The sequence below is a fragment of the Lissotriton helveticus genome, chromosome 5_1 (genome assembly GCF_964261635.1).
Source record: "Lissotriton helveticus chromosome 5_1, aLisHel1.1, whole genome shotgun sequence".
NCBI lineage: Eukaryota > Metazoa > Chordata > Amphibia > Caudata > Salamandridae > Lissotriton > Lissotriton helveticus.
The window spans coordinates 1,078,204,132-1,079,169,530 of record NC_136065.1 but is presented as its reverse complement, the minus strand read 5'-3'; the positions used below and the strand labels follow the sequence as shown (position 1 = coordinate 1,079,169,530).

Below are 965,399 nucleotides of genomic sequence, written 5' to 3'. Positions count from 1 at the left end.
TAAGCCCTGTAAAGACTGTCGCAAACAGATGTCTGAAAAAGATCCCCACCAGGTTTTCCTGTGGTGTCTGGGGTCTGGCCACGGCTCCAGGACCTGGAAGAACTTCACGTCAATGAACCTGAAGGCCATCAGCGAATGCAAGGTAAAGCTTTCCATTGCCAAGCACGAGAAGACGCAGCACTGGGATGCTCCAAGTTGAAAGCTTTTTCCTGGTTCCGTTTCCAGAGTTGACGGATCCACTCTCAAGGTCTGCTTTCAAGATGCTAGTGGGCTGGACACCTCCTTGGAGTCCGCTTTTGCACCCCTCTTGGCCCAGCCACAAACAAATCTACCTCTTGCCATGATCATAAGTCTTCAGTCTTCCCCCTATCCAATATGATGGTAAAAATGAACGTCCTGACCAAAGTCCTACAGCCTGGCCAGACTGCTTACAAGCCTTCCCTTCAAAGAAGTCTTGATGGGTACCCTTCTAGAAGCCTGGACTAAACCATGTACCGAACCTCCAGTTAACTAGCAACTTGCCAGGTGCCACAGCCCTGCCCTAGGTGTCACAGCTTTTCTCACTCAGCACCCCTCTTCTGAGAGTCTTGTAGTGCAAGCTTCCTCTAGGTGGACCAACCCTAAACATGTTCCAATCACTACCCCTGACAGGGCGTGGAGAATTTTGGAAAATGCTTGTTCTCCACAAGCTTTGCTCTGTGGTCAACCAATGCCTCATGTTTACTGGGCCATTATACTCAAGCCCTTTGGGACTTGGTGGCACACATCCTTCTGGTGTTCCAGAAGACATTTGCCCTGTTCCCTCACAGGCCAACCAGGGTGGTTGTGATGCGGCCATGTTCACAATTCGTTGTGGCTTGGACACTACCGGCTCAGTTGGGTGGGCCATAGGCACTAGTGTTGCCATTCACCGCCATGTGTGGCTACGATCCACTGATTTCTTGGGTTACGTCCAGTTCTCTCTAATAGACATGCTGTTCAAAGGAACTCACTTGTTCAAGGACTAGCCTGACTCAGCTCTTGAAAGATCTAAAGAGAGTGAGGCTACCGCTTACTCTCTAGGCCTTTCCACTCACCTTCGTCAGCAACACTTCCTGCGTTCCTTTCATAGCTTTGGTATATGCATTCCCTACTGCCACCCTATCCTGTCCAATAGGGAGCCCACGAGTTTTGCAGGAGAGGCTATGGTACCCACTCCATGGTCCAAGTGAGCATGCCACTCATTCCCTCCCCCAAAAACTGCCCCACCTGCAAAGTTCCTTTAGTGTACCCTTACAGGGTCAGAGCCATCCAGTGGAAGACAGAATCTACCAATTGTATCTGGGCTGGCAAATGATCTCATCGGTCCAAGTTGATTGCAAAGGCTTACCCTTCCGTTAGTTAAGAGCAGCATCTTCCACTGTCTACCCAAAGACTGATGTAGGATTATCTCTCCATTTTTCTGTAGGAAATGCAAGCCCATTTGGCCAAAGAGGCTATTAAGAAAGTGTCAGTTCCTTTAGTAGGAAATTATTGTTATTCCCGCTTTCTGGTGCCCAAGAAGGACGGAGGTCTTCAGCCTATTCTAGATCTTCACCCTCTTCATCTCCCCCAGAAAGAGAAATTCAAAATGCTCACCCCGGCCCAGGTATGGTCTGTTCTCGAACATGGAGACTCAGTGGTGATGTTGAACCTGCAGGATGCCTATTTCCATATTCCTGTCCTGCTAGCCCACTCGTGCTCCCTATGGTTTGTGGATGGAGAAGGGCATTTTCAGTTTACTGTGCTCCCCTTTAGTCTTACCAGTGCCCTTCGTGTGTTTACGAAAGTGATGGGCGTGGAGGCAGCACACCGTCAGTGGTGCCAGTCTTCCTCCACCGCGGCTACTGGCTGTTAAAGACGTGCTCACCCCAGGCAGTCATCAACCACCTTCAGACTATGGCTAACCTCCTGTCGTCTTTGAGGTTTACTATAAACATGCTAAAGTCACACCTCACTCCTTCTCAGATGCTCCCCCTTCATCAGAGCCATTCTGGATACAGGTCAGTTTTACGCCTTTTTCCTCCTGGGTAAGAGAGCCCTGGACATTCAGGCTATGATCCCAATCTTTCAGCCTCGGCCTGGATTTCAGTGAGATCGAATCTGAGGCTGCTGAGACTGATGGCGTCCTGCATGTCGAGCCCACCGAGTGGCATGCAGGATTTGCTGTGGAATTTGAAGTCCCAGTGGGTTCAACTTCAAGGGATCCTGTCTGACCACGATCAGATTTTGGAAGAGACTGCAAAGGATCTGCAGTGGTGGTAGCTGAACCTCGATTGGGTCAGTGGTGGACCTCACTCCCTTCCCCACCCAGAGCTGACAGTGGTGACTGATGCATTGCATCTCGGAGCGGTGGAGATCACATAACTCTGGTCTCAAGTAGAATCCTGGCTCTGTATCATCCTTCTGGAGCAGAAGCTCTTCCATTTGGTGCTGAAAACCTTCCATCCGTCAGTAGGATGCTGGTACATGTGTTCTTAGACTACACTACCGCTATATGAATCTAAGAAAACAGAGTGGGGTGGGGTCACAGACCCTGTGCCAGATAGGGCCTGCACCTCTGGAAATGGCTGGACCATCAAGGAATTTTCCTGGTGGTGAATCGTCACGCAGGCTCTTTGAATGCCAGGGGTGACAAATCTGTGAGCCCATCCAACATACACCACCTCTTCCCCCCCCCCTTCCAAGCTGGTCTTGCATACTAGGGCATCCTTTCTTAGCTTCTAAATTAATCGCACCAAAGACCACTCAGTGGATGTGGTGTTCGCCAGAGCGAAAAAAGCCAAGCCTGTGCAGAAGCCTACCATTTCATGGTGGATTGTGCTCTGCATTAAAGTCTGTTACAGACTGGCAAATAAGCAGCCTTCAGAAGGACTGTCTGCCACCCTCCACCAAGGCCAAAGGTGCTACCACTATGTTAGCACACGGCGGCCCTGTCCTAGACATCTGCCAGGCAGCTACATGGGTGTCTCTCCAAGCGTTCACAAGCCCTGCAGGCTTTCTGGTTTGAGTTCATCCATTACCCATTTTCCTTAAGTACTGATTTGGTATACATTCAAAAGGTGAGGAATATGTGACTGGAAGTCAATAAAAAAAAAACGTATTTGCCTTCAGAAACGCTCTTTCTGGTAGAGACCAACTAACCACAGATTCCTCACTAACCCTCCCATCTTCCCCGTTCTGTAAGTGGACTCTATCCAATAAGATCCCACATCTAGGATTTGCATACTGGTATACCAATTTGTTTTTTGGGGCATGCATGAACTTGAAAACAACTGACAGCGTGCAGGAGTGCCACCTTTACAGGCCCGCATGGCATTTATGGAAAAGAAAGGCATCTGAAGCCGCAATGAGCTTCCTTTTAGGCACTCAAGAGGAACAATGAAAAAGTTACTGGATCAAGTCTGAAATCTGGGTAATATTCAGAAGGTGAGTAATCTGTGGCTAGATAGAATCTCAGAAAGAGCGTTACTGAAGGTAAGTAACTTGTTCAACGTGTAGAATTGTGCATAGCCAAGTTTGATTTCCTGTAAGTATGAAATTAACAAATCTTGTGAGTACTGACACTTTAATTATTAAAATCTAATATAGTAAACATTTCTGCTTCATGTACATTGAGATTGTCTCTGACAAGGCCGGAAATAGTTCAGCACATAGAAGCAAGATAAATAAAAACATTTTCATTGTAGTTCCATATTTAGAAAAATATTTTTAAAAAAACATGATTTTGTTTCACAAGGCCTTGAGAATTAAGACTTTTCTTTCTCTATAAAATGGTCCATATTTCTTTGGTCGAGCTTCCTCATTGTCCACGACCACAGCTTGGAAGAGGTGGAGAAACACATACATTGCTTGTGCAAAAAACACATGACTAGAAAACATGCTGACTTATCACTGCGGGAGGAAAAAGTGCACTTGTCTCTACAGGTTCTGAACAGGGCTATCGGCGGAAAACCAATGCCACTCTCAGCTTTCGATGCAGTTAAATGTTCCTCTCAAAGTGATCCAGTTAATTCCAGACCCTCCGTTAAAGTGTACAAACTAGGCAGGAGATTAAACTGTTCCCCAAATTCACAAAGGCGCATTTGAGGTTTTACTCTTTTTCTGTCTTTGGAACCTTTACTACAAACTCCATAGGCTCCTTCGATTTGTTCCCATAGGCTTGCCGTATCATGTCCACTGCCCGCTGGTGAGTGACATTTTGAAAAGACTCTCCGTCCACAGAGATTAGCTCTTGGCCAGCCTATCAAGCAAAGAAAGAGAAAGGTATACCTCAGATTATTGTGTTGCCCTTACAATGTTTATTCCTGTTTACACATGTAAAGTACAAATGTTTGGCAAGCAAACACTAGCTTCCAAACACAGCTGAAAACGTACGCAGTGTGTACACAATAGTGGAATAGTTCTTTTTTCCTGCAGAACGCTAATCAATAGGCAGCTTTATCCATTTGTTATAAAGTTTCTATTCACCATGACCATCTGCTGGCATGTCTAATTACTAGTACAATGTGGAGCTTGGAAAGGAAGTCATTAGTATAGTGCCTTTTTTTTCCGTTGAAATTGTTTATTAAGAAAGTTTCAAATAAATCACAAATGCGGATACATATGCAGAGGAAGAAATGATACACAATATAAATGAGGAAACCATTCCTAAAATATAATAAAGTAGATATAAAACAACACATCCTCTAGTATTCATAAGGGGGAATTTAGGGTAAAAAAGAAAGAAAAGAAAAGAGAAAGGGAGAAAAGAAGGAAAGAAAGGAAACCCCAGGGTAGCAAACTAGTTGTGAAGAAAGATGGAAGCAAAAAGAATGATAAGAAGCAGAAAAGAGATAAGGAAGAGAAAGTAAGCATGTTATAAGAAAGGTGAAATTAAGAAGGAATAACAGTCGTAGGAGAAGAAGAAGTAGAGACAGAATCATTATCCACTGTGGTTTCCAAGAATGGGGACCATACTTGAAGAAAAATAGAAGCTTGGTCCTGTATATTGTAAATTATACGTTCATAAGAAGCTGTTTGTATCATTGCCACCAACCATTCCTCCTGAGAAGGAGGTAAGGAAGATTTCCAGTGACGTAATATACACATTTTTGCCGTGGCTAAAGCAGTATGGAGGAGACGAATTTGTGGTTTAGTAAACTTGGAAAGGCCACGAAAGTCATGTAAAATTATATTTGCAGAGGTAAAGGGTAAGGGCAATGACATAGAATGAGCCAAAGTGTTTCGTACAAAAAGCCAAAAAGATCTGGTACGAGGGCATTCACATATAATGTGTGTTATGTCACAGCCGGAAGCAGAACATCTCCAACACGAGGAATGCGAAAGTAACTTAGCATGATGTAATTTGACCGGAGACCAGTGCCATTCATGGAGAATTTGAAAATACTAAATTTAAGGCGAGCTTCTCTAACACCCTTATGTAATCCTTCCAAAATGAGATCCCATTGAGTATCTGAGCATGTCACAGAGAGGCGTGTTAGCCTTTTCAATTGAAGAGCTTTGGACAGAGGTTGCGAAAATAGAGGGTGTAGAAAAGTCTTATAAAGACCAGAAGTGACACCCTTAAAAGTGCCCCATAAATTCAGGTAAGATAAAATAGGAGAAGCGGACAACGATTCAGGCGAGGAACATATATGTTTTGTGATAGCTTGCTGGAGATGAGAATATTTACAAGATTGAGTGGGCGGTAGATGACATTCTTCACTCAATTGGGAAAAGGATTTAAAATTGTCACCATGGAACAATTGTTCCAGGGAATGAATACCAGCTTCCTGCCATAGAGACCAAGATATAGTTCGACCTCTCACTCGAATAGCCGAGTTAGACCATATAGGAGCATAAAAGTGAAGCCGCGGATTAGATTTAAGGAGACGGTGACTTCTTTGCCAAGACTTAAACATGGCAGATAAGATAGGATTTTTGGGATCAAGAGAGCTGGAACCCTTACCATATAAAAGGGACAAACCAGGGCCAGATGCCAATAGATGACGTTCAAGTGGCACCCATTGAGGAATGTTTTGGACTTAGGTAAAAAGAAAGAAAGATGGGAAAGATGAAGGGTAAGGGAATAGTGCTCGATAGAGGGAAGACCTAAACCTCCATACAGTTGATGGGATTTTAATTTTGCAAAGGCGAGACGCGGTTTAACTGTTCCCCATATAAAAATTTTAATTTTTGAATCAATGGACCGGAGAGTAGCCAAAGGAATAGACAAAGGGAGCATACCCAGAACATAAAGAAAACGCAGTAGGTGGCCATCTTAATCGCCTGAACTCGTCCCCAAAGGGATAAACCTAAGGCCTTCCATTTATCGAAGTCCCTTTGCATTTGCGTAATCAAGGGAGTTAAATTGTCCGTGACAATGTTATCCAATCCCCTGTTGAGGAGTATTCCCAAGTACTTAAGTCTATAAGGTTGCCAGTGAAATGGAAAACCAGAGATTGCATCCCTTGTAGTACCTAAGGACATAGGTAAGGCTTCGCTTTTGTTCCAGTTTATCTTATAGCCAGAAAAAGAAGAGAAATCCTCAATGATACGGAGAAGAGCAGGGAGAGATCGCGGAAGATTAGTAAGTGTAAGAAGAATATCGTCCGCATATAAATAGATTTTTGAATGAGCAATTGGAAGAGGAACACCCACCACAGCAGCCGATTGACGAATTGCAGCAGCCAGAGGTTCCATAGCCAAAAGGAAAAGAAGAGGGGATAGCGGACAGCCTTGACGGGTACCCCGTCAAATAGGAAATGGAGTAGAGAGAAAACCTCCACAGTTAACTTGGGCAGATGGATTATCGTAAAGTAGTCGTACTTTGGCTATGAACTGATCACCTAATCCAAATTTTTGCATTATGGTAAAAAGGTATTCCCACTCGATACGGTCAAATGCTTTTTCAGCATCTAAAGAAAGAAGGAGGGCATCATCTGTAAGATTTTTAGTGGACCATAGGGCATGGGAGAGAGTACGTACATGATTGCAGGAGGAACGACCGGGAACAAAACCTACTTGAGAATTATGGATTAAGGAAGGCAAAACCTTGCGGAGTCGTGAAGCTAGAATGCTGGCAAGAAGCTTAACATCAGAATTTAAAAGAGATATAGGACGATAACTACTACACAATAGAGGGTCCTTACCGGGTTTTGACAAGACTGCTATGAGGGCTTTGTTAGAGATAGAACCAAGAGAAGACTCCTCCACGGCTTCCTCAAAAGCGGCATGAAGAGTATCAAGCATAGACTGACCAGTCCATTAAAAAAATTCAGGAGGGAAACCATCCTCTCCCGGAGCTTTATGGTACGGTAAGGAAGAGACAGCTGAAGAAATCTCCTCCTTTGTGATAGGTCCCTCAAGTAGAGCCCTGCCATCATCGGAGAGCCGCGGAAGATGAACCCCATCCAGACATCTAGACATCACTATCTTATCTACCTGAGTGCCTGGGGAGTATAGAGATCTATAAAATGAGGCGAATTCCTCAACTATCTCCTGTGGCCGAGTGAGGATACCACCACCACTTGATCTTATTGCTGGAATCGCCATAGCGGCCTCTCTTTGGCGTAACTGCGCAGCCAATAACCGGCCAGCTTTTTCTCCTTGTTCATAATGACGGCCTTTCATTTTTTTGTAAGGCATACTTCGCCTTAGAAGTAAAAAGACTATTGAGAGACATACGCGCCTGTTCCAATAACTTTCGGTTTTGGAGAGATGGTTGCGAAATATATAATTGAGATAGTCGGCGAATATCCTTTTCCAGTTCAGTCTGCTTGGCAGCGGTCTTTTTATTATACAGAGCGGCGTCCCGCATAAGTTGGCCTCTGATGGTTGCTTTAGCAGCTGCCCAAACCGTACTTTTAGAGGAAACCGAATCTGCATTATTGAGAAGATAATCATGTAAGTGGGATTGCAAAAGAAGTTTACCCGCTGGTGTTTTATATTTGTTGATATTCAAACGCCACAATTTGCGCCCCGGATTCATAAGACCCAAATCCAGAGACAAAAGGACAGGAGAATGATCAGAAATAGCTGCTTCTAAAATCTTAGAATCAGTAACCAGTCGGACTGAATCTTGCGAAAGAAGAAAGTAATCAAGACGCGAAAACGTACCGTGAGTAGAAGAAAAAAACGTGTATTCCTTATCCTGTGGATGACTTAGTCTCCAATGGTCAACAAGACCAGTGTCAGCAAGAATGTCACCGAAAATGGCTGTCAGAAGCATTGATAGTGTCAATACAACCCGTTCTGTCAAGAGCAGGATCCAGTGCTAAATTCCAATCACCACCAATTAGAAATTGAGAAGCATTTATTTCCGTAAGAAGACAATTTAGTCGAAGAAAAATTGTTTTTTGGAACCAAGCGTAGCGTATACAGAGCTAAGACAAAGGAAAGAATTGCCAAGTTTCAATTTAACAAAAACATAGCGACCTTCCGGATCCGACCATGTCTTTAAAATTGTGAAAGGAAGTGGCTTCCGAAAAAGAATGGCGACTCCGCATTTACGAATAGGATTAGGATTGGTGGGATCAGGTTTAGAGACTGAACTATGAATGACTTTACCAACCCAATCTCTGCTGAGCTTACTAGACTCAATATCATCCAAATGAGTCTCCTGCAATAGAGGCACATCCACATGCTTAGAATGTAAATAGGAAAGAACTTTTTTACGTTTTATGTAATGGGTGAGGCCATGAACATTCCAAGAAACCACAGATAACGGATGGGTAGGAGACATGATATTAGGATTGAGTTAACAGTAGATGAGGAAAAGCAGAGAGAAAAAGGAGAAATGCTACTCTGGGAGGGAAAAAAGAGAAGAAAAAAAAAAAAAAAAAGGAAAAGTAAGTAAGGAAAATAGGGGAAAAAAGCAACCTGGACTGTTAACTACGGGTCTGGGTGCACTTAGAGCAACGCCAGAGGGAACCGGACCCCCTTCGAGTAAAGAAGAATGGGGACCTAGAGAATAAATTGTAACATGAAATACATAAAGCATAAGAGAAGAAAATATCATCATAAAAATCTGGACCAACTCCTGAACGGCTCCACAGGAGTCTGTCACAAATTGGAATAAGAAAAGTAACCAACATATGAAAACCCCAGCATCCTAAAGATTACATGGGAAGAAGGTGAAAAGAGTGAAAATCAAATGAATACTCTAAGCGTAAAAGAACAAGGAGGCATAAGCCACAACATGAAACAGAGAGCAAGGGTAAGCACACCACAAAGACGAACAAGACACCGTTGGAAGAAAACCTAGACAAGGATAGCATAATAAGTAAAAAGAGAAAACATGTCTAAGAAAAAGAAAACAGGCGATGAGGAACATACCAATATTGTCATAAAAAAGAAAAGAGATAGAAGGTAAAAGAAGAGAAGTAAGGACCTCCTAAAGCCATACTACAGAGAAGAGACAAAAGAAAATTGAGCAAGCACAGTTGAAAGCGAGAAAACAATAAAACAAAGAATATCATATAAAACCAGAGTAGTTAATACATGAAAGAAATGACGAGAGGCGTAGTAATAGAACAACACCATAGGTAGGGTAACAAACAGGAGGAGGGAAAGATCTCTTGTGGAATAAAGAACATTCTTATAGTATATAATAGGCAAAAATCTGTAATAATTAAATAACTGCAAACTATAAATCACATTATTAGTAATTATAGAAAAACAATAGGGTACAGAGTACTATATAGAACACTAATGAAGGTTGATCTTATTATATCATATGAACGAAACGAGCAGTGAAAACATTATGAACAGTAAACATTGTCAAACAATGATAGAATGAGAAAAAGTAATGAAACAGTAAGGCAGCGAAATCAAAATCAGTCAGCATCAGAAGGCATCTTAAGGGGCGATCTGGATTTGTTTCTTTCCTGCGTATTAGTGTGAGAAGAGACAGAACGCAGAGCAGATTCCTTGTCATCCTGAGAGCGAGGCAGACGATTGGGATCTCTGCCACGTTGTCTAGATTCAGGAGAGAGATACGGTTGAGATGTAGAAGGAGTCGCAGAGGAGGATTTGGACTGAGAAGAGTGAGCAGAGGGAGGAGGCTGCGTGTCCATATCATCAGACCTAATATTGTTCAAAAACTGCTGTAGAAGTGCAGGATCGTAAAAGTCTTTGGACTCCCCATTCCTAGTAATACGAAAACGAGCAGGCTCAAATAAACCATATTTGATGTCCATTTGACGCAATTGGGGTCGCATGGAGAGAAACGCCTTCCGTCATTCATTCGTTTCTTTAGAGAAGTCTGCAGCCATATGTATGGTATGACCCTGAAACAGAAAGGGACCATCAGTACGAGCCAGTGAGAGAATCTGTCTGGTCTGTTCATGTCGAAGGAAGCAAGCAATGATTGGTCAAGGTCTTGCAGAAGATCCAGGACGCGGTGGGCCCAACCTGTGAGCACGTTGGAGCTCAAGAGGCGGAGTAAAAGAAATCCCAGTCATAGTGGGGAGGGCATCACAAATAAAGGACCTCATATCTTGTTTCTCAACATTTTCTGGAAAACCAAAAAAACGGATATTGTCCCTTCGACTGCGATCTTCCAAGTCGATGCTCTTACTGTGTAGGAAAAGTAAGTCTTGGTCTGAACCCTGAACAGAATCCAGACGACCCTCTATGACCATTATTTTAGAGTCAATAACATCAATCCTGGAGTGGAACGTAGTAGGTTCTGCCCTGATAGACTTTGTTTCTGCAGTTAATGAAGTCATGGCAATATCCAGACCCTCTAACCGTCGGTTGACCCCAAAATCCATTGCATAGTGTCAGATAAGGATTTGTCGCTCAAAGGCATTGCAACTTGCGATGAAGGAGATGACGTAGAACCATTACCTTTAACTGCCACAGAAGAAGATTGTTTTACCACTTCATTGAAAAGTGGCTGTTTAGGTCCACGACCCCCATTTCTATTGTTAGACATGGTCGTATGACGTTTCAAGGATGGTCTGCAGTATCGAATAGAGAAAATATTGGAGTATGAGGCAATAGTGAAATCAGGAATGTAGTAAATACCAATGGGGCAATATGGTGTACTCAGCAAGAAAATAAGCAATGCGACCAGCAGACAAGTGATTCCTGAACTTGAAAAATGATTATGCCACAAAATCAATGAGGTATCAGAGTAGCCAGTCTAGCGTGCATAAAACTACCTCACAGGCAGGAGTGTAAATACAGTAAATGGCTGCAAGAAAGAACAAAGTACATGAGCTTACAATATAAACTAGCGACTGCAAATGAAAAATGAGCCATTAATCTGTTTCATCTGTCTCTCTCTGTAATAATGTAACTAGAAAGGTACTATATTGAGAGCAGGGGTAAGAAAACTGAGAAGGTCAAGTCAATCTGACACAAACCTCACTGATGGTGCATTAAACAGCTAAACACAAGCACCAAAACCAAGTGATGAAAATGAGAGGGAGAAATGAACCAGTACTTCTACATTTAAGTCTGCCAATACCATGAATGCTGCTCTTTCAAACAATAGTCACTATTTATTTCCACATGGAAAAGGGAATGTTAGAATTGACAATTCAGGCAGTAGTAGGTCCACTAGTAAAGATAACTCCGCTGGACACGTGCGCATTTAATTAAGTAGACACGTTGTCATGGTGCCAGGCTGTGAGTTTTCCCTTCATTCTTGTTTTGGTGTCTTTCTCAGCCAAAAACATCAAATGCAGCTTGTGAGGAAAACCAATATTTGAAGAGCCTGAGGAGGGTGCTGCTGGCTGTGCATAGTAATATTGGAAAAAGGTAGGGAGGCAGCTGACAGCACTTTTGAAGCGCGTCCCTACCGTCTGAGGAGGCGCGGCCTTTTCACGAAGGAGGCGCGGCCCTGTGGTAGTATTGGCGCCGCCTCGGCTGAGGAGAAGCGCGGTCACAAAAGCGCGCAACTCCTGAGGCGCACGCCCTTGAAGCCTGCAGCCTCACCGCAACTCCGCTGCCATGTGCACAGAAGCCGCTGACCGGGAAACAGGAACACCTTCGCGACCCTCACTGTCTTCGGAGCTCCGCCATCACCGAAGAGACGCCCCACACGAGCAGGTAAGTCATAGAGGCTCGTCAGGGGTCCGTCCCTCGGCGGAGCTCTGCTAGCAGGCGGCCATCTTTCTGCGTGGCCAGACCACGCCCCCCAGTATAGTGCTTTTTTGAGCTGTGCAGGCTTACATTGTCTTCTTCACCACGCCTGGCCACCAGCGATCTATCAATCACGGGCTTATAGAACGCAGGTACTCACCCGTAAGGGTCTCAAGGTGCTGGGGGAAGGGGGCTGCTAGACGGACTGGGTGGAGGATCATTCGAAGAGCCAGGTCCTTCCTGAATTGGGTAAGTGATGCAGATTGCCTGAGGTGCAGGGGCAGGGTGTTCCAGGTATTGGCGGCGAGGTAGGAGAACGATCTTCCTCCAGATCCTGGGGATGGAGGAGAGTGTGGAGGACTGGAGTTGTCTGGTGGATAAGTGTAAGGCGAGGCGGTGGTTCAGGTACACTGATCCTTTGTCATGTAGGATCTTGTAGGTGTGAGTGAGGAGCTTAAAGGTGAGCCTCTTGTTGCCTGGGAGCCAGTGGAGTTGTCGGAGGTGTTGCATGATGTGGCTGTGGTGGGGATGTTGAAGACCAGTCTGGCAGTGGCTTTTTGGACGTTTTGGAGTTTCTTGAGCTGTTTCTGGGTGGCGTAGGCATATAGTGCGTTGTCAAAATAGTCTGCTGGTGATGAATGCATGGGTGACCTCCTTCTGGATTCTGTGGGGATCCATCTGAATGTCTTTTGGAACAGGCTGAGCTTGTGGAAGCAGGCTGAGGAAACTGCGTTGATTTGTTGTTTCATTGTGAGCTAAGAGTCCAGTATGATGCCAAGGTTGCATGCGTGGTCCAACGGGGCTGGGGGAGCGTCCAGCGCAGCTGTCCACCAGGAAACATCCCAGGCTGACGTGGTGGGTCCCAGGATGAGAACTTCTGTCTTGTCCGAGTTGAGCTTGAGGCAGCTATATTTTATCCATGTAGCGACGGTCCTCATTCCATTGTGGAAGTTGGTTCTGGCTGTCAAGGGTTCATTGGTGAGTGAGAGGATCAGCTGGGTGTCGTCGGTGTAAGAGATGATGTTGAGTCCGTGGCTGCGAGGAGGGCCATGTAGATGTTGTAGATGTTGAAGAGGTTGGGGCTTAGGGAGGAACCCTGGGGGACTCCACAGCTGATCTCTGTGGGTTCTGAGAGGAACGGTGGTAGACTGACTTGCTTAGTTTAGCCGGTGAGGATGGAGTAGATCCAGCTCAAAGACTTGTCATGGATGCCGGCGTCGTGGAGCCTGGTGATCAAGGTACAGGATGGTGTTGAAGGTGGCCGAGAGGTCTAGTAGGATGAGGACTGCAGTCTTGCCCCGGTTGAGGATGGAGTGGATGTCATCTGTAGCGGCAAGGAGGGCAGTCTCTGTGCTGTGGTTGCTTCAAAGCCAGATTGGGAGGAGTCCAGGACATGGTTCGTTTTGAACTGAGAGCTGGGCGTTGATGGCCTTCTCTATGACCTTAGCAGGGAAGGGGAGGAGCAAGATCAGTCTGAAGTTCTTGAGGGCCGACGGGTCTGAGGATTGCTTCTTCAGTAGGGGGTTGATATCAGCGTGTTTCCAGTTGTCAGGAAAGGTGGCGGTTTCAATGGAGCACATGATGGTGCTGCGGGGCGATGGCGGCTCCTCTGTTAAAGCTGTGGTAAGGCCATGGGTCCGTCGGGGACCCTGAGTGGATGCTCTTCATGGTCTTGAGCGTGTCCTATGTAGTGAGCAGGGTCCCTTAGAGCATGGTCTGTGGAGGGGTGGCTTGATTGTTTGCGATGGTGGTAGGCGTGGTGGCTGGGTCGAGTGTGTCGATGCTGTCGTAAATCTTTCTGATCTTGTAGTGGAAGAAGGCGCCTAGTTTGTTGCAGATGTCTTGTGAGGGGGGGGGGACGTCTGTGGTCTCGCTGTTGAGCCTGGCAAATTCCTTTACTATGGCGAAGAGTTCTTTGCTGTTGTGTGCATTTGGCGTTGATTCTGTCCTGGAGGGCCATTTTCTTTGGGGTTTTCAGGAGGAGGTGGTGTGCGTTGACGGAGGATTTGAAGTTTGCGTGAGTTTCTGGGGTTTTGTTGTTTCTCAATTTTTTCTTGAGACGTCTACATGTGTGTCTGGACTAGTGGAGGGCGGTTGTGAACCAGCTGGACGTCTTGGAGCGTTGTTTGCCTGGTCTTGTCTTGAGGAGTGCCAGTGTGTTGGCGCAGTTGGAGATCCATTGGTGGAGGTTGCGTGCTGTGGTGTTGGCATCCGTGGGCATTGACAAAGTGATTGTGCTGAGTGAGTTGATGAGGAGTTCTTCGTGGTCTTGGTCCAGCTGCGGCAGGGGAGGGGGTGGGGTGGCATTATGACGGTTTTGTACCATCAGCGTGTCAAAGGAGACGTGTACGCAGTGGTGGTTGGTCCAGGAAAGTTCGGTGATGTGGCTGTAGCTGATGTTCCTGCTGGCAGTGAAGACTGGGTCGAGCATGTGACCGGCTGTGTGGGTCGGAGCGGTGCTTAGCTGCTTGAGTCCGATGTTGGTGAGGTTCTCCAGGAGAGAGGCGGTGTTCTGGTCGCTAATTTGGTCCAGGTGTAAGTTGAGTTGTCCAAGCAGGATGTCGTCGGTGGGCGCGAGGGCCTTGAGTGAAATTAGGTCTATGATGGTGTCGGTGAAGAGGGGGGGTCTGTAGACGAAGTTGCCGCATAGTGTGGTGTTGGAGTTGGCCGGATTTGGAAGTGGAGGTGTTCCATGGTCATCATTTGAGTGTTTGGTTAGGTGGAGCATGTTTTTGTGGGCGATAGCGATGCCTCATCCAGGGCAGTCTGGGTGGCCCTTGCGTGTGATCTGGTTGCCGTCGGGGATGGAGATGGCGTGTCTGGCCTGAAGCAGGGGTTGGTCCAGGTTTCTGTGAGGAAAGCGATGTCAGGAGAGGTAGCGTCTAGGTTGTCCCAGATTTCTGTGGCGTGTTTGTGGAGGGACCGTACATTGAGGAGGATGCAGTTGAGGCAGATGGATGCACTGTAGGTTGGCTGGGCGGCGACGGGATCTGATTTGATGGCGTGGCTGAAGGTGCGGTTGCAGTTCTGGCAGGCGAAGGGTCCATGAGTCTTATTCGGTGGTGCTATTTGACAGTTGGCGTGTCGTCCCAGGTAGAGGGCGAGGAGGGTCCTGGTGTCGTAGCGGTGTGGGGGTCTGAGAAGGAGAGTCCCTGCCGCTGGGCACGATCCAGGCGTAGACAGGCTTGCCTTTGGTGCGCCAGTGTCATGCCCGCTGCACAGCCGCAATTAAGTAGTGCTGCAGGGGATGGACAGCTGGGATGTGGGAAAACGCAAGAGCGGAAAAAGGACAGTGGAGGGGGTGCTGCGGGGTTCGCAGCAGCAGCAAGGGAGGGGTCAGCAAAACAGAAGAAAAAGCCAGAGAAAGCAATAGGAAAACAAAAGGCAGAGGCAGAAGAAAAAAGAAAAAGCAAAGTGAAAAATCGAGAGAGGGACAGGAGGGCAGTCAAGTAGCAGAGCAGTGACGCTTTACCACTGGCCACCTAGGGATGAGGCGCAGGCAGGAGCCTGCGTGTGAAGGAGGGCCTCGAACTCCTGACCTCCGGGTCAGTGGCACTAGCAGTGGCAGGAGGGGACTGCAGCTAACAGACGGCACGGCGTTGTGGAAGTAGCAAGTCCACTGAGGATAGTGGACTGCCCTCTAAGATCAATGATACCTCCAGAACCTTGAGAGGGCGCAGACCCAAGTTTGGTGTCAGTCCTGGGCTTGTACAACAGATGCCATATCAACAGCCAACAACCATACATATTTCATTGTGTCTTTGCACCTACAAAAATAACTAAGAAGGCCAAAAAACTGTTTATTCACTTTTACTACTGTTCTGATTTGATCCGTGTAGGTAAAATAAGTCCAGTGATTTAGTGGTTGCTGTGTATTATGGTACATTCCAGAATTTGAGTTCTGCATATGTGTGATAGATTAGCTTTAAAAAAGTTGTCATTATCCCCAGGTGTGAGGTGAATCTGGAAACTGACATTGAAATTCATCATCTGATGCAGGTACCATCACAAGGTCGTGAACAAAATCCAGCTTGCAGTAACGTATTGGGAAAGCTAGCATTATGGAATGTCCTGTTCTTTATAGTGTAGGGAATAGACTGGCGTGCAAACAGTATTCCACTTTTCTGACACAAATGCACAAAATGACGGTTGTAATTCTGATAAATTCCATAAACTTTAAGTTTTCCTCCAATGCACACCTGTGTGACCCAGCCATCAATCAATACAGTCACTTTCTGTAATTATTGATATTGGTATCGTCCACATGTGAGAGTTGAATTAAAGAGAAAAAACACTGTTACCAGGTTTTATCTTCACGTGATAACTACCTGAAGAACAAGTTACTTACCTTCGGTAACGCTTTTTCTGGTAGATACTATATCTGCCTGTGGATTCCTCACCTTGTGAATACCCCTTGCGTCAGCAACATTCGGAAATTCTTTTTTCGTAGCCTCGCGCCGACGTGGACTCCTGACGTCATAGAGACACGACCTCGCTCGCAACTCCGCTGACGTCACCGACGCCTATAATAGGCCCACGCCTGCGTGATGACATCAGTTCCGCCCTTTTTTCCGTGCCATCGAGGCACACGGACGGACCAATGACAGTAGAAATATACAAGTATACAAAGTACACAATAATCAAGGCAAAACACACAGTGTTAAGCAAAAGCAGGAAAGAAATTGGAACATTTCCTTGACAACAAAATATATATACATTACATTACAGTAACTCTGGCAAAGAAGAGTGGACAACGGGGAGGCGGGTGGGTCAGTGAGGAATCCACAGGCAGATATAGTATCTACCAGAAAAAGCGTTACCGAAGGTAAGTAACTTGTTCTTCTGATAGATACATCTGCCGTGTGGATTCCTCACCTTGTGAATAGAGTCCCACAGCAGTCCCCACTCCCGGAGGAGGGTGTCCACTCTTCTAGACCAGGAAATCCTGAAGGACAGAGCGTGCAAAATGACCGTCCCTCCTCACCTCGGAATCCAAGCAGTAATGCTTCGCGAAAGTGTGGAGGGAAGACCAAGTTGCCGCTCTACAAATATCCTCAACAGGCACACCTCTAGCCAATGCTGAGGTCGAAGATTTAGCTCTAGTTGAATGAGCCCTTATACCCTCTGGTGGTTCCTTACCGGCCAAAGAGTAGCAGATCTTTATGCAGAGGACGATCCATCTCGATAAAGTTCTTTTATGGACCGCTCTTCCTTTCTTGCAGCCAGCAAATCCAACGAAGAGCTGGTCTTCCAAACGAAAGTCCTTGGATCTGTCCAAGTAAAAGGACACCGCCCTCTTAGGGTCCAGACGGTGCAGTCTCTCTTCCTCCTTAGAAGGGTGAGGGGGAGGATAGAAGGAAGGTAAAGTAATGGACTGTCCTAGGTGGAAGGGAGTTACCACCTTAGGCAGAAAAGCAGCCCTGGTCCTGAGAACCATTCGATCAGCATGTATGGACAAGAAAGGGGGCTTGTGACAAAGAGCTTGAAGCTCACTTACCCTCCTTGCCGAGGTTATTGCAACGAGGAAGACCGTTTTAAGGGTAAGAAGCCTCAAGGGACATTTGTGGAGAGTCTCGAAAGGAGCACCCATCAAAAAGGTCAAGACCAGATTCAAGTCCCACTGAGGCACAATAAAAGGGACAGGAGGAAACTTATTAATAAGGCCCTTTAAAACCTTAAAACCACAGGTGACTTAAAAAGAGAAGGCTGGTCAGGCAAACAGAGAAAAGCTGACAGCGCAGAAAGATAGCCCTTCACTGTAGCAACGGCAAGACCCTGTTGCGCCAGAGAAAGGGCAAACTGGAGAACGTGAGACAAATGGGCCTTCAAAGGATCAATAGACCTTTCCCCACACCACGAGACAAATTTCGCCCATCTATAAGAATAGATGGACTTAGTGGAGTCACGCCTGGCTGACAAGATGACATCCACAACGTCAGGCGGGAGGGAAAAGGAAATCAGGTTGCCCCGCTCAATCTCCAGGCATGAAGGTGCAATGTCTGGAGGTGGGGGTGTAGAACCTGCCCCTCCATCTGAGAGAGGAGGTCTGCCCTGTGAGGGAGACGGAGCGGCGGGTGAGAGGAGAGGTGGAGAAGATATGTATACCACACCCTTCTTGGCCAATCCGGGGCGACCAATATGACTTGGGCCCGGTCTAGGCGAATCTTCCTCAGAACCCGAGGAATCAAGGGTATGGGGGGAAACGCGTAAAGGAGTTGACCTTTCCAACTCAACTGAAACGCGTCCCCCAAGGCTCCTTGCATCGGATACTGGAGACTGCAGAAAGACAGGCAGTGCGCATTCTCGTGAGTGGCGAACAGGTCCACCCGAGGAGTCCCCCACATCCGAAAGATGTCGTGAACCACCTCCGGGTGAAGCCTCCACTCGTGGTCGGCAGAGAACTGCCGACTGAGACTGTCTGCACGAACGTTCAACACCCCGGCCAGATGATTTGCCATTAGACAAATCTGATGGTCCTGAGCCCAGGACCAGAGACGCAGAGCCTCTCTGCAGAGACACTGCGACCCCACTCCTCCCTGCTTGTTGATGTACCACATCGCGGTCGTGTTGTCCGTTAGGACCTGAACAGACTGACCGCGAAGGGAAGGGAGGAAGGCCTTGGGCGCCAAACGTATCGCCCGCAATTCTAGAAGGTTGATGTGAAGCAACCTTTCCTCTGGAGACCAAAGGCCCTTGACCTCCAGATCCCCCAGATGAGCACCCCACCCGAAAGTGGATGCATCTGATATCACCGTGGCCACCGATGGGGGAAGTTGAAAAGGCTTTCCTTGGGACAGATTGCCTTCCACGCCCCACCAAGACAGATCCGCTGCAGCTTCTCTGGAGATCCTCACTGACTCCCTGAGATCTCCGTTGTGCTGATACCACTGCTTGCGGAGGCACCACTGGAGCGCCCTCATGCGCCAGCGTGCATGGTTGACCAACAGAATGCATGAAGCCATCAGACCGAGCAGGCGAAGGACCTTCAGGACTGGAACGACCGCTCCATTGTAAAATAAAGGAATCATCTCCCGTATGTCACGAATCCTTTGAGGGGGAGGGAATGCACGACATACGGTTGTGTCCAGTACTGCACCTATGAACAGGTTGCGCTGGGAGGGCACCAGGTGAGACTTGGGTACATTTATTGAAAAACCCAACCTGTACAACAACTGGGTTGTCTCCTGCAGATGATGAAGCACAATCTCTGACGACTCCGCTTTGATCAGCCAATCGTCTAGATACGGGAATACCGGAATCCCCGATCTTCTGAGATGCGCCGCCACCACTGCCATCACCTTGGTGAAGACCCGAGGTGCAGTAGTAAGTCCAAACGGAAGGACCGCAAACTGGTAGTGTTGTGACCCAACCGTAAAACGGAGATACCTCCTGTGCGACTTCAGGATTGGGATGTGAAAGTACGCATCCTGCAAGTCGAGTGACACCATCCAGTCTTCTTCCAGCAGAGCCTGAAGAACCTGAGCAAGGGTGAGCATCTTGAATTTCTCCTGCTTCAGATAAAAATTCAAGATCCTGAGATCCAGGATCGGACGAAGCCTGCCATCCTTCTTGGGAATCAGGAAATACCGGGAGTAGCATCCCTGACCCCTTTCCTGCTCTGGAACCACCTCTATCGCACCTTTTCTCAAAAGTGTTTGGACTTCCTCCTGTAGGAGTAACAGATGTTCCTCTGAGCAATATCCCTGGCAAGGAGGGTAATTGGGAGGGAATTCCCGAAAGGGAAGGGCATACCCATTTTCTACGAGATTGAGAACCCAAAGATCTGATGTAACCGATTCCCAATCTCGTAGAAAGTAGGTAAGCCGACCCCCCACTGGACCCACATGATCCTGAATGGCGGATCTAGGGCTGCTTTTCTGTGGCTGGGGGGTTGGAGGAGGTGGAGGAGGAAGAGACCTGACGACCTCGAGGACGTGATCTCTGTTTCCCTCTGTAAGACCTATACAAGGTATTCTGCTGCTGCTGTTGTTGCTGCTGCGCGGGTCTATACGACCGAAAGGAAGAGCGACCAAACCCTCTAAACTTTCTGGTCGTAGAACCCCTGACCTGAAGGCCAAGAGATCTAGCAGTTGCCCTGCTGTCCTTGAATCTCTCCAAGGCCGCGTCTGCCTTCTTCCCAAAAAGCCCCTCTCCATCGAAAGGCAAATCCAATAATGCAGACTGCACATCAGCTGAAAAGTCAGATGACTTCAACCAGGCTGAACGCCTCGTGGCAACCGCCGTGCCCATGATCCTTGCCACAGAATCTGTTGTATCAAGTCCACTTTGGATGACCTGACGAGCCGCTGCCTGAGTGTCAGATAAAGCCTCTTCAAAGTCCTTTCTACTAGCCTCAGGAACCTTAGGGACCAAAGAACTTATAGAGTCCATAAGAGCATGGATGTATCTTCCCATGAGGCAAAGACTTCAAAGCCATGCTGGACGAAGAAAAAATCTTCTTCGCGACCTGATCTTGTTTCTTGGCCTCTTTGTCGCCAGGCACCTGCGGAAAAGCCCCAACAGACTTCTTAGAGCAAGCGGCCTGAATTACCAAACTTTCAGGGGAAGGATGCGAAGATAAGAAAGCAGGATCCTCAGGAGCCACTCTATACCTCCTAGCCACACTTTTTGCAACTGCAGGAGCAGAAAAAGGCTTTTTCCAAACTTCCATTATAGGATCCTTTAAGGCATCGTTAAATGTGACCCAGCGCAGGTTAGCGGTCTAATGGCCATTGATGCAGGATGTATATGTAGCGCGCAAATGCGGCTTGCCAGTTGACAGACGCGGCGATTGAGGCTGCTGATGTGTTTTGCTCCAGTTTATTTTAATTTCTTCTGAAACGCTGATGCTGATAGCCGATTACTAGTCTATTAGCTTAAATTTTAATAACGATTCCCGCATTTATTGAAAGTGTGTGTTTTTTTAACCTTCTTTGTGAATAATTTTCTGTGAGTGACTCTCACCTGAATATTTCCGCTCCAGGCCCCGTTCCGCCCCGGCTGAGTGCCGTTTGTGCGGAGGGCCGAACAGCTGAGCGCCATTCTCTGCCTTCTCTTCACCACTTCCGCCCTGCCTTACCCAGCGCAGGTTAGCGGTCTAGTGGCCATTGATGCAGGATGTATATGTAGCGCACAAATGCGGCTTGCCAGTTGACAGACGCGGCGATTGAGGCTGCTGATGTGTTTTGCTCCAGTTTATTTTAATTTCTTCTGAAACGCTGATGCTGATAGCCGATTACTAGTCTATTAGCTTAAATTTTAATAACGATTCCCGCATTTATTGAAAGTGTGTGTTTTTTTAACCTTCTTTGTGAATAATTTTCTGTGAGTGACTCTCACCTGAATATTTCCGCTCCAGGCCCCGTTCCGCCCCGGCTGAGTGCCGTTTGTGCGGAGGGCCGAACAGCTGAGCGCCATTCTCTGCCTTCTCTTCACCACTTCCGCCCTGCCTTACCCAGCGCAGGTTAGCGGTCTAGTGGTTTAATCCAGCCCCCCATAAAAGATGATATGGCGCAAGCGCAGCGGACGAGCGCAGCGGGCGCGCCGAAGTCGCGCCAAAGTCCAGCCCGTCTGCGCCCGTCCGCGGCCAGCCGCGTCCCGCGGCCCTGCACCCTGGTCAAACTTTTACATACTCATCGTCCGAGTTACGCATTCTGCAACATGTAGTCCCTCTTCCGCCCGACACCATCAGGAGGGCCCAGGAGTGTGGTATCTCGACCTTTCCATGCACGGTAACTCCTCCTCTGCCTGAACTTGTACCTACCCCTGGTCCCCGGTACCCTACCCTCCCCAAACCTGAGACCCACGCCCTAACCATCTTATACCTCAATACACGTTCCATGGTAAAACACCAATTGGAAATTTACCGCTTACTCGACGATACTAATGTTGATATTCTTTTTCTGTCTGAAACCTGGCTGACGGACGACTCTGTACCCGATATCCTGGCCGCTACTCCCAACGGCTACTATATCTTACAAGTCAACCGTCCTGGTGGACAAGTTGGGGGCGGAGTTGCTGCTATCATCCGCAAAGAACATGTCTTTTCCATCTTAGACTGCACTCCTATCCCCCATACTCAATCTCTTGTTATCCAACTTCGTTCTGCCAGGATTTCTCTCATTTGTGTCCTTATGTATAGACCTCCTATCTATATGCCTTCCTTTTCGCAATTAGTTGGGGACTTTGTCTCCCAGCTTCTCATTAATCACGCCAAAGTCATCATCTTGGGTGACTTCAACTATTGGCCTACTGACCCCCGAGAAAGTCGATTGTCTGAGCAGTTCTCAGAAACTCTCACCAGCATGAACTGCCAGCAATTGATCTCTACGCCTACCCATTGTAAGGGCCACATACTCGATCAGGTCTGGACGGCTAATTTAGACACTTCGCCTCCTCTGATCACCCCCTGCTCATGGTCAGACCACTACTTCATCTCCTTTTCAGTCGAGCTATCCAGCTCCCATTGCCCTCTGCCCCCTACTCATACCACTGCTCGTAATTGGAAGAATGTCAATATGTCTGAACTGCATTCCCTCCTGGCAGTATCAGTTCCCTTAACTCTTGGGTCAGCCTCCGACCAAGCCGCCACTCTGGAGCACTGGCTGATGGCAGCGGCCGACGCTGTAGCCCCTCTTAAGACTTTAAAAGCCTCGCGTCCCCACGACGCCCAGCGTTGGTTTACCGATCAGCTAAAACTCGACAAACTGGCCCTCCGCCAAGCCGAACGCCGTTGGTGCCATAAGTATGATCCCCTACTTAAAATAAAATTCACGACCTTACTAAATATATACAAATCTTCCATTTTAGAGGCAAAAACATCTTACTTCTCCCATAAAATCTTGGAGTCAGCCTCCAAAGCCAAAGACATCTTTTTGATCGTCAACGAGCTCTCCCTTCCTGACCGTATTACTCTCCCCCCTATGCCCACCCAGGCCCTATGTGACAAGCTCAACTCCTTTTTTCAGGACAAAATCTCCACAATTAAAAATAACATCACCCCTCCCTCTCCTCCTCAATCATTTTCCCTTCCCTCCGAAAACCCCCAGCAATTTAACATTTTCCCTCCCATTTCAATCACCGAATTTCACAGCCTTCTTCATAAAGTTAGTTCTGGCTCCCCCGAAGACTGCTGCCCCCCTCATATTCTCAAAGAAATCTTCCTGACCTACCCTGTTCCTGCGTTGGCTCTTCTCAACACCTCTTTAGCTACAGGAATTGTTCCAGACTCCTTCAAGCAGGCTGTGGTACTACCCATTTTGAAAAAGCCCAATGCAGATCCATTAGTGTTGAGCAATTATAGACCCATTTCCCTTCTCCCTTTCCTAGGCAAGATCTTAGAGACCTATGTAACGCGGTGTCTGAGCACTTTTGTGGAGACCTCATCTTTCTTGGACCCGCAACAGGCCGGCTTTCGCCCCCTCCATTCCACTGAGGCGGTGATAGCTGCCGTCATGGATACTCTAAGAACAGGGGCTGACAATAACATTCCTCAAGCCCTCGTTCTGCTTGACCTGTCGGCGGCTTTTGACACGGTCGATCATGTCATCCTGATCGACCGTGTCACCAACGCCGGTATCCAGGGCGTTGCCCTTGATTGGGTCCGATCTTTCCTCCAAGGTCGTTCTCAGGCAGTTCACCTCTCCTCTTTCTCTGCCCCTCTTTCCCCCCTTTCCTGTGGTGTCCCCCAGGGTTCGGCGTTATCCCCTCTTCTTTTTAATTTATACATGCAACCACTCATGGCTTCTCTCCGTCACTCCCCGGCCACTATATTTAATTATGCGGACGACCTGCAATTAATTTTCCCTCTGGATTCTTCACCTTCTTCCCGCACTAATTTCCAAACCACATTGTTATACATCTCTGATTGGATGGCTCACAGCCAGCTCAAGTTGAATCCATCTAAGACGGAACTTGTTCTGGTGGGCGGCCCGACCAACCCTTGGGATAACAATTACTGGCCCCCCTCTCTTGGCACTTCCCCTCATCCGGTTAGCTCGGTGAAAAGTCTTGGAGTGGTTATTTCTGAGGATCTATCTATGAAATTGCAAATCTCGGCTGTAACATCTTCCTGCTTTTTCCAACTGCGCAGGATCTGTAAGATCTGTCGATTTCTCACCAGAGAGGCACTCATACTAGTCATCCTGGCTTTGGTCATCTCCAGGGTTGACTTTGCAAATATCCTATATGTGGGAATTCCCGCCTACCAGCTCCAAAGACTTCAGCTTATCCAGAACCAGGCCGCCCGCTTGGTGTTCCACCAACCAAAACACCAGCATGTTTCTCCTCTCCTAAGGAGCCTCCACTGGCTCCCAGTGGTTAAACGGTGCTCCTTCAAACTTGGGTGCACTATTTTCAAATCTCTCCATAATTGTGCACCGGTGTTTATCTCCTCTAAATTGAAGCGGTATCTCCCCACCCGCAACCTTCGTTCCTCTGCTGACAACCTTCTGTGCATTCCAACTAACCGCCGTAAGAAACATGGCGGCCTGCGCCTCTCTTTTTTGGGGCCTTCCCTTTGGAACTCTCTCCCGTCTTCTTTCCGTCACTGCCCTTCATACGAGTTATTCCGTAAAACATTAAAAACTCATCTCTTTAAAGCTGCCTTTGAGTAATTCCCACTGCCCTAGTTTGCTATGTCTGTTATGAGCGCCAAGAAACCGTTTCGGTGTACGTGCGCGGTATAAGCTTTTTAACATAACATAACAAAGGTTCTACTGACGAACTAGGAGAATGGAGAACCTCTGTCAACAAATTCGATTTAAACTCGACAGAGGGCAAAGTCAGACCTAAAAGTCCTGCTGCCTTCTTCATGACAACATGATAAGGTTGAACATCTCTGGAGGGAGCATCAGGTCCAGAAGGCAAAGACCACTCCGGAGAAAACTCAAGACCACTAGCATCCGCCAGGTCTTCGAAACAATCCCCTTCCAGTTCACCTTCCTCCACCTCAGAAGATGAATCATTAACTCTCTGCTCCTCCAGAAGTCGTTGAGCCTCTCTACGAGATCTCATTTTGACTCGAAGTGCAGTCGAATCCAACGCCGAATTCGACGGCGCTGGAGCCGACTTCGGAATCGAATCCGAGGGCTTGGAAGGCTGCCCCATAGAATCCAAGGGAGTCGGTGACGCCGGGACCGGAGTCGTCGACTTCGGCCGAGCCGGCGTCGACACCGGCGTCGACCTCGGTGGAGCTTGGTACTGCCACAACGGAGTCGGAGCCGGCATATACGGCATGAAGGGTGCTGGAGCATATGAGTGTGGAACACCCAAATTGAAAGCCATTGGACCCATGGGACCCGAAGGTGCTCCAGAGGGGTACCACGACCTCGAGAAAACACCATACATCGCATTTAAAAACGCAGAAGGGTCCTGACCTGGAGTCGGGAATGGTGGATGCTCAGGCTGACCTCGAGGTACATTAGAATCTGTTTCCTCAACAGGATTCGAAGCCCCTTCCTCAACAGGAACTCCATCGGTGTCCTCCGGAGCCGGAGATGGAGCCGGAGATGGAGCCGGAGACGGAGTCGGAGTCGGATCTGGAACTGGAGTCGGAGAATGGACCACCGACTCCGAAGGTGAAGCCTCACCTTCCGACTCATGAGGAGGAATCACTTTCGACTTCATCCTTTTGGGAGACTTTGATCTGGAATGATGACGTGATCCGTGTCTCCTCTTCTTATGCTTCTTGTGGGAACCGGAAGCATGACCGGATGATGACTTCGAGGCCGACGCCTCTCGAGACCTTGACCTGGATCTCGACCTCGACTTCTTCGGATGCTTTGAGGATCTTTTAACCTTATTTGCTTTAAGTTTGGCAACAAGAAGTTTAGATTCCCTCTCACGAAGAGCCTTCGGATTCATCTTTTGACATGATGAACAATCATCGACGTCATGATCCGAGCTTAAACACCAGATACAGTCTTGGTGAGGGTCCGTAACGGACATCATCTTCCCGCATTCTCTGCAAGGCTTAAAACCGGTCTTCTTTGTCGACATGACAATATCTGAGAATGGAGAATCGAAGAAACGAAGTAACAATGTACTAAGGCTACAGAGTATCCCGAAACCGTTAGCGTCGACGACGCGGAAAAAAGGGAACTGATGTCATCACGCCGGCGTGGGCCTATTATAGGCGTCGGTGACGTCAGCGGAGTCGCGAGCGAGGTCGTGTCTCTATGACGTCAGGAGTCCACGTCGGCGCGAGGCTACGAAAAAAGAATTTCCGAATGTTGCTGACGCAAGGGGTATTCACAAGGTGAGGAATCCACACGGCAGATGTATCTATCAGAATTTTTATTTTCAGATGAGAGTAAGTCTAAATTCGGGTGAAAACAGCAAATCATTCAGATCCAAACTGAACACATTTGTTCTTGTGGGAAAGCATGCAGAGGAGGAGGATAACACAATTTATTTATAAAGTTTTATATAACGCGAACAAGATCCCGAAGGATATTAGAGTGCTTTACAATAGTTTGGAAGAGAGGACAAAAATCAAATGTAAACAGCAATTGTGAAAATACAATACACAGTAAACAGTGGTACACGTATAGAGTAAGTTCTACAAATTTACACTGCTTGCACATTCGTGTGTAGGCAAACCTGATTTTTACACAAACGTTTCCCACAGTTGTGAAACAAATGTTTAAAGAAGTAAGGACCTATACATTGTATTGTATTGTATTGTATTGTAATTGCATTTATATAGCGCTTACTACCCCTGACGAGGCGTCGAAGCGCTTTTTCGGCGGGTAGCACGCTACTCCGGGACCCACAGAGGATTAGTGTTGAATTAGTATAGTGATACATGCAAGTACATTTTAAGTGGTGGATAGGTTAGTCAGTTATTTGGATTTGGAATTATAGCAGAAGGATAGATGAAATATGAGGTAATTTCAGTGGTGTATATTAGTCTGTTACTTGGAGTGAGAAGGATAGCCGATGGATAAAAGGAGAAGAAAGATTTGCATTCATATAGCACTTGTTACCCCTGATGGGTGTTGAAGCGCTTTTTGGCGAGTAGCACGCCACTCCGGAACCCATAAAGGATTAGTGTTGAAAATTAGTATAGTATAAATATGAAGTGATTTGAGTATTAGATATGTTATTTAGTTATTTGGGCAGTATATTAGTATAGTTGAATATGGAACATGGAATTTGAGAAGTGAACATGTTAGTCTGTTAATTTTTATAGAAAAAAAGGATAGTGGAGGGATAAAAGAGTGAAGGGTTTTTTTTAGGGCTCGGGCCTACGCCTCCACGAAGTGGGGGGCGGAGCTTCCGAGCTCTTATGTGTTAAAAAAAAAAAAAAGAATTCAGAAAGGAGTCCTGCTGGCACATTCTTTAGTGCGCGCGGCGTTTTTTCTGGCATCTGCCTAGTGATTCGTCTTCGCTGTGCTGTCTATTTAGTAGCCTTGACGTGATAGGCTATATGTAATTTACGCGCGGCCGATTTGGCATATTGTGTGCGGTTTCGCGCACGGCAGACTTATTAATCTTAATTAGGAGCTGTCAGAGTGCCCGTGTAATGCAATCCAGATGGTGCGAGCGCGTTCACCATTGCATTGCATGTATCATGCGCGCGTTTAACATTTACCTTTCGTGCACGGCAGTCCATTCATTTTAATTAGGAGCTGTCAGAGTGCCACGTTCACACGGAGATAATGGAAAGAAGTTTCCTGTAGCTTCAAGGGCAGTCACAGTATTTTTTAAGATACCTCGCATACAAGCACCCTTGCCTCGCCAATCCGCGTGTCTTCTAAAATAAAACTGCGCAGTCTTTCAATATTTCTGAAAAGATATTTCTGTTGTTGCACGAACATTTGCCTCTTCTCTGCGAGGAGTCATTTCCGTAGCTGTTTTCTCCTCCCTTCAATATGTTAGAGTTTAACAGAGATTTTAGCAATAAACAAAAACCTTTATGTATATTGCGGGGTGTTTTATTTGCCATCACCTTGAGTTGATTTTTACGTACGTATTTTACACACACACAGTAGTGAGGGCAGAGTAGTGAGGGCAGAGTGTAGAGTAGTGAGGTCAGAGTAGTGAGGGCAGAGTAAGGAGGGCAGAGTAGGGAGGGCAGAGTAGGGAGGGCAGAGTAGTGAGGGCAGAGTAGTGAGGGCAGAGTGCAGAGTAGTGAGGGCAGAGTAGAGAGGGCAGAGTGCAGAGTAGTGAGGGCAGAGTAGTGAGGGCAGAGTAGTGAGGGCAGAGTAGGGAGTGCAGAGTAGGGAGTGCAGAGTAGGGAGTGCAGAGTAGGGAGTGCAGAGTAGGGAGTGCATAGTAGGGAGTGCAGAGTAGGGAGTGCAGAGTAGTGAGTGCATAGTAGTGAGTGCATAGTAGTGAGTGCAGAGTAGTGAGGGCAGAGTAGTGAGTAGAGTAGTGAGTAGAGTAGTGAGTAGAGTAGTGAGTAGTGAGTACAGTAGTGAGGGCAGAGTAGTGAGGGCAGAGTGTAGAGTAGTGAGGTCAGAGTAGTGAGGGCAGAGTAAGGAGGGCAGAGTAGGGAGGGCAGAGTAGGGAGGGCAGAGTAGTGAGGGCAGAGTAGTGAGGGCAGAGTGCAGAGTAGTGAGGGCAGAGTAGGGAGGGCAGAGTAGTGAGGGCAGAGTAGTGAGGGCAGAGTGCAGAGTAGTGAGGGCAGAGTAGTGAGGGCAGAGTAGTGAGGGCAGAGTAGTGAGGGCAGAGTAGGGAGTGCAGAGTAGGGAGTGCAGAGTAGTGAGTGCAGAGTAGTGAGTAGAGTAGTGAGTAGTGAGTAGAGTAGTGAGTAGAGTAGTGAGTAGAGTAGTGAGTAGAGTAGTGAGTAGAAAGTAGTGAGTAGAGTAGTGAGTAGAGAAGTGAGTAGTGAGTAGAGTAGTGAGTTGAGTAGTGAGTGCAGAGTAGTGAGTAGAGTAGTGAGTAGAGTAGTGAGTAGAGAGTAGAGTAGTGAGTAGAGTAGTGAGTAGAGTAGTGAGTAGTGAGTAGAGTAGTGAGTAGAGTAGTGAGTAGAGTAGTGAGTAGTGAGTAGAGTAGTGAGGTGAGTAGAGTAGTGAGTAAAGTAGTGAGTGCAGAGTAGTGAGTAGAGTAGTGAGTAGAAAGTAGTGAGTAGAGTAGTGAGTAGAGTAGTGAGTGGAGAGTAGTGAGTAGAGTAGTGAGTAGTGAGCAGAGTAGTGAGTAGTGAGTGCAGAGTAGTGAGTAGTGAGTAGAGTAGTGGGTAGAGTAGTGAGTAGTGAGTAGAGTAGTGAGTAGAGTAGTGAGTAGAGTAGTGAGTAGTGAGTGCAGAGTAGTGAGTAGAGTAGTGAGTATTGAGTGCAGAGTAGTGAGTAGAGTAGTGAGTAGAGTAGTGAGTAGTGAGTAGAGTAGTGAGTAGAGTAGTGAGTAGAGTAGTGAGTTGAGTAGTGAGTAGTGAGTGCAGAGTAGTGAGTAGTGAGTAGAGTAGAGTAGTGAGGTGAGTAGTGAGTGCAGAGTAGTGAGTAGAGTAGTCAGTAGTGAGTAGAGTAGTGAGTAGAGTAGTGAGGTAAGTAGAGTAGAGTAGTGAGTAAAGTAGTGAGTGCAGAGTAGTGAGTAGAGTAGTGAGTAGAGTAGTGAGTAGAGTAGTGAGGTGAGGTGAGTAGTGAGTAGAGTAGTGAGTAGAAAGTAGTGAGTAGAGTAGTGAGTAGTGAGTAGAGTAGTGAGTGGAGAGTAGTGAGTAGAGTAGTGAGTAGTGAGTAGAGTAGTGAGTGGAGAGTAGTGAGTAGAGTAGTGAGTAGAGTAGTGAGGTGAGTAGAGTAGTGAGTAAAGTAGTGAGTGCAGAGTAGTGAGAGTGAGTAGAGTAGTGAGTAGAAAGTAGTGAGTAGAGTAGTGAGTAGTGAGTAGAGTAGTGAGTGGAGAGTAGTGAGTAGAGTAGTGAGTAGTGAGTAGAGTAGTGAGTGGAGAGTAGTGAGTAGTGAGCAGAGTAGTGAGTAGTGAGTGCAGAGTAGTGAGTAGAGTAGTGAGTAGAGTAGTGAGTAGAGTAGTGAGTAGCGAGTAGAGTAGCGAGTAGAGTAGTGAGTAGAGTAGTGAGTAGAGTAGTGAGTAGTGAGTGCAGAGTAGTGAGTAGAGTAGAGTAGTGAGGTGAGTAGTGAGTGCAGAGTAGTGAGTAGAGTAGTCAGTAGTGAGTAGAGTAGTGAGTAGAGTAGTGAGGTGAGTAGAGTAGAGTAGTGAGTAAAGTAGTGAGTGCAGAGTAGTGAGTAGAGTAGTGAGTAGAGTAGTGAGTAGAAAGTAGAGTAGTGAGTGGAGAGTAGTGAGTAGAGTAGTGAGTAGTGAGCAGAGAAGTGAGTGCAGAGTAGTGAGTAGTGAGTAGAGTAGTGAGTAGAGTAGTGAGTAGTGAGTAGTGAGTAGAGTAGTGAGTAGAGTAGTGAGTAGTGAGTACAGTAGTGAGTACAGTAGTGAGTAGAGTAGTGAGTAGTGAGTGCAGAGTAGTGAGTAGAGTAGTGAGTAGAGTAGTGAGTAGTGAGTAGAGTAGTGAGTAGTGAGTAGAGTAGTGAGTAGAAAGTAGAGTAGTGAGTAGAGTAGTGAGTAGAAAGTAGAGTAGTGAGTGCAGAGTAGTGAGTAGTGAGTGCAGAGTAGTGAGTAGAGTAGTGAGTAGAGTATTAGAGTAGTGAGTAGAGTAGTGAGTAGTGAGTACAGTAGTGAGGGCAGAGTAGTGAGGGCAGAGTGTAGAGTAGTGAGGGCAGAGTAGTGAGGGCAGAGTAAGGAGGGCAGAGTAGGGAGGGCAGAGTAGGGAGGGCAGAGTAGTGAGGGCAGAGTAGTGAGGGCAGAGTGCAGAGTAGTGAGGGCAGAGTAGGGAGGGCAGAGTAGTGAGGGCAGAGTGCAGAGTAGTGAGGGCAGAGTAGTGAGGGCAGAGTAGTGAGGGCAGAGTAGGGAGTGCAGAGTAGGGAGTGCAGAGCAGGGAGTGCAGAGCAGGGAGTGCAGAGTAGGGAGTGCAGAGTAGTGAGTGCAGAGTAGTGAGTAGAGTAGTGAGTAGTGAGTAGAGAGTAGAGTAGTGAGTAGTGAGTAGAGTAGTGAGTAGAGTAGTGAGTAGAAAGTAGTGAGTAGAGTAGTGAGTAGAGAAGTGAGTAGTGAGTAGAGTAGTGAGTTGAGTAGTGAGTGCAGAGTAGTGAGTAGAGTAGTGAGTAGTGAGTAGAGTAGTGAGTAGAGTAGTGAGTAGAGTAGTGAGTAGAGTAGTGAGTAGAGTAGTGAGTAGAGTAGTGAGTAGTGAGTAGTGAGTAGAGTAGTGAGTAGAGTAGTGAGTAGTGAGTAGAGTAGTGAGTAGAGTAGTGAGTAGAGTAGTGAGTAGTGAGTAGAGTAGTGAGTAGTGAGTAGTGAGTAGAGTAGTGAGGTGAGGTGAGTAGAGTAGTGAGTAAAGTAGTGAGTGCAGAGTAGTGAGTAGAGTAGTGAGTAGAAAGTAGTGAGTAGAGTAGTGAGTAGAGTAGTGAGTAGAGTAGTGAGTAGTGAGCAGAGTAGTGAGTGCAGAGTAGTGAGTAGAGTAGTGAGTAGTGAGTAGAGTAGTGAGTAGAGTAGTGAGTAGAGTAGTGAGTAGTGAGTGCAGAGTAGTGAGTAGAGTAGTGAGTATTGAGTGCAGAGTAGTGAGTAGAGTAGTGAGTAGTGAGTAGAGTAGTGAGTAGAGAGTAGAGTAGTGAGTAGAGTAGTGAGTAGAGTAGTGAGTAGAGTAGTGAGTAGAGTAGTGAGGTGAGTAGAGTAGTGAGGTGAGTAGAGTAGTGAGTAAAGTAGTGAGTGCAGAGTAGTGAGTAGAGTAGTGAGTAGAAAGTAGTGAGTAGAGTAGTGAGTAGAGTAGTGAGTGGAGAGTAGTGAGTAGAGTAGTGAGCAGAGTAGTGAGTAGTGAGTGCAGAGTAGTGAGTAGTGAGTAGAGTAGTGAGTAGAGTAGTGAGTAGTGAGTAGAGTAGTGAGTAGAGTAGTGAGTTGAGTAGTGAGTGCAGAGTAGTGAGTAGAGTAGTGAGTATTGAGTGCAGAGTAGTGAGTAAAGTAGTGAGTAGAGTAGTGAGTAGAGTAGTGAGTAGAGTAGTGAGTAGAGTAGTGAGTAGAGTAGTGAGTTGAGTAGTGAGTAGTGAGTGCAGAGTAGTGAGTAGTGAGTAGAGTAGAGTAGTGAGGTGAGTAGTGAGTGCAGAGTAGTGAGTAGAGTAGTCAGTAGTGAGTAGAGTAGTGAGTAGAGTAGTGAGGTGAGTAGAGTAGTGAGTAAAGTAGTGAGTGCAGAGTAGTGAGTAGAGTAGTGAGTAGAGTAGTGAGTAGAGTAGTGAGGTGAGGTGAGTAGTGAGTAGAAAGTAGTGAGTAGAGTAGTGAGTAGAGTAGTGAGTGGAGAGTAGTGAGTAGAGTAGTGAGTAGAGTAGTGAGTGGAGAGTAGTGAGTAGAGTAGTGAGTAGAGTAGTGAGGTGAGTAGAGTAGTGAGTAAAGTAGTGAGTGCAGAGTAGTGAGAGTGAGTAGAGTAGTGAGTAGAAAGTAGTGAGTAGAGTAGTGAGTAGTGAGTAGAGTAGTGAGTGGAGAGTAGTGAGTAGAGTAGTGAGTAGTGAGTAGAGTAGTGAGTGGAGAGTAGTGAGTAGTGAGCAGAGTAGTGAGTAGTGAGTGCAGAGTAGTGAGTAGAGTAGTGAGTAGTGAGTAGAGTAGTGAGTAGTGAGTAGAGTAGCGAGTAGAGTAGTGAGTAGAGTAGTGAGTAGAGTAGTGAGTAGTGAGTGCAGAGTAGTGAGTAGAGTAGAGTAGTGAGGTGAGTAGTGAGTGCAGAGTAGTGAGTAGAGTAGTCAGTAGTGAGTAGAGTAGTGAGTAGAGTAGTGAGGTGAGTAGAGTAGAGTAGTGAGTAAAGTACTGAGTGCAGAGTAGTGAGTAGAGTAGTGAGTAGAGTAGTGAGTAGAAAGTAGAGTAGTGAGTGGAGAGTAGTGAGTAGTGAGTAGAGTAGTGAGTAGTGAGCAGAGAAGTGAGTGCAGAGTAGTGAGTAGTGAGTAGAGTAGTGAGTAGAGTAGTGAGTAGAGTAGTGAGTAGTGAGTAGAGTAGTGAGTAGTGAGTACAGTAGTGAGTAGAGTAGTGAGTAGTGAGTGCAGAGTAGTGAGTAGAGTAGTGAGTAGTGAGTAGAGTAGTGAGTAGTGAGTAGAGTAGTGAGTAGAAAGTAGAGTAGTGAGTAGAGTAGTGAGTAGAAAGTAGAGTAGTGAGTGCAGAGTAGTGAGTAGTGAGTGCAGAGTAGTGAGTAGAGTAGTGAGTAGAGTATTAGAGTAGTGAGTAGAGTAGTGAGTAGAGTAGTGAGTAGTGAGTACAGTAGTGAGGGCAGAGTAGTGAGGGCAGAGTGTAGAGTAGTGAGGTCAGAGTAGTGAGGGCAGAGTAAGGAGGGCAGAGTAGGGAGGGCAGAGTAGGGAGGGCAGAGTAGTGAGGGCAGAGTAGTGAGGGCAGAGTGCAGAGTAGTGAGGGCAGAGTAGGGAGGGCAGAGTAGTGAGGGCAGAGTGCAGAGTAGTGAGGGCAGAGTAGTGAGGGCAGAGTAGTGAGGGCAGAGTAGTGAGTGCAGAGTAGGGAGTGCAGAGTAGGGAGTGCAGAGTAGGGAGTGCAGAGCAGGGAGTGCAGAGTAGGGAGTGCAGAGTAGGGAGTGCAGAGTAGTGAGTGCAGAGTAGTGAGTGCAGAGTAGTGAGTAGAGTAGTGAGTAGTGAGTAGAGAGTAGAGTAGTGAGTAGTGAGTAGAGTAGTGAGTAGAGTAGTGAGTAGAAAGTAGTGAGTAGAGTAGTGAGTAGAGAAGTGAGTAGTGAGTAGAGTAGTGAGTTGAGTAGTGAGTGCAGAGTAGTGAGTAGAGTAGTGAGTAGTGAGTAGAGTAGTGAGTAGAGTAGTGAGTAGAGTTGTGAGTAGAGTAGTGAGTAGAGTAGTGAGTAGAGTAGTGAGTAGAGTAGTGAGTAGTGAGTAGAGTAGTGAGTAGAGTAGTGAGTAGAGTAGTGAGTAGTGAGTAGAGTAGTGAGTAGAGTAGTGAGTAGAGTAGTGAGTAGAGTAGAGTAGTGAGTAGAGTAGTGAGTAGAGTAGTGAGTAGTGAGTAGAGTAGTGAGTAGAGTAGTGAGGTGAGTAGAGTAGTGAGTAAAGTAGTGAGTGCAGAGTAGTGAGTAGAGTAGTGAGTAGAAAGTAGTGAGTAGAGTAGTGAGTAGAGTAGTGAGTGGAGAGTAGTGAGTAGAGTAGTGAGCAGAGTAGTGAGTAGTGAGTGCAGAGTAGTGAGTAGTGAGTAGAGTAGTGAGTAGAGTAGTGAGTACAGAGTAGTGAGTAGAGTAGTGAGTATTGAGTGCAGAGTAGTGAGTAGAGTAGTGAGTAGTGAGTAGAGTAGTGAGTAGAGTAGTGAGTAGTGAGTAGAGTATTGAGTAGAGTAGTGAGTGCAGAGTAGTGAGTAGTGAGTAGAGTAGAGTAGAGTAGTGAGGTGAGTAGTGAGTGCAGAGTAGTGAGTAGAGTAGTCAGTAGTGAGTAGAGTAGTGAGTAGAGTAGTGAGGTGAGTAGAGTAGTGAGTAGAGTAGTGAGTGCAGAGTAGTGAGTAGAGTAGTGAGTAGAGTAGTGAGTAGAGTAGTTAGGTGAGGTGAGTAGTGAGTAGAGTAGTGAGTAGAAAGTAGTGAGTAGAGTAGTGAGTAGAGTAGTGAGTGGAGAGTAGTGAGTAGAGTAGTGAGTAGAGTAGTGAGTGGAGAGTAGTGAGTAGAGTAGTGAGTAGAGTAGTGAGTAGAGTAGTGAGGTGAGTAGAGTAGTGAGTAAAGTAGTGAGTGCAGAGTAGTGAGAGTGAGTAGAGTAGTGAGTAGAAAGTAGTGAGTAGAGTAGTGAGTAGAGTAGTGAGTGGAGAGTAGTGAGTAGAGTAGTGAGTGGAGAGTAGTGAGTAGTGAGCAGAGTAGTGAGTAGTGAGTGCAGAGTAGTGAGTAGAGTAGTGAGTAGTGAGTAGAGTAGTGAGTAGAGTAGTGAGTAGAGTAGTGAGTAGTGAGTGCAGAGTAGTGAGTAGTGAGTAGAGTAGAGTAGTGAGGTGAGTAGAGTAGTGAGGTGAGTAGTGAGTGCAGAGTAGTGAGTAGAGTAGTCAGTAGTGAGTAGAGTAGTGAGTAGAGTAGTGAGGTGAGTAGAGTAGTGAGTAAAGTAGTGAGTGCAGAGTAGTGAGTAGAGTAGTGAGTAGAGTAGTGAGTAGAAAGTAGAGTAGTGAGTAGAGTAGTGAGCAGAGAAGTGAGTGCAGAGTAGTGAGTAGTGAGTAGAGTAGTGAGTAGAGTAGTGAGTAGAGTAGTGAGTAGTGAGTAGAGTAGTGAGTAGAGTAGTGAGTACAGTAGTGAGTACAGTAGTGAGTAGAGTAGTGAGTAGAGTAGTGAGTAGTGAGTAGTGAGTGCAGAGTAGTGAGTAGAGTAGTGAGTAGAGTAGTGAGTAGTGAGTAGAGTAGTGAGTAGAAAGTAGAGTAGTGAGTAGTGAGTAGAGTAGTGAGTAGAAAGTAGAGTAGTGAGTGCAGAGTAGTGAGTAGAGTAGTGAGTAGAGTATTAGAGTAGTGAGTAGAGTAGTGAGTAGAGTAGTGAGTAGTGAGTGCAGAGTAGTGAGTAGAGTAGTGAGTAGAGTAGTGAGTGCAGAGTAGTGAGTAGAGTAGTGAGTAGAGTAGAGTAGTGAGTAGGACATCACAGGCAGCAGCTGTGCAAGCTTCTTACACTCACAAGGAGACCACAGGCAGCTGAGGTGCAATCTTCTTTCACTCACAAGAACGACATCACAGGCAGCAGCAGTGCAAGCTTCTTACACTCACAAGGAGACCACAGGCAGCAGAGGTGCAAGCTTCTCACACTCACAAGAAGGACATCACAGGCAGTAACGGTGCAATATTCTCACACTCACAAGGAGATCACTGGCAGTACACACCACATGAACACACTCCATAACACATAGCAACAATACATTGGCATTTACAATGCCATTAGCTCAAACTCAAATAAATCCGAGCCCGATTGCATTTCTAATGCTTGTTTTAATTGAATCTACAACTTCTAAATACTCACAGGGGCATATTTACAAGGGGATAACACTACCGTAACCTCACTTTTTGTGACGTTCCTGTGGCACAATACCCTGCACAATATTAACAAAGTGGCACTTTTGTGGCTTAACGCCGCTTTGTAAATATGGTACCCTTTGATGCAGGTATGTGTGTGAAAGTAGCGTGCAAGGGGTGTTACACTGCAACACCTATTGCTTTTTGATGCTGCCCCGGATTTACATGGAGATGTAAATCTGAGGAAGCGCCAAAATCTAACGCCATGCAATAGCAGGCGTTAGAATGGTGCATCAAGGCGAAATACTTTTATTTTTCCTCGTTTTTGCTTTTTCTGTTTGCTGCATTCTGTAGCACACAGGGAAAGAGCAAAAGGCCTTCAATGATTGTTTATGTGCAGTAAGGTGTCCCTTCCTGGAAATAAACAACCATTCAATGAAATGAAATTAAATACCAGGATTTGTAAAGCGCACATCTCCCTCCGGAGAGGCGTCCGGTGCTGGGGGCCATCGGGAAGATTAGGCAAGCTATTGCCCAGAGTCTCATGGTGCTGGGCTAACCTGCCGCTGGCTCCGGGGATCGAACCGTGAACCCCGTGGTCCGGAGTCAGGCTCCCTGGCCGCTGTGCCACACCTCTTCCACTAATGGCGATTTGCTACTTCTATATGTGCTGCTGAATGCAGCACACACAAAAGTAACACATCGTCATTATTGATTGGTTATGTGCAGGAAGGTGTCCCTTCCTACACATAAACAATCATTCCCTGCAACTAATGTGCAAGGGGGCCTGAATTGGTGCTAGGCTGCTAGTTTTAGCATCAGCGCTAAGGAAAACTTGGGTGCACAGTAGTGTTATAAATACAACGCATCCCTGCATTTTGGAAATGTTGGATCGTGGCGCTGCCAGTTTGGGCACAGCTCCACGCTCCAACATTTTCTTGTAAACCTGCCCCACAGAGAGTTAAAAAAATCATGAAGTTTGTTCATGATTACAATTCAAGATGCAGAAATATTTAGGCTGCTGCTATGAGGGAGAGAAAAAAAACAAAACCTAGATTTTCCTATAGAAACATTAAACACATAAGAAAATGCCTCACTTTGTATGGTCATCCCCATTTTTTGGGGAACTGATGCTGCTGTTCTTTTGACACCGCACACTTGGACACTGCTAACCAGGCACCAATGCATGTGATATGACCCCTAAAACATGTAAAAATTGGCTACACTCCGGATTGCCATATTTAACTTACCTATAAGTCCCTAGTTTATGGTACCAAGGTGTACACCCAGGGCCTGTAAGGAAAATGTTACTAGTGGGTTGCAGCACATAGTGTGCCACCACTAAAGTGACCACGCAAAATATGTCTCCAAGGCTGCCCCTTGCAGCCTGGGTAGGTAGTTTTAAAACAGCCAATTCAACTTAGGAAAATAAACCTTTTGCCAAACCTGCATTTTTAATACTTCTAAGTCACCCCAAAAGAAGCTGTATATGCCCAGAGGGCTTGGTGCCTGGTATTTAAAAGTTAGGAATGTGCACCTATGGTTTACTTATCCTGGAAGTGAAAAATCTCCAAAGATGTTTTTTCATTATAGTAAGGCTGGCTCGCCCAAGGGAAAATGGTGGGTTACATTATAGCCTTTTGTAATGCTTAATGTCAGTTTGGGAATAGGTAAAAAACATTATTCAGGAACTCATTCTAATAGTAATTTAAAATTCAACTTAATGGTCAAGTCAGATTTTAGATTACTATTTTGAAAATTATACTTTGTTGCTTAAGCCTAATGTGCCTTTCTGCCAGTGTTCACTGTCACCAGTCTGTTGATAGCTACCCCGTCATGCATGTGCATTACTTCGAGACAGTGACTAAAGGGCTTGGGTGTGGAGAGGTTTTTGAATCCCTGACAGGATAATCATATGGGCTGTTTTCAGGAACTTAATTACCTTCAAAGGGTGCCTACCCTGTTACAGGCAGACATATCTCACACCTGGGCCTTCCGCCTATATTTTCCTGCCAGCCATTCAGTCTCCAGTTCCAGTGGGGCAGGGGCTGCCGCCAGAATCAGTTTTGAGTGATCACAAGGGGTGATTTTCCCATTATCATAGCCACACTTCTGAGTGGGCAAATGGAGGTCTGCACAGGGAAAGACCGGTTCTGCAACATTGATTTTAGGTAGAGAGTAGCATAGTGGGATATTTTACAGTAAAACACACAGGAAGCGCTGCAGAAGTAGGTAGTCTTACCCTAGGAAATAAATACAGAAGGAGAAGCTGCACTCTGTAGTGGTATAATAACCTTCAGACCTTTAATTGTGACAGGATGAGAAACAGTCTGTCCTGGGGAGAGTGGTTTTGACAGGTCCACAGACCATCGGTTCTGGAGCTTCCAGTAAACTATACAATTCAGGGTCTCTAAAAGAGGGAATAGAAACACCGAGAGTGGTCCTGAATTCTTGGTCTGCTCATACTCAATTGCGATGGGTAAGATGAATATGTCCCAGGTTTTGACAACAGATCTGCTGCTGACAAATCTGACAAAACCTATGGCAATTCTCAGTTAGGCTGTGGTCCTTCTGACCCAAGGCGCAGGAATGCAAAATCCCTTTAAAGAGAACTATGATGATGGCAGCATGTTGGCATTTACATTTGGATATCAGAAGCCGCTCAAAGTCTGTTTATTTAAAGCCCCTTTTCTGTCCATAGGCTATTTGGGGAGGAATTGGAGGTGAATTTTCACAAGCCTTTCAAGAACCACAAATATTCTAAATTTTCTGTCCTAAAAACTAGATACTTTGACAGAAAGAGCAAAAATGGTCCCACCCAAGGAGACATAAGCAGTCATCCAACCATTCCGGATTTCAGCTGGGTCCTCTTCTTGATTGTAAGGGAAAACCACATCAGCATTCCAGGTTATGCAGAGATTCTTTTCAGAGTGGTCCAGTGGGAAGAATTCTGTAACTGTTTCAGTAAGCAAAGCACCCGTCTTTTTTCAGACAAGAGAGTTCTGTAGGTAGTTTTCCATTAATTCATTTTAGACTTCGCTACAATTTCTCCATGTTTCAGGCTGAGTTGCAATACCTGTGACTTCAGGATCTCTTTAAACATCAAGCCTTATAAGCCAGTATTAGTTCACTGATCCAGTATTCCTGAGCTAAGTCATGAGCAGGATCTAAGGTGGTATTCACTAACTGCTCTGGTCAACAAGGCATCAGGGAAATACAAGCTGGTGATAGATTTGAAAAACATCAATTACTTTGTATTAACAATTCATTTCAAGATAAATATTAGCTTGCCTTTCCACGTACAGAATACTTATCCCATCAGAGTCTGCCACCAGAGGTTTCTCAGGTTTGTGTGTGTGTGTGGAGAGAGGGTTCATCATTGGCAATTTCGAGTCCTTCTACTGGATCTAAAAACATACCCTTAGGTATGCACTGAAGTTCACCCTTATTAGTGATGCCTTCTTGCCTTTGCCCCTTGGAGCGATCAGGCACGCTGAGACTCTCTTCGAACTGTTACATTTCTACAGAAGCAGAGCTTTTTTTAATCTGTTATGCAAAGTTACTTCTCACAACTCCGATTGAGATTGGAGTATTTTGGGGCATGGTTTCCAGTGCCCTCCAAATTAACCCCTTCGACGCTCATGACGAGCTGGGCTCGTCATGAGGTAGCCTCCTCGCACGCTCATGACGAGCCCAGCTCGTCATGAATAATGGGTTTTTGTAAAGCCCAGCGCAGGAGCAGAATATCGACCGCACGCATGCGGTTAACTGAGCCAAACCATAATGAAGTGAAACAAACCAGTGAATCATCAAGTCCTTCATGGTATGCCCCATTCAAACATGGGTGTTTGCTGTTGAGTAACCAGCATGATTGGCAAACAGAACAAAAAGTATGAAATGGGCATAAAAAACATACGTGATTGTATATTGTGCACACAAATCAGTATTAGAAAACACTACATTGTTTATACACACAAGAAAACTGTGCTTGTGGGATCAATTTCCTACGCAGGAGGAACAATACGCATATGCATGTCTACCAGTACATTAGGCATCCAAACTAGAATGGCACACAAACTATCCAGAAGGTTATGCATGCGATCAGTCTACCTTACAAGCACATTAGCATATAAAGCTTTTAGAGTGTATGTTTAAACTGTGTTCCCAAACCAGCATGCCACAAGACTGAACCAATATAGTATACAAACCAGAACATTAAACATTTACTCCTGTGTGTTACTCATTCTAATAAGTATGATCTATATGCACACCAGTTTGCTTTGTGTACAACCACCACATTATAAGAGCAAACCAATATGTTATATATCTAAACCAAAAGAATAGATGTGTAAACCAATATGTTATGAATGCATAGCAGTAAGGTATGCATGCAATGCACATGGTTATGCATATATGCCACTGCACTGGGGCAGCAAACTAAGGGTCTTTCTGCATGTGTTGTGTTGCATATGCACACCGGTATTAAGTGTATGTATATATATATATATTCACTGAAAAAACCATAGGTTTCAGCCACGTTATAGTTAGGAATTAGCATTTAAAGAACCTTAGAAATTCACTGAAAAAACCATAGGTTTCACACATGTTATAGTTAGCTGGACATTTTACTCATACAAAACCATTGAAATTCCCCCCTTATAGTTAGTTCAGCTAACTATAACTCACACGCGAGCAATCCACTGCTGATGACGTCACATATTACATCACTCATGACATGGTCAGTGACATCACTCATGACATCTCAAATGACATCACTGATGACATCATCCAGTGAATGTGTGTCTTTCTGAAAAATAAATATTTTCTATATATGTATATCTAAAGGTCGATGGAAGAATAAATGGGTAAATAAGTGTCTAAATAGATATTTCTTTGGTAAAATTGATTTTATAACTGACTTATTAAGTCTATCTTAGTGAATACATGTATTAGCGAGTAATTTGTAAATATTTAAATATCTGTATCAGTGTCTCACTTTGTGTATAAGTGGCTGCATGGGTTGGTGAGTAGCTACATGAGTGTGTATATGGGTTATTAGTTGGTTTTTTGAGTATCAGTATGAGTGTCTATGGTTCGGAGGGGATATTACTTAGCGCATAGATGCATGAATGAGTGACTCACTGCTTGTATGTGTTTTGAACACAGCATGTGTGCAGGACTGTATGGGTGGATGAGTGTGTGTATGGGTGTGTTACTGAGTGAATGACTGTCTCAATAGTGTCTTTATGAGAAAGTACATATGTTTTAAACTAGTATATGTGAGTACTGATGAATATAAGTGAGTATATATGAGAGTGAGAGATTGGAAGAGTTCCTGCATAAATAAGTATGTGTTTCTATAAGTGATTGTTTAAGAGAGTAGGTATGTGTACGCTTCTGTAGAAGTAAGTTTAGTGGTGTGTGTGTATAGCAGCTGTATTTGGAAGTAAATGGATGTTTCATACTTTATTTGCATGTGTGAGTGTGTGTGAGTACCTCTATGTATGAGTGTAGGTGTGTAACATGATCTATAGGTGTATGAGTACATATGATGAGTGAGTACATGTAGGAGTTACTATATAGAACTGTTGGTGAATGAGTGGATGTGTATATAGATTTTGGAATGACTGAATAGGCTGTTCTAACTGGTATTGGTATCTCCATTGTTTAGAAAATTTGAGTTTCTATTTTTCAATGTGTGTATCAAAGGTTATATTAGGGTGAGAGGAGGTCTGCCGCTCTTTCACAAGGATGATGTCATCAGTGATGTCATTTGAGATGTCATGAGTGATGTCACTGACCATATCATGAGTCAAGGCAATCTCATATGCTGACGATACACAACTAGTCTTCCCCTATGTTGAAGTATCAGAGGCAGCATTTAGTAAAATAAGGGGCTGCCTTCAAGATGTGGCCAAGTGGATGAATACCAATAAACTTAAGTTGAATGCATCCAGAACGGAGGTATTATTTTTTGGGAAAAATACGCATCCTCCACCAGACCTATGGTGGCCCTCCGAAATGGGTCCTGCCCCAGTTCCTGGAACCAATGCGAAGAATCTGGGAGTAAGATGGGATGTGAATCTCTCTTTCTCACTGTACGTGCAGCAGGTTACCACCGGTTGTCTTCACAAACTCAGGAACCTCCGTAAATTTCTGTCTCTTCTACCTGCTGAGTGCCGCAAAATGGTAGTACATGCGACAGTCACATCCAGACTGGACTACTCTAACGGCCTCTACCTTGGCCTGCCCAAATATTTGGTGCAGCGCCTACAGATCGTGCAGAATGCGGCTGCGAGATTAATATAACCAATCCCTTTCAGACATCATATCTCTCCGCATCTGCGCTAACTGCACTGGCTTCCAATAGCAAGCAGAGTTAAATTCAAAGTTCTGACCTTGGCGTTTAGAGCATTGAAAGGTACCTGCCCTACCTATTTAAAACTCAGACTCCCCCGCTACCAACAGGAGAGACATCTACGCTCTAATTCTCGGCTTCAGCTAATCATCCCACGAGTTAGGAAGGCCAGACTCGGGGGCAGATCCTTCTCCGTTGGTACGGCGAAACTCTGGAACGCCCTGCCTCTGTCCATTCAATCTACCTCGACAGAAGCAAGTTTTAAGAAGCTCCTAAAGACCTGGCTTTTTATGCAAAAATCTTAAACATTTCACCAATGCTTCCTGTTCAGCTGATAGTACTCTCTCAGCGCCAGGACACCTCCTTGTGAGGTAGCTGTTCGCGCTATACAAGCATCAGTATTATTATTATTATTATTATGAGTGATGTAATTTGTGACGTCTTCAGCACTGGATTGCGGGCGCGCGAGTTATAGTTAGCTGAACTAACTATAACTGGGAATTTCAATGGTTTTGTATGAGTGAAATGTCCAGCTAACTATAACATGTGTAAACCTATGTTTTTTTTCAGTGAATTTCTAAGGTTTTTTAAATGCTAATTCCTAACTATAACGTGGCTGAAACCTGTTTTTTAAGTGAATTTATAAGGTATTTTTTTTTTCTTTTTTTTTTTGAAGACCTTTATTTGCATCAGTAGGATAAACATATGCAGGCCTACAACCAATCCGGCCGGCCACAAGTCAAAGGCGATCAAAAATCAAAATAAGCGACACAAGACTAGTTGGCAGGCAAGCAAACATAATTAAACATTGCTAGAAATGGGATAAGCGGCAATAACGGCCCAATATCAGGATCAATGAGGTCTATTTTATGATAAGGGGACAAGGCTCATGACTGACTCACAAATACGGGATAACCCAGAAACAGGAATACACCCATGCTGAAACGAGAAGAGGGGGGGGGGTTTGGGGGGGGGGAAGGAGGATGTAAGGGCACGAGTCGATCGCAGCACAGAATAAACGTAATACACAGTGGAGCATACAAGTGCTACCAAGATCTTATGTCCCCCACCCAATAACACGCTAACAGAGGCAAGGGGAACGGATAAACTGTACGAACCGAACCCACTTCTAACAATACGAGCCTGGGGAAAAAGGGGGAGGGGGGGGAGAAAAGAGGGGGAAGGGGGGAAAGGGGGATAGAGAAAGGAAAAGGGGAAAAATGGGGGGAAACAAAGGGAAGGAAACCAAAAAGGGGGGGGGACAGAAAGGGGGGGAAAAGAAGGAGAAAGAACAAAATAAAGAAATATAAAAGGAGAAACACAATCGTGCAAGATGGGCGCCACCCCGGGCCAGGCAACCCGCGGCTAATAGCACAGAAGAAAGTGGAGAGCTGGCAAATAGAAGGGTATGGCAGTCGCTACGAAGCATCGAAACCGATAAAAGTGGCATAGCAACAGACCCCAACCCGCTCATGCCTGAGAAGCGAGGACAGAAGCGGCACCGCTAAAAAGGGATAGAAAAGGGCCATAGAACCAAAAGAAAACATCTGAAAGACCCCGCCCACCCGTCCCACCCCGCACCCCTGCAGAAGGCTACGGCCTACCCTCCAAACAGCGTGCCTGCGCCCTAATCCGAAACCCGAAATATAGGGAAAAAAGAAAGTAGAGAAAGAAGACAAAAAGAGAGAAGGAGAGGAAATACAAAACAAAAATAAATGTGAGGGAGGAGCCAAAGGATATGAGCAAACACATTCGGCCGCGACCCTCCCCCGACCAACGAATGAATAAGCATCAAGTCAATACTACATCTTCACATACAGCAAAAATCACAGTGAGGGAAGGAGGAAAGAGTGTAACGATTCACTGTGTCAGGGAGTACTTACCTCAGTGCAACGGGCAGATAAACCAGCAAACTATCATGTCGTACAACTCACCCCCAACCCTTCCTAACCACGAAACCAACCCAGTAAAGGAGAATGTGGGGCGGACCACCCAGCACAAAATAATCATAATGTTGTCCAGAGTCACGGCCGTGAAATAAATCAGGGAGAGCCTTCGTACGGAGGGAACACAAAAAGTCAATAAAGCAAGTCAATTGTAGTAGCAACGACAGGGCAAGCAAAGGCAAGCCGGAGTCCAGATGCGTAATTCGACAATACAAAGGTACACCTCCAGGACAAAAGTTCGAATCCAACGAAGCGGGATCAAACAGCGGCCCACCACAAGTCCCAGGCACCTGGGAAGGAGCAAATCTCCGCGGCGTGTGGAAGTCCTCAAAATCCAGGCGGTGAGGAGGCGGAGGGTCAAAAGTCACCGGTCCATCAATCGGCCGAAGAATAACAACAGCAACTCCTGGCGCAGCTGAAGGGGGCGAAGCCATGGCGGCATCAGGACGATAGGGGTGCATGGAAGAGCGGCGGCCCAAAATGGCGGCGAGCCGCATGGGGTCGGCAGAGGCACCGGGGGCCAAGACAGCGTACAAAGACATCAAGGCGTCCAGAACATCTCCGGGCGTGGGCGCACGAGTACACACCCAGGCCTCCGCACAATCCGGGCGGTAAGGAGCGCCGATGCAGAGCGGAGCATCCCCCGCGTTGTCGGTAGCCATCTTGTGAGTTTCGCCGCCCCACACTCCACCGTGGGCCCCCAAACAGTTCTCAAATGGAGGACTTTACAGACCTCCGGAGGCTCCCAACAACGGCCCCGCCGGCACAGGACGGGCGAGCGCCCGATGGGGGGGGGGGTCCCCTCCGAACAGTGGCAGGCCCCACAGGCGAGAGCCAGGCGCGGGGTTCAGGGCCGCCGGACAAGACAAAGGCGAAGGGACCCCTTCACACGGTCAGCCCCCAACACATCTCGTCCCCCTCCAGCCGCACGGCCCAGTCGTCGGGGCCGGTTTAGGATCTCCGGGGCACACGCATAATGGTTCCCACCAGTGGCTCACTTTCGCGGCCGGGGCCGGCAATCTCTTCTCCGCCGGTCGGGTCCCGCAGGCGAGGTCCCGGTCTCGGGTGCCCGGAGGCCCCAATTTCACCGAGGGCACAGCTGCGGACCCACAGCACACAGGAACCTCCGGACCAGACGGTGAGTAAGAGTGGATCTTTAAATTTCGAATTCTGTATGGAAGTATCGCAGCAGTGCAGGATATATTGCAGGATAGTCGAGGTTAGCCGGAGGGCCGACGGAGCCGAGCTAAAAGGCGGCCATTCCGTCCTCGAGCTAGGCTCCTCCCTCTATAAGGTTTTTTAAATGCTAATTCCTAACTATAACGTGGCTGAAACCTATGGTTTTTTCAGTGAATGTCAAAGGTTTTGTAAATGATAATTTTTAAATGTATTAATTGTTATATATTTTTTATACTGATTTACTACATTTTTTTAAACTATTTATTTTTAGATATTTTATTTTTTAAATTGCATTACATATTTTTAATACAAATTGAAAAAAAAAAATAAGTATTGAAATTGTAATATTTGTTTTTTAAATTGTATATATTTTTTAATTTATATATATTTTATATAGCAGGCAATGATATCCTATGGAAGGAAATCCAAGTTACTGTAAGTACGGTTAGAAATACTTTTCAGGAACAGTAGTGGGCTGAAAGATGCAGCACTGAGGTCTCTCCTGATAACAGGTGAGTAAATCAGAGTTCGTAGTTCAGCTGATTTTGGATGGATTTTTTTAAAGTTCCAAAACGCCACACTTAGAAGAATTTCCAAGTGAAACCAGTCAATGTTAGCCTATGGAAGGAAATTCAAGTTACTGTAAGTATGGTTAGAAATACGTTTCAGGATCAGTAGTGGGCTGAAAGATGCAGCACTGAGGTCTCTCCTGATAACAGGTGAGTAAATCGGAATTCGTAGTTCGGCTGATTTTAGAGGAATTTTTTAAAGTTCCAAAACTCCACACTTAGAAGAATTTCCAAGTAAAACCACTCAATGTTACCCCATGGAAGGAAATTCACTTAGCAGGTAAGTAGTGTTATCATTACTTTTTCTTACTCAGTGGTGGATCCTGGATCCAGCACTGGTGCATCTCCTGTAAACAGTTGAAAGAATGCGTACAAGTCATACAGGCAATTTGTAAGGAATATTTTTAGTTTGTGAAAATACACAATTAGAAACTTTTCTGGTGGAAACCAGACAATGGATTCCTATGGAAGGAAATACAAGTTACTGGTAAGTACGGTTAGAATGACTTTTCAGGGTCAGTGCTGGGCTAAAAAATGCAGCACTGGGTTCTCTCCTGATAACAGGTGAGTTACTCTGAATTCGTTGTTCGGATGATTTTAGGTGAATATTTTAAAGTTCCAAAACTCCACATTTCCAAGTGAAACCAGTCAATGTTAGCCTATAAAAGGAGATTCAAGTTACTGGTAAGTATGGTTAGAATTACTTTTGAGGATCAGTAATGGGCTCAAAGATGCAGCACTGAGGTCCCTCCTGATAACAGGTGAGTAAATCGGAATTCGTACTACATCCAGTAAGCGCCACAGAGCTGCGTAGCACAGAGATGTAAAAAGGGGCACGGCATGCACCACCTCTCGCAAACGCAGCGCAGTTGCGCTTCCTGGAAGCACCTGGTGGACTACTTGGCCCCCATGGTCCCTCAGGTTTGAAGTTGAATTTTTTCCCCAGCTTAAAACGCGTCACAGGGTGTGTTTGCACACATCACGTCAGGCCCCGTCCCCTCCCTTAATCACTGTGTAAACGCGCCCTGTCACCGTTCTAAGTTGAGAGATTAAGTCCCCTTCAATCCTAAGGATCCCTAGGGTCAAACTAGGCCACTAGGGACCTCCAGTAAGCACCACAGAGCTGCGTTGCAGAGAGGTATAAAAAGGGGCGTGGCCTCTGAACACCTGTCTGCAATGCAGCTCCCTGGCGCATACTGGAGATACCTGTTGGGCTATTTGGCCCTCAGGGACCCTCAGTATTGAAAGAGAATTAATTCCCAACTTAAAACGCACCACGGGGCGCATTTTCACATTGATGAAGGAAGGGGGCATGGCCTGAGGTGACATATCTGCAAACACGCCCTGTGGCGCGTTTTAAGTTAGAGAATTAATTCCTCTTCATTCCGGAGTTCCCCTGTGGGCCAACTAGCACACCAGGTACCTCCAGTATGCACCAGGGAGCTGCGTTGCAGAGAGGTGTTCAGAGGCCACGCCCCTTTTTACAACACTCTGCAACGCAGCTCCGTAGCGCTTACTGGAGGTACCTGGTGGGCTAGTTGGCCCCAAGGGGACCTCTGGATTGAAGAGGAATTAATTCCCCAACTTAAAATGGTTTTGTATGAGTGAAATGTCCAGCTAACTATAACATGTGTAAACCTATGTTTTTTTTCAGTGAATTTCTAAGGTTTTTTAAATGCTAATTCCTAACTATAACGTGGCTGAAACCTGTTTTTTTAAGTGAATTTATAAGGTTTTTTTTTTTTTTCTTTTTTTTTTTTTGAAGACCTTTATTTGCATCAGTAGGATAAACATATGCAGGCCTACAACCAATCCGGCCGGCCACAAGTCAAAGGCGATCAAAAATCAAAATAAGCGACACAAGACTAGTTGGCAGGCAAGCAAACATAATTAAACATTGCTAGAAATGGGATAAGCGGCAATAACGGCCCAATATCAGGATCAATGAGGTCTATTTTATGATAAGGGGACAAGGCTCATGACTGACTCACAAATACGGGATAACCCAGAAACAGGAATACACCCATGCTGAAACGAGAAGAGGGGGGGGGGGTTTGGGGGGGGGAAGGAGGATGTAAGGGCACGAGTCGATCGCAGCACAAAATAAACGTAATACACAGTGGAGCATACAAGTGCTACCAAGATCTTATGTCCCCCACCCAATAACACGCTAACAGAGGCAAGGGGAACGGATAAACTGTACGAACCGAACCCACTTCTAACAATACGAGCCTGGGGAAAAAGGGGGAGGGGGGGGGAGAAAAGGGGGGGAGGGGGGGGAAAGGGGGATAGAGAAAGGAAAAGGGGAAAAATAGGGGGGAAACAAAGGGAAGGAAACCAAAAAGGGGGGGACAGAAAGGGGGGGAAAAGAAGGAGAAAGAACAAAATAAAGAAATATAAAAGGAGAAACACAATCGTGCAAGATGGGCGCCACCCCGGGCCAGGCAACCCGCGGCTAATAGCACAGAAGAAAGTGGAGAGCTGGCAAATAGAAGGGTATGGCAGTCGCTACGAAGCATCGAAACCGATAAAAGTGGCATAGCAACAGACCCCAACCCGCTCATGCCTGAGAAGCGAGGACAGAAGCGGCACCGCTAAAAAGGGATAGAAAAGGGCCATAGAACCAAAAGAAAACATCTGAAAGACCCCGCCCACCCGTCCCACCCCGCACCCCTGCAGAAGGCTACGGCCTACCCTCCAAACAGCGTGCCTGTCGCCCTAATCCGAAACCCGAAATATAGGGAAAAAAGAAAGTAGAGAAAGAAGACAAAAAGAGAGAAGGAGAGGAAATAAAAAACAAAAATAAATGTGAGGGAGGAGCCAAAGGATATGAGCAAACACATTCGGCCGCGACCCTCCCCCGACCAACGAATGAATAAGCATCAAGTCAATACTACATCTTCACATACAGCAAAAATCACAGGGAGGGAAGGAGGAAGAGAGTGTAACGATTCACTGTGTCAGGGAGTACTTACCTCAGTGCAACGGGCAGATAAACCAGCAAACTATCATGTCGTACAACTCACCCCCAACCCTTCCTAACCACGAAACCAACCCAGTAAAGGAGAATGTGGGGCGGACCACCCAGCACAAAATAATCATAATGTTGTCCAGAGTCACGGCCGTGAAATAAATCAGGGAGAGCCTTCGTACGGAGGGAACACAAAAAGTCAATAAAGCAAGTCAATTGTAGTAGCAACGACAGGGCAAGCAAAGGCAAGCCGGAGTCCAGATGCGTAATTCGACAATACAAAGGTACACCTCCAGGACAAAAGTTCGAATCCAACGAAGCGGGATCAAGCAGCGGCCCACCACAAGTCCCAGGCACCCGGGAAGGAGCAAATCTCCGCGGCGTGTGAAAGTCCTCAAAATCCAGGCGGTGAGGAGGCGGAGGGTCAAAAGTCACCGGTCCATCAATCGGCCGAAGAATAACAACAGCAACTCCTGGCGCAGCTGAAGGGGGCGAAGCCATGGCGGCATCAGGACGATAGGGGTGCATGGAAGAGCGGCGGCCCAAAATGGCGGCGAGCCGCATGGGGTCGGCAGAGGCACCGGGGGCCAAGACAGCGTACAAAGACATCAAGGCGTCCAGAACATCTCCGGGCGTGGGCGCACGAGTACACACCCAGGCCTCCGCACAATCCGGCCGGTAAGGAGCGCCGATGCAGAGCGGAGCATCCCCCGCGTTGTCGGTAGCCATCTTGTGAGTTTCGCCGCCCCACACTCCACCGTCGGCCCCCAAACAGTTCCCAAATGGAGGACTTTACAGACCTCCAGAGGCTCCCAACAACGGCCCCGCCGGCACAGGACGGGCGAGCGCCCGATGGGGGGGGGGTCCCCTCCGAACAGTGGCAGGCCCCACAGGCGAGAGCCAGGCACGGGGTTCAGGGCCGCCGGACAAGACAAAGGCGAAGGGACCCCTTCACACGGTCAGCCCCCAACACATCTCGTCCCCCTCCAGCCGCACGGCCCAGTCGTTGGGGCCGGTTCAGGATCTCCGGGGCACACGCATAATGGTTCCCACCAGTGGCTCACTTTCGCGGCCGGGGCCGGCAATCTCTTCTCCGCCGGTCGCGTCCCGCAGGCGAGGTCCCGGTCTCGGGTGCCCGGAGGCCCCAATTTCACCGAGGGCACAGCTGCGGACCCACAGCACACAGGAACCTCCGGACCAGACGGTGAGTAAGAGTGGATCTTTAAATTTCGAATTCTGTATGGAAGTATCGTAGCAGTGCAGGATATATTGCAGGATAGTCGAGGTTAGCCGGAGGGCCGACGGAGCCGAGCTAAAAGGCGGCCATTCCGTCCTCGAGCTAGGCTCCTCCCTCTATAAGGTTTTTTAAATGCTAATTCCTAACTATAACGTGGCTGAAACCTATGGTTTTTTCAGTGAATGTCAAAGGTTTTGTAAATGATAATTTTTAAATGTATTAATTGTTATATATTTTTATACTGATTTACTACATTGTTTTAAACTATTTATTTTTAGATATTTTATTTTTTAAATTGCATTACATATTTTTAATACTAATTGAAAAAAAAAAATAAGTATTGAAATTGTAATATTTGTTTTTTAAATTGTATATATTTTTTAATTTATATATATTTTATATAGCAGGCAATAATATCCTATGGAAGGAAATCCAAGTTACTGTAAGTACGGTTAGAAATACTTTTCAGGAACAGTAGTGGGCTGAAAGATGCAGCACTGAGGTCTCTCCTGATAACAGGTGAGTAAATCAGAGTTCGTAGTTCAGCTGATTTTAGATGGATTTTTTTAAAGTTCCAAAATGCCACACTTAGAAGAATTTCCAAGTGAAACCAGTCAATGTTAGTCTATGGAAGGAAATTCAAGTTACTGTAAGTATGGTTAGAAATACGTTTCAGGATCAGTAGTGGGCTGAAAGATGCAGCACTGAGGTCTCTCCTGATAACAGGTGAGTAAATCGGAATTCGTAGTTCGGCTGATTTTAGAGGAATTTTTTAAAGTTCCAAAACTCCACACTTAGAAGAATTTCCAAGTAAAACCACTCAATGTTACCCCATGGAAGGAAATTCACTTAGCAGGTAAGTAGTGTTATCATTACTTTTTCTTACTCAGTGGTGGATCCTGGATCCAGCACTGGTGCATCTCCTGTAAACAGTTGAAAGAATGCGTACAAGTCATACAGGCAATTTGTAAGGAATATTTTTAGTTTGTGAAAATACACAATTAGAAACTTTTCTGGTGGAAACCAGACAATGGATTCCTATGGAAGGAAATACAAGTTACTGGTAAGTACGGTTAGAATGACTTTTCAGGGTCAGTGCTGGGCTAAAAAATGCAGCACTGGGTTCTCTCCTGATAACAGGTGAGTTACTCTGAATTCGTTGTTCGGATGATTTTAGGTGAATATTTTAAAGTTCCAAAACTCCACATTTCCAAGTGAAACCAGTCAATGTTAGCCTATAAAAGGAAATTCAAGTTACTGGTAAGTATGGTTAGAATTACTTTTGAGGATCAGTACTGGGCTCAAAGATGCAGCACTGAGGTCCCTCCTGATAACAGGTGAGTAAATCGGAATTCGTACTACATCCAGTAAGCGCCACAGAGCTGCGTAGCACAGAGATGTAAAAAGGGGCACGGCATGCACCACCTCTCGCAAACGCAGCGCAGTTGCGCTTCCTGGAAGCACCTGGTGGACTACTTGGCCCCCATGGTCCCTCAGGTTTGAAGTTGATTTTTTTCCCCAGCTTAAAACGCGTCACAGGGTGTGTTTGCACACATCACGTCAGGCCCCGTCCCCTCCCTTAATCACTGTGTAAACGCGCCCTGTCACCGTTCTAAGTTGAGAGATTAAGTCCCCTTCAATCCTAAGGATCCCTAGGGTCAAACTAGGCCACTAGGGACCTCCAGTAAGCACCACAGAGCTGCGTTGCAGAGAGGTATAAAAAGGGGCGTGGCCTCTGAACACCTGTCTGCAATGCAGCTCCCTGGCGCATACTGGAGATACCTGTTGGGCTATTTGGCCCTCAGGGACCCTCAGTATTGAAAGAGAATTAATTCCCAACTTAAAACGCACCATGGGGCGCATTTGCACATTGATGAAGGAAGGGGGCATGGCCTGAGGTGACATATCTGCAAACACGCCCTGTGGCGCGTTTTAAGTTAGAGAATTAATTCCTCTTCATTCCGGAGTTCCCCTGTGGGCCAACTAGCACACCAGGTACCTCCAGTATGCACCAGGGAGCTGCGTTGCAGAGAGGTGTTCAGAGGCCACGCCCCTTTTTACAACACTCTGCAACGCAGCTCCGTAGCGCTTACTGGAGGTACCTGGTGGGCTAGTTGGCCCCAAGGGGACCTCTGGATTGAAGAGGAATTAATTCCCCAACTTAAAATGCGCCACAGGGCATGTTTGCACATACATCACCTCAAGCCCCGCCCCCTACCTTCACCACTTTGCAAACGGGCCCTGTGGCGCATTCTAAGTTGGGGGATTAAGTACCCTTGAATACTGGGGGTCCCTGGGGGCCAACGTACCCTTGAATACTGGGGGTCCCTGGGGGCCAACTAGCCCACCAGGAACCTCCACTTTGCGCCAGGGGGCTGCGTTGCAGAGAGGTGTGAAAAGGGGCGTGGCCTCATACCTCTCTGCAACACAGCCCCCTGGCGCATACTGGAGGTTCCTGGTGGGCTACTTGGCCCCCAGGCACCCCCAGTATTCAAGGGGAATTACTTCCCCCTCTGCAAACGCGTCAGGGGGCGCGTTTTCAGAGTGGTACAGGGAGGGTGCGTGGCCTCCTCCTCGATCCCGGTGTTTTTCTTTTAAGAAGGGGAGCTGTGTAGCCCCCCTTCTTTTTTAATTTTTTGGGCCCTGGGGACCCCCTATTTTTAATTTTATATTTAAAAAAATGAGGAAGGGGGCCGCGTGGCCCCCCTCCCGAGGCCTTAATCGCCCCAGGGACCCCATCCCCCAGGGTACGGCCTTTGCATTTTTTTTTTAACTAAACTATTTGGGAGAGGGGCTTGTTGCCCCCCTCTCGGGCCACTTATAGCCCCGGGGACCCCATCCCCCGGGGCCGGCCTTTCTATTTTTGATTTTTTTTCCATTTTTGGGAGGGGGCCGCGTGGCCCCCTCCCGGGCCACTTCTGGCCCCGGGGACCCCATCTCCCGGGGCCAGAAGCCCCAGGGGGTTGGTGGTCCCCGGGGCTGGGGGGTCCGTCACGGACCCCCCAATTTAAAAATGTAGTGCCCTGGGGAGGTGGCGGTCCCCGGGGCGTTTGGGGGGGCTTGAGCCCCCCACACAGGTTTGTTTTATTTTTTTTTAAAAGAAGCCCCGGGGGGTGGGTGTCCCTGGGGCTGCGGGGGGGCCGTGAGCTACCCCGCATATATAATATTAAAGCTCCGGGTGTGGCGGTCCCTGGGGCTGGGGGGCCCCTCTGGGCCCCCCATTATTATATAAAAAAAAGAAGCCCCGGGGGTGGCGGCCCCCGGGGCTGTGGGGGGCCGTGAGGGCCCCGCATACATAACATTCAAGCCCCAGGGGGTGGCGGTCCCCGGAGATGGGGGGCCCCTTATAATGAACTATATTGCCCCCGGGGGCCAATTAGAAAAAAGCAGACTTCGTTTTTTTTCGCGGGATACGCGTATCCCGCGATTTAAAAAAATTAAAGTTTTTGGGGCCTTGGGGGTCCTACCGAGGCACAAGATGGCTGCCAACACTTCCTGGTTTGGAGTGTTGACAATTAGCATGCAGCTCGTGCTCATAAGGGTACGCGTATAATCCTCGGGCGGTACTTCGTCCATAGATATATCTATGACTTTACTTTTGATTTTCTCAGGAACTCCTGCATGGATTTACACCTTTCTGCCAAATTTGGTGTAATTCCGTTCAGCAGTTCGGGCAGTGTCCCGTCTTAAAGGTCCCTATGGAAAATTGCATGGGGAAAACACGTTTTGGCACCCCTTTTTTCTCGGCCCCCGCTTCACGAATCACCCCCAAACTTTCAGGGAAGGACCAGAGTGGAGCAAGCCATCTTCTTGGAGACTTTCGCGAAGATTCGTCAACCGCCGCCAAAGTTATTCCAAATAGAATGTTGCGGATTTCCTATAGAAACTAGGTCCTAACTATAACTACCTACTGGCTATATATATATATATATATATATATATATATATATATATATATAGAGAGAGAGAGAGACACACACCAATAAAATAAAACTCACACAGCAGTGTGTTTTTGATATGAATTAGTTTATAGGAAACATAAAACAAAATGAAATGCTTAAAAACTGCACAACTTAATCTACATGCTTTTTCAAACAACGTGCTTGATATGTGTACCAATAGTTTACCTCTGTATTAACCAAGATATTGACCACACACAGATTTTATTGTCTAGAAGATAGCTTAGTGCATGCAGAGCAATATAATATATGTGGAGAAACGAATGCAATATCAGCAAAAGCACATCTAATCTGTTCCATACATAAGCCAATGGAGTTGCCTTGAGAGAAACTATGGTTGTTAAAAACCAGTATGTTACATATGAGGCAACTGAATTGTGGCCTGTTTGAACGGTCATATGCACGGATGTTTTGTCATTGAATACGGGTTTGTATGTTTCGTCCTGAATGGCCTACATTTAACTTTTCATGTAAGCATTTTAACTGTCACTCAGATATGGAACGGAATAAGCCAAACAATCTCTTCTAGTCACTCGGGCTATTCGGATGTCTAGGTCTGTAAACAATTTCGCACTTTTTGAAAGTTGAAATGCAGGCTTCTTTCAAGGGGCTACAGGAGAAATGGGATTGAAAGCAGGCATGCAGGAGCTGACAGCCAATGCTCACAACACGCACTTTGCTTTACAAAGAACAATGGCGCTTTGTTGAGAAGACATCTTTATGAACCATCAGCTAACAATGAGGAGTGTATGCACCGCAGTGCCCAAGCGATTTTATCTGCCGACACAGAAAGTTTTTGTTTGGAAATATGCATTCAGAATTTGCCTCGCCTCCCCCTCCCTCTGACCTATTTGCCGCTTTCAACCGGTGAACGGTAATTCTTTTGTATGTAGGCGGGAAACAAAGGTTCTTTCTGACGTTTGTATTAAATTGACAGAATTGAAAATGTGCGGGAATGATCTAGAAGAAGGCATCTTCCTAACACACATCAGGCAAATGCAACAATGATTTCACGATTTCTATCCAGAGGTCAGTATGACTGGTGCCCAGTACGTATTCGTCATTCCTCGCATGCCATCTTGGAGCCTCTGCTCCATTTTTCCTGAACAAAATTTGCATAAAAGGAACGTAAAGAAACGCAAGTCAACATATCACTCGTATAGAAGTGGGTTTGGGAAAAAACGATGAATTTTCTAAGCAATATTTAATAGTCCTAAGTGGGCAACATGTGCCATTTGGCATTAAAGGGGTCTTTCAGGCGTGTCCAAGATGGCGACAGAGTAGGCGCTTCCGCTCCCCACTGCGCCAGGGAAAAATTCCCTCCCACGCCTATCCCCCCACCCCCTGCTTCTTTAAGAGCCGGTCTGGATCCCCTTATAATACAGACATCTAGTGGTGCTGAGGCATGGTGGCTTGACACGAGAGCGGTGCACCCATGTCCAACGGCGCCAGGGCCACACACTTCCCCCTCAAGGACAAAAGTGATGCCTGATGGACTGCAGCATAATAACATAGGCCAGGGCTGAGGCCAGAAGTCGAAGGCGGCATGATGCGGTGGTGGAGGACAGCCTTCCAGTGCTCAAAGACCCCCAGAACTAGAGCTGGGACCTCGCTGCTCACCCCGTGATGGGCCGTGCTGCCACTCTGGAGTACGGAAATGGACAGAGTGAGGAGTCTGACCGGGGGCCCTGCCACACATCCGTGCAGCACTAGGGATGGGAAAAGCACTTAACAGCCTGCCAGCACCATGCAGATGGGAACCTTCTATCAGAAGGGACGTGGAGCATCGGTGGGAACTGGCTGCCCCGCGTTTGGGGACAGTCCTGACTGGGGCATCACTGCTTGATCCTTGATGTACCGCATTGCTGTACTAGCACCAAAGCAGCAGCCCACAGAGGCTAGGCACTGCAGGAGATCAATCCAAGTGCTGCTTCTCCTGCCACCCCATAACCATCATCTTCTGGCCTATTTGTCCACCAGATGCAGGGAGACAGGTGGCCAGGGCTGGATTGTTGGAGGCCGGCATTGGACACTTTAGAGTAGCTGTGCGCTGTACACATTCAATATAACATAACATTGTGCCCGGCTGCTTAAGGCCTCCGGGGGAGAAACGCTCCTAGCACAAAAGATGACCATACTGGGCAAGCTGCCCAGATACCCTGAACCACGGAGATGGGGGTCCTCAAGTCGCACTCTATGCTAGCAGCCAAGACCTGCATTGCAATCCCCTCCCTTCTAGATAATACAACATTGGACTGCACTGGGGGCTATCCCTACCTGAATGCCCTCAGGTAGACCTGCAGGACCAACAACCACTTAACAAGCCTCTCCACATTTCACAAGACCCTAAATACTTAAGACAAGCCACCACAGATTGGGAATATGATGAAACACGGCCCTCAATGAAAGGTGGAGACATTGGACTCTATCTTGCTGAAGGTTAGTAGCGGCTGACCCGCAAGTAACACATCCCCGGACCATCTGTTTGCCAAAGGTGCGTACCTGAGATAGCCTCCTCTAAAAACAAGAAAGATGCAAACCTGAAAGACATTGTCATTAAAGCGGCTGTAAAAGAAATGGAGGGGTGGGCGAGACACCTGAAGAGATAGTGACTAAAGTTGTGATCCCTCTCCTCATAGACTGTGAAAAAATACAGCAGAGTTGTCCCTTACCAGCACATTCATGAAGGAGTTATTTGGCAAGTTATACTGTGACTGCTGCCCTGCGAGAAGACTTTTCCAAAGACATTAAGTATATGAAATACAAACTGGAGGACTTGGGACAGTGAATCTGCAAGCTAGAAAAAGCTGAAGGCTCCAGAGAAGAGAAACTTGAGGTGATCAAGAGGGAGGGTACTCGAACCTGGTGATCAGAATATCGATTTCCAATCCCACCTGGATGACCTGGAAAACAGATTCCGCAGACGGAATATTTGCATACGGGTTATTCCTACCAAAACAGAAGTGAGCATTTGAAGACTACTTGAAGTGGCTCTTCTACCACGTCCTGTCATTCTTTGCACAGGAGGACGTCCAGCATGACGGCACGCATAGGTTAAGCAGACCATCAGAATCCAGGAGAGCCAGAGCAGATGTGCTCACCTAGGTACACCACTTTAAGTAAAGGAGGCAATCATTATCAGCAGCCTGTGCCACTCAGGCAATCTGCTTTGAGGGGGCCACATTGCACCTCTGCCAGGACCTTTCCATAAACACCCTCCAACAGCGGTGACAATGACACCCAGTAATGATGTATCTTGCAGAGAAAGGGGTAAAGCACCCTGGGGCTTCCCGTTCAGCCTCTTATTCGCTATCTCCGGCACAGCTCATACAATTCGCACACTAGCCGAGCCATGCTCGGTCCTGAACCTGCAGAAAACACTGGAGGACACCCCTCCCCCAACTAATTACATGACCTGGTGGACAGGGACATCAGAACGATGAAAAAGAGGACACTGGAACTTGATTGCAAATAAGCAACCTGCGCAGTGTCCCTCCCAGGACAAAATGCATAGGAAGAGGCAACCAGTCCTAGAGGTGAGTCCCATCCTTACTGAAATATTGAATAATATGTTCACCTCTGGTATTTTCCCTGATCTATGGAAGGATGCAGCTATCCTTCCATTAATAAAAAAATCGAATCTGGACACATCAAACACAAGCAACTATCGTCCTATTGCCGGGCTGCCACTTCCAGCGAAGATAGTGGAGAAAATCATGAATAATCAGATAACGCAATTCATCCACGAAAATTAACTACTTGATTCCTCTCAATTCGGCTTTCGCCTAGGGCACAGTATGGAGACTGACTTGATCAAGTCCACTGAGAAGATTAGGACGGTGATGGATAAAGGAGGTGCTGCTGCCCTGATCCTCCTTGATCTGTCAGCAGCTTTTGATACCGTTGACCGTAACATACTGCTACTGCGTTTGGAAAAACTAGGGGTTCAGGCTTTGGCCCAGCACCTCAAGTCTCTGGTTACTACTATGCAGCATCCTCAACGCCTCCGCCAATCCTTCACAGACGGTCCCCCATTCACTCCTGGGGCTCAGGGCAGCCAAGATGCAGGTTAGAAGGTCTTTCTAATTAAAATCTTCGGGCCTGGGACGGAGCCGTTCGGATTCACGTTCGAGCGGCAATGATGGTTGGCCACGCCCGTTCTATAGTACTTTTACTTTAACACATGCATTTATGTCACTCAAGAGGCGACTAGCTGTCTCATGGTACATGACCTCACAGCACGACATGTAATATGCATGGTACTTGGCTTCTGTATTTTTTGTTGTAAGAAATCACAATAAACCATTTAAATCATAAGCGGGTCTTTCACTGTGACCGAGATTGTGACATACAGAACTGGGTGCTGTACTGTGTTGTTACAAGGACACAGACTGATATGGTTCCTATTAGAAGGCCTCTACTGCGTTCATCATTCTGTGAAGTGATGGTAATCAAGCCCTTATCCCCATCCCTGCTACAACTTCACAGCTGAGAGGCACTTCCAGAGGTATGTCCAGACAGTTCTATTCATTGGTGTCTAAAACCACACCAGCTAGATTTATCAGGAGTACAAGCAGGATTGTTTACTAGTAAGTCTCCATGTATTAGCCAGGAGCATATTGTGTCAAATCTCCAGGCCAAACCTCCATGACAAAAGTAAAAAGAACAAATGGCTGGGTCCAAACTGAATTGGCATAGCGAAGAAAAAAACAATGAAATTAACCAAGATCTGTGACAAGGGGTGAATGTTTGATTTGTTCAGCATTCTGTGCATCATTTGCTCTTTTTGCATTTGTCGCCCTAAGTGGGAAAGGTATGACCAAACGTAAGTCCTGTGTTCGCTATCCCACCGGATTCAAGCTAGCCTGGCAGATGAGGGATGATAGCCCGAAACCATTCCTAGGATACTTGTTTCTGGTCTAGGGAGGACCTGGCCTGGCAGTTCAGGCTTGGCTGGTCCCACGAGGAGCAGGGTCAAGACTAATTTGCATATGGCTTGGTCCAAATTGGAAGGGCATGGCAAGCAAAAAACCGATGAATTTAACCCAAATCTGTCACTGAAAGTTTGATTTATTCAGCATTGCGTCCATCATTTCTTCTTAAAGCTTCCTATGACAGCATCGCATTTCTGAAACGGCTGCCACTTGGAGCATTAGAAGTATGAAGATAATAGTATGTCTCTACCTTGAGGCTGTCCACTGCACCTACTGAGTCTGCGACACTTCTAACCACAGATTCCTCACCTTTAGAATATCCCCAGCTTTCAGACTGGGTCTAGAAGATTTAATAGCATTGCTCTCAAGAGATGGTGGGTGGAGCCATGTGACTTCTCGCTGACTTTATTCCACCCTGGAAGTGGCAAACAGAACCGCATAAAAGCACCACCCCTGCACGTTCCTTTCTTTATGCACCTTCGTACGTGGATCACGTACGTGGATAACACCCAACTTTTTCCTCTTCTTTTGACAAGTTTAAAAAAAAAAAAACTACAGGGTTTAAGACTTGTAGAAAGTGTAGCAAAAAATGTCTGTAACAAATCGCACAAGGTCTGCTTCTGGACTTTGAGTTGGGCCATGAATCAAATTCCTGGAAGTAGTGTGCACTTATGGACCAGAAGATGATCCGGGATACAAAACAAAGATGAACGTTGTCAAACACTGAAATAAAACTCGGAAGTCTCACTCCTGCTTGAAGTTGAGGGCCTGGATCCGTTCCTGCTCACCAGGATGTTTGCATGACAGGTCATCGGCGAGATCCAAGTCCACTTGTAAGGTGAAGTTCAATCGGTAACATAAAAAGCCCTGCAGCCTTTGGCTCAATCATGCAACTCTCAACCTGAGAAGTTGTGTTGCAAGGATTCTGCTCAGAAACAGAACTATGCCTGGGACCACGGATGTCAGCATGTAGGGACTCAGTCAACTTACCACATCAGTACCTATGGCCCCAAATCCAGACTAACTCATAGTGCTTTTTATACCCTTCTAACCTTCTAGAGAGACATGTAACTTAGCACCCCTGAACACAGCACTTTGAACTCTCTCAGGAGTCACAGTAACAGGTCATCATCTTTTGTTCTCTCACTCACACATGTCTGCAATCAAAGGAAAGAGACACAGAAAAGTGTACAATATTTAATGAAACTAACGTGCTCCATCATGCAAAAATTGTGCTGCAATTAGGAGACATATTCAAGTCAATAATGTGATTGGCACAATGAACTAACTGTACACAATGAAAAGCACTGTCAGCAAATGAACAAGCAGCCTAAGCCTTCCCTTACTATGTAAATACAGTATTATATTAAAGAGCTCTGATTAGTGCCAGACCCAATACTTGAGAGTCAATCAGTTGGTCTATATCTCAGACTCGTAGCTCGTTCGTCTCAGGACCTTTTCTCTGCAAGCCTCATTGTGAGAAGTTGGCCTGATAGGTGATGTTTCCAATTCTGGAACCACCTATTATCAGACCAAACAATCCCTTATGGTGTCAGGTTGTAAGTCAACCTTGTTAGACAAGCTATCCTAGGGGTAGCATGGACTAAGCAGCCTAAAGGCTTAACTTAAGAGGTCGTGTTAAGCGAGCTGTTTTACCACATACAATCCTGTAATATCAAATGAAAGGACACCACACAAGTATATATTATAAAAATATATGTGTTTATTACTAAAAACAATCCCCAGTATTCTTTATGAATAAAGGGGCACAAGCGTTAAATCAAAAGCACAGTTTAAACATACAAAGTTGCACAGTTATGGATGAGGGCGGGTGGCCACTCAAACCATATACTAAACAAGTGGTATAAGGAGATACCAATCGAACAGTGGTTAGGCCTAGGGCCTAGGGAATCGCTGGGAGCAGTCAGGACAAGCAGTGCTGAAGTCGGGAAAAGCCCGCGGGATTCGGGTGCAGTGCAGAAAGCGCACGCATGCACCAATGTTAACCAATGGTGCGTAAAAGTTGTAAAGTTAAAGTTTAAGGACACTTCCGCTGAACCTAGAGGAACAAAACTTAAGACACAGACCCTAGAGATGTGTACCAGTGTGGGAACACCGGCGGAGCAAAGTTACCTCACCCACAGGAAGCGGGTGCACAGGGTCGAAGTGGCGTCGGGTTTTGACACGCAGGTTCTTGGCGCTTGAAGCTGAAGATGCTGCAGGCGATGTGAAGGAGAAGTGTCCGGTGGATCCAAGGGTGGATCTGAAGTGGTGAAGACCTGAAAGCAGAGGGGACAGTGTTCAAAGTCACTGACCAGTGACCACCGTGGAACCAGATTGGAACCAGGCAAAGTCGGGTGCAAACAGGTGATGAGGTGTTGCTTCTCTCTGCAGCCACGTGGACACGAAGAGGTCAAGGACGTCCAGAAGTCGATCATGAGCTGTCCCTCAAAGGCTCTAGCTGATGGCGGTGTCGGCAACTCGATTGAAGCAAACAAGCCTTGGCTAATGCAAGCCACGGGGAAAGTGAAAAAGGCTTATTACTCGGACCAGCAAGGTCAGAGCGGGTACTCCTTTTTTACATGAGCGAGGGCAGGTCTGGAGCAACCAGACCCACAGTGTAAATTGTAGGTTTCGTCGCCAAGATGGCCGCTGACCACGTGACAAGCGGCCGGGATGGCGAGTCGAGTGGCACAAAGCAAAAGGGCCCCACGCAGATCGTGGAGATGCTGGAGGGCTGATCTTTGGTGCAAATGCTGCTCGATTGTGGGGCTTCTCAAACCCCAAAGCACAGAGTCGAGGGTGCCTCGGGTGCTGCGCAGTCAGCGTCTCGGGGGTCTTTCAAGATGTCCGCTCCCACGTCTCTCGGTGCCTCCACGGGTCCCTTCTTTGCAGGGACTGTGGATCGGGCTGGGAGAAGTCTGGGAAGCTGGGTCTTGTCAGGCTCTGCACTCGGGCTCCGGCGGGAGGCGGCGGCAAAGCAGACGTCGAGGTGCTGGGTAGTGCCTGTGTTCACAGGGTGGCCCCTCCTAGGCCACAAGGGAGATGCTCTTCAGTCTTCTGTTCATCAGAATGTCGAAGTCCAGTCGTCTTCTTAGTTTAAAGGTGATTTCAGGATGATCTAAAGTGCATTGGCACTGCTCCCAGTCTTATACTAATCTTGGGGGCTGGATTACCTGCTAGGTCCCCTCCTATGGGTGGGACCCAGGAAGTGGGTGGATACACCCCCTTCCTTTGATCCAGGCCGCCCTGGCACGAGGGCTGGAGTGCCCCAGAACCGAATTGGCCGGATTATGCAAGGGGCAGCCTTGTGCGCCCCCGGCAGTGTCTGGTTTCTTTCAGACCTCCCTGCTACAATCCACTATCTCCTGTCTGGAGGGTGGTAACACCCTCCTGCGACAGGAAACCCTTTGTCCAGGCCCCATTTGGCTGAGTTTCGGTCAGCTTCAGGGGGTCAGACTCTTGTCTGTGGCAGAGGCATCCATTTTGTGGATCTAAGGCCCTTTTAGAAATTAACCGCATTTAAGTAAAGTAACATGTCTTACCCCTCTAGAGGGGTGGAATGCTATCCCCGTCGCCAGAACTGGCGAGGGGATAGTATTCCAAATCGTATGACACCTTACACGACATGTTTTGATAAAGCCAAACCAAAGTTGCTATATAACCGCGAGGATTATAAGGCACTTAAGAGTATATGGTATGGCATTATCCTGAAACAGCTTAGGGAGTTGTTCCCGACAGCTGCAGACAGGCTCAGCTCGTGCTAGAGCTCCATCTCACATGAAACCACGCACTCTGCCTCCAGGATTGATGAGGCCTTCCATAGGAGTGGCTCACAGGTTAATATGTGTCCAGATATAGGTTTAGATATAGGTATACTATATCTAAGCAAGGGGTGATTACACCACCTTACCCCAGCTGAGTGATCAGCCAGTTGTGTCAATTTAAGAACCAGCCAGGGGTGGCAAAAGATATGCTGCAGCCCCTGGTAGGCCTTGGTGGCCCCTATGCCCTGGGCACCTATAGTGCATTATACAAGGGCTGACAAGGAGTCCATTTCCAATTGTGGTATGTACCTAGGGTACATGGAATCCATTTTACAGAGAGAGCAGATGGCCTGGGGCCCTGATTAGCAGGGAACCAGGTCAATTAAGTCAAAAAACCAGCTAAACACAGGCAAAAAATCTGGGGTAACCATAGTCAGGTAGCCACCTTCCTACACAACCCCCCCCCAAACGAAAGGAGATAAGGCTATCCTTGGCCAGGTAAGCCTATATTGCCTGAGTGGCCATATAAGGAAGTACCTGCACTAGCATGGGTACCCCCTGTCTCATGGTCCACTAAGCAGTCCCTCACCCTTGGGGTATTAGAGGGTCTCCACCATAGGGAATCACTACCTTGGGTGTGTTTATGCAAAGTTAAAGGCTGGTTTGGATATGGAGTATTGAAGTGAGGCTCTACTAAATTAGGGCTTAGCTTCCTCCAATTATCTTCCACCATGTGTGCCTTTCTTTCTTTAACTGAGTTGCACTGTGCTCTCAGGGTCAACCTTTGGCTACCTAAAGCTGAAGGCTGGGTCCCTCTGTTTGGTTTGCTGGAGGGACAGTTCAGGTTTGGGCCCTTGGGGTCCCAGGTTTGGCTGTGCCCAACAGAATCCATCTGTGGGAGGTCCCTAACTGTTTTTAAGGGGGCTCCCAAAGGAGTTTTTAAAGTTTTCACCTTACTAGGGCTACTAGTTCTGGTGCACCTAATCTTTTGATGGGGGTGCTTTATTTGACAGGGGGCCCTCTGGGTCTCACTGTCCTTCTTGTCCTCTGCAGCCCTGGGCTGACTAAGGCAAGGTAGAGAGGGGCAGGTTACCTGCTCCAGACTGGGTCCTACCTGAGAAGGGTCCACTGACATCAGAGGCTCGGTCAGGCTAGGCCTAACCACCTCTGGGGCAGTTCCTTCATCAGGGGTAAGATCAGTTCCCTGAGGAGGCTGATCCTTTCCTAAAGTCTGGTGAGGGGGAGATTTCTCTTCCTCCTCCATGCTCTCAGTTTGTGTGGAGTTATCGATCATTTCAGGCTTCACAACACACATATCAGTTTGAGTTTGGGCTGTGGCCATCACAGCCCCACCAACCTTTTCAGGAGGAGACTCAGTTTGGGTTTCTGCTGTTATCATAACAGCTTTGCTATTCTGTTCAGGAAGAGCTTTTGCTAAAGATGGGGCAGAGAGTTTCTCAGCCCTACCGACCTTTTCAGGAAGGACATCTTGAATTGGGGCTGTAGCCATTACAGCCCCACTAACCTTTCCATTGGAATTTACCATTCTAGAATGGGTTTTCTGTTCAACCTCAGCCCAGGCTGAGATCTCCAAATCATTACCAAGTAGGCAGTCTACAGGCAAGTTTGATGACACTGCCACTCTCTTTGGGCCAATGACACCTCCCCAGCTGAGACTTACTACTGCCATGGGATGATTTGTTTTCATTCCATCAATGTTTGTTACCTGGTATGTGGCACCAGGTAAAAGTTGTTTAGAGGGGACTATACAGTCAGCCACCATGGTGATGCTAGCCCCTGTGTCTCTAAAAGCTTCAACTTTCAAACCATTGATGATGGGCTCTTGTCTATACTTGCTCAAGGTATTTGGGCAATCAGAGAAGTTGGCAAACCCCATGCCAGTCTCATAAACAAGATCATTGGGTGCTGGGGACCTGGATAGGCCAGGGTCCACCTGGGCTCCAAAAGTAAACCCACCCAGATTCCTGGGTGTGCTCCCACTTCCTGGGGGATTACTGCTGACAGTAACAGGAGGTGTTGGAGCTGGCTTTGGAGGTATATTTTCTTTATTGCCATTCTTGGGACAACAGTTGTCTGTTTTGTAATGCCCAACCTGTTTACAGACATGACAATAAGGCTTTTTCTCTGTTGAAGAAGTGTCTTGGGACCCACCCCCATTCTTGGAGTTTTGGGGCCCTGGGGAAGTCTTTTCTTTATTTTTATCCCCACCCTTATCTTGAGGCTTGGTAGACTCCTTCTTCTGGTTACTGTCCTGATTCTTAGGCCTAATCCTGGTTCTGACCCACTTGTCTGCCTTCTTTCCCAATTCTTGGGGAGAGGTCAGATCAGAGTCCACCAGGTGCTGGTGTAAGAGCTGGTTCTGACAATTACTTAGGATCTGCTCCCTCATAATCAAATTATACAATCCTGTGAAGTCATGCACTTTGCTGCCATGTAGCCAACCCTCCAGAGCCTTAGTAGCACAATCTACAAAATCAGTCCAGTCCTGTGTCTGTGTCTGTGTCTTCTGGGTGTCTCTGAACTTCAACCTGTACTGTTCAGTGGTTAAGCCAAACCCATCTATTAGGACACTCTTCAGGACTTTGTAATTGTTTGCATCCTCATGTCTGACAGTGAGGAGCTTATCTCTCCCTTTCTCTGAAAAGGAGTACCATAAGATTGCTGCCCACTGTTCCTCAGGAACCTGCTGTACCATGCAGGCTCTCTCAAGAGCAGTTATCCACTTGTGGATGTCATCCCCTTCCTTGTAGGGGGGCACAATCTTTGTCAGGTTTCTACTATCATAGGACCTGGGTTTCTCTTTAGGAATATTGTTGCCACCAGTGGCATCTAAGCCACACAATTTCTGCTCTCTTGCCAAGGCAAGTCTAGCTTGAGCCAAGGCCACCTCCTCCCTCTCTATTTGGAGTTTGACAGCCCTCATTCTGGCCCTATGCTCTAGCTTTTGAGAAGCAGTCATGCCTCTCTGAGATTCTCTTGAGGCACTAGAAATATGAGAGTCCCCTGAGGGAGATCTCACTCTTCTGTTGCCTGGGAGAATGACATGGTAGGATCTGGGGAGGTGCTGGCCCTCTCCATTTCCCAGTAGGTCTAAGTTGGCCTGGTTAAGCCTGGCAACTAGGACCTGGCTACCCCTCTGATCCTGATTCTCTGGGTCCTCTACATCTGAGTCCTCCTCCTCCTCCTCTTCCTCTTCTTCTTCCTCCTCTGGAGTGGTATCAGTTACAGGGGGGTTCACTCCTTCTCCTGATTCTAAGGGAGCTTCATTTCCCTTCTCTAAGTCATCCTGCTCTAGAATGGCTATCAGGATAGGACAGGTGGGACTTCTGCCCCTTTTTAACCCTCTTGATATGCACAAGGCAATCAAGTCCTTTCGGGTTAATTTGTCATAGCTGGAAGTTGCCTTGGTAAGGTCAACTGTCACAGGAGCAGACCCTGAGGCTTTTCCTGTGTCAGACATGACTCTAGTGTAGTGTAAGTGATGCACCTACCTACACTAAGTGTTTCCCTACTGTACCTTGCTAGTGAGTTGTAGTCAGGGTGTGCTAATCCCTTTAATCTACAACTACTAAGTTCAGTAGAACTTACGTATGCTAAGCTTTTGATTTTATATGTACCTAGAGGTACTTGATGTGATCTTTCAATTTGATAAAAGATTGCAATGGTAAAACAACAGCAAGCTCAAATCCGCACCGCTGCTCACCAATGTGAGAAGTTGGCCTGATAGGTGATGTTTCCAATTCTGGAACCACCTATTATCAGACCAAACAATCCCTTATGGTGTCAGGTTGTAAGTCAACCTTGTTAGACAAGCTATCCTAGGGGTAGCATGGACTAAGCAGCCTAAAGGCTTAACTTAAGAGGTCGTGTTAAGCGAGCTGTTTTACCACATACAATCCTGTAATATCAAATGAAAGGACACCACACAAGTATATATTATAAAAATATATGTGTTTATTACTAAAAACAATCCCCAGTATTCTTTATGAATAAAGGGGCACAAGCGTTAAATCAAAAGCACAGTTTAAACATACAAAGTTGCACAGTTATGGATGAGGGCGGGTGGCCACTCAAACCATATACTAAACAAGTGGTATAAGAGATACCAATCGAACAGTGGTTAGGCCTAGGGCCTAGGGAATCGCTGGGAGCAGTCAGGACAAGCAGTGCTGAAGTCGGGAAAAGCCCGCGGGATTCGGGTGCAGTGCAGAAAGCGCACGCATGCACCAATGTTAACCAATGGTGCGTAAAAGTTGTAAAGTTAAAGTTTAAGGACACTTCCGCTGAACCTAGAGGAACAAAACTTAAGACACAGACCCTAGAGATGTGTACCAGTGTGGGAACACCGGTGGAGCAAAGTTACCTCACCCACAGGAAGCGGGTGCACAGGGTCGAAGTGGCGTCGGGTTTTGACACGCAGGTTCTTGGCGCTTGAAGCTGAAGATGCTGCAGGCGATGTGAAGGAGAAGTGTCCGGTGGATCCAAGGGTGGATCTGAAGTGGTGAAGACCTGAAAGCAGAGGGGACAGTGTTCAAAGTCACTGACCAGTGACCACCGTGGAACCAGATTGGAACCAGGCAAAGTCGGGTGCAAACAGGTGATGAGGTGTTGCTTCTCTCTGCAGCCACGTGGACACGAAGAGGTCAAGGACGTCCAGAAGTCGATCACGAGCTGTCCCTCAAAGGCTCTAGCTGATGGCGGTGTCGGCAACTCGATTGAAGCAAACAAGCCTTGGCTAATGCAAGCCACGGGGAAAGTGAAAAAGGCTTATTACTCGGACCAGCAAGGTCAGAGCGGGTACTCCTTTCTACAGGAGCGAGGGCAGGTCTGGAGCAACCAGACCCACAGTGTAAATTGTAGGTTTCGTTGCCAAGATGGCCGCTGACCACGTGACAAGCGGCCGGGATGGCGAGTCGAGTGGCACAAAGCAAAAGGGCCCCACGCAGATCGTGGAGATGCTGGAGGGCTGATCTTTGGTGCAAATGCTGCTCGATTGTGGGGCTTCTCAAACCCCAAAGCACAGAGTCGAGGGTGCCTCGGGTGCTGCGCAGTCAGCGTCTCGGGGGTCTTTCAAGATGTCCGCTCCCACATCTCTCGGTGCCTCCACGGGTCCCTTCTTTGCAGGGACTGTGGATCGGGCTGGGAGAAGTCTGGGAAGCTGGGTCTTGTCAGGCTCTGCACTCGGGCTCCGGCGGGAGGCGGCGGCAAAGCAGACGTCGAGGTGCTGGGTAGTGCCTGTGTTCACAGGGTGGCCCCTCCTAGGCCACAAGGGAGATGCTCTTCAGTCTTCTGTTCATCAGAATGTCGAAGTCCAGTCGTCTTCTTGGTTTAAAGGTGATTTCAGGATGATCTAAAGTGCATTGGCACTGCTCCCAGTCTTATACTAATCTTGGGGGCTGGATTACCTGCTAGGTCCCCTCCTATGGGTGGGACCCAGGAAGTGGGTGGATACACCCCCTTCCTTTGATCCAGGCCGCCCTGGCACGAGGGCTGGAGTGCCCCAGAACCGGTTTGGCCGGATTATGCAAGGGGCAGCCTTGTGCGCCCCCGGCAGTGTCTGGTTTCTTTCAGACCTCCCTGCTACAATCCACTATCTCCTGTCTGGAGGGTGGTAACACCCTCCTGCGACAGGAAACCCTTTGTCCAGGCCCCATTTGGCTGAGTTTCGGTCAGCTTCAGGGGGTCAGACTCTTGTCTGTGGCAGAGGCATCCATTTTGTGGATCTAAGGCCCTTTTAGAAATTAACCGCATTTAAGTAAAGTAACATGTCTTACCCCTCTAGAGGGGTGGAATGCTATCCCCGTCGCCAGAACTGGCGAGGGGATAGTATTCCAAATCATATGACACCTTACACGACATGTTTTGATAAAGCCAAACCAAAGTTGCTATATAACCGCGAGGATTATAAGGCACTTAAGAGTATATGGTATGGCATTATCCTGAAACAGCTTAGGGAGTTGTTCCCGACAGCTGCAGACAGGCTCAGCTCGTGCTAGAGCTTCATCTCACATGAAACCACGCACTCTGCCTCCAGGATTGATGAGGCCTTCCATAGGAGTGGCTCACAGGTTAATATGTGTCCAGATATAGGTTTAGATATAGGTATACTATATCTAAGCAAGGGGTGATTACACCACCTTACCCCAGCTGAGTGATCAGCCAGTTGTGTCAATTTAAGAACCAGCCAGGGGTGGCAAAAGATATGCTGCAGCCCCTGGTAGGCCTTGGTGGCCCCTATGCCCTGGGCACCTATAGTGCATTATACAGGGGCTGACAAGGAGTCCATTTCCAATTGTGGTATGTACCTAGGGTACATGGAATCCATTTTACAGAGAGAGCAGATGGCCTGGGGCCCTGATTAGCAGGGAACCAGGTCAATTAAGTCAAAAAACCAGCTAAACACAGGCAAAAAATCTGGGGTAACCATAGTCAGGTAGCCACCTTCCTACACTCATTAAGCTCAGTTTTTAGAACTGCAAGTCTTGGCTTATATGATAGACTTGCTCTATTCGAAAAACAGCATTTGGATCGCTCTATTATGTCTAGGCGTTCGTGTCCGGCCACAGAGAAAAACAGGGCACAATGTTGTTTCACCTTGTACGAGGTACAGACTGAGTCCCAGCAGAAAGCAGAATAATAAAACATGTGCAGCGTATTTCGAAAATAACAATGTGGCATAACAACAAGCATGTTACTGTGCAACATGTGCAAAGCAAAAGCGGCCTATTATGTATGTACTTGGGCTAACTTCAGGAAAAATGACAGTGGGCCCTATAGGGGACTTACAACAGGTGCGAGGATGTCAGAGTGCCCCACAGTCTCACCCTCAGTCACCTGCCAAGGAGCTGATTCAGCAACGAATCTAGATGCACACTAATTTCCCTCCGCGAGGCCGTTGGAGATATTGCAACAAGTTGAGGTCTTTCAAAAAGCCAGGTTGAAAATTTGTGCCACCCTTCTGGCTCCCCTGACCTGCTTGAAGCATCCATCTGAAGTACCCCGGAAGGTCTGCCCTGGGCATTTGTGTCTCCAGAGCCCACCTCGGGTTCTGCTCTTACTTCGAAGCAGACTTCCAATCTGGCACCAAGATCCACACTGTTACTTGTGATAGTGACACCTGCACCACTGCTGCCAGAGGATGACTCCATTGCTATTGTCCTCTTTGGCTCCGAGCCAATTCAAAGAGATCAGATCTCAGTGCCATACCGACACACCTAGGCCCAGTCTGTTAAGATTCAGACAGAACTAGGCCTTTTTCTAAGACATCAGTGCTCCAACAACTTTTTGGTTCGTACTTCCACCACTGCCAAACTACTTTTGGGGTTGATAATGGTGAAGAGAAGGATTAGTTTGCCCAACAGTATGTGGATAACAAGTTATGTCTGGACTTACAAGATACCAGTTAGTTGGACCTCGCTGTGTCCTCCCCCTGGACCAGTGGCAGTAGAGAGCACCTGTAATATTGATCCATTGTAGGCCAAACTGTCAGATGTCCTATTGTTTGTCTTTGACCCAGCAAGAACTTGCATTGGGCACGTTTAAAGGTTATCTGTCAGACCTCTGAGCCTTTTTACATTTGCTGGACCAACTGACCTTGTTCAAATCCCCCCATGGGATGAGTTTTTTTTTTAAAGGTCTGACTCATTTATTTGTGATGCCACAATGGTGTTTTATTTTGGTTCTCACTTTCCTCATGTGCACACCATGCAAACCCATACACACAGCTGTTCACTATGTCTCCTATGAAGAAGGTGGTTCTGGTCAGAGGGCCTCCAGCTCATCATATGAGCAAACTCCAAGCTTTTTCGGTGCAGCCACTTTATACTACCTTTTTCGAAGGTAGGACTGAGGACAAAGACAGCCTTATTGCCTAAAGTTGTTATAGTTTTTCATGTTGGGCAATCTATCACTCTTCCAACATTTTTGACCTGCCTCACCCTTCGAAAAAGGAGATGAGAGTCCACTGACTGGACCTTATTGACTCTCTATTTCAATCCCACCAAAGACCATTGGTGGACGTCCCACTGTTTTCTCGGGCAGAGGAAGGCAAGGCAGTGCATTATAAAAAAGCACGTTTTCAAGCTGAATAGTCCTCTGCATAAAGATATTTCTCACTGGCCAAGAAGCAGGTTGAGTATCCATTCCATCGGGGTCAATGTTGCTACCACCAAGCTGGCAAGCTGAGTGCCTATACTTGAAATCTGTCAGGCTGTGACTTGGGCATCTGTACACATGTTCACGAAGCACTACTGCTCTGACAGCCAGGTTCAATGGGAAGGGCATTTCGCTAGCTCAGTCCTGCGCACCTTTTTGATCTGAGCCCTTCCATAGACTCACCACGTTTGAGGTACTGCTTTGGTATCTATTCCAAAGGTGAGGAATCTGCGGTTAGAATTATCTATCAGATTACTTACCTTTGATAAAACTCTTTCTGATGAATACTGTGCCACCACAGATTCCTTACCACCCCTCCTCCTCCACATTCTGTTGAATGGTCTCCATTCGAAAAGGGTCCTAATCTAGGAATCTTCACAAAGGTCCCAGGGTGCAGACATAGGCAAGAAAGAAACTGATGTCAGCGTGCAGGGATTGCACTTATGTGTGGATGAATTTCTCACCTCCAGGGCAGAAAAAGATCTGTGTGGAGCTGCACAATGCCACATACAGGCATTTGGGGGCAATGCAGTAAAATCTCCTGGATTCAGTCTAGCACCTGGGGATATTCTAAAGGTGATGAATCTGCAGTAAGAGTATCCACCAGAGAGAGCACCACTGAAAGTAAGTAACTTGTTCTTCAATGATAAAAGGCCGAAATCTGGCCTCTCTGAACGTTTTGAGCATGTGAGAGGCCATCACAGGAATCAATATACAAAAACTAAAGATCTGGCAAGCATGCAAAGGTATCATCTGAAAGTTCAGTATCATGTCCATTAGAAGGCTTTAAAACAACAGATCTTCAGTTGAACCCCTGGACTCTGGCCATAGCACGCTTACATAGGATTCTATTACCAGGCAGATGCATATAAACATTGAATTATCTGGACTGAAAGAAAATGGAAAGGGGCAATGTTTCATTCTGAATCATCCATTCAAAAGAAGCTAGAGATCGTTAAAGAAAATGCATTACTACTAGAAGGTAAATAACTGTAGAAGTGTTGATGAACCAATCCCGACCTTTTGGAAATTTTAAAAGGACAATAAGCAGTATACACATGCCTCACTAATGTGGGCATATAAAGGAAGATCTCTGATCACAAATGATACAACCATATACTTAATTGCCCATGAGATTTCAAAGGAAAGCATTTTGTATTCCACTTCATTTGGAAAGAACGGAGCATGGAATTGTTGAAAGACACATGGGAATGAATACAATGCTGTGCAGGATTTGTAGTCAAATGACATACTGTTTACACATTTTCTTCACGAATAAATAAAGAATAAACAATGAAGGATCAAAATCTTCCTGAACATGGGTTACTTTGTACCAATGCTAGTTGTTAAGCTTTGCAAATATCTAAAAGAACATAGCACAAGAAACCACAGGAAGGACACTTTCATCGCTGGTGAGATGTTCGGCAGGTGTTTGAGAACATCTGAAGTCACTGAGCTCAATTATTTAGCAACCTGCCTCATCTCGTGGTGAGGAGTAAATCAGGCGCAGGTTCTCATCAGCAGTTGACTTATAGGGGCTTTTATAATCCCAAACAGAACGAAGTTCTAGTCCACACTCTGAAATCCATATTAAGGAACAGACTCCACCATGGCCTGAGTCCAAAGTACGGTAAGTGAGCAGCATAACAGTTGCAGGTTATATTCCTAAAGCTCGGAAGAAATCTGTTGGGAAGAAACCAATTGGGGATCAGTGTCCAGAGCACCCTTTTAAATTGAAAGGTCCAACCAACTGAGCTGGGTCACGTTTTTCCTTCTAATAGAGGGTTATGGGAAAGCAGGAGCGTCAGACTACATGTAAAGACTCTCAATGAACTCCCTGGTTGCTTCTCTTGTCCAACATTTTGTGGACTCCTTTTAGACAAGCTGAAACCGAGAACAAGCAGGAGCTAAAAGTAGGGGAAGAGTGGTCTTATGGGAGCATGCTCATTCTTCCATCTGTAAGTGCCATATTTACTGCACAGTAAATATTTGTGATCCATGTAGTTGACCCCAAAAATAGGTGCAACAACGTTTCAGAAACCAATCATCTTAATGACACACACTGATGTTCAGAGAAGATGTATGTCACTGATGACTTCCTGTAATTCTCAGTAGTACCACATTGAGCAGACAGATTAAATTACATGGATGGAGCCATATCACCCTAGACCTCTGGACTTAATTTAGCTTGGGGAAGTAGCAGACAACATCAATGGGTGCAAATGAGCGCCCCTCCAAAAATGATAATCTTATTCCACCACCAGGGCTTCATCAGCTAGGGTGTATAAAGGCTACCACTTGAGACTACATGTAGGCACCAGTCTATGGAGGTTCTCCACATTGCCAAGAAGCATGAATGGTGTCTCTAAGAGTCATCCTATTTACAATTTGGGGAGACTGGAGATCAGTGGTCCCATAAACGTTGGCAAAAGCAAAACCCAGGTTAACACCTAGGAACAAAGAAATAATTGTGTGCATGGCACAACTGTGGTGCTGTTTATGACATTTGTCCCTCCACATATCTGTGTTACGCATGCAGAATGCAATTTCAAGATTCTCACCATTTTGTGGCAAAAAGAACAAATAACACTATTATCAGCAATGCCTTCTAGATCCCCATTCTTAAGAGGGAAAATCGACATCCAGATACTGGCTCCTTTAAGGATGCATATTTAAAAAACATATAATTTTGTAATGATTGCTTAGAGCAGCAGTTCTTAATCTGAGGTCCAGTGACCCTGGGAGCTGTGATGCCTACTCATTGATCCACGACTGCTTATAAAACGAAATAATATTAACAGATTAATAAAGTGGAAGAAAAATGTTTAATTCAGACTTTCAAAATGGTCTGTAAATGTGAAGCATATTCAAGTTTGAGGCTAAAAATCTAATTGATATCCTCAGATTTATTTGAGGGAGCAGTGCAAGTGCACCAAACAGAATATAGTATGTGTGATGGATGTATGTGTATTTGTTTGATCAATGCTTGTTTCTGTATTGTATGTATTGTTTTGCAGTTCATATCGAAATTGCATATGCCGGGGTCCCTGGCTTCAAGTAATGACGTAGTGGGGGGCACCCAGATTCTAGTAATTATTCAATGAGCGCGCCTGGATTCCGGTAATGATTAAGCAAGGATCCACAGAAGTCAAAGGGTTAAAAACCGCTGACTTAGAGTTGTTTTTAGGTCACTTTTAGGAGTCAATGATGTTGTAAGCAACGCTGGATATTTTTTCATTATGGATACATTATTCTAATGCGGTGACATAGCACTGGAAAACTTAACACCTCCACAATACATTACGCAAGAGCATGGCTTTATGGCTGGTCATCCACATCTCAGATCTCATTAACATCAGACCTGTTGAGGGAGCATCGCTATGCAGGAGAGATCGCTTCTTACAAGAGCCAAAACTGCTGACTCTTCGACTGCTGCACTTGACAACAGATATTGTTCATGGTCACTTAATGACGTTCCTGTTTAGAGGTCAATATGTAAGTAGCACCTCTACAAGCATATAGGTGTCTTACTGGGCACAGAAGTCAAAGTGCTGTGAATCACAGCCAAGTTCAATCAAAAAAGTTCTCCAAAATAAATGTAGAGGTATAAGTTTCTTTTAATTTCTTAAACATAAATCCACGTGAAGAATATCAACGATTCTTGAGTCTTCAATCCATGTGACCATTATGGTATTGCAACATACATGATCAATATCATTAATGCAAAAGTCGATTCCCAATGTATTTCGGCTCCAGGGCCTTCATCAGGGTAATATCTAAGATGAAAATCAAATGGGAAACCATAACTATAAAAGAATAACCTCTGTATATGGCCATCACCTGACTACTGTAAAAGATCCACAATATAATGTGCAAAGGTTAGAGCGGTTTGGCCGTGTTTCTCGGATGGTGACAGGTGATAAGAAATGCGTTACTTACCTGTAACTGCAGTTATCCAGTATTGGTGTCTTTCATAGATTCACATGCCTGAATCATTCCCCGTCATCGAGACGGGAGTCTCCGGTACATAGAAAAGTAATGTCCTATAGACATATATAGAGAAAAGTAGGCGTAAGGGCCTCCCCTTAGTAGCCTATCTATGTCCTTTTGTAAAAAGGACCAAACTCTAGAAGAGAGCCAATCAGCTCACACCTCCCTCTAGAACCTTCCTGACAGGAGCCTCAGTCTCTCAGATTTTCGTACGCACCAAGCTAAGTAGGCGTAGCACTGATAGAGAGATAGGTGAGTCCTTCCAATGACTTGTATATGATGTCCCTTCAGAAATGTGCACAAGTTATTGCTTGCTACTCTGATTCAGGCATGTGAATCTATGAAAGACACCAATACTGGATAACTGCAGTTACAGGTAAGTAATGCATTTCTTATCCAGTATTATGGGTGTCTTTCATAGATTCACATGTCCGAATCAGAGTAGCAAGCAATAACTTGTGCACATTTCTGAAGGAACATCATATACAAGTCATTAGATAATACATATCATGCGACTATGAACCATCATTATACATCAACCAGAAGCAGTAACAGAAAAATGTGCATACCAGAAAAGGATGGAGGGATGGAGGAAGGCTCACCTTACTGGAAAAGATGGCGTAGTACTGCCTGCCCCACTGCAGCATCCTTCATCGGCTCGGTATCCAGGCAGTAGTGCCTGGTGAAGGTATGAGGCGACTTCCACGTCGCCGCCCTGCAGATGTCGAGAACCAGCACTCCTGCAAACAGTGCCATAGAAGTCGACATGGGCCTTGTAGAGTGCGCCCTGATTTTAGAGTGCAATGGATGTCCGGCTCTGTCGTGGCAAAAGGCAATCGCCGAAGAGATCCATCTGGAGATGCTTTGTTTGGTAAGCGGTAGACCCTTCCTAGGCCTACTGAAGGCTATGAAGAGTTGGTTAGATTTTCTGAAATGTTTGGTTTTATCAATATAACATTTTAGACATCTCTTAAGGTCCAATGAGTGCAGCGATCTCTCAGCTGCGGTGCTGGGATTTGGAAAGAATGATCTGAGAATCACAGGTTCATTTAAGTGGAAGTCCGACGGGACTTTAGGAATAAACCTAGGATTGGTCCTTAAAACGACTCTGTCATCCCTAAACTGCAGGAAGGGGTCTTGAATGGAAAGAGCCTGCAGTTCACTGATCCTCCTTGCTGATGTAAGCGCAAGGAGGAGAGTCGTCTTCCACAAGACGTATTTCACGTCTGCTCTGTGAATGGGTTCAAAAGGGTGTTTCATCAGTTGATTAGGAACCACATTTAGGTGCCAAGTTGGAGGTAAAGATCTATAGAGACCTTTAAGGAATTGTTTTATAAGTCTACTAGACCAGAGAGAGGGCCCTTTAGACGTTCTTTTAAACCTTGAGATCGCCGCCAAATGTACCCTTATGGAGGAGTGGGCAAGGCCCGACTGCGCCAGATGAAGCAAGTAGGGTAATATTTGTTCTGTAGAGGTGGCAAATGGACATAGACCTTTGTCCGCACACCAGATGCAGAAGCGTTTCCACTCTAAGGAATAAGTCTTATTAGTGCTGTCCGCTCTTGCCCTGGCTAGGATGTCTTTACAATCCTGCGGGATGTTCATATTGCTGAATTCTTGGTACTCAGGAGCCAAGCCGACAACCGGAGAGATTTCAGATCCGGATGTTGAATCTGCTTGTTGCTCATCGAGAGCAGAGATGGATGTTGACGTAGATGGATCGGCGGCTGCAGAGAAAAGCGATGAAGGTCCGTGAACCAATGTTGCCTCGGCCAGAATGGGGCTATCAGAATTAAAGTGCAAGGCTCCGCTTTCATCTTTCTTAGGACTCTGGGAATCATTGGAAATGGTGGAAATGCGTACACAAAGATGTTGCGCCATGTGATGGAAAATGCATTTCCGATAGACCTTGACTGGGGATGCCAACTTGCGAAGCTGTGGCATTTGGTGTTTTCCCTGGTCACAAACAGGTCGATTTGCGGTGTTCCCCACTTTGAGAAGATTTGAACTGTGGTTCTCATGTCTAGCTCCCATTCGTGTGTCGAAGACCTCTGTCTGCTTAGGGCGTCTGCGTTGACATTGTCCTTGCCTGGGACGTACTCCACCCTCAACGAGACGTTGTGGAGAATGAGCAAATTCCAGATCTTCTGCGATTCGAGAGATAGTGTTAGCGAACGCGTCCCTCCCTGTTTGTTCAGGTAGTGAATCGTCATGGTGTTGTCGGTCCTGACGAGCACAAGGGAGTTCTTGATCCTTGGCAAGAAAGATTGCAAGGCTAGAAAGACTGCTCTTAGCTCCAGCAGTTTGATATGGGGCCGCGTCTCCGGTTCTGTCCATCTGCCACTGATCCGCAATTCTTGCAGGACTGCTCCCCAACCCTCCAGGGAGGCGTCCGTTGTAATGACATGAGGAGTTGCTGGAAGCAGGAACGGCAATCCCTGCAAGAGGTTCTTGAGCGACCGCCACCACTGCAATGCCTTGGTGATTTGCATTGTGATCTTTATGCGGTCTTCGAACGATCCCGTGCACTGCGTCCACTGTTTGGACAAAGCCTCTTGGAGTGGACGCATCCGGAGGCGACAGTGCGGTATGAGCAGAATGCACGAGGACATAATTCCCAAGAGGGATTTGAAGGTACGGACTGTTAAAGTTTTCCTTGAAGCCACCGCTGAGGCCAGAGAGACGAGTTTGCGTTTTCTCTCCAGAGATGGGAAGGCCTTCGCAGCTTTTGAATCCAGTGTTGCTCCGAGGAAAGTAATGACTCGAGAGAGATGTAAAGTGGATTTTTCTTGATTGAGTGTAAGACCCAAGTGTTTGAAGAGATTCAAACAGGCGTTGGAGGATGTGGTTGCGCCTGTTAGGGATGGTTCCTTCACCAGCCAGTCGTGCAAATACGGGAAGACTTGATGGCCATGTTGTCTGAGGAATGCTGCCACTGGGGAGAGACACTTGGTGAATATCCGGGGCGCAGACTTGAGGCCAAAAGGGAGGACGCGGAACTGATAGTGCCGCCCAGCCACTGCAAATCTTAGAAATTTCCTGTGAGTTTTGTGGACTGGGATGTGAAAGTATGCGTCCTGCAGATCTAAGAACGTCATGAAATCTCCCTCCTCTAAGAGACCCAAGATCTCCTGAATCGTGACCATGCGGAACGATTGCCTCTTTAAGAATGCATTGAGTGCCCTGAGGTCTAGAATGGGCCTCCATTTCTTTTTCTTCTTTTGAATGAGGAAGAAGCGGGAGTAAAACCCTCTCCCCTTGTGAGCATGTGGTACCCGCTCTATTGCTCCTTTCTGTAGCATAATGGAAATTTCTTGAAGAAGCAATTGCAGGTTTTTGTGGGGCATTGGGCGAGGAGGGGTTGTTGGAGGGATAGTTTTGAATTCGATAGAATGTCCAAATTGAATTAACTGGAGGACCCACCGGTCCGTTGTTATTCTCCTCCAATTGTTGAGGAATTGGGTCAATTTTCCTCCAATCTTCAAAGAAGGAGATAAGGGATGGACTGGCTGTAGGAATAGGTCATTGGCGTCCGCCAGTGGCCTTCTGTTGAATCTTTCCCCTAAAATTGGACCTTCCAAAAGAGGACTGTCTGCCTTGCTGTTGTTGGCGAGGCTGGTATTGTGACTTGCCTTGGCTGTAAGAGTATGATGGCAAAAACAACAGGTGATGGACAGAATGCAGAACATTGTCATACATTCACCCCAGTACAGAGATCTGGGCCTAAATCCATTGTTTTTTTGCACTCCACACCACCCCAGGTCAGACATGGCCATATGCAAATCAGCCTTGACCCTGTGCCTCATGGCCCGAACTGCCAAGCCATGTCTTTCCTGGACCGGAATCAAGCATCCAAGGGCCGGTTTCTGACTATCAGCCGTCATCAGCCTGGATAGCTTGACTCCAGTGGTGTGGAGAGCATGGGACTCACGTCTGAGCATACCCATCCCACTCGGGCCACAAAGGCAAAAACAACAGGTGATGGACAGAATGCAGAACTTTGTCATACATTCACGCCAGTACAGAGATCTGGGCCTAAATCCATCGTTTTTTTGCACTCCACACCACCCCAGGTCAGACATGGCCATATGCAAATCAGCCTTGACCCTGTGCCTCATGGGAACAGTCCAGCCCGAACTGCCAAGCCATGTCTTTCATGGACCGGAATCAAGCATCCAAGGACCGGTTTCTGGCTATCAGCCGTCATCAGCCTGGATAGCTTGACTCCAGTGGTGTGGAGAGCATGGGACTCACGTCTGAGCATACCCATCCCACTCGGGGCGACAAAAACAAAAACAACAGGTGATGGACAGAATGCAGGACATTGTCATACATTCACCCCAGTACAGAGATCTGGGCCTAAATCCATCATTTTTTTTGCACTCCACACCACCCCAGGTCAGACATGGCCATATGCAAATCAGCCTTGACTCTGTGCCTCATGGGAACAGTCCAGCCCGAACTGCCAAGCCATGTCTTTCCTTTTTAAATTTTTTTTTATTTATTGAGAATTTAAGCGGCATCAAAAGAGGATACGAGTAATTATACAATAATTAATGTAGCACAGTTCATAGAAAAGATCGTATCAGTACATGAATGCAATTCGATATTATTACAAAAAAACGGAATGGAGGACCAAAAATAGACATAAATATATAAATATATAAATATGTATCATAAAAATAAAAATATGATCATCATTGCACATAAGCGCGTAACCATTAGAATTTTACCAACAATTAATAGGTTATGTTTAAACAGATTTATATATAACAATCTAACCCGGCTGAATAGACATTAAAGTACTCTGCCCTCCCTCCATACTTTCAACGAGGCCCACATTTTGTATCCAAAATCCCGCAGTTTCCTACCTTTATGTAAATAAAGCATAGATTCTATATTATGGATAGCAAGAAGCCTGGCCAGCCACATTGAAAAGGTCGGAGTGGAGGGATCCTTCCATGCAGCTGAGAGCAGGATCCGTAAAACGGCCACAACCAGGAAAATAAATGCCTCAGTTTCTCTGTTCCTACTAAGACCCAGCTTACTGTCAATCCCAAGGATTATCACTGATGGGGATAGACTGATCTTTGAGCCTAGCAGCCCCTCTAGGAATTTCTCGATCTCGGTTTTAATTGTAGTAAGTTTTTCACAAAAAAAGAACATATGTAACAGATCAGCCGAGCCTTGCTGACATCTCGGGCAATTACTATCCGTCCTCATACCCCAGTCGTATAACTTAGAAGGAGTATAATATAAATTAAAAAGAGTTTTAAAATGCTGAGCCTTCAGATTGGAGGACCTAAGCACCTGCTTATCGAGAGATAGGGCTTTATCGAGATCTACATCTGGATCTTGCAATTTAGCTGCCCATGCTGCCTCGTGTTTCTCCAGATCATCTGGCAACTTTTCAATTAACTCCTGATAGATAACCCTAATCCTATCTCCGCACTTCAATAGATATTCAAGTATGAAACTGCGAGTGCAAAAAGCAGTGGCCGATACATCAGCTTTGAGCGTTCGCGCGATCTGAAGATACTTAAAGATGTGGCCGGTAGGCAGATCATATTTCTGCTGAATGGCATCAAGAGTCATAATCTTGCAGTTAAATATTACATCCCCTACTGTCTGAATACCCTGTTGTTCCCATATTTTCCAAGCCCCGTCTACACTCAGGTTCGGGAAGAACCCTGATTTCCACAAAGGTGTATGTATATTAATTCTAGGAATCTGTAAGGATTTTTGTAGTATTTTCCAAAGATCCTAGGCGCCTAGAGGAACCTTAAGCCTGGTTTTCTTGAAAAATCTGCGCCCAGTTTTTCTTAGTAATGCACCTACGGCTTCCTTCCCCATTAAAAGCTCGTATATTGAAGGGAGGGTATATAACTCAGAGGTCGGGTCCAGGGTGTGTCTCTCCCTAAATGCAGATTCAAATAAAACAGACATCTGGGTCAATAGACAGGCCCAATGATAAAATCTTATTTTTGGAACCCCCAAGCCTCCTTGTTCCTGGGGGAGAGTCATGTATTTAGCTGCCCTCCTTATCTTGCCATATTGCCACAGGAAGCTATTGAAAATAGACTAAGTCTTTTTTAACACCCCCTCCTCAATTAAATAAGGGATGGATCTATATAAATAAAGAAGTTTGGGCAGCATGGTCATTTTTAGAACATTTGTCCTACCTATAAGGGATAAATGTAACGCATCCATACGCTTTAAATCTGTCTCGATTTTTTTGAGAAGAGGATTAAAATTATCTTGTATAATTGAGCCTGTATCTGCATTAATAATTACTCCAAGATAGGTAGCAGAGTTGACATATCGCTGATCCATTTTTTCTATGTTCTTAGAGCATATCACCTGCGTTTTTGCCTCATTTAGGTGGTACCCAGAATAATATCCAAATTGGTTGGTAGCCTCAACTAAAATTCGCATGGTCTCTGCAGGATCTAATGTAATGACTGCCAAATCATCGGCGTATGCTAGTATTTTGCTCTCAAACCCGTTGGTTATTACCGGTTTGATGCTGTTATTCCCCAATATCTGCCTAATCAGCGGGTCGATATATAATGCAAATAGAATAGGTGAACAGGGACACCCCTGACGGGTGCCCCTGTTTATCATAATTCTATCCGAACTCAGTCCCATCATCTGAATACGAGCAACCGGGTCACAATACATGGCCCTAATAGCCGTCAGAATCTTAGGGCCGAAGCCTCTCTCCAAAAGTACATCCCAGAGATATTGCCACCTAACGCGATCAAACGCTTTTTCTGCGTCGAGGAGGATCATGGCAACTCCCCTCCCCCCATCAGCATGGGCCTCAAACAACGATATAGCTCTTCTAACATGGTCCGTCGTACCGCGACCTGGAATGAACCCATGCTGCCAGGGGGAGACGAGTCCACCAATGACCCTCTCCAACCTCGTGGCCAAGATCTTCGCATATAGCTTATTATCAGAGTTTATAAGAGAGATCGGTCTATATGATCCAGTACTTTCTTTTGGCTTTCCCTTTTTATTGAAGACAACTATATTAGTATCCTTCCATGTTTCGGGGATTTTGCCCATACAGATGATTCCATTAAACAGGTCTAGTAACAGCGGAGCGACTTCAGCCGACAAACATTTGTAAAGCTCCAGGGGAATGCTGTCAGGGCCAGCAGCTTTACCTGCAGCCAGATTAGATAGTGCTTCCCGTACCTCTTCGATTGTTATATTGCACTCTAGGTTTGCCGCCTCAAGTGGCTCCAGTTTAGGACCTAAGTCCGGGTAGTGACCATCTGGGCCATCTAGACATGTAGCCCCTACTTCTTCCCTATATAAATTTTGGTAAAATTTTGCGAATACCGATACAATGTCTTGAGATTCAACATAGTCCTGTCCCTCATCATGTATGCTGGTTATTACATTTTTTACGCTATCTTGCCTAATTCTTAGGGCCAGTGCCCTCCCAGCCTGCTCCCCTGTCTCGTACATTTTCGTCCTGTACGTCCAATATTCTGTTGATACCTTTTCCGCCATCTGTTTCTGTAATTCAGCTTTAATCAAACAGATTTTGGTTTGACTCACGCTACCTTCTTTCCCTTGTGACAAGTCAAAACAATGCTGCTCTTCTGCCTTAACCAGATCATCTAGGAGTTTATTCTTCCCATCCTGCTGTTTTTTCCTTGCCTGGGAGGTGTAGCTAATGACTTCCCCTCTCAGTGCTGCCTTGAAAGAATCCCAGAGCGAATTTCTTGAGGCACTGTATTGGTTTGCATCAAAAAACTCCCGAGCCCATGTTCGTAAATGTTCCACAAATAGGACATCAGCCAATAGTTTTCGGTTGAATGTCCAGGGCCTTCTCTTTCTAGTCAATTCTAGACCGTTGTATCTAATTACCAATGGGCTATGATCTGAGAGGACTTTAGGGAGCTTCATAATATTGACCGTCCCAATTTCTCCCGAAGAGATTAAAAAATAGTCTAATTTGCAATATTTCTGGTGAGGGCATGAGAGGTAAGTGAAACCTGGATCGTCTGGATGTTTTGTCCCCCATATATCAGTAAAGCCATGTGATTGCATCATTGATAAGAGTGCCCTGGAGACTCTTGGCTTCCTACCAGTATACGGTACATTTTTTGCAGATCTATTGAAATATTAAAATCACCACACACCAGGATAGGTACAGGCCAGGTTGACAGTTCCCCCTCCAGTATTTCTAATACTGCTGGGTCATCCCGATTTGATCCGTAGATCCCACAGATTGTTAAACCACACCCTAGTTCTGCTATAGCCCATGTTCCTAAGGGATCCGAGTTAGCGATCCATTGCTGTCGTCCTCTTAGGCTCCAAGCCAATTCAAAGAGATCAGATCTCAGTGCCATACCGACACACCTAGGCCCAGTCTGTTAAGATTCAGACAGAACTAGGCCTTTTTCTAAGACATCAGTGCTCCAACAACTTTTTGGTTCGGACTTCGCCCACAGCCAAACTACTTTTGGGGTTGATAATGGTGAAGAGAAGGATTAGTTTGCCCAACAGTATGTGGATAACAAGTTATGTCTGGACTTACAAGATACCAGTTAGTTGGACCTCGCCGTGTCCTCCCCCTGGACCATATATTGTAAGGTAAAACAATATATGTATATATTGTATACTGTAATATATATATAATATATATCCATAATATTGATGGATATATTGATCCTGTAATATTGATCCATTGTAGGTCAAACTGTCAGATGTCCTAGTGTTTGTCTTTGACCCAGCAAGAACTTGCAATGGGCACGTTTAAAGGTTATCTGTCAGACCTCTGAGTCTTTTTACATTTGCTGGACCAACTGACCTTGTTCAAATCCCCCCATGGGATGAGTTTTTTTTTTTTAAAAGGTCTGACTCATTTATTTGTGATGCCACAATGTTTTTTTATTTTGGTTCTCACTTTCCTCATGTGCACACCATGCAAACCCATACACACAGCTGTTCACAATGTCGCCTATGAAGAAGGTGGTTCTGGTCAGAGGGCCTCCTGCTCATCATATGAGCAAACTCCAAGCTTTTTCGGTGCAGCCACTTTATACTACCTTTTTCGAAGGTAGGACTGAGGACAAAGACAGCCTTATTGCCTAAAGTTGTTATAGTTTTTCATGTTGGGCAATCTATCACTCTTCCAACATTTTTTGACCTGCCTCACCCTTCGAAAAAGGAGATGAGAGTCCACTGACTGGACCTTATTGACTCTCTATTTCAATCCCACCAAAGACCATTGGTGGACGTCCCACTGTTTTCTCAAGCAGAGGAAGGCAAGGCAGTGCATTATAAAAAAGCACGTTTTCAAGCTGAATAGTCCTCTGCATAAAGATATTTCTCACTGGCCAAGAAGCAGGTTGAGTATCCATTCCATCGGGGTCAATGTTGCTACCACCAAGCTGGCAAGCTGAGTGCCTATACTTGAAATCTGTCAGGCTGTGACTTGGGCATCTGTACACATGTTCACGAAGCACTACTGCTCTGACAGCCAGGTTCAATGGGAAGGGCATTTCGCTAGCTCAGTCCTGCACACCTTTTTGATCTGAGCCCTTCCATAGACTCACCACGTTTGAGGTACTGCTTTGGTATCTATTCCAAAGGTGAGGAATCTGCGGTTAGAATTATCTATCAGATTACTTACCTTTGATAAAACTCTTTCTGATGAATACTCTGCCACCACGGATTCCTTACCACCCCTCCTCCTCCACATTCTGTTGAATGGTCTCCTTTCCATTCGAAAAGGGTCCTAATCTAGGAATCTTCACAAAGGTCCGAGGGTGCAGACATAGGCAAGAAAGAAACTGATGTCAGCGTGCAGGGAATGCACTTATGTGTGGATGAATTTGTCACCTCCAGGGCAGAAAAAGATCTGTGTGGAGCTGCACAATGCCACATACAGGCATTTGGGGGCAATGCAGTAAAATCTCCTGGATTCAGTCTAGCACCTGGGGATATTCTAAAGGTGATGAATCTGCAGTAAGAGTATCCACCAGAGAGAGCACCACTGAAAGTAAGTAACTTGTTCTTCAATGATAAAAGGCCGAAATCTGGCCTCTCTGAACGTTTTGAGCATGTGAGAGGGCATCACAGGAATCAATATAAAAAAAACCTAAAGATCTGGCAAGCATGCAAAGGTATCATGTGAAAGTTCAGTAGCATGTCCATTAGAAGGCTTTAAAATAACAGATCTTCAGTTGAACCCCTGGACTCTGGCCATAGCACGCTTACGTAGGATTCTATTACCAGGCAGATGCATATAAACATTGAATTATCTGGACTGAAAGAAAATGGAAAGGTGCAATGTTTAATTCTGAATCATCCATTCAAAAAAAGCTAGAGATCGTTAAAGAAAATGCATTACTACTAGAAGGTAAATAACTGTAGAAGTGTTGACGAACCAACCCCGACCTTTTGGAAATTTTAAAAGGACAATACGCAATATACACATGCCTTACTAATGTGGGCATATTAAGGTAGATCTCTGATCACAACTGATACAACCATATACTTAATTGCCCATGAGATTCCAAAGGAAAGCATTTTGTATTCCACTTCATTTGGAAAGAACGGAGCATGGATTCGTTGAAAGACACATGGGAATGAACACAATGCTGTGCAGGATTTGTAGTCAAATGACATACTGTTTACACATTTTCTTCATGAGTAAATAAAGAATAAACAATGAAGGATCAAAATCTTCCTGAACATGGGTTACTTTGTACCAATGCTAGTTGTTAAGGGTTGCAAATATCTAAAAGAACATAGCACAAGAAACCAGAGGAAGGACACTTTCATCGCTGGTGAGATGTTCGGCAGGTGTTTGAGAACATCTGAAGTCACTGAGCTCAATTTTTTAGCAACCTGCCTCATCTCGTGGTGAGGAGTAAATCAGGCGCAGGTTCTCATCAGCAGTTGACTTATAGGGGCTTTTATAATCCCAAACAGAAAGAAGTTCTAGTCCACACTCTGAAATCCATATTAAGGAACAGAATCCACCAAGGCCTGAGTCCAAAGTACGGTAAGTGAGCAGCATAACAGTTGCAGGTTATATTCCTAAAGCTCGGAAGAAATCTGTTGGGAAGAAACCCATTGGGGATCAGTGTCCAGAGCACCCTTTTAAATTGAAAGGTCCAACCAACTGAGCTGGGTCACGTTTTGTCCTTCTAATAGAGGGTTATGGGAAAGCAGGAGCGTCAGACTATATGTAAAGAGTCACAATGAACTCCCTGGTTGCTTCTCTTGTCCAACATTTTGTGGACTCCTTTTAGGCAAGCTGAAACCGAGAACATGCAGGAGCTAAAAGTAGGGGAAAGAGTGGTCTTATGGGAGCATGCTCATTCTTCCATCTGTAAGTGCCATATTTACTGCACAGTAAATATTTGTGATCCATGTAGTTGACCCCAAAAATAGGTGCAACAGCGTTTCAGAAACCAATCATCTTAATGACACACACTGATGTTCAGAGAAGATGCATGTCACTGATGACTTCCTGTAATTCTCAGTAGTACTACATTGACCAGACAGAATAAATTACATGGATGGAGCCATATCACCCTAGACCTCTGGACTTAATTTAGCTTGGGGAAGTAGCAGACAACATCAATGAGTGCAAATGAGCGCCCCTCCAAAAATGATAATCATATTCCACCACCAGGGCTTCATCAGCGAGGTTGTATAAAGGCTACCACTTGAGACTACATGTAGGCACCAGTCGATAGAGGTTCTCCTCATTGCCAAGAAGCATGTATGGTGTCTCTAAGAGTCACCATATTTACAATTTGGGGAGACTGGAGATTAGTGGTCCCATAAACGTTGGCAAAAGCAAAACCCAGGTTAACACCTAGGAACAAAGAAATAATTGTGTGCATGGCACAACTGTGGTGCTGTTTTTGACATTTGTCCCTCCACATATCTGTGTTACGCATGCAGAATACAGGTTCAAAATTCTCACCATTTTGTGGCAAAAAGAACAAATAACACTATTATCAGCAATGCCTTCTAGATCCCCATTCTTAAGAGGGAAAATCGACATCCAGCTACTGACTCCTTTAAGGATGCATATTCAAAAAACATATAATTTTGTAATGATTGCTTAGAGCAGCAGTTCTTAATCTGAGGTCCAGAGACCTTGGGGATGTGATGCCTACTCATTGATCCACGACTGCTTATAAAACTAAATAATATTAACAGATTAATAAAGTGGAAGAAAAATGTATAATTCAGACTTTTAAAATGGTCTGTAAATGTGAAGCATATTGAAGTTTGAGGCTAAAAATGTAATTGATATCCTCAGATTTATTTGAGGGAGCAGTGCAAGTGCATCAAACAGAATATAGAATGTGTGATGGATATCCTAAATTGAATTTAGAAAAGCTCCATCCTTACCATTCAATTTAAATATACTTGTTGGTAAATTAACGCCTTAACCACGATGGTTTTTCTGCCACGGTGCGGGCGTTCTACAGAGTGGGCGGGGCTCCGTCGGCCGATGGCAGCACCCGCGTGGTAGTGCTCCCGTCGGCCAACAGCTGACAGGAGCATGGAACGGGTTAAAGAAAATATTTCCATATTTGTGTATTTGTTTGATCAATGCTTGTTTCTGTATTTTATGTATTGTTTTGCAGTTCATATCGAAATTGCCTATGCGGGTGTCCCTGGCTTCAAGTAATGACGTAGTGGGGGGAGGGGGCACCCAGATTCTAGTAATTATTGGGTGACATAAGAACTGGAAAACTTAACACCGCCACAATAAATTATGCAAGAGCATGGCTTCATGGCTTGTCATCCACATCTCCGATCTCATTAACATCAGACCCATTGAGGAAGCATCGCTATGCAGGAGAGATCGCTTCTTACAAGAGCCAAAAGAGCTGACTCTTCGACTGCTGCACTTGACAACAGATATTGTCCATGGTCACTTAATGATGTTCCTGTTTAGAGGTGCTCTGCCTCCTCCCACCTCACAGTACACTCATTCCACACAGATACTTTGTGGTGTACGTGACTACACTACTAAGGCTACTGCAGGCAGTCAATATATTTTGGCTTATTTTATAGAGCAAAACAAGACATAAAAAAAGTTATTTTATGTGCAAAGGGGTTGTGTATTTTTTGTATTCAGGAATTAATCCACAAATTAATCTGATCACGTATTGTAGCATTATTTGAATGCATGTGTATCCTACAACTCAAAAGAACCTTCTTAATATGAAATCTGTACTGCAAACTGTATAATTAATGATAGCGTAAAGCATCCTTTTCATGTGGCCCCCTCTTACATTTCTCAATTGGCAAGTTTGTAATGGTTTAGCAAAAGAACAAAGCAATCCTGGAATGCCTACTCAGAAAGAGGATATATCAGCACTTCCAAGCTAAAAATGATTCTGGTCGTTTACCTTGAGCACACCGCTGAGAAAAGCCGCACCACCAGGAAAGATCTTCTCAATTTTCACCATGGGCTGTACCTTGGATTCAATGCCACCCGATATACTAATGCCTGTAAGAGACAAGTAGAAAACAAAATCTCAGTCTAAAACTACAGAGTACCTTAATGCTGCCCCCTTTCTCCTGCAACACTTGGCGCATTATCCTCTTCTGCATGATTATCGTATGACTAGAAGATGCACAAGTGACCTTTTTATACATTTCTGATTTTATGACCAGACAAGACAGTGTATCTCTGATAAAATGTGTACAGCTTGTGCCTTTATGCATTAACGTTAAAAAAAAAAGATTTTTTTTTATTTGTCAACAAGAGGGTAATGAACAGAACGCAAAATACACAGTATTGAATATATACAGACATCAGGAACAATAATTACACACTTGTTAAAGAAACAAGCATTTGCAATGCAATAGGTCTCGCATTCACACAATTTTGAGCTATTGGCCTTGTAAATGACAATGCCTTCTATTTATGTTTTGGGTTTTAAAACATAAATACAAGGCATTGTTATTTACAATAGTAATAGCTTAAAAAATGCACCTCAGAATACTGAACGGACAGCAACTTTACCTGAAAGCAGACATCGTTTGGAGCACGTCTAGATCAGCGTCTTAACTATAAGGTACTGCCGATACAGCAGTGTGTTGACCACTTAAGACTGGTTTCAGGAAATGTAGGTGAAACTGAAAGAAATGCTGCTATAAAACTACCTGGGCGGATAGTTTCCAAATTACATTTCACATATTTGCATTGTGAAGAACGGGCAGAAAAGTAATGTTTTTGGTTCCAGCTCTTTCACTAGATTGCTTGTCTTTCTATTTCTTCAAAAACATATCCAGGCAACTACAGAATAAATCGCTTGCAACTTGACACCAAGAGTTTCCATTCTGCAAACAGCTGGGGGAGGCACTTTAATAAGAGTATCTGAGAAAGGTGGTGGGGCAAACAAGCACCTAGCTGTCAGGATGGCTCAGCAAACTGAAGACTCACCGCTCACAAATGTGGTGCCTTAGGAGTCAAGAGTTTGAATTCGCCCTAAAAGCCAGATTCTTCCTTCCAATGACGTTAAATTGAAGTACAACAAAACGCTTTATAGCGCTTAAAAACAGCAGAGGTGCTACATTTGGCGCTATATAAAACCGAATTGTTGCTGAATCGCTGGCTGGGGTACAATCCTTGTTATCTGTATAATGTGCGAATGACGTGCCCGTTCATTATGGCATGCAGTGTGAGGAAGAAGCGCATGCGGAAGGGGGTCTGTGGTGCATTAGGGCGAGGTCTGACTCCTATTACTGTGCCGTCTCATTGATGTTCCGCATTTACACTGGTGTGAGCTGTGTGATACACTGCATGTCTGGGTATCTGGGTACCATGGCGACAAGAGACACAAAGTGACAGGACAATAAAAGTGCACATGTACGGCACTGTGCTTTTACTGTGCACACTTATAATCCGTGTTTGTTTTAGGATGGCATCCTTCCGAGAGGAGGGGCCGCGGTCCCTCTGAAGGGGGTAGAGGTAAGTGCCTGTGACAGGTGGGACTAAATAGAAATGCATTTAGAACACTAGCTGAATCCAAACACTAGTTTATCAAAATATCAGGTGGGACTTAAGTATGGGGAAATTGTTTCTATGCAATTAAATACAACAAACTATTGAAATGTACGGGAGGGGGAACAGCCTTTACAACGCGGGCATTACCACACGCTACCATTACACCGCTGCTATTACAACGCAAGTCGTTACAACGACTTGCGCTGGAGGGCGCTGTTGGATAGGGACTAGTTTAATTTTCTATTCCAACACCTTCCCTACTGGAACGTGGGCTGGAGTTGGAATAGAAAATTAAACTATTCCACTATCCAGCGCTTACAGCGCAAGTCGTTGTAAAGACTTGCGTTGTAAAAACAGCGTTGTAATGGCACACGTGGTAAAAGCCCGCGTTGTAATGTCATACAACCTACCAGAGAGGCGGCAGAGTTCTGAGGCCTCTGGTCAAAGGAGATCTGACAATGTGCATGCAGTATTGAAATGAGGGGGTGCGTGGAATGATGGTATTGGCAGAACTGCACTTGTATTATTTAGGCCTTTTAAGAAAGGGTTCGAAAGTCCTGCTACCCAATGGTAATATATTAAAGGGGGTGAAGACAAAAAGGAACATCGTGGATGAGAGAACTATTTTGCTCGCTACTTTATACCGAGGTTTGTATTATTTATTGTTTCTTTTTCGATTGCTACGAAAACATGTCTACAACCAAATGTATATGGCTTAGATAAGCTGTCTTACTCTTTGTTTTATAAACCTGCATCCCTGCAACTACATTACCGATTGTATTATATACAGTTGGTTGACGTACTTAACATAACGGTCATTTCATTTCATAAAGCTTTATTCGGAACATATAAAACATGTCCATAAAAGCACACACAGTTGTAGATACATGACATATGTTCAATATTAAAAGAAACACATAATACATTATTATCCAGAGGGGGATGGAATAAATAATTAAAATGATTAAAAGCACATACTTTTCCTAGTACCAATTGCTTTGAGCAGAAAAGTAGCCGTAAAAAAGCAAATGTCTGGGTGGTACAAATTAAAAAGCAGTTTCATAGAGTCATTAATTGTTCTTACTCCAAATCATTTCAGCATAGGCTTTAGGAACTTTTCCGTAGCTCACTGTACAATTGACATGATAAAAGAAAGTGCATAGTGCTCTGCTCAGCATTATTATCACAAGCACAGGGTCCAGAAGGGCGCATATTTATATTGGGACACGCTACCAGATAATGTACTGTTCCCATCCTCATCCTGGTCAGCACAAACTGGTGCGAAACTCTGGTCACCTGTGTCAAGTATGGTTGGAATCCGATAAAGTCATTCATGCTATTGTACTGCATACAAGTAGAGAGTTTTAATTCCTCCAAAGCACGCCTCTCTGCACAATAGTTCAGGAAAGTAGCTTTTAAATTAGACTTGGAGATGTCAGATGCACAATATCGATTATTAAACATATCAAGCCCAAAGACCTTTTGGAAGCTATCAATGACATATTTGATCCAATGGATCTTTAAATGCTGGTCCAAAGTAAGGCAATCATTGATAATGGCTCTATTCAAAGAGGTACCATCATTCAGCCATACCGAGCGCCACAATAATAGGGGTCTTAACATAATCATATCATTCAGGGATTGAACCCCCAATTCCTTATGAACCAAGTTGTTGGAAGTTGATTTGGGTAAACACAGGAGCCTTTTCAGAAAATTATTCTCCTCTACCTGAAGACTCTCGGCTGATGACACACCCCATACCCCAGCCCCATACAGGGCCGCAGAAAGACATCTAGATTGAAAAGATTTTAACATGTCTTTAATGCGCCTATTCCCCAACTTCTTGGCGAATACAAATACCCCGTTAGCACTCCGCATCATTTTTGTTTTAACGGCTTTATGTTCTGTGTCCCAGCTGCCGTTTTTTGAGAATGTAATCCCCAAATAGCAAAAGTTATCCACTTTTTGGACCGGATCACCTTCTATGGAATAATGGAAATTAGATTTCGGTTTAGATCGTCCTGATCCACACTCCATTACATAACTTTTAGTCCTATTAATAACCAGTTTCCTGCTTTTGATGAACTGGACAAACCTGTCCATCAGACGTTGAAGACCCAATGGTGTTCTAGACAGCAGCACGGCATCATCCGCATAGAGTAACACAGGGATGTTAAGGTTGTTAACTCTCGGGACATCTGCCGTAACTGTCTGTAGAACTGAATCGACCTCATTAATGAAGAGTGTGAAAAGCAGGGGTGCTAAAACACACCCCTGCCTTATTCCCCTCCCGATCCTAAACTTGCTCGTGCACTCCCCATTAGGTCCATACCGAACACTGGTGCTTAATTTTTCATACAGGCCAGGAAGTAAACTATACCTTTGGGGGCTCCCATTTCTATCAGTTTAGCCCAGAGTATAGCGTGGTCTACCATATCAAAAGCGCTGCTTAAGTCAGCGAAACACAAATAAATGGACCCCATTTTGGCCTGGGTATATTTCCCTACCAAAAGTTCTAAATTCAAGCATTGCTCTATGGTACCACGTCCCTTCCTGAACCCAAACTGACTGTTGGTTAAGATCCCATTGGTCTCTGCCCATTCCTCTAATCTAACTAGAAGGACCCGGCTCATGACTTTCACAGATGAGTCCAGTAAGGATATTAGCCAGTAATTTTTTGCAACACCCCGGTCACCTTTCTTGAAGATGGGGACAATTATTGATTCTGCCCATGTTGACGGTATCTCATAGCTAACTGCTGCGTTAAAGATCTTAACCAGCAATGGGCCCCATATCTCCGGAGCAATCTTATACACATCTATAGGCACCCCATCAGGTCCCTGGGCCTTCCCTCCCTTGCTTGCTCTAATACTATCCATAACCTCTGGTATGGTGATATTTAAGGCAACAATAGGCCAATCATCTCCGGAGGATACCGGTCCATTACCCGAGTCAAAAATGATGGAAAAATGTTGTATCCATGATTCCATACTCACGTTTGATGTAGCTCTGGTACCTTTTCGTCCTTAAGAAATGGGCAGTTCACAGTGGCCCAAAACTTTGTGCAATTCTTCATTTCTGCTGCTAGGCTAAGATTATCCCATGCTTCCTGCTGGAGTTCAGCCTTTCTGCGTCTAAGGGTCAAATTGTAATCCTGCCTAAGTTGGGTCACCAGACTCTTATCTCTAGGTTTAACTGCTAAGGCCTCTTTAAGGTCATTGCAGGCGGTAGAACACGCATGGTCAAACCACCCCGTTTTTTGTCTACTCTTGTGCCCGGCTACTCTAGTAAACTTCTTATTGATGGTTGCATTAATTCTAACAAAGTGATCAATGCTGTCAGCCGTGATTTTGTCTTGTTCAAGGATTGCCGTAATTTCTATCATACAGCTATTAATGATAGAATCGGATGTTAATTCGGCTTTATCTCCTTTCCACCTTAACCTGAAACCATTTGGTCTATGGGGTTCGATATTAACAATAGTACCCAGATCGGAAACAGGGGCAGGTTTCCAAATCATGGCGTCAATAGTTAAACAATTATGGTCACTTAGCATAACATCAACCACCTTAAGCTCTGAGCACAGAGGAACTAGGTTAGAGGACATGCACATAAAATCAATAACAGTACTAGCCCCCCTCCCTTTGAAAGTCGGTAAACTTTCGCCCAGGTCATTCTTTCCGTTTTCCAAAATGTCCATGTCATGATCTATCAGAAAGCTATTCAAACTTTCACCATACAAATTATGGGGAAAGTGAACGTCAGCATCCCCTGAACGATCATAGACACCACATAACTTCTGGGATGATAAGGGGCAAACAGAAATGTTAAAATCCCCCACAAAAATAAATTCGTAAACACCATTATAATTATTCACAATACGACTTAGTGCATTTTCTAAGTCATTAATTACTGTGTGCCTAGTACCATCAAATATATTATTATAAAAATTAATCAGAAGTATATTTCTACCCGCTTCTTGCGCTAGCCATAGAATTTGGGAGTGAGCCCCCACTACTACATGCTTTTTCACCAAAATTGGTAACTTGACTGATATCAAAACCAACAACCCTCGTTTTGCTCTACCGAAGGGCGATGCCAGGGCAGGAAGTTCATAGGATACAAAACCATCACTGCCCTTAAAATTTTTGCACCAGGTTTCCTGTAGGCAAATGATATCAAATAAACTAATAAATTCCTTCCATCCTAGAATATCCTCCTTGGCCGTCAAGCCTGCAATATTCCAGCTGGCGATATAGCAAGTTTCACTTTTCCTATAATGGCTAACATTAGGCGGGCCTTCACTAAATGTGGACATGTTCTCATCTGAATTTAAAAGCTGAATGTTATTCCTAAAATTCTCATCCTTTCCTCCTACCGGCATACAGTCTATAGTCACATTATTAACCAGTTCGATTTCAGACATAGTAGACCCTCCATTATGATTACTGATTACATCCCTCCCATTTCCAGTGCCCATCTGATGTCAGTCATTTTGGTCCAGAAAACTCAATGACTGATACCTATTCTGGATTGGGACTTGATAGACCATCCCATTAGCAGGTGAAAAAATACCATCACAAGTGGGTACAAAATTGGGGGTGTGTGTTGTAAATCTATTCCCACCAGGGGCAGGGTACAACATGTGCAAAGGCAGAGTGGGTCTGCCATCGGAAAAACCAGGGCTAAAGGTGGGTAACACAGGTCTATTTCCAGTAGATGAAAAAGTAAAGTTATTAATATTAGCCCCCTCCCTACAATTAGCAGAAGGCAACCTGTTGAGATGGTTATAAAAAAAGCCCAATGGTCTAGCGACGACATCAGTCTCTGACTGTGTTAATGCAGCTGCTCTGAGCAAGATCGTCGCAACATGTTGCGGGTGTTTAAAGTTAATAATTACACAATCACCCCCACAAGTCTTCCGGGTGTTACCAATCCAATTGACTCTTCTGATAGATATAATTTTACAACTTGCGGAACCCGCTTCGCGGGTCCCGCTGCGCCCCAGAGACCGAGGGGAATTTGTTTCATTGCTGCGTGGGAGGACCAGGGCTGCGAGCGTGCGGGGCAGGACTTCCAATCCCAGAAGCCCCTGCACACCGCGCCTCTCACCATCTGGCCGCTCTCCCTGGCCACCACGCCCCGCCTGTAATCTTAAGGGCTTCCTATTTAAGTGAAGGGTACTTCCCGCTACGCGGGAGCGTCCCGGGAGAAGCCCGGGACAAGGGCGGGACCGTCTGTGGCCGTCCGGGGCCGCTGGAGGCCGGGCGGGGCCACCCCCCTAATATCTACAGACTCGTGTTTGGATATAATTTATTTGTCCAGTGTTTACTGGGATTATTTAGTTACTTGAGGACAGCAGGGGGGTGTGCAATATGGCGAATACCTTAAATAGCTCTGCCTTACAGTCCTCCATGGGTGAGGCTGATACGGCGGTCATGGGGCCCCTAGACTCGTATTTCAAACGTCTGCCCCAAGATATCGATAGGGAGATTGCTCTGGCGGAAAGACGCGCCGGGCGAAGGCTATCGATTGAGCTGATGAAAAATCCCCTTGAAAAACACATAGGACACAGTTTCCCTGCATTGGTCACCCCGCTATCTTCTACAGTACTGCCACTTACACAAGATACACTGTATGATATATCTGTATCTAACGAGCCACTGGGTACCTCTCCTGTAGATACAGTGGTTACCACCTTATCAACAGAGCAGTTAAATGGTTCTAATATAGCACTAAGAGGGCAAAACACCATACCAAAAGCAGGTGTTCAAGCACATGCTATTAAGCCTAAAACATGCTCAAAGAGGAAGAGGGCCACAACCATAAAAAAATCCTTAGTCCCAAATCCAGCAAGGAAGGTCAGGAAGCTGGCCATTAAAACACCCATAACTCATGTCCCAGTCGAAAATCCTAGTGGGGCAGTAATGGGGGAGGAATTGGTTGTCGTAATAGATGCAGAAAACCCAATGATTTCAGCATCATCAGCAATAGAAATAAACCCCATTACCATAGCAGCCCCTGGGCAAATGAGGCTTCATCCGGAACATTTGTTGGATTTGGAAAAATTAATACGCTCCCTCTTAAATCCCCTTGAGACTAGACTCGAGAAGTTAGCAAAACAATTAGATCATCTAGAGCAGGCTAGCTTAGATAACTTTTTTTCAGTAAAATCATTAATTAAGTCCCATAATAAATTGGGAGAGAATGGGCCAAAAAATAAGCTAGCCGAGCAGGATTTAGGTGTCACAGTGGCCGAATTGATTTCCCCAATTGTGAGTGGGGTACCTACCCAGCAGAAACAGGGACAGAACAAAAAAAATATAGCAGTACCCCTACCTCCTGTAAACAATAGTTGCCCTGGGCGAACTAACACCAGCTGTATTAGCGCAATGGCCAATAGTACTAAGGATGGCATTAAAAACTGTACCCCCGCGGCTAACAAAAAGAGTTCACTTTTACCAACTACTATGGACCATGACTCTCAGATAGTAAACAGGGGCGGTCATGTAAGGAATGGTAACCCCACAGCCGGTGGAAATAATGCTAGTATGGCTGTGGGAAATAGTGCTCCCTCGAGTCTTGCTGCCCAAGAACGCTGCCCACCAAAACCATATGTTAACAAACCTTTAATTCGGATTCCCCCGGTTCAACTTACTCCTGATTCGTACCCATATGTGGCCATTCTCACTAACGTCCCACCTCTACCCGATGGCCAAAGGGAAACATATGATATGTTAAAAAATAAAGCCATGCATTGGCTGCGGGTCAATAGGCCCCTGCCAGGAGATGTGGACGGCCTGATCATTGGGGTTAGAAGGGTCAATTGGATTGGAAACACTCTGAAAAAGCAGGGGGGTGAGTGTATTATAATTAATTTCCAAGACCCAAGGGTAGTAGGGTTAATCACGAAACCCGGATGGAATATTAGCATTGGTGGGATTGGCGTTGTTGATTTGACTTTTTTCTATCCAAGATCTTTGTCATCTTATCCGGGGGGGAATGAGTCACTGAGAACTAGCTTGCCTCCTTGGGTCGAGGCCAGCTCTCTCCCTGCCCCCTTCCTGCGTTCACATGATGGTTACAACCAGGTATATAACTTTGATGGTGGAGCAGGGTACATGAGATGGGGATGCTGACGGAATTCAGTTGAACTCTTTGACCCAGTTGTCCAAATGGACAGGGAAGTTGTTGTGGAGTCAACTTTGGTATCTAAGGGGGATGCAACGTGCAATCTAGTAGAAGGGGTCCCAGATAGGGATTGTGGAAGTATGAGGGGGGGCAAGAGGGTTTGCCAGGACGATTGGGGAGGTGATTCTGGCCCGCATTTTTGTTTTGGTACAAATGATGACAATGTGGCCAAATGTGTAAATATTGCTGTGGGAGAGGGCGGTGACTGTGAGATCTTGACTAATTCACCGGTCATGGTAGTTACAGAAAGGGGGACAGGCAAAGACGATACTGCGGGGAGGTTCTTTTCATGGAACATAGCTGGTTTGGCCTCCAGATTGTTGTCTCAAGATTGGTTGGATTTTGTTAATGGGTTTGAAATGTGCCTATTTCAGGAAACATGGGCTTGTGACCCAATCTACCTGCCAGGTTACTTAAACTTTTGTATACCAGCAACTCGGGGTCCTAGGGGCAGGCCTGCGGGAGGCTTAACAGCCTGGGTCAAGCAGAATTCCCAAGTTAAAATAAAAATTATTGATCTAGGCTGTAAGGATATACAATTACTGAGGTTTACACTAGGACAGGGCGGTGTGATAGATATCTATAACATTTATGCTAGGGGGACAAGTGCTGGGAATTCCCCCACCCTCGATGCTCTATCAACCTCCCTTGAATCCAACTCTCTTGGTAATAGAGTGGTTGTGGCAGGTGACCTGAATAGGACTTTCGAGCCTTTGGAAAATACTGAACATCCTATAGGCCAAGAAGAGGATGCTTTATGGGGCGTACCAACACTAAACCTGCCACCAGTGAAGCGCTGGACCAAGGATGTACTGTTGTTGAATTCGTTATGTCTGGAATATGGCTTGAGGGCCCTTAATGGCAGGACAAAAAGTGACCTAGGAGGAAATTGCTCATTCGACAATGGGCATAGTAAGAGTAGGATCGACTATGTCATTTGTAGTCTTGAGCTATGGTGTGGCCTGGGTGATATGGAGATAGTGGCGAGAATAGAAAGTGATCACAACCCACTCAGTGTTACCCACTCATGGTGGAGGGCGGCACCTGTCGACCTAGTGTCAGGTAGCGAAATTGTACCTGTTATAGCAAACGATTCAAGAAGGGTGAAATGGCCAAATGTGCTGGCCAATTCAGCCACTATAGAGCACATTAATCTGGAGGTGGATAATGCTATTACAGCTATGGAATCAGCATACCCTGTAGTACCGGGTTCCTCTTTAATAGCAGACATCCACGACGCATTCTTTCTTTTGATAAGACCGTATTTTATCAAATCTGTTAAAGCAAATAGAAATCCACCTATCAAATTGGCAAGGTGGTTTAATAAGCAGTGCAGGGCAACTAGATTGGAGTTGGGCAGGGCAATCAAAAGCAGGGATAAGGCTTTGATTAGCACTGCTAGAAAACAATATAAGGAGAATATTCGCAAGGCTAAGAAGCTGTGGGACGAGGAATACTGGGAGGAGTTACTTGAGGCCTCTGGACAAAAAGACTCAAGACTCTTTTGGAAAATTATGAAATGGGGCAGAGGTGGTACGCCAAACAACCCCGATAATAATGTTAACGAAGCCTCATGGGTTGAGTACTTCCAACCCCAGTATGCGGAGAATAGGGTTAGAATGGACATTGAACCAATCCCTGTGGTATTTTCCAAGGGAGACCTATTCTCATCTAAAGATGCAGAACTCGTAATTTCATTACTGCGGGGGGGGAAAGCTCCAGGGCTGGATGGAATTCCCTCAGACATTTTTAAGCATGATAAGGTTCGGTGGGCAAAATATGCGACTGTGCTTGGAAATGCCCTTGCAAGAGGGGCAAAAATCCCGGATGTCTGGAAGGGGGCAATTATAATTCCGATCTTTAAGAAAGGTGATCGGTCGCTACCAGCAAATTATAGACCCATAAGTTTGCTGGCCACTATTCAGAAAGTGGTGGGCAAGATGGTGGTCGACAAACTTATGTCCTGGGTAGATGAAAATAATGCCTTATCCCCCTACCAGGCAGGATTCAGACGTGCAACCAGCACGGTTGACCAAATCTTTCGCTTCACTATGCTACGGTGGGGGACTGTACTCCTTGGTGAAGGCAGCCTTTATGTAGCATTTGTAGATCTGAGGGCTGCCTTCGATCTGGTGCCCAGGAGCAAGCTGTGGGGCGTTTTGAGCAACATAGGGGTTCCACTCGAACTACTCACATTAATAATGCGTCTCCACGAAAGCAACTTCGCTAAAGTCCAGTGGGGAAGGAACGGGGAATCTTCCATCAATTTCCCCGTTGAGCGGGGGGTACGTCAGGGTTGTGCCATGGCACCCCTGTTGTTCTCCTTGTTCATCAATGGTATTGTCGATAGGATGTTGGATGCGAGGGTCGATGCACCTTCGCTGGCGGGCATCAGGGTTCCGATCCTGATGTTCGCCGACGATACCCTGATTGTGTCCAAAACCCCGGTAGGACTCCAGCGAGCTTTGAATATATTCGACATGTTTTGTAAGGAACGGGGTCTTGAAGTCAACGTAAACAAAACTAAGCTGATGGTCTTTGGGCAAAAGCGTCAAGTCCAACCTAGGGTATCTCTGAACAGTATTAGACTAGAGGTAGTAAATGTTTTCACTTACCTAGGGGTGGAGATATCAAGTAAACTTGGTTGGACAAGACATATTGAGAAGGCAGTTTTGAAACATCAGCAGATTTCGGGAGCGCTTCGAGTGGAACAAGCAAAATCTAATACCAGGCCCATTAAACCTGTTCTCATGGTATACGACGCCAAAGCCTTAGGCGCGGCTCTTTACGGAGCCGAAGTCTGGGGCTTTGAGAGGTTTGATACGCTCCAAAGATCGGAGAACAGGTTCTTGAGAGGGATAACTAGTCTTCCCCAAAGTACCCCGCTAATACCACTAGGCCTGGATTTAGGAAGAAGATCGCTCAGTGATCGTGCCCGCCTAAGGCCTATCCTTTACTGGAGACGGTTGTGGATGACCCCAGAAATTAGACACTATGCCGAGGGGTTTTCTGCCCTAGTTAAATCAGATGTTTTCCATAAAATTACATGGCTAAAAAAGCTCAGGGACGTTCTTGCCGAGCTCGGTCTATCCAAACTGTGGGAAAATCCCTCTGGGGAAGTATTCCCTAGCAAAACAACTATAAAAGCTATATATTGGGATCACATTGACCAGAAGTTTTGGAGGAGTGTAACTCCAGAATCTATGGCGGGTAGGTTTATGGAAATCAAAACAAGACCTGCATTAGAACTGTACTGGGACACTTTAACTGTTCCACTAGACAGGAAATTATTTTTCCAGCTAAGGGCAGGTTCACTCCCCCTGAGGTCATTGACGTCTAACTGGGGATCGAATAGTAGTTCGTGTTGCCCGACATGTGGCGCCCCCAATGAAAGTATAGCACATTTTCTATTCCTGTGTGAGGGCTATGTAAAGCCAAGGAAACTGTGGCTGGCACCTGTTTGCAGGAACCTTGGTGTCTTAAGTGGTGTCGAGGGGCTGAGAATTATTTGTTCCTCGACCGAATTGCCCATAGTAATAGGAACGGCAAAATACCTGGGGTGGGCCTGGTCTATAAGGCGGAGGTTCCTATTCCCGAATAGGCTTTGAATCTCGTTTTCTTGCTTATATGCTCGTATGAATTGTAATCCTAAATATTTTGAGGGAGATAATTATGAATTTTAGCTATAATATGTTGCTAAATGCACGTAATAACTTTTGATTGTTTAACTTTGGCTATGGTCCACATCCTGGGCGATTCGGCTTTTTTTAACTTGCATTTAGCTCATGTACCTTATGAGAAAGCTTATATTAACTTTTTGGTGAACATTGTATGTGTTATACTGTGCATTTTAATCTAGAAATCAAGTGTCAATGTATGTTTAGTGTTTTTTAAAATGTGTAATTTTATATGTGTGTGCTTTTATGAGTGTATAACTCGAATAAAGCTTTTTCAATCAATCAGATATAATTTGATCAGAGTAGCCAACTGGATAACCACAATGGCGGTTTAACCAACAAGTTGTTTTGTTTTTTAAGGAAACCACCGACTCCTGAATATGTGGAGTCTGAGTTAAAGCCGGGACATTAGTTAATACCACCACATAGGGCACACATTCAGGGGGAAGGTCTACCGGTCTTCTACATATCCTTACAGGAACCCCGTCAGTCCCCCCCATGGCAGCTGATGTGGCTGGTGTGGCTGACACAACTGGCACCGGCACAGTCTTGTCTCTATTTGGTACTGGCAGTGTTCTTACATCAGAATTTAAACCTCCAGACACTACGGCTGCAGACGCAACCGCCGGTACCTGCGAAGGTCGGCCCGTATCATGTAATAAAGGGCGTGCCAATACAGGTGTCTCCTTTGGTGGTTGTTTCCCTACATTAATAGCAGGAGGGGCCCTATTTACCTGGCGTGGTTGTCCCTTATCTTGTTTGTGAACTGGGTGAGGGCATGTAGTATCTTTAATAATTTGTACGGATTTATCCAAATTAACTGCATGCTGATCCACCATGTCCCTCAATCTCAGTACTTCCGCCCACAAATCATCAATCTTAGCTAACAAAGGCCCCACAGCCAACTTCAATTTGTCATCGATGGTACTCACTAACAAGTCAATTTGGTTAGGATTAATAGAAACACAATTGTCTTTAGATGATGCCCCATTATCCCCGCTATTCTCCTTGTGTATAGTATCCTTTTTTTTCCTTGCAGAATGGCTACCCCGTTTGGGAACTACTTTCCTACATGCTCTCATAAATTTTGTAGCTCTGGTGGACTGTAGAGGGGTGCCTTCAGGGGTCTCAGATGGGTTCAGTATATCTTCCACCACAGAAAGATCAACAGGAGCCTCAGTGGAATCAACATTGATACAGATGTTATCAGTCTCAGCTGCTATAATGGTATCGTTGGTAATAATTATATCCGCATTATTAGGATCCAATGATGAAACAAGGGGGAGATCAGATAAGTTACATTTGCCTAGCGATTTCCTTCTATCGCTATTGATTCTAGTGACTACTTTCAATAGGTAGCTGTCCGGGAGGGTAGATTGAATAGACATATTGGCAGTAATTTAAAAGTCACGGGCAATTATAAGGTCACAAACAGGATTTTATACGAATAGCCACTAGCCCGGCCAACCTGGGCACGTACTCACAAAATCAGCCAAGGGGGGTGGCCCGACCTGTCCCTGATCGTCCCCGGATGGCCACAGACGGTCCCGCCCTTGTCCCGGGCTTCTCCCGGTCGCTCCCGCGCGCGACTCGCGGGGCGAGAGGGAGGTCAGCGTTTATCTAGCGCCTCCGGGCGCTCCAGGCGCGTCACGAGCGCGCTGCCCCTGAGGCTGCTGGGGGCTGTAGTGAGTGGAGTCTCCGGCGTCCCCGCCCGCCTCTCAGAGTGCCGCCGTTCACTTCACGGCACCGCCAGTTGGCGTCCCTGGCAAGTAAGTCTGCTCCTGGTGTTCCCCCCTGGGCTCACGGGAGGTCAGCGTTTATCTAGCGCCTCCGGGCGCTCCAGGCGCGTCACGAGCGCGCCGCCCCTGAGGCTGCTGGGGGCTGTAGTGAGTGGAGTCTCCGGCGTCCCCGCCCGCCTCTCAGAGTGCCGCCGTTCACTTCACGGCACCGCCCGTTGGCGTCCCTGGCAAGTAAGTCTGCTCCTGGTGTTCCCAACATAACGGTCTTCTGTTGCTAGCCTCAGAGTGGGAAAGTTTGAATGGGTTTGCAAAAAAGTGACAGGGGCCACGGTTCCCTCTTCAATTCATGTACGTTTAATTCGTGCAGTAAAACAGTACTCAGAGCTATGATCAAGTCTACGCAGCATACTTTACATTTTACCTGCATGAACCAAAGATGGCAAACTATCACTGTGTGGTAAAAAACGGAAAGATCACAGAGATATGCTAAACCAAACAACTTTACTCACATTTTCATCTGAAATGTTCTTAAAGCTGGCACGCTAAAAATCACTGAAAATGTTAAGACAAAGCTTTGTATCTCTGCGGAGTTACAGCGCGAGGACTTGAAAGCAGCACTGTATTTTGCCCACGGGTCTAATTACGGCAGGCCGGGTATTCCTTCTTGCCTCCCCCGCCGCGGACCTGCAGGTCAGCTAGCGACCTTTGGACAAAAGCAAATACACTTTCAGCATTCAGTGCGCTCGGGGAGTAGGGGAGCGGAGGGACGGCACACAGTCCGCCATGCAGCCAGTAGACAGACTCCTTTATGCTAACTGCGACTAATATCGGCTTCGGTGTGTGCAAGGAAGGGGAGGGGCGGAGTCATGTGCTAAAAGAAAACAAGTATGAGTTAGTGCAAATGGGATGTGTCACGCAGCAGTTCTGTGACGCGATCTTTAGCCGGGAAACGACCCGGTCTGTGCGTTCATCATGTAAGCGTCCCCTCCCGCTGCTCTCGATCTACGAGACTCGCCGCCCGGAGGATGGACACTCTACCCTCCGCCGCCCGAGTCCCGCCCTCTGTGAGGCAGCTCCGCGGCTCTCCTTCCTGCTCCTCTCCCGGGATCCTCGTCGCTGGTGTGCGGTGTTGTTCGCTGCTGCAGTGAGTACCACTCTCACCTGCTAGGCACCCAACAGGGCTCTGCGATGGAGCCTTCTTGGTCCCTTGTGATTGAACCCCATCGGTTTCACTTTGGTGTTTGTTAATAATATTGCGCACGCTACTGTTAAAGCACACTTTGAAGACTTTTATTTCTTGTATGCCTTTAAGAATGAACACTTCGCGTGCTCGGGCGTCTGAAAAAATATATGTGGCGGAGAGGGCAGGAAAAGTGAAACTAACTGCAGGCGGTTTGCAAGGGAGACAGGAGATGGGTACAGGGCGTGAGTGTACGTGGTGAATGCGCGCATCCGCATCCGATCCGGCCTGCAGCGTGCGCGTGCCCATCTCCTGTCTTCCTTGCAAGCCCTTGAAAGCAGAGTCGGCAACTATAGGTCTCGCAGGCAACAGCGATTTCGCGCTGTGTCGCCAGGTGCGAGATCTAAAAAGGGGGAAATTAATAAATAAATTCACTCATAAACCGTGGAGCATAATTAAACCAATCTGGACTGCCACCTTATGTTACTGATTATACAACCTAAAACAAAGATTGCATTACATTTGACTACAGAGCAAATGCCTTTTGTCTTGGCCAAAGCTTGTTCCATATCATATGTTTGTCGTACTACAAACCACCAATCTGTGACAGAAGGGGGTTTTGGTGATATCCACACCCTGGCAATTTTTATTCTTGCAGAGACTAGAAGAATAGCAAGCAGACCGTTACATTTAGAGCTCACAATCCAGCATCCCATCATGATTTCCATAGTTGACAAGGGTACTTCTATCCCGAGCTTTTGAGACAAAACATTACCAACCTTCTGCCAGAATATTGTCAATTCTGGGCACGTTATAAACATATTTTTTATATCGGCTGCATATAGATTACATCTTGGGCATTTTGTCCGATTGCTGATTGTGTTATTATTAGATGACCACTTAGCTATTCTTTCTGGGGTATAGTATAGAAGACATATTGTACGATATTGCTGTAATCGCAGATTCTATTCTGGAGTTATAAATAACATTTGATGTAAATGCATACTTTTTTCCCCCCCAGAAAGTATGCATTAACATCAAATGTTATTTATAACTCCAGAATAGAAGTTTCAGATGCCTACTGCAACTTTGCTACAGTTTACCTTTCACGGTCGCACTAATCAGAAATCCATTCAACAATGTAATAGGTGGTGGTTTGGTAACTGTAACCAAAAAAAACATAAAAAATGTACTGTATCCAAAAGGGAAACAATTTAGAGATCAATGACCTGTTACACGGTCCTCACACTGATTTACAGTTGCTGCCTGTTGTTACTAAGCAAAAACCAATAAATGACTGTTAAACCATCACTCATTAACATCACAGGACAAGCCTAGAGAAGTGGGTTAACAGAATGCCAGAAAGACAACCTGGCAATGGAGCAGGTTTATACCAGACAACATGCAGGGATCCCTGGAAAGTCATCTAGCACCAAGAAATAGTTAAGCTGGCAAAGCGCACTGTATTAATTCTCAAACATGCGAGCTCCAGGAAAGAAACTGTAGTTGGTTGCCAGAGTCTGAACAAAACGGATAGAATGATAGCTCGACGCATAATTTTCATGTCAACACCAAACCCCAGATAATAACAGGAAAAATGGATGCAAATTGAGTGTGCATTCAGAGGTATTCAAATGCTGAAACAACTTCTGTTACAACATCTACTGGCTGGTTCTTCTTTGTGAAACGTCTATTTCTTGGTTCTTCTTTGTGAAACATTGTTTTAGCATGCAGGCACGAGAACCTGCTATCATGCTTATGTCAAATTGTCATTTTCTCAGTTAACAATCCTCAGTTATCACGACCGCGTTGTGATTCCGCATACCATTACTCCGCAAGTCGTAACAACGACTTGCGAAGGGGGGGGGGGCTGGAAGTTGGAATAGTATTATTTACTATTCCAACTCCAGTCTGTGCGGACACTAGGGAAGGTGTTGGATTTTAAATCCAACACCCCCCCCCCCTTCTGCAAGTCGTTGTTCCGACTTGTGGAGTAATGGTATGTGGAATCACAACGCGGTTGTGATTCCCCGCGGAGATAAATCATGGACGCGTTAGATTAACGAGCCCCCTTCAGTCTTAGTTCAGAAACATCTCTCCTCTGTCTCCAAAGAGACTGCTATCTACAATAAAGTCTGCATCTTCTGATAATATCTGCCCAGTTGCTGTCCTGAAATCTCTAGTCCCCCGAGTTATCCACACTTTGAGGACCCTACTTCATGCTTCATTTTGCTCAGGAATTGCTCCCTCGCAGTGAAAGAAGAGTCTAATTAAACCTTTTCTTAAAGAAATTGATGTTCAGATTGAAGACGCTGATAGACCTAGATCGTGCCTACAGTCAAAATTGGGAATTGGGCTCTTTAATTTCCTGGAGGAACTTCATCTGCTAGACTCTAGTCAATTAGGCTTTAGGTCTGAAATAGGCACCGAGACCGTCTTATTCAATGTCCTCGGTGATCTTGGACTGGGACCAGATGAGGTGTGCTTCCTTCCTCATCCTGCTTTTAATTCGACAGATCATTCCATCCTGGTCCAGCTGATGGCGGTCTTCGGTCTTTAGGAGGTGGCTAGTGCCTGTTTTGCTGCTTTTCTCTCTGACAGATGTCCAGCTTTAGCCTACCACCCTCCCTTTCTGACTCCCTGGCAGTCACCTGCGGCATCCCTCTATGGTTCTTATAGTCTTGCTTTTTCATTGGTTCATTGATAGTGAACTTACTTTAAAATACATGTACATTCTGTATTGTCCTGTTATTATCCGGTTTTACTGAAAAGTAACATATTGCCATCTACTCCCTTCCTCGCTGGGAAAGCTGAGATCAATTCTAAACTCGACTATGCTAAAGTCTGCTATCATGGCCTTCTAGTGTGCTGCATTCTTAAACTACAAGGAGTTCAGCATATGACTGTGCATCTAATGCTCAACTTTATAAAATACGATTGGTCGCTTAAACCTGCAGAATGCTTTTCTAGCTTCCAGCTGTGCAGCATATCCAGTTTAATGCGCTATGGTATGCTCGCTATGCTTAAAAATCTGCTAAAGAGTGCTTGACGTTTTGTGATTCAAGGACATAAGCTACAGATGGGACCACCCATCCCGACTTCTTTTTAGATGGCAGTGTAGGCCGCTGTCTCTAGCAATGCTAGAAGAAGTGCACAAAGCAGTAGGCATACCGGACGAGGACACAGAACTGACACAGAAACCAGACGGTGAGGGGGATGTCAGTGGGCCACAGTCATTATGAGTTACCACCAGGGGCGACTCCTCCATATGGGTGGAGGAGTATCGCCCCATTGCTTACTCGCAGTGCGAGAAGCTGAAACATAAAATAATATTATAAATACCATTTTATGTTTCTGCTTCTCGCACTGCGAGAAAGCAGAAAAAGGGTTTGGTTAGGGACGGGCGGTCCTGCAGCCTACATGGAGAAAATGTTCTCCCCATAGAAGCTTGAGTGGTCGGCTTCCCAACCAATCACAATGCTGCCATTGCAGCATAATATTTTACTGGGAAGACTGTGAAGCTCAAGCGTTGTTGATCTTGTTTTTTGAAATGTGTCTCAAATATCTGCTCTGGAGCACTTGGCACTCCCAGTACACTGAGAGGTCTGGTGGGGTTATTCAGACCCCCTGGCATTGTATGTGAGTACGGTGAATGTTGTGTTAGGAACCTTAGTATAGTTTGTTTAGGGGAAGCTCATAGGACCCCAAAATACATTAATATAGTGTGCATCCTACATTAGACAAATCATACCACAGGTTCGGGGGTTCACCCACCATCTCTTTTCAATCCTTATCTCCTTATCTCTACTGTATGACCAAATTATTCCCATTTCTCAGTAGCACATCAGACATACTCAGGGATGGATTATATTCTATTAGGTCAAAGGTTGAAGCTTAGTATACATAAGGTGGAACAGCTTCCTCAAATGGTCACAGACCATTATCCCGTCCTGCATAAACTACATTGGCCTAAGGATGCTGACAAGCGAACATCTAGAGCATGGAAGTTAAACGAATTCTACTGAGAGCGAAGATGGTGGTCCATGAAATCCAAGAGTGCATTGAGAAATATTTACAATTTAACACAGGAAAGTTAGCCCCACAAACAGTTTGGGATGCCTTGAAAGCTGTTCTCCTGGTAAATGTATTCAGAAAGCAAGCCAGCTGAAATGCATAAGGGAAGTGGCCATGGAAAGACTATGGTCCAGACTGATACCACTAAAACAGAAACACAAATCTAACCCCTCCAAACGTAAGCAAACAATTAATGACAATATAGGACCAGATATGTATAGTAGGGCAGTGGTTCTTAATCTGTGGTCTGGGGACCACTGGGGGTTAGTAACGCCTACCCAGGGGGTCCACAACAGCTTAGAATATTTAATAATATTAACGAATAAATTAAGTGTACATAAACAAAGAGACAAAATGTAGAATTGATTTTTTTTTAATGTTCTGTAAATGTGAAGGTATTTGAGATTGGAGTCTAAAAATTAAGCTAGTATCCTCAGCCATGATGAGTGGCCTCAATTGTATTTAGAAATGCTCCAACCTTCTTATTCAAATGCAGTTTGTTTTATATATATTTGTTTGTGAATTAAATAATATATTTGATAATGTGTGCTTTTGTTGAAGAATTCTTGGTTCTGTATTTTTGTGTGGATTGTTTTGCAATTCAAATCATTGAAACCGCTTAGGCCTTGGTCCTCAGCTTCCAGGAATTACTCAGTGGGAATCCCGGGGTTCCAGTAATGATTAAGTGGGGGTCCACAGAAGTCAAAAGGTTAAGAACCACTGTACGAGGGTATGAAAAAGGAAATTATATTCTCGCAAGAGTTGGGGCCAAGTATCATGAATGGGGCAATATATCAGGCACCCTGTTAGCCAAGAAACTAACAGCTACTAGAACAAAGAGGGTGATAACAAAAATTAAAGCTAGCACTGGGACTGTCCACACAACTGAGGAAGAAAAAGAAAAGCTTTTATAACATACTATGAATCTCTATATAAAGCACACCAATCAGACACCAATGAGGCAACAACATGCCTTCACTCAGTTCCCACCATCTCAGCCACCACTCTTACTACAAAACTTAAGACGGAATAAGCTAATCCAGGTCATTCCATTTAGAGGAGCTACATATAACATTATAGCACTCACTGACGATATCTTTCATTTGACTCACGATGCCCAGACAATCTCTACAAGAACTCATTACATTGTTCTAAGAATATTAACAGATGACTAGCCTCAAAATCAACTAAAGGAAAACTTGAGGCCTCATACAATCAGGAGGTCAATAGTTAGTCTGCTAACTATAGCAGGAGACCCCTTTTCAATTGACCCTTTTGGGGCTTACTTATCTAAGGATTGTTCTAGCGACTGACCTCCAAGAGTAGGAAGTAATTTTAAGCTCCTGTCCAAGATGATTAAATCTCTCACAACATTGTAATACTCATGTCTTTTATGCTCAGCAAGATTGCTTCCTTACAAAAAACATGTAAAAGAAATAATATCCTCACTAATTACATCATGTGTTCGAAAATCTCCCACTTGCACTAACAAAATACAAATTGTCAAAACTAAACTAAACTAGCTTTGCCTGGGATGGGAAAAAACACAACTCCACAAAGTTTTCTTTAGATCACGAACACAACATGCAGCCTCGGGGATACTGAACAAACGCAGCTATTATGAAGCAAGAATGGCTCAAGGAAACGACAGACAATATCTGGTGCACACTAGACCAAAGATTCATGGCATGTCAATTAGCATAACTATTATGTATTCCGAAATACCAACGCTGCTGCAATCTATATATCTCACCCATACTCCGGGTCACCCTAAACGCCTGGGACTATCTGATCAAACACAGGGAAGCCACTACACACCCTTCACCCATGACACCAGTAGTGGATAACTCCAACTGTACTATGGGGTTAGACAGACAACACTTCTGACATTTGAAAGATGGAGAGTGCTATTGTCTTTGAGATTTCTAGCAGAATTGCACTATCAGACCATTTGAAGACATTAAGCCCACCTTCCAGAACCTTAACAAATAAAGATCCCACTATTTCTAACTCTGTCACTGGGTCTCCCACCAGAGCATCAGGGAAGCAGTCATCCACCCTCTAATCCCCTTTGAGAAGTTTATGCAAAAACATCAAACGTGACACTTGGTTTTGAGGTTTTAGACCTTACTTCATAAGAGACCCACAGATCATTAACACAAATATTCATATGAAACTAGCTGAGAAAAGCACTTAAGGACACATTTTGATCAGAAATAATAGGAAGTGATCCTTATTCCCAACACAAACTTTGCTCATCACTTTCAAGGGCGAGAACAATATAAGAAAGTATGCAGACAGTTCTACACTCCTAACGTGATGCATATTATGAACTCAACACATTCCAAACTTTGTTGGAGACAGTGTCGTGACACAGGCACCACCTTTCCTATTCTATGCTCATGCCACCAAATCAAGAATTTTTGGTCATAGATTCTTTGAACTATAAAGTGCGTTTGTAGGGTTAGATTTTAAGGAGAAAACAGCCTCTATTTTACTCAGCACCCCTATAGATTGCATTTATCCATTACACTCCAAAAGAGCCATGAGAATATCTCAACTACTTCTTGTGCCAAGAACAATATTGGGTGTATGGGGCGGAGCTGTTACAATTCTTGCTACAGAGACTGTAGCAACGGATAGTCAATGAGAAGATTTCATATGATTTAAAGGATGAAACAGGCAGATTTGTGAAACTATGGGACCTCAACCTCTGCTATCTAAGCAATAACTATATAGGCCTCAAATGTTCAACAAGATTGCATTCCCTGGACCTCTTGGACCCAGAAAACCATCTTTGTCATTAATTTTAACAATATATTTCTGTTGTACTCATTTGATACCACTACGCCACTGGCAGAATGTGTGTTGACATAAGGGAGAAGGGAGGAGCCGGTGAGAGGGATTTTGCTATTGGTTTATATATGTAGGGAATGCTCCATAAGTGTTATAAGGTACAAAACCCAATAAAAATTATTGAAACTAAAAAACTAGCAATATGATTGGCCTTAAAATCTTTCAGATCCAACCAAAAGCATTTTTTGTACTGTTGCTTAGCACTTCTACTCACAGACTCTCAAGTTAATCTGTCTCATGTGGAGGATGTGCTTTCTCTATTATTTATTGCTTGTATGGAATAAATTGGCTTTTTGTTCATGCCACAGGGAGTTCTTTGTACAGCCCACGGAGCTCTAAAAAATTATTTTTAGTTTCTCTTCCTTTGCTCCTTTGCATTAGGGGAAGGATAGTTCTAGTGCCATGATGCCTTTTGGCATACTCTTGCACTTTATAAGAAAATAAGGAAATCAAAACTCAAATTTAGAATAATCTTCAAAATGAAGGAATAGGGACATTATTAAAAGAGCATGTGACTTGACTACCAAACACATCCCTGTGGAGGAAGGTGGATTTCAAAGAGGTCCCTCAAAACTGGACCATTGTTTAGTATATGGTCGATAGACCAGACATCGATAAAAACAAAGGTTGATTTATACTGCTGTTGTGTCAACTTCTGGGTGACTTTCTAACCTCATAAACCAGGAAATGTTCTGAGAATCCCTTAATGAATTGACAATAGTAGGGGGAATTATTGGGAATCCTTAAAGAAATGTCTAGAAGGAACTGGGCTAGAATAGAATTAACACAAGGTGCTGTTTTATCAAAAACATTTTTTTTATTAAGGTTTGGCTATGCCAAGGATGTGTTCTGGCACCAACCCTATTTGCTATTTATCTAAGGGATTTATCTTCTCTGTTGTTGAGTATCCATACATTTTCACCTAAACTGGGAGGAGGACATGTGCCCTACTGATATGCTGATAACCTAGTGATTAAGGATATAACTCCAATTGGTGTACAAAGGAAAATGGATTAGTTTTTCTTAAATATTGCGAGTAAAGGAAACTTGTGATAAACATGAAGAAAAAAAAATTGGACAGAAAAAAGAAAAAGGCACAATGGTTTCTGGCTAGAACTCGAATAAAATAAGCTTCCTCTTATAAGTATATCTCAGAATGAATTTCAAATCAAATTTGAACTGGAGGATGCATTTAGAAATCAGAAGTGCTCAAGTATAGATTGGTTGTTGACTTTTAGTAGAGATTAATGTTGCCCCTCCATGATACCCGTTTTAGATGCATTGGTTGGAGGGGTAGTGTTTAAAAGCTCTTCTGAACCTTGGAAAATCTTCCACAATGCAAGCAATAAGAAAGGAAACAGGATTGGTGTCTTGGTGTTTTGTATCGGTAAAGTTAATGTTGACATTTTGGAATAGATTACTAGCATCTGAAGATGATTACATTGCTTTTTAAAAAACAATTTTTGAGTACAAAGAATGAGATGGGCTGCTAGTTTAAAGAGACAGAAAAAAGCACGATTAGATCTAATTATGAAGAAAGCAATTTTGTCATGTGAAAATTATTTAGAATATTTACAAAAAAAAAGGGCTTGGTATCCCATTTGATGAACTCTTGGATTAATGGTGAGACTTTTCCATATACGTTCTCGGTACCGGATCAGGACAGGAGATGTAGGATCTTAAAATGTAGTATTGGAGGAGGAGATGGGAGGGGGGGGGGTCATCCCTATATTTCCCAGCTCAGTCACATCCAATTTGATGTGGAAAGCACAGGTAATGTAAGGGCAGTTTAAATGTGAAATGTTCAAGGGTAGATATTTTATTGGACTGTGTATATTATAAAGTAGAAATGTTGAGAATGTTAAGAACAATTTTGATTAAGTATAATGTATTCACATCAGGTAGCATGGAGCTTTTTATTTGTTACGCATTAATTTAATGTAATATCTGTAGCTGGGAAGTTTTTACAGGCAATAAGCAGGGATGAAATGTCTTTTAGTAAATGACTGGCTTTGCAAGATAAATACAATTTTAGAATGATGATAAATATAGTTGGTTGTGATTATTCTTAAAAAGCATGGAGTGTTATTTTTGAGGCCAAAGAATTATGTTTGCCTTTTTTTTCATTTGACGAGGGCCTTACAGCTTCCTCAACTAAAAAGTTTTGTAAAAAACATGATAAAACAAAACATTGACAAAGACAAAAGGCAAAGGCCCTCGCCAAACTGAAAAAAATGCAAGCATATTTCTTTGGTCTCAAAAAGCACACATTGCCACAGTAGTGCCAGCCACTGAAGGGAACTGCTATTGTGATGTGCTCCCTGTGATGGGCAGAATGCCATCACTCTCAGTGAAGGTAGCCAAAGGATGAAGCGGGCTGAACCATTACCCCATGATGTATGTTGTAATGGGTGGAAGAAAAAGTTGAATGATATAGCAAACGAACAATTGATGAAGAGGGATGTCTGTAGGCCTCTATAAGTATATTATACATATTGGTTTAGTATAATCAAAAGATCTGGACTAATTCCAGACCTAAAACATAAAATCACTGATAAGACAAAGAAAGGCCAATTACTATTTTGTTTCTTAAGACAATATGCAATCTTCATCTGAAGGAATGTTGTCAATGTCATCTAAAAATTATATAAGATAAAAACACACATTTTGAATTTATGGCTCACACATCCAATACACTGCTTCGGGCCACACAAAAGAGGGTACAAGTTACATTACAAATCATATTATTAACATTGCGACTGCACATACCAAAGCACAACTGCCATCACTGATAACATTACTGAAGGGGTTTCTATTTTACATATCTTCAATCAGATAATGTTTTGAGACCACAGTCAAGGACCATGTGTATAGGGGCATAAGTACTGAGCACAGCACCTAATCAAAGATAAGCCATGCACCCAAAGAAGGATGCTGGTTATGGCAGAAACCCAGGCCCAGCAGTCCCTTTGGCTAGGGTTGCTAAGCACGGTCAAGTACTGCACCAGGAGTCTGCAGGGCATTGTGAAAGCCTTAATTTTGGACTCTTGAAAAGGGCATGGTCAAGGGGCAGAGACTGCACCAAATGGACTCTTCACAAGGTCAAATGCCATGCTTATGGACTCTTGAGGGTGGGAGGGTATGAAGACTGAGCATGCTGCGTCTAGCTAAAGTCCATGTCCAGTATTGTCTGGTGCCATGAGCACCAGACCTAGCAGGAAAGCAGGCACCACCCAAAGAGCTTTGCGCTGCATCAGCACTAACCATGATCTAATGGCCAGAGCTGCTGACTCTGAAACATGGGAACCCAGGTTTGCCTTGTGCCTGGGCTCAACATCCTGTAATTCTGGGCAAATCCCCAAATCTCCTGGTGCTAAAAATGGGGTGGGGGCGGTGATGCAGTTACAGGTTCTGTTGTAAAGCACTCTAATGTCCTTTGACCACTGCACTGTAAATAACTGCAAAAAAATTACCATGAACTTCTCACTAACAACACTTTCTTTAACCCCTCTCTCGTTATGGTCGAAACTTCATTTCCTGAGGTAGCATATAGTTTGTGCCACAATTCTAGTAAGTTTCCTCTTTTTTGTTTATAATATGCTGCTAATGCATTTGTTTGATTTACCAAACGTATTTATGGTTTCGCTATCATTTATCCCCACTTTTTTCTGCATGGTTATTTCCATCATGTACCAGTTTTCCCATCAATTAACCATTACTATTTTATCATAGTATAAACTTACCTAACGATTGCCTCATTTTGGAGACTTTTACAGTCGTCAATACATATTGCACTTCTTTCACCTCCATATAGCCGTTTTGCGATGGAGTCCTAGTGTCGGCATTTCCAGGCTTTTTAGCCACTGGCTTAAGTTTAATTTCTTGGTGGGGGCTCTCTGTAGACACGGCTGCAGGAGTCCCACCAAAGATCTGAGTCAAGAGTGGCCTAGACTTCCTGGACTTGTTAAAGGCTGAGTAGGCTTCTTCTTCTTCTTCTTTTGACGGGGACTTCCTATGTGTGGATTTTGGGGTTATGGGTTTACTCTTTGCAGGTCTGCTCTCTTGTGTTTCAGTTCGTGATGCCTCATCACGGGAAGCAGACCTGACGGTGTCAGTATTTAGTGCTGTGTGAGCTGTCTGCAATTTCATTGGTTCTGTCAGCAGCCAATTGGGCTTCGTGGGACTGGTGGCTGCAGGCTGGAAAGGGATACTTTGCAAAGCATAGGCATCCACTGGCACATCTTCAAGTCGGGTGTAGTTTTTAGAGTGACGACGTTTGTTTTCCTTCACCTCAGAGAGCGTTAACTGTTCCAGTTCTCCTTTCAGGACCCTTGTATCGTGGTTGGGGTCAATGACTGGCTTTAAATCAAAGCCTCCTCTATAATCTGCAAAAAAGAGGACAAAGGAAGTATTAAACATTAACTCACTGTAAATGAATTATCACAATGCCTTATCTAAAACAAAAGTGTACATCAATTCCTTGTAGGAAATACTGATGACATACTTTTCAAAGTCTCATCTTAAACACTGCTGACCTCCATGATTGAAACACCTCATATTACTACATTGGTTAAAAAGCACATGGTACAAGACTGCTGAAAAATATGCATTGTCTTTCACCACATTTTGTTTTTTTAGGTTGAGCCTGGGCAGAGCATGCCCTGCTCTGTAAGGCATGCTGTATTGAGGTAGGGACTTGATGCTCCGCCCACTCTCCGTCTATATTTTTCATTGGCTTGTGTCATTGTCTACTGTAAACTGTGGCTATTCATTGGTCACAAAGCTTAGTAGTCCCTCCTTAGGACCACCGTGTCTCATTTTGTAACCTCCCATGGGGACACCCCCTATTAGGTGTGTTGTTACTCTGTAGGCTGTAATTACAGCCTCTGATCACTATATTCCCAAATAGCTTTGTCCTACCTGCTATTGCAGGCAGGACACGCTGTCTCCTAATGCTTTAAAAAAAAATGTATTGTATAGCATGAATTTGCTTTGCAATAGGTCTCGCATCTGCGAGAATTTAAGCTATTGGCATTGTAAATGACAATGCCTTTCATTTATTGGTTTAAAAAAAAACACATACATAAAAGGCATTGTCATTTATAATGCCAATAGCTTAAACTCTCGTAAATGTGAGACCTATTGCATTGCAAATGTTTGTTCTTTTAGTCAGCAGAAAGTGCGACACTGCCCCATTTTTCTCAAAGTTCGGTTGTTTTCGAAGTCCTGAGATCTCTAATTTCATGTTAGCTTTATGACTGAGGAAAATGTCCAGAAGAAGACACAGCAGGCCACTGGAAAAAAACGAAAAGGAAAAAAGTAAATACGACGTTCTTGGACTCAAATTCAGGAGTTTTAAAAGGCTGGATTGCTCATTCACGACATATATTTTTTGTTTGTGCAAAATGTGAACAGTTTTCTCTTTTCACTTATGTCCCAATACAAAAGAGTGTTAAAAGTGAAAAAAATAATCGTGGCTGCAATTAATAAGGATTTCTAGAAAACTAACTTGTATACTTTTCTTACTCAGCTGAAAAAGACTAATGGTTTGAAATACTTATGAACTAATGGGCCAGGACTTTATCAGAAGAGCTTCCCTCAGGCGAAACATTGCAAAGAAGGAGCAAGGGGATACAGCAGTGGCTAGCTGGAGGGGGCGGCGAAGGTGAGCAAGTCGTGTTTGAGGACTACCACCAGCCCCCCGCCCCTTGAATACAAGGTGTCCATCGACCACTCCCCCAGCCCCCGAACAAGTTGGCCATCGAGCCCCCCCCCGCCCACCTCCAGGTCTAGATATGCCACTGGGGTGCAGTGCTGGAAGAAATGTAGGCAGACAAAGGAGACAAAACCTTAACTTCTTGATTCACCAGGACATATACTGGCAGGGGTGTAATCGACTAACAAATATCACAGTGCTCATTATCGTGGGATCCCAATGGGCAAAGGTGTGCAGCCCAAGAAAGGAGGTCCTCTCATCATTAACTCTCTGCAACTGAGCCACTAGTCTGTCAGTGAGTTAGGGAGATTATTACCACAGACCAGGCAGTCTACCCAGAGTTTCATCCAGAGCAGCAACACACAATTCTTGATAGTCTCCAGGAGTGGTTATTCTATTTAAGGTCAGCAGAAACCAGAGGGGCCTGTGGATGGTCCATATCTTCCTCTTGCAGGGCACAGAGGTTCTTCTGAAGGAAAAGTGAACATAGAAATGGTAGAAAAAAGTCCCTCTGCATATAAAAAAGAAACAATGTCCAATCTGTGTTGCTAGTGCACTTGCATTTAGGTAGAATCAAATGAAAGTGCCTCCTTTAACTACAGCCAGAAAGCAGGTGCACTTGCAGAGGAGAAGTAGGCCACAGTGCTTAATTTGTAAAATTATAAGTGCCAGGGCTCTTGTCAGGAGACACTGCAGCTAGGACCACACATTGCCCCTGACATGCTGCCAATTTTGGTAACAACACTACTACTAACCATCACACTGCTACAGGTGTGACAATTCAGAGTATTTCAGGCCTACAAAGCTATAAGAATGGCTTGGGCGGCAAGTAATAGTAATTTTTAATTTATATTGAATTCATAATTACCTGTTGTTGTGGTCATCTCTAAATTTTCCAAACAGCGCCACCTTGTGGCAGACTGTCACAAGCGCCGGTGTTGACAATGAAGTGCCGGTGCTAAGCACAGGAAACCACCGGCTCAAATTAGGCATTGGGCCATCAGTGTTCTTGTGGTGGTCTGACGAGAGGCAGCACACATATTGTATTTTGTCAACTGGATTAGTTGGTTATTTCCTTTCTTATACCATATTTAAGTTTTACAACTCACAATATACAGCTGAAGTAATAGGTCATTTTATCCCCTCTGCCAATGTGCTTTGTTCTAATCAAAAATACAGCTGGGCTGTGTATACATCTGCTAACAGACTCCAAACTGTGACCGGAGAGGTGCACTTATCATAGATCGTTTGAGTATGTATACTTCCCACCTATGTAAGAATTTGACAGCTAGTATCTCAATGGAACGGAACATTCTAAGTTTAGTGATGAAGGACTTTAGCGCCAACAATCTTTGACAATTCTAAAGTTAGACTTCTCTACACTGTGGAGTACCAAATAGTTTGTTTCTCGATTTTCTTTTTTTCATAACTCTTTATTACACTTTTAGTGACACAGACACACCGTTTTATATGGATAGCAAAAAGCAACTCGAAGGTGTGCTGCTATCATAACAGTCTGGGAATTGTACATCCGAATAAGGGTGTCACATTGAGTTAGACATTGCATTAACTGGTATGACACACCCCAACAACCTCAAGTACATAATTATTTATTGCTTTTGATTCCTTAATGTAATGTCAGCTTTACCCTAATGGTAATGTTGGCATAGTTCAGGCATCCATGGTATGACGTGGTGAGGCATGATAAGGTATGGCAGAATCTTTTTAAAATGTGGGATTAGTCCTCATGAATGCTTCCTGCATAATGATAGAATGAAGCTTGGGCATTAAATACATATTTGCTAAAAAAAACTATTCAGGTGTTTTAAGGAAAAATTAGCGATTTTTGGAAAGTTATACATTATTCTTTTGGAGAATTAGGTTATTTTTCCGAAACAAAAGCTTGTATTTGAAATGTCTGCATTTTAACAAAGTGAAAAGCTGATGTTCATAAGAAAAACAATGGCAAATTTAATTTAAAGCTGATATTTGAATGATTGTTACAAATGCTGCCGTTGGCCCTTGTGTGTCAGATGAATGCAGCTTGCCTGCTGTCCAAATCTGTAAGATTACTGTAACTTGAGTGATAACATGGCCATATGAACCTGTAGAATTGGTCTACCTCTGTTATCTACATCTTGAGATTAGATGTGTGTATTTTTCCACCTAGCCTCCTTCAAGAATATTATTTAATATGCCATGACATAGGACTGAAAACTTGCTTGGAAGAAGTAACATAAGAAAATGAATAAAGTGAAATGCAGACTTGAAGAAAAATACTATGAAATATGATAGGTAATACTATCTGTATCATATATAGCTTTGTATACATTGTTTAGTGAAACTATGCTTAATTTTATACCCCCTTGTGCTCAAAATATTCTTAGGACATGCCCACCCCCAGCCCCCAATATCACTAGTGAGGGTCAGGCTTTCTTGGTATCCGAAAAGTCATGGAATGTTTCTTGAGTGTCCCTTCAGAACGTATGTCTTTTAGTGAATGTATGTGAAAATTGTACAGCTAAATCCATTATTTGGCCTCATGGTTTACAAAATGTTCTCAGGGGAAGCTTACACCCAACTTAAAGATCCTTGAAGGAAGTCAGGATCAAATGCTCTGTTTGTTGCTCTTTCAATAATCACCAATTGACCCTTCCATTCATATGCCTTAGGAGAAGTGGCTGTACACTGCCAACAGTATTGTTGATGATAATTCATGATTCCTTTTTGAACACTCAGCGTTTATCCAGGTGGTGAGAGCATATCTACTCACACGCATTCTGGTAGTCTGGCTCAGAAGCCCACTATACTAGATTGGGAGCAGAGTCCTTTGTTGGTCTTTGAATCTTTCAGAGCCAGAGGGAAAACAGCTTTTACCACACAGCTGTTACCATACATTACCTTTACCACACATTTATTTTGCCACAATATGCCTTTACTATGCATGCCTGTACGATGAAAATGTATGCATTTTCCAGGTGTGTGTGTGTGTATAAATATATTTGACAAAGACTGCTTGTGCAGTTGAAACGCGTTACCTGGAGCAACGTGGCTCGAAAATAAATCATTTTCAGCTATCCGGAGCATGCTGGAGTCTGCCTCTTATGTGAGAACAGTTGCTTTGATTATATATATATATATATATATATATATATATATATATATATATATACATATATATACACATATACACACACATACATACATACACATACACACACACATATATATAAAAAGGTTTTTGGACAATTTCTTGCCCATAAGGGGTCCCTCACAGACCTCTCCATTAGTCCCATTGAGTCAGAGTACCTCTACCCTGACCCCGTATTTCATTTTTTAATTTAATTTTCTGCGCTGGGAACCGAGTCCAGATAAACAAAGTTGCAGCCACAACTTTCCTCTCAGTTTGTGGCCAGTCAATCGCAGCATTGCAGTTGACATGAGAATTTGAGGATCTGCAGCCCTAGATATACAATTTGTTTTTCTTTTAATAACTCTTAAACTACTGAACGGATTTACACCAAATAACAAAAAGTGTGCTTTCTGGGTCCAAGAGCAACCTTTCTGACAAATTTGGTGCAATTCCGTCAAGCGGTATGGGCTGTAGTTGTGTTCAACATCCCTATGGAAATTAAATTGGGAAATGCACTTTTTGTTGGCCCCGGCTTGATGTATCACCCCGAAAACTTTCCTTGCAGAATAAGACCCAGTGGCACACTTTTTTGGGAATATTTCATGAAGATTAGTTCAATCTAAAATCTAACATGCTTTTCCTATGGAAACTCGGTCCTATCTATAACTACCTACCGGTGACCGCCAACAGGATGTGTGTATGTGAAAATATATATATCGGGAGAGATTATTAAGACAAAAAGAATCCCACTTTATTCTATCACTCGATACTAGAGCCCCCAATGGTTTAAATCTTACGGAAGATTTACATGTTTTTCTGTAATCCACCCAATTGTTTGGTTTATTTCACTAGTATCCTTATGGTGATTCCCCACAGTTGTATCTCTAAAGCTGCAATAAGTCACTTTTTATGAATTAAGAACTTATGCTTGATAAAACGTATTTGTGACTTTACTTTGCGGCTCTTTAGTAAGTTTCAATCATATCAGTTTTTTGAAAATTGCACTGTGATCACTTTATCTCCAAGTTGCATTAGGCATTTTTAAATCTGCTACTATTTTGCAACGTTATTTTTGGCTTTCATTAACTGCTTCCGCTGTTGTTTTGGTAATGTTTTTAATACACGTTTTTGTATGACTTATCATGCTAAACTATGCACTTTATATATACAATTTTTGTTTTATTTTCAGGCCATATTCTCACTACATGTTTCAACTCTGCCAATCAACAAACTGCATTATGAATTGAATTCTGTCAACCTTGTCAAATTTGGATTCATTTGAAATTTATAATGAAGGACAACTCCAACTATGGACTAGATTTGGACACTTGTCACTTTCTGTTCTTCATCTATTTACAATGTATTTATTAAGACACTTGTCGATTATTCTCTACATTTGTATATATTTACATTGTATACATTATGAATCATATATATTTATATATATAATTTTTTTGTTGTAATGTTTTGGCATTAGGCAATCATTACATAGCAAGGTCTATTTAATCAATGGCATTGAACATTTGTGACTCACTCAATATGGCGACTGTTTTAGTCTGTTTTCTATTTTTATTTTGGCATGTGTCAATTAAAATCACCTGTGTATGACCTATAAATTGGTGTTACAATTCGGGGCGCATTATGTGAACAAGCTCCTTCACGGAGCGAAACGCGTCATGGATGACATTATGTCCTTCACTTTTTGTTGTGTGGAATAAGTATCCTGCCTTTTCACTTGAAAAAGACTTGCTGCCTTTCTTTGCCTTTTTGATGCTGTGATCGTTAAGAGTCATTTGGAAGAGGTCCTTACCTGGCTGTTCTCACCGTGGAGTGGTGAGCAGGAACATTGTTGCATCTATCTACCGGGATAAAGCTGCTTCCGGTTTTTGGACCCTCCCGCTTTCTGAGGCACAACTTCGGCGCAGCTAACTGCATTCTTCGCATTGGATTTAGACTGGGATAAGTCTTGCTTTGCTGTGCCCCCCACCAAGCTCGGAAAAGTTGCAACGCCATTTCTGGAGAGGTCGAACGGCTTGGTAGCTGTGTGGCCGGTCGGTCGGCTGACTGACACGGAGCCCGGCACCGATTCCGGTAAGACGCTCCTGTGGGCGGGTGTTTAACTTTCGTGATTTGCCATATTAGGCGGGTTGCGGGATTACGACTATCTAAACTATACCAGCGATTAAGGCAGCTCTTTAACGCTTTTGGCAGAAGCTATCACAACGAGTATTGAAAATCATACGAAACTCCACACAATGATTTCCAGCTACGCGCTCCGGAACCGAGAGAGCACAGCGGAAGCGCGCTTTGAAAACCTTCCGATGGTTCTACTACGGCTACTGATATCAACACAGATGTTAAATCTCTTTTAAAGACTTTGGAGAAACTATTGCGCAGTGAACTTTCAAAATGGTGGGAGAAAAAGTCACTTGAAAAATACAGTGAGGCAAATCGAGTGCCACGAGGCTTGCGTGTCCTTATAGTGCCATCATACAAAAATCCTAACCCACAAATGTTGCAAGAATGGGCGGTTAACAATCTACAAAGCTCAATGAATATGATTCACATACTAATTAAATACGCGGAGATTGACCGCGATGCACTGCTTGTGGAGATTGAAAAAACGAACACACTTTTGGAGGCAAGCGGTGAAACTGATTTCATTCAGAAAAGTAAAACAGACATAGATGTGCGGATAAAAAAATTGGAGGAAACAATAATAGAGCGGAAGGTATTCAAATTCCCTCGAGACAGAAACGATTATGCCACAGGTAAAATATTTACGTTTTCAAGGAAATATGACAACTATAAACGTAAGGCAATGATTGGCACCAGTAAACAAAATGTGAATCAACCAGCAGGTGAAGGTGCAACGTCCTCCACTCACGATCAATCCGATACAACATCTATAAATTCTTTGACATCCAACGATTCAGATGAAAATCACATAACAGCAACACCGGGATTAGCTAGCCTGGCCAACTTTTCTCTAATTGATGAGTTAAGTTTTGTAAACGAGGACCGGCGATACTCCATGCGCTCCCGCAATCCTCCATCAAAGCCGGCAATTCCAGCAGCCAACACCAGCGCGCAAGGAAACGCAAACACAAGCAAAAATACCTTGCAAGGAAAAGTGAAAAAGAACTGGAGAAAATAACAGACAATACGGAAAATACAGTGGTAAATTTAACTGACACTATTCTTACTAAGGCAGAAGAAAAATTATTGTCGCTAGGTTTAACTTTTTATCCTAGTAATAGGTTTTCCTACAATCAAACACGCATTGATGTTTTTAAGTTTATCAGAAAAATCAAATTGATTAAGTATTTTAAATTGACTCAACACGCAAAAAAACACAAATGGAACCAGCAAATGCGGAAAGTTCAGCATCAATGCGTGTGGGTGATTCGAGTGGACTTCAAAACCTATATGATTTGGCACATGAGGATGATTCTCAACCGGGCCCTACAGTCAGTCAGATCTTCACTGTAAATTCACCTGCTCCCAGCCCTTTCAAACCAAAATCGACTTTTCTTCCTCTTATGGCTAGGGATACAGTGGACGTATTCAGCGACAGGGTGGTTACCGAGCTTAAGAATTTAAATCGGAAAGTTTTGAGCAAAACTAGACACACGAATTACATCAATAGCCAATATCATCAGTTGGTCAAAAAACTACAAAATAATCGTGATGTCCTAGTTAAAAACTCCGATAAAGGAGGCTATACGGTACTTTGGGCACGTTCCGATTATTTAATTGAGGCCAATCGACATCTTTCTGATTTGTCATGTTACGCTTTGTCTACTCAACATGAAATGTTGAAAAGTGATGCAATTATTCGGAAAAAGCTACTTAAGTGGCATAAATCAGGTTTACTTTCAAAAGATGAATTCAGGTTTCTGCATGTGGAACATCCCATTGTCCCTTTTTTATATTTTCTTCCTAAAATTCATAAGTTGGTATCCCCTATGCCTGGTCGTCCCATCATCTCTGCCATAGGTAGTATCAATGAAAAGATATCCAAATATGTAGACTATTTTCTTCAACCCCATATGATTAATTTACCATCTTATCTAAAGGATACAACTGACTTTTTAAATAAGGTAAAAAATGTGCAATGGCATTCTAACTATCTATTTTTGATAATGGACATTGAGTCATTATATACTTCGATTAACCATTCACAAGGGATGTATGCTACAGAATATTATCTAAACAATCGTGATATTCTGTTTCGAGGACATAACATTATGTTGATGGAAATTATTAGAATTTGTCTAACCTCCAACTATTTCAAATTCCAGAGTAACATCTACCAGCAATTGCGTGGGGTGGTAATGGGTTCGTGCTTCTCCCCCAGCTATTCATGTTTACTTGTTGGCTGGTGGGAGGAGCGCGTTCTCAGAGTCACACACGCCAGGTGGTTGCCACATATTTTCCATTACTGGCGCTATATTGACGATGTGTGCATTATCTGGAATGGTACTGTAGCTGAAGCTATGTCGTTTGTTAATGAGATTAACATCAACAACCTAAATCTAAAATTCACTGCAACTGTTAACAAGGAGATGGCAGAATTTTTGGATGTCCAGCTATATGTGGACAATGACAATTTGAAAACTAAGCTTTTCCCCAAATCCACTGCGGGCAATTCCATACTCCACGCTCAAAGTGCTCATCCCATACATACCACCAATAGCATCCCCTATGGGGAATTTATTCGAATATGTCGAATTTCTAGTGATGAGGTAATCGCTAATGCCAGTCTAGATTCCTCTATGCAGAGATTTCTAAATAGGGGGTATTCCAGGAGAGTATTGGATCAGGCCCTAGTCAAGGTTAAATCACTTGATAGAAACATGTTGTTAGCATCAAAACCTAAAAATCTGGAGTGTCATTCAGAATGTTCTATCAGACTGATTACTACTTTCAGTTCACAAGAGAGAACAATCCGCCGCATCATTTGTTCAGAATGGCCAACTGTCCTTACAGATAACATCCTAGGCTCAATTCTTCCTAGCCTGCCACCCATCACATTTAGAAGGCCATCATCTATGCGAGATGCTTTGGATAAACGGATGCCGGAGGTTTTACCAAAAAAATCATGGATCAGTAAGACTGTTTTTTTTAAATGCACTTCGTGTCGCGCTTGCACTTTTCCCCGGAACTGTACACACTATACTACAGCTTTCAGTGACACCAAAATTCCAATAAAGGAGCACTTAACCTGTAGGTCGGAGTTTGCAGTTTACAAACTCAAATGCACCTGCAATTTAGAATACATTGGGAGCACAAAACTCCCTGTGCATAAGCGCATCTTACAACACATACGTGCCATTGTGAACAGCAATAGCGACTATCCGGTCGCTAGACATTTTAAAGCTGTTCATAATAACCAGTTAAAAGACTTAGAATATACTGTCTTGTGCTCTGTACTAGTCCCCGGCCGGGGAGGTGATCGGGAGAGATTATTAAGACAAAAATAATCCCACTTTATTCTATCACTCGATACTAGAGCCCCCAATGGTTTAAATATTACGGAAGATTTACATGTTTTTCTGTAATCCACCCAATTGTTTGGTTTATTTCACTAGTATCCTTATGGTGATTCCCCACAGTTGTATCTCTAAAGCTGCAATAAGTCACTTTTTATGAATTAAGAACTTATGCTTGATAAAACGTATTTGTGACTTAACTTGCGGCTCTTTAGTAAGTTTCAATCATATCAGTTTTTTGAAAATTGCACTGTGATCACTTTATCTCCAAGTTGCATTAGGCATTTTTAAACCTGCTACTATTTTGCAACGTTATTTTTGGCTTTCATTAACTGCTTCCGCTGTTGCTTTGGTAATGTTTTTAATACACGTTTTTGTATGGCTTATCACGCTAAACTATGCACTTTATATACACAATTTTTGTTTTATTTTCAGGCCATATTCTCACTACATGTTTCAACTCTGCCAATCAACAAACTGCATTATGAATTGAATTCTGTCGACCTTGTCAAATTTGGATTCATTTGAAATTTATAATGAAGGACAACTCCAACTATGGACTAGATTTGGACACTTGTCACTTTCTGTTCTTCATCTATTTACAATGTATTTATTAAGACACTTGTCGATTATTCTCTACATTTGTATATATTTACATTGTATACATTATGATCCACATATATTCATATATATAATTTTTTTGTTGTTGTAATGTTTTGGCATTAGGCAATCATTACATAGCAAGGTCTATTTAATCAATGGCATTCATTTTTGGCACTGAACATTTGTGACTCACTCAATATGGCGACTGTTTTAGTCTGTTTTCTATTTTTATTTTGGCATGTGTCAATTGAAATCACCTGTGTATGACCTATAAATTGGGGCGCGTTATGTGAACAAGCTCCTTCACGGAGCGAAACGCGTCATGGATGACATTATGTCCTTCACTTTTTGTTGTGTGGAATAAATATCCTGCCTTTTCACTTGAAAAAGACTTGCTGCCTTTCTTTGCCTTTTTGATGCTGTGATCGTTAAGAGTCATTTGGAAGAGGTCCTTACCTGGCTGTTCTCACCGTGGAGTGGTGAGCAGGACCATTGTTGCATACATATATATATATATATATATATATATATATATATATGCGAAAACTCCAAACAACACCACTTCCGGGTCAGACCAAAGTCAGATCGGCGAGGTAACAGAGGAGACGGACCAACAGATGCGCTTCACAGGTTCTTTCTTTATTGCAAGGTTGTCGGTAGGCAGGAGGGCACTACGCGTTTCGGGCTTGAAAAGCCCTTGTTCACATGCAAGTGAGCCAGCTTGAATTTTTTAATTTTATAATGCAGTGCACACCCAATCAGCCCGCCCAGTCACATGGTGTCACAGTGTCATGAAAATAAAAGACATACTACTCCTATCTATTGGAGTATAGTGCAAAATACGGCATTTCTTTAAAATTCTCAATCCACAATTATTATTTGTATAAATCCACAATTATTATTTGTAAAAATACTATATACTTAATTCCGGGATAAATCCATTAAAAAAAACGTACATTTTCACATGAAATAGTGACTGGGATCCTAGGCTGATCCATAAGTGCAAATATATACAGATTAGACTGGTTCCAAGCCTGCGTCGAGTGGAGTGTATTAAAGTGCATGAAGGAATAAGGGAAAAGGGGGATAAAGTGCTAAACCTACATATTGCAAAGTACCCTGTGTATTCAATGCATGAATGCAATCTTAACAGTTAGAGATAGGACACTGTCCTTCTACATATCTCTTTAAAAAACTGTACAAACATTTGATACTGTCATAAAACTACAATATGTAAAATTCCTTATAGCTAAAAACACCCAGTGTAAAAAAGTGATAAAATATTATACAAGAATTTTAATAAAAAGTGTTTGCTAGATTTTAAATAGCAATCAGTGTATAATTAAAAAATTTGGGAAGGTAAGGAGCTAAGTCTATTAATGGCCAAGTGGCCAACAAGGAACTTGACTGACCACGCAACTACCTGACTGGACAAATGCTATCTCTGTTCACCTAGGGTAATATGTTTGACCTACTAGATAACAGGGAACCTGACTATCTAGAGGGGTTCACTACTAGATTAAATAAGAGTACTGGAGACTCAATGTTCAAAAAAGCATAGCATATCACAAAAAATGGCGAAGGTCCTCTGTGATGTTAAGCCCATTCGGCCATTTACAGTCATATTCGAGGATCATTCGTGACTCTAGTTGACGCAGTTTGAGCTCACTGTTGCCCCCTCGCCTTGGTTTGGGGACTGCGGCCACCACATAATATGTTAGGCAATTGATGTCTTTGTTGTGTGAGCTCAAAAAATGGCGTGCCACCGGATATGCGGGATCAGAATGCAAAATAGCCCGAATATGCTGTAAAATTCTGACATGTACTGGCTGTTTAGTACTGCCTACATAATTGAGGCCACAGGTACATGTCAGTACATATACTGCATATTCCGTTTTGCATGTATGCTGGCCTTTGATTGGGATCTCAATATCATTGAAGGGGGTTTTATAGTGTGTCTTATTTATTCCGAAATTACATGCTCTACAAGTAGCATTTTATATATATATATATATATATACACACTCACACACACACATATATACATATAAACCATGGACGTGATCTCCCTGTACACGAACATTGACAATGAAATGGGTCTGAGTGCATGTAAATATTTCCTAAAGGAACGGAACATCCATTATCAAAACCACAATGACATGCTAATGGAGATGATAAAGAGCCTACTCACATACAACATATTCATGTTTGGTGATCTGTTATACCGGCAAAAAAACGGTGCTGCAATGGGCTTCTCATTTAGCCCAAACTATGCCTGTACAGCTATGGGATGGTGGGAGGAAACAATAGCATGGGATGAAAAATATCAAACCTTCACTCAACACATTATAACTTGGAAAAGGTTCATTGATGACCTCTTTATAGTGTGGAATGGTGGAGAAGAAAAATTCTTGGAATATTTCACCATACTGAACAACAGCACATCATGCATAAAATTCACCTACACCATAAACCAAACCAGAGCTATTTTCTTGGACACGGAGGTATATGTAAACAATAATCATATAGAAACCACACTCCACCGTAAATGTACAGCAACTAACGCGACCCTCGAAGCAACCAGCTTCCATCAACAGTCACTGATATCAAGCATCCCCTACGGGGAATTCCTTCGCTTAAGGAGAATTTGCAGCGAAGAGACCGAGTGGCACAAACAAAGCAAGAACTCCATCAAACGTTTCCATAGGAGGAAATACAATAAACAGATTATACAAAAGTGTTGGGAGAGGGCAAATCAGGCAACAAGATCAGAGTGTTTGAAAAAGAAACAGGACAAAACCTCCACGGAAGAAGAACCAATTAGATTAATTTTGAACTACAGCCAGGAATCCAAACAGATAAATAAAATTCTGAGAAAAAATTGGAAAATCCTACAATTAGATCCAACCATGGGCCAAAAAATGGGCAAACATCCAGTAATCACGTACAGAAGAGCCAAAAACCTACAAGATCAATTGGTTCACAGTCACTTCCAAAAAATCACAAAAAAGAAAAAATGGTTACAAACTAAAGGTTTCATAAAATGTTATAATTGCAAGGTATGTGATATTGCAAAACCAACGACGGAAATAACTATGCCCAATAAAAAGATCTGGAAAATCAGAGAATGCATAACTTGCAACAGCAAATATACTATATACATGATCGAATGCCCATGCAAATTGAGATACATTGGCAGCACCATCTGCGAGTTAAAAAAACGCATTCTGGAACATGTGCGCGCAACGGTACACAAGGACAGGAGCAATGCCGTTGCAAAACATATGGAGGCCAATCATGATGGAGACTGGAAACAACTGCGTTTCTGGGGACTTGAAACAATGACCTTATCAGACAGGGGCTGTCACAATGAAAAACTTTTACGACGTAAAGAGTCCAGACACATACTGGCTTTTAGAACAATGACTCCGCTTGGCCTGAATCAATCAGAAAAACTGTACATACATCTCTGAGGACTGCAAAAAAAATTGTAAATATTGTGTTCCCTGCATATCATCCCGTTTAACATGTAAAATAACATCACTTATCTTTTTTTATTTTTAATTTTTATCCCACCTCACACCCCCTCACTTTGGAAAATCTATGCTCACACATACCACACCCACGTCTGACTCGAGTTATGATTTGATAAAATTTTGGCCCACTGGAGGGCAGTACTCAGTGCATGCTCAAATCATACAATCAGACTCAGTTCTGAAAACAACATTAACGATAAAATTGCTAAGGTTATTGGGAATCGAAATTCCAAGAATATTTAATTGTAAACTTCAGGATATGTTAAAATCAAACTACATCACCCAGAATTCTTATCTGTCTGACATCACATTTGTGACCTTGATGTGGTTTTGAACACACCCATTAGGGGGAGTGGCTGTGGTCGTTGAAAATGTTTGAACATTTAAAACATGTGAGCATACCCACACAAACTGACCGTGATCAAGACAGCGGACGCTGTCGAAACGCGTTGGTTATTTTGTTTTGACCCCATGGATGAATAAATTACAACAAGAAACTTAACTGCAGCGGATTTATGAATCTGTTTGTTTGCGACTCCACTTTTCCCCCGATGCGAGGAATCCTTGCTGAAATATATACATATATATACACATATATATGTGTATGTGTATATATATGGTTTGTACTTACATGTAATATACTTATATTTTCACCGTGTAGGCATGCGTGGTAAAATGTTTTGTGGTAAAGACATGCGTGGTAAAGGCATATGCGTTGTAATGGATGCATTGTAAAGACGTGAGTGGTAATGGGAAGTGTATTCCATTATACAACCGAGCCAGAGTGCTGTGCCTGTTGCAAGTGAAGTGGTCTGCTCAGACAATCTGCGGATGGTTTCTGTTACAGCCTACAAGAGTGAGAAACATGTAGTAGACTGGCTTAACTAAGTGATACTATGTATTGGCTCTCAGTTACCATAACATTCCTCTGTCACGTGTCGGTCACCGGTGTGTACCATGTTTCCAGCTTGTTTAAGAGATGCTGAGGTGAGCCACAACAGCTAGGGGAGTCCTGTGCAGTTTTAGTTCTCCGAATAGTATTGTAATGAAGAATTTGCTAATGCCTTCGTCATGGGTGTTTTTGTACAGAAGATTCATTCTAGGTTAGGATGGACCATAGAAATGTGCCCGCCAAAAATGGGCTGATTAAAGTATAATTAAGGAGTTTTGTTAGATAAAGCAGTTGCAGTGGCTCATATTTGAAATGGATGTTGTATCTGGACATTGGAATTTGAAAACAAACTCTTTCTCTAGGGTGCTAAATGGTATCAGGCTACAGTAGCGGATGGATTGAACAATGTGACTACTACAAGAGATTAGGTGGTCACCTCTAGAACAGACTAAGTAAGAGTAGAAGGATGACATACTGCAAGACTTGGTATGCGAATAGGTGTATAAAGGACTTGACAATGGAAGATGTGGACAACGATTTCTGGGTGGTTACAGCAGAACGGACTTTGGGAGGTTTCAGTCGGGTAGGTTGGAATGGTTACTGTGAAGATTGCTAAAGAAAGACTAATAGGTTTGACTCACTTACTAACGTGACGTAAGCTTGACTAAGTCTGAGTACACGGTCTAGGCACATTTCTGGTGGCCTGGAGTGGATAAACACATTTAAAAGTCAGTTAGAATATATCTTGAATGTGTAAACAGTGTCAATTTTAGGAGGACTGGTGCTGTCTCCATGGGTCTAGATGTTTTGCTCATAGAAAAGTTGCCATAGAAAAGAGTCAGATCTGACAATTTTGATTGGATGGGTCAAAACCACAGTATATGCAAGTACTGCATGATCCCTATTACAAGTCCCAAAGGGCAGCACAGCAGTGGATATGTAAACCCGGAGTATTATGTTTTTAAAATTAATCTTTAACATTCCGAAGGCGGGCGCAGATGGTGCTTATCAGTGAAAGTACCTAGAGAACTGGAGCATAATGTTGAATGATAGAGAGCGAGTGCATAAACCTTCTGATCAAATTATGACTGGGTGCATATCCTTACAAATATTACAAGTAAAGAAATTTAACATCAGGTTGCACCTGGGTTGGATGAAGAAGATCAAAAGAACTGACTTAGAAGAAGACGGTCCACAGTGTCATTATGATTGCCCTTTTGCCTGGGTGTTAATTCCACAAACTCAGAATTAGGGCTACTGGGGGCTCCATCAATTTCGGGAGTCAAGAATTAACAAAGATTATGGTCGAATCTTGTGACTCTCCTGCAAAATTGCTTAGGAAATCAGTAATTTCAGGTCCAATTCCCCCAGTAATTCCTCATTCTCCCACTACAGTTTCCAGCTGAGATTCCTGCTACTTTCTTGAGATGAAACTTCCCAGGGAAACATGAGAGCTCTGTTATAACTTCTTGGGTCACATGATGATGGTGGAGCCTGTGACAGTGTTACTAGCGCCAATATGAATTACAAGCCTCTCAAAAGAAAGGTCTTTGTGGAAAGGGTAGAGATGAAGCACAATGATTCGGTTGTATTTGATTTTAGAAAGGCAGGTTGAATTCTGGGTAACAGGGAAGGGGACTATGTGAAGATGAGGTTGCCAGAAAGAGATCAAAGGGGTTTGACTGTATTGTAGTACTTTTAAGGTAACAGAGAAGCTGTGTAATCCTATCTTGGTTAAGGTTTAAAATGTTTAAAGGGTTGTGATTGTGAAGGGCTATTTATTGAATGAGGGTAGGAATGATGCACCGGAGAGAGTTTAAGTGAGACATGGGAAAGGAAGCGATGGACGTGAGCACAGGGATGCCTCCATCCTGACAAGAAGTAATTGTAAGAATTCTTATCTGAGGACATTCACAGATTATGTATCCAGTTAATATTAAGTTGCTTTCGAAGGTTGTTGATTGTTTTGGTGTGGTGTTCTGGCTTGTGCTGTTAGGCATCATGTAAGAGAAGATGAGTTGTGTGTCTCACTCTAGATGTACCTGCCTCCGTCTGATGTATTCTCGAGCTTGTCGAAAGCACAGTTCCTTTGAGATCCACACATTCTACGAGAGGCAGATGGAGGCAAACAGTGATGGCACCTCCTGCGATTGGTTTAGGGTTACTATTACTTAAATGCATTCTCTCTATGCTTTCTGGCATAAATTTCTTATCTCGTTCTAGGCGTGGGCCCACTTTCTTACAGTTGTGTGTCCCTTTTTTCATGATAGTGAGATGTAATCAGTTGCTCTCAAATATCTAGACTACAGACTTCATCCAAGCTTAACGATAGTTCCGCATACAATATACATTAAAGAGATGAGAGTTTCCTATAAGTAAAAATGGGCAATTTAATGTCAGAGGAAAAGGCTTTATCTGAGGATTAAGCATTTTAGGTAGGTTTGTTGCTTTTTATAAGTAGTGCTGGCCACCACTTTGGGTGTGTTCCAAATGTGTAAATTTCTTTTTTTGAGAATTACTAACAAAGTTACCAATATTAAGTACAATTCAAATAATGGATGCTAACTAATATTTGCTTTTAGCCTCAGACTTCAAGTCACATTAGCAATGTGATACCACCACTTCTGAGGCATGCTGTTGAGTGCAAACATTACCATAGTTAGTAGCCAGAAGAAGAGTCGTAAATGAGAAACAGTTGCACTTATGCTATGAAAGATTTTATTCCTGCACTGACTCTTCAACGACTAACAGATGGAGAGAAGCCTCCTCGCGTGTGGTAATAAATAATAGCAACCTTAGAATTTCACTGACATTCTGATTGCAAGCCATCATTTAGTTTAAACAGGCACAATGACGCCAACTGAAAAACAGTGCATCATTAGAAAATTGGAGATTACCCAAGCTCAGCCATTTTAAATCACATCTCATTAATTAGTGCACGCAGTATGCTGGTGGAACCCGCTGATGAGAGGGCTTCCATTCATCAATGTCGCGGAATTCCACCGAGAATGGAGTAGCAGGGCTGACGTCAGAGATCTTGCTTGATGAGTGCTGGATCCTTAGTTGAACTCTTTTTTAGGAATTGTGATAAACTGGGTCAGACTGGCCTATAGGGCAATTAGGTAAATGCCCGATGGGCTCGTCTGACAGGTCACTGTGTAGGTTGTTTTTGGATGCGTATGGGTTCTTTTTGTGGTCTGCTGGCTCTGTTTTTATTGTTGATTTCCCAGATATTGAAACAAACATTGTCTGCATCAAGCTCAAAATCAATGCCCAACTAGTGAAACACTCATACAACAGGCCTTCACAAATTCAAAACTACCTCAATTTGCGCAAACATGGGCCACTTATTTTAGCTATCAAATTCACTAAAGGGGGCCACTTTTATTTTGGTTCCCAGGCCTATTTGCTATCCAAGTCTGAAACTTGAGGTAAATAGAATTAAAAAAACATAAAATAAAAGCAAAAGAACTAAATACAGAGATTGGACTGGTAATCCTGGCACTGAAGCAGACTACTTTTTAGGCAGAGAAAATGCAGTCACTCACATTGAAGGCTGCCAATGTCTAAAGTGGTCTGACTCATTGCCCCATGCTGTACTTGGCGAAGCAAAACGTCAAAGATACAAGAATAGACCACACCCTGAGTCCTAAAGAGTAAAAAGATCAAAGCTAAGTAGGGAGAGTCAAGGCTAGTGGTCTGTGGAGTGTGAAGAAGGAGAGAAGATGACCGCAGTAGGAGCACCATGGGGAGATCTGCATTTGATAACATCAAACTTGAGTACCGGGCATTTTTAGGATGAACACAGCCCTGACTCATTCGCAGGTCTGTGACAATAGTCCACTAAATGCATAATAACAACATAGTTGCCCATTTATCATAACCTACTTCTTAAATCAGATAGAAAATATATGAAAACGTAGAAACCATTCAGGTGGTACTAACCTGGAACTGAAGTTATGAGATGTCTCTTTGGAGGAGTGTCATGCTGAGCTGGTCGAAGGGCAGAAGATCTTACTGTAAAAAGAAATATATTGTTTCAGAACACATTAATTGTGACTGATTTGCATTAATATATGGGATAAAGTACCCTCTACCGTACCTTATAACGATATTGCAAGTCACTGAGGCATTCCGGGACACACTGATTAATGGAACTCTGAGGTGACTCAATCAATCAATGTTCTTGCAAAACACTGCTACTTACCCATTAGGGTCTCTATCTTGTAAAGCATGGCTACTTACCAGTAAATGTCTCAAGGCGCTGAATGGGGAGGATCTGCTGTTCAGTCTAAGAGCCAGGTCTTGGGGTATTTCGTGAAATGAGGCAGAGATGGAGATTACCCGAGATGAAGAGATAAAATTCCAGGTCTTTGCAGTGAGATAGAAGAAGGATTTTCCTCCAGCAGTGGTACTGCGGATTCGTGGGATGGTGGCCAGGGCCTGATGGGCGGAGCAAAGATGTCTAGTGGGAGTGTGGAAGGAGAGGCGGTGGTTGAGGTACGCGAGTCTGGCATTGTGGAGGGCTTTGTAGACATGTGTGAGGAGTTGTAGGTGATAGTTTTGTTGCCCGGGATCCAGTGGAGGTCTCTCAGGTGGCGGGTGATGTGGCTGGGGATGTTCAGGATGAGTCCGACGTAGGCTTGGATGTTTTGCAGCTTCTGCTGGAGTTTTTGCATGGAGCCGGTGTAGAGTGCATTGTCAAAGTCGAATTTGCTGCTTACGAGTGTTCCCCGCCATCTTAAGCAGCATTTTTGCCCGCCAGATCTTGACAGCGGGCAGTGTGCAGGCAGGCAGAAAGCTCGACCGCCACGCATCCGACGAGCTACTTGAGACTGACAGTGCTGGGATTAGGATGGTCCCTCCCCACCAGCGTTTCCATGGCGAAAGGCTGGCAGGGATGGACATTGGGAACGCGTAGCGGGCCCCTCTTCACCCCAGGCACTTTTCTTTGGATGTGGTGCCGCCCCAACAGATCCCTCTACTAAGTGACTGGCACTACATGGTGCCTGTCACGTAGTACAGGGATGTGTTACACATCCCTTTTTTCCATTGCGGAGGATGCTGCAGCCTCTTTATCACCTCTCTGATTGGCTCCTTCTATTCTTCCACAACTTCTCGTTTTTTGGGAACTCTTTTATGCTTTTTCGCGACACACTCCAAGAGAGTGCATGATTTCCAGCTGTGTCTCCATAAATGTTTCTTTCTTCTGCTCTACCGCTTCCTGTATTCTTACATCAAGTCCGTGTGCTTCTCCATATTTGTGTCTTTTGTTAACCTAAAGTAAGGAATAGTTTATAAGTGTGTGTCGCCAATTTATTACTTCAAGCTTCTGTAAGGCATTACCCTTTTACAAGCATCAGTTTTGTTTTTTGAGGCACTTTTCATATTATTTATGCATAGAAGTGTGTGTTTAGCTGCCTGTCAGAGCCATGACTTGATATTTTAGAGGTAGCTTTTCAGAGGGAGATCTTCTAAAATGCTTCACTACCGGCAGCAGTATAACTTCCATTGGGATGCCAGGAGCGGTCATTTTCTTTTTAAAACTGTGAAGGTTTGTAGGTCATTTGGCCCATGAAAAGGCTGTTATCTTTATAATGCCAAAAAAGATTTCAGGCCAATTTGCTGCATATCCGGTGGTTTAAACAAGCTGTAAAATATATACATTTTCCAAATATGTTCCGTTTATACTTCTGGTAATACACCTCGTTCCTCTAACATGAAAGCACTTAAGCACACATGTCTTTATTTTTTGGGGAAACCCATGAATATTTTGCAGTGATTAACAGTTCAATTTAGTTTTCTACTGGGATGCCTTTCTGTTTGATGCTACATTCTGTGGACCAAGTGCTCCTTTGCTCTCTTGGAACATGCTCTCCACAATGTACAACACTTTTACACAAGCTGGATAACTGAGTTGCAATTATTTATTGTTTGGCAATTTAATATGCAGAGTTTTGTCCTTCTGCATTTAATACAATAATCGTAAAAATGCACGTTGTTTCCTTTTCATAATGATAGCAGCTTTCCAACTGCACATGATATTGCACGTGTGATTTTTATTGTAAGAAAAACAGAATTTAAAAAATCTGTCTTTCCTACTTGGCATGTGCTTCTTAATAAACCCCACATTAATTGGTTTATTAGGAATCCTATAAAAAAAGAGTACATGTTGTATGCTGCTGGCGATGGGGCCTGCAGCAAACAGCAGCTCTGGGGTCACACCTACATCTTATCCATATGCCTGTTTATTACTGCTTTAGGATGACATTTTACAGGCATAGTTTGGCAGCCTTGACAATATTATGTGCTCCTGGTCAAGAAATGAAGGTCAAAATACATTTTTCGCTGGATTTACTGGACAATAAATACATGGTCTGTTAAGTCATATATATGTAAATTCACTGAAAACAACAAAGGTTACAGGGACGTTATAGTTAGGAAATAGAATTTAAAAAACGTTCGAATTTCAAGGAAAAAATACAAATGTCTATGGGGCATGATAGTTCGTCTCAGATTTCACTTGTACAAAACCTTTGAAATTCAGCAGTTAAGTTACTTGCGCTAACTATAACTCACGCCCCCGCAATGCGCTGCTTATGACCTCACATATTACATCACTGATGACATGGTCAGTCATCATGGATGAAATCATCTGAATTGACATCACTGATCACATCATCCAGTGAGTGTAAGTGAAAGTTAAAGATATATACTAAGCTATTGTATAAGTTAAATTACTATTATTTTTGTACTACTAATGAATGATACTGTTTCTAATATAGGTTATATGGGTGGCACTGTGACTATCTGTATCGGAGTGGGTGTCTGCGTGGTTGTATGTGTGTGTGAGTGGCTTTATAGGTGAGTGAGTGACTAAGGCCCTGTATGGGTAGGTGAGTGTGTGTGTGTGTTTGTGTGTGAGTGGCTGTATTGGTGACTGAGTGGCTGTGTGAATGGCTCTATGGGTGAGTGACTGGGTGTGTAAGTGGGTGTATTCTCTTAGTTGTTAATATGCTGTGGCACGAATCTGTCATCTCTATTATGTGACTTACAGAAAACACTCTTAGCACTACAGCAAAACAGCTATATTTTCATGTAAATCATATTTACCATTTAATATCAACTTTCAAGAGAAAAAACATTTCGGTTATGTTCTTGGTAAGAAACAATGAAGATAACGTACATACGTGTATATTTCTAGAAAAAGAGAAAAAAGAGTAACCATACAGTTGAAAACTTTATTTTTACTTTAAATACGAACTGTGCATTCGATTTCTGGTACTTGGATGAGTCACGCAAAAACACTTTCATAAAAGGCAACTGATGCAAAGGACAAATATTCCTATTAAAAAAAAGCAAATACTAACTCAGTGTCTCTTATCCTACCTGTTCTGCTCTTGAGAGCGTCATATGCTTCATGTTCCAGAGGGATAACCATGCTGTCAAACCTTCCCAGATCAGTAGGAGTAACTAACGTTCTAAAATCAGAAAAACGCAAAGTTCTTACACTTAATGTCACCCAACCACAATTTAGCACCAACAGGTGTCAAGTGCAGGCGAAACATTTAAGAAACATTGACATTATTTCGTCGAAGCAGGTTATTTGGAAACATTTCAGAACACAGTCCCCAAAATATTGTGGCAGGGTACACTTTGATACTGGCCTCAATGAATAAGAAGTGTCAGTCTAAGTAAAAGTGCATGGAGATGGGTTCTGACCCACTTAATCCACACCGATATTTTTATTTTGGACCTCTGGTATTTGGACTCGTGCTATGATTGAGTCTAATTTATGGAGCCTCACTCACATCTGCCGACACCGCTTTGAGTGATAACGCGAGTGCCCACCTTTTCAAATAAAGCCTACTGCAGCACTATTAGGGTAAGTGTAAAGTGTGTGTACGGGAAAGTTATATTCACTACATTATCTTGCAAATAAATTTTATCCAAATTTGAAATGTGTTGTAAGGGGAAAGCTTATACTCTACAACATTAATAATATGGCACACTTTGACAAACAAATCTAGTAGCATTGACTTTTTATTAATTCACCCTCATGGTTGTATCAGGCTGACTGGGGCAAGTATTGTGTTTTTAGGGATTAAGGTTTGCTCATTACAAAATGGTGCTTCTACCTGGCTGCTTATCTGCCCTACAGAGTTGGCAATGCCTGGCACAAAGGAGCACGGACATAAAAACTTTGACAGCCTTAGGATTTTCTTGGTATGTGTGGGTAAATGAATAAGAGGAGCTTTGGGGATCCTAAAGCTGGATAAAACCGGGGGTAGGGCTCCCCGAATTAGAACTGTATTATGTGGCGGCGCATCTCCAGCATGCAGCCAGTTGGTGTGTGGACGTGAGCAACTGAGAGAAATATTTATTAGCACGAGCTCCAGGGGCAACAAATTTACCAGTATGATTGTTGGCGGGACCCAACAAAATAACCAATGCACAAGTATCATGGAGCAGGTGGCATGGGGTGTGGAAGACCACCATTAAAGTAATAATATAGGAAACCCACTTCTTAAGGAAGTTCCCAATGTGGTGGTTACAACCCTTCCTGAAAATCATTAGCAGTATGTCAGTGGTTAGGTGGAGGGAAGGAGGGAAGGAGGAAGCTTAATGCTGGGCGACTTATATCCAGGAGCCTTGGAATTGTGCAAGAGAGATTATGTCAAACTGCTTGGTGAAATGGGGAGGGGGTTGTTGTAGCATAAGATGAGCACACTCTCATGTCAAATAAGCAGACAGAAATAGGGGGTTGTGATTTTTTAAATTGATGCAGCAACAAATGATGGATGGAATGCTGAAGGAAGAACAATAGTTACTTACCTGTAATCTGTGGTTCTCCAGTATTGGTGTCTTTCATAGATTCACATGCCTGAATCATTCCCCGTCGTCGGAGTAGGAGTCCCACGGTATATAAAAAAGCAGTAATAAGCCATTTGTACATAGCAAATAACAGTTACCATAAACCAGGAAGTGAAGTAGCCTCAGCTACCAATGAAAAAACTTCCACATTAGTGACCATCCAAGTCATTATGTTAGACCAAACTGCAGCCAATCAGGCCACAGCTCCCACCTAGGTATTCTCCCCAGAGACCCAGGCTGTCAGATTTTTGTAGCACTGGAGTGTACCAGAGTATATACAGCTATATCATAACAGTCTGGGTGAGACTCTGAGGGGAGGTGGGTGGGTGCATGTGAATCTATGAAAGACACCAATACTGGAGAACCACAGATTACAGGTAAGTAACTATTGTTCTTCTCCAGTATTTGGGGTGTCTTTCATAGATTCACATGCCTGAATCCGAGTAGTTAGCAGTAATACAATATCTCGCTCTTATACGCCAAAACATAGTTATCATGCATAAAAAGAAAGCAATGCAACATCATAAGAAAGCGTAAAGAGTGCAAAGGAGGTGGGAGAGAACACCAGAGGCTCACCTTACTGAAACAGATTTCGCAGGACTGCTCTCCCCACCGAGGCATCGGTGTCGCTTGAAGAATCCAGACAGTAATGCCTTGTGAATGTGTGTCTGCTGGACCATGTTGCTGCTCTGCAAATATGCGGGAGAGGCACACCAGCAAACAACGCAGTTGAAGAGGAGACTGCTCTTGTAGAATGGGCTCTAGGTAAGGTCTGTAAGGGTTTACCTGCTTGTTGATGGCAGAGCCCTATCGTGGATGAGACCCACCTGGCGATAGTCTGTTTAGTAACAGCAGAGCCTTGTCTTGGTCTGCCATATGCCACAAATAGCTGATCCGTCTTCCTGATGGCAGCTGTTCTTGAAAGATAAAATTTAAGGCATCTCTTAATGTCTAATGTGTGTAAAGTCCGCTCAGCTGGTGACTGCGGATTGGGAAAAAATGTCTTAAGTATCACAGGCTCATTGAGATGAAAATCCGATGGTACTTTGGGCATGTACTTCGGGTTAGTGCGTAGTATCACAGAGTCAGGTGTGAATTGCAAGAATGGTGGCTTAATGGTGAATGCTTGCATGTCACTCACTCGTCTGGCTGATGTTAGTGCCAGCAGTAATGCAACCTTCCAAGTGATGAACTTGAGATCGACCTTATGAATAGGCTCAAAGGGATGGCGAAGAAGCTGTGCTAGGACTATATTCAAATGCCAAGATGGAGGTGGCCGGCGTACAGGTGGAAACATACGAAATAAACCTTTAAAGAATTGTTGTATTATCCTTGAGGAGTATAGAGAAGTCTTACCGTCCTGACGGTATCGTGATATGGCGGCTAAGAACACTTTAAGTGTTGAGTGCGCCAAACCTGATTTAGCGAGCTGCAAAAAGAAGGGCAATATCGCTTCTGGCTCCGCAGTCATTGGATGCAAATTCATAGTTTGGCACCAAACACAGAAACGTTTCCACTTTAGTTTGTAAGTTTTGTTTGTGGAAGGCGCCCTAGCATTGGCCAGGACTTCCTGACAGTCTTGTGGAATGTTCAAGTGCGCAAACTCGTGGTGTTGAGGAGCCAAGCCGATAATTTCAGAGATTGAGGGTCTGGATGAAACACCTTGCCTTCTTGAATTGTTAGAAGGTGTGGAATTCGGGGCAGTTGAATTGGCTCGCACTCTGATAGAAGGAGAAGCTGCGTGAACCAATATTGTCGTGGCCACCGTGGAGCAATCAGGATAATTCGACACGGTTGCTTTCTCATTTTCTTGATGACTTTGGGTATTAGCGGAATTGGCGGGAAGGCGTAGGCAAAGATCCGTTCCCAATTGAGTGATAGAGCGTCCCCGCAAGAGTCCCTGTGGGGAATCCAGCTCGCAAAGTGAGTACATTTCTTGTTCTGATAAGTTGCAAACAGGTCCAGATCGGGGAGACCCCACCTCTGGAAGATCCGATCCAGCTCTGGCTGATGCAGTTCCCATTCGTGAGTGCTGTTCTTGGATCTGCTCAGCGAATCTGCCAGTACATTGGCTACTCCCGGAACATGCACCGCTGACAAGTTGATGTCGTGATCCAGAGCCCAAGTCCAGATCTCTTGAGCCTGTTGAGACAACCGGGCTGATCTTGTGCCCCCCTGCTTGTTCAGGTAATGCATGCTCGTTGTGTTGTCTGTTCGAATCAACACTGTGGAGCCTTGTAGGATTGCCAGAAAGGATTTTAGGGCGAGGAAAATGGCTCGTAACTCCAGCAGATTGATGTGCCATTTCTTCTGTTGAACGTCCCATTTGCCGCTGATCGTCATCCCTTGAAGGTGAGCGCCCCAACCTTCTAGGGAGGCATCCGTGGTTAATATGAATCTTGGGACTTCTGCGAGGAAGGCACAGCCGATTTGTAGGTTGTGTGCCTGACTCCACCACAGGATTGTGTCCTTCATTCGAGGCGTCAGTGTAATGAGATCCTCGAAGGACCCCGATATCTGCATCCATTGGTGACTGAGTTCCTCTTGTAATGGTCTCATCCTCAGACGACAGTTTGGAGTGAGAGGGATGCACGAAGAGATCATCCCTAGGAAAGATTTGAATCTCCGAACAGAAACGTACTCTTTTCTGAGGAGTGTGGTTGCCATCGTTCTGATCTTTTTCTGCCTTTCGTTTGAAATGAAGACCTGGGCGAGCTTGGAATCCAGCGTTGCTCCTAAGAAGGACTTTCTTTGAGATGGAATTAGATCTGATTTCTCGAAGTTCACTGAAAACCCCAGGCTTTGAAACAGGCAAAGGCATTTTTGTACATGGTCGTTTGCTGTGGCGTAGGAATTGGCCTTGATAAGGCAATCGTCCAGATAAGGGTATATTTGAATTCCCTGCAATCGTAGGTGCGCCGCTACGGGTGCTAGCATTTTCGTGAATACCCTCGGGGCTGAACGTAGTCCAAAGGGAAGCACCTTGAATTGGAAATCCCTGCCAGCCACTCTGAACCTTAGGAACTTCCTGTGTCTGGGAAAGATAGGGACGTGGAAGTAGGCATCCTGAAGGTCGAGTGTTGCCAAGTGGTCCCCTTCTGCCAAAAACTGTAGGATCTCCTGGAGCGTTAACATTCTGAACGTCAATTTTTTGATGAATTTGTTCAGGGCACGCAAATCGAGGATTGGGCGCCATTCCCCTGATTTTTTGCGTATCAAGAAAAAACGAGAGTAAAAACCTGTCCCTCTCTGGTGTCGAGGTACTCTCTCGATTGCCCCTTTTCGAATCATGGAATTGATTTGGATGAAGAGCTCCTTGAGATGTGCTGGGGGCGGCCCTTTTGGAGGAGAATTTGGAGGGGTTTTTACAAATTCTAAAATGTGTCCCTTGGATACCACATCCAGCACCCATTTGTCTGTAGTAATCTTGGACCATTTTGAGTAATGTTGGGATATTCTTCCTCCAATTCGTTTTTGGCGGGGACACTTTGGCGGCAGGAAGTGAACCTCACTTCTTGTTGGTGTTATCTCTTCCGCGATATGTTGCTTTTCCTCGGGGCTGTGTGTAAGAGTTACGTCTTTGGCCATAAGGCTGTTGCTTATATGGCTGGTACCTCTGTGTGTTTTGAGAAGTGGTGTAGTTGCGCTGTTGGTAATATCCTCCTCTATTGGAGAAATTTCCCCTTCCTCTTGCGCCACGAAAGGAAGATTTTCGAAACTGCAGAGTGCCCAAAGATCGTGCAGTTTCAGTATCCTTTTTGATGGCCTGCAAAGCCTCATCCACGTGCGAGCCGAATAGAAACTCGCCATCGTAAGCCATATTTAAGACCTTGGACTGTACTTCATGTCTAAAGGATGTAGATTTCAACCATCCTTCTCTCCGAAGGACTGCGGCTCCTGCCAATTGTCTGAAGCCTGTAGCTGCTACATCCACTGCAGCGTCAATGATCTCGGACGACGCACACTCTCCTTCTTGTAAAATTTTGATAGCCTCAGACCGGTCCGGTTCAGGCAGTTTCTTAATATAAGGCGAAATGTCAGACCACATTTGCCTATCGTATCGGCCAAGAATCGCCATAGAATTAGCAACCCTTACTGTGGTTGCTGCAATCGTGGAAACTTTTTTGCCAATGGTATCGAGTCGTCTTCCGTCTCTGTCTGTAGGCGTGGAGATTTGAGATGATGGGTTTTTCGCCCTTTTTTGAGCTGCTTGTGCAATAACTGAGTCTGTCTTGGCCTGTCCAATCAGGCAAGCCGGAGAAGAAGCAGGCGCTCTGTATTTTTTATCCACTCGTGGCAAAACTGGAGGTAAAGAGTTTGGAGTGGCCATGATCTTTAGACCTTCTTTCCAAATAAACTCTATGATCAGTATCGACCAGCTCTGTCTTTGGGACAGATTTTTGAAATCATACAGGAAACAATCATCCTGTTTTGTCTCCATGGTAATGAGAAATCGTTTGGTAGCGTTATCCATAATCCTATGGAAATTTGCAATATCCACCGGTGGTGATTCAGCCTTTGGCTGTTCATCTGGAGCAGGGGAGTCAGCTTGATAATCCTCATACTCCGACGAATCCGAGTCATCCAATTCTCCTTCTTCCTGAGCCTCCTCTTCAGAATTGTCATCCACCGGTTGATTAGATGGTACCGGCATGGATGGGGCATGTACCGATTCTTCCATGTTAGGAGGGACTGAATGCGGAGTTCCTCTAGGCGGGGGGGAAGTGATGTGTGATTCGCCCGATTCCGAGGGCGGAAAACGTTGATAGTAATCATCCAACATGGACATTAAATTTCTAAATAATTCCATGGGCATTTGTGTCCCTGATGGGGGTGCAGGATCCAACCCTGTGTGTTGCGCCACCTGCTCCTCTTCCTCCTGTTCCTTAACGTGTATGAGCAAGTCAGATGGACTCGTAGCTGCCGGAAATAAGTCTCCAGCAGAGTCCTCGTCAGAATCCAAGAGCCTGTCTGGCATCGTGAGTGGTGACATACATGCAGACTGTGATGGGCGTTGTAGAATCGCCGCAGTGGTGGCTGGAGAAGGCAACGATATGGGATTGCTCTTTGCAGACCATACTTGAAGATCTGTGCAAGTTGACAGTTTTGGCGTCATAGGATTCCCTTGGGCCACCGAGAAGTCCTGTGGCATTGACTTTGCTGTGAGGGACGAACTCGCCGTCGACGACTGTGGCTGGAGAGGTTTCGTCGACGATCCATTTTTCGATGTCGACGACGTCGTCGTCGACGGAACACCTTTCGTCGTCGACGGAACATTTTTCTTCGTTGACGGGGCCGTCGACGGGGCCGTCGACGGGGCCGTCGACGGCGTTATCTTCTTCGTCGACGAGGCCGTCGTCGACGACTTCGTCGACGGGGCCGTCGACGGTGTCTTCTTCGTCGACGGTAGGATCGTCGACGGAGTTTTCCTCGTCGACGATGAGTCCGTCGACGGGTGCTTCGTCGACGGTGAAGCCGTCGACGGCAAGGCTTTCTTCGTCGACGGTAGTGTCGTCGTCGACGGGAAGGGATTTTTCGACGCTGAGGAGGGCTTCGTCGACGGAGGCTCGTCGACGGTAGGTGAAACTTTCTTCGTCGACGAGATGGGACGAATTTGAACATGCACATAAGTAGGTGAGGACACTGAGGACACCACCAAAGAGGGTTTTGGTGAGGAATAGGTCACAGTAGAAGTCACTGTAGTGGCAGTCTGACAGGAAACCGGCAGAGAAGCTGCTGCCTTGGTTGTAGGCCTCTGAGGTGACAATAAAGGGACAGTCTTTTTAATGACAGGCTGTTTGACAGATCTTTGACAGGCTTTCTTCACTTTAGAAGTCGTAGGTTCCTCAGCAGCGAGCGTGTGCTGGGCCTGTTTCGCCACCTTAGCCTTAGGGGTAGTTACTGTACCCTCAGCTATTCTCTTCCTAGATCCCATAGAAGGCATAGAGGCCAAACTTCCTACCTCAGAGAGTGGCAAGTCCTTGTCCTTATTCCGTTGTATCCATAGTAGGAGGCGACCCTCTCTGTCCCTGATGGTTTTTGTTGGAAAAGTGCGACAAATCTTGCACTCCTTAGCCTGATGGTCTGGATACAAGCAGTATATGCAGAGAGAATGAGGGTCTTCCTTGAAGAGCCTTGCCTTGCCACAAGAGTCACAAGCCCTGAAAAGGGACTTAGATGTGGACATGTTGGAAAGAAAGAAACTTTCAAACTTTCAAAGTAGAAGAAAAAAAACTGAGCAGAGCTCAGAGAGACTCCCTATCACACGACGAGCGGTAAAAAATCTGACAGCCTGGGTCTCTGGGGAGAATACCTAGGTGGGAGCTGTGGCCTGATTGGCTGCAGTTTGGTCTAACATAATGACTTGGATGGTCACTAATGTGGAAGTTTTTTCATTGGTAGCTGAGGCTACTTCACTTCCTGGTTTATGGTAACTGTTATTTGCTATGTACAAATGGCTTATTACTGCTTTTTTATATACCGTGGGACTCCTACTCCGACGACGGGGAATGATTCAGGCATGTGAATCTATGAAAGACACCCCAAATACTGGAGAATCAAACATTCACCCCAATCAAGAGATCCAGGTTAAATCCATGGTTCTTTTGCTCACTACATCACCCCAGTTTGGATCCAGCCATAGGCAAATCAGTCTTGACCCTGTTTCTCATGGGAACAGTCCAGCCCAAATTGCCAAGCCGGGTCCTCCCTTGCCCAGAAACAAGTATCCTGGGACCAGTTTTGGGGTAACACCCCTCGTCAGCCAGGCTAGCTTGAATCCAGTGGCACAGAAAGAGAGGGACTCATCTCTGGGCATACCCATCCCACTTAGGGAGAAAAATGATGCGGCAACAAATGATGGACGGAATGCTGAATGAAGCAAACATTCACCCCCAGTCAAGATATCCAGATTCAATCCCTTGTTCTTTTGCTCACCACACCACCTCAGTTTGGCACCAGTCATATGCAAATCAGTCTTGACCCTGTTCCTCATGGGAACAGTCCAGTCCGAACTGCCAAGCCGGGTCTTCCCTGGACTGGAAATGCGCATCCTGCGACCAGTTTCAGGGTAACACCCTTCATCAGTCAGGCCAGCTTGAATCCAGTGGTACACCAAGCAAGAAATTATTCCTGATGGACGCCCAGGTGTTTGGAGCATTTTAAAATATGTGTATGATGAAGGATTGTGATAATGTGATGAATATGCCCTGCTGCTTATGTTCGGTATGTTATGTGGACACACAATGTTAATATTATTGCTTGTTACCTGTGACATAAATGAAAATAAAGATTGAAAAAGGATTGCTCATGAGCAGACTGTAAGAGGTCACGTGGGAACAGGACACATTTAGAGGGTTACTTCGCCTTTGTGACTTATTTTTTCTTTGCCCCCTGCAGGATGTAAGGGGGTGTCACCACAGGAATTTTCACCAGCCATTCTGTACATATTTGTGAATGTGTGTGTAGTATTGAGCTTTGTGTTAAACAACTTACTTTTCCTTTTTATAAGAGAAAAACCCTTGACTGGACAGAGATGCAGTAAGTGTTGTTTGTTATGTTGCTGAGTTCTGAGACGCTACCCTACAATGCCTCTGAGTAATCCTTGGATTGCTCTGCCTCACTACCACAAGTGTTAAGTGCAAAAAAGAGATACTTGGTTCCCAGTTTGAGGTTGTCACTACAGGGGCCCCAGGACACCAGAAGCAAAATACCCCAGTTGTTACAATTGGGTACCAGTACCTTCTGATTCCACTAGTAAGTAAGTAAATAATTTTTTATTTGTACATGAATAATTACAATCTTTACAAAACAGTAAAAACATTGCTAAAAATTGTTAAAAGTTCATGGTGCGCGGTTTCCTCGGTATTACAAATTTGATTAATAGCAGTGTCTTAGTTGTCCATACAATGTTTAACAGTCTTCAAGTGCTCTTGTGTCTTTTTTCTACTAATTCATAAAACTTTACGTCCCAACAGTTTAATTTTGTTTTAGCAGGGTTAAAACACAATTTAACAGCCTGCCTGCATGTCCGGACGCCATGTGATCTAAAGGAGGGTCGTATTAAATAGTACCTCAAGTCTTTTAATTTAGGACAAATACACATCACATCGATGATGTTTTCCTTGTCAGCTTTACACAGGCGGCACTGCTGATAGAAGTTTTGTCTTACCCACAGTGGCAAATGCGGGATTGCCGGAATTACAAAACTTTTCTTTCATTTTTAGATTCATTCCAATGTTAAGATATGCTTGCGGTTGCCTTCTTCCATAGTCACAGAGCGTGACCCAACCGTGCCCTCTTTTTGCTAATGCGTCCTTATCCTCAATGGAAGAGATGATTCGTGCTGATTTTTTTGCAACTTTTTTAAAAGACAAGAGGTCAGTTTGGGTGCAAGGTTTGAGGTTGTCACTACAGGGGCTCCAGGACACCAAAAGCAAAATACCCCAGTTGTTACAATTGGGTACCAGGACCTTCTGATTCTACTAGGATGCTCTAGCCTGGATTTCTCACAAGGCAGGCTGGAATAATGCAATTCAAAGAGCGAGATAACAAAGATGTGATATTATGTAAAAACTGTTTTCTACTTTGACTTTACAAAGTACCTCAGACCATGTTCAAACTATTACCTGTACATCGCTTCTGTAGGTAGGCATGTCAGTTAATTAGCACCATTGCACAATGCCTACTCAGTACCCATGTGTGAGGATTTGGGTGAATTATATGGCCGGCTGTATGGCCTTACCGTGGAATACACTCTCAAAAACTGTCTTGGGTCTAGTCAGGCTCGTTTGTACAACCGTAAGTTCAACCCTGGGTAGGTACAGCTTCTAGCAGCAAGGTTTGAACAAAGGAACTAGTGAAAAGCATTTAACAGTACCAAACAGCAAACTAAGAAAGTCATGAACATGAAAAAATACAACACCAATTTAAAGATTTTTAAAGAAAATGTAATCTTTAATCTAACCACAAAAAAGCACCGGTAACCGTAAAGTTTGTAAACTTTTGAAAAGTTTGTAAAAGATAGTTTGGTTACTCCAGCGACCGAATCCAACAAGGAGAAGGTCTAGGGAGCCAATGGGGTAGATTTGGACAGTTACGAGGCCCTCAGAGCATATTCCAATCCAGTTCCAAACTTTACAGCATGACTGCCATAGACTTCAAAGGAGAGGTCCTGATGCTCAAAGATGCAGGAGATGAAGATGCTCAAGGATGCTCCGTAGGCAGTGCCGTCAACAGGAGTGCCTTTGTGTTAGTTCCTTGATCCATGGGTCAGGTGGGGTGACTTTGGCCACAGAAGTTAGGGTCCCTAGAAATCCTCTTTGAGACCATTGAAGGCCAGCAGCGGCATGACTACTTGTCTCAGTCTACAGCGGTCCCAGCGATATCCTTTGGTTGGGACGTGTGTCCGTCTTGGGCAACCAATCTGGACTCAGATGGTACTCCTGGGTCTGGCTGACTCTGTTGCAACTTTTGTCTATCGAGGGTCAGTCTCTTGGGGTGCCCAGTGGCAGTTAGTTGGGATTCTTCCGTAGTGGCTACCAACTTGTCAACGGGGCTACATCAGTTATGCTGACCCTGGCGTGGGTTCCAGGGGGTCAGGCCACTGTTCATTTGGGTCACTTATTTGGTCTGGGGTTGGTCCACAATTGTTCCCCAAGCCAGAAGCCACAGGCACAGTCCTCTCTTCACTAGCCCAAGTGGCAGCTGGTGTAGTCCAGCAGATGTACAGCCTCTCTTTGTTCAGTCGAGGGGGAGCAGGGCCGTCTTTCTTCGGTCCTTGTTTCAGTTCCAATGTGATCTAAGGGTCAAGTGCCAGTTGTGCCATATTCATTCGCAAAACGTGTCCTAGGGGATGATGTGGTTACTATTATCGGGCTACATGCTCACGGGGAAACTGGTTTGGACTCTGGTTTCCCCTCTCTGACCCTGTCTCCAGCCCATCTACCTGTACAAAAGGCAGCCCCTCAGGAGTGTGAACGTCATTTGCCAACAAATGTGGATTCAACAGTGGAGCTTGCCTTTTGGGCATACACCCTGAGTGGCTTCATGCTTACGGGAGGTAACATCTCACCTTGTAGCAGGCCGCTTTTGTTCCTAGGCCTGGGAGTTGTTCACAGGACTCCCCAGGTGGGCAAAAAGCTGTTTGGTGGCCAGAGACCACGTGAGGCCAGTGGACAAACTGGGTCACAGAGTGGCAACTTTCGAAAAGTTGCATTTCTTCAATAGTAATGAGTAAAAAGATGCCTACAATGGTTTTTTGGGAAATTCTTACTCTAGTATAAGATGTATGTAGTTGCTTTTATGTTCAAACCCAAATGGTCTTGAACACTTGAATAAATCTGTACATATGTGAAGATATTGGAGATCTACACAATCAATGAAAAAATGAAAAATGAAAATTTCAAAGGCACGGGAGAATCTATTTCCAAAAATACAAACTTTTTAATATGGATAAAGTTGAAAATGGTACATTCAAATATAACAATATGACATGATTGAGGATGTTTAAAAGTACCTACAGATCATGAACACAATCATCTATTCCACATCTTTTCATAAGTGAGGAATCTGAACATATAGAAAACATTCACTATTATACAACAATTGTTAGGGAAATAGATGAGAAAGTCGACGTTTCGGTCTGTTGTGGCAATTGTCTGCCAGACCATCTTCAGGACGTGTAGTCGGTTGTTTAAAAAGTCCCTTAGCATCTGTCCACTCTTCAATTTGGAACCATTGCATTGTAAAGAAATTGCATAGAATGGTTCTTTCAGATCTATTCACTCAAAGAGCATTGCTACTTGCTATCCAATTTAACGGAGAAGACGTCTGCTTGCGAATACATTTTTTTTAAACATGCGAGGTACAAATCTCCCCTCAGTTGGTGTGAAATTTCAGTAATTCGCTGTCAAGTCGAGTGAAAATCAAACTTGCTCCATGAACAGTCCTTGGAGTCACCGGGAAGCTTCTTCAATAGTGACAGTAAATTCGACTTGGGCATCAAGTAAGGTTTAATGCAATAAATTATTTGATACCTTACAGTACCCTGCTAGGTAGTCCCATTCATAGGTTAGCAGGGCTGATGAGTCAGCCTGTAACACTGTGTTAGCCAATGAGGGCTACTTACCCGTCCAAAGCAAAACAACAATTTAGAAGTGTTGCTGTTAAGACATATATATAGATACCTATCCTACTTAATATTATACAGCTCTCTGACTTAGGGATCGATAGACCTTCCTTTATGGAAACTTACATATATCGATAAGGGAAATGGGGGGCTTAGCTATTATTTTAAAAGGCGAAGTCGAACTAGTAATGTTTCCATTGTACTTCTAGTCTGCAGTGGCAGGCTGGGAGAAATTTTGTACATGGTCACACACAGGTTGGCATAAGCAGTGCTGCAGCCCTGGGTGGTCACTCTGCCTTACAAACCTTAGGTGCCATATACTAGGGACTTATAAGAAAGTCAGCGGAGGAAAGTCAATTTGACATAAAAATGTGTATTGGGTTAGAACACTGGCATTGAGGTCTGATTAGCAGGCCTCAGTGCACTCTCATAGTCGATAAACCAGAAGCATCAGTCCAAAAATGTGGGGGTGTACATGTAAAAAGAGGCATTTCCTTACACCATGTGGATTACTCACTATTGTAGAGTCTGTGGAGGAGGTGTGATGGGGTGGACATGTTTGATATGAGGCATTAACTGACCCTTTGATCAACTCACAATGTTCCCCCCTGGCCAGATCTCTAATTTGTTACCGCTGCAAGCAGTGGGAGCTCCTCCATCCCAAAAGAAAATTAAAATGATAATAACAATGTTATTCTCATTTTATTTTTCACTATTGTCTGGGGCTGTAAAGGTGCGGGCGGGACGGGCTGTGCCGGCCGCAGAGGAGAGGAGTGTAGAACACACTCTAAAGCTGGGCCTGCCAAACAGTCATGCGCACTTTGCATGTTCCCCACCAGGCTGCATTACACAGTCTGGTGGGGAACATGCCCAGGCTCCCAGTCCCAGTCTGAGCGTCGAACCACTGCTATAAGGCACGCTTGTGATTGGCTATGGGAGCTGGGTGTTTCCCGTTCCTGCGTCGTGGAGTAAGAAGACAGAGGAGAGCCAGCCAGGGGGGAGGTAAGTGCATTTTTCTTTCTGTTTTTCTCCTCCCTTTCTTAGTTTTAACCATCCCCCACCACTTATCCTCAGTAGCCGGCGCATTTGAGAACCTTTCTGCAAGTATGCGGCAATGCACAATGCTCCGCATTTGTGTACTAAATATAACAGAGGCCTTGCACCCCAATCTTTAACAAAGGTATGGTAAGAACCTGATGCATTTTGGGTTTTGTGCTTTGAGCACAAAAAGGCGTGAAGCACAGATTTTGTCAAGCTAGGACAGCCTGTTGTATCAGGATTCGGTCTGGATTGTCACTAATAAGGCAGCATCAAGCTGGATTTGCATATAATTGGTCAATGTCCATAGTGGAACAGTGAGCAAAAATAAATGGCCTGGCATGCAGCCCTGGAGTCACAGAGATTAATTCATGCATTTCACCCCTTACCTTTTATCTTTTTTCTCAATGTGAGAGCTATGACCAGACATGAATACTCTATCCTCCTTTGGCAAAGTGTTCATGTTGCACCCCACTGATGATGCCAAACAAGACAGAAAGTGGCCTGGTGTTGCTTTTGTTCCCGTTCAGATGGACCCTGCTCTGGCAGTTGATCCTGGACTGTCCTAATTGGAGCAAGATCAAGTCTGCTTGGAATAACATTCATCCCAGTCTGTAGTGGCACAGTAAATTTAAAAAATAAAAAGGACTGGAAAGCGACTGATAGAAATTACAAGTGGCTTAGACTAATGTTCCATCACTATTCCAAAATAGTGATCTCAACTTTGAATACAAGAAACTGAAAAGGGAAGCAGTGAAGCCAAACTTAAAAGTGATGTAGTGAATTACTAGCATGTGTGCCCTACAGAATACAGGTCAATAAGTACTTTTGGCGGTGTGCCACTTCAAAAAAACTAAAATAAATGAGGCGGTACATAGTATACTAAAGGTAAGCACAACACAATAATTTTCAGTGGCTAGAGAAAAATTGTAGGCCAGCACTAAAAGTAATATGTGCTTCGCATGATGACAAATGCAAATGTCGTGCACACTTAGAAAATGTAATACATATTGATAATGGTAACATCACTGCAGGGCAGCATTTTTAGTAGAATTCTATTTAATACCTTATTTCTTACCTTATAAAAATAAAACAATAAATGCAAATGAGGGAAAACATCAAATCTTTATGAAACTCTGGCTGCACATACAAATAATCTTTCAACAAGAAGGGGGGGCTTGGAGCTAATAAAGTACCAGTTAAAATATTACAAACCATGGGGGCATATAGCTAATATCCTCCTGCTGTTCACCTGCCATCATAGGTGAGTGTACATATTATGATCTGCTTTGATGACAAAGGCCGGCACGGTTCTGGATTGACACCATGACACAATGGTAATCTCACGCACTTATGCCAGTAGGAATGCTCATGACTTTTTAAATGTAGTGTGTATATTTGTTTGTTTGTCCATGTCTGGTAATCATTCCAGCACCAGATATACAAATTGGTCCATGATTTGGGACATTCTGGTTAATATGAAAGTCTTGTGCCAGAAACATTGTTATCTACTGTTTTCCTTGTTTTCTCTCTAGGTTGGGCACCCAAAGACAATACAAGTTGCCTTTTTCATCATCTATCCCCCTCATTTGGAACAACCTGCCGGAGAATATTCGTAAGGAACACGCCCTCCTTCCATTCAGGAAGAAATTAAAAACTGTCCTTTTTGCAGAGGCCTGGACGTAATCTAATCCCTCTGGCTAGGCTGGACCTCTCTGACAGCACTTAGAGACCTGCTGGTGATTATGCGCTCAACAAATACCAATTAACAATAACAATAACAAGTAGGTACAACTATTAGGGTACCACTATTTTGAACACCAATGTGGGGTAGGAAATTCACTCTTATTTAAGGTCCGGGAGAAGCCCCACGGATCAGTCATGAGCAGTAAAGGCACAAAACACGTTGACCAATGCTTGACCCGAACAAGGACAAAGAATCAAGGCTACCAGAGCACATCATAGCTGTAAAATAGACATCCACAAGATGATGATTATAAGTAGTGGTTTATTAAGAATAAAGATCCCATCCACAGGTGAACATCCAGTCAGTATCCAAGCCTGGTTGTAACTGCCTGTTGAACAAAGCATATCATTCCATGAGATGTGTAGGTGATTCTAGTGCTTCATGACATCAGCGCAGCTATGTCATGAAGCACTGACACAGAGAACCAGGATGTCACACATCTCCCTTCTAACAAGAGGAACAAAATTACAAAGAGTAATAAGTTAAAATGAAAACATAAATCATACAGTTATGTAGTCCTTTAAATACTCAGGAGAATGACAAATCCTTGTAGATTTCCGAGGAAGTGAGGAAGATTGATTACTGGTTTGTGAATAACGATTACAAGAAGCTTCCACAATATCATTACTAACCACCACCACCCTGTTCAAATTCCAAACTCGATGGTCTGCAGTTTTGATGGCGTTCTTAAAAACCCTGATGACACGGATAGGTTTTTTAAAAGTAGCAGAAAGGGCCTTATTGTTTTTGCAGGGATTTTTTATAAGTACCCAATCGCCCACCTTGACAGGAGTGAGTTTTACAGAATTCTTTGTATCAAAATTTCTTTTTCTATTTTCAATCCTAGAAGATTCACGCACCCTCCAATCATCCCGGACATCATGAGGACATGGCTGTAAGTCATTGACCCATGCTGGTACCACAAGTGTATTAGGAGTACGTCCTCTAAAAAGTTCAAAGGGGGTCTTCCCAGTAACAGCATGGGGAGATATCCTATAAACCTTAACTTTCTTAAAGATATCTTCCCTCCAATCCGTGCCAGCAGACTTAGCCATCCTAATGGTTTCTTTAAGAACTCGGTTGAATCTCTCAACGGTACCGTTGGTTTCTGGGTGGTATAGGGATGATTTTTTGTGTTTGATACCATGTTCTAAGAGGAATTGTTCCATGTCCTTAGATACTAACTGAGGACCATTATCAGTGAGAATGGTGTTAGGAATGCCTTCTCTTGCGAACAGTTTGGTTAAAAATGCCACCACATTTTTAGTCTCAATCCCTCGAGTAATGGCAATTTCTGGCCATCTGGAAAAGAAATCAACAAGGACAAGAACATACCACTCACAACCTCCTGAAACTATGGGCCCCAAAATATCCAAACCAACCTCTTCCCATGGTGTATTCGGTCTGTCTCTAATTACCATGGGCTGAACCTTGGGTTTCGCTACTCTTTCACTAAGAGCACAGTCAATGCAATCTCTAATCTTACGTTCCACTTCCAAATCCATATTTGGCCACCAATAAGATCTCCTCAAAATCTCCTTGGTTTTTGAAACTCCTAGATGTCCTATATGTGCTAAAGACATAAGCTCATTCCGAAGAGTTACAGGTGGAACTAACCTAGTGCCCCTAAAAAGTAAGCCATCTTGTTCTGAGAGCTGATCTTTGACATGCCAAAACTTCTCAATCCCTTCATTAGGCTTCGGTTTAACTTTCCACCCAGTCATTAATAGATTAAGTACTTCCACAAGAATTAAATCTTCTTGAACCATCTTCAACCACCTTTCTTTATCAATAATAGCTTCCTCAACAACACAAACCATTTCATCATCATCATCATCCAAATCATCCTTACCATCAGCCTCACAAGCAGGAACAAGGCGAGACAAAGCATCTGCCACTTTATTTTCCACTCCAGGTAGGTATTTTACATCAAAATCATAATCTTGTAAACTAACAACCCATTTCGTGATCCTACCTGACACTGCATCAATTCCCTTTTTCTTTAAAATTTCACAAAGCGGCTTGTGATCTGTCCTAACTTCAAAGGTGGTTCCCCATAATAAGTTTTTGAGTTTCTTGACAGACCAATAAACAGCGAGGGCTTCACGCTCAATCACGGAGTATCGAGTTTCAGCTCCCTTCAAACTCCTTGACAAGAAAAGAATGACCCTCTCAGTGCCCTCAAACTTCTGTACTAGTACCGCTCCCAAACCTTTCAAGCTTGCATCAGTAATCAAAATGGATTTTTCAGAAGGATCAAAACTGCTTAATTTAGGTGCGGAGGCTAGTCTCTCCTTGATGACCTCAAATTCTTGCTGACATTTTTCTTCCCAAATAAACTCCACTCCTTTCTTTAATAAATACCTCATGTTGACACACAAAGAGGCAAAATCCTTCACAAATTTACTATAATATTCGGCAAGCCCTAAAAAACTCATCAATTCCTCTTTATTCTGCGGGGTAGACAACTTAGAGATGGTGGAGATCAAATTCTCTTTGGGTAAAATTCCTCCTTCAGTGATTGTGTGACCTAGATAGTCAATGGAAGTTTTTCTGAACTTGCATTTCTCAATCTTGACAGTTAAACCTGCATCACACAGTCTTTCTAAAACAGCAAAAAGCCTAGAATCATGTTGTGAATTATTTATGCCAAACACAAGAATATCATCCTGATAGATCCTGACACCTTGTAAACCTTTTAAGACTTTTTCTAATGCCCTCTGAAAAACCGATGCGGCTGACACTAAACCAAATGGTAGTCTGACGAATCTAAAAGTGCCATAAGGAGTCACAAAAGAGGTCAAATCTTTTGAATCTTCTTCTAACCTAATCTGATGGTAGGCGGACCTTAGATCAATGGTGCTGAAAATTTTAGCATCTTTAAGTAGCATAAGCATGTCTGCAATCTTGGGTAGAGGATAATGATCTGTAACAATACACTTGTTAAGCTCTCTTAGATCAACACAGAGACGGAGAGAGTTGTCCGATTTCTTGGCTGCGACAATCGGGGCAACCCACTCCGTTCCCTCTACTGTTTCTATTATGCCTCCCTTAACAAGTTTTTCAAGTTCATCTTTAACTTGTTCTCTGACTGCTACAGGTACATTTCGTACCTTGCAGCAAACAGGTACAGCATCCTTTTTCAAAATGATACGATGACAATAATCATTAAGGCACCCCAAGTTTTCTGAAAAAACTTTAGGAAATTTCATTTTGAGTTCACTAGTGAAATCATGAGAAACTAGTGAAACACTTTGAGAGGTGCAGGGAAAAGGTTCTTTTAGAACAATAGGAGGTGTCGAGTTTGGATCAAGCATTACGCCTAAATCTTTGAGAGCGAACCAGCTTATTATGCTATCTCCTTTTTGAGAAACATAAATCTTTGCTTTGGTTAACCTATTCTTATAATTAATCATTCCTTCAAAAACCCCAAGTAGTTTAATGGGTTGTCCAGCATAGCCAAATGGTCTTATATCCGGGCGGGATAGCTCAAGTTTTTGTCCTAACTTACTCAAAAAAAAATCTTTTGCTACAATAGTGATTTTAGCTCCAGAATCAAACAAAACTTTAGTGGGAAAACCTTCTACGATAATCTCATCGCAAGGAGAGTTCTTTGCTTCTTCAGCACTCACAGTTTGTATACAGATTTGTCCACAATCTAGGTGTTCATCAAAATTACTCTCACTTTCAAAATCATAAAATATTTCATTTACTTTACCTTTGTAGTTTCCCCCTCTACAACACGAGGTAAAGTGTCCTTTCCTTTTGCACTTTCCACAATAAGCTTTCCAGCCTGGACATTGTCTATCTGTAGCAAAATGCCCCATTTTACCACATCTGTAACACCTTACTTGGGAGAAGTCCAAACCGTTCTCCTTTTTCTTATAGGGAATTTTGCTTAAAACATTTTCATTTCTAGACTCTTTCTGGTGATTCTCACCTACTCTAGGAGTAGATTTTACAATATTCACTGTTTCTTTAGAAGTTTTGTTCTCACCATTTTTCTTTATGACTTCTACGCATTTGATAGAATGCTCTATCCTCTTTGCAATAGTAAGAACTTCTTCTAGAGAAGGTTCGTCCTTTTGCCATAATTCTTCCCTCACCTTTTCAATATAACATCCAAGCATGAACTGATCTCTTATATGTTCATCAAGACTTGCACCAAACTTACACGAGGAAGCAAGCTTCCTTAAAGCTGTAATATAATTTTCAATTGTCTCTTCTTCCATTTGTGTTCTTCGACCAAAATGATATCTCTCTAGAATAGTACTGACTCTAGGAAGATAATGCTCATCCAGTTTTGCAATACATATTTCATATTCATTTAAACTACTATCATCAAGGTCAGGCAAATGATCGAATACCTCTTGCCCTTCTGCTCCCAAACAGTGTAAAAGTAAAGCTGTTTTCCTTTCAGCGCTTAAGCTAGATCCACATACCCTAGCATACCTTTCAAATACCTTACGCCATTTTTTCCATCTGATAGGTGGATCTCCAGGTGAGGACAAGAAGAAGGGGGGAGCAGTCACATTTTGCATATTATAACTAAAATAGAAGAACCAAGGAAATAAAAGAAACAAATAATGGTAATAACAACAAAACAAAAAATTGAAAGTCCAATATCCAATATGTGTGTGTGTCACAGTAAGTGCACACAAAAGAACAGTCTTAAGTAACAGTGCAAGAAATAGTATAATGTGTGTGTGTCACAGGAGAAGTGCACACAAAAGTAGCTTGAAGTGAGTGTGTCACAGAAGGTGAATAACGGTTAAAAGCGAACAGTACCTTTAAATTGTTCAATCCATAAATAACTTCAGTGTAATTCAATCCATAAATAACTTCAGTGTAAATTATTGGTGAAGATTAGCGGTGGTCTGAGTCACGAACTGCGCTAAAACGCAAAGTGTGTCGTGAAGGGAAAGTGACCAATTCAAAATGGCGGCCACGTTAACGTGATACCCAGAGTACCTTGCGGGACGTTTGCGTCTTACCCAGGAAGCTTTGCGAGTGGACGTGAAGAGGAAAGAATCTCGTTGATTATCTTCCCGGGGTTCCGATGTTGTGAAGACGCTGCTAGGCAATGGCGTTCCAGAGGAGCCAGCTCGTGAAGACGTTGGGCAGGTAGGCGTCTTTTGAAAGATGCAGATCGCTGAGTGCGTTTCGTTGAGTAACGCAAAAGTGCCAGATTTAGCGATCGTGAAAACGTAGCGCATAGAAGAAAGTGAAAACAAAGAGTTCGTTTTTCACTTAATTAAGTTTGTTCGTTCTTACCACAAAAGGAGAAGCTGAAGTCTCTCTGAAGTCGAATAAAACGGACCTTTTGAAGTAAAAGTCAGTGAATAATCTGTAATCCAGTTAGGTTGGATGTTGTCACCGGTATCTCAAAGAAGTTTTTTCAAATAGAGTCAAGGATATTATCCAAGTAGAGGTGGAAACATATCTTCTTTTAAATTTGGAGATAGGTGTTGAGATCTTTTCTTCTTCTTGTGAATCCCGTCCTCCGTCGCCAAATGTAAAATAGACATCCACAAGATGATGATTATAAGTAGTGGTTTATTAAGAATAAAGATCCCATCCACAGGTGAACATCCAGTCAGTATCCAAGCCTGGTTGTAACTGCCTGTTGAACAAAGCATATCATTCCATGAGATGTGTAGGTGATTCTAGTGCTTCATGACATCAGCGCAGCTATGTCATGAAGCACTGACACAGAGAACCAGGATGTCACAATAGCCCCTTAAGAAGCACTAACTTATAAGTATTTTTAACCTGACAGAGGAATCCATATATTAAGGTTTCAAGCTATATTCCTCAAGCAGTTTTTGCTCACTTCATCACCTAGACCTCCCTCACACTCAAACGGCATAAAACAGAAGATCTCCGCTAAAGTGACCCTTCGGGAGGCCCATAGTGCATTGCAGCGCTGGCCCGATGAGGAGCAACTGGCCGATGATGAAGCATGACATCCCTTGGGGTGTGTGAGGGCAACATGAAATAGTCCTGTTGACTGTCCTTCATAGCCTGCCCAATCCCAGACACCTTCTTCTTCTTTCATCTACAGGAACAGGGATCCCCCATTTTGTAATATTGCACCTACAAATATACAAGTTGTGAAGTTCATCATCCCTTTGAATGAGTAGTGCATCCACGAGTAAAGAGATATTCAGAATTCCTGAATGCCAGTAAAAAATGTGTCCTTGCTCACCCTCTTTGTTGACACTGTGTAGGTGCACTCAATGGTAGTGACACAGAAATATTGAGTTCTTGAAACTACATCAAGGAGTGATCTATCCTTGAAGGTAAAGGAGAACTAAGAAATGTCAATAGGATGGCGACCTTGATTGACATGGCACCTCGGAGAACTGAAAGTATGCTGTACAGATGTTGTGAATGATGGTTTAACAGTTATAGGCAATACACTATATATAAAGTGGTGTCTACAGTGCAGATGCCTGTGACTGAGTACATTTATAAGGCCATGGAACTCAAGACTACTTGTAATATCTTTCTAACCTACAACAAACCTACAACAAAGGATATTTTATTCCTTAAAATACATAGCCATACCAATGTCGTTCTCCCCAAAATCCTAAATCCTTGGCCTTTTGCTCCTTCACATAAATGAGTATAGTTGGAAATATGTATAATAAATGTAGTGAGCACCTCAGAACAATGTTGAAAAGTCACCTGGAGTGCCAAGGCCATACCAATGGGAGAATGTGTATGATACATATGTTAATAGCATAACATGCACTTCAGGGTATGTGACAGAAAAAAATAGCACACCCACATGTGATGAGGGGTGATAGTAAAGACGAAGGGCCTAATTCACAAAGAAATACTCCTAGATTTACATCCACATTTGAGCATAGAATTAACTATGTACTGGGATTCTCCAAAAATTCACATGAAACCAAGGTTTCCATATGGATTCCTGAGAAGGTCATGTGGTATTTCCTTCAGCATCCCGTTCCTGCTGAGCTGCATTCTCAATAAAGGAGAACTTCACACCGGAAAAATAGGATCCACTGTGCAAATGCACATCTTTTTCTTCCTGGTTATAATATTTTTCCGTATGGTGAAACTCCTTGCCCTACTTCCCACCAAATCGGGGTGGGGAGTGGTGGTGGTGGGTGGGGGGGGGGGGGTTGAACCTTCACCACCCTGGAAATGTTTTAATATCAGTGTGTGAATAGAGGAAAAATCTGAACCTTTCAAGGGTGGAAATGAGAATGTGAGGCGTTTATAACTGCCCGCAAACGCAGTGGTGGCCGGTGACCTTTAAAAGTAGTGGATTGTAGTCCTTTCCTCCCATTTCAGGGAGTGAGCCTGACTTCTCAGATGGTTCAGTGGACTCAGTCACACTTGCTTGCACTCAAGCCTTACACTCCCACTCACTTTCATTTTCTTACTCTCATTCGCATTTGCACTCACTATTATTTACTTTGACTCACTCAGGCTCAATGACTCAAGCAGTTTCACTCATTCGCACGCTGACCCAGTCAGTCTTAGTAATTCTCAGTCATTCCACTCATTCTCATTCACTTACTCTGACTCACTCAGGCTCACTCAATCATCACTCATTTCGGCGTACTCATTCTGACTCAATCATTTTCACTTAGTCTCACTTTGACTCACTCATTCTCCCTCAGTCTCGGTCTATCTCACTTGGTTTCACTGATTCATTCAGTCTCAGTCATTTTGTCCCTATCTCACTCACTGGTACTCAATCTCATTCTCACTTAGGGGCTCATTAGGATGGCGGACGGACTTGCGTCCGTCCGCCACCCTAGAGGAGGAGGGACCGTCCGCAGGGGCAGCGGCGGTCCCTCCGTGCTAATTAGGATGTGACCGCCACCCTGGCGGTCACATCCTGTATTTTTATCATTGCGACGGGTGCTGCTTGAAGCAGCACCCGCCGCAATGTTAAAAAAGTAAGTTGTGCATTTGCATGCACAAAGCGGCAGGCACCGCAGGGGGGTACCATAGGTACCCCCCATGTGCACCCCCCACCCCCCTTCACCCCTGGGGGCCCGCAACGGGCCCCCAAACACAAATCCGTATGCCTTTACACGGCGGAAATGCCGCCGTGTAAAGGCATCTTTCCGCTGTCATCCTAATATGGCTGGCGGTGTCTGATAGACACCGCCAGCCATGGTAATGCTTTTCCGCCGCGGGCGCAATCCGCCCGCGGCGGAAAGGCGGCGGACAGATAGGAAGACCCACCAGCCATCCTAATATGGCGGTGGGTCTTGCAGGGCTCCCCGGCGGATTTCCCGCATCCTCCGGGCCGGCGGTGGCTTCCGCCGGCCCGGTGGATGCGGGAAATCCGCCATCATAATCGGCCCCATAGTCTCAGCCAGTCTAACTGATTCACTCAGTTCCCCTAATTTCAATTCACGCAATCTCACTCAGAGGCACTCAGACTCACTCGTATTCAGTTTCACACATTCTCACTCAGGCTCACTCTTTACCAGACAGTCTCATTCAGTCTCACCCATTTTCACTCACTCTCATTAATTCCCACTCTAGTTAACTCTTTCTCACTTATTCTCTTACTACCTCAGACTGTGGCTCACTCAGTGTCACTGACTCACACACTGTAACTCTCAATTATAATCACTCATTTTCCCTCACATTCATTCTCACTCATATGAACTGACGCACTTCTTCGCTGACAGACACACACCATTTAATTTTGCACAGGTCCATTTTGTACTCTTGCTCCTTTCTGTTTCCAGCGCTGGAGCACGAAATTAACACCTCAAACCTGCCCAGAGGCAGAATTGAGGACCCGAGTCGCGCCAAATGAAAACCGCTCACCCACAGAAGAGAGAGTGAGGCACATAACCACCGCAGGACACAAGGGAGGAGTGCGGCAGAGGCGCAGTGGCCTGGACAAACACACCGCGTGGCCAAGAGCTCAGCGATGCAGCGACCTGCACAGGAGCACAACAGGGGTAAGCAAGTGTCCCCACAAAGGCCCTGGCGGAAAAGGGTGACCACGTGGAAGGGGGAGGAGAACCGAGCCCCAACACGTCGCGAGCAGCGAGTGTCAACACACCGGGCAGCCCCAGGAATCAGAGAGAGAACGACAGCGGGCCAGGCAGCCCCAGGAATCAGGACGGTGAGCCAGAAAGACAAGCCAGAATAAGTAACCAGGCGTCCTCACTCACGGCACCCATCCCATTCCTACCCAGGCCAGGGGAACCCCAGATGAAGTGGGAGGACTGGAGGGAATACTTTAGGAACTACCTAGAAGCCCTAGAAGACGAATCCAGTGATGAATTCACCCCCGCAAGAAGGAAACGCATACTGCTACACAACCTGGGCCCGGAAGGTATAAGGGTGTTCACGAACATAGCGACAACACCTCTACAAGCAGCTGATGCGGACGTTTTCAAACAAGCTCTGGAAGATCTAGATGCCCACTACCGCCCAGCAGTGTGTGTCTCCATTGATCGGTTCAATTTCCAACAGAGGAAGCAAGGACAAGGAGAGTCGGTTGACGACTACGTAGCAGCCCTGAGAAGGTTAGCAGTCACGTGCAAGTATGGAGTGTCTGAAGAAGATTTTATTAAGGACCAGATAGTAATGCACACCACCAACAGGAATGTACAGGACAAACTGTGGGCTCACGGTGAGGCGACGCTAAAGGAAGTAATTGCGATGGTGAAGAAGGCCGAACTTTCTAAGCGGTGTGCTGAAGCCGCAAAAAAGGAGAGTACGCAAAGAATCATGGTCAACAAAGTAGATGACGCGGAGCCATCGGGAAGACACAAGATGGCGCCCGGAGACAGCAGAGGAACCACCAAATGGGCGGGAAGACCCGGACAAGCAGGAAAACAGTTCTCGCACACCAAGTCCACGTGCTATCGGTGTGGGAGCGCGAACCAGGCAGCCCAAGACAAACGCTACCCAGTGTTTCGCGCAAAGTGCACGTTCTGCGGTCTGGTAGGCCACTACGAGAAGGTGTGTTGAAGGAAGGAGAAGAGACCAGTTGTGAAATACATTGCGCAACTGCAGCACGAAGAAGGAGCTGACGAGGAATCAGACGAAGACGACAGAGTGCTGTGCATCGAAGAACAAGTGCTAGGTATTGACACCAAGCGCTCGGACAAACCGCGAGCGGACATGCTAATAGGGGGAGTCAAAATTAGAATCACGATTGACTCGGGATCCCCATACACCATAGTGCAGAGGTCGGTATGGGAAGAGGAATTCAAACCCAGCCTAGGTCCCAAACTAGAGCCACGGGACATACGACCAGTGTCATACACGAGCAACCTGATTCCGATGGTAGGATACCGGAGCCTGAAGTTCGAGTTCAGAGGGAGGACAGCGACATGCAAGCTGTACGTGGCAAAGAAAGGTCCATCGGTCCTAGGATGGAGAGACCAGGGAGACCTAGGAATCAAACTGGACCCAGGCGGCAAGGAACAAATACTGCTCACTGACAATGAAAGCTGGCCGGACCTGGAAAGAGTGAGGAGAGAGTTTCCAAAGGTCTTTGGAGGAAAGGTAGGGAAACTCGAGAAATTCATGCACAAGATCATCCTCAAAGAGAACTCCCAGCTGGTGTCCCACAAATTCCGGAATGTGCCCATAGCGGTGAGGGAGGCTGTGCAACTAGAACTGCGCAGACTTGAAGAACAAGGGATCATAGAGCCCATAGGCAGCTCGGAGTGGTTGGCCCCCTTTGTGGTCGCCAGGAAACCCAATGGCAAAGTGCGCCTATGTGTGGACCTGCGCGAGTTAAACAAATGCTTGGTGGTAGAGAAGTTCCCGCTCCCAAGAATCGAAGAAATGCTGGCCAAGACAAGATGTGTGAAATGGTTCTCCACGGTGGATCTCACGTCTGCATACCATCAGATTGACCTGCACCCGTCAATCAGGAAACTCACGTCCTTCATCACACCATATGGATGTTACCAGTTTCGCAGGATGCCCTTCGGGCTAGCGTCCGCCGCAGCGGTGTTCCAGAAACTCATGCACCGCCTGTTCAAAGAGATCGACGGCATCCAGTACTTTCAGGATGACATCCTCATAATGGGGAAGGATTGCAAGGACCACGACGGCAAACTGAACAAAGTACTAAGCGTGCTGCAGGAGAAAGGGCTAACTGCAGAATGGGAAAAGGGCAGATTTGGGATGACATCCGTCACCTATCTGTGTCACGAGATAAGCGAACAAGGGATCACTCCCAAGAAGGAAAACGTGAGTGCAATCTGTGAGGCCAGAGCCCCAGCCAACAAAGATGAAGTGCGGTCATTCCTTGGAATGGCCGAGTATTATAGCAAATTTGTCCAACACTTTGCCACAAAAACGCACAAGTTGAGACAACTAGTAAGAGATAAAACAACGTTCCAATGGGATGATGAGGCTCAGAAGGAGTTTGAGGAGCTTAAAGGGAACATCAGCCAGGCCGTGCCTCTGCATGGGCATGATCCCGCAGGAAAGACTATACTCACCACGGACGCCAGCGAGAAAGGTCTAGGTGTGGTCCTTGCACAGGAGAGAGATGACAACACCGTGGAAACACTCAGCTTTGCGTCCAGAGCATTGTCACACACCGAACAAAAGTTCAGCGTGATTGAAAAAGAGATGCTAGCTGTCACATGGGCCATGGGGAAGTTCCGACAGTTCCTATGGGGAACAAGGTTCTGCGTACAAACCAACCACAAGCCTTTAGTTAAAGTGCTTACCTCATGCGGACACGACACTGCCACCCCGCGGATTGCAAAAATGACTCTGAAGCTCCTAGAATACACGTATGATGTGGAGTACATCCTGGGGACACGCAACAAGGTAGCGGACTATCTCAGCAGGGCCTCTGCCATGGAAGATGCGCCCACACCAGTAGCGGAGAACGAGGAAATGGTAGCGGTGATGGCAGACATGGAAAAGGCTATCAGCTTACAGGAGTGGGAGCAAGCGTACGAGGAAGATGTGAACCTGGAAGAAGTTAAGAAGAACCTTGTAAAAGTATGGCCGGAAAAGACAAGATTGAATGAAGTACTTAGGAGACTGTATGAAGTAAGAGAAGAATTATCCCTGAGTGATTCGGGAATCTTCCTGTACCGCAGTGATAAAGTGGTGCCGCCGGAAAAGCTGATCCCGACCCTGCTGAACCTGCTACATGAGGGTCACCTGGGAATAGTGAAGACCAAGTCACGGGTGAAACAGATGTACTGGTGGCCAGGAATGGATATCCAGATTGAGAGACATGTTAGAGACTGCGGTCAATGCCAGGAGTCAGACAAAGTACTTAAGCCATTAAGGCCTGCGCTAGGGAAATTTGAACAACCCCGCAATCCCTGGGAGGACCTGGCGGTTGACATACTAGGGCCAATATTGGATGGCCAAGGGACAGCCAAATACATATGTGTCATAGTTGACAAGTACTCCAAATGGCCGGAAGTACACGTGCAAGAGGAGATGGACTCGGAGGTGGTGATCAGGTTCCTTACCTCGGTGTTCCTAAGGGAAGGAATTCCTAGGACAATATTGACAGACAATGGTCCGCAGTTCACATCCGACAAGTGGCACCGATACACCGAGAGGAACGGCATCAAATCGAAGCACACCTCAGTGTACCATCCAGCAAGCAACGGACAGGTGGAGAGGTTTAACCGAGTCCTCATGGGGTCTATCCAAGCGACCATCATGCAGGGCAAAGACTGGGAAGCAGAAATTCAGAAAATGATGTGGGCATACAGAATCACCCCTACCGCAACGGGGTATAGCCCCTTCCAGATCCTAAGGGGCAGGCACCCGTTCACGAAAGACAATGTGGTATGGAGGGAAAAGACCATCAGCAGTAAATGGTCACCTGTCGTGGTCCAACACAATTTGGAGAAGGCCCAGAAAGTATACATGGAACATTACAACCAGAGGAGAAAGGTAAAGGAATCGGTTCTGGAGAAGGGAGAGTGGGTGAGAGTCAAGCAAGCAGTACTGAGAAAGAAAGGAGAAAGCAAGTACAGCCCACCCCTACAAGTGGAAGAAGTGTACAGCAGAGCAGCACTTCTTAGCGATGGCAAAGTGTGGTCCCAGGATCGCATGGTGAAGATAAATAAAATCGTGCAGTGGCCGGAGGAGAAAGGTAACAGTCCTCCTGTCCAGAGACTAGAAGGTGAAGCAGAAGAAAGAGCATCCAGCGACGAAAGGCAAGGGGAAGAAGATGCGTGCAGGGAAAGTGGAGAGCCGAACGAGCCGAGTGTGAGTGAGTCATCAGCTAACGAAGAAGCGACACCCCGGAAGAATGAACAAGGTCAGGGGAGAGTAAAGGAGGGAAGCCCAGCGACCAAGGGTGTCCACGAAGCCTCCACTCCGGTAAGGCGCACACGTGCGGGGAGAGTGATAGTCAGACCTGCACACCTTAGAGACTTTGAGTGATGGAACATCAGACATTGAACTTGAACTTTTCTTTTGTGTAAAAGGAGGAGATATGTGGTGTCAGCGCTCTAGTCGCGCTGATGTGCGTGTGACGCAACACGCACTGGGGGCAGAGCACACGTGAGTGCGCATGCGCGAACGGCGTTTCGCGCCTCGGGAGAGCTAGTCGGAGCGCGAACGGAGTAAGACGCCCGGCGCTCTTCCTTGTGTATTGAAATATAATAAATAATAACCCTGCAACGCACAACGAGTGTACTGGTGGTTATTGGGGCAGCTTGGGACTCCACATCTTCCTTTGTGAATAGGGCCCTAAGTGTCTGATTAATTTATGAAAAAGGGCAGAATAGTCTTTTCCTGAACAAGCCGGTTTGCACTGTGATCTGAATGAGCACACGAGCGAGTGTCAGGATTTAATATCGACACAAAAAACTGTTAACCTTTCAGAAATAATTTTTCGCTAGTTTTTATGCCTTGCAGACCATAACTCGGCATGTATGTAATTAGACTCCAGCGACGAAATATCACTCGCGTTTGAATTGCCATTTATTGCTCAATAATCTCAGATAATAACACCCCAGAGTAGGACTGCATCTGCATTAGAAAAAAATAGACTTCTTAAAACGCGTTTCATCCCTTCGGTAATGTAAATATTTGTCATGCCTCCCTCCTCCTTCCTTCCATTTATTCTGAGAACATGCGAGGAATGAATTCCCAGGCTCCTGTGCGGCCTGCTTTCATGCAACGTTTGATCAAAATAAGGTCATCAAATTAAGTCGGAGAGCAGTTGCAGTTTAATCATATTTACTTTATGTGCGCACTGATTTGTCATAAGATCCCCAAATGTTTACTGGGCCAGGAAATAATTAATAAATAGCAAGAAAGAACTCCATCGCCTGGCAGGTCTACGCTCAAGAAATGGTTTATAAAGTTAATAAAGAGATGGAGACTGGGGAAGTTGATGGATGAGAGGCAGGAATGGTCTCTAAAACATAGGTAGGCGGGCACTCTAAGCATCTACATTTATTTTACATTTTCACCTTCTCAAGGTTACCCTGGCTGCTGAATGTCATTTACTAATTGATGTATACCTGCTCCCTGCACTCTTTGGTCAGGCCATGCCTCCCTCCCTTCTTGATGAATTATAATGGCTTAATGGCCTTTACTGGATTGTACTGTTATCTGTTCAAGGTCAATTAATGGTGTATAACTTGCCTAGGCATTCCCAGAGTTAGGTCTTGCTTAATCTACAAGCATGGTTTGTAGCTTGCTTAATCTACAAGCATGGTTTGTAGCTCAAGTTAAGAATAAATGAAGTGCTTTTCTATCGGTACCTTTCCATGTTTAAGCAAACAAACTTGTGTGCACTAGCCGGTTTACAAAGTCAAATTATTATTCAAATACATGATTGGAGAGAAAAGATGACATTTCATTAATATCAGCAAGAAATTAAAAAGTGGACTCATGCTCAGGGTACTCAGTTCAGCTGCCAAGAATCAAGGCAGCGATAGTGTTGGAACATCTACCAAAACCCCCCTAAAAAACAAAATAAACAGTAAGCGGCGTTGAACATTAATCCTCTGGAGTGTCAATTTGAGGTCATTGAGGAGGACCAAGTTTACAACCCATTCTCATTGACAATCCTAATTTTAAGACCCATAAGCTACTCTATTTCAGTAACGTTTTATTTCTTTTATAAAGCACTCCAACACAAGGAGTGTTCTTGGTGCTGGCTGTAGTCACGCTAGTCTATGCAGTTGCACAGGCCCCAGCACAAAGCCATTCTTGGGTCTTGTATTCATGCATTGAAAACATTGGACAGTATTTCATTACTATTGTTGCTCCTAAGTGATGCCTGTTTGTATAATATATGTATAGCACATTTTTCACATATCAACACGAAGTCACTTTTTGCACTTTATTCACTTATAATTCTATTTTGTATTGTTTTATTGACAGCCATGTTCAGTAATTTATGTACAATACAAAACATTTTGTTTGACTAAAAAATAATTGTCCTTGTGGTGTATTAAAACAGTATAGGTTGGTGCTCCAGTAGGGACGTTGAATCTTGCATAACAATTATAGTTACTTCACAAGAATTCAAATATTGTGAATATAGTGATTTTACTTGTACAAAGCAATTGCCACCTTCCCGACAGAACCACTTCTTTATATATGAAGCATGTTAAACAAGCATTGCCAAAGCAATATGTCTGCCCTCGGCAAGGGTATAACTTTTTTTAAACTTTCTTTTGCGAATGTAAGCAATAGCCGGAAAAAAACAGACATATAAATATATAAAAATAAAGAAATGGCCCAGCAACCCAGTACCTTCTGCCATGACACTGACGTACACTCTTTGTCAAGCGGTTGTGCATTTGTGATCAAGTGAAATGCCACTCATAATGCACAACAGCCAATGGATAAAGTGGTCTGAGAAATTCCCCCATGCCTTGTGCTGTGGTGGACAGTAGCAAAACATGAATAACAGTTGAACAGGACAATGGATAAAGAAGGCTGACAGAAAGTCTTGTAAGTATGCATATATATTTATATTCTGATTTTTTTGTTGTAAAACACGATGTTGACAAGACTGCCTAAGCTGTCTAAAGGCCAGACCTAAAAACAAAGAGCTCTGCCTCCAGACTCTTTAAATTAATCTATATACACATATATATAGTCTCCTGTAAGATTTGCTACGTCCCATCCTGTTTCCTGCTCAGTTCTAACTCTTTCAGCAGAGTCTGACAAACTATTCGAAGATATTTGGTTTGAGTAGGTCATTCTAGAATTATACGAGTGTCTCAACCTCCTGAAAAGCCGTCAACATGTGTGCACGCGGTCTAATCTATGGAGTGCAGCTTGATAGGCCAGCAGCGCCATCTCCTTCCTGCATGTGAGGCAAAGTTGTTAGTTCTTGTAAGAAAGTATTTGCATAGCCCCTCTTATGACTTGATAGCTATCTGTTTTTCCCATGCTTTCTTGAATGTCACTCGCGAGGCTGCATTTGGCTTCAACAAACACACCTTCTGTTTATCAGGCCATTTCTAAATTACATAAGATAGCAGCCGAGATACACCAAGTCACTGGAACATGGACCTGGTCTAGTTGGTTTTGGGGCATTGCTATGTCATGGGGATGGAAATTACTTGTTATTGCAGCTTGTATAGTAGGCGCTATTCTAGGATGTTGCCTTTGCATTCAATGTATGCTTATTATATGCCCCCTCTGTATTTCTTTATGCATGTCCTGTATCCCTAGGAAAGTGGATATTCGTGATGCTAACAAGCAGCTTATGCTTCAGCAACAAATAGATGAATTTCTGAAACTAGATATTGAAAGCTTGAACGATGCAGATAGAGCACCTTTGACTCTTGCAGAACAATGATGATTTGTTTTTTTATTCTTCATGTATTCTGTGTTTGCAAAGGTTTTGATATATATATGTTTAAAATATATTCTTGATTGGACAAAATGTATTTAGCAGAGGCTAAAAGGAGGGACTGTTAAACGGTAAAAAATTGTATCTTGTTAAATTAGCCTCTGCTCTCAGCCATTTTGTCCACCAGCCCCATTTTGTGTTTTTGCGGGGACTCAGTAATTAGAAGTTACGTATTCACTGAAAGGTGGTTGTATTGATAAGAGTTAGCGTCAGCAGCCCTGCCCTGCCGAAGGGCCTACATGCACAGATGTCTAATCAGTTTACCCGCCAACGCCTGCAACCTCACTTGCCTAGCTTCAAAGATGACGTGGGTAGAGGTTTATCAGGATTCCATAGTACAGCATGTAAGCGTTGTGTAAGGGGTCGTGTAAGCGTTATGTAAACAATGCCATAAGAGGGTTATGTAAAGTGTGATGTAACCATGACTAAGGGGTTTTCTGGTGAACTCCAAACTGTTCTAGTTCATGCCCTCTCAGGCACTTGCAGTGTCTGTATGACGGAGCCATCTCATGAGATATAATAAACCTGTGTTTTGTTCCACTCCAGTGTTGATCCTCATTTATTGAACCCGTAGACAGATGGTGTCCCTGCACCAGTGAGACTGATAGGAATCTCACTTCTACAAGAGGTGCTACCAGGGTGTCACAATTTGTCCTCTTTGTTGTACAAAGACGTCTCAAAAAATACTGCTGCTGATTTATGTAGAGTTTCTCTCGTCTAACATTCTGTGCACCACTTCAGGTCAGTGACATTTGGAATGTTTACCAGCTATTTTTGTCCACCTGGCAAAGACAACCTGGACGGGGAAGAGGGGACAAGCACGCACGAACCTCTTGAAATGGTGGCCACACCTGTGGAAACTATTATTAAAAATAATTGCACTAAATCCGTTTCTGATCTTTAATAATCATACTGTGAATAATATATATGCTCCTAGCATCAAAATTGAATTTGAGGGACACTTTACCACAATGTGGGGAGTGCAATGAGAAATTTCACTTTACCCAGGCGTACATAAACTTATTTTATGAGGGTATACCTTATACATTTCTGATCCCCCATCCCATGGATATCTAGGGGAGACTCTGGGGGTCCCTAATATACCAATACATTCTAGGTTATTCATTTTTAAGTGCCCCTAGCACCAAAGTCGAATTTGGGCAAAATGTACTTTTTCAAAGCAGTTCTGCCACCCAGGGCAGTTTTCAAACTGATCTCAGGCTTCAGTAATGCACACATGCAAGTACAGAACGAACAGCTGACCTCTATACTGCTAGAAGGCACATCACACACTGCACACAAATGAAAATAAGTTTAAAGAAACCAGCAAAAGTTATTATCCTACCTTTAAATTATTGGCAAACAGGTACGAAACAGGACTGCCTTTCAGCTGTGATTCTCCAGAGTTGCTTTGAATTGGAAAGTCCGCATGGCGTAGCCTTTCTCAGACAGGGGACAACAGGTTTAAGGGTCAGAGGCCAAGGTCTGTTTTTAGAACTGACCAGCCCTACTGAACGTGCAATTTCCACTGTGACAGTATGTGATTTCTAGATTACACTATGGAAGCTTGTAATGTTGAAGAGTAATTTAATCCACTGATTTCTTTGTATTAATTAAATATCCTGATTCTCACACTGTAGGGTAAAGCATTATAAGTAATATTTTAGGTAACATTAGCTACAGAAAATATTGCATATTCTGTTAGCAGCACATGGGGATATCACTGTTTTCTTGAGACAAAATACAAGTGTAGGAGATATGCAGGTGGAGTTTATTCTATTGAATAACATCAAGGGATAGCAGTGTTTGTAGGTCATATACAGAGAATAGCTCTGCCATGTATTTAGCACTAAAGCTTTTAGTTTAAAGATTACTGTGTAAGGGCTACAATAAGGAGGCAATGAAATTCAGTTTGCATTCATGCGCCCTCATGTTATACTAGTACAATTGCTAAAGGAATTGGTAGTTGGTTATTAATGTTTTCTAGCTAGCTCAATGTGCCTCCTACAAGTTTCTTTGTGCCCAGCTGCCAAAAATAGGGGTAGATAGTGTCGACAGAAGGTAAACCTGTTTCAGGTTTCCTACTGTCGAAATGGGGGAAAGGAGGTTAGCTCCTGGGTAAATTAAGGGTAAGCAAATTTATGTTTTCTCTCTCTTTTTCTCACTCTCTTTTGAGCCTGTCTAAAGTTGTCTAGGAAACGGCCATGAGAAATGTGATTGGCTATTCAGTAATACTGTTTTGAAAAAATTGTTAGCATTAATAAAATGAATAAAAACATACTCCATGTTACTGCCCATCCTGTCTAATGAAATTATGAAAGGATGAGTAGCCTAGATTGCTGTTCCCTTATTTGACCTTTAACGGGGAACTATATGTTATTATCATGCTACACACAGTTTTGCAAGAGCATTGCTAGTCTTTTATTAGTTAGTCTGTGTAAATAAGCTGACAGCCCTTATTAGAGCTGGTGAATTGGTTTTTTTTCTTTGAAAATGATGTTGCATAGTCCAGATCGTGAAGAGTAGAATGCACAAGGTTCATAATGTCAGGAAAGACACCCATGTGATCCTCAGCAAACATTTTTGAAGGGAAAATATTGTTTTATAGGAGTCTTGTTTGTCACAACATGTTCTGCTGGAGAAATGTATGTACCCACTATTTTGAAGTTTGTTTTTAGTTCCTTATGTTATAAGAATTCCTGTTACATTAGCGGTTTTAGATTTTCCTGCTGCGCCTATAACATGAAAGCATGACCCTAAGTGTAAAATGTAGGTGCTTTTATTGAGAAAAATCATTTTAGAAGTGTCTACAGTCCTGTACAAGTAGTGAAAGGTTATGATTTATGAAACACAAGCTTGTTGAGACAAGAAGCACAAAAGAATGCTTGTTCTAAGAATTCCCTTTCTTGATGTTCTTCAGATGGATAATAAAGGTCCACTGCCTGAGATACTGGACAGGATCATTGAGGGTATTTGCCCCGGAAGGTGATTGCCCTACCCTGAAAGAAGAAACTTTTCCCTTAAAACTGGGCCGTGATTGTTTTCTTGATTTGCGAGTTGTGCAGCTCCATCGTGGGAACAACAAGAGCCTGCCTGTGAGGCTCAGACGGACACAGGGAGAAGACTCCCCTATGGCTGGTTGTACAGTGGCTTCAATTTCCCCAAGGACTTTTTGTTAGTGATGTGCCCCTTTGGTCGTTCCATTTTTGAGGAGGAGCAACCCTTTGTGGCTCCTCGTCCTAATTCCTATGGTCCCGTTTGGTCCTCCTGGTCCCCTGGAGTGAAGATTGTTTTTGTAATAATATGTCTGACTGCTTTAATATTTGCATTAGAAATGTTTATTCTGCAAGAGAAACATTTTGCTAAACAATTGATAAATTCTTCTTTGCCCTCTTCTTGAGTATATTAATTGGTACTCTAGCCCTCATAAAAGGAACACTGGCAAAGTCTATTGAAAATGTTTTTTATTAGATATGTGCTGTTGCCTATTCTGAAACTGAAATCGATATTCACTGAAATACATCAGAGCCCTGAAACATATCATTGGACTAGATGGTTCTGGGATTTGCTTTCTGCTTGGGGTTGGAAAATATTGATGGTTCTGTTCATAATAATAGCCATTATTCTCTCCTGCTATCTGTATGTTAATTATGACCCAATGCTCTGTTCCCTTTGTGCTCCTGCTTATACCTTATATATACCCGCTTAATGAAATGTTTAGGATGTACATGCCCACCTAGCAATGGATCAGAATGTTAATGGATTATGAGGTTAAATGTGCAGGATAACGTCTATGCTTCTAGATCATAGCGGGTGTCTTCAGCTAATGCTAAAACGTCCATCTGTGGAAACTAGATAAAATGGCCGTTGGCATCAGCTGAAGCCATTTTGTTTCGTGCTAGCCATTTTAGTTAGCCATGTGCTCACCATGTGCTTTCTCCCTATTCACTGTTGACTGCCCTTGTATTCTGCTTGTGTCATGTGATATAGTTAATTCCTTCAGCACTAAGCCAGAGCCTTGCACATGCTCAGAAAGACCTGTAGCTGCCAATACCCATGTTCTAGTATGTAACTGTCAGGCTATTCTTACTGATGTAAGCAGTTTAGTCTCTCCTCCCACTCAGTTGACTAAGCAATTCTTATGTATCCTTATATGTATTTGTATGCACACTTGTACTGTCTCTTTTTGAGTCTTCATGATAACTCTGCAATAAACTGCCCATAAAAGGCCCCTGTTCTCTGTACTCCTTAGACTGTCTCATACAGCAGCCTGAGGGTACGGTATGACGCAGTCTCCCTCATGTGGGGTTAATAAATGCATTATTTTTATATAACAGCTTCTGTGCCAATCTCTTCTTTGTTGGTTTAAGGACCAGGTGCATCAGTGAACCCCTTAAAAGGTTTTTATTTCTACACACCCCCAACCCTTGCATTTCTAGCACCTCTATTATCCCTAGAGGCATAATTCATATCTAATTGTGCAAGGGTGAACACATGACTGTTTGAAACCAGCTGTTCCATGGACTCGTTCTTAAATTATTGCTTTAATCTTTTCCAAATTCCTTGCTCTCCCTGAAGTTATACCTTTCAGGATGGGTCTTCCTTGAACCTATCAGCAACTCCACACCGTGGTTCTATCAGATTCCAGGCTTCAGGTTAGAAGGCTACATAGACTCAGTCTTTTCTCCTTGAAACAGCAATTCCCACTTCCCTTCCTCTCTCCATGCATCCATAATTCTCCCATATTCCCCCTACTTTTGTAGCCCCTGAGTACAACGTTCTATCCATCCCAGAAAGCCACAAAATCCAGTTAATCCCACCTATTTGGACTAAAGACTTCACCTCATCTATCACAGTAGATTATTATGGGGAATCGCCAGTCCTAGCAGGAATTAATGATTGTATCTTCTAATACTTTGGTGCTGATGATAGCACTAACCACTTATTATTTTTCAGTAGTGTTAAAATGTACTTTGAATTGTTACCAGGGGGTGGAGGGGGCTTCCTGACTGTTTTGTGTGGAATGCTTTGAGGTGATTTCTTTATTTACATGCCTAAATCTAGGTGGTGAAGTTTATTCCTGAATTGTCACCTGAAGCTTGTCACATTATGCTATCCTCAAACCTGATCTTTAGTCTACTTAGGGCTGTTTTGAGCTCAACGAACCAAAGCCAACTGATAATTTGATTGATAACCCACATCTCTTGAGGATGGTGCTCTTTTTCATATTTATTGGCAAGGATGCGGGACAACCCAGTGCAGGTGATTTCAACATGAGAACATCACCGTGGCACACCGCCTGCTGGTCAATTTCCAATAGTGATCCATTGTGCAAAGGTTCAAGTCTGGTTCCAGTTTCAGAGGGGGGGGGGGAGCTGTGTACCTGTTGATGGCTTATATGAAGAGTAACACTACCAAAGACAACATTGCATGAAAGTGGCAAAGAACAGCAAAAGAGAGTGGCTAAAACAATGACTACATGTTTGTGACTTCCTCACCAATGCTTCTGGCCATCTTGCAGCCCAAGAGACCAAAGGAACAGCAGCTGTGGACTGTAAAGGGAAACGGTTGAAGAGAGCTGCAGAGGAGGGTGATACCTGTCCACTGCCCAAGGAGAAGAAGGCGCTAGAGGTCTCAGTAAGCACAAAGAGCTGCCGGCCTAATGAACCAAAAAAAGTTGGTAAGTGGAGACATATCAGTGCTGTTCTTGTACTGACTGTTTCAAATATCCTTCAGACATCAGCTGTGGTCTGTTGCTGGAGCCCGGTCGGAGGGGCAAGCAGAGAGAGTGCAGTGTACATCAGTGATTTCAGGACACATTGCAGGCTTGGAGGGAGGGCAAGGTTCACAAGATCATCAGAAACATCTTTCTGGACAGAGGACTTTGTACAAGAAAGGCAGTTCCATGCCTTTGGTGAATGATTTATCTCAGTAGTGTTGTCAGTGTCTGCTTTCATGTCTCAGTGATGGCATGGCATGCGAGTTTCCCCCACCAAGGTCTGTGTGTGAGTGTGTATTTGTGCCATTCTTGCTATTAGAGGAATTATGTTATGTTAGCAAATTTGTATAGCGCACAGATGCCCGAGCAAATGGGCGTCCCAGTGCTGTTGCTACAGACTGCTAGGAAAACCATGGAATGAACACCTAAGGCCACTCAGGCGGGAAAATATATGTTTTAATGACTTTGCGGAATTGGGCATGATTGCTGATGCTCCTAATGCTCACAGGGAGAGAGTTCCAAAGTTTAGCGGCAAAAACACAAAAGGAGCGCCCTCCTGCTCAGACCTTTCTCATTCTTGGGACTACAACCAAGTGTTGACCCCTTGAGCTTAGACAATGAGTGCGTACGTAGGGTGAAAGGAGATTTGCCAGAATGTCTGGAGCCTGCAGATGCAGAATTCTGTGAGCGATGCATAGGGTTTTAAACTCAATGCGTTTTGCCACTGGCAGCCAGTGCATTCTATGAATGGCGCTAGTTGGAGGTCATATTCTCGGCAAACCAAGTAATGTCCAGGCAGCTGCATTTTGTACCCTTTGAAGGTGAAGAGTTTCGGCTTTGTGAATCTCCAAAAAGTGAACTAGCATATTCCAGCCTAAAGAGAATACTGGCCTGGACGATGACCTGCCGCGCATTGGTATAAAAAAAGCCTAGCAGTGTCTTAAGCCCACGTAAAAGTCTAAAACAAGTCCTGACTACCACTTTGGTTTGGGCCTGAAACTTAAGGGCGGAGTCCCCCAGACTCCCAGATTTATCACTGCCTGCTTAGGGACAGGTGGACGGCCCAAAGTAGGTGGCCACTATTGCTCACTCCATAGTGCAGCATCTTTCCCTACCAGCAGGATCTCTTATTTGCTCGCATTCAGTTGGAGGCAGTTGGTTGTTATCCAGTCTACTATGGCTGTTCAATCCTCCCTAAATTTCAGCATGGCCTGCGAGAGATCATTAGATAGTGCCACAACTAACTGCATGTCATCAGCATATGACACCACAGTTAGTCCTCTGCTCCTCGCCACTACAGTCAAAGGTTGGATGTATACGTTGAATAGTGTAGGGCTGAGGGCCGAACCCTGAGGAACACCTTGCTGGATGGCATGTACGTTGGAGCTGAAAGGGGGCACTGATTCTTGAAAAGTTCTCTTGGAGAGGAAGGAAGCAAACTAGCCCAGAGCCAGGCCTCCGATACCCACCTCCCTCAGGAGCTGCAACAGTATCTTGTGGGGCACTGTATCGAATGCAGCGCTCAAGTCAAGCAATATCAGAGTGGGTGTCAACCCGGCATTCAGTGCACCCCTTAGATGTTCAATCACAGCCAGGAGCTCTGTATCCATGCTGTGGCGGGGGCGGAACCCTTTTTGTGAGGGGTCAAGCAGGTTATTGCTTTAAATGAATTGTGTGAGAATAGAATTAATATAGGCTTCAGCAATCTTGGAGGCAAATGGCAAAAGAGAGATGGGGCGGTAATTCTCTGGTTTACAATCATCTAATGTGGCCTTTTTAGTAGAGGATTCACCTTGGCCAATTTCCAGGCCCTAGGGACAACTGCCGTGGACATGGACATATTGATCAACTTGCAGAACGGAGAGAGGAGCAAGGGCAGGGATCTAAGAAATTGATCAGGTTTAAGGGGGTCAGCAGGGGAGCCAGATTGAATTTTCCTGCATATTGTGAATATTTTCTCCCGGAAAGTACCAGAAAGGCCAAGACAGCCTGGGCAACAGAGGGCCCATGAGCAGGGCCATCCCTGAACGCAGAGTGAGAAAAAGGTCTGTAAATGCTCTCAACCTTCTTAACAAAGAAGGTAGCCAGAGAGGGAGGGTGCTTTGAGTTGCCCCAACGATTTAAGATCCCTGAGTATGGCAAAAATGCATTTGGCTAGATTGCCACGGTCTCTGATCACCTTTGCATTATAAGCAGCTAATTGCCTCTGGATGGCCTTGTGGCAATCTTTAATAGCTGCCCGGTATTTCCCTTTCAAAACTGGATCGTATTTCTGCCTCCACGCCCTGTCCATACTTTTGCTGGTTTTACAGACAGCAGCCAGATTTCTGTTATACCATGGGCTAGAATGTCTACTCAGGCTCTGTGCCCACCTGGTGGGAATAAGGGTGTAGAAGGAATGAGAGATCCAGTTAGAGAGGGCATTTGCAGCCACTTCTGGATCATTAGAAAGATTGGGGGTATGCATAGAAAGAAACGCATGAAACTGTTCGAGGTTCAGTTTATGCCACAGGCGTTTTAAGGCTGGATTTCAAGTAGCTCCCTGAGTTGGCCCCACTACCAGAAGAGTCATAAAGGCAAATAATAATCAGACCAACTCATTGAATAGGCATATCCACCTTCAGGGTAGAAAGATTAGAAAAAAACAGATTCAGTAAATGATCCGCCTAGTGTGTACAACCGAGGACCTGCTGTGTGAGCTGTGTGAGCCAGATCTGCGAGAAAGTTGCCTATCTCGCAGTCTTGAATATTGTGTAGATGTAAGTTCAGATCACCAATAATAATAAAATTGGCAGATCTCATAGCCAATATGCCTGTCACATTGGTCAGTTCGTCCCTAAAAAATAAAAAAGAGGGGCCAGGAGTCATGAGCATCTTAGTGTTTGTGTGCACGTGTCTGTTAGATCACAAGGGCTAGAAAAGGCCTGGAGGTTTGGGACACCGGCAGCAATGTGGATTCCTGGAATGGTAGTGGCTAACTGGTGCAAACAGATTGCCACACACTTCTGTGAGCCTTGTGTTATCAATGTTCCATATCTGCTGGAATACAATAGTGCTACCCAGAATGGGAAGCATGTCAGTAGACAGCTTTCAAACTACATTTAATGCCTCATTCTTGACCCCGGATGAGGTCAGAAGAGGACTTTTGCTGGTTTGTGGATTATTGGGAGCACTAACATGTCAAGAAGCTTGTGTTCTGTTTCTAGCATCGGAGTCTGAGATAGTGAGAAAGTTGTCGGTCAGTAAAGACAGGCACAGAGTTGTGTCTCTCACAGAGTAAATGGGTCTGCATAAAAATAGGCGGCTATTTATTGTCTACCAGTATTCTTTATTTTTTTATGTGCAAAGTTTGCAGGGGTGTCTTTCAGGGTTGAACTATGACAGGGCCTGGACATCAAAATAGAAGTGGGCCCCATAAGAGAATGTGTTTAAAAGTGGCTCATTTTTGCAAATTGTGTCAGTTTTGAACTTGTAAAGATGCACTGCTTATGTGTTTTGCAAGTTATGGGGGACCGCATGGATTGGAGCTTGCTGCAGGCAATGTTTGTTTTAATATCAGAGATACCAACAGTAAAAAACGGTCACCAGACCATAAAACAGCCCCACAAGCAGCCAAACAAGCATTTGCAATGCAATAGGTCTCGCATTATTTAAGTTTGAGCTATTGGCATTGCTAAATAATGCAACACCAATAGTTTAAACTTTAATAATGCGAGACCTTTTGCATTGCAAGTGCTTATGCATCACAAATCCCTCTCTTCAGTTTTTTTCTATCCAAAACTTTTTTGATATGTTTCTAAAACACGATACACTGTAATAGTGTCCGTGCATGCAGAAGATGTATCCAATAATCTTAGCATTTCTGTGCCTCAAGGCTCTGTGTTCTGCCAAATATCCCTTACATAGTATTCGCCCCTACAACATGAACGGCAGATTATATATGCTTTTTAGGTCTCGCACCTGCGACACATGGCGAAGGCATGTCGCAGAGCGAGCCTATTGTCGGCGGTTCTGCTTCCAAGGAGAGAAAGAGGAGACAGGAGATGGGCACGCGCAGCCGGAATCGAATCAGGTCGCGCGCGCGTTCACCATCCTGTCTCCTCTTTCTCTCCTTGTAAGCCTCATGCACTTCTCGCATACACACACACAGCCACAGCTTTTTGCACAAGCACGCCGTACACACACGAGCGCGCACACACAGAGAGACACACGCACACACACACACACAAGCACACACATGAGCACACACATAGAGAGACACACGAGCGCACATACAAGCACACACACACATACACTCACACACACGCACAGAGACACCCCCCCCCTACCGCCGCCCCCACCCCCACCCCCCCAGGGGTGAGATGTCCCCCCTCTTTCCTCGCACTCACCGGAGAGGTCGGCGCGGGCCCCGCCGAGCAGCAGGAGGCAGGCGGTGAGCAGCAGCAGCGGCTCCATGGTGCTCGGTCCGTCCGTCTGTCTGACTGACTGCCGCCGCGTGCCCCCTCTCGGCATCCTATATAGCTGCGAAAGAGAACGAGACCTGACAAGGACCAGTGCGTCCCTCCTACGCACTGAGCTAGCGCGCGCGTGCCCGCCTGCCGCGGAAAAAGAGTACGGACAAGGACCCGGGTCTAATACCAGCTGCGCACGATCCGAGCCCGAGGACAGCGGGCAGACCAGGGTCATGGAAGTAGAAGAAGGACAAGGCCCGCGGGCCCGCCTGCGCTCGTTTCTTTTGGACGAGGCCACAAGTGGTTAGTCAGGATGTCTTCACGAACAGTCCCTTCTGTGACCTCTTCATGCAACCTGAGGTTGTTGCGCCACTGGATACTGAAAGGCCGAAAAGCACTAATACAGATAGAAATGCTGTGGTGCCCAGTTGTATTGTGATTCCATATTTATACAGCGTTTCTTACACATGACTGTTTGCTTGCTTGGAAGTGCCCGTCACTTTGACTTCGTCGCCAGCGCTCGGATGTGGTGCTGAAGCGCTAGGATTGTGTCCTGAATTTTTGGGTGCTGGTCCTTTGTTTGTAGTGAAAGGAAAGGAATACGGAGAGAAGTAGACTTAAAGATGCCGTGGTATCGATCGAGAGTAGATGTATTTGCAATTGAAAGTGTTTAGGCGCCGGGCTTTATGGCAGAGGCTGCTCTCGTTGTTTGTAAGTTACAGCATAGTGAAATATCCCCCCTCAACCCCCACATCAAAATTTGCTTTAAAACAAGTTCCGTACATTATATTTAACTAGAATTACTGCACGATCTTTTCCACCCTTTGTGGTTTGCGCGTTCTTTAGAGCGTGTTTTCTGGTGCCGATCATTCCTGTGTATGTGAAAGTTTTACATAATGCAATTGACTAATTTAAAACTATAATTGGCACCTACTAACCCATTTCCCTCTGTGCATTGTAAAATTTAGCATTGCTATCCTCAACCTTTTGCTTTATTATTTCATTGTCAAGGGTGTTAAGAGTATTGCAAAGTTGTTTCCGAAGTTCGATGTGGGATGAAAGGGACATCCTCTGACTCGGTGAAGTGGGGAGTGAGCTCAAATGAAGCCGTATACAGTTCTGAAAATGTCAACGAAAGTTGTCGCTCTGCCTTCTGAAACCATTCCTAATCTAAAGCAGCCCTTGTTTACGTTCGTCTCTCAAAGCGAATGCTCCATGTGTTCTGGGTTAAGTCGAGACGGGACGTGCCAAGAAAGATCTGCGTAAGAGTTCTGTTCCAGAGCTCACTGCTAGCTCTGTGCACGTTGCACTTTAGGTACCACATATAGGAACGTTGTTTCAGGGAATGCAAAACATGGCTCATTTATAAATAAGTAAAAACAAACAAAAACGCTTTTTTCACCCTTTATTCCTGTATTAATGCACATTTTTTCTGTGTTGGGATTTCTGTTACAAATAAAAACAAGTTGGCTAGTTTCTGTACTTCGCTGCCATGGCAAACTACAACTCCCAGAATCCTTGTGCATCATGTGACGAGCAAGTCATTGGAGGGAGGACAGGTTGCAGTCACTCCCCATTACATTTCAATGCCTTTTTTTGTTTACAGCATGGCATCGCCTCACAAAAGGTGACAGAGCAGATAAAATCTGTTTAGTTAAACTGCAGATAAACTGCTCGTTGTGAGTGAGTGATACTCGCATCTGCTCTTAATGCCTTGCAATCGGGAAAAACAAAGCCGCGAGTGGTGCACGCGCCTTTCCTGCCATATGCTTTGAATTATCGCGCACAAGTCTGGCCCGATAATTGAAGGTAATATGTTAGGAAATGCGCGTAACAGACACCAGTAGGCCAGGGGCTATGCGCCCGCCTCTGACCTATGGTATGCTCGCTTTAAAACAAAAACACATGCGAAGGCCAATAGCAGACTGGAAAGGAAAAAACACAGGCACGAGCGTGTGGAATTTGTGGAATTTACAGGTCCATTTTTAAACCGCCTGTAAAAGGGCTTTTTGCTTCATTTCGCTCTGCGAGCCCTAAAAACTAGCCCACACACTGCCCTGTCAGACCACCCCATCAGGCACTGCCTGATTGCCCTATATGCCACTCCAACCCTGGTGTAGTCTCCTTATTTTGGTGATTATGGGTTGTACGTCTACGGTGTGCTGGGAATAAGTGAGATGTTGTCCCTAGGCGGCCAGTGAGAGAAGAGGGTGTATGGGTGCGGTCTTCATTGATGGCAATAGTCGATATTCCAGGGAGATGAAACAAGGACAAGTACAAAAGGAGAGCGTGTGGTTGTGGTCTGCCCTGATTACGTGAGTTGTTTTCACATAGTGACCACATGAACAGGCTGCTTGAATAGATGCCCCTGTGTGTTGACAGAATGACAGTATGCAAAGATGGTCTCATTTAATGGCCTGATACAAAGGACTCAAATAGTAATCGGAAGACCAGTGCTGAATATTGGACCAAGAGTGTGGTCTGTCCTACTGTTAGGAGAAGGAATGGACTAAAATGTGCCTGAATATCACTTTAATTTGGCCCAATTATTAGTATGTGACAATATTACATTGATTTATTTGATTTAATTTTCTGTGCTCTTTGACCTGGAAAGGATTAGTATTTTATGTGTAGTATTGTGTTTTGTTGTGTAGTGTCAGGGGCTTGGCGCCAAATGGAGCAGGTTGTGATTTGTGGCACTCCGGGCCGAACTCCCCTATCCAGGGGTATCCTGCATAAAAAATGCCCAGATCGACATGGGGGCACCGAACTGTAACCCTCCCATTATTATAACAGCCCTCTATATGATTATTCAGCCGCTTTCATACCCTGAACTGCTCCGCGCAGTTTTGAATATTAATAACAAGCGTGTTACAATAATCTACTTTGGAAGAGATGAGAGTCGTAACTACCATCTTCTTCAGGCTCAGTGGAACGAAAGGCAGCACTTTCCTAAGAGTTTTCAAAACATAAAAACACGAGGAGGTGATTTGATGTATTTGTCCTTTAAAGGATAACTTGGTGTCAAAATCTACACCCCAAGTTTTTAGCTCTATCACTAGGGGTAGGCAGAGTCCCCAGTTCCTGGGGACACCAGTTGAAGGACCAGAAAGAGGGATTGTTTCCAAACAACAGACCTCGGTCTTTGAGGAGTTTAATTTCAAGCAGTTGCTGCTCATCCACTTCCCGATATGAAGCATACAGGCGTGAAACTAGGCTGCTGTGGCTCCGGGGTTATCAGCAACAGACACAACAATCTGTATGTCGTAGGCATTCGAAACCAGAGAGAAGCCAAAAGATCTGATTAAAGCTGCAAGTGGGGTAACAGAGATTAAATAAAGTAGGGCTCAAGGATGAGCCTTGAGGAACCCCACAGGGAAGTGAGAAGGGCGGTGAAGTAAAGTCACCAAGAGAGACCGTCTGTATTCGGTCAGTAAGAAAAGAAGTGATAAACTTAAGCATGTTGTCTTTAATCCCAATTGATTCAAGGCAGTCAATTAAAAGAGCATGAATAACCATAGCAAATGCCAATAGATACAAATGGATCAGTGCTGCATTTCCCCCACTATCTGTTGTCTGTCTGATTTCTTCCATATCTGTGATCAATGCCAGCTCGGTACTACTGTGACTTCAAGATCCGAACTGTGTAGAATCAAGACTCTTAGTTTTGTCTAGAAAATTTGTCAGTTGCGGATTAAAGACTTTTCCGACCAATTTAGCAGGAAATGGTAGTTGAGTGATTGGTCGATAATAATTGGGGTCACCAGTGTCTAAGTTGGTCTTTTTTAATAGTGGAAGAATAGACCCCATCTTCCAGTCTATCGGAAAATATCCTACTTCAAATAGATTGTTAAAGATAGATGTGAGGTGTATGGCTATCACCTCTGGAACCAAATGAATTATTGTAGCTGGACATGGGTCCTGTGGTGAACCCAATTTGATCTGTATTAATGTTCTTTGCATCTGATCCACCGTCAATGGGCCAAAATGGGACTGAATAACGACATTCTGAGTGCCCTTTGGCGAACTACTGTTTGAATCAACAGTTTGACTAGCTTGTTGCAAAATTGTTTTTGGACCAAATTAGTACTTTTTCTCAATTAGAATCCTTTTTTGTAGGTCTGCACAATGATTTTATATGTCTCTTTGTCTACTAATTTCTACTCCAGTTTCCATTCACGTTCTAGTCTCCTACATTCCTGTTTTTTTCATCTAAGATTATCATTGAACCAGGTTTCAGAAGGATTAATTTTATGACTATGCAAGTTTTTTGCTGGAATTGAGTTAGCGATTGATGATAATTACAAGCAGCTGTGTCCAAATCAAGGCAAGCCGACTGAGTTGATTGAACTGAGCTGACCAACATCAATACTACTCCACAAGCGTCGAGTGGTACTTTGAATTTGTGAGGAAGGGTTTTTCTAATTCAGATCGGCCATTTTTCTCAAGCATGATCGCCTTATGGTCAGACCATGTCAAGGGGACAGAGCATGTCTACTTAAGCTGTAAATTGCCTGGAAAAATGCCATCAAGAAGATGATCATTTTTAACAACAAGGGAACCCAAAGGCAATAGGTCAGGGACCTTGGGTCCGTAAGCTATTACTAAATACAGTGGTCCCTAGACAGTTACGAGATTTGAGCGAATAATAAACATAAGCTTAATAGTCTGTATGTTCTTTGTCCAGCCGGACAGAGTTTTAATTAAACAATTTAATGTATTAAAGTAAAATCACGTACAGTTAGAAGTGGGACACAGCCTGTATCCAATTTACATAGACAGACAACAGAAAAGTGTGAGGGGAAGTTTTCAGCAGGCCAAAACGGAGCGGGAAATTCTGCATATCATACAGTGTATGCAGAATTAGATCATATTTAAAGTACCATTGTATATCCAAATCCCATTGTGAATGATACATATGGTACGTTTTAGTGTCGACAACGTTTCGATCCCTGTGGCAAGAAGTCATGGGATCATCATCAGGACTTAATGATAGAACATGCCTGCATGTGGGTGGTGTACACAGCATAAGGTACATTTAAATCTATTTTCAAAGGTACAAACAAAATTGGGAATAATAAGGAAAACGTTAAGGGAAAAAAACAAATGGAGGGGAATAAGCATTAATGGTTGGGCAGACCACAATTTCATTGATATACATGATTAACTTGAGTGACATGAAGAAGCATTATGGGTGCATACAGTGTGAAACCTGTTCAGATAGTGCGCACAGTGAAGCAGGCCCACGCATTGCCATTCAGAGTAGTAATATTCGAGTGACTTCACAATAATAAAAAACAGTTATGAAATTACGGTCATTTTGCCATCCGATGATAACACAGTACTGATCAACGTGGAGCCCAACCCTAAGTGTCAAACAGCGAGCATCCAGACATTTAATAAGGCATAGCGGTACTGGATAAGGCATATGTGCAAAAGGAGGGATCGACGGTCAATGTGGCTGGCGCTATTTAGCCGCGGGAGAATAGCGAGCGTGATATGCGGAGGGCCATGCGTGGAAGGTGGGTGCCGGTAAGCCTAAGAGGCGCAGGAGATTGTGAAAGGATAGAAAGCGGTCACAGGATATTACCCGTAAAGGACGCGATGAGCAGTTCCAATGAGCCGTGGTTCCTACACTAGGGCAGAACCTGTGAGGGAGGAGGGAGGAATAAGGTGGCTGCACTGGTTTCTGACTGTAACGTAGCCTTCTGACGCTGAGGGCGAAAAAACTTACCAGGATGGGAGGGAAAACGGATAATACCGGAGTGCGCAGGCAATGGCAGGACGTGGTTTGAGTGCCTGAAATTTGTGGATACTGCGATTGGTAGCAATGACCAACCCGGGGGAGACGTGTGGAAAATGTACATTCAGGAATGCGATTCCGTACAGTTGGGAGTAGGCTGTTAATTCCATAACAATTCCATAATACGGGGGCAGCCGTAGTGCATGGCGAGGGCCGACTTACCGAGGCAGTGCAGTGTCAGCTAAGCCTAGTGGTTGCAACTAATAAGGATCACGCGAGATCACGTGTCTTGGGAGTATGGAAGGAGTGCTAGTGCGGATGAGGGAGTGCGGCGGCCATCTTCGGCTAGTGTTGGAAAAGCAGTGCTTAGTACATACAACGAAGTGAAAAGGTAAAATAACCAATATCAAATTACATATTTACAAGGAAATAAGGTCAAAAGTAACAAAAAATGGCAGAATACTTAAAGTTGAATTACATATGTTAAAAACAGTTAGGTCAGGAGTACAGAGGAGGTACAGGTAGATCATTAACTGATTTTTACAAGAGAGAAGTCCAGTCCTTGAGACGATTTAAACCACTTTTGATACTATTAGTCTTTAAAATCCACTTCAGTTCTTCCTTGTTTAGAAGTTGGTGGACGTCGGCCCCTCTGGGTGGGAGTTTGACAGTTGTGATAATAGTCCATCTAAATTGCATTTCGGTGTGTCCAGCTGTCACGAAATGGTCCACTAGTGGTGCGTTTGGTGTCCTGCAGCGGATCCTGCTGCGGTGTTGACAGATCCGGAGTTTTGCTTTTTGTTATGTTTGGCCTACATAAATTTTCTCGCATGGACAAATAATAGCATAAACAACATTAACAGTGTTACAGTTTGAGAAAGCCTTCCTTTCAAATTTTATCTGATCATAATGTTTCCCTTCGATGGTAGTGTCACATGCAATACAATCGCCCCATTTGGCGTGGCCAGTGAGGCGTGGAAGCCCCCACATGTCATTAAGCGTGCCACTTGGTTCACTGGAAGGTAGGACAGCCCTTACCAAATGGTCTTTGATATTTTTCGCCTTTCTGAAGGCAAAGATCGGACGTTCAAGATTTAGTACTCCCGCATTAAGTACCTTCCAATGCTTCATCACACTTTTGTGTACTGCATTGGAGGCGGGGGAGAAGGTGGTTACACAGATCAATCTCTCTTCTGGTTTTTTAATTCTTGGTTCCAGAAGGACCTCCCTGGGGCAGTACCAGGCTCTTTTGAGTAAGCGGCGGACAAGTTCTTAGGGTAACCTCTGCAGCATTATTTGTTGCTTAGCGTTGAGTGTCACTGAAGTCATCTTCTTTACGGTAACAGTCCCTTCTAATTCAAAGGAACTGGGAGTATGGAAGTGAGTCACGAAGAGCTCGTGGATGGTGACTTTTGTAATTAAGCAAGGTTTTGTGCGCAGTGGGTTTTCGGTATAGACTGGTAATGAGTTGGCCGTCATGATGTTCTATTTTGAGGTCAAGGAACGGTATTGTCTCTTTGCTTTCAGACAAGGTAAATTGGAGTCCACCACAGTTGTTGTTGAGCTAATGCTGTAGCTGCAGCAATGATTCATGGGATTCATTCCAGATCATGAATATGTTGTCTATATACCGCTTCCACAGGGCAATGCCACTGTGGAAGGGGTTAATCTGATTGAGGATGCATTTTGTTTCTAGGTCATCCATGTAAAGGATAGCTAGGTTGGGAGCAAAAACTGCTCCCATCGAAGTACCCCTCACTTGACCATAGAACTGGTTGTTGAAAAAGAAAAAGTTATTGGTTAAACAGATCGCCAAGAGTTGTAATATAAATATTGTAGGAACAGCATGTGGTCGTGGGCGTTTATTCAATGTCCTTTCAATGACAAGCATAGATTCGATTTGGGAGATGTTTGTATAGAGTGACTCTACATCAAGCATACACATTACGCTAGATGCAGGTTCAAATGGGTACTCTTCAATCAAATTAATCATGGCCATACTGTCGCGTATATAGCATTCAGTGATGGGCACGAAATCTTTTATAAAATGGTCAACATATTGGCCCAAAGGTTCCAAAATTGATCCGCAACCAGAGACAATTGGGCGGCCTGGAGGTGTTTCTAAGTTTTTATGGATTTTGGGCAAGGTGTATATCACCGGTATTCTGGGTGATTTTGTATTAAGAAACGGGTGTTCGTTTTTGCTGAGGAAACCTGCATCAAGGCCCTCATTAGTGACCTGGACAATGAGCTTGGTTATTTCTTTCGTGGAGTTGCAAGGGAGTTTGCAGTAGTGGGTGGTGTTATTAAGCTGGCGTGGTATTTCATTCTTATATTTGTCGATATCTTGAATGACAATACCGCCGCCCTTGTCCGCTGGTTTGATGACTAGAGTGTTATTGGATTTTAATGTGAACAGGGCTTTTTTCTCATTAAGTGAGATGTTGTAGGGTATAAATGTTCTTTGGCTTTGTAAAGTTGTTACATCATTAAGGACCAACTTTTCAAAAGTGATCATTTCACCAGGAATCATACCACTTGTAGGTGAGAAAGTGGATGGAGGTCTGAATGGAGTGTTGGAATGCTTAGTGGGGGTAGGATTCAAGAGGAAGTAGCTATGTAAGCTATGTAAGCTATGTAGGAGCTCGGTTTGCACATCGAAGAATTTAGGTCGTGTGGTAGGCACGAACGAGAGACCTTTGGTCAATATGGATTGCTCGTCTGTGGAGAGATGGTGATCAGTGAGATTAAAAATGGGGAGTATAGAGTCATTGGGTAATGCAGGCATGGGAGAGGGTTTAGTTACCATTGGTAAAGCGTTCGCCGGGAGGGTTGGGCCATCGCGGTGGCTGCTTCCCTCTTCCTCTCTTTTGGGGGTCCGATTGACCTCTGCCTAAAAAAGTATTCCTGTTTGAGGTGCTGGGGCAGTCCCCCTGGTCTGAATTGTCTGATGATTCCGCGGAGGTATCCGAGAATCCTAACAGGTTTTGGCATTTGGTAAATCTACCCCACGGTCTGTGGTTCTGTGGGCCACTGTAAGATTTGTTGATATAGTAGTCTTTCGCCAGGTATGGGTATGCTCGCTCTTGCGTGAAAGCTTTAATGTCCTTCCTCACTTTATTCTATTTTTTTATTTTGTTCCAATCTGTGGAATTAGTCAATGGTTTTTTGGACTTCTTCCAAAAGTTACTTGCACTCGCTAGTAGTGTTTTTATCTTTAATTTGTTGTTCTAGGTCCTGTATCTCTACACTAAGTTTCTTAAATTCCTCAGTAGCTATATCAATACCTAGCACCATCCAGTGCCTGGAACATGTGGTACTGATATAACTGAAGCCAGTGGTATATTTAGGGTTGTCAGGGAATACTCCTGGGATATTGCGAACTTGCAACCCCAGTGAAATAATATTGGCTTTCAGGTATTCTGTCAGCAAGCGTATCCTAAGGAGAAGCCTAACTTCTTTCTTTTTGCTTTTTTCCAATTGCTCAGTTAGTGATGTTGTTTGGTCACCCGGTGTCTCAATGGTTTCTGAAAGTAGGGATGGACCCTCCAAGCTTTACTCAGAACCCCCGACCGGAGCTGCGCCTTCAGACACGAGCACTGCCTCGGTAAGTCCGCCCTCGCCATGCACTAAGGCTGCCCCCGTATTATGGAATTAACAGCCTACTCCCAACTGTACGGAATCGCATTCCTGAATGTACATCTTTCCACAGGTCTCCCCCGGGTTGGTCATTGCTACCAATCGCACTTACCACAAATTTCGGGCACTCAAACCACGTCCTGCCATTGCTGCGGACTCCGGTATTATCCGTTTTCCCTCCCATCCTGGTAAGATATTTCGCCCTCATCATCAGAAGGCTGCGTTATAGTCAGAAACCAGTGCAGCCACCTTAATCCTCCCTCACAGGTCCTGCCCTCGTGTAGGAACCATGGCTCATTGGAACTGCTCATCGCATCCTTTACGGGTAATATCCTGTGACCGCTTTCCATCCTTTCACGATCTCCTGCGCCTCTTAGGCTTACCGGCACCCACCTTCCATGCATGGCCCTCCGCATATCACGCTCGCTATTCTCCCACGGCTAAATAGCACCAGCCACATTGACCGTCGATCCCTCCTTTTCCACATATGCCTTATCCAGTACCACTATGCCTTATTAAATGTCTGGATGCTCGCTGTTTGACACTTAGGGTTGGGCTCCACGTTGATCAGTACTGTGTTATCATCGGATGGCAAAATGACCGTAATTCCGTAACTGTTTTTTATTAATGTGAAGTCAATCGAATATTACTACTCTGAATGGCAATGCGTGGGCATGCTTCACCGTGCGCACTATCTGAACATGTTTTACAATGTATGCACCCATGATGCTTCTTCATGTCACTCATGTCACTCATGTATATCAATGAAACTGTGGTCTGCCCAACCATTAATGCTTATTCCCCTCCTTTTTTTTTTTGTTCCCTTAAGATTTTCCATATTATTCCCAATTTTGTTTGTACCTTTGTAAATAGATTTAGATGTACCTTATGCTGTGTACCACCCACATGCAGGCATGTTCTTTCATTAAGTCCTGATGATGGTCCCATGACTCCTTGTCACAGGGATCGAAACGTCGTCGACACTAAAACGTACCATATCTATCATTAACAATGGGATTTGGTTATACAATGGTACTTTACATATGATCTAATTCTCCCTGTATGATATGCAGAAATTCCCGCCCCGTTTTGGCATGCTGAAAACTTCCCCTTACACTTTCCTGTTGTCTGTCTATGTAAATTGGATACAGGCTGTGTCCCACTTGAAACTGTACTTGATTTTACTTTAATACCTTACATTGTTTAATTAAAATGCTGTCCTGCTGGACAAAGAACATACAGACTATTAAGCTTATGTTTATTATTCGCTCAAATCTCGTAATTGTCTAGGGACCACTGTCTTTAGTAATATCAAGAAGATGACCAGCTTAAAAAGTTAAAGTTGCCTGAAAAAATAAAATCTATGGCATCAACTTTTAGTTCTATAAGACTACAAATGTATTGTGTAACAGCTGCTCTAGACCCAGGCGGTCGATAAATGAGAAGTCCATTGAAAGAATAGTGACTGTTAAGTTCAATTTTAAAATGTATGGACTCACAGGATAATAAGTTGGGAAGAATGTTAAAAATAGTTTTAAAGTGATCTCTGAATATGATTGCGGGGCCTCTGCCCGTTTTTAGTGGGCGGTTGTGTCTAAATATCCTGAAACCTGCCTGTAGTCTGAAAGTAGATTTGGGGCAGATGTTAAATCTGGCCAGGTTTCAGTGATAAAGGCCAGGTCAATATTCTGGATCTCCATAAAGACTGCAAAATCTAATGCAAGCTTAACAAGTGATATGGCCTTAATAAGTGTACAGCTACATATAGTTTTGGATTGTTTTAGGGAGTACCTCTATTAATTTAGTAGCAGTGAGTGATTTACAGTGAAAATTAGTGAAAGAGAAATTGCAAGCTGGGCATTTTGAACCTTCGTCACAGCAATGAGGGTCTAACTGAGGACCCAAACAGGGCTTACATGAGGAGTTGATTAGTAGCAGGGTATCCCTTGAGTAACTGATGAGACCCTAAATTTCTGAGGCCAAACTAGCAGGGGTGCCAGCGCTGAGTGTGGTCCAAGCGTGGACTGGTGCAGACTGGCTTACCTTTGGTGCACCTTCAGCGCACCAGCGGCGCGCCCGGACTCGCATCTGCTTTAGAAGCAGGAAAAAGCTAGACTGGCAATCACACAAAATGGCGGCCAGCAATGGGCAAAAAGAACAGAAAGAGGAACTTTCTCCGTGCAAACGGGAGAACTCGCGGCAGACCAGAGAGTCGAGCAGAAATGCAGAAAGGTAGATGGGAGATACGTGGTGGTGTCGGGCCATCCTACCAAGTCGCAAACTAAGTATAATGGGAATATATGCCCCTAACTCAGACCAAGGAAGTATTCATCTAGAATACTGGTCCTACATACCTCGCACAACATACTGATGGGAGGGGACTACAACTGTATTGCAGACCAGACCCAAGATATATATCTCAACCGCACTTGAGGGACTCCCCAATCCACCGACTGGCACAGGTCTTCACAATATGGCAACAAATATGGGGGTTATTAGACTTCTGAAGAGGTATGCAGCCCAAGACCAGGGCTACTCCTTTTACTCCGGTATACACGACCTGCATGTGCGCCTCAACACTTATTTGTGCTCCACAGGGTAGTCCATAGGGCAATTCAGAATATTGAATATCTATGCCAAATGGTCTCTCACCATAACCCAGTACTGCTTTCCTGGACATGGCACAGGAAACAACCACAAATACCTGACCGGCGCTTATGGGTAGAAACTTGAGGATCCAGTATTCTTACACACCAGAGGACAAGCCACAAGCAATTACTTTGCAGAGAACGCGGCTACCGCTGCCTTGCTCCTAATCTAATGGGATGCACTTAAGGCATTTAAAGGGGGCGGTGCATAACCAAAATAATGGGAGTACGGCATACATTAGAGAGTGAAGTAGAGACGTATGAGAGAGCACTGCTATACCTAGATGTCGCTCTACCCGGGACCCCGGGTATACACCAACAACTACTAGATGCTAAGGAGGAAAAAGTAGCCAGATAGTGTTTCGATCACTGTGCTTACATGATAAATGTCAATGCAGAGCATGAGAAGACAGGGACCCTGCTAGCTTGGCTAGCCAACCCCATGTCTGTCTAGAAACTTTCTGATTCTTGAAGTTGAATCGGAAATGGGGGAATGCCTATATACCCAAGATGGTATAAATAGCAGGTTTGCCAGGTAATATGCCACACTGTACGCCCTACCACGGGTGCAGCCCCCAAAACTGATGGGATATTACTTAAACTCTGTTGCTCTCCCCACACTAATGCAGGAGGAGGCAAAGGCCCTGGGAGGAGTCATTACACTCCAAGAGGTGAGAGTGGCCATTAAGGTCATGGCACGAGGGAAAGTCCCAGGGACTGATGGCTTACCTGTGGAATTTTATACAGGCAATGCTGAGCCAGATCCTAGCAGCCGGCTGTAACAGTGAATCTGCATGCTCATTGGAGAACGGGGTCAGCCGAGACCTCCGCCCCCTCCCCCCAATCAGTGTTGCCAGATATTTTACGCGGCAATGGCCTAATCCAGAGTAATAACTTGCCTGTGTCAAGCCCTATAGCTTGATGTAGTTATGCCCCTGAGGGAACTCCGAGAAGAATGGGAAGAGAACATTGCACATCGCTCTACCAATCTCTGATGTGGAATGTGCCTCAATACTCACCAATATATACACTGTTTTGAGGAACACTTGTTTCAAATTAATACATTTTTCCTTTTTACATAGGGCGTACCTCACCCCTGGTAAGATCATTCACCTTTTTCAATTGCTAGGACAGCCTGTCCCAGATATGGGTCACAAGGAGCTGAAATGCTTCACATGCTGTGGTCCTGCCCTGAGTTGACAGATGTTTTGGAAAAGGTGGTTGCCTGCATCAACATGATTACATAAAGATCCATCCCACACACCCAGTTAGCATGCCTACTGGGAGGATTCCAATGACCACATAACCATAAGATCACCACCAGATTTGTGGATCTCACCATGGTGCTAGCGAAACGAGGGATCACTATGCATTGGAAGACGACAATAGGCCCAAACCTGTCTAAATGGAGGGAAGACCTCCTTCGTTGGGCAGGCTATAAAAGTGCAGTATTATTCCAAGAGGAAAGAAGGGGAGGGGATCAATGGACAAGGCCAAAGCATGCGATTACCTAGTGGACTATCTAAAGGACCCTGATCAAGACACCCCCCATACACTCTCCTCTACCTGTAGACAAACCAGCGGTGGACCAAGATTGACTCTCCGTAATTTTTCCATACAGCGGAATATGTGGGACATCTCATGAATAGGGACTTCTAATACTGCAAGTTGGGAAAACAACAAAGGGTGGGGGGTCATAGGCATGGGTGGAGAAGGGAGGTATGTGGGAGTAAGGGTGGGTGAAACGTGTGTGTTGAATAAGTAGGCCTGTAGTGATTATGGCATTACATTTTCTGTATTGACATTTTTTATTAGACCAATTGTTATTATCTAACAACTGCAATATGGTACGTACATGATTGCTGCCTGCTGTACGGCTTTGGGTTACTGAATGTTGATTGTATTACCGGAAAATTGAATAAAAGTTTCTGTTTGAAAAACAAAATGTTGTGCAGTCTCCTGCTTTAGAAATGATGGACATTGTTTTCTGGGTTATGCAGGGTCTGTATTTACCCTGTCTTTTGTACGTATTCTATGTCCATCTTCAGGAGGCTTCAAGTGGGCAACATATTGATGCGATGCACAGAGCATTCTAAACCGTCTGCGCCATCACTGAAGATGAAATATAAACTGAGGGATGATCAGGGAGAGGATCGGCACTGCAGGTGATACTCGATATATACAACCACATAAGCCCCTAGCAAGAGTGACTGGAGCAAAGACTTTCTAGTCCATCATTCTGACATGTATCTAAAAATGTTTAGAGTCCCTTGTATTTCCTTTTTTGTGTCTTCTATCCAGATTCGAAAAGGTATCTGGAATTAATAGGTTTAAGTTGTGGCTTTACTGTAGAAAAGGTTTTGTATTTATTTGCATTCTTATATAGTTTCAACCCGCATCTATCAGTTACTGTAAATGTAAATGTAAATGTACAGGAATTTATATAGCGCAAATCACCAAGCGGTTTCTAAGCGCTTGCTTAGGGAACCCGTCCTGGTATTCCCCTGTGAGATAACCCCGGCAGGGTATCCGCAAGGTGAAAGCCAGGCATCCCGCCGCGAGGGGCCGTTGTGGAGATTAAGCAAGCTATTGCCCAGAGTCGCAGAGTGTGAACCCGTGAATCGAGTAGGCACCGGAGCGAGAATTGTCGAGTCCATGGACATTTTAGGACTCAAGACCCCGCCGAGCCAGGAATTGAACCCTGGTCCCGGGCTGACCTCTGCTTCCAGGTCTGCCTCCTCTAACCAGTGAGCCACACTTCTCCACCTGTATCCTCTCTTTGCTGCAGCTTGAGGATCAGTGGTAGTCTTCTAACACAGGGTTATCTGTAGCTCTACTTCAGCCCTATATATCATAGGTGTAGACAGATGGGTTACAAACGTAGCCCTGTCCATAAAGTGTGAGATTGTCAGAAAGTGTATGATGATAACCCATCAAAACGTAAACAGAGAGACGACCTGCGCACCTTAAGCAATCATTATTTCCATTCCTTTCTGTGTCTGAGATTTCAGGAGAAGTGGGGGAATTCCAATACATATGGCACCAGAGGTGAGAGCACTCTGGCGCATGTAGTCCTTCTCTCATGTCTTCTTGCCTGTGGTGCACCTTATGGGTTCTCCTTGACTCAAGTGAGCATTTGATCTTTTTGTAACCATGTCCTCACCATGAGCTGGCAACTGGAGAGGGACTCTTCCAGGAGGAACGGGTTGCCAGAATGAGTTGATAGTGGAGGGTGTTGTTTTCCCAAGCTCCATCATCATCAACTCCATTGTCTGATTCATCTAAAGTTCGAAACCCAAATAACCAATGTGCTGTGTTACCAATGAACAGGGTGAGGGACATCCAGGCGGGTAGAGAGGTTGGAAGTGATGGTACATGAGATTCATAATACTTCTCCTGCCTCTTATAGCACCAAGACCCCAGTCTGGGCCCTCTATGGCTCAACTTGCACAAATATAGCGTTGAAATGACTAATTTTTAGAAGTAATCATCTTCATCATTTAGGACTGCATTTGTAATTCTCATGTCCACTCACTAACAATTCGCAGTGAGCAAGCATGAGCTATCATTGTGTAGTAATTAGTGCTTCTGTCAGTATTTTACTCAATCACTTGTTCGCCTGTAATGAACAATAGTTACTTACCTGTAAACTGTGGTTCTCCAGTATTGGTGTCTTTCATAGATTCACATGCTTGAATAATTCCCCGTCGTCGAAGTGGGAGTCCCACGGTTCTTAAAATAGTAGTAGAAACATATATACATAAAGTACACACATATATACATATCCCAGGAACTCCGATCTCCTGAACAAGAAGAAATCCAGGCAAAGAAGCGGATACGGACCACAGAATTGGTGCAGATAAAATTTGTATTCGGTGCAGTCAGTCGCCATGCCGCGTTTCGCGCTACCCAGAGCGCTTGATCACATGACACAGTAAATCGCTAGGGTATTGGTTTAAATATACAAAATACTAATCACATGATGTAGCCTACAAGTTGCATAGATATAAAAGAGTTACTATCCATGGTAAAACTACAACATCTCGTACTGTGCAAAATTAGCATGTTGTGCAACATTTGCATTTAATCTCAGGCTAAAATCACGTTTCATTTGAAAACAATATGTATAAAACCAACAAACCTAATAAATATGTGCAAAATGGTGCAAAAATAGTGCATAATTAAAATCGATTTTAATCATGAGGACTAGCAACAATTAAATTCCTTCACATGATTTTTAGATATTTCAGATTTTCATTTTTTTTCATTTTTTCGGGCCAGAGCAAAAAAACAAAACGATAATATCGGAGCCCCGATGTTAATCTATTTTAAAGGTGCCACATTTTCAAATATATAGTGCAAGTGCATTAAGTAAATGGGAATATCAGTCATATGTCGGTATGAATACCAAGGCGATAACAATGGGAATCATAATGTATATATGTTTGAATTTGTGTTTCTTTGTGCTTTTATGAGTACTATGGTACCCGAATAAAGTTGAACTGAACTGAACTGTTTGTACTGGGTGGCATTCAAGGGTCTCATGTCCGTCGTGGGTATATATAAATGGACTATTTTATGTTCACACCACTATATCTCATGATTACACAATAAATAATAAATAAATAGGCTATATAGTAAAAACTCTAAAATTGTTTAATATTGGCTAAAATCATTATTATTGCAATCTCTTTGTATATAGGTAATGCATAAAATCTTCCACATAAAGTTTGAACTATAAATATACACATATAATTTATATTAAAAACCCAGTTAAAAAAACATATATTTCATAAAGATTTCTTTTTACTGTTATGTACCCAACTGATGTAGGATTCCTATAGAAGTGCAGAAAACACATGATTCTTATTTACTTGCTAGAGTGTTAAAGACAAGTAAATAAATCCTCTGTAATATTGAGACCTGACGAATGTTTTGTGTTTAGTTCTAAAATATATCTGGTCTCAAGGCGGCGCAATTTCTCCTCCCTATTTCCACCTCTTCTGCTTGCAGGGACATAGTCAATGACAAAATACTTTAGCTCTCGGCTTTGAGTAATGTTTAGCTTTGAAGTGTCTTGCCACCGGATATGTGTTATCTTGATTATTTATTGCTCTAAGATGTTGCAGAATTCTTTTATGAATAGGGAGTTTAGGAATCCCCACATAGAGCAGGTTGCACGGGCAAGACAATACATAAACTGCATACTCAGTTTTACATGTAAGTAGCCTGCTGATTTTGTGTTCTTTTAAATCAAAAGGTGAGAAATAGGTGGTTCTGTTCTCACCTTGCAAGCAGGCTTTGCACGATTTGCAGTTAAAAAAGCCTGTGTGTGTTTGTAACCAGCTAGATGACTCAATAACTTCTGGGCTGGTTTTCACAAGCTCATCTTTCATTGACTGTCCTCTGCTATAGGTTATTGACGGTCTTTTTGGTAGTTCTGCACCTATGATCGGATCACTTAAAACTAGGGGCCAGTTCTTATTGATAATGGACTCAATTTTCTTGTGTTGTTTGCTGTACTGGACAATGATCCTAAACTCCTTATTAGTCTCTGTATTCTCTGGACCTAAATTGTTGGTATTGTCTCCTAAGGCCAATAGTTTTGATCTGTTCTTTTGCATAGATTTGGAGATAGCAGCATCAATTATTTTGTCAGAATAGCCTCTTTCTTTAAATCTCTTTTTACTCTCTCCCTGGGCTATTATGCGGTCACATTCCCTGCTATGGATGCGTTTCAACCTCAGCATTTCTCCATATGGAATGCTGCTAACCAATTGTTTTACATGTGAGCTATTGGCATTAAGTGTGGAATTCCCTGCAGTTAATTTTCGGTGGAGCCTTGTCTCAACTTAATTTTGTTATATAAAAACCTCTGTATCTAAAAACGTAACTGCTGTAGAACTTATACTGGCAGTAAAGTGCAAGTTAAGGTTATTGACATTGATTTCCTGTACAAATTTCTCTGCTGACTCCAAGCTCCCGTCCCATATTACAAATAAATCGTCTATGAAACGAAGCCAAGTTTTTACCGTGGAAGTTATTGTTTCTGCGTGTTCCGTCATGAGGACCAGCTCCTCCACCAACCCATGTCAAGACATGCGTAGCTGGGGGAGAAGCTGGCCCCCATGGCAACACCGCGCAACTGTCTGTACAGGAGATTATTGAACATAAAAACATTATTGTTCAGACAAAATTCCACCATTTCCAACAACATATGCTTGTGTTTAGGCATGTTTTCCAAGGATTTTTCCAAATAAAAATCAAGTGCTCTTAGACCATCTGAATGTACGATACTGGTGTACAGTGAACTGACATCTAAAGCTATCAGTAGAAAATTTGCTTCCCAATTAATATCCTTTATTTTACGCAGAAAGTCACTGGTATCACTCACGTATGATGGCAGAGCTTTTACATGACTTAGCAAAAAGAAATCAACGTACTGGGATGTATGTTCAAGACATCCCTTTCTTGGCGAGATGATGGGCTGGCTGGGGGGATTTTTCAAATCCTTGTGCACTTTGGTAAAAAGTATATTGTTGGTACTACAGGAAAGTTATTTTTGAGGAATTTATGTTCCTGTCCAGTAATGAGGCCCTCTGTTTTCCGATTAGACAGTTTTTTGTTAAAGTTGGAGTACATTGTTTTTAGTTCTGTCCCAGTGTATCTTGTGTAACACGATTTGTCATTCAGTTGGTTATGAGCTTCCTTGGTGTACATATCTCTATGCATTAAAACAATATTTCCTCCTTTATCCAATGCTTGAATTATCACTTTGTTGTTTTTCTTTAACTTCATTATCAAAGTGTTGTAATCGGCTTTTTCTTTGTTGTATTTTGCTTTGCCTCTATGGGTCTTGATATTAAGTTCCTTTAATTGGTTTGTGACCTGGTCATGAAAAAGATCAATCGAATCTTTGAGCATAACTGGATTGAATGTTGATTTTGGTCTGAATCCAGTTAATGGCTGATTGGCTTGTAGTACTGATAAGCCGCTACCCACATTGGATGTGCCACCACAAAAACCTATAAATTGAAATGGAAGCGGTTTTGTGTTTGGTGCCACTCGCAAAACATTGATCCTTTTGCTCGCTACTCCTGAGCAGATCTTGCCCTTCTTCCTCCTTTTTGGCAAAGTCGGGACTTTCCCATTCCACTCTCAAGGTTTTTCTGGCTGCACTATCACTTTTTCGGCAGTATGGTTCCACATCTCTGTATTGCTCACGGATCATTCGCCAATTCTTTAAAGGTCTGTTCCGGATATTTCCACCTATCCGGCGTCCTCCACCTTCTTGTCTTGGCCCAGCTTCTTAAGCCTCCATTTGAACCAATCCACTCAGCGGATTTGAAATTCCTTACTTGGAAGGTTTCCTCCTCTTCGCACTGACGTCCTCCAGGCCAGTGAGCGACATGCAAGCTTTTACAATCCAGCCTCCGTTTCTTCAGTTTTCCAAAGACACGGTTGTACTACGTACAAACCCTAAGTTTAAGGTCCCTTCAAACTTCCACCTTAACAAACCTGTCATACTCAAAACCTTTTTCTCTAACCCTCAGTCTCCTGCTGAGCGTACTCTTCATTCCCTGGACTTGAAACGATGCCTCAAATTCTACATCCAACGTACTGCTGCCTTTCGAAGGTCGGACCAGCTCTTTGTGGTTTATGGACAGATGCGCAAGGGACATCCAGTCACTAAACAGACCATCGCTCGTTGGATTTCTTCTGCCATATCCTACTGCCATCAACGGGCTGGCAAGCCTCTTTCTGCTCCGGCACACTCGACGAGAGCAGTAGCATCCTCTGCTGCCCTATTTGCTGGAGTGCCTCTACATCAGATCTGCAGGGCGGCAACGTGGTCCAGCAGGAACAAGTTCACAAAGCACTATTGTCTGGAGGCAGCTTCTGCTGCGGATACTGCTGTGGGTCAAGCGGTGCTACGAAATCTCTTCAAATAAAGGTGAGCCTCTGTTGCTTCCCGCCTCCTGTCATAAAAGGTTTTATTGTGCATTCATGTACATGTTACAAATGTGTATTGATATGATTGCTCTTTATTTTTGCCTTTTATGACTCTGGTATTATGGCGTACTGCTTTCTATTCTTATTCAAGCATGTGAATCTATGAAAGACACCCCTAATACTGGAGAAGAACAATGGTTACTTACCTGTAAACTGTGGTTCCCCAGATTTGGTGTCTTTCATAGATTCACATGCGACCCATCCTTCCTCCCCTCAGAGGCTCTCTTCTCCTCATGCACTCTTGGTCACTCTTGTGCTACGAAAATCGGAGGGCTTGAGCCTCTGAGGAGAAGGTTCTAGAGGGTGTTACAGTCTGATTGGCTGGAATGTGGACTATTATAATGACATGGATATGTTACTAAAGTGAACTCTCCCTCAATGCTTTCTATGGGCTAATGTTGTTCTATGGTACTTTAAGGTTTTATTTCTTTTGGATATATTTTGATATCTATTTATATACTTATGTATATATCTATATATGTATATATGTATGTACTTTATGTATATATGTTTCTACTACTATTTTATGTGCCGTGGGACTCCCACTTCGACGACGGGGAATTATTCAAGCATGTGAATCTATGAAAGACACCCCTAATACTGGAGAAAAAGAAATTATGTACCTGCCCAACTTTAATAATTTATTACAGTTGAGTTCTGCATCAGAACGCGTGCTGCCAGAGCCAACAACCAGATGAAGGCAGGTCATGGAGCATAATTAACGCTGCAGTTTGAACAATGAAAAACAAATCTAGCTTTCTCTTCTTTTGCTCTGTTTTACTAGATGAACAGTGATCAGCAGAACTTGGATATTTATAGCATCATATTGTTTTTGCATGCTTTCGGTAATTCTAGGAAATATATAATCTACGCATGTTATTATGCATTTTGAACTACAGCGTTTAAAAAAAATTGATTGGTATTAAAATGATCCTAATATCTTTTTGCAAAAAATATCTAATGCTCTCTTGTGTGTTTACTTTTGCAGCACATATTCTACTTTTATTCTTCAGGTCTGTAAACTTCCTATCTCTTTCATATGAAAGAGCAACACACCAAAGATTGAAGTGGTTTGTGGGAAGGGTGATGGTGTGACCAGGTATTTTAAGGAATAAGGTACCAGTCAGGGGCATAACACAGGACCCCGCAGCCCCCGCGGTGCAGGGGGCCCCAAGCTTCAGGGGGCCCCCTCAGCACAGCACTCTGGCCTGAGAGCTCCGGATTGAGCCTGGAGGGGGCCCCTTAACATACCTTGAAGGAAGGCCCCCTCAAGTTTCGTTACGCCAGTGCCATATATTATAAGGATACAGCAAGTCTCCTTGGATTTGTATGACCTTATAAAGGATATTTGACTTTGGCCTAGTTCCTCTGTGTGGTCACAGAATGCCTCAGTGAATTGCAATATTCTTATAATGTACGGCATGGGGTACTTTATACAATATATAATGAGTCATTGTTGCGCAAGAATAGATGCATATTTTCTATTAATAGACCAGGATGCTGCAGTTATGACCTAGTGTTGATAGTCAGCCCACCCCACTCTAGCACTGGAGTGGGATTCAGACTGTATACAGATGCTCAAACACTACTCTGTAGCAAATCAAACGTACTGTGCTGTAATGAAACAGTATTTTACAGAAATATGTCAATATAGTTCTGTAATTACTGGATTATCAATTCTGTGCAGTATCCTTCTCTTCAGAATTTTTCAGAAAGATGGGTCATTTCCAATTGCTGTGTAAATGTCAGTAAGTACTTTGTCATCTGCAAGCACTGTGAGTTAGAGTGAGTGAATCCATTAGTGTGAGTTTGGCAAAGTCAGCAGGTCTGCCCTTAAATTGACATCTCTTTATATTGTTACTTTACCCTAAAAAAGAAACAAAACTCAGGAAAAAAAACAAAAGTAAAATGGGTGTTATAGTCAGGTGAAAATATCTGTTAAAAATATGGTTTTAAACTAACAAAACCACTGAAATTCACCAGTTATAGTAATCTCAAGTACCTAACTCGCGGCCTCACCATGCATTGCTAATTACCTCACATATTACATCACTCATGACATCTTCTATGTCATCACTGACATAGAAGGTGCATGGCATGGGCACGATTTATAGTTACTTTAGGGCATGAGTTATATCTACTTGAGATAATTATACTGGGGAATTTTAGAGGTTTTGTTAGTTTGAAATGGTATGTTTTAACTGACATTTTCTCCTAACTATAAGAACCCTTTAACCTTCGTTTTTTCAGTGAAATAATATATCTTTATTATATTGGTATTATGATGATACATATAGATATTTATATATATATATTTCTAATGATAGAGCGCAATGGTGCTCTAAATTTGTAGGGGTGCATTATAATCATGAGTAGGTTGCACCTGCATATATTTCATTGTCTTATTAACATGTGGTCATTAGAGTTGCAATGTAATAACGTGCAAAGTAAAGTGAAAGGAAATTTTGCATTATGTGGGGAAAATTAACATTGTGATCATGCTTTTAATGGTGAAGTTTAATATTTGTTTCATAGTGACTAATGAGAATCTGATCTTTTGACAATGTAATGTACTGATCTGAATGTGCACAAAAATAATGGTTGTGCATAATTGTGTTTAATGAAGCCCATATTGAGTCTTATGTTAGGCTATTTTCTGTAGGCCTCGTATAATTTCCCAGGCCCTCCAATTGAATTATTCGCAATATTCATGTGCAAGTATAATTTTTCCTTTCTCACGTTTCTGTTGGAGGTGGAGATTTGGGGCTTTGTTAGTTAGAATAAAGTTTTTGTTTTAGGAGTTAGGCTTAGAGAGGAGACTATACATTTGAACAAAAGGTGCTGACAATTTGGGGCCGTGTTCTCTCTCACTGAAGAAGGCCTGGGAATCAAGGGCATCGCGCCAGCACTTGGGAAGTTCGAGCAGAATGAAAAGTTACCTACAAGGAGGTGTCCAGCTGTATGGCATGGTCACCTGATGTGACGATGGGTGTGGCTTGAGATTCTGGTGTTGGAATTAGGGACAGTGCCCCCTCATCTTGAGATGTCTGTATGTTCAGTTATTTTTGGCTTTGTAATAAACTAACTAAACTTAGAACCTGGAGTCTCTGATTCTTCAGAGTCATGGTTTATTGAAATGTTAAAGCCTAATTTGGTGAGATCTTTCTCCCCTCTACACTTTTAAGCAGGAACCAACAGTCCATTGACGGGGGTTCTTGAGTAAATCTAGAATAGGAAATCCGGCCCCATCACTATATTACCTACAGGGGGTTGCCAATAGGTAGTTAGAATTAGGACCTAGTTTCCATAGGAAAATAATGTTCTGTTTTGCTAATAACGTTGGCACCGTTTGATGAAGCGTCACAACATTTCTGAAACTAGTTTGCCACCCACTTCAGCTGCTGTCTGGAAAATTTCAGGGTGATTTGTCAGGTGGGCCAGAGAAACAAGCATTTGCAATGCAATAGGTCTCGCACTAGGAAAGTTTGAGCTATTGGTATTGTAAATGACAAATTTTTTATTTATGTGTTGGTTTTGAAAATAGTGAAATTAATAGCTTTGTCATTTACAATGCCAATAGTTATAACGTTCGCAAATGTGACACCTATAGCATTTGTAATGCAATATGTGTTGTATTTATGTGACTTAGATGTATCGATATTACAAAGAACAATGGCTTTTAAATTTTTTTAATAATTAATACTTAAATAAAAGTTATTGTAATTTATAATGGCAATGGCTTAAACTTTTGTAAATAACTTTTGTGTAGATTATGTTCAGTTTATTTTATTGTGACGAAAATCCAAGAACAGAAGGGAAATATTAACATCTTTTTGTGACATTTGTAACAAAGGTTGAAACATTGAGAGATCATATTTGAACCAGTTGTTGTGAATGGTTGCACAGATTGATGCTGTGGTGGCGCTGAGTGATGTTGCGGTGGCGACGAGTGATGCTGTGGTTTTCAGTGATTCTGTGGTTGCAGATAGTGGTGTTGTGGAGCCCCTGGGTGATGCTGTGGTGGTGCCGAGTGATGCGATAGATAGATAGATAGATAGATAGATAGATAGATAGATAGATAGATAGATAGATAGATAGATAGATAGATAGATAGATAGATAGATAGATAGATAGATAGATAGATCGATAGATAGATAGAGTGAGGGCGATAGATAGAGTGAGGGCGATAAGAGTGAGGGCGATAGATAGATAGAGTGAGGGTGATAGAGTGAGGGCGATAGATAGATAGATAGATGGTTGTGTGTGTGGGGTTGTGTGTGTGTGGCTGTGTGTGTTGTGTTTGGGGTTGTGTGTGTGCTTGTGGTTGAGTGTGGTTGTGTGTGTGCTTGTGGTTGTGTGTGTGGTTGTGTGTGTGGGGGGGTTGTGTGTGGGGGTTGTGTGTGGGGGGTTGTGTGTGGTGGGGTTGTGTGTGTGTGGAGTTGTGTGTGTGTGGGGTTATGTGTGTGTGGGGTTGTGTGTGGGGTTGTGTGTGTGGGGGGTTGTGTGTGTGGGGGGTTGTGTGTGTGGGGGGTTGTGTGTGTGTGGGTGTGCGTGTGGGGAGGGGTCTGGGTGTGTGTGGGGGGTGTGGGGTTGTGTGTGTGTGTAGGGTTGTGTGTGTTTGTGTGTGTGGGGTTGTGTGTGTGGGGTTGTGTGTGGGGTTGTGTGTGTGGGGGGGGTTGTGTGTGTGTGGGGGGGGTTGTGCATGTGTGTGTGGGGTTGTGCGTGTGTATGTGGGGTTGTGCGTGTGTGTGGGGTTGTGTGAGGGTTGTGTGTGTGTGTAGGGTTGTGTGTGTTGCCCATTAACATTGGGCGTCATGCCTCAACTTAGACCCTTGTGTGTGCTAAGGGTACTCCCTGTCCTACATAGCAGTCATAGGAGTGAGAGAAACAATAAGAGAAAACAGAATGAAGAAAAACAAGGAGCTCAAGGTATTTAAAACGAGTGTGAGCTATTTGCATTGTAAATGATAATGGCTTTTATTAATGTGATTTTTTTTAACAACATAAATATAATGGATTTCTAATGCTAATAGCATAAAATTATGTAAATGCAGTATTTATTTTTATTCCAAAGATGTTGAGAGCTATTTTGATTGTAATTACAATGCTTTTACTTTATGTGTTTTTAACACCTACTCGGTGTGCATTAATATGTACACCATGGTACACGCATAACAATGCAATAGGTGTTAGAACTGTGAGTTGTGGAGCTATTGGCATTGTAAATGACAATGCCTTTTTTGTTGTAATTGCTAAATCTATTGCATTGCATTTGTAGTATAGTGCATTCTCTACTCTTTGCTCTAAGGAGCTATTGGCGTAGTAAATGACGTTATAAATGACAATGTATTTTAACCCCTGTTGACCCCCGCAAAGCTCAACAGCATTTGCCCATCATAAAAAGGAATATCTGACAATCGCATCTTAAACATTTTGCAGCAATTCTATAGTTTCACCACGGTTGTAAATTAAATCGTAAAATAAAGTTTATATTCTGATTGACACAACCTTAAAACTGGATCTGATGGTCTTTTAAATGTTCGGTATCGTATGGTACTATATATTAAATAAATCAATTTGTCACAGTGGCTGCAGTCATGAGCAGGAAAGTCCAACCCTGACTGATCATTTCCATTGCGGCATATATAATGTGCGGAAGTGCTGGTTCGGGGTCTGGCACAATGGTGGTTAGAGGATTTGCATGTTAGTGGCATGCCGGGTTCCAGGGGCGGAGGAGGTGACAGAATGTCTATGTGGGGAAGAGGGTCGGTTTATGGGTAGGTCATAATAAAATGGTGTGAATGGAACGCAAGGTTTAGGGCCCTAAACAATAGCGGTGGCCAGTGGTAGAAGCCGCGCGAGTGGGGCAGCACACAGGGGAGCGCTGGGAGGGCATCTCTGCTATTTTAGCCGAGGGAGGATCAAGAGGCAGGGTAGAGGATACTGATTAGGGTTAAGACTGAGGCAAAAGCGCGCCAGTGGGAGCGATGGGCAGTAATTTAGGCAGATAAAGAAGAGGTAGCGAGGGGTCTGGTTACAGGGTGAATGTGGGAGGGGGGGGGCGTGGCCATCCAAATGAAGGAATTTTTCCCAGATAAGGAGAACAGGAAGGGTGATGACTATAATCAAGTAGGCGGTCCCTTACATCGGGTCTGTGCGGTATGGGGTTGGGGCATTCAGACAATACACAGACTAATTGAATGTTACAAAAATAAGGAGAATACAGTTTAAGAAATGGACATAGTGGCCAAGGATTTGGTTTGGTAAGTGTGACATTTTTGGTGGGGTTGTGAGTGAAGTGTTAGCCGCTCTGAGTGCCGCTGTCCGGCGGGCAGGGGTCAGGCAGTGAAGTGGGTTTGTGAAGTGCTCTGACACCTTCGGGTAAAGTCTGCACTATATAAAAAAATGGACATAGCGGGCTCGCAAATTCGGTCTGCAGGGGTGGGCGGGGGCTGCTCCACCAGGCACGGCGAACAGCGCCAAATACAAGTGTTTTGGTGGGGTGGGATGCGGGGGGCTGCGTGAGGCGTTGGAACAGTTGGGCAGATGTGGCATTGTAGTTAAGAAGTTCAATTGTGGAATGGTTAATTACCAAAGTATGCCTCTCGACTGTGTGAATGATCCAGTCCTCACGTCGGCAGCAGAGGCACAGACTAATTGAATGTTACAAACATAAGGAGAATACAGTTTAAGAATTGGACATAGTGGCCAAGGATTTGGTTTGGTAAGTGTAACATTTTCGGTGCGGTTGTGAGTGACGTGTTAGCCGCTGTGAGTGCCGCTGTACAGCGGGCAGGGGTCAGGCAGTGAAGTGGGTTTGTGAAGCACTCCGACACCTTCGGGTAAAGTCTGCACTATATAAAAAAATGTGTAAATAATTAAATAAACACAAAGAAGACATAGGTTGCACAGATTGCACCCATTTGGGCGGCGGGAGGTTCTGAGAGAGTCTTGGAACTGATGCAGGTCGCCAGAAATGGAGGGGCACTGGCCCGGTGGTTTGTGGACGGATTGTGGTTTTGGGAGTGTGCAGTGCACCATTGGACAGTCGGGTGCTTTGTACAGAAGTGTTTAGCCCCCTCCTCAGTGAAAGATTGCTGGGGTAGCAGTGAATTGGTGGTACCTTGTCTCTGGTGAAGTCGCAGCGCGACGGGAGGAGGTTGGAGGGAGAAAAAGCGTGCCAGGGGGAGCGGCGGGTGTGGGGGTACTAACTTAGGCAGCTAGTGAAAGGAGCTAAGGGGCCATCCGAGGAATTTCTCAGATAAGGAGAACAGGAAGGGCCGGCTGTGGCCTATGGGGGCGGGCTGGCAAATTTGGTCGGCAGGGGTAGGCGGGGGCTGCTCAACCAGGCACGGCGAACAGCGCCAAATATAAGTGTTTTGGTGGGGTGGGATGCGGGGGGCTGCGTGAGGCATTGGAACAGTTGGGCAGATGTGGCATTGTAGTTAAGAAGTTCAATTGTGTAATTACCGAAGTATGCCTCTCGACTGTGTGAATGATCCAGTTCTCATGTCGGCAGCCAGAGCTTAAAGCGTCACAATGTGATAACAAAGTGATCTGCTACCGCACAAGATAGTCCGTTTACGATACCTGATTTGCTGACTGTATTTAACACGTTCGTACTGTCAAAACGCAATGGTGTCATAGCGATCCGCATAGAGAGTAAGTTACTGTGACCGAGGCTATTTCGACAAGAAAACTGTGCAATTATGTTACGTATTTTATAAGTGGGCCAGATATAGGTGGATAACGACATAGGCTGGAACACAGCTTTGTGGGCATAGAGAGGGATAGAGACTAGGCAGCATGGGTTGTGCGTCTAATACCACTGCATGGAGGGTGGAGATAAACATCGGAAGACGTGTTCTGTTCCAGGACCAATACGGGTACAAGTTAAACAAGCAAAACAAGCGATGCACGCTCTGTGCTGGGGAGGGGGAGTGCCATTACTCTGCAAGAACTTGCGGCGAGATCAAAGGAAGGGTGGGAGGGACATTGGTGAGTGAGGGGGTGTGCAGCCTGGTGAGCCGAAGTGGCACCAGAGGCGGAGTGCGGCGCGCGCACACGAAATGCGCGAGGTTGTGCTCACATGCACTGTACCCGATCCGCAGTTTGGGTAGACTTCCTTCCTTACTATAATCTCGCCAAACAAGCATTGCTAAAGCAATGCCTTAGGCTCGACCTAAAAAGGGGCCGGTCCCAAAACATTTTTTCTCCATGCAGTTTCCCATAGGGATTTTAGACACGAATACAGCCCGAACCGTTGAACGGATTTACAACAAATTTGGCAGAAAGGTAGATCTTGGTCCAGAAAGAGTTCTTTTTGTAATTTGGTGTAAATTTGTTCAGTAGTTTTGGAGTTATTCAATCAAAAAGATGTATGTATTTCTAGGGACACGGATGCTCTGTGGATCGGACAGATATCATGATGAGATCTGATTGGTTGCCACCACATTAACAAGGAAGTGGTGGCATCTTGGGACTCGGGACTCCGCCAGAGTCCCCAAAAAATGGGGGGGAAACCAAATGGACAGGGTAGTAATACAGGAACCCTGCCTGGGGCCCAAAACATTTTTTTTATTTTACAGTGAATATTCTGCGATAAAATAAAAGAAATAAAAGAAAGCTTGTTTTCTTAATGCACCCAATGTGTCCCAGGTCTCGGGGTCGGGGAGGGGGGAGAAAACATTGATGGGGGGGTTAAGAGGGAGCCTGCGTATCGCCCCTCCCCAGGCCAATTTCGGCCCCAGAAACCTATCCTCCAGGGCCCAGCCGATTATACAAAAAGGGAGAGGGGTTGCGCTGCCCCCCCCCTTCCTGGGCCAATTTTTGCCCAGGGACTCCATCCCCCGGGGCACAGCGTTTAAAATATATAAGGGGGGTGCTCGCTGCCACCCCTTCTGGGCCGATTTTGGCTCTGGGGACCCCATCCCCCGGGGTCCAGTTGAAATTAGAAAGGGGAGGGGGATCGGGCAGCCCCATGGCCCTGGGAACCCCATTCCCCATAGCCGGCACCTGCTATGTCCCAAGATGCCCACCCCCGGGACATAGCAGTTTCCCTGCCTGCAGTGGTGTTCTCACTTAGTGGGAGCAATTTCAAAGCTCCCGCGGGAGCAAGCACAAAGTCCAATCCCAGTTGGTGGGAACTTTAAAGATGCTAACGCTGGTAGGAGAGGACTTTTCATCTGTTTCGCTGCCCACAGTGAAGTGGGCAGGGAAACAGATTTAAAATTTGCTCCCGCCGCAAGGAGCAGCATTTTTAGCTGCTCCCTGTGGGCGGGAGCAATGCTGGCCACCGCTAGTTGGGAGAGCTGGCAGGGCCATGGAGGACTTTGAGCTCCCACTGAGGCCCCCAACAAGGACATAGTGGGTGCCCTGGGTGGGCACCAGGCACCCACTCTTTCTTGGCCCTGGGGGATGAGGGTCATGTGGGTCCCCCTCTCCCATTATTTATTGATGGAGCCTGGGTTGATATTGATTTAGGGAGGGAAGATGGAAGCCGCCCTCCACCTTTATTTATTAGCTGCTCTCCAGGAAGTGTGGTCCCCGGAGCCGAAATCGGCTCCGGGGACCCCTTTTCAGCTATGGCCGGACCCAGGGATATGGGGGACCGGAGGTCAAAATCATCCCGCGGAGGAGGGGCGGGGGGGGGCACGGGGCTTCCTCCCTCTGTAGTTAATGGCCGGGCCCCGGACAGGGTAAGTGATCAAAGTGCTCCAATCCTTTGGGTCCTTGGCAAAACTGGGTGACGTCATGCTTGGACCCAGTACAACATATACAATAATCCGTGCATGAATCTCTGATGCCGCTGGAGACTGCTGTTATTTCAAGGGACACAATGTTTTCACTGCAACAATAAAATACTCCTAAAATGTGCAGGAATCGCTTAGTGTCCTTTGTATGATGGCATCCTTACTGTGAAGGAATCCTGGACATGCCTGCATCTGAAAACCTAGTGGAATAACCTGCTGTCACAGTTGGACCCCTTTGGTACAGTTTGAGTCATGCACTCTTGTTTTATAGAACATCAGGAAGGATTTAGCATGATGGAAACAGTCAGCTTACTTAGGGAGGTATATGTCCATGGCAATTTCAGCTAACCCTTAGTGTCATAATGGATAACAGGCAGGTGGTCAAAAGAATTCCCAGGGGACAGGTCAGTTCAGGATGGATAGTATCACAATAAGCCTCTACAATCATTCATTTGTATGGAGGTTTGTGCAATCTTCAGACCACAACTTTGCTCTAGCAAATCAGGGTTACTAGTACCCATCAGATTGTACAGTTAGATGACGAGAAATATGACAATAATCAAGGGAGAACTTGCCACTGATTGAACCCAGGAGCTCTGGGGTTATGTGAAGTGGCTGATGAAATATTCTTGCTTTTTTATGTATCTTATTGCCATCATCATCTGAGCAGTTTCCCCTTCATTGGTGCCCTCAACTTCAACTGTAGGCTTTCAGAGTAGTTGTTGGACCTGGCCTCGTGGCGTGGTTCCCCCCCGTTCCTCAGCACCCCGTTAGCCTAGCTGTGCACCCCGAAGCCCTGGTCGTCCCGTTCCCTGTACGCCCAAAACTCCCTACACGACCCCACCAACCGACGACCAGCCCCGCAATTCCCCCGTCCTTCTTCCCGGCCCCGGGCCCCCCGAACCTGCATCACCCCACAAGGCCCGACCACCATTTTCCCTTCCCAAGGTCCCTGACTCCCTGGGCCTTGCATGACCCCGGCCCCAGCGAAACTTAGGCTCCAGACGCGCCAGTCCCAGCTGGGGGGTAAGGGGCTCCCCGAGTGAGATAAGACAGGGAGTTTCGATGGCACCTCTGGCCTCCCCTGGGAGACTGGTTTCTCTCACACCTCTGGCCTTCCCCTGTGGGCCGGTTTCGATCGCACCTCTGGCCTCCCCGAGAGCTGGCTCCAGACCCTGCTGGGCATCTGGGGAATCCCGGACGCATCTTCAAAGGGATCAAAGGGCCATCCGCCGGACCTCTCCAACGACCAGCCCCCCAAGGCATGAAACCTCCGCCTGCGAGGGTCCGGGCATCAAAGGGCCACTGGACTATATCAAGGCCCGCCCAACAACTAGCGGGCAGTTGTATCCTGGACAAGAGAGCCCTGCTGATCTGATCGCGGCTTACCCTTTGGGAAAACTGAACCTTCGAACTCTTTGAGCCCCGCTGACGCTGTTGCTGCTCAGCCTCGTAAAGACGGAACTGGAACATCGGAGCCCTGCTGACGCTGTCGCAGCTCATCCTCGTAAAGACGGAACTAGAACATCGGAGCCCTGCTGACCTCATCGCGGCTCGATCTTGAACCCTAAAAACCTTCGTGGAACATCCTGAGCCCTGCTGACGTGGTCGCGGCTCCTCAAGAACTGACCTCCGGATCGAGCCCTGCTGACCTCGTCGCGGCTCGAGGAGTACTCTGGTCCGGCTGGACCATCGACGCTACCAACACGACCTGCGTCGACCCGAAGTGAGTGAAGCAGCCAGTACGACCACCATCTTCCGTATCCCCCGGCTCGAGGATTGAGAGCTGTGCGTTGGGTACGCGTCGAACTGGCCTAAAGACTGAGACTGTCCCGCTTCCCTCTTCCCGAATTCCTGAGACTTTACGATCCCTCGATCGCTTGCAAATAAGAGTGCTGATTCCTTTTGCTGTTGATAAAGAACTTGTTACTGAAAATCTACGGTGTGGTGTCCGTAAGTGTGGTGTGAGCTCAGTGTGTACGATCCTAGACTCGAAGTACTCCCCGGTGAGGACCTCACGTTAAGACTCGGCATTACTTGTGGGAGAGGTGGGTCATGGAGTGGTCGGGAGAGCTTAGCCTGGCCCTCTGGGATCGCCCCTTCTAGCAGTAGTCAATTAGAGGAAGGTTTGAGGAGCAATGATAGGGCCTGTTTGTCCAGCTGGATCATGCACTTCTCTCAGACTTTATCGGGTCCCAACAGTGTGGGCTAGGGAGTGGATGAAGTAACCTTCCACTAGTAAGAGGGTCTACTTATCTCTTTTCCCTTTTCACCTCTTAAGGGTTCGGGAGATGATTCAGGGAGAGGCAATGCAGGTCAGGCTGGCCTGTTGCCCTTGGCTGAATCTTCTTCTGGTGCTGGCAGTGGAATCCCCATAGTTTCTAGACCCCTGATATTATTCCTCTTTTCTCATCATATCCCCCTTCAGCTGAAGGTAACAGCTTGGAAGTTGAGTGGTGAGACCTCTACAGACAGGTCACATTCACAGACGTTGTTCATTTGACATTCAAACTCTATACAGTTTTAAAAACTGTAGATTCACACTTCTCACCATTTGCAAACCTGGGACCTTCCCCATGCTACACGTAGTCTTCAATACGTCTCTTAAGAAGACTTTTTAGTCAGATGCCGTTTTGTGGCCGTCCACATATGTTGCCTTTCTTATCGAAGAGAGACAGATTGGGGAACTGGTCGAACTAGCTGTAGCAGAGAGTCAAATACGCAATTTGAAGGATAATGATGTTCTACGGCCTCTGCTGTCTCCAGTTGAAAACTCTGATCAGGAGAAGGGCTGTTAGATCACAGTGGCAAAATTCCACACTGCTGAGGTCCGTGTGACAATCAATCTTATTCCTGGGCAATGACAATTTAGAATGGGTACCACAGGCTTGAAGAAAACTCCCTACAAGTTGGGACTAATTAATTGTTGTATGCTTTGGGAGTTAATTTCCTCAAGAAGGTATAAACATGGCATATGCTTGACAAATATTCAGTGCTGGGAAGAGAGCTGCCACAGTGGTACAACATTCACAGCACAGAACTGTCTGTGATGCAGGCAAGCATATCTGAAAAAGGGCAGATGTATCCAACGGTGGCGGAGACCAGGGCATATGGCTTACTACCCTGGCAGGAGTTTTGTGCACGCCTATACTTTCAATATCCAATGCAATACCTTCTTTGTTCTAGTCAGGCTAGCTATATCAGTGGTTGGTGAATTCCCTTTAACATTTCTGAAAAAGAGAGAGGTGTACCAACCTGAACCCTATAAGACTAGTCATCCACCTCCAGTCTGCTGCTCTGTTTCTACCATCCCAATTTTCCCCTCTCAAGAACCTGAATGCATTCTCCAAGATATTTTCTGTGTAAACAAGTCCCCTTCTGGTTTCTTGCAGGGCTTGTTATGGAAGGTAAGCACTGGGGTAAAAAAAAATCTTAATTGCATAATGCACAATTTGAGAAATTACAAGAATCCACTAAAGTCCATTTCACCTTGTTTCCACATACAGCAATAATGGCAGACTTTTGGATACCGCCATATTCCTACCTAGAAACTAAGAAAAAGTTCTTGCATGATTTCTTATGTCCGTCAATCACTTATATCGTCTTTCATAAACTAACCACTGTCCTCGGGAGGTCCACTCATTTCTTTAAACACCCCAGATTACAGAGCGTAAATAATAAGCTTATTTTGCTCACTCATACTCATCGCAGTTGTGCAAAAAATGCTGAAGGTTTCATTTCCACACCTCAATTTACAAAATCAGGATTTTCCGGTAACGAGTGATGGAGAAAGTCTGCAAGCAGGGGGACTTAAGGGCAAGGGCTGGAACATTGATTTCCCACTTGAGAATTGCACGGATAGCTAACACTCACAAATCCATAAATTTGGTGTGCTCCATGCATGTGTTCTTCCAGCTTATTTATATAAATATATTTACTCCTACAAAAAGTTGGGATAAAAGTGCATAGTAGGTGGATGGTTCACTAAATGAGCCAATATTTCATGGTGTGTAAGGTATTGCCAAGGATCTATGTGCTGAAAGTCAGTGATGGCCGCCACAAGAAAGAGGTGGTGAGGCAGGTGGAGGAGGCACAGTGCACGGGGTGTTAATAAAAAAAACATTTGGGAGGATATTTAGACATGATGAGTATGTAATCCTCTCAAAAGGATTGAAGTATGGACAGAACATTTATCGTATTAAGCATGGGGGAGGGGCACTGGAGACTCTTGAAGCCTTTTTAGGTTTCGCCTGGCGATCCGCTGCAAAGCAGCGTTTGCGCAGGCGAAATCTTATGTTTTAACAGTATGGGCACTTTGTCCCGCCTTCTCTTCCATTGGCTAGCTCCATAAATGGAGGCTAGCCATTGGAAGAGAGATCTGTCCGTCATTGCCGCAGCAGATTCGTGGGCGTTCCGGCGATTTTTACTCATTCCGCCCCCTTGCGATCGTCATTGCGGCGGTGGGCGTTGGTTTATTTTATTTTTTGGGGGGGTTTTTGGGGTCATTCCTCCAGGCCGTCCGCTGCCGGAAGAAGTCCTAGTGAGTGCTCCCCTCCCCTTCCGCTGTCCGTGTGCCCGTTCCTGCCCCCCCCTCCCGCTGTCTGTATGCCCGTTCCCGCCCCCGCTCCCGCTGTCCGTATGCCCGTTCCCGCCCCCCCTCCCGCTGTCCGTGTCTCCGGCCCCAGCCCCACTTGTAAATGCTTGTTCTTTCAGTGCGCGCGTGGGGCATGTTTACCCAGAGAGCAGCCGAGGATTACATGAACACGCTGCAAACAAACGTCTGAAGTTTGAGATTTTCCGACCTCCGCCCTTGCAAAAGCAGTCTTGAGTGAGTGTGCCCCGTCCCACTGGTCAGAGCGGATGCACCTTTTAGTGAAATGTTTTTGTCCAGTTCACAGTAAAGCTCACTGTGGGCGAAACGTGCCTGCGTTTTATTTATAGGACCGCTTTGATGTTAAATAGATGTCAGCTGAAGAGAAATGTTAACCTTTTCAAGTACAGGGCTAAGGCTTGAAGGCCCGGACTCGGGCTGTCTCCTGTCTGCGTACGATGTCGAGCTTGCCCTGTGTATGTGGGTGTCAGGTCCTCTCGGGTGGCCGCTGTCCAGTCCCCCTGGAGTACATCTCGCGTTTGTAAAAGTCTGTCTCCGGCTACTATAGCGCTTCCTGCAGATCTTCTATTGGAGGGGAGGGGGGCAGCGAGCAGACCTATAGATAACAGGCGTTCTCTAAACACCCATTAACATAAACGTGCATTTGGCCCACGGAAGCGCGAGGTGCTACAGATAGACTTGAGACGGGCAGTCTGTCAACACGTGTGTTTGTTCCTAAAGGGGTGGGGGTGTTGTGTCGCCCTTTAGCCCACGAGTTTTCACACCCGACCAGAGCACGGTTCACCGGCGCTACAGTGCGTTCGAATTTAATGTTGCTTCTTTGAGCTCCCTCCCCACCCCGGGAACACGGACACGTGTTTCATGGGTGCTCCGCCATTTTGAGTCACTGTCTGGGGGCTCAGACACACGAGTGGTATGTATGTGCCTCCAGGCCCTCTAACTTGAGCGCCAAGAGTTGAACCCGCGCCTCAGTTCCCTCTTCAGGCCGTATCTACGATTGGTGCAGCAGGTGCAGTGACACAGGGGCTCAGAGCCCTGGGAGGCCCACCACTGAACTCCTCGCTATTGTTCCTCGTGCCTGAGGGGCAGCGGGTGTTGTGGGTGGGCTCGCATTAGTTCAAACACTTGTGGGAAATACTTCGCTTCCTTATTGGGCTTCAAATCGCATTTATGCCGCTTCTAAGCGCTGCAAATAATAATAAAGTGTAAGAGTACATAACAATTAACCTTTACGACTTGACGACGTCCTAAATTCGCCGCCATCATAGACAATGCTGACGTGGTTCAACGTAGCAAGTCCACACTGGGCTCCTCGCCCTGCTGCATTTAAACAGTTCAATGGCGCCCACTGCACACTCCCGTGGTTTCCAAGGCCATTCTCCGGCGCAGAATCTTCTTTTCATTTATAGACGAATACTTGTTTTTTTTTTCAATACAGCGTAGCCCGAGGAGTATCATTAAAAGTAATTTCCACTAGCGTGCACCTCATTAACATAAGCATGCTCGGTTCGTATTAAAAACTAAAAAAAATATAATTTCTGACTATGGAGAAAGTCCACTTAATTTGTTTTCGGAATAATACTCAGAAAAATAATTCTTAGTTATGTTATAGAAAATATGTGTACTTATATATATGTATTATTTGTCATTTTCGAAAAAATTAAAATGTTTTGGGTGTTGAAATATTCGTACCTGTATGGTATTGGTCTGAGTATGTGTGCGGTTGTTTGTGTGTGGAGTAAGTGTGTGTGCGCGCGTGCTTGCCTTTGCCTTGCAAGTGTGTTGAAACCGGATGCCACTGTCCTCGAACCAGAGACATTTTAGGGCCTGGGCAAAGTGGGCTCTGGCCCAGGGCCACAGCCTTTCAGGGGCCCCCTGGTAGACCCAGCTCTGCTCAGCATAGTCTTGCCCCGATGGCACTGAATGATTCTTAAACAGATTGTTTTAAATACCACTTTACTTTACTTTATTGTCATACAGGGTGATATGTGTGTCTGTTCCATTTTGTAGAGAAATGTTGTGTTTATATTTCATGCAACATCCAATGAAATGGATTCTTTTATATCAAATCAGGACCTCGTATATGAGAGATGGGAGGGGGTCACACAGATTATACTGGTGACACCACCAAACTGTGGCTCCAGCCTGTTTACTAGCAGTCGGTGAGGGACCACCGAGCTATGTTGGGGAGACCGAAGAACATGTAAGCCCGTTGATCCCCCCCCATTCCAATGAAGAACTCCATGCAAGACTCACTATTGTAGGATATGAGAACCAAATTCTCAGGTAAGATTTATTTACAAACAAGATTAAATCAGTCATTGAATTCTAAGGTTCTAAACATTTTACACATCAATTAGTGAAAGAAAAGCTAGGCATTTGATCTCTGAAGTAGCAGATTCTCCAAAGTCGACCACCTAGTTTGCCCTTCTAATATCAGCTAATTGACTTCAGGTCCCTGTCGCTACTCCTCGGACCCCAGTAACTATTTGATGTAATCCATGTCATCATGTTATATGATTCACAAATTAATTTCCTAGTCTCGCGTCATCAACAGGCAAGCGTATAATGTGGGGCTCTGTGTGGGTGTGGGGCTCTGTGTGGGTGTGGGGCTCTCTGTATGTGTGTGTGTGTGTGTGTGTGTGTGTGTGTGTGTGTGGCTGTGTGGCTCTCTGTATGTATGTGTGTGGCTGTGTGTGTGGCTCTCTATATGTGTGTGTGTGGCTCTCTGTATGTGTGTGGCTGTGTGTGTGGCTCTCTGTATGTGTGTGTGTGTGGCTGTGTGTGTGTCACTCTCTGCATGTGTGTGTGTAGGAGAGACAGCAGTGTGAGAGCGACAGCAGTGTGAGAGAGACAGCAGTGTGAGTGTTCTAGGGAGAGCATGGTGTGTGGGAGAGCATGGTGTGTGAGAGGCAGCAGTGTATGAGAGACAGCAGTGTGAGAGACCTTTTATTTATGTTTTGGTTTCTGAAACATAAATAAAACGCATTGTTATCTGCAATATCATTAGCTCAAACTCGCGTAAATACGCGACCTATTGCATTGCAAATGCTATAGGTCTCGCATTTGCGAGAGATTAAGCGCATGCGCGCGAGCGGTTTTCCCGCTGCGCGCTGCGTTTTTAAAAAAACAGCGTTACATGACGAGCTCAGCTCGTCATCAGCGTACGACAGGCGAACCTCATGACGAGCTGAGTTCGTCATCAGCGTCGAAGGGGTTAAGCTATTGGCATTGTAAATGACAATGCCATTTATTTATTTAATTTCAAAACCAACACATAAATAACAATTTTGTCATTTACAATGCCAATAGCTCAAACTTTTCAAAAGGCGAAACCATTGCATTGTAAATGCTTGTTAAAGGCTGACTTGAACACTTTTGCCAGGCCTGCTGCAGGATTCCAGTGAGGCCCTGAAAGGGATAGTTGAGAAAAGAGAATTGATAAAATACAAATATTTCGTGTTAAAAAAAAACCACAAACAAAGGCAATAACCTTGAACAGTCTATTCTGTTCTTGACCTGTGCATTCCATTACAGTGACTCGTTTCACAGTCCATCGTCACATCCTTAATCAGGAAGCGAAAGAAGATTCTTTCTCATGGCTGATCCGGGGTTGTAGTGTGCGAGACCTTCACTACAGCCAACCACTTTCATCCATCACTCAGAACAGGCCCTAGTTAAAGGCTTCACTTATCACCACCACCCTGTCTTCAGTACTGCTTAGAGTTGCAGCTTTTCACCCTCTTTCGGCTTCTTGATCACAAGGCTCAAACTATTAAGTACAGGCCTGTGTCTCGGCTGGGAACCAGCAGGAATGCCAGGCATGCAGCTTTACGGGCGTCCATGTACAACTGGGAGTCATGGGCAAGCAACTGTCATCACTCCTTCAATCCCCTCTGAATGAAGCGCAACAATTGTGCGCTGATTTATTAAGAGTAAAACCGAAGTGCAGGGCAACTCTTTGACACATTGGATCTAATAAACAAAATATTATTGTGTGTGCTGCTAAGGATGCGCTTTATGCCTTCTAATTCCTGCATGCGTATGATACTGTCTCCGTAAATTGTGTTTATGCCAGACTACCCACATCAAATTAATACTTGCGATAAGAAATGCATTTCATAGATATGGTTGCAATCAGTCGTTATTCCCTTGATCATCAGTGCATATCTAATTACAAAGTGAGAATTCATTTTAAAACATAAATCAAAACGTACCCGCCTACGAAACATTCAAATACAGTGGCTAAAAGTCTATTTAGACATCACACCATGTACCATTATTAACAGAAACAGATTTGCAGGTGTTCCTATCAAGCAGATCACAGACAAATTAGCAAGCGCTGAACCAACGAATAAGTGTCATTTAACATTTCATTTGTATTCGGCCACTTCCTGGCCCGAATAGCTTGCTATATAAGGTGTCCTACCTCCCAAACATGTACAGCTCATTGGTCCCTTCTCTCAATAGAGGCCAAGAGCTTACATAGCAGCTACTCCCCGTTGTCCAGGCGAGATCCACCATAGCATCTCAGTGTCATGGACTTGGGCGCAGTGGTTTTGCACAGCAGAAATATGCAGGATGCTTCTTGCCGTGAATAGTTCCTACGGTACAGTTTACAATGTGTGCTCCAAGTTGTACAGTGGCAAAGCGTGCGAATACCATAGCCATAAATGAGGGCCTGAGGCCCGTGATGGGATAAAAGTTTGAGAGTTGCTCAAGTTTTATTTATTGGCGTTAGGATTTGTTAGCAGTCCGTTGACCTGGCCTGTTCATAGGCTTGCTGGAAAACACGTCTGTGGAAGAAAAGCATTGGTGGCTCTTTAAATTAGGGAAGCTGAGTCGAGACAGAACAATGGAGGGGGTTTTAAGACAGTGATGATTTTATTGGAGATGTGAAAACAAGGCAGCTGCATTGGGTTTGAGGTGAAAGAGAAAGGACAGGCTTTTATTCATTTTGTGAGTAAGATTCGGTCTTATTTTCCAAAATATTTCCAGGATATTTGACGTGTGTTTGGTATTTCTCGAATGAGTGAATTAAATGTGAGGTAAAGACAAGGAGGAACATTTAGAGTTTCTTCAGTTGGTTTCTGCTGTGTTCATTTCGACTCCTTAGTGTGTCTTAAGAACGGTTTCTCATCCTTAGCAGGGGGAACACAGAGTGCTCCCCTCAACCTAGAGGATTGACTTTTGAAGGGATAGGTAATTCGATGCTGGTGTGATCACTCCGCCTAGAAGTGGTATTCAGATTTCACAATATTCGGATTCAAGGTGGTAAGCTCTAGGATCGATTGGTTGCGATGTTACATTTCTCATAGGTGGGTTTACAGGAACATTGCTGAGACCCTCCTCTAAGTTGAGGGATTTGCCACTGTCCAAGATGAGCTTTCTCCCCAACTGTTGTTGAAGGCCAATGGGAAATTGCTATCGGAGACTATGATTTTGATTGCTATATAGTCAGTTCCTTAATCTCTTGGTGATGTGGCCAGGGCCTGAGGACATCTTGGGTCACTGTTCTCCCCCTATGGTTATGATGAAGTGGTTCCACTGCAGTATGTGCCTTAACACTCAGTCATGTTTTACACCAATACATATATACCGATTGCTTTTGAAAATAAAACATTTATTTTTCAAATAATATTTGGGGCTTCTTGAAGCCTATTTAGAGTTTTGTGAAACTTTCTGTGATTAGTGCAAATTTAAATGATTCTCTATTACTCCATCTGTAGTATTATAGCGCCACTGTTCAACATCTGAAGTGATATTTTTGTATGTACTTGTGCAGACGTAAATTTGCTTCTCTTTTGCTATTAACTTTTTTCAGTTTTAAATTTAATGGGTGCATACTGCCTCCCACCTATCACAGTACAAATTTGGGAATGTATATGAAAATTAGAATGTGCTCATCGATTAGTTTTCTTATGTTAGGATTTGCCTGTTCAATTCCCAAACATGCATGTTCTTTTAAGTAACAATACCCAAATAGCCCAAGAAGACGCTTACAACATATCTTGAGGGATAGTTCACTTACCTTACATCTCTGATGAGCAAGAGCTTCTCCGGTCGATCTAGAATGGCTAGAAGTGGCTTAACTAGATCCTCCACCCCTCCTTCCTCGACGTACTAAAGAATTGAAAAAATGAAACCGCTTTGAGTGCTAGGTTCATGCAGTGGCTCAAACCCAAACCTAACCCACAAGAAGCAATTGCACGTGAGAAAAGGTCAGCAGTAGTAACACATTGACAGCAGGTTTGGCCGGAGGGATTCATTTAGCATAAAGGTATGATGCTGTAAGTCAGAAATAAACAGCCTGCACATTTGTAGTGTATTTGAAAGACACTCTGCAGGCAATGTGGAGCACTGTCAATATTTTCACAAAATACCTCTATCAGACCTCATAGTTAGTACAACTACAATGCTTATGAATGGAGTTGCCGAATGATTTCTTAATAGGGAAAATTACTATGCTGATGTTTAGATGGAAGCATGACTGGGCTTAGACCAGACTATTTGGGTCTAACACTGAGCACTCCTAGGCCTCAGTTGCTTCCAACATCATATCTCCCTTCAAGCCTCTGTCATGTCCATCACAGCAGAGTTTGATAAGGAATCAAATGTTCCATTTCACTCCTAGGTTTCTCACTGTTGTTGTGCTTTCAGAAGCACATTAGAGAATAAGGTATAGGATCCTATCAGTACTTTAGATTAGATACAGAGCACAACTTCCTGTCCAATTAGCAGGAGTGTAGCTTCAAAGGGGTGTTTGGGGTGCGACACCACCAAATAAAAGGATTCTTACTTGGTAATTGTGTCTGGGGCCCCTGAATTGAGTATACTATCTCTGTGTCAGTTATATATATATATATCCATTTGGTGGGTGACATGCAAAATGTGATACCAGATAATCTGGAATCAATTTCAGTTTCACTGCATGTCCAAATTATGTGATCCCAGAAACATTTTATTTTACAGAGGCTCCTTTTTCTTTATTATCACATATGAACACACTTTTAGATACTTGGGTTCAGAATGCGCACAGTAAAGCAACTTTAAGTTTTGATTTAATAGACTATAACGTTTCTCCATCTATAATAATAAGGGTTTAGGCCATATTTTGGGATAACTTGACTACTGACTTGTCTCTTAGTTTATCAATTGTATTGTTGTTGGGTGAGAGCGACGAATGTTTCTAAAAACTATCCCTTTCTTTTTATACATTTCGGTCTTTGCAGTGATATAATCACATGTACTAAAATGAAACACTTCTGTATGTTTAAGAAAAACTTTTTTGAATTTTGAAGATATTGGATCATATTTTTACATCATGTTTCCTGCACAGACTATTAGAGCCAAGTGAAATGAAATACCAGCATTTGTAAAGCGCACAGCTACCTCCGGGGAGATGTCCCAGCGCTCGGGGCTGTCGGGAATATTAAGCGAGTTATTACCTGCCGCCGGCGCCGGGGATCGAACCTTGAACTCCGTGGTCTGGAGTCAGGGACCCTGGCCACTGCGCCACACCTCTTCCACAAGACAGTCTCAGCTCAGGCTTGACTCGCCCTATTAAATGCGTGCCCTACTCTATTTGTGACTTATATCATAAAGATATACTAATGCTACACATTGTGGCTGCAAGATGCAGCATATTTTGACATTTGACGGCACATCATTTTATTAGTCTCGTCACATAATTTGGTTCTCAGTTTCTGTATGATCCCAGTGGCCATGGCTACATATATTTGGGCTGTTTCCAGTTGCAGATTGTCCTACCCTTCGAGGACTGGTCATTCAGCCTCTAGAAATAAGTTAAACCTGTGAAATGTCAGAGGAATCAACTTTATTTGAATGGCGATGGGAAGCTACGCCTGTTTTACCTGAAGCAAAGTTTCAAAAGGAAGCCTTTGTTCGCCCTAAATTGCGCAGTTTGTATGTGCATGGGTGCCCAGTTGTGCATGCCTGTATGTCACTGGATCTGTGCGCATGACTCCTTGTGTGTGTATTCATCATTAGCTTGTTGGAAATGTGTGCACATCGATGTCTTTAGGTTTCTCTGTGTCTTTGTGTGTGTGTGTATATCTGTCTGGCTGTTCCTTCTTTGCTTACTTCTACTATACAAAGGCCAAACCTATCGCTTTCAAAGTCCATTATGTCTTAAGAAACTCGGCAATACATCGCTTCAATTGCACTCAGAGAAAACTAAAACAGCAGTTTTTGCTCACCTTTAAAAAAGTAAGAAAAAAACATTTGCCTAATACACCTCACTCCCACACCTTCGAAAATAGCTATACATCACTGAAGTGGTAATCCCTTCAGTATTAACGTCCTGATTCAGTATTAGAATTAGGCAGAGAGACACAGCACCCGTCATCGCATGGCATGGCTTCCAGATCCTCCTTAGCACAGAGCTTAATACATCAATAGGGGGCCGGTGTGGCCCCTGCTTTTTCCCCCCGCAATTTTATATAGCGCAAACTCGACCGAAGGTATTGGAGGGCTTTACATGAGCTCCAGTTATGTTACACAAGGACATATTCATTTTTGGTAGACATTGTGAGATTAAGTAATTTGCCCAGAATCACAGGAAGTTGAGCCAAGGCAGAGAGTCGTATCTGGTTTTCCAGTTCCAAAGCCGGCAGCTCTGGTCATTACGCCACATCCTCTCTTGTGGTAGATTGGTTTCATGTGTCATTATGTCTCGCCTAGGCAGTGCTTGCGTGATCTATATGAGACATGCAGTTTTCAGGTAAGGACTTGGAGCTTCGCCCATCTTTTCAATTGGCTCCTGTTACTGTCCATTATAAATGGTTGCCATTGATTTGTGAATAAGCTTAGTAGTCCCTCCTTAGTACAGCCTTTTCTGCTTTTGTAACTTCCCATGAGGACTGGTCCTCTTACTTGTGTTCTTACTCAGCATGTTTCACTTACAATCTGTGAGCACTATTTTCTTAAATTATTTTCTACTATGCATGCATGACATGCTTTCCTGCAACGGTGCCCGCTTTTCCACTCTCTGCTGACTGTCTGCTCTTCATCGCCGCCCTGCGTCCAGACGCCATGCTGTAGCTTTCAGAATGGTGCCTGCTTTTATATTTTTATTAGTAATAGCGGCCGCACGTGATATTTTCGAAATGCACAGCACGCCCAACTTGCTCCTTTTCATCGACTTTTTTTATTTTGGAAGAGTGGTACGCTTTAACTATAATGGTCGCACACCTTCCTTTCTTTTTTTTTGGACCGCACGGCACGCTATAGTCTCTACGCACCTTTCTGTTTATCGGTGTACCAGCCAATGGCAGCCATATTTGCAAAATGCACACCTCGCCCCACTCCAGCCAAGCGTGATGTTTACAAAATGCACGGCTCACCCGACTAAGGTTAGTTGGTCTTAGTTACATCAAATGCAGCTACTCCATTTTCTTAACAGTTCCACGGTCTTCATGTCCAGAAGACTCCAAGCACCCCCGGCAGGATAACCCCATGTGCAGTTACAACGAACCCACAATAGCAACTTCCACTGCGACGAGGCTCTAGCTTGTTTTCCCTGGAGAAGCACAAACTTGTGTTTGCATTTCTGGGAGTAAACCCTATACCCACTTAGTTGTCTTAAATGTCTAAGTTTCTCCCCCTTTGCTCATTTAATTAAAACAAATAAATTGGTCAACCCAGAGATCTAAGTGTTGGACCATAGTTTAACTTGATATGTTTGCATCTTTAAAATGTGTTACAGATATTGCATAAAGTCCAAACTTCCTATAGTGGAATTGCAACTCATGCAAGAAATGCATCCTACGTGGCTTCGCAAAGCAAGTATCCTTTTCCAGTAGCAAATGACGGGAATCCAAATATGAAAGGATTGTTAATTTTTGTTACAGAATCTTTCCTTTAGTCTGCTGGTGTGGCCATAGTGTTGCAGATTTGTTACATGTTGGATAACTGGTATTAAAAATGCAAAAACACTTCACAGAAAAATACAATTTTGAAATGGGACCACCAGTGCTTTGTGCCATCTAGACAGCACACAGGCACACACTTGTTCTCACACAGTCAATGTATGGAGGTCTTTACTGCAGATTGTGGAAATAAGGGAAAGTGCACCAGATATAGAACATTGATGTGATTTCTGAGAATTTGGGATTTTACGAGATATGAAGTGGTTATTGTGGGTGCTTGTATTGAGGAATTTGCACACGGGTTCCTCTTTTTAGGGCTCGGGCCTGCCGTACACTGCGCAGCATTGTCGCGCAGCGAGTCCTTTACCGAGGGGAATTGAAAATGGACCTTGGAAATTCCACGCATTTGTGCGTGTTATTTCCAAGGTCCATTCTCATTGGCCTTCGCGTGCGTGCTGTTTTGTAACAGAACACGCAATAGGCCATGGGCGGTTGTGTAGCTCCGCCCATGGCCTATTGGTGTCTGTTACGTGCACCAGAGGCCATATGTTTTGAATTATCGCGGCTTGACAGCCGCGATAATTCAAAACAAATGCTCGCAGTGGCGCGCGCGCACCACTAGCGGGCATTTGTTTTTTTTTACAATACGATCTCTTTCGCGATCGGTTGAAGTGCCGCTTGCATTTAACTTCTGGTTAGCAGATGACCGGGCTTCACAGGGACGCAGTAAAATAGTTTACAAGGACTGTAACGTGTTGTGTTCTTTTTTGTAAACCCACCAGGCTCAGCCAATCCACCCTGGTAGCCAATTACGAGAAACATCGACTAAATAAATAAAAAAAAAACAGAGCGCCGCCTCATTGATTATTAAGAATCTCCTTAGTATCGTGAAAAGACAATCAATTAGAGAAGGAAGGGTAATGTTACAGCTGCAATTTAACAACTCCATGGAAAGGAGGAGAGCTATTGATCTTTATACGGAATGCCGGAGCTTATTGAGATTCACTTAAGGAGGCGCGTGCACACTGTTAGGACGAATCAACATTTGTGAAGTAAGAATCGTTGCGCCGGGCTCTAATACACGAATTAAAACACAACTTCCAAAATAATAATTACATAACGCATATCTGCTGTTAAGCGCTCTATGTCACACCTGCTAATATTTCTCAATTTATATTACGCAGCTTTTCTGCTTTGGCGGGATTCGAACTCATGACTCAGAGAACGCTCTATTTTGTTAGCGGCGAAAGATAACAGGAATCATCAGAACTTAAGCTGAGATACTACTGATACAAACAGCCCTGCACGATGCGTCTTCTTTTAAGACAGAACACTCAAGCGCGCCACCTGTTATTTCTGAAAGCAAAGTCAGGTTTGCTAGCCAGCACCAAATGTCAAACACGGCTTCGTAGGAAACACAAGGGCATATTATCTGCCTTTGTAGGCCCTGCTAAGTGCTAATTTATCTGGCGGGCTCTCTCCGGCGCACACAAGCAGAGACACATGAAATAATCAATCTAATTATTTAGCTGTTTTGAGAAATAGAAACAAAGGAAGGTGTTTTTTGTGTCAGCCACTACAAAGGATTTAACAAAAAACCTAACACAGCTGATGAAAATAAACGAAGTGCTTGTAAGCTGTTACAATATCAGAACAAATCAACTTTTACAAGTTTCATATGCAGCCTAGGCGCAGGTGCCTTTCTCACTGCCCTCCACCTCTCTAAACCACTTGCCTCAAAGCGGATACCTCACCTGTCTTCACCCATCCCCATCCTGCCCCCTCGTGTCCATTCGGGGTCCCTGTACCCCCGTGCCTCGCCGCTCGCTGTGCCTCAATCCACCCTTCCCTCCCGTATCGCTCCCCCAGTCTCTCGCTCTTATCTCATCCGCGCTGTATCTTCCAGGGCTACAGCCCTCCTTCCCTCTCTCCCCGTTCTACCCCTCTGCTTCTCTTGCCTCAATCCTGATAGGTTTCAGTTTTCGATGCCCCGCCCACTTTATATATTACGCTTATGAGTTAGCATGATGTGTCTAACCAACATGCAGTTACAGCCTATTATTCGTGTGCTGCAACCCACTGAGCTATTTTTGTAATTTGCAAGCTTCAGTTGGATAGAATTGTTTCTGTAATGTGTAAGCTTTTGTCTTATTATTGCCTTCTAAGTTAGAAAACCTGATGTGGTACATTACTTTTCCCTTGGTTAGGTTCCCATTATTGATATTTCTGTATACTTTCCTATAAGAGAGAGAAGCTTGTCTATGGCAGGCAGACTTCTGATGCTGACATTTGCTCTGCAGCCCCAATGTCTCATGGTACAGTTTTCCCCCCTCCCTTATGAGCAGAAAATCCTTGGTTCAGCATTTCTTGCCTGGAGTTAGTTTTGCAGAAATGTTTCCATGCCCTGGAGAAGCAGAGCTGCGGCTCTGTGACCTTGAGGGGAGATAAATGTTGCCTTCGCAGGTTCAGATGCCTCATGTATGAGTTCATTGTTCACCATTTCGCTAGTTCTGTAATTTTCCAGGCTGGGCGTGTCTTTACCCTGCCATGTTATGTTATAAATGTATTATCATGATAGGATGAGTCAGTCCTCTCGATGCACTCCCTGGGGTGTAGACCTGACAGGGCCCATCTGCAGATGAATATTATGTCCTAATAAATATATTTCTAATTCTTCTCCACTGCCTGGCTGGCTTATTATATGAGAATGATAGATGAGTGAGGTAAGTCGCTCAGATGGATTTGAGCCACGCTTATCAATCCTACCCCTCCCTAACCGCCTGTCCCACCCCAGCCCCCGCACCGGTCACCACCAAGTGGTAAGTCGCTCAGGTGGATTTGAGCCACGCTTATCAGATGGCGCCCAAACAGGTACTCCGTGATAAGGATCTTTCTCACCCGTAAGTGGGTAGCAGAAGGCCGGGGACCCTCTGGTCGGCACGGTGGGTCTGGGTACCCACTTTGATGCCGAGCTTGGTTCTCGCAGCGCTGCCCCACCCTGCTGATCGGGAGAGGTCCCGGTTCATGATCCTGCACCGGAGTCCAGAAGGCGGAATTTTGGAGCTGACCGTGTTGGTCCCAGCAGCCGGCGGTGGAGAACAGTGGATGTCGGTTCTGCGAGCAGAAGGTGAGTGGTCCGACTGTTGATTGAGGGAGCTGGGATGCTCCATGAGACCGGTGTGTCTCTGAGACCGGTGTATCTCTGGTGATTGGAGGAGCCGGTGTGCTTCTGGGGCTAGTGTGCTCCAGGGAACTCAGAGTGCAAGTGGCGCTCTGACAGACTATTGGTGATGGGGGTATTGGGTGGATGTCTGTTTTAGAGCATCCGACTGGGTGGTACTGAGACTGGAGTGTGGCTCACCACGGTTAAATACTGGGAAAGGACCCAAACCCCTAGTGTGAGTGGTTTGATGGAAGAGTCCCAGATCTTCCGGGGTAAAGTGCTCAATGGTCTGTAGTGCCGCCCCGGGTGGCGGATGTGTCCTCCAACCTCCGAACAGTTAGTGTACTGTTCAGTCTGCGGTAGGGTCCAGGTTCCCCAGGACTTGGTCGACGGGCCTTGTCCCATTATGGTAACACGTGTTTGGCAGGGACTCAATGCATACATAGGACGTGTGTGGTTGTGTGTGGAGATAGTTGCTTGGTTCTTTTGTGTCTGGGTATGTGTGGGTTCTTTGGCGGTATCTGATTGAGTGAGTTTGGTGGTGTTTGATTGAGTGTGCAATATGCCGTGTTTCAGTAAGTTGCGATGTTTTAGGTGTTGCTGCAGTTCAACTGATGTCAAATTGGGCGAGAGCCAACCCGCTCCTGTAGAAGACTCTTGATTTTGTTTAATATTTCTGATGCAGTTAAGATAGATTACTTGCAAGAGAGATTGTTTGCTAGGCACTGCTGTCAGAGCATGTTTGATTCCCTAAGGTTGAGGCAGAAAGAGGTTCAGCAAAGACAGATGAGAAGATAGCCCAGAATATGGACAGATCAAAAGTTTAGTTTTAAAAGAAGACAAAAATGTGTACATTTAAAGTTGTTTTTAATGGCTCAGTGAGCCAATGTGAGCAGTGATTAAGAGGATGGGGTATGCAGTTCATGTAATATGTTTGATTTGGTTATAATTGGTTTGGTTTGAGAGCAGTCTGTGGGCTGCCTTTTGTTTGTGTAAATGTTTGTTTGAATGAAGTGAGTGCGTCTTGTTGCATGAGTTAGATTGTTTGGTCCTTGTGAGCTACCTGAGATGGTTGTGCCTGACTATCAGTGTGTTTTTCATGTAGTTTGAAAGTGCATGCAGGGCTGTGCTCTATGGAAAATAATTTAGTTTCTTTCATCCCTATCCATAATTTGTGAACAGTAGAAGATGAAGAAAAAGGGATTTGATTACCAGTAATCAGAATGTATATTAATAGAATGTAGGAAGAGTGTAAAGTTAGAAAGAAGAGAAAGAAGAGAAAAAAAAGAAAGAGAAATACATTTGCCAAAATAGTGTTATTTATTGCATGTTAGAAAGAGTTAGGAAGGCTTATTGGCTTTGTCAGCGCCAGAACGACGAGCGTGGGGCGCGAGGCAGTTTTGGCCTTGGTGATGAATGCCAGAAAGGCTGGAAGGCTGGCTAGCAGCCCAGAATTCTTAGCTCTTGGAAGACGGTGAGAGTGAAATGCATTTTTTTGAACTGAAAAAAAGTGGCCTCCAAAAGGGGCAGAGAGCAGAAGTTGTTTAGTTAGTTTTAAACATGACTTGTTTAGTGGATGTGTTTCAGTCCACAATAAAATAAAAAAGGTTGTAGAACTCTGGGCTGGTAAGGTTTAGAATAACAGTGTGTGAATATTATTAAGTTCTGGAAGGGTTAAATGGAAAAGAGAGAATGTGAGCAGAGCTAGGAAGATTATGTAAAATGGAAATATAGATGCTAGCAGCAGAGCACAGCAGATGTGACCTTGTGTGATAAGAACATTCCAATGGGTTCGCAGAGCACAGAGAGCGAGAGAAGAGACAAGCAGAAGATTATGGGGGGGGGGGCTAGGAGGCTCAGCTCCTGGCACAAACAGCAGAGATACACAGTTGGAGCTATGTGAATTGTGAATTTGCCGCGAGTCTGCATAATTATGAGTTCTGCTCTTTCCAGCAGACTGCAGCTGGTTCAGACTTAAGTATAATGCAGTTGTTCAGAACACATGTGATTTAAAATTAGGAACAAAATTATGAATAACTTTCAACAGGTTATTCCATTTGGACATAGAGAATTACACTTTAACATGGCCTAGTCTGAGAAAAGAAGGATTGTATTGAGAAAAATTAATTTACTAAATATGTTAGTGAGTGTTACTCCTCTTGTTTGGATTGTATTCAGTAAGTGATTGATTTGTGTGCAGTTCAATGGCAAAAAGAAAAGAGAGATTTATTGGTTGTCTGTTGTGTCCATTTTTGTTGTTGATTCTTTTTGTTTCACTGTTGGACAATGTCATAGTATAAACGTTTTCTATTTCAATAATTATTGAGTTGGGGGTTTCTGATTGGCATGCGGATTAGTGTCTTTGCTAGTGGATACCTAGTGAAGAGTACTGATGATGCGAGGGTAGGTACAGAATATTGCTTGTGTTGCTCATAGGAGCGGCCTGGTGGGAATGAATATATGTGTGTAATGTATATATATGTGTGTAACAGTATTTGTCTGCAGTTTGTCCATGGGACACCATTGCAGTGGGCCCAGTGCCCCACCCGCTGAGTGGAAATGCAGAGGGTGTGTTTTGTGCAAATGTCTGCTAGTGTGCACTGGAGTGCAGGATTAAATGTAGTGAGATGGCGCCCTTTTTGTTTAAAGTTAAGAAATGGCATTGGTTATGAGAGGGCTCATTTAGACAGCGAAAGATGACTGTGCAGAAATATTTGGTATTTTAATAACAAGAATAAAATATTTACGCAAATATGGAAATTCCTGGTTCATGACACGTGAATGATGTGAACGTAAATGTATATCTTTTTCCCTTTTTGATGCTGCATTAAATGCCATTACAAGATTGTCATGTGATTTTCAATGCTGCTAAATGTTTTATATTCTTGGCTGACGGTTAGAAGTTAGGACTGGTTCTTGTCTAGAGACAGCAGACAGGGTTTCCATGCCCTGGAGAAGCAGAGCTGCGGCTCTGTGACCTTGAGGGGAGATAAATGTTGCCTTCGCAGGTTCAGATGCCTCATGTATGAGTTCATTGTTCACCATTTCGCTAGTTCTGTAATTTTCCAGGCTGGGCGTGTCTTTACCCTGCCATGTTATGTTATAAATGTATTATCATGATAGGATGAGTCAGTCCTCTCGATGTACTCCCTGGGGTGTAGACCTGACAGGGCCCATCTGCAGATGAATATTATGTCCTAATAAATATATTTCTAATTCTTCTCCACTGCCTGGCTGGCTTATTATATGAGAATGATAGATGAGTGAGGTAAGTCGCTCAGATGGATTTGAGCCACGCTTATCAATCCTACCCCTCCCTAACCGCTTGTCCCACCCCAGCCCCCGCACCGGTCACCACCAAGTGGTAAGTCGCTCAGGTGGATTTGAGCCACGCTTATCAGATGGCGCCCAAACAGGTACTCCGTGATAAGGATCTTTCTCACCCGTAAGTGGGTAGCAGAAGGCCGGGGACCCTCTGGTCGGCACGGTGGGTCTGGGTACCCACTTTGATGCCGAGCTTGGTTCTCGCAGCGCTGCCCCACCCTGCTGATCGGGAGAGGTCCCGGTTCATGATCCTGCACCGGAGTCCAGAAGGCGGAATTTTGGAGCTGACCGTGTTGGTCCCAGCAGCCGGCGGTGGAGAACGGTGGATGTCGGTTCTGCGAGCAGAAGGTGAGTGGTCCGACTGTTGATTGAGGGAGCTGGGATGCTCCATGAGACCGGTGTGTCTCTGAGACCGGTGTATCTCTGGTGATTGGAGGAGCCGGTGTGCTTCTGGGGCTAGTGTGCTCCAGGGAACTCAGAGTGCAAGTGGCGCTCTGACAGACTATTGGTGATGGGGGTATTGGGTGGATGTCTGTTTTAGAGCATCCGACTGGGTGGTACTGAGACTGGAGTGTGGCTCACCACGGTTAAATACTGGGAAAGGACCCAAACCCCTAGTGTGAGTGGTTTGATGGAAGAGTCCCAGATCTTCCGGGGTAAAGTGCTCAATGGTCTGAGTGCTCAATGGTCTAAGTAATTTTTGTTCTTTTATAGATTTTCTTTGCCGCCATTTCCCTAATGAATGTCACATAGTGCCTGGTTATGGGGGACTTTAGCTGTGTCCCAATTCCATTTCCTTTTCCTTACTCCTTTTCCTTAGTTAGATTGTATTAGATATTAATAGGTACAGACATCATTTTATGGCGATGACATTTGTACATGTGCTAAAAGATGTTCTAGCCCTCTCAAAAGTGCTATGTCTCCCCTAGAATTTTGTTTATGTTCAGTGCTACACCCAGTGGTTGATGGCGTTGACTGAAGTGAAATATGTTTCAGATTTCCTTCTGTCAAAATGGGGGAGGAGGCTAGCTTCCCGCTGGAGCTAGCTCCCCGCTAGCTCTCCTATAAATTAAAACTAGGTAACATGTATATTGCTCCCTCCTGTCCTGCTTTGATCTAAAAGGGGAATTAGAAGTGGGTAGTTTTGTTCTACAAGTGTTGGGTAATAACACCATTATTGTAGTCTTGCAAGCGCATTGCTAGTTCTTTATCAGCTAGTCTGTGAAAATAAACTGATAGTTTTATTAGAGAATTATTTTAATTGGATAGGGATGAAAGGGATGAAAGGGAACAGCCCAGACTAGTGTTTCCTTATTTGACCTTTGAAGGGAACAATAGGTCGGTACCTTTTTGTTGATTTTTCCTTCACATTCCTAGGTAACAACATCATTATTGTGCAGCACTAAGTAAAGGTGTACAAGTCTCTTATCAGTTAGCCTGTATAGTTGAGCTGATAATCCCTATTAGAGCTGGTGAACAGGTTTTCCCCTAAATAAAATGTTACATGGTCTAAATAGTGAGAAAGGTGAAAGATGCTTGTGTGATCCTCAGGAAAATATTTTTAGAAATTAAAGATTTGTAGAAGTTAGTTTCCTGCTGCCTCTATAATATGTGAGCATGGTCATGAGCAAAAATATAGTTGATTTGAGTAAGAAAAAGAATATTAGAAGTGTTTGAAGTTTTGCACAACAGTGAAGGTTCCCAAAGTAGACGCTGTGTGCTCGCTATAGGAAGATCGGTTTGAACTTCCCTTTTTGCTGTTTCTCAAGTGCAAATGCGGGAATACAATATGTCTGTTTGTTTTATTTTTTTCTCTTCTCTTAGAATTCAGTAAATGCATACGTCCGTCCACAGGTAATACAGCGAAAAGTCAGATATGTAATGTATTACCTATTGTCAGTGCACAAATTTATTAGAGCAATATGAAAGCACAGAATAAACCTCATTTGGTTTCTTTGAAATTGAATTTCATTCATATGCTTTGACTAAAGATCTCCGTTCTATTCATCAGCAGGTAACAGACACCCTGAAACCGCTGCCGGAGGGGCCTGGCCACAGCATACAACCTGATGATTGGGTCGTCGTGAAGAAGTACCAACGGAAGTCTTGCTTGGAACCTAGGTGGTCAGAGCCACGACAAGTGCTCTTGACCACCCGCACCGCACTTCGGGTTGAGGGCCGAAGAGGGTCCCGCTACCACTGCCATATGACGAATGGGTGAGAGGCGGTGTTGCTGATCACGAATGTGAGTCGCTCCCTCAGTATGTCCCCTTCTCGGATGCTTCATTGAGGGGTGAGGAGCCACATGAAAGTGAAAAGAGACCGGCTCTGATTGAAAGCAGTGAGGCCTCTCCTGATCGCAGTAAATAAAAATTGAAGGATACATCTCCTGCTGTTGACATCCCCATTCTGTTCACAGATCCTGAAGTGCGAGGGAGCACTCGTTATAATCTGCGGCCCAGGAAAAGTGAGGAGGAAAACTTAAGCACTGGAAGAAGGGCTGAGTTAGGCAATAGGCGCGGACAATGTTGAAAAGGTTAGCTTAGTGATAGGGATGGATTGCTAGTAAGAGCCCTGGTGCACTATCGAGACACTGTTGAATGGGACACTAGGATTGCGTCTGGGCCCAGGTTTAGTGCTCCTGAGTTGTTGCAGTTGTGCAACTCCGTAGAGGGATTAGGGAATAAAGGATTGAAAGCCTACCTGTGAGGCTTTGACGGACACAGGGAGAAGATCCCTTTTGAGGGTGAAGAACCCCTCTGGCCGGTTTCGGAGTGACTGGGACTCTTAGTATATTCCCTTAGTTTAACTTTGGACTTTTAGCTAGGTGATATGTATCCTTTTGGCCGTCCTATCCCAGAGGAGGAGCAACATTTTGCAGCTCCTCATAGACCAGAACCAGATTCACCATGGCTTGCTCTGCCCCGAAAAGGAAAAATAGTGGTTATTGTAATATTCATCATTATATTTTTAATAATTCTTGGGATACTGTTCTTCCTGGATGAAGCTTACCCTGTCCATAAGTTTGTCCCTACTCCTACAGCCTTGCCGGAGCATAATATGATTACTGTTGATTATGGTGAACACTGTATGAGGAAGGGCTATCGAGATAATGTTTTTAAAAAGACTCTACACCATGCTGTGTATAATGTGACAGATTGTTGGGTCTGTGGGTTGCTCCCTTCTGCCGCATACAAAAAGGATAGATTGCTGGCACTTCCCTTAACACCCGTGAATAGTTGTGTGGGTTGGTACACTTTGATTGGTATGGTGAAATTTTTCCAGCAGCCAGATTTTCTGAGTCCTCGATTACCTGGTACAGGGTCGACGTTGACGATGCGAGTACGCCCTATGCCCACTTCATCCCTTGGACGGTTGTTTACTGACGGACGTTTTGATCAGAGAGGTAGAACGATTTGTGACACCCAACGATACTGACAACGTGAGGGAAAGTTTTCTACAGTTGAACTCTTCCTTGGCCTATAGACATCCTCCTGCGACAAATAGTAGTGGTCATTCTCTGGTACCCCTGGCAGTTGTTGGCCCTTCACCTTTTTCCTGTATTATGGGGAGGGGTCCTATCAGGGTGGGGGACAGCTCCTGCAATGTGACTGCTTCAATTCGCCTGCCCCTTAGCCCTTCCTTAGTTACTCCCCCGAACATTTACTTTGTGTGTTGGGACACTGGATATCTGTGGTTGCCTGAGGGATGGGGTGGGATTTGTTATTTGGCTTATTTACTTCCCCCTGTTTATGTAGCACCCTCGGACTATCATAAGACTCATCGACGGTTTGCTATAATGCCTGGGCAGCGTAAAAGGAGGGCTCCCCAAGTTGAAGACGTAGATCAGACGGATACTGGTTGGAAAACTTTGATGGGGATTGTAGGAGTTGTGGGTGTGTGACTGACTTGTTGCCTATGTATTTATCGCCTTCCCCCTTGTTGTTCCATGTGTGCCAGCAATATCCTAGTTTCTAAAAAGACCAACACGCCAATATCCTGTTTCCAACTACGTTGAGCTCCACGATATACACTGGTTGATGCTTATTGATGATGATATTTTTGACTAGTGTAGTGCCCTGTCCCTTAGCGCGTTGTGTAAAGACTCTCCTTTTGGTTAAGAAAAGCTGCACTCATGTTAGCCACATCCTGCTAAAAGGAGAGTCTGATAGGTTTCAGTTTTCGATGCCCCGCCCACTGTATATATTACGCTTATGAGTTAGCATGATGTGTCTAACCAACATGCAGTTACAGCCTATTATTCGTGTGCTGCAACCCACTGAGCTATTTTTGTAATGTGCAAGCTTCAGTTGGATAGAATTGTTTCTGTAATGTGTAAGCTTTTGTCTTATTATTGCCTTCTAAGTTAGAAAACCTGATGTGGTACATTACGTTTCCCTTGGTTAGGTTCCCATTATTGATATTTCTGTATACTTTCCTATAAGAGAGAGAAGCTTGTCTATGGCAGGCAGACTTCTGATGCTGACATTTGCTCTGCAGCCCCAATGTCTCATGGTACAGTTTTCCCCCCTCCCTTATGAGCAGAAAATCCTTGGTTCAGCATTTCTTGCCTGGAGTTAGTTTTGCAGAAATGTTTCCATGCCCTGGAGAAGCAGAGCTTCGGCTCTGTGACCTTGAGGGGAGATAAATGTTGCCTTCACAGGTTCAGATGCCTCATGTATGAGTTCATTGTTCACCATTTCGCTAGTTCTGTAATTTTCCAGGCTGGGCGTGTCTTTACCCTGCCATGTTATGTTATAAATGTATTATCATGATAGGATGAGTCAGTCCTCTCGATGCACTCCCTGGGGTGTAGACCTGACAGGGCCCATCTGCAGATGAATATTATGTCCTAATAAATATATTTCTAATTCTTCTCCACTGCCTGGCTGGCTTAATATATGAGAATGATAGATGAGTGAGGTAAGTCGCTCAGATGGATTTGAGCCACGCTTATCAATCCTACCCCTCCCTAACCGCCTGTCCCACCCCAGCCCCCGCACCGGTCACCACCACCCTTCTTCCTCTATCTCTCTTCAGCACCTTCTCTGCAACCCGTTCCCTCACCACTGATTTCGCTCATCCTCCCTCCCCCCACCTTCTGTGTGATCTACACTGCCCCTTTCATCTCACCAGTTCCACGTCTCGGTCTCCCGCCTGCCCTGCTCTTCACTACAAGCCGTATCTTATTCCTCTTTTTCTACCCCTATCTTCTCCAGGATACAAGAGACCATCTACCCTATTGCACATTTTCCGCCTCGCACCACCTTTTCTTTCGTATTCTGCCTGTCTGTCCCTCCCCCGCCCGTTTATATTTCTGCGCATGTTTTTTTCTCCTTATTAAAGGCCTGCTCTGCCCATTCCCGTCCTGTTCCTCATTTCCCTATTTGGCCTTCTCTGCTCTCCTGAATGCACAATTTCAGCTCTATCGAGTTCTTTCCCCGCGTGCCACTCTGCCTTCTAGTTTTCCTTGCCCTCTCCTGCTCTGTAAAAGGCACCCACCCTTCTGAGTCACTGCCTCTCCACCTGCCAATGCTCTTCTTCTCGTTTTCCAGTTTCCGTGTTCTTCCTTCCCTTTCCACACCTCAAGCAGCCCCTCTCATTCCGATAGCACACCTCTATCTTTCTCGTATGTTTCCTCTCTACACCTTTTCTCTAATTTCACTTCATTTTTTTATTATACCTTCTTAATTCCCTTTTATGTTGCTAATGCCCCATTTCAACGCCGCTCGTGTCCCTGCCCTTTCCCCTTGTTAACTCTCCCCTCAGATGCCTCTCCTCTCTGCCCCTGCGTTGTGTCCTGCCTCTCCTCTCTGCCCCTGCGTTGTCACCTGCCTCTCCTCTCAGTCCCTTCGTTGTGTCCTGCCTCACCTCTCCCCCCTTGCGTTGTGTCCTGCCTCTCATCTCTGCCCCTGCATTGTGTCTTGCCTCTCCTCTCTGCCCCTGCATTGCCTTGCCTCTCTTCTCTGCCCCTGCCTTCTCCTGCCTCTCCTCTCTGCCCCTGCGTTGTTCTGCCTCTCCTCTCTGCCCCTACGTTGTGTCCTGCCTCTCCTCTCTGCCCCTGCGTTGTGTCCAGCCTCACCTCTTCCCCACTTGCGTTGTGTCTGCCTCACCTGTCCCCCCTAGCATCGTGTCCTGCCTCTCCTCTCTGGCCCAGCGTTGTGTTTTGCCTCTCCTCTCTGCCCCTGCGTTGTGTCTTGCCTCTCCTCTTTGCCCCTGCGTTGTCCTGCCTCTCCTCTCTGCCCCTGTGTTGTCCTGCCTCTCCTCTCTGGCCCTGCGTTGTGTCCTGCCTCTCCTCGCAGTCCCTGCGTTGTGTCCTGCCTCACCTCTCCCCCTTGCGTTGCGTCCTGCCTCTCCTCTCTGCCCCTGCAATGTATCTTGCCTCTCCTCTCTGCCCCTGCTTTGTCTTGCCTCTCCTCTCTGCCCCTACGTTGTCTCCTGCCTCACCTCTTCCCCCCTTGCGTCGTGTCCTGCCTCACCTGCCCCCCCTTGCATTGTCCTGCCTCTCCTCTCTGCCCCTGCATTGTGTCTGCCTCTCCTCTCTGCCCCTGCGTTGTCCTGCCTCTCCTCTCTGCCCCTGCATTGTTCTGCCTCTCCTCTCTGCCCCTGCGTTGTCCTGCCTCCCCTCTCTGCCTCTGCGCTGTCCTGCCTCTCCTCTCTGCCCCTGCTTTGTCTCCTGCCTCTCCTCTCTGCCCCTGCATTGTGTCCTGCCTTTCCTCTCTGCCCCTGCATTGTCCTGCCTCTCCTCTCTGCCCCTGCGTTGTGTCCTGCCTCACCTCTTCCCCCCTTGCGTTGTGTCCTGCCTCACCTGTCCCCCCTTGCGTTATCACCTGCCTCTCCTCTCTGCCCCTGCGTTGTGTCCTGCCTCTCCTCTCTGCCCCTACGTTGTCCTGCCTCTTCTCTCTGCCCCTGCGTTGTCCTGCCTCTCCTCTCTGCCCCTGCGTTGTAGAAGACCTGGCACATGTTACTTGAGGCACACTGGTGTGGTGGTGTTAAAGACAGGGGCACTGCTTTCAGAGTCTTTGGCTCCTAAGGGGGACCCCAATCACCTGCCATCTCTTTCACAAAAGCGCAACATTTCCATGCTCCCCCATCTGACCAAAGCCTCCATTCCAGACGACAGACCTCGGTGTCTCACAGAGGATCACACAACACCACACACCACACAGACACACTCCACACACAAAACACACACACACACACACACACACACACCACACACACACACAAACCACCACACACATAACACTACATACATAAGACCACACACAACACACCACACACACCACACACACACCACACATACAACACCACACACACACACTCACCACCACACACTCACCAGGCACACACACACACACACCACCAGCCGTCGGTGCACACTTTCAACAGGCACACACAACACCAGCCGTCACTGCACGCTTTCACCAGGCACACACACCACCAGCTGTCTGTGAGTGAGAGTGACTGCAGAGTGAGAGTGACAGCATGAGTGACAGCAGAGTGAGAGTGACTGCAGAGTGAGAGTGACTCTGCAGAGTGAGAGTGACTCTGCAGAGTGAGTGTTCCAGAGAAAGCAGGGTATGCTTGTGCGCTTACACGGTGCACTGACACACAGGAGCTAAAACAAAGAACAGGTGAACACATGTCTTGGGAGCTTCATGGAGGCAGCCGGCCCTCTGTGAGGGGAGCAGCAAGGAGGGGACGCCCCAACCAATCATGCCCAACTACTTACAACCTACTGTACGATTACAAGACAGGCCAAAGGGCAGAGCTAGGTCTTTTTGCATTAGGTAGGGTGAGCAGTGTGTGAGTGTGTAGGGTGAGCAGTGTGTGAGTATGCAGGGCTAACAGTGTGTGAGCATGCAGGGTGAACATTGTGTGAGTGTGTATGGTGAGCAGTGTGTGAGGGTGCAGGGTGAAAATTGTGTGAGTTTGTAGGTTGAGCATGGTGTGAGTGTGTAGGGTGAGCAGTGTGTGAGTGTGTAGGTTGAGCAGTGTGTGAGTGTGTAGGGTGAGCAGTGTGAGTGTGTGTAGGGTGAGCAGTGTGTGAGTGTGCAGGGTGAACATTGTGTGAGTGTGCAGGGTGAACATTGTGTGAGGGTGCAGGGTGAACAGTGTGTGAGTGTGCAGGGTGAGCAGTGTGTGAGTGTGTGAGTGTGTAGGGGCAGTGTGTGAGTGTGCAGGGTACGAAAACTCAAACTAAGTCCACTGCACACACACATAAGACCACACACACACACCACCACACACACACACTCTCACACCACACTCTCACCGCCACACACTCACCGCCATACACTCACCGCCATACACTCACCACCATACACTCACCACCATACGCTCACCACCATACGCTCACCACCATACACTCACCACCACACACGCAACCACACACACAACCACACACACAACCACAAACACACACCACCAGCCGTCAGTGCACGCTTTCACTGGGCACAAACACCACCAGCCGTCAGTGCACGCTTTCACCGGGCGCAAACACCACCAGCCGCCAGTGCACACTTTAACCGGGCACAAACACCACCAGCCGTCAGTGCAGGCTTCCACAAGGCACACACCACCAGACGTCAGTGCACGCTTTCACCATGCACACACAACACTAGCCATCAGTGCACGCTTTCACCATGCACACACAACACCAGCCATCAGTGCACGCTTTCACCAGGCACACACACCACCAGCCAGCAGTGCACGCTTCCACCAGGCACACACACCACCAGCCATCAGTGCACAATTTCTACAGGCACACACACCACCAGCCATCAGTGCACAATTTCTACAGGCACACATACCACCAGCCACCTGTGCACAAATCAATTGTTAACACATCCACAATTAACTATTGTAGCAATCACAATATGGTGCACTTTACTTTTACACATATTCATCTCAAGCGCAGAATGCCACCATTGCTACCATTCCAATCCAACCCACATAATTCCACTACGCACCACATGCATACACTCCATAACACATGGCTAAAAGACATTGCCATTTACAATGCCATTAGCTCTAACTCAAATAAATCCGAGACCTATTGCATTTCCAATGCTTGTTTTATTTTGTGGTTAGTTTGTTTGGTTAATGCACTTCCTGAATTTTGCGAGAAGTTCTGCAAGCCATAAAAAACATATATTGTACTTCATTCTTATATTTATCACTTCTTCAAAAGCATATGCTGCACTGCTATTTCTAAATAAGTTACTAGAATGCAACTGAGCTAAAAAGGATGTTGTGCGCCCTAACACCATATCAACATTACCTGAACAGAAGCACTTCTAATGCAATAGTTACATAATTCTTTTTTTAAGCCATACTTTTAACCCTCGGTTTACTGTGGTAAAACGAGTATCTGTTACTTTACTTTGGATGGCTGCACCCCACACAAATAATTTTACACTTACCTTGACTTAGAAGGAGGCCTAACTACTCAAGAGTAAACTAGCGAGCAAAGACAAGAAAAAGTACAAGTCGCGCAATGCTGAAAAGCTGCTGCTGTTGATGTGCAGAAACATAAGCTTATTCAAGCATACTCCAGTCAGACAAAAAACAGGCAAAGTTTCACTATTAAAGTTTGGTAATATCCCCGAAGCGTGTTTCTCGGATTTGTCTGCATTTACCTCAGATACATACGTTTTTGCCGAATTAGATCTCTCATATAGATTGGTTAATCTTCCTCTTTAAGCTTCTACCTTATTCTACTTGGGAAGGCATATCTATTGCATAGGTAAAAATCATTTGCATTTATAATGCCAATAGCTCCAACTCCAACAAATGCAAGACCTATTTCATTTCCAATGCTTGTTTTATTTAACAGCTAAAAGTGAATTGATGGCTCAGTAAGCATCAGATAACAACGCATCACTAAATGTCTGCTCTGTTCACGCTGCCTGGGCGAGGGGCTGTTCTGCACCAGATTGTTGCCTACCCAGAACTGAGGACAAAGATACACGTGCGAACGAAACTAGAACCTACGGCAGTATTATTGTGAAATAATGAGGGATTGAGGCCACGTGCATTGCACTATGTATTTCGGCTTTGAATTATTGGGTGCTCTCAAACAGTTTCATCCCACTACAACCAGGGTGCACGATGCACAGTGGCAGAGCGTATTCCTTACTTTATGCCCAATCAGTACAAGATGTTACCAACAGCAGTTTACTGTTGTGCCAGATATGGCAATGGCAGCAAAAAAACATTTACGAGGGCAAAAAAAGGAGCAAGATAGTACACATTTTAATACAACAATAAATAAATTGCCTCACTGCATATTACCATAGCATAATAGGAACACAAGTGAGCAGGTTGATTATCCAGCCCATGTCCTACAACTCTCTGGGAGTTTAATGATTTTTTGTTTATTTCCACAATCTAACTCAGGATGTTTCCTTAAATATTTTTAGGTTGGCTTGACTACGCTGCTGTTAGCATGGCCTATTATTACCAATTCTTTCAAATATACAACCAAAGATCTTTAGCAAAAAGAGAATGTGTCACTGAGCTTTCTCTGGCTCTGTGCCAAAGATCTGGAACTCTCTCCCACCGGAATTACGCAGAATCTCCTCCAAGGTTGCCTTCAAACTGGAAGTAAAAAGATTCCTCATGAAGAAGTTCCTTCCTTAAAAGGGTCTTGGATCGTCTGCTCTAATGCTTTGGACTTACACCCTAAGTCCTGCGTTGGGAGTTATTCTTCTTTACCAACCCCTTGCTCCCTTCCCAGTTCGCTTTGTACGAGTAATTATCTTACCCTTGTTGTCCCCTTTAGATTGTTACCTTTTTGTTTGGTATGCATATTTGATTTGTTTGGGTTGGTATTTCTTTTGGTGCCTGCACTGCCACGGTTACCTATTTTCACTTACATTGTAAAGTGCTCTCATATCCTTCAGGATCATGTTTGTGCTATATAAACTATATAAATAAAATTAATAAAAAATGCATAGAGCAGGCTTTGGCTCCTCCCAGAGAAGTAGGACTCTCACTTCATGGTATAGCCTATTTGGTGTATTATTTTACCTGCTAAGGAATGCTTGTATTTCAGTGCATGATTGGCAATTTTACACATTACATTATTTACATCTGAACAGGGACGTAGCTTGATCAGTAAGATTGTAGGGTTGTGCCCTTCAGATGTCCCAACATTCACATTAGTTAAAATACATTACTCAAGAAGCAGGGCAGGAGGGAGGCCTTAAGGACCAGTAGGATGAGTGTGGAGTGCAGATTGTAAGGGGTAATTATAAATCTATATTTTGGAAAATAACCATTTTTTAAGCGCTTTAAAACAAAGACAAGAGTGTGTGTGTGAGCATTATTGTTTACATGTGTATGTAAAAATCCCAAGTTAAATACGACAAACAGCTCATCATACCCTACTTAAAGCACCTGCACCCAACTATTTCCTACAAAATACATAAACTAAGGGGGTGTAACAACCCAAACACCCCTGAAGCTATGCCCCTGTGTCTGATATGGATAGAGTGTAGTGCCCAATTTTTTCACAGCAGCAGCAATCATAATTACAGCCCTTGCAACAGCTTTGCAAGATTCCTTCCACACCCACCACTGCACAAGTATAGCAGTAGCAGTGAGAGCTTACACAAACACACATGCCACATACACAAACAATAGAGGAAGCTCCACTCACAATTGTTCAAAATTGTAAAGGTGAAGGGAAACACAACTGTCAGCTTTCAGGCACCTGTGTTGTCTGTAGGCCAGCTCAGCATTTCTGGAGGGCAGGCTGTGAGTGTTTATATGGACCATGAGAATATATGTGGGCCTCAGAGAAGGCTTTTTGGCCACACATTCCAGCCAAGTGAAGCATACACAGCACTACACGGGCACTGAGACAGCCAGGGTTTGTGTTCCAATCAGACAGACCATTATACAGCCGTTGCCTACCGGTGCTTCTACAGATGTCCTCAAGATAGGACCAACTTGTACCAAATGGTCTAAAAAAATTACCCAAAGCAGCCATGTTGGTAGTGGAAAATGACATTGAAATAGCAAAATACATTTCGTTTGGGACAATGAAAATCCTTATCGCTCTCAGTACAACCAACATTGACTAGACTGGTTTTGTAAGCCAAAAGGTCCTGCTGTAACGGGATAACACATGCACGTAGCATTTATATACTTGGACTTAGGGCCCCTGTTAGAAATGGGATTTTCGGTTGGCTAAGGCTTGCGCCAAAGCCAGGCAGAAACCACCACTCTAGTCAGGGCAAGGGAGTTACACGCCAAAGATAACCCCTGCTCACCCTCTAGGTAATGTGACACGAGCAGTAAGGCTAATCCCGGAGGCAATGTAGGTTAAGTATTTGCGCACGCACCCCCAGAAACAACATCCCAGGCCCCCCACAAAAGGAACTCAACACAAGGTTATATAAAAAAATGTTATGTTATTAAACATTTACATCGCGCACGGATACTCAAGAGTGTCCCGGCGCGGTTGGTGAACCATAACAGCAGAGCAGCGAAATTAGATGAGTTGGTTAAAAAGGAAGGTCTTCAACTGTTTCTTAAATAGCATGGTGTCCTGAATGTTATGCAGCTCCAGGTCTCCGCAGCCTTAACAGAAAGGGAACTACCCCCTAGCCGAACCCTGCGAAAACGGGGAACGGCAGTCAAGCGCAGGGTGGCAGAGCGGAGATTTCTGCGAGGAGCGTAGAAGGAAAATCGCTTCTGGAGATAGACCGGGCTTAGACCATGCAGGGCTCTATGAGCCAGCGTAAGGGCCTTAAACTGGATTAGGTGGACCACAGGCAGCCAATGCAAGTCTCGTAAGTGCTGTTTCATACTTGTGCGCCCAGGGATTTGCAACAGAACCCTGGCAGCCGCATTCTGTATTACTTGTAGTTTCTTTGACTGATACCCTGGGAGTCCAATATATAGACCATTGGCATAGTCGATACGGGACAGGATGAGTGCCCGAGTCACCATTTCCCTAGCAGCTCTAGGTAGCAGAGGGAAGAACTTCCTAAGAGATTTTAGGATACCGAAGCACGTCCCCGCCAGTCGCTTTATCTGAGCAGTAAACTGAGATCTTCCCCAAACCAGATCCCCAAATTTTTTGCAGGGTTGCCAGATGACAGAGATTGGGGGTACTCTGGAGGCCACAAAGTCCCCCTATAGAACGGAGGGAAGGAACCAAAAATAAGAACCTCCGACTTACCCTCATTACACTTCAGCTGTGCCCGGGCCAGCCATCCGAAGACAGCCACAAGGCAATCCTGGGCAACTGTAGGGGACACCTCACTTTCCTTCCAAGTGAAGAGGAGCTGGGTGTCATCCGCATAGGCTATGACTTTTGCACCCAGCTCCTCAGCAAGAAAGATCAGAGGTGTAATATAAATGTTAAAGAGCAAGGGCTCAAAGTCGAGCCCTGCGGAACACCAGTAGCCACTTTCCGGATAGCCTTTGTATTATACCAAACACATTAGAAAATAAGCACACACTTTACAATGTGCCATAGGCACGGGCAGAAGTTACAGGGGATTATATACATGGGGCAGGGCCACGCGGGCCACTGTCAGGAATATGCACTTTTAGAACTAGCACTTGGTAGAATTAGCACTTAGAACATAGAACAATTGTAGCATAAAATAGCAAATGTAGCACACAACCAGTAATCACTGGTAAAAGGTAAGTACCACCTATGCAATCCTATACACCTTAGGCAAATATCACGCAGGGAACCATGAACTCACTAGCATCACCTATACTAGGAAAAACAACCTCCTAAGCATGAAAACACATTCAGAGGTATAGGCTAGAAGCTTCACACATGATGCATAAAAACACATTCAGAGGTATAGGCCAGAAGCTTCAAACATGATCCATAAAAACACATTCAGAGGTATAGGCCAGAAGCTTCACACATGATGCATAAAAACACATTCAGAGGTATAGGCCAGAAGCTTCACACATGATGCATATAACTCACATCAAAGTCCAGGTTGCGCCTCTGCGCCAGAACCTAAACGTAGCAGCTGCCCACTCTTTGCTGGGCAGCTGAGGGACAAGAACAGGTCCTAAAAGCTGCAGCTGGCACTAAGTGCTGTGCAGCTGGGGAAGGCCAAGGTAGGGATGAAGGAGTGCGACTCACCCCTGAGTTCAAAGTACGTGTCCTAGAAAGGAAAACCTAAACGGAGCAGCTGCCCACTAATTGCTTGGCAGCTGGGATAAAACTGCGACATGGGCTCTCCCTGGCACTCTGGGACAAAGACTGCGCCCAAATGCTGCAGCCACCTGGCTCTGAAATAAACACTTGCCCATCGTTGGAGCCCTCTAGGCTCTAAAACAAATGTGGTGCACCCTGGAGCCATCTAGGCTCTTAAAACAACTGGGGCTTCGGGCGAGCTCTCCGGCTCTAGGATTAAGGGGGGGGGCCAACAACGGAACTTGCCCCCGATAAACTGTGGGCCCCACGAGGGCTTCTGAGAGGAGGCTCAACAACGTTGGAGCGGCCCGCTGCTAGACAGGGCCGCTCTGACTCTGCCTCTCTACCCCCCTCCGGCCAAGTTCACTCACCGGCTCTTTGAGGCTGCCGGTCTCCTCTGGCGGTGGCAGGACGTTTCTGGCGGGGCTTCCCTCGACTCCGGGGAGCCCCGCTCGGCCATGGGCGGCCTTGGCTGCCTGCTCTACTTCACCCGGGCCCCCTCCTGGGACCCGGGGCTCTCCTTCGTCGGCCGCCACCGCGGGCTCTTCTGCCGGGGCTCCCTCCAGGCCTCGCGAGCCCCGCAACACTTTGGCTCCTTTCTGCGTGCGGCGGGCAGCATCTCCGGTCTCCCTCTCGTAACGGGAGACCGGCAAGGCGGAGATGGCTTACCCCAGGCAGGGGGAAGCGGAAAAGCACGCACTCCAGGTCGGTGAGCGGGACTTCCTGTCGGCAAGCGGAAGTCCCACCCCGCTTCAGGCACCGGCTGCCGAACTTCCTGCTTCGCGGCTGTGGCGTCGTTTCCGGGGGCATAACGAGGGGTAGGCACCCTCGAGGCATAAAATAAAAGTAGAAACGGGGTGGGCACATGTTATTATAATAGCACCAATTCTAGGGCAGTAGGGGGGGCAAAGTAGGGCCCAGGGGCCAGCACACAGGGCAGCAAGCCTCCTCCTATTATAATCCTAGCAGGAACTCCAGGTATCCAGGCATCCAGGGGCTGGGCAGGGCCCAGGGAGGCAAGCCTTCCCCTGGGCCCCAGCAGCAGCACGTCCCTGGTAGATTCAAGTCAGGAAAAAAGAACATTAAACATGAGGTCACAGCCTCTTTTTATACACAAAATCCCTTTGTCTCTAGGGTGCAGGGTGGGGGAAAACCAGACGCAGCTGGTTCTGGAGCACTTTGCTTTGCTCAGCCCCTCTCCCTATTCACAGAACAGGCTAGGGTCATCAGTCGCACCACAGGGGGCGGAGCCAGCATTGTGGAGGGAAAGCCCAGCCCTATTCAGGTCCCAGGTGCAGCCCCTCCCTGCCATCAACATGCAGATCTCCCCATTCACCACCGGGGCAGACCCATCCTGACTTCTGGAGCCAGGCACACCGGCCATCTCCAGCCAATCACCAGCCAGACAGTCAATTCACATTTCCTGCACAGGCAGGCCAACTTCTAGAAGTGGCACTTCCACACTAGACACATTAAAGCCACACACATCATCGCGCAGCATTTAATCACACGAGTCCGCACATACCAAACTCAACCTTGCACTCCCCACGCATCAGGAATTACCATGGACACACATATTCCCCATGCATTCCTATGGGAGGGCAGGCCAATCTCACACACGCACTCAGAGAGCGCACACACTTTACACTGCGCCACAGTGCTAAAGTGCGCAAAGACAAGAAATCATTATTCTGATGTAACATTAAAAGGCAAAAAGTTCAGGGGTGAACCTGCCAGAAGGGCCAAGTCAAACAGCCCCCTAATGATCCTCTCTGACCTCTAATTTATTCAATATGTATCTTAGTCCCTTCATAACTCTGACTCCATAGTCGCCAAATGTCATTTAAGATGATGAGGGGTAGATTGCAATTATGCCCTATGTATGCATTGTCTGGAGAAGAATGGATCAGCTTGAAAACAGAGTGCAACTCCACATTCAGATGATGTCTTTGGTGATGAACAGAGAGGTAAGGGCCCTTACCTCTTCCCTGGCCAGCCCCTGGCCAGAGTAGACAGCCTCCTTGTTTTCCAGAGGGATAACCAATTGACTTTCATCACACATGTCTGTCACTTTGTCCAATTATACTTCTTCCAACTTAAACCTCGGAATCATCATTGAAAACAAGGTCACCATGAAATCACAGATCAACACCGTCTCCTCCACCTGTTTCCTCACTCTGCACATGCTACGTAAGATCTTCAAGTGGCTACCCCCACGCAACGTGACACAGGCCCTCATCACCAGCTGACTGGACTAAGGCAATGCACTCTATTTAGGAATAACCGCAAATCTCCTACAGAGACTTCAGAACATACAGAACTCTGCAGCCAGACTCATCCTCGGCCTTCCCCGACGAACCCACAATCAATCCCATTTCAGTCAACTCCACTGGCTTTCCGTACAGAAGAGATGCCAATTCAAGCTGCTGACCCACGCACACAAGGCTCTACACAACCAAGGACCGCCACTTGAACTTCCCCCAACCACCTAGAAGATTACGCTCTGCCTCCCTTTCACGTGCCCATACTCCCTGCATCTACTGAAGCAGTAGGACCCTCCTTCTCCCACATCACAGCACAGACCTGGGACAGCCTCCCCACGCACCTCCGAACCATCACCTCACTTCCGGTATTCCGAATGGCCCTCAAGATTTGGCTGCTCGAATAAGCCTCTGGGACCTGCAAACACCAAGATACCCTCTCAGGTGATTAGCTCTGCTTTATAAATCCTGTTTGATTGAATATTTTAAGACATTTTCCAAAGCTCTCCAAGTCTCTCCATACAGTGAATATAAAAAAATTCTCGAGGTTGGATTCCATGCTGTCATACTTAAATAGCCCCAGAAAATCAAAAAATGCTGCTGCTTTACTTTTATCTGAACCAAAAATTATCTCTGCACAGTTATTCGGTCTTTCATTGAATTCTGCCTTGTATTGGCCTAATGTTCTTGAGATCTTATGTTTCGAGCGTTCTAGTTAACTTTGGATTTTGGTGTTCGAGAGGCTGGACTATCTTTGCTGGTACACTTTGCCACCTTGTGAGCCTCAGTGTTTATCTGAAAAAGTGTCTGTCAACTTGCCTTTCATAAACAAGTGAAAACCAAGCTCTTCACCGAAATAAGCAGGTATTTCCTGCTTCCAGTACATGCTTTTTCATAAGCACCAAGTAGCATTGGGCAGCAGTTATGTTTTTTCTAAATAACTAACACAACATTCCAGCCACATGTGCAGGACCATGTTGTCCACATTGCAGATGCCCGATCCCACAATAAGATCCCAGGTCCTCAGTGATCAAATCGCAGGATTCTTTCACACAAAGATCTCAGACATCCACGAGGCCCTTGACTGACAAAAGGCTGTAACTTTTCCTGCTTCCCCGGATGTCGTCCTCCCCTCCCTCGAAGCTGATGTCCCTGCCTCCACCGTGAGCCTATCTGTTTTCCCTCCTCTCTCTCCCCAGGACATTGATTTGCTTTTAAGCAATCTGAGGTCAGGGTCTCCTCTAGACCCCTGTCCCCTTAAAGTCCTGAAGGAGTGCAGAGACACCCTATTGCCCCCGTTCTTAGACATCATGAACAGAGCAATGAGGGATGGTATTTTTCCTGATCAATGGAAGAGTGCTGTAGTCAAGCCCCTCTTTAAGAAGCCCTCCCTGGACCCAGATGTGCTCAAGAACTTCCGCCCTATTTCCCTGCTCCCCGCCCCTGCCAAGATGCTGGAGTCCCATCTAAATAAGCATCTGGCGGCGTTCTTGAACCACTCGGGACAGTTAGATCAATCCAAACATGGTTTCAGGAGGGCCCACAGCACGGAGACGGCCCTGACGACTGTGCTTGACGACATCCGCACTGAGGTCGATCAGGGCCATACCTCCCTGCTGATTCGATACCCTGTCTCCCTCTGTTCTAACATCTCGTTTGAGGGAGATTAGGGGTTGATGGTTCGGCCTTGAGCCTTTTGGCTTCATTTCTAAATCAGAGGGAGCAAAGGGTTAAGCTAGGAGACTTTTTATCTCCTCCCACTCCTGTGCAATGTGGGGTCCCCCAAGGGTCGGCATTAAGTCCGACCCTGTTCAACATCTATGTGGCCCCTCTTGCCAGGTTGGTGAGATCATACGGGATGGAGATAGTCTCCTATGCGGATGACACACAGATCTTAGTGTCCCTCCCCCGTTCGGCGCCCCCCCCCCCCATACATCACTTTAGAAGTTGTATGGAGGCGGTGGCTGGGTGGATGATTAACAACTCACTCAAACTGAACGGGGTGAAGACAGAAGTTCTGGTGTTTGGTGGCAATGCTAACATCTGGACCGCCGAATGGTGGCCTCTATCATTGGAAACCTGTCCTACTCCTACAGAGTCTGCTAAGAACCTGGGAGTAACTATGGACCGGGACCTTTCAATGGTACAGCAGGTAAATAGAACAGTAGCTACCTGTTGGGGCATCTTTAAAGTACTCCGTAAAATCAAGCATTACCTGTCTCCGCAGGCCCGTAAGCAGGTCGTTGTTGCATTGGTGGCCTCACGGCTTGATTATTGTAATGCTCTGTACGCAGGAGCTAACAAGGGTCTTTTGCAGCGTCTCCAGGCAGTACAGAATGCGGCGGCTAAATTTGTGCTGGACGCTCCTAGACTATCTTCCGCCACGGCGGCCAGGAAAACTCTACACTGGCTCCCGATTGAGTCTAGGATTGCCTTCAAGATTCTTTGCTTGACCTACGGGGCGCTCACTGGTAAGGGGGCTGAGGGCGTGAGGAAGTTGCTTCATCCTTACGCTCCGGAGAGAGCCCTCCGATCTTCGTCTAAGAATTTGCTGGTAGTCCCCCGTGTTCGCCGAACCAAATGGGGCGGGAGGGCCTTTTCAGTTGTAGCCCCTAAATTGTGGAATAGTCTCCCGCATGGAATTAAAACACAGCCATATGTCCAGGACTTTCGGAAGGCCCTGAAAACGTGGCTTTTCTCCAAGGCCTATCCGTAGCGCTTGTTATCTGACTATGTTATGATTTTGTTTTTAGGCGCCTTGATGCCTCTGGGCTTAGTCGCGCAATATAAGACTTTTACCATTACCATTACCATTACAATGTCAGAAGCCGCGAGCAGATTGAGCCACACGTGAGCGATATAAATAGAGACAGTGAATCTCACTTGGTCATGACCAGTAAGACCTCAAACAGAGACAAGCACCAGTTTAGACTCTCCCAGAGATAAGCCCAAAATACAACAGATCCTCACGTGCCTGATAATTCCTAGAAGGAGTAAAACATTTGCAGCGTCATGACAATAGACACAGAGGATGGAAGAGGAGTGGAAGAATCTTGAAATATTTTTAGGCAGGGAATGATTCTCAAAGCAATACCAGGGAATACTTTTAAGTACTAGGAGTCGTATATTAAGAGGAGCACCGAATCCTTGCGAGAAACAAACAGCGTTAATTTTCCCTATCAGTAAAGAGATGCGGAAAAGAGCAATTTGGGCTTCACTGTCATCAATGGTGTTATTAGTGATCTATGTATACAGATAATAAAAGCCTACTGCAAATACCTTCACTATCAATAAACATCCTCAGACATTTTTATTGTAGGAAGGCTACAGTACCCCTCTCACATCCTTTTATGTCACCCCAAGGGACAGGATTATATCTACTTACACCAAAAAGAGGTGCAAAAAACAATTGTTTGCATCTTTTGTGAAGCCATCGATTATGTCATTGGTGATTTAATATGTAATGTACCTGTAATGTGACAGCTTTTGAAACCCAAACGTGTAGTTTTTCAAACCAAGTGTGTAGAGTGACAAATGGTTGATATTTTTAGGTAAAGGTGTGCGGCGTCCACTTGTTGGTAAGTGGAAAGTGCAGTATCATCAAATATCAGGCTTGCGTAAAGGATGAATAGAGTTCAAGCTAGGAGTGATCCCTAGGAGAACAGCAATACATTGAGGTAGTTCCTGACATGAACCTCATACTCGTCACCTCTTGTTTCTGGACCAACAGTTTTTAGGTCTCGCGACCTGTCAATGCGCATGCGCATTGAGCGGAGCGAGACTATAGGGGCTTAAACAGACTTTAACTAACTGGCGATTTGATGCTGTGCCCGTGCGCTATTAGGTCAATGCGCAAGCGCATTGACCTAAAATGCGGGTGCACAGCATCAAATCGCCAGCCATCTGTTCCCCAGCAGCTCTTCCCGCTCCGCCCCACAAGCTTCCCCCAGCGTGCGCTCTGCCTGAGCCGCACTCCTCCCACACCTTTGAAGTGAAGCTTAGCTTCACTTCAAAGGCCCCTGCTGCTTCACACCCTCATGCCGCTCTCCCCGCTCCGCCCCCTTCCCTGCCCGCCATGTCGCATTTCTCCTCCCCCTCCCCACAGCAATGCCCTCCGTCTTGTTTAGATTTCCCATCTCGAGTTTCAATCTCCAGCGTGGCAACATTAGAGCAGTGTTGTAGTGAGTATATTTTTCTAGCATTTTGCCACACATTAGGTAATTATTATTTGTAATCGCTAATGCTAACATTGGGGCTCTATCTCCATTGACTTAGATTCATTACTGCTATCGGTTGGAAATATAGTAGCAGGCTATTCCTTCACTTCCGGTTTGTGTAAGTGTGTTACAGATCGCCTGCATCATGACACGCTATGTTTAGAGCGCACGGTGCTACACGTTGGTTTTACTGTGTCACTGTTTTTCCGAATACAGTTGCATTTTCACTCCACCCTTTGCAATATAACGCACGGGCATGGTTTGTGCCCACTTTATTTTATTTCATTTCACTCAATATACAGTGTTTACTCTTTTCACAAGTTTTTTGTGCACTTTCACTAAACAAACACGGTGTCTTTCTTTACTACTGTTATGAATTGACTTTTAGCTGGTACATCCGGTGTTATCTTTGACTCTTTTGTTTTGATTCAGCTATTGCCATTATAAATTACAATAACTTTAATTTAAGAATTAATTATAAAAAAAATTTAAAAACCATTTTGATTTGTAATATCAATACATCGAAGTCACGTTAATACAACACATATTGCATTACAAATGCTATAGGTGTCACATTTGTGAAAATTAAAACTATTGGCATTGTAAATGACAAAGCTATTAAATTCGCTATTTTCAAAACCAACACATAAATAAAAAAATTGTCATTTGCAATACCAATAGCTCAAACTTTCCTAATGCGAGACCTATTGCATTGCAAATGCTTGTTTCACTAGTCAGGTCCAGATTTTCGTGGTAGGCATTTGTTGAGTAGCTAATGCGTTGGCCAGAACAGGGACGGGGATTATAAAGTGGGTTGTCCAGTCTTAAACCATCAACTTAAATGTTATCAACAACAGTGCTTTAAGGAACCACCCAAGCAGATTATTTCTGTGATGCACCACTAGCTGACAATATGTATCATTTATTAAAGAAATGCTACTTTTCTTCGAGAAATTTAATTTAGGGTGCTGCAGTCATGCTCAATAGAAATATATTTATTCTTAGCCATTAATTACAAATGAACCTGCAGTATTGCTTTCAACATCAAGGGGTGTATCCAATGGATAGATATAGAAACATAGCTGTATTCCCACTTTTAGCAGATATATGTGAGTGAATTCAACCGTCATCTGTAGCGTGTTTGATGGGTTGACCCTCTTACAGGGAGTCTTTAGCATTAGGATAATAAAGAGTCACCAGGCATTCCACCCTGGTAATAAGAACATGAACCATCCTTTTCAGTTCCTCATGTAATAGATTAGCAAGAGCCACAAGGGGACGGGCACGCAGGTGAGCACCTCTTTGACAATTGTCAAGTAATTTCCCTCTTGCATCCAGTTTTAGGAGACAGTTTCCCACCACAGTTATTAACATGCCATCGAGGAACCTGGCTGGTCCCTTCTCTGCTTCAGGGACTTAAGAATCTAGTCGCAGAATTTTCACTTCAACACCCATGCTTAATGTTGGCCTACAACACCGACACCCTGACCCTTCATTCCTGGGCTCACAGCCAATGAATATGGCACAAAACAAAAGCATTTATGCAGAGGAAATGTTGTGCCCTCCTCAGAGGCGTAGTTTGGCCACTTAAATCATTGGGGTTTGAGCATTAGATTTTCCATTAATCACGGTAGCATATAATGTTAAAATACATTATACAACAAGCAGGGTAGATGAGAGGGGCAGGGGAAAGGGAAAGAAATGTAGATTCGTAGGGGTACTAAGTAAGAGAAAACACAACATTTTGTGAAAATGATTTGTAAGTGTTAAAAAAACAGAGACAGGGTATGTGCATTTTGTATGTGTGTACGTACAAATTCCTAGTGAAGTCTGACAGACACCTCACCATACCCGACTGAAAGCACCAGTACCAAATTATTTACCAGAAAATACATTTATTAGTGGGTGTAACACCCCAAACACCCCCTCTAAGCTACAACACTGGCCCTCCTGTGCCTCTTGCAGGTCCCGCTGTAGGACTGAAATCCCTCTGTGATACCAATGGAGCAGCGTAAGTTAGGCTCCAGCCTATTTACATCATGCATGTACATTTATACACTCATATTCAGCATTTATATTCAACGTGTGATTTGACGTCATTAAGGTCTATGTTACATTTAATTGAATTTATAGTGTGGACCCACATGTTCATTGCATATTCACGTTCAACACTGATTGTTTGCATTTATTGATATACAGTACTGTAACATGCATCCATTTGATTTTTGAGAAAGCTGAGCTTGACTTTAGGCCTTAATTGAAATTGCTTATTTTAATATTGCCAGAGTGTTGATTCTTTCTTCTGCAGGTGCGTTATGTTGTTTGTTAGCTAGAGAAAGCCTTATTGTTTGTATGAGACTACTGATAGTGAGGCCTGCGGGGAGGAGGTTGTCATCGAACTCAGAGAAATTATATTGGGACGAGGCCTTCGATTCATGGATTACCAGTAGTGCAATATGTCCAAAACTACCAGCTGCATACCTAATTTCGAGCAGATGTGAACTTAGGTAGTGTGTCGACTCCTCTCATGCATGGTGGCCTGATTGGCTGTTGAAGAGAGATATGGATGTTCTGAATGCTACTGGCAATATTTCATTTCCATTTCCAGAGTTAGTCAGGCAGACTTTTCCTTGACTCTGAGAGGAAACCGATCTCTTTACTGGGATTTCCTTCTAGTGTGAAGCTTCATGCTGAACACTTTCCTTATTTTCCTGAACTTGTACTGAAGCTAAGGGTTATGCTGAGACTTTATATGTTCCCCTGTTAGACACTCCCTTAGAAATCCTGATTTTAACTTCTGTTTAGATTAGAAAAGGGAAGTTTCTTTATGGAACATCTTATTGCAACAATTCTTTTCCTTTGCATTGTGTCATGTTACAATTCTGTATCTTGTTTTATTACGATATAACTTGCGGTCTCATTTTGGCCTTCAGACTATACTTCTGTACCTTCTAAATCTATTTCTACTTTGCATATATACTGGTTGGATTGATGACCTAAAATAAACCCACATAATTGAATTAATTGATTCTTGGTCTTAATTGTGGAGTCACTTTGGCTTCACAAATGGGAATTGTATTTCTAATGTTAATTCCTTTGCAACACTTCAAGTCAACTAACAAAGGTCCATACAACTAATGGGGAAATTTGTTTGATGATTTCATTTGGCATGCCTCAGGAACCATGGGAGACTTTTCAAACTGGTGATACATGAGGAACAAAACACAGAAAAGGAGACCAGGTCAATATGTGGTGTGCTGTCCTGAATGGAGGGCAGGATTCGCAAGGACACCCGTGTGAGTAAATATGTTGGGTCACACTGGGCAGAAAAGGTCCCATCAGACCACCCTCTAGGCGGTATATCATCATTTGGGGATGGGCAATTTTTTCATTTACCGCCCAATGTAATGATGCGGAAAAGAAAAATCAGCAACAGTGGTGCCCAAAATGAAATAAAGTGCAGTGCTATGAAAAAAATGATGCTTAAAAATGACTACCTAGACTAAAGAATTGGCTTATCAAAATAAGTATAGGTGTCATGATTAAAAGCACGCCTAGTAGTAAATGAGTAAAACTACATTATGGCGCTGCGTAAAATGGTCGACTAGTTTCAGCTAGATGGAAAAGTGTTCCAGCTTTCATCAGGACCTTGGATACAATACGCTACTGCAACATAATCTGAAGGGTGTACAAATATGAAAAAGCAAAAGTTGCCTCAAAATATTTTACAAAGAAAAAGAAAAAATGTCACCCAAGATTTGGAACCTCTATGTCCTCTGGAGACAGGGAAGAGAACGTTCTACCCAGCTTTGTGTGGGTGAAAAACCTCACCTTGCCCGGCAACCGCTCGGGGAATTGAGGCCCCGCTCTGTCCGTCGGTGCCTGCGCTCGAAGTCGAGCGGCCCTTCCGCTCGACTTCGAGCGCAGGCACCGACGGACAGAGCGGGGCCTCAATTCCCCGAGCGGTTGCCGGGCAAGGTGAGGTTTTTCACCCACACAAAGCTGGGTAGAACGTTCTCTTCCCTGTCTCCAGAGGACATAGAGGTTCCAAATCTTGGGTGACATTTTTTCTTTTTCTTTGTAAAATATTTTGAGGCAACTTTTGCTTTTTCATATTTGTACACCCTTCAGATTATGTTGCAGTAGCGTATTGTATCCAAGGTCCTGATGAAAGCTGGAACACTTTTCCATCTAGCTGAAACTAGTCGACCATTTTACGCAGCGCCATAATGTAGTTTTACTCATTTACTACTAGGCGTGCTTTTAATCATGACACCTATACTTATTTTGATAAGCCAATTCTTTAGTCTAGGTAGTCATTTTTAAGCATCATTTTTTTCATAGCACTGCACTTTATTTCATTTTGGGCACCACTGTTGCTGATTTTTCTTTTCCGCATCATTACATTGGGCGGTAAATGAAAAAATTGCCCATCCCCAAATGATGATATACCGCCTAGAGGGTGGTCTGATGGGACCTTTTCTGCCCAGTGTGACCCAACATATTTACTCACACGGGTGTCCTTGCGAATCCTGCCCTCCATTCAGGACAGCACACCACAAATTGACCTGGTCTCCTTTTCTGTGTTTTGTATCTAGTATTGGGGCATGAGTTGACAGGTCATTAAATTATTTCCCCTTTGACCCTCCACACATGTGTTTTTGAGGATACATGAGGTACACCATTTCCTAATTTACTCTTCTACACTGGGCCCATCCTTCCATCGACGGTGGCTAGAGTGACCAAGACAGAAAGCTACATATCTGAGAGCATATGGGAAGCAGACATCATGTATGCTGGCAACTTCCAGCTCTGTGCATCAGAAAACCATTTTCATTCAAATTTCAGTTTGTAATTCATACCATAAACCAAACTATCAATGTATTGTTAAAAAATATTTTAACAATTATTGGTACAGCCATCAGCCTCCGAGTAAAGATGTTTTTCTTTTGACCGCTGAACCGTGGACCTGTTGATGGCGAGTGTTCAGTAGCAGCTAGTGGAAAAGCCAGCCTAAACCCACCTGCACAGGGAAACCTGGAATGCACTCCGATCGCTGTATTGGCTAGGGTAATCAGCATTATAACTAGAAAAATACGCAGAAAGATCTCCAGCATACGCTTTGAGCTTTAATCATTGCAATCTCAAGGAAGAATGGCTGCTGCTTGCACATGACCTTAGGGCCAGGACCTAAGGAAGCAGTGGCATGTACAGACCATAAAATGACTTCAGTGTTTTAACAGCTAGTGCCAGCAATGTATCAATGGTTGGGAGGAAGATCTATAATGAGTGACTATCACATTGATGAAACCCCACCAGGTGCTCCTGCATTTCTGTTGTGAAGGTGGCAACATCCTTAAATGGCTCCAAGTGTGTCCCAGGCAGGGGTATAGAGATTGGGCTATGGGGAGCTGCTGAATGTGTGACAGGAAGGATTACTGCTAAGTTTTGATCTAGAAGTTGAACAGATTGTGTAGCGTAGGGCATTGGAAGAACAGAGGGAACCCTTGGTAAATATCATGTACCGATAATAATAATAATATAACAGAGGAGAGGCATCATTTTTTAGAAAATCTTGTTCGAATTATTCTGGAATGTCTACTCAAGGAGAAGTGCTCAAATGCTTATAATGCTGGCAATCAGCCAGTTACACCTAGGTTATAATGTTGCTTGCTGAGACAATTGTCACAGATGTTAGTTGTGTACCCGCAAGCAGAGGCACACAACATTTGCTAGAAGACAAATATAGCTATAATGCACTGGGGGTGCAGGAACTGGCATTATGTAGAGTGTTAATTTCAAATGATCACTCACTTCAGAGGTCTGAGTAGAATATTGGTAAGTGGGTGGGTGGCGGGCAGAACACAATGTAATCTAACAATTGAAATAAATACTACTGAACCTGTGTTAGAGCCTGGGAAAGGTGTTACTACCAGGAGATTGAGTTGGGGCAAATCTAGCACTGTAGCAACAAATAGAGAAAGTGAAGTGAAAATCATTAGTGTCAAAAGCCTTGAAAACATCAAGTACCAAGACATGGCAATATCTTGAAAGAGGAATGGCCGGATGTGGTATGGCTTCAGGGTTAGCTTTAGCCAAAACAAACAAAGGTAGGTGGAGTTTTGACTGCCTTCCACAGAGATAGACCATCTAGGATTTAGGGCAGTGAAGTAGGTAATGAAGCAAGATGCACTTTTTTTAGATGAACTTGGGTGGCTGACCACTATAATTTAAACTGAGCCATTACTTTGGAAAAAATGGAAACCTTAAATTGTTTTATCAGGTGACGTTAACGAAATGGATCCGGAAAAAGAGATCATTGGGACACACTGGAGAACATCTTGAGGAAGCTGAAGTAAGAGGAAATGTTATTTATTTATTTTCCTACATGCACTTAGCTCAGACAGACTACATTTGATTGGAACAAAGACTGAGTGGCCTGGTCATAGAAATGGTCACTGTGGCACTAAATCTCTGATCAGGCACCAAGACATCAAGAGTTAATTTCATGTGTGTGTCCTAACATAGGTTCAAAGAACCTACAATTCACAAGAAACTGTTATCTAGTGAGGGGAAGTTTTCCAAACATAAATTCAGGCTACTGTTTTTAAGGAGACTTTTAGAAGAAGAAAAATATTAATAAAGAATGTGCTCCAAAATAAACCTATTGGAGAGTGGGAATTATATGTAATGTTTGTGTGGATTGATATTTGATATAACATTTGTGCTGAACTACTATGGACTAACAAAAAAACTTTTGCTGAATTATTATGGACTAAAATATTTACACATTGCTAAACAGTGGTGCTGAACCATTTGATTATATTTTTGTTTGAGGAGGTTTATCTCCACTGGAAGTTGAAGGGGCTGAATCTTCCAGTTCTGGGCAACATTTTAATGTCTAATAACATTTTCCACAAAGGCTGTAGGTGTGGTAGCATATTGCTTCAGCCCCTTTTTATGTAACATTATAAATTCAGAAGATACTAATATGCACAATGCCTCATAGATTCCATACAGAAGGTGGTGGCTAGGCTTGTTTTGGCCAATGTACAGGTATGGGTTGAGGCAAACACCATCCTCGCCCCCTCCAGGCAAGCTTCAGGGCCCATATAGCACATTTGACCAGGTCTTTCGATTCGTTCTCGTATACTGGCGGACAATCACTCTTGGCAAAGGTAGCATGCATGCTGCCTTTGTTGATCTCAAATCCACCTCTAACCTAGTCTCACGAAATAAGTTGTGGGAGGTCTTGAAGGAGATGGGGACGCCACTTCATTTCCTTTCCCTGATCGCCCGCCTCCATGAGGATAATTATGCACAAATATGTTGAGGAGCGGCAAGAAAAAAGACAGATCCCCTCCCTGTGCGAAAGGGTGTTCACCAAGGATGCGTGCTGGCTCCCACACTGTTTTCTCTTTTCATAAATGGAGTTGCAAACTTCCTTGATGCCATGCATACTGATGCTCCTGTCTTAGCTGGAAGAAAAATCCCCATCTTAATGTATGCAGATGACAACCCGATAATCTCCAAAACGCTGAGTGGATTGCAGCATGCCCTCCATCCCTACGAAGAGTTTTGTCTCCTGAGGGGTGTCAAAATTAATGCTGCTAAGACAAAGTTTATGGCATTTAATCAACAAAGATCTTTCAGAGGGAAAATGATGATGGACGGGCTTCCCCTAGAGCAGGTTGATGCTTTCGTCTATCCGTGCATCAAACTGCAGAAGGATATGAGTTGGAAGCCACACATCGAAGTCATGGCACTAAAGCATCGGCAGTTAGCTGGTACCCTTAGAAAGGAATTTAAATCCTCTCTGACAAAGCCCCTTAGCCCGGTATTACAAATTTAAAACAGCAAAGTGGTGAGCTCAGTCCTCTATAGGGCTGAGCTGTGGGGTTTAGAGAACCTGATCCAGCTAAAAATAGCTGACAATGCGTTTTTGCACGCAATCACTAGTTTGCCAGAGAGTACACCTACTCTCCCCCTAAGGAAGGATCTAGGCAGGAAAGCTCTGTCAGACTTAGCCAGACTACGGCCAATTTTATTCTGGCCTAGCATATGGTGCACACAGGAACTGGCAGTATACGCAGAGGGCCTAATGGACATTATTAACTCAGATTGTTTTCACAAAATTAAGTGGCTGCGGGATTTGAGAAGTTTGATTAATAAAATGGGCCTATCACACTTATGGGATTCCCCTTCTACTTCAACATTCCCATCTAAAAATAGCATCAAAGAAATCTATTGGGAAATGGTTGCATATGAAGGGTTCTGGCGTTATAACCCAACTTCACTCTTGGGGCTTTTCCGTTAGATAAAAACTATGTCTGAGTCTCGAGCCCTATTAGGACATTATTAAAAAATCCTTCGGACCGAAAACTTGACTTCCATTTAGATCAGAATCTTTGCCCTTGAAGTGCTTTTCATCCAAATGGTCTTCCGCCAGGGACAACAAATGCAATGTATGTGCTACACATATAAAATCATATTCGCATGTGCTCTTTGCTTGCCTGTAACTCAAATGTTTTACCCCGATTTAAACTTTGTATCTTTGTTCTTTTTTAAACTTTTTATCTTTAATGCTTTTATGACTTGCATAGTCAAATAAAGCTTCTTTGATGATGGTAAAAATATGCATAATGACAAATAGTTTTACATTTGTAAACCAACAGTGGGCAATAACAGCTAAGATAACGTTTTTCACCAACACGTGCTAGACTCGTGTTTCAAGAAAAATAAAACAAATAAATCGAATAGATACAGAGAAAGCAACTTGCCCTTGACAACACATTGTCTGACAGCAGCCTGCAAGTAACAATACATTACCCTCTGGTAAGGCAGAAACTGCTTTGCCATGAATGAGGCAAATGGACTATAAAAAAGTGATAAGACAGATAGGACTGGTGCAACTAGACTGAATGGGAAAATGTCTTGAAGCGATTAAAGGCAAGGACAGGTACATAACACAAGTTCCGCAAAGGTGAGTTTATTCCAGGGATTTTATAGAGACTTAAGTGGCAGACCAAGATGAGGTGGAATAGTAACTGCAAAATGTACAATTCAATTTGTTGCAAAATGAGAACTAAAAAGATTGAAGGCTTTCAATTAACATTTCAGAATAAATAAAACTTGCAACTCAACCACTACAAATTAATAAAGCATGTGAACTACATTCTGGCAACATTTAATAAACAATATACATTGGAAATCTGACACAAAGTCTCCCCCAAAATATACATTCTCTTTTTCAGGTACTAGTCACAGTGTCTATGACCAAAATATGCATCACATCCCCATTGCAATCCTATTCCTAATATCTAGTATTAGATCCCTGCTTAGGAATCACCTTCCTTCGGTGACCCCCAAGAAGCGAACCAATAGGGAGAGATATCATTGGAAAGGGGAGATTCTCCCCTTTCCAATGATACCTTATCTATGTAAACTGGTGCTCAGGGGCAGATATATGCCTCAAAGCAAAAACCCAGTAATCCATGTCATTTCACTTTTACTTTCAGTGAAAGGACAGCAGCGCTCCAGTCCCACTTATCATTCCTCCCCCCTTACCCACCCCAAAAAAGACTTTGGCTGCTGGGAAATCTAAAAAATGTAACAAGCATTGGCATAGCCAATAGGTCTCGCCTTTGGGACCTTATAAGTGTTTAGTTATCCAGCACAATATCCTTGGTGCAACAACATCAACTGTTGCAAGGCTAAACACTTATAAGGTTCCAAAGGCGAGACCTATTGGCTATGCCAATGCTTGCTTTCAAATAAAGGTGGTGACCCTAGATATTATCAACGTTCAAATGTAGCGTTGTGTGCTTGTTCTGGTTAAATAGTTTTATTTCTAACCACTACAAAAGGAACCAAAAAAGGCATAAACCACATATGCAGATCAGCTGACACTAATTTGCCATTTTTTACTAGTGTTGACACAAAGGTGGGACATCTTGACCCACTGGAGGTTTCGCCTCTTGTGTTATGACTTCTCATACATGCAAATTCACACAAAAAAGAAACAGTCAAAGGTTAGGTATGGTTCAACAAACATAAAAAAGAAGCCCTGAAGTTGACCAATTTCGGTATGCAACAGCATGTTAATGATGTGCATTGTGCTTTGCATACCATAATGGGTAACTTTCGGGGATTTATGGGGTCTGTGTTTGCTGAACATAATTAAAATGTAACTGTAGTGAATTTCTGATTTTGTTTTTTAATTTTGCACTGCAGTGCCCTTTGTAGGCGATTTGTCCATTCTTACAGGGCCAGGTTTGCTGAGTGGTTTGCAGCTTGCGCTGCAGCTACACACCAGGGCAACCTGACAACCATTGTTTTACTTTTTCCAATTTGAAAAAAATACGAATTTCAAAGGAATTGTTATTTTTGCAAATTTGTAAAAAAAAAATTTAACATATTTTCTGTGCCGGTTTCTGAAATCAAAATATTGGCGGTGTGATCACAATTTCTGAAGGGAAAAAAATATATCAGGATTTCCCCACGGCATGTCCCCTAGAAAATCCATGGCTCAAGCACCTTCCGTAGTGCCTCTCCTTAGTTATGGACACAAAAATCGCAAAAAGCACACTTTCCGAGGGAAGTTTACAATCTGCCACGTTTCTGCATCTTTGAGCAACATTTCCTAATGTACGATTATTAGTGCCATTGCTCCAAGTAAGGTGCTATCGGGCCACTTTATTTCCACTGCCAATACATGAACACATATATACACATACAAACGATACAGGCCCCAGAAGATCACAGGTGTGTCATTAAAGGAGTCCTCTAGTGTTTTACTAGTGTGTTGATATTGTTCAACTTTTTAAAACTTTTCCAGCATGATGAGTTCAATAACAATTAACAGGCTTCTATCTAATGCAATCACCTTCTTATTATGACCCCAAAGTTAACACGAAAAAGCCCGGGGTGTTACATAGTGGGACACTGTAAAATGTCTGTGTGCAGATCTCACTCTTAATAGAAACCTATTGCAAGGTGCTGCTGGGAAGTGATTCTGGGGTCAAATGCCAATACCTAGTTCTGCCACGGAGGCCGCGCAGGCGGACAGCACAAACTTTGTCAGGCGGGGCCTTCCCTCCTCCAGTTGGGTAGGCATTCACGGTGCTGAGTACAATCGCAAACAAGCGTTAAGCACTACAGGTCGGTGGTACTTCTCGCGGGGTGTCCTCCTTTAAAGAGATGCCACCCGCAGCCGATGCCCTCTGGGATTCCTCTGGCATTCCGAGCAGTGCGGGAGCAGAGTCCATGCCCTGCATGATAGACGGAGGCCGAGGAACCTTTCGGTTCTAGCAGTGAAAGAGGGTCCAGAGAAATAAATGAGGGACAGCGGCGCGCACTCGAATCATCAAAATAACGAGAGGGAAACAAAAGAGGTCGCGCGCAAGAGCGAGCAGCCCATCTATTTTCAATTATCGCGCCCGTGTCTGGGCACAATAATTCAAAACAAATGCCGCCCCTGCAGGTAACCGCAAGCATTAGGCCGTGGGCGTCAACATTGGGACAAAAAGGTGGGACAAAAAGACACCTTTGGCCAATTGTGTGCTGTCTTTTTACAAAGAACCACCCAAAGGTCAATGGAATGTCAGAACTTCGAGCACAAGCTTTCTCCCTCGTGCGCGAAGTGCTGGTCAGATCCAAGAGGCCCTCTCCTTAGACCAGTGTATGCACGCTGTGCTATGGCTCTACCTAAAAAGGAAACCCTCATGTGCGAGCATCAGAGGGCCCATTATAGTGCTCCCCAGCGTCAGCCAATGGCCGACAGATGCACTGGGGAGGAAGTGTAGGCATTGGCACTTGAAAGTTAACACCCAACAAATTGATTTTTTTCTCCAAATTGTTAGGTGTTGCAATATTTGTTGCAGATTTGCTCATTGCTTTTTGGATTATCATTTGCCTAAACTCTCATGAGGGCAATTTTTTATTTATTTAATTTTTTACAGTTTTATATAGTGCAAACAAGACCCAAAGATATTGGCGCCAGGAACACTGGAAAAGGTCACAATTGTTTTTTTTTATGCACAGGTAGATTATTTGTTTGAAGAGGATAACAAGATGTTGGGCTGATGCCAAGGCTTGTACCTGGATCCCTAGTTCCAAAGTCAGCAGCTCTGGCCATAAGCCACATCCTCTCTGGCTCTGTATGCAGGTGTGGCCTTACTTAACACCCGAAATTGGGAGCAGTCACTGCAGACTTTGTTCAGAGTGTGTGCTATGACATTGTATAAAAGACTTTAATATTGATCCATGTAATTGTATGACGGAACATTAATAAAATGCTTGCATAGTGTAATCGTTACTTGGGTTACTCGCAGCAATGCCACCAGATCATTCCTTATTAAATTGTCCTATGTTTATATTTAGAAATTAACCATTTGTTTTGTAAAGACATGGGAGCTCTCATCCAGCCATATCTACTAAAGGCCAGTGCTATTGCATTCTAGTAGTGGGTGCCTGCGAAACTTACCGGGGGGAGGGAAATGGAGGGGGGGTAGAAAATCAAAAAAATGGGTGGGGGCAAGAGGAAACTAAATAAATTGACTTACCTGGCTGCCAGCCGCCATCTCTCAGCGCCTCCGTTCTCTTCTGTTCCTGCTGGAAGCACACACAGGCTCCCCTAAGTCAATCACGATGCTGCTGTCACCATGACAGCAGCGTGGTGATTGGTCTGAGTGCTGTGGTTCGGAGCTCAGATGGTGACTGTGAGCCTGTGCATGATGTTCACCAGGCTGTGCATTACAGCCAGGTGGGAAACATGCAAAGTGGTGCATGCTAAGACTGGCCAGGTCGTTCCTTCTCTACTGAACGGACCGAGTCTCATGTTTTCTACAGTGTGGGGGAGGGCGCCTTTAAACCAAGTTGTATGCACTTGGTAAGTTAACGGGACTTCTATGTCCACGTATGGAAAGTATTCATCTGGTGTCTCATCTTCAATGTAAGCATGAAACAATTTTGTGCGTGCATCTGCTGCTGGAAATCTTACCCAAGAATAGAATACCTCAGTCCTAAATGCATTGTGTGCCTCGACCACGAAGGTAACATCTCCACCCATTGCTGGGAGGCCATGTTCTAATAATTTCGAAGGAACTGCCTGTCTGCAATTTTCTGAAATACTTAGAGTACTTTTTCATTTCATAAACTTTATTCGGTTTTACAGTGTAAAAACCATAAAAGTTACAATATACACACATCTCATAAAAAAACTACATAAAAAATGTACAGTTCATGGCCATGAAAACAAGAAATATATATAGTTTACAAGGGACAGAAACACATGGGCCGTAAGTTTATAGTAAAAAAAAAAAAAGATCTAGAAATAACATCTCCCACTGAGATAGCAGAGGTTCAAAACAAGCCCATGTTCCCACCAAAGGTTGCAAGTAAAATGAACAGGTACAATAAATATATTTCTGTACTTAAAAAAGAAAACACACGAGTCATACCTTAAAACTGTGAGTACCTCCTCCCCCGAAAATAACTAATATTCCAGGCAAGCCCTGGTTCTCACCAAAGATTTCAGGTAGCCTACAATAAAAAATATACAGTCTGGTTTCAACAGCTGCAAATACACAAGTGCTGGGCGAACCTGGTTAAAATTAAGCCTCTTTAAAAGGGGGAGTAAAACATGTCTCTGAGGTACTACACAGAATTTGCAGAGGACCATGAAGTGTAGAAGATCCTGAGGAGACAAGTTGTCGCAGCCACAGGGTGCTAGCACCAGTCCTCTGCTACACCCTTTCGGAACGGCAATTAACAAATTGAAAAAATCAAGGCGAAACCTGGACGATAAAAACCGCTTATGGGTGGTCAATGTTCCCAGAAGGTATGGCTCAGTCGATGGATGAGTTTTTAGGGTCAGAAATTTACGGACGCTTGGTTTGCATAGTTCCTGTTTGCCTCTTTCTAGCATCTTGGTACAAATAAAAGCTTTTTTAACCAATTCCAATTCCATCCTTTTTTGTTATAGTAGAATGTTTTATAAGAATTCCGGACAACCCAACTCTGTAAAGCGACCTCTGACATACTTCAACCGTGGGATTCTGGACATATGTTCCAGGTTCATACAGTCCGTTATGATCTGCTGGGTAAGCTTTAGCTCCTTGTTTGGCCAACACTTAAGCCAAAACACTAGAGGGCACAGAGCGAGATTATCCCATAAAAATGGGGCCCCCAATTCTTCATGAGCTACCAGGTTCGATAAACTGGTTGGTACTCCCAACAGGCGTTAAAAAAATTATTCTCTGCCACCTGCAGCCCGCCTGCTGTGGTATACCCCCAGACTTCACTACCGTAGCATGCAGTTGATACACCTTTGGCCTGATAAATTTTCAGCATGGCTGCAATTGGTCGCTTGCCCATCTTAGCAGCAAAGTTGAAAATAGCATCAGTTATTCGGATGAACTCCCCCTTTTTCTTCTGACTAAGGGGCCCCCACTTCAGGCGATCATCCAGCAGGACCCCCAGATATGAAAACACTGACGTTGTGGGGATCTTCGCAGAACCTACGGAAAAAGGATACTTTTTCGTAGGACGGCTACGTCACGGGACCCCATAAAATTCAGGAATGCATCTAATAGGGATTGGAGTCCTCTAGCGGTTCTCGCTATGTGGACGGCGTCATCCACGTATAGGAGGTCGGGGAGACCCTGGCACCCCACGTGTGGAAAATCGGCTCCCGTAGCTACCAGAGCTCCTTCAAGATCATTGATGAAAAGGTTAAACAAGAAGGGGGCCAAAATACAGCCAGGCCTTACCCCTCTTTCAATATTGAATTCCCTGGAAACCCAAAGTCCTGTGCATAGCTAATATTCGCCTTCGTACCCCTATGCAGATCCATTAGAAAGTCCACGATGGAGGCCTCCACCCCCATGGCCATCATGGACTGCCACAGTTTGCCCCGGTTGACACAGTCAAACGCGGAAGACAGGTCCATGAAGGCCATGTAGATTGTACCTGGGTGGGCCATCGTATACTTGCCAAGGATCAGGTAGAGGTTTAAACATTGGGCCACCGTCGACCTCCCCGCACGAAACCCATATTGGGTGTCAGCAATGATATTATGCTCCTCTGCCCATGAGGATAATCTTTGTAATAGTACTCCTCCCACCACCTTTACTACAGAGTCGATGAGAGAAGTAGGTCGGTAGCAGTGCGTACTGTTTCGATCACCCTTTTTGAACACTGGCGCGATGGTAGAAATGGCCCACGATTCGGGGCTACTGTCCCAGGCCACTGTATTCAATACAGCCGCCAGGATCGGGGCCCAAAAGGATGGATCCGATTTATAAAAGTCCGGTGGAATTCCGTCCGTTCCGGGAGCCTTGTTGCAGGTTAGGCCCGCAATTCCCGCCTCTACCTCTGTTAACTCAAAAACCAGACAGTCAGTATTTGTTGCCCGGGGTAATAGGTTGTAATGATCCATAAAACCCTTGAATATGGATTGAAAATGGGCCACCCATTCGTCTTCCGTGATGTGGGAGCCTAGAACATTGCCTGTATCTTCGGAGAACAGTGGTCTATTGACAATGCCCCAAAAAGCAGCTTCCTCCATGCCTCCTCCTTGAGAGCTCCCTTACGGGTAGCTACGGCCTGTTTATATTCTGTGCGACATACGTGTGTGTATAGGGGGTTTCTCGGAACAACTTTCAAGGCCTCATTTAATTTACGTGCTGCCTGGGAGCAGGAAGAATCAAACCATCTTGGGTTTGAGTTAGATACCTTCCAAGCTGGAGCCCTCAAAAGCTCCCCTGCTTGCGAGAAATGACCCTAAAAGCACTAAGAACATCCCTCGGTAGACTCTCCGGTTGGACACAAAGAGCAAGTTCAGCTACACATGAGTCTCTCACTTCCCTGTGGAAAGCATCTGGGTCAATCTGGGACCATTTGAGGCAGCGCCCACCGTCTATAGGTCTCAAGGTTCCCGGTGCCCTTCCCCTAGGTTTGCTGGATAGAAATACACCACAGAAGTATACACAAAGAGGATTGTGATCACTATAAACACTGTCCTTGATGGTAAACCTCTGAAAAAGGGACTGAGAGGAGAAAGAAATTAAAATATGGTCTATAAAAGACCCGGTACCTCTCCCTTTAAAGGTGGGAATCAGGGTTTTATAGTTAGGGGCAGAGAGGGACATTAGTGTCAGTAGATCAAATTCATTGACTAGATTATTTAGTTCATCCCCCTGTGTTGAGTGCTCAAAATGAAATCTCCTCATTCTGTGGCATCCCAAATCGGACATATTCATGATCTTTGGGTCACCACAGGGGTGAATATTAAAATCTCCCAGCACCATCAAGGGATGTGAGATGAGATCACAAGACTTCCTTATATAGTGACTCAGCTGAATGATGTTACCTTCCCCCTTTTTGCTATTCGGTGAGTTATAAAAATTGATCAAGCTCATTGTATTGTTCCCCTTCTTAAGTGTGATGGCCTGAAGGCCCTGGCAGTCCACTGTCAGGGAGATATAAATAACCAAACCTCCTTTGGTTCTGCCACTAGTTGATGGGGAGGCAGGAACAAAATAAGCTTTAAACCCCTTTAAAAACCAATTGCAGTCCACCAACCAGGTCTCTTGAAGGCAGATTACTAAGAATTGCCTAACAAACTGTTACCATAAAGGATCCCGGAACTTGTCCGCCAGGCCTGCTATATTCCATGATAGAACATTGCTGTCCGCAACATGGGGTATCACCTCTATTTGTGTTAATGGAAGGTAAACTGTCTGCATGGTCCCTATCTCGGTTGCCGGGGTTGAGTGGACCATCTGTTGGTGCATTGGTTCTACTACGGTCTCGGTAGGGATATCCAGTCAATCGCATTCCTCCAACCCCAATTGCATAGAGAATCTGTTAGCTAATGCTAGGGTAGGAGGCACGACAGGAGCAAAGTGAGGCCCCCATGAGTAACTTGTACTAGAAGATGGTTGTGGGAACCCTTGGTTTCTGTCTACAGAGTTTTTATAAGGCCATCTGGCTTGAGAAAAATCCCTGTCATTATTCCCTATTATATACGCTTGAGAATCAGCTCTATAGAAGTAACCCAGTGGAAGAAAACAAGTTACTTACCTGTAACTTTGGTTTCCCAGTATTGGTACTTTCATAGATTCCCATGCTTTGTATCATTCCCTCATCGTCAGAATGGGAGCCTCGGTAATAGAAAAATACCAATGCAGTAGATACAAAAGTGAAAGACAGGCCTAAGCCTCATCTCATTTTGTAGCCTATCCATCTCTTTTTGTAAAAGAGACCAAAAAAAGTTGCAACAACCAATCAGAGTAGCCTCACCCCATAGAACCCTCCTGAGAGAGCCTCAGAGCCTCAGATTTTCGTAGCCATTGTGTAAAAGTAATTACATTTGTGAAGGCTGAGCTTTCCCAGGGGAGGCGGGTGGGTGTGAGGGAATCTATGAAAGTACCAATACTGGGGAACCAAAGTTACAGGTAAGTCACTTGTTTTCTTGCCCCAGTATTGGACTTTCATAGATTCCCATGCTTTGTATCAGAGTAGCTAGCAGTAGTGTTTCGTGAATAAATGGGCACTGCTCCATATAGCTGCCCTACAAATGTCCTTGATAGGGACACCAAAGCAGAGAGCCGTAGATGATGTCACTGATCTCGTAGAATGAGCTTTGATCCGTCCCCTCAGCGGCTTGATGACCGAAATGAATTGTGCTGGCAATCCAACGTGATATCCCCTGCTTTGAAAGGGGCAAACCTTTCCTTGGAGCACCAAAAGCGACAAAAAGTTGCTTAGTCTTCCTGAATTCTTTCGTATGTTGCAGATAAAACTTCAGGCATCTTTGGACATCCAAAGTTTGGAGAGATCTCTCCGCCAGAGATGAAGGTCAAGGAAAGAAAGTCTTTAGTAGTATAGGCTCATTTAGGTGAAAATCCGAAGGGACCTTTGGGATAAATTTCGGATTTGTCCGTAAGATCAAAGATTCTTTTTTGAACTGTAAGAAAGGCTCAACAATTGTGAGAACTTGAAGTTCTCCAACTCTCCTGGCTGAAGTTATCGCCAGAAGAAAAGCAATCTTCCAGGACACAAACTTCATGTGAGCTCTATGTATTGGTTCAAAAGGAGCCCTCATGAGATGGGCAAGGACCAGGTTGAGTTGCCAAATTGGAGGAGGAGGTCTCACCGGAGGGAAAGCCCTGAATAGACCCTTTAGAAATTGCTTGATCACCCTCGCGGACCAAAGAGAAGGGCCAGAGGTTGTTCGTCTGAACCTCGAGATCGCTGCAAGATGCACTTTAATGGAAGAGTGTTGAAGACCTGATTTGGCCAAAGACAATATGTACGTTAAGATTTTATGAGGAGCCGAAGTAAAAGGATGAAGATTCTCCTTTTGGCACCATGTACAAAAACGCTTCCATTTTGCATGATAGGTCCTGTTTGTACTAGGAGCCCGAGCTTGAGCTAAAATGTCCTTGCAAAGCATTGAATTCCCGGTGCTCAGGAGCCAAGTTGTCAATTGCAGAGAGCTCGGGTCCGGATGCATTACTTGGCCCTGGGACATCGTCAGCAGGGTAGGAATTGGACACAGGAGAATTTGTTGATCCTGAGATAGAAGGAGGAGCTCTGTGAACCAAAATTGGCGGGGCCAAGCTGGGGCTATTAAAATCATGGTGCAGAGTTCCGTCTTGAGTTTCCTCACTATCCTTGGTATCAAAGGAATCGGTGGAAAGGCGTAAAAAAATGCGCCTGACCAGGTTATCAAAAGGGCATTCCCCAGCGACCCTTAATGGTGATGCCTGCTTGCATAGAATTGGCATTTCTTGTTCTGTGGAGCCGCGAACAGGTCTATAAGAGGAGTGCCCCAACTAGAGAATATTCTGTCAAGAGTTCTCTGATCCAATTCCATTAGTGGGAGACTGACCTTAGGAGGCTCAATGAATTCGCCTGCACATTGAGAGAACCTGGTAGATGTTCTGCTGAGAGAGATATCTGGTGACGAATAACCCATTCTCAGATCTCCTGTGCCTCTTTTGAAAGGAGTTTGGATTTTGTTCCGCCCTGCTTGTTCACATAATGCATGGACGTCGTGTTGTCTGTCCGCACCAGGACTGTAAAATTTCGAATTTTTGGAAGGAAAGCTTGTAGAGCTAAACGAATCGCTCTCAGTTCTAGTAGGTTGATTGAGAGGTGCGAAGCTCTGGAGACCAGTGATCGCTCACTTGAAGAGCCTGTAATATAGCTCCCTAGCCTTCTAGAGAAGCATTTGTGGTCAGGACTAACGGAGAGGGAGGAACCGTGAAGGAGAGACCTTCCTCGATATTGCTTGTTACAGTCCACCACCTGATCGCCTTTTCATGACATGAGTAATCTTTATCCTGTCTTCGAAAGACCCCTCTGCTTGACGCCATTGCAAGTCTAGTTGTTCCTGCAGGGGACGCATGCGAAGCCTGCAGTGCAGAATCAATGCAATGCAAGATTACATCGATCCTAGAATGGATTTGTACTGACGGACTGACAGAGTTTGTTTCCTTCGAAACGGTTGGCAGAAAGAATCAGTCTGTTCTGTCTCTCCTCTGAAGGGAAAGCTTTGTAGAGTTGTATCCGGAATGGCACCCAGAAATCCTGCCGACCTGGACGGAAGAAGGACAGACTTGCTTCTGTTTAGGCATAGACCCAGACGACTGAAAAGTTGAATACAATCCTCGACTGCTTTTGAGGCTGCTTGAGAGGCTGGAGCTTTTATCAGCCAGTCGTCCAAGTAGGGAAACACCTGCAGAGACTGCCTTCTGAGAAAAGCTGCCACGGGTGCCAATACCTTTGTAAATATCCGCGGTGCAGATCTTAGTCCGAAAGGTAGGACTTTGAACTGAAAGTGGCTTTTGGCTACTGTAAAGCGAAGATACCTCCTGTGAGCCGGATGACTGGAAACATGAAAATATGCGTCCTCTAGATCTAGAGTTGCCATATAATTGCCAGGATTTAGGAGACAATATATTCTGGAGAGAAACCATCCGAAAAGAGTTTTATGAGATAGGTGTTGAGCTCCCTCAGGTCTAGAATTGGGTGCCACTTTTCTTCCGTCTTGCGCACCAGGGAAAACCTGCAATAACCTCCCGATGGCTTTCTTTTGGATCTGGATCCGAAGCTCGAGAAACCTGAGGTGTCACTGTAACTGGAGGAGTAGCAGGAATGGAAGGAAGAGGAGGTTGCGCTTGCTGGTCCGAAGCTTGAGACGGAAACCTTCTTTTGTAATCCTGGAGCATCATCTACAAGTCTGTGGAGAAGTGTGGCTCAATGGTTAGAACGATTCAGAAAAGGTTAGAACGGCAGACCCTGATGCAGAGGTCTGGCCTGGGACCAGGGTTCAGTTCCTGCCTCGGAGGATCTTGGGCTCAATTTCCCCGGACCTGATAATTCTCGCCTCGGTGCCTATTCTAATCATGGGTCCCACTCTGCAACTCTGGGCAATAGCTTGCTTAATCTCCACAACGGCCCCAACAGAGCTAGGATGCCTGGTTTCACCTTGGGGGTGCCCAGGAGTGGGCACTTCACAGGGAAAGGCCAGGAAGGGTTCCACAGCGGTATGTGTACAGCGGCTTGAGACCCCTTCGGGGGTGATTCGTGCGCTATATAAGCACTACATTTACATTTATGAGAGAGGAAGGCATTGCCACCATGTCTTGTTGTTGTTGAGGCCTCTCTTGCTGAACAAAATGGCGTTCCTCCGTATAGTAGTCATCAGAGTCTGAATCTTGATACTTTACTTTAAGTTGGGATGGGCTGTAAGTATCCCCTTAAGGGCCATCCTCATCATCTGATTCCTCCTTCAAAAGCAAAGTTGGAGGCAAGGGTGTTACTCTGCGAGGAGATGTCATCTCTGGAGTAATCTGCTGTCTTAATAGAAATGTGGACCCTTTGAATCGTCGATGACGTCGACGAGCTCGTCGTCGACGGAAACGTCGACGAACTCATCGTCGACGTGAACGTCGACGGAGAGATGGACCTCGTCAACGGTGGACTGATCGTCGACGAGCTCGTCGTTATAATCATCACCGCTGTCGTCGTCGTCTTTCTCGTTGACGTTGCAGCCGTCGACGCTATCCTCGATGTCATCATCGTCGGCGTTGAAGATGTAAGCACCATCGTCGACGAGAAGGAAACAGGTACCTTAAACGTCGACGAAGATATCACTGCAGCCACCGTCGACGAAGCTGCCGTCGACGGTCCCGTCGACGGAGCTGTAACAGAACCGAAGTGAATTTTGGATGTCGTCGTCGACGTACCAGATATTTTCGTCGTCGACGGACGAGATTTCTTATCAGATTTTCCTTCCTGAGGGACAGTAGCAGCTTTTTGAATCGCTTCTCCTTTTCAGATGGTGGAGAATTAACAGAAGGGGTTTCTTGTACCTTCTTTGATGACTGTGTCTCCTCAGTCCGTCCCAGCCTCTCCTTTACACCTCGGTACGTAGATTGTTTGGGACTGGGCTTCTCAGACCTATCAGAGGTCACTTGCAGGGCCTTAAAAGGGGGCTCAGAAGATGTTGAAGGGGAGGACCTACCCCTTTTCTTGGATCTCCTGGAGGACGCAGCTGAAGAAGAATCCTCACTGTAGGATGATAGAACCTCCTTACGAGACTTCATTTTCTGCAACCAGGTTAACAAGCGGCCTTCCCTGTCTCTCAACGTCTTCGTAGAGAAAGTCCTGAAGATCTTACAATCTGTGGCCTTGTGATCCAGGTACAAGCAGTATATACAGTCCTTATGCTTGTCCTCAATGTATAGCCTCTTCTTTGAACAGGTAGCACAAGCTCTGAATAAAGCCTTCTTCTCCTTATCAGACATATTAGAGTTGAAAAAGAAGAAAAAGAAGAAAATTGCAAATCTGGAGAGAAATCTGAGCAGAGCTCAGTGGAGACTCCCTTAGCGCAACGTGCGGTAGAAAATCTGAGGCTCTCTCAGGAGGGTTCTATGGGGTGAGGCTACTCTGATTGGTTGTTGGAATTTTTTTTGGTCTCTTTTACAAAAAGAGGCGGATAGGCTACAAAATGAGATGAGGCCTAGGCCTGTCTTTCACTTTTGTACCTACTGCTATGGTATTTTTCTATTACCGAGGCTCCCATTCCGACGACGGGGGAATGATACAAAGCATGGGAATCTATGAAAGTCCAATACTGGGGCAAGTGCCTGTATTATGGACCCATGATGTGACGGACCAACACGAATATCCCCTGACAGGATTCTTTCGGCTTACAGGCCCTGTTGAAGTTAACTGTAACACAGTCACCCCCTCCCGGCTTTCTGGAATTGCCTATCCAATCCACTTGACGTACTATAATAATGTTAAGTTCCACACCAGGACCCATGGGGTATTGGTTGATAACCAGTGGACTACCTTGTTCTTTAACTTATTATAATCCTCGTTTGTACCTGGGGGGAGAGTAGCTACTTGTACTTCAACATCGTCAGCTTGTTCAGTCATTGTTAAAACTGAAAAGTATTTTACAAAAATGAATTTATTAAGATTTGGTATGTACACTATGGGAAAAACCTTTAATCCTCCAAGTTTGATAAAACCTACAGCCAAATCATAGGGCATACCTACTGAGCTGAGGTGGATTCCCTTTCCCACTATGGACGCCTCCGGTTTAATGTGAGTAGGGGTCTCTAAGAAAGCAAAATTTAACTACTCAGATTTGACCGTAAAAAAGAGCCTAACAAACTTTGGCGGCACTATGTTGTGTAGTTCCTACTAATCCGTAGGATCTGTGTATTGTTTGAACAACATAAATTAAGGGCTTTGTGTCTAGACTGGTTCTAGACACACCCACAAGATATGTTGGCCTACAGATCAGCTAGCTCACAGCAGTGGCGTAACAAAACTTGAGGGGGGCCCCCTGCAAAGTACATGGAGGGGCCCCCCAAGCTCTGGACCCTTTCAGAAGCGCTCAGGCCAGGGGCCAGCCACTCATGCACAATGCTGGAGTGGGCTCTCTGGAGCTTGCCCCCCCCCCGCACCACTGTGTACGCGGGGGGCTATTGTTATGTTACTGGTGAGAGGATAAGTGAATGAGTGGGTCTGGTAGCTCAGTTGACTAATGCATCAAATGTAGGGGCTTGTGTTTGACCTCACAGTCACATATTCAACTCTCGGCGGGTCCAGTCAGACTTTCATCCTTCTGGGGTCGATAAAATGAATACCATTGAGTTGGGTAACAATAAACATCTGTTATTCAACACCAAGATACCCTTCTGCATGATCATGTGCTTTACAAATACATATGTTATGTGAGAGGATAAGTAAGTGAGAGGATAGATACATGGCTGGATGAAAGGATGACAGAGTAAAGGGAAAATTTAGAGGATGGATGGCAGAGTAAATTGAAACCTGAGGAAGGGTGAAAATATGGTACAGTAAATGAAAATCTTAGAGGATAAGTAAAATGGCCAATGGATGGAATGGTGAATGAATGAAAGTTGGATGAAATACTGAATGGATGACAGAATGTAAAGGTGAATTGATTGATAGCAGAAGGTGGATGAATGAATAGATGCTTGGATGAAAGAGTCAGAGGAGCACTTTTAGGGTGTTTTGGACTCACTTGCTGCGCTTGCTTGGTGCCATCAGAATTTTGGTTCGAAATGGTAGGATATTTTAATTTTCTGGCTACTCCGTTACACACAGGCATGTCTCTTACTCTGCATTCACCCAGCCCCTCCTCTTTCCATGCATTCAGACAGAGGTGCCTCTCACCCTGCACTCACACAGTCACACACTCCCCCTGAACTCACATGACTCACCCTCTACTTAAGCGAGCACGCCTCACACTTTGCACTCATGTGGGCACACCACCCACCCAGTTCTCACACAGGCGCGCCACTCACCCTGCACACACACACACAGACATCACTCACTCTCTGCTCACATAGGCACCCCTCTCACCCTGCACTCACATGGGTATTTATTTGCAAAGTTTTATATAGCGCTGGCTAGACCCGGAGGTATTAGAGCGCTTCACATGAGGATCAGTGAGTTACAGATTCCATAATTACATAGACAAGTATAGACATAGGAGAAAAGATTGGAGAATATATAGGAGAAAGATAGGAGAAAATACAAAGTTTGACATGGATTAGGCCATTCAAAACATAATTCAAATCATTTTATATACCTAGAAGTAGTCAACTATGCACCCCATCTAATGAGCTGCAGTTAATCTTGGTGAGAAGAGACTGTGCTGCAATATTCCCATCATAAAAAGTACACTAGTAGGCCCCAGATTCCATCAACGCTCATATGTTCCTCCCTCACATTGTTCAGCAACTATATCCCACAGACAGCCATACCAATGAAAGATACAGGTTGGATCCTTTGTTTTCCACCATAGGGTTCATCCTAGCTGGCTTCTCTCGGACAATTAGCCATCCACCCAGCGGTCCAACCACCCATCCAATGAATCCATTTAATCATCCAGCAACCTACCCTGTTCGATCTGTCCACACGTACATTCAGCCACCCACCCAATACCCATCCACCGTCCCATATCATCCCTCAACGCACAAATCCACCCACCTCACCAAAATACATCCTTTCACTCAATATCCATCCATTCATCCATCCATCCAACCATCTAACCAACCTTCCGCCCACCCGCTCCCAACGGCATGTCCAAATGTGACATCGGAGTTTTTTAAAAAAAATGTAAAAAATCAGCATAATAACAAAAAAGACAGGTAAAAACTAGTTTTCCCACAACTTGAACTTCGATCATCACATGGCGACCTCCTCGGCCCCCGTAGGATGAGGTGAAAGTCTCGCTGCGGTTCCAGGGGCAGGTAGGAAGCATAGCTTGCACTGCTTGGAACACGTGTTTGCGGCTTTGGCAGAGAGGCCAGGGATTGAATGTGCACCAAGTCTTAGTGAGGCTTTAGAGCAGAAAGGACCCTCGTTGCCTGGCAGGGTGCATGTCGTCACCTAGCGCTCTGAGTCCAGCACAGCTCGTGTTCGTGAACCACATGCAGGCACGTTACAACTCACTCGGTTCGCTCACTCCCCCCACCCCGCCACCACCATCCATTGTCCATTGGTAGCGCCCGCAGTATCAGTAACTGTGCCGCACCTTTTCTGGGTGTTGAAAGAACATCAGGACCTGAACCCACTGAGCTGTGTTTACTGCTACTCACTCACAGAGGCACACTCCTCCTTGTGCACTCACATGGGAACATCCTGCCCCGTGTACTCACCAAGGTTTATTTCTCATTGTGCATTTACAAGGGCTCAAATATCCCCCTTCATTCTCCTTGGCTCCCATGCAGTTACAGGAGCTCAGATCTCGCCATGCACTCACATAGGATCACCTCTCACCATGCACTGTGCACACTCACCGCACCCTGCACTCACAGTCACATCTCTCCGAGCGCTCACGTGCACACATGCCTCCACAGACGCTCTTCGGCGAAGGTTTGACCTTGCACGAGGAGCCGAGGTTTGAAGCACCTGGGTTTGGTGGAAGGGAAGTATACTTTTTTTTTTTTTACTTCATTTTTGTTATTACAAAATATGAACATTCACCCCCCCCCCCCCACAGACGGCATCATATAAAACTGTTGCATACAGAACGATAACCTGTCGGGTTTCAGGTATCATAAGGCGAGAATCGGCCATGAGGAGTACAATAAAAAACATACATTGCAATCAGGAGATAACGAAAATGGACATGAAGAAGCAGCCGATTGCCACCGACAATTCAGATCTAACAGTCCCCGTCACCCTCCCCCTCCCCATCGGCTCCCGATCCCTCGGGCGTGAACAGTTCCTCACTAGTCCCTTCAGAATCACTCAAGTTCAAACCGGCGGTACACATGACTCTCCAGGCCAGTAAGTCTTCCTGCAGTCTCTCATCCCTTCGCGCATGTTGCATATGAGTCTCCTCCGCCAGTGACCACTCCCGAACATCCCTTAGCCATGTGGCAATCTATGGAGCCCTCCGCCCCATCCAGGTAATGGCCACCCTACGTCACGCAAGGACCAACAAAAACTGCAATAGTTTGTAGGAGATGTTCCTTTTCTTAGGCCTAGGAACCAGAGCAAGCAGACAGTGGAGAGGTGTCAAGTCTATCCTAAGGGCGGTAGCAGCGGCTATACGTCCCACCACATCCGCCCAGAAACTCCTCACTAAGGGGCAATCCCAGGCCAAGTGCAAGAACCCCGCCCTTTCCGCCCCGCATCTGGGACAGGTGTCCTCCCTATCAGGTGAAATGCGCTGCAAAGAAACCGGGGTCAGGTAGGTGCAATGCATAAAATTAAAGTGTGTGAGCTTGAACCTTGCATTGCATGATACTTTACGTGTGAGGCTCTGTCTACGCTTGCGCTGTCCTGCTTCCAGGGCTGCCCCCAGATCTATCTCCCAAGCGCTCCAAGCGGGCTGGACCGGTGGAACTGAGTCCTGACGCATGGCTGAATAAAGCAAGGAAATCAATCTATGACCCCTACCACTGGAGAGAATGATGTTCAGTGTATGTGAAGTCTGAGGCGTCTCTGGAAATTGGGGCCATGTCTCCCTCACCACCTCCTGAATGCCACGGTAGTGTAAGTATTGTCCCTCTCCCAGCCCAAAGGCCTCCACAGCCTCTATATGAGACAAACGAATCGCCTGGGTAGAGGTCAGCCAAAGTCGTGCAGCCTCCAGACCTCCAGTCCCTAAAGGACATGTGCTCCTCCATGGCTACTATGGGTGCCAGGATCCAAACCGGTAACTCCCTATGAAAGGGGGCCCATCTCATCACAAGTTCCACAAACCTCTGCCAGATTCCAGCTGTGTGGCGCACCACATTCGGTAGGGTCGCATCCGCTCCCCTACCCTTCAACAACGCCACCTATAGCATACGTTCGGTGGCCCTCCCAGCCAAGAGTTGCATCTCCCACCTGTCTGCGTCCGCGAACCACCTCGCTGCCGGCAGCAGTTGCGCTGCGTAATATTATAAATCAAACCTCGGAGCTTCCAGACCACCTTCCTCCCAGCTGCGAACCAAAGTGTGTAGCGCAACCGGGCTACGACGTCCCGCCCAAAGCAGTGACGTTAGCAGTGTATAGAGCGTGCGAAATATTCACGAGGGAATAGGACAGAGTGAATTCTGTAGGACATAAAGCGTCCTGGGAAGCATCCCCATCTTTGCAACAGCGAGCCGCCCCATGAGGGAGAGCGGCAAGGTATTCCAAAATGTTACGGAGCACTGTAGAGACGTAAGGATCCGATCAACGTTCCGAGCCAGCACCTGCGAATCTGACGGGGCCACCTGAATTCCAAGATACTGGAAGGCCTCCCGTTCCCAGCGCAGTCCAAGGTCCGGGAGGTCCGATACCGGTCCAACTCCGTAGCCGCCAGGGGAAAGACCAAGGACTTACTGCGATTGATCCTCAGCCCCGAGGCTTCCCCGAAGCGGTAGAGGTGGTGCAACAATATGGGTAACAAATCACCTGGCGTCCTCAAGTAGAAGAGGGCATCATCCGCGTACAGAGAGACCACATTACACGTGTCCCCCACTGGGATACCCCATTGCGCCATCTCCGCGCGGACACTGACCGCCAAAGGCTCAATCGCCAAGGCAAAGAGGAGCGGCGAGAGGGGACACCCCTGCCGCGTCCCCCGACCCAAACGCCACTCCTCCGAGCGCCCTGCGCCCAACCTCACTCTGGCACAGGGGGCCGCATACAGTAGGCGGACCCAACAACAAAAATTGGGACCCATGCCCACCACGCGGAGGACCTCGAGGAGGTACCCCCAATCAACAGTGTTGAACGCTTTGGCTATATCAATAGACACTATAACCAAGTGCTCCTCCCGATCACGGACTTCATGAAGAATGTGGTTCAACCGCCGCAAATTCATGGCAGTATTGCGTCCCGGGATAAACCCACACTGGTCCGAGTGTACCAAGTTCACCATATGCGGCACCAACCGGGCCGCCAAAAGTTTTGTCAAAATCTTGACGTCAGTGTTAATTATGGTGATGGATCTGTACGCCGCCAGGTCACATTTGTCTCCACCCGGCTTTAAAATCATGCAGATCTCGCCCTGGTTCATACTAGGCGACAGGGCACCACTCTCAAAAGCCTCGAGATACACTTGCAACAGGCAAGTGGCAACGATATAACTGAATGCCTGGTAAAATTCCGATGGAAAACCATCACTCCCCGGGGATTTGGCCCTCGGCAGGCCGGCCATAGCAACTCGCACCTCCCCCAACGTCAACGCTGCATCCAAGTCCTCCACTGCGTCCCTCTACAGGGTTTGCAAGGGTAAATCCTGCAAGTACGGCAGGTATGAGTTTTCGGTGATTGCGGCCCGCCTTATCACCCTCTCTATGGAGCCGCTGCCTGAATTGGCCAAAAAAGGGAAAAGGGAGGAGGTGTGGCGCCGCGGCCAGGGCGACTGACGCTGGAATCTGGGGATCACGGTTCGATCCCCGGCTCCAGCGGCAGGTTAGCCCAGCACCATGTGACTCTGGGCAATAGCTTGCTTAATCTTCCCGACGGCCCCCAGCGCCTAGAGACCCTAACGGGTGATTGTGCGCTATACAAATGTGGATTATTAAAGTGTATTTATCGAGCCGATCTAAGATGTCATGAACACAGGCTCGGGCCGCCCGTTCCATCTCCTGCTGTGCCTCATCCGGGTCTGGCAACGTTTGCAGCTGTAATAAATTACCCTCAGCTTCCCGTAGGTCTCGGAGAAGCTGCCTCCCGACCCCATAGGTGAGGCCCATACACTCACCCCTTATGACTGCCTTCAGGGCATCCCACTTGGTGGAATAGGTAAGGGACCCCTCCTGCCAGTTCAACTCTAAGTGGCTGTTGAGTGCATTTTGCACATGGTCTCTCGCTATCGGGTCCTGCAAACGGTCCCCCGGCATCCTCCAGGTTTGGGGGCGGGAATGTCACCCCTCCCACGTTACTGTGCACTGCCACTGGGGAGTGGTCAGACAAAAAGCGAGCCTGATGAGTGATCGCCAGTGAGATGGAAGCATCTATATTGGCGACCAAAACCCTGTCTAGCCTGCTATGTGTGTTATGAGTGGGGGAGAAACATGTGTATAGTTTCAGGGTCGGGTGTCGCTGGTGCCAAATATCTATCACCCCCAGGTTCCTCATTACCTCGCTGAGCTGCTTCGTCATATGCGGCTTCGTGCCCGCGCAGGGCGGGTATCTATCCATTACGGGGTCCAAGACACAATTAAAGTCCCCCAGCCAGAACAGAGGGGCCTCCAGATCCGGAATCAGAACCTCCTGGAGGGTCAAGAAGTACCCAGGGTCATCTACGTTAGGGGCGTATGAATTCAATATTGTGAGGTCTCTCCCATCAAGCTTCGCCCTCAGGAGCAGGTATCTACCCAGTATATCCGCCTCCATGTACTGAATAGCAAAGGGGACCCCGGGCGCCACCCAAATAAGTACCCCCCTAGCATAGGTAGAGAAGGAAGAATGAAACAGTTGGCCCGCCACTTTCTCCCCAATTTATGGGCACCTTCATCATCTAAATGGGTCTCCTGGAGGCATGCAAGAGAGACCCCGTGTCTACGGAGGAATGAGAGCACTCTATGCCGTTTAGCGCACTTGCCCAGCCCCCTCAAATTCCATGTTAAAAACTTATATCCCATGACCAGTCATTAGGCCCCTCCAGGACCCCAGCTCCACGTCCTGCAACCCTCCCCGTCTGTGCCCGAACTGTCATACAACTGATGCCTGAAACAGATCCCTCCAACAACCCCCTCCAACGCCCCCCCTCCCCCTCCCACGAGCAATATTCCTGCAACAACTAAACATGCCGAATTGCCCTTCCCCTGCCGGTGCCAGGACGTACACAGCTACCCCATACCTTCAAAGGTAGCAACCACCCCAACAATACTAAGGGAAATCCACTCCACTCCAAGCAGCCCCCAGCACAGTCAGTGCATTGAGCATACCTTGCGCCACTAGGACTTCCAGGTATTAAGGACTGGCGCCCAGCTGAACCTCAACCCCTCCCGAAGGCCACCCCCCCACACACAATCATTCCAGACCAGACACGGCACCCAATGCCCTTAAAGAAATACAGATAAAAGGACCAGCCAGCAAACAAGGATATGTCCTTCAGGCCCGGATCTCCGCCGCAGCGGCTGCTTTGCCAAGGGTCTCCGGTATCGTGTCGACCGTAGGCGGGAGAGCATCCAGAGGCGGCATCAAGGTGTCCGGCACCAGCACATCGTCCTGTGGGTTGTCCGAACTGGCCGCCAAAAGATCCTCGGCTTCCGCAGATTCCAGGCGGAAGGCTCCGTCGCCCCCCACCGTGACTCGTCGTCGCTCTGCACCGCCAGAGGCGCCAGTGGATCGCCTTCGTCTGGACCGTCGTTTCCTCGCGGGGCGCGTCCCCCACGCAGTCCTGGATCGACCCCTTTCCTCCGGCGGGATTGCGTCGCCTCTGATTTCGAGCCACTCCCATACCTCTCCTGGCCTCTCAAAAAAGTGAGCTTCGCCTTGGGAGAGGACCTTAAGTTTTGCGGGATACAATAACATGTATTGGAGGTCCATGGTTCGTAGCTTCTGTTTAACTACAAAGAACGATTTACGCTGCTCCTGGACCTGGCGGGTGTAGTCCGGATAGACAGACACCTTAGAGTTTTCATATGTGAGGTCTGCCGTTTCTCGAGCCGCCCTCAGGATACAGTCTCTGTCGCGATAATTCAAGATCTTTGCGATGAGGGATCGTGGTGGGGCCCCAGGCCGAGGCGGCGGTACCAGTGCTCTATGGGCACGCTCGATCACAAATACGTCTGAAAGTCCAGTTGGGCAGAGCGTGGAGCGGATCCAGTGTTCCAAGAAGCGCTCCGCATTCCCCATCTCCGCCCGTTCCGGGATGCCGAGGACTCTGATGTTGCTGCGGCGCGCCCTTCCTTCGGCATTCTCCGCCCTGCGCTCCAGCTCCCCCGTGGTGGCCGAGAGCCGTGTCACCATCTGCTTAAGAGAGGCCACCTCCTCTTGCAACTGAGCTATGTTCCCCTCCGCCTCAGTAACTTTATCGGTAACTTTGCGGAGATCCGCCCTCAGCAAATTTACGTCTATCGACACTGTCTCGATCTGCCGTTCCAGGGCGGTGTGGGATCCCTGTGTGGCTTTCAGCAGCTCCGCCCTGGTGGGCTCGGCGGGTCCACCGGACACGCGCCCCTCGTCCTCCTGGCCGGTCTGACGGGTGAAGCGCTGCGAAGGGAGGCGCGGCATGGTATATTGGGTGATGGTGTTGGGTTGCGAAGCGCGGGCCATCCTGTCCTTCCGCATCGTATATGCCCCTGAGAAGCTTCCTTAGGCGCCCTCCCAGCAACGCTCCCTCCAGCGAGTCCCAATTCGGATATGGACCCCGGCAGCCCCCGGAGAGGGTCCACAGGATCCTGTAGAGCACTAGGCCGCACTTACCACCACTCCAAAGGCCCAGCGTCCGTCTCACAGTGTGGCCCCCGGCTCCGCGTCCAGCCTCCCAGGGGCACTGCTCCGGGGCTAGACAGGTCCGTGGGACTAAGCGATCCTTCCTCAATCCGGCCGCTACGTTGGTGCGGTAGTGGTGCGGCCAAAAGGAACCCACCGGGCAACGTCCTCGCGGGGGACCGCCGTCTCCCCACCTCCAGCCGCCCCAGGCGAAGCAGACCCCCGCAGGTCACGAGGCCAGAGCAGAGCGCCAAGGGCTGTCAGCGCCCAGACCCGGGCAGCTACCTCCACTCACAGGCTCCAACACTCAGGGGCGGGTCCCATGGGCAGCCAGTCCACGCACCGCCCAGGCACCTCACAAGGGCAGGAGCTCCTCAACAATCCCAGTAAGAAAGGGGGCCACAGGCCAGAATCAGTGCCTCCAGGCGCCCCGCACCCGTCCGCAGTTAGCTGCGCCACGCCGATCACCTGACCTCCGGGGCGGCTCCATCTCTCCACAGCACACAGCAATGGCACAACAAGTCCCGGGGCTCCCGGGAGAACCCCCGCCGCAGCGCCAATGTCCGGATCTCGGGGCATGCAGCGCAAAGTCCACTCCGGCCCCCTCAGGGCCCACAGGTGCTCCGCTCCGGGTCCCGCAGCTCCTCCCCCCATTTCCAGCGTGTTGGACAGGCCCCATGACGGGCTCGCTCCCCCCCCGCATGACAGAGCCCAGACACCGGCTCTCCGGGTGCTACCCACAGAACCAACCCGCAACCCGTCCCCTATGGGACGCCTGCTCCTGGATGTCGCTGTGTCACGGGCCCGGGCCACCGTCAGCACCATTGCCCGGCCCAGCCGCCATCTTGGACACGGCATCACGCGGCCGCGCGGCCTCAGCTCGACCCCAACCCTGGGCCTGGCCAGGCCCCGACATCCCGGCACCACCATCCACCCAGGAGGTGAACGGACCACTTGGCAGGTCAATGGGAGTAAGAAGTGTCGATGGCTCTCTCCCGCCAGGTGCCGATCACCCCCAGCCTCCTCGGGCGCTGGCTCCACCCCCCTGCTGGGTGTCTGGACTCCCTCATCCCGGACCTCCCGACCTCCAAGAGCGAGGGTCCGGACATCAAAGAGCGCCAGACCTATAACTGAGGCAGCCCCAGAACAGGAAGGCAGTTGTATCCTGGAGTCGAGAGACACCGAGAAGAACTCACCCTTGACGGACTGCTGGCGCTGCCGCAGCCCTGCCTTGTGAACTATTGTCCTGCCTGCTGGCGCTGCCGCGGCCTTCTGCAACCTTCATCCTCGTGGGACCTGCTGGCGCTGCCGCGGCCCGTTCCAACCTTCATCCTCGTGGGACCTGCTGGCGCTGCCGCGGCCCGTTCCAACCTTCATCCTCGTGGGACCTGCTGCCGCTGCCGCGGCCCGTTGCAACCTTCATCCTCGTGGGACCTGCCGGCGCTGCCGCGGCCCGTTGTAACCGTCATCCTCGTTGGGACCTGCTGGCGCTGCCGCGGCCCGTTGCCACCTACGATCTCTTCGGGACCGGCTGGCGCTGCCGCGGTCCGATCCATCCGAACGCCGAGCTCGAGGATTGTGAGCTACCGCCGTTTCCACCCCCAGTACCCGTAGGTACCAAGACTGTCCCGCTACCCCCTTTCCCTACTAGAGACTAGAATTGAGAGGACCACCGTGTCCTGATCTCCTTGTATCGTACTGCCTCACTTCAAGAACTGCCTATAAAAGGTGTTACTCTGATCTTCGTGTGGTGTCCATCTGTGGGGGGGAAGTTACCTGTCTGTGCGATCGTTGGAGACGGCCCTCACCGGAGGCCTCTCCCCTTGTGCTCGGCCGACCCTCCAGGTCCCCGTCTAACATTGGCGGCCAGCGGCGCGATCCGAACCAACGCGTACCGTACAGACAGTAACTCACCCTACGACTAAACCACAATGACGACCAAAGAGAGCGGATCTGCAGAGAAGTTCCAGATGGAAAAGCTGGAGGAATACAACCACCGAGAGCTAAAACAATTTTGCATGGACTTAGGCATTGCTACCACCGGGCTAAGCACAAAAGAAGACTTCAAAAACGCCCTAGAGGCCTGGACAGAGACGAATACCGCCGCCCCCCGGGACCCCGAAGCCCCGGAAGTCAACACCACCCTGACGGAAGAACGGAGAACAGGCCCCTCCCGAGAAGAGATCCAGGAGCGGGAAAAAAATAGACTACACGAGTTAGACTTGGCACGGCTCAAATTAGACGGAGAATTGAAGCTGGCGGAACAAAAAATAAACTTAGAACACTTACGGCTCAGAGAAGAGCGAGAGGAAAAACAGAGACAGAGGGATCTCGAAGAAAAAAGACTGGCATACGAACACGAGTGCAAACTAGCAGAGATAGAAATGCGCAAACTGAACAAAAACCTAGGGGTGCCCGAGCCACCGCGCTCCCCGGGTACTACTGAGCAGAAGGTCCACATCCCCAAGGATGTGGTCCGAGAATACCACCGAAACGACGACATACAGCAGTGGTTCAAGGCCTATGAGATCGCCATGACTGCCCACCGGATCGCTCGAAGTGACTGGGGAGCCGGTCTATGGGGGAGATTCGTCAATGAGGGCCGTGATGCCCTGCTGCAGCTTCCGGACCATCAAATGACGTCCTATGACCACATGAAGGCCGCCCTCCTCAGTCGATATGGGCTTACGCCCGAAATGTACCGCCAGAGGTTCCGCAACTGCACCCGGATCCCAGGCACAACTTGGTTGGAATACGTGAACTATTTCAGCCGAGCCTTCGAGGGATGGATCAAGGGTAACAACGTAGCCACTTACGAACAACTCTTCAACCTCATTGTGTGGGAGCACCTCTCCAACAACTGTTTCGTCGAGCTCAGGCAGCACCTCCTCGACAGTAAGTTCACTGAACCACGGCAGCTCGCCACCGAGGCGGATCGGTGGGAGAGCACCCGAGTGGCCCGGAGTGGGCCGAACGAGCAGAACAGAACCAACCAAGGTCATCATCGTCCCCGAGGAGGAGGAGGACAGGGCCGGGGCAGAGACGCTGTCCCGGTCACCCCCGCTAACACCACCCCGCCCCCAGCCAGCCGGGGAAACCCCCCGATGCGCCCGGGGTTCCGAGCCAACGTTACGTGTCACCGATGCCAGCGAGTCGGCCACTATGCCAGTGACCCGACCTGCCCGAAGAACCAGGTTCCCGGGCCCCGCCAGGTGGCGGCCGCCGCCCTAGGAGAAGAACAAGTCTCCGAAGACCCTGAAGCATACGAGTCGGAGCAGTTCGAGTGGGAACCCGCCGCCATGACCCTGGCCTGCCTAGGAGGAAGAGACATGGTCCCGCGGACTCCCCTGCCCGCCAACACTCGGAAGTACAGCCAATGGGTGAGCATAAATGGGCGCAAGGCCGAAGCCCTGCGTGACACCGGGGCCAGTGTGACGGCCGTCCGTTGTCACCTGGTGACCCCAGAACAAATCCTGCCAAACGTGCTTTGCCCCGTCCGATCGGCCGACAATTCGGAGAGCCTGTGTCGGATGGCCTGCGTCCCCTTCGAATGGGGAGGAGTGTCCGGCATGCTAAAAGTAACTTTCCGCGACGATGCCCCCGTGGACTGCCTCCTGGGGAACGATCTCGAGAGCTCCCCGTGGGCAGCTGTTGAAAGAAGAGAGCATCTGGGGATGTTGGGTCTCCCGGACTGGGCGTGTGTGACCACCCGGTCCATGGCCACCCGCACCATCCCTAGGCCAGAAGAACCCGAATGGTCAGCCCCTCCGCCCTCGATCGCTCCAGAAGAAGACTCCATCCATACCGACCACCCGGAACCAACCCCAGAGGGGTCCGCACAGCCCCCCGAACTTCCCGACCTGGCTCAGTGGCGTCAAGAAGGGGGGCCCACCCAAGAACAATTCCGGCAGGAGCAAAAGACCTGTCCCTCCCTCGAGGGACTGCGACAGCAAGCGCTCGCCCAGGGCCAAGGAGACACCACCGGGGCCCACTGGGTTTATTGGGACAATGATCTCTTGTACAGCGAGCAAAGAATCGCAGAGCTGGGGGCCGGTCGAGTGCTGGTGGTGCCCCTCCCCTTCAGAGACTTCCTGTTGAACTTGGCCCATGATGTCCCCCTGGCTGGACACCTGGGGCAAGACAAGACCTACCACCGCCTGGTGACTCACTTTTTCTGGCCCAAAATGAGAAATGACGTCTCCAACCACTGCCGGTCCTGCCCGACCTGCCAGGCCAGCGGGAAGAGCGGCCGCAAACTCAAGGCACCCCTACAGCCATTCCCAGTGGTGACCACCCCGTTCGAAAGGGTGGGAATAGACATTGTGGGGCCCCTGGACCCCCGAACAGCACAAGGGCATCGCTTCATCCTGGTCCTGGTGGACCACGCCACCCGCTATCCTGAGGCGGTCCCCCTTCGTACTATAACAGCCCCAGTAGTGGGTCGAGCCTTAATGGGGATCTTTTCTCGAGTGGGCTTCCCCCGGGAGGTCGTCAGTGACAGGGGTACGAACTTTATTTCAAAGTATATAAAAAACCCTCTGGCAGCAGTGCGGGGTCACCTACCGATTCACAACCCCCTATCACCCCCAGGGAAACGGACTGGTTGAGCGGTTCAACCGCACTCTCAAGGGGATGATCATGGGACTAGAAGAACCCCTACGCCGCCAGTGGGACGTGCTACTACCGTGCCTCCTCTTCGCCTACCGTGAAGTCCCCCAGAAGTCCCTCGGCTTCAGCCCCTTCGAACTCCTGTACGGACACCCCGTTCGCGGGCCTCCAGCCTAGTGAAGGAGGAATGGGAAATGGCCCCCCTGAAGTCCCCTCCAGACGTCTACAAGTACCTCCTGACCCTCCGCAATCAGACCCGGCGATTCAGGGAGATCGCCAAAGCCAATCTTGAGGCCAGTCAAGAGGACATGAAGAAGTGGTACGATCAACATGCCTCCTCCATCGAGTTTGAACCGGGTCAGCAGGTATGGGTGATGTCCCCCATCGAACCGTGCGCCTTGCAGGACAAATGGACGGGGCCCTTCAAGGTGATCGAGCGCAAGAGCCCCGTCACCTATCTCATCGACCTGGAGTCCCCCCGGAACCCCCTACGGGTGCTCCACGCCAACAGACTCAAACCACACTTCGCGCGCTCAGAACTCAGCCTGCTGATGGCTACCGACAGTGGCGCAGAAAGAGACTCCGAGCCCCTCCCTGACCTACTGAGGTCCCGGGAAAGAGATGGTTCGGTGGACGGGGTCCGACTCTCCGAGGCCCTGACCCCGGAGCAGTGTCAGGATTGTCGGGCCCTCCTGCTACCGTTCGCAAACCTGTTTTCTCTTGCACCCGGAGTCACCTCCTGGTGCCTGCACGACGTGGACACCGGGGACAGTCCTCCTGTCCGACACCGGGCGTACCGAGTACCGGATCGGGTACGTACCTGCATCCAAGAAGAAGTCTCCAAGATGCTCGCCCTTGGAGTCATCGAACCTTCGGACAGCCCCTGGGCCAGCCCGGTCGTCCTGGTCCCCAAGGCCGCGGCCCCGGGCACCACACCTGAACTCCGGTTCTGCATCGACTATCGGGGTCTGAACGCAGTCACCCGAACCGACGCTCACCCTATCCCCCGAGCAGATGAACTAGTCGACCGCATGGGGGCAGCCCGCTACCTAAGCATCTTCGACCTGACAGCGGGCTACTGGCAGATCGGCCTCACCCCCAGGGCCCAAGAACGTTCCGCTTTCTCCACCCCGGATGGGCACTACCATTTCAGAGTGATGCCATTCGGCATGAAGAACGCTCCAGCCACTTTCCAAAGACTGGTGAACCAGGTGTTGGCGGGCCTCGAAGAATTCAGCGCCGCCTACCTGGACGACATCGCAGTATACAGCCGCCACTGGACAGACCACCTCCACCACCTCCGAGAAGTCCTGCAGGCCCTCCAACAGGCCGGCCTCACAATAAAGGCCAGCAAGTGCCAAATCGGCCAGGGGTCCGTGACCTACCTCGGACACCAAGTGGGGAGCGGTCTGGTGGCCCCCCTTCAACTCAAGGTAGCTGCCATTCAGTCCTGGCAACCCCCCGAAACACAAACAGAGTCAACTGGACACCCGACTGTCAAGCGGCCTTCGAGAAGCTGAAGGCCGCCATGTGCACCGCTCCTGTGCTCCAGGCCCCCGACTACAGCCGCGAGTTCATCGTTCAGACCGATGCCTCCGACCATGGTATTGGGGCCGTCCTCTCCCAACTGAACCCCGAGGGAGTCGACCAACCAGTGGCCTTCATCAGCAGACGCCTACTGCCCCGAGAGCAGCGCTGGAGCACTATTGAGCGGGAGGCCTTCGCTGTAGTGTGGGCCCTCAAGAAGCTCCGGCCTTACCTCTTCGGAACCCACTTCCGGGTACAAACAGACCATCGGCCCCTGCAATGGCTAATGCAAATGCGGGGGGAGAATCCCAAACTCTTGCGATGGTCCATCTCCCTGCAGGGGATGGACTTCACTGTGGAACATCGCCCTGGCCAAGACCACGCCAACGCGGATGGCCTGTCCCGCTTTTTCCGCCTCGACGAGGAGAGTCCCCAGGAGGATGGGTGACTCTCCCCGCCTTCAGCTGGGGGGGACGCATGTTGGACAGGCCCCATGACGGGCTCGCTCCCCCCCCGCATGACAGAGCCCAGACACCGGCTCTCCGGGTGCTACCCACAGAACCAACCCGCAACCCGTCCCCTATGGGACGCCTGCTCCTGGATGTCGCTGTGTCACGGGCCCGGGCCACCGTCAGCACCATTGCCCGGCCCAGCCGCCATCTTGGACACGGCATCACACGGCCGCGCGGCCTCAGCTCGACCCCAACCCTGGGCCTGGCCAGGCCCCGACATCCCGGCACCACCATCCACCCAGGAGGTGAACGGACCACTTGGCAGGTCAATGGGAGTAAGAAGTGTCGATGGCTCTCTCCCGCCAGGTGCCGATCACCCCCAGCCTCCTCGGGCGCTGGCTCCACCCCCCTGCTGGGTGTCTGGACTCCCTCATCCCGGACCTCCCGACCTCCAAGAGCGAGGGTCCGGACATCAAAGAGCGCCAGACCTATAACTGAGGCAGCCCCAGAACAGGAAGGCAGTTGTATCCTGGAGTCGAGAGACACCGAGAAGAACTCACCCTTGACGGACTGCTGGCGCTGCCGCAGCCCTGCCTTGTGAACTATTGTCCTGCCTGCTGGCGCTGCCGCGGCCTTCTGCAACCTTCATCCTCGTGGGACCTGCTGGCGCTGCCGCGGCCCGTTCCAACCTTCATCATCGTGGGACCTGCTGGCGCTGCCGCGGCCCGTTCCAACCTTCATCCTCGTGGGACCTGCTGGCGCTGCCGCGGCCCGTTGCAACCTTCATCCTCGTGGGACCTGCCGGCGCTGCCGCGGCCCGTTGTAACCGTCATCCTCGTTGGGACCTGCTGGCGCTGCCGCGGCCCGTTGCCACCTACGATCTCTTCGGGACCGGCTGGCGCTGCCGCGGTCCGATCCATCCGAACGCCGAGCTCGAGGATTGTGAGCTACCGCCGTTTCCACCCCCAGTACCCGTAGGTACCAAGACTGTCCCGCTACCCCCTTTCCCTACTAGAGACTAGAATTGAGAGGACCACCGTGTCCTGATCTCCTTGTATCGTACTGCCTCACTTCAAGAACTGCCTATAAAAGGTGTTACTCTGATCTTCGTGTGGTGTCCATCTGTGGGGGGGAAGTTACCTGTCTGTGCGATCGTTGGAGATGGCCCTCACCGGAGGCCTCTCCCCTTGTGCTCGGCCGACCCTCCAGGTCCCCGTCTAACACAGCGACCAGGGGGGGCAGGCGGTCACCTCGCCAGGTAGGCAGCATGTGTCAGGCTCAGCGGGAGGCCCCCGATGGCAGTAGGGGCCCCAGCACTCTACAGCTCTTTCCAGGCCTATTCGGTTCTTCCCCGACAGCCGCGCAAGGCCTCACCGTCTCCGCCGCTCCTCCGTGCGGCAGGGCCCACTAAGTCCCAGGTCTTGGAGGAACAAACCGCCACCAACGCTGCAAGCTCCCGGCCCTGGGGACGTATAGCCCTCAAGTCGCCACGGCCCAGGAAGATGCCGCGGCCTCAGGGATCCTCCGCCAGTGGCTCGTAATTTAGGCCGCAGCACTGGCCTCACATAGTCAGGGCGCCCGCGGCCCGGAAGCTACACGCCTCCGTCGCAGTCAGCCACCCCCAAGCTCGACACCGGAGCGTGCCCCAGGGTATCAGGGCTCCGGATCCACAATTTTCTCCGTCGAGCGGCAACAGGATCAGCGCTAAAACAGGATATTAGGGCTAGTCCGGCCGGGAGCTGCAGGAGCTCACGTCCTGTCGGCCATGCTGCTTGGCCACCGGAAGGGAAGTATACTTTAACAGGATTCATAGCCTGGGATTTCTTCAGACAGCGCCACCTTTGAGGCAGCTGCTGCCCTGATAGCTGCTCAGAAGAAAGCATTCTTGGGACTGGCACTTTCATTCTTTAGCACTCTGCACATTAGGCACATACAAAACAAAGGGCACGTCTGCAAAGAGGGCGAACAGTTTCCTTGGAGGGTGACAACATAACGAGGGAGTCTACCTTATTAGAGGCACTGTGTTCTGCCACTGAAATTGAATTGCTCATCTAAGTGGCGAGGCAGACATGTAGAGGAAATGTTTAAACCAAGCCTGTGAAGACAACTTTAAAATATTCAGGCCCCAGCCGCAGCCAGAGGCCTAACAAAATGTGAGAGGGCCCCCCTGCACGATGTGCTGAAGGGGCCCCTCACATTCCCATCAGTAGGAGCTGAGAACGGGACCCCCTCCAGTATGGGTAAGTGTGTGCCCCCCCCCCCGCACCGCGGGGGCTGCGGGTGCATTTGTTACGCCCCTGGCTCACAGTGCCACCTTCAGCCCCCCTAATCTTACCAGGGAGTGAATGGATTCTGGCAACCATAGAACATGACAACCCTGGTCACTCAGGAATTGTGGAAACAGTACAGAATCTTTTCCTCAGTCACTTGTTCTTACTTTCTCTCAGAGAAGTATACAGAATGCACAGTGGGACGTTTTCAATATATTTATTAAACCAGCATTATTCGTCTATAAAATACATGTGCGGCAATGATTAGGACAGTACGTTTATACACTACCACTTCCCCATCTCTTTGCTTTGTCACTCTACACACCAATGAGCACTATTTTCTAAAAAAAAAAAAGACACAAGTAGCCATTTAATGCTTTGAATAATAATTGCATCTAATGCGGCTTGATCACAAATTAATTTTTTTTCTTTGAGTTATCTCTTGATTTTTTGGTGATCTGTCTTTTTGCATTATGTTCACAATTTTGATGTATATTTGAATGCTTATTCAACTACTCTGACCACCTGTATAAACGTACCGTACTAGTGACCCAGGCCGGGTAGCTTTTACTTGGGCATAACCCCGTAAAAACTCAACACGCAATGATTAGGAGGCAGAAGCAAATATTGGAGATTACAAGCACCGAAGGAGTGAACAGTAGATACATTTCTACCATGGTGCTGAAGCAATGAATATATGCAGGCATAAATGCAAAATATGGTAATCTAATGTACCCATACGATGCAGGCCCTACTCTGAGTATACCTAGAGTGTGTAAGGGTGTAGAGCTAAGAATCCTCTCAAGGGACGATCCAACCCCTTTACCTGATAGGAGAGAGTGAAGGACCCTGTCTTGGTCTCGAGTTGGACACCCCTCACGAGTGGTGATTTCTCAGCATGCAAAAACCTTCAGTGTCAGCAGACGTGCCTCCTCTCCCATTCTATCGGGATGCCCACTATTTATAATAGATAGCGCTGTCACCCCCGTGGATGAAGATAGGACGACTTTTGTACCTAGAGTGTAGAGAGGCCCAGTACATGATGTTCAAGGCACTGTGATAATGTTGTGCGAAGCTGGATGGGCAAACAAAGTAGTTTCAGAGACACTAATCCAATATTGTCGTGCATGCAAATGTGTGCAAAAGTTCACAGCTGAAATGATATTTTCTAGGACAATGTAAGAAGTAAGCTGCTTCGCTACATGGGCCTAATTCGGGAAAATAACAGACTGTTTGGCTGGCCCAAGACGGCCGCCCAAACCATCAAGCGCACTTGCCCAACCACTCCTCCCCTCCTGGCTGTGGAGACAGCCCAGCCCCGCCCAGTAAACTGCACTCAGAGGTAAAATACAATTTTAATAATGTTGCGCTATTATGCGTTCCTTTTTCCTTTTTTTTTCCTTTTTCCTTTTTCCACAGTGGGACAGCTCTCCTCTGCTGTTACTGCATTCAGAGGAAAATTGTTGGCGTGAGAGGCCAGGACACCTACCACACGAAAAGTGGAGAGGGATCACGGCCTGTGTAAACTCCCATGAGCTATGTATGGTCCCTTGCAAGTTTAACTCGGCAGACCTCCATAAATAACAGCCACACACTTTTGTATAAAAAAAACATAAGGTTAAACGAAGTGAAATGAGATAAGAAAAAATGTTTAAAAAACAAAAATGCACTCAAATTAGCCAGTTATAGTTTAGCGAACTACCTATTACGCGCGCACCCGTTAGATACTGTGGATGACATCACGTATTACATCAGTTATAACAAGTTAAATGATATCAACCATGACATCACTGATGACTCCCTCGACAAATGAGGTATCAGTATTTTTTTTTATTTTTTACTTTTGACCCGCGAGAAACAGCGCGGTGTTCCCGCAAACTACAGGCCCAAATAGCTCTAACTTTTTCTGGTGGTTAACCCCTTCATGCCCTCACCGAACAGGAATTTCTTGAAAACTACTGAACGGAATTGCAACAAAAAAAGAAGGCATATTTTTGAGTAACACATTTTTGCCCATAAAACTTATATCAGATTCAGGGTACTTTTAAAGAAATGTTTATTTACCACACAATGGGCCAGATGTATGAACACATTCTCCCAGAGACACAGAATGGGTCCAACTGTTTGATACATCTGGCCCAATGTATTTTCATATTCCGCCATCTATTGGTCCTTGACTAGACTTTGTTAAATCAAAAAGTAAGCGAAATACTGACGCGGTTCATCCAACTTTGCAAAGGAGCGAAAAAATGATCATCTATCCGTATTGCTTGCTGTACATCATCATTTACGTTAAACGCATTCCTGTTTTGTGAAAATCCACAGCCCAAAATATTTTATTGAAAATCTGAATTTCAGAAAGTAGGAATACAGCTGTACATTTAGTTATGCGTCACTTTGGTTACAAACAGGAATGCATCGTCCCAGCATCCTACTGTTTGTTTTCGTTTTTTGTGTTTTGCAATTTTATATAGCGCGAACCTGAACCAAGGGCATAGAGCGCTTTACGCCGAGCTTTAAGTGGCCGGGTCCTGCTGTTGGTGCTCAGCACCGGCAGTTCTAAAAAGCAGGTGGCGAGACGGGATACAGAATTATTGTTATGGCATGGATCACATAACTGAATATTTTGAATATTAGTTAAGTCAGGGCAGGAGTGCAATGGGCTTATTCCACTACACAGACACTGCCCCCCTGCTGATACCGTGCCGTCTCTGCCACTTCTACTCACCAGGGGTGGCAGGTGATCTTTGAAAGTAGTGGAGCATTATACTGAGCTTCAACTCCAGCAAGTGAGCGACTTGAGTGACCCACAATTCTTCAAGGAGTATTGGGTGGGTTATCCAGCAAGATCATTTTGAAAAAAAGGGTCAGATCATAGAATTAAAGCACAATTATGAAATTAATTTGCTAAAAAGTCATATGCCTAGAAAGGATGCTCAAGAAATGCTCCAGTGCTTTCATAGTGAACCAAGAAAGTCCCATGTAGGAATACCGAATACACTGAGCGAGTCAAGTCAAAACCATGAATGTCGAAGCAGTGACGTAGCGTGGGGTGGAGTTAGGTGAGGGACGGGTTGTGGCAGATAGGCGGTTGCCCCTGGCGCAAAATTCTTTGGGGTATTCTTTGGGGCATAACATTTTAAAAGAAAAGTGGAAGGATGGCAACCCACGCTTGGCCGCTGTGTCGAAGCCTAAACACATGCACTAAATAATGCACCACGACATGGCAATACCATGAAAGAGGGCAGGCCCGATGTGGTATCCCTTCAGGACATCGATTTCCGAAAGAGGGACTAAAGGGATTCAGAGACAAAGCTTTTCCCAAATTAGGCTTTAGTCAACAGAAAGGTAGCCTGAGTTCTGGCTGCCTTCAACAGAGATGCACCATCTCGGATTCAGGCCCGAAAAGAAGAAGAAGAAAGGAGACTATGTTGAGAGGAATTTGGACAGCTGTTCACCACGGTTCAAACTGATTGCTTTAACTTTGACAAATTAGAAACCTCCAAATTATATTAGCGAGTGATTTAATCTTAAGGGGTCCGGAAGAAGACAGATATTTGGAGCACTAAAGAAGGGATAGTATGTACCCACATATGTAACACTAGATCTAGACAGAGGACATCTCGGGGTCAGCCGTGGTCCGTGCAGGTAACAGCGGTGGGACCGGGTAAGGGAGGAGTACGAGGGCCGAGGCAGAGGGAAATGTAATTATTTATTTAATTTCCCCTCTGCATCGTCCCTCGAAATCCCCCTTTACCTGGCCCCACCGACCCCCGCTGTTACCTGCACGGACCGCGGCTGCTCGAGGCATCTGTACTGTGAGCAAAGCCTTTATTTTCTCTTCCTATGTGCAGCTAACGCAGTCAGGGCTAGACTACATCCCCTGGATCAAAGAGCGAGATCTCTAGGCATGAAGTGACCAGTGGGGATACTAACAATCTCTGATTAGGCACCAACAGGGCTAGAGTTATTTTGATGTGTGTAAGCTAGGGGAGGGGGGAAGTTCACAGGTTACATCCTCACAGACCCTGCACGGAACAAGGGACTGGGATGGGACACCAGTGCGAGGATTTTTCTAAAACAGAAATTTAGAAGACACTATTGCCCACCAGAGAGGCTGAAATGGACTTGTCCTCAATGAGGTGAGTGGTCTATTAAGAAGTGTTAAGGCAGATAGGATTAGTGCAATAAGACTGAATGTGAAAATTGTCCTTGAGTATACTGAATCGATGGAAGGAGAGGTACATAATAGAAGTTCAGGAACGGCGAGTTTATTTTAGAGGTTTATAGAGACATCCTAGACAGACCAAGATGAGACAGTAAATATAATATTTGGAATTTAGATTGCCTCAAAAGGAGAACTGATAAAATAAGACACTTTGAATTAACATATCTAAAGAAGTGAAACAAACAGAACTTGCAGATCAGATCATGGCAACATTTAATAAGCAATATGTTCGAAAGCTGACAAAGATTCTTACAGAAATTCCTCCAAAACCCATCTTTTTCTAATAGTCACAGTATCTTTAACCAAAACATATATTACACTTATTACGAAAGCAACTTTTGACCGTTTAGTGTTTGGAAAGGAAAAGGCCTTTCATATTATCCGATCGGTGGCTCACCTGACCCAAAATTTCAACAGAAGCACATCACTGCAGTTGTATTAGCACTTGCATGGAAAAGACTTTTCACCATGTCAGTTGTCCCTTTCAGAAGGACAGCCTCGTAGGACTTGTGTGGCAGGATGATTCCTAAATGCGGTGCTCGCTAATTACCTGAAGAATGATCGCAAGAATACTGATGACTGGGAAGCGGTTGGGCAACATTGGCCTCGTCAGACTCCAACTCTGTTACTTTTTGCCTTCATCGCAGGACTACGGGGTGGCCAGAATCTGGGGCAAAGTCAAGACTGAGGGCATCCTTTTTGGAGAGATCTATTTAACTCAAGGCTTCTCATGGGTATCTAGATAAGCTTCCACCGTTTGAAGGCAATTAACCCAGGCTACTAAAGAAATTGGAGAGGATTTGGTGGAGGATCTTAGATATAACCTGACAAGGCAGCATCAATATGGTGAAAATCAATACACAACTGGTGCATTTGTTGCAGACTTTGGTGGCCTCCACTCCAAAAAGGTTTTTACTAAAACTTCACAAATTACTAACATTCATGTGGATGGGGTAACTATCCCAAACAATATTAATGAGTTTCGAAAGCAGGGGATGGCTGCCTCTGCCTGTCCTTATCAAATACTATTTAGCACCTGAACTTAAATTCTAACACGAGAGGCCCCAACGAAAATGAGTGCTTAAGGGCCAGCCATGCTGTTAAACGGAGGGCTATTTGGGACATCCTCGAGTCTAGGTTGACCAAAGAGTTCAGACTTTGGAATTTAACCAAACTCAGAGATTTGTGGCACACATACAATAAATATGGAACTGATTTATGTAGCTATTTATGCACTATAAAACATAAACCCAGGAAAGGATTATGCTATTTTTAAGTATTTACAGAGATGGAGCTTTTACTGGTCAGCACAAGATTGCAGGGAACTTGTGGTTGGTTTTATGACTACAATACGTGGCCTGAGAAGTGTAAAAGAAAGACTCTTAACATGTTTAATATTGGTATGAAAACGAATGCTTTATTTAAAAGTTTATTGAACAACATTTCAAATCTTGCTAATAATAATGAAGTTCTTTGAATATGGTTTGAGATTCCATTGATTTTAATGTTGAATCCTAAAATGTGATTATTATTGTATTAAGGTGGTGAACGCTTAATAAAGTCAATAGGCTTGCCTTACTATATTAATGTAGTCACCCCTTGGCAAAGCCAGTAGGCCTGCCATGTCTATATTGATGTGGAGCCCCAATGACAAAGCCAGTAGGCCTGCCTTAATTAAAATAACTCCCCCCTTTTATTGCGATGTCACATCTCAAAGTGATCTGAGGGTGTCAGTAAAGGTATTTACATCTACTTAATATGTAGTATTTAGTAGTGTGTGTATGTAATAAAAAGACTTTCCTTTTTTCAAAGAAAAAGCAGTGCCTGGACAATAATTTATGAAGTGTTGGGTGTCAGCGAATGGAGATTGCTGACACTTACCATCTCCCCGGAGTAGGCCTTGAACTGTTCTGCTTCTCTACCATGAGAGAATGAGGTGCTACAATGGGCTGCTTGGTGCCTAGTAAGGAGACAATTCTGGACTTATTACTTGTAATATGATCTTTCTTTTCATTAAAAATCTCTAGATATTCACAGAAAAACCAAAGGCTAAAGTGACATTATAGTTAGGTCTGCTAATAATTTCTTGCTTTAAGTAAAAAAAAAACTAAAAAAAACTAGAAATTCACTGAGAACACCAAAGATTAAAATGAAGTCCCACCAGGCACCCTAGCACCGCTAGTGGTTAAACACCTACTATGCACAGCCTTCAGCCTGTGCAGAGGTCTGACAGAGAGCCCCCTCTCTCCAATCACCCAAGTCCCTACTGCGCAGTCTTTGCCCTGTGAAACTGTTCACAGAGAGTTCACTCCTTCCAGACACTTAAGCGCCATTAGGTCACCAAGCACATATTGCATACAGCAGTTGCCTTGGTACAACTTTTCACAGAGAGCCCTCTCCCTATAGACTATAAAACTTAGTTGCGTGGTGAAGCCCCTACTACACACAGCCTTTACCCTAAGAAGAACTGTTCATGGAGAGCCCACAGCCTCCGCACAGGCAAGCCTCGATAGGAGCTTTAGCCTTTGTGTTTTTCAGTGAATATATGTATATCTCACAGAGTTGAGAGAGAGAGAATGCAGCACCGATGAAAAGCACGGCCAACAGATTATTTAACTATGACAGTAACCCATACATTGTTTTACCACTAAAACATCACACAACTTCATACTCGGCTCTGTAATATTTTCGACTACAAAAAAGCAGAATCATCTCCTGCATTTGTCCATTATACTGATGTCAGACTATTATTGGAGGAAATGTTCTTTTACCATACATACTACAATGTGTTTATGCCAATGCGTCACCGTTTTCTTACAATGTCTTGAACTATTGCACCATCTAGTGGGCATTAAGTAGACTTCAGTCAGTAAAAAATTGCGAAAAAAACGAGGCTGTTCAACTTTGATTTGAATGGGAGGGAAAATGGGTCATCTTTGCCAACCGTTTGCCATTATCAATTAAGTCAAACATGTTTGTATCCTGCAAAAATCAAACTCTGGAAAACATTAAATTCAAAAACTAGAAATCGGGCTCTATGCTATGTAAAGTGGTTCAGGCCACCTTTGGTTAGATACAGAAAGGACTTGTACCAATATCCTACAATTCCATAGACTGCACAAGTGAAATTTTATTCCGGCTTTTCACCAACAATTGCACCATCATAAGGCCTTGTGCAAAAGGTATTTTTTAAGACGGCAGACATTACAAATCACTTAATGCCACCAAGTGTTTTTAACGCGCAAACCTGTCTCAAGGGCACTGTATAAGTAAGATAATTTTTTTAAATTATTAAATTAAACCCTCTGCGCGACCCCCCCCCCCCCTGCAATCTGCTGCCCCCCCCCCCCCCCCCAGCGAGCAATCCCACCCGCGATGTTTGGCCCAAGCAGTTTTGTCTTCGTGCAGTGACAATTCTTACCATGAGCTCCAGCAAGCACAAGGGGTAAGTAAACCAGATGTATTAGCGAACGTTTCCCAGTCTCCCACAAGACCATTTGGCAAAAAGGTGCAATACATTTTAAAACATACTATTCACACTTTGCTACAAAAAATAGGCTCTGAACGGGCAGTCAAGAAATATTCCAATGACTTCATCATGTGCAAGGAAACCTGCCCATTTACAGAAGGGTCAAGTTACTGTCCACTACAGATGAGAGCACCAAAGGGTGGGCCCAATGTCATAGCGTCACCAACAACCCAATATTCTGTGGTTGTGCTAAGTAGCAGCAGCAAGTGAATGCATCTAAATCGTGCAGATGGGAAAAGAACCATTACTGCTGGTGCCTCTGCTCCTATGCCAAACCCAAGTTGTCCTTGAGCTGAAATATTGTTGGGGTTTGCCCCAAAGAAAATGGTGCCAATGATTTCGTGTGAGAAGACTCTTCCCAGGTGACGCCAACCACACGTTTTGCAACCTCCCCAGGATATCAGGAAATTGGCAACAGCCCTAGAACGCCTGTGTAAAAAAATTTTTGGGGGGGGGAGGGAGGGGGGTATTGAGGGAGGGTGGAAATGGCCCCTAGCCCGACTCCTTCATTGCCCTCCGTCTCTCTCAAACAGTGAAAAGGTTTCACGTTTGGCAGGTCAGGCACTGGTCAGTTGTTGAAAAAGTGTTATTTACACCTTTTGGACAACACCGATATAAGTTCATTTTTGAACCCCTGTATGTATGAAAAATGTCAAAACATTATTTTAAATTGTGTACAGTGTACATAAATGGTTTCCTTTTCGTTTACAATGGATAATCCAGTTAGTTCCATTTCCAACACACATTTCAAGTTGGATGAACACATAACGTAAAATCTATGTAATCCACAAATTTTTATGCAAAGTTACACTGACACCAACACAGTCTATTTAATCACAACGCACGAATTTCATTATTGAGAACCCCCTAAAAAGTATGCATCGATTTTCTCACATCCACTAAAGAACTGCAATAAACATGCAAAGTTCTTACGCATCAATCTATTACCCCAAAAGGAATACATGGATACATTTCAGGCAATGCAATTATGCCTTACAAGACAAATTACTAATGTGACAAAAGTAGTAAATGCCTTCTCTTCCAGCCAAAGCAAGGGAAGAATGAAGATACTAGTAAGTAAACAAAACAGAAAAATGAGTACACAGTAAAAGTACAAACTAGAGGTAAAGCATTTGGCACCCTTTTGTTTTCTTTCACTACATACCACACAACTCTCACTACTCAACAGCAATTATTAAAAGGGCAAAATCCAGAAATTAAACACAAAGACAATTATCCTGAGGAGTTAGGAAACATATAGGAAGGCAAGTAAACTTACCTGGGCGAAACAGCATTAAACTAAATTATCAGTTTTCCCCTGGATGATTCTCAATGTATTCCTCAGGTTGGAATAAGGGATAGCATGCAGGGACGGACTTATTACACGGTAATATCAAATGTTTACCCTCATTCTAAACTGCTTTCGTCATGCAAATTCTTTAAACAAAAACCTGTAGGAATTTGTATGGGAGAATCATGGGTTGTGGTTAAATTTACTACCTGAATCAGGATTTGAAATAAGACACAAATAATGAGTCAGAATACAGATTTTCCCAGGAACTTGTAATGAGTCCCACAGTAGCCAGTAAGAGCGCACAACCATTCTCAAAGAAACAAACTGCATTGTGAGAGTGTCAGAGTTGATGTTCTGAGCACTGGCTTAATTTGAAGGCAGTTACACTTTAAACATGTCTTTTTTTAATCAAAGAAAGGCGTGATGGAGCATGATTATTTGAGAATAATTTTGCTTGATCAAGTCTGCTCATTTAGGGCCAGATGTAGGTGGCCATTTACCGATCGGTAACGGCCGATTTCGGCCGTTACCGACCGGTAAATGGGTTTTTGGTATGTAGGGGGCTACATTTACCGATTCTGTAAATTTACCAAATCGGTAAATGTACCGAATCGGTAAAATACCGAATCGGTAATTTTACCGATTCGGTAATTTCGGGATGTAGGTGGGACTCTTCAGAGTCCCTAAGGGCTTACAGATTCGGTATGTTACCACCCAATTCAATTGGGTGGTAAAATACCGAATCCAGGTGTGCATGCACATGTGTGCATGCACACCTATGCCATGTGACAGACAGACATGCCCTTAGGGCATGTCTGTGTGCCACATGGCAAACATGCCCGTCTTTGGGGTGCTAGAGGACTGTTTCTGTGGGTGTTTGTGCGCACGCAGGGCTGCGAGTGTCGGGTCCCGGACTTCACCTCCCAGAAGTCTCGGTATCCCGAGCCGCTCGACACCTGGCCGCTCTCCCTGCTCACCCCGCCCCACCATCAGCTTAACAGCCCACCCATAAATTTGTGCGTCATTTCCCGTGGCGCGGGTGCGCGCCGGGAGAAGCCCGGGAAAAGGGCGGGACCGACTGAGACCGTCAGGGGCCGATTGAGGCTGGGCTGGGCCATACCCCTTTAGTCCCTTTCATTTTGATTCTCTGAACTTTTCTGTTTAAAGTTATCTGCTTGTATGATATATAGTTTTTATTTTAATCTATTTAAGTGTTACATTTTCCTCTCTTGTTAATAATGACGACAAAAAAATTAAGATCGGGAAGAGTATTAGTTGGTAGAGAAGGTGGAGAAGTGTGGCTCACTGGTTAGAGGAGGCAGACCTGGAAGCAGAGGTCAGCCCGGGACCAGGGTTCAATTCCCGGCTCGGCAGGGTCTTGAGTCCTAAAATGTCCATGGACTCGACAATTCTCGCTCCGGTGCCTACTCGATTCACGGGTTCACACTCTGCGACTCTGGGCAATAGCTTGCTTAATCTCCACAACGGCCCCTCGCGGCGGGATGCCTGGCTTTCACCTTGCGGATACCCTGCCGAGGTTATCTCACAGGGGAATACCAGGACGGGTTCCCTAAGCAAGCGCTTAGAAACCGCTTGGTGATTTGCGCTATATAAATTCCTGTACATTTACATTTACATTTACATTTAGAGCCTGCTCCAAGACTAAATCCAATCCTTTACGGAATAGAGATGGGTCAGCTTTACCATTAAAAAGCAAATGTCAACTTTATTCTCTATGGGACAAGGGAAAGGATAAAGTAGTGCAGAAGGGCCACGTTGAAGATATTAACATCAAAGAGCAGGTGTGGAATTCTGTTGTTACTAAAGGTGATAGTACTTTATCGGGTATAGCTGCCCTGCCCCTTTCAGAAGAGTTACTCTATAAGAACCAAATGGGAGACGTTGTGTATTTATGTGAAAATCAAGCTAAAAAAGATGTTAATGCTGCAGATTTAGGTAACATCTCTGCCTCTTCTGCAGCGACTAGAGCAGATAATTTCCCTCTTCCTCTTAAGGCAGACCAAAAAACTCATCTCGATACATCACCTCCTCCAAACTTTTTACCAGAGGACTTCACTTTACCTGATATAAATTTAGAGTCTCAGAAGCGATTATTTAAAGTACAGAACCCTATTATTACACAAGATATAGCAGCAACCCCCAGGTTACATCTTTTTAGTAGCACTCCCTCTAAAAATTCTGAGTTCGCTATCTCTCAAGTGAATTCCTTCTCTAGCCCCGTTCACATACGAAATGAAGATCCCCTTAACATTTATCTAAGTAATGATAACGTAATATCTAAATCCCTATTTTCGCTAGAGCAACTCATCTCGTCTATACTACAGCTGTTGGAAAAATTAGTTAGTGGGTCGGACAATGTATTTGATACAGTAACCCTGATACTAAAGGCGCTACTGAGTCATAAAAAAGGATCAGAAGCTGTTACACCTTTAAAAATAGCTACTCCAACAAAAAATCCCAGTAAGGAAGCAAATGAGGAATCCCTACCGTCCGCAATTTTAGATCCCATGGTTAAAATACACACTCACACAGCGGTGATTTCTGAACTTCCCGTAAATAGGAATGTGTATCCAACTAATGGTAATTGTGTGGCTTTTATTGACCAGGAGATTGAGGCCTTGACGATTCCAGATGATAATTTGACTACGATTCCTCCTCCCATTTTTCCTATCTTTATTTCTCAAATAAATAAAGAAACCCCTACCCCTACTGTTCTTCTGAACAAGGTCTCTCCGATAAAGGAGAAAAAATCTATAATACCAGTACCAAAAAAACAAAGAGGAAAAAAAAGAAAACCACACCGTAGATTTTATCAAAAAAGGCAAAAGAAAATCACCTTTGAATGCGATCATGAGCCCTCTATGGAAAATTCTAACCTAGAGGTCTCTGAATCTAATTTGTTGCATAACCCAGTGGGACTCACAAAGTCAATCCCTACAGAGATACAACATGATTCTTTGATTAATTTAAGCCAATCAAGTTCTGATGAGCAGATCAAAATGGTGAATGATCCAAAACTAGAACCAATTCCCGATCCAAAATTAAAATCAATCCTTAATCCTTTGGCTATTCTCTTTTTAGATGTGGCTGTAATTAAAAATGAATCAAAGATGATACCTAAGAATAGAGAAAATGTGGACACCCTCTTTTTAGATTTTATACCTCTTTTTGACCCAGATCTTATTTTAAATAGATCCGCATTGGTTAAATGTTTTTGTGAAATAGAGAGCCTAAAACTAATCCAATCTGTAGACCTAGATACAATAACACTAATAAATGTAGAGGGTGGAAAGATAGCACGGGTAAAATTTTACTCAAAATTGGTAGCAAATTATGTTCTACAATGGGCTGAGGAACTTCAAATAAGGGGATTGATGTTGTCCCTTTCTTTCAGGTTAAAATAGGAAGCCAAAGACCCCAAAAAATGGCATTATTTCAGGGTATAAATTCTGGTCCTTTAGATGGATCCTTTGTATTGCCTGAGGAATTAAAAATACGTATATTAAAAAATGAGCGACAGGTGGTTATAAATAACCCTCAGTCTAAAAAACAAACTATGGTAAAGGACGCCGATTTGGAGTGGAGTTGGCTCCCCGCAATTCTATCAGATAAATCCAGTTTTTCTTCAAGAATGAATTCCCATTTTTAACGCTGAATTAAAAATACCATCGTGGAATATTGCTGGACTATCACAGAGCCTAGAAAAGTTGTCATTTCTGCAATCTATAGAGGTAGATGTGATCTGTCTGCAGGAAACTTGGTTGGCGGGGAAATTCCCGGTGGTAAAAGATTTTTATGTATTAGAGGGTAGCGCCACCCCTTCTACGAGAGGGCGTGCAAAGGGAGGACTAGCTTGTTTACTGTCCAATAAAATTATTTGGAATTATTCTCATTACATGGATCCGAATAAATTATTATTTCAGGTAATAACTCTGACGAATTTAGCTATGGATGTCCCTCAGAACTCATTTGTGCTAATAAATGCCTATATACCGCCAGATTTATGTTATAATACTGGTATAAAGACTATTTGTTCTTTTATACAGAATCTTCAGGAATCTAAGTCTCCCCCTCATATTCTATTATTAGGAGATTTAAATGGTAAAATATCCAATAGTGCCCTGGATTTATTCAGGAATAAGCTAAAGGAGGAAACACTCCTGATACCAGAAGCCATATTTCCAGAGAACATTAAAACTAATATAAGAGGGAAAATAATCTTGGAGAGTTTATCCGAAGTAGATTGTATTATAATTAATGGAAGGCTTCCTTCAGATAGTCCCGCTCATTGTACTCATAAATCAAGGAATGGTGGCTCGATCCTTGATTATATGATAGTAGATAGCTCTTTTTTCAGTTCTTTGAAGGATCTGGCTGTACTTATCACTGATCTCAGTGATCATAATGTCTTGTCTGTCAAATTAAATGTAACACCATTCCAAAGGGATGCATGGAATATCGGGGATGACTTATTGAATCTTAACACTAAAAAAGGGATTTGTTATTGGCACCCAGGGGCTATTAAAAGCTTAGTCAGAATATTGGAATAAACAGTAGAGAACTTATACCTTTGGGAAGGGAATGAACTACTGCGTTTTGCTTCCTTTCTACATACCTTACAATCTAAAGCAAAAAAGTCTCCTTCCGGGAGAATAACTCCAAAAATCCCCTCTGACCTTCGTTATCTAAACAAAGAAATAAATAAATTGGTCAGGGATCAGTACCTCTCCCATATCCCCGAACGCAATCAAAGGATAACTCTCTTAAGAAGAAGGAGAAATAGAATAAAGGCCAGATTAAAACGAGAGAAAGAAGATGCCCTATGGGTTAAACTCCGTGAGGCATCTAGAAGTGGGCAGGCTAAGACTTTCTGGTCACTAATCGGAGAAGGATGCGGGCAAAGATCTAGACCCTTACCGATATCCATCAATGAGCAGTCCTGGGTTGACTACATTCAGCATTTATACAGTGGCAATGATGTGATGTTTGACCCAGGCAAGCTACAGGAGGATTTGTTACCTTATGGACCTCCGACCGAATTGGAAATTGTTTCCGCCATTAAGGGTTTGCGCACATCCGGAGCAATGGGCCCTGATGAAGTCCCAATCTCTGTGCTAAAATCTCATAGTACCCTATGGGGAAAAATTTTATATCCAGTCTTTAGACACTGCTTCACCAAAGGCATTGTTCCGCATTCTTGGAAAGGAAGTTTGTTGGTTCCCCTCTTTAAAAAAGGGGCAAGAGATTCACCTCAAAATTACCGACAAATCGCCCTCCTAGATGCCATTGGTAAGGTTTTCGCTAAATGTTTACTTAATTCTCTAAATGACTGGGTATCTTTGACAGAAATACTACCACTTGAGCAGACAGGCTTCAGAAAACAACATGGTACCCTAGACAATCTTACCGCACTCCAGGTTTTGACAGAAAAATATATCAAAGTCCGTGGAGGAGGAGTATATGGTGCTTTTATTGACTTCTCTACGGCCTTTGATAAGGTGACAGATCTCTGTTGTGGAGTAAGCTATCTGATCTAGGGATGCCCTCAACTTTATTAAGCTTAGTTATTGCCCTACATACAGACACTTGGTGCAGAGTATTAATGGGAGGGGAGAGAGGTCTATCTAGGGTTATTCCCACGATTAATGGACTTAAACAGGGTTGCTTATTGGCTCCCCTGCTGTTTTCATTATATATAGCTGATCTCCCCCAGGCCTTATTACTATCCAGCAATGGCATTGCTCCAGTTTTAGGGGGAACTCCAATAGTATGCCTAATGTATGCGGATGATATTTTAATTTTGGACCTTACCCCAAAAGGTTTGAATGGTCGCCTTTACGCCCTGAATACATACGCTGAGACCCACTTCCTAAAAATAAACATTTCAAAAAGCAAAATAATGTGTTTCCGGGGAAGGAAAAAAACCAAATACGACAATTACCACTGGTCTGTTGGGGGTGAAAGACTAGAAGTAGTGAAATCCTATCCTTTCCTCGGAAAAGTTGTCACGAGTAGTTTAAGTGACACAGCTCATATTGAGAACAATAGCAGGAAAGCTCTTGTTCAAGGGAAGAGCCTTGTTTCTCTCTATAAGGCGACAGGCAGAAGGCACTTCTCCATATTGCTCGAGGTATTCCGAGCAAAAATCCCCGCATCCCTCACATAAGGACTAGAAACAGTGGATATGACAAGTTGGAATTTCTTGGACTCTACTGAAGGAAAAATATTACGCAACCTCACCTCTGTAAGTACTGCGAATTCTACGTCCTCTCTGAGACTGGAATTCGGCTTACGTAGTTCCTGGGCCCAGGCAGTTGCGAGTGTGGTGCGTTGGGTTTTTAACCTAGCCAAAGGAATGCCGGGTACGTTGAGACATCTCATAAAAAATTAACTTTTGGGTACCTTTAATGTTTATTCTTCAATTGTAAGGAACTTTCGACAGGCAGTTGTATTATTACAGTTAGATGAATTAGATCTTTTCTCACTATCCGCAGCCCAATTGAAGTAGATATTTAAGTCGGCTTCCTGGGAGCTAGGCTATAGAGTAGACAGAGGGGTGAGTAAATTGAAGAGAGGAATGTTTCTTACCAATAGCTTTTGTCAAATGAAAAGACCTCAGCTATATATATCCTGGAATCTTCCCCTTGGAGTCCGGCGATTTACCCTATTGCTAAGGCATAATTTACTTCCTTTGAATTGTCTTTTGTCTAAATGGTATGGCCGCTCTGATATTTGCGATTTTTGTAATTTAAATTCCCAGGACGTGTATCATGTCATTTTTGTCTGTCCGGCACTCATGGTTTTTAGACGCAAATGGTTAAGACCTATGTGTCTCCAAATGGGTATCTTTTCAGCCTCTGATTTTATTGAAGCAATGTTTAACCCTCCAAATGAAATGTTTTGTTTTAAATTGTTTCATTATTTTAAATGTTTCTTGCCACTATATTGACAAATTGATATCATGTACTATCTTTATGGAATTTTATTGCCTTTTACTGTTTGTTCAAATACTATGTGGACCTCTATTGAGTTCCGTTATCATAAATAAATAAACTTTGAAAACCTGGGGTGCTAGAGGGTGTCAAAGTGACACCCCCTGCACCCTTGTTAAAATCGGTATTTACCGATTCTGTAATTACAGAATCGGTATTGCCCATTGATTCCTAAGGGCTTCAAGGCCCATAGGAATCAATGGGCAATACCGATTCGGTATTTACAGAATCGGTAAATACCGTATTTACAGATTCTGTAATACCTACATCTCCGCCCTTCATATTTACCGACTCTTAAATACCGAATCGGTAAAATTCGGTATTTAAGAGTTGGTAAATATGAATTACCTACATCTGGCCCTTAGTGTGAAAACTAATATGTATTTTATAAAATTACTAATGGTGTGGTAATTTCAAGAAATGTGAGAGTTTTTTTTAAATAAATGCACAACATACAAATGTGCAAGAATTACACAATATATTCATATAGTTTTCTAAAGCTGCAATGAGAAACATGCAGAAGAGTTGCAAACTGAAGTGTTGAGAGATATCTTTTTTTGTCCCGGGAGAGAAACTTATTAAATATACTAAAGAATTTAGTGTGCAATAGTAAATTGCAAGTAGTAATAGAGAACTATAATAAAAATGCTTAATAAATAACTATTCATGTTTTCCCCTGAACATGAAAACCGTAACGAAAGTGCTTGCATATACTTTTAGAAAATATGTATTAGTCCATGCTTCTAAGCTTATTTGGAAGATGTTATTATATTGATTCTTATGTATTCACTATTTCTCAGACATTATTAATAATGTCTGTTTTATTCTTTAGAAAATGATGATTTTGCGGTTTTCCATGTAGGCCTCAAAACCTGTTCGTATATTATTTTGTTCCTAACGTAAGCCTTAAAAAATGTATTTAGTCCTTCATTATTTCAAAAATGTGGATCTATCTGCTTCAGTTATGAATGTGTATCATTAGAGTTTCCTTTCTACTGTTTGAGTATTTCTTTCAATGAAAAATGTGTCGACTATGTTATGTTATGCAGTTTTGTAAAGCGCATGGCTGTCCCAGCGAAGAGACATCCCAGCACTGAAGAGCAGGGAAAGAAAAAAGCGAGATGAATGGGTTACTGGAACAGCAATGTGTTTACTGCCTTTCTAAACATCAAAATATTAGAAGTCCTTCATCATCCACTTCCCTTCGACAAATTGGGTAACCTTGCCCTCTCCTAAGAAGGTACTCTGGGTCCATGATGGTTTAAGGACACACAGCAGCCCTGCTTACTAAACCTACATTCGCCGACCTTGGGGGCCGCTGAATGTCGTCATCCTCCTCCTCTCTCTCTTTGAATTCCTCTTTCTCTCTTCTTTCTCCCTCTCTCTTTCTTTCAGTTTCCTGATGATCTTGATTGTTATATTATTTTTATTTGAATTGTATTCTCAATAAAAAGATTAGAAGTCCTCCTAATAGCCGGAGGTATTGAGTAGGTAGTATGTTGTAATCGAACATGGAAGCGAGCATATGGATAGGAAAAGTTTTGATGTGCTTCTTAGTTCCGAGGTGTCATGACGTTTTGCAGGAAAACAAAAACATCTGGTTAAAGTTCCCGATGAACCAGGCTGGAGAATGATCACACCATGGTTCCTACTCAATGGAAATGTGTAAGATTGAGAAGAAGCTACATTAAGGGGCTGGAATTGCAAAAATATTTGGGGTATAACTACTCTGTGAGAAAAAGAACGGGCCTGGCTGGTTGTCTCTGACCCGCTCAATGCTTTCCTGGCAGCTGGCTATTTTCTTGTGATTCTGGGCATGTCATGCTGTCGGTCCGAACTTTTACTCTTTCCAAGATCTGAACTGGCCTGATTTCCCCTTCTACTTCATCAGCTGGTGATGTTGCATACGCTATACTTTTTCGGCAGAAGGGTTTGCTGATTCAGACTATTGCATGCTATGCAATAGTTCCTAGACCTTAGGTTCGTATGAATCTTGAATTGCATACTGAAATTGTAATCTGTATTTTTTTTCTTTTTTTCTTTTTCTCTCTCTCTCTCTCTCTCTCTCTCTTTCTCTCCCCACACACCAGTTATTGATTTCTGATGTATTTGCCATTGATTTGTATTTGCCTATCGTGAATTTGCCTGTAATCATTTGAAATAACAAAAGGACCGAAAATTACTAAGGTATTCTTGTGTACTGACCATTCATCTTGAATCTCAGATAAATGTACCGTGATAAATGAACTGAGTTTGTTTTTATTGATGAGTTTTTAACTGACAGAATATGTTTTTTTTTTATTTCAAAAGATTTTATTAGAAGAGTTTTATAGGTACAGTACAGACAGGTTGAAGGCAATATCAGTTCGGTTATGCGCCAGTGAGGTTACAATTGGTGACTTGTTCGTGCCTTAGGGTATACATTGTGATGGTTCGGTATTGCCCCCAACGGGAGAAAGAGTCAGAAAAGAGAGAGAGAGAGGCGGACAGGGTAGTTGGTGTCCCTTGTTTCCTTGTTCGGAGCCATCTTGCTGGGGATCTTCGTAAGTGTGGGTCAGGAGTGCGTGTAACCTTGGTCTTGTATGTTGTCTAAGGAGGCTTGTGTGAATCTAGATAGTTGTCTAGGGTGTTCCACATCTCACCTTCCCTACTAGAGTTAGGTGTATGTTTTGATGTCATCTTGTCTGCCCCTCTGAGGAAGGTGATCCAGTTGAACCAGCTCTTGAGAGTTGCTTTCATTACAGGTCCTATGAAGAAAACTGCATCAGTCTCTAATTATCTGAGTCCCTATTAGCTCTTACAAAGATCGATTGGAGGACCTCATGATCTGTAAGTGGTTATGGAGTTTCTATGGGCCCAAACTCTTGGTTTAGTAAATGATCATATAGTTTGGTTCATGGTATATTGGGCATTTGGGAATGATTATAATATTTACACTGCTTCCTTTTTTTATTTGTTTTTTAAATATCTTTATTCTGTTTTTTAACAGCAAGCTGCTTTTTGCCCTCCTCCCACCCCCCTCCCTCCCAGACAGACAGGTATGCAAACCGTTATGAAACATAAAACACCATAATTAACACATGAAAAATTCAAAAAAATTACACATATTAGTATGCACACCTCTGATAACACTTTAAAGCTAAAGTTCATTCTGTACAGCCTAAAGTTTGGCGCCATACAATTACTGGGGACCAGATTTTTAGACCTTTTTTCTGCCGCTTATTGGCCTTACGTTTATAGATGGCAATTTCGATGTTTGCGATGGCAAGAAATCTGGCCAACCATTGTTGAAATGTAGGGGCAGTAGTATCCCGCCATGCTGAGGCAATGCATAACCTAAAGATGGCCATTGCAATAAAGATAATTTCATGGCCTATACTAGTGTTTCCCAGGTCTGCTGCCCCCAGTAAGATAACCCCACTGAATAACACAATAGAACTATGCAAGATTGTGGATATAAATGTCTCTATTTCTTGCTTGACGGATTTTAGCCCTTCGCAGGTAGAGAAAATATGTATGCAGTCAGCATTATAGAGCATACATCTAGGGCAGCACATGCTCGTACCGCTTCCCCACTTTGCTATTCTGTCCAGTGTGTAATATAAAAAGAAACAAGTTAAAAAAAATTGTGCTTGGAGTTTGGTTGACATTAAAATTGTTTGCGACATTTCATAAGCATAATTAAACTCAACATTAGAAATTTCTGCTTTCTCTAGCCATTTCTGCGAGACTTTTTCCATATCATTGGGAAACATAGTAATAAGGTGTGCGTAAATACCCCCAATCGTATTCCTTGTGCCAGATAATAGTGTGTCTACTAGTTTAACTTTTGTAACTCCCCCCGCCTAGCTTCCGTGACAGAAAGTCTCTAATTTGGAGGTACTTAAAAAAGTCCCGCCAGTCTAATCCAAATTTATTTTTTAGTTCTTCAAAGGATTGGATCCCGACAGAGGAAAAGAGGTAGCCTATCTGGCTAATTCCTACATCGTGCCATTTATGCAAGTAATTATCACTAAACATTTCGGGCAGATCTGGATTGTTCTTTATAGGTGTATAAAACGATCGTCTTCCTATCCCAAGCATTTTCCTGATGGTTTTCCAAACCTTAAATCCACTAAATAATGTTTTAAATTTTACTTTTTTGTGATAACTGTCATGTAGATGTCTCCACCTGTACCCGCTGCTCTACCTACCGAGCAGCAATCGGAAAGTAGATGGCGTATAGGCATCCCCCTCTACACCTTCCCAGTTATTCAGCAGTAGTTCCTTGCTATATAATAGAATGGTTGCCCAATAATACACCTGCAAGTTTAGGAGAGCTAGCCCACCGCAATCCTTCTGGAGAGTAAGGAGTTTATGGGCCCGCCGTGGTTGTGAGTATGCCCAAATAAAACTAGAGAACATACGCACTTTTGACTTAAACCAAGCTACTGAGAATTCTAAGCAGATCGCTCTAAATAAATACAGGATTTGGGAAAGAAGACCATTTTAATCGCGTTTACTCTGCCAATGATAGAGAGGTGTAAATTATCTAAGCGTTGTAGATATTTCTACATGGCAGCGGTTATCGGTTTCAAATTTAAATTAATCAAGTTTTCAAGATCGGATGTAATGCAGATACTTAGATAAGTGGCTTGTTCCACCACCCAGTCATCCCTCATCACACATTTCCTATTTAGAACAATCTTGGTTTTCCCCTGATTTAAGTGCGTAACGAGACACATTTCCAAAATGCTTCGCCTCTGTCTCTATTGCGGACATGGCCGAGTTTGGGTCGATAGTCACAATACCGATATCATCCGCATAGGCCAGTGTTTTAGTAGGAAAGCCTTTAATTGCTCTGTCTTTTTCTAATCACCGTACAAATGAATCTATATAGAACGCGAAAAGCAATGGTGAGCAAGGGCAGCCCTGCCGTGTTCCACGCAATATTATCAGTTCTTCTGTTGGACTACCATTTATCATCACTACGGCCCTTGGATTTACGTACAATTTTTGCACTGCCTGGATATACCCTTCCTGGAACCCAATTCTGGACATTGCAGCCCAGAGGAAGTGCCAGGAGACCCTATCAAAAGCTTTTTCTGCATCAAGCAGAACCAGCATCATAGGATCCTCTGAAACTTCCATACAATTGAACAGCGTAATTACTTTGTGGATGTGGTTGATGGTAGATCTACCAGGAATGAAACCGTGTTGGCTCGTAGCAATCACCTTGTGGATTAAGGGGGCAATTCTATTTGCCAAGACTTTCGCATAAACTTTAGAGTCTGAGTTGATGAGAGTAATGGTGCGATATGACCCAAGCTGTTCCGGGGGTTTATTCTTCTTTGGGAAGATGATTATTTTCGCCCGAGACCAGGATTTCGGGGGGTGGCCTCCTCTAAAGATGTGTATGATGTTTTTAATTTGGCTTAAGAAAGAGGCATAAAATTCCGATGGGATGCAGTCTAGTCCCGTAGCTTTTCCTCTTGGTAAGTCTTTAACTATGCCTATGATTTCTTCTTCTGAGGGGAGTTCCTCTAAAATATTTGCATCCTCAACTTCAAATTTAACAAGACTGGACTTATCCAGGTAGTCCTCGATACTCGCCTGATCACCTCCCCCAGTTTCAGAGTATAAATCTTTGTAGAATCGCCAGAAAACGTCTCTTATGAGTTCAGGTTCCTCTACATGGGCACCCTGGGGATCCAGAATTTCGCGAATTAAGTTTGAAGTGGCCTGTTGTCTCATGCAAACTGCTAGTTGGTGTCCAATTTGTTCGTTAACTTTGTAAACCCTCTCTTTTTGGGCTAGTGCTTTTTTAACTGTTTTTTCGGTAAAGATATTCATTATTTGAGCTTTCGCAATTGCCACTTGGTTCTGCACTTTTTCGACTTCTTCCTTCCTAACCAGACTATTACTCATTGTAGCACTTATTAAGCCTTCCTCAAGTTGTCTTGTAGCCCCTGCATAGATTCCCTGGCTTGTTTATTAGTTTTCAGAGAGTATTGCATAGTCTCCCCACGGATCCCAGATTTTAGCATGTCCAAGATTACTTCAATTGAAGCGCTCCCCTCATTATCAGATAGAACATTTGGGATCCACTCCCTCATATGACTACAATTGTTCTTGTCTAAGAGCAAAGATTTCTCGAAAGTCCATGAGTTAGGTGTATTGTTTTTATTCTCCATTTCTAGAGAACAAATGGGAGGATTATGCTCCGATAGGATCCAGGGGAGTTTCTTTATTTGACACTTGGATTTTATTGAATTAGAGATTAAAAAGTAATCCAATCTAGCATGGGTGAGATGTGGGTTGGAAATATATGTAAACCCTGGATCATCAGGTTTTAAGGTCTGCCAGCCATCCACTAAACTATGAATACAACACATTTGTTTAGTGCATTAAAAACTTTAGGTTTACGACCTGTATAGTGCCACCCCTCTTTTAAGGACCAATTGCTGGGGAGATTGATGTTGAGATCCCCACATACCATTAAAGGCAAAGGCCAGTGCATTAGTTCATTTGAAATCTCTTCAAAAACTGAAGCCTCATCACAATTACTACCATAGATGGCACATAGAGTCACCCTTTGCCCATTCCCATACTGACACTCTGTGATTGCCCATCGCCCGAATTTGTTAGCTTTAGAATGACTAAAATTGAGTCCGCTTCCCTTGGCTAAAATAGCAACCCCCTTACCCTGGCTCCTTGTGATGTGGCACATATCAACCGGTATCCTAGAGATTTTTAAATATGCCTTTGTGACCCTCAATATGCGTTTCTTGTAAGCAAACAATATTTGCACCCTAGGTTTGAAGTCCTACCATCATCATTTGTCTTTTCTTGATATCATTTAGGCCACAAATATTCATAGATAATATTCTTAATAAACCCATCTTGTTACACTAGTGTGCACCGTGCATATAGCCACCATTCTTGTGTTTCCCTCTGGTAAAGAAAGTTATTCCCTCGAATGTTCGTTTCTTTGTTAGTCTGGCCAGGTCGAACAGGGCTTGGCGGAGAAGAACATTTCCAAAGAATAAAAGCATGGTACGAGGGTGTTGTGATGTTGATGCATGTTTGCCAGGAAACAGGGAGAATCTATGGGCTCTTTGCACTTCCCTGTCCAGGTCCCATGATTGCAGCTCTACAAACGCCCCAAATTGAACAGGAATTTCCTGGGGTCGTCCTTTTCTGCCCCTTCTGGAATACTTAAGAAGCGGAGGTTGTTGCGTCTCTGTTGGTTTTCTTGTTCCTCCATTTTCCACATCAAGTCCTTTACCAAACCCTCATGCTCATCATGCGGTGTCTGAAGTGTGGTCACATCTTTTTCAAGCTGTTCAGTCCTTCCTTCCACCATAGTCTTTCGATTCGCTATATCAGACAGGTTTTACCAACCTTTCTGACTGCCCCCTGAAGTTTTTTAGCCGCCATGTGGGATCTTCGACTGTCTGACTTGACTTCCTTCTGGAAGCTTTTGATAGATTGCAAGATAACTGTCAAGGCGGGTTCACTCCTTGAGTCACCTTGATCCCCCGCTTTGCTACTGACACTGGAAATGTTTATTGGGTTGTTGCTTGTTGGAGTAAGCCCTGAAGCTGCGGAGGGATTTGGGGCTAGTGTAAGAGAGGGTGATATTGTAGTCCCATTTCAGCTCTCTAACACTCTCATTTTCAGACAGATCATTGCCTCTTTGTGCCCGGTCTCTGCTTCTCTTTTTGAATAGTTTTTTAGCGCCTGTTTTAGCTCTCTGGGTATCGGTGTTAGGACTGCTATACCACTTCTTGCCTTCTTCCCCACTTGACAGTGAAATGCTGATACCTGATATTTTGGAATCCTCTGTAAGTGAATAAAACTCATCCCGAGTATCAGGCATTTTTTGACTCCAGTCTATAAGCACCTGAACATCGTGTGGCGCTGATGGGAGGAGGGTATCACTGCCAATAGTATCACTAGCAGCAGTTGTGCCATTTGCCAGAGTGGTAGGACTAATGTGTCTACTAGACATATTGCCATTGGTGCCATTAGTGTCCTCAACCTCTGGCGTTGTCGTTACCATGGGAAGGGCTTTGTCTAGTCCATCCGATGTGCGATTATCGGAACCTGAGAAAGCTCCTGTACTCATGTTACCAGGAGCGCCAACAAGCTCACTGCTCACAGTCCTGCTTGCTGCCGCAAAACTTCAGGAAATTAAAGGTTGTGCGCTGTCAATTTCTTCAAGTGCTCGGGTGTTGCTCCTTTTCCCCAAGGGGTTGGAAGTTAAGTCCTTTTTCTGCGGATTTTTGTTCAGGCCATCGCCCTTCTCACCTCCACCTTTGCCTCCCACACTAGCAATATCCAGTGTTTTCCCCAAGCGCGTGAGTGAAGTGTTTGATTGCGCTGTGCTTGACTGTATGGGCACCAGAGCGGTTTTACCCTTGCCGCCTCTTGCCCCCTTACTTGATTAGATCAATGGCAGACGCACTGGATGCAACAATGTATCTCCGCGCCGATCCATCTCCTAAATCCGTCGCCTTCTCTGCTCCTGAAGCGGATACAGCGTAGCCTCTGTGAGAGCCTTCTCTGCTCCAAACTGGAATTGAGCCGCTCACCAAGCAGCCTCCCACTGCCCAGATGCTCCGGGAGAGGTTTACGCAGGTCGAGTTTAATCCTTGAACTCCGAGTGTCCTTGCGTCTGGGATAGACCGCAACGATGAAGAGCAACGGTAAGTTTTGCCCTATCCTGGTTTTCTGCCGCATTCTTTCCTCATAGCTTTCTCTTTACCATTTTAGTAACACCCGTTTAAGCTTTGAGTTTAACTGCTACCTAAAGAGTGATCAGCTGTATGTAAAACCATCTCAAGCCATCTCATTAGGGGGAGACTCGGAGGAGCCTCCTCGTGGCGATGTCAGTCGGTCGCCATCTTGCCTCCAGTCCTCCAACCTATTTACACCGCTTCCACTGGATCAGGCGCATCTCAAAAATACTAAACAACAGTATTTCACCAGTGCAAAAATTTAAATAATTAAGCCTCAGCTACAAAGAGGCGACCCAAAAGCACGATGCTAATAAACACAAGTTCTACTGAGAAAGGATTTTGAAAAACAAGGAGTATAAACACAAAAGAGTTTAATATCTGGTTGGTGCCTACCACTCTTGTTATTTTGAAGGGCAAATGTGTTGTGCAGAGATATATTGAAAATTCATTTTCATTACATTCATATAACCCTTCATTGATTTGCGAAGCACACTATCAGTAAAGCGCCATGCTACGCCATGGAGGGATGGTTAGATGGAAGAGCGTTCGACTGGCTGTAAGTGCTTAGATGTGTGACGCGAGGAAGAAGAAGAGATAAACTAAGCATGCTAAGGTCCTCCATGGATGCAAAAAAGCAGGTGCACAGCCCATTCACTTCTGGGGCACTGAGTGTAATATGGCCCCTGATGTGCTGTGAAATAAAACTAGGCCATTATCACTATAAGTCTTGTGGATCTGGGGAGAAGAACAGGCCAGAAAGAGGACAGAAAGTGGGCAGAGGTGCGTAATGATGGTCTGCTAGGCAATCAATCACCATAAACACTGCTTTTGCATATAGCAAGGGCTGTTCATCGGTCCTGCAGACTAGACTGCTATGAAAGGCTGCCATGTAAGCAGGACGGAGCCTTCTCCGTGCATTGCATGCTTGTCTTCTTTGGTAATGAATGGCTTGGATTAGGTGGCATGGTGGTTCTCAGGCAGCGTAAGATATCCCATGGTAGTTCTTGGCTATTCTGCTAATCACGAGCTGGACTAGAAAAGGATCACGAGGATGGATGAGAATATAACAGTCACCCAACCTGGCCTGATGAAAATAGGCAGTGAAAGAGCTGTGTGTTGGAATTCAACTTGAAGGTACTGTGCGCCCTTTGAGGGCTGTGTGAATACCAGAGAACTCACCGTGCACCTAAAACTAGGGTTCAGTATTTCATGGAGAGGAGAACGGAGCCTCTCATTCCACGTACCCACCAGATACTTCCGCTCCGCTCCACTCAACTGGCCCTTCCCACCGTCCATCGGATCCCCAGGACTGGAGGAGAATTCTTTTCCTACCTTGCTCCCAAACCCTGCAACACCCTGTCTCTCCACCTCAGGCTATTATCCCCGTCGCTGACCCAATTCAGGAAGAACCTCAAGACCTGGCTCTTCGACTGAACCTCAGCGCCCAGTCGGATCTGCAGCCCCCCACCCCGAGTGCCTTGAGACCCTCACTGCTGAGTAGTCGGCTTAACAAATACTGATTGATTGAATGGAGTTTCCAACTTGTTCACTCAGTAAAAAAAACTATTGACTAAATAATTGATTTGGGGCATCATTAGCTCCTCTGCATTAAAAAAAGATCCCTAGGTTTTTTAATTTGTCTCAGTAACTCATATATGAGTGAACATTATTAAGAATGCACCTAATAATGTCATCACCTCCATCTTATTAGAAAAAAATAGTTCTGTTTCGAATTGGTAAGAAGCTGGCTGACATCCACTCCAAGCATTCTTCCTAAACCTTTTTTAATCATTCGAGTATACTTATCTTCTTAAAGCCTACTTGAAATTTGGGTGTCATCAGTGAAAATCTGCAGAGAAATTCTAAGATCCCAGGCCAAATCAAAAGGTTGGCAGATGTTAACATTACGCATGGCCATATCAACAGGTGATAAGAGTCCTCCTAGACCGGTACGGACCTGGTTCCATGCACTAGGTCAGCTGTGGAAAAAAGAACCATTATATAGTATAGGGGTAGGAATAACAAGGGTGGATAAGTGTTCCAGAAGAATGGGTTTATACATAGGTCAAATGCTGGCTAAAGGTCAAACATGACAAGCATACAGCTAGCATCTTGGTCAATTAAACCGAAGGTGTTATCACAGAACCCCACCAAAACCAATTCTGTAGCATACGAAAGACTAAAGCCTGACTGAATTGTGGTAGACTATGATGCTTTTCAATGTGGCCTTGAAGTTGTTGCAATACAACCTTTAACAGTATTTTGATCAGTATAGGCAGAATGGTGATGGGATGTTAATTTGCAGGGTCTATCCGAGGCAAGTTAGTTTTCTTAAAGGCAAAACTAATTCCATAATCAATTACTCAAGGGGCAAGAAGAGAGGCAAGTTGCTTGATAATCCAGGACGCTTCAGAAGAGAAGCCTGCAGGTATTTTTTTGGAGTGTAATTGGAGCAATTTCTTCCATGAATAAGGATGCAGAATGAAGGTATCTTATTTTGCAGTGATGGAAACCATAGAAGGTCCAGCAGTATCTACAGACCTTTTAGCAGTCATGGCCAAGGAGGTTCCAATTTTTAGAATTTTATCACAAACTGTGTAAACTTAGAGTGCCACTTAGTCTTTAGAGGGTTTGGCCTTGGTGGAGATTAGGATAGGGCTAATGGCAAAGATTACTAACTTAAAAATGACTTTAAAAAGTTAGAAGCTTTATCAATTTTCCCATCCCGGAAAGCTTTTAGGGTGAGATTATAGCATTCCTTTATTTTTAAATATAGGCTATATATATTCTGCTTTCATGGAGGGATTATTGTGGTTCCCTCAATAACCTCTCCATATATTTTGTGTGCATCTTTTTGGAAACAACCAAGAGGAACATGAATGTTTTTCAGCGATTTAATGTAAAACGACATTTGGCATTTAAATAGCAGGCATGCTAATTCGTAATATGGCAGGAAACTTAGAGGTTGGTCCATTTTGAAGGCAAGACTCTGGATCCTTGAAACCTAAGAACTTGAACACCCTGGCAGAATACTAAAGGTCTGCATGAAGGGGAGTTTTGTTTCTCTACTCCTTAGACCATTATGTGATCATGGTAACACTGTTTAGAACCCAATGACATAAGAGGTGGAAGGATGAGGAAGAGTAGGAGATTCCACTGAGTAGCAGAAGAAGGATAACTAAGCAAAAATAGGGAATGCTGAAGGTGGTAATGCATAAGGCACTGAAAGCCGCCAGAGAACCTTTAAGAATCTGGTGTTGAGTTCACTGGACATGGCTGCCTGTGATCTCAAGATCTTTTGTCCCACAGGAGGGATATGAAACGTAAAAGGTATCAAGGACTTAATGAATTACTGTGTTACATTAATATAAGGTAGATCTGCCCTAACACTAAGATTCTTCTGAAGGGTAATTAAGCAAATGTGGGATGTCGTGCAGTAATTGAGTTGCTCTCTATACATGGCAGAATGCTTAGTTAGGGACCAGAGGATAGATTAGCTGACAGATTTTGTGCCCTAACCACTTTAAGAATCGAAAAGTGATAAACATTCAAGATGATGATGAAAAAGTATCTATTTAAGCTCTGTAAGTGAATGTAGGCTATTTCTAGGTTTAGTGTTGTATACACATTTAAAGCAGAAATACTGCCAACCCTGACCAAAGAATCTGAATCAAACTGATGTCAACTACGAATTTTCCATGAAGAGTTGCTCAGTAAAAGTTAAAAACTTAAATACGTGAGGACAGAGGGCATGCTTTATGACATAAAAGCCCTGTGAGGGGTTACACTTTATAGGGGAGAATGCAGTGTAGAGAAAAGTAAGAGGATCCCATCTGTTTTATTTTGTTCCCCTAATGGAATCTTGTTTGTGTTCTTCTAGGTTGTTTGATGTGTTATTGATCACATACAATGTTGGTCCATTACAGCTGAAGGAACTAGGAGCAACAAAGACTCTGCTTAGGTTTTTGATTGTAATGACCACTATACCTTTACCAATGTTTTCTGCTTTTTTGACAGGTAAATGAATGCCATGCCCTTTAGGCAAATTGGCAAGGACCAGTTAAATTGCAAGTACCTTTGGGCATTTCTCAAGATATTTTTTAAGGAAGCTACTTATTATATAAGTGACTGCTATAAATGTCAAATACAGATGCTGTGAGAAGATGCAAAAAAGTTTGTGTCCGTGCAATTCAGCACGGGCTCCAAGAGCTCGGGGACAGGACGGGCAGGACATTGGCGTGGCTGGAGAGGTGGGAACAGGGCTCTCGATGGGTTCATAAACTGACGACGCCGGAGTGAGACATAGTAGTGCACCCAAAAGAAATAGCGGTACAATTCGCCGTTCACTATGAGAGGGTCTACTCCCCCTCTACTCACTATACAGCGGAAGACTCCCGCCAGCTCCTTAAAGACAGTAATGTCCCAAGCATTTCAGAGGCGGATAGGGAAATTATGGAGGCAGACCTCTCGATGGAAGAAATAGGTAAGGCCCTGGGACAACTTAAATCCGGAAAAGCGATAGGGCCTCATGGTGCCCCGGTAGAGTTTCTGAAGGCCATGGCCTCTCTGACTGAAAGACTCCTCTACACTGGGGTACTGGGCCAGGTAAGGGTCAATGGCTTCACATCCCGTACGTTCGAACTCCGTAGGGGCACGAGACAGGGGTGCCCACTGTCCCCGCTGATCTTCGTCCTGGTACTGGAGCCGCTTGCGGCCTGGATACGGAGGGACGTGCTGGTTCGTGGCATGTGCTGGGCAGCCGACGTAGAAGACCGCATATCGCTTTAGGCGGACGACATCCTGCTTTATTTGGCATCCCCTCACAGAACGATCAGTGTGGTATTGGTTATATTCACAAATGTTGGTAAATATTCGGGATACGCGTTTAATTGGCGCAAATCAGTCCTGTTTATGCTGAAAGGAGATGTGCCGCATCTCCCATCACGGTGTGCGATACGGTTGTAACGGAAGGATTCCGATACTTGGGGATTTTTATTACCTCAGACCCAGCCTGTTTCTATGATTTGAATTTGGCCCCACCTCTGGCCAGGCTGCGGGTGGATGTGAAGCATTGGAGGTCCCTGCCCTTGACGCTGGTGGGGAGGGCGGCACTTTTTAAGATGCTGGCCCTTCCGCGCTTTCTATATGTCCTACATAACTGTCCTCCCAAAGTCCCAGATTGGTACTTTAGGGCTATCGAGAGCGAGATAACCACGCTGCTATGAGACGGTAAAGCCCCCAGAATTGCGAGGCAAAAATTGACGAAAAGCTTGTACGATGGGGGCGTAGCCCTCCCAGACTTGCAGAGGTACTACTCTGCAAGTACAAATACTGGATACATTACATTATGTACAGTTGAGAAAAAAACTTTAAACCCATCTTTTTCCCAGGTGTGTGTTCATCACTAGTGGTGGGTTAACTCTGCGTGTGTATTGGAACTTCTATCTTCAGCGCCAGGATACCCGTGGGGTGATAGAGCGCTTTATAAATACTGGATACATTACATTACATTACTACTGGGCGGCGCAACTGGTGACTGTCAATCACTGCATATATCACCCCCCAGACGGCCCAGCATACGCCCTCGACAGTTGCCAAACTGACCGCTCTGGATATCTGGGGGCTTTGTACACCACCGACAGGAAAAACAAGGGGAAGTTCTTCGGCCCGACCAAACATACACTAGAAATTTGGCGTCTGATTACCTCTCGACTGGGATGGGCGGGCACTCTCTCGTTGGCCACGCCACTATGGTTTGCTCAAAGGCTGGGAAGGCTAGGCTATCAGCCCAGATTCGACAAATGGGACCTCATTGGGTTATCAACAGTGGGGGATCTGGTTAAAAAGGGGGCAATACTATGTGTGTCGCCCCCGGCCGAAATGGAAATGCGCGGACAGGAGAGATTGATGGGAGATGTGTCCTGAGGGCTATAGATTGATACTGACCTGGAATTTCTTTTTTCTTTTTTTTCTTGATGATGTTATGCACTGTGTCATTCAGTCATGTACTGTAATACTGTGATTTTATTCAATAAACAAAGTTTTTTTTAAAAAGGGGGCAATACTGACTTTCAGTGAACTCCAGACAAAATATCAGTTGGCAAAGGGAGAAATGTACAGATACCTACAGATCAGACAAGCGCTGCAGGCGGCTTTTCTGTCTTTTAAAGACGTACCGGAGTCGTTACCCCTAGAAGATCGCTTGCTTGATGGGCCTCTTAATTCAAAGGCAATATCCTTAACTTACAAGAAGCTGAGTAACAACCTTCCAGACACCTTCCCGGAGCTCAGGGAGCAGTGGCAAGATGACGTAGGCCCTAAAGAGGTTGACGAGTGGCAGTCGGCTCTGATGTCCCCACGTGAAGCAGCTATCACTCAGAGGTTTCGCCTTATTCAGCTTAGAATACTCCATCGATTACATATTACAGGGACAGTATTGGCCAGGATAGGATCCAAACCTGATGACAGATGTGTGAGGGGATGTGGGCAGCAGGCCACATTTTACATATACTATGGTCCTGCCCCAAGATACGCCCCCTTTGGGAGGGAGCCACGACTCATATGCACACAGCCCTGGGGAAAGCTATAACACTTACACCACAGCTCGGGTTATTGAACATTTGGGAGGCCACTGACCTAACAGAAGTTGAAAGGCAATTCACAACGCTGGGTTACACACTGGTTCAGAGAGAAGTGGCAAGGGGCTGGGGGGACATGCGCCCACCTCGTGTCACCCTATGGGCCAAAGAAATGGATAGATGTATGCTGGCAGAGACTGAGGTCTATAAGGCTCGGGATGCCCCAAGAAATGGGATAAGAAGTGGTCACAGTGGACTGAACACAGGGGAGATCTATGTGTGTCACCCACAACTGAAATGGAAATGCGAAGGCAAGAGAGACTGGTAGGAGATATGTAATGAGCAACTCTTGATTAATGTTTAAACTGGAATATTTTTATGAAAGTATGCAATGTGCCGTTCAATCATGTAATGTACTACTGTGATTTTAATCAATAAACAAAGTTAAAAAATAAAAAACATTGTGTCAATCTGCGAACCAGCTGCTAATCCGATGCCAGCATGCTGTAGTAGAGTTTTCACCAGAGCCCAGTAAACATTCAGATGGGACTTAGTTGAAGACTGATCACCCGTCATTGTTGCTTTTGTCAAAATATTCTCAAACTTTCATCAATGATCAGAGCACCATTCCCAGCAGTGAAACCCACAGAACAGTTTAGAGGACATAGGATATCTGCAACTGGGGGTATTATACCTTTTATGACTTTCTGTGAATTTGTAGGCTATAGGGTTCTTACTAATCAATTAACTAAAGAGACCAAAGAAGAACATTGTCCTACAATGATTACTTCTTCCAGCCTGAACAGGTTGTGGAAAAGTAAATTTTGCCATGTTCTGTGTCCCTACGTGTTCCCCATCTTATGTTATGTGTGCATGATTAATATGCATATGTATTCCCCATGTTTGATTAAAGACGCAATTACAGTTGTGTCCATCCCTAGTATGCCAGTTCCCAGTTCTCGTGAATACTACGAATATCAGGCCTATGTAAAGTTACGTTGCCACGTTTCTCAGTGTGCACGTTATTTCCTTGTAAAGTCCCCGTTTCTAGGCCTCAAAAGGGCCCGGACACCAGATTCAGCTCCTGTCTCCTGAGCCCTCGCTGAGGAGCGATACAGCCCCCACCTGTGTTCCTGACCCTTCACTTACTTCCTGCCTCACAGTGCCCGGTTCAGCCTGGCTCTGCCTACGAGTCTACCAAGAGTATGTTATGATTCTAGTTATCAGTTCAGCCCTCCTTCTCTGCATTCCTAACCTACTGAATCGCATCAATAGTTTCCGTCATCGTCTAGCCCTTACGTCTCCATGTAAGAGAAATACTGTATTTATGGTCATTTAATATTCTTCATCACGCCCTACATGTAGAATAATGCATGCACCAGTCTTAGAGTCTGTTAGCCTTTACCCCGATAACTTTTGGATTCTATCAACATGTTCTCTAAACATCAGATACTAGATATTGTTTAGGCACATGTCGCCCTGACTCTCCAGACTCCAGTCTCTGTTCCTAGTACAGAGTTCATAGCCCCCAGCTTCTCCTAGTAACACGTCATTGTCAGTTTGCGCGCACTATTAGGTTAGAGGTCCCGGCTCCTTAGGTAGCCCCCTCCATGTTTCCGCCCCATTTATGACATATTCTGTTACGTTTACATCACATGTCTATGTATACGCCTCCTGTTACACCCACTTTCACCCTTATCTTTCGCGACTGCTATTGACCACACCCACTGCTCCGCCTATTGTATGTATTGTAATGCAACTGTTTTAGTATATATGCTTGTGTACTGTTATTAAAGTTAGCGCGCTCATCCCAGATCCAGCCCCGGCAGCTGCCGGGCTCTGCCATCCTATTCCTGTGCAGGATGTCCTGTTCCTGTCCTTTATGCTGTATTAAACCTGCAAACTCCTACTACCTCGAATCTTGACTCTTATTTATTGAGCTATCTGTTATTACTATGTCCAGTCAAACCTAGATCCGGTATTATTTATTTATATACCACATAATGGCGCCCGAACAGGGACTTGCCCTTTCCCCACGCGCCGGTGAAGCCACGTATGCCCCCTGACCCTCTGCAGCCGTGACGGAACCATACCGGCCACGTGCAGATATTTCTGCTTCAAGTATCCCTCAGGCCCACGGAGGAGACGGAGGTTGCGGTCCAGCATTTAGACGAGGCGGTGGAGGAACGCGGCGAGTCCCGACCAGAGCCCAAGCCGAGAGTCCAAGGTCCGAGGTATCCGGAGGCCCACCCGTAACAGAAGTCCGAAGTTCGTCCGTCCGGCGTCGAAGCAGTCCAGTCCAGTCCGAGGCCTTCCGTTCTTGCTGCCCGGTGAGTACCGTTGCTAGGGTAGTATCTAGACAGGGTCAATCTAATTGTCTCTGGTCCGTGGGTTTTGGTGGTACACAGACCCAAAACGAAGTGTCCACTTCGGTGGATGCGGGTCCTGACGTGTCTCTTTATGAGACCGGTAAGTTTCGTACTGTTTCAGCAGTGCATCTAGTCTCTGTTCTAGCCAGTTCTGTTCTCGAGAAAATTCATGTATTCTGTTTCCAGTATTCCAGGTAGTATTTTGTCAGAACTGTTATTTTAAATGTTCTTCATGTATTTTAATGTCGTGGTATGAGAGTGGTGTAATTATCGTGTTCATTGTGTATTGTATTGTGTCTAGATTACAGTTCAGTCATGCCCTTATTTTCCAAACTACGTCAGTTGAAAACTAGAAAAGGTCTGTTAGAAGCAGCAGTTCCTGTCCCGCCTAGAGACAGTCCAGGTCAGTTTATGTATCAGAAGCATGGCATAAGTGCCATATTATATCTAGATTTATGGGTGGAGTACACCAAAGAGTTAGACGAAAAGTATAGATGGCCCGTATCAGGTACGTGGGATGCCGAGTGCATCATGCGAGTAGAAGAAGCATTATGGAAAAGGAAAGCCAGACAGTCACAGAAAGATGCCATCGAGTTATGGCGCAAAGAATCTCATAAAAGAACCGAAAAAGAAATCAGAAAGTCAGAATTAAGTAGAGAATCCTTAGAAAGAGTCCAAGAAAGGGAATTAATCGAGATAGGTGAACGAGTTAAAACCGAACAGTCAGACAGACAGAGGAATGCCCTTATTAAGGGTATGTATCCTCTTCTTGCCGAGGGCTTGCCAAAAGCGACCCCGGAGGCATCCAGTAATTTTCCGCCACCATTAGTTCCGACCAAGCTACGTCACAAACCGACCGCAGCCGATATTTTCATCTCGTCCTACTTGGACGACACGGTTCCAGAATATGCAAATCCTGTTCCGCCAGTCCCTGTAAATCATGTAATTCCTGCTCCTCCAGACACCGGAGTACCTGCTACGGTACCCCCGGTCCAGCCTACATTACAATTTCCCACTCTGCCAGCACGAAGAGTATCAGTCGACGATTCCAGTATAGGGGCCGCAGGAGGAGGTCCTCCTGGTACCCCGCCACCACACCAACGTGTAACATTAGTCGAGTTACATGAAAGTGCGTTACAGCGTACGCCCAAATATAAGTCCGTTGCAGATATCCGACGAGCTCTTACTGAATGCCGCTATGATCCAGTTGCAGGTGATGATAGCACAGTTATATATTCCATCCGTGTAAGACGGGTGACCGGGTATTTGGACACCCTACCGAATATGAAAGAAGATCTAGACAGAATATATCGTTTCATCCGTACAGGGGATGATCCAGAAAGTATTGGCGAAGCCATGTCCCAAAGGAAAGCTGAGATCCAGCTCATGATATTAAAGTTTCTGATTAATTGTTTAATAAGGGAACAAGATTATCCGACCAAAGATCCGGCCGAAATGAGAATCCTGACAAGGTGGAGTGATAATATAGCCGAGGGTAAACACAGAACTATCAGTAGTATAGAGAGTATGTACAAGAGAATTCGTAAGGAAATAATAAAGTTACACGAACAACGTAAAGCAGCACAAGTAAGCGAGAAAGAGAATGACTCTTCTACTGAAGAGGTAGACGACGAGAATCCCGCCAGAATAGCGTATGTAGGAAAATCTAGATTTCCAGACCGCCATTTACGCCTAGAACACAAGTCAGTTTTTCATCACCCAGCATCAGAACAAGGTTCTCTAGAACAAATATTTCAAGCTACCGATCATATTCTGAAATCACGAATCGGTTATAGTAAGTCAAATACCATGCATGAACAAGAACTAGCCCGATCAGCAGTCCGATGGATTACTGATTCTACCACTTTTCCAGACGAAATAGTGGCACAAATGTTTCTGAAACTGCCCCCAGCCGAGCAACGACTGGTGGGTATGTATATGATTCAGCACCTCATCACATTGTATGAGGGTCAACATTCTGATCCAGGTCCGTTACACGATGTCCTGAACGAGTTACTCCAGTATAGATGGAAAGGTTTAGGTACCGATTTAATTAGTGTCATTCTAGAACAGCGCCACAAATATAGTATGTTTTTGAACCCGCATTTTGTTCATGTTTCACCTCCAGAAAGTAAACCCTTTTACATAGATAGACAGAATCCGTTACGAGAAGTACACCCAGTCAGGACAGCAGATGGTGAAATGCAAAGAGTATTTGTTTACACCCCAATTACAAAGATGGAACTCTTAGAAATGAAGAAATTAATTCCCTGCCATGACAAAGATCCAGCAGGGTTCCACCGAGAGTTAAAGGACATGCTCCGTATGGGAGAATACACGTACCCAGATATAATTAAAATGTTAAAAGTCCTGTTGCCCGCAGGGGTATACGAGAAACTCAAGGAAAAAGAATGGGAGGTGGGAGAGAAAAAGATTGATTGGGCAGTTCTAGAAGCTGAAGATAAGATACGAGTACCAGGTACCGGTCTTGGAGAGAAATGTAAAGAATTACCAGAATTGTTAATACAAGTTTTGCCCAGATTATTAGCCACTAAAAAGGAAGACTGGGATGCAATCTCAGCCTGTAAACAGAAACAAGACGAAGACACTAGTGATTTTTATTCTAGATTTGAGAAATGCTTTATTATAAACAGTGGCTTGAAGACGAGTAGCGAGTCATACCCTCATCTTTTTGTTACTAAATTAGTCGAGAATTCAAGTCCACAAGTTAAGAATCGAGTTTTGAAAGTCGAAAGTACATGGCAAGCTAGTACCCCGTCCCAGATGTTACAGATGCTCCAATATCACCAGAATAGAATCAGAGAAGAGCAAGATCATGAAAGGAAACGTATGAAAGACACGAAAATGAAAGTACTAGTTGCACAATCTGTTCCACAAGACAGTCAGAAGAGGGGTCCGAATCAAGCCAGTCATCCTGCAGCTCCCGTTAAAGGGACCTGCAATTATTGTAAACAGCCAGGTCATTTCATAAACGAGTGTGCAGTTCTGAAACACAATATAGCTACTGGTAAGACTAAAGAAAGACCACGTCCGCCTAGACAAGAACAAGTTTCACAGACTTCTCAGCCACAGAATGCACAACAGACAGTTCCAGCACCGCAGCCTATTGCTGCAACACAGCATGTTACACAGCAGATGTACCAGTATGCACAGACAGAGTATCCAGAGTATCAACAGTACTCATGAAACAGCCTAGAGAGGGAGGTAGGCTTGCCTCTCATCGAGATACCTGTAGATCAAGAAGGTCCCTATGTTCATAGTCAAGTACTAGGGAAAGACAGAAAGTTTCTGATTGATACAGGGGCAAGTAGGACGACCATCAGTCACGCCGAAGTTCCAGGGGCTCCGCTCTCAGGCTCTAGAAATGTTTCCCTTGGATTTTCAGGAAAGCCTATTGTAAACGAGATATCTAAGCCAGTTACTCTAGAAGTAGGTCCATTGTCCCGCACTACTGATCTGTTACTTACGAAGTCATGTCCAGAAAATTTGTTAGGTATTAAGACACTGAAAGAATTAGGTGCAGTTATTTGCTGTTCCCCCGAGGGAATACGACTGTTTCTACGTGACTTCAAGGGTCACTATGTATTACGAGATTTTGATCCAAGATTGTCTAATGTTCCGCAGCATCTATGGGCGCAAGGTCCAACTGATGTTGGCTTCATGCAAATCACACCCCATCGTGTGACTCTCAAGCCAGGTGTAGTGTTACCACGAATCAGACAGTACAGATTGCCACCTGAGGCTGTAGCAGCCTTATCCAAAATTATTGACGAGCTCATGGCTCAAGGAGTAGTTGTAGAAACTAACTCCAATGTATGTAATTCTCCGATCATTCCAGTCATGAAACGTACTGATCCAAATGCACCCCCAGTATATCGATTAGTGATTGACCTTCGAGAACTCAATAAATGTATTATTCCCCAGTACCCAGTTGTCCCAGATATCTCTTCCCTATTGACAGCCATTGATTCCGAAGCCTCATTTTTTACAGTCATAGACCTCAAGAACGCGTTTTTCAGTGTCCCCATTCATCCAGACAGCCAGTTTCTTTTCGGATTTTGTTTAAATAGAAGGAGCTATATGTTCACACGAGCTCCTCAAGGTTTCACGGAAAGTCCTAGCATTTACAGTCAAGCACTTAAGAGACAACTAGACAACATTCACATGCCAACAGACACTGCCCTGCTCCAGTATGTCGATGATCTACTGATCACAGCCCCTTCTGAACGTGCTTGCGAGCGAGCATCACTTACAGTCTTGTATTTTCTTGCCGAGATGGAGCACAAGGTGTCCCCTTCGAAGCTTCAATTCTGTGTCCAGCAAGTGATCTACTTAGGCCACTTACTGTCCAAGTGGGGTAGGCAGTTGACACCAGACCGTATCCAGTTAATAGCGAGTCTTCCTCAGCCCAAGACCCAGAAGGAGGTACGTGCTTTTATCGGCCTTACTTCTTACTGCAGACAATGGATTCCTCAGTATGCATTTCTAGCTAAACCACTGATACAGTTAACGACACAGGAGGCAGCCCTATCGACTGTCCTCCCTTGGACATCTGAACATACACTTAGTTTCAATGAGTTAAAGAAAGCTCTATGCCAAGCACCTGTTTTAGCTACACCGAACTACAGTAAGCCTTTTACACTTTTTGTCACTGAACGTGAAGGTACAGCATTATCTGTTCTCACACAAGATCAAGCAGGACAATACAAGCCCTGTGCTTATTTTTCGAGCACATTAGATCCAGTAGCCCAGGCTCTGCCTGTGTGCCTCAAGTCAGTTGCAGCCACAGCACTAGCTATCAGACAAAGTGATTCCATAGTATTAGGACATTCCTTGACAGTACAAGTTCCACACTCTGTGGAAGTTCTTTTAAATCGAACACAGACTCAGCACTTGACAATTGCACGTTTAACAGGTTATGAACTGACACTGTTCCAGCCACACATAGAAATCAGACGCTGCAACGTTCTAAATCCTGCTACACTGTTACCGTCAGTTATTTCGAATCCTGCCACACACGACTGTGTGGAAGTAGTTAATACTATGACTGAGCCAAGACAAGATCTGACGGATATTCCATTACCAGATCCCGACCTGACACTTTATGTGGATGGTTCATGTATGAGAACAAGTACAGGAGAACTAGTAGCCGCGTATGCAGTGACTACTGACACTGAAGTTATAGAAACACACCGTATTGACACCCTGTCTGCTCAAGCAGCAGAGCTAGTTGCTCTGACACAAGCCTGCATACACGCCAAGAACCTGAAAGTTAATGTTTATACAGATTCACGTTACGCATTTGGAGTCGTACACGACTTTGGAGTGCTCTGGCAGGAGAGAGGTTTCATGACTTCTCATGGAACCAAGATTCAGCATGGTCTCCTTATTCAAGCTCTGTTAGATGCCATACACTTACCGACATCTATTGCTATCATGAAATGCAAAGCACATACGAAAGTTACTGACATTATTTCTCAAGGTAATGATCTAGCAGATCGCACAGCCAAGCTTACAGCACAGACTCCAGACATTCCAGTTAATCCGACACAGACACGTATTCCAGATCCGACTACATGTATGACAGTTAAGGACCCCACTCAAGATGTCATAGATATCCAGTTACATGCTACTCCCGAAGAAATCAAGAAATGGTCCGAACAAGGAGGGGTCCAGACAGATCAGGGATGGGTAACGAAGGGTAGAGCCACATGGTTTCTCCCCGACTCTATGGTTCAAGTCATTATCAATACCGCACATAGTCCAGCCCATTTAGGAGAAAAAGCTATGTTAGACAGTATCCAGAACATTTGGTTCAATAAGCATTTACGAGCTGCAGCCAAGCAGAAAGTCCGTACCTGTATGATATGTTGCCAGTTCAATCCAGGTAAAAGTGTCCCGGTGGAACAAGGTGGATTCCAGCCCCCTGACCACCCTTTTGAAGTCCTCCAGATGGATTATATTCAGATGGAGCGATGTCGAGGTTTCAAGTATGTCCTTGTAGTTGTATGCGCTTTGTCCAGGTGGACAGAGGCATATCCAGTTCCAGATTACACAGCCGCGACCACTGCCAAGCAGTTGGTTCGTGAATTCTTCCCCCGCTACGGACTCCCTAGGGTCGTATATTCTGATAACGGCCAGCCATTCTCATCTGAGCTTATGAAACACATCTCCCTTTTGTTAGGGTACCAGTGGAAGTTCCATTGTGTACGCCATCCTGAAGCAGCCGGTCTCGTAGAGAGACATAACCAGACCCTGAAAATCCGCATTGCCAAAATATGTAAAGAGAAAGGTGTGGACTGGTTAGTTGCTCTGCCAGTCGCTCTGTTTTATATGCGCATGGTCGCACATTCCAGATCAGGTCTGTCCCCGTACGAGGTCGTATTCGGCCGCCCCCCTAATGTGTGGGGTACACCTAGACCCCGAAGTATTACCGATGTTTCAAGTAATATGCTGACAGATTACCTAGCTTCCTTGATGTCTGCCCTACACTCTTGTCGTTCACAGGTTGCTGCCGCATTTCCAGACAATATCGAGGTGGCACCGCATGACATCGTTCCTGGATGTTTGGTTCTTGTCAGGAACTTTGATCGTTCAAGTCCGCTGGAGCCTCGCTGGAAGGAACCAAAACAGGTCCTCCTGGCCACCCGTACTGCCGTCAAGCTGGAAGGCAGGAAGGGCTGGGTCCACCTGTCTCATGTGAAAAAGTTTTACGGATTAAAGACTGTTTCTAAGAACATTTCCGAGGATTTTAAAGACTGCCAAAGTACTATTCTTAAGGACTGTCCCGCAAAAGACAATGATACAAATCCCTCCCTGTTAGAGAAAACTCCGCAACAGGAGTATAAGCTAAAATTAAGGTCTAGTAAAATAAGTCAGCCAGTTTGATTGTCTAAGTCCTCCCCTAGGTGAAACGGTTAGACCGGTTTCTGACATGTATAAAATAGACCCCCATAGTGAGAGAGTTAGTCAAAACTCAATCCGATGTATCGTTTTTCTAAGTTTCATATTGTTTTTCAGCCTTATGATTACCTGCACAAGTTATGCATTTTATTTATATTTTCTAGTTTCTCATGTAAATAAGTCTTCTAATACTACAGTAGAGCATACGTTTAGTGATCTGCCTCCTCATGAACTCTCTTATCGTCTTGCTATGCGTAATAATTCCTTTATCCACATGTTACATTATTCACACCAGACCAGCAATGCCACTAATTGTTGGGTGTGTGGTCGACTCCCCCCTTTCCAGACACCGAAGGGAGTTCTGCCACTCTTTCCTTATCCATTTTCGCATAATGGTTCGTGTGGAGCATGGTCCACGTTAACGTCATCCTCAACAGATATGTCTTTTCTTAACAGTACATGTTTCCCAGGCAAGCAAGGTCTTCCCCACAGAACAGGGTTAGATCTAGAAAATGAAGTTTATAATTTGGGTAATTATTCTTCGAATTTTATGGTCCTGAATGTTCAGTCTGATACTACTCCAGACTTACCTGCTATGTCAGTATTACCAGTAAAAGGTGAATTATGTGTCCGAAAGAATGGTTCCGTACATGTAGGCCATAGTGATTGTACTACTATTGTCAAGTATAGTGACAGTGGGAAATCTATTTTCAAAGCTTCACGTCATTCTTATTTTGTTTGTGGTCAGACCGCATATGTTCGTCTGCCCCTCGATTGGGAGGGAACCTGTTACATTGCCTTCCTACTGCCACCAGTTTTTCTAGCCCCACCTGACTACCATAGGAATTCCCACCTAGTACATATCAGACACAAGAGAGACCTCCCGATTGTCGATTATACTGAAACTGCTCTAGAACAATATATAGATATCAATAAAGGTGTCTTCCCTTATTTAGGTACTGTTGTGAATAGTAAACTGATACGTAGATTAACCAGAACACTCGAAGCAGTAGTGATTGAGACTACTTCTGCTCTAGGTAATTTAACCGAGGAGCAATCCTTTATGAGAATTGTCGTGCTCCAGAATCGTCTCGTCCTTGACGTCATACTGGCCGATAGGGGCGGGGCATGTAGAGTCATCGGATCTAGTTGCTGCATTTTCATTCCTAATAACGCGCCGTCTGTTTATTCAGCTATAACCAGACTCCATAAAATTGCCCATATGTTACACCAAGATCCAGGCACCTGGACATGGTCCGGTTGGTTCTGGAATATAATTTCCGCCTGGGGATGGAAAGTATTGTCCTTTCTAGGTATTGCAGTAGCGATCATATTCAGTTGCTGCCTCTGTATACAATGTGGCCCTGCGATTTGTGGCATTTGTGCTACCTCTTGTATTCCTAGTCCCAAGTCCCGTTCTAAATCCCGTTCCAAGAAAATTCGAGACGAGCAAATGATACTGTATGAAATGATAGATGGTATCATGAATATTGATGTTTCCTGATGGAAACGTAGTGACAAGGAGGGAATGTGGAAAAGTAAATTTTGCCATGTTCTGTGTCCCTACGTGTTCCCCATCTTATGTTATGTGTGCATGATTAATATGCATATGTATTCCACATGTTTGATTAAAGACGCAATTACAGTTGTGTCCATCCCTAGTATGCCAGTTCCCAGTTCTCGTGAATACTACGAATATCAGGCCTATGTAAAGTTACGTTGCCACGTTTCTCAGTGTGCACGTTATTTCCTTGTAAAGTCCCCGTTTCTAGGCCTCAAAAGGGCCCGGACACCAGATTCAGCTCCTGTCTCCTGAGCCCTCGCTGAGGAGCGATACAGCCCCCACCTGTGTTCCTGACCCTTCACTTACTTCCTGCCTCACAGTGCCCGGTTCAGCCTGGCTCTGCCTACGAGTCTACCAAGAGTATGTTATGATTCTAGTTATCAGTTCAGCCCTCCTTCTCTGCATTCCTAAACTACTGAATCGCATCAATAGTTTCCGTCATCGTCTAGCCCTTACGTCTCCATGTAAGAGAAATACTGTATTTATGGTCATTTAATATTCTTCATCACGCCCTACATGTAGAATAATGCATGCACCAGTCTTAGAGTCTGTTAGCCTTTACCCCGATAACTTTTGGATTCTATCAACATGTTCTCTAAACATCAGATACTAGATATTGTTTAGGCACATGTCGCCCTGACTCTCCAGACTCCAGTCTCTGTTCCTAGTACAGAGTTCATAGCCCCCAGCTTCTCCTAGTAACACGTCATTGTCAGTTTGCGCGCACTATTAGGTTAGAGGTCCCGGCTCCTTAGGTAGCCCCCTCCATGTTTCCGCCCCATTTATGACATATTCTGTTACGTTTACATCACATGTCTATGTATACGCCTCCTGTTACACCCACTTTCACCCTTATCTTTCGCGACTGCTATTGACCACACCCACTGCTCCGCCTATTGTATGTATTGTAATGCAACTGTTTTAGTATATATGCTTGTGTACTGTTATTAAAGTTAGCGCGCTCATCCCAGATCCAGCCCCGGCAGCTGCCGGGCTCTGCCATCCTATTCCTGTGCAGGATGTCCTGTTCCTGTCCTTTATGCTGTATTAAACCTGCAAACTCCTACTACCTCGAATCTTGACTCTTATTTATTGAGCTATCTGTTATTACTATGTCCAGTCAAACCCAGATCCGGTATTATTTATTTATATACCACAAGGTACTGAGGACTCAGAGCCTCCTACCGTTCATTGGAGTCTGACAATCCTTGAACATGGAGTGCATTCTATCACTCATTTTGGTTTATTCAATGTAATAATTGCCCCCTTCGATTGTTTGCACCCAGGAAAACCGAGGATCAAATTGATAAAACATTGTAATGTCACGTGTAAAGTGGAACATCATATTTATGAGAGGGAACTGATGTGGTTCAACGAGAATCATCATCGTATTTTTAATATCTCGTGTTTTAATTGGTAACATCTTCTATTGGCATGTGATTAATGATTTGTAAAACAACAATCTCATGAAAATACATTTTGTAAATAGGCATGTGTAAATAATTAGTCAGTTATATGCAGTAGCACAATTACGGGAGAAAAGCAGTGGCTTTTGGGATTTGTATTTTGTGCAGCACGAGCAGCTTTGGGAAGGGCCGGCAGAGTCACGTAGATAATGAACATGCAAACAGGAGGGGTTCGCTAGGTTCGTTGTTTAAATTAGTGGATATCACGTGGGAGAATGTAGTTGAATATTTTCATGGAGGTGATTTGGAAACCAGCTGAGTTTGTTGTCGAGCGTGAGATGAAGTTTTTGCAGGTACTGTGGAAAATCTGTGTTTGTTACGGTACTTGGAGCAGGATGTGACCTTGTTGAATTGAAGTGTACATAGTGGGGTTACCCAGGGAGATTGGAAGGTTTGGAGGAGGGAGTGGTTACATCTGAGGACTTCGAAATGGGGGTGACACGCAGGAGAGGGTAGAGTGGAGGTTTTGAAAGCAGATGATGTTGGTTTAAAGCTGAGTGGAGAAATAAAGACTTTTTCAGGCATATGGTGGTTTTTTTATATGGGCGTTGTAGAGTTGGCGTTTCAGTGTTCACGCTACGGCGGCCATTTTAGGTCACGCGTGTGTAGCGCAGATCGAGTGCCGAAGCGGGAGCTGAAGGGCACTATGCTCGGCGCTCTCCGTGAGCAGTGTACTAAATAATAAATACACCCTTACAGAACAACAAGGTGTGCTGTCTTCAATAGGAGGAACCACTCCTCCACAGTAGCGACAAGGCTGGAACCTGGAAAAAAAGAAAAAAAAGGAAAAACCACAGGAAGCAACACACGAAAGCACCAAGAGAGGACAGCCACATAGCAACACAGGCAGGCCCCAGACTGGAGAGGCTGGAGGATCACGGAGAGCGCGGCAGAAGCGCAGGAAATCACCAGTGCCAAGAGAGAATAGCAAGGTACCAGGTACCATGGTACTCCTCACCCAGAAACAAAGGGGTAGAACCACCTGAACCAAGAAGTGTGAAGGGGGGCAGGAAGAGAGTCGCCCACAGTCACCGCACGCCCAGCAGAGCACGCAGGGACGTTACAAGGTACGGAGGGTACTCCAACTGAGCAGAAGCACTGGCAGAATCAAGGGGCAGTGAGGAAGGAGACGTAGAGGGCCCCCACCTCCAACCAGAACAGGCAGTCCCAAGAGTCAGATTACAGCGCCAGAGAAGCGCAAAACCATGTGTGCGCAGGCGACGTCGGCGACAACCCCTATACCATTTCTACCTAAACCGGGTGAACCCCTAATGAAGTGGGATGACTGGAGAGAGTACATCTTAAATTACACATAGAGGTCCTAGAAGATGAGAATGAGGAGGAGTTCACGAGCAAAAGGAAAAGAAGAATTTTGCTGCACAACCTAGGCCCGGAAGGTATCAGGGTATCCAAGAATCTAGTATCCAAACCTCGGCAAGACACAGACGACGACGTCTTCGCCCATGTGATCAAAGAACTCAACGAGCACTACCGGCCGGCAGTGTGCGTGTCGATAGACCGCTACAACTTTCAGCAGCGGAAACAAGAAACGGGAGAATCAAATCGACAAATATGTGGCGGCGTTAAAAAAGTTGGCGACGACATGCAAATATGGCGCACTCCATGATGAGTTCATCAAGGATCAAATTGTGATGCACACAACAAATAAATCGGTGCAAGACAAACTATGGGCAAGCGGAAATGCCTCATTGAAAGAAGTGATTGCGATAGTGAAGAAGGCGGAACTGGCGCGGAGATGCGGAGACGCAGCCAAAAGATAACCAGCAGTGAGGACAATGGTGAATAAGATTGATGAAGAAGAACCCAAAGGAGGGAATAAGAACGTGAATGCGGCGTACAGAGGGCCCAACAAATGGCCGGGGAAGCCGGGTCCACAAGGGAAGCAGTCAAAAGGAGTGAAGAATCCATGCTACCGTTGCGGCAGTTTGGCCCATGAAGCACACAACCAAAGATGCCCAGCGTTCCGCGCCAAGTGCATGTTTTGCGGTGTGATGGGACATTACGAAAAGGTATGCCGGAGAAAAGCGGGCCGCAACATGGTGAAGTACGTAGACAAAGACCAAGAAGGCGTGGAAGAAAGATCCCAAGAGGAAGAGGATGAGGTGCTATGCATAGAGGAGCAAGTTCTAAGTGTGGACACCAGGAGATCGAACAAACCGGTACTTGACATGTTAATAGGCGGTGTGATGATAAGCATCGTGGCGGACTCAGGATCGCCATACACGATAGTGCAGAGGGCAGTATGGACTGAGAAATTCACTCCCCAATTGGGTCCGCAGTTGGAACCGCCAGACATCAGACCTGTCACGTACCTGGGGGACCGCATCCCGACAGTGGGATTTAGACCATTGAAATTTGAGTTCAGAGGACGCAGTGCTGCTTGCAAATTATATGTAGCGGAAAAGGGCCTGTCGGTACTAGGCTGGATGGATCAAGGAGACCTGGGCATCAAGCTGGACCCCGGCGGAGCGGTACAGGTGCTGATGACGGAGTCGGAACAATGGCCAGACCTAGAAAAGTGGAAAAGAGACTTCCCTAAGGTGTTCGGCGGAAAGGTTGGGAAATTGGAAAAATTCTCTCACAAGATCGTCCTCAAGACGGATGCCACACCCGTATCACACAAGGTGAGGAATGTGCCGATTGCAGTGAGGGAAGCAGTGCAACAGGAACTGCGCGAACTGTAAAGGAATGGAATAATTGAACCCATCACGTGCGCAGAGTGGCTGGCTCCCCTGGGGGTGGTCATGAAGCCCAATGGCAAGGTCCGGTTGTGCGTGGACCTGCGCGAACTAAACAAAAGTATTGTGGTGGAAAAGTTCATGTTGGACAGGCCCCACGAAGGGCTCGCTCCCTCCCCGCACGACAGGGCCCAGACACCGGCTCTCCGGGGGCTACCCGCAGAAGCAACCCGCAACCCGTCCCCTCCGGGACGCCTGCTCCCGGATGTCTCTGTGTCACGGGCCCGGGCCCCCGTCAGCCCCATTGCCCGGCCCAGCCGCCATCTTGGACACTGCACCACGCGGCCGCGTGGCCTCAGCTTGACCCCCAACCCTGGACCTGGCCAGGCCCCGCCATCCCGGCACCACCATCCACCCAGGAGGTGAACGGACCACTTGGCAGGCTGATGGGAGAAAGAAGTGTCGATGGCTCTCCCCCGCCAGGTGCCGATCGCCCCCAGCCTCCCCGGGTGCTGGCTCCACCCCCCTGCTGGGTGTCTGGACTCCCTCATCCCGGACCTCCCGACCTCCCAGTGCGAGGGTCCGGACATCAAAGGGCGCCAGACCTATAACTGAGGCAGCCCCAGAGCAGGAAGGCAGTTGTATCCTGGAGTCGAGAGACACCGAGAAGAACTCATCCTTGACGGACTGCTGGCGCTGCCGCAGCCCTGCCTTGTGAACTATCGTCCTGCCTGCTGGCGCTGCCGCGGCCTTCGGCAACCTTCATCCTCGTGGGACCTGCTGGCGCTGCCGCGGCCCGTTGTAACCGTCATCCTAGTTGGGACCTGCTGGCGCTGCCGCGGCCCGTTGCCATCTACGACCTCTTCAGGACCTGCTGGCGCTGCCGCGGTCCGACCCGTCCGAACACCGAGCTCGAGGATTGTGAGCTACCGCCGTTTCACCTCAGTACCAGTAGGTACCAAGACTGTCCCGCTACCCCCTTTCCCTACTAGAGACTAGAATTGAGAGGATCATCGTGTCCTGATCTCCTTGTATCGTACTACCTTACTTCAAGAACTGCCTATAAAAGGTGTTAATCTGATCTTCGTGTGGTGTCCATCTGTGGGGGGGGAAGTTACTTGTCTGTACGATCACTGGAGACGGCCCTCACCGGAGGCCTCTCCCCTTGTGCTCGGCCGACCCTCCAGGTCCCCGTCTAACATTGGTGGCCAGCGGCGCGATCTGAACCAACGCGTAACCGTACAGAGAGTAACTCACCCTACGACTAATCCACAATGACGACCAGAGAGAGCGGATCTGCAGAGAAATTCCAGATGGAAAAACTGGAAGAGTACAACCACCGAGAGCTAAAACAATTTTGCATAGAACTAGGCATTGCCACCACCGGTCTGAGCACGAAAGAGGACTTCAAACACGCCCTAGAATCCTGGGCAGAGACAAACACCACTCTGACGGAAGAAAGGAGAACGGATCTCTCCCGGGAAGAGATCCAAGAACGAGAGAAAAATAGACTACACGAGTTAGAGTTGGCACGGCTCAAATTAGACGGAGAATTGAAACTGGCAGAACAAAAGATGAACTTAGAACACTTACGGCTCCAAGAAGAGCGAGAGGAAAAGCAGAGACAGAGAGAACTCGAAGAAAAAAGACTGGCATACGAACACGAGTGCAAGCTGGCGGAGATAGAAATGCGCAAACAGAACAAAGACCTAGGGGTGCCCGAGCAACCGCGCCCCCCAGGGACTACCGAACCGAAGGTCCACATCCCCAAAGATGTGGTCCGTGAATATTATCGGAACAACGACATACAGCAGTGGTTCAAGGCCTACGAGATCGCCATGACTGCCCACCGGATCGCTCGAAGTGACTGGGGAGCCGGCCTATGGGGGAGATTCGTCAATGAAGGCCGGGATGCCCTGCTGCAGCTTCCGGACCATCAAATGACGTCCTATGACCACATGAAGGCCGCCCTCCTCAGTCGATATGGGCTAACGCCCGAGATGTACCGCCAGAGGTTCCGCAACTGCACCCGGATCCCGGGTACAACCTGGATAGAATATGTGAACTATTTCAGCCGAGCCTTCGAGGGATGGATCAAGGGTAGCAATGTAACAACCTACGAGCAGCTCTTCAACCTCATTGTGTGGGAGCACCTCTCCAACAACTGCTTCGTCGAGCTCAGGCAGCACCTCCTCGACAGCAAATTGACTGACCCACGGCAGCTCGCCACCGAGGCTGACCGATGGGAAAGCACCCGAGTGACCCGGAGTGGGCCAAACGAGCAGAACAGAACTAACCAAGGTCATCATCGTCCCCGAGGAGGAGGAGGAGGACAGGGCCGGGGCAGAGACGCCGTCCCGGCCGCTCCCGCAAACAACGCCCCGCCCCCGGCCGGCCGGGGCAACCCCCCGATGCGCCCGGGGTTCCGAGCCAAGGTTACGTGTCACCGATGCCAACGAGTCGGCCACTATGCCAGTGACCCAACCTGCCCAAAGAACCAGACCAACGGGCCCCGCCAGATGGCTGCCGCCGCCCTAGGGGAAGAGCAAGTCTCCAAAGAGCCTGACGAGTACGAGCAGGAGCAGCCCGAGTGGGAACCCGCCGCCATGACCCTGGCCTGCCTAGGGGGAAGAGACCTGATCCCGCGGGCTCCCCTACCAGCCAACACCAGGAAATACAGTCAGTGGGTGAACATAAATGGGCGTAAGGCCGAAGCCCTGCGTGACACAGGGGCCAGTGTGACGGCCGTCCGTTGTCACCTGGTGACCCCAGAACAAATCCTGCCAAACGTTCTTTGCCCCGTCCGATCGGCCGACAATTCGGAGAGCCTGTGTCGGATGGCCTGCGTCCCCTTCGAATGGGGAGGAGTGTCCGGTATGCTAAGAGTGACCGTCCGCGACGATGCCCCCGTGGACTGCCTCCTGGGGAACGATCTCGAGAGTTCCCCGTGGGCAGCCGTTGAAAGAAGAGAGCACCTGGGGATGTTGGGCCTCCCGGGCTGGGCGTGTGTAACAACCCGGTCCATGGCCGCCGACACCATCCCTGGATCTGAAGAACCCGAATGGCCAGCACCGCCTCCCCCGATCGCTCCAGAGGGAAGCTCCATCCCTACCGACCCCCCGGAACAAACCCAAGAAGAGGCCGCTCAGCCCCAAGACCTTCCCGACCTGGCTCAGTGGCGTCAGGAAGGGGGGCCCACCCAAGAACAATTCCGGCAAGAGCAAAAGACATGTTCCTCCCTCGAGGGACTGCGACAGCAAGCGCTCGCCCAGAGCGCGGGAGACACCGCAGGAGCCCACTGGATCTATTGGGACAATGACTTACTGTACAGCGAACAAAGAATAGCGGAGCTGGGGGCCAGTCGAGTGCTGGTGGTGCCCCTCTGCTTCAGAGACTTCCTTTTGAACTTGGCCCATGATGTCCCCCTGGCTGGACACTTGGGGCAAGACAAAACATACAACCGCCTGGTGACTCACTTTTACTGGCCGAAAATGAGAAATGACGTCTTCAACCACTGCCGGTCCTGCCCGACCTGCCAGGCCAGCGGGAAGAGCGGCCGCAAACTCAAGGCACCCCTGCAACCATTCCCCGTTGTGACCACCCCGTTCGAAAGGGTGGGAATAGACATTGTGGGGCCCCTGGACCCCCGAACAGCACAAGGGCATCGATTCATCCTGGTCCTGGTGGACCACGCCACCCGCTATCCTGAGGCGGTTCCCCTTCGAACTGTAACCGCACCAGTGGTAGGTCGAGCCTTAATGGGAATCTTCTCTCGGGTGGGCTTCCCCAGGGAAGTCGTCAGCGACAGGGGCACGAACTTTATTTCAAAATATATGAAATCCTTATGGCAACAGTGCGGAGTCACCTACCGATTCACAACCCCCTATCACCCGCAAGGAAACGGACTGGTCGAGCGATTCAACCGCACTCTCAAGGGGATGATCATGGGGCTGGAAGAACCCCTACGCCGCTAGTGGGACGTGCTACTACCGTGCCTCCTCTTCGCCTACCGAGAAGTACCCCAGAAGTCCCTCGGCTTCAGCCCCTTCGAACTCCTGTACGGACACCCTGTTCGCGGGCCTCTCAGCCTAGTTAAAGAAGAGTGGGAAATGGCCCCCCTGAAGACCCCTCCAGACGTCTACAAGTACCTCCTGACCCTCTGTAATCAGACCCGGCGATTCAGAGAGATCGCCAAAGCCAATCTTGAAGCCAGTCAGGAGGACATGAAGAAGTGGTACGATCAACATGCCTCCTCCATCGAATTCGAGCCTGGCCAGCAGGTATGGGTGATGTCCCCCATCGAACCTTGTGCCTTACAGGACAAGTGGACGGGGCCCTTCAAGGTGATCGAGCGTAAGAGCCCCGTCACCTACCTCATCGACATGGAATTCCCCCGGAACCCCCTCCGGGTCCTCCACGCCAACAGACTCAAACCCCACTTCGTGCGCTCGGAGCTCAGCATGCTGATGGCTACAGACAGTGGGGCGGAAGAGGACTCCGAGCCCCTCCCTGACCTACTGGGGACCGGGGAAAAAGATGGTTCGGTGGACGGGGTCCAACTCTCCGAGGCTCTGACCCCCGGAGCAGCGCCAAGACTGTCGGGCCCTCCTGCTGCAATTTGCAAGCCTATTCTCCCTCACACCCGGGGTCACCCCCTGGTGCCTGCACGACGTGGACACTGGCGACAGTCCTCCTATCCGACACCGGCCGTACCGAGTACCAGATCGGGTACGCACTTGCATCCAAGAAGAAGTCTCCAAGATGCTCGCACTCGGAGTCATCGAACCCTCGGACAGCCCCTGGGCCAGCCCGGTTGTACTGGTCCCCAAAGCTGCGGCCCCGGGCACCACACCGAGCTCCGGTTCTGCGTCGACTATCGGGGTCTGAACGCTGTCACCCGAACCGACGCTCACCCCATCCCCCGAGCCGACGAACTAGTTGACCGCATGGGGGCGGCCCGCTACCTAAGCATCTTCGACCTGACGGCGGGCTACTGGCAGATCGGCCTCACCCCCAGGGCACAAGAACGATCCGCTTTCTCCACCCCGGATGGACACTACCATTTCAGAGTGATGCCATTCGGCATGAAAAACGCTCCAGCCACGTTTCAACGACTTGTGAACCAGGTATTGGCGGGCCTCGAAGAGTTCAGCGCCGCATACCTGGACGACATCGCAGTGTATAGCCGCCACTGGTCAGACCACCTCCGCCACCTCCGAGGGGTCCTGCAGGCCCTCCAACGGGCCGGCCTCACCATCAAGGCCAGCAAGTGCCAAATCGGCCAGGGGTCCGTGACCTACCTCGGACACCAAGTGGGGAGCGGTCTGGTGGCCCCCCTCCAGCTCAAGATCGCTGCCATCCAGTCCTGGCGCCCCCCCGTAACCCAAACCGAGGTCCGAGCCTTCCTGGGGCTCACCGGGTACTATCGGCGGTTCGTAAAGGACTATGGCAGCATTGTGGGGCCCCTCACGGAACTCACATCCAAGACCAACCCAAGAACAGTCAACTGGACTCCCGACTGTCAAGCGGCCTTCGAGAGGCTGAAGGCCGCCATGTGCACCGCTCCGGTGCTCCAGGCCCCGGACTACAGCCGTGAGTTCATCGTCCAGACTGATGCATCAGACCATGGCATCGGGGCCGTCCTCTCCCAACTGTACCCCGAGGGAGTCAACTAACCAGTGGCCTTCATCAGCAGACACCTACTGCCCCGAGAACAGCGCTGGAGCACCATTGAGCGAGAGGGCTTCGCAGTAGTATGGGCCCTCAAGAAGCTCCGGCCTTACCTCTTCGGAACCCACTTCCGGGTACAAACAGATCATCGGCCCCTGCAATGGCTAATGCAAATGCGGGGGGAGAACCCCAAACTATTGCGATGGTCCATCTCCCTGCAGGGGATGGACTTCACTGTGGAGCATCGCCCTGGCCAAGACCACGCCAACGCGGATGGCCTGTCCCGCTTTTTCCGCCTCGACGAGGAGAGTCCCCAAGAGGATGGGTGACTCTCCCCGCCTTCAGCTGGGGGGGACGCATGTTGGACAGGCCCCACGAAGGGCTCGCTCCCTCCCCGCACGACAGGGCCCAGACACCGGCTCTCCGGGGGCTACCCGCAGAAGCAACCCGCAACCCGTCCCCTCCGGGACGCCTGCTCCCGGATGTCTCTGTGTCACGGGCCCGGGCCCCCGTCAGCCCCATTGCCCGGCCCAGCCGCCATCTTGGACACTGCACCACGCGGCCGCGTGGCCTCAGCTCGACCCCAACCCTGGACCTGGCCAGGCCCCGCCATCCCGGCACCACCATCCACCCAGGAGGTGAACGGACCACTTGGCAGGCTGATGGGAGAAAGAAGTGTCGATGGCTCTCCCCCGCCAGGTGCCGATCGCCCCCAGCCTCCCCGGGTGCTGGCTCCACCCCCCTGCTGGGTGTCTGGACTCCCTCATCCCGGACCTCCCGACCTCCCAGTGCGAGGGTCCGGACATCAAAGGGCGCCAGACCTATAACTGAGGCAGCCCCAGAGCAGGAAGGCAGTTGTATCCTGGAGTCGAGAGACACCGAGAAGAACTCATCCTTGACGGACTGCTGGCGCTGCCGCAGCCCTGCCTTGTGAACTATCGTCCTGCCTGCTGGCGCTGCCGCGGCCTTCTGCAACCTTCATCCTCGTGGGACCTGCTGGCGCTGCCGCGGCCCGTTGTAACCGTCATCCTAGTTGGGACCTGCTGGCGCTGCCGCGGCCCGTTGCCATCTACGACCTCTTCGGGACCTGCTGGCGCTGCCACGGTCCGACCCGTCCGAACACCGAGCTCGAGGATTGTGAGCTACCGCCGTTTCACCTCAGTACCAGTAGGTACCAAGACTGTCCCACTACCCCCTTTCCATACTAGAGACTAGAATTGAGAGGATCATCGTGTCCTGATCTCCTTGTATCGTACTACCTTACTTCAAGAACTGCCTATAAAAGGTGTTAATCTGATCTTCGTGTGGTGTCCATCTGTGGGGGGGGGAAGTTACTTGTCTGTACGATCGCTGGAGACGGCCCTCACCGGAGGCCTCTCCCCTTGTGCTCGGCCGACCCTCCAGGTCCCCGTCTAACAGTTCCCGTTACCCCGTATTGAGGAAATGCTAGCGAAAACCAAAGGAAAGAAATGGTACTCCACCACTGATTTGACGTCGGCGTACCACCAGATAGCGTTACACCCGGAGAGTATGACGCTGACGTCGTTCATAACTCCCTTTGGGTGCTACGAATTCTGCAGGATGCCGTTTGGCCTCGCATCAGCAGCGGCCGTCTTTCAGAAGCTCATGCATCGCCTCTTTAAACACATGGAAGGGATCCAATACTTCCAAGACAACATCCTGGTGATGGGTAGGGATCAACGAGACCACGACACCAAGTTGTCCAAGGTGCTGAAAGTGCTAGAGGATAAAGGACTGACTGCAGAGTGGGAGAAGTGCCAACTAGGAATGGCCTCTGTCACCTTTCTGGGACATGAAATTGGCGAACAGGGGATCACACCAAAGAAGGAGAATGTGAGAGCAATATGTGATGCTCCACCCCCAGCCAGCAAGGAAGAAGTAAGGTCCTTTCTAGGGATGGCCGAATATTATAGCAAGTTCGTACAACACTTTGCCACCAAGACCCACCACATGAGGCAGCTTACGAGAGAGAAAACGCATTCGCATGGACAGAAGAGACGCAGAAGGAGTTTGAAGGTGTCAAAAGAGATGTTGTCCAGGCCATACCCCTCCGAGGGTAAGATCCGCATGGCCAAACGGTGGTGACAACGGATGCCAGCGACAAGGGGCTGGGAGCAGTCCTAATGCAAGACAGAGGGGGAGGAACGATGGAGACATTGAGCTTCGCATCCAGAGCCCTGACAGACACTGAACAGAAGTTTAGTGTCATTGAAAAGGAGATACTAGCGGTAGTATGGGCCATGGGCAGATTTCGTCAGTTCTTGTGGGGCACGAGGTTCCACCTCAGAACGGACCACAAACCTTTGGTGAGAGTACTCACATCCAATGGGCATGCGAGTGCCACTCTTAGAATTACAAAAATGACACTAAAACTGTTGGAGTATCGATACGATGAGGAATACATCCCGGGCAGCAGGAACAAGGTGGCTGACTACCTGAGTAGGGCTGCAGCAATGAAAGATGCCGATGAAGAGAAGGAAGCGGGGGAAGAGATGGTAGCATTGATGGAAGACCCGGAGAAGGTGATAAGCAACCAAGAATGGAAGGATGCGTACCAAGCGGACAGGAACATCCAAGCGGTGATACAGCACATTGTTGGAGGATGGCCCGAAAAAAGCACTTAAATGGAAACACGAGGAAATATTATGAAGTAAGAGAGGAGCTGTCCCTGGATGACAAAGGAGTGTACAGAGGGGAACAAGGTGGTACCCCCGGAGGGACGCATCCCGAGGCTACTAGCAATATTGCACGAGGGCCAGCTAGGTATTGGGAAAACCAAATTGAGGGCCAAACAGGGGTACTGGTGGCCAGGCATGGACATACAGGCCGAACGACACGTAAGAGAGTGTGACCAATGCCAGCGTGCAGACAAAACGATGACACCGTTGAGGCCGGCCTTGGGAAAATTCGCAGCCCCGAAGAATCCATGGGAGGAACTCTCCATTGACATACTGGGACCAATTCTGGATGAACAAGGAACTCTGAAATACCTGTGTGTCTTAGTAGACAGGTACTCTAAATGGCCTGAAGTTCATATCCAAGAGGAGATGGGCACGGAGACCATACTCAGGTTTCTGACAGCTACCTTTCTCAGAGAAGGAATTCCCAAGTCCATACTGAGTGATAATGGTCCCCAGTTCACTTCAGAAAAATTGGTCCAATACATGGAAAGGAATGGAATCATCACTAAACACACGTCCATAGATCACCCCGCTGGAAATGGACAAGTGGAACGATTCAATAGAGTACTAATGGGGTCCATCCAGGCAGCCATCATGATTGGAAAGGACTGGGAAAAAGAGATATTACACATGATTTGGGCCTATTGCATCACCCCCACCGCTACAGGGTACAGCCCGTTCCAGATCCTCAGAAGCAGGGATCCCCTCACCAAAGACAATTTGGCATGGAAGGAAAAGACGGTTACCAGCAAATGGTCCCCTGCTGTGGTACAGAGAAATTTGGAAAAAGCTCAAACCATATATACGGAACATTACAACACGAGGAAAAATGTTAAGGACACATCATTGGAAAAAGGAGAATGGGTGAGGGTCAAGCTGGCAGTGCTACAGAAAAAGGGGGATAGTAAATATAGCCGGCCCCTTCAAGTCAAAGAAGTTTATGATCGAGCAGCAATGTTGAGCGATGGAAATGTGTGTCCCAGGATCGCATGGCTCGATGCAACAAGATCTTGCAATGGGCTCCCGAAGATCGGGAACAAGAGTGACTGATCAGAGTACAACAGAGAATGAGAACATTACCCCGGAATGAGACATGGAAGGTGCGGACCCAGGGTTGGAGCAAGGAGACGTTGCAACTCCCAGAGCAGAGACACAGAGGCGAGAGAGGAGAGAGCCATCTTGCAGAGAAAGCCCGGGTACCCAAGAAGGTAGAGAAAGGGGGTCTGTGATGACCAGCGGAAGAGAAGCGATGTCCACCCCGGTAAGATGCACAAGGGGGGGGGGGGGGGCGAGTGATTGTGAGACCTTCCAGGTTCCAGCACTATGATATGGGTGATGGACAATAACCCCCAAGACTGCCTTGTTCATGTGATACAAAAAGGGGGAGATATGTAGAGTTGGCGTTTCAGTGTTCACGCTACGTCACTACGTAGCCTGAACGGCGGCTATTTTGGGTCGCGCGCGTGTAGCGCAGATCAAGTGCCGAAGCGGGAGCTAAAGGGCACTACGCTCGGCGCTCTCCATGAGCAGTGTACTAAATAATAAATACACCCTTACAGAACAACAAGGTGTCCTGTCTTCAATAGGAGGAACCACACCTCCACAGGCGTGGGGGCTGCGCCCCTCCGACAATTTCGGTTTTCTACTTTGTTTTAGGCAGGAAGTTTGAACGTGCCCGAGGTCGCAGAGCCAGCAGCCTCGACCCAGTTTCCGCTTTGTGTATAATAAAAATAACTTTCAGTTTCAAAAGGGTCATCATACAGTGTCAGGGAACTGTTTGACACACACCTGCAATAAAGCGCATGTGCTGTGTCGCATATTATTCATGGCTTGCCTTCTTCCAGCCCTGGCCTACTTCACCTCTTAGGACTGTAGGGCCACTCCCCTCCGTGACGTGTGCATCCTCGCTGATAGAATGCACCCTGGGCGCTTTAGGTTTAAGCCCTGTGCTGCCTGAGGCTGTTTGTCCCTCAGCGAGGATGCACCTCCCAACTCGTCCAGCCTGTGACGAGTTGGGAAAGAGCGTAGGAGAGAAGTCAGTAGGAAAAACCACGGTGCGTGCAACAAGTATCATTAATGACGCCTGGTCGCACATTTTAAACATATTAGTATGCTGGTGTTCATGTTTGTCATGCTGTTACGCTGGCCTGGTCAAGAAGATGAAAAGCCATTCCTTCTTCGGTGAGTAATTTTGCTGGGTATGCTCAGACGTGAGTCCCTTGCTCACTTTGCCACTGGAGTCAAGCAAGCCCGGCTGAAGACGGCTGCAATGCCAGAAACCGGTCCTGGGAAGCTTGATTCCGGTCCAGGGAAGACATGGCTTGGCGGTTCGGGCTGGACTGTTCCCATGAGGCACAGGGTCAGACTGAAATGCATATGGCCATGTCTGAACTGGGGTGGCGGAGTGAGCTAAAGAACGGTGATAGATTAAACCCAGATCAGTTGACTGGGGGTGAGTGTTTGTATTGTCAACGTTCCGTCCATCACCACCTTTGGTTTTCCTTGGTTTTTATGTAAAGCCAATCCTTTCAGATCGATTTAGCGCTACACAAGACAAAACAAAATAGAGTACTTCTCTGCAAATGCCATGATAACTTCATTCCGTGTAGCTGGGGGCTGGTGGGGGCTGGCAGCGAGGCCTCAGGGCAGTGAATGCTGTTTTAAACTGGCCGATATCCATGTCAGCCTTGCATTTTATAAATAAATGTTTGCGGTCCATGGCCTGCTGCCTGTCACAGAAAGACTTCATTTTTTTATGTTAAATTATGGTATTGCGATAATTAATCACAAAACAAAACCCATGAAGATTTGAGACAAGACTATTTACAGAGGGAAGACAAGATATTCCCAGTTCACTGTGCAGTTTATTTTCTAGCTTTGCAAAGCAGAGGCAGTTTGCTTTTTTTTCTGCTGTAATTGTTCTCTGCAGACTGGCAGCTGGATTATCTCTAGAGTAGGGGGAGAATCACAGTGAGAGAGACAAAGGGATGGAAGTAGTTAAGGAGTGGGAGAAGTAGACTGTGGGAGTGATAGAGGCACAAGGCAGTTGCCTTAAGAAGAAAATGCATTCACAGCAAAAAGAGAAGGGTGAGTAAGAAGTGGAGGTAAGTTGAAAAGGGATCCGAAGAAAGAACTAGAAGGGAGTTGTAGACAGATAAGGGGCCGAGAGTTGAAGTTCTGACAAGTGCAAGTAATCCAACTGGTTTTCATTTGCATCCTGGTATTTGTGGTATTCATTAGGTCTCGGCCTAGAGACGCGCAAAGCGCGTTCTCGGCAGAGAACTATTGCAATTGTTTCAGTCTCCAAAGCCGACAAAAAGGAGACAAGAGCTGGGCACGCGCCCAGCATTCTCAATGGGAGAGGTGCGACAAGAGCTGGCCACGCGCAGATTCAGTCGCGCGCACGCTCACGGCACCAGCGTCCCCGCCCCGTGCCGATCACTGCTCTCTTCCTGGCCGGCATCGAGGAGTTTCGCAACGCAGTGAGGGCACTGAGAGGTAGGTGCTTCTTCAGAATAGGCAGGCCCTTGGTCTCGCGCGTTCTTTGCTATTGTGTCTGAGTGTCTGTCTTTTATTGTATTACTATACCTCTACTTGTACTTTTTGCTCCTTTGCAACTTGCGCACATGCCCCTCCCCTCTCGTAATGTACTGTTCGCTGCCTCCTGTATTCTGTTCGTTCTTCAACTAGTTCTTAATAAAGCGCTCTGACACCTTCGGGTAAAGTTAGCGCTATATAACCTTGCCTTAATAAAGCGGGAGTGATTGGTAAACAGACGCAGCACCTAACAGGAGTACCAACTACCCAGAGGAGAGCCACGGACTAGCGACCAATGCGAGGGAGTCATTCCTCCTACTCCTTGTTCCCTTCTCCTTCGCCTCGCATCCCCCACTGCCCCGCCATATTTCGCCACTCCCTGCCCTGCCCATCGTTAAACTTATCTTTTCCAGATATGAATTATCAACTGCCAAACGCCACTCCCATTCTTAGACGCCTCTGAAGTTTAGTGTTTTCCCCACAGTTCGACTAATTTCTAGTGACAACGTATATCCTGCGTTAATCTTAAATTATTTAGACGAGGGCGCTAAGGGCCTAGTAGCGAAAACGTTATTTATGCCTGTGTATCAGTTCTTTATGAATGCCACCTACGTCCATGATAAGGGACAAGGGCTGCAAACTGCGTGAGGTGGCGCTTCCGGTGGCCACAATGTATAGCGCTTCATAGCAAATTTCTAAGCGCTGTAAATTAAGGCAAATCAATGTACTGCGACTTAGACGGTCAGCCTCGAGAAAATCAAAGAGTGAGTTAGCTATGGGCCAGTTTATTGCCTATGAAAGACCTGTATGTGAGTTACGTTTGGTACTGTATTTTTAACGCGTTGGTGCATATGTGACTTTAACTTACACTTGTCTACCTCATTCAGCACCACTAACCCCGTTAGACTCGGATCTGACCACACTATCCTTTCCAAAATCATTCTTGGGCCCCTGGTTTGATGTCCTTTTTTGGCTCCACAATGTCTTCCAAGAGCCGGTGACAAAAAACAAAAGCCGAAAGGCAGACTAGAAAAATTTACAGTGCAAAATCCTATCACAGTAAAGGTGGCCTAAAAAGTCCTAGAAACAGTGAAGATGTGAATGTCGGATGTTATCTGTTCAAAGGAAACTGTACACAGACAGGAAAATGTCTCTCACAGTCGCAGTGTCTCTGTGCGACTTCAAGGCATACCTGCCGCCATCTTTGGTTAACCACTAAATGTGGGTGGGGAAGAAATTGATGTTATGACAAGAAACCTCAGCATTTTGAGCACGGCATCGAGCAACTGGCTGGCCACGTGCGGATTCAGTCGCGCGCACGCTCACGGCGCCAGCGTCCCCACCGCGTGCCAATCACTGCTCTCTTCCTGGCCGGCATCCAGAAGTTTCACAACGCAGTGAGGGCACTGAGAGGTAGGTGCTTGTTATTATCCTGAATGTCACGTGGCCGTTCATTTCAAAAGACCGCTGCGTTATTTATCTTAGTGTGTTTCACCCACAGCTCTTTTTTTTTATCACATCAGTATTGCTGGTGCCATTAGTAGAAGTTGGGTCTTCAGTTTTTTAGGTCTCAACCTGTTATCATGTTTTACCCACACTGCCCCAAACCAGTGTCCTTCACTGCCCCGTGCCTGCTCCTCTCAGTGCTCCGTGCTTGTGTCCCTCAATGTCCAATGTCTGTCCCTCACCCTCCCTTAACCTCACACCCCCTCACCCACCCTCACACCCCCTCACCCATACAACCCTCTCACCCTCACACCCCCTCACCCTCACACTCACACACCCTCACCCTCACACACCCTCCCTCACACACTCACTCACCCTCCTCACACACCCTCACACCCCCTCACCATCACACCCCCTCACCCTCACACACCCTCACTCACCCTCACACCCCCTCACCCTCACAACCCTCTCACCCTCACCCTCACCCTCACACCCCCTCACCCTCACAACCTTCTCACCCTCACAACCTTCTCACCCTCACACCCCCTCACCCTTACACCCCCTCTCACCCACCCTCAGCCCCTCACAACCCTCTCACCCTCACACACCCTCACCCTCCCTCACTCACCCTTACTCACCCTCACACCCCCTCACCCACCCTCTCACCCTCACAACCCTCTCACCCTCACATCCCCTCACCCTCACACCCCCTCACCCTCACCCACCCTCTCACACCCTCACACTCCCTCACACCCCCTCACCCTCCCTCACACACCATCACTCACACTCACACACCCTCACAACTCTCTCACCCTCACTCACCCTCACACCCCCTCACCATCACACCCCTCACCCTCACACACCCACACCATCTCGCCCTCACACACCCTTACTCACCCTCACACCCTCACTCTCCCTCACCCTCATACCCTCACACCCTCACACCCTCTCACCCACCCTCACACCCCCTCAGCCTCACAACCCTCACACCCCCTCACCCTCACACCCCCTCAACAACAACTGGTTCAAATATGTTCTCTCAATGTTTCAAGCTTTATTACAAATGTAACAAAAAGATGTTAATATTTCACTTCTGTTCTTGTCTTTTCTACTCTCCACACCTCACCTTCCTCTCTCCCAACTTCACCCTCCTTTCTCTCCACTACAACTTGCTGCCCCACCCACTTCACCCTTCCACCGACTCAATTACAATAACTTTTATTCAAGTATTAATTATTTTAAAAAAATTAAAAGCCATTGTTATTTGTAATATCAATACATCTAAGTCACATAAATACAACACATATTGCATTACAAATGCTATAGGTGTCACATTTGCAAAAGTTATAACTATTGGCATTGTCATACACAATGCCAATAACTCAAACTTTAATGCTGCGAGACCTATTGCATTGTAAATGCTTGTTTTTCATTTGCAAACAGGAAACGACAAGTAGGGGAATGTAAAGAAAACAGGAATAGACTAACTGCTTACACCTCACTTGTGGCCATTTGATATCACTAAAGTGAGAGATCCAATGGCAAAGAGAAGGTTGGAGACAATGGTAAGTAACTGAGTGGAAAAGGCATTGTGAAGAAAGGAGAGAAGGCTGGAGAGGAAGTGGGACAAGGATGATGAGGGAATACAGAGGATGTACTGAAGGTAAGAAAGAAGGGTGGCAGAGGCAAGGGTCGGAAGTTTTGTCAGATCTGGTGCAGGGGCGTAACACAGGCCCCCCGCAGCCCCTGCGGTGCAGGGGGCCCACAGGCTCCAAGGGCCCCCTCCGCGGCTGGCGACGCAGCCAGCAATCACTCAGCACTCCAAACATCCGATCCTCCCAGCATCCTGCCCGGATGCTGGGAGTTACGTAACTTACGTTACGCTCGTCCTGTCACGTCCCTTACAGAAAGCAGAGCGCAAGGCGAAGAGCAGGGTGCGGCCATGTCTCCTCCTTTCAAACACAGCACATTTCTTCAAATGAGGAATGTATCCAAGATGGTAGGAGAAGGGTGGTGGTGGTCGTGGAAAAGGGTGGTGGTGGTCGTGGAGATAGGTGTCGGGGTGTGACTTACTTTATTAAGTTACTTTGAGGTGGGCATCTGGCAGGCATTAGCAGGAGCAGTTGGGCGCAAATGTAATGACATGCAGTGCATGTGTAAGCACATTATGGCAGCTTTTACTGTACAAAACGTATATCATTTAAAGACTACTTAATGGGGCATGTTGAGGTATTTGCCCGTAGATTATTTATGGAATATGTCTGCAGGTGGTGAATTTGTTAGCACATTAGGTCAGTAAGATCGGTGAAAATTTTGTTTGATTTAAAGATTACTGCACCTGGGTGGGGGGCACATATAAACCAGTTGCCTGCTACTGCTAGTACAATTTACAAAATGTGTCCTCGGATTGTATCAGCAGTGACTAGTTGTGAAATTCTGTGCTGTTGGCAGGGCGGTAGCGTGGAGTCAAGAGCGGCGTGAGGGCACATGCGTCTTATCCTTTACTAGTAGTGAATCCTCTTCACCTCTTATATCTGTGCCATTTTTCCAATGATACAAGTGGTTTTGGGTAGAGATAGAGGTCTGTTTTTGAGTTGATGAAGCTGGTCAAAAACATAGATGTTATCATGTAATTGCTTAGTGTGGTGACACGCCCACTGAAGATATCTGTATGCAACCCAAAGGTCACTCGCTTCATTATTGGTGCAGATGACTGAGCCATATCTTGGTCTGATATTGATTACGTGTCCTTCTGAACTGGGTGATACCAACACTTGTTCTAAAGCTTGTATAAAATAATTCATTGGTCACTTCTCTTTTCCTACTATTGATGCATGTGGGGAGAGGATGTTGTGGTCTCACAGCTAGACTGACTTATTTAGAGCAGGGAAACCAAGGTTCAAGCCTCAGGGTCGACTTCACTTCATGTGATTCTGGGCAAATCACTTAAACTCCCCATGCCTAACAAAAAAAAATGAATGTGTCCTTGTATAACGTAAATGGTGCTCATGTAAAGCGCTCCAATACCTTCGGGTCAAGTTTGCGCTATATAATTCTGCAAAAAAAAAAATGTGAGGAGATGAGTAATGCTATGCAGTAATCAATGGGGCCCCACTGTGTTCCTCAGAACCTGGACTAGTGACTGTACATAAAAGCACCTTTGTTCTGTCGGATCTATTAATTCAGGCTACAATACTTAAAGAGAGGCTCTCAAAGCAATCCCTCACAGGTAAACTATGCTAAAAAGTGCTAGTGCAGTAACTGAATGCGCCTGAAAAAGATATACAATGAAAGCTAATCAATTCTAAATCCGGAAATAGAATTGCCTGTACTACATCACTGTGTTTGGTCAAAACAAATACATACCTAACCAGCTGGAACACACGTTTACATTACTATGTAACTAGGTTGAAACAATTTGGAATTGATTCTTGTTCATGGTCTCTCTTTTTCACGCCCATTCACTTATTGCACAACCACTTTTTAGACTGCGCACAGAGCACCTCGTTGAAGCTATATTGCCTATATAGTGAAGTGAACCATTTTAAGACATGGTCCCATTGCGAAAACCAGCAATTTCTGTTTGTGTGTTTTAAGTTTTGAATTATTATAGCAGAATTCATTTATCTATGAGGCGATTGCTCAGCCTGCCTCTCTCTGATGAATAATGACCTGTACACCAGGTACTGCAAATGAATTATGGCTGAAAATGCTTGAATTAATCAGAAACTGATTGTTTTTGTTATGTTATAAAGTTTTCTAAAGCGCTCAAATACCCGGAAGCATCTTGGCGCTGGCTTTAAAGCTAGCAGTGTAACTGGTGGACCCGGAAGAAGAACAGAGACTTAAATAATTTACAGCCTGATTCATGAAGCTAAATTGCACTCGCAAAGGGCAAGATTCTCAGAATCTTGCCTTTTGCGAGTGCAATTTTGGCATTTGGGATTCACAATCCCAAATGCAAAAATCGCTAATTAAGAATTAGCTAATATGCGAGAATTAGCATTTAAGGAATCTCTATTAGAGATTCCTTAAATGCTATTCATGACACTTTCAAAAATTGCGATTTTGCAAATTTGGGCCGCTATTTACCGAGATGTCAGACCTCTCGGTAAATAGCAAAAACTTAGAAAAATGCTTTTAAAAGCATTTTTCTAAGTTGCATGTTGCACACACACGTCCTTTGGACATGTGTGTGCGCAACACCTGTTCAAATGTGCATTTTAGGGGTGCTACAGGGTGTCCTTTGGACACCCCTGGCACCCTTAAAATCGCTATCTTATTTGCGAGTAGTAAATTGCTACTCGTAAATAAGGGATACTCCCCATTCATTCCTATGGGCCTTTTGGCCCATAGGAATGAATGGGGAGTTATTCCTTTTTTTGCGAGTAGCAATTTTCTACTCGCAAATAGAGAACATGTAGGAATCGCTATTTATTTAGCAATTCCTACATGAATACCGTTTTGCGTGTCCTCAATAGCGAGTCGCTAATATTCGCTATTAGGGCCACGCAAAACGGCCCGTACATGAATCAGGCTGTTAGTCTTTAACAGTTTCCTGAAGACTAGTACATTTGGGGCCTCCTTGATATGCAGTGGGAGTGCATTCCAGGATTTTGTGGCTCCCAGTACAACACTCTTTCCTCCCCAGGTTGCCCGCTTGAATCTGGTAGGTACCACAAGTTCAGCTGAGGTTGAACAAAAGGTTATTTATTTATTTATTTATTTATTTATTTATAGAGTTTTGTATAGCGCGAACAAGACCCGTGGGTATCAGAGCGCTGAACATAAAAGATTACAGAATTGACAATTATCACACCAATTATAACAACAAACAGTTATGAGGTAGAAGCGGTATGGTACAAGGTGACTAGATAAAAGGCATTGAGAGGTGCATTAGTCTCAGCTTGTGTCATAGTCATATCTTCAAGCTCGTTGAAGTAGGGTTACATAACATTATCAATACAAATACCTATATAATTAGCAGTTAAGAGTTGAATAGGTTTAGCTTGTCATAGTAGTCATAAATATAATAAAGTGAGGTAGAGGTTATATAGTTTGAGCTGTGAGATACAGTGTATAAGCTCCCAAATATATGAGGTAGCAGTACAGGGCGTAGCCGAGGCTTGGACGGGAGTCTTTCATTTGTTTGATATTGAACTTCAAATTATTCATGATGAGTACCCCCTCTTTGGCGTAGATGTTCAAATCAATCAATAGTTTGTAGTTTTCTCTACGTGGGGTATTTACTCATCAAGTGGCTCTTTAGTTCCCGTTTGAAAGTTACCGTACTTTGAATCTTCCTGATGTTTGGAGGGAGTGAATTCCAGACTCTGGGTGCAGCTCTGGAGAAGGCTCGATCGTAGGTCCTTTTCTTACGGAAGAAGGCCGGCCGCAATAGCAGCTCATTAGCGCTTCTGCTTGGTCTGTTGCCTCCCGAAAGTTTAATTTTCTTGGCTAGGTATCTAGGCATGTTGTAGTGAACCGCTTTGTGGGTAATACAGGCCATTTTCATTTGAATTCTGGCCTCATACGGTAGCCAGTTTAGGGCTTTCAGGTGGGGCGATATATGATCGAATTTCTTCGTTCCCGTGATGAGTCTTGCCGCTGCGTTGAGACAGGCTTTTAGTGGTGCTATGGATGTCTTGGGTAGGCCAGCTAACGTGGTACAACCATATTCAATCCTTGAGATAACTAGCGATTGAGTGGCCAGTTTTAGATCCGCCTCAGAGATAAAGGGTTTTAGTTTTCTTAGATAGTTCAAATGGAAGCGGGCACTCTTGGCCATTGAGTTAATGTGGGCTTTCATGTCGAGGTTCTCATCTAACGTGATTCCCAGTGATTTAGCTGAGTTAACTAGGGTCGGAGTGCAGTTTAGCGCAGTCACCAATTTCACCCATTCCTTTACCTCAGGTTGGCTCCTTTTTGGTGAGATTAGCAGGAATTCTGTTTTGTGGGCATTTAGTTTCAGATGATTATTTGTTAACCATTGCAACGCTTTCTTTAGTGTGTCATTCATTCGGTCGACGTCATCACGGGAGGCGATCTTTATATATATTTGCGTGTCGTCTGCATACATGTGATAGGATATCCGTGATTTTTGAAGAATCTCCGTAAGGGGTTCTACATATAAGTTGAATAGATCTGGGGATAGAGTTGAGCCTTGTGGGACCCCGATTGTGTTAGGGCATGGGGAGGAGGTTGCTTGGTTGATCAGGAATAGTTGAGTCCTGTTCTGTAGGAAAGAGTTGAACCATTTCAGTACGTTTCCGGACAGACCCATCCTGTCTTGAAGCCTGGTCATTAGTATTTCGTGATTTACCGTGTCAAAAGCTGATGACAGGTCTAGTAGGATCAGTAGGCATGCCTGATTTTGGTCTAGGGCTTGTAAGGCGTCATCAACAATATGCAGGATCGCAGTTTCAGTACTATGTCCTGGAGGTTCTATCTGGAGTGGACCATATGAAACTCTGTTGAATAACGAGTGGGTTTAGTCTATGCAGTGCTTTATAGGCAATGCAGGGTACTTTGAAAGTTATTCTGTGTTTAATGGGGAGCCACTGCAATTGTCTTATGGCATTGAAAGCTGAATGATATTTAGGGATCTTAAAAAGAAGCCTAGCAGCTGCATTTTGTAGTGTTTACAAATTGTTTATAACACATTGGTTGGCAGAGAAGAGTATTCCATTGCAGTAGTCCAGTTTTATCATGATCAGAGATTTCATAAGAGTTTTTTGGAGTTGAATTGGAATAAAAGGTAGAATCTTTTTAATGGTCCTCCAAGTAAAAATAAGCAGAATCGGTCACTTAATTAATATGGACTGAAAAAGACAGTCTATCGTCCATCAAGACCCCAAGGTTATGAACCTTCTTTACAAGAGATGGTAGGGGGGCAAACTCCTGTGGCCAACAGGAGGGGGGTCCAGAAGGAGGTATGAGCTCCAAACAGTAGGACGTCCGTCTTAGCAGAGTTGAGCTTTAGACAATTTCTGTCCATCCAGAGTTTAACGGTCTCCATACAGCTGCCAAACCTGGTGCCAGTGTCGTTATGACTTATCTACTCCATTACAGACATGGACCTGGCATATGCCATTCAGCCTTTGCACTGCTCCAATTGGAACAGCCTCTCCTGAACATCTAGAACAACTCAGAGCTTAATTTTAGCTAGTGATTGCAGGTGGGCCAACCAGCACTAATTTCTGGGGACCGGCACTTAGTTTTCCTCTTCAGACTTTGATACAAAGTAAGAGAGAGAGAAAAACACAGTAGGAAGAATCGAAAACTGTGACAAAGAGAGAAAACAGGAACTTGTAAGAGTGAGATAAAGAGACAGGAAGTGTCTGGTGGTGGATTAAAGAAGCATCAGGTGGAATCCAGATGACACACGCTTGATATTCTAGCCCTGACCTTCGATGGCTCCTGCCATGGGCTTCTGAGCAAAACTTTGGGCCTTACTTATTCTTTTACAAAGTAAGCACTGGACTAACTCGCTCTAAACGAAATTACAAGCCGCACCAGAGCAGTTTCACCCTTGTTGGAACTCATCAGTGAGATGCCGCTCTAGACCTAATGACAGATCGCGCTAGGGACCCAGGTGTGAAATTGTGAAATGTATAGAGTCAGAGAGAGACTTGGCATTTTTGCATTAAGACTGCCTATTGTTCATCAGTTTTGCATAGACGTTGGGAGATATTTTGACTAGAGTGACTGCGTTTGGAGTATAGCTTGAGGTTAAGCTCCGCTTTGCTTGTGGTGTTAGCCTGAGCTTATTTTGCTTGTGATATTGAACCTAAGCTTGCTCTGCTTGGCAGTGCCAGCAAAGTACAAAATCATTTTAGTGGAGTTAGTGTCTGGTGAAACAGAAATACATAATTGAGTCAGTGTCGAGGGACGAACCATGCATTTCCAAGTGGTTGAGGGGCATTTTCTATTACATGTTAGTGGAGCAGGGGGTATTTAAGAATAGAGGACACCCAGGTAAAGTTTCAAAAAAATTGGTGCTGTGGCAGGAGTATTTCTCTATGTTATGGATAAGAGACCCCACGAGTTTGGTTGGGGAAATTGAGAGGATGTGGTGTGCAAGATGAGATTGGAGAAGCTCAGGGTGGAAGGGACTGGGAAATAAAGAGGGACAGTTTGGTCAATGAGTCTGTAAAATGTGCAATAACGAATCCTCTGAAAACATGATGTGTCTGAGCAACTTGAAATAATACAAATATGTGCGAAGAAAAGAAGTCCGTCTGGTCTGTTGAGTGTTTCTCTCAAGTTGTTGCAGTACTTTGAGGCTGTGATGATCTGTTTGAATCGTGATCTATAGTCACAGTCTTGGACAATGATGACTCAATGTAATGCATGCTTCTTTGATCGCAAATAGCTCTTATTCAGTCATAAAATTGTTTTCATTTGAAATTGGAGGACTCCTGTACCAGCAAAGCAAAACAATGTTCTTCTCTTTTACTGTTCTCTTGTATCAGGAGAGAACTAATTCGGGGTCAGTGCATTTTCTTTTGGAATGAACAGGCTTGTGCAATTTGGCTTATGTTGGAACTTGAGGATTTAACTACTGTTTAGATCTGACTTCACATATGTTCAGCTCTGTTGAGACTTCATGCCATAATTTTTTTTTAATGTGCAATACGTAGTTCAGAGAGACAGTTGAATTTAGGTCAGCCCTCTTCAGCCATTTTCTTTCATGTATTGGTCATACTTTGTCATTGATTGCTTGGACGAGTTATCCATCAAGTCCTTATTATTTTGAGAATGGTTCCATTGTTCCATTTGTTTTCCCCTTAGTGTTTGGTTATAGGGCATTAAATAACTCTTCTGTTAGACTGGACATGCAACATGAGAGCCAGTGTGTGTCCTTTGATAGACATTTGCAGGCAGAGTCACATTTTAAATGCTGATGTATGTATTTATTTGTTTATGAAGTATATGCTATTTGGATGCCTTAGCTTATCATCAAGACACAGTACTATTCTCCTATCACTTTTGCACATGTATTTGTTTTACTTTGCTCTCATGATGACTTGCTGTTGGATTCATGTTTTTTTGTTCCCAAAGCAAAAGCAAGCCCATACAGACTTTCTTAAAGATACAAAAAAATAGAGGCCTTTTGCAAAGGTTTACAGTGCGATATTTTACTGTGTGTGCCTTTTAATTTCACCAATTACAATGTAAACTACATCAATTGACACCTTTTCAAAACACTCTGTTTTGAGTGTACATGTTAATGAAGTGTGTTCAACAAAGAGGCTCTACTCGTAGCCTTCATATTGTTATAGCCCAAGATGTGCCAAAAGATCTTTGATTCCCCCTCCCATGATCATGTGTGACTGATAGGTGGCAGAATATATTTTTCTTCTGTCTGGCAATTATGCTACAACGAAATGTCTATTAGAACCGCTGGACTCCAAAATAAACAATGTAGCCTAAAAAGCCAAGTGAATTTTCAATGTTTATAGGTGCTCCGGGAGGTCACCTCCTGGTTCAAAAGGTGCTGGATAATACGAACATAGAAAGCCTTACAGAGGGTAAGGACTATCCCTGGGCACTCTTGATGCACACAAATGCATTAATAAGTATTTAACAGTACTTCATGTATGGTATCAACAATGTAGTTTTTAATTAGTTCAATCCAAAGGGTAATCAACAATGCTGTTCTTGCTAAAACCATCACAGAGAGGGACAAAAGATTTCTTATTAAGGAGTACCCTCAGGTACCATATATTTATCTAGTGCCAAAAATTCACAAACATTCCACAAAGCCACCGTTCAGACCTATTGTCAGCACTTGTGATTCCATCCACGAACCCACTGGATTATACATTGACAAACATTTACAAGCTAGTGTCAGAACCATGTCTACATACATTCAAGATACCACAGACTTCCTCATTAAGCTCAAAAACATTATGATTCCTTTGGACCAGTCTATCATCTTAAGTACTATTGACGTTAGCTCCCTATACACTTCAATCCCCCACAACCTGGGCCTTGAAGCTTTGGAATCTGCTTTGGTACAAGCCCAGAAACCCACAGACTTACAGGTATTGATTTTGGAACTAATGCAATTCACTCTTCAACACAGTTACTTTAAATCTTCAAATAACCAACATTATCTTCAGCTATCTGGAGTTGCCACGGGCAACTGTGCTGCTCCGGCATACGCGAATTTGTTTATGTACTTTTTTGAAAAACAACACATTTTGAATCATCAACACTGGGAACCATTTCTCTGTTCGTACCACCGGTACATTGACGACATTTTCCTAGAATGGAAGGGCAATGAAATACAGTTGACCAATGCCATCAACTCTCTCAACTCAAAAAATTATCGCATTCAGTTCACTTATATATACCTTCAGTAGATCTGAAATATCCTTTCTGGATGTACAAATCAAACTGATCAACAATCAATTTGTCACATCTATACACACCAAACAAACGAGACCGCAATAATTATCTTCATTACCAAAGCTTCCACCAACCAAGTCTGAAACGTCATCTACCGTATTCACAACTCCTCCTACTAAAAGGATCGCATCGACTCCTGACCTGTATGCACAAGACAGTCAAAACATTATCACCAAATTCCACCAACGTGGTTAACCAATAAATCTCACCCAAACCGCAGAACAAAGAGCATCCGATCGAACCAGGGAAGACTTATTGAAACCTAAAAACACTTTCCAAGAGGATGATACACGCCCTGTATTTGTATCCAAATTTTCTACTCAATCTGCGAAAATAAAAGAGTCGATTCGCAAACACTGGCCAATGCTACAATTGGAAACTGATTTTAATAAGATTTTTGACAAACCACCAATTTTCGCTTACCAACGTTCCAAAAATATTCAATCTTTATTAAAACAACCTACACTGCCCAGGAATACTCTTTTCAAAGGAACTATACCGTGTCACAATTGTGGGCACTGCAGCAGCATTATACCTGGCAACATTCTGTCTCACCCCACGAAAGGCACTCCGATTCATCTCCAAGTGAATGCCACCTGCAACACAACTAACGTTGTATACATGTTAAAGTGCCCATGCGGCCTCCCATATGTGGGAAAAACTGAACGTAAAATCAAAACGAGACTCACGGAACATCGTAGTAATATCCGCACGAAGAACCTAAAGTCCTGCATTGCCGCACATTTTGTTGAACATTCGCACAATCCCAGTCAAATTCGATTCCTAATTTTGGAAGTGGTTAATAAATTACCACATAAAGACAACAACAAACATTTGTTACAACGTGAATTACATTGGATTCATTTTCTTCAGGCCCTGCATCCGAAAGGATTGAATGACAGATTAGAATTAAGTTGTCATTTATGATCATTCATCTGTATTATGATTACCAGGCAAAGATTCTCTTGGTCTCTCGATTGTCTGTCAATTACTGTTGACTCATGTTCCCTATAGGTGTCCATCTCATCTACCGTACCCTCTTTACCTCATCTATCTCTGGCTCTTCCCATTTCTTTATTTTACCTCTTTGTCCCTTTTTCTTTTTTCTTTTTCACTTTTGACCCATTCTGCTTCTATTTACATTCTTTGATCCTTATTTTAATTTACATATGTTCGTATTTTTCCAAGGTTCGTTTTCCTGTTCTTTCAACATCATCTTCTCTTCACTCTATAGCTGTTTCACATTAATCATACTCCCTTTGAGCTAGCCACCCACATTTCCTTTAGGTCTAGTTTCACCGCGTAGTCCCATTTTTATGTTTACGGACTTTACCTCTTAATCAGGAGCATGTGCGCATGCTCGCCGTCTTCCGGGTTGCCGTTCGTTCGGACCGGGCCAACCTTTTCTACCGTCACCGTATCTACTCCATGCATGGTAAGCGGCCATTTCACTGGCACAATATTGTTTTTGTCCTTCACGTTTTCGGGCTGGGTCCTACCAGCACCGATTAGATTGTATGCACGCCATAGTTCGGTAATTTACCATATTCACGAACTCAGTTGTTACAGCATCCTGCACCCCCACGGCACGTAATAGAGTCTCTTACCTTTTCACCTCATTCCGCGATAATCTCATTCACCGTTTTTTTCTTGACGATCACAGTATGGCTTGCATGTATTTTAACACAGTCTTATTTCATTCTACTATCCGTTCACTTGATTCCAAAATCCCCATATTTTTTCACAGCTGTGTGTTACCACTATTGCAATGAACTAAGTTACGGTCACCTGCTAACAGACTGGCATGAGCACTTCTTTGACCCAGTTTTCTGACTTTTTAAGCTCCCAGCTATCAGCTCTCTATAGCAGTTTATTTTTATTTTTCTTATCTTTTCACGGATTCCCCCTGAAGAAGTGCTAACCAGCACGAAATGCATCGGGGTTTATTCTATTATGGAGTACAAATTGTTGTGAAAGTTTCACTAGTATCGCCTGTTTATATCAAAATGTCATTAACATATGATGAAATATGAAGAAATGAGACTGGTTTGATTACCCTTTGGATTGAACTAATTAAAAACTACATCGTTGATACCATACATGAAGTACTGTTAAATACTTATTAATGCATTTGTGTGCATCAAGAGTGCCCAGGGATAGTCCTTACCCTCTGTAAGGCTTTCTATGTTCGTATTATGCTACAACTTCAGTCATGTGGGTGCTGCAAATAGTTCAGTGTGGTTATGCCCTTCTCTTTGCATCCACCCCTCTCATTTTCAGCCTTTTTCCATTCAGACTGCAGCAGATCATGCTTCCCATTCTGGTAGAAGAAGATTTGTCTCTGCTGGCTAGAGGGTGTATAGAGATGATTCCATAGACAGAGAAAGGTAAGAAGTGTTACTCTCACTCTTTTTTGGTGCCCAAAAGAACGCAAGACCAAGGATAACACCTTCCTTTGACAGGACAAGCTCAAGACGATAACCATGGCCCAGGTTCTTTCCATCCTGGATCCAGATGACTGGATGGTGACTTTGAATTTGCAGGACACAGACTTCCATGTACCCATTCTGCAGTCTCATAGATGTTCCTTCGGTTCTTGGTAAGGTTGGAACACGTCCATTTTAATCTTCCTGGCCATTGACCTCACCTCTGCCCCATGGGTGTTTATGAAGGTGATGGTGGTAGTTGCGGCCAGATACTTGAATTTGTGTACTTCTTCAACTGCCTACTGAAGGTGGGCTTGGCACAGTCTGTTGTGGACAACTGTCAGCTATCTGTTTCTCTGGGATGGATTTTCTATCAATGAGCCGAAGTCCCACCTGCAGCCTATGCAGAGCATCATTTACAGGAGCCTTCCTTGACACAGTGGCATGCCAAGCTTTTCCACCGCCACAACATGTCCAGGACATTTAACCTATGATCCCAGTATGATGCTTGGTTCCATTTGTGGGCTGTTCGCAAGTTTCACCTGGCCAGGTGGCACATGGTGGTTGCGCAATGAAACGTAGATCTTTAGTGGGCTTTCAGACTACATCTATATGTCAGAAAAGACAACCTGTAACTGCCAATGCTGGCTGTTGGTCACCAACCAGATGTGACAGACCTTTCTTCCTATCCCCACCCAACGCTCGCAGTAGTGACAGATTTGTCACCTCTGAGTTAAGATGTTCATCTGGGAGAAGTAGCGATCACATTCCTTTGCTCTTAGAGCCAAAGCACCACATCAGCCTGCCAGAGCTTCACTCCATTTGGTTGGTCTGAAGGCCTTTCTTCCATACATCAAAAGGAAGCCAGTTCAGGTCCTAACAGGCAACATTACCGTCATGTTGTACTGTAACAAGCAGTGCGGTGGAGGGTTGCGGGTCTGGTACCAGGAGGCACTGCAGCTCTGGAAGTAGTTGGACTCCCAGAGGATTTCTCTGATGATCAACCATTTGGCAGCTTTGCAGTATGCCAGGGTTGATAAGTTCAGCAGATACCACCTGCTAACCACCTGGAGGTGCTTCAAAGCGTCTTGGCCAATAGGCTGTATCCTAGCTAGATCTTTTTTCCACCACCGAGAATGCGTTGTCATAAGTACTGCACATTTTAGTTTCCTCCAAGAGGCTCCCTGGGAGACGCATTCTTTACGATTGGGACACCTATCTCCTGTATGCATTCCTGCACCTACCTTTCCTGCCCCAGTTCTGAAGAAGGTCATAATAGACTGGGCCCAGGTCATTCTGAAAGCCCTGGATTGACCCAGGAGAGTGTGGCACTCTGACCATGTGAGCATTTGCTCTCCTGCTTTTTCGAGAGTCCTCCTGTCGCAACAATAGGGTAGGCTTCTCCACTGAATCCCCAAAAGCTACATCTCAATGGATGGAAATTGAGCAACACCAACTGATTGTGTTTGACCTGCCCGTGGAAGTAGAGAATGTTATTTTTGTGGCTAGGTGTCCCTCTACCAAATGTATTTATTCTGGTTGTTGGACAAAGTTCATGGTCTGGTGTGGAGACCTTCAAACTGATCCTCTTCAGGTAAAACTGGCTGATATTTTGATGTTTGTTTTATCTCGGCCTAGCAAGGTTTTGTATTGGTCACTATTAAAGGTTACTCATTGGCTCTTTCAGAATTCTGCATTTGCCAGACCTACCTTTGTTATTCAAGTCTAAGGTTTTGATGTGTTTTTTAAAATAGTTTGCATACGTGTTTCCTTCTGTGCCCTTTATTAGGACTCAATGGGATCTTAACTTGGTACTCATGTCCTTGACGTACATGCTCTTGAATTACATACTCTTTGAGCTCATGCACTTTTGCTCACTAACATTATTGATCATTAAAACGGTATTCCTAATTGCAGTTACTTCTGGGTATTGTGTCAGTGAGCTTTAGGTATTGTCAGTGCAAACTTCATGAACAACCTTCTTTCTGGACACATTGATGCTGCAAACTCACTCCTCCTTCATGCCAGAGATGGTATTGCTCTTCCAAATGGGACAGTCCATTACTCTTTCTCTGTCTTCTTTGTCCCACCTCATGGAGAGGCTTCACATGTTTAGCCCTAGAAGAGCTCTTAGCTTCGACATCAAAGGCACGTTGGCAAACTAGGTAGGTGAGCATCTATTTACTGGCTTTGCCGGTGCTAAGGGACGGGGTCCAGAAGCAGACCTTACCAAGGTCAATCGCCCTATGTATTAAAACATGCTATGCTTTGCTAAGGAGGAGGTTCCCAATGGCCTTAGGGCTCAGTCCAACAGAGCCAAAGTCACCACTACAGTTTTGCCAGGCTGCAACATGGGTGTCTGCTCCCACCTTCACCAAGTATTTATTAACTGTCTCAATAACCAAGTTAGAGGAGGGGCATTTCGGCAGCTCAGTCTATAGGACTCCCTAGTGTAAGTCCACTCCTCAAACCCTCCAGGTTTTGGGAGGTACCGCTTGGTATCAGAAAGTTACAAATCTATGGTTAGAAATATCCATCACAAGAACACTGGAACACTCTTTGTAGTGCATGCTTTAATTGCAGAAATAATACCTGATTTACCTTTCAAAAGTATAAAAACTGCTCATATGGATCTGTAGGACAGAGAGTTACAGCTGACCATCTCTGTTCTAGCCTGTGGAGGGACCTGGAAAATACAGAATGGTGTGCAAAATAACGTATTTGAGTTATCTAAACGATATGCTTCGGATTAGTGTTTGGAAGGGCTGTGGTGAACGAGGCATTACTCTGTACACTTGGTGGTCATGCCCGAAAATGTAGGCCTTCTGAAAGAAAACATTAGCAGCTATGAAATGTTGTTAGGTTTTTATTCCAGAATGGTCTGAGAGTTTAAAGGTTACTCATTGGCTCTTTCAGAATTCTGCATTTGCCAGACCTACCTTTGTTATTCAAGTCTAAGGTTTTGATGTGTTTTTTAAAATAGTTTGAATACGTGTTTCCTTCTGTGCCCTTTATTAGGACTCAATGGGATCTTAACTTGGTACTCATGTCCTTGACGTACATGCTCTTGAATTACATACTCTTTGAGCTCATGCACTTTTGCTCACTAACATTATTGATCATTAAAACGGTATTCCTAATTGCAGTTACTTCTGGGTATTGTGTCAGTGAGCTTTAGGTACTGTCAGTGCAAACTTCATGAACAACCTTCTTTCTGGACACATTGATGCTGCAAACTCACTCCTCCTTCATGCCAGAGATGGTATTGCTCTTCCAAATGGGACAGTCCATTACTCTTTCTCTGTCTTCTTTGTCCCACCTCATGGAGAGGCTTCACATGTTTAGCCCTAGAAGAGCTCTTAGCTTCGACATCAAAGGCACGTTGGCAAACTAGGTAGGTGAGCATCTATTTACTGGCTTTGCCGGTGCTAAGGGACGGGGTCCAGAAGCAGACCTTACCAAGGTCAATCGCCCTATGTATTAAAACATGCTATGCTTTGCTAAGGAGGAGGTTCCCAATGGCCTTAGGGCTCAGTCCAACAGAGCCAAAGTCACCACTACAGTTTTGCCAGGCTGCAACATGGGTGTCTGCTCCCACCTTCACCAAGTATTTATTAACTGTCTCAATAACCAAGTTAGAGGAAGGGCATTTCGGCAGCTCAGTCTATAGGACTCCCTAGTGTAAGTCCACTCCTCAAACCCTCCAGGTTTTGGGAGGTACCGCTTGGTATCAGAAAGTTACAAATCTATGGTTAGAAATATCCATCACAAGAACACTGGAACACTCTTTGTAGTGCATGCTTTAATTGCAGAAATAATACCTGATTTACCTTTCAAAAGTATAAAAACTGCTCATATGGATCTGTAGGACAGAGAGTTACAGCTGACCATCTCTGTTCTAGCCTGTGGAGGGACCTGGAAAATACAGAATGGTGTGCAAAATAACGTATTTGAGTTATCTAAACGATATGCTTCGGATTAGTGTTTGGAAGGGCTGTGGTGAACGAGGCATTACTCTGTACACTTGGTGGTCATGCCCGAAAATGTAGGCCTTCTGAAAGAAAACATTAGCAGCTATGAAATGTTGTTAGGTTTTTATTCCAGAATGGTCTGAGAGTTTAACACAAGTGATATGGATAGAGAGATTAGAAGTGGTTACACAAGAAGACAGAATTCGGATTGCGCAAAAAGTCCTTGGGCCCAAGTTGGTTATTACTAACCATATACAAATGGTATATATAGGTGTGAAACACTTTGTGGCAATGGAGAGGATCATTTCTTGGTTACAAAGTAAGGACAGGGGTTTATCAATGAGATTGGGGTCCTTTATTCTCTTAGTGAAGCATAACACTTATGTGTCCTCCAAGATTGGACATCCAGCATACACTTTCATTAACTATCTAGAGGTGCTCTGATTATTGCACTGGTTGTATAGACCAAAGTACCAGGAAACGCAGAGGCATGGGGCTAACTTGGGGAATGCAACAGGACCACATCGAAAGACACGAATTGGAATATTTAAATAATGAAAAATGCACACAATAATGTTCCATGCAACAACAAAATAACTCAGATCCCAAAAAAGTGAAAATGTGAGTAGCTACAGCCTAGGGACAGAACACAAACCTAGACATAGGAACACCCGACTCCAGGCCCGGGCCGCTGGGAAGGTGGGCCTCTCATTGTGCTTTGCAGGGGGCCCCCTCAAGTTTCATTACGCCACTGATCTGGTGCGAGGAGTTTAAATGAAAACGTTTTTGTCTTTACAACCAAGTTAGAGGAAGGGCATTTTTAGGAAAAACGATTGGAAAAACGACTGGTAAGGGCAAGACATAGGGACTGGGTGCGAGAGGGAACGTACTGGGCAAGGGAAATGGAGGGAACGGAGAGGCATGTTGATGGAGATGAAAAGGAATTCAATTAACTAGTAGGGAGAGGCGTGGGCATATAGAGAAAGAGAGGTATAGAGGAAGGGAAGGAACAAAGAGCATAAAGGTCGCAGAAGAGGGAAGGTGGCGCTGTCTCCTAAATAAACCCTTTTCAATCACACCAGGATCAATCTCATAACTCCTTTCTCTTTATATACCCCATGTCCATTTGTACCCATCTGCTTATACCAGCCACTGAGCAGCATGGCAGAGGGAGGGTTACTGCCCAAAGGTAACAATATATGCACTGCCAACATGACCCAGACATGGCCCCTCACAAAGAAAGGTATTTGTGTATATATATATATTATATATATATATATATATATATATATATATATATATATATATATATATATATATATATATATATATATAATATTCTCAGCAGATTTCCCATGAACCTCTCTTGTAGCAGTCATGCTCCCTTAGTGCAATTACTCGCACAGTATAATTCAGGACTTGGTCTTGCGCCTCACCAATTTCAAAGTTCACCAGCCGCACCAATTTCAAAGTTCACCAGCCGCCACTAAACATTTGCGTTTGTTTGTCTGTGTGGTCACAGGGGAGGGATAATTAGTCACAGAGTATTTGATGGGTGCACATGGATTAGCAAGGTACGTAAGGTATACACATTGGGTTTATTGTGCAAACTCAAATGGGTGTCGGTTCAGAATAGCACAACACTGGTAGGTGAAGAGATCTGTTCCGTAATGTATGGTTTGAACAGATGTTTTATATAATGAAATGAGCAAAGTACAAACTATGTTACATGTCTAATGCAGAAAAAAAGCAGTTACACCTGAAGAAGGGCTATTGAGCCTGAAATGCATTGGGTTGAAATGGAAAATACTGCCTGGGATGAATAATGCATTACCAAGCGAGCTGTAGACAATGGACTGGATGGGCATATCCATAGCATTAGAAGCATTGGAAAAGCATGAAACCTTACATGTGGATGGAGACAAAAAAAATCAGAAAGACATCTATGGGCTAGTCCACTGTTCACAAACAATTTGAATAACATAAAAAAAGACAGGAGCAGAACAAAATGCTATATCCCGTGGTTGTCCAAAAATATCTGCAGAAGGCGGAACTATAGTTTGCCTTGCTAGCCTTGGTCCTTCATTAACACACATAAACATGAGTTTGCCAATTAACCAGATTAATTGGAGAACCTAGTTTATATTCGAGCATGATAATGATGATAAAAATGGGTCCTCTCAGTTATACAAAGTTTTATCGCTGTCATTTTACCCATCATAGGATTGTGGGTAAATTAGCCTTTAACTATGATGTTACATTTAATTCAATGTAAACAAGGAAAGGTAAAATTCCTATGCCTCTTAAGGAATATTTGGTAATCTGTTAACCTAAAACTATGTCTGTAATTACTTGTTATTCCTTATATATGTATATGTGTGTGTGTGTGTGTATATGTATATATATATATAGATATTATATATTATACAGGTTTAATTGCAGAGAAGAACTTCAATGGATCACATACCACAGCAATATCAAGCGGACGCATTTCGGGTGTTGCACCCTTTGTCAAAGGCATACTGCGTAAAAGAAATGTAGCCCAGCACAAAGAAAATATTCATTTTTAAATCGAAGTCTTGCAAACAGCGCAACTCCCCGGTTGCAAAAAGATTTCTTGCGGACATTCTGAAAGCTTCCCTAGAATTGATTGCAAACCATTGCTTACCATTGGCTTTGTAACTCACATTTATTTGCTGACTTTATTTGTTTTAGGCTGTCCAAATTGAGTTAGTCCATTATGTGGAGCATAGCCTGCTTACTGTATTCTTCCAACAGTGCTCACTTTCTGTAAACAAGCCTATAAAGTTTGCTCTTATCTTGTCACGTTTGGTGTGCATTCATAGACAGAGGTCACATGTCAGGCTCTATCTTCCAAAGAAGCTTGGTGTTTAATTTCCTTTCTCTGACTTCAAAGTGAGAGGATTTATGTGACAATCTTGCTGGGCATGGGAAAGGAAAGGCTTTTATCTTGCACACAACAACATTTAAATGTCTGTGTATGAACTGTGCAAATATATCAGAATTAGGAAAGCACAAATCAAGAACTTTTTTTGTAATTCTGAAATGTGGTTGAAACAAATATTTTAATACGATCAAAAATAACCAATACACTAGGTGATGCCATTTCCACAGATTATCGTTTGAGCGCTGTTTAGTTTTATCAGTTAACCTATATGTGTGAATGTAACGGTCATCTCAATTGAAAATGTGTTGTCTGTTATGGCAGTGTGCTACCACACCATGCATACTCCAATCTACAACACTCTACACCCCGCTATGCTGTTCCATTCCATGACACTTTGTTCCACTCCACGCTACTCCACAACACTTTACACCACTCTACGCTAATCCACTCCATGCTACAACACTGTACTCCACTCTATGACTCTCCACTGCACTCTACGACCCTCCACTCCACCACCCTCCATTCCACTTTATTATGCTCTACTCCACTCTATTATGCTACACTCTACATAACTCCCTCCAAGCCACTTTATTACATTCTATAACACACTACTCCCCTTTACTCAACACCACTCCACTGTATGCCACTCTATGACACTTCACAACACTATACTCCACTCTCTGCCATTCTACGCCACTCCACACAACTCTCTCTATTCCACTTTACTACATTCTACAGAACCCCACTATGACACACTACTCCACTCTTTCACTCTACACCACTCTATTCCACTGCACTCTAAAATACTCGACTTCATGACACTCCACTCTACTCCACTTCATGCCACTCTCCTCGATACCAACAACTTTTAGCCAGGCTGAACAGCAGTGACATGTCTAAACCCATTGGCATAGCCAATAGCTCTTGCATAGGCAAGATCTATTGGCTATGCCAATGCTTGTTCTGAAGATATGCTGTAGCAAGAAATGAACCAGACGAGCATACTGAATGGAGTTTCACAATGGTGCCCATAATTTTCCTGTATACACACCCACAAAGCTTATGATGACTAAACGGTCACACTTCTCAACAAAGCACTGAAAAAGAAATGGCTGCAATGTCCAGGCACAGAAATAATTCTGAATAGAAATTACCCTTCTACAGTGGCGGGAGACTGCTACAACTTCATCCTCATTCAGGAGCCTCCTTGCCATGTCCTCGATCGAGGCCAGTCTGCTCTCTGCTGATGCCTGTTCACCTCCATTGGACTGATGCACATCCCTCTGAGAGCCAAACATAAAAAGGGGGCGGCTCCTCTCTTTATCTAGTGAGAACAACATATTTTAATGAAAATGTTATAATGCCCTAATCGTAATAGTTTCTGAAAAGCAACAACATAAAACACGCGTCTTGCTATCCCCTTAAGTTCTCAAACCACCACAAACAGACAGCATAACTTCTACAGAAAAGATTAAGGGGGCCAAACGAGTCTCTTGCAAGAAAGAGGCAGCAAAACTACAATGAAACATATTACCTGACATATTTTTCTTAGGGCAAGTGTAACATTTAAAGAGTATTAGGCTTTTATATATCTAAAAAGGTTTAAACAAGCTCGTGTCGAAAAAAATTGCACTTGCGGAATGCACAAAAGATACCCAACGCCAAGAAATACAATAACTTGTATTGTATTAAATCCTAAATAAAACTGATACTATTTCAGGACACAGAAAGAATTATTTTTATATACTAGGCAGTGTTCTTCCAAACCGGAGCATGCGAGGACACCAATAAAATCCCACTGTGTTAAAGAGATTTCTGAATTTCGGCTTGTTCCATAAGCCAATTGGTCTCATTAGACACGAAGAGCTTTCGAGCTCAAACAGAGACGTCGGAGGAGCAATGGGATTTATTGCATACAAAGTGTCGCCACATGATAGAGCAGAGGTAATGTTATGCTCATATCTGCTGTCATCAACGAGGGTGTTCTTAACTCTGATTTATAGCTGCAGACAGCAAAAGTATTCCAATACATCATAACATATCATATTACTTCCATGCCGAATACCTCATCGGTAAAAAGGGTGCACTACTCTGAAAGAATATGGATGCTTATGTATTACAAGTAATCTGGGTAAGTCTCTCGGGTGGTACATTTTACATCTGTAATATTTTGTTTGCTGAGCATTCCAATGCAACCTTCTTTAAGAGAGTAGGTGTTTGATATGCTATTTCAAGACACAAAAAGGGACACGTTTTCCATTAAAAGATGGATTTGAGTAACAATTATTCAGTGTACCCTGTCTGTGCAAAAATGGGTTTACAAACTTTTACTTTTCAGAGATGACCGTCTCGTCACTACAACAGATCTCCTTCTCACTTGAGAAATGTTTGCTCTCGCTAGAAACTACCCCATCCCCATGTAAAACGGGTCCTCCTCAGCAGAATAGGTCAGTTCAGTTCCTCGCAACCTCTGACCTTTACCGCACTAAGCGGCCTCCTTGCAACAGGCACATAACATCCATAGTTAGCAAGATCTTCTGCTCTCTAGGGCAGATCTGCTCTTTTCCTACAGAGAGGGGCTTCTTCATGTTTTAAGAGACCTTTGTACCAAAGAGGGTAAGCTGGGCATCCTCCTCACGGGATCCCCATAGCCGATCGCTTCTGCCCTTGGTACATTGTCCTTTTTCGAGTGGGCCTCATCAAAACAATGGGCCAACTCAGAAGTTCACTTCCCACCTGAAGATCTTTCACCCAATTAAATAGCCCTCAGGTTCCCTAGTGGAGATGACTTCATCACAGTATCTCATAGCTATGCTCTCCTCATTGTGTATGAGGTACAAGAAAATGACTCTGCATCTGAGTGAGCGTACAGGCACACGGACAGGAAGTCACACTCCACACCATCTGGCAGTGAAAACCAGCAAAGTGCATGCAAGTGAATTGAAACTCTGCTGCTTTACCCCTTTTCAGGCTTCTGATTACAAATTTCTGGACAACGTTGCCTGCATCCAGCAGAAGAAAGGGGGGGACAAAAAAGAGGAGAAATCACATTTTTTGTAAACAATGAACTAGAAATAGAGGTGCATCTTACCTGGAAAGAACGAGAGAAGAGCAATGATAGGCAGGTTCTTTTCACCTTCCGATAAAACTAATATCATTTGCACTACAGAACCATCATCTCTAATCATGAACCATGTTTTTTCCTTGCATTCTTCAGCAATTCACTCAATTTAGCTGTCCCGAGTATCAGAACCAACCATCCATTCTTTAATGTCCTACTGGCTGAGCCATGAATGCCATCTTCTTTTTAGTTAAACGGAAGGCCTGGAAGCAGGCGAGGAAGCATACTGAGGAACTGTTTTAATGTTTTTCTTACATTTTCCTTTTATAGCAATGAAAGTGCCTGACGGTCACCCTAGGTCGCTCTAAGAGATGTTAAACAAACGGAACGGAACGATTACTACTCGACACAGATTAGAATCATTCACTGACCAAACTTTTCTGTGTCTGGTAAGGGCTGGTCTGGGGCCTGGCAGGGCTTTCCGGAGGCTTCAGCGTTGTTGAAAGCATATTTAGAGAAACAGCCCAAACAAGGCCTAGTCCACACAATATAAAAGTATGGCGTTCAATGCGACTGTTTATTTACCAGGAATGATTTATAATTTCTATAAGAAAAGGGGGCCTCACTGGCCCGTTCTTTGGGAAGTTGAAAAGTATTTGTAGAGGCTTACTTTTACTTGAAACGCAGAATCACCAAAATATGCCTTCTTCTCTGTTTGGCATAACCGTTCATGTTAGCCTCTAAAAACACCTTTCCAATCTTTCACTCAAATTAATACCTTTTTTCCTGCATTTACATTCTGTCTTGTTGCTCATTTGAATGTATGATGACAGAGTTCCAACCTTGACATCACTGACTTACAAATCACTCCCTGCACATGGTCCGACCACCATTTTATCTCCTTTTTCATTCCCAATACCCCACTCACTAAAGGCCCCTCATCAGATCCTCCTTTGGTTAGGAATTGGAGCCGGGTAGATATCACAACTCTCCGCTCCTTCCTATCTCTCTTGGTGCCTAGTTCCTTACAGCCCACGGGCCCTTCGGTCTCGCCGCACACTCAGGCAGAAAACATCAATGCCTGGCTGGCTTCGGCAAGAGATAGATTCGCTCCTCTGAAAAAGCTCACAAACAAGAGGCCCCATGACGCTCCGCTCTGGTTCACTAAGGACCTAAAGGATAAGAAACTTGCCTTACGCCAAACTGAGCATAGGTGGAGACAAGACTACTGCCCCCTCAAAAAATACATTTTTACATCAGCCCTAAAAGATTACAAAATTGCCATTCTCGCTGCCAAATCTGACTATTGCTCCTCAAAAATCCTCGAATCCACTAACAAAGCCAAAGATATCTTCTCCATCATTGATAAACTCGCGAAACCCGATCGGGTCACTGTAAAATCTTCTTCATCACAAACCCTCTGTGACTCCCTTAATTCCTACTTCATCGACAAAATTATCAAGATCAAAACTAGTATTCCCAAGGCCACCTCACCCCCTGATCCTTGCCATTCCTATCAAAACCCTTCACTCTCGACCTTTTCCCTCCGATTTCTCAGGAGGTCTTCTTCTCCCTCCTTAAGAAGGTCCGCTCTGGTTCCCCGAGGGACAGCTGACCTCCTCACATCACCCGGGAGATATGTTTCCACATTCCTGAACCTCCCTTATTGCTCCTTACCAAACCCTCATCTCGGGCATCGTCCCCAACACCTTTAACCCCTTCGGGGTGGATGACGAGCTCAGCTCGTCATGGGCGTAACCTGCGCTACGCGGATGACAAGCTGAGCTCGTCACGTAACGCGGGATTTTTAAAATCGCAGCGCGCAGCGGGAAAACCGCTAGCGCGCATGCGGTTAAAACAGCGGTAGTTGCACCTATCCTTAAACAAGCAGGCACCAACCCCCCGGTACTCAGCAACTTCCGCCCAATATCGCTGCTTCCCTTTTTAGGTAAAATCCTGGAAGCATATGTTGCAAACTGCCTGAGCACATTTGTGGAACACACCCACTACTTAGACCCCCAGCAAGCGGGCTTCCGGCCCGAACACTCCACCGAGTCCATTGCCCTGCCCGTCAACAATGAACTCAGAAAGGGGGCTGACCAGAATATCACGCAAACATTAGTGCTCCTGGATTTGTCGGCGGCTTTCGACAGCGTCGACCACAACTTGTTGCTCGACCAGGTCGAGAGCGTCGGCATCCGGGGCACTCCATTGAGATGGATTTCTTCCTTTCTCAACGACCGCTATCAAGCGGTTGTCTCTCCAGCTTCTCCTCAGAGGAAAAAAGACTGTCCTGCGGGGTCCCCCAGGGGTCCTTCCTTTCCCCCCTTCTTTCCAAACATTCTCCCTTTGATCTTTGATCGCCAGAAGAGAGAAGCAGTTACTTTTAATTACGCTGATGATCTTCAGCTCATCGACTCTTCTCCCTCCTCTATGGAGAACTTTCAATCAACCATGAACTTCATCAGTAACTGGATGAACCTAAACCAGTTAAAGCTTAACCCCGACAAGACTGAGCTGGTCCTTACAGGGTCCTCAGTTAATCCGTGGAAATCTAACATCTGGCCCCACTCCTTGGGATGCCCGCCTTCCCCAGTCAGCACGGTCAAGAGCTTAGGAGTAACTATTAGTAGTGACCTCTCCATGAAAGCCCAGATCAATTGGGTGGTTTCCGTCTGTTTCTTCCACTTGTGAAGAATTAGGAAAATCAGTAGATTTCTTTCATCCGAAGCTCTTATCCAAGATAAACTGGCCCTAGTAATGTCGTGTATTGATTACGCAAACTCATTGTACGCCGGAATCCCTGTCTATCAATCATGCCGGTTACAAATGGTACAGAATCAAGCCGCTAGGCTTGTCCACGACCAGCCGAAATTCAGCCATGTGAAACCCCTGCTAAAGAGCCTGCACTGGCTCCCAGTGACCCATCGCAGCCTCTTCAAACTTGGCTGCCTGCTTCACAGAGCCCTGTCCTCCCACGGTCCTGTTTTTATCGCTTCCAAAATCGAGCGCTACACTCCATCTTGTGACCTATGCTCCTCAAGCTCTAATCTTCTGACCCCCTGTCTATTCAAACGAAAAAAACACGGTGGCTTATGATTCTCATCCCTCGCACCACAGTTCTGGAGCTCCCTCCCCACAGGACTGCGCCAAATCCCCTTCTACACTCAGTTTAGGAAATCTCTCAAAACTTGGCTTTTTTCCCTTGCCTATAACTGCCCCCCCACCCCTTCCCCCGCCACCTCTGTCAATGCCTTTCCGCCTTAGCGCCAAGAAACCGCTGGTGTACGTGCGCTCAATAAATAATTTTATCATATCAAATCATTATCATATCAGAGTAAGCACCATTACACAATACCCAATTATTGACAACATAAAAACAAAACAGTAGACCATAGTCTTCAATTCCTCATGGCCACTCAAATCCTAATCACTCTTTAAAGCTTCCCTATTGAATCACAGTTAATCTCAAAATCTCCTCCCTCACTTATAAAGTCCTATATCTCTTATAAAGTCCTATATCTCGACTCCCATCTCGCTAACAAGATGACCCTTCCATGTAAGGGAAAAAGCACAATTCCTTGAGAAGAGAAAAGGATTCTTCCTTGCAATTGCGCCGAGTTTCATTCCTGAAACTACAACTCTTGATCCCCCAAAGTTCAAGATAGATTCCTCCTTAAAACATTCCAGCCTATTTTCCTATTGGTTGCCCCTGCTTCAGTTCAGTTGTCACTTTATTTCCCCTGCTCCTTTTATTCTGCAGGGGTGGTTCTTGTATGCAACACTGTATCATCCATTAGGGAGACATATTGCCATTTTGTAGTTCTCTTTACGCTAGGCTACTCTAGACACTTTGACTTGTATGAGAGGTTTTCCCACATACATCCCTCACCAGAGTTACATCGATGGTTAGTTGCCCGCACTTCTTCCCACTGCCCACATTAGTGGGGTCTGGCATATGTCCACTTTGAGATTCCTAAGCCATGATGTCCAAAGAAGTATCAGTATACAGTAAGACATCCTTCCCTCCCTTAATGCCCCATCTTATTTGGCAATATAACACTGAAGGCAATTACATTACACCCTTCACTTTTCTCCATACCCTCACACTTCTTCTCCATAATCACATGCTTTGGTACCTGTTACTCTACCTTGCAAACAAGATCTCCCACCACACTACCACCTTTGCTAAGTGTTTTTGTCTGTCCCTGCTTTCTTCTATGGTGATCTAGCACCCTCAACTTCAGTTCTTTCAGAGTGATTCTTTAATTGCTTCCTGTTATGTTTAACGTTTATATGACCTTGCCAATCAATTATTTGCTGGTAGCGGAGTGACAAATCGTTGTCTTTTTATATAAAACTGTACATTTAATACGCAAACTTGTTCAGTTTGCAACCATGTATAATTCTTAAAACCCCAATTGGGCTTGATAAGCACTCAAACACCTATAGAACTATATAAAATGATAAACAGGAAATTGTGACTAACAATGGATGTTTTTCACTGGGAGTTCTGAGTGGCATCAACTTAACAACACGAGAGAAGCTACAGGTGTCTATGGTGGAAGTTACCACGCTCTCTCTCACTCAGCGTTTTTCAAGAATTTCAGAATGTTAGGGAGGAACTTCTTGTTACACGTATTTATTCATTTGTGGGGTTTCATTGAAACATCACATCTAGTTCTTAATGAAGTTACACATTGAAACACAAGGATGCAGGTGATGATTCATAAAAGGGTGGGGCATGTTAAGGAAGAGGTAGTGTCAAAGTACAAGTTATCTTGGGTAAAGCACTGTCTGGTAGAGACTATGTAGTTGCAGATTCCTCCCCTCTTCAATATTGGCCAGGCATCAGACTGGATCCCAGAAACGTTTCAGCAGCGCAACCTTCATTCCCCAGTTTGGCTTGGATTTGGATAGCGATTAGGATATGGATGTTGAGATTGGTCATTCTTATTATGAGGAGAATTGGTATGATGTTCTGCATCCTTGTCCTTCAGCTCCCCACCATGGAAGTCAAGACCAATGTACTTACGGAGGTTCTTCAGTCAGGGCAGACATCTGGCTAGTCCTTCTTACCATGTAATGAAGCCTTTACAGATACATGATCGTGGGCATGGACCAAACCTTGCTCTGGCTCCCACATTGCACAATGCTACAGCCCTGACTCGGGCAACCGTGCATTTACTTTTATCTTAGAACCCCTCCCTTGAAGGCTTGGTGGTGCAGGCGTCTGCCATCAAGGGTAATACCAAAGTATTCCAGGTTACTCCCCCCGATAGGGAGTCAAAACGGGTATAGACATTCTGGAAGAGGGATTTTTTATCCACCAGCTTGGCGTTCAGATCAGTGAGTGCCAGCTGCCTGCTGGGGCGCTAATCTCATGCCCTTTGGAACTCAGTGGCCCAAATCCTCCCTGGTGTCTCCAATGATCTCTTACCGGTTATCTCCAAGGCCATAGAAGATGGTCATGATGCTGTCAAGTTCACAATTTGGTGTGCCTTGGACACTACCTATTTCATCAGGTGTGACACTGGTACCAATGCCGCAATTTGCCTCCATGCTTGCTGAGGTCCACTTATATTTCAGACAATGCCCAGTCGTCCCTCATAGACATGCCATTCTACAGGACTCGTCAGTCTGGGGACAAGACAGTCATAGCTCTCGAGAGGTTCAAGGAGAGCAGGACCACAGCACGCTCCATGGGCTTATGTGCCCCACCTCGGCAGCTGCATCCGCCCTACCACTCATTTTGCAGCTTCAGCAGAAGTGCCATACTGCCAGCCAATCCAACCTCCACAAGGCACCCAGCATTTGTGCACTTGAGACTGTGGTGGCCCCCACCTCACGGTCAAAGCGCTGAACCAGCCAGCCCACTTCCCCCCTGGCGCAGACTCACCTGCCAAACCCCTTTAGGTGGAGCACAGCCACCTGGTGGGAGGTAGGATCTGAGGATTCTTGCTGGGTTCACTTGCCAGGACATCAGATAGGTGTGTCCTGTAGAGTGTTTGGCAAGGATTGCCCTACCTTTTATTCTCTAACCGCTGCACCTTCCATCGGCCCCCTCATCCCAGAGACTGATGGAGGATCATCTCTCCATTTTACGGCAGGAGTACAATCCCTTTGGCCAAAGGGGCTATGGATAAGGTGCCAGTGCAAGAGTTAGGATGTGGATGTTATTCCTGCTACTTTCTGGTTCCCAAGAAAGACAGAGGCCTTTGTTCTATTTTAGACCTGCACCTTCTCAATGCCTTCTTCCGGAAGAAAAAATTTAAGGTGCTCACCGTGGTCTAGGTCTTGTCTGCCCTCGTACCTGGAGACAGATATGGTGGCATTAGACCTGCAGGATACCCATTTCCATATACCCGTCCTGCAACGTGTTGGACTGGGCCCTTCTGGCAGGTCCACCCCTGAAGTTTTTGCTTGTATATGTGACCTGGGGATGGTGATTCCCACTCTGAGTGCGTGTAAATGAGAGAGGCCTGCCTCCCCATAGGAATGCATGGGGAATGTATGTGCCCCTGATAGTTCCGGATGCGTGGGGGGTACAGGCTCGAGTCTGGTATGTGCGGAATCATGTGTTTAAATGCTGCAAGATGATGTATGCGGCGTGTGTGTGTCTAGAAGGGAAGTGCCACTTCTAGACATGGGTGTGTGTGTGCAGTAGGTATGCTGGAGCGTGATTGGCTGAAGCCGACTGGGAGCCCGGCTCCAGGAGTCTGTGTGGGTCTGCCCCGGTGGTGAATGGAGAGATTAGCATGCTGATGTGAGGGAGGAGCTGTGCCTGTATCCTGTATGGGGCTGGGCTTTCCCCCACAATGCTGGCTCCACCCCCCTGGAGTGCGTCTGATGACCTGGCCTGCCTGATGAATGAAAGGGGTGGTTGGGAAAAACAAGATACTCCCAAAACCAGCTGCGACTGGTTTCTCCCCCACCCAGCACCTTTAGACAAAGGAATTTCTTGTATAAAAAGAGGCTGTGACCTCTCCTCAAACGTTCTTGTTCCCAACTTGAATCTACCAGGGGCTGCTGCTGCTTGGGCCCAGGGTTGGCTTGCCTCCCTGGGCCCTGCCCTGCTCCTGGACTCCTATGGACTTTCCCTGCTAGGAGCTGCTGTGCTCCACCTGAGGTTCTGGACTCTCCTATGGACTTTGCTATCCTTCATCTAGCGCTTGGGAGCGCTTTCCTCTGACCCCTAGCGCTTGGGAGCGCTGTCCTTCCTACCTAGCGCCTGGGAGCGCTGGTTCCTGCCCTCTAGCGCTTTGGAGCGCGTCCTTCGTGTCCCTAGCGCTGGGAGCGCTATATTCAACCAGCCGGTGCCCACCCGGCATTTGCCCTGTTCTTCGGAGGTTCTGCCTCCCCAGCGAGTGCCTACCTCGCTCATCCCCGTGATCGCTATATTTCCCGAGGGAGCCCACTCCTCGTTATTTCCCCTGAATTCACCGCCGCCGCCCGGGACCCTCGTGATGTCATCCCCGGGCCGCGCTGGTATTGGCTGCCGGCCCGGGATCCCCCCAGTCACGTCATCCCCCAGCCCGCGCCGTGATTGGCTGCCGGCCCGAGGAAAGGAGAGAGGCCGGTCGAGAGAGTTCGTCGAAGCAGGAGCGGCGGGAGCCTACTCCGCGCTCCTGCCTTGCCCCCGAGAAGCTGCCAAACACCCCCGGGGCTCCCGAGAGTGAGGGAGAGCCCCGGGGAGCAAGAGGAAGCCTGCGCAGCAGAGGAGACCGGCGCGACCGACCGGTGAGTGCTGCAGTGCGCGAGGGAGAGGAGGGGCGTCGGGGCACATTGCCGGTGCCCGGCCCTCCCCTCGAGTGAAGCCTTTGTTGTGTCCCTGAGCCCGAGGGGCTCCGTCATGGCCCGTGGGGCCCCTGAGATATTGAGTCCCCCGAGAGGGACTCCGCCTGCCCACAGCTTTGCTCCTGAGCCCCGAGAGGCTCCGTCATGGCCCGTGGGGCCCCTGAGATATTGAGTCCCCCGAGAGGGACTCCGCCTGCCCACAGCTTTGCTCCTGAGCCCAGAGAGGCTCCGTCCTGGCCCGTGGGGCCCCTGTGATATCGAGTCCCCCGAGAGGGACTCCGCCTGCCCACAGCTTTGCTCCTGAGCCCCGAGAGGCTCCGTCCTGGCCCGTGGGGCCCCTGTGATATCGAGTCCCCCGAGAGGGACTCCCCCTTTTGTTCATGGGCCCCGAGAGGCTCCACCTTTTGTGCATTGTCCCTTCGAGCCTGTGAGGCTCAGCCCAGCATCTCGTTCTTGAGCCCTGAGAGGCTCCTCTGGTTGTACCTGTCCCGAGCCTGCGAGGCTCCATCGTGTGGCCCATCCTTGGCCCTCAGCTGCCCAGCACTTCGTGGGCAGCTGCCACGTGTAGGTTTATTCATGGCTCCCTGCAGCCTGTCCTGACTCTGAGACATTGGGGGGTCCTAGCCCCAGAAAAGGCCGCTGGCCTGTTGGAAGTTATTGCCTGATGTTCTTATGTGATTCTTGTGAGTTATTTTGTGTTGCATCTCTGAAGGTGCTTCTGTTACGTTAAGTGCTTTGTCCTGCCTTCGCTCCTAAATATCCTAGGTCTCATGTATATGGCTTCTGGTTAGAGTGAGTTCTACTGCTAGTACTATTAAGCTCCAGGTTGTCATGTGTTCTAATGCTAGCTCCTGGTTGTTATGTGTTCTAGTACTAGTTCTAGGAAGCTCCCAGTTGTTATGTGTCTTAAATGCCAGCTCCATCATGTGCATATTCCTGGCAGTGGTCCCGTGGCCCTGTCCTGTATATATTCCCTTGTAAACCCTGCCCGTGCCCCTGGCACATTGTATCTTGTGTATTTATCCCTAAGTATGTTTTTCAATACAAAGTATATTTTTCATATATATCTTGTGTGGAGTTCCTTTTGTGGGGGGCCCGGGAGGTTGGTGCTGGGGGTGCGTGCGCAAATGCTTTACACATGACCTCCGAGATAGGCCTGACTGCTCGTGCCAAGCTACCAAGGGGGTGAGCATGGGTTGTCTTGGCGGGTGACTTCCTTACCCTAACTAGAAATGGCGATTTCTGCCTGGCCTTGGCGCAAGCCTTGGCCAACCAGGGATCCCATTTCTAACACAACCCATGGCGCTACCTGTGGTTTGTAGTAGGACAAGGGCATTTTCAGTTCACTGTGCTCCCCTTTGGTTTCATCACTGCCCCTCAGGTGTTCCTGAAAGTGATGGCAGTGGTAGCAGCACACTTTTGGGGGTCAGGGCTGCTAGTTTTCCACTACCTCAACAACTGGCTAGTCATAGCTGGCATGCCCCAGTTAGTCGTCCACCATCTCAAGTACGGCACATTTCCAGTAATCTTTGGGGTTCAATGTGCCAACAAAACTGATTGCCTCTCAGACATTACCCTTCATCTGAAATATTCTGGACACTGTTCGGTTTCATGCTTTTCCCCCAGGACGGAGAGTCTAGGACATTCAGATTATGATCGCGATCTTTCAGCTTCAGTCCTGGATTTCATGGAGGTCGACTGAGGTTGGTGGGACTGATGGCCTCCTGCATCCTGCTGATTGAGCACACCAGGTGGCATATTTGGGCTCTGCATTGGGTTATAAAGTCTCAGTAGGCCCACTCTGACCACATTCAAATTGAGGAGGAGACAGCAAAAGAACGGTAGTGGTGGTTACTGGGCCACGATTGGGTCTCCCTTCCTCAATCAGAGTGGACAGTGGTGACTGATGCATCGCTTCTGGGTTGGGGTGGCTATACTGGAGATAAGAGGTCGCTGGTCTCCAGTGGAGTCCAGGCTCCATATCAATCCTCTGTAGCTGCGAGCCATCCACTTAGCACTGAAAGCCTTCTTTCAATCTGTCAAGGAGAGGCTGGCTCCAGATGCTCACAAACAATGCCACCCTCATGAGGTACTGCAACAAAAATGGCGTGGTGGGGTCAAATACCCTGTGCAAAGAAGCCCTGTGCCTCTGGTAATGGCTGGACCACCAAGCAATTTTCCTGGTAGTAAACCACCTGACAGGCTCTTTGATTGCCAATGCAGATGAACGCAATCATAGATGCCTAGCAGATCACAAGTGGCAATTGCACTTGGAGGTGGTGCAAGGTCTCTTCTGCAAATTGAGAGAACATTGGCTCGATCTCTTCACCACTGCCAAGAAAGTTCAATGTCAGCATTTCTGCATGTTGGAGTTTCCAAGGCATCTCTTGCTCATAGACGCGTTCCACCTTGAGTGTTACTCGGGACTCCTGTAAGCTTTTCTGCTGACACCACGCTGGTCTAGAGTTCTCAAGAAGATCGTGACAGACTGAGCCAAAGTCATCCTAGTGGCTCAATATTGGGCACAGAGAGAACTGCTGAGCTTGAGCATCTGTCCTGTGATCAGGCTGCATCACTAGGAGGATCAGCTGTAGCAGCAGAGCAAGGTTCTACATCTGGGCCTTCACAAGCTCTACCTTCATCTGATTTTCCTCCAGAGGTGGTTGGTGTTGTCTTGGCAACTAAGCATAAACCAACGATGTCTGTTGTTTGGACAAATTTGAGGCTTGGTTCTGCACTTGGCAGATAGATAGATCCCCTTCAAGTGAAGTAATATGAGGTTTTATTATTTGTATTGGGCCTAGTCTGGCAAGGCTTTTTCCTGGCTACAGTTAAAGTGTATCTTTCTGCTTTTTTTGTGGTTTCCAGATCAGCCTTCATTGTTTAGGTTTCCAATGGCATGTTTTTTTTTCTTTTCTTTAAAAAGGTTGCCTCCCTCTCCCTTTGTCACGCCACAGTGGATCCTTAACTTGGTCCTCACATTCTTGAAGTGCACTACCTTTGAGCCTCTTCGCAGCTATGCCTTGTGGCTTCTCACCCTCAAGACAATGTTCCTGGTCACCACTTCATCGGTGAAGCAGGAATGAGCTTCAAGCTCTCTATGTCAACCTTCCATACACCACCTTTTCCCCCCACAAGCTATACTGAGGGCTTGAGAATTTTTCTGGCAGAAAGTTGCGACAATGTTTCACTTCGGTCAGAAGATCACCTTGCTGGCATTCTATGCTCTGCCTCTTGGAACCCAAGAGGGTGCTAAGCTTTAACATAGATTGTACCAAAGAACACCGGGTGGATGGTCAGCTCTTTGTAGGGTTGTCTGAAGTGACAAAAGGCAAGGCTGTGCACAACAGAATCATCTACCCTTGACCCATCCCTTTCTAATGCGACCCAACGCAGTGAGTGAATGCGGCTCTGGATGTTGTTGATCTATTGGACCCTTACTGGTTTGTCGACTCGCTTACTCTAACTGTTTGGTGTTCCCTTTAAGTACTATCCTCCATGGCCGTATCAACCACCCCTGATCTACATCCCTACCCCTTTATTATTACCCCATTACTCTCTACACACCCAAGAAACTTGCTTTCTAAGTTTTTTCAATGCTTTAATAACGGATTTATTATGTAGCACAGTTTTTTTTTCTATGCAATGATTTGTTCTTGTAACTAATGTAACGTTGCAACAATGCTAACCTCATGTAAAGCGCTCTGATACCTCCGGGTCTGGCCAACGCTATATAAAACTCTTCAAATAAATAAATCTAGCTCTGCATTAAGATCTGCTATGCATTAGCCAAAACATAGCCTCCAGAAATACTGCATAAGCATTCTACCAGGGCCAAAGCTGCTACCATTGCATTGGCATGCCTGTTATGGATATTTGCAAGGCAGCTACAAGGGTGTCCCTCCATACGTTTACAAAGCACTACTGTCTGCACAGTCAGGTTCACTGAGAGGTGCAATTTGCCCACTAAGTCCCACAGGATTTTCTGGTTTGAGTCCATTCACAGGCCAACCTTCAAATAGGTATTGATTGGGTATTTGTTGAAAAGGTGAGGGATCTGTGGTTAGCAATCTCTATCTGAAGAACAAGTTACTTACCTTCGGTAAAGCTCTTTCTGAAAGAGACATTGGCCGCAGATTCTTCAGCGACACTCCCATCCTCCCTGTTCGGTGATTGGACATTATCCATTAATCAGATCCCTTATCTAGTAATCTGCACACTGCTCATACCAATTGGTATGGAGTCTCTGCGTCTGGGAGCGCGAACACCATCAAAAGCAACTGACTTCAGCTCACAGCAGTGGATACTATACAGGCTCTGAACATAATTTCCAGAGCAGAACAGGGCCGGTGTGTAGCCGCAAGGCGTAACCCATCAGCAGGCAAAGTTTCATCTGAAAAGTTTCCAAATCCATTCTCATGGCGGGGAAATATTTAAAAGGCAAGGAATCTGCAGCTAGAAGTCGCTTTCAGATTGCCTGTTTTGGGGATGGCTCGGCAAATGGGAGGGTATAATAACCAGGTGCCAAGCATTAGCTTTAAGAGTGCTTCTTGGTGTGAGACAGATTCAGCCTTCTATTTGACAAAGGTCCATAAATGGAGTACTATTACATTTTTTAAGAGTAGTATCTGTGTTTGACACAGCTTTGAAATTGCAGAAGTGTGTAGTGACGCACTATAGGAAACGTAACATAATTAATATTGTTGTATCACATTTACACACACCAAATTTTTCGCCTTGTGGAAAATCTGCATCAATAAATTGTATGCAATTAAAGTACTTAAAGAAATCTATGACTGTAGGAGATAGAAGTATAGTATGGCAACATGTCCCATAATGTTAACTGATTACTGAACAAAGACTTATGCTTACGGTAGGTGAACCCAGAGACTTTATGAATGTGTTCGATATAGTTTGCCGGCGTTATGCATGTTTTGTATTTGTTTCTCAATGTAAGGCAAGTGCAATATGCATTTTTTTTAAATACATAAAAAAGTGACTCAACCATGAGCAGGAAGGTTTTGGCATAGTTTTACATGTTTAGGGAGTTTATGTGCTCTGGTCTTTGACACTGTGTTCGGTGATTAAGTATCTTTCATAGTGGCTGCCAAATAGCATGCGGAGATTGAATATGGAGGCTGGACAATATGTCCTTGTTTGGTGTGGTATTATTGGGCTGATGCTTGCATTTGCTGTGTTGTAGGGTTCTGTCCAGATAATGATTAAGAAAATTCCGGGGTTGCCTGAAGGATATTTCCTGAACATAGGTTGTCCCCAGTTAAGTACTGAAAGGATGTCAACTGTAACTAGTATTTAACCTAGCGTCTCTCAGATCTTAAGTACATTTTTTATTCTCTCAAAGGCCTGCTTTGGACTAGATTTGCATTTTTTTTTATAGACTATTCATTAAAGATTTCTGGAAACTTAAAGATGAAAGATTTAGACGAAAGTTGTGTACTCACACTATCCGCACCTTCTATACTCGCGCTACTCAGCCTATTATTCTCATATTCCTTCCTGCCCTTTTACCTCTCTGTATATCCCATGAGTTTTATTTCTTCCTTGGTAAGCATGGGCGTAAAATCCGTTCCGCTCGCGGATTTTCGTCAAATTCGCAATCTGCGAACTCTCGCGAATTTGCCGAAAATTCGCAAATCCGCCCGAAGCGGATTTTTTGCTTGGTCGCACTTGCCAACTAGAATACTATACAATTTTGCGGCACGGCGCGTTCACTTACCGTCATTCAGCGTTTGCAGAGTTGTTTTTCTCCATGTTTGCGTGTGCTGCGCCATTTTGGATCTTGCTGCGGGATCCCGCGGGAGTTTGTCGACGTCATCGCGTCTTGCCACCTTGCACAGCGAGAGTTTGGCAACGCGAGTACGTCATAAAGGCCCGTGATCACGCATCGCGACACTCTCGCAATTGCTAGATTGCAAAATTTGCAATGTCGCACAAGAAATCCACCAGCAGGCAGCATAAACCTTGAAAATTATGATTTTTATCAGAATAACTCCTCAGGTTGACATTTGCCTGCACTTTTTTTTTGCAAGGAGTCCATTTTGGGGGGGGGGGGGAGGAAGGAAGTGCCCCACAGTCTCCAACTTCCTGTTCCTGTCCAGCAGGTTCCTCCCAGTGCTTTCTTCATGTGCTGGTCACTTTGATTTGGATCTTGACCTGGAAGGATTACTTTTTGTGGATGCTGCTGGATATTTGGATTTTTGCAAAACTGAAAGCACTCAGCAGTTGCAAAAGTTCAATCTTATCATTAGTAACCATTCCCTGTAGTGCTTCCTGAGGGGCCCCTTCAGAGTTCAGTTGCCTACTTGCAACTATTCTCTGACCCTACTCTGACCCTCACAGCAGGCTCAGAGAATAGCTACAAGTATACAACAAAGGTCCGGTTAAAAAAATTACACTGCAACAGAAAGCAATTACAGATAAGGAAGCAGGTGCCAGCCTGGAAGTTCAAATTAAGTGACACATTAATCAGCCCCTAATTCATTCATGTCAGTTGAGGCAGGGCAGGTGTGCTTTCCCCCCCATAATCTACAGTGATGAACTAGAGGGTGGCATAGGTGAGCCAGAGGGTGGCATGGGTGAGCCAGAGGGTGGCAGTGGTGAAACAGAGGGTGGCAGTGGTGAAACAGAGGGTGCTGTGATGAACCAGACGTAGAAACAACATGGTCGCGACCGTTGCTACCCGACAAGTAAGTTCACGTTTGCGAACTGGTAAAAAACCCTTGCGAAATGGCAGAAACACTTGCGAACACACAAAAAAAAGGAATCCGCAAAATTCGCGAGAGTCGCGGATTTTGCGGATTGCAAATCCGTAAATACGCAATTTCGCGGATTGCCAATTCGCAAAATCCGCCCATGCTTATTCCTTGGCCACTTCCCCTTTCCCATATTTTCCCTTCTCATACAATTCCCTTTATTGATGAGTTTTCAACCAACAATGCTTTACCCTAATCAATATTCTTAATGGCTTACCTTAAGTATCTAATGTACCATTCCATGTTTCAATTTCTTATAGCATTGTATAGAATGTGTATCTTACTTTCCTGTACACCCTCGAAATCAATACAAATTTTGGCAACAAATTTTTCTTCAAAACAGGATCATCAATCTCTAAACTGTTGCACGACGGTGTAGCCTTCCAGTGTTCAAGAGAAGCTAATTCACTAGGAGAAGAAGGGTCAGTGAGCGAAGGGGAGTGTGGTTGAGAGTCTGTCATACATTAGGTATGCTGATGGCCAATACAGATGGGAATTTGACTGTGTATATTCTGTACAAACGTAAAAGGAAGGGGAGATTTGGCATTGAATCAGTTCTGGATATTAGTTATGATGTTTATCCTTGTAACAAACGAGAACTGTTGTATAAAGAGAATTTCACATAAGTTGAGCTAGTGCAGAAGGCGTAGTAACTGTGCGTCTTCATTATTGTTAATTGTGGCGTTTCCCCATATGGTGACTAAGGGCTAATGGTGGAATTATATTTGATTGTACATCTGTGTTGAGATGTAGGATGTGATGTCTGAGTGATTATTCTGCGAGGAGGTGTTGTGATTAGGTATAGTGTGCCAGCTGCATGATTTGTGATGCGGAATGCTGTGGCCTGTTGAATGCAGATTTAATTTATTTTGTAAGCAGGGGTGCTTCTATTATAACTGCACCAGGTAGGGTATCCCAGGGGCTTGAGGGGACCACTGTGCCCCAATTATGGCTGTGTTGTACTACCCAACTTGTGGGATGGAGCGTCCAGGGTCTTTGCTTGCATTACTGAACAGGGCGCCCTTGCTACACAACTGATTCTAGATGCTCTAAACATGTCTAAATTTGGAAGGTGCACATTAGAATAAATCGGAAGTAGCTGGGCTTTCTATGTATACCAACGGATGTATTCCTATGCCTGTAATGTAAGAAGAACAAACCAAGTGTTCTTTGTATAATCCACAGTTAATGTATTATTCTGACTTTCTTTAAAGCATTTTAAACAGCACTTGTGCAGCTTAAGAATGCACTATGTGTTCCTTTTTCTACTCTTGGAGTAGATCATGTGGTAACGTATACATTTAAAGCGCTAAATGAAGGGGATTGATCTCTTTCATCACATTTTTCTAGTACTGTATTTTGTTGTTCATAGTAAGTGAAGGTAGGCATCTTTCCAGCAGTAAGTTTTACAGGAGTCCAATATATAAGGTAAAACACAACCTTTGAGCGCACAAACACTTCTTTAAATTAGGCCATCCTGTGTAAATTTTCCAAGAAATGGACAATGACATCAGAATTTCAGAAATGTACGTTAACGATTCTCCAAAGTGGACCGTCGGATCAGCCTGACTGGGCCAGTCAAGGTGAATTAGATACTGTACGTTCTATTTTTATCCTGCGCAGTGCCAACAATAGCATTGGCGTGTTCAACCGCCACTCTCGTAGTACCAACAACAAAGGAAGGCTGGATCCTTTATTAAACACCCATCAAGTGAGATGGGCATCCCTTGAGCTGAAAATAAGAACAATGTCAACAATGAGGGATTTCTTATCCACCAGCTTGGCGTTCAGATCAGTGAGTGCCAGCTGCCTGCTGGGGCGCTAATCTCATGCCCTTTGGAACTCAGTGGCCCAAATCCTCCCTGGTGTCTCCAATGATCTCTTACCGGTTATCTCCAAGGCCATAGAAGATGGTCATGATGCTGTCAAGTTCACAATTTGGTGTGCCTTGGACACTACCTATTTCATCAGGTGTGACACTGGTACCAATGCCGCAATTTGCCTCCATGCTTGCTGAGGTCCACTTATATTTCAGACAATGCCCAGTCGTCCCTCATAGACATGCCATTCTACAGGACTCGTCAGTCTGGGGACAAGACAGTCATAGCTCTCGAGAGATTCAAGGAGAGCAGGACCACAGCACGCTCCATGGGCTTATGTGCCCCACCTCGGCAGCTGCACCGCCCTACCACTCATTTTGCAGCTTCAGCAGAAGTGCCATACTGCCAGCCAATCCAACCTGCACAAGGCACCCAGCATTTGTGCACTTGAGACTGTGGTGGCCACCACCTCACGGTCAAAGCGCTGAACCAGCCAGCCCACTTCCCCCCTGGTGCAGACTCACCTGCCAAACCCCTTTAGGTGGAGCACAGCCACCTGGTGGGAGGTAGGATCTGAGGATTCTTGCTGGGTTCACTTGCCAGGACATCAGATAGGTGTGTCCTGTAGAGTGTTTGGCAAGGATTGCCCTACCTTTTATTCTCTAACCGCTGCACCTTCCATCGGCCCCCTCATCCCAGAGACTGATGGAGGATCATCTCTCCATTTTACGGCAGGAGTACAATCCCTTTGGCCAAAGGGGCTATGGATAGGGTGCCAGTGCAAGAGTTAGGATGTGGATGTTATTCCTGCTACTTTCTGGTTCCCAAGAAAGACAGAGGCCTTTGTTCTATTTTAGACCTGCACCTTCTCAATGCCTTCTTCCGGAAAAAGAAATTTAAGGTGCTCACCGTGGTCTAGGTCTTGTCTGCCCTCGTACCTGGAGACAGATATGGTGCCATTAGACCTGCAGGATACCCATTTCCATATACCCGTCCTGCAACGTGTTGGACTGGGCCCTTCTGGCAGGTCCACCCCTGAAGTTTTTGCTTGTATATGTGACCTGGGGATGGTGATTCCCACTCTGAGTGCGTGTAAATGAGAGAGGCCTGCCTCCCCATAGGAATGCATGGGGAATGTATGTGCCCCTGATAGTTCCGGATGCGTGGGGGGTACAGGCTCGAGTCTGGTATGTGCGGAATCGTGTGTTTAAATGCTGCAAGATTATGTATGCGGCGTGTGTGTGTCTAGAAGGGAAGTGCCACTTCTAGACATGGGTGTGTGTGTGCAGTAGGTGTGCTGGTGCGTGATTGGCTGAAGCCGACTGGGAGCCCGGCTCCAGGAGTCTGTGTGGGTCTGCCCCGGCGGTGAATGGAGAGATTAGCATGCTGATGTGAGGGAGGAGCTGTGCCTGTATCCTGTATGGGGCTGGGCTTTCCCCCACAATGCTGGCTCCACCCCCCTGGAGTGCGTCTGATGACCTGGCCTGCCTGATGAATGAAAGGGGTGGTTGGGAAAAACAAGATACTCCCAAAACCAGCTGCGACTGGTTTCTCCCCCACCCAGCACCTTTAGACAAAGGAATTTCTTGTATAAAAAGAGGCTGTGACCTCTCCTCAAACGTTCTTGTTCCCAACTTGAATCTACCAGGGGCTGATGCTGCTTGGGCCCAGGGTTGGCTTGCCTCCCTGGGCCCTGCCCTGCTCCTGGACTCCTATGGACTTTCCCTGCTAGGAGCTGCTGTGCTCCACCTGAGGTCCTGGACTCTCCTATGGACTTTGCTATCCTTCATCTAGCGCTTGGGAGCGCTTTCCTCTGACCCCTAGCGCTTGGGAGCGCTGTCCTTCCTACCTAGCGCCTGGGAGCGCTGGTTCCTGCCCTCTAGCGCTTTGGAGCGCGTCCTTCGTGTCCCTAGCGCTGGGAGCGCTATATTCAACCAGCCGGTGCCCACCCGGCATTTGCCCTGTTCTTCGGAGGTTCTGCCTCCCCAGCGAGTGCCTACCTCGCTCATCCCCGTGATCGCTATATTTTCCGAGGGAGCCCACTCCTCCTTATTTCCCCTGAATTCACCGCCGCCGCCCGGGACCCTCTTGACGTCATCCCCGGGCCGCGCTGGTATTGGCTGCCGGCCCGGGATCCCCCCCGTCACGTCATCCCCCAGGCCGCGCCGTGATTGGCTGCCGGCCCGAGGAAAGGAGAGAGGCCGGCCGAGAGAGTTCGTCGAAGCAGGAGCGGCGGGAGCCTACTCCGCGCTCCTGCCTTGCCCCGAGAAGCTGCCAAACCCCCCCGGGGCTCCCGAGAGTGAGGGAGAGCCCCGGGGAGCAAGAGGAAGCCTGCGCAGCAGAGGAGACCGGCGCGACCGACCGGTGAGTGCTGCAGTGCGCGAGGGAGAGGAGGGGCGTCGGGGCACATTGCCGGTGCCCGGCCCTCCCCTCGAGTGAAGCCTTTGTTGTGTCCCTGAGCCCGAGGGGCTCCGTCATGGCCCGTGGGGCCCCTGAGATATTGAGTCCCCCGAGAGGGACTCCGCCTGCCCACAGCTTTGCTCCTGAGCCCCGAGAGGCTCCGTCATGGCCCGTGGGGCCCCTGAGATATTGAGTCCCCCGAGAGGGACTCCGCCTGCCCACAGCTTTGCTCCTGAGCCCCGAGAGGCTCCGTCCTGGCCCGTGGGGCCCCTGTGATATCGAGTCCCCCGAGAGGGACTCCGCCTGCCCACAGCTTTGCTCCTGAGCCCCGAGAGGCTCCGTCCTGGCCCGTGGGGCCCCTGTGATATCGAGTCCCCCGAGAGGGACTCCCCCTTTTGTTCATGGGCCCGAGAGGCTCCACCTTTTGTGCATTGTCCCTTCGAGCCTGTGAGGCTCAGCCCAGCATCTCGTTCTTGAGCCCTGAGAGGCTCCTCTGGTTGTACCTGTCCCGAGCCTGCGAGGCTCCATCGTGTGGCCCATCCTTGGCCCTCAGCTGCCCAGCACTTCGTGGGCAGCTGCCACGTGTAGGTTTATTCATGGCTCCCTGCAGCCTGTCCTGACTCTGAGACATTGGGGGGTCCTAGCCCCAGAAAAGGCCGCTGGCCTGTTGGAAGTTATTGCCTGATGTTCTTATGTGATTCTTGTGAGTTATTTTGTGTTGCATCTCTGAAGGTGCTTCTGTTACGTTAAGTGCTTTGTCCTGCCTTCGCTCCTAAATATCCTAGGTCTCATGTATATGGCTTCTGGTTAGAGTGAGTTCTGCTGCTAGTACTATTAAGCTCCAGGTTGTCATGTGTTCTAATGCTAGCTCCTGGTTGTTATGTGTTCTAGTACTAGTTCTAGGAAGCTCCCAGTTGTTATGCGTCTTAAATGCCAGCTCCATCATGTGCATATTCCTGGCAGTGGTCCCGTGGCCCTGTCCTGTATATATTCCCTTGTAAACCCTGCCCGTGCCCCTGGCACATTGTATCTTGTGTATTTATCCCTAAGTATGTTTTTCAATACAAAGTATATTTTTCATATATATCTTGTGTGGAGTTCCTTTTGTGGGGGGCCCGGGAGGTTGGTGCTGGGGGTGCGTGCGCAAATGCTTTACACATGACCTCCGAGATAGGCCTGACTGCTCGTGCCAAGCTACCAAGGGGGTGAGCATGGGTTGTCTTGGCGGGTGACTTCCTTACCCTAACTAGAAATGGCGATTTCTGCCTGGCCTTGGCGCAAGCCTTGGCCAACCAGGGATCCCATTTCTAATACAAACCATTGGCGCTACCTGTGGTTTGTAGTAGGACAAGGGCATTTTCAGTTCACTGTGCTCCCCTTTGGTTTCATCACTGCCCCTCAGGTGTTCCTGAAAGTGATGGCAGTGGTAGCAGCACACTTTTGGGGGTCAGGGCTGCTAGTTTTCCACTACCTCAACAACTGGCTAGTCATAGCTGGCATGCCCCAGTTAGTCGTCCACCATCTCAAGTACGGCACATTTCCAGTAATCTTTGGGGTTCAATGTGCCAACAAAACTGATTGCCTCTCAGACATTACCCTTCATCTGAAATATTCTGGACACTGTTCGGTTTCATGCTTTTCCCCCAGGACGGAGAGTCTAGGACATTCAGATTATGATCGCGATCTTTCAGCTTCAGTCCTGGATTTCATGGAGGTCGACTGAGGTTGGTGGGACTGATGGCCTCCTGCATCCTGCTGATTGAGCACACCAGGTGGCATATTTGGGCTCTGCATTGGGTTATAAAGTCTCAGTAGGCCCACTCTGACCACATTCAAATTGAGGAGGAGACAGCAAAAGAACGGTAGTGGTGGTTACTGGGCCACGATTGGGTCTCCCTTCCTCAATCAGAGTGGACAGTGGTGACTGATGCATCGCTTCTGGGTTGGGGTGGCTATACTGGAGATAAGAGGTCGCTGGTCTCCAGTGGAGTCCAGGCTCCATATCAATCCTCTGTAGCTGCGAGCCATCCACTTAGCACTGAAAGCCTTCTTTCAATCTGTCAAGGAGAGGCTGGCTCCAGATGCTCACAAACAATGCCACCCTCATGAGGTACTGCAACAAAAATGGCCTGGTGGGGTCAAATACCCTGTGCAAAGAAGCCCTGTGCCTCTGGTAATGGCTGGACCACCAAGCAATTTTCCTGGTAGTAAACCACCTGACAGGCTCTTTGATTGCCAATGCAGATGAACGCAATCATAGATGCCTAGCAGATCACAAGTGGCAATTGCACTTGGAGGTGGTGCAAGGTCTCTTCTGCAAATTGAGAGAACATTGGCTCGATCTCTTCACCACTGCCAAGAAAGTTCAATGTCAGCATTTCTGCATGTTGGAGTTTCCAAGGCATCTCTTGCTCATAGACGCGTTCCACCTTGAGTGTTACTCGGGACTCCTGTAAGCTTTTCTGCTGACACCACGCTGGTCTAGAGTTCTCAAGAAGATCATGACAGGTTGAGCCAAAGTCATCCTAGTGGCTCAATATTGGGCACAGAGAGAACTGCTGAGCTTGAGCATCTGTCCTGTGATCAGGCTGCATCACTGGGAGGATCAGCTGTAGCAGCAGAGCAAGGTTCTACATCTGGGCCTTCACAAGCTCTACCTTCATCTGATTTTCCTCCAGAGGTGGTTGGTGTTGTCTTGGCAACTAAGCATAAACCAACGATGTGTGTCGTTTGGACAAATTTGAGGCTTGGTTCTGCACTTGGCAGATAGATAGATCCCCTTCAAGTGAAGTAATATGAGGTTTTATTATTTATATTGGGCCTAGTCTGGCAAGGCTTTTTCCTGGCTACAGTTTAAAGTGTATCTTTCTGCTTTTTTGTGGTTTCCAGATCAGCCTTCATTGTTTAGGTTTCCAGTGGCATGTTTTTTTTTCTTTTCTTTAAAAAGGTTGCCTCCCTCTCCCTTTGTCACGCCACAGTGGATCCTTAACTTGGTCCTCACATTCTTGAAGTGCACTACCTTTGAGCCTCTTCGCAGCTACGCCTTGTGGCTTCTCACCCTCAAGACAATGTTCCTGGTCACCACTTCATCGGTGAAGCAGGAATGAGCTTCAAGCTCTCTATGTCAACCTTCCATACACCACCTTTTCCCCCCACAAGCTATACTGAGGGCTTGAGAATTTTTCTGGCAGAAAGTTGCGACAATGTTTCACTTCGGTCAGAAGATCACCTTGCTGGCATTCTATGCTCTGCCTCTTGGAACCCAAGAGGGTGCTAAGCTTTAACATAGATTGTACCAAAGAACACCGGGTGGATGGTCAGCTCTTTGTAGGGTTATCTGAAGTGACAAAAGGCAAGGCTGTGCACAACAGAATCATCTACCCTTGACCCATACCTTTCTAATGCGACCCAACGCAGTGAGTGAGTCCGGCTCTGGATGTTGTTGATCTATTGGACCCTTACTGGTTTGTCGACTCGCTTACTCTAACTGTTTGGTGTTCCCTTTAAGTACTATCCTCCATGGCCGTATCAACCACCCCTGATCTGCATCCCTACCCCTTTATTATTACCCCATTACTCTCTACGCACCCAAGAAACTTGCTTTCTAAGTTTTTTCAATGCTTTAATAACGGATTTATTATGTAGCACAGTATTTTTTTCTATGCAATGATTTGTTCTTGTAACTAATGTAACGTTGCAACAATGCTAACCTCATGTAAAGCGCTCTGATACCTCCGGGTCTGGCCAATGCTATATAAAACTCTTCAAATAAATAAATCTAGCTCTGCATTAAGATCTGCTATGCATTAGCCAAAACATAGCCTCCAGAAATACTGCATAAGCATTCTACCAGGGCCAAAGCTGCTACCATTGCATTGGCATGCCTGTTATGGATATTTGCAAGGCAGCTACAAGGGTGTCCCTCCATACGTTTACAAAGCACTACTGTCTGCACAGTCAGGTTCCCTGAGAGGTGCAATTTGCCCACTAAGTCCCACAGGATTTTCTGGTTTGAGTCCATTCACAGGCCAACCTTCAAATAGGTATTGATTGGGTATTTGTTGAAAAGGTGAGGGATCTGTGGTTAGCAATCTCTATCTGAAGAACAAGTTACTTACCTTCGGTAAAGCTCTTTCTGAAAGAGACATTGGCCGCAGATTCTTCAGCGACACTCCCATCCTCCCTGTTCGGTGATTGGACATTATCCATTAATCAGATCCCTTATCTAGTAATCTGCACACTGCTCATACTAATTGGTATGGAGTCTCTGCGTCTGGGAGCGCGAACACCATCAAAAGCAACTGACTTCAGCTCACAGCAGTGGATACTATACAGGCTCTGAACATAATTTCCAGAGCAGAACAGGGCCGGTGTGTAGCCGCAAGGCGTAACCCATCAGCAGGCAAAGTTTCATCTGAAAAGTTTCCAAATCCATTCTCATGGCGGGGAAATATTTAAAAGGCAAGGAATCTGCAGCTAGAAGTCGCTTTCAGATTGCCTGTTTTGGGGATGGCTCGGCAAATGGGAGGGTATAATAACCAGGTGCAAAGCATTAGCTTTAAGAGTGCTTCTTGGTGTGAGACAGATTCAGCCTTCTATTTGACAAAGGTCCATAAATGGAGTACTATTACATTTTTTAAGAGTAGTATCTGTGTTTGACACAGCTTTGAAATTGCAGAAGTGTGTAGTGACGCACTATAGGAAACGTAACATAATTAATATTGTTGTATCACATTTACACACACCAAATTTTTCGCCTTGTGGAAAATCTGCATCAATAAATTGTATGCAATTAAAGTACTTAAAGAAATCTATGACTGTAGGAGATTGAAGTATAGTATGGCAACATGTCCCATAATGTTAACTGATTACTGAACAAAGACTTATGCTTACGGTTGGTGAACCCAGAGACTTTATGAATGTGTTCGATATAGTTTGCCGGCGTTATGCATGTTTTGTATTTGTTTCTCAATGTAAGGCAAGTGCAATATGCATTTTTTTTAAATACATAAAAAAGTGACTCAACCATGAGCAGGCAGGTTTTGGCATAGTTTTACATTTTTAGGGAGTTTATGTGCTCTGGTCTTTGACACTGTGTTCGGTGATTAAGTATCTTTCATAGTGGCTGCCAAATAGCATGCGGAGATTGAATATGGAGGCTGGACAATATGTCCTTGTTTGGTGTGGTATTATTGGGCTGATGCTTGCATTTGCTGTGTTGTAGGGTTCTGTCCAGATAATGATTAAGAAAATTCCGGGGTTGCCTGAAGGATATTTCCTGAACATAGGTTGTCCCCAGTTAAGTACTGAAAGGATGTCAACTGTAACTAGTATTTAACCTAGCGTCTCTCAGATCTTAAGTACATTTTTTATTCTCTCAAAGGCCTGCTTTGGACTAGATTTGCATTTTTTTTATAGACTATTCATTAAAGATTTCTGGAAACTTAAAGATGAAAGATTTAGACGAAAGTTGTGTACTCACACTATCCGCACCTTCTATACTCGCGCTACTCAGCCTATTATTCTCATATTCCTTCCTGCCCTTTTACCTCTCTGTATATCCCATGAGTTTTATTTCTTCCTAGGTAAGCATGGGCGTAAAATCCGTTCCGCTCGCGGATTTTCGGCAAATTCGCAATCTGCGAACTCTCGCGAATTTGCCGAAAATTCCGCCCGAAGCGGATTTTTTGCTTGGTCGCACTTGCCAACTAGAATACTATACAATTTTGCGGCGCGCAGCGTTCACTTACCGTCATTCAGCGTTTGCAGAGTTGTTTTTCTCCATGTTTGCGTGTGCTGCGCCATTTTGGATCTTGCTGCGGGATCCCGCGGGAGTTTGTCGACGTCATCGCGTCTTGCCACCTTGCACAGCGAGAGTTTGGCAACGCGAGAACGTCATAAAGGCCCGTGATCACGCATCGCGACACTCTCGCAATTGCTAGATTTCAAAATTTGCAATTTCGCACAAGAAATCCACCAGCAGGCAGCATAAACCTTGAAAATTATGATTTTTATCAGAATAACTCCTCAGGTTGACATTTGCCTGCACTTTTTTTTTGCAAGGAGTCCATTTTGGGGGGGGGGGAGGAAGGAAGTGCCCCACAGTCTCCAACTTCCTGTTCCTGTCCAGCAGGTTCCTCCCAGTGCTTTCTTCATGTGCTGGTCACTTTGATTTGGATCTTGACCTGGAAGGATTACTTTTTGTGGATGCTGCTGGATATTTGGATTTTTGCAAAACTGAAAGCACTCAGCAGGTGCAAAAGTTCAATCTTATCATTAGTAACCATTCCCTGTAGTGCTTCCTGAGGGGCCCCTTCAGAGTTCAGTTGCCTACTTGCAACTATTCTCTGACCCTGCTCTGACCCTCACAGCAGGCTCAGAGAATAGCTACAAGTATACAACAAAGGTCCTGTTAAAAAAAATTACACTGCAACAGAAAGCAATTACAGATAAGGAAGCAGGTGCCAGCCTGGAAGTTCAAATTAAGTGACACATTAATCAGCCCCTAATTCATTCATGTCAGTTGAGGCAGGGCAGGTGTGCTTTCCCCCCCATAATCTACAGTGATGAACTAGAGGGTGGCATGGGTGAGCCAGAGGGTGGCATGGGTGAGCCAGAGGGTGGCAGTGGTGAAACAGAGGTGGCAGTGGTGAAACAGAGGGTGCTGTGATGAACCAGACGTAGAAACAACATGGTCGCGACCGTTGCTACCCGACAAGTAAGTTCACGTTTGCGAACTGGTAAAAAACCCTTGCGAAATGGCAGAAACACTTGCGAACACACAAAAAAAAGGAATCCGCAAAATTCGCGAGAGTTCGCGGATTTTGCGGATTGCAAATCCGTAAATACGCAATTTCGCGGATTGCCAATTCGCAAAATCCGCCCTTGCTTATTCCTTGGCCACTTCCCCTTTCCCATATTTTCCCTTCTCATACAATTCCCTTTATTGATGAGTTTTCAACCAACAATGCTTTACCCTAATCAATATTCTTAATGGCTTACCTTAAGTATCTAATGTACCATTCCATGTTTCAATTTCTTATAGCATTGTATAGAATGTGTATCTTACTTTCCTGTACACCCTCGAAATCAATACAAATTTTGGCAACAAATATTTCTTCAAAACAGGATCATCAATCTCTAAACTGTTGCACGACGGTGTAGCCTTCCAGTGTTCAAGAGAAGCTAATTCACTAGGAGAAGAAGGGTCAGTGAGCGAAGGGGAGTGTGGTTGAGAGTCTGTCATACATTAGGTATGCTGATGGCCAATACAGATGGGAATTTGACTGTGTATATTCTGTACAAACGTAAAAGGAAGGGGAGATTTGGCATTGAATCAGTTCTGGATATTAGTTATGATGTTTATCCTTGTAACAAACGAGAACTGTTGTATAAAGAGAATTTCACATAAGTTGAGCTAGTGCAGAAGGCGTAGTAACTGTGCGTCTTCATTATTGTTAATTGTGGCGTTTCCCCATATGGTGACTAAGGGCTAATGGTGGAATTATATTTGATTGTACATCTGTGTTGAGATGTAGGATGTGATGTCTGAGTGATTATTCTGCGAGGAGGTGTTGTGATTAGGTATAGTGTGCCAGCTGCATGATTTGTGATGCGGAAAGCTGTGGCTTGTTGAATGCAGATTTAATTTATTTTGTAAGCAGGGGTGCTTCTATTATAACTGCACCAGGTAGGGTATCCCAGGGGCTTGAGGGGACCACTGTGCCCCAATTATGGCTGTGTTGTACTACCCAACTTGTGGGATGGAGCGTCCAGGGTCTTTGCTTGCATTACTGAACAGGGCGCCCTTGCTACACAACTGATTCTAGATGCTCTAAACATGTCTAAATTTGGAAGGTGCACATTAGAATAAATCGGAAGTAGCTGGGCTTTCTATGTACACCAACGGATGTATTCCTATGCCTGTAATGTAAGAAGAACAAACCAAGTGTTCTTTGTATAATCCACAGTTAATGTATTATTCTGACTTTCTTTAAAGCATTTTAAACAGCACTTGTGCAGCTTAAGAATGCACTATGTGTTCCTTTTTCTACTCTTGGAGTAGATCATGTGGTAACGTATACATTTAAAGCGCTAAATAAAGGGGATTGATCTCTTTCATCACATTTTTCTAGTACTGTATTTTGTTGTTCATAGTAAGTGAAGGTAGGCATCTTTCCAGCAGTAAGTTTTACAGGAGTCCAATATATAAGGTAAAACACAACCTTTGAGCGCACAAACACTTCTTTAAATTAGGCCATCCTGTGTAAATTTTCCAAGAAATGGACAATGACATCAGAATTTCAGAAATGTATGTTAACGATTCTCCAAAGTGGACCGTCGGATCAGCCTGACTGGGCCAGTCAAGGTGAATTAGATACTGTACGTTCTATTTTTATCCTGCGCAGTGCCAACAATAGCATTGGTGTGTTCAACCGCCACTCTCGTAGTACCAACAACAAAGGAAGGCTGGATCATTTATTAAACACCCATCAAGTGAGATGGGCATCCCTTGAGCTGAAAATAAGAACAATGTCCTGCTGTCAAAGTGGGAGATTCTCCAGTCCCTCAAGGGCAGAAGATGCCCACCTTGAACTTGACTGACACTGAAATATTCATCACAACACATTTACTTTGTGAGTACGAATAACATTAGAGTGGGTATTTGGATATGTGCAAAACACGGTTTGTGTTCTGGAAAGCAACCTTAATTGATGAAAAATAAACCGTGAAATGTCAATATTCGAACCTCTGAACAGGGCTAATCTTATGAATGCATAATGTACTATATTACGCAGTGGCGATCACATCTGGGTAGTTATAGCTAGGTCTGCTTTTCCAAAGACAAGGTGTTTTTTGGTTTGTTAAAAATTTTGGTGCCATTTGAAAAATTTTCACAAAATTTTCCTCAAAAAATATAAAAAGAACATTCATTTCAGCTCCTTCCTGGAAAGATTTGGGGTGATTGGTCAAGCGGCGGCCCCAAAAGCAAATTACCCCATGCATTTTCCATAGACTTCTTTAGGCAGAGATACAGCAAAAACTGCTGAATGGAATTACACAAACTTTGGTAGGGAGCTAGATCTTGGTACGTAGATTTAGCTTTTTGTGGTTTGGTGTAAATCTGTTCAGTAGTTTTTGAAAAATTAAGGGACAACATTATTTGTATATCTGGATGGTTGGGTGCGAGAGACTCATGCAAGAGTTTTGCGGGAGCGCCAATTCAAAAATAGAACATTTTGATTTGCCTAGAGAACTTTTGTTCCCCTTTGGGCTAATTCGCTCCCGCTGGAATGGAGAAACATTTTCCTGGCAGCCAGGGGGTGTGAGTTATAGTTACCTTGGGGCACGAGTTTTGTTACTTGAGATACCTATAGCTAGAACTGGTGAACTTCTATGTTTTATTTTGTTTAAGATGTTATGTTGTTATTGAATACTTAATTCTAACGTTACTTTAACGTTTCGTTTTTTCACTGCCTATACATATAAATAAATATATACATATTTTTTTGGGGGGGGGGGAATGTACTACTACAAACAGACACCATCAACTGCATGTATGTTAACATGTACACATGTATGTTGTGCACACTAGTTCTATAGTAATGGATCCACAGGCTACATGTTTGTCTCTGCATGTGAATGTGCCTTGTGCACACTGCTGACCGCTGCAATCATGCTGTGGCAACATGAACTTACTGCTCCTTCTCTTTCAATCATAGAGGAAAGCCAGTTGGGACCTCTCAACCACCGAATTGAGGGATCCAGAAAAGAAAGCAATTCGAAGAAGAGAGGGGCCGAATTTGAATGCAATAGAGGGGTCCCCGCTACTCCACTAATACTTTGACCCTCTGGAAAGTTAGCTGAAGCCAGCTTTCACGTCCTGGCCCTGCGGAGCGAGCTTACGTTTCTTGGGCACGGATTTAAGGTAATGGCCATTTTTTAATGTTTAATATTACGTCTAATCAACATGTGTCAGTAGAAAACCGAGGCTTCAACCGATGGGTAAAGCATATCGGATATGTAAACATTTGAAATCCTCACAATGCTTTTCTATTCAGTGTCGTTGAGCGCTTAATTAAATACATTAAGCTACACACGTAAGGGCAGGCTCTGCTGCCAAAAACCAGACAGAAATGAATCCACCTGGGTATGAAAATCCCATCATTTACTATAAGTTACAGAGATCGCCATCGGGACTCTGGTCAGTAAAATTATTTTTGATCATGAATTGCTACAGTGCAAACTTGTAAAAAGTACAGATGCAGATAAGTTAAATATTGTTACGTTTTCCAAAATGTGAGCTTCCCATTAAAATTGCATTAGAAAAGAAATAAAAACAAATTTAAAAAAAATCACAAAACCAATTTACACCTGATTTAGACCATGACACAACACTTATTTCGGAGTGCGTCCAGCTCTTGGTTTGGTGCAAATACATCCAGAAGTACTAGCAGCACACTCAAGGTCCAGCCAGGGATCAGTATGACTGAAAGGTAGCTGCATGACAGAGTTGAACTTGAGACACATTGGCCAGGGTCATAGTTAGACTTTAGTCCTGGTATGTCTTCAGATCAGATTCCAGATTGTTGTGACGGCCACGCGAAGCTGCAGAGGGCCTGTTATGATGGAAAGTTGTGGCTTGTACTGACTGGAAGCTGTGCATTTCAGCTGATCATTAGAGCTGAGAGAGGGGGTGAGGCTCAAGACAAAGAGGGGCACCATTCATCCCCAGGCTCCGATGAAAAGTCTTAGGCATAAATCACAGGGTAGAGTGTTGTTTTTTTTCTTTTACTTCTGATATTCAGATCTGCCTACTTCAATGTAGCACTGGTCTCACACTTGGACCAATAAGTTACAGGGTGCTCAGTGAACCATCAGGATCTCGAATCAGTGACACAGCTGAAGATTAAACCCACAGGATACCGATAAAATACAGTTATGTGATTTGCATGGTACATGTTCTTTGCAGCAGACATATTAACCCTTTATGCTACTTTATGATGAGTCAAAACTGTCACTAGCCCAAACTCTGATCCCTCTCCAGCAGGAACATTAACCACCAGAGTTAACTTGCCATTTTTATTGTTGCCTGAAAACTGCTGGACACACTACACACAAGGTACTTTGCAACAGGTGCTATTAAACCCATAAGTTACTTCTTTACACAGCGCCCCCCAGGTCAGCATCAGGTGTGGCTACACCAGTCACTCCGCCCCTTAGTTCCTTGCAGCGGGAAGAACAAGACCATGTTTCAGCACGCACCTGTGTATGTGGTGTTTGTATAGCACAAACCGAGCGCAGCCTTGTACAAGGCCAAAGTCACAGGAAAATCCCTGGAGTTCCTGGAGGGGTAGCTGGGCTCTGAGATGTGCTGTAAAATGCACCATTTTGGCCTGTCTTTTTCCAAGCCCTCCTAGTAGTTAGTAGTGGTCGGGATCGCTCGCTGCGCTCGCTCTCAACGCACTGGACAAGGGTTGGTCTGCCAAAATTTGCCAGGGCTGCTTTCAGTTCCCAGTCCGGCCCTGATACCGACTAGATAGCTTTAGAATTATAATCGCGGGCTGTTACAGCTTTATCTCCAAACAGAAGAACAGAAGTGTCACTGGTGGGGTCCTTTCCTCTTTTATTCAGATGAAGACGGCGATATTTCCTGGAGGATTGATTTATTATTTCCCATAAGGAAGAAAGGTGTGAACGCTATGGCGCTGGTCTGTGTGAAAGAAGTTAAAGGAAGTTGATACAAAATGGGAAGATGTATATCCAGACCAGACATGACTGACTGTAGTCCATGGTTGATGAGATGAAACACTGACAGGCTCGTTTCAGAACCCTACGGATTGATAGTTTTAGAGGCGATGCCGCTGTGAAGCTGAAAACATCCCATGTCAGTAAACTCCTAGTGAAGACACCATGTAGAAGTCGTCTCATTTAAAGGCAATATTGTTCCAGAACCAGTAATCACAATACACGGACTAAGAATACAAATAATTTAAAATTGTGACGTATCATTTGTAGTAGCACTTTGTTAAACAAGCATTTGCAATGCAATAGGTCTCGCATTAGGAAAGTTTGAGCTATTGGTCTTGTAAATGACAATTATTTTATTTATGTGTTGGTTTTGAAAATACTTAAATTAATAGCTTTGTCATTTACAATGCCAAAAGTTATAACTTTCGCAAATGTGACACCTATAGCATTTGTAATGCAACATGTTTTGTATTTACGTGACTTAGATGTATTGATATTACAAATAACAATGTTTTTTAATTTTTTTAAATAATCAATACTTAAATAAAAGTGATTGTAATTTATAATGGCAATAGCTTAAACTTTTGTAAATAACTTTTGTGAAGATTATGTTCAGTGTATTTTATTGTGACGAAAATCCAAGAACAGAAGTGAAATATTAACATCTTTTTTGACATTTGTAATAAAGCTTGAAACATTGAGAGAACATATTTGAACCAGTTATTGTTGAATGATTGCACATATTGATGCTGTGATGGCGCGGAGTGATGTGGTGGCGACAAGTGATGCTGTGGCGTTCAGTGATGCTGTGGTAGCGCATAGTGGTGTTGTGGTGGCCCTGAGTGATGCTGTGGAGGCCCTGAGTGATGCTGTGGAGGCCCTGAGTGATGCTGTGGAGGCGCATAATGATGCTGTGGTGGTGCATAATGATGCTGTGGTGGTGCATAATGATGCTGTGGTGGCGCATAGTGATGCTGTGGTAGCGTAGTGATGCTGTGGTGGTGCTGAGTGATGCTGTGGTAGTGATGAGTGATGCTGTGGTAGTGATGAGTGATGCTGTGGTAGTGATGAGTGATGCTGTGGTAGTGATGAGTGATGCTGTGGTAGTGATGAGTGATGCTGTGGTGGTGCTGAGTGGTGCTGTGGTGGTGCTGAGGTGGTGCTGTGGTGGGGCCGAGTGGTGCTGTGGTGGAGCCGAGTGGTGCTGTGGTGGGGCTGAGTGGTGCTTTGGTGGGGCTGAGTGGTGCTGTGGTGGGGCTGAGTGATAATGTGGTGGTGCTGAGCGGTGCTGTGGTGGTGCTGAGCGGTGCTGTGGTGGTGCTGAGTGATAATGTGTTGGTGCTGAGTGATAATGTGGTGGTGCTGCTGAGTGATGTTGTGGTATTGCTGAGTGGTGCTGTGGTGGTGCTGGGTGGTGCTGAGTGATAATGTGTTGGTGCTGAGTGATAATGTGGTGGCGCTGAGTGATGCTGGGGTAGCGCTGAGTGATGCTGGGGTAGCGCTGAGTGATGATGTGGTGATGCAGAGGGCAGAAAGGCACAAGACAGGGAAGGAGCAGGAGAGAGTGAGACATAAATAGAGGAAGAGTGGAGAGGCCAAGACAGTGAAGGGGCAGGAGAGAGTGAGATGGAAACAGAGGAAGAGTGGAGAGACCAAGACAGTGAAGGGGCAGGAGAGAGCGAGACAGAAATAGAGGAAGAGTGGATAGGCCAAGACAGTGAAGGGGGTAGGAGAGAGTGAGACAGAAACGAAAGGCACATGGCGAATTGCGAACAAATGTGAACATTAACAATGCAAAAATACAACAAAGCAAGGCGAAGTTGTGGTGTGTATGGACGCAAGAACAAACTGCAGGAAGAAGCTGCCTCAGCCACGTCTGGAGGATGTAAGAAGGGGTCGACAGAAGGCCATTCCTGGCGAGGCAGCCATTTTGTTTTAACTTTGTTCAATCTTGCAACTTTTAAGCGTTCTTATCAGTCGTTTTGTTTATATAACTTCTTGACATACCTGAACACACCTGACACTCAGAAATAAAGACGAACGTAAGGCTTAGCACATTGAAAGGCATTCAACCAAACAGATACAAACCCTGCACAATACATACAAAAAAATGCATTTCATGTTGGTAAAAAAAGAAAAACAAAACAGCAATCCTTCCTGTTTAGTTTATTTAAAAAAATATCCCCGTCGGGTGAACGTGTTGTGTTTAGAAAGCACTTTGAATGCATTTGTGGGGGCACACAGTGATTGATGGCTGTTATAACGAGGCAACCTATTTTGCATCTGCTATAATGTTTATTAATGGAGAGGCACCTACTTGGTTCAGTCCGCTTATGTTCAATGCGGCTGGGAAACATTATCCAGAGCACTGTTGTGTCTTCCGATGCAGCAAGGGAGGCGCTTTTGTTTGGTAATGCGTGGGGTGGTCTGGGTTGTGGCTCATATGCGGCTGGGTAACATCATCTGGAGCAGTGTTGCCTCTTCCGGTGCAGCCGGGGTAGAATGACTAAGTTGGAGGAAATAAAGGCAAGCGCCCTGAACCTCCTGTCCGATTCTGGAGGGTTGGCATGTAGGATCCTGCCATATCGATAGGTGCACTCGGTTTCTTACTGAAAAGTAAACTTGCAATGCCAGGGTTTATTTTTTATTTACTAAAGTTACAACAATATCGTGCACACTGTTAAAGAGGCTCTTCCCTAGTTTCACTAACTAACCACTTTGCTTGCTTTGCCTTACACACTAAGGGGTCGAATGGAGACGGGGTGGATGTGCTGATAGACATGAGTGCAGAACGGGGTCCCGTAGGGTGAGCACTTCATTTAAAAACACGGGCAGAAAAACACAGGCAGACAAGCTCTTGGGGAGGGGGGAGGACAAATGCGAGACACGGCCTGGCGGCTGTGAAAAGTGTGCTTACACCATCGTCCATGGTGTTTGGGAGAGAAGGGAGGGGGGGTGGAGGGCGCAGGACGAAGGGGGAGAGGTATGAATGAGCTCCAGAACGCGGCCGCGAAATGAAAGTAAATAAACGCGGCCGCAAAATTAAAATCGGATGCACGTTTGCATCTCTGCTAAAGGGCTGACATCATAGGTTGAAGTGGGCGGGATCTGAGGAGAACGATGGGCCCATTCTTTTGTAATTTAATAAAAAGAGGTTCCCCTATTTTTGATGAAAAGACATCTGCCCCAGGATGGTCAATTCAATCAGTTGAAAAGCTTCAACTAAGGGAGTCTTTAGTGCTGTGAAACCAAAGGAGGGGCATTTAGCTAAACAATTTGCGCAACTGCATAATCTGCAAATGTAAAGGGTGCTTTGAAGTTGGTATTGGCTTTAATTGGTAGAATCACTTGAAGCTTCCTGATAACAAAGATGTATTCTTTTTGAGTGTTGTTGCAAGTGAGTTACCAGCTGAGTTGTGATGTGCGAGCTTTTAATGGGCAGTTATAAACAATAATTGAGCTACATGCAGTCTGGATATTACTAAAAAACATATTCTGGAAAGACTTTTTTATCTTAAACTGTTCTGCACATTTTGTAGCAGTCGGTCTTATACTGTTTGTAATACACGTTTGAAACCTCCTGTGATTCTGGGCAAATCACTTAATCTCCCTGTGCCTAAAATCAATGTGTCACCACATAACGCAACTGGTGCTATGTAAAGCGCTCTGACCCGGTTCGGGTCTAGTTCGCGCTATATAAAACTCTGCAAAAAAAAAATAATGACTAACCTATTCCCAGTGCTTTTTGTCACAGACTGGGACCTTGTAGCACTTAACATTCACCAGTCGCAATGCCCCACTGCACCAACCAGGATTTAATTTTGTGGCTTTTTGGTTACACCCAGAGAAATCTGTAGTACATTAACTAATAGAGGTTTCACAATATACGCCTGTACATTTTCCACTGATTAACTTAACTAGTATTTATTTCTCGTTTAAGCTGTCCGTTATTTTATATACAGATACCGGACGATGAAAGACCGAAAACAGTTCCAAATGTTTTATTTTGTTTTTTTTAGCCATGCCTTTGACCCCGTCCCATTCTCACTCGCCGTCCTCATTTCACACAGCATCATAGTTCCCATACTTTTTTTATCCGATTGCGAAAAGCCAAGGACCCTTTTACCAGACAAGTGAGAGCAGCGTCAGTTAGTCGTGCCTAGAGTTACAGACAAAGGACAAATAATAAATTGTAGCTCCCTCCTGTCGAACCCATGCTTTGGGTTTGCATGATTTAGGTGGCATTATTACAGCATCCCTGTGATGCGCCGTGTGTTGAACATATGCTGCCCGGGGAGGGCACCCCTAGATGGATTTGATGGACTGGGCGTTTCTAAAATATTTTAGTAACTGCTGCTTGTTACGTTATCGCACACATACCAGCGGCGGGATACTTGCATGTTTTGCGGCAGTATCTATCTATCCTGCAGGGCAGTGACGTCGCAGTCGAGCGCCTCGTAGGAGGACGTCAATGAGCTCCCGTCAAAGAAACTGATGTGCCGAGAGCTGCCAAGCCTCGTATCAGTAAAATGCCCACTCGGACTAGAGCCAGAGTGCCTGCCTGAGCTAAGACTTTGTTTCAAGATCCAGAAGGGGGCTAAAGAGATCCTGTGCTGCATGCCTGAATGATCACAGGAAATCATTCCGAGGAGAAGCGTGCTGTGTGCGAGCAGCTGAGGCCGCCCGTGCCTGACCTCAGCAGGTGTGTGTGTGTGTTTGCATGCATGTGTGTGTGCTTGTTTGTATGTGTGTGTGCATGCGTGAGTGTGGCTGTGTGTGCGCGCGAGAGGCTGAATTGCGGTGAATGTGGGACAGGGGAGGTGCACGGCGCCGGGCTGGGCGTGCGCGCCCACGAGGTGAGATCGGCAAAGGAAAGCGCGTGCACTTCCCCTGTCCCACATTCAAGTAAGGTATACTAAAGTATACGAGAGGTCTCGAATGCTCGACCTAATGAGCATGATACAAATTATCCCAATGCATTTCGAGCCTATCAGGCTCTTCGTCAGGGGAATCTGGAACATAAAGTAAAACAGTGTCACTTGATTATATCATTCTAATTCATGTATTATATCTCTTCTTTATTTCAAATCAAGATAAACAACAACTGCGAACTGCTTCATAAATCGTGCCCCCTCCCTTCATAAATCAAGCCTCCTCCTGTCATCAATATGTGTAAAAGAAACCTTAATACTAACTGTGTGCAACTACAATAAACTCTCTAGTAACTTCCCCTCTAGTCCTGATATCCTAACCCTGTTGTTCCAGAGCATCGTAAAAATACTCATATCGTTATTCCTACCCCCTCCCTTCATACAGTCATTTTAGAAAAAGAACTGTGATACAAACTAGAACTCTCTGATGTCCTCCCACCTAAACCAAACATTAATTTACTGCCTGTAGAGACTACGTTTCCATTCCGACGTTAACCCGCTTTCACTTATAGCTAACTCTGGCTCCTTACTTCAAAACGCTACCTTCCTTCCTTCTTATCCCACGCTCTAGCATTTAAGTGCCCTCACTCCATGCCTCACCCTTTTCTTTCCTACTCACAATCTGCCTATGGTCACTGCTAGCAGTCTCACTTGCTTTCTCTCTTTTCTGAGAAAGAGTCACATCCTCGTGCTTACTGATAGTGTAATCAATCCGTGCGCGCTCGCGTCCTCTTAAATAGCCGTGAAACGTGCGCCTAATTACCTGCACATGACTCCCGCCCGCGCTCTTCACTAGATGTTATCACAGACTCCACCACTGCTCTCCGCCTCAAAAACTACAACTCCCACAATACTCTCTTCTTCCCTCAGAAAGGACATGCTCGCTACCTACCTTTAAGTTACTGACTTCCAAATGTCATACTTGAAATATAAAACGAAACGAACCCTTGAACTAAGTAGTGCTCTACGAATTACTATGGTGACATACCACACTTTCTTGCGTAGCCTTTGAGTCACTATCACTAAAGTAACAAGCTGAGGATCGCCGGAAACAGTGCGGTGACGCAGCACGAGACACAGTCGCCGTGAGCGTGCACGGAGGCTGAGGATCGCCGACGAAGACATGCAGAGCTCCGAGTCTGCCTGCTGCCGAGACTGACCCGAAGAGCCCGGTGAGTTTGGGGGGTCGGTGAGTGTGTGTGTGGTGGGGGGTGTGAGTGTTGGGGGGGAGAGAGGGTGCCTGTGTGTGCCTGTGTGCCTGTAGGTGCGCGTCCACGGTCTCTAGCGAGATCTAATTAACGGCATAAGCTGTTTACTGTGAAGCGCGTTCACAGACCTGGGTCGGCTCGTGCCCAGGTCTGTGTCGGGCTCGTTCACAGCTGTTACTCCCTTGACAGGGATGAAGGCGGCTATAAGTCTCGTTGGTGGCAGCGCTTCGCGCTGCAACGCCAGCGAGACCTAACAAGCACCCATGTCCCACCCAGGTCTCGATTACCAGAAAACATTGAGGACTACTGAGGGCTGTGAGAAATAGTGTAGATGGGCGGCTCATTTACGGAATCAAATCCGGGATTGCTTGAGTCGTCCAGAGTTGCTTATTGTGGTTACTCTAGGTTTGACAGTATCCCACATACCTCTGCTTCTAGACCTTCTGTTGAACCTATCCCAACCACGGGCACGTTAGAGCAATTCAGCATTCTATATGATATACCAATGTGAGGAGTGCAATCTTAGAATAAACACTTAAAACGTGTAGCACATGCGTTTTTATTAATAGCATTAGAAAAAGGCAAACTATAGAAAGCATCGATGAAAGTAACAACGTTTCGGTAAGTCGCCGCCTGTATCAACATATAATAGCATTAGAAAAAGGCAAACTATAGAAAGCATCGATGAAAGTAACAACGTTTCTGTAAGTCGCCGCCTTTATCAACATATTGGGCAAGCTAAAACTATAACTTTGCTTTTACTTTAGAGAACAATTATACAGTTCAAAATTAAATACAAAGAATCACACAGCGACACTGGGGGTAGAAGGCTTTAAGGTGCTGAACATCTTAAAACTGAACTGGGAGGAGAGCAGAGCGGATTTACAGGAGCAGAGAGGGAGGACATGCCAAACTATAAACCTAGCTCACATGCCTTGGGCGCAGATTACAGGTGACGTCTGTCCTACATACAAGACAGGTCCATATTCTAGCGGGACTTGGACTATGTCATTTTAAGGGCAGCACAATGCTATGCAATTAAGATATTGAAGGCTGTTGGGATACATGTGAGAAGTCTCACAAACCTATCGCGGCGATACCAAGGAGAGCAGTTATAGTGAGGTACCGCCCTGAAAACGTATTTGTCACCGAAAGTGATCAAGTTTGCAGCCTGTCGCTATGCATAACCACCGCGAGACACTCATTGTACTATTATAAAATGAAAAGCAGCTGTGCATTGTTACACAGTACAGTGTAACTTGCGGTTGCATAAAGAGCACAAAAAACTAATGTGCACCGTTCCCTTAGACGTTGACCAACAGCCAGTTAGTCTCAGTTACTGTACATCATTCTATGCACTACTCTAAATCTGCCCAAACACCGGAGTGGAATGAAAAGCTGTCACTAAACTAAACATCATTCACTGTACGAGGAAATGAGCTGTGTCTCTAGCATTATCTGCGAGAGGCCTTGAAATCACAAGACAGAGTCAGTATGCATCACAATTTGAGACTACAAGGGAGTGTACTGTAGCTCTACTTGTCTATGGGAGAGCAAGAGGCTGTCACCGTCCTTCACTCCGTGAAATGGCGAGACTTGCACTATACATTCGAGAGACAAGGGCCTGCAGCTGCACCGGATTGTAATGTCCAACCACAGCCTTGCGCTATTGAGCTAACAGTGCAGGGCCACAACCTGCCAGTGCACTGCAATCCTCTCCCATTACAGAGCGCAGGAGTCTAAGCAGGTCATGCGCTCGCTGTCACCGGCGTGAAGGTCTGTCTCTACTGGTCAAATGTTACCCCACCGGCAGCATGATGTAACAAGAGGACATCTTGTACCACAAGTAACATCCTGCACCTGAAGATTTTTCTCAACCAGTGCCCGAAACCGGGTCAAACGAGTGCCTGTGCCACTGCCCTTCCTGCGCCTTCCATAACCCAGCATCTTACCAGAAGAAGGTATTAGTCCCGTCGTCAAACACCTCAGACTCTCCTCTGTACGCAGCTCGCTGCTCTGCAGGAGCAGCAGATCCGTTCACCTGCCGGAGCGGCGATCCCCGACCGCCGACGGGACCCTTGCGACCCTCGCTCATCCTGCGGGTTCAGCACGGGGCCGTTGGACGTGGGAAGCTCAGCTGTGCGCGTGCACCATCAGCCGCCGCTGTTATACCAGCCCGCAACCCCACGCAGCGCGACACTGCCGACTTCATCCACCTGGGTCGCGTGATCAGCGTTGTTGTCAACTGGAATGAGGGGCGGGAATTTCTTCAACTGAAAGGGGAAGGCTGAGCAAGGAGGGCATTGGTACCCCCGCATGCCCCTGGGCACATCTCAGCACAGCAGCCAATGCCCGCAGCATTCCGAGCAGTGTCAATAATACGCCCACTGTCAGCGCTGTTAAAGCACAGCCAGAGCCTACATTCAAGAGTCACGTGTGGACTGTGGTCAGCAGTCACCAGGAATTCAATACTACAGTTCTGCTTTTCTCTTAAACGTCCACTGGGTCTTAAAGATAGAAATCGCAACACATAGAAACATTATTTTGTTGGTTGAAGATCTTCATACTTAAAAACATCTGATCTTCATACTTAAAAACATATTTTAAAAGACAGACAGACATCGCATGATCTTGGTATGTGCACACACCCCAACCCATGCACATTTATTTAGGAGTTCTCTCAAAGTACCCAGTTCCTTCAAAAACAAGCAAAGTACCCCCCCCATATATCTCGACCTGCCCCGCGCTAGAACTGCTGCACGCGCACCAGCGCGAGACACCACAAAAACGATCCCGTTCCCCAGGTTCAGGCATGCACAAGGTGGGAGCGCACGAGACGTCGCCGTGAGCGTGCACGCAAGCTGAGGAGGATCGCCGGAGAAGACATGGAGCCTGATGCCGATGCCAAGACTGACCTGCTGCGGAGGGAGAGGGACACGTGGAAAGAGCCCGGTGAGTGGGGGGGGGGGGAATGTGTGTGTGTGCGTGTGTCTGTGTGTGCGGTGTGGGGCTTAGTTGTAGGTGTGTGTCTCTGTGCGCTTGTGTGTGTGTGTGTGTGTGCACGCGCGCGATTGAGAGGCTGACTGGCTGTGTACAGTTGGAGCAAGAGATGTGCACGGCGGGCGGGGGGGGGGGGCGTGCACGTCCACGAGGTGCAATCGGCGCTCGTGCCCCGGTCTGTGGTCCCTTCAGAGCTAGGTGGGCAGCAATAGGTCTTTCGCTGACGCGAGACCTAAAAATGTAAATAATTAGAGGTCACATTAAAACTATTATCTATTTTATTCTATCATGCTGAAAAAGGTTAGACTTCTGGAAGAAATGGCTCTTTCCCTTGCTTAAAGTAAACGTAGCCTCAGGCGGCACTTATATCACAGAAAAGACTCGCCAGTAATATATCATGCAGAAGCAGCACGTTTTTGGCAGTCTGGAAGGCCACGAGGGTGGAAATATTAGTCCTCTAACTAGGTTTTAAGTAACTTTTAATAGCGTCCTCTAATTCTTTGACTTTTTTTAATCTCTGTTTTTACCATGCTTTACACCTCAAGCCTCCTTGGTATGGACAGCTGTAGGAAGTGGTCTTTTTACATAGTATACTTAAAAAGAAGGTATGATATGTAAAGAGTCCAGGTATCCCTTATGAGTGAACAGGAGCTTGCTCTAGCAATCCCAAGGGGCTCTATCTAGGGTAGTGTGGTCGAGCAGCCTTAGGCTTATCAGAGAGGAGTGTCAGAAATTTGTAGCACACACAGAGTCCATAAATGATACACACACACTCAAAAAGGAGATCCACAACAATTTGGAAAAATAACAGGTTTCTTTATACATATTTTGAACCCAAGAACTTCGTTATCAGGTAAGTACTTTTTCGTAATAAACTTTTTACAGTTTTAGCACATTTAACCAACAGTGCATTTTTACGTGTAATGCTTCCCTATGGGAAAAAGAAAATTTACAAAATACATATATATGTGAGGGTTATATGATGGTACAACACATGCCTGAACAACACATGCCAATACCACGCTGTCTCTACCACGACTGCTTTTTTACCATGCATTCATTTGCCAAGCATGCCTTTGGCGCACATGCCTTTACCATGCAATTTTGTGGTAAAGACATGATGGGTAAAAGGACATGCCTGCTAAAGATCATACCCCTGCCCTGTAAACTGTCCCATTTCCCCCACCCCACCCTTAGCCCTAAAAACGATTCCCTCTGCCCTATAAACTACCCTGACCCAGCACCCCCACCCTGAGGCCTAAAACCGCCCCTGCCTTGTAAACTGTCCCTTTTCCCCTGCACCACCCTTAGCTCTAAAAGCTATCCCCTGCCCCAAAAACTATCCCAGCCCCCCCTCCCTGAGCTCTAAAAACTACTGTCCCCTACATCCCTGAAGTACCCTGACCTATCCCCCTCGCCCTGAGGCCTAAACCTACCCCCTGTCTTGTAAACTGTCCCTTTTCCCGGGCCGTTAGCACAAAAACTGTCCTGCCCTAAAAACGATCCCAACACCAGCCCCCCGCCCTGAGCCCTAAAAAAGTTCCTCTACACCTGCTAAGTACACCGACCCAGCCCACCCTTGCCCTGAGCCCTAAAACTGCTCCCTGCCCTACAAATAACCCTGACAGCCTCATGTCTCCTAAAATCTACCCCCACCCAGAAAAACTACCCCTCCACCCTCCCAAGATCCAGCCCAGCCCCACTTATTTTTTTTACCTTAGTTGGGAGTTATTTTCTTTTAATTTAAACCATAACAATTATTTGTAAAAATTAATTGTATATTTAAATTAGTTAAAGATTTAATTCAAAATTGAGTTACCAGAGCTGTAGCATTTTTTATTTTTGCTTTACATTTTATACATACAATTCATTTACATTAACATTTAACATAAAAATATGTTTACTAATTCATTATAAAGTTTCATAATCTTTTTTACATTTTCCCTACAGATCACCATAGGGAGTGCTCCAACCCTACTGTTGAGTCTCCCTGTGGTAAAGCTTAGGAAAAAGTAAACAAGCTAATTTACCTCGAGAACAATCAGAAAACATAATCTTATGTTAAATTTAAATTTAGAACTAAAAATGCTTCAACGCTGTTAACTTAATGTTGAATTTAAATGTCTAATTCATTTAAATATATTAAACTAAATAAAACTGTTTTTGAATTTCTAGAATTACCACAATTGTGCAGAACTATCTTTTTATCGACAGTGGCAACGCAACGTCACTGATGCCCACAAATTACCAAGAATTACCATCATTATGCAAAAGCCATCATTTTACTAGAGGTGGGTATCATGCTGTAGATGCAACCAGGTTGCCAACAAATATCAATATGCATGGACCATCAGTTTGCCAGGGGTGTGCCTCATGCTACAGATGCATACTAGTTTCCAAGAAATACCACCATTATGCAAGACACAGCATTTTACCAGGCAGGTATAGCACAAGAACCACCCTTAAACCTACGGGAACCTGGGCAATTAAGAGTTCTTCATAAATAGCGGTTCCCATTGGTCTGATTCAAATCTACTTCTGAGGAACAGCTCAAATGGCTGTATGCAATTAATGCTTAATAACTGAATAAAGATGTAAAACTCACCGGTCAGACCTTACTGTACAAAGAGCAATTCGTGTTAGACGGTAATCAACATCGAACATTAATATAGTGTATTAGATAAGTACATCAGTACGATATGTCCCAGTGAGCAAGGAAACAACAACCAAATGTACCAAAAGACAAGTGACTGTGAGGTGACAACAAAACCTTTGAGTGTTTATAGCAAACAACAAACACAATTTCAACTAATGAGCCAATGTCACGAATGTCATTTGTTTGTTATGCATGCTGAAGACGTTTCAACTCTCAACTTGATGCAGTGGTCTCATCAAGACAACAAGAATGATGGCACATATTGGCCAAGTAGTAAGGGGTGCTAATTGTGTAAGCCACATTATAATGATCTAACGAAGTGGTGGTAACCCTCATTGAGGGGAAGCACTCTACATTGGTAGTGCTGTAGCAGCAGAAGGATGCCCGTCAGTGTCCGATGTGTATGAATTTGCACGGGACACAGACGGGAATCCTCTCATGGTGTCATCATGATTGCCGCCTATCCTCGCTGGAAAGGCATGGCTCCTCCCGCCTACACAGTTTACACTAAATGAAATACAGATAAGCAGATGCACAGACATGAGCCTCCATGCACATGCACACATTGCATTTTCTTTTGTATACTTTTGTTTCCCAGTAGTTCTAACACCTGCTCTGCGGCTCCTTTCCTTTAGATTCCTGTCGAAATAAGAGATTGTTTTTCGGCGCTTCGCCGTTCACTTTATCTTTATGGCTTATGACAAACCTAATTATTAAATTCTAGAAGTTGGCAATTGATCGAATGGTCATCACTCGTTTCTTCACAGATACTCTGGGCTTTTGCTTATCACACTTTTTGATACTATTTTTTCTGCAAGAACCCAATGAAGACAACTGGCTACCGACTTTTAATTGGTGCCTGAGGGTTCTTTTTCTTGCACTAAGCATGCTCACCTTACCTCCCTATTGTCTCTGTACTCGTTTTGGTGGTAGAAACTAAACTACTCCATCACCTTCTCTCCTTTTTTCTTTTTTCCTTTTTTTCATCTTTTAAAGTTATATTGTCACTCTTCTGTTGATTGAAATCCATTATTGCTAAGGGGTACAAGAGTGACCTTTTGACCCTTTCTCTCTTGTTGATTGCATTTACGCTCCTTTCCTTTACTCTACCACATATGGCCAAACCATTGCATTCTAGTTTCTATTACTGGTCCCTGGAGGAGGGTGGGGTTTACATGCGTGCCTTAGTGCTGCCTGGACAGGAGCAAATGAGATTACTTCAGAGGGTAGAAGGAAGTAGATATGCAGTAATGCCTCAAGACTGGGGGATGCGTCAAGGAGGCAAATGGAAGTGTGCAGTGGTTGAAGTGCCTACTTAGGTGGAGTACAGAAGGGCTTCTGGTGAATCGGAGGACTTGTGGTGGGTTGGCAATGGGTGTCCCTCAGGCAACTAGGAGTAGGGAATACATTGTCCACATGGCTGTGCCACTGGCTGTTGGGTAAAAGGCTGGTAAAAGGATGAGCCTCTGGCAATAAGGGGACTCACCCAAAAGATTTGTGATCATGCTTAGGGGTTCCTATTTAATGTTCATGTTTTTTTATTCTTCTAAAGCAAGGGAACTTTTTTAACTGCCTGGAAACAGGTTTTCAGTTGTCCCTGGGCAGTGTGCTAAGGAGCCAATGTTTGAGATCTGAACATCATGCCTTACCTTAATACACCTCTATACACCGCTATGTTGCACCACTGCGGTGAAAATAAAAAACTGTAGGGGCACAATACGTGCCAGACAAAAAGCAAAAACAATGTAGTAGTAAGTGTCGCTAAAAGTAAAATGCCTTTATCAAGCTGAAGCATATTATGGTGTGCAAGCTTTTAGGGTGAAATACGTTCCTTCTTCATGCAGAAATATAATTCCAGGAGCCAAAAGCCCCGAGGAAGCTAGTTTGACAGAAAAAAACGTTTAAAAAAAATTTCTTAGCTTAATGAAGGTATGATCTTTTCAAGACGGTTTCATGTTTCTTGGCTTTTTCAGCTAGAACGTGGATACATTTTGTCAGAGATAAAAATCTAATCTCAGTAAACAGCTGCTAGAAAAACTATCTAGCATGCTGCTCCTTGTCTTTGTGAGTGCTGTGTATTTCCAAGAGAAAATAAGAAAAAAGAAATTCCCTATTGGATTTGGATCAGCGATTGTTGACAATCACAAAACCTCTTAGAGTGTCACTCTAATGTAAACATACTTAACAATATTGTTGCTATAAACTTTTGCACAATTTTCTTGATTAAGGTTAGGTGTTCTAGAAAGACTGTGGTTCATGGACTATTGTAGTAGTGGCTTTATTTTACGCAAGGTAGAACATCTTTCTCTAAAGAACTAAGAGGATTGACAAACACATTCCTTCAATGATTTTTTGTAAACTTCATTTGAAACTGTATTCCTTTCTATTAGTTTGTATCCTGTTTACTGTGAGTATTAGTGGACACTCCTGGAAAAGTTTCATATTTGTTTATCCTACAGCTAAGTAGCTACGTTAAAAAGGGCAAGTAAATCAAACAATATGAGATTTTCCTTCTAGAAAGTACAATATGATTACTTTACAAAACATAAGGGTTTTCAATGTACTGAGTACCTTTATCACTGTCAGTTTCCATGCGTGATGGGGATTTTGACCTTCTCTTTGTCTCTGGAGTCTCGGTTTCTTTTTTCCCCGTTATACTCAATTTTCCAGAACGACTTCCTTTAAAAAATAAATTCATAAAGGTTTTTGATCGCTTCAGGCTTGCTTCATTTCCTAAAGCCACTGGTTTGCCACTCTTCTTCTTCCTCTTTTCCTCTGGAAAGAAAATATATTTACTTTTTATTTTGGAAAAATATGTTAATGTTTTTGTATAGCACAAATAATCGAATGGGCATTACACCACTTTACAAGAGACATTTTATACAGTGATCACACAATAGTTTTTAAGCCATTGTACATAGAAAATCTAGTATACTTAAAACATAAATATATGTTAAAACATATGGCATGGCAGCTGGGAATACGGAAAAGCCCATTTAATTTGTTCCTAAATATCAGCGAAGACTGGATTAGCTACAACTCAAAAGATTTATAATTCTTTACCTGTAGTAAGGCACCCCAGAAAGACAGAGAAATTAACAGATTTCTTTTTCAGTTTTGTTATCTCCAATATCAAATTATGTTGGATAACCAGTCTCTGGAGATTTTGAGTACGTTAACTGGGTGTGGTCTGGTAGAGCAGTGTATTGTATTTGACCCCGATTCTGAGTGGGTTGAAAAAGGGCGAGGCATTTTCTCAACCTGGTAGTTACCAGGACTCCACAGAGAACTATTTAGCAGGTGGAGTAAATAAATCCTATTCAGAGTTTTTATCTTACAAATGAGGTCAAAACATTGAGAATTGGCATTTAATGTGCCACATTTTGCATGGTTAGCCTTTTAACCTGGAGAAATCTTCAGAAGTGCAGCATTTACAGAAAAACTATCAATTCGGATTCCTGTGCAAACATCCCTTTTGTCACGAATTGGAATTCACCTCCAAACTTCAAAGTCACAGTCTCTTTGTCAGTTTATTGTTTTCCTTATAAGAAATTATTTACATTCATAATCTTCAAAGATAAAGATGGTTGGCAACAATCGCCAACTCTATTGAGTCAGGCTGTCAGAACCCTCCTTTTTAGGTCGAGACTAGCGTAGGCTGCGCGCATGCGCAGTCTCGCTTTGAGACTTCATGTCTCAGAGTAGCGAGGTTAAGCCCGCCCCTCTTCTCCATTGGCTGGCCTCCTAAACAGCAGCCAGCCATTGGAGGAGAGGTCTCTGTGACATCATTGTCTCGCTGTAAGCCCCGTCCTTTTCGGATTGAGGGACGTGTTTTTTTCGTTTCTTTCTCTCCTAGAAAAACACGCCCCTCAATCCGAAAAGTACAGAGCTTACAGACTCCTGTGTGAGCTTACCCAATGCTTGAGGCAGTTGATTGAAGGAGGCAATACTGTTGTGTGGCCGCTCTGGCTTCTGTTAAGTCTCGCTGGCACCCATGTGCGTCTATCTGGCTCTGTGCGACTGCCGGCTTCTTAGGTTGTTGAGCGCCTCTGCACTTCGTTGGTTACCCGCCGTGGAATGTTTGAAGAGATCGTCTTAGCCACTCGCACCTCATCGGTCTCGCACTGTGTGGGCCAACCCCGGGGCACCGCACCTCACAGGCCTCAGACTCTGTCCCTGCTAACTAACAGGCTCGGCGACCCAGCAGTTTACGCTACCCCTGGCCACTACACTACTAGTTGACATGCTAAGCGTTTCTTCTTCCCAGTCTTCTGATATCTGCCTCTCACCGTGAAGCCCATCCCTAACGGAACCACAACTTTACCACACTTCACTGCAAACGAACTTTATCCGGGGAGCAGGTAGAGGGTTAACTAACTGCTTGACAACTCCCTCGGGCAAACATCTCTTCCTCGCAGAAGTGCCTTACCCTCTGACAAAAACCCTTTTCGCTACCCCCCGATCTCCAACGTACTTGTTACTTTCCCGTAGCTCAGTCGTCCCCCACCCCCGATGATGGCGCAAATACTGGAGTCCATCCTCAGCAGCCCCATGCAGCCTGACAACGTGGTTATGCAACAGGTACCAGACTCTGGAGGGAGAGGGCTGTGGGTGGCCCTTTAGGGAAGATGATGCTAGATTGAAGCTTTTACTTTTTTCTACAAGTTGGCGTAGAGTAGGGGGTTGGCTGGAGACTGGCGAGTCTGTACGTGGCATTTTAAATGTCAACATTTATCAGCTATGTACATTTTTAGAAACAACGTACTGCTTGTGAACACTCGCCCATTTGCTAAGGAAATTTACCATTTGCTTTAATAAACAATTGGCATCGAGACACAACTTACGCACCTCAACCACATTCACTTTTATTTACAAGCGTCACAGTCTGCTTCACTTTTATTTCGTGCGACGCACTCCTTCAATTTTAATTAGTTAAAGCATCCGAGGCATTCCGCGTTTTAACTCCCATTCCATTCCAACATGGCCGTGAGTTTTGTTGCCTCTAAATCACACCCCTGTTTGCAGCTCCTCGTCTGTATGTGCTTACCCCCCCACCTTGTTGGTGCGCATGCTTCGTAGCAAAAGCATGCGCACGAGGTTTGGTCGTCCCGAACACTCCTTCCACAGAAGAGCAGTGTTAGTGTTTTAAAGTGCTTCTCAACCTTACAATAACCTTAGATCTACCACTGTCCCTAAGACAGCTGTGCGTCCTCCGCGCTAAGCTAGGTTTCCGACGAGGCCATGGGGCGCCATTAATTTTTCCAGACCCACAGGCAGCACGCAAAACCGGGGTCTGCACTGTGCGCGACCTCCGTGGAGATCGCATAAGCACAAAGGGCAACGTGAGGGTAAGCGCCACAAGCTTTTTATTTTTATTTACTTTAGCTGTGCCCCTTAACTGACACCGATGAACAGTAAGGGTTGAAGGGACTAAAGAGGCGTGCTGGAATTTGTGAGGAATGTAACACGTAAACTGAGACATAGCAGTGTGGTGCTTGTCTTACCTTGTTGCACCTTGTACTCCCATCATAGCTTCCACCTTCCTCCTGCCTACATCATTGCTCGCCCGTGGTTACTGTCCTTTCTCCCACCCCGACTGCGTCCTTTCCTTGCTTGCCACATCCTCACACCCCCATTGTTTCCCCTCCCCCACAGTAAAAATAGCGCTATGACATGGCCAGCGCTGGTCGCAACAAAGCACTTTCCCCCTTACTTCTAACCATATTGCAGAGTAGGCACACTGCTGTGCAATATGGCTAAAAGCAATGGCAAACGTAATAGCTCTCATTGGTGAGAGCTACTGGCTTTACCACTGCTTTTTTGTTCATGAACTCTAGTGTGGCGAATTATATAGCACAACGATGCAAAGTAAATCACCCACCACATCCACCACCACCACATCCACCACCACCACATCCACCACCGCCACATCCACCACCGCCACATCCACCACCGCCACATCCACCACCAACACATCCACCACCAACACATCCACCACCACCAATACACCCACCTCCACATCCACCACATCCACCACCACCACATCCACCACCACCACCACATCCACCACCACATCCACCACATCTATGTGTGTGTGTGTGTGTGTGTGTGTGGCTCTGTGTGTGTGTGTGTGGGGAGGGGGGTGGGTGCAAATGCAATAGGTCTCGCATTTGCGAGAGATTAAGCTATTGGCATTGTAAATGACAATGCCATTTATTTATCCGTTTTCAAAACCAACACATAAATAAAAAAATTGTCATTTACAATGCCAATACCTCTAACCTTTGCAAAGGCGAGACCATTGGATTGTAAATGCTTGTTCCTCAATGTTACAGTGTACAGTATTATCAGTTACCCTACGGCTTTTGGGAAAGTTGTTGATTTCACCTATTAAGAGATCAAAGTCAGCCTCTGAAACAGCAAGAAAGTTAGTAAAAACTCTATCAACTAACTGCAGTGATCTGTTATGCTTGCCTTTTTTGCAGCTAGGAATAGTAAGCAACGATACCGCACTGCAAAAGTACATTTGATGACGATGAAATATGCCAGTTAAAGCAAGTAACTGTAGCTCAAAAGTCATTCATGTATCTTATAATTTATTTCTCATAATGCCACTTAGGTCAAAATCCAGAAGGCTATTTCCTCTGATCTGGGCCGATGTGATGCAATTTCCTCTGATGTCATGAGGCAAGAAATCTTGGTATATCATTTCCATTGATGTCATCATTATGTCAAATAGTGGTTTAAAAAATCTACCTTTTTGGTTACAGAGTATTGCCACATGTATCAAAAAGAGGTACATCACTTGGGCTCGACAAAATGAATGTCAAAACATGTGCATAATTGCTCACAATCCAACTTTTTCATAAGCGGACAGAAAACATCACATGAAACTAATAAAATAAAGGATTTGCAATGCAATAAGTCTCGCATTTGTAAAAGCTAGAGCTCTTGGTGGTGAAAATTACAATGTTTTTTTTACTTTTGTGCTTTTGTATGCAGTGGAGTGATGATATTTGCATAGCACTATTGCCATTCGTATGAACTTGCAGTTCTGGAGAACCAGAGAAATTAGAGAATGGGAAATAGGTTATGAGGGAATGGAGACAAAAGTAGTATGCTGGTTGAAAAAAATAAATAAAGTTTGACCTATTGGCCTTGCAAATAATAATGCACCACCAATAGCTCAAACTTTCAGTAATGCAAGACCAATTGGATTGCAAATGATATTTTTTAGGCACTTTGGCAAAACTAAATTTGCTAATAGGTCTCAAAAGGCGAGTTCTAGTGCTTTTGTCAAGGCTTGTTCACTGTGCTATTAGCAATGACCTGACAAGTGAGGCAACATATTGCATAGAGTCAAGAAAAGAGAACTCCAAACTCCCGCCGTATAAAAAGGTACATCCACCCATTTCAGCATTAGGAAATCTGACAATTGAAAAGAGGATGGCCGTCCTTGAACAGAGTGTTTTAAGCGAAATATAGCAGTTGAAATGAGAACTAAGGTGACTAGACATATTGCCAAGTAACAGCTTTATGATATAGATAGAGCGCCTTAGACAGACATCTTTTCGGAACTGGTAGCCAGTGAAGAACACAAAGCTGGTCGTAAACGTGTGAACCACGATTAAGCCGTAGAATTAGAGGGAACATTTCCCCTAATCTATCCAACGTAAAATCACTACTAATGTGGGTTGTGTCTAGTGAGATAGTGGTTCAATAAAAGAAGAGTTTATTCCTTGTACAGGATTACAATCCGTAAAAATCTTTTTTTATTTGTATTTTTGTTTGTTTAAAGTTCTGCTCGGTATATTACGCACACAACGGCATCTAATATGGGAACGGACTAGAGGCCCTAATGAATTGGCAATGGTGGGGTCCAGAAGAAACAGTCACCACATGTATGGGTCTGGAACAATAGGACCTTTGCGGTAGTCGAGTGGGAACCCAAGAATTACCCCAGACACCACAGTAGCAGTAGGTATAGGCAGATCCGCAGGAGCTGTGAGGCGGGACCCAGGGACTGAGAAAGATAACGCAGTAGTATGCATCTGGGGTTTACCCAGAAATGGAGAGAGTGAACCCAAGAAATAGCATAAACATCCCAGTAGGCTATATATATTTGCATACTGCTTTTAAAAGGTTACCAAAATCAAGGTATGCCAGGAAAAAGTACGTAACTTTGACAATAAAAGGGGTATGAAGAGAAAACAGAAAGAGAGCAAACAATGATGAAACATCACTAATAAGGAAAATTAGAACTAGAAGAAGGAAAGAAAAAGGGGAATGGGAGGAAAGAAGGCTGTCCCAAAAAATCTCTGCGCACTAGCACTCAACCAAATACACTAATCACACATGCCAAAATTTCTGAATCTCTCGTCCCACTTTTGATATCATCTCGAGTAATGTTATGTTATGTAACAGCAATTTGTTAAGCGCACATTTATCCTGAGGTGTCTCAGGGCTGAATACTACTAAGCAGGAAAGGAGCCTAGTTATTAAAGAGCCATGTTTTAAAATCCTTTGAGAGCAGCATCGGCAAAGCTCTGATGTGGGGGGGGGGGGGGTTGGGGGGAAGGCAGATCGTTCCAGAGTTTGTGGTTCCAACAACAAAGCTTCCGCCTCCCTAACCAGAATTGTGAATTCTGGGAATCATCATAAAGTTTGCCCCTAGCGAGCGCAAACATCTGCCAGGAGTGAATAAGTGTACACCCTCCTCCACTTACCACCGGTGCTGCTACAGGTAACGTTGCACTTTGACCTGGGACATTCATACTGCTGGGGATCAGAGGCCGTAGGCCCCAGGCTGAAAACTGTGCTGTGGGGTGGTATAGATAGACCCCGCGCTCCGTGGCAGGTTGAGAGGCAGACCAGGTGACTGACGGGACATTGCTGCTGCAGCCTTTGAATGCCTAGATTGGCAAACCCCATGGCTGGAAGAGCCCAGGAGTGGCCCAGCCCACCTGGCGGTATGGTGAGGCTCCGAATGTCAGCCATTGGTGCAGAGTTCCCTACGGCACAAGGGGAATCTCCCTGCACCTACGTATGCAAATCTGAGCAGACTGGAAGCCCGCATGTTGCTCCTCAGCCCCTCTCTATCTCGCCCCAACCACGGCAGGCGGCACTTGCTCCTTGCTAATGTAGTTTCCTAACTATAATATACCTGTACCCTTTGGTTTCTAAGTGAAGTTTTACGTTTTTTTGAAACCTGTAACCACTATCCTTTGACAGTGAATGTGTGAGCGAGTGCATGAGTGTCTCAGTAGGTCTGCGAGTGGGTGTGAGAGTGTCTGAGTGGGTCTCTCAGCAGCTATGTGAGCAGTGGAGGCTCGCTCCTCTGCTTTGGCGGAGTGTCGACCCACGCCACCCCTCAAAAATTGAAAAATAAAACGATAATAAAACAAGTTATTATCATTTTATTTTTCAACTTGAGCATGCTGCGTCCTGGGGCGGGTGCCATCGCAGTCATTGAGAGGTAATGGTGGGCAGCACTGCTGACCAAATATATGGTGCGCATATATTTGGTCAGTTGTCGTAGGCCGACCAAACACACATGCCCACTGAGCTGTCTTCAACCCAGCTCCGTTGCTTGCTTAGAAAAAGCAAAGCACAGACGCCCTGTCTCCCTGGGAGCACAAGTTTCCAGAGCTCAGGCCAATCCTGAGGCTGCTTTCTAACATGAAAGCAGCATCAGGATTGGCCGGAAGAGAGGCTGGGAGCCTGTGCTGCAACGAGGAGAGGACATGGAGAAGAGCGTCGGGTTGCAGGCGGAAGGCCAATTAATTTTATTTTGTATGTTTATGGTTACCCCTCCCCCACTTCCCTGTCATCTGTTGTACCCCCCAGCTCCCACCCCACCCGCCACTACTCCTGCACAGCAGCCAGTACTGTGTGTGAGTGTCCGAGTAGATATGTGAGTGGGTGCATGAGTCTCTGAGTGGGTCTGTGAGTGAGTGCACAAGCCTCTGAGTGGCCGTGTGAGTGAGTGCACAAGTCTCTAAGTGGGCGTGAGTGAGTGCATGAGTCTGAGTTGGTCTGTGAGTGAGTGGGTGAGTGTCTAAGTGGGTCTGTGTGTGGGTGCATGAGTGTGTGAGTGGGTGCATGAATCTCTGAGTCGGTCTGTGAGTGAGTCTATGAGTCTGAGTGCATCTGTGACTGAGTGCGTGAGTCTGAGTGGGTCTGTGAGTGGGTGCATGAGTGGGTTTGTGAGTGGGTGAAAGAGTCTGAGTAGGACTGTTAGTGTGTGTGAGTGTCTCTGTTTTGCCCTCTTCTGCTCAGTTTTGCCTTTTCAGCTTGTTTTTCTGTCATCTATTCTACCTTTCCTGCTCGTTTTTCTGCCCTCTGTTTTGTCCTCTTCTGCTCGGTTTTTAGGTCCCGTAGAACCAACGCGCATGCATTGTTCTTCGAGAGTATAGTTAGCGAAACAAACTCTTGAAACCAGCGAGGATTGTCCCCAATGCATGTGAGGTAATCAACCGCGACGCTTCACCAGCACGCGCTTGGCCTCACTTCTCAATCACACCCCATTTTCTCTCCCACTCGCTCGCACATCAAAGGCTGCTGCTCCCCCGCCAATGCGCTCCCGCCCCGCCCCCCCACAGCAATGCCAAGAGCTTTTTTTTTTTTGCAATGCCAAGAGCTTGTTTTTTTGCAATGCCAAGAGCTTGTTTTTTTGCAATGCCAAGAGCTTGTTTCCCTGTCCGTCTCCGTGGTAAACATTTAACAATGATCCCTCCCTTTAGATCTTTTGAAACAAGCGCCACTGCGGCACCCGCCGATTTCCCTCGAATACTCTTATGCTGGTTTACGATTAGCCGGGGAAGTGCTTGCTTGTTGTTCATTGGCTCCGATGGTTTCCCATTGAATGCAAGGTCCCGGTGCTGCCCGCGGCTACCTTTCGTCATTGGCGGGCTGCTTGACTCTTCACTTGTATCTCTTTATCAGGACTGAGGTAAGACCCACTGCGAGAACACGGTCCCTAGAGTACTCCTGTCCTTGGCACTCCAAGCCTGTCACTGCCGCCCTGGCTGCCTGTATCTGTGCCTTATTAGCCCAGCTTCTCTCCGGCCCTTTCCTAAGCTCTCTGTGGCTCTCGCGTAGGCTGCCCTTTACAGCACGGCTAGGAGTTTCTCGGCCAGGTTTTCTTTCCCTGTGCGCCGCTTTGCAGGATAGGGCGCACACACTCTGCACCCGCAGGCGGTCTAGGCTGCGGGCTGCCCCTTGCACCACAGGGCTTCACAACGCTTGAGTCGACTGGAAGTGAAACCCATCGGATATCAGGCCACACCTACTCCTTTATTTTAAAGTCTCCGCGTTTTCATGCATTAACCTGCTGCCCATGTTGTTTGCCCTAGCTAGTCCAATAATGTTTTGAAGGCGTCCGCGTAGAAGACTAATGTTTATGTTCCTAGCTACTGTATTGAGCCTGTGTGCGAGTGGAGTCGTGAAAATATACATCAAGCATCGTATACATTATAATGAAGTCTCTTAAAAAAAATATATATATATATATATATAGATCATTAGCATGCGGAAACTTCACTTTATCATATCACTGATTTGAGAAACATTTATTTAAAGTGCAATTGATAGTTGATAAACACGAATTTAGAAACATTCACACAGTGCCCCTGACAATATCACCGGTAAACTAAGAAACAAGTAAGTTGTTGTGTATGCGGTCTATATTCTTATTATAGATGGAGCAACATTGTGTTCTATTAATTCTCCACAAGATGTGTCTGTAGGACACACATTCTGAACTCAAGGCTCAGTGAAATAAAATATTTGCCAAGTTTTTTCAATCATTTCCTTCCTCTCTTAGTTTCTGCTCTCTCTCCCCTCCTCCCTTCGCCCACTTTCCCTCCTTCGGTCTTTATCCACCCTTTCTCTCTCTGTTATATAACTCGGTTACAAAGACACTAACATTAACGAGTGGAGGGGCAGATATTAGACACCACAAGGCTGATAGGAGGCAGAGTCTTTAAACCGCTCCAGCGCTTGCTTTCGCAATTTTTAGCCTGCAGGCCTCACTCAGACTGAATAACCAGATAAAATCGGCTTATTCCATAATTATTATGAGGTTGGTGAAAATTATTATGAGGTTGGTGAATTAAATCCCGTTCACCTCGCACACCACGATGCTCATTCCCTCCCACTCGCTCGCTCCCCCGCCCCCCCACCCGACTTGAAAGGAAGCCTCGCACACCAACATTTGTCTCTCTTACACCACCATCAGACATCAAAGGCTGCTAACGTTCTCGTCTCGTGTTACTTGTTTTTTTTGCATTCTGAGCTCATTACACTGAGAATTGCAGCATCTCCCTATTTCTTTTCTTTAGAGTGAGTTTATATTTCCGGACAGTCTTATTTAACCCCTTCCATGCTCATGACGGAACGGTTCCGTCATGAGCTACGGTTGAGCTGTGCTCATGACGGAACCGTTCCGTCACGACCACACCCGTTTTTATTACGGCCCAGCACCGGAGGGGGAATCGCGGTCGCGCTGAAAAGGTTAAACAACATTTGCCTCACTGCCAAAGTAACCTGCAGCTCAGCTTCCGTTAATAATCTTCTAGATTTCCTCCATTTCATGCTACCTCATTCCCTCGTGTTTCCCATGGTAACCTCCTACGTGCTTCACTTAAAATCCACCCTCTAAGAAGAAATGCACTCAGGCCCTCGGATGCGTCCTGTGGTCTCCGCATCAATTTATGCTACTTGCTGGTCTTGCTCATGTTATGTGATCCACGGCATGTCCTGATTGCACGAGCGGGACCCGTGGGCTCAGGAAGAGCTCGGCCGACTTCATCCAGAGCGCGCGCATCCCACCCCCGCCCCCTCTGACATCTGCCCGCGAGCGGGACTCTGCTTGAATAATCCCCACCGCACAAGGCATGGATCCCATGACCGTTTTATGGGTAGTTTAGTAAATTTAGATTTTTTGTCTAGTTGGCAGACTCAGCTGAGAGGCCAACAACTGAATGGGTGTGTGCAAAGAGTCAGGTAGCCTGTACTTCTGCCACACACTTTTGTTTCTAATGCTTACAGAGCAGGCAGCGCTAGATTCTCACTCGCCTCTCTGCATGCATGCTTAGCTCCCTTTGTTAGTTTTCCTCGGCCGGACTTAGGAGGGCAGTGTGATGACCCACTTTGGGGGATAGTTCAGAGTCAGGTAGCCTGCACTTCTGCCACGGTCTCACTAATTCAGAACGCATTTCTTTTTACTGCCTCATTAGTTAACCACCCCACCTCCACTTTTTTGTCTCGTTGGCAGACTCAGCTGAGAGGCCAACAACTGAATGGGTGGGTGCGTGCGAAGAGTCAGGTAGCCTTTACTTCTACGACTCTATCGCCCTCACTCTACCACTTTACCACCCTCACTCTACCACTCTACTGCCCTCACTCTACCACTCTACCGCCCTCACGCCCTCACTCTACCGCCCTCACTCTACCACTCTCACTCTACCACTCTACCGCCCTCACTCTACCACTCTACCGCCCTCACGCCCTTACTCTACCGCCCTCACTCTACCACTCTACCGCCCTCACTCTACCACTCTACCGCCCTCACTCTAACACTCTACCGCCCTCACGCCCTCACTCTACTGCCCTCACTCTACCACTCTACCGCCCTCATGCCCTCACTCTACCTCCCTCACTCTACCACTCTACGCCCTCACTCTACCGCCCTCACTCTACCACTCTACCGCCCTCACTCTACCACCTTCACACCTTCACTCTACCGCCCTCTCTACCACTAAACCGCCCTCACTCTACCACTCTATCACCCTCACTCTACCACTCTACCGCCCTCACTCTACCGCCCTCACTCTACCACTCTACCACCTTCATGCTACCGCCCTCACTCTACCACTCTACCGCCCTCACTCTACCGCCCTCACTCTACCACTCTACTGCCCTCACACCCTCACTCTACCGCCCTCCCTACCGCCCTCACTCTACCACTCTACTGACCTCACTCTACCGCCCTCACTCTACCACTCTACTGCCCTCACACCCTCACTCTACTGCCCTCCCTACCGCCCTCACTCTACCACTCTACTGCCCTCACTCTACCACCCTCACTCTACCACTGTACCGCCCTCACTCTAATGCACTCACTCTACCACCCTCACTTTATCGCCCTCACTCTACCACTCTACCGCCCTCACTCTACCACTCTACCGCCCTCACTCTACCGTCCTCACTCTACCACTCTACCGCCATCACTTTACCACTCTACCGCCATCACTTTACCACTCTAATGCCCCCTCACTCTACCACTCTACTGCCCTCACTCTACTGCCCTCACTCTACCACTCTACTGTCCTCACTCTACTGCCCTCACTTTACCACTCTACCGCCCTCACTCTACCACTCTACCGCCCTCACTCTACCACTCTACCACCCTCACTCTACCACCCTCACGCCCTCACTCTACCGCCCTAACTCTACCACTCTCACTCTACCACTCTACGCCCTCACTCTACTGACCTCACTCTGCCACTCTACCACCCTCATGCTACCGCCCTCACTCTACCACTCTACCGCCCTCACGCCCTCACTCTACTGCCCTCACTCTACCACTCTACCGCCCTCACGCCCTCACTCTACCGCCCTTACTCTACCACTCTACCGCCCTCACTCTACCACTCGACCGCCCTCACTCTATCACCCTCACGCCTTCACTCTACCGCCCTCACTCTACCACTCTACTGCCCTCACTCTACCACTCTACCGCCCTCACTCTACCACCCTCATGCTACCTCCCTCACTCTACCACTCTACCACCATCACTCTACTGCCTTCACTCTACCACTCTACTGCCCTCACGCCCTCACTCTACCGCCCTCCCTACCGCTCTCACTCTACCACTCTACCACCCTCATGCTACCGCCCTTACTCTACCACTCTACCACCTTCACGCCCTCACTCTACCGCCCTCACTCTACCACTCTACCACCCTCATGCTACCGCCCTCACTCTACCACTCTACTGCCCTCACTCTACCGCCCTCACTCTACCACTCTACCGCCCTCTCTCTAACGCACTCACTCTACCGCCCTCACTCTACCACTCTACCACCCTCACTCTACCGCCCTCACTCTACCACTCTACTGCCCTCACTTTACCACTCTACCGCCCTCACTCTACCACTCTGCCGCCCTCACTCTACCGCCCTCACTCTACCACGCTACTGCCCTCACTTTACTGCCCTCACTCTACTACTCTACTGTCCTCACTCTACTGTTCTACCTCCCTCACTCTACCGCCCTCACTCTACCACTCTACCGCCCTCACTCTACTGCCCTCACTCTACCACTCTACCGCCCTCACTCTACCTCCCTCACTCTACCACTCTACCACCTTCATGCTACCGCCCTCACTCTACCACTCTACCGCCCTCACTCTACCACCCTCATGCCCTCACTCTACCGTACTCACTCTACCGCCCTCACTCTACCACTCTACCGCCCTCACTCTACCACTCTACCGCCCTCACTCTACCACTCTACTGCCCTCACTCTACCACCCTCACTCTACCACTCTACCGCCCTCACTCTACCGCCCTCACTCTACCACTCTACCGCCCTCACTCTACCACTCTACTGCCCTCACTCTACTGCCCTCACTCTACCACTCTACTGCCCTCACTCTGCTGCCCTCACTCTACCACGCTACCTCTCTCACTCTACCGCCTTCACTCTACCACTCTACCGCCCTCACTATACCGCCCTCAATCTACCACTCTACCGCCCTCACACCCTCAATCTACCGCCCTCAATCTACCACCCTCACTCTACCCCCTCACTCTACCACTCTACCGCCCTCACTCTACCGCCCTCACTCTACCACTCTACCGCCCTCACTCTACCACTCTACCGCCCTCACTCTACCGCCCTCACTCTACCACTCTACTGCTCTTACTCGACCGCCCTCACTCTACCGCCCTCACTCTACCACTCTACCCCCTCACGCCCTCACTCTATCGCCCTCACTCTACCACTCTACCGCCCTCACTCTACCACCCTCACTCTACCGCCCTCACTCTACTGCACTCACTCTACCACCCTCACGCCCTCACTCTACCACCCTCACTCTACCACTCAACCGCCCTCACGCCCGCACTATACTGCCCTCACTCTACCACTCTACCACCCTCACTCTACCATCCTCACTCTACCGCACTCACTCTACCACTTTACCGCCCTCACTTTACCACTCTACTGCCCTCACTTTACCACTCTACCGCACTCACTCTACCACTCTACCGCCCTCACTCTACTGCCCACACTCTACCACCCTCACGCCTTCACTCTACCGTCCTCACTCTACCGCCCTCGCTCTACCACTCTACCGCCCTCACTCTACCACTCTACCACCCTCACTCTACCACTCTACCGCCCTTGTAGTGTGTTTATCTAGGGACCTGTATCGATACTCCTATTTCTGACCCTTGCCCAGTTATAAATCACTAATATCCATACAACGGCACAGAAACCCGTTTCATAAATGAGTCGTAGCGCATGCTGTCACATTAAGCAAGCACTATTCCTCCAGCCCCCTAGAAAGCACACCGAGTTCTTAAACAAATCCAAGCCTCGAGCAACCTGGGAAATCCCCGCCTGCCATGTTTTGATTTAGTCCAAGAACTCCTGTAAAGCACTGCAAGAACGCTCAGTTCTTAGTGACATCTTTATTGACGTCTTATGTCCATCCTTACGTCAAACCCAGCACCTCTCAGGTATAAATATACCAACGCTGTCCTAAGCAAAGACACGGTGGTGACGAACCTGGAGCAGTGACTACTTGCCGGAGAGCCCAGCTGATGCGAGAGCCCACGGACGCTGCCCCTCCCCTTTTGACGCGCTGAGGAAGACGCTGTCTTTTCTCTTGCCGAGAAATCCAGCCAGCCCACCTTCGCGGGTGACTGGGATACCGAGTCCTGAGAAAGAGATACCAGACCTCCAGCCTTCTAAATCCCAGGTACTGAACTGACTAAACCCTTATAGAGAATTCTTGAGTCAGATTCTTGGCAAACCAAACTTAACTTAAACTGCTACTTACTTACTCCTTCCCATGTATTGGGCTTAGGTCAGGTACACCGGGGTAGTCGTAATTAGAAGCACCAGTTGAGTACGATTAGTCAATGTATATATGTATGTATATCTTTTATCCATTTTAAAGTATCATATGGCTAAGAAACCATATCAATGCTTTTACAGTATTATTTTATAATCCTGCTTTTACTGTATGCACTTTACTTAACTATAAGTATAACAATTGTAGCGATTCACTTCTCTTGTATGAGAAAAGAGACTGATCAATAAACAACACCTTTTTTTGAAAACGCCCATCTCTCCTTTTCTCTACAATCTGGTGAAACTAAGTATGCACATACTGACTGAGTAAAATAGCTGTCTTTTGTTTTCACACGACTCTAGAGATATACTCTTGATCAGGGAGAGAAAAGTTGTCATGTTCTATGGTTGTCAGAAACTAAATCCCTTCTTGTCTATCCAGGGAGGTCAAAATCCTCCTCGCCTATTCGAGAAAGTTTCTAGTGAACTCTGAGCTAGCTGGCACACAAAACTTAAGTCTGATATCGTCAGTAGAAGACCTAGCTAACCTCTGTCCTACGTCTATACTATTGAAGATATTATTCCAATGCGCAGAGCCTATTGGGAATATAGGAACTACACTACATGGCGCCCAACGTTTGGTAAGGCGATAAATCTAACGCAAGACATTAGAGTAACTCAGTCGTGCTTTTTCACACAGACCCTTTCTCCCGTAAATACTCCAAAGACGTCTGGAGTGGGTCAAAGGTTAAAAATCCGCCAGAACTTAGTAGAAAGAAATTTCTATGTATAGTTTTTGGTTTATTCAACGTTGAAGGATACAGTGTTCCAAAATATTGTGCACCTAATCTTTGTTTCCTTGAAAACCTGATCTACAACAAAAAACCTTCCTGTCAGTAAAATGTCAGTCGGTGAAGGAGATAGGGAGACAGCTAGAATAGCAGCTCAACTCCTAGCGGATGACACAAGTCTCCTACAGCAAGACCCGGATGCAATACTCATCCCGGTCAGCATAAGAAAAACTATAACTCTTAAGCTAATAGAAAATGGACTAACATCAAGAGGTGGTACAGTCATATTCGTAATTGAGGCACATGAATATCGGCAGACGGAGGTATTCTATTCATGGATAAACTTTCCAGCAGCAAACGCTGTCACACTATTACAAAATAGAGGAACCACCGGATGATTACACTCCTTTCGAGGAGGTGGAAATCCCACTAAAATACCAAGAGCACCTGCTCTGGTTTAAAGGCGCCCTAAAACATAATAATCACATCACCAGGCTCGGTCCACTAGGTAGACCAGGAGCAACGTGGCCGGTTCTAGCCAGCTACACACCACATCCCGACATTGAAAAAATGTCAATACCAGAACTTTTGGTACAGTTAAAACAACTGTTCAAAATACATAGACAATTAGTCCAATATGTAATGGGGACTTCAACAGTCCAACCAGCTATTAAAATTCCACAGCTGACCCCTCATCAGGGGAACACAAATAAAATCACACCACAGAACATACAGTCATGTCTAGGTAAAGTACCCGCAAAACGGGAACAAATTCCATTCTGGTTAGCACAAAAAATCACTCAAATAGAGGCGGTATTTCCGGATACTACCCCTACTGAGAAACACAGAATTCTGACTATCTGTCTTCCAATGGGGATCGCACCACATGTGGAGGACTGTGACACTTGGGGCACAGTCTTTGCTTCCATTTACACAAAAACACATGGTGTTCCGTCCATGGCGGTAATACCAGACGTTCTAAGACAGATTCAAAATGAATACGGTCCAGAACCTGCTTTAACTCTGGGTATGAAATTACTGAAAGACTTCAAGCAGGTCTCGGCTATATTACTAGCCAACATAAAAGGGGAAGCAGCATCTGTAGCGATCCGCCAGAAGTTGAAAGAAACAGATATAGCAGAACAACCATTTAACCTTGCCAGAATCATAGAAAAATCCTATGAAGAACTAGGAAGAGATAGTTTGGGTGGGAAACCAGTGAAACCCCAACTAACTGAAAATCCTGAAAAGGTATTTATTAAAAACAATCTAACCTCTCCAAAAAAGAGCTGGGATGGAAATAAACAATCCACTCCCAAAGAAAAAAGATTCCAGTCCAGAGGAAGGTCTCCTCAGCGGAGAGAAAGATCTCCAGACCAAGGACACAAGTCTCCCCAGAGGGAGTCCTCTGAGAAAAAATACAACCTTAGAAATAGGGATAATTTGAAGAAACCTGATAGATATCAAGATATTGATACACGTCCATCTCGATCTTTTCAGACTTCCTCGCAGAAATCGGAAAGAAGAGGACGGTCAGAACAAAGGGAAGAGCACTTCAAGTCCAAAGACAAAGAACCTGCTCATCAAAGTAAAAAGTTACAGTTTCCAAAGAAGAAGGTAGCCAGTATTAAAGTAATCAAACATGCCGAGGATCCTGAGGACACAGCTGAAAAACGGAGAATGGGCTCAGACAATGCTAAACAGCGCAGCAGAAGTGAGCATAGCTCGCAAGATCCTGATGAATCATCTGGAGACAGTGGACACGAATGAATACATTCAGGTGGAAACTGCAGACACCAGAGTTAGCAAACCTCATAAAATATACGAAATAACATTACGTATAGAGGGAGATAAGACTAGGAAAATAAGGGGTCTATTTTGAGATAACCTCTCCAAAGGCTATGCCATCCTTTTAGCTGAAAAAGACTGGCCACCAGAGTTTGTCAGGGAGTGCCCTCATGGCGAAGAAATTATTATGCCTGCCTTCTCAAATCACATTCCAATACATAAAAAATATACACTTGCAAGAAAGTGGGCAGTAGCCCAAGCTCCTGCCTTATATAAAAACCATGTAGGATGGGATGAGAACTCACCTCCTCACAAAATCCAGTTAAAATCTCAACCAACTGCACAAAGGCAGTACCCAATTAAGCAAGAAGCAACAAAACAGGTCAGGGAGATCTTAGATCAACTTGAATACCAGGGGGTGATTGAAACATGCACCTCACAAATGAACAATCCTTTGTTTCCTGTCTCCAAGCCAGATGATTCATATCGTCTAGTTTTGGACTACAGACACCTTAACTCATGTTGCAAAACATTTGCAGCACTAATGAATAGCATAGTGCGCAAAAAATACAAAACAACATAAGACATCTCTAATGGATTCTTTTGTCAAAATATAGCACCAGAGAGCAGATATTTGACCGCTTTCTCAATAAATGGCTCGCAGAAAAATTTCTGTCGTTTGCCACAGGTGTTCAAGAACAGCCCAGGATTATTCTCAGCGAGAGTAACAGAGTTACTACAAATATATGATGATGAGGCATTATCTTATGTCGATGACATCTATCTAACAGATGATGACTTGGATACTCACTTGAAAAGAGTGAACACCATAATATTTGGGTTCGCAGCAGAGGGTTATAAATTCAACTTCAAAAAGTCAAGAACTGCCCATCTAACTGTCCTGTTTTTAGGATATGAATTATCAAGTGAAGGCAAAAGCCTGGCAGACAATTTCTTAGAGAAATGTGCCGTAATCCAAGCACCAAGAACGCTGAAAAACTTACAATCAATTCTAGGTTTCCTGAATTTCGGTAGAACTTACATTCTAAATTATGCAGAGAGGGTTAAACCTCTCTATGAACTAATAAGACCAGATTTTAAAACAATCAATTGGACTCAAAAACACACAGAAATTTTGAGATCATTACAAACAGACATGTTAAGTAAAACAAAATTGCAAACACGCGATAACACACGCAACCTTGTGATCCGAGTCATCCCAGGAAGATGCGGATTCACATACCTAACCTCTAATGAGGGAGAAACGGTACCAATAACATACAAATCACATTTGTACACAGAAGCTGAAAAAACATTCAGCATTAAGGAAAACATTGTTCATGCGGTTCAAACAGCTGTAGCAAGAGAAAGAGACCAAGCTGACGGCAGACGAATTGCTGTCAGAACAGCAGAATCAGCCTTTGAGGCATTAACAAGCCCATGTAATTTACCTACTGTGGCATTAAATCCAAAATGGATACAATGGGAAAATTCTCTTACTACAGACAAAGTGAAATACTATTTTGACCCGGAAATGAAAAAATTAAAAAATCTAGAATATGAAAGAGAATATCCTCTGCCTAGCGACATTCTGCCCATACAACTTTACGCCTGCGTAATATACACAAACAGTTATGCAGAACCCTCAATTTGGAGAAAACAAACCTACAACGCTACATGCGAGGTGGTCAAATGCCGGTGGCGTGGACGTAAATTAATGCCACTGGTAACAATGTCACAATCTGTAAAAGACAATTCAGGTCAACAAACTGAATTAATAGCTTTAAAAATGGCGCTGGATATTGCCGATCGCGAATTCCCGACACTAATAGTGTGCGATTCGCATTCCTGCGTCAAATTATACAACGATAACTTGCAGAAATGGGTTGAAAACGGTTACAAAGATGACACAGGTGCCACAATAAAGCAAAATCGCTTTGTGAACAAGTAGTTCTTTTACAAAAGGAACTACAAAAGACTCATGTGATACATACACTGAGTCATCAGCGTGATGGCGTTCACGCTGCAGGGAATTCATTGGCTGAGACAGCCACAGCAGAAGCAACTAAATCGGCTTCCGTAGCTACAAAAAAGCGTTCAGGAAAATACATAGACGGGGAAACGATGCTGGCGGTAAAAACGTCATCAAAAGGCGACTGTTCAGCGTTACCTGTTAACTATCCACTCAATTATACATACATAATCGATGCAAACTCCGTTCCTTTTGCTCAAATTCCTGGAGTGGGGGATAGGGTAATTCCAAACAGGAACAGGAGAGGCTTCTTAATACAAGAAGCACATATGGGATTAGGTTTAAGGCATCAAATGATCAAAGAATCTTTGACAGAATTAAAATCAGAATACTGGTGGCCGGGGATGAGCGTGGATAATCACAAATTTGTAAAACATTGTGAAAACTGCAACAGAGATCGCAGTGGCGAACCGGCCGAGGTAGTGCCAGAACACATAATAGAAAGCATAAAGCGATCTATTCGCATGATTAAACAGGAAACATGCGTCCCAATGTATATTATCTAAGACTAACTTCACTTAAAATGTAGACCCCAACTCTCGGCTGACGTCTGAACTGTTATAAAAAGATTTGCGAGTCTATAATGGCATGTACGCAAGGGGCATGCTACATTCTGACCATTGTTCTGCTTTTAGCTCTCGAGCTTATGGGGAGGCATGGCCAGCATGGGCATTGCATTGCAGGACTCTTATCACTTCCTTCCTGAGGGAAAGGGGATGGTGTAAAGAAAAAACCAAGGCATAGAGCAATCTATAACGGCAAAGGTATTAGGTTCGGGGGCTGGGTGGGTCAAACATTTAATAAGTGTCCAACGTAGTCTTAATAATCTGCCAAGAAATTCTCTGAGAGGTCTCAGTCCGTACGAACTATTGTTTGGGACTAGAATGTTGATCCAGGACCTCGAAAGTCAAACTTCAGTGGTTAAAGAAAAATGCTTTGATATCAAAGATCGTTTGGCTATTTTACAGGACTTAAACGAAAAAAGAAAAGACCTGAGCAACATAAAATTGAAACAACAGCCAACAACCACTGATAAAAAACCACCTGTCCCAGCAAGGCCTGTCTGGATTCCAAAAATCGGGGATCTGGTCAGAGAGAAGATAGCGGTAAAGAAGGAATTTGGGCCTTCTTACAGAAAAGCAGTACCTGTCTTGGCTATCAACGGGACAAGATCAGTTGTATTACCGCCCCTTGCTGGTAAAAAGGAGAACCGAGTTGTATCCATCGACCTTGTTAAACCACAATCATGTGGCCGATAATAAGTAGTAGGCCAAGTGGACTCCCAAGAAATAGCAGAACACCAAAGTTTGCTACAAATCAAGAGGTTCAAACTGAGAGACTAATCACATTTGAAAAACCTACAGTAAATCAACAAGGACTATGCAACAAAGCCATGGAACTTAAACCTCTTGAAACCCAAATCCAAATCTTACATCAAGAAACACCAGTCTACAATGATGTAACCACAGACTATGCTAATGAAACAAAGAGAATTCCAAAAACAAAAAGGAATCCAGAAGCAATTGAAACAATTGACAGAACAGCATCAGGCTACTTCATCAAATTCGATGATTTTTCTGAGGATCCGAGTGAACCTGAGGAACAGCCAACATCAACAACAACTTTTAAAGACAAGGCTAAAAAACTCTTTCATCAACTAGAAGAAACTTATCTGATATCTCCATGGATTGAATTTTGGGTGGCACAAGGTGTATTTGTCCTCATACTTTGGCTCATCATGGTACTATACTTGGGACATTTCATTGAGGGAAGATATGTTACAATGGACACAGCAAGTCAGAATATCAACTTGGTCCTGAAACCACACAAGTCTTCACACATCGAGAAAAGAGAACTTTCTTCAGTAAACTTCACAGCCAATCCTATACCCGGTGGGGTAGCATGGGACAAAACTGATTATGAAATCTATGGCCCGGTCGAGCTCTTGAAGTATCCTCATCAATTTAAGGTTTCTTTAAGTGACTTTGTAAAACCGAGCACATTCGCTGATGATTGGGACTTTGAAAGTATTAATGATATGATGTCAGATCTAGTAATGTCAGCTAAATTTACAGAACATGATTATTTACAGGGTTCATCTAATTATGACCAGATGTACTGTTACAACCACTATGGTAACCATTATCTGCATAAATCTGCTCAACCTATAAATGTTTTAAATTATAACCAATGGGAACATTGTGCAACTCCGCCAAAAGGAAGCTCGAAAACATTCTATGAGAAATTTCCGTATTTCTCAGGGTTTAACACAAGTGATGCAGAAACATTTTATTTCAAATTGTTAAATAAGACAGGAATGAAAACCATGCTTACAAATACAAAATTAATCTATTCAGAATCATTTTTTGACAAAATGAATACATTCGGTTTTGTTTTCTGGAACAATAACATTGAAACGAAAACAATCTGGGGTACAAAAGGTTGGCAAGTGCAAGGTACAGATTCCTTATTTAGAGCCTGCATGATCCCAGAACAAATTATATTCTTGAATGACACAATTCAACAGACTACCTGTCTTGGCCTAGCCAAAATTAAAGACTTGAACAAACCGTCTATTCCAAAGCCAACACCTGACAGTAATAGCACCACAGATGTTGAGATAGACGTATCCCATATTTTTAACCAAAACAGAACACATCCTGATTGGAAAAAATGGTTGATCTGGCCCACAGACACAAATAACTGTCAAGATAGATTCCTGAACAAAATACAGGGGTTCAAATTGACCAGGCCAGACCCTAGATACTCCCAGAGACAACATCCAGGGATTGTAACTACATACAGTGTAGGGAAACTCTGCCTCGAATGGCTACAAACATCCACACTGGCAGAAATTAAGCAACACTTGACTTTACTTAAAGAAGGTGCTGACTTGCGTGATTTCATTATGGGACCACGCAAACAGCGTCAAAAACGTTTCATAGCGGCCTCTATATATGCAGCTTACAACGAAGCTTGGAAAGTAACTCAAATTAAGACAGCAGAGAAAATACGGGAAATTGACAGTGTTAATTTGGAAAAATCACTTTCTGTTGTGGACAATGGGTTAATGACTCTGTCTTCCAGAATATATTCACTGGACAGCATTGTATCATCTGCAATCGATATAATAGAGCAAGACTTACTGATGTTGCAACACGGTCAGTCCCAATTACGTTCTATTGTACAGCTTGGCTGGACGTTACAAAATCTGCGTTCAGGCTACGTGCCTTGGCGTTTAATCAACACAACGTCATTATTCAATATCTTTAACCTTACTGATACACAAATCAGCTTGGCACAGAAGGGTGCAGAATATACAATTCTGAGCATTGAGAAACTTGAGAGATTACCATTGACAATGTCAGAACGACCTGTCATTGAATGGATAATACATGGGATAATAACTATCCCGATAACGACTTTCCAATTTCGATACTGCCAAAAATATATACAGGCAGGCCAGTATGAAAGGTTGGGTAAAGAATACATCAAGTCAACATGGAACCTCCCTTATACACACACATTATAGTGAAAAAGGAAAGAGTGTATTTCTTAGTGGTAATAATTGTGAAAAATCACTAAGTGGTATACTTCTGTGTCAGGGTATAAATCTACATGGGGCCTGTGAGGGGACTTCAAATAACCTTTCATGTCACCAGCTTGGCACACCTGCAGCTAGAATAGAGCCATTCTTTAGACGGCTTTCTAACGGGAGCTACATTCTAATTGTGAATCACAGATGTTGTGGCTTGCTGCCAGGAAAACCTCATCTAGTAAGCGTGAGTTCCATGGTCACTTGCTGTGAGCGAGTATTGTATCCAAACGACACTCCAGACAGGGAGGGAAAAATTTGGCCCAGTTTGAAAATCTCTTCTATTCGAATTGATACTTTAAGCAGAATGAAGACTGTGCTCCTACAGACACCAGTTCATTTGACGTCATCAAAAGAAACGTATGACCTCCAAGTTGCAAGGACAACGGAAGAGATACATGCATTGTTATCGACAAATTGCCCCCTACACTTCGCAGAAATGCTAAACAAAATATTAAACATTTCGGATACGAATGGTATCACGAGTGTATTTAAGACCGTTTTTTCGGGACTGTTAACCCCATTCAAAGCAGTCCTGGGTATATTTCCCAATTTTGTCCATTCTCTCTTTGGCGGACTTCCACTCCTGTTGGGACTCGTAGCAGGCATCTTATTTTTGCTACTCCTGCTTCGTTATGGCAAGCCATGTCACAGACAAGACTCCAGCAACAATGAAAGAAACGATCCTAGCTATACGCTATCGGGACCGCATAACTAAAGTCCTTGGATTAGCCCGGCTAAGAGATCTGAATATGACCTGGTTTCTTTCGTTCAGACCCATATGGCAGAATTGTGTCTTACCTGTATTGAGGTGCATGCTATGCGGCGAAGAATGCGTGTTGGACACCTGTCTTACACTACAATCAGAAGTACCATTGGATACAGATACTTTGTTGGGTCCAGTAAAGGCTCATGCATCGTGCTGTCCCCAGCGGCTACCTATCCTGATGACGGCATTCGTGGAGACTTCACCACTATGATTGAAGGGTAGTGAAGTACAAGATGAGAGCAGCATCAACCAGGTACGACCTTCAGTAAGCAATGCTGATCGAAACATCACTGAAAGCGAACATGCGCACAACTGCATGGTAGCGACATTTTCCAACTTGGTCGAACTTTCACCTGAAGCGGTAAACTGCTTTTTTGAAAATCTGTCTGACATGATGTTTTCCCCCGAACAGAAAGAATAACTTTAAGCAATCGAGCAAAAAGCGTTCCCTGAACTCTGAATTTGGCCTTCAGTTTTAGTAAACAGAGCTACTTAGACAATTTGGAACTATTTCAATTCTTCCCCTGAAAACGAAAATCTTTTTCGAATTCCAAAATATTTACCTTTTTTTTTGGCACTCGTCCCCTGCTTAAAGTAGAACTATTCTTAGAGAACAGAGCTTCTATTTTAAGGAACTCTAGAAACAATACTTTACCTCAGCCTCTAGCATATTTACAAGTAATTGTTTTTATATGTGATGAAGTTGTCTCGCACTTTTTCTTCTGTATTAAGAGCCATTTCATGTGTTAATTTCACAAATCATTCATGCTGATATAAAATGTGCATCCTTTTTTTGAATGATTACACTGCTTGAATGCATACAGTACCTATACTCATTTTCGTGTATTTCGAATATGCCATTTTTCAAATGCAAAAAATGTATTTTGGGGTGGTTCGGTATACACATGCACTATTAGTTATGTTTACTATTGCTTAGTTTAGTAAATATGGACATGAATTCGTGGAGTGGGTGTAGTGTGTTTATCTAGGGACCTGTATCGATACTCCTATTTCTGACCCTTGCCCAGTTACAAATCTCTAATATCCATACAACGGCACAGAAACCCGTTTCATAAATTAGTCATAGCGCATGCTGTCACATTAAGCAAGCACTATTCCTCCAGCCCCCTAGAAAGCACACCGAGTTCTTAAACAAATCCAAGCCTCGAGCAACCTGGGAAATCCCCGCCTGCCATGTTTTGATTTAGTCCAAGAACTCCTGTAAAGCACTGCAAGAACGCTCAGTTCTTAGTGACATCTTTATTGACGTCTTATGTCCATCCTTACGTCAAACCCAGCACCTCTCAGGTATAAATATACCAACGCTGTCCTAAGCAAAGACACGGTGGTGACGAACCTGGAGCAGTGACTACTTGCCGGAGAGCCCAGTTGATGCGAGAGCCCACGGACGCTGCCCCTCCCCTTTTGACGCGCTGAGGAAGACGCTGTCTTTTCTCTTGCCGAGAAATCCAGCCTCCAGCGTTTCCAGCCCACCTTCGCGGGTGACTGGGATACCGAGTGACCGCTCAGCCCTCCACAGGGCTTGGTCGCCCCACTCACTGCTGCCGCTCCTGCCTGCCTTTGCCGCCTCCTGCCTGCAGATTCCTTCGCTCGCTGCCCGCTGCTCCTGGGAATTTCCCGCTGCTTCTGGGAATTTCCCGCTGCCCGCTGCTCCTTGGAATTTCCCGCCGCTGCCTCCCTGCGGCCCCGCCCCCCTGTGATTCCATTCGCCGCCCCGCTCCCGCCACCCAGCTGCTCCTCCCTCCCGGCTCCTTACTTATGACGCCCCCAGAGCGACCGCGCAGCGGACGCGCGCAGCGGGAGCGCCGATTGAGCGCCGAAGGTGCGCCAAAGGTAAGCCCGTCTGCGCCCGTCCGCGCCTGGACCGCGCCCAGCGCCAGGACCCCTGGCCCTCCCCGCCGAGGCAAGACGACCCGACTGACCTACGACGACGCCACTCTCAATGCACTCAATGCCGGCCGGACCCACGCCTGCTGCCGAGCCACCCCGAGACGCAGCCACGGACCCATCACCTGCTGCACCTGCAAGTTCACCTGCCTCCGAACCTGCCCCGCACCCGCCAAGACAAACACCAGCAGCAACCACCTCAAGTGCATCCTGATCAACACCCGCTCCATCCACAGACACGCCGTGGAATTCTGGAACCTCCTCGACGCTACATCACCGGACGTCGCCTTCCTCACGGAAACCTGGATGAACGCCTCCTCTGCACCCGACATCGCCATCGCCATCCCGGACGGGTACAAGATCATCAGGAGGGACCGCATCAACCAGACCGGAGGTGGCATCGCCATCGTCCACAGGAACACCATCCGCATCACGACCGACGCCAACGACTCCTTCGCCGCAGCCGAACATCTCCACTTCCAGATTCACACCGACCCTAAGACGACCCTCAGAGGCACCCTCGTCTACAGACCCCCGGGACCACTCACACAATTCAGCAAAGACATCACAGACTTCATCAGCCCGCACGCCCTCCCCTCCACCGACTACATCCTCCTCGGGGACCTCAACTTCCACCTGGAGAACAACATGGACCGCAACACCTCCGCCCTGCTGGAAAACCTCGCCAACCTCGGACTCAAGCAACTGGTCAACACCCCCACCCACTACGCCGGCCACACGCTTGATCCCGTCTTCTCTTCCAGCAAGTACATCACCTTCAGCCACGCCACCGGACTCCACTGGACCGACCACAGCTGCGTCCACTTCAGCTTCAAAAGATCCACGACCCACCACCACCCGCAACAGGTACATCACAGGAATTGGAGCAAGATCACCGCAGACCAGCTCACCACCGACCTTGATCCTGGTCTCGCAAGATCTTCCACTGGATCCCGACCGAGACCAGGAAGACTGTCACCCAGGCACTCGTCACCAGCCGACTGGACTACGGAAACGCCCTCTACGCCGGAACCACAGCCAAGCTACAGAAAAGATTCCAGCGCATCCAGAACGCCTCCGCCCGACTCATCCTGGATGTCCCCTGACGCAGCCACATCTCCAGCCACCTGAGGAACCTGCACTGGCTCCCCGTCGACAAGAGGATCACGTTCCGGCTCCTCACCCACGCACACAAGTCTCTCCACGACCTGGGCCCCAAGTACCTCAACGACCGCCTGACCTTCTACACGCCCACCCGCCAGCTACGGTCCACCAGCCTCGCCCTCGCAGCCGTACCACGCATCCGAAGGGCCACCGCCGGAGGAAGATCCTTCTCTTACCTGGCTGCCAAGACTTGGAACTCCCTCCCCATCCACCTTCGGCTGACCCAGGACCAGCTCGCCTTCAGGAAACAACTCAAGACCTGGCTGTTCGAACAGTAGCATACCCCTCCCCCCAAGCGCCTTGAGACCCTCCCGGGTGAGTAGTGCGCTATACAAATGGCATGATTGATTGATTGATTGAGAAAGAGATACCAGACCTCCAGCCTTCTAAATCCCAGGTACTGATTTGACTAAACCCTTATAGAGAATTCTTGAGTCAGATTCTTGGCAAACCAAACTTAACTTAAACTGCTACTTACTTACTCCTTCCCATGTATTAGGCTTAGGTCAGGTACACCGGGGTAGTCGTAATTAGAAGCACCAGTTGAGTACGATTAGTCAATGTATATATGTATGTATATCTTTTATCCATTTTAAAGTATCATATGGCTAAGAAACCATATCAATGCTTTTACAGTATTATTTTATAATCCTGCTTTTACTGTATGCACTTTACTTAACTATAAGTATAACAATTGTAGCGATTCACTTCTCTTGTATGAGAAAAGAGACTGATCAATAAATAACACCTTTTATTGAAAACGCCCGTCTCTCCTTTTCTCTACAATCTGGTGAAACTAAGTATGCACGTACTGACTGAGTAAAATAGCTGTCTTTTGTTTTCACACGACTCTAGAGATATACTCTTGATCAGGGAGAGCAAAGTTGTTATGTTCTATGGTTGTCAGAAACTAAATCCCTTCTTGTCTATCCAGGGAGGTTAAAATCCTCCTCGCCTATTCAAGAAAGTTTCTAGTGAACTCTGAGCTAGCTGGCACACAAAACTTAAGTCTAATATCGTCAGTAGAAGACCTAGCTAACCTCTGTCCTACGTCTATACTATTGAAGATATTATTCCAATGCGCAGAGCCTATTGGGAATATAGGAACTACACTACACCCTCACTCTACCGCCCTCACTCTACCTCTCTCACGCCCTCTCTCTATCGCCCTCCCTCCTTCACTCTATCTATCGATCGCCCTCCCTCTCTCTATCACCCTCGCTCTATCTATCTATGGTCCTCAATCTATCTCCCTCCCTCTATCTATCACCCTCCCTCCCTCTATCGCCCTCCCTCTATCGCCCTCCCTTTATTGCCCTCCCTCTATCGCCCTCCCTCTATCGCCCTCCCTCTATCGCCCTCCTATTGTGTTTTTTTCCAGGAGCCTAAACCGATATTCCTATTTTATGCCCTTGTTCGGTTATAATCAATAATATCCATACAACGGCATAATAATCATATCCATATTCAGTCGTAGCACATGCTGTGACATTAAGCAAGGCTACTTCCCCGGCCCCCTAGAAAGCATAACGAGTTCTCTAAACAATCCAAACCTCCAGCAACCTGGGAAATCCCCCTTGCTTTTGTTTTGATTTCATCCTAGAACTCCTGTAAAGCACTGTAAGAACGGCCAGTTCTTAGTGACATCTTTATTGACGTCTTATGTCCAACCTTACGTCAAACCCGGCACCTTTCAGGTATAAATATACCAACGTTGCCTTAAGCAAAGACACGGTGGTGGTTTTGGAGCAGAGCAGCTATCTACTTGCCCGAGAGCCCAGCTGATGCGAGAGCCCACGGGCGCTGCCCCTCCTCTTTTGACGCACTGAGAGAGACGCTGTCTTTTCTCCTGCTGAGAAATCCAGCTCCGGTGTTTCCAGATACCTTCGCGGGTTACTGGGATATCGAGTCCTGAGAGAGAGATACAAGACCTCCTGCTTTCTATTACCCAGGTACGGAGCTGACTAAAACCTTAGAAGAGAATTCTTGAGTCAGATTCTTGGTAAAACAAACTTAACTTAAACTGCTACTTACTTACTCCTTCCCACGTATTAGGCTTAGGTCAGGTACACCGGGGTAGGCGTATTTAGAAGCACCAGTTGAGTACGTTAGTCAATGTATATAAGTATGTATATATTCTATCTATTTTAAAGTATCTGATGGCTAAGAAACCATACCAATGCTTTTACAGTATTATTTTATAATCCTCCTTTTACTGTACGCACTTTACTTTACTATGAGTATTGCAATTGTGGCAATTCATTTCTCTTGTATGAGGAAGAAGACTGCTCAATAAATTACACTTTTTATTGAAAACGCCTGTCTCTCTTTTCTCTGCACTCTGGTGAAACTAAGTATGCACACTTGACTGAGCGAAATAGCTGTCTATTGTTTTCACACGACTCTAGAGATACACTCTTATTCTGAGGGAGCAAAGTTGTCATGTTATATGGTTGTCGGAAGCTAATCCCTTCTTGTCTATCCAGGGAGGTTAAACTCCTCCTCGCTTATTCGAGAAAGTTTCTAGTGACCTCTGAGCTAGCTGGCAAACCTTAAGTCTAATATAGTCAGTAGAGACCTAGTCAACCTCAGTCCTACGTCTACACTGCTGAATATATTATTCCAATGCGCCGAGCCTATTGGGAATATAGGAACTACACTACACTCCCACTATCGCCCTCCCTCTATCGCCCTCCCTCTATCTATCTATCGCACTCACTCTATCTATTGCATCACCACAGCATCACTCAGCATCACCACAGCATCACTCAGGGGCACCACAGCATCACTCAGGGGCACCACAACATCACTATGCGCTACAACAGCATCACTGAAAGCCACAGCATAACTCGTCGCCTCCACAACATCACTCAGCGCCACCACAGCATCAATCTGTGCAACCATTCAACAACAACTGGTTCAAATATGTTCTGTCAATGTTTCAAGCTTTGTTACAAAATGTCATAAAAAGACGTTACATTTTTTCACTTCTGTTCTTGGATTTTCGTCACAATAAAATACACTGAACATAATTTTCACAAAAGTTATTTAAAAAAAGTTTAAGCTATTGCCATTATAAATTACAATACCTTTTATTTAAGTATTAATTGTTATTTGTAATATCAATACATCTAAGTCACGTAAATACAACACATATTGCATTACAAATGCTATAGGTGTCACATTTGCGAAAGTTAAAACTATTGGCATTGTAAATGACAAAGCTATTAATTTTGTTATTTTCAAAACCAACACATAAATACAAAATTTGTCATTTACAATACCAATAGCTCAAACTTTCCTAATGCGAGACCTATTGCATTGCAAATGCTTGTTGGCTTTCCTGCTCATTTTTCTACCATCTGTTGTGCCTTTCCTGATCTTTTTTCTACCCTCTGTTTTACCTTTGCTGCCCTCATTTTTGCCTTTTCTGCTCATTTTTCTGACCTCTGTCTTCCCTCTAAAATGGGGGGGGGTGTGCCACTGTAATCTCCATATAGGGCAAGGGGGCGGTCCAGGACCCTATCCTCCACATTTGAATTAGGGAGGAGGTCCGCGCAGCCCCCCTCCCTAGGTCGATTTCAGCCTCGGGGACCCCAATCCCCAGGGCCCGGCCATTTCTCCCTGGGTGCCCTGTGGTACCCAGGGCACCTAATGTGCTATGGGACTGTGAGGGGTGCCTCAAGGTTCTGCGGTCCCACTAGCTTTCCACCTTTTGTGTGATCCAGCATTGCTGCTGCACGCAGGGCACTGCTGGGAACAAAGCTCCGTCCATGCAGGAGCAATAGTATAATCTCTTTCCCTGACCGCATGCATGCTGTCAGGGAAAGAGATGAAACCTTTGCTTCCAGCGGCTGGGAACACTTTGACAGGTCCTACCTGCTGGAACCAGAGTGTTTGTTTTTGATTAGCAGGAGCCGGCCCTGGGGGGTGGAGGTCCCCAGGGCCATTAATGGCTTCAAGAGGGGCGCCGTCCCCCCTGCATTTTCTTTGACATAAGCTCCAGGGAGGTGGTGGTCCCCAGGAAATAAAGATGCCCATAGCCATGTGCGCCCCCCTCCTTTAATGTAACAAAGGAGGCATGCTCCCGGGGGCTTAACTAAAAACAAGTGTGGAACACCGCGCTTGTTTTTTTTTTTCATTTTTGCCATGAATTAGCAAATTCGACAGGATTTCGCGGCAATTGTTTTTTTTAAAGTGCGTTTTTGCCCTCCTCTGGGACCCCAAGACCACAGCTAAGTGGTTAGAGTATTCCTACCCTGCCCTTTTTCCTCATTTTTTTGGGGGACTCCTCTCAAGCTGAGTCCCAAGTCGGCTCCCATCACTTCTTGGTTGAAGTGTTGGCAGCCAATCAGAGTTCTGCAGTTCTCAGCACAAGCACATTATTAGTTACAAATTAGCCGGAATTTAAATTTCCTTAAATTTTCTCAACAACTGCTAAATAGATTTACACCAAATAACAAAAAGCACATTCTGTGGACCAAAATCTAGCTTTCTGCCAAATTCGGTGTAATTCCATCCAGCGGTTCGGGCTGTAGGTGTGTCTAAAGAGTCTATGGGAATTAACATAGGAAACCCACTTTTTTTTAACCTAATCCCCTTTTTCTCAGCCCCTGCTTGACAGATCACCCGAACATTTTCCATGTGCAACAAGAATCACAGGCAACCTTTTTATTTGAACATTTTGTGAAGATTTGTAAAAAACAGATTTCGAACCAAAGTCCCTTTTCCCGGTAGTCTGTAACAGTTTGTCCCTTCTCACTTTCTCTATATATAGTGCAGCACCAGGTTTCATTAACCCCTTCCATGCTGCCGTCGGCCATTGGCCGACGGCAGCACTACCTCGCTGGTGCTGGGCCGACGCGGCCTCGCCCGTTTTTTAAAATGGCCGCACTGCCGCGACATCGCGGAAGCAGCCAACGGGTTAATGGTCCATTGTGGGTGACGTGGTTCATTACATATGTTAACTTTTTGAACCAACTTTATTGAGCGACTATATTGTCCTTGTGCATTGCCATGTATGTTGGTTTTGCTGTTTGACTAATTATATGCTTACTTGCTATTTTAATTGCGCTAGTTGCCTACCTGGCGCAAGATTGATTCATCAAAGTATGAATCATGAGTCAATTATAAATGTTTATTTTTTATGATGACTTTTGCAATGAAGCAAGTTACTAGACTTGATGGCTTTCTGTACAGGGCTAAGTGCCCATTAGTCTATACAGTGTCACCTCCATTCTCTGGCAATGCATCGCTCTCACATATCTAATTAAGAGGCTGTGAATTTAATATATCATTGTGTCAATCACTGATTTACATAGTGCATTAAATATTAAACATATGTCTCACACAAACGATTGCAGTTGACTTCAGTTTCATAGATCATTTATTTAAATGCATTATCCACTCTTCAGAACATTGCCATCCATATGATGTTAGAGATGAACATGCATCTCTTCATCCCCATTAAGTCCCTGTGGCTGCTTAGTTTTGAACCTCATTATCAATTTCGATTCCAGTCTGCGTAATTTCATATATATATATATATATATATCACATTACTTTCCCTTGTAATTGGAGATATATTGGAGAAACAGGAAGGGAAATGTACCTTGGATTTGGGGAATATCAGTAAGCCTTTCACAACAACAAAATTCACCCAAGGGACTACACTGTACCAAAGTGGTCCTCGATGAAAAACAACTAAAGTGGCTTAGAATTAACAGCAGAGGACTAATGTTTCACAAAAAAGGAGGGAACTTTTTTATATTTTTTTCAAGGCTTCAACTAAAAAAATCAAATAGAAAATGATATCTACTATTAAATGGGGGAAAAACAGTAAATGTATTGTAGCTGTCGGCTGCTTAGTGTACCCTCTCTGCTGTAGGGGCATCTCTCACACTGAACCATGATGATGCAATTCATAGCATTTTTTCATATTTTGTATTTTGCTTTAGCGATCCTATACACTGTTTTGGGTTAAAGATTGTTTTTCATAGCATACTCTTGAGATTTTATTTATAGTTGTGCTAACTGATTATTGCTGAGTAGATCTAATTAATACGAGATTTATACATATAGACTTCATTCTCTTCCTGTTTAACTTCCTGATACTGGTACAAAGACTTATTTGATTGAAGGGTGCATTTTCGTATCATTGAGGTAGCATAGGCTTTCCTCTACTTTTCTTCATCCGCCTAAAGTCAGCACAGATGTACTACTAAACGAAGGCCCAATTTCATAATACCCTTTTCTTCTTCAGACGTGCAGCAGGAGAAACTCTATGCAGCGCTGGGTGTGGTGGCTTAGTGGACTAATGCGTTCACTGTAGGGGCCTATGATTGACCTCAAGGGCACAGGTTCAAATCCCGGTGGGCCCACTCAGCCTTTCATCTCTCTACGGTTGATACAATTAGTAACAATGAGTTGGATAGCAATAAATATCTGTTATTCAGCGCCAAATTACATTTAGAGGTGAAAGTGCGCTTTACAAATACACGTTACATTTATGTACAAGGAATTATTGCTTGTGACATATGAAGTACCGATTTTGAGAAATAAATTACAAGTTGAAGTGTATTCAAATTATGGCATTCAAACATGAATATTTCTATGAGCTGCACATTCAACAGTAGGACAGTTTGGAAATGCGCATGGTCCTCGTTACATCTGTAGCATATACTTGTTCTCTCCTAAAATGTGGCGCATTTCAACACTACTTAGATACACAAGGAAGAAATATTACGTTAGGTCCATGACAGCAGATCAATACCTTTAATTATGGTTTCTACAAACAACAGTAGTTATGGTTAGTGTTAGTACGAGTATTTGAGCATAAATTGTAAGGACATATTGGAAATGGAAGGCAGGATTTGTCATATAAATCGAGTAACACCATATACTTTCTCTGTGTGAAGAGAAAAACTACCTTAGAGAGATAGTAATTCCATATATTTTACTACTTGACACTTTGCATTGGAGGCACCTTTCCCTTTTTTGATCGGATAAAGCTATTGGCACAGCGTATAAATAAAAATGCTACATCAGACTTAAATATCCTTTTGAATCTATCTGCTATTTATCTAGAAGAAGATGGAAGAAATCCCAATCAACAGAAGGATGTTTCTGACCTATTCCCAATATGGAAATTTCTATTCCTAAGCGAAGAAACGCTATTAGCTTTGAGAGTACTATATGAGAAGCATATTTGATTTCCTACCATTTCATTTAGGCTATACATTCACTAGGACGTTTGAGACAGCAAACTATAAGAACATGTAATTTAACACTGTAACAGGATCTAGTTTCAAATCTAGGAACCTTTTTAAGTCGTAAAATGAATGGGCATGTGTGTGGTTGAGGTGTGAGAGATGTCAGGGCGATTTTTTGAAGGGTCTTGTATATGGCATATTGTTGAATTAAGTAATGACTCACAGAAATTGTAATTCATTCTATTATTATAATAATGGTTTGTTAAATATAAAAAAACTTTAAGGTATCAAAGCAAACATGTTTGTTACGTATCGCATTGTTTCATTAAAATGTTGCTGTGGCAACAGGTTTGCTTTTTGATTGTATTGTTAGTTAGCCTTCTCCCACCACCTAAAATTAATTTGGACTACCCTTGGAACATGTCTTATGTGTGTCCTATTAAGTGGTGTTGGCAGCATACCGTGCTTTTGAATCTATGGTGTAAGAAATCAATATGCCCAAAAACTGTGGCTGGAGAGCAACCTCACAAGGACATTTGCGAGAGTCCCAACATAAGCTGGCTCTGACACCTCAGACAGCGGCTCCACATCCCCTGCGTATAAAAAGCGCAAACAAATGTGATCCCAATCACTCCCCTTTATTCAAGTTCTTCATGATCATGCAAAGAAGTGCTGTGCATGGAACTCGAAGGACTGCTGTGCGATCTGGGCAAGTGTGCACCTGACAGTCAGTCTCCCAGCGGTGAGGTGATGTCACCTGAAGTGTAAAGGTTCTTCTGTACGTCTGCCAACAAAACTATAAGCCCGTCTGTCTGCTGAGAGAGAGAAGAAGTGTGTCTGTCCATGAAGGAGGAGAGACGGTCCAGAGAGCAAGGGCAGCGCGTTCTTGTGAATACCAAGAGAAAGCGAGTGACTATACGAAAGTGAATCAGAAGCAACCTATGTTTGGAAGGGTTGTCTTATGTCCCTAAGGGTTCTCATCTTGAACCATATCAAGCTTCTACCAAGAACTACTTTGCAAAATCAGCAATCCGCCATGGCTGAGAGCTTAGTGCCACCTCCACCCTCTCATAGTCCAAGTGCTCCTGTACTACTGCAGTGTTCACCCTGATGGTCCTGAAGGCCACAACCGGCAAGATCATCTGTGAAGTTAGGATCGGCCCAGAGACCACACCTGCTGAAACAACATTCCTCCAATCCCCGGACCGGGGAGCTGGACGAAGAATTTGCTGCACAGAGGTGACTCAATTCTGCCCATTTGCAGTGATGCTGCAGCTATGGCCGACAGCTCCAAAGTTACAGATGGAGCAGAACGACTGCAAGCATCTTTCCCGCACGGGCCAGGACTCCAAATGGTGAAAACAGGTATCCTCAAGGGAGAAGCGGGCAGAAGCCTTCTGCATGAATTAAGACTCTTTCCATGCTAATACCGCACTGAAGGGAAAGTTAACTGAAACTGTTGCCACACATAATCCCTTGGGGTGATGTGGTGACTACACCTATGCCTAGCCAGTGTGTTGTCCTCAATTGTATTGCAGGGATCACATACCCCAGGGAAATTCGTTAGTGGAGTAGATACAGAACGTTGTGTCACCTACACTCCAGCAGGATTTAACTCTGTTTTGCATTACCCTGATGGTTCAATGTAATACTTAGTAACTATGTGAATAAAATACTTTCTTTTGCTCAAAAGACTTGCACTGTATTGTACAAAACTTTGTATCTTTTACTTGATTGTTGAGTCTTGAATTCCTGCCACCCACACTATTTCCCTGAGAAACCTGTGACTGCACGCCCATGCTACCCTGGGAGCCAAATGTGGAATCAATTATACGTAGCCCAATTTGCAGTGCCACATAGCACAAACACTAGGACACCAGTGGCAAATGACCATCATGGTTGGGGCCCAGGATTAAACATCTGTCCCCCCAACCCGCACCTAATGAGCTGTGACACTTTACTGTATGTAGTGTGAGTTAATTGGAAGGGACGTCCTTTGATTAGTTGAGGGATCTTTGTTTGAAGGAAAGGGTCTCAGAAGCAAGGGTAGGGAGATCCTTAAAGGTTTTGTTAAAGACCCATCAGAGAAACTGGGTGGAAGACTCTGGGAGGATACCATCTGAAGAATCCAACAAGTAAGTTCTGTAATGTCAGACTATCAGCCCCTCAGCATAAATTTTCTCCAAACATACCCAGAGTGTGTCTTTACATCTACTTTTCATGATATCACGGAGACATTTGTCCTCATCTCAGATTTCAAGAGTACCACTGTCAACAACTCAAGGAGTTATTCCCCTGGATAGGTTATGGCTGAATGAGACCCTGAACTTGAAGCTGGCAATCTAGAAAGCAAATGCTAAGGAAGAAAACAAGCCAATGAGTTTTAGAGGCAAAAGTTGAGGATAGCTTACCAGGAACAAGGGGAAAGAAGGTGAGAGACACAGCAGGAATAGTCCAGAAGCAAAACTAAACGAGAGGAACAGGAAACAGAGAAAGAGGCCACATAGGAAGGAGAAAAGATAACCTTTGAAAAGAAAAAGTTCAGGACAGTAGCAGACAGCTAGATCTGGGAAAGACAATTCCACTTCAAACTCTTCAGGAGTACCTGTAAAGTTTCCAAAAGAGTTTGTGCACATGCATATGGAATATCAGACCAAAGTGATGGGTCCTAATAAGGGTGAAACCGGTCTTAGTCTGCTTGTGTCAGCCCTGGCAGTTCGGGCTGCACTGTTCCTGTTGGAGCAGAGTCAAAGAGTGATTTGCATATTGCTGGGTCCTAACTGAGGTGGCATGATGTGAAAAATAACAATGGACTAAAAGAATGCAGCCCCAAGTAATTACTAGGGGTAGGTAGAACACACAGAGCTTCACTCAGTGCAATTCCACAGTTACATAAAAACTCTGCAACGTTCTGTAGAGTTCCGCGAGCGGGTGATATTCAGCACGCCACGCTGCACACGGTGATTTTTAGCACTAGGAGCTTGTTTCGCATGGTAAAAGTCATTGCGAATGGCACCATACTGCACGCCAGAGAGCACTGACTTCTTCTGCCGCTCGAGTAAATTTTCTACTCGAGAGGCAGCTTTCTCAACTTGAACCGTCGTACCGCCTGTGTTGAGAAATCTCACCGGGAGGCGTTCTACCACCTGAAAATCTCGCTAGGAGATGCAAATTCTCGTTTGCACTCAGCAACTTAATGTCAGTGAGCCTCACGCAAGAAAAAACTCTGCCGCGCAGTGGTTGGCGGAGTTTTACCAGAACTCTGCGTTCCAAGCAGTGCAGGGGATTGGACTTATTTACCCACCCCTAGTAATTTCCAGTGTTTGAGATTAATTCAAGCATTCCATCCATCAGATTTTTGTATACTTCAATGCAATGCCCTAAGTGGGATGGGTATGCCCATACATGGGTTCCATGCACACTGTGCCACTGGAACCATGCTATACCTGACTGACTAGTCCTAATAAGGAGAAATCTGGTCTTGGGTTGCTTGTGTTCTGGTTCAGGTAGAACCTGACCTGGAAGTTCAGGCTGGACTGTTATTGGGGCCGGATCAAGACGAATTTACATATGGCTGGGTACAAACGGAAGTGACCTGGTGTGCAAAATAACGATGTATTAGGATGTATCCATAGTATTTCCCAGTGGCTGAGATTAATTCAGACATTCCATCCTTCATTTCTTTGTGAACTTTGAAGCAACAACTTTTGCACGACATACCACTCACAAATAAATGGGTTGAAGGAAAGCTTTAACAAAACCCTTATGAGTATGATAGAAACTATGCCAATAGAATCTCAGGAGAAAGTGGGATCTTCTTGTTCTGTGGCTCTTATTTGCCTGTAGAGAAATTATAGGATCCACAGACTTGCACTTTTTTGTGGACTAGCAGATCTTCAATCAGATTACCAAGAGTGGTGCACTCCAGATAGCTAGAGCTGATGAGCTAATGGATCAGTTGAGTGCTGCTTGCTACTTCAGTACTATTTATCTGACCAGTTGTTACTGGTAGATTGCCTTCGTAACTAGTGCCAAGGAGAAGACTACATTCTCTATGCCAGAGGGATTGTGACAGTGTAGGTTCATGTCCTTTGAGTGCAAGAATGCTCATATCGATTTCTATACCCTGATAAACCATGTCCTTTCAGGGCTGGAAGCGTTGTAGTTGGCCTTACTTGAAGAAATTACCATCTTCTAGCAATTTGTGGTAGGACAAGCTGAGATACGAAGAACAGGTGTTGATGAGGATAAAAGAAGCTAAACTGGCCATTAACTCTACCAGGTGGGCAGCCTTAATTAATCTGCCTTGGGCATCATTTGGGCAATGGGAACATCCGCTTATTGTATGCCAAGATCAGTCAATGTTTGAGTGGGGGGTTCCAACCACCCACACACAAGTGAGAGGCTTCTTAGGACTCACTTGCCACTGGAAAAACTTTGTGACCAAATGTGAGACAATAGTTGGGTCCTTGACAACCGTGACTCCCAAGATCAGCCAAAAGGGCTGATTTGGACTGTAGAGTGTCAGACACCCTTTTTAAAGACCCGAATACAGCACTGTCTAATGCACCTTTGTTGAAGGCACCTGACTATGTCTTTCATTGTACCGACTGATGCCTGAGATAAAGGAGCTGGAGTGGCAATGGCTTAACTTGAAGATAAGGGTACAGAGCATCCAGTGGCCTTTATAAGTCACAGACTGCTACCTAGGATACAGCACTTGGTGACCTTTGAAAAAGAATTCTGTACAATAGTGCGGGCACTAAGGATGGTTCCTGATGATAAAGGATGAGAATCAAAAGTTACTGAGATGATACATCTTATTACAAGACCTAGATTTCACAGTGGAGGACAAAGCGGGAATTAACCAGGGGAATGCAGAAGGACTTACCTGTCAGTTTTGTTGCCAATGTGCCAGCTGGCCAAACCGTCATGCGCACTTGGCATGTTCTCTACGCAGGGTGCTTTACAGCCTGGGTGGAAAACGTGCCCAAGCCCCCAGTCCCCATCTGAGCGCTGAACTATGGTGCTCAGACCAATCACAACGCTGCACTGTAGCGTTGTGATTGGCTCAAGGGAGCCTGGGTGCTTCCGGTCGAAGCAGAGCAATGACAAGGAGGGAAGACGAGAAGAGACACTGCGGCAAGGAGGTAAGATGAATTTTTTTTTACTACCTCCCCTGCCCTCCTTACCCCGATCTTTGCCAGCCGCCACTTTGCATAGTGAAACACAATCAGGGTCCATACTTGGACATCCTCTAAGCATGGAGGAAAGGAGACTGAATGTACTTTTTCTTTTCCCGCCGCCTACCGCCCTGATTGTGGACACTATGCTGGGGCGGGAACTTCAGCCCCCAACTTCCCTGGAGTGACGGAAGCTATCGGAGCAGCATATCCGTGGCAGATGTGTCCCGCAGTGTGGGACGTGTGCGGGACGTGCCTGGGCATGGTCCGGGCCAAGATCAGTCCAGTCTGCGCCCGTCCGCGGAGGTGCAAGGCCGTGCTCCCTTTCTTGGTTTTGGACTCCCATATTCCTGCTGGTATTCACTTGAGGAAACTGTTATAGCCACATGAGTAGACAATTAATCCATCATTATGGGGGGGTTGTGCTTTTTCCCACCCCTCTGTTTCTACTGACTATGTTAGAGAGAGTTGTGGGGATCGTTATTAATGAGATTAAATTAACTGAGCGGTGACGGTCATTAGAATATGGGGCCTTGTCAACGTCGCAGAGCACAGGGGATAAAGCAGCTATTGGTGCTTTACCTGAGGAGGAGATGCTATCGCCTAACGTCCTACATACAAACAAAGGCAACAACTCGAATTAAACATTGGTAATGATCCTTCCTTGTCTAGTATTACAACAGCACGTGTGGACTCCTCTTTTCCTAAAAATACAACGATAAAAAGAAAAAGAGCACCTAAGGAACAGCCAGCTAGCAAGAGGAAACAACTTGCCAGGGCCACAAGCAAAAATAACCAACTGCTTTCATGGGTTCATCCCCCTCAGTCTGCAAACGCTTCCAAGCGTCATTCACATCTACAGACTATACCTAACACTATCACTCCAAGTAGTGCGACTATTGATGCTCCATCAGCTGACTCTCTATCATTTAAAGCCCTTTGTAGTAGATTCAACAATATTTTGGATGAAAAGCTTTAGCCACTGATGGGACGATTGGAGACACTAAAGTGGAAATTTGGCTCCGTTTGCGGTCTTTGCACAATGTCAAACGTTAACAAAAGCGCTGACTTTGTAACCCATATTATTCCCCCAATTGCACCTAAAGGACCCCTTACCCCACGCCATACCATCACAAGGTACTCTTTGTACCAACCTAATTGCCACCACACAGAAAAAGAAACAGAGGCAGGACTTCCTGGCCAGTCAAAACCCTAAGAGGAACAGTACAACAGCAATCTCAGCCAAAACTCCACAAAACGAACTTGTCTCTAGTAATATTTGTAGAAAAAGGTATATCCCAAGCTGTAGCAACACAGGCTGTCCCACAGAAGCCAGAAAGACTGTGCTAAGCACAGATATCCTGTACCTTCTACCAGTAGCTTGCCCATATGTTGTAGTTTTAGCTAAGCTACCGCCATTAAGATTTGCTCAATGAGAAATTTGGAACATATTAATGATACAGAGGGTGGAGTGGGTTAAAAGCATTGAAGGCAAATGTATTGTGGTTAACCTTCTAAGGCCCTCAATTGAACGCAATTTAATAAAACAACAGGAAGATACTAGGGGTCTTAATACTAACATTTGCTATCTCCCTCTAGGACTTTTTTTTACAAACCTTAAACAATGAGGCTTTTTACCCCCTCCTTTAACCCCACACATGGGAATAAGTTTGCTATCTCAGAGGGTTTAGATGGGCTGGATTGACTGAGGTATATGCCCCCTGGCATGCCAAGTTTGGCACCCAAGAAGCTGACTATTGAACAAGTTCTACAGGTTATGTCCAGCACAAGCACAACAAGAAACCCTAATGGTTAAAAATCCTGAGTTGGAATATAGCTGGGCTACAATCTAAGCTGCCATGCCTGGATTGGCTTTTCTTTATTAGCCAGTATGATGTGCTGATGTTGCAGGAGACCTGGCTGATGAACGGCGCACACAAACGGGATTGTAAGTTGTTACAATGCAGCAAATCCATCAAGGTCCGGAGGTGCGATAGGGGGGTTGGCGATTTGGGTAAACATCAAAGCAGGAGGTAGCGTGAAGGCCTTAGAGATAGATAAAGCCAATTTCTTGACAGTGCGGTATAAAAGAGGTGTAACTATATATCCAGTTAATTTCTACAGTAATGATTTTACTACTGTGTCCAATACCAAATTTTTTACTTTATTTGAACACATATCCTCCATACAGAAAACCGTAAGAGATAGTGGCCAGTCTGCGGGTTTTTGTATAGGGGAGATTTTAACACAAGACTAAGTCTAAAAAACCCTTCCCCAGTTTATGTAATGGATTTTAACCCCAAACATTATAGATATTTCCAATGAGTTTAATAGCTCAGATGCTAGAGGATGCGAGCTGGCACCCCTCCTGGCAGCCCAGGACCTAGAAAATGTTATAGACATCCCATATGGTGGCACTGAACCACTCCCGACATTTAGGGGTCGGGCCAAACATCTAGATTATATTATATTTTTATATCTTCTAACCTTGAAGATTTCTTGCTATATAGTAGAGTTACCTCCTCATTTTACAGCTATCACAATCCCATTGAAGTAACATTTATTATGACCCCAAAACCCTTATACAACAGGGAGACGGGGCTCAGGATCTTGACCCTTCATTTGATGGATTGAGATTAAAATGGAGAGCTGTAGCACCTGACTAATTATTTCAGAAAGTGATCAGTAGGAACCTTTCCCTGGTGCAGGCATGCCTCGCTGAGGTCAAGTGTTGCCTGATAGGCCTAGATGGTTTAAGTGGGAGTGTTCCGTTGCTAACAGTCAGCTGCGGCGAGTGCTTAAGGCATCCCCAAAGAACCCCCAAGCTGTCGCCGAATCCCGCGAGCATTATAAGCGGGTTATTTCAGCCACGAAAGTGGAACTATTAAATTAGCAATGCGACTCTTTAGCCATGGCGGTGAATGATAAGAATAGCAAACTCTTCTGGGCCGCTGTAAAAGAGATGAGGCTATCTAAACAAAAAGTGACAAAGTGTAGCCACAATATTAGAAGCCAGGCCTGGGAAGCACACTTCACCAGTGTATACGCCTTGGACTGCCCCAGTAGTGATACTCTGGCAGACCCGAATTTTGCTTTAGTACAACTGTCCTTGAAGGAAGTAGAGGTGGCACTAAATCAGAGTGTTGGGAGCAAGGTCCCATGTCCCGATGGGGTCCCAATAGATCTCCTCAAATGCAATCCATTTTCTGGGCACCTTTATTACTGAATGTTTTTAATAGTCTCACTTTTGCCCCTCTACCCGATATGGGGTCAACCTCTAAAATAGGGCCTTTTTAGGTCTCGACTATTCTATCCCGCAGGGATAGATAGGCAAGATTATATAAAGCAGTTAAAAAACTACCAAACTGCGGATCGCGTACAGTTCATGTGATCTATGCGCGTGCACGCCATCCCAGCCACATAACACCACCATTTGTCTGTGCCTCGGCATCAGACTTCAAAGGCTGCCGCTCCCCCGCCCCCCGTGTGCACATCGCGCACCACCAGCATCAGACTTCAAAGGCTGCCGCTCCTCCGACCCCCGCGTGCACATCGCGCACCACCATTTGTCTGTGCCTCGGTATCAGACTTCAAAGGCTGCCACTCCCCCGCCACAGCAATGCCGAGAGCTTGTTCAGGTAGGAGCAGATCAGTGTCTTTCTGAGCACCGCCTGTATCACAAGCGTTTGCAGTAACCGGACACTTTGCCTTATCCTTTGCGTCGTTCTTTCTCTAATTCATCTCTGCTTCATATTCCCTCTCCGAGTGACTCCCTGCCTCTCTCCTTCACTCTACTTGTCTTGTCTCCCCCTCTCTCCCATCTTGCTACCTCCACCTGGCTCATCCACTGACACCCCCTTCCGAGCCTTAACTTACCTGCCTTCTTTCTGCCCTCTCCTGTGTTCTCGTCTGTGCTTCATTCCCGTTTCTTGCTCTCTACCACCCTGTCCCCACCTTCAATCCACTACTACTCTCTCCCTGCATCCTCCGTCGCCTGAATGTTACCATGCCTTCTGCTACTACTTTCCTCTTCCTACATATCTCTTGCCTACTTAGTCCATGTTCTCGACTTCGGTGACTACCTTGCCTATCGTTGCCTCTTCTTGCACCTCCTCTTCCTCTCTCTGCACGGCACCTCCTCTTCCCCCTCCCACTTCCTCTCTTCGTTTGATCTTGCTAGGTGGATCCTCGTCCCCCTGCCATCTCTGTACTCAGACTGGATCGCTGTTTTTCCCGTTTTATATATATTATCATTACGACTACCGTCTGGTTGGCTTCCCCACTCTATGCTCTCTTCGGTGCTGCTCACATGAGTGATTCTCATCCGTACAATACCACTTGGTCTCTTACTGCCTTGTCTCTCACCAATTCACTCTTCTCATCACCTTATTTTCCTTTACTTTTTCCGTGACCTGCATGTATAGCCCAAATTTATTTACCTTAATGTGTAGCTTTCTTACTCTACCTACTCTTGCCTCATCTAATCTCTTCGCTTCTTACTTCGTTTTGACCCCCATTCTTCCCACTCCCCGCTTCTGTCTCTGTGCTCCCTTATGCGCATCCCATGCCATTTGTGTCCCTGTTTCCAGCCATGCTCTGCCTTAACATCTGTCGCCCCCACCTTTCCACTGGCTCCCTTTCCACTAGCCTCATCTCGTTTCTGTATTATTTGGTCTTTGCTTTCTTGTTCCACTTCCTGTTCCACCCCTTTGTTTCTTTTCCTCCTCTTTTCTGCCCCACCTGACTTTGCATACATAGACCCTATTCAAAGCGGTCTTCTCATCACTCTCGTCTCCTATTTTCCTTCTCTTTTGCCTCTTCGCTCTCTTTCCGCGTCCTATTTCTGGCCATTGTTGTGCTTTGAAGAATGTTTGCAGGCTCCAGTCAGACTGTCTGGTGTGGGTATGAGAGGAGGCCTGGGTGATTGCATGGATTTAAGAGGGGCAAGGGGTTGGCGCTGCTAATGTTATTGCCAGTTAGCTACATACATCTCCTCCCCTCTGATTCATGTGCATTGGCTGTCCCGACCCCATCCTTTAATTTGTGCCGGGATGGGGTCGCGGCAGTCGTCGTGCTTACTGCCATAGTTTGAGATGTAGGAATGTCACTTGCCTTGTGTCAGAGGACAAGTAAAAATTATCCCTGTTCCCTACCCCACAGCTTCCATGAGTACAATGATGGTCGGGGTTGAAACTTTCACCATTGCCACTTCCTACTTGTATAAGTCGCTCTGACACAGGCCCATTACCGTTGGCCATTTATTTATAGTACCCGACCTGGCAGCACGTCTTGTGGTAAACAAAAATGATTATGGGTTATGCCTATGCCTGCCAGAGTAGCCCTCCCAAGTGGGGGAGCGGATTGTCGCGAATTGATGACGTCACGTGGTGACATGGCCGCCCCCAGCTCGACTCATTCTGACGTAGTAGTTTACACACGTTCGTTATGCTGAAAAATATGCATGATGTCACACGTTTGCAGTTTGGGGAGCTGTACCAGATATCAAATGGCACCTGCGTGCCGAATGTTTACTTTGCATACCATGGAAACCGCCGAACCTTGACCCTGTCTGTCGCTTTTTTAAAAGCTGCGTTGATGTTCCATTTTGTCCATATATGATCTGTGTTATCAGACCGACTGTGCTGTTTTGAGTAATCAAAGGTATGTACTTTTTACTGGCATAGGTTTTAAAAAACGTCGTTTAGAGAATTCAATTCGGTATAAAGTGTTGTCCATGTTTATAGGTTGTTGGGTTCTCGTTGACTCTAGTTTTAAAGGTAGAAAACTTTTGAATACCTTTCCATTCACTTTCAGTATTGACTTTAGTTTAACGGCTTTCAGGAGGTTCTGAAGAGCACGTTAGTTAGGCTGCTGACACCTTCATTTGACCATAGGAAATCCTCCCGTTTTGGTTTTTCAGTCACATGTACTATGCGAGTGACTTTAACAATTTGTCTGTGCCTCGGCATCAGACTTCAAAGGTTGCCACTCCCCTGCCCCCCCGCGTGCACATCGCGCACCACCATTTGTCTGTGCCTCGGCATCAGACTTCAAAGGCGCCCCCCTCCCCACCACAGGAATGCCGAGAGCTTGTTTCAGGACGAAAGTGAAAGACTACCGTGCTTGTTTACAGTAGCCTTGCTCCTCAAATGATGTTGCTGTGTTGCCATCTCTCTAGGGACACTCAGCTTGAAAACACTCGACTTGCTAGCTGCAATGCTACATCCGCTATGCGTTGCCTCTAGACACGTTGATCCCTCGCAGACTGTGCTGACTCTGCCCCTCCTGATTCTGAAACTGACCAACGCAGTCACCACGCAGTCTCTTCTCTCTTTCTTATGATGTCTGCCCTGCCACTATTTACTTCGGACCCTCACCCTCACACCTCCTCACCCTCACACCCTCACCCACACTCACACACCCTCACTCACCATCACTCACCCTTCCTCACTCACCCTCGCTCACACCTCCTCACCCTCACACCCCCTCACCCTCACACACTCTCACTCACCCTCACCCCCATCACCCTCACCCTCCCTCACACCCTCTCACACCCTCACTCACTCTCACACCCTCACCCACCCTCACTCACTCTCACACACCCTCACTCACCCTCACAAGCTCACACTCACAACCCTCTCACCCTCACTCACCCTCACAACCCTCTCATCCTAACCCCTCACACCCCCACACCCCCTCACCCCCACACACCCTCACCCCCACACACCCTCACCCTCACACACCACATCACTAAGGAACACCACCACATCACTCAGGGACACCATCACATCACTCAGGGACACCACCGCATCACTCAGGGGCACCACTCAGGGGCACCACCACTTCACTCAGGGGCACCACCACATCACTCAGGGACATCACCACATCACTCGGGTACACCACCACATCACTCGGGTACACCACCACATCACTCGGGTACACCACCACATCACTCGGGGACACCACCACATCACTAGGGGACACCACCACATCACTCTGGGACACCACCACATCACTCGGGGGACACCACCACATCACACGGGGACACCACCACATCTCTCTGGGACACCACCACATCACACGGGGACACCACCACGTCACTCGGGGACACCACCACGTCACTCTGGGACACCACCACATCACTCTGGGACACCACCACATCACTCTGGGACACCACCACATCACTCTGGGACACCACCACATCACTCGGGGACACCACCACATCACTCTGGGACACCACCACAACATCACTCGGGGACACCACCACATCACTCGGGGACACCACCACATCACTCGGGGACACCACCACATCACTCGGGGACACCGCCACATAACTCGGGGACACCATCACATCACTCGGGGACACCACCACATCACTCTAATACACCACCACATCACTCTGTGACACCACCACATCACTCTGGGACACCACCACATCCCTGTAATACACCACCACATCACTCTAATACACCACCACATCACTCAGCCCAACCACATCATCACTCAGCACCACAACAGCACTGTCCTTGCTTGCTACCAACAAGCATTGCCATAGCCAATAGGACTCGCATTAGGAAAGTGTAAGCTATTGGCTTTGTGAATAACAATGCTATTAATTTATATATTTTCAAAGCCAACACATATTAAAAAAGAATTGTCATTTACAATACCAATATCTCACACTTTCCTAATGCGAGACCTATTGCATTGCAAATGCTTGTTTTAAAAGGGGGGAATCACTCTCAGCCCAGTTGTTACAGGCCCATATCATTAATTGATACCACCTTAAAAATCTTAGGTAGGGCCTTATACAACCGTATACAACACTGGGCAAAAGAGAAGTCAATACTTTATCCCAGTCAGTATGGCTTTAGATCTAAGGTTGGCACATTGGAGCAGTGCCTCAAACTCAATCTGCTAATAGGAAAATACACCATAGCCAAAAACTCCCCAATATATCTAGCTTTTATGGATTTGACTACTGCATTCGGCTTTGTAAACCGCTCAAAGCTGTGGTTTATTCTGATATCTTTGGGAATGGATGAAGCACTAGTGCACTTTCTGGTATATTTGCATTAAATAATACTCAGGGAGGGTATCTGAAGATGTAGACATCCTTAGAGGTGTGAGATAAGGATGTGTTTTAGCCCCACTTTTATTTATTTGGTATATAAATGAGCTTCACCCCTTTTTACTCACCACTACTTCAAATGTCCCCAAGAATTAAAGGCTCTTCCTTGCCAGCATTATTATATGCTGACAATGCTGTGTTGATGGCTTGTACCCCAAAGGTACTCCGTCATTTAGTACGTGGACTTGTAAATTTTATGGCACCATGAGCTCTGCGCACAAATTTACCAAATCTCTTATTATGTCTTGCAGCCCAAAGAAGTACAACTTCGCAGCCTTAAAAGTGGGCAACCAATAAAAACACTTTTCCTTACCTGGGAATGCTCTTCGTCGATAAAGGCTCATGGAAAGGAAACATAGCATATAGTGGGGATACATTTTACAGAGCCATCATATCACTATTTAAATTACCTTGTCCCTGGAAGGGGGAGTGGGGGAGTCCTAGTTCCCTTACTGAAGATTTATAAAACCCAATGTCTCCCAATTGCCACATATGGGGCCGAAGTTTGGGGTAATGATAATTGTCACCAAAAACAACTTGAATAACATAGATTTTGCAGACAACATTTTGGGAGCTCCGATTTCATGTTTGAATTTTGTAAGTCATAGCAAACTGAATATCTCATTCGCTGAGGATTATATGAGTGCCCACCCATTGCTGATATGGCTTGCAACTTGGGGAAACACAGAGGGAGGCCTCACTAGAGACATTATTAAAGACTGCCTCTCTTGCGATTTAGGTAGAGACATCCCCTGGCTGGCATATGTAGAATCCCGCCTGGGCAAAGTAGGATGTCAACAGCTGCTTGAGAATCCAGGCGGCCCACATACTATCAGTAAAAACCAGCTGCAGGACGAGTGGTTTAAATTAACACATGCAGAGAGATCAAAGAAGGAGTCCATCAAGTCCAGAGTGATAGCCTATCTGAACATAAACTCTGTCGGGCAGACCCCAATTCAAAAGTACTTGGTAAGTCCGATGGGGCAATAGGAGCATAGTTTGCTGTTCTGACTCGGGCAAGGCACAGTTAGATATCTGTTAAGCTTCGAACTAGGATTTCAAACAAATTTAGACTCCCGTCCCTGTCAGTGTAATGGGAGATCGTGCCAATCATCGCAACACTTTTTATTATTCTGTGATTTTTATTTATCCTACACTAAAAGTATTTTATTACCATTAATCAAGAGGCAATGTATCACTGATTTTAGAGAAGCTTACAATACTTTGCTCCAGTTGAACAATGAGGAATGTATCTTCCACATCGGGCTGTTTTTGAAAATTGCTTGGCGGGCTCGGCTTACAATGGCCAATTTTTACGTTTTTTTATTGAGGGAATGACATGGAGACTTTTTATTGATTATTTGCCTATAATGTGGATGATACATACGTGTAAAAATGTTTATAAATATTTGTTTAATGGCTACTTTTGTAACAGAATAAAGATTCTGAATTGAATTGAATGTGGGTACTTAAATGAAACAAGGAGCACTTCTAAAGTGAGATGAAAGCAGGAAGTTGTTACCAAGTATCAAGACTTTTACACAAGGATGGTCAGCTCAGCAGATTTCACAGAGTTCTGCTCAACAAATATTAAGACAAGGACGCTCGCTGAATTTTCCTTTGTAAACTAAAATGCCTAGTGCTTAGTAAAGTTGTTTAATGACATTCCGAAAGAGGCAATTTTTTGTTATGAAAAGCATTGTACTATTATAAAAACAAACTACACACCTGTAGAATGGGATATTAGGCCAGAACACAACTATTTTAATGCCTGAGATTTGTCAGCGCAGAAACATTGCGCCAGTTGTAGCTATTACATATTTTGCAGTGTCAAGGACAGCCAGACGCATGTGGCCACTTTGCTACTGTTTCACTTCCAAGCAAAAATGTAATATCTCACAGTGCACACATTTCACAACCTGAACTGCGGACATAGATTATTTTGACTGAAATGTGTGTATGGGGTAGCTACAGAGTATAGTAATGTGGAGGGTTGGAGTCGACAAGCAAGCAGGAAAAGCAAGAGTGAGAACTTCACAGGAGGGACCTAGATTACCATTTAGAGCATCTGCTACAATCCCACACACATGGCAATGAGGTAAAACCATTTAATATTATGCATTCCAAGAAGTGACCTTACCCCGAAGACTGAGATAACTCTGTGATCTCCTGATGGGTTTCCTTGGTTTACTCAAAGCCAGCAGCAGTGCAGTTTTTGGAGAATCTAAATTTGAAAAGTCCTCGTTTGAAAAATGTTTTTGTTTTTTTGTTCTTTGGGCTTCACTGAAGCTCTCTGACCTGATAGCAGTATCTCTTAACAACACTGTTGGCCACACTGTCCTCTGGGTGTCAGGGACTCCTTTGCCTGCCTTTTGGGTGCCTTCGGATTCCGACAGACCAGTCGGGGATACCTGCACGTCTGTTTGGTTGGCTGTTTCAGCGCTCTGCAAGAAGAGGTCTTCAAAAGTGTCTTCCGTGGAAATACACACATCCACCATTTGTGACTCTCCGCGACCAGAAAGGTATGCGTGATGAAATCCGTTAATAGAGCTGTAGGTAGTCTCCGAAGAATAAGACGAGATGGAAGAACTGGTTTCAGATGCTTGTGAGAGTTGCTGCAGTTGACCATTGGCCACTGAAAGGAAGCCAAGACAGAGGAGTCAGATGATGAGAAATGAAATAATCCACTCACCCCCTCCCTGATGGGTACATATGAATAAAATCATTAAGTAGGTAAGGCAGGAATGCATGGTTACACACTGGAGGTTGTTTTGGAATGTTTTTTCTCATCTAAAAGAGCATTCCAAGATGGGCGCCATTATTGCACAATGTGTGCGCATGCATCGTGACACACAAGCAGCCATTTTTATTTTGGTTGTTTTCCTTTTTTAGCAATGTCAAGACAAGCCTTGCCAAGGCCAATATCCAAAGACTCACATTGGCTTTGTCAATACTTGTAAAGATTTTTTACCCATGAACCATAGCGGTTCCTAAATTACTAAGGCACATTCCTCCGACCACTGGGCTAACGCTTCCTTTCCTTAATTAAAAAACCCTGCAGATTCTAAACAAGCCAGACTTCAGTTAGCAAGCCCATAAAGCACATAATGATTAAAGAAAAGCATTAATTAAGGAACACATCAAGTAACACAGCACAGCAAACAAATTACCTCTCACAAAACACATACAGTAAGAATAAACAACATGCCAGTTTGTGAAAGACGCAATTTGCTACTTGGTAGGTATTGTATACTCCGTCATAGATAGTTGATTGAAATGCACCAATGCAATTTGATTATTAATTATCTTGCTTATACAACACCTCCTAACCTATGGAGCCAACTGAACACTCTACACATTACAAGCACGATGAAAGATTGCAATAATTTAGCATTAAAAACAGACTGGGATAAATATAGCAAGGGAGCAAAGTGATCAGTCCTTGAAGAGCACTCTAAGCAGGGAGGGAGTTGGAGAAGTGCAGCAGCATGCAGAACTGCCTTTCGATGGGGCAAGTGCTGTGTTATGAGACCATATAGAAGAGTTTTTTTTCTCAAAAGTGGGATACCAGAAGACCTTACTAACACTGCTAATAGCGAATCTGCCCAGGAGGGAACCACAATTACTTTTTATGAGGTGCAATTGGTTCAAAAACACAATTGCAAGGTTGGAGATGTGCTTAAGAATGGAGATGTGAGTGCGCAGCGTGAAGACCAGTGATTCTCCATGTGTGGCTAAAGAATATACCCTTCTTGTCTCTTATAATAAAGAATATACATGAGTCGCTTATAAGAGCAAATTTAAAAAAAAATATTTGGGATTATTTTTTCATCATTCCTTGATTCTAGTTGTGAAGGAGACCAATGTATGTATGCCACCACGCAGTGACACCATCAGCTACTAAGATTGCCAGCCATTGCATGTGAAAATGTCCATGTGACACAGAAAAGCAGAAGAAAGTGAGAGATGGATGACTCAATTTGTATTTATCAAAGCCTTTCTAATGGAATAAAGAAGCCTATTCCATAGCACGGCTATCACGCCTCACATGAACGGCAAAATAATGCAATGTCTCCTGATCGACTGAGTCCAAGGCCATTGAGAAGCTGAGAAACACAAATATCGAGGGTTTTTGACATCTTGTCGTCCCTTTGTAAGACTACAATCAGTGCTTTAAATGGGCAACTACTCCCAGGTACTGAGCACCTACACAATTTTAAAGGAAGAGAACCAGCAATTTTCAGCAGGCATGCAATGCATTTAACGGGAGAGTACCAGCACTTCTCAGTTGCAAACATGCAACCTGGAATAATGAGGACTTGCAATTTTATATTTGAATTTCAAGCACAGAGTGTGATTTCAGTGAAGCAACATTGTCTGAAGCCAGATTAGCTGCGGCAGGGGTTCGCATGTCTTTCGAATTTATTCCTAAATTCTTTCCCTATCATTTTACCTTAGAAAAGCAACTTTGTAATTGGTCTGCAATGTGCAGTTTTCGCTTCCTTAGGTGACCTCAGGGTAACAACTTTGAGAACAACTGGTAAATTCTTGGCTCAAAAATAAGTCTACACCACTCGCATTGTCCAAATACTATGACGGTTTGAGGATATTTGTTATGGATGGAATATTTTAATGAGTCAAAATATTCCCTTTTTAAAAAAAATATTTTTTATTGTCATCAAAAGGGCAAGCAACGGTGTACATAAATCAATATGAATAACATATATCAACGTAACATTTAAATTAATCAAAAGAGGGGGGGGGGATACGACAGCTCTTTCATCCAGAGAAGGAAAAGAAAAGCAAGAGCATTTACAAAAAGCATGGATTCAACCCAGATCTGTGACTGGGGGGGAGTGGGGGTGAGTGTCTGAAAATTTTCAGCACTCCGTCCATCATCTCCTTGTGTTTGCTTTGTTTGCCCTAAGTTGGCAGGGTATGCCAGACGTGGGTCCCTTGCTCACTTTGCCACTGGACTCAAGCTAACCTGGCTGATGAGGGGTGTTACCCAGAAACCGGTCCCAGGATGCTTGTTTCCGGTTCAGAGAAGACCTGGCTTGGCAGTTCGGGCTGGACTGTTCCCATGAGGCACAGGGTTAAGACTGATTTGCATAAAGCAGCATCTGAACTGAGGTGGCGAAGTGAGCTAAAGAATGATGATGGATTCAACCCAGATCTGTAACTGGAGGTGAGTGTCTAAAAAGTTTCAGCGCTCCGTCCATCATCTCCTTGTGTTTGCTTTTTTAAAACATTAGTGGCACTCGTTTATGCTCGAGTCTTCTAATACGGCACATAAACCATCAGAAACGCTCGCAATAAGAGACCGAGGCAAAAAAAAGATTATAGAAACAAAAAGATAAATGTAGCAAGCATTGACAAAGCCAATAGGTCTTGCCTATGTCAGAGCTATTGGCTTTGCCAATATGTTTTAGCAATGCTATACATCAGAGTGGCTCCTATTCAGCATGGCTAAAAGTTAGTAGGGTAAAGAAGAGTGGCATAGAGTATCATAAAGTGGAGTATGATGGGTTATTATGGAATGGCGTGGAGTGGCATGGAGTGGAGTTCAGTGGAGTTGAGTGGCATGGAGAGGAGTGGAGTGTCTTGGAGTAGTGTACAGTGTTTTAGAGTGTTATGGAGGGAATACAGTGTTATAGAGTGTTGAGTTGAGTGATGTGTCAGAGTGGATTGACATAGTGGTGTGGACTGGCATAGAAGGTGTTGCATAGAGTGTAGTAGAGTGTTTTAGGGTAGAGTGACTTACAGCGGAGTAAATTGTCAAAGTGGAGTTGCATAGAGTGGAGTAGAGAGGAGTAGTGTATCATAGAATAGAGTGGAGTAAAGTGGCATGGAGGGAGTTGCATAGGGAGTCGTAGAGTGGAATAGTGTTGTAAAATGGCATAGAGTGGAGTAGAGTGCAGTGGAGTGGCGTGGAGTAGAGTGTCGGTGGAGCACAGTTAAATGGATTAGAGCATCATAGAGCAGAGTACTGTGAAGTGGAGTGTCGCGGAGTGGAGTGGAGTAGATTGGCCTACAGTGAAGTGGCATAAAGTACAGAGGTACAGAGTAGATTGGCGTAGATTGCAGTGGCATAGAGTGTATTTTGTTTTGAGTAAAGTGGTGTGGAGTGCTTTGGTATAGAGTGCAGTGATGTAGAGTAGTGTAGAGTGCAGTTGCATAGCGTAGAGCGGTGCGGAGTAGATTGCAGTGGCGTAGAGTGCAATGGCATAGAGTGGAGTGTCCCGGAGTAAAGTAGAGTAGAGTAGAGTAGAGTACAGTGCCATAGAGTGAAGTTGCATAGAGTGGAGTGGTCCAGGGTAGAGTGCAGTGGTGTAGAGTGCAGTAGAATTGAGTGGTGCAGAGTAGAGATCAGTGGCAAAGTGGAGTCCTGCAGGTTAGCATATCAGAGTGCAAAGTTGTAAAGTTTAGGGTTGCAGAGTGGAGCAGAATACAGTGGTGCAAGGAGCAGTGACGTAAAGTACAGTAGTGCAGAGTAGAATGGAGTGGCGTAGAGTACAGTGGTGTAGAGACACATAGCATGCAGTGGCATAGAGTCGAATGTTGTAGAGTGTAGTGGCATAAAGTGCAGTTTTGCAAAGTAGTTGGTGTAGGTGCAGTGGCTTAGGGTGCATTGGTTTTGAGTAAAGTTATGTAGAGTGCAATGGTGAAGAGTGCAGTGGTTTAGAGTACAGTGGCATAGCATAGACTGCAGTGATAAAGAGTGGCATAAAATGCAGTAGTATAGAGTGCAGCGGCATTCAGTAGATTGTTTCGGAGTGGAGTGGTGCAGGGTAGAGAATAGTGGTGGAAGGTGGAGCGTAGATGCATAAAATAGAGTGGTGTAGATGAGAGGCACAACATTGATTGCAGTGATGTAGAATGGAGTGGTGCAGAATGGAGTGGATTGGCGCAGAAAGGAGTCGAGTGTCGTAGAGTGCAGTGGCATGGAGTGTAGTGGCGTAGAGTGCAGTGGTGCATAGTGGAGGGTCTTAGACTAGAGTGGTGTAGAGTGCAGTGTCTGAGTGCAGTGGTGCACAGTAGATTAGAGTGCCATTGAGTGCACTGGTGTAAAGTGCAGTAGAGTGGTGCCGAGTAAAGTGCAGTGGCATAGAATAAAGTGGCAAAGAGTAGAGTGCAGTGGTGTAGAGTAGAGGGACGTAGAGTGCATTGGTGTGGAGTGCAGTGGCGTAGAGTAGTGCAGAGCATAGTGACAGAGTGCAGTGGTGTAGAGAGGCTTAGAGTGCAGTGTTGTAGAATATAGCTGCGTACAGTGCAGTGATGCAAAGTAGATTGGCATAGAGTGCAGTGTCATAGAGTGTATTGGTTTTGAGTAAAACTGTGTAGAGAGTATTGGTGTGGAGTGCAGTGGCCTGGTGCCGAGAGGAGTAGGGTGATGCAGATTGCAGTGGCAAAGTAGATTGGTTCAGAGTAGAGTGAAGTGGCGTAGCGTGCAGTGGTATAGAGTAGAGTGTAGTAGAGTGCAGAGTACATTAGAGAGGCTTACAGTGCAGTGGCATTGAGCGCAGTGGCGCAGAATGACATAAAGCAGAGTGGAAGTGAGTGCAGTGTTACAGAGTACACTGTAGTATAGTGCAGTGGTATATAGTAGAGTAGTGGGGAATGCATTGGCGTAGAGTGCAGAGTAGAGTGGCGTAGAGTGCATAGGCGCAGAGTAGAGTGGCATAGAGAGCAGTGGCGTAGAAAGCAGTGGTTTGGAGTACAGTGGTGCATAGTAGAATAGAGTGGTGTAGAGTGCAGTGACACCAAGTAGAAGAGAGTGACGCAGATTGCAGCAACATAGAGTATAGTGGTGTAGAGTAGATTGGCGTAGAGTGCGTTGATTTTCAGTAAGGTTATGTAGAGTGCATTGGCATAGAGTGTTGCAGAGTAGGGTGGCATAGAGTGATGTGGAGTGGTGTAGAACACAGTGGCAAATAGTGTACTGGTGCATAGTAGAGTAGTGTGGGTAGAGTGCATTGTCATGGAGTAGAGTAAAGTGGAGTGGTTTAGAGCAGAGAGGCGTGCAGTGGTGCAGATAAGAGTGCAGTGACCGAGTGAAATGGAGTGGCGTAGTGTGGAGTGGTGCAGAGTAGAGAGTAGTGGTGTGGAGTCGTGTAGAGCAGAGTGGAGTGGGGTAATATGGAGTATGCATGACATGGTAGCATACTGCCATTACAGACAAACGCATCTTCAATTGAAATGACCATTACATTTGATATGTTATCTTATGCCAATTTATTAAGTGCACGAATACCTAAAGGTGTCTTGGCACTAAGCTATCCTGAACATTAGATCCAGCCCTAGTTTATAAATAACCAAGTTTTACGGTTTTTCCTAAAGGCAATTAGAGTGGGTAAAGCCCTCTTATGAGATGGAAAGTAAGCTGTTCCATAGTTTAATGCATCCTGAAATGAAGCTTCTGCCCCCCCAGTTGGTCTTTTGGATTCGGGCAACCAACAGAAGATTGGCCCTTGACGAGCATAGGAGTCTGTTGGGAGAGTACCAGTTTAATGACTGACTAAGGAACTGAGGACCTACATTGTGAAGCGCCTTCTAAGGCCTTAAATCTGATTCAACTTCTTACGGAAAGCCAATGAAGATTTTTGATATCCTTGGCCACAGAGTGGAACTTGGGAATGCCTAGGATCAGTCTGACTGCCACATTCTGCACCGTAGGAAGTTTATTGAGATGTTTTTCCTGCATGTTCAGGTAGAGGCCATTACAGTAATCTAACTTTGATAAGATTAAGGTAGTAATTATTGTCTTTTTAGTTGGTGCCGGGATGAAAGGCAAGATTTTCTTTAGAGATTTAAGTAAATAGAAACTGGAGGAAGTGATGGCGTTAACCTGCAACCCAAAGTTACGTTTTTCACCAATGATCACTCAAAGGTTTTTTGCTTTGATCATAGGTGTGGGCAGAGGGTCCATCTCGACTAGCAACCAAACTGGGGACCAATTTGGAGAAATTTTTCTGGAAAGAATTACCCTCATCTTACCAGAGTTCAATTTAAGGCAATGTGAGCTCAACCATGACCTAACTGCTAGCATGCAATCATGGAGTTAGGGTGCCAGATTGTTGCCATTTGTAAAGGCTTACAGAACAATCGGAGTATCGTCTGCGTAAAATAATATTATTAAACAGTGTGGGAATGATAGAGTAGCCCTGATGTACTACACTAGGAAGTGTGAAGGGAGAGGACTCATAACAGCCCAAATCCACAGTTTGCTGTCTTCCAGAAAGTAAGGATGTGATCAGTGTTAGGGATTTCCCTTTAATACCTAGAGAGCTTAGGTGGCTAATCAACACCATGTGGTCGACGGTGTCAAATGCCGCCAACAGATCATGGAGGATAAGCACCGCCGTCGCCCGCTATCAAGAACTGTTCTGATTTCCTCCGTGGCTTTGATCATGGCCATTTCTGTGCTGTGTCCTGATCTGAAACCGAATTGAGATTCACCGAGAAGGTGATTGTCCTGGAGATATTGTGTTGGCTTAGTATTCATCATCTTTTCTACCATGTTAGCTGGAAAGGGGAGGGAGGATATTGGCCGGTAACTATTTGGATCTGGTGGATAAAGATTGGATTTCTTAAGGAGAGGTAGGAAAGAGGCCTTTTTCCAGATGACGGGGAAAATTCCGGTATTAGACATAATGTTAAAGATAGATGAAATACTGGTACTTATAATTTCAGGGGCCAGTTTAAGAACCAATGTAGGACATGGGTCTTGGGGGAGCTGGAATTTATAAGCGTAATCATATTGCTAATTTGGTCTTTAGTGACCGGGATGCATTCAGAGAAAGAGGGAGGACTTGGAATGGCCTGGCCGTCGACTGCACTCATATACATTTTACTGATAAAAGTAAACAGTGCACAAACGATAATGTGTGGAAATGTCATCACTCACTGTATTGATTTGATAGTCCGTACAGTTCATTTACAGACATTTAAGTTTTGTTGTGTGCTAGAAAAAAATAAAAGTAATTTCTGTACAGCCTTCCTCAAGCGCACCCCAACTAGCCAAGCAGCACAAGCTTACTTGTAGCGAACACCAACAATTTAAAGACAGAAAATGACATAACACACAACGAGGTATGGAATTAAATGCTGTATTCAAAAATATCAACTATTCAAGGCTGTCACAATTTACAAATTCAATTGCAGAAGGAATAGGTGACTGTGGTGAAAAATGTGACATGTGGTGATTGGTGACATCAGCAATACACTATATACAAGACACTATATGCATCGACGTTTCGACCCTGCAAGTTGCGCAATTTCGTGAAGTGTGTCAAAATGGGTCTTTCCAACTAAGCGAGTGCCGGACTGACGTCTTTCCCTGCCAGATCTCGTACATAACTTGACTGGCCTCCTAAAGAGACACCAACCGACGGGTGGAAGTCCACATTTGGATACCTTTAAGGCTCCTACCGCCCAGTGGAGAACTGAGAATTTTAAACCTAAAGCGATAACTTGAATGAGAAGTCCTTCACTGCTGTAGATATACTTACGCATCTATAATTCGGCTGCCTATCCCCTCTCCTGTCCTGAATAAGACCCATCTTGACGCACTTCACAAAATTGCGCAACTTGCAGGGTCGAAACCTCGACGCATCACATATGTCTGCACGCTCATGATTACTGTTCAAATCATACATGAATCTTGTAGCTTATGTGCCACAATTATAAGGACATCCAGAAATTCTTTCCCTTTTTATGTTTCACGCTTAACGGTCATGTAGTGTTTTGCTGATGTCACCAATCACCACATGTCACGTTTTTCACCACAGTCTTCTATTCCTTCTCCAATTGAATTTGTAAATTGAGACAGCCTTGAATAGTTGACATTTTTTTAATACAGCATTTCATTTCATACCTCGGTGTGTGCTATGTCATTTTCTTCCTTTAAATTGTTGGTGTTTGCTACAAGTAAGCTTGTGCTGCTTGAGTATTCTAAAGTAATTTGGATACCCCAACAGAACCAATTGTTTTTGTTTAACACATATACCCAGGTTCTGAGGGACACCGGGTCGCCCCATTATTGTTACTAATAACACCCCCACTAGCCAGCATGATTGTCACATAAATCCTCTCACTTTAAATTCAGAGAAAGAAAAATAAACACTAAGCTCCCTGAAGACACAGCCTGATATCTGACCTCTGTCTGTGAATGCACAGCAAATGTGACAAGATAAGAACACGATTTAAAGGCCTCTTTACAGAAAGCGAGTTTATGAAGAGTACAGTAAAGAAGGGGTTTAGTGTACAGGAGGGACGAACTCAAGCTAGACAGTCTAAAGCAAATAAAGCCAGCAAATAGAAAACTGTTAAACGTGAGTTACAAACCACACAGCAAATGGTAAGCAAGGGCCGGAATGTATTACTAGGTCAACTTTCTGAATGTACCCAAGATATCTTTAGCAAACCAGACAGCTGCACTGTCTGGTAGGCTGCAACCTAAAAAGGACGTGGAAATGAAGTAGTATTTGCATGTAAGTGGTAACTTGGTTTAGAATTACTATTCTTTATTTGGGGTGTGCAATGCATGTAAGTGAAAGAACATGTGACGTACATGAATTTCAGAGTCAGAGATGGAATTCTCAGGTGGAAGCTTTCGTTGCTGGCACGCAGATGGTTATATTTCTACAAATTTTTACAAATAGAGTCAGAAAAGGGTGGCAGGGGCACTGCACACTTACCAAACTTACGTTACAAAGCTGTCCTGAAATATAATCGCAGGTGGGCATCTCAAAACCTATTCAATAAAATGCAAATGACCTGGAATCTCCCTCTTCCTGCCAGCAACCAGAACACAGTGGCTTGCAGGGACAAAAACAAACACCTCACACACTGACCATTTGTATCTACTTACATTTATTTAGCCAGCAATATTCTGCTACCATTTCCTTGTATGCAGGGTACATGCCCGTTTCCTAAACAAAATGGAAATAAAATTAGATATGTAATGAAAAGTATCGATTTGGGTACTGTACAAGACACAGCTGCAAGAAGAACCTGATCTCAGCATCTTTTATAAATAATACATTACGGTTAGTTCTTTTCACGGCTGAAACTCTATATGCAGTGCTTTAAGTAAGTGACTCTATGATGCCTTAGGGGAAAAGTGCAGCTCCCTACTTTAATATTCTCTCCTACCTGGTTCTTTTGTAATTAGGAGGCATTCCTTAAATGGGACTCTTATTACTGTCATTAAGTAAAGAATGCAAACGTTTTGGGAAACAATAAGCACAGAGCCCGTCATGCTTTTGTTTTCACGTTTGAACAGTAAGATTTTTATTTTAGATCTCAGACTTACACACAATGGCTGATTTTGTCTTAATTGAGGGATATGATGCACTAAAAGGATATAGCATACCTTTGCAAAACCAATGATTGATGATCCAGATTACCAGAAAGTCTGCTCAATACTGTATTTTCTAGGAATTATTGCTGCCTTCGGTGCATTTTCCTATATGATCACTCTTGAAAAAGGTAGCAGTTGGGACTACGGCTACGTACGGGGGGGGCTGTACATTTGTTCTGAGGCATAATTCAGGGGTCACTATGCATTGCATGCAGCCATGGGTAGCATGCAGTGCAAGCCCTGTCATTCAACATTTGAAGACACTAGAGAGTATTAGTTGGGGGGAGGGGTAACTGCCCATCTTCAGAAATAATCACACTCCTGGGGTGAGCCACTAAAGGGCCTAATTACAATCTTGCCAGACGGGATACTCTGTCACACACATGACGGATATCCCGTTCGCCGTATTACAAGTTCCATTATACCCATGGAACTTGTACTAAGGCGGACGGGGTATACCTGTCATGTTTGTGACTGTGTATCCCATCCGCCAAGATCGTAAGCAGGCCCATAGTCACTAGATTAAACTGAGCTCAGCCCCTTAGCACACAGCAGAGCACGCTTTACATAGAGGACTATTTATTCAGTACCAAAATAGTAATAAACTCGAAATACAACATAAGAAAAATCCCAAACCAATTTACAAAAAGTCAGCAACAAAGTAGATTTTACAAAATAAGAACAACAAAACAACAAAAATCCAAAGAGAGAAACCAGAGATATGAATTTTTTAAGTTGTAAATATAAACAGCACCAAAAAGCACTGTGTAGCTACAGAAGTCAACTAGCCCTGATGGGTCGGGTCCTAGGATTGATTTGAGGTGAACCGCGATAGCGCACGGGTCGGCGTAGAAACCAGGTTCGACGCATTAGGAAGTTTTACCTTTGGACTTAGTCTCTGAAGTGGAAGCCAAACATCTTTAGCGGGGAAAGGCAGAAGATTGTTGCTGAGGAGGGCTCCCAGAGGTTGGATAGCTGTCGGACAAGATCCTGGTGAAAATGTTGGTTTTTAGCAGGAAACATCTGCGTGGAAGAAATTAGAATTTTGCGCCTAAGGAAGATTAATTTCTGCCTGGATAATTCTGGCGCCTTCGCCCTGTAAAGATTACTTTGTTCTCACTTAGAGCGACTTCTGACCCTGCTCGCAGGCAGGTGCTCCTCACGCTGCTGCACATCTCTGCCTGCATTGTTTTTGCCTAATCTTGTATTTTTCCCCTGTGCCTAACTTGCTTCTTGCCCAGACTTGTTTGTATTCCTCTGTGCCTGTACTTGCTTTCATGCCCAGACTTGTTTTTATTCCTCTGTGCCTGTACTTGCTTTCTTGCCCGGACTTGTTTTTATTCCTCTGTGCCTGTACTTGTTTTCTTGCCTAAACTTGTTTTTCCTTCCAGTGCCCAGTTCTCCTGCGGCCCCACCCGTTTTTCCCGCCGCTGCGTCCCTGCCCCCCTGCAATCCCATTCGCCGCCCCACTCCCGCCTCCCAGCTGCTCCTCCCTCCCACATCCCCTCATATGGAAGACGCGCAGCAGGCGCGCCTAAGACAAGCCCATCTGCGACTGTCCGCGCCTGGACCGCGCCCAGCGCCAGGACCCCTGGAATCACGAACGCCACGACTCCCGACACCACTACTATGCCAGAACCCTCCACGCACTCAACACCGGACGATCACACACCTGCTTCCTGGCCGCCCCGAAGCGCACCCACTGAGCTTTCACCTGCCAGAACTACAGCTTCACAACCATCCGCCCCACCATGCTGCCGACCAGGAAAGAACCCAACCACCTCAGATGCATCCTTCTCAACATCCGCTCCGCCCGCAAACACGCTGTTGAACTCTGGGGCCTACTCGACTCAACCTCCCCAGACGTCGCCTTCCTGACGGAGACCTGGCTGAACCCCGCCTCAGCACCCGACATAACCATAGCTACAAGAAGGCTACAAGATCACCCGCAGGGACCGCACCCACGGAGCAAAAGGAGGAGGAATCGCCATTGTCCACAGGAACGCTTTGAGTCTCGACCAACACAGACGACACCCTCAGCACCGCCAAACACCTGCACTTCCAGATCCACACCGACCCAGACACCACCCTCAGAGGAACCCTCAACTACAGACCCCCCCGGACCCCGACCACAGTTCAGCGACTCCATCGTCAGCACACAAGTCCTCACTTCCACGGACTACATCCTCCTCGGGGACCTGAACTTCCACCTCGAGAACAACAACAACACCAACTCCACCACCCTAATCGACAACCTAGCCAACCTTGGACTCAGACAATTCATCACAACACCCACCCACTCCGCCGGTCACACGCTTGACCCCATCTCCTCCGCAAGCCCCCACGTCTCCTTCAACCACACCACCAAACTCCACTGGACCGACCATCGCTGCATGCACTTCACCTTCAAGAAACCCACCACGCACCACCGCACCCAACAGATTCCTCGCCGCTGCTGGAGCAAAGTCACCAAAGAACAGCTAACCCCCACCCTCGCCCAGAGCCCACCCGCCGACCCCACAGACCCAGACACCGCTGCCCGCAACCTCAGACAGTGGATCAACGACTGCGCCAATACCCTCGACCCAATCAAGAAACCCTCCAACAGTCACACCAACAAGAAAGCCAGCTGGTTCACTGAAGACCTCCGGGCCTCCAAGCAAACCTGCCGAAAGCTGGAGAAGATCTGGCTCCGTGAATGAACACCGGACAGCCACGCAGCCCACAAGAACGCCACCCGCAGACACCATCACCTCATCAGATCCGCCAAAAGGGCCTCCATCAAAGACTGCCTAGACAACAACGAGCACAACAGCAAAGAGCTCTTCAACATCATGAAGGAACTCTCCAACCCCAGCTCCAACACCAACCACGTCCCACCCTCGCAAGACCTGTGCGTGCGACTCGCTGGCCACCTTCTTCCACCACAAGATCGCAGTCATCCACAACAGCTTCAACGCAACGACCGCCCCGACAACCACTGAGACCTTCACCCCCACAACCACCATCCGCACGAACCGCCTGCTCTCCTGGACCAACATCAACGACGACACCATCAAGATCATGAACACCATCCACTCCGGTTCTCCGTCAGACCCATGCCCACACCACTTCTTCAACAAAGCCAGCACAGCCATCGCACCCCATCTCTGGAAAGTCATCAACACCTCCTTCAAGACAGCAACCTTCCCGGAGAGCTGGAAACACGCCGAGATCAACGCCTTACTCAAGAAACCCAAGGTGGACCCCATGGACCTCAAGAAGTTTCGGCCCATCTACATGCTCCCGCTCCCGGCAAAGGTCATCAAGAAGACCGTCAACGAACAACTGACCAGCTACCTCGAGGAGAACAACATCCTGGACCCTTCCTAGTCCGAGTGCCGCAGCAACCACAGCACCGAGACTGCCCTCATCGCTGCCACCAATGACATCAAGTCCTTGCTGGACAACGGAGAAACGGCGGCCCTCATCCTCCTGGACCTGTCAGCCGCCTTTGACATGGTCTGCCACCACACACTACGAACACGCCTCCACAATGCCAGGATCCAAGAGAAGGCCCTGGACTGGACCACCTCCTTCCTCTACGGCAGAACACAGAGCGTCGGCCTTCCCCCCTTCCGCTCTGAAGCCACCGAGATAATCTGCAGCGTACCCCAGGGCTCATCCCTCAGCCCAACTCTGTTTAACATCTACATGGCATCGCTCGACCCACGTCGCACGTCAGCATGACCTCAACATCATCTCCTGCACCGATGACACCCAGCTGATCCTCTCCCTCACCAAGGACCCCCACACCGCCAAAACGAACCTCCACGAAGGAATGAAGGCCGTCGATGAATGGATGAGGAACAGCTGACTGAAGCTGAACTCGGACAAGACAAAGGTCCTCATCCTCGGATCCACCCCTTCTGCCTGGGACGACTCCTGGTGGCCGACCGTACTGGAAACCGCCCCAACACCCACCGACCACGCACACAACCTAGGGGTCATCCTCGACTCCACCCTCTCCATGACTCAACAGGTCAACGCCGTCTCCTCCTCCTGCTTCAACACCCTCCTCATGCTCCGCAGGATCTACAAGAGGAACCCCACTGAAATGAGAACGGTCACCCAGGCCCTCGTCAGCAGCAGGTTGGACTATGGAAATGCCCTCTACGAAGGAGCCTCGGCCAAACTCCTGAGACCGCTCCAACGCATCCAGAACACCCCTGCACTCCTGATCCTCGACATCCATCGCTGCAGCCACATTACACCCTACCTGAGAGACCTGCACTGGCTCCTGGTGAACAAGAGGATCACCTTCAGGGTCCTCACCCACGCACACAAGGCACTCCACAACATCGGACCAACGTACCTCAACAGACGACTCAGCTTCTACACCCCCACCCGCCAGCTCAGCTCCGCCGAATGAAGAACCGGGTTATTTAAGACCCGGCGGCGCCAGGGGCACGCCCAAAGTCTTCGGGTATCACCTGTCTTAGAACACAGAGACACGGAAACTTCTTGGTGGCGTCAAAGATCGAATTTATTGGCTGCAGCCAGTAACAGAAGTCCTAGAAGTCAACACGGTATGAGTTGTCAAGAGACTGCTCAATTTTACAAAGCAAGTCATCCCTTTTTATGCCAAAAATCACATTCCAGACAAATACCTTACATTTACAAACCGTCCAATCACATGTATCCAGATCAGAGGTATCGCATGACGGTAAAACCCATTTTTCAGTTGCCCAGCCCATGATCAATCATTGGTCAAACCCAACATTCTTCTTCAGACAGGACGAACGAACCCATAATAAAAAAGGGCACATCCCCATCGTAAATAGACCATAAAGAAAGGAGCAGAAACAGGTGTGAGTAGGATAAGACATATTTGTGTGCAATAAAGTTTTACGATGTCCTGTGCATTATCCTCAATCTTGATCAGCTACTGGGAAAGGAACTGGCCTAACAAGGTTGGCTTCAGGCAAGTGGGTCAGTTCGCTCAGGTCATTCAGAAGTCAGCTAAAGTGTACGTGTGCTAAAGACTCGTTCGGCCGTAGTCATCTGCCTATGTGAGGGCAACCACAAAATGGCTGCCATACACAAAATGGAACCCAAGGGTTCAGAATGAAATCCCTAAATACGTAGTGAATCCATCGGTCTTAACGCGACGAAAACACTCATACTTGCCGTACTAACTAGTTACGGTTCGCTGATATCAAGTTCGTAGCGAAACCATGACCTTTATGAAACGGGTTCAGAATTCACGGAACCTCAGACCCTCCTTTTGCCCTTACATAGGCAATCACCTATACTCACGTCAATCTGAGTCCAGGTCTATATTCATCAGATCATCAAGATGTTGCTGGAGCATAATCCTATTACTTAGTACTTCTCTTGGGACAGGTCTCCTTGCACACGTAGTAGCACAGAGGCCACATATAGCAGGAGCGCACTGCACACAAAGACAGAACAGGAAAAGAATCGCTAGAGCCATCCCAATGATCATCAGAATCTTCCATCCCCAGGTCGATAACAGTTCCCAGAACCATCCAATCAACAACCAATCTCCTAAATCCACATGTATAGACTCAGAGATCTTATGTAACTTGGAAATGGCCTGGTATACCGTAGGAGCATTGTCTGGAATGAAAACGCAGCAGCTCGATTGAATCAGTTTACATACCCCTCCTCTATCTGCAAGTATGACATCTAACGCAACTCTGTTCTGGAGAGTCATAAGACGATCCGACTGGAGCTCAGCAGTCAAGTTACTAAGGGCACCGGCAGTTTCAACTACGGTGGACTCAACCACTCTCGTCAATTACCGTATGTTCCTGCTGTTAACCATAGGTCCCCAAAACGGCAGAAAACCCTTCAAGAAATCTCCTAATTCTTGTCCTGCAGTATCTTCCTTACTGAAGACACCTCTAACAACTCTCGTCTTGTGGTAATCTGCCGCAGCTGTATAGGTAGGAGGCAACAGGAACAAGACAAAACAGGTGCCTGAGAAATCAGGGGGCAACCATGTGTACGCTCTATCGTAACAGACAAAATAGGTACCCTTAGCTGCTAAAAACGATGGGGAAGTCTGGGACGCAAAAACATACGTCTCAGTGCAGATACTCTTCCCTAACTGAGCTCTCGGATTCTTGCCATTACCTTGCAGACAAAGATGACCCTGATGGGGTACGATCCAAATCGGAGAGGATCTGTTCGCTCGCTGGTTCTCACTCAGACTAACTCCATATCCAGTCACGTTCCATCCAATATATGCTAGTGTCTCATCTCTCGGGATCGTCTCATAGGAACTAACTCCTCTAATCATGTCGACTATACCCTTAACTAGAGCACTATTCTTTGGATTGTCCTTCACAGAACGTAGGGGGTAGACTTCACGAGCATAGATGAACATCGTTCTGTATGCCCACACAGAACCATTATAGCTGAATGGCAGGACCAGGTAAGGAATACCTTTATCAGTAGTATGAGGCATAAGACCACACACCCAACAGTTAGTCGTGTTTACTACTAGCTGGTGTTGGTGCAGGAGCTGAACAAAGGAGTATTAACAAATTCCAATCTTCTAATGGATTCATGTTCAGGCAGAGGATGAAAAGAATGCGAAGAAACAGTAGAAGAAGGTATGGGTTGTGTAGTGGGTGCAAACGTCACTTGAAAAGAGAATATAATATATCCCATCAAAAACATCATCAAGCTAAGTAACATAAAAAGACATAATATTAGGAAACACTTTCTACTCATAATTCGACACATTTTGCTCTCAAAACTCATTTCTTCAACAGGTCTCTCCATCTTTAAAAAACTCCATCCTCTAACCGTGCTGTTCGCGGCGGTTGGTTCTTCCGTGCTAAGGAATGCGTCTGTCAGTCCAGGGAACGCCCTAGGACCAACCAGAACCTCGACCTTGTGTCTTCGGCTTGCACTCCCAAGTCTTTGCACCGCGACCTTACAGCTGAACCAGGATGGCGGTTCGAAAAACAAAAATTGGTCAAAACAGTTTCTCAGATGGGAGAGCTGAATTTTCAAAAGTAGCAAAGAAAATAATTTTTACTTTATTAGTGCCACGACTCTTGGTCGCAAATTATAACAGCCTTTACCAGGCAATGTCTGATCATGAAATAAAAGTTCAGGCTAAGTAGTGTCCAGTCGAACTGACGGTGGCACAGCTTCTTGCAGGAGATCGTCGCTTTCACGCTCAGAACTCGTCCCAATTAAACGTGCATCGCTAAAAGGCAGAAAACGAGGCACAGTGTCTGTTTCTGAATCAGGAATACCCTTCCGGATCCACCGGTCGTACAGCAGAGGCAAAGGAGCCCTCTTAAAACGTACGCCGTGGATCCAGTTTTTCTTTCCTTGCACTCGCACTGCAGATCGCGTAGACAATAGCACCAAGTAGGGACCAGTCCAGCGGGGCTGATCGTTCTTTGTCCGCTGGAAATTCTTTACTAGGACCCAGGAGCCAGGATCGATGGCGTGTCCTGAATCTTCAGAAGCCTGAGGCAATGTATCGTGAACCTGTTGGTGTAAGACACGCAATTTAGCCGTCAAATCATACAGATAGTCAAGCAATACAGGGTGTTCAATCTCGCTGAATTTCGTCGGCCTCGGCACTCCCCATATGTTTGCCGGGCGACCAAAAATCATCTCGTATGGACTAAGTCCCACTCGAGAATTTACAGTCATCCTAGTTGACAGAAGTGCTAATGGCAAAGCATCAGGCCATTTAAGACCAGAGCTCGCCTGTATCTTGGCAAGTTTTAACTTAAGAGTGCCATTATAGCACTCCACTAGACCAGCTGATTGGGGGTGATTTGCAGCGTGAAACTTTTGTCGAATTCCTAAACCATCACACACTCTCTTCATCACTTGACCCACAAATTCACTCCCATTGTCACTCCAGACCATTCTCGGCAAACCATACCTATGGAAAAACTCCTTAACAAGGGCTTTAGCTGAGGAGAAGGCAGTATATCTTTTAGGGGATATGCTTCTACCCATCTTGAAAAGGCACAAACAATCACGAGTACATATTTCAGGTTGTTGCATCTCTCCATATGGATAAAATCTAATCGCAAAACCTCAAACGGATACGTCGGGGGTGCAAAGTGACCAGCTGGAGTTTGAGTTCCCTTACCAGGATTGTACATCAGACAAACCATACAATTCTTGACCATATTCTCTGCACACTTAGGAATTCCAGCATTTTGCCATACTGGAGCCAACAACTTACAAATCCCTTTCGCACTGAGATGAGCCATTCCATGCGCCATCGTAACCACTGCAAGCACGTACGCATCAGGTAACAACCATCGCTGATGCTCTGACAACTCAACCCAACAAACATTCGCATCCAATTTACCCATACTCTCTCTCCATACGCTCAACTCTTTCTCTGTAGCTTCAGGTTGAATAGACTTCACACTTTCTATCGTATCTTCACACATTCCAACATCCCCAATCCATCTTGCAGGGCCTGAAACATACATTCGACTGATCACATCCCTCGCTGTTTCCTTCGCAACTTCATCCGCAAATGCATTACCGCGGCCAACATCATCCATAACCTTCCGGTGAGCACTACACTTTACAATCGCAACTTGCTTCGGCAAAGTAAGTGACTCGAGAAGCTCATTCACCAACTGCCCATGCTGGATTTTAGTTCCATGACAAGTAAGGAACCAACGCTCTCTCCACAAACGTCCAAAACTGTGAGCAACACCAAACGCATACTGACTATCGGTATAAACATTCACTCGTTTTCCTTCCGACAACACACACGCTCTAGTCAGTGCAATCAACTCTGCTGCTTGCGCAGAATTCTGTGGTATACGTGCTGTCTCAACAACTGTTTTTTAAGTTGTGATAGCATACGCTGCAGTCGTCTCGCCATTCGGAAGCTTAAAACACGAACCATCAACCCACAGCGTACCATCCACATTCTCAAAAGGAGTGTCTTTAAGATCCACTCTAGCTTTTGTTTCTTCCTCTGTACGAAGAAAACAATCATGCTGTTCTTGGACACCCGTCTCTGTAGAGATCGGCAATAACGTAGCTGGATTCAACACGTCACATCTTCTGATATGAACGTGGCTAGCCAACAGTGTCAACTCGTAACCTGAAAGACGTGCACTAGAAAGGTGCTGTGTCTTAGTCCTGTTTAATAAGATATCCACTGCATGTGGAACCATCACAATCAGCGTATTATCCAACACCAAACCAGCAGACTGTCGAATAGAAACGGCAGCTGCGGCTGTAGCTCTCAAACAACTCGGCAATGCTTTAGCAACTGGGTCTAACGTTGATGAAAAATACGCGCATGGACGCTGCTTGTCCCCAAAAGATTGTGTCAACACTGACAACGCACATCCCTCTCTCTCGTGCACATACAACGTGAAAGGCTTGCTATAGTCTGGAGTACCCAACACAGGAGCCGAACACAATGCATCACGTAGTTCCGAAAAACTTTTCTGACAATCGTCAGACCACGGGAGAGGATTCGGTGTATCTTTACAAGTCAATGCCAACAGAGGTTTGGCCAGCAAAGAAAAATTCGGTATCCACTGTCTACAATATGACGGGATACCCAAGAAAGCACGTACCTCTCTCTGCGTATTTGGCACAGTCATTCGGGCAATCGCTTGAATTCGTTCTGGGGTCAACCTTCTTCCCTCCTTTGACAAGAGATGACCTAAGTAGGTCACTTCTTGTCGACAATACTGCAACTTAGAAGGTGACACTTTATGATGCAAGTCCGACAGATGTTGCAACAAAGAAAGTGTAGCTTCTTTACAAGTTTTCTCATCATCAGCGGCCACTAACAGATCATCCACATACTGAATAAGAGCAGCACCAGCAGGCAACACAAAAGTATCAAGTTGGGTTTTCAAAGCCTGACTATAGATAGGACTTTCGCAATAGCCTTGAGGAGCTCTCTTAAACCGGAAGCTTCGGCCTCCTAAAGAGAAGCCAAAAATATCTCTACTCTCCTCAGCAATAGGAATACTGAAGAAAGCATTTTTCAAGTCGATGACTAAAAACCAAGCAGCTGAAGCAGGAATCAAAGTCAACAAAGCAGTAATATCCGAAACAACTGGAAACTGTGGCACGACGATCTTGTTAACCTCTCTAAGATCGATCACAGACCTGTAAACAGGTGGCTGAGAAGAATCAGTACACTTCAAGACAGGCAAAACAGGACTGTTGCACACATTACCTCTCGTCTCTTCAATCACATCTTTCTCAATCAGATCATAGATGATCGCTAAAAGCGCTCTTTCACCATCGCTAGAAATCCTATATTGGGGAATGTGTGGCAATTTAACATTTGCTTTAAGCGTTACAACATAAGGTGGAATCTCCAAAAGACCCACATCATTAGGACCAGTAGCCCAAAGAGTATCAGGGAGAGAACGCAATTCCGGTGGAAGCCGATCTTTAGACAAATACATCGGAGAGATCACTTTCTTACCCAATGTAAGCTGTACTCCCGAAGAGTATCAGGGAGAGAACGCAATTCCGGTGGAAGCCGATCTTTAGACAAATACATCGGAGAGATCACTTTCTTACCCAATGTAAGCTGTACTCCCGAAGGAGAACAATGCAATGTCGCATTCAACCTTTTCAACAAATCCAAGCCCAACAAATTCTCGCCACAACCTGTCGTTAAAATGAGGGGTGCTTCCAATTCACAAGGTCCTATAGAAAGAGACAAGGGACTAGAAACTGGATTACGAACTGGGGCACCAGAGAATCCTACCGAAACATTTGTTAAGCCAGACAAAGGTGCGCCAGGGAGTTTAGAGTGCATGATAGAACTCTTCGTCGCACCAGTATCCAAAAGAAAAGGCTCTACTACACCCAATGTGGCTACTGCAACATAAGGCCCACTCTGATCTACTGGAACAGACACTACTCCCTCTCTTTGTCTATGGCTGTCCTAGCAATCATTATAGTCAGCATTCTCACTCTCAACATAATAGTCATCAGCATAGTACTGAGTCGATCGACCAGATGTAATCTTCTGTTGATCAAAGCAATTCATAGAATTTTGTGGAGGAAAGGAACGTTCGTTCTGAGGAAATGCACCTCGTCCTCTACCCCTAGACACTTGCTGAAAACCACCACGACCTCTCGGGGCCGGCATACCACTCGCACGTTGCCGTAAAACAGGGCACTCATTTTTATAATGACCTTCCTCCTTACAATACGCACACTGATTCAAACCCAAGGGTGGTCTTGGAGGAAAATACCCAACGTTCTGTTGCGGCCTCTGAAATGGCGGAGGGTGCTGAAATTGTGGGCGTTGCTGTGACTCTTGCTGATTCGAGCGAGGCGGATACGCCTGCTGCAAAAGAACCTTTGTCTTTAGGTCTTTAGTCTTTTTCTCTACTCTATCTTTCTCGTCCTTATCCCTATTCTCGTAGTACTGTGCAGTCGCCAATATCTGGGCCGACGAAGAAACAGCCCAAGAACTTTCAGAATCTTTCAACTTATTACATAGTTCAGGAAGTAAGTTAAAGACGAACTTATCTACGAACAATCTTTGCCCACCTTCCGTACTCATATCCTGACCACTATGATCCACGAACGTCTCCTCAAACCTAGTGAAGAAGTCAGACACACTCTCACCTTTCTTCTGCTTGCATGCTGCTAACTTGTCCCAATTCACTCGCAACGCAGGCATCATCGTCTTCATAAGATTTATAATTCTGCCAGGTAGTTCTGCCACTAGAGCCTCAGGCTTAGAACCACCAACTTGTCTAGCATCTGCAGCAGCGATATTCACCCATGAATCACCTAACTCAATCGCATGATCCTCATGACGAATTTTTGCCCACACAGGTTGAGGTACCACGTTACCCAACAGCATATCTATATCGGCTAAATTCATGATGCATGCGTCAACTGTCTGAGACAACTCCTTGTAATAACCAGCCAGATTTTTACGGGGGTCAGGTAAAGACTGCTTAAGAGCCAGGACCTCTGCTCTCTTCCATGGCACATGTACCCATACTCGCTGAAAATGTGCTGGTATAGCTGGGGGAACATTATTCGCACCAGCAGCTACCTCTTCACGCCACACTGGAGGAACTTCTCTCATCGGATATTGTCTTACTTTCCTCCTAACTGCGGAATCAGGCTCAAACAGTCGCTGAGAAGGGAAATCGTTTCTAAACGCAAGTACCATCGCAACTGCATTCGCAAAGGGACCCACTATCGTCCCTTTTGCAAACTCAGACTGGACATTTAGCAATTCTACAGGGACTGAACCCAAATCATTATCTTACCCTTCCTCACGAAGGAAAGTACACATAACATCAAAAACATACCTTTGCTTGGGTGCTTCCCACTGCTGGAAAACATCCATAACTGACTCTAAGTTATACCTCGAGACATTGGAAACCCATCTGCGAGCCAATAGATCTAACACTGCCCGTTCTTCGGGGCCAGGTAGCTGACTACGCATTTGTTTACGTGCAGAAACAGGGGTCATACTCAATGACCCAAAGAAAGGAGACAAAAGACCAGTAACAGTATCAGTCATCCGTTGTCGAGCAGAAGGAGAAGCTGTCATAAGGACAGGAGACAAAGTATTTTGAGGTGATAGAAGCGTAGGGTTAGTAGCAAGAGAAGTTGAAGGTACAGGAGAAGAAGGCAAAGTAGTTCCAGACAAAACCGATAGCAAAGTCAGCGGCCCCAGAGGAGGCTGCGCCGTAGGAGGAAGAACCAGCTGAGGAGGAGCCGGTGGTTGAGCAGCAACAAGAGATTGTGCAACTGGAGGTTGCGGAGGTGCCGTAGCACTTTGTGCATAAGGGGGTGGCAATCTCAACAAATGTGACATCAAAGGATCCTTCTCAGGGTCCTTCGTTGCATTCTCAAGAAGGGATGGCAAAGCTGGATAACATTTATCAATAGCCATATTATGTTGTCTATCTGACACCTCAATTGCTTTATCTTCTTCGTCTTCTTTAAACTGCCTAGCAGCTTGCATTATCGACAACCCCTTTTCTCTCTTATCTCTTTTAGCTTGTTTTATTTCTCGTTGTCTGGCTTCTTTACGCCAAAGGCGGAACGAATCAAACATTGACGGCCTGCTTTCTTTTTAAACAATTTCGGTTCTAGATTATCTAAAATCTCAGTATCAAAACTACCATGTTGGGGCCATCGTAAGACACCATCTTTCCTGGTGTAGTGAACCCATACTTCATTACACGTAATGGGGCCCACGCCGTGTTTAGAATAGAGCTCATAAGTCGGAGTTCCAACCGGAGGTATCAAACACGAATCCTCCAATCGGGAATCCCTGTTGCAACCACAACCAAACCAAGTACCAAATTTGCTACGATTAGGCATCTTCGCTCACTAATCGAGCTTCAAACTTCAAGGGATTATCTCTACCGATACACTCGTAATTATACAAGATCCTCGGCTTTGGAAATTGCAATTTTCAAATCAAAACTAAGGACCAAACAAACTAAGAACCAAACAACCAAAAACTAAGGACTGGGAGCGACCCACTTATACTTAACTGAGGTATCAGTCACGCCACCAGAAGACCCGTCTATCGTCTCGCTGTACAAAGCATCACAAATGGATCCAAGACAGGGCGACAGTCAGGGCAGCAGTCCTTCGTAGCCGTCAGGAAAGCGGGAAGCCTCGCAGAAAAGACCTTCAGTCCACATTCGACATGCCGGGTTCAATGAAGTGGTGGCCGTCCTCCAGAATTTCCTCACGAAGCTCCTCACAATCTTCAGGCTTGGACCGGTACCGCTGAAGTCGCCCTACGTTGGGCGCCAACTGAAGAACCAGGTTATTTAAGACCCGCGGCGCCAGGGGCACGCCCAAAGTCTTCGGGTATCACCTGTCTTAGAACACAGAGACACGGAAACTTCTTGCTGGCATCAAAGATCGAATTTATTGGCTGCAGCCAGTAACAGAAGTCCTAGAAGTCAACACGGTATGAGTTCTCAGGAGACTGCTCAATTTTACAAAGCAAGTCATCCCTTTTTATGCCAAAAATCACATTCCAGACAAATACCTTACATTTACAAACTGTCCAATCACATGTATCCAGATCAGAGGTATCGCATGACGGTAAAACCCATTTTTCAGTTGCCCAGCCCATGATCAATCATTGGTCAAACCCAACATTCTTCTTCAGACAGGTCGAACGAACCCATAATAAAAAAGGGCACATCCCCATCGTAAATGGACCATAAAGAAAGGAGCAGAAACAGGTGTGAGTAGGATAAGACATATTTGTGTGCAATAAAGTTTTACGATGTCCTGTGCTTTGATCCTCAATCTTGATCAGCTACTGGGAAAGGAACTGGCCTAACAAGGTTGGCTTCAGGCAAGAGGGTCAGTTCGCTCAGGTCATTCAGAAGTCCGCTAAAGTGTACGTGTGCTAAAGACTCATTCGGCCGTAGTCATCGGCCTATGGGAGGGCAACCACAAAATGGCTGCCATACACAAAATGGAACCCAAGGGTTCAGAACGAAATCCCTAAATACGTAGTGAATCCATCGGTCTTAACGCAACGAAAACACTCATACTTGCCGTACTAACTAGTTACGGTTCGCTAATATCAAATTCGTAGCGAAACCATGACCTTTATGAAACGGGTTCAGAATTCACGGAACCTCATGACCTTGCCCATCGCCACAGTCCTCCGTTTCCGAAGAGCGACCTCGGGCGGCAGATCGTCTCCCACCTCGCCACCAAGACCTGGAACACCCTCCCCATCCACCTACGGCAGACCCAAGACCTGCTGACCTTCAGAAAACTTCTCAAAACCTGGCTTTTCGAGCAGTAGCAGCATTTCCCACCCCAGCGCCTTGAGATCCTCAAGGGTGAGTAGTGCGCTTTACAAATGATATGATTGATTGATTAGTTACTTTTTGGGATTCTACCAGCAGGGCAAGGCTGTAGGATTTAGTTGATGAGAGCTTCAGAAGGCTTGATACCTTTCCTGTGATGTCCTGGTGATTCAGATTTGCTGCTTCAGAAAATTTCTGAGTGGAAGAAGCCTGAATCTTCACCCCTATGGAAACGCATCTTGATCGGATCTGGCCCAGTCATTCAGAGGACTTTGAAGACAAACGTTTTAAAGTTCCATGTTTTTCAAGATGTTGGGAGGACCTCAGGATAAGAACTTAGTGGTCAGGACTTACTCCAGTAGAGCAGGTCCAGTCCTTATGGTCTCTTCTCAGGCCTCAGGCAGCAGGATCAGTCCTCTTCTAATCTTCCTCTGGTCCAGTAGTGTTCCGAGTAGGTATTGTGGATGCAACATTTATTCCTGTCACTTGCCTGCGGATGGCAAACCAGTGGCATCCCCTTAACCAATAGGGTAGTAGTTCCCAGGGGTAACCTTACCAACTTTTACACCATTTCCTGTGTGCCCTACAGCAAACAATTCCACAGCGTACGTTTCTGCCTAAACCCAAAATTGTGAAACCCTTCTCCACTTGTGCAGAATCTATGTGCCCACCCCAGAGGTGTGGCCAGTAAAATAAGCAATCCTTCCTATGTGGTCACTTTAAACCAGTTCTTGGGCAGCTTTCGCCCTACTAGGATTGCAATGTACCTGACTGAGGGAACAAAGAAGGGGCCTGGGCAGGTTTAGTCGCACATCTCACTGTGACAGGGGAGGCCCCTTTGAAGATAATTAATTTCCTGGTCATCCTGTCAGATGAACAGAAACATCTACACACACCATGGACTGCCCATGACTTCACATTTTAGATCCCTCAAGCCATGTTCTATTACATCACTGATTACATTGGAAATGACATAATTGATGTTATACTTCCTCGAGTTAACTATAACTGGTGAATTTCATTGGTTTGTGGAGTTTAAAATTTAACACTTTAACAGATGTTTTGACCTAACAATAACATCCGATAGATAGATCTATCGATTTATCGATCGATCCATCGATAGATCGATCGATAGATAGATAGATAGATAGATAGATAGATAGATAGATAGATATCAATATCAGAGTCTGCTCTACAGGACTTAGTGAGAAATTAGGTTGTTGGTGTACTGGGCTGTGAGCACTGGTCAAGCAACAGTAGCAATCCCTGGCCTGGAGTACCACAAAAAGTCACTAAATCAACCTACGCTTAACCAGGCATCGATTGGCACAAAAAAAGAGTCAGGCTTAACTTAAAGGCAATGTGTACAGTGTTTATGCAACACTCAAACAGTAATAAAGTGAAAACCCAAAACAAGAAAAATCAAACAACAATTTAGAAAAGTAGAGTACATTTTAATAACTTATTTGACACCAAAATGACTACAATCTAATTAGCTTAACTGTAGTTATGATTTTTTAAAGTTTTAGGTGAAAACTAGTGCCTAACATATCAAAGCTCTAACTACACGTATCTCATCATATGAGATCAGGTTAAAGTTAAAAAATATCGCCAACCATAATGGGGAGAGAAGTTGGCGAGGTCGACGGCTAGGGCGGTCGACCTCGAATCTGGGGACCTGGGTTCGAGTCTCGGCAATGACACTGAACATCCTGTGATTCTGGGCAAATCACTTAATCTCCCTGTGCCTAACAAAAATGAATGTGTCCTCATGTAACGAAACTGGTGCTATGTAAAGCGCTCTGATACCCAATTCGGGTCAAGTTCGCGCTATATAAAACTATGTTAAAAATACAATTTTATAAAGCACGGGTCAGATACAGGAAGAAGATTGGGCCCAGTCAGCACTTACCTTTGGACTTAGAAGAAATTTTTTAGAAAACGTTCTGAGAAGGTAAAAGTTCAGCGGGGCAAGGCAGTGTCATTCTCGGGGAGCCGCTGGATGCTTTTAAGATTTCTATGCCCGGACTTTGTGACAAGACAGGAGGCTGTAGCCGAAGACAATTCCAGGAGGAATTCAAGGAGGACAGAAGGGCAGCTGAACAGGATTTGCTGCAGCGGTGAAAAACATAGCGGGAGCAGTCGCAAAGTCAGGCCAACCAGCAATGTACCTAGGGCGGATAGACGAGTAGGTTGGTCACAGTCTTCCCTTGGTTCTCAAAGCAGTTTTCAATCAAAAATATTCTAATTCCCAAGTTTGGGATTTTGGTTATCTGGGAACCTTTAGCACCACCACCAAGGGTCCAGGACTAGAAGGACACCACTTAGGGGGCTAGGCTGGGTGTAGGTGCAGGTTCAAGATGGCTGGAGCCTCTTATTTCCAAGTGGCTTGAACAGGAGGCCAGCAAACTAGCCTTTGGAGTCACTTTGGTAGTCATGGGTTTAGATGGATAAACAGGGCTCAAACAGCAGGGATGGCCTCTGAGGGTTCAAGGCAGCAACATAGTCCTTCCAGGTACAGCAAAGCAGCTTGTGGAGAGTATACAGCAGGCCACAGCAGCAGGAATTCCTCTAAGAGTCTTTCTGTAGGTTCAGAAAGTGAACTGAAGAGTGTGTCCGAGAGCCCTATTTAATACCCGATGCATTCTTTCCAGTTGAGAGAGTTTTCTAGCGGTTTCTCTTTGAAGTGCTTAAAATTTCCTGCCTCCCCTGCTCTGGCTCCAAGTAGGCTGCAGGAACAATGTAGTGGTGACAAGCCCGCTGAGTGAAGGCAGAGCACAGCCTATTTAGTTGCAAGTGGGTCTGTGCACAGCTACGCCCAACCCTCCCCAGATCATGCAGCAGATGGCCCATTCAGAGCACCTAATCCCTCTATTGTGTGACTGTCTGGGAGGAATTCACAAAGTCTAACTGCTAGTTAAACCCAGTCATGCGACCTAAGACAGACTGCAGGCAAATAACTTTCTAAAAGTGGTATTTTCAAATTCGTAATTTAAAATTCCACTATTCCATTAAAGAGGTCTTTTAATTTCAATGTCATACATTCTGTTAGACCTGGGGTCTTTTAGCCTGATTTCCCTGCTTATGACTTCCTGTTTTTTTACTGTGAGCTGCATTTCGTTTTTGCTGGTTTTAGGACTCTGGGCACTTAACCACTGCTGACCATCGCTAAGGTGTAAGTGCTCCCTGCGAAAACGTATTGGTGATGGGTTTATCCATGATTGGTATATATATATATATATATTTTTTTTAAAAACCTTTATTGACATCAAAAGGAAAGACAAGTCGAGGCCTACAACCAAGCCGGCCGGCCGCAATGTGCAAGATAATCAGGAGTCACCAGGCAAATATTACATAATCAATCAATGCAAAGCAGAGGCCGTACAATCGCAGAAGGGGAGAAAAAATACAAAAACCAAAGGGCTAAAACACAGGAATAAATAAGGCTTAATTTTATAATATGGGGAGAAGACATATGACAGGCTCACTTTCAATACGGAGGCATCCGATATCCCAAACCAACCTCAACATTAATAAGGGGGCATGGGGGCAAAATATCGGGGGGACAATACAATGCATTCAAGAAAATCAGGATACGTGAGACACAATCAGCCCCTGAGCATTATCCTCGTAACATGCCCGCCACCCAAGACACTACCAAGCCAGAACAGAGGGATCGGAAAAACAATGCATCAAAACCAGCCCGTCATAGTAACCTCTGGGACACAGGAAGGAAAAAAAGGGGGGGGGGACGAAGTGGGGAAGGGGAAGAGGAAGGGAAAGGAAAATGGAGGGAAGACAAAATAAAACAATAAAAAGAAAAGAAGAAAATATGAAGAACGAAAGGAAGAAGACACGCCGACACAGGCCCCCCGTGGCGGGAAGACAGGAGACAAAAGGAGTAGCGGCCCAAGTGGGGGTATGGCGATCGGGGAGAAAGACAGCCGAAACATAGCAGGAGGATTAACGACGCCACACCCTCCACCCGAAACACACCATAGGAGGTCGGGACAGACGCGGCCTCACGAAAAAGAGATACAAAAGGGCCATAGAACCAGAAGACAAACAAAAAATAGAGCCCAACCCACCCGTCCCACCCTGCACCCCTGTAGAAGGCTATGGCCCACCCTTCAAACAGCGTGCCTGTCGCCCTAAACCAGAACCCGAAATATAGCGAGAAGTGAGAAAGAAGAAAGAGACAAAAAGGCAACAAAAGCGGAGAAAAGAAGACAGGAGGGAGGAGCAGAATAAACATAATCCGAACGGGCGGCCGCAGCCCTCCGCCCAACCAGACAAGCACAGTCAAAAACAGACCAGGACGCCCGGGAATCAAACGGAAGTCGTACATTTCACCCCCAACCCTTTCGAGCGACAAACCCCACCCACCACATGGCAATGTAAAACCACATACTAAATACTAAATCAGCATATAATCGAGTGGAATGGTGACTAGCATAGTTACGTGGGGGGTAGATAGATCCACAAGGGAGCAATAGTCCAAACAGAAAGTATCGATGCATCAGATATCGCAGCACGAGCAATGAAAAACAGGAGGTCAGTTGCGCCACTGGAGCGGGCGAGGTGGCCCCAATTATAGACACAGGCAAAGTCATCGAAGCAGGCACAGGAGGCAGTCCACCAATAGTTTCAGGCAACAATGTCGAACAGGGTCGCAGTACAGCATCCGAGTCCCCGGGGTCCGAACCTTGAAAAGCAGGGCGCCCCAAAGTCACCGACACACTACACGATCTTCGATCAGTGGCGGAGACACTCAAGTCAATCGAGGGGGGCGAGGCAATGAAGTCTTCGAAACAAGAGGGCGACAAGAAGAAATGGCCACCCAAAATGGCGGCAGATCGTGGCGTACCCACCGAGACGCCCAGGGCCAGGGAAGCGTGTAGGGATCTCAGGGCTTCCAAGATATCTCTGACCGTCGGCTCACGTCCACCAGATCCGCTCCTCACACCAATAGGCAACACGGGCCCGCCGCCACAGGATGATTCTCTTTTCAGAGGGTCGGCCGCCATTTCGTGAATCAGCCCAATCGCCGCTCATCAAGACCCCCGGAAAGAACAGTTCTCAAATGTAGGACTTTACTAGCTCCGGGGGTCCCAGCAAGGGCGGCCTCGATGCCAAAAGGATGTCCGCCCAAGACGGGTCTCCGCCAGCACCAGCACCCCAATCAAGCGGAGTCCGGGCCCCGAGGACCAGGGGCGCCGGACAAAGCAGCGGCGGGTAGAGACCCCTTCACAGACTCAGGTCCCCGGGCCTCTCACCCACGTCGGCCGCGCGGCCACCAGGGCAGGCCCGGGTCAGGATCGCCGGGATCTTCGCACATCGGCTCCCAACACTGGTTCTCGCTCTCGGCCGGGGCCGAGAGCCGTCGGATCCCACCGGCCAGGTCCCGGTCCAAGTCTCGCCGAGGCCCCGATCTCTCAGAGGCCACAACTCCGGAGCCACTGCACACCGAGACCCCGGGGTCGGATGGTAAGTGCAAACAAGCCGTTATGTTTCCAATGCCCCAAAAATGTGTCGTCCCCGGACAGGATAGAAGACAGGATGGGCAATCAGGACGGAGGGCTGCGGGAGCCGAGCTAAAGGGCGACCATTACGGCCGCGAGCTAGGCTCCTCCATGATTGGTATATTTGATTTACTAGTAAATCCCGAGTACAATGCCCAGTGTGTGCCCGGGGCCTGTATCTCAAATGTTACTAGTGGACCTGCAGCACTGATTGCACCACCTACATGGAGTAGCCTTGCAAACATGTCTCAGACCTACTTGCTTAATCTTTTAAAAGTTATATTTTGATTTGTGTATGTTGGATTTTTGTTGTTTTGCTTTTGGTTTTTTTCAGATAAATATTGGCTATTTTCCTAGACTGGTGTGGACTCCTTTTGTAGTGTTTTCACTGTGTTACTGTGTGTGTATGTGCAAATGCTTTACACAGTGCCTCTGATATAAGCCTGACTGCTCGTGTCAAGATACCATGGGGTGAGCAATCAGTCAATCAAGTAGTACTTGTATAACGCGGCTTATCACCCAAAGGGTATCCAGGCACTCTGCTGCAGGTATCAGTGCAAACGCCAGGTTTTGAATCCCTTCCTGAAGTGGGCCAGTGAGGGTGCAGTGCCGAGGTGAAGGAGAAGGGTGTTCCAGGCTTTGGCGGAGAGGTGGAAGAAGGATAGTCTTTTGGAGTGGTAGCAGTGGATATGTGGTATCTGTGCAAGGGCGATGTGTTCGTAGCGGAGATTCCTGGTCGGTCAGTGGAAATGCAGGTGGCGGTTTATGTATGCTGGTCTGTGGTCATGGCGGACTTTGTAGAGGAGGGACAGAAGGTTGATCTGGCACCTCTTCTGGACAGGGAGCCAGTGGAGGTCCTTCAGGTGCTGGGTGAGGTGTGACCTCTTGGGCAGGTTAAGGATCAGTTTACGTTCTGGACCGTTGGGAGTCTCTGCATGAGTTCAGTGGTAGTGCCTGCACAGAATGACTTGCCATGCCATAGTCTAGTTGGCTGGTGATGAGGGCCTGCGTCACTGTTTTCCAGGTGCTAATCGGGAGCCACCTGAAGACTTTGCAGAGCATGTGGAGCATGTGGAAGCAGGCTGAGGAAATGGCATTGACCTGATGTTTCATGAAGAATTTGCTGTCCAAGATGATGCTGAGGTTGCGGACGTGGTCTTAGGGGGTGGGGGTGGGTTCGAGCTCCGCCGGCCACCAGGAGTCATTCCAGAGCACATTGTGTCTGCTGAAGATTAGAACTTCAGTTTTGCATGTGTTGAGATTCAAGCAGTTGTCCTTCTTCCAGGCGGCGATGTTCTTCATACAGCTGTGGAAGTTGGTCTTCGTCGAGAGAGAGAGGAGAAGCTGGGAATCGTTGGCAAATATGAGGTGATGTTGACATTGTGCGATCTGGCAATGTCTGCAAGTGGTTTTATGTGGATGTTGAAGAGTGTTGAACCTAGTGATGATCCTTGGGGTATGCTGCAGATAATGTGCATAGGTTGTGAGGTGAAGGCGAGTAGGCAGACTTTCTGGGTGCATCCTGTGAGAAAGGTTGCCATCCATCTGAGCACATCCTCTGTGATTCCTATCTGGCATAGTCGATCAATGAGTGTGTGGTGGGAGACCTGGTGTCGAAGGCTGCGGAGAGGTCCAGGAGGATAAGGGCGTCTGATTCTCATGGGTCAAGTATGGTGCAGATGTCATCTGTTGTGGCTATCAGGGCTTTTTCTGTGCTGTGGCTGGTTCTGAAGCCCAACTGAAGGGGGTATCTAAGCTGTGTGATCCCTTATCCTGGAAAGAGTGAGGGTCCCTACTTGGACAGGGTGCAAACCACTGCCAACTAGAGACCCCATTTCTAACAGATACCAAACATGAAATGTTTATCAGTTTCCAAATCAAATGTTAGCACTTAATAAATGTAATAAGTCAACCCAACGTTATCCTATGGGACAGGTAGGCCTCACAGAAGTGAAAAGCAAATGTAGGATTTTTTTTATCACCAGGACATGTAAAACTACAAAGTACATATCCAATCTTTTAACTGCAGTGCACCCTGCACTATGGGTTATCTAAGGCCAACCTTATGCGTGATTTATATGCCATAAAAGGGGCAAGTTTAAGGCATGGTGGGGGTTATACTGCCAAGTCGAATTGACAGTTTAACATTGCACTCAGGATGCAATAGCAAGTCTGGGACATGTTTAAGGGGCTACCTAAGTGTGTGGAATAATAAGTGCTGTAGGCCGACTAGTAGCATGTAATTTACAGGCCCTGGGTATATGGTATACCAACCCACAAGGGACTAATAAGTAAATTAAATATGTCAATCAGGTGTGAACCAATTCTACCATGTTTAATGCTATGTGCTAATGGGTGCAAGTGTTTACAAAACATATATGCTCCTAATACATCATAGGTGAGCAGAGGTATTAAACACGTTATACATTTTTGCATTCAAGAGTAACTCTGTGTGCAGGTGAAGTTTGACAACTTGTGTCCAGTATGTTCCACCCAGGTTTTTTGGTTTTGCAGAAAAAGTTTCCAACAGGGCAAATATTCTAATTAGTAGATACTAAGTACTGTAAGCAGCCTTGGGATATTAGACAGAATCATCTCAGCATGACAATTTCTACTTAACATAGAAGACTGTTTGCACCAGTTACTAACCTTGTACATGTGCTTGTTTTGCTTCAGAGGATGGGCTATCTGTAACGTTTTCACCACAGTATGAAGGCTGCAGGTAGTATGATCTTTAGAAGCTTCAGGCATTGGTTTTTTTTAAGTGAATAGTTCTATTTGGCCAAGTTTTCAATAGAGTGTATATTGCTCTTCTTTCATACTTTTAAATACTCTGTGGTATATTTCTCATGAGAGTTTTACTGTTTGCAAACAGCGTGGTAAAGAGCAAACTCTTTCCATACAGTAAACACTGTTTACAGCACCCACTTTCAACTCATATCAACTTAATTTCTCAATGTAGCTTCAGTGACTGAGAGATTGGATATAGATAAAAGCAGTCCATAGTAGAGCATTCATTTTGGAACAGACGTGTATCATGAGGAACTTGGCTTTCGCTGAACAGTTGTGCACATATTGAACACAGTGTACAATGAGGGTTTTCCATAAATCGGTGGTTAATTGTTTACGTGAAAAAGGCTACCCGTGAAGTGTATGAGTTAGGATGCAACTGGTGCTTGTGTAAAGCGCTCTGATACCCGATACCTTTGGGTCAAGTTTTTGCTATATAAAACTACGTAAGAAAAAAAGGGTCAATGTTGCACATAACACATGCTTCCTACACCTAAGGGAGTTGTATCTCGATACCATTAATGATGTTTTATATTATTCTTAGTTATTTTGTACTTACTTTCAGGCCTCCATGCTAGTTTATAGAGTAGTGTGTATAAAAGAAGCATGGATGATATCAGAGATGTCATCAGTGATGTCACTGAGGTCATACAACATGTCATGAGTGATATAAAATGTGATTCCTTAAGCTGTGCATGGCAGCGGTGAAAGTTATAGTTAGCTCTGCATTTTTTTAGTTCAAAATGTTAAAGTTGTGACGGACATAGTCATCTAACTATAACGTTACTTTAACTTTTGTTTTGTGAATTTCTAAGTTAAAAAAAATATACATATATCTTTTTAGCACAGCTAACTATATTGTTACTTGAACCTTTGTACTGTTGAGTGAATTTCTAGTTTTTTTTATTTTTTATTAAGTAATATTTTATTACCATACATAAGCTAACCCCCATCGCATGCTTTTCGACGGCGGGGAGGTTGGCTGCAGAGCCTGTGGCCAACCTCCCACAGGCACCAACCCTATGCTCTTCACGGCTTTTGGCTATAAGATTAGTTTAACCTTTGGTTTGACTCCTGTGAGACCAAAAAAAGGGGAAAAAAGCACCCTGGCCCAATCAGAATGCTCTATTTTTAAATTGGCGATCCTGCGAGACTCTTGCGAGCCTCTTGTGGAGCCACCTGCCCAGATATACAAATATTTTTGTACCTTAATTTTTCACACACTACTGAACAGGTTTACACTAAATCATAAAAAGAACAATCTGCGGACCAAGATCAAGCTTCCTGCCAAATTTTATGTAATTTCCTTCAGCAATTTTTGCGGTAGCGCTTCTTAAAGAAGTCAATGGAAAATACATTAGGATTTTGCATTTTGGGACCCCTTATTTCTCATCCCTTCACGATCACCCCAAAACTTGCAATGCAACCTAGGCAAAAAGGATCACTTTTTTGAAAAGTTTCATGAAGATTTGTCAACCAGGGCCAAAGTTATTACCAACACAAAAGGCTGGGGAGCTGGCATGGCCGAGGGGGGTATGGAGCTCCACTCATGACCCCTATGGCAGCTTGGTAGTGGGCGACCCAAAATGCCCATTATAAGAAAAAAAAAGTTGAGCAGTGTGGAGTTGGCGCCCCATACAAAAATTAAGAGAGGTTGGGCAGCGCAGGAGTAGGCTCCCACTGCTGCCCATTAAAACATAAAGAGAGGGTGGGCAGGGCAGGAGTGGGCCTCCCACACTGCCCATAAAACGTTAATAAGGCAGAGAAGAGTCGGATCCCCACACATCCTATAGAATTTTTTTTTTAAAAAGAGGACAGTGGGTAGAAGTGAATATAAAATGATATGCTTACTTAAATGTAATATTCGCTGCTTTTGCAAAGGGGAGCACCTACAAGAGCTTTACTTAGTTATTTGTTTTGTTCCTGGTGGTACCCTCAAGAAGGGGCTTTAGCACCACCATCATCATTTCCTTCATGTTGTGGGGGCTGCAGAAAGTGCAGGCCCTCCAGCAACAGTAAAAGAAAATACAGTACTCTCCTGGGTCATTAAATCCATTACCCATGGGGAGCTTACCATCTTTTTTTAAAGCACCCCTAGCTGGAGCTCTATGCTCTTCGGATGGAGTGCAAGATTCTCTTGTGGTTATTTTTATGATTGCATTTTCTAGGCCAAAAAATGCAAAAAGAGAGACAGAGACATGTTACTTTTATTAATTTAAAAATATATATATGTCTGACTATTTATCTTAACATTTTTCACCCAAATAATGTAATAATAAAAACTAAGCTGAAAGAAAGACTCAAACACTTTTTTAAATATTAACTTAATTAAACATTATTATAAAATTCAATATAACTAAACATTGCATTGTGTGAATTACTGAACTATACACTAGATAAAAAATATTGGTGATTTTTGGAGAAAGATGATAGATCTGCTTTAAACATATTGATTGCCTCACCCTTTGACAAAGCCAATTAGCTCACTTTTCATATTTTGGTGATGTGACACTTTAACAAAGTCAGAGTGTGGCCTGGACCTGCAAGACCAACTGCACGCTGCGCATGTTAGAAGGCTGTGTATGGTGTGGGGATGGCTGCACACAGGCCAGACCCTGCGGCCAACCCCCTAACCCCCGATGCGCACCTGGCATTTTGTATGTAATGTTATGCCAAAAATTAAATTTTGCTATTCATTTTATTAATTCAATCAATTGTTTATATCTTGCTAGTTTTGTATTTATTTTTTACTAATGTCACTGTTTGGTCTTTCTTTAGATTAAAGATTATGTTAGCATTGCAGCTATCACTTTATAATTTTACTGATGTATTCAGGAGCGGCTGGTGTCAGGGAAGAGTGGTGGGGGTCGTGGAGGGTGACAGGGGTGAGATGGGAGAGGTGATGGATAAAAATAAAAAATACAAAACTATTTTAAAAGATTTACCTGCCGCACACCGCATCACACACTTCTGTTCCTCTCCACTACAGGCACAAGGTCCCAGACTCCCCTGCAGCCAGATGCTGGTCTCATGCATGAGAGCAGCATCAGGATTGTCCTGAGAACCCTTGATTTGCGCTCCAAGAGAGACTGGGAGCCTGTGTCTGCTGTCTTCAACCCGGCAACGCAGCTCAGGTTGGAGACAACCTCAGTGCTCATGTCGATTGGCCATCCTAAGATGGGCGGCCAAACCCACACGTGCACTCATAACAGTGCCCACCACTCCCCCTCGTCACTGTTGCCCCAATGGCCCCGCCCCCAAAGGAAAAATAAACGATAATAAGCATATTTTATTATCGTTTTATTTTTCATGATTTTAGGCCGCTGGTGGGGAGGCGGCACACCAGAGGAGCCGCCACTGGATGATTTTCAATGTATTGTAATTTGCAACTCTCAAATTGTTAGCATGCACACACACACACAGCATTACTTTAACTGAACCTTACAGCATCTGCTCCTTGTACACTGAATCTAATCTCAGAATATTCCGGTGCAGCTAGATAAATATTTAATAAAATCAAATCAAAATGTTCTCCTCTTAGTGGTATATGTTTTCTTTTTTTTTAAAGATTCTTTATTGTTCAGTTCATAGCATGTTTCAACTTCCAAACCAATAATTAAATCATTGATGCAGATGTATTTTGTACGACCCAAAAAAATAAAAAAAATAAAAAAGAAAGAAAAATACGCAGTAAAAAGCATTGCTTGGATATCAAGGGGGTTTGATATTATTCACAGCGATTTGTCCATATGGTGTAATATAGGACCCCCCAAATTTGTGCCCCCAATTTTTTTTTCCTTATCTATTTGATACTATAAAGCCTGTATTCCGGATTAAATACATTATAAATCTTTGCGCGCCACATTTCAAACGATGGTGCTTCAGGCTGGAGCCACACAGTAGCTATACATAAACGTGCAACTGCAGCTGCCATAAACATTAGATATCTAAATGGATAACATGCCTGAGCAGGTTGCATACCTTCACGCACTCCTGTCAACATCACTTCTCTAGAAATTATCACATGTACCCCTGTAATGCAAGTCAAAAACTTCGAAATGTCCCCTTGAAACTGATTTAAACCTATGTAATCCCAAAAAATATGTACAATATCAGCATTATCACTCTGACATCTAAAATATTTCCCATCGTGGGATCCCCCCATTTCTGCATTTTGACAGGGCTGTGATATAAGTTAAACAGAGTTTTATAATGTTGAATGCGCAAATTCACTGTCAACATAACTTTAGCTGCAGTATTAATTGATTGTTGCACATATGTTCTTGTGGTCCCTAGTCTTTCGCTCCACTTTACTTCATGTCTCTCTATATCATCTGGTAAAGTCTCAATCAAAATACCATATAATGTCCCAATCCTGGCTCTTTTTTTAACAGCCTCTATTAACGCATAGGATGTTACTACTAAATATCTTTGATGTTTTGTTAAGTAGTCATGGATTTGTAAGTATTTGAAAAAATCATGTTTATCTAAATTATACTGTGCAGCCAGTTCAGTAAATGGGACCATTATCCCGTCGTTGTACAAATCTCCTAACTGTTCAAGCCCCTTCTCACGCCATCTATCCATCCTTGCATCCAAAAATATAGCAGGAAATAATTCTGTGGCATTTAAAGGTGTATAGTAGTTTATACGCCCTAGCGATATCAATTTATGAATTGTCTTCCAGGCCTTATATACTGTGTTGAAGATTTTAAACTGAGTTTTCTTAAAATAACTGGGTTCAAAAAACCTAAGTAGAGCCTTACTGACCGGAACCTCTGTCAACGTTTGATTAGGTGCTTCTGCCAGTTGTATTTCCGCTCCAATCACTAGATACTGCATGCTTTGGAGAAGACAAGTTAAATAATAAAAGGCAAAATTCGGCACTGCCCATCCCCCCCGTTCTAATGGTAATGTCATGTATTTTGAAGCCCAACAAGGTTTTTTTTGGCCCCAAATAAATTTGTCAGCAAGAGTTTGTAACTGTAGCAATTGCGAACGTGTGAGCTCTAGTGGGACAGTCCTAAAATAATACATTGCTTTAGGACGTATGCACATTTTAAGCACATTGCACCTCCCTACCATTGACAAATGTCGGCACTCAACCCGTTCCAGTTGTTGCCGTGCCGAAGATACTATATCGCCCCAATTAAATCCACAACCTCTTGAAGCGCCATCCTGATCTTAATGCCCAAATATCGAGCTTCTTGCGTAACCTGCGCTTCTCCTGGACATAGACCTTCAGTACAAACCATCTGGGTTTTAGATACATTCAGTTTGTACTCTGCAACTTCCCCATATCTCTGAGTAAGATTCTCAATTTCCCTTACAGCCTGCTCTGGGTCAGACATCACTATTGCAATATCATCCGCGTAAGCAAGGACACGCACTTGGTATTGCCCAAGTGACATTGACTGTATTCCATTAGTTGTTTCCAACAGAGTTAGCAATGGATTAATATAAATGTCAAAAAGGAGGGGCGAACACGGACACCCCTGCCTTGCTCCCTGAGTAATACTCACATAGGATTACTCTCTGCCCATAGTACATATTTTAGCCCGAGGACTTTTATACATTGTTTGTATGGATGTTATATAGCGGGATCCAAACTCCATCTTTAACATGACGGCCCAGAGAAACGGCCATGAAACACGATCACACGCTTTTTCGGTGTCTAGTAAGATTATACCCATGGGCTTTTGCTGTGCACTTGCATAGTCTATAGTTGCAATCACCCTTTGTATATGATTAACCATGCTGCGTCCTGGTATAAAACCATGCTGATGCTTGGATACCAACGGAGATATCATTTGAGCTATTCTATTTGCTAAAATCTTAGAATACAGCTTTCTGTCTGCATTTATTAATGATATGGGTCTATATGACCCAGGGAGCCTTGCCGACTTGTCTTTCTTTTTAAAAACCACAATATTAGCATAGTCGCAAGAAGGTGGTGAATTTCCTACCTGAGCCTCTAAAAAAGTAGCCAACATATCGTCTTTAATAATAGGCAACAGTATCCGGTAGATCTCTAACGGGAGTTTATCTGGTCCAGCCACTTTCCCTAAAGCCAATAAACCCAATGCTTCCTCCAACTCTAACTCTGTTATTGAGGTTTCCAGGGCCTCTCGCTCTTCCTGTGCGAGCCCAGTCACCTCCAATGCCTGCAAAAACTGTTCTATATTAGCCTGTTGCACTACATCTTGTGTGTAGAGCTCTTTGTAAAAAGAATGAAATACCTCCAATATCCCGTCGTTAATCTCTACCACGCCCCCTCTCCCATCTTCTAAAACGGAAATTCTCTGGGCAGCTTGCTTCCCCCGCAGCCTTCGAGTTAGACAACGACCGGTCGTCTCCCCATATTCATACCTTTCCTCATTATAGGTTTTATATTGAGCCGCTATTTCCTGACACCATATCCCATTAATCCGAGCCTTACAGCATGCAATCTTAGTTTGTGCAGCAATGGGATCAGCTTTATCTCTAACCGTTTGTATAAGTGCTCGTCCTGCTATCCTTAACTCTGCCGGAAGGCCACGCATTTGCTCCTTCTGAAGCCTTTGCTTAGTCCATCCATAACTAAATGTCTCCCCCCTTAACCCTGCCTTCAGAGCATCCCAGACCATTGAGTGTGTGGCTGAACCTCTGTTGCTCTCCAAAAACGATTTTGCCCAGGTTTTAATATGTATGATATAATCAGGGTCGCATAGTAGCTTCTTATTAAAAGTGAAAGATCTGTGTTCATCCACAAGACTAAGGCCAATGATCAACTAGCACTGGTCCATGATCCGATGTAATGCGTGGCCGAACTTGCATCTTAGCGCCAACCGTAAGTGATCGGGGCAAAAACACATAATCTAGCTGAACAAATTTATTATATGGATATGAATAACACGTATACCCTGGATCCCCCTGGTTCACAACTGCCCATCCATCTACTAAACCATGATTCTGTAACAATTGTTGTAAAGCCCGATAATCTTTTGGTCTGCGCCCAATATACTTCCCGTACTCAGGGTCCCACATCTGGCTTTCCCCATGTATGTTGAAATCCCCAGTCAATCCCAATGGTGTTCCCCATGACACCAATTCAACATTTAGAAATTCAATGGTTTCTGCCTTGTCTAAATTCGAGCCATAGACTGTGCAAAAAACAATCTTAGTATCCCCTATAAGGCATTCCGTAATGCCCCACCTCCCCAAATTATCAACCTTTGCCTTGCCTGTGTCTGGAGATTCCTCATCGCGCCAAAATCGCTACTCCCCTATTCATAATAGACTGCCTAGATGTTGAAATAACCGTATATCCCACCTCGGATAGAATCCTCCTATTAGACCAGGGGATATGTATCTCTTGCAAGCACAATACATCTGGATTTATTAATTTTAACTCAGCAGCAACACATTTCCTTTTAAGAGCATTGTTTAGCCCACATACATTAAATGTACATATTCGCAGCCGCTTATTGCCGCTCCTATCTATCATTAATGCCATCATATCTCACTAACATAAGTATATCCGTATATGTCGCATCAAACCAATATCATGCATTGAACTGAAATTTCCTCCTTTTCCTGCTGCCCCCCTTCCCTCTTCCCCATTCCCCCTGCCCCCAAGTGACCCCCCACAAACCCCCGCCACCTACCCCAAAAAGCCCCCCACCATCACCCGTGACCCTCCCCCTGAAAGCCCTTGTCATGCTCGGTGAATAGCTCACATGGTGCTCACCCCTTCCTAAATTAGCATTATGTATGCAGATAATCCATCACAATGTCACACTGTAGAAGGTTTCTTTTTCTCCAGCCCCTCAATTTTAACAACTGCAATGACTATCATAATACCATAATATCAGGGTTATATGTCCAACAGCTTTACAAGTCACCCCAAATATTGCAAATATTCTTTAGCTTTAACCTCAGACGTAAAAAAACGACTCTGACCCTTATTAACAACCTTTAGAGTGGCTGGTTGCAATAAAACACTTGTAACCATTTTACTTGGAATGGATTGATCAATTGCGGCATCTGCTATCTCTTTTCCACTGTACGGTGGCAGTAGTCTGGCTTAACAGAAAATGATGACCCTTTCCCAGTTCTCGTCTTATCGGGTCTTGCCAAGTTATATATTGCCTGCCTGGCCAGAAAATTATTCAAAGAAATCAAAATCGCCCGTGGTTGCTGCGCTGCCTGCCCATCTCTTTGCGTCCGCTGTTGAAAAGGAAATCTGTGCGCACGTTGTATTTCGTGAGACCATTTTCATTCCGTAAGCTCGGGGAACGCCTCATCGAACATTGCTATAACAAACTGTCGGACATCTTGTCCCTCCAAGCCTTCTGGTAGGCCCAATATGCGCAAATTATTGCGACGCAGACGATTTTCCATGTCCACCAGCTTGTTGTGTACATCCTCTCTAGTAGCCTGCATGTCTACTGCAAGATCCTTTTGCACTACCATCTGATCTTCTAGTGCTGAAATACGAGTTTCAGCCTCAGCCATTTGCTCAGTAAAGTCATTGCAGGTTTTGGCGAGTTTTCTTACTGTATTCTGTAGTTTACTGCGGCGGAATGTGTCTTAGAATTCTCTGCCCGTGTTTCCTTCCTGTGATCCGTAATTCATTTATATATAGCTTCAAGAGATATTTGGCCGTGTATTTCATCTGGCAAACTCCCAGTTGCCTCATCAAAAAGATCAAGTTCCTCGGGCGTCTTATCACCAATGGGAAAGTCCCATTCTGGTACCTGTACTAGTGCACCAACAGCACCCTCTCCCTTAACCGCCTTCCATACTGTGAGAGTATTCTCTGAATCTTTTGCAGGTGACCGGCTAGGAGACCCATCAGCGGATATTTGAATTTCCTCATCCTCGCCTTCCAACACGTCCGAGGGGTCGGACATGGAAAAAAACTCGCTCTCTTTGCTGCTAGCAACTTCATTGCCTTCATCGGATATTGCACCATCCCCCTCTGCTAATGGGGGTTTACTGGAAGCTGGGGCATTATTCCGAACATGCGGAGCATCAGCTGTAGCAAGGGGCGTTTCACCAGAGCTGTCTACACCCTACTCCCCACCACCACCAGCAGCTCTGCCTTCAACTACAGCTGTAGTAAGTGGGGGCATAGCCGAGGTATTTAACGCAGGCACACATAATCTCTTGCTAACAGTGCCTTAAAAATCAATGGAACCTTGGGAACCCCCTGGGTGGTGCCCTTCACATGCATTGATGACTCCACCTGTATTTCCCCTATATGCACCTTTGGGCCTTTACCAGCGAGCGCTGCCCTGGTGCCGGCTTGTGCTTCCATACTGCCCCTGGTCTTTCCACCACGAGATGTCTTTGGAGGCATGTTTAATTATCACACACCCCCCAACTGTCAGTGTCGATGCAAAAAACACCTAATTACCAGGGAGTGAAAAAAATGTAGGGGGAAAAATAGAAGGTTGTCTATTCACAAAATCTGCCAGCAGTCCGTGCACTTTGTCCCAACCAGCGCTAATGTCTGGCAAAAAAAATGTTGCCTTAAGAGTTTTTGCTAGCTCCACACACTCACCGGAATACTTCACAGGCTACTGTATCCGGAGAACGGAAAATAAACTGGAAACAGACTGTCCAGCACCATTCACTTCACCAGCTGCTCGCCAGTATCAACAATTCCCTTGCAACAAGCCCCTCTCCACACGGTGGTGCTGGTGAGCCGTCCCTGCTTTCATAATCCAGCACAGAGCTCCGAATCCGGGTGCTCCGTATTTGGCTGCCAAACTGTTCCCGCGGTCCGGCGCCCGCTTGCGTCCCCTGTCCCGCTACCACTCCTCTCCTCTCCTGCTTCTTCTCTGGGGGCCCTTGGCACAAGGAGCCCTCCGGTCACCGAAAAAATGTCTCACAGCCACCCTGCTGAAATGTGGTTATCTGCCGGTCCACTGCCACTGCTGAAAATGACGGGGAAGAGGTAAGCTACTCGGAGCTCCTCACTCTCGCGTCCATCCCGCGAACGCCATATTGCCTCTTGCTAGACCGTGGTATATGTTTTCTAACATTCTATACAACACAGGTTTTTTTGGGTCAATTTATTCATTATTTTAAATATTTAGGCATTACATGTATTTAAGGAGTTTTATGTAGCACTAACAGGTCACCATAAAGCCAATTTACAGCACTATGTGTTGATGGGAAAAGTCCACGTAGGTAAAGTCTGAACTCCAGGAATTATAACAAAGGATGGCCCAGTTCAGCGACAAGGTCCATCCAGGTCATCTGATTGAGGGATTCTTTCTACTTGAGGGAATTAGATGAGCATTAGAGAACTTAAATGAACGAGGGTCTCGTCTCATTGTTGGGGGATGGATGGCTAATGGTGCACTTTCTCTGAAAAGGTTGGTTTGAAAGTCTTTTTGAAATTGGAGGTAATTTTATTGACTTCCTAAGGCTAGATAGAGATAATTACAGGAAGGGGCACATGTATCATGTAGAATTGCTTTCATTTTGTCTTCCTCTGGGTTTGCTTGAGCAGAGGTGTGAGGCATTAGAAGATGTCAAGTTCCTCATAGGGCAGTTAGGTATGACCAAGTTCTGCACAGTAGGCTTTTCACATTAAGTACCTTGTGAATGATACAATATACAATTACATGTACTGAGCAGCGAGCCTAAATGAACAGCACCTCCTCTTTGTCCCAGCAACAATAGATGCGAAAAATGATGTGCACGCACTATGAACACCTGCTGCTCAATGGGCTGCCATACAGTTGATATAAGAACACATATATAGTGGTGCACCAACAAACAACAGATGTATAAAAGTCCAATCAAAGTATCGACTATTCCATATCTTTTATTGATTTTCAAGACAGTCAGAGGGTTTCGTAAATCCAAAAGTTACAGCCAAAGACAAAACCTACATGTTTCGTTTACCACTGTAAACTTCTTCAGGGCATTCATATTAAGCATAACCGAATTTCCAAACACTCGATCCTTTATATGAAATGATTTTTTTATGAAATTGTTACTCCATTTTAGAATGAATTTCAGGATAACATTTGTGAGACCCTTTCTTCTTTATACAAATCAATAAAATGTCATCTTATATATAAGTCCCTATTAAATAATTCTAATTAAATAAACAACATTAAATAAACTGCCATTAAGAAAAGCATTCGCAATTTGGGTGTAGATGCCACTAAACTGAATTACTGGAATGCAGATGAGAGTCTCCGAAATTTGCAATCATACTAAAATGGCATATTTTTCTGGGTCACTAACTGCGACAAAATAGTGGTCTCACGAAGGCGTGTGAACAACCCAAAACAGCACCATTATGAAGTTTGGGCTGCTACCCTGAATGTCTGTGAAACAAACACATATTATAGTCAAGAAGGACTGTCACTTTTGAATTTTGTGAATGATATAGAATTTCCCTGTTGGCATACAACGGGCACTCATCAGTGTTACAGTACATATGATATAACTTCTTGGCTGCCATAAGGAGTAAAGGAGCATACAGTGTAATTTCTGCTACCATTATGATTTTGGTGGGAAAACAATGCCTTTGTATCAAGCTTGAGTGAAGAGCTACAATGCTGTTGCGAATCAATACTGAGAAGTAAGAAAACCATTAAATTTAGCATTGACCATTGCTTTCCAAACTCTTAGATAGAAAGCGTTGTAGTGAGCCCCAAACCTGGATACACCTGTGGAATCCCAGGATGCCAAGGAAAAGCAGGACATCCAGATGGTAGATTAATGGACAGAACAACAAGCAAACAATGGAAACTCTGCCTAAATCCAATTAACTCAAGGGAGCAGGAAATGAGAGAAAAACAGAAAAGTGAGGGAACTGGAATATTGTGCCAATCAAGTCTGATCAGGAAGTGATACAACACAAAGGAAAGTTATCAAGCAGCTTCTACATCCTTATACTGGGCTTTAATACTCTCGCTGCCAAGACTACCCTGGATTGGCCTCTCCTAACCCGGAAGAGAGTACACAAAGGGGCTTGCGGTCTAGTTCTTGACTTAAGCTTCTACTTCCTCATTTGCCACAGCTTTCAGCTAACCCTACAGCCAAACCTCCTGTTAAGTAATAATGTATCTGGAATATGTGGCCTGTTTCTTCACTCACGTTTTCTGTCTTCTCTCATTAAAGCTTGTGTGAGCCTTCCCTGTGGTGTCAACCAGATGCTTCTTCGAGTTCAAGACACTTTGTTACGTGTAAAACATAGAAAAGAACTATGAAAGTGGATTGGTCTGTACCTTGATTGTCAGCATGACATGCGTCTGCCCCTTTAGCACTTCCACTGCCTTGCTATGGCTTATGTCTTCAAAGTTGACTCCATTGGCTGCAAGGACTTGATCTCCAACTCTGATTCCATGCTCCTCTGCCAACCCTCCTGGGTCAACTCTATAACAATATCAAGTGAAAACATTGTGAAAGTTGACCTCCAAAGATTGCACTAAAATAACATGATACAAGAGATAATGCAAAGAACTTAAATCTGCATGCAATGTCTGGGGAATTAATTAGTGCATGTATACTTAGGGGGTCATTACGATGTCAGGTGGGATCACTTCTTCCCTACACCGACTCAGTCATGGGATCGACCGACACCGGATCGGCGGTCCCGACTGCCCCATTAGGATGCAACTGAACACTGTTCAGCCACAAACCGATATTTCACTATGGGAGCATGCAGTACGGCTGTAAACTGGCCGTAATGCATGCTCCCATAGTGAAATGGCAGGTGCAGTTCATCCCTGCACCCCGTGGCAGGCACCTCAAGGTACCTGCCACAAAGTAAAGGGATCAGCAGGGGGGCACTCTAGGTACCCCCTCGGCTTCCATTCGGAGGCCGTGCCCTCAAGGGGGCCCTTCTGGGGGTCCCCAAATACGCTTTTCAACATGGTTTCCATGTCGGACATGCCAGCATGGAAACATGTCGGAAACTGTCATCATAATCTCAAGGGCGGAAAGGCCCGACCTTGAAATTCGTACCCGGCTTCAGACTGGCGGACGGGGTCTCTGAGCCTGTCGAAAGCCAGCCAGAATGACTGGTTGGTTTCTTTTCTGACCGCCTCCATCGTAATGCGGCAGTTGGAAAGAAAACCGAGTGGCCCGTTATGATGCGGTTGTAAAGTTTCCGAACTACAGTCGGAGCCTTTACGAGCCACATCTTAATCGGCCCCTAAATGTTGGTTGCAAGTAGAAGTGTTAAATGAGATGACAATTTATATCTGAAGGTATACCGAAAATTAACCAGACATATATAATAAACAAAGTACAGGGCTAACTGTTTTCTATTTGTTTCTATTCAAACACTTAAATGGGAGAGTAGGCATTCTGAAATGTAAATAAACCTTACACCCATCAAAAGTATCAAATGATTTATACTATTAAAAATATATTTAATAACTGTCCAACAATAGCCAATTTTAAACCATTATTAGCATATATATACTGTATAATAAGATCTGTTTGAGAATAGCCCATATAAATGACCTAGAAGGCCATGTACATTTGCACACAGCTCTGTAGGGACACTCATGATATTTTGCAGTACTTCAGAATTGTGAAATAGGTGCCTTGGTAATAAGAACAATTTTGGAGAACCAACTAACATCCACGACATCACCAAATAGGATGTCACATTATGCATGAAGTATCACGTCATGATAAGATGAAAAAAAGATTGTTACAAAAAGGCAACATGCTTTGAGAAAAAAAGGACATCAGGAAGATCTCTAGGAGAGGACGTTTGTAAACATAAAATGCTAAAACCCCAATGGCACAATGATCAGAGTCCGTTAATGCAAATTCTATTACCTAGTAGGTACTTGTTGGTCTCAATTATCATCACAAACCATTTAAAGAAACTGCCCCAACACCTGGGTTAAACATTTAATTTAACCACTAGATTAAGGTTTGTGGGCAGACCGCTGAGCTCGCCCCACTCCTAATCCAGAAAGAAAGTTTTCTGGAACCTGACTATATATTTAAAGCCTCGATTTGATATCAATTTACACGTCAAGCCATGAACACGGAAGATGTTAGCCAGGAAAGCACGTTCAATTCCAGATGAAAAAAGAATCTTCTACAGTGGCAAAAACTTTTTTTTATCTAAGGTAAAGTATTAATGATTATACAACTACTGAACACTCTTCATAAAATGAAAGTTCCACAATGACGTCAGTACATATTGTGTGGCACATTTCAGGAATTATGGCCAAAGGCAGAAGACCACACCCCAGTCTTTCCTAAGAAACCTTTCTTTGAGCAGGCAGTTAACATGTCAACACATAAGAATTGATATATGTATGTACAATTGGCAATAAAAAGCAAACTTCAAAGTGAAAGGAAATCTTAGGTGGCTAGCAACCAAACAAACAGACGAAAGTGATACGCGTCTACATGAAGATCCTTGATGGGTGCACACAATATGAGGTTCGGTGCAAACAGCCAAATGGGAAATGAGTGAATGGACACATTTCATGACCAAATACAATTGGGACAGTGTAACTTGGTGGCTGCATGGCACGTGTCTGTGCAACTCATCATGTTAGTTAAAAATGGATATTGGAGAGGAAAGCATCTTAGAAATACTCTTCAAAATATTTACTAGTACAATCAAAATTTACACAAACAAGGCATACAAACACCATGCAAAACAAATCAATGGAAAGAAACATTTTTGGCAGGAAAACTTCTCGTTGAAGTCGTGTTTGTAAACTTTTAAACTGATGTTATCCATTGTGGCGATATTCATTCACCTCAATGATGAGTACTGATGCAACTGAATAAATATAAACAGTGACTAACCAAGTAAGTGCTTATTTATCTATTTATGAACGTTGCACGTACCTCAGCTACTTAAAACTCAAAAACTATTTGCCACAAATGTATCACAGCTTGCATTTTACTTACTATCACTTTCACAGCTTGAAACATCAGAGGGAATGCTAATTGAATCGCAGGGAGACAGGCGTTTCTAGCAGCGACGGACTGCAAGCAGAGTTAAAATGTTGTGGCTGCTCATACTCATAACCAGAGGTGCAGCTTGGCCAGTAAGATTGCAGGGTGTGTACTTCAGATTTTCCAACAATAACGCTGGTGAATTCTGACAGACACCTCACCATACCCGACAGAAAGCACCAGTAGCCACATATTTACCAGGAAATACATTAGGGGATGTAACACCCCAAACACCCCCCTGAAGCTATGCCTCTGCTGTTAGCTGGAGCCCAATGCAGACGAGGGCACGGGGCGGTGCAACCTTTTTTGAAAAAGGGGTCAGAGGTACTACTGAGAGAGAAAAAACATTTAGAGAGGTTGTGTGGGAACTGCCTGTAAAAAGAAGTACACACACTGAAAGAGAGAGGGCGAGGCACGTTAAAGAACCCAGGATAGGGATTGGATCAGACACCATTGCAGAAAAAAAGAGGCAACTTCAAATGAAAGGATGAGAATGGCACATGCCATGACTGGCGAGAGCTGTGGCACTGCTAGAAAGAAGGAGGGAAGATTAGAGTGCAGTAGGCCAATTTGGTTTAATAATAAAACAACTTTGCACCATTTGTAGGAAAAAATATTTATATCTTGGCAACAACTCAACAAATATACCAGCACAAAAACAGTTATATAATCTAAATTATTTAAATAATGTAGAAAATTAACATGTAGAAACATGGCATACTTTTCCCTCATTTTTGGGAAATAATCTTCAATGGGAACCCTCAATTGCCTCTGAATTTAACTGTTTAAACAAACTGCAAGGCCAGAATTGTGATAAAATTTCAGTTTTTCTCACATTAAAATAATTTTATATCCATTGGAAAAACTTTTTATGGATGCTATAGAAGTATGTGGGGATACAATTATTTTGCTATGTATGTGGTATTTGTATAGAGCACACCTAGCTTAGCAATACTTGAGATCTGTCCTACATTTCAAATACTTAAAATATGTGCAACCTTTAGCTGGAACCTGAGTTGAGGAATTTCAATATTATGGAAGATTTTAGGGCTGTATTATCCATTGGTATAGACATCTTCAAGGAGAAAATCTAGACCGGCAGCAATGGGGCACTGTATATGGTGAAGGAGGACTCTTTAATATCCTGTGCTAGCCAGAATCAGGAATGATTCAAGGTTGTATTGAGGAAAGAAGGGATACATGGAAAATGTAGATCTTGGAAAATGCTCATTAGTGACATATAGGATGTCACTTCTTCTGATGTCATTAGCTCATAAACTGTGTGACCAGATTTTCTATAACATATTATGTACAGGGCACCAAGTTAATGTCGCCCATGGTGCACTGTGGCCATACAGAGGTCCTGTTATTCTGCCACCCCAAAAAGGTTTGAGGATAACAATATATTGTATATGCTAGATTTGTGCCTGGTGCACATCGGAGATGCATCATTATTCCTTTTGTTTTCAATTGAGGAACTGATATTTAGATTATTAATTAATGAATGCCTATTATTTAACTGATTTACTATTTTCAACTCACTTTTCCTACAATGCCTTGCAAAGATCCCTGATGGAGTCTGGAGTATATATACTGCCAAGTCCATACATATGTTCATTTCCAATACATGTCCTACTCACACAGGGTGGCAGAAACTCAATTAGGAGACGCATGGCTCACATCACTAGACCTATGTCCGAGAGTCTGTTCTCGGGGAGTAAAATGAGCGCATGTGACTGATTCTGACCCGCACCTCCCGGAGGCGATTATGAAATAGAATGCTGTCTAAATGCTCTGCATGTACTATGTGCCTCATTTGCCTGAATGCTCGATGCATAATGTTGGTCATCACTTTTGCCCCTCTATTGCTTACTCGGCTGGTGTTGCTCCGCAGAACCTCTGACTGAGTGTGGTGGAGCTGAGCAGACCTCCGCTACCCTAGTTGCTCTGCACTGTGTTTTGCGGGGACGCACGGATACAGCGGAGATTGTTGGCGAGGCTCTCTTTGCACTGCTCGTACAGCTCCGAAAGAGGAAGACAAATGCTGCAATGCCAAGACCTTGAGGGACATGTGGGAGGCCCGAGGTCCCTGCAGGGGACCCCGTAGGAGGGCAAACCCCGTAGTAGGGCGTGGGGAACCAAAGGACAAGGCAAGGGAGCGTTGGGAGGAGGGGTGGGGTAGGGTGGGGTCACACGAGGGAGGCCGCCCCCCTTTCCCGGGGCCTGATATAGGGGAGCTCCTCCCAGGTTGCGCCCTCTTTTGCTGCCCCCCTCCTGATAGCTGGACGTGCCAGGCTGCTTCTCGCCAGCCTCAGGCATTAGACCCCCTGCCCCCCCCTCTCCCTCAATCCCCCCCACGACATCGGACGCGAGGCCCGCGCTTTCCGCTCTCATACGAGGTAAGGGATCAATAGGCCTCCCCCCTGGGCCCCGTCCTCGGTCACCCGAGTCGACAGGGCCGCGTGGTTCTACCACGGGGGAGCCCAAAGATCCGGGGTATGTGGTTTGCGGCCGGTTTGGAGCGAGGGAGAGACGATTAGGGGCGAGGGGAGTCTAGCGCTAACGTGGTGCTCGTGCACCGCAGCCACGAAAGCGGTGAATGGTCCTTGTACGTCTAAGGTTTTGCGCGAGGGAGAGACGTGTCGAGGGCATCCTCGGGGCGAGGGTAGGTTAAAGCTAACGTGGTGCTCGGGCACCGCAGCCACTAATGCGGTGAAAGTTCCGTGTTGGTCTATATCGGGGCGGGGTACAGCAACAATGGCGGTGAGCGGCATGGGCCCCCATCCGGCAGTAGCGTATGGCGGTCGCGCCGGGGGGCGAGAGGCTGCGGGCTTTACGCTAACGTGGTGCTCGGGCACCGCAGCCACTAATGCGGTGAAAGGTCCGTGTTCGTCGATATCGGGGCGGGGTGCAGCATCAATGGCGGTGAGCGGCATGGGCCCCCATCCGGCAGTAGCGTATGGCGGTCGCGCCGGGGGGCGAGAGGCTGCGGGCGGGGGATAGGAGTATCGTTAGGTGGTTAGCACCCCCCATGGGTGAGTCTTGCGGCTACCCCGCAGCGGCCTTTTACGCTGGAGGCGTCGCATGGTTGGCCCCAGCGGGCTGTCCCGTGGTGGCCGGTTGGACTCAGCGGCCGAGATCGGCGAGGGCAGCATTCGATCTCGCTGGTAGGGCCGTCTCTTTTGGCCGCGGATGGGGTGTCGTGCCCCCGGGCCAAGCTCCCCCCCCCCGCCCCATCCCTCCCCCCACGTCGCGGAAGGAATAGTGCAGATCCGCGAGGATGGGTAACCTTCGTGCTTCAGTGGCGGTAACTTTCGTGCTTCAGTGGTTAATACCGACAGGGCAGAGCAGAAACTCCACCCGCAACTAAAGTACAAAATGGCCGCTATCCGCCCGCATCAGACTGAGGGCTCAGCTTTCTTATCGGGGTGGTTCGTGTTTTCATGTTTTACATCCCCGACAGCGCGACGCGCGTTCAAAGGTGCTTACTCTGCTGCCACTGCCCTCAAAGTGCTGAGTAATCGGAGCAAAGGGGCGGTAGGTGTCTCGCCCAAGGTCACACCCAAAGATCTTAGCAGCGCCATGATTAGAACTTATAAAGAATTCAGCGAGTCAGATAATTGCACGGAACGACATGCAACAATTCTTCTTTGGCATGGGGGCAATTTGTTCCAGACGTAGGCACAGCGACCGTGCAGTTAACTGTCACTATCTGTCTTTTTATATAATACAACTGGGTATCTTAAACGGCAATTCCAGGGAAGATTTATTAGCCCGCGTAAAGCGTTAGACAAGCGATTGTGCAGTCACTGTCATTATCTGTCTTTATTATACAATACAACGGTGTATTTAAACAGCAATTCCATGGAATACTTATTGCCCGCGTAAAGCTTTAGATGCAGATGTGGGCTCTATCTGCTTTGGTGCACCTTGGCACAGGTTGAAACACCCGTAGGTGGGAGGCAGGGTGACGTCACTGGCAGAAAGAGCGGCATAAGGGATGTGAGGTACATAATATGCGATCAAAAGGGACATGTGAGGACTTTATGGGCGTCTTCTTGCTGCAGGTTACACTGAGGGTTCATCCATCTTAGGCAAATAAGGATCGCGACATAAAGCAGCAAGAGCACGGTGCCCCCCCCCCCCAAGTGGAAGGTAAGAACCAAGGTGGTGGGCTGGCCATTGCGAGGGTTAAGTGTTACCAGGGGGGCCAGTGTTCATGGTCTGGTTCCCCTGGGCCTACGTTATAGTAGGGACGATGTGTTGGGCCCCTTTACTGGGGGACTGGCAATTAGGGGTTGGTCCACCCAGTTTAGTAAGGCATGGGGTAGGGCTAAGCCTAAATGATGTTTGTGTCACTTAATACAGGATCGTGGCACAGAACGACGCAGACGCACCGTATTCGTGGAATACCGCCCCCGTCAACGGGTGTCGAAGTAAGTATTATAAGGAACAAGTGTGCCAATGTGAAGAGTAAGACAAAGGAAACGGGAGGGGAAAGGGCACAGTAGTCACGATAATTTTTCTTGCAGGGAGACAACACAAGATGTCGGAAAGGGGACCAGCTGGTGCAGGTGCAAAAAGGGTTTCGGAAGCTCAAGCAGCACATGCGGCGATTTTCTTACAACTGGTGGAGACGAACGGTGTGGCATGGGCTACCAATTTGCTTAAGGGCAACCCGGCGAACGCCTGTGTAAATAATGATATTGTGGCATTGGAGGAGGAGGACATAAGTAGTGCAGGACTCGTTAGAGCGTCTAAAAGGACAAAGGTGCCTACGAACAAAGACTTCCCGCCGCCGCCCAAAAAGAAGGCCAGCGCTAAGACCACGGTCGCAGTAATACATGACGCGGCAGGCCTTTCGGATTTGCTGGAAGTGGTTCAGGAGTTGCCTGGTCCATCTAACTTAACGGCTAATGGCCAACAAACAATGGAGTACGCTACTAAAAGCGGTCTGGGTAAGATCATGTCTTCATTAGAAGGATTTATGAAAGAGATGAGGGAAAGTGTGACACATGGTGCCCATGGCGGGGTAACTCCGTCCAATGTCTGGCGTAACGGCGCCGCCACCCCTGGCGCATCCGGATCAACGAGTGGGGGGCCGGATGGTACCGATCTGTCCAACTTGTCAGTTACTCCACCGGGGACGGCGTCACCTGCAGCTCCCCTGGTACCGCACGTGTCGCCTGGTAGTCCTTCTTTGCCAGCGCCCACGGCACCGTAGGCACCGAACTCCGCGCCTCCGCCACCGGTGGTGCCACCGCCTACCCCAAGTACGGCGATCCCTGCCCCCTCATTACCTGCTCCTTCGTCAGCGCTGCCAAGCGAGGAGGAAGAAGTGGTGCATGACGCCCCTTTACTGTCAGGCCGTTCCTCCTTGTCCTGGGAGGTCCCGCTGGCAGCTAAGGAATTAATATGGAAACGGGAATTTATAGATATCTTCTCGCTACTCATGCTAGGCCAACAGGGTGCTGACGTACGCAAGGCAGGGTTAAAAGAAGACAAAAAGACCTGAGGCCCTAGTGCGAAACACACACTGCTGAGTCATACCTAATCCAAGGGGCCCTTCTTGGGGACTTGGTTCCGACGGCACCCCGCTAGTCCTGAGGGCGGTTGTAAGCCTGTGCAACCGGGGGTTTGCTAATAATGCCTCGCCTGACTGGGCAAGGTGTGAGTTGACTCTCCCTGGTCCGGAGGGTGGTGCAGGTGGACAATAGGTCCACCGGTGGGTGGTTTTTCCTCCCAGGTTACACACCGGGCTATGGCCGCTGGTGTCCGTTTTGGCTCAACTTCAGGCGCCCTGCAACAAGGGGTTGCGGGGTTTAGGGGGTCATCTGTCAGTTAACCCGCTCTGTTATTTGTATTACAAATAAACCTGCAACTTCTTCTTCCCAAAATGCTTGTCTGTGTTTCATTTGGGTGGTGTGGGTTGCGGGACGAGGTGTACCGATGCGACTACTATGCGCAGGGCCGGTCTGTGAAGGCACTGGCAGGTAAGTCGGACCGGCCGTGGGGGTTGGGTGCTGGTGGGAAACACTGCTGCTGCTTTTGGTACAGGGGGCCGATTTTGCAACACTGCTGCAAAACCGGCACCCTGAACCAAAAACAGGCACCACCGGTCCAAAACTGGGCCCCACCCTTCCGGCCCACCGGAAAAATGCCCGGTGCCCTCTATGGTCAGTCCAGCCCTGGAGACATGGAGTAAGCTGTGGGAGTGCAGGCATCAGCATTAGCGTTCTTTGCTCACGTCGGTGCCTGGGAACGTGTGCAGCCGCCGGAGTTGCAAGATGCATGGTGGATGGCCGTAGGTAACAGTGGCACCATCTCTGCTGCCACAGATAGGTAGCTGTTCAGAGCATCAAAAGGGTTGGCACCGCCCATGGAGCCCAAAGAACCTTTGGCTTCACTTGCAGAACCCTTAGCCCAAGTAGCCCAAAACGTTCCGGCAGTAGCAGGAAAAAGATCCTGCACTCATGAATGCCTCTCTGTTATAGGGGAAGCTTCAGTCCGAAACAGATGGCCCCACAGAAACTTCCTCCAGCGGGGGGCCCTGGAAGAACAGGCACGTTGCTTGAGCAAAGGAGCACTGCTCGGTCACTGCTACCTGCTGAGGAGTATTTACAGGAACCTGCACCACTTGTAGTAGCAAAGGTAGGTGCCCATTCTGATCCATCTTCCACTGACACAGCTACAGGTGGCCTCACCCAACCCCATGCCCTGAGAACCTCAGTCAACTACTTTGGGCTCAGAGACTTGGGTCCACATGACTCCTCTATGCATCATGTGCCTCTACCAAGATTGAGCCCACTGTGCCCAATGTATCTATGGTATCCTCTGTGCTAATTAAGGGGTACATTACGATGGCAGACTGACTTCAGTCCATCCGCTATTGTGTCGGGGAGTGGGACAGCCCACCTGCAAGGCGGCGGTCCCACAGGGGGAATTACGATGCGACCACCACCGTGGCGGGCACATCTTCTATATTTAACACTGTGGCAGATACTGCTAGCTGCAGCACCCGCCACAATGTTCAAAATGCACTGTTTACATTTCCCTGCACTATGTGGCAGGCACCGCACGGTGCCTGCCACATGGTGAAGGAAATGTAGTGCACACAGCAACTGCCCCTGCATAAGGGGGGCCCACAACGGGCCCCCAAAGTACATCCCCACCAGCCTTTCCATGGCGGTTCAACTGCCCTGGAAAGGCTGGCGGGGATCCAGCATCCTGGTATCCTGGATCCTGCTAGGCACCTTCACCATTCTGTGGATGCGGCGTGGTCCGACAGGCAATCATAACAATTGCCTCTGTTGGACCCGTGGCATACCGCCCGCCATCCTAATCTGGCGGGCGGTAATTGGACTTACAATGGCAGTGAATCCGCCATCCTAATCAGCCCCTAAGTCTGTTGAATCCTTGTCCCTTTCTCGCTCTGCAGTGCCTCCTGCAGAGATCTATAAGGGGGCTGCCATCGACATCAATGTTTATGCTAATACCAGGACAAGTCCCACTGGGGCTGCGAGTGCTGCAGTATTGACAGGATCTGAGCAAGTGATATTGGGAGAGTGACAATTGACTGCCTGCTTGGAGGGGGCTATATGTGTAGGGGCTTGTAGTAGTGCAGAGACTCACAAGAATCAGGAGGCTCTGGAGGCTTTTTACTCACTCTCAGACCAATCCGAAACTGGTAGCCTGCTTATATCGGATTTGGGCTTGGAGGATGAAGACGATTTGACTGTGAGAGCTAATTCACCTACCCTTTGGGACTGGAATGGTAACCTCTGTAAATGACCTAAATCATGATTCCATGGCACTGGGAGAGACTAGCGAGAATGAACAACTCTAGGACCCCGATATGGTTGAGTTAACTCCTAGTAACAGAACATTACAAAAGGCGTCTATGGAGGTACCTCAGCAGTCAATGGATAAGAACCTCGCTGTGAGCACACAGCCAACAAACACGGTGGGAGAATCAGGGCAGGAAGGTCCAAGCACTGGGTCAGGGGTAGGAGTATAAGGTCTCACTTCCTCTTCCCTTCATCTATAATCTGCTTCAGTTTCACCAGTTGGAGAACAAAGACTCACTCATTGGCTCTGAAGACCTCCCGTCTAAAAACACAGGTGGTACTGCAAAAGATATCTAAGAAAATTGACATCTTCAATGGCCGCCTTAAAGACACTGAGTCCCAGACTGTAATTTTGAAGGAATTTGCACAAGGCATCAAAAAATGTAAAATACAATGATAAACTGCAGCCCATATCACAGAAAATGCAAGATGTGGATATTAGGATGCAGCGCAATAACCTTCATGTATTGTGGGTCCTGGAAGGACATGAAGGGGATTATCTCCAGGGCTCTATCATCTATCTTTTCCAACAGTCCTTCCCCCAACTTGGTCATTGGGACATTGATTGCCAAGTACAACGGGCCCATAGATTCCCATTCTGCAAGCTGAATAAAGGCAGGGCAGCAAATTATCCACGGTTATTCTGATATACGTGGGAAACTTTGTATTTAGGCAACATATATTTCGGTTGACCACCAAAAAAGATGGTGAAAGCCTGAGGAGTGGAATTCTTTGTCAGATCAGAATTCTGCCCTAAGACAGTTGAACGCCAATGGCACCTCCATGAAACCATTTCATCATTCTAGAAGCTTGGGGCTATGGTCTCTTTATTGGAACCTGCCATTCTTAAGATCTGGTTTAACGGCCAAATGACTTATTACCAAGAACCTACAAGGGAACAAGAGTTGTTAAAGCAGTGAGGTGAAACCAGTGAAACTAATAAAAATATATCCGTTGACTATAGGATGATTCAGAATGCATGACACCGTTACTTCACTCTTGTTTTTCTACTAAAGGATAGAAGAGAGGGAGGGGGTAATTTATAATAGAAAACGTTCTTTTTTCTCAAATGTGTTCAACAGTATTAGGGCCTTGTAGCACTTAGGCATCATTGATCTTAATGTATTCACAAAAGCTTTGCTTTCTTTTCCATGTTTGTGTAGGATGTTACTAATTACTATGCTGAGCAACCCTGGAGGTGGGGCTTGAAGTGAGCTGGGTTGCTAGTTCAACAGAGTAGGATGGGTCGGTGTATTTTCATACTGAAGGTCACAAGCCCTGCTTAGCTGCAGGGAAGTTATGGGCTTGGATTTGGGTGGCAGGTGAGGGATGGGTAGATTTGTGGTTCCGGGAGTTAGGAGGGTGAGGGATGTAAGTAACACTACATTGGGTAATTCCGGTACAGCTATAGCGTGCCATAGGGCTAAAAAGAGGAGATACAGCTATGTACAGTCTATGTAAGAAAGAAGGAAGTTGTGAAGCTTTATCAGGAAAACATGCATAGGAATAATAGTAGATTCTTACGTAATGACAAATAATACTCAAGGTGGTTGTACTCATAGGGATTCAGATTTTCAGTTGGAACATAAATGGTATGTGTGCTGCTGCAAAAGTTAGGTATATCAGAGAGCAACTCTGTACCCTCAAATTTCATGGTCTCGGTATGCAAGAGACCCAATTTACCATCAGGGAGCATTATAAGCTGAATGGTATAGGCTACCATAATATGGCCATGCCAGGGACTGATACTCCTCAGAGGGAGGTGAGATTACTGTCGAAGGGACAGGAGTAGACAGCTCATCGGGTTATGTTTGGTCAGGCCGGGAGCTGGCTAATTGCTTGGAAAAGGGACAATAATATACAGCTAACACGAAGGGTTGTTTATGCCCCAAGTTCTGATGATCCTAATACGTTTAATATTCTCCTCCGAGAGCTTAGCATGTGGTCAGACCCAATTATGTGCGGGGAATTTAATTTGGCCATGAACCCTGGGATGGTTTCACCCACACCACTGAATATCTATTTGTGGTGTATAAAAAAGTCCAGGGCGGGCATCCAAAAGATTCTCGCTATACTTGCTCTCCCGGATGTTTGGCAGGCTTGTCGGCGGACTGAACCAGGGTTCACATTTCATTCTATTCTGCTCAACACATAGTAATAATCTTTTACCTACTGTGTCTATTAGACTAAATCCAAAATTATCTCAGATCACAATTCCCTATCATTAGTCATTAAGTCAAGCCAAATGGCTCATACACAATCTCCTCACAGATGGACCTTTGATCGCAAATTATTCCTGGACCCTACATATTTTAATTTTGTGAGGGTCTGTCTTCGAGAATTTATTAGCATCAATAGGGGCTCAGCTGATCCAATTACGTTCTGGGATGCCTTAAAAACATTTGTGCAGGGCCAGACTACTAGTTTCATCATCCAGAAAGATAAAAATGAGTGGGCTATGGAAACAGGGTTACGGGCTTGGCTCATTAGACTGGAGCTGGAATAATGATTATGCCATGCATATAAGAGTGGCCATGATAGTATTTCAGGGATATTTTGACTTATGGCAATGCTGCAGGTCAGGCTTAGAAAGAATATCTGGGATAGAGCTTGTGCTAAATATCATCCAAAGCTCTCAGCATGCTTCAAGAATAGTGAGGAAATGGGGCACTCATTGGCCTTCCAACTTAAGAAAAAAAGCAATAAACATTTAATATGAGGTATAAAGATGCTAATGGCAATATGGTGACAAGTTGCTCTGAGATACTATCTGTTTTTCATCACAATTATACCGATCTGTATAATAAGAAAGACTGTCGGGCCACACAGAACATGATTGATAGTTACTTACTGGACATGAGATTTGATCAGCTTACAGTAGACCAGAGGTCCAGGCTAGATACTAACATAACCAGGGCGGAGATTGATAGGGCCATCTCACAGCTAGCAATGGCCAAAGCAGTGGGCCCAGACTCCATCTCATCAGAATTTTATAAACCATTTCAAGATATTCTAATCCCTCTCTTTTGCAAGTTTGTCAATTCTCCTGCCTTTTTGGTTTAAACACTATCATCCGGGACTGAAACTTCTATATCCATATTCGATAATAAGAATAAGAATCCGCTTAACTGTGGCTCATATCGACCAATTAATTGCAACTCTAAAATCTATTCTAGGGTCTTATCTAATTGGCTTGCAGGTGTCATAACTTCACTCGTTGACCCAATGCAGCATGGGTATGTTCCTTCATGAGATACTATTATACTTATAAATGTAGCCATAACCACTCTGGACGTGGATGGGGGAATGGGATGTCCTGCTGGGATGACCCTGCTGGATGCAGAAAAAGCATTCAACAGGGTGTCTTGGCAGTATTTGTGGCCAGTTACGGCCTCCATATGTTTTGGTCTGGGGGTTCTCAGCAAGAGCAAAACACTCTATTCCTCTTTCATGGCAAGCATCCCATGTATGGGGATGCTGTCTGCACCCAATTGCATCTATTGGGGCACTAGACAAGGGTGCCCCTTGCCTCAGTTATTAGTGCTTTATATATTGGTGCTTATATTCATGTTCTTCTGTTATCATATGCTATCCCACCCACCCCTAGCGACTGCATACCAGGCATGGGCGGAGTTTGCATAGTCCCGACAAGTGAAACTCTGCAAAGTGGTAACAAAAATGCCCGGGCGGAGTTCCACGATCAGGCAGATGATTGCTTGCTTGGCCACTGTAATTGCTGCGCAACACAATAAAAAAGACGCTCCCTCCCTCATACCTCGGACGCAATCCTGGACTGCCCTACTTGATTGACAAGTTTGTAGGAGGCACATTGTGATTCAACACTAATGGAGGTACCCATTAATGGTAGTTTTCCCATTTAGTGATTTTTCCCGTAGTCCTACAGAATCCAGTGCCAGTCCGGACAACTATAGCACCGCGACCGGGCAGGTGAGGCCAAAAATAAATGCTTCCTCCACTGAGGCAAACCACACAAACATCACCAAGGCCCAGGGTAGAGCTGTTAATACTGAGTCAGTGGGAGGCCATCACGTGGGTAGAGCAAAAAGAAACCCAAATCGTTGTGACTGAGTAGCTGACCCCCCTGCCATTCCCCCCTCCTCTTCCGCCTACCCCCAATACAAGTGCACACGCACCTACCGAAGATAGATGAGAGGAATGACTACAGCAGTGTCGGGGAGCCTGTCTTTCTCGATCCATCTCCAAGACGGGGAAACCAACAGCCTCCTCCATCTCGCTTTTCTCTGCATGGAGCGGATCGGGCATGCCACGCCCAAGTTGAAGACATCAGACGTTATGGAGGCAGCCAAACAGCCAATGCCATCAGTGCAAAAGTCCAGCTGCAGCAGCATGGCGGCTGCTCATCTTCACATGTGTGGTACTAGTGGTTGGGGCTGGAGGCTAGTGCTCAAGCTTTTGTAGTGCACTGCAGCCTGCCAGTTGTCTCCTGTTGTGAGACCGACCATCTTCTGTAGCTGCTGATAGTGAAAGTAGGGGGGAGCGAGTGAGTGACACCGGAGGGACAGCTAAACTCCACGGCAGTTGCTGAGTTTTTGGCAAACTGAATTCTGCGCGGAGTTCCAAAAACTCTGTGAACTCCGCAGGTGGAGCGGAGTCCACCTCCCACCCTTACTGCATACATGGGAAGCCAAGCTTTTGGCATATGCAAATGATATTGCTGTCCTCACTTGTTCTCCTGCGAAGGCACTGCTGGCAATTGAGGATGCCGCTGATACTTTTGGGCAAGTTTCAGGGTACAATTACATTTGGATAAAACCAAGCTTTTAGCGAATAGGGACCCTGACCAACCTGACTCCCAATATCTAATGTCAACTTTGTACCTGGGGATCAAATCTCTTTTAGCATGGAAAGTATTGTATCACTAAATTACAAAGCACATTTTGTGGAATTACAAGCCCTGCTTGGAAAGTGAGAAAGATTACATGTAGGCTAAATAGGTAAATGTAAGATGATAAATTTACCATGTTACCATGTAGACCTCTAATAAATCCTTTGCGGGGAACGCTCCCAGGATTTGGAACTCCATCCCCCCACATATCAGAACGACCGCCTCCTTCCCACAATTCAAAACGCTACTCAAAGCCCTCTTCCTTGAACGCTCCGGTGCTTAGCGAGAAGCCCATCTCCCAACAGCAGAAATCTGATATCCTTTGCGGAACTCAAATCTATCCGATTCGCCCCCAATATCAGTCTCGTATTGCGTTATTATTGCTGTTGTTTGGCTGGTGTACAGGCTTTATTCCCCTCCTATCGTTTCCGATTCTTGTATTCTATGCTTATTGCCTTGATTGCACTTCTCTATTTGCTGTGAAGCGCTCTGATACCCCCCCGGGTCCAGCTAGCGCTATACAAAACTTCAATAAATAAATAAATAAATTATTCAGGACCATTACCCTATACCTTTACCAGAGCTTCTTTAAAAGAGTTTAAAGCAGATGGCAAAAATGCATATGGCAATACAAGAAACCCAGATGCGCTATAAAGTATCTTCAATTAGTACCCAATGAGAGGGGGTTTGCACTTCAATCAATAGGGAGTTATTTCTTAGTGGCTTTCACGTTTAGACTGTTTGAGATAATTGAGACGGGTGCCTGGGAACTTGGCATGTTAATTTCAGAGTATTTGACATCATCTCAACTGGTAGTAATCTTATTGACACAGTTTACTTCAAACACACACACTTCATACTTCAACACTCTCTTAGTCTATCATAAGGTTGTGTGATATTCATTCTATATGCCACATACCGCGGTTTCATCGTTACATCTTGTTTGGAAAAATTCCTCGTCTCTCCCTGCCTCTTCAAGATACCTATTTTATGTGATGGAATGAGGGGAAGCTGTGGTCCCTCAGCCAATTCTTTAATGATGGCAATCTTCGCTCCGCAGCTAAGGAAATTCCTATTACATCTCCCCTCCAATGAAATCAATATAAGTAAATGTGGGTGTTCTTGTAAAGCGCACTGCGACTCCATGGAGTATCCTGGCGCTGAAGACCGCTGGGGAACCCGTCCTGGTTTTCCCTGTGAGATGGTCCCCTTCTGGGTATCTCCAAGGTGAAACCAGGCATCCCCGGCGTCTGTGGGGGGCCGTTGTAGAGATGAGGCAAGCTTAATGCCCAGAGTTGCCGAGTGTGATCCCTGGTTAGAGTAGGCACCGAGGCGAAAATTATCGAGTCCGTTTTGACCCTGGTCCACGACCCTGCCGCGTCGGGTACTGAACCCTGGTCCCGGGCCGTTCTCTGCTTACGGGTCTGCCGCCTCTAACCAGTGAGCCACACCACTCCACCACTTAAGTCATAACACATTCCTACAAAGCTTCATCAATATATCCAGACACTGCTAGGGAACTAGGATTAACAAATGTAGTGCCTTGTCGGTCAGGTGGTCTTCTATTTTGCACAGTAATGGCTCCATAGCTGATCTTCGAAACACTAATGCGCTTGTTCAGAATATTCTTAATGTATCTCGGCCGAAGATCCAAACCATCAAAATTTTGTATAGTTTATATTATACTCTAGATCAGTGGTTCCCAAACTTTTGACTCCCGAGGACCCCCACTGAATCACTACTTGAAGCCGGGGACCCCCAAGCAATTTGTACAATTTAAATTTCTTTTTAAAAAAGCCTTTTGAAGAAGAGGCAATTTCAAGAGGGAGACAGCCTGAATTGGGTCTACTGGCATGGACATGTATGCATACTGCAATCAGACAGCAGCACGAAAATTCTACTGCTGATCCTGGCTGCATCTATTTTTACCTGCCTGCCAAGTAACAGTAACCTATACACATGTGCCTTTCAACGTTTTATTGCTTTTATTGTATTGCCTGTAATTTTATTGTTGTGTCTGTGACTGCTGTTGTCTGTCTTCCCCCGCTGCCTGTACGTGGTCCGTGCCCCTTTTACTTCCCTCTGTTTCTCACGCTGTCCCCATGCTCTCTCTGCCCAGTCTTTCCTTCTGTACCCATCGCTGCCCCGTGTCTCTGCCCGGTTTTCCCCTCTGTTTCCCTCGCTGCCCCCGTGCCTCTCTGCCCGTTCTGCCTTCTGTTCTTAGCTGCCCCTATATTTCTGTATTCTGTATTTTGCCTCTGTGCCATTAGTTTTTTGTGCCCGTCTGCCTTCTGTGGCACTCGTTTTTGTGCCCCTTTTGCCTTCTGTACCACTAATTTTTCCCTTGTTTTTTGTGCCTTTCTGCTCTCTGTTCCACTTGTTTTTTGTGCCTTTCTGCCCTCTGTTCCACTCGTTTTTCCCTTGTTTTTTGTGCCTTTCTGCCCTCTGTTCCGCTTGTTTTCCCTCGTTTTTTGTGCCCTTCTGCCCTCTGTTCCACTCGTTTTTTGTGCCTTTCTGCCCTTTGTTCCACTCGTTTTTTGTGCCTTTCTGCCCTCTGTTCCACTAATTTTTGTGTGCCTTTCTGTCCTCTGTTCTATTTCTATTTCTATTTTTAATGTTTATAAAGCGCTCGATTGCCGTGGCGTCTTGGCGCTAATGTGTGTGAATCCAAATCCTGAAAGCTACAACCTGAGCCAGCCTACGTTACAAAAAGCAGCGTCTTCAAGCTCTTCGTAAACAGCCTCGTGTTTGATTGAAATCTCATGTACAGAGGTAGTCTATTCCACAGATGTGCTGCTCTGTTGGATAGTGTCCTACCTCCCCATCTGGCTCGTTTGACTCTGAAGGTTTTAAGAAGTCCTAAATTAGTGGATCTCAGAAGGCGAGGGGGAGCATAAGGAGAAAAAAGCTTGGAAACTTCATCGGCACCCCCTCCATAAAGTGCCTTATGAACCAAGCACAAGGCCTTGAAGTCAACCCGCTGCTGTACTGGTAACCAGTGCAATGATTTAATAACTGATGAGGTGGGGCAGCCCCTCGGAATTTTCAGAAGCAACCTGGCTGCCGCATTCTGAAGTGACTGAAGCTTTCCCATCTGCATTCTGTCTATGCCCGAGAACAAGGTGTTGCAGTAGTCTAATTTGGAGAGAAAAAGGCTAACCATCACCGTTTTCTGTAGATTCTGCGAGATTAATGGGAAAATCTTTCTTAAAGTTTTTAGGAGAAAGAAACAGGACGATGTCAGGCTATTAACCTGAGCTGAGAAGTTTAGCTTATCATCAAAAATTACCCCCAAGTTCCTAACCTTAGAGACCGGGACCGGGCACTTCCCAGCCTCAACTAGCCACCATGAGTTGTTCCATACGGAGGGTCCCCCTCCAAATTCTATCACCTCCGTTTTGTTTGTGTTGATCTTCAGAAAATTATGGTTCATCCAGACCATGATCTCAGATATGCAAGCGTGGAATTTAGTGGCTGTGACCTCAGGCTGTTTATCAGCAGAGATAAGCTGTGAGTCATCAGCGTAGGATACCAACACGAAACCATGTCTTTTGATGAGCCTTGCTAACGGGGTGACATATATGTTGAAAAGTGGGGGGGATAGGGATGATCCCTGTGGGACACCGTAAGGAAGATGGAAACTCTTGGACTCCAGTCCATCCCAAACCAGCCTTTGCTCTCTCCCCTCCAAGAAGGAGGTGAGCAGGGAAAGGGCAGTGCCCTCAACCCCCAGAACCTTCAGCCGTTGCACTAACACCATGTGATTCACGGTGTCGAATGCAGCCGATAGGTCTAGGAGTATGAGGGCCGCCCTACCCCCTTCGTCAACCACCCGCCGAATTTCCTCAGTTGCAACAATCAGAGCCGATTAAGTGGAATGGCAGGCGCGAAAACCATGTTGAGTTGGGTCTAATAGCTTGTTAGTATTTAAATAATCACCCAGCACTTTGTTCATTGATTTCTCAATGACCTTCGCCACCATCGGTAATCCTGCAATCGGGCGGCAGTTCTTTAAAACCTCCGGGTTTAGTTTTTTTTTTTTTTAGTAAGGGCCTAATGGCTGCTTGTTTCCACTGAGCCGGAAATGATGCCGTTGTCAGTGCTTGGTTGATAAGGGGCGTCAACTTTCCGCAAATCTTCTTAGGGGCTAGATGCATGATGGCAGGGGATCAAGAGTCACTTGGCAAACCTGATTTTATAGAGAGGAGCAGCTCTTGCTCCTCCTGGTTTACCAGTTCAGGGAAACAGGAGAGTTTACATAGCGTCGCCGGCCAGACATCCTCTGCATTGATTATAATAGTGGTCTGGAGTCCCTGAGCTTTTAGAAGATCGTCTGTACTTTGTTCTGAAAGAAAAGGGCCAGATTGTTACATTTCTCCTGATCCACCTTAAAAGCATTGCTCTGCTGAGGTTTTGCCAAAGAGTTAACTACTTTAAAAAGTTCTTTGCTACAATTGGCTGCATCTCTAATTTTGGTGGAAAAGTAATGCTCTTTGGCAGAGGTTATCTCGTTTTTATATTTCTACAGTGCGAGGTTGTACATTGTTTTGCTACTTTCACTATAATCTTATCTCCACCGGCTTTCCGCTCTTCTACATTCAACCTTTAGAGCCTTAAGCTGAGGACGATACCAAGGAGAAGATATCCTTGGCTTTCTTAAGGCTATCTCTTTCACCGGGGCTACCTGTTTGGCTGCCATGTCAATCCATTCGTTGAAAGCAGAGGCCGCGGCGTCAATATCAGATATGGGTAGATCAGGGCCCATATTTAGAGCGTTCTCAAAAACACTGCCCTGCACCTTTTTCCAGCCTCGAACCTTAATTTTACCAGGCTTCGTCATGGGCTCTCGGCCGGGATTTGTGGTTCTGAGAGTGAACTCATTTTTCCCTCGTTTTTTATGCCCTTCTGCCCTCTGTTCCACTCATTTTTTGTGCCTTTCGGCCCTCTGTTCCACACATTTTCCCCTAGTTTTTTGTGCCCTTCTGCCCTCTGTTCCACTCGTTTTTTGCGCCTTTCTGCCCTCTGTTCCACTCGTTTTTTGCGCCTTTCTGCCCTCTGTTCCACTAATTTTCCCTCGTCCTTTGTGCCCTTCTGCCCTCTGTTCCACTCGTTTTTTGTGCCTTTCTGCCCTCTGTTCCACTTCGTTTTCCCCTTGTTTTTTGTGCCCTTTTGCCGTCTGTTCCAATCGTTTTCACTCGTTTTGTTGTGCCCTTCTGCCTTGTGTGCCACTTGTTTTTCCTTGTTTTTGTGCCCCTTTTGCCTTCTGTTCCGCTCGGTTCCCCAGCCGCTGTGCCCCCTGCGGCCCCGCCCCCCTGACTGCCCACTGCCCATTCGCTGCCCCCGCCTCCCGATTGTATTGTTGTGGTCTCGCCGCCCCAGCGCCAACATTCACAGCTCTTGTGTGCTGTGAGGACGCATGGGCGTTTCATTTTTCACTACGACGACAGGCACTCGAGTCCTGCGGACCCCCTGGGAATGTCTCACAGACCCCTGGGGGTCCGCGGACCACAGTCTGGGAAACGCTGCTCTAGATAAATTGTTTGAGAGGGGTCTAAGAGCAACATCGGACTGCTTCCGGTGCAGTGCACCAGAGTCAGACAAAGCATACTTTTGCAACCTGTGGCATCATCACTCAATATTGGCATACGGCCATTACATTTATTCATCGACTTTTGAAAACTAATGTCAGATTTGAGCCGCCAATGATACTACTTTGGGTAAACATAATTTCCCAAGAAACCGGAACACTGCATGCCATTACAACGTGGTCATTACAACGGCCACGTTGTTACAACACATGCCATTACTCTGCAAGTCGTAACAACAACTTGCTCTAGGGGTCAGAAAGTTTAAAATTTAAATTTAAGAATTTAAATCCAAAACCTTCCCTAATGTTATTTTCTCTCGTTTTTTGTGCCTTTCTGCCCTCTGTTCCACTCGTTTTTCCCTCATTTTTTGTGCCTTTCTGTCCTCTGAGCCACTCGTTTTTCCCTCGGTTTTTGTGCATTTCTGCCCTCTGTTCTGCTAGTTTTTCCTTAGTTTTTTGTGCCCTTCTGCCCTCTGTTCCACTCGTTTTTTGTGCCTTTATGCCCTCTGTTCCACTCGTTTTTTGTGCCTTTCTGTCCTCTGTTCCACTCGTTTTTCCCTCATTTTTTAATGCCCTTCTGCCCTCTGTTCCACTCGTTTTTTGTGCCTTTCTGCCCTCTGTTCCACTTGTTTTCCCCTCGTTTTTTGTGCCTTACTGCCCTCTGTTCCACTTGTTTTCCCCTCGTTTTTTGTGCCCTTCTACCCTCTGTTCCACTTGTTTTTTATGCCCTTCTGCCCTCTGTTCCACTCGTTTTTTTATGCCCTTCTGCCCTCTGTTCCACTCGTTTTTTGTGCCTTTCTGCCCTCTGTTCCCCTCTGTTCCACTCGTTTTTTGTGCCTTTCTGCCCTCTGTTCCACTCATTGTTCCCTTGTCTTTTGTGCCCTACTGCCCTCTGTTCCACTCGTTTTTTGTGCCTTTCTGCCCTCTGTTCTACATCGTTTTCCCCTCGTTTTTTGTGCCCTTCTGCCCTCTGTTCCACTTGTTTTTCCCTCATTTTTTATGCCCTTCTGCCCTCTGTTCCACTCGTTTTTTGTGCCTTTCTGCCCTCTGTTCCACTCATTGTTCCCTCGTCTTTTGTGCCCTACTGCCCTCTGTTCCACTCGTTTTTGTGCCTTTCTGCCCTCTGTTCCACTCGTTTTTGTGCCTTTCTGCCCTCTGTTCCACATCGTTTTCCCCTAGTTTTTTGTGCCCTTCTGCCCTCTGTTCCACTTGTTTTTCCCTCATTTTTTATGCCCTTCTGCCCTCTGTTCCACTCGTTTTTTGTGCCTTTCTGCCCTCTGTTCACTCGTTTTCCCCTTGTTTTTTGTGCCCTTCTGCCCTCTGTTCCACTCGTTTTTTTATGCCCTTCTGCCCTCTGTTCCACTCGTTTTTGTGCCTTTCTGCCCTCTGTTCCACATCGTTTTCCCCTAGTTTTTTGTGCCCTTCTGCCCTCTGTTCCACTTGTTTTTCCCTCATTTTTTATGCCCTTCTGCCCTCTGTTCCACTCGTTTTTGTGCCTTTCTGCCCTCTGTTCCACATCGTTTTCCCCTAGTTTTTTGTGCCCTTCTGCCCTCTGTTCCACTTGTTTTTCCCTCATTTTTTATGCCCTTCTGCCCTCTGTTCCACTCGTTTTTTGTGCCTTTCTGCCCTCTGTTCCACTCATTGTTCCCTCGTCTTTTGTGCCCTACTGCCCTCTGTTCCACTCATTTTTGTGCCTTTCTGCCCTCTGTTCCACTCGTTTTTGTGCCTTTCTGCCCTCTGTTCCACATCGTTTTCCCCTAGTTTTTTGTGCCCTTCTGCCCTCTGTTCCACTTGTTTTTCCCTCATTTTTTATGCCCTTCTGCCCTCTGTTCCACTTGTTTTTTGTGCCTTTCTGCCCTCTGTTCACTCGTTTTCCCCTTGTTTTTTGTGCCCTTCTGCCCTCTGTTCCACTCGTTTTTTTATGCCCTTCTGCCCTCTGTTCCACTCGTTTTTTGTGCCTTTCTGCCCTCTGTTCCCCTCTGTTCCACTCGTTTTTTGTGCCTTTCTGCCCACTGTTCCACTCATTGTTCCCTCGTGTTTTGTGTCCTACTGCCCTCTGTTCCACTCGTTTTTTGTGCCTTTCTGCCCTCTGTTCCACTTCGTTTTCCCCTTGTTTTTTGTGCCCTTTTGCCGTCTGTTCCAATCGTTTTCACTCATTTTGTTGTGCCCTTCTGCCTTCTGTGCCACTTGTTTTTCCTTGTTTTTGTGCCCCTTTTGCCTTCTGTTCCGCTCGGTTCCCCAGCCGCTGTGCCCCCTGCGTCCCCGCCCCCCTGACTGTCCACTGCCCATTCGCTGCCCCCGCCTCCCGATTGTATTGTTGTGGTCTCGCCGTCCCTGCGCCAACATTCACAGCTCTTGTGTGCTGTGAGGACGCATGGGCGTTTCATTTTTCACTACGATGACAGGCACTCGAGTCCTGCGGACCCCCTGGGAATGTCTCACAGACCCCTGGGGGTCCGCGGACCACAGTCTGGGAAACGCTGCTCTAGATAAATTGTTTGAGAGGGGTCTAAGAGCAACATCGGACTGCTTCCGGTGCAGTGCACCAGAGTCAGACAATGCATACTTTTGCAACCTGTGGCATCATCACTCAATATTGGCATACAGCCATTACATTTATTCATCGACTTTTGAAAACTAATGTCAGATTTGAGCCGCCAATGATACTACTTTGGGTAAACATAATTTCCCAAGAAACCGGAACACTGCATGCCATTACAACGTGGACATTACAACGGCCACGTTGTTACAACACATGCCATTACTCTGCAAGTCGTAACAACAACTTGCTCTAGGGGTCAGAAAGTTTAAAATTTAAATTTAAGATTTTAAATCCAAAACCTTCCCTAATGTTGTTTTCCCTCGTTTTTTGCGCCTTTCTGCCCTCTGTTCCACTCGTTTTTCCCTCATTTTTTGTGCCTTTCTGTCCTCTGTGCCACTCGTTTTTCCCTCGGTTTTTGTGCCTTTCTGCCCTCTGTTCTGCTAGTTTTTCCTTTGTTTTTTTGTGCCCTTCTGCCCTCTGTTCCACTCTTTTTTTGTGCCTTTATGCCCTCTGTTCCACTCGTTTTTTGTGCCTTTCTGTCCTCTGTTCCACTCGTTTTTATCTCATTTTTTAATGCCCTTCTGCCCTCTGTTCCACTCGTTTTTTGTGCCTTTCTGCCCTCTGTTCCACTCGTTTCCCCCTTGTTTTTTGTGCCTTTCTGCCCTCTGTTCCACTCGTTTTCCCCTAGTTTTTTGTGCCCTTCTACCCTCTGTTCCACTTGTTTTTTATGCCCTTCTGCCCTCTGTTCCACTCGTTTTTTTATGCCCTTCTGCCCTCTGTTCCACTCGTTTTTTGTGCCTTTCTGCCCTCTGTTCCACTCATTGTTCCCTTGTCTTTTGTGCCCTACTGCCCTCTGTTCCACTCGTTCTTTGTGCCTTTCTGCCCTCTGTTCCACATCGTTTTCCCCTCGTTTTTTGTGCCCTTCTGCCCTCTGTTCCACTTGTTTTTCCTCATTTTTTTATACCCTTCTGCCCTCTGTTCCACTCGTTTTTTGTGCCTTTCTGCCCTCTGTTCCACTCATTGTTCCCTCGTCTTTTGTGCCCTACTGCCCTCTGTTCCACTCGTTTTTTGTGCCTTTCTGCCCTCTGTTCCACATCGTTTTCCCCTTGTTTTTTGTGCCCTTCTGCCCTCTGTTCCACTTGTTTTTCCCTCATTTTTTATGCCCTTCTGCCCTCTGTTCCACTCGTTTTTTGTGCCTTTCTGCCCTCTGTTCACTCGTTTTCCCCTCGTTTTTTGTGCCCTTCTGCCCTCTGTTCCACTCGTTTTTTTATGCCCTTCTGCCCTCTGTTACACTCGTTTTTTGTGCCTTTCTGCCCTCTGTTCCCCTCTGTTCCACTCGTTTTTTGTGACTTTCTGCCCACTGTTCCACTCATTGTTCCCTCGTCTTTTGTGCCCTACTGCCCTCTGTTCCACTCGTTTTTTGTGCCTTTCTGCCCTCCGTTCCACATCGTTTTCCCCTCGTTTTTTGTGCCCTTCTGCCCTCTGTTCCACTCGTTTTTTTATGCCCTTCTGCCCTCTGTTCCACTCGTTTTTTGTGCCTTTCTGCCCTCTGTTCCCCTCTGTTCCACTCGTTTTTTGTGCCTTTCTGCCCACTGTTCCACTCATTGTTCCCTCGTGTTTTGTGCCCTACTGCCCTCTGTTCCACTCGTTTTTTGTGCCTTTCTGCCCTCTGTTCCACTTCGTTTTCCCCTTGTTTTTTGTGCCCTTTTGCCGTCTGTTCCAATCGTTTTCACTCATTTTGTTGTGCCCTTCTGCCTTCTGTGCCACTTGTTTTTCCTTGTTTTTGTGCCCCTTTTGCCTTCTGTTCCGCTCGGTTCCCCAGCCGCTGTGCCCCCTGCGGCCCCGCCCCCCTGACTGTCCACTGCCCATTCGCTGCCCCCGCCTCCCGATTGTATTGTTGTGGTCTCGCCGCCCCTGCGCCAACATTCACAGCTCTTGTGTGCTGTGAGGACGCATGGGCGTTTCATTTTTCACTACGATGACAGGCACTCGAGTCCTGCGGACCCCCTGGGAATGTCTCACAGACCCCTGGGGGTCCGCGGACCACAGTCTGGGAAACGCTGCTCTAGATAAATTGTTTGAGAGGGGTCTAAGAGCAACATCGGACTGCTTCCGGTGCAGTGCACCAGAGTCAGACAATGCATACTTTTGCAACCTGTGGCATCATCACTCAATATTGGCATACAGCCATTACATTTATTCATCGACTTTTGAAAACTAATGTCAGATTTGAGCCGCCAATGATACTACTTTGGGTAAACATAATTTCCCAAGAAACCGGAACACTGCATGCCGTTACAACGTGGACATTACAACGGCCACGTTGTTACAACACATGCCATTACTCTGCAAGTCGTAACAACAACTTGCTCTAGGGGTCAGAAAGTTTAAAATTTAAATTTAAGATTTTAAATCCAAAACCTTTCCTAATGTTGTTTTCCCTCGTTTTTTGTGCCTTTCTGCCCTCTGTTCCACTCGTTTTTCCCTCATTTTTTGTGCCTTTCTGTCCTCTGTGCCACTCGTTTTTCCCTCGGTTTTTGTGCCTTTCTGCCCTCTGTTCTGCTAGTTTTTCCTTTGTTTTTTGTGCCCTTCTGCCCTCTGTTCCACTCTTTTTTTGTGCCTTTATGCCCTCTGTTCCACTCGTTTTTTGTGCCTTTCTGTCCTCTGTTCCACTCGTTTTTCCCTCATTTTTTAATGCCCTTCTGCCCTCTGTTCCACTCGTTTTTTAGGTCGAGCGACCTATCTCAATGCGCATGCGCATTGAGAGCGGGAGCTCGATCTATTGCGGCTTAAACAGAGCTTACCGAGATCAGGCGATTCCCAGGCGATTTCTTCCAGTGCACGTGAAAGCGCGTGCACAATGCCACCAGCCGCTTGCCTCGCATTACCACATCAAAGGCAAGGCGGCCTCGTCTCAGGCCCCTGCTGCTTCACACCCTCATGCCGCTCTCCCCGCTCCGCCCCCTCCCCTGCCCGCCGTGTCGCATTTCTCCTCCGCCGGCCGTACTTTCACTTTGACGGCCGTCTCTCGTGTTTCTCCTTGTTTAATGTCTTACTCTCCTCTGTCCTGCCAAACCTATTTCCTTTTTTCCCCTAAACAAACTCACTCTCTTGCTACACCTCGCTTTTTCCTGCATTCTGCCCATGTTTTCCTCTCATCCTCTTCAGTCCCCTTCTGCCCTCTATCAAGCCGACTCCCGCATTCACTCCTCTCCGTTGACCCATGCTCCTCCTCTCTCGCCCTCAACTTACCCAGTATTCTCACCCCCTCCACTCCATGCTCCCCTCAGCCCACCTCACGCCTCTTCCTGGTGACTGCTCTCTGCTGCTTGCCCTCAGCTTCCAGAATCTCCCTCCTCTCTCGTGGTTCCTGGAAACGCTTCATAGACTGGACTGGCATCCCGGCAAATCCCGACAGCCAGATTCACCACGTGCCGGGGTCGAGCAGATTAAAAAATCACTGCACTGTGCCTGGATATCTTTTAAAGGGTCTTAAAGCGCTGTCGGGCACGCTCAATGCTGCAGACAACCAGTTTGTTCATCTTTACAGATTTCATTCGTGTGGTATTAATATTAACATTCGTGTGGTCTTTCTCTATGCGCCTGAAGACTAATATTTATCAGACACTAAACCTTTCATCTGATTTCAAATGGATACCACGCTTTTTAATGTATATCCTTAATTTCCATTAGCCTTTTTATTTTTTTCCCTTCATTTCTCCCTCCGTTATACAGTCTTGCAGATTTTTTTTAATGAGATCTGACATCCGGCAGTGACAGGCGTGTGGGTGGATGTGTTGGGCTCGACATTAAATGTACAGTCACTGACTCCGTTATCAGGCTTTTAGGACTAGCTTCAAATAGCCGCATAGAGATGTAAGGTACATCCATCAACATTTCACAAGAATTCCCCCAGTGTTATGTGGCTGAAGCCTATAATGAAATCAAAGGGCTGCTTTGAACGGTAGGCAGTCGGCAGTCCATCCCTTTGTATGGCTAATACATTGTCAGGTATTTTCGAGGCGGTACACGCTACAGCTTGGATAAAGCTGTATTCGTCAAATTGGTCACGCATATTCATGAATCTCTGTCTAACACCAGGCGGCTACATTTTTTTGTTTGATCAGCAGTCTGTATTCATTCTGCCGTCAGACGCACACCTCCCCTGCTTTTCCTGTCTTTGTGACAGTAAAAGCCAAAAGCAGAGAAGGCAACACTCTCCCTCAATGCTTGCTTGCAACATAGTGATAAGAGGTTGATGTGTATGTATGTTGCTTACCCAGAAGTTACAATATGAATTTCCCATGCCCCGAAAATATCTAAAACGGTTTCTTGCTTGTTAGAATCGGTCAGATCATCTGCATGCCAGATTGGTGAACGAAACAGTTCTGTTTTTTTAATGTTTACATAAAAGTCAGCCAGCTGTTCTGCAATGAGATGAAATCCGTGCATAAAACAGATTAATGGAAAATACACTTCTTGCTGCAACCTAAATGTTGCTACTAAATATGTTTGTGGAATATGCACATTGTATAATTGCTATTCTTAAATTATACATGCATCTGACACTGCTGGGTACTTCGTCATTTCTTATTATTTTAACAAGAATGCTAAAATACTAAAACAGTACTTTAGACATGCTTTTACAGGTGGTGTGCTCTCAATCTTGTTTGAATGCGTGTTGCATGCATATTCCATTGCTCAGTAGGCACTTAAGAGCAGCTGTCAAGCGTCAGTTTTAAATCTGAAATGTGCTGCGTTCTGGCTGTGACCCCATCGTGTTTTGATTCTGCAAAGCCCCGGCATGACTGCACGTTTCCACTGGTGGAAACGTTCTGGAAGGTCATACCCCAGACTACCATTGTAAACTAAAGGTACATTGTGCGCTAACCTAGCGCTGTTTAACAATATAATCTATTTCTCATTCCATTACGTGTAAAATGTGCTCATGTGGGGCAAGGGGCGAAGGCGGGGCAAGAGGAGGTAACATTCGTGTGTTCTCCAGCTTGCATTTGGGTACTATGATGATCTTGTAATCTCTAGTGACCCACACACCCTGTTGACAAGGCAAAATACAGCACTTGGGGGGCGTGGGGGAGTTGCCAGAAGGACAAATCACGGCCCCCTCCACTCCTTCCCAACTCTGGTTGCAACGCTGAGAGATGGTCTTTATAGGTCGGACCTCAACAATGGTGCTTTGGGATTTGAGCTTTATTCCATCTGTTTAATAAGTAGTTAAAAAATGATAAATGCCACTAAACATCAGTTTGACTGTGTGCAAAGTAACTTTTAAAATAAACTTTTACCCAGTCTGTAGGGTGGTCACATCTGTCATTTGTTTCTAAAGTGGCTTAACATTCTTCTTGCATTCACCTTTTAACACACAAATGAATTTGTCAGAACATCCGTCATTGGGATTGCAGTTTAACATCTCTAATGCCTGCAGTATGTATGTGTGTGTGTGTGTGTGTGTGCGCTTTGCTATAGGTGTCACATTTGCGAAAGTTATAACTATTGGCATTGTAAATTGTAATGGCAAAGCTATTAATTAAGCTATTTTCAAAACCAACACATGAATAAAAAAAAATTACAAGACCAAAAGCTCAAACTTTCCTAATGCGAGACCTATTGGCAACGCCAGTGCTTGTTGTGCCTTTCTGCCCTCTGTTCCACTCGTTTCCCCCTTGTTTTTTGTGCCTTTCTGCCCTCTGTTCCACTCGTTTTCCCCTAGTTTTTTGTGCCCTTCTACCCTCTGTTCCACTTGTTTTTTATGCCCTTCTGCCCTCTGTTCCACTCGTTTTTTTATGCCCTTCTGCCCTCTGTTCCACTCGTTTTTTGTGCCTTTCTGCCCTCTGTTCCCCTCTGTTCCACTCGTTTTTTGTGCCTTTCTGCCCTCTGTTCCACTCATTGTTCCCTTGTCTTTTGTGCCCTACTGCCCTCTGTTCCACTCGTTCTTTGTGCCTTTCTGCCCTCTGTTCCACATCGTTTTCCCCTTGTTTTTTGTGCCCTTCTGCCCTCTGTTCCACTTGTTTTTCCTCATTTTTTTATGCCCTTCTGCCCTCTGTTCCACTCGTTTTTTGTGCCTTTCTGCCCTCTGTTCCACTCATTGTTCCCTCGTCTTTTGTGCCCTACTGCCCTCTGTTCCACTCGTTTTTTGTGCCCTTCTGCCCTCTGTTCCACTTGTTTTTCCCTCATTTTTTATGCCCTTCTGCCCTCTGTTCCACTCGTTTTTTGTGCCTTTCTGTCCTCTGTTCACTCGTTTTCCCCTCATTTTTTGTGCCCTTCTGCCCTCTGTTCCACTCGTTTTTTTATGCCCTTCTGCCCTCTGTTACACTCGTTTTTTGTGCCTTTCTGCCCTCTGTTCCCCTCTGTTACACTCGTTTTTTGTGCCTTTCTGCCCACTGTTCCACTCATTGTTCCCTCGTCTTTTGTGCCCTACTGCCCTCTGTTCCACTCGTTTTTTGTGCCTTTCTGCCCTCTGTTCCACATCGTTTTCCCCTCGTTTTTTGTGCCCTTCTGCCCTCTGTTCCACTCGTTTTCACTCGCTTTTTGTGCCCTTCTGCCTTCTGTGCCACTCGTTTTTTCCTTGTTTTTGTGCCCCTTTTGCCTTCTGTTCCACTAGTTTCCCCAGCTGCTTTGCCCCCTGCGCCCCTGCCCCCGACTGCCCACTGCCCATTCGCTGCCCCCGCCTCCCGATTGTATTGTTGTGGTCTCGCCGCCCCTGGGCTAACATTCACAGCTCTTGTGTGCTGTGAGGACGCATGGGTGTTTCATTTTTCACTACGACGACAGGCACTCGAGTCCTGCGGACCCCCTGGGAATGTCTCACGGACCCCTGTGGATCCGCGGACCACAGATTAGGAAACGCTGCTCTAGATAAATTGTTTGAGAGGGGTCTAAGAGCAACATCGGACTGCTTCTGGTGCAGTGCACCAGAGGCAGACAATACATACTTTTGCAACCTGTGGGATCATCACTCAATATTGGCATATGGCCATTAAATGTATTCATTGACTTTTGAAAACTAATGTCAGATTTGAGCCGCCAATGATACTACTTTGGGTAAACATATTTTCTCAAGAAACCGGAACACTGCATGCCATTACAACGTGGTCATTACAACGACCACATTGTTACAACAAATGCCATTACTCTGCAAGTCAGAACAACAACTTGCTCTAGGGGTCAGAAAGTTTAAAATGTAAATTTAAGATTTAAAATCCAAAACCTTCCCTAATGTTGCACAGACTGAAGTTGGAATAGTAAATTATACTATTCCAACATCCAGCGCCCCCCCTAGAGCAAGTTGTTGTTCCGATTTGCGTTGTAATGGCATGTGTTGTTACAATGCCCCATGTGTTTTGCATAATATGTGTGTGTGTGTATGGGGGTTCTTCTTTGCTATACCATCTGCTAGGCTTGTGTTTCCCCATGCTTGGCTTCAGATGGAAGCCACAGACCCTGTATCCTGATAGCAGGAGTTTGTATGCCTTCGGGGGCTGGAGCAAGCAGTGATACAGAATCACCCTAACCGCCATAAGCTGCACAGAATTTGGGAACCAGTCAGGCAGGGCTTTCTTGATTTTAGACTTCATGGTGACCTCAAATTAGGGGACAATTAGGCTATCTAATGTATTTTTGATTGATTTTTGGATTAATGAACTGTACTTTTTGACTTTGCGTATGCATATATGATTGATTACCGAAATGACTATTGCACTGCTTTTGATGTCTATTGTATATTGTTGTATGTAATGATTTATATTTCCTCAACAAAAAAAAAGAAAAAAGAAGAAAAAGACCTATGCCAGAACACCAACTTGATACTCCTTGATCTCCCAGATGCATTCAGTCCGTCAGTTGATCACAAAATACTTCTTGATCAGCTCTCAACATCTTGCATAGCTTTCCAATAGACAACCTTCCTGTTTGACAGGACTTACCAGATAAAACTGTTCTCCTTCCTATCGTTATAACAAACATTACGTGTGAAGCTGCTCAAGGTTCAGTACTGTATCTGACCTTCTTCAATGCTTACATGGTACTCTGAATCAAAACATGACAGAGCAACCCAATAGTCCCAAGGGAGACTGGGTATAAACATAAACAACACACAATGCATCCTGAAGGAGAAGTATTAACAGTGAGTTACTTATTTTAGTTATTTTAGGGGATGCAGTAAAAATTATCCTTTACCCAGTGTCCTTTGCATGGGAAAGCAGCACCCAATGATATATAAAAATCAACATCTACACAATAGTTTAATACAGATGGCATTTTTCAGTGTATATCAACTCAAATAGTTATTTAATGACAATCAAATTGTGTAAATATGGGTCAAAAAACAAATGCACTATCCAGCTTTCAGATTAGGGTCATAATCCGATTTCTATAGTCCAAATTGTGATCCTATGACAGCCTGGGGACCACGCAACACTTATGTCCTCTTTGTATTAAAGTTTAATTGAAGAGGGACTTGTATGTCCTTAAAGGTGGTCAATCCGTCGAAGTACGCCATCTGTGTTAAACTATTGTGTAGATACTGATTTGTCTATATCACTGAGTGCTGCTTTCCCATGTAAGGGACATTGTGTAATGCCTACTTTTTACCACATACCCTAAAATAACTATAAAAAGTAACACAATCTTAATATTTCTCCTTCAGGAGGCATTGTGTGTTGTTTATAGATGGTATTCTGAGCAAAATGTCTTTAGAGAAATTGCATGGTTGTCAAATACCTGCATAAGATACTCAAATACACATCAGGGAAACTACTCATTCTTGGGAGTGTTACCTCATCTCAGATGGTCTAAAACACATCCAAAAATGGATGTGTAAGAACAGGTTGTGTCCGAATGTATCTAAAACTGAGATCAAATGTCTGGGTACTAGTGACTCAGCATTGTTCCCCCTTGACTGGCCAACCTTGTCGCCACTTCCTTCCCAAAATATAGATGGAGCTTATCTTAGAGGCCTGTCACTGGGCACTACAATACATAAAATACTTTTCTACACCTTCTGAGTCTCCATAACATTCTGCCACTGCTACTTCTGCCTTAAAGGATCATATTTATGCTAGCAATTGCTGCAAAAGAACATATGGAAGCCTACCAGATAAAATGATTTTCAAGCTTAATAGAGTGGCAAATTATTTCTGCTGTCCTCATTCTCTGAAACTCACAAACTAAAACCCACCTCCCCCAATTACCATCTACTGAACTTTGGGTCTTGTGAATGAGGCTAGTTATTGACATGCACCCTGGTACCTGCCCAACCTGCTGGTGCTCTATAGTGTTGATACTCCATTAATGGGCCTTCTGCCTAAAGTCAGCCAACCAAAAACCTTACATTTCCCAAAATCTAAGTACGCAAGAATATCTTGTGATAAAGTGTGCAAGCCACTTGTATTTTCATGGGAATAGAGGAGATGAACCTGCTCAGTGGTGAGTGTTGCCACTTGATTGGTCCACAATGGAAGAATCTTGCTACAATGTCTGCAATGTGAATTTCTTGACTTTTAGATTAGTTCGTGTTCCTAGGTAGAGGCAATGATTTTGACCCTTTTCCTTTGCCAGAGTCTTGACGTTGTGCCTACTGCCGCTGCTGTTAAGCCTTGTTTTGCCTTGTCATTTTTGATATTTGGCAGATTGCTACTGCATGCTGATTTACTTGGATTTATTGACTCGGTTGAGTTTCACGAAATTCTCTTTACGGGAAGTTCTGCTGCTCTAATTTGGCTTTGAAGCTTTATGCTCCTCTGATCTCACTCTTTTCTTTTAAAAATCAAACCCTTCATTGTTTTAACAAATCTAAAAATCTGATGCTGATCTTTAGTATAGAGAATTATTCTGTTATGGAATGAACTTAATTTATTATTTGGTGCTTTATTCTAATCATTCTTTTTGATGTGATTTCTGTAAACATTAATTTATGGACTGATCGGAAATAAAAAGGACAAAAAGGGAAGAACTTTACTAATCTCTTAAAGAGAATAACGTTTTTAAAAACATATCCCAACTCTCATCATTGACTGAACTTAAAACTATTGATGCGTTGTTCAATTTGCTCCTTGACTCATAATACAATATTCAAAGATCGATCATAAGAAGAAAAGAATCTAGCCCAGAAATGGGGCTCAACCTTGTAAATGATGGTAAATTATTGACTGAACTATATCGAGAGATAGAGATATTTGAGTTTTAGGGCCCAGTTCACGCAATCACCTTCATTTGCTCAGTGATTTGATTGGTTGGTATCAGTGTAATCATATTACACTTCTTACGTACTCCATGTTCTCACCCCAACCTCTATGGAACCCCTCTGAATTAGAAAACTTTGCATTACTGTAACCATAACTTGCTTCAACCATGTTTTCTTGATCACACCAATAATGCCCACAGGAAATGCTCGTCTCTGAGTTTGAGCTGTGCCCACCACCTCAAGGTGAGAAAACGAAGACTGGCTTGCTCAGCCAAAATGTTTTCATTTGCTTATGAATCGAAGATCATTTCTCTCGTTCTCATTATCTCAGCCTTGGTACATGCTTCTGTATAAAAATAATCACATGATTATATCTGAAACTCATGAATAGTGTATAAATGTGTGTGTATAAATGTGTGATAAATGAGGTCACTTGTAATGGATTAGATTAAGGCCGGTTAGTTCGTTGATCACAGATATCAAGTGTTCTTTTGTTAATAAACTTTTCAGACTTCAACTGGCAGGTGAGGAGATTTTCTTTAACACCTTTATCTTTCCCTGCTGTGTGCTTTAAAGTGGCCACAGCCTGGGTCAGTGATAGATACACAAATAAAATAAAGAATGGTGCAGTGCTAATTTTCTCAATCAAAGCTGAGAGGTTTGTGGTAAATTCTACAAGAGCGATGGCAACAAACAAGTCTAAACGTATCCAATAATCTACCTGTATCTGACCTCTTTCATTTTCTTGAAATACAGTTATTTTGTCTTACAGCTTATACAGCAAGCCTCCTTCTTATTTTCATTTCATCCTGTGTATATTACATCTGTGGTAGATCTCAGGCAGCTGAGTGGAGTAGATACAACCTGGACTTCCAACACATGGTGAGGGGCTAGGGTTTTACATTCCAAATTGTTTAAAATACGGTAAGTCTTTATTGTGACTATTCATTTTCTTGTGTTGTGCGACTTCAGAGAACTGTATAATGTCTAGATAATTCTAGATGGCTAATATATGTTAAACACCATTATATTTAAGCAAACCATAAGATGTAACTTACTTGGAAATATAAATCCCAAGCCCAAACTCCTTTCCCCCTCTGATGTTAAATCCCAAATAGTAGTCATCTGAGGATGTAGAGAGGTGAATAATTCTTCTTATTCCATCCTCTGATCCACTATCAGAAGGTGTTGATGAACCTTTTTCCACTATCAGCCTTCTATTTAGTACGTCAACCCTAGAAAAAATAAATGATTGTGTTATAATAGCAGAGGTTCCATGATAAACAATAAACTCCATTAATACAAATAAAATTCCAAATTTAATCAAATTCATAATTAATAAAATGTATTAAAATTCAAAAATTAATAAAAATCCATTAATACAAAAGTGAGCATCAACAGCTGCATCTTTCGGGACACCTATATATGTCCTATGTCAAAGGCATCTACAACTAGACATGGAACTACACTGCATTCGTAAGGAGTGGCAATATTCAAACAGATTACAGCAAAGACTATAGTAAAGGTAGATTTAGGATTTCATCTCAGTACTGTGAAAGGAATAGCAGATATCTATGGGAAGCCGTTCATGTCAAAATTACAGATCCCCATATAAGACACCTTCTGAAATCCATAGCCTGCTGCAAAATGAAAATGACACACACCAGAATGAATTTAATATGTGTCAAAATTAATATGATACCTGGCAGAGTGAATCTGACCTGAATTGAAAAAAAATATGAAACCTGGCAGATTGAATATGCTACTTAGTGATTAATATGAATAAAACACACTCCAAACTGAATAAGGGCAGTACTGAAATATATATCAATTATACTAAAATAAATATGGCCCTTACTGTAAATATTATAGCTATCACTGAAACAAATATAATGTGCATCAGACAGAATGGGACATTCCTTGAAATGACTGGCATATGCTAAGAGGTATACGGCATGCATTGTAATGAATATGAAAGATTGAAATGAATGTAAGTTTCTGAAATTAATATATTATATCCTGAAAAGAATATAATGCACATTGAAAACAATATAACATAAACTGAAATAAGGATTACACATGTTGCAATGAATGAGAATTGTGGTGAAATGAATGTCACCCAGATTGCAATGAATATGAGATATACAGAAATAAAAGAAGATTATTTAAAATGAATATGGCTTGTGTTAAATTGATTATAAGCCCAATTGAATTGAAGCTGACATGCCTTAAAATGAGAATGACCAACGCTGAAATTGTCATGGCATTTGTCACAATGAATATGGCATGCATAGAAATTAATATGACACATTTTCAAGTGAATATTATATGTGCTAAAATAAAAAAGTTGCATCTTAAAATTAATATGACAAGCGTTAATATGAATACGGCATGCATTGAAATAAATATACCATTGATTAAACGGAATATACCATATGTTAAAATGAATACTAAATGTGTTGAAATGAATATGAGCTTCATTGAGATTAATTTGACATGTTTTAAAATGAATACAAGTAACGTTAAAATGAACATGATATGTATCAAAATGAATACGAGTTACATTGAAAGTAATATGATACACATTAACATGATTATGATACGTGTTGAAATGGATATGTTTCATGTTAGAATTAATATAGGATGTGTTAATATGAATGAGACATCCATTGAAAGAAGTAAGACACGTGCTAAGATGACTATGACATGGACTGAAATTAATATGAGGCCCATTTAAATATATTCAACATGTCTTAAAATAAGTATGACCAATGCTGAAATTAAATTGAAACTTATCAAAATGAATATATTATGCTTTGAAATTAATCTGATACACATCAAAATATATATTGCATGTACTAAAATGAATATGACCTATGTTGAAATGGATATGACCCATGTTAAAATTATCATAGCGAGTGTTAAGGTGAATATGACATCCATTGAAATAAATATGACATTCATTGCACGGAATCGGACACATGTTAAGATGAATATGAACCACTTTGAAATGAATATGACACCTGGTGAAATTAATATGGCCCATATCAAAATTAATAAGACATTTCTTATAATTAATATGGCATATTTTGAAATAAATAAGAAACTATGTGAGATAAATGTAGCATCATTTGAAATTAATAAACCACATATCAAAATGAACTTATGCTATGTTTAAATTAATGTGACCCCTGTTTAAATGAATATGGTTTGCATTGAACTTATGTTGATCAACTTTAAAATTAATATTACATGTTGAAATAATATTACATACTCTGAAAGCATATGATAAGGACTAAAACAAAGTAACTAAAATTAATATAACACAGGAACCAGCCTTTACCAAGCATCCATTACATGCATCTATTTGCCACACAGTTAAGTATGTCTACATTTTTCACACAGTACTTTATCAGGCAGGTAAATATTTTTGTAAATAAGATAATTTTTTATGTGCACATAGAGATAAAGGGAGGTAAAGATGATTTTATGGTTTAAAGGTAGTTAGAGGTAAAGGGAGGTGAGGATGATTTTTGGTTGTAGGAAGTGGGTATAGGGAAAGGGAGGTAAGGAATGAAAAAAGGTGGTTCTCCATTAAAAAATAAACACACACATTTATATTTACATATATGCATAGATAAATACATATATGTTCCACGTGCAGAAAAAAAGGATTTCCCAGGTATTTTTGCACGGCAGTGCGAAAGGGAGTAAAAGAGGTGTTACGTCTCCTCTTGCCAACTTGGACTCTCTGGCATTGTGTTCAAAGATATGGTGATACCATGGGCAGCACATTATGAGGACTTTAAACATGACAGGTAAACGCTGCACAATGTATATGTCACATTTAATTTTTTTAACATTACAGTGCACACAGACTTTTAAACTGTGATTTGAGATGCTATCCAGCAGGATCTACATCACGTCACAGTCTAAGCACTGCGCAATGATTTTAATCAGACTTTGGCATCAAGACGCTATACAGCATTATTGTACATCTACCACAGTTTGCAACTACACCCGGTTGCATTTTGGGAATTGTAGGATTGCACCAGGTCACGTGATCATTGTAATTTAAACAGTGCGAGTTTATTCAATGAGACTTTCCTCACCTGTGAGCAAGGCCATGACTAATGGCTGAAACACGTAAGGATTGAAGCTCTGCCACCCTTGAGACACAATATAGCCAGTGATTTATCAAGTTGTGCTTCACTTCTCTTTTTTCTTTGGTGTGCAAAATCACAGGATACTCCATGCCCGTTTCTGTGAAGCTGCCCTGGAGGGATTGTGTGTGTGTGTATATATATATATATTATTTTTTTTTAGGATTTACTGAGTAGCGCCCCAATCGGCGATGACACAAGAGGCGGCACACCAGGAGACGGCATAATGATTTATTGTGCACCAAGTGAAAGCCTTAATGTTTTATGCATTCATTGCTCAGAAATCAGAGTTGTGGATGGGTGGATTGGTGGTGGATGCATGCATGCAGGTATGTATGTATGTAAGGATAGATAATAGGTGATGTGGGTGGATGGGTGGGGGAGTGAATAAATGTGTTTGAGATAGATGGATGGATGAATGGGCAAATATGCTGATGGGTGAATGAATGGATGTGTAGGCTATGGGTCAATGGATGAGGTTGTGGCGCGAATAGAGGGATGCAGTAAGGAAGGGGTGGATGAATTGGCTAGAAGATTAAAGAAACCGCCAATGCTGGCATAATTATGCAGCAACACGCTGCAGGATGACACAATTTGTGGACCTGTTCATAGCGCACAGGGAGGATTATCAGTTGAAGCAGTGACAATTCCTTCTGCTGCAACCGCCCTTTAACTTGAGAACTTAAACCAGTGAAGCACGTAGCAGAAAGTGCCATTAATTCTGTTTTATGATGCAGACAGGAATATGTTCTCCTTTCATTACTGATGTGTGCAGTCATGAATGTCCTACAAACACCACCAACAGCCCTGTGTTAACCCCTTCCGTGCTGCTGTCGGCCATTGGCCGACGGCAGCACTACCTCCCCAGTGCTGCCGTCGGCCAATGCGGCCCCGCCCATTTTGCGGAAGTGCCGCACTGCCGCAAAATCGCTGCAGCGGTAAATGGGTTAAAATGAGTTTGCACATGTTATTCCGACTAGGCAGCAGGTGGGAGACAGGAGAGCCCTACTTAAGATCATTACCGACAGATTTGGGGCTCTTGCTCACCAGCTCAAAACACCGTTCTAGTAAAATAACAAGAAATCTGTTCACTCAAGCAGCACACGTGGATGACGATGAAGCCTGTATGAGCTGCCATGAAGGAGGCAGACTGAGCACTTTCCACTGCACCAACAATGCACATAGTGCCTAAAGCCACGCACGCCAGCCTGATACCTGAGTAGATGTGTGCTTTCCTTTTTACACTGTGACAGGGAAAGAGATGGCGTTTTGTAGCACTGTCCAGCCCATAAACCAAAGCCTCCCATCTCCCCACAGAAGCTGTGCTCTTTTGCCTAGGCATGCAGCACTGATAAGTGTTTGGGGCAGGTTTTAATTCGACAAGGTGGTCACAGTAAGACACCCATACCCAGAACAGAGCACTATGTAAAACAACAAACTATACACGTCATCTGAGGCGTACATGTACCGACACTAGGTACAGGCATATGACGTATGTTTTCATTTAACAGAGTGGAAGGGAAGAAGCATAGGTTGTTTTGTAACCCTCGTCACCTGAAAAATGAGTAAATGCTCTATCGCTACACCTACTTAAATCATATTGCCTAGGAACCTAGCCACACATGACATCTGTCTCATGCTATGTGCCAGTTGGTTGTCTGCTTTATACAAATGACAACCCACAACGGGATCTCAAAAGACATCTCATTACAATGGAGCCCTAAACCAGAGCAGGACAGCACAGTACACCAGGCGAGAGGACCCCGTGTACAACAGGTTACACCGGGCACGTGACATCATGGCAAAGCACAGAACCGCACTCCAGTGAACCACAAACACCCCGTGACGTCAGAGCACATGTCAACAAATCCTGTGAGAGCTCGGCATGCCAGGGTGCCCCATGTGGCATCAAAGGACGCCATACGACATTGTATCACGTTGAAGTAACGCACGACACACCACATGGCAACACGTGCTAATGTACATATCACACATCGAGCAGGATTACAGACTACACATTAATTCAACCGTCGGAAATGTTCTTTATGAAAAGGTAGATACACACACTGCAGATCGCCAACATTGTCAGACCTTCAGCCTCAACGGCTATACAGAGCCTATCCACAGTCTTTACTGCACGTCCCAGTATTATTAAAGTGTGCACAAAAATATCATATTTTCCAGGTTAATTGTTTGTATTGCGCGTGGCACATAACCTAATTACTTCTTGACAATGCCGCATATCCGGCATCTGGTTAAACAGATGCGAAACGCAGATCGTGCTTACAGTGATCTTCTAAACACAAGAGGTAAGATGGAGGAAGACATACTTCATACGTATAATTACAAAAGACGTGACATAACAATAAATGAGCATAACTATGCCATGTCAAAACATTATGCACTGATTAAAGGACAAACTGAATTGTGAACTTAAACAAAGGTCCATTCACTCGTAGGGACTAGGGAAGACTGTAGAAGTCTCGAGACACAGCCTCTGACGGCATATTCAGAAGAGCTTTTCACTTTTATCTTGTTGGCTTGCACAAATCCCTTTTACTCCAGTTGCAGCTCGCAATTCTCAGGGGGTGGGGGAGGGGGGTTAAAATAAAAAACTTACCTGAGCCCGATCCCGGTCCGCGCTGCCTCTGCGTCCAGTTCCTGGGCCGGTCCGAACTCTGGAGCAGGAACAGGTCTGGGCTGGTCCAGAGCAGGAACAACTTTAGACTGCGCGGCCGGTGTCTGACTCTCAGCCAATCCAGACACTGCATTAGCAGCGCCAGGATTGGCTAGGGCACGGATACAGCCTGCCCACTAGGCCTGCAACAGCCTCTCGGGTTCGCCCTTCCCTCACTCTTCTACTGAAGATATAGTAGTGGCTGACAGTGCGCATGTACGGGCTCAAACCTGAACATGCGCACTACGCGCCGCTGTCAGTGACAGTCTAACTGTTACTCAGACTGCATTGAGTGCTGCTGCAGCCCCATCCCCACCCCGTTCAGAGGCCGATTGCCGCGCGCTCAAGACCCACCAGCGCGAGAGTGGAGGTCCAGGAGTTGAGAGAATTCAGAATTGCTTAATTTGATTTGCTTGCATGAATTTAGGGCGATATGGCTAGTGGGGCAACGCCACAGCGCCCCCAATTGACTCACTGCCACTGGAGGGGAGGGACCAGTCTCTCCAGTGAAACATAGAATAATGGCCGCCCATCAACTCAAACTGGCTGTATAGAAAAGCCTTAAGCTCTTTCTAAACAGAGGAAGAGAGAGGACTGTGTACTGCGGTAAGGCACCTCGGAACATGGTTCCATGCAAACCTTAATCTGAACAGCTGTGCAAGCTCTGCAAGGAGTAACAATTTTGGGTGACAAACTCAGGCATTGCGATAATGCGGGGACATTACTGAAAATGCGTTATTCTAATGTGAGATGTGCGCCACTTGGCAGGTCCAATCAATAGCATCGGAACCGATTAAAAATGTTGCCAATCTTGAAAAATGGAAGAGGAATGAAGGCTTGAAGGAAATGTCTATACACACTTATTGCTGGACAAAAACGCTGAATGTACTAGTACCTATAGTGCCACCTCGGCCACATCTCATCTTTGATTAATGCCTTTGTGCTTTGGAGGTGCTATCCTGGGGTGTGAAAAAGATGTGGGAAAAAAGGGTTATACAGCTTGATGTGTTAAGGTGCTGTCATTTACTGCAGGCAAGTGTACTGTTTTGCAAATAAATAAAAAAAAATACCATTACAGATTGGTTTAAATATGTCCAATTTTGAAATTGATGTGAATAATAGTGAAGCAAATAATTCTGCTCTCAAAATGAATATGGGAATCACTGAAATAGGAAACGAATCACATTGAGATGCATAGCATGGTTCATGAACTGGATAAGAGTGTGAGTGAATTGGATACGGTGAATTGTGTGTATAACATGCACTGAAAAGCACATGACACTAACAGCCAATTACAGAGGAGTTCAAGGCAAGCTCCGCAAAAGGAGGGGTTGTGGACAGGAGCACATTGAAAAACACGTGCAGAAGCAAGGAGAACACAGTACAGTCACACCCTTTTCTGCTGCGCTCATTGGATCACATGGCTGTCAATCTCCTGGAGTCAAAGCTCTACCAATGAGGCCCCTGCATGTGGTGGTCCTGCCCCCACGCTCCAACCCATAATTCTATTCAGGCCTTCTTCGTTGGTACTACGCACGAGCTCCCTTGGTGAAGCTTTCAGCCATAGGCCTCAGCTAAGAGAAGCAGAAGCCTTTGGTGGCAGTGGCACTGATCAACTGCCTGCCAGTGCCCAAAAGACGCACACAGCCTGTCAGCCCCAGCCTAGCTGAGCCCTGCAGCCCCGGTGCTGTGTTGCAGCAAAAAAGGACAGAAATTAGGACTGGAAGCCACGGTACGTAGACGAGATGCAGCCCTTTCCCAGAGGCCGCAGTGTAAAGTGAGGGAGGAGGGCATACATAGCAGGAATACCCTGTGATGTAACGGTGTGTCACGTGTGCCCTCACGGTGAGGGCGTATACCCAGCAGATCAGGCAGGCTGGCACGGGGGAAATATCATGTGACGTATTAAGGAGGCCTGGTGACGTGCACGTTGCACTCAGAGCATGAGGGGAAATCTTGTGATGTAATAATGACCTCTAAAGGAACGGTGCAATGCACGCTGCCGAACGTGCAGTGTGACAAAAGGGAATAAATATCCTGCGGTCAAAGGCGTAGCTTATGTTGGTGCAGCTGGTGCAGTGGCACCGTAGTCCAGAGGCCTGACAAGCCAATTTAAACTTTATTATTAATTCAAACATCAGCCAGAGGCCTGAATCTTTTATGGCACTTCGGTCCACGTCACACTGGCTACTCTATTGTCTGTGGTGTAGTCACCTGTGCACGGACGGTGACTTGGGATACCCTCTTGCCACGAGTGATTATCCTATGGTGTAATAACTTGTCCACTTGTCCAAGGTGACGTACACCTTGCAGATTATGGACCGGGCACGAGGGAATATCCTGTTACACAATTACTTGTGCTTACACGGTGAAATGCACCTTGCACAAGATACACCCCGGACACGAGGGAGTAATCTTTGGTGTAATGATATGATGACGTGTGTACGCATGGTGAGTGCACTTTGCCCACCATGCTCCCAGGGCACAAGGGAATACCCTGTGGGTTAATGACTTGAACGCACACTGCCTGTGCATTGTGCATCATGAACAATGGGCACGAGGGAATACAATGTGATCTTATCGCCTGTGCTCACAAAGTGAAGCTTAGTGCACCTTGCAGATCACACATCCCGTGCACTAGGGTGACCAACCGTCCGTAAATTTCCTCTTTACGGACGCCTTTTGTCCGTAATTCTTGACATCACAGGGAGCAGCGCTGCTCCCCTGTGAGAGGCCTCACCCCCTGATGAGGCCGCCTTGCACTCCTCCTGGAGCACAAGAGCAGCTCCAACCACCCACTGTCATTCTGTATGTAGCTGATTGCCACATACAGAATGTAAATGGGCCAGTCTGGGGTGTGACAGCATCTGGTGGCCTCCTCCTGCCTCCGTGTACAGCAGGGCAATCTGTGATAAAAGGTAAACCGCCCATGCTGCAACGTTAACAGTTCATATAAGGAAGCCTGTAAAAGAAGTTAAAAAAAAGGGTTATCGTTCTTTCACTGTCTCATCATTTTTGAACTGAAGTATTTTTAATATTATATTCAACAAAGCCATGTTGCTGCTTTTTTATTTTAAGCCACAAACAACCATTGACAAAGCCAATAGTCCTGGCTTGTTGTTAGTGTAATGATACTTGCTGTATTATATATGTGGATGCAATGACAACAGCAACATAATACCAGTCGGGCGAAACACTATGCTAAGCGCTGATTTTTAGACTAGGTGTTTTAAACCATGCCCTTAATTACATCGAACACCCCCTTTGAAGATACCCCCCAATTTTTTTACACCACTTAAAGCCCTGGAAACAACATCATGTCACAGTCCCCTCACATCCTGGCACTGCTATGTTTTCAGATTTCCTATGTGCAGGGGCATAGTGAACCCTCCCCCACCCCTTGCTTTAGGAACTACAGCGAGGTGAAGTTCTTGATGGGCCTCTTCTGTCAGCAACTCTGCAGACAACGGCTCAGCTCATAATGTCAAAAGGTAGGTGAGTAAATAAGTGAATGAATGTGTGAATGGCTGGATGGATTAATGAAAGGATGAATGGAAGGGTGAATGGATAGATAATAAAAGAAAGGATGGATGGATGAATGAGTGGAACTATTGATGAGAGAAAAGGTTACTCGATGGATGTATGGGTGGAAGGGTAGATGGATGGGTAAAAGGGTGGATGGGTGTGTGAAAGGATGGATGAGTGAAAGCTTAGATGATGGGCGAGTAAATGGGTGGATGAATGAGTGAAAGGATGAATGGATATAATTGATAAGTGAAAGGGTGAATGGATGGATGAGTGAAAGGGGGTAGATGGAAAAAAGGATGGATAGATGAGTTAAGAAGTGAAAGGGTACATGGATGAGAAAACGGATGGATGGATGAGTGAAAGGACGGGTGAGTAATAGGATCAATGGATGGAATTATTGAATGGATGAGTAGATGGATGGGTGGGTGGATGGATGGATTGATGGATGGATAAGTGAAAGGGGAATGGAAAGAGAAAGGGAGGATGAATGACTTGAAGGGTGAATGGGTGGAAGGATAAGTGACTGGGTGGATGGATGAGTAAGTGAATGGATGGCTGGATGGGTGAAAGGGTAAATGGCTGAATGGATGAGTGAATAGATGGATGGGTGGAAGAGTGGATGGATGACTGTACAGATGGATGGGGTGAAAGGGTGGGTAGATGAAGGATGGATGAGTGAAAGGGTGGATGAAGGGATGGATGAGTGAAAGGGTGGATGGAAGGATATATGGTGGATATTTTTACAAATGGTTGAATATGTTTGGATATAAATGGGCACACAGATGGAAGCACAGAATGAATGTTGAAATACTGAATGATAGATAAAAGAATGATTACACCTTGTAGCACCCATTACCTTAAGTGACAATTCCTATACATTGACTTTCACGTTAATATGAGTCATTGTCTCTATATAATGTGTGTGATGTAACACACTCGAACACCCCACCCTGCCCTACATAATTGGGATGAGTAACACTATAGGAGAAATTAAATACATATGAGAGACGGTCTAAGTGAAGATGATGGGCACCATTGAAGGGTGGAAGCAAGGCAGGACTGGCCGGACCGGGCATCGGGTGTTTCTTTGGGAGGCTGGAAAGGGTGGTGGCAGTTTTGTTAATGGGGGCTGGCACTGCAAAGTTCCTTGTATATCCAGTAGTTTTCAATCAACAATAAATGCAGCCTCACTTATATTCAGGTGTGGTGCACCATTGTCTGGTGTCACATACCTGCTGGAGCGATATGCGAGTTTTGAATCGTCTAAGGTAGCAAGCTGTGGGCATACTGAAAATCGTGAAGTGCACGATTGTCTCAACCTATATAAACCTATTTTGACTTGTACTTAGATGGTTGTCTATTTACTTACTTATATACTATTGCGCGACCACCTCTGACGTGTCTGTAAAACTTACCTTTTGTTCCGCAGTTTTGTCCTGAATTTTGTCCCTTTGTCCTGCGCTTGCCCGAGGCCACGCAGTGGCCATCAGGAGGGCGGGCTCCTAGTCACAGAGGGCTGCCCCCGCCCACCTTGTGACCAGCCACTCCTCGCCTGGGCAGGTATCGCCCAGTAGGAGGTAGGCCGCTGACGCACGTCCAGGGTGGCGAGGAGGAGCCTCGGAGGGTATATGACCCCAGGGCACCTTTGTGTAGGCCTCTTGGCCGCTCCGGACGTCGCCCGACAGCGTCGGGACACTCTTTTGGGGTGACACACATTTTCTTTGTCCCCCTGCTTGTTGTCGTTTGGAGCTCGGTCTGGCGTCGGGGTTATGTTTCCCGTGGTTGCCGGGTTCGTCTAATAGGCCGGTGAGTGCTCCCTCTCGACGCCCTTGTCCTGCACCCTAATTTCCGGTGCGCGGCCGCCCTGAGGTTCTGGAATGGGGGCCGCCAGGATGTCCAAGCTGCATTGTGCCATGTGAGTTTCGCAGCGTGCTTGCTCGGCAATCACCATAGGGTGGGGTGCGCCCAGCCATGATTCTTACCCTGGCCCGCCCGCTTGCCCCCCCATCCCCGGTGCGGCGTCCACGTGCCTCGCGGCGGGCCTACTGCCCTAGAGGGCAGGCGTGTGGGACGTTTCTCTGGGCCGAGTATCTGTGACTGTGGTGCGTCTCCGGTGGTCATGGCCTGAGTTAGGGTTAGTTAGTATGCGGTGTAAATGTTTAGTATGCCGATACAACTTCTTCTAGGGCCCGGTGGCCGTTTCCGTCTAGGGCCGCGGCTACCTAAGCCTTCAGTACGGTGGTCGGTAGCTTCTATTTCAGACTGGATATCCTTGCACGCGCGGAGTATCGCCGTGCACACTGTGTGCGAATAGTGCTGGCAAATGTTGATGATCGATAAAAGGTGGTATTTAAGGGGATTTGTCTAAATGTTACACAGTTGAGTCAGCTTAGCACTCCGATAAATTCATACATCATTCCGGGGGATTTGTCGAATGTTACACAGTTGAGTCCGCTTAGCACTCATAGAAGGTCATACTTGTTCATGCTGGATTTGGGGGTATTTGTCTTATGTTACACAGTTGCGTCAGCTTAGCATTCATTATAAGGTTCATACTGTTCAGGCTGTATTTAGGGGGATCTGTCTAATGTTACACAGTTGATGCCCGAACTAAAAGATTATTAGCAGGCAGAAATGATGTAGGGCTGAATTTAATTCATTGGGCGACGGACAGTATCCGCAAGGGGGGCCTCGTGGGGGTTTTCTTTGCCCCACCACTGCTCCGAGATCCCGCCGCGGTGGTCGGCCCAATATTGTGATGCTTGTGTTTGGCTCCAGTTAGGACGTTGTTAGTGACATTCTTGGGATTCCACCTAACACAGCGTTTCCTGGCACTGATTTCGGCCTCCACGCTCATAATATGCCCTCGGCGGTAGTATTCAGAATTTTGTCGTGAACTTTCCGTGGAGAGCGAAAATATTTTTGTAAAGGGCAGATCGGTTCATTTCCTAGCTTCGTGGTTAGCATCGGTATTGCGCCACCAAGCGGTGGAAATCCTACATCGTACGTGACTAGCCCGTAGTCAAGCTTCTTCGTGAGCTTCCCGTGTGCGCAGGGCGTCACTACTGTCTGTGGATAGACGTGGGGCAGCTGCCAGGGCAACTGTCCTCGGAGCCTAGGGTTGTCATAGAAAGGTATATAATACATGTCAGCGCGAAGGGTCTCTCCCCTGTTCTGCCAGGCCTCTAAATTATCAGTCGGGTGCTCGAGGCTGTCGGTAGGGCTGTGGGGAATGGGCCTCTCCTCCTCAGGGTCGGCATTCCTATTCTTTAGTGCAGAGGTGATGTAGGGCTAGCAGTATTGGAATGTGGGCACGGGAATCGTCTCCTTCATGCTGTCATGTTCTTAAGCGACCTCCTTTGGCTAGTCGCCATAGTGTCTTTGATTCATACTTGAGATGTTAAGTTAGCTGCCTCCCAGATTATGCAAAAAGCAACCGTCTTTAGACTGATCTCAGGGTGCCGCGATACTCCGGTGCACACTGATTCAGACGTCCAATTTTATTTAGTCAGGTCTCTACAATGGTTAGAATACATGTTCCTTTTCATTATGCAGTTCGACACTTCCGAAGCGGCTCTGTCCGCTGATCGAAACACGAGGTTCAAAGCAGTAAAGAAGGGTTTCCTGTGTTTGCCATCCTGGGCTAGGGGGTCTGGTATTTCAGAGTGACGTAAGCCGCTGTGCCCCTCATGGGTTGCCCCAGGCACCGACATGTAACTTAACGTGTTGCCCAGAGGCTGCTTAAATTTTCTATAAAGTTATTTCATCAATAGTCTGATAGTACGGGCCCCCCCCCTATAAATAATTTAGTTACAGAAAGAGCTATTACCTCAGAATTTAGATCTTGCGGGGGATTATCCGCACTCCACTGGACTGTCTTTAATTGCCATTTTGCATGCGATTATATACATCTCTTATAAGTGATTTCTATCATATATAACTTACTGCTTGCAGATAGCCGCGGTTAGGAGTAAGATTGACTTTGGTATAGGACGCATGCATTGATTTGATTTCTTTGATGTGGGGCCAGTTGTGCGCGGTCTCCTGCTTTGGCTGGCGGTGGGGCGTCTGGAGGACTTGGAGATTTTCGGCCTGGCGACCGTGCACAGGAATTTCGCGGTTTGTATGGTTGAATGGCTGGCCTCAGGGGGCTGGGAAGGCTACGTTTGTTGCGCGTTGTTTTGGGAATTTATGGACATCATGGGTGTGTTTTTCGGGGTCATCATTGTGGACTGTTTTGTTTGATTTTGCTGGAGTGCGGACTGGTGCGGGTGCTTTTGCATGCCTTTGTGCGCAATTGTCGGTTTCACAGACTCCGCTTTGGCCTGCTATCCGCATGAGCCTTCTCGCGCTGCTCTCGGCGGAGGGGCCACTGGCGGTATGGGCGTCAGGTGGCCACTTTTTGGCTTGCATTCACACCGGGAGTTTTTGACGTTCCTTTGCACTGGCTGGCGCGCCCTGGCCTCGACCCACTGGTTCCCCAGCGTCTCGCACGGGCTGCGTGATTTTATTGACACAGCTTTCTCGGTTTTGGGTTCTTCGTTCTATGGGGGTGTTTCCTGTGGCCGAGCCGTTTGGCCATCCGGGGGTGGGGCCATTGTGTGGCCTCGGGCTGTCCTCTTGTGCTCGCGTGTGAGTCCTAATCCGTTCAAAGGCAGCCCCCCCCCCCAGCTCACCCCTAGCGTTGCACCTCCCCCCTTTGGCTCTCATGCACACACTATGCCTGGGTGGCTCTTGCAGCCTGCCGGCTCCCTCAACATCAATGGGCGCAACTTCAGAGTAGTGGGGGGGAGCCTGCATATTTAAGCGTCCCTGACCGGCGCCCTGCACATGGCAAGCAGCAGGCTTTTGTTGGTGCGAGATCGATTTTCCACTGCTGTGAGGCTATGACTGGGTACATGGCGGTCCACTGATCTGCTTGTTCATCCACTACCGGGTTTGGATTGGTTGGGGTTTTGGTTTCGGTCATATTTTCCTCCAATTCGAACTGAGGACTGGTTGATATTGTCTTTCAACACGCTTAGTTTGAGTTCGTGCCAGGTCTAGGGTGCGACAAGGGGCTGCACCGCACTGTTGGAGGTTGCACGTGGCCAGCGGTAGTGTTTCGTTCCTTCGATTGCACGGTCTGCGAGGTTTCCCCCCGGCTGGCCTCCTCGGTTCAGCTGTCGTTGGGGTCTAGTCACTTGTGGCCCGCGCCCCTCTGTCAGACTACTCACTTCAGCAATGCAACGACTCTGGGAGGTCGGAATTGGGCATCGCGGGGGCGAGGACGGTTTTGTTACAAGGGTGGGTGAGCGGCGTGTCTAGATGTTTTCCCGTCCCCCCCCCCTTGCACTTTGTTTGGTGTGTGGGGAGTGCATTCCTGCTGGCAAGCTGCGCGTCGATGCGTTCTGTCTAACAGTGTTCAGGCAGGGTTCCGGTTGGCACCCAGGAACACCGAACGGGGACCATTGGGTGGTGTCCTTCGTGCACCGCTGGCTCTACGAGTCTGGAAGTTAGTGCTTGTCATTCGGCCCCCCTTGTGGTTGCAGACGTGTCAAGCATCGCTCGATGCAGCGTTCACTTCTCCAGTCAGCGTTGGTCACGTCTGGGTTAGTCCCTTCGAGGACTACGGTTATCGGTAGCCACGGAGAGAGGAACTTCCACGGTATTGCTCCTGTGAGGGCTCACACTATTTCTCCCTGCCATTTATCCGCAATTTTCAGTGCTTCAGATGTTTTAAGTACATCCTCCTGGAGCTATTCTCCTACGGAGAGTGTTAGCCCGGTACCTTTACAGTGCGCCCATCGTCCTCCCTACTAAAAGACCGTTCTTGTTACCTGTGCAATCACTGCGTAATAGGTAGCAAGCAGCGTGTTACAAGAGAAAAGTGAAGTGTGCATATTACTTTTGTGTACCAATTCCAAGTGATAATTGCGTTCTAGCAGTAAGGGATTTCGCACACGGTGCATTACAAGGTTAATGGTGTAATGTACGCTACCTACACTAGTAGGAGGTTTATACAACTATACTGGTGGGAGTTCAACAGTAGAGCTAATGTTACATAGCAAGGGCGGATCTTGAGCTAGTTGCGCACCCAAGCTCTGCTTATTATAATTAATGTGACGGTGGGCTGGGTATTAACCCGCAGTAGTCCAGTCGCAGAGAAGTATAGGTTAATGTATGTAAGGCAAAGTAGAAGCCGTCACTGTGGCAGGCCTCTCGCGTTGTTAATGGGAGCAGAGGCACTGGGGGAGTCCTGGCATAATGTATTCCCTCCAGGCCATGTTATTCTAATACCATTCGGGTAGCTAATGACATGCGTACGATCAAATATCCTGGATAAATATCGAATATTTTCCAGCACCATCAGATTATTTAACAGAACAGTTACCTGTCAGCGTTTGAGGGTGCAGGTGGCTCATTATAGACAGACACATTGGAAACTATACTTTCTTCGAGCCTTGCGTCTAGTTCTATTAAACTTATCTGTAAGTCGCAATGACCTATCCTGTACCCTGTATATGTTGTATACCATCCAGTTTCAGAGTATTTGTTTGATCCTCTTAACGCGCCCTCGAGCTAATGAGCGCACTAGCCCGGCTCATTTGCATACCATTGATAATAGTCTTCCAATCTCACGACATATAGGTTTGTCAATGTCGTCATAGCCTTTCGGCAAGTACTTCTCTGTGGTAGCATAGTGTCTATTTAGAAGTGGTTAATATATTTCTGGATGGTATCCTCATCTTTTACCTGTATTCTAGTAATTCATCATTGCATAGTGTGCTTGAGGTCGCCGTTAGGTATACAAGGCCCAGCGCTCCTTAATGTAATATGCTTTTGTGACCATCAGTAAACGCGCCTGTGTTTCAGCCTCACCAAGAGAATTAGTTATGGTTCGCTCACCGGCAGTTATTCACTCCTTGAGCGATTTAACATCGTGAGTCTTCTAGGGACCTACTCCTTCAGATAATGTTATTGGCAGTCCAGGCTCAGGCTGAGGTGTAACAGTTCCTCTAATTGTATGTGATATGAGTTTAACACTTCTCCCCTGGTTTGCGTTTGAACAGCTTCGTGATGAACCCGAGTAACCTTTAGATTCCTTGTGCACCTCCTATGGTGAGGAGTTGACCGGAGGTTCCTTTCGCCAACATCGGGAGCTCCTGTTTCAGCTTATTATCCCTTTTGGCGAGGGTCGTGAGGCAACCTTTATAGATGGGCTATTCTGGAAAGTGGCATGGTCTAAGCGGCCCCTGCCTTCTAGGGGGCATGTGTTACTAGCTGTACCTATGCAATCCTGTGATAGATTGTAAGACGAGGTGGAACTCCTTGGTTCAGCTTACTCATCCCTTGGCGGGGGTTGTCAGTCAACTTTTTAGACAAGCAATTTTGTTTGCAGCAGGGTCTAAGCAGTCTCCGGGTCTAAGCAGTCAGGGTCGAAGCGGTCTCCGTCTTCCAGGGGGCATGTGTTATCGGTTGTGTACCTAAATGCGAGCCCATCACTCAAGCTATACTATTTTGCACCGAGCATTTAATTAGCCCGCTGTACTTTGCTCGAGGATAGTTGCTCAAGCGTACACTAAACACAGTTCACAGTTGTATTTTGTGCTAGGCATTTCAGCAGAAGTTGTACAGTACTGGGTGTCGTCTGCTGATGCTTCGTGCGAAGGTGTGCGGTGGGCTTCAGTGTCATGCGCTGGTTCTACTATGGTTCTGATCAGGGAGCGATATCAGCAGGGGAGGTCCTCCTCTTCTCTTGGGGCTCTTTTCAGGGGTATTACCTCTAGCACCTGGAAAAGTATACACTATTGATGTAGAGGGATTCATTCCCTTTGGGTATTTGCTGACTAGCTTCAGGGGCTTGTGGTGTCAGCGGGCGTGTCATGTTGCACGTCGGGATCCTACGGGGGTACTTGGTTTCTGTCCCGGCAATCCCTGGGTGGTGGTCTTAAGTCATCCTACAGACAAGCTAACTACAGGTAGAGTAGCCTAAGCTGCTTCCAGACTAAACCCGAGCGGGCAGGTGATGCCCGCTGTTAATACCTGTTCAATCCTGCTTTGGCATATGCAAAGTCATCGCCCAAGTATATAGTTAATATATATTTATCCCGTCAATGCCCCTGTGCTCTTTGGGTATAGCTGCACAAGCGTCAGTGTAAGCACACTTTCTCCATGTTATGCGGAGAACGGCGTATAGCAGGATTTGTACTTGCTGGGTATAGCCTGCTGACGTTTGTTGTGAAGGGTGTGGTTGAGTTGCAAGGCATGTGCTGGAACGCCTATTCAATTCGAAACACCTTCAGTAGTAGGGCCCCCTGCTCATCACTTTGTCATTCACCTGGAAGTATGACTTCAGGTAACCGGGTATGGTTACTCTTTGGTTTCAAAGCAGTAAAAAGACCCGGAGTATCTGCAGATTAGGGGCTGAGGGGCCTGGGTTACTTCAGGCATGTAATTTTCAGGTCTGGATCAGGTTGCTCGAGGTGGAAAGGGTCCACCGCTCACCTGTCATTTTGCCTTGTTCCTTGCACAGTCAAAATGCTCTGCAGAGCAAGAGTTTCAGGTTCCCCAATAAAGCAAAGTGGTGGGGGGCCGTGAAAAGATTCACTCAGCGGAGGGGCCTGGGTTCCATCAACCACGAGATGATTCAGGACAAGGTCAAGGGTTACTTTGAGGAGGATGGTGTTCATCTCACGTTGTGGGCTTAGACCTGTTCCTCCTAGACCTTAAAGAAGCACTTTTGAGCAAAGGTTGCAGGTAATGAGTAGTAGCAGTGGTGGGGGGCGCGTGCGGCAGCGGGTACCACCGCACGGGCTGTGGCGGAGTTACTGGGCGATCCGGAAGAAGAGAGGTGCAAACACTGTACTTCATCGGGCACATAGGGGTGCCAGAGCCTAACCTGTAACCTCATGGGAGGTGCAGGAACTCGTGTCGGCGCCCCAGTAGTCCTTCGGGCGGTTGTGGGCCTGTGCAGCCGGGGGTTTGCCTAGTCACGCCCTGCAAGGGGCGTGTGTAGTATAATTATAATAATTGTGCAGCAGTTGGGTGGTTCGCCACTATGCTGATTGGCTCAACAGGCGGGCAGGTGGCGAGAATGCGGCCTGCCCTTTGATCGCCCGTAAGATAACCCACCATCATTACATATGTTGTATGTAATAAACCTGCAGCAAATTTTCCCAAACTTAACACTTGTGTCTGTGTGTTATTTGCGGGTTTGGGGCATCACGGGGGCGGGGGGTCCTGTGGCCCTGATGTGACTATGCGCTTGCCCGAGGCCACGCAGTGGCCATTAGGAGGGCGGGCTCCTAGTCACAGAGGGCTGCCCCCGCCCACCTTGTGACCAGCCACTCCTCGCCTGGGCAGGTATCGCCCAGTAGGAGGTAGGCCGCTGACGCACGTCCGGGGCGGCAAGGAGGAGCCTCGGAGGGTATATGACCCCAGGGCACCTTTGTGTAGGCCTCTTGGCCGCTCCGGACGTCGCGCGACAGCGTCGGGACACTCTTTTCCCCCGCCCTTCCTCGAACCCAGAGTGTCTGCTTGAGGGGGGCTCCAGGGGGAGCTTTAATGTGTTCCTTTTTTCGTTGCAGGCGGAGTTACTGGGCGATCCGGAAGAAGAGAGGTGCAAACACTGTACTTCATCGGGCACATAGGGGTGCCAGAGCCTAACCTGTAACCTCATGGGAGGTGCAGGAACTCGTGTCGGCGCCCCAGTAGTCCTTCGGGCGGTTGTGGGCCTGTGCAGCCGGGGGTTTGCCTAGTCACGCCCTGCAAGGGGCGTGTGTAGTATAATTATAATAATTGTGCAGCAGTTGGGTGGTTTGCCACTATGCTGATTGGCTCAACAGGTGGGCAGGTGGCGAGAATGCGGCCTGCCCTTTGATCGCCCGTAAGATAACCCACCATCATTACATATGTTGTATGTAATAAACCTGCAGCAAATTTTCCCAAACTTAACACTTGTGTCTGTGTGTTATTTGCGTGTTTGGGGCATCACGGGGGCGGGGGGTCCTGTGGCCCTGATGTGACTATGAATTTTTACACTCCCTGTCCTGAATTTGCACCTATGCCAGTTGGACACCCTAGAAGGAGTACCTTGGGGCAGGTGCGCATCACCTATTGGACTGAAAGGGCTTCCTCTCCCCACAACCCCCCTGCCCCCCCTACCCCCCAGTGTGTGGCAGCCTGGGATGAGACACTTCCCGGGCCCGCTCACAGCCGCACCGAGCACTTCACAGGTCTTTAAGACCATTTACATGTTAATGAGGCCTTGCTGTTGTTTCACCCCTTCTAAGAGCCCCTTCCGCTCCACTCTGCCTATTGATTAAAAGTTCAGCCCCCCACGAAATGATTCTTCAGCCCCCCCACCCCGAAATTTGGCTCTAGTTGCGCCTCTGGTGTGGGCTACAACAATCGTGTGTCGTGGGAGAGCCCAGAGGCTTCTCTCCGTCACAGGCAGAGCCGTTGTACCATTCTGGGGGCATCAGCTCAGTGGGTAGGACTGTGGACGGAAAGGATGGACAAGCATCTCAGATTTGCCTCAAACTGTGCTGAAGACCGGTGTAAATGCACCCAAGTCTTTCCCAGGGCGGAACGAGGGTGAGCAGAGAGTGTGTAATAATGAGATGCACGAGAGTGCAATTGTATTTTACAAGGGGGAATATGGCGCGGCTTCGATCTTTTATTTACCAAACTCTGCGCACGTACCAAGCAGGAAAACTATTGATTCTGGCATCTCAGTTAAGTAAGGGCACGCTGGACCGGTTTCGAGCAATTTGGATTCAGGATTATTCATGTGCTTTCTCTGACGTTTTTTCTCTCTCATATTTGTCCCCAAATAGGTAGCCTATACATCAACACTTAGTGACCAAAATCTGGTTACTAAGTATTGAAAAGTGTGGGAACGAGTGAATATGTTCTTTTGAGCAGGCATTTGTCTCCGACTGGGCCCACCGACGTTAGTGGCCATGCAGATGCTAGCCAGCTGTTGGAAAGGGGGCCGTGCTGCTACCGCAGCGCTCAAGAATCAGCATGGCAACTGCAGCAAGATGGTGGCCGCAACCCTTGCGCTCTGCTGATTTGGAGCCAGGGCCGCGGGCTGGCCTGGACCAGGAGAGTGCCACACAGCTATGCCTGGAGGCGGCAAATTGGAGGCGTAACTGCACATCAAGCAGTGACTCTACTGAAGAGGCATACACCATGGGGTGGTACACAAAGGCATTTGCATGGATTGGAGTCACGAGGAGCTTAGGCTGCTCTAATGACTAGCTGGATAATGATTACAGTAAGGCGCACCCCTTGGATGAACTACTTGACGTGCATTAGAGACAACTGCCCTGCAGGATGGTGTGATGCAGTTTCATGTATAGTCCACGTAGAGCTCCCTTCATCCCTCAGACTAATCTATGCCTGATTAATTAACGGAGCCCAGGTGCTTGCTTTGCTTCTGGATGTGATATGTATGGTGCGCATAGTTGCATTCAAAGTTCCTATAAGGATCGTGTCATTGTACACTGTGCATGTTTTATCTCTCACACGTTTTTCCACCATCACAGTGTTAAGTGAAACACATTTTAAAGGACCTCTCAGGCACTACAAACATGTTTCCCACATAAGCTCAAAAGAAAGAATACTCTAACCACCCATCCCTTATGGTGTAGCATTGTATCCAAGTAAACAGGCGCTTCAGCGCCCCATACAAGTGAAGTAAGTGCTTTATAAAAGGTACAATACAGTAGGTCTCAACTCACACCACTGAAGCTGAATATTTAAAATGCAGCAGCTCCAAGTTCATTGGGTCTATTGTAGGTGTGAACAGTTTGCAGATCCTCCTCTAGGAATCGGGGATTTAAACGCAGAATCCAAATGCACAGACTCGAGCGGTGCTTATTTGTACTGTACGATTATATAAACTCAATCCTATTATACACTATGCTTGCATAGCGGGTGAACACTAACATTGTGATTTATTTGTGCTTTAGTTCTGGCAAGTCATACCTAGTTCACCTAGGGTAGCATTCAGATGTTCTTCTCAACAAATATCGTTTAACTGAGGATTTAAAAATTAATAATAATTACAGCACGCACACTAGAACATCTTGAACTCAGAAGGCTTCAAATTTTATTGGTCATAATAATTCCCCCCATCTCCAAACCTCGATGGCTCACATTTTTCTACAACTAAATATAATATTATACACACCGAAAAACACTGGAATAACGTATTTTTGTTTTAACCATTAGAAGAATAAACATCGTAATTGTTTCCTAAACACGATAACTCCTGACCTCTAAGAATTAAGATAAATGTCATATCTGTTTTTTATTTTGATTTCTGTGTTTGCTGAGGGAATACAAGATTGTATTTTGTACACTGGATTATGGAGGTTTTAAAAGCCATGCATGGGCAGTGATCTATGTACACCTAAGTATGTTCATTTTAGGAAAGGAAACAATCGGCTGCTCAGCAAACAACTCATCATAACAAAAAGGGAACTCACAGCAAATTATATTTAACAAATGTAGAAAGTAGGCAGGACTGTGTAGTGTCGTCCATCATTGCTGCTCTCTAACATGCGGGCCTAGGGCCCTTCGCAATATTACAGACTGGGTGTATGACTTGTTTGCAAAAAGATGCCCTTCTCGGAGGTACAAACCAATTGAAAATAAAATAAATACACTTGTGGAAATCAAAGTGTGTATAAATGTCGAATTGTTTCGAGTTCTGAATGATCTACTACAACATGTTACTGCAAAAGAGTTGCTGCAAGTTTTTTTTTTTTTTATATCGAGGGCCAGATGTACTAAGCATTAGGTTGGTGTATCCTAGGGTTCCTGGAGTTTAGGGTTCAGGGCATGTATTTTTTCGTGCATATTGGAGTTGGCATGGTTTGGCTTCGATTTGGTGTGTTTTTGTCCATTTTTGGCTGAATATGGGTTGTTTTTGAATGGGCCCGGATGGGGTTTTAGGGTAAAAGTCGCACCCATTACAGTGATGGGAATGGGGTGCAGCTTGGTAAGAATATTGGGAACAGGTGGGATTTGTGTCCCTCCAAGTTTCAAGAGGATCGTTCAAGTGGGACTGGTGGAAAAGCAATTGTTTTTGAATAGCTGATGTCCTATGTTATCCAAGGTAATAGTAACACGTATTGGTAAATGCATTAGGTTTCACCTATGTGATTAATAATAAGCTGTTTAGTTTGCTGTAGCTTGCTGGGTAGTTGACAAACATATAAGTTACAGAGAGTCTGTTAGTGTTATACCTTGTTTATGTACAAAAGGCAATATATTGTGCTCTTACATGTTGTATAGTGGGGGTAAGCAGTTGCACAAATTTGAAAAATGAAAGAGTGAAATAGAATTAATTGATGTAATAGCAATATTATGTGTTTAGGGGAGTTCTGACTATGTTTGGCCCCTGTGCCACTGTACCTGCAGCGTGTATGTAAACAACAGGGGGGATGGGAATGGACTATATTTAGAGGGGTCCAGTGTACTTGTCCAGGGAGCAAGCAAGCAAGGTTGTACACAGTTCCCCTAGGGTTAGACAGGTAATAAGGTCTCTCTCCTAGTTAGCTGAGAGTCAGCAAGAGGGTGTGGAGTGCTAAAAAGTCAGCAAGTTCCTTGACGGAACTAAGGAAGCCTCACACAACTGAAGAGCTGGATGACATGTCTCATTCAGCCTACTAGAGATGTTGTTTAAATCATCGGCTTCCTGCTCCTTCGTCGGGCCGGCGCTGCAATGCCCGACGGGTGACAACAAGTGTCACTCTTTTGCGGAGGTCTTTTGTTCCTTGCCGTGATATGTAGAAACTTGTGAGGCTTAAAAAGGTGAGGTAGTGAGCAAAAGGTGAATAATTTAAAAAAAAGTTGGATAGTCCACAGGGAAACCTTTATTCATGCGGCTAGCCACTTTGTTAAAAGGTGCAGGGAGGGGTACTGAGGACCAACGTATCTATTAGTGTGGCCTCATATCGACCCTCCACTTGGTCAACATGTTTCATGCCCAGCAGGGCAATTCTTCAGGACCGAAAAAAGTGCTCATAAAAACCTAATGTGCCCAAAAGGTGAGCTACAGGCTATTGTTAATACAACCTGAGAGGTCTAGGTCTAAGGCTGGCGAGGGACACTGCATCACCGTAAGACCTAGGAATAAAGTAAACATAACAATTGCTACAATATCGTTATTAATAACAACGCTGACAAGCTAAGCGTTGACTTCACCCCAAAAGTCAATCACGCACCCAGTTATACATAATCTACTAGGTGTCAAGGAAACAATGGAGTGCAACGTGGTGAGGGGAGAGAGACCATTATTACGTGTAACAGGACATGACCCAGAGGGTATTCAGGGCATGTGTGAGTACTACTCGTTGCAAAGGTGGTCTGTTATTACTAAAACTACAGCCACTGTAATGGGAGAATGGGAGAACCGACAGGAACAGTCTCCTCCCTTATCAGAGCCACCACACTCGAGCCTTGAGGGATAATCTACCCTTTGGACAATTTCTCCGAATCCGAAGAAATTGCACGTCACTGACTGATTTTGTACGTGAAGCTTCTACCCTCCAACATAAACTCCAGGATAAAGGCTACCCGACCAGACTTCTGAAACAATCATTTAAAAGGGCACGTAACAACAATAGAGAAGCCCTATTGGAGCCGAACCCAAAACCAATAAATTATGTCATTACTTGCGTAACAACATACACCAGGAATTCCACCTTTATCAAGAAAACGATCAACTCACACTGGGGCACTCTGAACTCCGCTGGGCTGGATATCCCACGTCCACGCTTTGCTTTCAAAAGAACTGCTAACCTAAAGGACACCCTGACCCACACCCGACCCAAGAAGTCAAGCACCCACCGTGAGAACCCCTTGTGGGACTTGCCACCAGTGGTTGGGCACTACAGGTGTGGTAGTTGCATTGTCTGTCCTCAAGCCATACAAAGCAAAGATATCAAGCTGACAGCAACGTTTACCTGGCACATGAACAAACATACTAATTGTAACAGTAGCCGCTGTATATACATGCTCATATGCCCCTGTGGGCTGAAGTACATAGGCATGACTATGCGAACTGTGAAAACACGGATCATTGAGCATAATAGTAACATTCGCTGTACTAAGACACACACCAGGCTCTATGAACACTGTAAAGAAGCGGGACATAGGGCAGACAACCTTCAATGGATAGTCTTGGAATGTCATCCTTCCATCAACCAACATGCACTATACAGACTGGAACAGAGGTGGGTGCACCGTCTTCAATTGGACACCTGTGGTTTGAACGATTCTATCCTGTGGAATCAACTAGCAAGATGACTCTGCCACTTGACAACCCCTGCTTTGCCTAGTGCTCAAGAGACCGGTCATCCTCCCTCTTGAATAATAATTTTTACACTACAGCATCATACCAGTCCTACGGACGGAGGGGCTCCTCCAACACGAGGCTTTTCTGGTCCCAGGGGCACCGTGGTACCCCTACCCCTGATTTAAAAAAAAAAAAAACCCGGGGTCACCCTGTCCCGTCTGGCACTGTATACTGACCTAAGCACGGCCATTACATCACATCCCTAATCCTAGGATATACTAATCCCATGGGCACTGTAGTATCCCCCCACCCCTGAGCTAACCCGCCACCCCTGAGTCAACCCCCCGTGGTCAGCCGGCCCACCCTAGCCCTATCTCTCACCCACCTTTGGCCATAGGGTGTCTGAGCCAGCCATCAGTCCTCATGTCACTGGCGATCCCTACCTGGGTGGATCAGCCTCCAATATGATTATGGAGACGTCTATGTTACCCCTACCCCCAACCTCACACACCACCTGGCAACGCTCCCGTTAATGGCACTTTGATTTCCTATATTCAGGAACTCGTTGTCTGTTAACGGACTATGGCAGTGATGTTGCATTAATAAATTTGGATCCTCACACCGAGGACCCGTTTTGGCGCAGCCGCGCTGTACCATGCGAGCCACGTCAGCGCCCCTGACTCCCCATGACCGCACATCAAAGCGGATGCTTTCTCAACAGCTTGCGCTCAGGTAGGCAAACTACCTTTCCCATGAGCACTCCGGAGTGGCCTCTGATTGGCGCCCCCGGCGTCTCTGCCATCACGGCCACGCCCCCCCCCCCCGCACTCGGACGCCCTACTCTTAATGGCGGCGGTGGCTCCACTCTCCACCGGCTGTTCCGCGTGAAGTACACGCCGTGTGTGTGGGGGTATGTGATATCGGTGCACTCTCCCCGTCGCCAAGGTAAGCCTGCCAGATCGAGCAATCGCTCGCCGCCGCTCTTTGACTATGGAACTCATGCCGGGGCTCACGTGGGGCGCACCGCTCCGCCGGGCTGTCTAGGCTGTATATTCAGCTAGTTTATAGCTGCCCCCCGAACAGTACTCTCTGTTAGTTCCCAACCCTTTACCATCACTCCTGGTACAATCTTTGTACACTTCAGTTCCCAGGTGCTCACAAACGGGTTAACATACACCCCTATGTCTGCACAGCCTTTTTGGCACTTGACAGCCTGGCGAGGCGGGGCGACCGATGTCCCCTTGCCTTACCTGTACTACTTCCCTGGTGACAACCTCTTGGGTTGATCCTGTTTTGACATGCTTTCTTCCTTTGTTCTTTTCCTCCCTTAGGGCTAGATCCCTAGCGCAGTCCCCACAGGAACTAGCCGCGCAGACTGCCATTGGGCTCCTAAGGGTAGGTTATACATATTATACCAAAACCATCCCACAGAGTGCTTGCCTCCCTCCTTGTGGCTTAGTGGCGTTTTAATTGTAATGAATGTTTTCTCCCATTACAGTGGCTGTAGTTTTAGTAATAACAGACCACCTTTGCAACGAGTAGTACTCACACATGCCCTGAATACCCTCTGGGTCATGTCCTGTTACACGTAATAATGGTCTCTCTCCCCTCACCACGTTGCACTCCATTGTTTCCTTGACACCTAGTAGATTATGTATAACTGGGTGCGTGATTGACTTTTGGGGTGAAGTCAACGCTTAGCTTGTCAGCGTTGTTATTAATAACGATATTGTAGCAATTGTTATGTTTACTTTATTCCTAGGTCTTACGGTGATGCAGTGTCCCTCGCCAGCCTTAGACCTAGACCTCTCAGGTTGTATTAACAATAGCCTGTAGCTCACCTTTTGGGCACATTAGGTTTATATGAGCACTTTTTTCGGTCCTGAAGAATTGCCCTGCTGGGCATGAAACATGTTGACCAAGTGGAGGGTCGATATGAGGCCACACTAATAGATACGTTGGTCCTCAGTACCCCTCCCTGCACCTTTTAACAAAGTGGCTAGCCACATGAATAAAGGTTTCCCTGTGGACTATCCAACTTTTTTTTAAATTATTCACCTTTTGCTCACTACCTCACCTTTTTAAGCCTCACAAGTTTCTACATATCACGGCAAGGAACAAAAGACCTCCGCAAAAGAGTGACACTTGTTGTCACCCGTCGGGCATTGCAGCGCCGGCCCGACGAAGGAGCAGGAAGCCGATGATTTAAACAACATCTCTAGTAGGCTGAACGAGACATGTCATCCAGCTCTTCAGTTGTGTGAGGCTTCCTTAGTTCCGTCAAGGAACTTGCTGACTTTTTAGCACTCCACACCCTCTTGCTGACTCTCAGCTAACTAGGAGAGAGACCTTATTACCTGTCTAACCCTAGGGGAACTGTGTACAACCTTGCTTGCTGACTGTACCTGCAGCATCATTGAAATCATGGCCATTGTGCTTGCTAGATAATGCACTTGTGACTGTTTAGTAGTAATATTTAGCAGTATTCTGTGTTTAGTGGAGTCCCTAGAGCTTTTGTCCCCAGTGCCACTGCACCTACTGCACCATTCAAATCAAGGCCATTTTAACTGCAATGTACCTGCTTTATAGTAGTAACATGTAGAGTATTAGGTGTTTAGAGGAGTTCTGCTAACTTTTGGACCCGGTGCTACCGCATCTGTTGAGCCACTCAAATCATGACCCTGTTGTCTGCAAGGTAACTGCACTTGTGGCTGGCTGTTTAGTAGTATAAGTAAAATATAGCAATTTTAGGTGTTTAGTGTGGTCCATAGAGCTTTTGGTTCTGGTGCTACTGCACCATTCAAATCATGACCCCTTTGCCTGCTAGACTAATGCTTTTGTGACTGTATTGTCTAGTAGTAAAATTTAGCAGTGATCTGGGTTTGGTAGGGTCCTACAGCTTTTGGCCCGGTGCCACTGCACCTCCATTCAAATTAAGTCCCTGTTAAGTGCAAGATAACTGCAATTTTGACTGCTTGTTTGGTAGTCAAATGTAGCAAAATTAGGTGTTTAGAGGGGTTCTGACAACTTTTGGGTACCGGTGCCACTGTGGCTGCCTGTTTAGTAGAGATAGGTTGTTTGTGTCTGCACACCTCCGTGATACTTCTCTCCAAATAAATAATATGTCAATCAGTTTGTGATACCTGTGTGCAAAATTTCCTAGGCAGTCAAAAGGCTTTTGAATAAAATAAACAAGTGAAAGACCCATGCCAAGGACAATTAATTAGCTGAAAAGGCTGATCTAAAATCATCAAATTTTAATAAAAATGAACATATAATTAATACAAAAACAGGCCACCTACGGTGATTCAATAATCATTGAAACTAAATAACACAATAATTAAAAATACAAACAGAATTACATTTAAAAACAAGGTACAGTATAAAATTATGACAGGAACACCAATCATGGGGGTGTCCGACCGAATTAACAATGCATTACTCGACGCGCGTTTCAGCGATTTAACGCCTTCTTCAGGAGCCAAAAAGCAATTTTATAAAAACCAGGGATTAGCTCAGGCAATGCTCATAAGTGAAAAATGATATGTCGAATTGAATCTGATGTAAATACACGTAGACTGCGGTTCTAAGTCGGTTATGTTGTCTGGTGGAAGTTCATATGAAGTACCCGTATCGGAATGAGTCTATAGAGCGATATCTTTAAAACTGGACACTTCTTCTGTGGTGGTGCCGAAAATGATAATCACGACATTCAGACTCAAGGGCCTTGAAAAACCTCTCAATGGAGTTATGCAGTTTAATTGAATTAAAGTTGATCCAAACAATGTGGAATCTAATGTGTCGACATCTGTAGTGGCGGATCGAACCTGGCTGATGTACGATGTAAAAATGAAAGCGTCTTCCGTAGCGCGAATGATGCGTCTTCCGTAGCGCAAATGATGCGGCTTGTCGGGTAGTGAAAATTTAGCAGTGATCTGGGTTTGGTAGGGTCCTACAGCTTTTGGCCCGGTGCCACTGCACCTCCATTCAAATTAAGTCCCTGTTAAGTGCAAGATAACTGCAATTTTGACTGCTTGTTTGGTAGTCAAATGTAGCAAAATTAGGTGTTTAGAGGGGTTCTGACAACTTTTGGTTACCGGTGCCACTGTGGCTGCCTGTTTAGTAGAGATAGGTTGTTTGTGTCTGCACACCTCCGTGATACTTCTCTCCAAATAAATAATATGTCAATCAGTTTGTGATATCCACTATCCTTTGCAACCAAAATTAACAGACTATCATGTTCATTTCTCAAATTCCATATTCAACTATCCTAATTCACCCCTAATCCTTTATGGGTTTCGGAGTGGCGTGCTTCAACACCCCATCAGGTGTAACAAGTGCTATATGAATGCAAACCTTTCTTCCCCTTTTATCCCTCCGCTATCCTTCTCACTCCAAATTACTGACTAATATTCACCAATGATATTACATTCATATTTCACCATACTAATTCACCACTAATACTTTATAGACTTCCGGAGTAGCGTGCTTCAACACCCTATCAGGGGTAACAAGCGCTATATAAATACAAACCTTTTTTCCTCCACTATCCTGCTATCATTCCAAATCCAAATAACTGACTAACCTATCCACCACTTAAAATGTACTTGCATGTTTCACTATACTAATTCAACACTAATCCTCTATGGGTCCCGGGGTAGCGTGCTACTCGCCGAAAAAGCGCTTTGATGCCTCGTCAGGGATAGTAAGCGCTATATAAATGCAATTACAATACAATACAATAGATGCACCGATGCCCATAGGAGGTGCCGGACCCGAGCTCCAGGGGGCCCCCTCAGCGCACAATTCAGTAATTTACAGCGGCATCCATGCTGGGACTTAGTTTAAAAATTATGCTCCAGTCCAGTCTCCCCAAATAAATGAAATGCACAGAGGCCAAGGACTGGATGCAGAAGTGGTATGAACAATTTTATGACTTAGTCGCAGCTACCGGCACAAACACACACTGTCGTATGTCTCAACTCTGGAACTTTCAGTGGTACCCGGTCATGAACAGCCATCCACTCCCTGAACACAGACACTCGTTTTGAAAAGACCGTATTACCAATCTAGAAATGCGGAGCATGGCGAAAGTCTCAGTCATATCGTCTCTCTGTGTACTTTGATAGGTTCTGGCAAACCCCAACCCAGTGCATGTGTTTTAGAGTGACCTGGGGCTAGAATCATGGTGGAGGGGAATTTCCACTACTTTCAGTATTGATTTTGAAATAAGAGAAAACACTGATGAACTTTGTTTTGAAACAAAGCCTGGCATAATTAAGTTTGGTTTGAAAGCATTGCTCTTGTATGGCGTGTTGAGCCTTAGGTTCCACCTTGTGCACTCCTGTGTAGAGGTTTATGTAAACTATATTAATCCTCATACTAATCAAAAAAAGATCGCTGGTAGCCACAGATCCTAGCTAAAGGCTGAAAATGCACTTGCATGCTGGGTGAGCTTTATTGTGTTATGGGAAACCATTTCAATCTTCCACTTCCTGTTAAAAAAATTGCTTCCATCTGTATCAGCATACCTAGTAGACCTGCTCATCTAAAGACTGTTCCTGATGTGTTCTGGACGGTTAACCCACAAAACAAGCATTGGCAAAGCCAATAGGTTTAGTCTATAGGAGAGCGATTGGCTTAGTCAATTTCTTTTAGTCATATTGTGCTGTATGTTGAACGTTAGGAAAAAACAAAAAGAACGCTATGACGTAGCCAGTGCTGACCGCAAAGGACAGAGATCCAATTTCTTAGTATGGGATTATTCTCTGTCTTCATAAAAAAACATTTAATTACCTAAGATCCAGGCTAAAGTTGGGCGTGTTGACCCCGCAGGAACACTGCGTGAGAAAGACCATGCAGAGCAGGAGCTCAGCACAGTCTGCATCTTTGTAGCACCTTGAAGACCATTCATGAAATTCTTGGATGCTTTTTTTCCTAGTGGGACGAGAGGGGGCAAACAATTAAGGGGAGGGTGGAGGGGCAAGTAACAGAGGTAGGGGCAAACCAGACATGCAACAATGCAGGGGGAGGGTGGGGCCGGTCAAGAAATAATGCGGGAGGGAGGAAGCGGGTGCAAGTAATAGGGAAAAGATTACCTCTGAAAGTGGCAAACAGTGGAAAGATACTGGGCAAGGAAAGCAGTGCTTGGGCCATTGTTCCGGGGTCGGGACCAACACACAAAGCGGAGGTAAAGCCAGCACTCACTGATCAAACAAGCAAGGGAATTAGTGACAATGAAGCCCACCAATGATGAGCAATGGGCAAGCGTTATGCCCCCGGTAATGAAACAAAATGTCTCCAAAGCTACAGTGCATCTGCTGTCTGAGGCGAGATCTAAAGTACGTTGTGGGGGCAAACTGTCAAAGAGGCAAAGGTGCCCACCAAACATACTGAATGGCATAAAACAACCAACAGTGCCACCCAAAACATCAGGGGGCGCTAGGGTGAAGGCATGAGTGTTTAACGAAGAGGCGGGATTGTGTCCTGCCCGATGGGAAACAACTTTTACCATGAAGTAGATTTGCTATGCAGTAGCCTACCATGCAGGTAAGTACTTTTTAATATAACTAACATTTTTTGTTATTTAAAAAAAGGTCATTTTAGGGTTCAGGGGTGTGCAGAGGCAAAGGGGCTGGGGTATATTGAGTGTTCATGGTTGGATGGAGCTGTGTTTTAACTTTGTCACTGCAGTGGTGGCATAATAAGTGCTGTAGGCCACTAGTAACATTTTATCTTACTAGCCCTGGCTACACTTTGTACCATATACTAGGGTCTTATAGGTAAGTTATAGGTGCAAATCAGGGAACAGCTAATTGTACATACACTTAAGGGTCATAAAACTCTGGGTAGTTCCCAAGCAACCCCACTACAGGCTTTAATGTAATAGGTGCTAACCTGATATGTTACTTTATCATTATGTAAGCACATTTAAATCTGTGTAGATTACATTTTAGACCAAATGTAAACAAAATCATTACCAATGGCAATTCTTTCTTTCGGCCAGGCCCAAACCAATTAAAAAAGCTGATGACATTTAAAGAATATGGCGGAGAGGGTAAATATCCTCTATTTCTGAACCATGACACCTATGACACAGCCAATTAAAAAGCCAGCAGTTACAATTCTTCACATTGTAGCCTCTCTTTCTTATTTTTCAAAGCAATTGATTGTGTACTACCTACAGTTCCAGTAATACGCAGTGCGTCTAAGTCACAATAATATAACAGAAAAAAATAAATGGAAGCAACCGCTTATTTAGACTTTTTTTCAAATAACATTAAAAGTGGATTGGTAATTTAAAATGTGCAGTACAGCATAGTTCTCTAAATAGTATTATTAGCAGACATCAGAGGTTCAATATGTATTTCAGGTTTATTTACAGCCATTCGGAATTGCTTTGCTAGGAAACAAGATGTGAAAAAAAGGGATTCCTTAAAGGTGCCCCTGCAGTATATTTTGACAAATGGAGGCCACAATTTAATTCTTGAATTAAATGTATACATTTCGACTACACATGGAATTCTGGAGAATGTGGTGTTCTATGAAGGGTGCAGTATAACTGCATCTTTTGAAGTGCCACACCTCTGAATGGTGAATCAAGGAGGGCAATACCATTACTTTTCCCCGACTACTTGTTGAAACCTCAGAATAATTGTACTTTTCTCTTACACAAATGTATTTTACTTTGTGAAAATCGTGCAGGGAAAATCCTTTTGGGTTGGGTAATTTCCATACCTTATCTAGCTTGCTATTTGTCAGATGATATGACTTTTTTACAGTGTTATTACATACTGATATGTTCTTTTTTCCAGATCAAACTAAAAAGATGGCTGCAGAGTCAAAGGTAGTGTGTGACCTTGTTGATAGCCTTTTAGCTCAGCCATCAATTTTGGAGGCAATAAGCCACACTCTAGATGTACCAAGGAATCCTCAGACCCATGTTAGGTCCGATCAAACCTTTTCGGGAAGTAGTAATGTCAATACTAACAGTCTAAGCATATCTAGATCAAACTACAATACACGATACAGAGGACAAGAGGTGGACCAAGAAGTAAGACATGTTTTTTCGAGAGGAAGGTGTTCTTCAAACCCAATGGAATCTTCTAAGTCAGCCCAAGAACAGTCAGAAACACGTGTGCAAAGTTCTATGACACAATCGCCAATATTTCACTTTACACGCAACTTTGGAAGACAGAATGGTGAAAGGATGCAACAGCCAAAATATACTCGTAGGTTAGATTACATATGATATACTATTTCATTGCTTTCATTGTCTCCAAAATAATTTTGTTCTAATAAATTTCACTATGAGTTTCATTTTAAATTGGGTGTGTGGCCTACAAACCACTGGAGTGGTGGATGCTCTCCTTCCGCAGACCCAGAATGTCTCACTTGCCAAATGTAGAGTTTCCTGTTGTGTCAGTGATGATTTACCAAAAGAGCTTACTGGAGAGGAGTACATTTGCCAAAAATGCAATAGAGTGCTATGCAATAGTTAATGTACATCATTTTTTTGCTTTATTTGAAAGAAACACTTGCATTTGTGGTTTCCTATTTTTACTAATACATACATATATGTATATGTACACACACACTGATAGTGTATATATAATATATATGTATATATATATATATATATATATACATATATGTATATGTACACACACACAGATAGTGTATATATAATATATATATATATCAATTCAAAATCCCTTGCACCGGAGAGATAAAGACTGGACAAACTCTTGTGTCTCTTACTTTTTACACTTTTTATTCCTTCAACATGCGGCTAGTAGGCAAAGTACGATCAACGCGTTTCGGAATGCCCAGATTCCATGCTCACGATAGATAGATAGATAGACAGAGAGATAGAGAGAGAAAGAAATGATGAGCACAGTCCAAGAACTCCCTAAAAATGGTTTACTCAATAAACACGCACCCTGATTGGGCTAGAGGTGGTGTAACAGTTCTAAAAATAAGATCCTAAACTTGTTATTTTATGCTTTATGAACGCTTTGATCTATCAGGACCATTGTGCCAATCAAATGTTCTTTTTTTTCTGATCTAATGAGAGTTTTTTCTTGGTACTTCACATCATCTGGTTCTTGAAATGTGACATAGTACAAAGTGTAGAATTATATTCAATTTCTAAATATATAATTAACATCTGGACATGACTTTGCATTTCAGGCATTTTCGTGGGCCTCCTACATTCACTAAGGAAGTAATTCTTTTATCTGGTCCTCACGATGAGATTGTTGTGAAGCAAGGAACAAAGCAATTTCTTTATGAGAGTGGACATATCATCACAACATTTGAATTTAACAAATTATGGACTTACCATGAGGTGCAGGACTAACTCCATGTGGCTTTTAGCCCCAAAATTGACAATATTGAGTAAGACAATTTTTATTTCGCATATTTATATGCAATACTATTTTAAAAATATCAGCAAGTTGTATATGGAATTGTTATCTATTTCCACTTAATTAGGTAACAGTCTTGCATTTAATCTATTTTGTAAATCAAAGCCATATACTTTCAATGTATTAAAACATTTTTGGTTATGTGTGTGGAAAATAACTTATGAATACATACAAATTTAAGAAATAATGAGTGTCAATAGTCAGATAGACAGGGCAAGGAAACTAACTGCAGGTGTCAATTAATAAAAATCGGTTTTTTACACGTATCACAATAGTTAATGGAGTAATATTCTTAAAAGGAGGAGTACAACGAGATGCTTTGTTTTTTAGTGTGATGTTCCGAACATCAGTTTGCACAGGCGTTGCATTGGTTCTGATGTGATCTGCCGTTTCTACTCCTGTCACAAGTACGATGCATTGGGTTCAGCTTCATACAAGCTAAGGATGGTTTGTTTCTCTGGAGCAAGTATCTGGGTCCACTTCCAATGGACCAGGCACAGGAGCAAGTTTATATACTTTGATATCGCTGAGTCATAAGCAACAGGAGGTGTTGGACTTGGCCGTTTCCCCCAAAATATTTTTGCTTTTGACCCCCTTGTCTAGGATGTCTTCCCCATGGTAACGATTACTGTATAGGCCATGAGAGGTGAGAGTCGCCCTGTTTTAAAATGTAATGTCACGAAATGGTGTGCAGGAAATACCCCCCATTTTAGAAATGCACCTGACTGAAATGTTCTGTATTTAAAATGGATGCCATGGCCATGGGTTTGGCCACCTTACTGCCGTAGGTCAGCGGTCTAGATATTACCCAGCCACCCCTAGCTTTTGGAGGGAAGCCTGGCACCCAGGGTGCTCAACCCCTTCCCTTGAGCCAGTTTAGACCAGTTTGCCCCTAACATTCTAGAAGGTTCTGGCACTGACTGGAAGGAGGGTATAAGGAAGGGGATGCGCCACCAGAGACACACAGAGCTGGGACAGGAACGTGAGGGGAGCTGCTGCGAGGTGTCACCTCCCCTGGGGCCTGTGAGCTGGGCGGGCCCTGCACCCCCAAACCCCCCCTCTGCTGTCCCCCGGGCCCCTGACGAAGGAGGCCCCCCCCCTAGGTCCCTGACACTGTGTGGGACCTTGAACCACACCAGCGCTGCGCGAAAGAAGCGCCCAGAAGGGGAGGAGTGCTGTAGTCTGGAACCCCCCCCCCCCCCAGGAGGTGAGGAGTGTGCCCCTGGGGCTGGCTGTGGAGCTGTTCGCCCCCTTGCGATGTGTGCCCACCCAGCGCTACCCTTGTGAAGCGCTGGGCTGTGAGGGGCTGCCTGTCAAGCGCTGTATGGGGAAGATTGTTCCCCCGAGAAACTGGTACATGTTGGAGCGCTGTGGCCTGTGACTGTGGTGGCCCTGAGGTGCTGCTGGCCCTTTGAGTCCCAGAGCCCTGGAAGTTGTGTGGCCCGAGGAGAGGAGCTGAGGGCCGGGAATAGCGCTGCAGGAGCCTACCCTGCGTTTTGGCGCTCTTTCGGCAATTGAAATAATTAATAAAAGGGAGTCTACCCCTCATTGTTGCCGATCCCACCGCTGCCACCAATGTAAGAAATGGGGTGGCCACTTCTCCAGGGGGTAGCACGGTACCGAGCGGCAGGCCAAACCTCGGAGGACATGTGAAGCATCTCACGGGGCTCCTCTCGATGGCTCCTGCGGGGCTCAGTAGGTGCTGCAGGCATATTCAGGCGCTCTTTCTTCCCCTCTGAAGAGGCACTCCTCGGGCACAGACCGGCGGGGCTGCTGCTGTTGGCGGGGCTCTCCTGAGCAGTGGAGAGCCCCGCGCGCCCAAGCCGGCAGCAAGTGTGCTCCGCCGGTCTGTGCCCGAGGAGAGCCTCTTCAGAGGGGAAGCCAGAGCCCTTGAAGACGCCTGCCGCACCTACTGAGCCCCGCAGGAGCCATCGAGAGGAGCCCGGTGAGTGGGGGCTTAATCAGACTGTGTGGGGGGCTGGAGAGGGCAACGGGGCACACTATCGGTGCTCGCCCCCCCTTGTTTTTTGGAAACCGGGACTGGGCCCGGTAGGCCCTGTTTGTGCACAGGAGACCCCTAGACTGGGCCACACCCCCCCAGTGAGAATTGGAGGCCTGATTTACCTAAGTAGAGCTAGCCCCGTGATAAGAGAGTCGCCCCTCTTAGACTGACGCTATGCATGAGCGAAGAGTCCCTGCTGTATGGGTTGCCCTGAGGTCCCCAGTGATTACAGAAGCCTGGTGAAGGAAATGTCTAAGGGAGCCTAGAAGAATAGGGGTGCATATGGTTGCCTACTGAAAGTTACCTGCTCATGCTAAGGATTCATGCCCCAGGTTAAATGTGGGCCGGGTCTATCTTAGGGGTACCCCCTGTTGCTAATGTTATTGATGCCAATGTCCTGCCTGATGTTTTTATTGCAGGTTGGGGGCTAATGAATTCCGCCCCCCAGGTCTTTTCCCTAAGGCTACAGCGCTGGGGTTCTGCATGACCTGTGGCTCTTACGAAGGCGTTCGAATGGTCCTAAGGTTATACCCGCCTGTTATTAGATGCTGGGATGCCATGATGTTTTTCCTTACAGGGGTTATGCTGAAGTTATAATGCCTGATGGGGGTTTATGCTTGATGTTGTATTTTGCAATTACAGCCTACTACCAAGGATTAAGGCCTGCGCCCCCTGCCCATGATTGGGTGTCCTGTGGCTAATGTTACTGAAGCCAAGGTATACTGATGTTTTACACCTGATGGTTGATTGTATGCTTTCGTGCCCACCGTGCAGGTGCTTGTGCCTTTTCTTACAGGTTTGGGCCTGCTGGGCCCCTATGCTGGCCTGACGTGTTATTCCAGGCCCCTTGTTAAACCCCATGCTGATGAGCAAGCCTTGCTGTTTTATTACAGGTGTTCTTGCCGGATGTTAATGCAGGGTGACTCATATTCTTTTAACAGGAGACGCCAATGCAGGTCCTACTGAGTTCTCTCCCCTAATGTTTGATTTTATGTATAATGGGCTTCCACGCCTAGTGTGTTCTTCCCCCATATGGATGTCGCTGACGTCACATGCCAAGTGCTAACCTTTTTATATTTCAGCTGGACAAGTTGGACTTATTTACTGTTTCAGCCTTGTTCCCAATTACCTTGTAAATAATCCCCCCTGGGTATATACTACCCTGGCGCTCGCTAGCGCCTTGTTGTGATTACGGCCTATGTTATGTTTACCCTTGCAGGTTGGAGACAATAGAGAACTTGTTATTTTTCCAACTCAAGCTGGTGTCGTGCCTCTTTTGTGGTGTGCCTGGTGAGTCGTATGTGGGTACTGCGTGGATGCTTCACATGTCCTCCGAAGTTTGGCCTGCCGCTCGGTTCCGTGCTACCCCCTGGAGAAGTGGCCACCCCATTTCTTACAGGAGGAAATCAAATAAGCCCTTGGAGAACACTTTGATCGCAAGGCAGCGTCCAGCTGTCACTCAGCAGGGCCAGTGAGCAGCAGGCAGAAGGGCAGCACAGCAAAAAAGCAGGTTTTCAAGATCAGCAGTCCAGAACAGTGACAGTCCTTGAAGCCTCACGGCAGTGATTCTGACAGAGTTTTGTTACAGGTCTATGGGCTACCTAGGGCCTATCTTAGGGGTGACAAATTTGTAATAAAAGGGTTATTTAAGGCTTGGATTTTAAATGCCAAGTCAGAGTGGCAGTAAACTGCACACACAAGCCCTGCAGTGGCAGGTCTAAGACAGGTCGCATAGGCTACTTGAGTGGGTTGCACAATCAGTGCTATAGGCCCACTAGTAGCATTAAATTTACAGGCCCTGGGTATATAGAATACCATTTTATAATGCACCTACAAGTAAATTAAATATACCAATTGTGGATAAACCAGGTTTATGGCAGAAGCACAGGCACACTTTAGCAGTGGTCAGAGTCCTAAGTCCAACACAAACAATCATTAAAAAGTGGATGTTAAGAAGCAAAATGTATGGGGGAAGACCACTCAAAGGCTGACAGGTATAACAGATTGTCAGCATTGCTAAAAGTTGGTCAGCTTGTTGACGAACAGGTTTACTTCTCCCTTCATGGATGATATTCTGAGTGATACAGATCTAGCATTTTTGATATTTTGAGATATGTTTAAATGTATAATTTTAATGTTCATGTGTAGGTAAACTAACACTCCACTTTTTGTTTTATAGCATAAAACTTCTGATGCCATGCCATAACAAATTAGTGCAGCCATTGCTAATGGACAAACAGAGTCTGTCAGGTCTTATAATTTCAAAACTCTTCAAACAGAACTCAGTCTATTTACAACCATCAAGGCAAATTCTTCAACATCCTGATTCACAGGTGTCTGTAAGTAATACTTGCATAAAGTATGCTCTATGGTTTCTATTGAAAGGTATAGGAAACATATCTATTAATAAATGTGAATGCATTTCCATATTCCCATAAAAAATGTTATGTTGTATGTTCTTTCTAGTGCAGTTAGTTAGAAAAATATTTTTATAGCGTAGCAATATCTATCTAAATCAGGAAGTAAAATACTGTACTATGTTGTTACCGTAAACAAAAAAGAGGAACATCACTTATTTAGGACGGAGTATACAACTTTACTTTATAACATAATTCAATATGATCCACTTTGTTTTAATTTGGGCATTAAACAGCACAGTCCAATATTTAACTATATTCATATAGCTATGATCACCATCCTATGCGGTTCTCTCTTACTCTATATGGAGAGACTGCCAACAAATGTGAACAATTGATTGCTTATACAGAGTGTGTGATTGAGTTAATTTATGTGTGTGTGTGTATAAGATGCAGAGAGGAATTTGACCAAAGTCATGGAGTTAGGGTTGAATGAAATACAAATGCGCATAGACACAAGTATGGTTATTTAGTAAAATACAGAAATCTACAAAAGGGTTAGGTTAGTAGCCTGTATGGCAAGAGCTTTGTAGAGAAGTATTCTTACCATCTTATGCTGATTCTGAAGTTGCTCTTACAGGGAGGTCAGAAAAGAATAGTGAGAAATACATTTGCCTGTGTTCATGCCTAATATCTTGTGAGTGGGTCAGATTCTACTTGGAATGCAGGTATGCTGGCTTTACTTTAAATGAAAGGATGGGATCTGTTTCAGAATAGTCTGGTTATTATTGCCTTCCTAAATTACATTTGACTATGTTTCATATATTATGTGTGAAGGAAAGAAGTGGTCTCATTTTTTCAAGTCTCCAGTAAGTACAAGATGGTCAGTAAATGGAACGTGCCTTGAGCTGAGTGTTCTATTACATATGTAATGTCGGAATTTACATTTGAAAATTATAGAGTTGTGCTGTGGATGATCTGGTAGACAGTTTAAACCACCTTATAGGAGTAGGATTTGTGTATGGTCAGCTGCCGGTAAACAATGGAAATGGTTGTGAGGTGCTGTCCTGAAGGAGTTGTTCATGCCTGGTTACTACACACTGGCTATTTGTAAATTGTTCGATTACTAACATTTCTTGTATATCTTCACCAAGATTCATGTGATGTGCCATTTATGTTTTTATAGGATAAAGGCATAGAGGAAAAAATGGACATGGTGATGTGGCTGGAAAGTGAAGAACCTTTAAGCAATAATTTTGCTGAAACAGAATACCTGAGTAGTTCAGATCCATTGAAAATCGGCAACATTACAGCAAATCCAATTTCTGCTAACACGACAGAAGAACATACATTTCAGATATCGCCCTCTCCCACTCTCATTAGCGAAGGATTTGATGACCATTATCGGTACTGCTTTTCTCAAACCAGATACTCAATTTGAGATTTACTTGGTTTTTCAATATTGTTATATCATTTCGAAAGTATTTGGCTATCATAAAAAAGCTATTCTCTTGCAAGTTTTGTCATGACCAGCCCAGTAATGCAGGACCATGAAGAACTTTTTTCCCAGCTCTTTCCCGTGATGTAAGGCTATTGGATCATGCAGTTAATGTACAATGCATCTGAAGTGGTCAAATACTTTTAAAGAAAAAATAGTCAGTATATCAAGGCAGGTAATGGTATGTCAGCAGTCACTTAAATGATGCAGGAATACAACAATGTAAAATGTACAATCCCAAGCAGTAGTTGTGTGGCATAATGTAGTATGGTGGCCATGGCATCTTAGCATGCCGACAGAATGACAACATTCTTAATTTAAAAGATGTAAATCCAAATGTCCAGGGGCCTAGTAGTCAATATGGAGTACCACAGGCATGTACTTCCGAACTATAACACCCTTGGTGTGTGGCATGGCGCTAGTAGTTTGTTCTTGTTTTACATATTGTATGGATCTTAACTATATGCTACCACTAACCCATCTTCTGTCTATTAAAATGCATTGATGGTGAAATTGTAATCTGCACTTCTATGCTAAATAAATGTGTAGGGCAAAAACAAGACTGGCGATTTCTACAAGTTTAAAGTAATTGGCTTACACAATTAAGCATAATTAATCATTAAACATATTCAGGTTGGTTACATGATGAGTTCTCTAGTGATGATTGTTGCTTAATTTGGTAAAACGTTAGTAATCCAAACCTAGGAACATGTACATGTAGTCGCAAACGTCCCAATTCACAGCATCAGGCCATTTGCGTCCGCAAAAACGCTTTTATGGAATCTTAATTTGGGTTCTGTGATTCTGTATTAGGAAGGGCACGAGGAGGGCATCCCTTCCTAACACAAAATTGGAATGGTATGTACCAATGTTTTGCGACTGAAATACAGTGGCAAAAACATTATCAATTTACCACCAATTGCTAACCCATTCACAAATGGGAAGAGGTCCCCAAGAGACGACTTCACCTCTGAGAATGGTTGACAAATATTCAAGGGGCCACTGGCCTGCTCTTAAAAACTGAAACTATCAAGTTTAATTTATTTCTTTTTTAGACTCATCATGGTTTCCTTTAAGGAAAATGGTCTGCATTTAGAAAAAAACAATAGTTTCCTTATTTAAATGCAATCACAGACATGGTTGTCTGCTGACCCCAGCAGGCCACCATCCCTGTGATGGCTATGATTCCTAATGGGTTGCAAATTCTGACCTACCTCAACCCACTACAAATCAGTAATTAAACTCAAAAGACGTCCATACATTATGAATAGCGATTTCCTAATTGTGATTCACAGGGAATCGCAATTAGGAAATGGCTATTTCTAACTTTCATACATGTAGCCCTATAAGTCATGTATAAAGTTGACTTGTAACAGGAAGGCATAGGATGATACTTTGATTGTTTTTTTAACATAGTAATAGTTGACAATATTCTTACTGTTTTAGATGTTACACTGAACTGTTGGTTGATAATGTGCACATTCCTGACGATGAAGAGTTTGATACCTCAAATATCGATATTGCTGAACAAAATGAGGCGCACGAAAGGTCATTTTATAAGTTTTAATTCGGATTTAGACGTTTAATTTTTAACTAATACATTTGATAGCTTAGCTTTATTTCCTGTATTTCAGTGAGAGCGATGATATAACGTTGAAGGATCTACTATCAAACCTTGCTTTACAAATTGACTCTGAAAAGACATGCAAGTTCAACATAAATCGTCGAAACATTTGGGATGGAGCACGTCGTGCCTTCCTTCGCAAAACCTATAAAGCAACCAACCGTATATCTGTTATGTTTACTGATTCCTCCGGTAACTCTGAAGGAGCTGTTGATTTTGGCGGCCCAACACGGGAATTTTTGCGATTGTTAATGCATCATTTACAGCACACCAAACTCTTTGAGGGACCCGAAAACAGGAAGACACTCAGTTGTGATGCCCAAGGTACCTTACATTTATTATATTCCAACCTTTCTAAACTGCGCAAATTCTAGAGGAGGGAAAGAATAATTAATTAAAGTGGAAATAATGTTTATAATATATTACTTACTGACTTCAAAGTTTGTTTGATACCACTGATCAGGCATTCTCAAAGAATTTTTACTAAAAGGGGAATAGTGAAAGGAATACTGAACTATACTATTCATTTATGCAGCAAGAGCAGACTGATTTCAATTCCACCCACTGAATATATCCCTTGCAGCCTGTAAAACAACCTTGCTAGCATGTACTCCATTATATATTTTATGTTTGCTTTGTATTAAATGAGGGGCTAAGGTTTTCCTGCAGTAGTTACTGTTATCAATTGAGAGAAAATTCCTCTGACAAGTACTTCAAATAATGGCTAACTTTAGAGATTCTGCATTAGGTAATCTTAGTTGACGCTCTGGTGCAGCAGTGTGTATGAGTTAATCACCCAAACTGTACAGATGCATCCTGCATATTTGGAAACATAGGCCCATATATCAAAGGCAATAACCCACTGCGTGAATTAGTTTGATACATGGGACTTGAGACACTGGTCGGGTCATAAAGGTAGGAGTTTTTGTTGTGCATAGAAATTCCAGTCCATTGTAGATGCAGATCTTAAAAAACGAGTTCTCAGGATAGACACTTTCCTCCACTGGAGCCCATCAAGATATCTTCTAGGAGGTTTGAGAAAGCAGAACTTTTTGGGTACAGCACCTTACTTATGGTAAAGTTCGGAATATGTTGCAGCTAAAAGAAAGAAACATCTGGAAGGTCCAAAAATGGTATGTAATATTATATTCCTGGTTAAACACCCTGTTGTGAATCTCTTTGGGCAGGAATGAGTTTTACCTTTTAAACAGGTACTACATATATAAGCACGAGGTGGAGACATTTAATCTGGGTTAATAATTCATGTCCCCAACAATCATCCTCCAAGGAATTTAACTTTGCCAGCTTTCATCCCTTATTGGAAGTTGTGCCTGGTGATGTCGGGTTCATTGGTGAGGGAGAGAATGGGTTGGGTGTCGAATGCGTAGAGGGATGATGTTGAACCCATGGTTCCGGATGATGCCTGCGAGGGGCGCCATGTAGACTTTGAACATGGTGGGGCTGAGGCCGGATCCTTGAGGTACTCCGCATCTGGTCTCTGTTGGTGGTGATAGGAAAGAGAGAAGTCTTATTCTCTGTGTTCTGTCCATGAGGAATGAGCGGATCCAGTCTAAGGCTTTTCCTTGGATGCTGGCGTCGTGGAGTCTGGTGGTTAGTGTGCAGTGGGAGACAGAGTCGAAGGCTGCTGATAGGTCCAGGAGGATGAGGGCTTCTGTTTGGCCTTGGTCAAGGAGTGCGCGGATATCATCTGTGGCGGCGAGGAGGGTGGTCTTGGTGCTGTGGTTGCTGCAGAATCCGGAATGGGAGATGTCTAGGATGTTGTTGGCTTAAATGAAGTATGTTAGCTGGGTGCTGATGGCCTTTCCGATGACCTTGGCTGCGAAAGGAAGCAGCAAGATGGGCCTGAAGTTCTTGTGGTCCCCCGGGTCTGCGAGGATTTAATTTGGAGGGGGTTGACTTAGGTGCGCTTCCAGTTGTCGGGGAATGTGACGGTCACAATGGAGCAGTTGATGGTTCAACGTAGCTCGTATTCGATGGCTGTGGCAGCCCTGTGTAAGATGTGTGGCGGGCAGGGGTCTGTTGGGTGACATTGCTGGGGTGGGGGTTGAGGCAGTGCAGAGGTCTTGGCCGTCCAAGTTGTAATAGAACGTCTTGATCTTGAGATGAAAGAAGGAGCTGAGTCTTTTGCAGAGGTCTTGGGAGTGAGGGGCGTCTGTTTCGCTGTTGGGTTTGTCAAATTCCTGTATGATGTAGAAGAGGTCCTTGGAGTTGTGGGTGTTGGAGAGTATTCTGTCTTTGAGGAAATTCTTATTTGTGGATTTGATGAGTTGGTGGTATGCCGTGGTGGCTGTTTTGTAGGGGATGCGTGTTTCCGGAGTTTTGCTGTTTCTCCATGCCTTTTGCAGTCGACAGCAGGCATGCTTGGATTCTTGGAGTGCTTTCTTGTTGTGCCGTCTTGTAGTCTTCTGGAGGGGAGCGAGTGTGTTGGTTCAGTTGACGATCAATTGGTGGAGGTTGCTTGCCACAGTGTTGGTATCTGTTCGTAGTTAGGGCTGGAGTGCAGGTGAAGGCGTTGGTGATGTGTTCTTCTGAGATTTTGTTCCAGATTGTGCATGGGAGGCGACGTGTGTGCTTGTGTGTGGTGCGTTTTCTAAAGGAGAAGTGGATGCAATGGTGGTCAGCCCAGAGCAGTTCCATGATGTGACAGAGGAAGATGCTATTTCCTCCTGCGAAAACAGGGTCAAGTGTGTGTCCTGTTGTGTGAGTGGGGGCAGAGATAAGTTGCTGCAGTCCTATGTTGCTGAGGTTCTCTAGGAGGGCGGTGGTGTTGGGGTTGTGGTGGTTATTCAGGTGGAAGTTTAGTTCTCCAAGTAGTATGTAGTCTGTGGAGGCGAGTGCGTGTGATGTGATGGGGTTAGCAATGACATTGGTGAATGGAACATGGGGCCAGGCAGTCTGTAGGCGACGGTTCCGCTGAGGGTCATTTTGGGGTTGGTCTGGAAGTGGATGTGTTCCATGTGGGCGAGGCATCGTCCGAGTCAGTGGTTGTCATGCAGAGGGAGCTTTTGTGGATGCTGGCGAGTGGGGCGGGTGGAGCGGTCTTTCTTCAGGATCTTGCATTTGATCATTACTGGATATAAAAAATAACTCAACCGTCGTAAAATTTTAGCATGCAAAACCTGTCGAAAGATAATGGGAGAGAAAAACAGGGTATTTACTGTATCATGCATATTTTGGTGTTTTAAATACCAAGATCTGCATGCTATTCTCCACAAACTAGTATTAAGTGTTATTTATCACAACCAATATTTAATGTACCCTAAGGTAAAATTATTTATCAGGTGCCTAAAGTAACAGGTAAACTTGTAATCAGGCCATCCGTCTAAAACTCTTGTTCTCTCAAAAATTTATTAGGGTCCTGATTTATAAAGTTACTGTTGTGAGTCGAGTGTCTTGAACTGCAGTGTGGAGATTCTGCACCGAGTACGGAGACTATGTCCCAAGTACAATGATTAAGCCCCGTGTGTGAATGCTCCACCACAAATGCTGAAACTCTGAATGCTTGACTTTACTGCACGTGTACCTTCGTGAATCAGGCTGTGGATTCTTGGATAATGTTTTCTAGATTTTATGCAATAAATTTAGTTTCAGAGATATATAATAAATGTTTTATGGATTTGCAGAACGCAATACATTTAATTTATTTCTTCTTGTTTAAGGTATGCAAAATGATGACTATTACCATGCTGGGCAAGCCCTGGCCGTTTCCCTAGTTCACGGGGGGACTGCTCCAAATTTTGTGTCGCCTGTTTTGTATCAATGTTTAGTTTCTGATGCAAAAAATGCGAATTGCAGTTTGGTAGATGTGGTAGATCCGGATACACGAGACATGTTGCAAGAGGTAAGCAATAGATAGTAAACATTTGTGCTGATGAATCTTTATCAATTTTATTATTTTGTTTTCACATAGTTGTGGGTCTATTAGTCAAAATCATGCAAATCATGTGCGTTTAATTTTGTGGTAATAGTTATTCATGTACCTTAGATTCATGTATAATTGCCATATGTACTATAAACGAATATGAAAAGAAATGACACTCATCTATTTGGAATTGGGTCAATCCTGAATGTCTATTCCTGGTCCTCCACACTTTTTTAAAGTTTCCAGAGCAATCTCTACATATTTGCTACTCTCTCAACTGCCATACACAAATCCACATTCTTGCATTAGTGATCAATCAAGAACGTCCTACTGTTAACCCGATGTTGATCTATATTTCTTGGTGATACCACCAAATGAAAAGTATGTGATATGTTCTTGATATGTCAGAGTCTTCACATTACAAGAAGACAAAGTTTCAGGCACATAACTAGAGTCATACCATCTATCACTTGCAGTTGCCCCATGAGACTTCCCTGGAATTGCTACAGTTTTCAACACTGACTAATAACATAATAGAAGGGGCCTTCCTGACCATGTTTCTGCAAACAATGTGATATAGGAGAGGACCTATATATCTGTATTCTGGATTAATACACTCAGTGTGGAATTTTGCAATTGAACTAAAAGAAAACCTACTGCCAAACACATTCAGGTACATTAGGCCATTGTGCTAGTTATCTTTGTGTAATTCTCATGCACTCTTTCCCAGTTGGTGTTCCATTCAGCGAGAGAGTGTAGCTAGTGTAAAACTACAGTAGCATTAACTACAGTAGCAGTTGATACTGTTTTAGTCCATTGACTGTTAAACTTTTGTAAACATTCAACTTACTGAACAAATATGTTTATTTAGCAGATGGCCATATTTTTTGTTACTATTTAATCAAAATATAACAATCTTAATTTTTCCATAGATTGAGGATGCTTCGTCTCTTGAAACTCTTCAAGGATTGATTCAAAAACACAGCACAATTCTAAGTGTGGCAGGTTGCTTCCGTCCATTAAAATCTCTGAATGACAAAAAAGAACTATTGGAAGATATCATCAATTGGTACATTGTGGGGAGGACTGTTCCTTCACTAGTTAGGTACTGTGATATTTATATGTATATGCATTATAAAACAATATCATTTTGACTTTGCAATACATGCATGTCCAGTTTTTAAAAAGTAATTACCATAAATCACTGTCCATCCTAATGGCATCATACATATTCACACTGTCAGAAATGTCCCAAACACAGATTGTGAAATCAAGCACATCATGGGTTTCAAATATATTTTACATTTACTTTGTTTCAGTTTTTTATTGGCATTTTACAATACAACTTGTGCAGTCCTTCCTCCAGAGGGCACAAATAGGAGGCTAACCAAAATTACAGGAATCCGAACAATCCCATATGTTCAGCCCACGCAGCACAAATCAAAATAAAGAAAACAAACAGTAAGAAATAAAAAAAGAAAGGCCTTCCCACCTCCCCAACTTCCCCTAATAGAAATTACAAAATAAATTATGCAACAACTACGTTCTTTTCATAGTCACAATGGGCATCAGCATACAAAGCAGAGCATCAGAGGTATTGGACTTCTCATATTCAAGTCTTGGCATCCCAAAAGGAGTTCTAAAAATTTAACAGATTCAGGGCTTGCATGTGTATGGGATAGAAAAGTAATGGCAGCCCTGTGAATAAAAACTTGATTAGCAGGCCACACATTTCCTAAACGTTTCTAAATGTATCCACCAGGACATTGAACAGTCTCACAGTTGTCCGAATAGTCTGAGATATCACATTAACACTGGTGGAGGGTCAACTTCATTCCGATCCGTCGCCTTGTTTTATCTGACCCCAAACTATTCCACATATTCAATTGATAAGCAATTGTTTGATATTTTAACAAGTTACAGCATAGTCCCAACAAAGCAAGATCTGGTATATCCAAGTATCACTTTAAATTCTGTAATGATTTCCAGAAAAGGGGGACATGAGTACTTTACCACCATATGTGTTTAAAGCCTCATAATAATCCACAAACTGCCAACAAAGAGTGTTGCCCTATTTTTCAAACTGAGTAGGATATAGATCTCAATCAAATATCACCTGATAATGAGCTTTCCTTCCTGCTAGCGTGTGCAAGATTTTTTGGGAATTGCACCATTGCGTAGACCGGTGCAGTACCATCTAACTAAGGCCCTCAATGTTATCTTAAAATTCTTGCAGAGTATGAGTTGGGACCGAGGTGAGTAGCATATTATTTAGAAAGGTGAACCTAACCCTAGGCCCTCCTGCACAAACATCTCAACTGAAAGGAGATCTTTAAATCTCTGGAAGCTGCTTATTTGTTCAGGGTTGGAGAGACCAATTAGATCATTGAGTGCATCTTATACATTTACAAGAAATTTACTATTGCAGGCTCCAACAGTAAAAGTATCTATTTTCCCTGAAACCTAACAGATAGTATGGCAGCTCCTTCCTCCTACAGGTTAATAATGGGACCTGGATCTATTGCAGGTTTAAATGATGTATTCAAATCAATGGCGTGGGTGGAGAGGGGAATGATGTCAATGCAGATTTCTTAATAACCATGTCTAGACTATGAAAGTTGCCTTTGTGGGGGTTGCTTAAGTATGCATTCAGATTTTGACTTCCGGAATAGGTCCCAAATGTAGCATCCTATCACCACCCTTTCCATATGTGGCCAATGCTTCTCTGCATCTGTGTTTGTCAGAGCAACCACTTTACTATCGGACTCATTTGGGCTACTCTGTGGTATAAGGGCAAGTCCGGGTAGGGCAAGTCGCCCCCCATGGTTTGGTAGTCATGTATATTTATGCCTGTTTATCAGAGAGTGTAGCCCTCTCTGCCTGCCCAATAAAACAACTGTTCAACTGATTAAGGGATGCCAACAGTTTCCTGTAGACCATTATAGCATGTGCCTCGAAAAGATAGAGAACTAGAGGAACTAAGTTTATCTTAATGGAATTGAGCCTCCACAATGAAGATAGGTACAGAGAGGACCACCTCCGACAGTCCTCTCATATAACCTGAAGAAGTGGTGGAAAGTTAGCTTTGTAAAGGTCCTCAATCTTAGGAGTTAATATAACACCCAGGTATGTGCCTGCCTTATTTGTCCATTGGTACTGGGTGTTTAGTGCTAGTTACTCAACCTTGCCCCAAGATACTGTAAGCCTGAAAATGCTTGACTTTGCTGTGTTTACAATGAAGCCTTATACTCCCTCAAAGCGAGTAAGAAGGTGTTGAATTCAAGGGGAAAATCTTGAGGGATCAGTAAATGATTAGAGGACATCATCAGCGAACAAGAATGCTTTATGAATCTCCTGCCCAAAGGTTATGCTTCCGACCTCCTTGTCGGCCCTAATGTGCTTCACAGGGTTCTATGCTTGGAGCATAAAGAAGCAGTGAGAGTGGGTAGCCCTTCCTTGTCTCGACCCATTGGTACCCTCTCTTTCTTCTGCAATTCACTAGGATTTGGGACATAGGATTATTGCAATTCAGCCAAACCAATGCTATAAATCTGTGATCAAACCTCTCTATAGTCCTCATGAGGAAGACCCAGCCCACCCAGTCGAAAGCTTTCTCGTGTCCAAGGCCACTATATGACGAGGATCTTATTTATGTTGACCTTTTCCACCAGCTGTTATCATATGTCTCTTAATTAGACAAATCCTGACTGTGCTGTGAAACAGATCTATTCAGCTTTACTGCTGGAATTCCAGAGCAAAATTTAACATCAAGATTTAACAAGGGTGTCGGTCTGTAGGAAGCAGAGCTGGTGAGATTTCTTTGGTTTAGGTGTTACTGTAAGTAGGGCTTCACTCGTTATTGAAAGTTTGCTATTTTGCGGGTTACTATTAAATAAGGTTGTGAAGTCTGGTACCAACACCGGTGGGTGTGTCTTAAAGAAATCACTTGTAATGCAGTTGGCCCAGGGGCCTTGTGCAATTTAAGCTCCTTATTTGCAAGAGGTTCTATATTCGAATACCGCTGTGTTAACTCTCCACTGATTAGCTATCCCCTGTCGGTCCGGCAATCTCAGGGAGTTCAGTGTACAAAACGGACCCCAGTCTGCACTTGTGTTTACGGGGAAACTCTTGCTCCAGCACCAGAAGCTGATATCCTCATTAAAATGTGTACGTTCTGTTTACAGGGGAGAATCAGGCAGGCACACATTTGTAGATTTAATTCAGGGCAATCACTGTGCCATGCTGCCTTGCCTCATCACAATATCTTTGCTCAGCCAATTCGGGTCACTGCTGATCCCAGCCATGCTAAATATCTGTCCCCTCAATCCACCAAGCGCCTTTAATGATCAACAGGCTCTCCCCTGCAGACTGCCTCAGAGAGCCCTCTACATTACTCAGCCACAGGGCGCCATCTTACCGGGTCGGACATAGGCAGCCTGCATCTGAGGTATTTTCTACTTGTCCTCCTTCCAGCAGTAGACAGGGTGACTAACTATCACTTGTCAGCAGAACGAAGGCCAGGCATTAAAACAGTCTATAAAAATTTCAAAAATGGGTTTGTGCCTACATACAAATTTGATATTTGGAAGGAGTGTATTATAGGCGTCACTTCAAAAATACTGAATCAATACAAGATGATTCAACATTTTACGACTGAAAACCAGGTGGTCTTTTCATCTAATGCATAAAATAACAATGTATTATGCAGGGTTGGCCAAGCCTTGCTAAAAGTCCAAGCACAGTTTCTAAGGTCCTATTCACACACTCCAAAGGGTCCACAGTTTGAAGTCGAAAATTGCTGCCAAAAAGATCTGAAAATCAACAGTTTGTCCTCTACTAATGTGCATGCTGGGTTTGGTTACTTTTTTTTTTTTAAAGTTGCAGGTCATGTGCTACTTTGCTGCTAGGAAATCATCACAAGACCACAGGAGAAAGAGAATTTGCCTTTGTCAGTGGTCTCCAACAGCTAGCTTCAAATATTTCCATTTAGACTGAAGCTCGAACATAGGGCACTGAAGGATTTTTAGATGTGTCATAGACATACCTTAATTTTATAATAACTTTTACATTATAATTTGACCAATAGTTTGACTATTTATGATTAGGTATTCTTTATTCTTTATTGCAGATTAAAGGAGGGGTTAAAAACTCTGGGAGTACTTCAGGCCATGGAAATTCATAAACAACTTTTTGAAGAGGCATTCATTTGGGTGGAACACGCAATCACCACTGATATCATAAATGGAATGTTTAACATTCAATTCAGTTCATCTGGCAGTAACCACCGGTTACAGGAAGAACATATCATTGGTTACTGGAGAGATTACCTCCAAGATAGTGAAGGCAAGTGAAATTCTTTCATTATGTTACAGCTCAACTATTGATGAGACACATCTGTTGAAACTATAATTTAAACCAGCCTATTATGGCAAACATGCGTGTCAAAGACTTCCGAAAGATATTGTAGAGAAAGAGAGTTAAGGAGGAACAGACCAACCCGTTTTATTGGTACAGAGTAAAATCTATAATAAGAACAAAAGGATAATGCATCCAAAATTGTAAAGTCTATACCTGCTTTATTTCAATCTTCATTTTGTATAATATGTCTATTATTAATGTTGTTCAAGCTTAATTGTAGTGTCCTGGCAGTAAAATGTTAGCTACCCCATTAGAATGATGCTTCATGTACTGCATCAAGGAAAAGTAATACAAATCAATATAGAGCATGGTTGGGTCTGCTGTGTGGGTCTCTGACAGAGTAAAGCCTTTTCACAGGGGAGATTGCAGCTACCTCCAGCCCAAAGCCTTTAAGATAAGGTTATTGGCTTGTCGCAGTTGTTTATATAAACAGTGGTTTGTGTGTGTGAAGACTCCGAGAGTGTCAGATGCAGGTCTAGCAGCATGGAATACCTATGCTTACTCCATGTTGAACAATGGGAAGACTTCTATTAAAGGGAGAGTGAGGCGAGCAGGATTGTGGAAATGGTAACATATTCTCACACCAGATCTCAAAGTGTTATCTGTTGTTAACAACAGATCATCTTGATTTGAGGAGTTTTTTATGAAATGAAGCACAGCAAATCAGCAGGGGTTTTATTATTCACATATCAACCATTACTGAAGTATTCATTTAGCAGATGAAATAAAAAAATCACAATCGTTGCAGTAATCACAATTTTACTAGTTTGACTCGTATTTCTTTTTTCTTTTAGAGCTTGCATGTGAAGCCAAATTAAAGGACATTCTGTGTTTTGTGACTGGCGCTAACACAGTTCAACCACTTGGCTCTAACCCTCAGCCATCAATAGACTTTATGCATGCATGCGATGGCCAAGTCGAAATGTCTATGTTTCCAGAGGTAAACACCTGTGAAAATGTGTTGCACCTCCCCCTTTCAATATCCTATGAAGAATTTAAAAAAAACATGAACTTTGGGATACTGAATTCTCCAGGATTTGGACGAGCCTAATGATCACATTGAAATGAGGGGTATAAGGTATACATATATGACAAAGTAGTTATGGATACAAAGGATTGATCATGCTGTTTTCGGGGAAGGTGAGAGTCTTGTGGCAGCATACGAAATGCAAGGGCATTGGACTTCTGTGAAATCACCTCATAGCCACAGGGCAGGTCTCTGTGCCTTGATAATAGCACATTTCTTTCCCTTCCTGTCTTCATCATGGCAAATTAGAAAATTTATTGAAAAAAATATTTTTCCTGAAACTTTGTCAATGTTTGTTTTTGCTTTGATTAATAAAGTTTTTTTCTAAACTATCTTCACCAATAAAACTACATTGGTTGTCAATAAATAGAAGTTCTTCAGATTGATGGAGTTCTCGATTTCATGTTTTTAGTGTGTCTTGTGTTAGACCCTGTTTGGGTGGCTACTGGGCAAGCAGGGGCTACTGGGCCTGAGGCCTGTGGTAATTTACCTCTGATGTAAAAGGCTACAGTGAACCTTTGGTTGTGCAAACTAGGCTATGTACAATCTCTTTAACACTCCACTCTTAGTTGTAGCAATGGCAAGCAGTTCCAGGCTTCTCAGTGAGGTAGTGTGAGGGTATGTAAACTCGAAAGTCATCTATTGGCCTTCAAAGCAGTAACTGATCATCTAACCCATAGCTTTACTTTGCTTATGAAAAATAACTTTATACAAATGTAAATGTAATGCTTCACAGAACAGGTTATAGCTACAATTACTTTACTGAGCTACTGTGCCTTGTGCCCTAGTCCTCCTCTCCCAGGTGTTTCCATCCTTCTGGGTTCGAGCTCTCTAGTGTCAGTAACAGGGGTCAGGTACTGATTATCATTATGAACTGTCTCAAGCAGACCCGTGTGACAATTCCCACCCGAGTTAAATTGGTTCAGCTCACCACAAGTGGGCAGATGCATAAAGAACAATTGATGGACAGAATGCAGAACAATGTCATCCATTCACCTCAGTACAGAGCTCTGGGCCTAACTCCATCTTTTTTTTGTGCTCACCATGCCATTCCAGTTTGGACATAGCCATATGCAAATCAGTCTTGACCCTGCGCCCAATGGGAAGAGTCCAGCCCAAACTGCCAGGCCAGGTGCTCCCTGGACTGGAAACAAGCATCCTAGGACTGATTTCGGGCATTCAACCCTCATCAGTCAGGATGGCTTGACTCCAGTGGCATGGAGAGCACTGGACCCATGTAACCCCGATACAGGTCCTAGGATGCTTGTTTCCGGTCCAGGGAGGACCTGGCTTGGGAGTTCGGGATGGACTGTTCCCATGAGGCACAGGGTTAAGACTGATTTGCATATGGCCAGGTCTAAACTGGGGTGGCATGGTGAGCAAAGGGATGATGGATTTAACCTAGATCCCCTGACTGGGGGTGAATGTTTTGATTTGTTCTGCATTCCGCCCATCAATTGTGTGTCTTTTGGACCACGAGTGGTCAGCAGGGACTGACTGCACTGTGTTGTGAACCCCCAAATTGCAGGGCACATCCACAAAGATTCACATAACTCCAAGGGAAACTTGATTCCTTGATTCCTACACTACCTTCAGAGAATAGGAAAAAAGGCAGGCGTATCTCACTCTTCTCTGCAATTAGTTATGTTCATCTTGATCCTGACTTTTATGAGTCCTAGAGTGCTTTCAGAGAAGCTCTTATCTGAAAGGAGTCTTTGTAGATGTGTGGAGCCTCAACCTGGAACCTGAAAGCAGTCAACATCACAACTATTGCTGTTTTTTTAACAGAATAGACAATATGGACAATCTGCACATAAAAACCTTGTTCATCAGAATATGGCAAATATATAATAAGAATCCCAGCACTCAAACTATCAAATAAAAAGAACATTAGAAAAACTAAAAACATATTTTTTATTGCACTTTCATACTATTGGTAATGAATTTGCTTAAACCATACCTACAGCCTAAATGGAAAATATTAGCAGCTTTACAATTATTATATTGGTGTGTGAGTAGTAGTGTCCCTAAATATTTTACGCCAATTCATATCGTACCACTGAATACATTTGAAGCTTGCACTTGTAGGTCTGTTTACAACTTTCTCATCAATAATTCTCTTTGGAAATGTTTGTGGAAGTTTATAAGTCTGACGTATCTGTATCACAGAACAAACAATGCCTCAGTTAGAAGCATATATGAACGGTAAGGAAATGTATCGAAAAATGCCTCTTAACCGCATGCGTGCGGGCGGAATTCCGCCCGTACGCTGAGTTTTTTAAAAACGCATGTTACGTGACGAGCTGGGCTCGTCATGAGCGTGCGAGGAGGCTACCTCATGACGAGGCCAGCTCGTCATCAGCGTCGAAGGGGTTAAGATGCTCTTTCATGGGTTGAATGACCTTGTAATGCTGCTTCTAACACGTTGCTCTTTGGACAGCTGAATGGAAGTTTCATATGCTGCGTTGCTGTTTGTTGGTCTACGTAAAGCCTAACTGCCTGAAAAATAATATAACCATCTTGCACACTCTGTTGAGTATTATCACCATTCAAAGCATTAGTTTTTCTAGATCGTAAGCCGAGCAGGTCCACACTCTACTGAGTAACATGCATGCGTCATCAGAAAAGAAAGCCCTGCCACACATGTCAGTTCCTATGACATGCTGCTCTCTCTTCCGAGAGCTGACATGCAGATAGGGGGTTCCAACATTTGGGCTGAGGACACAGCAGGTAGCAGCCGAGGCCTCCGCCACTGTACTTGGAGGAGTACGGACTCCAGTGAAGACACAGGCCTTCGGCTTTCTATGAACCTGCATCTGGACTTGAATTATCGGTCCCCTGATCAGGCTGCATCATCGAGAAAATCTTCTGTTGCAGCAACGGGAGGGTCCTACACTCGAACCTGCACACCCTTCACCTTTAGGTTTGAAGATTGAGCTTTAACAGCTGACAGTTTTCAAACTTCCTCACAAAGTATGTGATGTTATTCTGGCAGCCAGGCGTACCTCCTCCAAGTGGGTATACGCCAGCCCACTGGGATAAATTTGTTGCATGGTGTTTATCTAGGAACATTAGTCCTCTAAGTGCTCCCCTTTCTCAGGTTCTCCTGTTTGGTCTATTCTTGGCCCTGCCGGGCCCTGCTCTTGGCACAGTTACTTTCAGGCCATTTCAGCCATGTTGTGGTTGGCAGACAATCTTCTTTGTTCAAGACACCTTTTGTGGCTAGGTTCCTCAAAGGTTTGCAACATACATTTCCTCCCAGGCCATTCAGCTTGCTTCATTGTGTCTTATTGCGTGCATACTTTGAGCCTTTGCATAATGGCTCTGGCCATTGATGAACCATCAAGACTGCTTTTTTAGTGCCCATTACATCGGCCAGAATGGTCAGCGAATTGCAGCCACTCTATGTAAACTCTCCCTACACCATCTTTTATCTGGACAATCTCGTACTCCGGACACATGCCTACTTACTCCCGAAAGTTGTGACTCCTTTCATTTAGGCCAGAGCGTCACACGGCCTAACTTTTTTTCTCCGCCTCACACTTCAAAGGAGGAGGAGTGACTCCATTGTCTGGACCCAAAAAGAAAGTTGTTGTTTCTAACTTTATCGCACAAAAGATTTCCAGGTGGACGATAAACTCTTTGTGGGGTACAAAGGTGCTAAGAAAGGGAAGGTTGTGCAGAAATGGACCATCTCAAGAGGGATAGTGCTCTGCACAAGTAACAGCTATGTATGGGGCAAGAAGCAACCCCATGAGGCCACCTACCAGTGTGCAAGGGTACTGCTTGAAATCTTCTGGATCTAGTCTGACTCCCAGGTAATATTCTATGGTTAGGAATCTTCAGCTAAGTAGAGTCTATACCAGATAAGGTATTACCAAATGTAAGTAACTTCTTGTGAGAAACAGACTGCAATGGTTAGAGGGACCAGGTAGACAAATTGTACAGGAAGAGGAGTGTGGCACGGGGGAGATAGATATGGAAGTAAGATCTCAATGGGACCAAGTGAGGAAAAATGCATTATTGTGCAAAAAAAGGTAGGAAGCATGAGTGTGTCTAGGAGCCCAGTCACAAAAAGCAAAGTAAGAACAAAGCACAAGGAGATACAGGGCAGAAAATGGCACCACCAAAGTATGAAGAAGGAAAGGAATACAACTGATTGCATGGGATACTCCAAATATGTACAGGGGAGTAGAAGAAAGAAATTACACAATATTAAGAGTAAGCCAGAAAGAGAAGTACACTACAGTTCAAACCCTGTTGAGGTGGGATGAGGCGACAACACCAGGAAGGAGTACACATGGGAAGCTAAAGGACTATATGCAGGGAATAGATCCAGGTTGGAATGGGATCTAAGGAGAAATGGTACATGAAAGTACGCAAGAAGGGCGGGAAGTAGACACATCAAAGGGGTCAAGGCTCTGTAAGGCACAGGACTGAATGGAGGAGGTAGCCTAAGCATACATAATACAAACAACACCACCATGGAAGCTGGCACAAAGATACTACATGTTAAATTCAGTGCTGGATGCTAAAGGAACAGGATTCTCCTAAGGGCTCCCCTCGAAATTGTCTGAAAAACCTAACAAATAAATTGCCTTCAGCTAAGCTGTAGGCTGTGTGCCTGTTGGAAAGTGGATTATTGGTAGGGAAAATGTAGGTCTGCCAGTTGCAATAAGACCGCTAACACATGGTAGGACTCAGCATAGGTCTTACAAAATTATTCCTATGCTCAACCCTGGGTAACGTGGCTGCGAGCAGACAGGCTTAACTTCAAAGACAGGTATGTAAAGCATTTAAAACACAATTTCGAAACAACACATAATAAAAATCCAACACCAATTTATTAAAATAGTTAATACTTGTATCTTTAAAATGACACAAAAAACACAAAAATTAAATGTAGGGAACCGGAGATATGAATTTTCAAAGATTGAATAAAATATAGCACTTAGAAGTTTATAGCATCATATTGTGATACCTGCTGACGATAGATCGCGGCAAAGTCAAAGTTTCAGGCTGACCACGATGGAGCCCTGGGCGGCTACAGCTTGCGCCAGGTCCCGGTTTCAGTTTCTACCTTCGGAGTTAGAAACTTTTAGGGAGCTTTTTCTCGCGAGGTCCCTCAAAGCTCCCAGCTAGTCTGGATAAAGTGAGGGTTCGCCAGATTGACTTGAGATGAGGTCCCGGTCAACTTCTTTGGAGCGGACGTAGAACATTTTTCAAGATCGCTTCAGCGGGTCAACCTAGGAATCCAGGCTGACTGCGATGGAGCCCTGGGCGGCTTGCCGTTCGCGGTTGCTCCGGGTCACGTTTTCTACAAGTGGACTTTCTCGTGGGGTCTCTCGATGCTCCTCATGTAGCCAGATCTGGTGAGGGTTTGCCGGCTTCATATTTCTTCTAGTTCCGGTCAATCTCTGCAAGTTGGTGCGATGGAGCTTTTAGCGGGACGAACCTGGTTGGCTTGGCCGTCTCGCGGTTTAAGGCAGGCGGCCTGGCTGGTCAGTTTGAGTCGGTCCCTCTATGGAGCTTTTTTTCAAAGTTGCTCCAAAGTTCTCCAAACTTTTGAACTTCTTCCTGAAGTTCCTTGAGGGATCCCAAAGTGTCTCAAACTCACTCCAAGAGTCTGGAAGCTCCAAGATGGTCCTTGAAAGTTGAGGACTTCAGCTCCCACAATCCACTGGTACAAAACCCTTACACATCCACTGGTGTTTCTCCACGGTGCAGATTTAGTTGGTGATGTTCCAGATGAGCTCTTTTAACCTGTAGCCTTCAGGGAGTCAACTCTTTAGTCCTCTTTCAGCAAGGTAATCCACAGGGCTGTAGTTTCACATGGTGCAGTCCTCATAGGTCAGGCCTTCGAAGTCTTTGCACAACAATCTTTTTCAGCTAGGCAACTTCTTGCTTCAGTAAGTTTCAAGCAGCAAATCTGAGAGGCTCTGCCCCTCTCAGATACTTATTCCAAGTTCTCTGGATCAGGCAGGAATTCACTTCTGACCATTGGGAGCAGGGTAACTCCTTAAAGTTATGACCACATCCTGTAGAGTGGCATTATTTTGTCCCAGAGTGCATCATTCTTCCAAATCCATAATGGCTGATTTTCCAGCAAGGAGGTAAGAGCTGGCTAAACACATCCCGAGGATGGCTAATTTACTTAGACTCTCCCCACTGCATCTCATACCTTCCTTAATCCTACCATCTGCCTGAAGTAGTAAGTTCAGAGCTTTAAAGGACCATGGTCTCTGCTCTCTTCTTTGAAGAACTTAGTTTACGACTCCACCCCCTGGCCTGGCATTCCTATGGAACAGCACACTGACCTGCCAGCAGAGCTGGTTAACCGCAGGGGCTCTTTATCACCTCTTCAAGGCAGCCTGGCTAATCCACTTAACTCTGACCAATCAGGGCAGACCACTGGAAGGCTGAATTTGGACCTACAAACAAGAACGTCTTCTAACTTCTTGGATGTACATTTTAGGAGGAATTCAACAATATTATATTGTTGGATTTATTAATACCATTCTGGGAAGTCTTTGAATGGTAGTTTTATTCCCTTCCTATAAGGAGTTATTCTTTAATAACGTCTTGCAATGTTAATCTATGGGCCAGGGGATTTGCAATGGAGAAAATTACCTGGGCCAGTTTCCTAACACAAGGGCTTACAAAAAACATTGAATATACATATTTCCCTAATTTCTACAGGAACCCCACCCCATGTGCAACTAGGGGAGACTTTAGGGGTTCTGAATCTAGAAATATTGCAGATTCTCCATCCACAGTGCTCCTAGCATTAAAGTCAAAATTTGAGCAGCACTTTCCCACAATGTGGGGAGTGAAATGTGAAATTTCAATTAACACAGGGCATATGAAACATATTTTATAAGGGCGTACCTTATAAATACCGGACCCCCCACTCCTGGGACACCTAGGGGAGACCCTGGGGGTACCTAATATGCCCAAACATTGTAGGTAAACCATTTTTAAGTGCCTCAAACCCAAAAGTCGAGTTTGGGCACAATTTACGTTTTAACAGCAGTCCTGGCACCTAGGGCTGTTTTTAAACTGCCCTCATGCTTCAGCAATTCACATATGCAAGTGCAGAAAAATCAGCTGGCATCCAAACTGCCATGCCCCAGGATACTGTGGGCTTCTAGGTAGTTTAAATCCCCTGCCCTGTTATATACTAGCGGCTTATAGTGTGGGTCATGCAAATCACATGGGTACCCCATCATACCACTGTGTACCCTAGTGTATGCAGGTGTTTTAACTGTATTCTAATGTGTCTCTTTCAGCGTAGCCCTGGCCCTGGGCCTGGTTAGGCAGATCCCAGGGTCAGTCAGAGTCAGTTACCACCAGTACCATACAGCAAAAAGTTGGTGGGTGCCCAGGGCACAGAATGACTTGGCAACAGTACCCTTGCAAGTAGATTGATAACAAAAATGTCATGGGGCCCAACGTGGATCTAGGTGCAAGGGTGCACCTTCCAGACATCATCAAACCCCACAATCCAGGGTTGAAAAGGAGAAGACACAGCTGTGCTACAAGATCAGCAGCATCAGGTCTAGGGGGAAATTTAGTATGAATTCATGTGACGCAGTGCAGCAAGGCAAGTTTCTGTGGTGCATTACGTGAATGGGATAGAGCTCAGAAGGGCCATATTTCACATATATGGCACTCTTCAGCTGTCTTCCAGCGCTTTCACACTTGTTGCTGCTTAGCAACAATGCAGGCACCCTTGCATCAGCTAACAGGGTACCTGCATTACAGGCAGGAATGTTTATGTGCAATATTCTACAAATAATACACATCACAAAGGCATTTTTCTTTTTCTATATGTGAACATGTGGGAAGAATTTGGTCTAATTTCTGTTTCTGTTCTCATTGAAGCATAAGAAAAAGATTATATTCCCTTATCCCTTTGTCCTCTTTTGGCTTAATCATCTATGGAATAAAAGCCTGGTCCTTCTTACAATGCCGGCATCAGTAAAAACCATGACCTTATGACCATACAAGAATTACAGTGCCCCAAATTCAGAACAACATCATTCCAATCACTGGCATAGCTAGCCTATGTGGTGATGGTGACTACCAAGTGGAAACTGAAGAACCTAGCCATGCTAGCTACAGACTCACTGCATACGTAATATGGGAAATGGAAGAAATATGGAAGTACTTCTGATTCATTGTGACTGTGTTAATGTCTAAATGCAAAAGGGAAATATTCAGAACTATGAATACTAAAGTAGTCTTTTCCGTCCTGATCCTACCTGATGCACAAAACATTATACCCACAGAGAGCGAGAGAGATATACCAATTATTGACAACCAAAGGCCCTCACATGAGGGCATTGCCTCAAAAGGGAGTGGGATTTCATCAGATAAAAGAGTTGTACATTTTGACATCAGTGCCGCCTCACCAAGTTGTATACACCAAGCAGATTGGCCCCACTAGGGACAGGAAGTAGGGAAGTTTGAAATAATGTCCAAATCAAAAGTTATCGTTTTTCTGAGGAATTTCAATCTGACTCTGGTAACTGGCAATCAAATACTTTTTGCCATTGGTCTCTTTAAACTGTGGAGCAAAGGTCCCAAAGTTCTTGTGGTGTCAGAACAACCACAGGAGGACACTAATAATGTCCATAGGATGTCAGATGAAGTAGTTTTAGACTCTCTGAGACAGATTTACCAATGAGTTGCATCGCCTTTGCGACACAACCACTAAGTCAGATTTATCAAGTCACGCAAGATCACCTTACGTAGCCCTGCATGGCTTGATAAGTCTAGAGTAAATTGCTGTGGTGCGTTACACTGCCCCAAGGAGGCATTTAATGGGTGAAGGGTGGGTGTTCCCACGCATTCACCCATGGATTTTGGCTCATTCCAAAATTACTGTCAGACCTGGGAATTACTCAAAATGCTAAGCCTCCCTGGGTAAAGCGTAAGGAGGAAAAATACCTCTATTTCTCCTTTTTCTATATGTTCTGCAGCACACATAGAAAGAGGAAAATGCCTCAGGGGATTGTTTTAGTGCAGTAAGGTTTCATGCACAAAAACAGTCCTGTCTGTAAGGAAAGCACCCTTGCACCACGGTGCAAGGGTGTCTGCGTTAGAGCTGGGCAGCACATAGTGCGCCAGCGCAAACAACAGACAGGAATGCGCCACTTCGTGTTAAATAAGGTGCAATTCTGACCTTTCTCTTTCACGCAGCATAGCTCAGCAAGGTGGCTTGCTGCACTGTGCGGCATGAAATAATGATAATTCTGCCCTTCAGGGTGTCTGGCAGAGGGAAACAGCAAAGTTCAATCTTTGTCCAGTTGCCAATGGTCAACTGGCATTCTTCATTGGAACGCACTTTTCAGCTTTTTTAGGTTCCTGGACCTGCCCAGGGAATCAGCCTCATGATCTTTGGAGACCTTTCAGTCCTTGGGTTTCAAGAGGAAGGGGGTCCAAACTCCTAAGGTCCCTCTAACAGGTCGCAAAAGGCAAGAGCAGCAGATTCAGACTGCCTGGCATCCTTTCGCAAGTCTGGCATTTTTCTGAGAAAGGCGCTATACATTTACCCCCAGTCAAGACATCTGGGTTAAATCCATCAATCTTTTGCTCACCATGCCACCCCAGTTTAGACCCAGCCATATGCAAATCAGTGTTGACCCTGTTCCTGTACCATGGGGAACATGGTCAAGACTGATTTGCATATGGCTGGGTCTGAACTGGAATGGCATGGGGAGCAAAAAAAACGATGGATTTAGGCCCAGATCTCTGTACTGGGGTGAATGTTTGACATTGTATATCATTCTGTCCATCAATTGTTCTCTTTGCATTTGTCACCCATGCTCTTCATGCCACTGGAGTCAAGCTAACCTGGCTGATGAGAAGTGATACCCCACGATGCTTGTTTCCAGTAAAGGGAAGACGTGGCTGGCGTTTCGGGCTGGACTGTTCCCATGGAGAACAGGGTTAAGACTGATTTGCATATGGCTGGGTCTGAACTGGATTGGCATGGGGAGCAAACACACGATGGATTTAGGCCCAGATCTCTGTACTGGGGTGAATGTTTCACATTGTGCAGCATTCTGTCCATTGTGCATTTTTCCCCATGCAGGACCGTGCTGCACTGGTCTCACAGCGGTGCATGTCTTAGGCACACCTAAGTGCCTTGGACACGCACTCCTGTGGGACCGCCCAACCTGTATTAACTCGAAATCCAGCGGATGATCTGACTACGGGTTTGGCAGTCTCGCAGTGTGGCGACGAGCTACGAGACTGCCAAACTTGTAATCAGGTCCTTAATATCTCAGTTGCCATATTCCTTTGAACGTATGTACATTCAAATCCAATGAATATGTTACTTGTGTCAACATATGTCATGTATGTTGTAACATGTGTCAGAATCATTTCAAAATGTGCAATATTCATTTTAACGGATGTTGTATTTAATTCAAAGCTTCTTATGTTTATTTACGTGTGGGCCATATTCATTTTAAGGTGTGTCAAATTAATTTCAACTGCAATCATCTTCATATGACCATATGTCATATTTAGTTCAGTGTAGGTCATGTTCATTGTGACACTAGTCATATTTATTTCAACTTATCTTACATTTATTGAAGCATGTGCCATATTCATTTGAACATGGCTTGTATCCATTGCTGATTGTCTGGCATTCATTTCATATGCATCACAATCATTTGAAAAAGTGTCACATTTAATTTAATATGTGCCATATCGATTCCAATGGATGTTGTATTCAGTTTAAAGCTTCTCATATTCATTTCAGTGTGGGCCATATTCATTTTAATGTGCACCAAATTCATTTCAACTGCAATCATATTTATATTAACATGTGTCCTATTCAGTCAGTGTTAGTTATATTCATTTTGACACTAGTCATAATTATTTCAATGTATCTTGTATTCATGTGAACATATGTCATATTAAGTTCAGTGTTAGTTATATTCATTTTGACCCTAGTCATATTTATTTCAATTTATCTTATATTCATTTGAACATGTGTCATATTCATTTGAACATGGCTTGTATTCATTGCTGTATGTCACATTCATTTCATGTGTGTCACAGTCATTTTAGTATTAAATGTTTTTATTGAACAAAAGACTCTCAGACAATGCAAAAGACAAGCAGCATATACAACGTAAGCAATTGGACTCAGATTCAGGGTGGTAACATTGAATCGAATTGTCCCAAAGGGTGTATACACCCAGCCAGACCCCTGAACAAAGCGCAGCAGCATCTGCTCCAGAGTCAAAAGCGAGAGAGCCATATAAGGGAACACCCCCCACCCCCCGGAACCCCAACTACCCCTTGACCTACCCACCCTCCTCCCCTGTTCCAGGTCCAACACTCCATACCCAGCACTCACTCATTCTCCCAACAACAAATCAGACATCAGGCGACGACAGGGGGCATGTCACTTCTCTGAATTCCGTGGCCAACAGAGACAAGAACGGTTTCCATAGCTCCGCATACCTGGCCCCTTCACCTGCTTGGACCAAGGAAAGTTTTTCCATCCCCAAAACTGACCAAAAGCGGCCTAGCCATCCCTGAAAAGATGGGACCTGCGATGTGCGCCAAAGGGCCAAAATGTTTTGGATGGCGGAGCCCAGTGCAATTGTGATCAGACGGCCTCTTCTCGCTCTCAAAGGGAAAGTGATAGCATTGGGGAGCCCCAGAAGAATATATCTCGGAAGTTCTGTTTCGAAGTGGGTATCATATCAATCTCATCAAGGACCAACTTCCAGTACCCCTGTATGTGTGTGCAGTCCCACAGATGGTGAGTCAGTGTGCCTATCTCGCCGCAGCCCCGCCAGCAGGATGCATCTCTGGTACGATCCATCTCGTGTAGCCGTTCCGGCGTGTAGTACCAGTAGGACACCACTTTAGTGAAAGTATCTGTTAGTCCCATGTGGTAGGCAGAATGACGAGCTCGATAATAAATATCTTCCCAATCCTTATTGCTCAGAGCCCTCCCCAGTTCCCTCTCCCAGCGTGCCCTCCCCACGTTATATACCCGAGAGTATCTCTCTAAGAGCATGCGATAAAGATCCGAAATGAGCCGCTTGTCCGTCGTCCGCGTAATGAGCCAATATTCGTACCGGCTAATCTTCCGGTCGACCCTCTCCCGAACCTGGGGACTAAGCACCCAATGACGCACCTGAAGATATCGTAGGCGCTCTGACTCTGGTAGACCCTGCTCCTGACGTAAGCGCTCAAAAGATGACACACCCTCAGCAGAGTACATATGGAATAAGCACCGACAACCTGCCGGACGGCACCGAGCAAATGCCCGTATATCCCTGCCGGGCCCGAAGTCCGGATTTTCCAGCTGAGGCGTCATGGGTGACGGGAAGGTTGTCAATTTGTGCCTGACGCTAGTCTGGTCCCATACCTCCAGAGGCACTCTAGTGATGTAAGATGCATAAAGGTTGGGGGGGCGATGTCGGCTGCGCAGGAACGGGACTTCCTGTAACGGTCGTCCCGCCACCGCCTGATCCTGAAAAAGCCAATGCCGCTCCGATTCCCACCTACTCCACTCTACCAGGGTCCGCAGCTGTGTCTCTTGATAATACAGCAGCAAATCAGGCAGCCACAAACCCCCTTTCTCAGGAGGGAGCATCGCCAGCCTTAGCTTCATTCGGGGGCACCTCCCGTTCCAGATAAACTGTGCGAGTTCTGACTGGGTTTGGCGGATCCAACCCTCTGTGGGGCGAAGTGGTATGGCTCGGAAAATATACAAGGCCTGTGGCAGGATCGTCATCTTCACTGCCGCCACCCGCCCCACCCAGGAGAGCGGCAGATGCCGCCAGCGCCCCAACTCAGTGCGAATGGTGTGGCGGAGGTTGGCATAGGTAATACGCACCGTACCTTGTAAAGTCGCTGCCAGTTGAATCCCCAAATAGGGGACCGCCTCCGTCGCCCAGCTAAAGGGGAAACCCACCTCGAGAGAGGAGCTAGGGATTTCGTCATATTGACCTTGAAGCCGGAGGCGTCTGCAAACGCGTTTAAAATCTCGACACTGGCCGGCAAGGATTCCCTCGGTGTAGCCAAAGAGAGGAGTACATCATCAGCATACAAACTGATCTTGTGTGTGCATGCACCCATTTTGATCCCCTTGACTCTAGTGTCCTCCCGAAAGACCTGCGCTAGCGGTTCCATGTATAACGCAAAAAGCAAGGGGGAGAGGGGGCATCCCTACCGAGTCCCGCGTTCTATGGGGAAACGGGACGACGAGCATCCATTAACCCGCACCGTGGCCGTGGGGAAGGTGTAACAATTCAGTACCCAAGTGCGGAACTTGGGGCCCAGACCTGCTCGCAGCAGCACCTGTTCCAAATACGGCCAATGGACCCGATCAAACGCCTTCTTGGCGTCGATCGCCAGCATCATGAATTCGCCGGGCAGTCTCGTAGCCCGTTCAATCAAGTGGAGCGCCCGTTTGGTATTGTCGGCTGTCTGCCGCTCAGGAATAAATCCTGTCTGGTCCGGGTCGACCAACCCCTGCATAAGCGGCGCTAGCTGTGCCGCCAAAATACTGGTATAGAGCTTAAGGTCTACATTTAGGAGGGATATGGGCCTATATGCCCCACAATTTGTGCGATCCTTCCCAGGTTTGGGGATGACCGAGATCGTGGCGTCCAGCAGGTCGCTCGGAATGGTACCGGCGTCTGAGAACGAGTTAAAGAGAGCAGTTAGTAGCGGCGCCAATTGGGGACAAAAAGTTTTATAAAAGATCGCTGTGTACCCGTTCGGGTCCGGTGCCTTCGCCAGTTTGAGTCTCGCTATCGCAGATATCACCTCCTCTGGGCGAATCGCCCTCTCGAGGAGTTCCGCCTGGTCTGCCGACAGGGTTGGCAACGTGACAGATTGCAAGAAAGCTGCACTGTCCGCCGGGTCCAGGCGGGCTCCAGCATATAAAGAGGAGTAAAAATCGCTAAAGGCATCCGCGATCTCCCTGTCTCCAGTCACCCTTCGTCCCTCCTGCGTACGGATCTCCTGCACCATGCATCGTTGTTGCCACTCTCGTAGCGCACGCCCCAGCAGGAGCCCGCAGCGGTCCCCGCCTGTGTAATACATCTGACGCACCCGCAGGGCCGCATATTCAGCTCGATCCTGATCGAGAGCCGCCAATTGCTGGCACGCTAGGCGCAGCTGTCACCAAATTCTCGGCGCGCCAGTGCGCTGATGCATCGCTTCGAGTTTGTGTGTGCGTGCTGTCAACTCCTCTCGTTTACGCGCCCGTTCCACATTCTCCGCCTCAGACAGCGCTATGAACTCGCCCCGTAGACCTGACTTGAGCGCCGCCCAACGCTTGGCCAATGAGGTGTCAGTGGGCTGGTTGCGGGCTAGGTACTCTGTGATGGCCCCCCTGATTTTGTCTACCACCTCCCTCCTATGGAGTAATGTGTCTCGCAATCGCCAGCAGCGTGGGGCGCGGGGAAGAGGTGGGAATGCAAACGTAGCCGTCACCGGCGCATGATCAGAGAGTGCCATTGCCCCTATGTCTATCTGGGACGCCAGCGCTGTGAGTGAGGTGGACGTCAATACATAATCCAGTCGTGCGTATGTTTTGTGAGCATTAGAATAGTACGTGTAATCCCTGTCCCCTGGGTGCCAGGTCTGCCATAAGTCAGTCAACCCCACCGCCCTCATCCTGCACAGCCCTCCCTCAGACAGAGTGCCCGACTGCGTGGAGCGCTGTCCTGACCTATCCAGCAAGTTATCAAAAACCACATTAAGGTCGCCCCCAACCACGATGTGCCTATCAGAGAACGCGGCCACCTCGTTGAGTACCCTGTGGAAAAACTTCTCTTGTTCCTCGTTAGGCGCGTAGACAGATCAGGCAGTGAAAGTAGCATCTCCCAATGAAAACCTATAGGAGAGCAATCTCCCCTTGATTTCAGCGTTTTTCTGGAGGACCTTGCCCCGAAACCTATGGGACACTAAGAGGGCGACACCCGCAGTTTTGGTGGTGGCTGAGGAGAAAAACTGCGTCGGGAAATGGCGAGATTTTAACCTGTGGCAATCTTTGGAAAGTAGATGTGTCTCTTGGAGGAGGCATAGGTCTGCACACGAGTTTTCCAGAAGCGACAAGATTGCTCTCCGCTTCACAGGGTTGTTAAGCCCTCGGACATTCAAGGTAAGGAGTCGCAAATCAGTCGGCGGCATCAGTAAGCTGCCACCCTCCGAGCCCTGCAACCTTAGCCAGCGCTCCTTTCAAGAACCGACCCCCTCCCCCCATCTGCACCCCTACCCCCGTGTCCTCCCATGCCCCAACTCATTCTCCCAGGGATCACACCTTCGCACTCATCTTCATCCACACTCGGACCTGGAACCCCCCCCACCCAGCAGTACCCCCCAGAGAACCAGAAATAACCCCTGCTCCCGCACCCCCCCTCCCAGTGCCCACCCTAACCCCAACCTCCAACTCCCCATCAGTCAAAATAGTCCTGGACCCGTCAAGTCTCGTGGCAGGCCCATGGAAGGAAGCAGTAAAGGGAAACGTGGCACTGGCAACCCCAGCGGTCCCCCACCCAGCCCCAATCAGACCCGCTTCATGACAAAGCTAAATGTAGAAAATCCCCCCCCCCCACGAGCATGAGGAAGAGACTTAGTCTTGTGACGTAGTGTCTCTGGACACTTCCTTGATGGCATCCGCCTGCTCCTGCGCCACCATTGTCAGATCTGGCCTGTGTGACGCCCTAGATGACCGCCTGCGTCGCACTCGCTGCCAGCCCTCCCCTGTGGAGCGGGAGGGCCTTCCCTGTGAGGGCCCGCTTGCATCTTCGCTGCCTACCGAGTCCTCCGCCATATCTATCCCCAACAGGGCGCACGTGTCCTTCAAAGACCTAAGCTGCTGCAGCACACCATTCCACTTGAAAACTAGGCGAAAGGGGTGACCCCATGAGTACGGGATCCCCTTATCAGTCAGAAACGCGGTGGCGATTTTGAAAGGCTCTTCTCTTTTGCAGGGTAATAGCGGATAGGTCCTGATAGAGAGCTACTTGCTGTCCCTGATAACTTAGAGGCTGTTTTCGACGAGCTGCTTGCATTATCCTCTCCTTTAATGGAAAGTCAGGCAAAAATGCTAATATATCCGGGGGAGGAGCGGGCGCTTTGCGTGTTAAGCCCACTCGATGAGCTCTATCAATGAGGATCAAGAAGTCCTCACTTTCCCCCAGAATGTCTCTGAAGAGGCCCAGTAGGAACAACGTGATATCAGCCCCTTCCGCCTTGGATGGAACCCCACGGACGCGTATGTTGTTCCACCGGGAACGATTTTCGAGGTCCTCCGCATGAGCCTGTAACTCCAGTTGCTGCTCCTGCAGGCGTAGTACTTCCTGCTGGAGCTGCTCAACTTCCTCGCTCCGCGTTTGACCAGCACCTTCGACTGCGGCCACCCTCTCTCCCATGTCGTCCAAGTCCCGGCGAAGCTCTCTGTATTCTTGTTTCAAAGTCTGAAAGTCATCCCGCCATGAGTTAAACAGGGACTCCAGGAATGTCTTAGTAATTGGGGCTCCTCCATCCTCCCGCCCCGTAGAGTCCTTGACCACCGCCGGACCCACAGGGCTCTTCTCTCCCTTAGCATATCCCTTCGCTAACATATCCGGTATGGTGCGGCCGCCCTTGCACAACCCACCCGACATCTTGAGGCGCACCACTGACCTGCTCCACGAAAGATCGCAGCTACTGCGTTAGCTTCCAGCCACTCTGAGCCCACCGCCGTCACCTGGGCCCGCCGCTTCCAACAGGGGCACCCACCCTGCGCTGCTGCAGACCGAGAATGCCGTCCACGTGGTCTGTGTTCCGGGTCCCAGTCACTGCCCAGTCCTCAGTGGTGGTAGTCGCTTGCGCCCCTCCAGTCGTTGCACTCGGTTTTGTGTTCCTTCCCCGATCCTGCTGTTCACCAGCTGGCTAAATCCTCAGAGAGGGGCCCCCTCTCGACCAGACCCTTATCTCGGGCCTCGCACCATGGGCGAACCACAGAGTCCCGGTGGGGACTTTCACTCCTCAATGGTCGCTGCAGGAATCCTCTATGCACTGCCATGTGGTCCTGCCAACCCGATGGCGCTCCCTCGCTGCTCCGTGGTGGGCTCCTAGACAGTGGGGGCCAGCGGAGTAATTTCCCAAGCCTCCGAGCCCTGGCCCCAGTAGGCGCTGGTCTCCAATTCACCCCCGCTGCTTTCAAGCAATCGTCCAGGTCCAGGCCCCGAAGCCCGGGCCTCAATTTCCACCCACGCCGCCAGTCTGCAGGTGGGCTGTGCCTCCTCCCGCTGCCTCAGCCGTATACATCTTCCCATCCTCCACCGGCTATCACTCCTCGGGGGGTCCCCTGGCACCTCCTCCTCAGCCCCCGGGGCGCTGGTATCCCTTGGGCCAACCTTCTCTCCAGGGGTAGGTCCCGAATCCCAGGCCTCGATTTTCGCGCCCCCGGGGTCTATGCACATCCCGTCCGGGGGCGCCACCCCCACCTCTCACCTCCACTGTTGTCTCCGTCCCAGAGCTGCTGCCCACCTCCGCCGCTCTCGATGACAGCCTCCTGTGCTCCGCTAGCACCCAGGCCAGTCAGTGCCAGCCCCGAGTCCGCCGCGCTTAGGGGGCGCTCAGTGTCGAATTCAATTTAATATGTGCCATATTCGTTCCAGTGTGGGTTACATTCATTTCAGCACCAGTCTATATCATTTGAGTTCTTGTTGTATTCTTTTCAGCAACAGTCATATTCCTTTCAGCGTAGTTGTTATACATCTCGGTTTATTTTTTATCCAATTCAAAGTGTGTTGTTCACATTGTCCAATAGGTAGAATATTTATTCTGCCATGTTTCATCGGTTCCAATGGATGTTGTATTCAGTTTAAAGCTTCTCATATTCATGTCATTGTGGGCCATATTCATTTTAATGTGCACCAAATACATTTCAACTGTAATCATATTTATATCAACATGTGTCATATTCAGTTCAGTGTTAGTTTTATTCGTTTTGACACTAGTCATATTTATTTCAACTTATCTTATATTCATTTGAACATGTGTCATAATCAGTTCAGTGTAAGTTTTATTCATTTTGACACTAGTCATAATTATTTTAACGTATCTTGTATTCATTTGAACACGTCTCATGTTCAGTTCAGTGTTAGTTATATTCATTTTGACACTAGTCATATTTATTTCAACTTATCTTATATTCATTTGAACATGTGTCATATTCAGTTGAGTGTTAGTTTTATTCATTTTGACACTAGTCATAATTATTTCAACGTATCTTGTATTCATTTGAACACGTGTCATATTCAGTTCAGTGTTAGTTATATTCATTTTGACACTTCATATTTATTTCAACTTATCTTATATTCATTTGAACATGTGTCATATTCATTTGAACATGGCTTGTATTCATTTTAAAGAGTGTCAAATTCAATTTAATATGTGCCATATTCATTCCAATGTGGGTTATATTCATTTCAGCACCAGTCTATATCATTTCAATAAGGTTTATATTCACTTGATTTCTTGTTGTATTCTTTTCAGCAACAGTCATATTCCTTTCAGTGTAGTTGCTATACATCTCAACATACCTTTTATCCAATTCAGAGTGTGTGTTATTCCTGTTGTCCACTAGGTAGTATATTCACTCTGCCATGTTTAGTTTTTATTTAGACATATGTTCTATTCATTCTGGTGTGTCTCAAATTTATTTTGCAGCACTCCGTGCATTTCAGGAGGTGTCTTATATGGGGATCTGTAATTTTGAAATGAACGGCTTCCCATAGATATCAGCATCAGAGAAAACATTGAAATCTATTGATCAATCCGTGATTATTACAATACACTCATTGCTAGCACATTAGCATTTGACAATCTATTTTTCAGAACACATCCTAAACAGATATTTCACAGTGCACCTTCTTATAGGCTAGTGCCTGGCAAATGGGAATGTGCCAACAATATCTTCCTTGCATTCACCATAACCCCTGGGGATGACATGTGCTTGCAGTATTGTGCTGCCTACTTATTGTACAGTCTTGGGTACCAACCAGGGATATACATTCCTGCTCAGGTGCACGATTTTAATACTGTGAGTCATCTTCTGAATTTGAACCAGTATCAGTATCTGAGATTGAAGAGGATTAAGTGAATGAAGTCTAAGCTTCCCATGATAATAAAAAAAAAGTATACCCAAGTAACTTCCATATGAATGAACTACATTAATGATGAGGAAATGGCTTTATTTAGTACATAGAGACCATCTTGTGTCGAAACACTGGCCCATCATAACTAAAGTCCTACATTTACAGGACTTGGACAATGTCCTGACAGACACCAGGCTAAATGGTCCCATCCAATTAGTTTTTTGTGTTGTAATTTTTTATTGTTAAACAAGGGAGCATCTTTTATTAAAGTGTCGTATACAATGAAAATGTCCCATCCAATTTGACAACATGAATACTGCGATGTTCCCTGATTATGCCCAAGAACAACAAACATGGAGAAGATATTTTTACAAAGTGAAGGCAGAGCTTCATAGATGGGAAATTTCATACACTATGTTGCTCCCTCCAAATCTGTGAGTCATTGCAGAGGATAAAACCTGGGCTTTTACCAGCCCAGAAGATACTTATGACTTTAAGGGATGGTGAAAAGTCAGAGGGGAAAACAAGAATATTACCCCGAGCTACAGACCAGACAGGTCCCTACAATACGAGGACCCAAATATAGAGAGAATGCCAACATGGAAAATGATGGCAACCCGACCATCACTTAAGACTAATCAGTTTCAAATAAAATACTATAAAAGGTATAATGAATGATGCACCTTCAACACAGTAACTGAATACGACGATCCAAATGTTTGGAGGCGGGAGGTTTGTATCTCGAGCCACACGAAAACCTACCAACATCCCCAGAGGTGTGAGGAACGGTACTAGAGGAACATGGTAACCAGTGGAGGAGCGTTGGCCCACTGGCTCAGAGCTAGCAGCTGAAAAATAAAACAATACTTTACTATGGTTTTATTTTTCATCTGCTGGCTGAGCCAGCGTGTGCAGGGAGGGGCGAGGCTGGGCCATGGGAGGAGGGGGAAGGAGGAGTGGTAAATGTGCACTTTTAAGTGAGCACGTCAGTTTGGCCTGCCGTCTTAGGCCAGCTAAACTGACATGTGCACTTAGGTTTGTCCAACCCAGCTGTATTGCACAGCTGGGTTGGAGAAAAGCACAGACTACCTGTGCCTGAGCGAGCGTTAAGCCTGCCGGCTCAGGCCAATCCCCATCCCCATGCTGCTCTCATGATTGAGAGCAGAGGGGGGATTTAATGGGGAGTCCGTGATGCTGTCCCAGGCATTGCTGGGACCAGGAACTGGCAGCAGAGGAGTGCGAGGCGGCCGGCGGCACAAGGTAAGTGTTTTTTATTTAAAAAAAAGAAATTTAAACAATTTTTATTATTTTTTGTGTAGCAAACATACACGTTGACAGTCAACACGACATTAGTATTTTAAAGATGTATAGAGGTATTCCACACATTTGAAGTTTCACATTGCAGCAAAAGTCACTACGGATCACCAAGCATTTGCGCAGTAACCTTTCCCCTTAAAATCTTCCCTACTCCCCTCCTTCCTCTTCATCTGAGCTGGTATTATCTTCTTCTGGCAATGGGTCACATATTTCCCCTCTGTATATATTCCACGGAGTCCATACCTTGTTCCATTTTCGAGGGCTAGTTCTGGCTACATATACTGCACGTTCAGTTATCATAAGCATGTCCATGTGCCTGCACCACAGTGCCAAAGTAGGCAGGTCTGACGCGCCCCACCTCTGCGCAATGTCTCTTTTTGCCACCATGATGCCCAAAGTGCCCCATATTTGACCATATCTGGATAAGTCATTTGGCTCCCACACGTTCAAAATACATCTACGTGGCTCTGGTGTCAGTCTGCTTAAGTGTTTGGGAAATAGTTCGCATCACCTGTCTCCAATAGTCGGTCACCAACGGACATTACCAGAGGGTATGAAATAGTGTCCCCTCCTCTCCGCATCCACGGAGGCAATAGGGATGCAGCGCCCGTTGCAACTTGTGGAGAGTGGTTCTATTGTAATATATCCTGTGCAAGATTTTGAGTTGTACCAGTCTAAACTTGGCTGAGATTCCCACCTCCCTCGGGGACGCCAGTGCCTCATTCCACTCCGTATCATCCATGTCGCCTACCTCTTCTACCCATTTCTCTCGTAATTTCAGTGTAGGGTTTGCTAGGTTGTTGATCAACTCTCGGTATGTAAGTGAGGTGGCCCCATGCTGCATGTAATCAGTGAGTAACCTATCTTCCAATGGGGAGGACTCCAGAACGTCTGTGTCTATGGCTTGCAGTAAAGCGTGTGTAATCTGCACATACCTATAAGTTTCGTTCGGTCCTAAGTTGTATTGTTGTTGGAGTAGGGCGAATGGGATCACTGTTCCTTTGTCCCACAAGTCTCCCACCGTAGATATACCGATGTTGTCCCACTGTGCAAATCCCTTGCTGTTCCTTAACTGTCCCAACGCCTTGGTGTCCCAGAGTGGGGTGAGCTTAGTAATTGTGCCCTTCCAACCCAGTTTCGCCTGCGCCACATGCCATATCGTGGTCGTGTGCTTCGTGGGCCCTATCAGTTTTGCGGCCTGGCCTTTGTTGTAGAGTACTGCTAATATGCTGTCCGTGCCTAATTGTGCCCTGTCAGCCCGGTAGGCTGGATCCTCCTGAGGCGTATGTAGCCATTGGTTAATAGTCTTAAGGTGTGTTGCCCAATAATACATTTGTAGGTTTGGCAGTGCAATCCCTCCCGCGTACCAACTTCTGATCAATTTAACGTGTGCAATGCGTGCAGGGCGGTTGCTCCACAGCAGATTTGACACCAAAGCCGTCACTTGTTGAAAGTATCGTGGCGAGATTGGATATGGGGTATTCTCTAGTGCGTACAGAAATCTCCAGGAGAGCCATCATTTTGTAGAGTGCCGCTCTGCCAAGGAGCGTTAGGGGCAATGATGCCCAGTGTTTCACGTTGTTTCGCAGACGTTCCAGGGGTGGTTTCAGGTTTTTCTCAAAGAAGTCAGTTGGATTGTCGGTGATATATATGCCTAGGTACTTAAAGGAGCCCATGGTGCGCACAAGCGGGCAATCAGCCGTGAGAGAGGGCTCTGGTCCCTTCAGGATATAGATCACAGATTTTTACCAGTTCAAAGTATAGCCCGATGTTTTCCCGTAGGCATCGCAGAGTGTGAGAAGTGCTGGTATGCTCCTGTTTGGATCTGACAAGTATACCAACATATCGTCAGCATAGAGCGATACACGATCCTACCACCCCTCTTTCCAGCTGGTCCCTTTCAGCAAGGGAGTCGACCTAATTAGTGTCACCAGCGGCTCTAGAACAAGAGAGAACAGCAAGGGTGATAGGGGACAGCCCTGACGGGTGCCCCTCGCCAGCTGGATTTTGCGGGAGATGTGTCCATTGGCAGTTATATGGTGTATGGTTTGGTGTATAATAGGCGTACCCAAGCTATGTAGTTGGGGCCAAAGCACATGTGCGTCAGGACTGCGAAAAGGTGTCCCCACTCTACCATGTCGAATGCCATTCTGGCATCTAGGGAAAGGATTACGTCCGGTTCTAATAATAATGGGGCCCGAGCCACGACTCCATGTACTCGCCTGAGATTGAGATCAGTGTTTCTATTGGGCATAAAGCCCGATTGATCTGGGTGTATCAATAGTGGAAGATGGGCTAATAATCTAGTAGCTAGAAGTTTCGCGAGGATTTTTGCTTCTGCATTAAGAAGAGAGATCGGGCGGTACGACGAGCAGTCCGCCGGTGGCCTACCTGGTTTCGGGATCGTCACTATCGTTGCGGTTCTTTGATCCAACGGGAGTTCCGCAGCCGACAGGCTATCTATGTACATCGCCCTTAACGGAGGGCCGAGCGTGTCAGACATGAGCTTATACCACTCTATGGGAATCCCATTCGGGCCCAGTGCCTTTCCTGATTGTATCGCATGTATAGCTAGTTGTATTTCTTCGACCGTAAGGTCCGAGTCTAGTTCTGTGACCGCTTCCGGCGGAAGTGTGCGAGTCATGATGTGACTGAGTGAGTGAAGTGCTTCACTCTCCGTGACTGTCCTTTACGGGGTGTAGACCGCTTCGAAATGCTCTGCCAATGCGCACACAATCTCCACGGGGCGTGTGTGGAGTGTTCCCTCCCTTGTGGTATCTGTTGTATTCCTCTAGTACTCCCCCCTTTCTTATCTAACCAAGCCAGCATCCTTCCGGCTTTTTCACCCACATTGTATACTTTATGTGCCGTGGCTGAGATATTGTCAACTACCCGTAACCTAAGATGTTCCTTATATTGTTGTTGGTGCAACTGTAGAACGTGAGCCGCTGACTCTGTGGGGTCTGTCATATGTGCCATGGTTGCCGTATGCAGTGACAGTTCTAGATCGGAGAGTTCCTGCTGTCGTGTCTTTTTGTACCCCGTGATAGAGGCTATTGCTTGTCCCCGGAGAACCATCTTGTAGGCTTCCCAAAGTAGGGAGGGTGAAGCCACCGACCCCTCGTTCTCCTCAAAATAAAATGTGGTCGTTTTTTTAGGTCTTCCTTAATTACGGGAATTTTCAAATAATTAGGGTAGATGGGGTAAATTCTTTTACGAGTCTTCTCCCTTCTGGAGAGAGTCAACACTATTGGAGAGTGGTCTGATATGCCCCATGGCAATATTTCTATGTTGTCCCCGAGCATCAGGAAATAGTCAATTCGGGACAAACTGTTGTGTACCGCCGAATGATAGGTGTATTGTTTCGTGGTGGGGTGCTTGTGCCTCCAGATATCCGCCAACCCCATTGCGTCTAGGAAACCCCGGAGGCCGGAGGGACTGGTCATAGGGGCCCGGGTCGGGAATTTATCTAGTGTTGGATCTACTATTGAGTTGAAGTCCCCCCCAATGATGGTATCTCCTGCTGGGAGGGTCAACAGGAAGTCTCCCAGTGCTGGCAGGGCAGCTGTGTGGAGTGCTGGAGGTATGTGGACCGACACCACGTTCAGGAGTCGGCCTTCCCACTGTCCGTGAACCGCTGCGAATCAGCCTTGGTTATCTGTTATGTTATGTTATGTTAATAACTTTTATTAGGCGCACAGCTGCCCCAGCGAAGGGGCGTCCTGGCGCCTGGTCAGGTACCACAACACAACAGACCAATGCTGAGAAGAGAGGGAATCAGTCAGCGGAGGCAAACAGATGGGTTTTTATAGCGCGTCTAAAAAGAGTCAGGCTATTTAAGGCACGAATATGGACAGGGAGGAAGTTCCATAATCCAGCCGCCAAAACACAGAAGGAGCGACCTCCCATCCTACTCAGTCTGAACCTAGGCTTAATCGCCAGAAGAAGAGATTCCGACCTGAGAGACCGCGTGGGGACATAGAGAGAGACAAGGCCCACAAGGGCAGGAGGCGAAGAAAGTTTCAGGATCTTAAATGTCAGACAGAGAGCCTTGAATTTGATTCGCTGTCTGACTGGCAGCCAGTGAAGAGATGTCAGAACTGCAGAGACAGAACAACGTCTCGGGAGGCCAACAATGGCCCGCGCAGCGGCATTCTGCACCCTCTGTAGCCTAGTAGCCTCAACCTGATTTACTCCAAGCAGCAGTGCACTCCCGTAGTCCAGCCGAGAAAGGATAGAGGCCTGGACCACCAGTTGCCGAGTGGGAGGGTCGAAGAATTTGAGGATTGGTCTCAGTCCTCGCAGAATACCATAACAGGTAGCTGCAATCCTCTTTGTATGGCTGGTAAAAGAGAGATTAGGATCCAGCCAGACCCCCAAGTTCTTAACTTCGGCCGCTGGGACGGGGGACACCCCCAACTCAGGAGGCCACCACTGATCTGCTCTAGTTTGCAGGAGAATGAAAGGAGAGGATTTCTTTATCAGGATACCTGTCCCCCTAGAGCCCGAGGTGAATTCTGAGTGTGCCGCCATTGGGTAGCCCCTTCTGTCTAATGCTTGATGTGCTCGCCCTGTGAGGTGCGTCTCTTGTAACAGGACCAATACTGGGCCTTGTTGCTTGATAGCCTACAGCACTAACCCTCTCTTGATTTTGTCTCTCAACCCCCTTACGTTCCAGGTTAGTATTCGCAGAGGCGGAACTGTGGTTGGTTGTACCGTGTCATTATGCGTGGTAGATTGTGGGTGTTGTATCATAGTGAGGTGTTCTAAGTGTAACCTGCCATGTCTTCCCCATCAGTATGATAACTTTGCTTCTCCGTGGAATAGTGTGCATACATGTTCTGTCGCAGCCTGTCGGAACGTGTGTAACTTGAATAACAACAACTAAATCCCTTCCCCCAACCCTCCTCCCTGCCTCCCTGCTCCACGGACATAAAACCGCCCGCTTCCCCAACTTGGCAGAGTGCTCATCCCCATCCCAAACCAGTGTACTTGCTTGCTGGGGTAGGAGTCTATTTAGGGCAGCGGCCCCTCCCGCCCTCCGTAGCTTCTCCCCGTCTGGAACACAAGGGCATCACGCCCCTCTTATCAAAGGACAACTGTCATCGTTGCAGGAACTAGATTCTCAGGATTTTGGCCTCTGATCGCCGTCCACTGAAACCGTTTCCGACGGGTTTTCAAAATCGCTTCTTCCCGATGCCTGTTTATCCTGCTGGTCCCGCTGATTTCTGTTGGTCCGACGCGGAGCTCCTACTTGTCGCCACCCCTCCAGCCAGTCTTGTGCCGCATCAGGAGTGTCGAAGAACCATGTCTTGTTGTTGGCAACTACTCTCAGCCATGCCGGGAACAGCATCGAATAAGGCAGTACTTTCGCTCTCAACGCTTTCTTCACATCCATGAAAGTTTTCCGGCGACGGGACACCTCAGCCGTGTAGTCCGGAAAGAAGGCAACCGTCGAGTTTTGTATCTTAATCAGTGGTGAGGTCCTTGCTGTTTGAAGGATAACATCTCTGTCCCTGAAATTGAATAGTCTGGCCAGTATCGGCCTTGGAGCCGCCCCGGGCTTTGGCACTCCCCCCGGCACTCTGTTTGCTCTTTCCACGGAGAAGAAATGTGACAGACCTTTGGGTTGTAGCTTGGTCTTGATCATGTCCTCCACATATAAATCCATCGCTCGTTTACCCTCCGTCTCCGGCACTCCAAGGATTCAGACGTTATTGCATCTCGAACGCCCTTTCTGATCATCCAGCCTCTCTTGCAGCTGTTTATTCGCGGCCTCCATGCGCTCCATCGCCCGTTGTAGCTCCGAGGTGTCATCCACCAGGGACTTGGTGACCACCTCCACTTGTGCCACCCGTTCTGTCATTTTATGAAAGTCTGCCCGCAGCAGGTTAACGTCTGTGGAGATTGACCCCACCGTCGTCTGTACATTGGATAGGGTTTTCATGATGTCCTCCAGCGTAACTTTTTTGGCCCCCTCTCCTTCTGGGCCTCTCCCCGTGGAGGTGCGACCTTCTACCTGCGCCGGAGTGTGCCTGTCATAGGCATATTTATCCAACTTTGCCTGCGTCGTGTTATTTCTCGACCCTTTACCTGTCATTGTACCTGCTCCTTCGGATAGACAGTAGATAGGTAACACGTCCCCCGTATAGGTTTCGTTCTCGGTATTCTGAATAGTGCCTCAGTGGATATTGTCAGCAAGAAGGCACCCTTCAGGCAAGTGCTGCTGTGGTCTTTAACTTCTTGACCTTCCCGGGAAACCGGCCTCTCAAGGCTGTTGGAGCCCCGTCGCTGTCAAGGGCAGTTGCAGTAGGTTCTAGGTAGGGGGGGGCACTGTCTGAGTAGTGTCCCCCTTCGTGACAGTGGTAGTGCACCAGCTTCCGGCCCCACCAACAGGCCCGCGCGGCACGCAGGACCCCGGTCCACCAAGCACCGTGTGTCTTGATACGTCCCAGTCTTTTTACTGCTCCCCTCTAGCTGGGATATTGACTCGTCTCCCCACCGGGTGTTGTGGCGTATGCGCGGGGCTGGTGCTAGTCCAGACGGTGCTGCCGGGCGTAAACGCCCTTCTCCACCGTATAAGTCTCACATGCCCCCCTGACTCCCCGGTGTTCCACCTTACGACAGGGGTGCGCCTTCTGAGACTCAGGAGCTGTCCATGGAGGGAGGGGGGGAGGAGCAAGTACACGGCGGCCGATGAGCAGGACAGGATCAGGTGTCGTCTCGCGCCTCCGCCGGTAAGTCCGTCCGTCCAGGTCACAACGGCGATATATAATCGCCCAGCAAGGCTTCTGCGTCACGCAAGTTTCCCGGCTGCACTCCTCTAGGTCCGCGCTGGTATTGCGTTCCGGTGACTGTTTTCGGTGGAGTTGCGTGGCCGCGATGATGTTGCCAGCCACAGGCGTTAGGGTCAACTTCAGGCTGATGCCCCCGCTTCGCTCTCACTTCCGGTCGGGCAACCAGGTACTCCAGGCCGGTGCTTTCAGTTGTCACACAGGCCGCAGTGGGCGACGTCGTATTTCTCTCGTTTCCGGCTTCGGATTTCATACGTAGTTGCACCGGACGGTGCCGCTTGGTCCCCGACTTCGGGATACGCCTTCAGAGGTATGTTGATTTCGGATTAATATACGGATTTATTGGAAGGGCCGCTCTTCCCACGGAGCTCCTCTGTTACACAGCTGCCATTCTTGGCCACTAGCCACACCCCCCCTATTTTAACATTTTTATTATCCCCCCTGCCACGTGCTCCCCCACGAGCTTCCCATCGGCCCCCTCCCCACTTACCTGCCCCACCGGTATTCATCTGTGTCGGCCACCAATGGTGGTAACAAGTTGTAAGTATAGTATAGTTTGGAGATTAGAATGGGAGGGTCAACAGGTGCCTCAGCTATTGAGGAGGTGGGTAGTTTGAAGCCTGTCGGTAGAGTCATCGGGGTGGGAATGGAGTTGATACACAGTCCAACAGGGGTATCAGTTCCTGCACATCAATGGCCTGGACCCTCAAGAGGTAATCTGGAATGTTATCACACAGTTAGCCATTAAAAGGCATTAACTGAACATGTGTATACAATTGACTTTATATAGGCCATTACCAATTTTATTTACAATTTCAGCTAATGTTTCTATATTTTACTGTGTGATCATGAGCACTGAACACTAATTCTGATGAATGTAGTTGATATTATACATCTTTGGTGGATATGCAAATTATGGGAAATTATTAAGCGAACCCCTGTTATTACTACACTAGGTCGATGAGCTACAACCTTAAACACTTCTGAAAGAGTTTAAACAAATGTAAGATATTGGAGGCGTCTCCCAATCTCTATGTTTGCAAGGGTAGCTTTTACAAAATGATTACTCCATCAAAATGTTTATACAGGGCCCAGAACCCCACCTACCAGATCCCCAAAAGCTTCATTAAGAATGTATACACTGTGTTTTGGACTTGGCTCTGAGATGGAAATGTACCTAGTTCTTGATTTGTAGTACCATAATTTAGTCGGTTATAAAAGTGGGACTACAAGTTCCAGAATGCAAAGCAAAATGCTTGCCTAGATGAGCTACTAGTGTATGACCCTGGGATAGTTTAGAGCTCTGTGTAGAGGGGTAAACATGCATGGGCAAAGTGAGAACAATATGGAGAAATAGGCCTCAATGAAAGATTGGAGAATTAGGTGTGAGCCGAGCTGGTTAACTGCCACACTTCAACAATTTCTGTAAACCAAATACTCATAGGTCTGATGAACAGCATACCAAGAGTCTCTGCTGTCAGTGAGCACTTCAGGTGAATGTCACAAAACAAGCCATGCAGCATGCACAGCTCTTCAATTGAATTGCGTCAAGCTTTCATTTGCATTTGGCACACTGAGTTCCAGAATAAACATATTAGATCATTTTTTGGCTTTGATTACAGCACTGCTTCTCTATAGACTACTGCATTTGTATGGTAGTATGTGGACAGTTTTTCTACAGGGTGCTATTTCAATAACAATGGTGCCTGGTCATGTATCAAAGAGCTTTAGATAACCAAAATGAGGTTCTACTGTGCTGAACGATTTCATGCTGGAAGTCATGTCTATGTTCTCAATTGTAGGAAGGTGGAATCCAACTGCATGGTAACCCCCACTTTTTGCCTTGTGTTTTGAAGGTTTTTGATTTAGTTGGCTGGGATCCTGATATCCAGGGCCCCAGCCTATCTGCTTTTCTCTCTAAATTAATTGCATGCACTTTAGAAACATACCAGAATGGTTGCTGGGCTACCCTTGTGAGTCCCTATACATGGTACCTTAGATACCCAGTGCATAGGTACCCCAGAGGCCTACCAGGGGCAGAAGCATGTATTATGCCACCCCTGAGAAGCCTTTCAACATGGCACCACAGGTCTGCACTTGCAGCCTGGGTAAGGTAGTGTAAGCACCCTTTACTTAGATATAGTATACCTATATCTACCTATATGTATAGACACATAGTAACCTATAAGTCACTCCTATGGCAGGCCTTAACAATCCTGAAGGCAGAGTGCTTGCTTTTGTGTGAGAGGGTGCCCTAGCATGAGCTGAGCCTCTCTGCAGCTTTCGGAAAGATCTCCTTATAGTTGTTCTATGATACCATAAACTCTTAAGTGCATTATAATCCTCGCGGTTAATGCTAACTTTGATTTGGCTTTATCAAAACATGTCGTGTTTGGTGTCAAACGCTTTGGAATACTACCCCCGCCAGTTCTTGCGGCAGGGGTAGCATTGCACCCTTCTAGAGGGAGAAGACATGTACACACTGGTATACCCAGTTAAAGTTTAAAAGAGCCTCAGCATCACAAAATGGATGCTGCTGCCACACACGCAAGTCTGACCTCCTGCTGGTGGACGAAACTCCGGCAGGGGAGGCCTGGACAATAGGTTTCCCGTCCAGGGAGGTGCCAGCACCTCCCCAGACAGGCTTTAGTGTATTGGGGCAGGGTGGGTTGCATTCAGTGAATGCTTTTCAGACACTGCCTGGGGCACACAGGGTGCTCCACGCATTTCCCAGTTCAAACCGGTTGCTGGGGCACTCAGCCCCAGCTCTGGCACGAAACTGGACAAAGGGGAAGGGGTGTAACCACCCCCTCCCCAGGTCCTCCCATAGATGGGACCCTAGATTTAATCCAACCCCTAAACTTAGTATAAAGTATAGGAACCCAGTCCCTAGGACTTTAGATTACCCTGGACGAAACTCTGCAACATATATCTTGGACCTTTCACATTCCATATCGACTGGAAGATGGAAGAAATCTCCCTTGAGGACAAGGAGTGACCTCCCTGTTCAAACAGGCACCAAAGAAGCATCTTGCCAGTCTGCATTTTCGAGACTCCCGCCGGATCCCGAAGAATCTGTGACACAGGACATGGACTTCCAGACATCTCCGAGGCTGACACAAGTCCCCAGCAAATCTGAGACCTGTAGCTATCACGAGAGACGTGGGACCGGAACTCCTGGACATCCTGCAATTTTGCAAGTGCACCTACTTCCCGAAGTTTCCCAAAGTTGTGCATTAGGCTATTTGTTGCCCTTGCCCCAAGCACCGTTTGCACTGAAGCTGAGAGGCCAGCACTCCACGAGTGTTCATTGAGTCCACTTTCTTCACCACAGCTCGAGATTCCTTTGCGATCCCTAGTCCGTTGGCTAGTGGGTCCCTACGAAGGACAATCCTTTGTTTCTTGATGTTTCCTGGTTGTTCCAGACGTGCTCTGACTTCTCTCCAAAGGGGGAGTCCCCCAGACCTTGCTGGTCTGCACCGAAGCCAATCTTGTCATCTTGCGTGGGTTGCTGTTGCCAAGGCTTGTTGGGTCCAATCCGGATTCCAATGCTGCAGCACTTGACATCCTTTGTGGGAAAGCTTGAATTCAGCTCCTGGTTGTCGTCGACGCCACCTGGTCCTCGCGGCTGAAGAGTCAAGCTTCACCTCCTTCACCTGAAATCACCCGATATCGGCTGGCATCTTCCTGTCGCCATCCTGGTCACTGGCTAGTGACCCAGACTCTGTCCCCTCTGCTTTCAGGTTCTTCAGATCTCCGATCCACCCGTGAACACTTTTCCTCTGGTCGCCTGCAGCACTTCTTCGCAGCTCTCCATTGGAATCGACGATGAAACCTGACACCAAAAGACACCTAAGCACCCGGCTATCCTGGGTGAGGTAACGCGAGTACTCTGATGCTTCCGTGGGTCTTGACTCTCGAAGTGTCTAAGTCTAACAGGGTTCCATCGTAGTTCACCCCTAAGTGTCCTTAATCTTTAAAATGGTAACTTGTATTTCTTCCATAGAAGTCAATGGCGATTCACGGCTGTGTTTAGACACTGCACGCGTCCCCCGTGTGTCTCCTGTGTCCCTACCTTGGGTGGTTCCTGGTTGCCCCAGCAGTTCTACAGGGCCCTAGGCCTCACTTCTATCCCTCACGTGGTTCTTATACCACTATTTTAGTATATGGTTTGTGAGGCCCCTAGGGCATAACGTATACTGTGCAACTTATTGTATGCTAATTAAGTTCCTTGTATTGTACTTTTACCTCCAGCCTTATAAAGAGACTGGAGGGGTTGTGTTTAGAATAAAAACATATATATTTGATATATACCTTGTATGGTGTACTTTTATTTGATCATTCAAGAGATTATAGACTGGTAAAACAAGATGCTTTACATTCCTTTGAAGACTTAGCCTGAAGGCTGCTCTCCACAGCTACCACTAGGATAGCTTTCTATAAGGTTGACTTTAAACCTAGCATCAATAAGGGACGTTTGGACTGGAGGAAGGTGCCCACTAGAATAGTGGATATCATATGCCAGGCCAACTTCTCACATCAATGATATACAGTTTTGATCTAACTAGTCTTTCAGTGGTTTCTGTAGTCTGTTGTCCTGGCATTATGAATCTGCACACCAGTACTAGTGGTTTATCTGGGTAATGATGTGGTGCCTTTTGGACTCTTACGTCTCAGTTAGGGATTACCAACACATGCTCAGCAAGAAATAGAACAGATGCCGTCTACTTCCAAGGCATGGGGTCAATAATGCAAATGCCATAAAGGACATTTTAGGGTAGCAACATGTCTAGAAGTTATCTGTTGCGTGATGGTTACCGTTATTCCTGGACTCATAAAGTGCATATTGCATTCTGTGCTACATCATAAGCCTGTAACAAGTGACACAGGCTGATATTGCTTTGCATATTATTGAGCCTCTGGTCTTAGAAACTCTTTTGTAATCCGAGAGCGTCCATGGTCCTATCATAAGACAGTCAGAACAAAAAACATAGAATTACAGAAACACACCAAGACAGCTATGACGTTATAAATAATTTTCAAAATAAACAACCTCTCTTTAGCTCTGATTTAATCATCGCTATGTTCGTGTTTTGCCTGGAAACAGAGAGTTATCATATGAAAACTCTTAATTGATGTCATAATTACAATTTCACAATTACTTTATTAACCTTCATGCTTTCTCACATTTACATGAAAACGTACCATTTGCCCACTATTTTTTCAAACTGTTCCCGGGGAAGACACCCCTCCCCCCCCCAAACTCCTCCCGTTATGACGGCTAGGCTCGCTCGCCACATGGCACTCATCGCACATTTTTACGTGCCACCACTTGTAAATGTCACCAGCTGCTGCTGGTCAGGATCTGACTGAACTCAGACATACTCAGATATTGTGGAAATGATAGTGGGCAGATGGGACATGGGTAGACTTTGGGGATGGAGGATCGCTTTATCCCTGGTGCAGTAGGACAAAAACATGGACTGGTGCAAGCAGGCTGAGGAAACTATGTACAAGGCACTAGGAGGTCTGCACAAATTTGAGAAGGTCTGGACCCCTTGAGCGAGTTCCAAGGTGATGTTTGAAGAGCTGGGCACAAACGGAGGTGTCCCCCCTATTTGAGATCACCTGAAATGAAATGAAATGAAAATTGTATTTATAGAGCGCATTTTACCCTAAGGCCTTGTAGCGCTTACAGATTACATCAAGAAGGCAGAGAGGTCCTAGGGGAGAGTGCAGTATAGGTGTGTCTTGAGAAGTTTGCGAAAGGTCAAGATGTTGGGTTCGCTGCGGAGAGGAGAGGGTAGGCAATTCCATAAGTTGGAAGCATTCAGGGAGAAAGATTGGCCACCCCACTTGGCCCGGCGCACTTTCCTGGTGGTGGCCAGAAAGGCTGAGCTGGACCGGAGGTTCCTTGAGGGTTGGTAAGGTGTAATGAGAGATGGTAAAATGGCAGGGCCGGTGTTCCACATGGCTCTGTGGACCTGGCATAGGGCTTTGAACTGGACTCTCGCCCGGATGGGGAGCCAATGCAGCGTTCTTAGGGCTGGTTTGGCCAATTGTCTCCGGGGGATTTGGAGCAGAAGGCGAGCAGCGCTATTTTGTACCACCTGTAGTTTTTGGAGGGTGGACTGTGGGGGCCCCCAGGTACAGTGCGTTCCCATAATCAAGGCGAGACAGGATCAGGGCCTGAACCATGATCCTTCTGGCATTGAGAGGGAGTAGAGGGAGAACTTTCCGAAGCATCCTGAGCATGCCGTAGCAGGTTGCTGCTAGCATGGTGGACTGGTGGCCAAAGCCTAGAGCGCTATCAAGCCAGAAGCCCAGGCTCTTGATCTGCTGTTTTGCGTTAGGCATTGGGTTCCAACAAGTCGGCCATATCTGTGATGAGAGGGGGGATAGGGGTTTTCCCAGAAACATGAGCTCGGTCTTGTTGCTGTTCAGTTTTAGGTGAGAGAGTTTCATCCAGCCAGCTACCGCCTCTAGGCAGCTGCCGAGGGAGCACGACAAACCCTCTGGGTGGTTCAGGGATACTACCAGCTGGGTATCATCAGCGTAGGTTATTATTTGTATTCCGAATGGAAGAACAACCTCGGCCAGTGGGGCCATATAAATATTAAAAAGTGTGGGGCTCAGAGAAGAGCCCTGTGGAACCCCACAACCTTGCGGCCAGCAGTCAGAGAAGGCATTCTCTTCGAACACCTGAAAAACCCGATCTTTGAGAAAAGAGTGTAACCAGGAGAGAGCTGAATGGGTAACTCCTAGACTTTTCACCCGGCTCAGCAGGACCTTGTGGCACTGAGGTCCAACAGGATTATCGCTGATGAGCCACCCTGGTCCACAATTCTTCAGGCCTCTTCAGTCACGGCCAGGAGGGCCGTCTTTGTCCCTTGACGGGGCCGAAAACCTGTTTGAGATGTATGGCGTAGGTTGTTGAGTTCAAGGTATTGAACTAAAACAGTGTTTATGTGTTTCTCGGTTAATTTGCTGAGCCATGGAAGGAGGGATATGGGTCGATAGTTAGACAAGTTAGAGGGATCAAGGGTGGGCTTTTTCAGTAAGGCCATTACCAAGGCCCGCTTCCATTCAAGGGGGACTGTGGCGGCAGAGATGGAGGCATTTATCGTGGTCAGGATGGTAGGACTTATCGTACTGGCGACTAAGGATAGGAAACGGGGAGGGGCAGGGTCCAGAGGAGAGCCCGAGGTTACTTTGGGTATAAGTGCTTTCAGGGAGTCCTCATCCAATAAGGGGAACTCAGCGAGAGAACAGTGGGGGGGGGGCTCCCAAAGACAGTCTCACCTGAGACATCCTGGGAGACGTGGAAGGAGTGGGTTATGAGTTCAATTTTTTGATGGAACTCTGCAAGACTGTTGCACCTAGGGAGTGTTCCTGGTTAGGACTTTTCTGTTGGGGTAAGGTGATCAGAGATTTGGCTATCCGGAAGATTTCCTTAGGGGAGTTTGTAGCCGCGCTGATCTTGCCTTCATAGAAGGAGGCTTGAGCGTTTTTTATTTCTTCCTTATATTTCCGTATTGCCTCTCGATGGTGGCTTTGCTTTTTTCTGAGATGTTCAGTCTCCAGCTCCTTTCAAGTTTTCTACAGTTTTGTTTGAGCTGTTTGAGCTTTAAGGAAAACCATGGAGCAGGCCTTCGGGTTGGTCTCTTAATGGTGGTTCTTATGGGGGCTAGCTTATCTAAGGAATTTAGTATCCATCGGTTGAAGTTGCGGTTAGCTGTCTCTGGGTCTGAGCTAGGAAGAGGTTAGGTGTTCTCCAAGAAGTTGGCCCACTGATCCGTGGAGAGGTTCAACCATTTCCTATTGTGAGTCTTGGAGAGGTTTGGAGGGAAAGTGCTGACTGTGGAAGACCAGGTGAGAGGAATTAGCGCATGGTCAGTCCATGGGAGAGGGACGGGGGGATCACATTGGAGTAGCTGGGAGTTGCTAAACACGGCGTCCAGGAGATGCCCTTTTATGTGAGTAGGAGCGGTGCCCTGTTGGGTGATTTGTAGGGCTGAAAGATTGGATACAAGTTCATTGGCCGAGTTGTCGGCTGGATCATCAAAGAGAATATTCAGATCACCTAGAATCGTGTAGTTGGATGGGGAGAGGGCTAGGTTGGCGGCCACGGTGGGGAGCGCCTTCATAAATTGGCCCAGGGGACCTGGAGAGCGGTAGAACAGTAGGCCAGAGAACGTGTTCGTGGATGAGAATTTTAAAGAGAAATTCATATTTTCGCAGTTAGGGAGGTCCTCTGTGGAGGAACGACATTGGAACTGATCCCTGTAAATTATAGCTAACCCTCCTCCTCTACCGGTTTTGCGGTCTGATCTTAGGATTTGGTAACCTGGGGTTAGGGTTTGGATGATGACTGGGTCAGAATCGGCATGAAGCCAGGTTTCGGTGAGAAATAAAGCATCCGGGACGAGGTCTTGTAATAGAAGTTGAAGTTCAATGGAATGTTTAACCATCGAGCGGCAATTTAATAGATACATTTTCTGGGGGGGATCAGGGGATTGGACCTTACCAGTGTGGATCTTGAATTGGCAATGAGAGCATCCAGTCAGTCCAGTTGCAACGTCTATTGAATGTATACACTTTAGGGCCATGGGGCCTGCCAGGCTTCGTAGCGTCAGGGCGCTGTAGGTGAGGGCGTCTCTCGGCGATTTACCAGGGGTTGTGGCCCCTTGGCCCAGTCGGGCGAGGACGGGCGCAGACGGGCTTGCCTTTGGCACACCTTCGACGCGCAGGCGGCGCACCCGCTGTGCGCGCCCGCTGTGCAAAATGGCAGACAAAGGTCGTTCGTTCCTCACCACCGCCCAGCCCTCCTCGGCTGTAAGTGGGGTAACGGGATAGTGCAAATAACAATTTAAGGCAAGTCAAGTATTTTAAAAAGTTTTGCTAAAATATACAGCACAAGTCTTCCCGGCTTCCGCCTCAGGAAATAGAGTTAATGTGAATCCGCGCGCATGGGCAGAAGCGCGACTTTTGTACTTGCCGGGGCGATGGGCAGGGCAGCTAGACCGCTAACCCCGAGCCTCGAGCAAAATGGCGGACAAAGATCGTTCGTTCCTCACCACCGCCCAGCCCTCCTTGGCTGTAAGTGGGGGAACGGGATAGTGCAAATAACAATTTAGGGCAAGTCAAGTATTTTAAAAAGTTTTGCTAAAATATACAGCACAAGTCTTCCCGGCTTCCGCCTCAGGAAGTAGAGTTAATGTGAATCCCTGGTAGGTTGACGGCTCAGACAGAGTGGAGGGGGACAGGTGAAATATTTTGCAGTTAGAGCTTGGTTCATTGGAGGACAATTAAGGTTTTCTGGGTGGGATGGTACAATACATTGTCATTTTACCTGATGAAATGTTGTGTATGGTTTCTGCTCTTGATTGTTTGGATTTCTTTAAAATCAATACAACTATATTTTTTAAATAAGAAAAATTTATAGACTATATAGAGGACAAGTATTAACTACTGAGTACACACATTCTTTGTGGTAAAAGTCTATGTGGCAAAAAGGACTTCAAATAATAATCAGGGGAGTCATTGAGAGTAGTGAGAAGTAAAGGAACAGGACCCGTGTTAATTAGGACTGGCTACTCACATGCCTGCTCGATCCAGATCGAATGGGGTCAGCTGAAGGTTGCATAAGGTGGGGACTAGGACACAAGAGGAACAGTGCTGCAAAAGGACAAGCTGGCTGTTGTCCAGCTCCATGCATGTCATAACCAAGCAGCAAAAATCCCATGCTGCTTCCTAATTCGAGGGCTTTGTGACTAATTTTCTAACCTGGACTTAGACCCAGTGGGAAGGTAATGCTCTATCACACATACCTAGTGACTTTTAAATGCCGTCTTAGGGCCCGATTACAACTTTGGCGGCTCAGCGACATGCCCCCCTCGCCACTGCACTGCCTAAGCCTTGGTCAGACCGCCCACCAGATTAGGCGTTTCCTCCTGTCTGGAGGGATATTTATGTTTTTTGGACGTTCCCACAGCAATGCCCTAAAAATAGGCACTGCATTGGGAATGCCAAAAACAGTTCCTGCACGGCAGGGACTGAAAAGTCCATGGCGTGCAGGAACTGGTGTGCATGCACATAGGAGGGCACATGGCATGCCCCCCTGTGTGCATCCACAGGCATGAGGCACTAGGGGGCCCTCCAGGCTCCCCTTCGTTTCTTCTCCGCCATGGGTTTCCTAGCGGTGGAACTGCCATGAAAACTGTGGTGGAGAAGTAACTTGTAAAATGCTTGGTGGGAACAAGGCGGTCCCATCAAGCATATTTCTGCCTCCTGACTGCTGCAAAACCACCAGAGAATGGCGGTTCCCTTACGTGTGCGGCAGGGCAATGGCTATCTGACCACCCTAATCATAATAGGGTGGTCGGGAGACTGCCGCGCCATGCCCCCACGAGCCTGGCAAACCGTGGACTGCCAGAATTGTAATCGGACCCCTTAGCAATGAGCTATGCAGGCTGTCAAGTACCTCCACCCACATTCTCTGCATCTCAGGTATGTACCGGTAGCAAAATACTCAGTGCACACACAGTGGAATTTAATATATTTATAAGCTGATGGTCTCACATGGTAGGGGGGTTTGGACACGATTGGTTTTCTAAATCTGTGGCAGCAGAACACCTGAGGAATGAATACCTGCTTTAACACCCTCTGCATGCTCCGTAGGATCTACAAGTGGATCCCCACTGAAACGAGAAGAACAGTCACCCAGGCCCTTGTCAGCAGCAGGTTGGACTATGGAAACGCCCTCTATGCAGGAGCCTCGGCCAAACTCCTGAGACGGCTCCAACGCATCCAGAACGCCTTTGCATGCCTGATCCTCGACATCCCTTGCCGCAGCCACATCACACCCCACCTGAGAGACCTGCACTGGCTCCCGGTCAACAAGAGGAAAAGCTTCAAGCTCCTCACCCACGCACACAAGGCACTCCACAACACCGGACCAATGTACCTCAACAGACGACTCAGTTTCTACACCCCCACCCGCCAGCTCGCTCCGCCGACCTCGCCCTCGCTACAGTCCCCTGCTTTCGAAGAGTGACCTCAGGCAGCAGATCGTTCTCCCACCTCGCCGCCAAGACCTGGAACACCCTCCCCATCCACCTACGGCAGACCCAAGACCTGCTGACCTTCAGAAAACTCCTCAAGACCTGGCTTTTCGAGCAGTAGCAGCATCCCCCACCCCAGCACCTTGAGACCCTCACGGGTGAGTAGTGCGCTTTACAAATGATATGATTGATTGACTGATTGATTGATTGAGGAATGGCATATGTCATAGATGTCGTGCTTTGCACAAGCTCGAATATGTTGGTGGTTATTCATTTACATTTTAAGTAGATATGTTTAATTAAAGTTATAGAATGATAGATGGGTAATAGTGAATTATGGGGACGTTTTTCACCGGGGGGGGGGGGGATTCTGAGTAATATCAAATAAACAAGGAGAGCGAAGGTCAAGTTGTCTATGATGCCACTCAGAACCCTGGGGTCAAAAACATCCCTGTAATTCACTTTTTATCCATCTAAGATTTTATGTTAGGTATGGCCCCAAAATCATCTACTCCTGATATCAACCGCTACACAATAGCAGAGGAGTGCGGGAGGAGCCATTCATAACATGGTCTCGGTTACAAATCCTGGTCCCTGCAGAAAAAAAACAAAAAAAACCTCACCAGCCACCCTTGACCAACCCCCCCACCACCCAACCTGCCTTCCTTCCTTCCCTCTGCTGCATCTGTGCTTTCTGCTTTCAGTCACAGCAGACAAGCACCTCTGCAGTGACAGGCTCTCCGAGGGATCTGACAGCCTGGCCTGAAATTCCTTTGTGACATCACAGCAGGGGGTAACCAGTTTTTTTATCAACTGCTGCTATGTCATAGCAGTGGGTAAAGAGATTCAGACACTGAAGTAAACGACAGAGGCGCTCTATGAGAGCCATACATAACAAGGTTATACACGACTTTGTCACCAAACCTTCCAAACAGACCAACTAATAAATAGTCATATGCAACGCAATAGCGATTTCCGCTATGTGGCCTTATAACCTGTCCTTTCCAATGTTTCACATAAAACAAGGTAATAGTGGTCATGTGTGAAAACAACTACATATACTAATTCATGAAAATATGGCAAAAGACCAGGCATAAACGTATGGGTGTCAAAACAACTGATCAAGGAACACCAATAATAGCATGGATACCAAGCTTACTCAACTCACCACTGACTATGTAACAAATTCACAGCTTAGCAGGCAATGGCTTCCATAGTCTGGAAAATGTATCGAATGCCTGTGCCATCTGGGAACCATCTGGGGTGCAAGGGCCCCTGAAGGTGTGGTGACACGGTAGGGCATCTCGCATTTGAATAGCAGGATTGTGTGAAATCCGCAGTGCCAGAAGAAGCTCTGAATATTCTGGCTCTTGCTGATGTATTAACATGCCTACTCGTACGCATCGGTGTCATCGCAGAGCATTTATTGTTTACAAATAGAATTGCCAGCTAATTCTTTTGCTCCAACAGCTATAGCCTACTCCTTAAAGAGGTGGGATTGACAGGTTGCCTACACAATCCTTAAATGTGCACATTATCGATAGTAACCATGATTATAAAAGCTCCTTAGAACCCAAAGTGGAGTTAAAGTCACAATTACTACCTCGACTCAAGAAACATAAACTTTGCAAATTGATTAAACAAATAAAAAAAGTCCATGTATTCAAATTTGACCTATTGGATACACTTAAGGAAGACTGGAAAAAACGATCAAAGCACAAAAGGGGCGCCTGCTAAGTATTACTGAATATCAAAAAAGCAGTGGCACAGGAGAGTTAATATGGGTGCGAATACAAGCAATAACATGTTCTGGCAAAACGGATTGGTGTCACTACAACGCGGTTTATAACAACGCATTCCGTTACATCGGAATTTTTACAACGCAGGATCCATTACATCGGATGCCATTACAACGCATGGCATTACATAGCAGATGCTATTACAACGCATGGCATTACATCGTAAGTATAGGTAAGTATACCTTTTTAAAAAAAAGTTTAATTAAGTTAATTTAATTAATTTAATTTAATTAATTTAATTAAAATACATTTTAAAATAGTAATTAATTTTATTTAATAAATTTAAATCTATTTATTTAAATTAATTTTAATAAAAATTGTAATTAATTTTATTTAATTAATATAATTAAATTAATTTAATTTAAATATTTTTTGATTGTAATTAAATTAAATTATTTAAAATAATGTATTTAATTTAATTATTTTAATTAAGAAATGTAATTAATATAATATAATTAATTTAATTTAACCTAAAAACACCCCTGTACCCCAAAACCCAAACCCTGCCCTGAAACCTAAAAACACCCCTGTACCCCAAAACCCAAACCCTACCCTGAAACCTAAAAACACCCCTGTACCCCAAAACCCAAACCCTACCCTGAAACCTAAAAACACCCCTGTACCCCAAAACCCAAACCCTACCCTGAAACCTAAAAACACCCTTGTACCCCAAAACCCAAACCCTACCCTGAAACCTAAAAACACCCCTGTACCCCAAAACCCAAACCCTACCCTGAAACCTAAAACACCCCTGTACCCCAAAACCCAAACCCTACCCTGAAACCTAAAAACACCCCTGTACCCCAAAACCCAAACCCTACCCTGAAACCTAAAAACACCCTTGTACCCCAAAACCCAAACCCTACCCTGAAACCTAAAAACACCCCTGTACCCCAAAACCCAAACCCTACCCTGACACCTAAAAACACCCCTGTACCCCAAAACCCAAACCCTACCCTGAAACCTAAAAACACCCTTGTACCCCAAAACCCAAACCCTACCCTGAAACCTAAAAACACCCCTGTACCCCAAAACCCAAACCCTACCCTGAAACCTAAAAACACCCCTGTACCCCAAAACCCAAACCCTACCCTGAAACCTAAAAACACCCCTGTACCCCAAAACCCTAAAACCTAAAAACACCCCTGTACCCCAAAACCCAAACCCTGCCCTAAAACCTAAAAATACCCAAACACCCCAAAACATACCTCAGTACCCCAAAACATATACTCCTATAATCATACTTATTTAAAAAATTACTTACATTAATAAATTTAATTTATAATATTTAAAAACATAAATAAATATTTTTATTTATTTTTATTTATAATTAATAATAATTAAATCAATTATATAATATTAAATAAAATAAATAAAAATTATATACTTACCAATACTTACGATGTAATGGTATGCGTTGTAATACCATCTGCTATGTAATGCCATGCGTTGTAATGGCATCCGATGTAATGGATCCTGCGTTGTAATAGCTGCGTTGTAACAGCATTACGACGTAAAAGTTGCGTTGTAAGTGATACACACCGGCAAAACCCATAAGCATGGTGTTGCTCCCAGACATTTGGATTTGTCAATGCTTGTTTTATTTTAACAAGGTTTTTTAAAGAATGTAATATTGTGGGAGCTGGTGGGCTCGCGCCACTATAAAGAAATAATTGACTAAAAGCAAGAATATTTATGATTTCAGAAAGCCCAGATTACCGAAGTAGTCCTGGTCACTGAAGGGAGCTACTTTGTGGTAATTGTGCTCCTTGTGAAAGAGCCATCACAGAGCTGTATGAAATAGTGGGTGAGAAAAAATATGTATGGCACACCCACAGACAAATGGATTAAGAGCGCTAATTGAAGCTCTTATAAATAAGAATATTATGAAATCATCTTAATAAAACTCAAATTTCCCTTGCAGCTTAGAAACATGGACATAACTGTGGTGGAGTGGGTCCCTCTCTCTCCTGCGTCCTTTTGCCAGTAGTGTTCTGTAGTGTTTTATTTGTGCAGGTGGAGGGGAGCAGCACTCGTTTTTGGTACCAGGACTTATTTTACAACATTGCATGTTGACCCCGAGAAAGAGAGAGGAAAGCAGTAAAGGCAAAACAATGGGACATGAGATTGACATGGAACCAGAAGCAAAGGAAGAAAGCAGAAGGGGTAAACCACATGGAGCGGTAATCCTTATCCTCATAGTGAATTTACTACATTGCCACTCAGACGTTTTGGCAAATTCAATTAGGTATTTATGAGTTTGTGACGTTGTACTACGGGAGTATTATTTCACATTCTCATAAACGCCTTTTTGTATTGGCTCGTATCCCTCAATTTCCAGATCACGATTAGTAAAAGTGCAAAAAGGGCATAGTCCTTTCTATTTGTACCATTAGTATAAGAATATTACCATTTTAGATGATTTGGGGTCATTTCACATACTCTTAAATGCCCTTGTGAAATACCCCTAAGTGAATAAGGTGAAAGCCACGGGAGTGAGCCATTCCACTCAGTTTCAGTTAAACTTGATACTTCACCCACGTTTTCTAGGATGGTTCATATATTATTTTCTTTATTCTTCAAAGGAGTCATAATATGTTTATTATAAGTAGGACCTAGTAACAAACAATTAAAAAAGCACTTGATGAATTCCGAATTTTAGCTGGGTGTGCTCTTTGCTGGTCAGGTTCCCTGTAACCCAATAGGGTGCCACTCACATTAACTTGCCACGCTCGCTTTGGCCCACACAAACAGTACATTGTGATTTTTGGTTACCTAGAACAGTAGACAATAGTTGAAAGTATGCAGGCAGACGTGGCTCTTCTTACCAGGTGGTCTTTTCTCTGGAGTACTTGATGCCTGGCACTTTTCCCATCCGCCTCACCATCATCCGCAGCCGGCTGTTCCCGGTCAGGACTTTAACGGCACTTCCCATAGTGATGCTCTCCAGGCTGACCCCATTGACCTCTGTGATCTTGTCCCCCACGCACAGACCAGCGAACTCTGCAATATTAAGTTAAACAATTTTAAGAGTTATTTTGAAAACCAAGGTTTTGCAATTAGGATGTAAAAGAAAAGCAATTAATATGGTGTATTTAACATTTTATATTAGAAAAGAAATACAGGCAACAAAGTGCTCTATAAAAAATACAATATTTCAATTTTGTAAACACAAAATAATCAGCCCCCCCCCCTCCCCCTCAGCAGCATCACCAATTCAGCATTCAGTTCCGCTACCTTTCCAGTATCCTGGAAGCACACCAAAGTCAACTCACTTCTGAAGAAACCCACAGGGGACCCATCAGACCTCAAGAACTACTGGCCCACCTCACTCCTCCCCTTTCCGGCCAAGGTACTGGAGTAGGCCGTCAGCCACCAATTCACAGACTACCTGGAATCCAACCACCTGTTCAACCACTCCCAGACCGGTTTCTGCTCAAACCACAGCACTGAAACCGCCCTTATAGCTGCCACGCACGACGTCAGAGCCATTCTTGACCACAGCGAATCAGCAGCCCCAATCCTCCTCGACCTACTAGCGGCCTTCAACACAGTCTCCCACCACCTCCTCATCCAAAGACTTCACCGCATCAGCATCCATGACAACGCCCTCAAGCTACCATCCTCTTTCCTCACCGGGCTCACTCAGAGACTCCGCCTCCCACCGTTTATACATTCCCCAAAAGCATCATCTGCGGCTACCCTGGGGCTCCTCACTCAGCCCCACACTGTTCTACAAGACGCCACTAGCACACATCGCCCCCAGACACAGCCTCACTATTATCTCCTACGCAGATGACACCCAGCTCATACTCTCCCTCAGCAAAGACACGGACACCACCAGAGCGAACTTCAAGAACGCCATGACTGACGTTGTCAACTGGATGAAAGCCAACTGCCTCAAACTCAACTCAGACGAAACCGGAGTTCTCCTCTTCGGAAGACCCCCCTTCGATGGGACCACTCCTGGTGGCCCCTGCCCCTGGACTAGCCCCCACCACCAGCTGCAGTTCGTGCAGGTAAGAGCAGTGGGGCCGGGTGGGGGGATTTTGACAGACGACGACGAGGGAAAATTAATTATTTATTTATTTGTAAGCGCACTACTTACCCGTGAGGGTCTCAAGGTGCTGGAGAGGGAGGGGGGTGGCACTTTTAGTTGTAGGCAATAATCAACCTTTTTATAAGCTGTAGTGACCATACTTCCGTAACACGGTCCTTAAGTATTAAAATAAGTGAAATCAAAGACAAATTGCTGGCACCTAAATTAACTGTAGCTGGGAAAAATGGTATCAGTATAAAATGGACAGGGATAAATGAAAAACTCTGTTGGAGACTGTGGTTAAAGACAACAGAGAAAGCTTCTTTGTCTGCACTGACATTGATTCTTCTCCTGACACGGATATGGCTGCGTATGGTAAAATCACAATGGATATAGCCTCTAATTTAGGAAGGGATAGTATGGCTAATAAGAAGCAGACCAAGGGATGGTTCAATCAAAGTCAAAGTCAAAGTCAAAATAAGCTTTATTCGGTTTTTAGTTTAAAACCATAAAAGCAACAAGAAAAATACATACGTACATAGATAACTCATTATATCATTTACAAGATTAAGAGAAATCAACTAAGAAAAATAAAAATAAGAAAAATAAACGAATAAACGAAAAACAATTTAACTAATCAGCTAATCAAAGTACGTGCATAGTCAAGGCTGAATAAAAAGTGCGCAATTAATAGTACGAGGTACACGGAATCCCCCTTCACCAAGAAAAATGTTTCAATGTTTCAATGACATTAGACTGGGTGACAAATTGTACCGGGGGCCTGGATAAAAATCATGCAAATCCCAAATGCAAATGGGGCCATCATCTTCTTTATGCTGGGTGGAACGTAAGTAGGGGGCAATGTTCCTATCCTTAAACTTTATCAAAATCAGGTCCCCTGAGATGGCTTTGGGTAGCGTACCTAGCCACCCCACCCTCCTAACACTCAGGATTCCGCCATCTAGTGCAGGTGGCAACGGTCTTTTGTGTTTTAGCCAGAAAATGACTTTATTAAGCAATTCCTGGTGTGTTTCAGGTTTTCCATGACTCAATGCAGGGACCCCAGAAAGGACAGTCACGAATGGGGCGGCTTCGGGCGGTAAATTAATGCAATGTCTTCTTTCTGGTATGGTCCTGGGAGCTCTATGAGGTGCAAGTATGGGGTTAGGAGTAGCATTCCGGCCACTTGGAATGAGTTTAGTAAAGGTGGGTTCAAGAGTTTGAATTTTTCTGCATGCAGAGGTCTTAGGTTTTTCATAGTTAATAGCAGAAGTAGGGCGAGTAGGTGAACCAATTTTATCGGATGATGAGTAGTTCTTTTTTATTATTATTGTTTCAATACGGGTTAACCTGTCCCCTAGATCGTTGATTTTTATAATCAGCGGTGATAATGCCGAGATTAATAATTGCTCGAACTGGGCCAGTAAGTTCTTAGGCGGTGTTGGTATAGTAGAGTTTGAGGGGCAAGGTGAGGGGCTAATGCACATTTTGTCCGTATCAACATTAAATAGATTCCCACCGCTGGCATTATCTTTGTCCTCATCATACTTCCTTATACTGGATGATCCTTGGGATAGAGTGTTGGTTTGAACATAGGTTCTTTTGGGGGATAACGGTACTTCCAGGAGGGTGCAGTTGAGTTGGTCAGCATCTCTACCCATTTTCAGGGGGGTCAAAGCGTCCGGGACATACTTTGTGCCACAGAGGGCGTTCAGCTCCTCCCAGATAGACATGACTAGTGGAAATCAGGACTACATAGGAGACAATGGACCATTGAAATGCAGAAATTATCGGAAAATTAAAAATTTCAGTACCTCCTCCAATGGAACCAAGAGTGGTGGCCCGTCCCGTCCTCCTCTGGCCTCTGAGGGCCACAGAGGGCCCGCCCTTTGCCCGGGCTTAGCCCGGCGTCCCGCTCGCGTCCCGCGAGGTGGTGCAGAGCGCTGTTTGTAGGCGCCTCCTGGCGCTTGTGGGTCGTCGGGAAAGCAGCGCCGCCGCTAAGGCAGCCGGGAGTTGCAGTCCCGGGGCGGCGGCGCTGTCACAGCAGTGTCAGGACTCCTGGCGGTGGCGGCGTGTGCTGAAAAGGACTCCCTCGCCCCCAGCACAGGTAGGTGTGTGCCTCCCCCCGCTCCGCCGTGCAGAGCGCTGTTTGTAGGCGCCTCCTGGCGCTTGTGGGTCGTCGGGAAAGCAGCGCCGCCGCTAAGGCAGCCGGGAGTTGCAGTCCCGGGGCGGCGGCGCTGTCACAGCAGTGTCAGGACTCCTGGCGGTGGCGGCGTGTGCTGAAAAGGACTCCCTCGCCCCCAGCACAGGTAGGTGTGTGCCTCCCCCCGCTCCGCCGTGCAGAGCGCTGTTTGTAGGCGCCTCCTGGCGCTTGTGGGTCGTCGGGAAAGCAGCGCCGCCGCTAAGGCAGCCGGGAGTTGCAGTCCCGGGGCGGCGGCGCTGTCACAGCAGTGTCAGGACTCCTGGCGGTGGCGGCGTGTGCTGAAAAGGACTCCCTCGCCCCCAGCACAGGTAGGTGTGTGCCTCCCCCCGCTCCGCCGTGCAGAGCGCTGTTTGTAGGCGCCTCCTGGCGCTTGTGGGTCGTCGGGAAAGCAGCGCCGCCGCTAAGGCAGCCGGGAGTTGCAGTCCCGGGGCGGCGGCGCTGTCACAGCAGTGTCAGGACTCCTGGCGGTGGCGGCGTGTGCTGAAAAGGACTCCCTCGCCCCCAGCACAGGTAGGTGTGTGCCTCCCAATTCAATCACAAATGTACTTTGGCTAATCAAGAATTAAAAAAAAGCCTTACACATAAACCCCAACGATAGGTCGGAAGTTAAGCGATTCAGACTAAAATATAACCAAGCCTTAAAACGGAGGAAGGAAAATATACAAGAGTAGGCCTGGTCCAAAGTGAACCAGGCAGCAGATACAAGGGACTCCGTATTATTCTGAAAGGTGGTAAATTCACCACTATGGAAAAATGAACAAGACACTACAGTTGTAACAATTATTGCCCCTTGTGATTGGCTAATACATTTCCATAGAATCTTTAACACCGCAAGTAATAATATAGGAGAGTCCGCCCATAAAGGTCCTATCACTTTACAGCAGATCAGTCTAGATGAGGTTATATTGGAAACTAATTAAATAAAATGTGGTAAGGCCCGGGACCTGACGGGGTCCTGACAGATGCAAACAAAGAATAAACAATGTTATGGGCACCAATATTAACACAGGTCTGCAACGCGTCTGCTCAAGGCTGCATCCCAAGTAAATGGATGGATAGTAGAATTGTCCCAATATTTAAAAAAGGCTATAGGAGGGAAGTGAGATGCTACCTTCCCTTATCCCTTCAGGACTCCTCTGTTAAGATAATGAGGAGAATAGCACTTGAGAGACTAGAAGTATGGGCTACTGACAATAACATCTTGACAGGCTCTCAATATGGTTTCAGGGGGGATATGGGGATGGTGGAAGAAAGTATCAATTTAAATCTACTTATCAGCAAGTACACTTTAGCCAAGAAAGAACATATCCATCTCTGTTTTGCTTACCTAAGTTGCCCCTTCAATTGTGTAAATCATGCTAAACTATGGGAAACAATTACCAAAATGGGTGCCCCTGATGACACTGTATCACTCTTGTCACAAATATACAGAACACAGACTGCAAGAGTAAGGCATGGGAGGGAAGGTGAGTGCACCCCTAGTTTTTAAGGTTTCTAGAGTTATTAGACAAGACTGTGTCCTTGCGCCCTTCCTTTTCTCATTGTATATTAATGAGAAAGATAAAACCCTCCTAGAGTTGAACACTGATGCCCAGAAAATAGGCCCCCATCTGCCTTTGCTCCTGTACGCAGATGATGCAGTCTTACTATCCAGAACTGTAATGGCTTACAACAGCTGAATGATGCTTTTGTCTCGTACATGGAACAAAGGGATTTAAAACTAAATTTGACCAAGATGTTTGTGATGGTCTGTGGATGGGGGAGGGCCAAGAAAAAGAGTCAGTTTGTGAGGGATTTTAAGTTGGCTGAGGTCCAAAGATTCTCCTATCTCGGTATGTTGTTTACTTACAAAACCAATTGGGGTCCGTATATAGAGCAGACAAGACTTAAATTAATTGGAACTGTGGAGGCTATTTTTAGATTTTCTAATAAGATAGGTAGTAGATCCATACATGATATACTCAAACTATACAGCAGTGAGTGTATACCAGTAGCAACATATGGTGCTATAATGTGGGGCAATGCCAACTCACTCACATTACAAACCTGTGAAAATGCATTTTTCTACCGCCTGTTAGCAGTACCAAGGTCTACTTCTGTGTATATTTTACATAAGGAATTGGACGCACCATTTGTCGCTGATACACAAGTGAGAGCTTTATGTTCCTGGTATAACATCTAGTGCAAGAAGGGAACAAAGTTTACCAGGGACATAATTGAGGATTGTTTAGCCTTTAAATACTATACCAAAATTCCATGGTTAGCCTATACGGTAAGTTACTTAAAGATGTTGAGATCTGTCAGTGATAAAACCTGCAAGAATACTACAATATGGCAAAAAAATAAGTCAAAAGGAGTTATTTGGAGCAACAGTGCCAAGACAGAGATAGTAGAGAAGGGGAAAAAACAAGTGTGTCAAGATATCTGTCTAGTATAATCTCATGAGGATTACCTGAATACCTAGTCAAAGTAACAAATCTGCAAGATTATTTCTAGTTGACAAGTTTGCGGCTGCGCGCAATTCACAATCTGGTGGCATTTCCAAGACATAAAAAAATGGAAGAAAATAATTCATAGGTGTCCATGCAATGGGAAAGCTACCCAGTCTACGATGCACTTTACGCTCTTTAGTAGGTTTTATCAAGAAATTAGACAGACATTTCTACAACCAATTTTTGCAACTAACTTTTCTTTTATAACGATACAATGAATTTTATATGTACTCTTGAAAATTAAATAGTGTGCCAAGCTGTTGCAGGTGATATTACCCGGGCTGTAAAAAGAAGGAATCCCTTGTACATATGGATACATTGGTTTATGAAGAAGATTGAAATATGGTTTTAGAATAATAAGTCATTTTCACTTTGAGATAGTTGGAGGATTTTTAACAATGGATTTTATTAATTATTTTATCAAATGAGTTTTTAAATTATTATGCATGGAAGTATATTCAACATGTTATTCTATGATGCTTTTTTTACGGACTGTCATTGTTCTACAAAAAGATTTAGACTAAAGTTATTTTGAATTGAATTTACCACCTTTTCCACAGGAGTTTTCCCATTTTGAAGCTTTTTGCCTTCTACAGGAACTGTGTTGGGGACCCCTTCTCCATAGCCCATAGTTCAACCATGTATGCTGGTCGGGACTGGCTCCGAAGTGTAAAGACTAGATCTATTTGTTTGTGACAAGTAGTTGGGTTGCTCTGTAATATGACACAGGATCTATCATTGCTAAGCCACTGTCACATGTATCCTTACATCATTTGGCAAAAGAAACCAGAAGGTGGCCACTGCCCCAAATGATGTTTGTAGCCGGCCCCATTCTTACAGCTAAGGCATGTACAACTTTACCCTCCCCATACTTCAGAATATGATGCATCTTTTGTGTAAAGGCGGTCATCACCACCACAACTATGGGGGAGGGAAAAATGGTTCAGGCGTCAGCCAGCGTATTTCCTGCCCCTTTTCAGCCACCCAAAGTCATTACTAACACCCTCACATTTTGCTATAACCATGAGAGGAATAGAAAAAGGAAAGGGCAAATATTTAAACTAACTAAACTCCATATTCTCTTCAGTAAGTGAATCTTCTCCACTTTACTTCCTATGTAGAACAATGCTGCAGGCCAAGATGCAGATCATCAAACTTCAAACCTGGATGTCCATCCCCACAAACAGTCCCTTCAGGCATTACTAGTAGAGGTTTACTTTGGTAGCTAACCAGCGCAGAATGAATACCTTGGGAACATAAAATTACGCAGGGTCTTGATCCATCAAGGTTGATTCTTCTTGGTCTTCTGGGAAGCTATGTGCCTCCTTGTTGGAGCTCTATAGACTCATGAGGGGCCTGTAACCTTGCTCCAGTCTTCCCTATCCACAGGTCAGTTGTTGACTTCAGAGTCTGTTGCATTTTGAATTTGAGTGGCCATCTGCGCCAGGTGGCTCCCCCCAACCACTTATTTTGACATTGTGCCCTCGGGAGAATCTCGGGTCACATCTGTTCTTTGGTTTGAGGATTGATGGAAATCCCCAAATCCTAAGTGCTGTTTCACCCATCCCCAGACCCCTGTAGAGTGGCAAAGAATAAAGTACGGTTTTGGAAGAGAATTTTAAGTTGTGCTGCAAAGAGTAACATCTAATCCCTGCCCATAACCTTCAGCATCTTCACCACCTCCAATGGTTTGTGCAGGCCTTGCAAGGACTAGGTATAGACAGGGAAAATGAGTACTCATTAGTTGAATTGTACATTATTTTGCTCTCTGGCCGCTGTCAGTAATTTTACCCTAGCGGGGTGGGGCCCACTGTGGCAAGTGCTGGGTTAGCACCTGATCGGCTCTCTCAATGACAAAGCACAGGGACAGTTTGTTCTCCATACCCATGTTTAAATCCATTGCTCCACTAGTTGTGCCAAATTTCCACTGTCTAGATTCTCAGGAAGTCCCCCAAAAATGGAAGATTATTGCTGTGTGTCCTGCTTTCGGAACTTTCAGTTTGGAATTTGAGGGCCAATGTCACCTCCTTTAGTCCGCCCACCGCATATCGCATCTGAGGTCTCAAGAGCAGCCCCTAATAGCAACGGGATGTCCCCTCTTCTGGCAGCTCATCAACTGGCCCATGCACATGGTGGACACAGGCCAGTCACCTCTCCCAAATGGACCACCACACCTCCACCCCAGGCAAGGATCGGGCTACTTGGTGCAAGGATCATGCACCAACGGGCAGGTCTCTTCCTTCTGTGCCACCCAGGCCTCTCTCATCCACAACCCACAGAAAAGGGTCCCAGGTGTGCTCCTAATGTCAAGTACATTCTTGGCCCACAAATGCAGCACACGACAAACAGGCCTCAATGTCCCTGCACTCCCTAGTGAGCAACCAAGTGGCTCAGGAAATCAGGAGCCACCGTAAAGTCTCATCACTGTCCCCATGTTCTGCGTTGCACGTGTAGTACACATTTTATACCCTACTGAGTATGATTAGGGATTCTTTTGAGGAGGCCAACCGGAGCACTACTTAAATGGACACTCCTTGTTTGCTCTTCTGCCAATCCCACCTTACAGCAGCTAACTTTTAAGTGAGTCAGAACCTCACTATTTGAACACTCAAAAATGGAATAAAGAACATCCATCATAACTTAACCTGTCCCAAGGAGAGTGTGAGGCATGCTCTAAGATACATAATACGAGAAACCCTATAATACAATCCCTCTCGACTCCTCAAAAGAGGCAATAAAAACACAGTTAAAAACATGCATGAAACAACACATACCACCTACAACTAGGGGTGGGTGAAGAATTCCACTCTGCCGACTGAGTTCGTGGAGTTTTGTTCTCCCCGCGGAGTGCAGACTTCCAAAAAATCCCAAGAAGTGATGCGGAGTGGAGTTTTTTTCCTCATCTGGCTCGCCATTGTTAAGTTGGTGAGTGAGAGAAATTGCGTGCTAGACTCTCTTCTGGGGAGCTTTCTGAACACCGGCGGTTGCAGCAGACTGCTACCACTCACATTGAGAAAGCTGCCGCTCGCATTGAGGAAGCTGCTGCTCAAGTAAAAAATCTATGCAAGCGCCAGAAAAAGCAGCACTCTCTGGCGCTCTGCATTATGCTGTTCCTGTTACAACAGGGGAGAAACTCTTGGTGCTAAAAATCAGTGCAAACAGCGTGATGTACCGGATGCTGCCGCTTGCAGATTGCTGCGTAGCGAGGCAGAGGTTTTATCAGCACTTTACAGCATTCTGCGTAACGCGACTCCACGATCTCCGCCAAGGCCTACTTATAACCAGTGCCTCTCACCTAGAGCCTCCCAGAGCCAGACTCAGATAATCAATGTGCCCCAACAGCCACAAAGTAAGCACCACCATGATCCAAACTGCTGCTAGACTTCGTACTCCACGTACATCTGCACATCCCTCTGCATACAAAAATAAACTGTCCACACGTTCAAATAAACATTACAGCCCTCTCCGACAGTGTCCAAAGCATTCAGTGTAGAAATGGGTCTTGCACTCATCAAAATTCTGTTCAAATTCAAAATTGTGCCACCTTTCACCCTAACCCTCCTGATAAACAAGTGGCTGGGCCATCTTACAAACCATCCATTTCAGATTTTGGGCTTAGAAAGCATACAAACTGTATTCCTGCCTCTGTTGCCTGGTTCAAAGGAAATGAGAAAGTGTCCATTGATCATGTTAAGAAGCACTATGTGGCCAATTCTGTACAGCATACCCCCTCTGACACCAAAAAGTCTTCAGAGTAAAGCCTCGCTACCTCCCCATACTCTAAAGGAGCAACCCCAAGAAGAGTAAAGTGACAATGACAGCTTGAGTCCCAATCAGGGGATTGCCAAGTCTGCACCGTGTAACGAGTTCCATAGAAGAATCCATTATAGTCATGCCTACTGTTCCAAGAATTTCTATTAGGGTTGTGGTTTACTATGAAACCCCAACAGAGTTGATTGAAATGATGTCTTTACAAGAAATAAGGCTTTATGAAAATGACTCTGAAATTAAAACAAATGAGTTACCATTGCACTTCAAAGCCACTTAACGCCATTGGTTTCTCTTTGCTTATCATTGGTTCCGTGACAAGTATTTAATACCACCGTGGTCCTATTTCTGGATTGCTACAGGAGTGCTTTTCCTTGTTATGTGGCTCATCATGTTAACTGTTGTTTTCAAATTACTGAATGGACACTACGTTCCTGATAAAACTGTACCACTACCCTTGGTTAAAGAACTACAACCTTATTCTTCTTCCCACAGAGCTCGGAGAGGCCTCTCTGTTGCAAACATTACAGCTTGGCGTGTGCCTGATGGCATGGCCTGATTGGATGGTCTGGGTAAGGGTTCCATATGAGATAATGGGATGTACAGGAGATTTTCAAGATGCCATATGTTTAAAACATTTCAATGGAATACATAAATATTCCGGGTTCCTTTTTCAGATGATTGGGACATTAAGACTGTTAAAATATGTGGTATGATTTGCAGGCATATACAACCCTAAATAACGAGGATCTTTATTTAATGCTGATAATTATAAAGAGATGTATAGTTTTCACTAATATGAGGACCATTATATACGCAGAATTATCTAGCTATCCTTGAGAGCTCTAAATTGTACACAATGGGAACACTGCCAGGGCGTGGCTTTCACTGCCAGGCTCTGGCTTCCAAGAGCCACACAACTTTCCTAAAGAAATGCCCTTATTTTAATAGTGCTGACTGGACAGTCCCTTCAGCTTTATATTATACTTATTATAGAGAGAAAATTATTGATGTTGAACTGAATAATATGATCCGAAATGGAATTTATAATTCTGCTATATTATATCCTGAAGGTATAGCCTTATGGCCTATTATTGCAGATACAGGCATGCACATATTTCCTATAACATTTCTGGTCCTCACCTTAATTGCCCAGACCTCCGATATAAGATTTACAACTGTTTCCACATATAGTGTGAGCAGGGCCGGCCTAAGGCATGTGCAAGCTGTGCACCTGCACAGGGCCGCCAAACCCCAGGGGCCGCCACGCCAATATATATCCTTAGATACATATTTGCGTGGCGGCCCCTGGCAGGGATTTGGCGGCCTCGGGCCCCCTACCTACACTCCCTGCTCAGGGCCTCCGTGAGCCTAGAGCCGGCCCTGGTGTGAGTAAGCTGTGTCAACGTTGGTTAGCACATTCGAGCCATAAGGTTGCAAGGATCATTTGACTAGAATTAACAAAAATATAAATTTTTCAGATTTCGTTCCAGGACCGCACCCAGCTAAAATTCAGCATATCGTATTTGCAGTGGCCTATGCCACCCATAATGAATGGCAAAGATATTCCGAATTAAAAACTGCCAAAAGAATTAGACAAACTGACACAGAAATTCTGCAAAAGACATTTAGAGGCCCATTAGGATATCGGGCGGATCGCCAAATGTCCCTGGTTCACCCCCTGCCATATTAGTATGGTGAGGGCACCGTGGCGGATGGAAAGACCGTCCGCCGCTTTTCCGCCGGTCGGATTGCTGGCTGGAAAAGGGACTCAGTATGGTGGTGGTGCCTTGCAGGCACCACCATGCATATTAGGATGCATGCCTGAAAGGCAAGCAGGAAATCTCTGCTGGGGCCCATTGCGGGCCCCCGGGGGTGTGGGGTGTGAGTGGCTGCACCTGGGGGTACCCACGGTACGCCCCCATCATTGCCATGAACATGGTGGCAGGCACTGCGCGGGGCTTGTCACGTTGTACATGGCAATGCACAACATGGGCATTAACATTGCGGCGGGTGCTGCTTAAAGCACCGCCAGCCGCAATGTTAATGTCAAGGATGCGCCCACCAGTGTGGCGGGCACATCCTAATTTGCATGGCGGGACTGCTGCAACTTCGGTGTTCGACACCGTGCTCCTTTGTCCGGCCGCCATCGTAATATGTCCCTTAGAGTCATAGGCATTGGCATGCACACGCTCTCTTAAAGAGTGTATTCTTTAAAGTGTCCTCAGCCCTTGATGTTTTAAAATGGCATTGAAGCATTTTCCAACATGGACATGCTCAGTTTTCAAGCAACTACACAGCTAAATTAGGCATTACAAAATACTCAGAGTGGGAAAGTACCATGGCGGCTCTTAAAGGAAAGTGCGGTTTCCGAAACTTATAATTTGTCTTCACCTCAGGCTATCATGGCTAAAAAAGAAGCCACCAACACTTTATCAAGTGTAGAACAAACTGAAGAAACCCCATTTTCTGAAGCAGAAATGTTACCAATAACATGGCATCTGCATGAAATAATTTCCCTTCTCATTACAACTTCTATTTTCACGAGGGCAAGAAGTCGAAGTCTTTAGGTTGGTATGAAAAAATGCACAATTTCTTCCTACATCGTATGTGGGAGTCACTCTTTATGTTTTCTTGCTGGACTCCAGACAATCCCGCTTTCATAAGCATATCTGATTGTACAAGCCCTCTTTGTCGTTCAGTCCTGTGAGATTTCATTACCTTTTATGGAATTTATACCTGGCAAGCCATGTCTAACTTGCACATTACAATCTTAAATAGTGATTCTTAACTACTGTTGACCAATGAAAGCTGTTGTGGAATAGCACACGGACAACCATATTTGCTAACTGTATCAAAAATGATGAAATGTTGAGGAATAACCTTGTATCTCCAACCTCGCAGTGTGCTTGAAAATGTTACATGACCTCAAATAGACCCAGGCAATATGTGTTTTCATCAACAAAGTAAGCTTGTTGCCATTTTGATACAAAACGGAGGTCCCTTTGACATCTGCGGCAGATACATCTCACTTACAAACAGCCCACTCTGCTTCAGAGGTTGAGCATTTTACAGACAGTATCCTATTCACTTTTGCCCACTATTTTCAAATAATCCAGCATAACTAGCAGTGTGCACTTTATCAAAACAATCGGATCTAGTCTGGTGATGGGATTCAAAGTTGTATTTCGACTGATTCCTTAATTTTTTGGTCTCGCCTGAGCCAGCGCATGCCCTGCCCTGGCGTGACTTTTAGTAAGTGGCCTTCAGAAAATGCTACCACACGAATTTGCTTGTGACCTAGAACTTGCAGTTACGCGCACACGCTTATGAGAAGACGCTGCATCTGCTTTCAATTTTGGCGCCGCGCATGCGACGCTGCATCTGCTTTCACTTTGCCGAGTTTAAAGTGTTACACTCACCGCTGTCGGAGATGTGGAATAAATCCTATGGCTTCAACTAGATGTGTGTAATCTACCTATCGATTAAGGGGAGGGCGAACTGCTTCCCGTTTTTATTCAACTGTGCCTTTGGAATACATGGGTTCACCAGCAACTCTTCATTTAGACATTCATGCACAATGCATATTTCGTTGCACCCCAGGGATTAATACTCGGTAACAGGTTCTCCACTGAGAAACGGCGCCCATTAAAGTGCAGCACGCACTCTCAGTATGATAGCTTCTAGATTTGGCCCGGCAGTGGAGCTTTTTATTGTTTTATATTTATTTGGATGTTGCAAGCAGTCCGTGGCCCTCTGCATTGATTTCTAGCTTCTTCTGGTTTATATGGCGGGTTTTGATGTTTAAATTAAGAACAAAGACTTCCCACCAGCAGTAAAGCACTTTAGTCGACGTGGCGGTTTTCGGAACGCTACTGTGTATTATATTTGTTTTCTAACAGCAACATAAAGGTTTCAGAAACGCCAACCTTTTCGATACAATATACTGCATAATGTTTCCTCTTGGGATACATTGCATAGGCATCGCTAAGGTTTATGGTGTGTGTTTTCGTGAGGACCCCTGTACAAACTACGTAGGAGTAAAATAACCGCAGCTATAAACTCACAGCCCCTGATTAAGAACACGCTTCCGTGGAGACAGCAATGTCATCTGCTTGTGTCTGGAGGAAGTAGTGTGTGCAGCACGGCCGGGTGCCAGCGGCATTCGTCACATTCCTGGAAGTTCGTGCGCCGCGCATGCGCATCACTCGTTTCTATAATCTCTGCACCCATATTTTTCCTGACCCTTATACCTATAACTTCAAGACTCACCCGTCCATTCCCATATTTTCTTCTTTTATCTCGACTTACTCTTCATCTCAGTCTCCCTCATTGCCTCTTAGTTTTTAGTTTATCTTCTTCTTCCCCCAAACGCTTTTTGTTTTCATCGTTCCCGGCTTTGTACATCTCTGCCCCTGGCTGTCACGTCTGTATCTTTCTCTCCTTCTACTTATGCACTTTAAAATCTGGATTGCTATCCTGTCCACGTTGGTATCTATCTTCCCTCCTAGTCCACTTCCCCCTTTCTTCCTTTCCATCATCGTTTTCTTTCGTTCTTCCCTGCCTATTTTTCTCACCCTCCGTCTCCCTTCCCTCATCATTATTCCTCGTCCCTCTGTTTATCCCTCCCCCTTCCTGCCCCTTGTTGGTTTTCTTACTTTATACACATGGACTTGTTGGAAGTCTTGAAACAAGTGAGGAGGTGGGTTGTTGTCTTTTGGAGAGGGTGTGCTGTGACATCCTCGATGTTGGATGTTAGGTGGTGTTTTGACATGGGAGGGGAGGAGTCACATTTTGATGCCTGAGGAAGTGAAGTGATTCTGTGTGCAGGGTTGGGGACCGGTGGCGGCGATTATAAGAAGTTGTTTAGCAGCGTGCTTTGTTTTGTCACTGTTCCTATTTGAAGCTCAGGGTTGGGTGGTTTAGTTCACCCCGCCCCTTCCCACATGCTCTGCCTGCCATTGGTTAGGATCCTTCAAAGCAGGCCTATTATTGCCTGGCTGGCCCACCAGCTCCTGGCAGGAGCTATCAGTAACAGCAGATGTCAATGTTGGGAGCCAGGCTTTGAAAGAAGTCCAAAACAAGCAACGTTTTCCAGATAAACAAAACAAGCATTTGCAATACAATAGGTCTTGCATTTACGTAAGATTAAGCTATTGGCATTGTGAATGACAATGACTTATTTATGTTTTTGTTTTTAATATGCAAATAAAAGGCATTGTCATTTACAATGCCAATAGCTTAATCTCGCGTAAATATTAGACCTATTGCATTGCAAATGCTTGTTGCTCCCCTTGTTTTTAAGTTTGTTTGTGGACTAGCAATCATCCTTTTGATCATTAGCTGGGGCACTCTCCTTCTCTTTATAGAAAAGAACATGTGCCAGTCCCATCACCAATATGGAGCACACCTACCCAGCTGAACAAAAATGCAGACACACCCTAGCATTCTACCTGGGTTATGACTGGCTCTCAGTACTGAGTGAGTACGGGACTATAATTTCGAAACATTGATGCTTTGCGAGTGAGACCCGTCTTTGGTGAATGAACTGTATACAGGAAACAACCCTGGAGCTCCCTCTGGATATGCCATACTTGGCATCAATCAATCTAAATCAACTGAAGTTGCACCAAACCTTCGGTAAAGCAATGCACTTGTGAAATGTGCTCAGTATGGTGGAATGAAGCAGTATTACCACTTCTAAAAGCCATGAAACTACAGGATCTATTCTAGTGTGTTTGTCTGTCTCCTTTACTTACAGTTGTTTCCAAGCCACAACAGCCTAATCACTGTGTTGACCATGCCTAGGCACCACCTCACATGTTGCTACAAAAATGTCCTGGAAGTATGGAGACGGTTTTATGACATTACCACATATCCATTATAATTCAATTCCTTTACCACACATATACCTTTATCACACATATACCTTTACCCAGCATGCCTGTACAACACAAGGTAAGTATATATAAGGTAAGAGAAACCCATATATATGTATATTTATGTGTGTGTGAGAGAGAGAATATATATGTCACCAATGCCACATAAAACAGCGCTATTAATATTTCAAACAATGTTCCAAAAAGGAACCTGAGCACTCACTGGTAAGTATTCACTTGATTCACCAGTACAGTCGCGTTTCGGCATGGACTGCCTCTCTCTGGTGTGTGCAAGATATCAAATGGCAAATTTTAAATCCACCTCAAATCACTCCCATTGGATAATCCATTGTAGTTGATGAAAGGGACCTTTTGACCAGCAGCACTACCATCACATTTTGTGCTATAACAATTATTGGATAGTCCTAAAAGTCAATGTTGGTGCACCCGTTGCTACTTTGGTAGTAGGTGGTTCACTAGTAGTGCATCAGAAGGCACATTTGCAGAGTGGTGGAGAAAGGGGGCGTGGCCTATGAAAGCCTTTCAGCAAACCCACCGCGTGGGACTCACTGAAGGTAAGATGAGGGGTAGTTGGCCCCCAAGGACCTTCAAAAGCCAAGGGGACTTCAGCCTGCCACTAGTAGTGCGCCAGGAGGTGTGTTTGAAGAGTGGTGGAGAAAGGAGGCGCGGCTGCCAACATTTCAGCAATCCTGCTTTGTGGGACTTACTGGAGGGAATAGGAGGAGTACTTGGCCCCCAAGGACGTCCTTTGAGGCCACCTACCCCTCCTATTATCTCCAGTAGGTCGACATAAAGGGACTGCTAAGAGGTCTTCGGAGGCCATTCCCCCCTTCTCCACCATTCTGGCGCACTACTGGTTCGGGGATGAAGTCCACATTAGTCCTGAGGCACCTTGGGGCCAAGAAACCCTCCTGGTACCTACTGTTATTCTTACACAGCGGGATTCCTGAGAACAGGTCGGAGGGCCAGCCCCCTTTCTCCACCACTCTGCAAATGCCATTATCACTTAAAAAAAATAGAAATTCACTAAAAAAAAGCAAAGGTTCCAGGTGCGTTATAGTTAGGAAATAATTTTTTTTTAAAACCTTAGAAATTCACTGTACAAAACAAAGGTTACAGGGACGTTATAGTTCATCTCATGTTTCTCTCATACAAAACCAGTGAAATTCAGCAGTTATAGTTAGCTGAGCTAACTATAAATCGTGTCCCTGCAATGCACTGCTTATGCTTATGACCTCACATATTACATTACTTATGACATGGTCAGTGACATCACTGATGACATATTCTAGGACATCATTGATAATATCACTGCAACATTTGCAATTAATTTATTGATGAGAAAACTGTGCATGGCGAGGCCGCGAGTTCAAGTTATCTTATGGCACTCTGTCATTTTTAGAGTTTAACATGTTACGTTGTTACTGAATATTTGACCTATTTTTAACATTACTTTAGCCTTAGTTTTATTCAGTGAAATATTATATGTATATGACAAAGGCCTTTTGCCTGGAGTGGTAAAGGCTTTGGTCACTTTACAGCATGGCATGAATAGCACTGTGCTAAATCTATGCTTGAAAACTTTGCTGTAGAAATGGCAAAAAAAGTTGTCCCTTTCTATCTCGGCGTGGCACTGTGCTAATTCTATGCTTAAAGATTTTGATTGAAAAGCAGACATTTGAGGTGAACAAATTTAGAGTGTCGCTGGTGTTGAGATTGATGAAGGCTGATGCCCAAAAGCGTTTGTTAATATGAATTTATAGCAATAAATCCTTAGGTGGATTTAACCTAACGAGAGTGCTGGTCATAATTTACGCAAGTAAGGATATTAATACGCTAGCGGTTTGCCACCGCTGGACTGCGCACCCACTAACGAGTGCGGACACGAAGGCTGTTCATTTGGAGATATATATATATATATATATATATACACACCATTGTTTAGGGGAGGTATCAACACTAAGATTATTGCTACAGGTTATACGAGATTGCCAGATCAGCCCCTCTCATTAAGAGAGTGTAGTCTGGAAGCCACGTGGCCCTTCACCTAGAGCGCATTTCGCCCCCCGGCAGAACTCTGATAAAGTACAGCTGCATTAGCTGTCAACAGGTATGACGTAAGCTCATCCTCAGGTTATTAGAATGCTAGGAACTTTCTAAAAATGTTAGAAAAGTTAATTTTTTCTCGCTGCTTATGATACGCATAATTGCTTTTAGATTCTTACGGAGTTTGGTTACTGTACACAACACAGTAAACACAAAGGCACAGCATAAATTAGAGACTTTTAAAATGAATGTTTTATACAAATCTATTTTGCTCCTAGTACTATTCTTCATTGTGTTGTTCAAGATTGAGAGGTTGTTTGGATTATCAATGTGTCCCTGAAACTTAAACTAGACTGGACTGGTTAGTAATCTGACAACACTACCTGCACAGAACTGCCTAGTGGGTTAGTGTCAAGGCAGCAGTTCAAATGGTATTTCTTCCTCAGTGTAGTGCATTCAACTACATCCTTCCTCTCATGGGTTAGAAATCCAACCCTTGCAGATCTGGGAAATTCGAGTATTTGTATACACTGCATTAAAGACAGCAGCCCTGATGAACTTCAGTCCTCTCCAGAGCTTGCAATTGTCACCAGCTTGTAGCCATGAGAGGGGGGAGCAGGTAAACTGAACTTGGAAGTATATTTCTGGATACAGGAGGAGAACAAAGAGTGAACTGCAACCTGCACACCAGCCAACTCAGAGCCCCACTACTGGATTAAAGAATCTCCAACATATCTTTACACGTTCCAAGGAGTGACTGAGACAGGCTTTAAGAAACATAAGAGAAACCATAGAATGCAACACATTTGAAAGGAATCAATCAGTAAAAGTTTCATTTTCCTGTAGTTGTTGTACTATTCTATGGCAACCTACCAAAGATGCACTGTCACTCTACTTTTCCCATACTGTCCTCCTAATTTTGTTTATTGGAGCTAGATGATCTCTGTTCAATCATGGGTTGCTGCTGGGCTCTTGCTTTCCATCAGCTCAGGAAACAGGATGAAGGGGTGGGGTCAGTGGTCAATGTATTTGTGTAGATGTGCTGCAATGGCCATGCCATTAGCCACAGCACTTTGTGCAGGTGCTGAACCACTGAGGAGCCGATCTGTTGCATTTAAGGTTATGCAATTTACCACCCAAATGTATATAATTAGCTTTACAATGGTATATGCAGGAATGATGGAAAGCAAAACGGTGTAGGGGGGTCATGAAAGGAACATCAGAGGGGGCAACTCTCACTGCCACGAACCTCTATGAAGTTCGTACAACTTATGGAGCAACAAATACACAAGAAACCCAACTATGGGTATCCCACCACTCATGCATCCAAGAACTAGTCACACACCTCTTTCAATCAGAACGTTGTGGGGACCCAGTCATGGGGAGCTATACAAATTTGAATAGGCAGTACTGGTTGGCAGTCTTCACATTGGGGTGCAGGTAAAAAACACTAAGCCTATAACTCATGACTACAAATCATATACTACCAAAAGTCTTGGCCTTGTCACTGAGATCACTGTCATTCCTGTTAAAACTATTACTACGCTGGAGACACCCTGGCTACTGTAATGTAATTGCCCGCTACATGTTCCATGAGCATCCTATTTGGACTGATATTTATTAACCCTCATGAAGATGCATGGTCAGGATGAAATAAGAGCCAGCTGAGGATTGTGCTTTTGGTTGCTTGGTACCTAGTGCTGCTAGCAGGGGAGTAACAAACACCCCCGCAGCCCCCACGGTGCGGGGGGGGGGGGCCCTCAGCCTTGAGTAGGTGAAGGGGGCCCCTCAGCTCCTCGGTGGAGATCAGATCTGTGAGAGGCTCTGAAGCAGGTGCAGTGTCTGCAGCCTGTTCTGAGCCCCCGCTCTGACCCAGGACTGAAGAGAAACAATGTTTCAACTTACATTGTTTCTCTTCAGTCAGAGCCACAGCCCGGAAAGAGGATGGGGTGGGGGCCCAGAGACAGCATTCTACAGGGCAATGCTCATGTGAGAAGGGACGAGGCAGCAAAATGGTTCCCTCAGGTAAGAACTCTTGTTAGAAGGCACACTACTTTGTGTCTGCCCTCAGTCAGGCGTGTTTAATAATTGAGCTCAGTGTGCCAAGTTGTGTTTGTGTTGCTCTGGATGCAGATGAGAGGCGGGGACATTATAGTGCGAAGGTGGCTGAATGTTCTGGATGCCTGGGGTCTGGGCTCAGGCGCTTTTTCCCACCTTCTTATATATTTGTAGACACAAGTAACTCTCAACAAGGACCGATAACACGGAAAGGGTGCTGCGCTGCAAAGAGCGTTGTGTGAGCCTTAAGGCAAACATCGCTATGTTTGTTGAAGACGTCTTGGGTCTTGATCGTCTTATTTGGACTTATTAAAAGTAATGTGGTATGGTAGCGCAATACACCTTGTTTGCTGTCCCAAAAGACAGTGGAGAGAGAGTGGAAAGAGAGAGAGTGGAGAGAGAGAGGAGAGAGAGAGTGGAGAGCTTGGAAAGAGAGAGTGGAGAAAGTTAATGGAGAGAGTTGACAAAGAGTGGAGACAGAGAGGTTACAGAGAGTGGAGAGAGTGTGGAAAGAGCATGGAGGGAGACAGTGGAGAGAGTGTGGAGAGAGAGAGTGGAGGGGAGAGAGAGAGAGTAGAGAGATTGGAGAGAGAGATTGGAGAGAGAAAGTGGAGAGAGAGAGTGGAGAGAGAGAGTGGAGAGTGAGAGTGGAGCAAGAGAGTGGAGCGAGAGACTGAAGAGAGTGGAGAGAGAGAGGGGGAGAGAGAGAGTGGAGAAAGAGTGGAGGGAGACAGTGGAGAGAGTGGAGAGTTTCGAGAGAGATTGGAGAGAGAGAGTGGAGAGAGAGAGGGAGAGAGTGGAGGGAGACAGTGGAGAGAGTGTGGAGAGAGAGAGTGGAGAGAGTGGAAGGAGACAGTGGAGAGAGTGTGGAGAGAGTGGAGAGAGAGAGAGTAGAGAGATTGGAGAGAGAGAGTGGAGAGAGAGTGGAGAGATTGGAGAGAGAGAGTGGAGAGCGAGAGAGTGGAGAGAGAGTGGAGAGATTGGAGAGAGAGTGGAGAGATTGGAGTGGAGAGAGAGTGGAGACAGAGTGGAGACAAAGAGTGGAGGCAGAGGGGAGACAGAGAGTGGAGACAGAGAGTGGAGACAGAGAGTGGAGACAGAGAGAGGAGACAGAGAGGAGATAGAGTGGAGATAGAGTGGAGACAGAGTGGAGACAGAGTGGAGAGAGAGGAGAGATTGGAGAGATTGGAGAGAGAGAGCATGGAGACAGAGTGGAGAGAGAGAGTGGAGACAGAGTGGAGAGAGAGAGTGGAGACAGAGTGGAGAGAGAGTGGAGCGAGAGAGTGGAGAGAGAGTGGAGGGAGAGGGTGGAGAGAGAGAGTGGAGAGAGAGAGTGGAGAAAGAGTGGAGAGATTGTGGAGAGAGTGGAGACAGAGAGTGGAGACAGAGAGTGGAGACAGAGAGTGGAGACAGAGAGTGGAGACAGAGAGTGGAGACAGAGAGTGGAGACAGAGAGTGGAGACAGAGAGTGGAGACAGAGAGTGGAGACAGAGAGTGGAGACAGAGAGTAGAGTGAGAGAGTAGAGTGAGAGAGTAGAGTGAGAGAGTGGAGTGAGAGAGTGGAGAGAGAGTGGAGAGAGAGTGGAGAGATTGGATAGAGAGTGGAGAGAGAGAGTGGAGAGAGAGAGTGGAGAGAGAGAGTGGAGAGAGAGAGGGAGTGGAGAGAGAGAGAGGGAGTGGAGAGAGAGAGAGAGTGGAGAGAGAGAAAGAGTGGAGAGAGAGAGAGAGAGAGAGAGAGAGTGGAGAGAGAGAGTGGAGAAAGAGAGTGGAGAGAGTGGAAAGCGAGAGAGTGGAGAGAGAGAGTGGAGAGAGAGAGAGTGGAGACAGAGAGAGTGGAGACAGAGAGAGTGGAGACAGAGAGAGTGGAGACAGAGAGAGAGTGGAGAGAGAGAGTGGAGAGAGAGATTGGAGAGAGAGATTGGAGAGAGAGATTGGAGAGAGAGAGAGTGGAGGGAGAGAGTGGAGAGAGAGTGGAGAGACAGTGTGGAGAGAGAGAGAGTGGAGAGAGATTGGAGGGAGACAGAGGAGAGATTGGAGAGAGTGGAGAGAGAGAGAGTGGAGAGATGGGAGAGAGAGAGTGGAGAGCGAGAGAGTGGAGAGAGAGGAGAGATTGAAGAGAGAGAGTGGAGAGGGAGAGAGTGGAGAGAGAGAGCATGGAGACAGAGAGTGGAGACAGAGTGGAGAGAGAGAGTGGAGAGAGAGTGGAGAGAGAGATTGAAGAGAGGGATTGGAGAGAGAGAGTGGAGAGAGTGGAGAGAGATAGAGTGGAGAGAGAGAGTGGAGAGAGTGGAGAGATTGGAGAGAGAGAGTGGAGAGAGCGAGTGGAGAGAGAGAGAGTGCAGACAGAGTGGAGGGAGACAGTGGCGAGAGAGAGAGAGTGGAGAGAGAGAGAGTGGAGAGAGAGAGAGTGGAGAGAGAGAGTGGAGGGAGATAATGGAGAGATTGGAGAGAGAGAGTGGAGAGATTGGAGAGAGAGAGGAGAGAGAGAGGAGAGAGAGTGGAAAGAGAGTGGAGAGAGACATTCGAGAGAGTGGAGAGAGAGAGTGGAGAGAGAGAGTAGAGAGTGGAGAGAGAGAGTGGAGAGAGAGTTGAGGGAGAGAGTGGAGAGAAAGAGTGGAGAGAGAGAGTGGAGAGAGAGTGGAGAGAGAGTGGAGGGAGTGGAGGGAGAGAGAGTGGAGGGAGACAGTGGGGAGATTGGAGAGAGAGAGTGGAGAGATTGAGAGAGAGAGAGTGGAGGGAGTGGAGAGAGAGATAGGCAGTGGGGAGAGAGTGAGGTAAGAGTGGGGAGAGAGAGAGTGGATAGAGAAAGTGGCGAGGTTGGAGAGAGAGTGGAAAGAGGGAGACACAGTGGAGAGAGAGTGGAGAGGTTGGGGCGAGAGAGTGGAAAGAGAGAGAGACAGTGGAGAGAGAGTGGAGAGGTTGGGGCGAGAGAGTGGAAAGAGAAAGACAGTGGAGAGAGAGTGGAGGGAGAGTGGAGAGAGAGTGGAGATAGAGACAGTGGAGAGAGAGAGAGACAGTGGAGAGAGAGTGAGACAGTGGAGAGAGAGTGGACAGAGTAGAGAGAGAGAGTAGAGAGAGAGTAGAGAGAGAGAGTGGAGAGAGAGTGGAGAGAGAGTAGAGAGAGAGAGTGGAGAGAGACTGACTGACTCAGAGACTGAATACTGACTGAGAGACTGGCTGTCTGAGAGACTGACAGAGAGAGAGACTGGCTGACTGAGAGAGAGTGAGACTGACTGACTGAGATAGAGAGATACTGACTGACAGAGAGAGAGAGACTGACTGTGAGAGAGACTGACTGAGAGAGACTGACTGACAGAGAGAGAAACTGACTGACTGAGGTAGAGAGAGAATGACTGACTGACAGAGAGAGACTAAGAGAGAGAGACTGAGATACTGACTGACTGACTGAGGGAGAGACTGACAGATAGAGAGAGACTGACAGAGAGAGAGACTGACAGAGAGAGAGAGACTGACCGACAGAGAGAGAGAGACTGGCTGAGAGAGAGAGAGACTGACAGAGGGAGACTGACTTACAGAGAGAGAGACTGACAGAGATAGAGAGACTCACTGAGAGAGACAGGCTGACAGAGGGACTGACAGAGAGAGAGACTGACTGAGAGACTGAGAGAGAGACTGAGAGAGAGAGGGACTTACTGACAGAGAGAGACTGATAGAGAGGGAGACTGACAGAGAGAGAGAGAGAGACTGACTGTGAGAGAGAGACTGGCTGACAGAGAGAGACTGGCAGAGAGAGAGAGACTGGCAGAGAGAGAGAGACTGGCAGAGAGAGACTGTCTGAGAGACTGACTGACAGAAAGGGAGAGACTGACTGACAGAAAGAGAGAGACTGACTGAGAGAGAGACTGACTGACTGAGAGAGACTGACTAACCGATAGAGAGAGAGACTAAAAAACTGAGAGAGAAACTGACAGAGACTGACTGACAGAAAGAGAGAGAGATAGAGAGACTGACAGAGAGAGACTGACTGACTAAGAGAGACTGAATGACAGAGAGAGATAGACTGACTGACAGAGAGAGAGAGAGAGAGAGAGAGAGAGACTGACTGACTGAAAGAGAGAGACTGACTGACCGAGAGAGAGAGAGAGAGAGACTGTGATGGAATTGGGGTCAAAGTGTGTATGAAGCTATGCAATGCCTCTTAAGATTGCGATTGTCTACTAATAAAAATGTATTATCAAAATTTGCTCTTTGTAGTTATATCTGCTTTTGAAATACTGCATTGTCGCATTGTCTAATGTTTTAAAACTGAAACGAGAAGGAGCAGTGGATGCACTTTTGTCAAAACTGACCGATGAGTGGGCCCGATGTTGTATGTCATGATAGGAGTCTGTATCAGGAAACCGACCAAAAATTGGGCAAACTACCCCGGCCTACTGATGGCAGGGACCCTGTAATGAATGGACCACCTCCTATGATAGCCTGCTGGCAGACTAAGCCCAACCTTTAACTCCACCATCCAGTGTTACTTATAACGGCTGTATTGGTGACAGTGGCGTTACAATAGCCCCGGTTCCCCTGCAGTATGGCAGGTCGCTGACCTGAGAGCTCTAGACTGGCATGGAGAATGGTAGGGGGGGGCCTCCATGTAGTTTGCAGGGGGGCCCCTTCAAGTTTTGTTACGCCACTGGCTGCTAGTGCATCAGAATACCAGCAGATTTAAGAAAAAGAGGAAACAAGGAAAGATGACCTATAAGACTGTCCATAGTTTATATTATTGGATAGCAAGACATTCAGTACTATCTTTACTGCACACTAACTGGATATACTTTCCAATGTGTGCTGTCCACATTCGCCCTATGCCCCATGGTTTTGCAGTGGATTTACCAAAACGCTGTACTTAGTCTGCGTGCATATATATCACTGTTACATTATACTTTTTTGATGTAGAACTTCTTTTTACATATATATTATACACACAAACGTAACAGTAAAAGTACGTTTTATTTTTGTCTAACACCACTGAGTTTTCTACTGGCAGGGATATAGACATTGCAGTTTATTTGTCAAGCAGCTAATAAATACTACCAAAACAATGCCTTTATTTGACATTACCCATCGTTTATTTTTTACAGGTAAAAAAGTAAGACTGCCAATGGTTGAAATTTGTATTTTCTTTTCAATGATTTTATTGCAATTATCTATGGAAAATAATGAAGTCATATAGCATCATTCAAACAAATTTTTTTGTGTTTGAAATCACTGCTACTTCTGCTTTCACATTTAGCAAGACAAAACGCATCTTTAGAATTGCTTAGGAAGTATATTTTTCTTACCAGCACTGCTGTCTTCTTCAACTTTGCTAACGAAAATCCCAAGGCCATGCTCGGAACCGCCCCGCACGCTGAACCCCAATCGTCCATCTGGGCTTTTGTCCACAGTAATAGCGAGGATCGATTCACTTTCATCACTGTTGGCTGTGGACACATGGTGATGTGCATTAATGGATCTTTAACTTCATTCGGTATTTATCATCAAACTGGTAAAAAAAATTCACTTTTATCAAACACTCTTTACTAGGGCTAGACAGGCCTTTTAATATACCATATTTCACAAACAAGTGGTCCCTATGGGGGAAGTGTAGCCCTTGACTTCCACAGCAGAGTGTTAGGATCAGGGTACAAACACCTCTAAAACAATTAGCTCATTTTATTCTTTGAGATATGCAATTCAATTCATTAAACTTAAAACAATTGTGATGTGCTCCTAGAGAGTGACAGCGCAGTGAAAGTGACTATTGGTGCAAAAAGTGCATACGTACTATGTACAGAAACACATACATGTGTGGATGATGAGGATAGTAGGATATTTCGAGTTGGCACCCATAGAGCTAAGATTGCTATCCACCATCAATATATTAAAATACATTCCACAGCAGCATCGTGTTTGGCTTAGTGAGCCTGTATGCTTCCTGGAAAAGAAGCGGAGGAGAGACGACGTAAGAGAGACAATGCAGAGGTAAGTGACATTTCCTTTCTACTTTTTTTATTTCACCACCCCCCACCCCGCCACCCCCATACCATACCAGCAGCCACTGGAGCAGAGAAGGTGGTTCTGAATGTTTTGATTCATTATAGAATGTTCCATGGTTCATATGATGCTGGGGAGTCAGCTGAAGGAGTCATATGTCCTTGGGGAAGTATATGCTTTGTTGATGAAGAATTTAAAGATTAAACCTATATGGCTTTCTCTACTTAATTCTCTAAATGGGAGTATGCTTCATTACACAGATACCAAGTGTTAGCATTATAATTGACTATAAAGCCACTAGTGGGTAGAGGAGTGTATTTTTATGCTGGAAAAGGACTAGCTAGATGCCGAAAGCTTCAATGATTGTAAACTTTTTAAATGTTTTCTGAGCAATTAATTTTAGGGAGAGCACGTCTTACATATTACTGCAATAGTGTCATAGAGAAGAGACTGTATATGGCAGAGTGCACTGCTTAGTATGTTCACAATACAGTATGGATATGTTCCAAGATTAAACCCTCCTTGACAGACGCATTTATCAAAGTCTTTGAGACAGTGCAATGGACAGAAGATCCTGATCTATAAATGTTTCTCTTGGTGATTTGGCAAACACAAAGGTGAGTAGATGAAACTATTCCTCGATCTGGCCTCTACTATAGCAAGGAGATACATTGGCAAGGTTTGAGAGATCATACCCCATATTCAGCTAAACAATTGAGAAACACTATGGATAATTGAATGGCATGACTAATATGGCAGATATATTCTTGCCATTTGTGGCAAAACTTAAGTTTTAGAGTACTTCTTTGAAATTCGCTTATTAAAGAGCCTTAGCCAATAATGCCATAATACAATGGTTCAGAATTGCATGTGTTACTTACTTGCCCGTTTAACATTTCATATGTCATGTTCTATACTTTATTCTCTCATTTATGTCTTAAAGGTAGCTATTCATGTCTCTTTTATATGCTAGAAAATTACATTTATAGATTATAAAAGTTAAGCCTAAAGATAGTACCTCTTTTGCCTCTTAGAAGCTGTCAATTTAGAAACAGGTTTCAAAGAATGTTCTTGAAATGAACAGTGTTTGATTTACAAAAGAAATAAAACTGTCTAGGAAGGAGGTGGCACTGTTACAGTTCTTGTTGAGTGCTCTTGACAAGATGACATTGTTAAACTTATCAATTATGAAATGAACAAAGTACAAAATGTAATCAAATATTCCTCTCCAAACCTGTACCCAGAGGTTCATAGTTTTTCAAAGAGAATAGTTACACTCGATTCATATATACTCCCTCCAAAAACCAGAGAATACAAAAGAGATCCAGCAGAAAATCTATGCGAGTCAAAATCGTTGTACATTGGATCGTATTAGTCCAAAACATATTTAAAGTGTTTAAAAATTTTTTAAAATCCAAAATGAATTCCAAGGCAACAGAGTGTTGCCAGGTAAACCTACAACTTTAAGATGATCATAGGAGTAAACTGCAAGTAATAAAAGACGAAGGTTTAATTCACTGATCTCAGGCATGAATGAAGCAGGAAAGTATAAAATACCAAGATAATGCAAAAGATCTCTCTTCCAATTCCGGGATCTTTAAAATGGCTGTCGGAGGAATGAGACCAGGTACTGTCTAAATGAGTCATTTTCCAAAAGCTTCAGGAACAACTGCGCCCAACCCCATTTTTTTCTGATGCAATTACTCATTTTGGCCCAGTGTTACTTTATACAGCAACAGTGCAACTTAGTTTCAGCAAAGAGTATGCTTCAAGAGTAAGAAACTTTCCCTTAACAGACCAAGGTCAGCTCCACAAAGGTAAGTTAATGGAACTGTTCCATTAACCTCTACGGAATCCATTAGAGTGCAATAGACCTCACTACTCTGACTGACCTCATATGAAATGGCCTTTTGTATATTTCACCAAATATATACACATTTCTTCTGTCTCCACTACACATACATGTGTGAATAGGTAAGGTGGATCCAGATCTGTATCCTCAGGAACTTTCCAAATGTGATGTTCCAAAGCTAGTATAGATTTTAGGTAGGATGCAAGTCCCCTTTAACCTAAACAGAAGTAGTGCAAATGAGGGCTATGAGAGTGAGTTTTCACAGTAATCTAAGTTTGTACTTCACTAATTTGGGAACAGGTATACATATCTGCTTTAGGTAAACATAACAAAACCAGAAATTTCAGATTCTGACCTCACAAAACAAAATAGCAGTGTGTGGTAGACCATCTTTCTTGAGGTGGTTTCAAAGCATTTTAAATATCCTCAGGGTTTATAAAGGAGCTAAAACCTGATACATTACTCGGGAAGATTCAGAGACCACACGGGCCTAGTATGGACTTCCATGGCAACCGCAGGCATTTACAGTTGTAGGGACACAACATTTGTAAATGATTATCCTGGAGTCAAAAACGCTGAAACAATTCTGGCCAGGTTTCTGATATCACTGGTCAGTAAAATATCAGCCATGCCATTTTCTAACACATTCCTGGAAAAAACGATAAGCCAAGAGGATAACGGAGAAATAATGATGCCTCAAGGTCAGGGGAGACTGTCATAGGACTTGCCAGTTAGTGAGTGAGCCCTACCAAAAAAAGCATATTTGGTAGTCAGTGGTTTGCACGGAGTGAGATTTCAGGGCCTTCCAGGAATCATCCTGTGAGACAATTAGGAGAATGGAATACTGCACTTAAGTGTTGGGATGCTGACACTCATAGGTAAAATACATTGTTTAACAGACCTCATCCTCTAACAAGGCTTAACAATATGTTTGCTTCATTTAGTTGCACACACTCTTGAAGTGAAAAAGCACTCAAGAGAGGGTTATCGTAGGATAGATTTGAGAATAAAGAAAGAATTCAATTGTTTTGGGAGGGACAGGAGCAGTTGTTCCAAACTTTTGAGATTCAAAACCCAATTTTTAGAACAACAAACATCTGTGACCCGACTAGCTTTGATGGACCTGAGGTGGACGATTTTTAAATGTAACTAAAGCATTGTGTGGTAGAGCACTGGCAGTTCCAGACAGCAAATTTTCTATTGAAATGACCTCTATTTTTGCTTAATAAGTACACAAACAGTGATGGATGGAATGCTTGAATTAGTCTCAGCCACTGGTAACCACTCAGGCCGTATCTCAATACATTGCTAATGGCTGTGGGTCCCATGCACACTGTGTCACTGGAACAAAGCTGCACCCGTCTGATGAGCCCATAACTAGGGCAAAACCAGTCCTGAGTTGCTTATGTCCCAGTTTAGGGAGGACCTGGCTTGGCAGTTTGGGTTGGACTGTTCCGATTGGAGCACGGTCCAGAATGATTTGCATATAACTGCGTCCAAACTGAGTTGACATGGTGTGCAAAATAACGATGGATTGAGATGTGGCCCGAAGAATTACCAGTGGATGAGATTAATTCAAGCATTCCATACATCATTTTTTTGTATACTTTCGTTCACTATTTTTCCACAGACATACGGTTTTACTGATAAAACTATTTAGCACACAAATGATAATGTATGGAAATAAGGTTTGAGTGAATATATATCATTTGTGCACCACCAACTAAAGTGTCTTTACTTGATTTTAATAGGATCAAAACAAATTCCCATGCAAGACTCTAGGTGAACCTTCCAGTAGTTTTTGCTGCTGTTTTTTTTTTATTTCACAAAGCCAACAGAGAAGGTGCTCACTATATGTAATCATAGACAATCCTGCCACTTGTGTATGACTTTCACACATAAATTGAGAAATATGGATATGGCCTAACTGTCAGAGCTGCCGACTTTGGATCTGGGAAACCAGGTTTGAGTCTTGGTGTTAGCTCTGGGCAAATCACTTAATCTTCTATGCTTAGACTAAAATAAATCCACCTTTATGTAATGTAATCTGATTCTCATGTAAAGTGCTCCAATGCCCTTAGCTAGTGTTCGTGATATATACAACTTCAAGAAATGTTATAGTTATCGCATTATAACTCGTGCCTCTGCCATGCACAATGTTGTCATCCATGATGTCATTTAGGGCACAAATTATAGTTACTTCAGATAACTATAGCTGGTGAATTTCAGTAGTTTGTTAATTTAAAATGGTATGTGTAATTGACATGTTCACCTAACTCTAACGTCTCTTTAACTGTTGCTTTTTTCCAGTGAATTTACATGATTTCCTTTTTAATTTTGAATGCAAAGTAAGAAATTATTACCATACCAAACTATAACGTCTCTTTAACGTTTGTTTTTGTCAGTTAATTTCTATGGTTTTATTTAACATGAAGTTGTGAAGTAAGGTGACCATCACTGTGCGCTGTGTAGGGTTGGACCCAGGGCCTGCGCCCAACCCCCACCGGTACCCAACTCACAGATGCACAGTCCCTTTGGCCGTACGCAGCAAGGGGTTGGGAACAGGGCCTGCACCCAATGCCTCCACCCACGGTTAAACCCCGCTGTTCATGCCCTTTAGAAGTACACAGCAAGAGACGTTTGAAGACATGGGTAAAGTGGGCTCTGGCCCAGGGCCACAGCTTTTCGGGGGATCCTGTGTTGAAGCCACCTTTGTTCTGCAGAGAGTTTTGCCCTGATGATCTTGGCTAATTCTTAAACAGACATTTTGCAGAGAAATTCGGTTTTTCATGCAAATCCAGCACATGTGAAAAATGGGAGGGTCTCACAGAGATTATTTGCAGTAATAGTAAATAAACTGCTGCTGTGTTACAATACTGAAAACATACATCACTATCTCTGAACATAAGATGTAAACAAATTAGAATTTGGACGATTGAACCTGTTCACCGTCAGTGATCTGGCCAAAGAGGGCATGAAAGAGTTGAAAGGGAATCATGAATTCAAACCTGTCCTGAACAGGGGCCCCCAAAATAGGTTTGGCCTAGGGCCCCCAAAATCCTTAAGATGTCCCTGTGCGCAGTGAAGGGACATCCTCCCGCTAGCGGCCAAACCTACGCTGAGAACTTAAACCTGACTATGTGTAACAATATAAAGGGTGCTGTTTTAAGTAAGGCAAATATACTTTGTTTGTCTAAAAGTCACCAATAACTATAAACAAACATATATTTCATAAATTCAAATGTTGCGATGCTCAATAAAAGTGACTGTCATAAAATATTTTGAATACATGTCTGTCACGGGGGCTCTGCCGGACACGGGTGGGGTGAGGACTTTAACGAGTGTTCCTTTCCGCCCCGTCCACAGGACACGTACGGCCCCTTTAATGCGGCTTGGGCTTCCCCGGGGGCGGAGGCATCACTCAGCCAATCCGACACGGAGGAGGCGGACAAAACACTGCAGGCGGAAGACAGAAGCGCGAAAGCCGGAGGACAAGTTGGCTTTGGGAAACCGGAGCCGAACAAGGACCTCGTCGAACCGAGAAGAAAGACAGAGGACGAAGCCGAAGACCCCGGAACCAGGAGAACCGAGGAGCCAGGAGGCCAACGATACCATGATTTGCCCCGCCACACTTCTGGTAAGTGTGGCTGGACAAGGTACGGGACCGCTTTGCATTTTCACGGGGAGGGACCGGGTAAAAGCCGACTGGGGAGGTCACGGGGCTGTGTGTGTTGTTTTTTTCTTCTTTGCACACTCCCGCCTTATTCTTGCTATTGCCGTTTTTGTATCAAGGAGCTTGGTGGTAGTCCCTGGTGAACCCCCACACCCCGCCCCCTCTTACAATATTGAAGTGGGGACTCGAATAGTATAACCTGTGGCATCTTTTCTTTTGTTTTTTTCCAGAGAGATACCGGGGACCCTGTGCCTGAAGCACCAAAGCCTCTTAAAGTGCCAGACCCAGGCAGAAACACCTTCCCTCCCAGACATCCGGAGCAAGCAGCTTATCAACAATAAAACATCGGGCTGATGTTTATTCCTTTTCTGTTTATTAATAAAAATGACTCAAAGATTTCCTTTGGTCGGGAACTCATTGCCTCGCCAACCCAATCCCCCACCTATACATCGGTGGCAATGTCCTTGAGTCTTTCTTTTACCATTTTTCAAGGCACAAAAGGCAACCATAGAGCCAACTATTAGGAGTCTCCACACTTCAGCTGTATAGCATACAGCTTCAGCTCGGAGTGCATTTAAAAATATGGCAATTTCCCCTGCGGTCATGGTTTTAATGACCCTGGAGACTTACTGTTTTCTTGTAATGTTTCTTGGTGGTTGCTGCACTGTATGCAGCCACCCCACAATATTTAATACAATGTTTTGTAGTGCCTCTGCCTCTTCTAGGGGCACCACAAGCAACAGAGTGGCTCAGGAGGGTGGCCTCACATTCTCTCCCTTTTAATTGTCGGCACCGGGGGATCGGGTCCTCTGGGCCTCAGGGAGGCTTGACGAGGGGGGCCGCACAGCGCCCCTACCCTATTAAATGGTTTGTGCCGCCCCGGGCTCTGCCCCAGCCCAGTTTGTTTTTGATTTACCACGCTGGAACCCATACTTTTTTATCCCATTTTATTGTGGATTCGCAGATCCACCACAAAATCGCAGCAACGTTTAAAAAGAATAGTTTTTTACCCCAGAGTGTCCCTATGAGATATGAGGCCAGGGGATGGAGTCCCCAAGTCTTATGATGCTTGCCACTACACCTTTGTTGACGTGGTGTCAGCCAATCAGATCTCATATTGAGATATATTGGATCTATTGATCTATCGAGTTTCTAGCTATCTATATTTTTAAACCTTAATTTCTTAAAAACTATGGAATTACTCAAAATGACAAAAAGCACACTTTCTGAACTAAGATCTAGCTTTCTGCCTAATTTGGTGTTAATAAGTTTAGCCGTTCGGGCTGTAGCTATATCTAAATTTCTTTTGGAAAAATGAATAGGGAAAAGGCATTTTGGAACCCCTTCCCCCTTTTCTTGGTCCCCCCATGACAGATCACACAAAAAATTTGAGGAAGTAGCTGAGCTGGATGAGACTTTTTGTAGGAAAGTTTCATGAAATGGCACCAAAGATATAAAGAAACAAAAAAATGCCTTTCCTATGGAAACGTGGTCCTAACCAATGTTCCCTCTAATTGTTTTCCTCTGTGTGAGACAGTGTAAGGTCTATGTGGGCTGCAGGAAGGCTATGTGCGCCAGTAACCAAACCGCGCGTGTGGGTGCAGCGCCAAATATCACTCCAAACATTTGCTTAAAAAAGTGAAAAGACTGTGCAGTTCCACACATACAGCGCCACGTGAATGGTCTTAAGGCAGGTTTGAAACCATCTCACATAGCAATTTGAAACCTTAGCAGCTATATTGCCGCATTTCTTTTCTTAATAGAGCTGGGCTGCGGGGTGATTGTGTGCATTTGTTTAAGTTTTCATGTTATTTGCAGCTCATGACGGGCACTGCGATTAACATGAAAAGTTTAACAAATGCTCTCTTTGAGCAGGAAAAATAAAATGATAATAACATAGTTATTATCATTTTATTTTTTGCAGGTTCGGGGCTAGGTTAGGGTCGGACGTGGCTGGAGGCTCAGGGGGAGGTGTGGTTTGCACACTCCAAGTGCACATGACTGCTTGGCCGGCTGTCTTGGCCCGGCCCAACTAGTGTTCAGGCAGAATACCCAGCGTTGTTCTTTTTCTAGGAGGCCAATCTCCGATGGTAGTTGCTCTATGATTGTCCACTGTAGGTCATTTGCATTACACAGCCTGGTGGGGAACATGCCCAGGCCCCCAGTCCCCATCTGAGCACAGATCCAGGACCCTCAGACATATAACAATGCTGCATTGCAGTGATGTGATTGGCTATGGGGAGCCTGGGTGCTTCCTGGTTCCAGGACTCGTCAGAGAAGCAGGAGGAGAGACCCGGCTGGCGGAAGAGGCAAGTGGTATTTATTTCCCCGCTACACTTGTACTCTCCATCTTGCCCCCTCTTTCTCTGCCACTCCCCTGGTCTCTTTCGCCCCATCTTTCTTTCTCTTTCTCTCTCTCTCTAACTCACTTCTTAGCTCTCTGTGTTTTTTCTCCCCCTTCTCACCACGCCCTCTCGCTCATGGTACCTAGGGACTGAATCCGGATAGGCGAATAAAACTACTCTGGCTAGATGAGCCCGAGACCAGCCTTTGAAGATTTTAGTGTTTGAAATTGCTAGTTTTTAAACTTTACTTTGCATGCAGTCACATTTCTCGGTTAGACATGCATTTTTTAGCATTTGAGCTGTAAAAGTGGTAAAGTGTTCTGAATTCAGGTAGAATAACAAATAGTGGGAGAGAGAAAGAAAGAAGAAAACGAGAAGTGCATACATCAGGTATTGTATTTTCAAAATAGATTTCACTTTAGAGGGACCAAAGCCTATTGACTCCCACCGCCCTTTCACCCTGAAAGATTTCAGACAAGCATAAAGCCCTAGTTCTCTCTAATAAACAAGTTGAATCCACCCACATAAGATAGGCGAAAAAGGTAGATGGTCTTGGGTTGGATGTGTTTCCTACATTGGTGGGAAGCACATTGTGTTCTTGAAGTACCCCTCACACGCCAAAAGGGCCCTTGGTGTCATGCTTCATCATAGGGGTCTTCGCGCCCCTCTACGGAACGCGGCGTGCTGCTAACCAGCGGGTACGCGGGAGCACAGATGTAACCACTATGTGTAGTGTGAGAGGGGGGGTTTGGTGAGTGGTAGGGTCAGGAGTGGATGGTGAGTGAGTGGTAAAAAATACCTAGCAAGTGAGGAGTAAAGGGAATTTTAATAAACCTCCATGCCGGTATTGTTAAAAAGGTGAGGTGGAGGTTTGATGTATTAATGTGCAAACCCTCCTGCGTGTGTCAACATGTTTCGAAGTGTGCTGTTTCTTCTTCAGGACGGGTACACCGATCCCTACCCTACTCACATGCGACAGCATAATATCGTCTATACATAAGGAATATTATGTGTAGAATTAATGTATAAATGTTGCTAAATATGCCTATTATGGTCAATTGTACTGCAACAAGGTAATGCCTTAATGTCAAGCTGAAAAAGAACACAAATGTACAAAAAGAACATTAGGTGAGTAGAATCACTCCGGACGTGAAGATCGTGACCTGTAAAAGTGAAATATACAGCGTCTATTCGTAACCCTGACAATATCAGTGCTGGTGCCGTGTTCTTTAAAAAATGGGACAAATACTAGACATACAGAACATGTAACATAAAACACACACCCTATATAAGTCTATTTCCATTGGATGCTGCGGTATTTCCATAGGGTGGAGAAAGTTGTAAAAATAGGAGACAGATTGCATACTTGCTATCCAGAAGGCAGAAGCGTCATGAGCCTTCAGAACGGTGGGGACCCCGTGCTATTTGCACTATCTGTAGCGATAATACCTCCTTAGATCGTCCCCTCCGCGGCTCCGTGGTGAGTGAGAAGCCAGGACTTCTCAGAATTTATGCTCTACTTAATTGCCTGCATTTTCCCGCCACTCGTAATGTGAACGTGTGTAGCGGGATGTTCCCAATTGCAGCTCTGATCTGAAGCGGTTCCGTGAGCCTAAAACCCGGAATTGAAAGGGGGGTATGTAGCGGTAAAACTAGACCGATAACTCGCCACCTGACTGCGGCTGCGCTTTTATAATCTGGAACAAACAGTAATGCTTGACTGTATTTAGTAATACGCACCCAGGGGGGTGCATGGAAATGGTGTACCGGGTCATGCGGGCACCGAGGTTTTTAAAAATAATGCAAGTAAACGCCAAAAAAACGCAAAAAAAATGCAAAAAAAACACATGAGAGTTCTTTACATAATGTGGGGATATTCAGAGGAATAAACTTATTTTGGAATCCAGACTGAACACGTTGGTTTTAGGGACGGGTTCTGCAAATTGCAATTACTGAAAAAGAAAAAATGAAATTAAAATATTAAAGTGATCTGCCGGCTTCCAGATATACGGCACGATTGCGCCTTATTACAGGTGCTGGGGACTCGCTTTATCGGCACCACGGACGTAACTCTGATAGGGTGTACGTCAGGCTGTATTGCGGGCGAAAGATATTGTTTACCTACTTTCTCCTTTGCCTTCCGAATGGTGCCCTACTTTAGGCAACAATGATAGGATAGCCCTGCTATGACGAGTATTTGAATGGGCGTTTTCTTATGACCAACCCAGCCCTTTTGGGAAAATATCTTAAGATACGGTTTATTATTATCGAGGCACATTATCCATGAACTTTAACTTCCTCCATTTGAACTCGGAGCCTGCAACAAGGAGGCCAACCCTTGCATGAAGAAATTATCTATTCATGAGCATCCTACTGTTGGAAGCATTGTTGGTGCTGACCTTGTGATTAGTTCAAGAACGTGAATACTCAGGACGATTTAATCTTGGTGTCGGATTGTAGTGAAGATTCAGATCTATCTAACTCAGATCACCACTATTAAGGTGCTCTCTACTTAAGCCCTGACGAAGTTCCCGTGGCACAAATGGAACGAAACGCGTTGGCTGTGCCGTTTTTATGAAAAGAATTAATAAAGAGAAGAACTTTCAAAAATCATTTCGCGCAACTGACTTTATTGGAGTGCACCTTCCTTTTTCTATGAACATTTTGTTTCTTAAACATCCTTTGACAGCGGGTGTTGGGAGAAGTTGCACCAACATATATCTTTTGAAACAGATGAAAATAATGTGCTTGACCTTGGTCTGCTGCTGTTCTTTTTTGTACCTACCTCCTTCGATCATCCCCTCCGCGGCTCCATGGTGAGTTAGAAGCAGGGAGTTTTCAGAATTTATACTCTACTTAATTGCCTGCATTTTCCCGCCACTCGTAATGTGTACGTGTGTAGCAGGACGTTCCCAATTGCAGCTCTGATCTGAAGCAGTTCCACTTCCAAAAACAGCTTCTTTCAACAGTGAGTAATCAGACCGTTTCTAGGATGCTAAAATCACAGTAAGACCCAATGATCTACCCTCTAGTATCTCCTCTGTGATCTTCTGTCTGAGGCATGGTGCAACTGAGGTCTAACATGTTTTAGGAATATGTGGTCTAGACTGAAGTGTTTCGTCCATTTGGCCAGGAGAGTTATAGGAAGTGAGAGAGGGGGCGGGGCCAGCAATGGAATGGAGTAGACATGTGCCCATATGCACTGCTCCGATGCACCCCCCAGTGAATGAGCTTGTCACAGGTGCCCGTCACAGCAATCCTGAGTGGAATACCAGCTGCGGGTACCAGAGAAGGTGTAGGGAGTGCCGTAGTCCATTTATGCAAAACAGCCGGGCTGGTAAGGATGCCTTTTTTGAGGGAGCTGAAGAAATACCTCGCCTTCAACCGACAACAGGGTCTAAAACTGGCTTTGCATTGGTGGCTGCTGAAGGAGCCTGAGCCCGAGACTCTGTGGCAGAAGCCCGGGACAGAAGGTAAGGGCCCAGCAGCAGAGCCTACTTGTGTCAGTCAGTACAACTGTCTAAATAAGCCACCACTGCATGAACAAAAAACAGAGTGATCCTAAAAACCACAATGAAAACTCACACTTTAGCGCTGTTGAGTCATCATTGGAATCCTAGAACCTGGCTCCTCAATGCAGAGCTGCCGTGCTTGCATATTTGCTCGCCGCAGGGAGTTGGAGGTTATCCCGGGTCATTATTGCCCACTCCGGAGCTCTGGCGCCCTCCCCAAGCCCCTAGCTCCCATCATCCTCCCCCCAGGCCCTCACCCATATTGGATTCAGTCCTGGCTTGCAGATGTTGCACTCGAAGCGGCTGACATCGTAGGGCTGACGGTGCATGGCGCACATGTGTCTGCAACGGATACTCATGAGATCCGACTTTATGGACACACGGAAATACAGCAAAATGTAGAGATAGAAAAGGGACAATCTTAACTTAACTACCTCTTAGGCAGCTGTACTGTATAACAAGGGTTACCGCATTGCGCTTAGGAGAGACCGGGGACACACCAGAAAACAGATGGCAGCCACATGGAAATGATACTACACCAGCATTGGTGCATGATTAGCAGCACTAGTAGCCGGGGCGGTGCAATATCTGTTATGCATGACTTTGCATTTCAGTACGGTGATGCAGATCACCACACTGAAACACGTGTGTCTAATGCAAGATAAATGGTCCTTCGCAGAGCTTCCTCAGACAGACAGAAAGACCTACAAAATAACACAAATTTAAGCTCAAACTGCGGACCCTCTTTTAGAACATGTGACTTAACGGCCAAAGCTGCAAGACTTTGAAACTTGAGTCCCAGCTTAACTCAATGTCCTGTGATTCTGGGAAAATCACAAAATCTCCAGGTGCCTAAAAAACCTGAAATGTGCGCTATATAAAATTACACAAAATAAAGAAAGAAAATAGCAGCAGATTCTGACTGTCACCGGGGTTGAGAAAAACGATTAATTGCTGAGGGAGCTGCGGTCCAGCCTAAGACGCATGCTTGTGCGATAGGCAGTTCCGTGACTTTTGTGTAAACAACCAATGATAGATGATCTGGGGTGTCAGGAGAATAATAAGTCCACCTGAGTCTGGATGCTACATCATGCGCCAATGTCTCCGGAACTGTGCGATGTGCACTCCCTCCGTAAAACCTATACTGTGGCTCTAAAAAGAATCTAAAGTTTTAGAACGGGCACATCCAACAGACCGACCCTCAAAGTGAGAGGCATACAATCACGTTATGAAAGAGGACTTTCTTGGCACAATATTTTGATACTGTGAAGTATCTGGCATTAGACACAGGTGAGAGAACCAGCCATAAATATCAAAGGAGGGAGTGGAGAGAGAATGTGTCCGGGCGGACACAGGGAGTGGATTCGATCTCCCCTAGCTATAACTAATAAACAAGTTGAATCCACCCACACAAGATAGGCGAAAAAGGTAGATGGTCTTGGGTTGGATGTGTTTCCTACATTGGTGGGAAGCAAATTGTGTTCTTGAAGTACCCCTCACACGCCAAAAGGGGCACATGTCTACTCCATTCCATTGCTGGCACCGCCCCCTCTCTCACTTCCTATAACTCTCCTGGCCAAATGGACGAAACACTTCAGTGTAGACCACTTATTCCTAAAACATGTTAGACCTCAGTTGCACCATGCCTCAGACAGAAGATCACAGAGGAGATGCTAGAGGGTAAATCATTGGGTCTTACTGTGATTTTAGCATCCTAGAAACGGTCTGATTACTCACTGTTGAAAGCAGCTTTTTTTGGAAGGTTTAATCTGACCACAGATTAGTATTTTTAAAAACTTTGCAGCATTTCTACAAAGAGTAACCAGACATTATGGGAGGCCTGATTGGACCTTGAATAAACTGACATTTCTAAAATGCTGGAGTAAGCGTAATCTGGCACAGGTAAACCTCCGATTTCTGCACAGAATATCCTACGTATTTATTTTGTAGAGTTACATTCACATGTAGCTGATGGAAAGCTGTTTAGCGCTTGCGAGGTTGCAAAGACACCTGGCAGGTAGTCAACATGAGGGTGCATTGGATTATACCTCAATTAGACTACAATTTCACACTGATTCAATCATAGCTGCCTAGGTTTCAGATTGCCATGTGTGACGTTTTCATAATTTCACTGTAATTATGGGTGACATTCACATAGTCTGACTCTGCTCAGTTTTCATTAGCCTGCTGTTAGCGCAATTTAGTTCAGTGACTTTCTTAGTTTCTCGTTGCGCAAATGGGTGTAATTTCTGATATTTCTATGCATCCCTCATTTTCATTGCTTGATTTTGCCTGTGATAACATGCCACTCATCGTCATTGAAATATCACTCATAATTTCACTGAAATTGTGAAAATATCACACATAGTAACCTGAAACCTTGGCAGCTATGCTGAGGTGTCCCCCTCACCACTCCCAAACCTCACAAGCCACCACTGGTATTAAGAAAATAAATGCAGCAAGTCTACAAACATGCTGTGTGCTTTCAGGTGATTATGAAAGTAGATGCTGTGATGTTAGACTTGTGCATTTCTTTTCTTAATACAGCTGGGCTTCGTGGTGATTACGTCCATTTTTTTTAAAGTTTTCATGTTAATCGCAGTGCCCGCCATGAGCTGCAATTAACATGAAAACTTAAACAAAGGCACACAATCACCCCACAGCCCAGTTCTATTAAGAAAAGAAAATACACAAGTCTACAAACACGGCGTGTACTTTCAGGTGACTCTGAAAGCACACACCATGTTTGTAGACTTGTTGCATTTCTTTTGTAACTAAAGCGCGGCTGTGGGGCAGATTGTGTGCTTTTGTGAAAGTATTCATGTTAATCGCAGCTTGTGACGGGCGCTGCAATTATCATGAATACTTAAACAAAGCCACACAATATGCCCCGCAGCCACGCTCTAGAAAAAAAAAAGAAATGAAGCAAGGGCAGGTGCCCCTCCTTGATCCACAAGGCTGCCTCTTCCTCCGCAAACAGGAAATGCCCATTTTTGGGACTGCTCGCCTTTTAAAAGTGGCGACGCGAACGCTCTCGGGGGATGTGCTGTGTATGTGTGCCACACACACGGACCTGCACACTCGGGGGGACAGAGGTGCACGCGCGTTACTGGGAAAAGTGATCCTAACTATAACTACCCAGTGGTAAAATGTGATTTGAGGCCTTACCCCATACTTTGCTGCAAAAGGGGTTTTCAAATTTGTCAACATCACTGAACACCAAGATTTTTCAGAAGCTTTGTGATTTTAGGGAACAGACCTTCCTCAACATATCAGAGCCTCCTCCTCACTTTTTGAGTTCTGCAAGAAGTTGAAGACCTGACTCTTTGCATAAGCACCTGGGGACCACACACATACCTGCCCAGGAAAATGGATACCCTCTTGGGTGATTAGTGCGCTATACAAATCAATAGAACATAACAGATGCCATAGGCCAAGACCCCACTCTGAAAAGTGTTCTAGCTCATGTGCAGTACACCATCTGCCACTTATAAGGGCAGATCAATATCTTGGCTACAGTCAGATAGACATATTGAAGGGCACGGTCAAGGTTGTGACATTTAGAAACAATTGATGTCAGAGAGGAACTCAAAACAGTGTAAAGAGTATTTTATTTTGGTATTTCACAGCATTTGGAAAATATGTATACTATTACATTTTTAAAAATTGCCCTGTCTCATTTCTATTAACTCTACGTGGGTTGTAAAAGTTTGCAGTTCTAAAAATTAGGTTGTGGTTCTCAAATGTTTGGGAATCACTGACCTAACCCAACTGTGAATGCAGTTCATGGACATCTGGTAGGCTATCTTGCACAGTTAACCCAGGGTTTGGCTAGGCAAGTCTTGTAAGAAGAAACTAAAATCTTAACCAGAAGTTCAAGTATCATCCTACACGATAACAAGGACCCAAGAAAAGAAATGAAATCTATTCAAATCACAGTGGTGCGCAAAGCTAAATCTCCTTTGAAAACACGGTCCAACAACAGCAACACTTAAATTACTTAGCACCAAAGATTTGTTCACAAGAAAAACTAAGGAAAACAAGGGAGCAATACAGCTAAGAGAAGAGGATTCCCTTCATTACGAACCCCTCTAACTGCATATTAACTACAACTTTGTGCTCGTAGATCTGCCACTGACGCATCACTTTCTATTTTTTACCTTTGTCCATTTAATGCAAGTTATCTGAGCTAGTGTTAAAGCATGGACTATCCAAAATGCTTTAAATGGATTTGAAAAACACCGGGTACTCTAAATCAAGATGATGGAATCCATAAATTGAGCCAAGAGGTCACCTTGATAACCTGAATAAAAACACATGTGTAGCTACACAAAAGTGTGGGCCAGGAGATGAGACAATGTGCCACAATAATCTAACATTCAATGATAACTGAAGAAATGTTCGGTAAATATTATTACAAATATATTGATCTTAATTAATTGACACAGATTAATCACAGTTAAACCGCTAATTTCAACTTGCCAACTTAATAGGGAATAACCTAAAAAGGAAGCAAAATGATTTCTTTAATTTCTTGGCAACAAGAATCATACTAGCAAAAAACTAAACTCTGCATCGTTCGGAAAAAGTTTTATGAAGCTAAACATCACAACCAGGAAATAGATTGAAGTAACTGGCAGTACCCTTTACAATAGGAATAAGGCATCCGTCTGAAACAGCTTCCTAGTTCTTAATAGTTTTAGGGTACTGCACGACTCAGCCTGAAGAGGGGCTAAAATCACAGGGTGGCCACGGTCATTGGCAGGCGGGTATGCTTGGAAATAGGCACCGGATTGCGCCCTCTAGCCCCCATAACAATAATAGTCACCAAGGTTTGGCTGGCTGTTTATCCACAATGCGGATGGTTGTACCCACCTGGGTAGTTGTGAGGGTAGAGTCGGTGATGTGTGTCATCTTATGTGAGGCCCCTATATTACTAAAGAGGTAGCTTGACAGCCTGATCCTACCTGTCCAGCAGCCAGAGAGAATACATGTTCTCTCTTATTTAAGATGTATATTGATCTAACTTTGGCAAACTAGTGTTCTAAGGACTATACCAGCTGGTACAGGGGGAGATTGTGAGGCCCCACATTTCAGAGACCTCAGTGTAAACCAACATTGTTGTAGTTCGGTCTTGATCTCTCTTTTCCACTACAGTAAGTCAGAAGACAAACTCCAAACTTTTTAAGCTCTGAGTTATAATACCAGTTTTCAGTGTTCTGATTTGGGTGGGGGGGGGGGATTTGTTGCAATGGGTTCCGGTTTGACTTTCCTGCTAGGAGACGAGGTGAAGACACCCCTCCATGTTATTCACAGTAATCATTTTCTTTCAGAATGAAGAAATTTAAAATGTTCAGGCTGCGCAGAAAGCTTTTAACAAACACAAGGAATCTGGTGGTCAAAGGAATTACAAGAAGAGGAGATACAAGTGCTGTACAGACAGTCACAGACAGAAATATGGACAAAAATATGTTCTACCAAAAACTATTACATATAACCCTTTACACACAACAGGAAAACGGCTCTAGGATTTCCATCAACTGCCCTTGGTGGCCAGTGTCATTATCCTGAAGTCCAGGTGTTCCTGCTACAACACCTCATAGACCATAAGAGTGCCTCCTTGGGTTGCGAGGTATACCCTGCAGGCAGCAGGAAAGTATTAGACCACTGTGAATAGTAAATGCCTGTAATCCTATGTGTAAGGCAGTCAACAGAAAGTATTACAAAAGTGCAGGGCGAAAAAGTGTGTGATACTTAAAAAGGATACGGAGGCAAACAAACACCTTTATTCCAGCTTTGCTTCCAAACCTATTAAAAAGTGCACGAACGGCTTATACCAAATATGCCGCTGCTTGCGATTGTTCTACTAGTTTCAGCCAAATTGGGCCTTTTTTTGTAATTCTTTTGACCACCAGATTCCTTGTGTTTGTTAAGAGTATTGGATTCGGGATTGAATCTGTAGTTGGTCGGTAAACTTTTCCCTGCGACCCTCGTTCTCTAGTAGAACTGTGTTTATTATCATAGTGCAGCTGATGGCTGCGGCTCCATGATTGATTCTCAGGCTGGGTGCCTAGACCGTCCGTCCTGATAAGGAATGTTTAGTTAAACGTTCTCAAGCTTTTTGCAAACAAGTTTTTTGTAAGCCAAACATTGTACTTCAGTGTCAACACCATGGGCGAATTTAGCAGCCTAGCATATGACAACGCCACATATCAAAAGTATACTAGATAATACACCAAGTATACTAGATAACTTTCCTGGCTCCTCCACTCCCACAGTGGATGATTGGAATTCAGTCACTATACTTAAGAAGTCACACTCACGCACAGTGATACATGGTGCCATTATGGCGGAATATTTGGGAGGCAATTGCGCATCACCGGGATTAATCGTGACCAATGCCCCCAGGCTATTTCTGCAGGACAAGGCTTTTCGCAAGGACTGGTCCTTAATAGCCTGGTGGTGCACTCGGGATTGGTTGCTTTTAATTATATGTACGGCAAAAAGAATAACGGATGCTATTTTAATCGAAATACAGGTGATGGAAGCCCAAATAAAAACCACTGTCACCACCAGTATTCTTTTCAAAAAGAACCAGAAAGAATCGAATAAACTGAACAAAGATTTCAAAGATTCAATCCTTTTATCAAAAATTGAAAAATTCAAAAAGGATTTGGCAAAGTTTAAACAAGAGGTGGTATATCCATATACAAGTGACGAGTACACTGCACCTACATTTAACATTAAAGGGAGGCGCCTGGGATCCACATATTCAGGTAGTAGCTCAGAGGACAATCTGAGTAACTCTGAATTTACTGATACTAGTAGACAACAGTATAGGGGTAGAGTAAGGAGTGCTCCTAGGAGCGGGTGTACAGGACCACAATTCCAACAATGGTGGCCACCCTCCCCATGGGACTTCCCTCCAGGCACACCAAGGGCAGTTGATGGAAATCCTAGAGCCGTTTTCCTGTTGTGTGTAAAAGGTTATATGTAATAGTTTTTGGTAGAACATATTTTTGTCCATATTTCTGTCTGTGACTGTCTGTACAGCATCTGTATCTCCTCTTCTTGTAATTCCTACGACCACCTGATTCCTTGTGTTTGTTAAGAGTATTGGATTGGGGATTGAATCTGTAGTTGGTCGGTAAACTTTTCCCTGCGACCCTCGTTCTCTAGTAGAACTGTGTTTATTATTTGCGCAGAAAGCTTGCCAAAGTTGCTAATTGGTGTTTGGCTTGTACCAGTTAACTGATAAGGCTGCAGCATGGGCTGGAGAAGATTTCCAGGATTAAACCAGTGCACAGCAGAAAAAGCAATATGGCTTTAATTATTAGTGACCTACACCAAAGCATGAATTATACAAATGGAGTAGTAACGTAGCTTTATTTCGGTTGTAAACCTTAAAAAGCACAAGTGGGCACCTCATATAAACAAACAATACATCATTGTACTATAAAAGCAGTTAAAAAGCTGTAAAATCATTACCATGGTTCCTCACCATGTAACAATTAATTCAAAAGGTCACTCTGAGAAAATACAACCAACCTTGCAGAATGTAAATGTCCATAATCAATAAATATTCCATGGTCTCATGTTTATGTCAATCACAATAAAACAGCTTTTATGGCTGGTCGTTACAGGTGAGGTCTATCTTTGAGGTTCATGCCTTTCTTTTTCTGAACAAACCCAACTGTAAGCAAATGCCAGCTCACACTAAAAAGTATGCATGGGGAAGCATCAGTATTAAGGACCCTTCCAGCATCTTGGTACATCCTAAATCCCAGGTTGTAGCATATAGGATGATCCATTTCCTCCTCAGGTTGGCATAGGTTGGTCAGAAGAATGATATATGCGCCTGGTTTTCTTTAGTGTGCAAATTATACAATATGCAGTTTGCATCCACCAAATCTCTATTATCAGTTGTCACCCTCGATGTGTACTCTCTAGTTTGAAGAGAGTCATAGCGGAAATTTAGATAACGTGATTTGGCCAGTTGGAGTTGGACTTCATCCAAAAAGGGTTCAAAGTGTTGAGTGGGCTTAAATAATACAAATTGCTCAGTCAGCCTAGCCAGTCTAGAATTCAAATGGAGTAAGTTGGTCAGAAAAGCCACACAAATCTGCTTTGAGTGCCTTTTGGAAGACGCTGTCAGAGCCTAAATGTGATTTCAAAAGGAGTCCAGACCCAATCTAACAAGCCAAGAATTAACATGTCGGGTTCAAGGAAAGCTACGAGATTCATCTATTACCAGTAGTTCCATTAACCCTTCCCTATAGTAACTAAGTACCTATGTGGTGCATAGTGTCACCCAGAATAACAGTGGTCTCAAAGCTGCTAGGAGCTCAGTTCTCAAAAACTTGTTTTCCCCGGGTCAGCTTGTCCATCTTGTTAAATCCCCATAACTCAGATCCGTATAGAGCAGCTGCTTGGACCTCGCTTTTATAAACTTCAATTGCAGTAGAAATGGCCCTGGATGTAGTCACTTTTTGCCTCTTCCACATTGCAATGGAGCTGTGTTCTAGGGAAAATGCTGTTATTTATATGAGGGGCCTAATACAAATTAGAGTCAAGCGTTTTGCCCAAATAGTTCACGCTTTTAATGTTGGAGCCCAATGTTCCCTTTAAAGAACAAATGTGGATTGATTATCATATATTCTGTTTTAGTGGAGTTTATTTCAAGACCCTTGCTATCATAATAGATTTTAAATTTGTTGTGAAGGGACTGGAACCCTATCAGGGTCTTTGACAACAAAAGCATGTCACCTACAAAGAATAATGCAGGAACAGGGAACCCACTGAGCTTCTGTGAATCATGTCTACACTCTTTTAGATAACCAATGACATCATTAACATGGCGAGAGAAAAGGGTGGATGAGAACACAAAACCCTGGCTCACTCTCCTGTTAATGGGTATTAGATCAGTGAGCTTGCCCTGACGGCCCCAACGGACCCTCGCATAATTACCTTCATGCAGTCTTATTATCTGCAATAAAAGATCCTCTGGCACTCCTTGTTTCCCCTAAGGCTGCACACAGGGAAATCCTTAGAACCAGATTAAAGGATGCCCTAACATCTACAAATGTGACATATAGATGACCCCCTTTCAACTTCACATATTTCCATATAATGCATAAAAAACTAAAAACCTGGTCCACTGGCCTAACCCGCAATCTAAAACCAGCTTGAAAAGGTTAAGACCTTATTATATTCCATCCAACCACTGATTTCATTTAAAACCTGCCACTCATATACTTTTTTGCAAAGTGTCCAACATACTAATTGGCCTATAATTGGCCGGATCTTGCTATCCCCTTTTTTCAATATGGGTACTATTTCCACACATTTCCATTTACCTAGAGCCGGAGCTCCAGAAGCAACTGAATTACATAGTAGGCTAACATACTGAACCCAACCAGACTGATTGTGCCTCAAGAGCTGTCCTGGAATACTGCCTAGAACCGGTCCTTTGCCTAAATTAAGGGCCTTGATGGCTATTGGGGTCTCTTCAAGGGAGATATGTGCCAGATAAGATACAGCAAAATTGGGTTGACTATTCAACAGTACCTGTGGCACCGACAAAGGGAGTTGTTAGTCTGTAAAGCTCACAGAGTAGAGATTAGTGTCATGATGCACCCAAGTTTAAGGATCTAGGAAACAGTCTGGTTTTGGAAACAAATCCTTGCTGCCATGTGCAAAAATACTCCAGAAGGTTGTTGTGTCTCTACTTTTAGATGCTACAATCAAGTCATTACAATTAACATCATCCCAATCCCATTTCGCTAATGCCAGTGTTCTTTTTTTACTTGGTCCTTAGATCTGGAACATCTACAATGGTTTGGGTTTTATGGCAACAATCAATTACTTTTTTTATAATGTTTTATTGTTAACAGGGAGACAAGCAGTATAATATACATTGTATCGCCTACAACCCTGGTCGGGCCGGCTACATGTCCAGGAATGAGAAATCCAAGAAGGCAGTACAGGTGATACACAGCAAGTCGCTTACAACCACTTTGGCGCAGGCCGCGTTGGTACGGCAAGTGCAGCGTTAAAAACATTGCTCTAGGGGATAGCAAAAAACATGGTACAACCAGAACTCCCTCGCCCTGACCGGCACGCAATGCATGAGGGACACCCTGTTCCCCTGTGGCCTATGATTGTAGATCCCAGGGGCTATGTCACTGCCCGCCACCTGACCATGGTAGCATGATTGGTGTTGCAAAATTAGTAGCTGTACAGCCTTGTATGTTGTGGCATCAGGAAACCTCTTTAGGGGTGAACTAAGGGAAACCATCGAACCAAATAACTTTCTACAGGGCTGAGAAAGTGCTGTCTGTGCGATAGTGATGAGGTGCAGGGTCATACCACAGACAAGGGGGGAATGTGGCCCAGGCTCTGTCAGCTCACGTGGGAAGTCTCTGGGGGAAGTGGGAGTTCGCGGATCACTCAGGCCTGAAAAGCTGAAGCACTCGGAGTTTGGCGGGGTTGAAACACGTCAATTCTATGGGTGTGTGATAGTGTTGCCATATCTGCTGGAACTTCTTATCGGTGTTAGGCAGGCTGTGCAACAACCACTCCATCGTCAGGAGCTGCCACATCTTAGCGAACCACTGGGCAACGGACAGGGGAGACCTTTGTCTCCAAGCACATGCGATAAGCTGCTGTGTGGCTAGCAGTAGATGGCTTACAAACGGCCAGTCGGAGTGGGTCATAGCATCGATGCCAGGTGGGTTTATGCCTAAGACCATGATGGAAGGCAGGCCCGGGAGCGGGAAGCCCAAAACACCCTTAATTTGGCCCAAGACCTCCTTCTAAAAGGTCGTAATTACCTTGCAGAAACGCCAAATGTGGCAGAGAGTAACACCCTTTGGTCCGCAATGCCAGCACACATCAGGAACCGTGCAGTAAATAGTTGCTAGATGGGCGGGTGTATGGTACCATCGGAACATCAATTTTTACGCAGATCTACTTGCAGCAATACTGCTGTATGTTTTAGGGATACTTTGTCATAGTGTTTTCCATTGTTTAGTGGTTATCCCCCCAGGGGTATGGCCTTGCCACGGGCCTGGTAGTTATGTGCAGGGGCTTAAGTTGAGTGTTGGAGCACCTGATAGGTTTTGGTATTTGTGTTATTTTATTATTTTGGCATTGTCTCCCCTGTTTTTAACGAAATCGCCTTCAAACTTGCACTATAATCGGCTTCGCACCGCCTTTGGCGGGTCCCCGACCTCACGCCCCTTGTATAGCGGCCATCTTGGGGGTAGAAGTGGACGCCTGGTGGCGCCATCTTTGTTGGCAGGCTAGCTGTCATCAGGACAGGCTAGACCTGCATTTAAGGCGGCCCTTCAAGCGCGCAGCGTTGGTGCCGTAGTGACACCGGAGTCACGCCAGAGTCCAGCCCATCTGCACCCGTCCGCGCTAAGGACGGGATAATGGATGGGATCTACGGGGAGACAAGCAGTCCAGAGGTAGATATACAATCAACCTTTAAATATTCCATCCAGGATATGCGTGCTTATACAGCATCTCGGCTACCATGTCATTTCTCTTGCTCTCCTGAGGCACTACGAGTCTCTCCTGGCTGTGGCTGCTTTGTCAGCCGGGGCAAGTTGCTGATTGGTGCCCCCCTTTGATCCCCCCCCCCCCAACTCGCCTACTTGGTACCACCAGTCCCACGAAGGAAAGTGGTTTTCTCATCAATGCTAGATCTTTGGTGAGAAATAATATCGCTTTTAATGATTTTGTTATGGTAAGAAGGCCCACTTGGGTGTTTATAACTGAAACTTGGGCCTCAGACCACTCAGGCCCTGATCTGGTGGCCGCGATTCCAGAGGGATATGCTCTGGCCAGGCTGGATAGAGTTGGGCGCAGAGGAGGTGGACTACGAATTCTTTATAAGACTTCCCATACCTGTCGTACTTCGGAACTGTCTAGTCCCTCTGATCTCTTCCAGGCCCTTCACTTCTCAATTGGCCCTCCCAGGGCCGCCCCTTTTGTGGGCGTTTTGATCTATAGGCCTCCGGGTCCTAGAACTGACTTTAGTCAGTCCCTGCTTAACATCTTGGAACCCTATTTTGGCTATGCCCAATTGACGGTCCTGGGCGACCTAAATTTCCATTTGGACGATGTCGCTTCCAGAGATTCTCTTATTCTCGTGGACTCCTTAACTGCCTATGGTCTCCAGCAGTTGGTTAAATCCCCCACCCACCAGGAGGGTCACACCCTAGATGGAGTTTTTTCGAACGATCCTGGGTTAATGATAGGTCTTCCTATTCCACTGAGCTGGTCCGACCATTTGGCCGTCCCATTGGAACGTCAGGCTTCTTCTTGCAATCTTAAGTGGACATGCCCTAGTAAATTGGAACCTAGAAGAGACTTTAGGAAGGTTGCCAATGCTTCTCTTGCCCCTTTGATTCAGACATCTGCCATTAACTCAGCCAAAGATGTCAACATAGCTGCGGCTGAATTAACAAATACTGTTATGACAGCTGTAAATGTTTTAGCCCTGGTAACCTTGCGTTACTCTGCCCGGCAGAGACCGTCAGCCCCGTGGTTCTCGGAGCCTTTAAGACTCCTGAGGCAGGGGTGCAGGAGGCAGGAAAGGCTATGGTGGGTGAGTTGGAATCCCCTAGGGAAAGGAGAAACATAAATCTCTCCTTAAGGGATATAAGGCGGAGGTCCTTAAGGTGAAACAAGAATATTTCGCCCAACTTACGACCACTCTCACCTCCCTGAGAGACAATTTCAAGATAGTGGATTTCCTCTGTACATTACAGATGCCTGACCCTATAGTATGTTCACAAGACCTCTGCGATAAAATCGCTGAATATTTTCATACGAAAATAGCAGACATCCATTCGGCCCTTGATTCACAAAAGGCCTTAATACCTCCTTCCTCTCCTGGTTCTGCTCTCTTCCCCGTCGAAGTCGATGCCTCTGCCATCACTGTCATGTATTCCTATAGGTTCTGAATCGATCCCCCTATTCCTGACCCTATTCTAGTTAAACAAACCAACAAGTTAACTAGCAGTCAGCCCATGAGGCAGAAAACCCCCATGATGCAGATACCGTTATCTGACGCAGTCACACTACGGCACAGGAACGTGTTATCTGATTAGGTCATAACGCTTGCGATCTAATTAGACAAGCGATATTCCTCCAGCCCCTGATAAGGCATACGGAGTTCTCATAACAAATCAAACCTATGACAACCTGGGCAAAACCCTGCGGCCATTGTTTTGATTTCACCGAGAACTTTAGTAAAAGAATGTGCTAACGAGCAAGTCGTATGACATCCTTATTGACGTATCTATGTCCATCCTTACGTCAATCTCGGCACCTTAAAGGTATAAATATTACCGATCTTGCCATATGCAAACACACGCGTGGTGACGAGACGGAGCAGCCATACTTGCCGAAGCGAAGAGCAGAGCAGACCCCGCTGGCAGCAGCCCCGCCTTTCTGACGCGCTGAGAGACGCGCTGCTTTCTCCTGCCGAGAATCCAGCACCGGCGTTTCTGGGCAGCCCTCGCAGGCAGCCTGGAATATCGAGACCAGAGAGAGAGATACCATTCCTCATTCATCCTAACTTCCAGGTACAGAACTGAATAACCCCTCACAGAGAATTCTTTAGTTATTCACTTGGCAAAAACAAACTTAACTTAAACTGTAACTATCTATTCCCGCCCACGTATTAGACTTAGGTCAGGTACACGGGGTAGGCGTATCTAGAAACACCAGTTGAGTACGTTTAGTCAAATGTATATGTGTATGTAATATATTTTATTCATTTTAAAACATCTTATGGCTTAGAAACCATATCAATGTTTTTACAGTATTATTTTATACTATTGCTTTTAATGTATGCACTTTACTTAACTATAAGTATTGCAATAATATCGATCCATTTCTCTTGTATGAGAAAAGAGACTGATCAATAAATAACACCTTTTTATTGAACACGCCCGTCTCTTCCTTTTCTCTACATTCTGATGAGACTAAGAATGCACGTACTGACTGAGTAAAATAATTTGCCTTTTGTTCACACGACTCTCGAGATTGACTCTTGATTAGGGGAGAGCAAAGTTGTCATGTTCTATGGTTGTCAGAAACTAAATCCCTTCTTGTCTAATCAGGGAAGTTAATTCCTCCTTGAACATTCGAGAAAGTTTCTAGTGAACTCTGAGCTAAGCTGGCAAACCCAAAACTTTAAGTCTAGTATCGACAGTAGTAGACCTAGTTAACGTCTGGCCTAGGCCTTTACTGCTGTAGGTATTATTCCAATGCGCAGAGCCTATTGGGAAGATAGGAACTACACTACATGGCGCCCAACGCGTTTGGAAAGGGCGATAAAACTAACGTAAGACATTTAGAGTAACTCAGTCGTGCTTTCTCACTCAGACCCCTTTTCCCAAATACTCCAAAGACGTCTGGAGTGGGTGAAAGGTTATATCCGCCAGACCTCGCAGGAGGGAACTCCTATGTATGGTTCTTGGTATAGTCAACGTTGAAGGATAAACAGTTCCAAAATATTGTGCATCTAATCTTTGTTTCCATAAGAAACCTGATCTGCAAACAAACAAAATAACCATCCTGTCGGTAAAATGACAGACAGTGATGAAGAAAGGGAGGCAGTTAGATTAGCAGCTGACATAGCAGAAGCTGATACTGCACTACAAAATGCAGACCCGGAGATAATACTCATCCCGGTCATTAAAAGAAAATCTATAACCTTAAAACTTATAGAAAATGGACTGACACCTAGAGGTGGTACAGTCATATTCGTAATTGAGGCACACGAATATCGGCAGACAGAGGTATACTATTCATGGATACATTTTCCAGCAGCAAATGCTGTAACAAAGTACTTCCACTATTACAAAATAGAGGAACCTCCTAATGAGTACACTCCTTTCGAGGAGGTGGAAGTACCACTCAAATTTCAAGAGCATTTGCTCTTATTTGATGGCGCCCTAAAACATAACAATCACATCACAAGGCTCGGTCCTTTAGGTAGACCAGGAGCAACGTGGCCGGTCCTAGCCGGATACACACCACATCCAGACATCAATGGGATGTCTGCAGCAGAGCTGTTAACACAGCTAAAACAATTAATACAAATTCATAGACAATTAGTTCAGTATGTGATGCGGACTTCAACAATTCAGCCAGCGATTAAACTTCCACAGCTGACCCCTCACCAGGGGAACACAAATAAAATTACACCACAGAACATCCAATCCTGCCTAGGTAAAGTACCGGCTAAACGGGAACAAATACCATTCTGGTTGGCACAGAAAATTACCCAAATAGAGGCGGTGTTTCCTGACACCACCCCGCTAGAAAAACACAGGATTCTGACTATCTGTCTCCCAATGGGAATCGCACCACACATAGAGGACTGTGACACTTGGGGTACAGTCTTTGCTTCCATCTACACAAAAACGCACGGTGTTCCATCCATTTCGGTGATACCAGATGTGCTAAAACAAATTCAAGACGAATACGGTCCAGAACCTGCTTTAACTCTTGGTATGAAATTACTGAAAGACTTCAAGCAGGTCTCGGCTATATTATTAGCCAACATAAAAGGTGAAGCAGCAAACGTGGCGATCCGCCAGAGGTTAAAAGAGACAGATATAGCAGACCAACCAGCTGAAATTGCCAGAATCATAGAAAAATCCTATGAGGAACTAGGTAGAGATAGTTTAGGTGGAATACCAGTAAAACCGCAACTGACTGAAAGTCCAGAAAAAATATTTTTTAATAATAATTCACCAAAAAAGAACTGGGATGGAAACAAACTATCCAATCCCAAAGAAAAGAAATTCCAGTCCCGAGGAAGGTCTCCTAGGCGAAGAGAAAAATCTCCGAACCAAAGACACAGGTCACCTCAGAGTGACCCCTCTGGGAAAAGATATAACCTTAGAAATAGGGATAATATAAAAAAGCCTGATAGATATCAAGACATTGATACGCGTCCCTCTCAATCTTTTCAGACTTCCTCGCAGAAATCGGAAAGAAGAGGACGATCAGAACAAAGAGAAGAGCACGCCAAGTCCAAAGACAAGGAACCTGCTCAGCTAAAAAAGAAATTACAATTTCCAAAAAAGAAGGTAGCCAGTATCAAGGTAGTTAATGCCGAGAATACTGAGGACACAACTGAAAAACGGAGAGTGGGCTCAGACAATGCTAGACAGCGCAGCAGAAGTGAGCATAGCTCGCAAAGTCCTTATGAATCATCTGGAGACAGTGGACACGAATGAATATCTTCAAGTGGAAACTGCGGACACCAGAGTTAGCAAACCTCACAAGATATACGAGATAACATTACGTATAGAGGGAGATAAGACTAGGAAAATAAGGGGACTATTTTGGGATAACCTCTCCAAGGGTTATGACATCCTTCTAGCTGAAAAAGACTGGCCACCAGAGTTTGTCAGGGAGTGCCCTCATGGCGAAGAAGTAATTATGCCTGCCTTCTCAAATCAAATTCCAATTCATAAAAAATACACACTTGCCAGAAAGTGGGCAGTGGCTCTAGCACCTGCTTTATATAAAAATCATGTAGGATGGGATGAGGACTCCCCTCCTCACAAAATCCAGTTAAAATCACAACCTACTGCACAAAGGCAGTACCCAATTAAGCAAGAAGCTAAAAAACAGGTAAATGAAATACTAGATCAGCTAGAATACCAGGGGGTGATTGAAACTTGCACCTCACAAATGAACAATCCTTTGTTTCCGGTCTCCAAACCAGACAATTCATATCGTCTAGTTTTGGATTACCGACACCTTAACACATGTTGCAAAACTTTTGCAGTGCAAAACTCACACAGTGCTGCACTAATGAATAACATAGTGCGCAAAAAATACAAAACAACCTTAGACATCTCTAATGGATTCTTTTATCAAAACATAGCACCAGAGAGCAGATATTTAACTGCATTCTCAGTAAATGGCACTCAAAAACAATTCTGTCGGTTAGCCCAGGGGTACAAGAACAGCCCGGGGGTATTCTCAGCGAGAGTAACAGAATTACTACAACTATATGATGATGAAGCATTATCTTATGTCGATGACATTTACTTAACAGATGATGACTTGGAGACTCACTTGAAAAGAGTGAACACCATAATACTTGGGTTCGCTGCAGAGGGTTACAAATTCAACTTTAAAAAATCCAGAATTGCCCATCTGAAAGTCCTATACGAAGGATATGAGTTATCAAGTATAGCCTGGTTGACAATTTTTTAAGAACTAGAAGAATTAAAAAATCTAGAATATGAAGAAACATATCCTCTGCCAATCGACATTCTGCCTTTACGACATTACGCCTGTGTAATCTATACAGACGGACATGCTCAACCGTCCGTTTGGGGAGAACAAGCATACAACCCCACATGTGAGATTACAAAAGAAGTGTGGCGCGGAGGTAAACTAAAACCTCTATTAACAAAATCACACTCAGTAGAAACTAATTCAGAAAAACAAACTGAAATATTAGCTTTGAAAATGGCGCTAGATAATGCGGATCGCGAATTCCCGACACTTATAGTGTCAGATTCATATTACTGCGTCAAATCATATAACAGCGATTTGCAGACATGGATTCAAAACGGTTACAAAGATGACACAGATGCACCAATAAAGCAAAAACTGCTCTGGGAACAAATAGCTCTTTTACAGAAAGAGCTACCAAAGACTCACGTGACACACTCACTGAGTCATCAGCGTGATGGCGTTCACGTTGCAGGGAATTCATTGGCCGAAACAGCCACAGCGGCAGCCACTAAATCGGCTCCCGTAGTTCGAAAAAAGCGTACATTAAAATACATTGACGGTGAAACAGTGCTGGCAGTGAAAACGTCATCAAAAGGCGACTGCTCAGCGTTACCGATCAACTATCCACTCAATTATACATACATAATCGATGCAAACTCCGTCCCTTTTGCTCGAATCCCTGGAGTGGGGGATAGGGTGATTCCAAACATGGACAGGAGAAACTTGTTAATCGCAGACGCACATATGGGCGAGGGTCTCAGACACCTTAAACTAAAAGATTCTCTGGAAGAATTACAATCACGGTACTGGTGGCCAGGCATGAGCCTGCGTCACACCATGTTTGTAAAAAACTGCCCAAACTGCAACAGAGATCGCAGTGGGGAGAGAAACAGTTTAATACCTCGTCGTTCTACTCCAGAAAAAATCAGGAGTAAAAAGGAAGGGTTGCGATTAACTTATACAGGCTAGTATCACTTATAATGTAGATCACCAGCACTCGGCTGACGTTCGGACTGTTATACAAAGATTTGCGGGTCTAAATGGCATATACGCTAAGAGCATGCTATGTTTGACCATTGTCTCCACTCTAGCCCTCAAGCCTGGTGGGAAACATGGCCAAATGAGCATAGTCCAGCGGGAATCTTCTCACTTCCTTCCTGAGGGTACGGGACGGTGTAAAGAAAAAACCAAGGCATAAAGCAATCTATAACGGAAAGGATATTAGGTTCGGGAGCTGGGTGGGTCAAACATCTAATAAGTGTCCAACGTAGTCTCAATAACTTGCCAAGAAATTCTCTGAAGGGATTCAGTGCGTACAAATTATTATTTGGAACTAGGATGATGATCTCTGACATTGATAGTCAGACTTCAGTGGTGAAAGAAAAAAGCTTTGATATCAAAGACCGTTTGGCTATTTTGCAGGACTTAAACAAAACAAGAAAAGACCTGAGCAACATAAAGTTGAAACAACAGCCAACAACCACTGAAGAACCACCACCTGTCCCAGCAAGACCTGTCTGGATTCCAAAAGTCGGGGATCTAGTCAGGGAAAAGATCGCGGTAAAGAAGGAATTTGGGCCTTCTTACAGAAAAGCAGTTCCTGTCTTGTCTGTCAACGGGACAAGATCAGTTGTACTACCGCCACTTGCTGGAAAAAAGGAGAACCGAGTTGTATCAATCGACCTGGTAAAACCACAACATGTGGCCGATAACAAACAGTAGGCCAAGTGGACTCCCAATAAGTAGCAGAACACCAAGGTTTGCTACCAGTACAGAGGTCCTAACGAAGAGGCTCATCACATTCGAAACGCCTACAGAAGAACAACAAGGACTATGCAACAATGCAATAGAACTAAGACCTCTGAAAACCCAAATAAAAACATTTAGCAGAGACACACCAATCTATAATGAAGTACCAAGTGAAAATGCAAGAAACAGAAATCCTGAACCAATTGGAACAATTGACAGAACTGCATCCGGCTACTTCATAAACTTCGATGATTCCTCTGAGGGCTTCAGCGAATCAAAAACACAGACATCATCAAAAACCTTTAAAGATAAAGCTAAAGACCTTTTGAAACAACTGAAAGAAACATATCTGATTTCCCCATGGATTGAATTTTGGGTGGGTTTTGGTGCATTTATTCTCATACTTTGGCTCATCATGGTACTTACTTTGGGACGCTTCATTGAGGGAAAATATGCTAAAATGGACACAGCAAGTCAGAAAATCAACTTGATCCTCAAACCACACACATCTTCACACGTCGAGAAAAGAGAACTTTCTTCAGCCAACTTCACAGCCAATCCGATACCGGGTGGGGTAGCCTGGGACAACACTGACTATGAAATTTATGGTCCGGTCGAGATCCTGAAATATCCACACCAAATTAAGATCTCATTGAGTGACTTTGCAAAACCAAACTCATTTGCTGATGATTGGGACTTCGAAAGCATTAATAATATGATGTCTGACTTAGTAATGTCTGCTAAATTTACCAAACATGATTATTTGCAGGGTTCTACAAATTATGACAGTATGTATTGCTATAACCACTATGGTAACCACTTTTTACATAGATCTGCACAACCTAGAAATGTTTTAAATTATAATCAATGGGAACATTGTGCAACACCTCCAAAAGGGAGCTCAAGAACCGTTTACGACAAATATTCATATTTTTCAGGTTTTAACACAAGTAATGCTGAAGCATTTTATTTTAAATTGTCGAACAAGACAGGAACCAAAACCATGATAACCAACACAAAATTGTTATATTCAGACTCATTTTTTGAACAAATGAATACTTTTGGATTTGATTATTGGGACAAAAATGTTGAATTGAAAAGTGTTTGGGGTACAAAAGATTGGCAGGTACAGGGTATAGAAGCTTTGTTTAGAGCCTGCATGATCCCAGAACAAATGATATTTTTAAATGACACTGTTCAACAGACCACCTGTCTTGGCTTAGCCAAAATCAAAGATTTAAATAAACCGTCTATTCCAAAGCCAACAATGTTTAGCAATAACTCTGATACAGATGAAGAGATAGACGTAAACCATATATTAAACCAAAACAGAACACATCCTGATTGGAAACAGTGGTTGATCTGGCCCACAGATACTAATAACTGTCAAGACAGATTCCTGAACAAAACACAGGGGTTCAAAATGACCAGGCCAGACCCTAGATATCCTCAAAGACATCACCCAGGGATAATAACCACCTACAGTGTGGGCAAATTATGCCTTCAATGGCTACAAACTTCCACACTGGCAGAAATTAAGCAACACCTAACTTTACTTACTGATGGTGCTGACTTGCGTGATTTCACTTTGGGACCACGCAAACAGCGTCAAAAGCGTTTCATAGCAGCCTCTGTATATGCAGCATACAATGAGGCCTGGAAGGTTACTCAAATTGAAACAGCAGAGAGAATACGGGAAATTGACCGTATTAATTTTGAAAAATCACTTTCTGTAGTGGACAATGGGTTAATGACTCTGTCCTCCAGAATTTTTTCTTTGGACAGCATTGTGTCGTCAGCAATCGATATATTATCGCAAGACTTACTGTTATTACAACACGGTCAGTCACAATTGCGTTCTATTTTACAGCTTGGCTGGACGTTACAAAATCTGCGTTCAGGCTATGTGCCTTGGCGTTTAATCAACACAACGTCACTATTCCAAATCTTTAACCTTACTGATAGACAAATCAGTATGGCGCAAAAGGGTGCTGATTATACAATCTTGAGCATTGAAAAACTAGAAAGATTACCAATGACAATGTCAGAACGACCTGTCAGTGAATGGATAATACATGGGATAATAAATATTCCAATCTCAACCTTCAGGTTTCAATACTGCCAAAAATATATACAGGCTGGCATGTACGAGAAATTGGGAAAGGGGTACCTTAAAACAACATGGAACCTGCCCTATTCACATGCATGTGTCAGTAATAAAGGACAGAAAGTGTTTCTTAGTGGCAATAATTGTGCGATGTCACTAAGTGGCACACTTCTGTGTAACGGAATTAGTTTGCATGGAGCCTGTGAAGGGAATTCATACAACCTTTCATGTCACCAGCAAGGCGCACCTGCAACAGAAATAGAACCATTCTTTCAAAGACTCTATAATGGGAGTTACATTCTTATTGTAGACCGCAAATGTTGTAGTCTTATGCCCGGGACTCCTTATCTAGTAACTACTACTGCGAAGGTCAAGTGCTGTGGACGCTCATTGTTCCCCAGCTCCTTCCCAGACAGGGAGGCAAAGGCATGGCCCGATTTGAAAATTACTTCTATTCGAATAGATACTTTAAGCAGAATGAAAACAGTCCTTCTTCAGACGCCTACCAGGCTCTCGTCATCAAAAGAAACGTATGATCTACAAGTCGCAAGGACGACTGCAGAGATACATACATTATTATCAACTAATTCCCCCGTACATTTCGCGGAAATCCTGAATGAAATCTTAAATATTTCTGATACCAATGGGGTCTCAAAGGTATTTAAGACAGTATTTTCGATGGCATTAACACCATTCAAAGCCATACTGGGTATTTTTTTCAGATTTCGTCCATTCGATTTTTGGCGGACTTCCCCTGATCTTGGGACTAATTGCAGGAATCCTATTCTTAGTCCTTATTTTTCGTTATGGCAACCCATGTCACAGACAAAACTCTTGCGACAAGGGAAGAAACAATCCTAGCCATTGGATACCGGGACCGGATATCAAAAATCCTGGGACTCTCCCGGCTTAGAGACCTGAACATGACTTGGTTTCTATCATTTCGACCAATGTGGCAAAGATGTGTTTTACCTGTATTGAGGTGTCTGCTTTGCGGAGAAGAATGCGTGTTAGACCCCTGTCTGACGCTACAATCGGATGCGCCGATGGATGCAGAAACATTGTTGAGCCCGATCAAGGTTCATGCTTTGTGCTGCCCTCAAAGGCTACCAATCCTGATGACGGCATTCGTGGAAGCTTCACCACTACGATTGATGGGTAGTGAAGTTCAAGATGAAAGCAGCATCGAACAGGTACGACCTTCTGTCAGTAATGCAAATCAGAATGTCAATGGAGACAATCATGCGCAAGAATGCATGATTACACCTATTTCCGAGTTAGTGGAACTTTCCCAGGAAGCTGTTGACAGTTTCTTCGAAAGCCTAAATGATATGATGTTCTCACCCGAACAGAAATAGAGACTTTTGAGCAAGCTCGCACACGGCGTTCCCTGAATTCGGCCTTCAACTTTAAAAATAAAGTCACATGAACATTTTCGCTCCAGTTCACGGACAGCAGTTTTTCCAGCAGCCCCATATATTTTTGCATATTTTTCGGGACACTATCTTCTGCTTAAAGTAAGAACTATTCTTAGAGAACTAAGGTTTCTAAATTTTAGATAACTTATAGACATTAGCTGCCCGCTGGCATGTTCATAGATATTTTATTCTGTGATGGAATGGTCTCGAAACTTTTTTCTGTATTTAAGAAACCATTTCATGTGTAATTCTCATATACCAAATAAGCAATAATGTATACAAATGCGATTACTTTGGCATTTTTCTACAGCTTGAGTGCATACCATATATATATGTCTGCAATTTTTCAGTATATTTGAAAATTTCAAAATGCATTTATGTATTTTGGGGTGGTAAGGTATACACACTACTCTATAGTATGTTGTACTATGTTATACTATGCCTAGATTAGTAAATATGTCCATAGTTAGCGTGGAGTGGGTGTCATGTATTCCTATAGGTTCTGAATCGATCCCCCTATTCCTGACCCTATTCTAGTTAAACAAACCAATAAGTTAACTAGCAGTCAGCCCATGAGGCAGAAAACCCCCATGATGCAGATACCGTTATCTGACGCAGTCACACTATGGCACAGGAACGTGTTATCTGATTAGGTCATAACGCTTGCGATTTAATTAGACAAGCGATATTCCTCCAGCCCCTTATAAGGCATACGGAGTTCTCATAACAAATCAAACCTATGACAACCTGGGCAAAACCCTGCGGCCATTGTTTTGATTTCACCGAGAACTTTAGTAAAAGAATGTGCTAACGAGCAAGTCGTATGACATCCTTATTGACGTATCTATGTCCATCCTTACGTCAATCTCGGCACCTTAAAGGTATAAATATTACCGATCTTGCCATATGCAAACACACGCGTGGTGACGAGACGGAGCAGCCATACTTGCCGAAGCGAAGAGCAGAGCAGACCCCGCTGGCAGCAGCCCCGCCTTTCTGACGCGCTGAGAGACGCGCTGCTTTCTCCTGCCGAGAATCCAGCACCGGCGTTTCTGGGCAGCCCTCGCAGGCAGCCTGGAATATCGAGACCAGAGAGAGAGATACCATTCCTCATTCATCCTAACTTCCAGGTACAGAACTGAATAACCCCTCACAGAGAATTCTTTAGTTATTCACTTGGCAAAAACAAACTTAACTTAAACTGTAACTATCTATTCCCGCCCACGTATTAGACTTAGGTCAGGTACACGGGGTAGGCGTATCTAGAAACACCAGTTGAGTACGTTTAGTCAAATGTATATGTGTATGTAATATATTTTATTCATTTTAAAACATCTTATGGCTTAGAAACCATATCAATGTTTTTACAGTATTATTTTATACTATTGCTTTTAATGTATGCACTTTACTTAACTATAAGTATTGCAATAATATCGATCCATTTCTCTTGTATGAGAAAAGAGACTGATCAATAAATAACACCTTTTTATTGAACACGCCCGTCTCTTCCTTTTCTCTACATTCTGATGAGACTAAGAATGCACGTACTGACTGAGTAAAATAATTTGCCTTTTGTTCACACGACTCTCGAGATTGACTCTTGATTAGGGGAGAGCAAAGTTGTCATGTTCTATGGTTGTCAGAAACTAAATCCCTTCTTGTCTAATCAGGGAAGTTAATTCCTCCTTGAACATTCGAGAAAGTTTCTAGTGAACTCTGAGCTAAGCTGGCAAACCCAAAACTGTAAGTCTAGTATCGACAGTAGTAGACCTAGTTAACGTCTGGCCTAGGCCTTAACTGTAGGTATTATTACAATGCGCAGAGCCTATTGGGAAGATAGGAACTACACTTCGCTTTTAATGATTTTGTTATGGTAAGAAGGCCCACTTGGGTGTTTATAACTGAAACTTGGGCCTCAGACCACTCAGGCCCTGATCTGGTGGCCGCGATTCCAGAGGGATATGCTCTGGCCAGGCTGGATAGAGTTGGGCGCAGAGGAGGTGGACTACGAATTCTTTATAAGACTTCCCATACCTGTCGTACTTCGGAACTGTCTAGTCCCTCTGATCTCTTCCAGGCCCTTCACTTCTCAATTGGCCCTCCCAGGGCCGCCCCTTTTGTGGGCGTTTTGATCTATAGGCCTCCGGGTCCTAGAACTGACTTTAGTCAGTCCCTGCTTAACATCTTGGAACCCTATTTTGGCTGTGCCCAATTGACGGTCCTGGGCGACCTAAATTTCCATTTGGACGATGTCGCTTCCAGAGATTCTCTTATTCTCGTGGACTCCTTAACTGCCTATGGTCTCCAGCAGTTGGTTAAATCCCCCACCCACCAGGCGGGTCACACCCTAGATGGAGTTTTTTCGAACGATCCTGGGTTAATGATAGGTCTTCCTATTCCACTGAGCTGGTCCGACCATTTGGCCGTCCCATTGGAACGTCAGGCTTCTTCTTGCAATCTTAAGTGGACATGCCCTAGTAAATTGGAACCTAGAAGAGACTTTAGGAAGGTTGCCAATGCTTCTCTTGCCCCTTTGATTCAGACATCTGCCATTAACTCAGCCAAAGATGTCAACATAGCTGCGGCTGAATTAACAAATACTGTTATGACAGCTGTAAATGTTTTAGCCCTGGTAACCTTGCGTTACTCTGCCCGGCAGAGACCGTCAGCCCCGTGGTTCTCGGAGCCTTTAAGACTCCTGAGGCAGGGGTGCAGGAGGCAGGAAAGGCTATGGTGGGTGAGTTGGAATCCCCTAGAGAAGGAGAAACATAAATCTCTCCTTAAGGAATATAAGGCGGAGGTCCTTAAGGTGAAACAAGAATATTTCGCCCAACTTACGACCACTCTCACCCCCCTGAGAGACAATTTCAAGATAGTGGATTTCCTCTGTACATTACAGATGCCTGACCCTATAGTATGTTCACAAGACCTCTGCGATAAAATCGCTGAATATTTTCATACGAAAATAGCAGACATCCATTCGGCCCTTGATTCACAAAAGGCCTTAATACCTCCTTCCTCTCCTGGTTCTGCTCTCTTCCCCGTCGAAGTCGATGCCTCTGCCATCACTGTGAGCCTATCCGTGTTTCCACCGCTCTCTCTGCAGGAACTTGATTTGCTTCTAAGCAAGATGAGGTCAGGGTCTCCTTTAGATCCCTGTCCTCTTAAAGTTCTTAAGGATTGCAGGGATACCCTGCTGCCCCCGCTCTTGGACATCATGAACAGAGCAATGAGGGATGGTATTTTTCCCGACCAATGGAAGAGTGCTGTAGTTAAGCCCCTTCTTAAGAAGCCCACACTAGACCCTGAGGTGCTCAAGAACTTCCGCCCAATTTCCTTGCTTCCTGCCCCGGCCAAGATGCTCGAGACCCATCTAAACAAGCATCTGGCGGCGTCCTTGGATATCTCGGGTCAGCTAGATCAGTCTCAGCATGGCTTCAGGAGGGCACACAGCACGGAGACAGCCCTGACGATAGTGCTTGATAACATTCGCACTGAGGTCGATCAGGGCCATACTTCCCTGCTGATCCGATTAGATCTGACATGGATGGGAGGTAGTCTCCTATGCTGATGACACACAGATCCTGGTGTCCCTCTCTCGCTCAGTGCACGCTCCCATTCATAACTTTAGAAGTTGTATGGAGGCGGTTGCGGAGTGGATGATTAACAACTCACTCAAACTGAATGGGGAGAAGACCGAAGTTTTGGTCTTTGGTGGAAACACAAATATTTGGACGGCCGAATGGTGGCCTCCTTCGCTGGGAGTCTGCCCTACACCTACAGATTCTGCGAAGAACTTGGGAGTAATTATTGACCTCGATCTCTCAATGGCTCAGCAGGTCAACAGAACAGTCGCTACCTGTTGGGGCATTATTAAAATCCTTCGCAAAATTAAGCATTACTTGTCCCAGCAGGCTCGCAAGCAGGTCGTCGTTGCACTGGTTGCTTCGCACTCGATTATTGTAATGCTCTTTATGCTGGTGCCAACAAAGGCCTTTTGCAGCGCCTACAGACAGTCCAGAATGCGGCGGCCAAATTCGTACTGGATGCTCCTAGACTATCTTCCGCCACGGCTGCCAGGAAAACCTTACACTGGCTCCCGATTGAGTCTAGGATTGCCTTCAAAACTCTCTCTGTGACATATGGGGCGCTTACTGGTAATGGGTCCGAGGGCGTGAGGAAACTGTTGCATCCATATGTCCCGGAGAGAGCTCTCCGTTCTTCTACCAAGAGTTTGTTGGTGGTCCCTCGCGTTCGTAGAACCAAATGGGGTGGGAGGGCGTTTTCAACCGTAGCCCCCAAACTGTGGAATAGCCTCCCGCTCGAAATTAAATCCCAACCGTCAGTCCTGAACTTTCGGAAAGCCCTTAAAACGTGGCTATTCTCCAAGGCGTATCCGTAGTGCTTGTTAACTGGTTTTTAGATTACTTTTTAGGCGCCTTGATGCCTCCGGGCTTAGTTGCGCATTACAAGATTCATTTCATTTCATTTCAGCCCTTTAAAGCCATCAAAATTATGCAATAGTTTCTCGAAAGAGGTGAGGGTGCGCGTCGCTGCCGCGTGTGGCCCGACCTGCGTTGCCCAATGTTGCAGTTGGAGGTATTGGTGGCTGTCCGTAGCAGGAAGAGCAAACTCCACCTTACAAGTCTCAAAGGGCTTGATGGTGGCTCCTTGGGACAAGTCACTAAGTGTCTGGCAATTCCCCTCCGTCCAGCTGCGTAGAGCGAGTGGCAGCTGGCCTGGTGGAAATGCCAGGTTACGTGCTATGGGTGTGTTGGGAGAGGGGAAGGGAGTGTGGCCGCTCTTCAACGCAATTCTATCCCAGTTATCTAATACCATCCCGGTTGGGGCTGCAACATAGGCACTGGGCAAGCGTGCTCATTAGGGCAGTCAGGCCAGGTCTCACAGAGGCCAGCATGCTACTGCCCGGTCCATATGGAACCAGTGCTTCTCGCTTTCGCGCACCACCCACTTGGAGATATACCTCAAGTGAGCCACCCAGTAGTATTCTAACAGGTTTGGGCACGCCAGCCCACCCCTGTCTCGGGGCCGCATCAGTAGGGAGTGAGCGAAGAGGGGAGGCTTCTCATTCCATAAGAAGAGTCTTTCTGAAGACGTTGGATGTCCTCCTGCGGGATTGACATGGGCAGTGCCCGAAAGACGCAGAGAACCCGGGGGAGTTTATTCATTTTAATAGCATTGACACGCCCCAACCAAGAGATATAAAGGGATTTCCACCACTGCAGGTCTGCCAGAATGGCGCAACAGAGGGGAGACCAATTAACGCGAGACCATGCAGAAGGATTTGGGGTAATATAAAGACCCGGATATTTAATAGAATCCATTGACCATTGGAAAGGGGTGACATCCTGTAATGCCTTAGCCTCCATGGCCGGGAGAGTAAGATTGAGAACGAATGACTTAGTCATATTGACCTGAAAGCCAGAGATAGCTGCGAAGGACTGTAGATCAACTATGTCAGTGGAGATTGAGGTAGCGGGCCGAGCAAGGGTAAGAAGGAGGTAGTCTGCAAATAGATTGATCTTGTGTTCCTGCCCCCCAAAGGGGATGCTCCTGATCCCCTTGGAAGCCCGGATGCGGGTAGCCAATTGCTCCACTCCCAGGGCAAAGAGCAGTGGCGAGAGCGGGCACCCCTGCTGCGTGTCACGACCCAAGGAAATAAGGCTTGTCGTTCTCCCGTTTAAATGAATACGGGCAGTTGGAGCAAAGTAAGACTAAGACGCCATGATTTTGGAGACAAAGGTCTGTCCCAACCCCACCTGTGGAGCCCCACCTGAAGGTATGTCCAGTCCACCCTGTTGAATGCCTTCTCTGCGTCAAGCGAGAGAAGACAAGCGGATACGTCGAGTCTGTGGACTTTCTCTACTAAATGGGCAATTAACCGTACGTTATCGACCCATTGTCACTGGCGAATAAACCCCACTTGGTCCAGATTGAGGAGGCCTGGTAGATACGGGTTGAGGCGTGCCGCAAGGATTTTGGTAAAGAGTTTTGCATCTGTGTTAAGAAGGGCTATAGGGTGATATGAGGAGCATTGTACTGGGGCTTTTCCGGCTTTAGGAATAAGCGAGATTTCTGCCATTGTCATTGTGGGAGTGAGTACAGTGTCTTGTGAAAAGGAGTTGAAGAGGGTCAGGAGGAGCTCCTGCAGCTGGCTGAGGAACATGTGATAAAAGAGCACCGGGATCCCGTCTGATCTGGGAGCCTTGCCTACGGGGAGAGCGCAGACCGCATCGCACAATTCATCTGCAGTGATAAGGGCATCCAGGAGAGCTGCATGTTGAGGGGATAGGCGCTCCCAGTCGCATTCGGTAAGGTATGCGTGAAGCCGCATGGGGGAGGGGTCTGGCAGGAATACAGATGCTGATAATGGGCCCGGAAAGCCTCCAGTTTGTCTCTCTCTGCCGTTACCCAACCCGCATCGACCACCCGTAATTTGGCAATAAGGGGCCTAGCACATGGTGGCTTAGTTTGCGCGTCAGTAGCTTCCCCGTTTTGTCACCCCCCTCATAGTATCATTGACTTAAGGACAGAACTGTAGGCTCGGCTCTACCCGTGCGTTGGGCATGCAATTGGCCGTGTAATAGGGCTAGCTGTCGCTTGGTTCGGTGGGTGGGGGCTGTCTTATCCAGTTGCTCCAGCTGTTTAATCCCTGCAGTAAGTTTAGCTTCCACCAACTGTGCCTCTCGTCTGCGCCTGTTAGCTATGGTTGTGATTATGCCCCTGAATGTAGCTTTAAAGCCATCCCAAAGCGTATGTAGGGAGATTTCAGGCAGGGCGTTAAGTCAAAAGTATTAATCTTTCTCTTGTGTATCTCCGCCACATCCACAGGGTCGCGCAATAAGTGTGGGGGCATGTGTCAGCCCGGGGCATGGTCATGACGGGCACCAGCATCCCAGTTGAGGGCCAAGTGGGCATGATCAGATATAGAGTTATCTGTGAACGCTACTGTGTGGAGACGTCGCAAGACTGAAGATGAGACAAGGGCGTAATCAATGCGGTAAGAGGAGGTGTGGACATGGGAGTAAAAGGAGAAATCCCTCACACCTCGGTGCTTGTATCACCACACATCTATCAGCCCTTAGACTCCGATACCCCGTTTAAGATTCGCAGACATAGCGCTTGTGTTTTGGAAGGTCGCAGCACTTCTATCAAGGGAGGGGTCCCACACCAGGTTAAAATCTCCACGGACAATGACGTCTCCTTCCACCCCACCCAGTTGCTCCTGTAAGATACGTCTAATAAAGGTGTCTTGGGGGGTGTTGGGATCATATATGTTGAGCAATGTGAGTAACTGTTGCCCCCGAAGTAACTGAAGAGATACAAAAAGCGCCCCTTCCTGTCCCGTGTCTCTTTGATTACAGTGGTATAAAAGGAGGCCTTGCATAAGATGCCTACTACCAGGGATTTAGAGGTGGTGTAAGCCCAGTGCCGCCTGAGGTACCTGGGGTGGGCCATGCGGTGGAGGTCAGCCTTAATCAGATGGGTCTCTTGAAGCATAAAGACATATGGGTCTTGCTGCAACACTTAATTCCACAATTGCTTGCGTTTGTTCGGGGAATTCAGACCCTAGACGTTTAAGGAAAGTAATTTAAGTCTGCTCAAAGACAATGGGGGGGGGTCAATGGGGTTGTCAACTGAGAGGCTGGACCGCATCGGGGATAGGACTGGGGCACACATATTGTTCTGAGAGAAAGAGGTTGTCCCTGTCGCCTGCATTCCATGGCCTGATCAGTTGTTGACCCTGCAGTAGGAACCCGCCCACGTGGGACCCCACATCTGCCCCGCCCCAGAACCCCACACCATATGTACGCGCTACATAAAGTCCGACCTGCAAGAAAAAACAAATAAGAACAGGTGACAACAAAAGACCAACTGGGTCTAACTCTGACTTCTTCTGTATGCAGAGACTGGCACCGAGGCGCTCCAATCCCGCTAGAGGAGTCACCCTCTGGAAAAATAAGTCTTTGGGGGCCGACCATCAGCAGTTCAAGGAGAACAGTAAAATTCCATCTTCAGAGCTCCCCGGTCCCCCGGAGCCGCCTCCAGCGACGCTGGAGCAGCACAGGGAAGGCACAGCTATGAGGACAGTTTGGATCCGCCTTTGGGATACCGTGTTGTCATATGGGGCCACCACTGGAGTGATTAGGAGAGATCTCTCTGTCAAGCACTCTGAGGTGATTCATTATGTCCTGTTTGGCATCTGGACAGGAGCGACCAACTTGTTGTTTGCTGGCATGGCACGGAGGGACCGTTGCCCATTTGGGTTTGAAATCGTGCCCCAGCGAGTCAGACCGGGGCGGACAGTCACTGGTCGAGTGTTCATCCAACAGCCCCAACAGTGTCCTGGCCTCTGTCAGTGAACGTAGTGAGTGGCGTTTGCCCTCCCATTGGAATAGGAGAGCGAAGCCGTGGCCCCACTGATAGCGTATTCCCTGGGCGAGTATAACCGGCCGCTCCGCCCGCAGAGTGTGCAGAGTTTTGCCTACTCCACACTTCGCGGAGAATGTGGAGTTGGCAAAACTCCGCACATGCCGTGGCAGAGCAGAGTTGGCCGTGCCTGCCTCCACCCCCATATTAACAAGCATTTGCAATGCAATAGGTCTCGCATTAGGAAAGTTTGAGCTATTGGTATTGTAAATGACAAATTTTTTATTTATGTGTTGGTTTTGAAAATAGCGAAATTAATAGCTTTGTCCTTTACAATGCCAATAGTTTTAACTTTCGCCAATGGGACACCTATAGCATTTGTAATGCAATATGTGTTGTATTTACGTGACTTAGATGTATTGATATTACAAATAAAAATGGCTTTTATTTTTTTGAATAATTAATACTTCAATAAAAGTTATTGTAATTTATAATGGCAATAGCTTTTGTAAATAAATGTTGTGAAGATTATGTTCATTGTATTTTATTGTGACGAAAATCCAAGAACAGAAGCGAAATATTAACATCTTTTTGTGACATTTGTAATAAAGCTTGAAACATTGAGAGAACATATTTGAACTAGTTGTTGTTGAATGGTTGCACAGATTGATGCTGTGGTGGCGCCGAGTGATGTTGTGGTGGCGACGAGTGATGCTGTGGCATTCAGTGATGCTGTGGTAGCGCATAGTGATGTTGTGGTGCCCCTGAGTGATGCTGTGGTGGTGCTGAGTGATGCTGTGGTGATGCGATAGATAGATAGAGTGAGTGAGATAGAGTGAGGGCGATCGATAGATAAATAGAGTGATGGCGATAGATAGAGTGAGTGCGATAGATAGACAGATAGATAAAGCATATCTATGTTGCATTGAGTAGAGTGTAAGTATGAGGTGTGTAATTATATGGCACTGAGTGGTATTATGTGGAGTGTATTTACGTTTCATTGAGAAGAGTGTAATTATGTGGCGTGTAATTATGTGGCACTGAGTGGCAATATGGGGAGTGTATGTTGTATTTAGAAGAGTGTAATTTTGTGGCATGTAATTATGGGGCACTGAGTGTTATTTGGAGTGTATGTTGCATTGAGTGCAGTGTAATTATGTAGCATATAATCATATGGCACTGCGTGGTATTGTTTGGAGTGTATGTTGCATTGAGTGCAGTGTAATTATGTAGCATATAATTTTGTGGCACTGAGTGTATGTTGCATTGAGTGCTGTGTAATTATGTGACGTGTAATTATGTGGCACCAAGTGGGATTTCAAGTGTATGTTGCATTGAGTGCAGTGTAATAATGTGGCGTGTAATTATGTGGAACTGAGTGGAATTTGTAGTGTATGTTGCATTGAGTGCAGTGTAATAATGTAGTGTGTAATTATGTGGCACTGAGTGGTATTTGAAGTGTATGTTCCATTGAGTGCAGTGTAATTATGTGGTGTGTAATTATGTGGCACTGAGTGTATGTTGCATTGAGTGCTGTGTAATTATGTGACGTGTAATTATGTGGCACCGAGTGGGATTTCAAGTGTATGTTGCATTGAGTGCAGTGTAATTATGTGGCATGTAATTATGTGGCACAGAGTGGTATTTGGAGTGTATGTTGCATTGAGTGCAGTGTAATTATGTGACGTGTAATTATGTGGCACTGAGTGGTATTTGGAGTGTATGTTGAATTGAGTGCAGTGTAATTATGTGGCGTGTGAGAGTGCGCAGAGTGTGAGGGTGTGCAGAGTGTGAGGGTGCGCAGAGTGTGAGGGTGCGCAGAGTGTGAGGGTGCAGTGTGTGTGAGCGTGCAGTATGTGCAATGTGTGTGAGGGTGCAGTGTGTGAGGGTGCAGTGTGTGTGACGGTGCAGTGTGTGTGACGGTGCAGTGTGTGTGAGTGCAGTGTGTGTGAGGGAGCTGTGTGTGCGAGGGTGCAGTGTGTGCAAGGGTACAGTGTGTGCAGTGTGTGTGAGGGTGCAGTGTGTGCAGTGTGTGCGAGGGTGCAGTGTGGGCAGTGTGTGTGAGGGTGCAGTGTGGGTGTAGTGGGTGTAGTGTGTGAGAGGGTGCAGTCTGTGTGAGGGTGCAGTGTGTGTGAGGGTGCAGTGTGTGTGAGGGTGCAGTGTGTGCGAGGGTGCAGTGTGTACAGTGTGTGAGGGTGCAGTGTGTACAGTGTGTGTGTGAAGTGCCCACTATGAACTTAATGTATGCAAGCACAGGTGTACAGGATCTGGTAGTCCACAAGGCATGGCTCTTTGTCACAGAGAGGTCACTAACCTAGGTAGGGGTCAGGCCAGTTTGCCAACAATTAATCATGCTTGGGCCCTAGAGAGCACACACGCCTGATCTGGAGAGTCGCGATTCAGCACATGAAGGATGATTTTCAAGGGGGATGACTGTTCTTGTGTGGGCTAGACCTCCTGTAGTGCAAAGTGCTTTTAGAAACTCAGAAGCCTCCTACCCTCTGAATACCTGCGAGTTCTAGGAAACACAAGCGCACTGTTTGCCTCGTCTGCTACTAATGGCACATTTCATACAGATCTTAGACCTGCCAACCTGTATATAAAATGTCACTGTGTGAAGGGGGAGGGGGGGCAGAGCTTCGTGGCGAGATCTCCCTAAGAGACAATCTGCCCTGCACCAAGCGCACCACCTCTAACCACACCCACAAAAAAACACAAAAAAACAGCCAGGACTGCCATAAGTATTAAAGTAAAACAGGGTCAAATGCTGCAAGCCACAAGAGTCTGACTTCTAAACGGTTGATCATAACCCATGCCCTCTCATCAGTCCTGGGTATGCTTACAGAGCCGCAGAAGAACACACACTGTTAGTGCCTGTGCAAAGCGCATTACCAGCACACTAATTCAAGCAAGTACTGGCGCTGTGAATTGCATGAGAAAATATTTTGAGGGAATGGGATAACAATACCAAATGTCCATTAGTTTAACCCCTGAGTGACCCTTGGCAGGGCTGCAGTCTTACCGCGCTCACTTACCTCCATATCCTGCTCCACTCACGGACCCCTGACATGCTGAACTAGCTTATTGCACGAAGCAGCCATGTGTCTCCCCTACAGCGCCCGTGAGGAAAGAAGACAATGATCTAAAGCCCAGTGTCCATGAAGCGGCCGCTGTAGTGTAGTTCCTATTATCCCAATAGGCTCTGCGCATTGGAATAATACCTTCAATAGTAAAGACCTAGACCAGACGTTAACTAGGTCTACTACTGTCGATATTAGACTTAAAGTTTTGGGTTTGCCAGCTAGCTCAGAGTTCACTAGAAACTTTCTCGAATGTTCAGGAAGGAATTAACTTCCCTGATTAGACAAGAAGGGATTTAGTTTCTGACAACCATAGAACATGACAACTTTGCTCTCCCCTAATCAAGAGTGTATCTCGAGAGTCGTGTGAACAAAAGGCAATTTATTTTACTCAGTCAGTACGTGCATTCTTAGTCTCATCAGAATGTAGAGAAAAGCAAGAGACTGGCGTGTTCAATAAAAAGGTGTTATTTATTGATCAGTCTCTTTTCTCATACAAGAGAAATGGATCGATATTATTGCAATACTTATAGTTAAGTAAAGTGCATACATTAAAAGCAATAGTATGAAATAATACTGTAAAAACATTGATATGGTTTCTAAGCCATAAGATGTTTTAAAATGAATAAAATATATTACATACACATATACATTTGACTAAACGTACTCAACTGGTGTTTCTAAATACGCCTACCCCGTGTACCTGACCTAAGCCTAATACGTGGGCGGGAATAGAAAGTTACAGTTTAAGTTAAGTTTGTTTTTGCCAAGTGAATAACTAAAGAATTCTCTGCGAGGGGTTATTCAGTTCTGTACCTGGAATCTAGGTTGAATGAGGGATGGTATCTCTCTCTCTGGTCTCGATATTCCAGGCTGCCTGCGAGGGCTACCCGGAAGCGCCGGTGCTGGATTTCTCGGCAGGAGAAATGGGCAGCTGCTCGATTTCAGCGCGTCAGGAAGGCGGGGCTGCGCCAGCGGTGTCTGCTCTGCTCTGGGCTTCGGCAAGTATGGCTGCTCCGTCTCGTCACCACCGCGTGTGTTTGCATAGGGCAATATCGGTAATATTTATACCTTTAAGGTGCCGAGATTGACGTAAGGATGGACATAGATACGTCAATAAGGATGTCATACGACTTGCTCGTTAGCACATTCTTTTGCTGAAGTTCTCGGTGAAATCAAAACAATGGCCGCAGGGTTTTGCCCAGGTTGTCATAGGTTTGATTTGTTATGAGAACTCCGTATGCCTTATCAGGGGCTGGAGGAATATCGCTTGTCTAATTAGATCGCAAGCGTTATGACCTAATCAGATAACACGTTCCTGTGCCGTAGTGTGACTGCGTCAGATAACGGTATCTGCTTCATGGGGGTTTTCTGCCTCATGGGCTGACTGCTAGTTAACTTGTTGGTTTGTTTAACCAGAATAGGGTCAGGAATAGGGGGATCGATTCAGAACCTATAGGAATACATCACACCCACTCCACGCTAACTATGGACATATTTACTAATCTATGCATAGTAAAACATACTATAGAGTATAGTGTATACCTTACCACCCCAAAATACATAAATGCATTTTGAAATTTTTCAAATATACGGAAGAATTGCAATCATATGTATTGTATGCACTCAAGCTGTAGAATAATGCCAAAGTAATCACGCATTTGTATATATTATTGCTATTTGGTATATGATAATTTACACATGAAATGGCTCTTAATACAGAAAAAAAGTTCGAGACCATTCCATCACAGAATAAAATATTTATGAACATACCAGCGGGCAGCTAATGTCTATAAGCTATCTAAAATTTAGAAACCTTAGTTCTCTAAGAATAGTTCTTACTTTAAGCAGAAGATAGTGTCCCGAAAAATATGCAAAAATATTTTGGGGCTGCTGAATATTGCTGTCCGTGAACTGGAGGTGAAATTGTTCATGTGACTTTATTTTTAAAGTTGAAGGCCGAATTCAGGGAACGCCGTGTGCGAGCTTGCTCAAAAGTCTCTATTTCTGCTCTGGTGAGATCATATCATTTAGGCTTTCGAAAAAGCTGTCAACAGCTTCCTGGGAAAGTTCCACTAACTCGGAAAAAGGTGTAACCATGCATTCGTGCGCATGATTGTCTCCATTGACATTCTGATTCGCATTGCTGACAGAAGGTCGTACCTGTTCGATGCTGCTTTCATCTTGAACTTCACTACCCCTCAATCGTAGTGGTGAAGCTTCCACGAATGCCGTCATCAGGATTGGTAGCCTTTGAGGGCAGCACAAAGCGTGAACCTTGATCGGGCTCAACAATGTTTCTGCATCCATAGGCGCATCCGATTGTAGCGTCAGACAGGTGTCTAACACGCATTCTTCTCCGCATAGCAGACACCTTAATACAGGTAAAACACACCTTTGCCACATTGGTCGAAATGATAGAAACCAAGTCATGTTCAGGTCTCTAAGCCGGGAGAGTCCCAGGATTTTTGATATCCGGTCCCGGTATCCAATGGCTAGGATTGTTTCTTCCCTTGTCGCAAGAGTTTTGTCTGTGACATGGGTTGCCATAACGAAAAATAAGGACTAAGAATAGGATTCCTGCAATTAGTCCCAAGATCAGGGGAAGTCCGCCAAAAATCGAATGGACGAAATCTGGAAAAATACCCAGTATGGCTTTGAATGGTGTTAATGCCATCGAAAATACTGTCTTAAATACCTTTGAGACCCCATTGGTATCAGAAATATTTAAGATTTCATTCAGGATTTCTGCGAAATGTATGGGGGAATTAGTTGACAACAATGAATGTATCTCTGCAGTCGTCCTTGCGACTTGTAGATCATACGTTTCTTTGGATGACGTGAGCCCTGTAGGCGTCTGAAGAAGCACTGTTTTCATTCTGCTTAAAGTATCTATTCGAATAGAAGTAATTTTCAAATTGGGCCATGCCCTTGCCTCCCTGTCTGGAAAGGAGCTGGGGAACAATGAGCGTCCACAGCACTTGACCTTCGCAGTCGTAGTTACGAGATAAGGAGTCCCGGGCATAAGACTACAACATCTGCGATCTACAATTAGAATGTAACTCCCATTGTAGAGTCTTTGAAAGAATGGTTCTATCTCTGTTGTAGGTGCGCCTTGCTGGTGACATGAAAGGTTGTATGAATTCCCTTCACAGGCTCCATGCAAACTAATTCCGTTACACAGAAGCGTGCCACTTAGTGACATCGCACAATTATTGCCACTAAGAAACACTTTCTGTCCTTTATTACTGACACATGCATGTGAATAGGGCAGGTTCCATGTTGTTTTAATATACCCCTTTCCCAATTTCTCGTACATGCCAGCCTGTATATATTTTTGGCAGTATTGAAACCTGAAGGTTGAGATTGGAATATTTATTATCCCATGTATTATCCATTCACTGACAGGTCGTTCTGACATTGTCACTGGTAATCTTTCGAGTTTTTCAATGCTCAAGATTGTATAATCAGCACCCTTTTGTGCCATACTGACTTGTCTATCAGTAAGGTTAAAGATTTGGAATAGTGACGTTGTGTTGATTAAACGCCAAGGCACATAGCCTGAACGCAAATTTTGTAACGTCCAGCCAAGCTGTACAATAGAACGCAATTGAGACTGACCGTGTTGTAATAACAGTAAGTCTTGCGATAATATGTCGATTGCTGAAGACACAATGCTGTCCAAAGAAAAAATTCTGGAGGACAGAGTTATTAACCCATTGTCCACTACAGAAAGTGATTTTTCCAAATTAATACGGTCAATTTCCCGTATTCTCTCTGCTGTTTCAATTTGAGTAACCTTCCAGGCCTCATTGTATGCTGCATATACAGAGGCTGCTATGAAACGTTTTTGACGCTGTTTGCGCGGTCCCATAATGAAATCACGCAAGTCAGCACCATCAGTAAGTAAAGTTAGGTGTTGCTTAATTTCTGTCAGTGTGGAAGTTTGTAGCCATTGAAGGCATAATTTGCCCACACTGTAGGTGGATATTATCCCTGGGTGATGTCTTTGAGGATATCTAGGGTCTGGCCTGGTCATTTTGAACCCCTGTGTTTTGTTCAGGAATCTGTCTTGACAGTTATTAGTATCTGTGGGCCAGATCAACCACTGTTTCCAATCAGGATGTGTTCTGTTTTTGTTTAATACATAATTTACGTCTATCTCCTCATCTGTAGAGGTATTGCTGTACATTGTTGGTTTTGGAATAGACGGTTTATTTAAGTCTTTGATTTTGGCTAGGCCAAGACAGGTAGTTTGTTGAACAGTGTCGTTTAAAAATATCATTTGTTCTGGGATCATGCAGGCTCTAAACAAAGATTCTATACCCTGTACTTGCCATTCTTTTGTGCCCCAAACACTTTTCAATTCAACATTTTTGTCCCAATAATCAAGACCAAAAGTATTCATTTGTTCAAAGAATGAGTCTGAATATATCAATTTTGTGTTTGTTATCATAGTCTTAGTTCCTGTCTTGTTTGACAATTTGAAATAAAATGCTTCAGCATTACTTGTGTTAAAACCTGAAAAGTATGAATATTTGTCATAGAAGGTTCTTGAGCTTCCTTTTGGAGGGGTTGCACAATGTTCCCATTGATTATAATTTAAAACATTTCTAGGTTGTGCAGATCTATGTAAAAAATGGTTACCATAGTGGTTATAACAGTACATACTATCATAATTTGTAGAACCCTGCAAATAATCATGTTTGGTAAATTTAGCAGACATTACTAAGTCAGACATCATATTATTAATGCTTTCGAAGTCCCAATCATCAGCAAATGAGCTTGGTTTTGCAAAGTCACTCAATGAGATCTTAATTTGGTGTGGATATTTCAGGATTTCGACCGGACCATAAATTTCATAGTCAGTGTTGTCCCAGGCTACCCCACCCGGTATCGGATTGGCTGTGAAGTTGACTGAAGAAAGTTCTCTTTTCGACGTGTGAAGATGTGTGTGGTTTGAGGATCAAGTTGATTTTCTGACTTGCTGTGTCCATTTTAGCATATTTTCCCTCAATGAAGCGTCCCAAAGTAAGTACCATGATGAGCCAAAGTATGAGGATAAATGCACCAAAACCCACCCAAAATTCGATCCATGGAGAAATCAGATATGTTTCTTTTAGTTGTTTCAAAAGTTCTTTTGCTTTATCTTTAAAGGTTTTTGATGATGGCTGTGTCTTTGATTCACTGAAGCCTTCAGAGGAATCATCGAAGTTTATGAAGTAGCCGGATGCAGTTCTGTCAATAGTTCCAATTGCTTCAGGATTACTGTTTCTTGCATTTTCGCTTGGTACTTCATTATAGATTGGTGTGTCTCTGCTAAATGTTTTTATTTGGGTTTTCAGAGGTCTGAGTTCTATTGCATTGTTGCATAGTCCTTGTTGTTCTTCTGTAGGCGTTTCGAATGTGATGAGCCTCTTCGTTAGGACCTCTGTACTGGTAGCAAACCTTGGTGTTCGGCTACTTATTGGGAGTCCACTTGGCCTACTGTTTGTTATCGGCCACATGATTGTGGTTTTACCAGGTCGATGGATACAACTCGGTTCTCCTTTTTACCAGCAAGTGGCGGTAGTACAACTGATCTTGTCCCGTTGATAGACAAGACAGGAACTGCTTTTCTGTAAGAAGGCCCAAATTCCTTCTTTACCGCGATCTTTTCCCTGACTAGATCCCCGACTTTTGGAATCCAGACAGGTCTTGCTGGGACAAGTGGTGGTTCTTCAGTGGTTGTTGGCTGTTGTTTCAACTTTATGTTGCTCAGGTCTTTTCTTGTTTTGTTTAAGTCCTGCAAAATAGCCAAACGGTCTTTGATATCAAAGCTTTTTTCTTTCACCACTGAAGTCTGACTATCAATGTCAGAGATCAACATCCTAGTTCCAAATAATAATTCGTACGCACTGAATCCCTTCAGAGAATTTCTTGGCAAGTTATTTAGACTACGTTGGACACTTATTAGATGTTTGACCCACCCAGCTCCCGAACCTAATATCCTTTCCGTTATAGATTGCTTTATGCCTTGCTTTTTTCTTTACACCATCCCGTATCCCTCAGGAAGGAAGTGAGAAGATTCCCGCTGTGCTATGCTCATTTGGCCATGTTTCCCATCAGGCTGGAGGGCTAGAGTGAAAACAATGGTCAAACGTAGCATGCTCTTAGCGTATATGCCATTTAGACTCGCAAATCTTTGTATAACAGTCCAGACGTCAGCCGAGTGCTGGTGGTCTACATTATAAGTGGAAACTAGCCTGTATATGTTAATCGCAAGCCTTCCTTTTTACTCTTGATTTTTTCTGGAGTAAAACAACGAGGTATTAAACTGTTTCTCTCCCCACTGCGATCTCTGTTGCAGTTTGGGCAGTTTTTTACAAACATGGTGTGACGCAGGCTCATGCCTGGCCACCAGTACCGTGATTGTAATTCTTCCAGAGAATCTTTTAGTTTGAGGTGTCTGAGACCCTCGCCCATATGTGCGTCTGCGATTAACAAGTTTCTCCTGTCCATGTTTGGAATCACTCTATCCCCCACTCCAGGGATTCGAGCAAAAGGGACGGAGTTTGCATCGATTATGTATGTATAATTGAGTGGATAGCTGATCGGTAGCGCTGAGCAGTCGCCTTTTGATGACGTTTTCACCGCCAGCACTGTTTCACCGTCAATGTATTTTAATGTACGCTTTTTTCGAACTACGGGAGCCGATTTAGTGGCTGCCGCTGTGGCTGTCTCAGCCAATGAATTCCCTGCAACGTGAACGCCATCACGCTGATGACTCAGTGAGTGTGTCACGTGAGTCTTTGGTAGCTCTTTTTGTAAAAGAGCTATTTGTTCCCAGAGCAGTTTCTGCTTTATTGGTGCATCTGTGTCATCTTTGTAACCGTTTTGAATCCATGTCTGCAAATCCTTGTTATATGATTTGACGCAGTAATATGAATCTGACACTATAAGTGTCGGGAATTCGCGATCCGCATTACCTAGCGCCATTTTCAATGCTAGTATTTCAGTTTGTTGTTCTGAATTAGTTTCTACTGAGTGTGTTTTTGTTAATAGAGGTTTTAGTTTACCTCCGCGCCACACATCTTTTGTAATCCCACATGTGGGGTTGTATGCCTGTTCTCCCCAAACGGGGGGTTGAGCATGTCCGTCTGTATAAATTACACAGGCGTAATGTCGTAAAGGCAGAATGTCGATTGGCAGAGGGTATGTTTCTTCATATTCTAGATTTTTTAATTCTTCTAGTTCTGAATCAAAGTAGTAGTATACTTTGTCCGTTGTAATTGAGTTCACCCATTGTATCCATTCCGGATTCAGTGTTGTTGTTGGTAAATTACACGGTGTTGTTAGTGCCTCAAAGGCTGATTCTGCTGTTCTGACTGTGACATGTCTACTGTCAGCTTGATCTTTTTCTCTAGCTATTGCGGTTTGAACAGCATGAACAATTTTTTCTTTAATGCTGAACTTCTTTTCAGCTTCTGTGTACAAGTGTGATTTGAATGCAATTGGTACCTTTTCTCCCTCATTAGAGGTCAGGCATGTGAATCCGCATCTCCCTGGGATGACTCGAATCACAAGATTGCGTGTGTTATCACGTGTTTCTAATTTTGTTTTAATTAGCATGTCTGTTTGTAAGGATCTCAAAATTTCTGTGTGTATTTGAGTCCAATTGGATCTTTTAAAATCTGGTTTTATCAGATCATATAGGGGTTTGACCCTTTCTGCGTAATTTGCAATGTATATTCTTCCGAAATTTAGGAAGCCTAGAATCGTCTGTCGGTTTTTTAGTGTTCTAGGTGCTTGGATTACGGCACATTTCTCTAGGAAATTGTCGGCCAGGCTTTTGCCTTCACTTGATAATTCATATCCTAAGAACAGGACTGTCAGATGGGCAATTCTGGATTTTTTAAAGTTGAATTTGTAACCCTCTGCTGCTAACCCAAGTATTATGGTGTTCACTCTCTTCAAGTGAGTCTCCAAGTCATCATCTGTTAAGTAAATGTCGTCGACATAAGATAATGCTTCATCATCATATATTTGTAGTAATTCTGTTACTCTCGCTGAGAATACTCCCGGGCTGTTCTTGTACCCCTGGGCTAACCGACAGAATTGTTTTTGAGTGCCATTTATTGAGAACGCAGACAAATATCTGCTCTCTGGTGCTATGTTTTGACAAATGAATCCATTAGACATGTCTAAGGTTGTTTTGTATTTTTTGCGCACTATGTTATTCATTAGTGCAGCACTATGCGAATTTTGCACTGCAAAAGTTTTGCAACATGTGTTAAGGTGTCGGTAATCCAAAACTAGACGATATGAATTGTCTGGTTTGGAGACCGGAAACAAAGGGTTGTTCATTTGTGAGGTGCAAGTTTCAATCACGCCCTGGTATTCTAGCTGATCTAGTATTTCTTTTACCTGTTTTTTAGCTTCTTGCTTAATTGGATACTGCCTTTGTGCAGTAGGTTGTGATTTTAACTGGATTTTGTGAGGAGGAGAGTCCTCATCCCATCCCACGTGATTTTTATATAAAGCAGGAGCTAGAGCCACTGCCCACTTTCTAGCAAGTGTGTATTTTTTATAAATTGGGATATGATTTGAGAAGGCAGGCATAATTACTTCTTCGCCATGAGGGCAATCCCTGACAAACTCTGGTGGCCAGTCTTTTTCAGCTAGAAGGATATCATAGCCCTTGGAGAGATTATCCCAAAATAGTCCCCTTATTTTTCTAGTCTTATCCCCCTCTATACGCAATGTTATTTCGTATATTTTGTGAGGTTTGCTAACTCTGGTGTCTGCAGTTTCCACTTGAAGATATTCATTAGTGTCCACTGTCTCCAGATGATTCATAAGGACTTTGCGAGCTATGCTCACTTCTGCTGCGCTGTCTAGCATTGTCTGAGCCCATTCCCCGTTTTTCAGTTGTGTCCTCAGAATTCTCGGCATTGTTAACTATTTTAATGCTGGCTACCTTCTTCTTTGGAAATTGTAATTTCTTTTTTAGCTGAGCAGGTTCCTTGTCTTTGGACTTGGCGTGCTCTTCTCTTTGTTCTGATCGTCCTCTTCTTTCCGATTTCTGCGAGGAAGTCTGAAAAGATTGAGAGGGACGTGTATCAATGTCTTGATATCTATCAGGCTTTTTTATATTATCCCTGTTTCTAAGGTTATATCTTTTCCCAGAGGGGTCACTCTGGGGTGACCTGTGTCTTTGGTTCGGAGATTTCTCTCTTCGCCTAGGAGACCTTCCTCTGGACTGGAATTTCTTTTCTTTGGGATTGGATTGTTTGTTTCCATCCCAGCTCTTTTTCTGTGATGTTGAATTATTATTAAAAAATATTTTTTCAGGACTTTCAATCAGTTGTGGTTTTACTGGTATTCCACCTAAACTATCTCTACCTAGTTCCTCATAGGATTTTTCTATGATTCTGGCAATTTCAGCTGGTTGGTCTGCTATATCTGTCTCCTTTAACCTCTGGCGGATCGCCACGTTTGCTGCTTCTCCCTTTATGTTGGCTAACAATATAGCCGAGACCTGCTTGAAGTCTTTTAGTAATTTCATACCAAGAGTTAAAGCGGGTTCTGGACCATATTCATCTTGAATTTGTTTTAGCACATCTGGTATTACCGAAATGGATGGAACACCGTGCGTTTTTGTGTAGATGGAAGCAAAGACTGTACCCCAAGTGTCACAGTCCTCAATGTGTGGTGCGATTCCCATTGGAAGACAGATAGTCAGAATCCTGTGTTTTTCTAATGGGGTGGTGTCAGGAAACACCGCCTCTATTTGGGTGATTTTCTGTGCCAACCAGAATGGTATTTGTTCCCGTTTAGCCGGTACTTAACCTAGGCAGGATTGTATGTTCTGTGGTGTAATTTTATTTGTGTTCCCCTGGTGAGGGGTCAGCTGTGGAATTTTAATTGCTGGCTGAATTGTAGAAGTCCGCATCACATACTGGACTAATTGTCTATGTATTTTTATTACTTGTTTTAGCTGTGTTAACAGGTTAGCTGCAGACATCCCGTCGATGTCTGGATGTGGTGTGTATCCGGCTAGGACCGGCCACGTTGCTCCTGGTCTACCTAAAGGACCGAGCCTGGTGATGTGATTATTATGTTTTAGGGCGCCATCAAATAAGAGCAAATGCTCTTGAAATTTGAGTGGTACTTCCACCTCCTCGAAAGGAGTGTACGTTTCAGGAGGTTCCTCTATTTTGTAATAGTGGAAGTACTTTGTTACAGGATTTGCTGCTGGAAAGTTTATCCATGAATAGTATACCTCTGTCTGCCGATATTCGTGTGCCTCAATTACGAATATGACTGTACCACCTCTAGGTGTCAGTCCATTTTCTATAAGTTTTATGGTTATAGATTTCCTTTTGATGACCGGGATGAGTATTATATCCGCGTCTGCTTCCTGCATTGTAGCATCAGCTGCTGCGAGTTCAGTTGCTAATCTAACTGCCTCTCTTTCTTCATCACTGTCTCCCATTTTACTAACAGGATGGTTATTTTTTTGTTTGCAGATCAGGTTTCTTATGGAAACAAAGATTAGATGCACAATATTTTGGAACAGTGTATCCTTCAACGTTGACTATACCAAGAACCATACATAGGAGTTCCCTCCTGCGAGGTCTGGCGGATATAACCTTTTACCCACTCCAGACGTCTTTGGAGTATAATGGGAAAAAAGGGGTCTGAGTGAGAAAGCACGACTGAGTTACTTTAAATGTCTTACGTTAGTTTTATCGCCCTTTCCAAACACGTTGGGCGCCATGTAGTGTAGTTCCTATTATCCCAATAGGCTCTGCGCATTGGAATAATACCTTCAATAGTAAAGGCCTAGACCAGACGTTAACTAGGTCTACTACTGTCGATATTAGACTTAAAGTTTTGGGTTTGCCAGCTAGCTCAGAGTTCACTAGAAACTTTCTCAAATGTTCAGGAAGGAATTAACTTCCCTGATTAGACAAGAAGGGATTTAGTTTCTGACAACCATAGAACATGACAACTTTGCTCTCCCCTAATCAAGAGTGTATCTCGAGAGTCGTGTGAACAAAAGGCAATTTATTTTACTCAGTCAGTACGTGCATTCTTAGTCTCATCAGAATGTAGAGAAAAGGAAGAGACGGGCGTGTTCAATAAAAAGGTGTTATTTATTGATCAGTCTCTTTTCTCATACAAGAGAAATGGATCGATATTATTGCAATACTTATAGTTAAGTAAAGTGCATACATTAAAAGCAATAGTATGAAATAATACTGTAAAAACATTGATATGGTTTCTAAGCCATAAGATGTTTTAAAATGAATAAAATATATTACATACACATATACATTTGACTAAACGTACTCAACTGGTGTTTCTAAATACGCCTACCCCGTGTACCTGACCTAAGCCTAATACGTGGGCGGGAATAGAAAGTTACAGTTTAAGTTAAGTTTGTTTTTGCCAAGTGAATAACTAAAGAATTCTCTGCGAGGGGTTATTCAGTTCTGTACCTGGAATCTAGGTTGAATGAGGGATGGTATCTCTCTCTCTGGTCTCGATATTCCAGGCTGCCTGCGAGGGCTACCCGGAAGCGCCGGTGCTGGATTTCTCGGCAGGAGAAATGGGCAGCTGCTCGATTTCAGCGCGTCAGGAAGGCGGGGCTGCGCCAGCGGGGTCTGCTCTGCTCTGGGCTTCGGCAAGTATGGCTGCTCCGTCTCGTCACCACCGCGTGTGTTTGCATAGGGCAATATCGGTAATATTTATACCTTTAAGGTGCCGAGATTGACGTAAGGATGGACATAGATACGTCAATAAGGATGTCATACGACTTGCTCGTTAGCACATTCTTTTGCTGAAGTTCTCGGTGAAATCAAAACAATGGCCGCAGGGTTTTGCCCAGGTTGTCATAGGTTTGATTTGTTATGAGAACTCCGTATGCCTTATCAGGGGCTGGAGGAATATCGCTTGTCTAATTAGATCGCAAGCGTTATGACCTAATCAGATAACACGTTCCTGTGCCGTAGTGTGACTGCGTCAGATAACGGTATCTGCATCATGGGGGTTTTCTGCCTCATGGGCTGACTGCTAGTTAACTTGTTGGTTTGTTTAACCAGAATAGGGTCAGGAATAGGGGGATCGATTCAGAACCTATAGGAATACATCACACCGCAATGTTAAAATAAAAGCCCTGCGGTGTCCATAAGTATATAAACACAATTTGTACAATTTAAACAGCAACACGAGCGGAAACTCAGGAAGCTGTAAAAATGTATTAGGAGAAGAGGGCGTGGCCAACCAAGATTGCCGTGTAGACGTCACTCCCTACTGGTGCTGAGTGGAGAATGAGTGGAGGAGGACTCCCTGTTGGGCAGCGCTGAGACCAAAGGACACGAGGGGCGGGGCCTGTAGAGCCGCCAATGCGAATTCCGATGAGCATAGCCTCGCTTCTGCCGAGAGGTGTAGCAGATGTGGGAGACTTACTGAGTGCCGAGTTGAAGCAGCAGACCCAGAGAGACTGAAGCAGTGGCACGGACAGGGGAGATCAGGCAGAAGACAACAGGAGTGGAGGCGGCCCTTGACCCCGCTGCCACGCCTTGAGCTTTTGGTGAGTGCGGGGCTAACGGCGGCCATCTAGCACGGAGGGATTGGAAGACCTACAGACCACAGCCGTGCCCGGTGAGTGGGATGGGGAGGGAGGGTATGTGTGTGTGTGTGTGTGTGTGTGTGTGTGTGTGTCTGTCTGTCTGTCTGTCTGTCTTATCCACTTCCTGGAAGTGTAGGACAGGAGATGTGCACGGCGTGTGGGTGAACGTGCGCGCTCACATGGGGAAATCGCCTGCGCGTGCCCATCCCCTGTCTCACATTCCCAGGAAGTGGATGACAAAAGATGCTTCGCTGGACACAGTGCTTCACACTGCTTACACCAGCTCGACCTAAAAATGAATGAATACTACATTAAGAAGTAAATAAAAAAGACTTACCTTCACTGCAGCATCCCCGGGCTGCCGTCCTCCTCTTCCTTGCGTCTAAGGTTGATCTGCGCATGTGCGCGCCCGCCCATTCCTTGCCAAAAATACGCATGGCAAGAGCGTGCGCATGCGCAGTTCACCCTGAGACGTGAGCAAGAGGAGGACGGCAGCCCGGGGACGCCGCAATGAAGGTAAGTCTTTTTATTGACTTCTTATTGTAGTTTTAATAAATTTTTAATATGGGGTGGTGAAGGCGGATGGCGGAGCGGAGTTCCACGGAGTTTGTCCCCAACTCCGTGGACCTCTGGGTAGTGCCGCTTCACCAGCTCCGCCCAGGCCTAGGCACATGGCTTGTCTGTAACTGGCTTGAAATCACAGCGCTTCTGGAGTGTAACTGGGTAGAGGTCTTGGTAGAGTTGGATCTTGTGGCCCTGAAAAGTGAGCTAAGGCTTGTTTCTAGTCGCTTGAATGGTTGCCTCTTTCAGTGAAAAAGTGCACCCTGGTCAGGATATCAGGTCCACCGCCTGCTCTCCCAGTTCTCAGAGAGAATCGTTGAGCCCGGTCTAGGACAGGAGGGGATGCATCGTCATTTCCCCAGATAGCCTGTAGGAGCTCCACCGCAAAGGTCATAATATCCGATCGCTCTGCACCCAGTGGGACCCGCCAGATGCGGATGTTATTTCGATGGCTCCAATTTTCTACGACCTCCTGTTTGGTTTGCAGCTCGATGTACTGATCTTCTAGCTCATTGAGGCGGCGCCATAGCATCTCCTGGTCCCCAGCCCACTTATCGACAGTCTGTTCCAGGTCATCCACCCTGTCGCCGATCTCAGACACCTGTTTTCGAAAGTCCCGGAGGCCCGCCTTAAAGTCATCTCTGAAAGATGAGATATCAGCCCATATCTCCTGAAGAAAGTGGCCTATGTACCTTTGAGTGATTGGGGCTGAGGGCTCGCCCCCTGCCGGCACTCCCGGCGGCTTTGAGGGACATGATGCTGCCTCAGATTGTGAAGCTTTACCCCAGAGGGACATTACTGGAGCATCCTTAGAAGCCTTGGAGCAGGGCATTGCAAGCGGGGGCGTACCAGGCTCACTTCGGGAGACCCACCTTCAAGTCAGCCCACCAGTCGACAGCACCACACCAGCTGCTTCTCCTCGGAAGCGGATAAGACCGCTGGGGCAGGAGAAAGGTCAAACCGGATTCAACTGGGTGCGCACCGCTGCGGGTCACCTCACCGGCAAGAAGACCAGTATTGGTGAGCAGAGACCCCCCAGGGTAGCCGGAATCAGTGGCAGCTAGAGTCCATCAGAGGCGCGCATCACCACACGTGTTCCAGTTGTCAATCCCAGCCAGGGATCACGTGCCTGGAGCAATGCTGCATCCACCATCCGTGTCACTGGCGCTGTGGAGGATTGCCGCAGGAGCTAAAACGCTGCAGGGAGGTCAGGGGGCCACTGTGCACCAGACAAGGTGGTCAGTCACTCCACCACCCCCACCCAAGCACCCATCAACAGTCCAAGGCCTTATGCGTGTCTGACGTGCGAGTCAAAAATGGCCCCCCTGCAGTGTCCCAACTTGCAGCCAGCACTGCCCGCTTACCAGGAGGAGGCTAGCCCGTCTCTGTTCTACAGCAGGCCGCTTCTCAGGCCGGTCACCATGCAGCCCTCAATGCACCGATGCGCCGGGGTGTTCTACTCCGGCTCAGTTCCGTGTGGGGGCGGTGATGTCTCGGGCTGTGCCCTGTAGGCGGTGGATGCGTCCAGGCTCAGTCCGGGCCTATTCACACTGTGATACGGCTGTCACCCCGCTCCATCTCCTGCAGTCGCCGTAGTGCAGAGTGCCGCCCCCGTAAACCTCCCTAGCAGCGGGGACCCCCCGGGATGGAACGGGCTCACTCCCAGTGCACCAGTCGGGCGAAGCCGAGTGTCCCAATGCCGCTGGATGGAACAGGCGCTCTGCGGGTGCTGGAGGCAAAATGGCGGCCGCCGGTCTCCACCTCCAGCCTCAGTGCCCCAGCGGTACAGATTGCTGCAGGTCAGGCCGGCTGGTGTGCGGACACCCGCTAGCCAGGCTCCAGTCAGAGCCGCAGACACTATGGTGCTAAAAATGAAGCGCAGCGGACTCCGGGAGAACAGAGAGCGAAGGAGACGCGTCCTACTCCATTGCTCCTGTGGCCATGCCCCCCAATCAATTACTTTTTTACTAGTTTACACTCTTTCGTATACCAAGGATTACAGGGGTGGACTTTAGGTTTAAAATATCAGACTAGATGTTATATATCATTATTAGGGTGTCTAGATTTGCCGCAATTGAGGGTCATTTGATTGACCTATGCTTGTTCTCTATAGGCGGCTCAATGCGAAGAGAATTGGCAGGCAAGGTTTGAATCTCAGAAAACAATCTTAACATCGTTAAATGCAAGGAAAGATAGTCACGGTCTTCTCTGGGGTCAAACCAAAAGTCACTAAATCCATCCCATAAATTTATGCTAATCGTGACCTAATCAATTTTCGATTGTGAGATGCCTCATGTGAAAATAAATGAACTGGTATCAACAGGTCTAGACCTGCCATTACAGGTATGAAGGCCATGTTCTAGGGTGAGGTGCACCAACTGCATGGAAGCCACTGAGCATGGAGCAGTGCTTTCGCTTGCAAGACAGGGACACCCCATGCCAGGTCCTTCTCAGCTGCAATTGAGCCTAGGCCATTAATTGGTTAAAAACTGAAATTAAAATCTCCACCCAAGATAAACATATCATTTGAGTCTAGCTTATCAAGAAACCCATCACGCATGTCTATTACTGGGATTCTAAGTTACTCCTCCATGGCTTGTGTATATATTAAAAAGATACAGGCAAAGACCTATTGGTGTTTTTATTCTTAGACCTAGAATGTCAGGTGAGTCAATGCTCAAAACTTCTACTGAGATATTAAGATAATTTTTTGTCGATATAACCAGCCCCCCAGAGGGCCTGCCAAACAGAGAAACAACGTCATTGACATAGAATGTTTTATATCCAGGCTTATGTGGGGGGTCAATTATACAAATGGTCCTTAACAAATATTTTGCCTTATTCCATTCTCAAACACAAGCCCTTGAGAGGTGGATAGTTAAAGAATTAGCCAGCATTATTTTGAAAATATATAGTCAAGATATAAAAGTTGTGAGCAGTGGTTTTAGACTGGATACCAATCTTTGGTGGGGGGAAACACTGACTAAGCCATTGTTTAAGTTACCTGTCACCATGCAGCCCTCGATGCACCGATGCACCGGGGTGTTCTACTCCGGCCCAGGGTGCCTGTGCAGCTCAATGGGCAATTCAGCGGCGTCCGCCCCTCCGGCCTGCTCTGAAGTTCCGTGTGGGGGCGGTGATGTCTCGGGCTGTGCCCTGTAAGGAGTGGAGGCGTCCAGGCTCAGTCTGGGCCTATTCACACTGTGATACGGCTGTCACCCCGCTCCATCTCCTGCAGTCGCCGTAGTGCCGAGTGCCGCCCCGTCAACTCTCCTAGCAGCGGGGACCCCCCGGGATGGAACGGGCTCACTCCCAGTGCACCAGTCGGGAGAAGCCGAGTGTCCCTGTGCCGCTGGAGGGAAAAGGTGCTCCGCTGGTGCTGGAGGCAAAATGGCGGCCGCCGGTCTCCACCTCCAGGCTCAGTGCCCCAGCGGTACAGATTGCTGCAGGTCAGGCTGGCTGGTGCACGGACACCCGCCAGCCAGGCTCCGGCAAGCTCCAGGAACGGATAGAGGCACCCGGGTCAGCCGCAAAGCCGCGGGCACCAGAGTCAAAATGGCGACCGACGATCGTCACCTCCAGCCTCAGCGCTCCAGCGGGACAAATTGCTGCAATTTAGGCCGGCCGGTGTGCAGATACCTGCCATCCAGGCTCCAGTCGTTTCCAGGGGCAGTCAGAGCCGCAGACACTCTGGTGCTTAAAAATGAAGCGCAGCGGACTCCGGGAGAACGGAGCGCGGAGGAGACACGTCCTACTTCATTGCTCCTGTGGCCATGCTCCCCAATCATTTACTTTTTCACTAGTGTACACTCTTTCGTATACCAAGGATTACAGGGGTGGACTTTAGGTTTCCCTCTTTTACCAACTTGACTTGGTAGCTAGGTTAAATAAGGTCTTAAATACTCAACCAGGAAGCCATGGATAATCCCTATGGGATATCTGCAGGTATCCTCTCTACAAAAGGAGTTAAAATATCAGACTAGATGTTATATATCATTATTAGGGTGTCAAGATTTGCCGCAATTGAAGGCCATTTGATTGACCTATGGTTGTTCCCTATAAGCGGCTCAATGCGAACAGAATCGGCAGGCAAGGCTTGAATCTCAGAAAACAATCTTAACATCGTTAAATGCAAGGAAAGATAGTCACGGTCTTACCTGGGGTCAAACCAAAAGTCACTAATTCCATCCCATAAATTTACGCTAATCATGACCTACTCAATTTCCGATTGTGAGATGCCTCATGTAAAAATAAATGAGCTGGTATCATCAGATCTAGACCTGCCATTACAGGTATGAAGGCCATGTTCTTGGGTGAGGTGCACCAACTGCATGGAAGCCACTGAGCATGGAAAAGTGCTTTCACTTGCAAGACAGGGACACCCCATGCCAGGTCCTTCTCAGCTGCAATTGAGTCTAGGCCATTAATTGGTTAAAAGATGAAATTAAAATCTCCACCCAGGATAAACATATCATTTGAGTCTAGCTTATCAAGAAACCCATCAAGCATGTCTATTACTGGGATTCTAGGTTACTCCTCCGTGGCCTTGTGTATATATTAAAAAGATACAGGCAAAGACCTATTGGTGTTTTTATTCTTAGACCTAGAATGTCAGGTGAGTCAATGCTCAAAACTTCTACTGAGACATTAAGATCATTTTTTGTCGATATAACCAGCCCCCCTGAGGGTCTGCCAAACAGAGAAGCAACGTCATTGACATAGAATGTTCTATAACCAGGCTTATGTGGGGGGTCAATTATAAAAATGGTCCTTAACAAATATTTTGCCTTATTCTATTCTCCAACACAAGCCCTTGAGAGGTGGATAGTTAATAAATTAGCCAGCATTACTCTGAAAATATATAGTCAAGATATAAAACTTGTGAGCAGTGGTTTTAGACTGGATACCAATCTTTGGTGGGGGAGGGGGGGGGGAACACTGACTAAGCCATTGTTAAAGTTATTGTTTAAGGTCATATTAAAAGATGGGTCTGTCAAACTGACCATGTATATCCATCAGAGCATTGTATATGATTTTTTTTCTCTATTAGAAGAGACACTTCTTTTCTTAATGTATGACACCAGTCAGAAAGAAGTTGCTGATGGAGATGATGCTTAATATTTTTTCCAAATTAGAAGTAAAAGGTTGATGGAAAAAGACCTTGCTCGCTAGATGACAATGTCGGTTTTGTGTCTCAAGTATAGAAAACCAGCAAAAATTATGTTCTTCTTTAATGACATGAAACCCGTATTACGTAAACATGGATAGCTCTGGGATTTGTAGAAGACCAAAACTTGCTTTCAAACCCTAGAAATCGGCGTGTACGTAAATCTGATGTCTTCAAATGGAACACGCTTATTGACGTTAACTATGTTTGTTTAAAATTGAAATAAATTATAAAATGGAAATAAAAAGTTGTGATTTTAATTTGGAACGCATCATTCCTAAATTAATTACACAAAAATGGTGCTCCTATGTATCAATTATGGAAATTAAGTATGAAAAGACCTGTCGGTATTCAAGTAGAATCCATAGATGGAGAACATCTCTATTCATCTCAATGTCAAACATTAATGGCATATAGAAGGAGTTATATAGGAGAGATGGGCCACTTTGACAAGAAATATAAATCATGTATCCTTGAGTATCCGTTTGTTTATTTTCCACCAAAGTTTCATTTACTGAAAACCACACAAAATGCTTAGCCATGTGTCAGACAAGTTAACATATGAGGAGGTTGTCGACAGATGACGTGAATAAACAGGGAGCAACGGACAGAACCGTATTTAAAAAGACGGCCTTTCTGTCTAAATTTGAATAAATCTGGAGTGGGGTTAGAGGAAAGTAATTTTCCTCCCGTTCCACGCTTTTTTTCTGTTTCATTCCGGAGTATTTTAGTGGGATTTTAACTTGTGTGCTACTTTTCAAGTCTTGTGTTTCGATTGGTGGTATGTTTTTCCAACTGTAAAATACTGATTTCAGTGTAAAGAATGATTAAACAATTCATTTCCAAATTGTTTATTGTTGAGCTGTGCCTCTATACACTATTATTTTAAAAACAAATCTGTTATTTCGCTGTATTTTTCTACTATCACTGTGACTATTTTATGCAGAAATACTAACTTCACTAACAACAATGAAATGTGGATTTATCATTCCTGGAACTGTTGGGAAACAGAACACAAACATATATCTTCAGATACTTTAATATCCATTGCATGCCTGAATTACATACTCCTAAAAAGCTTGCCAGAAAGCGAAATATTTTTTTTCCCACTCAACTTCCCTACATATTATGCATCTCTTCTGCATTCCACCTATTGGAATTCTGCCGTGACAGCCATATTTGCACCCCCTTGGTCTCTTTATCCCAAAGTTTCTAAACACACATAGGGGCAACATACTGGTTGTCGCCTCCACTTTCACATAACTAACAAATCTAAATACGTTTGGATATTATGAAGGCCCTAGACGTCACTGTTTTGTTGAAAGTGAACTGAAGAACTGCAAGGAAAGGGAGCAAAATAATGCGCTTTCTGATTATGTCATGCTAATTAATGTATCGGTGGATGGCAGATCTAACAACTAAGGGAAGGCCCAGCGCCTTCCCAAAGTATTTTTTGCAGCTCCTGAGGTGGATTCTCTACTCTATATAGCCTGACCGGTCTAAATTGCCCTTACTTCTGATAGCACGGATGCTCTTCTCATTCAATTTCACTAGATTCCCTTCATGGCACATCCATTTTTAATTAATCATGTACTATTTGAAAACCTTACAAAATTACCAACATGTACATCACAATGGAAAGCTTTACATGCGAGATGGGATACATGAAGTCAGAAGATTGAAGTTTGGCATTGTTTTTATCGGGACAAGTGTGGGAACGATGGGTGGTAGGAATGTGTGGGTCTCTGCAAGTTCTGGCACTTTCAATTACAGAAATGCAAGGACAATGTGTGTTTTTAACTTGAATTTGAGGCTTGAAAGGGCTTTGTGGTATGAAAGCGTCATGGGACACCACCCTGGACTCCCCGGGTGTATACATTTTCAAAAAAGTCTCAGTGCTTAGCTTTCCCTGTGAGGTGGATGAGCCAAGGCCCACATTCACAGCTACCCATACTGCAAGAAAGTGTCCGTTGTGAGTAGAAAATGTTATCTGTCCATGCTGATTTCTGGACCCTTTCATGTCGCAGGTGCCAAGCCTACCCATACAAGAGGGATAGCTGGGTGGTAGAAAATGTGTGGATTCCTACAGATGCCAGAACTTTCCATCACAAAAATATAAGGAAAATGATTGTTTAAGCCAAAATTTGAGGCTTGCAAGGGCTTCTGGCTGAGAAAACATTGTGAGATCTGAACAAGTCACCCCAACCTGGACTCCACCGTGTGTCTAGTTTTCAGAAACTTCTAGGGTCGATAGGTTTCCCTTGGTGGCGGCTAAGCTAGAGTTTTAATTCACTCGCTACCCACAGTGTAAACAAAAAGCATTGTTCTTGGTGAGTGAAATGGGATATATTCAGGTTGTGTTTTGAGCTATTTCGTTTCACAGGCACTAGGCCCAGCCACTCAAGTGGGGTACCATTTTTTTTTATTTAGAAGGCATATGGGAGCACAGAATAGACAAACATTTGTTATTACCAAGTGGTTTTCTCTGCATTTGTGGCTTCCAAATGTAAGCTGGTGTGCAAGAAAGAGAACATTTTGCAAAATGCTCTGAATCACAAGATAGTATGGGTAACCACAAATTCAGAGGTTTACAAATAAGCATGGTTTCTACATTCAGTATCTTATGCAGATTTAATAAATACATAAGTTTCCTTCATACCCATTTTTCGCTCATATTTTACCAGGTGATCTGCTGTATAGTCGGTTATTATATGGTGCAGCTATGTTTTTGGCTATGGGTATTGAGTGTTTTGGACAACCTACAAACCAGATATAAAGCCAAGACCAGAAAGGTCTGTTGGACGTAATGGTATATTGCTTTTGTAAATCAGCAATTACCCAAAGAGCGGTAAGAATGGCTATATATTTCTCCTCATGTTAATTTTCAATAGATTAATTGAGAAAAGTTTGAGGACTCTACACAAAAGAGCCCTTGCTTAATTCAGAATTTTTTCTACTTTTCAGAAATATGTAGCTTTCTGGGATTAACTGTGAGTTTTACATTGGTTTTTGGTTTTCTCCATCAACTGCAAGTAGGTTAAAATCACAAACAAAAATAGAAAAAATTGGCTACCTCTTAGAAAAATGCTAAATCAGTGGTAAAAATGTTTTTTGATACAACCATGCTTGTTCCTAAATATTGGCAACACAGTGACCCTAGTAGAGCAAACATTTTGTTGATACCGTTTAGAAACAAAATAAAAGATATATGCTTACTTGCACAGCACTTTTCCCCAAAAAAATCTAAATACACATAATTTATCTATTTTCATGGTTTTCTCCATGAGAATCTACAAACCCTGACTACCTTTCAAATCCCCAGGATCCTGGAAAAAAGAAGGATGCACATTTGGCATGAATACCTTTTGTGGAAAAAAAGTATTGAAGGTTTAAGCATGAACAAACCCAAACACCCAAAAGAGGGTTTAGCAGCAGCAGGGGTAGCGCTAGCAGCCAACTTGTTAAGAGTGATCAACATATGGATGGGCCACTGGGCTTAGTTCCAAATCCCCCTTCAACATTTCATAACATCCTTCTCTCTTTATCTTTACAAGACAAATATGTCACGTGTCCCCCGAGCAGACAGTTTATACATGAATTGCCATTATAGTTTGTGTAAATCAAAACATAATGTTAGTTTTTCATCAAATTTTTTGTTGATCGCACTTGAGAATTAGCAAGGGTGAAACACTTTGCCCGATAGGAATTCTGTAGCAATCACAATTTCCCATTCATATACATAGGTTTAATACCTGCATCGCTGAAGCACAAAACATCCCAGAATGTTTCTAAAGCATATACAGTAGCAGTTTTTTGGGCTGTGGGTCGAGTGAATGGGTTTCACTACAGAGAATGTACACAGTACAGCAGGAAGTAAGAGACATGACTAGGAATAAGCATAGTAGGGGCCGCTTTGTCATAAAGGCAACAGATAAGTCTGGAGCAGAGTTACATTCAACAGGTGCTTTCCACAGAATGTTTTAAAACAAGAGTGACAAAAGTAGGCCATGTTAGGTTACAACCAAACATTGTTTTTTACTAGGTATAGATGAAGTACAGAGAGTTTATGCATTAAGCAGAGTATGGGAATATTATAAGGATTAATTTAACATCTGTACAGCAGTGGATGTGCATTCTTTTTAGTTTGCAGGAAGCAGAAGTAAATCCACGGTTTCTGAAATTTACTTTTTCGTTCTGAAAAAAAAGCAGGCAGTTCCTGAAAGAACTCCACAAACCTCTGTGAGATTGCACACCCACAAGTAACGGGTAGTCTGTTTCACGGATATTTGAATTGCCAGCCAGCCAGAATGATTATGACATAGGGCGCTATTCTGATCAGCTGCACGGTGGGCCCATAAAAACACAAAAACCTATTTTCAGCAATTTGCTCCGGCCAACCAATAAGAAAAGGACTCAGATTTAGGACCTATCTGATTAGCTGTTGACAGAATAGATGTGGAGAACAATGTGTCTCAGGCTTTGTTTTGCAGTACCTGCATGCAACGGCAGCCCAAACACAGGTATTGTCTTTGTTCAGACATTAAAGCTGCCACGGAGCAGATTGTGGTGGTTCTCCATAACGATTGCACTATGAATAAGAGTGGCTTTTACAGTCTGTATTTCAGGGAATAAATCGTCCCACTCACATGCAATATCACACTCCACCCAATATCATGCTCTGAAATGCAGCCTTACCTTCCAAAGAGGAGTTTATGAGAATGACTCTTCCCATAGGCGAGGATGCCCGCAATCTCCTGGAGTGGCCATTCACCGGTCTCTGCTGTTTCCTTAGTAAATGTCTCGTTGCTGTGCTTCCATCAGCAGATGCATTCCTATTGTGCGTGGAATTGGTCATTTCCCTTCGTACAGGGTCAAAAGCATGCGCCATTGCTGGGAAGGGTAAGAGCTGGTCATGAAGGCTTCAGAACCGTGAAGGTTTGTTCAGGAAACAAAACAATGTCCCAGCAGTACAGGCAACAAACAGTGAGCCTCCGGCGACAGCACTCATGCTACATTTTGTGTCCTCATGTCGTTTCCCACCAAAAGAGATGTGTGTTTGACATGTTGCAAGGTGAATGTTTATTCCCAAAGGAAATTAAGTAATGATTTCGCGGATTCCATTTCTTGTTGTTTTTGGTCAATTCACTCTTTCTCACCTAAGACCGTTAAAAAAAAGAAATTGAACGTGTAAGACAAACAGAAATAAAAGTTCTGTGTTTACTATAAAATGATTCAAACAAACGAGAAGTGAATATTTCTAGGACAGGTAGCATTTATTTATTGCTATGTTTGGTGGGCAGAAGAGAACGCAGGTCTAGTGTCTTGTAAGCAGCATATATTTTGTCAATTTCCTGTCAAGCGGTTTCTATTTTCCAGTATACAGTTCCTCAAAGAAGGTGTGAAAGACTTCTAAGATCACCCGAGGCGTGTCTAACCGGTGCCCCTCATTCCTCTGAGCCGCTTCTTTAGAGTGGAGTCTTTGTGCGAGACAGCGTCCCGTGGCCTCCCCATATTCATAACAATTCTCCTTTATTAAGTTGATATTTAAGGGTATTGTCTCTGCTCCAATATAAATTAACATGTGCCTTACATCGGTTTGTACTCCCGTGATGTCACTGCCTGCCAGTATTCCCTGCACTAGATTGTCTTCTGCTACTTTAAGTTTCATATATAAATCTTGCACCGCTAGCTTCAATTGCCTCTGTCTGTGTAACTCCGAGCTTCCCCCTAAATCCGGCTTTTGAGGCATCCCACACATAGCCACAGGAGGTCCAGTCACAATTAATCTCTAAAAAGTGCTCAATTCAACTATTCATGTGATTAATGAATACAGCATCCAATAGAAGCTTTTTATCAAACAAAAATGTTCTCGTAGCTGAAGAGATGTTAAGAGCTAAAAGTTGGTGTAAAAATGAAATTTCCTGGACAAAAGACGGATAACCAACGGCTGCCAATCAAAACTGAAATGAACCCTCAAGATTCCTTCTTACTGACTGACCAGACAACTGATTTTAATGCAATAATGAAATCAGAACACAACAGCAACAGTTCACCTTTTGCCCCCAATCATAACCTGGCCCAGGTTCTATATATACCAAGGAAAGTGTGAGGGGGGAGAGGAGGTGCGGCCTAGATTGTTTCCAGGTCAGCTCTTTATTGACAGACTTATAGCATGTTGCTAGATCAATGCATTTCAAACACGGTTTTGGGAGAAGGGGGCGTCTCTTCTCCGGTTTTTCTCTTTTAATAAAGGGGCAAAACTGCGTATTTTACAGTACACTTTTTCAAAATCAATTGCTAAAATGTTACAATGTGCATACTTCTGTATCAGCTCTTATGAATTTTCTAGTAATTTTATAAAGTGCCAAGCAAGTACATTACTATCGAAGGGAGTTATGGGGTTAACCCTGCAAAACTATTTGAAAACAGAAATGCAAAATAGGCCATTTTCAGTACAACGTCTGAACTTATTGGTGCAAAAGCACTAGATTTTTGAGGCAGCTATATTAATATAGGTCTGCATTTTGACAAGAACTATCTTTTTCCAGTTGTATTTAGAACCTTTCTTTATTTGTACTTTTACAAATACTTTCATTTTCCATAATGCCCTTTTGAAGTGGATTATCAGGTGCATATTATGATGGAAAATCTACTTGGAAGTGACAGGATTGGAAAAAGAGTAGTTACACTGAGTTCAGGCTGTTGACAGCAGGGGTACTCGCTATGAGCATCTTTGAAGACAGCATACAAATATAGCAATATCGAGAAGTTGGATACGGAAGATTGGTTTAGTAGCAGTAATAGAACAAAATGTTATGCTTATCGTTTGCCAAGAGAGAAGCTGCTGTGATGAGACCACCTTCAAAATATAGTTTGTTGAATGAACCCCTGGAAGCTGAGGTGACACAAAAGGCTGAGCAGGCAACGGTAACTGAAAGCAGGAATATGGAAACACGGAAGAAGAACAACACCCAGCAATGGGAGAAACTCTCTAACAGATGGGGAAACAGAGAAATGGGGAAAAACAAAGTGAAAGAACACAGAGCTCAGTGGTGAGCTAGCATGAGCTGAAGCGACTACAACTGCGAAGCACTGCCAGGCACCTTTAAAGTGGTAACAGGATGTCATACCTGCCTACCTCTTGTGACCTCAAAGACCCAATACTGTTCTAAATTTGCAACCTGCTCTGTGTTCTAGTCTACAGCCCAGGTACAACCATCCTGTTCTCCATAGTCTCCATGCTTTCCCTGGTCTAAACAAAAGTGTGCACCAGGCTCAGTTCAAAGGAACATGCAAGAACATGCCCTTACATGAATGCAAATGGGTTTGCGGATTTCACCCCGTAATATATGTCTTGTATGAATCCTGACAGGAAGGAACGTTTCCAGTACACATTTCTTCTAAAGGTCAAACCATCTGGGACTACATACAAGAGACACTGCTCTGACAACTAGCAAATGTTTGGACTGGTAGTGGCGTATTAGATGTATTAATCACTAAAGAGAAAGTGTAAGATGTTTGGAAGCGTACTTCAGATTTAGAACTCACAATGGAATGAAGTTTAATGTAGAAATAGTGGACATTTCTCTCCTTTCTAGGTAATATAAATGTAGGAAACTCAAAATAGAACGGTGGTCTGAAATGCATAGAGGAAGCCCTGGTGGGAAAAAAAGAGTTATTAGGAGATTTAGGAAGCCATTGAAAAGGTTTTCAGTACCAATGCATTGCTTCTTCCTACGGAGTATAACAACAACAGCACAGGAACACATACTTTATGATTCTGTATAGGATGTGGCAAGAGTGGTGGAACTGAAAAAAGAACGGGCTGATCTTAGTTAGAAGAAGAGAATAAAGAAAGTTCTATTTAAAAATGTGAAATCCAGGAGAGGCCAAGAAGTCTAAAAATGATAGAAGAGCAAATTTTAAAAAAAGAAAGAAAGGACCTATGTTTATATTTATTAAGAGGCACTCGAAATTAAAGGACTAGACTGAAAGAAAAGGAAAGAGGTGTTTGATAGAGGATACAACTTATAAACACACACTCAAGTCAAGTCTTATAATCAATTAATCAATGGAAGCAGGGTTGACAGTAGTGATAGCTTTCCAGACAACCTGCATGACAAGTGAATGAGAATAAGGAAATGGGACAACGGCCATTTCAAATTCAATGCAATATTTGAAATGATAGGAATGGTGAACATTGGTGATATATCTCACGGTGGAGTGACACAATATTCAAATGTGTCAGAGGTCTGTTGGCGAAGCCTAGCCATTAGCACATCCCCATACCATCATTTGTAAATTTTAAGGCTTTGAAACAGCATACTAAATGGTCTGCAGGTATAGTTCCAAGTTTTCATTATAGATGAAGTAGAAAAATGCACATTTTGGATAGCACCTTAATATGGTAGTTGAAACTTAAGGCTGAGTCGAGAATGCATCCTTTTTCTGAGGGATGTTCCTAGTCATCTGCAACAGGCCATACCTTCTTATAAAATCCTCTCTCGATCTTTGTGTTCCTTGCACCCACCAGTTGTACTTGCCAGTCTATTGCCATTGTCCCTCTCTTCTTTAAAAACGGAATGATAAATTGCCCAACTCTTGAATACCGGTAAGCGTTTTCCTCCTCAAAACATGGTACAGAAGGCCTTCTACTGATTCTCTACCATAATGACATTGCGCTGTACAGTCAATTCCAGCCACCAATGCTTCTGGGACAACCAGCTACATCCCAGACTCGAACTGTCATATGGGACTGTGACTTCTGAGCTGTTGTCACGGTTGTTCAACATGCTAAAAGAAACTAAATAAAAACTGGTTTCCCTCCCTGAACAGCTTGTCCATTTTTCTGCTGAAATTATTTTTTTCGCGTCCTGATACAGTTCCTCATATACACAGGTTTTATTTCAATATTTACGGGCAGGGAATATTTACCAGTTACAGGTATGGAATGGCCAGCTCTAAAAATTCCTGCACTAATTGGAGCTCTTCATTTTGACTTTCAAAAAGATGAACTTTTTATTCAGCTACATTGTCCGATTGTGAGTTAAGAACAGAAATGCATGTGGTAGCAGAATATAGTAAAGAAAACAATGGACATTATTCCTCTGTTATGGAGGTCAGTTTTATGGAAACTAATAGAAACAAGTAGAACAAGCGGAAAAACAAATAGAAAAATAGGTAGACTAAAGCATACACAAATCTGACTGAGTTTTAATGTGTATGCCATTTCATACAACATGGACGATTATGTTAAAGAAGTTAGAGCTTAGGGTTCCTATTGGAATAACATGTCGAAATCCGCATTACAAAAAAAGTAAGCAGATAGGTGCATAAAGAAGTTTAAATTAAAATTTCATTTATTTCATTTTTATAGCACTTACTACCCTTTTGGAGGCGCTGAAGAGCATTACGCCCAATAGCATGCTTCCCAGAAGCCCAATGTTACTGGTCAATCTTGCATGCTAAAGGAAACCATTCCATTCATCTACTGCAGTTTCATTGTGGTAATTAGTGACTTAAGTGTGATCATTAGAGGGGGCTGTGTGAAAAGCAGATTCTTGAAGGAATGGACATTGTTATGGGTTCAAAAAAAGGAATTTACGGCAGACAAGTAAGAGATTTAGAATAATTTATATTCAGAAGAAGCATGCAGAAGGGAGAAGGGAAGCAAATGTGCATTTAAAAAGGAAGGGATGGAAGTAAGTAAAACTTTCACCGAAGGTCAATTTTTCCATGCAGGATTTTAAGGAATCAAGCTAGTGCATATTTGTGCATGCAATATGTGGATGAAAGCCTGCTAAAAGAAACAGATTTATATTCCACTCTGAAGGAATGTAGCTTTTGCCATCCTTCTAGAGACTTAAGAGGTGGCAAAGATACTTCCTGTACTGAAAAAAACCCAGTGCTTGTAGAGATCATTTTACAAGTGACTGTCAAGCAGTGCAACATTTAAGCACATCTCATAACTCTTAATTACATTTTGACAACACCATCATCACCCCACTGCATGCAATGTCAGCAATACTTTCAAACACGGAGAGGCCTCCTTTGTGTACCTACTATCAGCAGTACATTCAATACTACAAAGTATAGCTACAGTTTATGCAAATCATTTGACCCATACATAAACTACACATATACTATAAAACAGGTTATGTAAACACCCACCAACGTAAAATATGACAAAGCAATTGACAAACACATTCCAGCAATCTTTAGCAAATCCACTGCATGTTTATGTGACCCAATGAATATCTGGTTTGGAAAGTGCTGTCCCTTGCGTCCGCTTGAAGAACCCTGTCTCCACAGGAACATATACAACGTCCTGCAGAATGGATGCGTCTGCGCTCACCCTGGCCCGCAGCACCCACCTTGCCACAGAAGTGTGCAGAGGAGAAGTTCACAAAGAGAAGCCGCACAGGAGAGTGGTTCTGGGGAGAGTTACAGGCAACATAAATGTTCCAGGAATAATAGCTGAGAAAGTGAAGTTTTGGGAGAAGTGCACAGGGAAGTTGTAATGTGTATTTTGGCATGGGTTAGGTCGAGAGGACATGACTAAGGGAGAGGCATAGGGGATGCTGAGAGAACAGAGGTGCAGCGAGATGTGGAGGGGCTCAAATTTGAGTAAAGCAAGGAATAACAACAAGACAAATGTACAGTGAATAGCAGGAGTTGCAAGTAATGCCACTAGAGAAGCACATGGGATTTCTTTTGAGGAGTGGTGTAGTGATAAGATTGCAATGGACACAGACGGGTTTAGGGGCAAAGAAGACAATTTCAGGTGATATGGACAGAAGTGAAAATTAGGGAAGCGATGAAGACCTTGCTTCTTGGTTGGGGGCGGGGGAAGGTTGGAATGGGCAAATAGTTCATGTTAGCTAAACGATATCTCTCAATGCTGATTCATAAACCCTGCCAAGTTTGTTTTGTTGCACAACACTGGAAACTGCCACATGTCATAAATATTGCCAATCTGATCCGAACTGATGTGCACTGTCTTTGGGGCCCAGTACTAACATAATGGCTATGGCTGTTGATGAGGACTGAGGAGTAATGGATTATCTGTTTCTACCTGCAAGAATTGGACTAGCAGGGTTATAATAGTTCAGATGTGAAATGTGATGGTTGAGTTGCATCTGTGTATCCATACTGGTAAAGCAAAGGATGCTGCAGCCCCTGATTGAGACAGATTAGTAAAATTATATTTTTGCGGTTGTGGTGGAAGGTGCACTGTACAGCTATATGTGGAATAACCATCTGAATTCTCGCGAGGGCCAAGGGTTGGGCTTCTAATTCACTAATCTCAGCTTTGGAGTACACACAATAGGGCAGAGCCTGATAGTGCTGTACCATGGCAAAGTTAGGGCTGCCCGGGAGTCTCACTATCAAGAGTGTTGCAACTCTATACAAAAATACATTGGCAGGTATTTGTGGGTGTTCCAGCACTTGAATGGTAAAGGGCATTACTGCTCCTGATTGAAGTTATTTGGTCCCAGTAGCAGTACCAGGAAAATTGTTGGATACCTACGCAAGAGAGTGAACAAAGAAGGAGTAGAGCGATAAAGCAGATTGGCCAACACACCATTCCTATGCATAGTTCATGTAGCACTCAGACATGCTACCAATTTTAAACTTGTGCAGTCATCAGACTCATCTAATAAGGATATAAATAGCTAAATATAATTGAACTGGAAAAATCTTTAGCAGGGGATTCCGACATCTACTACAATTGTGCATGCTATTATATAACTAAATTAAAAGCAGAATTATGCACGGTGGTATTCAAATAACCCAATTAGTCTTTCCTCCCCTTCCAGGGTGACAAATAGGACCCAGCACTTAAAGGTAAGAAGGGACAGGAGACAGTAAAATTATCTCAGCATGTTTCTCAGTTTATTGAGCCCCACATAATCCTAATGGAATGAAATAAAGAACAGGAAACATGTGTTCATGTGGACATAAAGGGAAAGACCCTACTTTGTTATAAAAAATACAGAGCTAAATCCAACAAATCACCAGAAAGTAGGATTAAAGTAACAGTACTAATGCAATAATATCTGCATAAAAGTCGAAAGAAGGGAAGGAATAAGAAAGGCTGAAGTCGAAGAACATGACATTCAGGTTCAGAAAGCTGGGTAGCGCACTACAGTTCTGCACCAACCTTGGAACTGAACTTTGTTAAATGGTAGCAAATTCAACAAAAGAAAAGAAGAAATAAAAAGAGATTGAACACAGCATCATGGGTGTGCTGGAAATAAAGTGCAATATAAAGACGTATTTGATCCAGGGCATCTCATCTAAAAATGTAAAATATAACTACAACAGAGAAACGTGCAGGCTACAGAATGTAAAGGAATGTGTTAATTGGAAATAGAAATCTAGAGATTGTTATTTAAAAGAACAGTAAGAAAAACTGACCGTAAACTAAACTTTGTATTTGTCCCTTGGGGTAGGGAACGGGAAAGAAAAAATATCCTCCCTGGATATTATTATACCGGATATTAAAATCAAACTTGTAAACCAAAACTGGATCTCGGTTACAAACGAGTCTAAAGTTCAGCACCTGAAGGAAGGAACTGAGGAGAACATGTACAAAGCCGTTTTACAAATCGCAAACTATGGAATTCACAAATTCACAGGGTTTCTTACCTCAAAATGGCTTGGATACATGTATTAAACCCAGTTTGCTAGTTGGAAAAGCCTTCAAACTCACAAAACAGGGTTTGCAACCTTACTAAAACGCAATTTGGAAGGGGCATGAAAGAGGCACCCCCTCCTAAATGCAATTTAGAACAGCATGTATCAATACGTTTTGAATGCAATTGCACTCAAATCATTGATCAGTTACAGACACTTCAAAGAAGGTGGTAAGCGATTTACAAACATGACACCCTTACCTGAGTGAATGGGTGGGAGGCAGTGGTACAGAGAACCACGGTGAGATCCCCCAAAAGTTATCCCAAATGGGTTAAAAAAAAAATCCTATTTGGGAATGCAAACTGAGGTAAGGTGGCCTGTTGTTCCTTACTGGCTGTAACCTCTGTTTTTTAAGCTAATCCCAGGCGATGCAAATAACACACTGCCTATTTACTATTCATTGTGTAGGTCGTTCTACAATTTGGACTGGAGATTTTGTGTTGTGACCTATTAGTATTTAGGATGCAAAAACGTAGTAAGTATTTTTCAACCACGTTTTGAAACTGGTCTTTTAGTATATCTTTTCCTATGCTTTTACGGAAAATAATACACAAATATTTTGGATAATATTTTTGAAGGTTATCAACATAAGGCTATCAACACTTGGAACTAACAGATTTGAGTATAGTTAAAAAAAAGTGACTGTTCAAGCCTGACAAACAAATGAGAAACCAAATTAAAACAAATTGGATTTCAGTGGTCTACAATGTTATAATCTATTGGTTACATCAATTTACTTAAATTTAATAGAAGTAAAATTATTCCTGTAAGGAACAGTTTAGTTTAAATAATTTTTTACCGAGGGCTGAATACCTGAAAGACTACCAAATGTAAGGGAACCAAAAAAGGTTTGAATGGGTTTAAACAGTGGGAAAACACATAGTACTATGTGTGGAAATGTACAGAATAGTGAGCAGTACTCTTGCACCACACAGATTATATATTACAAAAAAACAATAATGTCCAGAAATCATGATTGGAAATAATCTCCATAATTCTTAAACCGGGCAAAAAATCCAGACATACCAAATAATTAAAGTTCCATATCACTATGAGGATAAAATCTTATTTAGCCAATATTTATATACTGTGAAGCAAGATATATTCAAGTTGATAATTAAAATGTAGTTCCAGGTAGACAGCTGGCAAATTTAAATTGTTCAGGATCTGCCACTAAGAATAAATAGGCAAAAGACAATAGTAACAGTTAAAAGAGAAGGGTTTTTAAAAGGGGAGTGGTCCGCTGGATCATTTACGATGCACGTGTATACCAAATTCAAAACCTAAGTCATGCAGTAGATGCTAATTATGGTATATTAGGATAAAAATGTAAACTCCTATGTAAATCACAGTCTAACGTACTCTTGACCTTTATAGGACATATTTATACCACCAATCATGTTATTCCTCAACTTAAATTTCTATTTGAAAATGTACTGCTCTTTGAAGATAAAATAGACATACTACTGTGTCTATGAAAAAAATAACACTTTCAACTGATCAAATAAACAGACCAGGATAACCTGCAAATAATTATGAACATCAAAAAATGGCTTCTGGACCTTCATGTACATTGCTTAGCAATCCCGACCAAAGAAGTGAGGGCTTTAATATGTAACAGAAATGGAAGAGACAAATGAAAGTATCTGGATCTCATATGCTCCCCCAAATCCATCAATGGAATTTTTAGAACTCTGATGCCAGGTTTTTGGCAAAGTAAGACCTTTCATGTGCCTAAATAGCAGAAAGATCCAAAGAGACATCTAACCATTTCATGGTTTATCATCATCAGCTGTGAGAAGAAACTATCTCTTAGGTTATTAGGCCACCCATGTGCTCTTGCTTGTGTGATATTGTTTACTACAAGGATCTTGGAGCCCGTCCGTTGCTTACCATTCCACGGCTTCCGCGTCACTCTTTTTGGCTGACTCCTAATTGGCGAGTGTCCACTGGCTTAATTTCCTCTTCTTATGGACTAAGGTCTAATTACTTCATCTTCATTAGTGTCCTTCTGCTGCTGTGATTGAGGTACCAGTTTTATTTCTTCTTTCCCTGTTGTTCCATGTTACTTTTCCCATACAACCCTTTGTTCATGTTGTTTCTTTCCCTCCCAGCCCCTTTTCTTGTTGCTTCTTCACTCTCAACCCTGCGATTCTTTCCATCTATCCCCTCCTACCCTCTTGTTATCCCTTCTGCTTCTTTGCTCCCATCACCTGCTCTCCTGTTGTCAAAGTGCCCACGCCATAAGACAAAAAAGGCACTAGGACGCAGCCAGCGTTGGCTGAGACATATCGCTTTTTTCCTTCCCATTCCCTCCCACCAGTTGTCCATGTTGCCCTTTTCCTCCCAGTAGCCGCATGTGAGCTTTGACTTGTTCCACCATAGGGCCAGACTTAACGTTAAAACTCCATTACTGATTCAAAACATACCTAGAGTCTTTCCGTTCACTGGATTATCTGAAGCAACCAGGCTCTGCCTCCACTTGTTTGTTACCCTAGTGCTGTCTGACACATTCCTTTGTGTCAAGGGAATTAACTCAGACAGAGTAACACCCGTCTGTGTTTACAGTGTCTATGGGAGGGAAGGTGCAAATATTTGGACCGTTTCACCAGATAAAAGAGTATCAATTGTGGGTCAAAGCCTAATTCTCCCGCTTGCATGGTATGTTTTGGGAGTTACAGGCAATGTTCATCTGGAGTAGCAACTGCAAAGCGCAGTGAAGATGTTATGGAATTTTAGTGGCACCAAGACGCAACTGCTTTTATAAATAAACACGTATGCAAGTGGAGTACCTATAGGCACCTACTGACGTGTAGTTCAGGATCACTTTGCAGGTTTGTGGTTGGTTGTTTAGATTCTAGGCTGCTCTCTAAAGTACGTTCATGTAGGATAGGGGTGGATTAGCCTACGCAGACATTCAACCGTGCAAAATAGTGCATCAGAAACACTAGAAATGTGTCCACTATGATCCATCCTTAAGGGCTTTTCAGAAGAGCTTCATTATTATTATACCCAACTCAATGATAGGTACGTTTTTGACCTCAAAAAGGTCATGCCATATTCCTCCATTGCATTGTTTTAATGGTACTTTTTTTAATCAACATTAGAAAGATGAGAGGTTGGTGTGACTGACTAGGACCTACCGGGCATGTGGGTCTGCTGTTGCAGACTATACTTTTTTGTGGCCTCAATAAGGGAGTGGAATGAAATATATAATAGGGGAGTAATTCCGAGGATAGGTGAGAGTGAACAGTTGAAGTAATTTTGAGAGAAACGACGGGATAGATGAAAGGTGCAGGAAAGATATTCATGGAAAAAAGAATGAAGGAGGAAAGGGAAAGGAAAGATTCAGTGGAAAAATAAGTTCAGTGGACAAATAGATGCAGGAAAGAGGAGTAGGTGAGAGGAGCAGGGCAGATGTTAAGGGTACAAGGGAAAAGTGAAGTGTGCAAGAGGAAATGGCTAAATGTATGAAGACATACAAGGATAAGGTGCAGACACAAGCAGTGTCTTTCGGGGGAACCAACTTACAAGTTAGAGGGGTTAAATCTACATGAATATGCACAGGGGATCAGTGTTGTAGAGATGTGTTGTGGCATAGTTCAGATGGGGCAGTATGATGAGGCACTAGGCTGGGGCAAACTACAGAGATGGCGAATATTCGTGCTACGGATTCGTGCTACGGAACAGGTGCAAAAGATGGATGAGAGCTGCAAGGGGGTAGATGAAAGGTGCATAGACGAAACAGATATACACGCAGGATATGCATTATTTAATCTAGTGTGAAAACTTCAGTTTGCGAAGCCAAAACTTTGAACCCAAACGTTTGAAATTTTAAATTTAGAATATTAATACCACCTAAGGAATTTGAGCATAGTTTCATAAGAACTAAACCTTTCAAATGCTACCCATTTGTATAATAATCTTAGATGTGTTTCCATTGATCTGCCATTCAGTTATGTACTCTAACCCTTACTCCGATGCTAAGCCTGCTCTGACACTTTCAGCATGATTTTGAGAATGCTAATCCATGGATCTTAATGTTAAAACCATCACTTCTACCATTGCTATTGTGAAGTATATCCAAGATACTAATGATAACAGTAACATACAACGTCACCCTCTTCCTAAATCTATCACAAAACTCTACCCAGACCCAAACCAAAGCCCAAGGGCTAAATCTAACCATATGCCTCGTTATAACTGTACTTTCCCCCTAAACTATCAGTCAAGCCCCAAACCTTACCATAGTCCTAAAATCACGTCCATGCCCTCAGATTAACTCCTACCTTAAACATTACTGTAAAGCTAACCCCAATGCGAACACTAAAGATTTCCCATACCATAACCCTATATTTCTCCACCTTAACTGATACCACCTTTGTATTTTTAGGTCTCGCCTGTCGATGCGCATGCGCATCGAGCAAGCGAGACTATAGGGGCTCATCCAGACTTTATCTAACTTGCAAGGAATCGTGGCGATTCCTTGCAGTGCCCGTGACTTTTAAGCTCAATGCGCATGTGCATTGAGCTTAAAAGCGCGTGCACATGCACCCAGCCGCCTACTCTCTCTCTCAGCCTTCCCACAACTCCGCCCCCTCACTACTTGATTGCACGGCCGCTAGGCCGTGCCTCCCCTACTCTCCTCCCCCCTCCTCCTCTCCTCCCATGCCTGCCTGCCTCAACTCTCCGCCTCCCGCCCCCTCCCCCTGCACGGCCGCTAGGCCGTGCCTCCCCTACTCTCCTCCCCCCTCCTCCTCTCCTCCCATGCCTGCCTGCCTCAACTCTCCGCCTCCCGCCCCCTCCCCCTAGTTTACAACGGATGCATGCAAACATGTTTTTTCAGATTGCAACGTTATTTTAATATTATATTATAATCTCTATATGTCATACTTACATGGGCAGGTAAATCCCCAGGAAGTACAGTGCCCGGTGGGTTAGTGTCCCTGAACGAAATGCCAACCGTACGGATATATAAACCGACTTCCTGGGTCGCAGGGCCGGACCCGGAGAGCGAAAATGTGTGTGGCTATGAGCCTGAGGACGCTGCTGGAATGAAACTTACTTCTCTGAGCATCGGGTTAAACTCCGAGGTCACGCGCCTCGGGCTGTCTCTGCCCCGACGAGCTGGGACACGTGTGCTTCAGACCCTGAATGCCCCGGACACGCTACGGGAGTCTCCCCTCCTCCCACCCTCCCAAGAAGCAGGTCCCTAAATTGTTCAGACCCCGAGACCTCCTGGGCATGTCTCACGGGGTCTCTCCCTCAACAAACAAGAAACGCGTGTTGTTCAGACCCTGAGAGCCGCAAACACGCAGCTAAGTGCCCCCTCCCCCAGCAAGCTGTTTCACTGAGGGTTCAGACCCTGAGCCAACCCCCCCCCCCCCCCTCCAGCCCCCCCCAAAAGTAACACCTTTGCTTGATTTCGGGTCCTCCGCAGAGAGGGGCCGGTGCTTACCTCGCCCTGTGCCCGGCTCAGGCTCCTGGGGTCGGCACTCGCTCCCTGCCTGGGACTCTCCGCCGGGCTCGACTGGCACAGCTCGGACAGGGCTGCAGCCTCGGTGGCGTGCCCCCTCCCGCCCCTGCACAGCCCCCGGGCTCCGCTGTGACACTGAGCGCACTGCTCACCTGACTGACGGACAGCCCCCGCCTCCACTGACTGACTGACACAGCTCCGGGACACAGCTTTCAGCAGCGCCTCGTCCTCTTCAGAGGCACAGCTCTTCTTTCAGCAGCACCTCGTCCTCTTCACAGCCACAGCTCTCAGCAGCGCCTCGTCCTCTTCAGAGGCACAGCTCCCCGCCTCCACTAACTGCCTGCCACAGCTCTCAGCAGCGCCTCGTCCTCTTCACAGCAACAGCTCTCAGCAGCGCCTCGTCCTCTTCACAGCCACAGCTCTCAGCAGCGCCTCGTCCTCTTCAGAGACACAGCCCCCGCCTCCACTGACTGACTGACACAGCTCCGGGACACAGCTCTCAGCAGCGCCTCGTCCTCTTCACAGCAACAGCTCTCAGCAGCGCCTCGTCCTCTTCACAGCCACAGCTCCCAGCAGCTCCTCGTCCTCTTCAGAGGCACAGCTCCTCGTCCTCTTCAGAGGCACAGCTCCTCTTTCAGCAGCACCTCACTCTCTTCACAGCCACAGCTCCAATTTCAGCAGAACCTTGGTCTCTTCACAGCTCCAATTTCAGGAGAACCTTGTTCTCTTCACAGCCACAGCTCCAATTTCAGCATCATCTCATCCTCTTACCAGCCATCGTCTCAACTTTCAGCGGCACCCCATTCGCTTGCTAACCCACTGCTCGACTTCAGAAGCATTTGCCGTCGCCCCGACCCCACAGCTGCAGTTTCAGCACCACCTAGCCACAGCTCTAAATTTGGTAGCACCTCATCGACCCCCAGGCTACAGCTCCAGATTTAGCAGCACCTCGCCCTCATCAGGAGTCACAGCTCCAGTTCAGCACCGACCCACAGCTCTCCAATTTTAGCAGCAGCTCCCCCAAACCACAGCTCCAGTTTCAGCAGCACCTCGCCACCCTACTGAGCCACAGCAACTGGATAGCAGCACTCCCCTCCCCCGAGCCACACCTCCAGCCTCAGCAGCACATCACCCTTCTCCCAACATCGTCTCAACCTGGTCCGGATCCGGGTCAAGAGCACCCCACCGTGACCCTCAGCAGCACCTCACCCTGACCCTCAGCAGCACCTCACCCTGACCCTCAGCTCCAGTTTCAGCAGCTAGAAACTCGATCTTCTCCGGTTCCACAGCTCCACTACTAGCAGCGCCTAACCCTATTCCCAGTCCACAGCTCCACTCCCAGCAGCACCCGCCCTATTCCCAGTTCACAGCTCCACTACCAGCAGCGCTCCCTTCTTTTCCCAGTCCACAGCTCCACTCCCAGCAGCACCCGCCCTATTCCCAGTTCACAGCTCCACTTCCAGCAGCGCTCCCTTCTCTTCCCAGCCCACAGCTCCACTCCCAGCAGTCCCAGCAGCCCCACCCTCCTCCCAGTCCACAGCTCTACTCCCAGCAGCCCCGCCTCTTCCAAGTCCACAGCTCTACTCCCAGCAGCCCCGCCCCACCTCCACTTTGTTGTCTAGTTGGCAGACTCAGCTGAGAGGCCAACAACTGAATGGGTGCATGCAATAGGTCTCGGAGCATTTGAGTTAGAGCTTTTAGATTTGTTTATGGCTTTTTTTCTTTGTAATTCTTTAGCATTGCCTACAGGAAACAAAAATGCTAAAGATAAAAAAAAAAACCATAAACAATTCTAAAAGCACAAACTCTAATGCTGCGAGACCTATTGCATTTCCAATGCTTGTTTTTGAAGTGAGGGATCAAGGGATAAGTGAAATGCTTTAGGACTTTCCTTTTCCCCCCAAATTGCTTCTGTCTTTCAAACCTTTTATTTAGCAGACTTTTAATTTTGACCGGTAGGTTTTACAAAAATAGCATTTGAAAAACATTACTCACCTTCGGACAAACCAGAATGAACCCTGAACCTAGAATGCAGCGTTTTGTGGTAGGTTAGTATATTTTATGATGCAATGCAATGCAGGTTAGCTACCTTAGTCTGTTGAGCATTTTGGCAACTATTGAACGAGCAAAAGTGAGGACTGCTCCTTTTGCACCCTTGTCCAATGTCTCTGTATCTTTGCATATGATGCACATGTATATTGTAGAGCAAAGTCCTAGACCACATGAGATAATGCTGCAGCACTCGGGTCATTCTATTCACTCCACCCATTTATACCAATGAAAATTCCATATAATAGTTTAGTCTGGGAGCACAGGTCGTCGTGAAGTCAAAAGCTTAGTAATATTAATAACAAAAAAGTTTAATGAGAAAATTAAACTATTAATCTTTACAGCACTGGAGCTTTAATTCTACATGTAGCGCTCAAAGCCCTTGTCTGTTCAAAACAGAATATAAAATTACAAAATTGTACTAAATTGTGATTGTACAAAATGTATACAAAGTGTCAAAATTGGTTTATCAGAGATTGATTTTTTGACACTGGCATCACACTAACCAAGCATGTGCACAGAGGCTTTGACCTGTCCTTTACTATGAGTAGCTCTTGGGCCTGTCCTGAGTCTTGGAGAGGCACCCCATGTTGGTCCTTTGTTGGGGACAGCAGACACCTGTTCCTGTGAATGTGTTTGGTAAATAGAGTGGTGGTTGCAGCATACCATAGTTTTAGAGTTATTTGTGTGAGCAGACCTTTTTATCAGAGTAACTGGAGTGGAGGTCTACTGACTCATTCACGTAAACGCTATGCTTCTATGCGCTCAACCATTCCTTTTTGCTAACATTCTGAGTGTGCTTTCAGCATGTTGAAATGTGTAGCCTGCATGGTACAAGTATGCAGTGTCAGTGAGCTAAAATAATGGTCTGGTCTTGCAGAAGGTGAGTGGTCTTGCACAAGTTGAAGGTGAGGACTGCTACCAGACAGTGGAAGAATAGTACTTGAAAGTTGGAGGGAGGATTCCCAGACACTGAAGTGGGGCGGGTGGGCAGAGCTCCTTTAATTATCCTATGGAGCCTTTCGGTTAGGAAGGAATGACTGATTAGTACTCCTGAACTGGGCCATTTTGTGAATGGTAGGGGTGAAGGAACTGCAGACTGATGTGAAAGGTGAGTAAACCTTTGGGTGAGACTTGCCCATTGTCTTTTCCTGATTGCACTTTCAATTGGGCTAAATACAGCCAGATGCAGCAACCTAAAAAAAAAAAGTCCGCATTTGTAAAGCGCACAATCACCCGTAAGGGTCTCTAGGCGCTGGGGGCCGTCGGGAAGATTAAGCGAGCTATTGCCCAGAGTCACATGGTGCTGGGCTAACCTGCCGCCGGAGCCGGGGATCGAACCGTGGTCCCCAGATTCCAGCGTCAGTCGCCCTGGCCGCCTCAGACCTATTTGAGCATCTCTTAACGGGGCTCCAGGTTAGAGACCACCCTGCTGTGAGAGGACTCACACTGCACAAAGGTGGTGTCTGGACAACAGTCTGGAAAAGACACTTGAAAGGAACACCACCCTACCCCAGTTCTACCATTGCAGACTGTGAATCCACATAACCTGTCTGCCTGTTGTGTATAAAAGTGTGATTACACTACCCCACATGCTGTTCCAGTTTCAAGGCCTCTACGGCCAAGGAAGGTAGTTCTCCATAGAGTACTCAGAGGGGTGCTGTGCAACCAGGGCTGGTGTCGGTCTGCTAGCTAATCCCCAGAAGTGAGAGGGCATCACATGAGGTCTAGATCTCTTGCTGGAGAACCTGCGCACCAGTCCTGAAATGCGTATGAGCTTTCCGTTTGAGAGAGGCAAGGGACCTGCCTACCCTGCAAGAGGAGTGACTTTCCAGGAAGGAGAAGGTGTAGTTCGTCCCTAGTGGCTGTAAGTCTTCCAAAACAGTAGACTGCTGGAGAGCTATTTGGAAGGACACAGGCATCCAAGGATCTCCCAGACTCTTCCAACAGTTCCTGGCAGGAACCCTGACCTTTTGACAGCACGACAGATCAGTGCATGTGCAGCTGCAATGTCAAAGTTATGTCTGCTTGTGTGGGGCTGCATCTGCCCACGGATCAACCCGTGTGTGCTGCACTTGGCACCGTTGTGTCTGGCCTTAGCAGGGCTGCATCGACCGAGTTATCAGCTCACCCAAAGTTGTGTCCGGGATGTTGGGAAGGCCAAGTAAGCCTTGAGCAAACTGAGAATTGCATGTGAGCATGTAAAGACTAAGAGATGGAGCTCACATACTTTTCTGAAGGTGATTTTAATCTGTACCTGGGCCTTGTTCATGCTTTTCCTGTTTTCCCCCTAGAAATAGAAATGACCTGGGGGTTAGGGGTAAAATAAGGGAGCTCTGTGGGCACCACACCTGCCTTAACAGTGTCTTGTATCAATAACCTACGATTATACCTTGGTGTTGTATTAGGCAATAGCCAGAGAGTTCCTCTACTCCACTGCACTGTCAAAAGCAATCATTTGCACGAAAACACTGTCCATGGAGCAAGATTGGCTACATATATAGTTCACCTTATTTAAGAACAAACTATATCCAATTGAGTAATGTTGTCCTGTTCATAGTTTCAACTTTTTTAGTTACCATATGTCAAAGGAAACATCACATTTGACCTTTTATACTTCTGAAACAAATCTAAATGCATAAGAGCATCTTTCGCATTGCCCTTCTGTACTTGTATACGAACCTCTCAGATGTTATTGACAGCTTGCTTTATTGTACAGCTATGTAGAAGTAACACTGTATCTGTAGAATGAATAACCAGTATACTGGACAGAGTTAACTGAAGGCGTGAATATCTCTTCCAGCTCACAGACACGGGTCACCGCTGAACTACATATTTAATGGCAGTGAGGTCATTGTACCATTTTTAGTGTAGTGAACAACAAATATATTACACAAGTCCCAAAGTGAATATTTGACCTTTTAGCAATACCTCTGAATTCCTAGATAATATGGCTTAGAGCATGCCAAGTACATCTTTCGCTTCAACAACCATCTTGCATTATACCCTGTTTGGGATTTTAATCTAGCAGTAACATTAAATTGTCTTTCCATCCAGTGTCCTATAAACTCTAAAATACACCGCGAAGGGTGACAGATTTGTTATAATCCCCAAGCAGAAATTAAAATATTTTCCGATTAATGGCAACATCCTGCTCCCTGCCCTAATGCATCTGAACAACACGTTTCCCTCGGGACAGAATTACACTGCAACTTACTTGTGCCTCATATTGATTCTACTTTAAAGCACAGGAGTAGAGGGGGTTGCCTCTCAAAAAGACACACATACACATTCATGCATTCATTCTTTCTCCCACACATTACGTCCTGCCTATTGACTCGTCATCCACAGTCACGGGATTAGCTCTTCCATTCATGCATCTTAACTTGAGATCCTAATGGTTCACCTGTGTTCCTGTTAACCCACGGTCTACTACTCACCACATTCATATGAGGTTTTGGCTGTATAAAACGGAGTCAATAATCCAACAGCTTTGTACCCCTCTCATAATTCATAAAAGAGTGACCTTGTATTGTTTATAAAATATTACTATATCAAAGTGAAAACTCTACCCCGAGGCCATCTTGAATGAAAGCTTTTCTGGAGGCCTGACAACCGGCTCCATCCAAGCATATAGTTAAATTCCAGCTGTCTTGCACACAGAATTCAGCCAGGTCCAACCTCAACACCCTGTGTTGTCATCACAGGCTCTCGCCAGCCCCTCTTGGCACTAGAATGATCCCCACAGCATTCACACAGATAGACCCTTGTCAAAATGTAAACACCAAAGCATAACAATGCGTTATCTGGTTCGGAAGGATACCGTGTGTAAAGCCAAATTAAGACAGTCCATCTGCTTCCCAATTCTACTTTTTTCTTTGCAGTTTTATATAGCGCTAACTTGAATTGAAAGTATTGGAGCGCTTTACATGAGCACCAGTTACACAAGGACACATTTTTTGTAGGTACAGGGAGTTTAAGTGATTTGCCCAGAATCACAGGATGCTGAGCCGAACCTGGAGCCCCAGCCCAAAGTCGGCAGCTCTGGTCGTAAGGCCACATCCTCCCCGGCAACTTCTGCCAAGGTGTTCTCAAATATAGACTATTCTCGCTGTACCTCTTACAGGTGTTACATAAAGTGCACTATTTAAAAGCTATAACCTGCACCAGCAGTGAATAATGGCAGTTAATTACCCTTCCACGAAAGTTTTGTGTGGGGAAATAATTAACAGCCATTACTCACCTGCGCAGAGCGAGGGGGAGCTTCATCTAACTGTAAGCAGGGGAGACTAAAGTGCATCATGTCAGCTTCCTTTACGGGTTACTTCACCGTCGAGGGTCTGCTGCATGATGTGCTGCCTCCTTACCTTACTTCAATGAAAGGGTAAAAGAAGCCTTGTAACTACTGAAAATTAAAATAAAGTAGGCCCAGGTAGAAGACAGACTGGTAGGGCAGCCCACATACAAGGACGAAGGAAACAAAGGCCAGATATTCACATGTTTTATCTCATGTATTTAATTTCTGCATGGTGCGTGGTGTATTTCAGCTTTTTCAGGAACATTTTATGCTAACAACTATACATTTTATTATCATTAACAATACCCAAAATCTTTTTCAAATACAGATAATTATGTTTATTTATTGGTTAAACATACACCACATGAAAATGCTACAGGAGTATCAACTTCTTTGTTAAACAAATGTTTTGAGGCTGTGAATGGTTACATTGATCCAGCCTGCAATTTGTTAACGGGGATTTTGACGTTAGAATGTATATAGATATTGTGATGCACACATACACTCATGGAGTTTGAAGCTCGTTAACATTAACAGTTATAGTAGTGGGTGTGTCCTGACCATCCCAATTTTCACCTCTTTATGTGGGTTTCTACCATTATAGTTAGGGGTCACCATCTCATAAACATGTATAGATTCATCATACCGATTAAGGGCCTGATTACGGGTTTGGCAGTCTCACCTTCGTGGCGGCAGTTCAAAGAAGATCGCTGTGTCGGCGGTCTCCTTCCCGCCGTATTACAAAGTCACCACTGGCCCAGCAGTAGTGTTTCTGATGACGGGGAATATTTTTTCATATGTGTCGATGAATGTGTATATATTTTGACTGCAAAAGTGTAAAATGTACACATATGCATGACACGTGATAAAATACCTACTACAAGTACTTTCCTATTGCTGGAGTCAAACCATAAGTGCCCAGTCTAGGCAGTGGGAACAAAAATGCAAAATGGACTTGGATTTCTGCACCAACAGGGTCATTTTCTTCGAGGTCAAGACGCTGCTGTGAAGGGGGGACTGGGAGCCAGGGATTCACATGGAAAACTGAAGGTAAGAGAAGGAAAGTGGGTGAGTTTGCATAATGCACCCCAATTCCTTTGATTCCCCCGACTCGTAATTCAGACGGCAGTGAACTAGTCTGTACAGACCTCTGACAGCAGCTTTCCCCCTACCACCATCGAGGCAGTTGGTGAATGGCTGGTGGTGGCGCTCTGGCAGTCTTTCTTTCTGCACACCGACAACATAGTAATACGATGGGCGGACGTCCAACTAGGCTGCGGAGTTTCTAACACAGTTTCAATGGCGGTTTCCTTACAGCCAAACTCATAATCAGCCCTTTAGCTGTAGACAACAGATTTTAATGCATGCTCATTTTCACGGAGGAACTGGGTCCTCAATTGTATACATATCTCACAGACTCAGGTAACAGTCCTAGATGCCATAGAAATCCTATAGGATCAGGGTTCAAAAATGTCCCTAGGGTTACAGAAAATGGATATGTGCTGACCTTAGACAGTATAGTTAGGGCTCTCGGTTTCCCATTGATATGGATTTTTAAACATAAATACAGACTAAAAACAATTTGGTTCTTTGTCTGTATTTATGTATAAAAACTGAAAAACATTGCTCCTTCCTTTGTAGCTTTATTATGAGGGGACACACAAAAATGCATTGGAGGTATTATCTGTACAAGTGTGAGGACCACTATAAGGTAAGTTAGTGGCAGTAAGTAAAGCTTGAATGTTTCTAATCGGGCCCATCTGCATTTATGTTCCTTCAGCTGGCACCCATTTGATGAATAGTCATGGCCTGAAGTGGAATGAAGCTGCGTAAAAAGCTGGGTTTTGAGTGGCGTCGGAGCTCCCAGTTTTGAAAGGAAAGAGGTGCTTTAAATCTTTGCAATTACATTAGCTTGGACTCTTTGGGATGCTCAGTGCCCTAGCCCCTCTGGCCTTTCTGTTGCCTCTGAAATAGGTGTGGGCAGTAAACTCCGCTCTCCTGCTGCGGAGATTTGGAACTCCACGCGCCGCTTGGACTGCGGAGTTCAGAAAAAAACTCTGCAATCAGTTGCGTAGCGGACTTTACAGGAGCCTGGGAGGTTTAGGTTTCATTTCTATCATATTCATAGTTACGAATCAATGAGAGACACCACTATTCATGTACTGACCAGTAGATGGCGCATGACACAAAATCAGCTGCTCCAAGCTAGCATCACTGTGTCAGTCTTCCCTAGAAGAGCAGCCTCGCCGTCTCTATGGTGCACAGTGCACATTCTCAGACCAAATGTCTGGCCTGAAGAAGTAGTTTAGTTTTGGCAATTGTGAAGCTGGCCTGTTGTTGGGGAGGCACTGCAGCCTCTTTGCTTTGGGGATGGGGAAGCAGTGGTCGAAGTGGGGGGAAAAAAGTAGGGGAACTGTTGGCAGACAATCAGAGGGTGGGAATAACCCATGGATTGGGTCAGTGGGCGGAGTCAGAGGTGTGGCAGAAAGAGCTAAATATCCCAATTTACTTGTTTCCCATTTCACTAACCGGTTACAGCTTATTACGTTATTTAATTTAACCAATTTTATTTAAGGTTTAATATTAGTTATTGACATTAAAATACATTCACAAAGTTGGATATCTTTCCAATCACAGAATGTACCAAATATCCTTAAAAGTGGAATTGCAAGCCATTTGTCTCCCAGCCATAGAGTTTCTGTCATCAGCTTTTCCCTTTTTCCACAAGAGCAGTTCAAACATGAATGGCAATATATCCTAGTTTGCAAATGTTCTCCACATAATTACGGCTCTGCCATATTTACCACATAATACATCATCTGCTGCATAATCTGACGCTTTTAGCTAATAAATTGTTTAGAGCTCAAACGGATCAAAAGTTACTAAAAAATGTGACTTGTGCTGCTGTGAAGTGGAGGGCCCTTTGCATAGGTTGACTGGTCATCTTTCTCACTGTTGCAGTTGTATGTTTCACTGGTACTAACAAGGAAACATCTCTGCAGAGACTGTTAGCATGTGTAAAAATGTCAAAATAATAAAGTATCATAAAATTTACAGCACCGCTAATACCAGTGTAGGGTGTCAAGAGCACTTTACATCACACATATTACACAGAGACAATCAATCATATGTGTGTAAATCACTGTATAGGAAATGTTACATAAGACAAAGGACTACAAGGTGTAGGAGTCACATGACAACCATTATAGTAGGCAGCATAGTTTAATAGTGATTGGTCTGGAGAAATACAAACCCAAAATGTAAAACGTAATACCATGGTTGGGGGTTCTCTTCAATATTTTTAACAACAGAATGGAGGAGTGCCCCCTTGGGTTTTCTGCAAAGCAATCTTCTGCAGTAGGAAAAGGGTGAGCCCAACCATTTAAAGGGTACGGATAGCCCTTTTTGAAGACCCCTCACTCACCAACCTAGTTGGTGAAATGCTTCATCATCGGGGTCCCACCCCGAGGGCCAAGTGCCAACAGGGTGTGCTACGACACCTGATTACAGTGGAGCGGGTTATTTATTTTTAATATCTGCAGTGATAAAAAGTGATATTAAAAAGGGGGTCAACACTACTCACTCGTGGACTTTATTCCTGAGTGGTTGAACTCCCTTTAAAAGCAAGTGATACACCTATGTCTAATTAAGTAGGCTTCGGTGTTTAAAGAAGTGTAGTGTATTAAAATAGAGACGTGTGTTATATGTTTAAAATACAGGTCTACATGTTTCAACCATCTTTCAATTGTGGGTTTTCGTCAGGACCAAAATGACCTGGGTGGTGCACACACGCTAAGGCGTGCCCTGCCCTCGATCAATGAGTAATCAGGTACCACAAACTTGTGGACCAATTTAAAATTGAAGAGTCATCTTCTCCCGTGACTGGGAAGAAAAAAACTCAGAGCTCGGTAAATGCCTGCTCCATCGGCGTCCGGGTTCCAAGAGCGAAATGCTAACGTAACTTGTGGCTTCTTTCCTGAGGTATAATAACCTACTTAGATCACATCTCGGAGCCCCGGTGGTGGTCAATAATCAGAATTGATTTCTACCCAAATGAACCCTAGTTTGCAACATTAAGATAATCAGACTGGTGGAAAAAAACATAACGCTCTCATTTATACCTTGTAGTTTGCACGCAGCTCTTACATGACACATGATAGGTCTCTCTTACAAAAGCTGTAACCTACTGACCTATTTACATTATGTACACTTTGTGATCTGCATGGTACATGTTCTTAGCAGCAGGCACATTAACAGCCTGTGCTTCCTTTCCATGAGTTAAAACTTCCACTAGACATAACTCCATCTCACTCTACTAAGTACAAAAATCAATGGAGTTATCGTGAAATTGTTATTGTTGCCGAAAATTGTTGGAGGCCAGGTGGGAGTCAGCGAGTGCTTTTAAAACCATATTATACTTCCAAACACAACGCCCCTACCTGAAGTCAGCACCCGGTGCAGTCGCACTGCGCTGGAGCCTCCCTTCTCAAGGGACCTGTGACCTCAGTGACAGAGTCACTGTCACTCTATGGTGTGCTGCTTCATAGGCCTGCCTGCCAGACTGGAGGTGAACTTCAGAATGAATTGTGGTGGACAGGCCTTCAAGGTTACCCCACACTTGCCCCTGCTAGGGTCCACCAGGTGGTGCTGAGACACCAGAGCTTTTAAGATCTTGCGGGCCTTCTAAGGACTAGCATTGGAATGTGCTCCCCCATGGGGAAGTAGTCTGATGGACTGGTCGTGACGGCTGAACCTGGTTCCCCAGTTCCAAATTCAGCAGCTCTTACCATAGTAACACATCCTCTCCAATGAACACCATACTGCCCCACTGAGAGAAACTTGCACTGCACTGTCCCGCTATAAACACCTGGATGTGTCTCAATTCAAATTACGCACTAGACGAGCAATATGCTGCCTAAAAAAATTAACAACATCCTCGAAAAAGCAAACACTCACAGGGAATGCAAGATTAGGTGAAGCATGTGAAATGTAAGCAGGAACAACAGGGTTACCTTTTTACTTTTACACTAATTATTCAGAAATTAGTGAGTGCTTTTGCCTGAAAAGTTAAGGCCATGACTACAGGGCCCAGAAGGGACCCTTTTCAATGCCCATTGCTCATATCCTTACAATACAATACAATAAATCCAATATCCTTACAAAACATAAGCAGTATGGTTTAAAAATGCCACATTTGTGAACACACAGCCACTGCACACATTTTGTTTTCCAATTCACCCATCAACCAGATATTTCAGTACCTCCAGGTATAGTGCACTAGAGTGGGAAAACAATGTAATTCTAAGACAGACTAGAAAACAAAAGTAGCGCTTCACTGGCAAACACTGTAAAGTGGCGCTAATGTGTTTAGGTGTGAATAAATTAGTCAATCTGGCCACCTTGCAACCACGCAGTCTTGCTTTAGTTCGTTATTTTTCATATTTTTTAATGTTTTATTTCTATGCACCCCTAGGTTGCTCTTAGAAATTGAAACATTTTAGAAAAAGACGAGGTTTCTTTTTTTTGATCCATTTCACAGGGGAGCAAATAAACGAAAGGAGAAAAGAGAGGGTAATGCCCTTTCTTGAAGTCTCGGTTTTCACTAAATGAGGAGGAGTGAGACAGAAAGAGAGGGAAGAGAGGGGACAAAGAGAAGGAGGGAGGTGCCAACGGCAAAAGAACTGGACACTGTCCTTGTCTTTTCTAGGCACAACGAAGGAAAAGACAGTCCTTATCCTTTTCTGCGCGTCCCCAATAGCCTTGACTATCGGCCTTGGTGATTATTTGAAATAAGAAAGTAGGAGAACGTACTTGAAAAAATTGAAGAAGTAGGGGCACGCCGTGCACTGCCGATCCCACCCACTTCGACCGCTGCTCTTAAGAGACACATGGCGGTACTTTGCTGTAAAGCTGTGCCACTAAAGAGCATCCATGAACGTTCAGTGTTTACGTAACTCGTGTCACCAAAGGCCACTTCACAGCTCTCAGTGAAGAGGAGGCTGATGCACGTCATTCCAGAAGCGGGCTGATGGAGTGAAGACAACGGAAAGAGAGAGCAAGTTATTCTAGGAATCAGTGGGTGTGACAATGAGATGACGAAGTCCGCTGAAGAGGCTGGGCCCTGAAAGAAGGCCGAATGGTTACATTGATCCTGATTAGGATGTAAGTTCTTTCAAAGAGTTACGTTTTCAGTGATTGCTAAAACAAAAGGTTTCCAAAAGATTCTGTGCATCTACTAGCACTAGAGGCCATTTAGCCCTTGACTGCTCCGGAGCCCCTCACTTTAATTCACTTCACTCTCTTTCAAAGGCAGCGGGCGGGCGCATTGTCATTCGAAAGGGGTTAATCAGCCTCAATTGGAATGACAATGGCCTGCCCTCTGTCTGTGCGAGCTCATGTAGGGGCGGCTGCAGCCTCCGGAGTTCAACAGGGAAGTGCGAGCAGCCCCTGGAAGTTGAATGAAAAAGTTATCTTATTAAGTTGGACTATTTTTGCCGTCCCGGGACTATTTTTTGAAAGGAAGAAGTAGGGGAACGGACGGAAAGAATATTTAAAAGTAGGGGCACGCCGTGCCCTTCCAATCCCGCCCACTTCTACCACTGTAGGGAAGCAAAAAGTGAACCCCATTTTTTGGATCGGAGTTGATTGCCGTGGTCATATTGCGAACAAAAATGGGGGCACCACTTTTCGAAATTTAAATACCTCCAGATACAAAGCTGGGCGGTGGGGAAAGACAATCTAATAGGGGTATACAATGAATTCGAGGAGAAGCTGGCTGAAGAGGCCCCGATAAAGAAAGAAGTGGCGAGCTGGTACTGGGCAATTATTGAGATGGAGGACGGACCATTCACACTGCCGGACCACCTGTGGGGAGAGTGCTTGCCAAGGATTGCTACAGAAGACTACTGGCAAGTAACTATGTTGATTCTTTATAAGGTGGTAAAAACCTGCGAATTTAAGAAGGAACCACTTGTTCACTCTCCACAGGGCGTATTGGTCGCCAAAGAAGCTGGCTAAATTCAAAAACGGTGGGTCGGTGAGATGTCCTAAATGCACCAGCCCAAAGGAGGATGATATGCACATGTTTGTCACATGCCCGGCGATAAAAGGCTTCTGGGGAGATGTGAGTATATGCTTGTCCAAGGTACTGGGCCAGGATTTTGAGGTAAGCCCTGAACTTGTCATTACTGGTAGGCTAGATATTCAAATAAGGGATGTGGACGATAAAGTTAAGTTGGTATTCTATGCTATTCTGTTGGCCCGAAGGGAAATATGTAAGCTATGGGTCTCTGCTGATTCCCCGACATGCTTAGCTTGTATTAGGGCTATGAGGGCGGTGGCAAAGTTGGATATGAGTGGTCGGCAGGAGAAAAGATACAAATTTTGGACTCTCTTTTTAAATCATTATGGGTGAAGGGTATAGGTGAAAATTTAAGGCAAGGGTGTCAGTAAGTCCCATGATTAAGCTTCTCTGAAATCTCGGTGGAAATTTTGCTCTACGAAGGTTAGGTAAGGGAGTGTACTCCCTCCCAAAAGGGTAAAAGAATTTCCTATTATATGAGATGAAAACACCCTGTGGCGCAACCGTAAGAGAGAAGGGTGAGGAGGGGCAAATGAGAAAAAAAAAAAAAAGAAAAAAAAAAAAAGGGAACCCCATGAAGTCCTCGTGGCCCCAGCAGTACATAATGGCCGAGGTGGAGTGGATCCATGGAACCTGAGATGAACAGATCCCCATTGCTGGCCTGGTGCAGCTGCAGGACAGCCGGAACCTGGACAGCATTAGCCAGGCCTTCACCGTCAACAAGAGCCACCATTTCCAGCACCCTGGAGCACCTTCAGCCACAAAGACTTCGCCTCACCTGACCCACTTCACGGCCAACAGCAACCTGCAACTGCGAATCCTGTTGAGCAGCACGCTGCACGGGCTAGTCCCACATGGTGGGTGAGGGTGAGGGAGAGGGCGGCGGCAGCACATCTGAGAGAGAGGAGAGAGTTGCAGGGGTGGTCGGTGTGTGCTTGTGTCTGTAAGTGTGTGTGTGCTTGTGCATGAGTCGATGTGTGTGCCATGGAACGTTGTGTGTGTATCCGTGTGTGTGAGTGAGTGACAAAAATACATTTTTTAAAATATTAACAGTATTTTAAAAGTAGTGATTCTAGCAACTACCACCTGTCCTACTCTAGAGGTGTTGAGCCTGGGTGCTGTTCAGCGGTTTCTATGTACCACCTGTTCTGTTCTTGATGTATCGATCCCGGCTGGTGTCTCACAGTTTTTTCGGCGCATATCCCCCGTTAACATTAATCCGCACCAATACTCATCCTGCTTCAAGTGTTAAGGCTTGAGCTGGCATAATGGGATACATTCCAGAGCTGCATGCTCGTCCTTTCATCTTCCCTAATCTGCACCCTGTGGTTGGCAGATGAGCCCGCATCTCCACCAAGTGGGGAGGAGGGGTCCTGGGGGGTGGGACAGCGAATTAATGGGTAGGATGCTCATTATAAAAACAGCAGCTCCCTTGTCAGTAGTAGACGGGAACCCCGGAGCACTCTGTCAGAAACAGCACATATGTTGTGACTACTCAGGGCACATATGTCTTAATGAAGCTTGAATAACTGTGTTTTTACTAGGCGGACCGAAACTCTGTGGAATTCCATGAAGCTTTTATGCAACTCCGTGGAATTCCGCGTAGCGCAGATCTGTGAGCTCTGCCCACCCTTACTCTGAAGGTCATCTGCAAAGATTTGTAAGCAGTAGTTGTGGGCTCATCCAAGCTTACATTAATATACAACATTGTTTCAGAGAGGCCAGAAGGACTGGGGCCGCAAGTGTCACAGCTCTTAGCCTTTCACAGCAGTATGGATGGTGACAGTCTGTCTAAATATATCATTTACAACTGACAATCGCATAATTCTCATTCTAAAAAACAAAAAGGATACTGATTTTACATGCATGTCAACATTTTTGTGACAGTGATGTCACTCCATATAGCAGATTGCTACTCATTTTTATAAAACTTAAATAATGAAATGCACAGTCAACCTTGCTGGGCTTCAAATCTGTCTCCTGAAGGTGAATATCTGATATTAACATAACAAGCTCAGCCGACGATGTGTTCTATGCAGAGTGGGCTCTCCTTCCAGATTATCACAAATCTTGAACAATGGACGAGTAAGTTAAGCACTTTCTCTTAAGGGCTTCATTTAATGGATAGATTCATAGATTCACAGCAAATCATGTATGACAGCAGGCGTGGCCGGGCTATTGGGGCAGAGGGGAAATACCCCTCCACCTTTTGCCCCTCAGGAACAGTGTTGTCAGGCTGAACAAAGGTCAACCTAGCAGACACTGTTGATTTTCAGGTCAGGCAGCCAGGAACCAGGCATGTGCCAAATGCGCAGGCTCCTCGTTGCCTGAGCTGAACTTTGCTGGGCTGAGGAAGTCGCAGCTCCTGTGGGCGTGACGTCCTCAGCTCAGCAAAGGTTCCTGAGGCCCTCCCCTCAGTGACGAGGGGTAGTGCCACTGGTTGCCGTGCACCTGGGTGCTTCAGTTTTAAGCCCTGAAGCACACAGGTTCGAGTGTCAATCAGTGACACTTCATCACAGAGTGGGGTCAGCAGTCTCACTGACCCCATCCCCCTTTGTGAGGACGTTGGGACTTCTGCCTTCCCTCATTGGCTGACCTTAGGTCCCAAGCTTCCTGGAACTTCCGAGGCAGAGCTGGCTTCAAATAAGTGTGTTTTTTTTTTTAGGTCGAGCTGACGTTAGCATTCATGCGAAGCATGAATGCTGTCAGCTCGACAACTAATGTGATCCGTTTTTAGGAGAGTGGACACCAAAGTGTTACGAGCGTTTTCAGTGCCGGATTTCACCTCGGGAGCGCGCAGCATTGTCTGCAGTGGCAGTGTCAGTTTCGCTTTTTTATTACTTTCGTTTTTCCCGAGGCTGGCTGAGGCTGGCTTGGAATGAACAGGCTTGCCCCCGCGCATGCGCAGAGTAACTCACAGCCCTTGCTTTTACAGACGCAGGCAGGCAGCCCCCACCCCTCTGCATGCACGCACGCACGCACACACAGGCGAGCGCATGCACACGCAGGCACACACATACAGGCACACAGACACTCGCTCACACACACACACCCCCCTCCCCCACAGTCACACTCACGCACACATACATACAAAGCCCGCCCGCCCGCACATGCTTTCCCCGCGCCCCCCGCCTCCCCCTTCCCCGCGCCCCCCGCCTCCCCCTTCCCCGCGCCCCCCGCCTCCCCCTTCCCCGCTCAGCAACGCACTCACCGGCTTCCTTCGTGCGGCGGCTCTCCTCAGCTGCAGGGCCCGGCAGCAGGACTCTTCTTCCCTCCTTCTGCACCGGGGCGCAGGGTAGGCTCCTGCCTGCTCCGGTGCTCCAAACACGGCGGCTCCGTCCAATCGCGGCTCTTCCGTGGGAGGCGGGGTAGGCTCCCGCCCTCCTACTTCCTGTTTCCTGTTGACGCGCCGGCCTGCCTGACTTCCTGGTTGCAGGCCGGCAGAGTGACGGCAGTGATTTGCGGTATGTATTTAGTTAGTTATTTATGCATTTTTATATAGCGCGGACTTTACCCGAAGGCGGTATTTATTTATTTATTTTTTTGGGACGCTACCTTTTTATTTAGTTTTAAACATTGATGGCTGAATTTTATGGCACTGTACTTCTGAAGTCCCCTCGAGTTTGGTTACAATACTTTCTATCCAAGCCGATAGCGTAAGGCGTTTGGATATGTACTGATCCTGGACCCCATATCTGAACCGAGTCATCACATAATTCATAAACCGATCGAGCACTCGAAATCAAGACACGGCCCTTTTTTACACCCTTTTTAGTTGAAGTCATTTACTTTGTCCATTACCTCATAAACCGGCTTTAATAATGTTACCGCTCTTTAGGGGCTAACATGCAGAAACCCTGCAGCCTTTCGGGGGGATCCTATTCAGCCCAAGCTCATTACATATCTGCGAGGCATGCTTTATACTCAAGAGCCTCGGGGCCTCTTCGCATTCTGCAGGGGGGGCATCATTTTGCGCTCCGCCACAGCAGGCTGCCTCTCTGTGCCCGTTCTGCATTGGCGAAGGCTTGTACCCCAGCTCTCAGGCAATTCACGGGTGCTCGGACAACGGCTTTTTAACTAATTTAAATGATAAGGTTTGCGGCTATCACTTGTTTGTTTAATATTACGGGCATGTGGGTTGTGTGATGCTGCATAAACAGATGCGTTTGGAGTTTATTTACCGATCCGCTATGGAGGGGCTTTTCTTTAATCTGTTGGTGGCTGTTTTTTTTTTTTTATTTATATTGCGTCTCCATGTACACATGATGTTTGACTTTTTTGAGCAATTCGTTACGTTGGGCTTTTGTATAATTTGATACTAGCTGTTATTTTATTTATATTGCGTCTCCCGATGCTGTGTTTGCCTGCCCCGCCAGCTCTCCAAGGTTGCTATTTGTTTCTTTCCCATCTGCGTACATCACTTGCGGGATACAGGTAAATCTGCATTCTAGAGTTGCCTTTATTGTTTTGAGGCCGGGCGCAGGGGCTGCTCCGATGTTATCAAGGCTGCTATCCCACTGCTAAGGCGGTGCTGCACTCACTGCCTTGTTTATATTTGTTTTAGTTCCGTGATGCTCCGATCTTTGCCCCTTCCGAGTGGAGCTTCCGAGTGGAGCTTCCGAGTGGAGCTTCCGAGTGGAGCTTCAGAGTGGAGCTTCAGAGTGGAGCTTCAGAGTGGAGCTTCCGAGTGGAGCTTCAGAGTGCAGAGTGGAGCTTCAGAGTGGAGCTTCAGAGTGGAGCTTCAGAGTGGAGCTTCAGAGTGGAGCTTCAGAGTGGAGCTTCAGAGTGGAGCTTCAGAGTGCAGAGTGAAGCTTCAGAGTGGAGCTTCAGAGTGGAGCTTCAGAGTGGAGCTTCAGAGTGGAGCTGCAGAGTGGAGCTTCAGAGTGGAGCTGCAGAGTGGAGCTTCAGAGTGGAGCTTCAGAGTGCAGAGTGGAGCTTCAGAGTGCAGAGTGGAGCTTCAGAGTGCAGAGTGGAGCTTCAGAGTGCAGAGTGGAGCTTCAGAGTGCAGAGTGGAGCTTCAGAGTGGAGCTTCAGAGTGCAGAGTGGAGCTTCAGAGTGGAGCTGCAGAGTGGAGCTTCAGAGTGGAGCTGCAGAGTGGAGCTTCAGAGTGGAGCTTCAGAGTGCAGAGTGGAGCTTCAGAGTGCAGAGTGGAGCTTCAGAGTGCAGAGTGGAGCTTCAGAGTGGAGCTTCAGAGTGGAGCTTCAGAGTGGAGCTTCAGAGTGGAGCTTCAGAGTGGAGCTTCAGAGTGGAGCTTCAGAGTGCAGAGTGGAGCTTCAGAGTGGAGCTTCAGAGTGGAGCTTCAGAGTGGAGCTTCAGAGTGGAGCTTCAGAGTGGAGCTTCAGAGTGGAGCTTCAGAGTGCAGAGTGGAGCTTCAGAGTGGAGCTTCAGAGTGCAGAGTGGAGCTTCAGAGTGGAGCTTCAGAGTGCAGAGTGGAGCTTCAGAGTGGAGCTTCAGAGTGGAGCTTCAGAGTGCAGAGTGGAGCTTCAGAGTGGAGCTTCAGAGTGCAGAGTGGAGCTTCAGAGTGGAGCTTCAGAGTGGAGCTTCAGAGTGCAGAGTGGAGCTTCAGAGTGGAGCTTCAGAGTGGAGCTTCAGAGTGCAGAGTGGAGCTTCAGAGTGGAGCTTCAGAGTGGAGCTTCAGAGTGCAGAGTGGAGCTTCAGAGTGGAGCTTCAGAGTGGAGCTTCAGAGTGGAGCTTCAGAGTGCAGAGTGGAGCTTCAGAGTGGAGCTTCAGAGTGCAGAGTGGAGCTTCAGAGTGGAGCTTCAGAGTGCAGAGTGGAGCTTCAGAGTGGAGCTTCAGAGTGGAGCTTCAGAGTGCAGAGTGGAGCTTCAGAGTGGAGCTTCAGAGTGCAGAGTGGAGCTTCAGAGTGGAGCTTCAGAGTGGAGCTTCAGAGTGCAGAGTGGAGCTTCAGAGTGCAGATTCAGAGTGCAGATTCAGAGTGGAGCTTCAGAGTGCAGATTCAGAGTGCAGATTCAGAGTGGAGCTTCAGAGTGCAGAGTGGAGCTTCAGAGTGGAGCTTCAGAGTGCAGAGTGGAGCTTCAGAGTGGAGCTTCAGAGTGGAGCTTCAGAGTGGAGCTTCAGAGTGGAGCTTCAGAGCGGAGCTTCAGAGTGGAGCTTCAGAGTGCAGAGTGGAGCTTCAGAGTGGAGCTTCAGAGTGCAGAGTGGAGCTTCAGAGTGGAGCTTCAGAGTGCAGAGTGGAGCTTCAGAGTGGAGCTTCAGAGTGCAGAGTGGAGCTTCAGAGTGGAGCTTCAGAGCGGAGCTTCAGAGCGGAGCTTCAGAGCGGAGCTTCAGAGTGGAGCTTCAGAGTGCAGAGTGGAGCTTCAGAGTGCAGAGTGGAGCTTCAGAGTGGAGCTTCAGAGTGCAGAGTGGAGCTTCAGAGTGGAGCTTCAGAGTGCAGAGTGGAGCTTCAGAGTGCAGAGTGGAGCTTCAGAGTGCAGATTCAGAGTGGAGCTTCAGAGTGCAGAGTGGAGCTTCAGAGTGCAGATTCAGAGTGGAGCTTCAGAGTGCAGAGTGGAGCTTCAGAGTGGAGCTTCAGAGTGCAGAGTGGAGCTTCAGAGTGGAGCTTCAGAGTGGAGCTTCAGAGTGGAGCTTCAGAGCGGAGCTTCAGAGCGGAGCTTCAGAGTGGAGCTTCAGAGTGCAGAGTGGAGCTTCAGAGTGGAGCTTCAGAGTGGAGCTTCAGAGTGGAGCTTCAGAGTGGAGCTTCAGAGTGGAGCTTCAGAGTGGAGCTTCAGAGCGGAGCTTCAGAGTGGAGCTTCAGAGTGCAGAGTGGAGCTTCAGAGTGGAGCTTCAGAGTGGAGCTTCAGAGTGGAGCTTCAGAGTGGAGCTTCAGAGTGGAGCTTCAGAGTGGAGCTTCAGAGCGGAGCTTCAGAGCGGAGCTTCAGAGTGGAGCTTCAGAGTGCAGAGTGGAGCTTCAGAGTGCAGCTTCAGAGTGGAGCTTCAGAGTGGAGCTTCAGAGTGGAGCTTCAGAGTGGAGCTTCAGAGTGGAGCTTCAGAGCGGAGCTTCAGAGTGGAGCTTCAGAGTGCAGAGTGGAGCTTCAGAGTGGAGCTTCAGAGTGGAGCTTCAGAGTGGAGCTTCAGAGTGGAGCTTCAGAGTGGAGCTTCAGAGCGGAGCTTCAGAGTGGAGCTTCAGAGTGCAGAGTGGAGCTTCAGAGTGGAGCTTCAGAGTGGAGCTTCAGAGTGGAGCTGTGGAGCTTCAGAGTGGAGCTTCAGAGTGGAGCTTCGGAGTGGAGCTTCAGAGTGGAGCTTCGGAGTGGAGCTTCAGAGTGGAGCTTCAGAGTGGAGCTTCAGAGTGGAGTGGAGCTTCAGAGTGGAGCTTCAGAGTGCAGAGTGGAGCTTCAGAGTGGAGCTTCAGAGTGCAGAGTGGAGCTTCAGAGTGGAGCTTCAGAGTGCAGAGTGGAGCTTCAGAGTGGAGCTTCAGAGTGGAGCTTCAGAGTGGAGCTTCAGAGTGGAGCTTCAGAGTGGAGCTTCAGAGTGGAGCTTCAGAGTGCAGAGTGCAGATTCAGAGTGCAGATTCGGAGTGCAGATTCGGAGTGGAGCTTCAGAGTGGAGTGGAGCTTCAGAGTGGAGCTTCAGAGTGGAGCTTCAGAGTGGAGAGTGGAGATTCAGAGTGGAGATTCAGAGTGGAGAGTGGAGCTTCAGAGTGGAGATTCAGAGTGGAGAGTGGAGCTTCAGAGTGGAGATTCAGAGTGGAGAGTGGAGCTTCAGAGTTGAGATTCAGAGTGCAGAGTGGAGCTTCAGAGTGCAGAGTGGAGCTTCAGAGTGCAGAGTGGAGATTCAGAGTGGAGCTTCAGAGTGCAGAGTGGAGATTCAGAGTGGAGCTTCAGAGTGCAGAGTGGAGATTCAGAGTGGAGCTTCAGAGTGCAGAGTGGAGATTCAGAGTGGAGCTTCAGAGTGCAGAGTGGAGCTTCAGAGTGCAGAGTGGAGATTCAGAGTGCAGAGTGGAGATTCAGAGTGCAAATTCAGAGTGCAGAGTGCAGATTCAGAGTGGAGCTTCAGAGTTCAGATTCAGAGTGGAGCTTCAGAGTGCAGAGTGGAGCTTCAGAGTGCAGATTCAGAGTGGAGCTTCAGAGTTCAGATTCAGAGTGGAGCTTCAGAGTGGAGCTTCAGAGTGGAGCTTCAGAGTGGAGCTTCAGAGTGGAGCTTCAGAGTGCAGAGTGGAGCTTCAGAGTGCAGAGTGGAGCTTCAGAGTGCAGAGTGGAGCTTCAGAGTGCAGAGTGGAGCTTCAGAATGCAGAGTGGAGCTTCAGAGTGTCAAGAGCAATGCCAATAGCTCTAACTTTAACAAAGGCAAAACCATTGCATTGTAAATGCTTGTTATTTTACCGAATCACATGCTCATGCTGCTGCCTGGTTTGTCTACATGCACACAGGCAGAATCACTCGGTACAAAATGGCTCCTGTTCACTCGTCAGTACGGTCTTGCGCCGCCCCACCTTCCCCCTGCCAAATACATTCATTCCAAATACTGCTTATTTTCATATCAGACTGACTTCTCACATCTGGGATAGCAGGGGCACCTTCCACAGTGATTAGTGCTTCACAAAAAATAATTCTCGGCTAGCGCTCAGAAGCCTTGAAGCTTTGATTGAATGACACTGCAGTTTGATGCCCCGCTCGTTTTTTGATGCTATGCGTTCCAGACACTGATTTTATTAAGACTCACTTGGAGCTCTAAACTGTCACTTGATCTTTCTTTGGGTCATTTCGTTTGCCCGGAAGGACTAACATATCTGTGAAACCCTCTTCTTTTATAGTTTGAGCATCGTCTTCGTTTAGCAGGATAACATTATACATTTGAAAATACAAATATCCGGGAAGAGCAGAGAGCAAATCTCCGCGATGTTGGGCATTCTCCTATCATAAAGGAAGCGTGTTGGTGGGACCTGTGGCATCTAACGCATCATTTAACCCTATATGCGTGGGCACCTACCACAATAATGTATAGGATGAGTTTGTTCCGTTCCCGTTTTTAATTTGATGTAAAACTCAAATCACTGCACACTCTCTACTACACACTCTCTACTACACACTCTCTACTACAGTCACTACTCTCTACTACACACTCCCTACTACAGTCACTACTCTCTACTACGCACTCTACTCTCTACTACACTCTACTACACACTCTCTACTACACACTCTACTACACACTCTCTACTACAGTCACTACTCTCTGCTACGCACTCTACTCTCTACTACACACTCTACTACACACTCTCTACTACACACTCTACTACACACTCTACTACACACTCTCTACTACAGTCGCTACTCTCTACTACACACTGTACTACACACTCTACTACAGTCACTACTCTCTACTACACACTACTACCCACTCTCTACTACAGTCACTACTCTCTACTACACACTCACTACTACAGCCACTACTCTCTTCGACACACTCTATACTAGACACTCTCTACTACACACTATCTACTACAGTCACAACTCTCTACTACACACTGTACTACACACTCTACTACAGTCACTACTCTCTACTACACACTACTACACACTCTCTACTACAGTCACTACTCTCTACTACAGACTCTACTACACACTCACTACACACTCACTACTACAGCCACTACTCTCTTCGACACACTCTATACTAGACACTCTCTACTACACACTATCTACTACAGTCACTACTTACTACACTCCCTACTACACACTCTACTACACACTCTACTACACACTCTACTACACACTCTACTACACACTCTACATTACACACTCTACATTACACACTCTACATTACACACTCTACATTACACACTCTACATTACATACTCTACATTACACACTCTCTACTACACACTCTCTACTACACACTCTACACTACACACTCTACTACACTCTACTACACACTCTGCTACACACACGCTCTACTACACACTCTACTACACACCCTCTACTACTCTCTACTACACATTCTCTACTACTCTACTACACACTCACTACTTTCTACTACACTCTACTACAGACTCTCCACTCTCTACTCCACACTCTCTACTCCACACTCTCTACTTCAATCTCTCTACCTCAATCTCTCTAATTCAATCTCTCTACCTCAATCTCTCTACTTCAATCTCTCTACTTCAATCTCTCTACTTCACATTCTGTATTACACACTCTCTACTACACACTCACTACTCTCTACTACACACTCTCTACTACACACTCTACTACACTCCCTACTACACATTCTCCTACACACTCTACTACACACTCTACTACACACTCACCACTCTACTACACACTCACCACTCTACTACACACTCACTAGTCTCTACTGCTCACTCTCTACTACACACTCTCTACTACACACTCTCTACTACACACTCTCTACTACACACTCTCTACTACACACTCTCTACTACACACTCACTAGTCTCTACTACACACTCACTACTCTCTACTACACACTCACTACTCTCTACTACACACTCTACTACTCACTTACTACTCTCTACTCACTCTCTACTACTCACTACTACTCTCTCTACTACTCACTATTACTCTCTACTACTCTCTCTACTACTCACTCTCTACTACTCACTCTCTACTGCTCATGACAATGCCATTTATTTATCTGTTTCCAAAACCAACACATAAATAAAACATTTGTCATTTACAATGCCAAAAGCGCTAACTTTTGCAAAGGCGAGACCGTTGCATTGTAAATGCTTGTTTTATTAATGTTTGGTGCGTGCATGCACGTATATATGACTGTTTGGTAGAGTGTTGTGAGTGGATGTGTTTGTGTGTGTGCGCGTGTGCGTGTGTGAATGCATGGCTGTGAGTGTTATGTGTGTGTGTGGGAAACACCAGTTACATCGAATGGATAGCATCGCGCTGCCATCGCAACGCGACTATAACATCGTGGCCGGCTTCACAACGCATGCAATCAGGACGCATGCTATAACATCGCATGGAAGTTTACATCGCTAGCGATTACATAGCTAGCGACTTCAACTTCAAGACTTTTTGCAAAATATATAAATGTCGCAGTAATGGGGAGTCTAAAAGAATATAATTGGTAAAAAATTAAAAAAATACAGGCATTTATAGTTCGACATTTAAAGAATATAATTGGTAAAGAATTTAAAAAAATACAGGCATTTATAGTTCGACATTTAAAGAATATAATTGGTAAAGAATAAAAAAAATACAGGCATTTATAGTTCGACATTTAGATAATAAATTTACACACCACAAAAAAAACGGAATAAAAAGAGAAGATTTTGCGTCGGGGCGGGGGAAGGGGGAGGGCGGCAGTGTGGGTCAGGGGTTAATGGCGGGTTCTCGGAGTCTAAAAGCAATTTCGGCCCGACCGGTGAATAACTTAAACATGTGCAAAATGCAGGCCCACACAAAGGGAGAGGATGTGGCCTGACGAATAGTGATGCCGACTTCGGTGCTGGAAACCAAGGTTCGAGCCTCGTGACACTCACAAAAATATTGGACAGAAAGGGAGAGGATGTGGACTCTTACAAGTGCTACTTTTTAATGTGTGTTGCCTGGTGGGTGCATGATGGATGGATGCATGATGGATGTATAGGTGGTGGATGCATGATGGATGGATGGATGCATGACGTGTGGATGGATGCATGATGGATGGGGTGGTGGATGCATGATGGATGGGTGGGTGGATGGATGGGTGGTGGATGCATGATGGCTGGATGCACGATGCGCGGATGGATGCATGATGGGTGGGTGGATGGATGGATGGATGATATTACATGGCTGCTTGGGTTAAAATGATGTAATGCTTTTAGAATTTGATTAAGGGCTTTATAAGATCTGCAGCATAGGATGTCCTTAGTACCCGCGGTTTTTGGCTGTACATGCTACTGCTAGAGGAGAGAAGAAGGATCGTTTCGATTACATTTTAAGCTCCTGAAAGACGAAACAATTAACCACTGAAAGCTTTGCAGAAACGTCCATTACCCATTGGGTGGGCTTTGCATGCTCAGAAATTACTTGACTAGGGACTATGCTAACATTATATACACAATGATATGGCCTCAGTCTGTAGTGGGTTACTTAATTTTGTACATTCAAATTGTTTCTGGTAGGGAGTCTAAAAGCAATTTCGGCCCGACTGGGGAATAACTTAAACATGTGCAAAATGCAGGCCCTCACAATGGAGAGGATGTGGCCTGATGGATAGGGCTGCCGACTTTGGTGCTGAAACCAAGGTTCAAGCCTCGTGACACCCACAAAAAAAATGGACAGAAAGGGAGAGGATGTGGACTCTTACAAGTGCTACTTTTTAATGTGTGTTGCCTAGTGGGTCCATGATGGATGGATGCATGATGGGTGGATGGATGGATGGATGGATGCATGGCGGATGGGTGGCTGGATGCATGATGGGTGGGTGGATGTATGTATGTAAGTGAAATATACTGTTACCACATATTCCCATACCCATAAACCACATATTCTCATACCCTAGTCACAACCGGTTTAAATGCCCCAAACATCCTCCCTTCATACACTGGGGTAAAATCTAAGACTGCAGCTTCTTCCAGTATACACTATTACACTTCCCCGTTCACTGCCACACTTAGTGCCCGATGTGCCAAGAAACCACGGCAGCAGTACTCTGCACTAGGGGGTTCATGCCTGACCCAAAGTTCACCAGTCCCAAACTGGAGCCCTCCGGGGTCAAGGAACAGAGGTCATGGGGCTGGGGCAATTTAAACACTGCAGACTGTGCTGCACGCATGCTCGTGCCAATGGACGCAGTTTATTTGCCCATGAAACACCCTGCAGTGGTGATGCATTTGTAATAAATAAATAAATAATAATGAATATAGAGCCACAAGGATTACCCTGAGATCGGATATTAGTAAGTGAGCGTTTGGTATCAAATCTATGCACCACACACCCAGCAGGAAGTGTGCACACAGACAAGACAGTCAGACAGCGGCCGTGACACACCCACACAGGTGCATAAACATATGCACAGTGGTGCTCACACACAAGAACAGCACAGCCAGCAATTCCAGCAAACAGGACACAACCTATTCCGAGCAGATACAGAGAGGGCTTATGCGAGCAAAACGTATACACTAGACTCTCATAATGTGTCATCACATAGAGCCACCAGGCATTCGAGGACAGGTGGAGCAGACAGGAACCCCCTCAGATTCACACATGTGACGTGCAAACACTCCGGCGTATATGGGGGTCGCCTATAGAAACCCGACGACCCACCGGCACAGTCACAACTGTGGTAATATACACAACAATGTGCCAGAGGAAGGGCGTGTGCGGGTTTGGAATAGAGCAGCCACAAACAGGTGTTCGGCAAGTGAATGTATCCACGCAAGAAGATATTTTTTCCTAAAACTGCATTTTTGCCTCTGTAACCCATGCTTTTTTATGTTAATAATATTCCATAAAAACTTATTTTAATTTTGAAGTTTTTCATTAAAAAACAGCTCTATGCCACTTACCATTCGACTTCAAAGCGCTTCTTAATCGAAGGTTCTGAATAAATGGAGACCTGATTGAGAAGTGTGAACCGTTTGCAGGGTCATTATCCCTGTGGTGTGTGCTCGGTGTGTCCACAGACAGAAAAGACCGAGACTGTGGACATTGGCACGGAGCGCCCATGGCTCCTGAAACGTCATACCAATTGTAATAGCGAAGGGGTGATTTACCTGATAACTTGCCCTTGTTCCCTTTGCTACGTTGGTATGACCACTAGGAAAGTGAAGCTCAGGATTCAGGAACACAAGAGTACTATCAGGTGCAATCGGCAGGCTACTCGCATGACCAACCACTTTCTGACCATGAGACATACCGCTGATGATATAAAGTGGATAGTACTTGAGCAACCTTTTGTTCCTCAGCATGTTAGTGATGTTTCTCGCTATTTATTTATCAAGGAGCAAAAGTGGATTTTCAGATTAAAATGCAACATGGGGTGGGGCTAAATGACGAGATCCCCTGGGTCCAAATCTGAAAATCTGAGTGTCTACTTTGTTCCGGGACATCACCAATGTGACAGCCAGTTATAATTTAAATGTAGATTTCTATTTAATTTGTGTCCACCTATTTACTGCTGTCACTGTCTTTCTTAACATCGTCTCTGTGACTGTACATTGGCAGACACTGGGTTCACATGTGTTATCTTCCACTGTATAGCAGAGTGCCCCTCCATGGAGTTACCATTTCACCACATTAGACACTGGACATCCCTAGTGAGCCGTTGTATGTCTGGTCACGTTATTTGGACCATCTAGCCCTCCCGAGATCATTGATGACTCGCTGTTCGTAATATGCAGCAGTGGTCGATAGTTATACATGGAGGTTTTTTAAGATGTGTCTCCTTCCATTTTAGTTGCGTGCACATAATACATACTTTATGGCTGTAATAGGCCTGTGTAAGGCACCGATTGTGCGAGCCATCCGTTGGTTTGTTTTTCTAGCATGCCTTTTGCAATGGTATGCTTGGCCGTCAGGCACTACGTGTACCCCTGCTGTGACGTGTTCTCTAACCACGTGTACACTCGAACACGGGCCACTCCCCGTTGCCACTTTTCATTGTTACTTTTCGCTGTACCTAGACCCATGTATCAGTCCGCGGGTTATATCACGCAGCTTCATGAGTTAACAGTTCAGGTTCGATTATGAGCCAGGATGTCCAAGTAATATCTGAATACTCCCGGTTAATTCACGGAAACTTCCTTAGATACCGGGTTTTGCTGTGTTTCAATTGGCTCACCGGCCAGCCAATAGCTCACTAGAACACAAACTTGAAACCCAATCGGATGCCGCCTTTCTTTGTCTGTCTTTTCCCTTCGCGGTTCTAGTCTCCTGCCACGTGTTGTTTACTTATGACTGTAGCGTGTTGGAACAACAACCGGAGGCGGATTCCGCAATTGGCCCGCTGGCCAACCAATCAGAGATCAGCGGCTATGCTCTCCCTCTGGTCCGCAAGGGCATAATTTAACCCGGCCATGCTGCTTGGTACGCTACCTTCCCCTCGGCTCGGTAGGGGTTGGAGGTACCGACGGACAGGTGGGTCAGGGTTTCTCTCCTTCAAAAGTATGGTGCATCTTGATCGTTTGGAGGATTTATTGCCTGTCAGAGAGTTTTTTTGGTGCCATTACTCTTTCGTTTTTTTGGTGCCATTACTCTTTCGTTACCAGCGCTCTGTCGACCAGAAGCTTGCTTTACATCCCGCCTTTTTCTTAAGGGAGTGCTGACTGCAGTAGTGCTGTTCATGTGTAGCAGCACTGTATTCAGAGTATGCTTTATAGTCCTGATATGCTCGCAGTTTTACTTTCTTCTTTTTTGGTTGAATTACTCGCAGTATTGTAAAATATGTGAGTCCCATTTGTGACCATTGTGCATTTTGTAAGAATTACAACAGAATTACCTGTACATAGGGTCTGCATATGTCCTTTGGACAAACCCCTATCTATTAGTTATAATTTTGGGGTTAAGCTGTGAAGACTGCATGGCTGGGCAATTTGGGTGCTTTATTCTACACCCAAGAACTTTGCAACTTTTTCTAAGAATCAGCAGATATATTTTTGACAACATCAGTAAATACCATATCAACATCGCTTCATTAATTAGTATTCATTCATTCATTAATTAGTATTGATCATCGCCCCACTGGGCCAGCAGAGTCCGCTGCTTTTTTCATTCCCCCTAGACATCAGTGTTGATACAAGGAGATGGCTTATATACCATTGCAATTTAGATGTAATGGTGTGTTTTGCTTCCCATCTCTTCAGAGCGGGGCCTCTTTTTCCTGAGCGAGAGCCAGGCGAGGTGAGGCCACTCCCAAGCAGATTTTGGGTGAGTAATTTAAACAAAATAATTTATCGTACTGAGCAATTGCTCTTAGGCTGGTACATGTTAATAAATCATGTATATATTGCTTTTCATTTTTCTTGACTGTGTGTCTGCATGTATTTGTTCTGTTTCAGGAGAAGATTTCCTTTAACCATGACTTCATTGCCTACCATTTAGCATCACTTCATGGTATGTCACATGTTTTTTTGCATGGTCCTTTGGACAATTGAGTTTACTTTTGTCTCCACGGTTGCAGTAGTGCTAACAATAGGTCCTGAAGAAAGCCATTAGTGGCTGAAACATGTTGACCAGTGTATTTACCATCGGATAGTAATATTTGTTTGAAATACTATCCACACCCTGCTTTTAACTTTGCCATCATGGTGGCCCTCTTAATAAAGTTCCTTGTTAGGCACCATGATAGTCAATTTTAACATCACATTATCACACACCTTTTTGAGCACTGCAACACTTTTTCCCACAGCCCCCAACCATAACACTCTTTTGGCTGTTCATCACTGGTGGATCCGTAACCAATAGTTCCCTTGCGATTTTCACTAGTAAGGAACTTGGTGGATACCAGTATACACAGAAAAATCCCAGATGATGAAGCTCCGCCATTGGGTGGGCTGATGGGTTTTCTTCTTTCTTCTCCTTACTCAGTAGTTTCCGCACACACACTATATACTTAAGTAAGCATTAATCTCACTAGCCTGTACAGACCATTAGTACCCCCTTTGTGTTGTTTTGAACCGTTTGCACCCCATTTGCCCCAGAGGTAACTAGACTGCAAACGACTGGACCTTGATAACTATATTATAATATCGGGAGAAGCGGCCCTCGGAGGTGTGTCCTAGTAGCAACTGCAGACTCCATGACCAGGAGCTCTGGGTTTCAATGAGGTTTCTAAATGTGTCCGAAATGTGTGATCATGGGAAAAAGACGCTATCGCCCCGTTCTCCAGTTTCATCATCTGCCGAACGTGCAACTATCCAGATGTAACAGTGGCCGATATACAACAGCATTCTTTCATAACCCATAACATTGTGTTAAAGAAGTGCTGTCATGTGGGGAGTCCTGGGGGATGTTTCCTGTGGAAGTCCCTCTCGCTATCCAGACTTTCACGGGGTGGGAATGTGGTTATTTTCTTACAGCAGTATTTTTTTTTTTAGGCACGGGGAGATCGAGTGATTTGCCCACAATCACTGGATGTTGAGCGTCCCTGCCGACCTGCCTGCCATTAGGCCAGGTCCTCTCGCCTGAACTCTGACTCCTCACCTCTGCCAGAAGCAAAACACACGTTGTCATGACATGTGATTTAAGCGCCTGCGATGTTTCATGCTTGCCAATAGGAATCAACGCATTGCCGTTGTAAATACATGCGATGTAAAAGATGGCGAAGTGTTGGACATTGCGATGTATTCACCGCGGGGTTAAAGCCCGCGATGTCATGGTGCGCAATGTATGATCATACATCTGTGTGTGTGCATGTGTCCCGTCCGCTCCCTCCCTCCAAAACTTACCAGTCGACCCTGTACGGCAGACTAGGCGTTTCGTCCTTGATAAGGTAGATGCAACAAGTACCATGGAGGTAATAGAACAATCTGCTATTTCCAATGTTATGGAATGGCACAAAAACATCAACCACTTCATAGAAAGCCTTTGCTCAGGTGTGTTTACAATGAACATAAACGAAAGGATATTTTCAAAGCGAGCAGTCAAATTAGCTTTCGCATGGAATGCCTGGTAGGATGTACATTTATATGGTGTGATTCTGTTCATTGCCAATATGTATGCCCTACGGAATGTGTAGCTTTTTGCAAATTAAAAAACTTACATCATGAATGTTGTTGAAGAAGAGTTTAAAAAATACACAATGCACAATATCCCATAAAGAAAGATCAGTTACAGGACATACTGGCTTTTTCGGACGTAGGAATGGCCAGCTTTCTCATGATCGCAGCAGTATCATCTGCAAACGCAGGTTTTCAGTTGCCTTCATTAGAAAGAGCCTCAATGCCTGTAAAGTCTCATGAAAGGCATGTGCTAGTATTTTGAAGTTTTTAGAGCATGGAGTTTCTTTATTTTATGCCCAAATAAATATATTTAACTCACTAACAATCAAATTAAAGTGTGCATTGCCTTTTTTAATAAATGTGGAAAACACCACTACCTTCTACCCCCCTCCCCCGCATAAAATAAACGTGGATAAATACAGATAAATGACTGAAAAAATAAATATTGATAGATCACACCGAAGTGTCTGAAAAATAAATACCATGAAACCGGGTGCCCCAAGTATATTAAACCAGTGTAAGACAGATCTTGTAGGCCATGGACAGCAAATTTATTCCTAAGGTAAGATATTTTGCATGCTAAGATCTCAGACAGAAGTTTTATCCACTAGCTATCCATTAAACTAAGCATATATCTTACAGGTTCACGCGGTAATCTTTTTGGGTATGGAGGCCTTAAAGCCTTAGGCTGTACAGGCTCAATCTTCAGACACCGGAGTTTTCTCAGATTTTACATCTTATATCTCAGATTTGTACTAATAAAGCTATTCTTCTGGTTACATATGTCCTACAGGCCAACGAACCATAGAAGAGCAATGCATCAATATATACAGGTTTATCAGGCACGGTTAACAAGCAGTCTCCTAGATTATATATTTGACAGGCTTGAGTAGCAATCCTGTGGGGTACAGCTATCTAAAAGGCTTAGGATTTAGAGTTATTCTTTGCTCATAGAAATTGTATACACTTCTAAAACATGAAGTAGAGCGTTAGAAAAATAACTTATCCCTTGGCCTGAGGAGCTCTTAATGAGTATTGCCTCATACAGAACTATTATGCATTTACACAGATCAGGCATTTAACAGCTACACTAGCCCTTAGCTTACATACAACTTACACTCCGAGGCACAAGGACACAGAGTTATCTTCAGGTTGCAAAAATCGTACTGCTTAGTCATTCAGCAGTAAAGTTATTCCTCAGTTTAAACCGCTCTTACAGGCTCTGACATCTGGTAGTCAAACTACTCCTCAGGTTAAATTGGTTTTACAGGAACAGACCTAAAAACATAGTATATATTAGGGTTATATCCTCTGAAAATAAATCCATTTTTTTTAGTTATGACGACTTTACAGGTTCAGACCTCTTACAAGAACGCTACCCTAAGGGTTCAAGAGATCTCAGCAGCTCAGGCTGCAGAGATAGCACACAGGCTACAAATGTTAACCAGGCTCAGAGAAGGGGCAGCAAAGCTATCCATCAGTTAGAAAAGCCCTACAAGCTAAGGCTTTGGCCGAAAACCTGTGCAGCACTGGGTGAAAATATACTGAGAGAAATACAGGCTGAAGAACTAGGCCAAATACATCCTACTGGGGTTTTAAAGCTAAACGTGTGTTTTAAAACTACTGCGAATGGACGTCCAACTCGGTATTTTGTTTTTACTTAAGTGAACTTTATAACCCTCAAATCTAGACTTAAAAGAGGCACGGCTCGCCCCTGACCGGTATTAACATAACCTTTGAACAAGATACAAGAGGAGCCCTCGGCCTGGTCGCCCCCACGCTCCTCACCTCTCCTGCTGCCTCCTGAGCCTCCTGCTGCCTGTCTCCTCTGCCGCATAGCGCCGACGCCGATCCGCGCCCCAGCCGCCGCAGGGCCGCCCGCCCAGCCTGCCTGCTCCCGCTTTCCCGCCGCTGCCTGCCTGCGGCCCCGCCCCCACGCCTGCCGATTGGTCAGCAAGCTCCCGCCTCCCAGCGGACCCTCCCTCCCGGATCCCTCCTTATGACGCCCCCAGAGCGACCGCGCAGCGGACGCGCGCAGCGGGAGCACCGAATGAGCGCCGAAGGTGCGCCAAAGGTAAGACCGTCTGCGCCCGTACGCGCCTGGTCCGCGCCCAGTGCCAGGACCCCTGCCTCCCGCAGACACCAGCCCACCCGCCGGACCTACGACGCCACCGAACTCAACGCACTCAACACCGGCCGATCGCCCGGATGCTACCGAGCCACTCCGAGACGCACCCACGGACCCTTCGACTGCCACTCCTGCAAGTTCACCTGCATCCGGACCTGCACCTCTCCAGCACCGACCAAGACCAAGACGAGCAACAGCAGCAGCCACCTGAAATGCTTCCTGCTCAACACCCGCTCCGTCCACAGACACGCCGTCGAGCTCTGGAACCTGCTCGACACAACTTCACCAGACGTCGCCTTCCTCACGGAAACCTGGATGAACGCCTCTTCAGCGCCCGACATCGCCATCGCCATCCCAGAGGGCTACAAGATCATCCGTAGGGACCGTATCAACCAGACCGGAGGAGGCATCGCCATCATCCACAAGAACACGATCCGCATCACGACCGACACCGACGACTCCCTCGCACCCGCCGAACACCTGCACTTCCAGGTCCACATCAACCCTAAGACCACCCTCAGAGGCACCCTCATCTACAGACCCCCGGGACCACGCACACAATTCAGCGAGGACATCGCCGACTTCGTCAGCCCTCACGCCCTCCTCTCCGCTGACTACATCCTCCTCGGGGACCTCAACTTTCACCTGGAGAACAACAACGACCGCAACACCGCCACCCTGCTGGACAACCTCGCTAACCTCGGACTCAAGCAACTGGTGACCACCCCCACCCACTACGCCGGACACACACTCGACCCCGTCTTCTCATCCAGCAAGGACATCACCTTCAGCTACGCCACCGGACTCCACTGGACAGACCACAGCTGCGTCCACTTCAGCTTCAAAAGGACCACAATCCACCACCACCAACAACAGGTCCCACGCAGAAGCTGGAACAAGATCACAGCCGACCAGCTCACGTCTTCCCTGAGCAAGAACCGACCCACCAGCGCAAATTACCCCAGCCAAGCGGCCACCAACCTCACCAAGTGTATCAGCGACTGCGCAGACGACCTCGCCCCCCTTAGGACCCCGCCCAGCAGACCCGGCAGCAAGAAAGCCCCATGGTTCACAGACGAACTCAAGAGCTCCAAGAAGAACTGCCGAGAGCTCGAGAGAACCTGGCGCAGAGACCCAACGCCGGACAACATGACTGCCCTCAAGCTCGCCACCCGAAAACACCACCAACTCATCCGTGCCACCAAGAAAACTGCCTTCAAGGAACGACTGGACTACAACGCACACAACAGCAAGGAACTCTTCAACATCGTCAAAGAGCTCTCCAACCCCAACGCCGGAAACAACGACATCACCCCTTCGCAAGACCTCTGCAACTCCCTCGCCACCTACTTCCACAACAAGATCGCGGACATACACAACAGCTTCAGCACTCAACCAAAGCACGCCATGACCGAACCACCGCACCCCACCACCACCCTTCGCGCCTGGACCCCGATCAGCACCGAAGACACCGTCCGCACGATGAACTCCATCCACTCCGGATCTCCGACAGACCACTGCCCCCACCACATCTTCAACAAGGCCGACACTGTCATCGCACCCCACCTGCAGGACATCATCAACACCTCCTTCGACACCGCTACCTTCCCGGAGAGCTGGAAGCACGCCAAACTCAGCGCTCTTCTCAAGAAGCCATCAGCCGACCCCACCGACCTCAAAAACTACCGCCCCATCTCGCTGCTCCCGTTCCCTGCAAAAGTCATCGAGAAGACCGTCAACAAGCAGCTGGCCGCCTTCCTCGAGACGAACGGATCCCTCGACCTCTCGCAGTCTGGCTTCCGGGCCAACCACAGCACCGAGACCGCCCTGATCGCAGCCACCGATGACATCCGAGCACTGCTCGACAACGGAGAAACTGCAGCCCTCATCCTCCTAGACCTCTCCGCGGCCTTCGACACTGTCTGCCACCGTACACTAGTACAGCGTCTCAGCAACGTCGGAATCCAGGAGAAGGCACTGGAGTGGATCACCTCCTTCCTCGCCAGAAGGACACAGAGAGTCCGCCTCCCACCGTTCAGATCTGAAGCCACCGAAGTCATCTGCGGTGTTCCCCAAGGCTCCTCGCTCAGCCCTACCCTCTTCAACGTCTACAAGAGCCCCCTCGAAGCCATCGCACGCCAGCACAACCTCAACATCATCTCCTACGCCGATGACACCCAGCTGATCCTCTCCCTCACCAACGACCCCGCCACCGCCAGAGCCAACCTTCACGAAGGGATGAAAGAGGTAGCCGAATGGATGAAGAACAGTCGCCTGAAATTGAACTCGGACAAGACGGAAGTCCTCATCCTGGGATCCTCACCCTCCACCTGGGACGACTCCTGGTGGCCCCCCGCCCTGGGCAGCGCACCCAAACCAACAGACCACGCACGCAACCTGGGATTCATCCTGGACTCCTCCCTCTCCATGACCAGACAAGTCAACGCCGTCTCCTCGTCGTGCTTCAACACCCTGCGCATGCTACGTAAGATCTTCCGGTGGATCCCCACCGAGACCAGGAAGACGGTCACCCAGGCCCTCATCACCAGCCGCCTGGACTACGGCAACTCCCTCTACGCCGGAACCACCGCCAAACTCCAGAAGAGACTCCAGCGGATCCAGAACGCCTCAGCATGACTCATCCTGGACATCCCCCGTCGCAGCCACATATCCGGACACCTGAGAGACCTGCACTGGCTGCCGGTCAACAAGAGAATCACCTTCTGTCTCCTCACCCACGCACACAAAGCCCTACACAACCAAGGCCCAGGTTACCTCAACAGTCACCTCAACTTCTATGCTCCCAATCGCCTGCTCCGATCGACCGGTCACGCCCTCGCTGCCGTCCCCCGCATTCGAAGAGCCACCACAGGGGAACGGTCCTTCTCCTACCTCGCCGCCAAGACATGGAACTCCCTCCCGACCCACCTCCGCCTGACCCAGGACCACCTCGCCTTCAGGAAGCAACTCAAAACCTGGCTGTTCGAGCAGTAGCGGACCCCCCTCCCCCAGCGCCTTGAGACCCTCTGGGTGAGTAGTGCGCCATATTGATTAATTAATAACACCATGCCATGGGCAGAGCGGGAATAAAAATTCCCTACAATGCCTTACGAGACTAAGTAGAAAAGCAGTATAGGAGGATAAACACCCATGAAAATTATATCAATAATAAATATAATTAGCACCAATTAAAAAAATAATAAACTCAAGGGTAAATAAAAACCATACATTAGTCATGTTACTCTGATTACTGTAAGGCCTGGTACTTTGCGGGCCTTGAGTGCGCTATTAGTGAGAGCAGGCTTGCGGCAATAAAAGAGACACCACTACGCATGGAGGCTGGGTGCCGACTGACCACGTGCGGTCAAGCCCCCTTTTATTAACCGCCCGCCCCCGGCGTAAGCGCTTAGGTGTAACATATCCGGTGTCAGCCGGGACCATCAGCCAGACAGCTGACTCATTACATCCCATCCCAACGTAGTATTTTTTCTTTTGCTGGGACCCGCCGTCCCCTTACCTGGCATGCAAAGTCCTTCAGGCGGGAGCTCAGCCTTGGGTTCTGTCTCAGTCCATACCCGGGGTGGCAAACTTGAGAAGTGGACGCGGGACCCCAGTGCTCTGGATGTTGACGATACTTCTGGGGCTATTCCCGTCGTCGCCTCACCAGGTGTTGTAGGCAGTAGTTGTGACGGTGGGCTCCCGTGAGGTTTCTCATGCTCTGCTCCACTGTTTTCCCACACCTCCGGGACTCTGTCCGCTTCCTCACTGGAGGGAGATTCCGGCACCTTCTTGAACCATGAGATGCTCCATGTCACTTGTTCCCTCCTCTCTCTGCAGTTATCATGGTTTCCTTGACATTGGACTACTGACCAGTGACCTGGTTCGTACCGGGTCCGGAACTTCATGTCTTTCATTATGACTGTGTCTCCTCTTTGCACCTTCCGGAGTGTCACTCTCCTCGTCCGACTGGCAGTAAGGTTCTGTCGTTCTCTTTGCCCGAGGACGTCTTCCTCGTTGTAGGGTGGTGAGGCTCACCCAGGGCAGGTAGGTAGAGTATCGCGGCGGATTCCGTTGTACATAAACGCCCACGTAGTTTGGCACGTGGCGCTATGGGGGGGTGCTTTGGTACTCTTGGAGGAACAGCTGCAGGTGTCTCTCAGAGTCTGCATTCTCGGCCACTGCGACTCTGAGGGCTTTGTTGAGAGTCCTCATAAACCTTTCGATTTCCCCATTGGCCTGTGGCCACTGTGGGGTGATACAGCGATGTCGTATTCCATGATGCTGCATGAACTCTTGGAACTCATTGCCCTGGAATGGGGGTCCATTGTCGCTTTTCATTTCCTCCGGACATCCAGACATTGCAAAGAACTTTTCAAGCACTGGGGCAACTTGTGAGAAAGCGGTGGAGCTGATGACCTCTATGAGGGGATATTTGGAGTAGCTATCGATCATGGCTATGTTTGTCCGGCCATCAGGAAAACTCCCAAAGTTGAGGCTCACCTTTTCCCATGGAGCCTTCCCATGTTCTTCCGTCTGGATGGGTGCCGGTCTCTCTAATGCGCTGGGCAACTGGCAGGTTGGGCACTTTTTCACAGCTTCTTCGACTCAGGCCTCCAGCCCTAGGAACCAGACCTTTTCCCGCATTCGGGCTTGCATCCTTTCGATTCCCTGATGTCTTCCGTGGGCCAACTGTTTTGCTTGGTGTTGTAGGGCTGCCGGGATGACAATTCGGGACCCTCTTAGTGGAATTCCCCCTTGTGTCACACCTAACTCGTTCCGAATCCTCCACATCTTCATTAGGCACTCTTTCTCGGGACCAGCCCAGCTGTTTGCCGACTGGATGAAGTGGTGCCAGTGTCCTCCTTGGACAGCGGCGCAGACTTTGGTGATCACATGATCTCCCTCCGCTGCAGGGGCAATGTCTTCTAACGTTAGTGCTTTTGAGGTTTAGGTGTGCTTCCAGCGCTTCCACATTTGACTCTTGTTCATCATGTGAGGCACCCCTCGAGAGGAAATCTGCAGGATTCTTGGCGCCTGGAGTCCTATGGCCCATCACTCAATCCTCGGGATGGATGTGGTGTCGACTCCTTGAACAACGGCACTAGCGGCTGGTGGGCCGTGATGAACTTGAATGGTTGGCCGCAGACGTATAAGTGAAAATGGTGGCACGCCCACCGAATGGCCAGGGCCTCCCTCTCAATCTCCGCATAGCGCCTCTCACTGGGTGAGAGCGCCTTGCTAGCATAGGCTAGGGCCGCCCATCTTCCTGGCTCTTGTTGCTGAGTGAGAACTGGGCTGGTGTCGACCAGTTTCTCCGTCTGTTTGGCGGAGTCGAAGTGCACCAACGTGGTTTGGTCGAGGAGGGTGTTCTGGACCGTTTGGAATGCCAGCTCTTCCAGGGTTCCCCACTTCCACATGGCGTCTGCTCGAGTGAGGTTCCGGAGGGTCTCCGCAATGGTGGCCAGATCAGGGAAGAACTGGCCACAGTACGTGGCCATCCCAAGGAAGCTGCGTACCTCCAACACGGTCAGGGGGGCTGGTGCGTCTTTAATTGCTTGGGATTTCTGTGGGTCCACTTGGATTCTCTCTTGGTTCAACATGTATCCGAAGAACTCTATCTGCTTTTTGAAAAACAGACATTTTTCTTTATGCAGGTTTACACCATGCTCTTGCAGTCGTTTCAGCATAGCTCTCAGGTGTTTGTAATGCTCGTCTGTGGTTCTTGAGTGGATGAGGATATCATCACTCATGTTCAGTACTCCTGGCAGACCTGTCAAGATCTCCCTCACATCGTCCTGGAACACCTCAGCTGCCGATGATATTCCGAAGTTAAGGCATTTGTATCTTCTTAGCCTTAGGTGGGTACTGAACGTGGTGATGTAATGACTCTCCTTCACTAGGACCAGCTGATGATAGCCTGAATTTAAATCCAATTTCGAAAACCAAGGCGGCCCGCTGAGGTCAGCCACGATGTCGTCCATCGTTGGTGTGATGTGGCGTTTGCGCTGGATGGCCTTTTTAGAGAGGCGCATATCAATACACAGCCTGATTTTCCCTGGCTGTCGGGGTTTTTCTGCGATTACCATGGGGACACCCATGGCGTGGGTCCAGAAACTTTGTCGATGACCCCTTGGTCTTTCAGCTTTATTAGTTTTTGTTCCACGAGTGGTCTGAGGTGGAAAGGGATCCGTCTGTGGCATAGTGCTGTCAGGGTGACAGATGGGTCAATGTGCAGCTTGATTGGGACCTTCTTGATCTGTCCTAGGCCCTCGAACAAATCTGCAAATTGGCTTAACAGGTCCTTGGTCTGGTTTGCCTCCACGCTTCTTGCGAATGCCACTAATCCTAGCTCTTCTGCAGCATGGCTGCTTAGTAGGGTATCGGTCTCTTTGTTGATGACATGGATGTCGGTGGTGATTTCATTGTCCTCTGACCGTATTGGCACAGTCATCTTACCTCGGAGTGGCTGGAGTGAATCACTACTGTATACAAAGATCCATATTTTGGAAGGTTTGAGTTCTGGTTAGGGCCTTAACTGATTATACTGCTGAATCCCCATGATGTTGACTGATGCGCTGGTGTCAATCACAGCGCTTACTTCGGACCCAGCGATTCTCACTGTGCACATGGGCTGTGGCCTTATTCGTGTTTTGAGCACCTGTGTGAGAGACTAGGTACGTCTCCCCTTCTTGGTCTTCTGTGGAGGAGTCTTCTGCTTGGTAGGCAGCCAGCTCATTCTTTCTTCCCCCTTGGGAGGATGCGAGGTAAACACTTGACATTCGTTGCACAAGTTTGCACATGGGCTTTGCTCCTCTGCCGTCCTTACGTGGGGTCTTCCTTCTGCACACGGATGCGCAGTGATTTGAGATACCATAATTGGTGCAAATCTTTCCGTGGGCAGGCATGCCTGGGGCGGATCTTCCTCATGCCCACAGTACCCGTATTGGCCTCTCGCGGCCTGGGGCAGGCAGTCCTTTGGCCTGCTTCCCCTGTCTCGTGGCTTGATGGCATCGGCTAGCTTCATTTTGATGGTCGCGCTCTTTTTGGTCACGTGCGTTAGTGCCAAGTCCATCTCATCTGCTCGGGCCGCTGACAGCTCGTGTGACCTAGCCATAGCTAGTATGTCATTTAAGGGTACGTTCGGCTGTCGTAGTATAAGTCAGCGTAGCACCTTGCTGCATATTCCTTGGATGAGCTGGGCTCTAGTTTCTTCGGCTGCCCTGTCAACAACCAGGTGTGCGCTTGCTAGCTCCCTCAGCCTCGCATGGAAAGCATCAATGGATACGCCTTCTCTTTGCCAGGCTTGTCGCAATTTGAACCGCTCGAAATCCATGTTCAGTTGGGGGTACAAATACGCGTTGAGTGGTGCCCCTGCTGCGTCGTAGTCAGTTGGGGCCCCTTTGTTTGGGAGATGTTTAAAAAGCAAGTAGACTTCCTCCCCTGCATAGTGGAGCAGGAGTGACCGTTTTACTGCCCCATCTGTTTCCCTGGTGGCTATGAAGTAATTCTCAAGACGTCTGAGCCCCGTCTTCCACCTTGGGGATGCCGTGGTGGGATCAGCTGCCTCGCTGAATGGGGGTAACACGCCTGTGGGAGCATGCTGTGTGACGATCCGGACTGGGGCCAGGTTGTCTTTGGGGTTGTCCCCAATTGTGTCTTGGGACCATGTCCTGGCACTGCATGGTGAGGGGTCTGCAGGGTCTGAGCCGCGCCCCTTGTGTGCTGTCCTGCAGGCTTGACTGCTGCTGTCCAGCCGGGCTATGTGGGACCCCCTTTTGTGGACGCTCTCACCAGCCATGTGTCTGTGGCCCTGTGCCCTCTAACGTCCTAGTTCGCCACGTCAGTGGCCTTTTTTTGCCCAAGCAGGCATAGCCTTTTGTAGCCGCGTGGGCGGTCTAGCACGTGCCTCGCGCTGTGCCTGGGCTGCAGGTCGACCACGAGTGAGTTCACCTTACCAGCAGTTGCTGGGTTGTGGAGGCATGGATGGCGCACTTACTCCGTTATGTGGCGTGTCAGGCTGCCAGGGCTGTGCGATGTACTGCTGGCACAGTGGGGCACAGGAGCGTGATTCCGGCTCCCGTCCATGTGGGTGCAACATATCCGGCGTCAGCCAGGACCATCAGCCAGACCTCTGGCCTCATTACAATAACAAATGATTAGATTGAGAGATGTTAAAATAGTGTAAAAATTCTGAACAATGAACGCGTTGTGCAAAATTTGTAACAATACTTGTAGAGAGCAAGCTTGCACCATTACGGTTCCCCTGAGTCTGTGAGTGGATACAGCAGACTTGTAGAAACAAAAGAAAGATGCACAGTTGAATTACCTGAAATTGCACAGACAAACAAGACACACAGACGCGACCTATTCATGAGGAGACTGCTTCAAGATCACTTAGCGTCAGGTCTCAGGTGCACATATAACAATAGAGAAATAATGTCCAGTACAGTCCGTACGTGAAACATTTCAGCGATAGAGCAAACAATAGCAATTCTAAATGCCTTTATAACAAAGTACATCTTTGAAAAGGGGCATAATTGGATTATGTAAACCAATCTAAACAGAGCGACCTTTCCCAGTACACGTAACATAAAGCAAAAGCAATAATGATGGACAGAGTGAGTGTCCAAACTGATGGTGAAAATTGAAATAAGAAATAAATTCATCCTTCCGACCTAGTTTCAATGAGTTTCTCAATTTATAAATCATGCTAAAAATTGATGACGGCACAATCCGTCTGAGTCAAACTTCAATTAAAACACGCATCTTAAAATACCATTTAGTGGGTTGGAAATGGCGGCACTAAAATATAGGGGATAACAGACAGTGCTTCACATGGAAAAATAAAAGTGCAGGTAGAGAAACGAAAGGCATCAAGTACACTAAGGGTTTGTTTTGAAAATAGACAAGGGAACTACTACAACCTTCTCGTGTTGGGAGGCTTAGAAGACAAATCGTGCATTTTATATTCCTGTCAGACAAACACAAAAGTCCAGAATTTCCTTTAAATTTCTACTGAAAAAGTCCCCATGCTTACTCCAAACGGTGCTGTTATGCACCAGTTTGAAAGTTTCTGCCAAATCCCCACAGCACGGGTGACACAAAAGAAACAGCCGCCACCCTCCCCCCGACCCCAGGTGTAAGCGATCCCCCAGAGCAGGTGCCAGCCCGGTGTGTGTGGCACAGGCAGCGCGACTCACCTGCTGCTGTGACACAGGAGCGCTGGGGAGGCTTCAGCTTTCAGTAGCAGAGACCTGGTGACCTCAAAGCCTCCTGGGGTGCAGCCCCGGGGTCTGCCGTGGCCATGCCTCCTCGCCCAGGGATGGAGAGCAGCGGATGAAAGCCAGCACGCGCCCGCAGCCGGGGAGAGCCGTCTGTGCCGTGCTCCTGCTCCACGCACCAACCGCAGCTGACAGCTCTCATTACCGGACAGCTGGGTCCCGTGACGCGTGCGTCCGTACGTCGCACGTCACGAGGAAACACTGCTTGCTCGAGAGGTGAAGTGGGCAGGATGCGTGGAGTCTCCGGTAGTCTCAGCAGCTAGTTATATCAGTAGAGGCAGCCTCCTCCGAGACACCTGTTGCAAGCGTCCGTGCAGGGGAAATTTGGAATCTTCTGCTGCCCTCTGCTGGTTGATGTTGAGGATGTTTGCATCAATCAGTCAAAAGCCATTGTAGGAGCCTGAAGATTAGTTGGAACCCTGTAACTGTTTACGTTTTAAGCCCCTCATTAGGAGTGGCCACGGTTAAAATGCGATACTTATTGCACCTTTTACCGTCCTGTACACCTAGACATGGTCGGAGCAGGAGAGAAAATAGGCACCGAAAATAAAAGTAGCCACCATTAGGGAATTAGAAAGCTAAAAATGTGGCTCTTGTTAACAAATGTGGGCATTTTTAAACCTTTAAAGAGGTTTGCAATGAGGTTGCATGGATTTTAGCTTGCTGCAGGCAAGGTGTGAAGTGGAGGTTTTAAGTTAGCAGGAATAATCAGGAGACGTTGTAGATGTCGACAAGTAAGTTTTAATCTCACAATCCAAGGCGCATCACAGGAGCACGTCCGCACACAGCAACCTCCAACTGTAGAAGTGCACAGACTTACAGTTGAAGATTACAGGTGAGGGGTGTCACGAGAAATGCATCTCTTGAAAGAAAACATTCTTCAAGAGACGCGCGTGGAAGGGAATACATCACATAAGAACATAGTGCACGTGTGCAATAAAAGGAATACTTACAAGACTCTACGAACTCTACATCTCCTCCCTCCTCACAAAATAAAGAAGCAGAAAGAAAACTTAATTAAAAGAAATGAAACTTAACTTAAATAAAAATCTCTAAAGCGTGTGGGAAAAGAGTAGTTCCTATGAGCTCTGGATGTAACATCAGAAGCGTGAGTAAAGGTGGATGAACAATCAGTTTCATCATTTTCAAAACTGTTCGGAAAAGGAAGAGAAACCTCAAGAGAAGGTGAAACTTCCTCATTTAAAACTTGGGTAACTTGAGAAGGAGAAGTGGTATCATTAGAAGTTGGAGATTCTAACTGTGGCAAGTCAAGGAAAGAAAAGGAATGATTTTCATTCTCACGCTTAGTTCTGAGAATGATCTTAGCTTGTTCAGAGGTTAATTTAACTAGTGAACGTTTGTTACGCCACCCTCTCTTATCTAAAAACAGAGAACCTTTCGACACCTTGAGTACCTGAGTAGGAAGTGAAAACTTAGATAGGCCTTTCTTAACTCTATCCGTGGTCTTAAACATGACCCAATCACCTACTGTAAACATTTCAGGGGTGGAAATCACTTTGGAATTAAAATTCTGTCTTTGTACAGCCTGTTGTTTCTCCACATTACTCTTAAGGACTAATTTGTCAGAACAGGCTATACATCCAGTATCTCCTGAAATCAAATTTTTGATCCAGGAGGGGCAAACAGTACCATGTGGGTTCCTTTTTTTTAGTAATCTGAACGGTGATATGCCCGTGGTGGAGAGCGGGGTAACTAAGTATGCCCAAACTTTTTCCCTTAGGAAAACCTCAACGTTTACCTTACAAGAATAAGCAGTCTGAATGCCCTCTTTCAAAAACCGGTTCATACGCTCAATCAAACCATTTGACGCAGGGGAATAGAGGGCCACTTTCAAGTGTTTGACATCAAACTTCCTCAAAAATTCTTCCATAACACCAGAGCAAAAATGCAAGCCATTGTCACTGACAATCTCCTTAGGAGGACCTTCCATTCTAAAAACCCTTTCTAAGAACCTTATGGCTGAGATGGAATCTGGGTTAGTACAAAAATCAAAATCAAACCACTTCGAATAATAGTCAACAACAGAGACTATGTAGCGTTGAGATTGAGGAAGAATCTCAAAGGGCCCGGAAAAATCAATGGCCAACTTGACCCAAGGGTCTTCAGGAATGGGAACATTATGTAATGGTAAATTCTGTAATTTCCAATGTTTATCTGAAGCTAAGCAAGTGTTGCAGGTATCAATCCATTCATTAACATTTCTCTCCATGGCGGGCCACCAGAAATGTTCCTTTAACTTGCGTGAGGTTCCGCCTACACCTAAATGACCCTGATGCGCTGCAAAAAATAACTTTTTACGCAAAACTAAAGGTGGAACACATCGATCACCCCTAAAAATGATTCCATTAACAATTGTCAAATCTTCAGAAACCTGTGCAAAGGACTTCAAGGGGGCAGGAAGAGAACGTATTCTGGGCCAGCCTGAAACTATTAAATTTTTTACTGCTACAAGAGTTTCATCCTCAGCATAACATTTGAACCAATCTTCCTCAGAAATAGAGAGAGGAGAGAAGACTAAATCCTCCAAGGAAGCTACGACACACTCAACATCATCTCCAAGTACATCATCATTATTTTCTAAAGGTAACCTGGAAAGTGCATCGGCTCTCATGTTTCTGCCTCCAGCAATGTGGTGAATGCTAAAATTGAAATCATGCAATTTGGAAAGTATTCTTACTAACCTCGAAGAGGCTTTACCAGTGCCATTTCCATTTAAAAGATGTATTAAAGGTTTATGATCAGTGTATAGCAAGAAATGGGAACCCCAAATGTAGATTTTTAATTTTTCTACAGCCCAGACACAACCCAGGGCCTCTTTTTCAATGGTGCTGTAATTGCATTCGGCACTGTTGAGGGACTTTGAAGCGAAACCAATGGTATGTTCCACAGAACCATTCCATTGACAAAGAATGGCACCAAGGCCTTTCTGACTCGCATCCACGTAAATGCCACATTTAAGACCTGGTGTAAAAGATGAAAGGGCTGGAGAATTTACAATAACTTTCTTAATGTTATTGAAAGCTAAATCTGCCTCATCATTCCACAAAAATTTAACATCTTTTTTGATTAACATCCTAAGAGGTTGAACCAATTGAGAATAATTCATGACAAATCTTGAATAATATTCAGTGAGACCGAGAAATGATCTCAAAGCATCCTTGTTGCTTGGAACAGGTACATTATGAATAGCCTGAGTGAGAGAAAGTTTGGGTTTGATACCCGTGGTGGAAATAGAATGACCCAAGTAGTCTAATTCTTCCACAAAAAACTTGCACTTCTTTTCACTAAGGGTGATCCCAACATCCCTGAAGCGAGATAGTACAATTCGTAAATCTTTAATATGTTCATCAACACTCTTTGAATGGATTAAAACATCGTCTTGATACGCTTGTACACCTTTAACATTACACAAAACGCTGTCCATAAATTTTTGAAAAACACTTGCGGCACTTGCCAACCCAAAAGGGAGTCTCAGATATTTAAAGGCCCCAAAAGGAGTAATAAATGTGGTGAGTTCAGATGAACATTTGGTCAGGGGGATTTGGTGATATGCACTCCTTAAATCTAAGAGCGTAAACAATTTGGAATCAGCAATTCCGGTGAGAAGCTCTTGAATCTTAGGTAAAGGATAACAGTCAATTAAAATATTTTGATTTAATGATCGAAGGTCGGCACACAAACGAATGCTAGAATCCTTTTTTTTAACGACCACAATCGGACTGACCCATAGGGATGAATCAACAGCTTCAATTATTTTCTCATCTACCATTTTCAATAGTACCTTTTTTAAGTCATCTCTCACACTAAGAGGAACATTCCTCAATTTATGAATTACGGGAATAGCATTGGGTTTAAGGCGAATACGATGTTCATAGTTCTTGATCATGCCCACAGAATCATTAAAGACTTCTGGGAAATCTGAAATAATTTTGTTAACTATCCCTACATCAATAAAATTGACGAAGGACACATCACATTGTTCATTTATCTGAACAGGAAATTCAGACCCAGGGACAAGTTTGAGACCCATTTTGGCGAGATCTTGCCACCCTACAATGCATTTTCCATCAGTTGCAACATAGATCTTAGTATAAATACACCTGCCTAAACAAGTTACACTGGTAATGAAAAAACCCCACATTTCAATGCTTTTTCCTGCATATGCTTTTGGTATGATGTCCAAAGGTTCGAGAGTAATTTTGGAAGACCAGTGAGTATTGAACAACAAATCAGATATAATGGTAACGGGGGCACCAGAATCTGCCATCATGTCAATCGTTAAATGATCAACAATTACTTGGCAAGTGGGATCTTTTACATGTCCTGAACCATTGGAATCAACCATGAAAATAGAAACTGAGTGAATAGAAAGTATTTCCTTTTCAATCAAATTTCTATTAGGAGTAACAATTTCAACAGTATTAATAGTAGTATTTTTCATTTCAGAGTCAATAAATTGAACATCAGGGTTTTCACCTGTAAAGCAAGAAATGTTATTAATTTGAGAACTTTTTCGGTTACGACAAACAGATTGAAAATGCCCAATTTTTTGACAAAAGGTGCATTTTTTTCCTTGAGCTGGACAAACTGGGCTGTTACTCAAGTGTGTTTTAGAACCACAACGAAAACAAAAGGTATTTGTTCTCCTTTGAAATGGTTTCTGAAAAGGCTTATTTCTTGTATAAACTGCATTAATATTTAAATCAGGTTGATGAGGGAATGAGGTAGCTTCAGTAATGCATTTAGAAGATACAATCGATCTTTCAATCCCCTTAGCTATTTCTAAAACTTCGGATAAAGAAGGGTCTCTGCAACTCAATATTCTCTCTTGAATCTTTTTGTGACACCAATTATATACAAATTGGTCTCTCAGAGCAGTTTCTAAGTAAGTTCCAAAACTGCACTCTGCAGCAAGATTTCTTAAAGCAGAAATGAATTCTTCAATAGACTCATCTTGTTCTTGACGCCTTTTCATAAAATTAAAACGTTCAAGTATAACACTAGGCTGTTCGAGGAACTTCCTTTTCAATTTTAATACTGCAGCAGAATATTCATTAATATCACCACTACCACTAGTAGATGGAAGGGGATTGGGTAAATTGTTAAAAATCTGTCTGCCTTCTTTACCCAAATTACTATAAAGGATTGCCAATTTCCTCTTGGGAGAGTATTCATCTGCTCCTATGGCAATCAAATAGCTTTCAAAGTTTTTAAACCAATGTCTCCATGGTTCTTTAGGTTTTCCAGGTACTGGTAAAAAATAATTTAAAGAAACAATCTGTTGGTTTGTAGCCATGCTGCTTACAAAGAAATAAAAATTAGTGAAGGACTGTAAAGTCGAACTTGTAAAATGAATTCCACTAGAGAATGCTTGACAAATCTTTTAAATATTCTTCAAAAGAGATAAAAATTCATGTAAATGACTGTAATCCTTTAAAAATCGCTCACCGTAAATCCTTTAAAAGTGTAAAGCGAGTTATTTCCTTTCCGACTTTTTCGATCGGTAAACTGTTACCATAGTAACCTTGGGAAACAATCCAAGATGGTCTTCAAGCGTAGTTACGCTTCTGCACGTATGCGCGATGACGTATGCTCGAGACGAGATTATGATCTCGCTCAAGTCATAAGTGACGCGCAGCAGGATTCGTCAGGAATTGGTGAAAGCCACAAAATTATGCGAAATCCTGAGGAAAAGACCAATCAGCGGCGGATTTTTCAGCAAGGAGGCTCAAAGAGGTCTTGAAGCAGGCGGTGAGTTTAGGTGAGATCGTGCAAGGAGGGTGATGCGCTCTTTTTATCAAAAATGAGGAATCTCGTCGCCAAATGTGAAGTGGAGGTTTTAAGTTAGCAGGAATAATCAGGAGACGTTGTAGATGTCGACAAGTAAGTTTTAATCTCACAATCCAAGGCGCATCACAGGAGCACGTCCGCACACAGCAACCTCCAACTGTAGAAGTGCACAGACTCACAGTTGAAGATTACAGGTGAGGGGTGTCACGAGAAATGCATCTCTTGAAAGAAAACATTCTTCAAGAGATGCGCGTGGAAGGGAATACATCACATAAGAACATAGTGCACGTGTGCAATAAAAGGAATACTTACAAGACTCTACGAACTCTACACAAGGTTTTTTTAATATAAGGAAATCAACAGTAAAAAAAAATCGTCACAACAAACCATAAAACAGTCTCACAAACAGTTAAAAAAAAAACCAGTCAACTCACTGACCTGTTAGACCAGCCCTTCTGGCACTACCTCATTGCCATATGGGCCAGTATGATCATGCATCTGGGATCGGAATTTAAAAGGTGCAATAATTATCGCCTATTACAAGTTGTTGCCACTAAAACGGAATAACATGGATTTTGGTGCCAAAATCTGCATGTATATGTAGGACCAAACTCTGAGACCAAAAGCTACCCTGGCAAAAACGCTCAAACCAGCAAGCTTCCTTAGTTTCCTTGTGCAATCTCTCTCTTTCTAACCATCCATTCTCTTCCTTTCCTCCTTCTCGTCTCCCTCTCTTATCACTTTCTCTCTCCCTTCCCCCTTTTTCTCTCGGGAAGCCTCGCCCTGCCCACTACAAGTAACCTTAGGGAGATGGGGAAAATGACTGAGGCACCCTGGGCTTTGAAAACTGGCCTCCAAAGGCATGAGCCCACTGGGGAACTGCCCAGAGTAATACAAATCTTGCCTTGACCTGTGTATTGTATGTACTGGACATTTCCCTCAGTTAATTTGAGCAGGTTTCAACTTCTGAAATTCACCTGTAGACAATTCCCATGAGGTGTTAATTACTGTAAGACTTGTGATTACAATCTCTGTACAAACATTAGAAAGACAGTCCATTCACAATGAGAGGAGGGAAGTTTATGATCAGAGGTCAGTTGAATGTAAAGGCAGGGCAGCCCAGTGGAGGAGTGTTTCGTCTATGAGAGGCTGAGTGAATGTTAGAATGACCAGCTTTTGACTTGTGCATGTCAGTCTGTTATCTATCTATCTATCTATCTATCTATCTATCTATCTATCTATCTATCTATCTATCTATCTATCTATCTATCTATCTATCTATCTATCTATCTATCTATCTATCTATATATCTATCTATCTATCTATCTATCTATCTATCTATCTATCTATCTATCTATCTATCTATCTATCTATCTATCTATCTATCTATCTATCCAAGAGCACATTCATAAAACACAAAACTCCCATCCCCAAGAAGGTCTTTTTCCATTAAAGAACAAGGTCCACAAATTGCTCCAGCTATAGGGATTAGTCATCTTTTCTCTAAATTAGAGAAAGTCAGTCTCTTCCATTACAGAGCTTAGAAGGAACAGCTTTCCCATTTAGGATGCCTTACTTTAGATATGCAGAAGACACCCAGATGATCAGGGCCAGACTGGCCGTTGCGGCCACTAGGCATTTCCCCGGTGGGCCACCAGGGTCGGGTCGGTTTTGGGCCCCTGCGGGGCTGTTTTTGTTACAGGGCCATTTTTGAAGCATAGTTGCAATATCGGCCCCTGTAACAAAATCAGCCAAAACCAGCACTGGCAAACAGCTCATCCGCATCCCCAACTCCCAACCCCCGGGGGGCCGGCCGAGAACATTGCCAAGGCTGGTTTTGGTTCCCAGTCCCTGCAGGTGATGGACGGAATGCAGAGCAAATCAAACATTCACCCCCAGTCAATGGATCGGGGTTAAATCCATTGTTCCTTTGCTCACCATGCCAGCCCAGTTTAGACAAAGCCATATGCAAATCAGTTTTGACCTTGTGCCTCCTTGGAACAGTCCAGCCCGAACTGCCAAGAACGATGGACCTAACTCAGATCGATTGACTGGGGGTGAATGTTTGATTTGCTCTGTAGTCTGTCCCATCATCGGGGTGCCTTTTGCTTTCTCACTCTAAGTGCGCCAGGTATGCCCGGACGTGAGTCCTGGGCTCACTGTGTTACTGGATTCAAGCTAGCCTGGCTGATGAGGGGTGATGCCCCAAAGCCGATCCCAGGATGATTGTTTCCGGTCCAGAGCCGACCTGGCTTGGCAGTTCAGTCTGGACTGTTCCCATGAGGCACAGGGTCAAGACTGATTTGCACAAGGCTGGGTCTAAACGGGAGGGGGGGCATGGTGAGCAAAAGAACATTGGATTCATCCCAGATCTATGGACTGGGGTCTTTGGCTTTCTCGCCTTAAGTGCACCGGGTATGCCCAGACGTGGGTCCTGGGCTCATTGTGCTACTGGATTCAACCTAGCCTGGCTGATGAGGGGTGATTCCCTGAAACCAGTCCCAGAATGCTTGTTTCCAGTCCAGGGTGGAGCTGGCTTGGCAGTTCGGTCTGGACTTTTCCCGTGAAGCACAGGGTCAAGACTCATTTGCATATGGCGGGTCTAAACTGGGGTGGCATAGTGAGCAAAAGAACGATGGATTTAATCCAGATCAATTGACTGGTGGTGAATGTTTGATTTGCTCTGCATTCCGTCCATCATCTGTGTGTCTTTTGCTTTCTCGCTCTAAGTGCCCCAGGTATGCCCAGACATGGGTCCCGGGCTCACTGTGCCACTGGATTCAAGCTAGCCTGGATGATGAGGGGTGATGCCTCGAAACTGGTCCCAGGATACTTGTTTCCAGTCCAGGGCGGACCTGGCTTGGCAGCTCGGTCTGGACTTTTCCCATGAGGCACAGGGTCACGACTCATTTGCATATGGCTGGGTCTAAACTGGGGTGGCATGGTGAGGAAAAGAATGTGGATTTAACCCAGATCTATCGACGGGGGTGAAATAGCATGTAGAGCATAGTTCATACATTTGTCAGCCAAAAATAATGGGAAATCAGTGTGGAAAATGTAATGCTTGGAGTGGGGTACTTTACAAGAGACCCTCTTATGCACAGGGAGCCAGTGGAGCTCTCTAACCTTGAATGACACTTTGTTGAACTTTATCAGGCTGAAAAGGATTCTTGCAAAATCATTTACAAAATATAGCACAACTTGAGGGGAGAGTAAAATATTAGTCAAATAAAAGCTCAAGATTTTTGTCCACTGTGACACAGGAGGCACATTGTCTCATCAAGAAAGCTAAAGACTCAAGGCTCACTGGTTTAGGGGGTTTCTTGTCGGGAAATACTCAAAGTTTCAGGGTTCAGTTATAGCCATCCTACATTCAACCCACAATGGAATCAACTGACTCATCATTGTCTCCTACGTTGATAACACCCAGCTCGTTTTTTTCCCTCTCAGACAACACCATCACCACCAACAAAACTTCAAACAAAACATGACGAGCGTGGCCAATTGGATGGAAGAAAGCTGGCTCAAGATCACACCAATAAAACTGAAGTGCTGATCTATGAGAATAAGAGTTCACCTTGTAATTCCACCTGGTGGCTGCCAAACTTGGACCCACACTCACCCCAACTAACCACACTAGGAACCTAGGCCTCATCCTGGACACAAAACTCACAATGAAGTCCTAGGTCTACGCCGTCAAGTTCTCATGCTTCCACATTCTCCGCATGTTGCATAAAACTCTCAATGGCTCCCACTGGACACCTGACGTACCATTACACAGGCCCTAATCAAAAGTAGATTGGACTACGGAAATACACTCTACGCCGCCATCCCAACCCATCTTCTTCACAGACTTTAAACAATCCAAAATGTCCTTGGCCTGCTGCACCGAAGTCACACCACACCAATTATTCGAGAGCTACACGATCTCCCCACCCAGAAGCGCTGCCAATTCAAACTTCTCATGCACACATTCAAGCCACTGCACAACACAGGACCCACATACCTTAATCACTGGCTTAATTTCCACCAGTAAAGACTTATCTCCCCATGGGAAGTCATCCTGCCACATACATGTACTACACACACCATCATCATAAAACTTTATTCAAATATTTTTTCGATTCATAAAAGTACAAACGATTAAAAACCTATTTTCATATATATTTTATATAATACATGATATCACATTTAAAACTTCATGATATTACATTTAAATCTTCATCTGTACACATTATCTTGCTATCCCAATTAATATTTTTACTTTCCGGCCAGGGGTGATCCTTTATTCAGTTTCACAAACTAATTGGTCTAGAAGTATAAGGGATTTCCTTCTTTGTATGGCCCGGCTTATAAAACGAGCAACAGCACAACAGACTAATTCATTATCAAAGGTACAGATGAATTTCATAGCATCTTTATAAAAAAATTATTTCTGTACAATAAAAATTGGCCGTAAAAATGTTTTTCTAATATCTTGGTTAAACTTACAAAACAGCATAAAATGCATCGTGGTCTAGTTTGCTTTCCTATCACATGGGCCTTTTATGTGCTATTTTCCTCCATTTTTTAAGTTTTGGGAAAGCCACCAGTTCATGAACTGTGCCCAGGTGCAGTCTTGTCAAATACAATCTGTCTTGAGTATTCATAACTTTTACCAGATAATTTGGTAGACCAGTCGACTCGATGCTAGCCATATATCTCAATACGCTTATTTTTTCTTCCTGTCTCCTCACTCTTCCTTAGCTTGCAAAATGGCTGTGGGGTTTTTACTGATAGGTCTTTATCGATATTCTTTAATCGGTTGTCCATGTATGCTAGCCAGGGGACTTTGTTAGTGTGTTCCAAAGCTAAACACTCCTTAATAATATCCCTGGTAAATTTTGGTCTCTCCTTGCACCAAGTGTTGTGCCATGAGCACAATGCTCTTACATGAATTAGGTTGGTGACATATGATACATCTAACTCTTTATGCAAGAGAAATGTTGACGTAGATCTTGGTATGGCCAGCATACGACAAAGAAAATAGTTTTCACAGAATTGCAATGCATTAAGATTGGCATTGCCCCACACTACAGAGCCATAGGTTGCTACGGATAGGCATTTGCTGCTGTACATTTTAAGCATATCACGGATAGGTTTATTACCTATCTTGTTACAAAATCTAAAAATCGCCTCTATGGTTCTGATGGATTTAAGACTAGACTGGTCTAGATGAGAAGCCCAATTACTGTTAAAAGAAAAAAAGATACCTAGGCAGGAAAAGTTCTTGACATCTGTTAGTTTGTAATACCTTCCATAATTGCACTTTTTCTTAACCCTACCTTGGCCACAGATCATCACAAACTTTTTGGAAAGGTTTAACTTTAGGTCTCTGTGCTCTATGTATGAGACTAAGGTTTCAATCAGTTCTTGTAGTCCGTTTGCAGTTCTCGAAATTAGAACTGCATCATCTGCATACAGGAGCAGCGGGGTTGGTCTTGCACCTATAGTCGGGGCATCTGTGTTTAGATTCTGAAGAGTTTTATCAATTCTGTTTATATATAATGAAAATAGCAGTGGTGTGATGACGCAACCCTGTCTTATTCCCCTGGACACCTTGAAGTTTGGGGTGCACTCACCTCTCGTCTCCTTCCATACCTTACTCTAGATGTCAGTTTTGAGTATAATTGTGATTGGAATGAAATATTATCATCATGGGTGCCCACATCCATCATGGCTTCCCACAATTTGGCATGGTTTACACAGTCAAAAGCAGAGCTTAGGTCTGCAAAGCAAAGGTGGATGTGTTCTTCCTTAGCCATCGTATAATTATCGATAATTAAATGTAGGTTTATACACTGCTCTACCGTCCCCATCTCTCACCTAAAGCCATATTGGGTTTCAGTCAAGATATTGTTATTGCTGACCCAGTTCTCCAGTCTTTCAAGAACTATTTACCCCATGATCTTGACAGATGAGTCTAGGAGGGATATGGGGCGGTAGCATCTCGCATCTCCCTGACTCCCCTTTTTAAGAATTGGGACGATAATACTATCTGTACAAGTCTTGAGGGCGCAACCTTTAGCAGCTGCATTGCAGACCTGGGTTAAAATGGGTGTCCATAACTGTGTATATTTTTTATATGCATTGGCTGGGACCCTGTTGGGTCCTGGAGCCTTGCCCTGTTTCATCTTATTTATTGCTATGGTTACCTCCTTCAGCCTAATTTGTTGTAGAGGTATCATAGCTATATAAGGGGGCTGTTCTATGTTATTAATAAATGCATTAAAAATTCCACTAAAATGGGTAAGCCTATCATTTGGGGCAATAACTGTTTCAATGATGGGGTCTTGATCATCTTACCATATTGATGAATTGATCACTTTCCAGAAAAGGATGGAATCCCTAGTTTCTGCGGCTTGATTCAGTTTTGACCAGGCCTCCTCGTGTACCTCCCTCTTCCTATTTTTTAAAGCCCGCTTATATAGTAATTTAAGTCACTTAGTTTCTGTCCTATCTCTAAGTATTGTATGTAGCAATAAATATATTGTTATAAAAGTTCACCATTATAACAGGTTGGTTTTTCCACATTATTATTAGTACTAATTGAAAATAAGGGGAGCCAATGTACATCTTTCTGAGTTTTATTGGCGCTGTAGTAGAAATAAAAATTGCCAGAACTCCCTTTGCCCGCCCATAGACTGATGGTATAGCTGGGGTTGAGACAGTGACAAAGCCATCAGTTTATGGCTCTTGGGTATGCCAGGTCTCCTAGAGGCATAGTAATTGGAGTGGTTTAATGCTATCTAGCCATTCTTTGTCTTTTAGATTATTTTTAATCCCGGCTATATTCCATGACCTAATCTTAATTTGTGTTGTTATTTCGGTGGCTATTATTGGATGTTCATCGTTAGTATCCTTCTGTGGGGTTATCCTCCTAGGGTTTGTTACTGTCTCCCCTTGGTCATTTTGTCAATCCTTTTCAGCTAAACTAGAAAGGGTAGCATAGCGGTTAAAGCAGGATACTGTAGGTCTCATACTGAATGTGTGTACTGGGTTTGGGCTTTTATAAAGTAATGGATTAACAGATGGGGGGGGCTTGTCGAAAATACCTAACGGGACGGCAGTCACTAGTTCATCCCAGTTGGTCATGTGCTGTTGTCTAGACTGGACCTTGTTAAGTGTAAAACTTACCACCTCTGGGTGTCGAAAGTTAATGACTATGCAATCCACAGTACCCTTTTTTCTGGAGATCCCACAGAGTTCACACGTCTTACCATTATGATTTCCTCACAGAGGAGATTGTTGTTTAAATTAAAGCTAGCCATCCAGGGTGCCACTTTATTTCTTAGTTCTGTCCAGGATTCTTTAGCTTGGGGCGCTAATTTGGGTGCTCCTTTTAAGATAATAATAGACGAGTTGCTTCAGGGGGACGATGTGATATATCTGGGGTATGACTCCATGCTCTAGTTGGTTTTGGGTGTTGGTGCCCAATCATGGCTGTCTTTTTTTGTGTGGGCTCTATACTATATGCTAGAGGTGCAAGGGAGTGATTTGATCTAGGATGGGATATTTCCTCAGTACGCTGCTTGTCCGTGGCTTGTCCATCAGATGTCATTTCCCCCTTAGCAGTTTCCTCTACTGGTGCCCTCCCTGTGTTTGTAGGGGCACTTTCTAGTGCCATTAATCTGTCCTTAATTTCAGCGAGTTCACCTATAACTCTCTGCTTGACATTCTCCAGCTTGGCGTACAATTTGTTTAAGAGACCCTCTAGGATACCAAAGTTATTTGTTTCTTTTACTCTGGTCACTTTTTTCTTTTTGGATGTTGTTCTTCACCCGCAGGTACTATGACCTATTTTATAATTTAAGGGGAACACCATGCTTGTGTCCTCTGGTTGTTTACTTTTCTTAGTCGGGGGTAGGCTTATATCTTGTGAGGAGGATAGCTCATCTAGCTCTAATGATTTATTAGAAACACAAGGTTGTTCCGCACGTTGAGGGCATATCTTCTCGGGTTTCCCTTTTCCAAGAGCATCAAAACAGGCTGCCTCCTCAACATGTATCGCTCCTTTGTGAGAAGCTCAACTTACGATCTGTTTGGTGGCTGCCAGCCTTTCCTACACATTACATATTTCATTTTCAATCAATCCCACTGAATTTGTTAAATAATTAGTAATAGCATTTGATGTTTTAGGCCGTGGTTTCCCATGAGGAACTTCCATTTGTTTTCTTTTGCCCATTTCCAATGGGAAGAGCTCTACCCAACTGTTAGTTTCACAAAAGAGTGCATGGCAATTCTTACTGTTATCCTTTGGGAATAAAACTATGAAAACAAAAAGTCACTTATATCTCTTATATCAGGTTCCGAGAGTAAAAATGGAGCTAAAAAGCGGTTTGCGATATTCATAAAGGCTATAAATAGCCTTACGCATCTCCCTCCTGTACCTAGATATTAGCCCTTTATGCACCAAAAACAGCTAATTCTGATTCCCAAAATTACAAACACAAATCTCCAGACACCCATCAGGCTAATATCATATACACAGTTTTACCAGCAAATCCAGTACCACAACAATATAATGAAACACAACGCTTTAAGGGAGTATTCGTGAACATTGTTTCAATTGCAAGGCATGACAATGTATGTATCAACAATATTACAATGATCATATCACCTACATAAAATAAAAAAAACAATAATACAGAAAAAGTGTTAATATTACAGTAAAAAACTCCAGAATTCAGCGTAAAAATAATACACTATCAAAATTAACTAAACAGAGATAGAAAAGAGAACAAGCAATTGTCTATTTCAATAGTACTGACAATCATCCATTCAATCATTATACATAATACATGATGTAGCATAGAAATCACAATCTATTGTATCAAAAAATTATACAGATTCAGATAATTAATTACGTCAACGCATTTCGGTGGATTTCACAAACCTTTACCACCTTTTTCAGGGCAAACATATATATATTCTCCCACACACAAAAGATAAAATTCATTAAGAACTGCAAACATTTTTTACAAATATTATAGTATTCATATATCAATTATTTAAATACAAAACTCACAAAGACCTTTTCTTATATTAAGACAACATAATAAGCCCCCGTGCCTCCCAAACTGTGGTGGTACTGTCTCCAAACAACTATTCTCAAATGATATGCAACATTATTCATGTTATGCCTGCATATTGATCAGACATAAGGCCCATTAGTGTTATCAAACTTGTTCAACACTTTGTTTAAAGTGATTTACTTGCTGTCAGCTTTTCATCTCTCCTACCGTTTTCACTGAGTTCCTCATACATCAGTCAACAGATTAGTTACCAAAAAGTAACACACTCACCAATAGATAGAAATTGAAGTTCCTTAATGCAACTAATATGTAAATATTAGTATCCGAGAAGGGCTTCTTATGCTAGAGGCTCAAAGCAGTAGGAGGATAAACCATAGTCCAAAAGGAGCATTCTAGAAAAGTAGAGAGCAACAATATATATCTCAATGCTATATTTAGCTTACATATGCCATAAAAACACTCCATTGCTCACTGTTGCTTAGACAGTATCTCTTCAATCTATGACCAGTTGATGGAGACTATTTCATAGGGGACATTGATTCTCCTTACGGTTTTAGAAGTCGCTACTCAATTTAAATGTAAAGTGTTGAAAATTGGCTGATCTCCTAAAATAAATCATAATGAAAATATTTTTTCATCTATACTATTATAAATATCAACTTATGCCCCTATGGTAGATGGCATGTTTAACATCTTTAGGGGGCCCTTCTTTCTCATGATGTAGCATATACTAAAGTGACGTATCATATTGACTTTCTGTTCCATCAATGGCGTTCATATATTCTTTAGTTTAATCTTCGGTGTACAGAAACCTATGTGTCTCTATCTTTTTTCATCATATACCTGATGTCTAAATGGAGCTTGTTAATTGAACTGTGTTGGCTTAAAAATCTTTACTCATTAGTGATTAAGGGCCTGATTTAGAGTTCGACGGACAGGTTACTCCGTCACAAACGTGACGGATAGCCCGTCCGCCATTTAACAAGTGCATTATATTCAATGGAACTTGGAATACGGCGGACGGGAAATCAGTCACATTTGTTATGGAGTAACCTGTCCACTGAACTCTAAATCAGGGATTAAGATCTCAATCCTTTTGCAAATTCCAATTGGCATTGTCTCGAAATATTAAGGGAAATTATACCTATTAGGCTCCTCTACATAGCTCCACTTTTGCGTGCATTTAGGGAAATAGTGTTACTGCCCCCCATCTTTATAAGTTATGTCTGTAGTGTTCTTAGTAGTGAAGCACATCACTGTTGCCCAGACCAAACCTTATGATTGCTGCATGCTCACTAGGTCACAACCTTATTATCACTGTAATGCACCTCCTTTGTAAATGTGCCCATATCATCTAAAGACATTTACTAGTGAGCCACTCTCCTCCTGCCAATGTTTTTTCTGCTGGTGCCCTCAGGGATTTTATCAGTTCAAACAATTACTACCATGAGCCATTTATAAGGAATTTTCCAAGATGGCTCTTTTATGTGTCTCCTATCTTCTTTACAAGAGGGGAAACAACAACACCACCACCTGTGTGTGTCCATGGCAATATGTTAAAATGCTGCTCAATTGTTATGAGAAATCACCTGTGGCCACGCTAAAGCGTATATCATTGACCAACATGTTCATAGTGTCTGAAGATAACTTAGCAACTCTATTCAAGCCCAGAATAGGAGTTTCACGCTCACTGGGACGCACAGCTTGTAGGTCTTTTCTACTGCACCGGTCCATATGTTGCAGTCCATGTGACTTAAGGTATATTATTAGACGCAAATCTGAATACGCTTACCCTAGTTTTCATGCTGCCTGGACGTCAATATGTGTTCCTTTTGGAAATTAATCTCACCATCGCAAGTACCCACTAAGTACCTCTCTATTGGTTATTGCAATCATGTCATGGAGACCACGTGATACAACATCTAGACCAGCTCCCAGATCCTATTTGAAATAAACAGGTACCATCTTGGACCCAAAAAGTTATGCACACAGTTAGAGCATCATGTGGAAGATCACTGCATCTAGTGTGCACCCGTTTTTACAGTTTAGTAATTACTATCTATGAAATATCTAAGAATTACTCTCCTGTACATGAAATGCTTTGAAAGTGCTCAACGAGTTTATGAGCACATGTATTTTATTATCATCTAATCAGCCTGGCTGTTTACTGAAAAATATATAGTGCTGTCTGCAGGTGTTCAGCCAATTACCGAGAGTGGTTGGTCACCCCAAAAGTAAGGAGCAATCCGATCACCGACCAAAGGTTGAGATTAGGGTGTTTAGTCCCCACTTAAATTCATTGTCCTATACCCCCAAATGAAATTTTATAGGAGTGCCTTAAAGAAGTACTCTCCTCAGGGGTCACTTATGTAGTAAACCGATCTCACTCCTCCTTATTGTTGAGGCCACATCTCATTGTTTTAAATTTGAACATGAACCACTGTTCCCTGAACTTTCTTCTCTCATTTGTATTTCCTCCTCTCTTTTTGCCCATTATTTTCTCCAGAACAAACCACCTTATATCGGTGCTCACATGGAACCTTTTCTAAAAAGTGTTCTACTCATGGGGCATTAGTCTTTTACATTCTTATACATTCTTATAGCTGACTTGTGTACGCAAATTCTAAGTCTGATTTCTCTACTTGTTCTGCCTTGCCCACGTATCCCAAACCACATGGACAAATCAAAACACATACTATATTGCTGCTACGGCAGTTATTCAGAGAGTTGGTAGTAAATTTAGTGCCTTGGTATTCAATAGTCTTAGTAATAACAGATTGGTCACAGACGCTACGGTTGCCACACCTATAGTTACCTGTGACTTTCGTCTTCCCCAAGGTCACCTGTAATTGGGACCTTTATTATCGATACGTTTGTACTGGATAATACCTCAAATTTTGATTTTGCCTGAAATGCAAATAGTGGTTTTGCTAATCTCACTTCCTCATTGTCATTGAGAATATTCACATTTTTGTTAATGACATTCTTGATGCGATTACTAATGTCTAAAAAGTGGCTAACAAAAACAATCCTCTCTGTATTTTTGTTTCTTTTGGGTTTGTTAAGCATGCTGTCCCTGTCAGAGAACTGAGCCCTTTTGAATGAGTGGTTAGTCAATTCTTTGGTGTAACCTCTATCTTTAAACTTTTTTTGTGGTTTTCAGAATGTTTCTAGAAATCATCAATAGATGAGCAATTTCTTTGTAGCCGGAGAAATTGGCCAACAGGGATGTTATCTTTTTGTGCTTTCTGATGATAACTAGTGTAACGAAGTAAAGTGTTCTTGTCAGTGAGCTTAATGAACAGCTCCACCTCGAAAGGTCCCCCTACTTCCTTAATGGAAATGTCCAAGAAGTCAACCTTCACATTACTTAAATTGGCTGTAAATTTTAGATTTTCATCACTCAAGCAAAGCCATATCAAAATTAATGGAATTATTCTCTAGGTGCTACCCATACAAAGAAAATGTCATCTATAAATATATATGCCAGGATTTAATGTTGTGATAAAAATGGCCAACATGTTATTAATGTGCCTATTTTCAAATTCGCCTACATAGAGGCAGGCTAAGCTCGATGTACAGGTGGCTCCTATGTTGGTACCTTTGAGTTGGAAAACAAATCAATTTTAAAAAGGAAGATATTATTTTTGAGAACCATCAACACACATTTCACTATCAATTCCTTCTTTACACCTGCTATGTGAGAGTTGTGAAAAACCTCTCTGATTACCTCTATCATGTTGTTTTGAGGGATATTTGTATATAACCCCTCTATATCAAGTGTAACTTTCACCAACCCATCGGACGAATTCGGTCAGCATCACTCTCACTCGTACACACACCTCGCATCCACAGAAGCAGGACAAGAGGTCGATCATTTTCCTAGCAAGGCGCCAAATCCTGGATCGACCTCCTCCAAGACATCAGGGCCTCCTCCTCACTTCTTGAGTTCCGCATGAAGCTAAAGACCTGGCTTTCCAATTAGTCTTCTTGTGAGACCAATGAGACTGCCTGTACTTAGGCCCAACTGATGAGTTCAGGCCTCAGCAAGGCCCAAAGGTACCGAAAGGGTTCGCCCTTCTGTGTACAAAGTCCTTAGACTTACAAATGAAGTTGGCAAGGAAACTGGAAATACAAAAACATAGTTTAATAAACCTTTAAAGGTGGTGATACAACCTCCACAACACTTCTACAGTATTGTACAGAGTAGCACACTGAATACAAGCACATGGCCCCTTTTATACACAGTGGAAGGGGTTCAGCTTACAGCTTAGACAGAGGTTGCAACCACGTAAGGACATTTCCAAATATATCAGTGGGTGGAGCTAACAGTATTTCTAGAACATGGGAGGGCTATGCTAATAAGGAACAACTGTTACTTCTGCTGAGCATGCGCTACACTCTCAAGAAGGACTAATAATAACTGTTGCTAGGTAGAATCCACAGTGTAACTAGCAGAGAGGTAGGACAATCAGAACATTGAGCACATGGCAATGTAGGGCATGAAAAATGGCGGACTCGAAATACAAAATGGAATCCCTATACTAGATATTTGGACTGATGCATTATGGCTTCAGCTAATGCTTAATAATACCGTTGTTTTATTTACAACAGACGACCCTTTCAGCGTTAGCTGAAGCCATTCCATTTCATAGGGTAGTCATCAAACTCATCTTGAATATCAATGCTCATAATGTTAGAAATCTCTTTAGTTAGACTCTTTTGATAAGCAGCTTCGGAAACAGCTTTCTTATTGGGTATACAAGAGGTAATGCAAAGGGAACATATCATAGGACCACATTGAATACACATACAGCAAGAAAAAAGAATTACTACTATTATACAAAGGCCAGTGAGGATCTTCCAACCCCATGTAGTAAATAAGGTCCAAAACCAACTAGAGAAGGTCCATGTACCATTATCAACATGTATGTCAGCAGCTATTTTATGCAGTTTATTTATGGCATTATAAACAGAAGGCGAGTTGTCTGGGATGAAGACACAACAGCTACTTCCAATAAGTCTACAAGCTCCTCCTTTTTCTGCTAATATGACATCTAACACCATTCTGTTTTGCAGGGCAACAATTCTAGTAATTTGCAACTCTTCAGTTACGTTTCCTAGTGCTGCAGCAGTTTGGTTGGTCACTGCCTCTACAACTCTAGTTAATCTTCTTATCTTTCTACTGTTTAGGGCAGCTCCAACAAAAAAGAATAACCCTAGGTTAAAATCTACATATTGCTGCAAACTAGTATCGGTCTGGTCCACATCATCGATAGATAAAGTACGTTTGTATCTATTCACAGTGGCATTATTCAACAATTTCAAGTCTTTATGATAAGTGGCAGGTGCTAAAAACACTGGTGGTAATAAAAACGATACATAGCATACTCCTGACCAGCCAGCTGGTAATCGATAATATCCTCTATTACCGCATACAAAATATGTATTATGGGATGCTAAAAATGTGCTATTATTCAGACCATCTATATTTAAGACTTTAATACAATCACTAACACCTACAGGGATGTTCCCAACACTTTGTACGCATAAGTCCGCTTGTGCTTGTGCAACTGAGATCACAAATTTTTCACATTCGACAGTGTCTCTAGTGTTCGTAAAAATGTAGGGAGTAGACTCATTGTCTGGTCGATATTCTTCCCACTCCCATATAGTTCCATTGGCTTGTGGATAGCCGTCTTTATTCTGGTGACATTCTTTGTTTAGTCTAAAAAGTAATCTTCCAACAGCAGGCTTTCTTGTGGCAAATAGAAGAGTATACCAGGCACGACAAGAACCATTATGAGAGAAAGGGAGAGGTATAAACGGTGTTCCCCCCTTCTTCTGGTGCGCTGGCATCATACCACATATCCAGCAATTTGTTTCATTTGTAGCAGTGTGGGTATGATGTAGCATCTGAATGAAGGTGTTATTTACAAAGGACAAGCGGTGTTTTGATTCCTGATAGGGGAGCGTATAAAAGAAATGCTCCTCTGGCACCGGTGTAGAAACCACATATAGATCACGGGCAGGAATTACATCCTCAACAAACCACGTGATAATGGCAACAACTGCCACACTAGCAATAAATCCGAAGGCGCAGATCACTTTCTTTCTCTCCATGTTGAACAAATGTCTCGCAAATCTTCCTGAAACAAAAAAAAAGGCTGTCAGAACTCTTCCCCCAAGGCGGCTGTTGTTTTCTTCACCAACGGGCCAAGACGGGTGTCACTACTCTAATGCAAGGCTGATCCCCCCCCCTTGCCTCATCGGCTCTCCGTTGCACCAACCAAGAGGCCGTTCTGACAGCAGTCTAAACAGCAGCAAACTTCTTCCTGGGTCGAAGGTTGTATTTTCTTACTCCAGAAGTCGTCGGGTCCGGGAAGAACTCCTCTTGCTCATCAGGTACCACAGCAGGGCCTTTCTCTGTAGTCAGGATTTCTCGATGGTCAGTCAACACGGCAGGCTCCACCAATCCGGGTTGCACTCTGCGACAATGAAGGGAGTGAATCCAGTTCTTCCGGTTGGTCACTCGGACGGCCGTTCTTGTTGCGAGCAGAATCTGCTCGGGACCGCACCATCGGGGCTCCAGGCCACTCGTCCTCTCGAACGCCTTGATGAGGACGAAGTCACCGGGTCGGAGACTATGACCCTCACCTGTGGACCGGTCAGGGAGTGCTTCTCGAACCTGTTGATGAATAGAAACCAAGTTATCAGTTAATTGTGCCAGATAGTCATTCATCAATACACAAGGTACATCATATACGGAACTTGGTTTGGGCACTCCCCAAATATTCATGGGACGACCAAACACCACCTCATACGGTGTAAGGCCGGTTCGGGAGTGTGGTACTGATCTTATTGACAACAATGCCAAAGGCAAAGCGTCGGGCCAAGTCAGAGAAGTGGAAGCCTGGATCTTTGCTAGTTTAAGCTTCAGTGTTCCATTGTAGCGTTCCACCAAGCCAGCCGACTGTGGATGGAACACTGCATGAAACTTCTGTTTTATCCCCAGACCTCTCAGAACGTACTTGATAACGTCTGCTATAAAATGAGGCCCGTTATCACTCCATAATAGTCTACAAACACCATACCTAGGGAAAAACTCCTTCAGTAGCACCTTTGCTGTAGTCATTGCAGTATTGTCCTTAGTAGGGTAGGCTTCAATCCATTTACTGAAAGCACACACCACTACCAAGACGTACTTTAGATTATTACAGCGTTCAAGTTGGATATAGTCCATTTGCAGGACTTCAAAAGGTGCAGTAGGTATTTCAAATCCTCCTGCTGGAGTCCGTGTTCCTTTCCCTGGGTTGTATTTAAGACAGATCATACAGGTCTGTACCACTCTCTTGGCCGTGCTAGCAATCTCTGGATGCTCCCAAACTTGCGCAAGCAATTTCACAATCGCTGAAGCTCCAACATGTGCTAGCCCATGTGCCATTTGAACCATAGGTTGGACAAAAGCTGTGGGCAACTTCCACCTATCCATTTGTTTGTTGCGCCAACAACCTTCATCATCCAGTTCTCCATTTTCAGACCATTGCTCTCGTTCTTTATCAGAAGCAACTCTCTGTATTTCCCTCACTTCTTTCCTAGCATCATGCCATCGTTCTGCTTGTGACTTCACAACATACATTGAAGTGGAGTCAGGTCTCATTGCAGTTTCTCGTGCTACTTGGTCAGCGAAAGCATTTCCTTGCCCTACTTTGTCAATAACTTTCTTATGTGCACTGCATTTCACTATAGCTATCTTCTTAGGAAATGTCAGGGCAGTCAAAAGATTGTGCACCAATTCTCCATACATAATTTGTGTTCCGTGTGATGTCAGAAAACCTCTTTCCTTCCAGAGCAGGCCAAAGTCGTGCGCTACTCCGAAAGCATAGCGGCTATCTGTATAAATATTCACACACAATTCTGCACTAAGCTCACATGCTCGTGTCAATGCGATCAGCTCCGCTGCCTGGGCTGATTTCTGTGGAATGCGTGCTGTTTCCACGATAGTATACAAAGTAGTGATGGCATATGCTGCCGAAGTCGTACCATCCGGTAGCTTCAGGCAGGAGCCATCCACCCATAATTCTCCATCTACATCTGAGAAAGGCGTATCCTGGAGATCGATACGACCCTTTGTCTGTTCCTCAGTCACAAAAATACAATCATGTGCTTCTTGTGCCTCAGGCTGAGTCGTCAGGAATGGTAACAATGTTGCTGGATTTAACGTAGCACAACTCCTCAATGTGATATGGGGAGCCAGCAACGTTAGTTCATATCCGGTCAGACGGGCACTTGTTAAATGCTGCGTCTTTGTTTGATTCAAAAGGGCGTCAACAGCATGGGGAACCAACACTAACAGCTTGTGAGATAACACTATTCCCTCACTCTGACGTATTGACACAGCTGTCGCTGCGACCGAACGAAAACACCCCGGCAATGCCCGAGCGACAGGATCGAGCAATGCCGAGAAATATGCACACGGACGCTGCCTGTCCCCGTGCATCTGTACTAACACAGATGACGCACATCCATCTCTCTCATGTACATATAATGTGAAAAGTTTCGTGTAATCAGGAGTGCCTAACACTGGTGCTGAACAAAGGGCCTGACGTAACTGTTGGAAAGCGTTTTCACATTCATCTGTCCAAGGAAGGGGAATTGGAGTGTCTTTTGTCAATAGCGCTAACAGTGGTTTGACTATATGTGAAAACCCCAGTATCCACTGCCTACAAAAGGACGTAAGACCCAAGAATGCTCGAACATCTTTCTGTGTAGAAGGTGTTGGTGTGCCCAGGATGGCTTGGATACGATCTGATGTAAGTGCACGCCCCTCCTTAGACAAAAGGTGGCCTAGGTAGGTCACCTTAGGTCTACAGAATTGCAATTTCTTCATAGATACCTTATGATTGTGAGAAGCCAAAAAGGAAAGCAAGGACAACGTACAAGTCTCACATTGCTCAGGGGTGTCAGCAGCCAACAAAATGTCATCGACATATTGAATAAGCACTACCCCCTCAAGCAAGACAAAGGAATCCAACTGTCTTTTCAACGCCTGACTGTAGATACTAGGGCTCTCAGTATAGCCCTGTGGAATTCTACAAAATCTATACGATCGATTATTCAAAGTGAAGCCGAAAAGGTAACGGCTATCAGGGTGAATAGGGATCGAAAAGAAGGCGTTCTTCAGGTCGACAACCGAGAATGTTGTCGCTGTTGGTGGGACCAAGGTAAGGAGTGTCGTGATGTCAGAAACAACAGGGTATTGGGGCACCACTATCTTGTTCACCTCCCTCAAATCAATAATAAATCGATATACCCTAGTATCAGTGTCCTTCATCAAGATTGGTAAAATAGGACTGTTACAAACATTGTATGGGACTTCTTCCACCACCCCCACTCGGATGAGATCCTGCACAATCTGTATGAGCGCCTCCTCACCCTCCTTTGAAATCCTATATTGAGGCAGGCGTGGTAACACAGCTCCCTCCTTCACACTAATGTGAACCGGAGGAATGACCATCTGTCCCACATCAGTGTCTGAAGTAGCCCACAACGTGTGAGGTAAAGAGGCTAATGCAGCACTTTCAGCGACCATACACACTCTCTCTTTTGCAGGGTAATTGTCATTTAAAATCACGCGTACTCCTTCAGGGGAGCAGCGGATTGTGGCTCTAAAATATTTCAGCATGTCTAGACCCACAATGTTGTCAGGCGTGTTTGAGGAAAGCAAGAATGGACATGGTGCTGTAAATTTGTCGACATGAAATGCAAGGGGTTGGGATAATGGGCTAAGAGAAGGTGTTCCATCGAACCCTACAGATGTGATCGTTAAGCCAGACAGGGGAGCCCTCGGAACCAATTGTTTAGACAAAGCGCTACGAGTAGCCCCTGTATCAACCAAAAACTGATCAGTAGAACCCAAAACATGTGCTGTAACATAAGGACCCCTCTGATCTACTGGTACTTCAACTGATTCCTCCCCCCATCCTACGCAATCCTATGCATATTGGGAATCATGACTTTCGGGGTGCACATAGTCAGACATCTGATACTGATTTCGTCTATCAAAGGTATTAGACCCTCCTTGTTGTTGCTCCCTAGATTCGAATCTAGCCCTGTCATTTAGGTTACCTCGTGGGCCAGAAAAAACCCCACGATTTCTCCCAAAACCTCTACCCCGTCCCATAGCCCTGTGTTCTCGCGCTAAAGGACACTCATTGGCCCAGTGGCCTCGTTGCTTACAATATGCACATTGATCTTTAGCCAAGTCTGTGCGGTTATATGTAGAATCATAAAAACCCCGACCACCTCTATTATTTCCTCTCTGGGGTGGTCCATACACTTGTGCTAACATAACTTTTGTTTTCAAATCCTTAGATTTCTTATCTTCATTACTTTTTGCTTCTAATTCCTGACGCTCGTAATACTGAGCCATAGTCAGGAGGGATGCCGGAGTCGAAGTCGTCCAGGAGCTTTCACTCGCTTTCAACCGAGCTGCTACTCCCGGTAATAAATTTGAAACATATTTGTCTACAAACAGATGTCGACCCGTGTCATCCGTCAGAGACTGACCACTAAAATCATGAAAAGTTTCTTCAAATCGCGTAAAGAAGTCAGAAACTGATTCATCTGTCTTTTGCTTGCAAGATGCTAACATAGTCCAGTCAATCTTTTTAGGGGGAATAATCGTCTTTAATTTAATCAAAATAGCAGCAGGGAGGTCTAGAATGAGCTGGGGTGGTTTCTGCGCAGGTTTCCTAGCTCTGTCCTCCTCCTCAATGTCTTCCCATTTAGCTTTAAACGTCACTAAATCATCAATTTTCCGTACTGATCTCCACATGTCAGGGGGTAATATAAGACCAAAGAATAAATCAACGTCAGCTAATGTCATAGTACAGGAATTCAAAGCCCCCTCAACTTCCTCATAAAAGGCAGCAGGATTTTTCCGTGGGTCAGGTAACGCTTTCTTTAAGGCCATAACATCCGCTCTATTCCAAGGAGTATATACCCAATTATAGATAAAATACCCTCGGGCATCAGCTGAATCTTTATCTGAACTAGTACCCGCTCCTTTAGGAGGAACATACAAAGGCGCTGCCTCTCGCATAGGTTTAACATGCACAATATCGACCTTATCTGAAGAAAAGATAGGTGATTGTTTCCCGTCGCCACTCAAACCCGTCTCTTTGTCGTCCACCGTCTTTTGTCGCTTTTCTTCTCGTAACCGAGACGCCTCATCCCGCAATACGAATAACCGTCGAACTGCATCAGCTGCCTGAGAAGGAGAAAAGAGACCTTTACGCAATTCTTTCTTATCTTGTATTATGTCATCAGGTTCAAGAACAGGAGAATATTTTCGAAAAGCCCCGACTACTTCATCAGAAAAGGTTTCAAGAAAATAAATTTTTTCCCTGTCCGGCCATTTTTCAAGAGACAACAATATTTCAGCAAGAGGAATTGTACCCTTAAGAATACGATAAGAAATTTGTCGGAGCTCCGCCATACGATCAGATGTTAGCTTAGACCGCGTGTCTACCTTATCTTTAAATGATCCAGAATCCTCATCTTCCCCTTTCGGAGCAGACGGGCCAGCATACGGAGGCGGAGAACGATCTAGTAATGAAAAATCATCATCAGAATTATTAAGGACAGGATAAAGAGGCCGACGAATGGGATATTGGCCAGATATCTGCAATCTACGTTCCTTTTCCCGTTTTTCTTCCGCGTCTTTTTGTTCACGTTGTCTCATTTCTTGCGCCTTCTCACGCACATTCTTCCTCTGCTCTTTCTCAATCAGCGCATGTTCACGTTTCTCACGCTCACGTACTTCTTTCACCCACATTCGCACACTCTCAAACATATCTTGTCTCGCTCGGCGCTTACACAGGCACTGTTCCACATACTCAATTTTGCGCACATCAAACGAACCATACAAAGGCCATCTCAACTCAGGATCCTTCTTGGTATACTTCCTCCACAATGTGCTGTACATTATAGGGGAAAGACCAAACTTAATGTACATATCCCTATTCGGCGTCCCTTCTGGGGGAGCCGGCTGCGATTCTTCAAGACTTAACCGGTTTCCACAGCAGCACCACTTACGTAGTGCGCTAAAAGTAGACATGCTAGAAATAGTGCGAAATACGCAATATTATACAGAAAAATGGCACTTAATCGTTGCGCCGCTCACAACCATATGTTGGAGAAAAATCTCCACATTGCCTACCTATATGTGTTGCAACGCATATATACCCATATTCATAATCATAATATGATCGATCATCCAAACATCTCCATATCCATATCCATATCCATAAGCCACAGCAAGCGTATCCTAAAACTGCCTTGCTAATCACTGGCTACCATAAACACTCACAGTAATTACCATACATTGGTCCTTACCAAGCACGAGTGTCCAGATTCCACTTGCCAAGTTCCACAATTTGCTCAAACAGCTTATCCACAGCAAACCGACAGAAGAGGTCTCAGTCGAAGACCGGCGCCACCCAGATGGTCAGATCGGAAGGAAGGAAGAAATACCTCAGGATGCCAGGACTAAAGACGCCGCTGGCAGTGATCACTTCCCCGGCAGAGTTCCACTCCTTCGTCACGACCAGTCCTTCGAGCCTCCGAGTCGCCGATGAGCCCCACGTGACGGGCGCCAATTGATGAGTTCAGGCCTCAGCAAGGCCCAAAGGTACCGAAAGGGTTCGCCCTTCTGTGTACAAAGTCCTTAGACTTACAAATGAAGTTGGCAAGGAAACTGGAAATACAAAAACATAGTTTAATAAACCTTTAAAGGTGGTGATACAACCTCCACAACACTTCTACAGTATTGTACAGAGTAGCACACTGAATTTCAAGCACATGGCCCCTTTTATACACAGTGGAAGGGGTTCAGCTTACAGCTTAGACAGAGGTTGCAACCACGTAAGGACATTTCCAAATATATCAGTGGGTGGAGCTAACAGTATTTCTAGAACATGGGAGGGCTATGCTAATAAGGAACAACTGTTACTTCTGCTGAGCATGCGCTACACTCTCAAGAAGGACTAATAATAACTGTTGCTAGGTAGAATCCACAGTGTAACTAGCAGAGAGGTAGGACAATCAGAACATTGAGCACATGGCAATGTAGGGCATGAAAAATGGCGGACTCGAAATACAAAATGGAATCCCTATACTAGATATTTGGACTGATGCATTATGGCTTCAGCTAATGCTTAATAATACCGTTGTTTTATTTACAACACAACCTCCCCACATACCTCGGCTCTTGGATAGCCTCATGTGTGACAAAAAGCGCTCTACAAATCCGCCTTACATTACATTGAAATGCACTTCACAGTGACATCAGAAGCTATAGGGTCTGTGAATCCTACTGAATGCACTTGGTTCTGTATGCAGTATGATGAAAATCTGGATGTCACTGTCTTACAGGTGGTAGTTGAAAATGTATTCGTACATCATTTTCACAGGGGAAGCAAAATCGTTGAGCTGACAGGCTCTGAGTAATGCACCTGCACTCATGAAGTGGTACTGTGACCTAAAAGACTGTTGAGCATAATTTCCAGTACCTCTAGCTGTTTTCATTACTCTTAGAGATACTCAACATAGGCTGCACCAACAATGGTAAAAATTAAAGATAGTCTACGGGAAGTAAGTGTTACCATGTACTACATATACCATAATGCATCTGAGTGGTGGGAGAGGTGTGGCGCCGCGGCCAGGGCGACTGACGCTGGAATCTGGGGATCAGGGTTCGATCCCCGGCTCCGGCGGCAGGTTAGCCCAGCACCATGCGACTCTGGGCAATAGCTTGCTTAATCTTCCCGACGGCCCCCAGCGCCTAGAGACCCTAACGGGTGATTGTGCGCTATACAAATGTGGATTATTATTAGTGAACTGTGTGCTGGGATGTCAAGGCAGTGTGTTCCTTCCCTCTTTTTGTTTGATAAGGCTCCCTTAAGCTGGTAGAGTAGACGAGTTCTGAGTGTTGCACCCGCGGTTCATGGAGCAGTACTGTGACCTTAAGAGACTATTGATCAGCATTTCCAGCACCTCTACCTCTGTGTGTTACTCTTTACTAATGAAGAACAACTAGCTTATGTCTAGAGATACTCTTAGCACTGGTAAAGATTGTTTAATGGAAGTAAGCGTTACTACACACCGCAGTTACCAGAATGCTTCTGAGTGAACTGGGTGCTGGGATGTCAAGGCAGTGTGCTCCCACCCTGTTTTTGTTTGAAGCAAAATGGTTTTTAAAAAACCCAGAGCTAAGTCCATCCCCCGTGGCATCCTGCACCTGATGCTGGTGCCAGAGAAGAGGAAGGAAAGCTTGTCGTAGTGAATGTGGAAGGACAGGATGGTCCTAAAGCAATAGATGGCAATAACTGGCTCCCACTTTCCAGTTACAGCAGATAGAGGTCGGAGATGGCCAATGCTGTCCAAGGCTTCCAGCGACAGTGATTATTATTCCACAATACTGCTCACTGTGTTAGAGTGCTGTTCAAATTGCCAGTGGAGCTGCTTCATATGGCAGTTTTCTAATCAATATGCCACTTGTTTCCCAGCATGACAGATGTGCTGTTTCAAGGCCTATATATCACCAGTGCTATTTATCATTCCATTAAGGGACTTCAATATTCAATGGCACATGGTAATTAAATAAGGGTGCTACTCAGTGTGTCCAGGATCTAGTTCCCTGGTTAATGGTGCTGCTCTGCATTAGAGGGCGTGTCTTACTTGGCCAGGCTACTCATAATGGCGAGTGCGATTCCTAATATGCCACGGATAATGATGAAAGTTTCAGGGATGTCCATCAAAGGGAATGAAGCGCTTCCCAAATATTTCATTGGCTGCTCATAAAATCAAGGTGCAGCTCAGAATTCCAGAAAGCAGGCACTATTTCGTGGCTGATGCTTAATATGCCACAATATTTTCGGTGGAGCTTCTGAATATGGAAAGCTGCTAGTCAATATGATCAGGGGCTTTTCAAGGTGTGATGGGTACTAATTAATGTTAAATTGTGTTGCTGATTGTGTCATGGGGATGCTAATCAATAGCCCAGGTATAGTGCTTAAAGAGCTATCGTTACCCCTCATTGTGTCAGGGTGCTGCTAAATGTTCATTAAATGCTCCTTAATGTACCTGGGGAAAAGCAAATTCTGTCAATGCCCATGTTTCACCGGGGGTGTGACATGCACATCATTTCCTGTCCAGGCAGTTAGACCAAAGGTTTGGTGGAAAGGTTCTCTGTCACTTTTGCAACATAATACCCTCTCTACATCAGGCTCTTAGATTGTAAATGTACTTTCAAAGTTAGGAGCAATTTGTGTTTAGTCCCAGGAGACTTCTGAACTCAAATGCGTATGTGCTTTAGCTGAGGGAATATGGATGTAGAAATTGGTTGAAGATGCCAATCAGGTGCTGTTTTAACATTTGTTAAAAAATTAAAACGCGCATTATCTTCCAATCTAGCCGATGTCAGAAGGTGAAACCACTCGGCTTAGCATCATGACAAAGACGTGGTGGTATTTCCTCCACACAGTTTGATCCAGATTATCCCAAAGATCCTGAATGCTATTGTTGTATACACATACAAACCCATACATTTGTCCACTCTTTGCACAGAGGCTACGTGTAGTTAGCAAATTTGCTTCAGAGAGAAGCAGAAATAACAGCCTTTCCACAGGATATCTCTATGTTCAAGGATTGTGTAGTGAAAAGGTTTTTTCCCCACAGGGAAATTTGTTTCCTCACAAAGAAAAAAGATAAGTTAAATGTGCAGTTGCAATCTTGTGTGATATTTGTGCATTCAAAATATTATGCATGTGAATAAGCAACAACTGTGGATTTCCAACAGTTCTCAGGAAATGTTTACCAGTCCCAAGAAAGTTACCCATTTACGCTAAAGGTAAGACTGTCCAGAAGGGATAACATTTCTTACCCTCAGAACAATTGCTTTGTTAACTGGGCCCCTAATTTGAGGCCCAAGTGCTTGGATGTGCATAATAAGTAACGTGTGCTTGTAAACAGCCTTTATTTTATTATATGTCAGTTTATAGAAAACACAGACAGAATACAATTTTATAGAATACCACTTTATCTGGTTGGCAAAAATATATATGAAGTGTAACACTATCATTAATAGGTAAAAATAAATTGTCCCGAATTTGCCAGAAGGACCTATTGATATCCATCTTTCATAGTGCTTCTCGAGATAGGAGCCAGAAGTAGCCTTTGACACCATGATCCGAAATAACGTTCGCTCCATACCAGAAGTGTACACCTCTGAGAATATGATGTTATTTGGATATTTCAAAAAATATTCAATAAAGTTGAAGAGATGTGTTGCTTGACTTCCTTGATGTTCAGAAGCTTTTTTGCAGTTTTGCACCCATCAATCAACTGTGTAATTGAGTACAGTACTTGAAGAGAAACAAATATGGTGGATTCATTAAAGCTGTCAGTAGTGAGTAAATTTCAAATTGAGCCACGTTCCGTAGGGCTCCGCACTAGTTTTGTTCCAATCTTGATCTTTAGATTTCTAAGGTAGCTGACGCTCTATTCCCCACAAATTTACATGCAACTTTTATACTATAAAAACACTATTTCAGCAGGTTTTGCAGTAAACTTCGAACAGGCTCGCCACAGAATGCATGCGATAGAATATGCCCAATGGAAGGGATATCTTTACAATGATAACCCACAGTGTAAATCCATAAAAGGATTGCTCGATTTGGCTCACCAAGTGTGGTCGAGTTCCATAAGCATAGAGAATCCATACCTGTTAGAAGGGAGTAGAAAGGAGGGTATGAATGTCTTTACAGAAGTCTTGAAAGATCGTTATTTAACAATTTAGGTAGAACTACTGAACAGTATTCAATTTGAAAATTAATAATTTTCTGGTGCAAAATAGTTCACACATGTATAGCTCCAATGTTCTATGCATTGCAACATTAATAATATCAACATTTAATAATCAATGACGAACAACCTATTCGCTAGATATCTAATGTGCTGAACAAATACATTCACTGATTATTTTCTAAATTGTTTCATGTCCAGTTTCAATATATGCACCAACTCCTGTGCAGTATTAATGCCATATGTTTTAAGAAGGCTTTGGTGATGTATTGTATAATGTGAGCTTTTTCACCTTAACTTTGGTTTGGGGGATTTTCTGTTAGAGGTGATAGAAACAACATACATCTTTTTCACAGTTTACATCAAGTCACATCCACTCTATACCATCTGGTGAGTGTGGCACCCCTGTTTCAGATCTAACCTTCTTAAAGAAACATAGATGTAGAACACTCAGTAAAGGCACTTGGAGATTATATCCTTTATTGAAAAGGAGATAGTTCTACTTACATAGAGCTATAGTTGTGGCTTGCCAATTCAAAGGGAATACTGCTGATTATTTAAGAGATCAGTTAATGACAAGAACATGCAATATTTAAAAATAATAGGAAAAACTGTGGGGCAAAATGAATGGTACTTTCCAACAAACCATTGTAATACCTCAAAGTATATAAATATCTTGTATATACTTTGTAAAAATAATGATGAAAATACAGTGTGGAGGAAAGCAAAACAATTGGTGAAAAAGTGGGAAACTTCGACAAGAATGAGGCAAGAAGAGAGGAGGTGCACAGAACCGAGGTGGAAAACACTTATACTGTAGATGTAGGTGTTACAAACATAGAGGAAACCTAAAAGGGCTATCCAGTTGTAAAGGAAGTGTACCAATGGTGTGTAACAAGTGACATTTTGTAAAGTGTTAAAAGCAAATTTTAAAGGACTGTCTATGGAAATTCTTTTAGAATAGCAATAATAAGAAGGAAAATGCACAGGATTTTAAAGGTGATGGAAATAAGAGGGCACCATATGAGATAACCAGAGTAGTACACATTGGAAATAAAAATGCAAATAATTTATTGTCTCCGTAATCGATTTCAGGGAAGACAATTTTCACGCACACAGTTGGAAGACATGTGAAAAAACGAATTAAGTCAGATACTGCATGTGAGGTATAAGGAGGCAGGACAGTATACACTTTTTATTTTAAAAAGTGACAGTTGAGTTTGACGAAAAATGTTAGACCTGGCCCTTTTGACAGGTTTGTGCCCAAACTTTTTGCCTTTTGTCTCCTATTTTTCCGACCCTGTTTTTCTTGGCTATAGGATTCTGGGCCCCTTACCACTGCTGATCAGTGCTAAAGTGCATATGCTCTCTGTATACATTGTGACAATGATTGGTTATCCATGATTGGAATATTTGATTTAGTGGTAAGTCCCTAGAAAAGTGCATGGTGTGTGCCAGGGGCTTGTAAATCAAATGCTATTTTTGGGCTTGCAGCAATGGTTTTGCAACCCACATGAGTAGCTCTGTAACTGTGTCTCAGACTTACCACTGCAGTGTCCGTGCATGCAGTTGTAAACTGTCATGATGTCCTGGCAAGTGCACCCACTTGCTAGGCTCAAACCTTCCCTTTCTTTACATGTAAGGTACCCTTAATGTAGGCCCAAGGTACCCCCATGGGCAGGGTACAGTATATGTGAATGGTAAGGCATGTGTGTGACATGTCCTGATAGTGAAATACTGCTCATTTCGTTTTTCACAATTGAAAGGCTGTCTGTCCCATAGGCTTATCATTGGGACTGTGCTGTAACATTTTACATGTGTAGCTTTCCATAGGGACAAGCTAGAAAAAGGGAGTTTAGGCTCTCTGAACTCAGAATGTATTAACACACCTTTTGGTAAAGGTGGTTTTTTAATAATGTGTTTGAAAATGACACTTTTAGAAAGTGGCCATTTTCTTACTTTACCATTCTGTGTGCCTCTGGCTGTTTGTGTATTCAGTGTCTGGTATTTGAGTGACAGGAGCTGGGGATGTGCATTCACTCTAGACTGTCAGTAGGGGGGTTGAGTTGTGCCCTGCCTTGCCTGGGTGACTCATCAGTGGGCTGAATAGAGCTGGTCTGCATTTAGAGTGGTGGGAGGAATTTCATTGCACCTGATTAGATGGTGTCTCCTTTTTCACAATGCTGCCTCCACCCCCTGTGGTCATGCTGCACCAGGGAGGACAGGACTGATTTGGACTGGCTTCAGAGACCCTTAGAGCAAAGAGAACAATGACAATTTGGGTTATTAGTATTGGACCTAAAATCCCAGGACTTTACATTACTTCAAGGAACAAGAGGACCCTGCCAAGAGGAAGAGTGGAAGGACTGTGTGAGGAACGCTGCCTTTTCTGTGTGGGCGGGGGGGGTGTTGGCTTGCAGTTGCTGCTTCTGTCTATAGTGGAGGAAAAGGACTGACTCTTTTTGCCCTGCTGCGGTATCCTGCTTTGCAAGAAAGCTCCAAGGGTCTGTGTGTGCTTGCCTCCTGTTGGAAGTCTAAGAGAAATCAAATTCTCCACACAAAGTAACCTACCAGGAAGGAAAGCTGCCGGACTGTGTGAGGATTGCTGCCCCTGATGCTTGTGGGGTGGGGTAACCTGCAGTTGCTGCTCCTGTTTGGGAGTAGGAGGAGGACTGGATTGTTCTTCCCCTTAGTTATTTTTTAAAAGACTGTGCTTCCCTCTTCATTGTCATTGCCCCAAAAAGAAAGCACGTGAGAAGCGCTTCTTAGACTGCCCAGCTCGTGGTGAGCGATACTCGTTGGGAAAGTATCACTGCTTGTCTGATCCCAGTGTGATAATGGTACAAAGAAGTGGGGAGTCCAGCTTGTGGTTTTTGCGCTGCCTTCAGTGCGCTGGGCTCTTGCTGCTCGAGAAGCGCCGGCCGCACGGTGAATAACCCCTCTCAGCGGTGCCCCATCAACAGGGACGCATCACCGCATCCTACAGGTTGCTGTAGCAACCACCACAGAGAGCCTAAGACAAAACAGCTGTCAGAACTGCCTGGAGGCCCAGAAGTGGAAGCCTCGTTCTTGGATGCCCCAGCCACACCAGGTCTACGTACATCCACACACATGAAGGAAGCCAACAGTGCCCCCACCAGCCAAATGGGGGTTGCACCCAACCCTGTGGTTCTCCCTGGTAGGCGAGATGAATCAAGAGTGACGCCGCCTGGCCAAAAACGAGCAGGGACTTGAGCTTGCAGCTGTACCGCACGGATGCAGGCAGCTGCCTGTTCCCTAGAGAAGAGGTGTGGGGGACCCGGTAAGATCTACTCACGGGCTGAGGCTGTTTTCCTTGCAGCAGCAGCCCCAAAGTGCCATCGCAGTGTTAGGTTTGAAATTCCCATCCCTGCAATACACTAGTTTCATGCTATATTAGGTTAGCAGTGTGTGGCTAAATAGATGCTATTTGTATTGATGTTATCCAACCCACTGAGTTATCCTCGTAATGTGCAGAATTTAGTTAGCAAGTGTGACTCCATTTTGCATTTCGTAATCCCTATTAGGCAGCATAGTCTGTGCCTGAGTTAGGCCTCATTGCTCGTATTGCTTGCCTCAGCAGGACACTGTGCTTTATTATTATTTTCTCCTCTGTCCAAGGCTGTTTTCTCGACTTGCTAATGAATAGACTATTCTGCCCTTGCATGCCTATCTGAATGTGTAGTTTCTGCTCCCACGTTAGGAGATGCTGAGACCCAGCACCATAACCTTGAATTCCTGATAAAAATGTTCCCAACTGGGAGGTGTTAGCACATCATGTTCTGCCCAGGCCTGTAGTTTTACATTGTGGGCATGGTTGGGGGCTTCATGAGAGAAATGACTACCCACTGTAGACTGTTAGGTGTCCAGTCCCTCGGCAGACATCTTAGGGTGCAGGTCATGATGGACTCCTCTGCAGAGCATTGCCAATAAAGTCAGTTTGTATTCTCTACTGTCTGACTGACTCTCCATTCTTGGGAAGGCATAGCAGCTGGTTTTAAGTAACCCGGGTGGCCCCTAAGGGCCACTTCCTTCAGTAGGCTGCTGTGCTCCAGTTTAGCACGGGGAAGATCTGGCGAGGTCTCCTCACCAACTGGGGCACTTGTTCACTGTTCTGGGAGCTTTTCACTACGGATTCGGTGTCCTGTCACCAAAGTGTGGTGAAGAGGACCGTAACCTGCCCTGATGATAACGTGGGAGTACTGGGCATAAGGTGCTGCCAGTGCAGTGAAACGTGGTGATTTAGGAAGTCTGTCCCTAATCTGACCTATTGCATCTCGTGCCCCAATGAAGATGTAGGCATTTTCTTTGCCCTGTGATTACAATATAACGAGTATCCTATAAAGGATTTCAGTTAAATGTGTAACAATGTTGCTTTACAAAGTTTTATGATCCGGGCAAACTACAAATGTGTGCAGTAATGCTCTGACTGTGATGCTAGGCATAATATGTTCTGATGACATGGGCAATATACATGTCTATATGTTGGTGCCCTACATGTGATGTATTACCATTGTCTACTGGCAAAGTGATCTATGTGATTGTGTCCTAATGTGTTTTACATACTACAAAGTGATTTATGGTCTATATGTCGTATATATAATACAGTGATATTTTTATATAACCTTGTGTGGGGTCTCTTTTTGTGGTGTGTCTAGTGTGCCACTGGTGTGTGTGTGTGTGTGTGTTGCGCAAACGCTTTAAACATTGCCTCTGGTATAAACTTGACTGCTCTGCCTAACTACCAAGGGGTTGAGCAGGGGCTATCTTGGGTGTGTAACTCCCTTACCCTGGCTAGAGTGGTGGGTTCTGCCTGTTTTGGCTGCATACCCTAGCCAACCAGAAACCCCATTTCTAACAAAAGATAACAGGGAAACTGTACATTTCCAATAATGGAGAGGCAATGCTTGGAGATTTAAAATGGTATTAAAGTTGTGGTAAATGGTACAAGTTGTAATTATTAAAGAGTGGACTGAAAAGCAAAATGTACAGGAAATGTTCAGGTTAAAAGCTAGTTAATGAAAAATCAGTTTTAACTATCACAGCCAGACCTTATGTACACACGGTCAAAAAAGTTAACTGCATCCGCAATCTACACTTGCAAAGGAAATACCATGGAAGTATTTGGAGAAATTGCAACTGCAGTACATGCTAGTACCTAATGAAGCCTCATAATGTTTCCCTCTCTTTGTAACAATCTGTGAACCCACTAGAAGAATAGGAATGTGTGTAGATCTAAGAGGACCATCTGATAATATTTGGTTTGACACACATACTCTACTCAGTGTTGGGGATTTGTTCAATACTTGGTAAAAGATGGAGTGCTTATTCAATTTAGATCCACACTCTTCTATTATCGTCTGTGTTTACATTAGTTCTCAAACTATGTGGCATTTTTTGTTGCAACCAAAGATACCTTCAGATATGGATGTATCACTTTTGGGGTTGCTTTGGTGTCAAGTGTGTGCCAAAGTTTAATGAATGTATTAGTTTAAAACACATTAGGGGTGATATTGTCAGAATTGTAGTGGTATGGGCCAATACAGAAAAGGAACGTGATAGATAGAGATAGGTATTGAAAACCTTGCTACAGGGATCCACTTGCGAGGATCCTCCACTGGATCTCACTCCCTCCAATCCTCTCCTCTTCCTCAAAGGGCAAACTGGCCTTAGGAGGCAGGCACTGGTGCTCCGGGCTCCAGGGGCAGGTGGTCTTGGCCACAGGCAGATTTCTTGTAGAGCTTCTCCTCCTCGCATAGCCTGACTGGCTGCTTGACAGTAGACAATTTTGGGGTCCTCGAGCACCCCTTCTTATAGTAAATTTGCAGGCACCAAATGTGATTCAGGGTCTGAGCCCTTTAAGTTTGTGTTGGGGGCCTGCTTCCTTTTGAAATGACCACTCCACTGCCCTTCTTCCAGAAAGCAGTCTGTCATCCAAATCTGATAGCCCCACAACACAAGCCATGGGAGTGGCTACATGTTCACACCTGGATGTCAGTCACAGTGATATCGGCAACAAAAGTTACCACAGGGCCCAAAGCCCTACTCTTTCTGATTCCCTTATCAGCCCCATCTCCTTCCTGAGATGTGCCCAGGTTCCTTTTCAGTGACCTGTCTCTGAAACAAAGAGCACACTTTGAAGTGTACTAAACAGCCTGGCTCTACTTCCTGCAGTGAGTGTCCAACCCAGCTCACAGGAATTCAGCAATCCACAAATCTATCTAGGGGGATTGCTCTACCTCCTCATGCTTCTCTCGTCAGCTCTGGGTCCCCTAAAATGGAACCCCAAATCTTCCATGTATTGTACCATTCACAGGCTCACAAACACCCAGCCCATGCATACAACAGACACACACTACACAGCACTGCATATAGGCTACTGGAACTTTTCATCAGTAAGCCTGTAGGTTGCACTCCAGTGTTACAGGTAAAAATGCCTGTTCACTTCCACCGATCACTACATGTTATTCTGCCACCACCATGCTTGTGCTACTTCACTCCTTGCAAAGGCAGTAGCCTTTCACTACTATTAGGGTAATTCACACCATTTTTTCGGAATCAGGAATTACATGGAATGTGAAAATCCACACCTCAATGTTTTAGCAGCTAAAATTGGGAGAAATGTCTGGTTCAGAAAAATGCTAACAATGCAGAATTACTAGAGGAATTGGAGGAAGTATTCCAGATTCCCAATTTTCCTGATGATCCACAGGGGTAAAGCGGGACTACCACAATATTCCCAATTTGCAAAGTTACTAAAGGTTACCAGCGGTGTTGTCAACTTCAGGCGTGAGAATAAATACATATGCTGTATTGTTTCTCACCTCCTAGTAATGGAGTCTTAACAGGAGTAAAGTCTAGTAACTGAATGAGACTTTTTACAAATGGCCATGTCAATGGAATTAAATAAAACTGGAGGATGAATTTATGGGTTTCGGCAATGTTGTCCTTTTCTGTATGAGTTAAAGGTTGCCATGGAAATCAAGAGTGCAATACAGTGAACACATTTTGTATACTATGAGGTGTAAGCTGCTGAATATATGGTTCAATCTGCATGCTTTTTTCACAAAACGTATTAAAAGTAATTGGGATATTTAATAAAGTGCAAATATCGAAAATGTGCACTATTTACGTCGGTTGATGTTCCCTCGTATTCTGACTCAATATGTTCTGTATCACTCCAAGATTAAACAAAATCTGCTAATGGAAGGTTGAAAGTGTATTTATATATGTATATCTGATTCCACATTATTTTCACATTTGATAACACCTAATATTTTAAATAATAAACATACTGGCAATACTAGCATTACTGCAGCGCATGTCACTAAACAACAAGTGATATTCATTGCCAGAAAAAGATGCACATTGGTATTGTTTGGCAGCAGCTTTTTAGGTTCGATGCATATCACTAATTTGCATTTCTTGCTGAGGCATCGGTCGTTGGAACCCTATGCTACTCTATACTGTATTGTCGACCATTGTGCAGATTGCTGTCCACTTACGTTGGCAGGTAAACGGGCTGGGAATTAAATTATTTGTTACAAGTACATTTATTCCCCCCACACACATACTATTTATAACTTGTTTTTATCATATTATGTGTTCTACTGCACTTCTGCCATTTGTGAGTGCTGCAGGAACATGACATTCTTAGCCAAGTTGTGGTGCTCAATTTAGTGACCTTAAAAGGATGGAAGGCTGAGTCGGCCTAGCTTACAACCGAACACGTGACATTAACACCACAGATTTTTTCAGCATTAGGGGGCAGATTTACAAGCCCCCTGAGCCACCACTGCGTCACTTTTCGTGACGTACTAGTGGCGCAGAGGGCTCCTCCACATTTACAAAGAGAGGAAACGCCACCCAGCGTGACTTTTCCTCTCCTCGTAAATATGGCCCCTTCACAGGCAGCACTGTGCGTGGAAGGGGCGTTCCATGGGTGTTGCTGAGGGTGTTCCCACAAAACACCCATGGAACAAGACACATCTCCAGATTTACAAGAAATGGTAAATCTAGAGATGAGTGTGAATGCATAGCCACCCTAGAGGTGGCGTAGCGAGGCGCAACGAGGAGAAATGTTTTCATTTCTCCTTGTTTTTTCCTCTTTCAATGTGTGCTGCATTCTACAGCACGCACTGAAAGAGGAAAAAGCCTCTTGTGATTGTTTTTGTGCCGGAAGGTGTCACTTCCTGCACAAAAACAATCTCCCCACGACGCAGGCATCCTTGCTCCATGATAATGATAATGATATTTATAAAGCGAACAAATACCAAAATGGTGTCTTGGCGCTAGAACCATGAGCAGATCCCCAACCAGCTCCCTTCACTGAAACAGCCAGGTTTTCAATTTTTTTCTGAAGCTCAAAAGAGAGCTACCATTCCTGATCTCGGATGGCAGCAGGTTCCACAGCTTAGAAGTGCCGTAATGAAAACTCCGCCCTCCCCACTGCAGGGTCCGAATTTTTGGCACAGTAAGTAATTTAGCACCTGTGGAACAAAGTAATCTGCCTGGCTGATACCACCTAAAAAGCTTCTGCATGAACAACGGGCCTTTCAGTGTCAAAGCCTTAAAAGCCACACAGAGCGCCTTGAATTTAATCCGTTGCCCCACTGGTAGCCAGTGCAGCTTCCGGATTTTCTCAAAGATGGATTTATGCCGGCGGATGCCCAGCAAAACGCGGGCGGCTGAATTTTGCACTGCCTGCAGTTTCCTCAGACATTGTTTCTGGGCATTCAGATAAAGCCTGTTACAATAATCCAGCTTAGACTGAATCAGGGAAGTGATAACCACTTTCTTGGTTTCTGCCGGGATGTAGGGGAGTATCTTCCTGATTTTTTTTATCAGGAAGTGTGAAGCAGACACAATGGCATTGGACTGTTGCATGAACGTCAGTCTGTTATCAACCAGAACGCCCAGGTTTCTTGTCTTTGCCGTTGGAATGGGCGGCAGGCCCATTTCTGCAGGCCACCAAAGACTACTCCAGGAAGGTTTTAAATTGCCGAAAATCAGCACTTCCGTCTTCTCAGAATTAAGTTTAAGGCAGTGACTACTCATCCATATGTTAATGGTGGCCATGCAGTTGTGGAATTGCACAGCCGGGGAGCTCTGTTTTTTATGGGCTGCACCCTGAATCTGAGAGTCATCTGCATATGATGTTAATGAGAAGCCATAATCTCTGATCAGCAAAGCAAGTTCGGTGACATAGATATTAAACAACAGTGGGCTCAACGAGCTTCCCTGTGGAACACCACAAGGCAGCACATAAGGCTCCGAGTTGAACCCGTCGAGCGACAGCGTTGATCTCCTCTCCTCCAGAAAGGGAGCCAGCAAGGCCAATGCCTTGCCCTCCACACCTAAGGATTTTAATCGGTGGGAAAGGAGAGTATGATCAACAGTGTTGAACGTGGCGGAGAGATCAAGCAAGATTAATGCTGTCGTACCTCCCCCGTCCATAACCGCTCTGATTTCTTCGGTCGCCTTAATAAGTGCAGTCTCAGTACTGTGTTCCTTGCGGAAGCTGAACTGAGAGTGATCCATCAGCCCATTGACATCAATATACTGAGTCAATTGAACATTCATGATTTTGTCCACAATTTTAGCTGGAAGGGGAAGGCGCACAATGGGTCGGTAATTGGATGTTATGGACGCATCTAGGGTAGGTTTCTTGAGAAGCGGGAGCACAGAGGTCTCCTTCCAAATAGTTGGAAAGCTGCCTAGGGAAAACATTCTGTTGAAAATGTCCATTAAAACAGGACTTACCAGGTCCGATAGCTCCATTAAAAAAGCTGACGAACACGGATCTGATGGAGAGCCTGATTTGGAGGCCAAGATAAGATGGCTTACTGTATCAATAGAGACAGGAGAGAACTCAGGAAACTTGCTTGTTCCGGCAACTACCACCTGCGTAGTAGGAACCGACTGAGCGCCTACGCAATTTTTAAAATTACAGACAATATCCAGCACTTTATTTTTAAAATTGGACGCCATATCATCAACAAACTGTTGACTGTCTAGTTTGTTCAGAGCCTTGGGAACCGTTAGTTTATTTATGACTGAGAACAACTCTTTTGAGGAGTATTTTGCAGAATCAATCTGAGATTTAAAATATTTACTTTTCTCGGTAACCAAAAGTGCTTTATAGGACCTAAGGGCTAATCTATAAATCTGTTTATCAGAGTCATAGCAGTTCAGACACCAACGGCGTTCCAAACGATGGCATTTTTGTTTTTCGTTACGAAGTAGATCAGAGAACCAGGGAGCGGATGGTGCCACCCGGTTGTCCGAAATGTGCTTGATAGGCACAGCTACACTGATGGCATCGGATAACCAACTATTATAGTTGTTAACTGCTATGTCCACATTGGCGCAACCTGGGGGAACGAAGTCTGCCAATCTGGTTCGAAGTGCAGGTTTGTCCACTTTGCTCCAGGCTCTACAAGGAGCAGCAGGAAGCCTGGCCTTATTATCTTTACGGTGCGCAGATATGGGAAGAGCAATGTTAATAAGTAAGTGATCTGACCAAGACAGAGGAAACCCATCTATCACTTTAAGACTATGAGTCGAGGTGAAAATCCCATCCAGCGTGTGCCCTGCTTCATGAGTGGGAACACCAACCAGTTTAGCCAATCCTGCAGCACTTAGGGTATCCACGAGCATAGCAGTCTTTCTATTTGTGGGATCCTCTAAATAAAATTTAAAATCACCCAGAATGGTGAATTCCTTCTGAACTAGCGCTGTTTCAAGCATTTCGTCCAAATTATTTAAAAACAAGGCTTTCACCCCATGTGGCCGGTACACAAGGATACCTTTAAATGAAAAATTAGCACTGAGTTTAGCAGTGAAATGTAAGGCTTTGCAGCTGGTGAGCTGAACAGGATGGACAGTAACGGTGTAGCAATCTCTAAATATAATAGCTACTCCTCCTCCTCTCCTGCCCAAAGGCCTATCCATCTTAACGAACCTGTAGCCAACAGGAGTGGCAGTAATAAAGTCAGGGTCCGAGGCCGCATCAGCCCATGTCTCTGTTATAAAAAGCATGTCCAGCCTCATATTTTCGATTACTTGGGATATTCCATATCTATGTTTCCCCAGTGAACGTGCATTCATGAGCCCTCCCTGCAGCAGGGGACTCGGATCGCCGGCTGCCTTCCACGGTAGGCAAAGTGGAGGGATGAATAGTATCTAAGGTCGAAAAAGCAAAACCACATCTGTGGCACCTATAGTTAGCTTTAAGAAAACAAATCTCACAGTTCTCTTTTAAATGTTTAAGAGCATGGAGATCCTCCGAGGAATACACTAACCTACTTGTATGCAAACCGGCAGCATTCCGTGCACTCTGCGCGGGCCAGGCGCGGACGGGCGCAGACGGGCTTGCCTTAGGCGCGCCCGCTGCGTGTCCGGTGCATGTAGGGCTAAGTACCCTCCTTCCGGCGGACGACTAGACCACGTCCTGCCGGAAGTGGGGATTGTATGCAAATGACGGCAACTGCCTTCCGCGCAAACGGCACAGCAGCCGCGGCGGACCGGGGTCGGTTCCGGAAGAAGAGCAGAACAAAGCGTAAGTATTCTCTAGAAAAGCCCCTGGTTCAGATAACAGATTGAAAAGTGCCCCAGAAACAAATTATTAAGTGACCAAATGCCCCCAATACACGCAACACATAAAATACCACAGTTAAAATATACCCAGTATTTAAAATTGATAAAATGCTCCAGATTTTGGCGGCGCTAGCAGGGCTGCTCACAGTCCGCTACGCGGCCACCGGATGTCAGCCTAAGTACCCTCCTTCCGGCGGACGACTAGACCGCGTCCTGCCGGAAGTGGGGATTGTATGCAAATGACGGCAACCGCCCTCCGCGCAAACGGCACAGCAGCCGCGGCGGACCGGGGTCGGTTCCGGAAGAAGAGCAGAACAAAGTGTAAGTATTCTCTAGAAAAGCCCCTGGTTCAGATAACAGATTGAAAAGTGCCCCAGAAACAAATTATTAAGTGACCAAATGCCCCCAATACACGTAACACATAAAATGCCACACTTAAAATATACACAGTATTTAAAATTGATAAAATGCTTAAGATTTTGGCGGCGCTAGCAGGACTGCTCGCCATGGTGCAAGGGTGCCTGTGCCGGCGCATGGCTGCAGTTTGTGCGCCAGCGCAGGGGGAAGCACAGAGATGCGACATATTCTTGTAAATATGTAGCATCTCTGTGCTTTCCAAACTAAAGCAGGACAGCGCAGCAAAATGACTTGCTGAACCGTGCTCTGTTACTTTGTTGTAAATCTGCCTCTGAGTGTTCAAGTCATTGAGTCATCCTGAACGCGTTATCTCAACAAGCACTTCCATGGTCTAACGAAACACCTAAAAGTTTGTCAGTTATATATTTTGTTGAAGATTCTTGGGTACTATGTGACTATGAGAAATAAAGCCAGTACCACATTGTGACTGAGCCTGGTTGTGTGCTGTATTTTTAATAGGGATCTTCTTCTGAATGTACATTACTGTCTGTACATGTTTTCCCCAAGATGGGTATACCTGCAAATTCTGGTAAGAGCAGGCCAGGAAGGCATAGCCATACCGTAAGAGGACCACAGCTAACGTGCACAAAGGGCGCCAGGAACTCACTGGCCGGTGCACAGCGGGCCACTCGTGACATTGGGCAGAGTGGATTGAACTGACCAATGTGAAGAGAGGGCGTGTTCCCCTGCAAGGCCAAAAGCGGAGGCCAGCGGGGGCAACGGTCATCTGCAGACCGCGAAACACCTACTGGAAGCGGCTGTCGCACCCACATCATGTGGGAATTTGGGCATGTAGCGGAGGCATCACAGTAATTGGCAGCAATAACACAGTAGGGTGGCCGGTAGGCCATTGGATGGGAAGAAGTGCCAGAGCGGTGTCCTTGAGATGCCTCACGGCAGGGACACCGTGGGGCAATGGAAGAGCCAAGAAGGGGGATAGCCACAGAGTGGACATGGCACTTGCAGCCCGGGCACAACCAGAGAGGGCCGCAAATGCCAAACATCGGTAGCAAGGGAAGCTTAGAAGCCACAACGCGTAACCCCAGTGGGCCGTCACTTTCACGTGACGAACTGGAACTGAGCCGGAGAGTGCAGTCAAAGATGAGTATGGTGATGACCCACCAGCTTAAGACTGGGGATCCATGATTTGTAGAAGGACAAATTGAATACGGCTGATGCCATTTCGTAAATGTGAGCATATGATTGAGTATTGTCGTGATGACTATGACCGATCATGTGGATTTATGATGAAATGTTAATGATCTGCAGCCACTTTTACACCAGCGAATAGCCTGGAAGTGTTATTGATGATGGGTGGTGGAGCGGTGGCCAAAAGCACCTGGGTAGACCCTGTTGCCCATCTGGGGCAGGTTCAAAGTTTCCCCACATCCTTGCAACGCCACTGGTCTCTAATGGCGTTGTCGTCAGCAGTTGTTGGGACAGAGAGGTTAGCTGATCTGTCACAGATGAAGATCCTGGATGAGCAGCGTTTTCCTATTGGTTAGAAACACACGGTGTAATCATTCCTAGAGTTCAGCTTCATTTATATACTAGGTCCTTAACGTAGCCTGATCCCCTCCATCAGGGCCAGCTTTGGAGCTGGTGGCGCCCAGTGCCATAATCATTTTTGGGGCCCCTCCACCCATGACCGCGTCCTTGGATTCTCTCACTACCACCGGACAAAAGTGGCCCTCATCTCTCCAATTATAAGCTATTGCTAAACACAGTGCCCCCCCGCCCCCCCCGAAGTCAGCGGCACCTCCACAGGTCAGCGCCCAGTGCAGCCGCACCAGTCGCACTTACCTAAAGCCTGCCCTGCTCTCCATGACCTCGTTGGCAGGTTATAGTCCGGTTTGGGCAATCCTTGTTCACCACTGATTGATGCCATTGTGTTCGGGCTGTTGTGGCTTTAAGTATAAATTGTTAATTCTGCAGAGATTTCGGAACAATCTGTTTTCCTTCTCCCCGTAACCTTTAAATGCCAGTGTACGTTACTTCGTGAAAACAAGCAGCCATGAACGTTTCTGATAATGGGATTTATGATCATGCGTTTCATGGCCTCCTGGCTGGCAGTTCCCATACTATGATCCCCCTTTTTTTAGATTACTCAGGTATTCAAAAACCTCCGTAACAGCTAAATTGCAATAACCCTAGCAATTTGTGGACTGGGCACCGTGCTCCTAATATGGGCAGAAGGTTCTGGAGCACGATTTAATCCAGGTCTTTAAAGAATCACCCTGGTATGTTCTGAAATCCTTTCGAATCTACTTGGACCCACGTTTTTCAGGATGGATTTTACAGCTTACAACAACTAAGTATGCATTTCTCTGTAATTACCAGGCATTTTTCATTGAAAATTGTCAAATCTGCCAATATCTAAAAAGAAGGAGTAATTTGTATTCTACCTGGCTGCTCCTATATGTTATAAACTTCACATCACTTATAACTGCGATCCCTGTGCACAGAGGTCTTTGAGCAGGTTTCATAATTCAACAGGACATTCATAATCACGTCCTAAGGCAGGATGCTCTATAGAAAAGCTACTCAACAGCTGCTATTGGCTAGAGGATACAAGTGGCTTCCACAGTCATAAGTAATGCCCTGCAGGGCCGGCTCTAGGTCGGTGCGATCGTTGCCACCGCACCCGGGCGCTGACTTGGGGTGTGGGCGTCATGTTTATTGTTTTAAAAGCACCTGATGCCACCTTCCTTGTCCCAGAAATTTTACAGCATCAATAAAAATGTCGAGATAACTCTGGTGATTAATGTTCTTCCTGGAGAGAGACCGGAGCTTTTCCTCTTAGTGGAAGGTTTAACTCATGGTAAGGTAGCTCAGAAGGTTAATATGCCTGCAGCAAAGAACGTGTCCCATTCAGATCACAAAGTGCATATACTATAAATAGGTCAATGGGTTATCCATTTGTCAGACAGATCCTTTTGTTACTTGCAGTTTAAAAATGTAAATCCTAATATAGAGAAGTGAGATCTTAACTGTCCTCAAAGAGGTGCTTGCACACTGCAAGGAATATATTACAGCTACATGTTTTTTGCCCAGTCTTTTCTAATTTTTATATTGCCAGTGCTTTAAATGGGCCGGTACTCACTGGTACTGAGTACCACCACTTCTTAAATATACCGAGCGGAGTACCGGCACTTCTCTACTGTCAAGGAGAGTACCGGTACTCAGGATCGGATTCATAAGGTGGGTACTGGACTGGTGCTCGAGGGCCAGCTGCATGCCATTTGTTTGGTAGCATGTTGGACGTTGCCGTATGTATTATTCGGATGTGGCAAGCAGCCCAATGGTGCCTGAATGGCCTATTTGTCATAATCCCCGGGGAGCGGTGGGACACCGCTAACAGCAACCGCCGAATCTGACGCCGATCCACACGTCACGAAAGGATCAGGAACTACAAGGTCCGGCATGCCTAGCGCGCTCATCGCGCAACTGGAAATGTGTACTTAAGGCGCATTGGACAAAGGGGCCGCTGTCGATTATTTTGGTTACTGGCCGGCCGTCCGTTGTGTCCTGCGTTACCTTGGATTCTGGGAACACGGAGCTGGGTGCAGTTTCGACGATTGAAGAAGCCCCGCGGTACGGAACACAGGTACCAGTTTGCAGGAATCGAGCGGCTGCTCGTTTCATTACTTTGTCTCGGAGTCCGGGTAGAGCGTTGGTTTTTACGCTCCGGGGACGGACAGGAACAGAGACGCCCACCAAAGGAGGTGTTTGCCGCGTCTCTGTTTTGGGGGAACTTGCGTACAGATTCGGACCCCTCGGTAGAGCGCCCGGCCGGGTGTTCCCGAGGCGTGTGTCTGAACTAGAAGTCGCCTTGGCGAGGTTACCCCATCAGTCGTCATCGAACGGCGTTTTCGGCCGTTACTCTGCACAGTGTCCTCTGTTGGCCGGATACCGGGACCGGTGTCCATGCAGAGGACGGGCGGATCTAGGCCCGCCTGAGCCCAGGGCCCACGACTGATGGGTATCGTATGACTTACTTTATTCTGAGAGACTAAGCATCGCTTGTACTATTGTTTTTCTTCCTATCTCAAAGTGTACTTGTGTTTATTAAACAAGTACGTAACAGTACAATTGTCTCTTGTGGGGTTTTCTTACCGAAACACTCGATCCCGAGAAAACAGGGATATTACATAATAATCGACCTTATCATACTAATCCTCTCCCGATCGAGGTAAGAAGACCATGGCCACACTGGACGATGTGGTGGCGGCATTGGCAGCCGTCCAAGTGGAGCTGACGGCTTCCAGGCAGGAAACCGCGGACCTAAAAGCTAGGTTTGAAGCAACACAGCGGAATCCCTTTGATGCGGGCAGGCAAGCAACGCCTCCATCCCAGGCGGTGGTGGCAGAGATGCCTGTGTCAGTCCCCCTGGCCACTCCGGAACGCTACAGCGGAGATCCATAGTCCGTGCAGGTATTCATGACTCAGGTGGCCTTACATTTGTCCTGCAAACCCAAGGCGTTTCCCACAAGTCAGGCCAGAGTGGCCTTTCTCATCTCATACCTCGCTGGAAACGCGGCTCAATGGGCGGTGCCCCTGGTGAGCAGGGACGACCCCATACTATGCGATTGGGGGGCGTTTCGTGAGGAATTCCTGAAAGTGTTCGACCGACGGGCTAATACCTATACCGCAGACTGTGAACTGCTGGAACTACGTCAAGGCAGCCACGACGTGGTACAATACTTGAACACCTTTCGTCGGTTGGTTGCGGAAACCAAATGGCCGGTATCGAAACAGATAGCCATGTTTGATCAGGGTCTGAGCGAAGAGCTCAAGGACGTCGTGGCGCAGATCGACCCCCAGCCTAAAACATGTGAGGGTCTTATTGCCTTGGTCCTACGCTTGGACCATCGGTTGGGGGAACGCCGAGGAGACCACAAAAAGAAAGGAAAAACCATGCCAGTCCCCGGGACACGAGGAGCCCCAGAGGGCGTTGTCTCCACCAAGGCCGAACCCATGGATATCGGAGCCGTTCGGGCGAGTCTTACTACTACGGAAAAGGAAACACGCCGTAAGCAAGGCCTCTGCCTGTATTGCGGCAAGAAGGGGCACTACGTCTGGGAGTGCCCGGCTAAACCAAAAACCAGTCGCAATAGGACCTTTAGGCCAGTAACTGCAGCGGTCGACATCCAGTCGGAAAACTAACCGACTCCTTGAGAAGCGAAGGGACCTCTCGGAGTCGCTCTACCATCCCTTCTTTGTTGAGTCCTTCTCGGTCGCAACCGCAGCACCTCTACATCACCGTTCATGTTTCCATAGAAGACAGGTGGAGGGCAGTAGAGGCCATGGTTGACTCAGGGGCCACGGGTCTATTCATGGACGAAGATGAGGCTTGTCGGTTGGGGATCACCCTTGTGCCCAAGGACCGCCCCGAAGATGTGTATGCAGTGGATGGAAGACGACTAGTCACCGGCCCCATAGGACATCACACTGGTGTAGTACCGGTAAGGTATGGGGAAGAACACGTAGAGGGCATCGATTTCAACATCATCCGCGCCCCTAGGTACAGGATCATCCTGGGCCTGCCGTGGCTCGAGAAGCACAACCCGACCGTGGATTGGGTGACCCACCAGATCAGGATGACATCGCCGCATTGCCGTCACCACTGTGGGGTACAGACAGGGATCGTACCCGGTGCTGGAATGAAGTACACGGTGGCCACAGCAGCCGAGAAGGCGGTTGCGTTGCCCGATGTTTACCGTGCCTTCCAGGACGTCTTCGATGAGGCGCGGGCTGAGGTCCTCCCCCCGCACCGGATCTACGATTGCCAGATTGATCTGGTTCCGGGTGCCAGTATCCCCAGTGGCAGGTTGTACGCGTTAACGGAACCTGAAAACCTCCATCTGCGCTCCTATCTGGATAAACTCCTGGGGTTGGGGTTCATCCGACCCTCTAAGTCTCCAGCCGCGTCACCCCTTTTCTTTATCCCGAAGGCCAATGGTGAGCTAAGGGCCTGTGTAGACTTCAGGGAGTTGAACGCGATCACTGTGAAGAATCGGTATCCACTGCCGCTCATAAACGTCTTACTGGAACAGGTGAAACACGCCCGGGTGTACACGAAACTGGACCTCAAAGGGGCATACCATCTGGTGCGGATGCGCAACGGCGACGAGTGGAAGACGGCATTTAAGACCAGATTCGGCCTCTACGAATACCTTGTCATGCCGTTCGGGCTCTGCAACGCCCCTGCGGCCTTTCAGTACTTCCTAAATGAGGTATTCCGGGACATCATGGATGAGTATGTCGTGGTGTACATTGACGATATCCTCATCTATTCTAACAGTGAGGAGGATCATGTACACCAAGTGACCACGGTACTCCAGAGACTCAGAGACCACCTGTTGTTCTGCAAACTCAGCAAATGTGACTTCCACGTCACGTCAGTGGAGTTTCTGGGAGTAATGCTGAGTCCAGAGGGACAAGAAATGGCAGAGCGCAAGGTCAAGGCCGTGGAAGATTGGCCAACACCACAGGGGGTGAAGGACGTGCAGTGCTTCATTGGGTTCACCAATTTTTATCGCCGCTTCATCGACGGATTCTCAGGGTTGGTGGCCCCGATAACACAGCTACTGCGTAAGTCACAGCCCTTCCGATGGAACGCGGATGCTCAAGATGCCTTTGTGGCTCTGAAGAAGGCCTTTATTTCTGCCCCTATCCTGGCACATCCGAACCCGAACTTGCCCTACGTGGTGGAGGCGGACGCCTCCGAGGTCGCAGTTGGAGCCATCCTATCGCAACGGCACCCGCACTCCGGAATACTACACCCCATGGCGTTCATGTCCAGAAAACTGAACCCCGCGGAACGGAACTACCACATAGCGGAGAAGGAGCTTCTGGCAATAAGGGACGCTTTTGCGGAGTGGAGGCACTGGCTGATGGGGGCCAGAGACGATGTCACGGTGTACACGGACCACCCCAACCTGCAGTTCATGACGGCGGCGAAACACTTGTCGCCAAGGCAAATGCGGTGGATGCTGTTCTTTTCCGGTTTTCGCTTCCACATCACCTATAGACCTGGCTCGGAAAACAGGAAGGCGGACGCCCTGTCTCGTCAAACATCCGCTATGGCTCCGCCACCTGCGCCGGTCCACTCCATCATTCCACCGTGCGCGGTGATCGGGGCGGTACAGCCAGACCACTTCCTTAAGAACGTTCAGAAGGGGATACAAACGTTCGCCTGGAAACGGTGGCTATCGTGCCATAAGGAATGGCGGGTGGTAGACTGGATGCCTGTGCACGGCAGCCGCTCGCTGGTGCCCACTCCCCGCTTACGGAAGCAGGCCTTTGAATGGTGCCACACGTCGCCCTGCGCGGGCCATCTGGGGTTTGAGAAAACCGTGTCCAGTCTGGGAAGGCACTTCTGGTGGCCGTCGCTGCGTTCAGACGTCCGCAGATGGGGGGATGAGTGCTCGGTCTGTGCCACCGCGAAAACGGACCATCGCAAGCCACAGGGACTGCTGCAACCTCTTCCATCACCCAGTAGGCCCTGGGAGAGCATTTCCGTGGACTTTTTCGTGGGGTTGCCGAAGGACCAGGGCTGTACGGCGGTCATGGTGGTCGTGGACTATCTCACGAAAATGGGGCACTTCGTGGCCTGCAGACTGGTGCCCTCGGCGGGCCAGCTAGCCTTGCTCCTGTTGAAGAATGTGGTGCGGTTGCATGGATTGCCCACAACTATCGTGTCGGACAGGGGCTCGCAGTTCACGGCCCAGTTCTGGAGGAAGTGGTGTTCAGCGTTACACATCACTTCGGCGTTGTCGACGAGCTATCACCCTCAGACGGATGGGCAGACGGAACGCCTGAACCAGTCTCTCAAGCAGTATCTGCGTTGTTTCGTGGACCAGGGGAAGGAAGAGTGGGTGGATCACCTATGGCTAGCAGAGGTGGCCTACAACAACGCCACTCACAGCTCCACCAAGTCTTCTCCGTTTTACACCAACTATGGACATCACCCCAGGTTTCTGCCTTTCGTTCACCCGGTGAAGGTCCTACGGGTACCAGAAGCAGCTAAGAGAGTGGCCCACATCAAGGAGTCTCTGGTTCGATCCCGTGCATGCCTGGAGGCGGCCAAAACAGCGTACAAAGCCACGGCCGACAGAAAACAATGGCCAGGACCTCTGTATTTGGTAGGGAAGTACGTGTGGTTATCCACCAAGAATCTGCGGTTCCGGAAGCGCAGCGTTTTTCGGCCTAAATACATTGGTCCGTATCGCATCTCTAAATGTCTCATCCCTGTGAACGTGCGTCTCCGTTTGCCTAGCCACCTGAGGATCCATCCGGTGTTCCATGTATCCCTCCTGAAACCTGCCTCTCTGGGCAGACGGGTGCCTTCGGGGCCTGTGTCGGTGGACGCCAATGTGGAGTACGAGGTGGCGGGGATCCTGGACTCCAAGTGGCGGGGCGGCAAGCTCTGGTATCTGGTGGCATGGAAGGGGTACGGCCCCGAGGAACAGTCCTGGGAGCCCGAGGCAGGCGTCCACGCACCGCGGTTGGTTGCTGCTTTCCACAAGAAGCACCCCGCCTGCGCTGGCCCTGTTCGGAGGGGTGGTTGAGGGGGGATGTACTGTCATAATCCCCGGGGAGCGGTGGGACACCGCTAACAGCAACCGCCGAATCTGACGCCGATCCACACGTCACGAGAGGATCAGGAACTACAAGGTCCGGCATGCCTAGCGCGCTCATCGCGCAACTGGAAATGCGTACTTAAGGCGCATTGGACAAAGGGGCCGCTGTCGATTATTTTGGTTACTGGCCGGCCGTCCGTTGTGTCCCGCGTTACCTTGGATTCTGGGAACACGGAGCTGGGTGCAGTTTCGGCGATTGAAGAAGCCCCGCGGTACGGAACACAGGTACCAGTTTGCAGGAATCGAGCGGCTGCTCGTTTCATTACTTTGTCTTGGAGTCCGGGTAGAGCGTTGGTTTTTATGCTCCCGGGACGGATAGGAACAGAGACGCCCACCAAAGGAGGTGTTTGCCACGTCTCTGTTTTGGGGGAACTTGCGTACAGACTCGGACCCCTCGGTAGAGCGCCCGGCCGGGTGTTCCCGAGGCGTGTGTCTGAACTAGAAGTCGCCTTGGCAAGGTTACCCCATCAGTCGTCATCGAACGGCGTTTTCGGCCATTACTCTGCACAGTGTCCTCTGTTGGCCGGATACCGAGACCGGTGTCCATGCAGAGGACGGTTGGATCTAGGCCCGCCTGAGCCCAGGGCCCACGACTGATGGGTATCGTATGACTTACTTTATTCTGCGAGACTAAGCATCGCTTGTACTATTGTTTTTCTTCCTATCTCAAAGTGTACTTGTGTTTATTAAACAAGTACGTAACAGTACAATTGTCTCTTGTGGGGTTTTCTTACCGAAACACTTGATCCCGAGAAAACAGGGATATTACACTATTGGAGGCCTGCCGCAGGGGCAAGAGGGCCTCTGCTCCCTTTCTACCCAGAAGGAGGCTTTCCTTGTCCTCATCACCTGGCTACCAGGCATCGATGCTGGGTCCATGGACGAACGCAGGCACAAAGGGCCATTTTCATCCCTTGGCCTCCCACTGGAGTCTGACTGTCTTTCTCATGACTCACTTGTCCCTGCGATTCCACCCCACCCGCTGGGACATTGAGTCCATGATGGGTGGGGATGAGGTGGTGAAGATGGCTTAAGCAGCCTCCATTGTGCCCAGGTGAGGTGGGGAGGCCAACTGACCTTCAAATTGGAGGGCAGTATTGTTCTTCCCCCTGACCACTACCCTGCTGGACTCTGCACATACTTGGTAATATGTAGTGTTCACTGCATGCCAGTGGAAGCTCCCCGGCCGTGGGGCCTCCTGCCGAGGGGAGAGGAGTGAAAATGGGGGTGAGGGAAGGTGAAGAGTGAGGGGGAAGGAGCAGAGAGTTTAAAGTAGGAAAAGGTATAGAGACAGAAGGGGTAAGCACAGACAGAGATATGAAAGACATCCAGACGGTTATTGAAAGAGGTAGCGAGGCGCGGAAAGGGCATATTAGAAATGGAAAGATGATGAGAGAGAGTGATAGGATACAAATGGGGGTAACCAGAGTGGAACAGAATTTGCTAAAAATGGGAGAGAGGTGAGTGCAGGAGGAATCTCGAGCTTAAGGGATGTGAAACCAGAGAGTGTGTGTTTGAGAGGAACAGAATCAGGAGGTATTTGAAAAGAAATGTGTTGAATGCTTGTTTGTCTGTGTGCACCCTTCAATATTTAAGGATTGCGTCAAATGCAACCAAGTAGGGACATTAGAAATATTATGATATTAAGAAGCTGCAAATATTACAAAACAAGAAAACATGAACATTTAGTGTTTCACTTCATTTTGTATAACAAGATAACACATTTTGTTTGGATTGATACATTTCTCACATGTTTTGTTCTGTGGCGCAACCAGTGTAAGTGCCAGAGTCTCTCTCGTCCTAGATCACATTGATTATTAGCCTGAAAGTGCTAAAGTACTGTTGATGGCTTGGCTCAATCAGGGTTTTAGTTGTTAATCTACACATATGGAAAGTTTGAGACCACTATCCAGGACAATGAAAGGACAACATAAATACTCAATAGAAGTGTTTTTGTATCATGTCTAACCCCGCCTCTGAACACACACACTAGCCACACCCCTAGCTCAATTTAATGAGTACTTGCACTTATATTTTCCCATTTATAGCACTGAATATTGCAAAAAGAGTTCATTTGAGTAGAAATCAATTCTTATTATGAAAGAAAACCTCTAACAATGTTGTAACATTTTAAATTCTGAATGTGTTATTTTCCAGACCAAGGACTCTTAAACTATACTGCCTACTAGTATGGATACCATGTGACTAATACACCATGTAGGCCTGTGCCTTATGTAACATTTCCTATACACTCATTTAAACACCTATGATTGTCTCTGTGCAGTGTATGTGTGATGTAAAGTGTTCTTACACTTTAAACTGGTATGAGTTGCGCTATAAAACTAAATGCATCTAAGAGACAGTGGCTGTGGAGACATGGGGGGCATTGTCAAATGGTGGTAGTGAGGGAATCCGTGGCGAGGTGGTCATGGGGGGCCGCCAACAAACATTGTCGCACAGGGCGCCACCAGTACTAAAGTCGGCCCTGATGCCCTGGCTCCCAAAACCAGAGACTATGTAATATGCGTAACACTGATAAAGGCAATTTATCATAAGTGAGTTGGCAATTTTGCGCCAGCATTTGGAGTGAACGACTTGCACACAATTTCACATGAAACAACTTTTTTACACTGGTTGATCAGCACATACTGGTGCAAAATTACCTGATCACAAGTGCAACATTAACTTGGTACCTGAACAGTGCTCTCAACCAGGCCCCAAGTGCACTGGATGTAGAACTGAGAAGGTAACCTCTAAAAACAATAAGCACTTATTACCGCACCCAGCTAAATCTCACTTAGGGTAATGATATTAAATGGGTGTGTGAAATACCCTCTGAGTTTAGCCCACCTATTAACCAGCCCTTAAATGTCTAGCCCGGAGGTTCGTCTGTGAGCTTCTGATGTAGAAGAATGACACTGACAAGATTTGCCTCCATTTATGTGTTATTGCTCACACCAGTGAGAATCAACTGCAGTTAGTGTCCGTCCAAGTAATCATGGGTGTAAACTGTAGGCGAGGGCCCTTAACAGGGGCAGGATGAATATAACCCATTATTGCCCTGCAGGTAAGGGCAACAAGGCTGTTAGAATCACCCACGCCCCAAAGAATTAACCTCACCATGAGGAGAGAGAAACCACTGTTTCTAAGGACAGCACCTCTACCTTCGGGACCCACTCTTTCTCTACCGCCCCACTTCCTTGTCAAAGGGGAACTGTAATCCCAAATGTTCCAGAACTGTAGAAAAATAATTATTTTGTTCATTGTATTAAGGTATTTCAGGATTTGTGCTTATATGTTCCTTTTGACAAGTAAAGGAAGGGGCAAGTTCATAGTAGCAGTAAGAGCGGTTCAGAAGACAGAGCTGCTACTGAGGCAGCCAAAAGGATGCACTGAAGGGAGGTGAGTCTTGCAGTTAGGTACAAGAGTGCAGCCTATCAGTACAAGGCAAGCAGTGGAGAAGAAATCTGGTAGGCACAGAATGCTATTTATGTGGGCCTATATAACATTAGCGGCAAAGGGAGCATTCTGATTGGCTGGCAAGCTTTGTAAGTTTCACTCAGGGTACTTAACGTTTTTAATCAAGGCCAGCGAGTTGTGTGAAATTGTAGCAGGTATGCTTAACCCAGCAATGAATCCCAGACTGAGGAGGGTCAGCGAATCGAGGTAGATGCTGGTCACATGTAGATGGTGGGTGGGAAGAATGCACAATAACCCTTTACTTTTTGGGGAGAGAGGGCGTCGTCCTGAATAACTGAGGCAAAAGGGGGATGGGACATTGATCTATTTTTTCACTTGAAGCTGTACGAGCTGTATCAAGGACACCTTGTCATATCCTATTGCCAAATGGACTACTGCATGGTCTCTGTATTCTGAAAACTTGTAAAAAGGGACCAGCATTGATTATGGCTGCCAGCGAGACACATTTATTTATAGCTGAGATTGGTAGCCATCTCCTTAAACATGTGTATGAATGAACACAGCACCAATATCTTTTAAACAAATGTAATTAGTGACGCTCAGCCACTATTTTTCAGGTTGCTTAACACATATTAATTTGCACATTACATACACATCATATGCATATTTTCAGAGTACAATTTTCACATTACATTTGCCCATAGTTAAAGTGTGTTCACATTCAGTTAGCCATAGTTAATGTAGGCCTCAGTTCAAATAACTTATGCTAACATTTCAATGTACTTTTGGCTGCTGTGATTCTGTCTCCCTTTTCTCTCTCATTCCAGGAGTCAAGCTCTTAGCTACATTAGTTAGAATTTCTTAAATGTGCAAATTTTCCAGCCTTTGTGAGAACATATTAGTAATAATGGTACCCTTGTGTCCATTTGTCTCTATGTCCTGTTACCCTGATCCTATCAGGCAAGGGTCTCCTAAGACAGTACAAGGCAAACAACATAAATCAAAACCCAGTTGTACAGTCTTACTTGCCTGCCGTTGGATCACATATTAATGACTGTTGTGCAAGAGAAAATGAGATCAATCAATAATTGGTACATAAAACACAAAACACAAGCGTCGGTATACAATAGCGCAGGGGCTGGACAAAACGAATACACTTCATACGAAGCATGCAACCTGATGGAAAGGTGTTGTCATGCAACAATCGAAACACACATGGTGAGCAAATTGGGTGATTCTCTGTAAATCTATAAAAATACTACAATCGTGTAAAGTGCCATGCAGCACTCTTTGAAAACTGAATTGTTGAAGCAAGTGTTCCATTGAGGATGCCTACTGAAGCAGTGTTCTATTGAGAATGGGTATAGTGGGACTGAAAAATTCAAGATGTGGGAAAACCTTTGCATCCTGGCCGGACTCTACTGACATACAGTCTGCTAAGGCAGCAATTAAAAGACTAGACTTCTAACCGAACTCAAATTCCCTTTAGCTTTTTTATATTTATTTTTTAGAGTTTTATATAGCACCAACTAGACCCAAGGCATAGGGTATCAGAGCGCTTTACGTGAGCACCAGTTTCGTTACACATTCATTTGCTTTTGTTAGGCAGGTGGAGATAAAGCGATTTGTCCAGAATCACAGGATGTTGAGCGTCTTTGCCGAGACTCCAACATGGGTCCCCAGGTCCGAGGTCGACGCTCTAGCCGTAAGGCTGTGCCTCCTATAGCCTACTAATTGTATTCTCACTGCCCTGCCACCAGAAGCCCCACAGAAGGATAATTCTACTGGGAACATCTGCACCTAACTCGTGTAATGTTGGTGGCAATAGGTATAATCAAATATTATTAAAAACTGATCAACATTATCTAATGAAAGCACTGTGAATGAGTTCAAAACGACAACAGCACTTTATGAAGCACCAGAGCTAAAGCTAGACATTGAAAAGTAATGACAAAAAAAGAATGTAAAAATGCTCAACTTACCGATATATTGTAAAAAATTAACAGAATGGATATGTTCTGCAATATCTTTTTTCTGGTGCTGAGCATTTTATGCTTCCTGCCAGATCTGTTGGCTTGCTTTTGGGACACATCAGAGAAACTACTGCAGGAGATCATGTTGTGATGTACATCTTTCTCCACATCAACAATATATTTTGTCGGTGGATGGGATTCAGTGCCGGAGTGGGACGTGCACCTGCTGCCATAGTCAGAGGACACGCTATGTATTGGGTTTTGGATCACTTCATCGTTGGAACCCACAGAGATTGAGAATACCCAGTCTGTAGGCAAAGGATGGGGCTTTCTGGCAGGTCCTGAATGCAGCGCTTCAGTTATGAAGAGGTTTTGCCCAAGGATCTGTACACATTTACAGAGGGAGAAGCAGAGGTCCAACAGGTGGAGGTTGTCATCATCGTGAACGAAGAAGATCGCCACCAAAGAGAAAATGGACACCATCAAAGGGCCGCAAGATGTTCCCAAGAGAAGGGTTATGTCCAGACTTCTTACCACACTCTTGGATCTGTCGAGATACAGCTGGCTGCGCTTCACCTTGTAGGTCGCGATACCAATGAGGCAGGCAATGAACATAGCAGAGAGAAGCACAGAGTTAAATATATAGTAGGTGCGCAATGCCTTAGGAACAGTTTTGGGTGACTTTGCAAGCACACCGAAGGAGATCATAACACCAAAGGTTGCTGAAATTGCAAGGGCGCCTAAAATCAGGCCACCAAAGGCCCCTACAATGTGGAAATGTTCTTTCTTTTGGCCGCTGGGCTCTGGTAGGTTCGAAATGTTTCCAGTGTTTTTCCAAATGACGTAAAGCATGGTGGAGGAGAAGAGACTAAACTCAATATTGAAAGGGTGCAAATAGTCAGCACCTTCATGGAATATGTTGCAAAGGTTGGTAACACAAACACAACTGTTGAAGTGCTGTGAATCTGAAAGAAAGCAATCCGTATGGTTAATATTCAGTGGGATATCAAATGCAAAACTCTTTGGTTGCCAGGGTTAAATAACCACACATCCAAAGCAGACAGTTTTTGGGTCAAGTAGCAAGTTACAATTAGTCGATAACAACAAAAACAGCAGTGCTCACATGGTGTCCTACACCCTGCTACCAGGAGTAAATGTAAATGTAAATGTAATATACTTGTAAAGTGCACAGCTGCCCCAGCAACGGGGCGTCCCGGCGCTGTATAACTCTGGGGAACCCGTCCTGGCTTTCCCTGTGGGATGGTCCCTTGCTGGGAGTCCCCAAGGTGGAGCCAGGCATCCCCGGAATTGGTGGGGCCGTTGTGGAGATTAGGCAAGCTAATGCCCAGAGTTGCCGAGTGGAACCCCTGATTATAGTAAGCAACGAAGCGAGAATTATCGAGTCTGCTGACCAAGGTCCACGACCCTGCCGCGTCGGGAATTGAACCCTGGTCCCGGGCTGACTTCTGCTCTCAGGCCTGCCGCCTCTAACCAGTGAGCCACACTACTCCACAAAGTATGTAAGCTGATCATAAACAAAAGAATTCACAATCCAACAAAACAAAACAAGAGATACCAAAGCACACATAACATGAAATCAATTAGTTTTACATGAGGAGTCATTCACCAGTCGTGAGCTCACCAGTCCTCGAGCGGACACAAATAATCCAGAAACGGCTAATCATGGCATATATTATATTTATTTTTGGCCACATTGGACATTTTGTTGATTTTTCAATTAACGGCATCGCTCCCAACCATATAATTGTGTTTCTTTGGAGGTTGATGTGTCAAAGAGACATTCTTCTCTACTTTACAGTTTCTTATTCAAATATACCCTGGACGGGTCATTGTTCTATTTGTACTCTACGAATATACTTTATCCAATTCTACTTTTATTTGGAATATGTTTAACAACATGATAACTTGTACTGAACCTTGATATAGTCACGCTGAGACACACCACATGTTGGTTGCCAGTTGGTGTGCACAAATTCACAATCAAAATCCAGATAACTGTTTGGAATAATCAGACAAATAAACCCTTGGATTTATGGACTTCATTTGGAATGACTCCTCATGTAAAACGATTTGATTACATGTTATGTGTGCTTCGGTATCACTTGATTTTTGTTCAGTGCTATGGGAAGAGCTTGTTTTATTTCTACATTTTTATAAACTTTTAAGATAGCTGCAAGTGATACAAGAGGACTATACAAAATAAACAATACGGTACGTCATATTTTTTTGTTTTAACTGATTACCATTTAAATAAATAATACAAGTCATCAATGGTTTGCAATTCATTGCCAGTAAAAACGCACATGTATGAAGAACCGGTAGAGTCAGGCACCTTATCTACATAAGAGAAACTTGTTTTCGAATACTCTTAATAACCGATAGACAAAATTAATGTACACTACATATTTTGAATGGTTGCAATTTTTTGTCCCACGACAACAGGACTCAATCAAATCAGGAGGGTGGGGGGTTAAAGGGGCTCCACGCCTAACTCAGTTACCATAAACGCTAACAACGATACAGCGCATCAACCCTTTTAACATTTTAGTTGAATTATTGACAGCTACATTTCCTTAGAGTTAAGGAAGTCAACATGGTTCATCACCTTACCAAACACACCCAATGCGTTCATCAGATTTCATATCAATACCAACAGCGACCATCAGTATATTCGGGTTATTCCATCAAAAAAGCATTTTAATATACAACCAGGCACCTCAATTATAATATTTTCCTTTGCGTAACAACCTTCCCTGGAGCTCATATCTGATTATAAGGAAACGATTTTCCACCGCACAACATGCCATACACATATTTTAGGGAACTTTTCAGTAATTTGTATCCATTTATACTTCATTGTCAAGAATCTGGCACTATTAGCAATTGGCATCAGGTGAGTGAGGAAGACAAACAGCTGAGAGCTCAGGCAGTACAGCAGTGATATACAGATTTTACACAATATGCCACGGTCAATGTTTTGCCAAAGAGTGGGCAACATCATGCAATGGATGGCCCCAGGAGCACAAGAATGTCCATCAATATGCAAGGGCCGATGGCTTGACATGAGTAGGAACCACCTTCCCATAGATGGCCACAATAGGCCACTAAATAGAACTTATATATTTTGCCCAGTGTTTTATTGTTGACCCTTATATGCAATTTTTCAGTAGTTTACCAAAGGTTAGGCACCACAATAACACGGGTGCCCCATATATGCCAGGAAGGGCTTCAGATAAATAGATGACAGATATCATCATGTCATGGATGCTCACAGGAGGCCAGAAACGACCACCATTCTGATAGGATCATATTGAGTTGGTTACCATCATTACAAGGATGCCCATGATATTCCAAGAATGACCACCAATATGCTAAGACTCATTTTTTGACAAGTGTGAGTACCATAATGGAGTGGATGGCCCCTATATGCCACACCCAGTGTTTTACCAAAGACTGGGTACAGCAATGCCAAGGATGCCCATAATATGCCAAGATGTAGCACCCATATGCCAGGCTCAGTGTTTTGCTAGGGTTATGGCCAGTGCCTAATTCATAAAAGAATAAGTGCAGGGGCCCAAAGATTTCCTCAGAAGCTCACAGTCAGCTCTGTTGAAGATTGGTTCACTGAATACCATAATAGCAGTGCATGCCTCTTTAATCCATCACCTGTCACTTCCAGCCTCTTTATCTCACTCTTGTTTTTCATCCCTATTTTCTGCCTTTTCACTGTTTTTGTTCGTATTTTGCTTCCTCCTTCTTTCCCTCTTTTGGAATGTTATCTCTTTTGCTCTGGATCAAGGTCTGTTGAGGAAACCTAATTGCTGGTCCCCAAAACTGAGGGCCGGTGGGCCCCACTTACAACCACCGGCTCAAATGTAATCACTTGTAATGGCAGCAAAATGCCAAAGATGCTTCTTGTATGCTGAAACCTATGAGGATTATGCCTGGTCCAGGTGCTAGCAACTCAGCTGTAGGCACATCCATACCTATGCACTCACATGCACACGCACTAACAAACACAGTTACTCTCAGGCAGGCACCCAGGCAAACACACACTACAGTCCAAACAATAGTTTTTAGGTCTTGGCCTGCGTAGGCTGCGCTTGCGCAGTCTTGCTGGCGAGATTTTATGTTTTCTAGGAGTGGGGCTGAAAGCAGCCCCTCTTCTCCATTGGCTGGCTTCCTAAACGGAGGCCAGCCACTGGAGAAGAGCTTTGTCTGTCAATTTAAGCCCCGTCTTTTTCGGATTGGGGGGGCGCGTTTTTTCCTGTTCTTTCTCTCTGTGACGTCATCAGTCCAAAACATGCCCCCCCAATCCGAAAAGGACGTGGCTTAGTGACTGACAAATGGCGAGTGGCTTTTATGTCCAGAATGGGAGAAGACAGCAGCGTAATATGTACGCAGGCCCGATTCACCCGGTCCGCCGAGCTGCAGATCTGCGTAGTCTTCCTCGCGGCAATGGGTGGGCGCTCCTTGCGTTCCTCCGGGACGCCAGATGCAGCTGCGCCGGTCGGTCCCACACCATCTACGACACGACGATTCTCCACCCTGGAATGATGCAGACGCCCGGCACTGGCACTTATATCGTTGTGTGCCACGCTTCTGCAGTCTGGTGAGCCGGTCAGAGCGTTATAATCCACTCGTTTGTTTGGTTCTGTTCTTGACGTCTCTCGCTCACTTCCGCCCCCCCCTCCATTGCCGTCTAAGCCCGCTGTGGCTGCTGGGCTGGCTGCTTCACCCCCGCTGTCTCGCTTCACTGGGCTTGTAAGGGAGATAGGGCCCGCCTCCATTGCCGTCTAAGCCCACTGTGGCTCCTGGGCCGGCCGCTTCACCCCCGCTTTCTCGCTTCACTGGGCTAGCGAGGGAGATAGGGCCTGCCGTCTTTAACTGCTGGGATCTGGGTGTTGGCCTCGCGCTGCGGCGGCCGCGGTGGAGGCGGCTGTGCGCTCCGCAGCCACCCGACGCCAGCAAAGGCCCCATTCACCCGCAGTGACTTCATGAAGCGCCCGAGAAATCTGCATGTGGGAGACTGACGTTCTCTACAGCCACTCCACTATTATTGCAATATTGCAGCAATCAGGCCTGAGGGGTGCACCTGGTGACTGCTGCATTGCGGTGCCCAGCTAGCAAGAACTGTGATTTGTGCAACCACACCCCGCCGACACTGGTATCCCCACATTTGTTATACTACCTCTCACCTAATTAGAGCTGAGAAGGCAGGATGCGAAGGTGCCCTCCACCCCTCACTCTACATCCCTCCTTCCTCATGCAAATGCAATAGGTCACGCATTTGCGAGAGATTAAGCTATTGCCATTGTAAATGACAATGCCATTTAATGATCTGTTTTCAAAACCAACACATAAATAAAAATGTTGTCATTTACAATGCCAATAGCTCTAACTTTTGCAAAGGCGAGACTGTTGCATTGTAAATGCGTGTTTCTTATCTTCCCTGGCAAACTGAACTAGTCCAGTTCTGTCTGCTTCTCCTCTACCTGTACCGTGACACTCTTTCACAGATTTGGAAACCAGTAACTTTGGCAAGAATGCCATGAGTGGCCCTCGGTCCCCTATTACTCACGGTAAGTCAATGGCCTTGGGCTGAATGAGGGCCATTTGAAAAGTTGGAGCCCCCTAATAAGGTTCCCCTGGCCTGGGTTCTTGCAGCTATTTTGTTACGTGCCCCTACCACTGTTCCTCAGCCTCTAGGAAGTGCGATGGGCTAGAGGGAAACACATAAAAAGACATCGCAAGACAGATAAAATGAGGCGTCTTTGTGTGTTTTCTTTCTTTCTTTCTTTTTTTTTTTGCTGGCTGGCTGGCAATACTTGGGGTGTGTGGTTGGATCATGATCCTCTGGACTATTTTCCGAGGTAAGGGGTCTCTCAGTCCACCCTTCTATCAAGTAGATCGGAGAGAGATGAAAGTATGTCCCATTAAAAAGTAAGCAAAGCAGATGTTAGCCACAGGCAGAAGTATAGGACTGCATATGAAGCCTTCATTTGCTCCAGTTCCCAGTGTGAGTTCTTGTCAGCCCATTGCTTTCAATGGAGAGTGGCCTCTTAACTGTTCTCTATAGGCCATTTTGTCTAAGTGAAATTGTGTTAGTACATATGGGCATATGCGCTTTAGTATCAGGTAAGAGGGAAGTGTGGGGTTCCCTGACTAGAGGAATGGTAGAGTTCCTTTGCAGCGAACCAGGTCCACAAAAAAAACACCCCAGCCACACATCTATCTTATCTCAGTCACTCAAAACGTGTGGGAGAAACACTATTACCATGCAAAGGGGCCACACTGTCTTTTTCTTGTGCGTGGTATATTTCCTCCAGCTGCTTCATGGACTCGTCCAGTACCACGCTCATCCACATCAGGATATTGGTAGCTAGAGTGTGCATAAGACCAAACCTGGAAAAAAGATTGAACAGAAAACCTATAGAGTTAGTGTGCTTTGCAGGTCCACTTTAGTGGCCATACACAAATATTCAGATGGTCATACCTATTGAGCTGCTGCCTGTCTTGAATACATACTTTAGCATAAAACGAGAGGATGGAAACCTTTGGAGAAAAACACAAAAAACAAATTTTAAGTATTTAGAGAATACATATTAAAAATATAGTAAGTAAAAATCGTGTTAGGGGTAATAATATGGAGTCTGATCTGGTCTATCAGTCCTCTGTTCGTTTATGACTTAGATGTCAGGTAGTAACACGTTAACCCAGGAACACTGATTAATGGACTGAGCAAATTGTACTTATCCAGAGCTGGGCAAACCCCCATCTGTCACCTTTGAATGAAGCATATTAAATTAATTAATGGATTCGCTATCTTTGCATTGCATAATGAGATGAATTATACATCAGACATCATGTTATTTTATGTTATATTATTTATTGTTCATAAAGCGCACTAATGCCATCACGTCTTGGCAATAACTAAGCATAGCAAATGTAGCAGATAAAGGACTGGTGGCTACCACAAATTAAATAACATGAAAACTGATTTTGGCGGGTGGAAGACATTGCCCCTGCCATCCCAAGGGACCGCCATCTGCCACATCTGGAGTTGTCCGCAACCCCCGCAGACAATTCTCAACATTGAGAGCAGTGGAGTAGGTAGCTGGGTGCGGTGGGAGCGGGCCACCCCGGGTGTCATCCCTGAGGGGGGGTGACAAAATGTCACTGAGGGGGGTGACAAAATGGCAAAATTGTGTTACCCCAGTGCACGCCTTCCATCTTCAGAGTGTCACTATCTTGGGCGGCAATCCGTGGATTCGCCAGCACCCCTCCCCCGGCAATCGCAGGTACCGCACTGGGCTGTCTCTGGTCTAGCTACGCCACTGATTGAGAGTAACTGGTGTCGCGTTGGTTCTTTCCTGTCAGCACTGTTAAGGTTTGCTGGATGGCTCCTTCAAACACGACGCCCCTCTCTCAAACTTTCACAAAGTTTTACTTCTTCAAAAACAAACTCCAAAAGCAGGAGTTTTTTATTGAAAAATGTGAAAATAATGGCCCCCAAACCACGGTAGTTTTTTCTCATGGTGTGGCGGTCATAATTTCTTTTTACTATCCCTCACCTCCATATTTAGGCAAGTGGTTGCAGCAAAAAAAAAAAACAATCTGAATAGGGAGGACAGTGCTATGTGTTAACCTACGATGGTCTGTTCTCTTTTGGGCAATTGGCGGGGCATGTCAGCGACAGAGCTGGAGTAGGATCAGTCATCCGCATTCTTAAGGTCCACCCACCTCTGAATCAGACAATCAGATCTTGAGTTTTGCTTAGAGGGTACTCCGTCGCTGTTTCTTTGGAGTACCCTCTCAGGCAAACCCTAAATCAGCCCCAAAGTTTTTTATTTTTTGCTGACATTCATCACGCTTTTGTTTTGTGTTCTAGGCAGAAGCTGAGTGCTATAAACTCTTTGTACATCATCACCACCAGGGCTTTAAGTGGGATGAAAAAACTAGAGGGTCTCTAAAAGGGTTGTGGCAAATATATTAAAGAGGTGTGGCTTACACAATTAGGGGCGTGGGCTAAATAATAATGTGCACTGTACACACACACCTCTTTTGTGCTTGTTTATAAAGCCTATAATGACGCTCTGTGTGTAATAACTGATACCAAAATAGAGTACACTCACATGTCTCTTAATTCACTAATAGCATTGTTCTCAGAGTGGGCAAGAATAATTGTCAGTGTATTTATCAGTGCTTCTTCAAAAACTCTCCCTTTTAATCGATGTCTTTTAATGCAGCACTAATGCACTTTTTTTAAACATTTTGGAAACAGTCTATCAAATTCAAACATGATTTTTGTTGCACAATTTACATGTATATTCCGATTGTGACCAAGCAGGCACTGAGTACGCTGTAGTGCTTTAAATCCTGATATTTCCTTAACATCTTTTGTAACTGCTTAAAAAGCACGCCTATCTGTGTGCTGAAGGCAAGCCTTCAACTCATTGTTGACTGTGCAGTCGAACACATGACACACTCCAGGTTTTCCTGCCCACCTTTGAGCAACGGCAGTGCCAGTAGTCAAAAATGAATTGACAGGACACATTGAAAATGAATGCCCACAGATGTGTCTCTCCTCATGCCACATAGTTAATATATGACATAAGCGAAATTTACCGAATCCCAGCTCATGCCTTGCATAACTTGTCTTCTTTATCCTAAAATTAGAACAGTTTGACATTCACGTAGGGATGGCTCTTCTCGATCTCCGCATCAGCCTGGAAGCTAAACTCCTACTGCATTTGTTTACTGACTTGTTTGACCCCGGAAGCAGGGCTGGCCTGGCATGGGCGAGTTGGGTCTAAGCCCGGGCCACCAATATTCTGAGGGGCGCAGCAGGGAGTAGCCTGCTAAGGGCATATTACGATGTTGGTCAGAAAGTCTCTGAATGGCATTTGGTTCATCCAAATCCGATTCGGAACCTGCCTTTCCGACTGACACAGAAACTCATCCGACCGACCGATTACGATACTCGGAAACCATTTGGACTTTTAGAGTTAGCTCCGACTCGGTTACGAACGGCATTCAGAGGACCCGAGTCGGTCAGAGCCGACGCGTACAGGTATACAGACTGCATTTCCGACCGACGGATTACAATGTCGAATTTGGACAGCCTTTCCGGAACGGTTGTTTCGACACGGATCGGCAGTCGGAAACAGACTTTGGGGACCCGTAGCAGGCCCCCCTTCACCCTGGGGCCTCCGAATAGGGCCCATGGGGGTACCCATGGGACCCCTCTTTGCAACCATGCACAGTGTGGCAGACACCATGGGGGTAACCAAAAAGCTACTAAATTACAATATTTCAAATAGCACAAAAGGGCAAAACTCAAAAGTCTCACTCTCAGTGCGGAAAGAAATATCTGTAAATACACCAAAAACTCGCAATATGGATACAGGAAAAGGCGTTTAAAGTTGGAATATCATAAGATTTTTTGTAAAACCCTCACTCATCAACATGGTTGATGACATGCTTCATCATTGGGATTTTTTACCAAGGAGACAGAATGTCTCCCCGGACTGCTACTACAACTGAATTACAGTGGAGCAGATTCCAACTGAACGAATAGTGAGAAGTGCAAACTTTAAAAAATGGCAAGCTATCCTCCGCAATAAATTTAATATGGAGTCAGATTGTCATTATTAAAAACAGTGAGTCGGACATTTATTGACATTTTAGAGTCAAGTATGTCCTAAGTGCTACTAAAAGGTCGACATGTTTCTGCTTTTGAGGTGCTATATTCCGCTAAGCTTTCATCAGGACCAGTAGAAAAAAAGGAGACAAAGTGATAAAACAAAAACTCCAAGGCAGTCTACGCACCCTAAGGCGCACCCAACCTTGGTGAGTTAAATGAAAACGTGGGTAAACTCACGGTTTTACCCAGTTGTAGGTCATGCTTGGGATTTTCCGCACCTAACAATCGTTAAAAAAAGATCAGAAATTCATCACATCAAACAGACAGCCAAATGTTAAGTTAGAATTTGTGCTCATTTTGCATAATTCAATCTATATTTATAAACAATTCCTGTATTCAGAGCTTCATGCATTCTTAGCTGAACATTTAAATGGAAGATTATTCCTTCCCTACATTGCTCATGAGGGATATTGCAATATTAGTAACCAGCACATTAATGCTAGTCTAGCATTCCTGTTAGTTATTTTACCAAGAAGCTGGCAAAAAACCCGCTTAGCCATTCACCCTCCAGGTTAATTTTACCCGGAAACAGGAAAATAATTATTAGGCCAAACCCCAATAACCAAAGTTGGTATAACAGTGGGTGGGGGGGGGGGGGAGTTTTCTTTATTATCACCATCTTACACCATGCGTTAAAAACATGAAGGACATTAAAAACCAAAGTTCAAAATTGTTTTTGAAAGGACTCAACAAAACCATAGATAACTTACTTTCATTGTTAAAGGGAAATTCTCCCTGGGTACTGCGGCAGGGGTAATCTTCACGCCTCAGGATATCTATTGAGAAAAGCATGAAAGAAACCCCTCCGTTAGAGTTTTTAATTGTAATCGGCATCCACACATGCAAAACAGCGGTAATCATCTTGCCGCTAAATAAATGCAATAATGCCCCACTAGACTTGAAAGGACAGGGCACTCTCCCGATTATTAACCCTCCCACCTGGGTTGTTTTGAAAGAATAAATCCAGCGAACTTACTTTCACCGAGTCGGCTCCCCGCTCGGTGCCTAGCAATTTCACGTCCGCACCCGAATGCTTGTTTGGTGATTAGACGCTGGGTTTTTTAAAAGGTGCATTGGTATTGGTCTCTAAACCCCACGTGACCCTAGACCTGGCTTAAACTAATGTGTGATCTAAGAAGACTCGGCGGGATTGGTGTATGAGCACACGTGATCAGCAGAAGGCGACCCAATCATCAGTGAACTACTACGAAGCCGTGTACACAACCAAATAGCTATGGTCATCTAAGTTCTATGTCTTTTTTCATTCTTTCACTAAAACTCTATTGTTGTTGGTAGTGGAGCAGACTCTAGAGAAATTGCATTTTTTACACAGGAACAAGGGGAACACCCAGTTTGTAACTGTTCAAGCAATTTAGTGACCCGTGGTGAATGCAATCGAAAAAGCGAGGGATAGAAAAACTGTTTGAATACGTCACAGATGTGCATGTGCGTACTTTTTTATGGTTAACCAGCCATTCCCTTACTATTACACACCCAGGTTACACTACCACCGTCTTTAATAAGATTGATCATGGAAAAAGGTTCACCATGGAAAAAGGTTCCAACGGGCATGTTTAATCTTCTATTATGGACACTGCACCACACTTATCACGGGATATCCTACTCTTATTTCGCAGTGGGGAATTGTCTGTCAGAAAGATGTATGCAGGGAAATAAAGTGGGTGTAGGGATCGTGGCAAGCTCGCTTAAACTGGACTGCTTAGCTACTCAAAAATATAGAGTAATCTTTTCATGATGGACCCCCACGTGATGTCATCATTCAAACCGGTCTGATGTGACGCTAAACGATATATCCACCTTTGTTCTTTCTCAAAGAGAATGCTCTGTGAGACTTTTCCAGTTAGCTGTTCAATCACTGTTCATCTTAGTTCGTTTGGTGAATGGTTATGCTCCAGAAAATGACTTTTCAATTTTTTTATACTTTTTCGACAGCGAATGGTGCTGCGATGCTCACATATTCGCTGCTTTACACATCTCATAGTCATTCCGACATATTTTAAATCACATGGACAAGTGATCAAATAAACAACATGTTCTGAATTACAGTTGGTGTGGCTCCGTTGGTGCCACTGCCTGACTGGTTCCAAGGACAGAAATTTGGTGCTGGCAGTCAAATGACATATACTGCAACCACCGCATGGGTAGTGTCCCACCACAGGGGGGAGGCCCCAGGCATTTAGAACAGTCTGATTCCCATCTGTGGGTTGCATGCGTGGACGAGTACTCACAATGGCATCTTTAAGGCTTCTTGATCTTTTATACGAGAAAAGAGGCTCCTCCCAGTTCAGCTGTGTACTTGTTAAGATCTTCCAGTGTTTTTTAATACACCTGCTCACGGAATTCCTCTGTAGTTTTTGTAAGTATTTTTGTGGGGGATAGGAGTATCCTTTATCCCTACCTCTCTTGTTGTTTTGACAGGTTATGCAGCGCACAGCTGTGAGAGACTAACAAGTAATAAACCTCTTCACTATTGCGATAACATGAAGGACTTTGGACTCTCATGTACCAGAGAAGAGGTGGATGCCCTACTATCGGATCCCGCGCTATTTGCTGACTCGATGGTGGCTCAAACCATCTCGTTAACTACAGAATGGGAACAATTGGGTGAACAAAAAAGAAGCCGCATTTGTGCGATTCTGCATGGCACCATTTTGAAGGAGTACCTTAACAACAATACGGCTCCAAAGGGGTTGTTGGTAACAAATGCTCCGAGAATCTTTTTGGATGATGCACAATTTAGAACGGAGTGGGCCCAGATTGCTTGGCACTGCACCCGTGATTGGGCAGTGCTGATTATTAAAACAGCTCTTCGTCTCTCTGAGGCCCTCTTGATCGACATACAAAAGACTGAGTCTCATTTTAAAGCCACCCTGACTGGTTATAAGAAAAGATTGGATGAGCTTAATAAAGAAATAAATGAATATAAGGACGATCTTGCTCAATCCAAAGCACAAAAACTTCAAAAGATCTGAAACGATGGTCATACACGAAAGTGTACCCTTATTCCAGTCCAGAATTTTTACCCCCAGTAAAATCAGATCAACAGGCAGGGAATGGGAGTGACAGTGATTCCTCTTTCTCCAGCTCTTCTAGTAAGGATAGTTCAGGGAGTAAAACCTGAGGGAGAGGGAGGTGTGGTATCCCTATCAACAACCGGGTGGAGGTAACTACCATTCTATGCTTATCAACACCCACATTTTCCACCGATGATGGGCTGGAACCCACCTTTTGCTCCCCAACCACATTATCCCCCTAACATGTTCCCACAGCCTTTTTTAGGGAGGGGCAGAAGGGGCCGGGGAAGGAGAAGAGGTGGCAATCAGGTACATTGGGACCAAGAAGATGCAGTAGGGGACAACACGAGGAAAAAAAACACAGGAGTCGAGGGCAAGCCCGAGCAACCTGCGAGCCTAATCACAAACCTTTCCTCAGAGGCTCTGAATGAAGATGAGTAATCAGTTTTGGAAAGAGGGCTTGGTTTTGCACCTACTGCCAAGTTAGATTGTTTTAAACTTCATTGTGAATTGTCAGACTTTTTTCGGAAGTTACGATTAAAAAGTTTTTGGGAAAAACAGGAGAATGCAGATCCTTTGGGTACACAGTGACACAGGGTTTAAGCTAAAATTGACTTTTACTCCACCAATGCATATGGTCCCAGCGGGTGTTTTGGCTTTCGAATTGGCTGTCTATATTGAGGTTGAGACAATTGCAGAACCTACCTCTTTTATGAATCTGTCAGCAAGGGAATACCAGGCTATTGAGTCACTAAGAAATAACCCCAAGATTGTCATAAAAAGTGCAAACAAGGGGGGGCGGAATAGTAATTCAGGACGCAATGGCCTATGATGCTGAATGCAGGCGCCTCCTTGGAAATAACACAAACTACGTTCTATTGGAAAGGGATCCATCCCAATCCCTTTAGGATGACATCCTAAAACTAGTTAACACCGCAGAAAGGGATGGTTTGATTTCAAAACAAGAGGCAGATTTTTTGACGACAACTGAGGGGAAAATCCCCTATTTTTTTATACCCTCCCAAAAACTCATAAGAATAAAGTACCACCACCAGGCAGACCAATCATGTCTGGAATTGGGTCTTTACTTGAACCTCTGTCAAAGTATTGTGATTTATTTCTGAGACCGATAGTTGAGAACACCAGCACCTATATAAAGGATACAAAGAGCCTCCTTAAGATGTTGGAGAACGTCATACTACCAGAGGGTCCTTGTCTTTTGGTAACATTAGACATTAAAAGTTTATATACTTGTATCCCGCAGGAAGCCACCATTAAGGTGCTGAGTGAAACACTGTCCAGATCAGATTGGGATTATACCACCTCCCAAACATAATAGACTGTGCCACGTTGGCCTTGAGAAGGAATTTTTTTCGAATATCAAGGAGACATCTACCTCCAAGCCACAGGGACATCGATGGGCAGTACTTTTGCCCCCAGTGTGGCTGGGTTATATGTCTATGACTTTGAGTGTAAGAACATTTTGGGAGACGCTAATCCTTTCTCATCTAATTTGGCCATGTGGCAAAGATACATCGATGATGTTTTGGTCGTCTGGAAGGGGAATTAATCTACCCTGGTAACTTTCCTTGAGTGGATTAACACCTGTGACTCGCATCTACGATTCACTCATGAATACAGTGAACATAAAATTGTCTTTTTGGATGTTACGATCTCTAGAGTTGGCAACACTCTGAGAACAAAAACGTATAGAAAAACCACAGCAAAAAATAATCTTCTACAATATTCTAGCTTTCATCCTCGCCCCTGAGAGAGAATCTCCCCTTCGGGCAGTTTCTACGCCTTCGGCGTAATTGCAACGAATTGTCAGATTATAAGGATCAAGAAAATGATCTGACGAGTAAATTGCGTCAGAGAGGTTATCCGAAACGCTTACTCGACAAAAGTAACAAAAGGGCAAAGAATCAGAACAGGGAAACCCTTTTGACTGATTATGAAAAAGAGCTACCTACGAATGCCCCTCTAACATGTGTTACCACTTATAATTCGATTTCGAATTCTGTGAGCAGGTGTATTAAAAAACACTGGAAGATCTTAACAAGTACACAGCTGAACTGGGAGGAGCCTCTTTTCTCGTATAAAAGATCAAGAAGCCTTAAAGATGCCATTGTGAGTACTCGTCCACGCATGCAACCCACAGATGGGAATCAGACTGTTCTAAATGCCTGGGGCCTCCCCCCTGTGGTGGGACACTACCCATGCGGTGGTTGCAGTATATGCCATTTGACTGCCAGCACCAAATTTCTGTCCTTGGAACCAGGCAGGCAGTGGCACCAACGGAGCCACACCAACTGTAATTCAGAACATGTTGTTTATTTGATCACTTGTCCATGTGATTTAAAATATGTCGGAATGACTATGAGACGTGTAAAGCAGCGAATATGTGAGCATCGCAGCACCATTCGCTGTCAAAACAGTATAACAAAATTGACAAGTCATTTTCTGGAGCATAACCATTCACCAAACGAACTAAGATGGACAGTGATTGAACAGCTAACTGGAAAAGTCTCACAGAGTATTCTCTTTGAGAAAGAACAAAGGTGGATATATCGTTTAGCGTCACATCAGACCGGTTTGAATGATGACATCCCGTGGGGGTCCATCATGAAAAGATGACTCTATATTTTTGAGTAGCTAAGCAGTCCAGTTTAAGCGAGCTTGCCACGATCACTACACCCACTTTATTTCCCTGCATACATCTTTCTGATGGACAATTCCCCACTGCGAAATAAGAGTAGGATATCCCGTGATAAGTGTGGTGCAGTGTACATAATAGAAGATTAAACATGCCCGTTGGAACCTTTTTCCATGGTGAACCTTTTTCCATGATCAATCTTATTAAAAACGGTGGTAGTGTAACCTGGGTGTGTAATAGTAAGGGAATGGCTGGTTAACCATAAAAAAGTACGCACATGCACATCTGTGATGTATTCAAACAGTTTTTCTATCCCTCGCTTTTTCGATTGCATTCACCACGGGTCACTAAATTGCTTGAACAGTTACAAACTGGGTGTTCCCCTTGTTCCTGTGTAAAAAATGCAATTTCTCTAGAGTCTGCTCCACTACCAATAACAATAAAGTTTTAGTGAAAGAATGAAAAAAGACATAGAACTTAGATGACCATAGCTATTTGGTTGTGTACATGGCTTCGTAGTAGTTCACTGATGATTGGGTCGCATTCTGCTGATCACGTGTGCTCATACTCCAATCCCGCCGAGTCTTCTTAGATCACACATTAGTTTAAGCCAGGTCTAGGGTCACATGGGGTTTAGAGACCAATGCACCTTTTAAAAAAAACGGTGTCTAATCACCAAAACAAGCGTTCGGGCTGTGGATGTGAAATTGCTAGGTACCGAGCGGGGAGCCGACTCGGTGAAAGTAAGTACGCTGGATTTATTCTTTCAAAACAACCCAGGTGGGAGGGTTATTAATCGGGAGAGTGCCCTGTCCTTTCAAGTCTAGTGGGGCATTATTGCATTTATTTAGCGGCGTGTCACACATGCAGAGAGATGATTACCACTGTTTTGCATGTGTGGATGCCGATTACAATCAAAAACTCTAACGGAGGGGTTTCTTTCACGCTTTTTTCAATAGATATCCCGAGGCGTGAAGATTACCCCTGCCGCAGTACCGAGGGAGTTTTTCCCTTTAACAATGAAAGTAAGTTATCTCTGGTTTTGTTGAGTCCTTTCAAAAACAATTTTGAACTTTGGTTTTTAATGTCCTTCATGTTTTTAACGCATGGTGTAAGATGGTGCTAATAAAGAAAACTCCCCCCCGTTATACCAACTTTGGTTATTGGGGTTTGGCCTAATAATTATTTTCCCGTCCGGGTAAAATTAACCTGGAGGATGAATGGGTAAGTGGGTTTTTGCCAGCTTCTTTGTAAAATAACTAACAGGAATGCTAGACTAGCATTAATGTGCTGGTTACTAATATTGCAATATCCCTCATGAGCAATGTAGGGAAGGAATAATCCTCCATTTAAATGTTCAGCTAAGAATGCATGAAGCTCTGAATACAGGAATTGTTTATAAATATAGATTGAATTATGCAAAATGAGCACAAATTCTAACTTAACATTTGGCTGTCTGTTTGATGTGATGAATTTCTGATCTTTATTTACAGATTGGTAGGTGCGGAAAATCCCACGCATGACCTATAAATGGGTAACACCGTGAGTTTACCCACGTTTGCATTTAACTCACCAAGGTTGAGTACGCCTTAGGGTGCGTAGACCGCCTGGGAGTTTTTGTTTTATCACTTTTTTTCCTTTTTTGCTACTGGTCCTGATGAAAGCTTAGCGAAATATAGCACCTCAAAAGCAGAAACAAGTCGACCTTTTAGTAGCACTTAGGACATACTTGACTCGAAAATGTCAATAAATGTCCGACTCACTGTTTTTAATAATAACAATCTGACTCCATATTAAATTTATTGCGGAGGATAGCTTGCCATTTTTTAAAGTTTGCACTTCTCACTATTCGTTCAGTTGGAATCTGCTCCACTGTAATTCAGTTGTAGTAGCAGTCCGGGGAGGCATTCTGTCTCCTTGGTAAAAAATCCCAATGATGAAGCATGTCATCAACCATGTTGATGAGTGAGGGTTTTCCCAAAAATCTTATGATATTCCAACTGTAAACGCCTTTTCCTGTATCCATATTGCGAGTTTTTGGTGTATTTACAGATATTTCTTCCCGCACTGAGAGTGAGACTTTTGAGTTTTGCCCTTTTGTGCTATTTGAAATATTGTAATTTAGTAGCTTTTTGGTTACTCCTCTGTTGTTTTTGTAAGTATTTTTGTGGGCGATAGGAGTATCCTTTATCCCTACCTCTCTTGTTGTTTTGACAGACACCATGGGGTGCCCGTCACAGGGTGCAAGGTTTTCTGCACCCCCCTCTTTCTTCAATGGGAGCCTGTGTTGTTGGTCGGAACACAGGCTCCCATTGAAGTCAATGGGAGTCCGACCAAACAGTGCTTGAAAACATCGTAATCGGTCAGTCGGACTCCCTGAATCCGATTAGGTCGGAAACCATTCAGAGACCAAGTCAGTCAGAATGCTTTCCAACCGAGATCGTAATGAGGCCCTTAATGTCAAACAGCAGCTCGTCCATCCCACTTGGTCTCACTCAGGTCCTGCTAAAGACTTTGTAATCAGCCCTCAACGTACCTCAGCATAATTATTAGCCCCCCCCCATCAACCCCCTGACCTCAGCTTCCTGAAACCTCCTGCCATCACAGCGAAATGAACCCCACCCCCATAACAAACACACATTTTTATTTTTGTCCACGGCGCTATTCCTGTCAAGAACGAGCCAAGTTTGCCAGGCCTATCCAGCACTTCGTATCATGGCCCGTGAGGGTATTGTTTCGATGCCCCCTTTTAAAACTGCAGTGCTCAGCACCCACAGGACCCAGCCCACTTAAAGCCCTAATCACCACTCACCCTTGTCGGACGGGTTTATTTCTGACAAATAAGATGAATGTTGAGGATCTTGTGTGGTGTTATGGATCTGATTAAATTGATTTTGCTGCAGTTAGCAGAATTAACTTTGTTAGAAATCTCCATCAATGCGGGAGTAAACAATACATATGTTGGCAGCCTGTTGCATGGCAGGTGAAGGAGGTGTTTATGCCACCTATGCAATCTAGCAGACTGCCATCTTAATAAAACCCTAAATGTGTAGAGTCATAACATTTAGTTACTAGTTGAAGCTGGAAGCAGGGCCGGACTGGCCGTAGCGGGCACTGGGCGTTTTCCTGCAAGGCTAAAAGGGTGGGGGCCAGTTTGCAGCAGTCGGGTCGTTTTCTTTATTACTGAGAGCCAGTTTTGCAAAATCGGCACCCTGTGACAAAAGCAACAGCCCTTCAAATTTGCCCCCCCCCCCATGGTCGGAGGTAGGGGGGCTGGTCCTTCAAATTTGCCAGTGCTGCTGGAGAGGGATTACGTTTAAATATCAATATCCCAAAGCAGGAGGTATTTAAAAAGAACACTCAGAATCCAGAAGACTCATAAACATCTGCATCACTTTCTAAAGTCTGATATTATAAATCTCAGAGTACCATTTAGTGAAACACTTTCATAAGTAAGTTTGTAAGGAATAATTATTTTCAACAGGGCTCTTTTCCTGAAATCCCAGTGAAGCGCAGAGTGAATAACCCTGGGCGAAGTACTACGCTACGCTCGCGTAGTTTGTGAAGTTTGCTCTACTTCGCACTACGCAAATTGCACGTAGCACAGTGCAAACACGTGTAGTGTAGCGTAGCGGTCATTTTGTGCTTGCTCGCAGGCCTCAAAGTCAAGTTGGCGACCGCAAGCGAGCATAATGACATCCCAACGAGACTTTTTCCTCGCTCGCGATGAAGAACCGGGTTTTCTTAGAACCCAGCGGTGCCAGGGCCACACCCGAAGTCTTAGAATTCTCCTGTCTTGGAATACAGAGACACCGAATACTTCTGGATGGCGTCAAAGATCACATTTATTAGCTGCAGCTAGTAACTGTAAACCAAGCAACACAACACGGTTTACAACTCAGGAAACTGCTCAATTTTCGTAGAGCAAGACATCTCTTTTTATACACCATATTCTCATTATAAATGTACACCCACTGCGCAAAATTCTGACCAATAGGACACATTCTCTAACTGAGTATCACATTAACAAAAACCCAATTTACAGTAACCCAACCCAAAAGTTAATTATTAGGACTGTCCCAAATTCAATTTCCACAAGCCGTACAAACCCATTATTGAAAGCACTACCCATGTAATGAAAAGTAGTAAGGAAAGAAACAATTCAGATGTTGAGTAGGATAAGATATGTGCAAGAAACTAAAAGTTAACAATATCCTGAACATTGATTGGCAATTTTAGACAACGATCAGCCAGAGAAATTGGCTTTGTGAAAGGGTCAGTTTCAGGTGACGGGGTCAGCATCCTACAGTTCACTCACAAGTCAGAAAAGGGGCTGTTAATGCATACATGAACAATGAGGCCCATGCAACTTTGTTCGTTCGGTTACCTCCACGGGCCTAAGTGAAGGCAACACAAAATGGCGTCTTGAACAACCCAAACAAAATGGAGTCTGGTTCGAAATCACGGAACCTCAGACCCTCCTTTTGCCATTACGTAGGCAATAACCTAAACTCACGTCAATCTGAATCCAGGTCTATATCTATTCCCATCAGGTCATCAAGGTGTTGCTGTAACATCATCTTATTATCCTTCACTTCTCTTGGGACTGGTCTTCTCACACAGATCGTAGCACAAAGACTACAAATGGCGGGACCACACTGGATGCATAAGCAACACGAGAATAGGATTGCTAAAGCCATACCAAGAAACATCAGAATCTTCCATCCCCATTTGGACAGCAGTTCCCAAAACCATTCTATCAATGACCAGTTCCCTTCGTCTACATGTATAGACTCAGCGGACTTATGTAACCTCAAGATGGCTTGGTACACTGTCGGGGCGTTATCTGGAATGAAAACAGAGCAACTAGACCCGATCAATTTACATACCCCACCTCTATCTGCAAGTATAATATCTAAAACAAAGCGGTTCTGTAATGTTATAAGGCGATCCGCTTGAAGCTCAGCTGTAATATTGCTAAGGGCACCTGCAGTCTCATTTATAGTGGCCTCGACCACTCTCGTAAGCTGACTAATATTTCTACTATTAGCCATAGGACCCCAAAAGGGCAGAAAACCATTAAAGAAGTCCCCAACTTCTTGTGCGACAGTATCTTTCGCATCGATAACACCTCTACCATATCTTGTCTTATGGTAATTGAAAGCAGCTGTGTATGTAGGGGAAGCAAAAATGCCACATAACATGTGCCTGAAAAATCAGAAGGCAACCATGTATATGCTCTATCATACCAAACAAAATACGTGCCTTTAGCTGGCATGAACGGTGGAGATTTCTGGGATGTATAGACATAGGTGTGAGCACACACACTCTTACCAAGCTGAGCTCTCGGATTCTGACCATTACCTTGCAGACAAAAATGACCTCAGTGGGGTACAATCCAAATAGGAGGAGACCTTTTCTGTCTCTCCTTTTCTGTCAGACTAATACTATATCTCGTCTTGTTCCAACCAACATATGCTCGTACCTCATCTTTAGGGATAGCATTATACGCATCAATATCTCTGATCATATCTACTACTCCCTGTATCAAGGCATTATTACTCGCATTATCTTTGACGGAACGTACAAGAGATGCTTCATTCGCATAGATAAACATTGCTTGGAGTGCCCATACTGACCCAATAGGCGAAAAAGACAAAACCAAATATGGCATTCCCTTATCTGTCGTATGTGGCATAAGACCACAAACCCAGCAGTTCGTGGTATTTACTACTAACTGATGCTGATGCAACATCTGTATAAACGAATTGTTCACAAATTCTGTTCTTCGTGTCTGTTCATGTTCAGGCAACGTATGAAACTCATGTGGAGAAACAGTAGAGAAAGAAAGAGTAGGTTGGGACGTAGATGCAAGCGTCTGTTGTGTAACATAGACAATCCAACCCACACAAGCTAACGTAATATTCAAAAGCATTAGAAAACACAATATCAAAAAACATTTGCTACGAATCAATATACATATTTTCACTTTAGGATCAGTTCTCTTAACACCCTTATCAGACTCAAAAAACTCCATTCTCTAACGTGCTGCTCACAGCTATTACCTTCTTCACTTAAGTGTGCGTCAAGATCGTACTAACGACCATGAACCACAGACCTTATGTCAATACGCGGCTCACCCCTTAAGGCTGTACCGCGACCCTGCAGCTGAGTCCGGATGGTGACTCGAAAAAGGAAAAGAAAAATAGTCTCTTGATCTGACAAGGTGTAATTCACTACATAAAAAAATTCTATCTTTATTTATCCATAGGTTCAGTCTTTCTCGGTCTTAAATTGTAGCGCTCTTTACCAGGCACAGTTTGCTCTTGAAAAAGGATTTCCGGATTGGTTGTGTCAAGTCTCAAGGGCAAAGGCACAGCAGCTTGCAGTATGTCATCATCCTCACGTTCTGACTGAGTCAATGTCAAATGTGCATCACTAAAAGGTACAAATCTAGGAATCCTTTCACATTTAGAGTCGGCTATTCCATCCCTCACCCACTTATCATACGGTAAGGGCAACAGAACTTTTTTGCAATGGGTGGCATGCACCCAGTTTTTTTTACCAGCTACTCTAACTGCAGTTCTAGTGGCCAAAAGGACCAAATGTGGTCCAGTCCATCTCGGTTCCAAGTTCTTGGTTCGTTGAAAATCCTTCATAAGGACGTAGTTTCCAGGTTGAATCGTATGGCCTGGATCTGCAGTAGCTGTCGGCAAACTGTCATAGACCTGTTGGTGGAGAACACGTAATTTAGTAGTCAAGTCATGTAAGTAATCCACCAACATAGGGTACTCGATCTCACTATATTTCTTAGGACGAGGCACACCCCAAACATTCGCTGGACGACCAAAAACGATTTTGTATGGGCTAAGTCCCACACGAGAATGCACTGTCGTCCTTGTTGACAAAAGAGCCAATGGCAAGGCATCTGGCCATGTAAGACCAGTGCTCGCTTGTATCTTAGCTAACTTCAGCTTCAACGTGCCGTTATAGAACTCGACCAGACCTGCTGACTGGGGGTGATTCGCAGCATGGAATTTCTGATTGATACCCAAACCCTCACACACTTTTTTCATGATCTGGCCCACAAATTCACTCTCATTGTCGCTCCATACAATTCTCGGGAAACCATACCTAGGGAAATACTCTTTGAGCAAAACCTTGGCTGTGTACAAGGCAGTATTATCCTTTAGGGGGTAGGCCTCTATCCATCTGGAAAAGGCACAAACAACCACAAGGAGATACTTCAAAGTGTTGCATCTCTCCATGTGAATGTAATCTAGCTGTATCACTCCAAACGGATAAGTTGGGGGAGCAAAATGACCAGCTGGAGTTGGGGTTCCCTTGCCAGGATTATGCATCAAGCAAATCATACAATGCTTCACCACATTCTCAGCACATTTAGGAATTCCAGCATTCTGCCATACCGGGGCCAACAACTTGCATATCTCTATCACGCTAATGTGAGCCATTCCATGAGCCATAGTAACCACTGGGAGCACATACGCATCAGGCAACAACCATCGCTGGTGCTCCGACAACTCAACCCAACAACTTTTCGAATCCAACATACCCGTACTTTCTCTCCACGTACTCACTTCTTTCTCAGTAGCTTCAGCCTGAATCATCTTCACACTTTCTATTGTGTCTTCACACATTCCACCAGCCATAACCCAATTAGAAGGGCCTGCAACATACATACGGCTCATCATGTCTTTCGCCGTTTCCTTCGAAACTTCATCCGCAAACGCATTTCCTTGACCTACATCATCCACAACTTTCTTATGCGCACTACACTTCACAATTGCAATCTGCTTTGGGAGAGTAAGTGATTCCAGAAGTTCATTCACTAATTGCCCATGCTGTATTTTCGTACCATGGGAAGTAAGAAATCCTCTCTCTCTCCACAAACGCCCAAAACTGTGGGCAACACCAAACGCATACTGGCTATCAGTATAAACATTCACTCGCTTTCCTTCTGACAACACACACGCTCTAGTTAATGCAATCAACTTTGCTGCTTGCGCCGAATTCTGTGCTATACCTGCTGTCTCAACAACTGTATGTAAAGTTGTGACGGCATATGCCGCAGTCGTCTCACCATTCGGAAGCTTGAAACACGAACCATCTACCCATAGGGTACCATCAACATTCGAAAGAGGAGTATCTTTCAAATCAACTCTAGCCTTCGTTACTTCCTCTGTCCGAAGAAGGCAATCATGCTCTTCCTGAGCATCTGTCTCTACAGAAATCGGCAACAACGTAGCTGGATTCAACACATTACATCTCTTAATGTGAACATGGCTAGCCAAAAGAGTCAGCTCATAACCTGACAGACGAGCCCTAGTAAGGTGCTGAGTCTTAGTCCTATTCAATAAGGTATCCACTGCATGTGGGACCATCACAATCAACGTATTATCCAATACCAAACCAGCAGACTGTCGGATAGAAACAGCCGCTGCCGCTGTAGCTCTCAAACAGCTCGGCAACGCTTTAGCTACCGGATCTAACGTAGCTGAAAAATACGCACATGGACGCTGCTTGTCTCCAAATTGTTGCGTCAACACTGACAATGCACAATCTTCTCTCTCGTGAACATACAATGTGAAAAGTTTACTGTAGTCCGGAGTACCCAATACCGGAGCCGAACACAATGCATCACGTAATTCAGAAAAACTTTTCTGACAATCATCAGACCAAGGGAGAGGATACGGAGTATCTTTAAGAGTCAATGCCAACAGAGGTTTTGCTAGCAAGGAAAAGTTGGGGATCTACTGCCTACAATACGAGGTGATACCTAAGAAGGCACGCACTTCTCTCTGTGTGGATGGCACACTCATTTGCGCAATCGCTTGAATTCGTTCTGGGGTCAACCTTCTTCCCTCCTTCGACAAGAGATGACCTAAGTAGGTTACTGCTTGTTGGCAATACTGTAATTTTGAAGGTGACACTTTATGATGAAGGTCAGACAAATGTCGTAACAAAGAACGAGTAGCTTCTTTACAAATCTCTTCATCATCAGCAGTAATCAGCAAATCATCAACATACTGAATAAGAGTAGCACCAGTAGGCAACACAAAACCATCAAGCTGAGTTTTCAATGCCTGACTATAGATGGAGGGACTTTCACAATAACCTTGAGGAGCTCTCTTAAACCGGAAGCTGCGGCCTCCTAAAGAGAAGCCAAAAATATCTCTACTCTCCTCGGCAATCGGAATACTGAAGAAAGCATTCTTCAAGTCGATAACAGAAAACCAGGCTGCCGAAGCAGGAATCAGAGTCAACAAAGCAGTGATATCAGGGACTACAGGAAACTGTGGCACAACAATCTTGTTCACTTCTCGAAGATCGATCACAAACCGATACACAGGTGGCTGAGAAGCATCAGTACGCTTAAGGACAGGCAGAACAGGACTGTTACATACATTACCTCTCGTTTCTTCAATTACACCCTTCTCAACCAAATCATAAATGATCACCAAAAGAGCTCTCTCGCCATCACTAGATATTTTATATTGCGGAATACGAGGTAGCCTAGCATTTGACTTAAGGGTAACAACATAGGGTGGAATCTGCAAAAGACCAACATCATTGGGACCTGTAGCCCAAAGTGTATCAGGAAGAGAACGCAATTCCAGTGGAAGACAATCTTTAGACAAATACATCGGGGAAATCACTTTCTTACCCATCGTAAGATGTACTCCCGAAGGAGAGCAATGTAATGTTGCATGCAGTCTTTTCAGCAAGTCCAAACCCAACAGATTCTCACCAAAACCAGTCGTCAAAATAAGAGGAGCTTCTAATTCACAAGGACCCATAGAAAGGGGCAAAGGACTAGAAACCGGGTTACAAACTGGGGCGCCAGAAAATCCTACTGAAACGTTGGTCAAGCCAGACAAAGGTGCGCCAGGAAGTTTAGAGTGCATAATAGAACTCTTCGTCGCACCAGTATCCAAAAGAAAAGGTTCTGCCACACCTAATGTAATCACTTCAACATAAGGTCCACTCTGGTCTACTGGAACTGAAACAACTCCCTCTCTTTGCCCATGGCTGTCCTAACTATCATTATAACCAGCACTCTCACTCTCGACATAATAATCATCAACATAGTACTGTGCAGACTGACCACTCGGAACATTCTGTCTGTCAAAATAATTCGCAGAATTCTGAAGGGAAGAGGAACGCTCATTCTGGGGTAACACACCGCGTCCCATACCCCTAGGAGCTTGCTGGAAACCACCACGACCTCTCTGACCAGATACGCCATTCGCACGCTGTAACAAAGCCGGGCAACTATTCTTGAAAGGACCTTGTTCTCTGCAATAAGCACACTGATTAGGACCAGGAAAGAATCGCGGAGCATAAGGCTCAGGCTTCTGTAACAATCTCTGAAACTGTGGAGGTTGCTGAAACTGAGGCTGATTCTGACGAGGCGGATAAGCTTGCTGCAAAAGAACTTTCGTCTTTAGATCTTTAGTTTTCTTCTCTGCTTTATCCTTCTCATCTTTATCCCTATTCTCATAATATTGTGCAGTAGCCAATATCTGGGCCGACGAAGAAACAGCCCATGAACTCTCAGAGTCCTTTAACTTATTAGAAAGTTCGGGAAGCAAATTAAAGACAAATTTGTCCACAAACAACCTTTGACCACCTTCCGTACTCATGTCCTGACCACTATGATCGATGAACGTCTCTTCAAACCTAGTGAAGAAATCAGACACACTCTTGTCTTTCTTTTGTTTGCATGCTGCTAACTTGTCCCAATTCACTCGCAAAGGAGGCATCATAGTTTTCATCAAATTAATAATCCTACTAGGTAATTCTGCAACTAAGGGCTCAGGTTTGGCACCTCCTACCTGCCGACCATCTGCAGCAACAATATTAGCCCACGTATCTCCTAATTCTTGCGCATGATTCTCATGACGAATCTTCGCCCACAAAGGTTGAGGGACTACATTACCCATCAACATATCTATATCAGCTAAATTCATAATACAGGCATCAACTGTCTGAGGCAACTCTTTGTAATAACCAGCAGGATTCTTACGGGGGTCAGGCAATGTCTGCTTAAGAGCTAAGACGTCTGCTCTCTTCCAAGGAACATGTACCCATACTCGCTGAAAATGAGCCGGTACACCCTGAATACCCTGATTAACATTAGCAACAACTTCCTCTCTCCATACAGGGGGAACCTCTCTCATAGGATACTGCTTCACTTTCCTCCTAACAGAGGAATCAGGTTCGTACAATGTCTGAGGCGGTAATCTAGACCTAAAAACAAGTATCGTCTCCATGGCATCTGTAACATCAGATTCCACTATCGTCCCTTTAGCAAATTCGGACTGAACATCAAGCACTTCCTGCGGAATCGGACCCAACTCATTATCTTCCCATTCCTGACGGAGAAAAGTACACATTACATCAAAAACATACCTTTGCTTAGGTGGATCCCACAGAAAGAAAACATCCATAACCGCTTGCAAATTATACCTAGAAGCATATAAAACCCATCTACGAGCCAATAGATCCAACACTGTCCACTCTTCCGAACTAGGAAGCTGTCTACGACTCTGCTTTCGTTCCGAAACAGGGGTCATATTCAGTGACCCAAACAATGGAGACAACAGATTAACAACAGTCTCGGTCATTCGTTTTCGAGCAGAAGGAGAAGAAGCAGACATAAGAACAGAGGAATAAGTATTTTGAGGCAAAAGAGGTGTAGGGACAAGAGCAGTAGGAGTCGAAGATACAGGAATGGAAGGCAAAGGAGTTTGAGGCAAAGCTGGTAGCAAAGCTGGCGACCCTAGAGTGGGTTGCGCAGTAGGAGGCAAAACCATCTGTGGAGCACCGGGTGGCTGAACAACAGCAGGAGGTTGAACAACAAAGGGTGGAACAACCGGGGGTAATGGAGGCGCCGTAGCACCCTGCACATAAGGAGGTGGTAATCTCAGTAAATGAGAGATCAAAGGATCTTTTTCAAGATCTTCAATTACTTTCGGAGGAGAAGGCGGCAAGGCCGGATAACATTTATCAATGGCCATACAACGTTGTCTATCTGAGACTTCACTCGCACGCTCTTCTCCATCTTCCCTAAACTGCCTAGCAGCTTGTAGTACTGACATATTCTTATCTTTCCTATCTCTTTTTGCTTGCTTAATTTCTCGCTGTTTGGCTTCCTTACGCCAAAGGCGGAAAGAGTCAAACATTGCCGGCCGGGCTTTCTTCCTAAATAGCGCAACTTCCAGATTATCTAAAATATTTAATTCAAAACTACCATGTTGGGGCCATCGTAAAACACCATCTTTCCTTGTATAGCGGACCCATACTTCATTATAAGTAATAGGACCCACTCCGTGTTTTGAATAGAGCTCATAAGTCGGAGTTCCAACCGGAGGTATCGGACACGAATCCTCCAATCGGGAATCCCTGTTGCAACCACAACTAAACCATTTCCTAATTTTGCTAAGACCAGGCATCTTATAGCTCACTAATCTAGCTTCAAACTTCAAGGGGTTATCAACTATCGATACACTCGTAAATATACGAGCCCCTCGGCTTCGGCTATTGCAATAACCGAATCAAAACCAAGAACCAAAACAAAGTCGTGGGAGCGACCCACATATACTTAACCAAAATGTCTGTCACGCCACCAGAAGACCTTCTATCGTCTCGCTTTACAAAGGATCAATCAAGGGTCCAAGACAGGGCGACAGTCAGGGCAGCAGTCCTTCGTAGCCGTTGGAAAGCGGGAAGCCTCGCAGTAAAAACTTTCGGTCCACGTCGACATACAGGGGTCGATGAAGTGGCTGGCCTTCCTCCAGAATTTCCTCACGGGGCTCCTCACGATCCTCAGGCTTGGACCGGTACCGCTGAAGTCACCACACCGTTGGGCGCCAACTGAAGAACCGGGTTTTCTTAGAACCCAGCGGTGCCAGGGACACACCCGAAGTCTTCGGATTCTCCTGTCTTGGAATACAGAGACACGGAATACTTCTGGATGGCGTCAAAGATCAAATTTATTAGCTGCAGCTAATAACAGTAAACCAAGCAATACAACACGGTGTACAACTCAGGAAACTGCTCAATTTTCGTAGAGCAAGACATCTCTTTTTATACACCATATTCTCATTATAAATGTACACCCACTGCGCAAAATTCTGACCAATAGGACACATTTTCTAACTGAGTATCACATTAACAAAAACCCAATTTACAGTAAACCAATGCCAAAAGTTAATTATTAGGACTGTCCCAAATTCAATTTCCACAAGCCGGACAAACCCATAATTGAAAGCACTACCCATTTAATGAAAAGTCGTAAGGAAAGAAACAATTCAGATGTTGAGTAAGATAAGATATGTGCAAGAAACTAAAAGTTAACGATATCCTGAACATTGATTGGCAAATTTAGACAACGATCAGCCAGAGAAATTGGCTTCGTGAAAGGGTCAGTTTCAGGTGACGGGGTCAGCATCCTACAGTTCACTCACAAGTCAGAAAAGGGCCTGTTAATGCATACATGAACAATGAGGCCCATGTAACTTTGTTCGTTTGGTTACCTCCACGGGCCTACGTGAGGGCAACACAAAATGGCGTCTTGTACAACACAAACAAAATGGAGTCTGGTTCGAAATCACGGAACGTGGAAAATAAACCTTCCGGCGAGATTCTCAACGCGGGGAGGTCAGGCTTCTCATTGTGATTGGTCGCGTATGCTCGTGACCGCTCACGATGAGAAACTACCAGTCCGCGTTGACAAAACTGCCGCTCGAGTAGAAACTACTCGAGCGGAAGAAAACAACCACTTGCACTGTGCAAGATGCGATTTGCACTGATTGCACAGTGCGGACAAGAATCCGGCACTGTGCAATCAGTGTGAACAGCATTTTGCACAGTGCACTACGCAGTTCGCGTAGTACGAAGTGCACTTAGCATAGCTGCGCATAGTGCTACTACGCGAACTACGCCCAGTGTTAAGAGTGAACTGAGAGCACCTTCATCACAACAGCGTAAATGCTTAGGCTCGTATTCTTAAGAAACCATCTCAATGTGTATAAAATTGTAAGAATAAGTAAATAATATCACCTCAGAATGTGCCACATAATTTGTCCTTAATTACATAATGTGTTGCATAACTTGCGCTTTCTTTGCCATATAATCCAGTCAATTTTAATTAAATTCTTTATTCGGCACTTAAAAAGACACCATAAAGGTACAGAAGTAATTACATTTTAAAAGTATATAAAAAACACATTAAAAATTATTTAAAAAAAGCCAGAAAGCATTACATTCAAAAGGGTTACCGAAGATAAGTCTCTGATTATGGGGCATTTCAATCGCTTGCTTCTCTTGTGTTCCTTAGCCTAATTGCCACCTTGATAAAGCTTACTATACAAAACAGTGTATGAGCATCAGGAGCTTCCTGTAAAAACATTAGAGCTGCTTTTGCCTGTCTAAATTTAGCTTCTTTCAGAATCCCCACTAAAAACTTACGTCTGGGGACAGAATAAAGACGGCATAGCAGCACGAAGTGAAGGGTATCCTGCGGAGACCTATCGTCACAGCCGCAGGTACCCTTCAACTCCAGTGATGGGGTAAAACCAGAGGGAACAGAAAGTAGGTGGTGTAACATATTAAGTCTGAAACGAGTCATGTAAAATCTATCCTGTGCATTATACTGCACGGCGAGGTATGGTTCCATTCCATGTGTCTTTTTCAGTGAGCAATAGGTGAAGACTGTAGATTTACGCTTTTCGGACACAGCCCTGTTAGCATGTGACCAGTCGGTAAAAAGTTTTTTGACCATTGATTTGTTCTGAGTATTTAAAGCTTCCGGGGCAGTGAAAAGGTTTTTGCAGCCAATTGCCTCCAGGGAATCTTTCACGTAGTTCACCTAGGGGATATGACCCCCTCTGCCGAGGTTCAGGCAGTCTTTAAGAATTTTTCTTGTGAGTCCCGCCTCCGGGTTGGTCCAGATTTTAATCCAGGTCAAAAGTGGCCTAATCTTAATTCGGTCTTCTATGTAGGGCTCTCCCAGTTTTTCATGTGTGATAAAAGATGGAGTACTCTGTGGTACTTTCAAGATTCTTTTAAAAAACTTGTTTCCCTCCACCTGAATCTGGTGCAAATGTTTATTTGTAAAACCCCACACTTCTGATCCATAGGCCGCTTTAGCGCAGCAAATTGACCTATACAGGTTGAGCATTTGCTCCGGTGACCATCTTCCAAGTCTTCTCCCATAGCCCATTATAGCCCCCGATGACGCCACCAGTTTCGCTGCATGTTTTTCCATCAGGGGTTTAAAATTTAAATGTTCATCGAATAACACGCCTAAATAGGAGAAAGACTTGACCTGGCCTATTTTGTGAGAGCCTATCTTGTATACAAATTTCCTATTTGCTCTACCTCCCGCTATCATGACGTAGGATTTATCCAGGTTAGCGGATAGATCGAGTGTGGCCATAAAGTTGACAAATCCGTCTATCAGCTTCTGGAGCCCCAGCGGTGTTCTGGCTAGCAACACCGCGTCGTCCGCGTAAAGCAATACGGGCACCGCACGGTGTCCTATTAGGAGGGAATCCACGCTCAATTTGGATAGTTCTTTGTCCAGATTATTAATATATAATGAAAATAAAAATGGCTCTAAAATACAGCCCTGTCGCACACCGCTCGTGCATAAAAATTGTTCCGTCTTGCTTCCCTCTTGATTATAACGGACCGTTACCGAGGTGTTCCAGTGTAGGGCCTTCAGGATGTCAACTAGCTTTTGTTCCACTCCTATGTTTATCATCAATGCCCACAGTTTTTCTCTGTTTACGCGGTCGAAGGCCACAGAGAGGTCCATAAACCCCATGTAAATGGCTCCCTTTCTGGCAATAGTATACTTAGCGGTCAAAAGATATAAATTCAAACACTGGTCGGTAGTAGATCTGCCCTCCCTGAATCCATATTGTATATCTGTGAGAGTTTGATTTTCCACTGCCCATTCTTGCAGACGGTTTAAAATAGCGCGGCCAAGTACCTTGGCCGCCACGTCGATTAAAGATATAGGGCGGTAAGATTGTGGGTCATCCTGATTCCCTTTTTTATAAATTGGAACAATAGTTGCCGATGACCAAGAACGTGGCAGTCCTGCCACAACTGCCTCGTTCAGGACCCTCGTGAGAATGGGAGCCCACAACTCTATGTTACTCAGATAAAGGTCAGGGGGTATACCGTCAGGGCCTGGTGCTTTATTTTTAGTTAACCCTAAAATAGCCAATTCCACTTCACTCATGGAAAAATCTAATCGTATGGTCAAGTTTGGCCTCTGGTCTTCATCATGGGTTGGTTGCCCTGTGAAGTTATAGAGACTCTGGAAATGAGTGTACCATTGTTCAGGTAGGATTGTATTTAATAATTTGGGACCGCCAGGTTCCTGGAAGCACGGTGTGTTTATGACTTTCCAGAACCCAGACATATCTCTTCTTTCAGCCGCCTCCCTTAGGTCCTCCCAGGCTTGTGTTTGTAAACTGTCTTTACGAGATTTTAGGGCCTTTTTATATTTTGTTCTACAGTAGGCTATTTTGGAGTTGTCCCTAGGGCGCTGCTTAAGGCTATGTTTGAGGTCTTTCTGTGCCTTAATACAATCTTGGTCGAACCAGCGCGATACAGGTACTGTTTTACTTCCTTTAGAGGTCTTTAGTAGACCTTCTACAAGACATGCTATTTCCTCGAATGCGCTAACCACAATCCCTCCCTCCATGCTTTGATCGAGGCATATGTTTATAGCATTTTGCCCTGTTGATATAAAATCTATGAAAACAACAAAAAAACTTAGGGGTCTGAACTAGAAATCCTCTCGTGATTCCCTGGAGTTATCCTAATGTCTCTCAGAGTACACAGGAAAGAATGAATTTATGCTAACAGATCGTATCGCCAAAATGTGAAACACCAGTGATTGTCAGTCAACCGCAGTGAGGATTCCCATCAATGTCTTGTGTTGATCAATATTATCATCTGGTAATCCTACCAGGGTATTGTGTCTCTAGATCAATGAGACCCCCCGAATACCCCTTTGGTCGGCTTGGGGTAACAACCCACAATCACTCAGTTTTACCACATGATGTTGATATGATGGGAATGTGCAGTGCAAAAAACAAATTAGTGGTGATTAAAAAAGGATAAGGAACTTACAAAAACTATTTATTGGACATAAGTCCCTTCCTGTTTAAAAACAAGAACAGTGCATTACAATTATCGCAGTATGACCAAATATCTGCGAGATGGCCAACATGTTTCAGCCTAACAAGGAAAATGACCAAGGCTTTCTTCAGGGCCTCTGTTCTCCAGTCATGCTACTGCTTATAAGTGACTAATGTGTGAAAAATTAATTCAAAAAAACACACTTGTGAAACAACAACAGTAAAGGATATATTCTCCCTTCCACTGTCTGAAATCCTCTTCGGCACCTGGTGTCTTAATTACATCCAGGGTGTCCAGGGAGTGGACCTCACCTCTTCCTGGACCTGGCTCAGGATGCGTGAGACCCCGCTCTGTCCGTCGTTGTCTCGGTCTGTGACTGAGTCAGGTCATTTTCCTTGTTAGGCTGAAACATGTTGGCCATCTCGCAGATATTTGGTCATACTGCGATAATTGTAATGCACTGTTCTTGTTTTTAAACAGGAAGGGACTTATGTCCAATAAATAGTTTTTGTAAGTTCCTTATCCTTTTTTAATCACCACTAATTTGTTTTTTGCACTGCACATTCCCATCATATCAACATCATGTGGTAAAACTGAGTGATTGTGGGTTGTTACCCCAAGCCGACCAAAGGGGTATTCGGGGGGTCTCATTGATCTAGAGACACAATACCCTGGTAGGATTACCAGATGATAATATTGATCAACACAAGACATTGATGGGAATCCTCACTGCGGTTGACTGACAATCACTGGTGTTTCACATTTTGGCGATACGATCTGTTAGCATAAATTCATTCTTTCCTGTGTACTCTGAGAGACATTAGGATAACTCCAGGGAATCACGAGAGGATTTCTAGTTCAGACCCCTACGTTTTTTTGTTGTTGTTTCATAGTTCCCTCGGGGGACAATACTTAGGCAAGGTCTTTAAACGTCCCTCTAGCCCTCAACCACCGTATTGTTATTTGGATATAAAATCTATCACCGTCTATTTTAGCCCACTTGAGCCTCCTCCCCTGATCCACCGCCTTTTCTGTTATATCTGTTTTACATGATGGTTTCTTGCAATTTAGACCTTTTAGTTCCATGACCAGAGGATTATGATTGCTAAAGATACTAATTTCAATTGCCATGCTAGAAGTCCTTTTTTTAAGTGTGGGCGAGACCATAACAAAATCTATATATGAGTGGCAGCCTCTGCCCTTAAACGTTGGGTTAGGATCTCCATTACTACCTAACTCTATCAAGTCCATGGTATGGACCAGATTATGCCTTTTTGTTACCTTCTCTAGTTCCCATCCCTCTGTAGTATGTGCAAAGTGTGGTCCGTTTAATACAGTGCACCGCGACCAATCCTTGTTCAGTGGTCTCAAATTCTCACAGAGATGACAGTTAAAATCCCCCATTAGTATTATACTAGGCATGCTTTTTGTCTTATTTGATGATATCTGCACGTCTAATCGGGAGTCTAATTCTTTTACCACGTTTCCTCTGCCATTTGAGCCCACCGCATTATACCAGTTTAGCACTAAGATATTAGTCCCCTTAGCGCGGTAACCTATCGCCTGCATGTTTTGTGAGTCCCAGTTATAGTTGGACCAAACCCCTTGTATACGGAGGTCTACATATGTTAGTAGTCCTCCAATCGCTCTCCCCGATGATGCTCTTACAGCGGGAACTGAGAAACATTTATACCCCTCCATACTGTACTGATTAGGGTCGACCGCCCAAGTCTCTTGCAGGCATATAATTTGGAAATTGTTAATATACGGACGCCATTCCTGGCAGTCATATTTGGCCGCCAGACCTGCAATATTCCTTTTTTTTTTTAATTATTTTTATTTATTTTCACCTGGTATAAAGTTACAAGAACATTCGATATTATTTCAAAGTAAGCAGATTCATGATAAACATACATAGTTTGTTCTCATCTCATAAAATAACAGTACCCAACATAAATCGAAACTAAATGCCAGTACAATTCAATTCTAATTTCCCCCAGATTTTCTCATATTTCTGCAATGATTTGACCCCTCTGAGTTCTGCTAACGCACATTCCATAGTTTTGATTTCGTTAACCAGATACCACCATTCCAAGGCATTGGGTGGGTTTGGGCTGACCCAAGCTCTAGCTAGAGTCAATTTGGCACAGGAAAGTAAAATAGATAGCAATACAGAGTGTGGTTGATTAGTAGTATATAGGCCTAATATTACCATAGGGGCTGTTATTGGAGTGCTGGAAACCTTTTTTATAACTAATATTTTCCCCACTTCTTCCCAGAACTTCCCAAGTTTTGGGCATGTGAACAGCATATGTATAAGATCTGCTGCATACGCATCGCATTTTGGGCATTTGGTTTTCTCTCCCAAATTATTATTGGGGGCCCATTTAGAGATCCTTTCTGGTGTGTAGTATAGCATATATACGGTTCTATATTGCTGTAAACATAAACTAGAAGATCTTACATGATAATGAATGTTAGTGTACGAGTTGCTTATTTGTTTTCCTGTTACGTTGATTCCCAGTTTTACATTCCATTTATTAGCTATTATTTCATTATCGTCCGTTCTTAAGTCTGTAAAGATCTTGTATGTCAAACTAATTAATGATTTCTCCTTTTTTGAATTTAAGATATCCCAGATGCCCCCGCTCGATAAGACTTTAATGCCGTTCTTCCGTACTAAAAAGTCGTATATTTGCCTATATTTAAACTCGTGTGTGTCGGACAGTCCATATATTTGTTTTAAAGTACGGAAGTCCATTATACCTTGAGAAGTATATAAGTCGCCTAGTACCTTGATACCTTTCGATTGCCACCTTCGGGATTCTCCATCGCTAAATATGTTAGGTAGTCCAGGATTATCCCATAAAGTTAATTGGGTATGATATATGTTACTTTTACAGTAGATAAGTATCTCTTTCCAGATATTTGCTAAATCCCGTGCAGTCTTAAATTTAACCCTTTTATAGAAGTTGGGGTCGGTGATACAAAGTAAGAATTGTTTGGAATCTCCTTTTAAGAGTAAATGGTGGTAAAAAAGCAGATTCTCTGAGTCTAATACAGATCTGATACGCCTTATAAATGAGGCCCAATAGTAGAGTTTCAGATCAGGGAAATTGAGACCGCCTGATCCGATTTGGTTTTTTAACATCTTTAATGATCTCCTGGCTTTCTTATATCCCCAAACAAAGTTACAGAAAGCGCTATCTAGTTGTTTGAAAAAAAGCTTATTTTGTGCCAACGGGATTGATCTAAATAAATATAAATATTTGGGTATGATTTTCATTTTTATTAAATTTATTCTGCCAATTAAGTTTAATGGAAGTCGGTGCCATTTTTTTTAATTGGCAATGGTGGTTTTCATAAGTTTATTGTAGTTGATCTTGTTTAGCTCTTTAATATTTGAGGTGATTTGTACTCCTAAATAAGTCGCAGTCTTACAAATTTCAGGCATTGGCTGGGGAGGGACAAAGTTAGCTATTATTTGGGTTTTGTGAGTGTTTAATTTATAACCAGATACATTGCCAAATTTGGATGCCTCTAAAATAATTACTTTCAGGGAGTCGGTAGCCTCAGTCGCATAAATGGCAATGTCATCCGCGTATGCAGTTATTTTTAGGCTCTGCCCACTGGTTTTAAAGGGAGTTATTTCTGATTGATTATCCAATGCCTTTAAAAACGGTTCTAATGATAAGGCGAATAATAAAGGGGATAAGGGGCACCCTTGACGTGTGCCTCTCCTGATTGCAAAATAGTTTGACGTATGACCGCAATAACTAATGTATGCGGTTGGATTGTCATAGAGGGCGCGGATCCCATTTAGAAAGTTTCCGCTAAACCCCATATGTCCCATTATGTGCCATAGATAGTCCCATCCCACCCGATCGAATGCTTTTTCAGCATCAAGCATTATCATTGCTAAGGGAGTAGACTCTACCTCAGCTATGTCGAAAGCTGTTATTGCGGTATTTACATGGGCGGATGTGTCCCTCCCCACCACAAACCCGTGTTTTTGTGTACTTACTATTTTAGGCAATAACGGTGCGAGTCTTCTGGCTAAGCATTTTGCAAATATCTTAGCGTCGGCATTGATTAGGGAGATAGGTCTATATGAGCCCATCTCCTCTTTGGGTTTACCCTTTTTGTGAAAGAATACAATTTTCGCCTTGTTCCAAGAGTGCGGAGCGGACCCTGTTCTACTTATATGATTTACTACTTCTAAAAGAAGGGGTGTTAATTCTTCCATACATGATTTATACAGTTCCAAAGGGATGGTGTCTTCCCCAGCCGCTTTACCTAGTGGTAGCGTTTTTATAGCTTCGTTCAGTTCTTCTCTAGTAGTTTCTAAAGCCAAGGTTTCTGCTTCAGAGATGGTTATTTTGTTCGTAGGATTCTCTTTTAGATAATTATCAATTGTAATGCCATTAGGTGTGTTTTCCGGCGTATATAAAGTTTCATAGTATTTGGCAAATTGTTGTATTATATTGTCTGTCTGGTTATATCTCTTATTGTCAACTCCTATGATTTGTGAGACCATAGATTCCGCTCTATCTTCCGCTACCTTAAATGCTAAAATTTTGCCAATTTTTTCACCTCCTTCATATTGTGTGAATTTATATTTGTGGATCTGTGCACTCCTTTTTCTTAGCAGGTTTTCTTTGGTCTCGCATTTTAGCCGACTAAGGTTTGTATTAATAGCCAAAGTTGGCTGATTTCCTCTTAGCGCCTCTATTAGTTTAACCTCTTCTGCAGCGATATCCGAGGTCAGGGTTAGATTGCGCTTGCGTTTTTCTTGATTTTGTTTTAAAATATACGTCTGTACAAACCCTCTAATACTAGCCTTGCATGTGTCCCAAACTGTTAGGCAAGAGGCAGTATTTCTATTAAAGATCAAAAATTCTATGATGTGTTGTTTCAATTGTGTAATGAAAATCATATTCGACATTAGATTCCTTGGAAACGTAAAGGCTCTAGGGGGATTGCGTTTTTGAGACGTAATCAGTTCAACCATAATAGGGTTATGATCAGATGTGATGCGTGGGTATATAACCATTGTTGAAATAGAGCTCATCAACGAATCTGATATTAAAGCCATATCTAAGCGTGAACATAGTTTGTGAGGAGCGGAATAGTATGTATAACCGGGAATATTCGGATATAATGAGCTCCAAGCATCTCTGACATTATGCAGCTTACATAAATTAAAAATGGACGTTCTAGTTCTAGGCATTCGGACGTGGTTACCAGGGCGTGTTGTATCCGTCTGACAATTCATAATGCAATTAAAATCACCCATAAATATGACTTCTCCTTCCCATCCTAATAAGGCTATACTTAGTTGTTCATATATTCTTGGATCTTCTCTATTTGGTCCATATACAACACATGCCACGAGCTTCACATTGTTATGACATAGTTGAGTAATTGCCCACCTCCCCCATTTGTCAGATTGCGTCCTAGTTATTTCTACATTGAATATTTTATCTTTTAATATAGCCACCCCCCTGACATGAGAAGCAGCTGCTGAGTAGGTTATCATCTCGAAGCCCAGTTGGTTCAGTAACTTCTTATCACTATCTATGATATGAGTTTCTGACAAAAAAACTAGATGGGGATTATACAAGTTTAATTCTTCAGTGACTAAATGTCTCTTACGCTTATTGTTTAGCCCAGAGACGTTCCATGCTATACATCTAATCCTTTGCATCTTTAAAGTAATAAGTATAGTCAGTGGTGCCTATTAACAGCATATTTTGATGTTCTCCAACATATGAAAAAAAGTGCTTTACAAACATAAATCTCTCCTCGAGTCTTTCTACCAGATTGAAAAAAAAAATTTCTTCCCCCCTTTTCGCCCCGCCCTCCCACCACCCTTCCACCCTACACACACCCCCCCCGAACTGCGAAGACCTACCCTCCCCCTCCCCCCCTTACCTACTGCTGCCGTTGATGAGGCAGCTCTTGCGGCTAAGAGCCTAGGTCAACCCCCCCCTCCACCTTTAATGACTTTATTTCTACTAATAGTGTTAGTTCAGTCCCCACAACCTTTTTTTTTTTTTTTTTCCCTTTTTTTTTTTTTTTTCCACCCCCTTATTTTCCCCCAGAGTGCGAAGATAGGTACATATAGGTATAGACCACCTCCTTTCATTTCGACTCAGTGTCTAATTACTCTTATTGACACTGGCTAAGAATGCCTGCGCTTCCTAAAAAAAGTTTGTATGTCCGTTCATGATCACTTTGAGTCGAGCTGGTTCCTGCAGGTATGCTGAGCCACCAAGTTTATTAATTGGGTCGATTAATTTGCGCATTTCCCATCTCTTATCCATCGTAGCTTTGCTTAAGTCCGAGCGTGCAAAGATAGTGAGATTATCGATAGTTATCGGAGTGTTGGGTTTAGCTTTTTGCCACACCGCTTGTCGTAGCAGAAAGTTGCCAAAATAAATCAATAAAGGACGTGAGAATTTACTATTAAGACGTTTTTGGCCTAGTGGGAGCCGATGTGCTCTTTGAATTTGGGAGTCCCAGTCCCAATCCGAGAGTTCAGGGAATGCACGGGGCATCAGTTTCACCAAGAAGGCCCTGGGGTCAGACCCCTCTGCCCCTTCCGGGATTCCATATAGTTTGAGATTAGATCGTCTTAAGCGATTTTTCAGGTCGTCCACTTTCCCCTGTAACTGGGTGAGTACTGTGTCATGTCGCTCCACACTGGCGTCAACCCTTTGCGATCTTTCTTCGACCAGAACAGTACGCTGTTGGAGCTCCGTTATCTCCTGTGTGATTCCCTTTAGTATGGAGGCTATATCTGTTATTGAAGTTTGCAGTCTTATGTTATCGTTTTTTAACTGCTGGTAATGTGCCTCGGACTCTGCCCTTTGATTTACAAGAAGATTTAGAATGGCGTCTAACTGAGGGTGTTCAGTTTTGCCCAGCTTGGGCTCTTCCCTTAGATTCCCCTGCCTACCTTCAACGTGAGATTGGTTTAGGTCATAGTCCGAGCCCGGGTCTGCTGCGGCTACTGAATCCAATAGGGATGTAGCTCCAAGGAGGTCATTACCCCCTTTGATCTGTTCGCTAGCTTGTTTGTTAGTGATAAGATTGGGAGTTTGCGTCATTGAACAAGGCCCATTTTCCTGGAGCTGTTGTATCCCATTATCATTGTCTGTGGGGCTGCCCCCTGAGAGCCTTAAAGTCATGTTTTTAACTAGTCCCTTAGCCTCCATCCACTTTCTTAAAGGGCTTTTGTCAGTAACAGTTTTTCTTGTGCTCAGGGGGATTACTCCTGCTACCATGTTGGTCAGAGTTCTACCTTTTTTTTTATGAATTGACTTAGCCTTGCCTCTGCGTTTCCGTGGTGGCAGCTTGGTCAGGGTCTTATTCGCAGGTTTGTCTGATTCCTCCTCTGTATCATAGTCACAGTCCTCAGAAGAGAGATACTCCTCATTAAGTTCCGGAGATTGTTCTGTTCCGTGATTGCTCATAGATTCAGTGACGAGACAGTTAGACTTTTCCTCGTTTAACACCTCCTTTGCCACTTCTAGCCCAATAGTTGTCTCGTGGCTTTCTAGCTCTATTATCTCTTGTATCTTGTTACCTTCAATCAGGATAGAAGTGTTATCGTTATTGTCATTATTGTTGGATGAGCCTCCGGATGAGCCTCCGCCCTCCCCTGTATTTGTCCCGACTTTAGCACTTTCATTAGTGTCTGTATTTTTTTTTGACATTCTTTTTTTAGGGACTGTCCCACAGTTAAGTAAGGGAGGACGCAGGACCGTCTTACCTGCCATCTTCTTATCGTTCCCCTTGGTAATAGTGATTTTATCAAGGTCGTCCTTCGCTCCCTGGGCTGCTGATGAGGCTTGCATTGCCCTTTCGGCTTCCGTTTCATTCACCTTGACGCTCATTGCAATTTTCTCAGCACCCCCCAGCGCGTTGGTTGCAGTGACCCCTGCAGATTGCAGAGCTGGGGCTGAGGCTGGGGCTGAGGCAGGGACAGGGCCCGGGATCGAGGTTGCCGTTACTGCCGTGGTTACAGATACAGGTACAGGTGCAGGCACAGTGATCGTTGCAGCAGCAGCAGCCGCGGCTGTTGTTGAGTTTTTAGTGTTTCGGGTAGTTCGTGGAGGGTGCTTGGGTGACATACCTTCTGTATTTATGGTTGCAAATGTAGCTGAGAGCCTTGGTTTGGCCAGTCCAAAAACAATGAGCCCAGAGTGAGTGAGCCTTCTCTCAAGCCAAAACTTCACAGCTCGCCAGATCTTCGTGGTGTGCAACAGCATTCGTCAGCCTCCGTCAGCCTTTAGCTATCACGGGAGCAAGTTCCAACAGTTGCAGCAACGTTATGACAGATCTTCCAGCGTTTTTTTTTTTTTTTTTTTTTTTCCCTATCGATCAGACACACTGCGGTAGTCGGCATGCAGCCCTGGAACCGCCGGTCAGCAACGCTCTGTCCTGCCAGCTGATGCCGTTGGCGCCGTTGAGAGAGCTCTCTCGGTTGCACCGTCACGGACTCTGCAGAGTATGTCAGAGAGCGTCAGGAGGCAGACATGGGCTCCGGACCATATCCTGTGTATTCCGCTGCCTTCGCCTCGAGTAGACAGCCGGCACAGCACTGGTGAGTCAGACTAAGGCGCTGCGTCCGCTTACTCCATCTGACCTCATGTTTAAGCTCCGTATGCTCAGTGCAATCGCGCTGCGCTGCACTCTGCTTCGCCGCCCGGTTCCGTTAGGTTTAAGTTTTAAGTTTGTTAAGACCAGCTATCGGGGTTGGGGAGTTTTTTGACTGATCTGCATAGCCGATTTCGCCAAGAGGAGGAGAGAGCTCCTAGCGCGCCGCAAGCAGAGTCCTCACTCCGCCATCTTGGACTCCGCCTCCCGGCTAGTGGTCCGACCTGCAATATTCCATGATATAATTCTAATACTATCCTGACTAACCAGCATTGTCGCTCCTTCCAATTCCCTTAATGGACAACTTTTCCTGACTTACCCCGCTGTTGTAGTGTTAGTATTTAGTACAAGTATGTTTTCTACATTCATCCTTGCCAGTTTATCTATCACCTTTGATTCTTTGTGCTTTATCTACCCTTGTTGTTCTGGGGCATTACTTTTACTGACCCTCCTACTGCCGCTTTCTTCTGGAGTGGTGGGTGTGATGTTTACCGTCCCTGAAAGCCCCTCCCCAAATGTACTCCTGTCCGTTTGTGTTATACTAGTTTCCTCCTCTACGAGTCAATCCACCTCGTCCAAAACACAGAATCTATTCCAATGAGCATACTGCGATGTAATAGGGTCATAGATGGGTGTACCCTGCCAAGGTACTTGCCGTTGTTGTTTTCTATACTGAGGGTCAAAGTGATAGACCCTACTCGCAGGAACCCTATTTATCTGCCTGGGTCTTTGCGGCATACTTGGGTAAAAGTATGATAGGTGCAACGGGTAAATTTGTGTGTTTGTTCCACTCAGCGGGGCATTACATATATAATTTACTGCAGCGGTGTCTCTAAAATTAATTGTTATAATGTCCCCGGCCAACGTTTTTATTGCCTTACCTATCCACTCCCCTCTTCTTACAGCAAGTATTTCACCGGAGATGTTTGGAGGTAAAGGTCTGTTTGCCTTTAACCATTGCACACATTTGTTTTTTAACTCAAAGTGTGATTCACTTTTCCCCTCCTTTAGGGGGGGGACTCCTGTCAATACAACGACGAAAGGCAAGGCTTCTGGGGGCAGGTTAATTGTCTGAAAGCGAGACGATCTTGTTCTTTCAGGTATGTCCTTGGGTAGAGTATTTTTGGCTGTGATGGTACACTCCTTTGTGTTGGGGCCTGTTGTATCATTTGAGATTAGAAGATTTCCCTTTCCCTGGTTTGTATGTACTTGGGCGGTGATAGAAGTATTGGTGTTCGAGGATATGGGAGCTTTGTTATTTTTTATGGTAGTGATTTGGGTACCTTTCTTAGGTTTATTTGTAGAGGGGTTAACAACTGGTACTACCTTATCCTTATCTGTGTTAATAGGAGCTCCCCTTTCCTGCCCAGCCTGTGCTGATGTTCCATTTTGTACCACCTGCCTAGAAGTTCCTGCCCCCCTGTTATTAGTTATTGATATTAATCTGTCAATCTTTGACATCAGGGGTTTGATATGGGTCATGATGGTTTCTTCTAGATCTGCCTTTAAATCAGCTACCATATTTGCCACCCAACATGGTATCCCCGGTGTGGTATTAGTTATTGGTGCCACTAGATTGTGGTTTGCCGTATTATGTCTCCCTGTTTTTTAGTTATTTACTTGAGTTTCTTTGGTCCTTTTCGGGTCTATATTATTTGTTCTTGCCTTTTCTACAACAGGCGCAGGACTTGAGTTTATCTGGATGCTCTCAGTGCCTCTAGGGGTCTCCGTGGGTGCCTGTGCACAGGGGAGCTCTGCGTAAGAGGAAGTAAGACAAAAGCTTATGTCCGGGGCGTCTGTTGTAACTACTGAGAAGTCATCACCTAAATCTTGGATGGTAATGGTCGGTGGTAGTGAGAGCCTCCTTTCAGTGTTAACTATTGCCGTGGCTACTACCCCTATAGTTTGTTGTAGTATCTTGTCTATCGCTGTTAGTGTGGGTAAGGGCTGGGGTGTATCAGCCTTCTGTCTGGTGTTGGAACGTAGCGTGGGCATCCTGGCACTTTTTGCAACCTTCCTCATGCTTTAAAGATTAATGCGTATCAAATTTGATAAGTTCTCACCCACCGGGGACTTTCTATTAAGCGGATGACAAGGCAGTCAATGTTAGTCAATGTTAGCGCGCAAATGAACCAGGTACAATAGTCACAATGAACTTAATAGTACCTGTCAGTGTGTTGGTTAGATGTCCACGCACAGGGCAGTTGGGACGAAGTAAGGAGGATGGCCCAGCCTCTTCTGGCCTCTGAGGGCCGTAGAGGGCCCGCCCTTTGCCCAGGCTTCGCCCGCGACGCGGAGGGAGTTCCGGTTCTTTAAGCGCCTGCGGTGTGTTCTGGGGGCTGTGCCCCCCCCCCCCCTCGGTGGCCCCGTAGATGGAGGATGCGGCGGCGGGGGAGACCGGTATTCACAGCCCGCAGCCCGGAACAGCAGTGTGAGGAGCAGGCAGGGAGTAACAGCGCCCACACAACAAGTCAGCAGCCGGTAGGTTTTCCAATTAAAATCACCCAACAGAGTTAGCACGGAGCTCCCACTCCTTCGAGGGAGCTCCGGTTCTTTAAGCGCCTCCGGGCACGAAAGTGGCAGTGGGTGTGCGGGGCGGTACCTGCGGTGTGTTCTGGGGGCTGTTGTCCCCCCCCTCGGCGGCCGCGTAGATGGAGGATGCGGCGGCGGGGGAGACCGTATTCACAGCCCGCAGCCCGGAACAGCAGTGTGAGGAGCAGGCAGAGAGTAACAGCGCCCACACAACAAGTCAGCAGCCGGTAGGTTTTCCAATTCAAATCACCCAACAGAGTTAGCACGGACACAACTACACAATTTGGTTTTACATTGATCCGTAATTAATTCCAGGAGCCCTTCTTGGAAATGTTTTTCTTGGACTTCAGCCAAACTACTCCAAATATCTTTTGTAAACTTCTGCAAAGGAAAATGAATCCCAGATTATCAATAAAATAAAGAGAACAATGACTTATCTAAAATTGCCAGGGGGTTGTAGCATTTAATTCAGATGTGGTGATTGTGAGTTGAATAATAAACGTGTGATCTTGGGCAACGGAAGGTGGTGCATCAGTGTGTACATGCAAGGGGAGCTGCAGCTGGACGGGGGTGCAGTGCTTCCCCCTATAAGGGGAAGGAGAGGGCACTACCATCACCTAGTAAGTACACTGCCCTCACCACTATGAGTTGCCAAAAACCATGAAAGGTTCTGAGGGGGAGCAGTGTGGGGGCGAGTCGCCTGCATGCACCAGGGAAAACGCAGACATGAGTGAGTAGGAGTGGAAACCTCACGCATCAAGATGCAAGCATTGTGTAAACAGGGGGACAGGGGATGAGTGGAAGGATGAGAGAAGTGTGCTCTACTGCACCACAGGTCCAGAACTCCCTATTTGGTTTTGTTAGCACTGGCCAGTACCTGGATGTTAAGGGGGCACACAAACATACTGGAAGGTCAGGGGGACAGTGTAGTGCAGGCCACTGTCTGTTGAGAACACCAGCAAGCACCAGGAAAATATATTTTTGGGGAATATGCCGAACACCAAGGTAGTTTTAGTAAAAAAACGAAAGTCCATTAGAGAGACAGTTTGATGGTTGTTAAACGCTCGCTATCTCCACAAACTTTATTGAACATGCTCCTTCATTTTAGAATTGTCATGCTCTAAACGTTAAAAATTGAAAATGGATGTCTAGGGATGAAAAAGCACCGGTTGGACGAGACTGTGCTCTTTCCACAGCAGTTGTAACGTCTGCATGTACCATGATGAGGCTGTAGCTCAAACTCGTATGTAGCCGTGCCTTCAGCACCATCTAAAAGGGCTCGAGGATAAAAGGGAAGGGTTGGCTCGTGAGAAAAGTAATAAGGCATGTATTTTCCCTATTTAATCATAGTTTACACATGAGGCTTTTGCTGAAGTCCAGAGCCTCTCTGCTGAATTCTAAGACTCTATCTGGTGACACCCGAAAATTCTCACCATCCATGTAGAAAATCCCCTTTTTCGTGTGTTCCTTCCTTCGTATTTCTTGCTTAAATGGATCAAGATTGCAGCTGAGTTTTCACCTCTGGAGGATCCTAATCACCTTTAACTGCATACACGCTTCCTCTAAAACTCGGATACTGACTGTAAGATACTAACTGGCAAATATATCTTTAAAAAAAGTCTAAGTAAGAAAGTCTAAGGGTCTTATTATGACTTTGGCAGTTTTGGAATGGAACTGCCACCGCCACGGTCCTAGGAAGACCGCCAAGGCTGTGGTGAGCTTGCCTGCTGGATTGCAAGTATAGTCCTGGACGGGAGGGTAGTGCTGCAACAGTCTCACGCAGTGGTGTGTTAGGCTCATAGGAGAGGGTATACAGCATACTGCTGCTGTGAAAGTGCTGAATGCTCATCCGTCCACCGTGTGGCATGCACCATGTCTTGCAAGTCACACAGTGCAGGTACAACCATGCACTTGTGGGGGGCACATCATGTGCCTCTGCACACGCCCCCATCGGCAGATTTGCCCGGAGGCCCTGTTGGGGGCTCCATCCTTGCCCTTCAGCCAGCTTTTTCATGGCGGGAGCAACACAATGAATAGGCTTGCAGAAGGGCAAGTTGTAATATGGACAGCATTGCCAGATCTGCACTGCGTCTATTCCTCCTAATTTCCAACACCGCTCGCACCGTGGGATCCAGGATCCTGGCGGTCCTGGCAGTGTGGTACTGGGCTGCTGGTGGTTCTACCGCTGCACTCTTATAACGACAGGCGGATCGTGGTGGTCAGACCACCACCGTGAGTACAGCAGTCCCAGAACCGCTGTACTGGTAATAAGGCCCTAAGTAAAAATTGTGCAAAAGAAGCGTGTGTTGGATAAGAAAATAACCAAGTATTATGGGTAAGAATAATATTTAATCAATGATATATAAATGGAAGGGATGATAATTACATTTTTTCAAACGGAATTTGCATTGGTAACCTCCAAATTTTGGAGCGAAATAAGCAGACCGTTTCAGAAAAGTCCAGTAAAGAATAAGAGTTCAGCGTTAATCACTCGATGGGAATCACACAATATTAAATCTCATAGTGATTAATGACACGGAAAAAAGCACATGAAAAACTAACAATCAAGCACCGCAACCTGCAACGCAGCAAACAAATAATAGAGAAGTTGTTTTTCCTGTATTTTATGTTGTCTGGATTTTTTGTAATGTGTGCATATACTTGTGAGGGGTTTGTGGGGTTACAAGAAGCACTCCGAGGTGGAAGATTTGTGAATTGAAGCTCAGTCGGGTTACATCATAAAGGGACATGGAAATTGTGATAATAGGTCCCTCCATGTGACTTATGTCAAATCTGAACATACTTTTAGTAGGTTAGTAGGTTTGCCACCAACATTTTCTAACACATCTCCCTAAGTAGGGAGCTCTCAGAAGATCCTTGGATCTGAAAAGGTACTGAGTGACATACATATTCCATCGGTAATTCGGTACATGTCCAGTGAATGGTTTAATTAGTCACTTAAAGTTCCATTGGTGGTGACATGAACTATATGGTACAACAGGACCGACCAAGGAAGCAAATCTACACTACTTTTCAAAAGACCTTGTTAAAAAAACATGTCCACCTTCACATACGCCGTTTCAGGATCTGGAATGCCACACCAGCCTATATAAGAACCAGGCGGGCAACTAGTGCCAAATTTCGGGGGGGGGGGGCTGAAAATATTTCGGGGGGGGCTAATTCTTCCAACCACGGACAAAGTGGCTGTGAGAAAGGGTGACCACACAACAAAAGCCTCATTTACAACTAAATGGTCTTTTAAAGACCTGTTAAGTACTCGGGTGAGGCTGCAATTACATGCTCGCCAGCCCGCGAAGCTGTGTCAGCCCAGGCTGACAGGCACGACGGGGGGAGGGCTGAAGCCCCGTGAGCCCAATGGGTGTTGCACGCCTGATAAGAACTGCTCCTTCACTTCAAATTTGCAAATACAAACTATAGGATCATCTACTAAACCTGTCCTAACATCACCTACTTTTGTCATTTCGAGAAACACACCCTCCTGATGATTTAGATAGGCTATGCTGCTGTACCTTAGTACTGCTGCTGACCACCAAGATAGGTAACCTTTTAGTTGATTGACTACTGTGCACAATAGTTTACATCACTAAGGCCCTGCTTACAAGTTTTCCCGGTTTTGGTGTGGGCATACTGGGGGATTGGAATCTCTGTTTCTGGTTGATATTCCTCCACAAAAACTGACAATCACAAATGTTGTCCCCAGAAGGGGAGCAAACACATAGGGTCAAACAGAGGGACCCGGGAATATCAGAGGCTGTATTACAGAAGTGCCTCGGAGTGCAACGGGCATTTGCGCCTGCTTTGCATACCCCTGGGCCTCTTTGGTATTACAGAAGGGGCTGCAGACGCTTATGGATCCCCTTCTGTAATAAGATAGCTTTGTTGCACATAAGGCGCCAGCTATATCATCAGGGGCCATTCCCTCATTTGCATGGGGGCGCAGCCCCATGCAAATGAGGGAATTCCCTTGCGTTCACCTATAATTCAGGATTTCTATGAAATGAACTTAGTAGTAAATCTAGTCCGTAAAATGATTTGAAGAGAAGGAGGTAATGGTATTAACTTTGAGCTCAGGGCACTTTAGGTGAAATAAGTTGAATCAAGAGAGCAGTTAAAGGTAACACAGAAGGGACATTGCGCTTTAAGGCACTTGCCCAATATGCCAACGAATATATGAAGCTTATATTTGCCTCCTTTTTTGGAGATAGGACATTGACCTGTTTATTTAAGCAACGCTATATTTATTTCCAATTCATAATTGCTTTTTATAACAATGTTTTCTTGAATGTGGCACTTTATTGCGCACAAATGTGCTACTTGCACTTTATTTATGAGTATATGTTTACATTCAGATATAGGCACTTTACTTATGTCTATATGTATACATTCAGATTCTGGCAGGAAGACAACAGGGTTGCTTGCAATAAGTGCAATATCTGTAGGTGCAATAGAACTTCAGTGATTGAGTTTGCTTTTTATCTAGTAGAAAAAAAAATGTTTTTATACACTATGCATTTTTGAAGCTAGTGCACTGGCCCGTTATAAGGAGAAGCCCGTTTTTATTCCCTATTAGCAGGTGTAAATGCTAGAAGGGATCATTGGCATTATGCACTTTTTCTAAAAATGATTTAAACGGTAGCATCAGCACTTTAATTAATTTTTGAGCTCAGGATTACATTCTAACCCTTATAAAAACAGATAATGTAAAGGGCTTTTTACCCGAGTTGATATGTGTAAATTGATGTTTTGTGTTACAACTTCGATCCTCTAATGCTGCTCATAATGCCAAAAGTTCACAATATATTTTTTGTTCACACACAGATAATTTAGACACAAAAATTGCTTTGAGATTAAGTCAGTGGACATGACAACGTCGTTATTATAAGTCTAATTTTGAGTTGTTAATTAAGCTCACTGTTTGATCAAATCAGTGCAATTTCAGGTCATGTATTTTAGAACAAATAATATTTTTATCGATTTGCATTTGACATTGAAAAAGTTTATTGTTGGTGAGAATGTGAACATAATTGCACTATCACTTTAAGGGTTGTGTTGGTATTTAATGCACAAAATGGCATCGGGGCATTGTTGTGAGAAAGACCGCGGAGACGGTCAAAATGCGTCACCCCAGGCCACAATAAACTGAAGAAGTGAACCCTAGCATGTTGGGACCTGTTTATTTATTTGAAACGGGTTTGTGTATATATATATATACATATATATATTAATATATAGTTCATATACCGTATTGTTGGACTACTGCGTACTATAAATGTACAACGGCTGTCGACTTCAAACAAATATATCTTTTATGCTTTTATGTGCCTTATTAAAGTACAACTACTGACCACTTATAGAATTCCGTAGGTAGGTGTTAATAATGGGGTAATTTTACACTGACAGGTTTCAAGTGACATCAGGAATCAAGAGTGACGTATATGATGTCCCTTGTGTAGCCTGAGGTGCACAAACACGATATTAACAGCTGCACATCTAACGTTTGATGCTATATACACCCTGCCATCCTCTTCTCCTGAGATACTGATCCTAGGGTGTCAGTTGTGCAGTGGTAGAGGACCCAATGGGAAGCCAGGCACAATATGACCTTGTCTCTTTCAGGCCCCTGCCCCCGAATGTATTATAAAAACAAATTAACCTGGTATTCTGTCAGCCACCCCCCCATCCACTCCCCCTCGAAAATACACACAAAAAAATCGTATCTTACAACCTCCAAAATACCCTCCCCATCCCAATATTAATATAAATAAGAGTACCTCACTTCCTGCCACCCTCTTGCAGCACCTTTGAAACACCATTATATACCCATGCCAATATTAAACCCGTTGTCCTTCCAACTACCCAAACTGAACCCCCCCCCCCCACACTCCCTATTGCAATATAAAAAAAGCATCTCTAGCAGTCCTGGCCGGCATGACTCATGGGTGGGGGGGGAACAGGAGGGGGGGAGGTCGCGCTGGGAGGGGGTTGCATGGGGAGGGGGTAATTAAAAAAATTTTTTTTAACTTACCTCGCCTGCCCGGTCCGGTCCCGAGTCTTGTCCCTCCGAGTTCCAGGAATCAGGTAGCCTCCCTCTCCTCCCCTAAGCCAATCACAATGCTGCAATAGCAGCATTGTGATTGGCTGGGACCCCAACCGCACAGGCATCCATGGGGAGGCCATTTTCTCCATGTAGGCTGCATGCAGCCTACATGGAGAAAACGGAGAGTACGTATGACTGGTTTGGTCGGCCCTGGGGCCGACCAAACAGTCAGTGCCCACATCAGTGGGCAAGCTACTCCTCCCTGCCCTGCAGCAGGACCACCCACACACCCCCCAACCAAACACTTCTGCTTTCTTGCAGTACGAGAAGCAGAAACATAGAAACATAAAATGGTATTCATAATAACATTTTATGTTTCTGCTTCTCACATTGCGAGAAAGCAGTAGGGCGACTCTCCTCTGCCCACATGGAGTAGCCGCCCCTGATCCCTAGTTCTTTGAGCCAGGCTTCATATACCCATCCCCCTCTGTTCCCCCCTCTGTTCCTTCTCCCAGTTCTCAGCCGCAGTGCTGCCAGCAGGGGCGTAACACAGGCCCCTGCAGCCCCCGCGGTGCAGTGGGGCCCTCACCCTCCAGGGGGCTCCGTCAGCACCACACTCCTGCTGGGGAGATCTAGATTGAGTCCGGAGGGGGCCCCTTCACGTACCCTGCAGGGGGGACCCCTCAAGGTTCGTTACGCCACTGGCCGCCAGCCCTTTGTGAGCCATGACACCTTGCCATTCACTTCCAGTGCAGGTGCAGAGACCCTCAGGAGAGATGATAGTGAGCGGGCTTGCATTCTCCCTGGAGTCTGTGTAGATCCAGTAGAGGTGGGAGAAGGAGGTTGAGAGTACCACGCACCATTCCTCTGCATTGCTGGGGCCTCTGGGGAGCCAGGCAAAGTGGGCAAACACCAGAGAAGCAAGCAGTTCCCTGGTGATGTCTTAGCTGTGGAAAACAACTTTTATTTTTCCACTGCTGTTAAGGAGTAGCAGTGACTAACTGGAGTCAGAATACTGTATTCACGCCACTGGTTTTCAATGCAAACATAACGAATGTGTGTCTCAAGTTGCCTCACTAATTTACTTATAATGCAGATTAACACCACCTACAGTAGTTGTTCAAGTATTTCAGTCCTCTCAATGAACCCTTGTTGTAAAGCACTCTTTCACCATTTGTGGTTTCGAGATGCTATATTAAAAAACATCAAATAGAATAAAGAAAATTATCCCCATGAAGATCTGTTCAGCCCTTGAAAAGTTAGATTTTGTAGAAACCATCCTCCAGGGCTTAATAGTACCTTAATTATTTATGTAACATTTTTATAAACATCTACTCATCACCAAGCAGTTTCTATAAAGCATTACAGCATCTTGCAGGTAAATTGAAAATGAACATTGATGCATTTCTGAGGTTCCTAAAAGCACGCCAATCAGAAAATTTCCCTCAGCCAAGGCCGGAAAAATGTATGTATTCCTTTAATATGTGTTTAAAAAATAAATAAAAGCAATGTAGGAATTATTAAATGATTCATAACAGTCAAATTATATCTCTATGCCTGTGTGCATTTTAGACATAAAAGTTTTCATCCGAACGTCCCTTCTTATTCAAGGTTCTTATGCACCAAATGTTTCATTTAAAATTCAACTTTTGGTATGTGTTAAATTGGTAAACTACTAATTAAATTGAGATTTGTCCAAAGGTCCTTGGAAACACGCTGACCCATTTGCGTAAACTCTTCCGCTGAATTGTTTGATGGACCAATCTTCCAAAGACACACGAGAAAAAGATTTCTGCGCAATCGGGCAACAAAGTTGTCATCTGCTGAGTTGCAGAGGACAGCAGGTTCTAGATAAACAATGGCATTGTGGGTAAACCGAAAAAACTGAGCAGCTGAAACCGGGTGATGACTCTACAAGGAATGAGACTACTCGAGGGCAAATGCACAAAGGATATGACGTTCACCTTCCTCCCTGTACCCGGTACTCCCGCATGAGCAGGAGAAGTGAGGTGGGCTTGAAGCACATAATGCAAAAAAAAGAGAGCGTTACTGGTCTTTAGTTCTTACAATATAATTCACGGATGGGTACTCACCTGTATGACTGTGAAGACAGCTTGGACAATAGGAAATGCAGTGATGAGGACTGACATGCAGTGCTGAAGTTCATGGTAGAATCCAAGGGTCAGGCAATCCAACACCAATGTGGCAAGTGCAAAAAGTGCCAAGCCCCCTGTGGAACGTAAGAACATGCAGTTATTGGGGGGTTTGAAATAAAGTAAAGAGATAAATGTTGCCTACCATGTGCAATAAGGGAAAGCCAGGGCAAGCAAGCTCTTTGAAGTGATTTATAGGTTTAAAATATTATGTTAACTTCATATCCAGTCATAGTAACTTTATCTGGCTTAAGCCATAAAAGTGAACAATAAATAAATACAGTTCATGCATAGACACAATAAAGTTATCAAGATAATCACAGTAAACAACCTATCCACGTCCTTAATTACAGAATAAATATTTCATTTCGCAAATATTTGCTAAAACGAAATTCACACAATAAAAGTACGATTAAGAATCATTATAAACGTGTACCCTACTTAATAAACATTAAAATCACTTAGCAGCAATAATGACCCTCCTTTTTGCCCACATCAAGAACAAGAATTTTGCTACTGCATAAACATACAAAGGAGATGGGTCTGTATGTTGTATTCTTAATGCAATCACATGACATGTGGTGCCCAGCAGCCTGCATACTGGTGCAATACAGAAAGAACAAAACCTAATATATGCAGAGCACACAAATAACACATGCAGGATGGTCTATTTTTGGCCTACACAAATGGACAATCCTCACTAGATACACCTTTCCATTTTGCAGTGAACACCTTAACAGGGAGTGTACCCAATCTAAACTGATGAACAGTGACCAAATCTCAATACTGCTCTAGTGCATATGTAAACTTAAAAATTAAGAATTTGCCAGACAACATTGCATCCCCAGCCATACGCTCATCGTGCTGTAGGGATTAGGCCCAATAATGTTTTTTCAGCGCACCCTTTGAATTGCTGCCTCACTTAGATCAGCCATGGGACTTTGTTGGGTTTATTCGTCTAAGGCCCCTGTAGAATGTACCAACTCTGGGGTGACCCAGATCCCACGCCAGTAATGGATAAGTCACAAATGGGATTTGAGAGGTATTTTTTTCATGCCCAAATCCAGAAATAGAGAATGCAGAGGGATGCTAATTAGGAGCAAAACCAGTTCTCTTACAATTTTGTTCTCTGATTTAGCTAGGCCTGTAATGTCGCCATACCCCCAGAGCTCGGGGCCTTACAAAGCAGCTCCTAGAGCTTTTGCTTTGTAGATTTTCAAAGCAGGTGCAACAGGCCTAGTATGAGAGGCACGCTGTTGTTTTAAGATTACAACAGTTCTCTGTCTATGCGTTATGGTTGCAACATCAATATGTTGGCCCTGAGATAAGTTTGCTGAAAGTTTAATGCCCTGATATGTAAATGAGTCCACCTGTTCCTGTAGATCTCTCCCCAGAGATATCTTACCCTTAAACTTCTTACAATGGTTAAATGCCACAACTTTAGTTTTGTCAACATTTATCTCTAAACCACGCTGCAATCAAAAATCACTAAAGCTGGCTAGATGTTTTAGAAATTAACATGTCGGTTGTAAACAAAAATAGCGGTATCTTGCCCTTTGCAATGAATGGGGCATCAGCCTCAGTTTTCAAGAGGTGGTGAACCAGACCACTTACATATAAAGAAAATAAAGTAGGAGCCAGTACTCATCCCTAACAGACGCCCTTTAATACAGGAATTCTTTCAGTTACTTGTCCCTGCGAGCCCCACTGAACCTGGGCAAAGTCGTTATCGTGTAGTCTAGGCAGCAAGGATAATATGTCAGGAGGCATCCTAATTTCTTTCAAAACAGACCATAGCCTTGTACGTAGTACCAAATCAAAAGCAGATTTAAGATCGACAAAGGCGACATACAGGGCACCTTTGCCGATCAAGACTGTCTTCCGGTATATTATGGCAAATCTGAAGACTGATCTATTGTTGATATCTTGGGTCAGAAAACTTGCTTGCAAAGGGCTTATAAAGTTATTACTTTCTACCCAATGTTGAATCTTTACTAGTACCATTTGACGAAAGATTTTCTGTGAGCAGCCAATTAAAGGAATAGATAAGAACGGGTTATCAATAAACTTAGAATATCGAAAGTGGTGATACTCAAGGGGAAGGTCAAAAACACAATCCTAAATGGGAACTGCAAGGTCAACAGCTGGAGGTGGTTAAAGAATACAAATACTTGGGAATAACGTTTGACAGAAAGGGATTGTTCAGACAACAAAATGCATTGATTAAAACAAGCGTGATTACATTAGCAGTGGCATTAAAAAACCTTAACCAAAAAATAGCAGGACCTAGTCCAACTGCCTTATTAGAAGTGCTCCAAGCAAAACTGCTACCATCCATCACTTACGGCAGCGAAAGTATGAGAGGGAGAGATGAGTCAATCTTGAACAAAGTGATGGCAAAAACAATACGAATAGTATTTATTCTCCCAAAGTATACATCACCAGCACAACTACGGCTAGAGTTTGGCCTCCAAAAACAGCAATTAGCTCGAAAAGGAGTGTACACCAAATGCTGGCATAAGATAAAGGGAGCAGAGCAAGACTCTCTGAACTCATTTTTATGGAAGGCGCTAGAAAGGAAAAAAGACAGTCCAGCAATGATAAACCTCCAAACAGCAATAAGATCTCTTGCCCTACAAGATCTTTGCGACCTCAATGGGCCTCATAACATCTTTAAGAAACTAGTAAACAAAATTGTTAAGCTACTATCTCTGGAGGAGGATAAGGCCACACTGACTAAGAGGGCCCATGATTGGTTTGTGACTCAGAGTTATACAAGGTCTCAGCCACAAGCCTATTTGGGAACAGGGTTCTCAAGAAAAGTGAAGGAGTCCTATTTAAAACTGAGGATGGGAATTCTACCTGTATATCAGCATCAGCCGCCTTGTGAACGTATAGAAACAAAAATAAACCGCAGAACCTGTGGCGATTTTAAAGAGGACATCCTGCATATACTGTGCAGTTGTTCAGCTTTAAATAATGAGAAAAGACTTTTATTAAAACCACTGTGGAACCAAAGAGGAATACGAACATGCAGGCAAGCACTAATAGCCAGCTTTGACGGAAACAACACTCAACTAGCATGCAGGCTAGTCTGATTTATGAATATAGCAAAAATCTGGTTAAATCTAACAACTAACTGACGATCCCATCAAAGTAGGCTGTTATCAAAAGAGAGATTAAGCTGCACAAGCCAGAATTCGGAAACTCTGCCTAACGTTTCATACGCAGACTATAGCACCAATAGAGCAAACCAGCTGTATGCTTTTAGATATTGAGAGCGGACAGTTTAACTGGAATGTTCTGGTTCGTTTATTGTACTTTTAACCTTGCACAGAAGTGGAATGTCATATGTGCTTTAATGACTTTTTTATCATGTCTAAATTGTAATTTATGAGTATTTTTAACTTAGACTGCTTTGAATGTGTTTTTCCTATTGCAAGGATTTTAACTAATCCCGCAATTAAAGAATTTGTTGTTGTTGTTGCAATTAAACGAATAGGCCTATAATTGGCTGGCAAGCTCCTATCCCCCTTTTTAGGTTTTGCCTGTCGAAAGCTGCGCAAGCAGCGTTTCGCGCAGGCGAAATCTTTTGTCTAGAGTATGTGTGTGTAGTCCCGCCCCTCTGTTCCATTGGCTAGCTCCATAAATGGAGGCTAGCCATTGGAACAGAGATCTGTCCGTCAATGCCGGAGCAGATTCGTGGGCGTTCCCGAGAATTTTAGGCTTTTGCCCACGTCATGCGGCGGTGGGCGTTTTTTTTTTTCTTTTTGACGCCATGTATTGATCATTTGCCGCCAGAAGATGTCCAGGTGAGTGCTGTTTTATTTTTCGAGCCTTCTTGTGCCCGTTCCCGCCGCCCCTCCCGCTGTCCGTTTGCCCGTTCCCGCCCCCCCTCCCGCTGTCCATGTGCCCGTGCTTAATGCTTGTTGTTTTGGTGTCCGAGAGCTGAAGACCATAATAACGAGACTCATACCAAGAAAACCATAGCCTTTTTATTTCTGAGAGGGGAGATTGCAATGTGACATTAAGAGGAACAATTTGTCTAGAGATGGAGCATGCGATTTTGGGTCCCTGCCTCACAAAAACAAAGAAGCAATGGTACCATAAATCAGAAATGAAGTAAAAACGGTGTAATGTTTATCAATAAAGTAGTAGTCTTGGTTATGGAACTTACTTCAAATTGATCTCCTTTGAGTGCCACACAGAAGCATTGCCACGGTCACCCTGCCTGTCGGCGCACACGCTGCTCCGCTGCCTGTCCCTCGCTCAGGTCTGCCTTCCACACTCGCTCTGGAGCGCCTGTCGCGCCTTCTCTCTCCCTCCTTCCTCGCTCTCACCGCAGCCCTTCATGCCCACGCCTCATTGTTGCAGGCTGGCGCAGCTCGGCTGCCGTCTTGTGCAGCCTCGCCCCGACTCAGCCCAGCTTCCAGTGGTGCCCCGGCACTCAGGTGGATGGGGTGGCCTGCCGCACTGCTTTCACTCTCCACTTGTTAAAGTGCCGGTGCTCGTGGCTTCTAAGGCGACCCCCTCCTGCCAGTCGCCCGGCTCCCGCGCCCCCTCCCGCTGTCACGGCACCTCGGCTTGTTTTCAGTGTAAGAGGCTGCGTCTGACTATTCCCAATCTCCTCCACTACCAGCCTTTCCAAAATTCAGTAAACATTAGGAATTTTGGAAGTTCAGAGAATAGATTGCGCTTCAACCAGGTATTGCATTCCGAGATGTGCACCGGCTACTCCTTTGTTAACTATCGTATTCCCTGCAGTCATTGTGTTAGCGCCGGGGGCTAGCCTTGGATCTTGCAGCCAGGATGAGGGAGTCTTGGCGCTATGCCTTTGCAAAAATGCAAGTATGGCCTGCTCAAATGACACTTTAGGGTCCCCTACCACATTTTTCGTGGAGGGGGTCATTTTCCTTTAGGCTGCTGCTCATCGCGCCTGACTGAGGCTTATTTGGCAGATGTCACATTCTACCTTCAATAAAAGCCCCAAGAAGAGCTCTTTAAAAAGATGGAGGGATTGGGGGTGCAGCACCACCCCCTCCGGGATCGATCCGATACCCTGGTCTCTTATCTGCCATGCCCCTCCGTCTGGAGCAGCAGGGCTGTCTGATAACAGATGTTCAGCAGAGAGGAAGTGGATCGTGAAAGGAGATGGGGGTGGGGAGTCGAGGGGGCCGAGGGGGGCTGAGGGCGAGGAGGAGTTTTGAGGTTAACCTCAAATGCGGGGCTTTGAGAGGGGATTCTGTACTGTCCTTAGAGAAACCTTGCGGTTCCAGTAAGGGAAGGCTTTGAGCAGGAGGTTGGGGCGGACACGCGCCTGCATTGTGCACCAGTAGTGTGTGCCGTGCAGGTATTGATAAGGCTGTACTGGTGACAGGAATCTCCTGGCCCGTGGGGTGGATGGAGGGGTGCCAGAGAGGCCTATGCAGTGTGATTTACAGTCATCTGGAGAAATGCCGCTTCGTGTCACAGGGCAGACCCTGTGACGTCATATACTCACTTCTGTTGCACTATGCAGCTATCTTCCATTCGCCTGCTCACTCACTAGCCAGATTCAATGTCACCCTGGGTGACTTCTACTCACCATCGCGACTCCTAAGCATGCCAGCAGACTCGTACTTACTCCTGTCTTGTCCTACTCCCCCCAAGATCTTCAACTCTGTCCAGGCACGCCTTTCCCGCTGCCCACTTCCCGTCGCTCCTGCGGCCTCGCATACCTGTCAACCTTTGGACTCAAAAGTGCGGGTGATCCCCTAAAAGCATGGGGAGGCATTTTGTTTGTCAGATGAGTTGACAGGTGTGGCCTCCTGTGGACTCTTGCCTTCACCTACTCGCTCCAGCTGCGTCCTACTTACTCCAGCTGAGTCCTCTTTACCCCACCTGACTCCTACTCACTCCAGCTGCGTCCTATTTACTCCAGCTGGGTCCTGTTTACTCCAGCTGGCTCTTACTCAATCCCAGCCGCGGTCGGTAGGGGAGTACCTGCCGGGGCGGTGACGTGGGGAGGGGGAGGGGCAGGGTGGGGGCTAGTAATGTATGGATAATGGAGGTTTGCAGTTAAGCAAACATTTAAATAAATCAAACGAATTTCGTTGCGCACAGTGCATTGCATTTGGGGATGCACTGTGCGCAACGAAATTCGTTTGATTTATTTGCACCTCCCACCGCCCAGGCTGCCCCCTCACTCCAGCGTCTCCCATCTCTCAGTTCTAGTGTCATGTACTCACAAAAACTGCCCCGACTCTCACTAGCCAATTTCTTCTCATTCCAGTTAACTGCCACTTACTTCATTTATGTCAGCTCTCATTCACTCCAGCCGTCTCACCCTCGCCGTCTCTGTCTCTACCCACCTGGTGCTCCCTCACGCACTACAACGGTCTCCTACCCCCACGCATTCTCTGAATCTAGTTCCCCTTCCATCTCACTCGCCCTGTCTCCCACTCCAGCAGTCTCACTCACTCAGCCTCCCTTCATCCACCCATCTCACGCTCCCAAAGCTTATTTCCTGTACGGTGTATGCATGGTTCATGATGTTCTATTTTACTTTCATTGTTTCAGTGTTATGTTCCTTTAGTTCGGCTGTTATGTATTCAGTTTCTTGTGTTCCTTTTATGTTCTTGTACTTTAGTGAGCTACTGTTCGTGCGGGAGGGGGCGAGTGAGGGGGAGATGTGTGCTATTACCCCGGTGCCCTCAGCTCTTACCTGTGACCTCAGCTCTTACCCCTCTGCCCTCAGCTCTTACCCTGCCCTCAGCTCTTCCTAGGCCCTCGCTTCTGACTCCTGTGCCCTCAGCTCTTACCTTTGCCCTCAGCTCTTACCTGTGCTCTCGGCTCTCACCTGTGCCCTCGGCTCTCACCCCTCTGCCCTCAGCTCTCACCCCTTTGTCTTTCTATATGCAAATAATAACTGTTAACTATCCTGTGGTCTCCCTTGTTCTCCTTGCCTGGTGCTGTGTGATTGACTCACTCTTTATTGCATAATATCCCTGTTGAGACATTGTATTATTATTATAACTATTACCCGTTCTCCCCTGGGTTAACGTGTTTACTCCTGTTGTTTGTTTTTCCAAAATCATTGTGATATAAGACTGAAATGTGATTGCACCAATCCACAGAAGGGACATGATTCTGAGGCTCAAACCTCCAAAACCAAAAATTATCCTTGGACACTCATATCTCCACTAAGTCTCGCCATCTATTGTCCCAATGTTTTTTGGCCCTAGACAGTGACAACTTATACAATTTCCTAGTAGATGCTATCAGAGGATAGTTTTTACTTTCATGGCCTCAGCTAATATCTGCCTTAGCTTTCTACACTCACTATTGAACCAGCTACTACATTCACTATGAGCCAACTTTTTACTTACGCATGGAGCTACAAACTGAGCAATATCCTCAAAGACCTCTGTGTGCATCTTGATAACCTTGCGTTTATCCTTCGTTACATCTCGGCAATACAATACTTTAGGTAGAAAATCTAGAGCAGCATCTTTATGGCAGCTAAAAGCTTAGGTTTCACACTAATTTGCTGCAATTTAGGGCAGCATTTATCTGCTGTATGTTCGATGTTCCTAGTTCTAGTAAGAGTTGAGCAATCAAACCGAAACTTATTACATAAATCCTCCATCGTGAGGCATACAGGGTTATGATCACTCTATTCCCTTTCTAGTACAGTCGTCATTAACTAGGTGCCACAGTTTCAGATCAACCATTACATGGTCAATGTGATTTTTAGATCTATAGTTGTGAAACGTATATGCCCCCTTATGGTCAGATTTGGTCCTCCCATTTGTTGCTCGTATGCAAAATTCGATAGTGAGCACCTTCAGCTGGCAGGCAGTCCATGTCCATCTCTTAACTGGGGCAAACTCCAATTGAGGGATCACCCAGCTTTCTTCCTCCTCTGCTGTGATTTCAACATCATCCATATCAAGGGGCTCAAATGTGGTGTTGAAATCACCAGCAAGAATCAGATTAACCCCGGACTATTGTCTATTCAAGAAGGCTTCTATAGATTGAATTGTTGGCGAGGCAGCCACAACATTTCACCGCTCGCATAGATATTAAAAAGTGACACGATAAATCTTCTGCCACAACTTAAGTCCTAACTATCGGTTTTCAATTCTCGAATTTTGCACTTCAGGGAAGACTTAACCCATGTGGCCAATCCATCTGCAGGCCTCCCCCTTTTCTTGGCTTTACCGGGATGAAATACATAAGACAACCTGGTTTATATACAGGGCCTGTACACCAAGTTTCTTGAAAGAAACATATATTGAAGTTATCGATAAAATGGCACCAATAAGGAAGTATAAGCTTAGCCTTCAGTCCTACAACATTCCAAAAGATTAATGAAGTTATTGATGGGAAGCGATTAACCTGGGCACTGTTAAAGGGATAAATAGAGGGGCAATTAGTACCCTCAGTAGAGTCTTCCAGAGCCCTCGAAGAGATGGATCATGTCTCGGTGTTAGCAGGAGGTATTGATTCCCCCGCATCATGGGCCCTTCCTAGGCAATTGGGGTAATATTTTTCAGGGATGTCTGCATATCTGTAGTTCTTATTGTATTAGAGTCCTCTATGGGTTCTTCTACTCCCTCAGTTAATACAGACTCAAACTGCCCCCTAAATCAACATGTTCTTTACACTTCCTATTGCTGATACCACATATTCTCTTTATATTTTACAAAAAGAAAGAAAATCTGCAGAAGCATTTCCTGCCTCTTACATCACCTCATGTACATAGAACGTAAAGCAAACTGATGTGTGGGATTGTGAAGAATTAAAAGATAAATGAAATATTATGTGAAGAATATTGAGACAGCTATGTGGTATGCCCCAGAACCATTCTTTCGATTTGGCCATTAAAACTTACCAGACTATTGTGCTTCCAAGACAAAATCTCACATAATATACTTTCAAAGGGGAGCTTTAGGTCAGTAGGCTCCATTCATTGGTCTGTTACATTGTCATTCACATTTTGCTTCCGTCCATGACAGCATAAAGCACAGGGCAGTGGGTCATCCCATTTTACCCATTGGCTCTCTTCACTTTGAATGAATGCACGAAGCTTGTGCACATTGTACACATTCGCTTAAAAATAGTTCCTTCTCTTTAGTGAAAAAAACGGTTTTAAAAAGTGCTTTTTTAATTTTAATAACTTTTTTATATTACCTTTAAAGAACAACTAAAAATGTTGCCTATAATTTGCATGCACAGTTAGAGGATGATTTATTTCCTGTCTATGTTTCACAGTTAGTGTTAAAAGGTGTTTAAATGAATTGTGTGCATGATTGGGAGGTTATTTCAGATATTATTTGATTGGCGATATACTAGTGATTTTTTTTAAAAACATGTCTTTCAGTATAGCTATGCATTTTAATATTATTTTATTTAGGCAACAAGAAGAAATCCCCAATCAACCATGAATGTATATGGAATGGCTGTTGCTCTGTGCTCTTGTCCGATGGACAGGGCCCATAAGTGCCTGGTTGCATTGCAGTTCACCAGCTGGAGGACAACAACTACCTGTACTGTCTGGAAATGGCCACTCACTCATATACCCCAGCATATACCAAGACAGCCAATGAGAGCACAAAAGCCTGTATGAATCACCAGAGAATCACTTATGTTGCCCCCACTTGCATCATCCCCCATTTCTGAAACATACAACTTCAGCTTCCTCCAGAACTTCCAAGCATGCAGTTTATGCTGTACTCTGCTGGGCATTCATCCTACTATAGTTACCGCTCCTTGAATACACACTGTCATACTGACCCTAGGGAAGATTTCTATACAGAACAATACTCCTTGTAAAGTAGTATGGAGGATTAGTGGTCGATATTAAGACCATAGGCTATGCAGTATTGCTTTGCTAATTCAAATTTATTGCATACCTCTAAAGCCATCCAACCTATTGCTTTAAAATACAATTCCTTGAAAATACATTTGCCTGTCTTCTAGTCATCCTTCAAAATATGCTCCATTCTAGCCTACTACACGCCCGATATACCTAGCCCCGGTAGCTAAGCCGGCTTACATAATAAATGCTCTATCCCCACCTGCTACGTAGGCCACTTAACGCATCTGCCAAGATAAGAGGACACAGGACCAAAGGTTTCCTGACGTCAAATACATTTATAACATTTCTGAAGGGACCTAAGCTGTTCTGTCCATTTCCCCGGTAACTACTGACATTGAACAAACCATATTAATGACTGCAACTAAAATACTGAATAGGTTACTGATCTGCTTCTGATTTTCCTGCAAAAGATTAGACTAAAAGTACCAACCTCTGATGAAAAGGACCTGGTTGACATATTTAAGGCTTTGGTATCCGACAATCTTTGCAAGTGCTGTGGGATAAATGAATTGTGACCTTTCCATGTGCCTTTTATTCAATGAATAATCACACTTTACTTGGTTTCAGTTTCTCTGTCCGTGTTATTTTCTAAATAAATTGTATCGATCCGTTGGAGTTAGCTGTGCGCTTTAAAAATGCTGGCATTTACATTTACATTTAGGTCCAGCTCCCTCTTAACAAGCTCGAAAAGAAATTCAATGCAAAGTCTGAAGTGTGGAAGCATCCATACCTTTCAACCAGCTGGCTCCAGCATGAGGGTCCTGGTTCATTTTACGCTTCTTGTTCTTGGCGGAGCGCCAGCCGAACCAGAGCATCCAGCCGGAGGAGGTAAGCATGAGCAGGATGAGGAAGCCATGGATGTTCCGGCTTTGGAGGCTGTGATGGTGGATCTCTGACAGCAGGATGGCACTTCCAGAGAAGGTTAGCAGGATAAGGTAGAATAGAGACAACAGTGATGATATCTTAGGATCCGGGGAGGTCTGCCAAGCTTCATTCGCACCCTCCATGCTCCTACTGTTCCTGCTGCTTCCACTATTGAAACTTGACATCAAGGAATTTTGGGAAAGATTGGCCTCATTGGACTTGTCCTCAGGAATTTGGCAGGAGTTCACGGAGGTAGAGCTGACAAGCATTGTACTCCTCTGAGTGGTGATCATTGATCTGGGAAAAGGAAGATAAGTCACATAAAGCTAGACAAAAGAGACATGAAAATTGATAGAGGGAGTAGAGAAAGAGAGAGAGAAGTAATGCGAACGGGACAGAGAGAGTAAGAGAGAGAGAGAGAGAAAGAGTGAAGCAGAGTTAGAAGGGAATGGGTAAAAAGAGAGCTAAAGAAAGACAGCAAGAAAGATAGAAGATCAAGGGCCAGATGTAGGTAGCCTAATGCCGGTCGGTTACCAACCGGTATTAGGCTTTTCAGATGTAGGTGGCATGATTGTAGGATTCGGTATAAGAGACAGCGAGAGATAGAGAAAATGTGGAAGAGGAACATGTAGAGACCAAAAAAAAAGGATGAGGAAAACAGAGTATGAGAAAGTTAGGGAAAGAGATAGAAAGAGGAAGAGGGGAAGACATAGAATGCAAGAGAAGAGAGGGGCTGAAAGGTATGATGAGACAATGAGGAAAGGGGGCAGAAGAGTAAGAGCACAAAAGAGTGATATCGTTATAAGAAAGAGAGAGAGAGAGACAGAAAAGAGAACGAGTGAGAGAATAAGACAGCTAAGCGAAAGAGAGAAAGATGGAGAGAGTGAGACAGGAAGAAAGATACGGAATGAGCCGGTGACAATAAAACAGAGGGGATGTGGGCACAGCAGAAGAGACAGGAGAGCAGGATACAGAAGTGTGAGAGAAGGAGAGAAAATAATTAGAATGCAATGAAGGAGGAGTAAGCAAGTGAATAGTATGTTTGTATAGATGGTGGCAAGGAAAGATGAGTCTGTATCAAGATCAAGCCAAATTAATATATTGTGAGAAAGAGAAATAGAAAAAAGAAAAAAATATAGATTAAAAGGATCCTTTTGGGTGTGGGAATGGAGAAAAAAGAGAGAGGGGCAAGAAATCCCTGGGCATCGAAGGTCAAAGGCAGAAAGGAAGAAAAATATAGGAAAAGAGGTAGTTTGAGATACAAATATAGAGAATGGAAAGGAAACAAAATCATCCTTAGAATCAAAATTTATACATTTATCATGTTATTTGTAGTCTAGTTGTAAAAATGTTTGGTGCTCGGCCTTCCAGTGAGGAAGAGTAAGAAGAACGTAACAGGTGGAGGGGTTACAGAAAATTTGACCACAATGATGCTCTATTGTACTTATTTTAAACAACTATTACTGACCCTTAAGGTCAGAAGCATATTTAAGAAAACGTGTTGCTATCAGGCACAATAAGGTGGTACCAGTGCGTAATTAAGATATCTATAGCTGACGTTATTAAAAGCCCAGGAGTTACAAAGCAGTCAATATGGATTAAAAATGCAACATACCTTTAATAGTCATGGCTCGAGTCGGTTATAAAATACAACAATACCAGGCCTAAGCTGCAACGAACCGCTGCCCTACGGCAAATGGGCCTCACTGTTAGCAGAGGGGAGCAGTACAGCTTCTCTTTCGCTAGAGAGGGCCAGACCCTTGCTCCGTTCCTGTATGGCCTCGTTCTGCTAAAGTATTTCACCGACACCTTTGTGCAAGCCTTTACAAGATTTTAGATAGCTTTATGGAGCCCTCAAAGCACAATGACAGATTATTTTTTTGGGTGTGAAGTGAAAGCAATTGTCTTTACTTTGCCACCATAGAACTGAGATAAGGTGGCAGCAATACCCATGGCACTGGCATCAGTGGTGAGAAAGGTTTTGTTGTTTATGTCAAATGGAACCAAAATGGAAGCATCCACCATACTGTTCTTAACAGTTTTAAATGTGTTTTGTTGTTGATTGTTTAAAAAAATTGTCTACAACTTTCTCAACATCTTGACTGATATCGGCAACTCCCTATAAAAAATTGGAGTAGTATTCAACTAAGCCCACGAATGACCTCGTGGATCTTTATTCATGGGGCTGAAACATTTTTACAGCCCCAACCAGATCCCTCTTAACCTTTACACTAGCACCCGGTATGCTGTAACCAAGATATTCAACTTCCTCAACTAGGATATGAGATTTGTCTTTTCTTAAAGTCATGCCTGCTTTCCTTCAAATATCTAACACTTTCTTCAACACAACATTGTGCTCTTCAACGGTGCTTCATAAGACAAACACATCCCCTTGAAAATAAACCACTTTGTTCACATCTCCTAAAACTTCAGACATTATTCTTTGAAACAAACATGTAACAGATGTGAGCCCAACCGGCAATCTTGAAAACTGATACACACCTTCTGTAGTTATGAAAGTTGTAAATGCTTTGGATGCAGTTTACACTGGAGGTAAGCACTTCTCAAGTTTAGTTTTCAGAAGTGCGTACCCCCATTTAATAACAACAGCATTTCATTAATGTTTGGTAAAAGATGACTATCCACTACTATGCTCATATTAGAACATTTAAGGTCTACACAGAAATTCAATTTTCCTTCCATATTCTTTATGATCACCACAGGGAATAACCACTCTGTGACCTCCATTGGTTTCATAATATAATCTCTTTGCATTTCCTTTAACATTTTGTTTATTTCTTCCCTAACAGTAACTGATATCTGTCATGTTTTGTGCCTTGATGGTTCTGCCCTTCTCTTTCGATATTATAATAATGTGTAAATCATATTACCCCCCCCCCCCAAAAAAAATAACAGTGGTAGAATTTAATGAAATGGTGTATTCTTAGGTTTCTTTTGTTTTTCTTCTTTACTTGTAATTATCCTTTTAAAGCTTTCTATTTGTTTCAAGAAATAAAAATACTTTTTTAAATGTATTAGAACAGGACCTATTGCTCTGTCATCAATTTTGTCCAGGATCATTTCCAAGATGGCTGCTGACTTAATGCACAATGTACAGTTACCAGGAGTTACTTTCTACTTAAGTTTTTGATGTATTCGGCTGCAGAGCATGTTCCTTTAAAAAAGATACATTGGTGGCAAATTCAGAACAGAAGTCTATGTGGGGAAGATAAGTATGCCTTATACCTGTTATGCGTAATGGTATAATACAGTCATGCATGGTTGCACCTCACTCATGCAAATATGAGACCCTTTGCAGTAGAGAAAATGAAACCATAAAGGAAAACAGGAACATCAGTAACATAACTTCATTTTGTAAATCTGGTCTCTGATCAATGTGTACATGCCACATGAGCTGCCAAAAACCTCATAGAGGCTAGAGCTATTATGTATACACGCAAGCCCAGCAAACCCAACAGTGGTATAATTTCAAAATAATAATACAATCAAACAGTGACATTAAAAAGATTATCAAACATTTGTATAAATCAAACCTCTCTGACAAACAAGAAATTATTTATGTTCAGAAAAGGAAAATAATCAATTGAGATATTTAAAGCAATGATGATTAGTGCTCTAGTGCTAGGAGGAGAAAAGGAGTGGCAGAGAGCGAAACTTACTTAAGGAAGTACGCAGACTTCCCTCTCTGTGTTTCCCTCTCTTCTTTATTCTAATGTTCACTCTTCAGTTCTTTCTTTAGGCCATGTGCTTGGACTCTTTCGAATTAAGCTAGTCCTGATAATAAGAAGTTATTTTATGGAGGAAAACATCATTGACAAATAGAGTTGTTAACAAATAATTGTGATGTCACATAAGAACAATTCATACAGAACGAGAGGCTTGAGCGTTTTTTGCCAATATATTCGCTTTCATTTTTCTGCACACCTGTCTTCACTGCACTTATCACCGTATCATCACGGCTTTAAGTATCTGTATTGAATTCTCGTATTTTTAATATATAAATAATTTCTCGGATGTCAGACTTGTGATTTACTCGTATGGGTGGATGTCTTATTAATTTCACTGTTTGTGTTGTTATTATTTAGAAGTTATACCGCTGTTGGCTTTGCTGTGCATGCATGCACGATGGTGTTGGAGATACCAGAAGAGATTTAAAAAAAAGAATTAGCTGAATGCAGGGAGGGAAAATTACGTGCAAACTAAGAGAAGAGCACAGAAGCAGGATAAAATGTGCCATGGTATTTTAAAGAAAATTAGTAGTTTCCTAACAGCGGCAGGTACAAAAATCCGCAGTTTCTGGTAAGACTACAGGCCCCAGTGAGGCTTGTTCACTGAATATTCACAGCAGTCATAGAAACGTGTCACCCACTTGCAATGGATTGATCTCAAGGCTTAATCTTCTGGATTTTCAGTAGTTGAAGGGTGCTGAAATGTAAGGCCCTTGAAAATATCAGCTATATTGAAGAGACTAGATGATCTACTGCCTTGACTAAGAGATGAAGACAAATTAATGGTTTGCACAGAGTAAGATTCATTTCTGTCTTTATGATGGAGAGCTTTGACCCTAGGAGTTGCAAGATCGAGAGTTCTAAATCTATTTTGAAGCCTACGAATTGCATCTGGTTGAAGAAGACGTCTGATCTCTCTCCATTGATTAGGATTCTTATCCATACTAATATAATAAAGAGAGAGCCCAAACCTTTGAGGCGGGTAATCTCAGGAAGCACAGCACCAATCACAACACCCAATACAGCATTGGAAAGGGCAGTTGCAGCAGAAGGACATAGGCTATGCAGACGCCCACCATATACATTTAAAAGGTAAAAGAACCGGGCCAGCAAAGTAGTCCCTTGTGGGCGTGTCTGCATTGTGCTGTGGGCGTGTGCTGGGGGGCGTGACAAACGCTGGGGGTGTGTGGTAGGTTCCGCCCTTCATGCCATGTCTCATATCGTATGCTAATCTCACCCTGCTCCCTTTAAATACCCCTGCACCCCATAATCATAACCCACCCTTACTCCTTAAAATACCCCAACACCCTTAAACACTAACCCATCTTAACCCTATAAATATACCCTGTACCCTAAAACCCAAACCTATCCCTAAACCCTAAAAATACTCCTGTATCCCAAAACCCAAACCTAGCCCTGAACCCTATAAATACCCCTGTACCTCAAAACCCAAACCTATCCCTGAACCCTAAAAATACCCCTGTACCCCAAACCTAGCCCTGAACCCTAAAAATACCACTGTACCCCAAAACCCAAACCTACCACTGAACCCTAAAATAACCCTGTACCCCAAAACCCAAACCTAGCCCTGAATCCTTAAAATACCCCTGAACCCCAAAACCCAAACCTACCCCTGAACCCTAAAAATACCCCTGTACTCCAAAACCCAAACCTAGCCCTGAACCCTAAAAATAACACTGTACCCCAAAATCAAAACCTACCCCTGCACCCTAAAATACCCCTGTAGCCCAAAACCCAAACCTAGCCCTGAATCCTAAAAATACCCCTGTACCCCAAATCCCAAACCTAGCCCTGAACCCTTAAAATACCCCTGTACCCCAAAACCCAAACCTACCCCTGAACCCTAAAAATACCCCTATACCCCAAAACCCAAACCTAGCCCTGAACCCTAAAAATACCCCTGTACCCCAAAACCCAAATCTAGCCCTGCACCCTATAAATACCCCTGTACCTCAAATACCAAACCTACCCCTGAACCCTAAAAATACCCCTGTACCCCAAACTCCAAATCTAGCCCTGAACCCTAAAAATACCACTGTACCCCAATACCCAAACCTACCACTGAACCCTAAAATAACCCTGTACCCCAAAACCCAAACCTAGCCCTGAATCCTTAAAATACCCCTGAACCCAAAACCCAAACCTACCCCTGAACCCTAAAAATATCCCTGTACTCCAAAACCCAAACCTAGCCCTGAACCCTAAAAATAACACTGTACCCCAAAACCAAAACCTACCCCTGCACCCTAAAATACCCTGTAGCCCAAAACCCAAACCTAGCCCTGAATCCTAAAAATACCCCTGTACCCCAAAACCCAAACCTAGCCCTGAACCCTTAAAATACCTGTACCCCAAAACCCAAACCTACCCCTGAACCCTTAAAATACCCCTATACCCCAAAACCCAAACCTAGCCCTGAACCCTAAAAATACCCCTGTACCCCAAAACCCATGCCTATCCCTAAACCCTAAAACTACCCCTGTACCCCATAACCCAAAACTATATTTGAACCCTTAAAATACCCAAACACCCCAAAAAATATACCTCAGTACCCCAAAACATATAGCCTTATACCCATACTTACCTTATCCAAACATTTTTTTAAAAACTTGCTTTTACCATTCATGCATTTACAACGAATTTCGTTGTAAATGTATGCGTGGGAAAAGCATGTCAAATGTAATGCCATGCGTTATAATGGCATTGCGGAGTCATGGTACTTTTGTAATGAAAGTATGCGGAGTGATGGTATGCGGAAAGAAAGTTGCGGAATAATGGGTGTTTACCCTCCCCGGTAAGTACATTGGTGGCACGGCCGCCCGCATCTCCAGCAACATACTCATATTTTTTCACCACCCATTTGAAAAATGCACAGGTCTCTCTCATTGATGGCCAGCACCGACACACACTTTTAGACACACCTCCCGCCACAAGTTCTAGAATTGCGAACTTTACAGCTGGGGAGCTACGTTCGAATATCTGCATCAGCTCAACATCCTGTGATTCCAGGCAAATCGCTTTGTCTCCCCGTGCCTACCACAAATGAATGTGTTCTTCTGTAATGTAAATTGTGCTCATGCCATGTTGTCGAGTTCGCGCTATATAATATTGCAAGGAAAAATAAAGTAGGGAAACTCGAGTTCACACACTACTGAACGCGCACTCTTAAGTGCATCAGCAGTGTACTGTGAATCGGAGCGTTTCACAGGCCTGTCACAGATAAGAAATGCTATCTAAACGAAATCCAACAAAACAATATACTACTGGCCGGCAGCAATTCATACCCGGACAATGTTGGGCCAGACTGCTAGTATTGTATAAGAGGGACATTGCTGACTGAGTATGATCTTGCAGAACTGAACCATCATGAGCCATAACTATCAGGGTATAATATCAGTGAAATTCCCTGAAAGTGAAGCACAAATAAACTGACATTTTAATGTATATAACCTGGGGGCTGAAGCTGTAGCAACATTCTTGACAAAGAAATTTGTCTGAAGCATTTCAGTTCATGACTCGTGTTTTGAAGCTATAGAGCTACCTGAAAGAAAATAATCCATAGACAGTACTAATGTTTACATTTTAAAAGGTCAATAATAACAATAATATTTGTTCTTTTTCTGAGCTAGTAATGCTGTGCTGATGAACAGAGAATTGAGAGATGTTTGATTAAATGCAAACTGCTATAATACACTTGAGTGACTCAATCCTTTTCTGCTTATAAGAACTGAATGGGACATGAATGATAGTTTTGGGATGAAATAGAGAAGACTTCTATCTGGAAGCCTTTTACCTGATTGGGAACCTATTGGTCCCATAAAACATATGATCATTTCGATTTATACATTTTCAATCTGCTTCGTAAGCAGAGTCTCGAAAGACAATTTAACTCTATGGAATTGTTATATTCTTCGACCTCCATATGTATAGCATCTTCAACAATTTTTCCTTTAGTGAAAGAAGTTGGGTCTAACGTCTTTAGAGTAGGTGTGAAAATCATAAATGGACTCTGGCATTTTGTTGGGTGCATTCAGTTGCATGGTTCCTGCCTCTACCAGCCCTTACAAAAACATTAAAGCCAAAAGCTCTTTTTTCACATTCCTTTTTGTGTAGTCAAGGGACACAAGCAGAGACTGGGCTCCAGTTTCTTTAAAAAAGATTCTCTAAATAAGATCTTTGGCTGAAGGGCCTGCATCCAATGTTGTGAGGGTACCTAACTTTTGAACGATGTTTAATAACTTTTTACCTGTCTTGAGAAATTACAGAATTAACGGCCCCCAGTAACCACATGCTGCTTAACCTGGTTTGACAGATCAGCTAGGGTGGATTTTCAGGGGGTCAAAAGTACTGAGGAATGTATCTTGCAACAAACACCAGGCTTAGTAAATGCCTTTATTAGGGTCCTTATTGAACTTTGAGAAAAAGGGGGACTTCTTGAAGGGGGTCAGTAATGGATTTGGAGTCAACAATGTCTAGAGGAGACCTTAATGTACTGTAGATATTTTTTCCTACATGCTCCACAAGGAGCCTTAGCATAATGTTGGTATATTGCCTCATAACTAGGTTAAACCTAGGCTCCCAGCTTTGCCCATTATGCACTATGAGGAACATCATGGTGCTAATTATAAAATGTTGAAATTAGCATTTTACTCTTCCACTGCATCGAGTCTGACAACAGCTTTGGTTATTTTTCCCAGCTCTCAGAATGAACGTCTGTGTTGGTGACAAAGACAATCAATTTTCAAAGAACATTCACAATTCAAATTGCTAGCCAAAGCTGCAGTCAAAAAAGAGGATGCACACTGTTGGAGATGGTGTTTTCCATCATGGTAGCATACATGTCTACCAAATTTGAGGAGGAAAGGCCCAAATCAAGAAAAGCACTGGGTCTAGTTTTTCCACTACGTGTCTCTCGGACATCTTTCAAGTGCTCACCGTCCTTTTCACCCTCCACCCCCCCCACCCCCCTCCAAGGGGCGGCAATCTGAGGGATAGCCCCGGGCGCCACAAGCTCTAGCTACGCCCCTGTATTTACTCATTTCAATCCAATCTGAACATCGGGCTCTTAGTGTCTCCGTAACGGGACATGCGGTGAGTTACTGGTGTTATGGTAGCTGCGCGCTGTAGGGCTATTTTAGGTAAATGGAATTATCAGTAACTTACGGTTTTGCAGCCTCAGTCTGGCCACGGCAATTGCTCCAGTGGCAAGTGTCGGCTCGGCCATGATTATGCAACCTGACTTCGGAGTGACCCGGTGGCGACCACACCCCCATGCGTGCAACGTGCGTGCAGCGTGCGTGGCTGCAGGCAGCAGTTGCAAGCAGGGGAGTTTGCTTACACTTGATCAAACTGTGCCGCGGCGAGGGCACAGCACTGGTGGCCCATTGCAGCGGCCTTAATAATTTATTTAGGGGCTGGGGACACTGACTGACAAAGTGTCAGACAGTGAGTGTCCCCAAATAAATCATTAAGGCCGCCGCAACGGGCCACAAGTGCGTGCTTGCCGCCTCCAAAACAGTGCCGCCTGGGGCGGTCTGCCCCCCTCACCCCCCCCTAGCTACGCGGCTGAGTAAATATCTCTCACTTCCGATTTTGGCACAGGCAGTTTCCACTGCGGCCTGTCAGGAGATAAGAGTACCTGAAACAGCACCACTTTGCCAAAATGACTTTGAGATCAAATCTCAAATCGCAACAGTGACACGTATAATTAAAGGGGCACACGTTTTATTTTGTACAGAACACACTGGCTGCCCCTCTTCTGTCTTGCAGTCTCAATTCTTCTCATTGACTTGATGTTTTGTTACTTTGTGCATGTGATGAGCTGTTTGTCTCCGTTCACTCAAAACAAAACTGACCTGTTTGGAATAGCTTGTTGTAAATGGACGATGAATGGTGTGGCACTAACGAGGATGCTGCATATTGTTGAACCTTGTAGAAGAGGACATTGAGTAGTTTTCTAATGGTCCTATTAGGCAAAAGCATGGATGTGTTCGGTTTAATGTACCCGCCTTTGAAAGGTATTCTGTTCTCGTACTTCCAAAACGCAGTATTTCAAGTTACTAATGCAGAACCTTGCTATACTTGAGCACATGCAAATTGCAGCATCCTACCTGTTAAAAAGTTGTGCAAGAGAAAATTAAAAGAATATGATGGCACTTAAGCCCACTGACTTACAACATAATGAATTCGAGTTGACTTTCCACATTCGTGTTTTTTTGCTATAAAACCAGGGAATGGATCTGCATGTGGGAGAACCTCGTTGGCCACATGTCCGAATAATTGTTAAAAGCTAATACCTTTAGGTGTATTTGCAGGCTTGAAAATGCTCTCCAGTGTAGATCAATGCATGTAGCCTTATTGTGTATCTGAGGTTATTCTGATAGGTAGTCTCGTTGAAAACATTTGTCTCAGTTTTGGAATAAATGTATTTTTTGCATTCGAATTCTGATACTCAAGTAAAGCGCTCTGATACCTTCGGGTCTAGCCAGTGCTATATAAAACCTTTCAAATAAATAATTGTGTCTGCAAAACTGTGCAGTAGGGTTAGCGCCAACACGAAATTCATGCTCGAAAAACATTTGAGCGATTTATTAGCCATTGATTCCCGCAGAACTAAAACACGGGTGGAAATTCTCATTCAAATAGTGTTTGTACCCCGGTGTATTTTTGTGATCACAACACTTGGAATAAAGTCAAAAGTAGCAGGATGGTTATCTAAGATCGAGGTAACTATTAGCAGCAATACTACGTGTCTCTCGGACATCTTTCAAGTGCTCACCGTCCTTTTCCCCCCGCATCCCCCCCCCCTCCAAGGGGCGGCAATCTAAGGGACAGCCCCGGGCGCCACAAGCTCTACCTACGCCCCTGATTGTAAGCAGATTAAACATATCTACTGGTTGTGTACTGATACTTCTTCATTTCTGCCCCTGTGTTTCGCAGATAAGTCTATTTTGTTGTTGTTACCTTGGCTGATATTTGAAATAATTATGAAAGGAAGCAGAAGAGGATCCTCCGATCTTACATGAACTATTTAACCTGCAGAGAGACTCAGATTTGTAATCATAAACATACCTCACTAACTCCCTCACTCACTTCCTCCCTTCCCAATTGCTGGGACAATGATACCTGCGACCACAAGTGCAAAGGATATTTTCAAACCCTCTGATGGTCCTCGTAGACCAATGACTAGCTCAAATCCAGAATCCCCATCGGCTGCAAGGAACATCCTTGTAGTCACTGGTCGAACTATTTCTAAATTTGGGCATTTGCATCCCAACGAACTTCGATTCTTTTCCAGCTCTCAAAATTGTCATTTTGTGCCTTTTTCGTCTGTTCCAAAGGAAAAATTCTTCCTGTGTTGTTATTGTTCACTGGGTGTATCCGTATGTAAATTGACTTGCAAGCCCTTTCTGTACATATTTTAAGGATGTGCTGTTCTGCTCCAATTGATTTTGCAGTGGTCAGTGGAATTACTGGCACAAAACTAATGAGCAAAACACCACATTGTCCAATAGTAAAGTGGTGCTTAATAACACCATGGTGTAAATCAGAACCAATTAGAACCAGCCAAGGAGTTCACGTAGCCCGGCCCCTCCGCTCTAGAAAGGAATAGGCTTTTGTGTACAGACCCCTAAAGGATCAACCCATTATCACCCTTATTGGGAGCTGTGGCTCAATCATGGCTTCGCTGATGAGTAGAGTGCACACTTGCATGAACAGGGAGGAGCTCTGACAGAGATCCATGAGCGAGAATTTCTAGAAAGTATAACAAGAAAATTCAGCTGGGCATTACCTGCCACGGGAAACAACCTTTACAATGCAACTTTTACAACGCACTACCATTACAACAAAACTTTTACAACGCAACATCCATTACAATGCATGTCTTTACAACGCAACCATTACAACGAATGACACTACAACGCATACCAGTACAACTCATGTCATTACAACGCAGTCATTACAACGCATACCATTACAACGCATACCATTACCATTACCATCCAACACTTACCCTACTGTTGCACCCCCTGGAGTTAGAATAGTAATTTTTACCCCTACACTATCCAACACTTACCCTACTGTTGCACCCCCTGGAGTTAGAATAGTAATTTTTACCCCTACACTATCCAACACTTACCCTACTGTTGCCCCCACCCTGGAGTTAGAATAGTAATTTTTACCCCTACACTATCCAACACTTACCCTACAGTTGCCCCCCCTGGAGTTAGAATAGTAATTGTTACCCCTACACTATCCAACACTTACCCTACTGTTGTCCCCCTGGAGTTAGAATAGTAATTTTTACCCCTACACTATCCAACACTTACCCTACAGTTGCCCCCTGTGGAGTTAGAATAGTAATTTTTACCCCTACACTATCCAACACTTACCCTACTGTTGCCCCCCCTGGAGTTAGAATAGTAATTTTTACCCCTACACTATCCAATACTTACCAAACATGCAATGTAATGTTATGCGTTGTAATGGTATGCGTTGTAAAGGTAGTATGCGTTGTAATGGAATGCGTTGTAAAGGTAGTTTCACAATATTCGTTGTAATGGCATGTGTTGTAATGGCATGTGTTGGAATGGATGTTGCGTTGTAAAAAATGCGTTGTAATGGTATGCGTTGTAAAAGTATGCGTTGTAACGTCATACAACCCCTGCCACAAAGTGTGAAACTTCCCAGATGCAGCGGCCAGTGGAACGTATCTGCAGCCTATGACGAGTATGAGCAATTCGGCTATGGGTCGACAGCATTCTAGGCTTCCACAGGCCACAAGAAGGCCTTGCAGTTTTTCCTGCCAAAGACGTAGCTTAATTCCCTTTTTCGAAAGAAACACTTATTCACCTTACCAGTTAAGCTTTAGGTGTGGAACAGAGTGGAGAGCAGTAACAAACAGAACATGCATTGGCAAAGCCAAACCCTTTGGCTTTAATGTGCTAGCACATGCAAACGTAATTTGTTAATGCATTTATTTATTTGCAGTTTTATATAGCACGGACATGGCCCAAAGGTATCAGAGCACTTTACAACACACAGGATATAGGGTTACAGTGGGTTGCAGTACTAGTAGTTAAACTCGGAAGTTTACATCAGTGAATGTAAACAAAAGTTACCACAAGAGACAGTTACAACAGTGGGGCAGAGGAAATACACAGTAACAAATCCTCATAGACAGATTCAAGAAGACGAGGGTTTTATTCATCTTCACAAGCGGTTTCTCCATCAAACCATCCAAGCAGCAGCACCCCCTCCTACTGTCATCCTATCTCCAACAGCCCTTCTTCCACGCAATCTACATTCTCTTTTTGACATCCCCAAGCTTCCCATTCCATACTTTATGACATAGTCAACCTTCCAACACAGGCTGTAAAGGAAGTAGACTAGAACATAGCATATTGTTGAATATTTATACTTATTTCAATGTGGCTACTTGGTGTCTGTAGTCCTTTCTTAGTGTTCTTATCTTACCACTCTCACATACAACCTAAGAGTGTTCTATCTGTGATGTGAAGATTCCAGCCTTGGCAGTTGATGGTCTGGTCAGCTGTGAGGTTTACTGCTCTGCTGTCTTCTGCTGTCTAACTTAACAAATATATCTTAATAACCTGAAGAAGTGTCCTGCTGCCTACCGAACCTATTTACATCTCATATCTTTCCCCTTCACATTATAGAACACAATACAGAAAAACATAAAAACCAGAAATGCACAAAAAAAACATATGTAAATATCAGCCGTAACATAGGAACAACATGGAACAATAAGGGCAACTAAATAATCTGCTCACACAATAGAAATTTACACAAAACCAATTATTGCATTACGTAGTCATCATGCCACATTGGTCTGATTACAGGTCTCTTATGAATGCAATCATTAACCGCCGAACCTCCACTCTGAACCGGGAAGCTCTCAGAGGAGCTCTCAGCTCTTACCAACCTGGAAAAACTCCATACATCTCCCAGATTCCACAACTACCACATTTTCCCTTCTTCCACGCAATCTACATGCTCCTGGTGACATCCCCAAGCTTCCCATTCCATACTTAATGGCATAGTTAGCCTTCCAACACAGGATGTTAAGTAAGTAGGTTAGAGCATAGCACACAGTTGCACAAAGTCGCATCACGGCACAGTGGAGAAAGTAATTCAGTCTGGTCGAGGGTGAATTAACCAAGATGTCTGTCAAATAGGAGGAGTGTGAGGTCATTTTGGAAAGTTGCAAGGCAGGTGTGTAGACGGAGTGAGGGAGGCAGGGAGTTCCAAGGATTAGCACACGATAGTCGGTCCTACTGGCTTTGTCAATACTTGCAGTATTAGTAGGAGATAAAAAGATATCTTTGATTTCCAGTACCCTGGGGTTCCCCCTAAAAACAGTTCGAATATATTTGGCGATATTTATGGTATGGATTGTTTTAAAAAGTCATAAAACCCGAGGTTGTCTTTTGCTCGCCCAGCTGAAAAATGGAGCTGTTCAGAGATGACAAGCCTTGTGGCCCAAGGGACATACCAGAGTACATGCCAGACACTATATTTTGTACTGCAATATGGATGCAACTGTCTTCACAAGTGAGCTCGGGGAATTTTCTTCTCTCTAAGATTCATGAAGGTTGTGCACTTACAACGGTCTTTATAGCAACAACTGGCTGAGCCCCATAACCTGCGGAACATATTGTTTACGTTTGATAAGATAGTGATAGTAAACAGACTTTTGAAAGCAGCTGAATATATGAAACTCTCCAAATGCTGCCTAAAATAATTTTCATTCAGTGTACATCTGCACAGGTAATGCGAAAATTAGAAATCTCAACAAATTTTACATTATTTTGAAAAATGCAGTTCTGTGATCTATACCGAGAGGTTTCTATAAACATTGAATATCACAGGGGTGAGCGGTGACCCAGTGGGACACCAGAAGTCAGCTTAGTTAAGGTTAAAGATTATAAAATCCTCGAGTGACGTCTGAATTAAACCACATCACTGAATCTTGAGATTGCAGTTTGGTTCCTCAACCCATCAAGTAGTAAATGTACATTAATTTTATAAAATGACCAATAAATATGCACATTGAAAATGTCTCATATGTAAATCCACACACTTTATATTCATTGTGGCTCTGTTTTGCTATTTGGTAATATGATGGGTCCTTACTGAAATATGTTTTTCTCTAATCCTAAATGGTTGAGCAGTGTGTAAAAAGCAAGTTGGCAGAAAAAAAATGCATTGCAATGTTTCTAAAAACAATCGGCTCTAATGTACAACCTCACTACACAATGATGCCAGGTAGTGGACTGAATATTTAGCAGATGCCACCCTTTCTTTAACGGCCACCACACAGTTACTAACCATGAGCTCATTCAAGGAGTTTGAAAACCAATAGGAAACAAGTGATTTGGTGTTTTGTGTTGGGAGTCTAAACTATTCTCTTTGAAGGGAATCAGTCCAAACTATGCTCTTTGCAGGGAATGAGTCCAAATTATGCTCTTTGCAGGGAATGAGTCCAAACTATTCTCTTTGCAGGGAATAAGTCCAAACTATGCTCTTTGCAGGGAATGAGTCCAAACTATGATGTTTGCAGGGAATGAGCCCAAACTATTCTCTTTGCAGGGAATGAGTCCAAACTATGCTCTTTGCAGGGAATGAGTCCAAAATATGCTGTTTGCAGGGAATGAGTCCAAAATATGCTGTTTGCAGGGAATGAGTCCAAAATATGCTGTTTGCAGGGAATGAGTTCACACTATACTCTTTGCAGGGAATGAGTCCAAAATATGCTGTTTGCAGGGAATGAGTTCACACTATACTCTTTGCAGGGAATGAGTCCAAACTTTGCTCTTTGCAGGGAATGAGTCCTAACAATGGTCTTTGAAGGGAATGAGTCCACACAATGCTCTTTGCAGGAAATGAGTCTAAACTTTGCTCTTTGCAGGGAATGAGCCCTAACAATGGTCTTTGAAGGGAATGAGTCCTAGCAATGGTCTTTGCAGGAAGTACTAATCTTGAGAGCAAGGGTACATGGTAACAGAAATGGAGAACTCTGCAAAGACTTTAGGCTGCAGTTCAAATGGCGAGGTATTTCTGAAACATGGCATGCTCCAACTCTAGATCAAAAACGTCTGGAATACTGTTCCACAAGACAGAGCCATGAAGGGACAGGTGCTCATCCGTGCAAATGTGTAATGACACCTTAGTGAGAGTTTCCTGAACCGGAAGTTGTATTAGAATGTGCTTTGACAGACTCGAATTGTTGCAAGTTATGAGGTTCAGCATCTGGGGCACCTCAGGTTCTATCTGGACAAAAACAACTGCTCCAAAGACAAGAAGAAAGGCTCGCGAGGTACGGATGTTTCTCAAGGGACCTGTGTGCTGGGGTCAGTGGCAGCCACTCAGGCCAGCCTGAAGAATGGTGACCTGGGAGCTACTGAACGAGGCTGCATGGAGCTGCAAAGGTTTCACATCAAGGGGGACTCTGAGCAGCACCAGGAATCCTTAGTAGTGTAGAGAATTCAGGACGTTTATAATCAATTCAGCCGCATCATATGGGGACCGACCACCCTATAGTTCATTGTAGTTGGAAATATGGTCGGCATGAAACTACTGAAGTGCAAACTCAGCTGAACAATACCTGTAAAAAAGCATGGTATAGGAACGGGGGATATTTCTGGTACGAAATCACGCCAGAGCTTTACAATCAGCAGGACCCACTAATGGCTTAATTTAATTTCTATACAAATAAGAAAGGTTAAATTAATTCTAAAACAACTTCTAATGATTAACTGCATTTTTGTGTTACGTTCTAATCGAAGCAAACATAAATAAAAAATATAAAATGTCACTTACAATTTTTTCACCTTCTTGGCAAAAGCAAACAGGATGTTGTTAAGGCAGACTCTTTGGCGCGCTCTATGTGGATATAACCTGTTCTTTCGACCATTCGACGTCGGCAGTGTCTAACTGGGTCTGGGAGTTAATTTGAATACAGTTTTAGGTAAAATAACAGGAAGCCGGGTGGAAACCTCTTCATGTGCTGTCGTGTTCTTGGGACGCCGAAGCCCTTGGTCTCAAAAACAGAGAGAAGTCTGCCTCAGTCCAACCTGTTTGACATTTGGTGTCGCGTAGAATCATGTTTCATTTCATGCTCACTGGGTTACTGAGAAGTGGTGCCAGATTCAAGAAGTGGATTAACCTTCACGTCGGGGACCCACGGAGAGAAATTCAAACTAATCCATACTGTGAAGGAAAATTAAGGTTAATAAAATATCTTCATTGGAGATGGGGTCTCCATCCATTAGCAACATCTTAACTTGTGGTACAGCTCCTCGCTTCGTTTGGCTTCTGTGGCCAATTGTTGAGCTTTTGTTTCACCTTTTTACGTCATAAAGATCAAATTAATGATTGCGTTTTTGGAACACCAGGAAATGAATCCACCATTGTTATGATCATCAAACCCCGATAAATAATCAACGTTTGTGAGTTAAGGGGAATAATTATTTATAATCAATTTGTTTTCTTCTCCAAGTTGTGAGGTTTAGGGGGAGTGTATTTTCCGATCCCGAATTATTGTTACTATAAGCCTTGGTCTCCCATTGGAAAAAAAGAGAAAACATGGATATGGTGGTTAATAACAGGGTGTGCAATTTAACATGTCTTATACATATTCTCACCAGCATAGGTTATTTATTTGGACTCTTATTAGTTATGTTATTAAACAATCAACTGGTATCAAATCTGCATATGATGTGTCTGAATTTTGGCCATTTATAAAACATCGAGTTTAAACAGTGAATTTTTTTTAAAGGGTTTAGAAAAAGTTCTTCTGATTGTAAGAGCAAATATGTACATTTATTTATGTATCCGATAACAAGCCTCTTATGGATAAAGTGGATGGCATACAGCACTGTACAAGATTTTGTACCTGGCCATTTCCAGACAGGTGACTCAACTAACAAGCTCCAGAGGCCTCCCTTGCAACTGCCATGCTGACCTGAGCCTGCCTGAGCTGGAGTGAGTCCCTGGTCCCCAACAGGTGCCTCCCCCAGTCCTGGACCCTTGTCAATTCAAACAAGCTTTATGCGACAATTAGTCATAAAAGCGAGATACAAAACAGGTTACTATAAAAATATTTCATTATCATGGTGAAAAGTGAAAAACATGATTATAGGGCTTGTTTAGAAAATGCAGTTGTCTGGTACCAGAGTTTACTCCTCCGCATGAAAAGGTGAAAATCCTGAAGTTCACACCAAGACCTTGCCACCTGTGATAATCGCCAGTGTTAAGGCACTACTGCGATTTCCAACGATGACCGGCAACACAAGAGCCACACTTCGTTCTACAGCAATGACAGCCTATGGTGATCGCCACCGCAACGCTACAGCAGAAAATATCCGAGACGCCCGACCATATCTTTGCACTTGAGCGACGACAGCCCACGATGCCTGGCCTGCTCTTCATGCTACAAGGACAACGATCAGCTATGTTTTCCCTGCTCCTCGTGGCCTCCTCCACCATGCACAGAACTCTTCGCGCTAGACTTAGAAGGTTCCTCTTCAGCAGGACTAACCTAATCCCGCTATCCAACCCACGCTCCATCATGGTGGGCCTGAACATTTGACCTTCCTCCGGTCTAGCATGACTAAATGACTGCAATTAGTGAATTGTGCTTTTAGGAGCTATTTTCACAAAAAAAACTTTAAAATTAAATATCTCCAGTTCTACTGATTTGATTTTTTATGTTCTGGTATAATTTTATTAATTACAATTCACTCAATTTTTTTAAAAAAAAAGGGATTTTCCTTGTGTTGTGTGTTCACCTTATTACTGTTTGTGTGCTGTATAAATACTTAACATATTAACTAAGTTAAGGCTGACTGCTTCTGTACCAAGCTACCACAGGTTAATTTAGTGACTTTTGTGGTTCACTCTGACAAGGATTATGGTTGTTACCTCATTGGGCTTCCACCCCTCAAACTATAACCCAATCTCTTCGAATATAATTTACTTTCTTTAAAAAATGACTTCGTTTATTAGATAATAGCACAGAAGAATACAGAGTAGGGCTAAGGATTGTCTAATATTGTGGGTTTGTTGAAAACAAATCATTTAAAGAAGCTATTGGAAAAAAACCTTGCATCCTGAATTCTAACTGCATACCTTTACTCTGTTTCCAAAGAGAACATTTGCCTTAGAAATATGTGCAGCTATATTTGTCAGAGATCTCTTTCTTCGGAGATCAAAACTCTGCAGAATTCAGTTGAAGCAACAACAGGTCCACCTCCTGACATCCCCAACTCTGAATATAGCCACAGAGTGTTAGGGCGATCAAGCGAGGGAAGGAGAGGAAGGGAACAGCGGGGAAAGGGATCCTTAAAACAAATGACAATCACCATGAAATAACAAACACCGGTATTCTACTCTCATATGATCTCGCTAGTCGCTCCTAGGTACCTTGGTATCTAACAGAAATCACATTTCTTTGTCATACACAGGGAAATCTCTCTCTTCATAAAAGGTATCTACAAGGCATAAAGTAACACATTAAAACACCTCTATAGACAACATCTCTCTAGTTATATCACAACAGGCAGACCAGATATATACCATTTCCAAGAAAAAAACTAAAATGGCTGGGTATTATTCAGTGACTTAATCCCCAGAGCTGAAGAGGGTTCTTGTCAATTCTCAATAGTCACACTTTTAAAAAAACTGAGAGCCGTTGGCTTCTTCTGCTTCAATCCCTTGCAGAATAGTATTCCAGTATGCTTGTTCCCCTATGTGCTACTGAGCATGACGTCCTCACAAAATGAGCCCCACTGTTCGAGGGAAGAAAAGGAAAATAAAATAAACGGAAACACACTGTAAGCACCCCAGTGTTCAGCAGCTAGATACGATAAAGCGTGGTTACTCCTTCACCACTGTTTTCCGCTCTGAAGGGAAGAAATAGAAACAGCAATGCATGGTTAACCATTCCCCACTGCATTCCGCTCTATACCAGAATAATGGTACCCCGCGTCTGCAGAGTAAAACATACAGTGCCACAAAGGAAGAAGTAGAAACGGTAATGCGAAGTTAGGCTTTACCACTGCATTACGCTCTATCAGGGATTTGCTCAAACAACAACGATATGTGCAGGCGGGGAACTCCTGGCCGACGCACAGTTGAATAACCAGCAAAGCAAGAACTGAATCGGATTTACCGATTCAACTCACCCGGTCCGTGGGATGACGCCGCCTGCATCAGGGAAAACAAGAGCAGGAAACACGCTTCCTACATCGCGTATCTGGAACCAGGACAGAGCGGTAACCGGCAGCCGTTAATCTCTTGTGGCTGTGAGAGATGCCGAACCACAAAGGAATTACGCGCACGTCCGTGCGTGTTGACGTTTGTTATAAGACCCCTCCTTCCGTTGGCCTTATGAGAGTTGTAGTCTGCTCCCCGAGTAGGTAGGTGATACCTGCCTAGAATCCTGACAGTACGCACTCCCACCTAGCGCCTCCTAGGCCCAGGCTTGGTGGGGTTCCTCCTATGGAATGAGCGAACTGCGAGGGGCGCATGCACGTTCTGACTGGGCTCCCAGGAGTCGTCTTCTGCGGAATACCCTTTCCAGGAAACGAGATGCCATAATCTGCCCCACGAAGCTTAGAATCCAGGATGCTCCAGACTTGGTACTCCAGGCCCCCCATACCAGCCACTGGAGGTGGCGCACATCGCCTCACTTTCGCAGCAGGCTTCAGAAGGCTGCAATGGAACACAGGATGTATCCTAAGACTGCTAGGCAACTTCAGCTTGCAGGCGACTGGGTTGATTTGTCTGACCACAGTGTACGGACCGATGTATCTGGGGTGAAACACACTGTTTAAACTGGATGTTCTTCGTGGATAGCCAGACTCGATCTCCTACTTGATACTGATGCCCTTCTGTTCGATGATGATCCTCCCATTTCTTATAGACTAGTTTGGCTTGGATCAAATGCCTTCTTACTTTACTGAGAATGGCTTTCAATGTCTTCATGTGTTCACGAACCGTAGGTTGGTTCTCGAGGTCATTCGGAAGGCTGACCGGCAGCGTTCTAGCGTCGTAGCCAAAGTTAGCCAGGAAAGGGGATACCCCCGTCAAGCAATGCCAGGCTTTTTTCTAGACCAGTTCTGCCATCCACAGTAGAGATACCCATGAGACTTGTGCATCCTTAGCATAACACTGGAGATACTTCTTCAATCTGTAGTGCCTTGCACCACATTTTCCAGAAACGTGCTATAAACTGGGGTCCCCTGTCGGACACAATCACTTTGGGCAATCCATAGAGTCAGATAATGTTACTCATCAGTAACTGTGCGGTTTGTCCCACCGTTGGCAAGTTCTTGCATGGAATAAAGTGTCCCATCTTTGTCAGGCTGTCTACCCCCACCAATATGGCTGAGTAACCCTGATCTCTGGACAATCCTGTTATAAAGTCCAAACTGATGTTTTGCCATGGTTGCAGGGGAGTGGGCATGGGCATGAGTTTCCCTGTCTTCTTGGTGTTTCCTCCTTTTCCTCTGGCACATTCCTCGCATCGCCACACCCATAAAGAGACATCTTTGTGTATGTTGTTCCACCAGAAGTGACATTGCACTAACTGGATAGTCTTGCGTACTCCCGAATGTCCTGCCAAAGGGGACTCATGACACCAGACATAGGCTTTCTTTTGAAGTTCTGATGTGGGCAGATACAATTTGTCTTTATGGAAAGGCGACCCCTGTTTCACAGATCAATCTGTTTCCTGGTCTGCCCATTTCTCCCACACAGAGTTCGGTTTATGATGTCTTACTTCGTCCAGAAAGTTCTCCACCCGAATGGCACACATCACTTTCGAGGCATCAATGATGCTTCAGTGTCTTGTCTGTTAGTGGCCTCACTGGTTTCCTGTCGGGACAAGGCATGCGCCTTACGATTCTCCGAACCTGGCTGAAAGGTAACAGCAAAATCATATTCCACGAAGAACAGCATCCATCTCATCTGCTGTTGCGAGAGATGCAGCGCCGTCTTCATGTACTGAAGGTTTCTATGGTTGGTGTACACCGTGATGGAATGACGAGCCCCCCAGAGGTACTGTCTCCACTCCTGAAAGGCCTTTTTGATCGCCAACAACTCTTTTTCGGCAATGGTATAGTTCCTCTCTGCTGGGTTAAATTTCTTTGACAGGTAGGCCACCAGATGCAGCTGCCCGGTGTGTTGATCTCTTTGAGAGAGGATGGCGCCAATAGCCTCATCTGAGGCGTTGGCTTCCACTACGAAAGGGTTCTCTAGTTTGGGATGTGTGAGCACAGGAGTCATGGTGAATGCCTTTTTTAGGAAATGGAAGGCTTCATCTGCTTCCCCAGACCAATGGAAGGGGACTCCCTTCCTGAGCAATCTGGAGACTGGAACTGTGACTTCGGAAAAATGTATAATGAATCTGCGATAATAATTCAGGAAACATTGAACATCCCTCATATTTTTAGGAGTCGGCCATTCCTGCACCGCTTGTACCTTACGTTCAGCCATGTGTAGCCCTTAGGGACAGAGCATGACCCCTAGGAAATCCACTTCACGCACACCAAACTCGCACTTGCTCAGTTTACAGAATAAATGATGCTCCCTTAGCTTTTGCAGAACTAAGCTGACCTGTTCTATGTGTGTATCATCAGTGGTGGAAAGAATGAGAATGTCGTCTATGTAGACCATCTAAAGTGGTCCACGTATTCCTTAAGGGCATTGTTTAAGAAATACTGAAATGCCGCGGGGTCATTACAAAGCCGAAACGGCATCACAGTAAATTTGTATAACCCAAAATTTGTCTTAAAGGCCATCTTCCACTCATCCCCCTCACGTATGCGCACGAAGTGATAGGCCCCTCTCAAATCCAATCTGGTGTAAATCTTTGCCTCTCATACCTGATCCAGCAGTACCGAGATGAGCGCCAAAGGGTATCTGTTGCGTATGGTGTTTTTATTCGGCATGCAATAATCTATACAAGCTCTCAGGTCACCATTAGCTTTAGCTGTAAAGAAAAGTGGAGAAGCGGCTGGAGAATGAGAAGGCCTAATAAGCCCTATTTCTGGGTAGTGATCGATATAGTCCCTCAAATGTCTGGTCTCTGGCTCCGACAATGCATACACTCTACATGCAGGGATGGTTGCGCCTTTTACCAAGTCTATCCGGCAATCAAATTGCCGGTGTGGAGGCAGTTGTTCGGCTTGTGCTTCACTAAATATGTCAGTAAACTGCTCATACTCTAAAGGTAACACAGTCTCCTTCTCAACAGCTGTAGCCACAAAAACCGGGTAAGTCAGCGCTGCTGCCTGCGAGAAAGTGGTAGGAGCACAATGGTTCTGACACTCCTCTGATAGAAAACAAACTGATTTAGTCCTCCAGTCTATAGTGGGATTATGATGACATCACCAAGGCATCCCCAGTATTATCTCATACTGTGGTGCCTTGATCATGTTCTGTGACAGGTCCTCTATATGCTGCCTGCTATCATCTGTAACTGAAATCCGTAAGGACTCAGTCTGATCCGTAATGAGACCGACTTCACTGGATTGCCTTCTACTGCCAATACCACTTCCGGCCTCTCCCGAGGAACTCGATTCAAAGCAAGACTGGTTACCAACCCACTATCAATAAAATTCCCGGTGGCCCCAGAATCCAGCATTACCAATACCTGATGGATTTGCTGATTGCACATGAGACTCATAGGAAGCTCAATGTGGGAGTCAGTGTCTTTTAAAGTAGTGGTTTACAATGAAGGGAGTTTCCAGTCTTTGTCCAGATCTCTTTCTGCTCCTGTCTCGGATGGGGGACCTACCTCTTGGTGTGTGACTGAGACAGTCACCTTCTTAGGGCTAGACCAAGCACCTGATGATTTGGGTTTGGATGGACAATCCCTTACATAATGCCCCTTTTTTCAGCAGAACATGCAGAGGCTTTCCCTTTCTTCTCTTTGTTAAAGGGCCCTTATTGCCCATATTTCCATGGGTTCTGCCCCAGCCTTGTTACTCAACATATTCCTACGGGGGGTGTTATTGGACCTGATGTATACCCTGTCCATTTGTCTTCTATCTCCCCCTCTTTCTGACTGTCACAGGTCCCTCGGAGGCCTCTCAGGATTGGTTTGTTGCTCAAATGGGTCCACCTATTGACATCCTCAATTCCGACTTGCTATAATAGCACAGAAGATTAAGGGGGTCAATCGGGGGAAGGAAAGGATGGGAACAGTGGGGAGGGAGACCTGTGGAGAAAAAGGATAGTTATAGAAACACTGCGCTAAACATTTCTGCTACATTAACATAAGAAACATACTAAGGTTGCTCTACCCTTGTGTACATGTAAAAGAAAATAACCAGCACCTGCAATAACTCTTTAGAAGGACGATTGGATAATTATCAAAGACCTTCCATTGGCTACAGCATCTTCTATTGCTCAGGAGTGGCTTATACTCATAGCTCAGTCATAGAATTGCGGAGTAGAAACATACTATTATACAACCTCTCAACCAATACCTCTAACCCAGAGAGGCTAGTTTTTTCCAGTCCTGTTACCCACCAATAATGATGAGTGTTTGAGCTTCGCAAGGGAGGAAGGGTAGACCAAAGTCAGCAACCTCTCGCTGTCCCCCTGCTAGAAGACGAACAAAAGAACACACAACATTCAACATACATATGACTGCGAGCAGTTTAAACAAAAGAAGTTTTCCCTTTGCAATGTTAGTATGGGCACGCCGTAACAACTGGTGTGGTATGTAGAATTCGAATAATTTGAGGTTTTATAACGGAGGTTTATATACCACCTGGTATATCTGAAAAGCAAAATGCCTCGTGGATCTCATTTCTCCATGGCTCTTAGTTCTGAGCGTTACACAAGCCTGAATCCAGCAGCATTTTCTACACTATTAATCACCACTAAGGCATTGAACAGAAAGTCACCAAATGTTTTGGCAAAAAGAAAATTGGAATAGTGGTGTCAACGACACTCTTACCCCACTGGGTACTGCAAATTTCTGGATTCCTTCGTCCCAGCACTGCGGATGTCTCACAGGATAATCTGCGGCGTTTCCTCCTTCCTCTCTGGTTGCCGCGAGGTTCACCTGCGTCATTACCTGTGCGTGCACACCGCGCAACACAGGCTCTCAGGGAAGTGTAGGCGGTTTGGTCTACGATGCACAGAAGTGACTGGAATTTCCTTTTCACCAGTCCTCCTGCAGCCTTTGAAATACCTCAGCGACCTGCCTCCAGAACACCCCTCGCTGCAGCGTCTCCGAGGAGTGGACAACGGTTGGTATCACCCGGTACGTAACACTGACATTCTGCTATCCAGCTTCAAGGTCAAGGTCAGGTTAATCAAATCTGTGCAAATGCCAGGCTTAGGATCAATTTGTGCGAATACGTCTTTCATGTTGTCCCGCAACCCCTGATAAAAAAGAGACATCCTCTTTTCCTCTGGCCATGCGGCTTCAGCCACCAGCCGGTTGAAAGACGTGAGGTAGGTGATCAGATCGCTTCTCCTTTGTTTGAGGTATAACAGCTCACGATCAGCGCTGAAAGTGGTGGCTCGTCTGTCGAATACTCGCTCGAATTCGTCGCGAAAGGCTGACCAATCCGACAACACTGGGTCGTTATTCCTAACTAAAGGGACAGCCCAATTGGCTGTGTCACCCACCAAATATGATATAGCAAACGCTACTCTAGAGTGGTTATTTGGGAAGGATTCTGGCTTGCATGAAAAGTGCAGCATGGTCTGAGTCAGGAACACCTATATCTTCTGAGGATCACCTGCATACTGTTCTGGACTAGCCAAAGGAATGGGAGGTGGAACTGTTACCTGTATCTGGGAGGTAGAAGCTGAAATGTCAAATGGATTTCTAGTTAACTTGTCTACCTTTTCTCTTAGAGGTGCGGTTTCTGCTTTGGAAGAGGCAAGCTCCTGTTGCACCAGCACCAGGGCCTGGAGAACATCGTCCATTGACAACATTGTTGATACAATTGGATCGGGAGGAGTTATATTTTTGTGGGCGCGTAATTCTGTCAGAGATCTCTTTCTTCAGAGATTGAAACTCTGCAGAATCCAGCTGAAGCAACAAAGAATCCCCCTCCTGACATCTCCACCTCTGAATATAGCCACAGAGTGTTAGGGCGATCAGGCGAGGGAAGGAGAAGAAGGGAACAGCGGGGAAAGGGATCCTGTAAAACAAATGACAATCACCATGAAATAACAAACACCTGTATTTTACTCTCATATGATCTCGCTAGTCACTCCTAGGTATCTTGGTATCTGACAGAAATCCCATATCTTCGTCATACACAGGGGAATCTCTCTCTCCATAAAAGGTATCCACAAGGCATAAAGTAACACATTAAAACACCTCTAAAGACAACATTTCTCTAGTTATCTGACTACAGGCAGACCACATTCATACCATTTCTTATGCATAGTGCATAGAAAAGCAATATATGTCCAAATGAGAAAAAATGAAGAAAACTAAAATGGATGGGTATTGTTAGAAAGGCGAACCCGGGGGAGGCAGAAGGTGTCTGACTGACCACCCCTGGGTCTACCCCTCCTTCAGAGAAGGGACCGCGATGTCGAGGGGCCTCCGACGTGAGGGCCCTCTCCTAGAATCGGACAGCAGAGTAACCACACCCCTACAAATGTACACCACACGTAGATAGAGTTTTCAATCTTTATCTGGCAATAAGTATCGTTTCAATATATACAGCAGATCCCGAGATCTGGAAAGTCTCGTGACAAAGGGCAAGGTAGCGGGACAGTCTTATAGATGGTCAGTTGCAAGGAGACTCTACGCACAGCTCTCAATCCTCGAGCTGGGGAGTTCCGGAAGGTTGGGCCGCGGCAGTGCCAGCAGGCTCCAAGATGGTTCAGCGAGTGTGGACCGCGGCAGCGCCAGCAGGTTCCAAGATGGTTCAGCGAGTGTGGACCGCGGCAGCGCCAGCAGGTTCCAAGATGGTTCAGCGAGTGTGGACCGTGGCAGCGCCAGCAGGTTCCAAGATGGTTACAGCGAAGATGGACCGCGGCAGCGCCAGCAGGCTCCAGGCAGAACAGCAAGGGGAGTTCGTCTCAGGGTCAGCCGCGACAGCGTCAGCAGGGCTTCTCGACTCCGGGATACAACTGCCGTCCTACTCCGGGGCTGGCCCAGATATAGGTCTGGAGTCCTTTGATGTCCGGACCCTCTCGCCTGGGGGTCAGAGGGGCCGGGATGATGGTGTCCAGACACCCAGCAGGGGGGTGGAGCCATCGCTCAGGGAGGCCGGAGGCCGATCGAAACCAGGCATCCGGGGACGGTCGGAGAGCCATCGAAACTCCCCTCTCCTTGTCTCTGGTTGAGTGGCCACTCTACCACCCAGAGGGTTCTTGGTGCCTCGATGGCGGGCTCGCTGGGGCCGTGGCCGCGGCTGGTCCGGGACCACGTGTCTGTGACGTGATGGGCCCAAGATGGCGTCGGGCCTGGAATGAGGGTCCGGGGTGGGCACCGGACCGGTAATGCTGGGGCGGCCCGAGTGTGCCCTGTCAGTGGTTGTGGGCCGCCGGGTGGCGGATCTGGTGGTTTGTAGGTCGTGCAGAGGTGTGCCCGAGGCCAACCCGGGCTGGATGGAGGGCCGATGCCGTCCGGGGCCCGTCATGCGGGAGGGGTAGGACCACGCCACGGGGCCGGGTCCAACACACGTCCCCTCCAGCTGAAGGCAGAGGAGAGTCACCCATCTTCTTGGGGATTCTCCTCGCCAAGGCGGAAGAATCTGGAGAGGCCGTCAACGTTGGCGTGGTCGTTGCCAGGGCGATGCTCCACGGTGAAGTTCATCCCTTGGAGGGAGATGGACCAACGTAGCAACTTCGGGTTTTCGCCCCGCATCTGCATCAACCACCGCAGGGGCCGGTGGTCGGTCTGTACTCGGAAGTGGGTGCCGAAGAGGTAGGGCCGGAGCTTCTTTAGGGCCCATACGACGGCGAATGCTTCCCTCTCGATGGTGCTCCATCGTTGTTCTTGGGCCAGCAGGCGCCGGCTGATGAAGGCCACAGGAAGGTCGACTCCGTCAGAGTTCATTTGGGAGAGTACGGCCCCAATGCCGTGTTCCGAGGCGTCAGTTTGGACGATGAACTCTCGGCTGTAGTCGGGGGCCTGGAGCACCGGGGCGGTGCACATGGCAGTCTTTAGTGTCTCAAAGGCTACTTGGCACTCGGGGGTCCAGTGCACCTTCGGGGGTAGTCTCTTGGAGGTTAGTTCTGTGAGGGGCCCCACAATGCTCCCATAGTCCTTTATGAACCGCCGATAGTATCCAGTGAGCCCCAGGAAGGCTCGGACGGCGGTCTGGGTGACGGGGGGCTCCCAGGCCTGGATGGCGTCTATTTTGGGTTGAAGGGGAGCCACTTGGCCGCTCCCCACTTGGTGTCCCAGATAGGTCATGGACCCTTGACCGATCTGGCACTTGCTGGCTTTTATTGTTAGTCCGGCCCGTTGGAGGGCCGTCAGGACCTTCCAGAGGTGGGTCAGGTGCTCGTCCCAACAGAGGCTGTACACCGCAATATCGTCCAGATAGGCGGCACTGAACTCTTCCAGCCCTGCCAGCACCCGATTCACTAGTCTCTGGAAGGTGGCCGGAGCATTCTTCATGCCGAAGGGCATCACGTTGAAGTGGAAGTGGCCATTGGGGGTCGAGAAAGCGGATCGTTCTTGTGCCGCTGGCGTGAGGCCGATTTGCCAGTATCCGGCCGTGAGGTCGAAGGTGCTGAGGTACCTGGCGGCTCCCAGGCGATCGATCAGTTCATCCGCTCGGGGAATGGGATGGGCGTCGGTCCTGGTGACGGCATTCAGTCCCCGGTAGTCGACACAGAACCGCAGCTCCGGGGGCACCCCGGGGGCGGCGGCCTTAGGGACCAGGACAACGGGACTGGCCCATGGACTGTCTGAGGGTTCGACTACCCCTAGGGCTAGCATCTTGGAAAGTTCGGCTTGGATGCAGGCCCGGACTCGGTCGGGGACGCGGTAGGCTCGGTGCCGCACAGGCGGACTGTCCCCGGTGTCGACGTCGTGAACACACCACTGGGTGACCCCGGGGGTGAGGGAAAATAAGTTCGCAAATTGACCAAGCAGTTTCTGGCAGTCCTGGCGCTGTTTGGGTGTCAGCGCGGGAGAGAGGGAGACCCCCTCGACGGAGCCATCTTTCTCGGAGGTGCTCAGGAGGTCTGGTAGAGGCTCAGAGTCGTCCTCTGCTCCGTCATCGGTAGCCAACAACAGGCTCAGTTTGGTGCGGACAAAGTGGGGCTTGAGCCGGTTGGCGTGTAGGACCCGGAGGGAGTTCCGGGGGGACTCCATGTCCACTAGGTAGGTGACAGGGCTCTTGCGCTCCACCACTTTGAAGGGCCCCGTCCATTTGTCCTGGAGGGCGCCGGGGTCGACCGGGGACATGACCCAGACCTGCTGGCCCGGCTCGAATTCAATGGACAAGGCATTTTCATCATACCAGCGCTTCATCTCCTCTTGACTGGCCTTCAGGTTGGTTTCGGCCAGTTCCCGGAACTTCCGAGTCTGGTTGCGGAGAGTCAAGAGGTATCGGAAAACATCGGGCGGAGTATCGGAGGCGGCCAGCTCCCAGCCTTCCTTGACCAGGCTGAGGGGGCCACGCACAGGGTGACCATATAATAGTTCAAAGGGGCTGAACCCCAGGGACTTCTGGGGTACCTCCCGGTAGGCGAACAGGAGGCATGGCAGCAGAACGTCCCATTTGCGCCGGAGGGGCTCTTCTAGGCCCTTGATCATTCCTTTCAGGGTCCTATTAAATCGCTCCACTAGTCCATTCCCTTGAGGGTGATACGGGGTGGTGAACTTATACGCGACCCCTCACTGTTGCCACAGGGACCGCATATATTTCGATATAAAGTTTGTGCCCCGATCACTTACGACCTCTCGGGGGAAGCCGACTCTAGAGAAGATCCCCATTAGCACCCGACCCACTACGGGGGCTGTGATAGTCCGGAGGGGGATAGCTTCTGGGTAGCGGGTGGCATGGTCCACCAGGACGAGGATGAAGCGGTGCCCCTGAGAGGTTGGAGGATCCAGGGGCCCCACGATGTCGATCCCTACTCGCTCGAAGGGAGTGGTCACCACGGGAAACGGTTGAAGTGGGGCCTTGATTCTCCCCCCACTCTTTCCGCTGGCTTGGCAGGTCGGACAGGTTCGGCAGTGGCTGTACACATCGCTGCGCATCTTCGGCCAATAAAAGTGGGTCACCAGGCGGCTGTAGGTTTTGTCCTGCCCCAGGTGCCCGGCGAGGGGCACATCATGGGCCAGGTTTAAGAGAAAGTCTCTGAAGTGGAGGGGGACGACTAGCACTCGGCCGGCCCCCAGCTCGGCGATCTTTTGTTCACTGTACAGGAGGTCCTGGTCCCAATAGATCCAGTGGGACCCCGAGGAGTCTCCTGTGGCTTGCGTGGCGGCTTGTTGTCGGAGTCCCTCGAGGGAAGGACATGTCTTTTGTTCCCGACGGAACTGCTCGCGGGTGGGGCCCCCTTCTTGGCGCCACTGGGCTAGTTCGGGAAGGGGCCCGAGCTCGGGAAGTTCTTCATGGCTGGGGCCCTGCGGCCCCAGTTCGGGTTCGGCTGTGGCAGTGGCGGGTGGCGGAGGTGCCGGCCATTCAGGTTCTTCGGGCAGATTGTCTTCGGTTGGGACGGCGTCCCGGGTGGACATGGAGCGGGTCGTTACGCAAACCCATTCAGGAAGGCCTAGCATCCCCAGATGCTCTCTTCGCTCGATCTGTGCCCAGGGGGAACTTTCCAGGTCGTTCCCTAGGAGGCAGTCCAACGGGGCATCATCTCGGACGGTGACTTTCAGCATGCCGGACACTCCTCCCCACTCAAAGGGGATGCGAGCCATCTGGCACAGGCTCTCGGAATTGTCCGCTGACCGGACAGGACACAGAACGTGGGGCAAGATTTGTTCTGGGGTCACCAGATGGCAGCGGACGGCGGTTATGCTGGCCCCCGTGTCACGGAGAGCCTCGGCCCGGCGTCCGTTGATGGTGACCCACTGGCGGTACTTCTGGGTGTTGATCGGAATCTGGTCTCGGGGGATCATGTCTTTGTCGCCCAGGGAGGCGAGGCAAATGGCCGCGGACTCCCATTCTTCTGGTTCCATAGGGACCTCTTCTTCTTCATCCTTTTCTTCGCTCAGAGCGGCTGCAGCGATTTGTCGACCGGGGGGCCCGGTGGTGCCGGGCCGCTGGTTCATGGGGCAGAGAGGATCATTGGCATAGTGCCCCAGCCGCTGGCATCTGTGGCAAGTAACGTTGGGGCGTGGCCCTGGTCGGGCTGGATGGGCCCCCCTCGGGCTGGAGGCTGGTGTAGAGGAGGCGGGCGAAGACCTCGGCGGGAGGTCTCGGCCTCGGCTGATGCCAGACCCGCCGCCTCATGGCCGGTGGTTCCCCGGGGACCCTCGTCCATATTCTCCTGTGGTGTTCCGGTGGACGCGGTTGCTCGCCCACCGATCTGCTTCGACCGCTAGCTTTCGCGGCTCGGTCAACTTGCTGTCGAGGAGGTGCTGTCGTAGTTCAATGAAGCAGTTGTTGGAGAGGTGCTCCCATAACATAAGGTCGACCAACTGCTGGTAGGTAGTGACCTGACTTTGACTTTGACCCACCCCTCGAAGGCTCTGCTAAAAAAGTTCACATATTCCACCCAAGTGGTACCGGGGATTTTTTTACAGTCTCGGAACCTCTGCCGGTACATTTCGGGGGTAAGTCCGTAGCGCGTGAGTAGGGCCGTCTTCATGTGTTCATAGGAGGTCATTTCGGTGTCAGGGAGTTCCAGCAGGGCGTCCCTCCCTTCGTTGACGAACTTTCCCCACAGGCCGGCGCCCCAATCCTTCAGGGGCACCCGATGGGCGGTCATGGCCACCTCGTAGGCTTTGAACCATTGCTGGATATCATCGTTCTTGTAGTATTCTTTGACTACATCTTTCGGTAGGTGAACCTTGGTGTCCACGGGAGGGGCCGAGGTCTTGGCCCCGGCCGCGCTATCTTCGTTGATCTGGGCCTTGATTTCTAGTTCTCTCAGGCCTCGTTCGTGTTCATATGCTAGTCGTTTTTCTTCGAGGTCACGTTGTCTCCGTTTCTCTTCTAGATCCCCCTCCAGCCGTAGTTGCTCGAGGGCTATCTTTTTCTCCGCTAGCTGGAGTTCTCCGTCTAGCCGGAGTCGTGCAAGCTCCAATTCGTGTAGCCGGTTGCGCTCTCGTTCTCGAGCGTCTTCATAGATGAGGTCCGCGTTTAGTGTTGCGGTTCTTTCCCCCGTCGGGGGTGCGCTGGTTTCCTGTTGCCCGTTCGGGCTATTCTCCTCTTGGGGTGGTCTGTCTCGGGTTTCCACCCAGGCTTGTAGGGCCGATTTGAAGTCCTCTTTTGTGCTCAGGCCAGTGGTAGCGATACCCATGTCTTTACAGAATTGTTTTAGTTCTTTGTGGCTGTATTCTTCTATCTTCTCTTTCTGGAATTCGGCAGGTAGGTTGGTTCCTTGGGTCGTCATGGTCTCTGTGTGTTTTTCCGTCGTAGCGGGTAGATCACTCTCTGTACGATTTTGCGTTGGCTCGGATCGCAGCGCCTGCCACCAATGTTAGAAAGGCGCACCCGGGGGAGGCAGAAGGTGTCTGACTGACCACCCCTGGGTCTACCCCTCCTTCAGAGAAGGGACCGAGTGATGTCGAGGGGCCTCCGACGTGAGGGCCCTCTCCTAGAATCGGACAGCAGAGTAACCACACCCCTACAAATGTACACCACACGTAGATAGAGTTTTCAATCTTTATCTGGCAATAAGTATCGTTTCAATATATACAGCAGATCCCGAGATCTGGAAAGTCTCGTGACAAAGGGCAAGGTAGCGGGACAGTCTTATAGGTGGTCGGTTGCAAGGAGACTCTACGCACAGCTCTCAATCCTCGAGCTGGGGAGTTCCGGAAGGTTGGGCCGCGGCAGCGCCAGCAGGCTCCAAGATGGTTCAGCGAGTGTGGACCGCGGCAGCGCCAGCAGGTTCCAAGATGGTTCAGCGAGTGTGGACCGTGGCAGCGCCAGCAGGTTCCAAGATGGTTCAGCGAGTGTGGACCGCGGCAGCGCCAGCAGGTTCCAAGATGGTTCAGCGAGTGTGGACCGCGGCAGCGCCAGCAGGTTCCAAGATGGTTCAGCGAGTGTGGACCGCGGCAGCGCCAGCAGGTTCCAAGATGGTTCAGCGAGTGTGGACCGCGGCAGCGCCAGCAGGTTCCAAGATGGTTACAGCGAAGATGGACCGCGGCAGCGCCAGCAGGCTCCAGGCAGAACAGCAAGGGGAGTTCGTCTCAGGGTCAGCCGCGACAGCGTCAGCAGGGCTTCTCGACTCCGGGATACAACTGCCGTCCTACTCCGGGTCTGGCCCAGATATAGGTCTGGAGTCCTTTGATGTCCGGACCCTCTCGCCTGGGGGTCAGAGGGGCCGGGATGATGGTGTCCAGACACCCAGCAGGGGGGTGGAGCCATCGCTTAGGGAGGCCGGAGGCCGATCGAAACCAGGCATCCGGGGACGGTCGGAGAGCCATCGAAACTCCCCTCTCCTTGTCTCTGGTTGAGTGGCCACTCTACCACCCGGAGGGTTCTTGGTGCCTCGATGGCGGGCTCGCTGGGGCCGTGGCCGCGGCTGGTCCGGGACCACGTGTCTGTGACGTGATGGGCCCAAGATGGCGTCGGGCCTGGAATTAGGGTCCGGGGTGGGCACCGGACCGGTAATGCTGGGGCGGCCCGAGTGTGCCGTGTCAGTGGTTGTGGGCCGCCGGGTGGCGGATCTGGTGGTTTGTAGGTCGTGCAGAGGTGTGCCCGAGGCCGACCCGGGCTGGATGGAGGGCCGATGTCGTCCGGGGCCCGCCATGCGGGAGGGGTAGGACCACGCCACGAGGCCGGGTCCAACAGGTATTATTCCGTGACTTAATCCCCAGAGTTGAAGAGAATTCTTGTCAATTCTCAATAGTCACACTTTTAAAAGAACTGAGAGCCGTTGGTTTCTTCTGCTTCAATCCCTTGCAGAAAAGTATTCCAGTATGCCTATTCCCCTATGTGCTACTGAGCATGACGTCCTGACATAATGAGCCCCACTATTCCAGGGAAGTAAAGAAAAATTAAATAAATGGAAACACACTGTAAGCACCCCAGCGTTCAGCAGCTAGATATGGTAAAGCGTGGATACTCCTTCACCACTGCTTTCCGCTCTGAAGGGAAGAAATAGAAACGGCAATGTGTGATTAACCATTCACCACTGCATTCCGCTCTATACCAGAATACTCTGTGTCCGCAGAGTAAAACATACAGTGCCACAAAGGAAGAAGTAGAAACGGTAATGCGTGGTTAGCCTTTACCACTGCATTCGCTCTATCAGGGATTTGCCTAACCAACAAGGAAATGTGCAGGCAGGGAACTCTTGGTCGCCGCACCATTGAATAAACAGCAAAGCAAAAACTGAATTGGATTTACCGATTCAACGCACCCGGTCCGTGGGATGACGCTGGCTGCATCAGGGGAAAACAAGAGCAGGAAACACGCTTCCTACAGCGAGTATCTGGAAACCGGACAGAGCGGTAACCGGCAGCCGCTAATCTGTTGCGGCCGCGAAAATTGCCGAACCACAATGGAATTACGCGCACCTGTGTGTGTGTTGACGTTTGTTATAAGGCCCCTCCTTCCGTTGGCCTTATGGGAGTTGTAGTCCGCACCCAGAGAACGTAGGCACTACCAGACTAGAATCCTGACAATATTATGTGTTCAATCTTCGTAATAACAGTAATTATGATTACTATAGTATTAGTAGGATTTTATTTAACACCTGAACAAGACTTTTGGAACATAAACACAATAAAAACATTCATATATCTGAATAAGGAAGAGCAACTGAGAGCCTCTTTGTCACCTACAGTAGGAAGAATTATTCAACAAATGTTTATTATAGGTTAGTACAGGAATACACACATGCCATGGGACTGTTATGTCTGTGCTCATTTACCGTCGTCTGCATCAGAAGAAGTCCCATATTACCACATTCTATTTTCTTATGGAATCTAATGTAGTATATTATTTACGCTTGTATATAGATGAGAAAACTTAGAATATATCTATTCTAACTATGAATTAATACTTTTTAGAGTGCCGTTGATAGAAAGTATAAACTTACACTCACAAAGAAAAGAAATGGACACAGCTGGCATTATTTCATGCTACATAGACCTATAGATAGTGTTAAAGCTCATCAGAATTATTTAACCTAGTTTATGCGCCCGTTAGAGAAAATTATTACACTAACGTGACATGTAGTAAAGACAAACATGTTGATGTTTAGAAAAATGTTTAAAAGAAGGGAGAAGATGGATTTAGAAAGAAATTGAAATGGTTTATCCAAAATTAAGATTAGATAGCCAACAGGAAGGGAAAGTTTGCTTTTACAGAAGAAGGACACCAAAGGAACCAGACATTTGTGAATTTGTAGTTGTGAACACACATTTGAATTAATGGGAGGGACAAGGCAAATTTTACGAAGAGAAGAATCTCAGTTCCAGGAGTTTTTTTTGTTTGTGGACAGAATGCTTATTTTCTCTTACTTACTGATTGGGAGGGTATTTTTTATTTATGGTGCTATTGCCTAAAATGTATAGTAATCAAAAAGAGCTAGCTACTTTGATAATGGCTCATGTTGTATGTGTCTTATTGGGAAAACCTATTGGTTTTGTAGAAGGCCTTCACCCACCAACCTAGTTGGTGGCATGCTTCATCATCGGGCCCCACCGATCCTGAGATCACGCCAAGTAAGTGGGAGAGTGAGAGTTCCCTCGGAACGCGGTACCGCCACCAGGATGCAGCCACTGGCTACTCCAGAGTGTGCATTCCTTACCGCATGACGCAAGCTCTTTCCTCCACACCCGCTCCTTTAAACCCTTTATCTCTGTACCCTCATAGAGTGCATGAGTGTCTCGGATCCCCGCCAGAGACTCATGGAGTTTGTCCCCTGAAGTTAGGAAGTAAGCTCTCACTTTTTAATCTATTTCATTTTGCCTTGGTCACCATAGCATTTTGCCTTCTCCGTCCTCAGGTACTAGAACCTTTACCGCATAGTAATACTATTCGGCCTATATTTCACCAGCCGACACTAACCGCATAAACACTGTCGGTTGACTCGCTCACCACTTAGGCACCAGGTATCGCTACCACTGATCATGTGCCTAAACAGCTTGTTTTACATATTATGTGTCTATGTGTTTGTCCTGTCTTTTCCTTTCACAGGTACAAACTGAGAGGAAAACCCCCTCTTACAAGTATAGCACCTTAGCGAGTGCTTCACATAGGGCGCTTACAACACGTGAGTCCCTTGTCTCACCCCTTCACACATACGTCCTGAAGAAAACCAGTTTTTAACCAAAGACCTGGCAGAAACTAGTTGACCACACTAGACGTGGGATACCATAAGTCTCTCCTACCACGTCCAAAAGCCATGTTTTTAACCCTGCCTAGGGCCCATTAATAAATTAACCGACTGGGACCTCTAGGACAGCATTTTAACCCCACTCTAAAAACCTTCACTGCACACTCACCTAACACAACCTGCTCCGCTGTAATCAGACGTCGTAGCACACCTGAGGCACACTCGGTGCCTCGGGTGGGGCCCGATGATGAAGCATGCCACCAACTAGGTTGGTGGGTGAGGGCCTTCTAAAAAACCAATAGGTTTTCCCAAGAAGACACATACAACATGAGCATTATCAAAGTAGCTAGCTCTTTTTGATTACTATACATTCCCTGGGGAAGTGAATCAGCTACTCTAGTACCTCACTCTCTATTGTGATTTAAAGTATTGCCTAAAAGGTACCATGTTACTAGCATAGATGCATTAACAATAACACCGGCACATAGTGGTGCGGAGAAAGGAGCTCAATTGGCAGGAGATATTTTTGGAGCAATCATTCGATATGTAGGAGTCATTTTAAATGACAAAAAGATTAGAAAACTGTTAACTGCTGTCGACAAACTGGCAACAAGCGCATCTGGAGCTTTGCAAGCAGTACACACTGAGCTGATAGCCAAATGTTCAATGATTTTGCAAGATCGTTTAGCATTAGAAATTTTACTTGCAGAAAAAGGCGGAGTTTGCAAGATGTTTATATTAACCCATAGCTGCTCCCATAGACCTGGCAAAAGTAAGAAAATAGAGGAATTTGCAAAGAACATTTCAGATTTAAAGCCTGAACTAGAGGAGTTGGAAACTCATACTATTAGAAATTGGATTGCAACTGCAGGCGGAGATATTGTAAAGGGTAAACATATACCAGTACTAGCAGTAGGGCTTTGCTTGTTATGGCTGTTTGCTTTAGTCAGAGGCTGTAGATATTACTTAGAAAAGAAGAGAGAAGGAGAAATAAATAAAAGATTTGAAAAGTTTGACATTGAATCACACCATGTTATGTTATGTTATTAAATCTTTTGTATCGCGCTCTGTTACTACAGAGTATCCTGGCGCGGTGAGTTTTAGACAAGGAAAGTGTCAGAACATAGCATAACCAACCCAACTAGAGAGGGGCATTAAACAGATGGGTTTTTAACCCCTTCTTAAAAACAGAGATGGTCGGAGAGGCTCTAAGGTACAGAGGAAGTGCATTCCAGGCTCTGGCGGCTTTAACTGCAATGGACTGGCCTCCCAGTCTGGCATATTTGTATCTAGGCAGGGCCATTTGACATTGGTTGGCAGAGCGCAGTGCACGGTTTGGGGTATAGAATGAGAACCGTTTCTGCAGATAAACCGGTCCAAGACGATGGACCGCTCGAAATGCCAGAACCAGAACCTTAAAAAGAATTCGATGCGGCACTGGAAGCCAGTGAAGGCTTCGTATATGGCTCCGCACACTGGATCTCCTAGGTAGCGAGAATAGCAGACGAACCGCCGCATTTTGGATCACCTGCAAGCGGTGTACCATGTAGTCAGGTAAGCCACTAAATAGTGCTTTTGCATAGTCGAGCCGAGACAAAATCAGGGCTCGTAATACAGTCTCTTTGGCTACTCTAGGGAGAAGAGGGAAAAATCTTCTCAAAGTTTTAAGAGTGGCGAAGCAAATGCCAGTCAGTTATTTGATGTGGTCCAAGAATTTAAGGTCCTGTCCAAACCAGACCCCCAAATTCTTGGCTGGACCTCCCACTGAGTTAGGGCAGGGCAGGTCCGAGGGCCATATCTGGTCCTTAAAGTTGTCAGGGAAGGAACCAAAGAAAAGGACCTCGGACTTGTCCTCATTGCACTTAAGTTGGACCTGTGCAAGCCACCTAAAGACCGCTGACAGGCAGAGCCGTACGGTAGATGGATCAAAGATACCCTTAGGCCAGGTGAAAAGCAGCTGCGTATCATCCGCATAGGCTATTATTTTGGCTCCCAGTTGTTCCGCCAGATAAAGTAGGGGAGTCATATATACATTGAAGAGTAGGGGGCTTAAAGTAGACCCCTGCGGGACCCCTGTCGTCAGTCTCTTCGGTGAGGAGGTGTGAGGAGGCATCCAGACCTGCTGAGTCCTATCACTCAGGAATGATGTTATCCAGTCAAGGGCAGGCCCCGAGATACCAACGGCCTCTAGTCGCGCAAGGAGCAGTGAGTGGGGCACCGTATCGAAGGCGGCAGAGAGGTCCAATACAATCAGGACCGCTCTGCCACCCCCGTCCAGGCACTCCCGAACCGCCTCCGAGACCTCGACCAGTGCCGTCTCGGTACTATAGGCGGCTCTGAACCCTGACTGTGCTGGATGTAGCGCTTGGGAGGACTCGATGAAACTATCAAGCTGTCTAAATACCACCTTCTCACATACTTTTGCCAAAGCTGGCAACAATGATATGGGCCGGTAGCTCGACGGCGCTGTTGGGTCCAGTCCAACCTTTTTAAGAAGTGGTAGCAATTTCGCTTGCTTCCAGCTGCCCGGGACAGTAGCTGAGGACAGAGAAAGATTAATAATCTGTGTCACCTCCTGGTTAATGGTTTCCGTTATCCCTCCCAGAACCCTAGCAGGACATGGGTCTGAGGGTGACCCCGACTTTAAGGCCGCCAGGACTGCCCGTATGTCAGATTCAGAAGCAGGCGAGAAAGCAACGAACTGGGCCTCCAATTTGTGACTCTCCAGTAGCGGTAAAGCAGGTAGGGTCTGAGAAGTTCTCTGAACAGCTTCTAAGTCCAGTTGGATTTTCTTAATTTTATCAGTAAAAAAGAAGGAAAGTTCTTCACACCATTGGACAGAAGAGGGAAGCAGGGGCTGAGCAGCACATGGCGATAGAAAATTCTGGACTATCGAGAAAATCTCTTTACTATTATTGTCTGCTTTCGCGATTCTCTCCGAATAGTACCTACTTTTAGCTGCCTTAATCGCAGCATAGTAATCCTTTTGAGCAGTACGTAAGTTCTTTTTAGCGGCCGGCAGATAGGCTTGCCTCCAGACACGCTCCAGTTTCTTACATTCCAGCTTCTGTTCTCGCAAGGCATGAGTAAACCATGGCTGTGAGGGTCTCGACCGCATCCGGCGAATGCATCCCGCATTTGTGGAGGCAGCAGAACCGTTCGCAACCCAAAGATTGAATGCATCAACAGCCGCCTCAATCTCCATGGACGGTGCTGGTCGAGAGCAAGAAAGAGAATCAGACAAAGCGGTCAGGTTAATTCATTGCGAGTGGGCCAAAGGAGGGTTTTTTTCCAAGTCCTTATCTAACTGCCAGGAGAATTTGAACAGGCCATGATCTGACCACGTCATAGGTTCAGGAAGAGTCATGGTGATGTCAAAATTGGCGCAAACCAGGTCGAGGACATGGCCGCCCACGTGCGTAGGGGCTTCCACCCACTGTTTGAGGTGAGCCATAGTAAAAGTCTCACCGAGACGAATAGCCTCAGTGGAGCTCCCCGCATCTACATGAATGTTAAAATCACCTAAAAGTAAGTACCGGGGGAACCGTAATGAGCGCGGCACAATGACCTCCTCCAAGGCACCAATAAAGTTTCCAACGTGGCCTGGGGATGGATAGACTAAAGTGCCACCCAGAGTGAAATGTGGGTTAAGCTCCAGGCAAAAGTGGAGGAGTTCAGCCTCTTCCAACTCATCTTGATGTTCACAAGTAAGGGTCCAATGGTCCCTGTAAATCCCCACAACCCCTCCGCCTCTTCCCTGCTGACGATCTGCTCTACAGATCCTAAACCCGCGGGGAATGGCTAGCTCTACTACCGGCGCGCAGGAGTCAGTCATCCATGTCTCAGTGATAAAAACAGATCCAGATGGTTTTCAGCTAATAACTCGAAGACCTCGGCCGCGTGACACACTAGCAATCTAGCATTAATTAATCCAGCCTGTATCCCCTTGGCTTCAGTGCAGGCTTGGCTAGGGAGTGTTTCATAAGTAAGGAAGCAAGAATTGCACAAAGGACATACTCTAGAAAGGCTGTCAATGGGCGCCCATGTATTCGCAGCCTCACAGGTATGAACATTTAGAGCCATGAGGTCTGCAGAAGTATACCTGGGTGCAGTAGTAGGTTGAGAAGTCCGAAGGAGTCGACCAGGGGTAGTGGCCCTGTGACCGGCCAGAGTCCGGACGGGCACAGACGGGCCCTCCTTTGGCGCTCCTTCGGTGCGCAGACGGCGCTTCCGCTGCGCGCGTCCGCTGCGCGTTCGCTTAATCATGGCGTTAAATGAGGTCGGTCAAGCTGTCGACTAGAGCGCCAACCCCATGAACAATGACTAGAGAAAGTCACTGAAATTTCAAAGTGTAAAAAAAAGAGAAACGATTCGACAGATAATGAGAGTGCCTTTTGAACAGCCCAACACATGTGAAACCAAGATAGTGTGACGGTTCATAAACCATCAGATGGGGGACTAAAAGAGTCAATTATTTAGGATGAAAAATAAATTAACATAGTAAGCTAAATGTGCCATAAAGAGTAAAATAACGCTAAATTGACACAGGTTTCTAATGGCTAACTTGCACCAGGCAATCATTATTAATCATGTAACCCATAATAAGGCCATGAAACGTTTTTTTGTTAACTAGAAAGGAACTTGGTATTGCTGAAATGTGCACAATGTGATTTAGAAGCTTGACATGTTTAGAGATGTTGTCATAACTTCAGAATCTTTCAGTTTAACAAAATGTATACATTTATTAAGCAACATTTTATTCTTGAATGTCATGAACTTCATGCTTTCTTAGGTTTCATACAAAGATTAAATTGAATCATTTGTGCATTTAAACAATAATGATTGATTCATAGTGTAAAAGAATGCATTACCCAACAGTGATTTTGTCTTATAATTAGTAGGTCATTGTTCTCACAGTACAACAAATGTATACGTGGAAGGTCGATCTGTGTTTAAAGCCTATGGGAACTATGTCTTATGTTTCCAGAATATCATTGCGTAAGACTGTCTGCAGCTAACCATAAAATAAAAAGTTTAATCCACATTTATTTCCGTGGGAACAGAGGAGCTAAACCTGCTTACCGAAGAATTCTGTCCCCAAATGGATTTGTGGAAGAAGAGGTCTGCTACAATGGCTCCAATATTTTTCTTGACTTTTATATCAGTTCATGTTCCTAGGTAGTTTCAATACTTTTTCTTTGGTGGATTGCCCCAGACTCCGACCTTTGACAGTTGTGGCTATTGCTGCTACTTTTTTCCTCTCTGCCTCACTTTGCTATTTTAAATTGACAGTTTGCTACTGCAACTTAATGCTGGTCTACTTGGATTTAATTAGACTCAGCTGAGTCTAATGATTTACTCTTTATGGGAAGTTCTGCTTCTCTAATTTGGCTCTGAAGCTTCACGTTCCTTAGATTTTACTCTTTTCTGTAAAACTTGAAATCTTCATGGGTTCTTTCTTTAAATCTAAAGCTCTGATCTTGATTCTATAGAATAGGGAACTTATTCCTTTATGAAACATGCTTATTGCAATGTTATATAAGGATGTTTTGTTCTAACCTTTCTTTTTGAACAGACTGATGGACTACCTAAATAAAGACCAAAAATAAAGAAAAACACTATACTAATCTCTTAATGAAAAATATAGCTTTAAAATGACAATACAACTCTAATCATTGACTGGACTTAAACTGTGAATGAAAATACGTTTGAAACAACTAACTTGCTCCTTGACTCCTAATACAAGTCTCCACGGTCCATCAGTGAGAGAAGAAGGATTTATCCCGGAAAATAGGGCTTAAACCTGGGAGACAATAAAAATGACAAAGATGTGGGCTCAGTCCATGCTATCACTAAGAAACCTTATCAAATAAGCGCATACATCTTACCTCTGGGAGTATTATAACATGTAGTTAAAGAAAACTGGAAAGTAGACTTGACGTTCAAATATTGAATAAGAACTGATTTGAATGTAGTCAAAACTTATTTTTATTTGATTTCGTTCTTTAATACATAGAGTCCTGTAAAAATGCACATTTTAAAAACACTTTATTGATTTCTATTTTCTCTTGCAGGAGAAAACATCAGTGCTCAATTCAAGCCAGTGATTTCCAGTGCTCGGCACCAGCACTTAATTGTCAGCACCAGTGACAGTCCACCACATGGTAGCACTGTTTGTTTTACATAAGCACCACAACAGTCTTTAAAAAGCCAATATATATGTTACAGTCAAAGTGTGAAATCCCGGTATTGTATAGAATGCCTAGGTAATGTATAGAATGCCTGATGGTTTTCGGCAAACTATGAAATATATGTTTTTTGTGAAAATGTTACATACTTGTCCTAGGCATTCTATACAATTCCTAGGCATTATACAGAATGACCAGTACCATTTACGCAAAGTGTTAAAAGGCCACAAGATGAGATTCCTAGGCATTCGGCAAAGTGTGAAATCCCGGTATTTTATAGAATGCCTAGGTAATGAATAGAATGCCTGATGGTTTAGAGGCAAACTAGGAAATATAAGTTTTTTGTGAAAATGTTACATACTTTTCCTAGGCATTCTATACAATTCCTAGCCATTATACAGAATGACCAGTACCATTTACGCAAAGTGTTAAAAGGGCACAAGATGAGAAGCCTTTATTAATTAATACGCATTTGAAACTGAAAGAACAAAACTACGAAATAAAGCACAGGATATTCTTACCGGAAAACCATGAAAGCAGAACTGAGATTGAAGTGATTGTTACACTAAGAAAGGCAGGAGTAACACGTGGAATTGTACTCACTTTTATTCTTCACACAAAAACATCTTCTATTTTGGCACTTTGATCTTGTACATACATTTCACGACTTAAAGAAGAATGCAGAATGCGAACAGTATATTGTTACCGGTAAAAGACCAAGCAGAACTGGCATGACCTACTTGTTGCAGCACAAAAACACCTTCTATTTTTGCACTTTGATCTTGAACATTCATTTCACGACTGAAAGAAGAATGCGAACAGAATATTGTTACCAGTGAAACACAAAGCAGAACTGGCATGACCTACTTGTAGCAGCAGGGAAGGCTAAAGTGACATTTTGAATTGCACTTAATTTTCTTTTTCACACGAAGGCACCTCATATTTTGGCATTTCGTCTTGCACATACATACACCTGACGAATCCTTGGCCGCTTCAGGTGGACTGATAAGTAGCTGCAGATTGGAGAGGTATTTCGTGGTCAGGAATGTCTTCAATTCTCATTAAGTTCTTTGGACATACGGTGAATTGTGATCTGGCGTAGAGTTGCTTCAAGATTCCTTGTGCAGTTCCAAGTTGGTAAAAGCCATCTTCCGTCACGTTCCTAACAACTGCCAAGAGATTGTGTGAGTCTCCCCGCCCTTTGTCGACATCGGGAATCGGAACTCGCACAGTGGCATCCAAACGCACAGGAGGAATTTTTTTGTCAGAATCCCTTTTCATTTTTTTGGCCTGAATCTCAAGGTTCGATTTCAATTCCATTTTACTTTGGATAGCTTTCTCAATATTGAAGCAAACATTGCACAAAATTCTAACCCCATAACCTTCTACTTCGTCGCCGTCATCGTCTTTAGGAGAATGTCCACAGATGGGATGAACGTTTCGGCCACACTTTCGACATGTATGAGCACCGCTGGTTTCTTTTAAGCAGACGCAACAGATAGCGGAAGAAGAAGGATTTTCGGTAACCACAGAAATAGAAGGCTCTTCGATAACCATGGCTTCATCACTGTTTTGGTTTCCTCCATCATGGATTGCATTACCTCCTCGTCCGTCTTCCTCGCCACAGTAATCACCATTGAGCCTCCGGCTCCCACAGAAACTCCAAGTAAAATTTTACATTCTAGTCTCCCTCTCCCTCCCACAATATGGCCCCCGGTGGCAACAGCCAATCCCATAAAGGGATACAGAAACAGCCAAACAATCTGTTTTTTTGTTTCTGCACTACTCCGAGTGCTGTGTGCCTGCGTTGCGGGTAAGTGGGGCTGGGTCCTGTGTTAGCTGGGCTCTGGGTCCTTGTGGGGTTGTGATGTCAGGGAATGTTGGTGTTTGTTTTATTTGTTCAATGGGCCTCCATACTGGCATTTCATGTCCTTCCTTTGGTTTCAGTGGCTTCGTTGGTGGCGCAACTTTTTAAATCTCTGTCTTTCCAGCGACCGCGTCCTATCCTGTGTCCTCCTCCTTGGGACCTTCCATTGGTCTTACGTTCTTTGCAATCGGTTCCTTTCAAACCTTTGGAGTCGGTTGATTTGAAATATTTGACACTTAAGGTCGTGTTTCTTGTGGCGATTGCTTCTGCCAGGCGTATTGGGGAGTTAGGGGCTTTCCTCCGGTCTGCTCCTTTTTTGGTTGTTCTGTTGGATCGTGTGATCTTGCGCCCTCATCCTACGTTTGTTCCGAAGCTTGATTCCTTCTTTCATCGGTCTGCGGAGGTGGTGCTTCCTGTTCTTTGCCCTGATCCTTCCTCGGATGAGGAGTCTCTTTTACATCTTTTGGATGTTCGACGTGCATTGTTGATTTATTTGTCCCGCACGTCTTCCTTCTGTAAGGTGGACAATTTGTTTGTCAATTTTGTCAGTTTGAAGCCTTCCCTTTCCACGGTCAGTCGTTGGATTAAGAAGATGTAGCGAGGGTGTGGGAGCAGGCTCGATAGGTTCAATGGGCAACTCAAGAACAGGCTGAACACTAATTCTGCGTAAAGAGGGTTTTATTCGTATAAAGGATTTTCTGGTTCGGAATGTCAAGCGTTCTCTTGCAAACTCCACCCGGTCCGTGATGGCGGTTGTACTGCCTTGGGATGACGCTGCTGTTCTCTCTACGTCAAGGGATGTTTCGGCCTGGTCAGCTCCGCAACGAGAAAACCAACAGAGAGGGATACCGTCAGTTAATGCACTGATACTGGTGTCACCGCGGGGGACCAAGTGATAGTGAGGGACACCTGTGCTGTACAACTATTAACGGTGCTCAGTGTTCCAAGGGGGGGGAGTGAGGCTCAGAAGGGCGGATAGGAGGGTAGGGGGTTTGAGGTAAGCGGAAAGGGAAATGGGAGGGATGCTATACAATATCATACACAAGCTCCTTTACTCCCGACCCAAGCTGCCCAACGCCGCCGTACCTGAGAAAGCCACACTCCTCCCTCGGGAGTGTGGCACGGCGGTTCACCGGGTCGTTGGCCTCCTGGCTCTCCACCTCCGTCTTCCACGCTTTCTCCTCCGTCCTCTCCTCGCACGCCGTCTTCTCCGCCTCGCTCCTCTTCATCCTGACTTCCTTTCTACCGGGTGTCGACACCCCCCCAGTAGAGGGCTTCCGGGCCTTTGTCCAGTCCTGGTCCTCCTACGTCATGCGGGGGCGTGGCCACATCACTGCTGCGATCCCAGTTAAAGGCGCCTTCCCTCAAGTCATCTTCGTTGTCCGAGAGTAGGGGACGGGTGTCCCAATCAGACTGAAGGGAAGGAGGGGAAGTACAGTCAGCTTTCCACCAGTCAATCTGGATTGCAGCTCCCACCCCGTTACATCCCTCCCCCCTTGGATTCTCCCGATCAGGGAGAACAGGAGTTCTGGACAGGTAGTCCGCGTTGCCATTCTCCGACCCTTTCCTATGCACGACTGTAAACGCGTAGGGTTGTAGAAAAAGGAACCAACGTAGCACCCTGGAGTTCTGGGACTTGTTCCTCTGCATCCATTGGAGGGGAGCATGGTCTGTATACAACATGAAAGGTCTACCCTCCAAATAGTATCTCAGTTTGTCTACTGACAATCGGATCGCTAGACACTCCTTTTCCACTGTAGGGTATTTGTGCTCTCTAGGATGTAGCTTCCTGCTGATGAATAGTATCGGGTGTTCTAGCCCGTCCTCCCCTTCTTGTGACAACACTGCCCCAATCCCTGTGTCAGAGGTGTCTGTGGCTAGGGAGAAGGGTTTCCTAAAGTCGGGGGGTATCAATACAGGACTAGAGGTGATGGCTTTCTTTAGGGTTTCAAAGGATTTGATCGCTCCATCTGGGGGAGGTTTGCTAAGAGTGTTTCTAATATTCTTTTTCAGGAGGTCTGTCAAAGGTGTCGCTATCTCTGCGAAGTTCTCAATGAACCTCCGGTAATACCCGATGAGGCCCAAAAACACCCTTAGTTCTCTTTTTGTGGAGGGGAAGGGCGTATTGGTTATTGCCCGGATCTTCTCCCCTTGAGGTGCTATTACTCCCTCGCCTAACATAAAGCCCAGGTATTTTACTTTAGGGAAGGCTGCTCTTGACTTCTTTGCGTTTACGTGTAGTCCGGCTTGTTGTAGCGCTTTAAGGATCTTGGTTATGTGGTTTAGGTGTTCCGTCCATGTGGTACTAAAGATGACAATGTCTTCTAAGTAGACTGAACTGTATGGAGTATGAGGGGCTAATACCTCCGTCATCAACCTCTGGAAGGTCGCAGGGGCCCCATGAAGGCCAAATGGCAGAACATTAAATTCGAATAGGCCGTGGTCTGTGGCGAAAGCGGTCTTGTGCTTATCCTTTTCCCTTAACGGCACCTGCCAATATCCCTTGGTCAGGTCCAATGTGGTGATGTATCGGGCCCCTCCTATCCTTTCAATGAGTTCGTCTACTCTTGGAATGGGAAAAGCGTCAAAGGTTGATATTGCGTTGAGGGCCCTGAAGTCCATACAGAACCTGGTGGACCCATCAGGTTTGGGTACCATCACAATAGGTGAGGATCAGTTACTCCTGGAGGGTCTTATGACACCAAGTTCGAGCATGTCCCTTACCTCTTTTTGTACGTCTGCTCTTCTAGCAGCGGGTATTCTGTACGCCCTCTGTTTTACTACCTTTCCCTCTTCGGTGTCAATGCAATGTTCGGCCATATGTGTGACCAGGTTTGTCGGAAAACAGGCTGGAAAAGGGACCCACCGCCTGTAGCAACTCTCTGTTTTCAACCTCTGACAACTCTGGGTTGATGGGAAGGTGCTCTAGAGTGGAAGGCTCACCCTGGGTTGGTAAAACCAGGTGAGTGGGTTTTGGGAGAGGACCGATCCATTTCTTTAACATATTAATGTGAAAGGTCTGTTGCCGGGAGGGTGATATCTGTATTTTATAGGTTGTTCTGCCTATTATGTCTATGATTTTGTATGGCCCCATCCATTCACTCCTGAATTTTTGTGTTGATGAAGGAAGGAGCACTAAGTCCCAATCACCTTTCTCCATTGTCCTCCACTTCTTTCCTTTGTCGTAATATCGTTTCAGTTTTTGTTGGGCTTTCTCCAGGTTGGAGTAGGCCAGATCCCTAAGTTTACCCAACCTGGATTGTAACTGTTGGGTGTATTCCAGTAACGATCTCTGATCATTGGCTTCTTCCCGCTCCCAAGCTTCCTTGGTGATTTCTAGGAGAGTCCTTGGCTGGCGGCCATAGAGGAGTTCAAATGGGGAGTACCCTAGACTACTCTGTACCTGTGAGCGGAGGACGTAGAGGGCCAGAGGTAGCAGTCTGTCCCACTCCTTGTTTTCAGCAGACAAACTTTTTTTAGCGTTGTTTTTAATGACCTATTGTACCGCTCCACTAAACCATCGGTTTGTGGATGGTAGGCAGAAGTACGTATGTGTCGTAGGTCTAGGGTCTTACACACCTCCTTCATTAATTTCGAGACAAAGGGTGTTCCCTGATCCGTTAGGATCTCTCTGGGAAAACCTACCCTTGAGAAAAGCTCTACCAACTTTTCAGCCACATTTTTCGTAGTTGGGGAACTGAGGGCAAAGGCCTCGGGAAACCGGGTGTTGTAATCCACTACAACGAGAGCATAAGTATGCCCTCTTGTGGTACGTGGAAGGGGTCCTATTAGGTCCATTCCTACCCTCTCGAAAGGGTTCCCTATTACGGGCATGGGTTGGAGAGGAACTGCTGGGGGTCTGTTCATGTTTCTTTTTTGGCATACTTCACATTGTTTACAGTATGTTTCCGCCTCTTTGTAAATACCAGGCCAAAAGAACAGTCTGATTATTGTCTGGGTTGTTTTTTCTGGTCCTGAATGCCCTGCAGTCAGATAGGTATGTGCATAGAACAGGATTTGATCCCTGAAGTCTTTTGGCACTACCAACTGTGGAGGATCCCCCGATTTCCCTTCCCTATACAATAAGTCGTTGTTTATCCTAAATCGTGGATATGGAGTATCGGGTTTGTCCTGTGTTATGTGTGCTGCCTCCCAAGCGTTCAGAAGAGTAGGGTCATTGGCCTGAGCGAACCTAAAGGTTCGGTCTAAGACCCATGGTTCTGTGGTCATATAGCTATCTTGGGGTAGCTTTTCATGCTGTTCGTTTATCTCTCTCCTGAACAGCGATAAAAAGTCAGGGTTGTCTACCCCTAAGATAAGGTCCTCTGGAAGTGATTCCACCACCCCCACCCTTACTGAACAGGGGAGTCGGCCTTCAGGGTGTAATGTGATTAGGGCCACCGGATAGGGTTTTACGTCCCCGTGTACACATCTAATGTGTACCAAGGCATCAGGTCCTATCTGGGATACGTGCACAAACTTCCTCTGGATCACAGACTGCCTACAGCCTGAATCCAATAGCGCTTTTACCCTTTTTTTGTTGACCATAACCCTTACATAGAACGATGGTCCCATCTCTGCGGTGTATAGCACTGCCTTGGGGATGTAGCCGACCTCCATAGGTTCTTCGCTGCTTCTTTTCCGTGGGCATAGTCGCGCTATGTGCCCCCACTCCACGCACTCAAAGCACTGGGGGCCTTTCATAGATGGTATAATGTCCATTTTAAGGGGTCGTGGCTTCATGGGTTCTGCTACTGGTTTACCCCTTTTCTCTTGTTTCGCCATGGGGGCTGTTTTCAATCCTTTGTCCGGTTCCCATGATAAGGTCCGTGGCTGGGCCCTCGCATAATTGGATGCCATCTCAATGGCCTGAGCGGCGGTGAGACCAGAGTGCTGTCTCAGCCAGCGTTGGGTGCCATATGGCAGGGCCTCCATGAACTGCTCCAGGTAGACACTGGACATGATCTCTTCCTTACTGCGGCTCTCTGGTCTTAACCACTTATCAGCAGCCATTTTCAGATGTAAGAACAACGTCTTCGGATTTTCCCCGGCGGTTCCTCTTTCCTTCCTGAACCGCAGCCGGTAGGCCTCTGCATCCAGTCCCAAGTGATCTAATATCACTCCCTTTATGTCAGGATAAGAAGTGGTTCCTGCATGGTTTGCGACCTGATATGCCGCTTGGGATTCTCCTGATAACAGTGGGGCCAGGAAGAAAGGCCACTTCTCCTCTGGCCACCCACAAGCACGGGCTGCCCTCTCAAAGTTAGTGAGGAAAGCATCAGGGTCTTCTCCTGACACATATTTTTGTAGGGAGACCCCAGCGGGATGGTGCGAGTAGTTCCTCCTTTCTAGAGGTACCGGCATGCTGGGGCTCTGTACCACTTTTTGCAGGCCTTCTATTTGTGCCGAAATAGTGTTCCTGAACATAGTCCTGTCAGCATCGGTGGTCGATATTTGTTGACTGACAGCCCACTCCAGCTTCTGTTGCCCCTCTATCAGGTGCTTGATTACCTGATCCATCTTGGGATCCTGGATGGTGGGGGCAGATCCCACTTCTGACACCAGTTGTAGCGAGGGTGTGGGAGCGGGCTTGATAGGTTCAATGGGCAACTCAAGAACAGGCTGAACACTAATTCTGCGTAAAGAGGGTTTTATTCGTATAAAGGTTTTTCTGGTTCAGAATGTCAAGCGTTCTCTTGCAAACTCCACCCGGTCCGTGATGGCGGTTGTACTGCCTTGGGATGACGCTGCTGTTCTCTCCACGTCAAGGGATGTTTCGGCCTGGTCAGCTCCGCAACGAGAAAACCAACAGAGAGGGATATCGTCAGTTAATGCACTGATACCGGTGTCACCGCAGGGGACCAAGTGATAGTGAGGGACACCTGTGCTGTACAACTATTAATGGTGCTCGGTGTTCTAAGGGGGGGGGAGTGAGGATCAGAAGGGCGGATAGGAGGGTAGGGGGTTTGAGGTAAGCGGGAAGGGAAATGGGAGGGATGCTATACAATATCATACACGGGCTCCTTTACTCCCGACCCAAGCTGCCCAACGCCGCCGTACCTGAGAAAGCCACACTCCTCCCTCGGGAGTGTGGCACGGCGGTTCACCGGGTCGTTGGCCTCCTGGCTCTTCACCCCCGTCTTCCACGCTTTCTCCTCCGTCCTCTCCTCGCACGCCGTCTTCTCCGCCTCGCTCCTCCTCGTCCTGACTTCCTTCCTCCCGGGTGTCGACACACCCCCAGTAGAGGGCTTCTGGGCCTTTGTCCAGTCCTGGTCCTCCTACGTCATGCGGGGGCGTGGCCACATCACTGCTGCGATCCCAGTTAAAGGCGCCTTCCCTCAAGTCGTCTTCATTGTCCGAGAGTAGGGGACTGGTGTCCCAATCAGACTGAAGGGAAGGAGGGGAAGTACAGTTAGCTTTCCACCAGTCAATCGGGATTGCAGCTCCCACCCCGTTACAGGAGACTATTTTGTTGGCATATGATTCTGTTTCAGAGGTTCCCTCTCTTCCTGTTCAGGGACGTTCCACCAGGTCTGTTGCAGTCTCCTGGGCGGCGTTTAAGGGGGTCTCCATGGAGGATGTTTGCCGGGCTGCCACTTGGTCGTCGCCTCATACCTTCATGTCCCATTACCGTCTTCAGGTTGGGGGTGGGGGCTTAGTTTCCTTTGCCTCTTCTGTGCTGCGTGCTGGTGATCCTTGAGTGGGATTGTTTTGTTTATCTGCCTCGTTATTAAACTTGTTGTTCTAGTGCTTTCCTGGTGTGGGCTGTTTTTCTTTCATGAAGCTGATGTGCTTTGGTATCGGCTCAATGGTGATTACTGTGGCGAGGAAGACGGACGAGGAGGTAATGCCCCGGTTACTTACCGCTAATCTTTATTACTCCGAGTCCTTGTCTTCCTTGCCACAGTATAGTTTCCCTTCCCTCCCGGCC

General features: G+C 45.3%; 4 protein-coding genes across 5 annotated transcripts; 2 read left to right on the top strand and 2 right to left on the bottom strand.

Annotated features, from left to right (window-relative positions):
* Window positions 1-3,569: 3,569 nt before the first annotated feature.
* PDZD7 (PDZ domain containing 7) lies at window positions 3,570-793,819 on the bottom strand. The gene is made up of 16 exons (XM_078643641.1): window positions 793,567-793,819; window positions 737,715-738,175; window positions 668,566-668,706; window positions 643,594-643,768; window positions 548,812-548,988; window positions 513,997-514,144; window positions 478,132-478,192; window positions 468,400-468,894; window positions 419,175-419,378; window positions 372,361-372,530; window positions 220,447-220,538; window positions 137,598-137,689; window positions 134,154-134,225; window positions 114,577-115,218; window positions 88,513-88,613; window positions 3,570-4,261 (listed from the first exon to the last, which is right to left on the bottom strand). Exons 2-16 carry the CDS (start codon window positions 737,905-737,907, stop codon window positions 4,112-4,114), a joined length of 2,913 nt encoding a protein of 970 aa, XP_078499767.1. The 5' UTR covers window positions 737,908-738,175; window positions 793,567-793,819; the 3' UTR covers window positions 3,570-4,111.
* Window positions 556,144-599,559, top strand: LOC144753501 (G2/M phase-specific E3 ubiquitin-protein ligase-like). The gene is made up of 9 exons (XM_078641168.1): window positions 556,144-556,325; window positions 582,609-582,815; window positions 587,026-587,185; window positions 588,390-588,610; window positions 590,148-590,249; window positions 590,336-590,649; window positions 594,006-594,187; window positions 595,141-595,313; window positions 599,337-599,559. Exons 3-9 carry the CDS (start codon window positions 587,039-587,041, stop codon window positions 599,557-599,559), a joined length of 1,362 nt encoding a protein of 453 aa, XP_078497294.1. The 5' UTR covers window positions 556,144-556,325; window positions 582,609-582,815; window positions 587,026-587,038.
* On the top strand, window positions 669,186-675,109 carry LOC144753500 (uncharacterized). Of its 2 annotated transcripts, none has more exons than XR_013594390.1 (3): window positions 669,186-669,247; window positions 674,478-674,767; window positions 675,015-675,092. XR_013594390.1 is itself a non-coding variant. In XM_078641167.1 (3 exons), the coding sequence occupies exons 1-3, from the start codon at window positions 669,194-669,196 to the stop codon at window positions 675,038-675,040; spliced, it is 351 nt and encodes a 116-aa protein (XP_078497293.1). In that variant the 5' UTR covers window positions 669,192-669,193; the 3' UTR covers window positions 675,041-675,109. The 2 variants fall into 2 exon arrangements, 1 of the variants encoding a protein (XP_078497293.1); XM_078641167.1 differs by having other exon boundaries at window positions 669,192-669,247; window positions 674,478-674,748; window positions 675,015-675,109.
* Window positions 793,820-824,557: 30,738 nt separating the features above from the next.
* LOC144752593 (proton channel OTOP2-like) lies at window positions 824,558-935,445 on the bottom strand. The gene is made up of 7 exons (XM_078640475.1): window positions 935,291-935,445; window positions 914,071-914,501; window positions 903,419-903,555; window positions 857,987-858,045; window positions 857,768-857,895; window positions 851,479-852,434; window positions 824,558-825,318 (listed from the first exon to the last, which is right to left on the bottom strand). The coding sequence occupies exons 1-7, from the start codon at window positions 935,443-935,445 to the stop codon at window positions 825,145-825,147; spliced, it is 2,040 nt and encodes a 679-aa protein (XP_078496601.1). The 3' UTR covers window positions 824,558-825,144.
* Between the last annotated feature and the right edge of the window lie 29,954 nt (window positions 935,446-965,399).

Bases quoted from the DNA above. Each gene is read 5' to 3' on its own strand.
- LOC144752593 (XM_078640475.1), bottom strand. From the start codon at position 935,445: ATGGCAAAACATCAGTTTGGACTTTATAACAGGATTGTCCAGAGATCA. The intron at 914,502-935,290 runs GTAACATTATCT...TCCTTTTCCCAG, and splicing joins AACCGCACAGTTACTGATGA to ATCAATGATCACCACTCAGA. The intron at 825,319-851,478 runs GTAAGTTGAGCA...CCCTTCTAACAG, and splicing joins TAATTTTTTACAATATATCG to GTATGGATTCTCTATGCTTA.
- LOC144753500 (XM_078641167.1), top strand. From the start codon at position 669,194: ATGCTTCCTGGAAAAGAAGCGGAGGAGAGACGACGTAAGAGAGACAAT. The intron at 669,248-674,477 runs GTAAGTGACATT...CCCCGTCCACAG, and splicing joins GTAAGAGAGACAATGCAGAG to GACACGTACGGCCCCTTTAA. The intron at 674,749-675,014 runs GTAAGTGTGGCT...GTTTTTTTCCAG, and splicing joins TTTGCCCCGCCACACTTCTG to AGAGATACCGGGGACCCTGT.
- PDZD7 (XM_078643641.1), bottom strand. From the start codon at position 737,907: ATGGCGCATGCTTTTGACCCTGTACGAAGGGAAATGACCAATTCCACG. The intron at 514,145-548,811 runs GTAAGTTACATC...ATATTGTTATAG, and splicing joins CTTGGGATTTATATTTCCAA to AGTTGACCCAGGAGGGTTGG. The intron at 468,895-478,131 runs GTAAGTAGATAC...GCTTCCTTTCAG, and splicing joins ATATTGCTGGCTAAATAAAT to TGGCCAATGGTCAACTGCAG.
- LOC144753501 (XM_078641168.1), top strand. From the start codon at position 587,039: ATGCCATGCCATAACAAATTAGTGCAGCCATTGCTAATGGACAAACAG. The intron at 587,186-588,389 runs GTAAGTAATACT...ATGTTTTTATAG, and splicing joins ATCCTGATTCACAGGTGTCT to GATAAAGGCATAGAGGAAAA. The intron at 595,314-599,336 runs GTACTGTGATAT...TCTTTATTGCAG, and splicing joins ACTGTTCCTTCACTAGTTAG to ATTAAAGGAGGGGTTAAAAA.